Below are 1,153,433 nucleotides of genomic sequence, written 5' to 3'. Positions count from 1 at the left end.
TCCATAAATTATCTGGGAGTACTCATTAGGAGTGATTTAAAATGGAATGATCATATAAAGTTGATCGTCGGTAAAGCAGATGCCAGACTGAGATTCATTGCAAGAATCCTAAGGAAATGCAATCCGACAACAAAGGAAGTAGGTTACAGTACGCTTGGTCGCCCAATGCTTGAATACTGCTCAGCAGTGTGGGATCCGCACCAGGTAGGGTTGATAGAAGAGATAGAGAAGATCCAACGGAGAGCAGCGCGCTTCGTTACAGGATCATTTAGTAATGATACGGAGATGATAGATAAACTCCAGTGGAAGACTCTGCAGGAGAGACGCTCAGTAGCTCGGTACGAGCTTTTGTTAAAGTTTCGAGAACATACCTTCACCGAAGAGTCAAGCAGTATATTGCTCCCTCCTACGTATATCTCGCGAAGAGACCATGAGGATAAAATCAGAGAGATTAGAGCCCACACAGAAGCATACCGACAATCCTTCTTTCCACGTACAATACGAGACTGGAATAGAAGGGAGAACCGATAGAGGTACTCAGGGTACCCTCCGCCACACACCGTCAGGTGGCTTGCGGAGTATGGATGTAGATGTAGATGTAGATGTAGATGGCATGGTTCGATTAAAGTCTGAAGAAGTGCTGGAGGGTATTGACACCGTGAATCCTTCAGGGCTGCCCATAAAGCCGTAAGAGTACGAAGGGTTCTGAACAGCACGTTGTAAGGCATCCCAGACATGCTCAATTACATTCATGTCTGGAGAGTTTGGTGGCACACTCGTGAAATGGTCCTACGGGAAGATCCCCACTTCATCGCTACCTCGGATATGCTGTGTCCCATCGCTCGTGCGCCGTCTGCCCCACGTTCAAATTTACTTAAATCTTGATAGCCTGCCATTATAGCAGCAGTAATCGAACTAACAACTGCGCCAGACACTTGTAGCCTTTCGTAGGCACCGTATTCTGACCGTTTACATATCTTTGTATTTTAAAACGCATGCCTAAACCAGTTTATTTGGCGCTTCAGTGTACAGTATTCTCGCTACGGCGAATTTGCGGAGCGAGTGCAACGTGCCTTTCGTAACCATTTCAAGAGTCAGGCGCGATACGCAATTCCTGCTCGTATGACAATACTGAATTGGGTAAGAAACTTCCTTGCAGCTTCCAGCGCATGGAATCGAAAATCAAGCGCACCTTGGAAAACCATCCGAACTCCAGAAAACTTCGAACGGGTGTGTAGCTGTTTAAAGGCAAGCAATCGTCGTTCTTTAAGAAAACTTCGTTCCAATAAGACTACGCGAAATGCAGAACATACATCAAGCCCTTTCAAGTTCTCCGTGATGCGTTTGGTAACCGCATAATTTCCAGACGTGGTAGTGTCGAATGGCCGACTCACTCGCCTGATTTAACCGTGCCAGACTTCTACCTGTGGAGTTATTGGAAGTCGAAGCTGTACTCCGACTGGCCGATAAGCTTGCAACAGTTAAAAGATCGAATTCAAGATTAAACAACCAGCATTCCTCCAATAGTTACGAAAGATGTGTTTAAAACTGGGTGAAACGCCTCGAGTATTGTAAAGCCAGGAATAGTCGCCATTCGTCCGATGTAGTATTTTCTAAGTAAATGTTGTACCTTGTGCAAAATGTTCAACTTTGTTTCGCGGTTAATTCGCGTGTTGTCCACAGACTATAATGCAACCTGCAGTAAGAAATCACCTCACTTGCTACAAATCATCTTTGTATAAGAACCAAGCACCGACACCTTTCGTTTGTACAACATCAAAGCACCCATTTCATCTCGAGCTTTATCAGCCTTTTCCTCCAGGTGTCCCCCACTCTTCACGTTTTCACATTTTGTACCACGTAGCCACTGTTTTTGTATTTTGCTATGTTTAGTGTGTGCCTCAGAACGTGTAAAAGAAATGTATACGCACCGTCGGACAATGACACAATGACTTTCATGAAGACATCAACCGTGTTCAGTCCGCTGAAATTAAATTAAAAAAAATTAAATACTTTGCCGATCCCGGTTGAAACACAGTTTTGTGTCCACATCGTGATATTGGATACGCGAAGTGTATCCTGGGATCAAGATTCACCGCTACGCATTTTATATGTCATGAACAACGAAATCAAGATTCATACTTAACAGGCCCGTCACAATCTGACAGCTGTCTGAGCGCACTTAACGTAGCTAATATCGATGTAGGAAAGCCCTATTTTTTTTTTTTAGTCCGGGTACAACGTGTTCAGTGTCATCCTCTTTGTCATTTTGTGCCCAAGGCATCTGTGTCGGATTGTTATGATTCTAGCTGTATGTTTTCCTCGCATATCACGACATTATTCTCAAGTAAGATATTTTTGAAACTTTTTGAAATTTACTGCCTCACCTTTTTCTCGGTTTTCGAGATGGTGTTCAGACTTAGATGTACGCAAGCACTCCACTTCAAAACAACATTTAATTGAATCACACATGTTAATTACTTCTGCATATAGTATCCCGTTCGGGACACTTCTCTCATTTCGGAAGCTGAGAATTGCTAGTTCATTTTGCTCTTGCTTATTTACCGATAACTAGTCTTCACGTACGTGAAAACTTTACAGGCACAAACTATTATCGTCTCTCTTTCCACTTAAGCAGCTTTGTTACGATAACGACGCTATGTTTATTTTTAGTCGGTTTGTCAAAGTTTGAAAGATTTTCTACAGAAACTGCTGCTAATTTTGACGCAGCTGTCTGATCAAGCTCGATATCGACTTTAAACGCTCTTCAGGTAGAATTTTTTACTTCTCTTTTCTTGATATGTAGAAGGACACTGAAGCGCCAAAGAAAGTGCTATAAGCATGCGTAATCAAATAAGGAGATATGTAAACGGTCAGAATACGACGCTGCCGTCGGCAACGCCTATATATGGCAAGTCTCTGGCACAGTAGTCGGTTACCTCTGCTACAATAGTAGGTTATCAAGATTTAAGTGAGTTTGAACGTGGCGTTACAGACGGCGCACGAGCGATAGGACATACCATATCTGAGGTAGCGATGAAGTGGGGATCTTCCCGTAGGACGATTTCATGAGTGTACCGTGAAAGTGAGAAATCAGGTAAAACATCTGCGAGTGCATGTAATTCTGGGTACAATGAAATTAATGTAAGAGAAATTTGACAGACATACGCGTGGTAGCGAAGACGGAAGCTAATGTTATTGGACTTATAACTTAAAGTAACGTTAAATCATGACTAGAACACTGAACTACGAAACTATATTTACTGAAGGTTCCGGGAAACAGCTGCTAAACTAGTCGAAACATGTTCATTTAAGCCTTCTCTGAAAACTTCATTGTGGTTCTAGGCCCTACAGTCTGGAACCGAGAGACCCCATTTGAACCATTTGAACCAAAACATCAATTTCGTCGGGAGGTAAAGCCCTATTCTTCTTTCCTTTGTTTAGGTAATACCATACTAAAACAGAACGATTGTGTACAACATTGTAATCATAGGAAATAAGGGGGGGGAATAGCGGTAAGCTGACATTGGCTATCCAGAGCATTCCATTTATTGGTATCTCAGATTCTGAAATACATGAGGGCAAAGTAATTCATTAGATAAAATGTGTGAAAATTTCACCAGTCTCGCAGATACCAAAGAAAAATGTCTGACATCTACTACATACATTTTCAACCTTTAATTTTCTTCGCATAAAATATTTCGAGGACTGAAATTTACAATCAGATTTGACCTTACATTTTCTTAAACTTTGGCAAGTTGGTGATCATCGAAATAATGACAGATTGTACATGCACGCATTAAGGTGATGTCTCTTGTGACCCAGTAATGATTCTGTAGATGTAAATTGGTTGCACAATGAAGAAGTTCAGTTAGCAGTGCTCGGTGCGTTTTCCAACACAGATATTCCTTCCCCTGTTCGTTCAAGGATCATCCTCAAGGAGCGCTTTTTTTTAGTTGCGACAATAAATGTTACAATACTTGTCATTTCTAAAGTAACAAAATGCGTTTAAATACATTTTCCGGCTGCACATGCAAACAATACGACGATTTTCTTCACTCCTAACTCGATAGTCAGTAGGAGACGTCCTGTCGATACCGCTTCATAAGTAAAGACTCTGACGTCAATTCGTAGGAGCTCTCTCGCCCACATAGAAAACTGTCGCGTGCGTGCTAGAAAGTGCCCGGAAACAACAGCAAACGATTCTCTCTGACATTTCAGGCGAAGCCGATCTGTGTAATTCATTGTGCGCTCCTGGCAATGGCTTAGCTCTGAGCACTATCGGACTTAACATCTGAGGCCATCAGTCCCCTAGACTTAGAACTATTTAAACCTAACTATCCTAAGGACATCACACACATCCATGCCCGAGGCAGGATTAGGACCTGCGACCGTAGCAGCCGCACGGTTCCAGACTGAAGCACCTAGAACCGCTCGGCCACAGCGGCCGGCGCTCTTGGCAATGGTGAGCACACAATTCTGTGCAATACTTGAGTATCAACTACGACGTCTTCTGAGCTGTGAACGTGTATCACTATCACACAGTGATGACTGTCACGGTAATTTTCTTTTTTGCTGAATTTATTTTTGAAAATGTCTGGGTGTCGAATCTGAACACTGCCCGGAAGCACAGCTAACTGGCCGTTTCATCAGCAACGATCAAGTTGGCAAGTATCGCTTTTGCAAGAAATAAAGTACTGTGACATCACATCCCTCTTAAGACAGAGCACGTATACACTGTTTACCACAATAATTACAAAGCAGTAAGAAATAATCAGGAGGGCGTGAAACTTATAACATCACCCACGACTAATTGTGATATCAGTAGGCAATTAAACTAAATTTCGCCAAACAGTATTTTGCCAAGGTCCTGAGAGGTCAAACGTGACATTGGTAGCATGAAATCCTAAAAAAAAGAAGTATTTTTTGTAAGAGACCATAAAAAATGAGGTAACACAGACCAGCCGTAGTGTGTTATTTATCATTATCTTCCCGTTTTTATCAGGAGGTCAAGTGGGAAGCATTTTGCTGCTATGACGCCAGGTAAGTATCTATACTCTAGCTCTCATGTTCAAGAGGCACTGGATGAAAACGAGACAGATGGAAAACAAGTAAGTAAACGGTTTATTATTTCAAAATTAATAGCCGTAACTATTAACACATCTATCCTACCATGAGACAAGATGGTCAATGCTTTCACGGGAAAATGTTTGCGGTTGCCTATGGAACCATGATCGTACCTACGCCTGCACCTCTTCGTCCGAAGCAAATCGACTTCCACGAATGTCATTCTTCAGGGCTTCAAAACTGTGGAAATCACATGGAGAGGGATCGGGGCTGTATGGAGGATGTGTAAGATCTTTACCAGCGAAACCATTTCCACAAGTTTCACTATTAATCCCTTACACACCCTCATTTCCGTATTTTTGGAGCCCTGAAGAAAGACATTCGTGGCCAACGATTTGTCCGGACGAAGAGATGCACGCCTAGGTACGATCATGGTTCCATAGGCAACCGCAAACATTTTACCATGAATGCCTCGACCGTGTAGTGTCACAGTGGGGTAAATGTATTAACAGTTTTGGTGACTACTTTTGAAATAATAAACAGTTTACATACTTTTTCCCATCTGTCACATTACCATTGGATTGCCTCTTACACTTGTCTTTTAGGAATCAAAAGCCTGAAACTATGGGAAGGCTAGGACCTTATTGTCAACAGCGTGTTTGGGGTCGTCTGCTCCGTGAATTCTAGCTACTACAGCGGTATATGTTAACGAAAACCTTGTATATGACGTCTTTCGAAACTGCAATAGACTGATGAATTTTGTTTCGTTTATTTCCAAGAGTACACAAGGGTCACTGTCGTAGGTATTACTGCTATGGTCAGGAAGTGTCCAAAAACAGTTTTTATTATTAGACTGACTTGACAATATTCACAGCTCTCGTCGCCTTTCGCCTACCAGGTTCTGTTTCCAGCGATTCGTCACCCACGTCCCTGCAGTACATGCTAATTAATCGCATTATTACGTTAGTTAGCCATGAAGACAAAGACACCATAGGGCAATTCGATTTTTGTAAATTTTTATATTTATGGTACGTTAAGTTCAGTACTCAAATATACCTTTCCCAAAGCTGTACGATGCGACTCTCAAAAATTCTTGAGAAAATCGACTTTGAAGTTCTCCTATCACTTTAGTAAGCTAAAGTAAGGTGGCGGTTTTCGACAAACTGTGTGGCTATGTGATAGAGTGGTCGCTTGAGGTGTACATGTGATTTTTAAAATAAAGGTGCATGTTCTATGTGCATTTAAGTGAAACAGAAGAGAGACAAATTTTAATTTCTGTTTTTTTTTATTATACTTAATTGATTAACAATCTTTCTAACATCTGTGAGGCTGGTTCTGATCAGTCTTGTTACCACAGTTGCGCAAGTACACTCTGTGAGTGTTTTAGGAATTTTTGTTGAATCTACGGCTTGCAAGGTAGGAAGACATCAACCAGCTCATCATGCAGAGTTCAGAGGAGTGCAGCAGTACAGACAGTGATGTACTCAGACAATGATCTCAATGTCGGTTCCACTACACTCCCTGCAAAGGAAACGTTATTGCTAACAGGAATTAGTGTACAGGTTCAGGCATAACTATATGTTAGCAAAAAATGAAAATCTTACGTTTCTGTTATTAAGGTTTATTTTTACTTCAGGCATGACTTCATGACGTATTAAAATGCATACAGGATGCTAAAATATTGATATGACGTATTCACAACTGTGAAGCTCTATTCCTAACTATTCTAAGTTTCTTTAATAGTAATATGGCAAGGGCCTTGCCGCAGTGGCTACACCGGTTCCCGTAAGATCACGGAAGTTAAGCGCTGTCGGGCGTGGTCGGCACTTGGAAGGTGACCACACAGGCCGCCATGCGCTGTTGCCATTTTTCAGGGTGCACTCAGCCTCGTGATGCCAATTGAGGAGCTACTCGACCGAATAATAGCGGCTTCGGTTAAGAGTAAAAAAAATGGCTCTGAGCATTATGGGACTTAACATCTATGGTCATCAGTCCCCTAGAACTTAGAACTACCTAACCCTAACTAACCTAAGGACAACACACAACACCCAGCCATCACGAGGCAGAGAAAATCCCTAACCCCGCCGGGAATCGAACCCGGCAACACGGGCGGTCAAGAGTACCATCATAACGACCGGGAGAGCGATGTGCTGACCCCACGCCCCTTCTATCCGCATCCTCCTCTGAGGATGACACGGCGGTCGGACGGTCCCGGTAGGCTACTCGTGGCCTGAAGACGGAATGCTTTTAATAGTAAGATAGTTGAAGACCATGTATAGGGGTCGATAAAATACAAACAAATTAAATACAATTGGAGCCAGAGATATCAATTAAGCTAAAAACAAACAATTAAAATAACCAGTTAATGGATGGGGTTAGTAAAGAGCAATCAGAAAGAACACAATAGAAACAATTCAATAACTTCAGGGCATAAAGCACTCTACGTTCATTAAATCAGATACCTCGCGTTTCTGCTTCAATTAAGCCCGAAAATCATGAATATGTTTAACTACAGGTCATGGTTGAATGCACAAAAAAAATAAAAAAATAAAATTAGAAGCGATGGAGATGAGCGCAGTTCTGAGTGTCAATTGAATATCACTTGCTGGCATGACTAGGTGTTGTGTGATGTCCTTAGGTTAGTTAGGTTTAAGTAGTTCTAAGTTCTAGGGGACTGATGACCTCGGAAGTTAAGTCCCACAGTGCTCAGAGCCATTTGAACCATTTGAACTTGCTGGCGTAGCGCAAGCACACGTGTTTACCTTTCGTCGGCTGCGGCAGTGGTGGCTGCTGGCGCGAGCTGTGAACATGAGAATCTATTCTAAATCCCTATCGACTGTTAAACCCCAGTCTGATACAATTCCTATGTATTAGGTGAAGTTGAGACTCCTAGCTGTTTCCTAGCTTAGTTAATTGGCGTGGTACACTCTATTTGGCTGGAATAGTGGGTATGTCATTGTCCTTAACTCGCTCGTAAGAGTTAACTGTCAGTTCTCGGTGGGATTCTCCATGCTAGGAGACTTTGCAATTTAACTCCTTATGAGTTAAGACGAGACTGTGAACAAGTGTTCACATAATGACTCTCGCAATCGTCTCAGCGTGGCGGGAGTCGCCTTGCTCAAACACTCGACGATTTGCTGCAAAACAAAGAGGGAATTTCTCTGTCTACAATTTACCTATATCAAAGCTGGTGACCGCACGGTTTCTTTCTGGCCAATCCAAGAGTTTGTACTTGTTATAACTCCACCCACTAGAGTTTTTGCAGCCTATCACAGGTGTCGTTTCTTTCGTAGGACAGAGTTTAACTTCTGCTACGTAATACTGAGATAAACAGCTTTATCTTTCACGCGAGTTTTAACACAGATGGCTACAGTGAGCACCAATGTTCTGAGTTTGGTTCCTCCAGACCTTAGTCTGCCATCTCCCGCCGTGTTTCTGTAGAAAGGATCTTCAAAGGGTCGTCGTTGAAAGCAGGGCAAGGGTGGCTTTCGCCGACAGTCTGTACAGTGGCTCCAGTGTCTCATTGTGTCTGTTAGATGTCCTAGTGCGTGGGTTTCGGCCTAACAATGGTATGGGCGTTGCCATCGTACAATTCTCCTTCTCTCAGAACTGCATCTTATAGCTCGGGTCTAGGAAACTACTTGCGTGCAATCACTAGTGTGAGTGTTCGTGGTTTACAGGGTGTCCAGAAAAGGGCTCCCTGATTTCAAAATTAAAAATCTCGAAAGCAAAGATCGATAGAGGAATGCAATAAACGGTATGTTTATTGTGAAAGCTGTAAGAAGTTTATTCAGCAGTTTGAAATAACAGTTACAAAAGTAGCTAACAGATGGCGCTGTACGCTGTACAGCTCATATCAGCATACATAAGTGAAATAATCGTATGAAAACAATCTTTGCAAACAATCACATCACAATGTTTTCAAAATGTTCACCATTGGCACCTCAGAGGTGGCGCAAACGAAGAATGAAATTCGCCATCACATTTCGTAGTGTCTCAACCGAAATGGATTCACATGCCACAGAAATCGCCGATTCAAGCTCGTCCAGCGTGGCGGGATGCTTCGGTTAGACCATGTCTTTCACTCTGCCCCACAAAAAAAAAAAAAAAAAAAAAATTACAGGGGTCAAATCCGGCGAATATGGAGGCCAATCCATGCCTGCACCAATAAATTTGGGATATTCCAGAGCAATGACTCGATTCCCGAAGTATTCCTCAAGAAAGCGAAACACTTGTTCGGTCCGATGTGGTCGGGCTCCATCTTGCATAAACCATTCAGTACCTGGTCGATCATCTAACGCTTGCTGTGTGGCGACAAATTGTTTCAAAATTGCAACGTAACGTGCACCAGTGACCGTTTCTCGAATGAAAAAAGGGCTAATAATGCCTCTGCTGCATACTGCAGCCCACACAGTAACTTTAGGAGAATACAGGGCTTTCACTTCACACCAATGAGGCTTTTCGGAACCCCAAAATCGCCAGTTCTGCTTATTCACGTATCCATTCAGGTGGAAGTGTGCTTCATCTGTAAACCAGATGCAGCCAACATCAAATCCTTCTATCAATCATTGTGAGCATCTGATTAGCAAAGGCAACCCTTTGTTGCACAGCTCGTACGGGTATGGCCTGGAGCGTTTGAATTTTGAATGGCAACATGTGTAGGCTCTTTCTCAGTATTTTCTGCGTGCTGGAACGCTTCAAACCAGTCTCAGATGCAATTTTACGGACGGATGACATTGGATTTCGCTGAATAATTCCAGAAACTGTGGCGATATTTTCAGGCGTAACTGCCGTTTGCTTGCGGCCAACATGCCCCACTAGATCATCAGTTACGCTGCCTGCTCGTTGAAATTTTGCGAAGAGCGTACGAATGGCTTTCGCATCGGGTCCTTTTGGAACATTAAATCGTGCTTGAAAACTTCGTCTTGTTGCCGTAGGACTCTCTTCTAACCTGTGGTACACTAGCACCAGAAAAACGCGTTGTTCAATGGAGTACATGGTTTTAATTTCTTCCTTCGGTACGCTAACCTCCTTTCACGTTTCAATAGTGGAACTGATCGCTCTGGGCTTCGGATCGGTATTTATACTAGGCATTACGTATGGCGATTACAGCGCCATCTGTTAGCAGCTTTTGTAACTATTATTTCAAAATGATGTATAAACTTCTTACAGCTTTCACAAAAAACATACCGTTTACTGCGTTCCTCTATCGATCTTTATTTTCGATATATTTTATTTTGAAATCAGGGATTCCTTTTCTGGACACCCAGTATATTCAAGGAATACTGGCTTGTTTATTCGTTTTGTCTATCAATAAATCCTACATTTTGACATAACTATGTCGTGTGACATTTTGATTTAATTGGAATTGTTTCACGAATTCAGTGTAAGGTGTGTTATTTCTTTGACACCTTACATCTTCTATAAAAGATTGATAGTTAATAATTTTTGGTTGCAATGAAAACTGTTTTTTTATGTGCAACATATAATTAGAAATAGGAAGATGTGCAGTCTTATTGACAATTAGTTGTGTTATTAGCATATGTTTTGTATTTAAATGTTGTAGCTTTTCGAACTGAAAAAAAGGAAAACGAGACTCAATCTGCCGATTACCAGTTTTGAACATTTTATGTATTCTAACCTTCAAGGAAATACCCATAGAATATGCACTTTTTGTCTGAAAAGTTGATCCCCCCCCCCACACACACACACACAAATCGAACGAGCACTCTACTGCAGACCCACACTCCTCATCGAAAAATATGACCTTTATTTAGTATATTATGGTTGTAAAACTTCGAAGTTGATTTTCTAAAGAATTTTTGAAACTTGCATCGAACTGCTCTGGGAGAGGTATTTTAGATTTCTGAACTTCAAGTATCATTAACATAGAAAATTTAAAAAAAATCCGGTTGCTGTGCTCTTGTGAGCCATATGAGGAAGAAACTGCACTCATTTTCTAATCTCAAGATTCAGACTACGTCAAGAGTTGTTACAGTCTCCCTAATTATGTTGTATGGTAAAACACGATCGTCAGTGAGCACAGATGATGCTTTCCAGTAAAGCGATATGCATCTGTAAATGACTCAAACAATAATATGTACATGCTAAACTACAATTACGGAGGTAAGACTAAAAATGCAACCTCTCAGCCTTCAAGTTGCACAGTGTTGTTGGAAACCTCGCAGTACGGAGTACCGTATCTGTTCACTAGAAGTAATAAGCTGTGATGACGTAACGAGCGATGTGGCGCCATTGTTAAGACAATGGACTCATAGATTGGAGGACAGCAGTGCAAATACTCGTCCCGCCGTCCAGAATTAGGTGTCCCATAGTTTCAGTAAAAAGCTTGAGGCAAATGCTGGGATCGTTCCTATGAGAGGGCAAAACCTAAATGTGAGCTTGTGTTCCGTCCCTAATGATCAGTTAGAAAGAACGTTAAATGCTAGACTTCTCTCTATGGGAAAGTCTTGTGGTAATGTGTAGAATACTCCATCTGCTTCAACAGTATATGATCTGTCACCAGTGGCTCTGTGTATCTTCCTATTACAAATTATTTTGCTATGTATGCAACTCTGAAGTAATCTGTAACACCGTTGGTATTAGCTAATATTGTAGATTATGGTGAAATACATTGTTGGAAACAGGCTGTAATTTCGAACACTATCTTGTTAAAATATTCCACTTCTCTTGCTTCCTTAGGCTAGGGTGACCAAATTATTTCCGGAGAAAACCGTGACACATTCACTCGGGTGCCAATGGACACCACATTCCACACGTACCCAGGTTTCTTAATTTTAAATATTAATGTTTTGTTGATACATTTTGTTAACCCGATTATTATGACTAATAATAGGATACAAAAGATTGATATAATCTAGATTATCTGTATAATTAATGACATTTAATAAACGTATACAGTAATAAGGAAATGTATTTCGATTTTATAAAATTTTACAGCCATTCAACTTTTAATCAATTAATATTAACATGAGCTTTAATATTACTGAGCACTTGTAGATGGAATTGACTGTCCTGGGAGAAAAGGGTATTTTTCACTGCCTCCAGCCTTCTTGATCATGGCCTTTGTTATTTGAGACACATTGATAAAACTCAGCACAATCCATTTTGTTGTTGTACAGGATCTGCAGGATTGCTTCAAGAGAGTCCACCTCCATTCTGTTTCTTTCATCTGTCCACTGGATATTCATGAACGAAAACATTCTTTCCACATTGGCATTATGGGCTGGGATTGCAAATAAATACCTTGCAATTATTACCAACTCAGAGTAATGCTGAAGACAGTCACGGCTTTTAAAAAAACCTACCCACTTCTCACGACATTCCAATGGTTTTTTTTTTTCATCATTCCCCTTGTGAAGACTTTCTTCAACAAATTTTGTCAGTATGCCGAACTGATCAAAGAGAATGGAATCATCGATTTCAATCTCTTTACTCTTCAAATAAAAAACTGTCTCTTCAACACTTTCCCATTTTGGCACTCTCTTCAGTAACAACCAATCAAACACCGGCGATGAGGGTAAAAATGAGGCGCTCCACTTGCTTAGATATTCTACACAAGTGTCATAAAACTTGTTAACTTCTTCTCTAAAACTCCTTTTCGCTGCTTCTAATACTTCTGGTCTTTTAAGGACAGATTTAACATTAAAAGAAATAAACTGCTGTTCTCTCCTCTTAGTAACAGTTTCCAGAATATTTTCCAAAATATCATTTACCTCTATTACACTTTTCGTGCTTCCCTCAGTTTCCTTTATCCTATGATGCAAAGTGCTAAACTGACTGTGAATGATCCATAAGTAGGCTTCACTTAAAGGGTTACTGAAAAACTGAACCAATATTTTGAGAGCTTTGTCTTCATTTAGGAAAAAATCTTTTAACCGTTCAAACAGGCGGATTACTCTTTCAATTGCTTGAAACAGTGATAACCAGCGAGTTTTCGAATGACAAATTACATTCATATATTCAGTTCCCACATAATCACATAACTCCTTAAGCTTCTCTGTTCTAACAGTATATATGTAAAAGTGTGAGTATACCTTCATGACGATAGTTTCAACATCACAGCTTAAACTGTCATCAGATGTCTGCACGCTATTGTGTAAAACATGTGCAGAGCACCCTATGCCTTCAATGTTTTCATGCAATGTTGCCTTTAATTTGGTAAATACGTTGCATTTGCCTTGTCTTTTTAAACCATCAAAGTTTGTGTTGGTGTTGTCTCCACAAAATACCGCACATTTATTTTTCTCAAGATCAAACATTTCGATAGTATTCATAGAAAATCTTAAAATTTCGTCAGATGTTACGTAGGGAACTCACCTTCAAAAGTTTGGTCTGAATTCCCTGATTAATATCGAAAAACTGAACAACAAACTGAAATATTTTAGTGGCCTTATGATTGCTGGCATCAGTGGATATCCCGTAAAAAGAAGACTTTTTGATGTATTCAGGGCTTTCCTTTACACTCTGGGGAGCAATAACTTCTTTCGCTAAGGCTGACCCTTTAGTTCTTGCTGAACTAAACTTTTTTGCAATGGAAGAATCGTCAAACATAATGCTGTTAAGCTTATTACTACAATCACTAGATCTATGTTTGGTGATGTTTTATCGTGTGGTAGGCTAGTGTAAGCTCGGCTGCTCGAACTTTCGTCTCTTCACTTGACTGATGTTTCACAAAATAATTTTGTAGAGTTTTACTGCACCTCGGTGCACTGTATCTGTCAATGTGTTTCTTTGACCTGATGTGATAAACTATGTCGGAACGTCCACCATGACTTATACTAATAAAACAGTTGCATACGGAACACTATGCTTCGTAATCAAAACGACCTTTCTTAATGAAATTCAATTCCTTGGAATAATAGTCACTGAACTTGCAGGCACGTTTCAGCATTGCGTTTCACATTACTGTAGCAATAATACCACTAATATGAGAAAAAAACTATTGCAGTTTGTCTGACAAAACATCAACTGCTACACTGTTCTGACAATGGTGTGTGTGAGTAAGTGCCGCGACAATCGGACGGTTTCAGAGCTCTGTTACAATAATACAACTTACTACTTGTTGGCCAAAGTACCGCTCAAAGTAAATTATTGCCTGAGTGTATCCATACTGATACTGTGATTACTATTATGGGACAATGGAGGTTTTAGACAAATAAGCTAAAATATATTAATTTCTTGTGTTGTATTTCCTTTAATATAGTGAAATTGGAAAAATTTGAGAAAGTGTCACGAAATGTGTTTAAAAACTGAATTCCGGGACTTTTGAGCGTCCCGAAACAAATTTTCGGGACACCGGAACACAGGGATGAAAACCGGGACAATCCCGGTTTTTCGGGACGTTTGGTCACCCTACCTTAGGCTAAAGTAGGAACGCAAGATCAGTGCTGTAATACACACATAAAAAAAGTTTTGCATCACCCCGGTTCCCAGAACTCCTGAAGATAGACATTGACTGTGGGTAATGTATCACTGTCCCTTTGACTGTTCAGAGATGTCACTAAACCCGCCCAAAGATGTAAACAACCATGCATGAGCAGCGCCTATTAGACGGACAGGGTCCGACAGCTGATCAGTTCCAATCATTCCACCAGAAAGGATGTAAACAGTTCGTGTTATCTGTAGTTTAACCAAGCCTAGACGGTCAGTAACGCGGTTCGATCGTGTGCGCATTGTTACTTTACGCCACAAAGGGCTCTCAACAAGGGAAGTGTCCAGGCATCTCGCAGTGAACCGAAGCGATGTTGTTCAGACATGGAGGAGATACAGAGAGACAGGAACTGTCGATGACATGCCTCGCTCAGGCCGCCCAAGGGCTACTTCTGCAATGGATGACCGCTACCCACGGATTGTGGCTCGAAGGAACCCTGACAGCAACGCCACCATGTTGAATAATGCTCTTCGTGCAGCCACAGGACGTCGTGTTACGACTCAAACTGTGCCCAATAGGCTTCATGAAGCACAACTTCAATCCTGAAGACCATGTCGAGGTCCATCTTTGCAACCACGACACCATGCAACGCGGAACAGACGGGCCCAACAACATGCCGAACGGACCGCTCGGGATTGGCCTCACTTTCTCTTCATCGATGAGTTTCGCATATGCTTTCAACCAGAAAATCGTCGGAGACGTGGGTGGAGGTAACTCGGGCTGAACGCCTTAGACACACTGTCCAGCGAGTACAGCAAGGGCAGAAAGCTGGAGGTTCCTGCTGTTTTGCGGTGGCATTAAGTGAGGCCGACGTACGCCACTGGTGGTCATGGAAGGCGCCGTAACAGCTGTACGATACGTGAATTCCATCCTCTGACCGACAGTGCAACCATATCGGCAGCATATTGGCGAGGCATTCGTCTTCATGGGCATCAGTTTGCGCCCCCATCATGCACATCTTGTGATTGACTTCCTTCAGGATAACGACATCACTTGGCTAGAGTATCAGCATGTTCTCCAGACATGAATCCTATCCAACATGCCTGCGATAGATTGAAAAGGGCTATTTATGGACGACGTGACCCACCAACCACTCAGAGGGATCTACGCCGAATCGCCGTTGAGGAGTGGGACAATCTGGACCAACAGTGCCTTGATAAAATTGTGGATAGTATGCCACGACGAATACGGGCGGGCATCAATGCACGAGGACTTGCTACTGGGTATCAGAGGTACCGGTGTGTTCAGCAATCTGGACCAGGTCTCGCTGTATGGTGGTACAACATGCAATGTGTGGATTTCATGATCAATAAAAAGGGCGGAAATGATGTTCTGCTGGTCTCTATTCCAGTTTTCTGTACAGGTTCCGGAACTCTCGGAACCGAGGTGATGCAAAACTTTTTTTGATGTGTGTAAATCCCAAAGGATCTACAATCAGAGCACAACGCAAGATCCACTAGAAAAATAACGCTATCTATCCAAATATAAACTGTATCGGCAGTCGACCTTACTTGATGAGGATTAATTCGTTTAATCGAGAATTTTTGGATGTCTGATACTAGTCACATAATAAAAAAAATTCCTAGATGTAGTCAGTGTAGTTAAGGGTGTGCAGATAACGAAGGCCAAATGAGACGAATGTACCGGTAGTTGAGACAGTTAGTGTTATCAAAGATAAGTTCTTGAAGTATGGTTAAGTCAGTAACGTCTATACATAGTTTTCTGGTGGATAGTTTCCTGGAGGCACTCTGATGTATGTACAATTGTGGGGAATATGACTGAGAAACAGTTTTTGAAGAATTGTGACCAAATAGTAGTAAAAGTGTTTAGGAAGGAGATAAGTATTATGCTGATGGAGCATTCGTTCTGCTTAAAGGATTCCTTTAAGAAATACTGATCAAACTCAGTAATATGCATCCCAACATTTTCAGCATGGAACTGAAGAGACAAGTGTATCAGTTTTTAAAGAAATAAATAAGACAGTAACACTGGACGGAAGCAGTTAACAGTGAACACAAAAAATGTAAAGTCGGATTGATGAACAATTCCTCTTTATATGAGCCATGGCATGTACCCTGTGGTATAAACACCATCGGGCCAAAATTTCTCGTAACTGATTTCATTCCTGGAATATAAGCGACGTCACTGCAGTAACTATGATGACAGCTTGATCCAACAATAGTAAACAATCGATGAGTTTTCAATTATAGCTTATGCAAGATTCTATAAATGTGCTATGATGTGGTGGCATAGTCTTTTGACTTACACGGATAATAATCGTGACTAAACTAAACATATTAATTTTATGTACATACATGGAATTGATTAAATATAATTAAATTTTATAATTAATATTTTAAAATTGCGAGGAGTAAAACAAATGAAAAGGTATGGTTGAGCGGAAATTGAACCCGAGGCAACAAACTGCCTGTCAGTAGCTTGACCACTGGGCTATGGCTCCATTAAACCTCTCTTCAAATCCCTTCATATTCTACACTTCTACACTTGCACACTGCTTTACACTCACTCTCAGCGAAAAATGCTCACCTGGTGCTGTGAGCAGTGTAACATCATATGGTAGGAAGGGATGACATCACATCGGAGCATACATAGTTGAAAACAGACATCTGTGTCCCTTCTCTGAGTTGATTGTAGATTGGCTGACAATCCTTTCAGTACTCAACATTGGTTCCAAGTTTTCACGGAGAGAGAGCTCAGAACACGTTTTCGTCCATATTATTTGCATACCAGTACACATTCGAAGAGAAATGGCTTAATTGTAGTGCAATTTCCGGCTTCTAAGAGAAACTAAGCTCAATTTCTCCTGAACAGGCAATGAAGGCCCAACGGTACCGACATGCCGCCTTGTCGTTCTCTGCCCACAGGCTTCGCTGGATACGGATATGGAGAGGAATGTGGTCAGCACACCGCTCTCCTGGCAGTTTGCGAGACCGGAGGCGCTAATTCTCAATCAAGTAGATATTCAGTTTGTCTCACAAGGGCTGAGTGTACCTCGCTTGCCAACAGCGCTCAGCAAACCAGATGGTCACCCAACCAAGTCCTAGCAAAGACCGAAAGCGCTTAACTTCAGTGAGCTCCATTGGAAGAGAAAGGCATAATTTGAGCGAGATTTCCAGCTCGCTTTGGAAAATAAATGGCGTAATTCTAGTGTGATGCTAATCTAGCATATTAGCACACGACACCCCGCCGGCACTGTGGCTATTCGACCAGTTGTCAGCTGATAATGTTAAGTGGTCGTTATGTGGCCACTGTGTGTCAACGCAACAGTGTCAAAAATCGAGCCGAGCAACATCTTTAAATCAAGTATTTAAGACATCTCCAGGATGTTTCGAAGAAGAGAAAAGTATCTTGAGTCATGAACAAAAACAACAATGCATGGACGCCTGCCACGACTAGATTGACATGCAAAATGCAGACAATTAATTTCTGAAAAAAAATTATCACAGCTGACAGGACATTGCGATATCAATATGTACGTTCCACAAAACGACACACTGCATAAATTAACATGACGGGACAACAGTTTGGCGACATAAGACATTAACGCCAATGTTCAACATGCCAGTGAAGAACTTTTGTGACTGTTTTACACGGTTGCCTGAACACGTGTACGTTGTACTCAAGTTGGAGGAGACAGCTGAACCATTAAAACCATCGTCTTAACTTCACTCTATTTTTTATTAGAACAGTCTCGAAACATTTGACTGACGCCTGATGAGCGAAAACAATATGACTATTGCCCACCGTGGTACTGGACGCCGCCTATTGGCGTTGGTGACACCTGACGCGGTAAGAGAGATTTATAAGTGAAGGAGCCGCGCGGAGTGGCCGCGCGGTTTGAGGCGCTATGTCACGGATTGCGCAGCACCTCCCGCCGGAGGTTCGAGTCCTCCCTCAGGTGTGGGTGTGTGTGTTGCTCTTAGCGCATATTAGTTTAAGTTAAAGTAGCGTGTAAGTCTAGGGACCGACGTCCTCCGCAGTTTGGTCCCTTAGGAATTCACACATACTTGAACACACCTTTAAGTGAAGCAGAGACGAATGGGAAATCATTCTAGCAACGGCATGGGCCTCAAATGGGGAAATCCACTGACATAAGCGACTTTCACAAAGGGTAGTTTGTTGTGAAACGGGAACGAGCTTCTCGGGAACGGCGTGGCTGGCCTGCTGTTCGCGTACTACCGTCGTAAGCATCTATGAAAGGTAGCTGGGGATGGGTGAAGCGACGACTAGGCGACAAGGTGTTGGACGTCCACACTTCGTCACCGAACGAAGTAGTCAGAGGTTTGCCGGGTCTGTAAACAAGGACAGGCCTGTCACAGGCATGCTACAGAACGCAATTTTTGAGTATAGCGCATATTGTCCAATATGAGGCTCTGCAGCAGACGATCCAGACGGGATTCCTGAATGGACTGTGGATCATTGGAAACGTCGAATGAATCACATTTCACGTCTCACAAGAACGATGGTCGTATATCCGTCATCATGGACGTGAACGGGTGTTCGAAAATAGAGTTGTTGTATATGTAATTATTCGAATGAATTCGTTACTAGCGAATATTCCACAACACTCAAAGTAGCTTACCTTTTTTTTTAATTACCTAGAACTTTTCGTTATTCCCATATTCACCTCCCGCACGCAGTTCGTGCCTGACACGAGCGGAGTTAGTAGTTTTCGTATTCATTGTCCCCAGGGGGCTCCGAGTAAGGCAAAGTTTCGTCACTCGCCTCTCTTCTTCACAGCACGTTTCTTGCTGATTCAGTAGCTTCATATTCCTCTAATTTCTTATACTCAGTTGAGAAAGTCATTAGTGACACGGAGTACAGAATATACTTTGTAGGTCCACATTTTTTTTTTTTTTTTTTTTTTTTTTTTTTTTTTTTTTTTCCGCGAACAATTCGTGGCTGACTCGAGTAGAGCCAGCGCTTTTTGTAATCCTCCAACTCCTTGCCTCCTCATTCGTTTCGGCACTTGTAATAGATCGTGTTAGTCACTTGTTATGGAATTGTATGCCACATCAGTACATTAGACCTACCTACGGTATTAACAAAGTGATCAGTGTGTTTACAAGATTAAATAATTATCTGATGTGAAGAGATAGACTGGGTTTAATTTACAATGATTCGTAATACTATTAGAATAACTTCATGTTAATGGTAATTTAGTACATTTTCTCGTAGTCCGCCACAATCATTATGTTGAGAGAAAGAAGGAAACTGTGAACATATTTCAGAGAGAAGCCAGGAAACAACGCAAAGTGTGATTTATTTCGACAAATACATTCAGTGAGAGGAGGGTCTACAGCAAAAGTGGAAAAATTTAAAAAGGGTTTTCCGACGTTATGGCGTTCTACTTGTGTATAGTTTATTTTCATTAGAGCTGCAACGTATACACACGTTTCTACACTACCATCCCCCCCCCCCCAAAATGCCTGTGAATTCCTAAGGGTAAGGGAGCAAACTTCTGAGGTCATCGGTCCCTAAACTTACACACTACCTAACTAATTTATGATAAGAACGATACACACAACCACGCCCTAGGGAAGACTCTAACCACCGGCGGGAGGGGTCGCCATGTCTCTCGTCTTCAAGTCAACAGTGTGAAAGTTCTCACAAAAGTGACACTGTGTGTTGAGCAATCTGAAAGTCCTAGGACGGGACATCAAGAAGTAAGTTACACATTGTTGTGGCACACCAGATAACTTTTATTAAATGCTGCAAAACACTACAGAGTGACACAGTTAGACAACACAGTTTCTCAGCGCAGTGACCAAGTCTCTGCGAACAATGATCGGAAAGTTCTACTAGCCGTTCAGCTCCTTAACGATAGAAATGCTCTCCTCGGTCATGGAGCAATCCGAGAACTACTGTGCGAAGGTCCTCACTGTCAGAAAATCTCTTTTCTCCAGGTACGCTTTCAGCTTACCAATATGGAAATTACCTGGTGCCACATGTCGATTTCCCAATCAGCGTGCTCATTCTACGGCGATAACGGTATGTTCTAGACGTTTTATTGCATCGACGTCCAGTAACGAAACTAGTGAGTAACGAATACTTTGTAGCATGTGTGAGTCTTGACAACCTCTAATATGTACTATGCAAAATTTAGTAGTTACTTTTACAGCTCTATTCGAAATATGCACTGCACCACGGACAGACTTCTGAGGGAGTCAGCATTGTACTATGGGGGACATCCGCCTGGGCTTCCAGGGGACCTGCGGCAGTAATCGAAGTCATCATCACTGCTGTGGACTACGTGAACGTTACTGCGGACTACACTCATCCCTTCATGCTTGATTTCTCTCACGACGACGATCGCACCTTCAATGAGGATAAGTGTCCGTACCACAAGGCCAGAATCGTGATACAGAAATTTGAGGAACACTTACGGTGTTATCTTGGTCACCAAATTCGCGTTATTTGAACAGATGTGGGACGCTATCGAGTGACAGAACTACGCCTAGATATCACCCGACCACAGTGCACATACACTTCTGGAAATTGAAATAAGAACACCGTGAATTCATTGTCCCAGGAAGGGGAAACTTCATTGACACATTCCTGGGGTCAGATACATCACATGATCACACTGACAGAACCACAGGCACATAGACACAGGCAACAGAGCATGCACAATGTCGGCACTAGTACAGTGTATGTCCACCTTTTTCAGTAATGCAAGCTGCTATTCTCCCATGGAGACGATCGTAGAGATGCTGGATGTAGTCCTGTGGAACGGCTTGCCATGTCATTTCCACCTGGCGCCTCAGTTGGACCAGCGTTCGTGCTGGACTTGGACGTGCAGACCGCGTGAGACGACGCTTCATCCAGTGCCAAACATGCTCAATGGGGGACAGATCCGGAGATCTTGCTGGCCAGGGTAGTTGACTTACACCTTCTAGAGCACGTTGGGTGGCACGGGATACATGCGGACGTGCATTGTCCTGTTGGAACAGCAAGTACCCTTGCCGGTCTAGGAATGGTAGAACGATGGGTTCGATGACGGTTTGGATGTACCGTGCACTATTCAGTGTCCCCTCGACGATCACCAGAGGTGTACGGCCAGTGTAGGAGATCGCTCCCCACACCATGATGCCGGGTGTTGGCCCTGTGTGCCTCGGTCGTATGCAGTCCTGATTGTGGCGCTCACGTGCACGGCGCCAAACACGCATACGACCATCATTGGCACCAAGGCAGAAGCGACTCTCATCGCTGAAGACGACACGTCTCCATTCGTCCCTCCAACCACGCCTGTCGCGACACCACTGGAGGCGGGCTGCACGATGTTGGGGCGTGAGCGGAAGACGGCCTAACGGTGTGCGGGACCGTAGCCCAGCTTCATGGAGACGGTTGCGAATGGTCCTCGCCGATACCCCAGGAGCAACAGTGTCCCTAATTTGCTGGGAAGTGGCGGTGCGGTCCCCTACGGCACTGCGTAGGATCCGTGCGTCGCTGCAGTCCGGTCCCAGGTCGACGGGCACGTGCACCTTCCGCTGACCACTGGCGACAACATCGATGTACTGTGGAGACCTCACGCCCCACGTGTTGAGCAATTCGGCGGTACGTCCACCCGGCCTCCAGCATGCCCACTATACGCCCTCGCTCAAAGTCCGTCAACTGCACATTCGGTTCACGTCCACGCTGTCGCGGCATGCTACCAGTGTTAAAGACTGCGATGGAGCTCCGTATGCCACGGCAAACTGGCTGACACTGACGGCGGCGGTGCACAAATGCTGCGCAGCTAGCGCCATTCGACGGCCAACACCGCGGTTCCTGGTGTGTCCGCTGTGTCGTGCGTGTGATCATTGCTTGTACAACACTCTCGCAGTGTCCGGAGCAAGTATGGTGGGTCTGACACACCGGTGTCAATGTGTTCTTTTTTCCATTTCCAGGAGTGTACTTGCCGATCTGTGCGTCTATGTCTGGTGCCTCTTACCTCCGGAATCCTACCCAGGATCTGCAGAATCCATACCACACAAAAATTGCTACTGTGTTGCGTCCCAAAGGTGGAACAACACACTAGTAATCATGTGGTCATGTTTAGTTCATCAGTGTACACCGAGGTGTCAGAAGTCATGGGATACCTCTTAAGGTCGTGTCGGATCTCCTTTAGCCCTGCGTGCTGGACTAACTCGGCGTGACGTGGACTCAAGAAGTCGTTGGAAGATCCAGGCAGAAATACTGATCCATGTTGCCTCTATAGCCGTCCTGAACTACGGAAGTGTTGCGGTTGCGGGCTGTTCTGCGAGAACTGGTCTTTCGATCATGTCCCACAAATGTTCGATGCGATTCTTGTCGGACGATTTTGTTGACCGAAACATTCGTTCGAATTGTCTAGAATGTTCGACAAACCAATGGCGAACAATTGTGACCCGGTGATACGACGCATTGTCATCCACAAAAATCCCATCTTTGTTTGGGAACATGAATTCCATGAATGGCAGCAAACTGTCTCCATGTAGCCGAACATATCCATTTCCAGTTAATGATCGGTCCAGTTGGACCAGAGGACACAGTCCACTACATGTAAACACAGTGCATCATCATGGATTTACCACAAGCTTCTACAGGGCGTACGGTTTCATGGAGTGTGCTCCACATCCGAACCCTACCATCAGTTCTTACCAATCGAAATAGAGACCATCTGACCAGGCTACGGTTTTACAGTCGTCTAGCGTCCAACCGAAATTATCAGGAGCCCAGTAGGGACGCTGCAGGCGATGTCGTGCTGTCAGCAGGAGCACTTTCATCGGTCGTCTACTGCCAAGGCCATCAACCTTCAACATTGCAGCGCGTCAGCAATCATTTGTTAATATATTAATGGACTGAGATCCGCCTCGATTGCGAAAAAACACCTAGAGTTTACCTAGGTTTCGGTGTAGATAACTACACCTTCTTCAGAACAATAAACTCAAAAGTGTACACCATTAAGTTAAGTTATTCTTTTGACTTTGTTCACATGTACTTTTATGTGTCATCTTTTTCTTTTATAAATATATAGCTATGCTGAGCTTTTAATTATTGACAAAGGTCTTTATAGACACTTTTGAGTTTATTGTTCTGAAGAAGGTGTAGTTATCTACACCGAAACCTAGGTAAACACTAGGTGTTTTTTCGCAATCGAGGCGGATCTCAGTCCATTAGGCCATTAACGCCTAATTTCGACTACCGTCGTAATGGATACCTTAGTCGTACGTCCCAGGTTGATTTCTGCGGTTATTTCAGTGTGTTGATTGTCTATTAGCACTGAAACCTCTAAGTAAACGCGATCGGGCGTCGGAATATTGAATTCCCTAACGATTTCTGAAATGAAATGTCCCATGCGTCTAGCTGCAATTACCATTCCGCGTTAAAGTCTGTTCATTCACGTCGATGAGCCATAATCACGCTAGAAATTTTTCGATATCAATCACCTGAGTGCAAATGACAGCTCCGCCAACGAAAAGCCTTTTTATGCCTTTTATAAATAATACTATCACCGTCTGTAGATGTGCATTTCGCTATAACGTGACTTTTGTGACTAAGAGTATGCGTCAAGATCCATTTGTGCACTCTGAAATGAGATAAAGCTCAAAAGTGAACATAGTGCCACATAAAGTGCTTCTTTAAAACAAGTAGCCTAAAAGAAACGAGATATTTCTTTGAGTTTTTTCTGCCACCATCGTAAGGAACTGACTAACGTGTTAGCAGTTTACATGCAGCAGTCTGCCGAACTGCATTTTGACGGCCCCATATAAACGACAAAATATTTATACGTTTTACCAGAGACTGTATCAGTCCATGTGATGGAAGGATTCAAGTACCGCCATCGATCTCGTTGGAATATAAACAGTTCGGTGATGTTTTATGTGGCGTCCCAGTATCAGACACATACTTCCATGCATCACTAACGCTATAACCACTGTCCTGATCAAAACTGGTGTTGGAGACACTTCGATATCAAGAAACGAAGATGGGTAAAACTTTAATAATTACCAATAGATCCTTTCTTCGACCGAGAATAATTGTAGTTACACTACTGGCCATTAAAATTGCTACACCAAGAAGAAATGCAGATGATAAACGGGTATTCATTGGACAAATGTATTATATTAGAACTGACATGTGATTACATTTTCACGCAATTTGGGTGCATAGATCCTGAGAAATCAGTACCCAGAACTACCACCTCTGGCCATAATAACGGCCTTGATACGCCTGGGCGTTGAGTCAAACAGAGCTTGGATGGCGTGTACAGGTACAGCTGCCCATGCAGCTTCAACACGATACCACAGTTCATCAAGAGTAGTGACTGGCGTATTGTGATGAGCCAGTTGCTCGGCCACCATTGACTAGACGTTTTCAATTGGTGAGGGATCTGGAGAATGTCCTGGCCAGGGCAGCAGTCGAACATTTTCTGTATCCAGAAAGGCCCGTACAGGACCTGCAACATGCGGTCGTGCATTATCGTGCTGAAATGTAGGGTTTCTCAGGGATTGAATGAAGGGTAGAGCTACGGGTCGTAACACATCTGAAATGTAACGTCCACTGTTCAAAGTACCATCAATGCGAACAAGAACTGACCGAGACGTGTAACCAATGGCACCCCATACCATCATGCCGGGGGATACGCCAGTATGGCGATGACGAATACACGCTTCCAATGTGCGCTCACCGCGCACGGATGCGACCATCATGGTGCTGTAAACAGAATCTGGATTCATCCGAAAAGATGACGTTTTGTCATTCGTGCACCCATGTTCGTCGTTGAGTATACCACCGCATGCGCTCCTGTCTGTGATGCAGCGTCAAGGGTAACCGCAACCATGGTCTCCGAGCTGATAGTCCATGCTGCTGCAAACGTCGTCGAACTGTTCGTGCAGATGGTTGTTGTCTTGCAAACGTTTCACCAGGCAACGCCGGTCAACTGCTGTTTGTGTATGAGAAATCGGATGGAAACTTTCCTCATGTCAGCACGTTGTAGGTATCGCCACCGGCGCCAACCTTGTGTGAATGCCCTGAAAAGCTAATCATTTGCATATCACAGCATCTTCATCCTGTCGATTGAATTTCTCGTCTTTAGCACGTCATCTTCGTGGTGTAGCAATTTTAATGGCCAGTAGTGTACTAAATTCATACACATTCTCCATTAACGTACCTTGCAGCAAAAGATCACACTTTAAATGACCTTAAGTTTCTTCTTAGGTTCAACAAACCAGAAATTAGACACACTTGTGCAGAGAATACCATCATTGAACGCTTCCATTTGTGGCCGTTTCATCCTGTTGATAAAACCGTACCTACCTTGCTTAATGGATTGTTGTTTCAATGTGGGTTCCCTGTGTCTGCTCATTTCACAAGAATTTCATTCAGCCAGCAATGTAATATGCAGAACAGCGGTACACAGTATCTGGAATTTTAATCATGAGAGCCGTTGATGTTAAATGCGACCATAATTATTTAAGCATTTGCGGCTACAGCAGTATTAATGCAAATTGCTATCAGTATCCCTAATTGCGTTAATGGGCACACATGAAATTGAGGTTTCCGCCGGCGGATTTCCACACCATGTGGTTTTCGTAGCTAGGCACCCACATACAGCAGCAGCTGTCCTTTTCACTGTCCGAGCATATATTTGCACGGCTGACAGCTATCGTGTATTATTATTTTTATGGGTAAACATTCAGCTGAGGTAAAGTTTGAGTTTTCTCCGCTCCCTTAATTATAACACTGAGACTGCAGCAACCATTTCAAACAGCGTCAGAGTTCTCTTACGAGTGCAGGCATATATCTAAGCCAGAAAACTTTTTTGTGCTCAACAAGGAAATGTTACAAGTCTTTAAGTACTGAGTCCCGAAGCCACTTTTGTGAAATGCATCTGGACACTTGATTCTCCGAACAAGACATCGTTTCTCCACTGTTAGTGCTTGTATAATTTACGGATTATCGAGAAATTGAACAGGTTTCTTGTCATATCGTACTGTGTACACCGATAAGCCACAAAATTACGACCGTCTGTTTAAAGAGCGCTGGTCCACGTTTCGAACATACTGCGGTAATGATTCTGCGTGGCATGAATTCACCCAGTCCTCGGTATATTTCCGGAGGTATCTGGCACAAGACGTCTACGCGCAGACCAAGCAATTTCTGTAAATTATGTGCCAGTGGCGGTGATTCATCCGATTAGGCGATATATCTTTTGACAAAGACGCAAGGATGAACTCTTAAATCGTGAAGGAAGATGATAGTAAAAATGTCTAATGACATTCCTTCTTCTGAACTGCAACATAACAGCTGTTATTATTATTTCAGTTCAGACGTCTACGAGCTCACGTCAGCTATATTGAATTAACAGCAAAATTTAGTTTGATCGTACATGTTTAAAAGCGAAGTCTTGCACCTTTAACACATTGGTGTGAGACAATTCTTTGTGCTCCGGTAACGGTTCTGTGAAATATGCCACACTGGGTTTTCTTCTTCTTCTTCTGGCATCAACGCGATTTGGATGTAAGTTGTACTAAATGTATTTTTTTTTTTTTCGAATTGTGCAGTCCTAACGCATCGACTACACAACGACCAGTGCAGCGCCAGGAAGACAGAGTTCAGCACCCCCTGTCAACGCTGACTTAACCAACCGCCCATCGCTGGTTAGCACAGTTCGGTCGCAGACTTCGAGAGCACCAGTACTGACAAGGGAGTCTCCCCATCACACCCCCTCAAATTTACTGCTAAGATGGCCAAGTGGATAGCCCATCAAAAACTGAACACAGATCACACATGAAAACACTAAGAAGGTATACTGAACTATGAAGAAAAAAATGGAAACTGTGAACCGTCTAAGCTCAACAAGTGCAACACTGAGGAGTGTTTAACAGCCATGGCTCATGGTTAAGTGGTCACGGTGCTGGACTATGAAATGGGTGAGCCAGGTTCCAAACCCTCCGCCCCATTTTTTCCCCACAACTTTATGAACTGTCTGTCCGATCATTGAAATGTTTCTTCTGTTTCTACAGTCTTGGTAGTTGTCATACTATACATTGGTCATAGAATCTGAGTCACGTGGTAAGAATACATTACTGTCGCGAGTAAACGTGATGAACAGCGAGAGCAGGCGAGATACCGTATAGACGTCTCACAGAAATGAAAACAACAAATAAACGGATGTGAGCTATGTTACAAAAAGGAATTCAAAAGTCAAAACTTGCAAAACGGAACGCAATTACAAAAACGGTAAGAGCGTGTGTTTTGACAGATTCAAATAGCTCTGAGCATTATGGGACTTACCTTCTGAGATCATCAGTCCCCTAGAACTTAGAACTACTCAAACCTAAATAACCTAAGGATATCCCACACATCCTTGCCCGAGGCAGGATTCGAACCTGCGACCGTAGCGGTCGCGCGGTTCCAGACTGTAGCGCCTAGAGCTGCTCGGCCACTGCGGCCGGCTTTTTGACAGAGCACAGAGAAACCGCGTGATTGTGAAACTGTTGTGTTCATTTGTTGCAGCTTATATGACAAACTGCTATGTTTTCATCATTTTCTTAGGAGTGATCACATTCACATTCATACTAATACCTACCTCAGTTGAGAAGACATCTCTCACTCACTCACCTGGCGTGCAAATTAGATCCTATCATATGACGCACGTACTGTCACTAATACCCTGTTTGATATACCAGGCGTTTTTTTTTTTCTGGTGGAGGATTCGGTTGACTTGTCGCCGTGTCGTCAAAGGCTTGCGGTTCCCATTCGAAAGCCGCTTCCTTTCGGGTGCCAATAGAGTAGTTGTGCAGAATCAACTTTTATTATAGGTCCCTTCGTTACACCTCGCTGTTGCAAATTGACATTACATCACGACATAAACACGAATCTGAATACAGCGAATAGCGTAAAAAATTAAATTAAAAAAGGTCACGAGGGAGTTTTGAACACGGGTAGCCCGCTTTCCAGCCCAACACCGGGACCTTTTAATCATGACGTCATCGATTATCTAATTCCCTCAATGTTTTATTTTTTAATCTTGGACCATTCACTGTTTCAAGTTTGATTTTTTTTTCACGGTTCAGGACATCTCCTTCCTGTTTTCATGCTTAATCTGTGTTCAGTCTTTGCCGGGCTGTCCACTGGGTCCTCTTACCACAAAATCTGAGGGGAGTGGTATGAAGAGTTCTCCTTGTGAGTAATAGGGAGATGATACATAGTTCTGAGTGTAGTAACAGTATATTAGTGTAACTGCATGCAGGAGGCACAAGAAGCACCTCAAGCCTCCTCATAACAAGAAATTAAGTTACGTTTCTTTTCTGTTTAGTAATAAAGTAATGTAGTAATTAAAAAGTTTAAAGTACAGATTATTTTGGATTCCTGACACCGGCCATCGCAGCTTTTCTCTCCTTCCTTTTTTGTGTCCATGCTGACTCCCACAGTAGCCGACACAACATATAGCGCCGCGGATTCCAGAACCAATGCTGTCTTCGCTCTTCGCCGCTCCGTCGCAGTGCGTCATTAATATTTCTATCTTTTCCCGCAGAGGAGCTTCGCTACTAATTGTGCTCTTTCTTGCAGACTAGCAGCAACGTTTCCGCCAGTTGTGTATCTGAATTGCTTATATAATTTGTTGCATCGCTCCTCTCATTATATTGGCCTCTACCCCGCCTCCCACACCACCTGCGCCTACGACTCCGGCTTCTGCTGGCTTTGATCTTATGCAGTTTATCCAATCTCAGAGCCACAAAATGTGGCAACTGCTGACAACAGTCTAGCAGCTCATTACTACAGAAGCCGCTGCTGCATCAGCTCCGCCACGACAGCCAGCCACACCCACGGCGCCGACTCCATGTTTTCCACCGTCACGAGCTTCCAATGGAGAACGAGAGGAATGGAACGAGCACTAAGCTGAGTTCCACGCTCATTGTGCTACACCTCAAGCGCAAGGTACTGTGAACCGTTCGTATTTCTTGTCAACGGCTGGCTCAGAAATTATTTCTGTCTCGCAGGCCAGAGTTGCTACTATTTGAAGATTTAGTTTCCGCCCTCACTAAGTATTACGAAGAGCAGCACAGGTCACTGTAGTTCGTTACAAGTTCTTTCGAGTGTGGAAAAAGCCAGAACAGGCATACCGTCAGTGTGTCAGTGAACTTCAGGGTTTGACAGGACAGTGTTGTTTTCTGTGTAGCTGTGGAGAGTACTATAGCGACGCAGTGATTCATGATGCAGTTACGTACAATGTGCCAGGCAATAGGACTCGTGATCATATTTTCAAACATTTTGATCCTATGAAACTTCCTGGCAAATTAAAACTGTGTGCCGGACCGAGACTCGAACTCGGGACCTTTGCCTTCGCGTGCCAGTGCTCCACCAACTAAGCTACCCAAGCACGACTCACGGCCTGTTCTCACAGCTTTACTTCTGCCGGTATCTCGTCTTCGCTGCATAGTGAAAATCTCATTCTGGGAACATTCCCCAGGCTGTGGCTAAGCAATGTCTCCGCAATATCCTTTCTTTCAGGAGTGCTAGTTCTGCATGGTTCACAGGAGAGCTTCTGTAAAGTCTGGAAGGTAGGAGAAGTAAAGCTGTGAGGACGGGGCGTCAGTCGTGCTTGGGTAGCTCAGTTGGTGGAGCACTTGCCCGCTAAAGGCCAAGGTCCCGAGTTCGAGTCTCGGTCCGGCACACAGTTTTAATCTGCCAGGAAGTTTCATATCAGCGCACATTCCGCTGCAGAGTGAAAATCTCATTCTGGATTTCGGTCCTACTTTGCTAAAAGTTTTACAGATTTTTGAACATCAGGACTCGTATGATAGTGTCGTGGCAATCTTTGCTTTGATACAAGTTTTACAAATTAAACCAAAGTTGTGTCTGACCACCTTGCTCAAGCAGGCCACCGCTCTGTCTACAGAGTAAACAAGTGTCAAAGCTTGTGTCTGCTGTCATATATTGTCCTTGCTGATTTTCCACACATAAAAGACAAAGTTGGTCACTTCGTTTGTGGAAAGACAGGTCATGCACAGTCTGTGTGCTTCCAAGAGAACAAGAATTCTATCCACGTTCGCTCTGATAAGCGCGGAGCATCTTCTCACTCAGAGAATGCATTTTTTTCAAAATTGGGCACCGGTACTAACTGTGACCAAATTCAGGATGTGCCTTTACTCTGCCCAAGTGTTGTGTAACGACAGTCAAACAAACTGTTTGAGAACTTAATCATTACCGGATGTCTTATGCGACCTCCATAAGACACTGGCGCTTCCGTTACATTACTTAATCGCGCCCCTTAACTAACAGTTGGGTTCACCGTAGCTGACAGAATCTAGCACATAAATTACGGTGTATAACAGTCAGTAGATTCCAGTTCTTGGTACATGTAGTCTGCCTGCCACGCCAGAACAGTGACATTTGCGTTAGCGGGAACATATTTCTCGGTTAGATTCACTTGAGTTATTTGGTCTTCGTATTCAAAACAATGTGCTTTGTTTCTGCTTTCAACCCAAAAGACAGTGTTACTCATTTGATTGAGGGGTCTCCTGTTATAATATTTTGAAGGACTTGGCAGACCAATTGGAAGACATGGAGCACGTTACAATGAAGGACAATGCACAACCTAAGTTTTTGCGGGCGCGTCCCGTCCCTCATGCACTTACAAACGAAGTTGCAAGTGAACTTGAAGAATGGCAAGACAACGGTGTTATTGGTCCTATCCAGGCTAGTCAATGCGCTTCTCACTTAGTAACCTTACCAAAAGCCTTCTGGAAGACTTCGTCTTTCTGCTGACTTTAAAATCACTGTGGATCCACAAGCGAAAACTGATACTTATCCGTTGCCTCATTCCGAGCAGTTAAGGGACAAACTTGGTACAGGCCGCTGTTTTCCAAAAACTGACTTACGCCATCCGTATTTGCAAACTCCGCTAGGTGAGGTGTCTCAGAAAGTGCTTGTGGTGGACGCACATTTAGGGTTGTTCAAATTTTTGCTCTTACGCTTTGGGATCGCTTCCGCACCTGCCATATTCCAATGCTACTTAGAACAGCTTACTGCAAAAGTTCCATTCTGTACAAATTACTTGGACGATACTGTGGTGTCAGCACGTACACGGGAGGAACATATCAGTAACCTTCGTACGCTTTTTCAACTACTTTCAGCTGAAGGTTTAAACTGTCTCCTGGATGAATGTTCCGTTTTTCAGACTGAAATTCAGTGCTTAGGCCATGTTCTTAATAGCCTAGGTGTTCATCCCCTTCACTCATATTTGGTACCCATTCGGGATCTCCCTGCCCATCGGGAAAGTGACGGAATTGCAGCCAGTTCTCGGGAAGTTAAGACACTGTAAGCGGTTTATACTCAACGGAGCCCAGATCACGGTTCCAATACATTTTTGCGCCGGAAGAATGAGGCTTTTGTTTGGACTAAAGAGTGTCATGGCGAACTCCAGAAACTTAAAAATGCGTTGTTGAGTGACAGATGCCTTGTTCATTTCGATCCCGCTAAGAATGTGGTTTTGGCAGTGGACGCTTCTTCGTACGGAATCGGAGCTGTGCTCTCGCACAGATTTGTTTCGCAGGACGGACCGATTGTTTTCGCTTCCAAGTTACAGACCAAGACGCAGTGTAACTATTCCTAAATCGAGAAGGAAGCGCTCGCTATTATCTTTGAGGTGACAAAGTTTCACCGTTAGGTGTTTGGTCGAAAGTTTTACCTAGTGACTGACTGTAAGTCTTTGTTTCATCCGTACAAACTACCTAGTGACTGACCGTAAGTCACTTCAGTGTTTGTTTCATCCGTCCAAACCTGTTTCGCAGCGTAGGGCTCAGAAGCTGCAACGTTGAGCTTTGTTATCGTCACAGTATCAGTGTGAAATCTTGTTCCGGCCCGTAACGAAGCATGAAAATGTTGACGCCCTTTTCCGCCTTCCTGTTGGTCCTGACTGAATTCGTACGTTGTTGTCAGATCGATGCATGTGACACTGAACTTTTACAGACTTTTCCATTGCGCTAGAAGAAAATTGCTCAGATCACATAAGTAGACCCTGACCTGAACCTTTTATTGCGCTACGTCCGTTCTGTTTGGCCGCCTTCACTGAAAAACATTCAGAATTATTTTCTGGGCCGATATTTTGCTCGTCGGCATAGCCTCTCCGCCGAGCACGGTGTGATTTTGTTGCACAATGACTCTGGACATTAGAGTGTGCTTATTTTCAAAGTGTTTCAAAAAGATGTGTTGCGATTGTTCCACCAAGGACATGTGGGAATCGCACGCACAAAACTGTTAGCGCGTCGGCACTATATCTGGCCAGGCTCTGGAGCCTTCATTGAACAGATGACGTCACAGTGTCGCGGTTGTGTTGCAAAACTATCGCCCCATCGCAAACGTTTTCAGCTTGGCCAAAGTCTTAATCGCCGTGACAACGAGTGCTTATTGACTTTAAAAACTAAAGTAAACTCCTCCCGAACAGGCAACGAAGCCCCAATGGTACTGACCGCCTGCCCTGTCATCTTCAGCTCATAAGCGTCACTGGATGCGGATACGGAGGGGAATGTGGTCAGCACACCGCTCTCCCGGCCGCAGGTCAGTTTCCGTGACCGGAGCCGCTACTTCTCAATCAAGTAGCTCCTCAGTTTGCCTCACAAGGTCCAAAAGCGCTCGGCAGACCGGATGGTCACCTATCCAAGTGCTAGCCCAGCCCGACAGTGCTTAACTTTGGTGACCTGACAGGAACCGTTGTTACCATTGCGGCAAGGCCGTTGGTCGCATATTGACTCAGTTGGTCCCTTTTGGAACACTCGTTGGCTTACTGCTGTGGACTCTTTTTAGTAAATATCCGTTTGTAGTACCCATGAAGTCAACTACGTCGCGTAGTACCAATCAGGCTTTGTCATTTAATTTTTGCTTAGTAGGTTTACCTGAAGTGTTGGTTACAGACAACGGCTCACAGTTTACGGCTCAGGACTTTGAACAGTTTTGTACAGCCAGTGGTATCACTCACCTTGCGAGTGCTCCGTTTCACCCTCGGTCGAACGGCGAAGCTGAACGATTTATGTTTACCTTCGAGCAACAGATGAAAAAACTACGTGCACACTGGACTCGCATTCGTGAGGACAATAGTTCAAACCCGCGACCGGCCATCCTGCTCTAGGTTTCCGTGAGTTTCCTAAATCGTTTCAGGCAAATGCTGGGATGCTTCCCTCGAAAGAGCACGCCAGACTTCCTTCCTGCCAGCCGCTGTGGCCGTGCGGTTCAAGGCGCTTCAGTCCGGAACCGCGATGCTGCTACGGTCGTAGGTTCGAATTCTGCCTCGGGCACGGATGTGTGTAATGTCCTGAGGTTAGTTAGGTTTAAGTAGTTCTACGTCTAGTGGACTGATGACCTCAGATTTTAAGTCCGATAGTGCTTAGAGCAATTTGATTTTTGGCTTCGTTCCCCATCGTTCCGTAATCCGCTGGGACCGAAGACCTCGCTGTTTGGTCCCCAACACCAGGTCAACCAACGAACCAACGTGCTTCCCACGCACGGAAGCAAGCGCTTCTGCTCTTCCTCGTCGCCAGCGGAGCTTCTAGTTGGCCGGCGCCACCGCATGCTGCTCCAGTTGCTGCAACCACCCCAACGCACGGCGCCTCCCACGCCCTGCAAGTATGAATCTGTTCTTTTCAGAGTTTTTGGTCGCGCCAGGAACTGGGAGAGGGAAACGATTCGTAGAAATTTGGGCGCATGTATGTATTTAATTAAAGGTTTTGCTGGGTTGCTGCGCCGTCAGAACAAGTTTCATACTTGTCGAGTGCGAGATTCTTCCGCAGATTTTCTGTCCACAGACTCGCTTCCTACCCGGATTTTGCGGCTGGCGCTTCCGTCCCCGGGGGCCTCTTCGGCACCGCCTGCGGAACCGATGGAGCTGGACCCGTCGCCTTCGCCGCCGCTGCAACTCAATTTCCGGGCGCTCGTCCTGGCGGCCGCTGTGGACACGGCGCCGTCGTCGTCCTCGTCATCGCCGCCGCTGACGTCATCGCCGCCCTCTCCATTTTCCTACGGTCCGCCTCAGGAACAGGGTGGGCGCCCTTTCGGGGGTTATATGAACGATGTTCCTGTCGGTGAGGAGGAGGGATGTGGGGCTGCGACCGGGGGTTCGACGTCGGTCCCAGTTGCAGCTCCCGGCTCCTCTCGCCACCCAGTTTCCTGTCACCCCCCCCCCCACCCTCACTCCCCACCCTATTGTCGTAGGATGGTTCCCAACACAACAGAGTGGCATTTGGAGGGGTGGGGGGGAGAGAGGGAGGCATCGTGCAGTCTGAACGTACCGACCAGTGCAGCGCCGCGAAACGACACAAAGAAGACGCTGACCACGCGCCAATGGAAAGAGTGGCCAGCGCTACACCTCCAGGAAGACACGAGTTCAGCGCCTCCTGTCAACGCTAGCTTACCCAGCCGCCCATCGCTGGTTGGTCCAGTTTGGTCGCATACCTAGGGAGCATCGATACTGAGTAGCAGGAAGATGATACTTAGCCTGCCTTCTGCGAGCACAGATAATGTGTGAAAGTAATTGCATTTAGGAAAGACAGGAAGCACATCAGTAACCTCAAGCCAGCTCGCCCAGTTGGCCGTGCGGTCCAACGCACGTCTTTCCGGGCGGGAAGGAGCTCCTGGTCCCTGGCACGAATCCGGTCAGTCTGTGGATGGTTTTTAGGCGGCTTTCCATCTACCTCGGCGAGTGCGGGCTGGTTCCCCTTATCCCACCTCAGTGACACTATGTCGGCGATTGCTGCGCAAACAAGTTCTCCACGTACGCGTACACCACCATTACTCTACCACGCAAACATAGGTGTTACACTCGTCTGGTGTGAGACGTTCCTTGAGGGGTCCACCGGGGGCCGAACCGCACAATAACGCTGGGTTCGGTGTGGGGCGGCGGAGGGGTGAAGTGAACTGCGGTAGTCGTCGTGAGGTTGTGGACCACTGCGGCTGCGGCGGGGACGGAGCCTCTCCGTCGTTTCTAGGTCCCCGGTTAACATACAATACAATACAGCCTCAAGCCACCTCATAACAAGAAGTTAGTCTCTTTCCTTCTTAGAAATAAATTGTTCTAGTAATCTAAAAGCGTTACGTACATATCATTTTGGATTCCTGCCGTCAGCCATCGCCACTTCTCTCCTTCCTTCTTTGTGTCCGTGCTGACTCCCACAGTAGCCGCCACAATACCAATGATAATTGGAAATTTCATTTTTAACTTGTTTTATTCTCCTGTTTTAATTACATCAAGTAATTAATTTCAAATTACGCTCGAAGCAGTCAGTTTAGTGATTAGTTATTTTATTATTAAAAACTCTATCCTGCATCCTATTTCGAATTACGATTAACGTTTTACAAAAAAATTCTTTTGAATAAACATTAACTACTTACGCGATTATTAGTCACCAACTGCACCATTAATCAACAATTACGTTTTGCCCCGAAGCTAATTTTCATTGAATCTGTAGAAGTCAATGAGCATAATTTTATATAAAATAAAAATAAATAGCATTTTCAATAATTTCAGTTAAAAATTAGTATAGCTACAGTCCTCCATTATCGCCTTTGGAGTAGCTTCTTTACTTTCAGACTCTGATACCTTGTAATCTGGGAAATTAATCAAGTTATACGAAAGTAACCACTTGAAGTGGCAACTGGTGATGGGGATTTAAATTTAGTTTTGTTGAGTTTTCTGTGCATCGACACATTACTCTCCCATCTCTCTGTATAAGTATAGCTTTTCTTGAGCATCACGTCCTGAAGTGACAACCAGTTTAATTTCATGGAAACTGATAGTACTGAAATTCTTCACCAAAAAGCCAGCCATCACCAGAGAGAACAACACATCATTTAGGTAGTGGGAATATGGCCTTAATTGTGCGTGGTATGACCACGTAGTACGCTCAGTAAAAACTATAGACATGTCACAAACACATACCTGAGCTAGTTTTCATTCCACCATCAGTCCGTATCATTTGTGGGGCTTGTGACTCTCGGGACCGAGGACCGACCGCACCGCCGGCCGTTGTGGCCGAGCGGTTTTAGGCACCGCGCGACCGCTACGGTCACAGGTCCTAAATCCTGCCTCGGGCATGGATGTGTGTGATGTCATTAGGTTAGTTAGGTTTAAGTAGTTCTAAGTTCTAGGGGACTGATGTCCTCAGCAGTTAAGTCCCAATGTGCTCAGAGCCATTTGATCCAGTTATGAACCCGACGGCATCGCTGATAATAGCCAAGTGACCGTATCATTCACAATAATTTCTTGGACATAATAAGAGCAAGGCACATTAAAATGATCGGCACCTAATCTCAGGGTCGCTATTTTCTACGAGCAATGTCAAATTAATGACAGCACTGCGCGTTCCACTATTACGCCTCTTTACAATGATCTACCGACTTCTCTTTTTCAGCCAAAGCGATCTGAAAAAGTGTTCATTGGTGCACAAACATGTAGATATCCACTCTAGAACAACTTAAAAATAAGATTTTTTACATTTGTTTTATAATTAATTTTAAGAACAAAACCAACAAACGTCTATGGGAACGTTCATTAATTACATGACTTTTTTATACCTTGTCGCCCCCTCCTCACTTGGCGACATCTGGTGAGATACGGTAGAACCCCATCCCCTCCCCACACGTGAGATTTACAATACAATTTTTAAATAATTCGTTGTGTCTGCTATGTTCATGTTTTTGCTTCGTACCACTAAAAATACTTGCCGGCCGCTGTGGCCGAGCGTTTCTAAGCGCTTCAGTCCGGAACCGCGCTGCTGCTACGGTCGCAGGTTCGAATCCTGCGTCGGTCGTCGATGTGTGTGATGTCCTTAGGTTAGTTAGGTTTAAGTAGTTCTAAGTCAAGGGGACTGATGACCTCAGATGTTGAGTCCCATAGTGCTTAGAGCCATTTGAACCACATGAACTAAAAGTACTTATTACTTGGCTCTGAATTAATGTTATAAAAAATTGCAAATTTATATGCACTCCGTCTTCAGGCCACGAGTAGCCTACCGGGACCATCCGACCGCCGTGTTATCCTCAAAGGAGGATGCGGATAGGAGGGGCGCGGGATCAGCACACCGCTCTCCCGGTCGTTATGATGGTATTCTTGATCGAAGCCGCTACTAATCGGTCGAGTAACTCCTCAAATGGCATCACGAGGCTGAGTGCACCCCGAAAAATGGCAACAGCGCATGGCGGCCTGGATGGTCACCCATCCAAGTACCGACCACGCCCGACAGCGCTTAACTTCGTTGATCTCACGGGAAGCGGTGCATCCATTGCGGCAAGACCGCTGCCTGCAGATTTATACGCATTGCACAATATTCCGACTAACTTACACGCAGTGATTCCAACCTACGCGGCAGGGAACTACTCGAATGAAATGTGATACTTGAGCGGCACTTGTTTCAAATTAGGGAATCCGGGGGCATGCAGACGTGTAAAGCGTTCAGTTGCGAGACGCCATAAAGATTTGTGAGGACGTGAATGTTGTCTATGCTCGAGATCAAATTTGTAAAGCAAACGCTATCCGTTATGATAAGGTATATTCGCTGAATTAAAAATTTGACTTGAGATTTTAGTTACCCCCCTCCTCTAACATGAGACTTGGTCCGATTTTGCCGGACCCCTCCCTCCACAATTTGTTAAGACACGTAATTAATGGACATATTCTATAACTTAAAATATGCGTTTCCTGATTAGAGTGGGCCGAGGAAGAAGAGATGTGGAAAACATGCTTAGCTACACTCTTACCGAAAGAGAAGAGAAAAATTGAAGTAGAAAAACAGCTTCATACAGCTTTTGTTTCAGTCACAGGCTGTTTTTATATCGCTGATTATCTGGAATAAACTATTGCGATTACTTTACATTAGATGTCTCCTGAATCACAAAGATTTAAGTAAAACTTGCTTGTATTCAAAGAAAACAAACCGCGCTTATGGGTGAGAAACAGGTTCCTACTGAATATTACAAGAAAAATAAAGCTTTTATATGAAGTAATACTTCGTTATACGAATTTTGTCATCACGTTAATACAACCTGTATTTTCTTTTCCATGTGTCCAATGTGGCAACCAGATGTGGAGAAAGGAAATAAATATTCATATTCTTCTGGCGAAGATGATGCGTCGAAATATCGCGGTATTTTACCACTGTCACTCCGCTGGAACCGAGATAGCTTTTCACCAAACCGATCACTTCTTTTCGGCAAGTTGTGACATAAATTCGTTTTTACCAAGTTAGAATCAGTACCTACTCATTTTTTATTCGATCTATACATTTACTCTTCACCATTCTTTTATAGCACCACATTTCAAAAGCTACTATTCTTTTCCTGTCTGAATTGCTTACGGTCCACGTTTCACTTCCATACAACGCCACACTCCATTCAGAAAACACTTCCCAACAGTTAAATCATATTAAATATTAAGCTGTTCCTCTTTTCCATAAATTCCTATCTTGCTATCGCTCTACCGTGGGGCATCATTACTTATTTAGCAGCCCAAATAACCAAACTCATGCACTGGCATTCTATATATTATGCTTAGGTAATGTATAGAATGCCTAGAATCGAACGTCAAAGTATTAAAAGATTGCTATTTTATACACTGTCTAGGTATTGTATATTTTGACGGTTTGTCTGCTGGCAGAATATATAATATGTCTAATTCCGCCATTTTTCCGTCACCACTGTTTACTGTGGCTTTTGAGTCTTTGTTTAATGGTTGTGCAGACAGCGCGTTGTTGTAGGACGATCAACTATCGCGCCACGGATATCGCCATAATAGTTCTCCAGTGTACAGCAACCGGGTGTTCCTCAGACGCTCTCGCGTTACCCTTTCCCGTTCTTCTATCACAATATGAGAAGGGAGTGTAGTGCCAAGACGCGAATCACACAATACCGACATGCAACGAGAAGTCTGCGATGAATTATGTCATGTAAGAGCCACTGCTACCAATTACGGTTTTCCTAACCGAAAGCAGTAACCAAAAGTTAGTTAACTATGTGAAAAAGGATAAGGTGACCGTTAAGGAACCACTGGACTATTGGCTGCTGAAACACTATAACCTAATGATGGTCGAGAATAAGACTAAGTTGGCCTGTCCAGTTAAAAAAGGAAAGAGTGCTACTCAATTTTACGTCGCGGACTCGAGTTATTTGACGTATTCCAAAGGCTCATTTGCCTATTGGTAACGGAGGACGGGGCAGGATGTTGAAAGAACTTTCACCCAGGTGTAAGAGCATTGTTGTTGTTGTGGTCTTCAGTCCTGAGACTGGTTTGATGCAGCTCTCCATGCTACTCTATCCTGTGCAAGCTTCTTCATCTCCCAGTACCTACGGCAGCCTACATCCTTCTGAATCTGCTTAGTGTATTCATCTCTTGGTCTCCCTCTACGACTTTTACCCTCCACCCTGCCCTCCAATATTAAATTGGTGATCCCTCGATGTCTCAGAACATGTCCTACCACCCGATCCCTTCTTCTAGTCAAGTTGTGCCACAAAATTCTCTTCTCTCCAATCCTATTCAGTACTTCCTCATTAGTTATGTGATCTACCAATCTAATCTTCAGCATTAGTCTGTAGCACCAGATTTCGAAAGCTTCTATTCACCTCTTGTCTAAACTATTTATCGTCCACGCTTCACTCCCATACATGGCTACACACCAAACAAATACTTTCAGAAACGACTTCCTAACATTTATATCTATACTCGATGTTAACAAATTTTTCTTCGTCAGAAACGCTTTTCTTGTCGTTGCCAGTCTACATTTTATATCCTCTCTACTTCGACCATCGTCAGTTATTTTGCTCCCCAAATAGCAAATCTCCTTTACTATTTCAAGTGTCTCATTTTCTAATCTAATTCCCTCAGCATCACCCGAATTAACTCAACTAAATTCCATTACTCTCGTTTTACTTTTGTTGATGTTCATCTTATATCCTCCTTTCAAGACACTGTCCGTTCCGTTCAAGAGCTCTTCCAAGTCCTTTGTTGTCTCTGACAGAATTACAATGTCATCAGCGAACCTCAACCGGCTTTCTTTGGGATTGGAAGTATTATATTCTTCTTGAAGTCTGTGGGTATTTCGCTTGTGTCATACATCTTGCTCACCAGATGGTAGAGTTTTGTCGGGACTGGCTCTCCCAAGGCTGTCAGTAGTTCGAGTGGAATGTTGTCTACTCCTGGGGCCTTGTTTCGACTCAGTTCTTTCAGTGCTCTGTCAAACTCTTCACGCAGTATCATATGTCCCATTTCATCTTCATCTACATCCTCTTCCATTTCCATAATATTGTCCTCAAGTACATCCCCCTTGTATAGACCCTCTATATACTCCTTCCACCTTTCTGCTTTCCCTTCTTTGCGTAGAACTGGGTTTCCATCAAAGCTCTTGATATTCATGCATGTGGTTCCCCTTTCTCCAAAGGTCCCTTTAATTTTCCTGTAAGCAGTATCTTACCCCTGGTGAGATAAGTCTCTACATGCTTACATTTGTCTTCTAGCCATCCCTGCTTAGCCATTTTGCACTTCCTGTCGATGTCATTTTTGAGACGTTTGTTTTCCTTTTTGCCTGCTTCATTTACTGCATTTTTATATTTTCTCCTTTCATCAATTAAATTCAATATTTCTTCTGTTACCCAAGGATTTCTAGTAGCCCTCGTCTTTTTGCCTATGTGATCCTCTGCTGCCTTCACTACTTCATCCCTCAAAGCTACCCACTCTTCTTCTACTGTATTCCTTTCCCCCTTTACTGTCAATTGTTCCCTTATGCTCTCCCTGAAACTCTGTACAACCTCTGGTTCTTTCAGTTTATCCAGGTCCCATCTCCTCAAATTTCCACCTTTTTGCAGTTTCCTATAAAGCTGCATACCCTCGGGAAAAATTACTGCTGTAGTTTCCCCTTGCTTTCAGACGTTCGCAGTACGGCAGTAAGAACATTATCCGTCATGATATTGAGCTGTACATTCACCTTCGTGAAGCTGGCCAGAAGAAGCAAAAAAGTGTCAGGAAAAGGTGTTAAAAAAAAGGTTTTAAGAAAAGGCGCCGTAGTCACGCTGATAGCTTTTTCGGAATTCAGTTCCCGTTGTCAGGTCGATGTCATACATTTCCAGTCTCGTCCTGATAGAGAGTACAAGTTTATAATGATCTACCACGATCACCTCACTAAGTTTGTAGTTCTCTCGGCTCTGACGTCAAAGAGAGCGAAAGAAATAGCCCACAACTTCATCGACATGTTTACGTTGCTTGGCGCCCCAACTATGCTACAGTCTGATAACGGCAGGGAATTTCGAAACAGTGTAGTAAGCAGCCGAAAGGATATTGCCCCACCTTGAAGATTGTCCATGGTAAGCCGCGCCACTGGCGAAGTGAGGAGAGCTTCAAAAGAGCATATCAGGACACTGAAAATACGCTGTGTGCTTGGATGCACTCGAGCATGAAAGAAAATTTCTCTGAAAACGTGCCGAGTGTTCCTTGTCTGTTGCAGGCCATATGATCGATGCAGCGTACAGTCAGCGGAAGAATGGCCTGCTATTCATGACGCTGATATTGTGTTTCTGTACGGCCAAGCAGACGGAAACTGTGGAGAGGCTGCACGGCTATACCAAAATAAGTACCCTCACAGACATCAACCACACCATACAACATTTCAAGCCCTTTTTGGGCGTTTCTGTGATCATGGGTCTTTTCACACAGACGCACGTGCAGGGAGGCGGCGGACTGCGCGTACAAGTCTGAAGAAGCAGGTTCTACAGGATACTGAGATGAACCCCAGTACAAGCTCCAGGCAAGTGCCCGCCAACATGGTTTAAACCAAAGTACGACTGTGTGTATCTTGTATTACATCACTATAACCTGCAACGAGTGCGACGGTTATCAGCAGTGGGTTTCCCTCTACGTGAACGTATTGTCGATGGTTTTTTGCACGAGACCATCACAATTATAGGATTTCCGTCATCAGTCTTCATCTACATCTACATGACTACTCTGCAATTCACATTTAAGTGCTTGGCAGAGGGTTCATCGAACCACAATCATACTATCTCTCTACTATTCCACTCCCGAACAGCGAGCGGGAAAAACGAACACCTAAACCTTTCTGTTCGAGCTCTGATTTCTCTTATTTTATTTTGATGATCATTCCTACCTATGTAGGTTGGGCTCAACAAAATATTTTCGCATTCGGAAGAGAAAGTTGGTGACTGAAATTTCGTAAAAAGGTCTCGCCGCGACGAAAAACGTCTATGCTGTAATGACTTCCATCCCAACTCGTGTATCATATCTGCCACACTCTCTCCCCTATAACGCGATAATACAAAACGAGCTGCCCTTCTTTGCACCCTCTCGATGTCCTCCGTCAATCCCACCTGGTAAGGATCCCACACCGCGCAGCAATATTCTAACAGAGGACGAACGAGTGTAGTGGAAGCTGTCTCTTTAGTGGACTTGTTGCATCTTCTAAGAGTCCTGCCAATGAAACGCAACCTTTGGCTCGCCTTCCCGACAATATTATCTATGTGGTCCTTCCAACTGAAGTTGTTAGTAATTTTAACACCCAGGTACTTAGTTGAATTGACAGCCTTGAGAATTGTACTATTTATCGAGTAATCGAATTCCAACGGATTTCTTTTGGAACTCATGTGGATCATCTCACACTTTTCGTAATTTAGCGTCAACTGCCACCTGACACACCATACAGCAATCTTTTCTAAATCGCTTTGCAGCTGATACTGGTCTTCGGATGACCTTACTAGACGGTAAATTACAGCATCATCTGCGAACAGTCTAAGAGAACTGCTCAGATTGTCACCCAGGTCATTTATATAGATCAGGAACAGTAGAGGTCCCGGGACGCTTCCCTGGGGAACACCTGATATCACTTCTTTCATGATTAATAAAATTCTTTTCCGGGCTATTATGCCGTGGTCTGATGGATTTCGCATTGTAAACCAACGTTTCGTCCCCATCTGCGGAGGACATCTTCAAGGGGGTTCGTGGCTTCTGTTAACCTCCGAAACACACACTGTCTCACTACTGAGGAGGTTAACAGAAGCCACGAACCCCCTTGAAGATGTCCTTCGCAGATGGGGACGAAACGTTGGTTTACAATGCGAAATCCATCAGACCACGGCATAATAGCCCGGAAAAGAATTTTATTAATCATGACAGTTCCGGCCGTGAAAGTTTACATTTTACAATCAGTCTTCTTTACCGACGACGCAACTTTTGCCAGAACTGACACTATCATTCTGCATAGTAGTCATATGTTGGCTACTAAAAATTCTCGGGGAATGGTTGAGGTGGCTCATCAGTATCGAGTAAGCAGCAATGTGTGGCAGGGGTTCTTGGGGACCACGTACTCGGGCCGGATATTATTCCACAACGCGTCGACGGAGGAACGTACCTCGATTTCCTGTGGGATATTCTGCCTGGGTTGCTTGATAATGTGCCTTTGGCAACACGACAGTTTCCGTGGTTTCTGCATGACGGAGCACAAAACCACTTCCGCATTATAGCTAGCTGACACCTCAACATTTTCGCCGGTCGTTGGATAGGAGGCTCTGTAGCGTGGCCTGCTAAATCAACGTGTAACACTTATATCGGTTAGAAGTAGGTTTATATTATGTAACTGTGTATCTGCAGTTGTAGAGTGGGTATTCTGATTTAGTTAAACCCCTTGATATGTACAAGAAAATTAGAGTTCTGTACTGTAAATATGAAAAACGTAAAAGGAGATGTTAAAATAATAAATTATGTGTATGCACATAAAAAGAAAATGTTTACTGAAAGCTGGTTCATGCTTAAGTCATTTGTATTTGTGAGATGTAAAAGCTGTACGGAAGTCCTCCTGCAACGGAAGTGGAATGGCGCTATGTAAAAGGTGGTTTTGGCGGTCGAACTGACGGGTCCTTTGTGTGAACGACCCGCAGAATGTGGTTAACCGTAGCACAGTACACTTCAACGGTGCTAAGAGAGGCAATTGGAAGCTGCTTTACAAAGGATTTGCCTCGGATGTGGATCTGACTATTATTTGGTATTTTCGGCATAAAGGAATGGCTCAAATACTTGAAAATCCGACTCCAAGAAGAGATTTTATAGATCTTTCGAACATCAGGAGTCGAGAGTACAGTTAGACGCCATGTTGCTTGCCACCAATCTTCGCCGCTGCTTCACTAACTTCATACATTCAGAAATGTATATGGGCATGGACCAGATAATTTGTGTGTCGTTTTAATAATAATCACAACATTATAAATCCGTGTCTGGAACCATATTTTCTATCCTGATCACGAACCTATGTAGGATCCTCACCTAATTGAGTATCCTGATTAAAATGCACAGTTCTTGCATTCAAGTGTTGAAAAGTGATGTTTTATCTAATATCAAAGAAGTATTAAAAGTTAAAGTTAAAACCTCAAAAGTGAAGGTGGATAGGCTTCTGCTAAGTTATCCTTAGTTTATTACAAAATGTAGTTTTGTAGAATTACAGTACAAGATTGTGTAAATATTGTTGTCTGGAATACCTGCTTTACAGGTGATAAATGGCCAAATAAGTTAAGCTCATTTTAAAAATGGAGTGGTTTTGATTTCTGTCATGAATGGTTCATTTTTTGAAGTTAATTAAGCTCAGTGCTGTATTTTATTGTCTTGCAAAGTAAATTATGAACTACTCCAAGTGAAGTCAATGATTAGCTTTCTGAATTAGTAATCAGAGTGTTTGACTAGTGACACTATACTAATTTATGGGTACCCATCATATTTTCCACCTGTTACAAAAGAAAATTGAACTATTACTGTTGTTAAGGAAAACTGATATATGTAGATGAGTTTAAACAGTGTAGTTATGATATTATTCATCTTTTTTTCATGTCATTTAAAATTTCCTCTGTCCAAATTTAGTTCTGCACTTCACGCAGTAACATTTCAGTATTTGATTAAGTAATGCTCTTGAGAGTAGCTGTCATTAGTATGAGCTAGGTGCATATCTGCTTCCTATAATTTAATGGAGTGGGCGTTGTTGGTAACTGCTGCTACACACACAGTTCAGAATGCACTGTGTCAGTTTGTATCCTGTGTGCTATTCAAAGGCAAATATCAACGACAGTAACTTCAATAACCAATATTCAATTTTCTTAAACATATATTTCCAAATTAATGTGCCTAACTGGGCTGGCGACCGTTTATTTTTTTTTCATTCACGTATGATTTTACCATTTTCGTTAACTCTCAAGGTTAAAGTCTGTTTAGTTTTTCTGTTAATTTCACCATATTGAAAATTATAGTCGGATAAGTTGGTCCATTAGAGACACGCACGGTCAAAATTCGAAATCCTCTCAGAGGGTAACATTAGCGTGTTTCACGGCACGTTAGTGTTATGTGTGGCTTTTCCCGTGACAGGACTAAAGATTCGGCTGATAGGGAAGAGTGAGATACACGCTAGTGTTATAACCGGACTTAAACCCCCTGCATTTTTACCTCTGCAAGCGTCTAAAAGTGTTGCGTATGCTGAATCAGTCACTGATGTGCAGACCCTTGAACAGCGTGATCACGACGCCTGTGACACTATTCGGAGAGTGTCTCGAACGAGCGAAAGAGTGCGGCAATCCATGCTGCTACGTGTGAACGGGTGTACGGCATCCCATGGAGGCCACTTTGAAGAACTGTTGTGACGTGGATGCGCTGCAGGTTTGTACTGCATTCCGGGTCGATTTGTTTTCGATGCACGTACACCATCCATTTCCGGACAAATGTTCTTAGGACCTTTTTTCCTCCATTTCCAGTCAGCAATCTGTCCCTGCGGTCTGCTGGTTTCATTAATGTTCACCTTATCATACAGGGTGGTCCATCGATACTGACCGAGCCAAATATCTCACGAAATAAGCATCAAACGAAAAAACTACAAAGAACGAAACTCGTCTAGCTTGAAGGGGGAAGCCAGATGGCGCTATGTTTGGCTCGCTAGATGGCGCTGCCATAGCTCAAACGGATATCAACAGCGTTTTTTTTTTGTTTTTTTTTGTTAATAGGTACCCCCCATTAAAGAAATATGAATGTTTTAGTTGGACCAGTTTTTTCGCTTTGTGATAGATGGGGCTGTAACAGTCACAAAAGTACAAGTACGTGGTATCACGTAACATTCCGCCAGTGCGGACCGTATTTGCTTCGTGATACATTACCCATGTTAAAAAGGACCGTTTACCAATTGCGGAAAAGGTCGATATCGTGTTGATGTATGGCTACTGTGATCAAAATGCCCAACGGGCGTGCGCTATGTATGCTGCTCGGTATCCTGGACGACATCATCCAAGTTTCCGGACCGTTCGCCGGATAGCTACGTTAATTAAGGAAACAGAAAGTGTTCAGCCACATGTGAAACGTCAACCAAGACCTGCAACAAATGATGATGCCCAAGTAGGTGTTTAAGCTGCTGTCACGGCTAATCCGGACATCAGTAGCAGACAAATTGCGCGAGAATCGGGAATGTCAAAAACGTCGGTGTTGAGAATTCTACATCAACATCGATTGCACCCGTACCCTATTTCTATGCAGCCAGGAATTGCATGGCGACAACTTTGAACGTCGTGTACAGTTCCGCGACTGCGTACAAGAGAAATTACGGGACGGAGACAGATTTTTTGCACGCGTTCTATTTAGCGACGAAGCGTCAATCATCAATAGCGCTAACGTAAACCGGCATAATATGCAGTATTGGGCAACGGAAAATCCACGATGGCTGCGACAAGTGGAACATCAGCAACCTTGGCGGGTTAATGTATAGTGCGCCATTATGGGAGGAAGGGTAAGTGGCCCCCATTTTATCGATAGCAATCTAAATGGTGCAATGTATGCTGATTTCCTACGTAATGTTCTACCGATGTTACTACAAGACGATTCACTGCATGACAGAATGGCGATGTACTTCCAACATGATGGATGTCCAGCACATAGCTCGCGTGCGGTTGAAGCGGTACTGAATAGCATATTTCATGACAGGTGGATTGGTCGTCGCACGTTCACCAGATCTGACGACCCCGGATTTCTTTCTGTGGGGAACGTTGAAGGATATTTGCTATCGTGATCCACCGACAACGCCTAACAACATGCGTCCGCGCATTGTCAATACATGTGCGAACATTACGGAAGGCAAACTACTCGCTGTTGAGAGGAATGTCGTTACACTTATTGCCAAATGCATTGAGGTTGACGGACATCGCTTTGAGCATTTATTGAATTAATGTGGTATTTACAGGTAATCACGCAATAACAGCATGCGTTCTCAGAAATGATAAGTTCACAAAGGTACATGTATCACATTGGAACAACCGAAATAAAATGTTCAAACGTACCTACGTTCTGTATTTTAATATAAAAAACCTATCTGTTACCAACTGTTCGTCTAAAATTGTGAGCCATATGTTTGTGACTGTTACAGCGCCATCTATCACAAAGCGAAAAAAGTGGTCCAACTGAAACATTCATATTTCTTTACGTACTACACGAATATGTAATAAAAAAATGGGGGTTCATATTTAAAAAACGCAGCTGATATCCGTTTGACCTATGGCAGCGCCATCTAGCGGGCCAACCATAGCACCATCTGGTTTCCTCCTTCAAGCTAGACAAGTTTCGTTCTTTGTAGTTTTTTCGTTTGACGCTTATTTCGTGATATATTTGGCCCGGTCACGATCAATGGACCACCCTGTATAGTTTGCGTTGTACACCTGAAAATTCTACATCTCTTTTCTGTTCTTCACGTGAAACTAATAACAACACATTGCAAAGCCCTGTGAGCTGAAATCGTTCGCTTTGGGCTATGCGAAAGAGAGCAGCTAGAAAAACCATTCTCGCTAAATACGGAACACGATGATGACTATTTATGTGGTGTACATTGTCCATAATGAGGAGCGCCTCATTTTAGAGAGTTGTGTCTTAGGCTACAATTGTTACTCCGCTTCTATGGCCGTAGTAGAAGACAGAAATGAATTTTCTTGTTACTGTCTGAAAATGCCCCGCAACCTTTGTAGCTTCGGCTTGAGACGTGCCTGCTTTGCATTCTGCAGATTAGCCTTTTAAGGGAAGGGACGGACCTCAAAGGGAAAGCTGCAGGATGAGTAATGAAATTCCCTCTCCGACGATATTCTGGTTCAAAGCATTCTCACAACAGCTACCACTGGTATTTTGCATAAACGTGTGCTTTTCGACGTCGTGGACTGTAAACAGAAAATGAGACACAGTTAGTGTGTCAGATGAAACTACTCATTGAAAAGCAGTATGTAACATGGTGAAGAAGCCTCTTAACTTTGCATCAGATATTCATGACATTATTCATTACTTTCTCCTTTTCTTTGAAAGACGAGCTCCTTCATCTTTACCGAGGTCGTTTGCATGTTTCAGACGCTGGCGTTTGCTATGGCATTTTGTACACACACTTCATCAGAGGCCATTTGAAATTATTCAGCGTCATAAAACATGGAAAAGTTTCTAAGCCCTTATGTTGATCATCTGCATATTTTCCTTACAGCCTATTTTTTCTACGACAGGGTAAATGAAATTAGTTCTAGATTTAATATCGCATAAAAATTTAAAATCACATACAGTTTATACTTCTATGGAACTGATGGATTTATATCAAATATGATTCCAAAGTCTTTAAAATTATTTCGTACCATAAAGATAACTGTATACACAAACGAAAAATTTTAATGATGCAAAATTTGCTCCTTTCTGTGACACGCTAAAGCTGAGCAATGTTTACTGTAACTCCTTATGCTATTTTATTTGTAAAAGTTGCAGTTGCTATTGGCCTGTGATTTGCTGTCGACAGCGATCTTTATGCAGGAATATACGTACTACGTTAGTGATATCAGCATGCAGAGCTGTGTAAAGAGCTGTTTATAACCACTATTCAAGAGAAAAGTACTGTCTATGGTGTCACCTGTTTCACCCATCTTCAAACACCGATGTATAAATACCGTACTGGGCATTTTCTCGTGCTTTCACTTTTCAGACGTCTCTGTGGCGGATCGGCAGAAAGAGAAGTAAGTTATCTTTGAATTAAACCACTGTTTATTGACAGTTTTAATTAAGGGGTGGACTCTTTATAAATCTTTAACAACTTTGATGTATTTCCGTTGGCGATAATCCATCCATAGGAAAGAATTTGATTACAGTGTGGATGTTACTCTCATTTATCCAGTTTAACGGTACAAGTACTATAAGAGTATTTAATAGAACGGCATAAACAGAACTATCTCACTTACTACGGTCTAATATTTATCAAGATAACAGGAATAAAGTTTCATTAATACGAACGCCATCTCCCTGCAAGGCCACGTAATCTTTCCCTGAACACCGAAAGTTGTAGTCGTAAGCTTAGGAAACATGTTTGTAATACAACATTACGTGCAAGGAAAGCGTTGACCGCAACGAGAAGGGTGCGTAATATATTATTATCACAGAATCAGTGGAGAAATTTGTAACTTCTTAGAACACGCGATAAAAGTTTGGAGAATTGCTTACGAGGAAGTTACTCGTGTTGGAGAGACATTTGCTAAATCGTCAGATAGTAGCTGATATGGCAGTGGAATGGACAGTAAAAGGAATAACTGAAAGATATGACAGAAATGGAAATTTAATACTGGTTGTTGTAGACAGTGTCATCTAGTATTATTTCTCGGAAATGGTCAGTTGAACCTGTCTGAGGCTGTGTACCGAGCTTTAAACCTGTCGAAACCTCTATATAGGAAAATATGGCTAGAAAAGTATTGCTAGCTCGTAACGGGCCCCCAGAAGCTCATAGGCTGATGTTCACACAGTGACTGCCATTACACACATAGCAAAGCTATTGCTAATGTAGAGAACTAGCTTCAAACTGGTCACATTGATCCCTCCGAAACAAAACAAAACAAAAAAATAAGCAAAACGTGAGAAAAAATGCCTTTTCAGACAAAGACGAACGTGAGTTTTCGTGCGGCTGCCATACCTGATAACGACAGCGAACTCAGATTACTAGTGTTGTTGTTATTACCCTTAAACTGTTCATCTCGAATCCTCAGCAACAGCAGCAGAAAAATCTAATCAATAATACGTCGGAAATATCGTTTCTACAAGGATAATTCAAAGCTGCAGGACAAACAGCTGGAATAATTTTCGTTAACTACATTGGAAAGCAACTAGCTACAATAAGTTTTTACAAGTACAGAAACCATGATCCTTCCGGCAGCAAGTTGTATCTAAGATTAAAGATTTTTCTTCTGCCAAGTTTCTTGTTGGAACGCATCCGTAATCTCTTTTACAACCGAGGCAGAATCAGAGAATCTTACACGCACCATGTGTAGTTATGCCTTATTTTATTTTTAACAATAACTTTCACTGAAGCAAATTTTCTTCAGCAGAACATCAATGCCTTAACAATAATGACCATGCAAGGAACATTACCCTCTGCACATAGGTAGATTATTTCGTACAGTACTAAACCGCAGGTTTACGGCAAAGATACATCTCTATACCTGAATATCGACTGCTGTCCGCATAGTTCGTCTTTGGCACAGTCTGTTGGATGCTTAGGAAGCACTCTTCGCGTTCCAGCTCCACGGGCCAATCAGGTCCCAAGGCACCTCGTGACGAACGATGGCGTTGCGACAGTTTCACGAGGCACGCCAACACGAATTAACCTCGCTGCGATAAAACGTGTTAAGACTAGAATTATCAGCTTGACCAAGAAGCATACGCAGGTAATCGCATCAGAGCCAGGGGCGGAAGCTGTACATGGCAACAACCGCAACAGTCACGCTCAAGAGCTCGAAACAGCGCGCAGGCAACTGATAGGAAGTTTTAAAACTAATGAAGGAGTTCTTTGGGACACTCAACTTATACTCTATAGAAGTGGTTAAGCAACGTTCGATCCAAGCCTCAGATTACTAAGAATGGAATGCGAATTTATTGCTGGCGGAAAAAGTCGCAAATAATTGATTTACTGTAATTAAATTCCGGGATTTCTACTGTCTAGATGACATATTTAAGTAATTAACACTACAAGATCACACGTTAATGTAAGCACGAGATAAGCCATAACAAATGTGAAATCCTGGTACAATAATAACCGATGTATACATCAGTAATCGATGTAACCGCTAGTGTGTTGTATTCAAGCATGCAAACGACCATGCATTGTGTTGTAGAGGTACCGGACATCAGTTTGTGGGATGGACTTCCATGCCTGTTGCACTTGGTTGGTCCATGCTGGGACGGTTAATGCCGTTTGTGGATGACGCTGGCGTTACCGTCCGATGATTGATAGAGCAGGCCAAAGCAACGTGTCGACACTCCGTAGAGCATGTTAGGTTTCAACAGCTCGATGTGGGCGAGTGTTATCCTGTTGGGAAACCCGCCTGGAATGTTGTTAATGAATTTTAGTGCAACAGGTCGAATTACCACACTGACGTACAAATCTGCAGTCAGGATGAGTGGAATAACCAGAGAGAGTGACTGCTATCATACGAAATCGCATCGATTCAAAACCACTTTTTATCAGGAAACACAGTAGACCTCCCCTCTGGTCTCCAATGAATACTCGCTTGATGCCACTGAAGTAGCAAAAGACGGTGGTTTGGGGTCAGTGGTATGAATGCTACACGGCGTCTGGAGCGGAGCTTTCCACGAAGTAACCAATTTGCAACAGTTCGTTGTCACTGTGGTGCCAAATGCTGCTGAAATTGATGGTCTTCCCACTCGGTAATACCACGTGGCATTTCGGCGCCCGGTCTTCATGCGACCGTACCTTCTCGTGACCACCGCTCCCTGCAGTCATGTGCAGTGGCATTAATGCGAAGTCATTGCGTAGCATCGCAGAAAGAACGTTTATATTGTCGTAGCCCCATTACACTACCTCGTTCAGACTCAGTGAGGTGTTGATAATGACCTCTTGTCGCCTTGTAGGCATTCTTTACTAACACCAACTCACAACGTCCAATTTCAAAGATTACTAACGCTCACGATCGCTGCGGCGTGTATTTAAAGTAAATGTGATTTGCATCCTCACAGTGGCACTACTAGCTCCATTCTTATGTAACTGTCGCGAAACAGACATAATCCTTCAGATGTAGAAATACGGCTACCAAATTTCGTTTATGTCGCGCAACTCTTTCTTGGTATTGCGATTTTTTTTCCGTCATTGTAGCTACAGTTACTATGGATTAGCAAAAATGTGCTGGGACCGACGGTTTACCGGTGGAATTTTGTAGCAAATTCTTCCATTTACTACGGAGCACGAAAGAAAAAAAAATCTGTATTTAAATCCTGTGAAACATAGTACCACCACCGAATTTCACGGATCCTGTAACGGTTCTAATGCCGAAGAAAACCAAAATTGCTCCAGCTGAAAATATCTATCCGACTGTCTTAACCAATGCCGGTTACAAAATATTCGTGATGGTCATTGATATTCCACTAGAAACTGAACCGCACGGAAGTTTGGAACATTACCAAAAATCTGCAATCCCAAGACATAGAATGACGGGCATATTGACAAAGTATCGAGATCTTCTCATTTCACTTGTGAAGCTCAGAAAACTTTGTTCATTGCATTTTTATGTTTACAAAAAGCTTACTGTAGAGCAGAAATCGACTACCTTGAATGAGTCGTGAACAAAATCGGATTTGATAAGAGATTTATCGAAACTGCCAATCTATGTACGAAATGAGCTCACCAGAATCAAAATTAGTGATGATCTTTCCGAACATAAACTGTTGCAGAAGACCCTCCGCCTGAGATGTCCTCTGTCTCCTTCTCTCCAGTCAACAGCAATGGAATCTCTTTTCCGAAGATTACAGACCGCTTTGTCCGGATGCAGTATACGATATGGGGTGAAAAGTGCAGTAACCACGTAAGCAGATGGCGTGAGTATAATTTTAAATGATGAGCAACATGAATTAGCCTGGCTGACATACTCAAAGAATATAAAAAATCCAACATGGGTAAAGCAGTTCGTATTTGCCTAGGACCTACTTCTCAATAGCGGCGTTATCCATGGTTGCATTAGGCTGGAAAAAAAGAAAAACACCATTTGGGCATGACCGTCACAGCGAATCCCACATACATGTTAGAAATCAACTGAAATAAGGCGCAATCAAACAAAACGTCATTAATGGTTAAAGATCTCCGAGGTTTAGACAAAATACTAATGACTTAATACAATGATGCTTACATATCATCCAAGCTCAATCATTTAGCTGCACTCTTTCCTATACCTGAAAAACATGCCAGACAAACATTTGCTGTGGCGGCGTAGCTTGCCTGAAGGTTCAATAGGTTCAGGCTGCCTTTTCTCAACACAGCAAATCCACGTACCAAAGACGAATTGAACTGTGAAATCCATATCAGCACTGAGTGATAATATTCCTAAAACATAGAAAAAAGATGCTAAAGGAAGGAGCTGTAAGCAAAACAGAAAAAATCTTTCAAATGTTTCGACCATCTGATGTAAGGTCGCCGATTTATATCGACCCAGAACATGAAAGTTATAGATACGTCTATGTCTATTACATAAAAACAAGCTACTTAGGAGAGGATAAACTGGAACAGCCCTCAGCAAGAGTCTGTCAAGAATTCTCCCATTCTGGGAGGATAGCTTTCCGTCAAGACCACTTTTAACGTGGCAAGGAAGGCTGGGTTTTTAATAATAATAATAATAATAATAAATTTTTACATCAGTGATTAGTGTAATACAACACATTCCAAAACCTTGAGAAGCTCTTATGTCTTACGTATTTAGTTAAAGGCTATAGTAGTATTAAACTCGTACAATTTTGACAGCGAAATGAAAAATTCACGACTCGAGTCCCAGTACAGCACACAGTTCTAATCTCCTAGTAAGTTGCAAATCAAAGCACATTCCACTACAAAGTGAATATTCATTCTGGAAATTTTGACAGCATAGTGATTTAGATGATATAAAATCGATGTTTGAGCGCATCATTATCGGTACTTCGCACTACGGCTATGAACACGTGTCTGTGGACTCTAGCCAAGTGAGCACGTAACTGCGACAGTATTGTTTTTCCTATCGTTTCCACCAACTTTCCGCTACGTTTCTAACTGGGGAAACTTCCCATCGCATCCCCCCCCCCCCCTCAGATTTAGTGGTAAAATGGCCCAGTGGGTAACCCGTCAAAAACCAAACACAGATCAAGCTTGAAAACAGGGAGAAGGTATCCTGAATTGTGAAAAAAAGAGAAAAACAGAAACAGCCCAAGCTCAAGATATGCAACAATAATGGCGTTGTGGTTACACTGTTATGTTGCGGGAGTGGAAGGCGGTAGAGCAGTGTTCAAACCTCTTTCATGCTGTAACTTTTTTTTTCACCAAATTGTGAATTCCCCGTCCGGTCACTGACACATCTGTTCTCCTTCTGTAGTCTTGCCACACGTCGTACTGTACATTAGTTATAGAATGTGAGGATATATTACCATCGCAAGTAATGTAATGAATAGTGAGAGTAGGCGATATGCCGCACAGACCTCTCACAGATATGAAAACAACAAATAAACGACTATGAACTGCGTTACAGCAAAGGAATTCAAGAGTCAAAACTTCCAAAACGGAACACAAGAGTCATAACATGCGGTACTTGTGTAGAACAAGTAGGATGTAGGTACGTCTGGAAGTTCTTTCCTTACACCTCGTTGTTGCAAACGAACTTTACATCGCGATAGAGACGCAAATTTGAATACAACCAACAGAAATGTCAATGACCGGACGGACAGTTCGTATTCCTCGCGGAGCGAAAATGGGGACATGGGAGATTCGAACAAGGATCGCGCCCTTCGTAGTACAGCACCGTTACCACATAACCATGGCACGGTGCTGCTGAAATTCGTTCCATGTTGCCCATCCTGATCTTGGATCGTTCACTGTATTTTGCCTCCTTTTTCATAGTTCAGTACACCTTCCTGTTTTCATACCTGATCAGTGTTCAGTTTTTGACTGCCTATTCACTAGACCTTCTTACCACTAAATCTGAGGGGGATGCTAGGGGGAGTTAACCTTGTAAATGGTGCCCTTGGCCTTTTTGTCTCCCTTTCATCCGTATCTGGTGTAAGCTACGTCCACTTGCAGGCCTTTGGCTCCTGCTTATGTACACTTAGTTTTTTAGTGAGTTGTGCGAGGGGTTTCGCTGAACTCTCTTTATTTCCAGCCAAAGTTGAAACATGCTACAATGTATTTGATATAAAGTCAGGTTAATGAATTAGCACAAATGCATTATAGCACAGCTACCCCATGAGTCGCAACGCAATGCATCCATTTACCATGTTAGCTGTCAGAGTGGTTCCCCTGAAAATAGGGACATGTGATTTCAGCAAATCGCGTCACGTGACCCTATCAGCCATACTAGGTCTTGATGTTACATACGTGATATTGAATGCTGTACCTTCGGCAACACTCGTCGAGGACAGAAGGAAGTGAAATTTTTATCGGACTCCCGCTGGAGGGAGTACGTCTGAAATTGACGATTCTTGAGCAAATTCTCTTGCAACAAGATGTTCGGGAAAGCATATGCCACCCGCGTATCACACGATGTATAACTCTCATTCGTGTAAATGTTGTACGTTGTGTTTTTTTGCCACCCTACTGGGCTTCCGCCTGCATTATTGCACGCACCTGACGGGTCATGATGCAATTTAACTACGTGTTCTTCCCCTCATGCATGCACTTAGGAAGATGACGTTTCAGATTCGTTTTAATGTGTTCTAATTCTGTTTTTACATCAATACCAAAGATAAAATGGAACCTTACAATATCTAAAAATGAGGTATTGACTCCACCTGAGGAGAAAAGAAATTTGTGAAAACTTCACCAAAATAAATCGTCGGTTGACCGGACGCATCCTTACACATCAAGGAATCATTGGCCTGGTAATGGAGGGACGTGTGTGGGGCGAAAATTGTACAGGGCGGCAGGTTGAAAAGAATGAATACTGCAGTAGTTGTGCTGATCTGAAGAGGCTTGCACAGGGTAGAAGAGCGTTGGGAGCTGCATCTAATCAGCCGTCTGGGGCGAAGAGCACCACACAACCAAAGACAGACGCCCTTTTTTCTTTGACTCACAGAAAATACATGTGGCATATTGCAGACTTTTGCTAAAACAATTGTGAAGGGTATGCTCGTACAAACAAAATTTCTACTACTGAGAAGGTGCCGGTCTCAATAACGATCTTTGACGTGGACGAGAAATTGCCTGCTCTGTATGTACACTGTTGGCCACCCAAAATGAAACGCCCTGAAGGAAACATCTAAACCAGGTGAAATCTATAGCATTGATCTGTGGCGACGAGAGATGCACATGCTTAGCATTTCAGCGCAAGAGCACGTCACCTGCTAGCGCTATACAGTGGGTGACATACCGCCGCGTTGGGTGGACGTACTGGAATTGTTATTTCGTGCGGTTGTTTTGCGTAAGTAGCTTCAGCATGTCAGCGAGCGTCTTTCGAGCACGTTTCGGAGTTCGCCGGCGGAAGAATGGTTGCCTACAGTTATTGCGGATTATCCTTCAGAGAAATCGGTGATCGTGTTGGACGAAAGAGATCTGTAATTGCTGGATGCAGGAGGGAACGTCGACACCGTTTGCACTCACCTCGTTACACCTCTAGACGTGATGACAACCATATTATGCCCATGGTAGTGATGGTTCGATCAGCCACGTCACGAACCACATCATAACAAATCGGTCCGTTGAGCAACATGCAGTGTCTGTGTTTATCATTCGACGTCGTTTGCAACAGAGTGGATTGTCCGCAAGGCGTCCTTTGCTGAGTCTACCACTGACTCCACATCACAGTCTTTTGCGCCAGCAACGATTCTATGAAGGATGATCTTAGACAACCGAATGGAACTACGCTGTTTAACCGACCTATCCCGATTCTGCCTGCACCATCACGGCGGTCGGATCGGAGTCAGGAGACACCATAGTGAGAGACTGTTGAACTGTTGCATTACAGATCACCCAACTGGTACTGTACCTACCATTACGGTCACGCATGGTATTGGGTTCCACTTCCGCACCCCCCCCCCCCCTCTCCACCCCCAGTATGCCTTGCCGGAACACTAACCAGCCAGCGTTACATGTCAGAACTTCTTCTGCAGCCTGCTGTCCTCTCATAGCTTCATAGCTTGAAGACGGCCACATTGCAACAGGATAATCCGAGACCACATGCGTCTTGCTGTGCTCATGACTTTTTTGTCGCCCGTCGGATGGCATTACTGCTGCCTTGATATCCCTAGTCTCCGATCTCTCAGCTCTAGCCGACGTTTGAGCAACCACTGACCTGGATACACCACGTGTTGCTACATCAGATCAGCTTTGGCAACGTGTGGAAGCAATATGTACTGCTAAACCCCAATAACACATCCAGAGTCTCTGTAACTCAATGCCGAGGCGTGTAGCAGCGGCTATAGCCAGCAATGGCGGCAACACTCAATACTGATTTCATCATCTTCCTCACTTCACATGGGACTGTATTTTCAATGCTGTAATCTTCGTGCAACGTTTTATCTCCCAATCCAGTTTGCCTGTGATATCTCCGCTTCTACTTGGTGCTGTATTTTGGATGGCCAGCAGTGTGTTATACATACACCGATACTTCAGTTTGATGAGAGCATTTCCATTCCAGTGGCTGCGAGCCGCCGTCTTTTGATGTACGCAGTCTGGGTCAGGTCGTGGGCGGAGCAACACAGCTAATCAGAAGTTTCCGAAGCGCCTGAGGCTCGGCGAAGTTGGCCGACTTATAGCCGAAAGCTGTCAGTTCGTCAGAAGCAGCCAGTAAATATAGCAGCAGGGGGAGTGCTCTCTCTCATCTTGCAGACATCGTATCTTTATGGTCAGGCTGAAACATACAACCATTTGCTTTGCGCAAGATTCATAACACCAATACGGAAATGGCTCTGAGCACTATGGGACTTAACATCTGAGGTCATCAGTCACCTAGAACTTAAAACTACTTAAACCTAACTAACCTAAGGACATCACACACATCCATGTCCGAGGCAGGATTCGAACCTGCGACTGTAGCGGTCGCGCGGTTCCAGACTGAAGCGCCTAGAACCGCTCGGCCACTCGTGCCGGCACCAATACGGAAACCTATACACCCTTGGCTCTTTAAAGGTAATCCAAACTAAATAAAAGCTACCTGTATTGAAATAATCTTGATCATGTTGAGCACCACATTTGACACAACTGTTAATGATTAATGAATACCAGCTCAGCTGTATTATTACACATTTATCGTGTTACGACCGGTTTATTTAGTAAAACATTTTCAAGTTGCCTGCAGTTAAACGAAACAGGAAATGAGGCTAAAGCATCTTAATGAATAAAATAGGTAACTCACGGTGCAAACAAAATTCTCACAGAGTTGTGCTAAGGTCATGCCACAAATTATATTGGTTGTCGTATGTAATGTTGAAGACCCAATTCAAAAACAGTGATCATAAAAATTCTGCCGACCGCCTAAATCCGTGCTCGGCTGTTGTCAGTGTGCTTTATTTATTAAGATGCTATAGCTTTAGTCTAATTTTCTGTTTTGTTTAACCGTAGGCAACCTAAAGACCTACGAAACAAACCGATCATAACACAACAAATTTGTAATAATGCAGCTGAGGTGGTATTCATTAATAATTGTGTGTATTGATTGCAAATTTATACAATGATATAAGGTTGATAAAAGAATGGACCTGCAAAATTACAGACCAACACACTTAACGGCGGTTTGCTGTATAATTCTTGTGCTTTCGAATATAATAAATTTCCCTGATGCCTAATAGCTTCTGAGAAAAGTCTATACGGACTTAGGAAGCATCGTTAGTGCAGAGGGGTGTTGCTGGATTTGTTACCGGTAGGTTCGATCAACACGCTATTACTGAATTGCTCTGTGGACTCAAATGCGAATATCTGGAGGGAAAAAGACTTTCTTTTCGCGAAACATTATAAAAAAGTTTAGAAAATCGGCATTAACAACAGACTGCAGAACGATTCTACTGCCACCTATGCAGGGTTACATCACGTGTAAGAATCCCGAAGATGAAAGAAGAGAAATGAGGGCTCATCCGGAAGTATATACACTGTCGTTTCTCGCTCGCTCCATTTCCAGTTGGAGCGGCAACTAGCAGCGGCACAAGGAAACCCCCGCCGAGTACCTTATAGTGGCCTGCAGAATATGTATGTAGATGCAGACCAGGCTGCTATCTTCCGATCTACAATATATAGATGTAGAATTAGAATACAGAACGATGAACGATTAGGAAACATACTGCCTCGTACAAGAGAAAGCAATACCGCTTCCTCGAGGTCCGTCGGCGATCGTCGAGGACACATCAATGATCGAGAAGGCCGACTGGTAGTTAAGAGTGCCCGTCTGGCTGCAAGGAACTCGTCGGCGCTGTGTTCACTCCATATTAACATGTATCTTTTGTGTTTTATGGTTATTTCGCACTTCACTCATGTGCACCTTTAACTATGCTATCACTAGCTATATGCTCGTGCTTCCCGACGGAAGTTAAACAAGGGTAGGATTTCGTACCACAGTCGGTGAAAACGGAACCCTTATAGGATCATTTTGTCAGTGTATGTCAGTATATGCCTGGATTGGGCATATAGGGACTAGCTCTCTCTAACCGTGACAGAGTTCGTCCACTGACAATGACACACAGTTCTTCCCTTCTTTGTAAATTTTAATAGCAACTCCTTTGTTCTAATCTGCACATATTTCCCCTACGAGGTAGAACTGGAGTGTATAGCATTCGCACTGGGCGCTGATATTTGGTCCCACCAGTCAGACCAGCACATATAAACGAGTACAGCTGGTATCGATTTCTACCATCGCTACACAACGAAGTAGCTCTAGCGCTTTTTGTCTCAAGTATTTACGAATTCTGAAGCAGCCAGTACTTCTTTCTGTGTCTTTCATAGTTACGTAGTAACCATGTAGGACTCAATCCTCTTGCACGTCACGGCTTGTGCCGTCCTGCTACTGCTACACATGCCTTCCCTATAATTTCAGCTGGTATTCACACGAGTCTTGCTATACCTACCATGTTGTTCAGTGAGTCTAATCAGGTCTGTATAACATCCTGATTCACTGCACTGGTGGTCACTTTTCTGCTGCTGGCTCCCATATCTAGCATTGAGTTCCCATATGTTGGCAATATCCAAGGTCCAAAATACCGTTTTCAACAGCCTACCTCCCATGTCTAACCACCCTCTCTTATGTCAATAGCAATGTATGTGGTAGAAATCCATCGCTTGGCATAGCTGCATCTGCAGACGTTTGTAGGATCGACGTAGCTCTCGGCCCTATCCCTATACTTCCTCTAACACCACTCTCTTCACAGCTTCAAGATACAGTTTCGTGAACGCTTCCTTCCAGCCTTCATACTTCGCTTCTCACTTAGCACGCACTGTACGTTCGTTTCAGCGTCCAACGGTGGCTGATTAAATGACGCCTTCCTGACTGGAGTGATCCCTCCCTCCAGCGGTCGGTCTCGCAATGTTCTTGGGCTGTTGCTGTTGTGGGTGTACAGCAATTCCAGGACTATTAGCCTTGCCAATGATCTTATCTGGGGAAATGAAGTTGCAGTCCCTTTCCCTCCCCACTTTGGAATCCGTCAGCCATGCTGTGCGCGCTTAACTTCACCCTCAAACATACACAAAACTCTAGTTATGTCACCAGACACTATTTCCTATCATAATAGCGAAATAAAATATCTTGATATGCTATTCCTACTTCGCGATCTTAATGCACATAGCACTGCACGTTATGTTTGTGTGAGTACATTTCGTTTCTTACTATTCTTCTTATACTCTCCCTATTTTTAGGAATTGCTGGTATCTAACTCAGCTTCTTACAACCTCCCCCTTTTTAGGGAGTACTGGTATCACCAGCGACAATCAGTCTGGTGCACCTTTAAAACGACGAAGGCACTTCACATGCACGATAGTCATATGCGCAGGCAAAAGGAAATTGACACTTACCAGTGATGTCATTTCAATAACCTAGTGTGGACCTTGGTACTGGGTGACGAATTAATTTGTTTTACCCTGTGCAGTATATGGGCTTGCCAGCATTACTTACATAACTACACAGTATTCTGGTAATTTAACATTACATTGTACTATTCTTTCTTGTTGCTCAGGGGTACTGGTGTTAGCTCTCTGCATCTCCTTCAACATTCTCGCAAAATTTCGTACAGGTTGCCCATTCCTTTAGTTCGACCACTTCAAAGCATCTCATGTGGTGACACGCCCACGTAATCATGGGTTTTCAATTAACAAGCTGTTACCATACTCAATAAGAAAGTATCCCAGTCATTACGATGCCCACCTTACAAACCACGTTGTATCCTTCCATTGGCTTGTGCATGTAAGGGTCTAGTTCTCAGCTTACAAAAATATAACAAATGACATAACTACTTCATCAGTTCTGACTAGAAGTTAGTGTGCTCATCTGTGAGTACCATCTCTCGAACATTGAACATCAGCAGTCCATTATTTACCATTGTGTGTGCTACAGCATCTGCCTGCTCGTTTGGAATAGCAATCATTGCCACATAGCAGGAGAAACCATTTAGCATATAATAGTCAAAGCACAGCGATCTCCCACTGGAGTCTGGCTAAAAGGTCCTAAAATATCCATTCCAGTCATTACAGAAGGATTAGTCGCCTCTGCTAAATTCTGTAACAGCACATTTTGATGAGTTCTACATCTATACTACTGGCCATTAAAATTGCTACACCACGAACATAACGCGCTACAGACGCGAAATTTAACCGACAGGAAGAAGATACTCTGATATGCAAATGATTAGCTTTTCAGAGCATTCACACAAATTGGCGCCGGTGGTGACACCTACAACGTGCTGACATGAGGAAAGTTTCCAACCGATTTCTCATACACAAACAACAGTTGACCGGCCTTGCCTGGTGAAACGTTGTTGTTATGCCTCGTGTAAGGAGGAGAAATGCGTGCCATCACGTTTTCGACTTTGATCCAGTTCGGATTGTAGCCTGTCGCCATTGCGGATTATCGTATAGCGACATTGCTGTTTGCGTTGGTCGAGATCCAATGACTGTTAGTAGAACATGGAATCGGTGGGTTCAGGAGGGTAATACGAAATGCCGCGCTGGATCCCAACGGCCTCGTATCACTAGCAGTCGAGATGACAAGCATCTTATCTGCATGGTTGTAACGGATCGTGCAGCCACGTCTCGACCCCTGAGTAAACATATGGGTTCGTTTGCAGTAGCATGTACTATCAGCTCGGAGACCATGGCTGCGGTTACCCTTGACGCTGCATCACAGACAGGAGCGTCTGCGATGGTGTACTCAACGACGAACCTGGATGCACGAATGGCAAAACGTCATGTTTTCGGATGAATCCAGGTTCTGTTACAGCATCATGATGGTCGCATCCGTGTTTGGCGACATCGCAGTGAACGCACATTGGAAGCGTATATTCGTCATCGCCACACTGGCGTATCACCTGGCGTGATGGTATGAGGTGCCATTGATTACACGTCTCGGTCACGTCTTGTTCGCGTTGACGGCACTTTGAACACTGGACGTTACATTTCAGATGTGTTAAGACCCGTGGCTCTACCCTTCATTCGATCCCTGCGAAACCCTACATTTCAGCAGGATAATGGACGACCGCATGTTGCAGTTCCTGTACGGGGATTTCTGGATACAGAAAATATTCGACTGCTGCCCTGGCCAGCATATTCTCCAGATCTCTCACTAAGTGAAAACGCCTGGTCAATGGTGGCCGAGCAACTGGCACGTCGCAATACGCCAGTCACTACTCTTGATGAACTGTGGTGTCGTGTTGAAGCCGCATGGGCAGCTGTACCTCTACACTCCATCCAAGCTCTGTTTGACTCAATGCCCAGACGTATCAAGGCCGTTATTACGGCCAGAGGTGGTTGTTCTGGGTACTGATTTCTCAGGATCTATGCACCCAAATTGCGTGAAAATGTAATCACATATCAGTTCTAGTATAATATATCTGTCCAATGAATACCTGTTTATCATCTGCATTTCTTCTTGGTGTAGCAATTTTAATGGCCAGTAGTGTACTTCTCCACAACGCGTCTTACGGAGACTGGTGAAGGGTACCCGTTACCACTACCAGTCATTTCCTTTCTGTTCCATCACAAACAGAACAAAACGAAAATGGCTGTCTATATGGCTCCAAATGAGCCCTGATTTCTTGCCTCTTATCTTCGTGATCCTGAAGTGCAATGTGTCTTGGAGGCAACGGAACTGATCTGCAGTTGGCTTCAAATGCCGGTTCTCTAAATTTTCTTAATAGCCTTTCTCAAAAAGAACGTCGCCTTCTCTCCAGGGATTCCCATTTCAGTTCCCAAAGCATCTCCGTAACACTTGCGTGTTGTTCAAAACTACCAGTAACACATCTGGCAACTCGTCTCTGAATTGCTTCGAAATTTTCCTTTTATCCGATCTGGCACAGATCCTGGAAAATCAAGCAGTACTCAAGAATACGTTGCTCTAGCGCCCTATATGCAGTCTCCTTTACACATAAACCACACTTACCTAGAGTTCTCCCAACAAACTAAAGTCAACTACACTCCTGGAAATGGAAAAAAGAACACATTGACACCAGTGTGTCAGACCCACCATACTTGCTCCGGACACTGCGAGAGGGCTGTACAAGCAATGATCACACGCACGGCACAGCGGACACACCAGAAACCGCGGTGTTGGCCGTCGAATGGCGCTAGCTGCGCAGCATTTGTGCACCGCCGCCTTCAGTGTCAGCCAGTTTGCCGTGGCATACGGAGCTCCATCGCAGTCTTTAACACTGGTAGCTTGCTGCGACAGCGTGGACGTGAACCGTATGTGCAGCTGACGGACTTTGAGCGAGGGCATATAGTGGGCATGCGGGAGGCCGGGTGGACGTACCGACGAATTGCTCAACACGTGGGGCGTAAGGTCTCCACAGTACATCGATGTTGTTGCCAGTGGTCGGCGGAAGGTGCACGTGCCTGTCGACCTGGGACCGGACCGCAGCAACGCACGGATGCACGCCAAGACCGTAGGATCCTACGCAGTGCCGTAGGGGACCGCACCGCCACTTCCCAGAAAATTAGGGACACTGTTGCTCCTGGGGTATCGGCGAGGACCATTCGCAACCGTCTCCATGAAGCTGGGCTACGGTCCCGCACACCGTTAGGCCGTCTTCCGCTCACGCCCCAACATCATGCAGCCCGCCTCCAGTGGTGTCGCGACAGGCGTGAATGGAGGGACGAATGGAGACGTATCGTCTTCAGCGATGAGAGTCGCTTCTGCCTTGGTGCCAATGATGGTCGTATGCGTGTTTGGCGCCGTGCAGGTGAGCGCCACAATCAGGACTGCATACGACCGAGGCACACAGGGCCAACACCCGGCATCATGGTGTGGGGAGCGATCTCCTAAACTGGCCGTACACCTCTGGTGATCGTCGAGGGGACACTGAATAGTGCACGGTACATCCAAACCGTCATCGAACCCATCGTTCTACCATTCCTAGACCGGCAAGGGAACTTGCTGTTCCAACAGGACAATGCACGTCCGCATATATCCCGTGCCACCCAACGTGCTCTAGAAGGTGTAAGTCAACTACCCTGGCCAGCAAGATCTCCGGATCTGTCCCCCATTGAGCATGTTTGGGACTGGATGAAGCGTCGTCTCACGCGGTCTGCACGTCCAGCACGAACGCTGGTCCAACTGAGGCGCCAGGTGGAAATGTCATTGCAAGCCGTTCCACAGGACTACATCCAGCATCTCTACGATCGTCTCCATGGGAGAATAGCAGCCTGCATTGCTGCGAAAGGTGGACATACACTTTACTAGTGCCGACATTGTGCATGCTCTGTTGCCTGTGTCTATGTGCCTGTGGTTCTGTCAGTGTGATCATGTGATGTATCTGACCCCAGGAATGTGTCAATAAAGTTTCCCCTTCCTGGGACAATGAATTCACGGTGTTCTTATTTCAATTTCCAGGAGTGTATTTGCCTTTTGTAGCACAGTCCTCATATACTCGTTCCATTTCCTATCGATTTGCAACGTTATGCCCAGATATTTAAACGACGTGACTGTGTCAAGCAGGACACTACTAGTGCTGTACCCAAACATTAAATGTTTGTTTCTCCTACTCAGCTGCATTAACTTACGTTTCTCTACGTTTTGAGCTGGCTACCATTCATCACATCACCTAGAAATTTTGTCTCTTTCCTCTTGTATCCTGCTACCATCAGCCAACTTCGACGCCTTATCATGCACCACAGCATCTCAGCAAATAACCGTGGATTGCTGCATGCCCTGTCCGCCAAGTCTGCATATTGTGCACATGGTATACAGTTTTTCTACATATTGATTTACATCTTTTTTCCGTGTTCTTCACCAACAATGCACAGCTATCATTGTGTCTGTGGTTCTGTAAACCCAGTAACCAGCCAATATATGATCACTTGCTTTCTTCAATATGTCCACTTATACCGCAGCAGGGACCACAGTGTGAACCCTGAGTGTTGTTGACTCAGAGTTTACACTGTTCTCTCAGCATTTAAAATGAAGGATGAAATTTGGTTGCTTACAGAAGGTTTGCAAGATCTGTGAATCACTTAGATGTCAAACTAATTTGGCTCTAAGGGGAGTCGTACCACATAAAGTGACAAATTTCGACATTTTTAGTTTTATGTAACTTATGAAAATATAGATATTTATGCTCAATTTGGTGTTAGTTTTATTTAAATATTCGTATATTTGCTATTTTGATTGAATATTTGAAAATAATCATGCATTGGCATTTCTGAGAATTTTGTTTTGCATCGTTGGTGGAGAGCCAAACCTATGGTGACTTTTCAGTTACATAATTAGAGTGCATTAATCATGTGCCCGAGACTGCGAATACTAAAACAGCAATTGGAAAGTAGTAAGTTATCAAATGGTCAAAGTATATGGTGTCAACTGAGTTATGAACAAATTAATGACATTACACAATGTTATGGTATGGCTATTAGATGTAACAGGCACAACTTAGATGTTGTGAAGAGAGCTGTTTCGGCAAATTATTTCCACAAGATGTCTACATATGCTGAACCAATTCTCAAAATTTATTACACTAAGTGGGGTAAATACCTAAAGCGAAAAGAGGATGATACGTCAGTCACTTCTCACTCAGAATTAGTATATGAGATGCTCTTGTGCTCCATGAAACTTGTGTTTCAGGATCTTGCCCATAGAGAGTTTTTGAAGATATGACTGAAATACAAAACACAAAATGCAAACGAATATTTTAACAATGTTGTATGGTCAAAGATGCCAAAAAATATTCTTGTTGGAAGATCATTCTTTGAATTCGCTGTTTTTGACGCTGCTCTTACTTTTAAAGATGTCTTTTACGGGAGACTGCAGTTTTTTGGAGAATCCTGGAATTCATAATGGTTAAAACATCTCTAGAAGTGTGCTGGACTTGCACCAGCTACGAACTACAAAGGCAGAGATTGCAGCAAACATGTCAAAAGAAGCCATATCCAAGGAAAGGAGGGCAGCATTGGGTGAGGAATATGAAGGAAATGAGTACTACCAACCTGAAGAATTGTAACATATTTTTATGTATCAGGTGACAGCGCATAATTTTTTTTTAAAAAACGCTATTGTTTCGAAATGACACTTTTCAGTATAAATGTCCCTTTCTCTCAGAAAATTCTAAATTATTTACCACGTAAAGTAGATAGTACCATGACGCTGTGGTCTACTTTAGCAGCGTTTACTCCAATAGTTAAAATTCAAAATATTAAAATAGTGAAACTTAACATCAAAAATTTACATGTTAAGGAAAAAATCATAATTATTTTCCTAATTGTTATTTTAAAGTGATTATAGAGCAATAAATTCACAAAACATGAGAGAACATGTTGTAAAATCTCATATTTATATATTCAACAGTTTCTGAGAAAACGGTGCCTTTATATACACATTGTCAAGATAGGGTGGTACGACTACTCTTAATACGACTTTATCGCGAATTGTGCTCTCCGCCACACACCGCTTGGTGGCTAGCGGAGTATACATGTAGATGTAGGAAGGAAGCACGTGCCAACAGGTGTGAATATTACCGAACGATTAGCTAAAAACACAGGTGCAAAATACTAAAATGAATTCTTTACAGACGAATGTCCGCCCCTGGTAGCTGAGTGGTCAGCGCGACGGAATGTCATACCTAACGGCCCTGGTTCGATTCTCGGCTGACTCGGAGAGTTTCTCCGCTCAGGGACTGGGTGTTGTGTTGTCCTTATCTTCATCATTTCACCTCCATCGACACGTCACTCTCCGAAGTGGCGTCTACTCGAAAGACATGCACCATGCTAACGGTCTACCCCACGGGCGGCCCTAGCCATACGGCATTTCCATTTACAGACCAATAGAAAAAAAATGTTAGAAACCAACAGCGGGTAAGAACACTTTGGATTCCGGAAAAATTTAGGAAAACGCTAGGCAGTACTGAAGATACGACTTATCTTAGAAGATAGGTTAAGGGAAGGCAGACCTATGTTTTTAGCATTTGTAGACGTAGGGAAAGCTTTTGATAATGTTGACTGGAGTACTCCCTTTCAAGTTCTGAAGGTACCAGGAGTAAAATTTAGGGAGTGAAAGGTTATTTACAACTTGTTCAGAAATCAGTGGGAGTTATGACAGTGGTTGAGAGGGGAGTAAGATAGGATTGTAGCCTATCCCCGATGTTATTCATTCTGTATGCTGAGCAACTAGTAAAGAAAAATTGGTTGTATGAATTAAAGTTGAGGTAGTGGAAATAAAAACTTAGAGGTTTGCCGATGACTTTGTGATTCCGTCTGCAAAAGACTTGGAATATCAGTTGGACGGAATGGACATTGCCTTGAAAGGACAATATAAGACGAACATCAACAAAGACAAAACTAGGATAATGGCATGAATTCAATTAGGGATGCTGAAGAAATTAGATTAGGAAACGAGACACTTAAAGTTGTAGAAGCAGAGAGGACATAAAATGTAGACTGGCAATGACAAGAAAAGCGCTTCTGCAGAAGACAAGTTTGGTAACGAGGAATATAGATTCAAGTGTTACGAAGTCTTTTCTGAAAGTATTTGTATGGATTGTCGCCAAGTGTGGAAGTCAAACAGGGACGGTAAACAGTATAGAAAAGAAGAAAATAGTTTTTGAAATGTGGTTCCACAAAAGAATGCTGAAGATTAGGTGGGTAGAGTACGTAACTAATAAAGAGATACTGAGTGGAATTTGGGAGAAAAGAAATTTGTGGGGCAACCTGACTAGATGAAAAGATCGGTTGGTACGTCTCATTCTGAGACATCAAGAGATCACCAATTTATTACTTATAATGTTCCCCAAATTGTTAGCGGATTTCGTGACTTTGTGTTTTCGTGCAGTAGCGCTGAGACGATTTTATTGCTGAAAAAAAAAAGACACTGTGAGTAGAACGAAATCAATATTTCTGGAATTATTTCATCTATGTAATTTACGCGAATAAGGAGTTTTTTGTGGTTACTTTGTGTGGGGATGTCTGATAGTGAATGATCGCGCATTAACGGCACCAATCAGTGCAATACGTTTGGTTTGCTTTCAGAATAGAACCTGCATCTAAGGTTCCACTTTTCACAAAACGAAGTCAGATAACTTTTAGGCGTAAACCACGTCCCAAAATTATATTCGCGAACAGACAATCCCGGTAGAGGAGCCTAGCTAAAAAATATGAATCATGGTGGTAATTGAACTCCAATTTCAATATTCAAAAAATATTTTTACATGGTTTTTCAAGTACGTAGATCGAGGTGGCGCAGTGGTTAGCACACTGGACTCGCATTCGGGACAACGGTTCAATCCCGTCTCCGGCCATCCTGATTTAGGTTTTCCGTGATTTCCGTAAATCGTTTCAGGCAAATGCCGGGATGGTTCTTTTGAAAGAGCACGGCCGATTTCCTTCCCAATCCTTCCCTAACCCGAGCTTGCGCTCCGTCTCTAATGACCTCGTTGTCGACGGGACGTTAAACACTAACCACCACCACCACCACCACCAAGTACGTAATTTTTTTGATTTAATTGAAGAGTCAATTAGCCAAAGATAATTTTAATTTTATTCAGACTTGCATTTGAGTTCAAACATTTTAAAAGGCAGAATAATATAAAATTAAATAATAATAAAAGTTTTAAAAAGCCAGCATTAGATACTGGAGGGGAGTTTGGAGGAGGAGTGGGAGGTAAATACCGTAGAGGGAGACCAAGAGAAAAATGCAGTAAGCAGACTGAGAAGGATGTAGGTTGCGGTAGTTATTCGAAGATGAAGAGTCTTGCTCAGGATAGGGTAGTATGCAGAGCTCCATCAGACCACCTCAAGACCACAACACCGACAATTATAGCTCTAAATATTTCTTTTCCTGATGTTGTAATTTCTCTTAATCAAAACTAACTGTTTTATGCACATTTCACAACACGACAAAGGATATGATGTTATAGCCGCTAAGTCGCTTACAGCGCCTGATCCATGTTCGCAAAAGCACTGGTCAAAAGTGACAAGTAGTACCGCAATTTCCCCTTCATGGTAATATGGGGTAGAGAAGAAGACATATTTCACAGCATTACACTTTTAATGAAGATATCTGCACCAGCACCCTATTGTGATTTTCTAAATATCTGCAGACATTAATTTTGTAATAGTGAAACCTGTTGACCAACGCTAGTGCCCATCTTTCGCCGATTTCAGTGAAAAATAATTATCTGCGAAGACGCACATAAATCTTAGCTACACAATATATTTCAGTTAATATGAACTCTTGGAAATGTTATAATTGTGGTATGCCTCTTCCTTTTTTCCTACATCCCCTTGACTATCCTTGATTCAGCAGTGTTCCACTGGACAGCGTGATTCACACATGCATGAAGAATCAGGTAAGATGTTTCTTGTGCTGTATGTAACTGGGTCTCTTTCTTATGATTCCATATGTTGATCTAGTTAAGGAAGGAAAAATAGGGGAAATAATTCATGCAGTCGAAAATTTTTGTGCAAGCATTGCCGTGAACAGTATGTTAAAAATCGTCACCGGTTGGGGATTAGTTTAGCGGTGGGTATTCGTTTGTAGATAACTTTTACACATTTTTCTTCAGTAACATGAAACCTATGACTTCTAGCAAATACATGTCCCAATAGAAAATTGAGCTTCATTAAATTTCCTACAAAACAGGACCCGTTCAATTTTTCTTTAAGACCAATAGTTTGCAGTAAAAAATTCTCAAATTATAAAAAGTAATGTTTTAATCGTAAATGAAAGAGGATTAAGAACAAATATTAAATATTTGTACCACACATAAGTGCAGCAGAGCGGTGTTAAGAGATGACTTGAGTTCTAGGGGTATGGTGGGTGGTGGATGGGCATACGAGTATCTACTACGTCTACTCCACTACATCACAAAAACAACTACTGCGGTCTCAGAACTACACCAGCTCTTACGCAGCATGTTTTATTAATCAGTGACGACAGAGCGCGCAAAGGCAGGATCGAACATTGTAAACCTTTTCCCACAATTGTTCAGTTATTGTCTTCTGTTTATCAAGAAATTCATCATCAACGCCTTCCACACAGACTCAGAGTGATGCTGAAGACTGCTCCTCTGAAAGATCCTTTAATTGAATCAGCTCTGGTGTACTGTTTTTTTCAAGCTGCATAGGCGACACCATGTGTTTCGTTCCTGAAAACCTTATAATACCCCTCTCTTTGAAAAACCAGTCCAGTTCCTGTCCCAAAACCTTACTTAGGTCACAGAAAACGTAAGCCTCACAAATGTGACGAACCTGTAGACTATGCTTAGTGTCCCGCAGCTTGTTATTATTTGTTAAATGACACATTGTTAAATCCTTCAGCTGCATTTAAATTATTTAATAGCCAGATCGACATCTGGGCTTAGGGCTCATTGTCAGTGGTATCTGATGCAGACGACAAACAAACAAATCTATACATGTCGATATTGACAACATAATAACATTTCTATATATAACAATAGAAACATAAGAATACTTATAAAAGTCCATATCAAATGATGTTCGTGTCAGTTATAAAATATCCACAGTGCCAGAAATGGCGTGGATCTAAAAAACATAGAACCCTGTGAATATGTAAAATCTAATTAAAATATTGTCTTTGTGATCACTATAGGATCTCCACTTCACAGTACGTGAGTTGTTATACACACATACCACTGTCATCAATTCGCTAGATGGACACATTTCCTGGTCATACTGGGCGCTGCTGTGAAGGTATGTAAATATGGAATTGGCAGACAGGCCAAAGTATCCTAAATTACAGGTCTCTTGCTATGTCTGAAATCATATCTATATACTCATATGTACGTGACATGCAGTTAGACAAGTTATGTATTGGATACTGCACTTGGACAATTAGCATACAGGGATTAGAACATTACAGTGTAGAAGGGTAGAATTTATATAAAGAGATATAACTGGAGTTAACACTCATGAGCAACACGCTGAGCAGAAGTCATGAGGCAATAAAATCTGTGTCTACCTTATAAGTAGGTTGTTAACTTTGACTTGGGTCTATGGGTTGAAACGAATCTGTAGCTTAGTATCGCCTTTTCAGTAGTAGATGACGGAAGATCTCTGATTAATGAACAATTCGATACAATCCATATTTTGAATGTATGTTTAATAAAATTGCACATTTAATGTTCATTATGGGAGCCATCAGTATAATTTCACTTTATTTCAAATTTCATTTATCGTCTTATATTTATCCCATTAAAGTTTGAAATTCCATTTCTTTCAGTTTCATGTTACTTATGAAACCACTAATTATCCAATGAAATTGGATTTGTTTCTTTCATTAGCAACTTGCAGATAATTACATATTTAAATTGACCCAAACCACGATGCTTCATTACCAAATATTATGCCTAGGATTATATTATTGCTTTTTTCTGTAAAATAGATTTGCGCTCTGATTATTACTTTCTTTATAAATGTAACTTTGACTTGCTGTAATGTTACCTTGCAGACTCTTTGCACTGGCAAGGTGAGCTTTCTTTGCTTACTGGTACATAACTTGGCTCTGAGGGTCTCTGGGAACTTTTGGAAGAAATGCGTCGTAGGAAGCAAAGTCTGCAACTTGCTTCCATGTTATGAAATTTATTTTGTTTTGTGAGCTGACTGTGGTAAAAACGTTTCTATCTGGAATGTTAAAATTTGTGATGCATCACTATGAGGAGAGATATAAAGCCACGTAACCTTAAAAAAAGTTTTCATTTGGAAACTTATCATTTTGAGCCACTGTCATTTGTCACATACATGAAGAAAATTATATTATTGACAGATATGAGTTCAGGAATATATGATGCAAATCCATAGTTAACAAGTTAATATGTTTTCGTAAACCTATTAAGACCAGGGCCTCTGAATGAATCACACACCGAATTTCACTAGATGATGAGAGGCAGATGAAGTATTAGAAGCACTATCAAAAGATGTAGTGAAAAATAAGAAAACACTGGAAACTCAGAAGTCTAGAATGACATGTTTCGAAACTGATGTTGTACAATTAGCAGTCGTATATAAGAAAATTGGGATAACAGTGAACTAATTAATAAGTAAATTCAGAAAGAGCGGAAAGACAATGTATAAAAGACTCGCATTCATTTACATTCTAAAATAAATCGGTCTAATAATTCATTTGATAATAATGCAGACTCATGTAGCACAGAAATGGAAGAAATTCGAAATAGAGTCGAAAAAGGCAAGAGGCAGATTAGAGGCAGTATCTCAATGCGCTAATAAGATGGAATCTGAAATAAAGCAGAAACATGAAGCTTGTTATGAGCAGGAAAGATCGAAGAATAAAACCAAAACTTACATAATGCGTAAGTTTTACAGTTTCTCTACAAACAATGCTATCAACCCACTAGCATTCCAACAACAATTTGAAGGATTACTCCCACAACAGTGTGATGACAAGAGAAAGATGCGGCGCGTAATTATTAGACTACAAAGTGAGCTCAATTTGGGTGAATGTGAACTGGATCACAACATCAAACTTACGATAAATTAATAAAATCATTTATGAACCACTATTGATCGAGTAGTCCTCAGAACTGCATGAGAAGAGACCTTTTTGGAGGCTACAATTTAATAGCAGTGCTTGCAAAATTTACAAAGAGTTTTTCCAAATATATTTAGAGAAGAATCTGTGTTTGGACGATCCTCTTCAGGAGGTCGATATATTCTCGATTATAATGATTGAATTACGCGTGCCAATTCAGGAGAAGAGAACTGAAATGTCAAAATATGATGTCAATGCAAGTGTGCAGGCGTTGGATCAATTAGATTGGAGGGTAATAATTAAAATTTAGAAGGTTGGCGTAGGAATATAAGGAGAGGCATCAGACAGAACAAGGTGAAGAGGCAACATATCCAACATTCAGTATGATGCTGGCACAACGAAAGCAAGAAGAGGAAGCGCAATATGAAGTACAGGATCTGTCCGAATTTCTCTTATGTAATACAGGAATGAGTAATTATTATCCACCCAGAAGAGGAAGGGGTGGATTTAATAAGGATAGAGAAAGAGGAAATTATCATGGAGAATCGAGAGAATATACCAATTCTCACAATTGAAATTATGAACACGGTACCTCACATCAGGGGAACGCTCAGGATGTTCCGAAGAGATCCAATCACGATCAGTAAATGACAAAAGACTAAAAATTAACTTTATAGGTTATGACACTCGGGACAGCATTAAAGAGGCATTGAAGGAGGAAGATAAGATAGGAGTGGATGAATAATTTCTACCTGTAGTCAGTATTCAGATGTATATGTATCACTAGGATATAATAGCCAAAGTGGATTCAGGCTCAGAGAAGGCGACTGACAGAGAACATAACTTATATTGTGAAGTTAAGGTCAATATTCAACAAAAGAATTACTGTTGCAGGGAGTAAGAATAATCACGCGAGCAGCAATGTCGCGATACGATAAACCGCAATCGCGATAGGCTACAATCCGACATTTATCAAAGTCGGAAACGTGATGGTACGCATTTCTCCTCCTTACACGAGGCATCACAACAACGTTTCACCAGGCAACGCCGGTCGACTGCTGTTAGTGTATGAGAAATCGGTTGGAAACTTTCCTCATGTCAGCACGTTTTAGGTGTCGCCACCGGCGCCAACCTCGTGTGAATGCTGTGAAAAGCTAATCATTTGCATATCACAGCATCGTCTTCCTGTCGGTTAAATTTCGCGTCTGTAGCACGTCATCTTCGTGGTGTAGCAATTTTAATGGCCAGTAGTGTACTTTCCATAAATCGACCAAGTACACTCTTTAACTATCGAAGTGAAGGCGAATGGTGAAAAACTTATTGCTACAAACAAAAATACAGTAAAGACACTCATGACCATAATGAGACTTTCTTCAAGTATTTGAAACAAAACGCTAAAACATTCAGAAGTGAGGAACATAGAGACATAAACATGAACAGACAGGAAAAAAGACAATACGAAACATGTACAGAGTGTAATGAAAAAAATCACTTAGTTGGATGACACAGAACATAAAAATGTTACAAAGAACAACGATCAAAAATCGTTACGACGCTAGGCACAGACAAGTTGCATAAGCGTACAGACAACACGATAGCCATGATAATGTAAAAGCAGGGGTGCACTGGTAAGTAAGTGATCTTATGAAAGAGAGAAGTCGTTACTTGCATAATAAGTATTAAAGATAGGTTCTGATGGGGAACCAGCTGAAGCAGACAGCTCAAATTATTACTGTAGGGAAAAGTGAGAGAAGAGGGTACATAATGGAGAAGACAGTGAGAGACTGTACGGAACCAACAATGGGCCACAGATTGCTAGGGTAAGGAAGATTAATAAGGTGGGTCAACAGTGTTGTGACACGTTAGTTTAAGTAAGAGAAAAATAAGCAAACTATTATATGTTTAAAAATCATCAGTCTGAAGTAGTTATACCAAAACTTGGTTTTCTTACGTTCACAAAAATTTTTCAGTACAGACACTAAACTTGCTTAAAATGCAGGGTATGTTGCAAAATTCAAATTAAAGTGAACAATTAATGTTATCACAAACACTTATGTCCTGTAAGGACATACAATAGCAGACATCACAAATGCATGTTGTTACGTTGGAGGGGCAAGGGTGGCGGGCACGTAAATGAATGTATACCAGTGTGTCGCCTGTTCGCTAGTCGATGACGATACAGCTCTGTTAAATGAAATCTTCGATTCCATTCATACTTCAACAATGTCTCTTTGAAAATTGCACATCTCACGTTCATTATGGGAGCTTTTAGGATTATTACGTTGTTTGGTGACTATTATTTCAAACGCCATTTATTTTTTATACCTTTCGTATTATATTTTGATGCTCCATATTTTTCAGTTTCATGTCATTTAAGAAAACGTACGTTGTCCTATTAAATTGGATTGATTTCTTTCATCACTAACTTGCAGATAATTGTATATGCATTATTACCCAAATTATGATACCTCTTTTCGAAAATTACACTGAGATGACAAAAATCATGGGATAGCGATAAGCACATATACAGACAGCGGTAGTACCGCATATGCAAGGTGTAAACCGCAGTGCGTTGGTTGAACTGTCAGTTGTACTCAGGTGATTCGTGTCGAAATGTTTCCGACGTGATTATGGCCGCACTACCGGTATTAACAGACTTTGAAAATTAAAAGTTAGTTGGTAGGCGCTTGGAACATTCCATTTTGGAAATCGTTGGGGAATTCAATACTCCGAGATCCACACAGTCAAGGGTGTGCCGAGGATACCAAATTTCCGGCATTACCTCTGACGACGGACAACGCAGTAGAGCTGTCAGTATTAGCAGACAAGCAACACCGCGTGGAATAATCGCAGAAATCGGAGTGGGACGTACGACGAACGTATCCGCTAGGACAGTGCTCCAAAAAGAGGTTCAAATGGCTCTGAGCACTATGGGACTTAACATCTGAGGCCATCAGTACCCCAGACTTCGAACTACTTAAACCTAACTAACCTAAGGACATAACACACGTCCATGCCCGAGGCAGGATTCGAACCTGTGACCGTAGCAGCTGCCTGGTTCCGGACTGAAGCGCCCAGAACCGCTCGACCACAGCGGCCGACGTGCTACAAAATTTGGCGTTTATGGGCTGTGGCAGGAGACGAGCGACACGAGTGACTTTGCTAACAGCACGACAACGCCACTAGCGCCTCTCCTATGCTCGTGACCATATCGGTTGGACCCTAAAAAACTGAAAAACAGTGGAAGGGTCAAATGATTCCCGATTTCCGTTGGTAACAGCTGATGGTAGGGTTCGAGTGTAGCGCAGATTCCACGAAGCCATGGATCCAACTTGTCATCAAGGCATGGCGCAAGCTGGTGGTGGCTCCGTTATGATGTTGGCTGTGTTTACATGGAATGGACCGAGCACTGACTGGCACTTGTTATGTTCGGCTACTTGGAAACCATTTGTAGCCACTCATGGACTTCTTTTACCGAAAGAACGATGGAATTTTTAAGGATGACATTGCCCTGTGTCACGAGGCCACAACTGTTCGCGATTGATTTGAAGAACCCTCTCAACATTTATGGGACATAATCGAAAGGTCAGTTCGTCCACAAAATCCCACGCCGGCAATGCTTTCGCAATCATTGACGGCTATAGAGACAGCATGGCCCAATATTTCTTCAGGTGACTTCCAACGACTTGCTGAGCCCATGCCAAGTCGAGTTGCTGCACTACGCCGGCAACGGGAGGTCCGGCACTGTATTAGGAGGTATCTCGTGAATTTTTTCACCTCAGTGTGTGCTTAAGAATATATAATTGTTATTTTTTCTCTTTCACATATATTTGTGTTCTGATTATTAATTTTATAAGTATTAACTCAGACTTGCTGTGATTTTGCCTTACGTACTCTTTGCAGTGATGAGGTATGCTATCTATGTTTACTTAAGTACGACTTGGTCTAGAGAGTTTTTGGGACGTGTTGGAGGAGAAGGGTCGGGAATTCAAGCCTGTGACTCGCTTCCATATTAGGTGATGTGAAATTTATTTTGTGAGCTGACTACGGCAGATATGTTTATATCAAGAATGTTAACACTTCTAACGCATCATTATGAGAAGAAATATAAAACCTGTCAATCTTAAAAGCAGTGTTTATATTGAAAACGTTCATTTTTAGCCAGAGTCATTGATTATGTTCGTGAAGAGTATCATATTATTGACAAAATTGAGTTCAAGATTACACAACGGTAATACATAGTTAACAAGTTCGTACTTGAAACTTCCTGGCAGATTAAAACTGTGTGCCCGACCGAGACTCGAACTCGGGACCTTTGCCTTTCGCGGGCAAGTGCTCCACCATCTCAGCCACCGAAGCACGACTAACGCCCGGTACTCACAGCTTTACTTCTGCCAGTATCTCGTCTCCTACCTTCCAAACTTTACAGTAGCTCTCCTGCGAACCTTGCAGAACTAGGTTATATCCTTTCTTTCAGTAGTGCTAGTTCTAAGGAGAGCTACTGTAAAGTTTGGAAGGTAGGATACGAGATACTGACAGAAGTAAAGCTGTGAGTACCGCGCGTTAGTCGTGCTTCGGTAGCTCAGATGGTATAGCACTTACCCGCGAAAGGCAAAGGTCCCGAATTCGAGTCTCGGTCGGGCACACAGTTTTAATCTGCCAGGAAGTTTTATATCAGCGCACACTCCGCTGCAGAGTGAAAATCTCACTCTGGAAGCATTCCCCAGGCTGTGGCTAAGCCATGTCTCCGCAGTATCCTTTCTTTCAGGAGTGCTAGTTCTGCAAGTTTCTCAGAGGAGCTTCTGTAAAGTTTGGAAGGTAGGAGACGAGATACTGGCAGAAGTAAAGCTGTGTGGACCGGGCGTGAGTCGTGCTTCGGTAGCTCAGATGGTAGAGCACTTGCCCAGAAAACACAAAGGTCCCGAGTTCGAGTCTCGGTCGGGCACACAGTTATAATCTGACAGGAATTTCAAATGGTTCAAATGGCTCTGAGCACGATGGGACTTAACATCTGTGGTCATCAGTCCCCTAGAACTTAGAACTACTTAAACCTAACTAACCTAAGGACATCACACACATCCATGCCCGAGGCAGGATTCGAAACTGCGATCGTAGCAGTCGCGCGGTTCCGGACTGAGCGCCTTAACCGCGAGACCACCGCGGCCGGCAACAAGTTCGTACTTGAAACTTCCTGGCAGATTAAAACTGTGAGCCCGACATAGACTCGAACTCGGGACCTTTGCCTTTCGCGGGCAAGTGCTCTACCATCTGAGCCACTGAAGCACAGGAAGTTCCATATCAGCGCACACTCCCCTGCAGAGTGAAAATCTCATTCCAGTGGTGAGGTAGTTGGTAGTAACACAGATGAGATTTTATTTTACACAAAATGCTTTAACACTACACAGATTCAGAAATTGGTTAGTAACGTAATACGTATGGATGGAATCTACTTACAGCAGTTGTAGCATTCTTCCGGGAGACGCCATTTCCCCCACCACAAGTGCTGATTGCTCTTCTGATAACAGACTATAGTCCCCCCCCCCCCCTATTTTCCTGTACAGTTGTTTTATGCGAGTAGACAAAATATTCACTGTACTGGTGTTTGTGAGCTGGAAATATTTTCTGTATATTAAATGAGTACTTACTAGCAGTCATTTAGAGAGTTTTGATGTAAACATACATAGGTAGGATCCTATAACTATGGATGAGGAGTGTTCAATTTATAAACTTTATATTGGATAAACAGGGAGAAACTACGAAACGAGATTTAGAGAACACGTTAATGCAGGTGAATCTAATCACTCAGCTTTCCGTGCTCATATAATAGAACGGAAGTTTTCAGTTAATGGCGTCACTAACAACATCACTATCCTTCGCAAACAGGAAAAGAACATCCTGAAAAAACAACATCCTAGAAGAAACAAGTATATACATTCACCTGACGAAATAATCTGATAACGTACTTAACGAGTTATGAAATAAGACGTATATTTAGAACTTTGGCAGTGTTCTAACGGAATAGGTTTGGATTAGAGTTTCCACCGTTTTCCTGCATGAAAACTGACTAAAGTTCTGTTGGTTCGCTCTCTAACAATCCCGTTCCCTGAAGTCAATAATCACAAAGATAATAAAATATTGGTAACTGAGGTTTTGACATATCTGTCAACGTCAACTGATACATAAGTGTATAATGTTATAAGTAGGAAAACGATATTGAACATAGGCTGTTCCCAAGTTAATTTAGCAGTAATCAACAGTCAATAAATATACCCATCTTGGTTTTTCGTAGGTATTGCTGGCTCAGGTCGTCCTACAGTAAACTCCGGAGTGTGGTTCCTCCAAGGCCCTGGTCTTAACAGGCATACGAAAAAGTACGAACTTCCAGTGTGCGCTGATATGAAACTTCCTGGGCACACAGTTTTAATCTGCCAGGAAGTTTCACCTCACCATCGATTTATAAGGCGCACTGTGTAGGTGTCGGTATAACTGTGATACTGTATGTAGTTGCTTCTTGTTATGTAGTGGTGCAGACATAGTGGATAATCATACTCTAACTCTTCAGTTTACAGACGCAGTAAGGAGGCCTGCTTTCTCTAACTCATCCTCCCACCCTCTCGACCCCCTCCACCTCCACAGATCACACTCCCAGAACACAATTTATACCTTAACAGACTATACTGCACTTACGTGTGATACGCATATTTAATATTTGTTCTTAACCCACCTCATTTAACAATAAATATTAATTTTTTACTATGAAATCACATTTTAAAGGGATGTGCGTTTTTTTTAATCTCCTGCATCGTGCAAAGTATTGGTCTCAGAGAAAAATTGAGCAGTGTCCTTTCTGTAGGATATTTAATGTAACTTAATTTTGTGCTGTGACATGTTTCCTCCAGTGGTTGTGGTTTTGAGGTATTCAAGAAAAACGTAAAAAGTGTCCTTCAAGGGCATCCCCCTTTCCACACTCACCCCCAGCAGTCAGGAATTTCAATATGTTTTTTTATGGCACACCGCCTACTACTGTACAAAACTTAGCGACTGTGCGAGTTATTTCCAGATTTTGAAGTTTTTTAGTCTTTGATGACTGAACTATATTAGAGGAAGCTGGCTGGCAGGCAAAGTGTACTGCCACAATCGCTCGAAGTGTTAAGGAATCACTTTTCTACTCTTCCCATAACGTTTTCGAGTTTCTCTGTATGCGAAAAGTACCGCATATTTGGCCATGCCTGTAATATGCGGATCTTTCCTCAGACTATTAGATCTGAGTCTAGCTGGAAGCCATAATTGCAGCGTCTCCTAGTCCTCTTTGACGTAGCCTCTAGATTCCTATTTTTCATGAAGGCTATCGGACTTCTGTGGAAATGGAATTAGTTTTACCTCTTGTCTCATTGTCATTGCTTTCTTCTTGGCTGGAAATATCCAGACGGACCGTGCTCTCTGCTAGTGCTAAGACCTCAAGGCTATAAAGAATCATTAATGTCGTGATGCGGCGTATCTGACGTTGATTAATAAAAAAAACTTACACAAGCACCTTGTTTAGCAAGACTTGTTTAGCATGCACAGATGAGTCTGTCTATAACAACAGCAAACAAAATGGCAGCGAGAGATAATATAGTAGAAGGTGCGACAAAAAAGTAATGAGACCGATTTTCTTTGCAAGATGTGGCAACACTGCAGGATTGCATAGCCACAATATCTTTGACATTGGTCTATAAGCTGCTTCTAGTCCAAGCGGCACATCAATGCGACTGCTCAAGCGTCAGTTGTGCTGTAATAAGTTAACACGTGTTTGTGCCTCTCGCCACAGAAATGGAACCGCATAACATTGCGCAACGGTATGCCATTTATTTTTGCCTTAAATTGGGTGAAAACGCGATGACAACTTACAGTAAGCTTCAGAAGGCTTTTGGAGAGGAGATTATGTTAAGAGCTCAAGTTTTTCATTGGCATAAAATGATTAGTGAAGGCAGAACGAATGTTGAAGATGAAGATCGCAGAGGACGACCATCATCCTCACAGACGGTTGTCAACTTGGCCAGGGTGCGTGAACCATGAACTAGTACGATCTGATCGAAGGTTATCCTTGAAAATGATTGCAGAAGAACTGAACATCAATGGAGAAACGGTTCGTATAATAATAACTGAAGATCTTGATATGAGAAAGATTTGTTCAAAAATGATCCCCAAAAATCTCACACCACAACAGCGAGAGACACGGAAAAATGTGGCAGCCGTTCTGTTAGAGCAAACGGAAATCAATCCAGAATTGTTGAGCCGTGTTATCACTGGTGGTGAAAGTTGGTTTTTTCAGTACGATCCAGAGACCTGACGTCAAAGTTCGCAATGGTGCTCACAGGTTTCACCCAGACCATAAAAAGCTCGCATGTCAAAGTCAAAAGTGAAATGCATGCTATTGTGCTTCTTTTATTCCAAGGGAATTGTTCATAAAGAGTTGGTGCCTCCTGTACAAACAGTTAACCAATACCACAAAGAGTTCTTCGTATCAGTGACAGCATTGCTGATAATTGGATTCTGCATCACGATAATGCACCATCCCGTACTGCTTTGTCAGTACAGCAATTTTTAACATAAAAAAAAATTCAGTACTACCACAGCCACTTTATTCACCAGATATTGCTCTATGCGACTTATTCCTATTTTCAAGAGCCAAAAACCGTGGTCAAGGGACACCATTTTCAAACAACACAAGATGTCCAAAAAGCTGTGACGAGAGTCTTGGAGGATATTACAGAAAATGAGTTCCAGAAATGTTACCATCAATGGCAGAAGTGCTGGTAAAAGTGTGTGCAATCAGAAAGGGACTACTTTGAGGGAGACAACACCAAACTTGAATAAAACGGTAAGTAACTTTTTTTTTCACACCAATCCATTAGTTTATTGTAGTTTATTGTAATAGTATGAGTTTCAGGACCTTCAATTTATAATAACAAATCGAAATTCGCGCCATTATCCTGTAAGTTGGTAAGCGTGATACAAACAGCCTGCACAATGGCCTGTAGGCGGCACTATAGTGCAGATGCACACATACCGTCGCAGTATCAGTATAAAGATGGGCACCCCACTTGCGACTTGCACTAGGGAAGAACAGCGTTCTGTTATTCGGTTTTTGCGTTGTGAAGGTGTGAAACCTATTGAAATTCATCGACGTAGTTTCAGTACGGTGATGCATATTTGTCACAGCAGCAAGTCTACGAATGGAGTAGGAAGTTCGCAAATGATGTGACTTCAGTGGAAGGTGCTCCCCGTCCAGGTCAGGCACAACGAGTTGTGACTCCACAGCACACTGTAGCAGTTGAAGCCATAGTGAAGGAAAACCGCCGAGAGACACTGAATGTCATTGCACCATGTTTACAGATTAGTCATGGGTCAGCACATCACATTGTACATGATGTGCTCCAGTTTCACAAAGTTTTTGCAAGATGGGTGCCACGGCAGCCGACTCCTGAAATGAGAGAACGACGTGTTGATGCTTGTGAAGAGCTTCTTCGGCGCTTTGAACGAGAAGGTGATGGCTTCCTTGCAAGAATCGTTACTGGGGACGAAACCTGGGTTCACTTCCACCAACCGGAAACGAAGAGAGCGAGCGGGGAATTACCTCCATTCCTCATCACCAAAACCAAAGAAGTTTCGAACAGAACCATCAGCTGGGAAGGTTATGCTGACTCGCTTTTGGGAAGAAAAAGGCGTCATTTTGGAACATTACATGCCTAGAGGGACCACTGTCACCAGTGCATCATACACAGATCTCCTAAAATATAATCTTCGGCCTGCAATCAAATCAAAACGAGGTGGATTGCTGTCAGCAGGTGCCCTTTTGCAACATGTCAATGCAAGGCCCCACACTGCCTGTACAACAGTTGAAACAATCCTAGACCTGCATTTTGAGTGTCTTCCTCATCCACCATACTCACCAGAGCTTGCCCCAAGTGATTTCCATATGTTAGGACCACTCAACGACGCAATGGGAGAAAAGAAGTTCCGTTCCGATGAAGAGGTACGCCACGCGGTACATGAGTGGTTGTGCGGACTACCAAAAGAATTTTTTTCTAAAGGAATTTATGCACTTTGTAAGCTGTGGAGGACTTACATTGAGCTTGGGGGAGATTATGTTGTACCATTTGTGCACAATAAATAATATTTTTAACAAATATTTAAGGTTTTCATCTGACTCACCCTTGTACATCGAAGGAACTCTATGATCTTCGGTAATGTTTGGATGGCCGCACGTCGTCCCTGCCGTTGCGCGGTTACGAATAACAGTTCAGCAGAAAGTAAAATGTGTGGATTACTTTCGTGTTTTTTAAGCATTTAATGGAGGAAAGCTGACAGGCTACAGCTATAGACTTTGAGGATGTCCACAGCAACAAGAGAAGAAATGTCAAGAAGAAAAATATGCGTTGGACTACAGTTTAGGGGAAAAAATTGGCCGTGAAAGGCAGAATTGCACCAAAAACAGAAATCACTTTTGTTTCCGCTTACATGCAGATGGCACATCTTTCCTCAAACAGTTTGCAATAAGTCAGCAGGAAAAGGTGCACGCATTTGAACAATGCTATTCTTGTTCACGTGAATGGCTGTACGTTGGCTAATAGGATATTTCGTGCTGTGACTGTTCGTTATGTGTCCTTGTCCATGCTGTGTTTGTGTAGGTGTGTGTGTGTGTGTGTGTGTGTGAGAGAGAGAGAGAGAGAGAGACAGAGAGAGAGAGAGAGAGAGAGTATGTAGCCCATAAACTCCACCACAGATGAGCGCTCAGCGTTGCAGCAACGTAACTCATTAACTTTTTGCTTCAGCTCGCCGAAAAAAAATTGGCCTGACACCTCTCTGTACCAAGTTGCAGACAGAAAGAGTGAACTATAAAGTATGTCAAAAAGCAACCTTCCGAAGAGCGCTGCTAAGCCAAAATGAGTATGGAAATTGAGTGGGGCCTGAATAAACATGAGCAGTTGTGATGAAGTCACAGGAGGAGCAAGTCCCATAACGACGGCAGAAAGCGACGTGCGAAAATGTTTAGACGAGCATATTGACTGCAGACAAAAGACTGGCGAATTAATTAATTTGTCGTAAGGTCTTACGGGACCAAACTGGTGAGGTCATAGGTCTCTGAGCTTACGTACTACTTAATCTAACTTAAACTAACTTACACTAAGGACAACACGAACAGCCATGCCCGAGGGAGGACTCGATCCTCCGAGACTGGCGAAACTGCGTTGTACTAATATAGATTGAAGAAAGCTAGACAATATTCATCGTCCTGTGTTTTTCTAGGGCTCTCATTCCGACACAAAAATGTGAAACGTCTCCTTTGAAAAATTATTCAAGACTGTGCTTAAACTGAAACACAATATTTTTAGCGCAACGCAATCTGACTTTCAAAAATCCCTACAAAAGAATGGCCCTGACTAACATTAACCTATACGTTTCACATATCACTTACCACACAAAAATCTTGGTTACTCGAACTACTGCAATACAGCGAGCACCACTACTGCCAGCTAAATAAAAGATTCAAACTACGGAAGGCACTAACTGCTGATAGGCACAGTTAGCAAATGAAAGATTTTAATAGAGAACAAACAATGTTTTTACCTTAATAGTCATAATACATAAAGCAGTTCATGACATCCATTCTTACAAATTTCAAAACTCCGCCATCTCTCTCCCCACATCCACCACTGCTGGCGGCTCACCTCCAACTGCGCAATGCTACGCGCCGCTAACAGCCAACTGCCGCTGCCCAACACTACTATGGCAGACAGCAATGCAAACCAGCCACAGACTGCACACAGCACAGCCAGTGATTTTCAGAGCGATACGTGGCGTTACCAGTAAAAAAACCTAAACATCCTACTTACATAGCTCCCATGCTCCCCATAAAAAAATTTACAAATTGTTTTGGGCAGTGGCCAATACAGATTTGAAATTTTTTTTCATAATTACTATAACAAAGAAATGAAATGCACACACTTATCGATACAATGTTGGTCAAAAACTAAAATTTTCTCACTGTCCATAAATACAGACCTGATCATTCATCACAGTAAAATTGCAGTGTTTTTTTTTTTTTTTTTTAAAAGTCTGAGCAGTAAAAGAAAATCACACGGAAGTAGTGGATTTCCACGCAGTCTTGAAGAAGTAGTATTGTCCTTCCAACGGAAAGACAAATTCAAATGGTTCAAATGGCTCTGAGCACTATGGGACTCAACTGCTGTGGTCATTAGTCCCCTAGAACTTAGAACTACTTAAACCTAACTAACCTAAGGACATCACACACATCCATGCCCGAGGCAGGATTCGAACCTGCGACCGTAGCAGTCGCACGGTTCCGGACTGCGCGCCTAGAACCGCGAGACCACCGCGGCCGGCACGGAAAGACAGTGTTGACTCTTGACATGCTGACAGGTAATGGGCCACAACAGAGCAAACCCACAGCAGAGTCAGTCGAAGATTTGAAGAATATTGGTAGGTAGGTCAACACAGAGTAGACCCACTGTAGTCCTGAGAGAGAGTATGGTATTGGTGGGCCACCAAAGGTGCAGACCCACTGTAGACCTTCTAGAGATGGGCAACAGCCATCTGTTGCGACTGTGCAGGTGCACAATCACCCTCGAAGAGTCTTGCAGAGAATATAGCAAGTCCATAAACCACCACTTGTCCAATCACAAAGAATTTGTTTGAAATGTACTTAGAACCAGCAATGCTGTTATCCAGTCCCTTGCTGAATTATTAACACACGTGCAAACACTATCAGTCCCTACTTCTCACATATTGTCCATATACTATGACCAACAGAAACATGTGCAGTGAAATGTAATTTACAAGTTATTTAATTTGATGAACTGGTGTCAATTAAAATTTTACAACATGAGAATACAATAACAAAGATACAAAATATATCATTAAAGAACATAATAGTACAGATAACATTTGCAGTAATACAGGCTTTACAAAAGAATTGAAATAACAAATACATCAGTGTTACAAAAATTATGACATAAGTACATACATAAAAGATCAGAATAACTTTTGAAACATCAACTTCACACATGAGCATTAGAACAAAACAGAATAAATAATGTGTAAACATCTTTACCAAGTAAATAACATGTTATTAATGCGAGTTATATTTGAGGATAACAGTATTCCTCATCATAGTGAATGTAGCTCAGTATTAGAAGAGAAAAAATTCTATGAAACAGTACACAGAGACAGGAAGAAAATAAATACACAAGGGTACACAAACACATAGTGGGATTACACAAAAGGAAAGGACAGGGTGTTTGTTTTCAGGGTAACATTTGGTTCTGCAGTCCAACCCAAAACTTCATTCCATAGATCGTCCCTCTTATTACACCATTTGCTCCAGCCAAAAAAAAATCCTATCCAAGCATGCTTTCTGTATTCTGTTCACATCCCCTTTGAAAAATAGTTTTTCTCCACTGTACACTACTTTTTTGGCCAAACCATTTTCTTGTAGCTTCTCAATGCTTTTCTTCCCATTCATCATGGTTAGTTTCTTATATAGTCTACCCCCTCTTAAGCTAACTTAAACCTACTGAGCTCAGATGCTAAACTAAGGGAAGACACAATGCAGAAGCACGAAACAATTAATACAAACAGCAATGACAAAAAAATGCAAGTAAGCAAAGCAAGCAGCAATAAATGTAATAACTTACACTCCTCGAAATGGAAAAAAGAACACATTGACACCGGTGTGTCAGACCCACCATACTTGCTCCGGACACTGCGAGAGGGCTGTACAAGCAATGATCACACGCACGGCACAGCGGACACACCAGGAACCGCGGTGTTGGCCGTCGAATGGCGCTAGCTGCGCAGCATTTGTGCACCGCCGCCGTCAGTGTCAGACAGTTTGCCGTAGCATACGGAGCTCCATTGCAGTCTTTAACACTGGTAGCATGCCGCGACAGCGTGGACGTGAACCGTATGTGCAGTTAACGGACTTTGAGCGAGGGCGTATAGTGGGCATGCGGGAGGCCGGGTGGACGTACCGCCGAATTGCTCAACACGTGGGGCGTGAGGTCTCCACAGTACATCGATGTTGTCGCCAGTGTTCGGCGGAAGGTGCACGTGCCCGTCGACCTGGGACCGGACCGCAGCGACGCACGGATGCACGCCAAGACCGTAGGATCCTACACAGTGCCGTAGGGGACCGCACCGCCACTTCCCAGCAAATTAGGGACACTGTTGCTCCTGGGGTATCGGCGAGGACCATTCGCAACCGTCTCCATGAAGCTGGGCTACGGTCCCGCACACCGTTAGGCCGTTTACCGCTCACGCCCCAACATCGTGCAGCCCGCCTCCAGTGGTGTCGCGACAGGCGTGAATGGAGGGACGAATGGAGACGTGTCGTCTTCAGCGATGAGAGTCGCTTCTGCCTTGGTGCCAATGATGGTCGTATGCGTGTTTGGCGCCGTGCAGGTGAGCACCACAATCAGGACTGCATACGACCGAGGCACACAGGGCCAACACCCGGCATCATGGTGTGGGGAGCGATCTCCTACACTGGCCGTACACCTCTGGTGATCGTCGAGGGGACACTGAATAGTGCACAGTACATCCAAACCGTCCAACGTGCTCTAGAAGGTGTAAGTCAACTACCCTGGCCAGCAAGATCTCCGGATCTGTCCCCCATTGAGCATGTTTGGGACTGGATGAAGCGTCGTCTCACGCGGTCTGCACGTCCAGCACGAACGCTGGTCCAACTGAGGCGCCAGGTGGAAATGGCATGGCAAGCCGTTCCACAGGACTACAACCAGCATCTCTACGATCGTCTCCATGGGAGAATAGCAGCCTGCATTGCTGCGAAAGGTGGATATACACTGTACTAATGCCGACATTGTGCATGCTCTGTTGCCTGTGTCTATGTGCCTGTGGTTCTGTCAGTGTGATCATGTGATGTATCTGACCCCAGGAATGTGTCAATAAAGTTTCCCCTTCCTGGGACAATGAATTCACGGTGTTCTTATTTCAATTTCCAGGAGTGTATATCTAAACATGACAAAGCTGAAGCAGAAAAAATATTACAGTAAAAATGTTTAATACCTATGTCACATCTTAACACTAGAGTGATGCATCACGAGAACATACGCTAGCAGATAAGTTACCAAACCGTAAAATAATTATTTTTTCAATTCCTGTGAAGGGAAATGTCTATTTGTGCTATCTTTTCCAAGAAAGTACATCATAAAATGATTCGTTACTGGATCTGCGGACAGAAAATAGTGATATTAGTACATCTATTAAATTTTATTTTAACCAATGCTGCAGTGCAGATAGAAACTGGATATTAAACAAAATGAGCAATCTCTCAGCTAGAAAGACAATAGATATAAAATGTTTCTCATCATTTCATTTCAGTAAATATCATAAATTAAGAACTCTACAGTGTAATCATGTTTTCAAGTTTGAGGGTGTCGTATTTACGATGCTTTCTACAAAGGAATGTCAATAGCGAGGATGTTGGCCTCTTTTTTTTTCTCTGCACCTGTGCCTCTGACAGGCACACACTAATGGCTTTGCTTTGTCAGGTGGTTGTCACGCAGCTGGGTGCCCACGACGGATTACGTGCAGGTGGTCACTTAACTGTCTTATCGAAATATTTACGACACCAGTTTCCGCTACAGTGGCAGTCTCATATAAAAAAAATTCACAGGTCAAGAATTTGCGTTACAAATCTGTAGAAATAAAATCATTTAAATATAATAATGTCCAAAAAATTTCCTCAGCATAGTGATACATTCACGCATATACACACATTTCATAATTCTTAAAGTACGATTCTTGGTTTCCAACATCCTTTTCCACAAATCAGAGTCCCTAACCACTACTCATTATTTCTTGCCTTATTATACATACACATATTCGTAGACGCTTCTTCAATATTTCATCATAACAGATACGTAGCGTAATCAAATAACTCATATACCATCAGCTTATTGATCATAAACATACCGCAACAGCATAATACACATAGTCATTGCAATAATAACATCATAACACCTTAGTGAACTCTCAAAATCGTCGTAGCTTCCTCAAAAAATTTCAAAACCTAAAAAAATTCTTTGCTCATGTCAAAAGTGTCATCTGCCTCAAACGTACTTTAAAAATCATGATCCCATACCAAATACATCATTCAAACCTCTCATAAAAAATATGAACAGTTCACAAAGTGCAGACAAAATACAATTTCGTAAGTGTGAAATTATCCAACTGTGTAATTACGTAAACATCTGTCACTGATGTAGTAAAATAAATGTTTGTCTCTCCCAGTTAAATGATCAGATAGCTGTGTAATTAATGTGTTAGAGAAATATGGTACCGATGTGTAAAGTTGTATAAGCAAATACCATATTAGCTAGGGCTCCTTGTGCTTGCCATACACATGGTACACAAAGTAAGCGTGTACCCCCCTGAGGATTAATGTAATTATATCCTCAGGTGTTACAGATTACAGCAATGAAATGAAATGTATCACGGAAAACTTTCTTTGTAATTCAAATATGTTGAAAAATAAATGGTTTAATGCGTGTCCTGTAGCGCTAAATGTGCGTCTTGCTGTAAGACAATCTCTGTGGAAGTGTCGTAGTTACTGTCCTCCGAAAGCTAAGTTCTGCAGAAGTCAATGTACTTACCTCATGATAAACGGAAGTGAAATGCTTTGCGTATAGATATCTTAGTTATTACGCTTATTGCCGTAATGAAGTAAGTACTGTACTGTACGTATTGTTGTGCTACAGAAAAGGCTGTCTCATTGTAGCTATACCACAAAGTTACTACTAAAACATGTTTTACTTTCCAGAATAATTCGGAAAAACTGTGCAGATATAAAACAGATACACCGCAAAAGCACAATGTAAATTGTGTCACACATTAGTAACGTCGTGATGTAATCGTGAAACTGTCACATAAAGTAACAACTGTGTCATCTGGTATCTCTCAGAAAGTACTTTAAATCCAGGATGTATTTTCAAGTAAATCAAAATGTTGCATTGAAATCTCATTAGCAGTACCAGTATATGTTCTAAGCATCTAAGCCTGATAGTCGTTACGTAATCGTGCAACTAACAAGCAAGAATGTACAAATAACAACACTGTGTCGTCTGTTCACTATAACAACGCATTCGTAATTCCTGTTTAAAAATGTTCCCTAGGTACTAGACTGTATAGTGAACTTCAAAACATTGTTGCATGTTAACAGTTTCTAAGTCTGACAAAGCATACTAGAAATGTGAAGCGAAATGTTTTATGGCAAAGACAAAGTTAAAAAGCAGATTATATTTCAATAAACGGTTTTACATGTAAAATGTGGTGTAAACCTTTACTCTACCTAGTACGCAGACTGTCAACTAAAAAGCAATTACCATGTGGTTACGTCGGCAAGGAACAGTGGAATTTTGCTCAAGGTTAGCTTATGTTATTTTTCTCTGAGCCAGACAGCGCACGCGGCTGCCTGCGGTGCGAGTCATTGTCTGTTTCTTTGTTGGCGCGCGTCGTTATTGGGATTAGGAAACCCAACTTCTACAAATTCACCTTGCCGAGAGGGCCCTTCTCTGTTTGAATCCCGCCAGTTCTGTTGCAATTCAGGTCTTTCGTTACGATCATATCATCTGTCGTCATGTCGGTAATTCCTGTAATTAATTTTCTTGTCGGTCACGTGATGGAGAATTTCTCCCTGAATCGTAACTGCACGCTGGACCGTTGCGTCTGAAGTTATTCTGTCTCCCTTGATAATAATTATTTTGGTTCACGTATTTTCTGTTTCTCTGATTGTCTATGTGATATTCATTACTACGGAAATGCGATCTTTCTCTGTAACTATTACTCTGCCAGTGGTTGTCATATGGGTGGTGTCTGTTTTGGTCACGATTTGTGTTGTGAGAATGGCCTTGTCGTGTCCAGTTATTGTTTCTTTCATCGCGGAATTGCGATGGATGTGACCTGTAGTGATTGTTTTCCTGTTTTCGCATTCCCGCGACTGTCTGTGTCAATTTCTAATTCTTGTAAGAGCCCCTGAAAAGCTTCAATGCCGTCTTTGCAACGACCTGCCAGAATAATATTCCTTAAATGTTCAGGCAATTTCATTAACCAAATGCGGATGAGTTCTGAAGGACTGTATGGGCTTGAAAGATACTGATTCTTATGTAACATGTCTTCGAAATATTTGACAAGACTGGAAAATTCATTGTTTGAAATGTTTCATCATAATGATGCTAAGTTTTACTCGGTCTTGTTTGGCTTGAGACCAATATGCTGAGAGGAAGGCATGGTAAAATTCTCCTTCACTGTGGCAATCGTGAATGACGGATCGCATTCTTACAGCTGGTTCATTCTCTAAGTAGCCACACATAAATTCTAATCTGTGCTTTAATGACCAGTTGGGGGGGAAACAGTGAGAGAATTGATGAAGCCACGCTTGTGGATGAATGTCGTTGCCAGAATTCTTAAATGTTTTGAATTTACATGTAGTAATGAACAGCTTATAGTCAAAATCATCATGTCGGCGAGTCGCATATCGGTCATTGTTACGTCGTTTCGGCGGTTCCACCTCAAAATTCGGTGTACCTTGCCAATTTCTTTCATGATTTCCGAAATGTCCTGTGTTATTATTTTGTGGTTGTTATGTATTTCTATGTCCCTCTTCCCGTACTGGGGCGCGAGTGTCCTCTGAAATACGTAATTCTTGTATTACCTGTGTCAGGTGATCTTGTACTTCCCGGATTTCTCTTTGGTGTTGCGTATTAATTTGATTCAGATTTTGCTTTAATTTCCTAATTTGTTCGCACTCTTCTGTGTCATTAAAGACTACCGGTTTTGTGTCATTCAGATTATCATCTACCTTTGTAGATAAATTATTTAGCTGATCCGAAAGTTTAACTACTTTCTCTGATAATGAACTAATTTCCTCCATGTGTCTTTCTGAACCAATTTTCAGAGTATCTACTGTGTCCTTTAAGTTTTCTTGAGTTTTTGCAAGTTGTGTAACCGAATAGGTAGATGCAACTGAGTCAATTTTAGCTTGCAGGGTCTCATGACTTTCTTGAACAATAGTTTGCAGTTCTTTTATGGCTGCTTGGTGATTCTGTAATGCATTTTCATGCCGCGAAAAAATAGGTTGGAAATGCTCACAAATTTGTGTTTTTACGTATTACAGACTTTTTGACATTTAGATTCGATTTTATGTAATGCAGTAGTTAAATCTTCACGTGTTTGTTCAAACATATGTTTCACTGAGTCTAACTTTTGAAGCTTTTGTTCCATTGTGTCTAACTTTTGAAGATTTTGTTCCATTGTGTCTAACTTTTGAAGCTTTTGCTTTGTTTGTCTCTGATTTTGTTCCATTGTGTCTAACTTTTGAAGCTTTTGTCCCATTTGTTGAATTAATTGTAATAACAATGCACTGGTGTCTGAAACATGTTCCTTAATGCTATTCGGCAATGCATTTGAAACGGCAATATTTGCAGTTTGAAAAACAGAAAATGTGTCTTGACTTATTTGAGAAAACGGTGAGGACGCAAAACCTGAATCTACAGTATTTGCAAGATTGTGTCCTGTCATTTCGGAATCCTGAGGCGAGCTGTTGCCGACCGATCGATCGATAATGCTTCCCTGTTCACTAATTGTTTCACTGTCTACACCATTATTTGCAACCCGCTCCATTTCCCTATGCACAATTACCAAATTACTACTCTGAACATTAGTTAATTCATTACATGGTGGCGCTTACACACTGATTTCGTCTTCATTTCTCAGTTTACTTTGGAGCCTAGTATTACGTTTTTCACACGCCATTATTGTCACAATATTTCACATGATAACACAAAAAGCACAATTTGAAGAGCAAAAATAAGAGAACACATTAACATGGCACTGAAAATAATATCTAGTTAATTGCAAGCGCACCTGCGAAATACTTTGTGCAAAACTACATGCATTCCACTACTATTTTACTGTACAACAATGAAAGACTGCAACTACAAAGGAAATTCTCTCTATGATTACGCGCTAGCAATAAACAAAAGCTACACTAATTAAACAAACTACAAGAAAAAAATCAGAAGATTCCAGTGAGGTATCCTCGGCTAAGGGTCGACATATGAAACGTCCCCTTAGAAAAATTATACATAACTGTGCTTAAATTGACACACAATATTTTTTTAGCGCAACGCAATCTGACTTTCAAAAATCCCTACAAAAGAATGGCCCTGACTAACATTAACCTATACGTTTCACATATCACTTACCTCACAAAAATCTTGGTTACTCGAACTACTGCAATACAGCGAGCACCACTACTGCCAGCTAAATAAAAGATTCAAACTACGGAAGGCACTAACTACTGATAGGCATAGTTAGCAAATGAAAGATTTTATTAGAGAACAAACAATGTATTTACCTTAATAGTCATAATATATAAAGCAGTTCATGACATCCATTCTTACAAATTTCAAAACTCCGCCATCTCTCTCCCCACATCCACCACAACTGGCGGCTCACCTCCAACTGCGCAATGCTACGCGCCGCTAACAGCCAACTGCCGCTGCCCAACACTACAATGGCAGACAGCAATGCAAACCAGCCACAGACTGCACACAGCACAGCCAGTGATTTTCAGAGCGCTACGTGGCGTTACCAGTAAAAAAACCTAAACATCCTACTTACAAATGGCGTATTTGGTGGTATGCATTTGGTATTATCTTTTTTGGAATTCTTTCCTTATGGTATCAGACACAAGCTGCACATTTCTATACTGATAGGCTATATAAAGAGGAAGGATTAGCAAAAATATCGTATAGTTCTTGAACGATTTACTTCAGCTTTTTACACGATAATCTAATAAACATTGGGACGGACATTGACTATACAGCGTGAGTCACCTAAATTTCCTGCTGGAAACACCTCTCAGATCGCAACAAACACTGAATAATCAAATCCGCAGACCGAAATTGATGAGAGGGGCTATTGTAATCGGTTGATATAAACCACTGAGAAATGCACGAAAGTTTGATTTTCAACACATACTTTTTTTTAAAAAATGGAAACCTGTTATTATTTTTAGCGCCACTGAAAATAGAAACAAATCCTTAATCAATGCCTTTGTTACATTTTAAAATGTTAATACATCCAGAGTAATTTGTAACGTAAAGTTTACGCTTGAAACGTCAGACGTTCAGTCGCGTGTTGTAACAAACAAGATCTGTAGGGGTATGCTTACGAATACTTCGATGTTTACGAGTTTGGCTATCGCAGTGTCTGCATGCAGCGCTTGCTGAATTAGACCTTGTACTCAGAATAACTGTACTACACTGTATTGCCGGACGTCTGCGATAGGGTACTGTACACAAGTAAGAACAGAAGTAGGCAGAGTAAGAACGTGAAAAGGTAGCAAGTACAACAGTGTGTCCAGTGTTGTAAGAACTGTGAAAACGGTTTATTCTAACTCTGAAAAGGCAGAAATGATACTCATCTATGGCCAGTATAGACAAAATGCAACTGAAACGTGCAGGTTGTATGCAGAAAGGTACACGGACAGAGATCATCCAACGCGTCGCACATCTGAAAACTTCTACAAACAATTGTATGCAATAGGTATGGTCGTAACACGCAAACGGGTCCGTAACAAACCCATCACAGGAGAAGGAGGTGTAGTTGGTGTGTTAGCTGCTGTTGCTGTGAACCCACACATGAGTTCACGTGACGTCGCTAGAGGCAGTGCAATGAGTCAAAGTAGTGTAATGCGTATATTCATCGTCACAAATTTCACCCGTATCATGTGTCGCTGCATCAGCAATTACATGGGGATGACTTTAATAATCGAGTGAATTTCTGTGAATGGGCATTGACAGAGAATGCGTCGCAGTTCTACCTGTTTACCGATGAAGCAGGATTCACAGCAACGGCGCAGTTAATTTTCGAAACAATCCGTGGACAATACTCGCTGGCTTAGACATGTAGAGCGATAGCGATTGTGGAATGTAAATTTAGGTGCGGAGTAATTGGCGACCATCCCATTGGTCCTCTCTTCATTGAAGGCACCCAAACAGCTCCAAAATACATCGTATTTCTACAAAATGATGAGCCAACATTGGTAGAAAAGGTCCCGCTAGAAACGCGTAGACTTATGTGGTATCAACATGATGGTTCTCCTGCACATTCTGCAGTTAAAACTAGGTTGACCCTTGACAGAACGTTGGACGGGCGTTTCATAGGACGTTGGCGGACGCATAAATTGGCCAACCGTTCTCCTGATCTTACACCTTTGCCAGAATGTGGCTTCAACCCCAAAGATATGAAACATCGTAATGAGGCAGCCTGTGGCAACATTACACCAGATGTACTGCGTCGCGTAAGACATTCATTAAGCGGTAGATTGCAAATGTGTGCAGCAAATGATGGACACCGCTTTAAATATTTATTGGCCTGGAATGTCAGGACATATTCTTTTAGATTCTATAATTGAAAACAAAAAACAAATTTGTAAGTTTAACTAAATTCTCAGGTTAATGTACATTTTATTCTAACAACTCAGTTAGCCTGAGTGGCCGAGCGGTTCTAGGCGCTTCAGTCTGGAACCGCGCGACCGCTACGGTCGCAGGTTCGGAGCCTGCCTCGGGCATGGATGTGTGTGATGTCCTTAGGTTAGTTAGGTTTAAGTAGTTCTAAGTTCTAGGGGACTGATGACCTCAGCAGTTGAGTTCCTTAGTGCTCAGAGCCATTTGAACCATTTGAACCTCAGCAGTTAAGTCCCATAGTGCTCAGAGCCATTTGAACCAACTCAGTGCCGTACAGTATTCTTCAGAGAAAATAACTAATAAAAATGTTAGCATGCGGACTTAACCTGATGTTCATATCTCTTCTGTACCTACGTTACATCACTGTTCTTTATGCATCCCTAATTAATTCGGTTCTTTCCTATACATACGATTGAACTGCTGAGGAGTTGCTCAAGCGTCAGCTTTACGTTACAAATTACTCTGAATGCAATTAACATTTTACAATGTAAGAAACGGCATTAAGTATATTTTTCCATCTTCAGTTGTGCTAAAAATAATAACATCTTTCCATTTTAAAAAAACGCAAGTACGTATTGAAAATCATACTTCCGAGCATTTCTCAATGGTTTGTATTAAGCAATCACACCGGCCCCTCTCCTCACTTTCGGTCTGCAGAATTGGTTATTCCGTGTTTGTTGTGGTTTGGGAGGTTTGGTACTGTTAGGTGACTCACCCTGCATATTTTTTGAAATAATAATGTGCAGGTTTATATAAATATCGTCCGCGTGAAAGAAAATGTTGTGCTGCGCTGTAAAAATGAGCGACTTGGTTTTCTTTTTCGCAGTCGGTTTTAGCGACGATAGAAAAACATTTAAGCCATACCACAAATTGTTTCCGCCAGAGGAACCGATGACCTCAGCAGTTTGGTCCGATAGGTTCTTATCAAAAATTTCGAAATTTTCTTATTATCATCCGATCTTATAGACGTCATCTCAGACTTTAGAAATTTGTGGTAAGTTCCTATGGGACCAAACTGCTGAGGTCATCGGTCCCTAGGCTCACACAGTACTTAATCTAACTTTAACTTACACCAAGAACAACGCACACACCCATGCCAAAGGGAGGACTCGAACCTCCGACGGGGGCAGCCGCGCGAACCGTGGCAAGGCGCCCCAGACTGCACGGCTACCCCGCGCGGCGAGACATTAGAGCCGTGTTGCCTCAGCATTCAGGCCCACTCGTAGCTCGTTACCGCCGTGAGTCGTACTCGCAGCCACGAGGGGAATTGGGCTGGGCGGTTCGGCGGCGGCGCGCCTGCTACGGGTTTCCATTACATTCGTGAGACTCAGACACGCCAGCGCAGTTTGTTGCAGAGCTATGCGACTACAGAGGACGTTCTGTGAATGTTAGCAGACGGAACGCATTTTCTGCTGGACAGACAGCGAACAAACCAGGGTAGTTCGTCCTGGAGCAAGTAATAGTTTAATTTTATAGGAATTTGTGTACTTGACGTTAGATGAGCGGGGGTCCCATCGATAATGCTATCCGATTGCCCAGAAAATTACTCTTACAGCCATGTCAAACAATACTATTCAATATTTATATTCATGTCTCTCTTACTTTTTGAACAGTGAAGGCTTAAAGCTTGCAGAGTATTATTAGAGCGTTTTGTGTTCCATGCTGCTAATAGCTTCCTCTTGCTGACCGAAAAAGTTAGTGAAACTAAATTTCGTATGATCTCGTGCTTACTTCTAGTGTTTGGTACGTCCGTTTAATACTTCCTAGGAAAGATACTATCTGTAGTTAATGTAGGTCGTAAATCAGTTTCTAACAGATACTTTGTATGCATGATTTAAATTGTAACGTTATCGCGTCAGTTCAATAAATTAGTGACGCCCTTCGCTGAAGGCGGAGTTTTTTGAAGAGCCATTTGCTGCACTGAAAGAAAGTTTATCAAAGAACCTCTATCTATTAAAGTCTAACTTTTCTAAAGTGCATTCTGGTCTAATGGACTTATGATGTTATGGTGTGCAGTACAATTTTTCGTTATATAATGTGTTTTTATTAAGATACACGATATAATTTAGAAACTGCGCTATGGTTTTACGCGTCTGTTGCCAAGTTTATTTGCGTTTAATTCAAAGCTTTAGAAAACACGATTAACGCCATACAGACAGAACGCCGAACGTGCACATTCCAAACTATCAAAACTGATGCATTTCTTTCGCTCATAGTCTAATTTAAGTTAACTCAGCTCCACATAAAGCTGAAAAGCTTAGTCAGAGAAGAAGGTCGCGTTTAAAAAAAAATTTAAAAAAAATGGACAATACTTTTTGTGATCGAAAGCATAAAATGTGTTGCTTCGACTTCATCGACATTTGAATGATGTTTATAGTGTTCTGATGGAACTGTTCACCAGATTTGCAGTTGGGAGATTGTGGGAATAATAATCATATTTTTCGCTTTACTTTTCGTTGATTTGTAGATGCCGAAAAAATGATTCATTGTGTTAAAGAGACATTAAAAAAAAGAGGAGCTGTTTTCGGCAGGGTAGATGTCTATTACTGTTATTTTCAATTCCGGATAGTGCGTGACAGGGGAATTTCAAATTCTGTGGGTTACATTCCATGCCGAAGAGAGAGATGCAAAGCGTTACTCGGATACAATAGAAGCACCATGAGCGTAAAAAGACATACGATACATAAAGTATCACAAATTCGACGTCGCAACAGTTTTTTCGTTCTCCGTGGACTGTCTTTCGACATACAAAATATACTGCCCGCCAAGTGAGAAATGAGTTCTTGCGTCAAGTAGAGAAAGCTATTGACCAGGTCGAGGGTTGTATGACGTGCCATCTTTGGACTGACAGTTATAGCAAAATACATTATCTGTCACATCTGGCATTATCATAAGACAGGTATGAACCGAGAAATAATGTGATCGTCACAGCAAAGTAACCAGACGTTTCAGAAAGGATTGAAAATATTCTTACAGAATTAAATAGAAAATTGTCTGAGACAGGTACTGTATATCTCCTCTGGAAATAAACAAAGGCCGGCCGAAGTGGCCGTGCGGTTCTGTGCGCTATAGTCTCGAACTGCGCGACCGATGCGGTCGCAGGTTCGAATCCTGCCTCGGGCATGGATGTGTGTGATGTCCTTAGGTTAGTTAGGTTTAACTAGTTCTAAGTTCTAGTGGACTAATGACCTCAGATGTTAAGTCCCATAGTGCTCAGAGCCATTTGAACAATTTTGAACTAAACAAAGTGGCGTTTGTGGCGGATCAAGAGCCGAACATAAAGAAAGCTCTTCAACACGACAAACGTCTGCCATGCGCAATGCACTGTACAAAGACAGTATTAAGGTACACATTGGCTGACAAGTTCCTCAGTAAAGAATTGCTTGATATTTACGAACCCATTCTGACAGTGCGAAGAAGTGTAGGAAATGTGAAACGCTCCGATTTGGTGGCAAGATTAGAAGAAAATGTTGCATCAAGATGTTGAAACGAGATGAAGTAGCATCTACATGATGTTAGGGTCGTTTAAAATCACAAAAGCTGAAACAGAGAATTTCCTGTTGAAAAAAAAAAAAAATACAGGTAATGGTATCTTCGTATCAGCCTCATGTAATGGAGGGCGTAATTTAATTCCTTGAACCTTCTAAAGAGACCACAAATGAGCAGGAGTATGAAACAGAACCGATCTTTCATTTTGTGGTGCCGTCGGCAATGCGGTACTTAAATTGCTGAAAGCACGTGCAGAGCCCTACCTAAAAAGAAAGCTGTTAACTAACTACAGGATTCTAATTATATGCCTACAACTTTTCATCCATATTTTAAGGAACTCTTAGTGCTTAGTGAACAGAAAAAAAATATTTATCAAACTGTTCGTCAGAAGCTAAACAGTGCAGTAGTGGAAGAAGAGAAAGAACGTCCCATTCTCTCTGTTGTAAAGAATTCCGAAGCTGGTGTTCATCAACTTCTAAACCCACATATGAACTTGAAAAATTTTGAACATGGACGCTGCAGATGATAACATCAAGAATGTTTTTTAGTAGTGCCGGTTCCCATGTCCTCCCCGACCTCTTTAAAGTTGCGAAAGAAATCCTCTGCGCTCCCGCTGGTAGCACTGCAAGTGAAAGATATTTCAGCAGGGCAGTCTTAACCGCATCTGCTAAGCGCTGCTACTACGATCCAGAACGTGTCAATGAAATTTTGTTAGTTCGTAACAAGAATAGGGACTAGGAAATTATTTTGTGAAAACTGGAGACAGTCATATCATGACATGGAACACAAATAAGTTGTGTAAATATCGTCCACTTACATACGATAAACGTAATATACAGTTTTGTATTCAGAAGTTTCTGTTACGAATAGATTTTTGCATTCTAAACACGCGGATGTTTATAGTGTTCTGATGGAACTGTCCGCGAGATTTGCAGTTGGGACATTGTGGGAATAATAATCATAATATTTTTCGCTTTACTTTTCGTTGATTTGTAGATTCCAAAAAAATGATTCATTGTGTTAAAGAAACATTAGAAAAAAAGAGGAGCTGATTCCATTACTCTTGTAGTTTTAATCTTATTTTTCATTTTAGTATTACGAAAGGTTTTCGTCCACAGCCATGAAATGACATCATAACTTGAGTCTCATGACAATAGATAAATGTTTTACTTCTTGGCACATGCTCAACGAACAAATCCTGTGCGTATTTCCTGCTTCTACTATATTTTCAAACAAAAAAGAGCGAGAATGCAAAGATCAAAATATTATGAAGATGAAATAATGATTTCATCCAACTTGTACACATCACACGTGAAGTTTTCATTGTAGGCCAATGGTTACCACTCTTCGCCGTTTCCCTTCCGCTAGGACTATGACCGAGTCTCCTCGCTAGTGAGCGCCTATGCTCGAACCAGGAGCTAGTTGCTACCCCGCTCTCGAGTAGCTGGCATGCTCACGAGTAACGAGCGAATTTGATGCGCTTATTGACCGACTCTACTAGACATCCATTTTTGTAGTAATCGACATGTGTGTGTACGTCACCCTCTATTAACGTTTGGCTAAGATGCTTTACACAATTATGCATTTTATTGTTGCGTTGTTCAACATTTATGATGTATATGTGCGGGCGTTTGACTCTTGCTCTACATTTTTTTTCAAATTCATGATTATGATTGGACATTAAGTAAACTTTACTTGAGTACACACTAAACATTTGTTGTTCTGGGACACATGTTTATGTAATTTACAAGATAATCTCCGTTCTGTGCGACGGCTTTACACAACCTTGCTGGGAGGGACTGTATGCCCACGTAATACCACTCTACTGGCCGACGTACGAGTCAATGTCTTGCTGCATCAATTACCTCCACATCACGCACGTACTTCTTCCAGTGGAGAGCATCCTGCGTTGGACCCTAGCGATGGAAGTCGGCAGTGCGAGATCCCCGCTGTAGGATGGATAAGGAAAAACAGTCCAATGAAGCTTTGTGAGCTCCTATCGTGTGTGAAGACTTGTGCGAGGCAGCGCAGAATGGCCGCGCGATTTGAGGCGCCATGTCACGCATTGACTTTACCTGCTGAGAGTGCGGCTTTGGAATTTTTCTTCGGAGGACAAACGATGTGGCGCCACTCAATGGGTTGCAGTTTTGCTTCTAGTTCGAAGTGATGATCCCATGTCTCATCGCCTGTGACAATGTTCGACAAAAAATTACCACGATCAACCTCATAACGCGCAAGGAATTCCACACAGATGGTCCTTCTGTACTCTATGGTCTCCTCTTAGGCGGGGCGGAACCCAGCGGGCAAACTCCTTTGAGTATCAAAGCTGGTGGACGAGTGTGTCAGCATTACCGACAGAGACGTCCAGTTGCGCAACGAGGTGTCTGACTGTGGTTCGTCGATCACCTCGAATCAGAATATCCGCATGTACCGACACAGCAAGAGTCACAGCTGTGTGGCCGATCGGTACGCGGGAGATAGGACAGGTTTGCGCGACCTTGTTGCGACCATGACAGACGCTTAGCCTAACGACTCACCGTGCTTTTGTTCACTGCTAGGTCTCCGTAGACATTCTCCAAGCGCCTATGAATATATGCGATGCTATGGTTTTCCGCCGAAACAAACGCAACTATACCTCTCTGCTTGGAACGCACCTTCTTTACAGTCGCAATTTTGAAGGCTAAATACAGTACCGCCAGCTATCCGAAAGGGCCGAAGAGGGAATATTCCACGATATCCCACAATACATTTTGCATTCTTTTTTTCAATCGAAATTGGGCGAGAAAAGAAGTGATTTGAACTACTTATTGTAGGCCCCTTGTCATTTTCTACGTTATTTGGCACAAACTAAGAAAACAAGCCTACCCCCATGAACCATGGACCTTGCCGTTGGTGGGGAGGCTTGCGTGCCTCAGCGATACAGATAACCGTACCGTAGGTGCAACCACAACGGAGGGGTATCTGTTGAGAGGCCAGACAAACGTGTGGTTCCTGAAGAGGGGCAGCAGCCTTTTCAGTAGTTGCAAGGGCAACAGTCTGGATGATTGACTGATCTACCCTTGTAACACTAACCAAAACGGCCTTGCTGTGCTGGTACTGCGAACGGTTGAAAGCAAGGGGAAACTACAGCAATAATTTTTCCCGAGGGCATGCAGCTTTACTGTATGGTTAAATGATGATGGCGTCCTCTTGGGTAAAATATTCCGGAGGTGAAATAGTCCCCCATTCGGATCTCCGGGCGGGGACTACACAGGAGGACGTCGTTATCAGGAGAAAGAAAACTGGCGTTCTACGGATTGGAGTGTGGAATGACAGATCCCTTAATCGGGCAGGTAGGTTAGAAAATTTGAAAAGGGAAATGGATAGGTTGAAGTTAGATATAGTGGGAATTAGTGGAGTTCGGTGGCAGGAGGAACAAGACTTTTGGTCAGGTAAATACAGGGTTATAAATATAAAATCAAATAGGGGTAATGCAGGAGTAGGTTTAATAATGAATAAAAATTAGGAGTGCGGGTAAGCGACTACCAACAGCATAGTGAAAACATTATTGTGGCCAAGATAGACACGAAGCCCATGCCTACTACAGAAGTCAAGTTTATATTGCCAACTAGCTCTGCAGATGATAAAGAAATTGATGAAATGAATGATGCGATAAAAGAAATTATTCAGGTAGTAAAGGGAGACGAAAATTTAATAGTCATGGGTGACTGGAATTCGAGAGTAGGAAAAGGGGGAGAAGGTAACGTAGTGGGTGAATATGGATTGGGGGAGAGAAATGAAAGATGAAAGCTGTCTGGTAGAATTTTGGGCAGAGCATAACTTAATCATAGCTAACACTTCGTTCAAGAATCATAAAATAAGGTTGTATACATGGAAGATAGATTATATAATGGAACCAGGTTTTAAATTGTAACACATTTCCAGGGGCAGATGTGGACTCTGACCACAATCTATTGGTTATGAACTTTAGATTAAAACAAAAGCAACTGCAAAAAGGTGGGAATTTAAGGAGATGGGTCCTGGATAAACTGACTAAACCACAGGTTGTACAGAATTTCAGGGAGAGCATAAGGGAACAATTGACAGGAATGGGGGAAAGAAATACAGTAGAAGATGAATGGGTAGCTTTGAGGGATGAAGTAATGAAGGCAGCAGAGGATTAAGTAGATAAAAAAACGAGGGCTAGTAGAAATCCTTGGCTAACACAAGAAATATTGAATTGAATTGATGAAAGGAGAAAATATAAAAATGCAGTAAACGAAGCAGGCAAAAAGGAATACAAACGTCTCAAAAATGAGATTGACAGGAAGTGCAAAATGGCTAAGCAGGGATGGCTAGAGGACAAATGTAAGGATATAGAGGCTTATCTCACTAGAGGTAAGATAGATACTGCCTACAGTAAAATTAAAGAGACCTTTGGAGAAAAGAGAGCCACTTGTATGAATATCAAGCGCTCAGATGGAAACCCAGTTCTAAGCAAAGAAGGGAAAGCAGAAAGGTGGAAGGAGTATATAGAGGATTTATACAAGGGCGATGTACTTGAGGAAAGTATCATGGAAATGGAAGAGGATGTAGATGAAGACGAAATGGGAGATAAGATACTGAAGAGTTTGACAGAGCACTGAAAGACCTGAGTCGAAACAAGGCCCCAGGAGTAGACAACATTCCATTAGAACTACTGACGGCCTTGGGAGAGCCAGTCCTGACAAAACTATACCATCTGGAGAGCAAGATGTATGAAACAGGCGAAATACCCTCAGACTTCAAGAAGAATATAGTAATTCCAATCCCAAAGAAAGCAGGTGTTGACAGATGTGAAAATTACTTAACTATCAGTTTAATAAGTCACAGCTGCAAAATACTAGCGCGAATTCTTGACAGACGAATAGAAAAACTGGTAGAAGCCGACCTCGACGAAGATCAGTGTGGATTCCGTAGAAATATTGGAACACGTGAGGCAACACTGACCCTACGACTTATCTTAGAAAATAGGTTAAGGAAAGGCAAACCTACATTTCTAGCATTTGTAGACTTAGAGAAAGCTTTTGACAATGTTGACTGGAATACTCTCTTTCAAATTCTGAAGGTGTCAGGGGTAAAATACAGGGAGCGAAAGGCTATTTACAATTTGTACAGAAACCAGATGGCAGTTACAAGAGTCGAGGGGCGTGAAAGGGAAGCAGTGGTTGGGAACGGAGTGAAACAGGGTTATAGCCTGTCCCCGATGTTATTCAATCTGTATATTGAGCAAGCAGTAAAGGAAACAAAAGAAAAATTCGGAGTAGGTATTAAAGTCCATGGAGAAGAAAAGAAAAACTTTGATGTTCGCCGATGACATTGTAATTCTGTCAGAGACAGCAAAGGACTTGATAGAGCTGTTGAACGGAATGGACAGTGTCTTGAAAGGAGGATATAAGATGAACATCAGCAAAAGCAAAACGAGGATAATGGAATGTGGTCGAATTAAGTCGGGTGATGATGAGGAAATTATATTAGGAAATGAGGCACTTAAAGTAGTAAAGGGGTTTTGCTATTTAGGGAGTAAAATAACTGATGATGGTCTAAGTAGAGAGGATATAAAATGTAGACTGGCAATGGCAAGGAAAGCGTTTCTGAAGAAGAGAAATTTGTTAACATCGAGTATAGATTTCATTGTCAGACGTCGGTTCTGAAAGTATTTCATGGAGTGTAGCCATGTATGGAAGTGAAACATGGACAATAAGTAGTTTGGACAAGAAGAGAATAGAAGCTTTCGAAATGTGGTGTTACAGAAGAATGGTGAAGATTAGATGGGTTGATCATATAACTAATGAGGAGGTATTGAACAGAATTGGGGAGAAGAGGAGTTTGTGGCAGAACTTGGCAAGAAGAAGGGACCGGTTGGTAGGACATGTTCTGAGGCATTAAGGGATCACAAATTTAGCATTGGAGGGCAGCGTGGAGGGCAAAAATCGTAGAGGGAGACCAAGAGATGAATACACTAAGCGGATTCAGAAGGATGTAGGTTGCAGTATGTACTGGGAGATGAAGAAGCTTGCACAGGATGGAGTAGCATGGAGAGCTGCATCAAACCAGGCTCAGGACTGAAGATAACAACAACAACAAGAAGAAAACAAGATACAAAGGATAAAGCAAAAATGCGTCATTTTGCGCGTTCCAGGTGTTGATTGGCGTGTTTCCAAGTGTATGTTGTTATAAGCAAATAAGTGTACATTTTGTCAAATGTTGACCTCTATTCCAATTTTCTGTACGGGTTCCACAACTCCTGGAATTGAGGTGATGCAAAACTTTTTTTGATCTGTAGATGTTTTACAAGGCAGGGGTATAAACCCTGAGCTCAGTCCCACAAACTGGAGGACCGACCTTTTATTTCGAGCTTAGCACCCCTAGAGGGGTCGACGACCTAACTTATGGAGTCATCTCCCCCCTTTGTCTGGCTCCTCATTGGAGACCAGTCCGGCTTGGGTGACCCTGCTACTAGCTACACAAACCGCCGGCACACCATGCAAACCCTTCCGCCCGGCACTGAAGGTGCCTACGATAAGGCGGTGTCCCCTGGGAGGTTCGAGTGTACATGCAATGTGCAAAGCTCGTCCCATGTGCTCTGTATGGTAGTTTTCCGCTGTCGCGTCTGATTGTGATTCGTCGATCAATGGTTCAAATGGCTCTGAGCACTATGGGACTTAACTTCTGAGGTCATCCGTATCCTAGGGTTTAGAACTACTTAAACCTAACTAACCTAAGGACATCAAACACGTCCATGCCCGAGGCAGGATTCGGACCTGCTCCAGACTGCAGCGGCTAGAACCGCTCGGCCAACCCGGCCGGCTGGTTCGTCGAGCACCTCAAATGAGAACATCCGCATGTTCCAACACAACAAGAGTGAAAGCTGTGTGGCCGGTCGGCACGTGGGAGGTAGGACAGGTTTGCGCGACCTTGTTGCGATCATGACAGACGCTTAGCTTACCGACTCATCGTGCTTTTGTTCACTGCCAGGTTTCCGTAAACATACTCCAAGCGCCTATGAATACATGCGATTCTATGGTTTTTTCGCCGAAAGAAACGCACGCAGTGTGCAAAGCTTGCCCCATGTGGTCTATACGGTAGTTTTCCGCTGTCGTCGTCGGATATTAGATGCAATACAGAGTGACGAGATCCCTAGATTGGAAAGTATTTTACGAAGTGCGGTTTCAGTGACGGACAATGCTCCATTTGCTTTAAAAGATTAAAAACAGGAATAACCACAACAAACTTGTGACATCCTACGAGGAGAAAACTTAAAATTTACCGATTCAATCATAGTTTATGACAAGGATAGAAAGGAGTTGATCCCTTTCTGTCCTATATCCTTTGAATCCAGACAAATTAACACGAAAACTTGAATTCTTTAACCTCGGTTTTTACCCTTTAGCACTGACCATTCGTAATGCCCAAGAAGCGATACGATCTGGAATTACTGTGGGGTCCTGCCCACTCGTCTCTTACACGGTACCTAAAGGATGCTGCATTCTCGGAATGCTATACAACAATTCAAGCGAATCACATTAATAGTTTTTATTACAATAAAGAAGACTGACAATACTTGACTTTGAATTTACAACATTGTCGCAAGCAATGGACGACATGCAAACATTCAATGTCTTCCGCTATAGACAATGTCCATGCAAGCGATGGATATGGATCACTAAAAACTGCTATCGTAGCGCTCTGTGCTAGGCCGGGTCTAGTACTGTCCTATGTAGTACTGTGCGGTCGAGGCTGGCAGGAGCGGCGCTTATATTCTCTTCTTGTATAGGCCGCTCCTGTCGTGGTGTGGTCCTATAGTTCAGTTCTTTTATCTTGGCGGGTCGCGCATGCCCGCCCAGACACGGGAGATTGCTGCGTTGCCAGTTGCACGCGCCAAGAGAAGCAGCGCCATGGTATAGTATAGCTCGCAAACTTACGTTTAGGGGGGAGCGCGCAGTTTATGAAGTAAAGCCACCACGGCCGCATTAACCCTTTCGCTGCTACAGAGACGTTCTCCCCGCATTCCGCGCTGTGAGCGTCTTTGTCATTACTGCACTGCTCGATTGTGTAGTCACATGGTGTTCCGACTGCTTTGAGACACTTATCATTCGATTTCACAAAAACTATTTGGCCCAAAAATTTGATTTTTACGCATCTTCTTGACTGATATCTTCCCCCCATAAATGACTAAATTTTGTTCGATGTTCAACGCAGTTATTGTGCAGCATTAAATGTAGTAAACCATTGCACGAAATTTTGAAGAGTTTGCAGAGGTAAAAGTCCACAGCGTATACGTTCTGTGTGGTCGATTTTAGTTGCTGCTCGAAATTAAAAAAAAAAAGACATTCAAACGAATAAAATTCATGAAGTAAAACACTTCGATATTGTTTTTAAATAAAGAAAATTTTATGCAGCGAACAAGGCTTAAACTCAGAACCTTCCACTTGACAGCCAACCACCTTAACCATTACGCTAACACAGGTTGTTATTCAACAGAAACCCTGGAGTACTTTAAAGGATCACTCAAAATACCAAGAAACACTGTTGGTATGACCATGAATTACTCACGTTTCGTCGAAGTACAATAGAAAATAAACAATTACCACTGTTCCTTATTGCAAAAAAGCAGTTAGCGAGAATGAATTTCCTTGCTATCGTCTGAATTAGGAGGCTTATTACTTGTTTGGTTTAATTAATTAATAGAATATGAAGCAATTGGTATATAGAATGATTTTTCCAAACTTTCTTTTATGGAAAGTCTGCTGTCAAGACATTACTTTTGTTCAATTACTTTATTTATGACTGAACGTTTTTAAAACTGAAGACACTCGTCCTTCTGTGCACTGCAGTCGAGCTCTGGCAACGTCGTTCTCTGTTCATAGGCTGACTGTGTTTTGTGACGTCAGATGCGCAGAACGAACCTAAACTCGGCCGCCATCGTAAATGACTTGCACTTTAGTCAGAGGGCTATCGGCTGACATCGGCTCACAGCCTTCTCTACTCGTGCGTTCTTCGTCCTCGTGTCGGCGCTTGTGGTTACGACCGAACATTTACAACATGACTTTTGAGCAGAGTTTCTAAAACTTAGAATCAGTAAGAGAATACTTCTGGTTTTTTGCGTTATTCAACCACTTAAACTTTTCTAAAAAAGTAGCAAATGGTGGACGCACTAAGTTAACTTTTATTTGCTTGTCCCATTTAATATTTTGTTTCTATGTATCTTGAAACAGAAGCCGCCAAAAGTTTTCAAACTTTGTTCGATTTCTACGTTTATACAGGAAATAATACGAATAAAAAACCTAAAATCGTTTATTTTGGAAAGCGGTTTTTTGAGCGGTTTTAACGGATAGGTTAAACTGAGATTTTAAAAAAGGGTGATATACCGAAAACTAGTTGTTTCGGCGATATCGCCGTCCATAATCGAGATGAGAAGGTTGAAACGTCCCCTTAGAAAAATTATTGAATTACTGTGCTGATAAACCTCTTACATTATTTGATTTTCAAACAGCTGAGCAAAACTGAACGTACTCAGACATGTCGCTCTTTACCTATTCTGATCAACACTAAACTAACACACAATATTTTTTTAGCGCAACGCCATGTGACTTTCAATAATCCCTACAAAAGAATGGCCCTGACTAACATTAACCTATACCTTTCATGAATCACTTACCTCACAAAAATCTTCGTTACTCGAACTACTGCAATACAGCGAGCGCCACTACTGTCAACTAAATAAAAGATTCAAACTACTGAAGGCACTAACTACTGATTGGCATAGTTAGCAAATGAAAGATTTTGACAGAGAACAAACAATGTATTTACCTTAATAGTGTTCGAAAGTCATAATATATATAGCAGTTCATGACATCCATTCTTACAAATATACTGTTTCTGATGGACACACGTCCAGATCATCTGCTCTCAAAATTCCGCCGTTTCTCTTCCCCACATCCACCACTGCTGGCGGCTCACCTCCAACTGCGCAACGCTACGCGCTGTTAACAGCCACCAGCCCAACACTACAATTGCGAGTATTACAGCAATGCCAACCTATCACAGACTGCACACAACACAGCCAGTGATTTTCATATACAGCGCTACGTGGCGTTACCAATAAAAAAACCTAAACAGCCTACTTACAAGGTTATCTTTCATTCTCTTGCAGCTGTTTAGGAAGGACACATTATATAGGGTGGGATCATATCCTCAACCAAGGACAATGTTCCAGGAATACATTATGGATCCCTCAGCTCTGAACAAGGCTCGCTGTAGGTTTCACTTGGCTGTAAAGCGAATTCTGGAATTGGAAGCCCATTATCCTCACCACCATACATTATCAATTCGCATCCCACAAATCAACTTCTCTGATAATTGACTGAATACGCGATTCTTTAATGGGTTGGATCTCGAACAGCCCATTCCACTCCTTAATGAACTCATCGCAGACAGTACTAATACTGTAACTTTATGCCTTAAGACGTAGACGAAAATCTAGCTTTCGCTTGATACGTCGACATTTTCCAGAAGCAAATGCAAATAAAATCTGATGATACCGTTACACAGTAAAAACAAATGTTACAACCTGAAATTTATTGTGGGGAGGTACTAGTATAGACAGCTGAAGGCATGTAAATAAAGGTAAATATTATACAACTTACTTGGGAATTGAAAATACCTGCAGAATAAAAATTGAAGAGACTGTCTTGCCAGCTTAAAGCAAAGTTGAATCGACGGCAGTTTTAATCCATAAATAATTGTGGTTTGGTACAATCGTCGCATACAGTAGGTCGCTGAAATATGATAGCAAACACAACACTATCAGAAACAGTACAACAGTATCCATTAACTCAAATAGAAAACAATACTACGACAAGTTTCGCCATCTATCTACTTCCTTGCGTGAAAGTGAGAGACACGTTCTGTATCGAATGTAAGGAGATAGCCCGAACCGACCACAGATGGCCAGGCTAAATATGCTGCTGCATGATTAACAACGCTTCTGCCACCTAATTCGACTTAGCTGCGTTCACTAAAACAAAGAAGATCAGTTCGTAATGTATCATGAATATTGATGATGAGCTCTCGGTCGTTGGTTCGGTCAATCTCGCTAAAATGTTCGGATATTTCAGGAAAGCACCTGCTCATCGTTTTCGGGCGATAATTTATTATTTTCAGCAAACTTTAAACAGCACATCATTAATCTTGTTTAAATAAGCTAGAAATAATAAACTGTGGTGGTATTTTTGAGCATTTGATTTTACCACAACGAGTTCTTCGCGTTTTCATCCATATACGGACTACTACATTTTGTTTTTGGTGTTGTCAAAATGATGTGTCTTGATGTACGATGACTTGCTGTTGTAATGTCTCAGAAGAATTTTACGTCGTATGTAGGTCAGAGTTAGCTATTGTGTGAGTTGTTGCAGTAAAGATCACTGTGTGCTTATAGTTATCGCTACTGCACTTCAACTGTTCCACGATTTCATAGAAGATGCAGAAGTGTTAAAAGATCACTCATTTTTTCATTAGACAGAGGTAGACGTATTACGTGAAGAGAGTCTGCTTCAGCCAGTTTTGTTCACTGTTACAAGATGTACCTGCACGATTAATATTGGCATCATAGTATCTGATGCTGGCTCAAGATTACAATAAATAGTGAGACTGTTTTACGTAATTATTGGTTTTCTGAATGTAATTAATCAGTAAATTATTCCATTTTCTGGTAACTGAGATGACTTGTGCGTTATGATGTTAGCTGCTGGCTCATGGGCAGACGCTTTAGAGCCTGGAAAATTGGAAATTTGTGGTAGGGTCTTAGGGGACCAAACTGTTGAGGTCATCGGTCCCTAAGCCTACACACTACTTAATCTAACTTAAACTAACTTACGCTATGGACAACACACACACCCATGCCCGAGAGAGGACTCGAACCTCCGACGGGGGGAACCGCACGGACCGTGAAAGGCGCCTTAGTCCGCGCGGCTATCCCGCGCGGCTTTTAGAGCCTGCAGATTGGGAATTCGTTTTAGTTGTTTTCTGCTGTTAATAAATAAATAAATAAATTAGTCGCCAACTACTAGCTGGGCAGCTGTATAGGCATTGCACAGCGTGTGAAATTTATCTAGTCAACAAACAGTAAGATCTGCTCTAATAATAATAATTGAATCAGTATCTTGGATTTGGAATTTTGTAAGTCCATTGTGAAAGAGATGATTTAATTGTCAACCATGACAGATCCTGAAAGTTAGTAGTAGTATTATTGGTTGTGTGTTTCTTTTATTTACATGAAGTTGAATACGAGTGGAAGAGGATTAATCGATTAACAGGAAGAAGAGGTCCCACAGTCGAGAAATTTGTCGGTGTATCTACAAGGAAGATGTAAATATATGTTACTTACTCCTGAGATGTCTCTTGCTCGTACCAAGTTCAATTAGCCAAAATTTCAAACTTCAGTCGTAGTAATAGGAAATTTCGTTTCTAAAGTAGATACATATACATGGAATACATACATAGATACATATACATGGAAAAACACTGGAAATACTAAAAGGTATCAGATAGAATATATAATGGCAAGACAGAGATTTAGGAACCAGGTTTTAAATTGTAATACATTTCCAGGGGCAGATGTGGACTCTGACCACAATCTATTGGTTATGACCCGTAGATTAAAACTGAAAAAACTGCAAAAAGGTGGAAATTTAAGGAGATAGGACCTGGATAAACTGAAAGAACCAGAGGTTGTACAGAGTTTCAAGGAGAGCATAAGGGAAAAATTGACAGGAATAGGTGAAAGAAATATATTGGAAGGAGAATGGGTAGCTTTGAGGGATGAAGTAATGAAGGCAGCAGAGGATCAAGTAGATAAAAAGACGAGGGCTAGCAGAAATCCTTGGCTAACACAAGAAATATTGAATTTAACTGATGAAAGGAGAAAATATAAAAACACAGTAAATGAAGCAGGCAAAAAGGAATACAAACGTCTCAAAAATGAGATGACAGGAAATGCAAAATAGCTAAGCATGGATGACTAGAGGACAAATGTAAGGATGTAGAGGCTTATATCACTAGGGGTAAGATAGATACTGCCTACAGGAAAATTAAAGAGACCTTTGGAGAAAAGAGAACCACTTGTATGAATACCAAGAGCTCAGATGGAAACCCAGTTCTAACCAAAGAAGGGAAAGCAGAAAGGTGGAAGGAGTATATAGAGGGTCTATACAAGGGCGATGTACTTGAGGACAATATTATGGAAATGGAAGAGGATGTCGATGAAGATGAAATGGGAGATACGATACTGCGTGAAGAATTTGACAGAGCACTGAAAGACTTGAGTCGAAACAAGGCCCCCGGAGTAGACAACATTCCATTGGAAATACTGACGGCCTTGGGAGAGCCAGTCCTGACAAAACTCTACCGTCTGCTGAGCAAGATGTATGAGACAGGCGAAACACCCTCAGACTTCAAGAAGAATATAATAATTCCAATCCCAAAGAAAGCAGGTGTTGACATATGCGAAAATTACCGAAGTATCAGTTTAATAAGTCACAGCTGCAAAATACTAGCGCGAATTCTTGACAGACGAATAGAAAAACTGGTAGAAGCCGACCTCGACGAAGATCAGTTCGGATTCCGTAGAAATGTTGGAACACGTGAGGCAACACTGACCCCTACGACTTATCTTAGAAAATAGGTTAAGGAAAGGCAAACCTACATTTCTATCATTTGTAGACTTAGAGAAAGCTTTTGACAATGTTGACTGGAATACTCTCTTTCAAATTCTGAAGGTGGCATGAGTAAAATACAGGGGGCGAAAGGCTATTTACAATTTGTACAGAAACCAGATGGCAGTTACAAGAGTCGAGGGGCGTGAAAGGGAAGCAGTGGTTGGGAACGGAGTGAAACTGGGTTGTAGCCTGTCCCAGATGTTATTCAATCTGTATATTGAGCAAGCAGTAAAGGAGACAAAAGAAAAATTCGGAGTAGGTATTCAAGTCCATGGAGAAGAAAAAAAAAATTAATTTCGCCGATGACATTGTAATTCTGTCAGAGACAGCAAACGACTTGGAAGAGCTGTTGAACGGAATGGACAGTGTCTTGAAAGGAGGATATAAGATGAACATCAACAAAAGCAAACCGAGAGTAATGGAATGTAGTAGAATTAAGTCGGGTGATGCTGAGGGAATTAGATTAGGAAATGACACACTTAAAGTAGTGAAGATGTTTTGCTATTTGGGGAGCAAAATAACTGATGATGGTCGAAGTAGAGAGGATATAAAATGTAGACTGGCAATGGCAAGGAAAGCGTTTCTGAAGAAGAGAAATTTTTTAACATCGAGTATTGATTTAAGTCTGAGGAAGTCATTTCTGAAAGTATTTGTGTGGAGTGTAGCCATGTATGGAAGTGAAACATGGACGATAAACAGTTTGGACAAGAAGAGAATAGAAGCTTTCGAAATGTGGTGCTACAGAAGAATGCTGAAGATTAGATGGGTAGATCACATAACCAATGAGGAAGTATTGAATAGGAGAAGTTTGTGGCACAACTTGACCAGAAGAAGGGATCGGTTGGTAGGACATGTTCTGAGGCATCAAGGGATCACCAATTTGGGATTGGAGGGCAGCGTGGAGGGTAAAAATCGTAGAGGGAGACCAAGAGATGAATTCACTAAGCAGATTCAGAAGGATGTAGGTTGCAGTAGGTACTGGGAGATGAAGAGGCTTGCACAGAATAGAATACTGTTGTATTTATCCAATGATTCCATGGTGTACTATCTCAATTAACGATTGTATCCAAGAGATAGACTTCATTAGAGGATTTATTCACAGAAAACAGAAGCAGTAGTCTTGTCGCACTTATGAGGAATTTGAAAGGAGATTCGGGTCAAATATTGATCGTGTGGCATACAAGAACGCCTCAGAATAATGGTCTTTTATCTGGAACCATTCAACTTTCGGAAAGGAAGTCTACGGAAGTATTGCATAAAGTACATTAATAAAACTGGCTACTGGGGCGAAGGTATGTCACATATTTTGAGAATTTTACAAGCAAAATTACTGATCGAGTAATGAGAAGCTGATTCATGTATTGGAGGCTAAGTTGGAAGAATTAACGTCAGTCTTCAACTCTATTAAGATGCTAAGTCGACAATGGGAAAGGCTACAAATCTAGTAGTTGTTAATGGCATAACGAACAGTCACGGATATGGAGATAATGAATCCAGGGTGACTATTGTGCTGTCCTCAGCGAAATACAATCGATTCCATAGAATCAGTATAAGGTCAGTGGCTATGGCAATAACCATAACAGCAACAGGTACAAACAAAACCTTGGTTATATCCCATTAAATAATAATCACTGGCACAATAACTACCAACATTTCGAAATGACAATGAATGGCACAATCAGCCGACGGCTGTTACTGGAGTTGTCGACGATGGTAAACGATCTACTGGCCCAATACTGGAAAACTAAGAATGACTGCATCTGGTCCCGAAATGTCTGTCTCCGACTCGGGTAGCGGATATCCGCCACGAGCTATGCTCCAATAATAATCGAAGCCGTAGAGACTATTTGACTGTTCTACAATCTGCAAATAAGTGAAAAAAATTGTGAACTTCCCTGTCACTACCATGTTAGACACGTACTTCGGTGTAAAAGTGAAAGTGTAGAACTGTAGCGGCAGCCGTCGAGTCGAGAGGACGCGTATCACAGCGGCAGCAGCACACGTGAGATAAACTGTAAATTAATTTAGTCTTTGTCTTTTGTTCACGTGCTTCTGCAAAGAAGTGAATATGCGTCTGTATCTTACTGTGTAGACTAGTGGTTAGAAAATTAATCGTAGTTTTTATATTTTCGTAAGTCTTGCGAATATCCTTGAGTAGGGCGGATTCCTAGTATACATTTTCCGTATATAGAAATTTATTTCTGTTTAATAGCACGAGGTCTCGGAATTCAGTGAGAAATCTGCACACCAGCTTTTAGTGTTACTTTGCTATTCTTTGGTATATTTTCAATCTCAGTAATGCCATTTGAGATAATATATCTATTTTACACCACTAGCCATTAAAATTGCTTGACCAAGAAGAAATGCAGATGATAAACGGGTATTCACTGGACAAATATATTATACTAGAACTGACATGTGATTACATTTTCACACAATTTGGGTGCATAGGTCCTGAGAAATCAGTACCCAGAACAACTACCTCTGGCCGTAATAACGGCCTTGATACGTCTGGGCATTGAGTCAAACAGAGCTTGGATGACGTGTACAGGTACAGCTGCCCACGCAGCTTCAACACGATACTACAGTTCATCAAGAGTAGTAACTGGCGTATTGTGACGAGCCAGTTGCTCGGAAACCATTGACCAGACGTTTTCAATTGGCGAGAGATCTCGAGAATGTGCTGGCCAGGGCAGCAGTCGAAAATGTTCTGTATCCAGAAAGGCCCGTACTGGTCCTGCAACATGCGGTCTTGCTCAAATGTAGGATTCCGCAGGAATCGAATGAAGGGTAGAGCCACGGGGTAGTAACACATCTAAAATGTAACGTCCATTATTCAAAGTGCCGTCAATGCGAAAAAGAGGTGACCGATACGTGTAACCAATGGCACCCCATACCATCACGCCGGGTGATACGCCAGTATGTCGATGACGAATACACACTTCCAATGTACGTTCACCGTGATCTCGCCAAACACTGATGCGACCACGATGATGCTGTAAACAGAACCTGGATTCATCCGAAAAAATGACGTTTTGCCATTCGTGCACCCAGGTTCATCGTTGAGTACACCATCGCAGGCGCTCCTGTCTGTGATGCAGCGTCAAGGGTAACCGCAGCCATGGCCTCCGAGCTGATGGTCCATGCTGCTACAAACGTCGTCGAACTGTTCGTACAGATGATTGTTGTCTTGCAAATGTCCCTATGTGTTGACTCTGGGATCGAAACGTGGCTGCACGATCCGTTACAGCCATGCGGATAAGATGCCTATCATCTCGACTGCTAGTGATACGAGGCCGTTGGGATCCAGCACGGCGTTCCGTATTACCCTCCTGAACCCACCGATTCCATATTCTGCTAACAGTCATTGGATTTCGACCAACGCGAGCAGTAATGTCGCGATAGGATAAACTGCAATCGCGACAGGCTAGAATGCAATCTTTATCAAAGTCGGAAACGTGACGGTACGCATATCTCCTCCTTACAAGAAGCATCACAACAACGTTTCACCAGGCAACTCCGGTCAACTGCTGTTTGTGTATGACAAATCGGTTGGAAACTTTCCTCATGCCAGAACGTTGTAGGTGTCGCTACCGGCGCCAACCTTGTGCGAATGCTCTGAAAAGCTAATCATTTGCATATCACAGCGTCTACATCCTGTGGGTTTAATTTCGCGTCTGTAGGACGTCATCTTCTTGGTGTAACAATTTTAATGGCCAGTAGTGTATACACAATACGATATGGCTAGGGACTGGAAGCTGGAAGCTGCGTTGGCTACCGTCGACAAGCTTCTAGCTAATGCTCGAAGTTGCGGTGACGTCGGGGCGCCAGTGACGATTCCTGCAACACCTTTGGTGCCTCTGGAATCCCCTGGTGGCCCGGACGTCAATGAGGCTTCCGATACGCAACATCTGACCGGTCCGTCCTCTCTCCAGAGTGGGTGGCAGACAGTGGTGGGTTCGCGTGTCACTGGGCGGAAGGCGAAAAATTGAGCAGGCCGTGCGGCTACGTCTTAACAACAGGTACGAGGTGATTCCCAGTGTTGATGATAACTCTGAGCCAGCACGGGATGCCTCTCCTGTTGGGCCAGTGGTCGATTTTCCTGCCCAGTCCGGACAAGTACAGAGGGTCGGTAGGCTAGTCATTGGGGGCTCCGCTAGGCGGATGATGGAGCCCCTCAGGGAGATAGCAGGCAAGGTGGGAAAAACTTCCACGGTGCATTCGGTATGTTTGCCGGGGGGTCTCATCCGTGATGTGGAGGAGGCCCTGCCGGCGGCTATAGAGCACACTGGTGCAACCGGCTGCATGTAGTGACGTAGTCGGCACGAAAGACGGCAACCGGTTGGGTTCTGGGGCAATCCTCGGCTCCTTTCGGCGGCTGGCTGATGTAGTGAAGGTAACTAGCAATAAACGCGGAGTGCATTGTCTATTTGTAACATCGTACCCGGGGTTGATCTCGGCCCTCTGGTTTAGAGCAGAGTCGAAGCTCTAAACCAGAGGCTCAGACGACTCTGCGACAATACTGGATACGAATTTCTCGACCCCCCTCTACCGGGTGCAGAATTGTAGGGTTCCACTTTATAGGTCAGCCGTGGATTACACGCAGGAAGCGTGGGAGCAAACCCGATTTGCCTGTTAAATCAGCCACAGCGACCTCAGAGAATTTGTGTCCTGGCAGATCAGAGATAGAAAAAATTAATATAATTTTAGTAAACTGCAGGAGCATCCAAGGAAAGATCCCAGAATTGGAATCGCTTATTGAAGGTTATAATGGACAGATAGTATTGGGAACAGAAAGCTGGATGAAGCCAGACGTCAATGACAACGAAGTCATAAGTTCAACTGTAATGTTTATCGTAAGGATAGGTTAGTCGCCAATGGTGGAGGCCTGTTTATTGCGGTTAAAAAGTCGATAAAATCAAGGATTCCGAATGTGAATTAATCTGGGTGAAATTGAGTATTAAACAACAGTCAAAAATGGTAATCGGATGCTTTTATAGACCACCTGGATTAGGATCTGTAGTTGTAGAGCGCTTCAGACAGAGCTTGCAGAATATCATTTGTAATTTTCTGATCAAACCGTTATAATAAGGGGTGACCAACATACCAGGTACAGACTGGGAACGTTATGGCATCAAAACTGGTGCCAGAGCCAGGGAATCCTGTGGCACTGTTCTGCATGTCTTTTCCGAAAATTACCTTGAGCAGATACTTAGAGAACCAACTTCGGAGGATAACGAATGGTTCAAATGGCTCCAAACACTATGGGACTTAACATCTGAGTCCATCAGTCCCCTAGGCTTAGAACTACTTACACTTCACTAACCTAAGGACATCACACAAATCCATGCCCGAGGCAGGATTCGAACCTGTGACCGTAGCAGCAGCGCGGTTCCGCACTGAAGCGCATAGAATCGCTCGGCCACAGCGGCCGGCGTGATGATAACGTCTTAGACCTTCTGACAACAAACAGACCTGAACTTATCGAATCAGTTAACGTTGAGGAAGGTATCAGTGATCATAAGGCTGTGATAGCATCTATGACTACGGGTCCTACAAGGAATGTTAAGAAAGGTAGGACGATATATTTGCTCAGCGAGAGTCACAGGATACAAATTTTAGAATATCTCAGCAGTCAGCATCAAACATTCCGTGATGAGGACGAAGGTGTGGAGAACAAATGGAAAAATTCAAAGGCATCGTTAAATATACCCTGGACAGGTTTGTTCCGAGTGAGGTTTTAAGGGATGGGAAAGATCCACCATGGTTTAATAGCCGTGTTAGAAAAGAGCAGCGTAAAAAAAGAGCATTTGATCTCAGATTCAAGAGAAGTAAAAACCTAGTTGACAAACAAAATCTGAACGAAGTCGAAATGAGAGTAAGGAGAGCAATAAAAAAAATGTCATGTGACGAGGGTCTCCCGTCGGGTAGACCGCTCGCCTGGTGCAAGTCTTTCGATGCGACGCCACTTCGGCGACTTGCATGTCGATGGGGATGAAATGATGATGATTAGGACAATGCAACACCCAGTCCCTGAGCGGAGAAAATCTCCGACCCAGAAGGGAATCGAACCCGGGCCCGTAGGATTGACAATCTGTCACGCTGACCACTCAGCTACCGGGGGTGGACAGGAGAGCAATGAGAGGAACTTACAATGATTTTGAAAGTAAGACGTTGTCAACCGATGTGTATAAAGACCCTAAGAGATTTTGGTCGTATGCAAGAATCAGTAAGTGGGTCAAAATTAGCCAGAGGACTACAAGAAGGAAACTTCCATGATCGTAGGAAGTGGAGTACTCGTGGCGAAAAGCAGCGCCAGCAGTAGAATAGTCGCAATATGACGATGGTGAAATCTGATTAAGAGATTTATTACATAAGGATAGTTACGTCGTGCGCAAGTATATTACGTAAGGAAAGGAAATTCATGGTTACCTGTAAGCAGTTACAGGCTTCGTTTTGGGACGCAAAATGGGTAACGAATCATTTCGGAGTTTCAGTCCCTACACGAAATCTGGGGCCAATTCTTCGATCGGCAGATTATTAGCCGCAAAGGAAGATTTCTGTTCGTTTCCTGGTTTTGCATTCAACTTTATTCAATGGGCAGTTTCTGTGCTGAAAATGTGCAGGAAATTGTTAGCACGAAATCAGTTTGGGTTTACTCTGTTTTGTTCAAAGAAATGTGCTTTTACTGCTGGTATATAATAATTACAAAGTAAACTAGTGACTACGGACGAGGTATATCCTATAAGTAATAATACTGTGCTCTGGTACTAAAGCTACACATGTCTATGACAAACAACGTGTGCAAGCAATGGGGCAAATAAAATGCAAGTGCTGTGACTGGCTAAGAACGTTTCGTATTAGCTTAAGTTGTTGCTGTAAGTCATAAGTTGTTTTGTCAATGAATAAAATTAATATTTATTTCCAATATAAAGTGCTGTATCTCGAAGGGTTCGTTTTACGAGCCTCTACTGTACTGTATAACTTTCCTATCAAATGGCTCTGAGCACTATGGGACTTAACATCTATGGTCATCAGTCCCCTAGAACTTAGAACTACTTACACCTAACCTACCTAAGGACAACACACAACATCCAGTCATCACGAGGCAGGGAAAATCCCTGACCCCGCCGGGAATCGAACCCGGGAACCCGGGCGTGGGAAGCGAGAACGCTACCGCACGACCACGAGCTACGGACTAACTTTCCTATCATAGGTTTGAGAAACACTTTATGAAGTTTGACAGCATGGTTCTTGACGTACGAGGGTTAGACATTACACTTTACTTTTTCTTTGGTTTCCAATATTAATACGAGATAATTTTGTATGGTTGAAAAACAAACTGCGTTTTTGTTCATTTCGAACAGGTTTTCAAATTATCAGGTCATTATCAGGAAGGAACTGAGTAGCGCCAATAAGAGGTGCTGGTGTGTAGGAAACAAAAAATTAAAAAACGAAGATACTGTCAACAAATATAGAACATTAGACCATGGCATTACGTGAGTAATTCAAAGTTGAGCACTCATCACTCGGCATATGCATTGAACGTGTTAAAATACCCTGTTAAATTACACTTTATATGATAGATGAATGATGAATCACTAAATATAAACATGATTCTGTAGTAATGATTGTCATTTTTTTTCTTTTTGCCATTAGCTTGAGAGTGACCAATAATGGGTTAGACCAGTCAGTGGCGCAAACATTAAATTGATAATGTCTGGAAGGTAAAATTTCCTAAAACATTGTGTCAATACGATCTTATAATTTGGCAATGTCATTTTTTTTCCAAAACGATTAGTTTTTTGCCTTTACTAACACATGCAGGCAAAATTTCACGCTACTGGGACATGCTATGGTATGATAAATTTTTGATTAGATGCCTGTGTCACCTTTGTTCTAGGAACTTTTCCTCAGTTCGTTCATGGGCACTGTTGAAATAAGAAAATACAATGAAAGAACAATGTAATTCTCAAAACAGGCCAACTGTAGCAGACGCTAATGAACCAGTAAGTTGTCTTCGACACTGGATAAGTTATGAAGTTGTTGGAACAAATAGGTGACGAAGTGTCGTTCGCACATCCCGCAGCAAACACTGGCTGTCAGTTGTAGGGGCCTGGGCCCACGGCCTGTGGATTGGCCAGTCCCGGCTGTTTCCGCGCCCATTGTGTGTGCGCGGGCATCATTGCACAGTTCGGTCACGAGGCGAGGGCAAATCGCACTCTGTTCTCACGTGTGCGAGGTATGCCTCGTCGCCATCTGCTCCAATTGCATTGCTGACCGCTAGATTATTTAAAAAAGGCGACCTCGAGTAGTGCATTCCATGTACGCTAGCATTTCCAACTTACAGACAGGTTTTGCATAAATGTACAGTGACGTCACCGACTTAGTTGCGTATTGGTCCACCACTGGAGGACAGTACAGCAGCGATTCCCCGTGACATGGATTCCTTAAGTCCTTGGTAGATTTCCGGGGCTATGTGGCATCAGATGCCTACGTCAAGGTCACGTCATGCAGGGCTGTGGGCGCCCAATACCGTTCCACGTGTATTCCATCGGGTTCAGATCAAAGAAATTTAGTGGTCAAGATACCAACGTGGGTTCCATTATCCTGCTCCACAAACCACTCAACACGATTCTTGCATGCTTAGCTATCCTTGTGGGAGACTTCATCTTAGAAGGATTCATGCATGATGCGGTGTAAGTTCTTCGCAATAAAGTTCACGTAGTCCAGCCTTCGATTCCTACCACAAGTCCAATGGAAGCCCAGGTGAATGTCCTACGTAGCATAATACTGCCCTCGCCGCACTGCGATCGTGACGTGGCGCATGTTCCGTGCAGCCATTCGCCTCGACGATAGAGTATCTGGATAAGATCAGCGACCCAGTGTAACAAGAAACATGACTAATGACACGTTTACTTTGATTTCGAAGATCGGGTGCTACCCACTGCAACTGTAATTGACAATGTCATTTGGTCAACATGGGAACATCTAGGGGTCGTCTGCTGCGGAACCACGTTCAGCAGTGTTTTTAAAAATACTTTTGCCTACACTAGCATCATACTCTGTTTTCAGATATGCCACGGGTCGCCATCTATCGTCCTTTACAGACACACCGAGCGAGGTGGCGCAGTGGTTAGCAGACTGGACTCGAATTCGGGAGGACGGAGGTTCAATCCCGCGTCCGGCCATCCTGATTTAGGTTTTCCGTGATTTCCCTAAATCGCTTCAGGCAAATGCCGGGATGGTTCCTTAGAAAGGGCACGGCCGAATTCCTTCCCCATCCTTCCCTCACCCGAGCTTGCGCTCCGTCTCTAATGACCTCGCTGTCGACGGGACGTTAAACACTAATCTCCTCCTCCTCCTTTACAGACAGGGTAACTCTTCGACCTCCACGTTCTATGATGGAGTGTGGACGTCCAATATCTTTCCGCCTACGCGTGGTTTCACCGTCCTTAAACCATTTTCCAAAGATTCTCGTTACAGCAGTACGCGAACAGTCGACCAGTTTCGCCGTTTCTGAGATAATCATTCCCAGGCGCCGGGCCACAACAATATGTCCAATGTCAAAGTCGCTTACGACATTAGATTTCCCAATTTACGGTCCGTATCGACCTTAGAATGATTCCCTATTCCTACCTGCTCATCATATGCAACTGTTTTAGCCCGCCACGTATAGCCAGGACTACAGGGTGGTATCCAACCTCTGAGTGGACAAAGGTCACAAGATTTTAGCTCATCTGGGCGTCGGAAAAAAAAACCAAACGAGTAGCCAGAAGGAACAGGAATTATCGTTGCCTGAAGATTACAAAAACACAGATACACAGAAAAGGAAACGGCAGTTGGGGACAGTATTACCTAATGAAGAATCCATCGGTATGGCTTCGGATGTGGTAGCCGCAGCCTGGCATGCACTTTCTGGAACACGTGCATGATAAATCGGAAACCATTGTGATTTAAAACGGTCGATCGGATTTAGCTGTTCCTAATGTTTTTGGACACCAAGGTATGGTGTCCAGATAGTGTACTAACACACTGATGTGCCGCACTTGAGGAAGAAAGTAACTCGAACATAGAAAGAGCTGCTATAGCATAGTACAGAACATAACTGAAAGGAGAGCAGAATGAGATGAACAGAAATGACACTTTATCCAATGCCAATAATTGCATTGCGATTTATGACTATCCCCTTGACATCACAAGTGGAAGGACATAGTTTTTAATAGGGTGTGTGGTCACTACAGACGGCAGTGCATGTTCTGCAATGTGTTCACATGCTGGCCACAAAGTCAGTTCGGAGTTCTTGTGGTAGGGCGTTCCATTCTACCATGCGCGTAGTTGACGACTGTTGGATGCTTGGTGGTACACCGGGACGTGCTGCAGGACGTTTCCACAACGCATCCCAAACCTGCTCGATTTAGTTTATGTCGGGGGGAACGGCCAGGCCAGTCCATTCTCCGAATATCCGCTCCTTCCACGAGCTCCACCATCTGTGCTGTTGTCATCTATAAAAATTAAGTCGGGGCTGAATGCGATCCCGTAAAGACGCACATGGGCAAGGAGAACAGTGATAGATGACGTTGACCGATGAGTGTATGGTGTTCGGAGATTTGGAGGTCAGTACTCCCTTCCAGCATTATACCTCTCCACACCATAACACCTGGATCACCAAAACTATCATGTTCAGCTGTGTTCCTGGGTACATCAAGTGTCCCTACCTCTCGTCATACGAGGGTACATCCAGAATCAATACTCAGACTAAATATGACCTCATCCGAGTAGAGAACGCGACTCCACTCGCCATTGGTGCAGTCTCTACACTCTTGACACCATCGTAAAACAGTGTCGCCGATGTGCGGGTCTGAACCGATGTGCGGGTTTCCACTGAACACAACATATTGGTCTTGGCTCAACACCTAATGCCGCTCACGCTCCTTATATACCACACCAGACCTGCTAATAACACTAGACAGGAATAACACTAGTGCACTCTGATGGCCGTTCTACGTCTCACAGAGAACTGCAACTCTATAATCTTTTACATACAAGCCTTTGGTGTGTACGTGTACGGAGTTACAATAATCTCAGCACCATCTCTGTATTCATCAGTATCGACATCAGTAATCAGAGCTTGTCAGCGAATAAGAGCTGATTCTAACGCGCAGAAAAAGAAATAGGTTTATCCTAGATATGTCTATTTAATTTGCCACCCGAAATACAATAAATCAGATCTACAATCCAACAAGAACATGCTCTCCGCTGTGTATCTACAGGGCGACAAGTTAAATGTTTGTTTTCCATATAGTATATTTATTAAATTACGTGTGTGTTTCTGTGTTTAAGAGGGTTAATCTCACGTTTTAGTAAGTGCAAATTCACTCTGTAACGCAGGAGTTGCTGATTTGTCAGATTGTTTAGAAACCCAGTCAGTCAACCTGCTCTCCGCTGTGATACGAGTGCGACTACAGAGCGACAAATTAACTGTTTATCCTTTATCTGTGTTTTCCACGTAGTATATTTATTAAATTTCATGCCTGTTTCTTTGTTTAAGAGAATTAATATCGCGTTTTTGTAAGTGCAAATTCATTCGATCTTCAGCGGAATTGTTACTCACTGTACAGCAGCTATAGTCTGCCGGTGTTGCCGAGCGGTTCTAGGCGCTTCAGTCTGGAACCACGCGACCGCTACGGTCGCCGGTTCGAATTCTGCCTCGGGCATGGATGTGTGTGATGTCCTTAGTTAGGTTTAAGTAGTCCGAAGTTCTAGGGGACTGATGACCTCAGATGTGCCATAGTGCTCAGAGCCATTTGAACCATTTTGAACAGCAGCTACGTACCTCTTTCACGCATCAGCGTCCATTGATGACACATCGGGAGGGTAGCAAGTCGCATATCTAGGATTGTCTGCTTTTATAGTTCACTTCTTCATTTAGTCTTGCTATGATGGATAGGATCTGTGCGTGCTGTGTGCGGACGCAGGAGGAGCTGGCCGCAGTTCGCGAACAGTTTTCCGTGCTTCTGGCTACAGTCAGTTGCCTCGGGGTGTAGCAGTGGCGGAGAATCCGTTGCGTAGCATAGGACACCTCAGGTGTCACTTGTTGCGCCCACTGGCTCTGTTTCCAAGGCACGTCCTAATGCACCCGACGCGGTGCACCCGCCGTAAGAGCAGGGTGAATAGCGGAGGGTAACGCATTCGCGTCGCTCGAGGTGGAGGGCCAATGTAGAGACTGGCCGCTTGGCCTCGCCCGTTCACCCTGTGGGTGGTCAGATGGCCGCTTCTTGAGTAGGATCCAAGTAGGTAGACGGGGGGAAGGGTTTACTGGTTATGTTAGGCGTGTTATGGAGCGTCTCAGGCAGACAGCTTTCAGTGCCGGAAAGAAACCCAATGTGCACTCGTTATGTCTGTCGGGGGGCCTCATCCGAGATGTGGCAGCGGCCTTGCCTTCCCTTGCCCCGTGCAGGGTGCAGTTGTCTGCAAGCCGTAGCTCAGGTCGGCACCAACAACGCCTGTCGCGTGTGTTCTGAGGCTATCCTCAGTTCCTACAGGCGGCTGGCGGAGGTGGTGAAGACTGCCGGCCTCGCGCGTGGGGTGCAAGCAGAGCTTGCAGTTTGCAGCATCGTCCCCGATCGGGAACCGCGCGGGTAGCCGCGCGGTCTTGGGGTCACGGTCCGTGCGACTCCATCCGTCGGAGGTTCGAGTCCTCCGTCGGGCATGGGTGTGAGTGTTGTCCATAGCGTAAGTTAGTTTAAGTTAGATTAAATAGTGTGTAAGCTTAGGGACCGATGACCTCAGCAGTTTGGTCCCATAACACCTTACAACAAAATATCCATATCCCGATCGGGGTCCTTTGGTTTGGAGCAGAGTGGAGGGTCTCAACCAAACGCTTCATCGACTCTGTGACGGTCTTTGCTGCAGATTTCTAGGTCTGCGTTGTCATGTGGGGATTTGTAGGACTCCCCTTGATAGGGGTGCACTACACAAAGGAAGCAGCTATTCGGGTAGCAGAACACTTGTGGAGTGCACATGAGAGTTTGCGAGGCGTTAGTTTGAGGTGCTCTAATGAACGCTCACCAGTCGATTCACAGCAAGAGAAGTCAAACGGCGTTCAGAATAAAGACATTTCGACTGTCATAATTTTATCAGTAAACTGTTGGAGCATTAGTAATATAGTCCCAGAATTTACTGCCCACCAGGAATTCTAGCGATTAAATCGTTCTTGGGACCGAGAGCTGACTGAAACCCGAAGTGGAAAGCTCTAAGATATTTAGGAGTTGTGGAACATGTATCAGGAAGACAGATTGGAGGCCTTAGAAGAGGGAGTGTTCATTGCAGCTGACAAAAAAAATTGTCTCTATTGAGGTCGAAATTGAGTGTGACAGTGAAATCATCTGAGCGCGTATAACAGGTCTAGGTGAAACTAATTGTTAGATTTTTTACCTGCCAGCCAATTCCCCTGTGAGAGTTCTACAGTGATTCAAAGAAAGTCTATGGTCGACAGCGCCTAAATACTCATGCAATAATAGTTGGAGGCGACTTTCATCTGCCGAGTACAGACTGGGACGTCTATGCATTCATTGCGGGTGGTACAGACGTACAGCCATGCGAAATACTTTTGAACACGTGTTCAAAAATTATCTTGAGCAGTTAACTCGGCAACCCACACACAATGGAAATATCTTAGACCTCGTAGCTACAAACAGGCTGGACCTTATCTACAGTGTCAGTATACAAACGGGGATTAGCGATCATAATGTCATTATAGCAACTATGATTACGAAAATTAAATAATCAGTCAAGAAGGTTAGGAGAGTATTTCTATTAGACAAAGCAGATAAGCAGTTATTAACATCTCACTTAGACAATGAATTGGCATAACTTAGTTTCAGTAAGATGGATGTAGAGGAGTTATGAGCAAAGTAGACTGTAAATCATGGTCTGGAGAGTTCTGGCCATAGCAAGGGGTAAAGGATGGAAATTGAACCACCATGCTTTAATAACGAAATTCGACGGATGCTGAGGAAGCAGAAACTGTTGCACTCTAGGCTCAAAAGGGGACGCACAAATGACGGCATGCGATGGTTAGTAGAGAGTAAAGATCTGTGCGCGAAGCATTCAACAACTACCACCGTCACACCTTAGTAGAAGATGTGACAGAGGATTCGAGAATATTCTGGTCGTATGTAAAATCGCTGAGCGGGCGGGTCTAGGGGCTACCCATTCAGTCTCTTGTTGACCAGTCTGCTGTGGGAGTTGAAGATAGCAAAACGAAAGCCGAAGTTTTTAGTTTCACGTTAAAGAAATCGTTAATACAGGAGAACCGTACAAACACGCCATGATTTGACAATCGGACAGACTCCGGTAAGGACGACACGGAAATAAGAATACCTGGCGTAGAGAAATAACTGATAGATTTGAAAACAAATAAATCGCCAGATCCCGATGAAGCCCAGTTCGGTATTGCGAAGAGTACTCTACATCATTGGCCCCTTACGTAACTTGCACTTATCGTGAATCTCTCGTCCAGCACAGAGTCCCAAGCGACTGGAAAAAGGCATAGGTGACTCCAGTATATGAGTCCGCAATATTACAGACCAATGCCCCCAACTTCTGTTTCCTGCATAATCTTTGCAAATATTCTCAGATCGAATATAACAAACTTTCTTGAAAGTGAGAAGCTTATGTCCACGAATCAGCGTGGTTTTAGAAAGCATCGTCCGTGTGAAACTCAGCTTGTCCTTTTCTCACGTGATACACTGAGAACTATGTATGAAGGACAACAGGGAGATTGCATATTTATAGTTGTCCAGAAAGCATTTACATGGTGCCCCACTGTAGGCTGTTAATGAAGGTACGAGCATATGGAATACGTTGACAGATATCTGAGAAGCTCGAAGACTTCTTAAACAATAGGATCCAGTATGTTGTCCTCGACGACGAGTGATCATCAGAGACAAGGGTATCGTCATGAGTGCCCCAGGGAAGTGTGATAGCACCGCTGTTGTTATCTATGTACATAACTGTTTGTTTGCTGATGATGCCATGGTGTACGATAAGGTGTCGAAATTGAGTGATAGTAGTAAGATACAAGACGACGTAGGCAAAATTTCCACTTGGTGTGATGGGCGGCAGCTAGCCGTAATTGTCGAAAATTTAAGTTAATGTGGATGAATAGGAAGAAGAAACCTGTAATGTTCGGATACAGTATTACTAGAGTCCTGATTGACACAGTTAAGTCGTTTAAATATCTGGACGTATGTTCAAAGCGATATGAGGTGGAACGAGCATGTTAAAACTGTGGTAGGGAAGACAAATGGTCGACTTCGGTTTATTGGGAGAATTTTAGGAAAGAGTGGTTCATCTGTATAGGATACCGCATATACAACGCTTTTGCGACCGATTCCTGTGTACTGCTCGAGTGTTTGGGATCCTTACTACGTCGGATTGAAGGAAGACATCGAAGCAATTCAGAGGCGGGCTGCTAGATTTGTTACTGGCAGGTTCGAACAACAGGTAAGTGTTAAGGAGATGCTTCGGGACCTCAAATGGGAATCGCTGGAGGGAAGGCGACGTTCTTTTCGAGAAACACTACTGCGAAAATTGAGAGAACTTGCATTTGAAGCTGACTGTCGACGATTCTACTGCCAGCAACATACATCGCGCATAAGGACAACGAAGATAAAATACAGGAAATTGGGGCTCATAGAGAGGCGTACAGACTCGCCCTATTTGCGAGAGGGACACGAGAGGAAATGACAAGCAGCGGTACAGGGTACCCTCCGCCACGCAACGTACAGTGGCTTGCGGAGTAACTATGTAGATGTAGACGTAGAAATTTTGACAATCGATTTCGCTGAGCTTCGGTATGCTATGCTCGGGACATTAGATGTAACTCCTCTGAGAAAGTTTAGGTCACTAGGAATCCGTTTCCGCAAAATTAGAAGTCAAAAATTATTGCTCAAGATTCGTAGAGTCGTTAGAACTGCTAAAAATAAGGAAATTTTATACATGCGTATCAGATCTGCAGCGGCACAGTTTCCGACAAACAGAAAAAATAACTGAAGGACAATTCTATATGGAAAAAACTGAAGAAAAATTACTGTTTTCGGTTCGTTGTAGATTTAATTTATGAGGGAGAGCCCTTGCTTACGGCAGACACAGACCCATGTTGTAAAGAGAGTGCACAACTCGTACCGTTAGTCAGTTTCTATGCGTATGGGCTCTAATGGCACATGTTGCAGTGACTTTTTTTAACTGTTTACCGAGAAAATAAAAACTATCGTGAAATTTATCTGTCGTTACCTTGAATAAAACAGCGGGGGAACAAGTGGTGGGCACAGATTCCTCTGCTTTACTTCTTTCTATAATTAGACACACTGTAAAGACTTGGGACGACGGAAACAAGGTCTTGGGGAAGCACAGAGAGAAAGAGAGAGAGAGAGAGAGAGAGAGAGAGAGACCAGCAAATCAGCAATAATCACAGAATGCTCTTTGTCGTTTTTGAACTATATACACTGACGGAGAAAAAAATCGCCTCGCGAAGAAAGAATTGTGCGACATTAACAAAAGTTGGCAAGCGTATTTCTTCATCTTAAAGATGACACCTACTTAAATTGAGCGCGCCGGTCACAGAAGAGTGGCGATAGTGGCACCAATATGAGGACATAAATCAAGTTCGCTTTAAATACAATACTGGGCATTGAAATTGCTACACCACGAAGATGACGTGCTACAGACCCGAAATTTAACCGACACGAAGAAGATGCTGTCATATGCAAATGATTACCTCTTCAGAGCATTCACACAAGGTTGGTGCCGGTGGAGACACCTACAACGTGCTGACATGAGAAAAGTTTCCAACCGATTTCTCATACACAAACAGCAGTTGACCGGCGTTGACTGGTGAAACGTTGTTGTGATGCCTAGTGTAAGGAGGAGAAATGCGTACCACCACGTTTCCGTCTATGATAAAGGTCGGATTGTAGCCTATCGCGATTGTGGTTTATCGTATCGCGACATTGCTGCTCGCATTGGTCGAGATCCAGTGACTGTTAGCAGAATATGGAATCGTTGGGTTCAGAAGGGTGATACGGAACGCCGTGCTGGATCCTAACGGCCTGGTATCACCAGCAGTCGAGATGACGGGCATCATATCCGCACGGCTGTAACAGATCGTGCAGCCACGTCTCGATCCTTGAGTCAACAGATGGGGCCGTTTGTAAGACAACAACCATCTGCACAAACAGTTCGACGACGTTTGCAGAAGCATGGACTATCATGTCGTGATGGTATGGGATGCCATTGGTTACACGTCTCGGTCACCTCTTGTTCGCATTGACGGCACTTTGAACAGTGGACGTTACATTTCAGATGTGTTACTAGCCGTGGCTTTACCCTTCATTCGATCCCTGCGAAACCCTACATTTCAGCAGGATAATGCACGACCGCATGTTGCAGGTCCTGTACGGGCCTTTCTGGATACAGAAAATGTTCGACTGCTGTCCTGGCCAGCACATTCTCCAGATCTCTCACCAACTGAAAACTGGTAAACGGTGGCCGAGCAACTGGCTCGTCACAATACGCCAGTCAGTGCTCTTGATGAACTGTGGTATCGTGTTGAATTGCGTGGGCAGCTGTACCTGTACACGCCATCCAAGCTCTTTTTGACTCAATACCCAGGCGTATCAAGGCCGTTATTACGGCTAGATATGGTTGTTCTGGGTACTGATTTCTCAGGATCTATGCACCCAAATTGCGTGAAAATGTAATCACATGTCAGTTCTAGTATAATATATTTGTCCAATGAATACCCGTTTATCATCTGCATTTCTGCTTCGTGTAGCATTTTTAATGGCCAGTTGTGTAGAACCCGTGACGGTCGTGAGCGTTAGTTACCTTTGAAATTTGACATTGTAAGTTAATGTTAGTGAAAAATGCCTATAAGGTGACAAATACGACATTATCAATACCTCACTGAATTTGAATGTGGTCTTGTATTATCGCTATGAGAAGCTGCATGTTCCTTCTACGATACTGCAGGAAGACTGGTAGGAATGTAGCCACTGAGCATGATGGCTGGCAGCGCTCCTTACGAGAATGCGCGGTCGCAAGACGATCGGGTTCCGGACTGCCATGTGGTACTGCCAGATCTTAATGCATCTGCAGCAGCAATTTGAACAGCAACTGGCACCACAGTGACGCAACGGACAGTTACAGATCGATTACTTCAAGGACAGCTCCGAGCCAGACGCCATGTAGCGTGCATTCCACTGACTCCAAACACAGTCATTTGCGACTTCAGTGGTGTCAAGCGAGAGCTCATTGGAGGGCGGAACGTAGGTGCGTTGTGTTTTCTGATCAAAGCTGGTTTTCCCTCACTGCCAAGTGATGGCCGTGTGTTGGTCTGAAGGAGGTCAATTGATGGCCTGCAAACAACCTGTCTGCATACTAGACTCACTGGACCTATACTTGGAGTTATGGTCTGGAGTGCGACTTCGTATGACAGCAGGGATACTCTCGTAGTGATCCCATGCATCCTGACTGCAAATTTGTACGTTACTCTTGTGATTCAGCCTGTTGTGCTGTCATCCGTAAACAGCATTCCAAGGGGTGTGTACCAACATCATAACGCTCGCCCACACACAGCTGTTGTAATCCAACATGCTCTACAGAGTGTCGACATGGTCTGCTCGATCACGTGATCTGTCTTCAATCGAGCGCATTTGGGACAGCATCGGGTGACAACTCCAGCGTCATCTGCAAACAGCATTAACTGTCCCGGCATGAAGCAACCAAGTGCAACAGGCATGGAAGGCCAACCCATAAACTGATATCCGGCACCCCTGAAACACAACGCAGGGTCGTTTTGCGAGCTTCCAATCAACATTATGGCTTTGCAGCTGTTACTAATGTACCAACATTTCACATTTGTACTGGCTTATCTCTTGCTTACCTGTGATCGTCCAATGTTAAAAAATGGTTCAAATGGCTCTGAGCACTATGGGACTTAACAGCTATGGTCATTAGTCCCCTAGAACTTAGAACTACTTAAACCTAACCAACCTAAGGACATCACACAACACCCAGCCATCACGAGGCAGAGAAAATCCCTGACCCCGCCGGGAATCGAAACCGGGAACCCGGGCGTGGGAAGCGAGAAGGCTACCGCACGACAACGAGATGCGGGCTCGTCCAATGTTAATCACTGAAATATATTACCTAGATAAACACATTCCCGAATTTTCATTACTCTAAATTAATTATTTTTTGGTTTTGCTATTTTTCCGTTAGTGCATTTTTTAAAGAAAGGATAATATTTTTGTGAGGAAATGTACACTGAAACAAACACAGAGTCTACGCGGAATATGAAGCACATATGCTGGCGAATTTTATCCTTCTTCGTTGATCCATTATGGATCGTGAGACGACGGCTGGCATGAACTTCCTGATGCAATAATTTACCAACAGCCGTATGTACTGTACGAATTTATTTTATTTTATGAACTTCTATGTGCTATCAGTTGCATTATTTGAGTAAAACAGGGAAAATTATTAACAACAGTGTGACATAGGCAGAAGCCTATGTGCCCTAATGTTACATATAGTTTTAATGATATACAATATATGTCTTTGAGCCACTTACATAGTTAACACGATACCTGTCAATTGTTAACGTATGTTCCATATTTTTTATAAATTTTTTTTAATAGTACATTTCTTCTACTCATTGTACAAGAGCCTGAAGATGGCATCAATGTAATGCCGAAACTGGTAGCACATAGAAGTTCATAAAATAAAATAAATTTCTACAATACATACTTGAGTTGGTCAATTATTGCGTCAAGAAATTTTTTCCTTGTTCACAATTAAATTTATTTTATTTAACACAACAATATGAAAATTTCAGACATTTTTCATTCACGTGCTAAACACTAAGACCTGTTAAAGAAGTGTGGTCTGTGCTGAAGTTGGCATCGATGTGAATGAGTGTCCTACATCAATTGTGTGTGATCCAGTGAGCAAGGGCTTCCCTCCTTAACTGTATCTGTAATGGATAGAAATCACTAGTTTTTTTATTTCTCGGCAACCATTAGATTACAGGTCTGTGAATAAAATTTCCTTATTTTCGGGTACTTACAACAATTCCTCATGAGCTGAAATGGATTCCGTGCGGCGACCTTTGTTACTGATCATTTCTGAAACAGAAGCATTTGAGACTAAACCCCTTTACAGGAGTCACTTTAGACTATCCTGTGACTATAACCAAAGAGAAAAACAGAGGAATTGACAGATACTTGTTTACTGGACAGCTACAAGAACAACGGGCTGTCAGAGAATGGACGTGGTCACGACTTCTGTTCTCTTCGCCGATGTCATGCCGCTCTGCTATCTAGGTATCATCTGCCACCGTTGCAGACGATATTTGCGGCCGATAGCGCAACGATCGTTATACGTTTCCGCTGTATGCATTCCTTCTCTGCGCAGCGTTTTCATTTTACGCGACAGCGTGTCCTAAACTAGGTGCTAAAGTCCTCCGAAAAGTGGTAGGATTATTACTATCCTGCTAAGGAAACCCGGTGTTGCACATTAACGGAGAGCATCTGAATGTATCTGGACAGGAATTGCGCAGCGGTTGCTGCCACAGCAGTTCATTGTGCGCCGACAAACGTGAGCCGACAGCATCATCCCCGTCCCACGCTCGCTTGTCAGACGCTTTGTTTTTCTGGTGGAGGTATAGTCTGTCGAAACTTGCCGAAATCGGTGGGTCGCCTTTGCTTGTAAGCACAGCCTCCAAATCGACATCATGACTTACAGTACTGTAGAGAGGGTTGCATTCTGCCGGACGGAAGGAACAACATGCACTGAAAGGGATTTCGGGGCACTTCATAAATGGAGATGAACCGTGAATTTACTTTCAAAACTTTTTCTTAAGAATTTACTTTATTTACTAGCGAAATTAACACATTTAATCACACTATGTGAGCATGGAAGTAGTTGCCAGGGAGTAACTGATGAAATCAAAATGAAATTTATTCCTAAAACCTTTTTTTTTTTAAGAAACAGATTTAAAATTATAAGCAGAAAGCACCCTCTATATATCAAGTTGCAATTTATTCAGAGGCAGAAAGAAACAAATTTTTGAGTGTTTGAGCTTTCGGGCTGAGAACCTCGCCGCTCCCTTTTGACACGGCCTTAGTCACGACCGCTCACAACAACCTCTGGAAGACTACACTGGTGCAAATCTGCAACACACCATATTACTTTAAACTAAAAATTTTAATAACTCGCACAAACACCTAAACTATGCACCCCGTAGGAGGGATGGGAAGGGTACAAAACACTAAATTTAAAAGATTAACTTGTCACCGAAGGTGCAACTTGATTTTAACTTCTAAGAAAAGTCTTACGGTGGAAGGGTGGCAACTTTATATACTAAAATGACCATTTAAATAAAAGTCCATGGAATGCAATCTTACATAAAATTATACAAGGTTGGCCAAACATGCTCTATAGTTCACTTATGCCGCCTCTCAAGATGAAAGGCAAGATAAAAAAGCTTCAAGCAATAAATTCGTTAACACACGTAATCCAACAAACATGACAGAGGCACCTATTAACGTACGGCAGATTGATAGGGAGATTACCGAACAACCCGAACAGCAGGTTGCTCTAACACGCCCCTACTCCATAAAGGAAAAACGGACCACCCAATTCATAAATAACCACCTTCCCGCGGGTGGGCAAACAGAGAAGAATGGTGGGACGACCCCAAAACAAAGCGGCTGGTGACCTCACCAAGAAAACAAGTAGAATTTAACAAGTAAATGAAACAACATATCACCAATCACTTAACTTCTAATATACTGCGGTTTCTGGCGAAGACCTGGCGCAGCACTCCCAAAACGCTCTCCCGAACCGTCCGCTGCCAGCCGCTTCAACGGACGCATGAAGGCGCACCGATTTCCCGTCTCACGGCGTCGCAGCTCGCACCTGCCAGACTGGGTTGACTCCTGTTGCTCTCGTGTCGGCCGCGAAGCCACTACCCCTCGCTATACGGCGCGGCCCACTGGACTCACGTGGCGACCTCACATGCGCCGACGCTCAAGGCGGACAAGTCATCTTGTGTCCCAGTGCGCGTCCGACCAACCGATCGATCCAACCGCCAATGGCCGTTGCCTGAGCATCTCGAACAGACTGGCGCCTTACCGCGCAGACTCAGATGCAGGAACTAAGCCCCCGACCGGGCGACCACTCGTTCAGTTCTCTCACTGCGCCACAAATTCGGACGAGAGACAGACCTCAGACTGACCAACTGGCGAGCTCATAGCGCCCCTTAAATGCACGTGAACAGGGAACCTTTTCCCTTTCCCACCAGAGGGAGACACCAAAGCTGCGAGTGCCACAGCTGCGCCACCGCCAGAAACGGAGGGCAACTGTTTCACACTACGTGCTACGGCCCGCTCTTCAAAACAGCAATCTTTTTCCACGGCTCAGGAGCTATGTGCTTTAAGCAGACTTTGTCCCTGCGTCGTCGGAGTCTTTCGCGATGGCATGCTTCAGTAAAATCTTCTCGGTTGACAAGCTACGTCATTTCGAATAAAACGCTCGAGCTTTCGACAGCTGTCTCCGCCATCGCCATCAGGAAATCACTGTCTGCCGGAGCTGCAGGGTGTCTTGATTATATGGCAGCGTACGGAACATTCCAGAGAGGCCCGGAGTGGCGCATGCGCGAAAGGCAAATTGGGCAGCTGCTAGACTCCACCCCGCCGCGGGACCGTGGCCCGAGAGAAAGACAGGCCGTGTAGCGTACGTCGCAACACGTGACTCTGCAGGTCGTACGATTGCCAGCTGCCGTCCCCGGTAGGAGGCGAGTAACGAGGTTAAAAATTCTTCACTGCGTGTTTAAATCTTTGAAAATTCTCGATAGCACACGACAAAATTAAGTCCTTTAGTGGGCACATGTTCAATTAAATATTGATTTCCCGTGGGCCCAGCACGGAGCTGAGCGTTCGCGAAGTGTGGCGGACAAGCCGACTAGTGTGGCGTCACAGGTGCGTTGCAGGGCCCCGTACATCTCGTCGGCCATGCCCAACACCGACTCAAAGGAAGGCCTCGGCGCTTGTTGGTGACGTCACGTCAGCTAGGCACGGCGAACGCCAGGTCTGTTGCAGGCAGAAACGCCTGGGCGTGCTTATCACTATAAATCTCTTATTTTTGGACAAACTGTTTGGTATTTTTTTTGGATTCTGCAGTTTTATTTAGATGAAAGATTTTCTTACTATCGTAAAGCTACAAATGAAGATCATATTTCTGTATTACTGAATCCTGTCGAAACAAACGTAGATCAATATGGGAAGATCCTTTACCCCATTGCAAGCTTCGGAAATCTTACATTCAAGAAACTATATTTACTTTATCCATTTTTTATCGAAACTTACCCCAACCCCCTTACAATGAACTCGTTTCTTTTATTTATTTATTTTCGTTTGACATCGTCACTGGAAATGTGAACTAATTTACACGTGTAGATGTCCAACTGTTTCCAGTCACTAGATTGCAGTCGTTTTCAAAGAAAGGAATTCTAAACAGGAAACAAGATAGCTTCATACGCCGAAAATGCTGCTGAGCTTAAACTATTTTAAACATGCACATTATAAAAGATAAATAGTCCCCTCTTCAACTGAAAGGAGAAACTTTATAAGATCAAAAAAATTTATTTGATAAAACAAGTATCTCTCTTTTGCCTCTTCTTCTGTCTCCCACTCCCTCCCCCAACGTGTACAATCGCAAGATATTTCATTAACATTCAGTGCTCCTCAAACCATAGTCAACCAAGATACCTAAAGAAGAGCACTAATATGTTCACAGTTTCTTGTAAAAGCAACCCAGTACAAACGTAACTTCCTCGGATTTACAAATAAGGTAAAGAAGCACGCATTCTGTTGCTGCTGGACCATGAAGTTGTTTTTGTATGCCAATCCTTAAAACAGGTGGAAATTTAAGTTCAGGAGTACACTATTTGTTAAGAAGTGTAATCTATTGCACAATTAATTGATTGCAGAAATCTCTTAGAACAATGTGTGTTGGTCAACTACCGCCAATAGTTTCACATTTTCCTGTGTCAGCGAGGGAGACACCACCATTATGATAATGCCTGCAACAGACCTGGCGTTCGCCGTGCCTAGCTGACGTGACGTCACGAACAAGCCGAGGCCTTCCTTTGAGTCGGTGTTGCGCTGCCGCGGGACCGAATGACGTCACATGGCACGAATGGCCGGTGCCGCGTTGAAACTGCCGCTCCCGCGTCCCTACAAGCGCAAGCCTGCGTCCAAAGCCGTACCCATGCCCTACTAAATGCCTACACCTTTTCTCTGTTAAAATTGTTGCTGTTTATTCAGATTTCGGCTGCTTCTGTGATAACAGAATCCTAGTATAATGTGGTTAGGGGCGAAACTGTCGTCATTTTTTTTTTCCAAGTTGTATTTCATAGTTGTTTTCTATGCAACGTTCAGCCATGGCTGACTGTTCAAGTTCCGTTTCTCTTATGTGTCGTGAATACCCTCCATAACGTTGGGCAACATAGCGAATGATTTGACCTACGTAAATATTACCACATTCACATGGGACACCATACATGACAGGCACTCGAAGCCCTATGTTGTCTTTAACAGGGACTCAGTCCATGTCTCCTCAGCGCGCGCCCTGTCTTGCTGGTAGTTGCTCCACAGTACGGCAGCAGTGCTGCTGGCTTGGCCTCTTCCGACGCATCACGAGGCGTCTTTCGTCGGTGGCTCTTGAAAGCTTTAGCAGTTTCTTCCGTACTGTAGCCATTTTCTCTGACACGCGCTTCAAATTCTGAAATTCAGTCTCTAGATGACAGTCGGCTCAAACCACATCATACCTGGATTCTGTTATCAAACAAGCAGCCGAAATTAGAATGAACAGCAACAATTTTAACAGTGACCAGGGGCACACATTTGTGCATCAGCGTGGTCTCTGATGTTTGTAAAGATGCGCGAGCGGCAGTTTCAAACGTGGCATCGAGTGCTCGGGACACGCGACGTCAGTCTGCCCCGCTGCCGGACGGAACCGCTACGAGCTGCCCAACTTGCCTTCCGCGCATGCACCTTCTCTGGAAGGTTCCAGATGCTGCCATTACTTCTGTATAAACAGAACACCGTGCCAGTACCGATGGCGGAGACAGCTGTCCGAATCTCGAGCGTTTTATTTCAAACGAAGTGGATGGATATTTCATTGAAACACTTATACGCTGACTGTAGCTTGGCAGGGTTGGAGGTAGAAATTGTACAACGTCATCTTCAATAAGGTCAAATCGTCTGTAAAATGTCACAAAATGCAGACGTAAATCTATTTCGAGATCCATACCTACCCATCCCTTGTCCTTTTTCGCTCTGAAGCAGTCATATTTCCAAGAGCATTGTTGGTAGCGCAAAAGACGTATGCTTAAAACTCTCTGCATATAACACCGCCACTTCGGATTTCCGCCGGTCCAGAACCAAAGTATTCAATATCATGAAGTTAAACAAAGTTGAGCTGTAATCCATTTGACAAACTGCATAAAGAAAAGATAACCATTTTGAGTCCGAATCGTCGACGCAGCAAGGGCGTAGATGTTTACTGACGTGTATGTGTGTAATTAAGGTTCCGGCTTGCAGATGATACAAGCATTGCAGTAAGTAGCAAGTTAAGTACATATTTATAAATAGCTGATAATAAAATTTTCACTCACATTAATAAGTGGTTTAAAGCTAATTAACTGTCATTAACTTTGAGAAAACCCACTACATGGAATTCAGAACCTGTAAGAGATTTCCTTCCAGCAGGAGTATAACATTTGAAGACATGCAGATCGAAGAGAGTGCTAAATTTCCGGGGTTACAACTCGATAATAAATTCAGTTGGGAAGGGCATACCACAGAATTGCCTAAGCGCCTAAACAAGTCTGTATTTGCCGTGACAATGATGTCAGATGTAAGTATAAAAAAACTTGCATGCTTTGCTTACTTTCATTCTGTTATGTCATATGGGATCGTATTTTGGGGCAACTCATCAAGCCGAGCAAAAGATTTAGGGTGCAAAAGTGTGTGATAGGAATCATTTATGGCGTAAATTCAAAAACATCTTGTAGAAACCCGTTCAAGGAAAATTTATATTCTCAATATATTTATTCCTTAATGAAATTTGTTACAAGTAATACATCTCTATTTCCAGCCAATAGCTCAATACACAGTATCAACACTAGGAATAAGAACAATCTACATATCAATACTAGGAATAAGAACAATCTACATAAAGACCTAGAATCACTTATCTTGGTCCATAAAGGGGTCCAATATTCGGGAACACACATTTTCAATAAATTGCCAGCAAAGATTAAAAACTTGGTTTCAGATAAAACACGGTTTAAACAGAGTTTGCCGGCCGCGATGGTCTCGCGGTTAAGGCGCTCAGTCCGGAAACGCGTGACTGCTACGGTCGCAGGTTCGAATCCTGCCTCGGGCATGGATGTGTGTGATGCCCTTAGGTTAGTTAGGTTTAAGTAGTTGTAAGTTCTAGGGGACTGATGACCACAGCTGTTAAGTCGCATAGTGCTCAGAGCCAAACAGAGTTTGAAAGACTTTTTGTTAGGCAACTCCTTCTACCCCTTAAGTGAATATCTTAACAGAGACTGTTAAGCCAGCTTAAACAAAAATATCGGTTAGATTTCAGTTTTGACAACACTTGGTCACAGTAGTCAGGATTAGGTATTTTGTGTGTGATAAATTTATTAGTAGTGCATACCAGTGTTTACTCTGACAGCATGTTAATTCTGGAAATATTAGCTGTTCCAGTTTACTACATTGTATTAACCCATTTCGACTATCTCCTGACAGATGATCAAGGTAGTAAGTATTATATTCAAATGTTTTATGTTATACTTTCCGACATGTTCCACACATACGGGAATCATCTCATTTTTTGGGTCTATGGAACGAAAACTGAATCTAATCTAACATCATCTCAATGTAGAACATTTGACACTTAAAGTCATTTAATACATGAAATTCAGGTTAGCGTAAAACTGAGATGTCCACCACGGAGGAGGGCATTGTTAACGAGTGTTTAAGCTACATGAGACATGATTCGTGAAACAGTTACCTGAGGCTGTTTCGCGATACAGCTGTCTCGTCCTTTCATTTCCAAAAAGCAGTCACTAAAACGTTGAGTCGTCAGTTTGGTCAACACAGTCACGTCTGCGTGCTGTCTCGCACGCCCGGCAAGGGACGGTAACTCCCCACACATGTTCGCCCCCAAGACGATGCAAAGATACCTTCAGGAGCTTCGCTTCCAGCTATTTCCAAGGTTTATTCGCAGTGCCTTTTTTCTTTATAAAGTTAAAGTGTTTTATGCGAATCATTTCGAGTGACATACATTGGCACAATATATGCTGCTTTAGTGGTGGTGGTGGTGGTTAGTGTTTAACGTCCCGTCGACAACGAGGTCATTAGAGACGGAGCGCAAGCTCGGGTTAGGGAAGGATTGGGAAGGAAATCGGCCGCGCCCTTGCAAAGGAACCATCCCGGCATTTGCCTGAAGCAATTTAGGGAAATCACGGAAAACCTAAATCAGGATGGCTGGAGACGGGATTGAACCGTCATCCTCCCGAATGCGAGTCCAGTGTGCTAACCACTGCGTCACCTCGCTCGGTATATGCTGCTTTACACAAACATTGAAGCACCCAGAAGGGGAGGAGAAAAAGAAATGAATCTTCACGTGTTGAGAGGTTGTATGAGTTTATTTCAATGATTGCAAAACCGAGTCAAATTCACAGAGAATTTGACAGTATGAGTCCACTCATTTGTATGAGGTTGCACTCCCTCTGGCCTGGATGCATTCGCTGCTTCTATTGACAGACGTGTTATAAAGCGGTTGTACCTTCTCCCACCGAGCGAGGTGGCGCATTGGTTAGCACACTGGACTCGCATTCGGGAGGACGACGGTTCAATCCCGCGTCCCGCCATGCTGATTTAGGTTTTCCGTGATTTCCCTAAATCGCGTCAGGCAAATGCCGGGATGGTTCCTTAGAAAGGGCACGGCCGATTTCCTTCCCCATCCTTCCCTAATTCGAGCTTGTGCTCCGTCTCTAATGACCTCGTTGTCGACGGGACGTTAAACACTAATCTCCTCCTCCTTCTCCTCCTTCTCCTGAGGCTTGCTGATCCACAATTGTTCTAACTGGTCCTTGATATCCCGGATACTGGCACAGGGACAGAGTTAACAGCCGAGCTGGTGCGACACGCGTTTCATCGGAGGGCAGACCTGGGAATCTTGCTGACCACGGGGGTACAACATCAAGCGATCAGTTTATAGAGACACGTGCTATGCCTGAACGAGCATTGTCCTACTGGAAATTGTCATCATGAAACTGTCACATGTGAGGTAGCCCATGAGGATGAAGGGTGTCCGTGTCGTCCTATCCTGCCATCACAATTCCCTCAATCACTACCAGCAAGGATCTGATGTAATACCCCATGGCTTACTGCACCATGACACCAAAGTTAACGTCGCTTCGCTATGTAAAGCATTGAAAGAATGAGACTTCTCACCATATTTCCGCTATACTCGCCGACGAAAGTCATCCGTGGTAGTGCAGAACCATGATTCATCGCTGAACACAACGCGACGCCATTCACTAGCAATCGATGCTTCCCTATTACGGCACCTCTCCAAACGCAACCGCCTGTACTGTGGTGACGGCAACCTATGCGAGGGACGTCAATTCCTAAGTCCGGCTGCTGCTATTCTCTGACCAGTGGTATGGGATGACACAGTGTTGCAGGGTTCCATTATTTGTCCTCAGACGTCAGGCACAGATGTGAAGGGGTTACCAAGTGCCTGGTGCACGATACGGTCCTCTAATGTGGTGGTCACACGTGGTAGGCCAGAACCTACCCTCACTTTCCCATGCAACCCAGCATCGACCCGATATGAAATACGAATACCTCTCCAATCTGGGTATTGCACGATTCGACAAGCTTCCCAAATGCAGACCTTCAGGGAGGTCCCTGTCAAACTCTTTAAGTGCTGATAACGCTATCTCATGCGAATGCGTAGCATCTCTGTCTCTTTCAGTCATCACTCATTATCTTCTTGGATACACTACCAGGCCTGCTAACAAAACTAAAAACGTTACAACAGTGATGTACTCCGGTGACCTGTCACAGAGAATATCTTATCTTTTCATACCCTCCGATCGTGTGTACATGTACCAAGTTACATTGACATCCGACCATGTCTTCTGGGTCCTTCAATTTTTTTTCAGGCACTTCATAAACAAGGTTTCTTTTTATTAATACAGCTGTAGTAAATATTCACAAATAAGTATTCTGTAAAATATTATAAAGTAATAAAAGTACATGATGTACACTAATGGCCATTAAAATTACTACAAAAAGAAGAAATGCAGATAATTAACGGAAATTCATTAGACAAATATATTATACTAGAACTGACATGTGATTACATTTTCATGCAATTTGGGTGCATATATCCTGAGAAATCAGTACCCAGAACAACCACCTCTGGCCATAATAATCGCCTTGATACGCCTGGGCATTGAGTCAAACAAAGCTTGGATGGCGTGTACAGATACAGCTGCCCATGCAGCTTCAACACGATACCACAGTTCATCAAGAGTAGTGACTGGCGTATTGTGACGAGCCAGTTGCTCTGCCACCATTGACCAGACGTTTGCAGTTGGTGAGAGATCTGGAGAATGTGCTGGCCAGGGCAGCAGTCGAACATTTCCTGTATCCAGAAAGGTCCGTACGGGAGCTGCAACATGCGGTCGTCCATTATCCTGCTGAAATGTAGGGTTTCGCAGGGATCGAATGAAGGGTGGAGCCACGGGTCGTAACACATCTGAAACGTTACGTCCACTGTTCAAAGCGCTCTCAATTCGAACAAGACGTGACCGAGATGTGTAACCAATGGCACCCCATACCATGTTGCCGGGTGATACGCCACTATGGCGATGACGAATACACGCTTCCAATGTACGTTTGCCGTTTTGCCGTTCGTGCACCCGGGTTCGTCGTTGAGAACACCATCGCAGGCTCTCCTGTCTGCGATGCAGAGTCAAGGGTAACCGCAGCCATGCTCTCCCAGCTGATTGTCCATGCTGCTGCAAACATCGTCGAACAGTTCGTACAGATGGTTGTTGTCTTGCAAACGTCCCCATCTGTTGACTCAGGGATCGACACGTGGCTGCACGATTCGTTACAGCCATGCGGATAAGATGCCTGTCATCTCGACTGCTAGTCATACGAGGCCGTTGGGATCCAGCACCGCGTTCCGTATTACCCTCCTGAACCCGCCGATTCCATATTCTGCTAACAGTCATTGGATCTCGACCAACGCGAGCAGCCATGTCGCGATACGATAAACCGCAATCGCGATAGGCTACAATCCGACCTTTACCAAAGTCGGAAACGTGATGGTACGCATTTCTCCTCCTTACACGAGGCATCAGAACAACGTTTTACCAGGCAACGCCGGTCAATTGCTGTTTGTGTATGAGAAATCGGTTGGAAGCTTTCCTTATGTCAGCACGTTGTAGGTGTTGCCACGGGCGCCAGCCTTGTGTGAATGCTCAGAAAAGCTAATCATTTGCATATCACAGCATCTTCTTCCTGTCGGTTAAATTTCGCTTCTGTAGCACGTCATCTTCGTGGTGTAACAATTGTAATGGCCAGTAGTCTATATACAAATTTTGCATACCCGTTCCAGTGTTCCTGGCTTTACTCTTCATCGACCTTCCATTTGTTTATGATCCCAACATAGTTTTCATTTTTATTTCAAAGTTTAGACTGGGTACTGAAGGTTCACGCTCATTTGCTTCGACACATCTTCTCTTTTTGCACAGGTTTTAATTTGCTTAAATGATTCTTTCTTCCTGGTTCATTGTCTCGAGCACTAAAAGGAATGGCGTGTACATTACGCGAAACAGGTGTGGAACTCACGTAAAGCAAATTAAATGAGTCTGTTAAATTTGCACGTTCTGTCTTACGGGATGTATAAACGTAACGAAAATGTACGCTGTGCAATTTACTGTGATATTATTGTCTACATTTGTATTTTTACTTTTATTTTGTAACACGACATACACACTCAAATGAATTAGATGCACCAGTATTCAGACACATACATATAGGAGGTACTTAGCGACATACATTTAGGGGCTCAGCTTTCCATATTCTGCAGAATATTACGTGGAGGTATGGTCAGTTAATTGAGATTTTGGCCTTCTAAACACCAACAGCAGTTGATTATCAGCGCAAGGAACTATATCTCGATATTGGCACTGTTGACGAACTCGTACAGTAGCATGTACTTATGTTACTATATCGCTGAATTTTAACAAGGTTTGGAGGCTGCTTGCGAACGGACGACCAAGAGCCCGAAGATAACTTTGAATGACGTTTATTTGGCACTTGTTCCGAGGAAATTGTAGAAATATGTGGTTTGGATCTTTTTCCTCTCCACAACACATGGAGAGTTGGTACTTAGATTGAGCCGACAGAAGTGTTTGTTGAACTTACAATGATTGAATTTCAGCCATGCTATAACTGTCCTGAAGCTCCTTGATGTTTGTGGCCTACTATACCAGGATACTCATGGAATTGTAGGATGAACTGCGTTTGATTTTAGATTTCCATGAGCATTTCTCTTGTCAGTCCGAAGACAACCGCTTTCTGAGCATGGGTATCATATCTGTGTCAGGAGTTTATCATACTCAATAGCTCCATGCAGAGATGCCCGCTTTGCTAGAGCATCTACTTGTTCAGTTGCAGATATCCCAGAGTGCCGTTTCATCCATACCATCACACGATGTTGCGGCAGTTCCTCTGCTCCCGAAACACAACGTCGACAATTGTTGCAACTATGGTGTTGGTGCAAATAACATTATGGTTCCTAATCAGTTGTAGGGCTGACATGCTATCAGATATGATGATTATTGTGTCTTCTGTCCTTATATGTGCGAATTGTAGGGTTTCCAAAATGGAATCATCTCGGCTTTCTTAGTAGCGAGTGTGGAACCAACTTGTATAGGCCTTCTCTTCGGGGATCTCAATAAACACTACCAGCGCCATCACGTGTGTATCGTGATGGCAGGAATTCCATTGTCGTTGCGTTAGGTAATTTTGAAACGTTGAACTGGTTTTGGTATCAATCTGCAGAGACGACGTCTCGTACGGCCGTCGTAGTGAGGTAGAAGACGAATTTTCCACACTCGCTGCTTAATGCTTTCATTTTCGTATATTCAGCTGCGACAGGTGGGGGTTTCTTACTTATCCAATATCTTCCACACACCCAATACGATGTTAATTCTCACGTTTTTCGTCAAGGGGCTCATATTCGTCTAAACAGAGTCGCGGGGGGAATTTCTTGCAGAGGGAATATTCGTCACAACTGTATCGATGGTTCAGCCAGTAATGTGTCGCTCGGAATTGATATAAGCACCCCAATAATTATGTGTATGTCTCTGGAGCGTACTGTCTGTCCATAATCAAAGTGCATCCTTATTAGGGGCCGGTATAAAGATATCGCTGTCAGTCGATAAGCATACTCCAAGCTTTTCCACATTTGGTATGTCGAATTTGTGGAATCCATCTTAGTTTATCATCGATAATCATCCCCAGATGTTATTTTCGCAGCTGGAAAAGCATGTTGCCCCTGTTGCGTTGTTTGGGTGAGTGGAGTCCCGTAGCGAGTAAAGAGCACACTTGCTGATAGAGATTTCTGTACACCACTCACACAGAAGTATGACAGCCGTGTGTATTTTCAGATGACAGGACTGAAGAGTACTGTCTTCGGAATATATGCATACGTCATCTGCGTAGTTTAATATTTGGATGTTACTGGCAAAGAGGTCATGAAAGCCTCCAGTATACAGAATGAATAGTGAGAGGGCCAAGACATACCTGCCGGAGTCCTCCGCTAGTTTGTCTGGCTCGCAGTGTAGTTCCGTGTTTCACAACGACTGTCTTTTTATTGCTCGGAAAACATGAGTGATTTCGGGATCTGGATTTTCTCGATTTTTTTCCCCTGAGATTGATAAGACGACTTTGTCGTAGGCTTTAGTCAAGTCTATGAAAGAAAATATCATGTAATTATTCCGAGAGAAATTTAGCTGTATGTCAGTAAGTGATCGTAAAAGGATTTCAGTTGTCTCTTTTCCTTTTCGAAACCCAAGTTCTTTTTCCAATAATATTTTCTTTTTTTCATATCAACATTCTAAGCGCCGCTTAATAATAATTTCCATTACGTGAGCTAACACAGTTCAAAGGTAATAGATCGATACGACTCGGGTTTATCATATCTTTCTCCCAATTTATGGATGGGGACCTCACGACTTGTTTTAGCGAGTCGATTTTGAGCAGCAGCAGTATCCCTTTGTTTGGGATGTGCCGTACGTAGCGTTCGCTAATTAGTTTAATCGGGGCCAGGTGGAGAACCCTTCACTAGGGAGAGCACAGTCTGGAGTTCTCCCAGTTTTGTGTAATAATACTGTTAATACTGTTGTGCTCTCCATATTCCGCCTCCTCTTTCTTATTCATTACGTCAGGTGGATCAATCATACGCAAGAAAAATTTTAAAACTTAATCGGATGGTGGAAGTATGTGCACGACCATTGTCAGACCGATTTTAATGTTCCTTATTTCATTTCAGACTCTCGTTAATGGAGTTTTTTTTTCAGGCCGTAGCGCAGAAATTGTATCACAATTTTCTTTTTTGTGCTTGAATATTTTCTTGACTGCAGCTTGCGCTTTCTTAAGGGCAAAAACGTTTTTGTGATTAGAGAGAGTTTTGCATTTTGTTAATGCCCCCTTTCGTTCCTTTAGGATTGCGTCACACTCTTGAGTCGCTCCGGCAGGGTGATGGCGGATGAGTAGTTCACTTATATCTTTTTTGAGGTATTCCGCTGCTTCATTGATATGAGATACCTGACACAGAGTCTTTCTTCGGATCCTCAGCTTCGATTTTTCTTCCAGTATTGTTGCCAATACGTTTCAGTTGGCTTTGTTTGGGTTCCATTTCCGACTAATTGCTTGTCTGAGAGTCTCCCTAGGTTGTGCTTTTATTATGATTTGAATTGCACGTGATCCGAACCCCGTATTGTTCTGGTAGACAATGTGGGGGATGCTACGCTGAAGTACAGTGCCCCCAGGGCTTCATGTAGTCGGACCATTCGTGCTCACTTAGTACTATAACGTTTCCCGGATCTGATACGTACCCTGACCTGTTTCCCATTGCATTGGCATTTCTGCATCCCCACAGCGCGTTAAAGTCACCTAGTAGAGGAAGGCTTTTTCCGAGGGAGGCAATACTTGTCATTAACTGTTGTTTGGGTAGTCTGTCGTCTGATGCTTTGCATCCTGAGATAAAATTCAAATGAAGGTTCTCATGCAGATACCAACCATTTGCAATGGATCATACTGAGTGCCAGTGTGGACAACGGAAAACTGGGTATCTTATGTTACCAACAACGCTGCACCGCCCTGGCCATCATATTTATCTTATCTAATGACAGAGGAGGCTGGAGATGTGAACGGTTCGTTCTGTTTTAGCCATGTTTCAGTGATAGCGCAAATGTCTATTGAGTTTCGAGCAGAAAATGACGAAGGATATATTTGTTGGTCTTGAGTGATCTTGCGTTCCATTGGACGATTTTATAGGGAATTCTGTGATGTAAGGATAGTGGCAACATATTTTGGATTAGTACAATAAAAAACCAGTCCTAAGTTGCAAAATTTTAGTTTTTATTCACTCGATGACTAGTTTGGGGCCGAGACCCATATTCAAATTCATCGTAACATAGTCAAAAATGGTATTTCCGAAGATGTGAAAAGCATGTAGAAAATGTGCGACGAACGGTTACAGCGCTGTAACTTCCGTTGCACATTTTTGACATGCTTTTCACATCTTCGGAAATACCATTTTTGACTATGTTACGATGAATTTGAAAATGGGTCTCGGTCCCAAACTACACTCCTGGAAATGGAAAAAAGAACACATTGACACCGGTGTGTCAGACCCACCATACTTGCTCCGGACACTGCCAGAGGGCTGTACAAGAATTGATCACACGCATGGCACAGCGGACACACCAGGAACCGCGGTGTTGGCCGTCGAATGGCGCTAGCTGCGCAGCATTTGTGCACCGCCGCCGTCAGTGTCAGCCAGTTTGCCGTGGCATACGGAGCTCCATCGCAGTCTTTAACACTGGTAGCATGCCGCGACAGCGTGGACGTGAACCGTATGTGCAGCTGACGGACTTTGAGCGAGGGCGTATAGTGGGCATGCGGGAGGCCGGGTGGACGTACCGCCGAATTGCTCAACACGTGGGGCGTGAGGTCTCCACAGTACATCGATGTTGTCGCCAGTGGACGGCGGAGGGTGCACGTGCCCGTCGACCTGGGACCGGACCGCAGCGACGCACGGATGCACGCCAACACCGTAGGATCCTACGCAGTGCCGTAGCGGACCGCACCGCCACTTCCAAGCAAATTAGGGACACTGTTGCTCCGGGGGTATCGGCGAGTACCATTCGCAACCGTCTCCATGAAGCTGGGCTACGGTCCCGCACACCGTTAGGCCGTCTTCCGCTCACGCCCCAACATCGTGCAGCCCGCCTCCAGTGATGTCGCGAGAGGCGTGAATGGAGGGACGAATGGAGACGTGTCGTCTTCAGCGATGAGAGTCGCTTCTGCCTTGGTGCCAATGATGGTCGTATGCGTGTTTGGCGCCGTGCAGGTGAGCGCCACAATCAGGACTGCATACGAAAGAGGCACACAGGACCAACACCTGGCATCATGGTGTGGGGAGCGATCTCCTACACTGTCCGTACACCTCTGGTGATCGTCGAGGGGACACTGAATAGTGCACGGTACATCCAATCCGTCATCGAACCCATCGTTCTACCATTCCTAGACCGGAAAGGGAACTTGCTGTTCCAACAGGACAATGCATGACCGCATGTATCCCGTGCCACCCAATGTGCTCTAGAAGGTGTAAGTCAACTACCCTGGCCAGCAAGATCTCCGGATCTGTCCCCCACTGAGCATGTTTGGGACTGGATGAAGCGTCGTCTCAAGCGGTCTGCACGTCCAGCACGAACGCTTGTCCAACCGAGGCGCCAGGTGGAAATGGCATGGCAAGCCGTTCCACAGGACTACATCCAGCATCTCTACGATCGTCTCCATGGGAGAATATCAGCCTGCATTGCTGCGAAAGGTGGATATACACTGTACTAGTGCCGACATTGTGCATGCTCTGTTGCCTGTGTCTATGTGCCTGTGGTTCTGTCAGTGTGATCATGTGATGTATCTGACCCCAGGAATGTGTCAATAAAGTTTCCCCTTCCTGGGACAATGAATTCACGGTGTTCTTATTTCAATTTCCAGGAGTGTAGTCATGTAGCGCATAAAAAAGCAACTTTGGACTGGCCTTTGTTGTACTGATTAACAGAAGTCCCTGTCCCACTGCTATTCCAGCATGCTCTAAGTTCGCACATATTTTGGATTGACACCCGGATCGAATCTGTTTTTATTACTCGAGTTGGTCCATTAAAGTGGTTCAAATGGCTATGAGCACTGTGCGACTTATCTTCTGAAGTCATCAGTCCCCTAGAACTTAGAACTACTTAAACCTAACTAACCTAAGGACATCACATACATCCATACCCGAGGCAGGATTCAAACCTGCGATCATAGCGGTATCGCGGTTCCAGACTGAAGCGCCTAGAACCGCTCGACCACACCTGTCGGCGGCAGTCTTCAAAAACAGTTTCTGACACTGATGAACGAAAGTCTAAATGACAAAATTGGTCTTTGTATTGAGCGGAGACGCGTGAGGGAGAAACGCTGGCGTAATCGGCGCTCGGCGCTACCAACAGACACGGCAACGTTTAACTTCAGCACACAGTTTTGACACTACAGCTGCTAGGTCGCTGGCGTTTGCAGAAATGAAAAAACAGCGAAATCTGCATGAAGTATTCCAGACAAATCCGATACATGACGAAACTGAACGACGGACCCATCGGTCACCTTCTGTTGTGCGAGTTACCTGCAGTTACCATTGTTAGGAAAGTGGTTGCCGCCAAGAGAGAATGTGCATCGTTTTCCGTTCAATTTTTGCTCTAAGGGGGACAATAAATCAATACTTCAATATACAGCTCTAACACTGTCAGCACCGAGGCTGGATTCGAACCTGTGACCGTAGCGATCGCGCGGTTCCAGACTGTAGCACCACACCGGCCGCAAGGGTCCATTAGTACCCTGCTGGTACAATATATCATTCACCACAGCCATAATTATGCTTAACATGTTGTTAATGAAGTATTTACGAACATCACTCTGTTGGTAATTGTGTTGGGTAGGGGCTGGAAACCACTGGAGCACGAGGGAGGCAAAGTTACAGGTGATACAGTTGGTCCCGCGGGACTACGCTTTGGTGGAGTCCTCTGTGTTCTACAGAATTTACGCGTTGCTGGTGGGGTAGCTGGACGTGCTGTATCAGAGGATAGGACGGTGGTATCGGCGGCGAATCCACTGGAACCACCGTCTCTGATGCCCGCTGCATCGTCGTCATGGTTTGGGCTGGTTGCTGCTGATAGGAGGTGGCGGTGCAGATACTTGCATTGAGCCTCTGTTGAGTATGGAGACGCGGCAGTTCCGTACCCTTTCTCGTAATGTTTAGGAGAGAAGCAACTGTATTCACATAACGTCTATTCTCAAACAGAGCTGCTACTTCTCTGAAGGTAATATTACTGAGAGACATAATTTTGTTAATTTCGTTGTTTTTGAGAAACACTGGGCAGGTGCGAGATAGCGCACTGTGGCCGTGGTACAATGAATACAGGTTCGTTGTTTGGCCCTCCCACAAGCATCAGCTCTGTGTGAGCCTGCATATCGTATGTTGCTTCTGCACTATTTGCTGCCGTGTCTACATTGCAAACAGTTTTACCATGTTAAGACCAAGGTTACATATACGTCCAGTGGAGAGCGAATTCAACGAATATAAACGAACTATGGGAGCCGCTGTGATCTAAATGTCACAAAACAAACTGTAGACGGCTTTTTCCCATTTAAATTTATAATTTTATTAGATGTCCTGATGGCACTAACTTCGTAACAACACGTCAACACTTAGTAATTTGTCCTCTGTAAGCGAGGTTTCAATATTGTTGACGATGTCTTGTTTAGTAGTGAAGAACTTAGGTATGTAGGCCTCGAAATTTGCTTTATGTAAGAGAGACTGTTGAACTAAGCAATGAAAGTTAACCCTGACACAGTCTCAATTTTCAGACGGTTTTTCCCTGCCGCCGTAATACTGATTACTTACTTGACCCGCAGTTCCGCCTAATGACTTTGCATATTGCCATAGGATGGAGCCTGCCTATGTTTCTGTTTCTGCTTTCAAAAAATGTGATGACAGGCCCTTTGTCGGTAGTTGCGTATAAGTTATCAGTGCAACTTACATGTTGGTGGGTGATGGATGGAGTCGACACTTAGCACTTGATTGCCCTGGTTAGTTGGTTTGGGGGAGAGGACCAAACACCGACGTCATCAGTACCATAGAATTAGGGAAGGATGGGGAAGGGAATCGGTTGGGTCATGGATGTGTGTGATGTCCTTAAGTTAGTTAGGTTTAAGTAGTTCTAAGTCTAGAGGACTCAGATGTTAAGTCCCATAGTGAACAGAGCCATTTGAACCATTTTTTGAACCATCCCGGCATGTGCCTGAAGCGATTTAGGGAAATAACGGGAAACGTAAATCAGGATGGCCGGACGTGGATTTGAACCGGCGTCCTCCGGAATGCGAGTCCACTGTGCTAACCACGGCGCCACCTCGCTCGCTTTCCATTTTGTCCCATTGCTCAATTTGTCCTTCTTCCTCTGTGTGGTCCCGTTGACAATTCTGGAAGACTGCAGGTCTACTGCTGTAGTTGCATCGACAAGTAGAACATTTTGGTTTGTGTCTGCGTTGTGGCACGCTATCATTGCGTCGCTAATCTCTTCACTGGTGGTTGCATTAAGTGTTTCAGTATCCAATGCGACACTGTGCGGCTGGTTTTGTGAAGCAGGGCGGCTGGAATCCATGGCGGTGATCACAGCGCAGCAAAAGTTCGAACGTTTCGGCAGAGCCTGTTGATGTAGAACACATACCGGAACGAATTATGACTGTATACACTGTGCGAGCACCAGCCGCATAGGGAGTGTTTACACCACAGCTCGCCAACGTTATTCTTTCTTCCGCTTCCCGGTGTGAATTGATGTCACATGGTTCAGGGTAAGTTTCAGTAACATTACATCAGTTCGCACTGGAGAAGAAACTCACTGACAGTAATTCAGTGGTGGCGGTATTATTTACATTTGGTGCTGTTTGAAATCGTTGTCAAATAACGAGACGGTAACAACAGTGTGCGAAGCACATAGCCGCTCACACGGGATATTTGCGCAAGCCAACCACTGCACCCAGTTACGTATATTTTCTAGTCTCTCTCTCTCTTTGCTAGTGTTTGTGCCTTTGTATGGGCAACTGTACTGATGATTTGCAAACTAAAGTTATTTTAAGTTTTTAGCCTGATGCCCGTCCCGCTACCACACTCTTCAGTGAAGGTAAAGGATGGAAGCCGTGTCCCCCACTTGTCTGTGGTTGGCATATCTTTATTCTGTGTCTTGTCGTATTTGCAGTGATTTTGTATCGTATTTTCTGAGGTGGAAACTGAGGACCGGCCAAGAATTTGCCTAAACTAGCGTGGAGTAGCGCCTAAAAGACATACTAATACTGTCCGGTGCAGCAGACCAGCAACGGTTGCTAACGCAGCGTGCGAAATCGATCTGAGTATGGCTCAGCTCCCAATCTCGCATGGAAGGGGACCATTAAGCTATAGGAGGAAGTTCGTTATTATCTAATCAATTGACCTTTGTTTTTCGAGACGCGTTTCTTATTTATCTGTTTGGTGTCATGACGCGAGAAATGTCATCATGGTATTTTGGAAATTGTAGACGAAAATTCTCGAGATCTGTGATGTTCATTTCGAAGATTTCTATTCAAATGGCTCTGAGCACTATGGTAGTTAACATCTGAGGTCATCAGTCCCCTAGAACTTAGAGTTACTTAAACCAAACTAAACTAAGGACATCACACACATCCATGCCCGAGGCAGGATTCGAACCTGCGACCGTAGCAGTCGCTCGGTTCCGGATTGAAGCGCCTAGAACCGCTTGCCTACCGCGGCCGACGAAGATCTGTGTCAGTAGCAGATCTACGTTCATAGTCCAGGTCAGCTCTCAAATTTGGAAAAATTCTTCCTTCGACTCTTGTTCTTTTCGTAGTTTTGCTATTCAGTGACCTCCCCGCAGACTCCTGCTCTTTGAATAACGCAGTAAACTAATACCAACAAGCGAAAGCCTGTATTGTGTAGTCACTGAGTACTAAAACACTACGTACAATGGAATTTGAGTCCAGCGATGGTACAGAAGCCCATTTCGTGGCTACAGCAACACTTGTGTTGGAAGATCCGCGGCTCGTGGTCTTGCGGTAGCGTTCTTACTTTCCGCGCACGGGATTCCGGGTTCGATTTCCGGCGGGGCCAGGGATTTTCTCTGCCTCGAGATAACTGGGTGTTGTGTGTCATCATCATTTCATCCTCATTTACGCGCAAGTCGCCGTAGTGGCGTTAAAGAACTTGTGGAGCGGTGGCCGAACCGCCCCGCGAGGGGTCTCCCGGCCACCAATGCCGTACGCTCATAAAATCCCTCATCTCCCCTGTGCCCTCCAAATGCTTCAAATGGCTCTAGGCACAGTGGGACTTAACATCTGAGGTCATCAGTCTTCTAGACTTAAACCTAACAAACCTAATGGCCTTCACACACAACCATGCCCGAGGCAGGATTCCAACCTGCGACCGCAGCAGCAGCGCGGTTCCGGACTGAAGCGCCTAGAAGCGCTCGGCCACTACGGCCGGCCCTGCACCCTCCCCCCGAACTCAGTGGTGGTGCGTGAATGTCGGCAAATATATGAAGTATGGAGAGGGGGTAGGGAGAGAGAGCCTGTGGGCTGTTCTCGCCTGAGGCCAGCCACCTGTTGTCCAGACTGGAGGCGCTTCTGGAATTCCAGCGCGCCACCCAGTGGGCTTTTCCGTCGACGTCAGCCGCTCGATGGCCTAGTTGCATCGGATTCCTACCGCCCCCCTGCCCCCGAGGCGCACAAGCCCTACTGCAGTTCTAGTCACAGGAAAGTTCTCAGCCGCATTGCACCCGCTGGCGGCTGGTAATTATCCAGCGGAACAGCAACAATGTGTCCGTTCCATGCCATCCAGGCAACGTTGCAGATGGCTCTGCGAACAGCAGTGGGACGTAACTTCACTGTCTGCTAAGCGGGGAGCGACAAGTAGTTAACGCAGCTAGTTCGGTAAGTCATACGAAACAAGAGCTTCACATCTTATTAGTAGTGGAGCTCACGTAAAGAAACATGGCACTGGCGCAGAGCTGCTCTGTAGTCTTACGAGCTCCGTAGAGATGACTGTCTCAGTCTACTGCTACCTGCCAACCTGCGCACTTCCAATGTTCAACCTCTTTACTACACAGCATGGCAAAGCAGTCTTTGCACACCGAAATGTATTGAATGTTCTTCATAACCAGTCATCTTCGATTATTTGCGAAACCTTTACATTTTTGTTGCAAGAGATAAACCAAGGAAAGAACAATCGCAATGAAACCGCTGCTTCACAGAGTTTCTTTTAGCACTACCTATTCCCAGCGCTGAAAAGAGAGAATGAAACATAGCTACATGTACTTCCCAAGGCGTCACTAGTAGTGAAAGATGCAGAAGAAGGAGAAGAAATGTTTTTTCGTCTCAAATTCGCCAAATTAGTACCACATGCCAATTTCACTTCCGTATACGGTCGTTCTTCTCCATTCTACCAGTACTCTCTCATCTCTCCACTACATTTTCCGCCCTGTCTTCTATTTCAGACCAGCATTTTTCTCTCTCCTACCTTCGTATACACACAGTAGAACAGCTATGTCCTGTCCAGGCCATTTTGACCAACCTTGAACTCTGGCAACATATGCGATCCTTGACCTCAAATGCATAACGTCACACACAGGTGTCGGCCCAATTGCGAAGTAACAGTGCATGCATAAAATCCTGCACCGGCAACACTTTCGCAATTATGGACAGCTATAGAGGCATCATGGCTAAATATTTCTGCAGGTAATATCCAGCGACTTCTTGTACCCATGCCACGCCACACACAGGTGTCGGCCCAGTTGTGAAGCAACAGGCGAGTTGTGGCGCCCTGGAAATATTGGCGGCCACTGCTCGGACCACTCGGCAAGCCGCGGCTCGTTAGCTACCACGTGATGCCGCAAATGGCCGAACCACGTGGTCCAGGCCGACCGCGTGGCTGGGAATTCCATGGTGACACTGTGTCGATGAAGGAGACATTCAGGGGGTGCCAAAGATGGCGGACTTTGTGAAATCTTAATGGCAGAGATTTCACAATTCGTTTAGAAATTAATAGTAGCCAGAGGAATTATGATATCTCAAAAAGAAACATGTACATTACCATTATTTGCACGGCGAATCTGATGGTGTAATGAGATTTTCAGTACCTTTATGAGTTTAAAGTTTAGTACCTGATTGTAAATTATACAAGAAACACCCAGCAACAAATTTCCAAAATCTAAACCCTTCATCCGATTTTGTCGATCGACGTGTCTTTAGAAAGCTATTAGCGTATACCTAAATTGGTATGTAACTTGAATAGTACATGAGTTATTGGAGGTCAAAGTGACCGATAACTATTAATCACGTCAGGCCTTAAGTACTTCACAGTTACACGGAAAAACGGCAGCAGTGCTTATAAATATATTTATTAGTTTATGTCTTTGTTTATATCCGATATACACTCCTGGAAATTGAAATAATAACACCGTGAATTCATTGTCCCAGGAAGGGGAAACTTTATTGACGCATTCCTGGGGTCAGATACATCACATGATCACACTGACAGAACCACAGGCAACAGAGCATGCACAATGTCGGCACTAGTACAGTGTATATCCACCTTTCGCAGCAATGCAGGCTGCTATTCTCCCATGGAGACGATCGTAGAGATGTTGGATGTAGTACTGTGGAACGGCTTGCCATGCCATTTCCACCTGGCGCCTCAGTTGGACCAGCGTTCGTGCTGGACGTGCAGATCGCGTGAGACGACGCTTCATCCAGTCCCAAACATGATCAATGGGGGACAGATCCGGAGATCTTGCTAGCCAGGGTAGTTGACTTACACCTTCTAGAGCACGCTGGGTGGCACGGGATACATGCGGACGTGCATTGTCCTGTTGGAACAGCAAGTTCCCTTGCCGGTCTAGGAATGGTAGAACGATGGGGTCGATGACGGTTTGGATGTACCGTGCACTATTCAGTGTCCCCTCGACGATCACCAGAGGTGTACGGCCAGTGTAGGAGATCGCTCCCCACACCATGATGCCGGGTGTTGGCCCTGTGTGCCTCGGTCGTATGCAGTCCTGATGGTGGCGCTCACCTGCACGGCGCCAAACACGCATACGACCATCATTGGCACCAAGGCAGAAGCGACTCTCATCGCTGAAGACGACACGTCTCCATTCGTCCCTCCATTCACGCCTGTCGCGACACCACTGGAGGCGGGCTGCACGATGTTGGGGCGTGAGCGGAAGACGGCCTAACGGTGTGCGGGACCGTAGCCCAGCTTCATGGAGACGGTTGCGAATGGTCCTCGCCGATACCCCAGGAGCAACAGTGTCCCTAATTTGCTGGGAAGTGGCGGTGCGGTCCCCTGCGGCACTGCGTAGGATCCTACGGTCTTGGCGTGCATCCGTGCGTCGCTGCGGTCCGGTCCCAGGTCGACGGGCACGTGCACCTTCCGCCGACCACTGGCGACAACATCGATGTACTGTGGAGACCTCACGCCCCACGTGTTGAGCAATTCGGCGGTACGTCCACCCGGCCTCCCGCATGCCCACTATACGCCCTCGCTCAAAGTCCGTCAACTGCACATACGGTTCACGTCCACGCTGTCGCGGCATGCTACCAGTGTTAAAGACTGCAATGGAGCTCCGTATGCCACGGCAAACTGGCTGACACTGACGGCGGCGGTGCACAAATGGTGCGCAGCTAGCGCCCTTCGACGGCCAACACCGCGGTTCCTGGTGTGTCCGCTGTGCCGTGCGTGTGATCATTGCTTGTACAGCTCTCTCGCAGTGTCCGAAGCAAGTATGGTGGGTCTGACACACCGGTGTCAATGTGTTCTTTTTTCCATTTCCAGGAGTGTATATACTATTCATGAAGAAATTGGTTAAATAATTACTGTGTTTTAGAAAGCACAGAGACATTAGGCTACTGGCCTACCTTTTGTTTCTGTTCCTTTGATATATGTTTATTTGATTTGTTTATGTATTTATTAATGTGTGTTAGAGCATGTTTATGGTCCAGCCGTAGGAATATTTATTGAATTTCGAGTTATTTAAATGTAAGTCCAGTATTTCGTATGTGTTTTAATATGTTTGTCAGTGTGCGTTGGCTTGAAGACATGGCGGGAGCGCTCGTTAATGGAGAGACTGCATGGAAGTAGGGGAGACTGAACAGAACGGCGCGGCGTACAGTTCTGGACGGGACAGGTGTATTGGACGGGGAGCGACGGTTTGTCGCAGGTTCTACGTTGGAGAGTGGGGCAGGAGCGACTTGGAGAGTGTTGAGTTTGCGCGTGGTCGCGGGAGACAGAAATATTTCGTAGTGCCGACTTGTGCACTTGTGAGATTTCCGTGGCTTCTGCGGTGAAGACGAAGTATGCGTTTAGAAGTGAATATCTCGCGAGCTGTGTTGTTGTTCATAACTAATTACGTGAAGTAGGAATCTATTGCTTCCGTGTTATTCAACTTATATTTTATGTAACTGCTGGACCATCGACACCAATACGTGTTTTGCAGTAATAAACGGCATTCTTAAAGGTACTTCTGGTATCGTACTCATCATTTAAAGTCGTTAAAATAGTACCTGCATATTTTATTTAATTGCAATCTTTCATTTATAAATTTCTGTGTCACAGTCAAAATTCGCAATTGCCGAGTGATAGAGACATTCGACCATTCGATTCATTTTGTCAAGGTTGGTATTGTATACTATGCAGAATTTGGCCTGTAATGCGGCAACTACGTATCGTAGCCCCTAGACAACGAAACCAGCCAAAACTTGTAATATTTCCGCTCTGAGTCTGAACGTGTGTAGCTGAGGGCCAACACCATTTCATTTATTTTTTTGAAAGCCCGGTCGAGCGGTTCTAGGCGCTTCAGTCCGGACCTGCGCTGCTGCTACGGTCGCAGGTTCGAATCCTGCCTCTGGCATGGATGTCTGTGATGTCCTGAGGTCAGTTAGGTTTAGGTACTTCTAAGTCTGTGGGACTGATGACCTCAGATGTTAGATCCCATACTGCTTAGAGCCATTTGAACCACTTTTTTTTAAAGATCGCAACAAATAAGTACCACATGCCAATTTCACTTCCTCATTCGGTCGTTCTTTTCCATTCAACCAGTACTCTCTCATCTCTCCACTACGTTTTGCGTCCTGTCTTTTGGCTATTTCGTACCAGCATTTTTCCCTCTCCTACCTTCGTATACACACAGTAGTTTGCTGTGCAGGCCATTTTAACCAACTTTAAACTCTGGCAAAGTCAGATGCAATCACTGAATTCAAATGCATAACGTTACACACAGGTGTCGGCTCGATGCAGGGGATGGGCAACTGGGTCACAATCCAGTGTGTCAGAATCCACGATTTTACGGTGGCAGGACATTTGAGAACATGCAAGAGAGCGTAAATTTGACGACATGTTCCAAAGAATAAATGAAAACCAAAGACCCGACAGAAAAGACCAATGGAATGGCTCCGTTCAAAAATAATCACCAAATAATAGACGACAGAGGGATAGAGAAACAATTAAAATCGCTCAAAAGAGGAAAGACCGCTGGTCCTGATGGGATACCAGTTCGATTTTACACAGAGTACGCGAAGGAACTTGCCCCCTTCTTGCAGCGGTGTACCGTAGGTCTCTAGAAGAGCGAAGCGTTCCAAAGGATTGGAAAAGGGCACAGGTCATCCCCGTTTTCAAGAAGCGACGTCGAACAGATGTGCAGAACTATAGACCTATATCTCTAACGTCGATCAGTTGTAGAATTTTGGAACACGTATTATGTTCGAGTATAATGTCTTTTCTGGAGACTAGAAATCTACTCTGTAGGAATCGGCATGGGTTTCGAAAAAGACGGTCGTGTGAAACCCAGCTCGTGCTATTCGTCCACGAGACTCAGAGGTACTTAGACACGGGTTCACAGTAGATGCCGTGTTTCTTGACTTCCGCAAGGCGTTTGACACAGTTCCCCACAGTCGGTTAATGAACAAAGTAAGAGCATACGGAATATCAGATCAATTGTGTGATTGGATTGAGGAGTTCCTAGATAACAGAACGCAGCATGTCATTCTCAATGGAGAGAAGTCTTCCGAAGTAAGAGTGATTTCAGGTGTGCCTCAGGGGAGTGTCATAGGACCGTTGCTATTCACAATATACATAAATGACCTGGTGGATGACATCGGAAGTTCACTGAGGCTTTTTGCAGATGATGCTGTGGTGTACCGAGAGGTTGCAGCAATGGAAAATTGTACTGAAATGCAGGAGGATCTGCAGCGAATTGACGCTTGGTGCAGGGAATGGCAATTGAATCTCAATGTAGACAAGTGTAATGTGCTGCGAATACATAGAAAGATAGATCCCTTATCATTTAGCTACAAAATAGCAGGTCAGCAACTGAAAGCAGTTAATTCCATAAATTATCTGGGAGTACGCATTAGGAGTGATTTAAAATCGAATGATCATATAAAGTTGATCGTCGGTAAAGCAGATGCCAGACTGAGATTCATTGGAAGAATCCTAAGGAAATGCAATCCGACAACAAAGGAAGTAGGTTACAATACGCTTGTTCGCCCACTGCTTGAATACTGCTCAGCATTGTGGGATCCGTACCAGATAGGGTTGATAGAAGAGATAGAGAAGATCCAACGGAGAGCAGCGCGCTTCGTTACAGGATCATTTAGTATTCGCGAAAGCGTTACGGAGATGATAGATAAACTCCAATGGAAGACTCTGCAGGAGAGACGCTCAGTAGCTCGGTATGGGCTTTTGTTAAAGTTTCGAGAACATACCTTCACCGAAGCGTCAAGCAGTATATTGCTCCCTCCTACGTATATCTCGCGAAGAGCCCATGAGGATAAAATCAGAGAGATTAGAGCCCACACAGAAGCATACCGACAATCCTTCTTTCCACGTACAATATGAGACTCGAATAGAAGGGAGAACCGATAAAGGTACTCAGGGTACCCTCCGCCACACACCGACAGGTGGCTTGCGGAGTATGGCTGTAGATGTAGATGTAGATGTAGATGTAGAAAGGTGTTAAGCCATTTATCCTACTGGGAGACTAGATGGTCAATTCCTGTTTCATAGAACGGAGTTGGCTGCTGATGGATCCGCAACCGCACCCACTCTCGCACTTCCTTGTTTGACTGAAACCGACGTCTACACACGTCTTACTGCAGATCATCAAAGATATGAAAATTACACGGCGAAAAATGAGGGATGTACGGAAGATGCTACAGTGCTTCCCAGTTAAATCGTTGAAGAGTAGTCTTCCTCTGATTCGCAGTCTGGGAGATGGAGGAGCATTATCGTGCAACATATGAGCTCGCCCAACAGCATTCCTGGGCGTTTTGACTTTATGGCGAGTTGCAGTTCGTGCGAAGTGTCTTCATAGAGCTGTGCACTGATTGGTGTTCCACAGCCAAGGAACTCGACGGGCAGAGTGACTCTTCAGTCAGAGAAGGTCATCATGGCCTTACCGAACCTCCTGTGAACAGCTTTGGATTTCAGAATGAGATTTTCACTCTGCAGCGGAGTGTGCGCTGATATGAAACTTCCTGGCAGATTAAAACTGTGTGCCCGACCGAGGCTCGAATTTGGGACCTTTGCCTTTCGCGGGCAAGTGCTCTACCAACTGAGCTACCCAAGCACGACTCACGCGGCGTCCTCACCTGCGAAAGGCAAACGTCCCGAGTTCGAGTCTCGGTCGGGCACACAGTTTTAATCTGCCAGGAAGTTTCGTATCAGCGCACACTCCGCTGCAGAGTGAAAATCTCATTCTGGAAACATCCCCCAGGCTGTGGCTAAGCCATGTCTCCGCAGTATCCTTTCTTTCAGGAGTGCTAGTTCTGCCCGCCCTCGCACTGCCAAGGAAGGCTAGGCTTCAGCGATTTTGTTGTGAAACACTGCGACATCCCCCACACAGACCGCATCTTTCACAATGTGATTTTCACATCTGAAGAAAGACATTAGTGGACGTCAGTTTCAGTCATATGAGGATGTGCAAGAGTGGATGAAGTTGTGTATCCGTTAGGGGTTAATGTGTTAACACGTGTGGTCTTTACTTTTAAATGGAACCATTACATAGTCGCTCTCTGGCGGGTCTTCAGTTATCATTTGACTGTCCCTTATATCTGAATGACCTGAATTTTGCGCCATGAACAAAAGTATTCGATTACTTATCAAAAATACGCAAACATATTGACAATGCTGATACTAGTCGTCTGACTTATACAATACTCGTCGATAGACTTAATTCTATCTCTGCGCCAAAGCTGATATTAAGCAGGCCCATGATTATGCCACTAAGAGAAGCAGAAAATCAAACTAGCAGAAGCATTAAAGAAAATCAGTTTTGAGAAAAGAATGGCACGAACTTACTTCAAAGTAACCTATGATCAAAGGAGATCTACAGTCAAACCTAGCCGAAAAGAAAATATCAAAGTTCTTCCTCTGTACCACAGCCCATACCGAGTCGAGAATTTCCTTGGCGACCACTCATGCATAGCTGTAAATCCTGACACAGGCGACGAGAAGGGAATACAAAACATTTATTAAAACCTCCCTTTAATATTTATATTGCCGCAAGTGTATAATTACGAGTTGCTGGTAAGACTAGCTAACTTTGCGTCATGATATGGTATAAAGTGTGAGCTGTCAACCTATTTTTCTTGTGGCTTGTGAGTTGTTTAGGTATAGTGCTATGTTTGGTCTAAGATATAAGTTAATATTATACTGCACAAACACTGGTAGTTCCTCTGTGAGAACCAAGAGGGAAGACAGAGAGAATACCTCTGTCAATGACAAGTTGCCGAAATAGTTGGGAGGGACACAAGTTTGAGAGAGAGTACTAGATGGACACGTGTCCCCGAGTGGGCCGGATAACTGGCGAGACTGGAAACAGCATGAGAGCTGCTCATCTCCCGGCAGAAGGGTCCCTTAAGGTGACTGTCAAGTGCGACTGAGTGTAACCGGCGCTCTTAGTAACGACCCCCCCCCCCCCCTCCGATCATCTTCGTCCCCCACTCATACACTTGCCAAAGATTTATCCGATCAGGGGATCGATTCGTTACTCTTAAATCCTCTGTCGATTACGCTAGTCTAGTTCATTCTTTTAAACAGCAGACATCAAACACCCACTCTCCCATACCCATTTCTATCATGCACTACAGACAACAACTTTGTATGGATGAGTTTATTTACTGCGTGATAACAGTTACAAATACGAAAAATTGCGGAGAAAGTCGGTGCTACTACAAGCTTAAGAAATTTGAAATACACTCCTGGAAATGGAAAAAAGAACACATTGACACCGGTGTGTCAGAGCCACCATACTTGCTCCGGACATTGCGAGAGGGCTGTACAAGCAATGATCACACGCACGGCACAGCGGACACACCAGGAACCGCGGTGTTGGCCGTCGAATGGCGCTAGCTGCGCAGCATTTGTGCACCGCCGCCGTCAGTGTCAGCCAGTTTGCCGTGGCATACGGAGCTCCATCGCAGTCTTTAACACTGGTAGCATGCCGCGACAGCGTGGACGTGAACCGTATGCGCAGTTGACGGACTTTGAGCGAGGGCGTATAGTGGACATGCGGGAGGCCGGGTGGACGTACCGCCGAATTGCTCAACACGTGGGGCGTGAGGTCTCCACAGTGCATCGATGTTGTCGCCAGTGGTCGGCGGAAGGTGCACGTGCCCGTCGACCTGGGACCGGACCGCAGCGACGCACGGATGCACGCCAAGACCGTAGGATCCTACGCAGTGCCGTAGGGGACTGCACCGCCACTTCCCAGCAAATTAGGGACACTGTTGCTCCTGGGGTATCGGCGAGAACCATTCGCAACCGTCTCCATGAAGCTGGGCTACGGTCCCGCACACCGTTAGGCCGTCTTCCGCTCACGCCCCAACATCGTGCAGCCCGCCTCCAGTGGTGTCGCGACAGGCGTGAATGGAGGGACGAATGGAGACGTGTCGTCTTCAGCGATGAGAGTCGCTTCTGCCTTGGTGCCAATGATGGTCGTATGCGTGTTTGGCGCCGTGCAGGTGAGCGCCACAATCAGGACGGCATACGACCGAGGCACACAGGGCCAACACCCGGCATCATGGTGTGGGGAGCGATCTCCTACACTGGCCGTACACCTCTGGTGATCGTCGAGGGGACACTGAATAGTGCACGGTACATCCAAACCGTCATCGAACCCATCGTTCTACCATTCCTAGACCGGCAAGGGAACTTGCTGTTCCAACAGGACAATGCACGTCTGCATGTATCCCGTGCCACCCAACGTGCTCTAGAAGGTGTAAGTCAACTACCCTAGCCAGCAAGATCTCCGGATCTGTCCCCCATTGAGCATATTTGGGACTGGATGAAGCGTCGTCTCACGCGGTCTGCACGTCCAGCACGAACGCTGGTCCAACTGAGGCGCCAGGTGGAAACGGCATGGTAAGCCGTTCCACAGGACTACATCCAGCATTTCTACGATCGTCTCCATGGGAGAATAGCAGCCTGCATTGCTGCGAAAGGTGGATATACACTGCACTAGTGCCGACATTGTGCATGCTCTGTTGCCTGTGTCTATGTGCCTGTGGTTCTGTCAGTGTGATCATGTGATGTATCTGACCCCAGGAATGTGTCAATAAAGTTTGCCCTTCCTGGGACAATGAATTCACGGTGTTCTTATTTCAATTTCCAGGAGTGTAATAACGCGAGTTAAACGGATAGGAAGCAAATAAATTAAGGAAGATTATAGAATATTCGGGGGCCGGCGTAGTAGGTTGCATGGCCTGACCAGTCTTTGAGAAAAGAAATGATGTAAACATTTGCAATTAAACTACGGGAAATAGTCGCTGGAAACTCCGCAACAACTCAGCAGCCAAGTGACTGGTGTCTGCTTTCACTTACAGTTAAGCCAGCGATTCTCATCATTACAGGGTGCAAGAAAAGCATAGTTTGTAGAGAAAGGAAAGGAACCCCTTGCACTCTAAAAGGCATTCTGTCTGATAGCTCCCACATAAGCACAACAATCTAAAAAGTGAGATCCAGTTATCAGGGTAACAAATATAAACAGGAAAGAAGCTAAGATGGACTAAATAGTATTTGTCAAAAAGAGAGAGCGAGCAAAGGAAACCACTATAATTAAGCATTTCAAGTCGTATTTTAAGGAAACTTAATTGTGTGTATTACCCTACGTATGTATGATTTGAAACTGGAAGGGAGTGATAGATTTGACAATTCTGAGTGGTGCAATTGAAAAAGAAAGGTGGCTGCGGAAATTATAACGTCAAGGAGAACTTATTTATGGTTTCTTATCATTATTATATCTACTTTATGAAAAGTGTATAACTTAAAATCTGGAAATTACGGAAAGTATGCTCGCAATTGAGCCATAAGTCTGCCCCCGGTAGCTGAGTGGTCAGCGCGACAGAATGTCAATCCTAAGGGCCCGGGTTCGGTTCCCGGCTGGGTGGTAGATTTTCTCAGCTCAGGGACTGGTGTTGTGTTGTCCATCATTTCATCCCAATCGACATGTAAGTCGCCGAAGTGGCACCAAATCGAAAGACTTGCACCCGGCGAACGGTCTACCCGACGGGAGGCCCTAGTCATACGACATTTACATTTGCAATTCAGCCATAGGTTGATTGTCGCCAGCATCTCAGGATGAGTGTGCTCAAACAGTAGTCAAACTACAGAAACAGAAGCAGTAAGTTGCTACGAACAGTTGAGGGTGGCATCAGCTGATTGTGGCACGAACACCTTTCGGAGCCCAGGCACAGCAGTTGTGTTGCAGGGGAGTCGGCTGTGGATGAGATTCAAGGGAAGCCGGCAGAGGACAACTCATTGCTTAACCAGTCACCGACGCAGACCCTGTACGACACAGACAGTCTGCCAAGGAATGATCATCCCGAATGCCCCATTCCCTAGTAGGCCGCGGCTAACTGCCGTGCCTACTTGCACTCCCAACTGGGACAACACAACAGGTTGGCCTCTAAAGCGCCCCTCTCCACCACCAATGAGGCAGTTAAAGGGAGAGTGACTGCTAAGTCCGTTCCCGTTATGAAGTGACTACACGAGCATGTCTGTAATGGATATCAAAATCCATCAGTATAATCCTACGGGTCGAGAAGTCTCCCCGCAAAATTTAATGGTCAGGTTTTATTTATCGTGGGGTAACATTCGTTGTTATTACGAAGGGTCCCTTGTGGGCAAACAGACCTTGCTTAGTGAAACTTATCAACATATGAAATGACACGTGTAAATGGCTTGTCATGATTCTTGTCTATGTGAAGTTAAATTTCTGGTTAAGTCATTCAAATGGAATACCATCCCAAATCAAAAATGAGAATAGTTTTTTATTTTTTCTATATAAGTTCTTTCTGTACTGAAGCAGTCTTGGAGGCAAAATTTATCTCGATTCTTGCAAAGTATTTTTGTGTGCTTGGTGTTTCTTGTTTGCAGGAGAACGATTCAAATGAAAACCTTAGAAGTTCCATAAAATTTCGGAAAACCGAACGATGTGGCGCAGTGGTTCGCACACTGGAGTCGTATTCGAGAGGACGACCGTTGAAATCCGCATCCGGCTATCCTGATTTAGCTTTTCCGTGATTTCTCTAAATCACTTCAGGCAAATGCCGGGATGCCCCTTTGATATGGCATGGCCGACTTCCTTCCCCATCCTTCCCGAATCCGATGGAACCGATAACCTCACCGTTTGGTGCCCTGTCCCAAATCAACTGCCGGCCTTTGTGGCGGAGCGGTTCTAGGCCCTTCAGTCAGGAACCGCGCGACCGCTACGGCCGCAGGTTCGAATCCTGACTCGGGCATGGATGTGTGTAATGTCCTTAGGTTAGTTAGGTTTAAGTAGTTCTGAGTTCTAGGGGACTGATGACCTCAGATGTTAACCCTCATAGTGCTCAGAGCCATTTGAATCATTGTTGAGCCAAATCAATCAACCAACCTTCGAAAAGTTGTGTGACGGTGTTGTTAGATGGCACTAGTGTTCCTTGAGGTTCAGGAAGTGACCGACAAATGGCAGTGATGCAACAACGTAGGAGAAAGCCGCAGCGTCCACAGCAAAATGGCTGATCCGCTATCGAAATACAGGATGACAACTATTGAACTATGTGAAACAAACGTAAATTAATTATAAACAATGGCCTGTAAACACTTTATTCAACATGTAAACGTTATCACAGATATTCGTATTTAGGTAATGACATGTTCGATATGCCCGCCACTGCCTTCATTAGCAAAGATGTGGCGAAGACGAACAGCGAAATTCTGCATGACCCGCTGAAATGTCGGAATATCGATGCCGTCAATGACCTCCTCAATGACTGTTTTCAGCTCAGCAATGGTTATGGGGTAATTGCTGTACGCCTTGTCTTTAATACAGCCCCACAAAAAGGAGTTTAATCTGTTTAGATCCGGAGAATATGGCGGCCAATAGAGGCCCACGCCAATGGCCTCTCGGAACCCCAGAGCCAGAATGCGGTCCCCAAAGTGCTCCTCCACGACGTCAAACACTCTCTTCCTTCGATGGAGTCGAACTCTGTCTTGCATGAACCACATCTTGTCGAAATCAGGGTCACCTTGGATAATGGGGATGAAATCATCTTCCGAAACCTTCACGTACCGTGTGGTAGTTGCCGTGCCATCAAGGAATACCCACCGATTATTTCGTGACTGGACATTGCACACAACACAGTCACCCGTCGAGGGTGAAGAGACTTCTCGACCGCGAAATGCGGATTCTCAGTCCCCCAAATGCAACATTTTTGCTTTCTGACGAACCCATCCTAATGAAAGTGGGCTTCGTTTCTATACCAAACCACGCATGCGCATACTAATTCCCATAATGCCCCGCGGCCAACCGTGCAGTTTGAACGTCCTAACCTAAACCATTCATAAGTTATGACGATTTTATTTGATATACTTCAATAATTTCCACACTGTATTTAGCAATTGAATGAAGTGAAGATGCCAAAGGAATCGAAATTCATCGCAGAATGACAGCGTAGTACGGTGATTCGTTTTAGCCGTTACAGCAATTGGTGTAGTAGGTTTAAAAGAGACATAACTTCTGTGGAGGTTTGCCCCAAGACCAGGACAGGCTCACCGCGTAGTATCGGATGAGAACATTGTATTAGTGGAGAAGCTTGTAAAGGAGAACAGACGCGTAACTCTGAAAGGAATAGCCACAAGTCTGAAAAGTAGTACTGGTTCAGCGCAGCATATTTTCGATAATGTACTGCACTTCATTAGGGTGTCTGTAAGATGGCTTCCATGTTGTCTGACTGCCGAGTTGAAAGACAGTCGCATCGATGCCTGTGGAGGACTCTTGCATCGTTTCCACCTCGAAGGTGATGCATTTCTGGGAAAAACAGTTACAGACGACGAGACTTGGGGCCACTGTCATAAACCAGAGAGGAAAATATCAAGCAAGGAATGGCGCTACAGTTCATCGACGAAAACGTCTGCTGGAACTCGTGTTCATTCTCTTCTGAGATGCGAATGGAGTAATTCTGGAGGGTTATATGAGCAAGGGAGTGACAGTAACAAGTACTTCTTATTCAAACAGGCTGAAAAATCAGCTTCATCCAACACGCAGGAGTAAACAACTAGGACTTGTGACTTCAGGACTATTGCTACAGCATGAAAACGCCCGAACGCATACAGCCAGTAAGACAGGTAAAGACTATTCGCGAAATTAAATCTTAATGTCTGGTACATCCTCTTTATTAACCAGACCTCGCTGATAGTGACTTTCATCTGTACAGTGCAGTCAAATAAATAATGGGAGGCAAGCATTTCAGAAACGACGGAGAGGTGAAAACAGCGTTGCACGACTAACTACACACACGACCAAAAGAATTCCTTCGTTGTGTTGTCTATGCACTTACGAAGCGATGGCATACGTGCTTTCAACGTCAGGGAGACTGCGTCGAAAAATGACATGTAAGTTTTTCGTTCATTGTTACAATTAAAAATATTATAGCACCTTACGGTTTTCTTTTGACTCATGCACATACATATTCAGCGTATACATACTTCATTTTTTGTTTCATAGGTAGGAGGAAATTTTATTTGCTACAGGAGTAGCGCTCCGTCCTCTTGGAAGCTTGGAGGGTGCAGCTAGCTCAGAGACTTTTCGGAGATGTTTAGAGCAACTGTCAAAGTTTTGGCAACTGTCCTGTCCAGCACTATTAACAAGAAAGATAGTTAAATAAAATTACGAAAATTATGACATAGCAGACATGGGAGTGTACATTAATTAATTACGAAGTCAATGAATTTAATATGCTTATTTACGTATTAAAATCAGTTTTCCCGGCCAGCTGAAACCACCGATAGCTTACGTTAGTAGAGGACTGACTATTGAGTGGCAGGGGCAGAGCAATCAGTCATTTAACTCATGCAAAGATGGCGAATCACCAGAAGTTAGAAAGGGTGCAAATTTCTAATTCAAGCCATGGCAACAGCGGTGCGTAGGTCGTTGACCCTACAGGCGGTCAGTGAATTGGCGCTGCCTGAGATTCACTAACTACCACGTGCTGGGTGGCGAACTGCCCGCTCTGCACATACCTGTGTTGCGTCTGAGGAATAAAACAACTCAGCCCCCTTTCGCTGCAGTTCTTTATATGTTTCACTTCGTAACTAGCAGCAATACGGCAGTCGTCAAAATTTTTTGCGATACGTAGCTTCGCTTGCACCACCTTGGAAGCAACCATGTACAGTCACGTTAGCTTTACTCAAGATACTTGCAATACCATGCTCATTTCAAATTATTCCGCGATGAAGATGCAAATACGCTATTTGCACCGCAACCAATCATCGTTTCTCTTCTACGAATGTTAGAGCGGTAAGTTTTGTTGCGCTGTCCCTCTCTGGAAGCTGGCATAACGTGATCACTCGTGCCTAACTACTTTCAATCGTGATACTAAATTCCCAACATTCAGCTCTGTTTTTCTGATCAATACTAACTCCAGGCATTGGTAAGTTATCGTTGTTTTTCTTGCGATTCTATTTCTTTTTATGTACATTTGCCATGAATCACAGCAAGCTATCGAATCAACGAATACTTCAACCATGATCCTCTCCTCTACCTCCACGTGCTGGGACCCCATCGTTAAAGAAGCACTTGAAATACGTGTAATTAACGTCTTAACAAATAAGTAAATGAAATTTCAACTCAGTAATGCATCGGAACCAGAATTTACGACGCTAATGCACGGTAGCCACGGACAAACGAGAGTAAAGAGTTAATACAGGTGGGGAATCGTAGCCAACACCTTGCCCGCAAAGGTACGCCACGGTCTGCATCCTGTGCCTGTGCTTTCTCGCGCCGTGCTGTGGCTTGGCTCCCTCAATGTCGCAGTGTTCTGCCATCACATTATAGCTCTTGGCACCTGCGCCTTTCTAGCGAGCTAGTGCCTCAGTTGGTGAGCTACAACAGTAATATATCAGTTGCACCTGAGCAGCTGACTGGTGAACATCTTGAGCAGTTTGTACAACGGTATCCGACACGACTCCCATAAGCCACTCAAGTAACCCCAGAATTACCGGGACGTAAAATGAGGGTACAAAAGAAAGCCAATAAGCTTGAACTTATTAGGTTGCTATGAATTCCGATACTTTTTGTACAGAGGTGTTCCACAACTAAGTGTTTAAAAAGGAAGACATGGCCATATGGAAGCTACAATGTCACCTTACTTTGCTCTGTAACAAGTACTGTTTCATAATTTTCTCATAATGTGGTGCCACAGTCAGTACCGCCATTAGACTGTTTTTTATTTGCAGTGTTAAATTTACACGATCATGATTTCGGCTTTAAAGTGCCATTCTCAAGTGTTTTAATGTTATACGGTGCCTAATATGCCATACTGTCGCATTTAAAATAAACTATTAGACATATTGTCTAATGGTCAATATTTCCAGTTATAGCCTACTGCTTTGTTTTATCACTGAGTATACTGAGTCATAAAACAAAGCAGTAGGTTTTTACCAGAAATATTACCGCCTAGACAATGTGTCTAATAGTGTATTTTAAATACGATAGTATGCCATCTTAGGCACTGTACAACATTAAAACACTTGATAATGACACCATCGTGTAAATGTAACACTGCAAATAAAAAACAGTCTAATGGCGGTACTGACTTTAAAGAAATACTGTTTCTTCTGACTAAATTCCTTCGCGTTTCCAGATATGTCAAGTGGCTTAAGACAATGAGTGGATACCTATATTTACTTCTCAACACACTGACAGACGTTGCGGGATAGCGATACGCACTAATACAGATGGCGGTAGTATCGCGTACGCAAGGTACAAAAAGGCAGTGCATTGGCGCAGCTGTCGTTTTGCGATCAGGTGATTCATCTAAAAAGGTTTCAGACGTGATTATCTCCGCAGGACTGGAATTAACTTTGAACGCGAGATGGTAGTTGGAGCAAGACGCAGGAGATATTCCATTACGGAAATCGTCAGGGAATTCAGTATTCCGAAATACGCAGTATCAAGAGTGTGTCGATAATAACAAATTTCAGGTGTTGCCTCTCACCACGGACAAGGCAGTGGCCGACGGCCTTCATTTAACGACCGAGAGCAGAGGCGTTTGGGTAGTTTTCAGTGCTAACAGGCCAGCAACACTATTTGAAATCAATGTGGGAAGTACGATGAATGTGTCCGTTATTACAGTACGGCGAAATTTGGCGTTAAGGGGCTGTGGCAGCAGAGGACTGATGAAAGTGCCTTCGCTAGTGGCACGATGTCGCCTGTACCGCCTCACCTGGGATCGTATCCGCATCAGTTGGACCTTAGACGATTGGAATACTGTAGCCTGGTCAGCTTAGTCCCGATTTCGGTTGGTAAGACCTGATGGCACGGTTCGAGTGTGGCGCAGATTCCATGAAGCCATGGACCCAAGTTGTCAACAAGACACTGTGTAAGCTGGTTGTAGCTCCATAATGAAGTAGGCTGTGTTTCCATGGAACTGACTGGGTCCTCTGGTCCAACTGAACCGATAATTGACTGGAAATGGTTATGTTCCGCTACTTCAAGGTCCCAGACAACGAAGGAATTTTGGTGGATGACAATGCGCCATGTCACAGGGCCACTATTGTTAGAGATTGGTTTGAAGAACATTCTGGACAATTCGAGCGAATGATTTGGTCACGCAGATCGCCGACATGAATCCCATCGAACATTTATGGGGTAATCGAGAGGTCAGTTCATGCACAAAACTCTGCACCCGCAACACTTTCACAATTATGGACAGCTATAGAGGCAGCAGGCAATATCCAGCAACTTGTTGTGTCCATACCACGTCTATTTTTTTTAACTACGCCGGGCGGTAGGAGATCCGGCACGATATTAGGAAGTATCCCACTATTTTTGTCACAGTGTAGATTATACACTCCTGGAAATTGAAATAAGAACACCGTGACACATTCCTGGGGTCAGATACATCACATGATCACACTGACAGAACCACAGGCACATAGACACAGGCAACAGAGCATGCACAATGTCGGCACTAGTACAGTGTATATCCACCTTTCGCAGCAATGCAGGCTGCTATTCTCCCATGGAGACGATCGTAGAGATGCTGGATGTAGTCCTGTGGAACGGCTTGCCATGCCGTTTCCACCTGGCGCCTCAGTTGGACCAGCGTTCGAGCTGGACGTGCAGACCGCGTGAGACGACGCTTCATCCAGTCCCAAACATGCTCAATGGGGGACAGATCCGGAGATCATGCTGGCCAGGGTCGTTGACTTACACCTTCTAGAGCACGTTGGGTGTCACGGGATAAATGCGGACGTGCATTGTCCTGTTGGAACAGCAAGTTCCCTTGCCGGTCTAGCAATGGTAGAACGATGGGGTCGATGACGGTTTGGATGTACCGTGCACTATTCAGTGTCCCCTCGACGATCACCAGAGGTGTACGGCCAGTGTAAGAGATCGCTCCCCACACCATGATGCCGGGTGTTGGCCCTGTGTGCCTCGGTCGTATGCAGTCCTGATTGTGGCGCTCACCTGCACGGCGCCAAACACGCATACGACCATCATTGGCACCAAGGCAGAAGCGACTCTCATCGCTGAAGACGACACGTCTCCATTCGTCCCTCCATTCACGCCTGTCGCGACACCACTGGAGGCGGGCTGCACGATGTTGGGGCGTCAGCGGAAGACGGCCTAACGGTGTGCGGGACCGTAGCCCAGCTTCATGGAGACGGTTGCGAATGGTCCTCGCCGGTACCACAGGAGCAACAGTGTCCCTAATTTGCTGGGAAGTGGCGGTGCAGTCCCCTACGGCACTGCGTAGGATCCTACGGTCTTGGCGTGCATCCGTGCGTCGCTGCGGTCCGGTCCCAGGTCGACGGGCACGTGCACCTTCCGCCGACCACTGGCGACAACATCGATGTACTGTGGAGACCTCACGCCCCACGTGTTGAGCAATTCGGCGGTACGTCCACCCGGCCTCCCGCATGCCCACTATACGCCCTCGCTCAAAGTCCGTCAACTGCACATACGGTTCACGTCCACGCTGTCGCGGCATGCTACCAGTGTTAAAGACTGCGATGGAGCTCCGTATGCCACGGCAAACTGGCTGACACTGACGGCGGCGGTGCACAAATGCTGCGCAGCTAGCGCCATTCGACGGCCAACACCGCGGTTCCTGGTGTGTCCGCTGTGCCGTGCGTGTGATCATTGCTTGTACAGCCCTCTCGCAGTGTCCTGAGCAAGTATGGTGGGTCTTCTGACACACCGGTGTCAATGTGTTCGTTTTTCCATTTCCAGGAGTGTAATAGTAGAGTTGTGCCCAGGTGAGGAGGGCGCTGGGTGGTGGGCGTCGGTTCCACGGACCAAAATGCATGATGTGTAGAGAAGGTTTAACCAAAAGTCATTACTCCTGGCTCAGCACGGCTGCGAGGCTACCTCGTGACATGTGCATACCCGTGATACCTGTGCTAATGGCGCAGCTGCAGACCAAGATGATCTGGTCGGGTTTCCCCTTAGGTGAGACTACGAAGGCATCTGGATATGAACTCTGGACCTGTGCCTGGCTTGCAGCAATTGGAGCAAATGGCCTCTCAGTGTCTGAGAGATTGAAGGAACCACCGTTGGATCTAAGCCCATCAGTGCAGCAGTAGAGTTTCTGTCAAGATGTCGGCTGAACGATCCAGACCTCAAGGCAGAAGCCCACACTGCAGCCGAGGCCGAGTTGATGACTCACCAGCACTATGACCGGTCTGGTCAGACAGCGAGTATTTATAAGCGCCAGAGCGGGTTTGTTGTTGATGGTTCAAATGGCTCTGAGCAGTATGGGACTTAACATCTGGGGTCATCAGTCCCCTAGACTTAGAATTACTTAAACCTAACTAACCTAACGACATGACACACATCCATGCCCGAGGCAGGATCCGAACCTACTACCGTAGCAGCAGCACGGTTCAGGACTGAAGCTCCTAGAAACGCTCGGCCACAGCGGCCGGCCTGTTGTTGAGTGGCCACCGTAAACATCATGCTGGAGAGTGCTGGTCATCGACCAGAAGTGGTGCTGCAGCTCCTAAATGGGTAGCACGTTGCTGTAATTAGTGCACTTTCGGCAACGAGCCCTTGACCTTGGCTCTTCCCATTATAGCAACATCGATGTAAAGAAATGAAGGAATCAAGCAGACCATTGGGCGTATCGAATAGAAAAAATATGGACACTCCCAAAGCGATGGTTTCCTAAAGCAATAAGCTTTACGAAAATAGCGAAGTAAATAGAAGCCAATTTGCTCTCCAGAATACACTTCGATCTTAAGATGATCTGTACAGTAGTGGCGGCAAAGACTGATGATTTCTGCTGGAAACATGGGCCTCCTATATGAACACAAATACGTTTCAAATAAACGTCTCTTACGATTCAGTTTCTTGGAATTTGTATGATAAGTTCCTACAGTAAAATCTGTTTTAAGAATAACGGAAATCCGTTAAGATAAAACAAAATCCCTACACATAAACATGTTTGAGCATGCTGCTCCCTTGACTTTGTTTTAACTATAAAGAAGAGCCCACTTCTTTACTATCGCTGTTAAATAACCAGTTACGAAGTGCTTGAATCATAACTCGGTCTGGGGCTCCTATGAAACACGTAAATAATTGCTTCCGATTTAACTTACAGTTTTTCCATTTGTTTTCCATCCGACCAGAGTTCTGATTTGGAACTTCTGATCACTTTGCTCCAGTTTTCATTTTTGGTTTTCTCTGATGATAGGAATCCGAACGTCCTATCGAAACGTTCATGTGTTCAATCTTTGTCTCTTTCAGATCACTTGTGATTTCTTGGAGCCACTTGCACATAATATTTTTCTTAGGTTTTTCCTCTCTTTCTTTTCAATGTTTACTTGTTATCCTTCTTCAGTCAAATACGGGCATTAGGCTACATATAGCAGTCTGGTTTTATTACAGTGCTTAAACTTTGCCTGAGAGGATATAGGTAGCTTATAGTACATGTAAGTATTTTTAGTCAACTGAAAGGTCATTTCCATTTTCCTTACTCAGCGTTTATTAGCCTACCCAACATGACCATTCTTCCGTATTCCCCACGAAAATATTTGAATTTAAAGACATTTAGTTTTTCCATAACCTGTGTTCATGGAATTTGGAGCATCTTCTGTATTTATCATATATTCTGCTTTTTTGTTTAAGATATTTGAACGGTTGTCTTTATGCAGTTCTTTTCAAAATGTTGATTTTTCTTGTGATCATTTCTAGGTGTCCGAACGATATTGCAAGATCATCGGCAAAACTAAACACTGAATCGTAAGATTCTTGCTTTTTAGCCCAATTGCACCACGTCATTTACTACACTCTTTGTCAGTTCTTCGTCTCATTCTCGGGTCGCTTTCTTAAGAATACAGTTCTACAAAGTAGGGGATACGCTATCTCCTTGGCTAACTCCTGTTCGAACCTGAAAAGCTTCACACAACCCACCTAACTATTTAACATTAGCTTTTGTGTTTGTTTATTCATAGGTTAAAGAAAAATGCCAAATATTGTTGCCATTAAACAATTAAATAATGAAAATTACACTACTGGCCGTTAAAATTGCTACACCAAGAACAAATGCAGATGACAAACGGGTATTCATTGGACAAATATACACTCCTGGAAATGGAAAAAAGAACACATTGACACCGCTGTGTCAGACCCACCATACTTGCTCCGGACACTGCGAGAGGGCTGTACAAGCAATGATCACACGCACGGCATTGCGGACACACCAGGAACCGCGGTGTTGGCCGTCGAATGGCGCTAGCTGCGCAGCATTTGTGCACCGCCGCCGTCAGTGTCAGCCAGTTTGCCGTGGCATACAGAGCTCCATCGCAGTCTTTAACACTGGTAGCATGCCGCGACAGCGTGGACGTGAACCGTATGTGCAGTTGACGGACTTTGAGCGAGGGCGTATAGTGGGCATGCGGGAGGCCGGGTGGACGTACCGCCGAATTGTTCAACACGTGGGGCGTGAGGTCTCCACAGTACATCGATGTTGTCGCCAGTGGTCGGCGGAAGGTGCACGTGCCCGTCGACCTGGGACCGGACCGCAGCGACGCACGGATGCACGCCAAGACCGTAGCATCCTACGCAGTGCCGTAGGGGACCGCACCGCCACTTCCCAGCAAATTAGGGACACTGTTGCTCCTGGGGTATCGGCGAGGACCATTCGCAACCGTCTCCATGAAGCTGGGCTACGGTCCCGCACACCGTTAGGCCGTCTTCCGCTGACGCCCCAACATCGTGCAGCCCGCCTCCAGTGGTGTCGCGACAGGCGTGAATGGAGGGACGAATGGAGACGTGTCGTCTTCAGCGATGAGAGTCGCTTCTGCCTTGGTGCCAATGATGGTCGTATGCGTGTTTGGCGCCGTGCAGGTGAGCGCCACAATCAGGACTGCATACGACCGAGGCACACAGGACCAACACCCGGCATCATGGTGTGGGGAGCGATCTCCTACACTGGCCGTACACCTCTGGTGATCGTCGAGGGGACACTGAATAGTGCACGGTACATCCAAACCGTCATCGAACCCATCGTTCTACCATTCCTAGACCGGCAAGGGAACTTGCTGTTCTAACAGGACAATGCACGTCCGCATGTATCCCGTGACACCCAACGTGCTCTAGAAGGTGTAAGCCAACTACCCTGGCCAGCAAGATCTCCGGATCTGTCCCCCATTGAGCATGTTTGGGACTGGATGAAGCGTCGTCTCACGCGGTCTGCACGTCCAGCACGAACGCTGGTCCAACTGAGGGGCCAGGTGGAAACGGCATGGCAAGTCGTTCCACAGGACTACATCCAGCATCTCTACGATCGTCTCCATGGGAGAATAGCAGCCTGCATTGCTGCGAGAGGTGGATATACACTGTACTAGTGGCGACATTGTGCATGCTCTGTTGCCTGTGTCTATGTGCCTGTGGTTCTGTCAGTGTGATCATGTGATGTATCTGACCCCAGGAATGTGTCAATAAAGTTTCCCCTTCCTGGGACAATGAATTCACAGTGTTCTTATTTCAATTTCTAGGAGTGTATTATACTAGAACTGACATGTGATTACATTTTTACGCAATTCGGCTGCATAGATCCTGAGAAATTAGTACTCATAACAACCACCTCTGGCCGTAATAACGGCCTGGATACGCCTGGCCATTGAGTCAAACAGAGCTCGGATGGCGAGTACAGGTACAGCTGCCCATGCAGCTTCAACATGATACCACAGTTCAAGAGTAGTGACTGGCGTATTGTGACGAGGCAGTGCTCGGCCACCATTGACCAGACGTTTTCAATTGGTGAGAGATCTGGAGAATGTGTTGGCCAGGGCACCAGTCGAATATTTTCTGTATCCAGAAAGGCCCGTACAGGACTTGCAACATGCGGTCGTCCATTATTCTGCTGAAATGTAGGGTTTCGCAGGGATCGAATGAATGATAGAGCCACTGGTCGTAACACATCTGAAATGTAACGTCCACTGTTCAAAGTGCCGTCAATGCGAACAAGAGGTGACCGAAACATGTAAGCAGTGGCACCCGATACCATCACGCCGGGTGATACACCAGTATGGCGATGACGAATACACACTTCCAATGTGTGTTCACCGCGATGTCGCCAAACACGGATGCGACCATCAGGATGCTGTACACAAGACCTGTCTGTATTCATCCGAAAAAATGATGTTTTGCCATTCGTGCACCCAGGTTCGTCATTGAGCACACCATCGCAGGCGCTCCTGTCTGTGATGCAACGTCAAGGGTAACCGCAGCCACGGTCTCCGAGCTGATAGCCCATGCTGCTGCAAACGAAGTCGAACTGTTCGTGCAGATGGTTGTTGTCTTGCAAAGGTCCCCATCTGTTGGCTCCGGAATCGAGACGTGGGTGCATGATCCCTTACAGCCATGCGGATAAGATGCCTGTCATCTCGACTGCCAGTGATACGAGGCCGTTGGGATCCAGCACGGCGTTCCGTATTACGCTCCTGGACCCAGTGATTCCACATTCTGCTAACAGTGATTGGATCTCGACCGACGCGAGGAGAAATGTCGCGATACGATAAACCGCAATCGCGGTAGGCTACAATCCGACCTTTATCAAAGCCTCCTTAAACGAGGCATCACAACAACGTTTCACCAGGCAACGCCGGTCAACTAATGTTTGTGTATGAGAAATCGGTTGGAAACTTTTCTCATGTGAGCACGTTGTAGGTGTCGCCACCGGCGCCAACCTGGCGGGAATGCTCTGAAAAGCTAATCATTTGCTTATCACAGCATCTTCTTCCTGTCGGTTAAACATTCGCGTCTGTAGCACGTCTTCTTCGTCGTGTAGCAATTTTAATGGCCAGTAGTGTAAGAGGATTACACACAGTAACTAGTGCTAAAAAATTTTAAAACAATTTACTGATCACGAATTAAGACAGGAAATAAATCACGGTTGCGTTAACCATTCGGAACGACTCACTGTTGCTCGGGCAGAATCTGGAGGCTGTCCAGAGGGCTGCTGCGGCTGATTAATCGCCGCTACGCGCACTCGCCGTTGCCAGGGAGCGCCGTCAAGAGGCAAGTCCTTTCTGAGAACTGAGTCACAGGAATTTCCTGCAGTAAAACTGTTCTCGGACGCAATCCCCCACGTTCTGCAGCCGTCACGGACCTCCCTATTGTTCGCTCCGAAAGCTTTTACGTTCTGCTCTTTATGATTCTCCATCCACGTCTTTCACGTAACCTACGAGCGGTAATTTTCCGATGATAATAAAACAAATCCGAGAAAGGTAACCTGTTTTTTGACCTGACGCATCACATTCATTTCTACGGTAATATGGTGCATTGTTCAGGACGCCAATGATAATGTAAAGCTTGTCTTCTTGAAACTGAATATTAAGTTTTTTTTCAATCTCAGTTTTGTATTATTTTTAAGTTACAAATCCAATACAAAGTAATACGACATAATGAAAAAATTGTCACGTATATCAGTCAAGTTTCACTCTGATGATAAGACTGGCAACATCAAATAAGCGCCGGCCGCTGTGGCCAAGCGGTTCTACGTGCTTCAGTCCGGAACCGCGCTGCTGCTGCGGTCGCAGGTTCGAATCCTGCATCAGGCATGGATGTGTGTGATGTCCTTAGGTTAGTTAGGTTTAAGTAGTTCTAAGTCTTGGGGGCTGATGACCTCAGATGTTTAGTCTCATAGTGCTTAGAGCCATATGAACCATCAAATGCACTACACTTTCGAACGTACTCACTTCTTTCGCCATGGAGCTCATACTGACTACAAGTTAAGTTCATTATAAACAAGTTTGTCGATCCGTGTTCTCACGCATTACCTTCTACATTTATGTCAATGTGATGCCATTGGAACCCTACTGTCATGTTGCACCTTTCGTAGATGACACGACGGCCTCTACTTTCGGTCGAAATAACGAACACAATATCAGACCTCTCCAGCGCCAAATTAATAAAACGGTCAAGTGGTGCAGAGCGAATATAATCGCACTTAAAGTATACAAAACAAGTGTCATCTACTTCACAAAGAAAAGATCAGCCTTGCGTCATAATATCATCATAAACAGCGTAAAACCCCGTGGAAATCAGACACTAAGTATCTCGGAGTAGGATGACAAATCCTTTTTCCATCGCCGTGCTGAGAACATCGCACGAGTGGAGCCCAGTGTAACAAAGACATTGTATCCCTTCTTCATCAGCAAGGAGCTGAGGCCAGTAACAAAGTGTCTTTACCGGTCTGTTGCAATGCCCTCACTAACTTATAGGGCTTCTGCATGGGCTACATTTAGCAACACGAGGAAGCAGACCCTCTAGAAAATGAAAGGCAAGGTTCTCTGTTGAAGTTTACATGCACCCCACTGAGCAGAATAATGGCACTACAAGCCGAAATGAACATGTCACTCCTCAAAATTGCCATCAGGGACATTGATCATCGACCGTACCGGTAAGTAGATTCTCTCCGCGACACTATCAACGACTAAGGTTGAGGCATACTATTGGCAGTTTGGCACATTCATCAAGTTGTGTATTACCGCGAATTAGGGGCGATAGTGTCACAGACATGATATGTGAATTGGAGTGGCAATCATTAAAACAAAGGCGTCTTTCGTCGTGATGGGCTCATGAAATTTCAATCACCAGTTTCCTCCTCCGATCCCGAAAACACTATGTTGGCACCCACCTACATAGGGAGAAACGATCATCATGAAAAAATAAGAGAAATCAGGGCTCAAACAAAAAGATTTAAGCGCTCGTTTTTCCCGTGCGCCGTTCGAGAATGGAACGGTAGGGAGACAGCTTGAAGGTGGTTCATTGAACCCTCTGCCAGGCGCTTAATTGTGAATAGCAGAGTAATCACGTAGACGTAGATGAAGAAAATAAACCAGCGCCTCTCCCCAGGGATACTGCTGTCATCGTCGGAGAGCGTCTTGCCTTCAAAGTGCTAAGAAAGTGAATGAAATAAAACATCAACACTCACGAATCCAGTCGGATAGGAAACAAATAAAACGTTTACGATTTTACATGGCGTCGAGTGGACTCACGTTTGCCTTAGTCGCTGTGCAGAGTCGACTGTAGATAGAGCGGTAGAGCGGACAAGCTGGCGTTTGCTGCCTAAGGGGTGCCCCACGAGTAGCGGCACGAGTTTCCCCTATCGTTTCGACACTCTGTTTCGCCGCTGGATCATATTCCCGGACATGACTTCCTATACTCACTTTGTTCCTCACGACGCGCTCTACACCGCATTTGACGTTTGGCGGTAACGTTTCCCGAGGAATACCAAATATTTTAGAGAGTAGTTGTATAGACTAATTCGAATAAAGACGTTCCACTTAAGATGTGTCAGTTTTTTGTTGGTTGCAAAGACACAACTGATTAAAAAGATAACTTTTCATTTCGCGCGTTGGTACTCCAGCTATTATGAGTTATCAACGGTATTTTTTTGAGTTCAAGACGTGAACTTGTGCTTGAGTTTACATAAATTTTTCAGCTGTGATCCTCATTTATGGTTTGTTAGCCGATTCTGCTGTCTCGGTTTAGCATTTCGCATACACGCTCTAAGACAAAAACAAAAAAGCGACGCACCACTAAGGAATTATCCGAACAGGACGGAAATCGGTAGAAGTGATGTACAGGCGTGGACAAAAAAAGCGAGACCCCTCGCCTTTTCGTTATGCTAATCCGCACAGCTTTAAAGTCTGCTACACAGCATAACAGGCAAGGCGACGAAGTGCTACCAACATACGCACAGGGGTGAAATTGAAAAACTATCCGAACTTGTCAGTCTGTTTTCAATCATTGTTATGACTATATTAAGCTGATTAGTGTGTTAAACACAACACGTAAATATAAGATATAAATGGAAGAAGAGACACTAAGTAGTATGAGTCGTACTAATAAAAATGAATTTCAGCTTATCCAGATAACATAACTGTTTTAATAAGACAAAGTACCCCAGATCGTCACGAAGTAACAAAATAATATGCGCATTCGGCCACGAAACAGTCTGTGTCTACGTCCAGTCCAGTCATACCGGAGTACCGTTGCTGACCTACCATGTAAGTGTGCAAATTTAGCAATGCGTGAAGATTCATAACAAAATTCAGTTAAAAATCATTCAGTGCCACACGTAAGCCAATTCAGTTACTGACAGAAGCGGAAAAGATAGGCAGTAACAAGTATGAAATTCTATAATATTTTCATATTTGTATCCACAGGGCGCAAGTACAGAATAAAGGTAGCAATAAAACGTATTGGGGGCGCGAGAATTTCTTAAAACTGTTTTACTGATAGTCTAGCTGTCTCCATCGATATTAGAACCGAAAACAAACCAGACCTTCCTTGCAGTAGCAAACATCTTTCACTACGCTAGCAGACAGCCCAGGCAAACAGCCCTCTATTATTACCCGAGACATGCATAAGCCGGAAATTTCGCAATGGAAATGGCAAAATGATCTCCAGTTTCTGTTGGATAGAGCTTTCTAGACTCAAAAACAAGAATTTCCTATCTTTGTGTCACAGCTTGATGATGATGATGAGTCCCATACTCCGTTTACCGAGCGTAGGGGAGCGACGCGGGAGACCCGCGCCGCCATACTAGGCAAGGTCCTAGTGGAGGTGGTTTGCCATTGCCTTCCTCCGACCGTAATGGGGATGATTGATGATGATGATGAAGACGACACAAACACCCAGTCATCACGAGGCAGGTGAAAAATCCCTGACCCCGCCGGGAATCGAACCCGGGACCCCGTGCTCGGGAAGCGAGAACGCTACCGCGAGACCACGAGCTGCGGACTGTCACAGCTTATGTGACAATAATTCGGGATGTTTATCGAAATAACAAAATACTATTATTAGCGAGTAAATTTAGTAGGATAATTCTACACCACCCCAGGAAATAAATGGCTACATAGCTGCCAAACGTATTCAACAATGTTTCGAATTCTCCATTAGACTCGTCACAGCCAGAAAACGTTCATTAGCCGAAGTGTTTCTTAAGCTAACTAGCAATTGGAATGCTCGCACTTCTAAAACGTGGTAGCATTAATACTGTGATCTGAATTACCACCTGTATAGGCAAATAGATTTTATTTGCATTCCTGTAAACGTGATTTGGACCGAAAGCGTAGCTACGAGTAATATGCTGATATATCGGCTGCAGCTAGAACATTTCGAATAAAGAGTAGGGGAAATTATTTATGCGGCCCTCATCTTCAGTAAGTGTCGTAGCTATTTTCGTTGTTAGGATTTCGTCACCTAAATCGGTAAAAGTGTAACTCTAATAGTCTCACTTTCTTGACCGTCTATCTGTCTGTGCACAGTATGTTGGTAGCACTTCGTCGCCTTGCCTGTTATGCTGCGTAGCAGACTTTAAAGCTGTGCAGATTAGCATAACGAAAAGGCGAGGGTTCTCGCTCGTTTTGTCCACGACTGTACATGTACAGAAAGGCAAATGATTACAATTTCAGAAAAAGTGGATGATTTATTCAAGAGAACAAATTTAGCAAGTCAGTAGCTTCGAATTAGGCCCGATGACCAACCACCTCTGGATTTTGACGAACTAAAGAAAGCACCAATTGGGCAGAATTTGTCACGATATCCCCCGGAGATATAAAACTCCATCAATCAGTTTGAAGTCTAAAACCTGTCTGTATAAGACCCAGAGGGGGACCAACGCGTTATTTACTTGGTCAATTTGTGAAGCTCGTTCTCTTAAATAAATCGTCTTTTCTGATATTGTAATCATTTGTTGGTCTGTACATGTACATCACATTTACTGATTTCCATCTGATAATTCCTTCGTGGTGAGTCGTTGCCTTTTTTTATCTTAGAGTGTATTTACTATTCCACCTCCTTTTGGAAAACCCTGTGATCAGCAAGTCACCTTACGCTGCGAAGCAGTTGGTACTTCGGGTACCACGGCTTTACTGTAATGCTTATTTCGCGAGATACGAGTACACAGAAAGTTTCAGAGGTTGTTCACGGATCTTTTATGAGTGTTTTGGAATAATGGACCCGTACGTTCCACGATCTCGCTAGACAGTAATAGCATTGCGTTTGGATAACTGTACACTAATTGCGGTGATCCTCATCCGTTGTCAACTGGGTCACCGCGCATGACGTCAACGGTCTCGGTCTTCTCCTTCAGGGGGTATGTGAAGAGTCTAACATGCTTTACTAGATTTAGTCGATACTCCGATTGTCCTGATTGCTAGCATCGTCGCGGCCATGGAGACAGTGTCCCAAGTTCCTGGAATTCTATAGCGTGTAACACAGTCGATGAAGCGTCGAGTTTACTCTTCTTTCATCATGCTGGTCATCATTCTGAACAGTACCTGTAGAGGAGTACTTCTGTATTTGTCTCGTTCTGTACTGTGCAATGACAGAACAAATTGAGCACGCTGTGATAAAACTATACGTTGATGATGTTGAGACAGCAACAAGCCACAAACTTATTATCAGTTCCTACATTCAAAAGGCACCGTTACCGGTTTCGAATCATTCCGATTCATCTTCAGACGATTTTCATGCTTTCATCAGAACATGTGTTGCGTTTTTTTACAGAGTAATTGTCGTGAAATGTCGGTTTGGAGTGTTTGTTTTCATAGTTTTCGTCCAACAGATGTGAATACATTCCTACTGCATTCTTATCGTTGCACACGTAAATTTGTCTCACTGAACACTTTAGATTTGTCACAGAATAAATTTCTAACATGCACCACATGTTTTGATAGACACACTTTGTGCAGTGGGAAAAATATACGTGTGCAACGATAAGAATCCAGTGGTAATGTATTCACATCTGTTGGACGAAAGCTTTAAAAACAAACACTCCAAACTGACATTTCACGACAATTAACCGGTAAAAAAACGCACCACATGTTCTAACGAAGGCATGAAAACCGTCAGAAGATGAATCGTAATGATTCGATACCGGTAACGGTACCTTTTGAATAAAGGACCTGAAAATAAATTTGTGGCCGGTTGCTGTCTCAACACCAACAACATTTGTCTTCAAATAACAGCCACGGTCTCCAACCATATCATCATATGACAAAACTGGATAAAACTATACGTGTTTCGTCTGTGGATTGTTGCAGTATTCTGTGTTTTGGGTGGTATAGTATAGCCCATTTCCGTGTTGTGAAGGTATTTTCAGGCAAACAAAGATAACTAGGGAAACATATCGGATAAATCAGTTACATTATTCCTATGTGACGAACCACCGAAAATTTAGTACGGTTTACCAAAATACTCAGGAAGTATCACTGAACCAGCTCCAAAATTTTGTAGGTCGACTTCGGGTTCACCCTGTAAGGCGGAGGTATGTGTTGATAGAGTCTGCTTTGAATCTAAGTTCTAACTGATGCACAATGCCTCTCTTGTAGGTTACACAACTGGAACTGGATGCACATCCCCGGGACTATCTCGCTCTTAGTAATCGAAACTGTCACGAGAAGTGCTGCTCTTCTTTGAATCTACTCCAGCAATTGTACATCGTAAGTGTCCAAGACTCACGAGCATTACTGAAAAATCGATCGAACGAAGGTTTAATTTGATATCGCTTTGTGGTTGGATTAAACTTCCTTAGGATTCTTCTTTCTCAAAAAGAGGCTCTACGTTGAATCTCAACTAAAGTAATGCAAAGTTTGTGAAATGCAATCGAATAAGATCAAAGGGAATGACACAGCAAAAGCAGGAAACAAAATAATTGATAATAGCCGAAGAACTCAGAACATGAAATGCAGGTTGGCAATAGCAAGAAAGACGCTTGTGAAGAAAAGGAATTTGTTAACGTAGGATATAAAATGAAGTGTTGTAGAGTATTTTCTTAAGGTATCTGGTGGAGCGTAGCCTTGTTTCGGAGTGCAAGTGGATGATGAACAGTTGAAACAGCAAAAGAATAGAAGCTTTTCAAGTTTTGTTGTGCAGAAAGGAAAGCTGAGGTTTAGATGGACCGATTGGATAACCAAAGTACAGGAACTGAAATGAAATGGAGGGAAAAGAAATTTATGACACCATTTGACAAAAACAACAGATCGGTTGATAGGAGATAAGGAACCGTCAGTTTGGTATTGGAGGGAAATATTTACGGCTTGAGTAGAGCAAGCAGGTTCAAATGAATGTAGGTTGCAGTGGTTATACAAAGAAGAAGAGGCTTGCGGAGAGCCTGAAACTAAATATGGCATACCTATGCCTCTGGGAGGCATGACCGGACGACGTAACAAAAACGATTGCTTTTTACTATTGAGAGGTGAGTAGGGAGACTAGACTTCCGAGACAGGAGGAAAGAGCGGGACGTTGTTGGTTGGAGAGAATACATGTGAGGATTCGGAATTGTGATCTGATGTGTTTTGAATAACGATTTGGTATCACATATCGTTACGTTTTATGATGGACGTTAATTGGAACTAAATCTAAATTTCGAACATTAAACTTTTTCGTCGTATTTTCAGACATTAAATACTAACGAAAATACGTACACTTAAATTATTTCTGATAATGACAATCGGGTAGCTTGTAATTTTGTTTTATAAATACTATTCGAGCTGCGCAAACGTAAAGTATTGCTTAACAATTTCTTATCCTATTTTAATTATTCATGCATCTATTTACAACAAAATCTATTTCCCCATCATTATCGATACAATTGGGTTGAATAATTTGCGATATTGAAATTCACGAGCAGCAGTTTATTGTAAGTAAAGAACCTACGTAAAATTGTCATCGTTCTCGTAAATGAAGTGTTAATTTAATTATATAGAAACTTACAGAAAGTTTTTTTCGAGGTGATATACGCTGGATTTTGATTGTACTTTCATTCGTTACACCGAGTATATTTTGGTCAGTTCTAAACGTAATTTCGTTCAATGAATTGTAGTCGTTTGTTGTGTTTCATTGTCAGTTGACTATAAGAATATTTGTTGTTTTTGGAGTGACAGAAGCTTTTTTTTTACATCTACATCTACATTTATACTTCGCAAGCCACCCAACGGTGTGTGGCGGAGGGCACTTTACGTGTCACTGTCATTACCTCCCTTTCCTGTTCCAGTCGCGTATGGTTCGCGGGAAGAACGACTGCCGGAAAGCCTCAGTGCGCGCTCGAATCTCTCTAATTTTACATTCGTGATCTCCTCGGGAGGTATAAGTAGGGGCAAGCAATATATTCGATACCTCATCCAGAAACACACCCTCTCGAAACCTGGACAGCAAGCTACACCGCGAAGCAGAGAGCCTCTCTTGCAGAGTCTGCCACTTGAGTTTGCTAAACATCTCCGTAACGCTATCACGCTTATCAAATAATCCTGTGACGAAACGCGCCGCTCTTCTTTGGATCTTCTCTATCTCCTCCGTCAACCCGATCTGGTACGGATCCCACACTGATGAGCAATACTCAAGTATAGGTCGAACGAGTGTTTTGTAAGCCACCTCCTTTGTTGATGGACTACATTTTCTAAGGACTCACCCAATGAATATCAACCTGGTACCCGCCTTACCAACAATTAATTTTATATGATCATTCCACTTAAAATTGTTCCGCACGCATACGTGTTTGTTCCGCTATCATATAATCATACAATAAAGGATCCTTCTTTCTATGTATTCGCAATACATGACATTTGTCTATGTTAAGGGTCAGTTGCCACTCGCTGCACCAAGTGCCTATTCGCCGCAGATCTTCCTGCATTTCGCTACAATTTTCTAATGCTGCAACTTCTCTGTACACTACAGCATCATCCGCGAATAGCCGCATGGAACTTCCGACACTATCTACTAGGTCATTTATATATATTGTGAAGAGCAATAGTCCCATAACACTCCCCTGTGACACGCCAGAGGTTACTTTAACGTCTGTAGACGTCTCTCCATTGATAACAACATGCTCTGTTCTGTTTGCTAAAAACTCTTCAATCCAGCCACACAGCTGGTCTGATATTCCGTAGGCTCTTACTTTGTTTATCAGGCGACAGTGCGGAACAATCGAACGCCTTCCGGAAGTCAAGGAAAATGGCATCTACCTGGGAGCCTGTATCTAATATTTTCTGGGTGTCATGAACAAATAAAGCGAGCTGGGTCTCACACGATAGCTGTTTCCGGAATCCATGATGATTCCTACAGAGTAGATTCTGGGTTTCCAGAAACGACATGATACGCGAGCAAAAAACATGTTCTAAAATTCTACAACAGATCGACATGGAGATATTTTCGATTTGAGATATCGTATAAATCAACTGAATTCTATAATTGACAACGTCGGAACGCTAACTATTCCCCCCTTTAGAAGCAGTACTAAAGACCACAACAAGAACAGGAATATTCCAATGTTTCTAAACGTGTGTGATGAAATTGGCGAGTTCCACCAAGTCCTTGCGAGGAGTATGCACCCGACAGGTGGCGAGCGCCGAAGGACGCTCGGCGGGGAAGCCGAGCCGTGCGTGTCGGCGACGCCGACGCCGACGCCGCGTCGGTGGCCAGCGCCGACCTGTCTGCCGCCGCGCCACGGCAGGGCACGGCACGCCACACCGTCCTTCAATCGATGGCTCAGTCCGACATCGGGGCGCCTGCCGCTTACACTTGACGCGCCGCGCGACTCCGCCGCGAGAAGGGCAGCATGCTTCTGGGCGTACTCAACTGCAAGGTAGGTGCCGGCGCGCAGCCGCGGCTGCTGCAGCAGTCTTGCCTCTGCGACGCGGGATGCGCCTGGTATTAAGGCAACCAGCACAGCAGTTGTGTATTTTGGGAGGCCTTTCCAATGGCGCTCTCGACTACGTACTTTGCACTCGATATACAGAACTGTCTTTTTTCATGTATTTGTGTTCGATTGCAAAGCTCTAAGACTGCACCTTGAGAAGCATTAGCTCCTAAAGTATATCGGCGTATTGTAAGCCAGCATCTTCTCGCGTGGTTAGTACGCGAGACGCGCCTTGTGCTTAGTTGCAGGTCTTCGTTTAGAATTATGGTAACACAGTTGGCTTTTCTTTAATTACTAGCTTCATCAAGCCGGTTACTTATTTGGTAATGCATTTATTACACCATAGAAGGGTAGGGACTTCTGACTCTCTGTGTGTGCTAATATTTTTCCGGCTTTTAGTGTATTTATGCTGAAAAATTGCTAGAGAAGACAGTTTCTTCATCAGACCTTCTGCGATTACTTTCTTGGTGGTTTTTGTTTCATAGTCATTAAGCCGGGGTCAGTGTATTTCTGTGCTCACAGTTCCCTCTCCTAATTCATGAGACATCGTCAGAGGCTCTGATAGTATTTTCGAACTAAAATAAGCTTAACTAGCCGAACAGTTTACAAGTATCCATGCAAGAGTCTGGCCGTCACGTCCTCAGACTGCTTTCTTCGCTTGCAATTTCTATGTTCACTTGATCGAATGTCCAAGGGATTTTATATGCCCTTGTTTTGACAACTGGTGGACGTATGTCCATTGCAGCGTCAAATATTCACTCATCTTTCTTGCTAGTTTAAAAAATGTGTCAGCACCGTATGTTCTTAGTTCTCTGTTGACGCAATCTATGAGAGTCTTTAGGACGCAATGCGCCGTTTATCTGTTTCGCAGACTTGCCATTTTCTCCAGAATTAATCCTTAAATGATCAAGCACTTTTTCCAAGTGCTGTAGTTCACAGATTCTTTTCCCCCGGTCCACCATTGTTTTGATCACTCCTCTTTTCTGCTTGCGATGTTGAGTGGAATTTTTCTGAAGTTATCTATCTGTGTGTCTGAATTTGCTTTCTGTAGACTTTCTGCCTAAAAGTTCCTTCTGGTTTTGTAAGTACCTGTACATTCAGAAATGAACTCTGACCTCACACTTTCTTTATATTGATATTTACATTATGATATATTGATGTTTACGCTATGATTAATGTCAAAATGGTTCAAATGGCTCTGAACACTATGGGACTTAACTTCTGAGGTGATCAGTCCCCTAGAACTTAGAACTACTTAAACCTAACTAACCTAAGGACATCACACACATCCATGCCCGAGGCAGAATTCGAACCTGCGACCGTAGCGGTCGCGCGGTTCCAGTGTGCAGCGCCTAGAACCGCTTGGCCACTCCGGTCGGCGATTAATGTCACTCAGAAAATTTAGAAATTCTGAGTGGTCTTGCAAATACTGGACGTGAAGACCTGCTTTGTACGATTTTTAGCGATTATGTTGTCTACACTGCTACGCGCGATCACCACGGCTAATTTATGTACAATATTCTAATCTATGCCGGCCGGTGTGCAGTGCGGTTCTAGGAGCTACAGTCTGGAACCGAGCGATATCTACGGTCGCAGGTTCGAACCCTGCCTCGGGCACGGATGTGTGTGATGTCCTTAGGTTAGTTAGGTTTAATTAGTTCTAGGCGACTGATGACCTCTGAAGTTAAGTCGCATAGTGCTCAGAGTCATTTGAACCATTTTCTGATCTATCTCCTTATTTAATCGGGTTCTAAGGACCATGCTGTAGTGAAATCTGAATGCCTCCTCCACTATCATCATGGTGATCGTTATCATCATCCCCATATTCTCCACCATCACGTGGTGCAACAGTAGTTACAATAACTACTGTTTCCTACAGCGTAGTTTTTATATCTTACTAGGAATTATCTTGAAAATTCCCTTTAGGAACAGGCTCAGATACCCGTAGAAAATGTGGTTTTAGTGATTAGAAGCACAAATAATCAAGTAATATAAGTAATAGTAACATCTTCAATCATGAATAAAATTATTAAAACGACGATATTCCTACCGATATCCCCAAAAGCATGTTTCCCACAATTAAGTGGGTAAACTGCATATTTTATATGTCCCTGTCGTCACCAAAAGTCACTTCATCGATAGGGTCGTGGAAATAATATTCATAAATGACTAGATGGCGTACATTTGCTACACTGCACTTTACACCAGTGCTAATTTCTAAGCTAGAATATCATTTTTCAGTTTTTCCTGTTTTGTACTATTTTTCCTTATAAACGTATTTAAACAGGCCTCCCATGCGTCTATCCAGCTAACTTTCACTCTGCTCTGCTCCTCGTTTAATGATTCAGGTGTACTGTTTCCACAAATACCTGTGGCAAAGACACAACTGAAAGTATGTTGTGCATTTTACTCAACGATATTTGCTCTTTCAACTAAAAGTCTAATTTCTGCGCTGTTTCCTTTCTTCATAACACACCCGACGTAGCTATTTCTTTACATTATCTCACGTGTGTGTGTTTATATTCTTTCATTGATTCCTCCATTCGATATGATTAAATTCCTAGACAAATGTGTTTCATTCTCCATCCACCCTATTTCCTTTTTGTAATTCCTCGAGCACTCTGGACACATGTGGAAGAAATCCCACTTTTCTTGTACAATCCTTCCACTATAATATTATCTATACTGCTAGTCACAGCCTTTACAGCTAATCTGTGTACGATATTCCGATCTACCTCATCTTTTAATCGGGTGTAGAGAACCGAAATGTAATGTAATCTACAGCCCTAGAGCATGCCAACTGAGCTGAATTCACTGACATGAGTTGGATGGAATCCATCAGAATGAATTGAATGAAATCAGAAAAAGTGGCGACTGCTGGATAAATACTGGATTACATTGCAGTGGACGTTTTGAGGCCAGTAGTGCTAATGGGACCGTTCTCAAAAAAAAACTTAAATCTAGACCCGGCCTGGCACTAATTTTCATCATTCACAACAGAGTAGTTCCTTTCTCCGTCGTCATCGAATACATTTTTACTTTCTTCATCGATTGGTAGTCCATGTAGTGCAACGGTTTACAAAAATCACAGTTACCTGCGTAAAACGTTTTACGCGCGAAATCGTCATTATTTTGTTCTGAAATATAGCACTGTTTGTCTTTTGAAGAGACAAGTATATTTTTTTTAGAATGCTGGGTCAGGAAACGTGAAGCAACAGCATAATGGAGAGCACCGCTTTTCCTTTAAAAATGCAGACGCGTGCATCACAGAGACACGACTCGAAAAGTTATGAGTGACTGGAAGAGCGTCGGACAGCAGATAGCCGCCTGTCAGGCCAGAAGACGTAGTGAGCATATCGAACGGACGCCATCGACCGGCGTCCGGCGTCCGGCGTCCGGCGTGCTTACGTAATGACAGCGGCGGCCGGCTGGACGTCCACGCCGTCGGCTAAGGGCTGCGGCGGGTGGACTCTGCTTGCGACCCGAGGCCACCGCGACTTGTGCTCGGGAAGCCCTACACTACGCCGCGATGTTCTCTCACAACAAATATTTACATTCGCAGCTTCAGACCAATGACAACAGCGACGGAGCGACGAGGTATCTCAGTTTGCGGAGTTGACAGTAATACGAAATACCTTGGGTCACGAAAAATATCAAAAATGTGTCCAGCATGGTAATAGGATGCTTGTATAGAACCTTCGCCTCAAATGGTGGTACACTTTTGATAAAACTAGAAGATCATTACGCTTAAATTTCGTTGCCATATTCCAAGATGCTACTCCAGGCGAGTGTAAAATGAATGTGCGCAACGGAAAATAATGAACGCTAAAATGATGATTTGGCCCTGTCTATCCCCCTGAAGCAGATCCTAAGACTTCTTAATGCTCTTTTTTAACATGTAAATTACATTCTAAACATAAATGAATGATGAAGGCAACTAATACTACTAAATGATAAACGCTGTTGTTCAATATATATTTATTATAGATTAAAATCAACCCTTTAAGTACAATTGTCTATATTTCCTAACTAAAATTATTAATCAAGTGCCCAACTCTGCCTCTTATTATGACTGCGCGACCTAATATCAACAATAACGCTAAATGACTGGCATCATCCACGTACCAAACACTAGAAGACACTACTTTCAAAGATGATTTACAGTGGTGTGGAACCTCAGTAGAAATAAAGTAACGTGATCACAGCTGTTTAGCTTGATGGCCCTAATAAGCCGAAGCAGTGTGCGATATCACCGTTTGTACTGCGTCTGGTGCGTCGAAATGACGGTTCTCGTACTCTTCCGTGACCATGGAAGAACTCCAGCTACAAATAAACTCTTTCAAACGCTATAACGGCAGAAGGCGGTCCTCTGACTAATATACTCTAATAGTGTCTTCTCCTCCCTGTGTTCTAAAGACGAGAAACGCGAACTCCCAGCCACAATGAAGGAGTTCAGATAACGTCTCAACATAAGTATAGGCAGAAGAGGTGCTCTCAATTACTGAACGCTCCGTACTCAACGACGACTTCCAACCTGGAGTTGAAGTCCAGAATCGTATAGGTTCGCAACAGTACAGTGGCAAACTGTTCTAACTATAAACTCTGCTGAGAGCAAAGACAGCAAGTCCGTCTGTACCAAGAAGAGCTGATATCAAGTAACTGTAACACACGGGCGCTCACAACGGAAGACCTCGTCTCTCCACCGCTGGCCTCCCAGCAAGGCTTGGCTCCCCACGCTCTTAATTCCGAAAACAAATCATATTCCCGAAACCACTGAATATTCTCCCTCTCTACAGATTCTTCCGAACGCCGACCAACCATATTTCAGTCTTTTGTAGTGCAGAGCGGAAAATTTGCGAGGAAAACGCTATACTCGCACAATGGTACGTGGTTTACGAGGTGCCGCTTCTTCGTTCCTCTCACCTGCGTCCAAGATTTGCAGAGTTCGGAAATATTATCCAGTAATCCTTCCGGCCCTACTACAACAGCGGTCGATAGCGGCCGACCGCCCCTGCATTGTGTCTTCGAGCTAAGGTGTCCAGACTGTCTGTCTTGGCACTTTCTGTGTGGAGCTGGACCACAACACCTGTGTGGGCCTTCCACCCAGAGCTTGAGTTCTGCTTGCCGTTTCATCTCCACTGGCGTTCCAGCCTCTACTAGTATAGGCCGTTTTGATAATAAAGACAATAAGCGTTAACAATTATTTTCAAGGCGTATGTGTCCTTTATATATATACATATATATCATGTACAACCTATCACATGAATCCTAATTGCGTTTGTAGATCACGGCAAAGTATGTGGATGAGTGCTTGTAAGGTGCGAAATTATAGCCACCTTACAATGTTATTGGTATTAGGGGCAGATTTCAAGTTACCACTGTTGACTGGGAGACTCTAGCGATTACGGAGCAGTAGGGACATCGAATCGTGTGAAATTGTTCTAAATGCTGCATCCGAAAACTACCTTGAGCATTTAATACTTATGGTTCAAATGGCTCTGAGCACTATGGGACTTGACTTCTGAGGTCATCAGTCCCCTAGAACTCAGAGCTAGTTAAACCTAACTAACCTAAGGACATCACACACATCCATACCCGAGGTAGGATTCGACCCTGCGACAGTAGCGGTCGCGCGGTTCCAGACTGTAGCGCCTAGAACCGCTCGGCCACCCCGGGCGGCAGCATTTAATGAGAGAACTGACTAGCAGAAGTAACATCTTAATCTACTGGTTACAAAAGGGCGCTAACTTTTCGACTCAGTTAACGTAGAACAGGGAATCACTGATCACAATGCGTTACAGAATCAGGGATACGGCTGTAAATAGAAATGTAAAGAAAGGTACGAAGATATTTCTAGTTAGCAATTGTGACAAGAAACAGTTTTCGGGTTACCCGAGCAGTTAACATGAAACATTCATATGTTGTTGTTGTTGTTGTTGTCTTCAGTCCTGAGACTGGTTTGATGCAGCTCTCCATGCTACTCTATCCTGTGCAAGCTTCTTCATCTCCCAGTACCTACTGCAACCTACATTCTTCTGAATCTGCTTAGTGTATTCATCTCTTGGTCTCCCTCTACGATTTTTACCCTCCACGCTGCCCTCCAATGCTAAATTTGTGATCCCTTGATGCCTCAGAACATGTCCTACTAACCGATCCCTTCTTCTAGTCAAGTTGTGTCACAAACTTCTCTTCTCCCCAATCCTATTCAATACCTCCTCATTAGTTACGTGATCTATCCACCTTATCCTCAGCATTCTTCTGTAGCACCACATTTCGAAAGCTTCAATTCTCTTCTTGTCCAAACTAGTTATCGTCCATGTTTCACTTCCGTACATGGCTACACTCCAAACAAATACTTTCAGAAACAACTTCCTGATACATAAATCTATATTCGATGTTAACAAATTTCTCTTCTTCAGAAACGCTTTCCTGGCCATTGCCGGTCTACATTTTATATCCTAACATTCATATCTGACAATGAAAATGTTGCGTATAAGTGGACAAAGGTCGTGACTATTGCATAATGAAGCTTAGACATGTGCCTAGCGAAGTTGTGAGGTGTGGGAAAGCCAGTGTTAGAAAGCTGCTCCGAAGCCATAGAGCGCGTCTCTGAAAATTTAAAAGAAGGCAAAGCGTCGTAGGTAAACAACTGAACGAAGTCATTATTAGCGCAAGGAGAGGAATGGATGAACAGTCATCCAGTTTGAAAGTAAAATTGTATCTGCCGATCTGACAACAAATTATAAGTTTTGGTCTCATGTTAAATCAGTAGACGGATCAAATCTATCTGTCCAAACACCATGTGACGATAATTCTATCGAAACGGAGAATTACAGAAAGAAGTCCGAAACATAACCACCTATTTCCGAAATTGTTTCGCTGAGGAAAATCGAACTGCGGTTTCACCTGTAAGGAAATGCACGAACGTCAAAACGTAAAGACATCGAAATAAGTGTCCGCGGGAAAGAAAAATCTACTGAAATCGCTCAACAGAGGATAAGCGACTGGACCTAATGAGATATATATACAGTTCTGCACAGACTATGCAAAAGAACTTGCTTCTCTCTAGCAGCAGTGTACCTTTAGTCTCCGGAGGAGCGAAGCGTTCTCAGCGTTTGGTCAAATGAAAAAGCTAAATTATAGACCTGTATCGCTGACGTCACTATTTTGCAACTGTAACAGTCGCAGGTTCGAATCCTGCCTCGGGCATGGATGTATGTGATGTCCTTAGGTTAGTTAGGCTTAAGTAGTTCTAAGTTCTGGAGGACTGATGACCTCAGATATTAAGTCCCATAGTGCTCAGAGCCATTTGAACCATTTGAACTATGCTGCAGAAATTTGAAGTACGTTCTATTCTCGCGTTTATGATTTTTGTAGAGACACGAGGAACCAGCATTTATTCCGCAAACTCGGCTCGTTCTGTTCGTACACAAGGCTACTGACACAATAGATGCCAGCAGCCAGCTTGGTGCCGTGATTCTTGACTTCTGGAATGCGTTTTATACAATTTCGCGCTGCAGCTTAATGAACGGCTTACAGAACATCTGACTAGCTTAACAGTCATATCATTCTGAGTGGCGAGGAATATTCGGATGCAAAAGCAACTTCATGCCTACCCTAAGCGAATGTTACAGGACCATTATTTTTCAATGCATACGTACAGGATGAACATTAATAAAACAGACAAATTGCAGGGACGAATTCCTGACTGGGAATGGAGCAAAAAAGGTCCTATGTGATGTATCTCGAAGTGTCTCGTTGCTGTGGAAGATGGTGCTGAAGATTGAAAGTTCCTCTTACCAAGTGCCGTGTGTTCCTTGTCTTTTGCAAGCTCTGTGATTGGCGCGGTGTCCTGTAAGCAGCAGAATGGTCCGGTATTCATGTTGGGAATAAGTCGAGATGGTGTTTTGCGTACCGTCTAGCAGATGGAAACGCCGGGAGGCAGCGCGGCTGTATAAACATGTACCTTCAGAGACACCAGCCACATCACACAATATTTCAACCCCCTTTTTGCCGTTTTTGTGTTCATGGGTCCTTTCAGACAGACGAACGTACAGGGAGGCGGTGGACTGTGCGTACACCAAATTTGGAGGACCTGGCTCTACAGGATACTGGGACCAACCCTAGTACAAGCTCCAGGCAACTGGCCTGCCAACATGATATAAGCCAGAGTACGATTATGTGTATCCTGCATGACAATCGGTACTATCCCGACCACGTGCAACGAAGGCAAGGATTATTGACAGCGAATTTCCCTCCACGGCAAGTATTGTGTGGATGTTTTTGCACCAGACCATCACGATCATGGGGTTTCTGTCATCAGTCCTCTTTACCGACGAAGCAAGGACTCACACCATTTCCGGGCACATGTTCATAGGACCTTTTTTTCAGTTTCCAGTCACGAACCCGTTACTGCAATTTGTCAGTTTTATTATTGTTCATCGTGTATGTAATGCAGTAGATAACGTCAGAAGTACCACAAGGCTTTTAGCGCTTAATTCTGTTATACACACAGATATCGCAACACTAAATGGAATAAGATCTCGTATGTAGTCAGAAAGATCGATTATTGTAAGATTACACAACTGTAGAACAATCATTGGAAGAGTCACATACATAAAATATCTAGGAGTATGCGTACGGAGCGATTTAAAGCGGATCGACTACATGAAAGTAATCGCAAGAAAGGCAGACGCCAGACAGATTCACTGGAAGGGTCATCAGGAACTATAATGCATCTGCAGAGAGGGTAGCTTATAAAACTCTCGTTTGATCAGTACTGGAATATCAGTTGTCAGTCTGGGATTCGTACTAGATGGGACTGATACACAAAATAAAGAATATCTAATGAAATGGTAACACCACTTGTAATTATTATTAACTGGCATATTCGATGAAGTTTATACTTTTATTGATATTAATGCGATCTGCTATCTGGTATTGTAACCTTTGTAATGTTTTTCATATACTGCATTGATAGCTTTTTTGAATATATTCTTATCTGTTAATTAATTTTGCGTGATATTATAATGGCTGGAAGGAGTGTAATAGATTTAAATAGAGCTCAGCAGTGTGTTTTATACAATACTGCTCATTAAAATTGCTTCACCAAGAAGAAAGGTAGATGATAAACAGGTATTCATTAAACAAATATATTTTACTAGAACTGACATGTGATTACATTTTCACGCACTTTGGGTGCATAGATCCTGAGAAATCAGTACCCAGAACAACCAACTCTGGCCCTAATAACGGCCTTGATACGCCTGGGCATTGAGTCAAAGAGAACTTAGTGGCGTGTATAGGTACAGCTGCCCATGCAGCTTCAACACGATACCACAGTTCATCAAGAGTAGTGACTGGCGTATTGTGACGAGCCAGTTGCTCGGCCACCATTGACCACACGTTTTCAATTGGTGAGAGATCTGGAGAATGTGTTAGCCAGGGCAGCAGTAAAAACATTTTTTGTATCCAGAAAGGCCCGTATAGGACCTGCAACATGCGGTCGTGGATTATCCTGCTGAAATGTAGGATTTCGCAGGGATCGAATGAAGGGTAGAGCCACGGGAAGTAACACATCTGAAATGAAACGTCCACTGCTCAAAGTACCGTCAATGCGAACAAGAGATTACCGAGACGTGTAACCAATGACACCCCATACCATCACGCCGGGTGGCACGCCAGTATGGCGATGACGAATACACGCTTCCAGTGTGCGTTCACCGCGATGTTAGCAAACACGTATGCGACTATCATGATGCTATAAACAGAACCTGTATTCATACGAAAAAATGACGTTTTGCCACTCGTTCACCCAGATTCGTCGTTGAGTACACCATCGCAGGAACTCCTGTCTGTGATGAAGCGTCAAGGGTAACCGCAGCCACGGTCTCCGAGATGATAGTCCATGCTGCTGCAAAATGTCGTCGAACTGTTCGTGCAGATGGTTGTTGTCTTGCAAAAGTCCCCATCTGTTGTCTCAGGGATCGAGACGTGGCTACACGATCTGTTACAGCCATGCGAATAAGATGCCTGTCATCTCGACTGCTAGTGATACGAGGCCCTTGGGATCCAGCACGGCGTTTCGTATTACCCTCCAGATTCCATATTCTGCTAACACTCATTGGATCTCGACCAACGCGAGCAGTAATGTCGTGAAGAGATAAGCCGCAATCGTGATAGGCTACAATCCGAGCTATATCAAAGTCGGAAACGTGATGGTAGGTATTTCTCCTCCTTACACGAGACATCGCAACAACGCAATTCTCCTCCTTACACGAGGCGCCAGAACAACGTTTCACCAGGCAACGCCGGTCAGCTGCTGTTTGTGTATGAGAAATCGGTTGGAAAGTTTCCTCATGTTAGCACGTTGTAGGTGTCGCCACCGGCGCCAACCTTGTGTGAATACTCTGAAAAGCTAATCATTTGCATATCACAGCATCTTCTTCCTGTCGGTTAAATTTCTCGTCTGTAGCACGTCATCTTCGTGGTGTAGCAATTTTAATGGCCAGTAGTGCATATGAAATGTAAGCTTTTCGATTAAGTCTTCTTTCAGTTGGTCTCGAGATTCACTCACGGCCTACCGTAAAAACAAATACAACTCTCCTTTAGCAGATAACATTTTACAGTTTACCGTAGCCATGGGTAAGTTCAAGGATAAATTCCACGTGAAGCTGGAGTCGGGTATTTTTCAAAAACTCATTGTGCACAACGTCACATGAAGCTGCATATCTTCATTGGGCCAAGCTACTTGTAAATTCGACATTAGCAGATTGGAGGCGTGTAGGGTGGTCAGACATTTCGTAATTTTGCTTCATTTCAACTGATATAAGGTGCCGAGGGCGCGACTGTCCAATGAGGAGTTTTAACTTCAGCGTGTGGAGGGTGTATTCCAAGCAAGACGTTTCTCTGTGATGTTTATTCCGACATTATCGATGATCAAGTGTTGCCTTGTTTTCTACATCATGGTGCTAACTATCGTGTGGACACACGTAGTGCTGTAGAAAACGAAAACGTACCCCAGGGCAACATGCATACGTTCTTGGTTTGATGAACACTCAGCACCCTATCGCAGCTGGACTGTCCTCTTCATCGCCCGATGTTGTTCCCATAGACAATGTCCGAAACTACACTGAAGTGACGGTGAGACTAGCAATATATACCTATACAGGTGGCGGTAGTATCGCGTACACAAGATATAAAAGGGCCTTGCATCGGTGGAGCTGTCTTTTGTATTCAGGTGATTCACATGAAAAGGTGTCCGACGAGATTATGGCTTCACGATGGGAATTAACAGACTTTGAACCAGGAGTGGTAGATGGAGACAGCCGTATGGGACATTCCATTAAGGAAATTGTTAGCGAATTCAATAAACCGATATAGACCGTGTCACGAGCGCGCCGAGAATATCAAATTTCAAGAATTTCCTCTCACCACGGACAACACAATGGCCGATGGCCTTAACGACCGAGCGCAGCGCCATTTGCGAAGAGTTGTCAGCGCTAACGGGCAACCAACACTGTGTAAAATAACCGCAGAAATCAATGTGAGACGTACGAAGAAAGTATTCGTTGGGACGGTGAGGTGCAATTTGGAGTTAAAGGGCTGTGGCAGCAGACGACCGACGCGAGAGCCTTTGCTAATAGCATCACATCGCCTGCAGCGCGTCTCATGTGTTCGTGACCATATCGGTTGGACTCTAGACAATTGGAAAACCGTAGGCTGGTCAGATCACTCTCGATTTCAGTTGGTAAGAGCTGACGGTAGGGTTGGAGAGTGGTGCAGCCAACACGAAGCCATGGACCAAGTTGTCACCAAGCCACTGTGCAAGCTGGTGGTGGCTCCATAATGGCGTGGACTGTGTTTACATGGAATGGACTGGTTCCTCTGGTTCATCTGCACCAATCATTGACTGGTAACGGCTACTTTGAGACTACATGCAGCCAATCATGGACTTCATGTTTCCAACCAACAACGTCGTGTCATCGACCACAATTGATCGTGGTTGGTTTGAAGAACATTCTGGACAATCCGAGCGAAAGATCTGGGCAGCCAGATCGCCTGACATGATGGTTCAAAACGTCTTAAGCACTATGGGACTTAACATCTGAGGTCATCAGTCCCCTAGACTTAGAAGGCAGGATTCTAACATGCGACCATAGCAGCAGCGCGGTTCCGGACTGAAGCGCCTAGAACCGCACGGCCGCAAGGCCTGCGCCCTACATGAATCACATCAAACATTTATGGGACAAGAGAGGTCATATCATCCACGAAATCCTGCACCAGTAACACTGTCGCAATTATGGACAGATATATAGGCGGCATGGCTCAGTGTCTCTACAGGGACTTCCAACGATCTGTTGAGTCCATGTCACGTCGAGTTGATGGATGTCCTACAAGATATTTGTAAGTATCCCATGACTTTTGTAACCTCACTCCATTTGGGTAGCTCTACTCACCAGAGCGTCGCTTCAGTTGGATATGGTACAGAGAGGGGCTATCCGCTCCTGAAGTGATTCAAAGATCCAGATCCTTGTAAGGAATGAGGAATCGGTGACTCGGGAAAAGGGAACAGCACCTCGTCCCATCGAAACGTCTCTCTGGTGATGTTAGTGAGCGGAACCAGATTCTGCGACAGGCTGCTGCAACAGCGTCCCACATCACATGCTGCAAAAAACAGAACTGTAGACGCTGTTCGTGTATGCATTTACATATATTACTAATTACTTTTCAGCCTTGAAAAGAATGCTGCATTAATCTAGCAAACACTTTGCTGCCTTACAATGGATGTAAACGATATCTGTTTACAATGTACCACAATAATGTAGAGGAAGTCGAGACGAACAGTTTGATGCTGGATACTTGTGTCAGTCATGTCGGTAACTACTCAAATTGGACTACAAAAACTGCCTAAGCTGCAGCTAATGTGCGTGGAATGATATTTTCAACTTTCTGTCGCTCTCGTTGTGGAGACTATTAATCCTAGAGAAAAAATTAATAGGAGTTCTTGTGTAAGAAACTTAATGTAGTTTAATACTGGGATATGTTTTCGCTAGAGGCCGCGACTTCCTCAAGAGAAACGTCCAAATGCGACCTTCAAAACCACCCCCACCCTCATACTCACCACCCACCGCTTAGGAGTTCTAGTTCATGGCAGTCCTTGCTACCACTGTACAACCCTGAGTCACTACACGCATTATTTCCCACATTCGACCTTTTCTGGTCTTCACTGACTGGGTTACTATTCTTTTGTATGGATTTTTGAAAGTCAGATTGCGTTGCGCTAAAAATAATGTGAGTCAGTTTAGTGTTGATCAGAATAAGTAAAGAGAGAAATGTCTGAACACGTTCAGTTCTGCTCAGGTGTTTGAAAATCAAATAACGTAAGAGGTTTATCAGCACAGTAATTCACTAATGTTTCTAAGGGGATGTTTCAGTTGGAGCATCACTGACTTAAAAAAATAATAAAACGGTTCACCTCGTGTCAATTTAGAGAGTGAATATCTTTTTTACTAGTCACGTGAGGTGACGACACGTGCCGTGAGTATTCGTGATGGTTGGCGGAAAAACTTTATTTATTGTATTGTATCTTAACCGGGGGCCTAGAAACAACGGAGAGGCTCCGTCCCCGGGCGCAGCCACAGATGTCCACAACCGGATGACGACTACCGCAGTCCACTTCACCCCACCGCCACCCCACACCGAGCCCCTCTTTCAGAGTTATTGTGCGGTTAGGCCCCCAGGGGAGTCCCCCACCCCAGGGAACGTCTCACACCAGACAATTGTAGCCCCTATGTTTGCGTGGTAGAGTAACGCTAGTGTACGTGTACGTGGAGAACTTGTTTGCGCAGCAATCGCCGACATAGTGTAGCTGAGGCGGAATAAGGGGAACCAGCCCGCATTCGCCGAGGCAGACGGAAAACCGCCTAAAAACCATCGACAGAGTGGTCGGCTCAGCGGACCTCGACACAAGTCCGCCAGGCGGAGTCGTGCCAGGGACCAGGCACTCTTTCCCAATCCGGAAAGCCGTCCGTCAGACCGAACGGCTAACTGGGCGGGCTACGACTATACGTAGTAATCGGTTATATCAGGCTTGCGCTACCAGCATCGAGTGGCATGCATCTGACGATTTGGTAAAATGTTTCCATCAAATTTTAGACTTTTATTCCTTTATAGTATAGCATTACTTTCTATTTTTATTTATGAATGCTGCAGGTGTATTTCGTCTCTTAGGTAGGTAACAGCAAACCCGTTTCCGGCTATATTGAAAGTCTTCTGCAATACAAACAGTCATTTGCTCGAAGCGCTCTTTCAGCGGTCCAGTAAAGTACAGCAGAACTGTTCGCCCCTTCCACTGCGATATCTGATACATGCTGCTCAACTGCCACACCAAAACTGATATGGAGAACTAGATCATTGACCTAGCGGTCAGCTGTGGACGGGTTTCCAAATGCTCAAAAGCAACGGGGTTATGTAGACACGCGTCGATTTAGTTGCCATTATCCTTGGTATAAGCCGCTTGTTATCAGTTTTTTCTGAAATTTTTGCAAACTGATGTGATTCTAACAAACGTAAACAGGAAGTTTTTAGAGGCCGTCAGTCATCAATCTGTAGTATTTTTTTTTTTTGGTTCAAGGTCAATTTATTTTAAATAAAACAGTTTGTGAAATTCAAGGTCAAATTTATTGTCTATAAATACAGCGTACAGTCACCCACAATCTTTATTTTACAATCGTTATTGCCTACTTTAGCCCCAATAAACAAGTGCTCGTCAGAGTTGAGCTGCTTCTTTCTTCTGGTTGACGAAACAAACGGCTTATCTGGAACCAATGTACCATATGGGACCTTTGCTAGTAGTCCTGAAGTCTCTGATGTACTCCACGTCTTCCAAGCAAGGATATTTGCATCAAGGAAAGTTTCAAGGCCACCATAATCAGCATAATCATTTTGTGTTAACGTAGCTCTGCAATGCCTCGTCGACGTTATAATCGTCGTCGTTGACGACACAGTGTTCCTGTGTATAAGTCTTTGAAAGCAATAGACATTCACCTTGCCGGCCAATTCAACAAGCAGCAGCCTATTGGTGGTCTAAATGTCTTTCGTGGACTGCGAATGCAGTTCATCTGTGATGTTTCAGCTGTGCAGCTGTGTTTGGAAGCAGTACACGGTTGACGTTGGCTGTGTTTTTTTTTTTACGAAGGAATCATGGTGGCCTTGAAGTTTTGCCTGATGCAAAAATTCTTGCTTGGAAGACATGGAGTATATCAGAGACTTCAGGACTACTAACTAAGGTCCCATATGTTACACTGGTTCCAGATAAGCCGTCTGTTGTGTCAACCAGAAGAAAGAAGAGGCTCAAGTCTGACGACTGTTTGTTTATTTGGACTAAAGTAGGTGACTGTATGCTGCATTATACACAACAAATTTGACCTTGAATTTCACAAACTGATAGACCTTGAACCCCAAAAAAATACTACACACTGATCCTGCCAAAAGCGGAGAAGCGATACTTCTTGGTATTGTAGCTCTCAGGGGCACTCTGGGATGCTCTCTGTGTCTCTGATGACCCCTGTGAGTCTCTATATTTTAACTTAGTGTTGGAAACGTGTTTTTCTGTCTTCTTTTAAGCATGGTCGTTCTAGGTACTTTGCATTGCTCACTAGGCGTTCCAGCATATCCGTTTATTGTATTACACAATTCCTTTCGATGGCATTTGGTCAATCATCAAAATTTGCTTCTTACGTTATTTCCCCTGCTCTTCAGCGAGGTGAAGTCGTAGTAAAATGCGTTTTTCTTACGAGTAATGTAATAATTTTCAAAATCGTGAACGAATTAAAATTAAAAACAAGGATACAAAAATGAACAACAGTAAGAAACATACCAGTGAAATGTCAGCAATATTCCTTAATATAGTACCATTTAATACTGAATACTTACGTTCAAAGTGGCATATGTTTTCGCCCAAGGCATATATGTTTGTCGATTGATACAAGAGGTCATATATGATTTAATACCTGTTAGTCTTTTCCTACCACTTTATCTCAAACAATTTTTCCTGTTGATGGAGTAAAACAATAAAGCGCAGGTATTTGTCACTTAACCCGTTGAATTTTTTATTTTCCATGTATTGGCTACAGTCACATCAACAACTACGAACTGGGGGTAACCTTAAATCAAAGATAATACGTTTAAATGTAATTTTGAGACCACTTAAGTGTGAGTTGTAACGTACACAGTTCGAGGGGAAATTATTGAAAAGAAGCTTAATGCAATCTACATCTACATCTACATGGATACTCTGCAAAATCACATTTAAGTGCCTGGCAGGGGGTTAATCGAACCACCTTCACAATACTTCTCTGTTACTGAAGTCTCGAAGAGCGCGCAGAAAAAAACTAACTTCTGTATATTTCTGTCCAGTCAAAGGAAACCATCATAAGGACCGGGAGAGCGCTGTGCTGACCACACGCCCCTTCTATACGCATCCTCAGCTGAGCATGACACGGCGGTCGGATGGTCCCAATGGGCTACTTGTGGCCTGAAGTCTAAGTGCTTGTATATTTCCGTGCGAGCTCTGATTTCCCTTACTTTATTATAATGATCGCTTCTTCCTATGTAAGTCGGCGTCAACAAAGTATTTTAGTATTCTGACGAAAAAGGTAATGACTGAAATTTTGTGAGAAAATCCTGGCATAACGAGAAATCCTTTTTTTAATGATCTCCACCCCAAATCCCCTGTTTCTCGACAGTACAATTTTATCAGTTTACTCCGTTAATCCCATCTGCCAAGGATCCCACACCACGTAGCAGTACTCCAAGCGAAGTGTAGGCAGTCTCTATAGTAGATCTGTTGCATCTACTAAGTGTTCTGCCAATAAAACGCAGTCTTTGGTTCGCCTTCCCTATAACATTTTCTGTGTGTTCTTTCCAATTTAAGTTGTTCGTAATTGTAATTCCTAGATACTTGATTGAATTAAACAACTAACTAATTCCTCCCGCCGCGCGGGATTAGCCGAACGGTCTTGGACGCTGCAGTCGTGGACTGTGCGGCTGGTCCCGGCGGAGGTTCGAGTCCTCCCTCGGGCATGGGTGTGTGTGGTTGTCCTTAAGATAATTTAGGTTCAGTAGTGTGTAAGCTTAGGGATTGATGACCCTAGCAGTTAAGTCCCCTAAGATTTCACACACATTTTTTGAATTCCTCCCGAATAGGCCATAAAGACCAAACCGTACCGATCGGCCGCCGTGTCATCCTCAGATCATAGGCGTCACTGGAGGGGCATGTGGTCAGCACACCGCTCTCCGGGCCGTATGTCAGTTTCCGAGACCGGAGTCGCTACTTCTCAATCAAGTAGCTCCTCAGTGTGCCTCACAAGGACTGAGTGCTTCCCGCTTGCCAACAGCGCTCGGCACAACGAATGGTCACCCATCCGAGTGCTAGCCCAGCCAGACAGCTCTTAACTTCGGTGATCTGACGGGAACCGGTGTTACCACAGCGGCAAGGTCGTTGGCTTAGCTGAATTAACGACCTTTAAATTTCTTTTAGCACTTCCGAGGATGACGTCACGGTTTTCATTACTTAGGGTCAATTGCCAATTTTTGCACCATACAGATATTTTTTATCATTTTGCAATTTTTTTGTTTTTTTGATGGCTTTACTAGTTGATAAACAACAGCATCATCTCCAAATAACCTAATATGGTTGTTCAGATTGTCTCTAAAATCGTTTATATCGATTAGGAACAGCATGGGCCTGTAACACTACCTTGGGGAACGCCAGAAACCACTTCTGTTTTACTCGACGCCTTTCCGTCAGTTATTACGAACTGTGACCTCTCTGACAGGATATCAGAATCCAGTCGCATAAGTGACACCATATTCCATTTGCACGCAATTTGATTACAAGCCGATTGTGAGATTTGATGTCAAATGCCTTCTAGAAATCTAGAAACACGAAATAAATTTGAAATCCTTTGTCAATAGCACTCTACATTTTGTGTGAGTAAAGAACTAGTTGTATATCAGAAGAACGATGATTTCTAAATTCGTGTTCACTGTACGTCGATAGAACTTTCTCTTCGAGGTAATTCATAACGTTCGAACACAATATATGTTCCAAAATCCTGCTACATATCGACGTTAATGATATGGACTTGTAATTTAGTATCGCCTTTCTTGAATACTGATGTCACCTGTGCAACTTTCCAGTCTTTGGGTACGGATCTTTCGTCGATAGTTAAATACGAAGCTATTGCATCAGCATACTTTGAAAGGAATCTAATTGGTATACAGTCCGGAACATAAAACTTGCTTTTACTCTATGATATTCTGGGAGTATCTACTTCTAAGTTGCGTATGTTCGCTGCTGTTCTTGATTCGAATTCTGGAATTTATTTACTTCGTTTGCTTTGGTAAAGGAATTCCGGAACCTGTGTTTAGTAGCTCTGCCTTAGCAGCACTGTCATCGACAGTATTGCCATTGCTATCGTGCAAGCATACTTCAAATACGACCAGAATATCTTTGGATTTTCTGCCAGTTTTCGAGAGAAAATTTCATTATGGGAACTATTATAAGTAACAGCTGGTATCATGTGACAAGAGTCTGATTTAAGGAAGATACTGTGAATAGAATGTTTTTGTACTGACATAAATTATAGAAAGGCTTAGATGAGTTTACAATGGAATCTCAGTCATATTGCTTTATTTTAAGAAGTTTTCGATCGTGTAGATATGCAGAAATTGAAGACTGTAGTGAATGAAAAATGATTTCCAGATCACTTGAGAGGAGCACTAAAAACTAAGGCTAACCTAAAACAAGGCTATCTCTGACATTTAGACTCATGATATTTTGAAAGAATTTGAAGGCAAAACGAGATATTAAATTCAGTTATAACAAGCATATCAACGCCAAGTTACCTGTGGAAGATTAAATTATAATTAATGAAAATGCAGACCTGAAAAGGACGCCCCTCAGACTCAATTTAGTGTGGTAAAAATACAGTATGACATCTTGTTATCAAAATATGAAAATGATAAAATTAAAAGAAATCAGTCAGTTAGAACAAAGAGGCACCCTCAATAACGGAAAAATGCATTAGTGTCTGAATTATATACAGTCAATACGACGTATATTGTGACAAAAATCTCAGAACTAAAATACATTCCAATACAGAATTAACACATTAAAACCAGACCAGATTAGACGGTTTTTTAAACTTCTGTACGACGACAACAATGCGTATAATACTGTACGGATGTGAAATCTGTGTCTCCCTCTTAATACGCGTGGGAATAACTATATTGACAGTTGTGCTGCAGGTTCAAAGGGACTTGAAACATTGCGCTTCTTTAGACAATTTGAGGTACGACGATACACTGCTGAACATTAAAACGCTACACCACGAAAAATGTGAAATAACGAAATTTTATTAATTTAGCTGATAAAGTACAGTAGGAAGAAATTATTATTACATTTGTACATTAATTGGGGTTTACAGTTTAGAACACAGAGCTGCCACCTCTAGCAGAAACAACTGCTCCAGCTCTGTGCCAGAATTCATAAAACATAACGCCTCGTAACCTAAAACAAAATGTTGTCAATCGGTGTGCAATCTGCAGGACTTACTGGCCATAGCAACAGTCGAACAATATTAAAATGTAGGCTTAACCACATGAACTGCACATGCCGATTCATTTTATGACTAAATGAATGATGTTGAAGCAGATTTTAGGAAGACGAGGTTACTAGGGAAGTGACTATGAATTTTTAATATCTTTATTTCTATTTTTATCTTTATAGCTTTCATAATACTCTTGTAGAATAATTCTGAAGATGAAAGCTATCTCCTTTGAAACGCGACAATTCCAGTACTTTTACATTCTGAAAGATGATTGAGTTTACATTTAAATACTGATTTTAAAAACACATTCAGATATCCATCATGAATAAAATCACTGTCCAACATTTTCTGTATTGTAATATGTCAAAATAGCACATGCGGCTTTGCATTATCTTGTTGAAAAATAACTTTAGGGAGTCCTCAGAGATAGGGTATAACAATCGACTTTCAATTGTGTGAAATGTAATGGCTGCTCTTCGAATTACCAGCAACGAGAACTGGAGGTGATCATGTGGTGTACCCAGTGGCTTCCCATACCATATCAGCAAGTCAGACGACGAGACCAATGTAATGTGCAAAGTTCGTTCTCCTGGTGGCCTCCACACGCGGATATGTCCGTCGCGGTGCACCACACAGGACTGAAAGTCGTTTAAAAAGACAGCGTGGTGCCATTCCTGTGTCCAGTGCTGTCGATTAACGTGCCGAGCGTCAAGGGATAATAACGGCAGCTGGGTGCTGACAGACAGTGGTGCCTTGCTTCATACAAGCCATTTTCCTGACTTAAGATACGTGGTCCGCAGCTCGTGGTCGTTCGGTAGCGTTCTCACTTCCCGCGCCCGGGTTCCCGGGTTCGATTCCCAGCGGGGCCAGGGATTTTCTCTGCCTCGTGATGACTGGGTGTTGTGTGATGTCCTTAGTTTAGTTAGGTTTAAGTAGTTCTAAGTTCTAGGGGACTGATGACCATAGATGTTAAGTCCCATAGTGCTCAGAGCCATTTGAATTAATATACGTGACGTAGGTTTACGATCATGCACGGCCGAGACAACAATATGTTTGTCCTCTCGGGCGCTAGACGCGCGTGGCCGTTGATATAATTTGTGGCACTGAATACAGACTTTCTCAACCCGTCGGTTCCATTTCCGCATGGCACTTGTCGGGTATCGACCAACGTGAACAGCAATGTCGCGGCCCACTAAGCCCAGTATCGATAGACCACGATCCTACCACTAGCGAATTCCGACATGTGCCGGCAGACGTTCCTTCTTCTTACAAAAAGCATAACAAGGTCTAATTACAAACAAACACTCTATCAGATTAAGACCAGTCCAAACGCATTTCTTAAGTCCTTCAAGATGATGGCAATGCGTAACATATCAGATATGTTAATAATGTGCTCTGCCCAAAATGAAAAAAAAAAAACAAAATAGACGAGCTATTTTATCGAGATTATAGGGGGACACAAAGAAAATGTGCTTTATTAGACAGTCTGAAGGATGAAAATAAGTCGATACGTCCCATAAACGAAAAAATGGGTTAGTGGAGATCATTCGGAGTGAATGGGTGACGACTAATTACGTAAACAAGTGATGGTTTTCGATCCAGGAGGCAAGAAGAAAGTAGGAAGAACAAGTTGTTGGATAGAAGTCTGGAACCATAAATAGCCCCATTTTAATACATGAAGTATAGAAAAAGATTAGGAGGAGAAAGCTGAAGCATAAGAACAAAATTTATCGTGGAGTTCGGTTGATTTGTTCCGAATAAAAACTGAGTAGAATTATTAACTTTATAAAAAGTGAATATACCCACAATATTTGCTTATTATTTTATTATTTTTAATTGAAGTCTATTGTCGAATTTGTATTTCTTTCAAATTTTGAACACTTTCAGAACTATTAAAAGTGATAAAAGACCTGCTAAGTTTGATTTTATAAAACTAATCTGAAACAGAGATGTGATAAATATACAAGTTTATACTGTACCCATCGTAGTTTAAGATCAACCCGTAAGTTTTTTTACGTATACAGCCTCCAAAAGTCACACATTTATATAAACTTTACAAGTACAGGATGTGTAAAGGAGTGTGAACGGCATGTTATGAGTTGTCGTTCTCTGTATGTGTACACCAAGATGATGAAGACACTGAATTAAAACGAAAGTTACAAAGTACACACTTCGAACACATTTTGCCCAGCCCTGCATATCAGTGAGCTTCTTTTCCTAGTTTTCCACCAGAGGGTGGTTTGGTATCATGTATAGCACGTAGCTCAACGCACACGTGTGTATCGGATTAGTTATGTAAGATCACGTCTTACAAACGTTTTATCAAATCTGAAAAATTTACAAATTGGGACGAAACCGATTTTCACTATAACCATAAATGGCACGATAGAGTGCAACAAAAAAATCAGAATTTTCCGATTTCATCATTTTTGTATGCCTTGAAATTACTTATTACTACTTTATTAAGTAACCGTTGTACAACACGCACGCACACACACACACACACACACACACACACACACACACACACACACACACCAAATACGCGCAAAAGATTCCTTACGGTAGCTAGCTCGACGAAATGCAAAATAATCTGTCGAAAGGTATCGATCTAAGGAATTATGAGAAATATAGTATTTTGTGATATGGCTTTTCAAGAGCAGGAGCTGCATGCTATACGTATTTGTGCTCTGATAACTCCTTTTATGGTTGCTCAGCTGCATAAGCTGTTTCTCTACGACAGCCCCTGTACGTGCTTATAAGATCCTCTGGCATTCATGGTGGCCGTTAACCCAGATGTTTCGCAATACGCCTCTGCAGTAAATGGAAAGCTAGTTGATATTCGCCCTGCTTCCAAGTTTCACAACAGTCATAAAATGAAAACGTGTTCGCTGCAAGACATCTCGCCGTATAGTGGCCTCGCAGCTTGTCACTACATTGGTTCATGTGCTAACAGCTGAGAAACTGAACCGTCAAGCGGTGCTCTCATTAATAGCGGTATCAGAGTACTGTAAAAGTTTCTCCATTTCCTTGCCGTGTCAGTTAACAGTGTGTCCGATTGATTTCGAGAGCAGTCTGTCTTCCAAGCTTCTTCGCCAAAAACGTCTCGACCTTTAGGTGAGAAACCTGAGAAGCTTTTTATAGCACCGATGGACGCAAAGTAAGAGTCTTCAGCGAAATATTTGTAATTTTCAGACTTTGTAGATTAGAGTCGTGACGGTAGCGCCTGCAGAAAAAAAGTCCGCATTCTGATCGAGACTACCGCATCGGGGCCGACCGACCGCCGTGTCATTCTCAGCCAGTTGCGAGATTTGGATGCGTATGGATGGGCACAGTGTAGGCACGCCGATCTCTCGTCCGCTGTTAGCTTTCGAGACCAAAAATGGTTCAAATGGCTCTGAGCACTATGGGACTTAACATCTGAGGTCATCAGTCCCCTAGAACTTACAACTACTTAAACGTAACTAACCTAACGACATCACACACATCCATGACAGAGGCAGGATTCGAACCTGCGACCGTAGCAGTCGCTCAGTTCCGGACTGAAGTGCCTAGAACCACTCGGCCACAGAGGCCGGGCTTGCTTTCCAGAGCGACGGCCGCGGTGGTCTAGCGGTTCAGGCGCTCAGTCCGGAACCGCGGGACTGCTACGGTCGCAGGTTCGAATACTGCCTCGGGCATGGATGTGTGTGATGTCCTTAGGTTAGTTAGCTTTAAGTAGTTCTAAGTTCTAGGGGACTGATGACCACAGATGTTAAGTCCCATAGTGTTCAGAGCCATTGCTTTCCAGACCTTGGAGTCGCTACTTGTCATTCAAGCAGATCTTCAACCAGCACTACGAGGCTGACTGCACCCCGTTCCAGTTCTCCTATCAAGCAAAACTCACCGGTAGTACCGAGGATCGAGCCCGGGTCTGCCGCATGCAGCCAAACAAATGTCCATTCCTGTCCTTTCTCTTTCCATTTGTTTCTTCGATGTTGCTCTTTGTGATTCCTTCGGTGAAAACTTTAGTTTCTTTTTATTACAGAGGGTGCCCAGTCCCCTGACAGAACACGCTAAGCTACCACGTAGGCACAACTGAGCTACGGAGATGGACTACAACACAATAAACGTTACTCATTTATTCAAGTGTTATATCGTCATCAGGAGTATAAAAAATAGAGGAACGTGAAGACAATGGTTTTAAGGCAGCAGGTCCTCTACATATTCTCTCACCACTTGATTACAACGCACGGAACGTTCATATAACAATGTGAAACTTTCAGAAAAGTCCTATTGGGCGTTCGTCTAGTCGCGCGTCACACTCGCTTGAATGTCGGTTACGCCGTGAAAGCGTTGACCCTTCATGTGAATTTCTGCACTTTGTCGTTTTGTGGTAACTTCGTGTCGATAACACCGAGTCTTGTCAGCAGTAATGACTTTTTTCCAGCGAGATATTGTCTCCGTTTTTAGTTTCAGTCATGTCGACACAGGCGACCCCGCATCTTTGGTTTTTGTTCGGGAGGCAAGGTGTGCTGGAACTAACCTAAGGACATCACACACATCCATGCCCGAGGCAGGATTCAAACCTGCGACCGTAGCAGTCGCGCGGTTCCGGCCTTTCCAGTCGAGTATATTTTACTGTTAACAGAAAAAGAGCCGAGTATTTTCGCTGTGCTCTCTCTGACTTAACGTGTTTAGATTTGTTTTCACTAGCTATTTCTGTTGCTATGATACAAATGCAAACTATGAGAACGTACATTGCTTCTACTTCTTCCACACTACGATTTACTAGTCCTATAAGGTCCTATTCCTAGTATTGCTAGTACCATTTCGTTGATTTTTTTAAATCAATAGCTGCTCCTCATATTCAAGCTGCAGATGAGATTACTGCCTTCATGTTTACGACTCGCACCTAATGGCACATCTGAAATTCTATGAGATGTGTTGCTTGAGTTTAACGATCCGCAGAACGCCTCCATCTCAGAACGTGATCTGGACAACATCGCGGTACCCGTTAACTAGAGTGACCGGTTGCGAACCTCCTGGTGTAATCGGACGGCTTGCCGCATCCAGCTTTTACGACCGGTGTAAAGTACGCCCGCGCCTGAAACATTATTGATGTTCCCGCTGAGCTCGCCATAACGACTGGTGTAGTTTCAAATACATTACAGCCGCGGAGACGTGGTGTAAGTCATCCAGTCATCCAAGATACTAGAACTGTTTGGGAAAACTCATACTTCCGAAAACAGCAGCAATGAAGTGAAGAGATCAGCAGTCATTGACAACAGGAATGCAACTACATGTCATACCTAAATACCTAATTGCTAACTATATAACAGCAAAACTGTTGGGGTGTTATAATGGAATGTAACATTATTCCAGCGCAACAATTCGCGCTAGAAGTAAACTTGTTTCCTGCTAAAGTTCATTACAATGAGCTACGGTTGCATGGTAGTACTATCGATTGCTGTAGAATTCTAGAACAAATCCTGAATTCGATTATATATGATTTCCTTAGAGACCGAAAAGGTTATTTTCTCGAATTAGCACGGTTTTAGAAAGCATTGCTCGTTCTCATGATATGCTAAGAATTAAGCATGAAAGCCAACAAGCATATTCCACATTTCCAGATTTACGAAAAGCATTTGACCCAGTGCCCGGCTTCAGACTGTTAACGAAGGTACAAACATGAGGAACAAGTTCCCATATATGAGAGTGACTTCGTAAGCAATAGAACAAAGTATGTTGTCCTCGATATGTTGTCCTCGACGGCAAATGTTCATCAGAGACAAGGAGTGCCTCGGTGTAGTGTAATAGGACAGTTGTTACTTTACATGGGTTGCATAAAACGTAGTGGCAGCATTGTTGTAATTTATGCCAGACGTTCCTGACATACGTTCACACTGTTACTTGCCATGAGTATAATAATCCTTTATCTCGATCACCTTCCCCCACAAAGACAGAAGGCCTCGTACACCATCAGCTCACCGCAACCATCCCTGGCGATGTCTTGGAAGGACCGCCCTATGGCACGGATGATATCTTCTCTTCTGTTTTACCCCGTGCCGTGGAAAGTTCGGCTACATAGAAATTGAACAGCAGAGGAGCAAGCACCGATCCTTGGAGGAGACCATTACTCAGGAGTTTTGATTTGCTGAAAGAGCCACCCATGGAGACTTTTTTTTACAACATGTTCTCTAAAAGAGACGTCATCGTTTTACATCTAGTACACTACAGGCCATTAAAATTGCTACACCAAGAAGAAATGCAGATGATAAACGGGTATTCATTGCACAAATATATTATACACGAACTGACATGTAATTACATTTTCACGCAATTTGGGTGCATAGATCCTGAGAAATCAGTACCCAGAACAACCACCTCTGGCCGTAATAACGGCCTTGATACGCCTGGCCATTGAGTCAAACAGAGTTTGGATGGCGTGTACAGATACAGCTGCCCATGCAGCTTCAACACGATACCACAGTTCATCAAGAGTAGTGACTGGCGTATGGTGACGAACCACCATTGATCAGACGTTTTCAACTGGTGAGAAATCCGGAAAATGTACTGGCCAGGCCAGCAGTCGAATATTATCTGTATCCAGAAAGGCCCGTACAGGATCTGCAACATGCGCTCGTGCATTATCCTGCTGAAACGTATGGTTTCGCAGGGATCGAATGGGTCGTAACACATCTGAAATGTAGCGTCCACTGTTCAAAATACCGTGAACGCGAACAAGAGGTGACCGAGACGTGTAACGAATGGCACCCCATACCATGAAGCCGGGTGATACGCCAGTATGGCGATGATGAATACACGCTTCCAATGTGCTTTCTCCGCGATGTCGCCAAACACGGATGAGACCATCATGATGCTGTAAACAGAACCTGGATTCATCCGAAAAAATGACGTTTTGCCATTCGTGCACCCAGGTTCGTCGTTGAGTACACCATCGCAGGCGCTCTGTGAAGCAGCGTCAAGGGTAGCCGCAGCCATGGTCTCCGAGCTGATAGTCCATGCTGCTGCAAACGTCGTCGAACTGTTCGTGCAGATGGTTGTTGTCTTGCAAACGTCCGCATCTGTTGACTCAGGGATCGAGACGTGGCTGCACGATCCGTTACAGCCATGCGGGTATGATGCCTGTCATCTCGACTGCCAGTGATACGAGACCGTTGGGATTCCGTATTACGCTCTTGAAACCACCGATTCCATATTCCGCTAACAGTCATTGGATCTCAACCAACGCGAGCAGCAATGTCGCGATACGATAAACCGCAATCGCGATAGGCTACAATCCGACCTTTATCAAAGTCGGAAACGTGATGGTATGCATTTCTCCTCCTTACACGAGGCATCATAACAACGTTTCACCAGGCAACGCCGGTCAACTGATGTTTATGTATGAGAAATCGGTTGGAAACTTTCGTCATGTCAGCACATTGTAGGTGTCGCCACCGGCGCCAACCTTGTGTGAATGCTCTGAAAAGCTAATCATTTGCATATCACAGCATCTTCCTCCTGTCGGTTAACTTTCACGTCTGTAGCACGTCATTTTCGTAGTGTAGAAATTTTAATGGCAAGTAGTGTAGCTTTTAGAAATTTATATGTTAGACCCTCTCTCCAGACAGTATCATATGCTGCTGTCAAATTGACGAATATTGCACCAGTTTTCAGACGCTGTTCCTAGCCCCGCTCAATGAACGTTGTTAATGCGAGGACCTGATCCTCGCAGTTTCGATTGGGTCTGAAGCCGGCTTGGTCAATAGCCAGAAATTTCAGTATGGTTGGATTTAATCTGTTGTAAAGGAGACGTTGAAGCAGTTTATATGCTACACTTAAGAGAGCTCTGGGTCTATAGCTTTCTGGTTTATCGTCTGGCTTTCCCGGTTTCAGGGTGGCAATTATCTTCGCCCTCTTTAGTTCTTTTGGCAAAACTCTTGACTGGTGTATTTGGGAGCAAAATGTCGTCAGCCATTCTTTTGGTTTTGGTCCACAGTGTGTTAGGAAGTGTGGGTGTATGTTGTCGAGACCAGGGGCCTCGCCGTTGCTTATGCCTTTTAGGGCCTGTAGAGTTTCTGTGACTGTGAACGGATTTGTCAAGTCTTGTTGTTGGTTGGCTCTGAGCACTATGCGACCTAACTTCTGTCACCAGTCGCCTAGAACGTAGAACTAATTAAACTTAACTAACCTAAGGACATCACACACAGCGATGCCCGAGGCAGGATTCGAACCTGCGACCGTAGCGGTCGCTCGCCTCCAGACTGTAGCGCCTAGAACCGCACGGCCACTCTGGCCGGCTAGTCTTGTTGTTCACGACAATTTTTCTTTAATGTGTTTAGTTCTTTCTTTATTTTACGTGAGTGTTCTTTATCGACAGGTGCTCTAGACGTTTTGACTATATTGTTGGCAACTTCGTCTGGTGTAATACTTGGTTTAGTTTGTGGTAAATGTGAATTAGCTACTAGTTTCTTGAGAAGGCCCCATGCTTTTCTGCTAGAGCGTCTAAAATACAGTTTTTCAGTGATGTTCCTCCACTTGGCCGCCCTAGCTTTGTCCAGGCTGAGCAGTAGGTAATCTGAAACTTCAGATCTTCCTCTCTTCGCGTAGTCCTCATACAGTCGTTCACTAGCTTCACTCCATCCGGGTATATACTGCTTTCTAATACCACTAGGAATGTGTTTTTTAGCGGTCTCTATAACAGTGTCAGTAAAGTTTTGGTAATGCTGACGATGAGGGGGTATGAATTATATATCAGAGTCCAGGTCTCTAGAACAGCCAGACCAGTCAGGCTTGGAGAAATTCTGCCGGGGCAGTTGAGACGTAAGGATCACGGGGATCTGTACACCCACATCAAGAAAGATTGGTCTGTGCTGGCTGTGCGGGAAGTGTTTAACGATGTGGCAGCTAACTGGAACTGGCTAAGGCCTCTGGCCGGTGGAAACAAAACATGGGTCGGGGTTTGCCTCCGACTCCCACCTGGCTGATTTGAAGGCTAGCATGTCTTTATGGCTATAAATTAGGTGCATGTTCTGCATCTCAGCCCATTCCATAATCCTGAGCCCGTTTGCGTCGTTTTCCCTGTATTTCCATTCAGTATGGTGGCTATTAAAATCACCTGCAATTAGGGCAGGGTGGCGGACGATTGGAGGCTGATTTTCTGGCCAGGAAACGGCGGGGCGTTTGTAGATATTAATGATAGTTAAATCTCCTGCTTTTATAGTATTGTTATGGATAATGTATCTGTCAAATGTAGAGACAAGCTTCACATTATCAATATTTGTCTTTGCGTAGGTAGCAGTGCTATAGTTTGGATGATATGTTGCGCCAACCAATCTGTACCCTGGGATTTTTCCTCTCGACTGGAGCTGTGCTTCTTCTCCAGGGTGTGTTTCTTGTATTAAAAGGATGTCTTTGTCATGGTATAAAAGAAGCTTTGATAAGCATTCATTCTTTGGTCTGCTTATGTTTGCTATATTAAACTGGCAGACCCGATAGATTGTTCCCAAGGTCTTTGTCCCAGGGCCTTGGGAAAGGCCATTCGCTTGCACTGTGTCCGGTTATCCTGGAGGTCGTAAGACAGTCCGGATTGCCTAGGTTTCTCTTTAGCCACTTGACAGCGTTGTCAGGGGTGTACCAGGTGGAGGAGAGTTAGAAATTACACCCTTCCGTTGAGAGAAGTGAGGTTGAATTCCACGAGGAAAGATCAAAGGAGAATATAAATATCAGGATTCATTTAGGTGTCCTGATATTATTTATATTCTTCATTTGATCTTTGCTCAGGGAATTCAACTTCGTTTCCCTCAATTTAAAAACAGTCTACATCTACATCGCTACTTTGCATCCCACCTGATAGCGCACGGCGGAGGGCACCCTGCACCACTACTAATCATTTCCTTTCCTGTTCCACTAGCAAATAGAACGAAGGAAAAACGGCTGTCTATGTGCCTCTGTATAAGTCCTTATTTCTCGTATCATCTTCGTTGTCCTTATGTGCAATGAATGTTGGAGGCAACAGAATAATTCTGCAGTCAATTTCAAATGCCGGTTCTCTAAATTTTCTCAAAAATGTTTCTCGAAAAGAATATCACCTTCCCTCCAAGGATTCCCATTTGAGTTCCCTAAGCATCTCAGTAACACTTGCGTGTATTTCAAACCTACCAGTAACAAATATAACAGCCCACCTCTTAATTCCTTCGATGTCTTCCTTAATCCGGCTTTGTAAGGATCCCAAACACTGTGGCAACACTCAAGAATAGGTGGTACTAGCATCCTATATGTGGCCTCCTTTTCGAATGAACCACACTTTCCTAGAATTCTCTCAATAAACGGAGGTCGACCATTCCCCTTTTCTACAACAATCCATGCTCGCTTCATTTCACATCGCTTTGCAACGTTACGCCCACATATTTAAGCGACATGAATGTGTCAAACAGGAAACCTTTGCATCTACATTTACATTTACATAGATACTCCGCAAGCCACCGTACGGTGCGTGGCGGAGAGTACCCTGTACCGCTAGTAGTCATTTACTTTCCGTTCCACTCGCAAATAGACCGAGGGAAAAACGACAGTCTATATGCCTCCGTACCAGCCCTACCTTTGTAGCGCTTCCGAGCAATGGATTTGGCGGCAGTAGAATCGTTCGGTAGTCAGCTTCAAATTACGGTTGTCTACATTTTCACAATAGTGTTTCTCTAAAAGAACGTCACCTTCCCTCCTGGAATTCCCATTAGAGTTCTCGAGCCATCTGCGTAAAACTTACGTGTTATTTGAGCCTACGGGTAACAAATCTATCAGACCGACTCTGAATTGCTTCGATGTTTTCATTCAATACAATCTAGTACAGACCCCAAACACTCGAGCAGTGCTCAAGAATTGGTCACACCAGCGTCTTATATTCGATCTCCTTTACAGGTGAATCGCTTTCCTAAAATTCTCCCAGTAAACCGAAGTCGACCATTCGCCTTCCATAGTTCTCAGACGCTCTTTCATATCGCTTTGCAGCGTTATGCCCAGATATTTAAACGACTTGATTGTGTGAAGCAGGACACACTGTATCTGAACATAAAAGGATTTTTCTTCCTACTCATCCGCATTAACTCAAATTTTTCCACATTTAGAGCTAGCTGTCATTCATCACTCAACTTTGACAACTTCCCGTACACCACAGCATCATCAGCAAACAACCGCAGATTGCTGCCCACCCTGTCCACCAAATCATTTATGTATGTAGGGAACAACAGCGGTACTATCACACTTGCCTCGGGCACTCTGGACGATGCCCTTGTTTCCAGAATGAGGCCCCCACCCCGCAGCGGAGCGCGCGCCGACGTGAAACCCCCCTGCACACCAAAACCGGGTGCCGGATCGAGACTCGAACTCGGGACCCCCGCCCTCCGCAGGCCAATGCTCCACCACCCGAGCTGTATCCGAACATTATGGTGTTTTCCCATACTCATTCGCATTAACTTACATTATTCCATATTTAGACCTATTTGACATTTGTCACGCCTTATATAGTCCTACAGTCAGTCAACTTCGATACCTAACCGTATACCACCACATTATCAGCAAACAACGGCGCACTGCTGCCCAACCTGTCCGGCGAATCATTTACGTATATAGAGAATAACAGCGGTCCTATCACACTTCCCTGGGCCACTCCTGGAACACTCACTGCTGAGGGCAACAAACTGGGTTCTGTAACTTAGGAAGTCTTCGAGCCACACACATATTTGTGAATCCATTCCATATGCTGGTTCCTTCTTAAACATCCTGCAATGGGGCTCCGGGTCAAACGCTTTCCGGAAATCTATAAATATGAAATCAGCTTGTTGCCCTTCATCCATAGATCGTGAAAGGGTACAGTACCGCCCGACATTGAAAATAGGTACAACATTCTTCGTTATTCTTGTCAGTACAACATATTTTTTTCTAAAAATAACTCAATTTCAATTAATACAGCGAAGCCGGATACCAGTGTTGGAAAGAATGACAATTATTTATTTAATTGATCACATGTGCACTCCCACAAAATAAATCCCTTCATCCAGTTTGGTGAGATCTGTGAAATGAATGAATGTATGGTCGTCTGCTAACCGCAGATAGTGAATGTGAATATATGATCATCTTTGAGACGATCTTTTGGTCACCTTTGTTGGAACGAAAGAGATGAAATTTACCTCAGCTTTGAGCGCGTGAAATGTGGCTGACCAATGGGTAGCATGGTCTTCCCCCACCTCGACGGAGGTGCGAGATGACCTGAAGAACGGCCATGTTTCAGCACTCTGTCGCTGGATCTAGTGCTGGTAAGACCTGTCTTAGGTGTGCTCCTAAAGACAAAAGAGTGGAGACATGGTATGCAAGTGAAATACTTAAGAGTAGTTTGGAATAATAATTTCTCTATTTCAGGAACTTTTGTGGGGAGAATTAAATGTCAGGCAGGTAATATTAAGGGGATCGTAGTAATCTTCGGAACTGACCAACGGTCACAATGAAACCACGTGTAGCAATAAGTTGAGATACTTCCGAGTGCTTAAGCTGAATTACTAGCGTGTGTACTATAAGTTGGAAATATTTAAGAAATGGCGTGTGCAGGACTTGAAATTAGAGACGAGTACTTCCACGTGGTGAGTACTGTGTGAGTCTCAATCCGTGTATGAGACAAAGATAAAGAGAAGTACTCGTCTATGGTATCAGTTGAGGACTCGCGTGTGTGCTGAATATGTTCTTAATACTACTTTGCGTGCTATGTTTCCGTGTGGCGCTTGATTCAAACTATAATACTCTGAGAGTAGAGCAAGATGAGTCAGCCGTCTATCCAGCAACGCCACTTGGCTTGCGTTGCACAGAAAGACGTGCATATATCCTCCAGAGTTCGTAGTAGGAAAGAAAAGTTACGAAGTGGGGCAATGTCGTGTGAAACTGGCATGAATTTTAATTGAAGTGGGGAAGCTGAAAGTGATGAGATTATAACGTTGTGACTATTCCTTGTTTGGTATTGTATGTTGACAGTGTGATTTACTTCATGAAATTTAAGTATGTGTGGTTGGCATGGGAGAGTAACAAGATAGTTTCAGAGGCAGTGGGTTATGCATGTTCCTTTTTGTACCACTCGGACTGGAGGAAAGTTTCGTGATGATGGGTGTGAGAGTCGAAGTGTGAGATATAGCAAAAGATCCACCATACTATCCAGAAAGTGCACTGTAGCGTTAAATAATTATGAGACCATAAGATAGAGAATCACCATGTAAAGCCATGCCGACTGGGCGGAATTTCTCATGTGTTGTAGGTTATGGAATTTGTGTGTTTAGGTTATAGAATTTATCGGAATAAATAAGATAGTGAAAAGAAAAAGATTGGTGGCCTTTTCTTTCGAATAGTATGTTGTCATGATATCCAGAATTTATAATGTGTGTTCCATTCATATTCAGTGGGATGGCCACGTGTTGATCAAAGCCGTTGGGTAAGAAAGAAAATGTGGTATTGCCAGAGCGTAGTCACCAGTCAGAGTTATGTAAATTACTAATAGTCAGATGTGCGTTATCCGTTACGTAATATTCAAACAGGAGAATAATTTGTAACTTAATTATGAGTGCTAGAGCTCATGTTACTCGATAAATAAGAATGAATCCAATCGCTTGGCAGACCACTCATCTTGCAGGCCTGACTTCTTGATGCCACAATATGAGCAAGGCATGTGGGTGCCTCTCAATCGCATATACCACGTGAGAAAAGGGTAAGCTAAGCTTCGCATGAGCGACGTTTTTAAAAACCATGCTGATTTGTGGACCTAAGATCCTCGATCGCAAGAAAATTTTCGGACTGAAAATTTGTTCAAGGATTCTGCAGAAAATCGATGTTAGGGATATTGTTCCGTAATTTTGGGGTTCCTTTTTTTTTTTTTTGTCCCTACTTATTTTTCACGTGGTATTCTGCTGATGGTAGCATTCGTTCTAACACGTGTTTGTAAATTCTCCCATAAATCCGCAGGACATTATGGAATACAGTGATTACACTTTCAGTAACAACAGGAAGTCTTACTTGAAAATCAAATGAAATCTCAAGACCTATCGAAGTTTCGGCTCACATGGCGTATTCGTAGAGTAGGAGATTTTCAGACAGGCAGCGAAAATTTTGTTTTTCCAGTTCCATTATTTAAAATGTTGAATTTTACCACGCAGACATTGAGTAGCCGATGCAGAGGGACGTAGACGCCTGCAACATAGGCAACCTAAACTACGTCCTTGAATTGCAGACCGACAGCTGCCAGGATATCGTGACTGCGGCACATGGCCATCCACATGTATTTTGCGGTGCCACTAGTGGTCTTTCTACCAACTTGTTTATTTTTCCCCCAGCCCCTCCCTCATTTGCACGAGGGATCAGTAACATTGCGGTATTGAACTTTTCCCATAGCGAATGTGGAACAATTATGATGACTACAGCGAGTTGGCCCTCTTAATTCTAAGATTAATGTCCAGAAACAGATTCATTCGCGTCGATTTTTATGCTGCATGCTAATTCTGAATTCAATTTTGTAATGATATTTATCCAAAAATAGAATCATAAAGAAACATGAGGAGAAGCTTGTAGAATACATTTGTTACAAGGTCCAAGCATTAGATGGTTATACAGAAAACGTCTAGATGAAGTACTAAAACACATGCAAGAAAAGGGAACATTAAAAAAAAGTAGAAAGAAATAGTAAGAATAATACTCATAGCTGCTGCTGAAGCTTCAGGGAAGAATGAAATATTAAAAGAAAAGGAGGCTACCAATCTAGAGGCAAGATCCAGAAGACATCATAAAATGTAAGAAACAGGCCTACCAATAATGGAAGAAACAAGAAGATTATATCGAGTATAAACGACACACAGCAATGGTCAAAAGAGAGACAAGTAAAATAAAACAACCATGACAGGAACATTTTGGAGCGAAATGGAGGGTCATATACATGTGTAACAATCTAAATCCTGTGGAATGCTGAAACAACTTAATAAAGATGAAGGAGATATGGTTCAAATGAATCCTCTTTCAGAAAATGAGTGGTCGGATTATTTCTAAAATCTATGGACTGTTGATTAGGAAAATGTGAAAACTTCAATTAGTGAAAAGTATCTTGGAATTATATTAGTCGAAAAACTAAAGGTTCTGTAAAAACATCTAAAACTCGAAAATCCGCAGTGTAAGACAGCCTCAGTGCGAAATTATTTAAATATATTTCGGAACCATTACTCATAAAACTAATAAGTTTTTTTAACACTTGTTGGAAATACAGAAAAATACAAGAGGATTGGCAAACACCAGTTACTATCCCACTATTTAAAAAAGGGGATAGCAAGAAATGTGACAGTTATCGACGCGTTAGTCTTCTGAACTCTGGATATAAGATATATGCGAGACTAAAAACAAATATACTAAAGGTACATTCGGAAACATTTCTTGCTGAAGAACAAAATGGATTTCGGATGCAAAGATTTTGCTTAGACATCGCTTCTTTCAGTCTGCCACATTACTGAAAAAACACAGAAAATACAATCACTCGACATACATAACCTTTATTGGCTATGAGAAATCTATGTTTAAAGTTAACAGAGTTAAAGTATGCGAAATATTATAAAAGAGTGATACACCCCACTATCTAGTAATACTCTTATTAGATGGTTCAAGGACACGTATGTACATACACAACAAACTCAAAGTACAAAAAGCAAATCCGTTTGCGAGAACATCTCTCAAGGAATGAGACAAGGGTGTCCTTTATCACCTACATTATTTAATATATACATAGACGACGTGACAAAGATATGGCTGAATAAAGTAACGCACCATTATAAGCTTAATAATAAAGTTATAAATACATCCCTGTTCGAAGATAATCGAATAGTCTTAGCGGCCGAAGAAGATAAATTATTTGTAGCAGTTTTGTCCTTGCGGAAGCTAGCAAATCAAATTATTGTAATAAAACAAATTTTAAAGGTAAAACTAAGATAACGTCATTCCACGATGAGCAGCATTTAGGAGCAAAACTTATAATTGATAATAAAACGCTAGAATAAATAAATACTTTTAAATATCTGGGATTTAAAGTGTTATATATCACAAAAATTTATCAGGAATACAAACTGCAAAAATTCCAACAGCTGGTAGGTACTTTAAAAGAGACAGTACTAAAATTTTATAATGTAACGACGGTTCCAGTTCTGACGTATGGCTCGGAGACTTGGGCTCTAACCGCCACTCAAAGTTGGAGGATTGAGGCAGCAGAGATGCGACTCCTAAGACCCCTAGCTGGTTACAAACACATAGATTGGGTGAAAAATAGTGAAATAAGGAGTGAACTGGGTGTCACAAATGTTCTTCAGAGAATAGAGAAGTACAGGAAGAAATGGCACGAGCACATTCAGAGGATGTCAGAAGAACGAATATCTAAATTAAGATACAAATATACACCTCAAGGGCAAAGCAATGTTGGGCATCCTAAGAAGAAAGGGAAAGATCAGCCTCATTCCACATGACATTGGAACAGGCAACGATGCCTAAACAAAAACTGGATATGATGATGATGATATTTATCCAGCTACCTAAAATTACTTTTTTATAGGTAGCATGATATTCATAAATGATTCATAGACAATTCCTCGTCATTACACTTTGAAAACACGCACTATATGCAGTTTAGAACCTGTACAAAGTGCCCCCTACCCCACTCTAGTATCTGTCTTTACTATGAAGAGAAGCGTAAAACATTCTCGAACTTCTTTACGCATCAATTCTGGGTAAAACTTCGAGCTGTCGACAGTTACCTCCATCGTCTTCTTCAAGAGCAACTGACGGTCAGTTGCTCCTGACGAAGACGATGGAGGTAATCGCCGAAAGCTAGAGGTTTCACTCTCAGCTGACGGGGCAAGAAATCCGAGAATGTTTCATACAACAGTGCCGTCGCGAAAGGTTTCTTTCTCGTGATGAAAAGCAATTAGAACTTGATAGTGTTAAATTTTTGGGATCACAACTTGATAACAAATTCAGTTTGGTGGCAGCATATCACAGACTTATTCATTTGCAATGCGAATGTTGTCAAACACAGGCGACATAAAGATAAAAACGTCAGCATCTTTCGCTTACTTTTTCAATACACGTTTTTCAGTGTGTAATATGAATTATGTGTGGTGTGAAATCAAGAACTTGCTACAGAGGCCTGTCCAGGGATTATTTCCCAATATGTGTATTCTTCAATGAAATCTGTCATAAATAATGTATCTTTTTTAAAGCTAACGGCTCAGTTTATAGAATCAGTAGCAGACGTAAAACCAATCTTCACAAAAGATTAAATTCACTTACTTCGGTCCACAGAAGAGCCCATTACTCAGGAACACACATTTTCAATAACTTTCCACCACCTATAAAAAGTTGAACTTCCAATAAAGGTCACTTTAAGTGAAAGCTAAATGATTTTTTGGTAGCCAACTCCCTCTGCTCCATTGACAAATGTGTAAGTCGAACTGACTGATGTGAAAATGTTATTAATCATATAAAATAGCGTGTTAAATAAAATGTGATTTTTTCTCATTTTCAGTGCAATAATGTGATCAATACAAATAAGTATCATAAATAGGGACATGTAGAAATTGTTTTATTTTATGGCTTTTTCGGTGTCACGTTTTCCAATTTCGGTGTTGTTTTTAGGCCAGAGTCGATATTTTCTCGCTGAAGCCAAAGTCGGTATAATTTTTTGCCAAGATCGGTGTCCTTTCTTGCCAAATTCGGTGTTTTTTTTTTTTCACCCAGTGCAATTTTTTTTCAGTTTGGTGTTTTATTTACAATTCCTGTGTTTATTGCCGATTTCGGTTTTATTTTTGTCTCTAATGTAGACGCTACGTTTGACGCTACGTCACATTTACGCGGGGAATGAACTGTCATTTTAAGGTTATACACGAACTTCATCCTTGAGGAAATAAGTAATCAAAATGCGATTTCAACGTTCATGAACTATTAGTTACGAGTACTGAAATACTGTCTTCTCAGATTTATAACTTTTCTTATGCAGGAAAATTACGAATTTCGCTACATGTTGTAAAAATCGTCTAATTCCTTTTATTTCCCTAGAAACCGATAATTTCGCGCTACTTTTCGCATTATCGTTTTCAGAAAAATTTTCTGTCCCTAGTTATAAATTTATTTTATTTCTGATTTAGCGTGGCTGCGATAGCCTTACAGTTATCGAAAGAACCTCAATCTATTGTACATTTACGTGTTTTGTGATAAGTTTATTGGTACCTCTAAAATGAAAATGGGTTTAAGATTTTTTTGACTTATTGAATATCTGTGAGGACCATTTCACTTGGGGGCTGTGGAAGAATCAAGACGACACATGTTTTTCAAAAATATATATATGTTACGTATACTTTTTTATTGACATATTCTACTTTCTTGGAATTTCCTCAATTTAGATCTATCGAAGAAACTATATATCCAAATTAATAAATCGAAAATTAACGCCCTAATATAAGCAGTATTTGGATTTTAGCCTTAAATAAATTTTAGCCTTAAATAAATAAATAAAGGCCACTATTTTGTACTTCGTATACTTTCTTATCTCTGGTACTATTAAATTTCAATGAAACAGAAATATTCATCTTAATCGTTTCATCGTAAGGAGCGATGAACGCAATACATAGAGAAAAGACTCTAAATTCACGTTTTAGTATATTGTGAAAATAAAGAGAAAGTAATTGTCTCCAATTACGACAAATGTTTAATGCATAATATAAGCTCGTCTCCCAACATCCCTTGACTTTTCCGTGAGACGTCATACTGCCTGCAGATCGCTTTGATACCAACCGAACAAGGTTCCGGATGCAGAAGCTGCAATGTCCAACCATTCCTGTCCCGTCACTCCGAGCACGTTGACCAGATTGCGTGGATATTGGAATTCAAATTACAAGTTATCATTTGTGTTGCATGTTGCACATGATTCGTTTATCGTATTGTGATGTGGCAGCACGAGTATGTGGCAGCTGGAATATGCAAACAACGACCGGTGCCGTAGCTGCGCAAATGGCACGATGGTGCTGCGGGCTCTGTTGCGAACGACCACGAGCTGTAGAGGGTGGGAGCGCGGCGGTGAGGGGGGGGGGGGGGGGGAGGGTGCTATTCCACAGCTGAAGGCTGTGCACTAAAGCGTATTTTGCGTAATTTGTAAGCTTGAGCTAGAGAGTCTTCAAATGAACTGGTTATGTCAGTATAACCAATACTTCGACAAATAAAGACGAGATTGTTGCCTCTCCCCTTTGCTATTCAACGTATAGCTGGAACAGATTATTGTAAAATGCTTGGACGGAAAAAAGAGGATATGTATCAGTGGGAAGAGGATACAATGAATAAGATTTGCTAATGGCATGGTATTATTGGCAGAACGTGAACGAACTGCAAACAAAATTGTAAAAGAGCTAAATGAAATGAGTGTAAAATTGGCGTGAGAATCAATACAGCAAAAACAAAAAGTATTGTGATCAGCACAGAAAGAAACTGGTAAATATTAAGATAGGAGAAGTTATTATTAGCGAAGCAAGAGTATTTAAATATCTGGAAAATACACTATGTGATCAAAAGTACCCGGACACCTGGTTGAAATGACTTACAAGTTCGTGGCCCCCTCCATCGGTAATGCTGGAATTCAGTTGAATTGATAGCTTCCATTCTTGCAGGCATACGTTCAGTCAGATGCTGGAAGGTTTCTTAGAGAATGGCAGCCCATTCTTCATGGAGTGCTGCACTGTGGAGAGGTATCGATGTCGGTCGGTGAAGCATGGCACGAAGTCGGCGTTCCGAAACATCCCAAAATTGGTCTGTAGGATTCAGGTCAGGACTCTGTGCAGGCCAGCCCATTACATGGATGTTCCTGTCGTGTAACCACTCCACCACAGGCCTTGCATTATGACCAGGTGCTCGATCGTGTTGGAAGATGCAATCGCCGTCCCCGAATTGCTCTTCAGCAGTGGGAAGCAAGAAAGTGCTTAAAACATCCATGTAGGCCTGTGCCACGCAAAACAACAAGGGGTGCAAGCCCCCTCCATGAAAAACAGGACCACACCATAACACCACCGCCTCCGAATTTTACTGTTGGCACTACACACCCCGGCAATAACGTTTATCGGGCATTCTTCATACCCACACCCTGCCATCGTATCGCCCAAGTGTGTACCGTGATTCGTCATTCCACACAACGTTTTTCCACTGTTCAATCGTCCAATGTTAACGCTCGTTACACCAAATGAGCCGTCGTTTGGCATTTACCGGCGTGATGTGAGGCCTTTGAGCAGCCGCTCGACCATGAAATCCAAGTTTTCTCATCTCCCGCCTAACTGTCACAGTACTTGCAGTGGATCCTGATGCAGTTCTGAATCTCTGTGTGATGGTCTGGATAGATGTCTGCCTATTACAGATTACGACTGTCTTCAACTGTCAGCGGTCTCAGTCAGTCAACAGACGAGATTGGCCTGTTCGCTTCTGTGCTGTACGTATCCCTTCATGTTTCCACTTCACTGTCACATCGGAAACAGTGGACCTAGCAATGTTTAGGAGTACGGAAATCTCGCGTACAGACGTATGACTTAAGTGACATCCCAACCACCTGACGACGTTCGAAGTACCTGAGTTTCACGGAGTGCCCCATTCTGCTTTCTGCTCTCTCACTATGTCTAATGACTACTGAGGTCTCTGACGTGGAGTATCTGGCAGTAGGTGGCAGCACCTAATATTTAAAAAAAAAAAACGTATGTTTCGGGAGGTGTCCGGATACTTTTGATCAGATAGTGTACGATCACCGAAGACTTGAGGTGTATTCAACAGGTACGAAATAATGTCCTTTTCATTTAGCACTAATTCGTTTAAGACTAACATCTCAATAGCGGTAATCTTAGGGCTTTAATTTTAGATTTCTTGGTTTAGAAAGCTCGCATTGCTACAGCATGTGGATGTGGAGGAGAATGGAGAGGAAAAGCTGGAAAGAATGCGTAACGAAAGACCGTTGGAATGAGTTGGTGAGAGGCGAAGACAGCTCAAGGTTATAAGGGGAAGGAAGAAGAAATGAAAGGGACTTAGGACTTGTCTGTGGGAGGAGACTGAGAGGAAGGAGGAGACAGAAGAGGGTGGACAATATCAAGGGAGGTGGAAACTATGCGGACCTTCAAATTCAATAATGTCTCACTAGAGCATTGAAAACGAAATATCCGCCTAAACAAAGGCTCAGACAAAGCAAAACAAGTCCGACCACTTGCCACTTGCCAGAAGAAAATCTCATGTAACCAAAAAGTGGTAAAAAATGAAGCATAATGGACAATGCCGCTGACTACAACAGTGGCAATGTAAGACAAACAACATGTATCACGTGGAAATTGTTTTGTCCTCTGACAATCAGTTCAGAGATATTACCTAAAAGAAAAATATTTTTCACTTTCGTCTGATCCTTTCCGAAGTTACGATGCCTTGAAGTGATGCTATGCTGTCTTTATTGAGTGAATGGAGTAGCTAATAGTTCCTGCAAAAGTCTCAAACACAGATTGCAAAGAGATCATTACTTCCTCATTTGTCTATTCGAAAAACTGAATTTTTATCGCACATGCCTGATTATGAAGAACATTCCCTGCACCTATGGCGCGCGGGAACTGCGGTGCCATGCTGTACAGTTAGGAGACAGGAGCGAGGCGGTCGGTGGGCGCCAGTGGGTCGGCTGCCCTTTGGAACGACGGGTAGAATCGCCTCATGGAGCTAACGGCGAGAGTGCCTTTCTGTGCCAGCACCACGTTATTTCGCGCGAGCTTCGACGAACAGCACGACGGAGAAATCTCCAGAAGCTAGTCGCAGGCGGTGGTTGAGCGAGGATATGTCGGCCGCCACTGACAGAGCAACAGTTGTCGTTCGGCAAACTCCTTTCATAAGAGCTGGAACCTACCAGACTTGCAGCTCAAGTGAACATAAATATACAGGGTGGTCCATTGATACTGACCGGGCCAAATATCTCACGAAATGAGCATCAAACGAAAAAACTACAAAGAACGAAACTCGTCTAGATTGAAGGGGGAAACCAGATGGCGAAATGGTTGGCCCGCTAGACGGCGCTGCCATAGGTCAAACGGACATCAAATGCGTTTTTTAAAATAGGAACCCCCATTTTTTATTACATATTCGTGTAGTACGTAAAGAAATATGAATGTTTTAGTTGGACCACTTTTTTCGTCATTTAAGGAAACAGGAAGTGTTCAGCCAAATGTGAAACGTCAACCACGACCTGCAACAAATGATGATGCCCAAGTAGGTGTTTTAGCTGCTGTCGAGGCTAATCCGCACATCAGCAGCAGACAAATTGCCCGAGAATCGGGAATCTCAAAAACGTCGCTTTTGAGAATGCTACATCAACATCGATTGCACCTGTAGCACATTTCTGTGCACCAGGAATTGCATGGCGACGACATATTGAACGTCGTGTACAGTTCTGCCACTGGGCACAAGAGAAAATACGGGACGATGACAGATTTTTTTGCACGCGTTCTATTTAGCTACGAAGCGAAATTCACCAACAGCGGTGACGTAGACCGGCACAATATGCTCTATTGGACAACGGAAAATTCACGTTGGCTGCGACAAGTGGAACATCAGTGACCTTGGCGGGTTAATTTATGGTGCGGCATTATGGGAGGAAGGATAATTGACCCCCATTTTATCGATGGCAATCTAAATGGTGCAATGTATGCTGATTTCCTACGTGATGTTCTACCGATGTTACTACAAGATGTTTTACTGCATGACAGAATGGCGATGTACTACCAAAATCATGGATGTCCGGCGCATAGCTCGCGTGCGGTTGAAGCGGTATTGAATAGCATATTTCATGACAGGTGGATTGGACGTCGTAACGCCATACCACGGCCCGCACGTTCACTGGATCTGATGTCCCCGGATTTCTTTCTGTAGGGAAAGTTGAAGGGTATTTGCTATCGTGATCCACCGACAACTCCTGAGAACATGCGTCAGCGCATTTTAAATGCATGTGCAAACATTACGGGAGGCGAAGTACTCGCTGTTGAGACGAATGTCGTTACACGTATTGCCGAATGCATTGAGGTTGACGGACATCATTTTCTACATCTACATCTACATCCATACTCCGCAAGCCACCTGACGGTGTGTGGCGGAGGGTACCCTGAGTACCTCTATCGGTTCTCCCTTCTATTCCAGTCTCGTATTGTTCGTGGAAAGAAGGATTGTCGGTATGCTTCTGTGTGGGATCTAATCTCTCTGATTTTATCCTCATGGTCTCTTCGCGAGATATACGTAGGAGGGAGCAATATACTGCTTGACTCTTCGCTGAAGGTATGTTCTCGAAACTTTAACAAAAGCCCGTACCGAGCTACTGAGCGTCTCTCATGCAGAGTCTTCCACTGGAGTTTATCTATCATCTTCCTAACGCTTTCGCGATTACTAAATGATCCTGTAACGAAGCGCGCTGCTCTCCGTTGGATCTTCTCTATCTCTTCTATCAACCCTATCTGGTACGGATCCCACACTGTTGAGCAGTATTCAAGCAGTGGGCGAACAAGCGTACTGAAACCTATTGCCTTTGTTTTCGGATTGCATTTCCTTAGGATTCTTCAAATGAATCTCACTCTGGCATCTGCTTTACCGACGATCAACTTTATATGATCATTCCATTTTAAATCACTCCTAATGCGTACTCCCAGATAATTTATGGAATTAACTGCTTTCAGTTGCTGACCTGCTATTTTGTAGCTAAATGATAAGGGATCTATCTTTCTATGTATTCGCAGCGCATTACACTTGTCTACATTGAGATTCAATTGCCATTCCCTGCACCATGCGTCAATTCGCTGCAGATCCTCCTGCATTTCAGTACAATTTTCCATTGTTGCAACCTCTCGATACACCACAGCATCATCTGCAAAAAGCCTCAGTGAACTTCCGATGTCATCCACCAGGCCATTTATGTATATTGTGAATAGCAACGGTCCTATGACACTCCCCTGAGGCACACCTGAAATCACTCTGACTTCGGAGAGCATTTATTGCATTAATGTGGTATTTACAGGTAGACACGCTGTAACAGCGTATGCTCTCAGAAATGATAAGTTTACAAAGGTACATTTATCACAGTGGAACAACCGAAATAAAATGTTCAAACGTACCTGCGTTCTGTATTTTAATTTAAAAAACCTACCTGTTACCAACTGTTCGTCTAAAACTGTGAGCCATATGTTTGTGACTACTACAGCGCCATCTATCACAAAGCGAAAAAAGTGGTCCAACTAAAACATTCATATTTCTTTACGTACTACACGAATATGTAATAGAAATGGGGGTTCCTATTTTAAAAAAACGCAACTGATATTCGTTTGACCTATGGCAGCGCCATCTAACGGGCCAACCATAGCGCCATCTGGTTTCCCGCTTCAAGATAGACAATTTTCGTTCTCTGTAGTTTTTTCGTTTGACGCTTATTTCGTGAGATATTTGGCCCGGTCACGATCAATGGACTACCCTATATAGAAAGATGAATCTCGAATACAGTACATTTCTTTTTCCCAGGGGACCTGGGGTCGGAGAAGCGATCTTAAGAAGATTATAGGAATAAAATCACATTACTGTGTGCTTTTTAGTTGACATTAGATGCAATTAACTCCAAATACCATAACTGACACAATGAACGTATCATTTGTACCGTATCGTACAAATTGTCGCTTAAACTGAAGGCCATCAACCTCACTGCAAGCACGACATCGGTGAACAATATTCTGACGGATCCTGACAAATATCCGTAATGTGTTCGGAATCACATCACACGCAGCTAGAATTCTGTCAACTAATTCCGTCTTCGTGACGTTAGATATCCTCATAGGAAATAATCAAGGTGATTGAGGCCAGGTGACCTCGCAAGCCATGGAATATGATCTCCCCTTCCAACGCAGCGACCGGGAAATACAGCATTGAGATGGTTGCAGAGATTCACACTAAACTGAGTCGGTGCAGCGTCATGTTGTATCTACATCCTCTCACGAACAGGCAAGGGTACATTCTTCAACAACTCAGCCAGAACTGTTTGCACGAACCCTATTACAGGTGGCCATTGTGACCGAGTGGTTCTAGGCGCTTCAGTCTGGAACCGCGCGGCCGCAGCGGTCGCAGGTTCGAATCCTTTCTCGGGCATGGATGTGTGTGGTGTCCTTAGCTTAGTTAAGTTTAGGTAGTTCTAAGTATAGGGGACTGATGACCCCAGACGTTAAGTCCCATACTGCTCAGAGCCATTTGAACCATTCAGACGGCCAGGTCGAAGATATGGCCAAATGATTGTCGCCTTCAGTTCCGGTCCAGAAACTCACAGCAAAACGTACTTGGTGGCATGACTCTATTACAGCATGAGTGTTTTCCTCATCCCACACATGGCTATTCCTGCAGTCCGTAATACCATCACGATCAAATGAGGTCGCGAAAGTAAACAGCAGGATTTGGTGGAAATCTTGTCGAACAATCCATTGTCTGTGCAACCACTGACACAATGCGACTCTTGGCGCAAAATTAGAAGCATTGCATGGATTCGTACTCGTTGTGGGTGGCATTGGTGTCATTGTTGTTCGTGGAGTACTCGCCATACGCTAGGATGTGCAGATCCTACTTAACGTGCAGTACAACGAGTACTTGTAGTGGAGTCCGCTGCAATACGTTCCAACATCTCCCCTTCAAAATCAGGTGTGCGAGTGGTCCTCGTGTCGCCAGGTCGCTCGTTTCTTCTTTCCAATGAACCATTTTCCCGAATTCGTCGATCGAAAGAAATAAACACTCGCCATGCCTGTTAGGAAATCGTTCCCTGTACAGCCATTCAGCAGCGAGAGCATTGCAACGTACTTCCCCATACACAAGCTGAATGTCAGTGATTTCTGCGAAACTGTAGCGGTACTGCTCCATTGTACTGTACTGTACGTCTTTGAATAGCACTGAGTAATGAATGGGTCTGACTGCTAGCACATTCTGTCAAGGGACAATATAAATACGATACAACAGAACAATCTTATGAACAAGTAAACAAAACTTTCATCATGACTTCCTAGTAATTAGGCTCGTTCTCCTTGTTTCGTTGCAGGAAATAAAAATGTACGTGTAAGTTTGTATGCATGTTAATTGTAAATAAGCTAGAAGACAGACAAGTTTACTTCCATATCTCCTTAAGCTGGCTTCTCCCACCCCACTTTCCCTACCTCAAATTATTCAGTAGAGCTTTATCTATGTCCTCATAGATTTTTGCACGCTCTTACGAAACCCATACACGGAGACATAAATGTTAAGAAAAAAATTCCATACTTTGCGCCGTTTCCGACTTTCATTTTTCACAGAAGTTAGCCAATTAGATCGTCAAGTTTCAGCTAACCGAACGAAGCGCTCGTTGGGTAACACGGCCCCTGGCAGGCCGCTTGAATGTGAGAGCGCGATGCCCCGATTTCAATGCTAAACAACTTGGAAACGGCGTATTGTATCGAATTTTTTTCTTATCACTTTAACATTTCAGACATTTTCTGACCACACACACACACATTCGTGTATGTGCGGCCCGCGAGGAATTTCTTCATTTCAGAGAAGCACTTATTTATTGGTTGTACTCCAATGTCTCCGTTCACTTGCAGTTCCCTCTACTGCCATGGAGGCTATTCACTGATGCCTTACCATAAGTGGTATCACCCTGTCCCTTCTTTCTGCCAGTGTTTGCCATATATTCCTCTCTATGTCAATTCTTTGGAGAAACTGGAACGCTTGGACTTCTTATGTACCAGTATTCCCTCTGCGCGTCGTTCACTACTATATAGTGCTCTGCTCCAAACGTACATCCTCAGAATTTTTCTCCTTAAATTAAGGCCTATGTTTGACATTAGCAGGCTTCTTTTGGCCAGGAATGCCTTCCTTGTCCGAGCTAGTCTGCTTTTTATGTCTTCCTTACTTCGTCCGTCATGGGTTATTTTGCTTCCAAGGTAGCAGAATCTCTTAACGTCGTCTATTTCGTGATCACCAATTTTGGTTTCAAGTGTCTCACTTTTCTCCTTTCTGATACTCCTCATTGCTTTCGCCTTTTTCCGTTTTAATCTCAATCGATACTCGGGGGGTGCGGCCGGCCTGGGTGGCCGAGCGGTTCTAGGCGCTGCAGTCTGGAACCACTCGACCGCTGCGATCGCAGGTTCGAATCCTACCTCGGGCATGGATGTGTGTGATGTCCTTAGGTTAGTTAGGTTTAAGTAGTTCTAAGTTCTGGGGGACTGATGACTTTAGAAGTTAAGTCCCATAGTGCACAGAGCCATTTGAACCATTTTTTGATACTCTGTGCTCATTAGACTCTTCGTGCTGTCCAACAGATCCTGTAATTGTTCTTTGCTTTCATTGAGGATTAGGATTTTAACACTGTCATAGGTTTCCATAGATTACCATAAGTGAGCGTGGACTACGGTAGCTTTGAGCAGTTACTGTCTTACCCGCATTACCTGTTTGTTCGGTGTGTTGCATACGTATTGGGCGCTACCTCATAGCGCTCGTTTTCATTACTTATGCGATCAGTAACTTACTAGATCCCCCTAAATAGCGGAAACGGTAAACCGTCTAGAATGTGAGTGAGAACACGGAAATTTTTTTATACCTAGTTATCTCCTGTCTGTTACTTAAAAATAAACAGTATCTACAGCAAAATTGATCCGATCAATCTTTAATTCAGATTTTATTCGAAAATTGTTAAATTGTAACGCGAAACACAGGTATGCTGTAGCAAAAATAAAGAACAAAATGTAGATTTACTATATTGTGCTAGAAAACACAAATTCGCCAAAAAATAAAAAAATAAAAAATGAAAAAGATAAAAATAAAAATAAAAAACAGCAAAACAAAAATATATCAGACATCAATTCATTGCTTCATCGAACATACATAAAACATGTTTCCGTTATTCAAAAACAACTTTCGCATTTATCAGAAACAACAGGAAGCTCTTGACTTTGGTCCTGATGAAGAATTTTGTATGAATACAAAATAACACTAATATTATGTTTGTGTGTGTAAACTGTACTTGCATCAAAAGTAATTGCTTTGGTTCCATAAAGGCGCAGATGTCACACGATTAACAAATTTTTATTACTTATAAAATGCAATTTGTATTCTGTAAGGATATAAAACACACAATGATCTAACATTAATGATGTGCAATTCTAATACATTCATTTACACATGACACATTCATTACACATTATATATTCATTTATGTCCATTTCCCTTCCAATGGTACCAATACTACCAGTCATCTTACCATTTACTACGTCATTTATGTAGTGCACTAAACTACCGAAACGTAGTTTTGCTACAGCTCAACTCTACTGAGGATAGCAAACTCATTGGCAAGCCTTATCATTGATGTCCTTTTACCTTGAAATTTAATCCCACTCTTGAACTTCTTTTCTTATTTCAGTCATTGCTTCTTGACTTAGAGGTTGAACAATAGGGACGAACGACTGCATCCACGTCTTACACTCCTTTTAATCCGAGTAGTTCGTTCCTGGTCTTCCAGTCTTATTGCTTCCTCTTAGTTCTTGTACATATTACACATCACCCGTCTTTCTCTGTACCTTACTTGTATTTTTTCACAATTTCAAACATCTTGTACCGTTTCAATTTTCTGGATCGACAACACGCATCTTGATTCTTCAAAACTTGCTTCCATTATCAAATGCAGAGTCATACCTGCCTTTCTCCTTTCTAAAGCCGAACTGATCGTCATTTAACAGATCCTCAACTTTCTTTTCCGTTCTTTTGTGTATTATTCTTGACAGCGTTCTTGGGCGCATGAAATATTAAGCTAACTGTGTGACAGTTTTGTACCTATCTGCCCATTATATTGTGTGGATGATATTTCTCCGAAAATTTGATGCTACCTCGCCAGTCTCATTTATGTCGCAGAATATATTGAATAGTACCGTGGCTGCAGTCTGTCCCAATGACATTAGGAATTCCCATGTAATGTTGTCTGTCCCTAGTGCTTTATTTAATTTCCAGTCTTCCAGTACACTACGTCACAGTTCCTGTTGTGCTTGGTGAATGTGTGTGAGTGTGTGTGCGTACGTATGCACGGGCGCGCTTGTGGCTGTGTGCGTGTGAGAGTGTGTGTATCGATACGATACTACTGAGTCTGTGCCAGTGACGCACCTACATTTATACGGTTTGTTTATTAACAGGAATCCTGAAATTGGGTGTTTCACTGACTTGCATAAACAGCACTAGGTTTCCAGTCTCCAAACAACGCGAGTCACCCCTGTTACCACGGGAACCTCATAATACTTATATTAGTTCATCAAAATGTTTAATCATATCAACGTTCCGCATTTGTCACTGAAATAAGAGGTGAATTGCTTGTTCTTGTATAAACGCTTAAGAGAAACGTTTGTAGATGCACCGATATTTGCTGAACGTTACTTATGGCACTTGACACACATTATTGTAATATATGAATAATTCCCAGTTCGTGTACGAAGATGTCTCTTTCGACACTGCTAAGAAATTTCAAGCCTTCGTATTCAGGTTGTAAAATGAGTTACTAATTTTTATATAGCTGTTATTTCTTATTTATCAATCAAATGTGGTTTCACTATGTCTTTTAGAGCAATTGTAAACGACGCGTAGCCCTCTTTTTGTTTCAGAGAAAAGAGAATTTTGGATTCCTGCAGAACACACGGTTAACGTGTAGCGATTCAGATTTTTGAGATCGAAAGAAGAATTTTTAATAGTTACCTGCAACCTTATTATTTCCCCCGTGAAATTTTCCTGTCAGTACAATCTTTTAAGTCATTCTGACCTTTCTCGGACAATATTTCTAGAGCTCCCAACCGTTGTCAGTTAATGGAGTCAAAGTTAAATCTTCTGCTCCTGCGTATCTCTCGCATCATTCTATTCAGTGTTGTGTCTGGTAGCCCTAGATCCTAGATATGAAACGAAGTTGTGAAAGCCCGACAAGAATTCATCAGTTGTCGCACATCATTGCTTTTATTGCCACCATGTCATCGAGTTGTGTGCTGTGCTCCAGTACAGTGCTGTTGACATACGCTGACCACGAGACACTCTTTCACGTATGCGCTTCAATAATTGGACTTCTGCTTAACAAACACAACATTTTCTGTAACGTTTCATACATCTAACTACTGCAATATCTTCACCAACTCTCTTTTGATATTTTCTCAACTGCTAACCTCAAGAATTCCTCAAGTGATCCGTTTTCACTATCAATGTGTAGTTACTCTCATGTAATATGAAACACACCATAGATAAACTGTTAGTGCTCCTCGTATACCTCTGAACACGTCCCTCTCTATTCTCGAAAAAATTTTTTCTGCAACAGCTTTCACATTAGAAGAGAGTTTAAAAGTTCTGGCACATTAATAAGAAAGAAATTGGAAGAAAATTTTATATACTATTTTTCCACCATCGCGAGTGTGTTTTTACCTATTTCTGTCCGGTGTGGCAATAGGCTTTTTTACACGTAAGACAACAAGTTATTTTTTATTTTAATTAATGTGCATTCGCACTGTTTCATCTTCTGCGATTTGTTTTTCGAAAGTGTTAAATTTATTGCCGCACTATTAATAATGTTAAGTCCGATTGTCGTTTTAGCTGGTCAACAACAGAGCGATAACTGAGGGTAAAGTTTGCTAGGGGAACATGACTCTCATTGTAAGACGTGTATATTTCTATTGTCTGTTGTCAAACCACAATATATGAAAGATGTTTATATTTTATTAATAGGATTAAGTAGGAATAATTAATATTTGTCATGTTGGCAATAACTGTGGTAGCAGGGAATGTCTGCACCAAAGTATTGTTGGCAGGAGAGACAGCACATTGATATAATTTTCAAAAGGGCGGGATAGACCGCGTATGGATTAATTTTAAGAAAAGAGCGGGAAAGACCGCGCATTGATACATTTTGTAATGGTAGCAGGGACTGTCTGCACCAGAAAGCATTGTTGGCGGGAGAGACCGCACTTTAGCGTTCGTAGGAAGTCAGTAGTAACGAGATGTGAAGCGAGTCGGAAGCAGGTCTGAAGCGAGAGGTTGAGAGGAGCGGTGTGCCTGCCAGCCACCAGCTATGATTCACAAGAGATTATAAACGGATGTACAGAGACATGAGCTAACTATTATCATAAGTGGAACTCATATTATTGTTTTTTTTTTGTTTTTTTTTTACTGATGGTATGTTTGCGAATGCTAGTTGTAAGATTATTGTAAAAAGTAAATCCCATTTGAACGTTCGTAAAATCATTTCATTCAGAATATTATTAATTTTTGCCAGCAATATTGGATTACTGATTATAATCCATCCCAGAAACCATCAACGTAAAACTTTGCAAAATTTTATTGTTGTCAAGTAAAAGTTTAACTATGAATTACGTAACTTCAGTCAAATTAATTAAAGAATAATGTCAGCTTTGGTAATAAATACAGCCACTTATTATGACAGCGCACCAGCAGCTAATAGAGTATAGTAAAGCAGAGTAAGTATATTCATGTCACAGTTCGATGTAGCAGTCAGATGGCGATCCAGTAACAATAAAAAAGGTAAGGAACAGTTTTGGGTTATTGCAGATAACGACTGAGGGCCACGACGACGACACATTCTATGTTTCGTCGAAATAATCAGCAAGTAACTTTTAATAAGCAGCATTTAAATTTGTATGTGAAGATTTGCACTTATTATTATTGAGAAAGAGAATTAATTTCAAAGGGAAGAGTTCGTTTGTTATTGTTAAGCAAGAGATAGAAATCCTAAGGAAAGGTCTCATAGGTTACTGTAGAAGGGAAGGTTGGGTAACAAAGAAGATATAGAGGAGACGCGGAGGTTTCATCATATTTGCACGAAAGCTCAGAGTTCATCAACAAGAAATTAATAGGTGCAGGCGAAAAAGTTGCCGGATGTCGGTGCGAATTTAAAGAGACGCAAAAATTAGAAACTTACTTTAAATATACAGAAATGGAAAATTTGTTAAACGATGAAACTTATCTTATGTCTAGAATGTCAAAGAGTCACAAGTGGAATATGCTTACTATTGCAAATACCTGAATGTAACAATATGAAGTGATATGAAATGGAACGATCACATAGGCCCACTAGCAGGTAAAGCAAGAGGCAGATCTTGGTTTATTGGTACAATACTGGGGAAAAGCAATCAGTCTGATGAAGGAGATCGGTTATTAAACAGTCGTGCGATCCATCCTAGAACATTTCTGAAGCGTGTGGTACCTGTACCAAATAGGATGAAGAGTGGACATTGGATGTGTGCAAAGAAGCGCAGCACGAATCATGACGGGTTTGTATGATTCAGAGAAAGTGTCGCGGAGGTGCTCAAGAAACTGAACTGGTAGCCGCCTGAAGATAGTTGCAAACTATCCCGAGAAAATCTGCTTACAAAGGTTCAAGCATTAGGTTTATGTGGTGAATCTACGAATATGTTGCAACCTCTACGCGTCGCTCCCATAGTGATCGCGAAGACAAGATTAGAGTGATTACGATGCGCACATAGACATTTAATTAAGTGTTCTTCCTGCACTCCATATGTGAATGCCAAAGAAAGAAACTGTAATAATTGGAGAATGGAAGTACTCTCTGTCGTCGACTTCAAAGTGGTTTGCAGGGTTTGAATGTAGATGGTGTAAGTATACAGTGGTGAAAATTAATATAAAGGCACGTGGTTATTTATAGAAAAAACATGTTTATTTGCGTATTTGGTATTGCAGACATTTTTCATGTACAGTTTACAACAAAGCAAAACAAAATACATTCCCGTTTCACCATTAGTATTGGAAGTTAGTAAATTTAAAGAAACAAGACAACTTTAGGGGTGGAAACTGATATAAAGGCTCTTATGAACTATTGTCATAACGTCACAACGTATACAGTAAATAGATCGAAACAATGACCAATTATTTAGTCGAGCCTCAGCTGTTCTTAATAACTGCGTAAATCTTCTTAGGCATTGATTGTATAAGGGCGGCTATCTCTTCTTACGAGATTGAGGTCCACTCAATTCGCATTGCAGTTTTCAGCTCTGCCACAGTCTCAACGGTCTCCACTTCGACAAACGCTTCCTGCTAGGATCCTCCATAGATTTTCCAGGGGATTTAACTCCGGTCTCTTGATGGTTGGCTCAGAAGTGGAATTCATTTATCTTGAAACCACGACTTTGTCTTGGCAGACCTGTGAAACCGAGTGTTATCGTGTTGGAATAGTAAACTATCATCGACAAATTCCTCATATATACAAACCAACTCGATTTCCAGCATTCGTGTATGATCATCAGACTTCATTTTGGGGTACAGCCATGCTATGTTGGACCTGCCTCTAGCACAAGATGCCACCCTGATTACAACGATGCTGCCGCCAAAGTTTCTACTACATGGAGATCATGTCAGCAATACTGAAAACCATCTGGACAATCCAAATTAAACCTCCTCTCATCACTGAAAATTATTTTTGTCCATTCTACATTCCACGACATACGTTCTGAAAAATTCAGTCGACCCTCCTTATGCGCATAATTTAAAGGTGGCTTATAGAGCCGTTTCTTGACTGCTATATTTGCGTCTTGAACCTGTATTTGTCTAATGCGTCTGAAAGCGGCTGATAACTGCAAATCAACCACGATTTAACAGGAACGCAAGCCGCTGACTTTTGCTTTACGCCACGCGTATTGGATGCTGACAGTTTTGGTGTCAGGCCATATTTGCCATTGTTGCCATACTGTGGATCCAGTCTGACGAAGTTATCAATAACACAACTGGAATGCGCTAATTTTTAGCAGTCTGTCATTTGGACAAACCTATTTCTTTGTACGGCTTAATACTCGCATGCTCGTCACCCGATAGAGGATTTCCACGCGGCTGTATCACAAAAAGTGTCGTACGACTTTAGCAAAACTGCAGCTGTAGCGAACTCTTGAGATTCACCAACGTGCGCGTGATGTCGTGGACTTGTCTTTGTACCAACTTTCGGTCCTTCCTAAGCGAAAGACCGACTTTTATCAGCTTTTAAGCACTCGGCCTAATTATAATGGTGAAATGAGAATATGTTTTGTTTTGTTTTGTTGTAAACCGTACAGAAAAAATGTGTGTCATATGGTATTGCAAACACGAAAATAAGCATCTTTTTTCCACAAATAAACACGTGCCTTTATGCAAAATTTCCATCACCATATAACAAAAACTCCCCATTTTTTCTTACGTATTCACTTAGCTTCGTATGAAAATGTACTGCTGATTAAAAAATTACGGAAGTAATCACACCCTCTCCTCACTGTATGGAGTAAATCGTAGAAGCTGATTTACAGGCACCAATCGTGTAATCGAATTACATTCGGGAAAGCGATATTTGATAGGGGTTAGCAAAACCAATTCCAGTTTGTAATATGTAAACACCACCGTGAAAATCTGTTTCCGAAATTAGATTTCCATCGTCCGGAACTTGTGTAGCCTTTAACACAGATTAGAAAACCGCTGCTGCATCCCGGGCAGTGGGTGGATAAGGCCATTACGTTACTAGGGGAAACCCCTCTGGGAGCAATCTGCGGCCTAGTCTTCGGGGCCTTGGGGACACACCTCTGGAGGGAGAGCTGGAACCACATGGGGGGGGGGGGGGGGAGGGGGGCGACGACGCTACAGCTGCTACGGATGGGCCCCCACTTATACACGGGGAAATGGGAAGTGGTACACCGTGGACACTACCAAACTGGTACTCTAGTGTTCCTGTGCCCTGTGCAGTGTATTTGAAAGACGTCCATCTGTATGAGTACATCTTTCATTAGCATATAGCCTACCAACTAGATACGGTACGTTATCATTTTCATGTGCCATTTTTAGCGTTTTCTACTCGGGCCAACGCCTATATGAAGTGATCTGCAGGGTGTGTGTTTGATTAATTCTGATTTTCCCTTTATGATCAGCAGCATCTATTTCATTAACGCTCTCTGTCTTACATGAAATCTACTCTCTTGGTTTGGCTGTGAGGAGAGTTTTCTGCTCTCACCACGCTTAGAAATGGAGAGCTATACCGCTGGAATGCATAGGACAATATCAGCGGGAGCAGTCGAACAACAAGGAGAGAGATAGCAGCAGAGGACGCCAGCCCTCTGTCTTGGCGTACGTAATTTGGGGCGCATAAGTGGATCGATGGCTATGAACATCAACAAAAGCAAAACGCGGTTGATGGAATGTAGTCAAATTAAATCGGATGATGCTCCGGGAATTAGATTAGGAAATGAGACGCTTAAAGTAGTAAATGAGTTTTGCTATTTGGGGAGCAAAATAACTGATGATGGTCGAAGTAGAGAGGATATAAAATGTAGACTGGCAATGCCAAAGAAAGCGCTTCTGAAGAAGAGAAATTTGATGACATCGAGTATAGATTTAAGTGTCAGGAAGTCTTTTCTGGAAGTATTTTTATGGAGTGTAGCCATGTATGGAAGTGAAACGTGGACGATAAATAGTTTAGACAAGAAGAGAATAGAATCTTTCGAAATGTGGTGCTACAGAAGAATGCTGAAGATTATATGGGTAGATCACGTAACTAATGAGGAGGTACTGAATAGAATTGGAGAGAAGAGAAATTTGTGTCACAACTTGACTAGAAAAAGGGATCGGTTGGTAGAGCATATTCTAAGGCATCAAGGGATCACCAATTTAGCATTGGACGGCAGCGTGGAGAGTAAAAATCGTAGAGGGAGACCAAGAGATGAATAAACTAAACAGATTCAGAAGGATGTAGGTTGCAGTAGGTACTGGGAGATGAAGAAGCTTGCACAGGATAGAGTAGCATCGAGAGCTGCATCAAACCAGTCTCAGGACTGAAGACCACAACAACAACAAGTGGATCGATATTTCCTGCCGAATTCGTAGGTGTGGTTTCCTATTGGTTGCTAGAACTTCGCGTTAGAAGTTTCGATATCTTTAGAGAAAGTCTTCCGTTAACATGGGCTAACAAAGAATCCGTACGGTGCTCAATGGAGGTGAGCGAATTGGTCCGACGCGTTGCATCCTCTCGCAGGTGTAGAGGAGCGAAATGGGGCAATTGAAGGCAGGACGTGCCACAAGCTGGACGCATTGGAGGTGCCGTTGGCCGGGAGGGAAACTGCTTGCTGGTGCACTGTTAGATCGTGGCCAGAAGTGGTCAGTCGTCCCAGTTCTTTGTACCAAACTCTTTCCGAATTCCTGAAGTCTCTGCCACGTGCGTCGTACTTTAAATTCCTTACACTGCCCTGTTTTAAACTGATCAGAGCGTTCGTTGTCTTGTTTCAATGACTGTTATTTACATCAGTTTTTTCTCTCGCTCTTCTCTTGCCTCGTCTAAATTTGTTAACGATATTTTAAGTTAATCAACATCGCATATTTCTATGAATAAATCTTAACAACTTTCTCTCTTGTTCTTTTCCTCAGTAATGCTTTTCTCTCTTGCGGCATGTTGTATCACGCACAAGCTTATAACATCCTTCCCGTTCCCTTCTTCCCATAGAGACATCCCCCCACCCACCCTCACCCCCTCATACTGATTACTTTGCCAACTTTGCATTTCGCAGAGGATTGTGACATTTAAAAACATGTTTGTTACACAATTAAACTCCTTCATGTACAAGTAACTTTAATAAATTCGAAAATTTAAATTCTCTTTTTTACTTTAAGCCTTGCAGGTCAGTAAGAAATGTATTATGAGATGCTGCTAAACATTGGGTTCGTCTCCATTAGGCCATACTGTGCGGCTTATTTCCGTTGTCTCAAGGGTAGAGAAATTATTTTACATGTTTTCAGGTCAGAAATTCCTACTACTTATATACAATAATCGCCAACGGCCTTGCCGATGTGGTAACACCGGTTCCCGTCAGATCACCGAAGGTAAGCGCTTTCGGGCTGGGCTAGCACTTGGATGGGTGACCATCCGGTCTGCCGGGCACTGTTGTCAAGCAGGGTCTACTCAACCTTTGTGAGGCAAACTGAGGACCTACTTGATTGAGAAGTAGCGGCTCCGGTCTCGGAAACTGACATACGGCTGGGAGAGCGGTGTGCTGACCACATGCCCCTCCATATCCGCATCCAGTGACGCCTATGGGTGAGGATGACATGGCGGCCGGTAGGTACCGTTTGGGCCTGTTCGGGAGGAGTTTATATACAATAATCACAGTATGGCCATTTCACTTATGGGGTACGACACCATCATCAGTGGATCTGATAAAAAAGACCAGTAGGGTATAGTAGTTAAACATATTCATGTCTCATTTTTGCCAGATTTAGATCACTAGTTCGGAGTCAGAATCTTCCATACTACTTCACATTAAAACACAGCCGGCACCACACATATTGATTGAAATTGCATCCTTATTCGAGTTTATTTTTGATATTTTCAGATTATAAAAAGTGCTGTTCCTATAGATGAATGGTTTGAGTTCTTGATGGCTGCTGTCTATAACGTTACTGGAACTTTTTACGTGGAGGTCTCAACACAGCACGCCCAGAGGACACTGCACGTCTGGCTTATCACTATGCTTCTTACTTGAGGAAAGGTCTAATTAGAAACATGAGAGACGTGAAAACGCCATACCGACAGATCACGCAGACAGTTGACACCAGTGCAAACACTATAGAACGAATTTAGACGAGATGGATCAGACAAAAGTGTAGTGAGAGGGAAGGAAGGAAGGAAGGAAGGGCTGCATTACGATCTTGTGATAGACTCGCTTTGACGAACAGACAAATGACAAATACTGAAATCTGGCCAGAGTTTGCAGGCGGAGTGTCACCGCGAACCATCGTGAAAAGATTACTGGAAGCTGGTTTGAGATCTCGAGTTGCCATGTGTAGTTTACCTCTGACGTCATACCAAAGACAACAAATTTGCATGCTGTAGAGGCAGAGTTAACTGGAACGTTGAGTGGCACCTCAGTGGTTTTTAGTAATGAGTCTCGCTTCTGTCTCAGGTGGTAGATGTCACTTGGTCCGCGGGCGACCCAGTAAAAGAGCAGATGAAGCAGTGATTCTCGAGCGCCATACCTTCCCAACTCCTGGATATGAGTCAAATAAACCCGTACCATTCGCGCTTCCCTATCTTGTGCGCTCTAAGCATTCTTCTTCTGTCCACCTGGATCAAAATTCTTAACCAGTGTGTGATACGAGGGTCATTCCATAAGTCATGACAACTATGGTATACCGTGTGGATTGTGACATCACCGTAGTCACCAAACCTCAGTCCATGCGATTTCGACCTCATTACGCAACTCAAGAAATCATTGCTTGGGGGCGCTTTACAAATAGGGCGGATATCCTCACAGCATTTCGTCAGCAAATGGCACACACTGATGGTAATGCCAATGGCATTCAACGCATTCCCCCTCGTTGGCAACACGTGTGGTTGCACCGGTGGACTGTTTTGAAGCACAGTAGTTGATTTAGATTCCTTTTTGTTACATTTGTACTAGAGCAAAATAAATTTGGACAGACTTCCAATGCGTATGTTTAATTTCAACCTCTGACGCAACCTCCTATTTTGGCATTCAGATACACACTGCCTTACCGGTTCAACGCACATCGTGGAATTCCTATGTTGTCATGTCATCGCAAGATATAACATAGTTACAATGACTTACGGAATAACCCTCGTCCATTTACTACACACTTTATGTAATCTTGGTCCAACGTACACGAACTATTTCCCGGTATTCTGTAAGTAAACTGAAGTTAGTCACTTATCCCATAACTGAAGCTCTATGATTATTCATCAACACATAGTACTTGTACGGCTGGGTATTAATGTGCCACGGATACATTTATAAACACTTAATGAAAGCCAACTCATTTTCACATTTTCCTATATTCCAAGCCAGCTTTAAATTTTGATCCCATCTGAGTAAACAACCACAAAGTATACTAGAGTTTTGTTTGCGTACAGAGTATCAAGTCAAGGGCGAAAGATCTTAGATCTAGCGAGATACTGCAGTGGTTAACTCTCTGGGTCCCTATTTCCGGAGGAGCTAGGTTCAAATCCACAATCCATCCGTCCTGATTTGAAACCTTATGACCACTTGATTAATAGAATGTTGGTACGTACATCTTTGGAGAGCAATACGGCAGGGTTTCCGTGTGGTGTGGATTCGATCAGTCCTTAATAGGTTTCTGGAGTACGTGATAGCAAATGACTACGCACTGGTTACCTGGTTCACGTTTATTACGGTCCAGTGGATTGTGGGCCCACAAATGGAGCCCGATAGCGTTCCAAATGTGTTCCTTGGGGTTCAGATAAGGTGAATTTGGTGGTCATTACCTGAGTCGAATATCATGTTCCTCAAAGCATTGTAGTAGGACCTGGCTTCGTGAGGTGGACAGATATCCTGATACCAACGAAGTCGGGGAGTACATCAAAGAACTGCTGGTGTATCAGAACATGATCATCGACCTGGTGTAACAAGTGCAAAATCCCGCGGTGTGTGGATGTGAAATCGTACCGGAATGATGGAAATTGTATAGGACTGCGTGGTGTCTGTTCTTTCGCATATGTGTCGATGCACAAATAGTCCGATTCCTGTTGGAACATCAGAGTGGCAAACATAGAGTCAATGGACAGGGACTGCGTATAGATGGCGCTCGGTGAGATCGTGGACGGGTCGTGAGGCGTGGTGGGATAGTCCGCGCAGTTGCGACAACGGTGTGTCACGGATGGCGCAGTGGTTAACGAACTTGCCTAGTAAGCATGAGATCCCGGGTTGGAATCCTAGTCTGGTACACATTTTCACCCGTCGCCGCTGACTCCGTAGCAGCTGACACATGTGGCCAGAACTGGCCAAACCCTATGTTAAATTTTAATTTCCCACACTAAGATGGAATCCTAAGGTAGGTTGAAATGGCTCGGAGAACTATGGAACTTAACATCTGAGGTCATCAGTCCCCTAGAACTTAGAACTACTTAAACCTAACTAACCTAAGGACATAACACACATCCATGCCCGAGGCAGGATTCGAACCTGCGACCGTAGCGGTCGCGCGGTTGCAGACTGTAGCGCCTAGAACCGCTCGGCCACTCCGGCCGGCTCCTCAGGTAGAGAATTGCCATAAAATCCTAGTGAATGACCATTTTTACTCAGTCGACAAATAATAATAACAATAATAATAACGAATTGAAGGAAACTACAAGTTCTTTCAAATTAAGGGGAGGTTTACTATCTTTTGGTTCAAAAAATCGTTTTTCTTTGTAACTGCATTTTTGGACGCATAAAAGTGTTCAGAATCTACCCCCGAAATGGCTTTTACGAATGCGGAACGGAAATGTTTGTTATTCGCGGTTTTACAAAAAAAATACACCTGCTTGATATCGGCCTTTTTCAAGCACCAGTTTTTTTTTCTTTCGAGTTATTGTGCCGGTGCTGAGGAGGAAACACACAAAATTCAAATGAAAGTTTGAACGCGTGTGTTTGGAAGTTAGCCCCCATGCATTTGCATTCTGGTGCGAAGGCAGTGGAGATTTTGACTTTCCTGGCAGTGAGCAGCTTCAACGAAGGCTATTCACCAGTTCTGAAGACCATGACAACGACGGACTTCACCCTGGGACTCTATTCGATGCAGTTCGCCAAGTATTCGGACGACCACCGGATTCAAGCGGCAGAAAACCGTTTGTCACCGGCCGTACGAGCGGCTCTGGAGCAGCGCAAGGATGGCTCATATTAAGCAGAACGCCCTCTGTGAGGAAGAGGAAGGACTAGTTTATGGACCCGGAATAGCAGATTCAACGTAAGTTGTATAATATTGTATTTATATGTAGTCAAAACTTCAAACGCGGTTTTCTCAAAATGACTATTTTTATCGCACGGTGCGGTAACTTCAAATCTACTGAACCGATTGGCATGATTATTTGTTTCCGACGAAGCTAACTAAATTTTCTAGGAGCTATACCACTTTTATTCCGATCCATCAACTATAAATACTTTTACTTGGTCGACGAAGTCGAAAAATCGATGAAAAATCCCTATTTTCTTCAAATGGCCGCCATTTTGTTTTGTATGGTCCAAATAACTTAAGCGAGGTACAACTCCTAAAGAATCTTATATACTTCACTAACGTCAACTCAATTTCGATTTCAGACGAGTCAGCTGACCTGTGACACACCGCGAGTGAAGGTCTACATCGAAATTTTCTTTTGTTCCCATGCCGCTTCCGCCTTTGCTCTTAGACATTACCGCGGATAAATTCCGGTTTGTAGAGGAAATATCAATAAACATTTTGACCAAATTCGACATTGATATCTATGACACATCCCGAGAAAAAAATCTCAAAGAACATGCTTTTTTCGGGCCACAATTATTTAACCTTCCCTTAAATATAAAAAAGTTAAACTGATGTTTTGTTATATTAAAAGCAATGACATGGTATGGGACTCAGTGACATGACTATTAGAAAAGGTGTTTGCAATAAGGGTATGAAACAATTGGAGGAAGCACTATCGTATCCTAGTTGCACATTCAATCACTAATACGTATGTAACTCACCAAATATTGTAGTTAGTATGAAAAACTAACGTGTATCCACAGGACATGTGGCCTGTAATTGAAGAAGTGTCATGATGATCTCTCCATTGGCAAAAGATTCCGGAAAAGTCCCCCATTCGGATCTCCGGGAGGGGACTGCCAAGGGGGAGGTTACCATGAGAAAAAGATTGAATAATCAACGAAAGGATAATGTTCTACGAGTCGGGGCGTGGAATGTTAGAAGCTTGAACGTGGTAGGGAAACTAGAAAATCTGAAAAGGGAAATGCAAAGGCTCAAGCTAGATATAGTAGGGGTCATTGAAGTGAAGTGGAAGGAAGACAAGGATTTCTGGTCAGATGAGTATCGGGTAATATCAACAGCAGCAGAAAATGGTATAACCGGTGTAGGATTCGTTATGAATAGGAAGGTAGGGCAGAGGGTCTGTTACTGTGGACAGTTCAGTGACCGGGTTGTTCTAATCAGAATCGACGGCAGACCGACACCGACAACGGTAGTTCAGGTATACATGCCGACGTCGCAAGCTGAAGATGAACAGATAGAGAAAGTGTATGAGGATATTGAAAGGGTAATGCAGTATGTAAAGGGGGACGAAAATCTAATAGTCATGGGCGACTGGAATGCAGTTGTAGGGGAAAGAGTAGCAGAAAAGGTTACAGGAGAATATAGGCTTGGGACAAGAAATGAAAGAGGGGAAAGACTAATTGAGTTCTGTAACAAGTTTCAGCTACCCTGTTCAAGAATCACAAGAGGAGTAGGTATACTTGGAAAAGGCCGGGAGATACGGGAATATTTCAATTAGATTACATCATGGTCAGACAGAGATTCCGATATCAGATACTGGATTGTAAGGCGTACCCAGGAGCAGATATAGACTCAGATCACAATATAGTAGTGATGAAGAGTAGGCTGAAGTTCAAGACATTAGTCAGGAAGAATCAATACGCTAAGAAGTGGGATACGGAAGTTCTAAGGAATGACGAGATACGTTTTAAGTTCTCTAACGCTATAGATACAGCAATAAGGAATAGCGCAGTAGGCACACAGTTGAAGAGAAATGGACATCTCTAAAAAGGGCCATCACAGAAGTTGGGAAGAATAACATAGCTACAAAGAAGGTAGCTGCGAAGAAACCATGGGTAACAGAAGAAATACTTCAGTTGATTGATAAAAGGAGGAAGTACAAACATGTTCCGGGAAAATCAGGAATACAGAAATACAAGTCGCTGAGGAATGGAATAAATAGGAAGTGCAGGGAAGCTAAGACGAAATGGCTGCGGGAAAAATGTGAAGACATCGAAAAAGATATGATTGTCGGAAGGACAGACTCAGCATACAGGAAAGTCAAAACAACCTTTGGTGACATTAAAAGCAACGGTGGTAACATTAAGAGTGCAACGGGAATTCCACTGTTAAATGCAGAGGTGAGAGCAGATAGGTGGAAAGAATACATTGAAAGCCTCTATGAGGGTGAAGATTTGTCTGATGTGATAGAAGAAGAAACAGGAGTCGATTTAGAATAGATAGGGGATCCAGTATTAGAATCGGAATTTAAAAGAGCTTTGGAGGACTTACGGTCAAATAAGGCAGAAGGGATTGATAACATTCCATCAGAATTTCTAAAATCATTACGGGAAGTGGCAACAAAACGACTATTCACGTTGGTGTGTAGAATATATGAGTCTGGCGACATACCATCTGACTTTCGGAAAAGCATCATCCACACAATTCCGAAGACGGCAAGAGCTGACAAGTGCGAGAATTATCGCACAATCAGCTTAACAGCTCATGCATTGAAGCTGCTTACAAGAATAATATACAGAAGAATGGAACAGAAATTTCAGAATGCGTTAGGTGACGATCAGTTCGGCTTTAGGAAAAGTAAAGGCACAAGAGAGGCAATTCTGACGTTACGGCTAATAATGGAAGCAAGGCTAAAGAAAAATCAAGACACGTTCATAGGATTTGTCGACCTGGAAAAAGCGTTAGACAATATAAAATGGTGCAAGCTGTTCAAGATTCCGAAAGAAGTAGCGGTAAGCTATAGGGAGAGACGGGTCATATACAATATGTATAACAATCAAGAGGGAATAATAAGAGTGGACGATCAAGAACGAAGTGCTCGTATTAAGAAGGGAGTAAGACAAGGCTGTAGCCTTTCGCCCCTACTCTTCAATCTGTACATCGAGGAAGCAATGATGGAAATAAAAGAAAGGTTCAGGAGTGGAATTAAAATACAAGGTGAAAGGATATCAATGATACAATTCGCTGATTGCATTGCTATCCTGAGTGAAAGTGAAGAAGAATTAAATGATCTGCTGAACGGAATGAACAGTCTAACACAATATGGTTTGAGAGTAAATCAGAGAAAGACGAAGGTAATAAAAAGTAGTAGAAATGAGAACAGCGATAAACTTAACATGAGGATTGATGGTCACGAAGTCAATGAAGTTAAGGAATTCTGCTACCTAGGCAGTAAAATAACCAATGACGGACGGAGCAAGGAGGACATGAAAAGCAGACTCGCTATGGCAAAAAAGGCATTCTGGCCAAGAGAAGTCTACAAATATCAATACGTCTGGAGTACAGCTTTGTATGGTAGTGAAACATGGACTGTGGGAAAACCGAAACAGAAGAGAATCGAAGCATTTGAGATGTGGTACTATAGACGAATGTTGAAAATTAGGTGGACTGATAAGGTAAGGAATGAGGAGATTCTACGCAGAATCGGAGAGGAAATGAATATGTGGAAAACACTGATAAGGAGAAAGGACAGGATGATAGGACATCTGCTAAGACGTGAGGGAATGACTTCCATGGTACTAGAGGGAGCTGTGGAGGGCAAAAACTGTAGAGGAAGACAGAGATTGGAATACGTCAAGCAAATAATTGAGGACGTAGGTTGCAAGTGCTACTCTGAGATGAAGAGGCTAGCACAGGAAAGGAATTCGTGGCGGGCCGCATCAAACCAGTCAGTAGACTGATGACAAAAAAAAATTGAGAAACATGCTAATACTGCAACCGGGAGTAACTTACTGTGTAAACGGTACGTCCCCTTTGCAAAACTCAGCGCATATCTATCACTATCTATCACTATATCTCACCAATCTGCTATGGCGGTAAGTCGGCCGTGCTTGCATGTGAAGAACCACAATCTCTCTCGCCAGGACTCGGACACGAAGAACTCCCATCAGACTCCTCGACGTCTGCAATCAGCGACCTTCCTCGTCGAAACCAAGAGTGTACACCACGTGTCCAGGCTCCCGACTCTGCTGTTTCCGCCGTTCCGGCCGCAACCGCTGAATCGAAATAAGTGTCCAAGCAATAGAAAATCAACTGGAATCACTCAACAGAGGAAAGTCGACTGGACCTGACGGGGTACCAATTCGACTCTACACAGAGTACTCGAAAGAACTTTCCCCCCTTCTAACAGCCGTGTACCGCAAGTTTCTAGAGGAACGGAAGGTTCCAAATGATTGGAAAAGAGCACAGGTAGTCCCAGTCTTCAAGAAGGGTCGTCGAGCAGATGCGCAAAACTATCTCTGACGTCGATCTGTTGTAGAATTTTAGAACATGTTTTCTGCTCGAGTGTCGTGTCGTTTTTGGAAACCCAGAATCTACTCTGTAGGAATCAACATGAATTCCGGAAACAGCGATCGTGTGAGACCCAACTCGCTTTATTTGTTCATGAGACACAGAAAATATTAGATACAGGCTCCCAGGTAGATGCTATTTCCCTTGACTTCCGGAAGGCGTTCGATACACTTTCGCACTGTCGCCTGATAAACAAAGTAAGAGCCTACGGAATATCAGACCAGCTGTGTGGCTGGATTGAAGAGTTTTTAGCAAAGAGAACACAGCATGTTGTTATCGACGGAGAGACGTCTACAGACGTTAAAGTAACCTCTGGCGTGCCACAGGGGAATGTTATGGGACCACTGCTTTTCACAATATATATAAATGACCTAGTAGATAGTGTCGGAAGCTCCATGCGGCTTTTCGCGGATGATGCTGTAGTATATAGAGAAGTTGCAGCATTAGAAAATTGTAGCGAAATGCAGGAAGATCTGCGGCGGATAGGCACATGGTGCAGGGAGTGACAACTGACCCTTAACATAGACAAATGTAATGTATTGCGAATAAATAGAAAGAAGGATCCTTTATTGTATGATTATATGATTATATGATAGCGGAACAAACACTGGTAGCAGTTACTTCTGTAAAATATCTGGCAGCATGCGTACGGAACGATTTGAAGTGGAATGATCATATAAAATTAATTGTTGGTAAGGCGGGTACCAGGTTGAGATTCACTGGGAGAGTCCTTAGAAAATGTAGTCCATCAACAAAGGAGGTGGCTTACAAAATACTCGTTCGACCTATACTTGAGCATTGCTCATCAGTGTGAGATCCGTACCAGATCGGGTTGACGGAGGAGACAGAGAAGATCCAAAGAAGAGCGGCGCGTTTCGTCACAGGGTTATTTGGTAACTGTGATAGCATTACGGAGACGTTTAGCAAACTCAAGTGGCAGATTCTGCAAAACAGGCGCTCTGCATCGCGGTGTAGCTTGCTCGCCAGGTTTCGAGAGGGTGCGTTTCTGGATGAGGTATCGAATATATTGCTTCCCCCTACTTATACCTCCCGAGGAGATCGCGAATGTAAAATTAGAGAGATTCGAGCGCGCACGGAGGCTTTCCGGCATTCGTTCTCCCCACGAACCATACGCGACTGGAACAGAAAAGGTAGGTAATGACAGTGGCACTTGAAGTGCCCTCTGCCACAAACCGTTGGGTGGCTTGCGGAGTATAAATGTAGATGTAGATGTAGATGAACCGCCAGTCACGAAAAACGTTACTGTTATCCGCCAATAGCGTCAAAACTGCCACGTTTAATAAATTCCCACCACAAAACGCCTCTAGACGCGGGCGAAATAGAACACATCTCCCTTGCCAGTTTTCTCTAGAAACTCCCTTCTGTTGTCAGTAGTCGACGGGCGAATCACAGCGTTGTTTACACACTTCTGAAGTTCCAGAAACCCGACCAATTCGCTGGAACTCCGCGAGGCTTCTCCTCTCACCACGTAGGCCCAGAGATTCCAAGAGTTGTGATTTCTCACCATAAATTATTAGGCTGCAGCCAGCTCTTGAGACTACTACCCTGAGCCTCCTACAGAGCCGATCCGTGCCGAATACCGCGAACGCCGTGTTACTGGCAGCAGGGGAGTTCGGTGAGCCCTCTCAGGTGGCTGCTTTACTCGCGTAAGCCGGAACAAAGCCGCTTTCAGAGATCTCTGCAAAGTGAACGGTACTTACGAATTCTTAGAATAGAACTAGAAACCTTGATCGAGAACCACTGCATTTTATATAAAACACATTTCTCAGCATTAAATTGAGTCATGAGGGTTTCAGCGTGATGAAACTAAAGTGTCTTGCCTATTGCCAATCGTGAGAAGAGTCAGAATTATTTAGCATATGAATGGAAGGAGAAAAATTAATAATATAAGTGTAGGCCAGATATTGCTTAAATTCAAAGAAATAGTATCGGCAACAATTGAGAGATTTATACCAAATAAACTAACAAACGACGGAGCTGATACTCCTTGGTATACAAAATGGGTTAGAACACTGTTGCAGAAACAACGAAACAAACATGCCAAATTTAAACAGACGCAAAATCGCCAAGATTGGCGATCCTTTACAGAAGCTCGAAATTTAGCGCGGAGTTCAATGCGAGACGCCTATAACAGTTTCCACAACGAAACTTTGTCTCTATACCTAGCAGAAAATCCGAAGAGAGTCTGGTCGTATGTGAAGTACGTTAGCGGCAAGAAACAATCAATGCCTTCTCTGCATGATAACAATGGAGATACTATCGAAGACAGTGCTGCCAAAGCAGAGTTACTAAACACAGCCTTCCGAAATGCCTTCACAAAAGAAGACGAAAATTCGAATCGAGAACAGCTGCCAAGATGAGTAACATAGAAGTAAATATCCTCGGAGTAGTGAAGCAACTCAAATCACTTAATAAAAGCAATCTTCTGATCCAGAATGTATACCAATTAGGTTCCTTTCGGAGTATGCTGATGCATTAGCTCCATACTTATTAATCATATGCAACCGTTCGCTCGACGAAAGATCCATACCCAAAGACTGGAAAGTTGCACGGGTCACACCAATATTGAAGAAAGGTAGTAGAAGTAATCCACTAAATTACAGGCCCATAACGTTAACGTCGATATGCAGCAGGATTTTAGAACATAGGTTGTGTTCGAACATTATGAATTACATCGAAGGAAACGGTCTATTGACACACAATCAACATGGGTTTAGAAAACATCGTTCCTGTCAGACCCAACTAGCTCTTTATTCACATGAGGTGCTGAGTGCTCTTGGCAAGGGATTTCAGATCGATTCCGTATTCCTGGATTTCCGGAAGGCTTTTGACACTATACCACACAAGCGGCTCGCAGTGAAATTGGATGCTTCTGGAATATCGTCTCAGTTATGTGACTGGATTGGCGATTTCCTGTCAGAGAGGTCACATGTCGCAGTCACTGACGGAAAGTCATCGAGTAAAACAGACGTGAGTTCTGGCGTTCCCCAGGGTAGTGTTATAGGCCCTTTGCTGCTTATCTATATAAACGATTTGGGACAATCCGAGCAGCCGTCTTCGGTTGTTTGCAGATGACGCTGTCGTTTCTCGACTAATAAAGTCATCAGAAGATCAAAACAAACTGCAAAACGAGTTAGAAAAATTATCTGAATTGTGCGAAAACTGGCAGTTGACCCTAAATAACGAAAAGTGTCAGATCATCCACATGAGTGTTAAAAGGAACTCGTTAAACTTCGGTTACACGTTAAATTAGTCTAATCTAAAAGTCGTAAATTCAACTAAATACCTAGGTATTGGAAAGTGCACATAGAAAATGTTGTGGGGAAGGCTAACCAAAGGTTACGTTTTATTGGCAGGACACTTAGAAAATGTAACAGACCTACTAAGGAGACTGCTTATACTACGCTTGTCCGTCCTCTTTTAGAATACTGCTGCGCGGTGTGGGATCCTTACCAGATAGGACTGACGAAGGGCATGGAAAAAGTTCAAAGAAAGGCAGCACGTTTTGTATTATCGAGAAATATGGGAGACAGTGTCACAGAAATGATACAGGATTTGGGTTGGACATCATTGAAAGAAAGGCGTTTTTCGTCGCGATGGAATCTTTTCACGAAATTCCAATCACCAACTTTCTCCTCCGAATGCGAAAATATTTTGTTGACACCGACCTACATAGGGAGGAACGATCACCACGATAAAATAAGGGAAATCAGAGCTCGTACGGAAAGATATAGGTGTTCATTCTTTCCGCGTGCTATACGAGATTGTAATAATAGAGAATTGCGAAGGTGGTTCGATGACCCCTCTGCCAGGCTCTTAAATGTGATTTGCAGAGTATACATGTAGATGAAGATGTATGCTATTTTGTCTAAAACTGACATGGTGAGACTGTGGCTGTGTACAATAAATGTAGGTTAATTCTTACAAAGAAGAAAACAACACACCAACCAGTATTAATTCTGCTATTTATTTCTGTCACATTATTCATGTATCTCATGTATATGTTGTCATCTGTTTATTGCACTGTATTTACACAATACCATAAAGTAACATTCATACAACTAGCCATCACATTTTCCCAATTTATTTGTAGTTAATACTCACTGAATATGGTATTCTTTCTAATATAAATACTTGCAATGCTTCCTTGATCCTTTGAAAAAAAAATTACTGCTACTATACTTGATTCAAAATTTCAGTGCACCATAGATAGATGTTAATTAATACAATGGTTAATGTCATATTATACATTTTATCTCACCTCTATGTTGCTCCTTGTATATAGCACAGTATTTACATAATAGCATATAAGTAGCATTCACACAAGCTGGTTACTACATCTGTTAACTTCATTTGTAATATTATACGCTCATAATGTAACGTTTATCTTTGTGTTTTAATTTTCATTAATTTATGTTATTCTTTAAAAACAGTCATTCTGTGAAATCAAAGCAACCTGTATATCGTGATGTCTCTGAGAGAGAACGTCTCTGAAACTGTTGTGTTGGTAAATCTACAAATCTCTGTGATAACTTCACATGTGGCAAATTCTTTTTGGTGTGTGTGTGTGTGTGTGTGTGTGTGTGTGTGTGTGTGTGTGTGGTGCTTTGCACAAGATGGTGATGTTCAAATTACGTAAGTGCTGCATGTATTTAGGAAGATTCGAAAAATACAATCCTGCAACTTTGCATCAAAACCGCGCGGAATTTTCCACGTAAGTACCATAACCACTTAACCCCACATATTTATTTACGCTGTATTTCATCGTTTGGAGGTCAGTTATTTTCACTTAGGGCGCTTCTGACACTGTTTTCTACCATAGGGCAACAACACACCAAACATACTTCGCCACAGTGGAATAATAAAAACAAAAACGGACAATAATGTAAAGTGTATCTCGAAAATAATGTGAACAGCCGTCTGATGATGAACTTGCCAGTTCGAAACCGGCAACGGTACTATTTACCTAAATAAATAGCAGTATTAATAGTAGCTGGTTGCTGTTTTCTTCTTTGTAAGAATTAACCTACATTAGATGTAGATGTAGAAAGCGAGATGGCTTGTAATTTTTCATAAGGAACGTGATTCGTCGGGAGAGGCGAAACATTTTCGCTGATCCACTGTCCACTCTCGATGATCCCTTGCCGTTCCTGTTCCTGATATTCGGTCTAATCTTGTTCTACCGAGTTCTTTCTCTTTGTTATAGAGATTAACTTGCGGAGTATTCATTTTCAGTTTGTTTTTCGGTACGTTCCCTCACTGGGTTCGGAATCGCCCGGTGCAGAGCTTTCATTAGATCTACGAGAATGGAGACGGCGGCCACGTACAGGCGTGAGCTGTGATTCTGTGCGGGCGCCGCGCAGCCCAGCTGGATGTGGGTCAAGGGCGCGCGAGATACCGGGGCGTGGTCGCCTCTGGCGGTGACTGTGACGGCAGCGCCGCCGCTCCACCACCGTCACCAGTCGCAGGTCTCACGCCGACAATCACACTGGTCACCACTGAAAATGTTACGTAAACAATTTCAACTCTTTCTTATGTACACTGCTGGCCATTAAAATTGCTACACCAAGAACAAATGCAGTTGATAAACGGGTACTCATTGGACAAATACATTATACTAGAACTGACATGTGATTACATCTTCACGCAGTTTGGGTGCATAGATCCTGAGAAATCAGTACCCAGAACAACCACCTCTGGCCGTAATAACGGCTTTGATACGCCTAGGCATTGAGTCAAACAGAGTTTGGATGGCGTGTACAGGTACAGCTGCCCGTGCAGCTTCAACACGATATCACAGTTCATAAAGAGTTGTGAGTGGCGCATTGTGACAAGCCAGTTGCTCGGCCACCACTGACCAGACGTTTTCAATTGGTGAGAGATCGGGAGAATGTACTGTCCAAGGCAGCAGTCGAACATTTTCTGTATCCAGAAAGGCCCGTACAGGACCTACAACATGCGGTCGTGTATTATCCTGCTGAAATGTAGGGTTTCGCAAGGATCGGATGAAGGGTAGAGCCACGGGTCGTAACATATCTGAAATGTAACAACCGTGCGACTGCTACGGTCGCAGGTTCGAATCCTGCCTTGGGCATGGATGTGTGTGATGTCCTTAGGTTAGTTAGGTTTAAGTAGTTCTAAGTTCTAGGGGACTAATGACCACAGCAGTTGAGTCCCATAGTGCTCAGAGCCATTTGAACCATTTGAAATGTAACGTCCACTATTCAAAGTCGCATCAATCCGAACAAGAGGTGACCGAGACGTGTAACCAATGGCAATCCATACCATCACGTCGGGTGATACGCCAGTATGGCGATGACGAATACACGCTTCCAATGTGCGTTCACCGCAATATCGCCAAACACGGATGCGACCATTATCATGCTGTAAACAGAACCTGGATTCATCCTAAAAAATGATGTTTTGCTATTCGTACACACACGTTCGTCATTGAGTACACCATCGCAGGCGCTCCTGTCTGTCATGCAGCGTCAAGGGTAACCGCAGCCTTGGTCTCCGAGCTGATAGTCCATACTGCTGCAAACGTTGTCAAACTGTCCGTGCACAAGGTTGTTGTCTTGCAAACGTCCCCGTCTGTTGACCCAGGGATCGAGACGTGGCTGCACGATCCGTTACAGCCATGCAGATAAGATGCCTTTCATCTCGACTGCTAGTGATACGAGGCCGGGATCCAGCACGGCGTTCCGTATTACTCTCCTGAACCCACCGATTCCGTATTCCGCTAACAGTCATTGGATATCGACCAACGCGAGTAGCAATGTAGCGATACTATAAACTTCAATCAGCGGTAGGCTAGAATCCGACCTTTATCAAAGTCGGAAACGTGATGGTACGCATTTCTCCTCCTTACACGATGCATCACAACGTTTCACCACGCAACGCCTGTCAACTGCTGTTTGTGTATGAGAAATCGGTTGGAAATGTTCCTCATGTGAGCACGTCGTAGATGTCGCCACCGGTGCCAACCTTGTGTGAATGCTCTGAAAACCTAATTATTTGGATATCACGGCATCTTCTTCCTGTCGGTTAAATTTCGCGTCTGTAGCACGTCATCTTCGTTGTGTAGCAATTTTAATGGCCAGTACTGTATTTGCGGTTGCCAAACTCAAAAATGAAGTCAGAAATGTTCCAGCACGAGCCACTTCCTTATAGTATTAAAATAAATGTTTTCCTTTTTATTAGCATAGGGTGCTAAACGCAGTGATAAGGAAAAAAAATTTCATTTGAGTGGTTCAACAACTGAAATTTTTGCTTTACGCGTTTGTTGTCCGTGACTTCAGGAGTCACAAGAATGTTCAATAATGAACTTTTACTCACAATAATGGCTTTCTCGCCCAGACCAAGGTTTGTTGCATCAAGAGATAAGGAAGAGGATTTTTTACAGATAGAACGTGTCCTTCTCAGTTGCCAGAGGAGTTGAACCATTATTTAATGAAAGATGCTAATCCTGTGTGTTCTTTAGCTGGGGACTGACGGGTGTAGTGTCAGCTAATGGTGTGTTTTCTTAAGCATTGTGTTTGACAAAGAGGAAATATCTCGCAATTCTGTAAACGATAAAACCCATGAGGATGAATCAAATGACAATCTTAAATATTTTTTCAAAAATTATTTATTGTGCAGAAGTGGTACAAAGCTGTATCACTTTTCAACATAATCTCCTCGACGCTCAATGCAAATCCTCCAGCGCTTACAAAATGCATAAATTCCTCTAGAAAAAATTCTTTTGTCCGTGCAGTCACTCATGCACCGCGTGGTGTACCTCTTCATTGCGTCTTTGAGTGGTCCAAACATATGAAAATGACTTGGGGCAAGGTCTGGTGAGTATGGTGGATGAGGAAGACACTCAAAAAGCAGGTCTGTGATTGTCGCAACTGTTGTACGGGCAGTGTGAGGTCTTGCATTGTTATGTTGCAAAAGGACACCTGCTGACAGCTATCCACCTCGCTATGATTTGATTTCAGGCCACAGATGATTTTTCAGGAGATCTGTGTATGATGCACTGGTGGGAGTGGTACCTCTAGGCACGTAATGGTCCAAAATGACGCCTTTTTAGTCCCAAAACAAAGTCAGCATAACCTTCCCTGCTGATGGTTCTGTTCGAAACTTCTTTGGTTTTGGTGATGAGAAATGGCGCAATTCCTTCCTCGCTCTCTTCGTTTCTGGTTAGTGGAAGAGAACCCAGGTTTCGTCCCCAGTAACGATTCTTGCAAGGAAGCCATTACTTTCTCGTTCTTCACAAGCATCAACACGTCGTTGTCTCATTTCAGGTGTCAGCTGCCGTGGCACCCATCTTGGTGACTCTTTGTGAAACTGGAGCACATCATGCACAATGTGGTGTGCTGATCCATGACTAATCTGTAAAGATGCTGCATTGTCATTCAGTGTCAATCGGTGGTTTTCCTTCACTATGGCTTCAACTGCTGCGATGTTCTGTGGAGTCACAACTAGTTGTGCCTGATCTGGACGAGGAGCATCTTCCACTAAAGTCACACAATTTGCGAACTTCCTACTCCATTCGTAGACTTGCTGCTGTGACAAACATGCATCACCGTACTGAACCTTCATTCGTCGATGAATTTCAATAGGTTTCACACCTTCACTACACTAAAACCGAATAACAGAGCGCTGTTCTTCCCTGGTGCAAGTCGCAAGTGGGGCGGCCATCTTTATACTGATACTGCGACCGTATGTGTGCATCTGCGCTATATTGCCACCTACAAGCCATTCTGCACGCTCTTTGTAGCACGCTTACCAATTTACAGAATATCAGTGCGAAATTTCGATTTGTTATTACAAATTTAAAGTTTTAATTTGACTTACCCTCTTAATTTTAAGATTGTGGCAAATTCACTTTAAAAATACAGAACTAAATTTAATTGGTCGAATTAAAAAATGTTTCGCGTGTTCTTTTGACGACAAATTATACAGCTGACCTGCAGTGCCTTACCCCCATGGCAACCACTACAGGATTTGCCTTTATAAATGGGCTCCCCTATTATCCAGTGATCGTTCGCGGTTCTTACAGTTTTTGTGCCTCATCCCCTGCACTATTCCCCCCATTGCACTGCATGTTATAATTTGTTGATGACTTGTCCTCTCCCTAGGGTTCGATTCTGTGACTACGAACGACAGGAACGTCCCCGTGTGCTTTTCCTGACTCTACTAACTACCGGAAGATGTTTCAACGCAGCGAAACCTCACGTTAATACAGCATCACTTAACAGCTGTTTGCGGTTTTATAAAAGTACAGTTTACCAACAATTTCAACGGTTATGGTCGCCCGTGTTATAAAATTATAGGAGATCAGAATAAGTTTTCGGCTTCAGAAATCTGCTGTGTCAAATGCGTAACATTATTAAGTGGTTGGTTGAAAGGGTTCTGCGATAAGCCTGTTCCAGTTGCAATGTATCTTTCGTAATTTGATGAAGAATAGGTTGGTAGATCACGTAATTAATGCAGAGAATTGAGGAGAAAAGAAATTTATGGCACAATCTGACTGGAAGAAGTGATAGTTTGGTAGGACATATTCTGAGGCACCAAGCGATCACCAATTTAGTACTTGAGTGAAGCATGGGGATAAAAACCGTAGAGGGAGACCAATAGATGAACACAGTAAACAGATTCAGAAGGATGTAAGCTGGAGCAGTTATTCGGAGATGAAGAGGTGTATCACCAGATCTCTAAAGCTCTATTAATTTACTTTGCCTTTTGTGTTTTATTTAACATTCTGTAGCTAAAATGTTGTAAATATTATTTGATTATATCGAATACACAAGAATGTTCGCTTTTCCATTTGTAAAAGCTTTGATGTCCTGGTAAAAATATATGTAGTGTTTTGTCTTTATTAGTTAAACACTTTGCCTCACTTGGAGGGAGACAAAACTTATCGTATATATCTGAAATTTGTGTATATTATTTTTTTGTAGAAATGTCAATATGTGCAAACGTTCCGTTTTATTTAATATGTTTGGTTGCTTTTATGTAATTGCTGATCCTCACTTAGGGTTTTTAGTTCTTTATATGTATAAAAGGTGTTGTGGTTGCTCTCGGGAACGGAATCGTGCAGCGCGCGCAAAATGTGGTTGGCATGAAGGAAGAGGTGGGACAACGAGTTAGTCGGAGACGAACTAGCAAACTGTCGACAGCTTATGTAAAGGTCGTGTATTGTGCTGGTGCCGAGAGAGGCTTTTTTTGCCGTTTTCCAATGAGCCAAAGCCTCGGATGGATTAATTTGTAAGCTAGCTCTGTTTTGGAATTGGTTTCTATCATCGCCACCAATAAATGAAGAGATTTATCATTACCAACTGTAAATCCATCTGCCAAGATGTACTCGCCACCACATTGTTCAGGAATAGGGGAATTGTAGATATGTACAGTGAAGGATCAACCCATTGGATGTTTTTGTGTGCTCAAATGTAAGGTAACTTATACCTGAATCTATGTACTTACTTTGATTTTTTTCTTATCACAGCACCTCTCAGATTCCTCTCCGTTTGAACTATGATTACCGAGTATCCCTACTGAGGAAAAATGAAAGTCTCAAAGCCAAACAGTTAATTAAGTAATGTTGTTTGATATTTGGTAAGAAGGGAGTATTCATATTTACAGTGGATTTGGTAAAATTGTGGGAGGTAGTAAATGTAGCTTTGTGAAAGTCTCCCAGTGATTGAAACAATCCAGCTTAAAGTTTTGTGGACTTTCAAAGTCACCTATTTCATCATTGCTTTAAAGTAAAAGACTGTGGTAATAAAGACAGGCAATAAACTATCTTGAGGTTAGTTCCAAAAGTAAATATTACTAAAGTTTGGCTTGAAATATTCCTCTTAGTAAACAATTATTGTGCAGTCTATTGAAATAGTGCAAAAAGGTGAGTCATAGTTTTATAACTATGTCAATTTGTGTCTCATTGGAGTAAAAGTTAAAAACTGTCACTGTTGAAAGTTATATGCCTATACTTACTAAATTCTTGATCCTCATATGTGTTGAAAGAGCTTATTACCAGTGCAACAGGATCCATAGTTTGTCTATTGTGCTCGCTGATAGAAAATTATTGGCAGAAAGATCATTTTCTATGAAAATAGTAATTTTTTTATTCAGAGGAAACTGAGGAATTGTTGGTTTGTGAATCCTTATTAATTTCATGTCAGGGAGAAAAGTATTTGGTTAAGAGGTACTAAATTCATGCCCAATTTTATAATTCTACAGTATTCTTTAATAGTAATGTTACTCAAATTATTCGGTTTGTCTAAGCCCTAAATGCAAGAGTGTGTGTCATTATATGTTGTGTTTGTGCAAATAGCCTTGATCTTCTTTAACTGTTAGCATTTTCTTTAACGCCAACATCTGCTAGTGACAGAGTTCATTGCACTCTCTTGTGATGAAGTATAGGTTGTGTCTGTCCATTAAAGTTACTCATATCTATTTTATTAAACAAGAATGTTAATCATTCTCATGCCTAATTAGGCTGGCGACCGTTTTCTTTATTCTTTGTATAGTGTGGATAGGTAAAATATTGTTTCTTACTGTTTAAATATTTACGTAATTCTGACTTTCGCTTCTGATAAGCCACCTCCGTTAGGTACGTCACGGTCAACACAACAAAATTCCTTGCCGAGGGTAACATTGCACTGCTTCTTTATAATGTAATTGCTTTAATAAAAATAATTTCATTATACGAACTGCCTCCAGCTTTAAGCATATAGTATAACAATAGTGGGCGGTAGTGTTATAGAGGCTCACACAGGATGGAGTAGCATGGAGAGCTGTGTCAAACCAGTCTCTGTACTGAAGGCCACAACAACAACTGATATGGGGAGCGCCTAAGGATCATCAAACAGATTGCTACTTCTGCTTGACAAATACATCTAAAATTAGTTCAGACTACAAACATTCTGTTAAATATTCGTTTTTTAGAATCAGCAGTTCGATCAGAGTCTCACATCCCCATACCATCTCTTCCACACAACAAAAATGTGACTGGAGATTTTTGAAGTATTGATGACATTAGTCAATTACAACAAAAGACTGACCCAGATTTTTTGGGAGCAGTTACTAAAAATTAACCCCACTTTCTAACGCAGGAGGAGCTATATGACTTGGTCGTGATCTCGTGTTACCTATAAGTAAAGAAAAGCTTCAAGATTGAGACTGTGGTACCTCCTGCGGGATGGAACCATAGTATATTCTTTCTGATAAAGCCAAAAAAGTTGAGAATTTATTTTCTGGTCAGGAGGAACTAGTTTTCTGTAGCAATGTTGATTTTTTGATGGAATCACTGAATATACTCCTGAAGATTGGTGTTTGTGCACTGACTTCTGGAAAACCAATTTGATAGGAATCTTGCTACATAATGGAAATAAGTTTACATCCATTCCTATTGCTCACGTAGTTTGTAATATAAAGGAAAGTTACGTGAATAGACATCTCTTGCTATAGATTGTCCTATATCATGACTATTCATAACAGATATGTGCATATTGTAAAGTGAAAACTATTCTGCTTGGATTACTACTTGGCTATACAAAATCATGTTGTTTCTCGTACATGTAGGATAGCCGGGAGGACGACGGTTCAATCCCGTCTCCTGCCATCCTGATTTAGGTTTTCCGTGATTTCCCTAAATCGCTTCAGGCAAATGCCGGGATGGTTCCTTGAAAGGGCGCGGACGATTTCCTTCCCCATCCTTCCCTCACCCGAGCTTGCGCTCCGTCTCTAATGACCTCGTTGTCCACGGGACGTTAAACACTAATCTCCTCCTCCTGTTGGATAGCAGAGACAGAAACAACCATTATATGAAAGAAATCTGACAAAAGAGAAAATCATTCAACCCAGGACAGGTAAATGTTTTTCATTAACCACTTGCAAGCCCTGACAAAATTTTATTGCGTCCATTTCATGTTGTACTAGGTTTCATTAAGAATTTTTTGTAATCAGTGGATCGTCAAGGAAGTGCAATTGTCTTCCTATAAATCAGGTTTCCTAAGATCAGTGAAGCGAAACTAAAAGAGGAAATATTTATTGGTCCTCAAATTATGGAACTTGTGAAAGATCCACAGTTTGAAAGCCTGTAAAATACTCAAGAATCTGCTGCGGAGTTCCCTTTAAGAATGTCATCACAAACTTTCCAGGAAACAACAAGACTAAATATTACAGAGAACTAGTTAATGAGGGACGAACATGGCGAGCATTTCCGCCAGGACATCACTGACACGGAAAAATGCCAACAGGGAAAATGAACTCCAAATACGTTGGCGGTCTGCAGCTGGACACTCAGGAGATGTTCCTCAACCAAAGGATAGTCGAAAATCACGATACGAAAGAAGTCACAGAGAGCTATGTGCGGTTATGGTTGAGACAACATAATGATTTTCTTTCTTGCCAAAAAATAACGAACAAACGTTATTATGTGAGCGGAAGATACAATTTCCAAGAGTGGTTTTGCCAAAATTCTGGTCTTTTATTCGTATTCCTTCATGCAAACGGTGCATAAATTGCATGTAGTGCTCCTTATTGACTGTCTGATCAAAGATAGGACCCCATTGTAATTTAAGCAAACAGTGAGAAGAACCTTCACATGTTATCTAACTTAGCGAATTTTTTTCGGACTTGGCTCTTAATGTAGTTTCCATTGGGACGATTTTGGTGCTGGTTTCGACGTCATACCCGCATGCTCATGTTTCGCCGACCCTTATAACCCGCTTTAGAAATTCTTGCCGACAGCCTCCAGCAGTTTCTGAGCGGTGCCTACGCGACGTCGTTCTCGGTCGAAATTCAACAATTTCGGAACAAACTTTGCTCATACACGTTCCGTGCGCAAAACTTGCGAAAAAATTGCTTTGCATGAGCCGAGGCATGTGCTGAAATTATCAACAACTTCTCTGATGGTGAATGTAACCGTAGGCTTCCGCGGCCGTTGTCAATGTCAATAAAATTCTTCTGGGTTAGAGACCGCATTGTCATTTATAAAATTCCAACGTTTCGGCTTCTGTTGCAAGACGCCTTCCTCAGGGTGTGTTGCTAACTGCAACACACCCTGAGGAAGGCGTCTTGCAACAGAAGCCGAAACGTTGGAATTTTATAAATGACAATGCGGTCTCTAACCCAGAAATATTTTATTGACATTCTCTGATGGTGATTCGGCGAATTTCCACAACCATTTTCTTTACTCCTTCCACATTGTCTTACGTTGTTCGCAGATGATGCTGTAATTTACCGTCTAGTAAGGTCATAGGATTGGGGAGAAGAGAAGTTCGTGGCATAACTTGACCAGAAGAAGGGATCGGTTGGTAGGACATGTTCTAAGGCATCAAGGGATCACCAATTTGGTATTGGAGGGCAGCGTGGAGGGTAAAAATCGTAGAGGGAGACCAAGAGATGAATATACTAAGCAGATTCAGAAGGATGTAGGTTGCAGTAGGTACTGGGAGATGAAGAAGATTGCACAGGATAGAGTAACATGGAGAGCTGCATCAAACCAGTCTCAGGACTGAAGACCGCAACAACAACAACAGTAAGGTCATCCGAAGACCAGTACCAGTTGCAAAGCGACTTAGAAAAGATTGCTGTATGGTGTGGCAGGTGGCAGTTGACGCTAAATAACGAAAAGTGTGAGGTGATCCACATGAGTTCCAAAAGAAATCCGTTGGAATTCGATTACTCGATAAGTAGTACAATTCTCAAGGCTGTCAATTCAACTAAGTACCTGGGTGTTAAAATTACGAACAACATCAGTTGGAAAGACCACATAGATAATATTGTGGGGAAGGCGAGCCAAAGGTTGCGTTTCATTGGCAGGACACTTAGAAGATGAAACAAGTCCACTAAAGAGACAGCTTACTCTACACTCGTTCGTCCTCTGTTAGAATATTGCTGCGCTGTGTGGGATCCTTACCAGGTGGGATTGACGGAGGACATCGAAAGGGTGCAAAAAATGGCAGCTCGTTTTGTATTATCACGTAATAGGGGAGAGAGTGTGGCAGATACGATACGCGAATTGGGATAGAAGTCATTACAGCAAAGACGTTTTTCGTCGTGGCGAGATCTTTTTATGAAATTTCAGTCACCAAGTTTCTCTTCCGAATGCGAAAATATTTTGTTGAGCCCAACCTACATAGGTAGGAATGATCTTCAAAGTAAAATACGAGAAATCAGAGCTCGAACAGAAAGGTTTAGGTGTTCGTTTTTCCCGCGCGCTGTTAGGGAGTGGAATGGTAGAGAGATAGTATGATTGTGGTTCGATGAACCCTCTGCCAAGCACTTAAATGTGAATTGCAGAGTAGTCATGTAGATGTAGACTTAGATGTAATTAATGTGATAGAACGTCCAGGGCGGTCGTCGTATCACCGTCTTCTCGATCCTCTTTGAAACTTTTATACCACTCATAAACTCTTGTCTTGCTCGTAGTAGATCTGTGAAAAGCCACAGCCAACATTTCGAATGCGGCGCTCCGCTTTATTCTACTTTTCAAGCAAAATTTAATGCAAATTTCGTAAGTAAAAATTCTCCGAGGTCTCGAAAGCACATATAACCTCCTCGACTGTCGACAATAAAATAAATATTCAAAACAGCTGAAAATCCAAATAATAATTCAGGAAGATATGTACCAGCAAGATAAAAAAAATTGAAAATCGAATGTACGAAGTGCGCGAAACTAAAAAAATTGCTTTACATTTGATCACACTTTGTATATAACACATGCAGCTTTACTCTATGGTTAAATAATGATGGCGTCCTTTTGGGTAAAATATTCCGGGGGTAAAATAGTCCCCCATTCGGATCTCCGGGCGGGGACAACTCAAGAGGACGTCGTTATCAGGAGAAAGAAAACAGGCGTTCTACGGATCGGAGCGTGGAATGTCAGGTCTCTTAATCGGGCAGATAGGTTAGAAAATTTAAAAAGGGAAACGGATAGGTTCAAGTTAGATAGAGTGGGAATTAGTGAAGTTAGGTGGCAGGAGGAACAAGACATTTGGTCAGGTGAATACAGGGTTATAAATACAAAATCAAATAGGGGAAATGCAGAAGTAGGTTTAATAATGAATAAAAAAACAAGAGTGCGGGTAAACTACTACAAACAGCATAGGGAACGCATTATTGTGGCCAAGATAGACACGAAGCCCATGCCTGCTACAGTAGTACAAGTTTATATGACAAATAGCTCTGCAGATGATGAAGAAATTGATGAAATGTATGATGAGATAAAAGAAATTATTCAGGTAGTGAAGGGAGATGAAAATTTAATAGTCATGGGTGACTGGAATTCGAGACTTGGAAAGGGAATAGAAAGGTAACATAGTAGGTGAATATGGATTGAGGCTAAGAAATGAAAGAGGAAACCGTCTGGTAGAATTTTGCACAGAGCATAACTTAATCATAGCTAACACTTGGTTCAAGACTCATAAAAGAAGGTTGTATACATGGAAGAAGCCTGGAGATACTGCCAGGTTTCAGATAGATTATATAATGGTAAGACAGAGATTTAGGAACCAGGTTTTTAATTGTAAGACATTTCCAGGGGCAGATATCGACCCTGACCACAACCTATTGGCTATAAACTGTAGATTAAAACTGAAGAAACTGCCAAAAGGTGGGAATTTAAGGAGATGAGACCTGGGTAAACTGATTAAACCAGAGGTTGTAGAGAGTTTCAGGGAGAGCATAAGGGAACAATTGACAGGAATGGCGGAAAGAAACACAGTAGAAGAAGAATGGGTAGCTCTGAGGGGTGAAGTAAGGAAGGCAGCAGAGGATCAACTAGGTACAAAGCCGAGGGTTAGTAGAAATCCTTCGGTAACGGAAGAAATACTGAATTTAATTGATGAAAAGAGAAAATATAAAACGCAGCAAATGAAGCAGGCAAAAAGTAATACAAACGTCTCAAAAATGAGATTGACAGGAAGTGCAAAATGCTTAACTAGGGATGGCTAGAGGACAAATGTAAGGATGTAGAGGCTTACCTCAGTAGGAGTAAGATAGATACTGCCTACAGGAAAATTAAGCAGACCTTTGGAGAAAAGAGAACCACTTGTATGAACATCAAGAGCTCAGATGGAAACCCAGTTCTAAGCAAAGAAGGGAAAGCAGAAAGGTGGAAGGAGTATATAGAGGGTCTATACAAGGGCGATGTACTTGAGGACTATATTACGGAAATGGAAGAGGATGTAGATGAAGATGAAATGGGAGAAACGATACTGCGTGAAAAGTTTGACAGAGCACTGAAAGACCTGAGTCGAAACAAGGCCCCGGAGTAGACAACATTCCATTGGAACTACTGACGGCCTTGGGAGAGCCAGTCCTGAGAAAACTCTACCATCTGGTGAGCAAGATGTATGAGACAGGCGAAATACCCTCAGACTTCAAGAAGAATCTAATAATTCCAATGCCGAAAATTACCGAACTACCAGTTTAATAAGTCACAGCTGCAAAATACGAACGCGAATTCTTTACAGACGAATGGAAAAACTAGTAGAAGCCGACCTCGGGGAAGATCAGTTTGGATTCCGTAGAAATGTTGGAACACGTGAGGCAATACTGACCCTACGACTTATCTTAGAAAATAGACTAAGGAAAGGCAAACTTACATTTCTAGCATTTGTATACTTTAGAGGAAGCTTTTGACAATGTTGGCTGGAATACTCTTTCACATTCTAAAGGTGGCAGGGGTAAAATACAGGGAGCGAAAGGCTATTTACAATTTGTACAGAAACCAGATGGCAGTTACAATAATCGAGGGACATGAAAGGGAAGCAGTGGTTGGGAAGAGAGTGAGACAGGGTTGTAGCCTGTCCCCGATGTTACGCAATCTGTATATTGAGCAAGCAGTAAAGGAAACAAAAGAAAAATTCAGAGTAGGTATTAAAGTCCATGGAGAAGAAATAAAATGTTTCAAATGGCTCTGAGCATTAGGTCATCAGTCCCCTAGAACTTAGAACTACTTAAACCTAACTAACGTAAGGACATCACACACATCCATGCCCGAGGCATGATTCGAACCTGCGACCGTAGCAGTCCTGTGGTCCCGGACTGCAGCGCCCAGAACCGCACGACCACCGCGGCAGGCCAGATGAAATAAAAACGTTGAGGTTCGCCGATGACATTGTAATTTTGTCAGAGACAGCAAAGGACTTGGAAGAGCAGTTGAACGGAATGGACAGTGTCTTGAAAGGAGGATATAAGATGAACATCAACAAAAGCAAAACGAGGAAAATGGAATGTAGTCGAATTAAGTCGGGTGATGCTGAGGGAATTAGATTACGAAATGAGACACTTAAAATAGTAAAGTAGTTTTGCTATTTGGGGAGCAATAAAATGCAGACTGGCAATGGGATGGAAAGCATTTCTGAAGAAGAGAAATTTGTTAACATCGAGTATAGATTTAAGTGTCAGGAAGTCGTTTCTGAAAGTATTTGTATGGAGTGTAGCCATGTATGGAAGTAAAACATGGACGATAAATAGTTTAGACAAGAAGAGAATAGAAGCTTTCGAAATGTGGTGCTACAGAAGAATGCTGAAGATTAGATGGGTATATCACATAACTAATGAGGAGGTATTGAATAGAATTGGGGAGAAGAGGAGTTTGTGGCACAACATGACAAGAAGAAGGGACCGGTTGGTAGGACATGTTCTGAGGCATCAAGGGATCACAAATTTAGCATTGGAGGGCAGCGTGGAGGGTAAAAATCGTAGAGGGAGACCATACACTAAGGAGATTCAGAAGGATGTAGGTTGTAGTAAGTACTGGGAGATGAAGAAGCTTGCACAGGGTAGAGTAGCATGGAGAGCTGCATCAAACCAGTTTCAGGACAGCAACAACAACAACATATACGACGTGCAAGTAACCTCAGGCGAAGAATGCAGTATGTTGTTTGAGTGGTGTAATGATGATGATTCCGTGTATGTTATCATTTCTCGTCGATACTGAAATGCTATAAACACAGGTCGCTATGGAGAAAAAAAAATCATTGTCTATTAACAGTGTCTAATATTACACATAGCAGCATGCATGCTTATCAGCCGAAGTCATTCACGTACGTCAATTGAAAATAGCAATAGGCATGATCCGAAGCCCAGATATCCAGTTGCCAAAAATGGCTTATATACAATAACCATCGAACATAAAAACGTAATAACCGACGCACCCAAATCGACTGCAAATCTCATCACCCATTAAAACAATGTCAATGTAATCGTGCAGTTTATCGTACGTGACCTAGCTCTACAACCGCAAAACAAAACTCACCCAGACGAAACGTGAAATAACTGACAGCATTCGCTCCATTGATATCATTCCATCCAAAAATCGTCTTACGTTCCGCCCCCATTACTGAAAGTATACTGTAATACGATTTTTTCACGACTGTTTCAAATACAGTCTTTCCCATGAGCGACCCTTCCATTCCGCGTCCCACAGCCTCTTCCGTTTCACCTTCTCCCGCCTAATATTGTTTAATCTCATTCTCACCCAGCCTTTTGAAACACTTCAAACCCTGCTACATATAATTCCCTTTACAAGCAGAGACGGATCTTATTCTATTACCCAGCCTCACCAGACAAATTTCTTTCCACAATCCATACACACTGAAGTCAGCTTACTAGCTATGTTCAGCTTTCACTTTGCTCCTCATGAACTCATATTCCCATTCCTACCATCTGTTTATCTGGATATAGTAATTTAAATTCAATATTTCGGCGTCCAGTTTGCTTACGTAAGTACATATTTCATCATCCAGCATAACATCGACACAAAAATGTTCACCATGTTAATCATCACCACAACATCATCTATATGTTTTCCACTTTATAACCAAACAACATCTTTTAATATGTCCAGCTGAGGCTGAGTTACTTTATTAGGTATCACCACACTCCCCCCCCCCCCCCCTTCCCCACCACCTAACCCCCCACCCCATCACCAGCCTCGTTGGGAAAATAAACACGGCAATAAACCAAAAGAAACTTCTTAAATGTGTTTTCGTCACCTGAAAATGCCTTGTAAGGCGGAAATTGGCCACGTGGTTCCAATACCCTGATACTATGAAGGTTTCAACGAGTACAGCGATGTAGATGATGCAAAGTCATCAAACAATAGTTCGAGTATCAAAACTCAAAGTAGAGAACCCGTAAATCTTATCTCAGTTTTTTCTCCTGGTACAGCGCAGAACTGCTTTGTTCGGTGTTAACAGCTTAAATTCACAGAGCTAATTTGTAATCATAGTAGCGTAACAGATCCAGAAATTAAGAGAAGCAGAAAGCTTAGTTTAAAGTTATTTGTTTACTGTTTACTGTTCGAGCTGCCGTTCTCTGTATAGGTTCAATACCCCCCCCCCCCCCCATTAGTCCTATTTGGTACAGGTTCCACACACTTAAGCAACATTCTAGAATGGATCGCACGAGTGATTTTTAAGCAATCTTCTTTGAACATTTACAACACTTCCCCCGTATTCTACCAATAAACCGAAGTCTACCACCTGCTTTATCCACAACTGAGCCTATGTGATCATTCCATTTCATATCCCTACAAAGTGTTACACCCAGGTATTTGTAAGAGTTGGCCGATTCCAACGATGGCTCATTGATGTCCTAGTCAAAGGATACTACATCTTTTGCGCTCCAGCATAACAAAAGCGCCTGCACGAAGGTGATGAAAGCAAGAGCCGAGAAGGCTGTGAGACGACGTCAGCCAATAGCACGCTGACTAGCACCACACCACGACAGGAGCGGCCTCTAGACGAAGAGAATACAAGCGCCGCTCCTGCCAGCCTCGGCAACGGCCTTGCCGCAGTGGAAACTTCCGTTCCCGTAAGATCACCGAAGTTAAGCGCTGTCGGGCGTGGCCGGCACTTGGATGGGTAACAGTCCATGCGCTGTTGCCATTTTTCGGGGTGCACTCAGCCTCGTGATGCCAATTGAGGACCTACTCGACCGAATAGTAGCGGCTTCGGTCAAAGAAAACCATCATAACGACCGGGAGAGCGGTGTGCTGACCACACGCCCCTCCTATCCGCATCCTCAGCTGAGGATGTCACGGCGGTCGGATGGTCCCGATGGGTCACTTATGGACTAAAGACGGAGTGCAATCTATTTATCCCATCAGCCTCGCAGGGGACAGTAGAAGACGAACACTAACAGAGAGGCCTAGATGAGCAGTAATGTTGACGACAGCAGTGACTTATGAGCGAGTGTGAACACTTACATGGCCATTGTATATAGTGAAGGACTCTTGACTGTTTGCGTGTCGCCCTTGGCTTGCGACAACTGGTTGTAAACCAAAGTAAACTATTGTCAATCTACTTTATTGTAATAAAAATCATTAACGTGATTTGCTTGAATTGTTATACAGCTATCGCAGAAAAGTAGCATCTTTCAGGCACGCTGTAAAAGACGAGTGGGCAGGACATCACATTTTCGTTTTGTGAAGTGCAAAATTTTACATTTCTGAACATTTCAAGGAAGTTGCTAATCTTTACACCACTTTGAAATCTTATCAAGACTGACTGAGAATTTCTGAAGCTTCACTCAGATAATACTTCATTACAGACAAGTGCATTATCTGGAAAACACTGAGATTACTATTAACATTGTTCACAAGGTCATTAATCTACAACATGAACAGCACGGATCCCAACATATTCCCCTGTGCTACACCCGAAGTTACTTCAACATCTGTCGATGAGTCTCCATCCAAGAGAACATGCTGGGTCTTCACCAACAAAAAAAATCGTAGGTTAACTCACAAATTTCGCTTGATAACCCATAAGATCGTACTTTTAATAATAAGCGTAGGTGTGGTATGGTGTTATGTTAACCGCGGACCCAAAAACGACGGAAAGGCTCCGTCCCCGCCGCAGCCGCAGTGGTCCACAACCCCACGACGACTACCGTCGTCCACTTCACCCCTCCGCCGCCCCACACCGAACCCAGGGTTACTGAGCGGTTCGACCCCCTGTGGACCCCCCAGGGAACGTCTCACACCAGACCAATGTAACCCCTATGTCTGCGTGGTAGAGTAATAGTGGCGGAGGCGGAATAAGGGGAACCAGCCCGCATTTGCCGACGCGGGTGTAAAACCGCCTAAAAACCATCTACAGACTGGCTGGATCATCGGACATCGACGCAAATCCGCCGGGTGGATTCGTGCCGGGGATCGGCGCTCCTTCCCGCCCGAAAAGCCGTGCATTAGACCGCACGGTCAACCGGGCGGGCTGTGGCATGGTGAGTCAAATGCTTTTCGAAAATCGAGAAATGCCACATCTACCTTACTGCCCTGACCCAAGGCTTTCAGTATGTCATGTGAGAAAAGTGTGAGATGAGTTTCACATGATCAGTGTTTGCCGAATGCATGCTGGCTAACACTGTGGAGGTCACTGTGCTCAAGTTACCTCGTTATGTTTGAGGTCAGAATATGTTCTAAGATACAACTAGTGGATGTCAAGGATATTGGGCGGTAGTTTCGTGGTTCCACTAACCTTCTTGTGCATAGGTGTGATCTATGCTTTCTTCCAACTACTGGGCACCGTTTTTCGTTCGAAGAACCTACGACAATCAGAAGGGGCTCTAATACATCCGAAAAATGCAGTATAGAATTCGACAGGGATTCCATCGGGCCCTGGAATTTGTTCAGTTTCAACGATTTCAGATGTTTCCCTACGTTACTGACGCATCTGCTTGAAAGTCTGCTACCTTGTCAATAGCAAGATAAGGCAACAGAGGAGGAGTCTGTTGATCATCGGCAGTTTGAACTTACGGCTGATAATCTTACCTCTAGGGCAATGGTATCAAGATATAAGAAGGATCACCTTATCGATGTGTGTATCCATCAGTTTGTTGAAGAGAATGTTCCGGCATCAACTGAGGGAACAGGGTGCAACCGGCTATAGTTTCTGGCGCAAGACGAAACAAATACTGCCTGTCGTATGGGTTTCGAGGAAATATTTGGATCATTCCAGCGACTGGAAGACAAAGCTGAGAAGCTCAGCCCCACTCACAGAATTTCAACGAACCCCACGGTGTTGTCCCCATCACTGAACATGGTGCCCACTCACCTGGTTCTGAGTAGTCTTGAACCAGAGAACATGGAAAGTTCTGCAACAAGCTGTGCTACAGCTTACCGTGCGTGATCCGTGGGAATGAAAACTGAGGGGTCTGCTTAAATAACTCATGCATGAACATAACTGTTTTTTGATTAGGCTGCTTTCAGTCCAGTCTTATGATAAAAATACTGTTTTCGTGAAGACGCAATGCGTTGTAGTATGACGCAAAGAAAAGTAATGCCCTTACCGATGAGACTTTTAAAATCTTAGTGGCCAACTGCCGAAGCCTTCTCAGCAAACGCCTAGAGTTTGAAGCCCACATAACGATAGGTACAGAGACCTGAAATTAACAGCACTCAGATTTTTGGATTAAAAACTCTCTCGAAAGCATAGCGAAACAGGAATTAAAAGAAATGTGTTAGTCGCAAAAACAGGAAACTGAAATTCACCAATACAAAAACTGAAGCTGAATGCGAATTCGTTTGGGCAATATTAATCACCAAGTGTGGGCATAAATTTAAAACTAGATCCTTCTACCAACTATAGGGGTCACACCCAAATCTAACAGAAAACTTTAGAGAGAAACTTATCTATGTAATACAAGCGTCAGTGGAGGAGAATTTAATCATCCAACAATTAGTTGATACACTCACAGCTATATAATTAGTTAGTGCAGCAACCGACTCTGCGAAAAAATAGTAATTTCGTCATCTGAAAATTATTTCAGACAAAAGGTTCAGTATCCCAATCGTAAGGGAGCTATATTAAATATAAGTGACATCACTGAGGATGTCTGCCTCGGAACATATATCAGTGACCATGAGGCAGATATAGCAACAATGATTACGAAAGTAAAAGGAGCATCTAAAGCAAGAAGCGAGATTTACATGTACAGTAATCTAGATGAAGAGCGACTAGAATTATATCTCAAGGAGGTACTTGATACATTTAGTTCCAAGCGGGAGCATGTAGTCAAAATACAGCTCAGATACAGAAGGACTGTTGACCAAGCATTAGACAGATATTTACCATGAGCTGTAGGATCATGCGTAACAGAACCTTATCGAAAACTTTCTAAAAAACCGAAAGACAATCCGATGACATGTGAAGGCTGTTAATGGCACGAAATTAGTATCGAGACACTTGTGGATGATACAGTAAATGAAATTGTGGGTAGAAAATTAAAAGAAGAAATGCTGAACTCTGTTTTCATAGTTAACTTTGCAAAGGCACATCGATGTGTAATCCCCTAGCCCAGTTCTCGTACCCACTACAAGAATGACTGATTTACACTCCTGGAAATTGAAATAAGAACTCCGTGAATTCATTGCCCCAGGAAGGGGAAACTTTGTTGACACATTCCTGGGGTCAGATACATCACATGATCACACTGACAGAACCACAGGCACATAGACACAGGCAACAGAGCATGCACAACGTCGGCACTAGTACAGTGTATATCCACCTTTCTCAGCAACGCAGGCTGCTATTCTCCCATGGAGACGATCGTAGAGATGCTGGATGTAGTCCTGTGGAACGGCTTGCCATGCCATTTCCACCTGGCGCCTCAGTTGGACCAGCGTTCGTGCTGGACGTGCAGACCGCGTGAGACGACGCTTCATCCAGTCCCAAACATGCTCAATGGGGGACAGATCCGGAGATCTTGCTGGCCAGGGTAGTTGACTTACACCTTCTAGAGCACGTTGGGTGGCACGGGATACATGCGGACGTGCATTGTCCTGTTGGAACAGCAAGTTCCCTTGCCGGTCTAGGAATGGTAGAACGATGGGTTCGATGACGGTTTGGATGTACCGTGCACTATTCAGTGTCCCCTCGACGATCACCAGAGGTGTACGGCCAGTGTAGGAGATCGCTCCCCACACCATGATGCCGGGTGTTGGCCCTGTGTGCCTCGGTCGTATGCAGTCCTGATTGTGGCGCTCACCTGCACGGCGCCAAACACGCATACGACCATCATTGGCACCAAGGCAGAAGCGACTCTCATCGCTGAAGACGACACGTCTCCATTCGTCCCTCCATTCACGCCTGTCGCGACACCACTGGAGGCGGGCTGCACGATGTTGGGGCGTGAGCGGAAGACGGCCTAACGGTGTGCGGGACCGTAGCCCAGCTTCATGGAGACGGTTGCGAATGGTCCTCGCCGATACCCCAGGAGCAACAGTGTCCCTAATTTGCTGGGAAGTGGCGGTGCGGTCCCCTACGGCACTGCGTAGGATCCTACGGTCTTGGCGTGCATCCGTGCGTCGCTGCGGTCCGGTCCCAGGTCGACGGGCACGTGCACCTTCCGCCGACCACTGGCGACAACATCGATGTACTGTGGAGACCTCACGCCCCACGTGTTGAGCAATTCGGCGGTACGTCCACCCGGCCTCCCGCATGCCCACTTTACGCCCTCGCTCAAAGTCCGTCAACTGCACATACGGTTCACGTCCACGCTGTCGCGGCATGCTACCAGTGTTAAAGACTGCGATGGAGCTCCGTATGCCACGGCAAACTGGCTGACACTGACGGCGGCGGTGCACAAATGCTGCGCAGCTAGCGCCATTCGACGGCCAACACCGCGGTTCCTGGTGTGTCCGCTGTGCCGTGCGTGTGATCATTGCTTGTACAGCCCTCTCGCAGTGTCCGGAGCAAGTATGGTGGGTCTGACACACCGGTGTCAATGTGTTTTTTTTTCTATTTCCAGGAGTGTATGTATTAGTAGGGTCTGTGGCGTTCAGAAGCAGCTGTTATCATTAAAGTCCTAACTACTCGACGATATCCCTATTAGATTCTGTGCAGAAGTTGCATCGGAGTTTGGCCGTGTCTTATCCATAATACTATGCAAATCGGTAGGACAGAAAACTGTGACCAGCAGTTGTGAGAAAATTGACCGTACAAAATGGTTTTTTAATTTATTCGTATGGCTAGGGCCCCCTGTCGGGCATACCGTTCGCCGGGTGCCGGTCTTTCAATTTGACGCCACTTCGGCGACCTGCAGTCGATGACAATGATAGGATGATGATGACAGCACAACACCCAGTCCCTGGGCGGAGTAAATACCCCGACCTAGCCGGGAATCGGGCCCGGGCGCAGAGGATTGACAATCCGTCACGCGGACCATTCAGCTACCAGGGGCGGACGTACAAAATGGTGCAGTGGGTAGCACACTGGACTATTCGGGAAGACGGCGGTTCAAATTCGCGTCCAGCCATCCAGTTTTAAGGTTTCCGTGATTTCCCTAAATCTCTCCAGGCAAATGCCTGGATGGTTCCTTTAAAAGGATACAGCCGATTTCCTTCCTCACCCTTCAAACATTCTGAGCTTGTGCTCTCTCTCTCTCTCTCTCTCTCTCTCTCTCTCTCTCTATCTCTCTAATGCCGTCGATGTCGACGGGACGCTAAACCCCAATCTTCCTTCCTGGAAGAAAGCCCCTCTGCTTATTCTTCTACAAGAAGGGCTGCAGGAGTGGTCCACAACAGTACTATCAAATGTCGTTTTAATCCATCTGTTTAAAATTCTGCGCTCAAACTTAATTAGCTGTCTCGAACCGAGGGTCTCCCTTATTGGGTATCAGCATGGATTCCGTAATCACCATTCTCACGAAAGCCAGTTCCATTGCAAAAAGCCTCAAAAATTTTCTCGGTGTTATTCTCTAAATCATTTATGTATGCTGTTAACACTAATGGCCCTGTAATATTCCCTTTCCCCCTTAAAGAATAGCGCGTTGATGTCTTCTCCTGTTAGAAAGTCCTAAATCCATTCAAAACATGCATCGATGCTTGGGAAATTCGTATTTCTTTCTTCTAAACGACAGTCCGAAACTGAATCCAGTGCCTTCCGAAAGTCAAGGAACGCTGTCTCAACGTGGACAAATCTTTGTCTACGACGATCTAGATTTCATGCTGTGTGTCGCAAAATCTCTGCTTCCGGCTCAATCTTGGTTTTTATGAGGGAGATTTCCGTTCTCCAGAAATCCTACAATACGTGAACTCAGTACACGTTCCATAGTTCTACAACAGATTGGCGTCAGTGATATAAGTCTATAATTATATACATCAGTTCAACGTCTCCTTTTGAAAAAGGGAATGACCTATACTTTTTTCCGAATCGCTTTATATCCTCCGCTGTACCCACACTTCCTCCGCCTTTAGTTGCTGCCATATCCCTTCGGTTCCTCCTACTGAAGTTCTCACAGCAATCTCACAGGCGTACCAGGCTGGTCGAAATTTAAAGGACATGGAAAGGCCGAGCAGCTGTTTGGAACTTTCGTCCGCTTCAGGGCTCTTCGTCAATTGGGAAACATTTACTGCAGTCAGGGGAGCCAACCACTGAACGCCACATAATTGACGTTTCTCTTGGCTAGTCTCCCACTGCAACTGAAAAATGTAGAGAACAGAATTTTTCAACGACGAATTTTTAGGGCTGTTAATTTCCCCATCTTCTCTATCGCCAATCTAAAAAACAGAACAACAGATGTTTGGCTTCTCGCTTTTCGGTGAGTGTGCAGCAGAAATCAGGGGGCCTCTGTTGTGCTAAATCCGAGCATTCAGCTCGAATCTCAGCAGGGTTGTAAGTAGACTGTTAAGGTTTTTATGTTGGTAATGCTCTGTATGAAAATCGCTGAATGCGCTGTGTGCAGTCTGTGGCTCGTTGGACTCATTGTTGGGATATTCGCTATGTAGTGTTGGGCAGTTTGATGTTTTTTATGGTTTTAGGGGGCAAAACTGCTACGGTCATTAGCGCCCGGTCTGTGGCTTAGAAGAAGATAAAAAAAAATTGGAAATCACCAGCAATGGGAGCGAAACTTAAAAAGTGAGAAAACTAAAAAACAAAGGGAAAGCTTAGAAAACCACTATAGAAGGAGTTTGAAGTAAGCAGCGCGTAGCGATGTACAGTTGGAGGTGACCTGCCAGCAGTGGTGGATGTGGGTACAGAGATGCCAGAGTTTTGAGCGGACGATCTGGACGTGTGTCTGCCAGAAAAAGGAAATTTGTTTAATTGGACGTCACAAAATTATACTCCTGGAAATTGAAGTAAGAACACCGTGAATTCATTGTCCCAGGAAGGGGAAACTTTGTTGACACATTCCTGGGGTCAGATACATCACATGATCACACTGACAGAACCACAGGCACATAGACACAGGCAACAGAGCATGCACAACGTCGGCACTAGTACAGTGTATATCCACCTTTCTCAGCAACGCAGGCTGCTATTCTCCCATGGAGACGATCGTAGAGATGCTGGATGTAGTCCTGTGGAACGGCTTGCCATGCCATTTCCACCTGGCGCCTCAGTTGGACCAGCGTTCGTGCTGGGCGTGCAGACCGCGTGAGACGACGCTTCATCCAGTCCCAAACATACTCAATGGGGGACAGATCCGGAGATCTTGCTGGCCAGGGTAGTTGACTTACACCTTCTAGAGCACGTTGGGTGGCACGGGATACATGCGGACGTGCATTGTCCTGTTGGAACAGCAAGTTCCCTTGCCGGTCTAGGAATGGTAGAACGATGGGTTCGATGACGGTTTGGATGTACCGTGCACTATTCAGTGTCCCCTTGACGATCACCAGAGGTGTACGGCCAGTGTAGGAGATCGCTCCCCACACCATGATGCCGGGTGTTGGCCCTGTGTGCCTCGGTCGTATGCAGTCCTGATTGTGGCGCTCACCTGCACGGCGCCAAACACGCATACGACCATCATTGGCACCAAGGCAGAAGCGACTCTCATCGCTGAAGACGACACGTCTCCATGCGTCCCTTCATTCACGCCTGTCGCGACACCACTGGAGGCGGGCTGCACGATGTTGGGGCGTGAGCGGAAGACGGCCTAACGGTGTGCGGGACCGTAGCCCAGCTTCATGGAGACGGTTGCGAATGTTCCTCGCCGATACCCCAGGAGCAACAGTGTCCCTAATTTGCTGGGAAGTGGCGGTGCGGTCCCCTACGGCACTGCGTAGGATCCTACGGTCTTGGCGTGCATCCGTGCGTCGCTGCGGTCCGGTCCCAGGTCGACGGGCACGTGCACCTTCCGCCGACCACTGGCGACAACATCGATGTACTGTGGAGACCTCACGCCCCACGTGTTGAGCAATTCGGCGGTACGTCCACCCGGCCTCCCGCATGCCCACTATACACCCTCGCTCAATGTCCGTCAACTGCACATACGGTTCACGTCCACGCTGTCGCGGCAAGCTACCAGTGTTAAAGACTGCGATGGAGCTCCGTATGCCACGGCAAACTGGCTGACACTGACGGCGGCGGTGCACAAATGACTTTTGAACGCTATTAAGGTAAATACCGTGCATTGTTTGTTCTCTATCAAAATCTTTCATTTGCTAACTATGCCTATCAGTAGTTAGTGCCTTCAGTAGTTAGAATCAATTATTTAGCTGGCAGTATTGGCGCTCGCTGTATTGCAGTTGTTCGAGTAACGAAGATTTTTGTGAGGTAAGTGATTCATAAAGATATAGGTTGTTGTTAGTCAGGACCATTCTTTTGTAGGGATTATTGAAAGTCAGATTGCGTTCCGCTAAAAATATTGAGTGTCAGTTAGTGATGATTAGAGTAAGTAAAGAGAGAAATGTCTGAGTACGTTCAATTTTGCTCAGCTGTTTGAAAATCAAATAACGTAAGAGGTTTACCAGCACAGTCATTCATAATTTTTCAATGGGGACGTTTCAGGGTTTGCCATTTCAGTCAATATAAATTTCCTGACAACAGAAGAAAAAGAAGCGATATGCAATTTCTGATCATTAGATTATAAGTACCTTTCCTATCTCAAAACCCAACCTCCCCCCCTCCCCTAAATCGCCGGTCGGTGTGGCCGAGTGGTTCTAGGCGCTTCAGTGTGGAACTGCGCGACTGCTACGGTCGCAGGTTCGAATCCTGCCTCTAGCATGGATGTGTGTGATGTCCTTAAGTTAGTTAGGTTTAAGTAGTTCTAAGTTCTAGGGGAGTGATGACCTCAGATGTTAAGCCCCATAGTGCTCAGAGCCATTTGAACCCATAAATCTGTGAGTGAAGGACGTAAATGAAAAATACGATTTATCGTCCCATGCAACGTTTAGAAGCTCATAATGGATAAGAGTAAACTATCAATTCGGATGTGGAGTTTTTGAAGCAATCGTACTGAAACTCACCCGTCTTAAGACAGAAAAACCATAGAATCTAAATCTTGGCTCAATCACGTTGATTTATGCAAACCTCGTCCTCAGCAACAAAAGCAAGCACGACAGTGGCCAGTAATTAGTTCAGACGTCCACTAGATACTCGGCATAATTTCTTGGAGGAAAGAAACAGCTCTATTAAGCCTTAAGGCAGCAAACATTGGATTCTAGGATTAACCATAACACCACTCTCTTGGAGCATGGTACTCAATTTCATTCTAGTCTTGCAAAACGATCAACAGCATTCTCCAGACTTTTTGTAAGAAATGGACCAGGTAACAATTGGTAACAAAGAACCATAATCTCTGATAATGGCATGTTTTACTGCAACAGACGATTTATGGGTTTGAAACTCAAATACGTAATAGTGAATAAATGACCAAGTAAGGAAATAAATTACGTATTTCAACTTTGCTTGCTATTGGAAATATTTCAGATATCTGGCGATACTTGATAGCCGTTATACTACCGTTGATTATGTTGAGTTGAACGTGGACTAATCATCAGATAGCACCTCAGAAACAAATCAGCCATGGACATTTCAACTCTTCTAAAATTGTCCAATTTGACTGATGGTGATGTCGCTGTAAAGAGAAAACGTGACAGACAATCACAGGTAGATCAGGGAGACACCATGTACTGACGGGTATGAACAGTCGAGCATTGTGGAGAGTGGTTGTAAAAAAATGGCATGAGACGAGCGGAAGGAACACTCGTGAGTTTCAAAGTGCTCCTAGCAGGCCAGGTAGCACAATGACATTGCTTAGGGAGTTAAGAATAATGTGGTACAATGGTGGAGCAGGGCTCATAAGCCACGCATTTCTATCGTCAGTGCTAAGCGACGTTTGAGGGAGTGAAAAAAGTGAGCCACTGGACAGTGGATGACTGGAAACGAGTGATCTGGAGTTCTGACTCACGCTGAGTCTTGTAGCAATCAGGTGGAAGGGTTTGTGTTTGGGAAAAGCCTGGAGAATGTTACTTGCCATCATGTGTGGTGCCAACAGCGAAGTACGGAGGAGGTGACGCTACAGTATGCGGTGGTTGTGGTCATCTTAATGCGCTAAAGAAAATGCTCAGTTCGGAAGGATAATGGACAAATTTTACAGCATTGTGCACTGCGTACAGTAGACGAACGTTTCGGAGACAATAATTATGTTGGCATGACAGTTCAGTCTGTCATAAAGCATCATACGTGATGCGGTGGTTTGTGGACAATAACATTCCTGAAACGAACCGGCCCGCCCAGAGGCACGACCTGAAACCAATGAACATCTTTTGTGTGAGTTACAACATCGAATTTTCTCTAGACGCCGGCGTCCAAGGTCACTACGTTCTGTGGGCCCGGGTCTCGAGGGAGAATGTACTGCCATTCAGATATCCCATTCTAAGTGCCCCCCCCCCCCCCCCCCCCCAGCAAAATTCAAGCCGTCATTAAGGCGAAGGACAGACGCACGCCATGTTAATGTCCGCTGATAGGTGTACGGATACTTTTGATCAAATAGCGCATACCGCAGCACTAACCATCTGAAACATCTTACACATTTCAAAAATGGCTCTGAGCACTATGGGACTTAATTTCTGAGCTCATCAGTCCCCTAGAACTTAGAACTACTTAAACTTAACTAACCTAAGGACATCACACACATCCATGCCCGAGGCAGGATTCGAACGTGGCACCGTAGCGGTCGCGCGGTTCCAGACTGTAGCGCCTAGAACCGCTCGGCCAAATAAGACTCGAAATAAAATATAAATTACAACATCTATTGTCTGTAATTAACTCATTTTAACTTTCAAGTATTTGGTTGCACACCCCAGATTTCTGGTGACCAAACTGTGTGGCTCAAATGGCTCTAACCACTATAGGACTTAACATCTGAGGCCATCAGTCCCCTAGACTTAGAACTACCTAAACTAACCTAAGGACATCACAGGCATCGATGCCCTATGCAGGATTCGAACCTGCGTCCGTAGCAGTCGGGCGGTTCCGGACTGAAGCGCCTAGAACCGCTCGGTCACAAGGCCTGCACCAAACTGTGTGCCACGATAGAAACGCTATGTTTTTAAAGTCATGTAACGCAAAAATTACTCCGTTCTCTTGCGTTACATTTATATCCCCGCTTCCATTTTCGTATTCTATTACAGGTTCCTACCCTCTAAGAACACATAAGTTAAAAAAATCTGGTTTATAACGCAGACTAAAACGAAATTCTTACTTCACTTTTATTTCACTTATAACGTGAAAAATTCAGATTTTATTACGTGTTCCCTGTGTAGCTGTCGAGCCTGTATTGTTAGATGACAGACACTCTTCGGGTGTTTTCAAACTGAATGATTTCCACAGTTAATTACTCGATCAATTTCGGTTATCCGCTTGGGTTGCCGCAGTCTGGTCTCGAAACAATTACGTAAATCGACTGAAGACAACCACTGCTTTGGGTGACCAGGGATCGATGTGTTCGTGAATGAAGGAACGCGAATAGAACAGATCAATAGTCGGGACTGAAGTGGAGTTTCGTAACGCTGGGTGGGTTGCCCGCTGGTCGATGTCAGCCGTGGTCACCGTCGTTTGTCAGCTGCGGGCCTTGCACAACCCTGCCCTGCCGCACCTACCCCTGCGTAGGGGTGCGTGCACACAGCTACCCCCCAGCCCCTCCTCTCCGCTGACTGATGCGTCATCCACTAAGCGCGGAGCGTGCGTCTGAGTGCAGTCGCAGTTAACTCGTGCCATTTATTCTCAAACTGGAGTTGTTGAGGAACAATAGTGGTAATGCTTGGCACAAGAGGAGCAGGTATTTCAAGCACCGTATTAACTCTTTTTAACGTAGCTCACCGTTTCCTTTCTTTTTGTCTGCTGTCTCCGCATTACTGGTTACTTACTTGATTGGTTTATCATGCTAAAGACAAGTGATAGGTACAAATTGAAAAGACCGTTATAAGGGTTATAACTCGAGTACAACAAAGATACTTTCAGTCTCTTGGGCACATTTCGAGAAGGGGATAATTTAGAAGAAACGATCTTGCATCGCAAAACCGAAGGCAGAAGACCATAAGACTAGCAACGAGATGACTGGATGAAGCGAAGAAGATTACCAGCTCTCTTCTTCATATTACATTAAGAAGAGCAGAAAGTCACTGCTGATCGAGACGTCCAGCCGAAGATTCAATTACTTCAGAAATAAATGAAGAAATGAGGTCGCCGCATCCAGCAGTGAGTTAACCAACTAATGATGATTACAACTAGCTACAAAAATGGCATAAAAAGGTTATTCGCGATTAACTGTTAGCGGTTTCTATTTTTTTTTAAATCCATCGTCTCTTGCAATCTTTCATGCTGGGGCCTTGTTTTGTACTAGTTAACTTTTTACTGCTCTAAGATAAATATTTTTTGCTTAAAATTCAGTAAAAATATGAAAAAATTCAGGATTTTAAGAATAATACAGGAAATGCTCTTAAAGATTATGTGTAATTTGGCGAAAAATTACGTGCTCTTTGCTACTGTAGCATTTTTGGAAGTAATTGTGTCGTTTTTGTTATCCATGCGAAGCTGGGCCACTTTTTGTGAATGTGGAAAATTGTGTATGGTGCCCTGAAACTAAAAAAAGATACTGTAAACCAATTATTAGTGAGCATGATTTTTGATGATGTTGATCACAATATAATGTGATGACAGCAAGACAATAATCGATTACAGGTGACTAGCAACCATCCTCAACATCATCTCATGTACGAAAACAAGCAGAAAAATTGCCATTCAGTCAGTGTGAAAAACTACTACTAATTTTCAAAGACATATAATTTTATAGAAGTATTAACAATTGAAAATATTAGAAAACTACCGTATCGTGCTTACACTACAATTGGTACCTAAAAGTAGTGGAACAAAGTTCGTGTCCCCACGTTCTGCATTGTTGCCAAATTTATTTAAGAGGCGGATACAAGATGGCGGCGGTAGATCTGTCGCAATGATAATGGCGGGAAGTTCAAATTTTGAAGGGAAAATAGGTCATTTGGGCTACCTCCACTAATCTAACCTGTCCCCTCCTCCCTCCCTTCCCATCCCCCCCAAAAATGGCAGGAAATTCCAGCACGTCAATGCAACAACCATGCTACTTCCACCAACCTAAGAAAATGGAGGGAAAAAAGGTCACTTGGGCTACCTTCACTAACCTAAGTCATCCCATCGTCAACTCTTTCTAGGAACTGGCGGAAAAAGGACTCAACATGTGCTGCTCTGCCGGATAGGCTGGATGTAAGTCTTTATTTTGTACGCGGTGTTCATTTAAACAATTTGAGGCAGTAGCTCCATCCAGTGTGTCCACCATGAGGTCTGGAGTCCAACTGACCTATACCGCCACTAGAGGGCACTGTCGTCTCTCCCGTGACGTAATCCAAGATGGCGTTCTGGGAGAAAATGGCGGGAACCAATAGGAACCCTTAATCCAGTCATGTGTTACACATCAGCCAGTAGGATGGTGGTATCTGGTAACGTCATTGGAGGGGATATAGTGCAGGCTCAACAGGTCTGGGATCACAGTCTCGCTCAGTCAGCCAGGAGCAGCAGCAGCAGATGATGATGAAGAAGAAGAACCAAGAAGCACCAACAGCAGTCGCAGTCCAACACAGCCCTGCAGAACAGGAAGAAAGGAAAAAGTACCCTCTATCAAATGTTTGCCTGTGGTTAGCATTATTATTATTATTATTGGTTGTTTTTACGTCTTGGTTTTCTGTTCAGCAGTAGCACTTGTCGCATCCAAGCCAGCAGGGACGAGCTCCAACATGCTGATCTCTATCGCGTCCGGACCTGTAGCAACCTCGGCTGCCATCTTGTAGAGACCTGCACCGACCTCTGGACCTGTGGCAGCAACAACCTCCAGCATGTCTGAACCTGTAGCGATCATGTGATATCCTGTAGTGCACATAGCCCACTTGCTGGAGCAGGATAGGAAGCTGTTGTCTGTCCCACTCGTGGATTTGTGTGATCACAACACGTGATCTGCTCCCAACGCATCGAATGCTGATGGTTGCCCTAAACAACAGCAAGATGGTGGACAGTACTGGTCACCAACATACGACCAATCCCAGCAGAACTTCCCTGTGCTAGCGCAGGCACAGAGTGAAGATGTGAATAAGAAGGCATCGAGTGTACCCATGATTTGCAGGTCCACATACAATTTAACTACCAGTGGAAAGAAACGTGTAAACGTTGGTATAGGAGCACATCATGTCTGGGACTTGCATGCGAGAATAGAAATTGAAAATGCGTGGAAGGGTGTTAACGTGCCAATATCTGAGTTCGACTGGGCAGAAATATGTCGTGCAGAGCGCTACAGCAATCAGCAGATGACTGCAGAGTATTATCCAGATCGTTCTTACTGGTGTGACACTATCTATTACAACAGTATATGATGACTGTGCACTATGTGTGAAATCTGGTGACAACTGTGTTTATCTAAGGCACGCCTCAGTTACGAACTTAAACGATCTAGATACTGCACTACATATAGTATGGACCGTAAGACTTGCTTTTGTTAAGTGATTTAAGTTGCTTCACTACTCCAAGGATATCTACTAATACGTTATTCATGTTGGCAGCTGTCCGTGATTCGAATTCTAGGACATTTATGACTACTTTGGTGACGGGATTTCGGAAGGCTGTGTTCAGTAACTCTGCTTTAGCTGTTTTATTGTCGGTAGTATTTCCATTGCTATCGCACAGAGAAATGTACACTTCAAAAAAAAGTTTTGCATCACTCCGGTTCCCAGAACTCCTGAAGATAGACGTTGACTGTGCACATTGTACCACAGTGCAGTCCCTTCGACCGTTCAGAGATGTCACTAAACCCGCCCAAAGATGTAAACAACCATGCATGAGCAGCGCCTATTAGACCAAGGGGGTCCGATAGCCGATCAGTTCCAGTCATTCCACCAGGAAGAAGGTACACGGCTCGTGTTGTCTGTAGTTCAACCATGCCTAGACGGTCAATACCGCGGCTCGATTGCGTCCGCATTGTTACTTTGTGCTACGAAGGTCTCTCAACAAGGGAAGTGTCCAGGCGTCTCGGAGTGAACTAAAGCGATGTTTTTCAGACATGGAGGAGATACAGAGAGGCAGTAACTGTCGATTACCTGCCTCGCTCAGGACGCCCGAGGGCTACTACTGCAGTGGATAACTACTACCTATGGATTATGGCTGGGAGGGACCCTGATAGCAACGCCACCATGTTGAATAATGCTTTTCGTGCAGACACAGCATATAGTGTTACAACTCAAACTGTGCACAATATGCTGCATGATGCGTAACTTCACTCCCGACGTCCATGGCGAGATCCAACTTTGCAACCACGATACCATGCACTGCAGTACAGATGGGCCCAACAACATGTTAATGGACCGCTCAGGATTGCCAAAACGTTCTCTTCACCGATGAGTATCGCATACGCCGTCAACCAGAAAATCGTCGGAGACGTATCTGGAGGCAACTCAGTCAGGCTGAACGCCTTAGACTCACTGCCCAGCGAGTGCAGCAAGGTGTCCTATGTTTTCGGGTGAAATTATGTGGGGCCGACGTACACCGCTGGTGGTCATGGAATGCGTCGTAACGGCTATACGATACGTGAATGCCACCCTCCAACGGATAGTGCAACCATACCGGCAGCATATTGGCGAGACATTCGTCTTCAGGGACGACAATTCGCGCCCCCATCGTGCACATCTTGCGAATGACTTCCTTCAAGGTAACGACATCGCTCGACTAGAGTGGCCAGAATGTTCTCCAGACATGGTCCCTATCGAAAATCCCAGGGATGGATTAAAAAGGGCTGTTTATGGAAGACGTGACCCAACAATCTCTCTTAGAGATCTACGCCGAATCGCCGTTGAGGAGTGAGACAATCTGGATCAACAGTGCCTTGATGATCTTGTGGATAGCATGCCACGAGGAATACAGGCATGCATCAACGCAAGACGATGTGCTACTGGGTATTAGAGGTACCGGTGTGTACAGCAATCTGCACCACCATCTCTGAAGATCTCTCTGTATGGTGGTACAATATGCAATGTGTGGTGTTAATGAGCAATAAAAAGGGCGAAAATGATGTTTATGTTTATCTCTATTCGAATTTTCTGTACAGGTTCCGGAACTCTCGGAACAGAGGTGATGCAAAATCTTTTTGATGTCTGTAGAAGGGAGGTCATCCAACTACTGAACTGAAAGTTACCCCTCGTAAGCTCATATGTAAACAAGAAATCAACAATCACACATTAACTCGAGCAGTAAATTACTAAGTGAAAGGAGCTACCAATATGAGACGAACTTAAATCAGGGCTAGGAGTGAAGTTGTCCATCATGGGCACAGTTTGACACGTCCTGTGTCTGCACGAAAAGCATTATTCAACATGTTGGCGTTGCTGTTATAGTTCCTCCGAGCCATAATCCGTATGTAGCGGTCATTCACTGATGTTGTAGCCCTCGGATGGCCTGAGCGAGGCAGGTAATCGACAGTTACTGCCTCTCTGTATCTCCTCCATGTCTGGAAAACATCGCTTTAGTTCACTCCGAGACGCCTGGACACTTCCCTTGTTGAGAGACCTTCGTAGCACAAAGTAACAATGCGGACGCAATCGAGCCGCGGTATTGACCGTCGAGGCATGGTTGAACTACAGACAACACGAGCCGTGTACCTTCTTCCTGGTGGAATGACTGGAACTGATCGGCTGTCGGACCCCCTCCGTCTAATAGGCGCTGCTCATGCATGGTTGTTTACATCTTTGGGCGGTTACAATATACACAGTCAACGTCTATCTTCAGGAGTTCCGGGCTCCGGGATGATGCAAAACTTTTATTTGATGTGTGTTCAGATGGTTCAAATGGCTCTGAGAACTATGGGACTTAACTTCTGAGGTCATCAGTCCCCTAGAACTTAGAACTACTTAAACCTAACTAACCTAAGGACATCACACACATCCATGCCCGAGGCGGGGTTCGAACCTGCGACCGTAGCGGTCACGTGGTTCCAGACTGTAGCGCCTAGAACCGCTCGGCACCCCGGCCGGCTTGATGTGTGTATTTAATGAAACTTGCAATGCTGCTTGTAAGAGCCAACACCGAGAACTCACTTACGAAGGGCATTCTATTCGTACTGTTCAGTGCACTGCATGATAGATTTATTTCTATAAATGAATTTATTGGGAGCAATCTGTCTCTTGTTGGTTCAACAGGTGCAAGTCATTTCAGCAGCCACTTGGCTTGTTATGTCGTTTAGCGCCTAACAAAGGTAACGGTTTAACGTCCTATTAACGATTAGGTCATTAGAGACGGAATATTTATTTATTTAACCTGATCATATTAGGGCCATCAGGCCCTCTCTTACATCGGACCAGTGTTCCACACATGCAGCATTTCACACACCAGAGTTACATCATGACAATAGTTTAAATAAGAAAATTAGCTTACTCTAGTGACTACGACCTAATAAAGTAAATGAGGCAGTATTTTTACAACAGGTGCTATACATACAGATTATGATAAAAGCAGTAATAATAACAGTAAAAAAATCAAATAATAATGACAAACATGAGAAGGATTGGTAATAATAATGAAGGTCTGTGCAGATGTACATAATATCTTGGTGTTTAAAGTAGATGTTTACTAGTATAGCGTGTTTTGGGGAATGGAGATTTAAGGAGGGGGAAAGAGGGAAGTAATGAGGTGAAGTGCATCATGTACAGAGGAAGGCATTACTGTTGCTTAAGTAGATACTTCATTAACTGTTTTTTGAAGCTGGACATGTTTTTAAGTTCTCTAACATAACGAGGGAGGTTATTCCAGAGTCGGGTTCCCGCTACTGTAAAGGACTTGGAGAAGGTGACTGAGCGATGCAGTGGAACGGAGAGGATTTTATTATAATGAGAACGTGTGTTTCTGTCATGTTGTTCCGACATGAGCGTTAGGGACGAGGAGAGATATGAGGGACAGTGTACATTTATAAGGCAGTAGATGAGACAAAGTGTGTGGAAATCTCTGCGTTTGTCTGCACGCAGCCAGGACAATTTTGCATATGCTGGTGAAATGTGATCAAAAAGTCGAACGTCACAGATATATCGGACGCAGGCATTCATGACCAGTTCTAGACGTCGGGAATTTTCCTGAGATAGGCCTTGTAGGATAATATCGCTGTAGTCAATGATTGGGAGTATAAGCGTTTGTACTAATTTCTTTTTCAGATCGAAAGGAAAGAGTTTTTCATATTTTTGTAGGACATGAAGGGATGCTGATGCTTTTTTGCACACTGCAGTTACGTGCTCTGTCCAATTTAGATTTTCATCTTTATTACTCCCAAACTCTTTGCTGAGGGAGAGAAGTTAATATTTGTTCCATTTAGGATTAGAGGTGGTAGGGATTCCCGATGTTTTGGGCTAATGAGCTTAGAGTGACCAACAAGTACCGCTTGGGTTTTAGATGGGTTTAGTTTTAGACCTATGTCCTGTGCCCATTTTGACAGTGCATCGAGGTCAGTATTGAAATTTTCAATAGCTTTCTTGAGATTGCTTGGTTTCGCACTTAGATACAACTGAAGGTCATCAGCATACATATGGTATTTGCAATAGGTCAGAACCGATGACACATCGTTGACATACAGAGAGAAGAGTATGGGACGTAGTACTGAGCCTTGGGGAACGCCTGACACTACCTGCCACCATTGTGATTTTATATTCCCAGATAGGACGCGTTGCTGACGAGACGTCATGTATGAGCGAAACCATTGCACTGCACTTGGTGAGAAATTTAGACCGCTAAGTTCGGCAAGTAAGATGTCGAAGTCGACAGTATCAAATGCTTTGCTGAAATCTAAGAAGCAAATGATAGTCGCTTCTTGTCTGTCCATGGCAAGTTTCAGGTCATCTGTCACCTTTCTCAGAGCAGATGCTGTGCTTCGATGTTTACGGAAACCTGATTGGTATTCGTCTAGTAGGTTGTTAGTAGTTAGGCAGGTGGTGAGCTGGTCATGAACTATATATTCTAAGGCCTTTGATAGTGCAGGAAGAACACAGATGGGGCGGTAGTCAGAGGGTGCTGTGGCGATGTCCTTTTTAGGCAGTGGCTTAATTTTTCCCAGTTTCCAGGCCTCAGGGAAAACATTTGTGATTAATGAATCGTTGAAAATGTCTGTTATAGAGGGCAGTAGTTGGTCAATAATAAGTTTTACCATCTGGATAGTGATACCATCATGTCCAGTAGATGCTGATCTAATTCGCATTATGGCTTTCTTGACAGTACTGCAAGTGACGTGCTGTAGATAAAATTTTTCTTTGTTACAGTCGCTCGACCCCATGAAGTAATCAATGATTCTCAGTTTTTTTTGTTTTTTTTTTTTTTTTTTGCGGTTCAGTTTTGGTTGTAGGTAATGTGAAGAATCGGTTTAGTTCTTCAGCTGGGACCATGTGATTTTCTGCAACTTTTATTTTGTCTAAACCGAGACTACGAAGATTTTTCCACAGGATAGCTGGTCTGCATCTATTGTCAGCTAATGTACGGGCATGTCTGAGCTTAGCGTTTCTCACCGCTTGACTGACTTTGTTTCGTTTCTGCTTGTATACGGAATAAAGATTCCGTTTGGGGAAGGAATGGGAAGGAAACCAACCATGTCCTCTTCAAAGAACCACCCGGGCGTTTAACTTAAGGACGAGAGAAATCACAGGACACCCAATTCTGGACTGCCGGATGGGGATTTGAACCGCCATCCTCCAAAATGCGAGTCCAGTTCCAACTCCACAACCCATGGTACTATATGTAGGAAGGTATTTCGTACGAACATATAATGCTTCCCATCCTATTCCGTCCTGGTATGAGGCTGTGTCTATGGCACCGTAAGAGCTCGAACCTTAAGCTTCCTCCGTGGCGTGCACGATCAGACATATTTGCATTTCAAACATGAAACGCTTACTTTCCCGACAGAGTTTTGTGACCAAAGCATTATCTTTCTTCTAATCAGTGATATTTTATCCCTCGAAGTAGCTTGTTTGCACTTTCATATGCTTTCTGATGACCTGTTTTGATCTTAGCTCCACTTCTCTGAATTTCTTCGACGACTCCCATCCGGCTGAGATGCCGAGCACCCAGAAAGTTCAACAGTATTCTACACTAGGCCACGCTGAACTATCGTGAGCAGTACTGTTAACAGACGCTCTTTACTTCGTCAGAATTCTTCCAAGAATTCAAAAGCATTCATTCTCCTTCCATAGTACTGATCTTGTTTTATTCATTTACTGAGGTATCTATCTGCATTTACTTCGTCTGTGTTATAACCCGTCAGGCGAGAAAGAAGCGACGACGAAAGCAAAAGAGAAATAACCCAAATTAAAAATTACTGAAGTACGACATGCAAATATAATGAAGGGAAGATTGTTGGACGCCAATTGAATGGCTTAAAATTGTTAGGAGCAAACGGCGAATCCGATTTCGTGTATTTTCCTTGTTATTATTATTCAATTTGTGAGTGACTGCTTAAGAGAGAAAATATTTTCTCTACCCCGCAAGCTTTGGAATAACCTGTCGAAAAAAAACCTTTCGGTTGTTACTGTAGACAGCTCAATGAAGAAGCTTGGAGCCGCTATGCTTTATATTTTTCTGCTTCTTTTCCTTCTTTCATATTTCTTTTCTCTATTTTTGTCAGATACGACTTCGTTATTGGTCATTTCATCTCGACCAACTCCGAATAAAATAGGTGCTCATAATTCCTTCCTACAGAGGATTCTACAGCGGCACGGACCGTCGCACGCAGAAATTTCAGTCGACTTTTTTTCATTTTAATTGTAAAAATCCTGCCGTGCGTCAGGGACTGTTTGGTGATGGGGTCAGAGGTGGAGGGGTGGAGCTGGTGGTATATGGGACGGTAGCCCTACAGCTGCCGCTGTTGAAACACCTGTACATTCAAATGCGAAATTACGATTGTCAACACCTACATATAAAACGTCAAACATATGCCGATAACATATGCTCTTAACGCTTGATGTGTTTTATACGTATGACAGGCATTTAAATGAAATTATAGTACTGATTGCGGACATACGTCACAGAAGAGAGAGCAATTTTGTTTTCTCGTAAGACTTAAAAAATGGTTCAAATGGCTCTGTCCACTATGGGACTCAACTTCTAAGGCCATTAGTCCCCTAGAACTTAGAACTAGTTAAACTTAACTAACCTAAGGACATCACACACATCCATACCCGAGGCAGGATTCGAACCTGCGACCGTAGCGGTCGCGCGGTTCCAGACTGAAGTGCCTAGAACCGCTCGGCCACAAGGGCCGTCTTCCTTACCTTACCTAATTAATTTATTTATTAATTAATGCTTTCTCTTTGTGGACTGAATAACATTGGGAACAGTCTGCAACTCTGTCTCATTCCCAGTGTTTGTGTTGTCCTCATCATTTCATCATCATCGTAATTATTCGTGACAGTGGTTAGATTGGAATGTGAAAAAATTGGACTGTGTGAAAAAGAGACTTTGTATGGGCGCTGATGACCGCACCGTTGAGCGGCCCACAAACCAAACATCACCATCCATCACGTCTCATTTCGTTCTGAGCTACTGCTTCTCTTTCATGTCCTTCGAACCTCATGACAGTAGGCTGGCTCTTGTACAAACTGTAGATAACCTTTCGTAGTATTTTATACACTACGTAGTCAAAAGCTCTCTCTAAAGCTACAAATGCCTCTCTTAAGGTAAATCATAAGGTCACTATTTCTTTCGGTATTATCACAAATTATTACGATGGAGGAGAGTTTAAGAAATGCGAGAGCCGTGACGAAGGCTCTCCTGCCGACACCTCGGTACAATAGGGCTAAAGGGTGCTTGCTGGTTCCAGCTATAACGTTATGCGTGTGCAGGCCACTCATTTCACCGGCAGGAGTTGGTAAGAGGTGAGGTGGATTTTGTTGTGGGGTGCAGCGCCGGCAGACAGCTCCAGGGCCAGAAGCGTGACGCGGTCGTACCAGCAGCGCTGACCGTCGCTAATGGGCTTAGTAGAATGCGGCTAAATCCTGGTGCAGGGAGTATGGGAACAGGTCTGTCGTTTGGAGGAAGAGACAGTGGGGAAATGTCAGACAAGCTGAAAGATGGCTTCTCACAGCTCTTAGGAAACCTGTAATAGTTCTAAGTCAAATATTTAGGCAAATTTGAATACAGCTTTAAGCTAAGAAAAATAATGCGCATCCAATGAAACAATAATAGTGTTGTTGTTGTTGTTGTTGTGGTCTTTAGTCCTGAGACTGGTTTGATGCAGCTCTCCATAAAAACTTGTAAGGTTGTTGCATTAATTTGAGGTGTATAGCGGTGCTGATAGACAATAGAGCGGTTTAAAAGCTGTGAGCTATCTGAGGAAGTTAACGTTGCATTACTGAGCAACTGTTTCACCAGGTATCCAATCTAGCTTACCAAATTTCCAACCAGACTAACATTAATTATAATCTTTTAATAGTCATAAGAAAACCGGTGATACATATATATAAAAAAGAGAATTTAAATAAAAATAAATAAATCAGTTTATATTTGGAAATTTATTTTAACATTGATCATTGAAATTTCAGCAAATTAAACTTGAGTCATAACTAAGCTGGTGCCTTATTTTGGATTGTGAAAATGTGAGTTTGTAATCTTACGGAACACATCAAATAGGGAGCCAAGATTGGGAGGCTGCATACAACACTACATTCATAAAATAACACACGAAGAACATTGAAACATATGTAAGAGGAAATTAACCACAACCAACCGATTCAATTTTCACCCAAAGAAGTAACGTTCGTAGCGCAATCCTGTCCGTCATGTAATTACCACACCCTGGTATACTAAATTCATACTAACTCTCTGTGAAATCTTCCCGAAAAGAATAGCTGAGAGCTACTTTGATGATTACACCACATCCTTCACGTGGTTAACTTGCTTTACACAAAGAGTGTAATGCCACAATAATTTTGATAATTAAAATAAATTAGATAGAAAAGCAATTTACAAAAGAAAAACCTCGAACTGGTTACTATCGTCTTACTATTAACCTAATGGGTCAAACAATTGTATAAGCACGTGGTACTGGTCTCACGAAGTACACCCCACGCGGATTGAACATAAAGAAAAGTTGCTATATTGAAAAATGTTGTTAAGGCGAGACGTTATAATCTCACGCACATTCGCATTTAAGATTGATGATCTTAGTTAGAGTTACTGATCAACACGTGGTTCCATTTTACTCACAAACTAGTGACAAAGCAACTACTGTAAAATAATCTGAAGTTCGCACTCGAAATACACTGCGTTGCAACTTAAGATAACATTAGATATTTTAGAGCTAAACCTGAAATAAAGTTGATTAAATTTTCAGTTAGGCTGAACTTAAGAAATCCATTGTCCTGCGGACTTAGCAGACACGCGCTTAGCCGGAGATCTTACCACTTCAGACGCTCGCCGCGGACAGACTGACCTGAGATCCTACCGATCGTGCTTCCTGATACAAAACGGAAGTGACCAGAGGGGCAGCTTCCTATACCAACATGACAAGGGACGGACAGAACCATACTAAGGATAGAAACCTCTTTGCTTCTAGAAAGCGTAGCTACCTGTTCCGACGTTGGTCCTACTGCTCTCTAGCAGACAGGCTTGTCTGCTACCATCAAGCATGCAACTAGAAATACATTTGCTCATTCATCCTCACACACAGAAGGAAAGGGGGATGACTGTATCTTATCATATACAGTATATAAAAGAAAGCGGAAATAGGTTCCGTATGAGACTGTGTGACATGAATTACATATATGCTGTGTTTTAAAGTGTAGTAGTGTGACAGATCGTTCTTCTTTATGTGTAAAAGTAACACGTTCCACTACTCAGTCTCCTCGCAGATAGTCAGAAACGCCACAGTAAATTTAGAAGAGGAATTTATGCCGTAAATGACAACAGATTTAAGAAATTAACATGAAAGGAATCTAACAGAGACCTTTCAAACTACACAAATTAATATGTTACAGTAACTAAACATTCTCACAATGAACCTCCGAATTAACAACTTCTAAACGCTTCATCCGATTTCAACAAACGATATCTCATATGTTAGCATTGCAGTATTGCTATCCCCCGTGAAAGCTATGTATCTGTGTCTATTTTGTTTCTTGACTTATTATGCTTTTATTAAGTGAATTTCTCTCAGAACATTATATTCTCCACAATAAACCAGCAAGTGAATGCAGCATGAATACCTCATATCTTGACATACTTGTGTATTTACTAATTAATATGTTATTTTTGCCAGATATTTATTTAACAATTGATTACAGTTCCAGATACAAAGTCATGAAGTGGGAAATCACATGTGTTAGCTGACACCACTGTTGAAAGCAGAACCAAAAGATGCTTCTATCAAACAGATGAAAATAATTGTTTAAACACCATTGAATGATAATTTGTTGTCATTTAATGTTGGTGCACTAAAGCAAGAAAATTAGCTTATTTATTTATGAACAAACCTTTATTTTTAATTACTGTAAATGATCTGAGGGTAAATGAAGTTTTATACCATTTCTTTATTTAAATGTTGTAAATATATTAGTTTAGTGTGGAAAGCGATCAAGTTCAGTCACATCATGTCTGTAGAGTATAAGAACAGAGTATTTTTCTTGGGAATGGCCTTCATCCAATGGAAAAGCAGGCACTGGCAGAATACCACCGCAAGCAAGTGGAGATGGACATTTTCCAGTGGTTTACTCAAGGGAGCGACGATGGACACATTGAGTTCTTATAGAAGACAGACCTTCTGGTAATCTTGTTTGTCTTTCAGTCGAGTGGGTGATAGATACTGGGCAATGAACAGACGGTACAATACTGTAACTTCTTCCAGTTGCATTACTGAATTGAAAATATACAGCTTATGAGTTTCTACTCTTTATGTCAAGTGCGTCAGTTTGAAAATCATCATGTTGAACTCTGGACTATTTTGCGCTGGTGAATATTTAGTGAATTGTGATCACAAAATTGACTTTCCATCTATTTGAGTTTTACTTTATTGAATAAACGTTATTCAGCATAATTGTCTGTCGTCTACATGACTTATACACGTTAGAGTAAAACCTTTTTTTATTAATTATTCATTAATTTTCTATTTGATGTTCCTGCATATTTTATTAATTCGCATTTCTAGCCACTGTATAGATTATATGACTGCAGTATGACATGTGCAAAGTACTCTGAACCGGCAAAGAAACTGATATAGGCATGCGTATTCAAATACAGAGATATGTAAACAGACAGACTACGGCGCTGCGGTTGGAAACACATGTATGAGACAGTTGTTAGATCGGTAACTGCTGCTACTGTGGCAGGTTATCAAGATATAAGTGAGTTTCAACGTGTTGCTATAGTCAGTGCACGAGCCATGGGACACAGCATCTCCGAGGTAGTGATGAAGTTGGGATTTCCCCTTACGACCATATCACGAGTGTACCGTGAATATGAGGAATCCTGTAAAATATCAGATCTCAGGTAGGTCGCTGCCGCCGGAAGAAGATCCTGCAAGAACGGGGCCAACGACGACTGAAGAGAATCGTTCAACGTGACAGAAGTGCAACCCTTCCCCAAATTGCTGCAGATATAAGTGCTGGACCATCAGCAAATGTCAAGGTGCGAACCATTCAATGAAACATCATCGGGGTGGGCTTTCGGAGCCGAAGGCGCACTCGTGTACCCTCGATGACTGCACGACACAAAGCTTTACGTCTCTCCTGGGTCCGTCAACACCGACATTGGACTATCATGTCTGGAAACGTGTTGCCTTGTCGAACGGGCCTCGTTTCAAATTGTATCGAGCAGATGGACGTGTACAGGTACGGAGACAATCTCTTGAATCCATCAATCTTGCATGTCAGCGGGAGAGTGTTCAAGCTGGTGGAGCGGGCGTGTGCAGATGGAGTAATATGGTACCCCTGATACGTCTAGATGCCACTCTGACTGGTAACACATACGTAAGCATCCTGTCTGAGCACCTGCATCCATCAATGGCCAGTGTGCATTCCGACGGACTTAAGCAATTCCAGCAGGACAATGCGACATCCCACAAGTCGAGAATTGCTACAGAGTGGCCACATTACTGAGCGTATCTGGGATGCCTTGCAACGTGCTGTTCAGAAGAGATCTCCACCCCTTCGTACTGTTACGGGTTTATGGACAGTTCTGCAGGATCTTAGTGTCACTTCCCTCCAGCACTACTTCAGACATTAGTTGACTCCATGGCACGTCGTGTTGCGGCACTTCTGCGTGTTCGTGACATTAGGCAAGTGTACCAGTTTCTTTAGCCTTTTAGTATACTGTATGCATTGATTTAGCTGCTGGGCGTAAAACCAAGTATGCGCGGCTTTACACTACGAAACTATCGTGTTATTCCTTTTAAACAGAGCCGTGCATCGCCCAATTACCTAAGGTCACAACTGGCTTGCTCGTGCGGGATGCTGTTTAGAGAATAACTACTCAGAAGCAGAAAATCCGTAGGTAATGGCGCAAAGTGGAGATGCGCTGCAATTATTCAGTACTGAGGGCCGTGACGTCTGCCACTGCATCCGTTAACGTCCAAGGCAGACATCGAGGGGTGGGCCCGGTATTCAGCGGAGCACGGGAGGGTGATGACAGCCCGGGCCAACCGGGATATTTGCTCGGGGACGCCGGGGCTGGACAGTTATTACGGCGAGATAGGGTGTCGGCCCATCCAGGACGCCGTGAGGCGGCGGCTGCTGCTACTGATCCGACCGTGAGTCACTGCAGCGTTGCCGGGTCCTCCCTCCACCAAGCGTTAGTCGGGGATTTCAAAATGTCAACAGCTGACGGTATGTTCAGGGGTCCCAGCTTTGGGCAAAATATTTCGATGACGCAACCGGTGTCAGGTGCACCAAGAGACGCTCGTAAGTATGGTCAACGCATGGTGTCCACCCACACCTCAAGTGCAGATGCAGGTGGGAGGAGGGGGGAGGGGCACGGACGCGGGAGGAAGGAAGGAGGATCATGATTTCTCCAACCAAAAACTTGTAAAGGCGTTTATTCTTGTACATGCCCCAATCTCAAAATTTCTCAGCTATAGGGTGTAGAATAATAACCACTACCAGTCACAGTAGAACGTGAGTTTATTTAATGCACGGCCATTTTCGTGCTTGTGTTCACGTGGTTTAAGATCCAGATAGATGTTGGAGATCAATACAGCTTGAGTATCTGTCTCGTTTCCACATTACATTTCTAGCAATTTTTTTATAAAAAAAATTTGGATTTTTTTCACATTTGCTAAATGTCCTACGTCATGGTAAATACTGGCAGTTCCATGACGGCACAGTAGATGTTAAATGCTTCAGAAGCACAAACAGTGATACGTTGTAACGTATTTTCCTATGTAAACACGTTAGAAGTGTGACCTTTCGGGCATAGCCTCACGTCGTCGTAAGCAGCCGGTGGCCGGCGCTTGGCTTCCGATCGTGTAAAGAGGGAACTCAAAACTTACATATTAGGGACGGTATAGCCACCATTGTTGTGCCCCTCCCATCTCTTTCTTTCTCCTCTCCATCACAGCTTCGAATTTTACCATTCTATTTCTCTTCCTCTAACCTATCTACCTCTTATATATCTCTTTCACCCCATTCTATCGTCTTATGTCTCTGCTCGATGAGAATAACTCACAAGCTGCAAGAACGTAACGAGAAAATTCCCAACTAACAATGGGACTGACATTCACAAAAGAAAAGTATGTTTACCTTCATATACATAGTCATTATTATTATTATTATTCATGATTGTTATAATTATTTTTTATTGTTATAATTATCATTGTACTACTGTTATAATCTCTATTTTTTTCTTTAACATCAATACTGCATAATACGTTATATGTCCTTAATGTTATGTAGAACTGTAACTCGTTCAATCTGAGTATGCCTGGTTAGGTGTAAGAGAGGGCCTGAAGGCCCTAATCTTGCCAGGTAAAATAAATGCATAAATAAATAAATCACATAGATGATCCACGTCTCGCATACAACAGGCGACATAGTCGATTTTCAAATGCTCTCTCTGTTCCTATTAAGTGACTGAGGTACCAGAGCGGGACTTAGCCAACATGTCGCCTGCCAGGAGGTCTTCTGTGAGAGACACTGGCCGCAAGGGGCGCTACATGTCGTCTGCTCCAGGACACGGACTAAAGTCAGGCTGAATTATATTAATACCTTCAGCTGTTGACGGGTGTTGGTATATATCATCGGGGACAGGTGAAAATGTGTGCCCCGACCCGGAGATCTCCTGCTTATATGGCAATCCATTTGAGCCACCGAGGGCACAGAGGACAGAGCGACTGCAGGGACTATCTCGCGCACGCCTCCAGTGAGACCCACATTCCCACCTTGTACGTCCACACTCTGCAGTCGAAGTGTCCCACCCCAACACACTCATTACTCGTGGAAGACGTTCTTTCCAAGTCCCGTAAGACTTCGGGGAATATATACTTATATGGATATGGTGTCTGTTCTTTCAAAATGGTTCAAATGGCTCTGAGCACTATGGGACTCAACTGCTGTGGTCATTAGTCCCGTAGAACTTAGAACTACTTAAACCTAACTAACCTAAGGACATCACACACATCCATGCCCGAGGCAGGATTCGAACCTGCGACCGTAGCAGTCGCACGGTTCCGGACTGCGCGCCTAGAACCGCGAGACCACCGCGGCCGGCTCTGTTCTTTCGGACATGTCCGAAAGAACAGACATAATATCCATTTAAGTATATATTTCGGACATGTCTGCAGGAACAGACACCAGATCCATATAATTATATATTCGCCGAAGTCTTACGGGACTTGGAAAGAACGTCTTCCACGAGTAATGAGTGTGTTGGGGTGGGACACTTCGAATGCAGAGTGTGGACGTACAAGGTGGGAATGTGGGTCTCACTGGAGGCGTGCGCGAGATAGTCCCTGCAGTCGCACTGTCCACTGATCCCCAGTTGGCTCAGATGGATAGAGTGTCTGCCATGTAAGTAGGAGATCCCGGGCTCGAGTTCAGATCGGGGCACACATTTTCACCTGTCCCCAGTGATATATATCAACGCCCTTCAACAGCTGAAGGTATTAATATAATTCTAATTTCGTTCTAGACAGCTGCACGTCATCAATGGTGTCTGTCTTTTCGGACATGCCCGAAAGAACAGACACCATATCCATAAAAGTGAGCCTGAGTCACCCTGCTGGGTCCTGTTTAAAAACTCGGTCCCACCGAGATTACAGCGGACTGTCGGGTTAGGTGTAATTGAGGACCGTGTTTTCAAAAGTCACATTTACAAATCTTGCATACATGTGTCATATATGTATTCGTGTGTGTCTAAATGAGGAGAATCCACTGCAGTACATGGCTTTTATGAAAATTTATTAATTTTTCTGTTTAACCTTGTACACGAAACAGCGATTTTTTTTCTAAACTCGATGTCTTCACAAAAACTAGTTTTGCCAAATGTGAACATGCTTATGCTACACGTTTGTTGTTAGCTTTCGACAAATCAGCTTACTGTTTCTCAATCGGGGGTTACAGTTACAGCCCCATGAAAGGGCATTTGATTAAATTGAAAACAGACTGTCGAAACATGAAAGCCGGCCGTTGTGACCCAGCGGTTCTAGGCGCTTCAGTCCGGAACCGCGCTGCTGCTACGGTCGCAGGTTCGAATCCTGCCTCGGGCATGGATGTGTGTGATGTCCTTAGGTTAGTTAGGTTTAAGTACTTCTAAGTCTAGGGGACTGATGACCTCCGATGTTAAGTACCATAGTGCTTAGAGCCATTTGAAACATGAAACCATAGTAATACCATGACACTAATTATGAATTTCTGACCCACCGTGGTACCTGTATGGTTCTAGGCGAGCACTGGCATGTGTACGATTTTAACACTACTGCTAACAGGTTAATAAAAGAGTGTCTACCATTCAAAATGTTTGAAACCAGAGTTCTTATTACAAAAAAAGAAAAAAAATTTAAAAAAATCAACGGTAGTGCCATCTGCGATGTCGAAACAAATACTTTTCCTCTCCGATCATTATCGAAGTAAAAAGTTAAATTAAAACAGATGGTTTCAAGGAAATTGATCAGTCATGTGTAATGAAACCTAGAACCCATCTAAACGTCAAAAATCTTGACGATACAAAGGAACTAAAGAGATTTTCTGATAAATCATCAGAAGAAGCCGGAGAGCTGTATTGGAAAGCCCTAGAGTGTTGCAATGGAGATGACAACGAAAATAATGTACAGTACCTTAATGAAGCAATTTATTGGTTCAAATGGCTCTGAGCACTATGGGACTTAACATCTATGGTCATCAGTCCCCTAGAACTTAGAACTACTTAAACCTAACTAACCTAAGGACATCACACAACACACAGTCATCATGAGGCAGAGAAAACCCCTGACCTCGCCGGGAATCGAACCCGGGAACCCGGGCGCGGGAAGCGAGAACGAGCAATTTATTAAATTATTATGTTTTTCAGCAGGTTGAAACAAACTGGAACATTACGGCTACAAAATAATTAATCTGTAGCTGTTAAGTTTTGGAAAATAATCATAATTTTTACATATTTTTTAATTTGCAAATGAGATCTGATAGAAATGTTTTTCCACCGATTCGTTATGTATCTAGAGTTAATTTGTGAAATTTAATTTTGTAAGACATCAGAAACGTACGCTGTTCAAGTAATTCAATGAAATGTGTATCCTGAAAATTTTGTTTTTTGTAGATGTTGGCTTTTCTGAAAACGGTCCTCAATTTTCTACAGCCACCCTGAACATCCGTTCCTAGAAAAAGCAATGGCCGTCTTACCTTCGTATTCCGAGGGAACTCTCCAGTTCCATTAGGTTACCATTACTTCCTGTCTGTTCCTAACGGCCAACTTCCTCCCAGATAGCCGGCCGTTGTGGCCGAGAGGTTCTAGGCGCTTCAGTCTGGAACCGCGCGACCGCTACGGTGTCAGGTTCGAATCCTGCCTCGGCCATGGATGTGTGTGGTTAGTTACGTTTGAGTAGTTCTAAGTTCTAGGGAACTGATGACCTCAGATGTTAAGTCCCATAGTGTTCAGAGCCATTTGAACCATTTTGAACCTCCCAGATAGGTATCTCTGCGCTCCTGGCATCTTCTTTCAAACCGAGGAATCTTTCCTGTCGTCACCAATATCTTGGTGACCACCAATAATTACAGTTTGAAAGATGTTGCATTAAGGTGGGACGTTCATAAAACGCACACACTGTTTAAAAGATGCACCAAATCCACAATTTTGAAGGTACGCCAATGAAATTTTGTACCGTGCTTTACATGAAATTAACACACTTACTGTTAAGTTCGTTGGATTACATATATTTAACTTATTTATGGAAATTGAAACTTTTGTTTTCAAAAAGTAAAATATTGAACATTTTCTTAGAAACTATTCAAGATATTTCTATGTTTAATCTCTTTGCATATAGTAAGCTTCCCCCTTCAAGTTTCTTTAAATAATCGAATAGGAGAATTTTAATATTTTTAGCTATAGTTCTTAAAGCATAATTGAAAGTTTTGCAGAATTCCAAGCACTCTCAGCTTACACTCAGAATTTCAAAATTTACTCTTGAGACACCGTTTAGGAAATAATTCTTGCTAACATAGACTCTTAGAGAAAGTTACAGCAACTTCAAAAAACATAACTACCATAGACTGTGAGGAAAAGGTACACAAGATTTAGAAAAAAGTTTTTTCCTACATCATCTCATAAGATGGACCTAGATTTGCACGTGACGTGTCTCCCTTCAAGGCTTCTCTCCTGCTTTCTTGTTTTCTGCCTTTCTTCCTTTTTCCAGCTCTTCAACTGACTTTTCAGTTGCAGAGAGGCGGTTTAATCTATTTTTCTCCAGATGTCTTGAGCGAAATTCCCTATTTTAAAGCCCATTCTCTCTAATACCTTCATACTCCTGAGTTCGTATCATTAAATACAAGAACTGGGTCATAAACTGCAATTCTGACACCTGTAGCAGATGAAAATTTGGTTGTAAGGCATCGCTTCGACATGAGTGACTTTACAGAGACTCATTTGAAATCTTGTATTTGCCTTGAACACACTTTTTTTATAAGTTCAGGATCGGTCAGAAACCTGTAAGCTGGCTTGATAACATCCAGGGTACAATTTGGGGCTGGTATCCCTCTAAGCCTACAGATATTGAAGTGGTGCTTCAAAAAATGGGCCTGGCAGGAAAGTCGTGTGACACTTCGGATGCGATTTCGTCACTGAAACTTTGGGAACTGATTGTCCTTGAGTTCTCCTAGTTAAGAAAAATTGAAAATTGACATTTTCGACACTTTCACGAACATCCACTTAAAATTAACCAGCCTAAAATTACTCCTGTACCGAGGGAATTACGTCATTTCCATCGTCTCGTGGTCACATCGGACGGTGTAAAAAGCGATCCTCCACTTGAAATTTTCTTATAGAAAGGCTCATCCACGTATAGATCTTTACGTTACTAGCTCGTTCAGTTGTCAACTTTGCAGGTAGTGAGAAACTGCCAGTGTGCTAACTTATATTGGATGGAGTATGAGACTCGGTAGATTCAGGGCAAATTCCTGTCGCCCAGGTTGTGTCGGTGTCCCGCAGTGGTGGCTCCCCGGTTGTCCCTGTGAGTGATTGGCAGGGCAGGTAGGCAGCGAGTGACGGCCGGAAGGAAGCGCGCACGTGTGCGGCGCATGCCGATGGCGTAGGAGCGAGACGTCCAGCGCGTATGTACATCGCACGGCACTCTGCAGTGGTGAATCATTCTGGAACATCTTACGGCTCTAAACCATACTACCGAGGACAACAGAAGCGCTCAAGTACCAGCACTATAACAGTAAAGGACTGCTGCAGTGCCAAAATATGCGAAGCAGCTCAGAGTCGTTGAAAAAATATCTTCGCTACTAAGTCAAACTTCCAGTAATAAGCTCATATTTTTACGTAACGCGCAAGATGTGCAGGGAAGGAACTGTCCTTCAAAAAGGGGAGTGTCATGTACCAAGTACCTAAGAACACACGACTTTTTTGGAACGGTACTTCAGTCTAGTGATTTATTTTAGAATCAGATTGAGGAATGCGCACTAGAGACCGCCACAAGCATTTTTCGCCATTTTCGATAGCTTGTGTTGTTGTTGTTGTTGGACACGAGGTTGTGATTTGCGCAGTATTTGTAAATATTTCACATTCTACCCATTTAACTGCTGCATATCATATTAGAGCCATTTCGAATTCATTATTAATGCTTCAGTAACATAATTTTATGGTGAGTAAAATGCTGTCTGTTTTTAGAACTATTTACAGTTAAGCAGTACTTCATCGGTCCTGCACCAGCTTGTACCTGAAACAGAAGAAGGGCTTTTACTGTGGAACATGTCATACTTGCAAATGAAATGAGTTTTTTTTAAAGTCCTAAGAATTTTTACCTGTCTTCAAAATGGAAATTTGTGTCAGCTTTCAAAGACTTTTATTTCAAAATATACTTACCTTGTAACCAGTTTTTCACAATGGTTCTGCTTAATTGATCTCACTGATTATTGGAGTATGTGCGGCGGAGTAGGTTGATCTCTCACTATCCTTTAAAAAATCTGTCCGCCTACCTTTAAAGGCTTAGTGTTGTCTGCACCTTCACTGTGCGATGGTAGATTTGGTTTAACCGACAAAAGGACCGTTGACAAAAATTCGACTAAATACCTACCACGCAAAGGCCACATAACTCCAGTTCATGGGTAGAGCTGAAAGTTAGTTAAACCCTATCGACCGTTCGGGATTCTTGCATGAATCAAGTTCGTATTTAATATCGCGACATCAAATACGCAATGTTACTGACTGTCTCTGCAACAAGTTCACACCGAAAAGCAGTCAGAAGATATTCAGTCCGACCCGATGTTTCGAACGTCTTAAACAGTCACTGACCCACGACTACTTGCGAGTTAACACATTCGGCCGTTCAGTAGGTTTCCTGTAAAGAAGAGCTCGCCACAATGTCTCGTAATCTGCCAAGCGGAGGTTATGGACGACATGAGATGTTCACATGCAAATATCTCCTTAAATAAACCACAGACAAGGCACAAAATTTCAAAAAATATTCAAAACTGTAGCTTCTCTTCGTCAACGACGCGAGAACCGATCAAAGGCGCGAATTTCTTCATTTTGGTACAAATTCGGTAAGCGCGATTTGACATCGGTGTTTCCGAGAAGACGGCTCCCGAGCGACTCTCTCGACTCATAGGTCTGAGGCACAAAGCCTTACTGAAATGCCCGAGAAACGCTGAATTCCTATTGGCTAGTATGTTAAGTAGCCAATCATATCATTTCGAGCGCCTCTATACTCACGGTATTCCTACCGTAAGCAAATCACATTACGACAAGTAATTTAGACTAGAACTAGCGCATCATATTACCACGAGTAATTTAGACTATGAATATCGTAATTTCTAAACTAAATAAAATTTCATGAAAATACGGTTCCTTCCCACAAAATAAATTACTAATAAATTTAATACACAACGCTGTAACAAAATAAAGCTCACAAACGTCACAAATACCCCTATTGCACAACTTTTACACGCATACATTCACATAGTTTTAATACAGTATCACATTCTCACTTTACGTATGTCCTCCATTCATGCTCTGTCACTCAAAACACTAACACGACCAAAACACAATGAAATAGTATTTTTCCAATGTCCGTTGGATTATGTTGGAAATGTGTAATAATGAAACTAAAAAAAATTCCGGGAAATTAGATTATATGAACCTATCCTCTTAGTTGTAGTTTTGAATTCCTCTCCTGTGCCATCCTCTTCATCTCAGAGTAGCACTTGCAATCCAGTCCTCAACTATTTGCTGGATTTAATCCAATCTCTGTCTTCCTCTACAGTTTTTGCCCTCTGTAGCTCCCTCTAGTACCATGTAAGTCATTCCCTGATGTGTTAACAGATGTCCTATCATCCTGACTTGATACTGTATATAAACACATTACAGTTCCTAACTCAGTTTCACAAGAAAAGCGCTGTTATTATGTGTTTTAGGTAAAAAAAATTATCTCCTAAAGTACTGAAGTTATTTATTTTAAGTTTTAACAGTTCGGTTGAGCTATCAAAAAATGGTTCAAATGGCTCTGAGCACTATGGAACTTAACATCTGTGGTCATCAGTCCCCTAGAACTTAGAACTACTTAAACCTATCTAACGGAAGGACATCACACGCATCCATGCCCGAGGCAGGATTCGAACCTGCGTCCGTAGCAGTCGCGCTGTTCCGGACTGAGCGCATAGACCCGCTAGACCACCGCGGCCGGCCGGTTGAGTTATCCACAGAATTTGGAATATAAAATATGGAAAAGGACGATTAACATTTCGGAGTCCTTCAGATTCATATAGAGTGAGAGCCGCGGCGCACCACATAAATGAATACTAATCACGATTCAGGATTTTGGGCGCGTGAAAAGACATCAAACCACTCAATTTCGATGGATCTTGTGACGGTATCAAGGGAGCAAGACATGTTGCGACATTGTTTTTAGACATGTTTCCGAAACAAACGTGAGCAACTGATCATATCAAGTACTTGAACTCTTTTAAGATACATTACGGTCACCAGTACTAGGAACACTTTGACTAACCATATGTGTGTACATCAAAGACAATTGGAAGACACTTCATGTTCAGAACAGTCTTGTTTCATCCAGTTCACCTTTTTGTTAAATCAGTGTTAATGTGCCACGACAGGCTGTACTCCTAATAGCGAGTCTTGAATCAGAAACTGTCATAACCCTGGTACGAAATAGTGACTATACCGATATTGTGTGTGGAAATAATTCTGTGCCACAAACCAACAATAATGTTTCGGGTATATATTCTATCGGGGATAATTTAATTTTTAATCAATAAAATTTTGTATGTCCCGAAACAGAGAATGACCTGTAGGTCTTGATTATGATAAAAGAACGCTATTCAGATGTAATGTTTGCACAAGTTGGAAGTCAATGACTGAAAGTAGCGTTACACCGTTTGATTTGTCGAATGGGTAATTCAAATATTTGATTTTGTTTAAACTTGTTGTTTAAACTACACTCCTATACGGAGAACATAAGTATTATTCAAAATTTGGACACATCATTTTGTATCGCTATTTGCAGACGTGTACACAACCTCGATGCACAGTGGCAAAGTGAATTCTGTATGTAAAGTGGAATTCTGTGTTATGTATGCCTTGAGCTTTATGTATGTTTTGTGGTAGGTACGTTCTTTGTGGTGATACACTTTCATGTGTGTTTTGCCATGGTTTCCATCTCTTCATGCATGTATTTGTAAAAAGGAATGAGCGAATTAAATTTTACAAGTAAGAGAGAATGAATAATTTCTGTTTTAAAATGTAAATGAAGATGTAGGATAGCGCCGTAACCATCGCTGAGTGAATGAGTGAGAAAAATGACAATGTGTTGTTTTTGGAAAGTCATTAAGAGTGAATAAAAGTTAAAATGAGAACAACAATAGTAATTTAAAACAAAAATGAAAGGTTTAATAAGATGGAAACATAGATTAATACCAGATGTTTAATAAAATGAAGTTAATCCTTTATGCCAGCAAGGTAAAACTGTGTGTGTGATGGCTTGACAGAACAGTAAGGATTATGAAAAATGATAATGTGTATGCACACTTGCCAAAATCCTTTCCTTCACCAAACATCCAATGCCAAAGATGGGCACATAATCCCAATGCCATATCAGGACAAATTTCAATGACGCACTTGTGCTATAATAAGATTTGAGTGCAAGTGCACCTTCATAAAAAAAAAGGAGGAAGGAGTAGCCTTATGCGACCTTTTTTACAAAATTGTCCCATAATTTATGTAAAAACCATAAGAGAGAATCAAATTAAATCAGAATACATTAATCCCCACCAAATAATGTAATCCGAATTAGTACTAATGAATGCCAACACGTAACTATTTAGATTACGATTTCCTATGTTAAATTGCATGCGTAGCTAAATGAGAAGCCACTGTGATGATGATGGGTGCGCTGGAGGACCATAAAACGGCAGGGAGTCAGCCCCCAGCCGTATTAGCAGGACCACCTCTGGGGAAAAGGTGTAATGTCGGGTCAAGCTGTGTTTTTGTGGAACGAAAAGAAGGAAGAAAGCCGCTCTGGCGAAGAGCGTCGAAAGTCAGACAGCGCAGACTAACTCAAGCATGCGCCGCGCAACAGAGTCGATTTTTCACGCGCTGTGCGCCCACATGATGCGTGCCCCTAACGGCCAGAGTACCGGAAGAATTGTTATCGTAGAGGGGCATAGCAAATAGTCAGACTTCACCAAAAAACATGAGCTGCTAAGATAACATCGAAGAAAGTGGAATGTGAACAGAAAGTCTGAGGCTTCCTTGTAGAGCACTAGGCAACGACATTCGCCCAGGTGCCACCAAGCTGTATGTTTAAAGAAATGTAAATACGGCTACTGCTGGCTTACGTAAATACACTGCCGGAAAAAAATTGTTTACCTAGAAGACGAGGTCGATTTTAATACGACGATGACATATGCCACCTGCGGGATAGTAGATATACTGATAATGGTTTCAACATCGACTGCCAACAGAAAGTGTAGTTGTATAGCTACTGGTAGGGTTCCTGCACTTAACTTGGGATCCACTTAGCAACTGATAAACACACGAAACCCTCCGTTGCCAAATTGATCTTTATTGTAATTTTAATTAACGTGGAAGCCATAAAAACACCAGACATAGAGGCAAAATGTACGCATCTAAAGGCTGCTTAAAAAAGGAATAAATTACTTAAATTTGTTTCCACAAGAGAAGAGTACAACGTCCCAATTCGGACCTCGCTAACACATTTTACTGATATTACATATAAGAAGATAATCATACATGTGACGAGAACAAATGAATAACATCATCAATCTTTACACATGAGAATACGACTATATCAACGAAGGTTCGCGCCCTGGCATGGGAGATACTTAACTTCAACATATAAGGTGATTACAGTAACCCTAATTCCACTCGACAAACGTAGTAACGATAGAAGAGAGACAAATGTACTGAAGGAGGATAGCCGAATGTGCCGTAGTAAAAAGGCCACTATCAACCCCGTCAGGACGCGACCCCCGTGAACACTTCAGTTTCAGCTACCTGCAACATAGACAGAGTCATTTGTTGCTTCTTAAAAACAATTAACATGAAAAGGCACAACGCGTAACGCACTATAAAATACAAACGACTACTTCACAGAACTAGCTCCTCTTTAGACAAAGCAAACAGCAGAATATTAATAACACGTAAAACACTTGTAACCTATAACAAACTAAGGTACCACGTAATAGAATATCGTCTCGAGCTCTTAGAATACTCAGTTTGACTTTCCTGTTTATAGGTCTTACAACTCAACTTAACAGTATCAACTTAAGCAAACCTGCGAATAAAAAACTCGAAATATGACAGCAATAATGACTGAAGCCACTGACAACGCTAGGCTGCCTCAGAGAGGAGACAATAGTAATTTGCAGCGGACACAACCGACCTTACATCTCCAATTTAGTATAATCAGAATAAACAATTTTGTGTATAATAACTACAGTACCACGACACCCTCCGAATAACACTTAATACCCAAGGTAATTGCAGGTATGGAAAGGCACCTTAAATAATACAGAGTTCGAGAGTATTCACTTATTGGAAGGGTTTCAACTTTACATCCCTTTCCACATAGCTCTCTGTTTACACACTTCTATAACTTCTGCAACTAAAGAAGGGCATATAAATGCACATATAACTGACACAGATTTAAGCAGAATAAAACAGCGCCTTAGTATGGCGCAAGTGGGTTCATTTGCTTTACACGTGGCATATCTTCAGCATTCAGTAATTCCGAGATATATTCAACAAAGCGTGAGCAAGACTTCGCCGTGGTATCAGCTATTTACTTCACATAATTTCCTGTACAGAGACAAGGCAGACGAAGCTTTTTCACATGCAAACAGCGGCGAGCATCACACATTTCCTCCGTCACGCCATAGACACATCTCAATTTCAATGGCCAGTAACAAGAACCTATACACACCCTCGCAGCAGAAAAGCCCCGAAACACAAGAGTGCACCACCTCGATAGCAAACCCTAGGTCCCATCAAGTCACTGCCGGGATCTCTCGCTGACCCTGCCCGTAGCGGACAGGCGTCGTACCACGGGCCTCACGGTAAACGACAAGAAGCCACCTCCGACCCTGCGAATATCCACTCCGCTGTCTCTTTTCTCTCCGTTAACCACCCGACCACCGGCCTGAATCGCTGAAGGCAAAGATGGTGACCCTATAATCGATGGCAGCGATGCCATTCTAAGTGCGAGAACACTGGCGCCAGGCGCGCCACGACTCAGCTACCAGAGCGCCATCTGTGTGTACACTTTAGCAGGGAATGCTCACAGACAGAATATGGTGTAAACGGGTGAAGCACGCAGTCAACCATACCACAGAGACGCACTCTGGCTTACTACAGCCAATTGAGCGAGTTTGAAAGGGGCCAAATTGTGGCCTTTTGACTGGTGGGGATGGCCCTTTCGGAGAATTGCCACACGAGTTGGACGTGCTGCGTCAATAGTGCAATAATGATGGTATCAGTATTCGTGTGATCATGCTCACAACCGTAGGCGAGATTCTGGACGTCCACGCAGCATAGACGTTCACCAGGATCATTGTATTGTAAGGACAGCAGTACAGCTACCATAGCACAGAGAGGAGGGCTTATTAGCCCAGATGTCAGCACCAACTGTTGCGAACCTGTTATTAACTGTGGGACTACCGGCACACGCACCTCCAGCCCGTCTTCCACTCGCGCCAGAACATCGACTTGCTTGGCTCGACTCTTGCCGTCAGAGGATCCCCGGATCACCTGGAAGATGGAATGGAGCTCTGTGGTCTTCAGCGTATTCTGGCCACACGCAAGTGTGGACGACGTAGGCCTGGTGAGCGCTGTGGTCTTGGCTCTCTCTAAAAGTCCCACCAGTATATCAAGTTGAGTTTCCAGAAAACAGATGGTTTTTACTGCTTGTGGGTGTCAGTTTCTCTTCTCTGGATTGGGTAGTTAAACGGTCTGTTGCTGCCCTTCTGTCTACCAATTCTCAAACGTGAATTGCTGGGTGCTTTCATGAAGCAAAGAAAGGCGCGGTTAAATTTATGATTTCACTGAACCAAAAGCAACATTATTCTAAACGTTTACCCTAAAAGTTACATCAAACGGTTACAGAATCTAATTACGAGGGCAACGGCTTATTTCCGAGGGGACCTCTGTCTCCTCCTTGTATATTTTCAAAAATGTTTATGCACTATATAATTTCACACAGTTACTAGTTTGATCCACCGTTTAATGATATAATTAATTCCACTAGTATTGATCTTTTGCGTGCAACGATAACGTCAACATGCATCCTTAAGGGAAAAAAAGAAAAAGAAGGAAGGAAGAAAACGGGGCTGCTAACTTGGAAAATATAAATTGTAAGTTTTTTTCAACACTGTAACATAAAAAATACAATCCCCGTAATTTTAGCTAAGATTAAGATAATTTCTTCTTTCATTAATAAAATCCGCTCAACCAAGATAACTAACACGTTGGTTTTTCTTTCTTCGAACATTTCTCAACGAGACGAAAATACATTAATAAAAGTTATATTTAAGAACCAAAGAGCATCGGCTGTGCTACGGGCTGAAGTTCTTCTAACCAACTTTGGGCGGAGTTGTTTCTGAGGCGTAGCGGACGAACTTCAGTCGGCCACAGCTCTCTCATACCACTTGTGAAAATAAAAAAAACAGCATCCCAGAATCAGTCATTCTAAAATTTAAATTACGAATTTAAAACTCACAGTGCATTAGTATAAGAAATATTTTAGCTTACTGCACTGCATTACAAACGTAGCAGAATTTGAAGTTACCTGTATTTGCCAAAGAAGTAGAAGTATGAGTGTCAGTAGTTTTGTGACGTTGTTAGGTGATCACCGCTGATGTAATACTCAGCGTGAATTACGTAAAGTGGTTGACAATGGAGATAAGTCACCACTCCGTGCACTTGCGGCTTCTGTGGGGTACATATTCTTTAATTCAGCATGGTTAGCTTAGTCTGGCAATAGTCTAAACAGCTATCGATGCAAACCTAGACAGTCACCCGTCCAAATGCTGGCCAAGCCCAACAACACTTAACTTCGGTAATCTGAGGGGAACCGGTGTTACCACTGCGGCAAGACCGTTGACCGTCAGTTCTTTGAATATTCAAATTTGCGATGAAATATGACGAATTTAAGTACACGCGGAATGGAAGGAACAGGAAGTACGGAGGGTGTGAAGTTGTCGTTCGAAGACCTGTTACCAGCCGCCACTGATCTACTTCTTCTCTCCAAAATCGCTGCTTTTCCATGTGATACGACTTTGACACCATCTGCCCAAACACTTCCGAGACTCATTTTATTCCTCGCGTATAAGCGACACAGCACAATAACTACGGTGGCAGGTTGAAATAACAACTGTAAACAACAGACGTGTATTCGACCAATCAACTTTGAGCAGCACGGGTCAAGTAGTAGACGAGCAACTGTAGCGTCAACGTATGCTGTGCCTCAAATCTTAGTGGTGCATCATATCTAAATCAAGTATTTAAGACATTCTACAGGGTGTTTTGAAGAAGAGAAAAGTGTGCACAAAGTCTGTCCCGCATTTCTTGAGTCCCGTACAAAAGCTACTAAGCCTGGACACCTTCCAAGATTTGACTGAAATGCAAAATTCGGAAAAACTGCTGGCCGCTGTGGTGGAGCGAACCTATCACAAAACAAAGTGCAAAAATTCACATTCGACGGTTTGACGATTTAACTGATATTGAAGCCAATCAGATGTGTGAGTTGATCAACATACCAAAGAAGGACTCAACGAACGTTATGTGCATTGTACTCAAGCGAAGTACGAAAGTTTGTATGGCGCTGATAACCTTGTTGTTGAATACGCTTAAACTGAGAACACACACACACACACACACACACACACACACACACACACACACACAATCGCGCGAGCCGTGCTAACGTTTCCCTGTTTTTTATTAATCCAGTCTTGCAATTTCGTGAACTGACAGGGTGTGTGTATTGTACTCATTATGACAAAGAAATCCAACATCGGCGGCCAAATAATGAACTGCAGTTTCGGATTCGTTCGCTTTATATGTGTTAAAATTCCTACATACAGACCAAATTTCCAGTTTATGGTAAGTGTAAGTGTAAGACATGGTGAGGAAATAATAAATGGGATGGAAAATTCAGATCTCTTAGGTGTCTTGTTGAGAATTTAAACTGGAAAAAGTATATTTTGGGCCTCCTAACAATTTAGTTCACCCGCATTTGCACTGACAAGGGAACCTCCCCATAGCACCCCCCTCAGATTTAGTTTTAAGTTGCCACAGTGAATAGGCCTTGAAAAACTGAACACAGATCAATCGAGGAAACAGGAAGAAGATGTGTGGAACGATGAAAAAAATAAGCAAAATATACAAACTGAGTAATCCATGCGCAAGATAAGCAACATCAAGGAAAGTGTGAGCTCAAGAGCGCCGTGGTCCCGTGGTTAGCTGAGTAGCTGCGGAACGAGAGGTCCTTGGTTCAAGTCTTCCCTCGAGTGAAAAGAATACTTTCTTTTATTTTCGCGAAGTTGTGATCTGTCCTTTCGTTAATTGACATTTCTGTTCACTGTAATACGTTTAGTGTCGGTATTTTGCGACCGCACCGCAAAACCGTGCGATTAGTAGACGAAAGGACGTGTCTCTCCAATTGGAGCCGAAAACATTTGATCGCAAGGTCATAGGTCAACCGATTCCTCCACAGGAAAACACGTCTGATATATCCTACACGACACTGGTGACGGCATGTGCGTCACATGACAGGAATATGTTGTCGACCTACCTAACTTGTACTCTTGGCGAATGGGTCAAAAGATTCTTCTACCTTGCCCGATTTAGGTTTTCTTGTGAATGTGATAATCACTCCCAAAAAAGTGATAAAAATATAAGAGTTTGTCACATAAACTGCAACAAATGAATGTAACAGTTTCACAGCCGCACAGTTGTCCCTGTGCTCTGTCAAAACATATGTTTTCAACGTTTTCAAATTTTTCTGTGTCTAGACCGCAATTCTGCGTATGTCCAAGCAAATCTGAACTTGTCCTGGAATCTTGGAGAGCGAAGTTAACTATGTGTGAGTGCCTGAACTTTGATAATTGTCTGAAAATAAAAAAATTAAACTTTTCACTCGAGGGAAGATTTGAACGAAGGACCTCTCGTTCCGCAGCTGGTCAGCTAACCACGAGACCAAGGCGCTACGGAGCTCACATTTTCCTTGATGTTGCCTATCTTTCACATGGACTTCTCAGTTTGTATATTTTGCTTATTTTTTTCATAGTTCCACACAACTCCTTCCTGTTTTCTTGATTGATCTGTGTTCAGTTTTTCAAGGCCTATCCACTGTACCAACTTATGACTAAATCTGAGTTGGGTGCGATGGGGAGGTTCCCTTGTGAGAATCACTGAAAATCTTGGGGAGAGGCAAATCAATAAGTCGGTATGTTTCACATATTTTCATTCAGTAACGTCATATGGAATAATGCTGTGGGGTAACTCATTTTTAAGAAAGAAATTCTCCATTGCTTAAAAACGTGCTGCAAGAATATGTGGTGCACATCCACGATCACCTTGTAGACATCTTTTTAAGGACATTGTGACTATTGCTTCACAATAAATTTATTCCCTCATGAAGTTTGCTGTAAATAATAAATAATCTACTGCAGTTCAAAAGGAACAATGATGTACAGAATTGCAATACCAGAAGGGAAAATAACATTCATTACGTCTCAGTAAGGTCGCCTTTAGCACAAAATGGATTGCACAGCACTGCAAGAAAAAGTTTTGATAATTTACTCAGGTATATAAAATGTCTGACAGACAGCAAAGTAATATACGAAATTTGAAAACAAACTGAAAAAGTTTCTACTTGACTACTCCTCCTATTCTGAAGAAGAGTTTTTATTACTGTAATGTGTAAAAAGTGGTGGGCAGGAATTACTGACTCACATCTGTAGAAACTAAAAAAATGCTGCCTTATAAAAGTTGAGCACGTATCCATATTTTAAAATTAAGTTGCGATGTGTATGTAAAATGACTCGTTCCACATCACTTTGATTTCTCGCTTAAATGACCCATGGGACCTGAAACTAGCTAACTATGCTGTCAGTGCTCCAGATATTTCATTACCAATGTGTGCGTCCTAATGGTTATGTGAATACTAACGAAGTTACAAACATATGAATCCATTTAGGTCTTCTGGACTGAGAATCATTTGACAATATTTTAGTCAGTACACGTACCACCACTCTTTATCTAAGCACTCATTTAGTTATTCTTAGAAACCGATCCGTGGCAGAGTTCCACTGAAAAGACTTGTCTGGATGTGACATTCAGAGTGCAATTAGAGCTGGATGGACGAGCCTAAGGGTAATTACGTGCGTTAGCACCGCGGTAGCTCTATTTCCTGCCCGCGGCCGGAGCGTCGGCGTTGCATAGAGAAGCATAGAGACGCAGATACAACTACAGGTCAACTGCCACGGTTTTAATTAATCGCGTCCGCACCGTGTCATACGTCTAGCAGGGACACGCCTCGCTTCGAGAATCGATTCGCAGCGGTGAAAACTTAATTAAGGAATAGGGTCGGTGTGCCAGTTTCGCTACCGCCATCGCCTGGTGTTTAAAATACCTCCGGAATTGGTTTCATTCGTAATGAGCGATAACTGAACATTCCGCTTGATCTCAGAAGCGAGTGATAGCAGCAGTACATTAATATGGACATTGTCTTATGCTGTCCACAGTTAGCACTTTCTAGCATTTACATTCCGTCAACACATCCACTACACACTTTTCCATTTACCGTGTTTGTTATTGAGGTCGTCAGTCCGAAAACTGGTTACTGCATCTCCCCACGCTGCTCTGTCCTGTGCAAGCCTCTTCAAATTCGCATAATTACTGCAAAATACATTCATTTGAACCCGCTCACTGTATCATCCATTGGTCTCGTTCTACAGTTTTCACAGCCCGCACTTCCCTTCGCTACGAAATTGACTATTCTTTGATGCCTCAGGACGTGTCCTATCTCGATCAACCCCTCCATTTAGTCGATTCGGTACCTCCTCATTATTTACGCGATCTACTCATCCAACCTTCATCATTCTTCCTCAGCACCGTATTTCAAAAGCAGGTGTTCTCTTCTTGTCTGAACTTTTTATAGTCCACGTTCCACTGCCGTAGAGCCGGCCAGAGTGGCCGAGCGGTTCTAGGCGCTACAGTCTGGAACCGCGCGACCGCAACGGTCGCAGGTTCCAATACTGCCTCGGGCATGGATGTGTTGATGTTCTTAAGTTAGTTAGGTTTAAGTAGTTCTAAATTCTAGGGGACTGATGACCTCAGAAGTTAAGTCCCATAGTGCTCAGAGCCATTTGAACCATTAACACTGCCGTAGAAGGCTACACTCCACACAAATATCATGCTGACAGTTAGGCTATATTTAAATGAGATGTCAACAAATTCCTCTTTTTCACAAATGCTTTTCTTGCTGTTGCCAGAGTGTATTTCGACCTAAGCCATTGTCGCCTGCTGCTGTGGCCGAGCGGTTCTAGGTGCTTCAGTCCGGAACTGCGCTGCTGCTACAGTCGCAGGATCGAATCCTGCCTCGGGCATGGATGTGTGTGATGTCCTTAGGTTAGTTAGGTTTAAGTAGTTCTAAGTATAGGAACTGATGACCTCAGATGTTAGGTCCCATAGTGCTTAGAGCCATTTGAACCATTTCGAACCGTTTTTCAATTATCTTGCTGTACAAATATCTAACCTCATCTACTTTTAGTATCTAACGTCCTAACCTTATTTCTTTAACACCACATCACTTTATTAGATTACATTCCATTACCGCTGTTTCGAATTTGTTGACGTTGTAACTTCTTTTCAATACACTAACCATTTTGTTTAACTGCTCCTCCGAGTCTTGTGCTGTCTCTGACAAAATTAGAACGCCACAGTCAAATGTTTCCGTATATGCAAGAGAAAAATATGTATTCTGAAACGGACTGTTTGATGCCTGGAGTACTTACTACCCATTCTTCCAACTTTAATACAATACTCGAACTCATATCAGTGCTTTTTTTTCACCTCCTCCCTCCTCTTGCAAACGCTTGCTCGAGGTCCATCTCTCCAACCCATTTTCAAAACACTCTTTCTCCAACAACCCATTTCTCTTGCTATTCCTGCACCTAAGGGAAAGTGCGATTGTGCAGTGAGTGAATGATCGTATTTTAAAGAACACAATAATATTTTACGTGGAATGTTAAGCTGAATAATCACTTGTTTTGAAAGTTTTAAAATCATTTACATGCTCTGCATTTCTGGATTTTTTAGAAACTGTTTTGGTACTGTTTTCTATTCGAGAGCAGTTCTGGCCGCTTACCGTCACCCTAACAGGCGAGGGACTGACATAAGAATAAAGAAAAAAAATTATTTGATAACGAAAGGATAATATTTTTGATACGCTGTCATACTGCTTTTTCTCTTAATGGCGGTCCGTGTAAAACACTTCTGAAAACTTTAACCACAAATGAAAATAGAGAGAAAGAATACCCTGTGGCATTGAATGCTCGTAGATTAAATGACAGGTTATGATATATACTATTAAAAAAATGGGTTTTCCCTACCTGTATTACTTGCACAGTTTTCTCTATTATTGAACGGAAAGTTCTTTCTTGATACACTTTTGACTTCACCTTTCTAAACGAGGTGAAAGTAAACCGTCTTTCAGTGCAGATTGGTAGACACCTGTTCGTACAGTGAGAAGCACAGCGCTCTAGCTTGTGAAACTGGCAGGTAAGCCAGAGCGGCGGTTTAACGACAGTTGGCTGGACCAGGAGTCAGCCTGTGTGAGGCTTTTAGGATGTTTCTTGCCCTCATCTGGGCAAATCCTAGACTGTTTCCGAAATTTTACCTCAGCTAATAGAACACACAAAAAAATTAAAATAGATAAGACACTGGCCAAAGCTTACAGGATTCACAGATCGATGGCAACGCGATTTTCCTCCCTTAGGTAACCTTCACGACTTTGCCGTCAGGAAGGGCTTCATCTTCAAAGCTACACAGGGTGTCTTAAAAAAAGTGCCACATATTGCAACAGAAGGAAGTGTTGGTGAAACTTAGAGGGAAGCAGAAAATTTTAAATTTAGCATTTGAGAAATCTTTCTCGCAGGAGGATCGCACAAACATACCGCTGCTTGAGTCTCGTACAGATTCCCGTATGGAGTACATAGTGATGGACATCCCTGGATTTGTGAAGCAGCTGAATGGGTTGAAAATAAATAAATCGCCAGGTCCTGACGGGATTCCAATTCGGTTTTACAGAGAGTACTCTACTGCATTGGCTCCTTACTTAGCTTACATTTGTCGCGAATCTCTAAAGTCCCGAGCTACTGGAAAAAAGCACAGGTGACGCCTGTATATAAGAAGGGTAGAAGGACAGATCCTCAAAATTACAGACCAATATCCTTAACATCGGTTTGTTGCAGGATTCTCGAACATATTCTCAGTTCGAATATAATGAATTTCCCTGAGACAGAGAAGTTGCTGTCCATACATCAGCACGGCTTTAGAAAGTATCGCTCCTGTGAAACGCAACTCGCCCTTTTTTCACATGATATCTTGCGAACCATGGATGAAGGGTATCAGACGGATTCCATATTCCTTGACTTCCGGAAAGCGTTTGACGCGGTGCCCCACCGCAGACTCTTAACTAAGTTACGAGCATATGGGATTGGTTCCCAAGTATGTGAGTGGCTCGAAGACTTCTTAAGTAATAGAACCCAGTACGTTGTCCTCGATGGTGAGTGTTCATCGGAGGTGAGGGTATCATCTGGAGTGCCCCAGGGAAGTGTGGTAGGTCCGCTGTTGTTTTCTATCTACATAAATGATCTTTTGGATAGGGTGGATAGCAATGTGCGGCTGTTTGCTGATGATGCTGTGGTGTACGGGAAGGTGTCGTCGTTGAGTGACTGTAGGAGGATACAAGATGACTTGGACAGGATTTGTGATTGGTGTAAAGAATGGCAGCTAACTCTAAATATAGATAAATGTAAATTAATGCAGATGAATAGGAAAAAGAATCCTGTAATGTTTGAATACTCCATTAGTAGTGTAGCGCTTGACACAGTCACGTCGATTAAATATTTGGGCGTATCATTGCAGAGCGATATGAAGTGGGACAAGCATGTAATGGCAGTTTTGAGGAAGGCGGATAGTCGTCTTCGGTTCATTGGTAGAATTTTGGGAAGATGTGGTTCATCTGTAAAGCAGACAGCTTATAAAACACTAATACGACCTATTCTTGAGTACTGCTCGAGGGTTTGGGATCCCTGTCAGGTTGGATTGAGGGAGGATATAGAACCAATTCAGAGGTGGGCTGCTAGATTTGTTACTGGTAGGTTTGATCATCACGCGAGTGTTACGGAAATGCTTCAGGAACTCGGGTGGGTGTCTCTAGAAGAAAGGAGGCGTTCTTTTCGTGAATCACTACTGAGGAAATTTAGAAAACCAGCATTTGAGGCTGACTGCAGTACAATTTTACTGCCACCAACTTATATTTCGCGGAAAGACCACAAAGATAAGATAAGAGAGATTAGGGCTAATACAGAGGCATATAGGCAGTCATTTTTCCCTCGTTCTGTTTGGGAGTTGAACAGAGAGAGAAGATGCTAGTTGCAGTACGAGGTACCCTCCGCCACGCACCGTTTGGTGGATTGCGGAGTATGTATGTAGGTGTACATGTAGAAGTTCTTCTAAGGATGTGTCCGCATACCAATGGCTGTTGAGAAATAGGACTCTTTATCCTCTCTTCCCAGGTGTCTGTTACATACACATGGAGTTCAACTTACAGATCTCACAACTTACTTTGTTTTATAAGTAATATTTTGTTGGAAAATTTACATCATAAGTTATCATAAATTACAGCAGGTATTGGAAATGTTTCCATCTATTTCTATGCACTTTTCGACACGGTTGGCCATGTTGCTGGCTATTCTTGTCAGATTTACACTATTTCTTTGATGGCTTTCGTAATGTGTGTCTTCTGTGATGACAATGATGATGTTTGGTTTTGCGGGGCGCTCAACTGCGCAGTTATCAGCGCCCGTACAAATTCCCCGTCCTTACACAAACGGGAGTTAAGGAAGACGGGAAGGACCGGGCACACAAATCAACTGGTTATTATTTCATGCAAATAACAATTTATTGATAAGTTAAAATTTGTCTTAAAATGAAAGAAATAAATCCCTCAATTTAAATCTTAAGGCCACATTTTAAAGAAATATGACATGTCTTAAATAAAAATAAGAATAAAAGTGCCAACTACGCAAAAGTTCTGATGAAATTTGAAATTTAAATCTTCAGGCCACAGTTTGGGGAAATACAACATGCATTTAATAATGATAATAATAGTAATAATAATAATAGTAATAATAATAATAATAATGTTTGCAATACAGGATCAAACAATAAAAACCAGATATTATAGCATGCATATTATTAAAGATCCCAATACCACAACAGATAATTGCAGACCTTGCAAACAACAAATAGAAACAGTAGATCACATCACAAGCGGATATACAATAGTAGCAAATACAGAATACCACAGAAGACATGACAATGTAGCAAAAATAATACAACAACTTCCCATACAACATAAACTAATAAAATAACACGTTCCCACATACAAGTAAGCACCACAAAATGTACTGGAGAATGATGAATACAAATTATACTGGAACAGAACCATTATAACAGATAAAACAACACCACATAACAAACCTGACATCATACTCACCAATAAAAAGTAGAAATTAACACAACTAATCGAAATATCCATACCCAATTCAACAAATATACAGAAGAAAACAGGAGAAAAAATTGAAAAATACATCCAACTGGCTGAGGAAGTCAAGGACATGTGGAATCAGGATAAAGTTGACATTATACCAATTATACTATCAACTACAGGAGTCATACCACACAATATCCACCAGTACATCGACGCAATACAGCTACATCCAAACGTATATATACAACCACAAAAATCTGTAATTCTTGATACATGTTCAATTACCCGAAAGTTCCTAAATGCAATGTAACCTATACTGTACAGTTAAAAGGAAGTCACGCTTGATCAAGGTCCGCGTCACTTTCCATTTTTAACCAGACATATCGTCTGAGAAACGAAAGAAATAATAATAAAAGGGCCAACTACGGAATGGTTCTTGTGAAATTTGTAATTTAAATGTTTAGGTCATAGTTTTGGGAAATACAACATGCGTATAATAATAATAATAATAATAATAATAATAATAGGAAGAAGACAAAGAAAACGGCCAGCTACGTAAAAGTTCAGGTGAAATTTGCTGTTTAAATCTTCGGGCTACAGTTTTGAGAAATATAACCACGAGGTTACTCTTTTCTGACTACTACAGTCGAACGAAGCCACACTTAAAACTCATTTTGTGTAAGGTGCCTTGAGCTGGTAATTTTTAAAGAAGCAGTCGGATGGCATATCCGGCAGATCGGACCAGGGTGAAGCAGACGAACTACGCAGCGAGCAACGTTAATCGACAGTCCGTACAACCCTATGAATTGCGAGGTCACTAACCAACGATCGGACGGCCACCAAGTTGCCCCATTCCTCAGCCGGAGGACCGCGCTAGCTAGCGGATGCGACGGAGGCAGACTCCACCAACTGACCGACACGCCCCCCACACACCACTTGTCCTACAGCCAATTTCCTGTGTCGGATGGATGCGGCTTTCTCGACCAACTTGGCCTAAATAGCCCAACTCAGTTCTCACATAGGAACCCGATGTCATTAACAACTCGGCTCTAACCGTGCAACTCCTCTGTCTCACACCAACTGTCTTCCCACCCAGAGTCACACCACACACCCAGCATTTCAGCGTAGGCCGACTTCGACCAAATACATTTACTGAACAAACAATAAATCGATAGTAAAATTGAGCCAGTGGCGCCAGACAAGACCCCGAGCAAGGTAAAATATGGCACCACATCTCAACCACTTTCACTAATGATGATGAAATGATTAGGACAACACAAACACACAGTCCCCGGGCGGAGAAAATCCCCGACACGTCCGGGAAGCGAACCCGGGACCCCGGGACCCAACGCTAGGCACTAGACCACCGTACTGTCATGGTAGACGGCAGCAGCCACGATTCTTTCAAAGAACAAACGTCTTCTTCTTCGTGGCCTTGAAGCTGCACACTATACGCCTGTTTCTTGTGAGTGCAGGGCAGACTCAGTGAAAGTGTGGGGGTTTCGTTTGGTAGCTCTGGCTATTAACATACCTACCAAGATGAAATTAAGCTTCATCTATAAAAAACACTTCATCTAAAATGCCAAGTATTAATAGAATAAGGGCCTTGAACAATTAACAGTAGCGAAATGTTCTGACAAAATAAAATTCAAATGTGTGTGAAATCTTATGGGACTTAACTGCTAAGGTTATCAGTCCCTAAGCTTACACACTACTCAACCTAAATTATCCTAAGGACAAACACACACACCCACGCCCGAGGGAGGACTCGAACCTGCCGGACGGCTGTACATATTACCAAATAAGATGTTTTGGAAACATAATAAATGTAAAATATTACTTACAAAAGTGTTTCTCGTCTCTCTTGTCTCGACTACATGTTTTAAGAACCGGTCTGCAGCTTCAAACCAAGCAAGGCTGGGTTTATAAATACCGTCTGTAGACACACCACTCTTAAGTGACTTCAGTACTTTTTTATTTTCATTCATGTAAGCATTTCGAATGCTTCGAATTTTTAATTTTGTTGTAGCTACATCAATTCCAGGTACATATTCACGCATACTGTTTACTATTTCAATTAATGCAGCATCTCTCAAATTCCTGTCTTTGTATGATTCGCTTATGTGGTTCCAAAGGCATTCTCGTTCTTGATACACCTCCAAGAATCTCATAATTGTCGTTGTTGACCACTTTTTCCACATATTAATAGCAAAAGCACAAACAAAAGCACTATCTGAGAACGAATGCGCACTAGAAAGGTTTGAATCCAGCCGCGAGGTAGCAATCGAATGACGTTATTCGACTGTGGAGAAGGAAAAATGGCGCAACAAAGTAGAACCAAGTTCAACTTTCTGTGGCGTGACAAAAGTTGCGCTTCTTAAATGGCGCCAGCGACAACTAGGAGTTCACACATGCAACTACAAAGCAACTGCAGTTCGCCAATAGCAGCGGCGATACTTTTGTTGCCTGTGTGAACCCGGCTTAAGACCGCTCGGCTATTCCCGCGCGGCAGTTCTGAAATAATTAGCATTATTGAGCTCACGGAGAAACTGCGTGCCGCTCGGATAACATTTTCATTTGCTTCTCACTGCAGTGTTCGCTGAACTAAGTGAAATTTTCTTTTCTCGTCTACGCAAAGATTATGAGGAGATTTTGCAACTGCTGCTTCCATATCTTTATTGACCCGCGTCGTTAAAACTGACCTTTATCTGGCACATTTCTTGTCTAAGACTGAATTCTTTCACGAAATTTTTTGACTAACTTCTCAGTAAAATTTTCACTGATGCTTCCTTTTCAAATTTTGACTTGAACTGTCACCGACGCAAATCGTGGGATTTCATCACAAAATAAGTTTCAATCACGATTACCTTTTAACAGGCAGCAAGACACTATTACACAACCTTGTCCAAAAGCCAAAGCTCCACAGTGACTGTCACAATTTACGTATGCAGGCAACAGACACCCATCCCGCTAGGGCTACAGTCATACCAACAACATACCAGGTGTAGAAGTATGAAACCGGAATGAGGTTGCAATAATTACACGTCTGTTGTTTGAAACTGATAAACAATACTTTATTCAAAATAACCTCCAGTGCTATTTATACATTTCCCCGACCTCTCCGGCAGACTACTAATGCCACGCCAAAAACGCATTTCTTCTTTTGAAGCGAACCACTCAGCGAGCCATTTTCGTACATTTTCATACGAACTGTTGTTCAGCGAGCGCGTGTCCCTATGATGTAAATAGATGATCATCGGACGGAGCCAAGTCTGGAGAATAAGCCGCATGTCCTAGTATTTCTCAACTGAACACCTCGATCCGTTTTCCTGTGTGTGGTTGCCCTTTGCCATACTCCGGTCGTTTTTCACATAATGCTCGATTTAAATCGATCATTTGTTTTTGGTAGCGGTCAGCGTTAACTGTTTCGCCGGGTTTTAGCAGCTCATAATAGGTGACACCCTTCTGATCCCACCAAACGCAGAGCATTGTCTTCTTTCCAAAGCAATTTGGACGTGAAGTGTATGTCGATGGTTTGCCCGGATTCGTTCATGATTTACGACGCTTAGGATTCTCAAAATGTATCCATTTTTCATCAGCTGTCACTATTCCATGGTGAAACGACTTTTCTTTGTATCTGGCGAGCAGCATTTCACAAGCGACCTTTCGATTTGATTGCTGTCTTTCATTCAGTTCGTGCAGAACCCATTTTCCCACTTTTTACACCTTTCCCATAGCTTTCAACCGAAGAGAAACGGCTTTCTGAGTCACATTCAAGTGTTCCGTGAGTTCCTGTTGGGTTTGAGTATCATCTTCGTCCATTAAGGACGGCAATTCGTTGTCTTCGACCTTTTTCGGTGGTTCTCCGCGCTCGTCGTTTCTTACGTCATAATCACAGCTTTTGAATTTTTTGAACCACTCTAAACACTGTTTTCCCAAGAGCATGTCCGCCGCAAGCTTCGACAAGCAATCGATGCGATTCTGTAGCAGTTTTCTTGTAACAGAAAACCAATGTTGTCCGCGAACCGTAGTTCGCAGGGACGTAAGTTGGGATGTTTAGGGGTTTGTAACAATTACCGATGTATGAAACTTGCGTTGTGTGTTGACATTTGTCTTCAGCCGCTACAGGAAGCAAATAGCGCTGCAGACGCGGTCTCACGGCCCTACACTGACGGCTAGCACCACATACTGGGTGAGTCACCTAACATTACCGCTGGATATATTTCATAAACCACATCAAATACTGACGAATCGATTCCACAGACGTGAGGAGAGGGGCTAGTGTAATTGGTTAATAAAAAGCATAAAAAATGCACAGAAGTATGTTTTTTAACACAAATCTACGTTTTTTTAAAATGGAACCCCGTTAGTTTTGTTAGCACATCTAAACATATAAACAAATACGTAATCAGTGCCGTTTCTTGCATTGTAAAATGTCAATTACATCCGGAGATATTGTAACCTAAAGTTGACGCTTGAGTACCACTCCTCCGCTGTTCGATCGTGTGTATCGGAGAGCACCGAATTACGTAGGGATCCAAAGGGAACGGTGATGGACTTTAGGTACAGAAGAGACTGGAACAGCACATTACGTCCACATGCTAAAACCTTTTTATTGGTATTTTTCACTGACGCACATGTACATTACCATGAGGGGTGGAATAGAGTGTGTCCCGACATGTCAGGCCAATAGATGTTCAATGTGGTGGCCATCATTTGCTGCACACAATTGCAATCTCTGGCGTAATGAATGTCGTACACGCCGCAGTACATCTGGTGTAATGTCGCCGCAGGCTGCCACAATACGTTGTTTCATATCTTCTGGGGTTGTAGGCACATCACGGTACACATTCTCCTTTAACGTACCCCACAGAAAGAAGTCCAGAGGTGTAAGATCAGGAGAAAGGGCTGGCCAATTTATGCGTCCTCCACGTCCTATGAAATGCCCGTCGAACATCCTGTCAAGGATCAGCCTAGTGTTAATTGCGTAGTGTACAGGTGCACCATCAAGCTGATACCACATACGTCGACGCGTTTCCAGTGGGACATTTTCGAGCAACGTTGGCAGATCATTATGTAGAAACGCGATGCATGTTGCAGCTGTTTGGGCCCCTGAAATGAAGTGAGGACCAATGAGGTGGTCGCCAATGATTCCGCACCATACATTTACAGTCATCGGTCGCTGTCACTCTACCTGTCTGAGCCAGCGAGGATTGTCCACGGACCAGTAATGCATGTTCCGCAGATTCACTGCCCCGTGGTTTGTGAAACCCGCTTCACCGGTAAACAGGTAGAACTGCAACGCATTCTCTGTTAATGCCCATTGACAGAATTGCACTCGATGATTAAAGCCATCACCATGTAATTGCAGATGCAACGACACATGAAACGGGTGAAAGCGGTGACGATGCAGTATGCGCATGACACTACTTTGTCTCAGTCCACCGGCTCTCGCAATGTCCCGTGTACTCATGTGTGGGTTCATGGCAACAGCAGCTAACACACCAACTGCACCCGCTTCTCCTGTGACGGGCCTGTTACGAACCCGTTTGTGTGCTACGACCATACCTGTTGCATACAGTTGGCGGTAGATGTTTTGCAATGTGCGGCACGTTGGATGCTCTCTGTCCGGTTACCGTTCTGCATACACCTTGCAGGCTTCAGCTGCATTTCGTCGACACCCGCCATAGATGAGTATCATGTCCGCATTTTCAGAGTTCTCATACACCATGGTTACAGTTCCTACAACACTACACTATCACAGACGTCTGGTAACACGGTGTACTACAGTTGGTCTGCATGCGGAGACGAATGCAGAGTAACAATAGTAGCAAGCGCTACATGCGGACACTGCGACAGCTAGACCAAACCACAACAGTGCACTACAGCCACACTCGTAAACACGGTCGTCATCGTAAACATGTTCCTGGAGATGCTGCTCGCCGACCGTGGACCGTGTTTGTTACAACACGCAACTGAACGTCGGAGGTTTCAGGCGTCAAATTCAGGTTACAATATCTCCCGATGTAATCAACATTTTACAACGCAACAAACGGCACTGATGACGTATTTGTTAATATGTTCAGATGTGCTAACAAAACTAACGTGGTTCCATTTAAAAAACGTAGGTTTGTGTTAAAAAACATACTTCCGTGCATTTTTGTATGGTTTGTATTAAACAATTACACTAGCCCCCCTCCTCACGTTCAGTCTGTGGAATCGGTTCGTCATTATTTGATGTGGTTTACGAAATGTTTCCAGAGGTAACGTTAGGCGACTCACCCTGTATAGGTAAACTCCGGCTTCGTACTGCTTCACCTGGTAAACATTATTTGACCCATCTCACAACAATGTTCGCATTTCAACAACAACAACCATTTAGTATAAACTGCTATAAGATGGGCCCTCTTTTAAATTGAAAAAAAAAATGGTTCAAATGGCTCTGAGCACTATGGGACTCAACTGCTGTGGTCATTAGTCCCCTAGAACTTAGAACTACTTAAACCTAACTAACCTAAGGACATCACACACATCCATGCCCGAGGCAGGATTCGAACCTGCGACCGTAGCAGTCGCACGGTTCCGGACTGCGCGCCTAGAACAGCGAGACCACCGCGACCGGCTTAAATTGAAAACTCTGTACAGGTATATACTATAGGAAGCGGTGCCTGCAGTTACCACACGTCGTAACACATCCTTCAGTCCTTGTTCGCTGTGACTCATACACTCTTTCAAATACACCTGTCTCCATTCGAGTTGTGCCACATGCAATGGCCACACGCACTTATAACATCTGCACACAATCGATAGGTTGGGCATACACCAACGCTTTTAAATGTCCCCACTGCTAGAAATCCGACGGATTCAGATCCGGTGAAAGGGGAAATCATACTACCGGATCTCCGCGATAAACCCATCGCCCACGGTACATAGCGGCGAGTTAGCGTCGCAAGATCCGTAGAAAATGGGGTGGTGCCCAGTTGTGAATAACCACAGTCGCATTTCTGCACGGTTAGCGTTCTCCAATGCTGCTAGTAATTCATGGCGTGGAAATCGTTGATACACATCGCCTGTCAATCAGTTTGGTGAACTGTATGGTCCCATGAGTCTGTCACCGACAAATCCTGTCCGCCTACTGATACTGAAGCGATTCCCGTGCCTCAGCTCCATGACTCCTCGAGGATTTGCATCCACCCACACGTGCGTACAGTGGTATTTTACTATGACATCTGTAGTGAATCCTGTCTCCTTCGCAAATAAAACGCAGGCAGTGAATACTACATACACCTTAATGGGCAAAGGAATTTTTCTCCTAGTTTTGACCAGCACTACCTCCCGTAGGAATGTTTCGCACATTTTATACACCGTATAATGAAACAAAATTTGCCAGATCCTGGAAAGGCGGGCGCAGTATTAGACGGGATGAACGCTATGGAAAAGAAAAAAAAAATGTGCAGTTTAGCAGAGCACTCTGTGTCTTCAGTAATTAAAAGATGAGAACGGTTTGTTTAATCTTTCAGCGTGACAAAGAAGGTCATTTCAAGCTCTGACCGCGCGAGGGTCGTCACTAAGGAAGTAAGGGTTGTCAGCATGGGGAGTTTCCCGCCAGATTCTCGTGCATGAAAGCGACATCGTTCAAACATTCAGCTAATATCTTGAGACACAAAACATTAAACATCTGCGTCGCAGTGGTCATCTACATGAATAACAAGAGGTGATGATCATTATCTCGGCCACCACGTGGACTGCACGCTAAACAGAATCCAAGCACGTTTCAAGATACGGGAGGTAAACCACGAAAAACCTTAATAAAATGTACTCGGGATTCCAGCGGCGCTAATTTGTTAAATTTCACGAGCTAGCGACGTAACAACCCTTGGCAATGTCAAGAGAAATTACTGTTGATGAGGTGCTGCTATGCCCTTACATACTGTACCTACCGGATGCGACGCCACTGGTGCCCGCAATATTATCTTATATAGGAATAGGTTGACTCCGAGTTCGGTGCCTCGCTTCGACCTCGCGATCGCAAGACTCTACGACGCAGTGAGCTATAGGCTGCCGTCTCTGTCAAGAGGTTTTTATTTCAGAGGCTTCTTTGACGACAACTCTGGCGTGGATCGCACGGACGGCCTCTAGGAGAGTGTGATTAAAGAAGGTATTCGAATAAAACCCACTCTTGAACACAGACGGCGGCCTACACTTCAAGGCGGCTTGAGATCCAGCAGTCGCGAGGTTCAAGAAGGCGCATCGAACGCGGAGTCGACTTATGCCCATATATGGCGATATCGTTGGCACCAGTGACGTCACATCCGGCAGTTACAGTATGCAAGAACGCACCAGCAGCCCATGAACAGTGAATTCACTTAACAATGGCCAAGGAGTACTTGGTTGAAAGCTCGTGGCATTTCACAACTCGATACCGCTGGAAGCTGAGAACATTTATTCAATTTTACCGGCGCGAAATTCTGCATCTCTATGACCGGATCTGTAGTGAACCTCTATGCTTTCGAATGGCAGCCCAGTGTCATATCACTGCAGCAACGTATTTGGCAGGCAAGATGAGAGGTAAGTCCGATAATTCGCGCTGGCAAGGAAAGTACAAACAAATCTATCGATAAAAGCCAGAGGCTATTAACTTAAACAGGGATAGGCGATTTGATGTGGATGGGAAGTTTACGGCCAGTATTTTGTGGAATACAAAGGTCATTCTTCTATTAATTACATTACAACCAGTAAAACAGTGAAGTTGAATTGCATGCTAGTCTGCAGAAAAAGCTGGATGAAAAACCGCGTGAAAAGATAAAACGGCAGCAGGACAAACAAAAAAACTTAATCAAGGACATAATTCGTACACTTTAAAGTACTTTGTAGAAGGCAAATTAGAAGATTTGAAGTACGATCTATTGGACGATGCACTCCGTTCATCAGATATGGGCCGGCCGCGGTGGCCGAGGGGTTCTAGACGCTTCAGTCCGGAACCGCGCTGCTGCTACGGTCGCAATTTCGAATCCTGCCTCGGGCATGGATGTGTGTGATGTCCTTCGGTTAGGTATGTTTAACTAGTTCTAAGTCTAGGGGACTGATGACCTCATAAGTTAAGTCCCATAGTGCTCAGAGCTATTTGAACACCCACGGTACGAGCAGCAACAATTTTCCCACGTTAGAATTCGCTTAGTTCTGACGTAATAGGTTCACAACTAAATAGAACACTGATCTGATCACGACTGACACTTGCAAAGTATTAAGGAGCACATTGTAGGGTGCCTTTCATGGTCAGACACGTCAGCGCAACCTGCAGGCTTCGATAGCATCTGTATTTATGTCCAAACGCAGTGTTTCCACATTTGTGCCCAACCCCTGCATCTGGTAATTAATGTCTTACTGTCTTTCGCTAACATAGAAGCGGTATATGTACAGTGCAATCACAATGCCATGATATTACATTTCACAGACAAACAGTTCCTAAGACAGTTTACGTTGTCTAAGGAATGTTCTTATTTTTAAGAACAAATGTTATTTAGTTAAGTCTCCCGCTAGCGCACCTCCTCAAAGGTGAATTGGAAAAGACAAATCTGGAAACATGCGTCCGGCTTATACTGTCATCAATACTTTTTCCGCAGAGTGGTATCATCAAAATCAAGGTGTTTATTTTTTGTTGTTTGTATCTACACGTAATTTCTCAATTTCGGGCAGTTACGCATAATGAGCTCTTAAGATTTTGCGCTGACGGGAAAGGTGATGGAAGGTACAAGAAAGATATTAGAGCTGAATAAGTGGATGACGTTCAAATTATGACAGGAGGAACACGACTCTGAGAGCAGAGAGATTCTAGTGTTCATCCGAAGAAGAAGAAAAAAAAGGAATAGAAGAACAAAAAGTGGACACAAATACTGATGAGCTAAAACATTAAGACCGCTAGGCTGAATGCCGCGACGTTTCGCTGCGGGCACGTGACGCGATAAGGAGAGTTGTATAGAGGAACAGAGACGAATAGGGTAACATTCTAGCGGTGGTGTGGGCCCCAGAAAGGGAAATCCACCGACTTAAGCGACTCTGACAACAGGCAGACCGAGTCAGGTGGCACAGTGGTTACCGCACTGGACTCCATTCGGGAGGACGACGGTTCAAACCCGCGTCCGGCCGTCCTGATTTAGGTTTCCCGTGATTTCCCTAAATCGCTTCAGGCAAATGCTGGGATGGTTCCTTTGAAAGGGCACGGCCGACTTCCTTCCCCAACCTTTCCTAATTCAATGGGATCGATGACCTCGCTGTTTGGCCTCGCTCCAACGAAACAACCAACCAACCAAAGGAAAGAATATTATGAACCAGAGCTTGGCAACGAGCATCACGGAAACGGCGAAGCTTGTCGATGGTTCACTTGCTACTGCCGTGAGCATATGCAGGTAACAGTTAAAGGACGCTGGCCGGAGTGACCGTGCGGTTCTAGCGCTATTTCATCACATCGGGAATCTTGATATTCCATTCACACCGCCATCTCCCCGTTCGTTCTGGTTTCTTATTTGTGCCACCTATAATAGCTTCACAAAGTCAAAGAGAAAGACTGGACGCGATGAAAGCTCAAAAAGTATTAAGACTCCTTGACGGGATGGAAGTAAAATAATGTTCTACTACAATTTCAAATATTTACCGAAAACTGCAAAAAAATATAACATAAAATGAAAATAACAGCCCTCAGTATTGCCGTTTCGATTTCGATATAGCCCGCATCTCGTGGTCGTGCGGTAGCGTTCTCGCTTTCCACGCCCGGCTTCCCGGGTTCGATTCCCGGCGGGGTCAGGGATTTTCTCTGCCTCGCGATGACTGGGTGTTGTGTGCTGTCCTTAGGTTAGTTAGGTTTAAGTACTTCTAAGTTCTAGGGGACTGATGACCATAGATGTTAAGTCCCATAGTGCTCAGAGCCATTTGAACCATTTTTTTGATTTCGATATATCGTAGGAAAAATATTTCCGATGCATAGCGATAATTTTTGTAAAAGTATCGATATTTTATCAACGGCTCAAGACTGGAAGCTCGAAGGTTCTGCCACGCTGGACAGGTTTTCGCTTTTCTGGGCCTCACATACAGTACAAACAATACTAGCCCAAAAAATTTACTTTTTGGCATAACTGTTGCACCGATACAGAATCCGATATGTAGGTGGATCATACTTCCTCTGTTTCTACGCCTGATGCACTAGTTACGACAGTCAGAGATGTCTTCAGTTATTAAGCACCTTTGCAGCACTTCTCAATCCACGTAGTTCGCACAACCACTAAAATGTAATCATCAGACTTGTACTATGACTTCGGCTAGTCTAGCGGACTGAATAGTGAAAGGACAGAAGGCACTGCCTGCGTCATTGCACAGCTGTGCAGCTTCCGTTAGCTAGGGCACTCACTCTTCGGCGCTTCTGCCACGGTCCCTCCCCCTCCCCCGGCAGCTGTGTTGTGGCTGGCCGCTTCTGCATCTGCCCCACACACCACCGGTGCGCTGGCGCCCCTACACAAAAACACAGCCAGCCGACAACCACCGCTCTCAAACATATGGTGCCAGCTTCGCAGTGGCGCTGCGGACATATTGGCTTAAAGATGCGTCCACACGATGGCTTTATTTTCTTTTTCTTTTTCTTTTTTTCGTTGAACTGTGCGCTTGCGCATAAATTGCCAACAGTGCAAGTACGCATGCGCGTTTACGCGTCGGTAATTTCCTGGAAGCGGACACCACGCGTTAAGCACACTGCTTCCAGCCGTCAGTGGGGATCTTTGCACTTTTTGGCCGACAATATGCAGCTAGGGCCCATGTGTGTGTCATTGTGTAATGTTTTGAAGTTATGCTGTGAAACGATTTTTGTGCAATAATATCTGTTGACTCCAAAGGAAAAAATTGTGCAAATGGCTCTAAGCACTATGGGACTTAACATCTGATGTCATCAGTCCCCTAGACTTGCAACTACTTAAATCTAACTAACCTAAGGACAGCACACACATTCATGCCCGAGGCAGGATTCGAACCTGCGACGGTAGCAGCAGCGCGGTTCCGGACTAAAGAGCCTAGAACAGCTCGTTCACAGCGCCCGCTCCAAAGGAAACATGCTTAAATTAAAAGATGATTACGAACAAATAAAAGCCGTATGGAATGCCTCTTCTAAAGATTTTTTGAATAAAAATTTGAGATGCGATGTCCAGAGCCCCAAGTATTAGATAAAATGTCTCCGTTCACATTACTGTAACTTCGAAGAAGGAAAACAGAAAAACAAGCCTGAAATTTATGAAAAGTTTTTGTGAAAGCCGTGAACGAATATTCATGCTATTGCGACCTGTAGCTCAACAACTGTGGAGCCAGTCATCTGAAGAAAAGAAATGCTTCCCAACAAACTACTACAAACTGAAATGAAGGATACTTATGATGCCAAAATTACACATTGGAAAACACAACCTCCGACTGGTGGATTTTGGCGTCTGTGAAATTTCCAAATTCGTCGAGTCCAAGGATGTTAATCTACATATAATCTTTCACGATTAATGTTGTGTAAATACTTTTTTTATAAAATAAAATACAAGTGACACGTTAAAAGATAATTAAACTTCACTTAACGGCTAAGAACGTACCTTAAGTATTTCACAGTTTCAGGAATAATCACTGGAAAGCTTTGTTTTGAAATGCGAAATAAATAACTCAAACTGGTGTATAAGTCACCGGTTACGAGCTAACGAAATGTTATTTCCAGCCTTATCACAACAGTTTCCCAAGCAGAAAATTTAAAATCTCGCTATGGCCTCCCGAAACAAAATGTTGTCAGTACCTCAGTTATTTAGATACTTAATTGAATTTTATGCATAGTGGATGCTGTTGAACTCCATGACTGTTCCTTTATTCGGTGTAGAAAAATTTTCCTACACTTTATTTAGGTACTTCGTTATCTACTGTCGCTTTTGCGTTTTGTTTTTCTCTCGCCTTTTCAATACAATAAACCCAGCACAAGCTCCCAAACAAAGAAGTGGATCAACAGCAGACTGCTTGCTCATTGAGGCAACGTGTGAACCTGAGAACGCCCATGTGAACTTTCAGTCTTTTCACAAATTTTTGTACATGCTCTTTAATTCACGTGCGTCTGCGACTGCGCACAAAGAAAGAGGCATCTTGCGGACATACCTTAAAACGTATTGTGTCACGGAAGCACCTCCGTGTCTTCGTTCATGGCCTCTGGACTCAGCAATACACGCGATCCCGCTACGCGGATTCTTACGCACCAAAGTGAGCCGAAAACCTGTCCAGGATGACAACGACGTGCTGGTTAGACTAGGGGAACACAGAAGACAGGAAATAACAGCGTACACGCTACAATATTCCTCTTTATTTTTAGTGGAGAGCTGTAGCACGCTCGCGTTCATATGCACAGCCCAAGTAAATATTGACCGAAACCTTTGCTCTACAATACTCTTCACAGATTTTGATAGCATTTATTCACAGTTTCATGTGCATGAATTATAGTATAGTCTGAGTTCAGGCCTCGACGTCATAATTCTGATTCTTTGATGCTCAATTTATTTCACAAAAATGTAATTTAGAATGCCATTTTTGATACTACCTCGTTTCTTACCACAAGCATGATGCCTCTGTCGTTTTGATAACTTTTAAAACTAAGCCCCTAACACAGAAAAATTTTTCTTAGTCGTTCTTTGCTAGTCTTCAAGTCCAGTTTTTGCATCACAAACTGTGAACTTTTCACAAAGTTCGTATTTATTTGCACTGTTCATAATATTGCAGAACATACTGCCTAACAACACATTCATCCACATCGTCAATGAAACTTTTATTGTGTGCACCTTACTTCTACACACTTGAATCCCACTCCGACAGAAACGTCTCCGTCCTGCCGTAATTTACACAATGTTGCCGTGGCTCAACTTTAACTATTTGCTTGCACGTTCTGTCGCTTCCCTCAGCACTGTCATTCCTTTGCCCTTCTCTTCTTCAATAAATTTAATATTGTCAATAGCAAGTCATCGCAGCTTCCCACAAAAGGCGTTTTCGGCGGACCTTTCACATGCTTGCACTGCGAAGTAACAACGCGCACTATTTTGAACAGGAACGAGGCTTTACACAGTCACGTGACCAAAATAGTTCCCGGTACGGCTTGCATTGTCGAGTGATTGCTGCATTCCTGTTCAGATGGCTCTGAGCACTATGGGACGTAACATCTGGGCTTTAAAATGTGCATCTTAAAGAGCTACGAGCACTTGTTCATCTTCGACGCTATGAAATAGATGTATAGCAAGCACTCCGTTTACCGTATTCTGGGAGGAGGTAAAATGGACCAAAACAACAAAAAAGTCCCGTAAAAATGGATCTAAAATGCATCCATTAAGAGCTATGTGTACTATGAAACACATATCTTCGACTGACGAAATGCTCACAGCTCTTAAGGTTTGCGTTTTAGAGCCCACGTTTACTGGACATTTTGTTTTTGTTTATGTGTAAGAAACCTGTCCTTAAAGCTTGCCGGTGCTCTTTTTTTTTTTTGTCATCCTGTATAAGCATCGACATGCAGGCATGGAATTAGAGTGCTATTCTTGCATTACCGACGTGCATGCTGTGAATGCGGAAACGTGAACTATGGCGACCTTATTACCAAATGCGTCCAAACAGGACCAAAGTGCTGCTATTGTTTTCTTGTCTGTTGAAACACAAACACCGGCTGACATCCGTCGGAGATGAAGGATGTGTCTGGGGTAGAATGCCTGTCGAAAGCCACCGTTGTGGAACTGTGTGCCAAGTTCCGTGCTGGGTACCTCTTGGTAACGCAGGTCCCCTTGCGGCAAATGTCGTAGCGCATTAACTACGCCACATCATGTGGAGATAATCGATCATCCGCCCTGTTGTCCTGATCTCTCCTCATGTGGTTATCACACCTTCCGTCCCTTAAAAGAGGCCTTCAAGGATCGACGACTGCTGTCTGACGAGGATGTGCAGCAGGCAGTTACGAACTTTTTCCAGCAGCGGGACACGCTGTTTTACCAACGTGGTACCTTCGATCTTGGGCCTTGGTGGTATGATTGCCCCAATGCTAACGGCGATTTTGCCTGATTGGCATACCGATTATGAACTGTACGCTTGAAACGCCCCCTTAGAAAAATTGTACATGACTGTGCTTAAACTGACACACAATATTTTTTAGCGCAACGCAATCTGACTTTCAATAATCCCTACAAAAGAATGGCCCTGACTAACATTAATCTATACGTTTCACAAATCACTTACCTCATAAAAATCTTGTTACTCGAACTACTACAATACAGCGAGCGCCACTACTGCCAGCTAAATGAAAGATTCAAACTACGGAAGGCACTAACTACTAATAGGTATAGTTAGCAAATGAAAGATTTCAATAGAGAACAAACAATGTATTTACCTTAATAGGCATAATATATATACAGCAGTTCATGACATCTAGTCTTACAAATTTCAAATCTCCGCCATCTCTCTCCCCACGTCCACCACTGCTGGCGGCTCACCTCCAACTGCGCAACGCTACGCGCGGTTAGCATCCAGCTGCCGCTGCCCAACACTACAATGGCAGACAACAATGCAAACCAGTCACAGACTGCACACGGCACAGCCAGTGATTTTTCATACAGAGCGCTACGTGGCGTTACCAATAAGAAAACCTAAACAGCCTACTTACAAGCTCTTCGAAAAGAAACTTTTTGATCGCCCCTTATACATCAGTGACTTTGTTCTAGCAAAGCTGTGTACATTCATACGCAACAAATATTTCGAAAGACAGCATTTGCTGCTAATATCATTCAGAGCATCTTATAATATTAATATCTGACTTTAGTTTAGACATTCGTAATATAAGTAATAAGAATATGCATATTCAAATACAGAGATATACAGAGTGAAATGAAATTGGCACACTCGGGCTTCGCAGTGCGACTCCTCACATACCAGCGATAAAAAATGTCTGTCATAAAATTTCGTCCGACGAGAAAATCCGGCAGAAAAATGATATTAATGAGTGGCTATCTGGCAACGCTGTAACCAAATGTATTATAACTACCTTTGCCAGCATATAAAATCTATGCTGTACAGTTGGTGCAGTGGACAGAGCTTTGGGTTAGGATGTTGGGGGGAGGAGGTTTCAATACTGGGTTCAGACGCATATTTTTTTTTATTTACCAATTTCATTCTGACATTTCATATTGTAATATACAACGTTTCTTAGGTCACATGTATCCTAAATTTACATCATTTTGTAACGCTGAACATAACAAATACGTGGTTAGACAAATAAGAAATAGACAGTTCAAACAAATGACCTGTCATAGGACAGAATAACTACAAAAACAATATCAATTTCGAGATTTCAAATTATGGTAGCACAGTACAATAACACAACATCTACTTGTCATTTATACTACATATAACATGAGCGCTCAGATGTCACAAATTAGCAACCAGTGACAATAATAATGTCCGTATTAATGACAACATCACCTCCACAACAGGGTGCTTTGTATTCAGAACAACAGATGCTCAAAGCGACCTCCCTGCACGTCCAAACATTGCGCAACCCACCGGATCATACAGCTATGGACCCTTCGCAGCATAGCTGCGTCCACAGTAACAGGAGCAGCATGAACACGCGCTACCAGTTTTTCGACATCCATCGGTAGATTAGAGTACACATGTTCCTTCATGTGTCCTCACAGAAATAAATCCAGTGGGTTTCGGTCAGGTGAACACGGTGGCCATACAGCTAGACCTCCACGTCCAATCCATTTCCCTGGAAATGTTCTGTCCAAATACTGTCGCACATTAATTCCAGAGAGTGGAGGTGCACCATCATGTTGGAACCATATCCTCTGTTGAACATGTAGTGGAACATCTTCCAGCGCATCAGGCAGATAGTGTGAGACGAATGCATGATACCTTCGTTCAGTCAACTGGTCAGGCATCATGTATGTGCCCAAACACCTGTCGCCCAATATTCTGGCCCAGATGTTGATACCAAAGCAAATTTGATACCCATGGTCGTCGGTGATGTGCAGGTTAATCTCACACCAATGGTGGGCATTGTGCATATTGAAGACACCCTCACGAGATAATTCTGTTTCATCCGACCATATTACGGTGTTCACGAAATCGTTGGTTTCTTGTTGTTGTTGGAACCATTCTCAGAATTGCGATCTGCAGGATGAAGGTGTTGCATGAAAGCATAATGATAGCGGTGCAGCATGTTCACGACCATGCGTTGTTAGACACGCAGTTGCCTTGCTAAGCTACATTTACTTTGTTGAGGTTCTTGGTGTATGACGTGCAGAATAGCTTCCTCAGTAGCTGGAGTACGGAAAGTCCGTGGACGATCTCTATCGCACGGTGGTGGAAGGAGAGAACCCGACTCCCAAAGACGCAGCTCCAGATGACGAAACACATTTTTATCTGCCGGTCGTGTGGCCGAGCGGTTCTAGGCGCTTCAGCCTGGAACCGCCCGATCGGTACGGTCGCAGGTTCGAATCATGCGTCGGCCATGGATGTCTGTGATGTCCTTAGGTTAGTTAGGTTTAAGTCAGCTGTTAAGTCCTAAAGTTCTCAGAGTGATTTGAACCATTTCTTTCGGAATGGCGTCGAGGAAGATTTCTAGCAACATATTCACGAGCGGCAACACCAGCCCCGTTATCAGATGCACCAAGGACAAGAAGCATACACAATTCATAGTTTCCGTACGCCATACGTCTGCCACAGGGTTTAGGGGTTTACAACGAGAAAATTCGATACGTGCACGCATGTACGTTGGGGTCTGTCACGGGCGCGTATTCGACTCGCAACTACTCCCCGTCTGGTGGACAGCGCATACAGTATAAACACGCCATCAGTCCTGTCAGCTGTTCCACCAAACGCGCATTACTGCACTGACAGATATTGTTCTGCATGATTCATCCCTACATCGCTAATTGTGAAATGTTCGGTTTCGAATCACACTGTTTCCCTAACGGTAATAGACGTGATGTTTCCACAATCCCATCGATAGAATAATAATAATAATTATTATTATTATTATTGTTATTGTTGTTATTATTATTATTATTATTGTGCATTGAGATACACACTAGTAGCCGAGCTGCTCTAGGCGCTACAGTCGCAGCTACGAATCCTGCCTCGGGCATCGTTTAAGTAGTTCTAAGTTCTAGGGGACTGATGATCTCAGACGTTAAGTCCCATACTGCTCAGATCCATTTGAACCATTTGATACACACTAAACAGCAGGCAGTTACCAGAGTCAATGTTGAAAGGCATAATTAGTGGGACCATGATGATAACATATACATATAGTAACCGAGTTTGGACATTATTCGCAAAGCACATGGCCAGTCCTAAAGGTAACATAAGGCCCTAACGAAGCGTAATGGACCTGAACGAGGCAACAATAATTGTTGGTACTGATCTATGGGACCACTGGAGGAGGGGAGAAAGAAAACAGGTTTCGCAGCTAGTAGATCAAGTGGTGCAAATAAATTCATGCCCACGACGTGGAAAGGGCTTTTTCAAAGCTAACCAATCTTCCATTTCTAAGATTGTAGTATGTAAGCGGAAATGTTTTCTAGAGGACCCGCTGCAATCACTGTTCACGATTAAGATGGCAGATGCCGTACCAGCTGGACTACATTTACCAAATAAAAAACATATGCCTCAACGCAGGATCGAACTATCGACCTCCTGCATGCTAACCCAAAACTCTATTCAGTGCACTAACAGTACAATGCAACTAACACATGCTGACATAGGTAGTTACTGTATATGTGGTTACAGTGTTGCCATATTGCCACTCTTTAATTTCCTTTTTCTGCCAGATGTACTCGCTGGACGAAATTTTGTGACAGACATTTTTTTTTTTTTCACTGGCATGTGAGGAGTCGCGCTGCAAAGCTCGAGTGCGCGAATTTCGCTTCACCCTGTATAAAGAGGCAGAATACGCCGCTGCCATCGGCAAAGCCTATATAAGACAAGTGTCTTGCACAGTTATTAGATCGGTTACTGCTGCTACAATGGCAGGTTATTCAGATTTAAGTGAATTTGAAGGTGTGTGACAGTCGCACACGAGCGATAGGACACAGCATCTCCGAGGTAGCGAAGAGACTTTCGTGTACGACCATTTCACGACTGTAGTGTGACTATCAGGAATCCGGTAAAACATCAAATCTCCGAAATGGCTGCGACCGGAAAAAGATCCTACAAGAACGGGACCAACGACGACTGAATAGAATCGTTCAACGTGACAAACTGCAACCCTTCCGCAAACTGCAGCTGATTTCAATGCTGGCCCATCAACAGGTGTCAGCATGCGAACCTTTCAACGAAATATAATCGATATTGCCTTTCTGAGCCGAAGGGCCACTCGTGTGCCCTTGATGACTGCACGACGCAAAGCTTTACGCCTCGCCTGGGCCTTCAACACCGATATTGGACTGTTGATGGATGGAAACACGTTGCCTGGTCGGAAGAGTTTCGTTTCAAATTGAATCTAGCGGATGGACGTGTACGGGCATGGGGACAACCTCATGAATCCATCGACCCTGCATGTCAGCAGGAGACTGTTCAAGCTGAGATTAGGTTAGGTTATGTTAGGTTAGGTTAGGTGATGATTCTGCATGGGTAAAGCAAATTTAGGTGTAAAAGTTTCTGAAAGATGTTTACACGATTTATATGAAGTAATATTTGACACCTGAAACACTGCATTCGAAGCAGGGGACCATCTTTGATATGGGAAGTATGGAAAGTTGAAACAGAGAGACTGGGAGAGAGTTCTAGGGTGACATACACATGCGAATGATAAACCCCTTCCTTCAAAATATTTCTCTCCTTCATACCTCCCATTTGTTACCACAGATGATGTGCCACTGATCTCTTTTGTACTAAGATTGCAGTACATACGAGGTGACTGTTTCCATCGCTCTGAGCGGAATGCGTAAGTTCTAATGAATGTTCACCAACCTGCAGTCTTCTACGGTTACTGCCCTGTGCAGATAAGAGCACGTAAGTCCTGAATCGGTTATCTTGAAGCTGTACGAAACACTTTGGAACTGTTGTTTTAGAAATAATTAAATTTCCAATCAGTTTGTTTATACGAGATGTCACTCGCTTTTTATTGACAGAACACGAGAAACTGCACAATTACATTTCACTTTAGACTCACAAATAATTTTTGTTTTTCAACACATTAATGAACTGCGTATTTTCGAAATTACAGCTCTTACATTAGCAAACTAGACATTGCAAATTAGGGCTTAACTGATACTGCGACAGACAATATGTGTGTCCTCCGCCGCTGCCAAACCAGCTATGATCTTACAGGCGAACAACTTCGCCCGCCATCCAAGTTTGATGAGATCCGAAGATCTCTGAAGTGCTTCGTCTACCTTTTCGTTTAGCATTTGTTTATTATTCGCCTGGTTATTAATACTTGTGAAATACTGAAATGATAGCACGATATTGAGAGATGTTTTAATTCGAAATGCAAGTAAATAGGCTGTTTTTGTACGCGACTTCCGAAAGTAGCAGCCAATCGCGGAGAATGACCACAATTTAGCTGGTAAACTCCTACGTTACTTGATTTTCGAACAGCTGAGCAAAACTCAACGTACTCAAACAGTTTTCTCTTTACCTACTCTGATCATCACTAAACTGACACACAATATTTTTAGCGCAAAGAAATCTGACTTTCAAGAATGGCCCTGACTAACAATAACCTATACCTTTCATGAATCACATACCTCACAAAAATCTTCGTTACTCGAACTACTGCAATACAGCGAGCGCCAATACTGCCAGCTAAATAAAGGATTCTAACTACTGAAGGCACTAACTACTGGTAGGCATAGTTAGCAAATGAAAGATTTTGAGGACCACGCGCGCGACTGCTACGGTCGCAGGTTCGAATCCTGCCTCGGGCATGGATGTGTGTGATGTCCTTAAGTTAGTTAGGTTTAAGTAGTTCTACGTTCTAGGGGATTAGCCTCGACAGCAGCTAAAACACCTACTTGGGCATCATCATTTGTTGCAGGTCGTGGCTGACGTTTCATATGTGGCTGAACACTTCCTGTTTCCTTAAATAACATAACTATCCGGCGAATGGTCCGGACACTCGGATGATGTCGTCCAGGATACCGAGCAGCATACATAGCACATGCCCGTTGGGCATTTTGATCACAATAGCCATACATCAACACGATATCGATCTTTTCCGCAACTGGTAAACGGTACATTTCAACACGGGTACTACACGAATATGTAATAAAAAATGGGGGTTCCTATTTTCAAAAGCGCAGTTGATATCCTTTTGACCTATGTCAGCGCCATCTAGCGGGCCAGTCATAGCGTCATCTGGTTCCCCCCTTCAAGCTAGACGAGTTTCGTTCTTTGTAGTTTTTCGTTTGATTCTTATTTCGTGAGATATTTGGACCAGTCACTATCAATGGACGACCCCGTATATATTGGATGTAGACACATGGTTGTTGACCGATGGAAGTTTGGGCCTGGTCTGTAGTCGTGCTCGGATAGCTTAATGGTAAGGCGACTGTTTACGATAAACGGGAACCCCGGGTTCGAGTACCGGTCCGGCACAAATTCTCATTGTCGTCGTTCCATTATACAGCTGACTGTAGTCCATTTTCGCAACTGCGAATACATTTCATGTATATCTAAACGGCTGTAGTCGCCGCAATGCCTGTTCCTTCAGACATTCATGCACGTCTGAAAGTACATCGCATCTTAATTTGGAATAACACAGACCCTGCAATATCGTATTTATCCGCCGACACCGGGCAAGCGACTTTCAAGTAAAACGTTTCCCCTGAACGGGGATATACATAATGAATGTATGAGTACAGGTTGTAGACACAAGCCTAACGACATATGGGCGTTTGGGTCCAGCTGTGAGTTGTGCTCGGATAGCCTAATAGTAAGGTGTTCGCTCGCGATAAGCAGAAAATCCAAGTTCTTGTCCCGGTCTGGCACAAATCGTCATTGTCGACAACCCGCTACACAACTGATGATTGTCCGTATTCGCATCTGCGAATATATTTCATGTATGCCTTTCGTAATGAGCTGTTATTTTCAATATTTGCTCTAACCATTCCTAGCCTCTCATGGCCTCCCCAACTACATTTGTTTTGAGATTTCCGAAGTGGCCTAGCGATTCTTGGCGCTTAAGTCTGGAATCGCGCGACCACTACGGTCACAGGTTCGAATCCTGCCTCGAGCATGGATGTGTGTGATGTCCTTAGGTTAGTTAGGTTTAAGCAGTTCTAAGTTCTAGGGGACTGATGACCTCAGATGTTAAGTTCCATAGTGCTCAGAGCAATTTGAAACTTCTTCTTTTTTTTTTTGAGATTTCATTTTAAATGAAAGATGCTAACTCTAGTTGTTTGTCGCCCATAACAGGGATTTTACCTCGTTACATGTGTTATACTGAATTTCATTTACTTGTGTTGAAAGTCAGTTATCAACCTTACCAAACGTTAACTGTAAGTACCCCTGTAATTACTAAACTTTTTGATCTGCATGTCTCCATATATGACGACACCACCGACAAATATCCTCAGAGAACAATCGTTATTGTCTGTTAAACTATTTACACACATTGTGAATATGAAGGCCTTGTTCGTGCAGCTTGGCTTGTTACTATCCAGAGTCGTCAATTACTTTTCAACATAACTGTAGTTCGCAACCCGCTGTCTACTAGCTCTGCCGAAAATGAAACAGGCTTCGAGTCAACAACGACAGTAGCTTGTCAAATGCAGTGGGGTTTTATACGAGATAGTAGAGATAATTGCTATTTTCCACTGTAGGGAGTTCAACGTCTTTTTGTCAGGATGTTTAATTAAAATTTCCACTAAGGAATAAATGTTACCTCATTATCAGCGACGTAGTGTGTGGAAGAGAGTGCAAACATCTTGGACTATCCGTAGACATACAAATGTACCAAGCTTTCCTTGGAAAGTAAAAATAATGAAAGATTGCAAATTGATTTCATTTTGTACAAAGAAATTGCGCTCGTTCCCTATATGCTTGCACAGGATAGTGTTTTATCAGTATTGCGCCAGCTTGTAATTAATCAGCTCTCTCTACAAACCGCTGCTTCTATAAACTTTATATTCACAGTCTGCTCATTCAGTACACAAATTCTACTTCTAGCTAGGTAAATCGGGTCTATCCACATAACTGCTGTGAGCCCGACTTCTGCGATTTTACTATCGGCTGAATTACGGCCGAAACACAAGTATGACTGGATAGTTTATACAGGAAATTTAGTGGCGATCAACTGCCTACTTGAGTAACTCACTACTCGAGCTGTATACAGACGTCGTAGTGGCACTAGGATGCTATGGTGAGAACATTATATGTTCTCGCACGTCTGACATTCCATAAGCAGGTATTTATTTTCTTTCTCTCTGTCTCTCTCTCTAGCGTTCAACCATGAGGAAGATTTGCAGCAGGACGCCTCTACACCCTTCTGTCTTACTTCTTCTACATTTCTGCGTATTTAACACACCCCACATCACAGTTTTCTGCATGTATAATGGTCGTTCCCAGCCATTAAGTCCCTTAACGGCCCCTTCTGTTATTGTTACGTTTTAAAATATGTCTCACGAGTAAATCACTCCTTGTTTGGAAGCGGGTCCCGACAAAACTGGTTTCCTGCAGTCTTCTCGGCGCCTTTTTATCTTTACAGTTGATTTTCAATATTCTTCTGCGACATGAAATATCTGTCTTTCTCTTGCTTCTTGTAGGACCAATGTCAGGCAAGTGCTCTCATTACTCGTTTCGTTATTTCCAGACTGGTGTTCTTGCTACTGATTGAGTTCATCAATTGCATCAAATGCAATTTCATTCTGCTGTATTCTGCCTAGTCTCTGTGCTGTTGTTATCGCATTTTGCGATCTTACTTCCAAACACGCGTTACGGTGGCAGTCATTAAAGCAAAGGCTTTCTTCTTTGCGGTGGAATTTTTTACGAAATTTGTGATATGTATCGCATAATTACTGGATGCTCGAGACCAGCTAAAGTGTAGGAGCTACTTGTGCTAGCAGGCATAGCTTCGCCTAACATCAGGCGTGAAGCAACTGCTGAGGCAGGAGGACGTAGAGCTATGACCACATTCACCCGCTGTTTGGCCTCTCGCCAGAACCATACGTCTGAAGTCCAGAAAAAGTTTTGAAAACTCTGTGTCAGCAACAACAACACAACTCAAAGACTAGACATTTGGGGAAAACATAGCAGAGAGTGCTTCTCTAAGCTGGAGAAAACCTAAAGATGCCCTACCGCCTGGTCACAGTGAGAACTGGTTTACCTGGAAGTCCCTCAACAGGTTGCGAACTGGTGTTGGTCGGAGTAAAGTAAATCTGGAAAAGTGGGAATACGCTAGTGGACCCTCAACCTTTGAATGTGGGGAGGAACAGCGCAACTGCAATTGCCCGTCATCATGCACCGAAGAAGGTCTAATGCTGGCCAGCTCTAATGCCTTGGTTGTAGACAGTTTTCTGGGCGAAAGCAATTTCATTTAATGTTTTTTAGTGTGCCCTTAAATGTATTTACGACTGAAACTTCAGCGCACACTCCGCCGCAGAGTGAAAATTTCATTCTGGAAAGACCCCCAGGCTGTGGCTAAGCCGTGTCTCAGCAGTATCTTTTCTTTCAGGAGTGCTAGTTCTGCAAGATTCGCAGGAGAGCTTCTATGAAGTCTGGAAGGTAGGAGACGAGGTACTCGCAGAAGTAAAACTGTGAGGACGGGGCGTGAGTCGTGCTTAGGTCGTCAGTTGACGCTGGCACGGTAGCTCAGCGTGTTCGGGTCAGAGGGTTAGCTGCCCTCTCTAATAAAAAAAACTGAGTGAACGGATCACTGAAGAGCATGAACGGGTGTCATCGGTCGCCCGCCCCGAACGATTTCAACGAACAATATAGAACAAAATGTGATTAAAAAAGAACGGGTTTGAGTCCCGGCCGCAGCACAAAATATAATTCATTTCGTCTGCTTCGCTCATTATCTTAGCTTTGATCATCTTCCTTTCCAATTTCATCACAATGATTCACATCCCTACAGGGGAGTATACCAGCCTTAGAACCTAAAAAAAATATAACAGTTGGCTGGAACACTTGCCAGCGAAAGGCAAAGGTCCCGCTTTCGAGCTCGGTCCGGCACACAGTTTTAATCTGCCAGGAAGTTCCATATCGGCGCACACTTCGCCGCAGAGTGAAAATCTCATTCTGGGTATTTATGACGGTTTATTCATGTGCAGATACTTCCAACTGTATGCTAACTCTAATGCATGAAAGTGATTTGTTATTAACTTTCTCCTCCGAATGCGAAAATATTTTTCTGGCGCTTATCTACAAAGAGAGAAATGATCATTGTTATAAAATAAGAGAATCACAGCCAGTACAGAGAGATTGAAGTGGTTATTCTCACGCGCTGTTCGAGAATGGAAAGATATAGAAATAGCTTAAGGTGGTTCGATGAACCCTCTGCCAAGTACTTAATTGTCAGATGGAGGGTATTCATTGTAGCTGTAGATGATTTAAATTCTCTCATTTCTTCTATCATTCAGTGCCTTGCTCTTCTCCAGCGGCTAAAATCTGTCACTCTAGTCGCCTTCTTCTTGCTGTTCATGCCACTATGAACTTGGAATTAGCATGGACCTATATCAAAGAGTCTCCGGTAGACAAAACATGTATAGCAAGCCGCCCTGCAAGTTACAACGCAAGCATGCCCGAGTGGTGCGCGTAGTTGTGCAGGTGCCAGAATGTGTGACAGTCAGCTGAGCCTCAGAACGGGCGCAGCCGGCGGCGGCGGCGAAGCTGCTGCTGGTGCTGCTGCGAAAATCGATGGAGGGCGTCGACGCTGCGTCCGCCGACCTACTTCCCGCGCGTCTGTCGCTACTACGCCGTTTGAAGCTGGCGCCCCGGACGCCGTATTGATCACGAGCTTCACCAAGCCACCGACAGAGCGCTCTGCCATACTGTCGCTGCCAGCAGGGGACAAAGCGAACCTGCAGGAGAGACGTTCATTACCTTTTTTACTGATGCATTTTCAGATCTCTTCCTTAGCGATACCTCCGAGTCTTCGAATTAATGCTGAAAAATATTTCCTCGGTGCAACTGCAGCTCCAAGTTGTCAGAAAGAGAAGTCTGCAACATCTAGCTGTGGCCGTATCTGTAGATTCGGTTACGCGCGCGCCCTACCTCAGCGGCGACTCGGGTGGGAGACTGCGACAAAGAGTGGGGGAGAAGTAGGGGAGGCACAGGGCGCGAGTGGTGGGGCGACGCGGCGCGCAGTTCGCGCCAGTGACGGCTTGGGACGCGTAGTAAAGAGTGAAGTGTGTCCGCGGTCGTAGATTCCCATAAGGCGGGAACAGTCTGCTTACTTGCAGGACACTTTGCGTGTTTTCGTTTTCTTCTTCTGGATCCGCTCCGCTCCGGAGCTTTATTATGTTGATACTGAAGTGACAGCGCTGTACTTGCCACATTCTTGCTTGCGAATTCAAGTCTCCCGGTCGGTAGATTGACCGTTGGTTTTGTCTGTCTTCACGGCCGCGATGCCAGGAGAGACGACGGCTACGACGGAGGAGCAGCGTCCCGGCGCTCCTGCTCCGGTCGTTAACGGGAATAACGTGGAGACGCTGACGAAGGCCACTGGAAAACAGGTAGGAAACGTACGGCGGCTACATCTGCGTGGCTTTGGGGCTATAGAAGAGTCTTGGGGCGTGCTGCAAGCGCCTCTGCAGCTTCTTCGTTGTCACCGCGTCTCCGACATCCCGTCCTTATTTCAAGATTGCGGAAAATCAAAGCAGTTGTCTGCCAATATCACGTAATTTTTAATGGCATCCACGACCCATCTGAAGGCCTTCAACCTCATCTTCAAACGTAATACAATTTTTAAATGGTTGACTATGATCATCTGCGAACATATACACCCCTCACCATCCAAGTTAAAATTACAGTGGGGATGAATCGCTAGCCCGTCACGGTCATTGTTAAGACTTATGACTGTAAAGTAAACAGTTTTCGTTTTGATTTGTAATATAAACACTAGCAGTCTACTAAATTGCAGACCAACATATGCGAAATAAGAACTGTTTTTCTACTATGCTGATAGTCATCTAGTTATAAGTGAATCTAGCTGAGTACCTTCCCATTCCCAAAATCTTTGTAGGCTCTGGATAGAGGCTATCATTTAATGGACATGTGTGATATTCTGGGTACTCATTCTTATGGTCGATATACTTTTCAGTAAGGAAAATGACTGAGGAGGATTTAATTATGTTGAAATTGGTAGAGTTTAGTTGAAAAATTGTGCATTGGGTTACACTTTTAATCAAATACATGTGATCCTATTTACTGCAATGCACTTCTAAATCTTTCCGATTCTCAGTGTGATGGGAACTTTACTGCGAGAAAGAACACTGTCGACGAACTGCAACTTTTAGGTGTAACGACTCGTGTTACAAACAAGGGGACAGTCTTAACATCTCTTTGCAGTGTATTTATTTCAATTCATTGCACTCTACATGAAGGTGAATGAAGCATTTTTTTTTCTTTGTGGTTGTTGTACCTGGTAAAGAATTGACCAGACAGCTCACAGAAATCGTCAGACAATAAAAAGATAAATGTTATGTTTTCTAGGACAAGCATAACAGGCATGTTACTGTCTGGGATATTTGGAGTTGTCGTTAAAGAAATGTTGCTGTAAAAAGATTTAGCAGACAGAGCATTTTCGCTGTATTAATCGAGTAGTAGCTTGGCTTCGATGCTACGAGACTCCTACTTGCTATCTTGTCGGCTACAAGAAGATGAGACACATTAAACTTCACATCAGTACAAAAGTGTCTCACAATGCATATCAGAACAAAAGCGTCTAATATTGCCGTTTGCCAGCGAAGATTTCTTTAGTGAAATTGAGGGAGAATGGCTTGTACTCTCATTTGCGGAGACCTCCTTGTCAGATAGTGTGGCGATACAATACTAATATTCGATGGGAGTTGGTTTCATATTACCCTGCGGTCATCCTGGTCCTAGCTTTTCATTAGTTTCCTGAACTTACTAGATGCTAATGCTATCTTCAACTAGACCACACATCCTTATCCCGTTGAACTACGGCTCCGTCTCGAATAACATCAGTGAGTTGTTAAAATCTAATCTCATGTATCTCCCTTTCCAGTTTGCGAATGCAACCCATACGTTTTGATTCTGTATCGTAAATACTTGGGCCCTAACGGTATTGTGAATCTATTTACGTCATAAACTAAAGCACTTGTATGGGGCGCTGGTTTGTCGACGAGCTACAGTGATGGAACTTGTAATGTTTGACTGCTACAGCAGGCCACAGGATCTCGATCGGTAACCTCCCTTTTTTTATATGGTGAGAAAGGTGCCGCACGACGCCAGTAGCGCGTTGTTTACACTGCGAGGGCATCGCGCCCGCCGGTTGCTAGGCCGGTCCCCAAACAAAGGACGCGTCTGCGGGGGAGGCTCTCCGGCTTAACCCGCCCCGTGTGTAAGGCTTCCGCTGCAGGTACACACCCGCTGTTCACTCTACCAGCTGCAACAACTGCATTCGACTGAGAAGCTTCCTTTTATGCACAGATGGCTGTCAGGAGAGTCAGACTCTTCTGAAATTTCACTTTCGCTCCCGCGCGAGATCGCTGAAAGCCGATCCCATAATAGCTTTGGAACTGCCAGAGAAAGCGGAAACTTTCATCTGTAGCTAATAGCCTCGTGCAGTTCAATCGACTCGGGGCAAACACCTCTAATAGTAGCAGCTTCTCTTAAGTACTCCACGTCGGATACCTTGAGATCTTTTTTGTGCTAATAGCCGGTAGTTTCTGCCCTTATCTAGCGAGGTTACGCACTGGGGAAATCGCTAGGATTGCGATTCAGATACGCACCTAGCCATCCAGATTTAGGTTTTCCGTGATTTCTCTGAACGATTAAGGGATTTTAGGGGATGGTTTCTCTGAAAGAACTCGGCTCTGATGACCTCATCGCCATCGGGACGTTCAACCCAAATGTGCCTACCTTTTACTTGCTCTCTTGAGTGCTAATGCGAATACCATATCCGCGGCTCACAACTTGCCGACGTGACGTCATCCTTACATCTAACCAGCAACCAAGGTCATTGTCACATTATGTGGAATGAAACTGTTCGCGGCATAGCAGAAAGCCTATCCCTTTATGTAGTAGCAAAGAACCTTACGATGTAAGCAAATGGCGTTTTGTAATGCAATTATACGGAATTAAAGCACTGAGTCGTATTAATATTTGTATGAAAACGATAAAAATCACATTTCTATTTGCATCCATCACTACTATGACGTGAAGTTTCCAAATGAAGAGAGTTTGACATGTTTGCTTGCTTGATCGTGGACCTACGAGTAAAGAACTTGATAAAAATGCAGCAGAATACTCACATATCCATAATTTTGATTTGCAGCCCCTTGTATTGGCCGTGTTTGCAGTTGAAATTGTTGGATGTGAGGTCGGCCAGTTATGCAAAACATTACCCAAGCAAAAAACTTTCTCATCAACATCGTTTGATTGCAGATGACAAGCTACTTGTAGTAATTAACACACTAGTGATCCAGAAAATTCATGCACACTAAATGTAAAGGTATTTACAAAAAGAAACGATCTGTTGTTTGAACCAAAAATGCGTATACTTTTGTAATAATTTAATAAAAATTTCACATTGCAGCATAAATAAAAAACGAAACCCCACTGATGATGGCAGAGTGGTGCCGAAACGTATTTGGGTACTGAGGAAAACGGTGTTTTGCATAACTGGCGGACCTCACATCCAACAAGAGTACTCACAATCAAGAAAATGTGACTCATTATGGAGCGCTGTTAAGCCCATTAATACGTGACACTGGATTCGGCCACCGAACTTCGACCTGAAAAACTTGCACCAGGCGATAAATTACTTGCGAATCAGTTTAAGGCAAGAAAGAGACTGTTTTCTACGTTTACTAGTTAGCGCCACTGCATCTGTCGTCGGAAATTCGAGATTCAATTCTCAGTAAACATGTCGTATTCTCATGCTGTGGCAATGTCTACAACGGGTTCCACTCAACATGGTGGCGGTAACTGATAGAAGCTGTTTGCTTGAAAAAGCAGAGAAACTGACGAACAAGGCGACGAACTGGTGTCAGCCTGCAAAATGGGAGCCATAACAGTTCTTTAAAACGTTTTAAGAGTCTCGTATATCAGTAGGTAGAAACGGAAACCTAAGATCACTTTTTTGTCTGTCTGTCGCAGAAGCGGTTAACCGTTGTTGTTGTTGTCTTCAGTCCTGAGACTGGTTTGATCCAGCTCTCCATGCTACTCTATCCTGTGCAAGCTTCATCATCTCCCAGTACCTACTGCAACCTACATCCTTCTGAATCTATTTAGTGTATTCATCTCGTGGTCTCCCTCTACGATTTTTACCCTACACGCTGCCCTCCAATATTAAATTGGTGATCTCTCGATGCCTCAGAACATGTCCTACCAACCGATCCCTTCTTCTAGTCAAGTAGTGCCACAAACTCCTTTATTCCCCAAATTATATTCAATACCTTCTCTTTAGTCATGTGATCTACCCACCTAATCTTCAGCATTCTTCTGTAGCATCACATTTCGAAGGCTTCTATTCTCTTCGTGCCCAAACTATTTATCGTCCACGTTTGACTTCCATACATGGCTACACTCCATACAAATACTTTCAGAAAATACTTCCTGACACTTAAATCTATACTCGATGTTAACAAATTTCTGTTCTTCAGAAACACTTTCCTTGCCATTGCCAGTCTACATTTTATATCCTCTCTACTTCGACCATCATCAGTTATTTTGCTCCCCAAATAGCAAAACTCCTTTACTACTTTAAGTGTCTCATTTCCTAATCTAATTCCCTCAGTATCACCCGACTTAATTCGACTAAATTCCATTATCCTCGTTTCGCTTTTGTTGATGTTCATCTTATATCGATCCTTTCAATACACTGCCCATTCCGTTCAACTGCTCTTCCAGGTCCTTTGCGTCTTCAACAGAATTACAATGTCATCAGCGAACCTCAAAGTTTTTATTTCTTCTCCATGGATTTTAATTCCTACTCCGAATTTTTCTTTTGTTTCCTTTACTGCTTGCTCAATATGCAGATTGAATAACATCGGGGAGAGGCTACAACCCTTTCTCACTCCCTTCCCAACCACTGCTTCCCAAATTTATGTCAAATACTAAGGTCCGCGGTCCGGTGGTGGTATAAAAAATTTAAGCTTAAAGGTCAATGCAATCACAAGATACGGCTGTTTATGTGACCTGTAGATGAACAATCTACAGGATGTTCTGAAGTTCCCGTTACAAACTTCTAGCACTTAAAGAGGGGAGTGGGTACATGTATTTAGAATGGGAACTTATGTCCGGAAAAGTACCGTTTCCTTTCTACAACGGTTTTAGTTCAGATGTGTAACGCGTCCACTTCTAGAGAGGGAAAATAAAGTCCCGGGGTTGCTTGTCCTGGTGTGCAGCAGGGCACACCCCTTAACGTGATGTGGTCGATGTAATGTTTAATTTGCGAGACCCCTTTAGGGACAGAGAAAGAATACTTGGTACGACTTCTGGCCGCTGCACTAGAAATTGAAGAGACGTCGATTGGGACGGAGTACGTACCAGAACAACCTTCGTAGGTACAGTGTTTGTAACAACGTTGGAGGTCGCCACATCGCGCCGCTGTTGTAATGCATGAGATCTGTTCTGCGTGTACAGTCTGCTGGATTCCTTTTTTGTTTTTGGATAATGTAAACACGTAATGTTTTAGTGTTAATACAAACAAATGTGCTTAAGTACTAAATGGATGTTCCATGGCGTTTTCTTTCGAATTGTTACCGTATAACTGTGTTGCGTCACGCCGAACTCAGTTACTCAAGCAGAAGTGGATTGGTTGAACATCTGAAGCTCTGCCTTCTACAAGTCCCAGAAGCCGGTAACAGGAGTTTCCGAACACCCTGCACATGCATAATGAGGTTTGTACGGCACCCCCGGAACACGGGTTCTAGTCGCAATTCACCGGCATTTCTGTTTTCTTGTCCTGCCAGAACTACACGAAAGATCGTTCACGACTGCTCACACTTGACGCTTTCTACTGAAGCGCAATAAGGTTATGCAAAATTACCTTTGGAATGGTTTCTATTTGAAAGTATTTCTTCATTGATAAAGTATACCACGTTTTCCGTTATTTGCCGTAATCGTTGTTATGTGTTACGGAAGATTAAATGCCCAGTACTTCAATTGTTCATTGCTTCAGTTTTTGCCAAAGTAGATGTAAGTAAGAAGGAAGGAACTTAGGAAAGACAAAAGTAGTGTCTATTTCGTGAGATTACATTGAACCTCTCTGACTTGGAGGAAATCTGTCGTATCATTGTTTAAGGCGGAATATCATCAGTCATCTCAAGTGAGGTGGATAAGCTATAAAAAACTGTCATATATGCAAATTAGACAGAGGTTGCAACCGAAGTAGCCACACATGTATCATCCAAGTTTACATTATGGCTGCCGCTAACCCATAGGTGTTTTACATTCTGAGTAGCACCCACTACTAGTAGGCGAGTGCGATCCGATGTATGATCCAGAACATTGTCTTCATAAGAGAGTAGTTTCGAACGACTACCTCATTGGTCTTTTTCAGCCTAGGATGGATTACTTTTCAGGGACCTGATCAGCACAATAATCATATGTATGGCGTAATATAAGAGTTACAAAGAGACTTGTTAGAAATAAAGCACCACTCATACAGCTGAAGTCACACAGCATCATTGAAGGTTATGAGAAGGCACTAGGCCGGTCGCTGTGGCCGAGCGGTTCTAGGCGCTTCAGCCCGGAACCGCACGACCGCTACGGTCGGAGGTTCGAATCTTGCTTCGGGCATAGATGTGCGTGTCGTCCTTAGGTTAGTTAGGTTTAAGTAGTTCTAAGTCCTAGGGGACTGATGACCTCAGATGTTAAGTCCCATAGTGCTCAGAGCAAATTGAACCATTTGAAGAAGGCACTAGAAAAACGGGCGACGCATGAAGAGTGAGAGTATCACAAATGAAATCCTGGCATTCATCCTTATGTCGCATTTAGAACAAAAACAGAAGGGAAAACACACAACCTAGATGACGGTCAGCACTATAGGATAAGTTAAATCACAGACCCCAAGTCAGCAATGTTTCTCGACAGCTAAATTTTCTACAACGATTTAGAGAACGAAGTTTAATCGCTGTTGTATAGGAAACATTTGTTCCAAATCGGCATGGTGGCGATATCAAATTGGATGTGTGGCGATAAAGTGATCAGTCATATTTAGGTGTAAAATATTGTCCAGGGAAATTAGTAAATTCCTAAAAACACACGTGATTCCAAGCGACTTACGTTTACATATCAGTACATAATACTCGGATTAAAGTATCTATACACATAGGTAAGTCAGCGCAGCGTGTTTCAGTTTGTATGTGGCGGCTATCTCAAGAACTACTGTAGGGCCTCTGATGCGGTTTTCCCTGATAGACTGATTCACAAGGAAGGTTTGTGTACACAGACGCCGCACGGGATTAGCCGAGCGGTCTTAGGCGCTGCAATCATGGACTGTGCGGCTGGTCCCGACGGAAGTTCGAGTCCTCCCTCGGGAATGGGTGTGTGTGTGTGTGTGTGTGTGTGTATGTGTGTGTGTGTGTGTGTGTGTTTGTCCTTAGGATAATTTAGGTTAAGCAGTGTGTAAGCTTAGGGACTGATGACCTTAGCACACGCATTTGAACATTTTTTGTACACAGACTATTACTGCTACGCCAGATCAGATAAGTCGTACGGCCACAGATACTTACTGCTACCCGTCAAAAGCTGGGGGTGCTCGCTAATGTATCGTAAGGTAACGAAACAAAATAGTATAAGGGTTATAACAAAATTCCCTTTACTAGCTTTGGGGACAGTTTCCTTATAACAAACCAAGAGAAAAGTGTCTAGCAGACATGGGATCTAAAATGGTTACCTTAAGAATTCCGTGCACTACCTCGTCGTCGATACTGTGAAACACACCTTGTGTGCTGTAAACTCTTTTTTTCCAATATTTTGGGAGGAGGTAGCATGGGCCAAAACAAAAGAAAAAAATGTTCAGTAAGCATAGGCTATAAAATGCATAGCTTAGAACCATGAGCACTTGTGCAATAGAAGAGGTCGGCCGCGGTGGTCTCGCGGTTCTAGGCGCGCAGTCCGGAACCGTGCGACTGCTACGGTCGCAGGTTCGAATCCTGCCTCGGGCATGGATGTGTGTGATGTCCTTAGGTTAGTTAGGTTTAAGTAGTTCTAAGTTCTAGGGGACTGATGACCACAGCAGTTGAGTCCCATATTGCTCAGAGCTATTTGAACCATTTTTTGCAATAGAAGAGATGTGTTTCACAGTAGCGAAGATGAGGAAATGCTCATAGCTCTTAAAGAATGCATTTTAGACCCCATGTTTACGGGGCTTTTTTTCTTGTTTTGGTCAATGCCACCTCCTCGCAAAACATGGAAAGCAAAGAGATTGCAGTAGAAGAGCTGTGTTGCACAGTGTCGAAGATGAACAAGTGATCATAGCTCGTACGACACGCATTTTAGTGCCCATTTTTACTTAACATTTTTTTAAATGTATTGATGTAAGGAATCTGTCCGCATAGTCTGTAGAGGGAATTTAGTTACTCCCTATGCAGCTTGATATATGCTGAGCAGAGCCTTACCAAGTTGTGTGTGTGTGTGTGTGTGTGTGTGTGTGTGTGTGTGTGTGTGTGTGTGTGTGTGTGTGTGTATATATATAGCTTCTAGATGTACCAGTCACAACAACTGTATAGATTTTTTTTCGAAGTTTTCCAAATTGCTTTAAAAATGGCTGCTGCGGAAACTAATAGATGCCAGCTGTCTCATTACTAATATTCACGTCACTGTACGGCGTACCTGATTCCGTTTCTGGATGGACATCGGACCTTGCTGTCGGAGAGACACTGTAGGCACGATATAACTTGGTCTGTTTACGGAGGATGCTGGCAGCGTAAATATACGATCGCCGCCTAACTAGCTCATTTGTAGCTTTTGTATAGAGGGGGGGGGGGCAGAGAGGAGCGAGCAACAACCTCATTTTCGCAAGACAAACAGCACACTGAAATTAACATTGCATTCACAGCTCCTATTTCAGTGTTACGGCGCTTTGTATATCCAGTATATATTATGCGTATAGTTAATTCTGTGGTGTTTTGAGCATGTGTCCCTTCAATCACCAGCACGGTGAAACTTGTGACGGAAGATAAAACGTCTGTTACGTTTATCATTCTCTCTTCAAGCGTACAATAACAGCCGTTTTCCAGCCCGGAATCAAAGGGAGAAGTGTAACAAAAGAACAGTTACCGACAAATCTGTTTTTGCCTTCCCCCCGTTCTTTTCCTGTTTTTCGTTGTTTGTGGGCGAGAAGGCTGTCAGCTTGGAAACACCGATACTGGTCGCGTCGCGTAAGGGCACGCAATTCCCTTCTGGCTGTTTGGTCGGCGATAGCTCTCCGAGATATAGGTGAAATAGTTCCGGCAGCTCTGTCGTCGCGACACGAAGAGCACTTCATGCATATTTATCAGCATCGTCAGCAAAGCATTCCAAACTTAGCCACTTCTGCTCTGTTGACGCACACTGGACCGACAGGAACAGAAAAGGAGAACATTCTAGCAGCGTGCGTAGCAACGTTCCACGTACATCTACACAGGCTGCTCAACAAGTTCTAACTTCCCAAAGCTCGCTTTTTATGTAGTGGGAAGATATAGCGGTCCGAGTATTTTGTCTACGCTAACAGACTTCAGTGTCGCTTACGTAATGTTATAGTAATTAAAACGACAACAGTCATTGCAAATTGGTGTTCCCAGTTTAAGTAATGCTGCTGTTTCGTGTGAACATTCAGTTCGTATCTGCGGTTTTTATACACGCTCGCTGTCAGTTACGCCACCGCGTTTTCTACAGCCGCTGCTGCCGACGAGACGAAAGTACCTCCTCTCTGTAGCTCCAGCGGCGAATCTAAAGTTACGAACACTGTTTAGTGTGTTTGCCATTTGAATAACATTTACAGGCTTTCACAGTGGCCAGGGTTCGATATTTTAGTAAAGAGTGACATATTTATAAATGTTTTGAATCTGTACCTATTTTTACATTCAAATCTACTGGTAGCAAATCAAGCTGCAGTTTCAGAAACAATGTTCTATATTATTTTTGCTACTTGATATCAGGTCTAGAATAAATTACTATCTTAATTCTCTGTTCATGAAGGCATCTTTTCCTCGCTGCGTGCAAAGGATGACATAACACTATCGACAAAGCTGTGACGAGACTTTTGTCGCTCCGATAGCAAAGGAAATTTATTTTCTTTTTTTTGTAGATGTCTCCAGTCCGAAGACAATTTTTATCGATTTCTGTGCATTAGTCTATCCTTCTCATATGCCTAGTATATTCATCCTTTGGTCTTCCTCAACTTTTCTTACATGCCTCAGCATATGTCCTATCAACCAATCCCTTCTTTTGTCAAGCTGTGGCACAAATCCGTACATTTCTTTCCCCTCCATTCCATTCAGTACCTCCTCATTAGTTGCTCGATTTAGCCATCTAATGTTGAGCATTTTTCTGTAGCACCACATTTCAAAAGTTTATACTCCCTACTTGTCTGAATAGCTTGTCGTCCACGTCTCACTTCTGTAAAAGGCTGCATTCCAGATAGATACGTCCATAAAAAGTTTCCTACACATTAAATTTGTTGTAGGGCTTAATAAATTTTTATTTTTCAGAAATTATTTTTTCTGTTGTCAGTGTGCATTTGACGTCCTCTCTACTTTGACCATCATCAGTTCTCATGCTGCCCAAATAACAAAAAATACTCTAGGACTCGTTTCCTACTAAAATTCCCATCGCACCATCTGACTACATTCCATACTCTACTTTTTACGTTTATCAAATTCATTCAATATTAGTTAAACACAGAACTTGTTTGTATCTGATCGATATTTTTACGCCGGCCGAGCGGTTCTAGGCGCTTCAGTCCGGAACCACGCGGCTGCTAAGATCGCTGGTTAGAATCCTGTCTCGGGCATGGGTGTATGTGATGTCCTTAAGTTAGTTAGATTTAAGTAGTTCTAAGTCTAGGAGACAGATGACCTCAGATGTTAAGTCCCATAGAGCTCAGAGCCATATGAACTCAAGTAATGCGTCATACGTGTGCCAAGTTTGGTTAAAATTTCTTTGGGCGTCAGAGAGTTATGCTTAAATGTAACGAATTTGTCACGTCCAACCCTACAGATACTCAACGCCAACTGTCACATGTAAAGATCCTTCAGATGTTCCAAAGCAAAATTGCAAAACGCAATGTACGCACTGATCAGTCAGAGCATTTTTTTTTAAATTCTTTATTCAATTATTGTATTATACATAATAACCCACTACCTAACTACATTAGTGGGTCCTAATAATGATGCAAGGGATTGCAGCTTTTTTGTTTTATACTAACTACACTACGCTACACTACAGGTGATTTTACTATTGTTAATACTATAACTTGACCGCTATGGGGTTCTAAACTACTTAATCTAAGACTTAAATCTACCTGCAGCGTTACAGGTGTGCCAGTGCTACTATAAACCTAGTATGTTGGCCGGGCCCACCGAGCTAACCCCAGGGGGCATGCCCCTGGCACTGGGCTGGCCCTCAAGTTGGTTTCGCTGCAGTCTATTCTAGAGTACTATCCTATCTTCTACATCTATTCTAAAAATTACATAAGTCGTTGTTGGTGTGTGGTTCAATCCGGTGTTTTTGTACCCCCCTCCCTCCTAGTCCAGGGCAAGGCGGATTCCAGCCGTGAGGCGACTGGCCATGTCCTTACCCGGCGGTACAGGAGGGGTGCACTAGGTCTTAATCGGTGTCAATTTATTACTTTTAGTGGTTGTCCCTTAGGAAGTTCTTAAGGACTTTCTTTGATATTTCATTTGTTAGTTCGTTTAGTATGTTGAACGTGTTGTCATGCCTTATTAGATGGTACGTGTCGTTATTTGGTAATTGTTGTCTGAGATCATGGGCTACATCATCGAAGAGGTGGCACTCGTACATCACATGTTCTGGGGTGCCTTGCACAGCACCACAGTCACACGCGGGTGTAACCTGCTTCCCAAACGGACATAGATATGTTGGGTATGGTCCATGTCCAGTAAGAAAGTGCAGCATACCTCTCGTTGGCGTGAAAAATGTGAGTTTTGTCCGTTCTTCTATATCCGGAAGCAGCTCATAAGTTCTGCGTTCCGTATCCTCATTGCTCCACTGTTCTTGCCACAGTTCCATCCCTCTCTTTTTGATGGCATTCTTATCCCCAGCACAGACCCCAAGTATTTCCCTAATTTTGTCCCGGTTTTCCTTCTTCATCCAGTACCAGGCGGCCTGCTCACGAATTTTTATGTCCAGTGGCCATATCCCCAGAGCATTACGACTAACGACCTGCATCGATATAAACCCGTCCAGGTGTTAGCAGCGTCACCTGGCGTGGAATGACTGCTAGTCATATACACGCGCGGTGCATGTAGTGTAGAGTGAGCGTGCTATCCGTGTGTAGAATGGGAAAGGCGCGCAGTCGCGTTTCGGAAACTGCACGACTTGTCGGGTGTTCGAGGAATGCTGTGATGAGTCTTTTCAACACGTGGCGAACCCAAGGTGAAACCAATCCAGACGTCCTGTGGTAGGGCGGCCACACTTCGTTACACATATCGGACGTCGAGGTCTGAGCAGACTGGTAAAACAGGATAGGCGGCGAACTGCGGCGGAACTAACATCAGATTTTAACGCCGGGCAGAGTGCAAGTGTGTCTGAACACACAGAACACTCCTAACAATGGGGCTCCAGAGCCGACGACCCACGCATGTATCAATATTAGTACTGCGACATCAGCAACTACGATTGAAATGGGCATGTGACCATCGGCAGTGAACGCTGGCGCAGTGGCAGAGCGATGAATGGTCTGATGAACCGTGATACCTTTTACATCATGCCGATGGAAGAGCGCGAATCCGTCGTCTTCCACGGGCACAGTTCCGTGATACCTGTACTGCGGGATGAAGACAAGTTGGCAGCGGCTCTGTTATGCTTTGGGGAACATTCACGTAGGCATGCATGGGACCAATGGTGTTCGTGCAAGACACCATGACAGCCAAGAAGTATAGTACTTTGGTTTTTGATCATGTTGACGATCATGTTTTCCAACAGGAGTGGCATTTTTCAGCAAGATAATGCTTCAAATGGCTCTGAGCACTATGGGACTCAACTTCTGAGGTCATTAGTCCAGTAGAACTTAGAACTAGTTAAACCTACCTAACCTAAGGACATCACACACACACCCATGCCCGAGGCAGGATTCGAACCTGCGACCGTAGCGGTCTCGCGGTTCCAGACTTCAGCGCCTAGAACCGCACGGCCACTTCGGCCGGCAGCAGCAAGATAATGCGCCATGTCACAAGGCCAAGAGTGTGATGGAGTCGTTAGAGGAACACAGTGCCGACTTCCAGTTGATGAACTGGCCCTCCAATTCGTCATATATAAACACGATCGAACACATTTCGGATGTGAATGCTCATCGCCCCCTCCACGGAATTTACGGGAATTTGGTGACTTGTGTGTGCAGATATGGTCCCAACTCCCTCCAGCGACCTATCAAGGCCTCATTGGTTCCAAGCGACGATGCATCGCCACTGTTAGCGGTGCCAAAGGTGCACACACCAGCTATTAGGTAGGTGGTCATAAGGATCTGGCTGATCAGTGTATATGAGTTAGAGGAATGAGTGCAGAGATTGTGATCATTGGTACCTTAATATGTACCCACTTCAGTGTGTTAACGGTTTTTTCTCTGTCTCCCCACAATCAAGTCACATAATTTTGCTCCTGATGTTTTCTGCACGGCAGTAACTGAGCCACTAAGTGGACTACGCCTGTCAGTATAGACAAACCGTTTACATACGTATATCCACGCTTGGAGGTATTAACCAACCTAAAAACTACTACTCTTAACAGCTATAACAGTTAGTCTGCAAGTGAAGTTATATACGAGATGCGACAATAAAGTAATGAGACTGATTTTATTTGCAAGATGCGTCAATCCTGCAGGCTTACATAGGCACAATATCTTTGACCTTGGTCTGTAAGCTGCTTCTAGTCCAAGAAGCACATCGATGCAACTGCTCACTCGTGATTTGTGCTGTAATAAGTTACATGTGTTTGTGTCTCTCACCACTGAAATGGAACCGGATAATATTGCGCAACGGTATGCCGTTTCTTTTTGCGTTAAATTGGGTGAAAACGCAACAACTTACGGTAAGCTTCAGAAGGCTTTCGGAGAGGAGGTTATCTCAAGAGCTGAGTTTCTCATTGGCATAAAATGTTTAATGAAGGCAGAACGAATGTTGATGATGAAGACTGCAGTGGGCGACATTGTGTGCTTCTTTGTCTCCAAGGGAATTGTTCAGAAAGTGTGGGTGCCTCCTGGACAAACAGCTGATCAATATCACTACAAAGAAATTTTAGAAAGACTTCGTAAAAGAGTTCTTTGTGTCCGTGCCAACATTACTGATAATTGCATTCTGCATCACGATAACGCGCCATCCCATACTGCTCTGTCAGTACAGCAATTTTCAACCCCAAAACAAATTTCAGTGATACCACAGCCACCTTATTCACCAGATATCGCTCTGTGCGACATTTTTTTTATTTCCAAGAGTCAAAACGGCGGTCAAGGGACACCATCTTCAAACAACACAAGATGTCCAAACAGCTGTGGCGATGGTCTTGGAGGATATTAGAGAAGATGAGTTCCAGAAATGTTACCATCAATGGCAGAAGCTCTGGAAAAAGCGTGTGCAATCAGAAGGGAATTACTTTGAAGGAGACAACACTAAACTTGACTAAAACGGCAAGCAACATTTTTTTCACATCAGTCTCATTATGTTATTTCGCACCTCGTATAAGTTGTTTCAAATTATTCGTATCGAACGTCTAGGCATGATAGATCACGTCATGGAGAAAAAAATGTTCGCCGACACTTCCTACAGGTCCTGAAACTATGGGCTATCACCGAAATAGCAGGATGAAAGTGAAGCACCCTTACATCGTAAATGTACACTCCTGGAAATTGAAATAAGAACACCGTGAATTCATTGTCCCAGGAAGGGGAAACTTTATTGACACATTCCTGGGGTCAGATACATCACATGATCACACTGACAGAACCACAGGCACATAGACACAGGCAACAGAGCATGCACAATGTCGGAACTAGTACAGTGTATATCCACCTTTCGCAGCAATGCAGGCTGCTATTCTCCCATGGAGACGATCGTAGAGATGCTGGATGTAGTCCTGTGGAACGGCTTGCCATGCCATTTCCACCTGGCGCCTCAGTTGGACCAGCGTTCGTGCTGGACGTGCAGACCGCGTGAGACGACGCTTCATCCAGTCCCAAACATGCTCAATGGGGGACACATCCGGAGATCTTGTTGGCCAGGGTAGTTGACTTATACCTTCTAGAGCACGGTGGGTGGCACGGGATACATGCGGACGTGCATTGTCCTGTTGGAACAGCAAGTTCCCTTGCCGGTCTAGGAATGGTAGAACGATGGGTTCGATGACGGTTTGGATGTACCGTGCACTATTCAGTGTCCCCTCGACCATCACCAGAGGTGTACTGCCAGTGTAGGAGATCGCTCCCCACACCATGATGCCGGGTGTTGGCCCTGTGTGCCTCGGTCGTATGCAGTCCTGATTGTGGCGCTCACCTGCACGGCGCCAAACACGAATACGACCATCATTGGCACCAAGGCAGAAGCGACTCTCATCGCTGAAGACGACACGTCTCCATTCGTCCCTCCATTCACGCCTGTCGCGACACCACTGGAGGCGGGGTGCACGATGTTGGGGCGTGAGCGGAAGACGGCCTAACGGTGTGCGGGACCGTAGCCCAGTTTCATGGAGACGGTTGCGAATGGTCCTCGCCGATACCCCAGGAGCAACAGTGTCCCTAATTTGCTGGGAAGTGGCGGTGCGGTCCCCTACGGCACTGCATAGGATCCTACGGTCTTGGCGTGCATCCGTGCGTCGCTGCGGTCCGGTCCCAGGTCGACGGGCACGTGCACCTTCCGCCGACCACTGGCGACAACATCGATGTACTGTGGAGACCTCACGCCCCACGTGTTGAGCAATTCGGCGGTACGTCCACCCGGCCTCCCGCATGCCCACTATAAGCCCTCGCTCAAAGTCCGTCAACTGCACATACGGTTCACGTCCACGCTGTCGCGGCATGCTACCAGTGTTAAAGACTGCGATGGAGCTCCGTATGCCACGGCAAACTGGCTGACACTGACGGCGGCGGTGCACAAATGCTGCGCAGCTAGCGCCATTCGACGGCCAACACCGCGGTTCCTGGTGTGTCCGCTGTGCCGTGCGTGTGATCATTGCTTGTACAGCCCTCTCGCAGTGTCCGGAGCAAGTATGGTGGATCTGACACACCGTTGTCAATGTGTTCTTTTTTCCATTTCCAGGAGTGTATTATTTTCAATATATTTACGTCATTTACCATGTAATCAAAACCCGACCGTTATAAGACAGTTCACTAACGACGCAATATGGACGTAACATTATTCTAGTCGTACTTGACATTTACAATAAATGCCAAACAGTCTGTCGTTAATTAAGTTTAATTATTATAATCAGCTGTCCAGGCGAGTCTTCCTAATAATCTTGTCATTATCTGGCATATTATTGTGTATTATGCTTCTGACCCAAAAGAAGAAAAAAAAGTGAAGTGGATTTGTATATATTTATTTAGATAAAGGTTGTACACCTTTTGTTGTAACTGACTTTAATGCAAATTTTGTAGATAGATAAGCTTAGTGTATACGTGCCAGTTGCATAAATATTATACTTCTTTTGCTATGAATAGATTTGTACATTAAATTGGAACCTAGTTAATAGTCAGAACTGATGATTTTTACAAATATGTATAAACAAAGGCTGGTTGAAAGATCATGAAAACGAAATCCAATAAGTAAATAAAATAAAGAAGGTACAGTCGACTGCCACCTACACACCACTTCACTACCAGTCAAAGTGGTGCCCAAAACTCAGCTCTGAACTTCTGCAGACGTTTCGTATCACTCCAGCCATCTGTCGTGTCCTCTCTTCCTGCCAAAGAGCTTCTGCTCATCTCTTTCCATTTCCCCGCCGCCCAGAACACACGCGGTAACCGTCCTACACCCCTGCTCACGCTGTGTGTCGTTTTGTTTGCATATTCAAGAAGAGATTAATTGGAAGCTAGAAGTATATGGCAGTTAGTTGTTATGTGTGAGGATCTGATGGACGAGCATTATTGCCCTGGTCGTCTGATGCTTTTTGTGGTGGGGGAATAGGGGGATACACGCTTCGATTTTCGATTCAGCATACAGTTTTAATTTGCACTCTGAGCTAAATTCCATTGCCGAATGAATACCGCTTTTTAGCATCTGCTACGCCGAAGGCAACGCCGACGCTGCGCCACAATTTCATCTCTTGTAACAAAAGATTCTGTAACTTGCGAGCCAGTTCGTACTCTGACAAGCACCTGTTCTGCGAAATTGGCTTCGACGACTTTACAACAGCTTCTGTATGAGCTAGTAATGCGAGTGAAGTATAAGAAGGAATACTGATACTGTTGCGTACCTGGACGTTCGGTAGCAAACTCTGCACACAAGTGAAGTCTTTTTTTATACCGCCTAGTCGACTGTGGGCCGTGGTATTTTTACACAAGGGGCTAATAGGGTATGCCAGTCGTTCGCATTTCGGATTTTCGGCAGAATGATGAGGAAGGAACTGCAGTTTGAGCGCAAAAATTGAGCAGTGACCTTAAAGGTGCTGCATACATCAAGAAACATTCTCTTTAATCATTTACTTCCAGACATCACAACTCGACCTCCGACACTCTCCTCTCACTTTGCACCATTTTACTAACCATTAATCAATTTTAGTGTCCTTTAGTATAACTTTTTGTGTTTCTCACGTATCCTACTACCAAGTAATACAAAAAAAACGCCATTGTATGTCTCTCTCTCCACCCGTCTGTTCGTTTTCCCTGCTTCACACAGACATTACTCTCTTTGGGCATATTGTATATACAACAGAAAATATACGTGTACATTATTTTATTTATTTACTCGATATCAACTTCGGCTAGGCTTCTTCGTTTTTCAACAATGGAAAATCCAGGATGGAAGGTAACAATATCATGAAAAGGATAGTTGCTACTCACCATGTAGCGGAGATGCTGAGTCGCAGATAGGCACAACAAAAACACTGTCAGAAAATGAGCTTTCGGTCAAGAAACCCTCGTGGGAGATAGAACTTACACACACACACACACACACACACACACACACACACACACACAACTCTCACACATATGACCGGAGTCACTGGCTGCTGAGGTCAGCAGAGAGTGTGAGTAGTGTTTTCATGTGTGTGTGTGTGTGTGTGTGTGTGTGTGTTATATCTGCGACGAAGACCTTGTTGGCAGAAAGCTAATTTTCTGACAGTCTTCTTCGTGTTTGACTTTCTGTGTTTCCAGATTTCCTTCATCCTTCTAGAGTGTCGCACCTTTGCCTGCTGGGTCCATTACCTTCCATCTGCTGACTTCTTTTCTTTCGTGAAATCTTGCCTTTTGTGTTGTACTGGCCCTACTTGCGCCATTCTCATGCGAGTTGCGTGAAATTTGAATAGACGTCATCTTTCACATGTCTAAGATGCTACTCCAGGCGGGTGTAAAATGAATGTGCGCAACGGAAAATAATAAACGCTAAAATGAAGATTTCGCCTCTTTCTGTCTACCCCCTGAAGCAGATGTCAGCATCTATTAATTCTATAAATTACAATCCAACGTAAATGAATGATGAAGGCACTAAAGCTACTAAATGATAAACGTTGTTCCTGTTTATATATTTATTGTAGATTAAAAAAGTTTAATACAAAGTTTACATTTCCTAACTAAATTACTGATCAGTTTCCCACCTCTGCCCCTTATCATGACTGTGCGGTCTAATTAACATCAATAACGCGAAATGACTGACATCATTTACATCCCAAACACTGGAAGACACTACTTTCAAAGATGATCTACGGTGGTGTGGGACCTCAGTGGAAATAAACTAACGTGGTCACACCTGTTTAGCTTTTATAGCCGTAATAAGCCGAGGCAACTTGCGGTATCACCGTACGTACTGCGTCCTGTGCATCGAAGTGATGGTTCTCGTACTCGTCTTCGACGGTGAAAGAACTCCAGCCACAAACAAACTCTTTCAGACACTAGGACGGCCGACTAATATACTCCAATACTGTCTTCTGCTCCCTGTGTTCTATAGAAGAGAAACGCGAGCTCCCAAACACAAGGACGGAGTTCCGATAACGTCTCCACGTAAGTATAGGCAGAGGCAGTGCTCTCAATTACTGAACGCTGCGCACTCAACGACGACTTCCAACCCACGAGTGAAGTCCGGAATCGTATAGGTTCGCAACAGTACAGTTCCTAACTGTTCTAACTATAAACTCTCCCGGGAGCAAAGACAGCAAGTCCAGCTGTCCCAACAAAGCTGATATCGAGCAACTGTAACACACGGGCGCTCACAACGGAAGACCTCGTCTCTCCACCGCTGGCCTCCCAGCAATGCTCAGCTCCCCACCATCGTAATTCCGAAAACGAATCATCTTCCGGGACCACGAAATATTTTACCTCTCTACAATCACCAACAAACTTTACATATTCACATACACCTTTTCCTTTAACCCATATAAATACAGACTCATTGACGGTTATTTTCCTCCTGTTACGTGTATATAAAGAGAAAGAAGAAGGCGAGACATAGGCTGATTTACCAAAATCCTTATTAGATAATTCAGAAATATGGTAAGTACGAAAAGCAATAATGTCTCTGTCCACAAAACTTTCAAGTCCAGGAACATTTGGTACTCTTGTACCACCACAAACAATGGCTACGGTAAACCATCCGTTACCATGACCAAATGAATCATTTATATCTAAACTAAAATTAAGTCTGCAACTGACGAAAACAGCAGGCCCATCCAGCAGGGCTTGAGCGGCGACAGACTTAACTGGAATACGATTCTTCTTGTCTCCAGCTGTTGTAGCGAATTCGATGTTCTCGATGGTCTTGTAGACTGTCTGTTTGGAACGGCGGCGATATCTTCTGTACGGCACCTTGGCAGCCTTCAATGCAGTTGCCTGTGCAGCAGCCGCCGTTCCAAACAGACAGTCTACAAGACCATCGAGAACATCGAATTCGCTACAACAGCTGGAGACAAGAAGAATCGTATTCCAGTTAAGTCTGTCGCCGCTCAAGCCCTGCTGGATGGTCCCGCTGTTTTCGTCAGTTGCAGACTTAATTTTAGTTTAGATATAAATGATTCATTTGGTCATGGTAACGGATGGTTTACCGTAGCCATTCTTCGTAGTGGTACAGGAGTACCAAATGTTCCTGGACTTGAAAGTTTTGTGGACAGAGACATTATTGCTTTTCGTACTTACCATATTTCTGAACTAGCTAATAAGGATTTTGGTAAATCAGCCTATGTCTCGCCTTTTTCTACGTCTTCATATACACGTAACAGTTTGCGAGAAAAAACTTGTACAATGGTACGCTTCTCAGTAAAAATCCATGGAAATAACCCAGCCTGTGTGGTTTCCGACCTGCCGCTTCTTCGTTCCTCTCACCTGTGTCCAAGATTTCCGTAGTTTCCGAAGTATAATCCTTCCGGTTCGGCTATAAAACGGCAGGTCGCGACTCTATCGTGCTCCAGCGCTACGGTGCTACGATCTCTGTCTTCCTACTTCCTTTGTCTAAGCAGGACCAACACACCTGTGTGGGCCTTCCACACAGGTCTCAAGTTCCCTCTGCCATTTCATTTCCACTGGCGTTCCAACCTCTACTAGTATGATGATAAAGACACACTGTCACCTTTCATACAATAAGCGTTAACAATTATTTACAAGGCGTATGTAACAATGTCAGTCTCCTTTAATATACATATATACGATGTACTACCTATTAAGTAATACCTAATTTGGTTGTAGATCACGGCAAAGTATGTGGATGAGCGCTTGTAAGGTGCGAAATTATAGCCATCCTACATATGCAGAAACGCGCCTATGAACTTTCGTTTATGTCGCACAACTCCTTGGTGTTGCAATTTTTTTTCCGTCACAATGAAAGAAGGAAGAAACAATAACTAATCAACCGAATCTTAACGGCCTCGCCCCATCTTCCTATCCACGACAGGAGCCGTGGTGGTGGATGGGTTTGTGACAAGGACCATAGAGCAGGGCAGTGGTTGCCCGGTGATTGCCGTTGTCGCGCGCCGGGCAGAGTTACGGCGTGTCTCGCACGGCTGCCTCATTTGACTACCAAATGGCTCCGGGCTGGCCACGGCTGTCCTGTTCCGCACACGAGCGGCGCTCTGGACGCTCTCACGCCGCCGCAGAAAAGGGCCGCAGCGGAGCCGAGCGCTGGTCCAATATTTATGAGCCTTCCGGGCCCTCCACAATCCGGAAGAATGGAGCCACTCCAGCAACGTCGAGGAGAATTTCTCCTGCCTTGCCACGTGTAACTGAATACTTTGTTTATCTGTAAAAGCTGCAGTGAAGCCATTGGCGAATAATGTTTGCTGGCTTGAAGTAAGAGCATAATTTGATCGTAAGGTACATTATTTGGTCAAAGCCATCCAGACACCTATTAGTGGACATTAGCTTGTATGGCAGCCTGAACTCTTCTGAGGACGCTTTTAATGTGGTGTCTGAATGAAACTTACTGGCAGATTAAAACTGTGTGCCGGACTGAGACTCGAACTCGGGACTTTTGCCAGTACCTCGTCTCCTACATTCCAAATTTCACAGAAGCTCTCCTGCGGAGTACTCGCTTCGGCGGTGGATATACTAAAATTGGAACAATACAGAGAAGATCAACATGGCCCCTGCGCAAGTATGGCAATCAAAATCGTGAAGCGTTCCACATTATTTAGGGCAACGGCCTTGCCGCAGTGGATACACCGGTTCCCGTGAGATCACCGAAGTTATGCGCTGTAGGCCGTGGCCGGCACTTGCATGGGTGACCACCCAGGCCGCCATGTGCTGTTGCCGTTTTTTGGGAAGCTCTCAGCCTCGCGATGCCAATTGAGGAGCTACTCGACCGAATAGTAGCGGCTCCGGTCAAAGAAAACTATCATAATGACCGGGAGAGCGGTGTGCTGACCACACGCCCCTCCTATCCGCGTCCTCAATTGAGGATGACACGGCGGTCGGAAGGTCCCAATGGGCCACTTGTCGCCTGAAGACGGAGTGCTCTCCTGCTAAACTTGCAGAACTAGAACTTCTGGAAGAAAGACAATATCGTTTCTGCAAGTTTCGCAGGAGAGCTTCTGTGAAGTTTGGGAGGTAGAAGACGAGGTACCGGGGATGGGTAGCTGAGTTGGCAAGAGTACTTTCCCACGAAAGGCAAAGGTCTCGAGTTCGAGTCCCATTCCGGCACACAAGTTTAACCTACCAGGATGTTTCATGTCGGCTCACACTCCGCTGCAGAGCAAAAATTTCATTCTGGTGTCTGAATGTTTGCGGGGGAGTGACTGACCATTCTCCCTCGGGAGCCGTTGCCAGGGAGGGTAGGGATCTACGACGCTGAGCCTGGAGCGGTCAACTCTGCAACTCACCCCAAAGCTGTTCCATTATGCTCACGTCGGGACTCAGGACAGGCTGGTCCACATCAGTAGTGTTATTGTCTACAAATCATTCCTGCATTGGTGCAGATTCATGACAGGCTGCATTCTCACGCTGATACAGTTATCGACTCCGCACTGTTCCTCTACGATAAGCAGCACGCAGTGCTGTAAAATGCATACATATCGTTCAGTATTTAGCGTTTCCTTAAGTACATTAAGAGAACCACACACTAATCACGAAAAACGCCCTCAGCTCACGCAACAGACAGCAGCGCCGGATACAGACAGCTGGTATACAAATGGTTCAAATGGCTCTGAGCACTATGTGACTTAACATCTGAGGTCATCAGTCCCCTAGAACTTAGAACTACTTAAACCTAAGGACGCCACACACATCCATGGCCGAGGCAGGATTGGAACCTGCGACCATAGCAGTCGCACGGTTCCAGACTGAAGCGCCTAGAACCGCTCAGCCACACCGGCCGGCAGCCGGTCTACATCAGAGTCGTTGGACATCATATGTATCTGTTAACGATTAATGAGAGTGTCGTGAGACTGGGAAGTGACTATTCGTTACTGCTTGAAATGTTTCGTTATTCGAATGAATTCTTCGCTGCACGCAGTTCGTGCCGATCCGGTTAGAGTCTGTATTCTTCGCACGCCTCCGAATCGCGTGCTCAGCAGACTCGGTGTGGCGGAACTGTTTCGACGGCCGCACACCTTTTCCTCGAATGCAGTTCGTGCCGATTGCAGTTTACGGATTCCACCAATTCATCATTCTCAGCGGGCCGAGGTCTGTAGTGACACAGAGAGCTGAATACACTTTGTCACTCGCCAAGTTTTCCTTACGACATGCAATTCGTGACCGGCTCGTGGTGAATCGGCAGTATTCCTAAGTTTCCATTTTCTGTTTCCCGTGCTTCCTCTCAGATACGTTTCACGATTGCTGCCAATTCAAACGCCGTGCTCGAGCAGTAAATGACGCTATTGACTTGTGCTGAATTAACAGGTTAATTCTGTTTGGTTAAATTAACGATAGTGTTGTATAATTATCATTTTGCGTAGAGCAGTCATAATGTGGCGGAAAGACGGTAAGAGTACGTGTTTTTTATCCAGACATGAGCCAAGAAATAAAGCAAAGTGAGAATCGTGGTTCAAATGGCTCTGAGGACTATGGGACTTAACAGCTGTGGTCATCAGTCCCCTAAAACTTAGAACTACTTAAACCTAACTAACCTAAGGACGTCATACATATCCATGCCCGAGGCAGGAGTCGAACCTGCGACCGTAGCAGTCACACGGTTCCGGACTGCGCGCCTAGAACCGCGAGACCACCGCGGCCGGCGGTGAGAATTGTGTTGACAGTGATAGAGAAGGGTCCATATTTACGTGTGATTCAGTAACGAAAGTAGCTATTAACGAAGTGTGTCTCAACAATCCGAATACACGTGACGCAAAATGGAGTCCTTCCTTTTACTGCCCTAATCTGCCCCCGTGTGCAGTTACACGCTTCACGGATCAGTTACTTTATGTTACGGACGTTCTTGTTGTTTCAGGTTTTAACATTGCATTTAATAAAAACGTCTGACACGCCTGCAATAAAATCACCAAAAAAATTACATGCGCCGAACTCAGTTCTTTACTGTCCTTCACACGTTGCGTATGTACGTTGTGATGTGACTAGAAGTGCTGTGGGCATTTTTGAAACATTTGGAGAAGAGCAACTGGAGTGAGTTCAAATGGCTCTGAGCAGTATGGGACTTAACATCTGAGGTCATCAGTCCCCTACTACTTAAACCTAACTAACCTAAGGACATCATACACATCCATGTCCGAGGCAGGATTCGAACCGGCGACCGTAGCAGTCGCGCGGTTCCAGACTTAAGCGCCTAGAACCGCTCGGTCACAACGGCCGGCTCTGGAATGAGTGTACCCTCATTTATTGTTACTCAGTATGTGCAGTGCTGCGATGTTTTGGAGGTAACCAGTGCAACTCGGCAATGGGCAGCGTTTTCGTTGCGCGTGCTGCGTAGGTCGGCTGGCCAGGCAGCGCCAGTAATGTCGCGGCCTTCGCGTGCGCAGGCGCCGTTAGAGCGGGGACTGCGCCAGCACAATTTCGCACTCGGTGTACACTGCACCTGGGGGGGCAGCGGGCAAAGTCGATCGTGATCGGTCAGCACCGGGGCCCCTTTACTCTGACCTCACCTGATGAATGTGTCACCTTTTATCGAACGCCTTTTCATAGCACCAGTACCAGAGGAGGACGCTGCAATACTGACAGTGCAGCGAAGAGGAGATTCGTAAGATTCGTCAGGGCTGCCTTGACGTATCCGCACTCTTTACTACAGTCTTGAAAAAGCATTTTGCGCAAGTCTGATCAAATCATCCTACATCTCACACAGCTCGGGAGTGCTTATACATTTTGCATAGTCAGTACATTGACCTATGGCAACGACGTGATCTTTTCGGCGACATTTAAATATTTTTACAAGGAGCGACTTACTCGTGGCTGATGATAGTGACAAGGGAAGTACAGAATCGCTAGCTTTAATTCTAGTCAGTGATTACAAATAAATTCTCGTCATACTACAATGCCATAATGTGCCGATTCATACGTGTCAGGAAAGGGGAACCAAATTGCTGAACAATGAACACCTTGCAAACAGTAAAGTTTATAAAGTAATGGAAAAGGAACTAATTTCATGCATATAGAATACACTAGCTCATAAATGTTATGAAACGTACCCGAAATAAAATCGAAGAAGCCATACATTATTCTAACATCTTTTCCGTATGTATAAAATAGTAACTTTTCGTTGTTTTTTTAACATATTGTTTACAAGGCTCAAATAGTCCAGCAGCTCCATTTGTTTCTCTTTTTGACGACAGGGCTACTGATTATTGATCGAAATCGATAGTCTGATGAGAATTTGTTTGCGATGATTGATTCGAAGTAGACAAGAAATGCCACATTTACATTTCAAATAAAAAATCGGTAGAAAAAACATGATATGCAGTCTAAAGAGTAATTGTTGGGAAGAAAAATGTATTTCTGTATTAAGTTATTCAGTGAACTTAAAATACAAACAGTACATTGGCTTATTCTCAAAGGGTAAGGAGATATATCTGAACGTTTCATCACAAGTCTCTCGATTAAAAGTGAAGCTATAACAGGACATGAATTGACAGTGGAATTGCAGTTTCTTGTGACGAGGAGTAGTCTTCATGACTGTAGATGTGCAACTTTCATACCTACTACATTATATGAAATTCGAAATAGTCCCATACTCTCGGAATGAGTGTAGGAAAGCAGATGTAGGAACACAAGGTCCGAGTGGAGTTGATTTGCAATTGCCATTGCCTTTTCCCGATCTTTTATGAAGTGTGAAGTGTATATCTGTGTCGTCCGGATTACTACTCGACCACGATATTACTGCACTTGGCCTACCGTGGTCGTTATCGGAAACGCACGGTGGCGTTACAGTAAACAAGTGCAGTGGTGACTAAGGAAAGCGCATCGCAATGTGAGTGATAAACCGTTCGGTAAAACGAATGTCGCACTAAAAAAGTCTAGGGCCGCTCTGTTGAATGGACAGGTAAAATTCCACTTCAGAAATCATTTTCCTTGCAACTGGAAACAAACAGACGTTTTTCATCGACGCTGGACGTCGCACGAAAGACTTAATGAGCAGTATTTCTTTGTGCTGGCACGTTACAGAAACGAAACTGCGATTATCTGTCGTAAAACCAGGCAAAATGCGCCCAACTACTCATAGGATAAAAAAAAATGGTTCAAATGGCTCTGAGCGCTATGGCACCTAACATCTTAGGTCATCAGTCCCCTAGAACTTAGAACTACTTAAACCTAACTAACCTAAGGACACCACACACATCCATGCCCGAGGCAGGATTCGAACCGGCGACCGTAGCGGTCGCGCGGTTCCAGAGTGTAGCGCCTAGAACCGCTCGGCCACGCCGGCCGGTCACGCACAAGGGTATGAGGAGTGGATGAAATACTTGCGCAGACTTTCCCCAAAATCTTAACTATACTTGGGCAAAGTATTTTGGAATTTGTGGTAAGGTCTTATGGGACCAAACTGCTGAGGTCATCGGTCCCTAAGCTTACACATTATTTAATCTAACTTAAACTAACTCACGCTAATGACGACACACACACACACACACACCCATGCCCAAGGAAGGACTCGAACCTCCGACGTGGGGAGCGTCGCGGACCGTGACAAGACGCCCGAAACCGCGCGGCTACTCCGCGCGGCGGCAAAATATCTACACGTGCTTGTAGTAATGTGTATGGGAGCGGGAGCTCCATTCATCGGTGATATGCAACAAGCGTCGCATTGTCGGGAGAAGGAGAACACGACTGCAAGCTATGCTTTGCCATTACTACAGTGGCGAGGGGTCTCGTCTCTGCTTGGCTAAAGCCCAAGACTAATGGCATTCCTGCTAGACATTTGTGTGCGTAAGTGACCGAGTCAGTGTCCGGAGTACGATGGTGCTAAGTAGAGGAAATTGAAACGAGGCTGCGGGAAGAGTGATGACGGAAGGGGTCAACCTCTGGCCTAGACGGCGGCCCCAGAGACGTCTCCGCGCGAGTCGTAACCGCTGTGCGCCGTAACCCAAGTAATCTCATTTACGTGGCCAATGGAGCGGCGTGCCTGCAACACGATACCTCCCAACTGGGGACAGGACAGGGCCCAGCCTCCCCTCCAGGCGAACACGTGCCCCACTAGGCGCCGGATTACTTCGTAGCGTGCAGCTTTGTCACCATATCCACTTCCACAGAGGCTTCACATGTTCAACGGAACCATAAGAGCCAGGGATATTACTGCTGCGTAAAGCAATACCTTTATAACCTCCAGTTACTGTCAGTTACAGTACAGTGAGGTGCCAAAATTCATGGGATAACGAAATATAAGATGGCGGTAGTATCGCGTATACAAGGTATAAAAGGGCAGTGCATTGGCGGTGCTGTCAGTTGTACTCATGTAATCCGGCGATTCATCTCAGAAGGTTTCCGAGGTTGTTAGGGCCTAGAGAATCCAATATTCCGAAATCCACAGTGTCTAGAGTGTGCTGAGAATACAAAGTTTCAGGCATTGCCTCTCACCATGGATAACGCAGTGGCCGACAGCCTTCACTTAACGACCGAGAGCAGCGGCGTTTGCGTAGGGTTTCCAGTGCTAACAGACAAGCAACACTACATGAAATAGCCGCAGGAATCAATGTGGGACGTACGACGAATGTATCTGTTAGGTCAGTGTGGGTAATTTGGCGTTAATGGGCTATGGCAGCAGACGACCGACGCGAGTGCCTTTGCTAACCGCACGACGACATCGCTTGTAACGCCTTTCTAGGCTCGTGACCATATCCGATGCACCCTAGACGGCAGGGAAACATTAGCCTGAATAGATGAGTCACGATTTCAGTTGGTAAGAGTTCATGGAATGGTTTGGGTGTGGTGCAGAACCCACGAAGCCGTGGAGCAAACTTGTCAAAAACGCACTGTGCAAGCTGGTGGTGGCTCCATAATGATATTGGCTGTCTTTACACGGAATGTTATGCATCCTTTAGTCCAAATGAACCGATCATAGACTGGAAATGGTTATATTCAGCTATTTGGGAGACCAATTGCAGCCACTCATTTGGACTTCTTCCTCCCAAACAACGTTGGGATTTTCAAGATGTTAATGCGCCATGTCTCCGAGCCACAATTGTTCACGAGCGGTTTGAAGAACATTGTGGACGATTCGAGCGAGTGATTTGGTCACTCATCTAACATTTACGGGTCATAATCGAGAGGCCAGTTTGTGCACAAAATCATGCGCCTGCATCACTTTCGCAAATATGGACGGATGCAACAGTAGCATGGCTCAATATTTCTTCAGCGTCTTCCAACGTCTTGCTGAGTCAATGAGTACTACTGTCACGCTCTTACTTTGACAAAAAAATACCGTCAAGAAGAACTGATCGATTTCGAATAGTCCCAAACAGATAAAAAATGCCTGTCAGGTCGTTTACAAGTGTAATATGGCGAACTGCAGAACGCCGGGCAAAACGAGGTCCGATATGAGATCAGGAGGTATCCCATGACTTTTGGCACCTCAATTTACATCGTTCCACTCGTACTCAACGATAAAGACACCTCCGATATTCAGATAAGAGTAGGGATCCGTCTTCTGCAAACCGTCTACCCTATATCAGGTCTACCCTATATCAGGCAAAGCCCTTCTCCACTCCTAACAGTGACTATATAGCATTCAGCATGTTTTGACGGAGTGCATGGCACCGGTCCCGTTGCACATTGCAGGACGTAAATTGATTGAAGGAATGGGTTTTCCATAGTTCTGTCCCACTATGGAAGCAGGAGCTACGTACAAGTTTCCGTTGCAACGAGCAGCGTGACAGCAAGGCTATCCCCCACTTCTTCCACCGGGACTATACGAGTAAACTTGCAGCATGTTTTGACGGAGTGGCCGACACCGGTCCCTATAAACACTGACGGATGTAAAGTGATTGAAGGAACAGGTTCGGCATACTTCTGTCCCACTACGGAAGTAGGAGCTAAGTACAAGCTACCGTTGCAACGAGCAACGTTACAACTGAGCTTCTAGGAGTGAGGCTCTCACATACTGATATTTACTAGTTCCCTAAGCGCCCTGGAAAAACTAGAGCATCATTCAACGAACTTTGAAACTCACTATGGAGTAATTGTAACACACATAGTAAGAAATACTCTAATACTGACCCTAAGAGAGTACTGTTTGTAACTCGCACGTACAATAACAAAATGTGTAAGTTGAAAGTGCTGAATGCAAATGTCGGCCCTACATGTATTTCAAGCCATTGATGATGCCTTAATAAACTGAGGCGAACCGTGTCTGGCAAAAAGAATATCGCCTTCATTCAGTTGCAAGCAGACACATCTAAACTAAAACTCATTAACACACTGCCTGACAAAAAATGTGGAGCCCTCAGAGGGGAAGGAGGAAACTATATGAAACTTAAGGGGTTGAGGCACTATGTAACATTTCAGTTAATGTAAAATCGAGTTTTTTTTTATAAGGAACTTGGCAGTATAAGCCCATTTGTCAACATTGTGTTGCACTCCCTCTCGTCTGGTTTCATGCACTATTCGCTTGGGAAGGTAGTATTCCCGAGTGAGGCAAGCTGTCCCACAACTACTGAAAATGGTTCATGATATCCTGGACGGAGTTGACACCCGATCTCGTCCCATATAGGTTCCACTGGACACCAATATGGGGATCTAGACTGTCCCAGAATAATCTCATCGTCAAGCAGGTAATTCATAGAGACACGTGCCATGTATGGTCGAGCATTGTCCTGCTGAAAATATGGGACCACGATACTGTCGCGTAAGAAGTAACGCTTGAGATCGCAGGATGACCGTTACATATTGTTGCAGCATCAGAGTTCCCTCAGTCACTACCATCTGTGACCTTAAATCCGGTCCGGCAACTGGAAATCTCTCACGGATGGTACTGGATGACAAAGAATGTTGAAGTGAGTGTATTACATGTATCTGGAGCTGATGTGCTCGGTGCACAGTACGGTTATCATCTCTCGTGGTGTTTGCTGAGGTAGCGGACCAGAATCTTGACAAGTATACCTGCCGTCACGTTCCCATGCAGTCCAACATCGACCCACTGTCACATTTGAATGCCCCACAATTCAGCCAGACAGTCACATGAAGACTTGCAATGGAGACCCATTCAAACTCTTGCCAGGTGCTGATAACTCTCTCACACACAATTACACTGCATCTCCGCTCCCTTCACAGTGATCACACAACATCTGACGTTGTTCACGCCCCCTTGTACACTGAGGTGTTAAAAGTCAAGGGGCATCTGCTAATATCGTGTAGGACCTCCTTTTGCCCTGTGTAGTATAGCAACACAACGTGACATGGATTCAACAAATCGTTGGACGTCCCCTGCAAAAATATTGAGCCATGCTGTCTTTATAGCCGACCATAATTGCGAAAGTGTTGTCGGTGCAGGATTTTGTACACGAAATGATCTCTATATTACGTCCCATAAACGTTCGATGGGATTCATGTCGGGCGAACTGGGTGGCCAAATCTTTCGCTCTAATTATCCAGAATGCTCTTCAAACCAATCGCGAACAATTGTGGCCCGGTGAGAGCCATAAAAATTTATCGTTGCTTGTCTATTAGTACTGAGTACTCGACGCAAACACCGGTAGTTAAGTGAAAGCCGGTGGACACTGCATAGTACGTGGTGAGAGTTAATGCCTGAAATGTGGTATTCTCGGCGCACCCTTGACGCTGCGGATCTGAACTGCTTAACGATTTCCGAAATGGAATATCCCATGCGTCTAGCTTCAACTACCATTCAGTGTTCACAGTCTGTTAATTCCCGCTATACGATAATAATGACGTCGTAAACCTTTCCCTGTGAATTACCTGAATACAAATGCTAGCTGCACAAATGCACTGCCCTTTTATACGTGGTGTACGCGATAATACAACCATCTGTATTTGTGCGTGTCGCTATCCTATGTCTTTTGTCGCCTGTGTGTGTACCCTACTAGGCCTGGTAACATCACTAAACACGAAGAACAGCAATGCACTATGGTGACTGTTCTACGTGTCACGATGAATTGTACCGAAATCAGTACATATCGCCAATATTTTGTACGTGTACGAAATTAGAGTATCGCTCATCCAAGTCTTCTAAGTGTTTGACTTTTTTGTCAGGTGCTGTATAATAAGAGGTTACATAGTTTATGATTGGGTTATTGACTGTCGTGTCCAACATCTGTACAGTTACCATAACTCTGATGAGAGTGTGTAGATTACAGGGTGATGATGATGATGATGATTTTAGAGAGGCGAAAGCTAGGAGCAAGTCGCCAACACAATTTTCAACGTTGGCCTGACGTAGAATTCTGTCATACTGCTGTTTGTTTTACAAACTGCTGACGAAGTAATACCTCTCCATTAATAAACATTATGTTAATCCAGTTATAATTACTTCCCTGTCAGGGAGTCGTTAGTACCCTCAAATTATGGAGAACACTTGTTCTACAAGGCACAATGTAGTTGAGGTCTTATCATTCATGCTAGAGCGCGCTAGCAACGTTGCACTCTAGCGTGATCTCATTTTTCACAGCCTACTTCATAGAATATTTTTTCCAACAGTGTAGTTGCAACCTATTTTTGGCGTCGGAGCAAAAGCAGCTGTTGCTATACATGCATAAAACACGTGTGCCGCCTTGATTGCAGTCTGCATGTATAACTCGCCTCCCCGCCTGGTGGAACAGTCTCATTACTACGTAATGTGGACCACCACGGCCGCTGCGTCCTACCGCGCCGGATGACGGAGAGGTATTAACATTTACGTCACACAGGCTCGCTGACGGGCGACGCCATTTCACCAGTAATCTATTATCTGGTGAATGCGGTACGTAACCGTCTGACCTAGACACGCAATACGTGTCTTTTTCTCTTTCCTTTCTATTTGAAGAGCAACTTTTTACTTCAAAGAGATATTCTCTGAGTTACAGATCCTCAAGAAACCAGATGAATTCCATACGAAAATGTAAATATGATCTGGTTCGCCTTTTTCCGCGACTAGTTTGGCACTCTTGACACTGTTGTTGCCCGGTTCGTCTCACTCTTATTTTAACATTTTACGCAGTTTAATACTAGGAAGAGAGAGCCATTCCCTGTATTAAATGGATATGCTGTCAAGGCAGTTTAAGTACACTCCTGGAAATGGAAAAAAGAACACATTGACACCGGTGTGTCAGACCCACCATACTTGCTCCGGACACTGCGAGAGGGCTGTACAAGCAATGATCACACGTACGGCACAGCGGACACACCAGGAACCGCGGGGTTGGCCGTCGAATGGCGCTAGCTGCGCAGCATTTGTGCACCGCCGCCGTCAGTGTCAGCCAGTTTGCCGTGGCATACGGAGCTCCATCGCAGTCTTTAACACTGGCAGCATGCCGCGACAGCGTGGACGTGAACCGTATGTGCAGTTGACGGACTTTGAGCGAGGGCGTATAGTGGGCATACGGGAGGCCGGGTGGACGTAACGCCGAATTGCTCAACACGTGGGGCGTGAGGTCTCCACAGTACATCGATGTTGTCGCCAGTGGTCGGCGGAAGGTGCACGTGCCCGTCGACCTGGGACCGGACCGCAGCGACGCACGGATGCACGCCAAGACCGTAGGATCCTATGCAGTGCCGTAGGGGACCGCACCGCCACTTCCCAGCAAATTAGGGACACTGTTGCTCCTGGGGTATCGGCGAGGACCATTCGCAACCGTCTCCATGAAGCTGGGCTACGGTCCCGCACACCGTTAGGCCGTCTTCCGCTCACGCCCGAACATCGTGCAGTCCGCCTCCAGTGGTGTCGCGACAGGCGTGAATGGAGGGACGAATGGAGACGTGTCGTCTTCAGCGATGAGAGTCGCTTCTGCCTTGGTGCCAATGATGGTCGTATGCGTGTTTGGCGCCGTGCAGGTGAGCGCCACAATCAGGACTGCATACGACCGAGGCACACAGGGCCAACACCCCGGCATCATGGTGTGGGGAGCGATCTCCTACACTGGCCGTACACCTCTGGTGATCGTCGAGGGGACACTGAATAGGGCACGGTACATCCAAACCGTCATCGAACCCATCGTTCTACCATTCCTAGACCGGCAAGGGAACTTGCTGTTCCAACAGGACAATGCACGTCCGCATGTATCCCGTGCCACCCAACGTGCTCTAGAAGGTATAAGTCAACTACCCTGGCCAGCAAGATCTCCGGATGTGTCCCCCATTGAGCATGTTTGGGACTGGATGAAGCGTCGTCTCACGCGGTCTGCACGTCCAGCACGAACGCTGGTCCAACTGAGGCGCCAGGTGGAAATGGCATGGCAAGCCGTTCCACAGGACTACATCCAGCATCTCTACGATCGTCTCCATGGGAGAATAGCAGCCTGCATTGCTGCGAAAGGTGGATATACACTGTACTAGTTCCGACATTGTACATGCTCTGTTGCCTGTGTCTATGTGCCTGTGGTTCTGTCAGTGTGATCATGTGATGTATCTGACCCCAGGAATGTGTCAATAAAGTTTCCCCTTCCTGGGACAATGAATTCACGGTGTTCTTATTTCAATTTCCAGGAGTGTATTTCTGTCACGCTCTCTCGTCGACCAGAAAAGCACCTTGGTGATGAACTACTCGTCTGGAAATAATCCCAGAGAAATGAGAAATGTCTGTCAGGATTTTTATATGAGCGACATCGTTAACTTATGGAGAAAGGCAGATTCAGTCAGAGTAACTTTCTATCTTTATTCTCATTAATGGTTATAGGCCATTTCAGACCCATAACTAATTGCAGCGAACATCAATTCATCATCTGAAGATGGCTTGTGACTAAAGATCGAAACCAGTAATGCGAATAAACGTAAAAAGTGACCCGGACGAAGAATATCTTTGTTCATCACGTTAAAAGTGGTTACGGTGCCCTCAGCCACCATGTGTACAGTTAGGAAATTTTGTCAACTTGTACATTACCTAATATTTATGGAATACTCAGTCGGTTCTTGGAGGAAGATAGGCATATTAACAACTTGAATACGCAGTAATAATGATCCACAATTATGAATTTAATAGTTCGTTGTAAAGGACATTCGGCTTCTTAGGAAATTGTCATATAACTGAATATTAAACAGATAGTCCACACAACTTCAGTGAACGTTCATAGCTGTACAAAGTTGTTGTACAAAGATATGTGGCATTTTATGAATATATCGATACAAAACGCAAGCAAAGAGTAACACCTAAGGAGCTCTAAACAAAAATATATCTTACACGACAGTATATTAGAATATTAAAACTATATGAATGTACAACCGAAAATTGTTGTGCTAATGAGTGCTGGCTCAGGCTACTATGTCATATGGACGAACTGGTGAATATGATGAGAGGGGTAGGAGGAGCGACGATAAAAAGAAGATCATGGAATGTGGGTGTGGAATAGTTATAACTACTTATTATCTAGTGGTGAGAGAAATAATAATTGGCTGCTGCTACTTTAATAAGGGTAATAAATGGAACTGTGTTTGGTCAATAAGGACCACGTCAGGATTCTTTGACTGGTGTTTATTAATGGACGGAATTTCAAGTAATGTTACTTTCCTGCCATTAGTTCGTTTATTGAGAACATCACATTTCACATCATATGAATGACATTCATTCTGATCGCGCTCAGCGAAAGAGAAATCTTTCTCAGTCTCTCTCTCCCTTCGTGCCCAGTCAGTCAAGTAGCTGTAGCTCTAGATGACTGACCTACGTACAATTTGCCACACAGATTGCAGAAAATTCTATTAATTCCAAAAAATCAAATGGTTCTGAGTACTATGGGACTTAACTTCTGAGGTCATCAGCCCCCTAGATCTTAGAACTACTTAAACCTAACTAAACTAAGGACATCACACACATCCGTGCCCGAGGCAGGATTCGAACGTGTGACCGTAGCGGCCGCATGGTTCCAGACTGTAGCGCCTAGAACCGCTCAGCCACCCCGGCCGGCTATTAATTCCACTCAGCTCCAAACGTGGAATCATATATTTACTGTTGAACAGAAAATAAAAAGCTGAAGTACGTTTCCGGGATTTTAGTTTCCTGGGCAGTAATCTGTTGAAGTCCTTCCCACATGGGGGCCTATTTGTTATCAGTGTGGTTGTGTGGTGTCTGTGTTGGATAAAGGACTGTTGTTGTCCTCTGTCTCTTCTTTTTGTTGAGTGTGTTGTCAACTAGGGTAGAACTATAACCATTTCGGTTTGCTATTTCTTTAAATTTTTAAACTCTTTTTCAAAACTGGGTTTCATTTGTGATATAGGTACTAGGAGGTGTACGATGGATTGGAAGGCTGCATGTTTGTGTTTATGGGGTGCTGGGAACTGGCTGGTATTACTATGTCTGTTAAGTTACTTTCCTGTATATCTTAAATAAATGCTGGTGCTTGCAATGGTGAGGTCTAAAAAGCTGATAATCTGCTCGCACCTCCACTGTAAACTTGATGTTGCTGTAGTGTGAATTCAAATGTCGAAGAAATTTGTTTAATTGTCTGGTGTGACCTGTCCATAAGCACAGTACGTCATCCATGTAGCTAGTCCAATATGGTACTGTAGAATTTAGAGGCTCTTTATCTAAAAGTGACTGCTCAAAATTATCGTAAAACATTTCAACTAATAAAGGCCTTAGAGGGGACCTCATTGCTAACCAATCCGACTGAGCGTGTTGGAATTGGAAATAATTTTGATTTAAGCATGTTTCAGCTGCTATCCTTATATCTTCTGTCTACACTAGATTTTTTCCAGTATTATGTAACAAATCTGTTAAAACGTAACCTAAATGAAACAAGTTTTGCACTAGGTGGAAGGGGTACATCTTTTGGCTTTTTCACTAACGCAAGATAATTAGGTATTCCAAATTTTGGTTTAAATTTAGTTTTTGTTTTAATTAGTGAATTTAACTCTTTTGCTAATTTATGGCAGAGTGCTGAAACTGACGGCACTAGAGATCTTATTACAACACTTTCTTTCTGAAGCTTCGGTAAACTAGATAACCGGGATGCCACTTGAACCATGTTTGTGATTTACTTGGAATCACTCTCAGTAAATATGGATTTGCAGGTTGTAATAAATTTCTTCACTTCCATAGCGTATTTCATTGCGGGATTGTTAGGCAACTCAGGGAACTTTGCAGGGTTGAGCAATGTCAACACTTTTTCAGTATATTCTCACTTAAGTCACCTTTGACGGGAATTTCATCTTGAGAAGGCATCGTTTTTTAATGCGGACAACACCCGTTTGCTCCCTACAACTAGCGCTGATTATATCTGTATTTACAGTTTTTAGCCGGCCGAAGTGGCCGAGCGGTTCTAGGCGCTAAAGTCTGGAACCGCGCGACCGCTACGGTCGCAGGTTCGAATCCTCCCTCGGGCATGGATTTGTGTGATGTCCTTAGGTTAATTAGGTTTAAGTAGTTCTAAGTTCTAGGGGACTGATGACCTCAGAAGTTAAGTCCCATAGTGCTCAGAGCCATATGAGCCATCTGAACAGTTTTTAGTTAATGAGCTACCAGATGTTTTGTAGACACATCGTGTGAGGAAGAATATTCAAGATCTAATTTCAGTATGTCAAGCTGTCTTTCGTAAATGGATGTAACTGGAATACGCAGCATATTTAATTTCCTTATTTATAATTTTGACAAATTTATATTTGATAGGTTAATGACACGTTCTGCAAACTGTTGACGTTTAGTGGTTGTTAGAGCTCGTTTCAGTTGAGATAATTGTTCGATTGCAGCTTTCTTGCGGTGGTACATCAGGTTTGTTATGGCAAGCGAATCTTGTCTGACAGCTTTATCAAATACGTCGAATTCACAAGAGTGTAGTAGTGACGTAATTACCATATGAACAACTTTCAAATATAAACATACCTTATCATGCACCACATACCACTTTTTCATTGCTTCATTCTCTCACGTCCTTTCGGCAACACGGACAGCTTCCTTGGTTGCTTGTGTGGTACTGCTTGACTTCAGCATCGCGTATTTCGATTTTATGTGTACTTTTAATCACTGGTGATTGAACCAGTTATGCTGTGCGGCTTTAGACTTCTGTTTCACTAACCTGTTGTATATGACGCATAACTGAGTTACGTTAGCACATTTGGTTGTATTTGTGGAATATTCCATCGGTTCTTGGAGGAACATAGACATATTAATGTGAACACTCAGTATAAATGATCCACAATTATTTATTTAATAGTTCGTTATGAACCGGCTTCCGGCGTTTTAGGCCATCTTTAGATAACTTACCATCAGTCTGCAAAATCAGTTCGTAACTCCCACCCCTGATTCTTTAAAGAATCGAATACCTACGCATAAAACAGCTTGAAGCTTCTGATTATTTAGGGAAAGGTAACATTTCAAGCATCTCAATGTTTAAGACGTCTTATCGCCTCAACTGTGGGTCGTACGATATAAATTTTCAGGTATGTTCAGTGGTGTATGCGGAACTGTCCGCAACATAGTTGTAAAGAAGCTATTCATTAAAACGTCATCCCTGATGTTGAACGTTTACTGCATGAACAGCGAAAATGTAGCAAGAGAGTAGTAGTTTAGTTAAGGTTTGAAGTTACGTGTGAAGTTGGTTGGTAGTCGCGAAGTGCTCTCACTCTCAGATACTGGATCAATGTAGCTAGAGTAATTTTCGCGACAAGACGTATACGCCGTTTCCAACTTCAGTACCTGAGTTATTGTGCTAAACCGTTAACGTAAGCATCTACTTCGCAGTAAGTAGATTGCGACACACATTAAGTTTTTAAATTCAGTCAATAATCGTATGAGATAACCTATTGGAAATAAAAATTTTATTGCGCCTGGCAGCCGTTAATAGGCAGCTGCCAACTAGAACTAGGTAACCGATTTAGAAATCGAGATAAAATACACAGTATTTAAAATTAAGGTGAAGAAGTCGTTAAGTTCTGATTGTCGTTCATACGGCACGACCTATAAAATGCTCGAGCAGGGGACTAGAGGACAGTTGCAACTCTCGATTCCCAGTAGTAAGAAAGCGCCATGAAGAACAAACGAGAGCAAAAATATCCATCTGTTAAGAATATCTAGCGACCCTCGACTTCATTTATTACTAGCGACTGGCTTACGTTGCTCGGTCACTCGTATGATATGCGCAATCGCATTCGTTGATTCTCAACGCTCGAAGAAACTATGAGCAAAATATAATGTTATTATTATTTAGTTATTTATTCTCTATGATTTTTATGGTCTCGTCGTCATCTACAGAATATAAAAAATGCTCCTGCTTACTCGCCGTGACGTACGTAAATAGTACTACCTAGGTTCATGTTATCTCATACAAACGTGATGAAACAGAATAATTATAAAATTTATATTATGTACGATTAGCCTAATAAACTACCTTTCCTTTAAAGTCTTTTTCTCTGCTGTGCAAGAGACAGGCACTGTCCAAGTTCCACTTCCATCGCCGCGAGGTAATTCGATAATAATTTGAAAATCCTAGTGTTCGCTTCAAGCACGAATTTTCAGTCTGGAGCGGAAGTAATGTTCTGAGCGTGATTCGTCGAGGAGGCTGACAACTTCATCATTTCTTTACCCTTCGAGTCAGAATTCTGCATTCGCTGCTGCTGGAATCTCGCAGCGGCGAAATAGGTCGTCCGCTGTGGGATCAGAACCCCGCCTTCCTGATGCCGTGTGACAGCAATATTGCCACTTGAGCTGCCTGCTGAACACTACAGGGTTACACAACGAGCGCCACTCGCTCACAGATGGAATACGACTTGGCATTCAGCTCGTATCGAAATATTGCTGAAGCATAGACATAGGTTGCGTTGAGCACACAAGGTGACCGATGTAATGTTTTCCTTGTGCCGTGATATTTTGTGCAGGATTTATGTGCTGACTTCAGCGTCCTGAAATACGAGCGAACTCATGAAATGCTTAATGAGAAAGGAACTGCACGACACGCTTTTGTGATACGTGCAGTGCATGAACTCCTAGTTTGACCCCAGAAAATTTATTACTCGCATAAGGTATTTCAAATACGTCTTTGCAACTATTTTTGGTAGTAAATAATTACACAACATTAACAGAAACAATGGCCACATAAGTTTAGAATTTTTTTATTGTTCGAGGAGCTGAACAAGATTTTTCTCTAAAAAACATTGCACATACGAAAAATAACGCCAGCTACCTCGAACAGTTGAAAATTCTAATGTATGTGAAGTTCATGTCTTTAATTTTGTGGTCACAAACCAGACCAATTAGCTCTATCAAAAACTATGCAGATGTAAACGATTCAGGCAGTTAGGTCTTCGAAATGGAATAAACAACCATCTAGTGTGACAGTGTTATGCTGGTACTAGCTGGCTAAATATTCATAGAGAAGAGAAATTGGGGAAGCAGGCTTCAGATACGGTGCTATTTGTGGGCGAGTTGAAGTCGTCAACGTAAATTCAAACGTGCTTCCTCATGTTCCTACACGCGTTCGCCATGTTCACATCGTATATTCCACATCGCTTACTGAATAGTGTTACTTGAAAACAAAAATAAGAATCCGCTAAAGGTTTGTGTTGTCTGAGTCTCCTGCCCTCTGGAGGACCCGCTGCCAAAGTCGACGATTCAGCAGTGTTGTTGCCGTACGGTTCTAGACGCTTCAGTCTGGAACCGCGCGACCGCTACGGCCGCAGGTTCGAATCCTGCCTCGGGCATGGATGTGTGTGATGTCCTTAGGTTAGTTAGATTTACGTAGTTCTAAGTTGTAGGGGACTGATGACTGATGACCTCACTGGAAATAGCAGAGCGGCTGAGCCGGTCGGTGTCTCCTGATCTGTTGTCTATTTCAGTTCATAGGCACTGAAATTGCACAAGTACCCAGTAATTCGTTTACGAAAAGTGTCATGTACAGGTCATTGTTAATTCTTCGTTATTCGTTCATGTCGTGCGCCCGTTTCTGTATTTAGCCGCTAGAAAGAAGATAAATACAATTTTTAGTTCAGTTAAGTTCTTTTACTTTTCCGTTTTATGTCTAGGTAATAAGTCAAGTTTCCTTAGGTCTACACTGAAGTGTCTAACGTCGATGACACCTCCTAATATCGTGTGGGACCTCCTTTTGCCTGGCGTTGTGCACATGAAAATGTCACGGTCTAGCGCTTGTGAAAGCCTACTATGCGAGCAATAGCAGCCCAACTGCGGCTGAAAGGAAGTTTGTGACCGAGTTCAGGCTGAAGGCAACCAGTCCAAGAGTGCTAACAATCAAGAATTTGATTCGCAAGTTTGGGAGGACGAGTAGCGTTCGTGATGACACTGCTGGCGATGTCGGTGGGCCAAAAAGGGTGGGCCTCCATTGGTCGCCATATTGTCCGGATCCTTTTTGTGGGGCTGTATCAAAGACGAGGTGTACAGCAATAACCTCAAAACCATTGCTGAGATGAAAACAGCCGTTCAGGAGGTCACTGACAGCATCGATGTTACGACACTTCAGCAGGTCACGCAGAATTTCTCTATTCGTGTGCGCCAGGCATATAGAACATGTCATAACCTAAATCTGTTACGACACTTCAGCAGGTCACGCAGAATTTCTCTATTCGTGTGCGCCAGGCATATAGAACATGTCATAACCTAAATCTGAATATCTGTAGTGACGTTTACATGTTGAATAAAGTGTGTGCGCGCGCCCTAGTTTGTAACTAATTTACTGTTTTTCATGTAATTCAATAATTGTCACCCCGTAACGTTAAATGTAACCTTGTACTAAACTTTTAGTTGTGAAATTAGAATGTCATCAGGGTGATAATGTCATGAGAGTAGTTGAAACTGTGCACAAGCATTTAAACAGTAAATAGAAACAGCCAGAGTAATGCGTTTGGCACCAATGTCATCATTCGGGAGGACGACGGTTCAATCCCGCGTCCGCCCATCCTGATTTAGGTTCTCCGTGATTTCCGTAAATCCCTCCAGGCAAATGCCGGGATGGTTCCTTTGAAAGGGCACGGCCGACTTCCTTCCCCATCCTTCCCTAATCCGATGACACCGATGACCACGCTGTCTGGTCTCCTTCCACAAAACAACCAACCAACCAATGTCATCAGGTGAATCACAGATTTCTGTGATCGTTTCAGCACGACTCGGCTTCGTTCTCAGGCTCGCCGACCATCTATCTTTTGTGGTGTAGGGAGTTCTTCTTACCTTGCCAACTCGTTAACTTGCTGCTGCCTGAAACTTCATAGATTATACGATAAAATAAGGTCTGAAACAGGATGTAAAAGTCACATGGCGTACCAACAGATGATAGTACCCACCCATATCTTCGATTCTCTGCCGCGACAGTGGATGGTGTTACAGCCAGGAGTTCTTCATACCAGCCGGCCGCTGTGGCCGAGCGGTTCTATTCACTTCAGTCCAGAACCGCGCTACTGCTACGGTCGCAGGTTCCACTCCTGCCTCGGGCGTGTCCTTGGGTTAGTTAGGTTTAACTAGTTCTAAGTTTTAGGGGACTGATGACCTCAGATATTAAGTCCCATAGTGCTCAGAGCCATTTGAACCATTTCTTCATACCAATTTATTTGTCTAACTAACAACATCTCAAAGCTTTTCAGTGTCGCCACTTTCTTTAACGCACCATAGCTTACGAACAAGAAAAGTAAAAGGACTCGACTCTTAAGATATGTAGTCAGCTAGTATTTTCGATTATCGTCAGAGCGTTACGCTAACGAAGTCCGTATTTTGCTATTCTACATTTTATCGTCTTTACCGGCTTCTTTGTGGGACACAGTGACTCATGTCCCGGTATCGAATGGTGCCAGTAGGGCGTGTGCTTCGTCGAAAATACCTCACACCTGTGTGACTCCCTGGCGCGACCTCTGCGGGTAGTTAACAAGAAATATGCGTGTTCCGCATATCGGCAAAGTGTTTATCTATTATTCTGAAAGCAGGCAAGTAGGCCACAGTAGCCCGCTGGGAACGTATCGCAGATGATTGGAGTGTATTGTTAGTGTAGTGCTTAGTCCTTTTAACTAATTGGCGCTTCACTTACAGAGCTAGATAGTGAAACGAGTCTGCGACCCCAGTGGTTAAGATATCAGAAGATCGCCCTAACGGACACGAAATTATATTCTGCTTTCTGTTTCGTTACACCAAACAGTATTCTTGTACCGGTGAGAAATTCAGAGAAGATTTCGATCCCATCTCCGTATTTATGAGCGAGGAGAACTACATAGGTCCACACATCTGTTTCCATGACTGCCCTGTACAGATTTCGAGCTGAACCACGACGCGTAACTCTGCATTAGGGAAGCTAGCGCAACGTGGACATCACTTGGCAGGGTTACAGAAGATCAAATATAAATCTAATAAAAATAGTAATCAATTTTTGCTGCAATATGGCGGTTTGTTCAAGTGCAGCCGTTAGTTTAGATGTTAACGGAAAGAACGTACTGTAGAGAAATCTGGAGGTCCTGGTAAATGTTGCGCCAATGTGAATGAGTAATCATCGATGAGATGTAGTGATTGAGCAATTTGCAAACGTGAATAAAGGCATGTAGCCTCCGTGAGATTTTTTTGTCTTCATTAAAATCTATATTGTCATATTCGAGATAACTGTCAGCCGCTGAAGTGTGCAGGTTTCATCAATTCGGCTTGCGAGGAAGAATTTAGACAGTTTGCATTAGTTTCATATTTCGTTTATTCGACATAGCAGCACGTACTTTTCTTCCAACAGTCTGTTGTTAGCGTAACACTATGCCTGTTAAATGTGATTTCTTAAAATGTACTGTGTTCAGTATTGATATGGTCGAAGTCTCATTATATCAGTGATGAAATAAAATAAGAAAAAAATGTATTTGTTCAAAATGGTTCAAATGGCTCTGAGCACTATGCGACTTAACGTCTGAGGTCATCAGTCGCCTAGAACTTAGAACTATTTAAACCTAACTAACCTAAGGACATCACACACATTCTCCAGATCCCTCACCAACTGAAAACGTCAATGTTGGCCGAGGAACTGGCTCGTCACAATACGCCAGTCACTACTCTTGATGAACTGTGGTAGGATTCGAACCTGCGACCGTAGCGGTCGCTCGGTTCCAGACTCTAGCGCCTAGAACCGCACGGTCACTCCGGCCGGCGAATGTATTTGTCCATAGCTGTAAAGAATAAATTTTGTTCAAGAGCAATAGTGTTAAAACGCGGACTTCTAACTCTGTTCAAGAGGAACCTTATTAACAAGATATTTTTTGAGAGACGAACCAGCTATTCTATATGGGTGCAATGTATGAAGCCAGCAATTTGTTTCGAATAAGCTAATTGTGAATGAATACATACAGTCTCTTGACTCTAAAGGTCCTTTACGTAAATTGGAAGTTGCATTTATGGTAACGAGGTTGGCACAAATTAACAAGTCTAGTTAGAAAAGAATTTTCAGATGTATGCGTAGACTCTGGCGAATGGTTGCCGCCCTAATTGGCTTACAGGATTTGCGTGGTAATTGGGCAGATGCACACGAAGCCAGCCGTACTGGCTAAATAGTGGCGTCCTGGTTGTGCGCTATTTGAAGTCCCAGGGCCTTAGCTCCGCAGCAGGGAGGTGACTGGATGTGTTTTCAGTGAGTCATAAATGGGGAAGTCTGATGTTGGTTCATACGTAGAGTCAAACCTTCGCTATATTTAACCAGAGTAATTATTTCTGGATGTTGGCAACGTCTGTTGCTTATATGATATACAGTATGGGTTAGAAAAATATACGTCTTATGTAATATTAAACGCAACAAAAATGACTGGATGGAAATGATCAGAACTCCTTCGCCAGCTGGTAACACACCGTTTTGCCGGCACTGCAAGTATTAATAAACGAACGGAAGGACGCTGTCAAGAGCGAATCTAAATGAAAAGTCTTCGTCCATATAATGACTCTCAGACAGACGCATAAAAGTTCCATAGCAAATGAAAAAAATGATAGGTTAATGTGTGGTTGAAAGACTGAGAAACATCAGTGTACGGTTTCACTGGATATAGAGATGGAGGGACGGAGAGAGAGAGAGAGAGAGAGAGAGAGAGAGAGAGAGAGAGAGAGAGAGAGAGAGAGAGAGAGAGAGGGAGGGAGGGAGGGATGCCAAGAAAATATGAGCATATCCCACTGTACGAAAACAGCTTCCATAAATTTTGAATGCCAAACCCTGCAGTTTATCCGAGTTATTAGCTACCGACAGCCGTCAGTTACGTAAATTTTCTGAATATTCCTGGAAGTACATGCAAATAGTTAGACACGCTGAAAGTCCTAAAGATGCGGAAATCAAATCCTCTTTCCCTCTTCTGAATTAGATTTACCTAAACGAAAGCACGGACAGCATTCTCAACAAGTTCACGGCCTACTTTGTTATGTAATTGTGCCAATGTTCTGTGAGGTGTCGTTGCCCTGGGACGTTAAACGTTAACATTCCTTTCTTTCATGAAGGCACTTCGCCTTTATAACACTAGTTTTTAAAGTAGTTACTACACTGCTGGCCATTAAAATTGCTACACAAAGAACAAATGCAGATGATAAACGGATATTCATTGTACAAATATATTATACTAGAACTGGCATGTGATTACATTTTCACGCAATTTGGGTTCGTAGATCCTGAGAAATCAGTACCCAGAACAACCACCTCTGGCCGTAATAACGGCCTTGATACGCCTGGGCATTGACTCAAACAGAGCTTGGATGGCGTGTACAGGTACAGCTGCCCATGCAGCTTGAACACGATACCACAGTTCATCAAGAGTAGTGACTGGCGTATTGTGACGAGCCAGTTGCTCGGCCAACATTGACGTTTTCAGTTGGTGAGAGATGTGGAGAATGTGTGCTGGCCAGGGCACCAGTCGAACATTTTCTGTATCCAGAAAGGCCCATACAGGACATGCACTATGCGGTCGTGCATTATCCTGCTGAAATGTAGGGTTTCTCAGAGATCGAATGAAGGGTAGAGCCACGGGTCGTAACACATCTGAAATGTAACGTCCACTGTTCAAAGTGCCATCAATGCGAACAAGAACTGACCGAGACGTGTAACCAATGGCACCCCATACCATCACGCCGGGTGATACTCCAGTAAGGCGATGACGAATACACACTTCCTATGTGCGTTCACCGCGATGTCGCCAAACACCGATGAGACCATCATGATGCTGTAAACAGAATCTGGATTCATCCGAAAAAATGACGGTTTGCCATTCGTGCACCCACGTTCGTCGTTGAATACACCATCGCAGGCGTTCCTGTCTGTGATGCAGCGTCAAGGGTAACCGCAGCCATGGTCTCCGAGCTGATAGTCCATGCTGCTGCAAACGTTGTCGAACTGTTCGTGCAGATGGTTGTTGTTTTGCAAACGGCCCCATTTGTTGACTCAGGGATCGAGACGTGGCTTCAAGATCCGTTACAGCCATGCGTATAAGATGCCTGTCATCACTGCTAGTGACACGAGGCCGTTAGGATCCAGCACGGCTTTCCGTATTACCCTCCTGAACCCACCGATTCCATATTCTGCTAACAGTCATTGGAACTCGACCAACACGAGCAACAATGTCGCGATACAATAATTCGCAGTCGCCATAGGCTACAATCCGACCTTTATCAAAGTCGGAAACGTGATGGTACGCATATCTGCTCTTTACACGAGGCATCACAACGTTTCACCAGGCAACGCCGGTCAATTGTTGTTTGTGTATGAGAAATCGGTTGGAAACTATCCTCGAGTGAGCACGTGGTAGGTGTCGCCACCGGCGCCAATATTGTGTGAATGCTCTGAAAAGCTAATCATTTGCATATCACAGCATCCTCTTCCTATTATTTACATTTCGCGTCTTCAGCACGTCATCTTCGTGGTGTAGCAATTTTAATGGCCAGTAGTGTATTTAACATCACATTAATGCGTAAGAACAACTGTAACTGTTATTTACTTTTATTGTAATGAAATCGGAAAATGATGTTTTCATTCAGATAAAATATGTAAGTATGGAAGTAAAGAATGCGGAGATATCTGAACCTAATTTCACTGTTGAACCAAGCGATATAAATAACGAGCTTGTGGCCTTGTAGGTAACATGACATTGGCACAACAAATGATCTGGTGGCCGGCCTGTGTGGCCGAGCGGGTCTAGTCGCTTCAGTCTGGAACCTCGCGACCGCTACAGTCGCAGGTTCGAATCCTGCCTCAGGCATGGATGTGTGTGATGTCCTTAGGTTAGTTAGGTTTACGTAGTTCTAAGTTCTAGGGGACTGCTGACGTCAGATGTTAAGTCCCATAGTGCTCAGAGCCATTTGAACCATGTTCTGGTGTTGTAATTAAGATAAGATAAAGTTGTCATCAACCCAAATGTTGCCTTGAACACCACCGTGCCTTACTAGTCATGTTGGAAGTGTCTCGCCGTTGAACTGCTGTTGGCGACTAGTTATGGGGGAACATACAATTTAATGACAAGCCGCTATTTTTCGCGTTTGCAAAAACTCCCAGAGGTCAAAGAAGTGGCCTCTGACAGATAAGTGACAGTAGTGTATTTAACATCACATTAATGCGTAAGAACAACTGTAACTGTTATTTACTTTTACTTTTATTGTAATGAAATCGGAAAATGATGTTTTCATTCAGATAAAATATGTAAGTATAGAAGTAAAGAATGCGGAGATATCTGAACCTAATTTCACTGTTGAACCAAGCGATATAAATAACGAGCTTATGGCCTTGTAGGTAACATGACATTGGCACAACAAATGATCTGGTGGCCGGCCTGTGTGGCCGAGCGGGTCTAGTCGCTTCAGTCTGGAACCTCGCGACCGCTACAGTCGCAGGTTCGAATCCTGCCTCAGGCATGGATGTGTGTGATGTCCTTAGGTTAGTTAGGTTTACGTAGTTCTAAGTTCTAGGGGACTGCTGACGTCAGATGTTAAGTCCCATAGTGCTCAGAGCCATTTGAACCATGTTCTGGTGTTGTAATTAAGATAAGATAAAGTTGTCATCAACCCAAATGTTGCCTTGAACACCACCGTGCCTTACTAGTCATGTTGGAAGTGTCTCGCCGTTGAACTGCTGTTGGCGACTAGTTATGGGGGAACATACAATTTAATGACAAGCCGCTATTTTTCGCGTTTGCAAAAACTCCCAGAGGTCAAAGAAGTGGCCTCTGACAGATAAGAATCCAAAGACTGATAGACCTTCAGAGCCGTAGTCTCTCACTTAAACACTAAGACACAAAACTACAGTCGTTAAGATGCATTTTTGCACGGGAGTAAAAAAAAAAAAATGGCCTCGCTATATACAACGTGAAACGAGGGCATTTTTAAGCGTTGCTTCGGTAATGACGTGAAAAACCTCCCTGTCAACTGAGTATCTACGATTGTATGCGAAAATCTGCCATTTGCAAAGACCTTCGAGGTGAATTAAAGTACAGCTGTACAGCATGCCGTGTCGTGCCATGGTGCTGCATAGTACGACTCGCGTGCAGCCGTGTAAGAGCATTGCGTAATCAGCCTGTTCATTAAGAGAGTATATTATACCGGTATCTGGGACAAAGAGTCAAGACCTCTTCAGAAGGTTGCAATAGTGTGTGTGTGTGTGTGTGTGTCTGCGCGCATGTGTAAAAAAAGATAGAAGAAAGATGATGCAGCAGTAACTTCACTGGAAAAAGGGGAGGGCAGATAGGGGGACCCCTGTGTCAAGGCTGCAGGTGTAAGTCGCATTGCAGCCGCCTTACGCGTTCAAATGCTGGTCACCATATCTTCAAGCAGCCTACTGAGTGAGTTTGCTAAGTGATAACACACTGGACTTGCAGTGCGGGGGGCGGTTGGTTCAAATGGCTCTGAGCGCTATGGGAGTTAGCATCTGAGGTCATCAGTCCTCTAGACTTTTGGAACTACTTAAACCTAACTAACCTAAGGACATCACACACATCCATGCCCGAGGCAGGATTCGAACCTGCGACCGTAGCAGCAGCGCTTCCAAACTGAAGCGCCTAGAACCGCTCGGTCACATCGGTCAGCGAGGACGGTTGTTCAACTTCCCACAGGTCCATCCCGATTTAGGATTTCCGTGATAAATCGCGTTCACAAATGTCGGGATAATTCCTCCCCTATGCTTCCTCTATCTTAAATTGCTCTGTCACTAATGACTACGTTGTTGACCGGAGCTTAAACCCCAATCTTGCATATTACCTGTTGTGTTAACAGTCAGATGTTTATTACGGAAGAGAATGGCCCGTAACTCAAACAGTTTCTTTTTCCTTTCTTTCTTCGCACATGCGTCCTATAAGAATATGGAATAGTTTACTTTATCAGTCCTCGTAAATACACTCCTAGAAATTGAAATAAGAACACCGTGAATTCATTGTCCCAGGAAGGGGAAACTTTATTGACACATTCCTGGGGTCAGATACATCACATGATCACACTGACAGAACCACAGGCACATAGACACAGGCAACAGAGCATGCACAATGTCGGCACTAGTACAGTGTATATCCACCTTTCGCAGCAATGCAGGCTGCTATTCTCCCATGGAGACGATCGTAGAGATGCTGGATGTACTCCTGTGGAACGGCCTGCTATGCCATTTCCACCTGGCGCCTCAGTTGGACCAGCGTTCATGCTGGACGTGCAGACCGCGTGAGACGACACTTCATCCAGTCCCAAACATGCCCAATGGGGGACAGATCCGGAGATCTTGCTGGCCAGGGTAGTTGACTTATACCTTCTAGAGCACGTTGGGTGGCACGGGATACATGCGGACGTGCCTTGTCCTGTTGGAACAGCAAGCTCCCTTGCCGGTCTAGGAATGGTAGAACGATGGGGTCGATGACGGTTTGGATGTACCGTGCACTATTCAGTGTCCCCTCGACGATCACCAGAGGTGTACGGCCAGTGTAGGAGATCGCTCCCCACACCATGATGCCGGGTGTTGGCCCTGTGTGCCTCGGTAGTATGCAGTCCTGATTGTGGCGCTCACCTGCACGGCGCCAAACACGCATACGACCATCACTGGCACCAAGGCAGAAGCGACTCTCATCGCTGAAGACGACACGTCTCCATTCGTCCCTCCATTCACGCCTGTCGCGACACCACTGGAGGCGGGTTGCACGATGTTGGGGCGTGAGCGGAAGACGGCCTAACGGTGTGCGGGACCGTAGCCCAGCTTCATGGAGACGGTTGCGAATGGTCCTCGCCGATACCCCAGGAGCAACAGTGTCCCTAATTAGCTGGGAAGTGGCGGTGCGGTCCCCTACGGCACTGCGTAGGATCCTACGGTCTTGGCGTGCATCCGTGCGTCGCTGCGGTCCGGTCCCAGGTCGACGGGCACGTGCACCTTCCGCCGACCACTGGCGACAACATCGATGTACTGTGGAGACCTCACGCCCCACGTGTTGAGCAATTCAGCGGTACGTCCACCCGGCCTCCCGCATGCCCACTATACGCCCTCGCTCAAAGTCCGTCAACTGCACATACGGTTCACGTCCACGCTGTCGCGGCATGCCACCAGTGTTAAAGACTGCGATGGAGCTCCGTATGCCACGGCAAACTGGCTGACACTGACGGCGGCGGTGCACAAATGCTGCGGAGCTAGCGCCATTCGTCGGCCAACACTGCGGTTCCTGGTGTGTCCGCTGTGCCGTGCGTGTGATCATTGCTTGTACAGCCCTCTCGCAGTGTCCGGAGCAAGTATGGTGGGTCTGACACACCGGTGTCAATGTGTTCTTTTTTGCATTTCCAGGAGTGTACAAAGCATGGTAATGAAGGTGAAGATAATATTCTTAATTTTTTTTTTTTTTTTTTTTTTTTTTACTTCGGCGCTCAACATCATTCATGGTCATCAGTGCTCGCCAGGGACTTCAGTAACGCAATGACGTCATATAAATGAGTAAGGAAATACACTAGACTCTTGCTAAACCGGCCATTTCTCGCACATACAGGTGCCAGATTAGCGGAAGTGCCGGAATGTTGAGAGTGTCTAAAATTTAGGGATTGTACTTCATCAAAAGATACATTCATTTTTACAGAAAACTGAGTCCTTGAGTGTGTAATTGCATATTAGTTTCACTCTACATTCGCTGTTAACCACGTCCCATAGTTTTAGTTGTCTGCATGACGATACGCGACGGTAGTATGCGTTATCACACTACGGCTTTACAAGCACTTCATAGTTCCTGTCGTGTTTCAGATTGTTGCATCAAGAGCAGTATGAGATATCCTCATGTATTCACCTCCTGTGTTCTCTTCTTCATGAGTTTCAGCGTAAATTTCCTGTGAGCTTATAATTACCTCTTTTCTGCTGAAGTTTGGTCGCAACAATGTTGCCGGCAACAATGGTTTTCTTCGTAGAACCTCAGTTCAGTTTGTATCTAATTTCGAGTTTCTGCTTGAGGTCTAGCATAATGGGTTTCCATTTCGAAGCCGTGATAATGATCCGTAAGGAAAGCCACAATTTCAAAGTGCACAGGAATGTTGAACTTGTAATTAAATAACAACGTTGTTGCAGGCGAAATTTCATTATGGTGGGTGACATTTCAAGTTGAGCTGGAAGTGTGCCGGATTACTGAGAGGCCGGACTACTGAGGGCCGTATTAGCGAGAGTTTAGTGTAATACGAAATTATACAAAAATGGCAAGCCATTACATTTAAGTAAAATAATGTGCAATGGCAAGGAAAGCGTTTTTGAAAAAGAGAAATTTGTTAACATCGAGTATTGATTTAAGTGTCTAGATGTCGTCTCTGAAAGTATTTGTATGGAGTGTAGCCATGTATGGAAGTGAAACATGGACGATAAATAGTTTGGACAAGAAGAGAATAGAAGCTTTCGAAATGTGGTGCTACAGAAAAATGCTGAAGATTAGATGGGTAGATCACATAACTAATCAGGAAGTATTGAATAGAATTGGGGAGAAGAGGAGTTTGTATCACAACTTGACTAGAAGAAGGGATTGGTTGGTAGGACATGTTCTGAGGCAGCAAGGGATCACCAATTTAATACTGGAGGGCAGCGTGGAGGGTAAAAATCGTAGAGGGAGACCAAGAGATGAATAAACTAAGCAGATTCAGAAGGATGTAGGCTGCAGTAGGTACTGGGAGATGAAGAAGCTTGCACAGGATAGGGTAGCATGGAGAGCTGCATCAAACCAGTCTCAGGACTGAAGACCACAACAGCAAACAACAACAACACTAACAACACAATGTGAAGCACAATAATTTGTGCCACAATAAAAAGAGTGTGAAGAACGATATAAAACAGATTTGTACAGTTACAAAATCAGGACATCAGAGTAAACATTCTAAAGCAGACCGCTAAGAGAGTCTCTGAAGTGTAGCTGCTCGTTGATAACACACGAGGGTTTGTTTTTGTAATGTGAATAAATTTCGATATCTAGCGTACTAATAAAATTGTTAGGAGTTTAGTCATCTATATGGCCCGTCCGTATAGTTTTTCATAGTATCCGCTTGTGGCTGACAGTAGCAGAGTCTTATTAAGCCGAACCCGGTGATCTCTTGACTGTTCCGCAACAACTGATCTGTCTGTTTCTCACTTTCTACAGTTGCCCCCTTTGCTCTGCTGGTAGTTTATCGTTAGTGCTTCAAGTAGTTCCCACTCAAACGTCGCTACAACTACGTGCTGTCCTGTAAATTCCTGCTTTTTCCAGCAGCATATAAATAGTCATTTTTCCGTTACTCCATTTGCGAGTCGAACGGGAAAGGGAATGTCTAGCAGTGTAGGGTATCCTCCGCCATGTACCGTGTATGTAGACTTAGATGTTTACTCATTTACAACTTTGATCCTAATACATTGAAGGCATTGTTTGCAAGTAACACATGTTCACCTAACGCCACTCAGCTCTCCAACAACGTAGTAGGCCGAAAGGCTTGGCACACTGCACATTTTACGCTATTATAATTATGATATATCATGTTTACAAATTAAACTCAATGACGTGCTCAGCATATGAAGTGTACCTGTGTCGTGATCGGCAATGGTGACTGCGCTGATACTGAATAGACAAAAGCGATCTCTTTTTGGCAGAACTCCCCCGCCAGAATAGACTCAGCTTATCCGTATTTGAGATACGCGGGAATGAAGCTGTCTCCCTTGTAGGTGCGAGCGTAATATTGGTTCTGTTTCGAGGCGCTGTTTGGGATTCTGGCCAGTTAACTTCCTGCTCAGCTAACTATCGGAAATGCAGGTATGAAACGCAGCTACGTCGTGGGGGTGCGACTGTCTGGCAGGTGGGCATCTGCCGATAATTGTATGAGCTCTGTATAGCTGTTGTGCGGGCGGGCCTTATCGGACCTTCCTGAGACCGTCGGGAGCAGGGCTTATCTCAGTTAGTGTGAGGAGAGCCGGCTGGGTAAGCTAGTCCGTGCGCACGTGCTGCAGAGTCTACTTTCCGGGTAGGAAAAAACAGCAGGTTACCGGGAATAAGGTTTGCGCTTGATGGCGTTTGCAGTGGTGAAAGTGCAGACGCTGCGGGTACCCACCCGGCGATAGCGTATCGTGTGTGTGTGTGTGTGTGTGTGTGTGTGTGTGTGTGTGTGTGTGTCTGTCTGTCTGTCTGTGTCTGCAGGTGCGGGCTGGCTGGCTCGTATCTGCATAACGTAGGTAGGTGCGACGCAGTGGGTAGCACGGCTCTTGTCTGGCGCCACTAATGACAAAGGAGCTCCAAGCCACGTCAGTGCACTCGCCAACCTCACGGAACCACTGCTGTTAGAGCAGGAAAAGGGGAAAAAATTCGTCTGGAGTTCACAGGCTCGACTTAGGTTTTGCGTGTGGCTGCAGGTGTGTGTGTGTGGGGGGGGGGGGGGGGGGGGGGGGTGGATTAGGTACTAACGAAAAAGAAGGGACGGTAGTGCACTGTTTAATTGATTTTGACCACATCTCCGACTTCTAGCCAAGATTCGAACAAATGCAGCGTCTTTACAAGTGTGTGATTGACTCGAGAAATGTTTGACTAACACAAACGAGTGTACCATGCTGTACGGCGAACGTTCCACAGACATGAAACGGACATCGTGTGCGTCCGATGAAAGCGTAATAGGACCTCTGATGTTGTCAATACACACAAACGATTTATATCAAATAGCTGTTGTCTAACCGGAGTATCGTCGTCGACGATCTGGCGGAATGCGGGAAGACTTCAGGAAAGTTATTGTCTTTCGTAAGCTGTTTTTATTGTGAAATAATCACTTGATATAATGATTTAGCTATTGGCTGATATCGCCTCATTGGGCATTTTCAAGATGCCTCTGTTAGTTACAACGCAGTAAAATATTGTAATCATACAGCTTCTTATATATGAAAAGAGCCTACGCAGGAAAATTATTTCTCTCGAGAAATTCACAGTGGCTGTGGACCCATGTGTACAAAAGACTATGAACATTAACTGAATTTTCCGTCGGTGCTTGGTAGAGCTTTATAATTATATTAAATAATGAAACAGTTCCAAATGTTCTGCAAAATGATATTTATTTTGTCACAAACATGGATAAAAATTATGTTCAACCTACACAGATATTATCTGTACAGAAGATACAAAAATGACGTAGAGCGTTGACATAAGGAAACATTGTAGTCTGTGTCACACTGAAATGATTACATCGATTAAAAAGTGGGGAGATACACTTAACAACTGATGAGAAATAAAATGAATTTACAATCTGAATCTAGTATTTGTAACAAGAACGAAATGTCACAAGGAGGAAAAGGACGCTGATTCTGATCATTTAATACTAAGCTGTCATTCTGTATCATGTGTTTGTCGATTTCCAGTAGGTTTATCTTTTGCTTTTCTTAATGGAGTGTGAAACTGGACATTTTATATCTGTTAAAACATGATCAGCAAAGGTTAATTTCCAGCTTCTCTCATTCTCAGATAACCTAATTGCCACTGCTCTGCGCGACTGACCAATATATGCTTTTTCACGCTGCTTATATGTGGTTGTGTACACACCCCTCTGTGCCAAGGATTGCTATTTATCTTTACTATTGAATGAAAATTTTGATATGATGTTGGCATCTCACTGTCCAGTCACATTAATGAGGCTACCTTTCAAAAGCGTGAATAATTACCTTTCGCAGCTCGTGCCGCTGCGAGAAGTCCAGGAAGAGAGTGAGCGAGGCTCTGGTCGAGAATCGATGGACCCACAAATTCTAGATTGGGTTTTAATGCGAGGAGTTGTGTGGCCAGGGGTAGCACGGCAAACTCATCCTGGTGCTCTTTCAACTGTGCACGTATACTGCGAGCTGTGTGACACGTTGCATTGTCCTAATGGTAGGTGTCATCGTGCCGACGATAAACAAACTGCATGTACGGATGGAGATAGAGAATAGTTGTGTTGATCCATTGTGCCGTCCTGAATGACGAGATCTCCCAGGGAAAGCCTTTCCTACGATTGTTGCAGGGTGTTGTGCTTTCAGACGTTTCACGCCAGCGGCTATCTGGAACAGGAAATATGATTCGTCTGAACTGTACTGACGTGCTAATTACAGCCTTCCTCGGCGCTCACAGTAGTGTTGAGGAGACCCAAACGCAGAAAAGCTCACTGAACAATTGTTGCGGAGGGACTGTTGGTAGGCCCTTGATTCATCTGAGCTGTCAATTGCTCAACGGTTGCTCGTCTATTCGGCCGAACACATCTCCGCAGCCGTCGTTCACCCCTGTGTTCTACGGCCCGTGATGCACCAAATGTGCCTCGGCGCCGTTTTTGGATCGCGCCATTTTGCCATTCACGGTATACTGTACCCACTGCCGCATGCGAACGGTTTGCATACTTAGCCTTTTCGGAAATGCGTACACACTTGGCTCAGAAGCCGATGATCATACCATTTTGGACCTCAGATAAATTGCTCCGTTTCCGCGATACGAAAGGACTGCATTGTTTCCGCGTCTCCCCAACATGCTTCCACTCACCCTCCGCTAGTGCTGCCACCTGACGCCTGTGAATGGTCACTGCACGTTCACGCCAACATATGCGGTGGTCATATTAATGTGACTGGGCCGTGTATAAAATGCTTGTCTATTGGTGAGAGACTATTCATGCAAAAGGAGTTTCAGAAAATTTCCGTCGGTGTGCTGAATGACAACTCAATTTAAATGTGGATAAATATCAGATAATGCCTGTAGCAAAGAGAAAGAACCCAGTAGTATCCTGTCACATGATTAGTTGCGGGGATAGAGTTCAGGGGCGCGCTGACAGAGGACGGTAACATGTTGGTATAGCCAATACGAAAGCGTAATAGAAATGCTCGAAGAACGTTAATCGGAATCATTTGAAGAAAGTCTAGTTAGTTCGCCGGCCGCGGTGGTCTCGCGGTTCTAGGCGCGCAGTCCGGAGCCTCGCCACTGCTACGGTCGCAGGTTCGAATCCTGCCTCGGGCATGGATGTGTGTGATGTCCTTAGGTTAGTTAGGTTTAAGTAGTTCTAAGTTCTAGGGGACTGATGACCACAGCTGTTAAGTCCCATAGTGCTCAGAGCCATTTGAACCATCTAGTTAGTTCTCGCGAAAACATATTTGCTGGATTGAAACAACCTGTACTGGAAGAAGAGTAATCGAATACTATTTTGCCACCATCATATATGTCGCGCAGGTATGATGAGAGTAAGGTAAGAGATATTAGGATACGTGGAGAGACGTAGGGACAGTCATTTTTCTCTACACGAATAGAATAGAAAAGAAAGTCGGTAATATTCGTACGATGTACCCTCCGCCAGTCACTGTCTCGTGCTTTGAGGAGATACATTAGTTTCAGGTGTAGATAATTGTAACTGAGAATTGGAGAAAAAGGTCTGTGGGCTGGATGTGTAACTGAAAAAAAGTCAGTGGGCTGGCTGTGTAACTTAAGTCGCCAGTGCCGACTGCAAAAAAAATCTGTTGCTGATGAGGAGCGAACTGTGACTGAAACAGCCTAACCAGTGGACGTAGCGATGACGTCATTCAGTTGATTGCCGCATTACAAATGCAGATCAGCTTGTTTGTCTGCCTGGCTTCCTCTACCGCCGAAGCTTTCCTTCAGTGACGCGAGTATGAAGTGTTCATAGGCAGCGTGTTTGTAGCACTTCGAGCCTGTAGGACGTGCATGAACGGAAGTAAATAACTGTCACGGACGACTTGGAAGAGCAGATTGTACCCACCTGCAACACGACTGGTTGGAAGGTTCAAGGCAGTATCGCATGTCGTCTTCGTTCCTTATGAATTACTTTCAGTTTTCATTAGCCCTGAGGATGTCAATATCAATAACACTGCTTCTATCCGCCATCGACGCCTATCGCTCACTCTGTTTGGTCGCATTGTAAGCTGAGTTCCTGGCGTAATAATACATAAAATAAGTCTCCTAGCAACTAGTGTGTACACGCTCATTTGTATGTGCCCATGAAGGCTATGTATGGTGTGAAGGTATAACATTTTCGAACGGTGTGTCTGTCTGTTCTGTTAGTCAAATGCAGTATGTCCACGAAGCTGTCGTTTACTTATTCACAAACAGATACATAACTAGCGAAAATATATCATGTTCAAGGAGATTACTGAATATCATTTTAACAACTGATTATATCTCGTGCCCTCAGCAGCAGAAGCGCAATATACCCAAAGAACAGTTAATAAATATGAGAATTTATTTAAAAACATTGACGGTAAGTGAAGGGATAGGACATAATGGTAAGAATTTGTATTCTACTTCCTTATGTGCGTAGATGATTACGGTGTGTGAAAACAAGGTTGAGACAAAGTTCTGCCTCGCGTTTTCCACGGCATGATATACCGGAAGGCCCTGTCAACAGCGTTACTAGGAATCATTCGCCGTCGAATCATCCTCGTAAACGTAGTCTCCGTACTGTTTTCATCAGAAGACATTTTAACATACAGGATGCTACGTTGCGTTCGTAGCTGAAGCCAAACTGAGATACACTCATGAAACATAAAATTATTATTTTAAATTTAGAATCTGATTACAGTCACATTTAATATATTTACTATTAATTTTCAAGGGGGTCACCCGTGGCTAATAAAGCAACAAATACGCTCCACAGCGGTGAGACCACGTTCAATGGGGTCCAACCCTGCTATGTCTTTAGAAAAGGGTTTAATCGTCCGGGGTGTTTCAGCAGTGGCAAAATTTGTGCGTAACGTCGTCCTGTTGCTGCGATCTGTCGTCTTCGACAGCGAAACGTGTGGATATCAACGCCCCAAGGGAAGGGGTGGTTTCATTGAAACCCTTTATGCCAACCCCTGAGGCCTTTTCGTGCCGATTTTGAGCGGCGGTGTGAAAACCTCCTGATTTAAACACTGAGCGTCGCGGTTGTGACGTGCAGCGTAGAGGCGTCAAACTTATGGGGTGAAAAGTGGGTAAGACGGAGTGTGACGACTTTCCTATAGTTCGAAACGCCCACGGTGGCACTGGGCAATATTTTGATGAATTTTGGTGCTAATGTGACGTCAGTAACCTACGTTACACATCACATAAAAGTCTTAGCTCAGACGTTTTGTTCGCATGTGTCGACACCTCGCTGTCTGAAAGCCGGAGCGTGACGTCGCAGTGTGTCACTCTTTTGTACACGTACAGAGTTTTACAGGGTTTTAAAAAATCAACTCTTTAATTATATTGCTCTGCATTTCCCAATTAAAGCTGTTAATGTATTCAAAATATACGTTTTGGAAGCATTAGTGCATCTGCATCGGAACGAGATTAGCAAGGGGAAACTAAAATAGAGATATTGACTGTAACGAAACAAAAGAATTATTTAACAGCAGTTGTAAATATGGTTGCTTGTGCCTGAATGCGATCTACTTTTTCACGCTTGAACGGAGGTAAGATCATTCACTACTGGCCATTAAAATTGCTACACCACGAAGATGACGTGCTACAGACGCGAAATTTAACCGACAGGAAGAAGATGCTGTGATATGCAAATGATTAGCTTTTCAGAGCATTCACACAAGGTTGGCGCAGGTGGCGACACCTACAGCGTGCTGACATGAGGAAAGTTCCCAACCGATTTCTGGCCGGCCGTAGTGCTACTTTCTGGAACCGCGCGACTGCTACGGTCGCAGGTTCGAATCCTGCCTCGGGCATGGATGTGTGTGACGTCCTTAGGTTAGTTAGGTTTAAGTAGTTCTAAGTTCTAGGGGACTGATGACCTCAGCAGTTGAGTCCAATAGTGCTCAGAGCCAGAGCCAACCGATTTCTCATACACAAACGGCAGTTGACCGGCGTAAGCCTCGTGTAAGGAGGAGAAATGCGTACTATCACGTTTCCGACTTTGATCAAGGTCGGATTGCAGTCTATCACGATTGCGGTTTATCGTATCGCGACATTGCTGCTCTCGTTGCTCGAGATCCAATGACTGTTTGGAGAATTTGGAATCGGTGGGTTCAGGAGGCTAATACGGAACGCCGTGCTGCATCCCAACAGCCTCGTATCACTAGCAGTCGAGATGACAGGCATCTTACCCGCATGGGCTGTAGCGGATCGTGCAGCCACGTCTCGATCCTTGAGTCAACAGACGGGGACGTTTGCAAGACAACAACCATCTCCACGAACAGTTCGACGACGTTTCCAGCAGCATGGACTATCAAGTCGGAGACCATGGCTGCGGTTACCCTTGACGCTGCATCACAGACAGTAGCGCCTGCGATGGTGTACTCAACGACGAACCTGGGTGCAGGAATGGCAAACCGTCATTTTTTCACATGAATCGAGGTTCTGTTTGCAGCATCATGGTGGTCGCATCCGTGTTTGGCGACATCACGGTGAAGGTACATTGGAAGCGTGTATTCGTCATCGCCATACTGGCGTATCACCCGGCGTGATGGGATGGGGTGCCATTGGTTACACATCTCGGTCGGCTCTTGTTCGCATTGACGGCACTTTGAACAGTGGACGTTACATTTCAGATGTGTTACGACTCGTTGCTCTACCCTTCATTCGATCCCTGCGAAACCGTGCATTTCAGCAGGATATTGCACGACCGTAGGTTACAGGTCCTGTACGGGCCTTTCTGGATACAGAAAATGTTCGACTGCTGCCCTGACCAGCATATTCTCCAGATCTCTCACCAATCGAAAACGTCTGATCAATGTTGGCCGAGCAACTGGCTCGTCACAATACGCTGCATGGGCAGCTGTACCTGTACACGCCATCCAAGCTCTGTTTGATTCAATGCCCAGGCGTATCAAGGCCGTTACTACGGCCAGAGGTGGTTGTTCTGGGTACTGATTTCTCAGGATCTATGCACCCAAATTGTGTGAAAATGTAATCAAATGTCAGTTCTAGTATAATACATTTGTGCAATGAATACCCGTTACCATCTGCATTTGTTCTTGGTGTAGCAATTTTAATGGCCACTAGTGTGTTATTTGACCAACTAGCATTGTTTATATTCTGGAATGCCAACCACAGGAATTGGCGATCTGTATGCACTAAACGGTACTGCCATGGTATCGTTTTAATTTTGTCGGTTTTTTCTTCTTATTTAATTCTTTTGCTGAATAGGAGCATAATAAGTGCTGTTTAATGCGATTATTACTGTTCCGTTTCTAATTTGTGGTAAGTGCGCAGACAGCTTATATTCTTTTGGAATATAGTATTAGAAATTTGTTACTCTTATCGCTACGAACACACACACACACACACACACACACACACACACACACACACACACACACACACTCCTCTAAGCCCGGTGCTGCAGGTATTTTCATTGCAGTGAGTACTGCTTCCAGCCGCTAATATACGGTTCCGTGCCGCCTGATGAATGTTAATGACGGCCAACTATCACCGACATGAAGAGCAGTACGGGTAGGCGAGGTGGAACCCTCCCAGCTGCGGGTCGTGTGTGCGCACATCGCAGGCGGCTCGTGTGTCGGCGATTGTCGCTCAGGCGGCAGAGGTCTTGCCTAAGGCTTCCGCCGTGTTTTGCGCAAGTGTGTCACTTCCTTGAAGCCAATTACGCGTTCACTGAAGGTGGGAAAAAGTTCCGCCCAAGAAGTGTTATAGTTCAGAGAACAAAATGGTAGAGTTGTATACGAAGCAAGGAAATAAATATACAGTCCAGAACAGCATGACTAAAGCAGGAAAGTGCAAATTGCAAACTGAAATTAATCGTAAATTTGCGTGAGGGTACACTGGTAACTGATTAGACGCCATGGCTATTTTCGAATCTTTTGCTCTCTGTGCAGTCAAACACAGGGTCCTCGGTGCGTATGGAGCCCAACCTTCTAAAACAAAAACAGGTAGATAAACAGAAATTTAAAGTCATGTAGTGTGTGGTGGGCCATCTTGAATGCAACTCATAGTTTTCAGGTGGAAAGGGGTCATGGCGACATATCAAACAGGTAGAGACTTACACCGTCCGTCCAAAAAGTTCTGAGACAATTTATTCGTTGGGTATACACGACGCAGTAACTAAGGTGGCAGGTCGAACTGACAACTGTAAACAACAGTTGTGCACTCTACTAGTCAGTTTTGAGCAGCCAGTGTGAAGTGCTGGACGTGCGACCTCAGTGTGTCAACGTTCTTGTGTCACAAATCGCAACGGAACCCAGCTCTAATTCACTTGTTCAAGACCCTATAGATAAGTAACACGTAAATAATCGCTAATTTTAATTTCATACCTGCTTACATTAGAGAAATGCACTGAGCTAATACTTACTGCGGAGGCGAGGGACGACGAACTTCAGAGGCTCACCTCCCACAGGAGAAGCAGTGCCATTGGTAGTAATTATTCAAGAATGTCATTCTACTATCCAGCGCCATTTAACCTGTAAATTTCCCAGAATAGGTCATTTTCCATACTGCATTACTCGAAACTACGTTATGACTGTAAAATTATTATGAGAAGCGTATGTTAATTTATTATACGAGGGTCACTCCAAAAGAAATGCACACAATTTTTGTAAAAATACAGTTTTCATTCTGCGTGTGTGAAAGTTTTGTAGTGTGTAGATACATCCTTCCCCCTTGTTTTCAAACTTAATTCAACCTGTTCCCGTGAGTGGCGCCGTCACAGCATGTCTTCAAGATGGCTGCTACACTTGACGTTCGTCAGAAGCAAAGTGCTGTCATAGAATTCCTGTGCTGTTAAAACGAGACAGTGGGAAACATCCACCAGAGGTTGAAAAAGGTGTATGGAGATGCTGCTGTCGATCGCAGTACAGTTAGTCGGTGGGCAAGCAGGTTACGTGACGAGAGCGGCCACGGCAATATTGAAGATTGTCCTCGCAGCGGCAGGCCTCGTACTGCACACACTCCAGACAATGTGCAGAGAGTTAACGAATTGGTGACTGCTGACAGACGCATCACAGTGAACGAATTGCCACGCTACGATGGGATAGGGGAAGGACGTGTTTGCAGAATACTGAAAGTGTTGGCGTTAGAAAAGGTTTGTGCCAGGTGGGTTCCCAAGATGTTGGCAATGGCTCACAAAGAAACAAAAAAAAAAAAACTGTATGCGGCGAACTTTTATAACAGTACGAGAATGGTGGAGATGAATTACTTGGAAGAATTGTGACAGGTGATGGAACATGGCTCCATCATTTTTTACCAGAGACGAAGAGGCAATCGATGGAGTGGCATCATGCAAATGTACCCAAGAAAAAAAAAAATCAAAACCACACCTTCTGCTGGAAAAGTTATGGCTACGGTGTTTTTGATTCCGAAGGACTCTTGCTTGTGGACATCGTTCCATGTGGAACCACCATACATTCTAATGCATATGTCACGACACTGAAGAAACTTCAAGCTCGACTGAGTCGTGTTCGACCACATCGGCAAAAGCAGGATGTTTTGCTGTTGCACGACAATGCACGGCTACATGTCAGTCAAAAAACCATGGAAGCGATCACAAAACTCGGATGGACAACACTGAAACACCCGCCTTACAGTCCTGACCTGGCCCCATGTGACTATCATATCTTTGGGAATGTGAAAGACTCTCTTCCTGGAACAAGGTTTGAAGATGATGACTCCCTTGTGCATGCTGCCCATTAGTGGCTCCAACAGGTTGGTCCAGAATTTTACCGTGCGGGTGTATACAAGTGCTGGTTTCAAAATGGCGTAAGGCGTTTGAGAGGGATGGAAATTATGTGGAGAAATGAAAATGTTGTTCCTAAAGGATGTATCTACACACTGTAAAAGTTTCAAACATGTAGAATAAAAGATGGATTTAAAAAAATAGTGTGCATTTCTTTTGGAGTGACCCTCGTAAATGTAAATAGCATAATTCAATACAATTTGTACTTAGATCTAAGCAAACTGCCGCTCCGTCTGGGACTGGCTTGAAGTTGTTGCGAGGCCCTCTCTCCTGGAACAACCAGCTAGTGGGACACCTTCTTCTATCATGTATTAGCTTCTTAAATAAAAAAAGTTGTTTGTGTTTTTCTTTCCTCAAATTATGTTCATTTCATACCAGTACTAACTCATTATTGTTACTTTTGTTTTATTGCTAAAAACAAATTTTCTTAGAAATATGAAACAATGTTCTTCAGTCCGGAACCGCACGCCTGCTACTGTCGCTCTCCTTAGGTTAGTTAGGTTTAAGTAGTTCTAAGTCTAGGGGACTGATGACCTCAGATGTTAAGTCCGACAGTTCTTGGAGCCATCTGAACCATTTTGAAACAATGTACAGGAAGATGTAATATTGTAAAACGTACGACCTGCTTTTTTAAAATAGCCAGCAAGTTTTCAATATGCAATAAATGAAATGAAATGGTGAATACTTCCTCCAGGTGTTATCGATATAAATCTACCACAAAAAGACTAAGTGCAGAAATTCACATGAAGGGTAAACGCTTTAACGACACCAATCAAGCCAGTGTGACGCTCGAGTTGAAAAACGTTCCAAAGTCTTTCCTGAAGTACGTTGTGTGCGTTATGCTTAAAAGGGGATGACCGTGTAGAACACCTGAAGCGTTAAAACCAGCATCTTAACGTTTCTCTGATTTTTTTTTATTCATCCAATCTCGAATCTTTTGGAACTGAACGAGAAAAACAGTGATGGCTCGCAGAAGAGCACGGCTTTATTAATTGGTGAGTTACGACTGTTCCTTCCTTATGTTTGTTGTTGTCTTCAGTCCTGAGACTGGTTTGATGCAGCTCTCCGTGCTACTCTATCCTGTGCAAGCTGCTTCATCTCCCAGTACCTACTGCAACCTACATCCTTCTGAATCTGCTTAGTGTACTCATCTCTCGGTCTCCCTCTACGATTTTTACCCTCCACGCTGCCCTCCAATGCTAAATTTGTGATCCCTTGATGCCTCAAAACATGTCCTACCAACCGATCCCTTCTTCTAGTCAAGTTGTGCCACAAACTTATCTTCTCCCCAATCCTATTCAATACCTCCTCATTAGTTACGTGATCTATCCACCTTATCTTCAGTATTCTTCTGTAGCACCACATTTCGAAAGCTTCTATTCTCTTCTTGTCCAAACTAGTTATCGTCCATGTTTCACTTCCATACATGGCTACACTCCAAACAAATACTTTCAGAAACGACTTCCTGATACATAAATCTATATTCGATGTTAACAAATTTCTCTTCTTCAGAAACGCTTTCCTTGCCATTGCCAGTCTACATTTTATATCGTCTCTACTTCCACCATCATCAGTTATTTTACTTCCTAAATAGCAAACCTCCTTTACTACTTTAAGTGTCTCATTTCCTAATCTAATTCCCTCAGCATCACCCGATTTAATTTGACTACATTCCATTATCCTCGTTTTGCTTTTGTTAATGTTCATCTTATATCCTCCTCTCAAGACACTGTCCATTCCGTTCAACTGCTCTTCCAAGTCCTTTGCCGTCTCTGACAGAATTACAATGTCATCGGCGAACCTCAAAGTTTTTACTTCGTCTCCATGAATTTTAATACCTACTCCAAATTTTTTCTTTTTTTTCCTTTACTGCTTGCTCAATATACAGATTGAATAACATCGGGGAGAGGCTACAACCCTGTCTCACTCCTTTCCCAACCACTGCTTCCCTTTCATGCCCCTCGACGCTTATTACTGCCATCTGGTTTCTGTACAAATTATAAATAGCCTTTCGCTCCCTGTATTTTACCCCTGCCACCTTTAGAATTTGAAAAAGAGTATTCCAGTCAACATTGTCAAAAGCTTTCTCTGAGTCTACAAATGCTAGAAACGTAGGTTTGCCTTTTCTTAATCTTTCTTCTAAGATAAGTCTTAAGGTCAGTATTGCCTCACGTGTTCCAACATTTCGACGGAATCCAAACTGATCCTCCCCGAGGTCTGCATCTACCAGTTTTTCCATTCGTCTGTAAAGAATTCGCGTTAGTATTTTGCAGCCGTGGCTTATTAAACTGATAGTTCGGTAATTTTCACATCTGTCAGCACCTGCTTTCTTTGGGATTGGAATTATTATATTCTTCTTGAAGTCTGAGGGTATTTCGCCTGTCTCATACATCTTGCTCACTAGCTGGTAGAGTTTTGTCATGACTCTCCCAAGGCCGTCAGTAGTTCTAATGGAATGTTGTCTACTCCGGGGGCCTTGTTTCGACTCAGGTCTTTCAGTGTTCTGTCAAACTCTTCACGCAGTATCGTATCTCCCATTTCGTCTTCATCTACATCCTCTTCTATTTCCATAATATTGTCCTCAAGTACATCGCCCTTGTATAAGCCTTGTATATACTCCTTCCACCTTTCTGCCTTCCCTTCTTTGCTTAGAACTGGGCTGCCATCTGAGCTCTTGATATTCATACACGTGGTTCTCTTCTCTCCAAAGGTCTCTTTAATTTTCCTGTAGGCAGTATCTATCTTACCCCTAGTGAGATAAGCTTCTACATCCTTACATTTGTCCTCTAGCCATCCCTGTTTAGCCATTTTGCACTTCCTGTCGATCTCATTTTTGAGACGTTTGTATTCCTTTTTGCCTGCTTCATTTACTGCATTTTTATATTTTCTCCTTTCATCAATTAAATTCAATATTTCTTCTGTTACCCAAGGATTTCTAGCAGCCCTCGTCTTTGTACCTACTTTATCCTCTGCTGCCTTCACTACTACATCCCTCAGAGCTACCCATTCTTCTTCTACTGTATTTCTTTCCCCTATTCCTGTCAATTGTTCCCTTATGCTCTCTCTGAAACTCTGTACAACCTCTGGTTCTTTCAGTTTATCCAGGTCCCATCTCCTTAATTTCTCACATTTTTGCAGTTTCTTCAGTTTTAATCTACAGGTCATAACCAATAGATTGTGGTCAGAGTCCACATCTGCCCCTGGAAACGTCTTACAACTTAAAACCTGGTTCCTAAATCTCTGTCTTACCATTATATAATCTATCTGATACCTTTTAGTATCTCCAGGGTTCTTCCACGTATACAACCTTCTTTCATGATTCTTAAACCAAGTGTTAGCTATGATTAAGTTGTGCTCTGTGCAAAATTCTACTAGGCGGCTTCCTCTTTCATTTCTTAGCCCCAATCCATATTCACCTACTATGTTTCCTTCTCTCCCTTTTCCTACACTCGAATTCCAGTCACCCATTACTATTAAATTTTCGTCTCCCTTCACTATCTGAATAATTTCTTTTATTTCATCGTACATTTCTTCAATTTCTTCATCATCTGCAGAGCTAGTTGGCATATAAACTTGTACTACTGTAGTAGGTGTGGGCTTCGTATCTATCTTGGCCACAATAATGCGTTCACTATGCTGTTTGTAGTAGCTTACCCGCATTCCTATTTTCCTATTCATTATTAAACCTACTCCTGCATTACCCCTATTTGATTTTGTGTTTATAACCCTGTAGTCACCTGACAAGAAGTCTTGTTCCTCCTGCCACCGAACTTCACTAATTCCCACTATATCTAACTTTAACCTATCCATTTCCCTTTTTAAATTTTCTAACCTACCTGCCCGATTAAGGGATCTGACATTCCACGCTCCGATCCGTAGAATGCCAGTTTTCTTTCTCCTGATAACGACCTCCTCCTGAGTAGTCCCCGCCCGGAGATCCGAATGGGGGACTATTTTACCTCCGGAATATTTTACCCAAGAGGATGCCATCATCATTTAATCATACAGTAAAGCTGCATGTCCTCGGGAAAAATTACGGCTGTAGTTTCCCCTTGCTTTCAGCCGTTCGCACTACCAGCACAGCAAGGCCATTTTGGTTAATGTTGCAAGGCCAGATCAGTCAATCATCCAGACTGTTGCCCCTGCAACTACTGAAAAGGCTGCTGCCCCTCTTCAGGAACCACACGTTTGTCTGGCCTCTCAACAGATACCCCCCCCCCCCCCCCCCCCCTTGTGGTTGCACCTACGGTACGGCCATCTGTATCGCTGAGGCACGCAAGCCTCCCCACCAACGGCAAGGTCCATGGTTCATGGGGGGAGGTCCTTCCTTATAGGTGAAGTAAAAGCTAATGCCGCATTGAGATCGCCCTGGTATCAGGAGAAAGGAGCATACGTGTTATCGCAGAGGATGACACACAGACAGACAACCCATTACCCTCAACGCGGCGATGAAGCTTCTCGCGAAATTCCGTGAAACTGGCTCTGTCCCAGGCAGAACAAAGGCTGGATGATCGGAAACGGCTACGGATAAAGCATGCTCCGGCATAGTTCAGCAAGAGTCCGGAGCGCAGTACTCGCTGCATCCCTCACGTTACTGTGCGTACCCGTACATCAAAAATGTGTATGAAATCTTATGGGACTTAACTGCTAAGGTCATCAGTCCCTAAGCTCACACATTACTTAACCTAAATTATCCTAAGGACTAACACACACACCCACGCCCGAGGGAGGACTCTTACCTCCGCCGGGACCAGCCGCATAGTCCATGACTGCAGCGCCTCAGACCGCTCGGCTAGTCCTGCGCGGATGTACATAAAAAAATTACACAGTTACAAACTAAATATGTGAATGTTACAACATCTCTTCCTGGTCGGGTTCAGTTTGCGAAATGAATAACAAGCAGGCTGGATGAGAATCGTCTCTTCCCGTATAACGTATTGTTTACTGACGAAAAAAAAAAAAAAAATGGTTCAAATGGCTCTGAGCACTATGGGACTTAACATCTATGGTCATCAGTCCCCTAGAACTTAGAACTACTTAAACCTAACTAACCTGAGGATATCACACAACACCCAGCCATCAAGAGGCAGAGAAAATCCCTGACCCCGCCGGGAATCGAACCCGGGAAACCGGGCGTGGGAAGCAAGAACGCTACCGCACGACCACGAGATGCGGGCTACTGACGAAACTGTGTGAACATAAGGATAAATAAACACAATCACAGACACTGGGCAGATGTCAACCCTAACTCAATAGATCCATAGAAGGCAGCTGACGCATCGCACGTTATATGTTAAGTGTGGAATATGAGGTTCTTGCACTGTCGCTGCCTTCTTCATTCAGAGAACACTAACAGCAGTTCGTTATCTGCGATTAGATGGAGACGTGCCGCCATCGCTGCTGTTTCGAGACTGGACATTCCAGCTTCCTTTCAACACTATGGTGTCCCGCCTCATTACGGGCTAGGTGTGAGGGCACCTAGTATCCGGTTTTCTCGAAGATGGATAGGTCGCAGAGTGTCTGTTGGAGAGGCCCCCTCTCTTTGTTTTGTGATGGTGTCACCCCACTTCATAAACCGAATGAAGAAACAGTTATGACACTACATAAACTTGCCAGAGCAGTTTCAAATGGCTCTGAGCACTATAGGACTTAGATTCTGAGGCCATCGGTCCCCTAAAACTTAGAACTACTTTAACCTAACTAACCTAAAGACATCACACACATCCTTGGCCGAGGCAGGATTATAATCTGCGACCGTATCAGTCTCGCGGTTCCGGACTGAAGTGCCTAGAACCGCTCGGCCACCGCAAAGCAGTTTCGATCAAGAGTTAATTGTGTGACGACATACGCTTTCTCAGTGTAACAGTATTCTTCACTGGTTTGTAACCGGACACTAAAATCAATTCGACACTGCGTTTCAGCGATCCATCTGAGCGCTATCTTTACTGATTCAGTTCGCCGAAACTCAGATATGTCGTCTCCCCTGATGAGGCTGTCAGGTAGACCTCTGAAAAATGATGACAGATTAACCCTAGCACCCGGCAGCAAACCGATGAGAATACCAAGACTTTAACTCCTAAATTAACTGGACACTGCTTAAACGAATTAACAGACGAAAAATTTATTCGTTGCTCTTGTTCCAGCCAGTAAAAAGTGAATTACAGACATCTTCCCGAACCATAGCCGACGGATAAATCATTGTGTAGTAGATTCTTTTACGCAAACAGGTAATAATCTCGAAGAATATTTGTATTTGAATAGTCGAAAACTGGAAGAGACTCGATGTACGGGTGGACGTAAGGCTTCCAGGAGCTGAAATCGCTCTGTTGCATTGCGCTATAGACTAGGTCCTAAAGAACTTACACAGAGTTTGGCAACACTTGATATCTTACATCATGACCTACCATTACATAAGATGTTTAGCCAAAACATGCGCATTCCTGTGCCGTAACGTTAAACCCCGAAGATAGTGGAAACAGCCGTGCACTAGCGAACGTTACGTATATGTACGTTTGTTGTAAACACTTTCTGAAATCACCGTCAAAATGCATTTCTACCCCTTGGGCAGAGACAAATAAGATACTGTAAGTTTGTTTTTTTAATTCCCGCCAATAATGACATAACATTTGGTTCTTAGACGACGAGTTTCAGTCAACAGTGATCATCTTCAAATATATAATATAAACAATATGCTTTCGTCCTATCACATGATTACGTTGCGACCTTTCACAGCAGTTGAAACTTATTCAGCTCGTGGGACGTACAAGTAACTCATCGCTCGGCTGATGTTCAGCTGTTGTTGTTGTTGTTTCGGAAAACATCTGCATGGGATTGGTAAGACAGAAACACCCGATTGTGGATGTGGAGGACGCTAACCACATTAATGTACGTTTAATAGTATTTACGGATCACGCAGTAGGCCTTGAGAAACATAACCAGCCAATAGCAAGCCGTAGGGAGTCGCGTTTAAGGAGGGATGGTTTCATTATCCCTATTTTTTCTTTCAGTTAATCATATTGTGTTTGGGTGTCCACTGAGGAACGCTAATGCCTCGTTTGCATGAAGCTTGAAAATGAATTTCTGTTCGCAAGCCGGCCGGTGTGGCCGTGCGGTTCTAGGCGCTTCAGTCTGGAACCGCGTAACCGCTACAGTCGCAGGTTCGAATCCTGCCTCGGCCGTGGACGTGTGTGATGTCCTTAGGTAAGTTAGGTTTAAGTAGTTCTAATTTCTAGGGGATTGATGACCACAGGTGTTAAGTCCCATAGTGCTCAGAACCATTTGAACCATTTTTCTGTTCGCAACATTGTTCTGACCGAAGTCCACATCATGTTTGCAACTGTGCTGTTCTACAGTTGATGCTCCAATAGGCACTAACGATTATGACGAAGGAATCCACTGTTGATATCGATCCCCCTTGCCTTATCCACGCTCATTGGCTATCCTTCCGTTCTCTCATAAAAACTCAGTTCCGCCTCAGAGAATATCTGATGCAATCCGTACTCTGTTAGCAGGGACGTCACTTTCTTTTTTACTTCACAATTGTTGATTGTTAAGCACAGCAACGAATTTCTGAATGGAGTCTTGTGGCCTGGAATTTTTGTAGTTTGTACTTTACACATTCCACAGACATGCTTCTGCCCCAAAGAGAGTGATAATATCAGATGTCCATACCACTGAAACAACAATAGATATCTGTAACATTCTGTTACATAAAGTAAGTAATAATGTACACAGACACTAGCACGATACAGTGGTATGTAGAGGTAGCAGGCCAGAAACACGGATAACTGTTTTCATGTTTGTGACATGTCGCAAACATTAATAATCCAACAGTAGATGCAAACAGCGTTGCTAGAAAATTGTCGCAAAACATGTTTCAAATTAAGTGTAAACACGACTTGAGACAGACAAACGTTTGAAGCAGCAATTCAGGTCGCCTCACGATTCTTCTAGCAACAGAGGATTAGAAGATTTTCAACGTACTCTCACGGTGTTTCAGCGAAGTGGACGTCTCGACATGACATTGATGGGGCCATCTTCATAACAGGCCATTATGCGAAGTACAGCCATGTAGAAGAAGCCAACGGCGAAAGGCACGCGACCTGTTGAATGTGGGAATTACTTCTTGAGTGCACGGCCTAGACTGCTCTGTATGCATGGCATAGTATAGCAAATTACTTGTATATTAACGACAGCATTATAAATCCTTATTTCATGATGCAGGTATATAGCAAGTATGATAACCATCTCGAATTTGATATTATATGAAAGAATTGGCATCCATCACTCTACGGTTAAAAGGGCAGAAAGCTAAAGGAAATAAAAAAAGGCACATCACGACGCATAAAAGAGCTCGCCATTTCAAACGCAGTAGTAGGTTCGTTTTTACACAATTTCATAATACTAAACAGTACGGCGAGCGGTTCTAGGCGCTTCAGTCTGGAATCGCGCGACCGCTAAGGTCGCAGGTTCTAATCCTGCCTCGGGCATGGATGTGTGTGATGTTCTTAGGTTAGTTAGGTTTAAGTAGTTCTAAGTTCTAGGGGGCTGATGACCTCACATGTTAAGTCCCATAGTGCTCAGAGCCATTTGAAGCATTTTTTTGACAGTACGGTATGTCAGGATATTCGGTTGGCGATTGTCAACTTTGGATTCTATTGATGGTGTTTGTTTCACTCGGTGTTTTGAAAATATATTTTTGTTGTTATTCTTTTTATCTATGATACATTGCTAAAAATCAAATAAAAACAGTCTCGATCGCGGTGTCAGATTTTTTATTTGTTTCCTGTCACAACCGTACTTCCACAGATCTCGCTCCGTCTGCTGCCACCGGTAATCATAACGGCGGTGAAAAGTCAGAGAATGGTCTGAGGAAAGGGCCGAAAGCGGGTGCTAACAAATAAAAAATCTGAAAACGCGATCGAGACTGTTTTTATTTGATTTTTAGTTTTTTATACCGATCGCTGTGCTCCTATCACAAAACACTTTCTAAAATTGTATGATGCATTGATTCGTACGTGTATTTATTATGTAGCTGCCTCTAATCATGCGCTCGTTGAAAGTGTGTAGAGGAGATGACAGAGATGGAGACTGCGAGCCAAATGGTTGCTCTGAGGCGAGGTACCGAATAGACAAGAAGTCGAATTACGTTAACATGAAGAAATGGTTTACAATCCACTGCTGCCGGCTAACCATGTTTCAGGCCCCTCCCTGCAACGCCCACCGTGCAGTAGGGTTATCGGCAACAGAAATAAAAGACGAAAAGTACTAACGTCGTCACGAAAACCTCTAAACTGAACGGCAATCACACAACCTGGAAGAACGGTAACTTGTTTGATTTTTAAACATTACTGGATACATATTTTGTTAATACTGATGAAGAATAGCTACACAATACCCACGTATGTGAGAGCGGAACTTTGCGTAGCTGGGCGTCACATAGACACCAACGAACGTAAATGAAATGATGTAAAACTTTGTGCTTGGCAAAGAAAGGAAGCACGCAGGAAAACCAAGATCCTTGCATTTTTTTCTGGAATTAGAGAAAACTTTACACACCGTAATATTCTGCATCAAAAATCAAATGTGTGTGAAATCTTATGGGACTTAAAGATCATCAGTCCCTAAGCTCACACACTACTTAACCTAAATTATCCTAAGGACAAACACACACACCCATACCCGAAGGAGGACTCGAAGCTCCGCCGGCACTAGGCATATTCTGCATCGTGAGAAGAATGTGGATAAGCATTAGTCACACGACTGATTTACAATGTGTACAGAAATGAAGTGGGAGTAACAGAAATGTAAAAAAGGAAGACAATTTCGAACTGAGAATAGTGCAAGGGAGGGTTATCTTCTGTTTCTAATCAGCAGTCGAAGAATTAAATCTAGAGGGTTGCGTAGAAACTTCATGGCCAAACGCTCCTTTGCAATATGAACAGGGCCGTAAAATAACCACTAAATTTTGTGCTGCGTATATTCTTTGTTGTCGAGACAAGCATCCGTTACGAAGTATTCGGTACTCTGTACTTTCGTTATTGAATCTCGTTACTGATTTAACCATTAAACATAAATTCTTTCTTGCTGTGCTAGCAATTTAACCGTGTTCGTAAATGGGCCATTTAATAGCGTCTCTCTCCCAAACAGATTTTCGTCTTCTGTACAAGATGTGATCAAAATGTAAAGAGATATTTTTTTGTTTTCTTAAAGGATCTTCATGCATTCCTCAACATCAACTTCGACCCCTTCAAAGGAACCGCCCTAAAAGTAACGCACTTGTGTGCCAGCGCTTTTCCCAGTTTAGGAAGCATTCTGGAAATCACTTCCCGTTATGATGTTAATAAGCTCCTTCAGCAACTCTGTTTTTGTCAGCAGTGGTGGCAAAATGAACTAGTTTCATAGTTTTCTTCGGCCTCGGGATTAGAAAGATATTTCCGGCGTCTGTGGTGGCTGAGGCAAGATAACGATTTCGTTTTGCGTCAAAAGATCACGAACAAGCATTGAGGTGTGAGCGGGATCACTATCGTGATGTAATTTCCACGAGAGATTTCCCCACAACTGACGTCGTTTTCTTCGGATTGCTTCACGCAAACTGCGCATAACTCCAGGTAGTATTCCTTATTGGCCGTACAACCATAAGGCTCTTTCCTGTTGTAATCAAAGAGAACAGTGAGAAGAACATTCACATGTGGTCGAACTTGTCAATTTTTTTTCGATTTAGCCTCGTCAGGCAAGTGCCATAGGGACGATGGCTTTTGTCCCGACATGAGGGCCCATATACCCATGTTTTATCACATGTTGTGACCTCCTTAAGAAGTTTTTGATCGTTGTCGACTTCATTCAATGACTCCAGATCGAAGTCAACGCAACGTCGTTTTTGGTCGAAATTCGGCAGTTTCGGAACACACTTCGCTGCTACAGGTTTTACGCCCAAAATATCCGAAAAAATAGCTTCGTATGAGCCAAAGAATATGCCAACATCATGAGCAACATCTCTGGTGGTGATTCGGCCATTTTCCAGAACCATATTCTTTATTTCACCCACATTGTCGTCAGTAATTATGCACTATGGCGGTCGTCGTCTTCAACGTCTTCGCGACCCTGTTTGAAACGTTTATATCACTCGTAAACTCTTGTCTTACTGATTGTAGATTCGCCAAAAGCCGCATTCAACATTTGATTACGGTCCTACACTTAACTCCATTTTCCAAGCAAAATTTATTGCAAATTCTTTGATCCATCCAATTTCAAAGTAAAAATTCGCCGAGTACTTGAAAACATGTATGACTTTTCGACTGTCAACAATAAACTAAATATTCAGACATGATGACTGGCTAATGTGTGACGTCCTTGGAGGTTAGTTAGGTTTAAGTAGTTCTAAGTTCTAGGGGACTGATGACCATAGATGTTAAGTCCCATAGTGCGCAGAGCCATTTGAGCCAAATATTCAGAACAGCTGAAAATCCAAACATTCTTCACGAACATGTGTTTCAACAGTATAAAAAAAATTGAAAATCGGTTACTAAAGAAAGTCACGGCAGATATCCAGTAGAAGATAGTAGTTTTTCGGCTACTAGAAACTCCACATATGTGCATTCAAAAAAAAAGGAAGGAATGCTCCAACTTAACGCTGTATCGATGCCGTGGTAATTATCTTGTTAATTTGCGTGGACTGATCACAGCTGGACCAAAATGTCGTCGTAACCTCGTTGTCGCCGTGGTGACGTATGGCAAATATACATTAGGATGGCCGATTGTTAGATTAGAAAGCCAGAGAATGGCCGGAATACATACAGGTAATGTCCCGTATTAATCAGAAAGGTTTTTCGTACTCTGCGTATATACGCTCTATCCTCGCGAAATACGTTATATCTTTTAGTGTTAATAAATAAGTTTTAGATGAACTGTCATGCATGTGCTGTTGATAATAATGAGAAAGAAGGAGACGGTAAAAGTTACATATTGAATACTCTGGAACGATTCGCCGTGGCTCCGTTGAGGCTGTCTTCGATTTTACGTGATATAATTTAGATGAACTGTAGAAAAAGCGAAGGGAGAGTGCCTTGATTAACATTACCATCCTATGAAGATTTCATCAGGAACTGTGATGCACGAAGAGTGTTTTGATATTTACGCCGGGATACTGATGCATTGATTTGCGATTAGAAACGGCATGTCCACCTTCTCTGTTGTTGGGCAAATACTGGCGCCAACAATTCTTGCACCACTGGGATCTGAACCGGCTACGTCTTGGTCGAAGGCCAAAACACAATTACTGACCTCCTTCCAGCATCCACAGGCGAGGTCGCTAATTGAAGCTATGCGTTGATGTTAAGATAGCCTTTTAGAATCCTGATGGTGGATCAGATTGTCATCGTATTTCGTCGGCAAGGGAAGGAGACAGTGTTCACTTTAGACATTGTATCAGTGTCGTGGGTACATTCCAAAATTCTCCGCAGTCTCTTTAAGCGAGGGCATATGATTATTGCTGGTGATTCGTCCTTCAGATTGCGACGTTAATCAAACTCGGCGACCTTCTTGGTGTTATTCGAGAGGAGCAGACATCAAACTGAACCGTGACGAGCGTGTGTAGAGCTATGTTTCACTGGACGGATAGTACAAGACACAACACTCACAGTTTGCTAACAGAACCTTCCCCTGCGCCCGACTAAGGGAACTCTTACTAATTAATCTGGTGAGCAACCCCTTTAGGGTCCCCCTTAGGGCGGGTCCTTCGTGAAGGAACGGGTCCAAAGGAATGGTTCACTAAAGTGAACGGAAGCAGAAAGAGTTCGAAGGAACATTTATTCATCGTTCCTTCCAGGCCGACTTCGTTGCCGCCTATGCGTCATTCGGTCGATCTCTGACCTCTCTCTCTCTCTCTCTCTCTCTCTCTATTTCTCTCTCTCTCTCTCTCTCTCTCTCTCTCTCTCTCTCTCTCCTGGTGGTCACACGTTTCTCGTTTCAGCTCCACCGTCCTTGGTTCAGTACCTAGTTCCTTTAGCCAATTGCCTTCGCCCTTCTAGTTATTTGCGTGCGCTGTTCAACGTCCACAATCGGTGATTTTATAACTTCGTTGTAATTATTTGGTTGGGGCATAAGTTCGTAGCGTTCTTCCATGAGATAACACAACACAACACATCACGACACAACACACACAGATAACAGAGACTTCAGTCATCAACAATATATTCACGTTCACTTTTTACAAGTCTGCCAACGGTGGGATAACTTTTCGATACCGCCGCTGTAGAAATCAAGGGGTTTTGAGGAGAAAAACTCGACCAGCCATGTTCGGAGTGCATTCTCACCAGAAAAGGAAGTTCGTTGAAGGTTATTCGATAGAGCACGGAAAAGACGAAAATTGGAGGGCGCAGAATCAGGGAATAAGGTGGGTACGGAATGACTTCAGAACCCACCTTCTGTATAGCGTTTCTGTCAGTGTAGCAGAATGAGGGCGTGCGCTGTCGTGGAACAGCATCACTTCACGCACTCTTCCCAGTCGTTGTTCTTGGATGGCGTCTGTAAGACGTCTCAGTTATTGACAATAAATGTCACCGGTGGTGGTTACTCATCGGGGAAGCAATTCTTAGCACACTATAACGTCACTGCTCCAACAGATGCACAACATTAATTTTCTTTCATGTACGGGAGTTGCTGTTTTTCCTTGCGTTCACCCATTCCTTTCTTTTCCTTATGCTGGCATAAAGACACTATTTCTCGTCACCAGTAACAATACAGGATAGGAATGATCGGCGTTGTTTACGAGTCAATTGATGACGAGCAATCAGAAATGCACATATGGCCACCCATTTGATTTATGTGATTCTGGCTGAGAGCGTGCGATATCCAAACATCCTATTTTTCATTCAAAATGGTTCAAATGGCTCTAAGCACTATGGGACTTAACATCTGAGGTCATCAGTCCCCTACACTTAGAACTACCTAAACCTAACTAACCTAAGGGCATCACACACATCCATGCCCGAGGCAGGATTCGAACCTGCGACCGTAGCAGCCGGCCCCTATTTTTTAACCTTATCCATTACATTCAAATGTTGCACGAGGTAGAATGATCACAGTTCATCACATTACCCACTTCTCGAGTACACTAACGTTTTTCACTGTGGATTAATTCGTTTAAATGATGTTCACCCTCCAAAGGGCTCCCTGAATGCGGAGAGTCATTAATGTCAAAACTATCCTCCTTGAAACGATACATCCATTTTCTTGCCTTGCTCTATCCAATAGCATTATCCCCATACACGACACAAGTGTTTCTACCCGCCTCCGCTGTTGCACCCCTCTACTGAACGCAGACAGAAGAATATGTCGCAAATGTTCCGATTTATCCTCTTGTCACTAGCGCCCATAGCTCCACTCACTATCTCCTGATGACAACATGTAAACTTAATAACAACAGTGAACTACGTATAAAAAGTGACAATCGATAAATAACCCAATAGCAATGGGACCATTCGAACAGGCAAAAAAAGTACGAAATTATGCACCAACCTAATACGCATATATAAAAATAAAAATGAAAAGTCCCCGTTCATTGAGTCTCGCTCTCCGGCAGTTATTGCCTGTTTTTGAAAACAAAAGTGCACATAATTTCGTCTTAAGCTTTCACAAATGTTTAAGTTTGTATATCACCATTATAGGTGGTTCATGGTGTGGGTTCCTGTAGTCATGTCCTAGTTCATGGACCACGGGCAACGTATGAGTGGCCAAGTAAGTGGTCCCGACAGCCGGGATACCAGTTACTCTGGAGTAAGGCTGAGAATCTCGGACATATTCTTAGTCGTGGCCACCTTTGTGCTCATACGGCAAAGACTACCAAATCCACTGGTTAGTCCCTCAACCGTTAGGGGCAATACCCAATGGGATCTGGGGCAAATAAGGCTAGCAACCTGCTTCCCTGGTACTATAAATATGATGCTGGCAATAATCAGAGCAAAATGCCTCGGACCTTTGGAGGTGACGGAGTCCTACCCCTAACTGACAAACCAGGGACTCATAAGATACGACTTGGCAAACAAATGGTAATGAGACGGGGAGCTATTAATATCAATGGGGGCTACTCTGGGAAGAAGGTAGAGCTGGCAGAGGCTGCAAGTAAGATGGGGCTGGACGTTTTAGCTGTTAGTGACATTCGGGTAAGGGGTGAGAAAGAAGAGGAAGTGGGAGAATACAAGGTCTACCTGTCAGGAGTCAAAGCAGGAATAGCACAATGGGGTGTAGGGCTTTACATCAGAAAAGAAATGGAATCCAGCGTAGTTGCAATAAGGTATGTAAACGAACGACTGATGTGGATTTGACAGTGTCTAGCAAGAAAATTAGGACTGTGTCAGTATATTCGCATTGTGAAGGGACAGATCAAGATAAGATGGATAGTTTTTATGACGCACTCAGTGATGTAGTTGTTAGAGTAAAGTACAAGGAGAGTGTTCTGCTCATGGGTGATTTTAATGCCAGGATTGGAAATCGAACAGAAGGGTATGAAAAGGTTATGGGTAAATTTGGGGAGGATATGTAGGCCAACAGGAATGGGAAACAACTCTTGGATTTCTGTTCCAATATGAGCTTAGTAATCACAAACTCCTTTTTTAAACATAAGAACATTCACCGGTATACTTGGGAAGGCAGGGGAACCAGATCTGTCATTGACTATATAATAACAGATCAGGAATTCAGGAAGGCTGTGAGGGACACACGTGTATTCAGGGGATTCTTTGATGCCACTGATCATTATTTAATCTGCAGTGAAATTGGGATTGTGAGGCTGAAAGTGCAGAAGGTCAGGTCCATATGTAGGAGGATAAGAGTGGAGAAACTTCAGGATAAGGAAATCAGGCACAAGTACATAACAGCGATCTCAAAAAGGTACCAGTTAGTTGAATGTAGTCAATTACAGTCAATGGAAAAGGAATGGACAAGGTACAGGGACACAGTACTAGAAGTGGCTAAAGAATGCCTTGGAACAGTAGTGTGTAAAAGTAGGATGAAGCAAACAGCTTGGTGGAATGACACAGTCAAGGCAGCCTGTAAAAGGAAAAAGAAGGTGTATCAAAAATGGCTACATACTAGAACTCAGGTAGACAGAGAAAGTTATGTTGAAGAAAGAAACAAAACCAAACAGATAATTGCAGCATATAAGAAGAAATCTTGGGAAGACTTTGGAAGCAGGTTGGAGACTATGGGTCAAGCTGCTGGAAAACCATTCTGGAGTGTAATTACCAGTCTTCGAAAGGGAGGTAAGAAGGAAATGACAAGTATTTTGGACAGGTCAGGGAAACTGCTGGTGAATCCTGTAGACGCCTTGGGCAGATGGAGGGAATATTTTGAAGAGTTGCTCAATGTAGGTGAAAATACGATCAGTAATGTTTCAGATTTCGAGGTAGAATGGGATAGGAATGATGATGGAAATAGGATCATATTTGAGGATTTGGAGAAAATGGTCAATAGATTGCAGTGCAATAAAGCGGCTGGGGTAGATGAAATTAAGTCGGAACTCATCAAACACAGTGAATGTCAGGTCTTAAATGGCTACACAGGATAACTGAAATGCCGCGGGAGTCGGGACAGGTTCCATCAGACTGGACAAAAGCAGTAATCACACCAATCTTTAAACATGGAAACAGAAAAGATTGTAACACTACAGAGGTATCTCTTTAATCAGCGTTGTGGGTAAAATCTTCTCAGGTATTGTTGAAAGGAAAGTGCGAGTATGAGTTGAGGACAAATTGGATGAAAATCAGTGTGGGTTTAGGCCTCTTAGAGGTTGTCAGGACCAGATCTTTAGCTTACGGCAAATAATGGAGAAGTGTTATGAGTGGAACAGGGAATTGTATCTATGCTTTATAGATCTAGAAAAGGCATATGACCGGGTTTCTGGGAGAAAGTTATTGTCTGTTCTACGAGATTATGGAATAGGAGACAAACTTTTGCAAGCAATTAAAGGTCTTTACATGGATAGTCAGGCAGCAGTTAGAGTTGACAGTAAATTGAGTTCATGGTTCAGAGTAGTTTCAGGGGTAAGACAAGGCTGCAACCTGTCTCCGCTGTTGTTCATATTATTTATGGATCATATGTTGAAAACAATAGACTAGTTGGGTGAGATCAAGATATGTGAACACAAAATAAGCAGTCTTGCATATGCGGATGACTTAGTTGTGATGGCAGATTCGATTGAAAGTTTGCAAAGTAATATTTCAGAGCTACATCAGAAATGTAAGGACTATGGTATGAAGATTAGCATCTCCAAAACGAAAGTAATGTCAGTGGGAAAGAAATATAAACGGACTGAGTGCCACATAGGAGGAACAAAGTTAGAACAGGTGGACAGTTTCAAGTACGTAGGATGCATATTCTCAAAGGATGACAACATAGCGAAAGAACTGGGAGCGAGGTGTAGCAAAGCTAATTAAGTGAGCCCTCAGCTGCGATCTACTCTCTTCTGCAAGAAGGAAGTCAGTACCAAGACTAAGCTATCTGTGCACCGTTTAATCTTTCGACCAACTTTGTTGTATGGGAGCGAAAGCTGGGTGGGTTCAGGTTACCTTATCAACAAGGTTGATGTTACGGATATGAAAGTAGCTAGGATGATTGCAGGTACTAGTAGATGGGAACAATGGCAGAAGGGTGTCCACGATGAGGAAATCAAAGAAAAAACTGAGAATGAACTCTATAGATGTAGCAGTCAGGGCGAACAGGCTTAGATGGTGGGGTCATGTTACACGCATGGGAGAAGCAAGGTTACCCAAGAGACTCATGGGTTCAGCAGTAGAGGGTAGGAGGAGTCGGGGCAGACCAAGGAGAGGGTACCTGGATTCGGTTAAGAATGATTTCGAAGTAATAGGTTTAACATCAGAAGAGGCACCAATGTTAGCACTGAGTAGGGCAACATGGAGGAATTTTATAAGGGGGCTATGCTCCAGACTGAACGCTGAAAGGCATAATCAGTCTTAAATGATGATGATGATGATTACCATTATATATTTGTTTATTATTGAAAAGCAGTACGTGTCATGAGAGAAAGAGGTATCGTTAGTGACATTTTATGAATTATCTTTTCAAAAAGTTTTTGCTATAATTTTCGTCGAATACAGAGCGAGTCAAAAGTCCTTGGACACCTTCCTAAGTTGGAAGATCAAAGGGAAAATTGAAATGTGATGATGGGAAGATAGGTTTGATGTGGTGCCGCAACTTTTGGAGTGATTGTATTTCATGACCGCCATCTTGAAATCCGCCATTTTGGATTTAAGTCATTTTTTTAAATGGGAAGAGGGTGTATGACAATCAAATAACACTCGTTTTAGCTCTGGAATTGAGTGGTGTAATTTGTTTTAGTCTATCTTGTACAATTTAGAAGTTATTAATGTGGTTGCGACGAATACAGTTCCGCAGTGCACGGGCTGGACAACACGTAGAACATGTGTTGTAGCAGTCAGTATGAACGGTAATTTCCCAACTTTCAACATTAATAACCTCTAAACCGTACAACATAGACAACAACAAATTACAACACTCAATTCCAGTTCTCAAACGAGTGTTATTTGATGTGTCATATACCCCCTTCCCATTTAAAAAAAGATGACTTATATTCAAATTGGCGGATTTCAAGATGGCGTCCATGAATGACATTCACTCCAAAAGTTGCGGCACCACATCAAACCTATGTTCCCATCATCACATTTCAATTTTCCCATTGATCTTCCAACTTATGAAGATGTCCAAGGACTTTTGACTCGCCCTGTATTTTAAAAATCGTATTTTCATAAGGCATGGGAGTACTCAGAAAAAAAGAGGTGTGGACGCACCTTCATCCTCAAAATTTCAGTTTAAGTTTGAAGGCAGCCGGAACATGAATTGGATGCTTACTAGCAACAAGTGCACACAGAACCATCGCTTGTTAGAAATCAAAACTATTCCGACTTTCAACACGAAGCTAATATGAATTGTCATCGCCCCTCCCTAGGTTTGATCGAGAGTGCTGTCGATAGTGGGTACAGTATGTATAGTTTTCCATTTTGAGTTGTCTGAAGCTCACAAGACTCTGCAAAATCTTACCAAACAAATGACAGGTGATTGAGTGAAAATCAATTGGTCCCAGAGAGAGCCGGTCACCGGTGAAGTAGTTCCCAAAGATGAACAAGTTCGCCGGCTGCTAGTGGCCGAGTGGTTCTAGGCGCTTCAGTGTAGAACCGCGCGACCGCTACGGTCGCAGGTTCGAATCCTGCCTCGGGCGTGGATGTGTGTGATGTCCTTATGTTAGTTAGGTTTAAGTAGTTCTAAGTTCTAGGGGACTGATGACCTCAGATGTTAAGTCCCATAGCGCTCAGACTCATTTGATGAGCTACTTTGTCCATCTGTAGTCTCCTGAGCAACAGTGCCACACGACTTCTCGATTTCCCTATCCCGGCAACAGAGGAGGGACAAGTTCAGTCTCCGAACCACTGCGCAGTTTCTCCCCATCAGTCTCTCTGAGAATTTTCTCTGGTTCTGCAGTATCGCACCTGTGTAACATGCGATTGTTAGTCTCAGGAGTGACGTCGCACTTTAGTGTGTTGTGAAGCTCCGGAAACAATGAACCTGCGGCAACTCGGGAGAGACAAACTGGGTCACGGTGCAGACAATCAGATGTGCCGAATAGGCAGGCTGCGTGGGAAGTCTGACGACAGCATCCGGCGGGGCGCGCGTGAAGATGTCCAGATTACACGGCCTTTGTCCCTGCTCCTCGGCCGTGAAACCAGCCCGCCTGCCTACAGGAAGCCCATTCACAACCACCGCCGCTGCTGCTGCCGGCGCCGCTACCCGTCATAAAGGACGTGTACTGGCAGACCACCTCATCGCCCCCCTGTTTACATCTCTCTCTGACGAAGACCACCACGTGGCAGCAAGATCGATTGCAATATGGACGACGGTCATTCCGAAACTAATGCCTCATATTTATATTTATGGAAACTACAACATGGATACTGTGCAAATCACGTTTAAGTGCCTGGCAGAGGGTTCATCGAACCACCTTCACAATTCTCTATTATTCCAATCTCGTTTAGCACGCGGAAAGAATAGACACCTATTTCTTTCCCTGCGAGCTCTGGTTTCCCGTATAGTTACTGTTCCTCCCTATGTAGGTCGGTGTCAACAAAATATTTTCGCATTCGGAGGAGAAAGTTTGAGATTGGAATTTCCTGAGAAGATTCCGTCGCAACGACAAATGCCTTTCTTTTAATGATTTCCACCGCAAATCCTGTATCATTTCTGTGACACTCTCTCCCATATTTCGCGATAATACAAAGCGTACTGCCTTTCTTTGAACTTCTTCGATGTACTCCGTCAGTCCTATCCGGTAAGGATCCCACACCTCGCAGCAGTGTTCTAGAAGAAAAGAAATCCGTTGGAATTCGATTACTCGATAAATAGTACAGTTCTCAAGGCTGTCAATTCAACTAAGTACCTGGGTGTTAAAATTACGAACAACTTCAGTTGGAAGGACCACATAGATAATATTGTCGGGAAGACGAGCCAAAGGTTGCGTTTCATTGGCAGGACACTTAGAAGATGCAACAAGTCCACTAAAGAGACAGCTTACACTACCCTCGTTCGTCCTCTGTTAGAATATTGCTGCGCGGTGTGGGATCCTTACCAGGTGGGATTGACGGAGGACATCGAAAGGGTGCAAAAAAGGGCAGCTCGTTTTGTATTATCGCGTTATAGGGGAGAGAGTGTGGCAGATATGATACACGAGTTGGGATGGAAGTCATTACAGCATAGACGTTTTTCGTCGCGGCGAGACCTTTTTACGAAATTTCAGTCACCAACTTTCTCTTTCGAATGCGAAAATATTTTGTTGAGCCCAACCTACATAGGTAGGAATGATCATCAAAATAAAATAAGAGAAATCAGAGCTCGAACAGAAAGGTTTAGGTGCTCGCTGTTCGGGAGTGGAATAGTAGAGAGATAGTATGATTGTGGTTCGATGAACCCTCTGCCAAGCACTTAAATGTGAATTGCAGAGTAGTCATGTAGAAGAGGACGGACAAGCATAGTGTATGTAGTCTCCTTAGTAGGTCTCTCACATTTTCTTAATCTCCTGGCAATAAAACGCAGTCTTTAGTTAGAATTCCCCACAACATTTTCTGTGTGTTCCTTCCAATTTAAGTTGTTCGTAATTGTAATACCTAGGTATTTAGTTCAATTTACGGTTTTAGATTACACTGATTTATCGTGTAACCGAAGTTTAACGAGTTTCTTGTAGCACTCATGTGGATGACCTCACACTTTCCTTTATTTAGAGTCAACTACCACTTTTCGCACCATTCAGATACTTTTTTAAAATCGTTTTGCAGTTTGTCTTGATCTTCTGATGACTTTACTAGTCGATAAACGTCAGCGTCATCTGCAAACAACCGAAGACGGCTGCTCAGATTATCTCCCAAATCGTTTATATAGATAATGAACAGCAAAGGGCCTGTAACACTACCTTGGGGAACGCCAGACATCACTTCTGTTTTACTCGATGACTTTCCGTCAATTACTACGAACTGTGACCTCTCTGACAGGAAATCACAAATACAGTCACACAACTGAGACGATATTCCATAAGCACTCAATTTCACAACGAGCCGCATGTGTGGTACAGTGTCAAAAGCCTTCCGAAAATCCAGAAATACGGAAATGATCTGAAATCCCTTGTCAATAGCACTCAACACTTCACGCGAATAAAGAGCTAGTTGTGTTTCCACAGGAACGATGTTTTCTAAACCCATGTTGACAGTGTGTCAATAGACCGTTTTCTTCGAGGTGTATTCACAATGTTGGAACACAATATATGTTCCAAATCCTGCTGCATATCGACGTTAACGATATGCGCCTGTAATTTAGTGGGACTCCGCCTACTTTTCTTGAATATTCGTGTGACCTGTGCAACTTTCCAGTCTTTGGGTACGGATCTTTCGTCGAGCGAACGGTTGTATATGATTGTTAAGTATGGAGCTAATGCATCAGCTTACTCCGAAAGGAACCTAATTGGTATACAGTCTGGACCAGAGAACTTGCAAAGCACAGCTCCCTCTTTGGTCAAGTTTATTTCATTCACGTTAGATCGTAGTCCAAAGCGTATTTCTCTCCCTGAACTTTCGTATCTCAATACAGGAGACATCATCAGACGCTATAAGACTTAATAAATTTCAAACTTGAGCAAGTTGAACAGCTCATATGTATCCACGCAACGGTCGGGTTGTGACATCATCAGAGCGTTGGCTAAGATCGCAGAGACGCGCTTGAAGTGTGTTTATCGACCTTGCAGAGGGAAAGAGTTGGTTCAAATGGCTCTGAGCACAATGGGACTTAACATCTGTGGTCATGAGTCCCCTAGACTTACAACTACTTGAATCTAACTAACCTAAGGACATCACACACATCCATGCCCGAGGCAGGATTCGAACCTGCGACCGTAGCGGACGCGCGTTTCCAGACTGAAGCGCCTAGAACCGTTCGGCCACACCTGCCGGCTGGTTTGCACGGAACGTTGCTCTAATGCTTAGTCATCTAAGAAAACAACGGGCTCGTCCGGGACCCAACACAACACTAAAAAAAAAAAAGTGAGAATTCCTGGTACATATGACTGCACGTTATAATGACCTCCTTGTGCAACACGTATATTCCAGCTCTGCAAGAACGCAACTGTATACAAATCACTATTTTCGTGCAAGATGGGACGACACCAGATGTCGCTTGCCAGATGAAAAATTTGCTTCGAGAAACCTCGAGTAACGACCGCATCATCTCTGGGCAACTTCAAGATGTGTAGCCTTCCGGATCCTCCGACTTAAATCTATTTGATTGGTATTGTTTGTCAGGGATGTGTCCAGACTCTTCCTGGTTTGGAGAATAGCATACGAACATATCACTCTGATGACATCGTATTATGTTACGGATGCAAGATGTTGATGAGCCGGGAGAGGATATTGAACACCTGTTGTAACATGTGAACGTATTTGGTAAGCGCTCCAGAATCGCCGTTATCGTGTGGTCGACCGTTCCTCTCGTTTTCCTGCATCCGCACCACATTCTAACTGCTTACAGAGCCACATTTTCACCTTGTGGCAGAAATATTAACTATTATTTTTTCAGCATACTCTGCGAACGTGCCGATTAATGAACGTTCCTTCTGTGTTACAGCATCCTCCGATGTGTACTGCCCACAGCACTCGGATCACCGTCAGTTTAATTACGAAGGGCCAATAAGTAATCCATCACACATTTTTTTTCTGAAAGCAGGTTTCATGGTACCACTTTACCGGTCGACATCGCAGCTGATATCCTGCTGCATCAGTAACCTCCCCTTCGTCCACGTACTACTTCCCTTGGAATTCGTTCTTCATTGGGCCAAGGAGGTGGCCCTACGTAGTTATTTTGATGTTGAGTTGGTCGGCATAGAATCAAGCAGGCACACACCTCTGGGTACCCCAACAGTTAGACGAGTGTGTCAGCGCTACCGGCAGAGACGTCCAGTTGAGCAGCGAGGTATTTGATTGCGATTCGTCGACCACCTCGAATGAGCGTGCGCACTTCCAACATTGCAGGAGTCACAGCTGCGTGCTGCCGACCGGCAAGCGGACGATGGGATAGGTTTGCACCACCTTTTTGCAGTGGTGGTAGACGCCTCGCCCAAAGACTCACAGATCTTTTGTTCACTGCCAGGTCTCTGTAGAAATTCTGCAAGCGCATTTGAATATATGCGATGCTGTGGTTTTCCGCCAAAAGAAACATGGGTTGGAACGCACGTCCGTTACAGACACCTGGGGGAACTTTGTGGAATTATAGGGGCTGAAGCGGGACCATTTCACTATGTCCCACAACAAATTCCACATTTTTTCGGCCGAAATTGTCCGAGAAAAAAAATGTGTTGCACTTCTTATTCAAGGCCCGTGTTTAACCATCCAGTATGTACATAACATGTGTCTTTAAACTGTGAGCTCTAGCAGGAATAGGTGTGAGATGAAACGGTAAAAAATGAAGTCTTATTAAGTCTTGGTGCTACATTGGGCGACTTGCGCGCCGGTGATGAGGATGATATTATGAGGACAACACAACACTCAGTCCCAGAGCGGAGAAATTCTTCAACCCAGCCGGGAATCGAATGCGGGCCCGCTTGCATTGGAGGCGAGCACGGTACCGCCTAGCTAAGCAGGCAGACCAGTTGAAATGGTGAAAGAGAGACAAAGAGGTACGTGTCGAGCACCAATTAACGGAGCTAGAGAAAAAGAGACGTGCCTCGTAGATCAAGAAAAAGAGGTAGAAGCGTAACTGCGAGAAGAGGGGAAGCATTGGCTTTACTGTTTGACAGAGGGAAGTTCGCTACATATGTTAATCTTTGAGGAATCGTTACCAGAGTGACAGAAGAAAGAGCTTGTTTCCTCGTAAAAACAACAGACCACTGCACTGCGAGTAGAATTCAGGGCAGGCTGCTCCAGGGGCGATTGGCAACAACGGAGGAGTAGTTAGTGAATGTTTTTGTGTTATGAATGAGCACAGACATTAGATAAGTGAGACCTTGGTATTCGATTATGATAACGGATACTGTGGCGCATGTGCACTGATGAGCTGATGAAGTAGATAAAAAGTATGGAGGTCGCCTAACTTGTCCGGTCGCAGACAATCTAACTAGGCGTATGAAGTGCTGGCATTGTCTTAAAAGACACATGTTACGGATCTAACGCACACAAGCATTCATGTTAACTCTTCCCGTCTACTGTTTTAGTAATCTTACCGTTTTGGACCACATCGCAGTTGTGCAGATTTGCCGGAACGAGTGATTGCGCAACTTGATATTTCGCATCCTGTTTAAATATATTCCGAAACTTTTTGTGGGCGTAAAGGCCAGCAGCAGCCTCCCTACACATGGCGACATTCTTTTCTCCCTGGATGAACTGGTCATACAAAGTTGCACCCAAGTTCTGAACTGTTTTCTCATAAGGTATTGCAATAGCGTCTACAAGAATAGGAAGCAAATGTTCGCTGTATTCGGGACTTACCAGTTGCTGACGGGTTGTTACAATTACTTAGGATTTTCTCGTATTTATGTAATAAATCTGAATACCTACAGCCGTCCGCCGGCCGGGGTGGCCGAGCGGTTCTAGGCGCACAGTCTGGAACTGCGCGACCGCTGCGGTCGCAGGTTCGAATCCTGCCTCGGGCGTGGGTGTGTGTGATGTGCTTAGGTTAGTGAAGTTTAAGTAGTTCTAAGTTCTAGGAGACTGATGACCTCAGATGTTAAGTCCCATAGTGCTCAGAGCCAGATGCACCATTTTTGAACCTACTGCCGTCTTTTTGATGTTATTTACTACTAATGGGTAGCAATTTCGGTGCTTCAGTGCACTATCTTCAGGTCTTAACTGACACCGTAAACACTTGGTTGTTAATCGTTGGAGACAATATTGTTGTTAGAGGTAGTGCGCGAAAACCAGTTCATACATGTTGGTCATTGATGGAATCATATGTACGATTGGAGTTAACCCCCTCAGGGTCGGTTGTGACCTGAAGATGGTGTACTGAAGCAGATGAAGCGATATCCATGTAATAAACAACATCAAAAGCATGGCTGTAGGTGTACCATTTGAATACATAAGTGAACGGCCGAAGTCCCTCAAACCTCCAATCAGAAGAATGGACAAACAAAATCTTTCTCATATTTTGTTTAACTTTGAGGTTTTGTGCCCATTTTACAACTGAAGACAGATCATCAATTATCTGGACAATATGAATGGTGATATCTTCAGGCCTGCAATTATGTAAAAAATGGTTCAAGTGGCTCTGAGCACTATGGGACTCAACTGCTGTGGTCATTAGTCCCCTAGAACTTAGAACTACTTAAACCTAACTAACCTAGGGACATCACACACATCCATGCCCGAGGCAGGATTCGAAGTTGCGACCGTAGCAGTCGCACGGTTCCGGTCTGTGCGCCTAGAACCGCTGACCACCGCGGCCGGCACTTATGTAAAGATGGAGGACCTCTGCATAGATATGTTATTCATTCCGCTAGACAACACGTTGCAATGTGTTTTGTATATAGCTTAGAAACCACTCCATTGCAAGTGCTGAAAATTTTAGGCATTTTTCGAGCAGTATATCAAAGTTGACGATATCCAATACTTTGCTTACAGTCAGTATTGTAAACAAGAGGTACAGGAGCATCTGTTTAAACTGTACCTACATTGAAATCTCAGTCTAAATCCTAGCGTGCCTTCACAATAATACTACCTTCGTTACTAGAGTGTCAAATTCTAAATCAGTGCAGTGCAGAGAGAAACTTTTCCAAGTTCATCCCCTTAATGACAGACATACGGTCTTTTACAACTATTTATTGTTTTGTGTAAAATAAAGCGATTATACGTAGAACGTGCAATTTAAGTAGCATAGAGGAAGCCTTTAATTTATTTGGCGAGCAGAACAAAAATTCTTTCGGATCTACAAATGATTCTGCATATAAGACACACGTGAGATTTTGGTTTTGAGAATTTTTCGAGCGTTGCTGTTCCCATATCGACCTGAAGCCATTCACCTGCTTCCTGCTAACATTGTTCTCCCGTTAGGTTCGGGTTACCTAAGGGTAATGGAAGAAATCGCAACGCCATGTAATTGCGAGAAGGCACACGTACTTAGGTTTCATGTTACGAATGTCACGTTGTGTTAAGTAAACAGATCATTCGCCTGCTGCCATCGATGAAAGAGGAATATAAATTCGGCAACGACGCAGAAGACAGGGAAGGGTTCAAATGGCTCTGAGCACTATGGGACTTAACTGCTGTGATCATCAGTCCCCTAGAACTTAGAACTACTTAAACCTAACTAACCTAAGGACATCACACACATCCATGCCCGAGGCAGGATTCGAACCTGCGATGGTAGCAGTCGCGCGGTTCCGGACTGAGCGCCTAGAACCGCTAGACCACCGCGGCCGGCACTGGGCAGAAAAACACCGCAAAAGGTCCAAAATTTTCAGTCAAATTTGGTCACGGTTCCTTGAAGAAAAAATGACAACGATTTCCCCAAGTTACTTGCATACAGAGAATATTCACTTTAAATGAAGAAAAACATCGAATGAATGTAATTAAATGCGACTAGAAGTTTGTGCTGGTAGCATTGTCAGTGACAAATGTCTATCTTTGTGTAGTTGTTGCGCTAATGGAAGTACCAGGAATTCTCACTTTTTATTAGTGTTGTGTTTGGTACCGGACGAGCCCACTGTTTTCTTAGGTGACTAAGCATTAGCGCTTCGTCGGACAAACCCAACTGTTTTCTCAAATGAATTGTTGTGTACGGCTGGGCTAGAGTATTACTTTCTTAGGTTCCCGGTGTGTACATATTTACACCTTGGCTGAAAAGTTGGCCTAATCATCCTCCACAAAAAAAGAAGACGCCGTTTAAAGCTTTGTGGGCGGATGCAACATGCTGTAACAGGTTGTTTGCGGATGGGCGTTCTGGTGGCGAAAAGACCTGCGGACAAGACACCAAGTTCCTGGTATCACGCAGCGACGAGTTACCTCGATTCACTGTTTCAGTCATGTTCGATGACATTATCGAGTGTATTCCTACACTGACGTATACAAGGCAGCTCGAAATGCACAAACTAGATTCGTTCTGCCACGGATATTGACATTGAATAAATATGTACACGGCCACTGAACACGCTGTTAAAATTCGGCGAATGCCGACAAGTTAGCAATGAAGCAGCCTTGGCTTATACCTTGAGATATCCGTCACCACATGTTCTTTGCAAGGCGCACTGAGTCGTCCATTCAGAAAACTGAGCACTTGTTCAACACTGCACTTAAATAAACGTACAACCTCCAGAACACCCATGTGAACACAGCCAGTTATGTACATCATGTTTCTTGTAGTCTGAAATTTAAGTGTTTTCTTTTCGTCAGTAATGGGTGACAAATTTATGAGCGTATTGATCGATTGACGGGGATTAAGGGACTAAACGGCGTGGTTGTCAGCCCCTGTACGTCTATTGCATCCACCCATAAAACTTTGAACGTTCATAACTTACTGAAATGGCAGCTATTTTAAATATACCAGCTTCATGATAGGAAGAATAGAGTTCCACTTAACAATTACAACTTCTTGCTGTAACTCTAAAAAAAAAATCTAAATAAACTGGTTTCATAACTCCGCAGAAATTGTAACATTTCTTACGTTTACATATCTAAACGAATATTCATTTCGCATATTATTTTGTAAGTGACAGAGAAAAATACCTTGTTTGAAACATCCTGTATCTATACTGGGTGTATCATAATTAATGGCGTAAACGCATACAGTTAAAGTACGCGACACTAGAAGCAAAAAAATCTCAGTAGACATAGGGTCGAAAATGAATACCTTAAGAGGTACGAGCAATTTTTCATGTTCGATACTGTGAAGCGAATCTCTTCTACTGAAAGGTCTTTGGTTTCCACATTTTGGGAAGTAGTAATATGGACCAAAACAAGAAAAAAATGTCTAGTAAACATATGCTCTAAAATGCATACCTTAAGTGTTACGGGCACACACACACACACACACACACACACACACACACACACACACACACACACACACAGAGAGAGAGAGAGAGAGAGAGAGAGAGAGAGAGAGAGAGAGAGAGAGAGAGAGAGTGCCATGAAGCACAACAAGACGACATCTAGAAACGCAACCAACTCATAAACTCCGCTCCATATGACGCCACACACTATAACACCCTTACGTCAAGGGTCACAGCAGACGTGTGGAATCAGAGGCTTTCGTTTACCTAAATTATGCAGATATGGATGTTTATGCTTAATTTGGTGTTGGTTTTATTGAAAGGTTTGAGTATTTACTATTTTAAATAAATATTTGAAAATAATCATGCAATGACATTTCCGAGAATTTTGTTTTCCATCATTTCGCATATTGGCATTTTTCTCTGGAACTATATAGTCTAGGGGGCTGTAGTTTCTTTTGTTTTGTAGAGAACTAACCGTTTCATAAGTTGCCTACACTGGCTGTACTTCGCAGTAAACTTTTTGAACTGTACATTTGTTTGTGTTTGACAACTACAGTTATCCACTAGCCGCATTTTAGTTTATGTGTTTCCTGTGATAGTTTTCGCCATGACTAAACCAAAAGGAATGTTTGAAAAAATACGAAACAAAGGAAACAGATACTACATAGCAAATATAGCAGCAGTAAAAAGAGTGGTTAGCGCCGAAGGGCGTGATAACTTGGTTGTAAATAGTGACTGTACTACTCATCAGAGGGCTTCCAAGAACAAACTGCTGTGTAATGATGTAAAATACAACGCAGCTTCAGACAGTTAAACAAACTTCAATATCATTATTAATCTCCATATACTTATTTCAGCTTTGTGTGAAACAGTATATTGTCGTATATGTGGAGGGTAAACTGAAATTTCTGAAAAGCTATCTCAACGCAATGGTCTGCTGTGCACTTTACAAATAATGTGTTTGAACTGTAAAAGCGAAAAGACTTTCAAGAAAGCGAAAAAGACTTTCAAGACTTCAGAAGTAAGTGCGAAGAATGGACTTTTTGACACTAATCTAAGATACTTCTATGGACATAGATGCATAGGAAAAGACCATTACGCTGGTAAGGTTCTTTGTGGCTTGCTGAACCTCCCTAGTCCCCCGACAAAATCTTTCAAATAAACTGCATAGTAAGAAGTAGAGACAAGGCGTGTGCTACGGAGTCAATGACTACAACAGCAGAGCAGGCTGTAGCAGAAAATGGTAGTTCCGACACAGCAATATCATTCGACGGATCCTGGCAAAAAAGAGGTTTCCAGTCAAAGAATTCATGTGCATCTATTATCAGCGTCGACAATGGGGAAGTGTTGGGTGTTGATGTGTTGACCCTGTACGGTCAGGCTTGTAGGCAAGCAGGCAAGAGTACTGAAAAGCAAATTAAGTATGAAATGAATTGTCAGAGAAACTATGAAGGAACTAGTGGAGGGATGGAGATCAAGGGAAGTGTCCGATTCCAGTAGATTTTGTAATTTTTTTTTGTTCATCATTTTGTGTGTTTTGGGATAGTGGTGTGTTTTTTTTTTTTACTCTTATATTTAGCTTGACCCCTCCCTAAAACCCCCAGTTTCCCGCGGTTGTCCCGTTAGTTTGATCGTATTTTAGGAGGGAGATGTCATCGTCTTATTTATATGTATTTTCGTGTTTGTTGCCGTGTGTATGTAGTGACATCATTGGCGCCATATTGGAGACGCTCAGAATACCCATTTCCACCATATTGATGACCGTCATGGGTCAAAGCAGACGGGTGGAATCGGACACTTCCGTAATCCCTGCCTTGACCCATGGTGTAAGGGTGTCATGGTGTGTGAATGTACCAGACTGCGTAGAGGCAAAGACTGTGTCACAGCAAGACCAAAGATTATTTAACAGTAGCATAACTTGCTCTCTGATGTGCACATCGATAACGTACAAAAATCAAAACATGTTCAGCTTAGGGTGTACGTGCTTCCTTTTCCTACTTAAAAAAAAAAAAAAGTTACACAATACATCATCTAAACTTAATATTTCCACGGAGATGGATCGGCAGGAATAGTCACATTACTTGGCCAGCAATGTGCCCGGACCGAACCCCTTCAGATTTCCGCCTGTAGGAATGATTGAAAGGCGAGTAAACAAAAGGGATGAACTGATCCATTATGCATGGTGCAGCCAAAAGGACCTCATGAGAGCTTCACGTGTTTTCGACTGGATTGCAAAGCACAGTCCCGGCGGAGGTTCGAGTCCTCCCTCGGCCGTGAGTGTGAGTGTTTGTCCTTAGGATAATGTAGGTTAAGTAGTGTGTACGCTTAGGGACTGATGACCTTCGCAGTCAAGTTCTATAAGATTTCACACACATTTGAACATTTTGCAAAGCACATTAAAGTCGAAGATGGAATGTATGGTAAACAACTTTGAACTTAATTATTTGCCTTTTGCTTGACACTTTCTGTGAGTATTTGTTTGGGTGATATTCAAACATGTGTATCTCTTTAAACAATAAAAACTCGACACATTTATGGACTGTTTTATTCGAATGACTGTACATCCAATATCTACTTACGCCTTGCCACGTCAGTTTTATTATTTCACAAAACAAACGACATATAACCGAACGTCGCCACTGCGTGTTTGATATGGCGCATATCACGCCAGAACTGCCAATGGTGCCGTCCGGGCCGAACCAGAGGCTGTCGCCCCCTTCTGGAAGCGGTAAGCAGCTTACCGCACTCGCAACCGTAATGCTCTTTGATTACGGCTTGGGAGACCGGTACGGCACGTCTTCAGGGTACACTCGCGTCTTCCAATTGCCGTCAACTTAGACGTATTCCACCTTTCCACTACTCTGGTAAGGAAAATTTGAACCTGATTTTTTTTCTTTACGTGGCACCAGTTTCTAGTACGAATATTTCCCGTGCATGTGATTGTTCCGCTGTGAAGAGACAATAATACTTCAAAGATTCCAAAGATGAAAAATTAACATTTTTTACTCCCCTCGTTTATATTATCCACTGTGACGGACACAAAGGAACTCAGTTCAGCTGAGCTAATGTTACGTTTTACTGTGACTGTAATGATTCGAGTAATGACATCTTCTTCTAGTTGAGACGTTTTTGTGCCTATGTTGATACAAAACAGTTGTGTATAGCACTTTATCAGGGGGTGCAGTGGACTCCTGATTCAGTTTGATTATTTCATCCTTGTAAGTTGCATGTACATGGAGCCATCGGGCAATCCAGTCGCGTAAATTTGCTAGCAATACATGTAGCTGAGTGGAAAAAGGAGAAAATAAGGGGAATAAAAAGAACGGGGTGGCTTCTTTATCAACTTGGTTCTGCACCGTCTTCCATTGCCATGGAAGCTACAAGATTACATTTATGGTTCGTTCACCGTCGATCCACTTCCAGTGTTTTGTGCAGATGGTTGCAGTAAAGGTACTTAACGTAACCGATAATCTAATTGAGTGTTGCTGAATTTGGTTGTGTATTAGTAAAGGGTTTTGTACTGTGTCTGCGAAGTTCTAAATGGCTGTGGCAAATGAACAAAGGATCCGCAATAACTTATGCTATAAGCTCCGCAAAACTGCACCTCAAACGCATAAGTTATGCTATAAGCTCCGCAAAACTGCACCTCAAACGCGCCGAATGCTAAGAGAGACATTTCGTGGTCAAGTTTTCTGCCAAGCAAGAACATCTCAGTAGTTTAAGAGATTTAAAGATGGCCGCAAGTCTGTGGAGGATGACAAACGCCCGGACTGACCGTCATATGTACAGCTACGAAGACGAGGTGTGTGAAGTGATCCACAAGGAAGGCAGTCCCTGATGTTTCTCAAATCGTTAGAATTTTATACGCGACATATGAATGCATTGTATGTGATGAACTGAACTTGAGACGAATTGCGGCGGAGTTCGTTCCTAGTCTTTGTAACGCCCAACGAGATCGTCGGGCTCAGGAGTGCACTGAATGCAAACAACAGTTCGAAACTATCCAAATTTCCTGTCCAGGGTCATAGCTTCTGATGAATCATAGGTGTATGGTTTCGACCATGAAACGTAACAGTATATTTGCAGTGGAAAACACCACCCTCTCTGTGGCCCATAAAAGCACGCAAAGTTCGCAGCAACCACAAGTTAATGTTAATGAATTTTTTCGGAGATTCGTGGACTTGCCATGATGAATTTCCTCTGCGTGTTTTAACAGTCACAGATACGTTCTACTGCAATGTTTTGGGGAGATTGAAGAAAGATGTAAGATGTAAAAGGAGTGAGACGAGAGAACAATGACTAGTGTTGAATCGCAACAATGCATATGCACCCCTTCACTCAAAGTGAGAGAATTCCTGGAAAAAAAGGAGAAAAAAAAACAACTTTCGTGTCCATCTGCACTAGTCGTCTGATGTAACCCCTGACGTTTTCTCATTTTACTCGAAGACGAAAGTCAAGTTGAAAGGGCGTCGTTTTGCCTCTGTAGGAGAGTTTCAGGCGGAATCGCAACTAATTTTGAGCGCGATTCAGCTAGCGGACTTCCAGCACTGCATCCATTATTGGAAAAATCGCTGGAAGCATTGAATAAAAGTGCGGGGGCACAACTGCAAAGGTGCCGGTGGAAATTTAGAAGTGAGTTAAGTTTTCTGATTTTTATGACAGTATACCCGAAAATTTTGGGTAGCATCGCGTCTGTAATAACGATATCAAGGAAGTAAGTTCCGCTTACAAGATAAACCGCACCTGCGTTGCAGTCAAACATGTACTTTGGTGACATCTGACGGACAGAGACTTCACTGTCAGAGTCGATATCAAGGCGGACCTTTGAGTGTGGATTGAGATAAATTTCGAGAAGATCTGTAAACCCGCCACATTTGAAGTGCCCTCAAGCATGTCGGTTTTGAACGCGCAGAACCTGTCAACCGATGACATTCACCCTCGTATTTGAAAATTACTTGGGGAAGCAAGGCTAGACGTGGATATGATTGCTACAGTTCTATGAAGGACAAGTCAACATGAAATATGAGGAACACAACGGACTCAAGAAATTGTCCGTTTTGAGGAACAGTGAGTGGAGGAAAACCGCCGATTCACCCCAACAGTTTTATCGGTCTATTTCCCATGAATATGTCGCAACATCCACAGACTTGGTGCATTCTAAGTTAGGTAACAGCAGTCTATGCACAGTGGCAAATGAAGAGTCTGCTGTTGGTTGTTACATGGGACGTCGATTTAAATTATGGATTTTTGAGTTGCTTCATAAATTGAAATGAAACAGCGGTGTTCCATGAGACCGGGAAAACAGTTCGACCGTTTTTTTTTTTTTTTTTTGAGTGTGGTACTACTTTCATTTCATTAACGAATCAAGATATAAGTTAAGATTTTGAAAATTCATGTCTCCAGGTTTTGTCTCTCCCCGAGACGAGAATGAATCGGAAATCACCTACTAATATTCCCTGTAGCCAGGAGTAATTTTGGGCCAAGTTAACTTTAAGGCAGCGTCTTTCAAAGTGTAATTATTGGTGGTCATCAAAGTGGCAGTGACCGTTAGACAAGCTGCATGGTTACCATAATGGCATTGACTGTTAGACAAGCTCCCGTTTGAAGAAAGACGCCAGGAGCGCAGGGATATATTACTGGAATGTAGTTGGAGGTTAGGATCGACCAGGTAATGGAAATCTAGCAGATCTGGTCAGCTCCCACAGAACTCGCTGGTAATACAGACATAGCTTTTTGTAGGAACAGTCGTCTAGGATGACAGTAACCTATAGTGCCTACCCAGGCGGTCTTCTGTTTTGCTCCGGCGACCAAGTTCTTAAACAGCACCCAGCAGGGTCTGTCAGGCTCACTTTTGACGGTGTGGTGGGGCAGTCAACACACAGTGTCCATCGTAGGACCTCGGGGACGACCGCCAGCTGCCTGCTGCACAACACGCACAGATGCTACGGCCTACAGTCCAGAGCAGGGATGGTCAACTTCTTTGCTCAAGAGCCAGTATGATATTGTGGGATGGCACCTAGGACCGTATATATTAGTATCTCATTATTAATTCGTGACTTACATAAATTAGTACCTTATGAGCCACCAATAGACGGACGAGCTATAGGAGCTTGCGATAAATTTGGCAACGACCTCCAAATAATGATCGTTCAAAAGTTCGCACCACTCGGTACACCCCGTGTTGAGTGTTCTTTGTTTCGGATTGCTGCCACCCTCAACCACGCCTAAGTTGAGACACTGTAATTATCGGAGTTACTAAAAATGGTTCAAATGGCTCTGAGCACTATGGGATTTAACATCTGAGGTCATCAGTCCCCTAGAAGTTAGTACTACCTAAGGACATCACACACATCCATGCCCGAGGCAGGATTCGAACCTGCGACCGTACATTTCGCGGTATCTGAATGTCATAACATTTTCACACACTCATCATTGGGCCTACACTGTTGCTGGGAATAGTAAGAATGGCGCTCACAAATTTGATCCACCAGAATTATATAAATTTAAATAACAACGATTATATGTACGGTAAAAAAATACAGTAGTAAAAGTAAAATGGATTAAAGCGCAAAACATTGTTTCAAACTGAGTATTGTTTTATAACGCGGTGTTTCCTGTCCTGCTGCTAATAAGTTTTTCTTCTTGTTTTACAGGTAAGCACTGTGCTCAGCATGCTCTGTCACTCCGTGATTAGGCAGTAGAGGTAAGACACAAGCAATGATTAATTCTGCACCTGCGCGTAGACGCTTCTATTCAGTTCCTGTTTGGATGTAGGTGCGAAAGGGGAAAGCTTCTGAAAATATCTCCTAATCTTCTATATAATTCTGTTGTGTACTAGAAAACAGTATTTATTCTGTGCAAAAATGAGATTTAAATCTCAATGCATCGAAAACTTTGCGCTTCAATTTAAAAGTAGTTGTCCCGCAGGTGTAGAGCTTAGAAAAGATAATGACTGGCTCCGTATGAAGATCGCGGTATCATAAGTTAATGGAAACCGAAGTAGTGAAGTGGGAGGCAATATTAATACAGTGTATTTTAGTTTTTAATAATCAAGATCAGATTATATTTAATAGTATACGTATTATTTGTGAATACGTTTCCTTTTACAAATTGAAATATAAAGTTATGCAGAAGACATGTGACCATTATATGAATGAGCACCTCCTTACTACCGCCTTAGGTCGCTAGTGACAGGAGTCTACTTGTAAAAACTTGTTTATCAATACGTTTTGGACAACGACTGTCATCAGGGTACTGGAGAAAAATTTTCTGTATCTATGTAAACCGATTATATGAACGTGCTCAATTTTATTTATTTCGTATCTTAACTGTAAGTGAAACTGTATATGATCCTTGTGAAAACTAACAAACTATATTCTGCAAATAGAAATACTAAGCAACTTATACTTTGACAACAACTGACGCTAGTAGACTAAGCAAGGGTTCCCCTCTACTTCTCCCTCTCCTCCCATCCACCACCACAGACTTACACGCTACCCAGAAAATGCCACCTTATCAATAGACACTCAACAATTTTGTGCGCAGTTTCATAATCAGCTTTAGATTATTTAAGTAATTGGTATTTTTGTGTAACTTGTAATGTACACTCCTGGAAATTGAAATAAGAACACCGTGAATTCATTGTCCCAGGAAGGGGAAACTTTATTGACACATTCTTGGGGTCAGATACATCACATGATCACACTGACAGAACCACAGGCACATAGACACAGGCAACAGAGCATGCACAATGTCGGCACTAGTACAGTGTATATCCACCTTTCGCAGCAATGCAGGCTGCTATTCTCCCATGGAGACGATCGTAGAGATGCTGGACGTAGTCCTGTGGAACGGCTTGCCATGCCATTTCCACCTGGCGCCTCAGTTGGACCAGCGTTCGTGCTGGACGTGCAGACCGCGTGAGACGACGCTTCATCCAGTCCCAAACATGCTCAATGGGGGACAGATCCGGAGATCTTGCTGGCCAGGGTAGTTGACTTACACCTTCTAGAGCACGTTGTGTGGCACGGGATACATGCGGACGTGCATTGTCCTGTTGGAACAGCAAGTTCCCTTGCCGGTCTAGGAATGGTAGAACGATGGGTTCGATGACGGTTTGGATGTACCGTGCACTATTCAGTGTCCCCTCGACGATCACCAGAGGTGTACGGCCAGTGTAGGAGATCGCTCCCCACACCATGATGCCGGGTGTTGGCCCTGTGTGCCTCGGTCGTATGCAGTCCTGATTGTGGCGCTCACTTGCACGGCGCCAAACACGCATACCACCATCATTGGCACCAATGCAGAAGCGACTCTCATCGCTGAAGACGACACGTCTCCATTCGTCCCTCCATTCACGCCTGTCGCGACACCACTGGAGGCGGGCTGCACGATGTTGGGGCGTGAGCGGAAGACGGCCTAACGGTGTGCGGGGCCGTAGCCCAGCTTCATGGAGACGGTTGCGAATGGTCCTCGCCGATACCCCAGGAGCAACAGTGTCCCTAATTTGCTGGGAAGTGGCGGTGCGGTCCCCTACGGCACTGCATAGGATCCTACGGTCTTGGCGTGCATCCGTGCGTCGCTGCGGTCCGGTCCCAGGTCAACGGGCACGTGCACCTTCCGCCGACCACTGGCGACAACATCGATGTACTGTGGAGACCTCACGCCCCACGTGTTGAGCAATTCGGCGGTACGTCCACCCGGCCTCCCGCATGCCCACTATACGCCCTCGCTCAAAGTCCGTCAACTGCACATACGGTTCACGTCCACGCTGTCGCGGCATGCTACCAGTGTTAAAGACTGCGATGGAGCTCCGTATGCCACGGCAAACTGGCTGACACTGACGGCGGCGGTGCACAAATGAGGCGCAGCTAGCGCCATTCGACGGCCAATACCGCGGTTCCTGGTGTGTCCGCTGTGCCGTGCGTGTGATCATTGCTTGTACAGCCCTCTCGCAGTGTCCGGAGCAAGTAAGGTGGGTCTGTCACACCGGTGTCAATGTATTCTTTTTTGCATTTCCAGGAGTGTATATGCAGACACGGCTACAGATGATCAAAACATGATCGAAAAAAATATCGCCGCTAATGTATTTAAAATATAACGCGATTATGTTGTTATAGCTATCACTATGCCACACATTAAGGGAGAATATCCTAAGTCTCAGTTGAAGACACACGGACGAAGAAGCAATGGATCCGTCCTCCCTCCCCTCCCCTCCCCTCCCACCCATAGAACACGCACTGTATAGACTTGTATACTTTGTACAAGTTGGTGAGTGGGCAATACAAGAATGATAGTATAATTATTTTATTTATTTAGCGTACGGTTACATCACTAAAAATTATTATTTACAATTATCTCAAATTACAAATTAACATACAAGTGACGCATGTAACCTACTGATCCTTCTATCGTCACAAGAAACTCCGTTGGATGGCGATGGAAAGTTCTAAGGGGCCGTTCTTGAAGTAGATGGTGAACAGTGCTTTTCAGCGCCACACTCACAACTCGTAGAAGTTATTTTCTTCCACGTACATAAAGAATCAGCCGGCACACCTGAAGGATATTTTTTTTTCACCTAAGGGAACAAACTGCTGAGGACATGGGGGCCTACACTTACAGAATACTTAAACTAACTTATGCTAGGATGAACAAAGACACCCATGCCCGAGGGAGGACTCGAACCTCCGGCGGGAGGTGCCGCTCAAACCGCGCGGCACACCTATCAGTGTTGATTCTTATTCGGTTAATAACGGACCAGATCTTTCGTGACAATTGAAAGCTACATGGCGTGGTCGATATGCACGACATCTTAAGTTGTTCCGTCGCAGGGTTAATCTGCCGTGTGTGTGTGGAGGGGGGGGGGGGGGGAGGGGGAGGGGCAGGAGGAGAATGTGGCATGCTGCTAAGCGTGGGATGCCAGAAAGTGGCGTAGGTCTGTTGTACCAGCTGCAGGACGCACGATCTGGCTGAGTTGTGTGACAGCAAAGATTTACGTGCGTACAGTTCATTCAAGGTGGAGAACAAATTTCCGCAACTGGATACAGCAATCCCAGAGATGAAGGAGTACGAAATGTCGATGCAGAGGATGTAGATGATCTGCCATAGAGTTTCTGGAGAATGTTTTTTCTAGTTTTAATTATGACAGCTGGTCTTAATAATTGTTGTATGTAACTGAGCCTATAGATATCTCGGATTTTTTTTATGTGTGAGTAGCCTTCCCTCAGAGTACGCCGTGAGCTCTTTGTTGGAGAACTTATTGTTTTGGTGAAACGTTGAGGCTTCTGTCTCAGCGACACTTGTATAACCGACATTTGCGGAAGCAGTCACCAATAAATTGACACATCATTCCTCAGTAAAGGTTCGATAACTCCAAGATCTCTGTGCCGCACGTCCTCAGGTTTAGCTTTCTAGTTAATCTATTCGCTTCCCCTGGGTGGTGCTAAATGAGTAGTAAAATACTGACAACCATACCATTGTGACATCTCCTGGTAAATATTACATCACAAGTCATAACCTATAAGACTATTTTTGTACTACTGAACCCTCCCCCCCCCCCCCTTTCCTTCCGCGTTGGTACTTAATGCACCTGTCGATGAGATAAGAGAGTTAAAATCCGGTTGTCTGATAAAATAAAAAGTGACATAGACGGTGTGTGTGTTTCTACACAATGGAAGTGCTGAGTGTCCTGTGGAGCCGGCCGGGGTGGCCAAGCGGTTCTAGGCGCTACAGTCTGGAACCGCGCGACCCCTACGGTCGCAGGTTCGAATCTTGCCTCGGGCATGGATATGTGTGATGTCCTTAGGTTAGTTAGGTTTAAGTTAGTTCTAAGTTCTAGGGGACTAATGACCTCAGAAGTTAAGTCCCGTAGTGCTCAGAGCCATTACGTCCCCAGTAACGTTTTTCTATTCGTTTTTCGATTTCAGTCAAAATCAGTCACGACAGTCATTCCCGTCGAGAAGCTACCACTGAGCTAGTAATGTTGTTCTCGATGTATGAGAGTTGCTCGTTTGACGAGAAGCGTGGAACACAAGTCATAACAAGGTCTTCAAAGAGCCGCAGTTGTGATGTGGGACATACTTGTGTTCTGCGCCCAGCACAGGCTGGCTTCAAACACGTTCTTGCCCGTTTGAGAGCGGGTGAGTGCTGTGTGAGAGGGAGGGATGAGGGCGGGAGGGAGAGCGGCGGCACTAATGAGATTGGCGCTCGCTGATTGACCCGACAGCGCAGCGCGGTTGCTTGTGCTCACACTCTCTGCAGCGCCGAGTTACAACACTGCAAAACCAGGCACTACGATTTTCACACCCACCCACAACGGCCTTCGAGAGGTACCTCTGAGGCCCCGTAATCATTAAGTCATTTGGTAAGACAGATCGGCTAAAATAGGGTATCGAAGCGTCATTTATTCGAAGTCTAAACAGAGCAAGCGTGTTTTAGTTCGTTTCTCATGCTGCCCCAGTTTAATTCTAATGCCACAGAAAAGACGAATGACATACACTGACACAAAAAAGTGGCAGAACCAAATAATAATCTAGTACATACACTACTGGCCATTAAAATTGTTACACCACGAAGTTGATGCGCTACAGAAGCGAAGTTTAACCGACAGGAAGAAGATGCTGTGATATGCAAATGATTAGCTTTTCAGAGCATTCACACAAGGTTGGCGCCGGTGGTGACACCTACCTACAACGTGCTGACATGACGAAAGTTTCCAACAGATTTCTCATACACAAACAGCAGTTGACCGGCGTTGCCTGGTGAAGCGTTGTTGTGATGTCTCGTGAAGAAGGAGAAATGCGTACCATCACGTTTCCGACTTTGATGATGGTCGGATTATAGCTTATCGCGATTGCGGTTTATCGTATCGCGACACTGCTGCTCGTGTTTGTCGAGATCCAATGACTGTTAGGAGAATATGGAATCGGTGGTTTCAGGAGGGTAATACGGAACGCCGTGCTGGATCCCAACGGCCTCGTATCACTAGCAGTCGAGATGACAGGCATCTTATTGGCTGTAACGGATCGTGCAGCCACAACTCGAACGTTTGCAAGACAACAACCATCTGCACGAACAGTTCGACGACGTTTGCAGCAGCATGGACTATCAGTTCGGAAACCATGGCTGCGGTTACCCTTGACGCTGCATTACAGGCAGGAGCGCCTGCGATGGTGTACTCAACGACGAACCTGGGTGCACGAATGGCAAACCGTCATTTTTTCGGATGAATCCAGGTTCTGTTTACAGCATCATGATGGTCGCATCGGTGTTTGGCGACATCGCGGTGAGCGCACATTGGAAGCGTGTATTCGTCATCGCCATACAGGCGTATCCCCCGGCGTGATGGTATGGGGTGCCATTGGTTACACGTCTCGGTCAGTTCTTGTTCGCATTGATGGCACTTTGAACAGTGGACGTTACATTTCAGATGTGTTACGACCCGTGGCTCTACCCTTCATTCGATCCCTGAGAAACCGTACATTTCAGCAGATAATGCACGACCGTATGTTACAGGTCCTGTACGGGCCTTTCTGGACACAGAAAATGTTCGACTGCTGCCCTGACCAGCACATTCTCCAGATCTCTCACCAATCGAAAACGTCTGATCAATGTTGGCCGAGCAACTGGCTCGTCACAATACGCCAGTCACTACTGTTGATGAACTGTGGTATCGTGTTGAAGCTGCATGGGCAGCTGTAACTGTACACGTCACCCCAGCTCTGTTTGACTCAATGCCCATTATCAAGGCCGTTGTTACGGCCAGAGGTGGTTGTTCTGGCTACTCATTTCTCAGGATCTATGCACCCTAATTCCTTGAAAATGTAATCACATGTCAGTTCTAGTATAATATATTTGTCCAATGAATACCCGTTTACCATCTGCATTTCCTCTTCGTGTAGCAATTTTAATGGCCAGTAGTGTATAAATTTCGGGAATTCATTTGTCCACAAGATATTTCAATGAGTTATTTAGCAAAATCATATGTTAATATCAGTGCGAAATAAGGCATTACATTGTGAAATGTTGGTACATTAATAACCCGTGTAACTGCCAGAATGTTGAAAGCAAGCATGCAAATGTGCATGCATTGTTTTGTACTGGTGCTCAAATGTTTCAAATGGCTATGAGCACTGAGGTCATTAGTCCCCTAGAACTGAGAACTACTTAAACCTAACTAACCTAAGGGACATCACACACATCCATGCCCGAGGTAGAATTCGAACCTGCGAGCGTAGCGATCGCGCGGCTCCAGACTGTAGCGCCTAGAACCGCTCGGCCACTTCGGCCGGCCAAATGCGTTATTGACTACCATTAACTCACCATGTCCAATCTTAAAGTTAACTAACGCGTATGACAGTTTAGCGTATATTTTCAGCAGTCTTGATTTGCATTCTCAAGGCGGCGCTACTAGCTCCTTTTTTAAGCGACTGGTGTGAAATTTGAATAGACATCATTTTTCAGATGTAGAAACACGCCTGCCAACTTTCGTTTATGTCACAGAACTCCTTCTTGGTGCCGGCCGCTGTGACCAAGTATTCTAGGCGCTTGAGTCCGGAACCGCGCTGCTGCTACGGTCGCAGGTTCCACTCCTGCCTCGGGCATGGATGTGTGTGATGTCCTTAGGTTAGTCAGGGTTAGGTAGTTCTAAGTCTAAGGTACTGATGGCCTCAGATGTTAAGTTCCATAGTTCTAGAGCCACTTGAACCTTCTTGGTATTGTGATATCTTTTTTTTTCTTACGTCAGTGTAGATACTAGTGTCAGTGGCGTTGAGAAAGAAACGAAATCTTTAAAACTGAAGAACGCCCCGGGGGCAGATGTGATCGCTATCAGATTCTACACCCAGTCTGCGGCTGAGTTTACCCCTCTATGAACTATAATCAATCGTAGATCAATCGAACGAAATCCTTACCCAATAGCTGGATGAAAGCAGAAGCCATCCACAAAACTACTGTCCAATATCTTTGACATTTATTTGTTGTAGAGTCTTACAACATATTCTGAGCTCAAAAATAACGCGATGTCTCGAACAGAACACCCTCCTCCATGTAAAACAGCATCGACTTCGAAAACATAACTCATGTGAAGACCAACTCGCACTTCTCCCATAAGACATCGTGAAACCCATGGATCAAGGCAGTCAGATGGATGCAGTTTTTTTCAAATGGTTCAAATGGCTCTGAGCACTATGGGACTTAACATCTGAGATCATCAGTCCCCTAGAACTTAGAACTACTTAAACCTAACTAACCTAAGAACATCACATACATCCATGCCCGAGGCATGACTCTAACCTGCTACCGTAGCAATCGCGCTGTTCCGGACTGAAGTTCCTAGAACCGCTCTGTCACAGCGGCCGGCGCATAGGTTCTGGAAATGATTCGCCTCAGTACCACACGGTCGCTTAGGTTATAAGGTGAAATTCGTGACAGGATTGAGGATTTCTTGGTAAGGAGGACGCAGCAAGTTATCTTGATTGAGAGTCATTACTAGATGTAAAAGTTACTTCAGCTGTACCCCAGGGAAATGTTTTGGGTCCCTCACTGGTCATGTTGTATATTAATAACCTATTTCGCAGATGATACAGTTATCTGCAGTGAAGTATAATCTGAACGAAGCTGCACAAATATTCAGTCAGACCTTGATAAGATTTCAAATTGATGCAAAGATTGGGGATCTGCCTTAAATGTTAAAAAATGTAAAATTGTGCGCTTCACAAAACGGAAAAACATCAGTGAGTCGCGGTTGGAATCGGTAAATTCATACAAATGCCTGGGTGTAACACTTAGCAGGGTCGTGAAATGGAATGATCACATAAGTTCAGCCGCGGGTAATGCTGGTAGCAGACTTCAGTTTATCGGTAGAATTATAGGAGAATGCAACCAGTCTACAAAGGAGATTGTTTACAAATCACTCATGCAGCCCATCCTAGAATATGTGTGTGGAACCCATACTGAAGAAGACTAGCGGGAATATTGATTGTATTCAGAGAAGTGCACCACGAGTGGTCACAGGTTTGTTTGACTCACAGGAGGGTGTCACATAGAAGTGAACTGGCAAATTTGAAAATAGACAAACTGTCCCGCGGAGGTCTATTAACAAATGCTTTAAATGGTGACTATAGAAATATACTACGACCTCCAACATATCGTTCCTCTAGCGATCGTTAGGATAAGAGTAGATTAATTATACCATGTACAGAGACATTTAAATAATCAATCTTCCCGTGCTCTATAAGTGAATGGAACGGGAGAAAACCCTAATAACTGGTACAGTGGGGCATGCCCTCTGCCATGCCCTTCGCAGTGGCTCGCATACTGAACAGGTCGATGTAGAAGGTGTACTCTTCCTCATCCAGTGACAAATCAGTAATTTCTCTGTGATACTCTTCTCGAGCTTCCAGCCGGATTTTCAGTCAGATTGGCACAATTCTTCGACCTTCCACCTGGCTGACATTTCAGGACAGACGCTGCTGTTGCTGAGTCCCGTCGAACTCTCGCCGAGAGCGCAACACCAGCGTGTCACTTGATAACGATCGTTAGGTGGACCGTCGAAATATTGTGTCTTGAGTTAGATCCGGCTGCAGACCCGAGGCGAGTATTAATATGAGCGGCCAAAAAGTTTCCGTTCGAAGGCCACACTACCACTCGCCCACATGTCTGTGTAGATATACTCCCATCGGAGTCGCTCTGGGCTGCATATACTCTGCAGCAACGCACTCAGACGGAAACTTTTTGATCGCCCCTTATATAATTATAATGCTTGGAAAGCTTACGGAGTGTGTAGTCCAGATTCATTGAATACCGAAACCTGTTTACCTCTGTGGGTAAATGGATAATTTTTACTCAACAAAGATTCGGGATTCAGTCCCTAGTGGATTTGGCACATTTTCTGTCACAACGTACTTATTAATACTTTCGAAAAAAAATGTGAAGTAGCACTGTCAATGTTCATCTTTGATCCTCCTCTGTCTGAGGAAGCCGTTTCGAACGTCGTAGGAGTCATGGACCATTAGGCCCACTCTAGTAAAACATACCTGTATGAAAACTAACATTTGTCTTCCTAACAGCTTAAAAAAATGAAGGAAAATTGGGTGTGACGTGCTGTCGACATCGAGGTCATCAGAGACGGAGCACAAGCTCGGATTATGTCAAGGATGGAAAAGGAAATCGGCCGTGCCCTGTCGAAGGAACTGTGCCGGTATTTTCTTGGAGCGATTTAGGGAAATTATGGAAAACCTAAACCTGGATGGCTGGACGCAGGTTTGAACCATCGCTCTCTCGAATGCGGGTCCAGTGTGCAAACCACTGCGCCACCTCACTCGATGAGACAGCTTTAGTTAGCAGCTTGCTGCCATATCAGAAACCTGCGTAAACGAAGTTCTGCACACAGGGGCAGGACATGAGACTAGAAACTAGTTAACTCTGTAAGGAATGGGAGTAAAACGGAAGCTAAAGAAATTATTATATCTGCGGGTTCATAGAACTGCACGTTCACCTCTGTTACTAACTCCTCGTTAACATAAAAGAAACGTACTTTGCCGAAATAAGTAAACTGCGTTAACCAATGTGGTGCACAGCGGGGTTGTAGATGGTTATAGCTAATAGCACGCGTAGAGGGGCGTGGAGACCTTATCGCTTAAGTTCTTCCTCGCAAGACTGCTCCGTCTCTAATGACCCCCTAGTTACAGGTCGTTAAACCCTAATTTTCCTTCCTTGCTTCCTTCCTCCCAAGATTTCTTCCAATATTCTCGTAGTATCTTACGCAGTGACGTTATATGACGAAGATGGTGCTTATATATGAAACTCACTGTAAATATCTTATAAATAATTAAATTTACTTTTGTAAGCGCATCTTCAATAAATTGCTTTTATCTTTCTATAGTTGAGAGAGTGAGTATTGTATCAAAGGTGATTCCCACGCATTTTACGATATCATTCTGATTAACAATTGCGATCCACGTAAACTGAACGCCTCTGTAAAAGAAATGTACTTGTTCGAACAAATGACCGCGAATGCTGACAACAGACCCGTTTAGTTAGCACCTCAGAGCGTGAGCAACAATTTTTCAGAGACTAGGTACTTACAGATTAACCCACGACGCGCGCTTTTTGTCGTAATGCTAGAGGAAGTATCGGCGGAAGCGGCTGAGGTCCGCAGTTCAGGCCAGCTGCACGGCGGATGCACAAGTGGCACAGGCTTTTACAATCACCTGTGCAGCGTGGGACAGCGGGTTACTTTATGGGTCCGCGGTAGGACCCTCGCCAAGCTGTGCCGCCGTGACATGACTGTAGTTTGGCTTCCAGCCACAGGAAGCACCCTGGTGGTGGCCAGACGCACCTCGCGGGAAGTATCCTTTGCACAACAACATTCTGTAGCTCCAGAAATTGGAAGGCAGTGATTTAGCACAAATGAATGTTGTCACTGAAATGTTACACAAAAGCAGCCGAGAGATGTTTTGAATTTGAGAGCAAAGTTGCTGTTCCACCTCCATTGTCATGTTACCACAACCGCGCTGAAACTGCTGAGCCACCAGTATTCCGCCTCTTTTTTAATATTAATATTCATTTCACATTTTGACTCCTCTCCGACCTGAATTTCCGCCCCTTCCCCAAATTCTGTAAGTCCCTCCAGATCCTCGAGCGCCATGCACTCCGCCTCGCCTTTCATATACACCTCCCATCCCCCATGCGTATACTCTATGACCTGGTTCCTATTCCCCACCTGCTCCTTTTCCTCGAATATGACTGCATCCTCTACACCTCCCACTGACCTCATCCTCCTCATTCCCTGGTTGCTCCTCTCCTCTCCAACCCCCGCACTCTGCTGCATCTTCACCATTGTGTCCCCCCTACCCTCCACCTCTACACCCTTCATCCCCTTTTCCAATGTGGCTTCCATCAACTCCCTGTCTCTCCCTCCATTTATCCCTCCCATCAGCTCTGATCCTCACCTCCCCTTCCCTTCCTCTGTCGTTTTCCCAGGCTCCCTCTCCCCCCCTCCCACCCCTCTTCCCCACCTATACTCTCTTTGACTCCCTTCTTTCCCCAGAGTCCTTTTGCGTTCCCCTCCTCTGCGTTTCCCCACTCCCTCTCGTGCATGCCCTGCCCCCCCCCCCCCCACCCTTATGAGTCCTCTCCCTCTGTCAGCTTCTCTCCCCCCTCTTCGTTTTTCCTCTCCTCCCCTTTTTTCCCCCTCATCTGTCTATGTCCCCCATCTGCCCTTGGCTGTGGTGTGTCATCTTCGTGCCAACTTTTTAGTGCAGTTTTTTAAATGAGTGTTAAGTGTTGTGCCTCTTTTCCGAAGTGTTGCGAACAGAAATCATATTGTCGGTGGGTGTGATTTTTTTTTTTATATCTCTTGCGAACATAAACCAGACTGTCGCCGTGTTTTTTTAATTGTGTGTCTACTATTTTACCTGTCTGCTTCCTGTGTATTTTTTTAGCATCGCCAACCCTCTGTTTTATGTTTTAACTTCCACAATTTTCCGCCATTTTACGATTTATGTTACCGTTTTTATCGCCTGCTTTTATTATTTATTATCTTCATCTTATGTTTTAAAAATTCTCTAGGCTGAAAAGCGGCATACTACGCTGCTGCCAGATCGCCCCCTTGAGGGAAGGGGGAGGAGGGGGGGGGAATCGAAACTCAATAAAGGAAAATAAAATTGACGTCCCTTAGAAGATACATTGTGGAAAAAAGAAACGTACATTTATGTTTGTGGACTTAGAGAAATCCGAGAGAGGTGGCACGGTGGCACTAGACTCGCATTCAGGAGGACGACAGTTCAAACCCATGTCCGGGTTTTTTCATGATATTCTTAAATCATTTCAGGCGAACGCCGGGATGGTTCCGCTGAAAGGGCACGGCTGATTTTCCTCCCCATCATTCCTTAATCCCATGGGACCGATGACCTCGCTGTTTGGTTTTGACACTGTTGAGTGGAATACTCTCTTAGAGATTCTGAAGGTAGCAGTGGTAAAATGCAAGGAGCGCAATGCTGTTTACAACCTGTGCAGAAACCAGAGGTAGGGGCGTCCACTGGAAGCTGAGGTGGTTGAGAAGAAAGTGACACCGAGTCGTAGCCTGCCTCTGATGTTACCCCATATGTGCTTTGCGCAAGCAGTAAAGGGAACAAAAGAAAAATTTGAAGTACAAGTTAAAGTTCAGGGAGCAGAAACACAAACTCAGAGTTTTACCGATAACATCATTGTAGTTCTGTCAGAGATAGCAAAGGATATGGAAGAACAGTTGAACGGAATAGACAGCGTCTTGAAAGGAGCACACAAGATGAACGTCAACAAAAGCAAAGCAAGGATAATGGATAGAGGTCGAATTAAGTCAAATGATGCTAAGGGAATTAAATTAGGAGGAGGCCGAGCGGGATTAGCTGAGCGGTCTAGGGCGCTGCAGTCATAGACTGTGCGGCTGGTCCCGGCGGAGGTTCGAGTCCTCCCTCGGGCATGGGTGTGTGTGTTTGTCCTTAGGATAATTTAGGTTAGGTAGTGTGTAATCTTAAGGACTGATGACCTTAGCAGTTAAGTCCCATAAGATTTCACGCACATTTGAACAATTAAATTAGGAAGCGAGAAACTAATAGCAGTAGATGTGTTTTGATATTTGGGCAGTAAAATAACGATGCTCAAAGTAGAAAGGATATAAAACGTTGACTGGCTATGGCAAGAAAAAGAGTTTCTGAAGAAGAGAAATTTGTTGAGAACGAATTTAGATTCAAGTGTTAGGAAGTCTCTTCAGAAGGTGTTTGTCTGGAGTATAGCCATGTCTGGTAGTGAAACATGAAATATGGGCGATAAGCAGTTTAGAGAGGAAGAGAAAGAGGCTTTTGAAATGTGGTGCTACGGAAGAGGGCTGAAGATTAGATGGGTAGATCACATAATTAATGAAGAAGAACTGGGGACAAAAGAAATTTGTGGCACAACTTGACTAAAAGAAGGGATTGGTTGGCAGGGCACATTCTGAGACATCAAGGGATCGATGGTTTAGTGTTGAAGGGAAGTGTGGGGTGTAAAAATCGCAGACTGAGACTGCAGTATCTTTTCGGAGATGAGGAGGCTCGCATAGGTTACAGTAGCATGGAGAACTGCATCAAACCACTCTTCAACCGAAGGCCACAACATCAACAACAATGTGACTTCTGTCGTATAATGCATTATACTCTTTTACTAACTACTGAGGTTAGTTAGGAATTCAGTTGTGCTCTATAAAATCCCATGGTTACTTGAACATTCCATTAGTGGAAAAATAGGGTGAGCTGTACATTACGTGAGCGTAACTTTAATTCGTAACAGAATAGGCGATGTGGAAAACACCTTAAAGGAAGAATGAAGGATTACAGGGAAAATTCTTAGCCCAGAAAAAAACTAAGGACCGATAAAGACTGAAGTTCCGTAAACTTACACAGAAATTATCAATCTTGGCAGCAAATATTAGAAAACGAAGGTTTAAATTTTTTGGACAAGTTCAAAGGTTCCCAACAATGAGCCTCACATACAAGACTATGTCATATACGGGAAAATCAAAGAATATGCCACGGATACAACAAAAAGAGCACTTTTATAAAGTCCTGATAGAAGCAGTGAAAGTAAAAGAAAAATACTGTTTAGTAGTAAAGTCAGTAAAGACGGTGAGGTAGAAAAAGAACTGTAACCAAGTGAACTGCAGAAAGAAAAATAGCCGACCGAACTGTAGGAAATAATAAAAACCTTGGCAGTTGAACTTACTTGAAGAATACCTGACGGAATTATAGGGAATAATAATTCGCTTATCCAGTATAACGTACCAGAAGGCTTACATCTTGATTTATCTCGATAACGTATTAGTAGCATCCACGCTTGTGCGAAAATTTAAGATTCATCAATGGTTTGTATAGATATCCGATATTCAGGTCATGTTATGAAAAAAATTGTGTAGGATCTTACATTCGAGAGCGAATTTCCGCTCAAGTCCACACCGCTGAATGACAGGAACAGTTCTTGATTATTTTTATCAAGCTATTTTGTAAGTATTGATTGTGTTAATTTAAAAGCTAAAGCCATTCTCGACACGTTGGTTGGTTTGAGCACTGCTTGGTTGGTTTGAACACCGCATGGCTCTGCTAGGCATGGTTCTACTGGAGATGGCAACCTTTTACCTTCCCCCGATCTTTGAACTGACTCAAGCAGTCAGTTGTAGAGGAAGTTATTCAGCGTGGACACAGAACCAGAGTATAGCTAGACATTTTTGACTTTTACAAATGACCACGAGAAGTGATACCTGACAGAAAAAATCCTAGGTTGCATTGAGGGCGTGTAGTCTGACACCCATACCCAGTTCTTTACTAATATAGAGCAAAATCGGATATATAAATGAGATGAGCATTTAGAAATGTAATATGCAGTAAAATAACGAACTTCATAGTTTCCTCATCTCTTATGTGGGTAGTTATTTTACAGATAATACATTTGTAGACGCTTAAAGTATAAGTCCAATACGCAGTAAACTAGAAATTTCAAGAAAATACGTGTGTCATTTGTAAAAACGGGGATACAGGAACCAAGACACTGAGTGTTGTTTGCAATGAGCTATTCCAATTATCACTTCCTACATTCATTGCAGGCTAGATGAGGAACGTTACATTGATTAATTTTGTGTCCTGCCCAGTGTAGTTAGTGGTGGTTACGAGAGTTTACCACGGCGATATGACATTAACGAATACAGTTAACACGTATAAAAAAGTACTAATATTATAATGCGAAAGTAATTCTGTCTGTTATGTTCTTACGACTAAATCGCTGTAACGATTTCGATGAAATTTGATATAGAGTTAAGTGGAACCCTGAAGAAGAACATAGGCAATTTTAGAAAGGAAAAAGAAGGAAAATAACCCTTACGACGGTGAAGCACGCCATGGAACATTTTTCTTTACGTCAGTGAAAGTAAAACAGTTTGAAAGATTATTACTTCTTTTGCATGATAACTAGTACAACTGGAGTACACTCCGCCATGCACTTCACAGTGGTTTGCACAGCGCGGATGTAGATTTACATGTGGAATTATTGTTATAAAGAAAAATTTGTTCATGATTTCAAGTCTCAAATAGACGGCGCGCACACGTAGCGCTAAGAGTTGGATAAGAAGAACCTATGTGCAACTCATGTCACATATACAGTGTTCACCAAATCTCCACCGACAAAGTTTCGGAGGTTGTTCAAAAATATTTTCTGAATAAAAATGGTTCAAATGGCTCTGAGCACTATGGGACTCAACTGCGGTGGTCATCATTCCCCTAGAACTTAGAACTACTTAAACCTAACTAACCTAAGGACATCACACACATCCATGCCCGAGGCAGGATTCGAACCTGCGACCGTAGCAGTCGCGCGGTTCCTGACTGAGCGCCTAGAACCGCGAGACCACCGCGGCCGGCCTTTTCTGAATAGTTTGGCGTAGCTGACCTGTAGACTGCGCTGGCTTGTTACCGACTAGTAATGTAATTATGATTTCTTTGGTTTGTTACTAGAATTATCTTTGTTTTTTGAATATACTTTAACAACAGTGAAAATGCTTGTACTACGCAATCATTAAAACTTAGTAACACGAAAGGACCTGTTGTTCGTGGACGTTGTCTATACCAAAGTAGAACGCCAAAAGATAGTAAGAATTTGCAGAACGACCTGCCAAGAATTGATGAATGGTGCAGGCTCTGGCAGTTGAGCCTGAACGTAAGTAAATGCAACATATAGCGCATACATAGTAAGAGAAATCCACTACTGTACAGCTACACTATTGATGAAAGACAGCTGGAGACAGCATCTGCCGTAAAATTTCTAGGCGTAACTAACCAGAGCGATCTTCAATGGAATGACCACATAAGAGTAAAACAGATAGTGGGAAAAGAAGACACCAGACTCAGATTCATTGGAAGAATCTTAAGGAAATACAACTCATCCACGAAGGAAGTGGTTTATAAGGCGCTTGTTCGCCCGATTCTCGAGTATTGTTCATGTATCTGGGATCCCTATCAGGCAGGACCGGCCGACCGTTGTGACCGAGCGGTACTAGGCACTTCAGTCCGGAACCGCGCTGCTGCTACGGTCGCAGGTTCGAATCCTGCCTCGGGCATGGATGTGTACGATGTCCTTAGGTTAGTTAGGTTTAAGTAGTTCTAAGTCTAGGAGACTGATGACCTCTGATGGTAAGTCCCATAGTGATTATAGCGATCTGAGCCATTTTTGAAGGTGGGACTGATAGAGGAAATAGAGACGATATAACGAAGAGAGGCACGTTTCGTCACGGGATCGTTTAGCTGGCGTGAGAGCGTTACGGAGGCGCTAAACAAACTCCACTGACAGACGTTACAAGACAGGCGTTGTGCGTCACGGAGATATTTGCTATTGAAGTTTTGGGCCAACACTTTTCGAGAGGAGTCGCACAAAATATTACTTTCCCCCACATACATCTCGCGTATTGACCACGAGGAAAAAAAATTGATAAATTAGAGCAAATAATGAGTCTTACCAACAATCATTCTTCCCACGTTTATTCGCGAGTGGAACAGGGTTGGAGGGATCAGATAGTGGTATCGAAAGTACCCTCCGCCACACACCATTAGGTGTATTGCGGTGTATGCTGTAGATGTAGATATATTCATATTCGTTTACATGCTATACCGACTGTAGCCACATACGCATTGCGCGGATGAACAGTCGAGTTGCATTAATATTCTCAGACGCAACATTTTGCGTTTCAGGGAAGTAATCTTTCAGTTGTTTACACTGCAAGAATATTTCAACTAGGAAATCAGTACACATGAAAACAGGAATTTTACAGCCTCATCCGTGTTGGGACCGGCGGACGCAGTAAAGCTGCAAACCCGGTCGTGTCGCGTCCTGATCATTCCGCCGTTTTACTGCGGCTTTGGACGTTTGGCAGTGGATGTGTTGACGGAGCAGAGCCGAATGCACCGCTTTGCCCATTCTTGGTTCACAGCCCTCCGCTGCGAGAGCGCAGAGTTAACGTTTCCCGGCAAACGCAGCCGCTCGGAATGGGCGACACTGAATAAGCAACGCGACGCACGGGAGTTTGGGTCTCGCATCGGGCCGACAACCCCCCCCCCCCCTGCCCCTCCCCTTCCACCAGTCAAACGTGCTTTATAGGGACAGGGCAGTACCGCCACTCGTAATGCGTTGTTCACGCTCCATGCGTTTTCAGGCGGAGCCAGTTAATTTCTCGAGCGAGAGGAATTTTTAAACAGACAAATTTATGTGCGATGTCCGAGAACAGTGAAAAATGCGAGATATCGCTTCTGAGAAATACGAAACTCCACAGTTTCACCGGAAAGAGTTGTGTCAGTGCCACTCGCTGTGCTATCCGGCTATGTAGTTGAAATTGCTTACTCACATTTTTGCAGTCGCTTGTAAAGCAAGGAAGATGCCGGTTTAATGTTCGCTCCAGGATGATGTCATTTCTGATGCTGCACAAACTCGCATTTCGTAAGAAGGCAAAGGACACTGGATTTCCCGTTTCAAAGGCACCATCGCTACTTTTTTTTTTTTTTTAGGACAACATCTAAATCTTTTGTAGTAGATTAGGTACAGTGTTCGCTCCACAAATCCGTGTTGAGAAGGAAGAAGGGAGGAAGATTTAAGGCGTAACGTCGCCTCCATGATGTAGTAATCAGAGACACCTTAATCTAGTGTCAATGTAGGATGGAAACGAAGTCAGCTGCGTGTTCTGAAAAGTACAGTCACAGCTTTGACTTAAGCAAATCATAGGAACCAGAGACTTCCTAAATCTCGATCACCTGACTTGCTCCCCCATTTTCCATTGATCCACGATCGAGCGAGGTGGCGCAGTGGCTACCACACTGGACTCGCATTCGAGAGGACGACGGTTCAATCCCACGTCCGGCCATCCTGATTTAGGTTTTCCGTGATTTCCTTAAATCGCTCCAGGCAAATGTCGCGATGGCTCCTTTCAAAGGGCACGGCCGACTTCCTTCCCTTCCTTCCCCATCCGTCCCCAAACAGATGAGACCGATGACCTCGCTGTCTGGTCTCCTCCCCCAAAAAACCAACCAACCATTGCTCCACGGTTCAATCTATACAGGGTGTTAACAAAAAGGCACGGCCAAACTTTCAGGAAACATTCCTCACACACAAAGAAAAGATGTTATGTGGACATGTGTCCGGAAACGCTTAATTTCCATGTTAGAGCTCATTTTAGTTTTTCCACCTACGCCCAATGGAGCACGTTATCATGATTTCATACGGGATACTCTACCTGTGCTGCTAGAACATGTGCCTTTACAAGTACGACACGACATGTGGTTCATGCACGATGGAGCTCGTGCACATTTCAGTCGAAGTGTTCGTACGTGTCTCAACAACAGATTCGGTGACCGATGGATTGGTAGAGACGGACCCAATTCCATGGCCTCCACGCTCTCCTGACCTCAACCCTCTTGACTTTCATTTATGGGGGCATTTGAAAGCTCTTGTCCACGCAATCACGGTACCAAATGTAGAGACTCTTCGTGCTCGTATTGTGGACGGCTGTGATACAATACGCCATTCTCCAGGGCTGCATCAGAGCATCAGGGATTCCATGCGACGGAGGGTGGATGCAAGTATCCTCGCTAACGGAGGACATTTTGAACGTTTCCTGTAACAAAGTGTTTGAAGTCACGCAGGTACGTTCTGTTGCTGTGTGTTTCCATTCCATGATTAATGTGATTTGAAGAGAAGTAATAAAATGAGCTCTAACATGGAAAGTAAGCGTTTCCGGACACATGTCCACATAACATATTTTCTTTCATTCTGTGTGATGAATGTTTCCTGAAAGTTTGGCCGTATCTTTTTGTAACGCCCTGTATAATCGCGTATCCACTACAGTCGAACTGACGATGACGTTGGTCAGTATGGGAAGACGTAGCGGTCATCATGTGGCGAGCCCCACGGTCAACAGTGTTCGCTGAACGGTGTGCTCGGAAACGACTGTGCCTGCACCAGCATTGTCCCCTGTCATCATATCTGCCAGAGATCGTTGCCTGTCCTGGATTACGGAGCAGGCAGGCCTAGAGGTAGGTTCTGTGATGGGGCGTAGACGTCTAAAATCTCGCGGACTGCTCGTGGTGTCACGGTCCTTCAACCACTTCTGACGACAGTAACTGATATACTGGGGCGAGATGATTGCGCCGAACAAGAGACATAAATTGGAGTAGAGGGACCACGATTTGAATCGTACTCCTATTGGATATGAAGTCGTAGTTCGGATTCCATGAAATGACAACTCGGAGCTACGTTATACTACAAAAATAATTGGAATCACAGATGGACTTCCCTCTGTTAACAAATAAGTGCTATGAATACTGAAAGAACTGCTAACATGACATGGAACTGTGCAAAAGTTAGCTCATTTCCTTTTCTTGGGTTAACCACCATTTGTTCACTTCATCTTTCACCCTGGGATCGCAAGGTAACAACAGACGAAAAACTGAAGTCTTCGAACCAGCAGTGAAAGTTCGAGTTTCGCTTAATTTTGTATACAAACAGTATCGGTTGTGTAGCAGTAAACTTAAGTGTCATTGTTATTCAATGTTATCGCCATTTCATTCTGTTCCGTTTGAGTACGACGTTAAAAGGATTCGGTTCATATGAAATGTTAGAATATTATCACTACAGGCCAATTTGAAATCGATATAGACTCAGAAAAAATAGGCAGTTTCCACTTCTTTCTTGCAGTATTACACGGTGGAGTTGGTCTTACCCAGTTTTTTCTTTGCCTCTACAGCAGTACTAATGAGATGCGGATGTAAATTCCCTCTGCGAATAATCGTGTATGGAGCGGACCTATCGCTCTCAGCCATGGCACGCGGAGTGGCTGCGCGTGGCACCTTCTGCCGGAGGTTTGAGTCCTCCCTCGTGCATGGATGTGCGTGTTGTTGTTAGCATAAAGCATTTTAAGTAGTGTATAAGTCTAGGGACCGATGACGTCAGCAGTTTGGTCCCATAGGAATTCAAAGACATCTGAACATTTGAAATTCGGCCCCTCGCACCCCTCTCTGAAATGGTAATCACGCTTCCTTTCTTTGTCTTTATCTTGGAAGACCAGTACTAATCGGCTGATTGAGATGTGAGTGCGACATTTCTGCCATAGAGATCATATTTTTGTTGGAGCTAGTAGGATCGTGTGTCTCTTCTTGCCTTTCTGCACGCTACGATATACGTGCCGACGGGTCAGTTAATATTCTTGCGACTTCTGAAAGGAGGATTTTTATTTCACTGCAAATGAAATGTGTGTGTCTCAATTCCTAAGGGACGAAACTGCTAAGGTCATCGGACCCTAGTCTTACACACTATTTAAACGAACTTAGACTAACTTTTGGGGAAGAGTATTAGACCTAAGAGCGAACCTTGTGGAACATCATTAAGACCAGTACTGTTGTTGACAGAAAAGTCCTTGAGGTCTGGAATAGTGTCCAGTAACCTTATACCAGCTTTTGACAGAAGAGTCCTTGAGGTCTGGAATAGTGTCCAGTAACCTTATACTAGCTTTCAATAACGAGCATGACGTTAACTCCAGTAGTTCCGGAAGTTTCGCCTCTAAAGGGAAGTAAGAAAAGGCGTCACTAGTTATGCAACCCGGGGATTATCAATAGGCGCCGCGGGGAGTGTGAGGTGGCGCGCTCGGCCGACGTGAGCGGCATGGCGGGGCGAGCACGCGCCGGCCCGGTGCGACGTGCGGCGCCTGCACACGGCGAGCTAGCTTCGCCGAGGCGAGACTTTTAAGGGCGGGGCCCTCACAGCCACCACCAGCCAGCGCCTCGGACACTGCAGCTGGCTGTGTCACGCGGCGCAAATCTCCGCCTTCGAAGTTGGTAGCTATCAGTTTCATCACACGCAATGAACAGGAAAGAAATATGGGAATAGGGACAGCACTAGGAGTAAGAAACTGTAGGATAATGGGACATTGCCGGCCGCTGTGACCGAGCGATTCAAGACGCTTCAGTCTGGAACCGCGAGACCGCTACGGTCGCAGGTTCGAATCCTGCCTCGGGCATGGATGTGTGTGATGTCCTTAGGTTAGTTAGGTTTAAGCAGTTCTAAGTTCTAGGAGACTGATGACCTCAGAAGTTAAGTCCCATAGTGCTCAGAGCCATTTCATCCATTTGAAAGGGACATAACTAATTAATGAGCGACTCACTGCTAGTAGGTAAGAAGTCTATACTTTCCACAGTCGAGACAGGGAGTGATGTTAATTTAAATTCCAGTTGTGTATTAATGTAGCCTGCCCTACAGGGCAGCGTTAGAACGATGCTTATCTGATCTCCTGTCTGGTTTATCTAATAAACAAAAAAATGGTTCAAATGGCTCTGAGCACCATGGGACTTAACTTCTGAGGTCATCAGTCCCCTAGAACTTAGAACTACTTAAACCTAACTAACCTAAGGGCCTCACATACATGCATGCGCGAGGCAGGATTCGAACCTGCGACTGTAGCGGTAGCGCGATTTCAGACTTTAGCTCCTAGAATCGCTCGACCACTCTGGCCGGCCTCTAATAAACAGAGAAAATGCTGTCGAACTCTGTACTATTTTTTTTACTCAATCTTTAATATTCATCTGAACGTCCATAAAACATTGCTAGTACTTTTCACAATAACAACCTACACTGATAAATAAATTTTCTCTGATACCACGCTGTCTTACTCTCTTTATACTAACAACCTATGTTTGAACAAATCTTCATCCATTCAAGCTTACACATACCGACAAGGTACAGAGAACATACTCCGGCCTCTCTGTAAATCGTCTCACATCCAGCCTCTAATGTCTTGAGCAGTAATGAATTCTCGTGTGCCAGCAATGCTAATTATTTACAATATTAAATAAGTATTTATGTCCAAATTTCAACAAACAAAGAGATGACATGAAACTGTGGTGAAAGTGATGAAGAAAAATACGTGGGACGAGAGAAGCTGGCGTTCAAGCCGCAGAAAGTTTCCTGGAATACGTTATGTAATAATGAGAAACATGCAGTACCAATGTAATGCATGTAAAGCCGTTTTGTGATGAAGCATCATCATTGCGACAACTAAAAATTTGGGACATGTTTGATATCGAGTGATACTGCTTTGGGTTTCATAAAATATAAGCCCCATGTGTTTATACTAAATTTAAGACACTTCCAATAATTCAATACTTCCGCTAGTCTGACACGCACATCTAGAAGCAATAGCCACAGTAGTAAGACTCAGTGGAACAAGAATTAACTGAGTAGGTGATGGATTACACATTTAATTGCTGGTCAGTATCTGTAGTACGTCAAAGCGTAATCATAAAGCGAGTACTACATCATTTCCAATCAATTACACTTAAGTCTCCAACAAAGTTGTTTGAATTCTGTTGTTGCATGGCACTTTACTGGAAGAAAATTAAAGTATCTAAGTATTCCAGCAACGTTGGACTGGCTACCGTTAATTGAGGCTTTCTAAAGTTTTACACTGAGAGTTTAATTTTTGTTATATCATTAAGTTTCCTACCACATACGAATGTAGTGGTATTGGATTAATCAACTCATCTAAACTGATTTAGTGATAATCGCGCGGTTCGGTGTCGTCGAAATTAAGTTTTGTTATTATTCTGGCTCCTGTCTGGCGTGCATATCTGAGATTCGCATGGAGATTGGCCTATCTCTGTCTATGTAGACACGCGATTGTCTCTTGAAGCTAAGCCAGACTTGCTAGACGGTGCCGCTATCGCTGACGTGGGCTATCTTGCCTCCTCTTCATATTTAATAAATGCTCTGAAAATTAATACAACGAAGACTCTACTTCCAACGATAGTTCGCTGTACTTTAAACGTTTTGAATAAGCCAGATAATACCTCAGTATTGATCTAAATGTGTTATGTAAAAAAATACCAATGTTTATTTCACACAATTAAAATATCTGTTCATGCTTAGTGCCCACTTCCTTAATACTTCTACTAAAATACCTGAACAGTTCTAAATACTCGTTTGTACACTAAACTCTCACGCAATAATTACTGATTCAGATAAACAGCTCACTTGCGACAGCCCGTCTGCACCATTCAACATATGTTCACTTTACGCTTTCGCTGACCAACAAAATTTTTCTTTTGACTGCAGTCGCATTCATACTCTTTCTTCACTTCTCTCGCTATTTAGTCCCAAATCAGAGTCCAAACAGATATTATATAAAATTCTTTAAAATCTAAGCACCTGCCGTCCATCATCAAACAAACCTTGGTCTCTCCCTCTCTTGCGAATCTTCGGCAGATAATTAATAACGCTCCTTCCGCTGTCTTCCAATCTGCTTCTCTTATTTCTCGATACGCTTTCACAGTTCTCGGATAATACATTTCGACAAACGTACGCGATATTTCAGCTCAAACCTCCGTACTAACTCGTCGTCATTGTCGCCATCGACAACACTCTTCATTAGGCCTACAAGTTCTTCAGAAAAGCTTTTCTCCTTATCGCTACAGTATTTCTTCCAACGCTCTTCTCTGCACGTCACAGTCTAAACACAGCAGCATATACTTCTTCTTGCACCATTACGTGAACCATTCCTCCACTAACGTGTCTCCATCAAATCCTGTTCATCATTCAAACGTATCAAGTATCTGCCTCTTCATTCACGTAAAGTAGCTAATAGTTACGATCTAACGGGCAATAGCCTTGACCTACATACATGTAATATATTAATACTACACAAAAGTAAATCAAAACGAATGATTTACTAATGAAGTTTCATACACACATCAAAAAAACTTTCGCATCACCCCGGTTCCCAGAACTCCTGAAGATAGACGTTGACTGTGGATATTGTATAACAGAGACAGGCCCATTGAGAGGGCGAGAAGAAGATTAGCACCTATATGCAATTCCCTTACATATTTAGCAATTGCGCAGTATTTCTGGGTTCGCTGGTACAATATAAATTTGTGTATTCGAATGTACATACATCAAAAAGAGTTTTGTATCACCTCGGTTCCGAGAATTCCGGAAACTACAGAAAATTGGAATAGAGATAAACGTAAACTTTATTTCTGCCATTTTTACTGCTCATGAAAACCACATATTGCATGTTGCATCACCATATAGCGAGACCTTCAGAGGTGGTTGTCCAGATTACTGTACTCACCGGTACCTCTAATACCCAGTAGCACGTCCTCTTGCAATGATGCATGCCTGTATTCCTCGTGGCGTACTATCCACAAGTTCATCAAGGAACTTCTGGTCCAGATTGTCCCGTTCCTTAACGGCGATTCGGCGCAGGTCCCTCAGAGTGGTTGATAGGTCACATCGTTCGTAAACAGCCCTTTTCAATCTATTCCAGGGTTATTGTCTGGAGAACATGTTTGCAACTCTAGTCGAGCGATGTCGTTATCCTGAAGGAAGTCATTCACAAGATGTGCACGATGGCGGCGCGAATTGTCGTCCTTAAAGACGATTCCCCAATATGCTGCCGATATGGTTGCACTATCGGTCGGAGTTTGGCTTTCACGTATCGTACAGCCGTTACGGCTCCTTCCATGACCACCAGCGGCGTACGTCGGCGCCATCCCAAAACAGCAGGGACCTCCACCTTGCTGCACTCGCTGGACAGTGTGTCTAGGACGTTCAGCCTCACCGGGTTGCCTCCAAACACGTCTCCGACGATTGTCTGGTTGACGGCATGCGCGACCCTCAGCGGTGAAGAAAAAGTGATGCCAATCGTGAGCGGTCCATTCGGCATGTTCTTGGCCGATCTGTACCGCGCTGCATGGTGTCGTGGTTGCAAAGATGGACCTCGCCATGGACGTCGGGAGTGAAGTTGCGCATCTTGCATCCTATGCACATAGTTCGAGTCGTTACATGACGTCCTGTGGCTGCACAAAAAGCACTATTCAGCATGGTGGCGTTCCTGTCCTGGCTCCTCCGAGCCATACTTCGTAGGTAGCGGTCATCCACTGCAGTAGTAGCCTTTGGGCGGCCTGAGCGAGGTATGTCATCAACAGTTCCCGTTTCTCTGTGTCTCCTCAATCTCCGTACAACATCGCGTTGGTTCACTCTGAGATGCGTGGACACTTCCCTTATTGAGAGCCCTTCGTGGCACAAAGTGACAATGCGGACGCGATATAACCGCGGTATTGACCGTCTGGGCATGGTTGAACTACAGAGAACACGAACCGTGTACCTCCTTCCTGGCGGAATGACGAACTGATCGGCTGTCGGACCCCCTCAGTTTAATAGGCGCTGCTAATGCATAGTTGTCTACATCTTTGGGCGAATTTAGTAGCATCTCTGAACAGTCAAAGGGGCTGTGTCTGTGAGACAATATACACGGTCAACGTCTATCTTCACGATTTCTGGAAATCGGGGTGATGCACAAGTTTTTTTGATGTGTATATAACACAATGTATTCGTGTGCCCGTTATCCGTTTGTCAGTCAGTTAGTGAAAAATCCTATCGAATATTTCCTTGAATTTTTGTGAACTGAAACAAAATAATTTTAAAAAATATTGAGCTGAAATAAACAGGTATTCATTGTTTCGGAGTCATAATGGATCGCGCTTGAGAAACTGGTATTTGCTTTGCCTCCAAATGCTGTCTTCGTGCTTCGTCAGTCTCATTGACTCGACGCCTCACTGATGGTATTTTTTCCCAAAGAAATAAACTACAAACGGAAATCAACTGAATATTTGTAACACAGCAAATTCCCACAAACTGACATCAATTCAATCTTTCAACACACCAAAGACATGATCCCCACCGATAATACACTAAAATATTGCTTTCAATTGTATTCTTTTTCGTAAAATGTCAATATTCGGCCGGCCGTTGTGGCTGTGCGGTTCTAGGCGCTTCAGTCTGGAACCTCGTGACCGCTACGGTCGCAGGTTCGAATCCTGCCTCGGGCATGGATGTGTGTGATGTCCTTAGGTTAGTTAGGTTTAAGTAGTTCTAAGTTCTAGGGGTTTGGTGACCGCAGATGTTAAGTCCCATAGTGCTCAGAGCCATTTGAACCATTTTTGTTTTATCAGTATTCGAATTTACTGTTGGTATGAAAATATTTGACAGTAGAACTGTCAAACTGAATGAAATTACAATGAAATCCAGTACATTAGCTGCGTAGAGGCGTTGATAAATGTCAACTGGGAAACTGTAAAGGGTGTGTCCTGACCGGGACTTGAACCTGGGATCTCCTGCTTACATGGTAGACGCTCTATCCGACTGACTTGGCCGAAAGAACAGACACTAATTTCATATAGACATGGTTTGCCGGCCAATGATCTTCAGTGCAGATGCACTCACATTGCTCGAAGCTTTACGTGAATGGGTAGACTGGGTGTCGAATGTAGCGAGTATAGTGGGCAGGGGCACTACAAATGTAGTGTGTGGACAACAAGTGGGAAATGTCGGTCTCACGGGGAGCGTTCCAGAGATAAGTCCCTGCAGTCACTGTATCCTCTGTGTCCTCGGTGGCTCAGCCGAATAAAGCATTTGCCATATCAGCAAGAGATCCCGGGTTCTAGTCCCGGACGAGGCACACATTTTCAACTCTCCCTGTTGATATTTATCAACGCCTGTAAGCAGCTAATGGTCTGAATTTCATTCTTCGAGAGCTGCACGATCACCAATGGTATCTGTTCTTAACAGATACCACCTCCATATGTACGCCAAACTGAACGTCACACTGCTTTCATTACATAAATACCATCCAAATTTCTGACTTTTCCGGTGGTTTTTCCAAAAATTTCTTTCATAAAAATGTTTTCCTGATAATTATGAACACAAAAAAAGTCGGTAGAGCCGTTCTCAGTTGACAATCTTTCATAAATTCAGCAACTGATTTTTATTTATATCGGCATCTGCATCAACAACCTCAATAAAATAAAACGTTGTGTGAGGTTGCGGAGGTTTGTTTTTTGCTTATCTTTGAACTGAGAACAACAGTGTGAGGTGAACTGACAAGTTTAATGTCGCAATATTTCTCACCAAATTACAGCTTTTCACACAGTTTTCAGCTCCCCAACAGTAAAACATCGGAATGGATAACGCATCTTGCCAACATCAAAAGTGAAATAATTTTATACTCAATAATGTTAAATATTAGCTCTCTGAGAGAACATTAATCTTAAGCACAATATTATGAAAGTTTAACTGGAAGTTTCTTTGCATTAATCCTAAGCACAATAATATTAATGTTTAATTGGACGTTTGTTTACAAAATTGCTCCTACTCATACATTTTGATGTTGTCAGTGCTACGAAAATCGTTCGATTCCGGTTCAAAGTTCGTTACTATTTACGATGGCAATCAAGTCTACGGTGGATACTTAGTCATGTGACAAATTTGAGCGCAAGATTACCCAAGGCCGCTCGACTTTACAGTGGACGCAAGCTGGTGACCCAACAAAGTTTACGCCTCTGCACGCGGTATTTACCTTAAGCTGCGACGTGCTGCTGTCTGCAAGGCCGCTGTCTCCCACTGAAATTCTACAAAAGTAATCTGTCCTTTGCTGAACTTTCCAGTAGAAACTTTCCCTATGTTTCTCGTTATCCGAGGAAGCATATACTCAGCCCTAGTCTTATTATGTGGTGATGTACACAAGCATGGTTGGAGCAGTGTTAATATTATAGTGTCCTCTCAGTTCTCGCAGGAGCAGTTAACTAATTTGGCTTGTTCGTTCCTCAACAGTTGGAGCTAAACGTTGCTGCAGCTAATTTTAGCTGGAGTGCAGCCGCTGTGAGTGCAGTGTCCACACCAATTTCTTCTCTGCGTCGTACGGAGCATTAAGTGCTCCATTCTGCACTTTACGCCAGTTCAGAGAAGAGACCCCCCACAAAATTTTTCCCTTGTCCTCTCGTGGCAGTACTGCCTCCCTCCACTTGTGTTCCTTTCTCATGTCACGGATTTTTTCGTCCATTAGGAGCGTTCCTCTCATTTTGTAGAAACACCCTCTAGCAATCGCAACGTCCCTTCTATCAAACTGCGTCAGAACTTCCTAGTGAGTTTCCGCCAGTCGGACGTTTTGTGCCCGTTCCGGACGCCTAAAATACATTGACCTTTCCGTGTGTCGCACTCGCTGGACGAAAATGCGTCACTTGCTTTTGTTCGTCTCCCATTGGAATTGCGAAACACAGTTTTCTAAAGCTTCTTCTCTGCCCTTCTACCGATGCCCTCGCTACAGGCGGCCCCTCCAGCTTCAATCACCTGGCCCGGGGTCGCTGTCCTCTTTCCTGTACCCCTTTAAGTGGTTGCCGGCTTTAACTCCCGCAATGCGGTTTCGCTACCGCGTTGTGGAGCTGGCTTTACAAAACTAAAAGTGACTTGACTCGCGTTCCCTGTTCTACCTTCCGCTCAAAGACATGCATTGTATAGGAATGGTGTGTTAATTACTGTCGATTAACTGCCATCCGTTTTTCCATTACTTATTGATAGGCAAAAATGTTCTCATAGCTGTACGTTAGGTGTCATCTTCACCTTCTCACTGTGATTTGTAAAGGTCTCATGACAGGTGAGAATCTGCCACCTTGCAAGTGCTAACTTTTCAAAACCATTAACAAAGCAGAGAATACTGCCGAACTGACACGCAGTAATTACATAGGACGAAAAGCCCCGTCGCAAGCTGTACAGAAACAACCGTCTTTACGGGCATCGAGGGACAGAGTGAGGGCTGTAAACAGCGGGAGGCTGATACATGTTTTCGGCCATTGACTTAGCGTCGATTTTCGTTTCCACGTGCAGTGACCCCCCTAGTTTGTGTGAGACTTCAACACAAAACTTGCTCTCTGTCACAGCGACGTACGTGACAATTCCGAAACAGGAAGGAGCGTCGCCCGCGGAATGACAGCACAGAGAATAATTGTAGTTGTCACTGAGACACGCAAACGATCTCGCTAGTCTCCCGCATCCTGGAAGAACAAGAGCAATGACACTGGCGAGTCCGCCAAGCACACCTCAAACCCTCCCCCCCCCCCCCCCCCCCACTCACCACCCGAATCGCTGGCAGTTAGGCGGTTAGCAGATCGGGTGAGAGGGTAAAGGGGGGGGGGGGGGGTGCAGCTGTCACGCGCGGTGGCGACGCATTGCCTTCGGTTCCGCGCCAGCGTGCGCGGCCACAGCCTCCCACACCTCCCCGGCGACGCACAATGGCAGCAGTCCGATTGTGGCGCGGAACAATGGCCGCCGCGGGCAGCTCCCGCGATACGGACGGCCAGGGCACGTGCCGCTCCGTGACACGTGCGTCTGACAGCCCAGGGTAACGCCCTACACCCTACTTCACTCATTTCCTTAGTCTTCCGAGATCAGTTTGGATTCCGGAGAAATGTACGGACACGAGATGCAAAACTGACCCTACGACTTCTCTTTGGAAGATAGGTCGAGAAAAGCAAACCTACGTTTATAGCATTTGTAGACTTAGCGAAAGCTTTCAACAATGTTCAATGCAAAACCCGGAATATACAGTATGTTATCAATAGTATCCAGATTGGTATTGGTGGATATTCATATAGTACTAATATGGTACGTGTACATCCTTCGTCTTTATGCGACGTTTTCAATTACGCATTACTTCAGTAATGACGCAGTCTGAGGCATCAAGGGATCACCAATTTAGTATTGGAGGGCAGCGTGGAGGGTAAAAATCGTAGAGGGAGATCAAGAGATGAATACACTAAGCAGATTCAGGATGATGTAGGTTGCAGTAGGTATTGGGAGATGAAGAAGCTTGTACAGGATAGAGTAGCATGGACAGTTGCATCAAACCAGTCTCAGGACATAAGACCACAACAACAACAACAACAGCAGTCACCTTCCAAAAATATTTAGACTTTTATGGCCTGCAGATTGACGCCGAGCATCTCAGAAACGGCGACGCTGGTCGATTACTGTCGTGTAGCGCCTAGAACCGCTACATTATTTGTTGTTATAACATGTGTCTCATCGTAGAAATGCAAAGAGTCTGCGTGGAGAAATGGCCGTCAAATCAAATTTATTATAACGTCAGTCTTGCATTGCCGGTCAGGAGCGATGTTGGCGGGTTCAGAAACGGTCTCACTGTTCTGTTCCCATTCGGATGTAAGTACTTATTAATCACATTTGGCTCTCTTAAAATGAATTATAGGAGCAGCCACGAGGTTTAAGTAGTGAGTGTTTCTGTCCAAATAATCACTTTCGTATTTTTTCCCAGAGCAACCCTCAATAGCAGCTTTTGGTACGCTGCGCCTAGACGAAAGAATTCACGTTGACACACAAGATTCATTCTCAGTTTGAAATAAGAGAGAAAGAGTTTCGTATCTCGTGCCAATCAAAGGAAGACTAATCAGTTTCACTTCAAATACATCTGTATAACGCATTGACGTCCAAATTGAGTGAAGTATTTTCGAAGATTAGTTGCCTGATGACGTTAAGGGTTCTAATTCACCGTTCTGATGTTTTCTCTATCGTACTGCTGATCGTCTGATTTGATGGAGTTTAGGTTTCGCATGTTTTTGTTTTCGTATTTCTGATTCAGTGACACTGTAGCTACTCACCTCTCGCCCTTTGCTCCTACCCATTTGCCCACAGCACCAGTAACTGTTTGAGCGAACTGGTTCTCGGAATGACGGGAAGCAACCGAACGACGAGTGTTCTACCACGATATTTAGTAACGACATGTGGGTCTGACTGTGTTCCTTAATTTAAAGGCAAATAGGTTTCTGCGCCACTTACCACCTTATATCAACGAAACTCCAGACATATTCCAATCATCGTCCTGCTTTTCGAAGATCTAGAAGTATTTTCCGATATTTAAAAAAACTAGCATGAAATCCGCTACAAAAAAGTGAAACTTTAAAACATCTTCAAAGTATTGACCTCTGCCCAGGAGAACCTATTCCTTTTTCTTTTTTTCTCTTCCCCCGTTGAGTGCTAATTCTATAGCTGTGTGCTATAAAATCTCGTCCATAAGGAGAAATATACTCTGTGTAACATTTTTTTTACAGCTCGTAGGGTTATTTTATAGAGCCGGCAGTGGCGGCCACGTTTTGAGTGTAATCTCAACTGACGATGAGGCTGTGAACACAAATGAGTGTTTCCATTGAACTTCCGTCACGTGAAAGAAGGAAGATTAGAAATTAACGTCCTGGTGACTACGGTGAGCACTCCCGCGACGCAGAAGCTGAGAATTTGTAAGAACCGCTGATACTATTATTTCTTGGGCCTTTTGCGCACCTTTGCATACATTATTCGCATTGTCGTATCCCCAGAGACGTTATGCTTGTATTTTCCCGACGTGCCTTGGTCCACCGTCTAGTGGACGGACGCTGATATGCCTCAATTTCAACGCCAGGGTCTTGGAAGGCAGGACGGTTCGTACCTCGAAGGCGGTATCAGATGAGAATTAGAAGGAAACTTCCAGGTACGCATAAAACCACTTGCACAGAATATTGGGTCAAGTGGGTAGAGATTAGCGAGTATGTATGACTGGGTGTACGTACAGTACATGATATGTTGTATAGATGGTTGGTCGTTTGGGGAAGGAGACCAGACAGCGTGGTCATCGGTCTCATCGGTGTACGGAAGGATGGGGAAGGAAGTCGGCCGTGCCCTTTCAGAGGAACCATCCCGGCATTTGCCTGCAGTGATTTAGGGAAATCACGGAAAACCTAGATCAGGATGGCCGGACGCGGGATTGAACCGTCGTCCTCCCGAATGCGAGTCCAGTGCCTTACCACTGCGCCACCTCGCTCGGTATGTTGTATAGAGGATCACACACAGCTGGGGAGATGTTTAGTTTTTACCACATGCCCTTCTCATGGGAAGCAAATGTGAGGAATGGCAGTTTGTCGCGTCTTCCACACGAAATAATGCAGGGTTCAAATTTACAACAAAAAAGCCGTACGACATATACCGTAGAAACTCAGCCAGCATGTCTCATCCTCTCGCTTGTTCTGTTGATACCCACCGGTGGTATACAGTTTTCTGTGACTGTCGTGGCTGCATACAGAATCGTGTGAAGTCTGTACTTGCTCCATAAGTTGCCTTAATCCATAGGTTAAATCTTCTTCCTGCTGTAACTCAGCTCGAATGTCCGAGATCACAGTGCTGACAACTAATAATCCCAATGGCCACGATCGACACTGATAACATTCTCTGTTTTTCAATTCGGAGTAGGCCCCTTTGTGGCCCTCGAGCGACATAGGACCTCCCGTCTTTAAGTGTGACGTGAACATTCTAATGACTTGTTAAAGACTGAAAAATTCCTTCTTATAATATCCCTCTTGTGAACAATTCCCTGCAGCCTATGGCTAGTGACTACGTGACTATTGCTCTCGTCGCTCTGCCTGTCACTAATTAACTCTCGTTCAATAACCTGCTTCTTATCTGGCGCTAGTGAGCTACTGGTAGTTGCCGCATACTGGCTGAGATGGTGAGTGAAAGAAATTCATGTGTGTTAATATTCTGTATTATATATGACTATTTACCGAGACATGACGCGTTTGCCTTTATACGACAGCTTTGTTTTAATGAACGCGTGGTCTCCTTTGTGTTGCAGGTCAGTAGCTGGAGGAAGCACATCACTTTAAGGCGCTCTACGTGCAGTGGGTAAGCTTTCCATGCAAGCTGCGACTGGCAGTTTACGAATGTAGAAATACAACTTGCCAGTGTTTTATGAAGAAGACTTAATGGAAATACCGAACGTGGGTGCCAAAACAATCGGCTCAAAATCTGCGTCATTCATCGAGTTTTGGATCTGAGGACCAAAATTGTTATGAGGTATATACAGAGTGACTCTTACCTTGCTATCCTAGTACTGTATTTGGACGCAAATAAATAGTCTCAAATAGATGACATCTGCCAGGTCAGTGGTTGCCCACCTTGATTTGACCATGGACCACTTTGATTGCTTTGTTGTTACCAGGGACCACAAGTCAAAACTTTTAACATGTCGGTTAAACTCGAAAATATCATGCATTAACACTACCACTATAATACAAAAGCAACATTTTAGAAGAAAATTAAATCCGGGTTGCATCCTAGTGATTTTTTAACTTGCATCATCTGTTCAACGCCCGGATCCCGTGGTCGTGCGGTAGCGTTCTCGCTTCCCACGCCCGGGTTGCTGGGTTCGATTCCCGCCGGGGTCAGGGATTTTCTCTGCCTCGTGATGGCTGGGTGTTGTGTGATGTCCTTAGGTTAGTTAGGTTTAAGTAATTCTAAGTTCTAGGGGACTGATGACCATAGATGTTAAGTCCCTTAGTGCTCAGAGCCATTTGAACCATTTTCATCCGTTCAAGTTTGCTAATCCTACACGCATATCATCACTTTCAATTGAGTACTGGACTTGTTTTTTACTAACAGCAGAGCAGAAAACCCTTGATAGCATAGGCAAGTCTTGGAGAGAAGCGTAAGACAGCGCAACGTGTTTTATGGAATTATGGATTTCAATAATCTGCTTCTGATTTCTTCTGCATCTTCTTCTCCATTAGTAATAAAAGGCTTGCGAATTAATTTTTGGTCAGCTTTAGCGTCTGTTTTGTTGTATTCGGGGAACTAAGGATTGAACTCATCATCCAACATGTGCAGATGGCTCTTGTTGTTTTAACGTAAGTTTTCCCTAATCGTCTCATACTTATTAATCATCGAGCGCTTTTATTGCTGCGAATGCACAATAATTATTTTCATCAGTTTTACCTACCCACAATCGAAGTTTGCAAATAAAGGCATGAAGTTAATCTTCAAAGATAAATATATTTGCAGCGCCTTCTTAAAATCTTGTTTTGGGAACCTTGTAATTAAAAGCTCAGCTTATTCAAGTAAGTAAAAATATCCAGAAGGTAATCTAAAAGCATGTGAGACGTCAGACCACAGAACTGTCCTGGTACGTATTTTATAAATTTCTCACCTAGAAACAACTCATCCTCTCCTCTTGAGTTTGCATAGCGAATAAAATTTTAAATATTACGCGGACCATACTTCGTGACGCTCGGATCACTGGTGATCCGTGGACCTCTTATTGGGAACCATTGTGCTAAGTAACTATACGATTCCTTAGCTTCAGCCGGTAAAGTCACTAACCTAATCTCGAAAAGTGTGTTCGCAGATTTGGTATTTTTCTAAACAACTTAGCTGTGGAAAGAAATATTGCTTCCTTTCACATATCTTTCGGTGTAACCAAACACTCCAGAATGTTTCACCGTCGTAATAATTAAACCTTTACTGAAAATTCTACGGGTGCTATTCGGAAAGCTAAGGAACGATCGGTCGTGAAATGGCAACCACAGCGAAAATCCGAGGAAGCGTATCACAGGTGTATTTGCCAGTGTCTCTAGTACGTCCATAGATAGTCATGTTACTCTTTTCGGTTCAAAAATGATTCAAATGGCTCCAAGCACTATGGGACTTAACTTTTGAGGTCATCAGTCCCCTAGACTTAAAACTAATTACGCCTAACTAACATAAGGACATCACATACATCCATGCCCGAGGTCGGATTCGAACCTGCGACGGTAGCAGCCGCGTGGTTCCAGACTGAAGCGCCTAGAACCTCTGTTTTCGGTTCGGAGCACACAGTGTGCGCATAAAGATTCCTAGAAAATAGCGTCTCCCGCCAAGTATGCGCGTATTTCGAGAGATTTCGCTTTATTTCGTGCAACCCCACATAACGTGACTGTCATGCAACTTTTTCCTGACGGTTCTCGCCGCACACTATAGGGGCTATGAGGACGCTCCTGTATCGTTTTCGATAGGAAGTGTTTGATCGCCTCATACAGCCCGTACTTGGCTCCCTCAGATTTTCATCTCAGCTCAGATAAACCGCTACGAAGACGACATTTTGGCACAGACAACGAAAGGCAGACCAGCGTAGAAAATTGTCGGAAAGCACAGGAGGCTGCGTTGTGTAACGACGGTTTTTTAAAGTTGGCACAAATCTGCAACAGATATCGGATTCGGAGCAGCGATTACATAGAGAAGCAGCTGGGTAGTGTAGCTAACTGGTGCAAATAAAAGTTTTTATTTTCACTGTGGTTTCCATTTCGCGAACGATCGTTTGTTAGTTTTCGAATAGCCCTAACACAATTAACATCAACTGAACAGTATTCCAGAAGTCACCTGCAGATGGACGCGGTACAAGTCAACTAATCGAGATGACGGTATCGAAATAATGACGTCATGCGCCGCCTACATCATCTGTGGTCTAGGCCCGCTGCAGTCACCGGAGCGCGGCGCTACGTACAAGTAGCCAGTGTCGACCCGCTGGTCGATACCAGCACCTCGCCGAGAGGACGCTGCCCTCACGCCTCCAGCTTTCTTTGCTGGCAGCCACACGGGCACGCACTCTCACTCTCCAAACAGTTCGCTGTGCCCTTTGTTAGATTTAGGTCCCCTCATGGCGTACGTTCTCGTCCATTTCGCCTGCCTCCTGATTGGCTGATTCTACACTCATGCTCATCAATTAAGGATAAAGCTGATACATGGCGAAACAACGCTCTGGTGGGCGGTTTCCAGGTTTAAATCGCCTCGGGGTAAGACCATGCGGTGTATTTGACCTGCGGTCGTCGCACACAGAGCTCTGTTGTTGCATGTCAGAGTACGGTGCAGCGAGTAAGTGTGCAGACGTTTTCAGATGTGCTAATGGCGACTGTGTGTTGAAAATCGCTCAAAGAACACATATTGATGACTTCATGAGGGGTAGAATACTAGGGCGACTGGAGGCTGGTCAAACACAGCAGATCGTATCACGGGCCCTCCGTGTGCCACACAGCGTGATCTCAAGATTATGACGATTCCAGCAGACAGGAAACGTGTCCAGGCGCTACAGCACGGGACGTCCACAGTGTACAACACCACAAGAAGACCGATATCTCACCATCAGTGCCCGCAGACGGCCACCGAGTACTGCAGGTAGTCTTGCTCGGGACCTTAGCGCAGCCACTGGAACCGTTGTCTCCAGACACACAGTGTACAGACGACTGAACAGACATTAGTATTTCGCCCGGAGACCTGCAGGGTGCATTCTACTGACCCCTGGTCACAAGATAGCCCGTAGATCCTGGTGTCAGGAACGCAGTACATGGTCATTGGAACAGTGGTCCCAGGTTGTGTTCACGATCGAGTCCAGGTATAGTCTGAACAGTGATTCTCGCCGGGTTTTCATCTGGCGTGAACCAGGAACCAGATACCAACCACTTAATGTCCTTGAAAGGTACCTGTATGGAGGTCGTGGTTTGATGGTGTGGGGTGGGATTATGATTGGTGCACGTACACCACTGCATGTCTTTGGCAGATGAACTGTAACGGGTCAGGTGTATCGGGACGTCATTTTGCACCATTATGTCCGCCTTTTCAGGGGTGCAGTGGGTCCCACCTTCCCCCTGATGGATGATAACGCACGGCCCCACCGGGCTGCCTTCGTGGAGGACTACCTTGAAACAGAAGATATCAGGCGAATGGAGTGGCCTGCCTGTTCTCCAGACCTAAACCCCAACGAGCACGTCTGGGATGCTCTCGTTCGACGTATCGCTGCTCTTCTTCAAACGCCTACGACACTTCAGGAGCTCCTATAGGCACTGATGCAAGAATGGGGGTCTGTACCCCATCAGCTGGTCGACCACCTGATCCAGAGTATGCCGACCCGTTGTGCGGCCTGTGTACGTGTGCGTGGTGATCATATCCCATATCTATGTGAGGGTACATGCGCAGGAAACAGTGACGTTTTGTAGCACATCTGTTTCGTGACGGTTTTCTCAAGTTATCACCAATACCGTGGACGTACAGATCTGTGTCGTGTGTATTCTCTATGAGCCTATGCTATTAGCGCCAGCTTTGTGTAGTGCAACGTTGTGTAGTGCCACACTTTGCAAGTATCCTTAATTTATGAGCATGATTGTAGACATGCGGGGTGATCAGTGACGATGTTACAAACTTTCAAGGAATATTGCCAAGGGTGAAAGCATCAATTTAAGGTATAGAACCCTATTCCGGATACGGTCGAATGGTGTAAGCGAAAATGTTCTCATGTTCAGCGCTAGCCTCGCACAGCGATCAAACTAAGAGCCCCAACTTCGGAATACTTATCCTGACTTTCAGAATTCACGCTGTTTACCCGCATATAATTTCCACTGCTGATGGACCAGTAACGGCGCACGCAACTTGGCAGAGAGACCGAAAATCCCAAGTCTATGGTACAGTAACAATAAAACCCATTGCCTGCACAGCTGCTACATTTACGACATTTATTCGAAATGTCCCCCAGTGTCAATACAGGTATGGCATTGTCGCACATTTATGTCTACCTGTTCTAATATCCGCAGTGTCGCAGGCTGCAAGAATTCTTACCGGGAGGTCCTCTCGAGTCTTGCAATGCGTGTTGTACGCAAGATTTACGACATTCGCTCGAAATGTCCCCCAGTGTCAATACAGTTATGGCCTTGTCGCACATTTATGTCTACCTGTTCTAATATCCGCAGTGTCGCAGGCTGCAAGACTTCTTACCGGGAGATCCTCTCGAGTCTTGCCATGCGTGTTGTACGCAAGATTTTTCACTCGACTCTTCAAGTATATATCAAGTGGGGTGAGATCGTGACTGACTGGAAACAGTACCACTTCTGTCTGTCCACTTTTCAGGGAATGTCTGATCCAGGAGTTCAAGAACCTTTAGTCTATACTGAGCTGGGACTCCATAATGTTGGATTCACATTCGTTGACTAATAAAAATTAGGATATGTTGCCTGCTCTACAATTTTAGGAGCAACAGAACTGGTAAATGTATTTCACTGCCAGGCTTATAACTTTCCACTCGGTTGTTTTCCGATCGTGTTCCCTTAGTTCAATCTGATACATTTACTCTTCTCCGTCATCCCTAAAAGTTTGTAACATCAAACAATACACAGTGTAAAGGTGTCCCAGCTATCTTGTCCACCAAAAATATCTCTGGAACAATAACAGCTATTGGAAAACGACTTCCAAAGGTATCAATGTGGAGCTGGGGCCCATGAATATACATATTTGGAAACATTCTAAAACGAAAGCATATGTGTTTTTTTAGCACAAACTTATGTTTTCTTAAATGAACCTCCTATATTTTTTTCTTCAGCAATCCATAGCATGACAAAGCACATACACAATGGCGTTGATTGCATCGCAATATTCCCATTACATCCCGAGATATTGAGACGAGAAATTGACGCTTGAAACACACGACATGCGCTGCTAGCGCACGTCCTGGGGCTCAGGCGTGAACCCCATGCTGCCCGTAATCGCGATGTGATTGACATGCGTAATCACACCTCCATACTTATCAAGAGGTCCGAAACGAATAATACGATCTGCTGTCATCCTGCTGCGATTACGGGCAGCATGGGGTTCACGCCTGAGCCTCAGGACGTGCGCTAGCAGCGCATGTCGGGTGTTTCAAGCGTCAATTTCTCGTCGTAATATCTCGGGATGTAATGGGAATATTGCGATGAAATCAACGCCATTGTGTATGTGCTTTGTCATGCTATGGATTGCTGAAGAAAAAATATGGGAGGTCCATTTAAGAAAACATTAGTTTGTGTTAGAAGACACATATGCTTTCGTTTTAGAATGTTTCCAAATATGTACATTCATGGGCCCCAGCCCTACATTGGTACCGGTGAAAGTCGTTTTCCAATAGCTGTTATTGTTCCAGAGATATTTTGGGTGGACAAGATAGCTGGGACACCCTGTATAACAATGACCTGTACTCTCCGAAAGCAGCCTTTGGTGCATGGTGGGCAGTACTAGGGGTATTTACTGTCATCTGTCGTTTGCTGCCTTTTCTATTCCAGTGTGGAATGGTCCGCGGGAAGAGTAACTGTTGGTAAACCTTCGAGCGATGTAGAATCTCACTGTTTTTACCTTCGTGGTCTTTTCGTGAGATATGCGTAGGTGTAATCAAAATGTTACTTGACTCCTCTCGGAACATACTCTCTCTCGGAATTTGACAGGAAACCACACCACGATGCAGATCGCTTCTCATGAGACGAAACGTGTTGCTACTCTTGGGCTCTTCTGTATTGATTCCATCAGCCTGAACTGCTAAGTTTATCAGGCTGAGAAACAATACTTAAGTTTTGTTTGGACGGGATCTTTGTAAGCAACCTCCTTTGCGGGTGGACTACACTTCCTGAGGACTCTTCAAGTGAATCTGTCTGACGTCCACATTTTCTGCTTATAGGGTGTTTGACTTTAGAACACTCAGTAATTACACTACTACGTATTTAATAAACGTGACTGTTTGCACTGATTGTTCACAATCGTGTAATAAAACATTTTCCCTTTATTTATTCCATATACTTTACATTTGTTTATGTGGAGGGTCACCATGCAGCGGCATGTGCGAAGAGCCTCATGTTGCGTCTAATAATGTCCGCTACATCATTTATATACTGTATGTTCTAAACAATGGTCCTAAGACACTCAAAAATTAGCTCTAAGCACTATGGGACTTAACTTCCGAGGTCATCAGTCCCCTAGAACTTAGAACTACTTAATCCTAACGACATCACACACCTCCATGTCCGAGGCAGGATTCGAACCTGCGCCCGTAGCGGTCGCGCGGTTCCAGACTGAAGAGCCTAGAACCGCTCGGCCACTTCGGCCGGCCCCTAAGACACTCCTTTGGGCTCGTTCGTAGCTACTGTTACCTCTGAAGATCACTCTCCGTCATTCTTAACGGAGAGAGATCTTCACGCGAAATAATAATTACGGACGGGCCCAAAGGAGTGTCATAGGACCATTGTTTACAATACACAGTATATAAGAATGACCTGCTGTGTTGTGTGTACTAGGGGTCTAATTTCGATGACAGTGTCGGTCTGACGTTCTGTAAGCGCGCATTTCGTTACTTAGGTAACAGTGCAGAATTATATCGGAGGAACCGTCTCTTTATATCTGATGTTGATAGCAGAAACGTTTTACCTCTACTGTGCCACGATGACGATAACGCGTAGATTACAGATTACATGTCCAAGATAAGGCCCAGGGCACCACGTGTTGCTGTCTTACTGCTACGTCATCTTCTTCCGGCTGTCATTTCGTTCTCTGCCAGCTCTGTCATTGCACGTCACTTCAGAGTGACGTGAGTTGTGCATGCCAGTGACATTCAGAAACGAAGCCGCTGCTTCTCTTTCCATTAGCTCCTCAGTTGTGCTCATGAGACTAAGTTCACATCGCTCCAGACCCCTCACCACGGAAAACATATTACATTATTGGGAATATAAACCTGTATGTCCGCTGTCAGGGTCACGTTAAGAGGAAAACGCCGTGCGCGCATGCGCAGCTCTAGCACCTAAGTAGTTGTGGCAGCCGCTTCAGTGTTAGCGTGGTAAGTTTATGTATTTTTAGGGTCAGGTGCCAAGCTCTGCACCAAAAATGCGGACGGTATTTCAGGCTGTGGCGTTTGTGTGAGCTGGCGTACCTACAAGCAAGGGAGACTTCTGGTGCGGGAACAGTGAATGGTACATCTGATGATCAAAACAAATGTTTGTAGGAATATACAGAGCAGGCAGTAATTGGACTTAACAACTTTTCATGGCAGCAGGTATTAATTCTCTGAGATTTTTTGTATTTCTGCGTCTACATCAATACTCTGCGAATAGAGGGTGGGAAGAATGATTGTAAACTTCTGTATTAGCTCTAAATTCTCAAATAATCCCCTTGTGGGCATTTTGCGAGACGTATGTGGGAGAAAGTAATATGTTGTCCGCGTCTACCACTGCAGTTTGTCACAGCGCAAACTCCGGTGCAGAGTGGAAATTTCATTCTGGAGTATGACGGCAGTCAAGCACACGCGTAAGCCGTAACAAACGACACGTAGTAACATGACGCTACGTCCTGTCAACTGCGGCGTCGGTTCGTCTTCTTCACTTTCAACACAGTAGATCTTATAACCCTTCTTAAAACAAAAGGAAAAAATTAGGGGATACGTATGAAGAAACACGAAATTAGAAAAAATAACGACTACACAAGTGTACATATCTCGTAGTCAAGGTTTTAGCGTCGCTGCCTGTAATCCCGAGTTTCTCGATTCGATTCCCGGCCTGTTGGAAGATTTCCTTCGCTCGGGTATTGGGTGTCTGTGTTGTTCTCATCATATCATCTCGTCTTCATCGACGGCCAAGTCGCCAATGGGGCGTCAAATGTTAAGATTTGCACGAAGTGGCCAAACAACCCCACACGGGGATGGGGTGGGGGTATCGCAGCCAATAATCCCATTTCGTAAGCCCATACATGAAGTAGCGCATGTCACACCATTAATGATCATTCGGCTTCAGATATACTCAAAGTAATAGTGTCCGTTAAGTAAACACCACAAGGAAAAAACATCTGAAGTGGTCCAAATCTTTTCTCAGCTTCTGTTTTCCTTTCTTAAAAACTGTCGTTCGTTTGCAACTCTTTTCCTTAGCTAAGTTTTGAAGGAGGTAATTCATCCAGCCACAGTGTTAGCGTTTCCCACGATGGGAGTCTTGTTTGAACACTGTTTGGGGTAGCAGATTTTCGCTAGTAAGCGAGCAGTATGGACACTGAGGAAAATCGAATAAATGTCCATTCAAATGGGAATTCTTCGCTCCGAAGCGGAACGTACACTGTGACGTTACTTCGTAACAGATTGCCGGCGCTGGATCCGCAGTCGGACTTGATTTTTCGTTCACCAGCTGAGTCATCCGACAACTGCACAATACTCCGTTCAAAGCTGCCGTCTGCCGCTCCTGTCTCGTGGTCTGCCCAACTGCAAACAAGCTCTCCCGCGCACATTTTTAATCCGTAAACTCCTTACAAATCCTATGTCTGTATCTGATTTCATTTAAGCAGTTTCGCTTAATTAACTATATTAAAAGAGGTTTCACAAAGAAAGTTATTTTATAGTAAAATGTCATATCATCTAAATCACGAGTGAACGTTACTCCGTTAATGAGGAAACTACTTCTGGCAACTTCCTCGGTCGTATTTTGTGTCTCTGTGGCCTGCGAAAGCCGACTCTTCAATTTTCAACAAGTCAGAAGGCAGTCCCATGGGAAATCAAGCAAGATGAAAGTTAACGGATTTATAAGGCACTTGTTTTATGTGGCTCTCTTTTTCGCTGGCAATAAGGATAGCAAATCTGACTCTCCTTAATGGCTGTCGGCGAATCTCTGTGCCGAGTTGAAAATCTGCCCATGGAAGGAGCTTTCCTCTGACAAGGGAAGTACTCCATCTCGGGCCCCTACAATCGAATAAAAACCGTACAAGTGCGAGTAGGGTTCGCACTCTTAGGGTTCGGTACGAAATAGACAGTTAGTCTATAGGATCTGCTGAGTAGGTTTACGAGTATGAAAGTACTGTTGACTGCACTGATTTGGAAGCTTAAATTTTTTTACACCGCCAAGGGAGCGTAGAACTTAGTATTTGGCGTTTTTAACTTGATACCTTTACCGTTTCTGAAAAAAGGGATGTTAACAGACATACGGACAACGCAGTGCTTCTATGGGAGTTCGGTTTTTCCTGACTGATGTACAAAATCCTAAAACTAACTTTAAAATACTGAAAAATGTAACTAAACTGTTACATATGTGCACAATCGATGTTTTAAGTCTTAACGAATCTAAAGGTTACACAAAAGCAAGTCGCTAAATAAACAGTACGATGTGACAGTCAATAAGTCCAGCAGGTTCACAAGAGTCATGAACGTGGCGTCGCTGGGCAGAAAGCTAGACTTTTCTTGAAGCGACTTATGCTAACGCGTGCAGTACTTAGTCATACATCCTAAACTAGAAGTTATTCTGTTGTGCACTGTTCCATTATGCGTTGTACAAGTGCAAAACACAAGGAAATGGAACAGCATCCACTACTGACAGGGACAACATTTCGACATACTTCATTACTTACAATGTATCCGCACACCAGAAGTAAAACGGCGGAAGCCTAGCGATCACGTTATCCAGATCCTCGCCAGGAACTGTTCCTTTCCGCTGCGTTTTAATCAGTCCACTTCTGCACTTTGAATATGAATAAGGGAAGAACGTACGACAACACAGCAATTTCTTTTTCGGAAGCATGACTGAAAGTACTGCATTTGTTAACATATACATCGTCCTCCAAAAAGTCCGAGAATGATTTTATTCCTTATGTATAAGCGACGACAACGCACTATCTACGATGCAGACTGCACTAACGACTGTAAACAACGGATGTGCTTTCGACCAGTCCGCTTTGAGCAGGCACTGATGAGTAGCGGCCGTAGAGCGTGAATGTTGTGTCAGAATTGGAATGCAGCAACCAACTGACCGTCTCAAAGTCAATTGTTCAAGCCGTTCTCCAGAGTGTTTTGAAGAAAAGATGAGTGTGTGCACCTTGATCCCGAACAAAAAAACAAAGACGTGAACATCTGCCGCGATTTGATTGAAATGAAAAAAGTCGACACTACCTTCCCGAAAAAAAAGGCGTCATGGATGACAGGAGACGTCTTGTCATCAATACTAACGTACCACAAAACCACGAAGTGGAGAATGGATCTTTCAGGGTTCACTAAGACCGAGGAAAGTGCGAATGTGTTGAAAACCATTCCAAATATGTACTTTTGTGATAGTTTCACATTGTTGTATGAACGTTCTGTACGTTGTACCCATGTGGGGGTTGAGGGGAGGGGAGACTATGTAGAAAACTTCAAGCATTAAGACCATCTCTTATTTTTTACTAAATCATTCTCGTAACGTTTTGGAATGGCGGGGGTATTGTTTCAAGCAAATGTTTAGCTTTTTGCCAAATACGAGGTGGAATCCAAAATTTTCGGGACTGGTGCTGCCATCTGGAAAGTAGGAGTAGTAGAGCTTTACACCACTAGCTGGGAGGGCGTGCTGCGTGTCCACAGTGATTTCCGTAATACTCTGTGTTTGCTGTGTGGCGATTTTACGAAGGATCCGCGAACAGAACAGCGCGTCAGACCGCATCTGATGATCCAGCCTTCGTGTCACGGGTTATCACCGGCGATGAGAACTGGATTTACGGTTGTGACCCAGAGACAAAGCAACAATCGTCCCAGTGGAAGAGTGTGGGCTACCCTAGAGCCAAAAAAAGCGAGACAGGTGAAGAGTAAAGTGAAGATACCAAGGGAATTGTGCACAAAGAATTCGTCCCACCCAACCCAACAGTGAATTCCGCGTACTAGTGTGACGTTTTGCGACAGCTCCGTGAAAACGTGCGGCGACCACGGCCCGGACTTTGGCGTCAAGGGAACTGGCTGCTGCATGACGACAACGCGTCCTCTCACACGTACTTGTCCACCAGGACCTTTTTGGTAAAAACCAACGCGGCGATTGCGACTTCGCGCTAGTCCCAAAACTGAAAGCCAAGTTGAAAGGCCGTCGGTTTGACACTCTAGAGATTTTTCAAGAAGAATCGCTGGCGGTGATAAACACCCTCAAAGAACAGGACTTCCAGAAAATGGTTGACCAGTGACAGATGCGATGGGACCGGTGTGTACGTGCGGATGGGAGCTACTTCGAGGGCGATGGTGACCATTAGTCCAAAGGTAAGGTTTTCAACAGATGGCAGCACCAGTCCCGAAAATTTTAGATAGCACCCCGTACATCTCATTATGACTCTTGTGAATCAGTTGGTCATAATGAGGTGTTGTTTCTTCAGTGACTTGTGCATCTTTAGATTCGATAAACTTCAAACATCCATTGTAAAGATGCAGAATTTTACACACAATTTTTTATGTCTGGCAGAACAGTCGTAGTTACTTATTTGAAAATAATTGTTGTTCGATTTACAGTGTTCGAGCTGGGGTACTTCACTTGATTTTAATTTACCTGGTAAGGCAGAATATGCAGAATTGTACAGTCCTTGGCCATAAGATATTACATCAGTATTCAAAACTCTTCGCAGTCTGCTTCAGATGATGAAGTGGTCCAGCTCTTTATTTCCTGTAGCTGCTTATTTGTAAGGCTCACAAAGGGACTATCGTTTGTCGACTGGCGTGAGTGTTACGGAAACAGCTGTCGCCACATGTTACACAACGATTGTGTGCCGATAGGTAGTCACAGATATCCACTTGAAGCTTCGCTTTGCCACGGACTACGGCCGCCCTCCATTCCCACTTTCCGCCAAATCCTTCCAACTTCTGAGCAAACTATCTCACAATACTCACGGCTAACACCTTCGGAAGAATAAAGATGGTAAATACTTCCGCTCTTCCAAACCTCAGGGCCGTTACTCCTTACTGAAAGGACATTTGAGAAAGTTGATGCTTTATCTCGTCACATATTACCAACACAGCATACCCTGTATATAAAAGAGTGAAATAACTACATTAAGTTGCTATTGTTTGAATGCTACTTGATATGAAGCAGGAGACTGCACGGTGAGTGATCGATTGTACGCCGGAGAACTGCATTTCCTTTCGAAACTGATGATTCGAAAGGTACGAAATGTAGGGTGGGTAAACACCAACGTATTTAATTTGGCGCAATCGAATCGTTTCTTTAAGAAAGGAGTATTTGACTGATTCCTTAGGTCCTGCTCGCTAGTACAACCTCATCTTCGCCTTTATTGCAGCCTATGTGGGATCTCAGAGAACCTTTGCCTTCCCTTTCCTTCTTATCGCGAACTCTTACGAATTTTCGTTATCCTTTTCTCACTTCTTCTTCATTGATGGTCCTCTGTCCTGCTCATGTACAACTCCTCTCGTTTGACATACTAGGCAACGTGTTCTTATTCCTCACCTCAGACCAGACCCTCATGTTTATAATAAGGCACTTGATATCTGTCTGTACAAACACCTTACACGTTGGCTGCCATATTCTTTTGGACATTCTATCCAGTTAAATTCTGAATACGTGTCCTTACGTCGCTATAATTAGATATTTAACACTTAACTCAATATATTAAAGCAGGAAAGACAATGGACAGTGATATCTTTGAAGGAACTATGCCAGCATTAATCTGAAATAATTTAGGACAAATTTGGGAAAGCTGCACTTCTTCAGATGAAGGTAATTTGAAAACAGCGTTGCGGAACATGCAGTTTAGGTTTTGTATAACTTTATGGTAGGTTTTGTGTTGATCTGTTTTAATTACAGTGCTTACAGCCCCGATACAGCACCTAGAAAAAGTGTTAAGCACGTACTTTTATTCCATATCCGAGAGTCTTTTGTAGAGACGGATCAGAACTAGATTAGGACAGAATATAGCTTATACCGACAGCCATGCTTTGTAAGTTTTCACTTTGTAAGAGAACCGCTTTAAAAACCGAATACACGCCAAAATATAGCTCTTTTCATGGTACTCAGAGACGAAAAGGGCGAAGCTTTGACGTTACTTCTGGCAAGCACAGCGTAAAAGCTATTCGGGATGTCATAACAGATAGCGTTTTCTATTTCCAGCAGTGACGGTTCCGAACACGTATGCCGGGAGAATATAAATGCGCCGAGGAAAGTTTCCTGACAGGTCACAGATAACACCCGAACCCGGTGACGCTAACACGCGACCGTATATGTCAGAAGTACATCACGTCTGCACCGTGTCTGAGACCACACGGGCTGTATGTGAGAAATTTTTGTCCAAAATTATCAGGACTCTAACTTCAGCTAGAATGCCGATATATATCTTATTGCACTCTGCTCTAATCTTCATAGTATCCGCCAAGTTTCACTTTCTTGCACGGATTGTTGTTGGACATATTTACAGTTATAACGCAACTTTGAGGAAATACACATCCAGAAAGACGGTGAAAGTAAACAGTTTTATACCACGCGTATCTACAGTGCGTATGTTTCTTTCCTGTTGTTATTACCATTATTATTGTTATTATTATTATTATTGGACAGAAGATCGCGTACTACAATAATAGAAAATATTATGATCTATCTACATCTGCATAGGGGGTGTAAACAGCATAAACTGACAGGAGTGAAATAATACGTTAGTAGAGGGACAGCGCGGGTATTACGTTGCTAGAAGCGAAAACGTTTCAACAAACAAAGGGCAGCAAACGCCTTGTCGCAAATGTTTAGTTACGAGCCGGCTCTGACTTTAATGTGAAATATTCTCCTAGTTAGCACGAATTAATTCATACATATTATGAAAACGTACGTATGTGTAGTCCACACCTCATCCGAAAGCACTGGACCGATTTCAACCAAACTTCGTTTACAGGGCATATCACTGTCTGGAAGGAATCGCTGTGGAGGTAAGAATCACCTATCTGTCAAAGGGGTGGGGGTGGAAAAAGAAGTGTAGCCCTTGACGTGTCAAACATACTTCAGCTACACAGTATTTGAAAATGAAACCACTCAATGATTTGCAACAAACTTCATGCATAATTTCTAGCCTGCACGAAACTTCCTCCCCGACAACCTACACAAAATGATGAAAGTAAAAAGTTTGCCGATTACTACATTTTCGCTGTTCATGCAGGAAAACTGCTGCACAAAACATTATGTTCTGATGTATTACTTCTGTACTACTAACTGTATTCGCGACACATTTTGCAGACAGTATTCACATATCGTATACCACTGAAAAATTACTTCACTGTATGACACATACCTCAGGAGGTATGGAGTCATAAGAACTGCGGCATCATGCAGGACATTTAAAATTATTACTTCTTTGCTTCTACGAAAACGAAACTACAAGACGTAATTCACTAGTGATACAGGCGAACTATATGTACAAGTATGTGTGACACATGTTAAATGTAAGTGAAATATGTGCGAATTGCACTTACGCGGTCAAAGACACGTGTAAAAAGTTTCTCCTAAACCTAGGAATCGGATAGACGAACTTGGCACTAATACTACTTAATATCTGGAAAAAAATGGTGTTGGGGTAAAAACCGGTAATCTCCTATTGAGTGAGAGTGATAACATGGAGAGAGCAGATGGGAGGAAGAGATGAGCAGAGAGACGAGGGGAAGGAGAAGATAGATGGGGGGGGGATGTACATGGGAGAGGGTGGGACAATGAGATGGACAGAGAGAGGAGCGGAATGTGGGTGAAGTTGGGGGAGAAGGAGATATGCAAAAATAGGGGGACAGAGGACAAATAGACGAAGGGGAGAAGGTAGGTCTTGGATGAAATCAAGGCCCAATTAGTAGGGACTTCATCGAAAAGTTTCCATTTCAAATTTATTCGTGCTAATTAGGGCATTGTTTCATACTGAAGTCAGTGGTGGGTCATAACCACACGTTCGCAGTTTTTGTCGCAAACGGCTCGGTTAAAACCCCAAGTTTAATGAAACTTTCCTGTGCCTACTATTGTATACTTTCTAGCTGTGTCACTCTCCACTGTTAATTGTGATACACTTGCATGCATGCACTCGAAAAGTCGCCGCACAGAGTTACACGGTGCCTTCTTCTCTTTCTGAGGTGAGCAGACGTACTTTATATTTTTCTGAACAGAGTTCACAATTATGTAGAATCTTTTAAAGGACGACTTTTTAGCTATGGACTCTCAGTTTAACTTCAGTCGCCACGATTGCAAATCCGACCATACGGTCATTTGCAAGTGGACGATAGCGTACTGAAGCACACATCCAGAAACAGAATCATTGTCTTGCAGCGACAGTGCTCAGACGTTCCATGCAGCCAATAAACAAATAATGGGACTGCGGGAGACAATAGCTGCTGATAAGACTCACCGATAGTTCGCTCAACAAGGCGTAACTTCAAATTTATAACTTGGTGTGCGACTTGGTGGGAAGGGTTCTGGGAAAGAATGGTCAGCTCAACTCAAGAATGGCTCAGGAAAGTAAGACGAAGAAGGGCTACAAACCGTGCTCGTAAACATTGAAGTTGCTCTGAACGGAAGATCCATTTCTCTAATTGAGGACGAAGTACTCCAGTACACTTCCTCTTGGGAGAGAGAGACTTCGGCGTTGTCAACCGTACCAGAGACACTGACCGCAACAGACTTGAGATATTTCAAACTCCATCAGAAAACAGCGGAAGATTTCTGGGAGCGCTGGAATAAGGAGTACCTCATGCTCTTTCGTAACTTTCACCAGACTAAACGCCCAAATTGAGTGGCGATCAGAATCCGCGTCAGCGACGACGTACTTTTACAAGAAGTTCTTCCATATCACCTGTGGAAGAGGGCAAGAGTACAGGAGCTGAAAGAAGGAATTCCGCGCACGGCCGTCGTTGCGGCCGCTGATGGGAGACGCATCACTAGCCTTGTCCAGCTGGCCGTACCTCTGGAGGTAGAGTATGGTGGGGAGCATATGGAGGATCGCTGAAACGACGCTTCCGCGACACATTTTATCTGTGAACTGTTTGTGACATGTTACGTAATCTCTCCGTCTTGTAGACCCTCCGTGCAAGTAAAGTTACTTGTAGTTTTCGTTGAAAATTAGCATTCTAATTGTTCCCCAACAAATGCCCTCCTCCGACCAGTTATGACTGAATCCACGACTTTGCGCAGAGAGTGGTGGTCAGAAATTTACGGCACCCTTGCCGAGCAAATACTGGCAGTGAAAATTTTCCGCTACCAACATTCGAACCAGCTTACCTGCGTGTCGAGCCTCACCGCACACGTACTTTAGCGGCCACGGCTGCGGTGGCGGATCATAACGAAATCTTGTACAAAATCTGTCGCACCGTTAAAGAGACACCGTAATACATTGCACGGTATCACCTTTAGCTAAAATTTACTAATTTCATAGTATTGTGGACACACTCGTCGCTTACGCGGAATGGCATGGAAGCGTTTGGCGGCCATGTAGGGTGAGACGACAAGTTTTTGTAACGGCGTGTCGCCGCAGGCGCGGGGGGGGTGGGGGGGTGGGGAGGGGGTAACGCCGCCGGCACACGGCCGCGCCACTCGCGCCTAATTAAAACCCCTCCCTACCCCGCACGCGATGCCAGCCTGGGGGGGGGGGGGGGGGGGCTACACACACGACCAAGCCACGGTTCGCGTTCTGCCGGAGTTCCTTACTCGGTAACTTCTCGTGAATCCCTTGCATCCCTCTACAAACATACCTCGCTCAGGCAAATCACTCCAAAGCCCGTGGTGGAGGGTCAAAACTATATTGCTTTCCGTGATGTGAACCTGCTGTAGATGATACATCGTTTCTTTCAACCGATCGTAGAACTTCGACAACCGTTTACGAACAAGTGACCTTCATTTCAACAGAAAATTATCCTTGGTGCCAATTATCGTTGTCCAATTACTGAAGCAATGTCGGAGTCCCATACGTCATGGGTCGAAACGTCGATTGTAGGTGAAGTAATTTGGAGAGGAACATGACGCGGCGTAACTACCTAGAAGATTTCACCTGTCTGCTTTTACTTTGGACATCATCTTGTTTTTATTTAACACCAAAGTCGTTTTTTACTTTCATAAAACATATTCTTTCATTTCAGTGTTCCCGTTCAAATTTAATCCTACGCACGTCTGCAATTATGTAGGGGCGTTTAGAACTGAAATTAGCACGAAGACTGACAAAACAAAACCAGAATGAATGAAAGAAATTCTGTATTTGGGTACCAGGGATATTTCGCGTCAGATGTTGAGTGACCGCGGTGAAGGACACAGAAATGCCGCGTATTCACGTTATCAGCACCTGACAGAGTTTGAAAGCGGTCTCATTCATTGCCTCCATTTCGCCAGCAGGACGAATCGTCCAGTTGACAGATTCGAGGGGCATTCGAACGAGACAGTGGCCCGATGTTGATACCTATGTATGGGAACGTGGAGCTATACTCTACATCAAGCTCTGCTCGACTATGTCGGACCACTACAAGGGAGTATCACTGTATTGTGCTTCAGGCACATCGTAACCTCTTCACATTTGCACATGCCATAGGAGAACAAGTAATGGACCCTTTCTACCATTTGGTCTCGCGGTCGCGTTCTCGCTTCCCGAGTACGGAGTCCCGGGTTCGATTCTGGGCGGATTCAGAGATTTTTACCTGCCTCGAGATCACTGGTTGTTTGTGATGTCCTCATCATTTCATCGTCATTAACGAAAGTTGCGAGATTGGACTGAGCAAAGGTTGGGAATTTGTACGGGCGCTGATAACCGCACAGTTGAGCGCCCCCACAAACCAAACATCATCAACATCATCGTCTTTCTACCATTCTGTGTCATCCTGTACCATTGGTCAGAGACTAGCAGCAGCCGGGCTAGCGAATTACCGTGCCATGCATTGACTGCCGTTACCACCAGAACACAAACGGTTGCGTATTGCGTGGTGCCTTTACCAGGAAGAGGTCCCATTCTTCCAGTGTTTTGGAGAGACGCACCGGTGTTACTCCTCGCGTCATTGTGTGCGGAGCCATCAGGTTCGAGCTGAGGTCCCAGCTAGTTGTGATCGAGGGAGCTCTGACAGCACGATACGCTTCTGACATCCTGTGCCCCCATCTGCCATCCCTCGTGCGACAGTATCGGTGGTGCTATTTTCCAAAAGGACTACGGTCGTCAACACATTGCACTTGTCTCTGTGAACCGTCCGCTTGATGTTGAGTTACCGCTCTGGCCAGCGAGATCTCCCGGTATGTCGCCAATAGAACATATGTGGGAGCAGCCCAGGCGTCAACTCTGTCCCAGTTATCGAGAACCAGTTACGACAGTTTTGGGCCAGGCTGCCTCTGGAGAGAATACTACTGATTGATGATACCTTTCCCCACCGAATCACCGGGCGAGGTGGCGCAGTGGTTAGCACTCTGGACTCGCATTCGGGAGGACGACGGTTCAGACCCGCTTCCGGCCATCATGATTCAGGTGTTCCATGATTTCCCTAAATCGCTTCAGGCAAATTCTGGAATGGTTCCCTCAAAAGGGCACGGCCGATTTCCTTCCCAATTCGTCCCTAATCGGGGTTTGTGCTCCTTCTGTAATGACCTCGTCGTCGACGGGACGTTAAATACTAATCTCCTCCTCCACGGAATGAGGGCGTGCATCCAGATCAAAGAGGGTGGAATGTCATACTGATACGTGGGCTGATACTGGGAAGTTCCTTGTAAATTTCACACTATTTCGTAATCACTGTAATAATATCGTATACTCTCCCAACTGCAAAGACTGATTTCGTTTCCTTCATCCCTTCTGGATGCTTAACTTTTTTTATCAGCCACGTTGTTTATATACGTGTGTACCTAAATAAAAAATATTACGAATAAAACCAAATAAAATGACAGTGTACCAAAACGCGAAATTCCAAGATATTAAAAAAATCATTTGGCATACAGACAGTACAAAGTGTCCTACAAATGGAATTGCTGCTTTGGTTTGGATTATTCTCTTGTTACCTGCGTACCTTCTATTTTGTATTTCACTTACTTCCTGCTTGATTTTTAACATGACCAAAAATTTCGATTTCTTATAGAATATTCATTTTCTTCCCATTCTTTACACCATGAATTATCTGGAGTTTCTCGTAAATCTTTCGGGATCAGTCGTTTTTGTCGTTGTTCTGGTGATCAGTCCGAAAACTGGTTTGATGCAGCTCTCCGTGCTACTGTATCTTCATCTCGGAATAACTACTTGCAATCTACGCCCTTCTGAATCTGCTTACTGTATTCATCTCTTCGTCTTCCTTTACGACTGTAACCCCCCACACTTCGCTCCAGTACTATACTGGTGATCCCTTCATGTCTCAGAATGTGTCTTACCAACCGATCCCTTCCCCTAGTCAAGTTGTGCCACAGATTTCTTGTCTCCCCAGTTCTGTTCAGTACCTCCTCAGTAGTAACGTGACCGACTCAGCTAATCTTGAACATTCTTCTGTAGCACTAAATTTCGAAGCTTCAATTCTCTTTTTGTCCAAACTGTTTATCATCTCCTTCCATACATAGCTACACTCTAAAGAAATAGCCGGCCGCGGTGGTCTCGCGGTTCTAGGCGCGCAGTCCGGAACCGTGCGATTGCTACGGTCGCAGGTTCGAATCCTGCCTCGGGCATAGATGTGTGTGATGTCCTTAGATTAGTTAGGTTTAAGTAGTTCTAAGTTATAGGGGACTGATGATCACAGCAGTTGAGTCCCGTAGTGCTCAGAGCCATTTGAACCATCTAAAGAAATACCTTCAGAAAACATTTCCTTACACTTTAAATTATGACAATGTTGACTGCAGTACTCTCTTTCAAATTCTGAAGGTGGCAGGGGTAAAATACAGGGAACGAAAGGCTATTTACAATTTGTGCAGAAACCAGATGGCAGTTATAAGAGTCGAGGGACATGAAAGGGAAGCAGTGGTTGGGAAGGGAGTGAGAAAGGGTTGAAGGCTTTCCCCGATCTTATGCAATCTGTACATTGAGCAAGCAGTAAAGGAAACAAAAGAAAACTTCGGAGTAGGTATTAAAATGCATGGAGAAGAAATAAAAACGTTGAGGTTTGCTGATGACATTGTAATTATGTCAGAGACAGCAAAGGACTTGGAAGAGCAATTGAACGGAATGGACAGTGTCTAGAAAGGAGGATATAAGATGAACATCAACAAAAACAAAACTAGGATAATGGAATGTAGTCGAATTCAATCGGGTGATGCTGCGGGAATTAGATTAGGAAATGAGACGGTTAAAGAAATAAAAGAGTTTTGCTATTTGCCGGACGGTGTGGCCGTGCGGTTCTAGGCCCTTCAGTCTGGAACCGCTTGACCGCTGCGGTCGCAGGTTCGAATCCTGCCTCGGGCATGGATGTGTTTGATGTCCTTAGGTTAGTTAGGTTTAAATAGTTCTAAGTTCTAGGGGACTGATGACCACAGATGTTAAGTCCGATAGTGCTCAGAGACATTTGAACCTTTTTTTTTTTTTTTTTTTTTTTTTTTTTTTTTTTTTTTTTTTTTTTTTTTAAATAACTGATGATGGTCGAAGTAGAGAGGATATAAAATGAAGACTGGCGATGGCTAGGAAAGCGTTTCTGAAGAAGAGAAATTTGTGAACATCGAGTATAGATTTGAGTGTCAGGAAGACGTTTCTGAAAGTATTTGTATGGAGTGTAGCCATGTATGGAACTGAAACGTGAACGATAAATAGTTTAGAGAAGAAGAGATAGAAAGTTTCGAAATGTGGTGCTACAGAAGAACGCTGAAGATTAGATGGGTAGATCACATAACTGAGGAGGTAATGAACAGAATTGGGGAGAAGAGGAGTTTGTGGCACAACTTGACTAGAAGAAGGGATCGGTTGGTAGGACATATTCTGAGACATCAAGGGATCACCAATTTAGTATTGGAGTGCAGCGTGGAGGATAAAAATCGTAGAGGGAGGCGAAGAGATGAATACACTAAGCAGCTTCAGAAGGGTGTAGGTTGCAGTAGGTACTGGGAGTTGAAGAAGTTTGCAGAGGATAGTGTAGCATGGACAGGTGCATCAAACCTGTCTACGGACTGAAGACCAGAACAACACTTAAATCTATGTTCGATGTCAGTCTATTGTGTATGCAATGCATTGCGAATGGACTTTGACTATTTTCGTTAGATTTAGCGTGTTCTTTCAGTAGAAGGCGAAAACTCTTTCCGGTTTGCGAGTTAATTCCCCGCAACCAGTAGCAGCGAAGTGGGCGGCTCCGCTGCGGGTGCCCCTAATGACGGCAGGCGCGCCCTTGGCCGTGGCGGGCAGCGGGCCTTTATTTAGAGCGCGCTGATGGGTGAGCAGCCCGGCGCTGGAGAGGCGGCCATTGTATGCTAATACGGGGCGCCGGCGCGCCGGCCGTGAGAGCCGCGGTGGGAGGCAATCAGCGCCGTTGCCGGCAGCGAGGAGCAGAAAAAGGAAGAGCCGCGGGCGCGCCGCCCGCTCTAAATCACTGTACTGTACCGTGCGGCTGAATCCCGCTGCTGGAAGTGTTGCCCGTAAGAGGCAGCCAGTTAGTTGCGTGATTAACTTTTTACTGTGTCCCAGTACACGTCTGCAGTTCTCCTAGGCGATGAAATTCCCACGTCACATTAGCGCGGTACGCCACGCTCGTCTGTGACAAATGAAAATGACTGTTCTGTTTATTGCAGTATCAAAAAATGGCTCTGAGCACTATGGGACTTAACATCTGAGGTCATCAGTCCCCTAGAACTTAGAACTACTAAAACCTAACTAGCCTAAGGACGTCACACACATCCATGCCCGAGGCAGGATTCGAACCTACGACCGTAGCAGTCGCGCGGATCCAGACGAAGCGCCTAGAAGCGCTCGGCCACCGCGGCAGGCATTACAGTATCCACTTTTGAAATTTGGACTTTCTACATCTACATCACACTCCTCAACCCAATTCACCGTATGTGGTGGATGGTACCTGTGGTACCACTAACTGAACTTGTTCCACTCGCGAAATACGTGTAAGAAGAATGATTGTCGGTAAACCCCTATTGGCTATAATCTATCGATTTGTCGTGGTTCAAATGGCTCTGAGCACTATGGGAGTTAACTTCTGAGGCCATCAGTCAGAACTTAGAACTAAGAACTAATTAAACCTAACTAAACTAAGGACATCACAGACATCCATGCCCGAGGCAGGATTCGAACCTGCGACCGTAGCGGTCGTGCAGTTCCAGACATTACCGCCTAGAACCGCTCTGCCACCACAGCCGGCTTTTGTCGTGGTCATTACGCGAGTTGACTGTGGGAGGAAGAAATATATTGTACGACTCTTCCTGGGAAGTAGTCTCTCAAAATTTCGCTAGCAAATCTCTCCGTCATGCACAACGCCTCTCGTGTTACGTCATCTAGTTGAGTTTGCTGATCATCTCTGTAACGCTCTCGCACTAATCAAACCATCCCGTGACAAAATGCACCGCTTTTCGTCCGCCTTACCTGGTAAGGTCCCCATATTGGTGAATAATATTCCAGAATCGGTCCAATAAGCGCTTTATAAGTCACTTCCTTCCTGGATGAATTACATTTTCTCAAGATGCCTCACATGAATCTGACTCTGGCATCTCCTCAAAAATGGCTCAAATGGCTCTGAGCACTATGGGACTTAACATCTATGGTCACCAGTCCCCTAGAACTTAGAACTACTTAAACCTAACTAACCTAAGGACAGCACACAACACCCAGTCATCACGAGGCAGAGAAAATCCCTGACCCCGCCGGGAATCTAACCCGGGAACCCGGGCGCGGGAAGCGAGAACTCTACCGCACGACCACGAGCTGCGGTCTGGCATCTGATTTTCCCACATTTTTTTTATGTGGTCATTCCGTTTAAGGTCACTCTGGATAGTTACTTTTAGATATTTGTCCAATCGTTTGTCACCAATAGAGTAGTCTGCCTCCGTAGCGTAGCGGTAGCGTTTCCGCCGACCACACACAGGGCCCGTGTTCGATTCCCGGCAGGGGACTGGGTGTTGTGTGTACATCATAATTTTCATCATCATTAAACTCGCAAGTCGCCGAAGTGGCGTCAACTAAAAAGGACTTGCAGTAGGGCGGCCGAATTCCCCTGCATTGGGCCTCCCGGCCAACAACGCCATACGATAATTTCCATTTTTTTTTGTACAGTACTGGATTTCTTTTCATATGTATATTACATTTATTTACGTTCAGGGTCAACTACCAGTGCCTGCGCTATTCACAATCCCCTGAAGATCATTCTGCAGATCGTCACTGTCCTCCGGCGTTGTTACTTTCTTATAGACTGCTGCATCATCCGCGAACAGCCTTAAAACCATCCACGCTATCTGATAGATCGTTTATATACATTGTAAGCAATAACAGTCCTACCTTAATTACCTTTACATCTGTCGATTTCGTTCCCTTAAGAACTAAGTGTTGAGCTCTGTCTGCAAGCAAGTCTTGAATCTAGTCGCAAATCTGGTCCGATACTCGGTATCTTTTTCACTAAAGGTCAGTGCGGGACGGTGCCAATTCGCTTCCTGAAGTCGAGGAACATGGCATCAGCCCGAGCGCCATCGTCTACATCGCTATGGATCTCGCGAAGGAACAGGGCGAGCTGACTTTCGCAGTATGTCCGTTTGCGGAATCCATGTTGATTTTTATAGAACGGATTCTTGTTTTCCAATAACGTCATAATTCTTGAGCAAAAAAATAAAAAATGTTTCATAAAACTACAACAGATTGACATCAACGATATAGATCTATAATTTGTTGAAAACTAAAATGACCAATTTAGCTCATTTTCAAGTAGTTTATCCTTGATTCACTCGTATTACAGCATTTATCCCCATGCCTGGCTACGCACTACTTTCCAATGTTGAATTTGTTGCCGGTTCATAGTCATGACATTCTACAATACTGCAGAATCAAGATTAAACTTCGTAAGCTTTAATCACTTGAAAAGGACCTAAGGTCGAAATTGCAATACGGGATATTGAAGTAAATAGAACAGTAAGTGGCGAAAATGAAGTCATTTAAAAAATTCCACGACACTGTGAGCTCACAACAAATACAGCTGTGCAAATAAAATGAGTTGGCGGCAGAGATATATTTACAAAACAGAGCGCCTTATCAACACGATTAGCAGCAGAAACAGTAAGCAGAAGAAACAGTAAAGCAAGCTCTTCACAACAACCACGAAACTAAACGGATGTTATGTCGCACCTAGTGGACGCATGAAATCTGCTGGTATCAATTTTCATGCTGATCACTGTTTTCCCTTAACTTTTATTAAATTTTTATTTCTGGTATGAAACGGCAAAACAGTGCAATATAAATATTTTATGGTGTTGGTTTCCATGCGCTAATTTGCGAGTGGAACTTGTCACAATCCACATCCGTCTCATGTGATCCCACACACTAAGAAATTTATGTAAATGGAACGCCCTGTGCAGGGACATATTATGGAACGAACAGGACGTGCACTCAACATCATCTTCCGTCAGTACTTCCCGAAGCCACAACTTTTACCAGCTAAATAAATTCCTCTTTCTCATGAGTTTGTCGAACACCTTCCCGAATCTTATGAGTAGTTGTGGTCTTCAGCCCGAAGATTATTTCGACGCAGTCTGTCCTGAGCAGGCCTCTCCATCACTACATAACCACTGCAGCTGATTTTGTCCGTTATAAATGGCTTTTTGAAAACCTGCGATTGTGAAAACAATGATTTTGTTTACAAATAACTTTCTGCTACCAGTCACGATTTTCTTTTATTTATGTTTTACACGGCACGTTTCGGGAAATGATTCCCATTTGAAAGTGTGTATTTCTTTGTACTGTGCCATTTTTTCGTAATGTTTTCGATGTTTTGTTGACTTTACTGCAATATATACACACGAAAAAAAAGTTTTACATCACCTCGATTACGGGAGTTTCGAAACCTCTACAGAAAACTGGAATAGAGCTCAACATAAACATCATTTCTCCCCTTTTTACTGCTCATGAAAACCAAACATTGCACTTATTACCACCATACAGCGAGACCTTCGTAGGTGGTGGTCGAGATTACTGTTCGCACCGGTACCTCTAATAGCCAGTAGCACGTCCTCTTGCATTGATGTATGCCTGTATTCGTCGTGGCATACGATCCACAAGTTCATCAAGGCACTGTTGGTACAGATTGTCCCACTCCTCAACGGAGATTCGGCATAGATCCCTGAGAGTGGTTGTGGGTCACGTCGTACATAAACAGCCCTTTTCGATCTGTCCCAGGCATGTTCGATAGGGTTCATGTCTGGAGAACATGCTGGCCATTCTAGTCAAGTGATATCGTTATCCTGATGGAAGTCATTCAAAAGAAGTGCCCGATGGGGTCGCGAAGATTCGCCCATGAAGACGAATGCCTAACCAATATGCTGCCGATATGGTTGCACTATCGGTCGGAGGATAGCATTCAAGTATCGTACAGCCGTTACGGCGCCTTCCAAGATCACCAGCGGCGTACGTCGGCCTCACATAATGTCACTCCAAAACAGCAGGGAGTGGAGTTGCGCATCATGCAGCCTATTGTGAATAGTTTGAGTCATAATAGGACGTCCTGTGACTGCACGAAGAGCATTATTGAACATGGTGGCGTTGAAGTCTGGGTTCCTCCCAGCCATAATCCGTAGGTAGCGGTCATCCACTGCAGTAGTAGCCCTTGGGCGGCCTGAGCGAGGCATGTCAACGACAGTTCCTGTGTCTCTGTATCTCCTCCATGTCCGAACAACATCGCTAGGGTTCACTGCGTGACCCCTGGACACTTTCCTTGTGGAGAGCTCTTCCTGGCACAAAGTAACAATGCGGAAGCGATCAAACCGCGGTATTGACCGTCTAGGCGTGGTTGAACCACAGACAACACGAGCCGTGTACCCAAATCCATCTCCTTCACGCCTATATCAGCTTGCCCCCTCTGCTGCTTCAGAATATTTACTCCTTTCACTAGTGAAACACAACGATGTTAGACTAATAAAGCTCCTTAAACATACCCAAGTAAAACTTCAGGGACATATTCTCCTAGCGAAGGACGACCTTGCGACTCGTAAATTTTGATGTATAATGACGGATGAGTATTGAAAATGTCGTTGTAGGATATTCTCAACAATGTCTTTCCACTTTCACCAAACACGTCTACAATGTATTCACATTTAACTTAAGTGGCATGAGCATTTGGCGCGAGGCATGTATATTTCGTTTCCACTGTGAGCTATGTTTCAGGCTTATGTTAAAGAGAATCGCCGCATAAAAACAACGTTCTTTTACATTTCGTGGATTATATTCTTCCATAACTCGACGTAGGATACCTGTTTTTGCTGCATGCGTTATTTGCGGGGGTACTCCCACGCTATTGTGAGAAAGTCTCTGTGGAATTTCTGAGAAATGTGGGTAAGTGATGTGGTCAGTTGTAGCTCTGTGTCTATCCGGAATACTCTTCTGGAAAATTTATGTATGCGAAAGGCCTGTTCTGTTCCAGAGTAAAGTTTTAACTTTTCAGATGTGATCAGTAATGACATTCGTTAAGAAACAAAGACTGATACTTACACATGACGTTTAGTTGCGTATGTTGATCTAAAGGTAGCATAATTTTAATTTCAGTTTTGTCATCGGTCTCTTCATAACCTTGCGGTGCCGATGAACTCGGGTAGAATGACAGCACTTGGGGTCTTTTTGTTACCAGCGTCATCATAGCTGCAATAAAGAAAAAAATATCCCCTCTTCACGGCCATTGATTCTTTTTCTTTGCGGTGGTATGATAGTTGTTTCTCAAATGTATCTGCATAACGCAGGTGATCACTTCGATTGCGTGCAGGATAAAATGAAGCGGCAATGAAATCAAACGGAGGGGATGAAACCTTGTTGCTCGCACATAGTCTTCTACTCTCGAATAGCACCAAGGAACCGCCGCTCTTAAATTCTCCATCCGAAGGGGCAGCTCGCCAGTCAATTGGCCTCGTTCACTGAGACACTAGCTGAAGACATGCCAGACTGTTGCTCAGTGCGGTATCAGTCCCCCTCCTCCAGGCGACTAAAACATAGCGATGGAAGATTTTTCCACGGCTGGTAATCGAACCAATGCGCGTTAGCAGCCCTGGCTGTAGAGCTAGGGACACCATTGCAGCAAAATTTACACTCCCACTACGGTACCTAAATCACATGGAAAAGGGTCCGCACGTCTATCAACTCTGCATCACCCTTTTACGAGGCGTGTTTTTTAAGTAAGGTCCGGGGAAGATCAGTTTGGCTTCCGTAGAAATGTTGGAACACGTGAGGCAATACTGACCCTACGACTTATCTTGAAGAAAGATTAAGGAAGGGCAAACCTATGTTTCTAGCATTTGTAGACTTAGAGAAAGCTTTTGACAATGTTGACTGGAATGCTCTCTTTCAAATTCTGAAGGTGGCAGGGGTAAAATACAGGGAGCGAAAGGCTATTTACAATTTGTACAGAAACCAGATGTCAGTTATAAGAGTCGAGGGGCATGAGGAGGAAGCAGTGGTTGGGAAGGGAATGAGACAGGGTTGTTGCCTCTCCCCGATGTTATTCAATCTGTATATTGAGCCAGCAGTAAAGAAAACAAAAGAAAAATTCGGAGTAGGTATTAAAATTCATGGAGAAGAAATAAAAACTTTGAGGTTCGCCGATGACATCGTAATTCTGTCAGAGACAGCAAACTACTTGGAAGAGCAGTTGAACGGAATGGATAGTGTCTTGAAAGGAGGATATAATATGAACATCAACAAAAGCAAAACGAGGATAATGGAATGTAGTCAAATTAAATCGGGTGATGCTGAGGGAATTAGATTAGGAAATGAGACACTTAAAGTAGTAAAGGAGTTTTGCTATTTGGGGAGCAAAATAACTGATGATGGTCGAAGTAGAGAGGATATAAAATGTAGACTGGCAATGGCAAGAAAAGCGTTTCTGAAGAAGAGAAATTTGTTAACATCGAGTATAGATTTAAGTGTCAAGAAGTCATTTCTGAAAGTATTTGTGTGGAGTGTAGTCATGTATGGAAGTGAAACATGGACGATAAATAGTTTGGACAAGAAGAGAATAGAAGCTTTCGAAATGTGGTGCTACAGAAGAATGCTGAAGATTAAATGGGTAGATCACATAACAAATGAGGAAGTATTGAATAGGATTGGGGAGAAGAGAAGTTTGTGGCACAACTTGACCCGAAGAAGGGATCGGTTGGTAGGATATGTTCTGAGGCATCAAGGGATCACCAATTTAGCATTGGAGGGCAGCGTGGAGGGTAAAAATCGTAGAGGGAGACCAAGAGATGAATACACCAAGCAGATTCAGAAGGATGTAGGTTGCAGTAGGTACTGGGAGATGAAGAAGCTTGCACAGGATAGAGTAGCATGGAGAGCTGCATCAAACCAGTCTCAGCACTGAAGACCACAACAACAACAACCGTTTCGTTGTAGATACTAGTAGTTCGCGCACATACTGCGACGAGCACGTGCGTCGTGTACCGGCATGCCCGGGAACAACTGTGCTCAGTTTCATCTCTGTAGCTAACCTGTACGGTTCTGTGCTTTCAAAATGTTTAAGACTATCAACTCGCCCGCCGCGTGTGAGGTTCGCTCAGTGATACGGTTTTTGTCAGCAAGAAATCTGTGTGCTGCAGAAATTCATCTACAAATTTGCGAAATGTACGATGATACTGTTATGAGTGAAAGCAGAGTGCCTAAGTAGGTACGAGAATTCAAAGATGGCCGCGACAACGTCCATGATGAGGACCGCCCCGGTCGCCCTCCTTTGATTACAGACGATTTGGTGGCTTCAGTTGAAGCGAGGAATCGTGAGAACACGCGCCTCACAAAAACAGGTCTCTCAAACGAATTTCCTGACATTGTTTCTGAACACCTAAAGTTTAGAAAACTGTGCTCCCGTTGGGTCCCAAAACTCTTGACAGAGGAACACAAAAACCAAAGATTGGAGTGTGCGATGAAATTCTTGACTCGTTATCAGGAAGAAGGTGACGGCTTCTTGAGTCAGATCGTAACTGCAGACGAAACATGGGTTTCGCATATCACGCCCGAATCGAAGCAACAGAGCATGGAATGGAGACACACACGCTCGCCTGTAAAGGAGAAGGCCAAACAGACTCTGTCCCAGCGCAAAATCATGGCGTCGCCGTTTTGGGATAGGCTTGGTGTTTTGTTGTCGACTTCATGCAACAAGGAACCACTGTCAATGCAGAAACATACTGTCAAACCCTGAGAAAGCTACGCAGAGCGATTCAGAACAAAAGACGTGGCATGCTGACAAAGGGAATTGTCCTTCCCCATGACAATGCAAGACCTCAGACTGCTGGTGAGACCCGCTATTTATTGTACAGTTTTGGCTGGGAAGTTTTAGACGATCCACCCTACAGTCCTCATCTTGCACCGAGTGATTACCATCTGTTCCTCCTCCTCAAACCACCTCAGTGGCAATCGTTAGAATGATAATGACGTCGACGTGAAAACGGCTGTGAACTCTTGGTTATCGGAGCAGGTGGCAAGTCTTTATGAAGAGGGTATTTTAAAATTCGTTGAGAGGTACGGTATGTGTTTCAACGAACTTGTCAACTATGTCGAAAAATAACCTTTTGTTGTGTACTTATGTTCAAACGGACCTTACTTAAAAACCGCGCCTCGTACGTGGAGATGCAGTGAAACTTCATAAATTGTGTTGGAGATGACTGATTTCGCGATTCAGATACTTTGTATCTGTGGAAGTTGCTGTAAGGTAACTACACCAGATTAACTATTTTGTCTCAAAACACCGGATGAAGACACAAATGTCACGTAGCTTTCTCATTTCTACTTAACGCGAGAAGCTTTTCGTGTCTGCTGCACGTGGTTAACGTCACAGATTAAATGATTACCCGGTCTCTCAAAGCGAGTGTCTCGTTTACGTCCAGAGAGAAGCCCGTAGAAGTGGTCTCCCAGGAAACCGTAACCTTACCCCTTGCTCTGGTGCGCTCTCCTTACAGATTCATCATAAGCCGGAAAGACGTTCTTAATTTTATTTTTTGCACTACTTAGTAGACACCTGTTCGTTATGTAACGTGGAAGCAACAAGTTTCGAAGTATTCTAGTTTATAAACTTGTGAAGTCCACAATGTTTTCCTTCCCTGTTCTCTAAGAAGCACATAACGATTTAAGGGGATGTAAATCAAAATAAACTTCATTACTTGCACTCTGGTATATCCCATTTCTCCCGACATACGTTTTTATTTTTTGCAAGTGAATAAGACAGCCAACCATGTGCAATAAATGGTGGTTTTCAGTTAATCCCAACAATAGCTTCAACGGATTAAAATCCGTCTTATTCACAACGACAAGAAACAAACTTCACATTAGCAAACAGTCAGTTAACAAGACGATCTAACATCTCCACATGGGTGACTGATTTTACTGATGTGACCAGCCTTTGATTTTAGGGGCCTTAACTTTTATAAATGGATGCACAGATCTTTGCCGATACATTTCATATGGAGTGATAGATTGCTTTAGTAACTCATTGTTTGCTAATCTGAAGTTTGTTTCTTGTAGTACTGAAGAAGAAAGGCTTAAATACGTTGAAACCGTGGTTCAGGTTAACTGAAAATCATCATTTATTGCAACTGGTTGGCTGTTGTAATCAGCTATTCTTGGAAATTTGTGATAAGGTCTTATGGGACTGTGACAGGTGACTCGTACGTAAGCATCCCGTCTGGTCACCTTCATCCATTAATGCCCGTTGTGCATTGCCACGGACTTGGCCAATTCCAGCAGGACAATACGACACTCCACACCTCCAGAATTGCTACAGAGTGGCCACATTATTGAGCATATCTGGGATGCCTTGGGACGTGGTGTTCAGATGAGAGTTCCACCCCCTCGTACTCCTACGTATCTATGGACAGCTCTGCAGGGTTCATGGTGTCAGTTACCTCCAGCACTACTTCAGACAGTAGTCAAGTCCATGCCACGTCGTGTTGCGGCACTTATGCGTGCTCACGGTGGCCCCCCATGACGTTAGTAAGGTGTACCAGTTTCTTTGACTTTTCAGTGTATAAGATCAATTAAAAGTTTCAAATCAAGCTCCGTAACTACTTGTGAAAGGGCCCCCTCTTATCACAAGTTTGGTACATAGCAATCCTTCTGGGAAGTTTAAAATTTATTCTTTTACTGTACAGGAGTACCGAGCCATTGTAAACGGAATTTAGGTGCGTAACTCCTTCCTATGAACGGCAAATTTGGAGACATGGAGTGTTCAATCACAAACGGTAATTATTTAACTCAAGAACAAATCTGCAGTATTAGAATTCATCCGCTGCTACCTCAGTGGATTTGCAGAGCGGTAATCTTGCAATCTTATTTAATATCACACTTCAGTCTTGCGCACACTTCCTGGCAATACATGGCAGACATCATTAACGTGACACGATAAGACCTGAAACATAAATGCCTTACCAGTGGTCCCACAAACATACAAAATAGTAGTCCTCAGCAAGACATACTCAGTCACAAACTTGCAGCATGAACAGTTAAAACAAACAAATGACTAGTCACGAAATAGTGCCACCAATGGCGCCCCACAAGGGCAGGCTCCATTATAATTTTGCAAGACGAATAACTAAAACACGGAGATGGGCAGGTATTCAAGAATAAAGTTAGCTTCACGTTGACTTATCCAGTACTCGTGTGTAAATGCATCCAGGGCGCAGCGTGATAGTATAGTTGCTGCTGTACAAACCTCCAACCGTTGGTTTAACCGCCGGTCTTTGGACAACACCAGTATTGCGCCACCAAAGCGCTCTTGCATACAAAAGGGAGCTCCTTTCCTAATTAAAACTTTCAAAAGAACGTCTCTCAACTACAACTAGGCTGTGCTACCACTCCAGATGTGGCCAACTCTTTTTCCGGCACATACACGGGCTGCTCTCAGCACAGGGCCCCGCTCGCCACTTTCCTCGCGAAGCTGCTAACCCAAGACTCCTTCGCTGCACGAGCCACGCCCCCTCGCGGACCACATTCGCACCACAAGCCTTGCTGGCAAAGATTCTACACAACCATCGATTCCACCAGAGAGGCACAAAGTAGAACAATACAAAACCTTGCGGAAGGTTTGAACACACGGCACTAAAGTGGCGGCATGCCATGTCACTTAGATTTGGGAGAGCATATTGTAAACCTTGTAACAGCGCTGACTTACATTCGTGTCTTTTGGTGCTATATATATGCATATTTTAATCATATCTATACATGGGGTTTGGACCCCTCCACTACCCTCGCACCTATAAATCCCTCATCGGCCCTATCCTCTGCTATGCCCATCCTGCCTGGATTTCCACCCTTCCCATCCAAATCCTTGAACACCATGTGCTTTGCCTCGTCTATCACATTCGCCTCCCTTCCCCCATGCAGATCCTTTGAGTTGATTCCGTTTCAGCATTTTCTCCTTTTTCCTCAAACAGATACGGATTTACACCTCCTGCAAGCTCGATCTCCCACACCCGCTTCTGTCTCCCCTCCTCACCCATCCCAACCCACTGCCGCGCCTGTATTCTTGCGTCCCGCCTGCTCCCCATCTTCACGCTCTCCATACCCTTGCCCAAGGTGGCGTCCGCCAACTCCCCCTCCCTGATGATGTCTTTGTTCCCTGCACCTACCCATTCCACCAGATCTGAATCTCCCCTCTCATTCCCCCATTTTCCCCCAGGGCTCCTTCTCTCCCTTTTCGCCTTCCTTTCTTCCCGCCCCCCTCCTCTCTCCCACGTCTCCCACTCCCCCCTCCATAGGCTTCCAACCCCTCCCCTCTCCCCCATTCTCCCTTCTTTCTCCCACTAGCTCTGTCCCCCCCTCCTTCCTGCCCTCCTACCTTTCCCTTCCACCCACATCAGCCCCCCTTCATCAGTGTGTTTGTGAGTGCTTCGCCGATGATCGTCACCAGTGTTTCCCTGCGTCAGTGTTTCTTCGTTTTGTAGTACAGTGTTTTCATCAGTGTCCTCCTACGTCCGTGTCTCCAACTGGATGTCTTCATCTGTTCTACTGATGACCACCTTTGTGTACACAGTGCCATCCGTCGAACGGCTTCTAATCGTGTAATGTTCATCGTCATGTATTACCATGCTTTTTCTGTTCTATGTATTCTATGTTTATCTGTTGTATCTATTGGCCAAAGAGCGCGTATGTAGGCCGTTGCCGGCCCACCTCGTACAAGGCATGAAATTACAATAAAGAGGGAAAAAATCATATTTACTGATATTTACTGCCTATCACCTTCTGTGACTTCCCACTGCCGCTTAGTCATTAACTGAAATTGTCCATTAGGCACGAAACGACGGCAGAGACAATTAAATCCGACGCCTTTACCGTCCAGGGACCACAGATTAGCAGGTGAGTGGCTGAGCCGGCCGGTGTGGCCGTACGGTTCTAGGCGCTTCAGTCTGGTACCGCACGACCGCTACGGTCGCAAGTTCGAATCCTGCCTCGGGCATGGATGTGTGTGATGTCCTTAGGTTCGTTAGGTTTAAGTAGTTCTAAGTTCTAGGGGACTGATTACCACAGATGTTAAGTCCCATAGTGCTCAGAGCCATTTGAACCATTTTAGTAGCTGAGAGGGAAAGGCGACAGGAAGAACACCAACATACCTCATCAACTAACAGATCAGTATTATTACACACAGACACCATGAACTTGATTTTCATATGGGCGGTAGTAACCCATCTTTCTTTCTTCTTTTGAATTGTTTGATCATGGTAGCGTACCCGTCTTTATTCATTGCTACGAAGGTTGCGACACACTAGTTGCGGAAGACAGCTATCAACGATCAGTTGCGCGTTGTGTGTGTCAAAACGTTTGGAGCAATAGCGTGACAAGCATTGTGCGAACCACCAGGCAGAAACAAGAATGGACGGTTTCATCGCAAACTGTAGTTTGTTCATGCGGAAAGCAATTAGTGACCTCTCCAAAATGTAAACTTACTGGTGCTTTGAAAGCAACAGGTAGAAGTAAGCTCTTGTCATTCACACTGATGCAGGGCCAGTTTACTTCTGAGTAGATGTCGGCGCCGGCATTCGTCTGGTTTATGAGGCTGAGCCCCGCAATAGGCGGCTATCGGCCGGCCTCGGTAATGCCCTTGGAAGGCTGGAGAAGCCTGAGTTAGGTGGGCGTGGCCCGTCCTGATGGCTACAGTCTGTGATTGATCGTACGGGCGTCTCTAACCTCAGAGTCGCCTTCGCTGTTGCCGACTCTTGTTGCCTCTGCACAAGTATATAATCATAAGAGGGGGCTGTTAATTTTACTGCCGAAATGTTATCCGTTTTGGTTAGCAGCTCCATAAGTAGGCAAGCGAAGTGAGTAATTTTATACAATGTCGACCATTTTAATTCATAATGGGGTGTAACTTGGGATAGAGAGGAGACACAGAAAATTGTATTAGATAAAAGTCGTAGGTGGCAAAGACGGTCACGCACTGCTACTTATGGGCGTTACCTTGAACGTGACTTTCAAGGTGATTTTTCATGTTGTTGTTGTGGTCTTCAGTCCTGAGACTGGTTTGATTCAGCTCTCCATGCTGCTCTATCCTGTGCAAGCTTTGTCATCTCCAAGTACTTACTGCAACCTACATCCTTCTGAATCTGATTAGTGTATTCATCTCTTGGTCTCCCTCTACGATTTTTACCCTCCACGCTGCCCTCCATTGCTAAATTGGTGATCCCTTGATGCCTCAGAACATGTCCTACCAACCGATCCCTTCTTCTTGTCAAGTTGTGCCACAAACTCCTCCCCAATTCAATTCAATACCTTTTCATTAGTTATGTGATCTATCCATCTAATCTTCAGCATTCTTCTGTAGCACCACATTTCGAAAGCTTCTATTCTCTTCCTGTCCGAACTATTTATCGTCCATATTTCACTTCCATACATGACTACACTCCATACAAATACTTTCAGAAACGACTTCCTGACACCTAAATCAATACTTGATGTTAACAAATTTCTCTCTTCAGAAACGCTTTCCTCGCGATTGCCAGTCTACATTTGATATCCTCTCTACTTCGACCATCATCAGTTATTTTGGTCCCCAAATAGCAAAGCTCCTTTACTACTTTAAGTGTCTCATTTCCTAATCTAACTCCTTCAGCATCACCAGACTTAATTCGACCACATTCCATTATCCTCGTTTTGCTTTTGTTGATGTTCATCTTTTTTTTCATAGAAACCCTAATATTTGATTTAAGATTTGAAGAGAGCAGCAAATTTGACGTATATATTGATACATTATCCTTGGTCATGGCGTAGTTCAATGAAGAGCAAATAAGTATATGTTTTTAGTTATAGTAGAGAGTAACTCGGTATTGAGAAGGAATGCAGTAAAAGACAATGTTACAAACTGGAAGGTGAATACCGAAGAATGAGAGGCGAGGGGATTCACTCAGCGACTTGTAAATTAATTATGTGCGCTTTATTTATGTTTGTTCTGTCCTGCAACTCTCAGAATAATATTAATACGTTGTATAATTATTTTAGGCAATAAACATGTTAATTAAAACTTAAAGTTCGAAACTCTTTTCTCTCTTTCCAACTCCGACGTCACAAACAGGGATTCCCATGAAATAAAACTCAACTTTCGATAATTACCTTTAAGATCATAGTTATTGGCAATGATACGTGACCTCTTATGCACCTTCCAATTTGTATCTTATTTGACTTTATCCCGCTTCTATTCCGAGTTAATTCCAACTAGAACTAATAACATGTTTGCTTATTTGACCTTCATTGAACCGCTTTATACGCAAAATTTGCCACTGTTTTCAAATCTTAAATATTAGGATTCCCATTTTAAAAAAGTTAACCACCAAATCATGGCCATTAGTAACAATTCGTGACTATCTTTGTCACCTACAATTTTTATCTAAAACATTTTGTTGAATCTCATCTCCATCTCGAGCTGTTGTCCACCCTGTATTCGTCACTATATGTTGCGTCTGCTGCAATAATTTTCGTACAAAGTACATATCATTAGTTGATAGTTAACGATATTGTTTACACTGATCGGTTTGTTTGCTGTGCGAATGTCGTCACAGCTGCTGTGAGTTATTTGCTTAATTTCATTTCATAATGTGATACGACATCATCTTTTGGGGAAAGTCACCAAATCAGATTCAATTTTTCCGGATCGAAACGCGTATAATACGAAAGTTTTCTAGTGCATATTTTATTTATTTTTCAAGTTCCGTCAGAGCATGCGACCCAAAACCACTTTCTAATGAGACGAATCAGTACATCGTTTTCAGAATGCTGATTACAAGATTTATAAGCAAAAGAATTAATTAAAGAAGATAAAAACTGTGTGAGAGCATACGGTTAAATAGGACAGTGCAGAGAAAGTTCTCAACCACTGCGACGAACTCGTGTACAAAATGGAAGGAATGTATCACAAATAAACTTTTCGGGCTTGGATTTGAATACTTGGGGTATATCCCTCAGTTTTTGAATTCCGCTGAAAGCCTTTTGAAAATGAAACTTGCTGAATAGTGCACAACTTTCTGTTCAATACATAAGGAAATGTTATCCAAGTACATGTTATTTCTTCCTTTCGGTGTTCGCTGAACGAGTGTTACAGTTTCTTACTGAGTCAGTATTATGAGCAACGAATCCCCTACTGGAATTTGTACAGAGTAAGAATTCAGAGACACCGGAAGAACGGTCTAGAGATCCGCCCTGTACTGGGCTCGGAACATTCTTGGTCAATGCACGAAGTTGTCTGAAAATGTGACACACTACGAAATCGCAGTTAAGACGACGGGCATGTTTTGTACCGTACATAACTGAGTATAAATTTTTCAGAATAAAACTAACTCAACATCAGAGCGTGTGCTCTTTTTAAACTTTCTAGTAGATTAAAACTGACTGGGACTCGAAGCTGAAACCTTGGAGTCAATTTTATTTTTGACTGAGCTATCCATGCACAACGCATGACCTACTCGTAACACCTTCACAGGGGCTCTCTTACCTATTTTTCTGAACCAGCACTCGTAGGAGAAAGATAAAAGCATTGACAGCGAGAGGCAAAATGCGAGGTAAACAGTTTCAATTTGCCAGGAAGGTATGAAATGCGCTTAGTTTTATTTAAGTTTAGTAACCATCTACTTGGAGAGAACTAATTTTTATTAACATTGACCATAAAGTCACAATGGAGGCCGATAGTGTCAGGAGTCCCCAGGATTCGGTATTAGGTCATACACCCTTTTCATTGTGTGTCAGCGATGTGTCATCAGTCTTGCCGTCCTGCAACTACCACATCTACGCTGATCTCCAGTTGTATCTAATTGCAAAACCAACAAACGTCAAGACAACTATTGAGAACCTCACTACCGTCCTGTGTGCACAATCAAAATGTACGGTTAAAGCTCAACTCATCCAATACCCAATAGGTACTGGTTGGTCATTCTACGTTCATTAGCCCGAAATATCAGGAATACCTATCAACTTTAACCCTAAATGGGACAAATATCAGCTTATTCAGCAAAGAGAATGAAAATCTTTATTGAACTGAGCACATAACTACAATATGCCAGAAGACATCTGCATCTCTCCATGCCCTAAAAAAGCATAAAAAGTCTTCTCTCTCTTAAACTGAAAAATAAATTTGTACAAATACTTGCATTTCCCGTTAGTGATTAGAGTGATGTTAGCCTGCAGGATCTTTCTCAGGAAAGCTCACGGCGCAAGGAACTGGTTATGAATGCCAGTGTTCGTTAAATCTGTAATGTTCGACTTTAAATCGTGTTTCACCTGCATGCAGAGAATCGCAGAGATTTCCATGTTCTCCGTTTTTCCTACTGTCTTATAAACGTGCACTGTCCCTCATATCTCCTCGACGTTAACTCTCTAGCCTGAACAACACGGCAGAAACACCCTTTCCCATCAGAGCAAAGTCTTTCTACCCTTCTCCATCGTTCAACCACTTTCTCGAAGTCCTTCTCAGTAGCAGGAACCCGACTCTGGAATAATTCCCGCATTATAATAGAGAACTGAATAACATTTCCTGCTTAGTAGCAGGAACACAACTCTGGTATAATCTCCTGCATTATACTAAAGAGCCAACGGCCTTACCGCAGTGGTAATACCGGTTCCTGTCGGACCACCGAAGTTAAGAGCTGTCGGGCTGGGCTAGCACTTGGATGGGTGACCATTCAGTCTGCCGAGCGCTGTTGGCAAGCGGGGTGCACTCAGCCCTTGTGAGGCAAACTGAGGAGCTACTTGATTGAGAAGTAGCGGCTCGGTCTGGTAAACTGAGGCAGGGCCGGGAGAGCGGTGTGCTAACCACATGCCCCTCCATATCCACATCCAATGACGCCTGTGGCCTGAGGATGACACGGCGGCCGGTAGGTACCGTTGGGCCTTCCAAGACCTGTTCGGACGGAGTTAACTTTCTATTATACTGAAGAACTGAATAACACCTCCAGATTTAGAAGACAGTCATTGACTTGTCTACTAAAGCAGAATAATTAATACCATTGTTCCTGTACGCTCTCGTTACCCATTTATATCCATATCTCTAACCAAATGTTCATTTACCAATATTCTTAGCTGTTTCAATGTCTTTAAACTTTCTTTCCCTAAAACTCCCCATGTCACAAAACATCCATTTTGTACATCTATAATCCATTTTATGTCATTATTGTTATCATCGTCCATACTATTATTATTATTATTATTATTATTAAAACTGCTACTCTTATCACTATTAGTGGCAGCAGCAGCAGTAGTAGTAGAAATACTGGCAGTATTAACTTCATTAGTTCATAGTCAGTATTATTCACTTTGTCAAGACAGACACTTAAATCATTTGAACTGACTGTTTTCCATATCAAAATGGTTATTTCTTAGGTAAGTATGATGTGAGATAGTTTCTGTATATGTGAAACCCGGCCTCGATGTATGAGAGGGCTTGGTCCTAATCAGATCAGGTTCAAGAAATAAATAAAATGTAATTAACATTAGGCTCTCGAAGCTCGCAACATAGGATTAATGGCGGTTTGAATGTGACTTCTGCCAGGGTACTTCTGAAACACTTTACTATTCGGAGTATGTTTCTTGTAAATGAATCATTTATTTAGTAACAGTGCACCTGGATCAATCAATAGAACGCACATTCAGAAATTACAGAGATGTAAAGCTAAAAATTAATGCGGTGATGCATGGCCTCTCGTGGGTGTAGTTTTGTTCGCAAACTCAACAGGTGATCACATTCATTATGCCATATGTGGTAATTGCGATGGTCAGAGAAACTGGCGTCTATCTTGGAGGGTGCATTGCGCAACACAGGAAGTATGAACAATGGCACTATACTGCAGTACTTCTCTCTGATTTAGTAATGGCAGTGGCTCGGGCTTTTTGTTCCTACAGTGTAGCTCTACAGATTGACGTGATGCAAAGAATTGATTTTCTGTTTCACTGAAAGATATATACCGGCTTGTGTTACGCTCCTGGCTTCACTGACAAACGACCGTAACTGGAACCAAGGCAGAATCTGCCCTTATCCCTAAACTCAGCCTTACATCACTTATACCCCTAGATGCGCTGTCCGCAGCGCGTCTTCTCGCGGTCGCATTCTCGCTTCCCGATTACGGGGCCCCGAGTTCGATTCCCGGCGGGGTCAGGGATTTTCAATTGCCTCAGGATGACTAGATGTTTGTGTTGTCCTCATCATTTCATCATCATTCATGAAAGTGTCGAGATTAGAGTGAGCAAAGATCGGAAATTTGTATGGGCGCAGTTGAGCGCCCCTCAAACCAAACATCATCATCTAGATGGGACTGTCGCCACACTATCGGGTGCGGGAGGTACGCAGTTATGAGTCATAGCAGTGTGATGGTTATAGGCTCCTTTATTTGACATTCACCTCCAAGAAAGCGGTTCCAGCCCGTTTTAGACGATACTTATGGCATAAAGTTGATCTTAATTTCTAGGGTGGTGTCCATGCGGGCAACGAATAACCATAGCCTTTCTGAAACGGATATCCAGGAATGAATTTGTATTGTGCGACAGCATGAAAGCAGTATAACGTCCATTGGATTACCATCATCGTTACTGTTACGTAGTTGACTACTGACGCCTGAAATGTTTCACTTTTGTACGATAGGTTCAAATGGCTCTGAGCACTATGGGACTTACCATCTGTGGTCATCAGTCCCCGAGAACTTAGAACTACTTAAACCTAACTAACCTAAGGTCATCACACACATCCATGCCCGAGGCAGGATTCGAACCTGCGACCGTAGCGGTCAGGCGGCCCCAGACTAAAGCGCCTAGAATCGCACGGCCACACCGGCCGGCTGTACAATAGGTCCCTCCATCCCGGAAGTCAGTGATACCACCTCGCTGAAATTCAGTAAATAGCACGAATTATGCTGGGAGACGCTGACTTACTATGTTCACTAACCCAATAGAGCGTCCAAAGTCCGGTCAAAATGAGTCCATAAGCTCTGACTGGGCAGGGGTGGATGAGAAATTCGACCGTGGTGTTTTGAAAAGGCTCATCCAGACGTTAGATTTAAATTAACGAGTTTTCTTTTCATTGGGGGCCACACTCATGTATAAATGACCTGCCGTCGTCTATGTATTACAACATGAATGTAGTCGTATAAAGTAGTCATCACGTTACACGATAGGACTACAGATTACAGTAGATAATGCTGCTGACATTGTGCACAGCGGACAGTTCTTGTATTGTTTATATGGCGGCTAATACAGCGCTGTCGCATGCATGCACCATCTAACTAGTAAGTTTATAACGCAATTTTTATGCACTCAAACGTTTTCATATTCAGTACGTGCTTTTTACTCTGTACGCAGCGCGGAGCCTGCAGCAGAGAGCTTCGTGAAGAGGGGGAAGGTTCAAATGGCTCTAAGCACTATGCGACTTAACATCTGAGGTCATCAGTCCCCTAGAACTTAGAACTACTTAAACCTAACTAAGCTAAGAACAGGCGGGAAGGAGCGCCTGCTGCCCAGCCGAATCCGCCCGGCGGTCTAGTGTCGAGTTCCGATGAGCCGGCCAGTCTGCGGATGGTTTTTATGTGGTTTTCCATCTGCCTCGGCGAATGCTGGCTGGTTCCCCTTATTCCGCCTTTGTAACACTATGTCGGCGACTGCTGCACAAACAAGTTCTCCACTTACGCGTACACCACCATTACTCTACCACGCAAACACAGGGGTTACACTCGTGTGGTGGGAGACGTTCTCTGGGGGATCCATCGGGGGCCGAACTTCACAATAACTCTGGGTTCGGTGTGGGGCGGCTGAGGGGTGAAGTCGACTGCGGTAGTCGTCGTGGGGTTGTGGACCACTGCGGCTGCGGCGGGGACGGAGCCTCTCCGTCGTTTCTAGGTCCGCGGTTCACATACAATATAATACAACACAACCTAACGACATGACACACATCCATGCCCGAGGCAGGATTCGAACCTGTGGCCGTAGAAGCGGCGCTGTTCCGGATTGAAGCGGTAGAACCGCTCGGCCACAGCGGGGGAGGGGGAAGTTGACGAGATTGAGCTGCAGACAAGTATGTAGAAAATGTAGCTATTGTGATAGAGGGTGGACCATTAACTGTCCGTGGAAAGGATTTTAGTTTCCGTCGTATTTTGAGGCAGCCGAGTTCCGGATACAGAAAATGATTTTAAGGCTGTGTAAGTGGGATGTAGCTGTATAGAGAACATTTTAATTGATTCAGAAGGAGTATTTCTAGTGTGCTGTTCACGTGGTAGTGTCAGAGTTGCTAGGTAAAAGGGAGTGTGACGACCGAGGAGACAGTAGAGGAGATACAGTGTATGGTAGCCCCTGCGCTTATCGGCACTCAGCCGTGATCGTTACTCATCGGCTGGAGCGACGTGGTCGAAATAGACAAGGTCGCTGATGTATCGTTCACAAGAATTCATCCCTAGTTTCAGCTGCGCGAGCTCTCATACAAAAGTCCTTAAAGAATAGAATCACCGTAATCAAGTATGAGGAGTATGTGTCTTTTTATGCTTGAGAGGAAATCATTTTTTATATTACTGTAGTCAACGAGTTGACGCTGCCATCTTTTTACTGTCTGCAGTTGTGCGTCCAGCTCAGTCTAAGTGATGGCCCAGGATCATCCCCGAAAATCTTTGCAGAAGAGAAAGCTAGTACTGTGTCGTTTAGGGTTTAGAGATTCTCTGAACCGGGAAATAGGGGAGGGGAGATCTACATCTACATTTATACTCCGCAAGCCACCCAACGGTGTGTGGCGGAGGGCACTTTACGTGCCACTGTCATTACCTCCGTTTCCTGTACCAGTCGCGTATGGTTCGCGGGAAGAACGAGTGCCGGAAATCCTCCGTGCGCGCTCGAATCTCTCTAATTTTGCATTCGTGATCTCCTCGGGAGGTATAAGTAAGGGGAAGCAATATATTCGATACCTAATCCAGAAACACACCCTCTCGAAACCTGGACAGCAAGCTACGCCGCGATGCACAGCGCCTCTCTTGCAGAGTCTGCCACTTGAGTTTGATAAAAATCTCCGTAACGCTGTCACGTTTACCAAATAATTCTGTGACGAAACGCGCCGCTCTTCTTTGGATCTTTTCTATCTCCTCCGTCAACCCGACCTGGTACGGATCCTACACTGATGAGCAATACTCAAGTATAGGTCGAAAGAGTGTTTTGTAAGCCACCGCCTTTGTTGATGGACTACATTTTCTAAAGACTCTCCCAATGAATCTCAACCTGGTACCCGCCTTACCAACAATTAATTTTATATGATCATCCCACTTCAAATCGTTCCGTACGCATACTCCGAGATATTTTGCAGACGTAACTGCCACCAGTGTTTGTTCCGCTATCATATAATCATACAATAAAGGATCCTTCTTTCTATGTATTCACAATGCATTACATTTGTCTATGTTAAAGGTCAGTTGCCACTTCCTACACCAAGTGCCTATCCGCTGCAAATCTTCCTGCATTTCGTTACAATTTTCTAATGCTGCAACTTCTCTGTATACTACAGCATCATCCGCGAAAAGCCGCATGGAACTTCCGACACTACCTACTAGTTCATTTATATATATTGTGAAAATCAATGGTCCCATAACACTCCCCTGTGGCACGCCAGAGGTTCCTTTAACGTCTGTAGACGTCTCTCCATTGAGAACAACATGCTGTGCTCCGTTTGCAAAATCTCTTCAATCCAGCCAGACAGCTGGTCTGATATTCCGTAGGCTCTTACTTTGTTTATCAGTTGACAGTGCAGAACTGTATCGAACGCCTTCCGGAAGTCAAGGAAAATGGCATCTACCTGGGAGCCTGTATCTAATATTTTCTGGGTCTCATGAACAAATAAAGCTGGTTGGGTCTCACACGATCGCTGTTTCCGGAATGCATGTTGATTCCTACAGAGTAGATTCTGGGTTTCCAGAAACGACGTGATACGCGAGCAAAAAACATGTTCTAAAATTCTACAACAGATCGACGTCAGAGATATAGGGGTATAGTTTTGCGCATGTGCTCGGCGACCCTTCTTGATGACTGGGGCTACCTCTGCTCTTTTCCAATCATTTGGAACCTTCCGTTCCTCTAGAGACTTGCGGTACACGGCTGTTAGAAGGGGGGGGGGGGGGCAAGCTCTTTCGAGTACTCTGTGTAGAATCGAATTGGTATCTCGCCAGGTCCAGTGGACTTTCCTCTGTTGAGTGATTCCAGTTGCTTTTCTATTCCTTGGACACTTATTTATATGATCGTCCGTACTCCACGTAATTAGATATGTTCATCTCCAACTGATGTGATATTGTGCAGGATTGAGCTGCTGCCGTTTGACGAAGGAATTCGGCAGGCTTCCTTGCTTGCACGTGCAGCCGGCGGTGGAATGAGCGGCTTTCGCCGAGCACCTCTGAGGCAGTTTCACTCTCGGCTGCTGCAGGGCTGATGGTTAGGTAGGGGGGAGGGGGGAAGTGGTGCGGCCTTGGCGAGCAGAAGAAAGCCTTGTAAGGCAGCCACTGGGCCGGGCCGCTGGTACACTCGGCGTGCATCTCCAGCGACCCGCCGGCAGTGCGCGACAAGGCCGCAGCCGCCGCATACCGATGCGCGGTGCTGTCTGCTTGAGAGGGCGCTGGTAGCGTTGTTCGGACCAGCTTCTACATGACACGACGTGTACACTGTCAGAGTGGGTAAGGTGGCGTGCGGGTTGTTGTAGAGGAGAACCTCGGTCTTCTTAGCCAAATATTTTGGTTGGTCGGGAGTGGGGCAGAGGAGAGTAAATTCCTGTGACACTTCAGCAGTCAGCTAATGATCCACCTTATCCCACGATAGCCTACGTAACTCGACCGCCAATTCTTTGTCGCTGTCCGAAACAGGAATTAACAGCGCGAACTGTAAACAGTGGGAGACGGAAGGCGGAGAGGGCGAGAGGACTGCATATGCTTTGAGCGAGGCTGCTCGCGTCCAATTAAAGCAGTTGAGATTTGGCAGCTGACGGGCTCGACTTCCGTCGACCAGTGAACCAAAGACAACCAGGCACTGTACACTCCCGCTCGGTTCACTGAATCAGAGGTGAGCGTTTTCCTCTTTTTCCCCCATTTGTGTACTGTCAGCAACAGCAAGTGGACCAGTTACGCCGGGTACCTGCACTGTCAGCCAGTACAGGAGAGCCAAAATCAACTTTGTGTGACGTCTTTAATAATGTCTCGTTTAAAGTTCAAATGGCTCTGAGCACTATGAGACTCAACTCAACTTCTGAGGTCATCAGTCCCCTAGAACTTAGAACTGCTTAAACGTAACTAACCTAAGACCATCACACACATCCATGCCCGAGGCACGATTCGAACCTACGACCCTAGCGGTCGCGCGGTTCCAGACTGTACCACCTAGAACCGCTCACCCACTCCAATGTATCGTTTACATGAGGGGTACATTGTGATACGTTTTGACATGTTTCTAGCTAAGGAAGTGGTTTACCGAATGCTATTTAAAAATGTAATGTTAGTATCCAACATTTTACCTTCTACAGGTACGTGTGTATTCGAACAGGAAGGATGCTTCATATGAGATCTATTTAACCGAAACCCACATCACTTCGTTTTCCCCTGCAAGCGTGTTTATAAAAGATTTAACTGAAGAGCACCAAAACTGGCCTTCGAGATGTGGAACCTTTTGCTCCAGTTGTGTTGATGAGTCTAGAGTCTCATCATTCCGAGAGAAATATCAATTTAAGGGCTCGTTAGCATTCAGAATTTAGGGTATGCGACATTAACTCTGTAATGATCGGAACGACCAGCTTTTGTGGCAGATATTACAGCTTAAAAAAAAAAAGTCTGATTACCTTTCACCGTGGGATTCGTGCATGTCCACAAATCCGTTCATTCTGTGACAGGAAATTATCGTAATCCATTTACGACAGAGATGGAAAGCCTTTTCGCTTCACGCTTTTCTCGCAAGGTGAAAAAAAAAGCCCTTTTCAAGGTTCCGTGGGAACGGAACGGCGTCAGTAGCAGCGAAGACCTACCGCTTTGTGGAGGCCACATTCCTCGCACCCACCTTAAACGCCGCAGGGGGGCCTCCGGCGTTGCATTCTTCCTGTCCTCGCAGAGGTGGCAGCGAAACATCTAGTAGCGTTCTTCTCAGCTTAATAGATTTTCTTTATTTTTTGTTGCACCGTCTGACAAGTAATCTTATTTTTCCGACTTTGTATTTGTGTACTCTTCCGCAGCTGCATATGTCTCAGCTGATACGAAAAGGTGTCACAGGCTGTGTAGTGCCATTTCCAGCGTACTGTGCAAATTGGAAATCCACTGGCAATTAAACCGTTTGTTGTTCAATGTATGTTATTCCAGTTGTTTCTAACGCCAGCAGATTGAACGATAGAAACGGATGCATTTGATTTTAATTCATTTGATATGGGTTGTTGTCTTCTGCTTGACTGGTACTTTATACCACATCAGAAGATACCGTAACGAAAGACGAGGATTTAACGTCCTCTCTACGAAGGTATATATAGAGATTGAACAGAAGCTCACGTGGACGAAGGAACGGCCGTTCGTATTTCAAAAAAACCACTCCGGCATTTTCCTTGACCGTTGTAGGAAGTCACAGATAACCTAATGTGGATGGCCAGACGATGATTTGAGCCGCAATCCTCCCGGACGCGAAGTTAGTGTCCTAAACACTGTACCACCTCGCTTATTGGGATCCGACGTGGAGCTTCACAGTGTGTACAGGTGTCCATAAATGTTTACCACGATAACAAAACAATGTAATTCTTTATTGAATACAGTAAATGAAACTTGGGTTGAGCCAAATATGCCTCTACTCATTAAATTTTGAACCTTGAATAAACATGTGCATCCCTGGAACCACGCAAAATATAAAGCCGGTATTCAGTCTCTTTCCACACATTCTGCAATATGACTGGTGTGCCGGCCTCTGTGGCCGAGCGGTTCTAGGCGCTTCAGTTCGAAACCGCACTGCTGTTACGGTCGCAGGTTCGAATCCTGCCTCGAGCATGGATGTGTGTGATGTCCTTGGGTTTGTTAGGTTTAAGTAGTTCTAAGTCTATGGGACTGATGACCTCAGATGTTAAGTCCCATAGTGCTTAGAGCCATTTGAATTTTGAATTTGAATTGTGCCAATGGTATCTCTGAATTTGAATTGTGCCAATGGTATCTCTGATGCGTTGTTGCAGTGCCATAGCATCGGGAATATCTGCTTTGTACGCAGTATCTTTCATGTACCTCCAAAGAAAGAAATATATGGAGAAAATACCAGGTGATCTCTTGGGCCATGAAACCGGGCCGTCCTCTTGTTGGGCAAGATTTCATTAAGAAAATCACGGACTTCTAGAGCCCAATGAGGGGTAACGTCTCTTTGCTGCAAGATGTTAATGTCTTACATATCCAGTTACCGGGGAACGGCATAATTCACCAACATATGTAAACATATCCGCCTACACTGCTTTCAAGGAAGAAAATTGGGTCAATTACTGGATCACCCATTAACCCACTCCATACATTAATGTATGTGTTCTCGCACGACATGAGGATTTTCTTATCACCATATCCGGAAATTAAGGGGGTTAACTCATCCACAAACATGAAATATAGCCTCATCAGAAAAACACACACGATTCAAGAAATCGTTGTCCTCATAAAAGGTTCAGTATATCCGCTGCAAATTGTTCACGTTTTGGACGACTATGTGGTTGTAATGCCTGAACATTTGGACCTTGTACGCATACAGTTTAAGACATTTGCGAATCACTATATGCACTGTACTCTTTGTCACTTCAAGCCTTCGCGAAGCTTGTCTAATCGATTTCTGTGGCCACCTCGTCAATGCAGTCTGAATTGCCTGCACAGTCTGCTCCGAAGCAGATGACCGATCCTGTTGCTAAAAAGAAAAGTTTGCATCCATATTCTGATTAACTTGACATCAGGTGTTTTCTTTCCACATGGGATACAAACTTTCGCTGTACAGTAATCGGTGATTTAGTTTCTCGTAGCCACACAACACATTCAGCTTTCTCCTGAGGGGGGGGGGGGGAGGAGGGGGTTGAGCCATTTTTTCCTATATAGTTCACACAGCGCTCCATGTGGCGAAAGTGTTGAATGAGACAGAGCTGTACAGAAACTTCATGGGTTCCCTAGTATACCTGTAACAAAAACCAAACGTTACCATCATAAATATAATTAATATTTAATCTTGAAATCAGAGTAAACATTTATGGACAGCCTATATAATTTTCCATCAGTAGCATACACTGGAGGCGTAGACAGCATTAGACACTACCTTCGAGCATTACGCTCAAGTGGCGAGGCCAGTGTACTCTCACTCAGGAGGTGCGACATTTCCCATGGTTTTTTCTGAATTTCACCAAGGCCTCAACTAGTGTCTCCCCTCCCCATATTTCCTAGCTCTCCATTATATTACCATGATTCCACTTAACCTTAGTTAATAAAGTCGTAATGTGTACAAATACGCTTCACTTTGTGCCCGGATCGCCTTCCAATGTACTGGGTAACTGTGGTCCGTAGTGCAGTTCTTCACCAATCCTGTGCCCGCCCTCTCCCTATTGTCTCGTGTTGCCACTCTCCTCCTCCTCCTCCTCATTCCCCTCCCTGCCCCACTCACAGGATCTATATTTCGATATGGCTGATTATACGGGGACTCCTAATTCCTTGACAGCTGTGTATATTGCTTTATACACCCAAACGGCTGTGGTTTCCCAATGAGTGGTAGTACAGTTGGGGCCTTTGGACTCCATAGCGTGCAGATTTTTTAGTGTTCCATCTGTCCGTTCCGTCTTTTTGGCACGTCCTCATATTATACGGTTCATGTGTTCTTTTTCTTCGTCTTCTTCTCTACAAGTGCATAGAGGGTTGGCGATCAGTCCCAGACGATGTAATTTTTTTTTAAATCGACAGTGATTGAGTTTCATTTGTGGAATATCCTCTTGACACCATGTACCAGTAAACATTGTTGTAATGGTTTGACGACTTGTGACTATAGAAGATGATATAACTTGAAATGCTGGAGAAAATTTGGTGTGATATCCCTCAGGAGGACATCCGACAACTGTATCAGTTAATGCCAAGCCGAATGCTTCTTGCATGAGGGAAAAAGGTGGACGAACCTGTTGTTGAAAGGAAGTAAGTTTGGGTTTAACGTCCCGTCGACATCGAGGTGATTAGAGACGGAGCACAAGCTCGGATTGTGGCAAGTGTGGGGGAGTAAATCGGCCGTGCCCTTTCAAAGGAAACATCCCGCCATTTGCCTACAGTGATTTAGGGACGTCATGGAGAACCTAAATGTGGATGGACAACGCATTGCTGACTTGCTGAATTTGTGAACTCTCGAACAAATCACCCAAACTTTTCTGAAATTTTAATCATTTGTTTGTCTGTACGTGTACATCATATCTACCGATTTCCGTTCCATTCCGATAATTCCTTCCTGGGTCCGTCATTTTTTTCTTAGAGTGTATTTTAATAGTCACTGTACAAATTCTCATTTAAAGAAATGCGGACATGAAGTAGAACGTGTAAATAAACCTCTTGATACATGTCGCAATGTTCCTAAAGAAAGCCATTTGGGTAAAGCGACTTGACAGCCTTCGTAGTTTTACTAATTAAAAAAGGGAAATTCCCATATCACTCGTTTTGTGAACAAAGCTATTTCTGTAACAAAGCCCTTTTCAAAGGACTTTCTGATCTGTTATGATTTCTTTTCCCCTTTTTTAGGTTCCTTTTTGTACCAGCTCGCACGTGTCTAGTAGTGGCTTACTTATCCCCCCTCCCCCCTCCTTTCTTTCTTTTTAAGCATATTGTCTGATAACTTGATAATAAACTTATAAGAATTTTAGTTGGAGGAACTGAGGCTGTAATACGGAACAATAAAAAAAATTTTAAATTAAAAAAACAATGTGTCTAGTATGTGTAATTTTGATCTCGTTCGATTGATACGGGTACGTCGTTTCGTGAATCAATGCGACATTCACAATGCGCTTGACCGCAAGAGATGTTTTCAGTCACATTAATGGAATACGTGAATGATATTGTGCAGATAATGGCTGTAGCTATTTCGGTCTTGCAGTCTATTATGAAATGCCTGCGGGGAATACCAAGCAAACCGGTTGCTGCGGAAGCCAGCGTATCATTACTGTGGTATTTCCCTTACCTGCACGGAGGAGACGTACTCTGTCCCCATGACAGTCCACCAAGTGGTCGTGAAGGTCGCGTCTGTGTTGTCGACTGAAGAGCGGATTAATCGGCTGTAGCTCTTAACGGGTTCATAGTATCAGATCTCACTCGGTAATGGATTTCTAATGGCTTTTAACGCGACGCTGCCCTTAAAGTGGGTGGGGATCGGTAGAGGTGAATAACTGAGAAAGCACGTTCGTTCAATCTGTTGTATCGATAAACAGAGAGACAGAAAAACGCCCTAATATTTAGCCAGATTGGTAGTATTCTGATGTTAAAGTTTCACAAGTAAAATTATTACTAATTATTCATCGTTTTTCTGTTCACTCTCATCAGTTCTAATCAGTCTAAATTTATGTAATACTTTCAACTGTTTTCAATTACGTATCACCCTTTCTTCCATTCTTTGCATATGTTTGCTGTCTAATATATACACCTGTTCGATGTAGCACAGAACTCATTGAGATACGCATTTCACCGCGTATTTTTATTCATTCAGTGATTTTATCATCAGAAGAAATATGTATATCTGGCGTTCTCACCTACGGGTTACGGGCGGATTTCGAGACCTTCAAAGGCTTTTAGCAATAACGTGCAGCTGTTATAAGCATGATTGAATTTAGACCGTAACTGCAATCGGCTTATGTACAAACCCATCTTTCTAGATTTTTGTGGAAAATTGGTGTCAACCGAAGTATTTCCTTGCAAACGATTGGGTGCTGTGTATCAGTCCTTCCTCCTTGCTTACCTTAAATTGAAGAAAAACGGGTATGCCATAGAGTTGTGTTTCATTTTATCTAATTTTATTTGCAAAAAAGGCGTACATTCGCAAATGAGAGACGTTATAGAAACCTGTAAGTATTTGTGAGCTAGGTGCGACTGATACACAAACTGTCCACCTATGGCAGAAATAAATACGTGTGTAGGTACTTTATTTAGTGGTTTCGCTGTCGTTATTTACACTTTCTTGCCATTTCAGAAAGCATGCTCGTCAGTCGTATGTTGCCAATGAGAGCACTCCCAGATATTTTTGTGCTCCGTCTTTCTGCGCATAAACTTACGCAGGAGCATAAACGAAGTGTATCCATAAGATAATTTACACCAGTGTGGTGTTCAGAGAGCACCTTCAGTGGGCAAAGTGGCATCGAAAGATGCTATTGCGTAAATGGTAGTGCAAAAAAGCCTTCGATCGTAACTAAGTAGAAAGAAACGATTTTACTTGTTATGAAGGCAGCACATCTTTTTTGCGGTATTATTTTCGTGTCTCTTTACTTCGAAAGTATTTCTCATCTTCATTAATACATCGATTGAGGCTGTCTGGAACACAGGCGCGCGCTAGAGGACAGACTCGCTTATAAACTACCAAAGCAGCCCTCCATGAGGGTTTTCCACTTGTTAAATGTGCCGAAACTTTTCTCCATACACTTCACCCTTACCTTATTCCATACGAATAATTTAAAATGTGATTATTTCAAACGAACGTGGTGAAATTTCTGTAAGGGTGTGCTTCCTGTTGTTCGCTTCAATTTTCCTCTACAGCAGCCTCCCTTCAAATTGTCCGATGACGTCCCAGATATATGACGTCTGTAGTCACAGATAATCGAAACACAGTATACAGAGTGGTCACAGACATGTCCGAAAGAACAGTATACAGAGTGGTCACAGACATGTCCGAAAGAACAGTATAAAGAGTGGTCACAGACATGTCCGAAAGAACAGATACCATCTTCATACAGTTGAGGCTAACCGGCCATTGGCCTCATTCTTCTGTGCGGATGCACACGCATTGCCCGAACTCTTATGGGACTCGGTAAGAATGTCTACCGCGAGTAATGAGTGTAATGGGCAGGAGCTCTACGAATGTAGTGTGTGGACATTGAGTTGGGAATGTGGGTCTCACGGGGAGCGTGCAAGGGATAAAGCCCTGCAGTCGCACTCTCCTCTGTGCGCTCAGAAGCTCAGATGGATAGAGTACCTGCCATGTAAACAGGAGATCCCGGTTTCGATTCCCGGTCGGGGCACACATTTTCAACTCTCCCCGTTGATGTATATCAACGCCTGTCGACGGCTTAGGGTCTTGATTTAATTATCATTTCATCCTGTGGGAACCGCGGAAGAGCTAATTAGAAGGAAATGGATAGGGGCTGCGGATAGATGGCGCTCGATGGATCGCCCGTGAGGCGAACAGAGGTAGTCCGTGCAGTGGCGATAACAAAGTGTCCCTGATGGCGCAGTGGTTACCGCACGTGCGTAGTAAGCAGGATAGCCTGCGTTCGAGTTCCGTTCCGGTACACATTTTCACTTGTCGCCGCCGATTCGCGTATTGTAGCCGCCGATTCGAGTATTGTCACAGAGCAGCTGACAGCAGCGATCTCCCCCTCCCCCTTTTCCTTTCCTTTCTTCCCCTCCATCTTCCATTTGCAGTCTGAAAAGCTTGTAAGGCGCTTGAATTTTCGCGCCCAACAGCCTGATTAAGTAACTTCAGTGATAATTAACACTGAAAATTTGCAAAGTACGTGATTTTTTATCTTAATTATTTCTCAGCACAACCTACCATGCAACATTCTTACAAGCTTTTCAGATTGTTTCTGACAACCCTGTGTGGAGGAAGATATTCACCAGTCCCAGCAGTTAATCCCCCGGAAGGAGACAGCGGCAAGTCGCTCGAAACCTAGGCAATTTAGTTGCATTAGTGTTTTACAACGACGCGGGCTGATACTCGAAACTACTGTACTCAAAACCTGTGCGAAGTTTGAAACGCACTGGCCGGAATAAAGCTGTGAGGACGGATTGTGAGTCGTGATCGGGTAGCGTAATTGACAGAGCACTTGCCCGCTAAAAGCAAAGGTCCCGGGTTGAGTCCCTGTCCGGCAAACAGTTTTAACCTGCCATGAAGTTTCATATCAGCGCAAGTTCCGCTGGAGAGAGAAAATTCGTTCTGGATCCCATCTGTTGTCTGTGGTACAGAGTAAGCGATATACGACGTATTGCAGCTCAGGACCTCAAGCGAGTTTCTAGTACTGTGGTATCGTCGGCTTGTGAAGACACTGCGTGTAACCTCTGCCCGTATTCCAGCTGCTGTCATCAGTGTCTTCGCCAGGGCCAGCCGAAAGACAAGTGTCTTCGTGGTTCAGTCCTTCTGGAAGGACCCGTGCCTACTCTTCTTGCCACTCTGCTGCCCAAAGACCATCTCGTCAGCGCTCGGCCTCGTGCGGTAGCCGCACGGTCTAGGGCGCCTTGTCACGGTCCGCGCGACTCCCCCCGTCGGAGGCTTGAGACCTCCCTCAATCGTGGGCGTGTGTGTTGTCCATAGCGTAAGTCAGTCTAAGTTAGATTAAGTATTGTGTAAGCTTACGGACCGATGACCTCTGCAGTTTGGTCCCATAAGATCCTACCACAAATTTCCAATGGTCAGCTCTCGGTCAGCAGACGCTGTGCCTCATGTCAATGATTCGACCTTTTTCAGAGTGGCAGAGTGCCACTGGCATGGCAGTACCGGAAGATCAGTTCGATAGCTTTCGGTGATGGTGTTTAAGGTGAACGTCATTATTCACCTGTAGTAGTGACTTTATTTTGTTTCGATTATACGGGAAACCAGACCTTATACGGATTAAATTTTTAACAACATATCCCACGGGCATGGCAGTACTTGATGACCAGATTGGTAGCGTTCGGTGATGGTGTTTATGGTGTAACGATTTGCATTTCCGTTTGCGTATAATATAAGATATACCGGTTGGTTATGATTAAAGCGCAACTGCTCACAGAGGTCCAAAGTCGGCTGCAATTATCGTATGATAGTGGAACTTGGCAGGCATGCTAATGTGTTAATGCGGAGCCGATGTAATGGATTAGGAATGGAACGTGGGCATAAGAGGCCAAGCAAGTGACTAAGGCAAAATTTTGATTTTATTACTAACCGCTGCGTACACAATTTGTTTAGAAGGAGCACCGGAGACGTCGACGAGATGTACAGTGCCAGATTACCACCTGGTGGCCAAAACTGGAACTATGTTTTTCCAATGTAAACTTGTTCCGATCTGACGCAGTATTATATCTGTGAAGTTTCGCTGCCAAACTACACTCCTGGAAATTGAAATAAGAACACCGTGAATTCATTGTCCCAGGAAGGGGAAAATTTATTGACACATTCCTGGGGTCAGATACATCACATGATCACACTGACAGAACCACAGGAACATAGGCACAGGCAACAGAGCATGCACAATGTCGGCACTAGTACAGCGTATATCCACCTTTCGCAGCAATGCAGGCTGCTATTCTCCCATGGAGACGATCGTAGAGATGCTGGATGTAGTCCTGTGGAACGGCTTGCCATGCCATTTCCACCTGGCGCCTCAGTTGGACCAGCGTTCGTGCTGGACGTGCAGACCGCGTGAGACGACGCTTCACCCAGTCCCAAACATGCTCAATGGGGGACAGATCCGGAGATCTTGCTGGCCAGGGTAGTTGACTTACACCTTCTAGAGCACGTTGGGTGGCACGGGATACATGCGGACGTGCATTGTCCTGTTGGAACAGCAAGTTCCCTTGCCGGTCTAGGAATGGTGGAACGATGGGTTCGATGACGGTATGGATGTACCGTGCACTATTCAGTGTCCCCTCGACGATCACCAGAGGTGTACGGCCAGTGTAGGAGATCGCTCCCCACACCATGATGCCGGGTGTTGGCCCTGTGTGCCTCGGTCGTATGCAGTCCTGATTGTGGCGCTCACCTGCACGGCGCCAAACACGCATACGACCATCATTGGCACCAAGGCAGAAGCGACTCTCATCGCTGAAGACGACACGTCTCCATTCGTCCCTCCATTCACGCCTGTCGCGACACCACTGGAGGCGGGCTGCACGATGTTGGGGCGTGAGCGGAAGACGGCCTAACGGTGTGCGGGACCGTAGCCCAGGTTCATGGAGACGGTTGCGAATGGTCCTCGCCGATACCCCAGGAGCAACAGTGTCCCCAGTTTGCTGGGAAGTGGCGGTGCGGTCCCCTATGGCACTGCGTAAGATCCTACGGTCTTAGCGTGCATCCGTGCGTCGCTGCGGTCCGGTCCCAGGTCGACGGGCACGTGCACCTTCCGGCGACCACTGGCGACAACATCGATGTACTGTGGAGACCTTACGCCCCACGTGTTGAGCAATTCGGCGGTACGTCCACCCGGCCTCCCGCATGCCCACTAAACGCCCTCGCTCAAAGTCCGTCAACTGCACATACGGTTCACGTCCACGCTGTCGCGGCGTGCTATGGAGCTCCGTATGCCACGGCAAACTGGCTGACACTGACGGCGGCGGTGCACAAATGCTGCGCAGCTAGCGCCATTCGACGGCCAACACCGCGGTTCCTGGTGTGTCCGCTGTGCCGTGCGTGTGATCATTGCTTGTACAGCCCTCTCGCAGTGTCCGGAGCAAGTATGGTGGGTCTGACACAGCGGTGTCAATGTGTTCTTTTTTCCATTTCCAGGAGTGTATTATTACATCCCGTATTGGATCTCCATGAGTAACCACACTTTGTAATTTAAATACAGGGTGATCCAGGGGGAAAGGTCAATATTCAGGGGTAGGGCAGGAACTATCATTCGAAGCAAAAAAGTCTAATAAACATGGGCTCTATAATGCATACCGTAAGACCAGTGAGCACTACTTCTTCAGTACTGTGAAACAAATCTTTTCTACTGTAAGCTCATTGCCTTCTATATTTTGAGACGTGGTATCAGGGGTCAAAACAAGAAAAAAAATTCCAGTAAACATGAGCTCTAAAATGCATATTTTAAGACCTATGAGCATTTGTTCAGTAGATTCAAAATGGTTCAAATGGCTCTAAGCACTATGGGACTTAACACTGAGGTCATCAGTCCCCTAGACTTAGAACTACGTAAACCTAACTAACCTAAGGGCATCACACACATACATGCCAGGATTCGAACCTGCTACCGTAGCAGCAGCGCGGTTCCGGACTGAAGCGCCTAGAACCGCTCGACCACAGCTGCCGGCTTGTTCAGTAGAATTGAAGTCTTTCGCAATAACGAAGATGAAGTGCTCATAGCTTTGAAGGTGTGTATTTTGGAGCCCACGTTTACTAGACTTTTTTGCTTCGGATGATCGTTCCTTTGATAGTCCTGAATCTTGTCTATTCGTGCTGGAACAGTCCGAATATTGAAACATTTTCTCGATGGCCCAGTACGGCCTTACGGGTCCCTGGTGTTTCAAATATCTTTAATACCGACATGTAGCTCTACGCTAGTGTGTACAGCACTGAACGTCTTTCTCATTCACTGTTAGTGAACACGATGCTCTTTTTCCAATTTTGTAATTGTGAAGTGTAAGCAGACAACACATGGAAAGCTATCCGGACAGCGTGGGCAGCCAGACTGGCAGTCGTACTGGAGATGCAAGCCGTGTGCAGCGCGCGGGCATGACAGGCGAGCACAGCTCGAAAATGATGTCATCCGGCTCGCCGTCGCGTCCCTTTTGACCTTGCCACTACAGCCTTACGCACTGCGAGAACGTGGAGGCGCGCCTGCGTGCCGGCAACATGCACTACCGCATGGCAAGTGCCTGCGTCACTGAGCGTCCGAGTATGTGCAAGAGCGCCACGCCATTGTCTCGTAGCCGGTGTCGTTGGTTGTTTACAATCGACAACTTCCTCAACAAGACGAACAGTCTTTAAAAATTGCTGTGTAGTAAAGTTATCATCACCAGTAAAACTAACTAAAACAGGTGAATTACAAACTGTACTCTTGTACTGTCGTCAGAGACTGGATAACATATTGAAAGTGTATACATATTTGCGCTGCTTTATGACCGTCTCAGAGCTCTCCAAATGTTCTTGTAACAGAGTATTTCATTACACGTGCGCAATAGCAGGGACTTCCGCCATGTTGGTACCACTCTGACAGCCTTATGTCCAATGAGACGTCTTTCAATAACTGCGGCAGTAGGATATCTCAGGAAGCCGAGACATCCGAGTGTACAGTATTTAGAACCCCATCAATAAAACGGGGACTGAAACACACGCACCAAACGTCGATAGACCAAGAGAACTGTTTCCATCCACTTAATTTGAGTCACCATGGATTTCCAACTGACAATACTTGTTCGTTAAAGAAATTCTACGTAGCTACGCCACATCACCGTGCACTTTTGTAAGGTAGCTATGATGTCGCACCTTACAAGCACTCATCCACATACTTTGCGTGAACTACGACCACAGTTGGATATCATTTGCTAGGCTGTACATCGTATATACGAATATTTAGAGAGGACTCACATTGTCACGTACGCCTTGTAAGTAGGCTGTTTAGGTTTTCTTATTGGTAACGCCACGTAGCGCTCTGTATGAAAAATCACTGGCTATGCTGCGTGCAGTCTGTGGCTAGTTTGCATTGTTGTCTGCCATTGTAGTGTTGGGCAGCTGGATGTTAACAGCGCATAGCGTTGCGGCAGTTGGAGGTGAGCCGCGAGCAATGGTGGATGTGGGGAGAGAAATGGCGGAGTTTTGAAATTTGTAAGACTGGATTTCATGAACTGCTATGTATATTATGACTTTTGATGATATTAAGGTAAATACATTGTTTGTTCTCTATCAAAATCTTTCATTTGCTAACTATGTCTATCAGTAGTTAGTGCCTTTAGTAGTTTGAATCTTTTATTTAGCTGGCAGTAGTGGCGCTCGCTGTATTGCAGTAGTTCGAGTAACGAAGATTTTTGTGAGGTAAGTGATTTGTGAAACGTATAGGTTAATGTTAGTCAGGGCCATCCTTTTGTAGGGATTTTTGAAAGTCAGATTGCGTTGCGCCAAAAATATTGCTTGTCAGTTTAAGCACAGTAATTCATTAATTGCTCTAAGGGGACGTTTCAGCCTTGCAATAATTGTTAACGCTTATTGCATGGAAGATGACATAGTGTCTTTATTATAAAAACAGCGTAATGAATGATTGCCTATATTAGTAGAGGTTGGAACGCCAGTGGAGATGAAACGGCGGGCAGAATTCAAGCTCTGGGTGGAAGGCCCGCACAGGTGTTGGTCCTGCTTAAACACAAGAAGTACCCAGACGGACGTCGTGGCACTTGAGCTCTGGAGCACAATAGGGTGACGGGTGGACGCTATTGTAGTAGGGTCGGAAGGATAACCAGATAATACTTCCGAACTCTGCAAATTTCTGACGCAGATGAGAGGAACGAAGAAGCAGCACCTCGGAAACCATGCAGGCTGGATTATTTCCAAGGATTTTTACTCAAAAGCGTACCATTGTACGAATGTAGGTTTTTCCTCGCTAACTTTCCGCGCTGGACGACAAATACCAAAATATGATTGGTCGGCGTTCGGAAGAATATGCAGAGAGGGAGAATATTCCGTGGTTTCGGGAATATGATTCGTTTTCGGAATTACGATCGTGGGGAGCTGAGCCTTGCTGGGAAGCCAGCGGTGGAGAGACATGGTCTTTCGTTGTGCACGTCCGTGTGTGACGGTCGCTCGGTATCGGCTTTGTTGGTAGAGACGGACTTTCTGTCTTAGCTCTCAAGAGAGTTTATAGTTAGAGCAGTCAGCCACTGTAGTGTTGCGAACCTATACGATTCTGGACGTCACCTCCGTCATTGAGTACGCAGAGTTCAGTAATTGAGAGCACTTCCTCTGCCTATACTTACGTCGAGACGTTACGCGAACTCCGTCGTTGTGGCCGGGAGATCGCGTTTCTCGTCTGTAGAACACTGAGAGGAGAAGACTGTATTAGAGTATATTAGTCAGAGGACAGCCTACTGCAATCCTAGTGTTTGAAAGAGTTTATTTGTGGCTGGAGTTCTTCCATCGTCACAAACGAGTACGAGAACAATCAGTTCGACGCACCGGACGCAGTACATACGGTGATATTGCAGATTGCTTCGGTTTACTAGGGTTACAAAAGCTAAACAGCTTATTTCTACACCACAGTAGATCTTTGAAAGTAGTGTCTTCTAGTGTTTGGTACATAATTGATGTCAGTCATTTCGCATTATTGAAATTAAATCGCGCAGTCATAATAAGGGGCACAGTTGGGCAATTGATTAGTAATTTTGCTTCGGAAATGTAAACTTTGTAATATAAACGTTTTTTTAATCTACAATAAATATATAAGCAGGAACAACGTTTATCATTTAGTAGTTTTAGTTACGTTAATCATTCATTTATGTATAGGTTGTAATTTATATGTTAAAGTCCATTAAGATATCCTAAAATCTGCTTCAGGGGGGTAGTCAGACAGGGTCAAAGCTTCATTTTAGCTTTTATTATTTTCCGTTGCGCACATTTATTTTTACACCCGCCTGGAGTAGTTTCATGGACTTTTTGTAGATTACATTCAGAGAATTGTAACCAATTTTGGGAGTCCTTTCCACGAAGCGGTAGATGGAGCGAAATCTGAAGAGGATTCCGATGAACGAAGTGTTCGGAGAATATTTGTTTGTTCTTCTAATAATTTCCGGGTATGCAGCCGGATCCCGTCGACATTCTGCCACGATATTTCGGCCCAGAGACGTCCGGCCATCATCAGGTGAGTACACAACTACTGAAGAGCCCAGGTGCAGTCGCGGTATTTATACCGATTCTCGCGCACGTGTTGACATGCGCGGCATAGCCGAGTTGTACGTGCTGCCCTCGGTGGTGAAAGTAAAAGATCATCTAGTCATTGAGTATCGAATGACGCTGTCTATTCCGCTGTGAATGTATAATTTTAATAACAGGATTCCAAGTTTTATCCAGTTGAAAGCCGTTGTCACGATTTATAAGATTATCGGCAAGACGTATTTCCACTGATTCCTTGATTACGGAATCCCAAAATCCGGAAACCGGAGCTAAAATTTTTGTTCCATTGTATTCCATTGAATGTCCCAATGAAATACAGTGCTCTGCTACTGCCGATTTTGACGGTTGCCGCAGACGGGTGTATCTTTCATGTTCTGTACATCGTTCATGGACAGTTCTTGTCGTCTGGCCAATATATGCAGAGCCACATTCACAGGGAATTTTGTAGACGCCTGCTTTCTTCAGTTGTAAATCGTCTTTAACGGATCCAACCAGGGCCCGGTTCTTTGCTGGTGGACGGAAGATAACCTTGATTTTATTCTTCTTCAGTAATCGGCCTATTTTCGACGACACATTCCCGGCGTACGGAAGAAACGCAGTTGATTTAAAGTCGTCATCAGCGTCCTCAGTGCGCTGCTTCTTGTTATGACAGTTGCGCATGGCCTTTCTTATTTGGCGTGAAGTGTAGCCATTCTCTTTAAAAACCTTCTCCAAGTGTTCTAATTCTGCGTGGAGGTTTTCATCGTCCGATATTACATGCGCTCGATGTATTAAGGTACTGAGAACGCCGGCTGTTTGTGCTGGGTGGTGGCAGCTTGACGCTTGGAGATACAGATCTGTGTGAGTCGGTTTCCTGTACACAGATTGTCCTAATGACCCATCATTTTTACGGCATACTAGCACGTCTAGAAATGGTAAACATCAAATTCACGATGGAGATTGAGAAAAAGATGGCACTTTACCATTTCTAGACGTGCTAGTATGCCGTAAAAATGATGGGTCATTAGGACAATCTGTGTACAGGAAACCGACTCACACAGATCTGTATCTCCAAGCGTCAAGCTGCCACCACCCAGCACAAACAGCCGGCGTTCTCAGTACCTTAATACATCGAGCGCATGTAATATCGGACGATGAAAACCTCCACGCAGAATTAGAACACTTGGAGAAGGTTTTTAAAGAGAATGGCTACACTTCACGCCAAATAAGAAAGGCCATGCGCAACTGTCATAACAAGAAGCAGCGCACTGAGGACGCTGATGACGACTTTAAATCAACTGCGTTTCTTCCGTACGCCGGGAATGTGTCGTCGAAAATAGGCCGATTACTGAAGAAGAATAAAATCAAGGTTATCTTCCGTCCACCAGCAAAGAACCGGGCCCTGGTTGGATCCGTTAAAGACGATTTACAACTGAAGAAAGCAGGCGTCTACAAAATTCCCTGTGAATGTGGCTCTGCATATATTGGCCAGACGACAAGAACTGTCCATGAACGATGTACAGAACATGAAAGATACACCCGTCTGCGGCAACCGTCAAAATCGGCAGTAGCAGAGCACTGTATTTCATTGGGACATTCAATGGAATACAATGGAACAAAAATTTTAGCTCCGGTTTCCGGATTTTGGGATTCCGTAATCAAGGAATCAGTGGAAATACGTCTTGCCGATAATCTTATAAATCGTGACAACGGCTTTCAACTGGATAAAACTTGGAATCCTGTTATTAAAATTATACATTCACAGCGGAATAGACAGCGTCATTCGATACTCAATGACTAGATGATCTTTTACTTTCACCACCGAGGGCAGCACGTACAACTCGGCTATGCCGCGCATGTCAACACGTGCGCGAGAATCGGTATAAATACCGCGACTGCACCTGGGCTCTTCAGTAGTTGTGTACTCACCTGATGATGGCCGGACGTCTCTGGGCCGAAATATCGTGGCAGAATGTCGACGGGATCCGGCTGCATACCCGGAAATTATTAGAAGAACAAATACGCCGGGAAAATTTCAGAAGTCACAATATTTGTTTGGTTTACCATTCTCGTACTTCCGAGATGTCTCTTCAAAAAAGCGACACTTGTACTGTGTTTACTACAGCTAAAAATGTTATTTTTTTTTATTTCATCAGTTGATCTTCTTTCTCCTAGGCATATTTTATTCTCCACACTTCAGTTTCTAGAACTTCTTTTGATAATGTTTGCAAAAATAGATCGTAAGTGCTTGGCACGATCTAGATACTGTTCGGCGTTTAACCCCACCGCTGCTCTAATAGTGTGCCGACGTTCGCCATAAACGATGTTTACTTTTTCGACTCTCGTATGCATTCCGAATGTCTCAATAGCTTTACGAGCAAGTTACGTGATATCCACAACAGCAGAACACAGACTAATGTGCTTCAAGCGCAAAGTTGAACACAAGTACCATACCTGAGTTACATGTTTGCTTATTTTTAGCATAATAGGGCAGCCGTTTGTGGAAGCTCCACTCCTGACTGCTATACCGTGGTTTGCGGCGCTGTTATTTTGAAACTATTTGATCAGCTTCGTACACGTTACGGCGATGAAGTTCTCTTAGAAGCTTGTTTCAAATGAAACAGAAACAAGTATCTAGTTCCATTAAAATAATAAAGTCGGTGTTTTTGGCGATTGCAAACGAAAAAAATGATTAGAGTACGTGAGGAAATTCGCTATATCGTCCTCTATAGCTTGGCGAAAATCGCACCTCGAAGTATTTACTCATTTTAGATGTATCTGGGCTGAGCTGTCTTGGCTGCCTCATGCTAAACCATCAGTCCTTGTATTGGTACAATAATCGTCATGCGCCACGGTCGTGTGTATAGGGGTAGTGCAGTGGGTTCTCGGGTGCACTGATGTTCTCGCTCCCCTGTCTACGCTGCATCCACAACAGACTCGAGTGACTCGTTTTCGGTAAAATGGGCAGCGGGGAGTCGAATCTCCGTGCGTACGGAGACGGCGAGTTCGGAGATGACGTCATAGGACCTGCTGGCGAGTATAAGGCGAGTGCACGGAGCTGACTTGTGATCAGTATTTACAGCCCGCCACGAGCGAGCGCGCAGCGGCGCTTTGATGCCGGCCCTGCCGCTGATCGCGGGTGAAGCGATCAGTAGAGCTCATTACGCGCCATCAGGCAGAGGGCAGGCAAGCCGCCACTGGCTGCTCCATTACCGCCGCTGCGCCGCCTCGCCTGTTAAATGGCTCCGATTCCACTTAACAGGGGCAGGCGCTGTCAGGCCCAGTGATAAGATGCCTGCAGGTAGAATGGCTGTTCAATTAGTAACCCAAACTCGGCGGGAAGCGCGACATCTGTTAGACGTCCCTTCACGAGCAGCAATGGCCCGTAATGAAGATTAACGGTTTCCTTTCTCATTTCGTCTCTTTATATCGGTTTTTTAGATACGACATCCGTGAAATAGCACTGGTCTCTGGGAATCAATCATTGATGTTAACTCAGCTCCATGGGAAATAGTCATGGCTTCCAGGTAACATGTAATCGTGATGGTAGGCACCTCTCTAAATGTGACACGCATTCCGTGAAAGCAACTGTCGTCGGTACGAAATCTCAGAGGATAGATCATTCATCAGAGCAGTTGCTATTTTTTTTCCACTCGATGCTTTATTACATTTGAAATTAATAGTGTGTGAAAGGGGGAGGTGTGGAGAGGGGAAGGGGTAATATTTTAATGCGCTTCTCATTCGTAATAATCTGGACATCCTACCAGTTATGTGTGGAATTACAATTTCGGATGAAACCTCTTTCACGCATAATGTTAAACTCAGTATTAAAAATAAATAAATAAAACAACTGTAGATCTACTCAGTGTTGGAAATCTTACAGGTGGAATACCAGTATAACGTGCTGTGTGTGGCGACTTAAAGTAAGGTGGTGTTTGAGAGGAATGGTAAATATCATTTCCCGACCTTCTAAAAAGGGGATTCGATCGTACTTTTCAGATCACTAATCTTAAATACATTGGGGAGATGGTGCTATTCAGAATGATTGACGGTAAACTCTGACACTACAATAAGGATTTTAAAACGGAATGTAAACAGTGAGACCGAAAGAAGAAAAAGCACGAACTAAGAGAATCAAAATATTTCCAGTTAAAAAAAATGGATCCATAGATTGAAGATAGCCCCAGGAAGGGAAGAATTATAACAGAATATGGATGACTGATGGATTGTCAGAAAACTGTCCGTGCCCACGTTCCTACACTGTGTGGTTAGCAACTGACAAAATAAATTTTCACTATTGAGGATCTTAAACTGACAATAACATACTGATGCGTCTAAACCTAATACACTACTGGCCATTGAAATTGTTACACCACGAATCCGGAACCGCGCGACTGCTGGGGCGCAGGTTCGAATCCTGCCTCGGGCATGGATGTGTGTGATGTCCTTAGGTTAGTTAGATTTAAGTAGTTCTACGTTCTAGGGGACTGATGACCTCACATGTTAAGTCCCATAGTGCCCAGAGCAATTTTAACTATACACCACGAAGATGACGTGCTACAGACGCGAAATTTAACCGACAGGAAGAAGGTGCTGTGATATGCAAATGATTAGCTTTTCAGAGCATTCACTCAAGGATGGCGCCGGTGGCGACACCTACAACTTGCTGACATGAGGAAAGTTTCCAACCTATTTCTCATACACAAACAGCAGTTGACCGGCGTTGCCTGGTGAAACGTTGTTGTAATGCCTCGTGTAAGGAGGCGAAATGCGTACCATCACGTTTCCGACTGTGATAAAGGTCGGATTGTAGCCTATCGCGATTGCGGTTTATCGTGTCACGACATTGCTGCTCGCGTTGGTCTGTCAGCAGAATATGGAATCGGTGGGTTGAGGAGGGTAATACGGAACGCAGTGCTGGCTGGATCCCAACGATCTCGTATCACTAGTAGGCGAGATGAAAGACATCTTATCCGCATGGCTGTAACGGATCGTGCATCCACGTCTCGATCCCTGAGTCAACAGATGGGGTACTTTGCAAGACAACAACCATCTGCACGAAAAGTTCGACGACATTTGCAGCAGCATGGACTATCAGCTCGGAGACCGTGGCTGCGGTTACCCTTGACGCTGCATCAAAGACAGGAGCGTCTGCGATGGTGTACTCGACGACGAACCTGGGTGCACGAATGGCAAAACGTCATTTTTTCGGATGAATCCAGGTTCTGTTTACAGCATCATGTTGGTCGCATCCGTGTTTGGTGACATCGCGGTGAACGCTCACCGGAAGCGTGTATTCGTCATCGCCATACTGGCGTACCACCCGACGTGATAGTATGGGGTGCCATTGGTTACACGTCTCGGTCACTTCTTGTTCGCATTGATGGCACTTTGAACAGTGGACGTTACATTTCAGATGTGGTACGAGCCACGGCTCTACCCTTAATTCGATCCCTGAGAAACCCTACATTTCAGCAGGATAATGCACGACCGCATGTTGCAGGTCCTGTACGGGTCTTTCTGGATACAGAAAATGTTCGACTGCTGCCCTGGCCAGCAGATTCTCCAGATCTCTCACCAACTGAAAACGTCTGGGGAATGGTGTCCGACCAACTGGCTCGTCACAATATGCCAGTCACTACTCTTGATGAACTGTGGTATCGTGTTGAATCTGCATGGGCAGCTGTACCTGTACACGCCATCCAAGCTCTGTTTTACTCAACGCCCAGGCGTATCAAGGCCGTTATTACGGCCAGAAATGGTTGTTCTGTGTGCTGAAGTCTTAGGATCTATGCACCGAAACTGCGTGAAAATGTAAAGACATGTCAGTTCTAGTATAATATATTTGTCCAATGAATACCCGTTTGTCATCTGCATATCTTCTTGGTGCAGCAATTTTAATGGCGAGTAGTGTATTTTATTCTGATTATCGTTTCTTCAAAAATGGTTCAAATGGCTCTGAGCAGTATGAACTGAGGTCATCAGTCCCCTAGAACTTAGAACTACTTAAACCTAACTAACCTAAGGACATCACACACATGCATGCCCGAGGCAGGATTCGAACCTGCGACCGTAGCGGTCGCGCGGTCCCAGACTGAAGCGCCTAGAACCGCTCGGCCACACCGGCTGGCATCGTTTCTTCCTATGGTGGTTGACGTACTAGCCTGGCTGAGGAGCGTAAGAATGGTACTTGAATCTTTAGTGGATCCAGCTTTGCTTGAGATATCGATAGGTAGTCCTCCACGTGAAAAGTAGGCTTATGTGCCTCTCGGAAGAGAAGAAAAGTTAATAACGATGTTCAAACACAAAAGCTGGTATTCGCCCAACGCAAAAGCTGATGAACAGTTTCGAAAATCGCTATCCACCTCAGAGCCGAGATGGAGTCAGTACTGGCAAGGCAGGATGTAAACAGTGCAGAAAGTAATGCGGGACGTAAATTCGCTGTGACTTTCGCCGGGGTGTCGACTGCGGCGTGCGTGGGCCGACTCAGGACACGGCCTTGACATCCATTAGTGTTGCACGAGCGCCGTGTGACGTCACGGTCGCTTTCAGCCGTATCTGCGGCGGAGCTATCAGCGGCCAGCCAAGGACGGCCCGGCTTCCACGGCCCGTTTACCGCGAAGGCGCCGGACCGTGCGAGCTATCGGCCGGGGCAACGACGCGTCTTCCATCATCAGACCAAAATACTCCCCGACGCGTATCTCAGCTGCAGTGGTAGCTCTCAGTAGCAGCGTTCCACCGTAATGGTACAAAACAACTCCTTGAGAGGTCCGAACGGACTGTACTCTTAAAATGATTCCACGGTAGCTCTTAAACCTACTTCGGACTTAAACCTACAAGACTTCATCAGCGACTGTAATTATATCCTGCAGCGAGGAGGGCTTTCTACCGACTGCCTACCTAAAGTTTAAGTGTGTCCAGAAAACAGGAGTTTTCACAGCAACATGGACTTCTCAAAGTATGAAAACTGGCTCCGTTGGAGATTAACATCTAATGTGTTATCGTATACTGTCCTCATTAGAGATAACGCCCCTTACCGAAATAAGCAACTGACTCGGGCTCCAACATCAATCTCCAGGAGGAGAGATATGATGCTCTTGTTGACAGAAAAAGGAATTCCTTTGCATAAGGGCATGCTGTGATCCCACTTGCATTCATTGATCAATATGAACAACGCAGGCCACATTACTTACAAAATAGACAGTATTTTAACCGAGCATGGCCCACGCAGAATTTAATCCTATAGAGCGTTTTTGAAAGTAATATGACATTCATAACTACATGCTATTAACTCTTCCATAATAAAAGAAGACTGGAAGAAACACGCTGAGCATGTAATAACATTGCAGAGAAGTGCACTTCCAGTGAAGGCTTACTGGACCAAACTCTGGAGTGACAGTAAATGTGGGAAGTGGTGCAGACTCGAATAGTGATAAGCATCGTGAGGAGAGCAATACTGATTTCGCAAGCGAAGATGAAAGGAAATCAAGTCAAACTGCCAATGTAAGTGAAACACATGGCTAAAGAAAACGAAGACGCGCAAGGTGGAGCGTTTTCTAAATGTGTTTTGTGGAAATAGTTACAGTGAAAGACCCATAGTTACTGTGTCAAACGATGACTGCATTATTTTTAATCTGCAGTTAAGATTGCAATTACTCTAAATATCTGTGAATGACTCATTAACAGTGAAATTGTACATTTCATATGGCTATGGGGCTTGTATAATACAGGGTGATCCATTGATAGAGACCGGGCCAAATATCTCACGAACTAAGCATCAAATGAAAAAACTACAAAGAACAAAACTCGTCTAGCTTGAAGGAGGAAACCAGATGGCGCTATAGTTGGTCCGCTAGATGGCATTGCCATAGCTCAAACGAATATCAACGGCGTTTTTTAAAATAGGAATCCTCATTTTATATTACTTATTCGTATAGTACGTAAAGAAATATGAATGTTTTAGTTGGACCACTTTTTTCACTTTGTGATAGAGGGCGCTGTAATAGTCACAAACGTATAAGTACGTGGTATCACGTAACATTCCGCCAGTGCGGATGGTATTTGCTTCGTGATACATTACCCATGTTAAAATGGACCGTTTACCAATTGCGGAAAAGGTCGATATCGTGTTGATGTATGGCTACTGTGATCAAAATGCCCAACGGGCGTGAGCTATGTATGCTGCTCGGTATCCTGGACATCATCCAAGTGTCTGGACCGCTCACCGGATAATTACGTTATTTAAAGAAAGATGAAGTGTTCGGCTACATGTGAAACTTCAACCACGACCTGCATTAAATGATGATGCATAAGTAGGTGTTTTAGCTGCTGTCACAGCTAATCCGCACATCAGTAGCAGACAAACTGCGCGTGAATCGAGACTCTCAAAAACGTCTGTGGTGAAGAATGCTACATCAACATCGATTGCACCCGTACCATATTTCTATACACCAGGAATTGCATGGCGACGACATTGAACGTCGTGTATAGTTCTCCCACTGGGCACAAGAGAAATTACGGGACGATGACAGATTTTTTGCACGCGTTGTATTTAGCGACGAAGCGTCATTCACCAACAGCGGTAACGTAAATCGGCGTAATATGAACTATTCGGCAACGGAAAATCCACGATGGCTGCGACAGGTGGAACATCAGCGACCTTGGCGGGTTAATGTATGGTGCGGCACTATGGGAGGAAGGATAATTGGCCCCCATTTTATCGATGGCAATCTAAATGGTGCAATGTATGCTGATTTCCTACGTAATGTTCTACCGATTTTGGTGTAAGATGTTTCACTGCATGACAGAATGGCGATGTACTTCCAATATGATGGATGTCCGGCACATAGCTCGCTTGCGGTTGAAGCGGTATTGAATAGCATATTTCATGACAGGTGGATTGATCGTCGATGCGCCATACCATGGCCCTCAAGTTCACCGGATCTGACGTCCCCGAATTTCTTTCTGTGGGGAAAGTTGAAGGAAATTAGCTATCGTGATCTACCGACAATGCCTGACAACATGCGTCAGTGCATTGTCAATGCGTGTGCGAACATTAGGGAAGGCGAACTACTCGCTGTTGAGAGGAATGTCGTTACACGTATTGCCAAATCATTTTGAGCATTTATTGCATTAATGTGGTATTTACAGGTAATCACGCTGAAACATCATGCGTTCTCAGAAACGATAAGTTCACAAAGGTACATGTATCACATTGGAACAACCGAGACAAAATGTTCAAACGTACCTACGTTCTATATTTCAATTTAAAAAGCTGTGTGTTACCAACTATTCGTCTAAAATAGTTAGTGACTATTACAGCGCTATCTATCAAAAAGGGAAAAAAGTGATCCAACTAAAACATTTATATTTTTTACGTACTACACGAATATGTAATAAAAAGGGGGGGTTCTTTTTTAAAAAAACGCAGTTGATATCCATTTGACCTATGGCAGCGCTTTCTAGCGGACCAACCATAGCGCCATCTGGTGTCCCCCTTCAAGCTAGTCAAGTTTCGTTCTTTTATTTTTTTCGTTTGACGCTTCTTTCGTGAGATATTTGGCCCGGTCACGATCAATGGACCACCCTGTATACGCGCTTACACTTTCTAATGTGTGCTCACGCCGACTCTAATCCGTTCTACCGCAACAGGTCTTCCCGTCCCTGCGCATACGAGGGTCCTCTGTTTGCTTTAAGTGCACCATAGCGCGAGTGAATAGAACAAAAGCACTGTTGTGCAGATATTTTCATTGACACAGAAATGCAAGTAGAATTGGGAATATGAAATCAAACGGAACGCCATCAACATGTAACGAGCCACCGGAGATCTTTGTCCGCTTATACACTGGCTGACGGAAAGCTGAAGCACCCAGAAGTCTAAGAGCAAACGAAACTGCCCTTGTGATGGTCAGATGTGTCCGACTGCGACCTTGACGACGAGTATACCTGTCCTAACGTTTCCATGCAGTCCAACAATGGGCCACTGTCATATCGCAATGCCACATATATCTGGACATTGCACTGTTCGGCTAGCTGGTCAAACTCTGTAAGGTGCTGATAACGCTATCTCACAGGTGTACGTGGCATCTAAATGCCCTTTGCTGTGATTACTCAACATCTGATGGTGTTCCTGCCCCTTATATAGGTTGTAAATTTTAAATTGACATACCACAATAACTCGAAAAATAAGCTTCACACGAAAAATATGTGTAGAATCCAAAGTTGATTATTTTCGAGTGGAACATCTGCTGGTACTAAAATGAGCCCGCCACCCAAGCCCCTGGGGATAGGGCAGGAGGCAACTTTAAAATTTCAAATGGTAACCGCCATTTTTTTAATTACAGAATCAGATTCCACATAAAAAACTACTTATATATTGTATTAAACGTTTGTTTTGATCCTTGGTAGATGACGTTGTAATTCAAGAAAATCATGGTTCTCATTTTTGCGTGGAAAACGGTTATGGTTAAATAAAAAATATTTACTTCGCCAATTTTGATTTGGTAAAACTATAACTCTCCCTCCCTCCCCATAGGGTGGGGTTTGAGAGAGAGGAATTAGAATTTTACAAATGTTAGTTTTTCCGCAGATTCGTATAAGTTTTGTTTGTTTCGTGGTCATGAAGCCACACAACTTTTAATTATCAAACAAATTCAACTGGCTAGCTAACTATCTAACTAACTAACCAAACATCCTACAAACTGAATAAGTATTTTTTATTTATCCGTAACCATTTTCCACGCGAAAATGAGAACATGGATTTTCTTGAATTACAGAGCCAACTACCAAGAATCAAAACAAACGTTTAAGACAAAATGTACGTAGTTTTTTATGTAGAATCTGATTCTGCAATAAAAAATGGGGATTCCCATTGAAATTTTAAAGTTGCCTCCCGCCGCACTCCCACGGGTTGAGGTGGCGGGCTAATTTTAGGACCAGCAGATTTCCTCCTCAAAAGTAATCTACACATTTTATCGCGTGAAGCTTATTTTTCTAGTTATTCTGGTTTGTCAACTTAAAACTTACACCATGTATACGAGAATCCGTAACAACACTAAACACGACCACAGCAATGCACTCTGGTGACAATTCTATGTGCACCAACCCCAGTACCACCGTGAGGACGTCAGGAGAACTGATCAGAGCTGTCTGTTCACTATAGTGATTTGAAATCAAGAGGGCGGGTGGTGGGGGGATGTGCAGTGCCATGGGTGAGTGTGCCGCATGACGCTCCAGCAGCATCATTCCGTGACGTTTGTTTATAGCATGCGCTTCACGGTGTGCGTTGAACATTTGGCGTCAATCTTACCGATAGTTTAGGTAAGTTGAAGGCCACCGCAGTCTTAATTATGGGTGGCATGAAGCAAACACGACAAGCATTAGGTGAAGAAGCGAAAGCGACAGTTTCCCGAGCATATAGTCTTTCCCCTGCTGTTGTATCGATACGTCGAAGGCCGGCCGGAGTGGCCGAGCGGTTCTAGTCGCTACAGTCTGGAACCGCGCGACCGCTACGGTCGCAGGTTCGAATCCTGCCTTGGGCACGAATGTGTGTGATGTCCTTAGGTTAGTTAGGTTTAAGTAGTTCTAAGTTCTAGGGGACTGATGACCTCAGCTGTTAAGTCCCATAGTGCTCAGAGCCATTTGAACCATTTTTATACGTCGAAGATGCAACAAGGGAAATAAAAGAAAGGTTCAAGAGTGGGATTAACATTCTTCGTGATAGGATATCATTGTTCAAATTTGGTGATGATATTGCAATCCTCAGTGAAAGTGAAGAAGAATTACAGGATCTGCTGAGTGGAATGAAGCACGGAATGTGGACTGAGAGTAAATCGAAGAAAGATGAAAGTATCGAGAAGTAGCAGAAATGGGAACAACGAGAAACTGAACATCAGAATAGGTGATCACAAAGTAGAGATCGTTAAGGAATTCTGCTACCTTTGTAATAAAATAACTCATGACGGACGGAACAAGGAGGACAGAAAAAGCAGACTGAAAATGTTCAAATGTGTGTGAATTCGTAAGGGACCAAACTACCTAGGTCATTAGTCCCTAGACTTACACACTACTGAAACTAACTTACGCTAAGAACAAGAGAAACACCCATGCCCGAGGGAGGACTCGAACCTCCGGCGGTAGGGGCCGCGAAGTCCGTGACATGGCGTCTCAAACCGCGCAGCCACGTCGCGTGGAAGAGAGAGAGAGAGAGAGAGAGAGAGAGAGAGAGAGAGAGAGAAAGAGAAAGAGAGAGAGAGAAGAGAAGAGAAGAGAAGAGAAGAGAAGAGAAGAAGAAGGAGGAGGAGGAGGAGGAGGAGAGAGAGAAGAGGAAGAAGAAGAAGAAGAAGAAGAAGAGAGCAGACTAGCACTGGCAAAAAGGGCGTTCCTGGTTAAGAGAAGTCTGGCAGTATCAAACACAGGCCTTAATTTGAGGAATAAGTTTCTGAGAATGTACGTCTGGACCACAGCATTGTATAGCAGAGACACATGGACTGTGGGAAAACCGGAACAGAACAGAAGAGAAGCATGTTGCGCTACCGGTGAATGTTGAAAATTAGGTAGACTGATAAGGTAAGGAATGAGGAGATTCTCCGAATTGACGGATGGTGCAGGGAATGGCAATTGAATCTCAATGTAGACAAGTGTAATATGCTGCGAATATACAGAAGGAAAGATCCTTTATCATTTAACTACAATATAGCAGGTCAGCAACTGGAAGCAGTTATATCCATAAATTATCTGGGAGTAGACATCAGGAGTGATTTAAAATGGAATGACCATATAAAATTAATTTCGGTAAAGCAGATGCCAGACTGAGATTCATTGGAAGAATCCTAAGGAAATGCAGTCGGAAAACAAAAGAAGTAGGCTACATTACAGTTGTTCGCCCACAGCTTGAATACTGCTCACCGTTGTGGGATCCGTACCAGATATGGTTGATGGAAGTAATAGAGAAGATCCAATGGAGAGCAGCGCGCTTCGTTACAGCATCATTTAGTAATCGCGAAAGCGTTACGGAGATGATAGATAGACGCCAGTGGAAGACTCTGCAAGAGAGACGCTCAGTAGCTAGGTACGGGCTTCTGTTGAAGTTTCGAGAACATACCTTCACCGAGGAGTCAAGCAGTATATTGCTCCCTCCTACGTAAATCTCGCGAAGAGACCATGATGATAAAATCAGAGAGATTAGAGCCCACACAGAGGCATACCGACAATCTTTCTTTCCACAAACAGTACGAAACTGGAACATAAGGGAGAAACGATAGAGGTACTCAAGGTACCCTCCGCCACACACCATCAGGTGGCTTGCGGAGTATGGGTGTAGATGTAGATGAATATATGGAAAACACTGACAAAAAGAAGGACAAGACTAATAGGAATAATGTTAAGATATCAGAGAATAACTTCCATCGTTCTCGAGGAAGCTGTAGAGGGTGAAAACTGTAGAGGAAGATAGAGACTAGGATACATCCAGCAGATAATCGAGAACGTAAGTTGAAAATGAGAGGAAGAAAAAAGGATTTTCATAAGGAAAGAAGAGTAGCCTAAAGTGTCACTTACTGCAGCGTTGCCAGTTAGAATGGTAGGGAACAGGCTGGAGAAAACAGTATGGGACATAAAGAGTGAACACGGTCGACGCCGCAAAGTATGCTCTGTTTCTTTTTGCGCGGAACGCACAACGCACTCACCGTCGCAAAGCCACTACAAACCTACAGAGGCTACAGATAAAGAAAGAAAAGTAAGGAGGACAGAAATGACTTCCCTGGTTGCGTTACTTTAGCAGACTACAGGCGCCGCGGAGCAGTGATGGTTTCTTCGCTTCCGTGGAGTGGCTGGTGAGGCTCGGAGGCGCAGTGCGCTCCCGAGGCCCGCTATCGCGTCTGTTCCAGCAGCAGCAAGGCGCAGCGCCTGGAGTCGATCCACTCCAGCGCATCCGCCCGGCTGCATGCACGGCCGCCTCCGGTTATTTCTGGAGCAGCTCTTCTCTCCAGTTCCAGGCGCCCAGTTTTATTTATAACGCCGATGACTTTGCCGAAAGCTTTCACGTGTGAGCCCCGTGGCAAAAAGAAGACAGCGCGCTCTGCTGCGGTTTCGCCCTTTCTTCTGCCGTCCTAAGAAGTGGTATAGAGTTCCGTAAGCGAGCGAGAGGATTCCGTGCAGCGTGGGCTAATTCTGGAGTCCGCGGTGCTTCTGTCGAGAAGCGGCAGCCAGTTGAGCTGCAGCGTGGGCTCGTTTTGTTTCAGCAATAGCCTGCGTCATTTCTGTAGTGCTGTGACAACACCGACTCAAAGGAAGGCCTCGGCGCTTGTTGGTGACGTCACGTCAGCTAGGCACGGCGAACGCCAGGTCTGTTGCAGACAGAAACGCCTGGGCGTGCTTATCACTATAAATCTCTAATTTTTGGACAAACCGTTTGGTATTGTTTTGCATTCTGCAGTTTTATGTAGATGAAAGATTTTCTTACTATCGCAAAGTTACAAATGAAGATCATACTTCTGTATTACTGAATCCTGTCGAAACAAACGTAGATCAATATGAGAAGACGCTTTGCCCCATTGCAAGCTTCGGAAATTTTACATTCAAGAAACTATATTTACTTGATCCATTTTGTTATCGAAACTTACCCTACCCCCTTACAATGAACTCGTTTCTTTTATTTATTTATTTATTTATTTATTTTCGTTTGACATCGTCACTGAAAATGTGAACCAATTTCCATGTGTAAATGTCCAACTGTTGCCAGTCATTAGATTACAGTCGTCTGCAACGAAAGGAATTCTAAACAAGAAACAAAATAGCTTCATACATCGAAAATACTGCTGCGCTTAAACTTTATAAGATAAAAAAAATTTATTTGATAAAACAAGTATCTCTCTTTTGCCTCTTTTTCTGTCCCCCACCCCCTCCCCCAACGCGTACAATCACAAGATATTTCATTAACATTCAGTGCTCCTCACCCCATGCCTAAAGAAGAGCACCAATATGTTCACAGTTTCTTGTAAAAGCAACCCAGTACAAGCGTAGCTTCCTCAGATTTACAAATAAAGTAAAGAAACACGAATTCTGTTGCTGCTGGACAATGACGTTGTTTTTGTACGTCGATCCTTAAAACAGGTGGAAATCTAAGTTCAGGAGCACACTATTTGTTAAGAAGTGTAATGAATTGCACAATTAATCGCTTGCAGAAATCTCTCAGAACAATGTGTGTTGGTCAACTACCGCCAATAGTTTCACATTTTCCTGTGTCAGCGAGGGAGACACCACCATTATGAGTATGCCTGCAACAGACCTGGCGTTCGCCGTGCCTAGCTGAACAAGCGCCGAGGCCTTCCTTTGAGTCGGTGTTGGCTGTGACCATCGTTTTCGCCCATTTTGTGTTACGAAGAGATGGTCCGTTTCTGAGTGACAGCTTTATTTTATTAGATGTATGGAAGGCGTCACTTTGTACACTGAGGTGACGAGTCAGGGGATAGCGATGTGCACGTATACAGATGACGGTAGTATTGTGTACACAGGGTATAAAAGGCCAGTGCATTGGTGGAGCTGTCTTTTGTGCTCAGGTGATTCACGTGAAAACATTTCTGACGTGATTGTGGCCGCACGATGCGAATTAACAGTCTTTCAATGCGGAGTGGTAGTTGGACACATGGAGCATCCCATTTCGGAAATCATGAGGGAATTCATTAATCCAAGATCCACAGGGTCAACAGTGAACCGAATATACCAAATTACATCCGTTGCCTCTCACCACGGACAACGCAGTTACCGACGGCCTTCACCTAACGACAGACACCAGGGACCTTCGCGTGGAGTTGTCAGTGCTGACAGTGAAGCACCACTGCGTGAAATATCCCGGAAATCAATGTGGGATATAGGACTAAAGAATCCGTTAGGACAATGCAGCGAAATTTGGCATTAATGGGCTATGGCATCAGACGACCGACGCGGCTGCTTTTGCTAACAGCACGCCAACGCCTGCAGAGCCTGTCCTTGGCTCGTCACCGTATCGGTTGGACCCTAGAAGTCTGGAAGACCGTGCCCTGATCAGACGAGTTCCGATTTCAGTTGGTAGCGTTCGAGCAGGCGTAGGCTCCACAAGGCTGTGGACCCAAGTTGTCAAGAAGGCACTGTGCAAGCTGGTGGTGGTTCCATAATGGTTTGGGCTGTGTTGACAGGGAATGAATTAGATCCTCTGGTCCATCTGAACCGATCATTGACCGGAGGTGGTTGCGGCGGCTACTTGGAGACCATTTATGACAATGCGTCATGTCACCGCGCCACAAACTTTCACGATTGGTTTGAATAACGTTGAGAGAGTGATTTGGTCACCCAGATCGTCCGACATGAATCCCATTGAACATTCATGGGACATAGAGGATTCAGTTCGTGCACACAATCCTACGCGGGTAACGCTTTCGCGATTATGGGCGACTGTGGAGGCAAGATGGCTCAATATTTGTGCAGGCGACTTCCAACGACTTCTTGAGTCCACGCTAGACTTTGTTGAGTCCATGCTACGATGAGTCGCTACTCTACGCCGGGCAAAAGGAGATCCGACGCGATGTCAGGAGATATCTCATGACTTTTGTTTTCATGGACAACAATTCGCACCTCCATCGTGCACATCTTGTGAATGACTTCCTTCAGGATAAGGACGTCGCTCCACTAGAGTGGTCAGCATGTTCTCCAGACATGAACCCTATCCAACATGCCTGGGATGGATTGAAAAGGCCTGTTTATGGACGACTTGAGCCACCAACCACTCTGAGGGACCCGTAGCCATACACGTTCCGCACGACACTCCAGCAAGACAATGCAGAGAATGTCAACCTTTTCCCCTGGCCCGCCAGATCACCAGACTTGCCGGCAATCGAAAATGAGTGGGATATGCTCAAACGACGGGTGCAGTACTGTGACCCAGGGCCAACCACCATAGATGAAGCAGGTGAATGCAGCATGGATGGCTATACCACTGGACACTAGGATATGGAACAAGTTCTCAGGGCCTATGGCCGACCCTGTGCCTATTAGGCAAAAGGGCATATCCTGAACGGAGGTGACTGAATGCTGATGCTAATCATTTCTGCAGAAGATACTAATGTACAATGTCGTGTCAATATGGGTGTCCTATCTCTAATCGATCAAGGTGTTCTGTTTTTTCTAAACATGAGTATATTAAAAGCCAAATGCAAAACGTAGAGAAAACCTGTAAACCTTAAATGGAAACTTATTGACGGAGATATAGAATGTAGTCGAATTAAATCGGGTGATGCTGCGGGAATTAGGTTAGGAAATGAGACGCTTAAAGTAGTAAATGAGTTTTGCTATTTGGGGACCAAAATAACTTATGATGGTCGAAGTAGAGAGGATATAAAATGTAGACTGGCAATGGCAAGGAAAGTGTTTCTGAAGAACAGAAATTTTGTTAACATCGAGTATTGATTTAAGTGCCAGGAAGTCGTTTCTGAAAGTATTTGTATGGAGTGTAGCCATGTATGGAAGTGAAACGTCGACGATAAATAGTTTAGACAAGAAGAGAATAGAAGCGTTCGAAATGTGGTGTTACAGAAAAATGCTGAAATTAGATGGGTAGATCACATAACTAATGGAGAGGTATTGAATAGAATTGTAGAGAAGAGGAGTTTGTGGCACAACTTGACTTGACTACGGTAAAAATCGTAGAGGGAGACCAAGAGACTAATACCCCGGCACAGCTTGACTTGACTACGGTAAAAATAGTAGAGGGAGACCAAGAGACGAATAGCCTAAGCAGATTCAGAAGGATGTTGGCTGCAGTAGGTACTGGGAGATGAAGAAGCTTGCACAGGATAGAGTAGCGTGGAGAGCTGCATGAAACCAGTCTGAGGACTGAAGACCATAACAACATGACTGCTGCACAAATGTTTGCGTTGGACTGGCATCTAAACATAATCGTAAACAAACCAACTTTTGGCGGGGTGTGATGGCAGACAGTAACACTGTTTTTTTTAGCCATACTGGGTGCAGTTTTGAAGTAACAAATCGAAAAACTGTTCCTTCGCCTTGCTGAAATACTTACAAAAATGGAGCTCCTTACATAGTTTTGAATTTCTCCTTCTGCACCACGTAATGGCGTTTTTCAGGCTCTCTCTTTTTGCGCTGTTTTTTTTTTCACTTGTTTCTTCCTTCTCCAATATACAAGATATCCCTGTAAGCTGCAAAACATTTGAGTTCAATAAATGCCATTTTCGTACGAATGTTGACTGCAGCATCAATGTAGTTAAGCCAGCGCGTTATGTACATGTAAGTTGGAAATAATCTTGCGAATATGGCAATTCCCGCGAAGAAACAGTTAAGGACAGCCATGCGAGTTGAGATCACGTGACCTGAACTGGCTTGACATACAGCTTGGCGTGACGGTGCCGTGACGGCCAGTGTGAACTGACGTGAACGCAGCCACAGTGAGGACGAGCGGTTCCGGCTGTTCACTCTACACAATATCTGTCCCTTGGTGTCCCCGCTCTTGACCCTCGCCTTGCTGCAGATGTCCTCCGTGGCCGGAGCGGGAGGAGGTGGCAACGCGGCGCGATGGAAGTCCAATCACCGCAGTGCAGTCGGACCCTCGCCTGACCCTTCGCCAATTCCTCTCCACCCCGCTGACCTTCTGGCACTGACGGCCGCCTACGACGCGTCATCACATACGTCCCGCCGCTAGCCGACTGTTGGCTGGGAATCTGTCGATAAAGCTGTGCGGTTTCCACTTCCTTGTCTTTTTGGTTCAAGCACCCGCGTGCTGTGTAGTCCCTTGCATAAGTATCCTGTTTGCTTTAACAACACACGATTTGCTTGGAGATGGGGGGGGGGGGGGGTATCCAGGTTCATGTTCCATTTTATGTAAAAAATTCCGACGACCGGCCGTGGTGTCTTCTTGAGGTGATGCGATTACTGCTACCTGGACTCTAACCGAAGTGTGAACTGTTCTTCAGCTCGCGCCAATGTCCACACCTGACGCCAACTGCACCTTTTGAGGCTTTTCAGTTTTTCACACCGGCACTGATGTTCCGTAAAATGAACATTTTTACAGCTCCGGTGGATGTGATGCCCAGCGAGACTTTGATAAACAGAGAGGCCTTGTTTAAATTGAAACCTGCGCCCCGATTACGAGGTTTGTCGACGTCTGCACACTGAAGGTACAGAAATCAGGGGATAGCGATGTGGACATACACACATGGCGGTAGTATCGCGTGTACGAGGTATAAAAGGACAGTGCATTGGCGAGGTTGGTATTTTAATTCAGGTGACTCATGTGGAAAGGCTTCCAACTTGATTATGGCCGCACCGACCGTTGTGGCCGAGCGGGTTTTGGCGCTTCAGTCCGGAACCGCGCTGCTGCTACGGTCACAGATTCTCGAATCCTGCCTCGGGCTGGGATGTGTGTGATGTCCTTAGGTTAGTTAGGTTTAACTAGTTCTAAGGGACTGATGACCTCCGATGTTAAGTCCCATAGTGCCCAAAGCCATTTGAACCATTTTGATTATGGCCGCACGACGGAAATTAGTAGTATTCGAACGCGAAATGGTAGTTGGAGCTGATGCATGGGACATTCCACGTCGGAAATCGTTAGGGAATTCAATATTCAAAGATCCACAGTGTCGAGATTGTGCCAACAATACCTTATGTCTACATCTACATCCATACTCCGCAAGCCACCTGACGGTGTGTGGCGGAGGGTACCCTAAGTACCTCTATCGGTTCTCCCTTCTGTTCCAGTCTCGTATTGTTCGTGCAAAGAAGGATTGTCGGTATGCTTCTGTGTGGGCTCTAATCTCTGATTTTATCCTCGTGGTCTCTTCGCGAGATATGCGTAGGAGGGAGCAATATACTGCTTGACTCTTCGGTGAAAGTATGTTCTCGAAACTTTAACAAAATCCCGTACCTAGCTACTGAGCGTCTCTCTTGCAGAGTCTTCCACTGGAGTTTATCTATCATCTCGCGATAACTAAATGATGCTGTAACGAAGCGCGCTGCTCTCCGTTGGATCTTCTCTTTCTCTTCTATCAACCCTATCTGGTACGGATCCCACACTGCTGAGCAGTATTCAAGCAGTGGGCTTGACATGCATTATGTCTCGCCACAAACAGTGCAGTTGACGACGACCTTCACTTAACGACCGAGAGCAGCGCAGTACGAGTAGAGTTGTTAATAGGCAAGAAACGCTGCGTGAAATAACCACAGAAATGAATGTGGGACGTATGACTAAAGTATCCGTTACTGCACTGCAGCGAGCTTTGGCGTTAATGGGCCGTGACGGCAGACGGTGGACGCGAGTGCCCTTGCTAACAGCCCGCAGCGCCTCTCCTTGGCTCGTGACCATATCGGTAGGACTCTAGGCGAATGGAAGACCGTCACCTGGTCAGATGAATCACGATTTCAGTTGGTAACAGTTGATACCGGTAGTTAGTGTTAGAGTGTAGCGCAGACCCGACGAAACCATGGACCCAACTCCTCGTCAAGGCACTCTGCAAGTTGGTGGTGGCTCCATGATGGTGCGGGCTGTATTTACATGGAATGGACTGGGTCCTCTGGTCCGACTGTGCCGATCATTGAAATGTTAATATTCGGCGACTTGGAGTCCATTTGCAACCGTTCGTGGACCTCGTTTTTATGGATGCCAATGCGCCATGTTACCGGGCCACAATATTTCGCGACTGCTCTGGAGAACATTCTGGACAATGCGAGCGAATTGTTTGCCACCCAGATTACCCGACATCAACCCAATCGAAAATTTGTGGGAGCAATTGAGAGGTCAGTCCGTGCACAAATCCTGCGCCTGCAACACTTTCGCAATTATGGACAGCTGTAGAGGCAGCGTAGTTCATTATTTCCAACGACGTGTTGAGTCCATATCATGTCGAGTTGCTGCTCTAAGCCGGGAAAAAGTAAGTGCAAAAATGTACAAATGTGTGGGGAAATCTTATGGGACTTAACTGCTAAGGTCATCAGTCCCTAAGCTTACACACTACTTAACCTAAATTATCCTAAGGACAAACACACACACCCATGCCCGAGAGAGGACTCGAACCTCCGCCGGGATCAATCGCACGGTCCATGACTGCAGCGCCCTAGATCGCTCAGCTAATCCAGCGCGGCCAAAAGTAAGTCCGATACGATAGCAGGAAGTATCCTATGACATGTGTCCCACAGTGTATGTCGTTAGGGTCCCTAATTACGCTTTTCCAGAAACCTTGGCGTCTGCATTGCGATACTGGTCTCATCGTACTACATTTTATATTTCTAGTCGAGGCAGTGGTGGGCGACAGTGTTTTGTTTGGTTGTTGTAGTCTGATGTGTCGACGCTATTCCTTGCAACCCTCCTCGACCTTTCAAACATTTTTCCCCACGTACGAGATACCGCATTCGCATGGAATGCGGTACACACCCTGCTTTCGGAAACCTGTATAGTTTTTAACATCACTATCAAGACTTTTTATCTTTGTTAGCGGTGGCGAAATATACTGGATGCTGTGTTTCTGTAGGAGTCTACCGAACTTATCGGATACTGGACCAGGATAATGTACATAAGCGATTCTCAGTCTAATTGTTTTTTTTTTCAGGCCGCTTAATATTATTATTATTTGGGTTCCATTTCTTCGGAACACTATTCGTAGCTGTAAATTTTCGGAGAAGGTCCCCTTGTCTGAAAGCTCTATGCATCTTTATGGAGTGTTTAACATCGAATTTTTGTATGACGGATGGTGATGGCTCAAGGAGTGGGGTACGCGTGTGTCTTCCACTGGGTGTTCGGAAATTCCCGTTACAGACTTCTAGGACTCTTTGAGGGGAATGGGTACATAATATTTTGAATAGTAACCCATGTGTGTAAACTTCACATCCAACGATGCTACAGATCGTGAAAGTTATAGGCACCTGCGTTCGAGCACCTATAAATCCATTTATATACATGGTGATTCCGTGATAATGTTACAAATTTTGGAGAAGTATAACAATTTGAAATAAGGACCCCTGTGCCGGAAAGTAACGGATCGAAAGTTGTAAAAGAAAACCGTTCTGATGCCTCTGACAGTGGAGTACATGAACTGGTACTGTTTCTGATAAGATTGTGAGGTAGCCAACATTCAGTGACGGTAGTATTGACCAAAACAAGGAAAAAATGTGCAATAAATGTGGACTCTGAAATGCATACCTGAGCAGCTGAGAGTAATAGTTGATCTTCACTACTGTGAAACATATGAAGGGAAGGGCTTATTTCAATAGTGGTACAAGTCCATTTTTGTTCGTTTTGAGATACAGAGTCCTAAAGTTAAATGATCGCTGAAAAATCTGCAGTCGAGATACCAGAAATATTCAAGCATTTGGTTTCTTGCTAGAGATGAACCTTTCTTTCTGTTTGTTTGGATCATTAATTTCAGAAGCATTATAGGCAGAAAAGTGGAGGTAATGGACTTGTACCACTATTGAAATAAGCCCTTCATATCTCTATTGAACAAGTGGTCATAGCTCTTAAGGCTTTCGTAACAGCCTGTATGTACATAATGACCTAGCGAACCGCCAGTCTTGTAGCTAAACAAGATCAGGAAAGGTAGGCTGCGTCTTTTTTTTCAGGTACCATCGTGAATTCTGTTCTAGGATAGAAAGCATTTAAATAGCCCAGGAACTCTCGCGCGTTTTTTCGTTACATGTCGACACGAAAGAAACGTGTCGTCTAGGTATTGATAAAAAGACGTTGGTTTTAACTCGGCGGAATTTGGCGCCTTGCCCCCACAGTAGTCAGTTCCGATGTAGCTCTCTCTTCACGAGAACCTCACTTTCTGAAGCCTTGGAACTAATCGTTGAAAAATTCCACGATTGCTTCACTGATGTTTTAGGCACGCTATCACGCCAACTTGTTTCCTGTTTGACGCAAAATATTTTGAAAAGATTTCTGTTGTGGAGGAAAAATTGGAAATTTTTGGCAAGTCCTATGGGAAAAAACTGCTGAGGTCATCGACCCCTAAGCTTACACTACTTAATCTAACTTACGCTAAAGACAACACGCACAACCATGCCCAAGGAACGACTCGGACATCCGACGGGAGCAGCTGCGCGAACTGACAAGGCGTTTAAGACCGCACGGTTACCCAGCGCGGCTGACGTGGAGGTGGGTAGCCCCTTGTCGCCAGTTACGGCGAACCTATTCGTGGAACACTTTGAGAGCTCACTCACCTTTGTATCTGTATTGCAGTGAAAATACTGTGCAACACGTAAATGTCGACGGATGCGCTGTGAGTCTTGTCTCGAAACAAACTTGTTTCTTTCACTTCTCGTGCTAGCTGTTGACAACAGTGATGCCCGTTTTACTCTTCTCCCTGAAACCTTTCAGTACCTCTCGATTCTGTCTACGGTTGTGTTTTCATAGTGTTAGCTGCCCGTTAACAGTGATACACAGCCGTGTGGAAAGGTACCCTGATGAAGAGTTGGCCGATATGCATGGCGTGTAGCCGGCCTGTGTGACCGAGCGGTTCTAGGTGCTACAGCCTGGAACAGCGCGACCGCTACGGCCGCAGGTTCGAATCCTGCCTCGGGCATGACTGTGTGTGCTGTCCGTAGGTTAGTTAGGTTTAAGTAGTTCCACGTTCTAGGGAACTGATGAGCTCAGAAGTTAAGACCCCATAGTCCTCAGAGCCCTTTGAACCGTGGCGTGTATTGGTTCACTAAATGTTGAATTGAATGACATGGGGGGTGAAGGGAGGGGGGGGGGGCACAACGTCACTATGCCAGCACCGACGGCAGCGGCATAACAGGACTTTTGTGTCTGTGCTGTATGGTTTTTTTTTTTTTTTTGCCATTGAGTATTACAGATTTTTTTCACCCTTTTGAGGTATTTTAACCGAAACATAGTTACTAAGGCTAACAAACCGAGTAAGAAACAAAGTTACTAAGGCTAACAAACCGAGTAAATAGTAATTACCCTGTTACTCGTAACGAATCAGCCAAATACATCTACATTATACCCCGTAAAGCACCTAATGTTGTGTGGCGGAGGATACTTTTTTGCCACTAACTTAGGCCTCCAACTCTGTGCCACTCGCGAATAGCGCGTGGGAAAAAGATTGTCGGTAAGCCGCTGTATTGGCACTAATTTCTCGATTTCCTTCACGTGGTCAGTACGTGAGACGGCTGTTCAGATGGCTCTGAGCACTATGGGACTTAACATCTGAGGTCATCAGTCCCCTAGAACTTAGAACTACTTAAACCTAACTAACATAAGGATATCACACACATCCATGCCCGAGGCAGGTTTCCAACTTGCAACCGTAGCAGCAGCGCGGTTCCAGACTAGAGCGCCTAGAACCGCTTAGCCACAACGGCCGGCTGAATAGAGACAAGTCACCCTTCTGTGAAGCCCTCGAACCACCTAAACATTGTAACACGAGGTAGTGCGTATTCACTGTACGCTTGCTGCAGCTTTTACTAAGTTTCATTTTAAACGAACACAGAATTTTATTGGTCCGTATTGCTCCTCTCGCGTCACCTACAAAGAACTGCCACAAAACAAAAATTATTACCAACCAACCGATACGAGAGTGCTGCCGGCTATGTACATTATACCTAAAAATCTGCAGTTTATAAATATTCATGGTACAGATAAGGAACTATCACGGAAGCTACAGGAAGAAATCAACTAGGACACAGGCCTAGTGAAAAAGGTCACAGTATTAGTTCCTGAAAAGGGGCAGCAGCCTTTTCAGTAGTTGCAGGGACAACAGTCTGGATGATTGACTGATCTGGTCTTGTAACATTAACCAAAACGGCCTTGCTGTGCTGGTACTGCGAACGGCTGAAACCAAGGAGAAACTACGGCCGTAATTTTTCCCGAGGGCATGCAGCTTTACTGTATGATTAAATGATGATGGCGTCCTCTTGGGTAAAATATTCCGGAGGTAAAAAAGTCCCCCATTCGGATCTCCGGGCGGGGACTACTCAAGAGGACGTCGTTATCAGGAGAAAGAAAACTGGCGTTCTACGGATCGGAGCGTGGAATGTCGATCCCTTATTCGGGCAGGTAGGTTAGAAGTTTTTAAAAAGGGAAATGGATAGGTTAATGTTAGATATAGTGGGAATTAGTGAGTTCGGTGGCAGGAGGAACAAGACTTTTGGTCAGGTGAATACAGGATTGTAAATACAAAATCAAATAGGGGTATTGCAGGAGTAGGTTTAATAATGAATAAAAAAATAGGAGTGCGGGTAAGCTACTACAAACAGCATAGTGAACGCATTATTATGGCCAAGATAGGTACAAAGCCCACGCCTACTACAGTAGTACAAGTTTATATGCCAACTAGCTCTGCAGATGATGAAGAAATTGATGAAATGTATGATGAGATAAAAGAAATTGTTCAGTTAGTGAAGGGAGATGAAAATTTAATAGTCATGGGTGACTGGAATTCGAGACTAGGAAAGGGAATAGAAAGGAACATAGTAGGTGAATATGGATTGGGGCTAAGAAATGAAAGAGGAAACCGTCTGGTAGAATTTTGCACAGAGCATAACTTAATCATAGCTAACACTTGGTTCAAGAATCATAAAAGAAGGTTGTATACATGGAAGAATCCTGGAGATACTAAAAGGTATCAGATAGATTATATAATGGTAAGACAAAGATTTAGGAATCAGGTTTTAAATTGTAAGACATTTCCAGGGACAGATGTGGACTCTGACCACAATCTGTTGGTTATGACCTGTAGATTAAAACTGAAGAAACTACAAAAAGATGCTAATTTAAGGAGACTGAAAGAACCAGAGGTTGTAGAGAGTTTAAGGGAGAGCATAAAGGAACAATTGACAGGAATGGAGGAAATAAATACAGTAGAAGAAGAATGGGTAGCTCTGAGGGACGAAGTAGTGAGGTAGTGGAGGCAGCAGAAGATCAAGTAGGTAAAAAGACGAGGGCTAATAGAAATCCTTGGGTAACAGAAGAGATATTGAATTTAATTGATGAAAGGAGAAAATATTAAAATGCAGTAAATGAAGCAGGCAAAAAGGAATACAAACGTCTCAAAAATGAGATCGACAGGAAGTGCAAAATGGCTAAGCAGGGATGGCTAGAGGACAAATGTAAGGAGGTAGAGGCTTATCTCACTAGGGGTAAGATAGATACTGCCTACAGGAAAATTAAAGAGACCTTTGGAGAAAAGAGAGCCACTTGTATGAATATCAAGAGCTCAGATGGAAACCCAGTTCTAAGCAAAGAAGGGAAGGCGGAAAGGTGGAAGGAGTATATAGAGGGTCTATACGAGGGCGATGTACTTGAGGACAATATTATGGAAATGGAAGAGGATGTAGATGAAGACGAACTGGGAGATAAGATACTGCGTTGACAGAGCAATGAAAGACCTGAGTCGAAACAAGGCCCCGGGAGTAGACAACATTCCATTAGAACTACTGACGGTCTTGGGAGAGCCAGTCCTGACAGAACTCTACCATCTGGTGAGCAAGATGTATGAGACAGGCTAAATACTCTCAGACTTCAAGAAGAATATAATAATTCCAATCCCAAAGAAAGCAGGTGTTGACAGGTGTGCAAATTAGCGAACTATCAGTTTAATAAGTCACAGCTGCAAAATACTAACGCGAATTATTTATAGACGAATGGAAAAACTGGTAGAAGCGGACCTTGGGGAAGATCAGTTTGGATTCCGCAGAAATGTTGGAACATGTGAGGCAATACTAACCTTACGACTTATCTTAGAAGAAAGATTAAGAAAAGGCAAACCTACATTTCTAGCATTTGTAGACTTAGAGAAAGCTTTTGACAATGTTAACTGGAATACTCTCTTTCAAGTTCTGAAGGTGGCAGGGGTGAAATACAGGGAGCGTAAGGCTATTTACAATTTGTACAGAAACCAGGTGGTAGTTATAGGAGTCGCGGGGCATGAAAGGGAAGCAGTGGTTGGGAAGGGAGTGAGACAGGCTTGTAGCCTCTCCCCGATGTTTTTCAATCTGTATATTGAGCAAGGAGTAAAGGAAACAAAAGAAAAATTCGGATTAGGTATTAAAATTCATGGAGAAGAAATAAAAACTTTGAGGTTCGCCGATGACATTGTAATTATGTCAGAGACAGCAAAGGACTTGGAAGAGCAGTTGAACGGAATGGACAGTGTCTTGAAAGGAGGATATAATATGAACATCAACAAAAGCAAAACGAGGATAATGGAATGTAGTCAAATTAAATCGGGTGATGCTGAGGGAATTAGATTAGGAAATGAGACACTTAAAGTAGTAAAGGAGTTTTGCTATTTAGGGAGCAAAATAACTGATGATGGTCGAAGTAGAGAGGATATAAAATGTAGACTGGCAATGGCAATGAAATCTTTTCTGAAGAAGAGAAATTTGTTAACATCGAGTATAGATTTAAGTGCTAGGAAGTCGTTTCTGAAAGTATTTGTAGGGAGTGTAGCCATGTATGGAACTGAAACATGGATGATAAATAGTTTGGACAAGAAGAGAATAGAAGCTTTCAAAATGTGGTGCTACAGAAGAGTGCTGAAGATTAGATGGGTAGATCACATAATTAATGAGGAGGTATTGAATAGAATTGGGGAGAAGAGGAGTTTGTTGCACAACTTGACTAGAAGAAGGGATCGGTTGGTAGGACATGTTCTGAGGCATCAAGGGATCACAAATTTAGCATTGGAGGACGGCTTGGAGGGTAAAAATCGTAGAGGGAGACCAAGAGATGAATACACTAAGCAGATTCGGAAGGATGTATGTTGCAGTAAGTACTGGGAGATGAAGAAGCTTGCACAGGATAGAGTAGCATGGAGAGCTGCATCAAACCATTCTCAGGACTGAAGACCACAACAACACAACAACAACATCAAATTGGATGCTGAACAGATGCAAAGCGGTCATGAAACTCAGATGGCGCCACACATATTGTAATTAAGAAAGGGAACCAAGCACAGAAAGATTTTAGCAAGTCTCATCGTCGAGACGATATCGTGGTTGCAGATGTGGGGCCTATTATGGACTTGCTGTTTAGATGGTTGCCATCCAGTGCTATGATTGCATTGAGCAGTTCTCTACCCGCATGTTACTGTGTATTACCTCAGTCTTTTCCTTGCGTCGCAGTCCGGAACCGTGCGACTGCTACGGTCGCAGGTTCGAATCCTGCCTCGGGCTTGGATGTGTGTGATGTCCTTAGGTTAGTTAGGTTTAAGTAGTTCTAAGTTCTAGGGGACTGATGACCACAGCAGTTGAGTCCCATAGTGCTCAGAGCCATTTGAACCATTTTTTTTCCTTGCGTACGTCACTGTCGTAACAGTAAGTTCTAGAAGAACTTGAAAGTCACGGAACCAGAATCCATTCTGACCAGTTCCAACTCATTCACGCTAACACTTCGCATGACGACTCGTCTAGTGAGTGATCACTTTAAACAGAACACTTCAGTGGAGTGCAAAGAGTGTGGGCTCAGCGTAAACCTGACAGACTACAGTTGCTCAAGTGCAGGGCTGGAATAACTAGAGAAAGTCAACGCAGTAGTATAGGAATAGAGTATTACCTTTTATTCTACTTTTGAAATAACGTATTTAATACTTTGAGGATTGTAGGTATGGTCTAGGTTGCCCTGTTAGTCTTGTCGTGGGACACTGACTTCATTGGTCACACACATACAAACTAGATACATCAAAACTAACAGAAGTTAAATGTATAAAATTCTCAATAGAACGCATAGTGTCAGTTGTTCTTATAGCATAGACGATAGCGCACGAGGCTGCTCAGATTTTTACGCGGGCTTTATCCTTATTATTGTCTCATGTCTAATTTTTTTATCGCTTTCCTGTTCGGTTTTAAGAAACCAAAAGAAGAGCACGTATGGCGGCACCGTCTCTGGCGGGCCGCTTGAATTAGCGCACAATGGCCTGATTGGCTAACTTCAATGGTAATTAACTGGAAAACGGAGCAACCTACCCTAAAACACCCTTACAAGCTTTTCTGATGTAAACAGTCTACAGTTATTTTACGTTACTTATTGCGTTTAACTGTCAACTCTTAGAGTTGACGGTTCTAGGCCCTACAGTCTGGAACCGCGCGACCGCTACGGTCGCATGTTCGAATCCTGCCTCGGGCATGGATGTGTGTGATGTCCTTAGGATAGTTAGGTTTAACTAGTTCTAAGCTCTAGGGGACTAATGACCTCAGAAGTTGAGTCCCATAGTGCTCAGAGCCATTTGAACCAGTTTTTTTTCTTAGAGTTGAAATCGGAAAATTTGCATGATACTGACGATTTTTCTCAAATTGGAAGATGTGATCTGACAACTTTGTCCTTGTCTAACTGATAATTTGTGTATCTCGTGTCACACACACACACACACACACACACACACACACACACACACACACACACATGCGGCTCGTATTGAAATTGCGTGCTTATGGAATATCGTGTCACACACACACAAAGACACACACACAAGCGGCTCGTATTGAAATTGCGCGCTTATGGAATATCGTCTCAGTTATGTGACTGGATTTGTGATTTCCTGTCAGAGAGGCCACAGTTCCTACTAACTGCCGGAAAGTCATCGAGTAAAACAGAAGTGATTTCTGGCGTTCCCCAAGGTAGTGTTATAGGTTTGCTGTTCCTTATCTATATAAATGATTTGGGAGACAATCTGAACAGCCGTATTCGGTTTTTTTGCAGATGACGCTGTCGTTTATCGACTAATAAAGTCATCAGAAGATCAAAACAAACTGCAGAACGATTTGGAAAGAAATATCTGAATGGTGCGAAAAGTGGCAGTTGACCCCGAATAACGAAAAGTGTGGCGTCATCCACATGAGTGTTAAAAGGAACTCGCTAAACTTTGGTTACACGATAAATCAGTCTAATCTAAAAGCCGTAAATTCATCTTAAAACCTAGGTATTAGAATTACGAACTTAAATTGGAAGGAACTCATAGAAAATGTCATGGGGAAGGCAAACCAAAGGCTCCGTTTTATTGGCAGGACACTTACAAAATGTAACGGCCCTACTAAGGAGACTGCCTACACTACGCTTGTAAGTAGGCTGTTTAGGTTTTTTATATTGGTAACGCCACGTAGCGCTATGAAAAATCACTGGCTGCGCTGTGTGCAGTCTGTGGCTAGTTTGCATTGTTGTCTGCCATTGTAGTGTTGGGCAGCTGGATGTTAACAGCGCGTAGCGTTGCGCAGTTGGAGGTGAGCCGCCAGCAGTGGTGGATGTGGGGAGAGAGATGGCGGAGTTTTGAAATTTGTAGGACTGGATGTCATGAACTGCTATATATATTATGACTTTTGAACACTATTAAGGTAAATACATTGTTTGTTCTCTATCAAAATCTTTCATTTGCTACTATGCCTATCAGTAGTTAGTGCCTTCCGTAGTTTGAATCTTTTATTTAGCTGGCAGTAGTGGCGCTCGTTAAGTTGCAGTAGTTGAGGTAACGAAGATTTTTGTGAGGTAAGTGATTTGTCAAAGGTATAGGTTAATGTTAGTCAGGGCCATTCTTTTGTAGGGATTTTTGAAAGTCAGATTGCGTTGCGCTAAAAATAATATGTGTCTGTTTAGGCACAGTTATGTATAATTATTTTTAAGAGGACGTTCGACGCTTATCCGTCCTCTTTTAGAATACTGCTGCGCTGTGTGGAATCCTTACCAGATAGGACTGACGGAGTACATCGAAAAAGTTCAAAGAAAGGCAGCATGTTTTGTACCATCGCGAAATATGGGAGAGTGTGTCACAGAAATGATGCAGGGTTTGGGCTAGAAATCGTTAAAAGAAAGCCGTTTTTCGTTGCGACGGAATCTTCTCACGAAATTCCAATCGCCAACTTTCTTCTCCGAATGCGAAAATATTTTGTTGACACCGACCTACATAGGGAGGAACGATCACCACGATAAAATAAGGGAAATCAGAGCTCGTACGGAAAGATATAGGTGTTCATTCTTTTCGCGCGCTATACGAGATTGGAATAATAGAGAATTATGAAGGTGTCTCGATGAACCCTCTGCCAGGCACTTAAATATGATTTGCAGAGTATCCATGTAGATGTAGATGTAGAAACAACATGTGGTGTAGAAACGTAAATTCAGAGTATTTAGGAATTACTTTTTCGAAGTTTTCCGTCTTGCCTGTGCTCTGTGTTGGTCCTGCAGTTGTCCGTTACAGGTAGAGACTGCTAGATGGCTGCTGCCTTTTCCTTCTCGCCTGTTAACACGACAGACCACGTCTCTCAGAAGGAAAGCAAAAGCGAGGCTTTGGCGGACAGCGGGGAAAGCCGCGTGTGTTTTCCGTCCTGTCAGCCCGTTAAAGCCTTTCCTCCTATACGTCCTTTTTTGTCGGCACGAGCAGTGTGACGACACTGCGTTGGAAACCCGATCTCCCGTATTATACATGCACGCAGCGAGAATATTCCTTCCGGAGAAAACTCCTCTCGTTGACCACTTCCATTAACAGCTAGTGTATAAGCCAGCCCTAACACGCCGTTTAACGGGAAGTTATTACCGGTGATTTATCGAGAATGTTGAGGAACACTACGTTGTTGCTTTTCCCATTTACGTGCCGGCAATCACGTGTTCCACTTTGTCGATCACTGGTGCTGCCATCTCGTCCTTGCCGGCGCCTCACAAGATCCTGTAATGCGATGACCCACAGCTGAGATGTCGAGATACCGACAAGTTGGTGCTGTAGACTATGGATCTGATAGCAGTTCCAGTATGAGGGTCGGGGGGGGGGGGGGGGAGGGGGGAGTGATGGACCTGAATCACTTGAAGCTTAACAGTGATTTGCGGACCAACTTTTTCGGTTTCCCTCATCTTGTCATCTTGACAGCAATTATCGTCGGTATAAAGCGTAGCGAATCAAAGTAGATACGTATCTGGTTGCGCCGTACAAATTCGTCGTTAGGTTACTGCTTTTGTACATAGAGTATACGTCTCGGTAGAGGTGAATTAACCTCAATTTAATTTAGCGTTCAGTGATTACTTTTTCTTCGGTAGAGTGCACAACCACATTTTTTGTTTTGTTTTGAAAAGGGTATTATCCGTAGCCTATTTCTGTTAAAGCAGTTCTCATCAAGAACTGAAAATTTGCAGTAGTTTGATGTTCTTTGTCCTAAAAGCGTTAACTATTCAGCGTATGGAGGTAGCGATGGCATATACGATGACTCGTCCTGAAGCAAGAAATTTCCACTTGAAATTGGCCAGGCTGCAGTAGTGAATTGTATAGATAAATAAATTTAATAGTCCGAGGTAACGACTCTGTCTTTCAAAACATAGTGTTAATTTTTGGAAGATTGAACACTGTCTTGCTGGCATGTGTAATCAAAGAAACAAAAGAGTGAATAATATAACACTGGTGTTGGAGAGGAATAATAGACTCACGGCCTATATTAACGTAAGTGACTCAGAAGACTCATTCTCATTTCAGTGTTTTATGAACAGACGCACGGCCATTTGCGTTATACCAAGCAGGGCCAAAGAATATTTGGGGCAAAGGAGGTCAGTGTGTTTTGTAAGGCGGGGCTGCTGTACAAGAAGCATTAATTTTTGCTGCATTCAGCGTATCAGCTACACATTTAGGACATCCGGAAAATGGCACAGTTGACCGGTCTGAATCAGTATTTCTATTGCCATCTCTTGTATGGCCGTTTTTCCTTTTTAACACCCGTGTGTGTGTGTGTGTGTGTGTGTGTGTGTGTGAGTGTGTGTGTGTGTATTCGTGAGGGACCAAACTGCTGAGGTCATCGGTCCCTAGACTTACGGGAGCAACCCCGAATCCTCCCGCGGTCAGAAAAATGGTACCGAATCCTCGCAAGCCCGCTAGTGTCTGAAAAACGCTGGGACTGAATCCTCCCGTTTGAAGCAGGTAGCAGTTCTAAACGTTATGAATACTCCAAGCAGGCAAAGGGGAGTATATGAAGCTACAGTAGAAAAAGTAAAAATTTTTCGCGTGTATTGTATGTTTAAAAGTTTTATCTTTTACCTTATTTAGATATTTATTTTTAGAAACTGGAATCATTTATAGCCTTGATTTCTTCATAATTAATTTATTAAAATAGCAAATCATGATTTCGCAACACATTCTATCTCAGTGTTCATTTTATGAATTATGGTTACAGTTCCAGCAAATCTATACATACAACAAATTGATAAGTGTGCGATGTCTGAATATAGGAGATGGTTAAGAAAACTTATTTGAGTGGTCTATAGAAGCGCAATAGAAGACAAAAACTATTTACATAATTTCCTCTGCGTGCCGGTTTGTACTCGCATTATGCAAAAAGTAATGCACGGAGTTGGATGCTGTTTTGACACTTATATTGTTGCGGGTACATAATTCTTCTTTACAAGCAGCCTAGGAGAAGAGATATAACAGTTTTACCGTAAGACCGTGCGCGGACGCCAGTGTCGTAGCTAGGGGCTGGCCAGAGGGTCGGCACTTGGCGTGAAACTGATTTTACATACTGAAATCTGGAAATTTTATACCAGCTTCGAAATTTGCCGCTTAATGTTCCATAAATTTCAAGTGGGGGCAATTTCTTTCCTTTTTCTTCGTTTTTGACGAATTTATTGCAGTTTTAGAATAGAGCTGAATTTGTTTCAGCACTTCAAGAAATCGGTAAATGTCAGGACTGGAGGACTAAAACTGACTATTATATTTGCTATGGAAACTTTCGCAAGCATTAGTTGTTCGCTGTCTGTTACAACTTAGTTCTGCCCACATGGATAGAGGAAAGAGTGCATTCTGTTCTATGTAAGGTTCTGCTAAATAGTCACAAAAGGGTTGCAATTTTTCCAATGCAGGTATCTGTGCCATGAAATCGTCAACAACACCATATCAGGAGCCAGCATGGGCAAACCAAATATGTAAGACATGAACCTTCCAAATTAATTTTTGGCGTAGTAGTCATGTATTTGCAAGTCCGAGTGTTTGTATTTTTCGCCGCCAGGCCGGTGTTAAATGAAATTTGCATCCTTGAATGCGAATATCAGGCCAGACCTCACTTACAGCTTTCATTATGCTCTCTTCAAAGTTAGAAAACATTGGTGATGGCGAAAAGTTCAAACCTACATCACACTGTCGCCGTGAACTGCGAAGTGGCCGCAGACAGCTGTGGTCATTAGCGCACACGGTGCTCTGTCGCATTGCGTCCGTTTGGGAGGATTCGGTCCTGTTACCTGCTTTCCTACCTGTTTTCTGGAGGATTCGGGGCTGCACGCAGACTTACCAGGTGTACCGGCATGAAATGAGCGTTTTTTTTGTGAAAATGAAATACTAATTTTGAATTGAAAAATAAAAACATTTTATTTAAAGTACTGACCATTGCTTTCTATACATTTTGACCACCTTTCTGGCAATTTGTGGGCACCACGCCAATAGAAATGTTCGTCTTTTGAAGCAAAGCAATTAGACACCCAATTTTCGACTTCGTCGTAGGAATCGAAGTATTTCTCAGTCAATGCGTTTCCCATTGATGAAAACAAATGGTAGTCGGAAGGGGCCAAGTCTGGTGAGTACGTCGGGTGAGGTAGCAGCTCCCAGCCAAGTGTTTTCATTGTATCCTGAACTAGTTTTGCTTTGTGTGCAGGTCCATTGTCGTGTAAAAAAATTACTTTGCCAAGTCTTCTCGCCCATTATGGTCTTTCTTCGAGCAATCCATAGTTCAAATTGATCATTTGTTGTCTGTAGCGATTAGTATTCACAGTTTCACCGGGTTTTAGAAGCTCACGATACACCACATCTTTCTGATCCCACCAAGCACAGAGCATTGTCTTTTTGTCGAATCGATCTGGTTTTGCAGTCGATGTTGATGGTTGTCCCGGATTAACCCATGATTTTTCCCGTTTAGGATTCTTAAAATAAATTATTTTTCATCGCCAGTAACAATTCGATACAAAATTGATTTTCTTTCATGTCTTGGAAGAAAAATTCGACAAATGGTTTTTCGATTTTCCATCTGTCTTTCATTCGATTCATGTGGCACCCATTTTCCACACGTTTGGATCTTTCCCATAGCTTTCAAACGGTGAGAAATTGTTTGTTGTCCAACATTTAGCATTGCTGCCATTTGCTTCTGACTCAAAGTTTCATCTTCATCCAATATTGCTTGCAATTCGGCGTCTTCGAACTTTTTTGTAGGTCTTCCACGTTCTTCATTTCTTACATCAAAATCATTATTTCTGAACCGTTGAAACCATCTTTTGCATGTTGCTTCTGATAGAGCATGATCACCATATGCCTCGACAAGCCTTCGATGCGACTGTGCAGCACTGTTTTTCAAATGAAAACAAAAAAATTAATGCTTTCCGTGAATCATCACTTTCTGGTACAAAATTCGACATTGTAAACACGATGAAAACATATGATGATGTTTGTTCCATGACTTGATGTATACTAAATATCTTTGACAGATGTCATACCAACCAAACAAAAAAAAAAATAAGGCTCATTCACAACAAATGTTCCCTATCGACACATTTGTATTTTAACGCTCATTTCATACCGATACACCTGGTACACGCGTGCATGAGGGTAGCTGGGTGGGTGTTCACCAAGGCAATAACGCTACACCAGCTGATGGAGATCGGCGGAAGCGGAACAGTTACGGCGGACCAGCAAAGCGCTAAGACTCTGGTTCGCGCGTTTACCACTCGGCCGGTAATGCTCGCGCTAACAGGTGGCGGCTAATTGCTGGCTCGCTGTTACCCCAGAGCTCTGACATGCCGGACCTTGTGAGCCACGAAATCGAACGTCCGCACTTTTCAACCGCGCTGATGAAGAGTGTGGCGGCAAACAGAGCAACATTCGCCAACGCCTAATGGTGACGACTTGACAGGGAGTTCCGGTAATCGAGCTACCCGATCTGCTCTCCCAGCTGATGAAGTGCAGGCCTCTGTCTTCTTACGAAATCTGGGGCACACTTTCCTCCTTTTTTATAATCATCGCCGGCCGCGGTGGTCTCGCGGTTCTAGGCGCGCAGTCCGGAACCGTGAGACTGCTGCGGTCGCAGGTTCGAATCCTGCCTCGGGCATGGATGTGTGTGATGTCCTTAGGTTAGTTAGGTTTAATTAGTTCTAAGTTCTAGGGGACTGATGACCACAGCAGTTTAGTCCCATAGTGCTCAGAGCCATTTGAACCATTTTTTTTATAATCATCATCGCGTTTACCATCAATCGTTGTTAGCTAAGTTTCATATACTGCTGCTTACAGGCATTCTCCCTATTTCTATGCATATTTAAGTCTTCAGATGTTATGACAGCAATTGTTGCGGCTGTTTCCTGAAATTAGCTACTCTCATTCCTTTATTTCGTCGTGTTGTTGTTGTTGTTGTCTTCAGTCCTGAGACTGGTTTGATGCAGCTCTCCATGCTACTCTATCCTGTGCAAGCTGCTTCATCTCCCAGTACCTACTGCAACCTACATCCTTCTGAATCTGCTTAGTGTACTCATCTCTCGGTCTCCCTCTACGATTTTTACCCTCCACGCTGCCCTCCAATGCTAAATTTGTGATCCCTTGTTGCCTCAAAACATGTCCTACCAACCGATCCCTTCTTCTAGTCAAGTTGTGCCACAAACTTCTCTTCTCCCCAATCCTATTCAATACCTCCTCATTAGTTACGTGATCTATCCACCTTATCTTCAGTATTCTTCTGTAGCACCACATTTCGAAAGCTTCTATTCTCTTCTTGTCCAAACTAGTTATCGTCCATGTTTCACTTCCATACATGGCTACACTCCAAACAAATACTTTCAGAAACGACTTCCTGATACATAAATCTATATTCGATGTTAACAAATTTCTCTTCTTCAGAAACGCTTTCCTTGCCATTGCCAGTCTACATTTTATATCCTCTCTACTTCGACCATCATCAGTTATTTTACTTCCTAAATAGCAAAACTCCTTTACTACTTTAAGTGTCTCATTTCCTAATCTAATTCCCTCAGCATCACCCGATTTAATTTGACTACATTCCATTATCCTCGTTTTGCTTTTGTTAATGTTCATCTTATATCCTCCTTTCAAGACACTGTCCATTCCGTTCAACTGCTCTTCCAAGTCCTTTGCCGTCTCTGACAGAATTACAATGTCATCGGCGAACCTCAAGGTTTTTACTTCGTCTCCATGAATTTTAATACCTACTCCAAATTTTTCTTTTGTTTCCTTTACTGCTTGCTCAATATACAGATTGAATAACATCGGGGAGAGGCTACAACCCTGTCTCACTCCTTTCCCAACCACTGCTTCCCTTTCATGCCCCTCGACTCTTATTACTGCCATCTGGTTTCTGTACAAATTATAAATAGCCTTTCGCTCCCTGTATTTTACCCCTGCCACCTTTAGAATTTGAAAAAGAGTATTCCAGTCAATATTTCGTCGTATACTCACCATTTTTCTACGCACTATACATGCAATACTTCTGGAAGTCTACCAAGGATTGTCGAATCCACGGCACGCAGAATCACTGCAACACTGCATTCCAAAGGAGGACCATCACGCTATTAATGAGGCAGTCATAATGTAACCGCATGTAAGAAAATCCACCACTACAGTCGAGGTCTGCATCGCACACTTGTGTGGGGTCTACATCGAATCCTGGTGGTAGAAGGAATGTTTAGTATCGGAATTCGGACTCACACTGCAAAGTTTGTCATCACCAGACCTTCCGCCATCATCCTAAGATAAATCCTAAACATTTCCCCAATGAAACTTCCTGGCAGATTAAAACTGTGTGCCGGACCGAGACTCGAACTCGGGACCTTTGCCTTTTGTGGGCAAGTGCTCTACTATCTGAGCTATCCGAGCACGACTGACGCCCCGTCCTCACAGCTTTACTTCTGCCAGTACCTCGTCTCCTACCTTCCAAAATTTACAGCTCTCCTGCGAACCTTGCAGAACTAGCACTCCTGAAAGAAAGGATGTTGCGGGGATACGGCTTAGCCACAGCCTGGGGGATGTTTCCAGAATGAGGTTTTCACTCTACAGCGGAGTGAAAACCTCATCCTGGAAGCATTTCCCCAATATCCGTTTGAGCGAAGCCATGTAACACTGTTGATAGCGAACTGGTCATGAGACGGGAACGAAAAGCTCAGGTGTCCACATGGTGCTATCCCCCAAAACATTTTTGTTGCTGACGTTTCGTCCTGATCTGTGCTGCACATCATCAGACGCGATCCTGGTTCCGCGTAGCCTTGTTGACTGATAGATCGAATACCACAAAGAGAAAAGGGGTTTTGCTAGAAGTTTACTTTGCCGAAGATAAGACTTATCCATCGATTCTGTAGAGCTACTTACCATATATAACAAAATATTTTCAATCGCGAGACTGAGCGGAACCAGGAGTTTGGAAATTTATTCGCTGACTGTGAATTCCTCAACATCGGTTGTATCAGGTATACTTAGATCTACTACCCAATAGTGACATAAGAAAATTTGTGCCGATCTTGAAGTTCCCACTAATCATGTTGTGTCACATCAATAATTCCGGCTATCCGTGTACGCTCGCCGGACTGAACCAGGATGCAGACAATGTGACACATGGAAGCTTGGATCGGTTCGAGGAGCTTTCGGGTGTACCCGAAGTGATTAAGGTACCAGTCGCAATTACGTAGGAAATCCGGGTTCGAGTACCTCTCCAGCACAAATTTTCATATGTCATTAATAGGTTGTAGGTATATACTAACACAGCTGATGTCAAGGAATTCGCAGTCGGCGAATAAATTTCCAAGTATTTCGTACAGCTCTTTCAAACGTGCATGTAAGGACCGAGGAGTATCTGTGAAGACGTCCAACACAGCTCTGAATGAAACATCAGTAACTTCCAGTCTGGAAGATTCACCAGCGGCCAAGTCTACAATCTCTAAAGCGTCATTGCATTGACTCTAGACACGCTCGCTAAAATTACGAGACGAAATTGAGTACTGTCTGAATATTTGTCGTGCGTCCGGTGGAGGGCACGTTTAACTTTCGTGAAAGGCACTGACTGCTTTAAATGATAATTAATTGAAACTCTTAACTGCCGTCAGGTGTTGTTGATGTATCTCGATGGGGACAGCTGAAAATGTGTGCCTCGACTGGGCCTCGAACCCGGGATCTCCTGCTTACATGGCTGACGCTCTATCCATCGGAGCCACCGAGGACACAGACGAATAGCGCAATTGCAGGAACTTATATCTTGCACGCTCCCCGCGAGACCCACATTCCCAGCTGTCCACAATCTACATACGTAGTGTACCTAATAGATATTTGCCCATCGAGGTATATCAACAAGACCTGACGGCAGCTGAGGGTTTCAATTAATTATCACTTATTATAGAGAAGCTGCACGGTCATCAGTGGTATCTGTTCTTTCGAGAACAGTTACTATCTTCATATATTGACTGCTTTGTTTCTGAATATAATTGTAAAATTTACCCCAAGGCTGTATGCCAGTGCGTGTAGAGATATACCCTTGTAAAATCGGAACGTTCGTTTGAAAATAAAAAGCTATTCAGTCCTGTACGTAAAAAAGCACCCCAAGTTTCTATCTTCATTCTTGTAGAAGATGTAGTCTTGTGAAGTGAGATGAATATTTTTGAAATGTCGCGTAAATAACAAAGCTGGCGAGACGCGTCAGACGTATACGATGTGAATTTGTCGTTAACTGACCTGCAATGTAATTTCCTCTGACACTTCTTGTGTGAACTGCGTAACCTAAAAATGCTGAAGGATGTGGGGCCGACGATTAACGAAATAGAGTTAGCAGACTTTTCAGTTGATAGTTCGCCTTGTAGTAGCGGCAAAGACACGGAGGTTGCTGGCTGCTGTTAATGGGAACCCCATCAGCAGTTGCAGTAGTCGCAGCGTCTGCGACGGCTTGGCATTGCCGACGCTGGTTCTGCTTTCCAAGCGCCGTCAGCCGCATTCGTCACCGCCTGTGGGAAGTGGCTCCGCCTGCAGGACCAGTTCTTGTGCACCGTCGCTTTATTTAGCTGCCCGCCTCTCCCGGTGCATTCTCGCTGCTGGTTCTGTCCAGCTGAACAGTCCGGTCAGCTCAGTGCACTCTCTGGGAGCGCAGATCACATCATGCGGACGTTTGTTACGGGCCTGCGCGCGCGCGCGCGCCTGTGTCTGTTTGTTAATAATACTTTTCATTTCGTGCCCCTATATCGATTTAACGGGCTGTTCGGGTAATAACCCGTCGTACAGCCAGGGAACCAATTCATTCAAATTTCAGGCGAGCGTATGTAGTGGAGCAGAGGGAGCTGTATTAGGAACATCTGGGAGGGGTTTCCAGTTCCAGCGTGTCCCTTATAATCAAGGGAAGCGTCCCGAAAACCTTGGTCGGAACCGGAGATTAGGAAATAAAGTTCTACTATTCCCTATCGACAGATAAAAGATAACTACGGGTCTTCTGTTCCCTGACCGTGGCAGCATCAGAGGTCGAACCTGTAGCAGGTGTTGCCGCCAGATGAAGAAGAAGTTATATGATAACGGACAAGGAGAAGGTCACAAACACGGAACACGTGAGCGTTAAATTGAAACGTCCCCTTAGAAAAATTATGAATGTCAGTGCTGGTAAACTTCTACGTTATTTGATTTTCAAATCGTGTTTGATTTGCAAATCGTGTTTAATTTTCAAATCGTGTTTAGGTTTTTATGTTTGTAACGCCACGTAGTGCTCTGTATGAAAATCGCTGACTGCGCTGAGTGCAGTCTGTGGATGGCTGGACACATTGTTGGAATATTCGCTTGTGTAGTGCTGAGCAGTTGGATGTGAACAGCGCCTAGCGTTGCGCAGTTTCATATGTCTAGCTACCTTGGCACAGTTGCAGGTGAGCCGCCAGCAGTGGTGGATGTGGGGAGAGAGATGCCGGTGTTTTGAGCGGACGATCTGGACGTATGTCCGTCAGAAAAAGAAAATTTGTTTAATTGGGTATCACAAAATTATATATATATATATATATATATATATATATATATATATATATATATATATATATATATATATATATTACGACTTTTGAACGCTATTAAGGTAAATACATTGTTTGTTCTCTATAAAAATCTTTCATTTGCTAACTATGCCTATCAGTAGTTATAATCTTTTATTTAGGTGGTAGTATTCGCGCTCGCTTGTTGCAGTAGTTAGAGCAACGAAGATTTTTGTGGGGTAAGTGATTCATAAAAGATATAGGTTATTGTTAGCCAGGGCCATTCTTTTGTAGGGATTATTGAATGTCAGATAGCGTTGCCCAAAAAAAAAAAAAAAAAAAAAATAAAGTGTATCAATTTAGTGATGATCAGAATAAAGCGAAAGAGAGAAATGTCTGAGTACGTTCACTTTTGCTCAGTTGTTTGAAAATCAAATAACGTAGAAGTTTACCAGCACAGTCATTCTTAATTTTTAAAAGGGAAATTTCGAAATCCATGGAATAATTTTATATTGGCCACTTAAAAACACACGTAAATGCAAGCTAGCCTTGTTACATCATGGGTGAACACCAGTCTACAATTCTAAATTGCTCGTCTGATAGACAGTCCTCCACAGGGATCAAAAGTGAAAAGAAAAAAATAGTCGTACAAGAAATGTACACCCAGCCCCTAGAGAGTCCTACCTAGTGAAACGCGTGAACCTATGTTAAGAAACAGGCAGGAGGCAGGAGACACTGTTGTTGACCATGAGAAATGAGAGATTCGTATACAAAGGGCAGTAAGTGCGGCAACTACTACCACATCGGCATCGCTGCGGGGTGACCAGACAGCTTGCAAAGAAAGATGTGTGCGCGCGTAATTACGGCGCTCGAGGTAGACACGAGCATAGTCTTCCAGCACGGACGGATTACTATTGGTGTGCTTTCACACACGATTGATTCCAAAGTAATGGACGAGAGTTGATGCTAACTAAAGATGGCAGAACTTCGGCCTAGCGATTTAAAAACATTCTCCAATACACTTTAATCGGGTTGCCAGGGCGTATCTCACAGACAACTTCAGCCAGAGTAATTGGAAGGGGATGCCCAGTCAGTTAGTCCGCGCCCTCCCGTGACATCTGCCCTATAGACTTCTCCCTCTGGGGTTTATGTAAGGTCTCTCGTGAACTTTACAACAGCAGTAGTAGTACCTGAGCTTACTGAGTGCATCTTTGCAGCGTTTGATACCATTGTGCAGGAGCATGGAACCTAATGGGGAATCGGACAATATATGGTTCGTCGTTGCATATTTTATGACGAAGCTGGCTGTCGTCACTTTGAACATTCACTCTAAAGCATTCGCTTTACATTATTTGGTTGTATTCTGGTGTTTCATTTAGCCCACCGACTGTTAGAAAGTGCATGGTGCTATAGAAACTTTATTTCGCAATTACAGCTGTCTGATCCTTTTATTAAAACGTTACGAATTTCATCCTCTACAGTCTCCCTATTTTTTTTAAACGTCATTCTGCTTCACCCTATATATGTCCTTTATAATTACTACCATATTCGGCTAATAGCCATAACCACACCATAAACGTTCGTACATATTTACATACACACATCAAAAAAAGTTTTTCATCACCTCGGTTCCGAGAGTTCCTGAACCTGTACATAAAATTAGAATAGAGATCAACATAAACATCATTTCCGCCCTTTTTATTGCTCATGAAAACCTCACATTGCATGTTGTGTCACTATATAGCGAGACCTTTAGAAGTGGTGGTCCAAATACCTGTACACACCGGTACCTCTAATACCCAGCAGCATGTCGTCTTGCATTGATGCCTTCCTGTATTCGTCGTGGCATACTATCCACAAGTGCATCAAGGCACTGTTGGTTCAGATTGTCCGTCTCGAGAACATGCTGGCCACTCTAGTCGAGCGATGTCGTTATCCTGAAACAAATCATTCACGAGATGTGCACGATGGAGGCGCGAATTGTCGTCCGTGAAGACGAATGCCTCGCCAATATGCTGCAGATATGATTGCACTATCGGCCGGAGGATCCCATTAACGTATCGTACAGCCGTTACGGAGCCTTCCGTGACCACGAGCAGCGGACGTCGGCCCCACATAACGCCACCCCAAAACAGCAGGGAACCTTCACCTTGCTGCACTGTCTGAATAGAGTGTCTAGGCGTTCAGCTTGACCGGTTTGCTTCCAAACACGTATCCGGCTATTGTCTGGTTGAAGGCATATGCGACACTCATCGGCGAATAGAACGTGATGTCACTCCTGAACGGTCCATTCGGTGTGTTGTTCGGCCCATCTGTACCGCGCTGCATGTTGTCGTGGTTGCAAAGATGGACCTCGCCATGGATTTCGGGAATGAAGTTGTGCATCATGCAGCCTATTACGCACAATTCGAGTCGTAACACGACGTCCTGTGGCTGCACGTAAAGTACTATTCAACATGGTGGCGCTCCTGTCGGGGTTCCACCGAGCCATAATCCGTAGGTAGCGGTCGTCCACTGCAGTAACAGCCCTTGGGCGGCCTGGGCGAAGCATATCATTGACAGTTCCTGTCTCTCTGTATCTCCTCCATGACCGAACGACATCGCTTTGGTTCACTCCGAGACGCCTGGACACTTCCCTTGGTGAGAGTCCTTCCTGGAACAAAGTAACACTGCGGGCAAGATTGAACCGCGGTATAGACCGTCTAGGCATGGTTGAAGTACAGAGAATGCGAGCCGCATATCTCCTTCCTAGTGGAATGACTGGAACTGATCGGCTGACGGACCCTCTCGATCTAATAGGCGCTGCTCATGCATGGTTGGCCGGCCGGGGTGGCCGAGCGGTTCTAGGCGCTACAGTATGGAACCGCGCGACCGACCGCTACGGTCGGATGTTCGAATCCTGCCTCGGGCATGGATGTGTGTGATGTCCTTAGGTTAGTTAGGTTCAAGTAGTTCTAAGTTCTAGGGGACTGATGACCTCAGAAGTTAAGTCCCATAGTGCTCAGAGCCATTTGAACCATTTTTTCATGCATGGTTGTTTACATCTTTGGGCGGGTTTAGTAACATCTCTGAACAGACAAAATGACTGTCTGTGATACAATATTCATAGTCAACGTCTGTCTTCGGGATTTCTGGGGACCGAGGCGATGCAATACGTTTTTTAATGTGTGTATTATTATAAACTTTTATACGGCGATTGTGTGGTAACCGACAACGCTAGTGATAATAAAAAATGTATAGACAAAAGCGCAGCATCAAGAAAGAGTTGTGTGATATAAAAAAGTTGGTAAGCGTATTTGTAAATCTGAAACATGATGGCTACTCCATTGTCCACCAGTTTCACAGTTTGAGGTTGTAGTAGTGCCACTAGGAGAACGCAAATCAGGCTTTCTTTACATACACGCTCTAACAGTCGAGATTAGACGTCGTAAGTTGACGCTAGTCAAGAATGCCTGTAAGGCATAAGGAAATGTAACAGCGCTACGGGAAGCCGTATGTTCATTTTGCGATTTTGCAGAAAGGCTTAGGAGGAATGTAGCCACTGTACATAACAGCTGTGAGCGGTGGTCACGGGAATGTTCGGTCGCAAAAAGACCAGGCTCCGGACGGCCACGTGGCACTGCCGAGAGGGGAGGGCATCGTGTTCCGCGGGTGGCACTAGCGTATCGTACTGCATCTGCAGCAGCAATGTGAGCAGCAGCAGGCATCAAAGTGATACAATAAACTGTTACAAATCGGTTACTTCAAGGTCAGCTACGAGCCAGGCACCATGTAGCTTGCAGTCTAGTGACCCATTTGCGACTTCAATGAAGTCAAGCGAGAGCTCATTTGAGGACAGGGTAGAGGTTTGTCGTGTTTTCTGATAGAAGCTGGTTCTGCCTCGGTCCCAATGATGGCCGTGTGCTGGATAGCAGGTGGCCACTTGAGGGCCTGCAACCAAGCTGGTAACAGGACCTACATCCGGAATTACGGTGTGGGGTGGAATCGCTTATGACAGCGTGTGGTTACCACCTGCTGCCTGAGTGCAAAAATCGTAAGTCAGTCTGGTGATTCATGAATAGCATTCCAGAGGGTGTTTTCCGACAGGATAACGCTCGCCCACATACCGCTGTTGTAACCCAACATGCTCTACAGTGTCGACATGTTGCCGTGGCCTGATCGATCACCAGATCCGTCTGAAGTCGAGCACATACGGGACTCCATCGGTTGTCTAACCCAGCGGCAACCACAGCCAGCATTAACCGTCGCTGTACTGACGGACAAAGTGAAATAAAAAAAATAGTTGAAATGGCACTGAGCTCTATGGGACTTAACATCTGAGGTAATTAGTCCGCTAGACGTAGAACTACGTAAACCTAACCAACCTAAGGACATCACACACATCCATGCCTGAGGCAGAGTTCGAACCTACGACCGCAGCGGTCACTCTGTTCCGGACTGAAGCGCCTAGAACTGCTCGGCGACAGCGGCCGGCAAGTGCAACAGGCATGGAACTCCATCCCATAAACTGATGTGTGGCACCTGTAAAGGATGATGCCTGCATGTTTGCATGCATACCTTCATCGTTCCGGCGGTGACACTGGTTATTAATGCACCAGCATTTCACATTTGCAATGGATTATGTCGCACTTATCGTCAACCTGTGAACTTGGCATGTCAATCACTTAAATACTCGTATGTTACTTAGACAAATGTATTCTCTAAATGCTATTACTATACATTGATTATTTAGTGATGTGTCGATTTTTTTCCGCAATTGTGTATCAATATGGCAGACGGATGTATGAACCCCGATTGTCCAAAATGTGAGTGTGGCCTCTGAACTACTACGTGATCAAGAAAATACCAAAACACATCCACTCGGCCCTTCTGTCTTCTACCGTGATTACTTTAGGTTGAACTGATATTCTGGGAGCAGGATGGGCATGTTGTTGTTGTTGTGGTCTTCAGCCCTGAGACTGGTTTGATGCAGTTCTCCATGCTACTCTATCCTGTGCAAGATTCTTCATATCCCAGTACCTACTGCAACCTAAAGCCTTCTGAATGTGCTTACTGTATTCATCTCTTGCTCTCCCTCTACGATTTTACCCTCCACGCTGCCCTCCAATGCTAAATTTGTGATCCCTTGATGCCTCAAAACATGTCCTACCAACCGCTCTTGTTCCACAAACTCCTCCCCAATTCTTTTCAGTATCTCCTCATTATTTATGTGATCTACCCATCTAATCTTCAGCATTCTTCTGTAGCACCTCATTTCGAAAGCTTCTATTCTCTTCTTGTCCAAACTATTTATCGTCCGTGTTTCACTTCCATACATGGCTACACTCCATACAAATACTTTCAGAAACGACTTCCTGACACACAAATCTATACTCGATGTTAACAAATTTCTCTCCTTCAGAAACGCTTTCCTTGCCATCGCCAGTCTACATTTTATATCCTCTCTACTTTGACCATCATCAGTTATTTTGCTCCCCAAATAGCAAAACTCCTTTACTACTTTAAGTGTCATTTCCTAATTTAATTCTCTCAGCATCACCCGACTTAATTCGACTTCATTCCATTATCCTCGCTTTGCTTTTTGGGCTCTAGGATACAGAATTCAGATTGAATACGGGATTACCAAATGCCCGTCAGATGCAGGCCAGGAGAAGCGGAGCGCCAGATAAAAATTATTAGTTATTTTTATTGCGATAAAAATATACGAAATGCGTCCCAGTTTAATTAAAGGCACTTCAATTAACGTCACTCTTATTCCCTGTTTTGTTTTCATTAACAAAATGGCGCCGCTGCAGAGACGATTATTTGTTTTGGCTATCACTCAGGCCGGCCACAGCATCGACTACTTTAGAAGCCTAAACACGGAGCTCCGTAATTGGCCTTCATTAGCTTCGATTGGCTGTGGGCGGCCATTGCCATTCCGGCAGCGATCGCGCTTAATGAAGTCCGTGCTTTGATTCCCGCCAGCATCGGTCGCTAGCCGCGCGTCTGCATCGCCGGACGGCCTTAACAAGTCCCGAGCATTCATTTTCCTTTTCATCGACGCCTCGGCTTCACAGTTAGCTTTGTTTTCAAGCTTTTCTGTAAATATTTGTAACAAGAAGTCTATCTCCCACGGGGGCGAATGTTAAGATGCGTTTACTTTCGTCATATTTTACTCCAGTGTGTGGACGTAATAGTATTTCCGTCAACATTGCTTCATTGTGGGTGCAACATATGGCTATACCGCAACATGGCCCGACAATATTGCCGATGAAGCATTCATATGTTGCTGAAGTATGGCTTAGGTGGTGTCGGGGTTGTCCGCCAAGGATGGAGGATATTTCGTGGGGGCGGGCCAAATATATCTCCCTGATTCTCTGTACATGCTCCCCTCTCACTCTACCCTTGCTTCCTCTCTCTCATGACGGCAGCGTAGCAGTGGCATCTCGCGTCGTGTGAGTAACGTGAACAGTATTACGTATTTCAGTTCGGAAGATGGAGCACGGACTCAAAAGCGCTAGGTGTGTTTTTGTTGTATACAGGAATGCAGTATTGGGTAAACAAAGAGAACCATAAATTTCATAAATGTGATACGCATACTTCTACGACTAGAAGGTTGGTACGGAACACAGAAAGCAGTATGTACACAGAGCGCAATCTGGGGGATGACATTGGCGCTGCTACTGTCGCATTAGAAGATATGCAGTAGTGACCAATAATTTAATTACTCATAGTATTTAACAGCTCTAAACTGTTTCGAAGGAACATCATGTTTGCCGGCCGGTGTGGCCGAGCGGTTCAGTTCAGTTTGTAACCACGCGATAGCTGCGGTCGCATGGATCTGTGTGATGTCGTTAGGTTAGTTAGATTTAAGTAGTTCTAAGTTCTAGGGGACTGACCACCTCAGATGTTGAGTCCCATAGTGCTCAGAACCATTTGAACCATTTGAACATCATGTTTGTTTACGTAATCATGGGCAGCAACTTGTAACTATCCTTTCTTTTTTTATTACTCTTCTTGTATACATAACTTTTCACGTTTCATAACTTTGGTCGTACAGGCATCGCACCTATGAAATTCGTGGCCTTCGTCCATCATAACAGTATCCGCAGAAGCAATTGACTGTTATTACAGACTACCTTAATGAATTCCTTGAGTCCTTCCACAAAAGCGTTACTAACGTCTGATACCAAGAGGCACGTCCATGAGAAGTGTATTTTAAAGAAGCCCATTAAACTTCGGTATAAATGACCAGTAGCCGAAAACAAAAGGGTGATTGCCAATCTGTTTGTAATTCGTGTGCAGTCTTTCAGATTGGTACTGGTCTCACCAACGGAATTCCTTTTAGTTTATATTTAAAATCTTATTTCAGAAGTCTGGAAAAGGTACGTATCCAGCAACAGTTCAGAAGTTAAAGTTATAGAAACTGTCCACTAACTTAGAAAATATTGCTTTCACAAAACCCTAATTTTCTAGCTGACTTTTTTCCTTGTGGAATGGAAATGCAGGAGATACACCCTTCATTCCGTGGTAGCTCACTTTCGTCCATTTCACGGCCGTCTCTCGGACCGTGTAAACAGATGTGGTCCGGAAATGTATGTCCTCAAGCATTGCGGGACAGCAATGGGAAGCTTTTATCCGAAGATGGAAAGCGAGTTGCCTTTCGGAGAACTCGCTCAAAATGTGATCACACGCTGTAAGAAACTCGTGAGGATTTTATTGGTTTGGTGACCGTGTAATACAAGGATTTTTTCCTGACACCAAGGGGTAACAAACCGAATAAATCACATAAGAGACGATCAAAAAGTTTCTGTTCGATGGTGATACATTCCAGATTAGATATATCAAACAGGCAAAATCGCAGAGCATTGAGGCAGTCATCGGACAGACGCACCAGGTAGAAGAAATCTGTTTCGTAAAACACCGTTTCCTGCTGCGTGCAAAAGTCGATAACTGCCTACTGCACCTCCTCATCCGAAAGGAATCGTCGACGCTTCAAGGCATTTTTTAAGAGACCGAAGGCGTCATAATAGCACAGAGGGAGATCAGGACTACAGCGCGGATGCTTCCCATTTGCGTTTGGGTAACTTCTGCGATACGACGTTTGCGGTATGGGGACGTGCGTTATCATGAAGCTGCAGCACTCCTTGTCGCAGCTTTCCCGTGCGTTTCGCCTCATTTGCTCGCTGTAATTTCTCCAGAGTTGCACAGTCCCGTTCCCCAGTGATGGGTGGTGGTGGTGGTTAGTGTTTAACGTCCCGTCGACAACGAGGTCATTAGAGACGGAGCGCAAGCTCGGGTTAGGGAAGGATTGGGAAGGAAATCGGCCGTGCCCTTTCAAAGGAACCATCCCGGCATTTGCCTGAAACGATTTAGGGAAATCACGGAAAACCTAAATCAGGATGGCCGGAGACGGGATTGAACCGTCGTCCTCCCGAATGCGAGTCCAGTGTGCTAACCAGTGCGCCACCTCGCTCGGTCCCAGTGATGGGGACGCCATGTTGTCCATAATGACTGAGGCTGGCTTCCCAGACCGAGCTGCATTTTGTGTCGGATCGCGATTAACGTGCAAGTTGGCGCACCATTCTACAACAGTTGTTTTCGAAAATCAAGCTGTCCCATACACAATGTTCATTATCCGATGAATGTCTACGAGTGTTCGTCCTTCGGCACGTCCTCTTTGGACGCATCTGTTAATAACATCGCCGTAGTTTGTTACCATATTTACCGCACACACGTCGGAAATACATAATTGCCACACTGATCCTTAGCTTACACTTCAGTGCTTATATTCCCGCACTGGAGTCGCGCTACGTTGCGTATACGCTGCATTAACGCCCTCAAAAGAAAACTCTTTAATCCCCCCTTACAATAGCAATGTTATTCTTTAACGACCACCAGAAACTGCGGGTCTCTTATACCAAACTAATCAGAAAATTGCACCGAAGTAGAACCGAAAATGGTCGGTGGTGTTTTGGTTCACCCTATGTACGTTCTTTCATGTTTATAACACGAGTGTTGTCCAGAAAGTAAGTTCCCATCGGTCGCGAAATGGACACCACAGTGAAAATCAGAAATGTCGTGTTTTCAATAATTAGCTACTCCAGCTATTTCTCAACATAGTCTCCGCTCTGAGGCACACAATATCGTAGCGTCGCAACAAGTTTCCAATACCCATCTTGTAGGAGGCAGCAGTCTGTGCTCTCCACCAATTCTGTACGCCGGTCTGCAGCTCGTTGTCTGTCCCAAAATGTTGTCTTCGTAGCCGGCGATTCATGTGAACAGAGATAAAAGCCTCGTTCAGGCTATATGGTGGATGGTCAAACACTTCCCATCGACAACGCTGCAGAAGCGACCTCACTGCCGCTGTAGTCTGCAGCCGTTGTGAGGTGGAAGAAAAATGAAGGTCAGATTCGCACCTTACATGAGTGATTCATACATCGCAATGGGAGAATATGGCACCTAAATTTGGCAGTAACTATCAAATTTGCCTAGCAGTATGTAAAGCAATTAGTGATGACATTCAATCGACGGTAATTAACACACCGTTCCTATAATGCATGTTTGAGCAGAAGGTGAAACAAGCACTGAGAGGCATTTTAGTTTGGAATTCAGAGGGACGCAGAGGCAAGGCCGCACTACAGGCGGTACCACGGAAACCACTTTAAAGGGGTGTCCCAGGCGGAAAGTCAACAACTGACCATGTGACTCAGATGGGTAGAGCGAGGGAGAGCGAGTATAACGGCCCATCTGAGGGAGGGCAGGAAAGAAAGCTTTTAGAAAACTGTGTTACGGAATTCCATTTGGATACAAAACAAGACCAGTGACGCATTTTCCACCACATGTCCAGTGAGTAAGAGAGTCAGTGTACGTGTTTAGGCATCTGGAACAGGCACAAAACGTCCGACTGGCGGAAATGCGCTAGGAAGGAGAAAAGAGCCAAAGTTTCGACGCAATTTAATGGTAGGGACGCTGCGATTGGTAGAGAGAGTTTCGACAAAATAAGAAAAATGCTCCTATTGGTCGAAAAAAGCCTTGACGTGTAGAACGAAAGAACCAAGGTGGAGAGACAGTTTGGCTGTGAGTAACACAAGACGGAAATTTTCGTGGACTCTTCTCTGAACGGGCGTCAAGTGCAGAATGGAGCATATAATGCTCTGTACGATGCAGGGGAATAATTTGTGTGAACACTGCGTTCACAGCGGCTGATATACAGCTAGAAATTGGCTGTAGCATCGTTTAGCTCCAACTGTGGAGAAACGAACCAGCCAATTATTTAATTGTTTTTGTGAGAACAGAGAGGACATTACAATCTGCACTTTGCTCTAACCATGGACGTGTATATCACCACATTCTAAGACTAGGGACGGGTAAATGATCTCTCACTTAACGAAAAACATAGAGAAAGTTTCTGCTGGAAAATTCAGCAAAGGTGTAATTAGTTTTATAGGAATTTCAGCGGAAGAGAGCGGCTTAGCAGACGACAGCTCATCGCAGCTTAAGATAAATACTGCGTGCAGAGGCGTAAAACTTGTTGGTTCACCAGCTTGGGTCCAGTGTAAACTCGAGCGACCTTGGAAAATCTTTTGCTCAATTTGTCACATAACTAACCATCCACCATAGACTTGATTGTCATTCTAAAAGTAGTGTCCAACTTTGAACCGCAATCGGACGATTTTCGTAGTACTGACCAACATCATAACGTAAGTGTAGGACCAATTTTGTAAAGAAACTTCTAGTTAAACTTTAATATTGTCGTGTTTAGGATAATTTACCCGTCTGAGAGTTAATATTTAATATTGAATATTGTTGTGTTTAGGATTATTTCACTTTTTGATGTGAACGAGATGCGTTATCCTGACAACTGTTTTTTGTTGTCACATTGAAAACTGTGTAAAAGCGTGTATTTATGTGCTAATATTGCGACATTAAACATGTCGTTTCAACTTACACAGTTGTCTTCAAGCCTAGAATAAGTAAATTATAAAAAAATTGTACCTTAATCCGCCAGGTTAGCCGAAAGCGCTAACGCGCTGCTTCCTGGACTCGGGTAGGCGCACCGCCCCCGGATCGAATCCGCCTGGCGGATTAACGACGTGGGCCGGTGTGTCGGCCAGCCTGAATGTGGTTTTTAGGCGGTTTTCCACATCCCGCTTGGTGAATGCCGGACTGGTCCCCTCATCCCGCCTCAGTTACACGACACGCAGACATTTGTAACACTTCCGCGCTATTTCATGGTTTACACTAGACGCAGACAGTTGAGGTACACTGATTCCGACCTGGGAGATATGGGGCGGCGGCCAAATCCGTTGTAACCACGCCGACCCTGCGAACATTGCTTGATGAGGGCGCAAGTGAAAGAAAGAAAGAAAAAATTGCACCTTACGCCGTGAATTGTCATGAAAAAGGAAGTGAATGAAAGTTACAATACGTGCCGTCGTATGAAATCACGCTAAATGTGTCTTCTGGCACCTGTATTTGGCGGCAGACTCTATTTTCTAGGCATCTTTTAGTGTTTACTGTGCGTTCAGAACAGCAAAGTGCATCATGACGCGGTCGATGGGCGACTAGAGATACTGTCCAACAAATCTGTGCAAAGCTTGATCCTATTTTGACTGTGGTTTCCATTTCATGACCGATCGGAACTTACTTCCTGAACACCCCTCGTATTAACCAACCAAGTGCATTCGTTCTACAGGTCATTCACCCCGACTGACGAGAAACCGTTCTGTTTGTTTGCAGGTGAGTCACGTTGCTGGCAGCGTCACACCACGCGTCGAGAAAGCGGCCGTCATTCCTCGATGCAAGTCGTAGCGAGCCGTTAGCCAAAAGGCGGCACGCGATAGCATCTCCAGCAGGTAGGAAGGAACGCCTTGGAAGGCGCCCGGGGGAAAGCGCGCCTCCTGCTTGTTGGGCCCAGTGCCACAGCCGCTCCTCGCCCCATCGCTTGTGCTTCCCGCCAGAGTCAGCTTTTTAATCACGCTAGTCATAGCAACCAGTTGCAAATCTCTTACTCTGCCGTTACAAAACATTCTCCGCCGCAGCTGAATTGCCTTTATCTGGCGCCACCCTGCGCCGGTTTCTCATGTCTTTGCCTGTTGGCCAGTTCACACTCCAAGCAGAGGATTCCGTGACCAAGTCTAGTCGCTCTCTCGCTGCGAAAGACGTTAAGTGAAAAAGTAGAGCGGTCACCAGTCCGAAGATTGATTTGAACACTGCTTTACTAGGCGTGGTCCTGAGGCTTAAGATATAGGGGCCCCTACAGTTTAAGGTGGACTTCGTAGCGCGGTGCAACACATTTTTCACATCAACGAACGTTGCTGGAAGTGAAAGAAGTAGTTATAAGTGTCAGATAAAAATTCTAGAGCTGATCTTCGATCCAACTTGAAACTGTGGATCCATAGTCTCACCACGTAGCCATAGGTCAAAAGACATACTGAAATAATTATCCATGTTAGCCACGCGTCCGACGCCTTACATCCCCATCTTCAAGTGCTTAAATGACCTCGATGTAGTGAATGATTAAGTCATAAAATCCCCCTTCGACTTTGTAATAAATTATTTATCCATTCTTACCGATAACCACATTTTTTGGAATATTTTATTATTCATGTGTGGGCCGAATAGGACCACGCGAGATACAATCCATCAATGGCACTTTTGATGGTGTCCAAATTTGTTTCAGCCTTTCAAAATGTAGTCTCTTTCTGTCATCGGACGACGGTATTAGAGTCCGTTTTCTAATTTCCCTCTGACCGACTTTCCGAGCAAATCTCTTTTGCCTAAATGTTTTTCTATCTGTAACGTCCGTCTGAGTTATACCGGTTACTTTAAGATCCTCCTTAATCGCAGCGATCTATTCATTTGGCTCAGTTTTGGTCTTGCTTCTGCTCAGTTTTGGCCTTGCTTCTGTTTTCGTAGAATTCTGCTTTTTTTTTGTCAACCTAGTGGGTGCCATTCTTTTAATGTGCCCATAAAACGTAAGTCTTCGTTTCCTCACGTCACCATGTATGTCTGTGTATTCTTTTATTTCCTTATCACTTATCACCTCATAAGTTTCTCCATCAGTAATTTTGGAGCCTAATATTTTCCCAATAAACTCTCTTTGTTGCTTTTGAATTTCTTCACTATCTCTCTTTCTATTTAAAATTAAATTTTCTGCTTCAGAAAGACATTCAGGTTTGATTATAGTGCTGCAAATTACTGAATTAAGAAAGTGATTTTTTAATTTTTGACAGCGATTTTCGTTTGCAGCTTTTTCCAGACTGTTTTCCTGTATGATTTCCCCCAAGTATATTTTTGCAATATATGTTTTATTATTCTAAAGAAGGAATTTATATTACTACTTGTCTTGTATACAGTGTCAGCGTCTAGGATTTGCGTCCATTGCAAATTTTGATAAAAATACAAGTCGTCTGGAATATTTAGTATGATAAGACTGAAGCATAAGGCAGTGTTTATACTGTTAACAGTTTTTTATTTTTATGTTCAGTCGTCATAAACTTCACATACGACCATGCATCATAAACGCTTTGACAGAAGTCAGAAAAGTTTTCATACGCACTTTCTCATGATTTTGAAATAGAGACTAAAAGCGCAGTATATCAGCGGCCTTAGAGCTTGCAAGAAGTGACTGCACTTTGACGCCAGTTTCGTGGTATATGTAAAACAGTATTTCTAGAAACGTCTAGAAGGTCTATTAGTCACCCTAGCAAGTGGCGTAGTTTCCGCTTTTAATAACAGAGACAAATTTAAATGAAATCATGTTTTTCATGAGGTGAGAATTCTTAGGACGGTAATAGAAATAAAACAAACAAAAGATAGTTGCTTAGTTATGAAAAAAACTAAGATCTCTTATCAATGACACAGGGTAGTGTGATAAAGAAATAAAACGAAGAATTGTACCTCGCCGAGCCGCAGTTGTTAAACGCATTTAGATCTGTGCAGAACCGGCCAGTATGCAAACCAACGAAGATGTGCTTGGTGTAATCGTAGGTGTTCCTCGCGTTCTTGATTGGATGCCACCACTGCTGGCGGCTCACCTCCACCTGCGCAACGCTACGCGCTGTTCACATCCAACTGCCCAACACTATTCTAACAATGCCACCCAGCCACAGACTGCACACAGCACAGTCAGTGATTTTCATACTGAGCGCTACGTGGCGTTACCAACATAAAAACCTAAACAGCCTATTTAGAGAGTGCCTCGCATCTTTTCTTTGCCACCCGGCAGGATAGAAGTGCTTGCAATTTTAATTATCGAATTTTTGTTTTGGGATAGGGTGGGAGGAGGGTAGCGGTCTTGTGGCCTTCCCCGTTTACACCTGTGTTCCTCATCACCTCTTACCTGTGGCAGTAATCAAATACCGACGCTACTGGCCACCGTCACCCTGATGTATCAAACGGGAATTCGATGCCAGACTGCAATCGCAGAACTACCACTGTCTATTAATTCTCTAGGTACGTTTCTACACAGTCTGTGCGTGACGCAGAGGAGCCCTACAATAAGTGTGCTCTCATCGGTGACCTCGGCCGGTGGGCGGCCGTGCGGTCAGCCTCGGAGGCGACGCCAGTGAAATCAGCGCCGCCCCGCACTGTTTACAGCGCCTTGCGTCACCAGGCCACACGGCGCCTACACGTGCATGCTCAACAGCACGGGACAGGACAGCCTTTGTTGAGCCGCACCTCGCGCAAAGCGACACTCACACATGAACTGGCGCCCTTGTTCTGCTCAGTGGTACACGGTAGGTTTCAACTGTGTCGCGAACAATGCCATTACTTTCTGCAGGGCAGAGCAATGTGAGGGTTCTAATTACTCGACTGGTACACGCACGAGTACCTCGTCGCCTACATCGCCACTTCAACAGTCCACCAAGTTAACCATCAACTCATTGCCAACTCACCAGAGTTTAGTCCTGCTGCCGCGCGGGTTTGAGGCGCCATGTCACGGACTTGGCGGCCCCTCCCGCCGGAGGTTCGAGTCCTCCCTTGGCCATGGGTTTGTGTGTTGTTCTTAGCGTAAGGTAGTTTAAGTGGTTTGTAAGACTAGGGACCGATGACCTCAGCACTTTGGTTCCTTAGGAATTCAAACACATTTTTTTTTTAATTCCTGCGTCCTCAACACAGGTTGCAGATACACCAACGCTAATATTTATGGGAAAAATCGATCGATTAAAACCGATATCGGTATTTTAGTACTGAATAACCGGTGCTGTTGTTGTGGTCTTCAGCCCTGAGACTGGTTTGATGCTTCTATCCTGTGCAATCTTCTTCATCTCCCCGTACCTACTGCAACCTACATCTTTCTGAATCTGCTTAGTGTATTCATCTCTTGGTCTCCCTCTACGATTTTTACCCTCCACGCTGCCCTCCAATCCTAAATTTGTGATCCCTTGATGCCTCAGAACTAGTCCGACCAACAGATCCCTTCTTCTAGTCACGTTGTGCCACAAACTCCTCTTCTCCCCAATCCTATTCAATACCTCCTCATTAGTTATGTGATCTACCCATCTAATCTTCAGCATTCTTCTGTAGCACCACATTTCAAAAGCTTCTATTCTCTTCTTGTCTAAACTATTTATCGTCCATGTTTCACTTCCATACACGGCTACACTCCATGCAAATACTTTCAGAAATGACTTCCTGACACTTAAATCTATACTCGATGTTGACAAATTTCTTTTCTTCAGAAACGCTTTCCTTCCCGTTGCAAGTCTACATTTTATATCCTCTCTACTTCGACCATCATCAGTTATTTTTCTCCACAAATAGCAAAACTCCTTAACTACTTTAAGGGTCTCATTTCCTAATCTAATGCCCTCAGCATCACCCGACTTAATTCGACTACATTCCATTATCCTCGCATTTTTAGGTATTTGTTTGCTCTCGGTTACAACAGTGTTTTTTACTAACAACCGGGTAAAAATCCGGAAGATAATTTAGCCGTAGCTGGAGTGTTAAAAATTTTTGTTTTTAAATAAACTTTTATTTTTTAGAAAAACTAATTTTTGCTTGTAAAAATTGTATTCCTTTGAAATATTTCGTTACTATAGAAAATGGGAAAAACGATCAGTGCTGTTGTAATAACAATGCCGACAGAGGCGAGCAACAAATACGTGGCATAAATATTGGTACATCACTGCTGGCTCTGAGCACTATGGGACTTAACATCTGTGGTCATCAGTCCCCTAGAACTTAGAACTACTTAAACCTAACTAACCTAAGGACATCACACACATCCATGCCCGAGGCAGGATTCGAACCTGCGACCGTAGCAGTCACGCCTCAATTTTCATCCTTTAACACAGTTTATTCGTAATGTCCAGGTAGTGGTATGATTCTCGATTACAGTATGGTTTTTGAGAAGAGTGTCGAAAAATTAGAATCGATAGGAGAATGCGGGCGATTTTTTGTAGTCAATCACTTACCAATCTTCGAGAAAACCAGGGAACGACGGGTGGAATAAATTTCCTTTAATTTACCTATTTAATTTGAAACTTTGATTCTGTTAATTTTGGGACTGAGGCAGTTAACATTATTCACGTTTTCTTCAATTTCTCCGTTTATTACAGTAAGTAATAGGCATAAAAAACTGAAAATCGGTAATTTCAGAAACTGGTTATTCTGAGCGTTTTGGACAGTCCGATTAAACTGACGTTAAAAATAATATAACCGCCATCCCTATTCTGAGGTCAGTATTCGATTCTTGTCGGTATGTGCTCTGAATTTATCACCGAACGAAGAGCTGTTAGGGTATTATGTCTATCGGGGTGCCAAATACTTTGAGCAGACGAATTTTTGTTGGACTATGTCGTCTCGACGTTTCGAGTTTTTCAAACTGAGCGCGAATGCGTTTTCAAATGCTACAACGAGTCAGAGGGTGGGAACCGAGCGAAAAATGTGCAGCTGCGGCGCGATGGAAGACAGAAGGAAACTTAAATGTAACGAGTTATATTAGATCACTAGTCCCACACTGCCCCGTCGTCCGATTGTATAGAGAATCGTACTCCCATGTATAAAAGAGCTTCAGAGGTCTGGTTACCTCACAAATGAATTAATGTGTTAAAGATCTGACGTTAAGCGTGTAAAACCTGTATGGTTGAAGACGCAAAATCCAAGTTATCTTGGTTTCCTAAGTTTCGGAATATTAACCCACAGACTGATGAGAAATCCGAGACTAAGACTGGGCCACCAAAGAACTAATAACTCCTTTATAGAAAGTGTTTGAAATTATATTTTAAAGCTCGTTGGAAGTCGTTAAGAGCTCCCAATACCGAACACTGGATACGTATAGTCTCCGTAATTTGCCCTCCGTTCGAGGAAAAGGCTACTTTTTCACGAGTCTCAGTGTTTATGACGTCATATCTGCTGAACTTGTGGTAAGGTCTAATGGAACCAAATTGCTGACGTCATCGCTCCCTAAGCTTACACACTACTTAATCTAACTTAAACTAACTTACGCTAAGGACGAAACACACACCCATGCCCGAGGGAAGACTCGAGCCTGCGACGGGGAAAGACACCGTAGACCGCGACAAGACACCATAGACCGCGACGAGACACCATAGACCGCGACGAGACACCATAGACCGCGACGAGACACCATAGACCGCGACGAGACACCATAGACCGCGACGAGACACCATAGACCGTGTGGACTGGACCTTGTAGTTTTGGATTATTCAAAAATGGTTCAAATGGCTCTGAGCCCTACAGGACTTAACTTCTTTGGTCATCAGTCCCCTAGAACTTAGAACTACTTAAACCTAACTAACCTAAGGACATCACACACATCCATGCCCGAGGCAGGATTCGAACCTGCGACCGTAGCGGTCGCGCGGTTCCAGACTGTAGCGCCTAGAACCGCATGGCCACTGCGCCCGGCTTGGATTATTCCCCCAGAGGTTTATGAAAGTGTAAAAATCTAAAATCTTGTAGAGTAATGCCTACCTCCCAACAAAGTTTCTTAATTCTGTGAACATGTGTACAGCCGTTATTGAGAAGTATTTGCGTTTTTCTGAAACTTTGAGAATTCCTGACTTTGCCAGTAAATTTAAATTCGCTGAGCATTCCATATTATCTGGACAAATCGCCACCACATTAACATGACGTACGAATTTCACACGCCTAGTACACTGAGGTGACAAAAGCAATATATCGTGCCGGAAATCCTTTTGCTCGGCGTAGGGCATCAATTCGACGTGGCATGGACTCAGGAAGTCGTCGGAAGTCCCTTGCTGAAATATTGAGCCACGTTGCCTCTATAGTCATCCGTAACTGCGAAAGTTTTGCCGGTGTAGGATTTTGTGCATGTACTGATCTTGCCATTTTCGATGGGATTCATGTGTTGCGATCTAGGTGGCCAAACCATCCGCTCCAATTCTTCACAGTGTTCATCAAACCAGTGACGAAGCGATGTGGCCTGGTGACAGGGAGCATTGTGATCCACAAAATTTTCATCGTAGTTTGGGAACACGAACTGCGTGAATGGCTACAGATGTCCTCCAAGTAGCCGAACATAATCATTTCCAGTAAATGATCCGTTCACGCAACACCAATATAGAGCCTCCACACACTTGCACCGCGGTGGTCTTGCGGTTCTAGGCGCTGCAGTCCGGAACCGCGGGACTGCTACGGTCGCAGGTTCGAATCCTGTCTCGGGCATGGATGTGTGTGATGTCCTTAGGTTAGTTAGGTTTCTACACCTACATCCATACTCCGCAAGTCACCTGACGGTGTGTGGCGGAGTAGTTCTAAGTTCTCGGGGACTGATGACCACAGATGTTAAGTCCCATAGTGCTCAGAGCCATTTGAACCATTTTTTGACAACTTGTTTCCATGGCTTCGTGGAGGTCTGCGCAACACTAACTCTCGCATCAGTTGAAATCGGTACTCATCTGATGAGGCCACGGTTTTCCAGTCGTCTAGAATCCATACATATGATCACGAGCCCAGAAGAGGCGCTACAGGCGATTGGCAAAGGCACTCGCCTCGGTAGTCTGGTGCCATAGCCCATTAACCCTAAATTTCGCCGCACTGTCTTAACAGATATCATCGTAGTACTACCCAAATTGATTTCTGCGGTTGTTTCACGCAGTGTTGCATGTCTGTTAGCACTGACAACTGTACGCCAACACCGCTCCTCTCGGTCGTTAAGTGAACGCCGTCGGCCACTGCGTCGGTCGTGTTGAGTGGTAATACCTGAAACTTGGTATTCTTGGCATACCTCACCCCGTGGATCCCGGAATACTGAACTCCCCAACGATTTTCATAATGGAATGGCCCATGCGTGTAGCTTCAACTACCATTCCGCGTTCGGAGTCTGTTAATTCCCGTCGTGTGGTCATAATCACGTCGGAAATATCTTCCCCTGAATCACTTGACTTCAAATGACAGCTCCGCAATGCACTGACTTTGAATAAGTTATGTGCGCGATACTACCGCCATCTGTACATGTGAATATGGCTACCCCACGACTTTCCTCACCTCAGTGTAAGTAATGCAAAGATCGACCAACGTATATGCACTGAGTTACGTGTTTATTTGGCGGTGTCCCGTTACCTCCTGGAACGGCGAGTCCACGTATAGGCACGTGCTGAGAATTCCCACGTCGTGGTGCCGACCTGCGATACACAGCGAGCCAGAAACAGCTCTGCGGCCTGGCGCTTCCTGCTTCGCCTCGCTCTTCCGCTGGCCATGAAACATTCATACGGCCGGATATGAATACATGCAGCAGCAGCAGCTTGCAGGAACCACCAGCTAAATCACCGGCGTGAAGCAAATTTCTGTAGGTGAGGCCAAGGATAACATCATCTCGTTCCTCCCAAATCCCCTCACTGCCTCGGTACCCTCCGATCTTATGACGTGGTTTTCCACGCAGAAAGACGGCTCTTGGACACTTCGGGGAGCAAAGTACCACCAGTCGATTTCCTACATACTATATTGGGCAGAATCAGGGCTCGATGGGACGAAAACCTGGACCCGTAGTACGACATCAAGAGGAGAAACTGTGCTACAGTAGTACCTCACCTCCCATTTCGTCCTTGTTACCAAAATTCCAAATGCAGCAGAGAACTTTACGGTGACAATGGCACGACTTCGCTTCAGTCACGGGAGATTACGGCAACATCTCTGCCGCCTGAAAATCATATCTTCTTTACATGAATTTGGTAGTGATGAGGATGTTAGCCAAATTGTCTTCGGCTGTGACAGATGATATCAAGAACCTAGAAAACAAATGGAGTGCCTGTGGTCTTTTGCTAACATTAAGACTCTTTTACCGGTAGGAAACTCAAATATGATTTTATAAGAGGACAAATAGGATTATAAGAAAGACGACACCTAGCGTTTAAAAAAATTTATAGTATAACACAGCAAATGAAGAGTTATGATTTGAGTTGTCAACCCTCCTTTCATATTAACAAAAGAACTTCTTGGATCTTTGACATAATTAATATAACTGGTAATATTTTTTAGTTCTTCATGGTGTTATGCATTTAAATCTTAAAATATCATTCTGAGGCCGGCTGTATGGGCAATGTCAAAACCATTGATTAAAAAATATCTTTTTTCATGTAACCATTGTTGGCCTTTATACGTCATTTATTCAGCTTACCGGCGAACGCAGTGACTCAAAGGGGCCTGTTGCGTCACCCACGAAAGGTACCATGATGCCTTCGCAAGTTCTCCGTTGTTAGCCGAGTCTATGAAGGTTCAGCTAACAAATGGAACATGTGTCACATAATGAGATTTTCACTCTGCAGCGGCGGAGTGTGGGCTGATATGAAACTTCTTGGCAGATTAAAACTGTGTGCCGGACCGAGACTCGAACTCGGGACCTTTGCCTTTAGGGGGCAATTGCTCTACCAACTGAGCCACCCGAACACGATTCACGCCCCGTCCGCACAGCTTTACTTCTGCCAGTATCTCGTCTCCTACCTTCCAAACCTTACAGAAGCTCTCCTGCGAACCATACAGAACTAGCACTCCTGAAAGAAAGGATATTGCCGAGACATGGCTTAGCCACAGCATGGGGGACGTTTCCAGAATGGAAAATAGATACAGCAGGACTCGAACCCAGTGACGACCTGATTTTTGCACTCTACTATGTTGCCTCTACAGACTACTCTAGGCGCGCAGTCCGGAACCGTGCGACTGCTACGGTCGCAGGTTCGAATCCTGACTCGGGCATGGATGTGTGTGATGTCCTTAGGTTAGTTAGGTTTAAGTAGTTCTAAGTTCTAGGGGACTGATGACCACAGCAGTTGAGTCCCATAGTGCTCAGAGCCATTTGAACCATCTACAGACTACGTTAGGCTGTAGTTTCGGTATATGAGACTCTGGAGTTTATCTTAGTCTTCTGTAGGCTTTAATCGCGGATATGCTATTAATTTGCGTACTAGTAACGATTTGTACTCGAGACATTCAATGTGCTGGTGCTTGGAAACAACATATTCATGCGGTGTAAGGTATAACATAAAAACCACCTAATATGGGCTTCTACTGAGCAAGACGAGTACAATATGGCGTCTTGCTTTCTGCGGGACCAACTTGGGACGTCACATTACTTGGCTTGTCGGCCACACTTTGTGAACGCTGAACTTTGGGTCCAAGAGAAATCAATATTTATTGGAAAAGTTGCTCAGTAAAGATCTTAATTTTATCGTGTGCTATCGAGAACTTCCAAGCATTTAAACACACAGCCAAGAATTACTAAATGCATGTGAAATAGTTACTCGCTCCCCGCCGGAGGCGGCTACTGGCACTCGCAAGACAGTAGTGTCACATGCTGTGACGTACGCACCACGGCCTGTCTTTCTCGCGGGCCTCGAGCTTTCTGCTTGCTTCACGTGATGTGGCTTCTCTACGTGACGCAGCAAGGAGTGACGTCACAAAACTCGTAGAGCGTACGTCACCATTAGCTAACTTCACCCTTGTGCCGACGGCTTCAGCGGTGTGCGGCGCGCGGGACGAATTTTACGCGACGTGGATCTCTTCGGAACAGCTCCTCTGCACTGCTACACTACTGAAGCACTCTAAACAAGAGTTGACAGCAACTGCTCTTTATCTTCCGAATGGTCACGTTTGCTCTTGGTTGAAGTTGTGCTAATGTGATGTGAAGAACATCCGCTGACTTTCAGGTAAGCGCTCCAGCTCCTTTGCAAGGCTGTCTCCATCAGACACAACTTACTCCCAGGGTAGGGTATCGAACAGGTACACAAAACTACAGCCCTATATGTCTGACGTCGGTCGGTTGTAAACGTTATGAACATGTCTTACGCTCATGTATTTCTAGAGATCGAAAAGCTCCTCTGTAGAAATCAACATGTTTCCGAAAGCAAGGATCGTGTGAAACCCAGCTCGCTCTTTTCGTCCACGGGACTCAGAAGATGGTAGAACTGGCACCCAGGTGGACGGCGTGTTCCTCGACTTTCGGAAGGCACTACCGCCTAATGAACAAGGTACAAGCGTACGGAACATCGCGAAGCTAGACAGTGGCAGCGAATTGCAGGAAGCCTTGCAGAGAATCGACTCCTATTGTAAGGAGTGGCCGTTGACCCTCAACATAAACGAATGTAACGCGTTGCGAATGCATAGACAGGAAACCTGCCAGTGTATGATTACACGATCGCAGAACAATCACTGGAAGTAGTTACTGTTGTGGTTGGCAGGAGAGCCAACACCGTGTTACTAGAGGAGGCCGAAGTGCACGCGTTTTAGCTCACGCTGGCTGGCGTGAGGTCTGGAACAGGACAAGGAAATTAGAATTTAGAAACAACGGACGTAGCTGGTGGAATACTTAACTTTAATCCATTAATGATGAACGCCGGTCTTGACGGTACATGATTCACAAAATCAATAGTAACTGATAATGGCGCCTTGCTAGGTCGTAGCAAATGACGTAGCTGAAGGCTATGTTAAACTATCGTCTCGGCAAATGAGAACGTAAGTAGGCAGTGAACCATCGCTAGCAAAGTCGGCTGTACAACTGGGGCGAGTGCTAGGAAGTCTCTCTAGACCTGCCGTGTCGCGGCGCTCGGTCTGCAATCACTGATAGTGGCGACACGCGGGTCCGACGTATACTACCGGACCGTGGCCGGTTTAAAGGCTACCACCTAGCAAAGTTTGGTGTCTGGCGGTGACATCACAGTTATCTAGTAGCGTGTGTACAAAGCGATTTAATGTAGAACGATTACTTAAAACTAATTGCGGGTAAACTAGACGCCATATTGAGAGTCATTGGAAGAATCCTCGGAAATAGTAGTCCATTAAGGGGAGACAAAAGGCAAGTAGGCGTAAAAAATTCCATTTTTAGATTTTAGCATAGTTGGAATGCCTGATCTTTCCTGCGTGAAACAGTTTTTGTTTTATATAAATACGACCATTTTTTCGTGAGATACGATGGTTGAAAGTCTCTTCGGGTTTGCTGCCGGATCCTAAAATGAACTTGACTAGATATTTCGGCGTACCACCTGGTCGCCATCTTCAGGAAAATGCTGCTTCTGCTGATAAGTCTCGCTGAGCCCTTCAATACTTATTACGCCGGGAAAGCCTTAGTAATCACAGATATGATGGTTTTCCTGACGCTCTGTGCAATCTGGCGTTTAAATACCGGCCGACCGGAGTGGCCGTGCGGTTCTAGGGGCTACAGTCTGGAGCCGAGCGACCGCTACGGTCGCAGGTATGGATCCTGCCTCGGGCATGGATGTGTATGTTGTCCTTAGGTTAGTTAGGTTTAATTAGTTCTACGTTCTAGGCGACTGATGGCCTCAGAAGTTAAGTCGCATAGTGCTCAGAGCCATTTGAATTTGATTTAAATGCCACGCCTTCCTTTTTGCGCCATGCAGAGATAATGCACAGCATTTAATTTAGTTAAATGAAGTTAAACCCATATTTAGAGACCTTTGTAAAGATACCTTGCTGAAGAAATGTATTCGTGGGAAAACCCAAAATTTAAATGAATATGTGAATTCTCTCATTTGGAATCGGTTACCGAAAACTATATTTGTTCAGCTTACAACCCTCAAATTTGGTGTTTCTGATGCTATTTTATGCTTCACTGGTGGTGTAATTAGACAAATTGATGTTTTGGAATTATTGGGCATGAAATCTAGTGGAAATACTGCCAAGTCCTTGATGCAAATAGATAAAGAGAGTATCCGCAAAGCAGATATCGCTAATTTAAAATCCAGAAAAGAAGAGGGACCATGAGAAGAAAAAATCAGTATGATTCAGATGATGCTCAGTATGGTGCAGAAAAATATTAGTGGTAAGTAATTCTCATCAATAACTACACTAGAATTGCAATATTAAACTTTAAATATATTTTTCTCAAAACTACTTTTTTTTTAAATTCCAGGTAACATTATTTGATAAACTAATAGGGTTAGAAACATGAAATTTGGTCAATCTGTACTGCAGATAGTAATAAGTTTTACAAGTAAATTGAGAACGAACAAACAATCAGAAACTGTTTTATAATAATTAATGTACAAAAAAAAGTTAAATTTTACTAGTCAATGAATAAATTTTTTTTCTTCAAAACCATAAGACGCATTATGTTCATTTTACTTGTAAATTGAGGCATATATATATATATGCAGTAAAAATTTCATTGTTTTATCACTTACAGTTCTTTTGAAAATTGTACCTATTCAAAAGATAAAATAGCATTGGCAGAATAGGGATAGTCCGCTGCTCGTGGTCGTGCGGTAGCGTTCTCGCTTCCCGCGCCCGGGTTCCCGGGTTCGATTCCCGGCGGGGTCAGGGATTTTCTCTGCCTCGTGATGACTGGGTGTTGTGTGATGTCCTTAGGTTAGTTAGGTTTAAGTAGTTCTAAGTTCTAGGGGGCTGATGACCTTAGATGTTAAGTCCCATAGTGCTCAGAGCCATTTGAACCATTTTTAGAATAGGTATAAAAATTGCCTTCCGTCTCCCCTTAACAAAGAAGGCAACTCACAAAACCTTAGTTCGATCCATAATTGAATATTTCTCTTCACTGTGGGATCCGCGGCCAGATAGGATTGATAAACGAAATAGGAAAGATCCAAAGGAGAGCGACGTGTTTTGTTACAGGTTCATTTAGTAAGCGCGAAAGCATGACACAGGTGATTAACCAACTCCAATGGCAAACCCTGCAAGAGAGGCGTTCTGCATCACGGTTTGGTTTACTGTGGAAGTTCGGAGACCGTACGTTCCTAGAAGAGTCAACCAGTATGTTGCTTCCTTCTGCGTATATGTTGCGAAAAGATCTTGAATTTAAATTACAGAGATTCGAGCTCACATTGAGAGTTCCCGGCAGTCGCTCTTCCCGCAAAACATATGCGACTGGAGCAGGAAAAAGAGGGAAGTGAAAGTGGTACACAGAGTATCCTCTGCCACACACCGCCAGGTGGCGTAGTATAGATGTAGACGTACCAGCAATCGAAAGACGCTCATAGTTGGCCAAGAGTGATGTCAGTTCATTCTCGATATCAGCGAACAACTGACTCCCTGAACGCAGTTAAGATCTGGTACAACGTGAAACTAGTTACATTTTCTTCTTCGGTAGATAATGTTGCGTCGTACATTCTGTAATACCTCTTGAACCACACACCTAGTTTCCTATAAACAAGGCGTCCGCCGGTGCTGGCGCCATGCTGTTTGTCTGCTGATTATGCAATGGGCCCTTTGTAAACAGCTGTGTCTTGTTTGCATATCTGAGGGAGCAACCGAAGGTCAAAGCCCGCTCATTCATACAAGGATTTGGATGTTACGTTAGTTGCACTGTGGCATCATCTGTTTGGCGCGCACGTGTATGAACGTATGATCAAACACAGGACAATTCAAAATGAATACAGAGACTACAAATGCCTGTAACTATGTAATACGCAAGGATGCATCGATAAAAAGTACAGAGATTAGGCCGGCCGGAGTGGCCGAGCGGTTCTAGGCGCTTCAGTCTGGAACCGCGTGACCGTTACCGTCGCAGGTTCGAATCCTGCCTCGGGCATGGGTGTGTGTGATGACCTTAGGTTAGTTAGGCTTAAGTAGTTTTAAGTTCTAGAGTACTGATGACCTCGATGGTTAAATCCCACAGCGTTCCGAGCCATTTGAACAGAGAATGGAAAGAATGTTTAATTTGTTTATGTAACTTACAGTTGTTCTCTGTGGCTCCATTTGATCACAGCGACAATTGTAAGCGATAATCACTTTTGTGCTTTACAATGTGGAAGCACATGTGGAGTCACCGACACAAGCGCATTTGAAATGCTCCTTTCGAATTCTGGAAACAGTTTTGGCAAAGGAGGCTCATACTCAAGATCTCTTACACAACCTCATAAAAAGAAATCCGTGCGTGTCACCTCTGGAGAACTACGTGGCCAAGAGGAGAACACTGTGTTATAATGACCATTATGGCCGATCCAACAGTTTGGAAGACGTTAATTTAAAAAATGTGCGAAGCTCCACACTCCAATTTCTGGGTGTCCCGTCTTACTTAATGTCGATATGTTTCCTGCACTGCACTGTGATGGCAGGACACAGTTGTTAAATTCTAACACATACAATGTCTTTAGTACGGGTTCGGCCATCTTCACTTGCGACACGGAACTACTCATCTATACATCACATCGCTTATGCAGTGACTTCAGGTTGACTGCGCTTGCGCAACGATCGACATAACGAGTGTAATGGTAGCTGATTGAAACATCCTTGTCCGCATCTCGTGGTCGTGCGGTAGCGTTCTCGCTTCCCACGCCCGGGTTCGATTCCCGGCGGGGTCAGGGATTTTCTCTGCCTCGTGATGGCTGGATGTTGTGTGATGTTCTTAGGTTAATTAGGTTTAAGTAGTTCTAGGGGACTGATGACCATAGGTATTAAGTCCCATAGTGCTCAGAGCCATTTGAACCATTTTTGAAAGGTCCTTACCACCATATTACTGTGTTAATTTAAGCTATCCTTTAAGTTATTCTTCATCTCCTACTTTTACCTTATATTCTGAAGAAAGAAAACAATGATAAACTTTACTTAATCAATAAATCAAAAAGAAAAAAAGGAATGTAAATGAGGCAAACTCGGCACCACGCATTTTGAAGAACCGTTTGCGGCAGTGAATCGTAATAATCCTAACCGAAAGTAATCTTCGAGCGCTTTCAAACTGAAGTGAAGTGGACGATTTTGAAAATGTTGAGCCTGAATGATTCAGCTGCCCTTTCCTATGGGTTTTATGCAACCCACAATGCCTTCAAAAACCGCGTGCGAGATTTTTATGTTCTCTCGCTCGCTACGTGCAAACTATTAGTCCTACAGAAACCATGTACTGGACCTTTTTGTTACAAATTTAACGTGGTTAAATTTTGTTCTTTGTTACGTTTTGGTTGGAGGCCATGGTTTTCGAGTCACTCAAGTAAAACGCGTATGAAGGTTACTTTTGTACGGCTTTCTTGAATAATTCCAAACCAGAGGCCTCCAGCGAAAAAGTATCCCAGTACAAAATTTAACTACTTTACATTTCTTAAAAGAGGTTCTGTTCGTTTCTTCCTTAGGACTAATAGTTTGCGCCTTGATAGCAAGAGAGAATGAAAATCTCGGGCGTGTTTTTTTAAGCCGCTGCGAGTTGCATAAAACCGATAGGTAGGGCAGCTGAATCACGCTGTATAGTATATTCTAACGTCCACTTTCCTAATCGGCCTACTGGATTGCGATGTAAATCACTGTGATCGGAAACGCCTAATGAAATTTTACAGGTAGTAAGGCTATCGTTGCCGAAGGAAAATAATACGGCTAGTAGGAGAAAAGTGTACAAGAGACCTTGTAACGTATGTGCAACAAATTCCGCAGCAACAGCGGCTTAAGGTTATTGTTACAACGAATGAATTTAATAAAAAGGAGACTGTTTGGGTCCTGTTACCTGCTAAAGTAACTTGTGAGAAGGGATTTCATAAAAAGTCTACATAAAGACTTTTTAAATCACCATAACCAAGTATTAATAATTACAATGACATAGGTATCAGTAATGGCTAAGTGCCAGATTAACAAATTATTTCAACTTCAAATTTACCTTAACATTTAATAGTCACAGCATATTATTGAGATGCGGACAATAATTATTATTATTTGGAGGAGAAGGAGGCGTCTTTAACTTACAAGCAAAACATGCGGTTATTGCAAACTCGGACTGACAATCACGAGCCTAACCCTGCAATTGCTTTTGCGCTACGGTTGCGAATTTTACCTTGAATTCCATCTTCAAGCGTAGTTAAGCCATTTAAATCTCTGCTGGCTATATAAATGAAATCAGGCCTTCAGTTTGGTAAGATCTGCCATCACCGACCTGAGGCCAGCGTGGCAACCCTTCTGAAGGAGGAATCTACTCTAAATACTGATAATAATTTTGAAGTGGGTGGAATTTAGTGCAGTCGGTCATGAACGACACAGAGGGGAAAAGGGTACCACGTAATATTTTAATACAAAAAATACTAACAACACAGAAAATACTGATTAGCAAAAAGGTATAATTGAATAGTTGCCAGTCCACTAGTGTATGAATGTCCAGAATCTTAAGGAAGGTAATGGCAAAGAAAATTAAGCAAATAATCACTGGTGTCACCGTTTCCCACAACACGACAGTTCACGATAAAATAAATGAACCAGAAAGCAATGAGTTTGCAATTACTCGATCCAAAATACTAAATTTGAAAGTAAATGGTTAAATGGTTAAATAAATGACTGTAATGGAAACTTTGTTTTGTAAAAAATAATTTTCAATAAACACACCATAATGTAATGCAAGATTTGGAAAAAAGGCAGGCAATTTACTTTTAACTATTGAAAGATTGAACTGAATTCAGTTTAAGCAAATGAGCAACGAAACTTTGTTTCGTAAAAAATAAATCTCAATAAACACATCGTAATGTAAAGCAAGATTTGAAAAAAAGGCAAGCAATTTACTTTTAATTATTGAAAGATTGAACTGAATTCAGTTTAATCAAATGAGCAACGGATTTACTTTTAACGTAACATTAAGGTACATGCCAACCCACTAGAAGTCACTCGCTAAGGTAAATACAGAACAAATTAAATTGCCCACTCTTAATTTGTGCTGTTTCCTTCAATTATTAGTTTTGCCAGTGAAATTTTACGTTACTTAAAGTGTATGAAGTTAATGGTCAAAATTGCAAATTAGTTAAGCCTCTGTTATGCAGTAGAAGAATGAACGCTTACAGAGGCAGAGAATTTAGTCTGAAACTGGTCATTAGCAAACAAACAAAACTGGCAGTAAATAGTTAATCAATTTTCATGTTTTTATGACACTCTACGATTGCATGAAAAGGAAAGGGACCCTGCGTGGTAATAATGTCTGAGGACAATGACAACACAGGTGCCCTATAAGTTTTAACTGTAGTAGTGTATTATTCAGGTGAGTCTATAATTGTGAAAGAAATGCCTCTGGGTCATGCCTCTACAGTCCTACGATGTTGTAGCTTTGCGGTCGACGAAGAATGTGGCTGACGACAATGCTGGGCTGCCGCAGGTGGTTGAAATCAAGAGTCGTCTGCAGAGGCACGGATAATTATGGGACAGGCAACAGTGGAACTGCAGCGTCCTCCGACTCTCCCCTCGTGTCGTGTTCTCAATACTCGAGGGTTAACGAATTAGGAGCGCATACACTACACCATCATAGGCGCACACCGCGTCTGTGAGAGCACCCAATAAAACACTTCCGCACTTTTTCATGACGCAAGCTGCTCTACTTCATTAGTGCTCACATTGCGACAGAGTCTCCATATGTAAAGGTAAACAACGGCGCAGATACTGCCATTTCGTCGTTGCTATCGATCCCATGGCTTTCCCAGCAATTTGCAATATTTACATATTAATTACAATCAGATATATACAATTAGAAATAAATACACTATTACATCCATTACATATTAACTATAGTTTCTGTAAAATCTTACATATTCAGAATTAGAAGTACAGTCCAAGTTGTCACAGTATATTAAACGGCGAAAAATTTGGAATGGTGCAGAAGGTAATTTATCTGCATTTTCGGTGTTACATGATGTAATGCCCAGCAGGAAGAAACTAATAACTCAGGAACGGTATTAGTGGAAAGTCTGATAACCAGAAAGAAAGACGAAGTAAAGAGGAAGGAGGAGGAGGCTTGGTGTAGGCTTATATTTGCCGAGCCTACATTGAGCGAGGTTGCGCTGTCTTAAGGCTGAAACTTCTTTATTTCATTCTGAAACTGCTGAGAGAAATTGAAGGCAAGTGAACCTTCTTAAAGTGCTGAGTGAAACTGAACGTACTGTCTCTTTGCTTGTCTTTATCATTTCAACACTGACCTGCAGAATTTTCCCTGACAAATACTACTCAGCCGGCCGGAGTGGCCAAGCGGTTCTAGGCGCTACAGTCTGGAGCCTCGCGACCGCTACGGTCGCAGGTTCGAATCCTGCCTCGGGGATGGATATGTGTGATGTCCTTAGGTTAGTTAGGTTTAAGTAGTTCTAGGGGACTGATGATCTCAGAAGTTAAGTCCCTTAGTGCTCAGAGACATTTGAACCAAATACTACTCAAACTTATCCTATTCATTTATGACCCATAATAAACAAACGCAACGCAATCTGACTATTAATTAACACAAAAGAATGGTCCTGAATTAGAAGAAATCCTAACAATAACCCATACATTTCGTAAGTCACTTACCTCACAGAAAATCTTCGTGACACGAACTACAGCAAATATAGCAAATTTACAGCAAGCTAAATAAAAAGATCCTAACTAGTGTAGGCTCTAACTACCAATAGGCTTGTGGTTAGCAAAGGAACGATTTTTTTGCAGAGCAAACAATGTACTTAGCAGATTTTGCCTCAAGCATGTGATACCACTTCCAAAACTTATATAATCATCCGTGACATCCAGTTCCAAAAATTATATCATCGTCAATAATTCCATTACCCACATTTTACAATCCATGTCCAAGCAATATTAAATCTCCGTGACGGACACACATCCAGACCGCCCGCTCGCGCTAACACGGCAAACCTCCACTAGTGCTAACTATTAACTTCTAACTGCGAGTCCGACCAGCCACAGAGTCTCTTACATAGACCGCACAGCGCTGTCAGTGATACTAATGCAGTCTATAGCGCTGCCAACATACAAACATATAAACGGGCTACTTACAAGGCAATCTACTCGCATTCGTGACAGAGACGGCTCAAAGCCTCGTCCGTCTATCCAGATTTATGTTTTATGAAAATTCGAGAATACTTCTTTCGAATAGGACGCGGACCAGTTCCTTCTACACATTTCACCTATTCCATCTTAACTCCGTCCCTGTTGATCTCATCGTTGACAGCATACTTAACCTGACCTTGCTTCCTTCTTTCGCTCAGCTCACGAGTATAGCCGACCGGACGCTGTGTGCGTCTTCGTGTGACCACGTGATACATTGAGTACATTGATAATTTCATAAACACTTGCATAATGATAGCCTTTTGGTTTATCAAGCGTCTAAATATGGATGTTGACCGTATAACACAGGGAACGATTCATACGACACTGTTGCCAGAGAGACCTTTCGTGCTTTTCTGCCGTCCGTTCGCCTTTGCGAGATGCTAGTGACATGTTTCATTGATGAAGTGCTTGATTTCTCCATGCATGATAAAGCAGGCTCGCCGAGCTTCTGAAGTTTGATGCCACAATCTCGCAAACATGTTGCGCTCCTGGGGTGTTGGAGAACACTGTTACCTGGCAGCAGCAGTCGAAGTTGGACACAAGAATAGGAAATGAACTGTGGAAAAATTGTTGTTACGACGAAAAATGGTTCGGTAGTAGGTGTGAACGCCAGTTTGTTTGTGCCAATTGCCAACTATCCACGCCTAGATTAGGCTAGCTGCAGCAAACCAACGACACAGTGAGATTTTTTTTTATGTGGTTTCAGGCAAAGTCACAAATGGAGTTACGTAATAGAATAAAATAAAGAGCACACTTTTCTGACTTCATTACAAAATATAAAACAATACACATTGCATAAGTCAGTTGTATAAAGACAAGCGAACGATTGTGCGAGATGGACTACGAAGTACATCAGTCTGACTGAACCATTACGACAAAAGCCAAAAACGTTCAATGTAAAATTTAATTTAGACACGTACATACTAATAAGTATGCACAAAAAACGTAAAATAAGATCATCTTACACAGGTTTGGCGCTCCTTTTGACGTTTTTCCGTGTTTTTTATTTAAAATTTGGGTTGTTTTGAAATATCCGCCTTATGAAAGCGCTATTTATTTCCTTTTATTCACCCGGACATGTTTAGACACCTATGTGTAATCTCCTGTGGGTAAAATTTATTTCTGTAAAGTATAATATAAAGTTTTTAATCATTTATCTGTTGTACTCGTAAGACTCAACGTCTGCATATTGTTCGTGCTTTTCCTGTAGCTCGCCTCAAAGCTAGATTGGTAGTGAAAAGGCAAAACATAAGGCAAACAATGAACAAGTTAGCAGATACAACAACAGAGCACTTCTCAATGAGTATGAACACTGCAGAAGTGTCTGCTCAAATCACGTTTTGTGGAGAATATGTGTGGAGTAAAGTTGTAAGCAAATAAACAGTGTATAAACAGTTTACTCAATAGTAGTAGGAAGAGATATTCACCAGAGATACACAGCAGGACCAGAAATATAAGTACAGTAACATACATAACCAGTACCCACGAAACAGTACAGCAGAAATGCATATAAAATTTTTCTTCATAAGTACTTTGCAGATAACATGCTGTCGAAAACGACAAAGTAGGGACGCAAAATCCCTTCTAACATGATGCAGTTTGCTACCAGTGTAATTTTGAGGTGAGCAGCCGGAACAAACAAGGCAATATGCACTTGTAATTTTTAGCCCTACAATAGATAGGCCTAAATGATTAAAATCTTTATATTACACTTTACAGAAAAAAATTTGACCCAAAGAAGATGAAACGTAGGTGTCGAAACATGTCTGGGTAAATAAAGAGAAACATATAGTGTTTGCATAAGGTGGATTTGAAAACAACCCAAATTTTAAAAATAAGAGAAGTATCCTTTTTTTTAAGAGAAGTATCTTAATTCCCCCCACCCCCACCCCCCATGAACGATGGACCTTGTCGTTGGTGGGGAGGCTTGCGTGCCTCAGCGATAGAGATAGCCGTACCGTAGGTACAACCACAACGGAGGGGTATCTGTTGAGAGGCCAGACAAACGTGTGGTTCCTGAAGAGGGGCAGCAGCCTTTTCAGTAGTTGCAAGGGCAACAGTCTGGATGATTAACTGATCTGCCTTGTAACAATAACCAAAACGACCTTGCTGTGCTGGTACTGCGAACGGCTGAAAGCAAGGGGAAACTACAGCCGTAATTTTTCCCGAGGGCATGCAGCTTTACTGTATGGGTAGCATGGAGAGCTGCATCAAACCAGTCTCAGGACTGAAGACAACAACAACATCTTAATTTTAAAATTTCCTTTTACAAAGACGGGCGAAATGGAAAATTTACATCGGACATAGCCACGGACTAAGAACTATTATAAGAAAAAATAATCTTTGAATTTTAAAATATTGTTTAGAGTAATTATTCTTAGCTGATTATATTTATTGCATTCTATTAGTATACGAACCAAGTCCTCTTCAACGAGGCAGACATCACAGCTTGGAGAGGGTATTTATTTTAACAAATGCCTCGTTTTATTAATAGTGATGTGACCAGCTCTCAGTCTGTTAACAGAAACAGTTTCTTTTCTCGTGATCACCGAGTTGAGAAACCAGGGAAGGCAAGGAATCTGTTGATGGATCGCCCAGTACCTCAGATGACACGGTGCATGCCCCACTAACAGTGTCAGTTCCGTTTTTGCCCGCTTGACAAGTGTGCTATGAAAATTACTGTATGCTAGGGATATGTCGCTGGGACGTAGATGCTTAACGATTTTCTCTAACTGGTCTGCACGTTTGTAGCCCCTAATACCAGGTAACCCGGTATTCATAGTAGATTAATGAGCTGACGCATCTCCTTGCTCTGTTTAAATTTCTCAGCTATCGTGTGACAAGAGATTCAAAGATTGTCTTAGGTTGACGCCATAGGAAGCTGTGCCGCACTGTGAGCTCGATATTGCTAGCACAAACTGTAATTATAAGTCTGTTTCAGCAGTTTTGTGTAGACATTGCGTAAAGTAATTCTTCCAAGGTCAGCGGACAAGCTGCGATTAAAAGTTACTGACGTGGGTGTTAATGATGAGGTCGCAGAATACCTTTCTGTTGTTAGACTGGTAGCCAAACAGCTTTTGTTTGTTCGAGATATTGCCGTGTCCCCGGAGGCATGGCTGCTGTCCTTAGAAGGCATAAATTTATCGGAGAAGTGTACGTTGTCCGGTTTTCGCTAGAACGGCGAACCGTCCGTGTCGTTAGACGGTATGTGACCAGAATCTTGTCCTGCCTAACCATGCGGCGTCTCTACCAGACGTGACTATGGTTACACGCGCGCTGCATCGAGAACTTGTTTTTGCCAGATATACACCGGGCTGTAACGGTTTGCGGGATCGTGCCTCTCATTTTGGAGGTACCGCTTTCGAATCCCGTTACCGCAATCGTTGCTGTACCGTGCTTTATCGCAACAGCCGGCAAATTTATTTTATAGCTTTTTCGTATCCGGTCACTAAGCTGTAAATAGTCATGAGTAAGTGGTTCATCTGGGTTAAGCGAAGCGCAGACAGTGGAACAAAACACTTGGCGCTTTCAGGATCTGTCCCACATTGGCGAACTCATAATTTGAAACACAGCCGGAAGATCAGTTGATTGGAATGTATAGTGCCTCAAAAAGAGGTTGTAAGATGAAATGAAATGAAATGTCGTGTGACGAGGGCCTCCCGTCGGGTAGACCGTTCGCCTGGTGCAAGTCTTTCGATTTGACGCCACTTCGGCGACTTGCGCGTCGATGGGGATGAAATGATGATGATTAGGACAACACAACACCCAGTCCCTGAGTGGAGAAAATCTCCGACCCAGCCGGGAATCGAACCCGGGCCCTTTGGATTGACAGTCTGTCGCGCTGACCATTTTTTTTTTTTTAATACGTATTTTGTTCGTTTTCGTTAGTTTCATCTGCTCGGCGCGGACGTCGCAAGACACCCGTTTCAGTTCGTTGTTGATCCATTCACTCAGTTTTTTCATTACAGAGGGCAGCTAACTCTCTGACCGAACACGCTGAGTTACCATGCCGGCTATAATCTCATTTTGTTCGCTTTTGTTCGTTGCATCTGCTCGGGGCGGACGTCGTAAGACATCCATTTATGTTCGTTTTTTGATCAATTGACTCCGTTTTTTTATTACAGAGAGCGCGTAACCCTCTGACCGAACACGCTGAGCTACCGTGCCGGCCCACTCAGCTACCGGGGTGGACGTTGTAAGATGATGACTGCCGAAAGTGAAACAAAAGCAATGGAGTGTATTTGAGTTAAATCTGGATGGAATTAGATTAGAAAATGAAACACTAAAAGCAATAGAAGACTTTTCTTATTTCGGCAGTTAAATAAGTGATGATGGCGAAAGTAACGTGAATAAAAAATGGAGACATGTAATGGTAAGGAAAATTTATTAAACAGAAAAGTATTTTCGAAAGCTTTTGTATGGAGTGTAGTCTTACATGGAAGAGAAACATGGACGATAAACAACATAGACAAGAGAAACAAGAAAAGGATAATTGCGTTCGAATTCGATGAGGGGGTCGAGTAAGTAATGAAGTAGCACTGCATCATATTGCGGATGACTTGACTGAATAAAGGGGCAGGTTGTTAGGACACGTTCTGAGGCAACAAAAGTCAGCTAATTTGCTAGTCAAAGACCGAGCTTTGAATATAGTAAAGTCGTTCAGGTGCGTGTATGTTGCAGTATGCATGCAGAGGTGAAGAAACTTGCACAGGATGACATGGCAAGCTGCATCAGACAAGTTTTCGAACTGAAGACCGCAGCAACAAGCGCAGTAAGGTTCAAGTGAAAGTGACGAAATCTAAAAACTGTCTCTCCCATTGAAAGTGATGTTCGAAAATCTGCCTACAAAACAAGTTGCGAGTCATAATGTACGCTTCAAGAGGTTAAACACAATAATACAAGAATTAGAAAGTACGCAGACTGTATTCACCCAGTATTTGAGAATGCGAACACTTGGCAACTTCTGACAAACTTTACTCATAATGTTAAACCTTTTCTAAATTTTTTGTCGTCCACACAGTCACAGAATAAAGAAAGGAAAATACGTTTATCGCTTACTACATTTTTGCTGTCCACACAGTAACACTTAAGCAGGGACATACCGATTTAATTTATTTCTTCTTTACTACTATCTCTATTCACTATCTACTTTGCTGACAGTATCCACATGTAACACTGAATGCACTTACCGAATTATGTCATTGTACGAAACGTGATTCAGGAAATTTGACATAATAAACATCGTGATGCGGGGAAAGCTAGCTTCTCTCTTAAAACGGGGAGTAACTTACGAGGCTTGCACCTAGCCAGTGTTTGATAATGGAAGCACTTAACGAGTTCCAACAAATTTTAAACGTAAAATCAAACCTTTCCAAACTTTTTCTCGCTTACAGCGCCACTAAATAATAAAGGGAAAACAGTTTACCGCTTGCTAAATGAGAGTTGTCCGTGCAGTAAAATTTCAGCATCAAGCACGACATTTTAATCAATTATTTCTTTACTACTTTGTCTAGAAAATTATATCATTTACGACACGTAGGTTAGGAGAAAACTAGCTTCCGAAAAACTGTTCATTAATTTTGAGTATGGAGTGTACAAACGTTAACAGAACTGAGAAAACTGTGTTGGAAGGTAGTTTTCATACGAACGGACTAGCTTTGGTTTTGGCATTTTTATAAGCGTATGGGCAGGTACCCTCTAGCGTCCTCAGGTATCAAATCAAATATGATACAGCGGGCTTTATTTTTTCTCAGGATCGGAAACAATGTGTGTATCACGTACTATACACCTGCGATTCACACTCGTCACTTCTTTTAAGCTTCTCGCAGTCACAAGAAAGTGTAGCACTTAACGAAAAGCACAGTTGTTGAGCGCAAGCGAAGATGCCACCTGAAAGAGAAGGTAAAAACAGAAAAATATTATTTGCGAGAATAATCAAGAAAACTACTAGCCTTAAGTCTGAATACTTACGTCACGTTCTATGTTTGTGCACTTGTTTACTAGCCTCAGGATACGTGCAAATATACTATATCAAATTTGATAGCATTGGGCTGTATGACTACATTTTGCACATTATCAGGCCAGTTATGTTTACATATGTGTGAAAGATGTAAAGGAAGTGTAGTTTGTCTGCCATATCTTATTTGCCGTAAATGAGAAAATGAATAGTTCAGAAATTCTGGAAATGCTACTAGAACCCATCGACTCGAATATTTCGGACGAAAGGAAAAGATATGAAGCAAAGAAGCCAATACAAGCCATCCCAGCAGCATGCAAAAGACCTAGGAACGCGTTGCATTTACCCTGGGAGACAAAAATGGGTAGATCTAGCTGTAGAATGCAAGGTTGCTCCAGTCATAAGTTCGTAATGTGCCAGACTTGTGAAGTGTTCCTGAGTTTCACTTCAAAGAGGAATTGCTTCAAAACCTTCCACACAGTATGGAACAGCTTAGAGAGAGGTAGCAAAAATCCTGAGTTGAATAATCGTTATATATAGGTAAACACACAAATTATTATATAAGAATGTGTAGTGAACACTGTTTTGCGTCTGAAATTATTGAATGTTTGGCATTTTCACATACTATACTTCGTAATTTCATAAAAAGCCTTAAAGAATAACTGAATAAAGTATACACGCTCTGATTTGAGTTCTTTAATGTTTCCTAATCTAAAATTCCTTAAAATTGCAATAAACAGCAATAAATAAACTTTTATATTGTTGACTATTTTAGCTTCATAGAGGCCTGATGTGTCGTATTTGAAAAACTCGTTAGGTTACTTTTGCTTGATACAAACACATATTATATATGAGCTGTAGGTCATGTGTGGAATTATAATTTTTTTTACAAATTATTGCCTTTTAGTCATACTATAAAGGAAATATTACCAATTATCCAATTATTTCTTTAAAAGTTTGGTTTCAGGCCTTTAGAGGATAATCACAAACTAATAAAGCCAAGACAAATTAGGGTTTTGTGTCTTCAGCCATAACAGTTTTACAAGATTAACGTTAAATATTTTACACATTAACTCATTTGTAATGAGACGTTAAAGGTGTTTCATAAGTGTACATGGGAGTTCGATTTTTTAAAGAATCGGCGTTGTGCGTGGGGGTCGGTTACTGCAGGGTGTGGAACAGGAAGAGACATTGACACCTCATACCCATTCACAGTATGTCCACTTTCCTGCTCGGTGGGACACTTATACGCCACTTACCACTTCTTTTACCTCTTGCAATATTTGCTAATGTGAAAAATGCTGAGTTGCGCCGTGGTTCGGAGGCTGCGTTATAGTGTAGGAGAAGTAACTTCAGCGGTCGGAAGAAGACAGTGGCGTACCATGCCTGTAACAGGCCCATGCTTAGAGGAGCGCTGTGGTCGCGAAATCAAACTTCGGCTTAATGGCAACTTTATCGTTTTTACACATGTCTGATGTGAGAATAGTTCCCAAAAGTGCGATATGCTGCTAGTAACTTGTCCAGTGCTGCATCTGTTTTGTGTTTCCGTAAAGGAGAGCCATGTACTGACCGCCGGGTCCAGGTGTGTATTGGGCGCGTTGCGTAAACGGTGACGGGTGCGAGCGCCAGGCCTGTCGGCAGCCTTGGCCCACTGCGAATTGGGAAAGCACGCACTGCGCACATCTGGCCGCCGCTGCCGCCCGCTGCGTGCCCGATGACTGTGCGTGCGGCGAAGACCGGAAGGTGAGCCGTTCCACCAGGCCGCGGCGTTCCAGAGGCCCGCTGGAGGCGCGTGCCGGCGCGTGCGGAATCTCGCGCTGAGACAACGCTCCCGCCTTTGGCGAGACACAGACTTCCTTCCGCGCGGACTTCCGCCAGCAAACCGACGCCTGTAGTGATCTGCCCACAGGCAAACGCCTTCGTCTCTATTTTCGACGCTTGTTGCCGCAAGAGTCTCGTAACAAGAATTTTTGTGCTCCTAAGTCCCCGATGTTATTCAATCTGTATATTGGGCAAGCAGTAAAGGAAACAAAAGAAAAATTTGGTGTAGGTGTTAAAACCCATGGAGAAGAAATAAAAACTTCGAGGTTTGCCGATGACATTGTAATTCTGTCAGAGGCAGCACAGGACTTGGAAGAGCAGTTGAACGGAATTGACAGTGTCTTGAAAGGAGGGTATAAGATGAACATCAACAAAAGCAAACCGAGGATAATGGATTGTAGTCGAATTAAGTCGGGTGATGCTGAGGGAATTAGATTAGGAAATGAGGCACTTAAAGTAGTAAAGGAGTTTTGCTATATGGGGAGCAAAGTAACTGATGATGGTAGAAGTAGAGAGGTTACAAAATGTAGACTGGCAATGGGCTGCCCGGAGTGGCCGAGCGGTTCTAGGCGCTACTGTCTGGAACCGCGCGACCGCTACGGTCGCAGGTTCGAATCCTGCCTCGGGCATGAATGTGTGTGATGTCCTTAGGTTAGTTAGGTTTAATTAGTTCTAAGTTCTAGGCGACTGATGGCCTCAGAAGTTAAGTCGCATAGTGCTCAGAGCCATTTGAACCATTCGGACCTGCCACGGGCATGGATGTGTGTGATGTCCTTGGGATAGTTAGGTATAAGTAGTTCTAAGTTCTAGGGGACAGATGACCTCAGATGTTAAGTCCCATAGTGCTCAGAGCCATTTGAACCATTTTGAACCCTTTGGGACTGAGTGAGTGTTTTTGTTATGTATTTCGGAATTCGACAGTAGGAGATCCTGTGTGATCAACCAGGTTATTTCGACACGCAAGTCGCCGAAGTAGCGTCAACTCAAACGACTTGTACCAGGCGACCGGTCTATCCGACGTGAGGCCCTAGCCACACGCCACTTCATTTCAACCATGTTACAGAGTTCAGTGCAGACGACCGTGGGAATTCGAAGTGCGTTCCCCGGCTGGGGCACGGTATTCTGCTCAGGCACGTCCTTGCTTTTCTCGGCGGTTGCCGCAGATTAAGCAGTCCTCACACGGAACGTGTTTCTCATCGCGAAGTACGCCAGACGTGGTTTCCATCGTGTACGCTGCACGCTCTGAAACGACCTGATAGTCTCACGTGACGTAACGTGCTCCTCGTTGTGATTTGTGATCGCAGCAATCTCCAGCGGCAGTTGGCTGCACCCGACGTACTAATCACACAGCTTGTTTGCGAAAATGGATGCGCGTAAAATATTTACGATTTTTTCTCTATTAGCTGTTAGCGATTGCCGAAAACAAGCAGAGAAAATCACGAAAAAAATACTGGAATCGTCGATGGCTTGAAGAAGGAACTGTTGTTAGAGTGCCACTACATAATGCTGTGCAACAATATGAGATACAAACTGACAGAAGTTATTCATTACTCAACTGAATTTCCACCTAATTTTCGGATTTCAAGAGAATATAGTTAAAGTAAAGGAAACAAAAGAAAAATTTGGAGTAGGTATTAAAATTCATGGAGACGAAGTAAAAACTTTGAGGTTCGCCGATGACATTGTAATTCTGTCAGAGACGGCAAAGGACTTGGAAGAGCAGTTGAACGGAATGGACAGTGTCTTGAAAGGAGGATATAAGATGAACATCAACAAAAGCAAAACGAGGATAATGGAATGTAGTCAAATTAAATCGGGTGATGCTGAGGGAATTAGATTAGGAAATGAGACACTTAAAGTAGTAAAGGAGTTTTGCTATTTAGGAAGTAAAATAACTGATGATGGTCGAAGTAGAGAGGATATAAAATGTAGACTGGCAATGGCAAGGAAAGCGTTTCTGAAGAAGAGAAATTTGTTAACATCGAATATAGATTTAAGTGTCAGGAAGTCATTTCTGAAAATATTTGTTTGGAGTATAGCCATGTATGGAAGTGAAACATGGACGATAACTAGTTTGGACAAGAAGAGAATAGAAGCTTTCGAAATGTGGTGCTACAGAAGAATACTGAAGATAAGGTGGATAGATCACGTAACTAATGAGGAGGTATTGAGTAGGATTGGGGAGAAGAGAAGTTTGTGGCACAACTTGACTAGAAGAAGGGATCGGTTGGTAGGACATGTTTTGAGGCATCAAGGGATCACAAATTTAGCATTGGAGGGCAGTGTGGAGGGTAAAAATCGTAGAGGGAGACCGAGAGATGAGTACACTAAGCAGATTCAGAAGGATGTAGGTTGCAGTAGGTACTGGGAGATGAAGAAGCTTGCACAGGATAGAGTAGCATGGAGAGCTGCATCAAACCAGTCTCAGGACTGAAGACCACAACAACAACACATAGTTAAAGTCAGTTTGCGCATGTTTAGTATCCATATTCTCGATGTATTGACTAGCATCACTCAGAAACATCGTACTGTTTCATCAAGTACGTTTCAAGATAGGGATTCTTTTCGTATTTTCGTGTGAATGGGAAAGGAGTTTTTTTTTAAGCTGCCAACCGTCACTGAAAAAAGGCTTACCGAAGAGGTACAAATATGACTGAGTCCATAAGACCAAGATAAAAATATACACATTTTACAGAAAGTTTCATAACAGCAAGAAATTCCATAATGCAACTTGTGTTTACTATATGACATAGGCTGTCTTGCACGTTGAATCTTCTGGCCACTGGGGAAACAAATCAGTAGTTGGCGTATGGGACAAGAATTGCAGAAAATACATTGTTTGCAGTAAATAACGTCAACTGCTTTAGATAATACTTGTATTACGTTAATGAGAAAGACCCAGTATCTTCGAGATAACAATAGGTGAAGAAAACGCAATTAGCTAGATGCGAATCTGCTACCATTCTCTTCGTATTTCAAGACACTATCGACTACGCTATTGCTTCAACTTGGCAGCCGCACCTCTGTGTGTGGCACACAATTCGTAAAGGCTGTATCCACAAGTATCATTATTTATTTAATTACATGAAATTGTAGCAAAAGATGCGCCCTTGATGGACCATCATTGTACCTTAGCACTGAAATGGTATACTTTCATAGCACAGAAATGTTAACACATATCCATCAAATAGGAAAGCGTTCAACTACCGACAAGTAGTTTCGAGTCTTTTTATAATATTATAAATAGAATCTAAAACGACCCGTTTCCGAGACATCCTCAGTTTGCTGATATTGAAAACCGCTTATACACCCATACCACGTACTCTAGGAAAAAAGACACCAAATACGGAGTTTAACTCACACAGTGTAACGGCTCTGACCTTCTGCTTGTGACTAAAACTGAAAACAGCTACCATGCAGTCTCAAATCAGATCGCTAGCGAAGCCGTGTACCCCATCAAGCACGAAATAAATTTCATTTGGTTACGTGCGAATTGGCAAATGATGTTTTTGTGTGACTCTCTGCCTTTTGATTACATTCCAGTTCTGCTGCTGTACTGATTATCAACGAGAGTTGCTAGTGGCGAACTGGCGGAGTATGGAGTGTTAGCGCTGGTCCCGGCGGAGGTTCGAGTCCTCCCTCGGGCATGGGTGTGTGTGTTTGTCCTTAGGATCATTTAGGTTAAGTAGTGTGTAAGCTTAGGGACTGATGACCTTAACAGTTAAGTCCCATAAGATTTCACACACATTTGAACTTTTTTTTTTTTAATGTTAGGGGCGTGCCTATTCCAGCCCAGTGGTCGGACTCTGAATGTTTGGGACAGTTGTTTGATTGCTGCAAGGCTCTGATTGTTGACACTGGAGTAATGGGAAGTTTACCCTGCCTGGCGGCTCAAAGCGAGGCTGATGACCCTCGTTTGGATTGTTTCGATTGTAAACAACAGAGAATCAGTCCGGGTCCGTCAGTAAACATTTCCGATTAAACCAGCGGAACAGTACGCCGCGTAATTTGTTTCGCGCTACGTACAGCGCCAAGAGTGGGTGTATACTGACCGCGGTCGCGATTCCGACTTCACGCGAAGCAACCGAAGCTCCCAGGTACGTATGAATGGAACGCGAGAAACTGTCCCTCTTTCTTACCTTAATTTTATCCACAGTGGTTACTACTGGTGATGTGTTGTTTACAATCGTAAAATACAAAAGAATCAGCACCAGCCATCACTCACAAACGTGGTTTTTATTTGAAGTTCGATACATTTCGAGTTCTGAGAAGACCCTCTTGAGGTATCCTATATATTTTTTTTTACGTAGCAATTGTCTCTGTATTATAGAGTTTACCCCGTCGTACGGGCTGCGCTGCCTTAATGATTTGGTAAATTTAGTTTAATTTAACTTAGTGGCCGGATACCCTTCCTACCGCCACAGCCGTCTGCCAACCTACGGGAGGGGAGTAGTGTACGTCATGTGTCTATGAATCTTACACACTTATCTTCCCTGTATTATCGCATTCTAATTGTGTGTGTCGTATTTTCTGAGGTGTACATTGAGGGCCAGACCAGAAATTTCCTAAACCATTTGCGTAAACGGGAGTGGAAAGCCTCCTAAAAACCGCTCTCAGGCTGACTGGCGTAGCAGAGCAGAGGTCGTCATCGTACTCAGCCTCGTGAATTCGATCCGTGTCTAGCTCACCTACCTGTCTCGCCAGCAAGCGCACTGCGAGTTAAACTTAACGAGTAGCTTCTACACCTACACTATGTGATCAAAAGTATCCGGACACCCCGGCTGAAAAAGACTTACAAATTCATGGCGCCCTCCATCGGTAATGCAGGAATTCAATACGGTGTTGGCCCACCCTTAGCCTTGATAACAGCTGTGGAAGGCATACGTTCAATCAGGTGCTGGAAGGTTTCTTGCGAATGGCAGCCCATTCTTCAAGCAGTGCTGCACTGACGAGAGGCATCGATGTCGGTCGGTGAGGCCTGACACGAAGTCGGTGTTCCAAAACATCCCAAAGGTGTTCTGTAGCATTCAGGTCAGGACTCTGTGCAGTCCAGTCCATTACAGGGATTGTATTATAGCGTAACCAAAAAAATGTTCAAATGTGTGTGAAATCTTATGGGACTTAACTGCTAAGGTCGTCAGTTCCTAAGCCTACACAATACTTAACGTAAATTATACTAAGAACAAACACACACTCCCATGCCCGAGGGAGGACTCGAACCTCTGCCGGGACCAGCAGCACAGTCTATGACTGCAGCGCCCAAGACCGCTTGGCTAATCCCGCGCGGCAAGCATCTCCAAGGTAGCGCAGAAGTGAGAATTTTTCAATACTACCATTTCCCGGGTGTACAGTGAATATCAGGAATCTGGTTAAATATCAAATCTCCGACATCGCTGCGTCCGGAAAAAGATCCTGCAAGAATAAGACTAACGACGACTGAACAGAATCGTTCGCAACCCTTCCGTACATTCGTTCATATTTCAATGCTGGGCCATTAACAAATGTCAGCGTGCGAATCATTCAACGAAACATCGTGTATATGGGCTTTGGGAGCCGAAGGCCCACACGTGTACCCTTGATGGCTACACGACACAAAGCTTTACGCCTTGCCTGGGCCCGTCAACACCGACATTGGACTTTTGATGACTGGAAACATGTTGCCTGGTCGGACGAGTTTCGTTTCAAATTGTATCGAGCGGATGTACGTGTACAGGTATGTAGACAACCCACGAATCCACGGACCCTGCAAGTCATCAGGGGGCTGTTCAAGCTGACGGAAGCCCTGTCACTTTACTGAGTCAAAACAGTTCCGTTGGCCACCAAACTCTCCAGACATTAACATTATGGAGCATATCTGGGATGCCGTGCAACGTGCTGTTCAGAAGACATCTCCCCCCCTCGTACTCTTACGGTTTTATGGACAGCCCTGCAGAATTCACTGTGTCAGTTCCCTCCAGCACTACATCAGACATTAGTCGAGTCCACGCCACATGCTGTTGCGGCACTTCTGCCTGCTCGCAGGGGCCCTCCACGACATTAGGCAGGTTTGCCAATTTCTTTTGCTCTTCAGTGTATATAGTGGTTGGTATAGCAGATGGTGTATTTCAGTTGACCGGTAGGATAAAGCATAATAAATATTCAGCCCAGTTGTTACGTAGCGCCTGATCCAACAACTATTTATCAGTGGCTCTTAACTGAATAGGGGATGAGAGAGGAGGATGGAAGCAAACGTTGTAAGTAGGAGCTAAGGGGATTGTCGGTAACAAATCGCCGACGTGTGAAGCGCAGTCGGAACTTGACACTGCTGGGATCCTGGGCAATGTCCGGTGCGACGCAGTGAGTAGCCTCAGCGGGACACTTGAAGGCAGAGCGAGGGAGCCACGTTCCGGAGCGCAGCGCCGCGGCCGTGACGGATCGCGTTGCGCGCCCGTGTTTAAACTTCACGCGTGCTTTGCCCGCTGGAACGTGCAGCCGGCGCCAGCGGTTCACGATTTCTTGCAACAAGCCCTGCTTCTCCTGAGCTGATGATTCGTCTTCAGGTTCGCACTAGTGGTGCGCCGTTGCTAGTCATTTTCTCTGACCTCGTCCCACGTGGGCGATCCGATGCGCGAACAGGGTGCACTGCAATTATTCGAGATGTACAACTCGACCCTTTATGGACGGACGAAAGAGATTTCATATACAGGCAGATTTTTTCCACCACGGATAAACTCTAGGGATTGACTGATGAGACGATACGGAACAAAAAAAGATCTAATGAACTTATGTCAGAATATGCATGGTCACGTGTAATCTCTTAACGGTGCTGCGGGAGAATGGAGCAGTGCTTTGTTTGGGCTCAGCCATTCACTTCTTTTCCTTATGTCAGCATGAAGACACCATTTCTCGTCACTTGTGACGATACGGGATTGGACTGGTCGGTATTGTTCACGAGCACGAAGCAGAAATCCACATACGGCCATCTACTGATTTTTATGATTTTGACTTAGATAATGCTGTACCCACACAGCCGATTTTTGTACCTTCCCCACTGCATGCAAATGTCGCACAATGGTCGAATGATTACAATTTATCACATTTTTCCAAGTTACGAGTACACTGACGCGGATCATTGCGAATAAGTGCCTTTAACCCCTTGGTGATTGCATAAATTTATAGTTAAAAGATAAATATCAAAAATCGTGGCGCTTTAGAAGTATCCGAGACACTCAGAAGAATGCAGCACTTGTCAGGAGCTTTGGTAGCTTCATGCAGAATCACCACCTACAGACACCGGCACTCAAAAACAGTTGACATCCCAATTATTAGCAAGGTTCAAAAATGGCTCTGAGCACTATGGGACTTAACATCTGTGGTCATCAGTCCCCTAGAACTTAGAACTACTTAAACGTAACTAACCTAAGGACATCACACACATCCATGCCCGAGGCAGGATTCGAACCTGCGACCGTAGCAGTCGCGCTGTTCCGGACTGAGCGCCTAGAACCGCGAGACCACCGCGGCCGGCTATTAGCAGGGCTTCGGTGTGACGCGATTTCAGGGGTTAAACGATCTTCATCAAATCCCGAAAGTCTTCTTGAACATCGAGAGTCAATAATGCCAAAACGAACCTCCTTAAACCGAGAAAAGCATTTTCTTGCCGTGCTCTGTCCGATGGCAATATCCTCATACACAGCGCAAATATTTCTGGCTGCCTCTGCTGCTGCCAGCCCTCCTATTGAACTCAAACGGAAGATTATGTCGGGAATGTTCCTATTTCCCCACTAGGTACTCCATTTTCTAGCATGCACAGTCCCACTCACTTTTTTCCAAATGACAAAGAGTCGGTACGTAAACAAAAATAGCAACATTGAATTACAAGTAAGAAATGAGAACTCATTAATAAACCAGTGACAACTGGAATACCAACACGCAAAACAAAAATGCTACAGACTTATGCACCAACCTAATACGTGTGTAATAACGGTAGATCGGTGTGTGTCAGGCTACGGATCAAGTGCTGCAGAATTCGACCCCTGAGCGGTATAAGGATTGTTTCTGCCGTTTATCACTTGTTTGAGTGCAAGTGTGATTTCAAGTTGGGGGAGAATGGTGGCAAGGGGGAGGGAGAGAAGCACTGGCCATGCATAATAATTGGGTCTGGTGCTCAAAGGAAAATTTTGGTCTGAGGCCAATTTAGCCGGCCGGGCTGTGGCCGATCGGTTCTAGGCGTTTCAGTCCGGAACCGCGCTGCTGCTACGGTCGCAGTTTCGAATCCTGCCTCGGGCATGGATGTGTGTGATGTCCTTAGGTTAGTTAGGTTTAGGTAGTTCTAAGTTCTAGCGGGCTGATGACCTCAGGTGTGAAGTCCCATAGTGCTCAAAGTCATTTGAACCTTTTTTTTAGGCTAATTTACGTAAATGGCGGGTAACATGTCGTAGTCTTCGCTTGTCTGTTTATTTCGCGATACAAGTTGAAATTTTGTTTCCAAGATGACTGAGGTGACTTTGTGTGTGTGTGTGTGTGTGTGTGTGTGTGTGTGTGTGTGTGTGAGTGAGAAAGAGAGAGAGAGAGAGAAAGAGAGTGACAGAGACAGACAGAGAAAGAGAGAGAGAGAGAGAGAGAGAGAGAGAGAGAGAGAGAGAGAGAGAGTGCGCACGCGGTTTCACCAGCGATTGTTACGAGCAACATCGCTGAAGTGACCTAACCATTGTGAAAGGCATCAACCATTGTTATCAGTCAGTTTTTCAGATCTGGTTTGAGTTGGAATTTATAAGCTCCTGAAGTTTCCAGTGTATTATGTCGTGTCTGAACTCTGTGTAAAGTCTCGTTATGGATCAAGTGAAACGCTGCGCACAAACGACATCCACCCTTCATCCTACACAGATTGTGACCGACGCAGTTAAGCACTCACTTCAATAGAGTGTACGAGACAATAATTTTCACTGCCTTATGAATTGTGGGGAACCCCTTTCACGGGTGCGTTCTGCCACCGGCAGCACACTGACTCGTTCTGGTGTTCGGTAGTGTGGGCAAATTGACGGTCTGCGGCAGAGTGAAGGCGCCGTGTGAAACAGAATTGGTTCAGGGCTGGAGGAAGCGTCCGCTGCGGTCCGTGGTGGTACGGAACGCGGCAATGTGGCACAGCGCAGCGGGCGCCACACTGTGGAAATCCGGTAGTTGGCGGGCAGCAGAACGGCGAATAATGGCCTTGTCCGCCGGCCAACCACGACATCCAGTGCCTTCCCACGGCCCCGGGCAGAACTGCTGACACGGGCCCGTCGACGTCGGTCATTTTGCCTGTCACCTTCACTAGGCGCTTGGTTATCCGATGCTCGATTAGAGCGCCTCTTCAAGCTGACAGAGTGTAAACGGTACTGGCTTCGCGAAGTTCCTGTGTAGTCTGGATAGTTCTCTTTGCAACGGAGTCTAATATCCACTTTCTGCAACAACCCTTCAAGTCTTTAGGCTGTGGATAAACCATTTCCCGTCAATATCCATTTGTTGGACCATAACAGAAGATCTTGTGTCTGCCATTTCCCGTGTGGGGCTTTCGTTGTACTGGTAATCTCAAAGATAAAACTAAAATATAAAAGAATGTCACAAATTTATCACAACAGACAGTAGTTGCGTTAGAAGTAAAGGATATGCTGCACTTAGCCAGAACTGTGAATACGATTTACAACAGCGACAACAATATCAGGTGTTCACTGAATGCTCGGCTGGTCCCGGCGGACGTTCGAGTCCTCCCTCGGGCAAATGTGTGTGTGTGTGTGTGTGTGTGTGTGTGTGTGTGTGTGTGTGTGTTTGTCCATAGGATAAAATGGGACTCAACTGCTGTGGTCATTAGTCCCCTAGAACTTAGAACTACTTAAACCTAACTAACCTAAGGAAATCACACACATCCATGCCCGAGGCAGGATTCGAACCTGCGACCGTAGCAGTCGCACGGTTCCGGACTGCGCGCCTAGAACCGCGAGACCACCGCGGCCGGCATAGGATAATTTAGGTTAAGTAGTGTGTAAGCTTAGGGACTAAAGACCTTTTCTCTGCCTCGTGATGACTGGGTGTTGTGTGATGTCCTTAGGTTAGCTAGGTTTAAGTAGTTCTAAGTTCTAGGGGACTGATGACCATAGATGTTAAGTCCCTTAGTGCTCAGAGCCATTTGAACCATTTTTTTGATGACCTTAACAGTTAAGTCCCAAGAGATTTCACACACATTTGAACATTTTTTTCACTGATTGCTATACCCATGGATAAAGCAGAGGAATGTGTTCTCATTTGTTTCCTGCTTTCTGGAAGGTCGTTCGTTATAGCAAACAGCGTGCAGTAGAAGAGACGTGTTTCACGAACGAATGCTCATAGCCCTTACGGTGTGCGTTTTAGAGCCCACATATAATTGAAATTTTTTCTTGTTTTGGCCTGTACTGCTGATACTCAAAATATGGAATTTTTTTAACATCCTGTATGTTACATGGAGCCACATGCAATCTTGATGTACATTTTACAGTTACGTTTAGGATCAACATTTTCATTTACCTTTAACAAACTATCAATGTGCCCACCGCTAGACGCACGATAAACAAATAGATGATAGTCAAACTCGACTCGTAGTGTTGCAAGCATGTTTGGAGTTACTTCATTCGCAGACGATGCTATGCAGTCTGCAGTGTCGCAATACGTCCACATTTGTTGGAAGCGAAGGTACACAGACGCAGTCCTTAACGAACCCCCATATGAGGGTTGAGTTTCCACTGGTAAGTGCCGTAGAGTACATACTATCTTTCAAATCATTAAGTAGCGGTACAGAGCATGTATTTGTCTGTGGCACCGGTTAACAATGACAAGCGTCGGCTTCAGTAGGAACATGGTTCACTTTCTAGCTGGATACGTCTCCCAACTAGCCCACACGGCAGCTATGAAAGACAATTGTAAACAATCTATTCTGTGGGTGGCTCATTAGTGAAGATCGAGCGAAGCGGTTCGAGTCTGTGTTGTTGAGTTGTCCAACGAAAACTTCTCGTGAAATTTGCGTTTCCCCACAGCACTGTTTCGTTGAACGATAACTTTCAACAAGTTACACTGCCAGTTCGTCAGCTTCAGTTTTTCCGGACTTATAACATGACAAATTCTAAAACAATGTTGATACCACATCTCGATACCGTCATCTATTCGTCGTTTCTAAAAATTTGATGCGGAACCCACGTACTAATTCAGCGAGACTGTGTAGATGGTCGTATTGAGCAGCTTCAGTCAGTAATATTTCAACAAAAGTGATCATCATTTGACTTTCGTGGGTGTCTTAAGTAATGTGTGTGTACACAGTCTGCTCAACAATATCCCGAGACTCATTAGTGGACATTACTATGCAGGTCCCACCCTTTGCCTTTTTGCCTGCTTGAACTCCACTGGGGACACTTTCACTGTGAGACGTTTAATATATATGGACAACTGGCAGCCCATTCTTCCTCAAGATCCAAAAGCAGAGAAGCTAGTGATGTAGGACGCCGCGGTCTGGGACGAAGCCGGCTCTAGCGCGTGCTAAAGGTGTCCTATTGGGTTCAGGTCGGGACCCTGAGCAGGCTAGTCCATTTCAGGAATGATATCGACCATAAACGATTGACTCAGGGTGCAGGATGCAGTGTCCCGCTGAAACAATCATTCTCTTAGAACTGTTCCACTACTGGGCGGAATAAGTCGCGCGGGATTAGCCGAGCGGTCAAAGACGCTGCAGTCATGGACTGTGCGGCTGGTCCCGGCGGAGGTTCGAGTCCTCCCTCGGGCATGGGTGTGCGTAGGATGATTTAGGTTACGTAGTGTGGAAGCTTAGGGACTAGATGACCTTAGCAGTTAAGACCCATAAGATTTCACACACATTTGGACATTTGGACGGAATAAACATTGCTGTAAAACCTGTTTTATATCATATATATGTGCAAACTATGTAGGAGAGTTAATCCAACGGTAATAGAGAGCTTTTTTAAATCTCGTCAAGAAACAGTTTATAGTGTCAATAACATAGATGACAAATACAATGCTTCCCTTAACACATTTCTCATGCTCTTTGAGAGTTACTTTCCATTAGGACGTTGTGCGATAGATACGTGGCTAGGGTACTAACACCTGACTGATCATAGAGTTTTCAAGTTCGGACTCTTCAGTGCTCAATAACGCCTGAAAAAAAAAGTATTTATAGAGGATTGAATTTTTCCGTTGTATTATTTTCAGCAGATATACACCAGAGTACTCTTTTTGTGTTTAGGTAAAAGAGAGAATCGTCTTGATTTGATACCAGAACAGATCATATCAACAAGATGACCTTGAATATATGTACCTATTTTCTTATGGAATCGTACTGAGGTAAATGGTGAAACAATTTTTTTTATTTTTGAGTGGAAAGTATTATGCAATTGAACGCCCGCCCGTTCTGACTTTTATTTTTCTCTGGCTTCCGCAAATCATTTCACGCAGATTCTGCAATGGATACTTTACAGTAACACACTCAATAGACTCCTCCGAATACTTACCCACGAGAGCTGATGGGTGCTTCGTCTGTAACGACACATACGTTTACGGAGGATATATTATAAGCTCCCTTGTATAAGGCAGGCACCGGAGAGAATGTGAATGCGACAGCGCAGCCGTGCTTTTACATGCAGGTGCTGAGCCGTGGACATCACGGGGCATCGCGTCACCTCTGCGAGACAATGACAGCTGGGAAGGACAGCTGACAGTGAGTGTCACAGCGCCGGGGGCGTTACTCACCGGCCTCCCCGGCCGACGGCTTTGTCACTGGCTGCGCACGTTTCACTCCAGGCAAATATTTTATCGGGCTTCACTCCTGCAGTTCATATCTGCGAGCCAATATTATTAGATATCGCCGCTCTGATCGTTGCTGGGTTTTTTCTACACGTTAAAAACACACCCAGTTGACAAATAGCATCCGACATGTTTTGATGATACAGAAACACGTCTTCAGTTCACACATCACGTAATGCTCGCTACAGAGGAGGCATGTGTCTCGATGGGTCAGTGATTAAGTTCCACAACGCGGATTCGAAGGTCTAGGATTCGAACTTCGGCTAGTTCAAGGATTTTTATTTGCCTCTTATCACTTTCTTCATCGCTTGCAAAATTTTTTAATTTGAAAGATGCCTAGCTGCACTACGGTTCACAGTCCCCGTTCATCTGTAGGTCTCCCTGTAACTAGCCAGATAAAAGAGGGCAAAGGTCTGTGGAAGGGAACGGCGCACCTGGACTAGAACCGTGTCTAGTAAATCACTCCTGTGTTCGTTTGGCCATCTTTCCTCAACCCTCAAGCTGAGCAAGGCTTTAGTTACACTCCTGGAAGTGGAAAAAAGAACACATTGACACCGTGTGTCAGACCCACCATACTTGCTCCGGACACTGCGAGAGGGCTGTACAAGCAATGATCACACGCACGGCACAGCGGACACACCAGGAACCGCGGTGTTGGCCGTCGAATGGCGCTAGCTGCGCAGCATTTGTGCACCGCCGCCGTCAGTGTCAGCCAGTTTGCCGTGGCATACGGAGCTCCATCGCAGTCTTTAACACTGGTAGCATGCCGCGACAGCATGGACGTGAACCGTATGTGAAGTTGTCGGACTTGAGCGAGGGCGTATAGTGGGCATGCGGGAGGCCGGGTGGACGTACCGCCGAATTGCTCAACACGTGGGACGTGAGGTCTCCACAGTACATCGATGTTGTCGTCAGTGGTCGGCGGAAGGTGCACGTGCCAGTCGACCTGGGACCGGGCCGCAGCGACGCACGGATGCACGCCAAGACCGTAGGATCCTACGCAGTGCCGTAGGGGACCGCACCGCCACTTCCCAGCAAATTAGGGATACTGTTGCTCCTGGGGTATCGGCGAGGACCATTCGCAACAGTCTCCATGAAGCTGGGCTACGGTCCCGCACACCGTTAGGCCGTCTTCCGCTCACGCCCCAACATCGTGCAGCCCGCCTCCAGTGGTGTCGCGACAGGCGTGAATGGAGGGACGAATGTAGACGTGTCGTCTTCAGCGATGAGAGTCGCTTCTGCCTTGGTGCCAATGATGGTCGTATGCGTGTTTGGCGCCGTGCAGGTGAGCGCCACAATCAGGACTGCATACGACCGAGGCACACAGGGCCAACACCCGGCATCATGGTGTGGGGAGCTATCTCCTACACTGGCCGTACACCTCTGGTGATCGTCGAGAGGACACTGAATAGTGCACGGTACATCCAAACCGTCATCGAACCCATCGTTCTACCATTCCTAGATCGGCAAGGGAACTTGCTGTTCCAACAGGACAATGCACGTCCGCATGTATCCCGTGCCACCCAACGTGCTCTAGAAGGTGTAAGTCAACTACCCTGGCCAGCAAGATCTCCGGATCTGTCCCCCATTGAGCATGTTTGGGACTGGGTGAAGCGTCGTCTCACGCGGTCTGCACGTCCAGCACGAACGCTGGTCCAACTGAGGCGCCAGGTGGAAATGGCATGGCAAGCCGTTCCACAGGACTACATCCAGCATCTCTACGATCGTCTCATAAGGAGAATAGCAGCCTGCATTGCTGCGAAAGGTGGATATACACTGTACTAGTGCCGACATTGTGCATGCTCTGTTGCCTGTGTCTATGTGCCTGTGGTTCTGTCAGTGTGATCATGTGATGTATCTGACCCCAGGAATGTGTCAATAAAGTTTCCCCTTCCTGGGACCATGAATTCACGGTTTTCTTATTTCAATTTCCAGGAGTGTATTTAAAACTGTGTGCAAATCTTGAACTCGGAGTTTCATTTTCTGTACAAAGAGCTCGCCGTAAGGGTCTGAGTTCGACGCTTCTACGGCATACAGTTTTATCTCCGAAGTAACAATAAACAAGCGTTGTCGGGACGCCATCCTTTTGCAAATCTTTCAGTTTGACGTTATATCGCTGGCTTGAAATTCAGCTTCTTTTCTAGTTTACTCATCTGAATGTTCCCATTTTCGAACAACCCGCCTAAAAAATGAGGTGGTAACCAGGAATGGAGTCCGAGACCTCATGTCAACGAGGGCCGCTAACTAAAAAACCACCGATGACGTAGCGCTAAGCACTTACATGACGGTCATATCTCGACTTTCTTGTACTTTGTTTGAGCAAATGTTCCCATATTTCCTCTCCTATGGCAGGCATAAGCTTGTAACCGCCCTAGTGTTGTTTCTCTTATAGCAATTAATATCTGTAACAAATTTAGTAGACATCCACCCCATTGTCCTGGATGAAATGCTGGTCATACGCACTTACATACATAAAACTATGCATAAAGATTTAAAGAATTATTAGAGGTCATAAAAAAGAAACACTTTTGCTATGTGGCACAAATATCACTGGTGCACCATTCCCCACTAGAGGCCCTTGAAGGGCTTAATGCTGGACTTCCCTTAGGCCAAAGTTCACGGCACAATAGTCATGTGTAGAAGTTGGAAAATCATTAGGCAACTCCTGTTCTCCACCATCAACAGAGATTTACCAGATGTGGGGTTGTATTGTTCGTCACCATCTGAATGGGCCGTGTGATGTACCTAAAATGCTCGGTAGGGAAATTTGCTTATCTTTCTCTGTGGAGTATGACTGGAAATTTTGAAGAATGTTCCAGTAGCAGTTAGGCAACGATTTGGTTCTGACATTTTGGATGCGCACCACACTTTGTCATTGATCAGTTAGATTAGAAGGAGAAACTGTGGTCTTGTGCCTTTTGTCACATAAAAAAATCTGTTTTTATCTCATACAAATCCTCTGACAATGTGTATGTATAGTTTTATTAGACCCTGTACATATGAGTTGGGCGGGCTCCTGTACAACTTTCTGTCCTACCATTTTTTTAGCCAAATACCCCAGTAAATTTGGAGTGGGATGAAGAGAATCCTAGTTGGGAATACTTGGTAGGGGGTTGCCAATTCCGGCGTTCAGTGATCAAGGGAAGCCTCCTGAAAAATTTGGTCGAAACCGTTGAATTGGAAACGAAATGATTGCATAGACTCAGTCGTCGGTGAAGCAGGTACCAGACTTCAGTCCATTGTGGGAAAACGCAATCTGTATGCGAAGGAAAAACTGAAATGAGCATATGGCATCGTTGACCGGGAGGCCCCTCTTCGGGGAAGTTCGGCCGACCAGTGCAAGTCTTATTTCATTCGACGCCACATTGGGTTACTTGCACGCCGGGGATGAGGATGAAATGATGAGGAGGACAAGACAACACCCAGTCCCCGGGCGGAGAAAATCAACAGCTCGAGTGGGAATCGAATCCTGGCCCGCTTGCATGATAGGCGAGCACCTTACCACCGAGCTAAGCACGCGGACATATATACGAAGGAAATTGCGTAAAAACACGTGTGCGGCGAATCCTAGAACACTGGTGCACTTTGTCGGAGCCATACCAAACAGAACTAACAACGGATATTGAACGTACATCTACATCTACATCCATACTCCGCAAGCCACCTGACGGTGTGTGGCGGAGGGTACCTTGATGAGTACCTCTATCGGTTCTCCCTTCTATTCCAGTCTCGTATTGTACGTGGAAAGAAGGATTGTCGGTATGCTTCTGTGTGGGATCTAATCTCTCTGATTTTATCCTCATGGTCTCTTTGCGAGATATACGTAGGAGGGAGCAATATTCTGCTTGGCTCTTCGGTGAAGGTATGTTCTCGAAACTTTAACAAAAGCCCGTACCGAGCTACTGAGCGTCTCTCCTGCAGAGTCTTCCACCGGAGTTTATCTATCATCTCCGTAACGCTTTCGCGATTACTAAATGATCCTGTAACGAAGCGCGCTGCTCTCCGTTGGATCTTCTCTATCTCTTCTGTCAATCCTATCTGGTGCGGATCCCACACTGCTGAGCAGTATTCAAGCAGTGGGCGAACAAGCGTACTGTAACCTACTTCCTTTGTTGTCGGATTGCATTTCCTTAGGATTCTTCCAATGAATCTCAGTCTGGCATCTGCTTTACCGACGATCAACTTTATATGATCATTCCATTTTAAATCACTCCTAATGCGTACACAGAGAAGGGCATCATGAATGGTCACAGGTATGTTTGACTCAAGGGAAGCGACACGGAACTGCTGAACAATCTAAACTGTCACACGATCGAAGCCAGATTCAGCTGTACTGCGAAAGACTGCTTGCAAACTTTCAAGAATCAGTATCGAGTAAGGAATCTTGGAAAACACTACAGCCTCCTACATGCCGCTCCTATAGCGGCCGATACTAGTTACAGCGAGCATAGGGAATCATTCTGCATGCCTCGGATAGGCGATTGGAATGGGAAGTACCCACTGCAATGCCGACCACAGTGATTTATAGATTATAGATGTAGATGCACTGGAGACATTTTTTTTCCTAATGCCTTACATGGAAATCAACTCTTTTTCACAACGAGTGACCAATTATAGTGGCAGCAGGGATCATTTCAGACTGACTGTTAAAACTTTTGCACGGTGCTTATGAGCCAAAGGAATAAGTTCTGTAAACCACGAGTTGTAATGGGCGTTACGTAAGGGACGCAGTGAAGCGCAGTAGCGGCGGCCGGCGCATGCGCAGTGCAGCTTACGGGCTCGGTCTCGCGCCGTTACGTGAGTGTTGAGTGTGGGCCGACGCACGTCTCGCTAATTGCCGCGCGGCGCCGCACGCACGGTGCGTGCTTCCGGCTGCGCCTGTCTGTCTGACCCACATAGCCGACGCGCGCGCCCACGCAAGCACGGTATGCGATAATACTTCGGAACCTGCACGCGAAGCCTACAACAGCTACTATCAACTCCTCATATCCAGTGTATAGCGTGATGTTGTTTAACGACGGTACAAAACAGTCAAAATACACTCCTGGAAATGGAAAAAAGAACACATTGACACCGGTGTGTCAGACCCACCATACTTGCTCCGGACACTGCGAGAGGGCTGTACAAGCAATGATCACACGCACGGCACAGCGGACACACCAGGAACCGCGGTGTTGGCCATCGAATGGCGCTAGCTGCGCAGCATTTGTGCACCGCCGCCGTCAGTGTCAGCCAGTTTGCCGTGGCATACGGAGCTCCATCGCAGTCTTTAACACTGGTAGCATGCCGCGACAGCGTGGACGTGAACCGTATGTGCAGTTGACGGACTTTGAGCGAGGGCGTATAGTGGGCATGCGGGAGGCCGGGTGGACGTACCGCCGAATTGCTCAACACGTGGGGCGTGAGGTCTCCACAGTACATCGATGTTGTCGCCAGTGGTCGGCGGAAGGTGCACGTGCCCGTCGACCTGGGACCGGACCGCAGCGACGCACGGATGCACGCCAAGACCGTAGGATCCTACGCAGTGCCGTAAGGGACCGCACCGCCATTTCCCAGCAAATTAGGGACACTGTTGCTCCTGGGGTATCGGCGAGGACCATTCGCAACCGTCTCCATGAAGCTGGGCCACGGTCTCGCACACCGTTACGCCGTCTTCCGCTCACGCCCCAACATCGTGCAGCCCGCCTCCAGTGGTGTCGCGACAGGCGTGAATGGAGGGACGAATGTAGACGTGTCGTCTTCAGCGATGAGAGTCGCTTCTGCCTTGGTGCCAATGATGGTCGTATGCGTGTTTGGCGCCGTGCAGGTGAGCGCCACAATCAGGACTGCATACGACTGAGGCACACAGGGCCAACACCCGGCATCATGGTGTGGGGAGCGATCTCCTACACTGGCCGTACACCTCTGGTGATCGTCGAGGGGACACTGAATAGTGCACTGTACATCCAAACCGTCATCGAACTCATCGTTCTACCATTCCTAGACCGGCAAGGGAACTTGCTGTTCCAACAGTACAATGCACGTCCGCATGTATCCCGTGCCACCCAACGTGCTCTAGAAGGTGTAAGTCAACTACCCTGGCCAGCAAGATTTCCGGATCTGTCCGCCATTGAGCATGTTTGGGACTGGATGAAGCGTCGTCTCACGCGGTCTGCACGTCCAGCACGAACGCTGGTCCAACTGAGGCGCTAGGTGGAAATGGCATGGCAAGCCGTTCCACAGGACTACATCCAGCATCTCTACGATCGTCTCCATGGGAGAATAGCAGCCTGCATTGCTGCGAAAGGTGGATATACACTGTACTAGTGCCGACATTGTGCATGCTCTGTTGCCTGGGTCTATGTGCCTGTGGTTCTGTCAGTGTGATCATGTGATGAATCTGACCCCAGGAATGTGTCAATAAAGTTTCCCCTTCCTGGGACAATGAATTCACGGTGTTCTTATTTCAATTTCCAGGAGTGTACCTCGAAATAAACCATTTCATGCATCTTTTTCTCTGTTATTTCTGTAGCGCACGAAAAATATTCTTCGTTTGCTGCTGTACCATATATGGAACTTAGACATTACGACTCCCAGCTTTGAGAAATTGACGTTTCATGCTTAATTGGTGCTTCTGCCATGACAACCGTAGTAATGGTAGGCTATTATTTATGACTGTGTTTATTGGACTTGGAGGTCGTGGTAGTAAGCACCTGGCCAGTCGGAGTGGCCGAGCGGTTTTAGGCGCTACAGTCTGGAACCGCGCGACCGCTACGGTCGCAGGTTCGAATCCTGCCTGCGGCATGGATGTGTGTGATGTCCTTAGGTTAGTTAGGCTTAAGTAGTTCTAAGTTCTAGGGGACTGAGGACCTCCGCAATTAAGTCCCGTAGTGCTCAGAACCATTTGGTAAGCACCTATGGGACCAAACTGCTGAAGTCATCGGTCCGTAGGCTTACACACAACTGAATCTAACTTAAACTAACTTCCGCTAAGGACAACACACACACCCATGCCCCAGGGAGGATTCGAACCTCCGACGTGAAAAAAATAGTTCAAATGGCTCTGAGCACTATGGGACTTAACATCTGAGGTCATCAGTCCCCTAGAACTTAGAACTACTTAAACCTAACTAACCTAAGGACATCACACACATCCATGCCCGAGGCAGGAATCGAACCCGCGACCGTAGCGGTCGCGCGGTTCCAGACTGAAGCGCCTAGAACCGCTCGGCCACAAGCGGCCGGCCCTCCGACGTGAACCGTGGGTAGGCGCCCCAGACAGGGCGGCTACCCCGCGCGCCTTGTTTATTGGACGTCAAATTTACAGTTCCTTCTACACAGCAAAATTACATGCTGCTTCTATCATTCCTGTATAAATTGTTTCTGGATAACACTGTTTTTTATTAATTTCCACCGGTCGAGGTATAGAATAATAATGTAGTCTACACTGTCTAATGCTGAATTCACCAACAGATGCCACAAGAGGCGGACCCACCACAGTAAAGGATGCGAGGGTCGATAGAGAAGCAGTAACAGCATAATGAGTCCGTCAAGAGAGATCAGTGATTTCGAATGTGGACGGGTCATTCAATGTCACTTAATAACAAATTCTGCGGGGTCATGTCAACCCTACTAATGCCCCCCGTGTCAGCTTTTCGTGATGTGACTAAGAAATGGGAACGCAAAGGAAAAACCGCAGATAAAACAAGACCGGACAGACCTGATGTGCTGTCGGGCATTGCCGAGGACGGCTGTAAAACATTAAATGAAATAAGCGGAAGAAATCGCTCGTAAGTCCGAAAGTGATACCAGGGGTTCACCTAGCAAAGTACTGTGTAGAGAGTTAAAAGAACGAGGTAGAATGTCGAGCAGCTCTTCGTAATTCACACATTTCTGTAATCACTGCTAAGCGACGGAAGAGGCGGTATAAAGAGGGACGCCAGTCGACAACAGATGATTGGGAACGAGTAATTTGGAGGGATGGATCACGCTATACCCTGCCCTAATCCGACGGAAGGATTTGAGTTTGGCGAATGCCTTAGAAAAAGGTTGTGTTACTGTGCGGTGGTGTTTTTCATGGTCACGATACACTGTGTCATCCAAAGTATCGGGACACCTGGTTGGAAATGACTTACAAGTTCGTGGCGCCCTCCACGGTAATGCTGGAATACAATATGGTGTTGGCCCACCCTTAGCGTCCGCAGCTCGTGGTCGTGCGGTAGCGTTCTCGCTTCCCGCGCCCGGTTACCCGTGTTCGATTCCCGGCGGGGTCAAGGATTTTCTGTGCCTCGTGATGCCTGGGTGTTATGTGATGTCCTTAGGTTAGTTAGGTTTAAGTAGTTGTAAGTTCTAGGGGACTGATGACCATAGTTGTTAAGTCCCATAGTGCTCAGAGCCATTTGAACCATTTGAACCACCCTTAGCCTCGATGTCAGCTTTCACTCTCGCAGGAATACGTTCAGTCAGGTGGTGGAAGGCTTCTTGGGAAATGGCAGCCCACTCTTCACGGAGTGCTGCAATGTGGAGAGGTATCGATGTCGGTCTGTGAGGCCTGGCACGAAGTCGGCGTTCCAAAAGATCCCAAAGGTACTCTACAGGATTCAGGTCAGGACTCTGTGCAGGCCAGTCAATTACAGAGATGTTATGGTCGTGTAACAACTCCGCCACAGGCTGTGTATTAAGAACAGGCGCTCGATCGTATTGAAAGATGCAATCGCCATCCCCGTTGCTCTTCAACAGTGGAAAGCAAGTACGTTCTTAAAACAACAACAAAAAATGACTGAGCACTATGGGACTTAACTGCTGCGGTCATCAGTCCCCCAGGAACTTAGAATTACTTAAACCTCACTATCTCAAAGCCATCACACACATCCATTCGATTCGATTCGAACCTGCGTCCGAAGCGGTCGCGCGGCTCCAGACTGTAGCGCCTAGAACCGCTCGGCCTCTCCGGCCGCCTTAAAACAACAATGTAGACTGGGCTGTGATAGTGCAATCGAAAACAACAAGGGGTGCAAGCCCCCTCCAGGAAAAACACGACCACACCATAAGACCACCACCTCCAAATTTTACTGTTAGCACTACACACGCTGGCAGATGACGTTCACAGGGCATTCGCTAAACCCACAGCCTGCCATCGGATCGTCACATTGTGTAGCGTGATTCGTCACTTCACACAACATTTTTTCCTTTGTTCAATGTCCATTGTTTACGCTCCTTACACCAAGCGAGGCATGGTTTGGCGTTGACCGGCGTGATGCGTGGCTAATGAGCAGCCGCCCGTCCATGAAATCCAAGTTTTCTCGCCCCCCGCCTAACTGTCATAGTACTTGCAGTGGATCGAGATGCAGTTTGGAATTCCTGTGCGGTGACCTGTATAGATGTCTGCCTATTACACATTAGGACCCTATTCAACTGTCGGTGGTTTCTTGTCAGTCAACAGACGAGTCGGCCTGTACGCTTTTGTGCTGTACGTGTCCCTTCAGGTTTCCACTTCACTATCACATCGGAAACAGTGGATCTTGTGATGTTTAGGAGTGTGGCAATCTCGCGTAGAGAAGTATGACACAAGTGACACCAAATCGCCTGACCACGTTCGAATTTCGTGAGTTCGGCGGAGCGTCCCATTCTGCTCTCTCATGATGTCTAATAACTACTGAGGTGACTGATATGGAGTACTTGGCAGTAGGTGACAGCTCAATGCACCTAATATGACAAACGTATGTTTTTTGGGGTGTCCGGATACTTTTTGATCATGTAGTGTATATCCCCCATTATGTGGTTGAGAAAACCCAAAATTCAGAAGGGTATGAAAACATTTTAAATAATTGGATTACGTCTACAGTAGAGAAACAGTTGGGAGACGATGACTGTATCAGCGTGACAATCCATCCTGTTATAAAGCAGCACCTGCGCGGCAGAGGTTTGTTGAGGATAGGATAGCGGCTATTGACAGGCCTATCCAGAGTGCTGACCTCATTGCAATGGATCACCTTTCGGATGACTTGTAACGTCGACTCACCGATAGTTGTTTCGCCCCCCCCCCCCCCCCCACACACAGAGTTAAAGCCGTCATGAAGGCGAAGGATGGATACGCCCCATATTAATGTACAATAATAGGTGTCCGGATACTTTTGATCAGATAGCGTTTATAGTCATTTTTCCTCCAGTCAATAAGCGAATAGAACAGGACAGAAAATAGTTACTATTGGTATGAAGTATCCTCCGATAAGCACTGTACAGTTGCTTGAGCGTCACTCCAAAATAAATGCACACTTTTTTTTTAAATCCATCTTTTATTCTACATGTTTGAAAGTTTTACAGTGTGTACATACATCCTTTAGGAACAATATTTTCATTTCTCCACATAATTTCCATCCCTCGCAACTGCCTTACGCCATCTTGGAACCAGCGCCTGTATACCCGCACTGTAAAATTCTGGACCAACCTGTTGCAGCCCCTGTTTGGCAGCGTGCACAAGGGACTCATCATCTTCAAACCTTGTTCCACGAAGAGAGTCCTTCAGTTTTCGCAAAGAGATGATAGTCACATGGAGCCAGGTCAGGACTGTAAGGCGGGTGTTTCAGTATTGCCCATCCAAGTTTTGTGATCGCTTCCATTGTTTTTTGACTGACATGTGGCCGTGCATTGTCGTGCAACAACAAAACATCCTACGTTTGCCGATGTGGTCGAACACGACTCAGTCGAGCTTAAAGTTTCTTCATTGTCGTCACATATGCATCAGGATTTATGGTGGTTCCACTTGGCATGGCCGGCCGGGGTGGCGGAGTGGTTCTAGGCGCTACAGTCCGGAACCGCGCTGCTGCTACAGTCGCAGGTTCGAATCCTGCCTGAGGCATGGATGTTTGTGATGTCCTTATGTTAGTTATGTTTAAGTAGTTGTAAGTCTAGGGGACTGATGACCTCAGATATTAAGCCAATAGTGCTCAGAGCCATTTGAACCATTTGGGATGATGTCCACAAGCAAGAGTCTTTCGGAATCAAAAAACACCGTAACCATAACTTTTCCAGAAGAACGTATGGTTTTAATTTTTTTTTTCTTTGGGTGAATTTGCATGATGCCACTCCATTGATTGCCCCTTCGTCTCTGGTAAAAAATGATGGTGCCATGTTTCATCACCTGTCACGTTTCTTCCAATAAATTCATCTCCACCATTCTTATACTGTTCCAAATCTTCGCTGCATACCGTGTTTCTTGTTTCTTTGTGAGACACTGTCAGCATCTTCGGAACTCACCTGGCACGAACCTCTTTCAACGCCAACACTTTCAGTATTCTGCAAACACTTCCTTCCCCTATCCCAACGTAGCGTGACAATTCGTTCACTGTGTTGCGTCTGTCAGCAGTTAGCAATTTGTTAACTCTCTGCACATTGTCTGGAGTGTGTGCAGTACGATGCCTGCCGCTGCGAGGACAATCCTCAATATTGCCGTGCCCGCTTTCGTCGCGTAACCTGCTTGCCCACGGACTAACTGTACTGCGATCGACAGCAGCATCTCCGTACACCTTTTTCAACCTCTGGTGGATGTTTCCCACTGTCTCGTTTTCACAGCGCAGGAACTATATGACAGCACGTTGCTTCTAACGAACGTCAGGTGTAGCAGCCATCTTGAAGACATGCTGTGACGGCACCACTCACGGGAACAGATTGAACTAAGTTTGAAAATAAGCGGGAAGGATGTATCTACACACTGTAAAACTTTCACACATGCAGAATGAAAACTGTGTTTTTAGAAAAATAGTGTGCATTTCTTTTGGAGTGACCCTCGTATTTAGCGCTGAAGTTAGCCAAGCGGGCCGTCGCGCCCGCAAATTCAATCAGCCTATCAGAGACAAGTGTCGCCAAACGTGTCCCTCGTTTGGTTTCGTCAAGCCGAACGTAGTTTTTGGTCATGTAGCGTAAATTTATCACTTCCGGAAAAGGCGCATTTTAGATGCTGATGGGGATACAAGTGGTAACTCACGGACCCACGTCACGGATGTTTGTGCGCGTTGCCGCATGTTGGCGCGTTCAAGTGCTTGATTTCTAACGCGCAACGACCTGGTTGGCCAACTTCAGTGTCGCTGTTATCCTTATCACCTACAGCCATTAGCGCTACTACAGCAGCTTATACGATGCCTATTACAGTAGGAAACATCGCAGCTAGTACAAATATAGCTCCCGACACCACCTCGAATTATCTGCGCCTCAGGTAGGACGGCCCCCTCGTCCTGTGGCCATCTCGCCTACACACGCTGTGGAGTGTGGAGCGGCCGGAGGCCGTTTCACGGTCTGCCGGTCAAACCGCTTCCACCCTGCGCGGGAAGGCCCTTTGCTCGCCGGGACGCTGTGTGGTTTAATTAACGCTCAATCTGTCGCCGAGCAACAGGCCAGCAAGTTAGGCCGCCCTTCAGCTGACGTGCTCGAGAGGTCCCTCACCGAAGTTGAGCCAGTCTTGTTATAACTAATCGATGTCGCCACGGTCTGATTTTGAAGAGCTGATGGCGGAATGGGGCGGATTAATCAGAAGCTGTTCGTAACTTCATCCCATTTACCACACCGAGCGAAGTTAATCGTGATTTTCTTTTGCAAGCGGTAGGAGAACTCGGGGCGGAACGGGACACTTAAATGTTTAACAATTTGTATAAAATAAGAGACCACAAGGAAACGCTTCTTAAAGATATAAAAAAACACGTTGCAGAGTAATCTAATGTACCTTATTTTAAAATCACTTAAAACGATACATTTTACATTTTTTACAATTCTTCAAAGAAAGTTTTGCATATTTCCCGTTCCGCCCCACCCACGGGGCAGAATGGGATAAAGTTATTTTTCGTTAAATTATTGCGTAAACGTTGAATTTGAATTACGAATATCGTATTAAACTGTGACAAAATGTTGTACAAAAGGCAATTCACACTAAGGAATGTGTAATTTAAACAATTAAAAAGTCATTCTTGAAAATAAGAAAATATTTTAATGTCATTCTGAAAAATGTACAATCCTTAATAACCAGAAAACCACTAACTACTAGTCCTTTCGACAATAGTCACAAATCACTATTTCCTCTTCTTCTGTCTATGCCACGTTCTGAAGATGTTACCGTTCCTGCTTGCCGTTTCCCCTTAAGTGCTATTATTTTCGACTGACTTTTAGGATTAACTATCAAGCCACTTTCATCACAGTTGAATATTTTCTCAGCAGTCAGCTTGGACTTATCAATAATATTATTGAGAAGAGAGTTAAACTGTGAAACTGCTACTTTGTCGAATCCCATTGCTCGAGCACCAGAAGTATTTTCTGGCTTGCGAATAGACAGTGTAGGATGCCTCGTAATAAATCCTTTAACCCAGTCTTGTCCAGCTAGACAAGTTTGTTTATCAAATCTGTGTGGTAATACAGCCCGCATCTCGTGGTCGTGCGGTAGAGTTCTCGCTTCCCACGCCCAGGTTCCCGGGTTCGATTTCCGGCGGGGTCAGGGATTTTCTGTGCTTCGTGATGGCTGGGTGTTGTGTGCTGTCCTTAGGTTAGTTAGGTTTAAGTAGTTCTAAGTTCTAAGGGACTGATGACCATAGATGTTAAGTCCCATAGTGCTCAGCGCCATTTGAACCTTTTTTTTTGTGGTAATACATTTCTTTCGGCTAGTTGATAGACTAGTGATCTGAGATCTTTCATTGCCAAACCAAAAAGTCTGCTTTCCATTGACTTGAGATATGTTACCAGCTCATGTTCTTGTTCTGCAGTGAACACCTTTTTAAATTTCCCATCTGATTTGTCAATTATGTAGTCAGGATTATTCGTAGCTTTTCGCACATAACTTTGCAATGTTGATTTCGGTACGTTGAACAGCTTAGATGCTTTTAAAAATCCCATTTGGGAAGATGAAACGGCTGAAACTGCCATTTGCATCGCTTTTACGCACCATTGCTGTCTATCAGTCATTTTCATGTACGTTCGCACCATCTGGAACAGCAAAGGGGCAAGAAAAAAGAATATAGTTTGCTTTCTACTTGCATCAAAATATGACGGGGCAGAACGGGACACTATCCCATTCTGCCCCATCCCATTCCGCACCAAGAGCACTTTTGAGGTTAACAACTTTTATGGAGCGTAACAACTGACGTATTTAAACGCATTAAATAACTAAAGTATAACAAATGGCATGCACTTTACGGGAATGTGTCATTTTAGGGTATTCAATTAACAGCTTACATGGCGTTGAAATTCACCAAACGTTAGAACAACGGAAGCGGTAACGTGACGGACAACAATTCACTTAGATCTCGCACTTCGAACTAAATCAAAATGGCTACCCTGACATCCCTTCCGTTCGGAGAAAGAGTTACATGCCCATGCAACAGGTTGCAGCACTGTCCAGTCTAGAAAAGGGCAATTCCTCATTGTACCCCGTTATGCCGCTCTGCCCCGGGTTCCCCCATCCTTTTTTATGTTACAAATTCTCACCCGTAAAATGACAATGCAAACATGAACCCTATAAACAGCTGAAAGTTTAAACAGTTTTGTTCGAATGGAACAGATAACCCCCTAATGCTACGCTTATACAAAGCACAGCCTTTACAGGAGAACGTTAGGAAGATATAAGACAGTTGATGAATGTGAAGAATGGACTACTACGGCACGCAATTTAGGTTACGGACAAACTGAACGATGGCGCTTGGTGAAATATCATATTAACATCAAAAGTAAGGGCGATATATTTTAGAAAAACAGGCTCACCGACTGAGACGTGTGGGCATAGTACGCTAATCGTCTTTAACACTGTAATTTTTGACCCGCTGTGCAGAGGATTCCTTCCGAACGCATTTCTCGTAATATTGGATGTAAATGACATTCACATTAGAGTGACGTACTTAGCTGCAAGGAAACACGGATGTGGTACATAACGGTTAACCGACCAAAGGATAGTTAGGAACAGTAGTGTTGAGGGACTGAGAAATGGATACGGTAGCTTCTTTCTCCAATTCTGTCGCGTCTCCAGGCTGACCCATCTTACTGCGCTTTTTCCATACAGGCGGTTAGCACGCACCCACCACTTCACTGTGGTTCAAATGGCTCTGAGGACTATGGGACTTAACTTCTGAGGTCATGAGTCCCCTAGAACTTAGAACTACTTAAACCTAACGACATCACATACATCCATGCCCGAGGCAGGATTCGAACCTGCGACTGTAGCGGTCGCGCGGTTCCAGACTGTAGCGCCTAGAACCTCTCGGCGACTCTGGCCGGCATAGGTTTGTTCATAAATAAATAAGACTTTATTCCTGCGCTAGTGTCTTAAAGTGTGAGTGTCTTAAAGTGTGACTTTACAGCCTGTTACCAGTTCTACACTTTCTTTCTATCAACGGTGCCATGTCCCGCACTGACGCAGGGTCGGCACTGTTATGAACGGATTTGGCAAAGTTAGGATGAGGGGGTGGCTGGATGCCCTTCCTGCCGCTACCCTGTAGTCCCTGGGACGGAATTAGTGTACCCCAGCTGTCTGCGTCCAGTGTAATTCATGGAATAGTGCGAACGTGTTCAGATGGGGGCGAGTCGTGTAACTGAGACGGAACGTCGGGACCAGCCCGGTATTCAGCTAGCGGGATGTGGAAAACCGACTAAAAAACCATATCCAGACTGGCCAGCAGACCGGCCCTCGTCGTTAATCCGCCGAGCGGATTCGATCCGGGGCCGGTGCGCCTACCCGAGTGCAGGAAGCAGCGCGTTAGCGCTCTCTGCTATCCTGGCGGGTTGTTACCAGTTTTACACTATCGGCAGATTTTCAAGGCAACTACTGTGTTCTTTTACGGTGGTGACTTAACATTTCTTTTCTGTGAGCTCTCTACGAAGAGTCGCATAATAACTACGATGGGTGTGGACATCTCCCCTCCCCTCCCCCCCCCCCCCCTCTCTTGTTTACCACCTGAGTGCGACCTCAGGAGATACCTCGAGAGGGCACGACGGTGCGGTGGCATGAGTTCGCGTCCCCAAAGACCTTTCTCCACGAACCATACGCTGACTTGCGGAGTAGAGAGGTAGACGTAGATTCCGGAGGCTATACTTCTTTCATTTCTTCGTTTAAATTTCGCCGTCGGCGTGCAGCATCAAGAGGCTAGTGTTAAACAGTCGAGCAGACTTGAGCGACAGCTATGCGGAACTCAAACGCAGGAAGACTATGGGATTGGCATCCCGTCGACAACGAGATCATTAGAACGGAGCACAAGCTCGGAGTAGGGGAAGGACGTGGAAGAACATATCGGCCGCGTCCTTATCAAATGAACCATTCCGGCGTTTGCCTAAAGCGAATTAGGGCAGTCGAGGAGGATCTGAATCTGGATGTTTGGAAGAGGTTTCCCGTCACTTGCCTTCGGTTGCGAGTGCCTTCAGCACTGCGCCCTCTCGCTCGGTGCGGAGTGCGATCTACAGGTGTGAAATCTGCGCGACAGAAGGCGGCGTGGCCGGGCTGAATGACGCTAGGCGGTGAGCTGCCGCCTTCAAATATGCATGCAGGTGGCGCCGCGGACCGTGTTAAAAATGCAGCCGCAGCGGCCCGCGGTCCGCGGTGGGGACTCATCGCTCTTCTAACGGAGCAGCTGTTCCCCACCCTACACACTAATAATGCAGGCCGGCAGCTGCGCCGCGGAAACCTAGGTCTGAGGGTGCCGGCCACACACTGATCGACGGACGATACGGTGTACAACAACAGAAACTCTCGACTCACTGCTAATGCGAGCGTCCCCCAAGTGCGAATATCACCGTCAAATATTAACGCAACATAACTGGATTCGGTTAGTTCATACAAATAATTGAGTTTAGCTACTGGTAGGGATATGAAATCGAACGATCAATAGGCTCAACCGTAGGTGAAGTTCGGGGCAATCTTCGGTTCATTGGTAGTATACTAGTGAAATGATCAGGCTACAGATGAGACAACTTACAAATCTCTCTTGCGCCTCATTCTGGAATACTTCTCTAGTGTGTGGGACCCATACGAAATAGGACTAACCAGTAATGCTATCCGCGATTCTTTATTTATGGCGTCATATCTCCTTAATTACGTGTTGTACAATGATATAATTTTACAGATACATTCAGTGGCATATGTGGATACTATCTGCAAATATATCGTGAACAGAGTTAGAAGTACGCCAACGGCCTTGCCGCTGTGGTAACACCGGTTCCCGTCAGAACACCGAAGTTATGCGCTGTCGGGCTGGGCTAGCACTTGGATGGGATGGGTGACAATCCGGTCTGCCGAGCGCTGTTGGCAAGCGGGGTGCACTCAGCCCTTGTGAGGCAAACTGAGGAGCTACTTGACCGAGAAGTAGCGGCTCCGGTCTCGGAAACTCACATAAGGCCAGGAGAGCGATGTAATGAGCACATGCCCCTCCATATCCACATCCAGTGAAGCCTGTGGGCAAAGGATGACACGGCGGCCGGTCGGTACCGTTGGGCTTTCATGGCCTGTTCAGGAGGAGTTTAGTACAGTTTAGAGTTAGTAGTAAAGAAGTAGCAAACTAAAACCTCGGATGCCGAAGCTTTACTGAATCAACAGCGAAAATGTAGTAAGCGATAATTTTTTCCACTTCATTACATTGCGGGCGTATCAGCGAGAGAAAGTTTTGGAAAGGTTTTAAATTACGGGCGGACGTCTGACTGAGTAGATAATTTTACATTCGATCAATAAATATAAAAAAAATAGTGAAAATAAAATTTTAGTTCTCGATGGAAGCCGTTAAATAGGGAACGTGGAAATGAAATCGTGCGAACTTTTTACCGTTGAGTAATACAGATAGTGGATATTGTACATGTAGGCTACTAAAAATGGCAGCGCGAAAAGTCACAAGTCACTAAGTGACCGAAAATCGATTTTGCGATTAATAAAAAAAATTTTAAAAAAATACGACCAATGCTGTCTCTCCTTCCAAGTATATCCATTATCTGGTCTTGGTGCAGAGGACACTCCATGGAGTCGGCAATCAATAAGTCACAAGTTGTTTGACCCATAAGAGTACGTCACACAAGACATACTGTCCCGAGAGAATCCACTTGGAACGTTTCAAGAACCAGCTTTAAGTGAAGAATCTGCGAATGTACTTCAACCACCTACGTATAGCTTCCCTAGTGATAGCGAGTACAAGATTAGATTAATTATAGCGCACATGGAGGCATTTAAACAGTCATTATTCCCTGGATCCGCACAGGAACGGAACAGGAGGAAGCAGTGCTAACTGGCTCCATGGGAAGTACCCACTACCATGCATTTCGCAGTTGTTTGCAGACTATGGATCTAGATACAAATAATGTTGGGCAGTACTATTGAGATTCTCTCTATATTATTAAAGAAATGTGTAATATTTCGTGTGTTTTGGGATCTTGGAATACTTCATCACTCCATAATGAAATTTTCACTCTGCACCTCAGTGTGCGCTGATATGAAACTTCCTGGCAGATTAAAACTGTGTGACCGACCGAGACTCGAACTCGGGACCTTTGCCTTTCGCGGGCAAGTACTCTACCAAACGCGAAAGGCAAAGGTCCCGAGTTCGAGTCTCGGTCCGGCGCACAGTTTTAATCTGCCAGGAAGTTTCATATCAGCGCACACGGAGGTGCAGCGTGAAAATCTCATTCTGGAAACATCCCCCAGGCTGTGGCTAAGTCATGTCTGCGCAATATCCTTTCTTTCAGGAGTGCTAGTTCTGCAAGTTCGCAGGAGAGCTTCCGTAAAGTTTGGAAGGTAGGAGATGAGGTAGAAGTAAAGCTGTGAGGACGGAGCGTGAGTCGTACTTGGGTAGTTCAGTTGGTAGAGCACTTGTCCGCGAAAGGCAAAGGTCCCGATTTCGAGTCTCGGGCTCGCACACAGTTTTAATCTGCCAGGAAGTTTCTTAATTACATCACTGCTGCTTTGCTGATTGCTACACTTTGTTGCTAGCAGAGTGAAAAACCGTGAAGACAGCAGAAGTGCTGTAAAGGGCGTCAAAAATACGCACACGCAAAATTGTTCAGAAAATGGAGATGAACCAGATAAACGATCATCAACCCTTTTTTGTGGATTCAACATTTGATACATTACTGGAAATGGTTTATTGAGCGAGATAGCGCAGTGGGTAGCACACTGGACTCGTATTCGGGAGGACGACGGTTCAAACCCGCCTCCGGCCATTCTGATTTAGGTTTTCCGTGATTTCCGTAAATCGCTTCAGGCAAATGCCGGGATGGTTCCCCATCCTTCCTTAATCCGAGCTTGTGCTCCGTCTCTATTGACCTCGGTTTCGACGCGACGTTAAACACTGATCTCCTCTCTCTCTCTCTCTCTCTCTCTCTCTCTCTCTGCAAATGGTTGCTCTGATGAGCAAACGGTAGGACACTGCAGTGACATATGCAATTACATGTCCTTCCTGAATTATCTTCTTAGAAAATGAATTTTTTTTAAACGATATTTCTTCGTAGCTATGGGGTACTGCTCTTCAGCTCATAAGTCATTCTTTATTTACTGATTTCTGGTTTTATATTCCTTAACACCTCACAATGGCACCAATGAGTTGATCTCCTCCATATTATAGCACAAGCTCACAACGTAATTCACAAACATTCAGTATTATTGCACACCCGCAAGTACTGAGCAATAATACTGATCGTCTAAATAGCCATGTTGCCCTTGCAATTGTTGGTAGCCCTGGTCTGCATTCCACTTACCTGGATTGCCGTGCATGCCGAAATTATGGACTTGACTGGGTGAAGCATGAGGATTGAAACCACCCTACATCTTGTTTTGTGGATAGCCATGGTGTCCCATATGAGGATATCCCATGGAATAATGTAGTCCCTAATTCTCCATGTGAGTACCAGGATTGTGAACACAAGCGCCAGATGTACCCTGATCGCCATAATGAGGATTTCCCCCATGCACGTTGGGATTGTGTTGATAGGCACTTGGTGCAGGTAGTGGCAACTGGCCCTTAACATAGACGAATGTAATGTATTGCGAATACATAGAACGAAGGATCCTTTATTGTATGATTATATGATAGCGGAAAAAACAATGGTAGCAATTACTTCAGTAAAATATCTGGGAGTACGCGTGCGGAACGATTTGAAGTGGAATGATCATATAAAATTAATTGTTGGTAAGGCGGGTAAAAGGTTGAGATTGATTGGGAGAGTCCTTAGAAAATGTAGTCCATTAACAAAGGAGGTGGCTTACAAAACACTCGTTCGACCTATACTTGAGTATTGTTCAACAGTGTGGGATCCGTACCAGGTCGGGGTGACAGAGGAGACAGAGAAGATCCAAAGAAGAGCGGCGCGTTTCGTCACAGGGTTATTTGATAAGCGTGATAGCGTAACGGAGATGTTTGGCAAACTCAAGTGGCAGACTCTGCAAGAGAGGCGCTCTGCATCGCGGTGTAGCCTGCTGTCCAGGTTTCGAGAGGGTACCCGAGGAGATCACGAATGTAAAATTAGAGAGATTCAAGCGCGCACGGAGGCTTTCCGGCAGTCGTTCTTCCCGCGAACAATACGCGACTGGAACAGGAAAGGGAGGTAATGCCAGTGGCACGTAAAGTGCCCTCCGCCACACACCGTTGGGTGGCTTGCGGAGTATGAATGTAGAATGTAGAATGATTATATTGATGTAGATTATGGACAACGTCACCTTGAGAATGTGAGTGGGTCATATAACTTTCAGAATTTGAATATTTTCGACGTCATACTAAAGCATTCTACTATTCACCCTCGTCCGCAACGAGCAGAATGCAAGTAGTAGTTTTATCCATCAGTCTTGTGAGCTGCTTTGACCCGCCTGGATTAGGCGCGCGTGCCAACGCGTAGTGTCCGTGGTTCGGAGAGGCGCCGGTTGGATTCAACTTAGCGGAGTGCCGGTGTTCCGGCGAGCCTGGATCTGGTTTTTAGGCGGTACCCCACGTCCGAATTCATCGATACTGGTCTAGTACTCACTTCTCGCCTCAGTTACACGATTCACAAACGTTTCGCAAAACCTTCGCACTGTTTCACCTGAGATAAAACTAGACGCACACAAATAACATCTATAAGATGGGGGGGGGGGGGGGGGTGGCGACAGGAAGTGCACGCAGCCGTCCTGTACTCTCCCTAAACGTGCGACGACCGCCTAAGACGGCAGCTGGCCAGCAGAGCGGACGGCGAGCCGGGTGTTCCGGTTCGGTTCCCGCCGCCGCCGCCGTCGGCCGACGAACCCTGCCCTGCAGCTATGCCAGGCTGCGCTGCTGCCGCGGCGCCCCTCCTGCTGTCCAAAGCACTCAGCGCTGGTTCACTGCGCGACCGCCACTACGTATCAACGAAGCGAACAGTTTAACCGGGCCTAGCTAGAAACGACATTTTTTTCTCATTTTGTTCGATATAGTTCGTTGCCTTTGGTAGGGCGGACGTCAGAAGACATCTGTTCAAATTGATCGTTGGTTCCTTGACTCAGTTTTTTTTTATTACAGATAGCACGCAGCCCTCTGACCGAACACGCTGAGCTACCGTGCCGGCAGGACTTGGTCGAGTGATTATACGTGAAGCCACATTCCAGTTCAAAGCAGCGCACACTGCAACCAGACACACACAAAACTTATCGCAAAAATGCCATAGAGCCTCATGAAATCATCTCTAAAGAAAATTGAATAAATGGAATAATCCCATAGGAATGGAATACGCCCTTCATCCACACACTCCACAAGAAAGAGTCCGAAGTAGATTCCAACAACTACGTAAGTATCTGACTCCTTAGATGTACTTGGTTCAAATGGCTCTGAGCACTATGGAACTTATCATCTGAGGTCATCAATCCCCTAGAACTTAGAACTACTTAAACCTAACTAACCTAAGGACATCACACACATCCATGCCCGAGGCAGGATTCAAACCTGCGACCGTAGCAGTCGCGCGGTTCCGGACCTAAGCGCCTAGAAACGCTCGGCCACCGCGGCTGGCCCTTAGATGTACTACACTACCTCCTATCATCAGTGTGTAACATGCAGTGCCTTTTAGTTACATATTATTCATATATGCATTGAATTCTTAGCTATGGCATTCTTTTTTTGGGGAACAAACAAACAAAATATGAACACAATTTTCAAACTCCAGAAAAGAGCCCTAAGAATAATAACCAAAAATACTAGTCGAGCTCATTGTAAAGATCTGTTCAAAACACTGGGGATTTTAACGGCTCCGTGAGAATACATTTACCAGTCAGTTGTACACATCAAAAATAACATTGGTAATTACTGCACAAACAAGATCGTCTCAGTTGTGCGACTGGATTCGTGATTTCCTGTCAGGAAGGTCGCAGTTCGTAGTAATAGACGGCAAATCATCGAGTAAAACTGAAATGATATCAGGTGTTCCCCAGGGAAGCGTCCTGGGACCTCTGCTGTTCCTGATCTATATAAATGACCTGGTTGACACAGTGAGAAGTTCTCTTAGGGTGTTCGCAGATTATGCTCTAATTTACCGTCTAGTAAGGTTATCCGAAGACCAGTATCAGTTGCAAAGCGATTTAGAAAAGATTGCTGTATGGTGTGTCAGGTGGCAGTTGACGCTAAATAACGAAAAGTGTGAGATGATCCACATGAGTTCCAAAAGAAATCCGTTGGAATTCGATTACTCGATAAATAGTACAATTCTCAAGGCTAACAATTCAACTAAGTACCTGGGTGTAAAAATTACGAACAACTTCAGTTGGAAAGTCCACATAGATATTATTGTGAGGAAGGCGACCCAAAGGTTGCCTTTCATTGGCAGGACACTTAGATGATGCAACAAGTCCACTAAAGAGACAGCTTACACTACACTCGTTCGTCCTCTGTTAGAATATTGCTGTGCGGTGTGGGATCCTTACCAGGTGGGATTGACGGAGGACATCGAAAGGGTGCAAAAAAGGGCAGCTCGTTTTGTATTATCACGTACTAGGGAAGAGAGTGTGGCAGATATGATACGCGAGTTGGGAAGGAAGTCATTAAAGCAAAGACGTTTTTCGTCGCGGCGAGATCTATTTACGAAATTTTAGTCACCAACTTTCTCTTTTGAATGCGTAAATATTTTGTTGAGCCCAACCTACATAGGTAGGAATGATCATCAAAATAAAATAAGAGAAATCAGAGCTCGAACAGAAAAGTTTAGGTGTTCGTTTTTCCCGCGCGCTGTTCGGGAGTGGAATGCTAGGGAGATAGTATGATTGTGGTTCGATGAACCCACTGCCAAGCACTTAAATGTGAACTGCAGAGTAATCATGTAGATGTAGATGTAGAACAGCTCTGTCTGCAACAAGAGATAGACTCAACTTACGTTTACCAACAAAAAATAAACATGAAACTCAAAACAGCCTTTTCTACCAAGGAATAAAACTGTACAATAAATTACCAAAGGAGATTATAGAAATTGCAAAAATACACTTATTTAAAAAGGCAGCTAAAATAGACCTGTTATGTAATACATTTTATACATTGAAGGATTACTTGGATGAAACAGAGTAGGGTTTTGATAGAAAAGTTATACCAATAAATAATAATAATAATGATTACAAAACATTCAACATTACTCATAACGCCTTCACTTTATGTTTTTTTCCTTCTTTTTTCCTTTCTACAAATACTTACCCCCAAGCTATGCACAGCAGAATACTAACACCTCTTCCTCATTCTGAGCTCATCATCTCTTCATTGTGGAGGGACGCTGATTCAGTTTCTCAGGACAGCAATGGGAAGTTTGGGTACAGAAAATGGCACAAAGATCACCTGTGTGTGTGTATGTGTTTAGTGAGTAAAGTGTTATGAAGCGATGTGTGTATAGTGTGTGCAGTGACTGATAGTGAGATATGAGTGGACGGTGTGGCATTACATTATTTAATAAGTTATTTGTAAAAAAAAAAGGTATTGTATACCAGGAGTAAATCTAATGATTGTGTCTAACTAGAAGACCATAAATATGTGTGTACACGAATTAGCTTATTTTAAATTGATCTAAACTTGTAAATACTTTAACATGTCCTATATCCTTGTAAAAAGATGTCTACGGATGAATAAAGCTACTACTACTACTACTGCATGATATTCTCACGAAACGTAGGAGAATCCCAATCCGCCCATCAACTTGGAGAATACCAAGAGGGTTTCAGGGAAGATAGATCCTACCCAGCATTCACAGGTTGGCTGCACATGCTGTCAATCACAAATCCGACACCATTGGTATTCTACGGGTTTCTACCACATAGCGCAGGAAGTTGGGCAATGGACGACATAAAGATATAGACCTTCCACTAACAAACAAACAAAAAATAAAGAAAGAAAGAAAGAAAGAAAGAAAGAAAGAAAGAACAAAAATCTGACTTCCTAACGTTAGCGGACACAACTGAAAGAAACAGCGTTCTCCACATTTACACGCTCATATTACCATAATGTCCGCCCCTTGTAGCTGAGTGGTCAGCGCGCCAGACTGTCATTCCTGAGGGCCCGGGTTCGATTCCTGGCTGGGTCGGAGATTTTCCCGCTCATGGACTGAGTGTCGTGTTGTCCTAATCATCATCATTTCATCTAATCGAAAGACTTCCACCAGGCGCGCAGTCTACCCGACGGGAGGCCCTCGTCACACGACATGTATTGTTGCCATAATTGCGAGACCATTATTCACAGTCATGATGCTAAGCGAGTCCATGTTTCAGTTTTGTATTCTGTGAAATATGACGCTATCGAAGTTACGGTAGTTGGTTGCTGATGCAGTTCTTAAGTTTATTCTGTGACACAAGTAATTTGATGAATTGGAATATTTTCGACATCATACTAAAACAGTCTACTATTCACTGATGTAAACAAATTATTATTGTTATTATTACTACATTAAAATAGTTTATATATTCATGGTAATTAAACAAATTATTATTATTATTATTATTATTATTATTATTATTATTATTATTATTATTATTATTATTATTATTATTATTCTAATTTACGAGACCACACCCAAAATGGTTCAAATGGCTGTGAGCACTATGGGGCTTAAATGCTGAGGTCATCAGTCCCCTAGAACTTAGAACTACTTAAACCTAACTAACCTAAGGCCATCACCCATATCCATGCCCGAGGCAGGATTCGAACCTGCGACCGTAGCGGCCGAGCGGTTCCAGACTGTAGCGCCTAGAACCGCTCGGCCACTCCGGCCGGCCAGACCACACCCATTTTCCTCCCTTTTTTCCCTTCCCAGTAATGCTTCATTCTTGCTGTTTTGTTCTCTTTAGGCTTCTGTTCATGTCCCTCCATAACAACCACCTCTGGCCGTAATACCGCAGTCGAAGCTTTTCTGTATCCAGAAATGCCCGTACAGGACCTGCAACATGCGGTCGTGCATTATCCTGCTTAAATGTAGGGTTTCGCAGGGATCGAATGAAGGGTAGAGCCACGGGTCGTAACACATCTGAAATGTAACGTCCACTGTTCAAAGTGCCGTCAGTGCGAACAAGAGGTGACCGAGACGTGTAACCAATGGCACCTCATACCATTACTCCGGATGATACGCCAGTATGGCGTTGACGAATACACGCTTCCAATGTGCGCTCACCTGATTTCGCCAAACCGGGATGCGACGATCATGATGCTGTTAACAGAACCTGGATTCATCCGAAAAGATGACGTTTTGCTATTCGTGCACCCAGGTTCGGCTTGAGTACACCATCGGAGGCGCCCCTGTCTGTGATGCAGCGTCAAGGGTAACCGCAGCCATGGTTTCCGAGCTGATAGTCCAGGCTGTTGCCAACGTCGTCGAGCTGTTCGTGCAGATGGTTGTTGTCTTGCAGACGTCCCCATCTGTTGACTCAGGGATCGAGACGTGGCTGCACGATCCGTTACAGCGATGCGGATAAGATGCCTGTCATCTCGACTGCTAGTGATAAGAGTCCATTGGGATGCAGCACGGCGTTCCATATTACCCTTCTGAACCCACCGATTCCATATTCTGCTAACAGTCATTGGATCTCGACCAACGCGAGCAGCAACGTCGCGATACGATAAACTGCAATGGCGATGGGCTACAATCCGACCTTTATCAAAGTCGGAAACGTGATGGTACGCGTTTCTCCTCCTTACACGAGGCATCACAATAACGTTTCACTAGGCAACGCCGGTCAACTGCAGTTTGTGTTTGAGAAATCGGTTGGAAACTTTCCTCATGTCAGCACGTTGTAGGTTTCGCTACCGGCGCTAACGTTGTGCGAATGCTCTGAAAAGCTTATCATTTGCATATCACAGCATCTTCTTCCTGTCGATTAAATTTCGCGTCTGTAGCACGTCACCTTCGTGGTGTAGCAATTCTAATGGCCAGTAGTGTAAATTACCCTTCTGAATAGGCACTTAGTGCCAATGGCGCATTAAGAAAATAGGCCTCATCACGCTTCAAAGGAAATGATAAGTAAAAAACGTACATGTAACTGTACATCAGCTGATGATGGCAGCATGCTGTCGAAACGTATCGTGCCAGTGAATATAGCTACATAAAGGTGACTGAAGCGGAAGAAAACTTATTTTATAAACAGCAATTAGTCTCGCAAAATAGCTCGAAAACAAGAGTATCTAGGTTTCGTAACCTTTACGTTTGTAACTTTTTACGTTCTCTGTCTTTTTTCCTTCAAATAGCTAACAAATTTAAAAAAAAAAGCACTCAGTCCTGAGGCCGCGAGTGGCTTACCGGGAGTACCCGACCGCCGTGTCATCCTCAGTGGAGGATGCGGATAGGAGGGGCGTGGGTTCAGCACACCGCTCTCTCGGTCGTTATGATGGTATTCTTGATCGAAGCCGCTACTATTCGGTCGAGTAGCTCCTCAGTTGGCATCACGAGGCTGAGTGCACCCCGAAAAATGACAACAGCGCATGGCGGCCTGGATGGTCTCTCATCCAATTGCCGACCACGCCTGACAGCGCTTAACTTCGGTGATCACACGGGAACCGGTGTATCCACTGCGGCAAGGCCTTTGCCATGGCTAACAAATTAGCATTATGTAATTAACGTAAGGAAGTTGTAGCGGGACTTTGAATTTCGCCGCGCTACACTCGTTCCCTCAGATATAAATTATACAGTCGCAGCTGTATGGGCGCTCGACGGCAGAGAAAATATATAAGATAAGGAAAGTACTAAAAATGTAACTCTTTGTTTTCTATCCGTATTTTGTCTTTCGATATCGGAAGCTTAATGCAGACGTAAAAACTTATTACCTAGTCTTGGTCTGATTAAGACGAAAAAACTTCTTGATGTGCCGACGAATTGTGGAAGTTTATATGAGATTTGGATGGAAGCAGCAACGTAAAATACATTGCATTTAATATCACGACGGTTTTCGTATACGTTAGTAATTCCTGGACAATAAAATTTATTGCAAATTTTCGGAACAGCTACGACTTTTCACGCAGAAAAGAAGCAGGAGATTTTTGGAGAACAAGACCTTGACGCCGCACGAAAGAAGACGTGTGAACATGGTAAAGGATGAACTCTTATCTACGCCATTTCCCCCTGTTAATCATATTTTGTTATTCTCTGTTGTCTTTCAAATAATGTTTGTAGTGGAAATTGGTTTGACTTTTGCTCAGAAACGCCACAAGGACCACCCCAACAACAGCTTTTCCGAATCACAAAGTCCGATAACTTTTCTGTTATACGAAGTCTGATTTCCATTTCCTTCTTTTCCTTTTTCACGGTCATTAACGATTTTAAAAACCCCTTTTTATTCACCATTTCTTCCCACATTTTCAACCTTTTCTTTTCTTCTCTTTATCTTTTTTATTAGACATTAAAAAGTACAATAAGTTTCCGTGGTAATTTTTATCTGGAAATTCTCAACTGTGAGCCGGCTTCAGGCTAGCAGCGTGACATCAGGTTAGCTGACAGCGCTGTCCACGGCCAAGTTTTCGCGCCGCCCTCCTCTCCTTTAAAGCTGTCGCCCCGCGCGACACCCGGCCTCTGTGAGGCTGCAGGGGAGGCAGCTCCCTCGTTACGCGCCATTCTGCCCGCAGAACTGCCGGCCACGCCCCCTCTTGTTACTCCCCGTCTCTGCCGCCTCTGATCTCACGGAGAACTCGGCGCGCCTGTCCTACGGCCCTTCTGTCATGGTCTCCCCATCTCATGCAAAAGGGACAGCTCAAGAGTTTTGGTGTTTTGTTCAAGATCCTCTCCTTGCCCTTGCGAGGTTACAAAATACCGTATCGTTAGGAAATATGAGCTTGAAAACTGCGCTTTTTAATGCAAAGTAAGTACAGCACACTTGTGAAACAAAGTGGCCTCAGTAGAGCTTTATCGTCTATAGGATCGATAGTTACTGGTATGTTTCTGTCCATTGTAATAGTTCGGCATTCAACGTAAGACGGGAATTATATCTGTTGATTCGCTTCATTCTGTTACCCATTTCTTTCTACCTACACTGAAGCGCCAAAGAAACTGTTATAGGCATGCGTATTCAAATACAGAGATATGTAAACAGGCAGAATACGGCGCTGAGCTCGGCAGCGCCTATATAAGATAACAAGTGTCTGGCGCAGTTGTTAGATCGGTTACTGTTGCTACAATGGCAGGTTATCAAGATCTAAGTGAGTCTGAACGTGGTTTTACAGTCGCCGCACAAACGATGGGACACAGCATCTCCGAAGTAGCGATGAAGTGGGGATTTTCCCGTACGACCATTTCACAAGTGTACCCTGAATATCAGGAATCCATTAAAATATAAAATCTCCGACATCGCTGCGGCCGCGAAAAGATCCTGCAAGAATGGGATCAAAGACGAATGAAGAGAATCAATCAACGTGACAGAAGTGCAACCCTTCCTCCAATTGCTGCAGATTTTAATGTTGGGCCATGAACGAAACATGATCGATATGGGCTTTCGGAGCCGAAGGCCCACTCGTGTACCCTTGACGACTGAGATAGTCAAAGCTTTACGTCTCTCCTCGGCCCATTAATACCGACATTGGACTATTGTTGCCTGGCCAGACGAGTCTCGTTTCAAATTGTATCGAGCGGATGGACGTGTACGGGTATGGAGACGTCATGATTCCACTGAACCTGTATGTCAGCAAAAGACTGTTCAAGCTGGTGGTGGCTCTGTAACGGTATGAGACGTGTACAGTTGGAGTGATATGGGACCCCTGATACGTCTAGATACGACTCTTGACAGGTGAAACGTACGTAAACATCCTGCCTGATCACATGTACCCAATTTCGATGGACTTGGACAATTCCAGCAGGACAATGCGACACACCGCTCGTCCAGAATTGCTACAGAGTGGCTCCAGGAACACTCTTGTGAGTTTAAACACTTCCACTGCCCACCAAACTCCCTAGATATGAATATTATTGAGCATATCTGGGATGCCTTGCAACGTGCTGTTCTGAAGAGACGTCTACCCACTTGTACTCTTACGGATTTATGAACAGCCCTGCAGGATTCATGGTGTCAGTTCCCTCCAGCACTACTTCAGACAACAGTCGAGTCCATGCCACGTCATGTTGCGGGATTTCTGCGTGCTCTCGGTGGCCCTACACGGTATTAGGCGTTTGTGCCATTTATTTAGCTCTTCAGTGAATCTAGCAGTAAACTCTCTAACCTTATTTTGACAATCCCTTCGCCAGACTTATCCGTCTCCGTAGTTCAGTAGTCAGCGTGTCTGGTTGACATGTGGAAGACCTGGTTTTGATTCCCTGTACTGTTAAGGATTTTTTCCTTGGTGGCAGGACTGGAATGGTGTTCACTCAACACGGTGATGCCAACTGATGAGCTCCTTGTTTGAGATGTAGTGGCTCCACAAAGAAGAAAACAGGCAGCGATCGGTAGAACGGTGTGTTGACTCTACACCGCTCCGTATCACATCCAAATCACGCCACTGGCAGAGGATGAAAGGGCGGTCGGTCGATCCCCATCGGACGATCTCGGCGAGGAGACGGAGCTTTGCTTCCGTTGCTACGCGAGTGGTACGATGGTCGCAGCAGAACCTTGCACATCCTTCCTCCAATACCACTTTCCTAAATTAATGGAACACGTTTCACCTCTTTAATACAAGTTGATTCTTGCAGAGAAGATGATAGCAACCAGCCACTTTTTATAACGCCATTTATTTATATACATAGTGCTATTACCGGTTTCGAACCGACAGATTCATCATCAGACAGCCCGTTCACGTTAAGATACATTGTTTTGTCGTGATCTACGTTAGTTTTCACTCCTTCCGAAAATGGTGGAAATTCCTTGGGGTGGTCGTGTAGTGCAAAATTCCGTATCATTACGCTACAATGCACACTGCTTACGTTCATGCGGTACCGAAGTCTACATGAATCACTTTTTTTTATATTTATGTACGCTCATAATGTAAAACACCACTCGCCACACACATCAAAAAGATTTGCCACGTGGAAGGATTTATGCAAAGATGGCAATCTCGCAACCATAATGCGGAATTGTCGATGCCACCACCACCCCAAGGAATTTTCATCTTCTGGAGAAATAAAAAGTGAAAACTAATGTAAACTACAACAAAAAAATCTCTTAACGCAAACAAGAAGTCTGATGATGAACTTGTCGGTTCAAACCCGATAAGGGCGCTATTTATGTAAATAAATAGCATTATAGAAAGTGGTTGCTTGCTGTTATCTTCTCTGTAACAATCAACCTGTATTTTGCAGACAGCCACGGTCTCAGAATGTTAGTTTTCGACAAATAGTATTCTTTATTTAAAGGAATCCCGTTTGAGTTCTCCGATAATTTCTGGGATACTTTTACGTGTCTGAAAACGAAAGATTGCCGGCCGGTGTGGCTGAGCGGTTCTAGGCGCTTCAGTCTGAAACCGCACGACCGTTCGACTCCTCTCTCGGGCATGGATGTGTGTGATGTCCTTAGGTTAGTTAGGTTTAAGTAGTTGTAAGTTCTAGGTGAATGATGACCTCAGATGTTAAGTCCCATAGTGCTCAGAGCCATTTGAACCATTTTAAAACGAAGGATTGTCTACAATATTTGCAGAAATAAGACTGCAGTTATAAGAATCGAAGTCCATGAAAGGGAAGCAGTCATTCAGAAGGGAGTGAGGCAGGTTTGTGAGCTATGTCCGAGATTATTCTGTTTGTACCTTGAGAGTAAAGGAAGCCAGGGAGGAATTTCTGTAGAGAAATAAATCTGAAGGCGAAGAAATAAAACTTTATGGTTTGCCGATGGCGTTGTGGAAGGCAAAGAACTTGATGGAGCAAAGTTAAACAGAACGGAATGGATGTAGGCTACAGTAGTTGTGCAGATATAAAGGGGCTTGCACAGGACAGACCTATTTTAGAGCTGAAGACCACACCAAAACCATGGGCTATACAGTCCTGTTTCGATCCTAACATCGCGTGCGTACTGAATACGACAAATGGCTCTAAGCACTATGAGACTTAACATCTGAGGTCATCAGTCCCCTAGAACTTAGAACTACTTAAACCTAACTAACCTAAGGACATCACACACATCCATGCCCGAGGCAGGATTCGAGCTTGCGACCGTAGCAGTCGCGCGGTTCCGGACTGAAGCGCCTAGAACCGCTTGGCCACAGCGGCCGGCTGAATACGACAATGCAGATGTACTAGCAAAAAGCGAACTGCACCAACACACTCTGAAGCACGCTTTGTTGAAACGATGGCGGCTGTGAGTGGACTCGGTGTTGTGAGCGCCGTGCGAGCTCCTTGTTCACTCTGACGGACAGCAGAAGGCAGCCGCGCCAGCTTGGCAGAGACACTGCGTCGGTGCGGCTGCACGCATTGCGCCACTGCGTGCCGCAGGAAGTTGCGTCGCAGCGCCCGGCTGCAGATTCCCTGCTGCCACCTCAGCACTCCAGAGCTGCGATGCAGCCCAAGTTATTCCGTGGCGCGATAAGTGAGCGAAAAAAAAAAACAGAAATGCTTTCCTTGAAACTTACACACTGAAGCGCCGAAGAAACTCGTATGGCCGATCAGGGTGGCCAGCGGTTCTAGGCGCTAAAGTCTGGAACCGCGCGACCGCTGCGGTCGCGCGTTCGAATCTTGCCTCGGGCACGGATGTGTATGATGTCCTTAGGTTAGTTAGGTTTAAGTAGTTCTAAGTTCTAGGGGACTGATGACCTTAGAAGTTACGTTCCATAGTGCTTGCGTATTCAAATGCACAGATACGTAAACAGATAGAGTACGGCGCTGCGGTCATCAACGCCTATATGAGACAGCGAGTTTCCGGCGCTGTTGTTTGATCGGTTACTGCTGCTACAATGACTGGTTATCAAGGTTTGAAGTGAGTTTGAACGTGGTGTTATAGCCGGTGCACGAGCGATGGGGCACAGCGTCTCCGAGGTAGCGTTCAGGTGGGGATTTTCCAGGACGAAAATTCACGAGTGTGCTGTGAATGTCAGAAATCCGGTAAAACATCTAATCTCCGACATCGCTGCGGCCGGGAAAAGATCCTGCAAGAACGGGAGCATTGACAACTGAAAAGAATCATTCAATGTGTCAGAAGTGCAACAATTCCGCAAAATGGCTGCAGTTTTCAGTGCTGGGCCATCAACAACTGCCAACATGCGAAACATTCAGTGAAACATCATCGATATGGGCTTTCGGAGCCGAAGGGACACTCGTCTACCCTTGATAACTGCACGACACAAAGCTTCACACCTAGCCTGGGCCCATCAACACCGACGTTGGATGGTTGATGACTGGAAACATGTTGCCTGATCGGAAGAAGCTCCTATCGAATTGTATCGAGCGGATGAACGTGTATGGATGTGGAGACAACTTCATGAACCCAAGAACCCTGCATGTAAGCAGGGGACTCTTCAAGCTGTTGGAGGATCTTTAATGGTGTGGGGGGGGGGGGGGGTGCAGTTGGAGTGATATGGGACCCATGATAAGCCTAGATACCACTCTGATAGGTGACAAATACGTAAGCTTCCTGTCTGATCACCTTCATCGATTCATGTCCATTGTGGATCTAATAGACTAGGGCAATTCCAGAAGGACAATGTGACACCCCACACGTCCAGTGGCCACAGAGTGGCTCCAGGAATACTCGTCTTAGTTTAAACATCTCCGCTGGCCGCCAAACTCCCGAGACACGAACATTATTGAGCATATGTGGAACGCCTTGCAACGTGCTGTTCAGAAGAGACGTCCACCTCCTCCTACTCTTAAGGATTTGTGGACAGCCGTGCAGGATTCATGGTGTCAGTTCCCTCCAGCACTACTTCACCCATTAGTCGAGTCCAAGCCACATCATGTTGCGGCAATTCTGTGTGGTCGCGAGGGCCCTACACGATAGTAGGCGCATGTCGCAGTTTCTTTGGCTCCTTAGTATAAATGTCACGGAAAAGACTGTACCATTAAATGATATTTATACAAGAGAATGTTGAGACTACCACAGTATACGGCGCGATTGTAGACATTAAATCTGAGAAGTCAGTTGCAGATTGGTGTTTATGGACATAGCACCATGGCGCGAATTAGCCGACTGTGAATAGATGATAATATGTGCGACGCGCTCTTCCGAAGTACAGGGGTTGAAGAAAACATCGCAAACGCTGCAGTAAATGCATGCTCCAATGTAAAGGCAGATGCTAGCCTAGCCTGCATGTTGTACTGTTGTGTCTGACTAATAACGGTATCTGTGCAATGTCTTCAATACGTTGCAAGTGACAAGACATGGTCTGAACAGTGTCCTGTATAGTTGTGAGTAAACTATATCGGAGCTAAGTCAATTGTTGGTGCTCGAATGGTGCGTGCTTTCCTACCCCAGATAGCCGAAGCGTACAGTGTTTCAAGAGGCGCCCAATCGAAGATATGCTACGTAAGCAGTGAAAGCGGAAAAACATCTGCTAAGTCACAACGCAGGCGAAAGTGTATGTTTAGTGATCGTGGCAGACGGTCACTGAAGAGGACTGTGACGAAAAATAAGGGCACGACAACTACAACATTCACCGCAGAACTGAATGTCGCACTCGCCATCTGTGTCAGCACCAAACAGTACGAAGGGACCTACAGAAGCTAAGAATTGAACGGCGAGCTGGACTTTCAAAACCAAACATCAGTAATGCAAATGTCCGTAACAGGAAAACGTGGTGCTCAACCATAAAACCCGGACTGTGGGGCAACGGATGAAAGCGCTTATGGGCGCTAAACATCGAGGTCATCAGCGAATACTGCTTCCAACTTCTGGACGAGTGTAGGTGCCAAGAGTGAAACAGGGCAATGATCCGGTGATGATGCGAGCAGCCATATCGCTGTATTGCATGAATCCCATGGTCACTATACGGGGTCCTATTACTGCCATGGATTATGTGACCAGTGGCGATGCTGTGTCTGAAGACTGATTTTGTGAGCACGAGGGTGAACAGTCGCATCTCAAAAATGTTCAGATGTGTGTGAAATCTTATTGGACATAACTGCTAAGGTGATCAGTCCCTACGCTTACACGCTACTTAACCTAAACACACACACACACACACACCGATGCCCGAGGGAGGACTCGAACCTCCGCCGGGACCAGCCGCACAGAGTCGCATCTCCCCTGGCCACCAGTGTGTCCAGGTCTCACTGAGCGTTTACGGTCTGATTTGGAGACAAGAACGCGTGATCGCTATCTACCTCCCTCAGCGTTGCCTGAGCTTGCCACAATTTGGCAGGAACAGTGGTATAAAATGCCCTTGAAAGCCATACCATAACTGTATTTATCCATTCCGAGCCGACTTAAAGATGTTTGCAACAACAACGGGTTTTCTGCGCCGTATTAAGCGTGTTAATGTGTTGCGTTTTGTTCAACCTCTGTAATCACAAGAATTCGAGTTTCCAATATCTATGCGGTGGATCATCGTTTCCGTGGAAACAATGCTCCCCGTTCAAAATGGTTCAAATGGCTCTGAGCACTATGGGACGTAACTTCTTTGGTCACCAGTCCCCTAGAACTTAGAGCTACTTAAACCTAACGAACCTGAGGACATCACACACTACCATGCCCGAGGCAGGATTCGAACCTGCGACCGTAGCGGTCGCGCGGTTCCGGACTGTAGCGCATAGAACCGCTCGGCCACCCCGGCCGGCCGTAGAAAACCACAGTTCGAGTCTCGGTCCGGCACACAGTTTTAATCTGTCAGGAAGTTTCATATCAGCGGAGACTCCGCTGCAGAGTGAAAATCTCATTCTGGAAACATCCCCTAGGCCATGGCTAAGCCATATCTCCGCAATATCCTTTCTTTCAGGAGTGCTAGTTCTGCAAGGTTCGCAAAAGAACTTCTGTGGAGTTTAGAAGGTAGGAGACGAGGTACTGGCAGAATTGAAACTGTGAGGACGGATCGTGAGTCGTGCTTGGGTAGCTCAGTTGATAGAGCACTTGCCCGCAAAACGCTAAGGCCCCGAGTTCGAGTCTCGGTCCGGCACGCAGTTTTAATCTGCCAGGAAGTTTCAATAACCATAGTTGCTTGACGAGCAGAAGTTACGTCGACTCCGCATATCCCTACAGGGCGATCTGCTGTACACAGTGACATCGCCGACGGTTTGAGAGTGGAGCGTCAAGAACCCATTGCTTTAATAGCTCCACGGAGACAAAATTGCGTCGCATGGGTTTCAGCTGCCAACGAGTCATATCATGACCCGTGTCCTCTCGTGACTTGGGATCCCTTAATGTGAAATCGCTCTGCGTTATGCTACACAACTTGATAAGGTCTTTGTGGTGGCGTACTGCGTCCTCACATTATAGTCGCTCGGCAGCAAAAAAATTTGATGCCCCGCCTGTACGAAAAACCACCAATAGCATCGAACATGAGCCATCGCCAAGACTTCCAAAACCCCTATTACTTTCATTAGTAGGACCTGAATCGTGGTAGGCGGTATTATTGAGGCAATTAAAACTGTACTCTTATTTCTAACCATTCAGTGTGGCATTCTCCTCTTCAAAAAAGTGACAACAGGGACATAGAGAATTACAGGTTTATTATTATTTATCTTTTAAAAGCTGCGAACAACAATCATTACGGACCACCAGTCATAATTTAGCCTTTTACCAGCCAGACGAAGCCTTTTACCAGCCAGACGAAGCCTTTTACCAGCCAGACGAACAGGCTGGATTCAGAAGGGTTCATATACAGAAGCAGTGATACAGATATGTACGGAGTATAATATCTCATTTCGCACGGCCTTCACAGGCTACCAGAAGGCGTTCTGCATAATCGAAACTGGGGCAGTAGTGAGGACGAAGAACAAAGCCCGGATTGGCTACCGATTTACGGACTTAATCGGCCACATTTACGAGAATTTCGTTTTGTTGTGCAAATAAAGCAAGACTGGATCACTGGAGAGATTCCAGTGAGAAATGCGTCGGACAAGGAGACAGAGTCTCGCAAAGTTACTCACCTTGGCTCTGGAGGGTGTATTAAAGTGTATGTTCGCGGTGGTCTCGCGGTTCTAGGCGCGCAGTCCGGAACCGTGCGACTGCTACGGTCGCAGGTTCGAATCCTGCCTCGGGCATGGATGTGTGTGATGTCCTTAAGTTAGTTAGGTTTAAGTAGTTCTAAGTTCTAGGGGACTAATGACCACAGCAGTTGAGTCCCATAGTGCTCAGAGCCAAAGTGTATGTCCCGGAGGCGGAAACGCATCAACGTAGACGGAAAACGTCTCAACAATCTTTGCTCAGCAGATGTTGTATCCGCTTTTGCAGCGACACAAACGAACTGTTAACAATGAAGCGTGGACTCAAATATGCCTCCCAAGTCTCAAAATTAACTTTCAAAAGACCAGTATCATAAGCTCTGTCAGTATTACGTTCTCCATCCAAAGTTATTTTGTGGAAGTAGTGAATGGATGTATATACAGTATCTGGGACGTTAAACCTAACTTGGAAAAGATAATAAGATAGCAGAGACTACCCGGCGATCGGCCTCACCTGGATTTTATTCGGGAAAATTGAAACGATCGTATGGCATTGTTGGCCGGGAGGCCCCTTTCGGGGGCAGTTCGACCGCCGTATTTCGAGTCCTTTTTAGTCGACGCCACTTCGGCGACTTGCGAGTCAATGATGATAAACGCACAACACCCAGTCATCACGAGGCATAGAAAATCCCTGACCTCACCGGGAATCGAACCCGGGACCCCGTGTGCGGGAAGCGAAAACGCTACCGCAAGACCACGAGCTACGGACTTGATTCGGGAAACTTTATGACATTGAAAATTATCTGAATGAATAAAAATATGGACTGAAGTACACTGTTTCTGATTGTAAGCCTGAGCTTTGATAATAAATGAACTGTCGTAAAGTGAAAGCAAAGCTGCACTGTAATAATAATTAACTGTCGTAATGAAAATGGAACACTTTCATACTGTAAAAGTTAGGAGTCTGACAGCTAGAATTTTGAACAGTATAAACTGCCTGAATAATCAAATTGGACATGAAACCTAGAGTCATTGGCTTTGAAAAATTTGATCACAAAAACTGTCTGTGAATAATATAAGTTGACCCTGATTGAATAAATAAAAAAATCATAATCTTTTCTCCTTACTTCTGTTTTGCTCAAATCTGGATAACGCCTGTGTTAAAATTGAAAATTAATGTATGTACACAGAGACACTCGAGAGGTGCAGTGAATTCTCTGTTAACTGCAAATCGAACAGTTTATCGAACATGCTTGGCAGGATCATCTATTGAAAAGAATTGTAAGAGAAAGGTTGGAAAGGAAATGAAATATGCGCAAAAATGACAACACTATGTTTTTCTTGTATTGAGAAAAAGTGCACAAGGCAGATTTTAAATTTAATGAACTTCTCAACATCCAAACAACACATTTTCCTATCTCTCAAATCTAACAAATTTCAGTAGCAGCATATCGACTGAACAAAATGATAAATTGAGACATTTAATTTGACTCATATTGTTGCTGCAGCTTCCTCAGTAACACTGTTTTACATTATCAGCCTAACTCTAACACAGTTGAACTTCGACTGCACTCTCTACCTAAGCTAAACATTGTCTGTCCCCACTGCGCCCTTGTGGAGCTCAAAAATGTTAACTTATGCAATACAGCTTACAACATCGCTGCTCGCTCACAATCGATTCAGATCCCAAAAAATACATAAAGCAAAATTATACATGACACCTATCAACATGTCACGGATGGCACGGTTCCCTCCCGTCGGAGGTTCGAGCCCTCCCTCGGGCATGGGTGTGTGTGTTGTTCTTAGCATAGGTAAGTTTAAGTAGTGTGTAAGTCTAGGGACCGATGACCTTAGCACTTTGGTCCGTTAGGAATTCACACATTTGAACCTATCAATGTTTTGCGCAAACCGACTGTCAAATGGTTCTGAGCACTATGGGACTTAACATCTGAGGTCATCAGTCTCCTGGAACTTAGAACTACTTAAACCTAACTAACCTAAGGACATCACACACATACATGCCCGAGGCAGGATTCGAACCTGCGACCGTAGCGGTCGCGCGTGTCCAGAAAACCGACTGTCACTATAAATTTAAAACGGGAGGTTTACGACAGATGCATCGTGGCACTAGCAACATACGGGCTCCAAACAATGACACTTACAACAGGGAAAGCAAAGCGGCTCCATGTCTATCAGAGGAAAATAGAACGAGCAGTGCTTGGAGTGCATCTGAGAGACATTAAAAAGAACAAAAAATTGGGGACAAGGTTGGCTACCCATCGCGGCGTCGAGCGGCAAGCGAGTCTAAAGTGCCGTTAGACAGGACACGTCGAGGGGAGGGGGGGGGGGGACAACTTCAAATAGACCAAAGTAATGATTCAGTGGCGTCCGTGGGAGTCAAAGAGAACTATCGTATGTCCTCTGTCGAGATGAAGAGACGACATGCAATGACATGCTGCAAGAAACTGGATCCATACTGCCCTGCAGAGGGCGACGTGGAAATGTTTGAAAGAGCCCTACGACCAGGGGACGACGAAGAATAAGACTGACATTCTTGGTCTGCATCCAGGCTCAATGCATGTGACGTGTCTTACTTGAAAACCTCTATTATTTCCCCACTTCCCTTTTGTATTGGTGAATTATGAATGGGGAGGAAGATTGTAAACCTCCAATTTTTACCAGAAATGCCATTTCGTGATTAGTTCCCTGTGTGGTATAGGACGGTGGGGGTGGGGTGGGGGGAGAGGGTAAGGGGGCAGGCAACAAACATATGATAGATTCTTTTGGTTTTGCACTCTCAGCCTTTTTCCCGGGGTACACAGTGCCTCCCCTGTAGCTCTTGCCGCTGGAGACTGATGAGCACTTTCGTAAGCCACTCGCGATTTTAGAACGAGTACTAAGTTGAGTAACTGACTTAAATTTCAGTGGAACGAGTTTTTTTTAAGTTATCCCTTATCTTGGGTAAATTACGTTTATTACGATTCTTCTAATGAATCTACAGGGTGATCAGAAAGTCAGTATAAATTTGAAAACTTAATAAACCACGGAATAATGTAGATAGAGAGGTAAAAATTGACACACATGTTTGGAATGACATGGGGTTTTATTAGAACAAAAAAGAAACAAAGTTCATAAAATGTCCGACAGATGGCGCTGGACAGCAAAACGTCAGTGACCGCTACCGTGATGGGTGAGAGGTACGCCGATATGTTACAGAATCGCATCATTCCCAGCCTGCCTGATAAACACCTGCTGGAACGTACGATGTTTATGCAGTAAGGCGCTCCACCCCATATTACTAGATGCGTGAAAGATCTCTTGCGCGCATCGTTGGATGATCGTGAGCTCAGTCGCCACTTTCGTCATGCTTTGCGTCCCAGGTCCCCAGACCTCAGTCCGTGTGATTATTGGCTTTGGGGTTACCTGAAGTCGCAAGTGTATCATGATCGACCGACATCTCAAGAGATGCTGAAAGACAACATCCGACGCCAGCGCCTCACCATAACTCCGGACATGCTTTACAGTGCTGTTCACAACATTATTCCTCGCCTACAGCTACTGTTGAGGAATGATGGTGGGCATTTCCTGTAAAGAACATCATCTTTGCTTTGTCTTACTTTGTTATGCTAATTATTGCTATTCTGATCAGATGAAGCGCCATCTGTCGGACATTTTTTGAACTTTTGTATTTTTTTTGTTCTAATAAAGCCGATGTCATTCCAAACATGTGTGTCAATTTGTACCTCTCTATCTACATTATTCCGTGATTTATTCAGTTTTCAAATTTATACTGACTTTTTGATCACCCGGTACATTCGTAGAAGTAGTGCTACGGATTTTCTATATTTGTTGCTCCGGACTCTTACTTCTAGGTATTTTTCTGTTGTAACTATGGTGTGATCCAATTGTAACAGGTCTTTCCGCATATTTTGGGCAGATCGTTACATTTTCTTATGTCAACAGTGAACTGTCAGTTCCCGCAACAAGTGTCTGTCTTCAGCAGGCCTTCCTTTATTTCCCTATGGTTTCTGTAGTCGCGACTTCCCCGTACACAGTCCCACGGATCTTCCGACTGAATTTAACATATCAGGGTACGCTACCAGTTCTGTTACGGTACCCAGTCGTGACGAAGGCAGAGACTGCCTGCATAGCTGAGATGTTCCCTTAATGGCTTTACGTGCGTGAAATATCGAACGTGTCTGTCGCGTCTGAGACGTGCCCTGCACATGACGTATCATACAACAAGGAGGGCTTCCCCTGCAGCCTCATCACGTACACGGACATCTACATGGCTTCCATACCATCTGGCGCAGCAAACGTGAGGTAGCAAGTGAAACATTCGACGACTGACCGTCGGAAAACAGTCTGCCGTAGATCAGATCAAAACATTGTCTAAAGTAAGTTACGTAATCAGGAACTCTGGGCGGTTCTGAAATACGATTTTTTCTCAAGAACCTACGAGCAGTGTGTCACCATCTGCACAACATCTGTAACACTTATACGCCCAGAAATTGTGCCTAATTTGAATTAAATGGGCACAAAAATATCAGAGCCACTCTCGACACGGCTTGTCGTAATCGCTATTACAGTGAAATATTTGGCTTGAATCGCAGGAAAGTGTAGTAATACACCCAATGAAGGAGTTGCTTTCTCGTTGCTTATTATTTAAAGCAAAAAAAAAAGTGTACACAGTTCGTAATATTTTAGAAGCGTCTTACGGATTCTTTCCTTCGTTAGAGAAAATGAAGATTAGGGTTTAAGCCCGGTCTACGCCGAGTTCGTTAGAGATGGAGCATGAACTCAGATAGGCCGAGAATATGGTAGTAGATATCCGGAAATTAACCGATTTTGAGAGAACCGCAGAAAATCTAAATTTGAGTGACCGCATGGTGATTCTAATCCCGATCCTACTGAATCCAACTCTATTGCCTTTACTATTCCACTCCGTAGGTCGTTTCCTGGGAGAAAAATATGTTGTTACCTCACATGTTTTGAGCCTTATTATTTTCCTCAAAATTTTCGCTCTTTTATCGAGGTTAGGCTGATATTTCTTCGAGGCAAATTTCTACATGAGCTAGATTTTTGAAAACAAAAGTAGTACTAATAAATGAAGTCTCTTAAACGAAGTCTACAAACAAGTATGATTGAAATCTGTGATTTTAAATTATAGCCTACTCACATTACCCAACACAGTTAATGAATCACATGAACAGAAGGTAAAAGAAATGACTTTTACACCACTAACCTGTTGATAACTGATACTAATAGCTGCGTTTTAAGTTTAATAAACTTCAAACAAAAGATTTAACAGCATGACAGACGTCTAGAGGAAGTTCACTACATCTATACACATAGCCCACAAGTCTCCACAAGGAAGATATCTTGTAGTACCGGTAACATTCCCCATTCCTCCCGCAAGTACAGCAACCTAAAAATTACTTTCTGTATGCTTCTGAAAAGGCCTGATTTTCGCATTTTTGTCGTCTCGATTCTCGTGCCAGATATACAGGGTAATTATAATTAAAGTTAAACTTTCAAAACACTGTACAAATACAGGGTGTTTCAAAAATAACCGGTATATTTGAAACGGCAATACAAACTAAACGAGCAGCGATAGAAATACACCGTTTGTTGCAATATGCATGGGACAACAGTACATTTTCAGGCAGACAAACTTTCGAAATTACAGTAGTTACAATTGTCAACAACAGATGGCGCAGCGGTCTGGGAAACTCTATAGTACGATATTTTCCACATATCCACCATGCGTAGCAATAATATGGCGTAGTCTCTGAATGAAATTACCCGAAACCTTTGACAACGTGTCTGGCGGAATGGCTTCACATGCAGATGAGATGTACTGCTTCAGCTGTTCAATTGTTTCTGGATTCTGGCTGTACACCTGGTCTTTCAAGTGTCCCCACAGAAAGAAGTCACAGGGGTTCATGTCTGGCGAATAGGGAGGTCAATCCACGCCGCCTCCTGTATGTTTCGGATAGCACAAAGCAATCACACGATCATCGAAATATTCATTCAGGAAATTAAAGACGTCGGCCGTATAAACCACGAGGTGTTCGCAGTGTCGTCTAAGGCAGTTTGTACCGCCACAAATTCACGAAGAATGTCCAGATAGCGTGATGCAGTAATCGTTTCGGACCTGAAAAATGGACCAATGATTCCTTTGGAAGAAATGGCGGCCCAGACCAGTACTTTTTGAGGATGCAGGGACGATGGGACTGCAACATGGGGCTTTTCGGTTCCCCATATGCGCCAGTTCTGTTTATTGACGAAGCCGTCCAGTTAAAAATAAGCTTCGTCAGTAAACCAAATGCTGCCCACACGCATATCGCCGTCATCAATCCTGTGCACTATATCGTTAGCGAATGTCTATCGTGCAGCAATGGTAGCGGCGCTGAGGGGTTGCCGCATTTGAATTTTGTATGGATAGAGGTGTAAACTCTGGCGCATGAGACGATACGTGGACGTTGGCATCATTTGGACCGCAGCTGCAACACGGCGAACGGAAACCCGAGGCCGCTGTTGGATCACCTGCTGCACTAGCTGCGCGCTGCCCTCTGTGGTTGCCGTACGCGGTCGCCCTGCCTTTCCAGCACGTTCATCCGTCACGTTCCCAGTCCGTTGTAATTTTGCAAACAGATCTTTTATTGTATCGCTTTTCGGTCCTTTGGTTACATTAAACCTCCGTTGAAAACTTCGTCTTGTTGCAACAACACTGTGTTCTAGGCGGTGGAATTCCAACACCAGAAAAATCCTCTGTTCTAAGGAATAAACCATGTTGTCCACAGCACACTTGCACGTTGTGAACAGCACACGCTTACAGCAGAAAGACGACGTACAGAATGGCGCACCCACAGACTGCGTTGTCTTCTATATCTTTCACATCACTTGCAGCGCCATCTGTTGTTGAAAATTGTAACTACTGTAATTTCGAAAGTTTGTCTGCCTGAAAATGTACAGTTGTCCCAAGCATATTGCAACAAACGGTGTACTTCTACCGCTGCTCGTTTAGTTTTTATTGCAGTTTCAAATATACCGGTCATTTTTTAAACACCCTGTAACACCACTAGTCAGAATGACGTCAAATTGCAACGAAATATTATCAGAGGCGAGGGAAAACGTATGGCAGAAGAAAAAATAGTGTGAAAATTGATCAATAGATGGCGCTGTATGTGTCAGACTACGTAAATGAAAACAACTGCCATGCGCACAAGCCATTGAAATTGGAATAAAGCTGCCGGGTACACGGCTTTTCCTACTTTCGCGTCTGCGACGTTCGCCATGACTGTCTCAATGCAGGATCGCGCTCTGCTTGTAAAGCTGTATTGCGAGAATGATGAGTGTGCACAAGTCGCTCTGCAGAAGTTCCGGACACTGGAGGGTCTGAAAAAAGGCGTTGATCGGTGATTGCCGTGGGTCTGGAGAAAATGATTCGGAAATTCCAAAAGACGAGTTCTTTTGGTGTGCAACTTGGTAGAGGAAGGAAACGAACTGATTCGACGTCAGTGGAATCAGTGGCCGCAGCAATGCAGAAGGAGACGAGTGGTTGTGTGCACAGGTGTAGTGCATGGGGAATGGCCCGAACATTGGACATACCCCTGAGCACGGCGCGTGAAATCCTACGAAACATCCTTCTTTCCTATCCATCCAAAATTGCCCACTGCACCAGTTGCTTCCTGTTGACCTGCCAGCAAGATAGACATTTGCTTCAGAATTTCTTGCCGCTTTGGAAGTAGAAAATGATTGTCCATGGAAGATTTTGTGGACGGACGAAGGCCACTTCCATCTGACAGGATATGTCAATACACAGAATTGTCTAATGTGGGCACCGGAAAATCCACACGCAAATCAACCAGTACCACTAAAACTCACTGTGTGGTGTGGGTTTACGGCGTCATTTATCATAGGGTCATTTCTTCGAAGAGACAGGTGCTTCCGGTCCTGTTATCTGTACCGTCACTGGTAAGCGCTATGAGTGTCTTTTGCGCAACCACGGTTCCAATAGCGTGGATGTCTGGATGGGATCATTTTTATGCAAGATGGCGCCCCTCCGCAAACTGCAAATCCAGTTAAGCACCTGGTGAAGCGCCATTTCTGAAATGCTAGAATTAATGCTAGAATTATCAGCCGCGATTTCCCTACAAAATGGTTCAAATGGCTCTAAGCACTGTGGGACTTAACATCTTTGGTCATCAGTCCCCTAGACTTAGAACTACTTAAACCTTTCTAACCTAAGGACATCACACAACACCCAGTCATCACGAGGTAGAGAAAATCCCTGACCCAATTTCCCTACAGCCTGGCCGTCCCGATCACCTGATCTTAATCCGTGTGACTTCTGGCTGTGGGGCTATCTGAAAGATGTTGTGTTCAGTGTTCCGACTGCAAAATTAGCTGCATTAAAGGTATCCATAGCGGAGCACATTCTGAACGTGACACCGGAAACAGCTGGATCAGTTGTGGAACTTGCTGTTTCTCGATTTCAACTTGTTGCACAAAAGGGTGGACGGCATATTGAACATGGTTTGCGCCAGTCACATGGAAACTAACAATCCGATTTGATTTTTTATTCATGCTTTTTATGCAAATTTTTGGCCCCAGGATAAATGAAAACCGATTTTTCCCTTCCGTTGTGATATGACTTTGCCGTAGTGGGTGGGCTTACGCAACTAACAGTATCACACCTGTCGGAACTAACAGTATCACACCTGTACACCCATGCACACTGAGCAGTACAGTTTGTTTAACGTCAAACGTACACCTTAGGCGTTGTTGCATGATTCATTTGTCATTTGTAGCCGACCACTATTAAATTATGATGCTTACAGCGCCACTTTTGCTTCATTTTGTAACTATTTATTTGTCTTTCGCCATACGTTTTCCCCTTTCTCCAATAATATTCCGTTGCAATTTGACGTCATTCTGACCAGTGGTGTTGTTTCTACAGCGGTTTGAAAGTTTAACTTTAATCATAATCATCCTGTAGGTTGGTGGCAGTAGAATCACCCTGCACGCTAGTACAAATACCATTTCTCTAAATGTTCTCAATAGCGTTTCGTGAAAAGGACGTCTTCTGTCAACGTATTCCCAATAGAGTCCACTGAGCGCTTCCGTAACGCACGCGCATTGACCGCAACTACTCAGACAAATTTGGCAGTACCCCTGTGAATTGTTACGCCTGCTCTACAACTGACTAATGCGATCGTTCCATTCGAGGCCACTTTTCAACGTTACTCCTGCGTTTTTGATCGACGTGGCTGCGTCAAGCAACACACTACTGACTTTTTTCGAACATTACAGTAATGTTTTTCCTACCCATCCGCATTAAGATAGGTTTCTCCACATTTAGGGCAAGTTTCCATTCACCACACCAAAGAGAAGTTATGTAGAAATCACGCTGCATCTTCCTACAATCACTCAAAGACGACATTTTACCGCGTTGGTCCAGCGGTTCAGGCGCTCAGTCCGGAACCGCGGGACTGCTACGGTCGCAGGTTCGAATCCTGCCTCGGGCATGGATGTGTGTGATGTCCTTAGGTTAGTTAGGTTTAAGTAGTTCTAAGTTCTAGGGGACTGATGACCACAGATGTTAAGTCCCATAGTGCTCAGAGCCATTTGAACCATTTGAACGACATTTTACTGTATAAATGCCTCTTCAACAAACAGTCTCAGGTTTCCGCTTATCCTATCAATCGTTTCTTTTATGTGTGTAGAGAATAAGAGTGATCCTGTCACACTTCTATTGGGCACTCTTCGAGCGGTGTAGCGCAGTGGCTTACACACTGACTCGCATTCGGGAGGACAACGGTTCACACTCGCGTCTGCCCATTCTGATTTAGGTTTTCCGTGATTTCCTTAAACAGCTTACGACAAATGCCGCGATGATACCTTCAAAAGGGCGCGACTGCTTTCCTTTTCCATCCTTCCCCAATCAGAACTTGTGCTTCGTCTCCAATAACCTCGTTGTCGACGGGACCTTAAACACTAATCTCTTCGCCCCCCCCCCCCTCCCCCCGACGCACTGATAGCCGTCTTTGTTTCTCTGAACACGAGCTCTCCAGGACGACGTACTGGGCTTTATTACTTAAGAATTTTTCGTGCCTCTCACATATCTGAGAACTTATTCGGGATACTCGTACCTCCGTTAACAGTCTGCAGTATGGCGTTGTGTGAAACGCAAATATAGGAATATGAAATCTGTTGCCCTTCACCCACAGCTCACGGGATAGCGTGCGAAGAAAAGGCGAGCTGAGTTTCACTCGACCGATGCTTTCTAAATCGATGCTTATTTCTGGAGAGTAGCTTTTCTCTCTCAAGCAATTTGATTGTATTCGAATTTAGAATGTGCACAAGAATTCTCCAGCTAACCGGCTTTAATGAGGTTCACCTGTAATTTTACGAGTTCGTTCTTTTATCCTTCGTAAGTACGGGAATACTGTTTCTCACAACGAAACCAAATACTGGAGTCGCATTTAGTACGAGTGGTATTCGAATCCTTGTCCAGCTGAATGCTTTGAATGCTTTCCATAAATCGATTAAACTAAATTCGTCGGGGTTCTTTCTAAAAGGAGACGGCCGATTAGTTTTACCATAGATGTACATTTTCAGAGTGTGCTGTCCGTAGTAACATCGTCATCGATGGGTCGCAGAAGTTGTAAGATTCTTCCCATGCGGTGCAGCGTCGAGGTGATTCATTCAGTAGTCCCTGAACTTTACTTCTGCCGCGGCGAAATCCTTTGCTTCACTCTGTTGTTTTCCATACTTCGTTTCCGAGACAAAGGAACCGCGTTACGCATCCCTAAAAATACAATTGGCCATCTTTTCTGTGCAAATGTTTTGTCGGAATGTTGCTGTTAGTCACACCTGACGCACGAGCTCGTACGTCTCTGTCCCGTACGGTACTAACCAAAGCAATAAACATTTGGCATTGGAGAACAGTACCTCAACTCCGGGCCCTGTCCTTTTGGTTCATCTCTTCCGTGCCTTTCTCCGCATCACTTTAGCACAATCACAGTATTTCTCTGTAGCGAAGATAGCTTTTTTTGATAATATTCGCCAGTGCTAGAGGCCCAAATTTTGATCATCCTCTGATATTATGTTACGTTACGTTAGACGCAGATAAATAATTGATCACAGGGGAAAGTATTTCATAATTTATTCAGAATTATCTAAAGCACATGTTTCTAATATGTATCGGTATTCGATATACCTCCTAATCTCCTCCTCCCCCCACAGCCGGCCGCTGTGGCTGAGCGGTTCTAGGCGCTTCAGTCCGGAACCCCGCTGCTGCTACGGTCGCAGGTTCGAATCCTGCCTCGGGCATGGATGTGTGTGGTGTCCTTAGGTTAGTTAGGTTTAAGTAGTTCTAAGTCTAGGGGACTGATGACCTCAGATGTTAAGTCCCATAGTGCTCAGAGCCATTTGAACCATTTGAACTTGCCCCTCCCCTATTTGTCCATCTACTCCTCTCCTCTTCCTCTCTTTCCCGATCTCCTCTTTTCCGCTTTCTGTATCCATTTCCTCCCACCCTTCCATGCACGTCCTTCCCCCCCCCCCTTCTCTGTGATCTTTTCGTGCTTATTTTTATTGCAAATTCAGATTCTGTTGTAATATTCTAACCCTAATCCAGTACGCCATAAATACAACTTTCCTGTTTGATAACAACTTCGACTATTATATATATATATATATATATATATATATATATATATATATATATATATATACATACATACACAGCGTATATGCATCCAAATGTTTATTACAGTAGCGTATAAAAATTTGAAGTAAATCGTCCTGTTTTTTTTTATGAAATGTTTCCCCTTTATATATTACACATGTATATTAAAAAATCATGGTCTATGTCTGTCCGAATGTCCATTAGAATATTGAGTAAAATTCTGAATTAAATCGGCCACAGACTTTCGAAATGTTTGGTAATAACGTTTCCCTTTATGTATTACGTATTTATTTATGTATTACTTATATTAAAAATAGATGTATAAAAAACGCGCGTATTCGAATGCATTATTGTGTCGAAATTTCAAAGCAATCAGTGAAAAACTTTCGGAGTGTACGAATTTGAACAAATATACATTTACATTATCATGTATATAGATGTAAATGTTCGTTTCTTCCAAACCCTAATCTCCGACAATTCTTCATTGACTACTTCGAAATTTTAACCCAACGTCATATTCGAATACGCGGGTGTTTTTATACATTTACGATGAGCGCCATATATGTAGTAAATGCGTTTATTTACCACATAGTGCTCCCGTAGGTACATGAAAAGTATGTGCGTATACGAATGCAACGTTGTGTCGAAATTTCGAAGCATTCGGTGATGAACTTTCGGAAATTTTGAACAAACAAACATTAACATTTTTATTGATATAGGTTATGGAAATTAATGTTAGGATTGGCATACAAAAACGAAGACGATACCCACCCACTCCTCTCTAAAGTCATCAACATAGCCGCCCAACTTGACTCCCCATTCGACGGAATGGGATTTGAAACTGTACACCACGCCTGCTGCCTCTACCGCCGATGAAAAACTCGGCTACACAGAAAAACTCAGATGTTGTACACATTTGTTGTACCGATCGAGAAGCGCAGTTAAGCATTTGCAGAATTAGGTGCTTGGGCGAGGGTCATTTCTGTGTCAGTTTACTTCAGAAACCGCAGGTCATACTCTTCTGATAAACAGCTCACTTAAATATGTATTAGGAGCGTCTTTGCGAAGTAGTGTCCCTTATCAGTTTATAGTAGCGACGTAAAAGATTAACTGTTCTGCGTCATACCGTATTAGATAAGAATATGCGGCGGTTCCGCTCCTCAGGTTCGCCACCTTCGTGTTTCAACAACAAAGGCTCTTGCGAAGCGATATGATATACCAGTCTTTGTTTCGCAAATTATATTAATTTTCTTTTATGGCTAAGGGTACTTAGTATTTCAACAAATTGGTCCACAATACGGAAAGAGGAGTGCGTCCTCTTTTTGGCACCGCTACCTTTGCCGTAGAGCCAGTGAAAGTGGTCTGTGCTGGCAGTGTGCGTTCCAACACAACATACCGGATTGATCTCGTGCTCCGGAATGCGGCCCGACCTGGCGAGTTGCCTACATTTCGCGATCAGCTAACGCGTTCTTCTGTTGCAAAATTCCAAGCGGTTCCAACATAACATAGCATACGAGCTTCATGTAATCAACCGGAAATTTTACGTTCGTATTTAACATTGACTTTCGTTGGTAGATTGCAGTATCCACTAGCTTCTTTTAATCAACATACCTGGACGGTCTCTTTCACTGTTTGTTTCCCACGAGATAATTGGGTACGCTGAAACTGACAAATGTACAGGGTCGAAAATTTCTTCTGCCCGTTTGCAAGAAATGCTCATGAGAAAGGAACTAACCCATAGTTTCTCGCGGATGAATTTGTTGGCGAATTTCTGTCGTTTATTAAACTATACCATTTATGATAAAAATCGTGAGGCTTCTCTCTATCATGAGAAACTAAAAATGGATTAAGATTTAAAGGTAACTCGCGTTTGTTGACCATAACCGACATAGGCTAAAGTGTTGATGACGGTGGCGGTGGTCACTGAATGCATAATAGATCATTATCTAAATTGACGCGCTTAGTAATCGAGAGAAACAGATCACGTGCCTTTTTTACATACTCTGAAGAAATACATTTCATTACGAAAAGTCTTCATAGCTCCACATGTCACTGCTTTCGTACTGACAGTTAAAAAAAGAATGGTTCTAGGCGCTAAGGCCGCAGGTTCGAATCCTGCCTCGGGCATGGATGTGTGTGATGTCCTTAGGTTAGGTTTAATTAGGTCTACGTTCTAGGGGACTGATGACCTCAGAAGTTAAGTCCAATAGTGCTCAGAGCCATTTGAACCATTGAACCCAAAAAAGCATGTAATGCACGCAATCCAAATGTCTGTAATTATAAAATACGAGGGTAATGGCACAAATTGTAGCTAATTTTGAAATTTGTGACAAATACAAAAAATTGTTTAAAAACAAAGCATTCTACATCTACGTACATTTTCCGCGAGCCACCGTATAGTGTAGAGCGTAGTGATGTGCCACAACCAGCCATTTACTGTCATGTTCTACTAGCAAACAGAGTGAGGAAAAATGCTTCTCTATATGCCTCCATACGATTCCTAATCTCTCTAATCTTACGGTAAATGCACGTTTGCGGCAGTAGAATCGTTCTGCGATCAGTCTCAAATACCGGGTCTCTAAATTACTCGTAGTGCTTCTTGAAAACAACGTCGCCTTCTCTCCAGTAATTTCCATCTGGGTTCAGGAAGCATGTCCGTAAAACTTGCGTACTGTTCGAACCCACCTGTAACAAAGCTAGCAGTTCGCCTCTGGATTGCTTCGATGTCTTCCTTTAATCGCCCTGGTCCAGACCCCAAACACTCGAACAGTTCTCAGCGATGGGTCGCACAAGTGTCCTATATGCGGTTACCTTTACAGATGAACCACACGTTCCTAAAATTCTCCCACTAAACCGAAGTCGACCATTCACGTTTGTCTCTACCATCTTTACATGCCCATGCAATTTCATATTGCTTTGGAACGTTACGCTTAGATATTTGACCAGTGTGGCTGTGTCAAAGAGCGTAGTACTAACACTGCAATCGAACATTACGTTTTGGTTTTTCCTGAACACCTGGATTAATTTATATTTTTCTACATTTAGAGCTATCTGTCATTGGCCAGACCAACTATAATTTTTGTCTAAGTCATCTTGTATCCTGCTACAATCATTCAACTTCGACATCTTCCCATACGTCACACCATCATCAGCAAACAGCCTCAGACTGCTGCTTACTCTGTCGCCACATCATTTACGTACGTACACTCATGCTCATAAGTTAAGGATAATGCTGATACATGGTGAAACAACGCTCTGGTGGGCGGTTTGCGGGTTTAAATCACTTCGATGTATGACCATGCGGTGCATTGGACCTGCGGTCGTCGCACGGTGGCGCTGACAGCAGTCCACATACGCAGAGGTGTGTTGGTGCATGTCAGAGTACGGTGCAGCGAGTAAGTGTGCAGGCGTTTTCAGACGTGCTAATAGTGACTGTGTGTTGAAAATAGCTCAAAGAACACATATTGATGACGTTATGAGGAGTAGAATACCAGGGTGACTGGAGGCTGGCCAAACATAGCAGGTCGTAGCACAGGCCCTCCGTGTGCCACAAAGTATGATTTCAAGATTATGGCAAAGATTCCAGCAGGCAGGATACGTGTCCAGACTCTATAGTACGGGGCCTCCACAGTGTACAACGCCACAAGAAGACCGATATCTCACAATCAGTGCCCGCAGACGACCACCGAGTACTGCAGGTAGCCTGGAGACCTGAAAGATGCATTCCACTGACCCCTGATCACAGGAGAGTCCGTAAAGCCTGGTGTCAAGAACACAGTACATGGTCATTGGAACAGTGGTCCCAGGTTATGTTCACGGGCGAGTCCAAGTATAGTCTCAAAAATGGTTCTCGCTGGGTTTTATCTGGTGTGAACCAGGAACCAGATATCAACCCCTTAATGTCCTGTATGGAGGTCGTGATTCGATAGTGTGAGGTGGGATCATGATTGGTGCACGTACACCCCTGCATGTCTTTGACAGAGGAACTGTAACAGGTCCGGTGTAGCAGGACGTTATTTTGCACCGGTATGTCCGACTTTTCAGGGTTGCAGTTGGTCCCACCTTCCTCCTGATGGATGATAACTCTCGGCCCCACCGAGCTGCCATCGTTTAGGAGTACCTTGAAACAGAGATATCAGGCGAATGCAGTGGCCTGCCTGTTCTCCAGACCTAAACCCCATCGAGCACGACTGAGATGCTCTCGGTCGACGTATCGCTGCACGTCTTCAAACTCCTGGGACACTTCAGCAGCTCCGACAGGCACTGGTGCAAGAATGGGAGGCTATACCCCAGGAGCTGCTAAACCACCTGATCCAGAGTATGCCAACCCGTTATGCGCCCTGTGTACGTGCGCATGGTGATCATATCCCATATTGATGTCGGGGTACATGAGTAGGAAACAGTGGCGTTTTGTAGCACATGTGTTTTGGGACGGTTTTCTCAACGTATCACCAATACCGTGGACTTACAGATCTGTGTAGCGTGTGTTCCCTATGTGCCTATGTTATTAGCGCCAGTTTTGTGTAGTGCCACGTTGTGTGGCACCACATTCTGCAATTATCCTTAATTTATGAGCATGAGTGAAGAAAATAATAGTGGTCTATCACACTTCCCTGGGGCACCCTAGTAGTGTTCGCTTGATATCAGTGATCTCCCGCTGTACTGTAACAGGCGTTTGTTATACGGCATGAGGGTGGGGATACTATATTTCAGTGTTGCGGCTGTTCTTCTTAGTGACGTTGCTAGTTTGAATCTTCATGGTGGAAAACAAAATCTGTTATTCAGAACGCGGAGTTTATTAAATCAGGTGGCATTGTTTGGTGCATATTAGAAGAACTTTACATAGAGATAGTGCGGCTATCCTCAGGGCCGCCTCAAGAATATTTTTGCAGACGAGCGACATATCATTCCCACCCCCTCTCCGAACCCTGTTGAGATGAATTGCTTTTCCTTGTATTCCCGGTAGGACCTTCAAAAATAAATCTAAATCCACTTATAGTGATACTGGGCTGCAAATTAAGTTCTACGTAGAATATGGCATCTCCTAGTTGCTCTTCATCCATGGTTCACAGGATATCGGGCGCGAAAAGAAGCCGAGTTGCGCACGAACAGTGCTTTTTAAATCGGTGCTGATTTGTAGACAGAAACTTCCCTGTATCAAGGAAATCAGTTCTAGTCGAACTTAGAATATGCTCAAGAAATTTTCAAGAAACTGACGTTGAGGAGATTGGTCTGTAACATTTCAGATCCGTTATGTTACTCTTCTTGTGGCTGTAGCTTGTGCGCCATCTGTAACGAACTCTTCGGCGGACCATTAACACTTATTTTGAAGGGAGTAAAACAGAACATTCTTGCGTGGAATTGGTTTGCGTGGCAAGAAACAGGAACAAGCGACGTTTACCTGGTCGCTTGACACAAGAGCCACTAGCGCCTGCCCGAGGTCGCTCCCTAACCCCAGCGACCATCAAACACCCGTCTCTGACGTCCGCTTCCTCCGGCTCATTCTTTGGGATGCGACTGGCAACGGGGCTATCGCTCCAGAACGCCGTTTGCTGCCTGTATTCTCGCTTTTTCATACATTAGTGTGGGTCAGTATCAGCTTTACACTTATCACACTGTCTCTCCTTCTTTGTACTTTATTTCTTTTATATGTTGTCATTCTTGGAGAAACTGAGGTAGACTGCTTATTTATTTAGCTGCGACGTTACTCCTGCCGTGAACGTATACACTCGCACACTTACGCACACATACAGCTACCACCTACATAGGTATAAGGGTACACCATAATTAATAGGGAAAACTGACAAGCGTGAAAGTATATGGTGCCGTCGTGGTCTTCAGTCTGAACACTTGTCTGTTGCACATCTCCACCCTACTCTAGCCTGTGTAAGCCTTTTGATCTCTGCATAACCACTGTAACATACACCCACCTGTATCTGCTTAGTGTAGAGCAACCCTAGCCTCCCTCTACCATTTTTAGCCCCCACATTTCCTTTCATTACCAAATCGGCAATTCCTTGATGTCTCAGATTGTGCCCTAGCAACCGTTCCCTGCTTTTAGACAAGTTGTATCACAAATTCCATTTTTCCCCAGTTTGAGTCAGTATCTCCTCAATAGTTATTCAAGCTACCCATCTAACCTTCAGCATTCTTCTGTAGCGCCTTATTTCAGTGGCTTCTATTCTCTTCGTGTCTGAACTGCTTATGGTTCACGTTTCACTTCCGCACGAGACTACACCCAGTACAAATATTTTGAAAAAAGACTTCCTAACACTTAAACTTATATTTGGTGTTAACAATATCCTCTATTTCAGAAGTGCTTACCTTGCAATAATAGCCAGTCTGCGTTTCATGTCGTTTCTACTTCGACCATCTTTCAGTGTCTCAAGTGTCTCATTTCCTAACCTAACTCTCTCAGCATGGCCTGATTTAATTCGTCATCCCATCACCCTTGTTTTAGTTTTCTTAGCCATCGTATAACCTCTTTTCAAGACAGTGCTCCTTTCTTTCAACTGCTCTCATAAGTCTTTTGCCTTCCAAGGCGAAATTACAATGTCATCGGAAACGTCATCATTTTTGTATCTTCTCCCTGAACTTTAATTCCCTTTCTGAATTCCTCCATCCCTTTCTTTGCTGCTTGCTCTGTGGACACTCAATAAATTGGGGATAGGCTACAACCCTGTCTCATTCTCTCCTCAACTCTTTTCGTTTCATGTCCTTCTACTCGTGCAACTGCCTCTGGTTCCTGTAGAAGATGTAAATAGCCTTCCGCTCCCTGTAATTTACCCCTGCTATCTTCAGAATTTCAAACAGAGTATTCCAGTCAAAATTGTTAAAAGCTTACTCTCAAGTCGACAAAACGTAGATTAGGTCTTCCTTAATCTCTCTTGTAGTAGGTTTGCAATTCCTTAATCTACCTTGTAAGATAGTCTTAGGGTCAGTGCTGCCTCGCGTATTCCTATATTTCTCCGAAGCGTAAACTGAGGCCGGCCGCTGTGGCCGAGCGGTTCTAGGCGCTTCAGTCTGGAACCGTGCGACCGGTACGGTCGCAGTTTCGAATACTGCCTCGGGCATGGATGTGTGTGATGTCCTTAGGTTAGTTAGATTTAAGTAGTTCTAAGTTCTAGGGGACTGATGACCTCAGATGTTAAGCCCCATACTGCTCAGAGCCATTTGAACGTAAACTGATCTTCCCCGAGATCGAAGCCTACCAGTTTTTCCATTGTTGTGTAAATAATAATGAAAAGTATACGATAGCAGAAGGGGAAACCTTCCAGTAAACACGGATCTGCAAATGAATCGTTTGCGAGATTATTGATAACGTGTGGTTACAGGCCGCTAGTGGCTTTAATATAAACATTTTGAATTTAATACAAATGTATTTGAAACATAAAATTTTCGGTTAAGTCCCCTTCTAACTACGTAGTGGTCTTTAACCACGTAACCTAATCCACATTTTTTTCTTGTCGTTGCAGGTAAGCCGCAATGGATGATGACTCTACAACCCAACCTATAGTGATGGAAGTCCACTTCAGTGACTCACATTAAGCTGTTGGAGATCTAGAGGGACAACAAAAGTAACTGCAGTACGTAATTCTATTCTTCATACATTTCGGCATGGTGATTACAGCTTCTACCATACATATTCAGGTGGTCTTTCAACTGCGCAACTGAGGAAAACAGTCCGGCCTTTTATAATAGCTCAGTGTATCTGACTGGCGTCTGGTGGACCCGAATCCTTTCCTTGACGAGAGGACTTTAACAGGGTAGACGCAGCCTCCTGGACACAACAGAGGAGCTACGTGAATGAGAAGCTGACAACGGCTGGGAGAGGATTATGCGGACGACGCACTTCACCATGCCGCATCCAGATGACGCCAGTAACAGAGGGTAACACGGTGAACGGTCAGCAAGGTTGGTCATTGGGGCCACACGGATAGAGTCGAATATAGGATTTTTTTCGGGGTGGGGCTGAAAAAACTAAACTCCGCCCGAACAGGTCATGAAGGTTCATAGGAATTATGTGTCCCTGTGCCGTCAAGGGCAAGTGAAGCTGTTTTCGTAACCTATTATAATACCAACTACAACAGTGACAAAATTTTGGAGATGTTAAGGCTGAAAATTATGTTGCAAACCCCTGTCCTTCTCGCTTCTCCTTTCCCAGCCTGTGCCCTCCTTCCTGGTTTGCTCCCTTCCCCACCTCCTGGCCCTTGGTGCGCCAGCGGCTATCCCCCCCCCCCCCCCCTTCGCGACCCTCCGCCTCCGACCCTCCCCTCTCCTCTCCCTTCTCATTCCCTCCTTTGTGGCCTCCCCTCCCTTGGCAGGTCCTTCCACTTTTACTCTAGTTCCTCTCCGTCGTGTTTTGCTGCTCGCTAGTTGTGTTCCACAAGTGTAGTGTGTTTTAAGTGTCGTCGCCCCATGTGGCTTTCATACTGTGAACGCAGTTTCTTCATCGTTCTCTAGTGCCGCCAGTGTTTCTGTACTAGGTCTTCGTCGAGACTTATTTCCTTCATATGTGGATTTTATACAAATGTGCCTCGTTAAACTACTCCTTTTTTTGTATTTTAACCCCAATGTTTCCCTTTATCATGCATCAACTTCATCTTTTATCCCGGTATTATTTGTTTTTAGCCTTTCTCCTATGTTAGTTTACACAGTCTATTGACTGAAGAGCGGCGAATTGTGCCGCTGCCAGCCCACCCCTTCCCACATGGAGCACTAGTATGAAATAACAACAAAAGGAAAAAAAATGTCGCAAAGAAGGAATAGGCCTAGATCTGGGAAGGGGACACAGCTGAATGGTCGTCCACCCTCTCGCCCCTATATGCACACCTGCTTCCGCCGGCCGTTGTGACCGAGCAGTTCTAGGCGCTTCCTTCCGGAACCGCGCTGCTGCTACGGTCGCAGGTTCGAATCCTGCCTGGGGCATGGATGTGTGTGATGTCCTTAGGTTAGTTGGGTTTAAATAGTTCTAGGAGACTGATGACCTAAGATGTTAAGTTCCATAGTGCTCAGAGCCATTTCAACCATTTTCTGAGCTTGGCTCCGGCAGCGCTAATTCGGACTGCTTGGCTTGTCGCCAGTCGTTCTTGACATTATCGGGAGATTATAAATAGTTACGTTTTACTAATCTCATTCTTAGTTCTCATAAGTTCTCAACCCTGTTCCCCTACTTTCATGAAATTTTGAAGATATACATACGTAAATAAATACAAAATTTGTTTGTTTCGTATATTTGTTTATTTGCATTGTCTTTGGTACTTAGTATTTGTCTTTCATATGATATGCAGCAGAACAGTCTCCAAGATGTAACGCAACTTCACAGGATTTTCACATTAAGTTTGTTGTCCTTTTTTTTATTTTTGGAACATACATGGCAGTTTCTGCGTTTTCGTGTATTCGTTTCGGAAATTCGTAGGTCTATTAGTTGGTGTTGCTTTATGTGACCAGAAAGACTGTCGCCGGACGTTGATGAGACGTGCACGACGTAGTGGCAACCTCCAAGTTTTGCTCCGCGCATTCATCGTAAATTATCGTATCGTCTCCTTCGTCTGCCATGATGAAAGGGCACAAGTACTCATAAAAACAAAAAACTTGTTCACGTGTAACTTATTGTTACATAAACTGAAGCGTGAATTTGCTTTCATAATCTCTTCTTAAATAATTTACTTTATTTACTAGCGATTCATCGACAACATTAAGACATTTAATCACACTATGTGAGCGTGGAAGTAGTTGCTAGTGGGTAACTGATGAAACCAAATGAATATTTTATTCATAAAAATCCTTTCTTTTTTAAAAAAAATCAGATTTAAAAAATTATAATCAGAAAGCACCTAAATATCAAGTTACAATTTATTCAGAGGCAGAAATAACTTCACGACCGCTCACAACAACCTCTGAAAGACAACACTGGTGCAAATCTGCAACACAGCAGATTATTTTAAACTAAAAATTTTAAGAACTCACACAAACATATAAAGTATGCACCTCGTAGGAGGGATGGAAATGGTACAAAACACTCACATTAAAAATTATTTGCCACCGAAAGTGCAACTTGTTTTTAAAAAAACTCTTACGGTGCAAGGATGGCAACTTTATACACTAAAATGATCATTTAAATAAAAACTAATGAAATGCAGTCTTACATAAAACGTATTAACATGCTGTATACGTTACACATGTACCGCCTCCCAAGATGAAAGGCAAGATAAAGACATATTTCAGGAATCCGGCCTTTACACCTTAAGCAATAAATTCGTTAACACCGAATCCAACAAACATGACAGAGGCAGCCATTAACGTACGGCAGACCGACAGACAGACACTAACTGCCTAACAAACGCGGACGGGAGACAGACGAGCAAGCCGGGGACGAGAGAAAACAAGTAGAGTTTAACAAGTAAATGAAACAACATATCACGAATCACTTAACTTCTAATAAACTGCGATGTCTGGCGAAGAACTGGCGCAGCACCCCCAACGCCCTCCCGAACCGTCCGCTGCCAGCCGCTTCAACGGACGCAGGAAGGCGCCCATCTCCTGTCTCACTGCGTCGCAGCTCACACCGTCCAGCCCGATGTCGTGGGATGACTCCTGTTGCTCTCGTGTCGACCGCGAAGCGACTACTCCTCGCTATACAGCGCGGCCCACTGGACTGACGTGGCGACCTCACATGCGCCGACACTCAAGACGGACAAGTCATCTTGCGTCTCAGTGCGCGACCGACCAACCGATCGATCCAACCGCCAATGACCGTTGCCTGAACGAACTCGAGCAGACTGGCGGCCTAACACATACTAGCACTCCGGACAGACACTGACTGCTGCACACTGATCCGGCTGACCAACTGACCAGACTCGCCGCCTCGCGAGCTCATCGTGCCCCTTAAATGCACGTGAACAGGCAACTTTTCCCCCTTTACACCAAAGGGAGACACCAAAGCTGCGATTGCTACAGCGGCGCCACCGCCGGAAACGGAGGGCGACTGCTTCACACAACGCGCTGCGGCGTGCTCTTCAAAACAGCAATTTTTACCACGGTTCATAAACAAAACACCAAGAGAATACAAAAGGTACTGAAGTGCTGTCGCTGGCCACTGCGCGATACTACGCACACGACACCACTGTGGTATCACCGGCTGTTGACCGCTAGTTCGAGCACGACACCGCTGTGGTGTCGCCGGACTTCACAGTGCTAATAGCGGCTGGTTGCTGTCTTCTTCTTTCACTTGCACGTAGTACTCTTAGTTGTCGACACTGGTATGCGTCTAGTGTGGTTCAACAGCTGAATGCGAAGTGAGCGTTCAGCTTGCTTTCCTGGTGAGTCGAATCGAGAGTTCCGTAAAAGCGGCGTCGCCAGCAGAGCGCGGAGGAGCGCCGGGGAGGCTAATGTTTGCTCGGCTCTTGTTCCGCGCCAGGACAAAGGCGCCCTGATGAGCCCCATTGAGCGCGACTTTGACGTCAGCGTCAGCGCTCCCGACGGCGACGGCGACGTCGAGGCGCGGCCGCATCAGACCGCCCCTGCCTGCCCCGGCCAGTGCGCCGAGCACGGCAAGGCGCCCGGCGTCTTGAGCTCTCCTCACTGCCTCAGCTGACTGGCCCTCTGGGCACAGCAGGGGGCGAGGTCAGTGCCTTAGCCTCGGCAGGATGAGACACTGTCCGCTGCACTGGCACGTGAAGCTGTGTCTCCCCACCTCTAGTCTGCTAATTACCGTAAAGCATATGGAGGAGGGTATTTTCATGGAACGAATGTGGGAAGACTCACTAAATACCCTGCTTGAAAAACAAACAAAACTTTAAGTACCTAGAACAGAGGTTCCCCACAAAATTTTCTCGAGGACCCCCCCACCCCCCACCCCTTATCGAGCATGATTGGTACCTTGTCATATCACAGTATAAAGTACCTAAAAAAAACAAATTAAATCTTTTTATACGTTTTCTATTTTTGTTACTTAGAAAAAAACATTGACATATTCATTATCGAAAAAAAAATATTGAGCTTAAAACTTTTCCAATTTAGCCATCATTGTTTTTGTTAAATTTCTGGTTATTGTTCAAAATCTTTGTCTTTAAATCCTTTAAGAAAATAAAAATTGAGTATGAACTGAAAACGACAGGAAAAAATTAAAACTGAGTGTATTAGTCTTTTCAAGTGTACTACCCTTGAGATTGCATTCAACAGACATGTGTGAAAAATAACAAAACACTAATTTTATACGAAGTATTATTTATTTGAAAAAATACAGTTACAACAGAGTACTCCATCAGTATACAGTTAGTTTTTATTTTCAGTTCTTAATGAGATGAGTCCAATCTGACCTTTGAGTCCATTATTTCTGCAATAGCCGGCCGCGCTGACCGAGCGGTTCTAGGCGCTTCAGTCCGGAACCGCGCGACTGCCACGGTCGCAGGTTCGAATCCTGCCTCGGGCATGGGTGTGTGTGATGTCCTTAGGTTAGTTAGGTTTAAGTAGTTCTAAGTTCTAGGGGACTGACGACCTAAGATGTTAAGTCTCATAGTTCTCGGAGCCATTTGAACCATTTCTGAAATATTAGGTTCCAAACTTGAAACTTTCACTCTGAAATCCGACCGCATGTCGAGCCCATTCCTATATTTGTTTTTCATTAAACACATGGAAGAAAACGCTTGCTCACACCGGTATGTGGTTGCAAATGGATGGATATCTTTCATTGCCTTATCTGCAAGTTTCTTGCAGTCCTTGCGTGCCGATGCCCAGAAGCCTGTAATTTCATCACCGATGAAAATGTTTATCATCGTACCACGTCTGGATAGATCCACAAGCTGATCTTGCTCATCTTCAGTGAGGACTTGGATTTTATCTATTTCTTCACAGCTGAAGGGATTTCGAATCCACCTGCCGTCAGGTTCAGGGAAATACTCTCTAAAAGTGGTGGCTAGGCTGCGTAGATGCTCGGCTTCATTGATCTTTATCTAGTCAGGCAAACTCTTCTCTGATGACTCCAAGAATTGTTTTAAAGTAGAGAAGTTAGTTAGTGACTCATTTTCTATCCTTGATGCCCACATCTGACACTTTTTGACCACAGCACTAATCTTATCCTTAACTTTGAACATGTATCCATTTTTTCCTTGTAAACTCAAGTTTAACACATTCAAGTGTTCAAACACATCAGCAAAGTACGCAACTGAGCAAAGCCAAGAGAAGTTATTGAGAAAATCCGCGTACCTTGTGTCAAGAAGGAAGACACGAACCTCCTCTCTAAGTTCAAAAAATCTTGGCAAGATCCTACCTCGAGAAAGCCATCTTACTTCCGTATGAATAACAAGTTGCTCATGCTCACTGCCGATCTCTTTACACTCTAGCAAGACGCTAGACGCCGAAGTTAGCGATCGCTAAAGGTCTGCTCATTCAGGAAGCGGCGAAAACGAAAAATCTGTTATACAAAATATATTTACATTCTAGTAGCATCTTCCGGACCCCTCTGGCATAGCTCGCTTATCCCTGGGGGTCCTCGGTCCACCTGTTGGAAACCACTGCCTCTGAGCACTATGGGACTTAACATCTATGGTCATCAGTCCCCTTGAACTTAGAACTACTTAAACCTAACTAACCTAAGGACAACACACAACACCCAGCCATCACGAGGCAGAGAAAATCCCTGACTCCCCTGGGAATCGAAACCGGGCGCGGGAAGCGAGAACGCTACCGCACGATCACGAGATGCGGGCTGGAAACCACTGACCTAGAAGACATGGCACTGACCTAGAAGACATGGCCAATGCTAATGTAACACACCATGTAAATGATAAGCGTTTCAATTCTCTGTGACACGATGAACGGCCACAAGACTGCATTAGCGCTGGTCGTGTTTAGTGTTCTTATCAGGCGTGATAGGCTATATCAGGGGCGTGAATAGCGTCAAATGTTGATTAACCTCTGTGAAGGACATGGAGATACCAGACACTCGTGTGATCTACATCTACATGACCACTCTGCTATTCACAATAAAGTGCCTGGCAGAGGGTTCAGTGAACCACTTTCGAGCTCTCTCTCTACCGTTCCACTCTCGAACGGGACGCGGGAAAACGAGCACTTAAATTTTTCTGTGCGAGCCATGATTTCTCTTGTTTTATCGTGATCATTTCTCCCTATGTAGGTGGGTGCCAACAGAATGTTTTCGCAATCGGAGGAGAGAACTGGTGATAGAAATTTCATGAGAAGACCCCGTCGCAACGAAAAGTGCCTTTGTTTTAATGATTGGCACTCCAATTCACGTATCATGTATCATTTCGCGATAATACAAAACGAGCTGCCCTTCTATGTACTTTTTCGAGGTCATCCGTCAGTCCCACCTGATGCGGATCCCACACCGCACAGCAATACTCCAGAATAAGGCGGAGAAAATGATTCTGAACAGTATGGGACTTAAAAAATGGTTCAAATGGCTCTGAGTACTATGGAACTTAACTGCTGTGGTCATCAGTCACCTAGAACTTAGAACCACTTAAACCTAACTAACCTAAGGACATCACATACATCCATGCCCGAGCCAGGATTCGAACCTGCGACCGTAGCTGTCGCGCGGTTCCGGACTGAAGCGCCTAGAAACGCTCGGCCACAGCGGCCGGCTAGAGCGGACAAGCGTAGTGTAATCAGTCTCTTTAGTAGACCTGTTGCACCTTCGAAGTGTTCTACCAACGAATCGCAGTCTCTGGTTTGCTCCACCCATAACATTACCTGTGTGATCGTTCCAATGTAGGTTGTTTGTAATTGTAATTCCTAAGTATTTAGTTGAATTTATAGCCTTCAGATTTCTGTGACTTATCGCGTAATCGAAATTTAGCTGATTTCTTTTAGTACTCATGTGAATAACTTTACACTTTTCCTTATTTAGGGTCAATTGCCATTTTTCGCACCATACAGATATCTTACCTAAATCATTTTGCAAGTCGTTTTGATCATCTGATGACTTAACAAGACGGTAAATGACAGCATCATCTGCAAACAATCTAAGACGGCCACTCAGATTGTCTCATATGTCGTAAATACAGATCAGGAACAATAGAGGGCCAATAACACTTCCTTGGGGAGCGCCGGATATTATTTCTGTTTTACTCGATGGCTTTCCGTCTATTACTACGAACTGTGACGTTTCTGACAGGAAATCACTAATCCAGTCGCACAACTAAGGCGATACTCCGTAGGCATCCAGTTTGGTTAGAAGACGCTTGTGAGGAACGGTGTCGAAAGCCTTCTGGAAATCTAAAAATATGGAATAAATTTGACATCCCCTGTCGATAGCACTCATTACTTCGTGATTACAAAGAGCTAGTTGTGTTTCACAAGAACGATATTTTCAGAATCCGTGCTGGTTATATGTCAATAAATCGTTTTCTTCGACGTACTTCATTATGTTCGAATGCAGCATATGTTCTAAAACCCTACTGTAAATCGACGTTAGTGATATAGGTCTGGAATTCAGCGGATTACTCCTGCTTCCCATTTTGGGCATTGGTGTGACTTGGAACAATTTTCCAGTCTTTAGGTACGGAATTTTCTGTGATACAGCGTTATCAGCACCTGACAGAGTTTGAATGGAGTCTCATTGCGGGCCTCCACTTCACCAGCAGGTCGAATCGCACAGTATCCAAATTTTAGTAATGTTCGGATGTGATAGTAACTTCGTGCTGCCGGCCGCCCTGATCTAGCGGTTCTAGGCGCTCAGTCCGGAACCGCGCGACTGCTAGGGTCGCAGGCTCGAATCCTGCCTCGGGCGTGGATGTGTGTGATGTCCCTAGGTTAGTTAGGTTTAAGTAGTTCTAAGTTCTAGGGGACTGATGACCACAGATGTTAAGTCCCATAGTGGTCAAAGCCATTTGGACCATTTGAACTTTGTGCTGGATTGGCTGGGGAACGTCAGGGTAGAGGTACTCGTCCTGAGTTTACAGTCTACCAAATCTGACCACCACAGAAGAGGATCTTTCTATTGGACACCAAGCACGTCATAACTCATGTGGTCCACGCTCGTGTATGGAAATGCTTGGTCTCAACATTCGCCTCAGAAAATACTTTACACGGACATATGGTTAACACGATTTCCTTCCACTGGTTTAGCTGTTTGCTGATAGGAAATTAATCCGCCCTCAACGTCAAACAAAAACCAGTTCTCTTAATCATTAAAAATAGACTCTTACGTACGACGGGATTAACAGCAGGAAGGAAATGAGGCGTAATCTGTGCTCTTTTCCAGCCTCTCACAACAAGCAGTTATTTGCTCGAGGGTTATGCTGGAAATGAAGATGAAATGATCGTGTTAGGCTGGAAATGAAGATGAAATGATCGTATGGCATTGTTGGCCGGGAGGCCGCCGTTTTGCAAGTTCTTTTTAGTTGACGCAACTTCGGCGACTTGCGAGTCAATGATGATGAAGGCAACACAGCACCCAGTCATAACCCGGAACCCCGTAGGCGGAAAGCGAGAACGGTACCGCAAGACCACGAGCTGCGGACAGGAAGACGAGGAATGGAGCCATTTGGCTTTGAAATGGTCTGTAGAAGCCAACGAATCTGCCGATCTTTGAGTCACTGCAGAGTTTTAGAGATGACAGCTACATTTCAACTGCATTAGCATTGGTTACTGCATTACTCGCCGTTGCAGCAGTGTGGTAACTGAATGGTCGGAACATTTGATACTCGTTTTGCTTTTGCCTGTTTAGTCGCCGCGCCACCAACAAGCATCTAGTTCAAATGCAAATTGAACTGACTCTAAGCACTATGGGACTTAAAATCTGAGGTCATCAGTCCCCTAGAGTTAGAACTACTTAAACCTAACTAACCTAAGGACATCGCATACATCCATGCCCGAGGCAGGATTTGAACCTGCTACCGTAGCAGCAGCGCGGTTCCAGACTGAAGCGCCTAGAACCTCTCGGTCACGGCGGCCGGCTCAAGCATCTGGTCATGAATGTTACTTAGATACTTCGTGAACTCAAATGCGAATCCCTGGAGTGTAGAGAAACACAGTTCAGAAAATTTAAGAGGACTGGCATAGCATCTGATTGAAGAACGATTCTATTGCCGCCAATGTACGTTTTGCGTAAGGACCCGCGATGGAAAGACATGAGAAATTTGGCCACACAGACTGTCGTTTTTCCATCGACCCATTTGCGAATGGAACAAAAAAGAAAATGGCTAGTAATAGTTCGAGATATCCCGCGCAATGCACAATACGGCGGCTCGCAGCAGTATATATTGAAACCTTCCCGTCTAATATTGGATGAACGTTTGCTTGCTGACTGAACGCTGCGTCTCTTAAAATCTTTTAACTGCTGCTCTGTCAAGACTACCTGCTGATTATTACGACGAAACATAAAATGTGTTGTCGCCGTGGCCCTCAGTCGTTACCTGAAATTATTAAGACTGATTCTTACCTTTAATTATTTATACTGGATCGCCATCTGACTGCTACAGCAAACTGTGGAATGAATATACTTACTTCTCTTTAACATAATTATAAGCTGCTGGTGGAGTTTCATAATACTTTGTGACTGGAATTCTTTAAGTTGAAGTTAATTTAGATTTGATAAAAGCTGAAGCTCAGTTTAGACTTTTCTTTTAAGATAACAATAAATTCCGTAAAGCATTTACGTGAATGATTTTGGGATAGAAAATTCTTAATGCATTTAATCTGGTAGAAGTTAACTATATTCTGAGAACGATCTTGACAAACAATTACAAGGGGTATAGTTCTTTACAAAAATTCTTAAAAAGTAGCGTTGCGCTACATACCTAATTTTCCATCAAAATTACATAACTATATTCTGAGAACGATCTTGACAAACAATTACAAGGGGCATAGTTCTTTACAAAAATTCTTAAAAAGTAGCGTTGCGCTACATACCTAATTTTCCATCAAAATTACATAACTATATTCTGAGAACGATCTTGACAAACAATTACAAGGGGCATAGTTCTTTACAAAAATTCTTAAAAACTAGCATTGCGCTACATATAGCGAGTGGCTGGCGAGCACACCGCTTCTTTCAAAGTGTTAATTCATACCTCGCTTACAGCGACCTCCTCTCATGTCTCGCTAGCTACGACTGCCTCGTCTCACATCTTACTCGCAACTGCTCGCTTCCAACGCTCAATGCTACAAAAGTGCGGTCTCGCCGCCAACAATGGTTTTTGGTGCAGACAATCCCTGCTACCATTACAGATGTATTACTGCGCGCTGTTTCCCGCTCTTTCTCAAAATGTATCTATGCGCGGTTTCCCGCTCTTTCTCAATAATACACAATGCAATTTAATTAACAAAACAATTTAAATAAGAAACAGTTCAGATAATTACATGCTAAAACAGTTTAAATACGCCTATTACATAATTACATATGCCGCTACTCGGCTTTCTTAAAATTTTACTACGTTGTTGAGTCATATGGACTCAACATAAGTATAAAATTTGATTATAGAAAATAGTTTGAACAAAGTGTATACACAAATGCTGTCATACGAAATGATTTGTCTATCTCTAATAAAGAGAATATGTAAACAGAAAGGGTTTTAGTAGGAATTGTACATCAAGTAAAATTTGGTTCCCTTAAATTTAACAACAAGAATAAGAGTAAATGTGAAAATCAATATACAGATCATATGAAGCAATTGAAAGTTTACATTATGAAACATTTAATTCAAATTGGCATCTCTTAGTACCACAATTAAGGAAGGTACAAAAGGAATTGGATAGCATGGTCAAAGCACTGGCAACTGTCTGTGAATGCACTCAAAAGTCTGTTCCTTTCCCTCACATAGCACAACACCAGGTTTCGCCATGTGGTTCCATCATCGCCTTGCTCCATAGTTTTAGTGTACCCAAACACTTAAGTACGTCGTCGAATAGCCTGAGTTGCCGCAGCCACATCAGGATTAAGTTCCATCTCCAATGGTCCATTAAGGTTGGTGGTGTGCATCTTGGTATGCAAACACCTATTGTCGTACATCATACTGTGGTGTGTATCTAGGTATGCAGGCACCAATTGACATACATCGGGCTGTGGTGTGCATCTAGGTATGCAAACACCTCGTCGAGAACATCATTGGTTGAAGTCACGTGTTTCAATATATAGAATTTTTATGCGACTGGCTGTCTGTCTTTACATACGATCATATTTTGTTATGTTCTGGAAGACGTCTTGCAGTAGTTTTGTGCTCCAGTAGCCAAGTCATACAGGCCCTTCTCCAACTTTCCTCAAGCTTTGTATGGTAATCGCCATCTTCATCTGCTGACGAAGAGGATCGTGAATATCTTCGAAAACTCAGATTCCAGCTCTGATTTGGCGTGGTCTGTATAATAAGAAGATTTTATTCAAGGTTGCCGCCGCGCAAAACTTCGTTGTATCATCCTCTTTGTACTTCGCAAGACACTGCAGGTTTTTTGGCGGAGGGTAGTGCGTCGTGCACGAGTCTCATTTGCCCTCTTGCTGTTCAGGGTGGAGTTCAGGAACAGGGACACTCTGAGTCCCTCCTACGCGTCCGAATCTCTCTAATTTTAATGTTGTGGTCGTTGTTTCAAACGCACGCTGGAGAATGTAACAAGTTTTTTGAATCGTTTTAGAACGAAGAATGCAGGATTTTCTTGTCTCTCTATCGCTTACGGAGATTGAATTTATTTCTTCAAGGCGGGCTGACAAGAAGGTAGCAGCGGCCCCGGCGCGCACCCACGCCTCTGCAACAGCTGTGGGCACAGAGCTCAGGGAGGCGGAACATCGCTTCCGCGTCGCGCCGTATTCAGTCCCGTTACCGCGCAACAGCAGCCGGCGACGTCTCGTCGCAAAGCCGAACGAGCCACAGGTACACGGGTTCCCAGGTAGATGCCGTGTTTCATGACTTCCGCAAGGCGTTCGATACAGTTCCCCACAGTCGTTTAATGAACAAAGTAAGAGCATATGGACTATCAGACAAACTGTGTGATTGGATTGAAGGGTTCCTAGATAACAGGACGCAGTATGTCATTCTCAGCGGAGAGAAGTCTTCCGAAGTAAGGACAAGCAAAAGTTAGTAGAGACTCGCGCTGCTGTAAAAAGAGCAATGCGCGAAGCATACAACCACTACCACCGTCATACCTTATCAAAACATCTTGCTGAAAACCCAAGGAAATTCTGGTCTTACGTAAAATCGGTAAGCAGGTCGAAGGCTTCCATCCAGTCACTCATTGATCAGTCTGGCCTGGCAACGGAAGACAGCAAAGCGAAAGCTGAAATTTTTAATTTACCATTTAAGATATCTTTCACGCAGGAAGATCGTACAAACATGCCGCCGTTTGAGTCTCGTACACATTCCCGTATGGAGGACATAGTGGTAGACATCCCTGGGATTGTGAAGCAGCTGAATGGGTTGACAATAAATAAATCACCAGGTCCTGATGGGATTCCAATCCGGTTTTACAGAGAGTACTGTACTGCATTGGCTCTGTACTTAGCTTGCATTTATCGCGAATCACTTGTCCAACGTAAAGTCCCGAGCGACTGGAAAAAAAAGCGCAGGTGACGCCTGTTTATAAGAAGGGTAGAAGGACGGATCCTCAAAATTACAGACCAATATCCTTAACCTCCGTTGGTTGCAGGATTCTCGAACATATTCTCAATTCGAGTATAATGAATTTCCTTGAGACAGAGAAGTTGCTATCAATCAGCACGGCTGTAGGAAGCATCGCTCCTGCGAAACGCAACTCGCCCTTTTTTCACATGATATCTTGCGAACCATGGATGAAGGGTATCAGACGGATGCCATATTCCTTGACTTCCGGAAAGCGTTTGACTTGGTGTCCCACTGCAGACTCCTAACGAAGGTACAAGCATATGGGATTGGTTCCCAAATGTGTGAGTGGCTCGATGACTTCTTAAGAAATAGAACATTGCAAAGTGATATGAAGTTGGACAAGCATGTAATGGCAGTTGTGGGGAAGGCGGATAGTCGTCTTCGGTTAATTGATAGAATTTTGGGGAGATGTGGTTCATCTGTAAAGGAGACCGCTTATAAAACACTAATACGACCTATTCTTGAGTACTGCTCCACCGTTTGGGATCCCTATCAAGTCGGATTGAGGGAGGACATAGAAGCAATTCAGAGGCGGGCTGCTAGATTTGTTACTGGTAGGTTTGATCATCACGCGAGTGTTACGGAAATGCTTCAGGGACTCGGGTGGGAGTCTCTGGAGGAAAGGAGGCGATCTTTTAGTGAATGGTTACTGAGGAAATTTAGATAACCAGGATTTGAGGCTAACTGCAGTACAATTTTACTGTCGCCAACCTAAGATAAGAGAGATAAGGTTCGTACAGAGGCATATAGGCAGCCAATTTTCCCTCGTTCTGTTTGGGAGTAGAACAGGGAGAGAAGATGCTAGTTGTGGTAGGACGTACCCTCCGCCACGCACCGTATGGTGGATTGCGGAGTACGTATGTAGATGTAGATTTCAGGTGTGCCGCTGAGGAGTGTCGTAGGACCGTTGCTATTCACAATGTATATAAATGAGCTTGTGCATAACATCGGAAGTTCATTGAGGATTTTTGTGGATGATGCTGTAGTATATCGAGATGTTGTAACAGTGGAAAATTGTACTGACATGCTGGAGGATCTGCAACGAATTGACGCATGGTGCAGGGAATGGCAATTGAATCTCAATGTAGAAAAGTGTAATCTGCTGAGAATACATAAAAAGAAAGATCCTTTATGATTCAGCTACAATATAGCAGGTCACCAACTGGAAGCAGTTAATTCTATTAATTATCTGGGAGTACGCATTAGGAGTGATTAAAGATGGAATGACCATATAAAATGAATCGTCGTTAAAGCAGATGCCAGACTGAGATTCACTGGAAGAAGGAAATGCAGTCCGAAAACAAAGGAAGTAGGTTACGGTATACTTGTTCGCCCGCTGCTTGAATACTGCTCACCGGTGTGGGATCCGTCCCAGATAGGGTTCATAGAAGACATAGAGAAGATCGAACGGAGAGCAGCATGCTGCGTTACAGGATCATTTAGAAATCGCGAAAGCGTTACGGAGATGATAGACGCCAGTGGAAGACTCCGCAAGAGAGACGCTTCAGTAGCTCGGTACGGGCTTTTGTTGAAGTTTTGAGAACACCTTCACTGAGGAATCAAGCAGTATATTGCTCCCTTCTACGTATATCTCGCGAAGGGACCATGAGGATAAAATCGGAGAGATTAGAGCCCACACAGAGGCATACCGACAATCTTTCTTTCCACGAACAATACGAGACTGGAATAGAAGGGAGAACCGATAGAGGTACTCATGGTACCCTCCGCCACACACCGTCAGGTGGCTTGCGGAGTATGGTTGTAGATGTAGATGTAGAGCTGCAGTGTCGTGGCAAGAGTCAGCACCCAAGCTAGCCAACAACGCTGAGAAGACACATTCCAGGAAATTTACATGGCACGACTCAAAAGTTTGGTGCATTGTGCAGTATAATTAGTCTGAGTTGTGAAGTATATTAAAACTGAGTCCATGTGCTGGTGTGCATACGCCTTGCGGATTTGTAGAGCAGAGAGTAAGCTGAAAAGGTCTGTAGAGCATAATACATCTCAAAATTCGTCTCGTACTACACCGTTCGTCATCCGCCTCCAGTGAGTTGTCAGTGTGGCTGATTCCCATGTGCATGCCTGGGGTTTGATTTCCCCGATACTGTAGATGTAGAGCCAGAAAATATTACATACAGGCTCCCAGGTAGATGCTATTTTCCTTGACTTCCGGAAGGCGTTCGATACAGTTCCGCACTGTCGTCTGATAAACAAAGTAAGAGCCTACGGAATATCAGACTAGCTGTGTGGCTGGTTTGAAGAATTTTAGCAAACAGAACACAGCATGTTGTTCTCAATGGAGACACGTCTACAGACGTTAAAATAGACTCTGGCGTGCCACAGGGGAATGTTACGGGACCATTGCTTTTCACAATATATATAAATGACCTAGTAGATAGTGTCGGAAGTTCCATGCGGCTTTCCGCGGATGGTACTGTAGTATACAGAGAAGTTGCAGCATTAGAAAATTGTAGCGAAATGCAGGAAGATCTGCAACTGACCTTTAACATAGACAAATGTAATGTATTGCGAAAACATAGAAAGAAGGATGCTTTATTCTATGATTATATGATAGCGGAACAAACACAGGTAGCAGTTACTTCTTTAAAATATCTGAGAGTATGCTTGCGGAACGATCTGAAGTGGAATGATCATATAAAATTAATTGTTGGTAATGCGGGTACCAGGTTGAGATTCATTGAGAGAGTCGTTAGAAAATGTAGTCCATCAACAAAGGAGGTGGCTTACAAAACACTCGTTCGACCTATACTTGAGTATTGCTCATCAGTGCGGGATCGGGTTGACGGAGGAGATAGAGAAGATCCAAAGAAGAGCGGCGCGTTTAGTCACAGGGTTATTTGGTAAGGGTGATAGCGTTACGGAGATGTTTAGCAAACTCAAGTGGCAGACTCTGCAAGAGAGGCGCTCTGCATCGCGGTGTAGCTTGCTGTCCAGGTTTCAAGAGGGCGCATTTCTGGATGAGGTATCGAATATATTGCTTCCCCCTACTTATACCTCCCGAGGAGATCGCGAATGTAAAATTAGAGAGATTCGAGCGCGCACGGAGGCTTTCCGGCAGTCGTTCTTCCCATGAACCATACGCGAATGGATCAGGAAAGGGAGGTAATGACAGTGGCACGTAAAGTGCCCTCCGCCACACACCGTTGGGTGGCTTGCGGAGTATAAATGTAGATGCCAGGGATTTTTCATTGGTGGGAGGCTCAGCACACAGTACGTCCATCCATATCGCTCCTACAAACACGCAAAAGAAATCGCAACATTACAAAATAGTTTATATATAGCAATGAAATATCAGGAACACATTTGTCTAGGTAACATATTTAAGTGATTAACATCGCAAGAACACATCTTAATGTAAGCGCGAGATAAGCCACTGCCAATGTGAAATGCTGGTACGTTATTAACCAGTGTAGGATCCAGAATATTGAATGCAAGCATGCAATCGTGAATGCATTGTGTTGTACACGTGCCGGGTGTCAGTTTGTGGGACGGAGTTCCATGCCTGTTGCACTTGGTCGGTCAATACAGGGATGGTTAATGTTGATTGTTGACGATTATGGAGTTGTCGTTGGGTGATGTCTCATATGTGCTCGATTGGAGACTGATCTAGTAATTGATCAGGCCAAAGGAACATGTCGAGAGTACACAGAGCACTTTGGGTTACAACAGTTGTGTGTGAGGAGATCGTTATCCTGTTGGAAAACACCCAGCAATTCTCTTCATGAATGGCGGCACAACTGGTCGAATCACCAGACTGACGGACAAATATGCAGTCAGGATGCGTCGAATAAACACAAGAGCGCTCCTGCTCTCGTACGATGTGGCAGCCCAGACCATAGCTCCAGGTGTAGGTCCAGTACGACTATCACGCAGACAGATTCGTTGGAGGCCCTCAACTAACCTTCTTCTGACCAACACGCGGCCATCACTGGCACAGAGGTGGAGCCTGTTTTGATCAGAAAACGCAACGCCTCCACCCTTTCACTCCAGCGAGGTGGTTTGAGGCCAGTGGAATCCACACTGTAGGGCGTCTGGCTCGGAGCCGTCCGTGAAGTAATCGATCTGTAACAATCCGTTGTGTCACTACGGTGCCAACTGCTGCTGCAGCTGCAGTATGATGCGCCAGAGCCATAAGCCGAACACGATGACCTTGCCTGACAGTCCGGAGCCCTGACTTCTTGCGACCAAACATTCTTGTGGCCACTGCTGTCAGCAGTCATACCCAGTGACTATATTCCTGCCCAGTCTGTCTGCGGTATCACAGAAGCAATATCCAGCTTCTCGTAGCCCTATTACACGACCTCATTCAAACTCAGTGAGGTGCCCATGAAGGCGTCTTTTTCCTCTTAAGAAGGGTTCCTTACTAACATCGTCCGCTCCTGGTATACCTAACTGCCCGGGTTCGATTCCCGGCTGGGTCGGAGATTTATTCCGCTCAAGGACTGGGTGTTCTGTTGTCCTTATTTCATCTCCATCGACATACAAGTCGCTTAAGTGGCGTCAACTCGAAAGACTTGCACCAGGCGAACGGTCTACCTCACGGGAGGCCCTAGCCACGCGTCATTTCCATTTACTAACATCAATTCACCGTGTCCAACTTCAAAAGTATCTGATGCTTAGGTCCATTACAGTGTGTATTTCAAGCAACCCTGATCAGCATCTCCATAGTGGCGCCGGCTTTGGTGGCCTTGCGGTTCTAGGCGCTTCAGTTTAGAACAGCGCGACTGCTACGGTCGCAGGTTCGAATCGTGCCTAAGGCATGGATGTGTGTGATGTCCTTAGGTTAGTTAGGTTTAATTAGTTCTAAGTTCTAGGAGACTGATGACCACAGCAGTTAAGTCCCATAGTGCTCAGAGCCATTTGAAGCAAAGTGCCGCTACTAGATGTACTCTTATGCAACTGGAACAGATATCTTCCAGATGTAGAAACACGCCTATCAACTTTCGTTCATGTTGCACAGCTCCTTCTTGGTGTTGAGATTTTTTTCTGTCACTGTATGTTTTATACTTTAGACACGTTTTTGTAGTTATTGCATAGTTGATATTTTGTGCCTTGCATCACTCATTTTAGTAATGATCTCTTACAAGCTATCTCGTTTGATGAAGATTTGTAATGACAACAAACTAGTTGAAATGATTTCTTGAAGAAGGGGCGATTGAAATACATAACAAAAATGTAATCAATATATTTTGAGACAGAAATGTGAATCTCTTAATATGACGCTAACGAACGTTAGACATCACCCAGTAATAGCAAACCAAAATGATTATACCTATAACATTACTGCCTGCATTATTTTGAAAGTTATAAACTGAGTGAGAGTCCTTGAGCTCTGATATACTGAACCATGTGCGTTGTGATCCACTGGTTAGTTCATCGCCCACCAGAGGTCGTTAATTGACGCGGTTACAAGAGTCAAGTGACTGTTGTGACAGCAGGAAGCGTTCGCATCGCAACGAGACTATTGATCTCGGTCTCTAGTAACACACACACACACACACACACACACACACACATACACACACACACACACACACACACACACGGCTCTGAGCACTATGGGACTTAACATCTGAGGTCATCAGTCTCCCCCCCTCACACACACATACAGGAACTTCTACAGCTTTTGCTAGCTTCAGGGAACGAAATTAAGCGTTTTCAGTTAACAGAGGAGGCAAACAAGGCAGCCTCTTCTCTCCCAAGATGTTCTCTGCCGTTCTGGAAATGGCAGTGCCAAAACTGAACTGGTGGACACGAGGAACTACTGTCAACGGGAAGAGACTTGACAGTTTGAATTTCGCAATGTGACATTATGCTGTTGGCAAATGATTTTGAAGAACGACAGACATCGGTATCGGGTCTCGAATAGGTATGTCAGGCAGTGAGACTGATCATAGATCTTTCCGAAACAGAAGTTACGACAGATAAATGGTGCTTCGTAGCAAACGTACAACTCAAAAATATACGACCGGGTACTCACAGAGAATACATCTGTTTGTACCAGGTTGTAAATATAACTAGAAACATGGGGTGGCAAGCATTTGTAAGACATTCAACTACCTTATGGTCAAATATAGCAGTAAAACTGAAAAACATGTTTTTTTTAAGTGTGTCATCCCCGTATTGACTTAACGCTATGAGAGATGGACGCCTCAAGAACATACAAGATGGAAGCGAGGCACGGTGAGGTCTATATTGGGCTTTTTTTTAAAGGCATCCCAGAGATAACAGCCACTGTGAAACGGCAATTGGCTAACCATATGGCCAGAAGAAACGATGAGAGGTTTTCGCACTCGGACGGCACAGAGCGATTCCCTGTTCGCTTATTACACAGAAATGTCTCTGACCAATTTCGTCTTCTGCATATTTTCGCTAGGGAATGGACGTAAAAAAAGTCGATTTGGTAACCTTGTAATGACGTGTACAATAAGCATCTTCCTTCAGTTCTCTGTAGGTGTGCTGCCCCGTTACGGCAGTGGCTAGAGGGTTGCAGGTCTAGGCGCAGTTTGTTTTAATTTCTTAATTTGCGATTGCATGATGTAGTATACCTGCCTTCTTACTCGCTATAAAGCAAGTGAGTCACGTCTTATACAAAAGACATGCAATTATTTATTACTAACACAGAAGTGGCGGTGCGGTCGTTTTCATTATTCCACTATTAAGCGAAGACTTCAGAGAAACGTGATCCAGCGAGTCGCTAAATGTTTCGAAATGCAGAGAGGTCTGTTTGGGCTTCTGTTCTTACTGAGTGTAGTACGTATGTTCAGCATTTTTACACTGACAAATTTTGTAATTGTTTGTGAACCGTGACAGGAAATTTATTTTTATGCATTACACTTCTTGTTTATTTCTGATGATGTGTCCAACCGGTAACAGTTATGTTCAACATAAAAAAAATCTTTATAGGATACATACCGTTCGATAAACTGTCTGGAAATACTTCAAAGTATTACGACTCGTAAACTAAAATCCTGCTACAAACACCACTGCAGTCAATTTGCCCTATTTTTAGTTCATTAATGTCTATAGGCATTGTTCCATTTAAAAGAGAGCATGTTTCCACAAAAAGTACTCTTTGTAAGTATTATTACAATCTATTGATTGGCTAACAAACGATCCCATGAATACCAATACGTTCAATGAAAACCGCACGTCAATAGAACTTTCTATCTCTGCAATATTTGCTGTGCTAGTTTCAGTTGATTCACATTGTATATACTAGCTAACAAATCCAGCGTTTCCCGGATATTCATTTTACCAATTTTATGTTACAAATGAAAACATAAAATGAACTGTAGTAAAGTATCGAAATTTAGCTTCCAGGTATTCGTGAAAACAGTTATGCCTAAATCCAGGTTTATAATACGTGTAGATATACCAGGTGTCTCTGCTGTGTGTTGTGGGGCGCTCTTTCTGTGGTGTTCCAGCAAATAATTGCAATTTTGTTCTCGCATCGTGTAGCCGGAATCAGTCCAAACAAATGCTGATCAATAAGTATGTTATGAGACGCCCATTTCGATGGGACCGAAATGATTTATAGGAAATTTACGTGCCCGTTCGACATAGTTGTTCCACATTACGGTAGTGCAATATTCGTTTTATCAATACGTATTAACAGGGACAGTAAAACAAGACAGATAACCTAGAAACCCAGCAGCGATGGTGCAGTGCTATTGCATGACGGTAACACAGCTCGGGCCAGGTCGGCGCTCTCGCTGCTGGACCGCTGGTTATTCATCGTGTTTTACTGTTCCTGTTGATACATGAATACATGTCGTTAAAACGAATATCGCGCTAAACTAATCTGCGAGCGCTCTGTCGAATAGGCGCGTAAAACTCGGGTTTAAAAATCGTTTTGTTTGTAACAAAAAACAAACCGACGATTTCTGTCGACGCTGAGCGTTGTATGAAAGACGTGACAAGCAGAATTTGTTAGGGCCGAATGCAGGTACACTTCGCAAAAACGAAATGGCAACTACCTGCCGAAACACGAGAGAAAGTGTGCCCAACGACTCTCAGGTGGGAGAGAGAGAGAGAGAGAGAGAGAGAGAGAGAGAGAGAGAGAGAGAGAAAGTACAACAATTAAAACGACACACAGTGGAAGGTTAATAACCCTCCGCCTTCTCTCTCTCTCCCTACCGCTCTTTCTTCTCTTCCTCTCTCTCTCTCTCTCTCTCTCTCTCTCTCTCTCTTTCTCTCTCTCTGCCATGTAGTCCCGGCTGTTTTAACTGTTGTACTTACAGAAAGAGAAATATTTAAAGGCTCACTCAGTGCTGAAACTGACGGCCATCTTCATCCGCAGTGCTTATAAGCTGGACTGTACTTCGCAGGATGAGATGGCACTGTGCTAAGGAGGCTGAACTCGTGTTCTGGAGAACTGCGGTTCACATCCGCCTCATTCCCGTTTTCTGTGATTTCCCCAAATGGATTAATGGAGAGAGGATTCCTTCGCAAAGGACACGGCTGATTTCCTTCCCCAATTGCAGCTTCTTTTCCGTCCCTAATGACCTTATCGTGGACTGTTATCTTCCACCTTTTCTGGAACTGAACTTGAACAGTGTGACTAGTTGCTCCTAGTGTTATCTAAGTGAGCGGTGGTATAGCTGGCAGTATTGTGAACTCACAACCCTACTTAACACTTTCGATTTAGAATACAAGTCCGTCGAAACACATTTTTTACGTACATAGTATGTACTGTGTCAAATGAGCATATTTTTATCACACATCAAGTAAATGATACGATGGGCGTGCAATAAATAAAGCAACTTTTTTTTTTCTCGGTCAGTTTCTGTTGGAACAATACGGAATTTGTTGTGCGACATCGTGGAATATTCCCGCTTCACAACCCCTGTAGTTTCACAAAATTCCGATAGATGGCGGCGCTATAAGTGATCTTCAAAATGGCGTCTGTAACGGAAATGTGTTCCGAGCAGGGAGCTATCATTGAATTTCTTTTGTTGGGAAACCTCTGCATCCCAGATATTGATAGGCGCTTACAGAATGTCTACGGAGGCGTGGCAGTGAACAAAAGCACGATGAGTTGTCATGCGAGACGTCTGTCATCATCGGAGCATGGTCGCGAAAACTGACCGGACGCACACAGGTGTAACTCCTGCGGTGTGGGAACGCGCGGAAACTCCAGTTCGAGGTCACCGAGGATCACAATTAAACACCTCGCTGCACAACTGGACGCTTCTGTTCGTATACTGACACACTCGTACACTTGTTGGGGTACTCGAAGGTGTGTTCCCGCTGGATTCCTCGCTGCGTAAAAGAAGACCATAAGCACCGACAAGTTTCTAGGATTTTGGAGCATATACTATACTCGAACATTATGACTCACCTTGAAGGAAATGACTTATTGATACATAACCAACACGAACTCAGAAAATATCGTACTTGTGCAACACAGCTTTATACGCATGAAACGCTTTCCTTGCCATTGCCAGTCTACATTTTATATCCCTTCTACGTCGACCATCCTCATTTATTTTGCTCCCCAAATAGTAAAACTAATCTACTATTTTAAGTGTCTCATTTCCTAATCTAATTCCCTCAGCGTCACCCGATGTAATTCGACTACATTCCATTATCCTCCTTTTGCTTTTGTTAATGGTCACCTTGTATCCTCCTTTCAAGTCACTATCCATTCCGTTCAACTGCTCTTCCAGATCCTCTGCTGTCTCTGACAGAATTACAATGTCATCGGCAAACCTCAAAGTTTTTACTTCTTCTCCGTGGATTTTAATACCGACTCCGAATTTTTCTTTTGTTTCCTTCACTGCTTGCTCAGTATACAGATTGAATAACAATGGGGAGAAACTACAACCCTGTCTCACTCCCTTCGCAACCGCTACTTTCCTTTCATGTCCCCCGACTCATATAACTGCCATCTGGTTTCTGTACAAATTGTAAATAGCCTTTCGCTCCCTGTATTTGAGCCCTGACTCCTGGGGAATTTGAAAGAGAGTATTTCAGTCAACATTGTCAAAAGCTTTCTCTAAGTCTACAAATGATAGATACGTTGGTTTGCCTTTCCTTATTCTATCTTCTAAGAGAATTCGTAGTGTCAGTATTGCGTCACGTGTTCCAACATCTGTACTGAATCCAAACTGATCTTCCCCGAGGTCGGCGTCTAATAGTTTTTCCATTCGTCCGTAAAGAATTCGTGTTAGTATTTTGCAGCCGTGACTTATTAAACTGATAGTTCGGTAATTTTCACACCTGTCAACACCTGCTTTCTTTGGGATTGGAATTAATATATTCTTGTTGAAGTCTGAGGGTATTTCGCCTGTCTCATGCATCTTGCTCACCAGATGGTCGAGTTTGGACCGGGCTGGCTCTCCCAACGCTATCAGTAGTTCTACTGGAATGTTGTCTACTCCCGGGGTCCTGTTTCGACTTGTGTCTTTCAGTGATTTATCAAACTCTTGACGCAGTATCATATCTCCCATTTCAAAAATGGTCCAAATGGCTTTGAGCAATGTGGGACGCAAATGCTGAGGCCATCAGTCCCCTAGAGCTTAGAACTACTTAAACCTACTTAACCTAAGGACATCACACACATCCATGCCCGGGGCAGATTCGAACCTGCGACCGTAGCGTTCGCGCGTTTCCAGACTGTAGCGCATACAACCGCTCGGCCACTCCGCCCGGCTCTCCCATTTCATCTTCATCCTCTTGCATTTCTCTAAGACAAGTACACTGCCCTTGTATAGACCCTGTATATACTCCTTCCAACTTTCTGCTTCCCCTTCTTTGCTTAGAACTGGTTTTCCGTCTGAGCTCTTGATATTTAGAGGTTCTCTTTTTTCCAAAGGTCTCTCTAATTTTCCTGTAGACAGTATCTCTCTTATACCTAGTGATACATGCCTCTACATCCTTACATTTGTCCTCTAGCCAGCTTAGCCATTTTGCACTTCCTGTTGATCTCATTTTTGTGACGTTTGTATTCCTTTTTGCCTGCTTCATTTACTGCATTTTTATATTTTCTCCTTTCATCAATTAAATTCAATATTTCTTCTGTTACCCAAGAATTTCTACTAGCCCTCGTCTTTTTACCTACTTGATCCTCTGCTGCCTTCACTACTTCATCCCTCAAAGCTACCCATTCTTCTTCTACTGTATTTCTTTCCCCCATTCCTGTCAATTGTTCCCTTATGCTCTCCCTGAAACTCTGTACAACCTCTCGTTCTTTCAGTTTATCCAGGTCCCATCTTCTTAAATTCTCACCTGCGCCGTATGCCGTCACTGATGAAGACGGCTTTGACAGAACACTGAAGTTGTGGCCTTTCCACCGACTTGGATGAGACCTGCGGCCTTTGGCTGCGCCACTGCGGGCGCGTGCCTTCCACTCCCTGGACGGCGTCCAAGCCGGCAGTCATTGACCTTCCGCTGCGCCACTGCCCTTCACACACAGCTGAGCGCCACTAACGAACTCTGGACGGGCCGCTGCCATTCCCACTTTCGCCCCACAGTTGCGAGTGCCACCTGCGAGCACCTTTGAAGTGAGTGTGGAGCTAACACGCCGTCATATCTTACGTATTTATTGCACTTTGGCTTTAATCATTTAGCCAGTGAAATGAGTGAGGACAAGATTGGAGTACAATATCTTATACACAATATAGGCATATTACGAGGCCGTTCAGCAAGTAATGAAACACATTTTTCTTCTGAAAACAGGTTCATTTTATTCAGCATTCCAATACACCATATTATTTCGAACTACACTACAGGCCATTAAAATTGCTACTGCAAGAAGAAATGCAGATGATAAACAGGTACTCATTGGACAAATATATTATACTACAACTGACATGTGATTACATTTTCACGCAATTTGGCTGCATAGATCCTGAGAAATCAGTACGCAGATCAACCACATCTGGCCGTAATAACGGCCTTGATACGCCCGGGCATTGAGTCAAAGAGAGCTTGGGCGGCGTGTACAGGTACAGCTGCCCATGCAGCTTCAACACGATACCACAGTTCATCAAGAGTAGTGACCGGCGTATTGTGACGAGCCAGTTGCTCGGCTAACAATGACCAGACGTTGGTGAGAGATCTGGAGAATGTGCTGGCTAGGGCAGCAGTCGAACATTTTTTGTATCCAGAAAGTCCCGTACAGGACCTGCAACATGAGGTCGTGCATTGTCGTGCTGAAGTTTAGGGTTTCGCAGGGATCAAATGTAGGGTAGAGCCACGGGTCGTAACACATCAGAAATGTAACGTCCACTGTTCAAAGTGCCGTCAATGCTAGCAAGAGGTGACCGAGACGTGTAAGCAATGGCACCCCGTACCATCACACCGGGTGATACGCCAGCATGGCGATGGCGAATACACGCTTCCAGTGTGCATTCACCGCGTTGTCGCCAAACACAGATGCGACCATCATGATGCTGTAAACAGAACCTGGATTCATCCGAAAAAATGACGGTTTGCCATTCGTGCACTCAGGTTCGTCGTTGAGTACACCATCGCAGGCGCTCCTGTCTGTGATGCAGCGTCAAGGGTGACCACAGCCGTGGTCTCCGAGCTGGTAGTCCATGCTGCTGCAAACGTTGTCGAACTGTTCGTGCAGATGGTTGTTGTCTTGCAAACGTCCCCATCTGTTGACTCAGGGATTGAGACGTTGCTGCACGATCCATTACAGCCATGCGGATAAGATGCCTGTCATATTGACTGCTAGTGACACGAGGCCGTTGAGATCCAGCAGCGCGTTCCGTATTACCTTCCTGAGCCCACCGATTCCATATTCTGCTAACAGTCATTGGATCTCGACGAACGCGAGCAGCAATCGCGCGATACGATAAACCGCAATCGCGATAGGCTACAATCCGACCTTTATCAAAGTCGGAAACGTGATGGTACGCATTTCTCCTCCTTACACGGGGCATCACAACAACGTTTCACCAGGCAACGCCGGTCAACTGCTGTTTGTGTTTGTGTTTGAGAAATCAGTTGGAAACTTTCCTCATGTCAGCACGTTGTAGGTGTCGCCATCGGCGCCAACCTCTTGTGAATGCTCTGCAAAGCTAATCAGTTGGAAATCACAACATCTTCTTCCTGTCGGTTAAATTTCGCGCCTGTAGCACGTCATCCTCGTGGTGTAGCAATTTTAATGGCCAGTAGTGTATTTTGTTTATAAAACCTTGTTTGTCAGCATAACCTTCCTTCACAGTGGCGGTGTTGCTTCACATTACCGCCAAGGCCTATGTGCCCGCATGGTAACACTACTGGTCTATGTCGCAACCAACGTCTTGCTGCGCCAATAATCTGCCCATCAACCACGTACTGCTTCTCGCAGAGTGCACCTTTCATTAATCTAAACGGATGGAAGTCGAAGGTTCGAGGTCAGCACTATAGGGCTGACGAGGAAGAACATTCCAATGAAGTTTTGTGAGCTCCTCTCGGGTGCGCAGACGTGTGTGAGGCCTGCGTTGTCATGGAGAAGAAGAAGTTCTTTAGCATTTTTGTGGCGACGAAGGCTCTGAAGTCGTTTCATCAATTTCCTGAGGGTAGTAGAATACACTTTAAAGTTGATAGTCGACTGGTGTGGCTGAGTGGTTCTAGGCGCTTGAGTCTGGGGCCGCGCGACCACCATGATCGCAGGTTCGAATCCTGCCTCGGGCATGGATGTGTGTGATGTCCTTAGATTAGTTAAGTTTAAGTAGCTCTTAAGTTCTAGGGGATCTTTACCAGGGTGAATTAGTAGAAGGACTAGGATCCAACGAAGAGCGTTGGGTTTCGTCACGGGATCGTATAGTCGGCGCGAACGGGTTTTAGAGATGTTAAACAAACTCCAGTGGCAGACACTAGAAGAGAGGCGTTGTGTCATCCCGGAGAGGTTTTCTGTTGAAGTTCCGTGAGAGTACATTACGGGAAGAATCTGGGAACACTGGTCTTCCTTTCTCCTACATCTGGCGAAATTTAAGAACTCAGAGATTATATAGAGGTATACCGACAATTATTCTTCCCACGGGCCTTTCGCGAGTCGAATAGGAGTGATCAATTAGTGTAAACAGAAGTCTCTTCCGCCACACACCACCAGATGGCTTGTGAAATTGTGAAATGCTGATGTAGATACACACTGTGTTCCAGTTTCGCTATGAAAAATTAGTCGTGGATTTTGCTCACAAAATCACTATATTTATTCGAAACGGTCTTCCTCTGAATCGAAAGACAGCTGGAATCATTTTAAAAGTGTTTTGAAACAGTCTCTGTAGCCCTTTTTGTGGAACTGCATTTAGTACTGCAGTACAGTTTTCTTGGATTTCACTAATTGTATCGTAGCACTGTCCTTTCACTGCTCACTTCAATTTGGGGAACAACCAGAAGTCAGCTGGGGACAAATCAGGTGGATATGTTAGATGATCCAGGACTGTGATCTGTTTGGTGGCCAAACACTCCCGCACTATCTCTGCTTTGCGGGTTGGGCGTTGCGGAGGAGCGATCAAGAACCTGCCTGTCGGCATTCGGGTGGACAAATTCCCGCCCGTAGACACAAAACTTAACAGAAACTTGATGTTTTCCCTCGCTCCACCGCTATTTTCCAGCAAGTGTCAGGCATGTGCTGTTACATTCGGGGCCTGGATGTCTCCTGCAGCGGTGCTAGCATTTTCACATTCTACATGGCTGCTGTTGAAACTCCAAGGATCGTAACGCCTGAAGTCGCCACGAGATAGCACTAGTTCGGAATTTTACATAAATAGTCGTAACGAAACTAGGACACACTGCTCGTCAATGAACTGCAAGCAGACACGGCTCTTTGCATTGTTCTGCTGCTTCCATGATAAACATACCACATTATTATACCACTCTTCTGTTGTTTGTCGCTGCATGAGTTTACGGTGAAGTTCTGCTGGGAGCATCTGGTTAATGTGATTCTGCTTTTACCTGCTAAATTACCAATGTGCAGCGACAGTGTACAAGATATAATGACAAGGCTAGGTATCGTTACTGGACAGACGTAACTCAGCAGCGAGTCGTGATGAAAGTAGCACTGGTCGACCTCGTAATACATGATACGTTCGCTTAGTCACGTCTCCCCTTCTCATTTCGTTCGTTCACTCAACACGCCTACGTCCGTCAGCCACAAGTTACTCAGAATATGCGTGACGATGTCAACAGTGCAGTCGTACGCATAAAGCCACCTGAAGCCATGAACTGCCGGTGAAGACTGGTATACGAGTCACAAATGTATTTATTAGAGTTGTAAAGCTAAGACAAGTAGCGTCGGTTGACAGGAGAAGTGAACTGCCCCAGAGGATTGCAACTCGCATGCGATTCTGTTCTCTCTCTCTCTCTCTCTCTCTCTCTCTCTCTCTCTCTCTCTCTCTCTCTCTCTCCGTGCTCGCATATGTGTGTGTGTGTGTGTGTGTGTGTGTGTGTGTGTGTGTGTGTGCAGTGGAGAGCTATAGTGGAAAATCAATGAACATAAATTATAGCTGTCAGAAGTTCGGAGATCTAAATCGTGCTCATACCCCCAGCATGTGTTCTTGCGATGCGTAAGATGTTTATCATCCTCTCGTCGCGAGCAAACATGTAGTTTTTTCTTTAATGATGAAGTCAAAATAGTTCAAATGGCACTGAGCACTACGGGACTCGACATCTGAGGTCATCAGTCCCCTAGAACTTAGAACTACTTAAACCTAAGGCCATCACACACATCCATGCCCGAGGCAGGATTCGAACCTGCGACCGTAGCGACCTCGCGGTTCCAGACTAGCGCCTAGAACCGCAAGGCCACTACGGCCGGCATGAAGAAGTCATTCCTCATTTGGGTGTTAACAACATTATTTATTGCGACTGGAATTTCGATATGTAGTAATGTCAAGCGTTGTGGGCTGTTGAAACCCCGCTATACAACATTAAGTTGTGACACGCTACCACTTTGTTTCCACTACCAAATACATGTGGTGGTCTACCCGCTCTCCCACACAGAATGTGAGCGCACGGTATGTAACTAACAGCAAACAGACATCATGAAAGCAAAAACAACGTCCAACGGTTATACCAAACTACAGGTCCGATGATGTCTCCGCATTTAGGAGCGTCCGAGTTTGGTGTACATGGTTGATGTTATTTCTAAGACTTTCCCGGCGATTTGTTGTCATCTCGTAGAATCGGGTGTACTGCCGGTGGTCCTGATCTCCCCAACACGATATTTCAATGTCCACTACCTCAGAAGAGAGCCCCAACGGGCGTGGACCGAAGATGGAGCGCCTAGAAACTGAGACCACGCCAGAAAAGGCCACAGTGGGCGCGGACGGCATAGGGAGCGCCACACACCGACCAGGCATAAATATGGGACTAGGTCAGCTCTACCAACTGAGCTACCCAAGCACGAATCACGCCCGGCACTCGCAGCTTTACTTCCGCCAGTACTTCGTCTCTTACCTTCCAAAAGACAAAGGTACCGAGTTAGAGTGTCGGTCCGGCACACAGTTTTCATCTGCCAGGAAGTTTCATATCAGCGCACAATTCGCTTCAGAGTGAAAAATCTCATTCTAGGTCAGTTCGTCAACCAGTCTCAGGGAACACCTGATGAAGGCGCCGAGTTACGACGTCGAAATATCGTGTTGGAAGACGCAGACTACCGGCAGTACACCCGATTCTACGAGATGGTTGATGTTGTTCTTACTTTCGTGCTAGCTGTTTGCTACTATTGCATTAGATACATGGCGCGTGCTCACGTGACGTTAGGAACAAAGGGTAGGTTTGTTTCAGTACGATTATTTGGTTTCAGACTGCTGAGAACTATATTCCACCATGCCAAAACTTAATGTTGTAGATTGGGTTTCAACATCCCACCGTGCTGGACCTTTCTAAGTGTCAAAAATTGCAATCGCAATAAATAATATTTGTATCCGCCAAATCCGGAATGACCTCGTCCAGTACTCATCAAATTTCTATATGATCCTTCTTCTGGCCTCGCAGTCGATTGCACATATGAAAAAACCAAAATCGGCGAACAGTGTGTCTTGAACCAGCAAATGGAGAACAAGTATTGGGCAGTCAGCAACTTGAAATGAGATTTGAAGCATATACATAATTCACTCATCAAATCAGATCGCTATTGTATTGTCAGAGTAACAAATTCGGTCGGTACTGTACTGCTGATATGTAAAGATAATTTGTTAAAATCCGAAAAGATATATACCATACTTTAAGAACAATATCCCTCGCAATGCGTCGTCTACGAGTTACGCACATGAGTGAGGAGCACTGATCACTGGACCAACGCAGCTTAGCCACCTCTGATAACAGCTTATAATCTTTAGGCGTGCTTCGTCGCAGTAGTCTCATCTGAGATTGTTATTTGATCTTTAGCGTTCATTTAGTGATCAGGTTGAAATGGTTCGAAGCATTATGAGACTTAACTTCTCAGGTCATCAGTCTCCTAGAACTTAGAACTAGTTAAACCTAACTAACCTAAGGATATCACACGCATCCATGGCCGAGGCAGGATTCGAACCTGCGACCGTAGCGATCTCGCGGTTCCGGAAGGAAGCGCCTAGAACCGCTCGGCCACACCGGCCAGCACTTAATTAGACAGTATGAAGAGGTCTGGCATTTATTTCAGGACATTAGCATAAGGTCTGGTTATCTGGAACTTTCTGCTTTCACCGCTCCTTCCGTTTACGGTCAAACACTAGTAATGAAAATGTCTTCCGCCATTCGAATTCCGTTTGAACTGGTTATCTGTGACTGTGATATCGGTCTCCGCTACTCCTACTAGTATTGCTACGTGAATGATTATATTAATAATGATTAGTGTAATAGTAACAGTAAATCGCATTTGTTGAGATACATGGCGAATGGCAGGGCAAGCACTTCTAGATATCAACTTTTTTTTTACAGATGTGATGATGAAGTCCCATACTCCTTGACAGAGCGTAGGGGACGATGCGGTAGACTCTCACCGGTGTACTAGGCAAGGTACTAGTGGAGGTGGTTTGCCATTGCCTTCCTCCGACCGTAATGTTGATGAATGATGATGATGATGATGAAGACGACACAACAACACCCAGTCATCTCGAGGCAGGTGAAAATCTCTGACCCCGCCGGGAATCGAACCCGGGACCCTGTGTTACGGAAGCAAAAACGCTACCGCGAGAGCACGAGCTGCGGACTGTTAGAGATTTAATGCTAGATTCAACATTCCTCTGCGAGCGTCTCGTCAGCCCTTACGCTAACAGGTAGACGCTTTAAGGCCTGACCTGCATAGACCAGAAACCATCCCGAACACAATTGCCTCAATGGTGCCCTGTTGTGGTTTAGGTTTCTTATTCGTCAGCAACTGAGTACTGCATTTCGGAACGTAGGGGGGCAACTGATTACGCAGTTCTCTAGTGGCACCTGAAACATTCTCGCCTCTGTAGCCGACGTTGCGAACTGATGCGATGACTCCCGAGTTAGCCGATTCGAATGTCGACGGTAACTGAATTTTCATCGTCAGTATGTGGGTGGTAACCTCCAAAATTAAACAAAAACAGTGTTGGAACTTGAATGATTAAAGCATATTGCGGACAACGATTATTACCTACCTCATTGATGTTCTCCCTTTTTGTATGACGAGGTTGTCATGGCTAAAAAGAAGTCTGTTTCAAGTTCCTTACCTTAGTAAGGATATTTGAAGCAGACTTCTTGGTAACCATGAGAACCTAGTCATACACTTTTCGGAGATTAGCCCACAAACTTCTTCCGCGCAGGAATATGAAAAATACTTCGAAAATCAGTTATTTCGTTAGAACGTTTAAGAACAACGAAGCTCTGTTTACGTCCTAAAATTTTGCCTGCAGCAGCAAAATAAAATACGTGGCGTTGTTGCCGTCTTGGTCATGCGACCCGAAAGTCACCGTATTTGTGTGTGACGCACATCTCATTGGATCTGACTTCGACATAGGTGTAATGCTACGCGCCAGCAGTGGCTCAGTACAGCGGAGAGCGAAAAAAACTCTCATTTACAGCACAGCATTTCAGTACTTTCACTGTAATTCATACGACAAGACAATAAATAGTGAGAACGATTTTTTTTAATGTCGTGCAACGCTCATATGCCAGCGAAACAGAATTGATTACGCCATTGTGTCACGCAACGGCGTCAGTGGTGCGTGCGAGCACGCAGCTGACAACACCAGGAAAAAAAGTAAACACAACAGGTAACAGTAGCGTGCAGAAATGTATTTGGTACGTTAAAAGCATTATGAACCTTTGTACCTAGGCTTCTGTCTGCATAAATGCACCAAGGTAGTTTGGCGGTAGGCACATGCTACAGATAAATGATTTGCGCGCTGCAATGAAGCTCATGAGCTCGGACCTTTGTCTCCCCCATAACTTTTATAAACTGAGTAGGTGAACACACTTCAGGCTGTACTTAATGCGTCAGTATGTTACATTACTACATTACATTAATACTTGTTCCATAGATCATGAATATGAAATTTCATAATAATTTGGAATGTGTCGGTTTAACATACCGTACGGTTCTTTTATACGGTGTATTTTTTTTCTTTTTTACAATTACTACTTCATGTCTAAAAATCCATCTATTGAGAAGAAGGAGTCGTCATTCAGAAATTCTGTTAATTTATTTTTAAACGCTGGTTGGTAAATGACCAAAGACTTTTGTTGGAGCATAATTCACGCTTTTTCGTTCCAAAACCAGATTTAACACAGAACAGCGAAGATCGTCCTTTCTTCAGTGTTGGGCTATGCACTTCGCTATTATTTTGTAACTGGGATGGGTTATTTAATAACAAATTTCATAAGTGAATATGTGTATTGTGAAGGTACTGAGAATAGCCCTATCCTAGAACAGATATCATCTTCATATAGATAAGGCTTACCGGCCAATGATTTTCATCAGTGCGGATACACTCACATTGCCCGAATTTTTACGGGAATCGGTAGATTGACTGCCGCGAGTAATGAGTATAGTGGGCGGGGGCACTGCAAATGTAGTGTGTGGACGGTAAGTTGGAGATGTGGGTCTCACGGGGAGCGTGTCAGAGATAACTCCCTACAGTCGCGTTATCCTCTGTGTCCTCGGTGGCTCAGACAGACACAGCGACTGCCATGTTAGCAGGAGATCCCAGGTTCGAATCCTGATCGGGGCACACATTTTCAACTGTCGCCGTTGATATTTGTCAATCTCTGTAAGCAGCTAAAGATCTGGATTTCTTTGTAATTTCATTGTGAGAGAGCTGCAAGGTCACCAATGGTATGTCCGATTGAACAGATACCATCTTCATAATTTTATGAAGACCTAATGAAAATATTTCTAACTCTCAAACGCCCACTGTCCACGATGAAAGCTGGAACGCCCGCTTGTGAACGTTAAGGCAAAGTAACCGGGTTAAATAACCGAAGATATAAATAGCAAAAAGTAACTAAGGACACTGGGTGTAAATAACATGTACAGATTACCGGACTAGCACAAAATAGTTTCGTCCGGCATTTACTGAAACACGAGCCCTTACAAAAAGATGCATTCGATTTCACCAGACTGTATCTTCATCATGAATGAATACAGAAACTTCGGGTGTATCTTAACTTACACATCGAAACTAAAGCTCACCTTGGCGCCAGTCGCACGTGGATAGTTCATGAGGTCAGCTTTGGAGACGTTCCTGATACTCGTACAGCTACGCCGCTGCTCCTTCGTAGTCCAACGACGACGAGCAAATGAGGTTTTGCTTTCTCTGTTTCAACAGGAACGAATCTCTTACAATTGTGCGGCACTTCGCCTTCTACAGTGTAAACGGTGTACGGATCGAGTCGGCGAAAGAAGATCCATATGACTGTTGCAGTGGGCATGGCGCGGCTGCTTGTCGCGTCTGCCTCAACTAATAACGCAGCGCGATTTTGTATACGTTGCCGTGGCAACGCCTCAGTGTTGTCGCAGCAGCCCTGCACACGGCTGTAATGTTGGCCCGCAACCGTTTGCGTTCACAGTTGGAAGCTGGCGACAGTGCTGCCAGCTCTCAGCCGTCTCCCGCCGACTATACTGTAGCACTGAAACACTGAGCGTCAAAGTTGCCTGATGCCACGGTACGTAGTTATGTTTAAATATTACTATGTGCTCGCTTCCAACGACTTTTGAGTGTGCTACAGCGCCTCATAGTAAGAGCAGTGACTGCAGTAGCTCTAGACATATTCGCGAAAGCGTAGAATGAGTTTAATTGTCGTCTGAATATTGGTCGCGCGTCCAGTGGCTGACAAGTAGAGCATTTGTGAAGTAGGTAAAAACTTTGCTTCTGTCATTATAAAAAGAACAAGTCCTTTGTGCACTGTAAAAAGTACAAGTTATTCGTGCTCGCACGTAAAAGTTATACACTACTGTAAACTCGTATATTTCTATTGAAAATAAAAAATTTCTTAGTTATAAGCTTATTATTATTATTATTATCCCTTAAATTTTTAATCAATTAGCCTGCTGAGATTTCTTGATCCGTCCATCTTCTCTCAGGTCTACCAACTTCTCTTTTTTTCTTGAGTGATATACTGTAACAGCTGTTTTGGAGTGCATTCATCGCCCATTCTTTCTGTATGTTCCATTATTTCTTGTATTCCTTAATCTTTTGATGTAAGTAATAAAGTTCTACATTCTTCCAAATGATCTCGTTTTTTAATCTGTCTCTTGTTGCTCCTTGGACTCTTCTAAAAAATCAGGCCTCAGCTGTCTGGAGTCTACTGTGTTTTCCAGAGTTCAGTCCAGTTTTCATTTCCGCGTAATCCACAGGAAACTGCCATGACCTTGTAAAATTTTAGCATTGTGTCTCTTATAACTTTTCTCCTTAGCGTTCTTTTGATGGTACCACTTATCATATTCATCTCTTAACCTTTTTTTAAATGTCAACTCTGCCGAGATACGAAGCATCACAGCCCAAGAATACGAAGGTGTTAACTTGTTCAATAGTTTTGTTTTCTGATCTGAATTTACACCTTAAAGGTTGTGAGCCTTGGTGTGCCATGGACTTGAAGTTATATACATAAGTTAAATGATTCAAATGTCTCTAAGCACTGTGGGATTCAACATCTGAGGTCATCAGTCCCCTAGACTTAGAACTACTTAAACCTAACTAACCTAAGGACATCACATACATCCATGTCCGAGGCAGAATTCGAACCTGCGACCGTAGTAACTTCGTGGTTCCGGACTGAAACGCCTAGAACCGCTCGATCACAGCGGCCGGCCCTAAGTTAAAATTCATCCCTAGTTTCTATCTTCATTCGTGTATACGATATAATCCTGTGATATTAGATGAATTTTTTGAAACATTCTGTGTTTAATTCTTTTCCATAGGAAGTTATTGCCGTGGCTCAAATTCAGCTAATTGGATGCCTCCAGATAAGAAATTTTACTAACTTATCTAGTGTTCTCGTGATCAAAATTTTCCTTTGTAGAGTACCTAATGTGACACCAAAAAGTATTGACACAGACACCTTTTTGCATCTAATACAAAATGTATAAATACTAGGCACATTATATGTATATTATTAACCCCGAGTCAATAAAGGAAAGATTAAGGGTATTAAAATATTTTTCAAACACAACATAAACACATATAATCAAATAAATGAGGATTTTCTCTTGCTCAAAAAAGTATTGGCACACGGTACGATGCTTGTTAATGTGTTTGACAGACAGCTCCGCGCATATTACGCGGACACTATATCGTGGCAGTTTTAGGTGGGGAATGTTTTTGAATTATGGTTGCGCAAGATACTGGCTGAGGTTGGGCCTAAACTATCACTGCCAACAGCAGCAAACAATTGCGCTGCAGCCACTGGAAAAAAAGAGAGAGAGAAAATAACCCTGGTGCATAAGGGCATTCGAACGCGACTCTCACCACACCAAAAGGAGTCAGCGATCCCTATGGCCTAAATGCCCTTTCTGCTTTCACGGAAGCAAAGAACGTGGATGTAGGATGGCAGCCCTTCGAGAGTGAGGCGGGACTGACTGCCACGATGCTCTGCACGCATAGTGCCAGATTTGTGTAATCGAAGTTGACTAACAGTTAAGTCGCTTGCCTGACGGTGGATGTAAGGCGCATTCACTTGTCACGATTAGCCCGAAGGAGAAGGAGCAATTCGGGTCGTTCCGCAACAAGGCAGTTTGATTGCATTTGAAGGGTAAAAATTACCTTGAGATTGGCAAAGAACTTTCTATTATTAATTCAACAGTGTGGACAATCATCAAGAAGTTTCAAGGAAACAACAGACAATAAACGCAGATCCGGAAGTGCAACAGTTCTTAAATGTAAAAGGGACCTCTAAGGATAGTTTGTCTTGCACAAAAAAGCTCTTTAAAAGTGGAGGGTCGTTTGCATCGGACATCCAGTCAGCGTCCAACAAACAGGAGAGTGCTCAAATTACTAGGAATATTTTCAAAGCAGTTGATATTCACGGCAGATCTCCCGGAAAGAAGTCATTGATTTCAGAAATTGATCGAAGAAAAAGCTTGCAGTTCGCCGAAGATAATGTCAATAAGTTGATTGCATTTTGCAGTACCGTGCCATTTTCTGACGAATCCAAGTTTAACTTGTTTGGATCTGACGGAAAGAAGAAAGTGTTGTGCAATATAGAGCTCCAGTCACAACATATGTTACCTACAGTAGAACGCGACGGAGGAAGCCTTTGGTTTGGTGATACGTTGTAAGTTCTGGCATTGGTGACTTGGCACTTACTGAAAGTCTCATGGATCATCACAAATACATTGATTCCAGACCATTTACACAGCAGTGCACAGAAACTGGGCCCTGATGGCATCTACATCTGCGTCTTTTGCTTTCATCAAGACAACAACCGTAAACATATGGCTCTGAGAACTCGGGAGTGGTTAATACATGATTCTCCATGAAGAGTTTTGACTCCGCCACAGAGTCCTGATCTTAACCCGACAGAGCATCTTTGGGCACACTTGGATACAAAAGTTCGGGAACGTCGATCTACAGGGAAGCGGAAGTTTCAGACTGTGTTGTTAGATGAATAGTCGAAGACCTCACCAGATACTACGCGCAACGTGATTCAGTCCATGCTAAGACGTCTGAAAGCAGTCATAAGTGATAACGATATACCTACAGGCTACTAGAATTGAGTTACATAAATTACAGAGACTTTTAACTTCATTTTTATGTAGGTGTGCCAAAACTCTTTTACTGTGTTGAGCAAAAGTTTTTTTTCCAAGCTAATGTTACTGCTGTGAGAAACCAATTATTCTAGAAGAACATTATTTTTACTACTGTATGTTTAAATAAATATAACAGTGTCTTGTCATCACCTTTATTTATTTATAATGTTTATACGGGGTGTTCAAAAAGTCTCTCCGCAATGCCGTATGATTGTTAGCCGCACGTGCTGTATGCCGCAGAGAATATACCGAAACGAAACACAGTGAAATATAAGTTATTAATTTATTGAATATTCATCTTTACTTACAATTTTTCACATTAAATGTTGAAAGTGTCCCCCCTGTTTTGTTGAATACACAATTCAGTTCGTCTAATCATATTTCCAAACACAAGCTGTAACATTTCTTCTGTAACAGAAGCAGTGAAAGTGGATATCGCAATTTTCAGTTCATCGATGAATTTTGGACGGTTTTTATAGACAGTTGCTTTCGCTGCATCCCAGAAGAAAAAGTCAGGTGGTGTTAGGTCAGGCGATCGTGGAGGCCAAAGTCCCTGTGAAATTATGCCATCACCAAAAACATCAGCAAGCAGTGACATTGAAACGCGAGCTGTATGCGCGGTTGCACCATCTTGTTGAAAATAACCGTTCAGTGTTTTCACGTAACACAAGTTCTCCTATTAATGAGTACAGAATATCACTGCAGTATCGTTGTGCGTTTATTGTTTAGTTGAAAAACCTAGGCAGGCGAACAATCATACGGCATTGCGGAGAGACTTTTCGAACACCCCGTATAATGGTAGTTGTGCAAATACTTTGTGGCGCCAAAGTAGATGTTATCTAACCTTTAGTTTTAGCGCAGTTCCAGTTGTTAAGTCGTAGTCTGAAAAGGTTCGTTATGTTAAGTCTTCTGAGCGATAATGCACAGTAGATGGAATTTCACTGACGACAGATCTGTGACGATCGGGGAAAAAAAATCGCGTATTGGGGTTGAGCTATGCGTACGTTAGTCTCAACCGCAAACAAAACCAGTTCTTCCCAGGAAGAGGGGCCGCCGCCGGAAGAGTGACGGGGGATGCTAGTAGGTAGGTAGGGTGTGAAGAGCACCTGGATCGCCCCTCCCAGTCTTTCATTGGTGAGCGGAAGGGTCGAGCGTGGCCGGACGGTTTGGCCCGAGCAGTCAGTCGCGCGCCGCTCTGGCTGTGTGCCGGCTAAACGTTCGCCTGTGCTGCGCATCGCCGATCGTGCCGCACGAATTGCGGAGGTCGTGTGTTGCGAGAGTCTGACATATGCGAATCATATTCGACGTTAAGCATTGCGACACCGAGTAGATCTCTGGCACGGCTGAAGACACTCTCCGCGCGTCCGAAAGAAAATGTCGAAGCGAGTGGCTTGAAGGCGAAATACGCTGCAACGTCGGACGACAATGAATATCGTGAGCTCTCGAAATGTTTTGTACTAAAAGCGGTAAGTGGTTTTGAAGTATTGGCGGCGATATAGCCATTTTTGCGAATCTGCATTGCAAGTAGTCTTTTCCCGCCTGATACAACTATGTGTGAATTTGCGTGCTGTGATGTAGAATATCGTTGTTTTGTGTCAGTTGTCCTACTTAACTGTATGAATTTGAATGTTGGAGTGTTTTTTTTGTGTGTGTTTTCTCGTCATCCTAGCGATTTTTGTAACGCTTCCCGAACTCTTCTTACAGTTGCACACAGGTGGGATTTTATTTATGTAGAGTGAGTTCGATTCCTAGTGATAAGGAACAGGCCCAAAGTCGTGTGCTTTAGCACCCAAAATACCATCGCTTGTAGTGAATTCTGGTCAGCCGCTGCACACATTGTGTTAAAAAACAATGCGCTCCATATTTTGAGAAGTGGTAGTATGGCCCAGAACAAAAATGCCCAGTAAACATGGCCCCTAAAATTCATACCTTAAGAGCTATGCGCACTTACTCATGTGAAACACTTCTCTTCTACTGAAAAAATTGCTCATAGTTCTTAAGGTATGCATTTTAGAACTCATGTTTACTGGACGTTGTTTTCTGTTTTAGCCCATACTACCACCTCTTAATATATAGCATACTTATTTTCAGCACCTGTGTTCAGCCACGATTCGTCACTTGCCCTTTAGATTCTTTGTCTTTGTTTGTTTGTTTGTTTTGTTTTTAAGGAGCTGTCCATTAAACAGTTCTTTGCTGCCCTCAATGATTTCCTGTTCTGTATCAACCTGTACATCTCTGAGTAGAACTAAGCACAGTGTCCTCAAAATATTGTTGGCCATAGTCTAATCCCTGTCTTCATCTACAATGTCGTATATGACTATACGGTTCGCTCTAGCACCATGAAAGTTATTCCCTGCTGACATTAACACATTTCATATCATCCTGTCTCCTCTTCTACTTGGTGTTTTCCAAATAATACTCACCTCGATGATTCCTTGAAGAGAACCACGTATCAAACGCTCCGATTCTCTTCGTTACCGGTTTTCCTCCAATCGATAATTCCCGCGTCAAGGACGTCCTACTCAGGAAGTACATTCCCAGACATTTTGACCTGGCATTAACGCCTGTATTTGATAATAGTAGATTTATTTGGTCGAAAAATATCCTCTTTGCATATACTTACCTGCTTCTTGTATACGCCTGACTTTGACCGACATGTATTAGTTCGCTTCCGAGGTAGCATAATACCGCCATTTCGTCTACTATATGGTCTCTAATTCTTATGTTAAGTGAATCCCAAATCTCATTTCAGCTGCTTTCATTACTTTTTTTTTTTTTTTTTTTGGTCTGACATAAGAAACATCATCAACTTGACCTCATATTTGAAGGAAAATAAAGAACACTTGCAAGGTATCAAACACTGCAATCGACGCGGCGCGACAATTTCGGTCATAATTCTGATACTGCGCAGTTATTAACCTTCTGAAAGTATAATTTTTAAATACTCCCGCACACCAGTTGTTTACTACTCATCCCGCCCTCCTCCTACAGCCTCCAAATGACCGAGCTCCAAGTGCTATACTGTAGAGTCACTACTAGAACCCTCCCATTTGCGGGATTTTGAAGGTGAGGGAGCGGCCGCTGTGGCCGAGCGGTTCTAGGCGCTTCAGTCTGGAACCGCGTGCCCGCTACGGTCGCAGGTTCGAATCCTCTCTCGGACATGGATGTGTGTGATGTCCTTAGGTTAGTTAGGTTTAAGTAGTTCTAAGTTCTAGGTGATTGATGACCTCAGATGTTAAGTCCCGTAGTGCTCAGAGCCATTTAAACCATTTTTGAGGGAGGAGGAAGTGAACAATGTTATTCTGTACGAAAAATAATAAGTAATATGAGCATGTAATAAGTCAACTTCGAGCACATATACGTTCATGTACATCTATATGGATACTCTATAAATCAGAGTTAAGTGCCTGGCAGAGCGTTCATCGAACCACCACCACAGTAGTTCTCTATTACTCCATTCTCAAACAGCGCGTGGAAAAAACGAACACCTATATCCTTCCGTGTGAGTTCGGATTTCCCTTATTTTGTTATGACCATCGTTTTTCCCTACGTCGATCAGCGTCAACAGAATGTTTTCGCATTCGGAGGAGAAACTTTGTGATGGAAATTTCGTGAGATCGTGCCGCAACAAGAAACTCCTTTGCCTTAATGATGTCCACCCCAAATGCTGTATCATGTCCGTGACACTGTATTTCCTATTTCTCGATAATACAAAGCGTGATGCCCTTCTTTGAACTTGCTCGATGTACTCCGCTAAATTTTATCAATTAAGGATCCCACCCCGCGCATCAGTACTCCAAAAGAGAACGGATAGGCGTAGTGTAGTGTAGGCGGTCTCTTTAGTAGATCTACTGCATCTTTTAACTGTTCCCTACGTAATCGTAATTCCTAGGTATTTGGTTGAATTTGCTCTTTTTCGATTTGACTGATTTATCGTGTAAGCGAACTGGTAACTGATTCCTTTTAGCACTCAAGTGGGTGACCTCACACTTTTCACTATTTAAGGTCAACTGCCAATTTGCATCATGCAGATATCTTACCTAAATCGTTTTGGTGTTGGTTTCGATCTTCTGATGACTTTACTTGACGTAAACGACAGCATCATCTGCAAACAACCTAACACGGCTTCTCAGATTGTCTCCCAAATCGTTTATATAGGTAAGAAGCAATAGAGGAAGGGGCAGAAATCATTTCTGGTTTACACGAAGACTTTCCGTCAGTTTCTATGAACCGTGACCCCTGTGACATCTCACGAATCCAGTTGCATAACTGGGACGATATTCCATAAGCACGCAGTTTGATTACAAGCACCTTGTGAGGCACAGTGTCAAAAGACTTCTGGAAATTTAGTAATACGAAATCAATTAGAAATCCCTTGTCAGTAGCACTGGCCGGCCGGTGTGGCCGTGCGGTTAAAGGCGCTTCAGTCTGGAACCGCGTGACCGCTACGGTCGCAGGTTCGAATCCTGCCTCGGGCATGGATGTGTGTGATGTCCTTGGGTTAGTTAGGTTTAATTAGTTCTAAGTTCTAGGCGACTGATGACCTCAGAAGTTAAGTCGCATAGTGCTCAGAGCCATTTGAACCATTTTTTTTTGTCAGTAGCACTCAAGAGCTACGTATATTTACAAGAATGATGTCTTCTAAATCCGTGTTGACTGTATGTCAATAGACCGTTCCCTTCGAAGTAATTCACAATGTTCGAACACAATATATGTTCCAAAATCCTGCTGCATATCAACGTAAACGATTTGGGCCTGTAATTTAGTGGATTACTCCTGTTGTCTTTTTCGAACATTGGTGTGAGCTGTGCAGCTTCCCAGTCTTTCGATATGGATCTGTCGTCGAGCGAGCGGTTGTATATGATTGTTGAGTATGGAGCTATTGCATCAGCATACCCTGAAATGAACGTGCCTGGTATGCAGTCTGGACCGGAAGACTTGCTTTAAGTGATTTAAGTTGCTTCACTTCTCTGAGATATCCATCCACTTCTATTTTACTCATGTTGGCATCTGTTCCCTATTCGAATTCTGGAATATTTACTTCGTCTTCTTTGGTGAAGGAATTACGGAAGGCAGTGTTCAGTAACTCTGCTTTAGCAGCACTGTTATCGATAGTATTTCCATTCTTAACGCGCAGAGAAGCCATCGATTGAGTCTTTCCGGTAGCATACTTTACGTACGACCAGAATTCCTTTGGATTTTCTGCCAGATTTCGAGACAAAGTTTCATTGTGGAAACTATTGTAAACATCTCGCATTGAAGTCCGCGCTTAATCTCGAGCTTCTGTAAAAGATTGCCTATCTTGATTATTTCGCGTTCGTTTAAATTCGGCATGCTTTCTTCGTTGTTTCTGAAACATTGTTCTGACCCGTTTTTTGTACCATGGGGGTTGAACTCCATTTTTTGTTAATTTTTTTGGTATAAATAGTCCCACATGCTTTCGATACTATTTCTTTGAATTCAAGTCACATCTGGTCTACACCTACATTGTGAATGTGGAAGAAATGGTTCTGAACACTATGGGACTTTACCTTCTGAGGTTATCAGTCCCCTAGAACTTAGAACTATTTAAACCTAACGAACCTAAGGACATCACACACATCCATGCCAATTGACGAAAGTGTATGGTGAGTCGTACGTGGATGTCAAAAATGTGGTGTAGAGAGTTTGCAGCTTGTCGGACCGAAATTAACGACCAACAAAGGAGCGGGAGACCGTCAATTTCTGAGAAGACAGTGTTGAAGGTTGAGTGAAGCATGCGAGAAGGTTGGCTGATCACCCTGGATAATCTCTGCACATTGGTTCCTGAGATTTCCCGTAGCACCACTCACAGAATTTTATCGGAAACATTGAACTACCGGAAGGTGTGCGCAAGATGGGTGCCACGCATGCTGACTGAGGACCACATGCGGCAAAGAGTTGATGTTTCCCGCGCATTTCTTCACCGCCTTGCAACCGAAGAGGACAACTTTCTGGACTCAATTGTCACGGGTGACCTCTTTACACCTGATACCAAGCAACAATCACTCCAGTGGCTGCATCCTTCTTCGCAAAGCCGCGGAAATTCAAACAAACGCAGTCTGCCGGTAAAGTCACGACAACCGTTTTTTGGAATCGGAAAGGGGTATTGTTGGTCGACTTCATGCCCACTGGGACCACAATTAACGCTGACAGGTACTGAGACTCAAACGAGCAATTCAGAACCGGAGAAGAGGAATGTTGAGCAAGGGCGTACACATTCTCCATGACAACGCTCGCCCACACTTCGCTCGGCAGACCGTTGCTCTCCTGCAACAGTTTCAGTGGAACATAATCACCCACCCACCCTATAGTTCTGACTTGGTGCCCCGTAATTCTCACGTGTTCCCTAGGTTAAAAGAACATTTGGCCGGAAAGCGATTCAGCTCCGACGACGAGGTGAAAGAAGGGGTTCGTAACTTTTTGAACAGCATGGCGGCGAGCTGGTGTGATGTGGGCGTACAAAAACTGCCACAGCGTCTACAAAAATGCATCGACAGAAATGGTGATTATGTCGAAAAATAGGTAAATGTTCAAGCTGTAAACTGATGTAAACCATTGTAGAAATAAACAAATCTATGTACTTATAAAAAAATAGGAGACCTTACTTTTAGGATTACCCTCTTAAATTACGTAGGGGCGTCCGGATACTTTTGATCATATAGTATATAGCCTCCAGTTCACTGTTGCCTTTGTTCTCAAGTGAAGTATTAAAAAGTAACTCATTTATGAAATTCGGCCAGTTATTAGGTATGTCAACGTAGGACCACATGCTGCTACAATGGTTGCGAATATAAATCGATTTTTAAGCGTGATCGGCGCGTTATTTTTTCCTCCTCGTCTCGTGTTTGGAGTGGAAATTTTCGCAAAAATATTCAGATACTGTATAGGCGAAGATAACATAACGGCTCAACTAAGAGCTTCATTTTCGTGTAAACAGGACGTAATAGGACTCGGGACAAATGCCTTAGCTACTTCCAGGCCATTAAAATAGTTACGGTGAAAACACTAACGTAGAGTATACGAGTGTGTAGTATAAGAGCGTGTATCACCGTAATCTTTCGCGCAATATCTCTAGAAAGGCGTTAAAAATAATGTGTCGCTGTTTTTAGAAACTGTAGTTGCCTGTCCCGGTTCATAAAAAAGTACGTATACTATACTCACAGAAAAGTATTCATTCCTTTTCATTGCTAATTTATTTAGGCACTTTTCCCCAGGAAACAAAGATCTCTTCAGCCAGAGGTCCCAACACAGTTAACATTCCATTGTGTGCGATAAGCTACGTACAAGGTGTCCATAAAGTCTTGCTATCTTTTCAAAAAATCATAACCTGGAGACTATTAGAGATGGAGCGTCGTGGATTGCTGTAAAACGTTTACTAGTTCTCAGTCTTGCTTTCTGTTGTTGCTGCATTTGAGTGCGTGCCTCACTAGTCGCTGTTCTTCCCATGTCAGGATCAGCTTTGCTGTATCAACAGTTAAGATTCCTCCACTGATTCGTGCAAGAGGGGTAGCAATGTTATTGACTGGTGTTGCGTAATGCGATCCTTGACGTGACCCCGCACAAATAAGTCTAATGGCGTGAAGGGGACGGGGGGTGCGTGCATTTAGACAGTCACGATACATCCACGTCTCAGGGAATGTCATATACAGCACGTTCAAACTCCAATGTGAGAGTGCACCATCCTTCTTGAAGGTGGTATTCGGCTGGAGCTCTTAGATCTGTGGCAGCAGGAATTGTTCGAGCATGTCTCAGCAAACATTTCCCGTTATGGGTGGCTCTTTGAGGAAAAATGGACCAGTCACCGTATGGTGCATTAGGCCACACCAAACATTAAGCCTCTGTCTATGTCGGCTGTATTTATGTGTATTGCACGTGTTTTCGGAGCCCAAAATCCAAATATTGCGGCGATTCACATATCCTCAAATGTGAAACTTTACTTCATCTGAAAAACAGGCACTTTCCAGGAAGTCGTTAACAGAATCTGTGAAAGACGGCACGGAACACGTGGTGCATACCGCAAAAGACGATCGTGTGACTGCAGTTCTCGGGCAGTTCGTATTTTGTACGCAAAAAGCTATAACCATTTTTGTAACACTTTATGGACAGGTCATCTTGACTCGCGCTATTCGGTTGATGAACGACAAATTGACTTCTGGAGGCTGCGTTGAAACGCAGTTTGCACTCTGTCCACGTGTGCTTGAGACAAAGGGAAGATCCCTCCTTACAGTATTTGAACCACGCTGTGTGGGTATTGTCAGTGATGGCCTCCCTTAGTGTCGTCGGTAATTCCGCAGTGCCTCTGCCTGACAGATTTGGACTCTACACCCAAGATGACACATTGCGCCGTCTACTGTTCTGTTGCCATTTTAATGCGCTACAAGTCAAATCAACAACATAAGAAATAGGAAAAATAACTTTAAGAGGTGCTAAGCGTTTTGCAACAAACGACGATTCTCTATACCTCTAACAGTTTCCAAGGTACGATATTCTTTTATTGACAGGTAGACTTTTGGAACATCCCGTATAATAATAATCATCATCATCATTATAATTACAGTAATAGTGAACATATGATGTTACAGTTTTGTTAACGTTGTGCTAAATAATGCTGCCATAATAAAACTTTTCTGTCAAATGGCCTGAACGACATCCGAAAAGAAATGTAAGACAGCTGTACAGAAGGAATTAAATCTAGAGAAAAAGTTGAATGCGAAAAAATAGGGTAAAGTTAGCAGATAAAATGGAAGAAAAAGAAAGGAATCTGTATGTGTAGGGAGAGCTGGGAAAGTGCTGACAATGGGACAGAAATATTTCTTAGCTGTTGAACGTTCTGCTTAGATGCCCAGAGAGGAAATTCTTTCCCATGTAATAGGTAAAGCTGTAATCCACCCTTGAATTCAGCGTGATTTTGGAAAAGATGCAAGTTACTGGCAAGTGTATCCAGGAAGGTATGACTGAAATGGAAAAACAGGAAGGTTTAGTGTACACAGGTACAGACAAGATATTGGACAAACAGATCTCGTACACTGACGTGACAAAAGTAGTCATGAGATACTGGTGGTAGTTAGTGTTTAACGTCCCGTCGACAACGAGGTCATTAGAGACGAAGCGCAAACTCGGTTTAGGGAAGGATTGGGAAGGAAATCGGTCGTGCCCTTTAAAGGAACCATCCCGGCATTTGCCTGAAACGATTTAGGGAAATCACGGAAAACCTAAATCAGAATGGCCGGAGACGGGATTGAACCGTCGTCCTCCCGAATGCGAGTCCAGTGTGCTAACCACTGCGCCACCTCCCTCCGTATATGAGATTCTGCCTTATATCGCATCGGACCTCAGTTTGCCCGGCGGAGTGCAGCAACTCGAGTGGCATGGAATCAGTAAATCTACGGAAGACCTCTGCAGAAATAGTGAGCCATGCTGCCTATATAGTCGTCCATAATTGCGGAAGTGTTGCCGATGCAGGATTTTGTGCACGAACTGACCCCTCGTCTATGTCTTGTAAATGTTCGCTAGGATTCGTGTCGGGCGGTCTGGGTGCCCAAATCATATGCTCGGATTGTCCAGAAAGTTCTTCAGACTAGTCGCGAACAATGTGGCCCTGTGACATGGCGCATTGTCATCCATAACAACTTCATCGTTGTCTGGAAATGTGAAGTTAGTGAATGGCTGAAAATTGTCTCCAAGTAGCGGAACGTCACGATTTCCAGCCAGTGATTGGGTCAATTGGACCAGAGGAACCAGTCCATTCCGCGTAAACACAGCCCACAGCATGATGTAGATGCCACCAGCGTCCACCTGGCCTTGCTGACACTTTGGGTCCATGACTTCCTGGGGTCTGCGCCACACACTCGAGCCCTATCATCAGCTCTTACCGACCGAAATCGGGACTCATCTGACCGGGCCACGGTTTTTGAGTTGCGTAATACCCAACCGGTATCGTGAGGCCACCAGAGGTGCTGGCGGGCGATGTCGTGCTGTTAGCGAAAGCACGCTCATCGTTCGACTGCTGCTATAGCCCATTACCGCCAAATTTCGCCGCACTTGCCTAACGGAGACTTTCGCTGTACGTCCTACATTGACTTCTGCGGTTATTTAGCGCAGTGTTGCTTGTCTGTTAGCAGTGACAGCTCTATAGAAGCGCCGCTGCTCTCGGCAGTTGAATGAAGACCGTCGACCATTATGTAGCGAGACAAATGTGGTATTCTCAACACACTCTTGACACTGTGGGGCTCGGAATAATGGATTCCCTAACGATTTCCGAAATGGAATAGCCCCCGCGTGTAGCTCCAATTAACATTCCGCGTTCAAAATGTGTTAATTCCCGTCGTGCGGCCGTAATCACGCCGGACTCCTCTTCACATGAATTTCCTGCGCACAAATGACAATTACGCCAATGCAGTGTACTTTTGTATGTTGAGTACGCGATATTAACACCCTCTGTACATGTGCATATAGCTATCCCACGACTTTTTGTCATGTCAGTCTATTGCAGTTCAGGGATGGTGATGACAAGGAAACCGCCGAAGAATATCGCCTCCCGTGCCCCACCGCTCTCTCGCATAGGAAGGGCTCATTGTTTAGGCAACCCCTATTTTACATACAGTTTTGACATGAACATTCTTGCTTCGACTGACTGAACGGCTTACGCATTTTTCGTGTTTTTTTAATTGTATTACGTATTTCATAAACTGCTATAGCCATTTTTTATCTATTTGGGCGTATCCAATAATCATTGCGCTACCTTTTACAGTCGCTATGGAGGGACACAAAAGGAAATCTTAAGAAAATTGCTGAGACATGTTGACATCAAGCGGTGTACAAGTCTACAGCTGTTCGTAACACCAAAGCATACAGTTTTGTAACTATAGCACGCAAATACACATCTTGCAATTAAAATGCAGCAACATGGAAACGATTTAAAACAGACGTCAAGTTGACAAGAAGCGTACTACGTGCTTCGATATGGCAACTTCAGCGATACTGCTCAAAGTGGGTGGAAGTTAACACCACCTACATTCTATATATAAAGAGAGGTTGCACAGCGAGAGAGACGATTGTGTCAGGCCTGGGATTAGATGAACCGTCGTCCAGCACGTGTTTAAATTCGTCGGCGATAGAACCGTGTCATATACGGGCTGCGCCTTATTGTTCTGCGACATTACTGGCGACGTGGCATGGATGGGTTCAGGAGAGACAGACTCGTCACCATGGAGGATCTCAGCGACCCCGTGCGAGTAGCGCGAGAGGAGTACAAACAGTTCACTCGACCGAGCAGGACCGTACAGCCACGTCACGTACCTTGAGACAGGAAATGATCTTGTTTGCATCAAGAAATGTATCCGCGAGGTCAGAGCAATGGCATGTGGAACGTCATGGACCTTCAGCAGGACGATAGTTGTTGGGGGTACTTGGTGATTAAGTTCTATGGAACCAAACTGCTGAGGTCATCGGCCCCTAGGCTTACACACTACTTAATCTAACTTAAACTAAATTACGCCAAGGACAACATACACCCGAACCTCCGACGGGGGAAGTCGCGCGAACCGTTGCTAGGCGCCCTAGACCGCGCGGCGTTGCGGGTACTCATCAGTACCCAGTGACAACATTGGAGAAAAGATGGGCTCCATGGCATCTTCGCAGACGTGTCCCCCTTCTGCATACTGCATCACGAGTGCTTTTTCCACGCTTGGAAGATTCTGAGGGAGGTGAACGGTGCACGATTGCATTCCTGAACGTCATACGGGTTCAGCACCCATGAGGTGCCAGTGGATACGCAACACGATGGTCTCTGGTTCGAATAAACCGTAATTCAATCAGCAGCATTTCTGCGAAGTTGAGGTCGGTGGTGGCTCGGCCTATTTTAGGGGTCTTTGTGGCGTTATCTTGCAACATCATGACTCAAGGTCGCCTGTTGCCGTTGCTCTCTGACATATCTCGATACAGATGGCGTTCGACTGCAGCCCTACATCTACATCTACATATTTACTCCGCAATCCGCCATACGGTGCGTGGCGGAGGGTACCTCGTACCTCAACTAGCATCTTCTCTCCCTGTTCCGCTCCCAAACAGAACGAGGGAAAAATGACTGCCTATGTGCCTCTGTACGAGCCCTAATCTCTCTTACCTTATCTTTGTGGTCTTTCCGCGAAATGTAAGTTGGCGGCAGTAAAATTGTAGTGCAGTCAGCCTCAAATGCTGGTTCTCTAAATTTCCTCAGTAGCGTTTCACGAAAAGAACGCCTCCTTTCCTCTAGAGACTCCCACCCGAGTTCCTGAAGCATTTCCGTAACACTCGCTTGATGATCAAACCTACCAGTAACAAATCTAGCAGCCTTGGCCCTTACATTCTCCAATCTCTCACCCTTTGAAAACTCCTGGTCGTGGGTTACCAAGAGACTGCCTATTGTCACTCGCCAGTTGCTAAAAGTGATGAACTCCTGGCACAGAGTCGAAATAAAATGAAATACCCGTACCTGTCATCCAAGCTCAGATCGGCCCGATTCCCAATCTAGTTTGCGCCGGTTTTGCTGCCAGAGGTGTCAGCTCTGTGCACTAAATTTCACATCCTCTGTACCCCAAAACGCGTACAAATTTAATAATGTATTCTTCCACTATACCATCTATTGCAACTGAAATTTCGTAATTTTCCAATCCCTCCTGGTACGGTAGTTTTAGTGACCGTCAATGTAAAAGCCACAAAGAACTAGAGGTCCGTAGACAGTGCGGCCGCGCAGGTTTCCAGGGCGTGGCGTTTCACCAGGAAACAGAGCTGCCTCGAGCCGACGCAGTTTTCCCACGAGACCGCGCTCCGATGAGATGAGAAGCCCCGGTGTCGCAGCGGAGGGCTATCGAAGCGCGTCGCCGCCAGAGATACGGGTGGCTGGCCCGCACGGCCAATAGCCTCGTGGCGGTTCGGTTACAGCGAGGCGGCCGGCGAAACCAGACCACGCCGCTCAAACCGGCCTACAGCGGGGACCGGACGCGGCTCCAGGGGTATTTAATCTCATCCATTTTGTCCAACTTGCGTGACTGTTTTAACAATTACGCAATTCAAACAGTAAGTGTCGATGGAAAAGAAAACAAATCTTGAGTTTCTAACTGCATCAGTTTGCACTGTGTCCTATACGTTTGGGGAAGAATTACCTTTTCTGTCTTGTACCCCAGAAGACAGTGGGAACTGTCGGTTGAAAAAAAGTTGAAAACAAATAGGAATTGAAGAAAAGATTTTAAATGCACATAAAATGGATGCTTGAGTAAAAATTGTGGTAGGTCCATATTTTTGTTTTTTATTTATTTACATGTAGTTTCTGAGGGACAACGCAAGCCGAAGCTACTTGTCCATGTAACGAGTCAGTACATAGTTTACAGAAAAATTAAAGAATTAATAAAAACGAAAGAAATTGTGGGAGCATATACGAATAAACATCACATTACAAAGAAATTTTGTAAACTAGTACGCGGAACTTACGGACGGAATAGGAGTGTGCCCCAAGGAAACCTCTCAGTTTCGATCTGAATGCTTTATCAATCAGAGTTTTCAGTTCTATTGAATTCGTATAGAAATTAAATCTGCTAAGTAGCGTATACGTTTCTGTACAATTTATAAGGGAGTATACGTCTTGTTTCTGTCTAGTGTTCACTGAATAAATGTTGCAGTTAATTTTGAGTAGGTCAATACGGTCAACAACAAAGCCCCGATGGAATATATTTACAGAGATGGCAGACTTAGAATTCCGAGACATGAAGATTTACTTGAGATTTTTGGTTTAAGGTACTTGGCCGTATTCCCCGGCATTTTTTATCAACCATTAAGTAGCTCCTTTACACGACCTCGTTCAAACTCACTGAGTTGCTGATAATGGAGTCTTTGTCGCCTTAAAGGCTTTCTTGACGAACATCAGCTCACCATGTCCAACATCCAATCGCAAAGGTAACTAACGTTCACAACGGTTAGAGTGTTTGTAAAGCAAACCTGTTTTGCATCCCCATAGTGGCGCTACTAGTGGCATACCTGCGCGACTGACGTGAAATTTGAATAGACATCACGTTTTAGACGTCTGTACACGTCTGCCAACTTTCATTTATGTCGCAGAACTCCTTCGTGTTGCGTTGAAGATGTTGAATCCAACTGAGAAAGACGAAATGTCTGGCACAACTTGACTAAAGGAAGAGGTTATTTGGAAGGATACATCCTGACGCACCAAGGAATTGTCAATTTGGTAATGAAGAGAAGTGTGGGAGGAAAATTGCAGTGGAAGACTAACGCTTAAATAGGGTCACGTGTATGTAGGTTACAGTAGTTAATTCGATAAGAGGAGGCTTTAACAGTTTAGTTTACCGTGGACAGCTGCATCAAACCAGTCTCCAGACTGCAGAACGCAACAGGGACATGTTTTTTATGGTCTCTGCTCAAAAAGTTATAAGATTATCTGCTTAACCCGACATTTTCTACGAACAATAAATTTAATTTCTGTCCAGCAACTTCCTAGTTTGTTTTGTAGTGGGTAGTCCCAAGAGGCGGAGTTGCGCCTTCATTCCCGATCCGGTTCGCAGTCATCCAGCACTAGTCTTTTACCATCAGCAGACGTTTACCCGAAGCACTGTAGCTCGTGCTCGTGGAGTGATGCAAGAGGGAAAGGCAGACAGCTGTACAAGGCCACAGGCGCGTGTGGAAGGAGAACAGCCGAAGCGTGATGAGGCAGTCTCGAGGCTGACCCTTGGGAACCCGTCCGATGAGCTGCGGGGAAACTTTCCCCGGCCGGCGCGATCTCCCAATAACGGCCTTTTCCTGATAACCGGCCGCCGTTAATCCCCTGAATTAATGAATGGCCCGGCAGTGTGCTATCCATCGTGGTGTCGGCCGGCCCATGGAGGAACTAGCCCTCTGGGAGCGCTTATTCTAGTCCGCGGTGAAGGTTTTTGTTCTCCTCCTTTTTCCCTTCGTGCTCACCGTTTCTCATCTTTAAACTTTGCAGTTGTTGGATGTCTTTCGTTAATATATTTATTCTGTGCTCCTTGTCGCCTAAACGAAGGGAAAACAACATCATATAGACTTGTTAATTTGCGTAAATGCACAATTTCTTCATTTAATTTCAGTGTGCTGGTTATTGTTTACTATTTTCTCCAAAACTTTATAACGATTCGTAATAATTTCTGTACAGCTCACTCTTTCAGAAAGTCTGCCGCCGATTTCAAAACACCTCTGTACTCCCGGAAGAACGTGTTGCGCTTTTAGTCATAGTGCCCTTTGATAAGGACACTAAGAAAGGCGCCGCAGTAGTAAGGCACTGGCTTTGTACTCAGGAAGACGGCGGTTCAAGTCCCACTCCAGACATGCAGATCAAAATTTCACTTTTTTTTCTCCAAATGGTATAAAGTGAATGCCGGGATGGTGCCTTTGAAAAGGAAACAGATGATCCACTTCTCCATTTACATCTGTCTCCGGAAGCCACCTTACTGTGTATGCCAGAGGGTCCTTCGCATATCACCTCACTTCCCCACTATCCGTCTTCCAGTCGCGTATGATGGCGCAGGAGGAACGGTTGCCGCTAAGCCTTCGTGTGAGCTCAGATCTTACCTTCGCAGTGTTTTCGCGACTTGTACGTAGTCGGAAGCTACGCTTATGTTCAGAAAAAACGGAACACGTTGAACGACAAGAGATAAGACGTCCATGTTCACAGGACATGTATATCAGTATGTTCTGCAGAAATGATTATCATTTCAGTTACCTCGGTTCAGCGTGAGAGACACCCCTCCACCACCACCCCCACCTCCACCACCCCACCCCCACCCCGCCAGCGCGCATCTGAGAGAAAACTATCTCTTCCGCTGCTTCCCTGTCTGCGACAGGTGCCCCACACATGTACGCCACCAGGGGACGCTGAATTCAAACGACGTCAAGCCTGCGACTGTGGTTGGTCGCAACGTCTTTTTAAGCAGCCACAATCATAGCTTGAGCGAATTTGCACGTCCATATCAATCTTAGTACGGAGAACAGAAGTGAGAAATTACACTGACGTAGCATTACGCCATTAAGCATTATTAGTTAGCAGTTACTTACGGGATTGTATCAGAATTCAAGACTATTTGTTCCTATCAAGAACACTACTCTCATCGTATGTAACTCAGCACCACATAACATCTCACAGCTACGTATATCGCATTTATTAAGTGTTGCGGAAACTGAGACTTGTTTACGTAGACCACTTTCCCCCCGAACCATTATTTCTAGAGCGCTACCGATAGTAGAGGATTAATATTGCCATTTACTAGAGGCTCTCACGGACTTCACTGCACCATTTGAGGGGGCACCTTATCGCGAAGGACCGAGCGAGGTGGCGCAGTGGTTAGCACTCTGGACTCGCATTCGGGAGGACGACGGTTCAATCCCGTCTCCAGCCATCCTGATTTAGGTTTTCCGTGATTTCCCTAAATCGTTTCAGGCAAATGCTCGGTCTCTAATGACCTCGTTGTCGACGGGACGTTAAACACTAACCACCACCATTATCGCGAAGGGCACACTTGTGTTCTTGTGCAAGGTGACTAAATTTTGTTACCCATATATCGAAGCTCCTATAGAGTATACCTTTTAGAATGGATAGTAAATACAGAGTAACAATTGACGAAATAAATCTCGGGTGAACAGCCTCGTATGAGTGTGCATAGGACACAATATTTCGGCAATCGACAGAGTGACAGTTATTGAACTATATGAACAAAAAACGTAAATTAATTACAAACTACAGCGTGCACACATTTTATTCAACTGGGAAACGACACTACAGATATTCTTATTTAGGTTATGACATGTTCGATAGGCCTGCCGTCATTGGCGATGATGTGGCGCAGACGAATAGCGAAATTCTGCATGACCCGCTGAAGCGTCGGAACATCGATGCTGTCGATGACCTCCTGATGGCTGTTTGCGGCTCGGCAATAGTTTTGGGGTTATTGCTGTACACCTCGTATTTAATATAGCCCCACAAAAAGGAGTCGCTTCTGTTCATGTCCGGACAATATGGCGGCAAATCGAAGCTCATACCAGTGGCCTCTGGGTAGCCCAGAGCCAGAATGCGGTCCCCGAAGTGCTCCTCCAGGACATCAAACACTCTCCTGCATCGATGAGGTCAAGCTACGTCTGGCATGAACCAATTTCTGTCGAAATCAGTGTCACTTTGGGTAATAGGGGTGAAATCATCTTCCAAATCTCTCACGTACCATTCGGTAGTCACCGTGCCATCAAGGAACATCGCACCGATTATTCCGTGGCTGGACATGCTCACCACGCAGTTAACCTTTGAGTGTGAAGAGACTTCTCGATCGCGAAATGCGGATTCTCAGTCCCCCACATGCGCCAATTTTGCCTATTGACGAACCCATCAAAATGAAACGCCCGACAACATGAAGGCGCTTGCGTATACTAATTCCCATCAAAACCCGCGGCCAACCGTGCACTTTGAACGTTCTAAAGTCAACCCTTCAGAAGTTTTGAATATTTTATTTCATATAGTTGCGTTTGTTTAAAGGATATTCTGCGTTACAAGGTATATTCGTATAATTTGAAAACTTGAAAGTTCCTACTGTAGTTTCTAAACAGATTCGAATATGACGATGGAGCACGTTTACAGAGTTCTGTTTGGGTGTGTTTACGCACTATTTTGCGTTGCGTCCTAACTGACACCCCAGTCAAGGAAATTTTAAGATTACTTAGGTGAAAAGGAAATTCTTAGCCCGAGATCGCTATGAAAAACTTGATTGTAGATAACCGGTTTCTTTACTGCTAAATAACCATCTTCAGATGGACTGGCTGTTGACAGGCAGTCTTGTGGCGCTCTGGTAGGCATGATGTGTTATGGGAACGATGTGTTGACGAACAATAGTGGACACAGTAATTTTAATTTTCATGTGCCAACGCTATGCTCATCTCGTGCTTTATGTACCGGGAGTTTTTCAATGGAAAGATTTTGTGTTTAGCTGGCACAAGATGTTTGTAATAACTTTTATAAAGGTATTTTGTCATTTGGTCCTTCTATAAGTCAATGTTGCATTACTTGTATAACAGTTCATGTGAAGATAGTAACCTAGTTTTTATATCGATCTCGGCAAAGAAGTTCTTCTTCTCCTAAGTAATCACTACAGATCGCTCCTTCCAGGTCAAGATGAGTACACTAATAAAACTTTAAGACAAAATCTGTTGAAAATGTTATCTGAAAGAAAAGGAAGGCAGAGAAGAATAAAAGTTAGAAACTGCTAAAAAAACTATTTGAACCTAATGAATTCCCAACAGAAAGAATTAATTCTATGAGAGCAAGGACGGATAAGGGCAAGAAGCAAAAAGCAAAAAGAAGGAAAAATAATGAATGACTTACTTCTAAAGTTATCATTCGTGTTCCGTGCAATGGCAAGATTTTACACGGTAACTGTCTATCTTGTCCTGGATTTTTCCATTCTCTTCACGACAGCGAAATCTCTGCTTCCCTTTGTGTCGTCTGTAATTTTTTATCTCCTCCTTTCTCTCAGTTTACTGTCAGAAACTGGCCCTTCCAGAGCGTCTGCCATCAAGCACTCCCTCTCCTTCCCCTCTCTTATAACCTGATACAGTCTGATAAAGAGGATCAAAACTGGCTTTGTATTTATTGCTTGAAACGATACAACCAATCAAACAGAAATCAAGGATGGGTCCAATGGCTTAGATGCAAAAGGTGGCGTCTCAACGATTGTGCCGCAGGAAAAACACTTTTTGTGTGTACAAATTTCAATTCGGACAAAGATGATAAACATATGTTTAATAAACACTCAAACTTCTATGTAGGCTTTACTACGCTAACAGGGGGAAGGTCTCCAGAAGATTTTTACTGCAAGGAACATTTCTGTATTTTACAGTAGTAAGCTTGCAGTGTTGATTACTGACAGAAAAAATACTAGCGTTGTATTCTGTTTACTCATTATTCTGTTCCATAAACATGCCCCCGTAGGTGCGTAAACTTGTCCCGTACGTGGAGGACGTTCACGTACTCGTCTCGAGCCTATAATAATTATTTTGTGCTCTCAAATGTACTGTTGAGTTAGAAGTATATATAGCGAATTATACTCTCATAATAATAAGGTTAAACACGATAAATCTAACCTTTTTTTTTAATCCGGAAAGAAATTCATGTAAATGTGCCCAGGTTTCCCCTACATGTTGTAAATAAACTTGTTATTCTGTCATCGTTCTGTAGACGCCTGATTGTCTTGATTACCTTCAATGGCCACCTCAGCTACCGACACATCACAAAGTGAAGGAGGAGGTTGTAGTTCTAGGCTCTAGGTGATTCTAGTATGATTTTTGGGGGCTGTTTTTCATGCCACGACTTAGGTCCATCATTCACTGTACCGTGAACTTGTACCAGGCTGTTTATTTCGACATTCTCTGAGGCCAAATGCCGGCCGGAGTGGCCGTGCGGTTCTAGGCGCTACAGTCTGGAACCGAGCGACCGCTACGGTCGCAGGTTCGAATCCTGCCTCGGGTATGGATGTGTGTGATGTCCTGAGGTTAGTTAGGTTTAATTAGTTCTAAGTTCTAGGTGACTGATGACCTCAGAATTTAAGTCGCTTAGTGCTCAGTGCCATTTGAACCATTTGAGGCCATATATTTCCTTGCATTCTCAGTCTTCATGATGACTGTAGTGTAGACACTCCTGCCTTCCAAGACGACTACTGCCGTAGCCACAGCATACGCCCCGACCGATTTGAAGAACACTCAGGCGATCCTATCGCATCTCGACAGGCCTGCTAAGTAACCCGACTGTAATTCCATAAGAAGTGTCTGAGAAAAGCGGGACAGACGTAGCAATCAACATGGCAATCTGGTCGCTGTACGATATGTGATCATCAGAGAGTGTGTTCAGCTCGACATGGCATACCTGGAGTGACTTGTGAACTCTTTCCTCGGCGAATTCAGGCACTTTCAAGGCTACAGACGGTGCTACCGTAATTAGCGCGACTAACTTTATGTCGAGTGTAATAAGAGACATAACACGAAGGCGTACTGCTAATGGAGTGGGTAACAACACCGACGTCGGGAGAAATTGTTTGCGCTACCGGGTGCCGTAAATCAGTGGCAGAGCTGAGAGCGTCGTCGTAAAGACTTCAGGTATGGTAGTGGCTGTGCAGCCACGCCCACTGCAGCTGAGCTACCTGTAAAGCACGGGGCGAAAGCCACTCCTGCATTCCGCACAGCTAACGTTGACCGGGGAACATTTTCTTCTCTGTACATTATAGCAGGCAGGCGCTACTGCGAGCCAGTGATACAACTAAGAGTTCTTTCAAACGCTGTAAATATTGTGGTCGCCCTCTTAAAAGCAAAAAGCGTTCCGTCAACGGCGAAGATTAGCCCCCTGTAGAGTGTTGTAAACAAATGATGATCGTGTGTTTCATGTCCGCGGCATGCTGGCTCCTTACTTTTTTTAAAAAGTTTCTTTTTCTTATTTTCTTTGTCTCAAAGCCACATAAACGCCGTTCTATTCGACGTCTGTAGAGCGAATTTGTAACTTTCCTGCGTTCATTTTCTCGACTGCAGAAGTTGTACAGATTTCAACTATAATTGCAATTTACTCTAAAATAAAGAAACTACTTGCATTGCGGTCTACAATTATTCAAGAGCGGGAAAAAACATGAATTTTACTTGTCTTTTTAAGCCAATGCTCTCGGCGATTGTAGATTATACACTACTGGCCATTAAAATTGCTACACCAAGAACAAATGCAGATGATAAACGGGTATTCATTGGTCAAATATATTATACTGGAACTGACAAGTGATTGCATTTTCACACAATTTGGGTGCATAGATCCTGAGAAATCAGTACCCAGAACAACCACCTCTGGCCTTAATAACGACCTTGATACGACTGGGCATTGAGTCAAAGAGAGCTTGGATGGCGCATACAGGTACAGCTGCCCATGCAGCTTCAGCACGATACCACAGTTCATCAAGAGTAGTGACTGGCGTATTGTGACGAGTCAGTTGCTCGGCCACCATTGACCAGACGTTTTGAATTGGTGAGAGATCTGGAGAATGTGCTGGCCAGGGCAGCAGTCGAACATTTTCTGTATCCAGAAAGGCTCGTACAGGACCTGTAACATGCAGTCGTGCATTATCGTGCTGAATGTAGGGTTTCGCAGGGATCGAATGAAGGGCAGAGGCACGGGTAGTAAGACATTTGAAATGTAACGTCCACTGTTCAAAGTGCTGTCAGTGCGAACAAGAGGTGGCCGAAACGTGTAACCAATGGCACCCCATACCATCACGCCGGGCGACACGACAGTATGGCGATGACGAATACACGCTTCCAATGTGCGTTCACCGCGATGTCGCTAAACACGGATGCGAACATCTTGATGCTGTAAACAGAACCTACATTCATCCGAAAAAATGACGTTTTGCCATTCGTGCGCCCAGGTTCGTCGTTGAGTACACAATCGCAGGCGCTCCTGTCTGTGATGCAGCGTCAAGGGTAACCGCAGCCATGGTCTCCGAGCTTATAGTCCATGATGCTGCAAACGTCGTCGAACTGTTCGTGCAGATGGTTGTTGTCTTGCAAACGTCCCCATCTGTTGACTCAGGGATCGAGACGTGGCTGCACGATCCGTTACAGCCATGCGGATAAGATGCCTGTCATCTCGTCTGCTAGTGACACGAGGCCGTTGGGATCCTTCACGGCGTTCCTTATTACCCTCCTGAACCCACCGATTCCATATTGTGCTAACAGTCATTGGATCTCGAGCAACACGAGCAGCAATTCCGCGATACGGTAAACCGCAATCGCGATAGGGTACAATCCGACCATTATCAAAGTCGGAAATGTGATGGTACGCATTTCTCCTCCTTACACGGGGTATCACAACAACGCTTCACCAGGCAACGCCGGTCAACTGCTGTTTGTGTATGAGAAATCGGTTGGAAACTTTCCTCATGTCAGCACGTTGTAGGTGTCGCCACCGGCACCAACCTAGTGTGAATGCTGTGAAAAGCTAATCATTTGCATATCGCAGCATCTTCTTCCTGTCGGTTAAATTTCGCGTCTGTAACACGCCATCTTCGTGGTGTAGCAATTTTAATGGCCAGTAGTGTAGTTATTTCATTAGGTGCTCTGATTCTATGGATTTTGCGTACAACGTGTGCGATTGTTCATTTTTAAAATTAATATTAGTATCTGATTTTGAATAATTCTGCAGTTTATTCTTCACTTCTTGGTCTAATGACACCACAAATTGTACAACTGCATCGTTCCGTTATTGGTAACCAGTTAAAGCAGGCAGAACGTGTGTCGGTGTTGCCGTACGGCAAAGAGCAAAGCTATCGACAATGTCTTCCTCGGTGGAGGTGTCCGGGCCGCGTGTTGGCGGCTGCAGATCCTCAGAAGTGCACTGCGGGCCACAAATGCCAGCTGTCGCGGCAAATACCACACAAATGTCAGCCGCGGCGAGGCGGCGCCGCTTAGGGCGGGACCGCGCAGCTGTGGGGACACCGAATGCTGCAGTAGACGTGCGCCAAACCGTGCAACGCTCTTTTCCGGTATTCATTTCTCAGATTAAAATGACATCGACGCAAGGTAATCAGTGAGTTGTCGTACCAAGTTGGTTCAAATGGCTCTGAGCACTATGGCGCTCTACTTCTGAGGTCATTAGTCCCCTAGAATTAGTTAAACTTAACTAACGTAAGGACATCAAACACATCCATGCCCGAGGCAGGATACGAACCTGCGACCGTAGCGGTCTCGCGGTTCCAGACTGCAGCGCCTAGAACCGCACGGCCACTTCGGCGGGCGTACCAAGTTGATTCAAATAATAACTGATGCAATGTTCCGTTTCCTAATCCTTTTTTAACGACTGAACACTGTTAATTCATGATTTATGTGGCCAACCCCATCTGACGGAGCACGTTTTAATTAAATTTTCAAATGTCGAATCCCTGAAAAATTGAACCTTCAGAAATTTTCAGTACAACTTCTAGCCTGTAGAACTATTTATGGTAGAATTGTAGCCTGCGCGTGCTACATTCCACGTCTGTAAAGTCGTGGAGGGATTTATGGCCTTGCTTCGTCATCGCTCGTGACGAAATACGTAAATGAAAGAGATAGGGTACAATTGTTTATGCGACAACTACGGAAATAGGATGGTTGATTCCCTCCGATTATCACAAACGTAATTACGTCTGTGTCACTGTGCCGATCGAGGCTTTCCTAACGTAATAACCACCTGAACGGCTCAATGGCGATGTGTCAGATAGTGCAGTCTACACAACACCGTCCGACGCAACGCGCGTGAACCATTCAAGCAACTCTGTTACTCCTGAATGAGATTTTCACTCTGCGGTGGAGTGTGCGCTCATATGAAACTTCCCGGAAGATTAAAACTGTGTGCCGGACCGAGACTCGAATTCGGGACCTTTGCCTTTCGCGGGCAAGTGCTCTACCAACTGAGCTACCCAAGCATGACTCCCGCCCCGTACTCACAGCTTTACTTCTGCCAGTACCTCGTCTCCTACCTTCCAAACTTTACAGAAGCTCTCCTGCGAAACTTGCAGAACTAGCACTCCTGAAAGAAAGGATACTTCAGAGACATGGCTTAGCCTCAGCCAGGGGGATGTTTCCAGAATGAGAATGGTAGAGCACTTGCCCGCGAAAGGCAAAAGTCCCGAATTGGAGTCTCGGTCCGGCACACAGTTTTAATCTGCCAGGAAGTTTCTGTTACTCCTTCTCTGCAGTTTTCGAGAGCACTTAGAGCTTGAATGATAGATCTGCCTGTCTCCGTGACCATTCAGCATGGTAGCTTTTAACCTAGAGCAGGTGTATCAACAGCGGCGTGTTTGAGTGTAAGTGACGGGGTAAGACTACAAACGAGTAACGGAGATGCTGCAGTTGAATACAAATTTTTTATATTGATCTCAGATACATGGCAAAAGGCCGCGCAGCCTTCGTAGTGTGGGAAAAACCATGAGCCCACAATTCTGAACTACTACTGACAAGCGCAAGTATTCACGGGAAAAAATACATAAAAGGACACAAAGAAAATAACGGCGGGATTTCATTCCAGCCCATAGAGAAAACTACAATGTATATCGAGAGAGAACTAATCTCAAGAGTATAAGTCAGGAGTTCGTCAACCATGGCAGTAATAGAGACGAGAAAGAGGGCGCTTGCTTATTGTGGCGTAACATGTTACGGAAGCATTGGCGTGCTGGTGACAGGCTTACAGAACCGAGCGTATTGTTTCCGCGATCATGCAAATTGCTTGCATGTTGTTGACATATGACACGGTTAATACCGTGAGTTTTCAGTACACACCTCACTTCCAGATAATGAAGCTAAGAATGTTTTCCAGCTAAGACGGTGGCTGACATACATGTAAACCTTCACCGAAACCAGCCAACCGCGACCAAATACTGCTTCAGAGTGGGCTGGAGTGCGTGTCTCCGTCTGTTTAATTTCTTTATTCGGTGTGCCTCCCCCTGCAAAATGTAGCATATGCTGCCAGCCTTGCAGGAGAATCCGCAATAACCTCTCCTGCTGTTTTATTGTGACCGGCATGGGGACTTGCGTTGGCGAGGCCAGAGTGGCACCAACCCAGATACTTGGGAAAATGTTCCTCGGCAACAGCGTGACAGGGATGTAAGTTTGAATGCATTGACTCCTTTCTTCCTTATCAGCTAACACGCCGTCTGGGACAATTTTAATGAACTGATTTCCTGCAATTTCAAAATCACGCCGGCCGCGGTGGTCTCGCGGTTAAGGCGCTCAGTCCGGAACCGCCCGACTGCTACGGTCGCAGGTTCGAATCTTGCCTCGGGCATGGATGTGTGTGATGTCTTTGGGTTACTTAGGTTTAAGTAGTTCTAAGTTCTAGGGGACTGATGACCGCAGATGTTAAGTCCCATAGTGCTCAGAGCCAGTTGAACCATTTGATTAACACAGCAAGATCAAACGCTAATGTAAGCGCGAGATGTTGTTGTTGTTGTCTTCAGTCCTGAGACTGGTTTGATGCAGCTCTCCATGCTACTCTATCCTGTGCAGTCTTCTTCATCTCCCAGTACCTACTGCAACCTACATCCTTCCAAATCTGCTTAGTGTATTCATCTCTTGGTCTCCTTCTACGATTTTTACCCTCCACGCTGCCCTCCAATACTAAATTGGTGATCCCTTTATGCCTCAGAACATGTCCTACCAACCGATCCCTTCTTCTGGTCAAGTTTTGCCACAAACTTCTCTTCTCCCCAATCCTATTCAATACTTCCTCATTTGTTACGAGATCTACCCACCTAATCTTCAACATTCTTCTGTAGCACACATTCGAAAGCTTCTATTCTCTTCTTGTCCAAACTATTTATCGTCCATGTTTAACTTCCATTCATGGCTACACTCCATACAAATACTTTCAGAAATGACTTCCTGACACTTAAATCTATACTCAATGTTAACAAATTTCTCTTCTTCAGAAACGCTTTCCTTGCCATTGCCAGTCTACATTTTATATCCTCTCTATTTCGACCATCATCAGTTATTTTGCTCCCGTAATATCAAAACTCCTTTACTACTTTAAGTGTCTCATTTCCTAATTTAATTCCCTCAGCATCACCCGACTTAATTCGACTACATTCCATTATTCTCGTTTTGCTTTTGTTGATGTTCATCTTATATCCTCCTTTCAAGACACTGTCCATTCCGTTCAACTGCTCTTCCAAGTCCTTTGCTGTCTCTGACAGAATTACAATGTCATCGGCGAACCTCTACATTTTTATTTCTTCTCCATGAATTTTAATACCTACTCCGATTTTTTCTTTTGTTTCCTTTACTGCTTGCTCAATATACAAATTGAATAACATCGGGGAGAGGCTACAACCCTGTCTTACTCCCTTCCCAAACACACTGCTTCCCTTTCATGTCCCTCGACTCTTATAACTGCCATCTGGTTTCTGTACAAATTGTAAATAGCCTTTCGCTCCCAGAAGCGCGAGATAAGCCACTGCAAATGTGAAACCGGTATAGCTGTCAGAATTTTGATTACAGGCATGCAAAAGCGAGTGCTTTGTATTGTACAGGTGCCAAATGACGGTCCGTGGAGTCAAGTTCCGTACCTGCTGCAGTTGGTCGGTTATTAAAGGGACGGCTAAGGCTGTTCGTGGATGATGCTCGATTTGAGACTGATCTGGTGACCGAGCATCCCAAGGCAACATGTGAACACTCTATGGAGCATGTTGGGTTACAACAGCGGTATGAGGGGGAGCGCTATACTGTTGGCAGACACCCCCTGTAAAGCTGTTCAAGAATTGCAGCACAACCGATCGAATAACCAGATTGAAGTACAAATGTGCAGTCAGGGTGCGTGGGATAACCACGAAAGCGCTCCTGCTGTCATACGAAATCGCACCCCAGACCACAACACCAGGTGTAGGTCCAGTGTGTCTTCGCCACAAAAGGTTGGTTGCAAGCGCTCGCCTGGCCTCCTCCTAACCAGCACAAGGCCATCACTGACGGCTTGGCAGAACCAGCTTCATCACGAGCACAACAGACCTCCACCCTGCCCCCCTAGTGAGCTCTCGCTTGACAGTACTGAAGTCTCAAATGGTCTTGGTTTGGGGTCTGTGGAATGCACGCTACAGGTCGTGTAGTTGGGAGCTGTCCTTGAAGTAACCGATCTCTAACAGTTCGTTGTGTCACTATTGTGTCAGCTGCTGCTCAAACTGCAGCTACAGATGCAGTACGATGCGCCACCGTCATGCTAACAACACGATGGTCTTCTCTCTCGGTAGTGTGCCACGTAGCCGTGCGCGGCCCGGTTATCTTGAGATCGTACTTTTTAGTGACCACCGTTGTATCGCAGAAGCAACATTCAGCTTCTCATAGCCCTATTGTACGACCTCGTTCAAACTCAGTGAGGTGTTGATAATCGCGACATTGTCGCCTTAAATGCATTCTTGACTAATAGCAACTCACCATGTCCAATCTCAAAGGTAATTAACGCTCACGACCGTTAAAACGTGTACTTAAAAAAAATACTGGATTTGCATCCTCATAGTTGCGCTACTAGTCCACGTTACGCAAATGGCACGAAATTTGAATAAACATCATCCTTCAGATTTGGAAACGCGCCCACCAGTTTTCGTTTATGTCGCACAACTCCTTCTTGGTGTTGCGATTCTTTCCGTCAGTGTATTTCGTAATGGAGCAGTCCCAGCGGTACGTGCGAGAGCGTTATCTTATTGGAAAACACCGCTTCTAATGCTGCTCATGAATGGCCGCACACCCCTATTGTAACTCCTTCTTAGTAAAGACTGGATTAAACGGTTGTTGGGACCTCTCCACTTGTCGAAGCTAGAAAAGTCTCCACTTCTCATAGCATCCTTTTGGATAAAAATCATGGAGATGGTAGAGGATGTCAAACTACACTCATGCTCATAAATAAAGAATAATGCTGATACATGGTGAAACAACGCTCTGGTGCATGGTTTACGGGTTTAAATCACATCACGGAATGGCCATGTGGTGCATTTGACCTGCGGTCGTCGCACGGTGGCGCTGGTAGCCGTCCACAAACGCAGAGGTGTGTTGGTGCAGTCAGAGTACGGTTCAGCGAGTAAGTGTGCAGACGTTTTCAGACATGCTAATGGTGAGTTTGTGTTGAAAATGGCTCAAAGAACACATGTTGATGACGTTATGTGGGGTAGAATACAAGGCCGACTGGAGGCTGGTCAAACACAGTAGGTCGTAGCACGGGCCCTCCGTGTGCCACAAAGTGTCATCTCAAGATTATGGCAACGATTCCAGCAGACAAAAAACGTCTCCATGCGCTACAATATGGGACGTCCGCAGTGTACAACACCACAAGAAGACCGATATCTCACCATCAGTGCCCGCAGACGACCACGCAGTACTGCAGTTAGCCTTGCTTGGGACCTTACCGCAGCCAGTGGAACAGTTGTCGCCAGACACACAGTCCACAGAAGACTGAACAGACATGGTTTATTCGGCCGGAGATCTGCAACGTGCGTTCCACTGACCCCTGGTCACAGGAGAGGTCCTAAAGCCTGGTGTCAAGAACACAGTACATGGTCATTGGAACAGTGGTCCCAGGTTATGTTCACGGACGAGTCCAGGTATAGTTTGAACAGTGATTCTCGCTGAGTTTTCATCTGGCGTGAACCAGGAACCAGATACCAACCCCTTGATGTCCTTGAAAGGGACCTGTGTGGACGTCGTGGTTTGATGGTGTGGAGTGGGATTATGATTGATGCACGTACAACCCGGCATGTCTCTGACAGAGGAACTGTAACAGGTCAGGTGTATCGGGACGTCATTTTGCACCAGTATGTCCGCCTTTTCAGGGGTGCAGTGGATCCCACCTTCCTCCTGATAGATGATAATGCACGGCCACACCGAGCTGCCATCGTGGAGGAGCACCTTGAAACAGAACATATCAGGCGAATGGAGTGGCCTACCTGTTCTCCAAACCTAAACCCCATGGAGCACGTCTGGGATGCACTCGGTCGACGTATCGCTGCACGTCTTCAAAACCCGACGACACTTCAGAGGCTCCGATAGGCACTGGTGCAAGAATTTGAGGCTATACCCCAGCAGCTGCTCGACCAGCTGATCCAGAGTATGCCAACCCGTTGTGCCGCCTGTGTACGTGTGCGTGGTGGTCATATCCCATATTGATGTCGGCGTACATGCGCAGGAAACAGTGGCGTTTTGTAGCACATGTGTTTCGGGACGGGTTTCTCAATTTATCCCCAGTACCGTGGACTTACACATCTGTGTTGTGTGTTTTCCCTATCTGTCTATGCTATTAGCGCCTGTTTTGTGTAGTGCCACGTTGTGTGGCACCACATTCCGCAATTATCCTTAATTTATGAGCATGAGAGTATTTTCAAATAAGGAAGTAACTGTAGAAACGCTATTTGCACTTTTATTGACATAATCAACTTGTACCTTCGTCGGCAAAACATGTCTGGGGAGGTGACAGTATCGTCATGTTACTGTACAGAGCTACTTTACGACCATACCACGCTGCTGAAGGCGACTTGCACGTGATGCTAGGGGCACGCACAGCTGGCTGCTGGCGGATGCCGGTTCGCTAATGAAGGCGGCGCCTGCTGTGACGCTCGTCATCTGGAATCGATATAAATCCCTGGACTGGCGTGAAAGTGTTGCAGGAGTCCACACCGCTTACGATAATGGCACGGCGCTCCCAGCTGTGCTGCCCATAATCCTTTTTTCGACGCAGGCGTTAATTATGATTCGCTGGAATTACGTCGACAGTAGATATCGGCGAGCGGCCGGTATCGAGCTTTCTATCAGGAGAAGATACCCGCCGAGTGGTCATTAACGGGATTCCATTGATAACGGATGCGGCTGTTGAGCGCCTAACATTTGCAGCAGAATCCAATGCTCTATAGTTAACTGGACACGGGCTGCGTTTGTCGGAAAGAAGAACCACCAGCTCGTTGTGCTCATGGTACACTAAACAGTGGTGGCAACACTAGATGTTACAAGACCATTAAGCTACTCTCACCATACGGCTAGTTTATTTAGGAGAGTGTACAAAGAAGATGTTGGAATTATGAAAATGAGAGGGAAGTATGTAGAGACAGAGGCAGGTACATGTGTGACTCGTAAATACGAAACATTCTTCATTGCAGGTGGACAACACCGGCAACACATCGGCAATACTACCGCAGCCTCCTGCAATGTCGCCGGGACAAGCCGAGATGCCTGCTTGCAACACACACAATGCTTTTGGCGAGTCAGAATGCATAGCGATAAATCAGCGACAGGTTAAACATGTCCGCCGGTGCGAGATCCGTCACGAGGTGTCCCAGTCTGCGCAGTGTTTTAACTTGTCATGCATAATGAAATCCCTTCAGCAATTTAAAAATAATAGGGCGAGACGTGAAAAATCGACCTATCAGTAGCAACAGGGTGAAAAACACGAAGAGCAAATAACAAATCTTCAAATCATACGGCTGCAATGACATGCACGAACATGATCTTTTTTTTTTCATCATGCACAAATGACTAGTATTTACTGTGTTTGTCAACAACCTATAGCCGGCCGAAGTGGCTTAGCGGTTCTAGGCGCTACAGTCTGGAATCGCGCGACCACTACGGTCGTAGGTTCGAATCCTGCTTCGGGCATGGATGTCTGTGATGTCCTTAGGTTAGTTAGGTATAAGTAGTTCTAAGTTTTAGGGGACTGATGACTTCAGAAGTTAAGCCCCATAGTGTTCAGAGCCATTTGAACCATTTTGAACAACCTATCTGGAGCCTTCATGAAACTCGTCATGAACTATGCTTCCAAGTGTGATACGCAACGCTTAGTTGCCCTGAGGATTTTAAACATACAAAGAGCGAATCTCTGCTTTTACTGTATTTATCTCGACCTTCGCTTTATAAAAAATGTGTCCATAAATAAAACAAGTCGAAATATCGGCTTTCTAAACGCCGTGCATAGTTGAGTGGTGATGATTACAGCAACCATCAAAAGGCTACACAGCACCTCCTCCTGCCCCATTCGCACACACACACACACACACACACACACACACACACACACACACACACGGACGCACTCGGGAGGACGACGGTTCAATCCCGCATCCGGGCATCCTGATTTAGGTTTTCCGTGATTACCGTACATCGCATCAGGCAAATGACGGGATGGTTCCTTTGAAAGGTCACGGCCGACTTCCTTCAACATCCTTCCCGAATCCGACGAGACCGATGACCAAGCAGTTTGGTTCAAAATGGTTCCAATGGCTCTGAGCACTAGGGGACATCTGAGTCCCCTAGAACTTAAAACTACTTAAAGCTAACTAACCTAAGGACATCACACACATCCATGCCCGAGACAGGATTCGAATCTGCGACCGTAGCGGTGCGCGGTTCCAGACTGAAGCATCTAAAACCGCTCTGCCACAGCGGCCGGCTTGCAGTTTGGTCTCCTCCCCCAAATCAATACACACACACGCTCACACACACACGCTGGCCCAACATATAATGGAACGGCTTAATGTTATATGAGCGGCTAAATATAATGCAACAAAGGTTTCGACAAGTGATGGCAAACAAAGGTGGGGGGGGGGGGGGGTAGCTGTATCGTTAATGGTCTCGGAGGAAATTAGCTCCTTTATCTTCTGTATATTACATTGATGTGGTATCAAGAAGTGAATCTGTAGTCGCAAAAAGAATTGTAAAATTTACACCGACTTAGGAATTCAAAAAGCTCATGTAAAAATTATAGTTTCTGTGAAACAAATACAGGCTAAACTGTATGTAATATCTCTTTTTGAGTAAGACATTTCCGGATTGAAACAAATTTTATTCATTGTTTGTTACTGTAATTAAAATTATTTTTCTTCTGTTGCAGGTAACATCAGTTTTTGGATTATCAGGAAATCGTGCTGCTTGATACCAGAACTGTGAGTAACTCGCGTGCTGTCTCATTGTACGGCACATAGGTCCTATATGAGACAGTGCGGCTGCGCCATAGCAATGCATGCATTGAGACTAGCGAACGTGGCCTTAATCTGTTGCTATGAGCTTAGTTTGTTGCTGTAAGGTTTAATGCGTTTTTACTGTGCTACTCGGTGTGGGCATCAAGCATTTCAGTATCACTTGGCACACAGCGGCGCGGTGACCGCTGGAACAAAGGGCAGTCGCCAGTTGTCAGAGACGACAAAGTTTACGTAATGAACTGCTGGCTAGAACTCAGACCAGTACACGGCAAGGTAATCGTAAGATGTCGATAATGAATAGACAAAGAGAAAAACTTTGCCACATCACATTCATCATTGTCACACGGGCCCAGCTCTTGGCGTGATGGTAACGGATGCTACGAAGTAGTCTGATTCCCATAGCTGGTGATCTGGACAGCTGCCTTCACATCTGAGAAGTGTTGATACCGTTGGCAGGGCCGTATCTTCGAGATGTTCGTGTCGTTGTCTTTCAACACGATATCGCAACACCACATGCTGGTCTCATTCCCCTGGCCTACCTCGGTGCATAGGTTGCCTTGGCCATTACGATCACCCACTGAAGCCATCTGGTCTTGGGTTACTCAGAGGCTGTCACATCACCACTTGCTAGCCATCACGATTGCTGATCTCTAGTGTAGAGCTGAATTAGCACTAAGAGATGTTCCCGTTCCGACATCCCAACGCAGTTCGACTCCATGCCCAGTTGGGCTGGAGCCATTGTTGCTGCTAGAGGTGGCAGCTCTGTGAGCTACGTTTCGCGTCCTCTACGCCTCCAAATTACCCCAAGTTTATCATGTATTACTCCTGCTGTACCGTATACACAAAAGAAGTAACATTTCTGATTTTGCTATCCTTACTGGTGCTGCAGTTTTAGTGTCTCGCACGTTTAGCTTTTTGCGCTCCTATAATCAAGTCGTTTGCGTTCCTGAGAGAATCAGCAGAGGTTAGCCGGTTGCGCGGTCGTAGTGCAGAGCGTGGTGTCGGCAACTTGTAGTGGCCGCGGCAGGTGGCTACCCACACGCGGCCAAGAGAAAGTGCCTATGACGCCAGCTTCTACGTGCAGAGTGCATTCCCATTCACTTGCCGCCTAAAAGGCTCCCCGCCGCGATAATGGCGCCTTACACGGTACCGCTCACGAGCCTAATTCACATTGCGCCCGGTTTCAGCAGAGTACGTGGATACTAGGATTCTAGAGAAGCACAGCTCGTAAGGAAATACGACGCTATGCTCGAACGCTCTTAAAGGCTTTATACAGACTGGACATGTTAATTTCATATCTCTCCCCCCCCTAATCATAGCACCACAATGATATTGATAGGCGTTGTTACAATCGTTTTATAAATAGCAAGTTCGTCCGTCTGTAATTTATCATTGTATTTTTATAACCGAGAAGAGAAGGGGTTTACATCCCTGCCTGGCTTTATACTCACTATGACCCCCCCTAAATTACTTCAGTTGAATGTTGGTGTTTCTTGGTCAACAGACCCACGTTTGATATCTTGTATAACCCTTGTGCAACTTTGGCAGTACTCCGTCTCCAGTGATGTATTATTAAATTCTAAACCATTAACCATATGGTACATTACACTGCGAGATCTTTCGTCGCATTCTCATCTCATAGCTGGCCGCTATGGCCGAGCGGTTCTAGGCGCTTAAGTCCGACGCCGCGCGGCTGCTACGGTCGCAAGTTCGAATCCTGCGTCGGGCATGGATGTGTGTGATGTCCTTAGGTTAGTTAGGTTTACGTAGTTCTAAGCCCAGGGGACTTCTGACGTGAGATGTTAAGTGCCATAGTGCTTAGACCCATTTGAACCATTTTTTCACCCCGTGTTTTACCTGTATGTAGGTTCCCAATCATTGCCCGGGCCAATTTTTTGGGCTCAGCAATCGATTGCCTTTGGGTTATGCTATCTTCTTTTTGGGTGGTTTCTCGGATACGACTATTTCGCGAATTGTTATCTGTCGCCTTCCTTTTTTTCTGAAGCCCGGTCCAGACACGCACAAGCCGTTATGATATACCAAACGCCAGACAACTGGTCCGAAATCTACTGAAATTCTTTAGTTTTAGGCAATGCTGCAAGTAAATAAAAATACTAGAATTAGATTCACTTGGTGTAGATAGGATTGTTGCATTCTTCTTAGTGTACAACATTGTTTACGACCAAAGTCCACGCTTACCTGTACTCAGCAATCAGTTCTTGTAATCGCAGAGAGGTCAAGCAACCCCCCATCTGAACAACCTGTTTGTTTTTCATTCCGCGTACTAATAAACATGTCTAGCAACCTACTCGTTCAACTACAAATTGCTTTTGAACCCTACTGTACGTGCGCTAGCGCAGACGCGTGCTGTGAACGTCTTGACCCACTTAGGCGGTGCTGAAATTGCGAGCCAAAGTAATGCATTCCTCAGAGGAACGACGGCCTGACAGCAGAAGACAAATTCCGCAGTTTGACGGCGCTCGGCGTGCACAGACTTGGCTGGCTCGCGTATGAGCCCGGAGCTGCGCTGCGGGCACGTGCGGCTGGAGTTACAAAGTGTCCTTGGCCGGGCCGGCATGCCTGCTTTATGAGGGAAAGTTCGGCGAGCAGCGGGGCTCGCCAAATTGGAGTTCTCGGCCCTGGCAGAGAGGGCCCGAGGGCTAACGAGAGCCGAAGGCGGCATCCACGCCCTGTCCCTGCTGGCTGCGCTAACGCCCTGGAGTACAGCCTGCGTCAGACAGCGTCCTTACCGCCTGTAATCGAACGCACTCTAGCCGGCCTGTTAACCACCAGGCGCTGCACTCAACCAATATTCACGGCTCCTGGGGCCGACAGGAAAAACATTACTGCGGGAGTCATACGGCTGAATAGAACTATTAACATTAAGCAGCAAGGGATGGTTTCTAACAGACAAGGAACTTTTACGGAGAAATTACGTAGGCAGTACTTCTTGTTTTATCACTGTGGCCTAATTTAAATTTGTTAGCATCTGATGTTTAAGATACGAACTTGCAAGCCTCGAGAAGCATTGCTCGCCGGCTGCCAGCAAAGCGCTTCGATCTCCCAGTGATTGAAAATCGCTTCGAAGTCTCTGCCTCCTACAAAAATTGCTTAAATAAATTGACACATGGTATCCATCTGATGATGCATTCTTCTCGGGTTATCAACCGAGTGATGGCGTCGTCTTGTCGCAACGTTTCAATGAGTTTCGTACCCACCATCTTGCTGATAGCCCGATAAGAATTCATCATTGGAATACGCTCTACAAATTTCAAAAATCCGTAATACAAGGGGTTCTTTTTTTAAATGTCCGAGTGGTGTGAGATGGAAAGCACAGTGAAAATCAAAAATGTTTTAAACACTCCTTCTGTAGGAACATCCGCAATTGAGCACTATACCAGAGGTTGAAAACACCGTGTCAGTTGTAAAGTTGTTTTATTATCACACTCTATGCGCTCGCAGGTAGCACACCGCGCCTTGTACACGTCTACCGCGGTTCAAATGGCTCTGAGCACTATGGGACTTAACTGCTGAGGTCATCAGTCCCCTAGAACTCAAACTACTTAAACCTAACTAACCTAAGGACAACACACACATCAATGCCCGAGGCAGGATTCGAACCTGCGACCGCAGCGGTCGCGCTGTTCCAGACCGTAGCGCCTACAGCCGCTCGGCCATTCCGGCCGGCTCTGCCGCGGTGCTCGGGGGTCACAGCACCAAGTTACGACACCTGGAGATGGGCGTATGAGAGCCTGAAAGCGGTCGCGTGATACTTTACAACTGAAGCGGTATTTTCAACCTGTGGCAAAAATGTTTCATTTTCAATATTTAACTTTATCCTCCAGATACTTTTCTACATAGTCGCTGCTCTGACTCGTAGCGAGTTACCAATTTTCCAACACCTTCGCCATAGAAGACAGTCGCCTACGCTTTCTGCCAATTCTCTACGCTGAACTGCAGCTCGAATCTGTGTTAAAATGGTTCAAATGGCTCTGAGCACTATGGGACTTAACTTCTGAGTTCATCAGTCCCCTAGAACTTAGAACTAATTAAACCTAACTAACCTAAGGACATCACACACATCCATGCCCGAGGCAGGATTCGAACCTGCGACCGTAGCGGTCGCTCGGTTCCAGACTGTAGCGCCTAGAACCGCACGGCCACTCCGGCCGGCTCTGTGTTAAAAGTTGTCCTCATAGCTAGCGGTTCATGTGAGGAAAGAGATGAAAATCAGCAGGAGGCAACTGCTGGCTGTATGGTGAGACATCAAACACTGCTCATCGAAAACCCTCCAGGAGAGTCTTCGTTGTAGCTGCAGTTTGGGCCGAGAGTTGCCATGAAGAAGAAAGCGCATGACAATTACGTTATGTGGACTGCATGAAATCAAGCGGTATCTTTTAGCATGAAGACATCAAGTAACAACACACGTTTCACATTTGATAGGAGACTGTTGTTCTAGGCATCTTTCGGTGGTCACTGTAAATTCACTGTGGTTTTAAATTCGCGGCCGATCAGACCTTGGAAACAATAGCCCTCGTATTAATTAAAGCTGGGGTTAATTTTTTTGAAACTCATGAAATTCTTGCCTGAGAAAAAGTTTCACATCTGTCACTTCTTATCTTAAAAAGTATTCGGCGTTTTTTTTTTAACTTTTTTTTTTAAAAATCGCCAAAGTACCTCATTTGGCAACGACCGTTTCCAAAGATACGTATCGCTCTGCATTTTCCGTGTGCTAGCCTTCGGGAAAAGTTCTAAAATTTCATTTTTTTGCAATTTTCTCAAGAGTCAAGTCCAAACAAGTATGATGTTCAAAATCTCGAAAATTATTAGTTTATTCATGCTTGGACAGAGCTGATACTCCCAAGATGTGTCTAAAATATGAATAACCGCTTCAGTTCCTAAAAAAATCATTCTTTTACTCCACGATCGATGTCGATATTTATATTGAAGTCATTTCCAAGGATAATATTGTGCTGTGATAAAGTAGAGGCTAATTGATTTTGCTCCATTCCTGCCCAGTACTCCACTGGAAAGTAGCTTCAGTATTAAATAATGAACTTTTTAGTAATTTGATTCGTTATTCATCAATCCTAGTAAAGTGACATAAAAACTTTGAAATTCACGTGTGGTATAGGTCACTATACTGTACTATTACCCCGAACTATGTCAAAATCTGGTCGGAATTTTAATAAGGAGCGGAGTTACGTGCACCACGAAATAGGCAAGACCTATTTTATATGAGAGAAATACAAAATCGCATAGTCAGAAACTAATGTATATCTTTTATCTAACATCATTCCGTCGTGACGTTACCAAAAAATAGATGTTAAATGCTACCAAAATCATTCTCTGATAGCATATAGCATAGAAATGTACCGAATGGTTACAATTAAAGTTTTCCTATTTAACACGTTATAACTTGGAAACTAATTACCATATGAGTATCAAGCGCAATTCCCGGTCGTTAGGCAGTGCACATGCTGTGTCATGACAGTTGAACATCCCATGGTCCACTGTACGAAAGGTGCGTCGAACCATTCTCAAATGGTATCCGTACAAGATCCATACTGTACAGCAACTTGCACCACAGGATGCACAACGTCGTGTTGACTTTGCTCCCAAATTTCTCGCAGGGACTGAAGTCGATGGGGGCTGGCCCTGGACTATCCTATGGACAGTCGAAGTTCAGTTTTCTCTGACGGATGAGGTGAACACACAGAATTGCCAAGTGTGGGGATCTTCACCTCCAGGCACTGTGCATGAAGTTCCTCTGTGTGGTGAACGTGTCACCGTATGGTGTGGCTGCACGGCTACGTTAATCATTGCCCCATTCTTTTTTGAACCGGTTGGCGCTCAAGGACCAAAGACGTGCAGTGTGATAGGCCAGCGTTAGTGCGATATGTTTCACCAGAAAGTCATATCCGCCCTGGAGGATAGAGACGCACTGAACTCAACAGTTTACATGCATGGTGGGGCCCCACCGCACATGATTCATGAAGTTCACCTGCTTCTCCGAAACACATTTGGCCGTCACGTTCACCTGATCTCAGTCCCTCTGATTTCCGGTTCTGGGGCTACCTGAAGGGCACAGCTTACCAAGGGAACATTCACACATGTGCTGATCTGAAGCGCAGCGTATCAAGAGAGGTAGCCAGCATACCTACGGACATGCTTCGTTGTGCTGTGCAGAATGCAATCCTATGCTTTCAGACTCTTCCAGGTATTGATCTCGTTTTGTAGCAGTAATGGTACCGGTATGTAATGGTGTGGTGTACCGTAGCAGCACGTTGAAAGTGTTTCAATTGAATTGATCCTTCATTATTTCTCTTCCCCATGTTCGTGACATTAATTCTACCAAATTTTCTACTCGTGCGGTAATTAGTTTCCGTGTTATAACGTGTTAAATAGGGAAAGTTTAGTTATAACCGACTGGTATATGTATGTGGGGGGAGGGGAGAGAGAGAGAGATTAGAGCTCAAACGACGAGTTCGTTTGAGACCGGACAGAATTTGGATTAGGAAAGGTTTGCGAATGAAATCGGCCATCTCCTTTTAAAAGAAGCCTTCCCGGTATTTGTTTTGGTAAATTCACGAACATTTTTTTGCTGCTCACCAATACTATTTCGTGGAGCAAAAATAAGATCCAGTGCAAATAAATGTAGCTACTAACGAGTTTCCGATTCCACTTCTTTGCGTAACCAATCCGAAACTTTCAAATGTTACCCACCTGCGAATCGTGTAAACAGTAATAGAAGTGTGACGATAATTTTCATTTAAAACAAAATGGAAATTACAACGTTATGGAAGACGAAGTTTTACACTGCAAAAGTGCTTTCTGCAATGTTTTCTGATGAATGCAGCTTGGCGTTTTTAATATTTTATCGCCGATTTTTTCAGGTTGGTAAACGGTTCATAAATATTTTGAATCCAACACAGGGGATCTGTGAAGGTTGTCCTAATCGAGTCATTAATGAAAAAAGTTGGTTTCCTCACATATCGTACGCAAAGAAAATTAACTTTAGATTTTGAAAACACTTAGATCCCAAATCATATCTAGGATAAGAATTCGAAAAAAAATTGATGAACTGAGAAAATCTAAATTACACCCAGAACAAGAACACGCCCTATGTCAGAGATGCATCCAGTTTGTCTGCAAAAACTTCCGAACAACACTGAAGTCTTGAGGAGAATTTCTCTTTTCCGGTGTCCAGGGCCCTTCGGGTCGTTAAAGAGCCATTGATTCCTCTCCTCGAACCCTAGCACAAAACAAAAAATCATATTCAGTGCAAAATTTAACTCTTGTCAAATGGTCAGAAACCACATACACTGTTAATTTCTGATGTGAAGAGAAGCAAGTGATATCAACCAGTTTCACGTATTGGAAACGTTTGTGTTGTCGCGAATAGTGTAACCGTAGTCGAATGCGGAAGGGGAAAGACTTTGTAGCCAGATGAACACTATTAAAAATACAGGGAGAAATAGGATGGAGTCCGTAATGATGAATTCGCTTTTGTCGATGCGTAATGATGAATTCGCTTTTGTCGATGCGAGCAGGAACAAAAAGGAAGAAACAATGTTGCCATTGTTATGAATGCGCAACGGAAGTGTCGAACCACACAGGAACTGCTACGATACAAAGCGTCTGGAAGTACTTCACCCGCTACTACCTCTGCCTATCCTGTTGAACCTTCTGTCGAAGAACACGTTGATAATAACGAGCTGTTCATTTTCTATTAGCTAAATTCGATGTGACGCATTTCATAATGCTGTTCTATCTTCATTTACACAAGGCATAAATTGAACTGCCTTTCGTTTTTCGTTACTAAACATACTCATTGCTTAAAAAATAACAATCTAATGGCTTTGTTAAACGCACGAAATAAAATCTATTGGTTTTGGTAGTTCTGAATAAGCTTTGTGGAGGGAAATTACATTTCACTGCTTTCAACACTGTTGCATGTCTCTCTTTATTCGGAACCATTCTGAATTACCGTTTCCCACTTGCACAGTGCTTTCACAGTTTTCTTACAGATAGAGTACTTGGAACTCTTAGGTTACGCAGATTACTCCTATATTCTACCCCTTGGAACAGTGTCGTAGACTTTTTCTGTTAACTGTCTTTGCCTTCATTTAATGTAATCTCCGCATTGCTAACCTCATCGATACCACCTTCTGTTCTCCAGACCTGTCTCGCACCACTTGTTAGTAGATGAGAGTGAACTGCTTGTCTTGCCATGTGTATTAGGGGAAGGCCTACCGTTTATTTTGTTGAATCCGAACGCCGAGCGGTTGAGTGTACCTATCCTTCATTAGACTACTACTACAAAAAAAAAAAAAAAAAAAATCCTAAACCAAATCACATGCTTAGCTCCGAACCTTCTAATTTATAGTCTTGACACACCCGCAAATCCACCAGTCCACACTTATTCATGCGCCGAATCGTTTTCCGCCGGTCCCGCGCTGTATCATTTACGATGATGCAAGCGACGTTTAGATTACAGCCGTCACCCTATTCCGGAAATAAGAGAAGGGGCAAAGCGGATCTGAACCGTGCCTTTTGATCTCGAGGAGCAGTCAGCCGCGATGATCACTGAATATGACGTCAGGGCCCCCCTCCACTCCAGCGGTGATGTCATGAGTGTGGTGACGTCACTGCGTGCGAGCCGGGCGGACCGGTGTCGCCTTTCGGAGTCACGTCTATTCCCGGCTTGCGTTCTCAGAACTGTTGAACCGCACCTGCGCATTCCGCACTACATTTCCTTGCCGTGTTTTGCCGTTTCTCACGGATAATAGCAATCTTGTACCGGCCGGGCTCGTTAACGGTACGTCGCAGTAATTCTTACGTGCGAAGTCATGGCCTGCAGAATTGACGTGCTAAGTGAGGGCACAGATGGACTGCTGCAACAGTCTTACAAAATTAACAAACTGATGTATGTACATAGTCTCCGTTTGCCTGCCGTTATTTGCGTGTTTCTGTTGCACATTTATTACCTCCTCGTCTATACAATAAGTCATTACTTTAAGATCGCTTCATAATTAAAGTTTTCGCAGTACCGGTTTTGGCAGTTGATTACCATCTTCAGTTGTTATTAATCCACTAACGCTTTTGTCATGATTCCAGCCGAGACCGGTAATGTGAACACTGCAACTGTTAAGTGATCGTGGCATAATAAATTGTACTACAAACGTTTAAAATATCGCACACTTCCAATAGGGAATATGTAGGTTTTTAAGAATCCACCAAGAGTGTTCGCGATATACGCTAGGCTTCCTTGCCATTAATGATATGAGTCAGTCCTGCATGCAGCATAAATGTAGAGTGCGCTGCGGGATTCTTTCGCGGGTTATTGAATTTGGCCATTTTTTTTCAGTTCTTGCACCATGTCTAACTAAGCTTTTCAAGAAGTAATACATTGTGTATCATCCACGCAACAATTTTAACAGCCGTTTTGCTGTGTCAGCAGGACTATATAATCTAGGACAATCGTCACCTACTCCTGTCCTAAAAAAGGCAAACCTTTCATCAAGCTGAAGGATGTTTGAACACAGCAGTGCTTTACCAGACACGATCCTGTTTGAGGTGGTAAACTGTTGCCTTTCTCCGACCTTGGAACTGACTTACTTAGCCAGTTATATGCGGACCTACAGTTTAGCTGGGACTTCGAAACTAGGCGCAGGTCATTACTAAAGGTAAAATAAGTGATAAATGACACACTAAAATCTTTGGAGTGATTGGGAAACGAACCCAGGACCTTTGGTCTTGTAGTCTCGCACTTAAAAAAACGAAATCACCGTGTTACTGACTGTTCTTGTAGCGTTTGTATATTTCTCTACTTGCATTCCCCGTCCACGAATGCCCCTATGTGTTACCACCCTTCGTATGGTGGTTTTCTCTCTTTATTGGTTCAAATGGTTCTGAGCACAATGGGACTTAACATCTGAGGTCATCAGTCCCCTAGAACTTAAAACTACATAAACCTAACCAACCTAAGAACATCACACGCATCCATGCCCGAGGCAGGATTCGAACCTTCTCTCTTTATCTCTTAAAAATAAGGATATGTTCCAGAATCGCCTTTGATCGTCGCATTTTTGTAAATATCTTCCCGTGACCAAACTGTGCAAGTCATCGCCTTCCCTTTCCTCTACAACTGTCTTCTATATCCTCATTGCTCCTCTTAACTCCTTAACTCAATTTCTCTGTTTAGTAGAAAGCAAAATTTAAGTTGAGTGAATTGCTGAAGGTGAGGCCATTAATGACAGAGTACCAGCTCAGGTAGAGAGAAAGAGGGAGTATTCTGTTCGGGTCTGTTGAAAGAATCATCCCAGTATTAATCATTAAGGAAACCACGGAAACCTTGTATGAGGATTACCGATCCGTGTTGTGTTGTGTTTGTTTGGGGGAGGAGACCAGACACCGAGGTCATCGGTCTCATCAGATTAGGGAATAACGGGGAAGGAAGTCGGCCGCTCCCTTTCAAAGGAACCATCCCGGCATTTGCCTGGAGCGACTTAGGGAAATTACGGAAAACCTAAATCATGATGGCCGGACGCGAGATTGAACCGTCGTCCTCCCGAATGCGAGTCCACTGTGCTAGCCACTGCACCATCTCACTCTTACCGACCCGTGATTATCTCCTGAATGTGATTCTAGTTCCTTAACCACTGCTCCGATTCGTTCAGTGATAACTCTGTGTTATTTTGACACCCAGCAACTGCTCCTCAAAAGGTTCTTGGCCACAATTTCCAAACACGATTGGTTGTCTTCCATGTCTTCAAACCTATGGATGTTGTGTGGCATCCTGTTGACTGCACCCAGAAAAGGGTGATCTAAGGTCCACAAATCCGCCCGCCCCAAATACGTGATGTTTTCTGTAAAATAACTGCTGATAAAGACCACTTGGGGTGCTCGAGCAAAAATTTTTACATTCGGAATCTATTATAATTTATTTATTTTTTCAGAATGAGATTTTCACTCTGTAGCGGAGTGTGCGCTGATATGAAACTTCCTGGCAGATTAAAACTGTGTGCCCGACCGAGACTCGAACTCGGGACCTTTGCATTTCGCGGGCAAGTGCTCTACCATCTGAGCTACCGAAGCACGACTCACGCCCGCTACTCACAGCTTCACTTCTGCCAGTTTCTCGTCTCCTACCTTTCAAACCTTACAGAAGCCCACCTTATTTATTTTTAAAAATCTGTTACTAGTCACTGGGTCTGCAGAAACTGAAACGGAAAACATACGAGGGTAATCCCAAAAGCAAGGTCTCCTTTTTTTATAATTACATACACCAGTTTATTTCTACAATGTTTACATCAGTTTACAGCTTGAACATTTAGCTATTTTTCGACATAATCATCATTTCTGTCTATGCATTTTTGTAGACGCTGTGGCAGTTTTTGTATGCCCATATCATACCAGCTCGCCGCCATTCTGTTCAGAAAGTTATGAACCTCTTCTTTCACCTCGTCGTCGGAGCTGAATCGCTTTCTGGCCAAATCTTCTTTTAACCTAGGGAACAGGTGATAGTGGGCACCAAGTCAGGACTATAGGATGGGTGGGTGATTATGTTCCACTGAAACTGTTGCAAGAGAGCAACGGTTTGCCGAGCGATGTGTGGGCGAGCGTTGTCATGGAGAATGTGTACGCCCTTGCTCAACATTCCTCTTCTCCGGTCCTACATTGCCCGTTTGAGTTTTTTCAGAGTCTCACTGTACGTGTCAGCGTTAATTATGGTCCCAGCGATTCAGCTCCGACGATAAGGTGAAAGAAGAAAAAAAATGGCTCCAATGGCTCTGAGCACTATGGGACTCAACTGCTGTGGTCATCAGTCCCCTAGAACTACTTTAACCTAACTAACCTAAGGACATCACACACATCCATGCCCGAGACAGGATTCGAACCTGCGACCGTAGCAGTCGCACGGTTCCGGACTGCGCGCCTAAACCGCGAGACCACCGCGGCCGGCGGTGAAAGAAGAGGTTCTTAATTTCCTGAACAGCATGGCGGCGAACTGGTATGACATGGGCGTGCAAAAAGTGCCACAGCGTCTACAAAAACGCATCGACATAAATGGTGATTACGTCGAAAGATAACTAAATGTGCAAGCTGTAAACTGATGTAAACATTGTAGAAATAAACTGGTCTATGTAATTATTAAAAAATATGAGACCTGACTTTTGGAATTACCCTCGTATAAATCAAATTTCAAACACGGGATTTGAAAATCGGAAATTTTTTTATCTTGACACGGCGTACGTTAAAATAAACAAAGAATAAAATATGGCCGGTACCCGTTGATTAGTGTATTGTACATGTAATGCTCATATGATACGTTGACGTATCATGTATATGGGTGACGCAAGCTGAAACACATCTCTTCCCACGTCTAGCGCTACTTACGCAGGTTCTCTATATGTGATATCAAACACATGAAAAGAATTTTCGTTAAAATTATAACTTCGCATATCGCTGTCAGTGTTGCCAAGGGAAGATAAACGAGCATTATAAAATAGTATTTTACGTAAGATAATCTTAAAAAGGACAGAATATTCATCAAATGGTTCTGAGCACTATAGGACTTAACTTCTGAGGTCATCAGTCCCCTAGAACTTAGAACTACTTAAAAACAACTAACCTAAGGACATGACACACATCCAAGCTCGAAGCAGGATTCGAACCTGCGACCGTAGCGGTCATGTGGTTCCAGACTGTACCGCCTAGAACCGCTCGGCCAACCCGGCCGGTGAATATTCATCACAAAATAAGTTACGTAATAACACAATCGGATAGAGCCCCCGTCCTCAAAGAAAGAAAAGTAGGATTTAAACATTAGAATAACTGTAACCAGTGCTATATGCGTAAAGAACAGCAGCATATGGCTCAGCTGAACGTATCATCATATCCACTTTGGTAGACGAGGGCTTTCGGAGAGCAGATACATGGTGACTCATACAGAGCGTTTCTGATGGATGAGATATCTCGGGTTGCAGATAGGGAGTGAAGTGAACTGGTAGTTCACAGATATTTGTATGGTGCAATTTTCATGTCCATCTGTCTGAACACACGCGTGGTAAGAGCGTCGTTTCCATGATCACTCGGAATCACGAGGACACACATTACCCGACACCGTGGATGACCACTACGGAAACTGAAGTCTCCGCCGAAAGCCGTCGTGACCACAGAAACCACAAGCAGTAGACTCCCCCCCCCTCTTTCCCTCCTCAAAACCGGCTGGCCCAAGTACCGGTTTAGGGACGCAGGCAGGCGCTCTCGCATCGTGCCGGCAGGCGCTCTCGCATCGTGCCTGCGAGTGTTCGCCGAATGCCAACCCGATGCGTCACAGGCGCCTGTTTAGAATCATTTAAGCACGTACAGGTAACTCCTCCGACTTCCGTTTCTTTCAGGAATCACACTCTCATGCACAAAACAGCTCCAAACGCCTGATTACGTTGCAAATGGATTAATGAGTTAAGTATTTGACTTTAAGCTAATTTTTACGCATCTCTTTCTTTATGAACAACTTCATTTTCTGAATGTGTCTGGGCCCAATTTGGGCCATTAGATCTACAGGAAAGCTACACACACCGCCATAAGAAATGCAATCATTACCCAATAGAAAAAAGAGATGTCATAAAAACCTTGGTGGACAGAGCTGCGGGCCGAAGTGGCCGAGCGGTTCTAGGGGCTACAGTCTGGAACCGCGCGACCTCTACGGTAGCAGGTTCGAATCCTGCCTCAGGCATGGGTGTGTGTGATGTCCTTAGGTTAGTACGGTTTAAGCAGTTCTAAGTTCTAGGGGACTGATGACCTCAGAAGTTAAATCTCATAGTGCTCAGAGCCATTTGAACCATTTTTTGGACAGAGCTAATGAAATTTGCGAGTTAATTTATTTACGAGTTGAATGGCCTGCTGTGCGCTTTTTAAAAAAATGGTTTCTCCATAGAAAGGTGGACAGAGCACTCACCCAAGAATTGGGAAAACTAGGAGTACTGAGGAACAATGACCACCAACTGGAAACGTTTTCCTCCAAAGCATTAACAAAATTACGGGTTCAGGAGCTGGGGCATATGCGAAATACGTTTGCACAACGATCCAGTAAACATTTATTTTATCAGAAACCTAGTCAGTGATGACCAAAATTTATTATCTGGTAATTAATTTCAGTCAACGAGGACCATCTAAAGATCTGCGTAAATTCAGTATACTACGCAATTCGTGTCACTGGTTATATACGCGATTCAGTGACAGTAATCAGCCATTCAAGCTTCGTCAGAGAATCATAAAATTTTGAGTGTCGTGGATATCATTACGCTCTACATGTTGCCACTTTTAAGAGAGCTAAGAATACTGCAATGGTACTCAAAATTTTATGATTTTGTGACGAAGCTTGTCCCGTTGTTACTTCGAAGAATCTCCCGCAGTCGTGGACAAACGTCGAAGAATAGCTTTACAACTATTTTATCTTGAAACTCTTCCATTGGTTGTTAGTACCTTCACATATCAATCACAGCCGCTCAGCGCGGAAGCTCTAACTGAAAAAAATCTATCTTTCTCCTTTCAATTTTTTTTCCGTGGAATTTGTTAGGTAGACAACTTGCAACTCTGATTGTGTACCATTTTAGCCATTTACCAATACACAGAGTGAACCAGAACTCCACCGACAAACTTACAGATGAGGTATTGTGGTCCAAAAGTTGAAAAGAAATCTAGTAAACATAAGGCTTTAAATCGCATACCTTAAAAGCTATGAACTCTTGTTCAGTCGAAGAGATATGTTTCTCAATATCGAAGATCAACAAGTGCTCATAGACCTTTTAGGTATGCATTTTACAGCTCATGTTTACCGGACATTTTTTTCTTGTTTTGGTCCATACTACCGCCGCTGAAAGTTTCTCGGTGGGGTTCTGGTTCACCCTGCAGATAGTGTTCGAACACATAAGAGTATAACAAAACACACTCTAAGACAAAAACAAGATACAGACCTTGAAGGAGTTATCCGAAATGGAGGGAAATCGGTAAATGTGATGTACATGTAGTTCCAAACAAATTATAACGATTTCAGAAAAATGGATGATTTATTCAAGAGAAAGAGCTTCAAAAGCTGAGCAAGTCCATAAAGCGTTTGTCCGTCTCTGTCCCTTATGCAAACAGTTATTCAACGCAAGCAGTTATTCGTCTTGGCATTGAAGGATAGACTTCTCGAATGTCCTGAGCGATACCGTGCCAAATTCTGTCCAGTTGGGATGTTAAACCATCAGACTCCGGAGATGGTTGGAGCGCCCTGCCTATAATGTTCGAAACGTTTCCTATTGGGGAAAGATCCGGAGACCCTGCTGGCCAAGGTAAGAGTTTGGCAAGCACGGAGACAAGTGGTGTAAACAGCTGCCGTGTGCGGGCGGAATTTATCTTGCTGAAATGTAAGCCCAGGATGGCTTGACATGAAGAGCAACATTAGGGGCCGAATATATCGTCGGCGTACAGCTTTGCTGTAAGGGTGTCGCGGACGACAACCAAAAGGGTCCTGCTAAGAAAAGAAATGGCACCCCAGACAGTCACTTCTTCTCGTTGGGCAATATGGGGGGGGGGGGGCCGTCAGATTGGTATCCCACCACTGTCCAGGGCGTGTCCAGGCGCTTCTTCGGCCTGGAATCTCATTGACCGGAGTAAAATTGTCTTAAGTGACAGTACCGCCTCGATGACCTGCGAAGAGCCGGCTGCAGTGGCCGAGCGGTTCTAGCTACTTCAGTCTGGAACCGCGCGACCGCTACGGTCGTAGGTTCGACTCCTGCCCCGGGCATGGATGTGCGTGCTGTCCTTAGGTTAGTTAGGTACAGGTATTTCTAAGTTCTAGGGGACTGATGACCTTAGATGTTAAGTCCCATAGTGCTCAGAGCCATTTGAACCATTAGACCTGCGAAGACATGTCTGGAGCAGTCCCGGGACAGCGGCGGGGTACCAACGTGGCTGTCGCCCGTCACACGGCCCGAAGGCAGGAGCGATAGTTTGGTGTGCCGTTTCATGGAAGAGCAGGACCCCTTTGGTTGTCATATGCGACGCCCTCACAGCACAGTGGTAAGCTGACGACAATCTACGCCCGGTTCTCTTGCACTTCATGGCAGGCAATCCTGAGCTTACATTTCAATAAGATAATTCCCGCCCGCACACCGCGAGAGATTCTATTGCTTGTCTTTATTTTTGCCAAACTCTACCTCAGTGATAAGGGACGCAAACTGCACGACTTCCTCCCTGACATAAGGGAGCGGTTGAGAATGAGACATATCGATCCCAGCCGCGGTATGGTACATTTCTTAACCGGACACGGACCTCATCCCACGCACTTAAACCGTGTGAGTCTGAGGCAGACACCTACATGCACATGCGTGGAAGAAGGTTCCCCAGAACACACTGTCTTTTTCTGTGGGCAATACGCGAACAATAGACATACACTACAGTTAGACTACACAGATACAGACATAGATTTACACACAGCAATAAGAGACGAAGAACAATGGGCACAATTAAATGTGAAACGTACCCTTTGAAAAATTGTGAATGACTGTGTTAGCAAATTTGTACGTTATTTGATAGAAAGACAGCTGCGTAAAACTCAACACACTCAAACAGTTTTCTCTTTACTTATTCTGATCATCACTAAACTGACACACACTATTTTTAGCGCAACGCAGTCTGACTTTCAAAAATCCCTACAAAAGAATGGCCCTGCCTAACAATAACTTATATCTTTCATGAATCACTTACCTCACAAAAATCTTCGTTACTCGAACTACTGCAATACAGCGAGCGCCAATACTACCAGCTAAATAAAAGATTCTAACTACTGAAGGCACTAACTTCTGATCATAGTTAGCAAATGAAACATTTTGATAGAGAACAAACAATGTATTTACCTTAATAGTGTTCGAAAGTCATCATATAGCATCTCTTCACATCCACCAATGCTGTCGGCTCACCTCCAACTGCCCAACGCTATGCGCTGTTCACATCGAACTGCCCAACACTACACAGGCGAATATTCCAACAATGAGTCCAACCAGCCACAGACTGCAGATAGCACAGTCAGTGATTTTCATACAGAACGCTAGTGGCTTTCCCAACATAAAAACCTAAACAGCCTGCTTACAAACGTACTGACGAACAGTATTTCAAAAAGAACACATGAAGAGGACATGCAGACACGACATAACACACATGCCTATGTGCAACGTAACAACAATCTCCAGAGGGTGGACAGCGATACCCACAGTGACAGCGAAAGTAGTGGCAATGAGCATGAACAGGAGGAGGAAGCCGAGATGTAACAGTAAATAAGCATAATGTGCTGGCTATCTAGCCAGGAAATCATCAAATGCTGTACATGGATGGGCACCTAAAGCAGTTAATACATAGATTTAGTAATAAATAGGATAAGCAATATTATTTCTCTACTAATAACCATGTGTGTGTGTGTGTGTGTGTGTGTGTGTGTGTGTGTGTGTGTGTGTGTGTGTGTGTGTGTGCGCGCGCGCGCGCGTGTGTTTTTGTGTGTGTGCGAATGGCGGTCAACGGCTCGAAGAAACCATTCCGAGGTATTCACCGTCAGTCACATTCGGTAATGGGACTAACAAATCCCTCCTCTATCCTATCATCATTTTATATTCTTCTTAAAAAAATTATTTATATTTCAACCTTAAATTATTGTTATTTTGAAAACTATCATTCTTTGTAAATGCTGTAGATAAAACAAGAATAGAAAACTGTAAAAAGATGAGAAACGGAAATTGTAATGCGTACGACTTGTTTTAAACATCAGGAAACAGGTCTATAATTTGGCAATAAATAAATAATTAATAAACTGTACCTTGGCCAGCGAGGTCGGTTGGTCTCTCCCCAGCTGAGAACGTTCGGAGCGTTGAGTTCAGGGCCCTCCGACCAGTTTGGCATTGTGACGACTGCTTGCTTAAAGGCCAGAGGTGGATCAGCGCGTTATTGGCTTGCTCGGTTTGTGATGCTCTTTCTCTTGAATAAACCATACATCTTTTTTTTCCGAAATGGTAATCATTTGTTTGTATGTACACGTACGTCACATCTACCGATTTCTGTCCCATTCGAATAATTTCGTCGTCGTGCGTCTTTTCTTCTTGTTGGGCCGGCCGAGGTGGCCTAGCGGTTCTAGGCGCTACAGTCTGGAACCCGCGCGACCGCTACGGTCGCAGGTTCGAATACTGCCTCGGGCATGGGTATGTTTGATGTCCTTGGGTTAGTTAGGATTAAGTAGTTCTACGTTCTAGGGGACTGATGACCTCAGAAGTTAAGTCCCATAGTGCTCAGAGCAATTTGAATCATTTTTTTCTTCTTGTTGGAGTGTATTAATGTAAAAGACGCTGTGTAATGCAGCCCTAGAGCTTTATTGATGTTTCGGACTGCGTGTTGTTATTATAAAAATATGCATTTGGAGGCCATACTTTGAGGTTTGAGCAAAACAATGTTTGTTCTCGTTCACTGTTCCTCTTTTCTTTGAAGTTTCTGTTGGTTGATTACAGTTTCCAAACAGTTGTGTCTCAGTACTGACCAAAGAAGTAGCCTAATTTTATGGTGATCGTGCACATCGATGGGCTTGCGCTTGTCTACTTCACGTGAGATATCTAATTACACCTCTGGTCACTTCTATGAAGCTGTTTGCTATTAGTGGAGTTCACTCGTAGAATAACGGCTACCGCCGTGGCGAAATGTGTGAGCTCAGTAGCAGGTAGACAACCGAGACAAAAATACAATGTGTAATGTGTTTGAGTCGTGGAACGAATATCGACCCCTGGAGATCAGGCGGCAGCTACGTCAAAGATTAGTTCACTTTATGTGTTACTAAGAGACTTTAGGGCGAAACTTCTTTGCAGATTAAAACTGTGTGCCGGACCGAGACTCGAACTCGGGACCTTTGCCTTTTGCGGGCAAGTGCTCTACCAACTGAGCTACCCAAGCACGACTCACGCCCCCTCCTTACAGCTCTACTTCCGACAATACCTCGTCTCCTACCTTCCAAACTTTACAGAAGCTCTCCTACGAACCATGCAGGACTAGCACTTCTGAAAGAAGATTGGCAGGAGAGCTTCTGTAAAGTTTGGAAGGTAGGAGGCGAGGTACTGTCGGAATAAGACCTGTAAGGACGGGGCGTGAGTCGTGCTTGGGTAACTCAGTTGGTAGAGCACTTGCCCGCAAAAGGCAAAGGTCCAGAGTTCGAGTCTCGGTCCGGCACACAGTTTTAATGTCGGGAAGTTTCATATCAGCGCACACTCCGCTGCAGAGTGAAAATCTCATTCTGGAGACTTAAGGGTGTTTGGCTTCCATATACAGAAGACTCTTGTGGGTGGGCGCTTAGTTAGGCCCGAGTTCTGCAGGACGGACACGTGCAGCTTCATTTCGCGAACAGCTGCCTGCCGGCACAAACAAACACGCCGGCAGAAGGCGTCTTCACAGGGCTGCCCGCTTACCGGAACAAACCGGCTGGGCCACGTCCGTCGGCAGCGTTGCGTAACTCACCTCTCAGCTCAAGTACTCGCGTGATGTGCTAGCACGCGCTCCGGTGACGCAGCGTTTCACCGCTTCATTGGTGACACTAGGCGACGAGTGTTTAACGAGATTGAAAGTAATGATCACAGTTACAGGACTTTAACTGATGACGGAGCCGCTTTTAGAAGAAAGGAAGAAGGAATCGAGAGATGAAGGTTTGCTTTCAACGTTTCGTGAGCAACGAGGTCGTCAGGACGGAACAGTGCGTCGGGTTGGGAAGTGGTAAGGAGGGAAATTAATAGGCCGTGGCTTTGTCAAAACAAATAGCAAACATTTCTGTGCAGTGATTTTTGAAAACCGCAGAAGAACCCAGAGACCTATTGGTGGATATTAACATGGGCCGTGTCCACCATTCGCCTTTCTGACGGCTTGAACCCTACTGGGGACACTTTCAGTGATATACCTGAACGTGTATGGAGAAGTGGCAGCCCATTGTTTAAGAGCCGAATCCAGAGAATGAGGGTGATGTCGGACGCTGGGATCTAGAGAGATCTCATCCCAAAGGTGTTCCATTGGGTTCAGGTCGGGAATCTGGACAAGCCAGTCCATTTCAGGTGTATTGTTGGCCGCAAACATTGCCTGACAGATATCTTTTCATGACAGAGCGCATTAATGTGTGGCTACACACAGTCATCGTCTCCGAACTGGTCCTCTGCTGTTCGCAGAATACATTGCTGTAAAATCTATTCATGCCGTTCCACATTGAGCATTTTATTAAGTGCAGTAACGGGATCACAAGAAGAACTCCGCTCTACCGTAGCACTATCTCCACTGTACATCACTGCTGACACTGCAGACTTCAGCAGGTTACGCTCTCCTGTCACACGCCAAACCGAAACACGAGGCATAGCGTGATACATCACTCCAAAACAGTCGTTTACAGTCATCTGCTGCCCAGTGGCGTCGCTCCCTACATCATCTCAAGCGTCGATTAGCAGTGACTACAGAAATGTGCGTCCTATGAGGAGCTCCTCTAACACTGTACCCCATTCTTTTTAACTCCTACACACAGCAGTTGTGCCAGCTGGCAGTAGCAATTACGAAGTCACAAGTGATTCCTTCAGCTTATTTCCTTCTGTTGTTTACAGCCATCCTCCGCATTGCTCGACAGTTCCTGTCCGTTAATAAATGAAGCCTGCCTAATCGTGCTTTAGCTATGGTTGTTCCTTCGCATTTCCACTTCACGGTCAGATCATGGGCAGTGGAAATGGGAAGATTTAGAGATATTGTAATGTGCCTTTGTATCTGTTTTCGTGAGACATCCAGTGACTAGTCCACGTTCGAAGTCACTGAGCTCTCATCAGCTGTTACTGCTTCTCTGCTGGTAACACCATAGTCCCTGCCTTCTTTTACACTGCTGAATTCGCCTCTCGTGACATCTAGAGGTCAGCTCCGCAGTACATAGTGGTCTGCGGATACTTTTGATAAGATAGCGTAATTCTTAAATAAATTGCAGAAGGCATGTACTTATCAAATTTTCAGATGCATGCCGTTAGAACACTATATTACTCTGAACTGTAATCTGTTGAAAGGGTTGGGAGACACGCTTGCGGGAACGTAACAGATAGAAATAGACGATACGGAAGCGTGCGACAGGTGAGTTACCTGTGCGAGAAAACTGTGGTATTGTAATAAATGAAGTATTACCATGGAAATAAATCCCCCACCCCCTCTCTTATGAGTCCTCGTCCTCCGTCGGCTCCTTCGCCCCCCCCCTCTCCCCCACTTCTCATTTTCCTCTCCTTCCCCATTTTCTTTCCCATTATCTGTCCAGTCTCCCCCCCCCCCCCCCATCTGACCTCGGCTGTGGAGTGTCAGATTTGTGCCAACTTTTTAGTGCAGTGGTTTAAGTGATTGTTCAGTGCTGTGCATCTTTTCCAAAGTGTTGCGAACAGAAATCATCCTGTCGCTGGGTGTAATTTTTATATCTCTTGCGGACAGAAACCAGACAGTCGCCGTGTTTTTTAATTGTCTGTCTATTATTTTACCTGTCTGCTTCCTGTGTATTTTAGTAGCCCCTTTGTTATATGTTTTAAGTCACCGATTTTATCGCCTGCTTTTATTATTTATTATCTTCGTTTAAAAATATCTGTAGGCTGAAGAGCAGCGTACTAAGCTGCTGCCAGCCCGCCCCCTTCAGGGGGAATCGAAACTCAATAAAGGGGAAATAAATGTTCTGCTCAAACTTCATGCCCAATTTCTGCAGTTGCTTCTAGACAGTGTGTCGCCCAAATAGCTCAGCATAGAGAGGTTTTGCGGCCGTTTTGCTTTCGCGTGACAGCTACAGCCGCTGCTACGTGCGTCGTTTTTCCAGCCGCTAGCGTTTCCTGCAGCATGTAGTGTCCCGTTGCACAGACGCGCGAATTTGATGCTCTCGCGATTAATAGCGGCCGACAGTCAGAGCTGACAAATGGCTAAGCGAGAGTAAAGGACCGCGTTAACGCGAAACATCCTCTCGATTATCGGCGGTGCAGTTACTGGCTGTAGCGTACTATTTTGGCACGCACCTGCCGCCAGCCAAATGGCCAGCGTTAACGAGGGACGTCCTCTCCCTTATTGGCGGTGCAGTTATTGGCTGCAGCGTACAGTTTTTAACAGGCACCTGTCGCCAACCGAATGGCGTAGCTCCATAGTTTTTTGTCTGTGTCTGTCTTAAATTAATGCCGATTCCCCTTGTTAATTTGTGATATTATGTCGGATGTTACTTCCAACTACAGAGAAAACTGTTTAAAAGCTAAAAAATAAAAAGTCAGTAGGCTTAGATGAAGTACCAATGTGCATACTGAAACAATGCATAGGGATTATACAAGGATCCTTAACAAATATAATAAATGAATCCTTCACAACAAGGGCATTTCCAGAGCTGTTAAAACAGGCAAGAGTTGTACCTTTGCTTAAGAAAGGTAATGCAGAATACATAGAAAATTACCGGCCCATTTCCCTGCTGTCACCATTCTCAAAAATAATACGAGCAATTATGAAAGACAGATTAATGAATTACTTGAATAAATACAATCTTTTAAACGAATCACAGTTTGGTTTCCGAAGTGGCAAAAATATGTAGTCAGCCATAGTAGAAGTCACGAAAGTTGTACTTGATGCTCTTGATAAAGATGAGTGTGTCACTGGCATATTTTTGGATCTTTTTAAGGCCTTTGATACACGGCCGGCCGAAGTGGCCGAGCGGGTCTAGGCGCTTCAGTCTGGAAGCGCGCGACCGCTACGGTCGCGCTTCAGTCTGGAACCGCGCGACCACCACGGTCGCAGGTTCGAATCTTGCCTCGGGCATGGATGTGTGTGATGTTCTTAGGTTAGTTAGGCTTAAGTAGTTCTAAGTTCTAGGGGACAGATGGCCTCAGAAGTTAAGTCCCATAGTGCTCATAGTCATTTGAACCTTTGATACAGTCGGCCACAAGATTGTATTAAATAAATTAGAAGCATTAGGAATAAGAGGGGTAGCTAATGACTGGTATCGATCATACCTACCAGACAGGGTACAAAAAGTAGAGATAACACACACTCCAAATAGATCTAAACATTTAGTAAAACACTTATCAGAACCAAAATACATTAATATGTGTTCCGCAAGGTAGCATATTAGGACCAATACTATTCCTGATATACATTAATGACTTTCTCAGTAGTGTTACTAGTGGTGCAAAAATTCTTTTCGCTGATGACAGCAATATTATAGTCACTGAGAAAACAAGAGAACTCCTTGTAGAGAAAGCAAATGAAACTCTCAAGGAAGTTTATAATTGGTCAATAAGCAATAAAGTGACATGGAACATAAAGAAAAATAATGCCATGAATTTCAGTTTGAAGAGGAATAATGACAATGTTAAATTAAACGTAGATGGCGCATTTTAGACTGTGTAACAAATGCAAAATTTCTAGGAATGAATATTGATTCTCAGTTGAAGTAGTGTGAACACATAAAGGCGCTTGCAAACACAATGTCAACAGCTTGTTATGCACTTTATATTCTATCATCAGTGTGTAACATGCAGTGTCTTTTAGTTACATATTATTCATATGTACACTGCATTCTTAGCTATGGCATTCTTTTTTGGGGAACAAACGCAGAAAATATGAACACAGTTTTCAAACTCCAGAAAAGAGCACCGAAAATACCAGTCGATCTCATTGTAAAGATCTGTTCAAAACACTGGGGATTTTAGTTGCCCCATGTGAATACATTTACCAGACAGTTGTACACATCAAAAATAACATTCGTAATTACTGCACAAACAGCTCTGTACATGACCATGTAACACGACCTAGACTCAACTTTTATTTACCAAGAAAAAATAAACACAAAACTGAAAATAGCATTTTCTACCAAGGAATAAAACTATACAAGAAATTACCAAAAGGGATTAAAGAAATTGCAAAAATATACTTATTTAGAAAGGCAGCTAAAAAGTACCTGTTATGCAATACATTTTATACATTGAAGGATGTTTTTATTTCTCTTGGAACATATTTCTGCAGTGTTGGTCTCCGTTACTGACAAGGAAACCTCCTCATCGCACCCCCCCCCCCCCCCCCCTCAGATTTAGTTATAAGTTGGCACAGTGTATAGGCCTTGAAAAACTGAACACAGATCAATCGAGAAAACAGGAAGACGTTGTGTGAAAATATGAAAAAAAAGCAAAATATACAAACTGAGTAGTCCATGCGCAAGATAGGCAACATCCTGGATCGTCTGCGCTCAGCAGCGCCGTGGTCCCGTGGTTAGCGTTAGGAGTTGCGGAATGAGAGGTCTTTGGTTCAAGTCTTCCCTCGAGTGAAAAGTTTACTTTCTTTATTTTCGCAAAGGTATGATCTGCCGTTCGTTCATTGACGTCTCTGTTCGCTGTAATAAGTTTAGTGTCTGAGGGAAAAGATTACTTTCTTTATTTTCGCAAAGTTATAATCTGTCCGTTCGTTCGTTGACGTCTCTGTTCACTGTAATAAGTTTAGTGTCTGTGTTTGCGACCGCACCGCAAAACCGTGCGATTAGTAGACGAAAGGACGTGCCTCACCAATGGGAACCGAAAACATTTGACGGACGGACGGACGGACAGGTAATAATTGTCTGAAAACAAAAAATTAAACTTTTCAGTCGAGGGAAGAGTTGAACCAAGGACCTCTCGTTCCGTAGCTGCTCAGGCAAATCACTGAACCACGGCGCGCCTGAGCTCACGTTATCCATGATGTTGCCTATCTTGCACATGGACTACTCAGTTTGTATAGTTTGCTTATTTTTTTCATAGTTTCACACAACTTCTTCCTGTTTTCTCGATTGATCTGTGTTCAGTTTTTCGAGGCCTATCCACTGTGCCAACTTATAACTAAATCTGAGGGGGGTCCGATGGGGAGGTTCCCTTGTGAGTGGTCGACTCGTCTGACCACCGTGCGAAGCGAAGGAACCGGGTTCACCCGCAAGGGATTCTTCCTTGGTGGGAGGACTGAAACGGAATCCACTCAGTCTCGCCATTCCAGTTGAGGAGCTACATAAAAGAGAGATGTGGAAAGCCGAAAACGGCCAGGAGAGCGGTGTGCCGACCCCGTGCTCCTCCGTAATGCATCGGTATGTGATGGTAAGGCGGAAGATGACGCGGCAGCTGTGTGGCGTCACGCAGTTACTGGGCCTGAGTGCAGACCTCAGTTTCTTGTTGTTATCCTTCTGCAGTATTTATTCCGTACACTGCCATATGTGACTCGCGCCTCTGCGTCTTACCACACTGCTGTTTCTTTCATTTGTAATTACGTAATGGTTTTTCTGCTGCGCAACGGCCTTGCAGCAGTGGATACACCGGTTCCGTGAGATCACCGAAGTTAAGCGCTGTTGGGCGTGGTCGGCACTTGGATGGATGACCATCCAGGCGGCCATGCGCTATTGCCATTTTTCTGGGTGCACTCAGCCTCGTGATGCCAATTGAGGAGCTACTCGACCGAATAGTAGCGGGTTCGGTCACGAATACCATCGTAACGACTGGGAGAGCGGTGTGCTGACCCCACGCCCCTCCTATACGCATCCTCCTCTGAGGATGACACGGCGGTCGGTCCCAGTAGGCCACTTGTGGCCTGAAGACGGAGTGCTTTTCTGCTGCAGTTCTGCGGCAGGCATTTTTCGCGAAAAACATTGTTCCCTGGCCACTTTTCTACTGAAATCCAGTCATGTCACAAATTAATAACCTGAGCACAAAACATCCTCGCAGCTAAATTCTCTGTATCCGAGTATGCGTCTGCTTTCATGTTTCCAGGAAGCAAAATAGTTTGAGGATACTGCCAGCAAGTTGTGAATTCGTGCGATACTTCAACTCCTACAGTTTAGTTTTATTTCCTTTTTTTCAGCAGACATTTGAAATTTCGATTTCTTTAAAATAGTAATTTCATTGTACATTATATGTTCTGTTTTACCAACATTTTCTTATTATTTTTATTTTCTGGTATCTGTTTGTTGCATTTAGCACTCACGTACAGCCGGCCGCAGTGGCCATGCGGTTCTAGGCGCTTCAGTCTGGAACCGAGTGACCGCTACGGTCGCAGGTTCGAATCCTGCCTCGGGCATGGATGTGTGTGATGTCCTTAGGTTAGTTAGGTTTAAGTAGTTCTAAGTTCTAGGGGACTGATGACCACAGAAGTTGACTCCCATAGTGCTCAGAGCCATTTGATCTCACGTAACATACTGGAAATGCGTGTGCTGAGGTTACCGTCATCCATAGTCATTAAATGGTCGCATAATTTAACTAGCATTATTATTATGTTGGGGGACACAATTTTTTTTCTTATATTGCGGGACACAATTGTTCTACATGCTATGTATGGTACACTATTTGACTCGTGTTTCTCAAATGCTATGGGATACCTTTCTCCTCCATGCTTCTAGTAGTCTGTACTTCTTGTGAACCTAACCTGTGTATCCTACTGATCAAAAGATTTTTGTGTTTTGTTATATCTCTTGATGTAATTCAAGTACCACTCTGGAGCATAGAGACTTATTGTTTATTATTGTACTGTCTTGAGAGCCTCACTGTCTTGCTACTTCTGGTTGCACTACACTTCCTTTATCAAATCAAAACGGCTCTGAGCACTATTGGACTTAACATCTGACGTCATCAGTCTCATAGACTTAAAACTACTTAAATCTAACCAACCTAAGGACATCACACACATCCATGCCCGAGGCAGGATTCGAACCTGCGACCGTAGCAGCAGCGCGGTTCCGGACTGAAGGGCCTACAACAGCTCGGCCACTCTGGGCGGCCTTTCTTTATCATCTAATCCATTGATTTGCATAATCTCTTATACATATTTACACTAAATAAAATATATCAGTTATACACGATATGCAACTGAACACTGAATTGTCTCGCGCGGAAACCTTTTTCATGAACAATTTGTACGAATTTTTAAGGCCTATCTGTTTCACGCTATTTCACTTGCTCAATAAAGCGTTTGAGAATGATCCAATTTCTTGCGAGCACTCGCTATTTTACTACCACGTACAGAAGAATCTATTTCCTTAGCCTCGACACACAACTCACACACAAACTAGTCCCTCGTATTCACTATTACTAAACGTAACGATAGATCAATGGATCTTGACGATGACTTCACTTAACAAAGTCTAATTATTCCAAGCATTGTTGTACTTGATAATAACTTAAGGTGGAAATCATGATAGAATATAAATCATGATAATAATATAAAATAAAGAACTTAGTCAAATAGCGGAAATATCATTCAAACAAAATAATAGCTATTTGTCTTGACGCTAAAACTCGTTGACATGCCAGCCGACTGGTGTCCTATCCTCTGTATTTGGCGATTGGATTGCTTACCAGTCCCTAGCCTCCTCCCCCCACCCCTGACTTAGTTCCTCGCTACGTCTTACTGAATGGGCAACAGAGAAACTTGGAAATCGGCATGTGCTCCTTTCCTTAGCTCAAGAGAATAATACTTGAGTAACATTTAACAGACGGAATTATCTTCCTATTAAAACCTTAACATTTGGCTATACAGTGCATCACCACAATTCGTATTATTATCGTCGGGCGAGACACCGGGCAAAGTGGCGCAGAGGTTAGCACAGTTAGCAAACTCGAGTCGCATTCGGGAGAACTAAGCTACTATACATGAAGCAGTTAACAAGATCCGCACTCAGGAGAAACGGACTTCAAATCCGCTTGCCACCGCTTTGATTAACTCCTCCTCTCAAAGTTCTATAAGACCCCCCCAGACATTGGAACGCCATGTTCGCCTCGTTTTCCGAATCCGTTTACCCCCTCTCCCCCCCCCCCCCCTCCCACCTCCCACAAGGATCCTTTACCATTTTTTTTCAGTTTCTCGCCTCTCCTCACTCACACTGAACACTCCGAACAACATACACCATCTGCAAACTCTACGCCAATAATCTTACAGATTCCCCTCGCCTTCCAATTCTCGTACGCCTCTACCGACACATTCCACCAACCCTCCCACTACACACCCTCCGTGACATTCGGCCTGGTATTTATCCCTCCTAGCATTTTTAACTCTGACACACGTGTCCCACTCCATATCAGGGCTCCTTGTCACTCTTCATCCACCCCTATCCCTTTCATCTTAATACCAAACAGACTCTTGTCGTTTCTACACACACTCCTCTTTCTCAGCCTTCATGGAACCTATTCTCCCGCCCGCATCTCGTGGTCGTGCGGTAGCGTTCTCGCTTCCCGCGCCCGGGTTTCCGGGTTCGATTCCCTTCGGGGTCAGGGATTTTCCCTGCCTCGTGATGGCTGGGTGTTGTGTGATGTCCTTAGGTTAGTTAGGTTTAAGTATTTCTAAGTCCTAGGGGATTGATGACCATAGATGTTAAGTCCCATAGTGCTCAGAGCCATTTTTGAACCCACCGTGCGAGGTGGCGCAGTGGTTAGACACTGGACTCGTGTTCGGGAGGACGACGGTTTAATCCCGCGTCCGTCCATCCTGATTTAGGTTTTCCGTGATTTCCCTAAATCTCTCCAGGCAAATGCCGGGATGGTTCCTATGAAAGGGCACGGCCGACTTCCTTCCCCATCCTTCCCTAATCCGATGAGACCGATGACCACGCTATCTGGTCTCCTTCCCCAAACCAACCAACCAACCATTTTTGAACCTATTCTCCCCTTCTGAAATTCCGTCTCTCCCAGTGCAAGTCCTTGATATTTTAAGTGAAGAATTTTTGAATTTCACATTTAGCGATATGGTTTCAAAATGTGTGTAGTTTTCGTAGTTTTTTAACTATTCGACCTTTGACTTCCTAATTTTAAAAATAAAATAGTTTTAATGTTTTATTTTACGTATCTCCAAATAATATCATCGTATAATCTTCATTGCGATAGGGTTTGCAGCTGCTATGAATTCTTTTAATGCGTTAGTGATGCCTTCATCTACCATTCTCTTTATTTCATATACAGTGATGCCTTCATCTGCCATTCTCTTTATTTCCTGTACGATTATACAATTTAGAACTTAGGCCATTTTCAAGCATCTAAGGCGGAAGCATGACACATTGGATGCATTGCTATCAATTATGAATTTAACATAGGAATAACTCATATCCCATGATATTCTAGGAGGATTATAATTATTTAACGAACGATTCTTTAATGCAGTCATAGGAGCAAGGACGTACGTGGCCTAATATATCGTTAAAGAATCGCCACACATTAAATAATCCTCCTAGTATATTTTGGAATACGACTTACTCCTATATTACATTAATAAGTGTTTCAAATGCATCCAGTGTGTATTCCTTCCATTTTAGATACTTGAAAATGCCCTAAGGTCGAAATTATACAATCGTATATCAAATAATGTGAACGGCAGCTGAAGGCATCACGAAATATTCAAATAATTTCATCCTCTTTATTGTCTTTAAAAGCATTTGCAACGTTTTTCCTTTTATAACATTACCTATCATCTTTGTTGTAGTTTTAAAATACTCATGGGTGAAGAGCGGTATACTGTATCGTCGACAGCCCACCTCTTGCCCATCTAGAAGGAGGAGAGATGAACTACAATAGAGGAAGAATAGCAAATTTTCTCGTCGTTTTCTTGTCTCTCTGCTAGCGAACGCAGGTATTGTTTCTTTAACAGTCCACCACTGCTTGCTTACCCATCCTTTTCTCAATAGCTCTAATGACTTGGATGTCAAAGAGACACCACAAAACTCTTACTGAAGTCTCGTGTATGATACACTCCACTTAGCAGGACTTGTATGAAGTAGTGTTCAGTACACCCGATTTCAAGATGGGTTGGGGGGGGGGGGGCAGCTTGTTGGAGTGTAGAGCACTGTTAAGTAGCTAAAAGGGAAATTATTTTATTTTATTCGTAAATCTTGATCACACATTATTATGTAATTTACAATATGACCTTTTTCGGCTTTCTGTCATCATCAGACCTGTTAAAGTAACATCGAAAAAATATTAACATAACAATATTAGGTTCAGTTGCCGAATGGCTATATACACAGAAAAAGCTCAAATAGTACACAATAAGGATAACTTGGCTCACGGCCATAACATTATGTGCATCAACATCAAATACTTTGTACACGCAGGTGCATGAACAAATCTCCATTTTATTGAGTATTAATCAGTGTCCTTATATGTTTTATGAAACCTAACCATTTTTGCTCCTTTATAGGCAAGAGCCATTTGTAATATGGTATTTGGATGTATTGTGTCCCCTGTCTGCTTCAGATGAAGAAAACGAGGTCCGACGGAAGTGTTGGTTCGCTTAAAGGTGAGAATGTGTGAAAATGGCGTGCGGTCAAAGTAGGATGTCGATGATTTGCAGGCTAGCAAGTCAACCGCTGCCCTGCATGACATAATAGAGTAGCAGTGAGAAGAAGATGCCGTTTTTTCTGGTCAGACAAGTGAATGAGTTTCAAGGAGCGGTTTTCACTTTCATTATCACCGTAGTGACTACGCACCAAATGTGATGTCAGTCTTCGTACTGTGTCCAGAACACACTATCCAACGCGTTTCTACTATTGTCCACCAAATTGTTATATAAATTGAAAGAGGCAGACGTCGAGAGTTTCGAAGGAAACCTTACGCAACGATTGACTGAAAATACCAAAAAAATAACAAAATTGGAATGAGTGACCTTTATAGGCAAAATAGTGAAGACAGAAAAAGAGCAAATACGCAAAAAGAGTAGGCCCAGTAGAAATTTTTTGAACCCATGCGAAATACTGAACTTAACTGACAAAAGAAGACATACAAAAATGCAGCAAATGATACAGGCAAAATAGAAATACAGACGAATAAAAATAAGATTGCCAGCTAAGCAGGAATGCCTAGAGGACTAATGAAAGGTTGTAGAAGCACGCGTGGCAAGGGAAAAGATAATGTACCACATACAAAAAAATTAAGGAGACCTTAGAGAAGAAGAGAGTGGCCTGCATGAATATTGTGGGCTCCGACTGCAAGCCTGTACTATGCAAAGAAGGGAACACTGGAAGGAGGAAAGAATATATAGGTCTCTACAAAGAAAATGAGTCAAGACACTATTATAGAAAGTAAAGAAGAAGAAAATATTAGTGAGATGGCAGAGGTGATAATGCTAGAGGAAGTTGTTAGACCACAGACTGGCCTAAGACGAAACAAAGCCCCTGCAATACACATTAGCTAAGAATGTTTCAGATCCTTTGGAGAGCCAGCCATAACAAAACTATTCCACATGGTGTGCAAGGCATGCACACAGGCGAAATCACTCAGACCTCAAGAAGACTGTAATAATTACAATTGCAAAGAATGCAGGTTTCACTATTACCGAACTGTCAGTTTAATAACTCATAGATGCTAAATAATGTGACGAATTAGTAGCAGGATAATTGAAAAACTGACAGAAGTCTACCTCGAAGAAGATAAGTGTTAGTTCAGTTACGATCACGCGAGGCCACGTTGACCCGACAACTTATCTTACAACGTAAAATGAAGAAAGACGAATTTAAATTATACCATTTGTAGATACATAAAAAAGTATTCGACTTTTGGCTGTAATACACTCTTGGAAATTCTGGAGGTAGCAGCGATAAATTACAGGCAGTGCAAGGCTATTTACAACTTGTACGGAAGTCAGACGGCAGTTTTGAGCCGAGGGGCATGAAAGGGAAGCTGTGATTGAGAAGGGACTGAGAACGGAGGATCTTACGGAAGATACTAGGTTTGTGTTTCATGCATGCGAGTGTGTATGAGAAAACAGTGTTCTGATACCGTAGTCTACCTGCAATAACGGATAAATAATATGGGATATTTGTGATAGGCAACAAATTTCCGTAAATTATCTCCTGCATCGAAACCCACTTTTGTATCCTTTTTGTGTACTGTTGATATCACTCTAGGATCATTTTCGTACTTCTCGCAAACGACACAGATGGAGTAGGCTTAACTTCCTCCCAGACAAATACCCATGGCGCAGTCAGCTCATTTTCTGTCGTGTAACCGCTGCCACACGAATCGAATTCGCGTGACGTCTCTTAGTTGCTTTCGCACGAAGAAGATTCGTTTCATACTTCTCAACGAGCACTCCCATACCTGCACCGTAGCGGATATTTAAGCTTATGCATAAAACAAAACCAAAAATTGCTTCCAAAAATGTAAAATGAGAACCCCCGTACTGTAATTTTAACTATGATCGTAACCATTGTATTTAGGCTTTTGACATAATTATATAAAGTGAAAGTCAGGTTAATATATTTTTATACTTTGTATAACCTCCAGAGGTAGTTACAACCTCGCTGCTTTTTGGAAACTACCACTTGCAACCAATAAACATCGAAGTATTCTTAAAGAACTGTCCCTTTTTTCCCGGTATAAACATAAATTTCACTGATTATTCATTCTTTTGATCTGCGCAGAGTATATGCTAAAAGGATGTTATGTGTCAAGTTTTGCCACGCCAGCGTCCGATCCGAATCCCGACCGGGCACGCAGTAAATGATTTTTGTTGACCCTTCCCTTTAGTTTTGGGTTTATCGCTTTTCTGAAGCTCTTGATCTTGTCGAAGGTCCGTCATACAAGTGATTCTGGCGATGCTACACGATTTTACAATTTAGAATGTACATGCAGAATGATTGGCGTTGTACCAATGACATGGAAGAAATCTCTTTTCTGAACCTTCACACTGCTTTTTTCCCGTACCAAATAGTTTCCTTGGTTCAGCACCTTGCAGCTCTGCTCGCAACATCATAGTCTTGTAAAATATCATCATCATTTCCTAATTTTTTTAAAAAGTTTCCGTGTATTTTTGCATATTTTGTTTAACATCTCCATTTTTTGTTTAATATCGATTTCTTCAAAAGGTCAGATGTAGAACCAAAGAAGGTAAACTTCTGGGGAAACAATAATTCGCCAAATGCTAAAAAACTTAAAGATTCCTCCAGCTTGTGCCAAAACAAGACCGTATTTAGTTGCAAACTTACTTCGGTTTGTAAACGGGCCGCGAAATAAATTGTCTGCAGATTTAATTTGTGTGGCTGAGTTCTGGCGTTCTACTCCGGCTAACGACTGAGAATACGTAACTCGTTCCCCTCTCCACATAAATCTTGAACTTCATTTCATTGCTGCTGGGTGAGAGGCCCCCACGTTTCTCACAAATCGTTGACGCCTGCACGTGTTCTCGACAGCCAATCCCCCCCTCCACCACGTTCCCTACGATTCCGTTCCAAATAGGTTTCGTTATGCGTTGCGAACACTCTCGATATACTTTGGTGCCTTGAGTCTGAATGTATTCAGTGCAGTCACGTTATTACACAATTGCACGCACACACACACACACACACACACACACACACAAACACACACACACACAACGAAGCGTCAACGGTGTAACAATCTCCCAAAATCAGAGAAGCTCTTTTCGGTACGGTCAACAATATTTTAGTCAGTTTTAACAGAAGTTCAAGACAACATATTTGTTCTTAGGAGGACATTTAAACGAAGTCGATGTGTACAGTCGATATAAACATATTTCATCTCGGTGTTTAATCATAAAAGTAATACAGGGTATACATAAGTCCGGGAAAACTTTCGGTTATTTATTGCACAAGAACTAAACATCATACAGATGTCATACATATTCCATTTTGAAGAGAAACTCGTAAATTTATATATAGCGTGTTACCAAAAGGTACGGCCAGACTTTCAGGAAACATTCCTCAAACACAAATAAAGAAAAGATGTTATGTCGACATGTCTGGAAACGCTTAATTTCTATGTTAGAGCTCATTTTAGTTTCGCCAGTATGTACTGTACTTCCTCAATTCACCGCCATGATTTCATACGGGATACTCTACCTGTGCTGCTAGAACATGTGCCTTTACAAGTACTACACAACATGTGGTTCATGCGCGATGGAGCTCCTGCACATTTCAGTCGAAGTGTTCGTACACTTCTCAACAACGGATTCAGTGACCGATGGATTGGTAGAGGCGTACCAATTCGGTGACCGATGGATTGGTAGAGGCGGACCAATTCCATGGCCACCACGCTCTCCTGACCTCAACCCTCTTGACTTTCATTTATGGGGGCATTTGAAAGCTCTTTTCTACGCAGCCTCGGTACCAAATGTAGAGACTCTTCGTGCTCGTATTCTGGACGGCTGTGATACAATGCGCCATTCTCCAGGGCTGCATCAGCGCATCAGGGATTCCATGCGACGGAGGGTGGATGCATGTATCCCCGCTAACGGAGGACATTTTGAACATTTCCTGAAACAAAGCGTTTGACGTCACGCTGGTACGTTCTGTTGCTGTGTGTTTCCAGTCCACGATTAATGTGATTTGAAGAGAAGTAATAAAATGAGCTCTAACATGGAAAGTAAGCGTTTCCGGACACATGTCCACATAACATATTTTCTTTCTTTGTGTGTGAGGAATGATTCCTGAAAGTTTGGCCGTACCTTTTTGTAATACCCTGTATATGTATTCGGTATGCGAACAATGAGTGACCCGGCTGACGTTAATACGGTAATCGAATTTTTGCCATACCCGTCCCAGCATGGCATCGTCGACTGTGGCAGTCGCTTCCCGTTTTCTCTGCCGGATCACGTGGTAGAGGCGGTACATACACCATATCTTTAATGTGTCTCCACAGAAAATAGTCACACGGAGTGACATATGTTAATCGGGGAGGCCATTTCATGAAACAGCTGTCCACTTGCATAGCACGACCGATCCAACGATGCGGCAGCTCCGTTAGGCAAATTACCAAACTACGCTGTGGCAGTATACATCTAAAAAACTTTGAGGGTTTCTCTTCAGATTGACATACGTATGATATCTGCACAGCGCTTGGTTCTTGTGAAATAAATAATTGAAAGTGTTCTCGGACTTTATGTACACCTTATACTGAGAAATAGAAAACGATAAAGAAACAGAATTGATAGACTCAAATTCGAGAAGAGTCTTGCTATTTAGGCAGTGGGTGCCAAAGAATACGGCGTAGGTGAATTAAGTTGCAGAACGACTGAATCTGCTTCGAGTAATAGCAGCAGTTGTTACGAAGAATCAACGGAAGTGTTGATGATGGCTGGCTGTGGCAACATAAGTTGGCCGTCTTATCCGCCAAAGAGGAAGTAATGCGTGTAATGTAGACCCCCTCGGTGATAACCGAAGTCTTGCAATTACACGAAAAGACAGTGATTTTGCAAACTAACAGCTTTTGTGCAGATTAAATCAATTAGTTCAATAGCCTTGACGTACTACAGCAGATGCATTTCCTTGAATACGACTGAGTGCTTAAACACTGAGGAGACAGAAGTCATGGGATACCTCCAAATACCGTGTCCGGCGTCCTTTTCCCCGACGTAGTGCAGCAGTTGGACGTGGCACGGACTCAGTGAATCTCTTGCAGAAATATGAAACCATGCTGCCTGCATAAAACTAACTAACTGCGCCCGGACAGGCCATGAAGGCCCAACCGTATCGACCGGCCGCAATGTCATCTTCAGCCCACAGGCGTCACTGGATGCGGAAATGTAGGGGCATGTGGTCAGCGCACCGCTCTCCAAGCCGTATGTCAGTTTACGAGACCTGAGCCGCTACTTCCCAGTCAAGTAGCTCCTCAGCTTGCCTTACAAGGGCTGAGTGCACCCCGCTTGTCAACAGCGCTCGGGAGACCGGATCGTCACCCATCCAAGAGCTAGCCCAGCCCGACAGCGCTTAACTTCGGTGATCTGACGGGAACCAGTGTTACCACTGCGACAAAGCCGTTGGCCCTATAGCTGCCCATAATTTCTAAAGTGTTGTCGCTATAGAATTTTGTGCACGAACTGGCCTCTTGATTATGTCCCATTAATGTTCGATGGGATTCATTTTGGGCAACCTAAGTGGCCAAACACTTCATTCGAATTGTCCAGAACGTTCTTAAAACCAATCGCGAACAATGGTGGCCCGGTGACACGGAACACCGTCATCGTTGTTTAGGAATATGAAGTCCATGAACAGCTGAAAATGGTCTCCAAGTACCGGAACATAATTGATTCCAGTCAATGATCGATTCAGTTAGACGAGAGGACCCAGTCTATTCCACGAAAACACAGCCCACACCAGTATGGCGCCACCACCAACTTGCACAGTGCGTTGTTGATAACTTGGGTCCATGGCTTTCTGGTTGGTTCAAATGGCTCTGAGCACTATGGGACTTAACATCTGAGGTCATCATTCCGCTAGAACCTAGAACTACTTAAACCTAACTAACCTAAGGACATCACACACAACCATGCACGAGGCAGGATTCGAACCTGCGACCGTCGCGGTCGCGCCGTCCCAGACTGAAGCGCCTAGAACCGCTCGGCCACTCCGGCCGGCCTGGCTTCCTGGGATCTGCGCCACTCTCGAACCGTGTCAGCAGGTGTTACCAACTGAAATGCAGACTCATCTGACCAGGCCACGATTTTCCAGTCGTCTAGGATTCCACCGACATGGTCTCGAGCCCAAGAGAGGCGCTGCAGCCGATATCCTGCTGTTAGCAAAGGCACTCGCGTCAATCGTACTCCATATTCAATATCCAACGGCTTCGTTAATCAGCATAACCTTGAGGGTTCCACCATGTCGTAGCGTGCATCTTCTGTAATGCTCACAAAATTAATGGCGCAAATGTGAAATTCATATTTTATGGAGATTATGTTTTATGATAAAGATAAGAAGAATTCCGTCTTTTGCAACTGAAATTTATTCTTGTGTATCAAGCGTGTTTGGTCCATTAATGTTAGGCATATTCAGTGGCCTATAATAAATGCACACACAGTGCCCCACCACCCAACCCTAACACCCTACTCCACTCTCCCTTTGTACAGCTCCCACGAACCCTCAGTCAGTCACGTGACTAAGCAGTGCAAGTTTATGGAGTATACTAGAGAACATGTTATGTGCAAAGAAATATTTACTGGAAGAAACCTGTATAATCTGCATGTAGCACATGTATAACAACAATTGGTTGCATCATCAGGACACAAAATGAATGGAAAAAAAAGAAAACCATTTTAGTTATAAATGGAAATAGCTCGATTTAAACAAACTATAACGAATCGCTATAAATCTTATATTAAATATATGTAATTAATAATTTTATATGTATTATAGGCCACTGAAGATGTCTAACGTGAAAAGGGGAAACATGTTCGCTACACAGAAATAGATTTCAACAGCGAGAAGCGGAAGTTGTCTTATCGTTATGATAAAATATTAATGAAGTCAAGAATTCGGCGAAATGGCTGCAACTATTAGCAATATTTTTTGGTAAGAGGACGAATGCTGCGAGAAATTAGCAGCTTTTACCGAAGTGTCTTGTGTTCAGTTCGTGTTATCCGAAGAAGTATAACTAAGCTTCCCAAAAAAGCAAAGTCCGGTCATAAAAGACGTACAGGGTACCCTCCGCCGTGCAACGTATGGCGACTTGCGGAGTATGTGTGTAGAAGTAGATGTAGTGCTTTCAGGAAAGAAATAAGCTAATTATCTTTCTCGTGTTTGGCAGTGCGGGAATGTTCTTCGTCTGTAACGAACTCATTGGGAAAGCGATGTGAAACCCTAGTTATTTCACTTACTGGCTTTATGTACATTAAACTGAAACCGTCTGAATCCCCTTCAGTGATGCAATGTAGACGTCTACGGAAAAATAAAATACTGTGACCGAAGATGGTATTTAATTGCGGAAATTTTTAACGTAGAAAGACAATGTCTCTTCAAATTCAACTGCTCTCTTTGTTGGTAACTGAAGTGGATTTTTCCGCACCACATAAATATATAATCTGGCAGTGTGACAATGGATCAGGAGGACATGGGGACGATTAAAGGCGGTGGCAGTGCATGTGAAGGACAACACGCATTGAGTAAGCAGAAGCGTGGGTCGCAAGTGTTGGCTGCAGCACCCTACTGCCTTGCATCTGGGGGCACTCGCTGAGGCCACGCCCACCTCCCACAACGTCTGCTCACCGGCTACTGGCCTAGTCGTGTATTATCGCCCTCGTGCTGGCTCTAAAGCTTGCAGCAATTCAGCTGTGGAGGCTATTTGCTTCTGGCTGGTTGTCTGAGGGCAGTAAAAGTCGGTGGTCTGAAGCATTGCTACTGATAACCAACGTACGTAGATGGTGATAAAGTGGTGGGTCTGGTGTTCGGGAGGATAGAGTAAAGTACTGTGGTGTTGAAGCAGCCCTTCGGCTTGATAATAGCTTTACAATTATAACATGACAGTCGCACCGGAGTTTGTGACAGTTGTACAGAAGGTCACTTGTGTAGAAATGGAACGTATTGGCATTTCTGCGGAGCCCATGACACTTTGAGTAGTTTTTTTTTGCTTTCACATTTATATCCGTTCACTGTTCGCTCGTTCCAGGTCAAGGCGGTATTCGAGTTCTGCCCACGTGCGGGTCAGCATTGCAGGCTCAACAGTTCTGATTGCTTCATTGGTTCGTACACGAAGGGCAACAGCGTCATTGACTGGTGTTGTGTACACGCAATCCTTGGTGTAACCCCCCAAGAAGCCTAAGGGTGTGACGTTGGGAGAGTGTGAGGACCGTTCGATGGGGCCATCACGACTTACCCACCTCTGAGGAAATGTGCCTTTCAGCACAGCCCTCATGTTCAAACCCCAATGTGAGGGTGTGCCATGGTGCTGGAGGACTATGGACGGCTGCACTCTTCGATCTATGTCAGCAGGAAATATTTGATCATGTCCCTGTAAACATTTCCTGTTGTAATACTCTTTAAGAAGAAAAACGTGCCTATCACCCAAACGTGGATTAGGCCACACCAAACATTAAGCTTCGGGCAATCACGGATGTGTTCACGCGTTTTGCGTGAATTTTTAGAGCCCCAAATTCTAATATTGAGGCGATTCATATGTCTAGAAATATGGAACGTTGCTTCATCTGAAAGGAGGCGCTTTACAATGAAATTAATATCCTTAGCTGCATACAGGCGTTGATATAAGTCAACGTGGACAGTTGAAAATGTGTGCCCCGACCGGGACTCGAACTCGGGATCCCCTCCTGGTTATATGTCAGACGCTCTGTCCATCTGAGACACCGAGGACACAGAGACATATATATATATATATATATATATATATATATATATATATATATATATATATATATATATATATACACGGGCCATTTCGCTCAGATGGATAGACCGTCAACAGTGTAAGCAGGAGATCCCGGGTTCGAGTTCCGGTCAGGGTAGACATTTTCAACTGTCCCCGTTGACTTATATCAACGTCTCGCAGCTAAGGGTATTCATTTCATTGTAATTTCATGACATGTCCGAAAGAACAGATACCATCTTCATATATACATGACGCACTTTGTCAGGCAGTCGTTGTCAGCATTTACAGATGTCAGTAAGGAACACGCAAATGTATACCGCCGAGGACAATCGTTTGGCTACAATGCTTGGACTATCTGTACTTTGCACCCAAAAAGGCGTGACCGATTATGCAGCACTTTATGGACACGACCTTGATTCCTGCGATTGGCGTAGTCCACGACGTATCGACTTCTGCGATATGATTTGACGTGCAGCTTGCAGCCGGTCAATAGGTGCTTGAGACGTAGGGGGGTGCGCACTTTGTGGAAGATCTTTGACATTGCGTGTCTCTTTAAAAGTTTTTTAACCTCCTCATTTTGCTTGTTTTTGCCGGTGGTGCCCTCCCATACTGGTGTCGACAATTCCGCAATACTGTTGTCACAGATTTGTATCCTGGATACCTCCTCCTCTGTCTTCATTTTGATGCACTCCATGCTATATCTGCAACAAAGGCAAAAGGGGGAAAATTGAGAGCTTCTTAAAGTTTCACAACAAACAACGATTCTCTATCACAAATAGTTTCCAAGTTACGATTTTTTGGAATGGTAGCGGGACTTTATGGACACTGTATGGTTGTTTTGGTGTGGAGATATTGTAGTTGAACTCTGCCTTTGATTACCACACGTAACAGTCTCGCAGCCATCTCAGGAAGCGGGAACCTGACGTGTGGATTTAAGGTGTAGCGCGAGCTGCAGCCGACAGCTGCCAGGCACGTCACTTCGGAGTTCCTGGAAGCCGTCCGGCGTGCGGACGTGCTCTCTGGCCGCCGTCACGTCCCACGAAAGCATGTCCGGCGCTTCACTGCCAGGTGCCGGACTGCTCCCTGCAACTTTCCGTGCCATTTGCATCTCTTGTACGGTTCTTCTTCATTTTCATTTTTCAACCCATCTCATTGGACGCAGCCGAAAGTTTTGTGTTATCAGAAGAGCCAACACCGTTTTACGAGTGGAGTCCGAAATGCACGCGTTTTAGCTCATGCAGGCTGGCGTGAGGAGGGAAGAACTATACTGACGTGAGGTCTGGTACATGACAAGGAATGAGAATTCAGAAAGTGGACGTAATTAGTTTGACACTTAACTTTAATCCATTAATGATGAACGTCGCTCTTGACGGTACATGATTCACAATATTATCTGTTCAGAATACATTCTTCAAGTAATTATAGTAACTGAATATGGCGCCTTGCTAGGTCGTAGCAAATGACGTAGCTGAAGGCTATGCTAAACTGTCGTCTCTGCAAATGAGAGCGTATCTAGACAGTGAGTCATTGCTAGCAATGTCGGCTGTACAACTGGGGCGGGTGCTAGGGAGCCTCTCTAGACTACACCTGTCGGGTGGTGGCGCTCGGTCTGCAATCACTGATAGTGGCGACACGCGGGTCCGACGTATACTAACGGACCGCGGCCGATTTAAAGGCTACCACTTAGCAAGTGTGGTGTCTGGCGGTGACACCGCAGAAAGTGACAACCATCTCTGATTAAGAACCCGCTAAAGTGTACGATCGTCGGGAAACTACTCCGCAATATCGGTAGCAAAAATTCCGTTTAGTCGTACATGATCGACAAAAAAATCTCCTTAAGCGAACTGAATACTGAAAAAGATCTGTTTACCTAAGCCATTGCCTAGGTTGTACGGGTTACTTAAAACATCCAAGAACAACTATAATAAAAAAAGTGTGTGAAATCATATGGGACTTAACTTCTAAGGTCGTCAGTCCCTAAGCTTACACCCTACTTAACCTAAATTATCCTAAGGACAAACACACACACCCATGCCCGAGGGAGGACTCGAACCTCCGCCGGGACCAGCCGCACAGTCCATGATTGCAGCGCCCTAGACCTCTCGGCTAATCCAGCGCGGCCAACTATAATCATCTTGTGGTGTTGCAATTCTTCTTCGTATGTCCGTGCTTACTATGAAAATAGGACGAGGAATTCCGCCTTATGCAAGACACCTTTTCCTCTTCTGTTTTACGCAGACATGTTTCAGCACTTTTTGTGCTATCTCCAGTGGGTTATATTTATTTTCATACTGTAAAATTGTTGTTACATTTTAACATTTGGCGAAACTTTTGGTACATAATATTTACAACTGTGAATGAATAATTGTTGTAAAATATCATTTGTTCATAGTTCACAGTTGGGATATGTATTAACGACCTGATGCACTGTGTGTTGATTATAATATTATGTCAAAGTCCTGTTTATAGCTTCATTGGCAAAAAGAGTGGACGTATGCATTAGTTTACATACCTTACATGATGCTATTGGACATTTAGTTTGGTAGCTATTGTCCAACACAATCTACAATTTCTTATGTGCAAACAGCAAAACGTATTTTTTATTTTTCTGTTTATTATGCATTTACAAACGGAAATGAGTATATATATATCTTTTTCTGTGTGTAACTTACGGCTTTAATATTGCATTGCGTTCTCGTGTGTTGTTGGCGAAGTGAAAAGGCTGATTTCATGACCTATGGTCTTTCTCCGATTTCTCAAAACATAGGCAGAGTTTTCGCCGCTATTACGTGTTGTTGTCGCTGTGTAGTATTCATTTGTTTCGTAGTGTGTTTGGCTGGGTGAGGCGAGCGAATTTGAAGTGTATTTGGCGTTTGTGGTGTTTGGTTTGCGTGTGTGTGTGTGTGTGTGTGTGTGTGTGTGTGTGTGTGTGTGTGTGTTTTCAAGACAGGGACAGAGAGAGAGAGAGAGAGAGAGAGAGAGAGAGAGATGAAACATGCAGGAATTTCAGAACCAGGTGGACAGAACACCTCTACAGCATTGAAAAGTAATAACTCACACTCAACATTTGCAGATCACCTAATAGCACACAATCACCACCCAGCAAACAGTGAAACTAACTTAAGGAAAGAAAGTACTCAATGAATACACATCACTGCGCAATAAAATCCTCTTCGCCACCATAGAAGAACTATACAAATAACACCGACACTAAAACTACTCACAAAAAAACTCTCTCTCTCTCTCTCTCTCTCTCTCTCTCTCTCTCTTTTTCTCCTCTCTCCCTCCCTCCCTTCTCTCTCCCTCCGCCCTCGTCCTGAAAACACACACACACACACACACACACAAGCGCGCGCGCGCGTAAACCAAACACCACAAACGCCAAATACACTTCAAATTCGCGCGCCTCATCCAGCCAAACACACTACGAAACAAATGTATACTACATAGCCACAATAACACGTAATAGCGGCGAAAACTCTGCCTATGTTTTGAAAAATCGGAGAAAGTGCAGTGTAAAGCGACCATAGGCTACGAAATCAGCCTATTCATCTCTCCATCAACATACGAGAAAGCACTACAACATGGAAGCCGTAAGTTACACACAAAAAAGCGATATACACTCACTTCCGTTTGTAAAAGCATAATAAAAAAAATACGTTTTGCAGTCTGCAGATGAGAAGTTGTAGATTGTGTAGCAGAATAGCTACCAACATTAATGTCAAATAGCGTTATATAAGGTATGTAAACTAATACATACATCCACTCTTTTGGCCAATTTAGCTATAAATAGAGTTTCGCTAAATGTTAATACGTAATAGCAATTTTACAGTAAGAAAATAAAAAATAACCTGTTGAAGATAGCACAAAAAGTGCTGAAACATGTCTGGGTAAAACACAAGACGAAAAGGTGTCTTGCATAAGGCGGAATTCCTTGTTCTCAGAACAACAATACCTGCTGTCTGTGAACTCGACTGCTCGTTTAGTAAGTTCTTGGCAACATTACTACGGCGGCATCTCGGCTGATCGCAGACTTATTCCAAGGATTCGGCAAATTTTATTTGCAATCTAAATGGTACCATCGTAATGGAAGTTTAAGCTCTGTTCCCCTGCTTGCAGAAAATATAGTGAATTAAAAGGCATCATACTTCTTGCAAGAACACAATTTTTGTTTTGTTTAATCTCTAAAACATTTTTCACCACAGGTACGGCATCATCCGGGTTTTTTTGTTTTGTTTTGTTGTTTCTGAAAAATATAGGTGCAAGTTTAAGGTAGGTTAAGAAATTGTTGACATCAGATCTTTTATTGCCATAATTTAGATTACGTATGTACTATATTTTACCTTTTTTACATTTTGTGTGCCCTATGACTGCCAAAAGAACCTTCCGCAAGTCTATAGTAATACACTATTTCATCCGCAACACACACGTTAAGCCAACGCCTGTATTGAATATTTGCTTATAATATAAACTCTAAACTATGTGCTTATGTATATATACCAGAAACAAAAACAGAAAGAAATCCATTGAATATGCCACAATTGTGACGAAAATGTTTGTGGATTAAAAGTTGTGTTCCTGCAAGAAGGCGGATCCTTTCTAATTCATTATCAAAAGATTTACTGGTGTAATCCTAGGACATAATATGCTTCTTTCTGTTGTCGCTATTTACAATAACAACATTTACTTCTCTTAAGGGAGAAACTAATTGTAAACTGCCACAGTACTGCGGAATTTGAAAGCAAGCCAGCGCGTCATATGCGGCCAGATACTAATGCAGTTACACAACAGCATACGCCTCTGGTGCGGGAACCGAACCGCTCTCTCACTAGCCGTAAGCAACACAATGAATATATACGTAGCGTGTTGCCGCACAAAGGGAAGTCATGTTAGCGAGAGGAGAAAGCGACGGGTCCAAACTTCCGCAGCCACAGAGCGGGACTTGCGGCCTGAGCTCGTCGCCGTGTAATCCAGTAATCCGGAAGCGGCGCTGCTTTCACAGCCCGGGTGTTTGCAGCGGCGGCCGACTGCGGCGCTGTCGTCGGCGGGAGAGACCCGCGGGGAACCCCCTACCCTACTACCCCAGGCGGCAACCCGGCCCAGTTCTTGCGTGCTTGCGGGCAGCGGACAGCTGACAGCTGTAGCCACACACGCAGCCCGTGCAGGCTGCGCGACACATGGCACGGGATGTAAATATCGCGCTGGGTTTTTTGCTGCTGCTGCTGCTGCTCGCCGAAGCATCTGGTTTTGTCTTTCATATTCATTCCTTCATGACAGCTATTCTAATTTCGAAACGAAATGACGTTATCAGATACAAAATTTGGTTTCTTAGCGAAATCACTCAGATATACTTGATACGAAGCTATTTTTACGAAACTGCAGGCAGGATGTCGCAAAGTACTTACAAACTATCTAATACTATTCGCCATAGGCAAATTTGCTGGAACACTGAATTGCAGTGACACATGTGTCCGGCGAGAAAATACATCTGATGTTCAAACATTTGTATTCATAAGTCGATACCGTTTGATGCAAAAAAAAGTAAATAAAATAAAATAACATCCTGTCGACGACGAGATCGTTGAGACGGGCTGCAAGGTCGGATTGGGAAAGAAATCGGCGATGTCGTTTTCAAAAGATATACGTCATTAGAGGAAACCAGGGTAAATCTAAATCTGTATGGCCAAACGGGGATTTGAGCCGAGGCCATTGTCGCTAATGCTGCGCCTCCTCGGTCCGTTTCAAAGAAAGAGAAAAGAAAAGAAAGACGCCCGTCATGTTCTACATAAGGTTAGATTACATCACTCGAAAAACCGAAGCGTGGTCGATTATTAGATGCAGAATGTTCGTTTGTGTTCTTGCGTTGAGGATGTTTATGTACGTGTCACCTGTCAGAGTCATCTAGATGTATCAGGAGTCCCATATGACTCCAATTGCAGAAGTCCCACACCATTACAGAGCCTCCACCAGCTTGAACAGTCCCCTGCTGACCTGCAGGGTCCATGGATGCGTGAGGTTGTCTCCATACCCGTACACGTCCATCGGATCGATACAATCTGAGACGAGACAATATGTTTCCAATCAGCAACAGTCCAGTTTCTGTATTGATGGGCCCAGGCGAGGCGTAAAGCTTTGTGTCGTGCTGTCGTCAAGGGTACGCGAGTGGGCCTTCGGCTCCGAAAGGCCATAGCGATGATGTTTCGTTGAATGGTTCGCATGCTGACTCTTGTTGATGGCCCAGCAATGAAATCTGTAGCAATCTGCGGAACGGTTGCACTTCTGTCACGTTGAACGATTCTCTTGTGTCGTCGTTGGTCCCGTTCTTGCAGGATCTTTCTCCGGCCGTAGCGATGTCGGAGATACCTGATATTTACGGTATACTTGTGGAATGGTCGTACGGAAAAACCCCCTCTTCATCGCTACCTCGGAGATGGTGTGTCTCATCGCTCGTGCGCCGTCTTAACATCACTTTCAAACTCACTTAAATCGTTATAACCTGTCATTGTAGCAGCAGTAACTGACCTAACAAGTGCGCCAGACACTTGTCTTATATAGGCGTTGCCGACCGCAGCGCCGAATGCTGCCTGTTAACGTACCTCTATATTTGAGGATGTATGGCTGTACCAGTCTCTTGGGCACTTCAGTGTACATGACTGCAGGTAACGTTCTCCAGTCATTCTTCAAACTCAAATTCTTCCATCGGATTGCTACGGGGTACTGCGTGATTTATCACTCCAAGTCACTCGTTTCCAGTAATTCGCAGTCGCGGGCGTCGCTCTTCAGACCGCCTCAAGCGTCGCATTGTGTTCGCTAAACTAAGGCCGGTATTACACTATCAAATTTCTTTGTCAAAGTTGATACATCAAACATTTATCTCAAATAAGTTTGATGGTGTAATAGGGCACTTTGTCAAATCTCGCCTGTCGTCAAATAAATTTGATCAAATCTAGAGCCTCGCTGTAGATCTGATCATAAAAGTCGCTTGTCTTCTGTTCACTGCAATGTGATATGTTACCACGTGGAGCGTTCTGTCATCTGTAGTATGTTTATAAACATGGCAGGTAAATACAATTGGTGTGTACCGTCAACTACAAAATTAATAGAGATGTATGAAGCTGATACAGCGTGAGGCACACGGAATAGAAAAATAAATTAAGAAGATTGGAGAGCTATAAAAATATTGCGGAGGTCATGAGATACAGATTTCGGACACAAAATTTGATTTGTTTATATAATACAAATAGTTCTTAATGCACATAAAGTGTATTGAACATTTATTTACCTTCAGACATTGGTCCTTTGGTGATTTATAAATTGCTGTACACGTTTCAGGTATTATTTTCGTTAATGTGCACTGTGTTATTCTAATACTGTACTGTAAACTACAGTAACCCTCTACTGTAGCAAGGAATCTGAGTGTTAGTGTAAGCCAGTCTTCTGCAGATATAGCAGTTCTTAAGTGAGTATTGTGCTTTGTGATATGAGGACACACTCCAATGAGCACATACTGAAATGTATGCTCATCGATTCTTAATTACTTTATGTACAACTTGACGTCCTCCACTACAAGCTCACGTAACAAGTTTTGTTTCATGCTTTTGTCGTCTCGTCGTAAAACCCACGGCTTCACCCAGATACGTTTCCTTTCTTTCCCCTGCTTCTCTTCCACATGTTCACACAGTGCAGTTGTGGTAGATGCAACTGCTGCGGTTACTAACAGCCGGCTGGAGTGGCTGAGCCGTTCTAGGCGCTACAGTCTGGAGCCACGCGACCGCTACGGGCGCAGGTTCGAATCCTGCCTCGGCATGGATGTGTGTGATGTCCTTAGGTTAGTTAGGTTTAAGTAGTTGTAAGTTCTAGGGGACTGATGACCACAGCAGTTAAGTCCCATAGTGCTCGGAGCCATTTTTTTGGTTACTAACAAGTTGTTGTTGTTGTCAGCCATCTTGAACTTTGACGAAAAATATGATGACAGTGTAATACCCCTTTTTAGCGCCACGTCAAAGATCTTTGTCACATTGAAACGTCCCCTTAGAACAATTATACAAGACTGTGCTTAAACTGACACACAAGCGCCTACAACCGCTCGGCCACAGCGGTCGGCTTCCAGCCTCACTGACTTTCTGGTCAACTAAAAGATATGCCATTTTGCGTTTTTTTTCTGTAATTCTCCATTCTGTTCACTCGCTATGATAGATATAATGTATTCTTATAAATTTGGGATGCGATTATATTTTCAGACAGGCGATTTAGCAGTTTACACAGTAAGCGCGTAGCCTTTTACTGTCTTTTTTCATCTCCGGATCAGAAAAATGTTATCACAGACGTTTTGAATGCGTTGCATGGTAACTCTTCACAGTTCAGCTCAACAGCACAGGACACACGCTGTTCAGGTTTACATTCAGCTATTCGCAGTTTTCTTTATTTTTGTGTGTTTTATCTGTTAGGTTACAGGTGTTGTACATATGGTGGACGAAGGCAAACGTAAGTATTGTCTCATAGGTTAAAACGTTACAGGTATTAACTTTGCACTAAGAGTATTTCGCATTTGCGTATTACCACTTACGGAAAACTTCGATTCGATACCTAGAATTGTCAAGGATTTTGCTCTTCCGTAAGATCTTTGGTGTAAGTCTCGTGCGTAAACAGCAGTTCGCTGAATTGTTGCGTCAGGTGACAACATCTAGGCGCGCAGTCCGGAACCGTGCGACTGCTACGGTCGCAGGTTCGAATCCTGCCTCGGGCATGGATGTGTGTGATGTCCTTAGGTTAGTTAGGTTTAAGTAGTTCTAAGTTCTAGGGGACTAATGACCACAGCAGTTGAGTCCCATAGTGCTCAGAGCCATTTTTTGACAACAAACCGTGGGCGAGATTATATGCCTGTTAAGGGGGATAGGACGTCAAACGGGCCGACTTGGAGCAGTAGAAGCATCACAGATCATTTTATTTTCTACTCTCTATACTTTTACAAATAAATTCATAAAACTTCGTCAGCATGACCAGGAAGGATTCAGGATTCACATTCATAGCAGTGGAAGAGCAAAACCAAAACAAAATAATTTTTTTACATATGAAATTACATCATTTTTTCACTTACTGTTGGCTGCATTTGTTGCTATAGGTACATTTTTCTTGACAAGTAAGAGAGGTTCTTTGATGAATTTTGCACAGCATACAAACCATACTTACAGGTGTATGAAACTCTAGAATTTTCCAAAGCTATTAAAAACTGTGGTAAAAATTGAGATAATTAACTACAAAATTTGATTTTTTTTTCTAAACATAAAATTTAAAACGTAACAGCTCATTCATTTTTTCATAAATTAAATAGATTTTTGAGTTTCAGACACCTGTAAGTATGGTTTCTATGCTGTGCAAAATTCATCGAACAGTCTCTCTTACTTATGAACAAAAGTGTACCTTTAGTAACAAATGCAGCCAATAGCAAGTGAAAAAATGATGAAATTTCACATGTAAAAAAAAATATTTTCTTATGTTTTTGAACTTTCGCTGCTACGAGTGTGAATGCTGAATCCTTCCTGGTCATGCTGACAAAGTTTTATGAATTCACTTGTTAAAGTATAGACAGTGGAAATTAAAATGTCTTGTGGTGCCTCTCCTGCTCCAAGGCGGCCCGTTTCACGTCCTACCCCCCTTAAACGAACGTCCTCTTAGAGCAGAACTGATATTGATGTACATACCCCAACGGAAACTGTTTATCTGTGTGCCAACACAGACGGTAATTTCTACAGGGATTCGGTGGTACTAATCCGCTACAAGGACCCCTTGCCGTTAGCTCCAGTAATTACCCTCGTCTTTGCTGCACGAGCGAAAAGAGTAGGATTTACAAAGCAGGGCAGGAAACACTTTGCACGTTCCTCGCGAGAGGAGAGGCGTCTCTTTAATTAATTATATTAGAGGCGAACATCCTGTCGTTAAACTAATCTCCCGGCGGCATAACAGTCGACGTCCTGAAAGCGGCGGACGGCTAATTGCTTTAACGAGAGCGCAGGGAGGGGGGGGGGGGGGCGTCTGCAGGCTCCCCTCCGCAAGCAAGTCGTGCCCTCCGACAATTCGATCCGACGCGAAACGCTGGCCGTGGCCGCTTCTTTAATCACGCCTCTGATGGAACAATTCGCCACCCAGAACAAAAGGCTACAATCGGGTCTCTGGCGTAGACGCCTTTCGACGAGTCAGGCGCAGTGATCAGTAACGGCTGCGTGTAACGACGTGGGACCAAACGTCAGTCAGGAGATGTTCACAGTCGTAGCGCAAACAGAGCTCCTGTCCGCCTGCAACGTGGTATGGAGCATCTGACGTGTCAACATTCGATGCGGGCAGAGTAAGCCGCCTGTCCTGTCACGCCTGACAATGGTTCAAATGGCTCTGAGCACTATGGGACTTAACTTCTAAGGTCATCAGTCCTCTAGAACTTAGAACTACTTAAACCTAACTAACCTAAGGACACCACACACATCCATGCCCGAGGCAGGATTCGAACCTGCGACCGTAGCGGTCGCGCAGTTCCAGACTGTAGCGCCTAGAACCGCTCGGCCACCTCGGCCGCCCCCTGACAATGTAAGGCAAGTCTTCACAGCTTGCTGACAGGCAGCTGTCCCTAAAAATGGTGGAGTAACGTGTGTGAAGATAGAAAGGATCAGAAGGAGCCAGAATGAGATTTTCACTCTGCAGCGGAGTGTGCGCTGATAACAAACTTTCCAGCAGATTAAAACTGTGTGCCGGACTGAGACTCGAACTCGGGAACTTTGCCTTCTGCAGGCAAGTGCTCTACCATCTGAGCTACCCAAGCAAGACTCAAGACCCGTTCTCACTGCTTCATTTCTGCCAGTACCTCGTCTCCTACCTCCCAAACTTCACAAAAGCTCTTCTGCGAACTCGTGGGAGACGTGGCTTAACCACAGCCTGGTGGATGTTTCCAGAATGAGATTTTCACTTTGCAGCACAGTGTGCGCTGATATGAAACTTCCTGAGGCAAAGGTCCCGAGTTCGAGTCTCGGTCCGGCACATAGTTTTAATCTGCCAGGAAGTTTCGACTAGAAAGACGCTGGTATCATGTCATTCCTGGGCGTATCTGCACCTCGTCCTGGCTATTGTGGACGCTAATGCCTGTTACCAGTATCCGAGGGACAGTGGCTTTTGTCCAGCCTGGTGATGCAGTTTAGAAAACTTGTGCGGACCCTTTAACGGAGAGGCCTTTCTGCGGAGCCTCGGCCTCTGTCTAGGATAACCGGCGTTTTACTGGTAGTCTCTTCGCGCGTGACAAAACAAACGATTGTCAAAGCAAGGAACCTGGTTGTGGTGACAGACTGGTGTGGACCAGGTGTACCGGTATGAAATGAGCGTTAAGATACAAATGTGTCGGTAGGGAACATTTGTTGTGAACGAGTCTTAATTTTTTTTTTCGGTTGGTATGACATCTGTCAAAGATATTTAGTATACATCAAGTCATGGAACAAACAACATCATATGTTTTCATCGTGTTAACAATGTCGAATTTTGTATCAGAAAGTGATGATTTGCGGAAAGCATTAATTTTTTGTTTTCATTTGAAAAAAAGTGCTGCAGAGTCGCATCGAATGCCTGTCGAGGCATATGGTGATCATGCTCTATCAGAAGCAACATGCAAAAGATGGTTTCAACGGCTCAGAAATAATGATTTTGTTGTAAGAAATGAAGAACGTGGAAGACCACCAAAAAAGTTCCAAGATGCAGAATTGCAAGCAATATTGGATGAAGATGAAACTTTGTCAGAAGCAAATGGCAGAAATGCTAAATGTTGGACAACAAACAATTTCTCACCGTTTGAAAGCTATGGGAAAGATCCAAACGTGTGGAAAATGGGTGCCACATGAATCGAATGAAAGACAGATGGAAAACCGAAAAACCATTTGTCAAATTTTACTTCAAAGACAGGAAAGAAAATCAATTTTGCATCGAAATAGATCCGGGACAACCATCAACATCGACCGCAAAACCAGATCTATTCGGCAAGAAGACAAAGCTCTGTGTTTGGTGTAATCAGAAAGGTGTGGTGTATCATGAGCTTCTAAAACCCGGTGAAACTGTGAATTCTAATCGCTACAGACAACAAATGATCAATTTGATCTATATATTGATCGCAAAGAGACCAGAATGGGCCAGAAATCTTGGCAAAGCAAAACTGGTTCAGGATACAATCAAAACACTTGGCTGGGAGCTGCTACCCCACCCGCCGTATTCACCAGACTTGGCCCCTTCCGACTACCATTTGTTTTCATCAATGGGACACGCATTGGCTGAGGAACACTTTGATTCCTACGAAGAAGTCGAAAATTGGGTGTCTGATTGGTTTGCTTCAAAAGACGAACATTTCTATTGGCGTGGTGTCGACAAATTGCCAGAAAGGTGGTCAAAATGTATAGAAAGCAATGGTCATTACTTTGAATAAAATGTTTTTACTTTTCAATTCAAAATTGATGTTTCATTTCATACCGGTACACCTGGTATCTTGGCCGACGTCTAGGTTAGGTCGACTTGTGACAGTCTGACTGTGTTGTCGAAGTCAACGCGTGTTTAAGTAAAAGACCACCTGATGTGACTTGGGCTCCGTAGGAATGTCAGCAGATTCCATCTCTGCACAACTGTTACAAACGTCTGGGGATGCTGAGTCAGTCGTTCAGTAATCGTACTAAGTGGGTGTGGTTGGGACTTTCTATGTTGCCTTAAGGACGAGTACTTTTCCCTTGGTGCCAGGTGTTGTTCAGCATGTGTCGAAATAAACATTTGAAAAAACTGGGCGGAATCGGCACTTCGCAGAGTATTGTTACTAACGTGAATGGAATATAATTGTCTGCATTCTGCTCCTGTACCTATTGGTCCGATTGACCTGGATGTAAAACAATTGGGCGGGCTGTTTCAGGGGTTACAAATTCTAGGTGTCTACTAGCTGTTTTCGCCGGTGTAGGACACATATCGTGCGCCCTCAGGAGCGCAGGTAGCGTTTTAAAGTGGTAAACTTATCTTAAGAGGCCATGAGATAAACGAATCAACTCGTGGACCCTGTGGGTGATATTTTAGAAAAGGTTATAAAGTCGTGAGTGAGTAAGTGATTCTCAGTCATCCATAAAGACATTCTGGTGGTATGGAATTTGAAACTGCTATCCTATGCGCGGGTGTAGAATTGGCCTCCCGTGCGGAAGAAGTCGTTTCAGCCCTTCTCTCACGCCTGCCTAGGTGACGTAACAGTTGAGACGGCGAAACGTCGCGAACCGAGCACGTGAAGAATGAACGCAAGATTTTCGACTTTACGAATTCAACTCCTGTCCATAAATTGGATCGTATCTCAAAGACTAAGTATACGATTCGAGTGACCAATGTTTTGTCCTGAATAGGAGTGTCATTGTCAGTTATTCTGGGCCAGAGTTACGTATCACTGGCAAAAACGTGCACGATAAGCAGAGGCGTCTTCTCGGAGTTTGCGGCCATTAGATGTAATCGGTGGAAACAAGTTCCATTTGTTGACGTGTAAATTTGAAATGTGAAGTATTTGTGTGTCTTGTTTGCTTTTTGACTTTGAACTGTAATCCTTGTTTTATCGACGAGAGTTGCTAGATATCAGCTAGAAGCTTGATACGGGCAAGTCTTGAGTCCAAATTGTATACCGATTAGGTTCCTTTCAGATTACGCTGATACAATAGCTCCCTACTTGGCAATCATATACAACCGCTCGCTCACCGATAGATCTGTACCTACAGATTGGAAAATTGCGCAGGTCGCACCAGTGTTTAAGAAGGGTAGTAGGAGTAATCCATCTAACTACAGACCTATATCATTGACGTCGGTTTGCAGTAGGCTTTTGGAGCATGTACTGTATTCAAACATTATGAATCACCTCGAAGGGAACGATCTATTGATACGTAATCAGCATGGCTTCATAAAGCTTCGCTCTTGTGCAACGCAGCTAGCTCTTTATTCGCACGAAGTAATGGCCGCTATTGACAGGGGATCTCAAGTTGATTCCGTATTTCTAGATTTCCAGAAAGCTTTTGACACCGTTTCTCACAAGCGACTTCTAATCAAGCTGCGAGCCTATGGGGTATCGTCTCAGTTGTGCGACTGGATTCGTGATTTCCTGTCAGGAAGGTCGCAGTTCGTAGTAATAGAGTAAAACTGAAGTGATATCAGGTGTTCCCCAGGGAAGCGTCCTGGGACCTCTGCTGTTCCTGATCTATATAAATGACCTGGGTGACAATCTGAGCAGTTCTCTTAGGTTGTTCGCAGATGATGCTGTAATTTACCGTCTAGTAAGGTCATCCGAAGACCAGTATCAGTTGCAAAGCGATTTAGAAAAGATTGCTGTATGGTGTGGCAGGTGGCAGTTAACGCTAAATAACGAAAAGTGTGAGGTGATCCACATGAGTTCCAAAAGAAATCCGTTGGAATTAGAATACTCGATAAATAGTACAATTCTCAAGGCTGTCAATTCAACTAAGTACCTTGTTAAAATTGCGAACAACTTCAGTTGGAAAGACCACATGGATAATACTGTGGGGAAGGCGAGCCAAAGGTTGCGTTTCATTGGCAGTACACTTAGAAGATGCAATAAGTCCACTAAAGAGACAGCTTACACTACAGTATTTCGTCCTCTGTTAGAATATTGCTGCGCGGTGTGGGATCCTTACCAGGTGGGATTGACGGAGGACATCGAAAGGGTGCAAAAAAAGGGCAGCTTGTTTTGTATTATCATGTAATAGGGGAGAGAGTGTGGCAGATATGATACGCTAATTGGGATGGAAGTCATTACAGCAAAGACGTTTTTCGTCGCGGCGAGATCTTTTTGCGAAATTTCAGTCACCAACTTTCTCTTCCGAATTCGAAAATATTTTGTTGAACCCAACCTACATAGGTAGGAATGATCATCAAAATAAAATAAGAGAAATCGGAGCTCGAACAGAAAGGTTTAGGTGTTAGGGAGTGGAATAGTAGAGAGATAGTATGATTGTGGTTCAATGAACCCTCTGCCAAGCACTGAAATGTGAATTGCAGAGTAGTCATGTAGATGTAGATGAAGCGGTGTCGTGGCTCTTTGGAGCGTATATTTTCCAGTCTGTTAATTACTCGTAGTTCTGACAGTCTTTTTGTAAGTAGATTGTTACAAGGCTTTTGTTAGTGGAATACGGGTAGTGGGAAATTTAACCCTGACTCGTGGTTCAACGAGGCTGGAGATCCGTATTTGTCGCGGCATAATAGTGCAGCACTGCTGAGGATTAATCTGCGTTCGCCAATTAACGTTTCTGAGTAAATGTGTGGAGCAATAGGTCGCGTAGTGTCTCTCGCGCGCCGAACATCTCTGAAGACGTCCTCACATGGGACGCATTCTTCATCACGAAGCTCACCAGACGTGGTGTCCCTCGTGGTTGCTGCATGCTCTGAAACGACGTGGGACATCTTACGGAGCACTAAGTGCTCTTCATCGTGATTTGCGACCTCAGCGCTCTCCAGTAGTAGTTCCACGAAAATGGGCGCGCGTAAAATAGCTGCATTGACTGTTAAAGATCGTCAAAGAAGATTCTGGACTCGCCGATGTCTTGAATAGTGAATTGCTGGGAGAGTGGTTAAGGGCCACCACCTAATACTGTGCAACTGAGATACTTACTACTACAAGTTTTTTGTTATTTTGGTTGAATCTGCATCTCATTTTCGATTTCGAATTGAATACTCGTATAGGTAAAGTATAGTGTTTAATGTTACTCTCCGCATGCATAATATCATTTCTCGATGTTGGATTGACTAACAACACACTGAAGTAACGTAGTTCATCACATAGATTTCAAGATAGAAATTCGTTTCGAAATTTCATTTGAATGGAGGAGGAGATTTTTCTGAAACCGCTCACCTTCACTGAAACACATATTTCCCGTAAAGATAAAAATGTAAAGCAGTCCATAAAACTAAGAGATGGGTATATATATTTTACACAAAATTTCGTAATAGCAGAAACTTACAGAGAGTAACTTGTGTTTACAGCCTGACGTGTATTGGTAGTCACGTTAAGATTTATGACCACTGGGGAAACATTCCAGTCGTTGGCTAATAAAACACGAATTGTAACAGTACTTTATTTATAATAAATAACACGGACTACTGCCGATAACACTTCTATTAAGCTAATAAGAAAGACCCAGAATATTTTAGGAAACAACAGGTGAGAAACATGATTGGAAGGAAGTGGATAGGGAACTGCTGTTATAATCTTCGCAGCTGACAGTGCTATCAACTACGCTAGGGCTTCAATGTGGCGTGTGGGCCTCCACATGTGGTATTCACCGTGTAAAGACTATAGCTACAAATGTCAGTGCAGTTTTCCGTAATTCCTTCACGAAGGAAGACGAAGTAAATATTCCAGAATTCGAAACCAGGAGAACTGCTGTTAGCATGAGTGACATATAAGTAGATATCTTAGGTGTTGCGAAACAACTCAAATCACATAAGAAAGGCAAGTCTTCCGGTTCAGATGGTATACCAGTCAGGTCCCTTTCAGAGTAAGCAGACACAACAGCGACTTTCTTAGCAATCATATACAACCGCTCACTTGACGAAAGGTCTGTTCCTAAAGACTGGAAAGTAGCACAGGGCACACCAATATTCAAGAAGGGAAATAGGTGTAACCCGTTGAATTACAATTTGCAGTAGGATTTTGGAGCACATACTGTACTCGAACATTATCAGTCATCTTGAAGAAAATGGCTTAGTGATACATAACCAGCACGGATTCAGAAAATATCGTTCTTGTGCAATGCAGCTAGCTCTTTATTCCCATGAAGTAATGAGTGTCGTCGACAAGTGATCTCAGATCGATTGCATATTCCTAGATTTCCAGAAAGCTTTTGATACCGTTCCTCGCAAGCGACTATTAATCAAATTGCGTGCATATGGAGTATCGTCTCAGTTGTGTGACTGGATTCGTGGTTTCCTCTCAGAGAGGTCACAGTTCGTAGTGATAGACGGTAAATCATCGAGTAGAACACAAGTGATATCTGGCGTTCCGCAAGGTAGTGTCATAGGCCCTCTGCGGTTCCTGATTTACATAAATGATCTAGGTGATAATCTGAGCAGCCCCCATAGATTGTTTGCAGATGACGCTCTAATTTACCGTGTAGTAAAATCATCAGACGATCAATTCCAATTACAAAATTATCTAGAGAGAATTTCTGTATTGTGCGAAAATTGGCAATTGACACTAAACACAGAAAAGTGCGAGGTCATCCACAGGGGTGCTAAAAGAAACCCGATAAATTTGGGGTATACGATAAATCGCACAAATCTAAGGGCTGTCAATTCGACTAAATACCTAGGAATTACAATCACGAGCAACTTTAAGTGGAAAGACCACATAGATAATATTGTGGGGAAGGCGAAACAAAGACTGCGCTTTGTTGGCAGAACACTTAGAAGATGCGACAAACCCACTAAAGAGACAGCGTACATTACACTTGTTCGTCCTCTGCTGGAATATTACTGCGCAGTAAGGGATCCTTAACAGGTAGGGTTGACGGAGGACATCGAAAAAGTGCAAAGAAGGGCAGCTCGTTTCGTGTTATCGCGTAATAGGGGTGAGAGTGACACTGATATGATACGCGAGCTGGGGTGGCAGTCACTGAAACAAAGGCGGTTTTCTTTGCGGTGAGATCTATTTTCGAAATTTCAATCACCAACTTTCTCTTCCGAATTCGTAAATATTTTGTTGACACCCACCTACGTAGGGAGAAACGATCATCATAATAAAATAAGAGAAATCAGAGCTCGAACGGAAAGATTTAGGTGTTCCTTTCTACCACGCTCTATTCGAGAGTGGAATGGTAGAGAAGAAGTATAAAAATTGTTCGATAAACCCTCTGCCAGGCACGTAAGTGTGAATTGCAGAGTAACCATGTAGATGTAGATGTCATTATTTGATATTTACATATGACAAATTATACCAAAACTACGTGTTTCTGGTAGATCATCACTGTGCTGTAGCACTGAAACAGTTTTCGTAGCATACAAGTCATAACACAAAAAATATCAAACACGAGACTATCGATATTTAGTTTCCTGATATTTTATTATAATAAATCGTAAGTGAAACGACGCTGTTGCAAGACATCACTAATTCGTTGTTACTCTGAACAGTATAAATTCATAGAACGTACTCTATAATGAAAAAAACACCAAATACGAACTCCAACTCCGTACAATATGGCGAATCGTAAGGTCTGCTTGTGACGTAAAACCGATGCCGCATCTCATTGCCCACGTCCCTTTCCTCGAGGACGTGCCACATTTTTCATTTCGTGGTATAATGGAATGTGGAATTATACGCTATGACGTCATCAGCTCGTCGTCCTCCCTTGAGAAGACGGTTTAGCAGTGCGTGGATTCTGGCCATAACTGCAAGTAGAATTTCGTGCCATGCCAAGGAAGTTTAGAGGACGAGGCGAAAGGGAGATTTTCAAATGTGTCAGAATGGCAGCCTGAATGATCACTGTTGACGGAAGGCAGGCATCTTCATTCTTGTCTTAGTTCGGCTCTCAGTTTCTACCTAGCTCGCATATATGTTCGGTAAATATTCTGATAAAGGGAATAACGTTCCATTTCACCACGGCTATGTTGTAGACATAAAGCGACACATTCCAGAGCCGATATGTGCCGTAGCTACAATCACCGAGCATTGTGTGACGATGGAGACAGCACTGACCTAAATAAAAAAAATTCGGTGCTTGTATCCTAGGGAAACAGCACATTAACTTCAGCGGGGAACACTAATTATGACACAGCAGAAGGTCACTCAGCCAGTCGCGTGTGTCAAGCGCATTAGTCAGAGCGCCATATGGCACGAGAGCGCCAGAGGTCGACGGACGCGCTCCATATTTTGTTTCTTCTTTGTTTCACAGCTGCTATGCTTCAGTGCCCCATGACAGGGAAGGCAAAGGAAATAACGTAGTGATGACTCACACTGGTTAATAGTTTGACTTTAAATTTAATGTGTGTCCACGTGATCAGTCCCTGCATGCTGTGCAAAACTAAGGATTCTTCAAGCTGTTTCCACGACAAGTGACAACTGTACTTTTCTGATATAGTCTTGCGGACGAGCGTCCAGCGCATCAGTTGTGTTAATAAATGAGGACGTGCTTAAAAGTGGTGCCTCCGAGAATTCTTTTTTTGTGAAAGATCTTAAGGCGTGTTAAAGAAAACAGACTAACACCATTCTACATCTTTGTTCTTCACATGTACATATTTATCAACATAGTACCCTGGGGAGGATACATTTCTCTCAACGAGATACTAATTGAAACTTCCTGACAGATTAAAACTTTACTTCTGCCGGTACGTCGTCATATCAGCGCACACTCCGCTGCAGAGTGAAAATCTCATTCTGGAAACATCCCCCAGGCTGTTGCTAAGCCATGTCTCAGCAATATCCTTTCTTTTAGGGGTGCTAGTCCTGCAAGGTTCGCAGGAGAGCTTCTGTAAAGGTTGGAAGGTAGGAGACGAGGTACTGGCAGAAGTAAAGCTGTGAGGACGGGGCGTGAGTCGTGCATGGGTAGCTCAGATGGTAGAGCACTTGCCTGCGAAAGGCAAATGTCCCGAGTTCGAGTCTCGGTCGAGCACACAGTTTTAATCGTCCAGGAAGTTTCATATTAGCGCATACTCCGCTGCAGAGTGAAAATCTCATTCTGGAGGTACTACTTGATTGATACAATCACTGTAGAGTGTTTTGACTTTCTTGACGGAGCCCCATGTCACCTCTGCTTGCACCGTTTCATCACTACCAAAGTGGAGTCCTCAAAGGGGTTCTTTAAGTTTTCGATACAGATGGAATAAGTGGTGGGGAAATTCGGGACTGTATGGAGGATGATGGACAACAATGACCTCAAGGTATCGGATTATTGAAGATGTCGTAACGTTCGTATGTGGTCTGGTACTGTCACGCTGAAGGAGTGGGCGCTCTATGTGTGGACGAACTCTTCTGCTGTTAGAAAGTCGATTACAGCACACTGTTTCTCACTCACCGGTGTAGTTGCGTTAGATATATACACTACTGGCCATTAAAACGGCTACACCACCAAGATGACATGCTATAGACGCGTAATTTAACAGACAGGAAGAAGATGCTGTACTCAACGATGGTGTACTCAACGAAGAACCTGGGTGCACGAATGGCAAAAAGTCATTTTTTCGGATGACTCCAGGTTCTGTTTACAGCATCATGATGGTCGCATCCGAGTTTGGCGACATCGCTGTAAACGCACATTGGAAGCGTGTATTCGTCATCGCCATACTGGCGTATCACCCGGCGTGATGGTGTGGGGTGCCATTGGTTACACGATTCGGTCACCTCTTGTTCGCATTGACGGCACTTTGAACAGTGGACGTTACATTTCAGATGTGTTACGACCCGTGGCTCTACCCTTCGTTCGATCCCTGCGATACCCTACATTTCAGCAGGATAATGCACGACCACATGTTGCAGGTCCTGTACGGGCCTTTCTGGATACAGAAAATGTTCGACTGTTGCCCTAGTCAGCACATTCTCCCGATCTCTCACCAATTGAAAACGTCTGGTCAATGGTGGCCGAGCAACTGGCTCGTCACAATACGCCAGTGACTACTCTTGATGAACTGTGGTATCGTGTTGAAGCTGCATGGGCAGCTGTACCTGTACACACCATCCAAGCTGTGTTTGACTCAATGCCCACACGTATGAAGGCCGTTATTACGGCCAGAGGTGGTTTTCTGGGTACTGATTTGTCAGGATCTATGCATCCAAATTGCGTGAAAATGTAATCACATTTCAGTTCTAGTATAATATATTTGGTCAATGAAAACCCGTTCATCATCTGCATTTCTTCTTGGTGTAGCAATTTTAATGGCCAGTAGTGTACTTATATGGTTATGGTGTCTGTTCTTAGGACATGTCCGAAAGAACAGACACCATATCCATATAAGTACATAGTTCTGGCAATACCGGTCATGACCTTCCTCTTCTGTTCGGATGCACACATATTACCCGAAGTCTTACCAAACTTAGTAAGAATGTCTTCCAAAAGTACTGAGTCGGTTGGGTAGTGACACTATGAATGTAGTGGTGTGGACATATAAGGTGAGAATGTGGGTCTCGAGGGAGGCGTGCGTGAGATAGTCCCTGCAATCGCACTAACCTCTGCGCCCTCTGTGACTCAGATGGATTGAGCGTCTGCCATCTAAGCAGGAGATCCCAGGTTCGAGTCCCGGTCGGGGCACACATTTTGACCTGTCCCTGCTGATATATATCAATGCCCGTCAGCAACTGAAGGTATTAATATATAATCCGAATCCAGATGCGTTACATTGCGCCATTTCGGAGCTCTCTAGCGGCAGAGGGCTACAACTTGCGTTGCAGGGAAGCGGGAAAGTCGACCGAGTAATACGCATCACAAATAAATCGGATGCATTGCTTTTCAGCACGCCGTCGTTCACTGGATATATGTAATATTATTCAATATTGTGTTTGTGTTCGGTGATCGTGCTACAGTACAGAATTAAAGGCACAGGCTCAAATCTCGTTACCGATGCATGCAATAATGCTCTTGAATATTACCAAGAGGACCGCTGACATTAACGTCCACATTCCTAGGACACATCACGATTTATTGATCACTGCATTGAGATTTGCACTTCGTTTGAATACACTGCTAATAGCTAACTGTGAAGTAGCAAATTATCAGCCGAAGGTTAACACATGGATTACTAATAGTGAGCACCAAACCACAGACGCAAGCTGGTGGAGACGGTATTACCCTGTGGATGATATTCACCAGGGCTTTCATGGGACAAGTGGTAGCAACGGAAGGAACCACGACACCTCTGGACGACGTGAACATTATTCCAGACCACATGCTCCACATGCTCCACTCTGTGCCTGATCTTTGATGTACTGCCCACCAAATTCGCCTGATCTGAAACAGACGGAACACATACGTGACGCTCGTGGCGAGCAAGCAGCGCGCCAACGAACCATCGGTCAGTACCCATATTTACGGGAACTGCGTGAACTGTGTGTAAGTATCTGGTGCCACATACCTCCGGAAACCTGTCAAAGTCTTTCGAACCAGTGTCACGGAAAATCGCCATTGTGTTGCGTTCCAGAGATGGACCAAGATGCTACGAGGGGCGTTCGAAAAGTCGGTGCAATGTCCGAGAGATGGCACCACCGGCGCGTATCAAGGTCATGTTTAGTTATTAGTATCTTCGGAAAGAACGCACACCAAGTTTCAGCCATATTGGTCAGTTTGTTTGTGTTTGGCATTCGTGTGAATCAAGGAAGTCGAGTGATTGTCAATAAATGGACGAAGAAGAATTTCGTGTGAAAGGCAAAACGCCTCAGGAGACTAAAGAGAACCTTGATAAAAATTACGGTCACTCTGCACATTCGATTAGAAAAGTTTATTAATGGTTTGAAAATTTTCGGAGTGTCCATACGGGCACAAGTGATGCTGAACGTTCTGGACGCCCTGTGGAGGCTACGATTCCAGTAATCATTGATAAAATCCATGATATGGTGATGGATGACATAAGAGTTAAGGTACGTGAGATTGCTAGTGCTGTGGGCATCTCGAATGAACGGTTGCATAATATTTTGCATAAACATTTGGACATGAGAAGACTATCCGCAAGATGGGTTCCGCGATTGCTCACGCTTGACCAAAAACGGAATAGTGTGAAGTAGCGCAAGGATGGTTTGCAGCTGTTCAGGAAGAATCCGCAGGACTTTAAACGTCGTTTCGTCACTGTGGATTAAACATGGGTACATTACTATACTCCTGAGACCAAACGACAATCTAAACAATGGGTTACCAAGGGAGAATCTGCACCGAAAAAGGCGAAGACCAGTCGTTTAGCCGGAAAGGTTATGGCGACTGTCTTTTGGGATTCCCAAGGGATAATCCTCATCGACTATCTGGAAGAGGGTAAAACTATTGCAGGTGCATATTATTCATCGTTATTGAACCGTTTGAAAACCGAGCTGCATGAAAAATTCCATGGATTGGACGGCAAAAAAGTCCTTTTCCATCACGACAATGCACCAGCACACACCTCAGCAGTTGTGATCGCAAAATTAATGGAAATAGGATTCCAACTCGTTTCACATCCCCCCTATTCTCTATACTTGATTCCCTCGGACTACTATTTGTTTCCTAATTTGAAGAAATGGCTGGCAGAACAAAGATTTTATTCTAATAATGAGGTGATTGGAGCAAGTAATAGCTATTTTGCAGACTTGGAAAATTCCTATTATTCGGAATGGGTCAACAAATTAGAACAGCGTTGGACGAAGTGTATAAGTCTAAAAGGAGACTATGGGGAAAAATAAAAAAAGGTATACCAAAGCACGTAAATAGTTTTTATTTTTGCACGGGCTTTTCAAACGCCCCTCGTACTAAGAAGATGGTCATACTTGTTGGCTCATCAGTGTGTTTTTGTGGACGTGGAAGCCGTAGCAGAGTTATTACAAAGTGGTGCAGCAAATGAATGTTGGGTGCCTGGCGGCAGTCAGCGCGTGCGCGGTGCCGCCTGCCGCCTCTCGGGCTGCGCCCTGTGGGAAGCCGGGTACTGGTCGCGGGCAGGCTTAGCGCCCCTACCCCTGGAGCGGCGCCGGTAATTGCGTCTCGAGGCACTCTGCGGGATGCCGGGCCCCGCAGGAGATTGCCTGCGTCGCTACCCGGGAAGCCACGGCTCGCCAGCCCGTTAGTCCGTATGTTGCGTAACTAAATCAAAATCTGTTCTAAAGCTGGAGGCCGTTCCATTCACCGAATATTCTCTCGTTTCAAGAGCGCCTCCACCTGCGCTGCTCGACGTGGTCACGCACTGCTTAAGGGGGGATTGCGTTTACAAAACAGGAATACGTTTTAAAGTTGTATTTTATATGCTTTTAATGTCATTTATAGGAAAACTAATTTTCATGGTATAGCCTGGTAGTGCATGAAACTGTCGATATCTAATCGGTGAAATATATGTAGGCCAGAGTTTCACCCGAGTTCTAGACCCGAGATATGATCAGGTAGGCCGGCCTCGGAGTCCGAGCGGTTCTAGGTGCTTCAGTCTGGAACCACGCGGCTGGTACGGTCCCAGGTTCGAATCCTGCCTCGGGCATGGATGTGTGTGATGTCCTTAGGTTAGATTTAAGTAGTTCTAAGTTCTAGGGGACTGATGACATCAGAAGTAAGTCCCATAGTGCTCAGAGCCATTTTAACCATTTGATATTCTGGTTGCAAGCTGAGATATGGGGCAAAGTGCTTGGAATTTTGCATGAATTTAAAATTGTACTTGTGGAATTATAATTAAAAAATTATGAAAATTCTCCACTTTGACCTATTCCAAAAACGTCATGATAGAAGCTTACGATACACACACACACACACACACACACACACATATATATATATATATATATATATATATATATATATATACTCCTGGAAATGGAAAAAAGAACACATTGACACCGGTGTGTCAGACCCACCATACTTGCTCCGGACACTGCGAGAGGGCTGTACAAGCAATGATCACACGCATGGCACAGCGGACACACAAGGAACCGCGGGGTTGGCCGTCGAATGGCGCTAGCTGCGCAGCATTTGTGCACCGCCGCCGTCAGTGTCAGCCAGTTTGCCGTGGCATACGGAGCTCCATCGCAGTCTTTAACACTGGTAGCATGCCGCAACAGCGTGGACGTCAACCGTATGTGCAGCTGACGGACTTTGAACGAGGGCGTATAGTGGGCATGCGGGAGGCCGGGTGGACGTACCGCCGAATTGCTCAACACGTGGGGCGTGAGGTCTCCACAGTACATCGATGTTGTCGCCAGTGGTCGGCGGAAGGTGCACGTGCCCGTCGACCTGGGACCGGACCGCAGCGACGCACGGACGCACGCCAAGACCGTAGGATCCTACGCAGTGCCGTAGGGGACCGCACCGCCACTTCCCAGCAAATTAGGGACACTGTTGCTCCTGGGATATCGGCGAGGACCATTCGCAACCGTCTCCATGAAGCTGGGCTACGGTCCCGCACACCGTTACGCCGTCTTCCGCTCACGCCCCAACATCGTGCAGCCCGCCTCCAGTGGTGTCGCGACAGGCGTGAATGGAGGGACGAATGGAGACGTGTCGTCTTCAGCGATGAGAGTCGCTTCTGCCTTGGTGCCAATGATGGTCGTATGCGTGTTTGGCGCCGTGCAGGTGACCGCCACAATCAGGACTGCATACGACCGAGGCACACAGGGCCAACACCCGGCATCATGGTGTGGAGAGCGATCTCCTAAACTGGCCGTACACCTCTGGTGATCGTCGAGGGGACACTGAATAGTGCACGGTACATCCAAACCGTCATCGAACCCATCGTTCTACCATTCCTAGACCGGCAAGGGAACTTGCTGTTCCAACAGGACAATGCACGTCCGCATGTATCCCGTGCCACCCAACGTGCTCTAGAAGGTGTAAGTCAACTACCCTGGCCAGCAAGATCTCCGGATCTGTCCCTTATTGAGCATGTTTTTGACTGGATGAAGCGTCGTCTCACGCGGTCTGCACGTCCAGCACGAACGCTGGTCCACCTGAGGCGCCAGGTGGAAATGGCATGGCAAGCCGTTCCACAGGACTACATCCAGCATCTCTACGATCGTCTCCATGGGAGAATAGCAGCCTGCATTGCTGCGAAAGGTGGATATACACTGTAGTAGTGCCGACATTGTGCATGCTCTGTTGCCTGTGTCTATGTGCCTGTGGTTCTGTCAGTGTGATCATGTGATGTATCTGACCCCAGGAATGTGTCAATAAAGTTTCCCCTTCCTGGGACAATGAATTCACGGTGTTCTTATTTCAATTTCCAGGAGAGTATATATATATATATATATATATATATATATATATATATATATATATATAATCATCGAAGGATTTTATATGCAAATGTGTTATTCATGGAAAGCGTGGTATCATTGCCATAACTCCAAAACTGTGGATTTGGTTCATTTTTGAAATAGTGTGTGTTTTTCATCAACGTCTCCCCTTAAGGCCTTTGGGAAGGCACGGCCGACTTACCCCTGAAAAGAGGCACATGGGGAAGGAGTAGTACAGTGTCACGATAACGTTGACCGGGAATTGTAAGGTGTTGCAAGATATGGAGATCAGTACGCCCATGCAACCTCCCCACACCATAACACCTGCACCACCATACCAGGCATGTTCCAGGGTGCATTACCTGTTCCCAACTCTCGCCATATCAATACACGTCCAGTGACGCTACCTAGACTCAATCTGCTCTTATCCGAGCGCGCGTCCCAACTACTCGTTGATCGAGTCTCTGTGCTCTTGGCACAATCGCGATTGATGTTCGGCTGTCAACGGAACACGACATTTTGGTCGTCGGGCAGACAGACCACCCCACTCCCACGCAGATGCCGTGCACCGCGGTGTCCGAAACTGTGGTTGAAATTGCACCTGCTATTTGACTTGGGTCCCTTCTTGCCTGTTGCCCGACGTAGCGGTCACCTGCTGCTGTAGTTGGCCGTGGCGGAGCACCTTCTCTCCTTCGGGCACCAGTGTCTGTAGTTCGGAACGCTCCCCATGCACGTGAAACAGTGCTGTGAGCAATACCAAACTCCTGGGCGATAATCGTCGCACTTCGTCCTTCTTCGAGTCTGCGTATGATTCTTCCCTATCTGAAGTCATCGAGATACTGTCTCCGGGCCGTTTCGTAATGAAGAACACCACCACAGTTCACGTTAACTGCTCGCTGACTGACACACACACAAACACAGTCTTTTCCCTTCCCCTCAAATGTCTCGTGTTGAGGTGCGCTATAGCCACGTTGACGTCACGCTATGTGACGTCCGCCTTTCTCTGCACGACTGGGAATCCTCTGAGATCATTCTCCTATATTTTAATTCATTTCCCCCAAACTGTTAGTACGTCACCTTACTATAACTACACTCATGCTCCTAAATTAAGGATAATTGCAGAATGTGGTGTCACACAACGTGGCACTACACAAAACTGGCGTTAATAGCATAGGCACATAGGGAACACACACGACACAGATCTGCAAGTCCACGGTATTGGTGGTAAGTTGAGAAAACCGTCCCGAAACACATGTGCAACAAAACGCCACTGTTTCCTGCACATATACCCCGACATCAATATGGGATATGATCACCATGCACACGTACACAGGGCGCACAACGGGTTGGCATACTCTGGATCAGGTGGTCGAGCAGCTGCTAGGGTATAGCCTCCCATTCCTGCATCAGTGCCTGTCGGAGCTCCTGAAATGTCCTACGGGTTTGAAGACGTGCAGCGATAAATCGACCGAGAGCATCGTAGATGAGGGTTTGAAGACGTGCAACGATACATCGACCGAGAGCATCGTAGATGTGCTTGATGGGGTTTAGGTCTGGAGAACAGGCAGGCTACTCCATTCGCCTGATATCTTCTGGTTCAAGGTACTTCTTCATGACGGCAGCTCGGTGGGCCGTGCGTTATCATCCATAAGGAGGAAGGTAGGACCCACTGCACCCCTGAAAAGGCGGACATACAGGTGCAAAATGACGTCCCGATACACCTTACCTGTTATAGTTCCTCTGTCAAAGACATGCAGGAGTGTACGTGCACCAATCATGATCCCACCCCACACCGTCAAACCACGACCTCCATACAAGTCCCTTTTTAGGACAGTAAGGGGTTGGTATCTGGTTACTGGTTCACGCCAGATGAAAGCCTGGCGAGAATCACTGTTGAGACTATACCTGGACTCGTCCGCGAACATAACGTGGCACCACTGTTCCAACGACCATGTGCTATGTTCTTGACACCAGGCTTTACGGGCTCTCCTGTGACCAGGGGTCAGCGGAATGCACCTTGCAGGTCTCCGGGCGAATAAACCGTGTCTCTTCAGTCGTCTGTAGACTGTGTGTTTGGAGATAACTGTTACAGTGGCTGCGATAAGGTCCCGAGCAAGGCTACCTGCAGTACTCCGTGACCCTCTGCGGACACTGATGGTGAGATATCGGTCTTATTTTGGTGTTGCACACTGTGAAAGTCCCGTACTGTAGCGCCTGGACACGCTTCCTGTCTGCTGGAATCGTTGCCATAATCCTGAGATCACACTTTGGCACACGGAGATGCTACGACCTGCTGTGTTTGACCAGCCTCCAGTCGCCCTAGATTTCTACCCCTCATAACGTCATCAGTATGTGTTCTTTGAGCCTTTTCAACACACTGTAACCTTTAGCACGTCTGAAAACATCTGGACACTTACTCGCTGCACCGTACTCTGACATTCACCAACACACCTCTGTGTATGTGGACTGTTGCCAGCGCCACCGTGCGACGACCGCAGGTCAAATGCACCGCATGGTCACACCCTGAGGTGATTTAAACCCGCAAACCGCCCACGAGAGCGTTGTTTCACCATGTATCAGCATTATCCTTAATTTATGAGCATGAGTGTAGTTCGTCCTTAAATTATGCAGAGCAGGGAATTTTACGACCTGTTATTCTACTGACATGAGTCCACATTAACAATAATTTAGCACATTTTCCATATGTCCAATGCATTCCAGAGGACGACGGTTCAACTTCCAACCTGATTTACGTTTTCCTTGATTTCCCAGAATCGCGTCGGCAAATGCGGGGATGGTTCCTTTGAAAAGGCACGGCCAACTTACGTTACCATCCTTCCTTAATCCGCGCTAATGAACACGATTTCGATTAGATATTAAAGACCAATCTTCTTGGCTTTCCAGCTTCGCTTAGTGCAATCATCACATTGTAGAAAAGAAGCAGAGTGTTTAATTTTTGTCGTAGAAGAGGCAAGAAATAAAACTTAAGTATGATATGTGCCTACAGTCATATTCTTTCAGAGAAGAGGCCACATATATAATTGTAAAAAAATGTATGTACTGGCATTCAGCAGTGAAAGTAACGAATACTTCGTACGGGAATGCCTGTTTACAGTACCTAATACATTCAGTACAAAATTTAGCCGTTACTTCTAAAGCCCTAAGGGTAACTTATCTTTTATTTCACAGTAAAAGTGAAGCCCTACACTACACTGAATAATAGCAAACACATTCTCATATTATAGTTTGACACTGTTTTGAAAGCTCTTTATAAATAAGGCAGAAATTTAGGGGGAATTGTTCTACTGGATCGTGAAAGTTTTTCATGTTTTTATTAAGAAAAACAGTAGCCGTTCAAATGTGTGTGAATTCCTAAGGGACCGAATTTCTGACGTCATCGGTCCCTATACTTACACACTACTTAAACTAACTTACGCTAAGAACAACACACACACACACACACACACACACACACACACATATGCCCGAGGCGGGAGGGACCGCGAGTTCGTGACATGGCTCCTCATACCGCACGGCCACTCCGCGCACGGTAGCGGTACGTAACTGGTTCTAAACTGCTTTGGATGCCGAAATGAGAGAAATAGTCGTCGACATGGATGGGGGATTCCTTTTCACTACACAGGACTGCCGGCCCTTGCCCCTGATTTTTGTGTGACAGGAATAAAATTAGTGGACACACATTTATAAGCGATTTGCATATGAGTACATAGATAGTACGGTGACCTGCCATCGTGAGGTATTTCCAGCGGGTCCTTTGGGTCAGCGTCCACTTCCATTACACACTCCAACGAAACCCACGACCAAACAAGACCCAGGCTCTTCTGATGGAGCTGGGCTCTGAATTTTTGTTGTTCTTCTCTTTGGAATACTCTGCTTATACATTCGTACCCTATTTTTATAACTCTCGCTTTACTTTGATTATACATCGGACAATTATCACCAAACAGGGAAATTTTCAAACATTGCAAATTCACAACTGCTTTACTTTTTGAGGATCGTACTCGGTGTCCAGAATGACGTATAAAACTTACACTTCTATTCATAACAAAAGGTTGTTCTTTCGAGTCTGTTGAATAATCTCATGAGATGCGATTCTATTTATTGACACGTGTCGAATTCAAAAAAGTCAAAAATTTTTGAACTACTGTTATCGTGCTCAGTTCGCGATGCTTGGCCACCACCATTGTTAAATTCAGTCTGTTATAAAACTTCGTTCTTCCTTTCTCCAGCGAGGCAAAGATGGCAGCACTTTGTGTTAATTTCAACCGAGCTATCAAAATTTGACCAGAAACAGGCTCTCATTAGGATGAAATTATGTTTTCTCACACATCGGCAGTTTTCACGTCAACATGACCTTAATTTTGTTGCAACATATTAATATCTCGAAGTACAATTTTTGACTGTGCTTTAAAGCAGCGTCGTACGGCCAAATGTGTGTGACGCCAGCTGCTGTAGCAAGACAGCAGGTTTCTTGGAGCGGGAAAAGGCCATAGACGGTGTACAAGCTTATATTGTGGATGGATAAGAACGTATTTTACCAAGTTTGTTCCAAGGCAATCGTCCTGGCATTCACCTTAAACGAATAAGGGCAACCGCGGAAAACTTAAATCTGGATGATTGGGTGAGGATTTCTAATATCACTTCTCCCTTGCTATTCTTTGCCGGAAAGCAGCAAAAATTTGCAAAGTTTAACAGTACACATGTGTCGCTTCAACAGGGTTTGACAAGAATACAGAACGTTCGTAAGTGGAACTGAACACTTGCACTCGTTATTACTACTGGAAACGTGATAGAATGCAGTAAGCACTAAAAGGCTTGCTTACTTTCACTGATCGCAGTGGTGACTATGAGAAAAAGTGACAGCATAATTTCAGTCCTGGCGTTAATACCCCATGAATTAAAAACAAAAAGAAGTCCGACTCCAGACGTATCTGTCTAGATCGGGCAGACGCTGCCTGTGATTCAGTGCCGGAGCCCGCGCCCCGCCACCAACCGTGTTTACGCGCTGCTGCCTGTTTACACGGTCGGTGTCCCTGGCCGACACGAACGTGTTTGTTTACGCACCCGCCTGCAGAATGTCCGTTCTGTTCCTAGCGCCTCTGAGAAGCGTGCTTGTTGCTCTTCTGATGACGAGTCTTCACCACATCTCGTCGCGACTCTTTCCCGGTTCGTTAACCGCCCCGCTAACTTTGCTCATGTCTCACTACCAGCCTGCAACGTCGTCTTATATTTATTTGTACCCGTGGCCAAACTCAGATACAGTGGCACCACAAAGCATTTGCACACCTACCATTTTTCGAAATCAGGGTCAATTTGGATAATAGGGATAAAATCATCTTCCAAAACCTTCGCGTACCGTTCGGTAGTCACCGTGCCATCAAAGAATATCACACTGGTTATTCCGCGACTGGACATTGCACACCACACAGGCACCCTTTGAGGGTAAAGAGACTTCTCGATCGCGAAATGCGGATTCCCAGTCCCCCAAACGTGCCAATTTTGCTTATCGACGAACCCATTCAAATGAAAGTCAACATGTTCGCTAAACCGAACCACTCTCGCGCATACTAATTCCCATCATGCTCCGCGGCCAACCGTGCAGTTTGAACGTCCTAACGGAACCTTTCAGAAGTTATGATGATTTCATTTTATATAGTTCAATAATTGTCGCCCTGTATATACTACTTCACAAGTACAAATGGTGCCACGACGCAGTTATATTGATTTTAAATTTGCAATAGTAAACATAAGGTTCTTCTAGTATAATTGGTTTCTCACAACAACAGAAAAATAATTTACAAAAAGAAAGTAGTTGGTCTATATATCAAGAAACGTGTTGGCACACCTACTAAAAAAATGAAGTTAAAGTCTTTCTCATTCACGTAACTCAGTTATTGTGGCCTTGCATTGATGATAGCTCTTAGACGTCTTGGCGTAGAGTGAGCCAATTTGCGAGTAACATCAGCTGAGATCTTCGACCATTCATCTAACAACACCATCTGAACCTGCCGCTTCCTGTAGAACGAGGTTTTCTAACTCTTGTATATAGGTGTGCCCAACGCTATGGTGTCGGTTACGATCAGGGCTCTGTTATGAACTGAAAATCCTTCTTGGAGCGTTATATACCAATCACTTTCGAGTTCTCAGAGCCGTATGTTTTGGGTTAGTCTTGTTGACAGTAAGAGACGTCATCAAGACTCAGTTTCTGTGCACTGCTAGACACCGACGTATTTACAGTAATTCATGACACCTTCAGTAATTGCCAACTCACCAACACCAGAAGATGCTATGCATCCCCAAACCATTATTCTTCAAAAATGGTTCAAATGGCTCTGAGCACTATGGGACTTAACATCTGTGGTCATCAGTCCCCTAGGACTTAGAACTACTTAAACCTAACTAACCTAAGGACATCACACACATCCATGCCCGAGGCAGGATTCGAACCTGCGACCTTAGCAGTCACGCGGTTCCAGACTGAAGCGCCTAGAACCGCACGGCCACACCGGCTTGCTACTATTCTTCATCCCCTACGTTTTACTGTAGGTATGATATGGTATGATTGGTGCTTTGTATTTGGTTTGTGCCACACTTTTCCCTTTTCGTCGCCGGGCGGGGTAGCCGATAAGCCTTGGGCGTCTTGTCACGGTTCGCGCGGCTTCCCCCGTCGGATGTTTGAATCCTCCCTCGGGCATGGGTGTGTGTGTCGTCCTTAGCGTACGTTAGTTTAAGTTAGATTAAGTAGTGTGTAAGCTTAGGGACCGATGACCTCAGCAGTTTGGTCCCATAAGACCTTACCACAAACTTCCAATTTCCTTTTCGCCAGAGCCAAACAACGTGGAAAGTCAAAAAATAGCACAATAATCCAAAATTCAATCGATTATTGATATAATCGTTGACGAATCGCAAGTGTTTTCTTCGGTTAACTTCCAAAATAAATGGTTTCTTTCTGGTAGATCTGTCATGAACATCTGTGTTAAAGATATTCCTTATAGGTTTGAGCACTGACCTGTTCTGTGCAAGACGAACCACACTTCGTCGCTCCCCGCATGCAAGAACTCTTGCACGTCCGGATCTGCGTCTCCTGTCTGTTGCACCAATCTCTTGAATCTTCTTCATGACTGCCCGCATTTTTGTGTAAGTAACAGAAGGTGCTTAGCCAACCTCACGGTAACTTTTACCCTGCGGATGTAATGAAACCATCTTGTTGCGGAACGGCACGGAATGCTCCTTTCCTTCGGGCACACCGTGACAAATGAATGCCCCTTACACAGGCCGTCAGGCAAGCGACTGAACAGCTTGTCAACTCCGAGCTAAGCATGGAAAAAACCGACCACTTAATTTAGTTATGAATAACCGTCATTTTTCGATATTTGTTCGGTCTCGGTTATAACAGATGTTTTCTTGTTTTTTACTAATAACAAGGCCAAAATATCAACCAGCCATAGCAGCAATGCTAAAATATTTCATTTCTAAATAAACTTTTTTTTAAAAAAACGGAGTAGTTTTTACGCGTGAAATTGACATTGGTTAAAAATACTGCGTTATTATTGAAAGTAGGAAAAGGAATCACTGTTATTTTAGTAACAACGTCGACAGAAACGAACAACAGACACATGGTGTAAGATTGGTACAGAACTGCCGGGACAGTAACGTCCCTGTCACGTGTGACGTGACTTACCGTACACGTGTACGTGCAGTGTGCAAGGTTTGGATTGTTTTGATCACATAGTTGCGACAGACACCTGGCTGAAAATGCCTTACAAGTTCGTGGCGTCCTCCAACGGGAATTGGTTCAAGTGGCTCTGAGCACTATGGGACTCAACATCTGAGGTCATCAGTCCCCTAGAACTTAGAACTACTTAAACCTAACTAACTTAAGGACATGACACACGTCCATGCCCGAGGCAGGATTCGAGCCTGCGACCGTAGCGGTCGCGCCCAACGGTAATGCTGGAATTCAGTATGGTGTTGGCCCACGCTTAGCCTTGTTGACAGGATCCACTCTCGCAGGAATACGTTCAATCATAGGCTGGAAGATTTCTTGGCGAATGGCAGCCCATTCTTCACGGAGTGCTGCACTGAGGAGAGGTATCAATGTCGGTCGGTGAGGCCTGGCACGATGTCGGCGTTCCAAAACACCCCATAAGTGTTCTATAGGATTCAGGTCAGGACTCTGTGCAGGCTAGTTCATTATCGGGATGCTATTGTCGTGTATAACGACTGCGCCGCACGCCGTGCATTATGAACAGGTGCTCGATTGTGATGAAAGATGCAATCGCCATCCCCGAATTGCTCTTCAACAGTGGGAAGCTACAAGGTGCCTAAAATACCGATGTTGGCGTGTGCTGTGGTAGTGCCCTGCAAAACGGCAAGGGGTGCAAGCTCTCTCCATGAAAAGCACGACCATACCATAATACCACCGCCTCCGAATTCTACTGTTGGCACTACAGACGGTGGCAGATAACGTTCACCGTGCATTCGCCATACCCACACCCTGCCTTCGGATCGCCACATTGTGTACCGTGATTCTTCACACCACACAAAGTTTTTCCACTGTTCAATCGTCCAATGTTTACGCTCCTTACACCAAGCGAGGTGTCGATGGGCATTTACCGGCATGATGTGTGGCTTATGAGCAGCCGCTCGACCATGAAATCCAAGTTTTCTCACCTTCCTCCTGACTGTAATAGTACTTGCAGTGGATCCTGATGCAGTTTGGAATTCCTGCGTGATGGTTTGGATAGATGTCTGCCTATTACACATTACCATCGTCTTCAACTGTCGGCGGAGTCTGTCAGTCAAAGACGAGGTCGGCCTGTACGCTTTTGTGATGTACGTCTCCTTTCACGTTTCCGCTTCACTACCACATCAGAAATAATGGACGTCGGGATGTTTAGTAGTGTGGAAATTTCTCGTACAGAGTTATGACACAAGTGACACCGAATCACCTGACCACGTTCGAAGTCCGTGTGTTCCGCGGAGCGCCCCATTTTGCTCTCTCACGATGTCTAATGATTACTTAGGTCTCTGATATTGAGTAGCTGGCGCTACGTGGCAGCACAATGCACTTAATATGAAAAACGTATGTTTTTGGGGGTGACCGGATACGTCTGATGACATACTGTAGCTGCGAGGCTCAGCAAACTGTGGCAGATAAAACATTTTTGATATTCTCTGTGGTTTCCATTTAGCTACCAATCATTACTTACTTTGCGAATAGCCCTCGTACACGTTGACCGCAATTTTTATCGAGGAAGCCCCAGTGGCGTTTACATAAGCCTTTCTGTCCTCTTACAAGGTCGTATTAACGAATTCCATTAAACCTGTTTGATGGTGAAAATACAGGACCTTATACCAAAAATTCACCAATAGGCCTATGGTAATACATGACATCATACAAAAAAATTTTGAAATAGAGCTAAACAGGAAGTAGGCCGTTTTTAATATCTTTAACTAGCTGTTCGCAATGATGGACTCATTGTATCGGAAACAAAACATTGCAAACGTGAACATAATACTAAATTAAAATAGAATAATAATATGTGTGCTAGTATAGGCCCTCAAAATAACAATTTATTGCTCTCTGTGAAGGATGCTACATTAGGAAAACTCGGAATGTCGCTTGATGAAACCTCAAAAAAATTATTTCCTGCAGTTTTCTTGTTGTAATCGAAGTGTTGTGCGACCTTGAAATGGTCCGAAAACTCAAAGAAATTTTAAAAATTGTTTGATTACAGCTGCTTATACAGTGCAGCTTCCCAGGTCGAGTAATGATACCAGTGCACTCTGCTGGCTGCGAGTGCACTGAAATAGACTCCTCGGGTTTGCCTGCTGGATAATTATTTGTAAGTCTCATAGCAGATTGTTACGGTACTTATTCCTGCAAGACGTTATTCCAAACAAATATGCGACTAACACATTGTTCTGCGACAAACAAGAGAACTTAATTTGCAGCAGTTCTGCAGGGAAAGCCCGAGAATTCACTTACGCACACATATTTCGAAAGCAGACGAAGAAATGAAGGACAGCGTGAAAAAGTGGTGAGTGTTGAAAAACAAAATTTCTCGTATGTCGGCGAACTTTTGCTATTCTACCGTCCCAGCGCTATAGTAACTGGTACAGCTGACTCGTCAGCTCCTCTACAGTGCTGATTTGGCAGTAGCTTTGGACAGCTAAGTACCGAGTCCTGAGAAGGGCGGCGGTGAGTCACGGATTTGAATAAGCACTTACCATGAGTGACTACGTTAATGAGGAAGAAGAGAACTTCTCAGAAGCGGCCATCATTTATTTCGGAGTCGGGTGACGGAATTCCGTGAACAGTCCGCCACGCACCGAGAGCTAGAACATTAGTAGATAGCAGATGCCGCAGAGAAGAGGGGAAGCGGGGGTTGACGTGGTGACGCAGTAACTCAAGTTTGGCTGCACGCCCGCGTGGCGATTGTTGCTTGGAACCGGCGTGACTCAGACAGCGCGTAAACTGAGTCCGTATCTTACTATTGTAATCAGGGCCGTACTGAGGGGTGGCGAAATAGGCCACAACCAATGGCACAGGCACAGGTGCGCGCCAGAACTGAATAAAGAAGGGGGTTGAAAACTTGAGCGGTGTAACACTTCTGCTGAGACACATGGGGCCCTGGCTGGGATAAGCGGCTTTTCACAGCTGGTATACATAAACTCTGTCCGGACAAGCCTCTTACGGTTGATGGTACCGACCGACAGCCGAGTCATCCTCAACGACTGGCGTCATTGGATGCGGATACGAAGCGGCCTGGGGGCAGCGCACTGCTCTCCCGACCGTTGTCAGTCCCCGTGACCAGAAGCCACTACTCCTTGGTCAGCTAGCTTCACAACTGGCTTCTCAAGGCTGGCTGAACGCCGCTAGGTCAACATGGCGGCTCGGATGGTCACCCATCCACTTAGCAACCTGGTCCGACATTGCTTAACTTCTGTGATCTGACAGGAATTGGTGTACCCATTGTGGCACGATTGTTGGTCAGGTAGTACACAGGAACTCTGAGAATTTGTTTCCTATCTAGCAGTGGAGCACGACGTGCTGTAGTCTACGATACGTGTTACTGTGAATTACTTTAATATAGTCTGACAGTTGAAAAAACTACGACCAGTCACATGTTTTTTATTACTTTGACTTTATTAGTTTCAGGCTGGTTTACCAATATTCAGACGAGGTCTAGGTTACTTTGGAATGTGACAGTTTGGTTGTGAGTTGACGAAATCAACGAATTTGAAAGCAAAGAATCTGGTTGCTTAGCCCGAAGTCTTGGTGAGGTTGGTATGTGGCAGTTTCGTTTTGAGTTGGCGAAGCCAACGGACGTTAAATCAAAAAAACTATTGGTATTATGTCGGGCTTTGTAGAAATGCCAGCACACTCCCTAGCTTCGCTCCCCACAGCTAAAACAAACTCGAAATAGAGACAGTTTAAGAATTAAGAGGGACAGTTACATGATTTTTTCCACCCCTTGTGTGTCTATATTCTGCCCAAAAAGAATCGTTTCCCTCTGCCTGAGATTGTAAACACACAGCGTTGTCACAGTGTCACGGTAGCAGTGTCATTTCGGATATTAGAGAACAGACATAGTGTTCTTGGTTCTCACAGCTCATATTTTTAATATTGGTGCTCTTATTGGTGTAGATACTCGAATCTCTGGAAGCGGACGGTGAATCAAGTGTGTTATTTCACCGAGCGCTTCCGCTTTTCGTCTATTTCTGCCGATTAAGTACTGGAGCGAGACGCGACGGTGGATGAAGGAAACAAAGAAGGTGGAAGAATGTTTTATGCCCACAACTTTCGGTTGGTACGACCTCCTGCAAACATGACAAAGAATTCAAGAATAATCTTTCTAGGGCTTACAATATTGTTTGTTAATATTGTTCACAATGGTTCAAATGGCTCGGAGCACTATGAGACTTAACATCTGAGGTCATCAGTCCCCTAGAACTTAGAACTACTTAAACCTAACTAACCTAAGGACGACACACACATCCATGCCCGAGGCAGGATTCGAACCTGCGATCGTAGCTGTCGCGCGGTTCCAGACTGAAGCGCCTAGAACCGCTCGGTCACTCCGGCTGGCTTGTTAATATTGTTGGTCACTGTGCCTATTGACATCTGACCCTGTTAATCTAAGTTTAATCCTCGTGCGTGTAAAAAAAAAATGCTCTGCCAGTGGCCATCGGCTGCGCTGATCACGTTTCTGGTGTCGGAAGAACATTGGAAGTATGCGCCACTTAAGTGTTAGGTATTCAGTCGTTGCTCCAGCGATAATCTTATCTTGAAAAATATGCAGCTGTTATTGGTGCCAAATGAAGCAGTGTGGAATTAGTTAACGAAATAGCTGCTTTAAAGTTCCAGAACTGTTGTACAAGAGCACTGACACTGCTTCCCATCTGGATATTGTGGTAGTTGTTTTTTTTTTTAAGGTGTAGGTAAAGAGATTCTTATCCAAACATCGAAATAACTTTGAGGATGTCTACGCCAATGCCAGTGTCTGCAGCATCTTGTGAAGGCAGTTTCAGTGAATGCAGAGGCTAAAAAATTACTTCTGGCCGAGTGCTGGTGACTCCAGATTGTCAGATTAAGCTATCTCGTTAATAGAATATGATGTAGTTTATAAGCTTGACTTCAATGAGAGAATCAATGAGTTTGATTCGCCCAAAGCAAGGAAATGCAAAGCATAAAAAAATTCCTGGAATATGGTACAATCTCACCTTTTGATTATAACTCTTTTTTGTTTATTTCTAAGTAATAATTTATCCCCTAGTCAAAAATTTTAAGGAGGAAATGAAATCCGTTGTTTAGTACACGTCACGCTAAAGTCAATGTACAGTAATTGTCAGAGACAGTAAGATGCAGATTTTGGTTTACTTTCAATTTTTGGGAAACTTATGCTATCTATATCGTTACCACAATGGTACATCGACTTCGTGAGCAGTACGTTTCATCACTATAATCCATTTTACTGTTCTTTTTTGATAATGCTTTTTCGTAATTAAAACTACGCAGAAATTTGTAAAAATTGCTAGATCTGCGCATAAAAAGTTGCTGAAAGGTAGTTCTACAGAAGCGGCAGATGTGTTAAGCTTCGTATTTTGTAAATTTGTGGTTGCCGTTGCTAACACTAAGTTACGAGATCGACCTTCCTGCTTCGGTCCTTTTATTTTATTTTATCCTCCGTCTTTTTCGCATTATGCGGAAGAATATACCAACACGAAGTTGCACCATCTGACTAGTTCAGTTTGGAACCGCGTGACCGCTACGGTCGCAGGTTCGAATCCAGCTTCCGGCATGGATGTGAGTAATGTCCTTAGGTTAGTTAGGTTTAATTAGTTCTAAGTTCTAGGCGACTGATGACCTCAGAAGTTAAGTCGCATAGTGCTCAGAGCCATTTGAACCATTTTTGAACCATATGACTTGAACAAAAACTTCTGCCGATACTGATCCCATGCTCTCCTACCTATTGTAGAGTAACGCTGTAGCAAACACACTGCAATTGCGTTTTATATACTGTTCCTCTTTTATTATGTTTTTGAAGCCGCTTCGCAGTACATTTAAACCATCCATCTTCTAATCCTGTAATTTCGTTTGTTTCAGGTGAGCGCAATATCTGCAACTGCTGCCTCGAAAAGATGTCTCCCACCCGACACGTATGTATCATACACCAGCAGAAACACAGGTCGTTCCACTGTGGAACAAGATTATTATTATAAGTTTGTCTCCATCGAAATAACTAGAAAATACGCATCATTATCAGTATCAGACACAGCAATCGTCAATTTGTGGGCGAAATAGCCAAATTTATGCACCTTTACTGTTGCGCCTAGATGCTGGCATGGACGGCCTGCCCGCCAAGCAGATCAGTACAGCGCGTTGCCAGCAATCATGGAACGCCGTATCAGGAACGCAACTACCCCTTATTGCCGCAGTTTATAATTTTGTCATGCTATTTCAAAATTTGCGAGTTGGACAACAGCTTCACCGCACCGCAGACGACTACAGAGTACGTGTATATGAAAGCTGCAGCCAGTGGAATTGCCCCCGTACAAAAATTTGTGATATTTGCGCCCGGTTTTCCTGGAAATTACCTGGTTACGACGTCACGGGCAACATGTTCCCCGGGAGCGATCCTTCATCAGGAATGTCGTATGCTTGCAGTGAGGCCCTGTGTTGCCCTGTCCCAGCCGTATCGAGTCCGCTGTGCGCATGATCAGCAACATCCTGCTACCGAAAGAAGACCATCAATGGTCCACATGGTGTTATACGATAACGCGTGTTGCAGTGGTTCTAGTTGTTTACATTCTACTTTTATTTCTTTTATGATGCGTCCCCCGCCCTAATATGAAAAATAGTTTTATGCATTGTCACTTAAAAATACTTTCTAAGTTATTACCTGAGATATTTTATGATGCATGCTGTATCCTTAGACGCAATGCGTTTGTGAAGAAGAATGCGTTTGTGAAGAAGAAAAATTTGTCAACATCGAGATTGATTTAAGTGTCAGGAATTCGTTTCTGAAAGTATTTATATGGAGTGTAGCCATGTATGGAAGTGAAACATGGACGATAAATAGTTTTGACAAGAAGAGAATAGAAGCTTTCGAAATGTGGTGCTACAGAAGAATGCTGAAGATTAGATGGGTATATCACATAACTAATGAGGAGGTATTGAATAGAATTGGGGAGAAGAGGAGTTTGTGGCACAACTTGACAAAAAGAAGGGATCGGTTGGTAGGACATGTTGTGAGGCATCGAGGTATCACCAATTTAGTATTGGAGGGCTGCGTGGAAGGTAAAAATCGTAGAGGGAGACCAAGAGATGAATACATTTAGCAGATTCAGAAGGATGTAGGTTGCAGTAAGTACTGGGAGATGAAGAAGCTTGCACAGGATAGAGTAGCATGGGGAGCTGCATCAAACCAGTCTCAGGGCTGAAGACCACAACAGCAACAACAACAACTGTATCCTTTTAAAACACAATTTTATAACGTTCACATACCCTGCTCTTGGCATTAATGACGATGATATACAGAATTATACTTAAAAAGGAAACTATTTGGAGTTGCTTAGCGCTAGGAGTGAGAAAAATATTATTACAGGTCATTTCACCTACATAAACTGTCAGAAAAAATGCAGACCCATCAAGGAAAAGGTTATTTTTTGACAAGTGAGGTGATAGTTAGTTCATAATTGTAGGAGCATATTATAACAAATTCAGACGAAGTGAAACCCACTTGTCACATTAAAGGGTGCCCAACGACTGCTATCAATACACACTGTAGTCCCCCAATGGCGGCAATGCAGGCGTGTATTCTCACATGAGAACGATCATAAAGGTGCCGAACGGCATCCTGCGATAGATTATCCGAAGCGTCTTGCGCCTTTTGATGCTGTTCCAGAATGGTTCTTGCAGGTCGTGGTGAACAAGTAAGTTCCCGCTTCATCATGATCGTACGTATTCAATTGATGAGAGATCTAGCGATCTTGCTCGCCAGGAAAGGTGTTATAAACGACGAAGAGCACATTGAGCCCGGCAGCTGTATGTGGGTGTGCATTGTCCTGCTGGAAAAGCACATCAGCTTGCTGTCGAAGAAATGGCAGTAGTATGGAGATAACAGCCTGTGCAATGTAGCGGTCTGAGGTGCCAAGTCACGGATTGTGCGGCCCCTCACTCCGGAGGTTCGAGTTCTCCCTCGGGCATGGGTGTGTGTGTGTGTGTGTGTGTGTGTGTGTGTGTGTGTGTGTGTGTGTGTTGTTCTTAGCATAAGTTAGTTTCAGTAGTGTGTAAGTCTAGGGAGGGCAACGGCCTTACCGCAGTGGCTACACCTGTTCACGAAGTTAAGCGCTATCGGGAGTGGTCGGCACTTGGATGGGTGACCATCCAGGGCGCCGTGCACTGTTGCCATTTTTCGGGGTGCACTCAGCCACGTTCTGCCATTTGAGGAGCTACTCGACCAATTATTAGCGGCTTCGGTCAAGAATACCATCATAACGGCCGGGAGAGCGTTGTGCTGACCACACGCCCCTCCTATCCGCATCCTCAACTGAGGATGACACGGCGGTCGAGTGGTCCCGATGGGCCACTTGTGGCCTGAAGACGGAGTGAGTAAGTCTAGGGACCGATGACTCCAGCAGTTTGGCCCCTTAAGTATATTCACACACATTTGAACATTTTTTGCAGTGTAGCGGGCACTGCTTACTTTGCATTGCAGGAACAATAAATGTGACCATGAGTTGTAACTGATGGCCCCCTACACCATGAAGCCTGGGATGCAACCTGTGTGTCGTGGACGAATGCACTCCGGAATAGGCAGCTCAGTAGGTCAACGCCATACACTAAGTCCATCGTATCTCGCATGCAGACAGAACCTAATCTCATCACTGAAGACAACAGAGTGCCGTAGCAGTCTCCAGTCAACCCTTTCACGAAACCAGAGCAGCCCTGCTTGGCGGTGTCGTGGTGTCAGTGGTAGTCTGGCCAAGAACACACCTGATCTTAACCCTGCAACAAGGGTCCTTGAAGACATAGCACGTACATCATGAACCCGGATTTCCTCCCTGGATGATGGTCTGTTGGCCACCGCTGCTCGCGCAATGCGATGGTCTTGACGTGCGTCTGTACTACGCGGACGTCGAAAACCACAGGCCATTATTGAAAGCAGTGACAAATCACCGATCCATTGTGTCCAACTTGTGCAGCAATCCGTCGATACGTCCATCCAGCTGTCGATAATGATGATGATGATGTTTGGTTTGTGGGCGGTCAACTGCGCGGTTATCAGCGCTCGTACAAATTCCTAACCTTTGCTCAGTCCAGTCTCGCCACTTTCATGAATGATGATGGAATGATGAGGACAACAGAAACAGCCAGTAATCTGACCCCGCTGGGAATCGAACGCGGGACCCCGTGCTCGGGAAGCGAGGAGACGACCGCGAGATCAAGAGCGGCGGACTCCAGCTTTTGATGGCCCTGTTCAAATGGCTGAAGCTATTCGGCAGGAGTATGTGCTCGTCGCTGGGGCATGGCTGTAGTCTACGGTAAGTGTTGCAAACACTGTTCGAAGTGGACACTGCCGGTTTAGCCATCGCCATCTGCTGACCGCCGTTCTGCCCATGTGGGCAATTGCTGACGGCCCGCCAGATTTTAACGTCCTGACCGGATTTTACTGCACTGCGTCATGATCTTGGCCTGCCATGTACTCTGGATGCCATTTTAGCGGATGACCCAGGAGCTGCTGCTCCTTGACACACCTGTCTAAGGACGTTTGATTATGCTGTTGTTTTTGTTTAATCCTATGCCTGTTAATACGTCTTTTATAGTGTTGTCCCTTTTAGTTGCTGTTATAACGTTGTGCCTCGCGGTGCATTCCTAACATAGTCTGGGCGCTAATGACCGTTGTTGTAGTTGTGCGCCCTAAAACCACAAAAAAAACACTGTTCACCTCTAAATTCAGTACAGTTATTGCTTGCAGAGTCAAACCACAGGGTGCACAGACAGGCTACCTGAACACCACGTGATGACCGACAACCGTGACAAATCACTTACTAACAATACAACACCTCACTAAGCTCAGACTATGTCCCAATGCCACTAAATATAGTCCTTGAAGATGTTGCATTTCTTGCGGCAGTGTGTGGGAATAATCCTGGCCTTTTAATTAATATAGCAACGCACCTCATTGACGGCTATGGACCACTTTCTATTAGGGCTACAACTTTGCTTTTGCCGTTTTGCAACAGACGGCAGTAGCGGCAAGTGGGGTTCAGATGGTTGGTCATAGGTGTAGTGCAATAAGTTTAGGCGTCTGTAGACATGATACCGTAAAAATATTTATCGATTTGTGATTGCATCATAAGGTTATTCTCGATTAAGTACGTCAACTTATGTACCCATTTCTCGCCATTTGCGGGAAGTTGTAATTTTCTGCGTTAACATGAAGAAATCTGCGGCTGTGGCTGTTAAAATGCTGGGTAAGACCAATGGTGAGGAAGAACGCGCAGAGAATGTTTTCAACGCCTTAAGAGCGGTGATTTTGATGTCGAAGACCGGCATGGCGGTGGAAGACAGAACGTTTTCGTAGCTACTGAAACAGACGAAGACAGTCACAGGACATCATCATCGGAAGCAACTGATGCGTACGAGCCGAGCACTGAAACACAAACGATTACAATACCGCGACAGACACGTAAATGTAATTTTGCAGCAGGTCAGAAGTTTTTCATAACTAAGCCCCGAACTTCGAGAAAAAACGGCGGAATCGAAGTTGTTGACCTAGTACTTTACATTTATTTTATAGCATGTTCGTTATATGTACGTTAAAGATACGATTTTTAAATTCCGTTCTTTTTGTTCCTATGTTTTCCGTTGAAATTTATGAAGCAGCATTCGTAAGTGAAAATTTTGTAAATGCGGTTGACAATAAATAAAGTAATTATGATCACTTCATATGGCTATAATTTTAGAATTATCGTTATTGTTCGAGCAACTGCGGTCCTCTTCATCAGTACACCACGTAACAGACCTCGGCTCTCCTACTTGCCGGGAGGAAGTTGCGTCGTTTGGGCAGTCCCTCGACGCTTTCTGGGCGCCAATTTGACTATGCGCGGTCGACAGCACACCGTAGGGTACGCATACGTTTGTTTATCCTTCGACTTCTTTTAGCCTTTATTTTTTTGGATTCTGATTCACTGAGTAGACTCAGCCACAAACAGTCTTGCGGAGCCTAAATGTGTACATAGGAAACTTTGTCGCCTCTGTGGGGAAACGCTTGCCGTAGGGTCCACGTGCCACCTCGGGTGCCGCCGTTAGCGCAGAGTCTACGGTGAGGCGAGATGAGAGCACAGACTCGCCGCCGGCAGCTGCGACGTGTCGTGGGCGCGCGGCCGCGTGCAGCGGACGTCCGCAGGCCTCGCTTTACGGCTCCGCAAATAGACCGCCATCTGCAGGGAGCTTCGCCACGTGCCACTGACCGCCGGTCGACACAAATCACTGGACTATGGCCGGCAGCTCATCGCACCTGTCGCGGCAGAGGTTTCGCATCTGACACGAGAAGGGAAAAAAAATCCGCTGTTTCTTCCCCTGTGTTCGAATATTAGGGCATTTACATCTACATCCATACTCCCGCAAGCCACGTGACGGTGTGTGGCGGAGGGTACTTTGAGTCTCGTATTGTACGTGGAAAGAAGGATTGTCGGTATGCTTCTGTGTGGGCTCTAATCCCTCTGATTTTATCCTCATGGTCTCTTCGCGAGATATACGTAGGAGGGAGCAATATATTGCTTGAATCTTCGGTGAAGGTATGTTCTCGAAACTTCAACACAAGCCCGTACCGAGCTACTGAGCGTCTCTCCTGCAGAGTCTTCCACTGGAGTTTATCTAGTATCTCCGTAATGCTTTCATAATTACTAGATGATCCTGTAACGAAGCGCGCTGCTCTCCGTTGGATCTTCTCTATCTCTTCTATCAACCCTATCTCGTACGGATCCCACACCGGTGAGTAGTATTCAAGCAGTGGGCAAACAAGTGTACTGTAATCTACATCCTTTGTTTTCGGATTGCATTTCCTTAGGATTCTTCCAATGAATCTCAGTCTGGCATCTGCTTTACCGACGATCAACTTTATATGATCATTCCATTTTAAATCACTCATAATGCGTACTCCCAGATAATTTATGGAATTAACTGCTTCCAGTTGCTGACCTGCTATATTGTACCTAAATGATGAAGGATCTTTCTTTCTGTGTATTCGCAGCACATTACACTTGTCTACATTGAGATTAAGTTGCCATTCCGTGCACCATGCGTCAATTCATTGCAGATCGTCCTGCATTTCAGTACAATTTTCCATTGTTACAACCTCTCGATATACTACAGCATCATCCGCAAAAAAGCTCAGTGAACTTCTGATGTTATCGACAAGGTCATTTATGTATATTGTGAATAGCAACGGTCCTACGGCATTCCCCTGCGGCACACCTAAAATCACTCTTATTTCGGAAGACTTCTCTCCATTGAGAATGACATGCTGCGTTCTGTTATCTAGGAACTATTCAATCCAATCACACAATTTGTCTGATAGTCCATATCCTCTTTGTTCATTAAACGACTGTAGCGAACTGTATCGACCGCCTTGCGGAAGTCAAGAAACGCGGCTTCTACCTGGGAACCCGTGTCTATGGCCCTCTTGAGTCTCGTGGACGAATAGCGCGAGCTGGGTTTCACACGATCGTCCTTTTCGAAACCCATGCTGTTTCCTACAGAGTAGATTTCTAGTCTCTGTTCTAAACTTCACCATAATAAAGCGAAATCTGAATGTATTTCTTGAACGTGATTTGGAAAACATTACAGATCGAGGTAAAACTGGTCGATTTGGACCACTGTAGATGGTGTACAACTGGAACCGGGAGGTGAAGTAACTCTCTACCGCTGACGTAAGTAGTAGTAGTGAAGAGGCGCGTATGCGCCTTTCAGCGCAGTAAGATTGGTCCTCTTGGGGAGGAGGCAAAATAGCAGAAAGGAACTGCTGTGTTTTGGCGTGACCACACGGTGAATGAAGATGCCCGCCTTCAAGAATGAACTTACACTCTGTAGTGGTATGTGTGCCTTTTTGGAATCGTTAAAAGCGAGTGTCGAAACGGGACTCGAACCTGGGACCTTTCTTGCAGCTGAATTGTTAGTACCGCAATGTGTTCTGGAGAATTTCTGCGAAGTTTGGAAGGTTGGAAGAGTGGAGATGAGGTACTGGTGGAAGAGAAGCTGTGAAGGTGGATCGTGAGTAGTGATTGAATGCGGCCTAATAACAATGGTCGTTAACACATCTTCTAAGGCGGCAACAGCTGTATTCAGGCGTTTGCTTGCTTACTTTCCTGGGCTAAGGAACACTAGATCACCCAATCGCATCTCGACCGCCCCGCTAAACCACCCGATCATAATTCCATAGAAAATTTCCAGGATTATTTGGAACAGCCGGTAAACTTACCAGTCAGTATCTTCGCAGTTTGGTAGTCTACGGGATATAGCCACGAATGAGCGGCTTCGACTGGAAGTATGATACCTGAAGGAACTAGTTCATTCTCTTTCTCGGCGAACTGTTATCTGCGAACTTTGGGGATGTCAGACGGCAGTAGCATGGTGTCTCCTGAGGCTGACAAAGCTTTAGTCTAGTGTGCTTATTTGTCGCGAAACAATGTTAAAAACACGGGAACAGGAACCTTGTGAAACCAAAGATACATAACATATAACAGGAGATACAGTTACCTGTTTTTACGGTTGCTGTTGTGCTCATCAATGTGAAGACTGATGTGATGCAGACCTTTGTGCCAGACCGATTTCTCCAAGCCTCTCCACACCTGCGTAGCTACCGCAGCATGCATCCAACCAGCTTTTTGTTTCTGAGGCCTTGGTCTTCGCCTACAATCTTTGACACCCCACGCCTCCCACTTTATTATTCCTTGATACCTTTGATCGTGTTCTATGCATTCTTTCAGCCAAGATATACCACCACTTATTTCCATAACTCTTCAAACAGCGCGTTAGTGGACTTCAAACAGCGCTGCTTGGGCTGCTTTCGTAAGAGGTGCGTTCTGTTTTGCTACGAACTCAAAGGCATTCCATTGCTTAGGCAGTAACCGTCGGGAAAAGTGCGGGAATCCCTCTTTGCTGCCTCGGCCAGGGCCTATAGCGATAGTCTTTCATTGTCTTCTGCGGACATATTACGAAGTGTCAAAAATGTTTCCGTACAGCGTTTATGCATGTTGTGGGTATTTGTACAATATAGTCTTCTATTGGTGCTGTCGTGTGAGATCGTTGAATGAGAGGAAAGGAAGCGGTGAAATCCAGTGCTGGCAAGTTGCATACACGACATCGTTGTGGCGGCAGCTCTTAATGTCCAAGTTTGACTATCGGATGACCCTCAACTGTGGTAATCAGGAAGCGTACGGAACGACATCTCCTTCGCTTGCTGGCCAAATTTTGGCTGTGAAAATTTCTTCCCGCACTGGGATTCGGGCCCTTTTCCTTCCTGTGGCGCGTCGTCGTACTAGCGATCTAAAAAGTCGTCTGTACAACCATTACGTATGTTAGCCTTTCAGTACGTAGCTGTATTTGTGTATCCTCTGAGGCCGCCCACAATTGGGAGATCGTAATACCGGGTAGTGATAACTAAAATGCAGAAACTATGATTGTGAGGATTGGTTCGGACGTAGCTACTCACACAGGCCCAATGTGGGTTGTAATTATCATATGGCAGTGAAACTTGGTAGATACACTAATGCGTTACTACGGAACCGATTTCCTATAAAAAAAAATTAGTTCCAGTTTTGGCCACCAGATGCAAATCTACCGCTGTGAATACAAGAAAGATATACAGAACTGTTTACATATGCAGTGGTTTAGGAATGCGACGTCGGCAAAAATGGTCAAACAAGTAAGAAAGGCATCACGTTGTTTTTTTTTTATTAACCGCCACTCTGAAGATTTGTTCAATATGAGCCCCGGAGACTTCGACGAGCTGCTGTACAGCGCCAGATTTACACTTGGTGGCCAAAATTGGAACTAATTTCTTCCAGCGTAAATCAGTTCCGCATTAGGGCAACACTATATCTACCAGTTATCACTGCCATACGATAATTACAGCTTACGCTAGACATCCGTGAGTAGCAGCACTTAAATTATAACCGCACAGAATATTCCCGGCTGTGTTTGGGTTCCATGCGTAAGTCAGCCCGACAGGCATGCGTGTTTTAAAGAGCTAGCATCTCGGAAAATGAAGGGAAACTGGGTAGGTCTGTCCTGGAAGGTGAAAACTTGTTTATACAGTTGGAAAATGTACATGCACAAATATCATTAGCCATCATACACTGTTGTACCTTGGAAGAATATCCAGTAATTGGTCAGCGCACGTGATAAAAGTCTTGTTTTAGTATTCCAAACAATTCGAGCAAATACCTTGGAAAACTCGTTGCTCTATTTATGTACATATCTCCAACCGAGGCATGTAATCTAACTGCTGCCACCTTCATTTACGAGATGAATTCTGGATTTCCAATCCAGTTATCAACACCCTGTATTCCACCGCCCGTAGCTGATAATATGGCTTCGGCTGATGGCCTCAGCCATTACAGATGGAACCACGCCTGCCAGTAACCATTACGAGTATTGCGGCGGCAGCTACGTAGCGTGTACGCGGCTTCGTTACGCAGATAGCTGAGGGTCGGTCCAGGCCAGTAATCACGTTCCCGTGGCGCAGTTACGTTAGGGAATAATCAGAGCAGCTCATCGCAGGAGCCATCACGATATAGATAACAACGGGGTGAGGAGGTGCTGCTGTTAGGACACCGGTCGCTCATTCTTCTCAACTAGGATTCAAATACCATTCGGTGGTTTTCCTAAATCACTTGAGACTAATTGGACGGCTCATTTGAAAAAGACACGGCGGAATGCCCTCCCCTTTCTCCTTCCATACAAGCTAATGCTCTGTCTCTAATAGCCACCTCATGGTGTGTGGTGGAGATTATTTTGAGTACCACCGTCACTTTGCTTCCTTCCCTAATACTGTTGCGAATCGTTCGCAGGAAGAACGATTGCTGGTAAGCCTCCGTGTGAGATCAAATCTCCCTAATTTTACCTTCCTGCTGCTTTCTTGACAGATATATAGGAGGATGCAACATACTGGTTGACTCTTAGAGGAACGTAGGCTGTGGGGGATTTTAAGAGTAAATCGCACCGTTTGTTGTTTAATACACTGAAGCGCCAGAGCAACTGATATAGGAATGCTTATTCAAATACAGATATACGTAAACAGGCAAAATACGGCGCTGCGGTCGGCAGCGCCTATACTGTATAAGACAAGTGTTGGGCGCAGTTGTTAGATAGGTTACTGTTGCTACACTGCCAGGCTATCAAGATTTAAGTGAATTTGAACGTGGTGTTATAGTCGGCGCACGAACGACGAAACATAGCATCCGAGGTAGCGATGAAGTGGGGACATTTCCGTAAGACCATTTCACGAGTGTATTGTGATGTCAAGAATCCGGTAAAACATCATATCTCCGATAACGCTGCGACCGGATAAAGATCTTGCAAGTACGGGACAACGACGACTGAAGAGAATCGTTCAACGTGACACAAGTGCAACCCTTCCGCTAAATTCTGCAGATTTCAGTGCTGGACCACCAGCAAATGTCAGCGTATGAACCACTCAGCGATACATCATCGTTATGGGCTCTCGGAGACGAAGGCCCACTCGTGTACCCTTGATGACTGCACGACACAAATCTTTACGCCTCGCCTGGGTCCGTGAACACCGACTTTTGACAGCCGATGACTAGAAAATTTTTGCCTGGTCGGACGAGTCTCGTTTCAGATTGTATCGAGCTGATGGACGCGTACGGGTATGGAGACAACCTCATGAATCCATGTACCCTGCACGTCAGCAGGGGACTCTTCAAATTAGTGGAGTCTCTGTTATCGCGTGGGGCGTGATGCGTCTAGATACGACTCTGACAGGTGACACGTACGTAAGCTTCCTGTCTGATCACCTGCATCCATTCATATCCATTGAGCGTTCCGACGGACTTGGGAAATTCCAGAAGGACAATGCGACACCCCACACGTCCAAAATTACTACAGAGTGGGTGCAGGAATACCCTTCTCAGTTTAAACCCTTCCGTTGTCTACCAAACTTCTCAGACATGAACATTATTGAGCATATTTGGGATGCCTAGCAACGGGCTGTGCAGAAGAGATCTCCACCCACCTCCTCGTACTCTACAGGATTCATGGCGTCAATTCCCTTTAGTACTATTTCAAACGTTAGTCGAGTACATGCCACGTCGTGTTGCGGCACTTCTCCGTGCTCGCGGGGACCCTACGCAATAATAGGTAGGTGTACCAGTTGCTTTGGCTCTTCAGCGTATAATAGTCTTATGCTAAGCATATTTGTAACTGACACTCGTATTTCACTCGTAGTAAGTTTTGTTGGGTTCATTATATGGCGATAAAGATTAGCACTTTTATCAAATAACCACTTACAAAAATAAATGCAGATGGTTTCTGCTTCTGGCACCAGTTGCTTGCATGAACCTGTATAGTCAAAGAAGTAATGCGTTTACTGTGGCTCGGTGTCGTCAGCTCTTGGAACGTAGAGATGAATGTCCGTCTGTTGAACATGTGTTGTGATATGAACAAAGATTTTTAGCTGACGGACAAGGTTCTTGACACTTTTAGTTAGTGGAATTCCTAGTACGAAGAATTTCGTTATAGAGTCTGGCCTGGTGAAAGGCGTAGCTTGAACAGCGGAGCAGTCGGTAATTTAAATCTGCCCGTTCTCAACGGTGGTCTTCGATAAATGGAAAAATTAAAACTTTGATTCTTTGGGGATATGGAGGGTAACACTTGTGCCCATTTTGCATTCATAGTATTGACGATATATGATGTGAATGTCTTAACTCTGGATACTGTGTTCTGCTATGACAGAATGGTTGAATTGTTGCAATATTTTGTCCACTCATCTGGTAGATATCCGAGAATAGTTTTTGTTTCTTCACCAGTCTTTTGTCTAGTCTGATATGGCCGATCTTGATTTCCTTTCCGGTGCCATCCTCTTCATCACTTGCACCTAACGCCTCAATTATTAGATGCACGTATTCTAAACTTCGTCTTCACGCTACAGTTTTTACCCTTTACAGCTCTCTCTAGTACTATGGAATTTATTCCCTGATGTTTTAAAACGTCTCCTATCACGCTGTCCCTTCTTCTTCTCCATGTTATCCACAGGTTCCTTTCCTCCCTATTCTGCGGAGAACTTGCACATTCCTTATCTTATCAGTCGACATAGTCAACATCCTTCTTTAGCTCCACAGCCCATGCGCCTTAGATTCTCTTCTTCTTGCCCACGATTCACTTCTTCAAATCAAGGCCGATTTTTAACCCTTTGACTACCAAATTTATTTCACAAACATTAATTTATTGTTATTTTAATTAATGTCTTGGTCAGAAGAAAAAATATCAAAAGAATATTTCCCGCCGGTTCGTTGTGCAAGGGGCTTGGGGGGGGGGGGGGGGGAGGGGCGGGGGAGGGGGGAGGGAGGACTTACAGGATTATTTGTTAGTACTTCCATGGTTTCAGATGACGACCGCGCAAATGCTGCAAGACGTACCGAAAACAGACACACACCAGTGGATAGAGCATCTCTTCACTTGCAGTTCAGGTGCTCGATATGGGCTTCGTTTGTGATACGGCAAGCGCCAATTCGTGGGTACAGATCTTGCCGCGATGTGTAGGGGAAGGCGCGAAGCAGCATGGTTTGCGAACTAATTCAATGCGACGATACGGTGACGAGGTTTAACAATGAAACTTAGGACAGCACAACCTACAGATGCAGTCTGTAATTACATGAATTCTGCCAACCATTAGTAGACTTCCCTTTACCAGTGGGATCCGGTACATTGTAATAAAATGCAACAAATTCCATTTGGTTCTCCCACTAGCTATCGTGGAACACATGTCTCGTTGGTAGTTAAAGGATTAAAGTGGTAGACTTCTTTCTGCCAGGACTGCCCTGTTTGCCCGTGCTAGTCTGGTCTTTATTTCTTCCTTGTTTCGTCCGTGACGAGCTATTTAGTTTCATCTACTTGGTTCCCAGTTTTAATCTTAAGTTTATCGATAACTCTATCCACATTCTGTACTCATTTGACTGTTAATCCCATTCGACAGATCGTGTAAGTCTTTCTCACTCTTACTGAGAATAGCAATATCATCAGCGAATGTTATTGCCGTTATCATTTCACCCTGAATTTCAATCCTACTCCGGATCCGTTATTTTGTTTACTATCTGTACGAACCCTCATATGCCCCTTTCGCTACAGTAGATACAAAACAGGCATATGACGGACGCACAAAGAGGGGTATCCCCTCTGTGATGTCAGTTTTTGTTGCACGGTCTGGTGTTTCGATGTCTTTGGTCCCATGCTGCCGTCTCAGCCAGGGAAGTGGAGCAGACGGCGGTATTGTCCAGCAGAAGCCGGCGCCCTTGGCATTGGCCGCCGCCGCCGCCGCTGTCCTGTCTGAGGCGGGCGAGCCCTCCACGTGCCGTTGACCCCGCGGCCGTCACGCCCACGCAGCCTGGAAAACCTGCTGCCACCCACCCTGCTGTACTCTCATTGCCGCTCGTAAACAGACCGCAGCTGAGACGAGCAAAGCCATTCACAGCAATCGGAGAGCTACGTGGAGAACTCAACATCAGTGGTGACAGTGTAAATTCGCTAGCTCATTGAAATGTCTCCCTTATAGCTACCCTCCCATAATCGTTAACACACGTTATACATTTCTTGAATGATACCAATTTGTCCCACTGCCTGATATTGTTAAGCTTAACATTGGGCATTCGTGGAAAATAAACACTATTTGAAATTTGCACCTACACTACAATTCTAAAGAGACGGCAATGAAAGTTTGTACCATGTTTTACATGAAATTAATAGATTTATCGCTAAGTTCCTTGAATTACGTATATTTAACTTCTTACGGAATTTTAAAAGTTTATTTTCAAGAGTGATATGTGTATCGCTTTCTTAGAAACGATTCAAGAGAGATTTCTACAAAATTTTCTCTGTTCATTCCTACAAGTTCTCCACCTAGCCAACAAAGGAAAAAGAATGAACCTCCTAGAAGAAATCGAAATTTATTCACATAAACATGCATCCCCTTCTGACATACCGACCAAACAGAGCTACCAAACCGAATATTTGTGAAAAACTTCCACACTCTACTTATCAAACCACTTACTAAGCGCAATCAAGAAATAACATAATTTAATATAAACCCAACAAATGCATGTAATAATATACAACATAAAAATCTTAATTCCAAAATCTTTATCTTTGTTGTATTCTAAATGTATGAATTACTGCTTTGTATAAATGTGTTATGTTAGTTTATTATCTTCAATACTGCCAAAAAAAATGTATAGATCATACTTAGAATACTTCTATCACTCAAGTCAATGTTTAGAAAACAGTAGCTTATCTTAGAACCTCAAAATTTTCGCAAAAATATAACTCTGTCCATAGATAAACCGCTTGTATGTGAACAAAAACTGTCAGTCGACAACATGGCGGATAACGCAGTGCGCCTGTGTAAAATACGTGACAAAAAGTATTTTTGTTGTTGCAAAAAAGAAGAAAAGCCAAGAAAAAACAAGAAGAGGGGAATGTAAGTAAAATGAACAACTGATAGTGCGTAACTTTAAACTCGCAAAACTGAAGTAAATGATTGGAATCGTTGCTTTTGCACAGGCCAGCTGCAGCATCCAAACTGCTGTCGAGATTGTACCACTGTAGAAACTGAAGATACATGTAATTTTCCAGCTGAAGATGGGTGCAAACCCGAAATGCATATTGGCATAAATAAAACGCATTAAAAAGTGGCTGGTTCTTTATTTTTATAGTGAAATATCATTATTCACGGCCATGGAGCTCAACAGTCCAAATAAAATGGACAAATTGTCATTCTCATTCATTTAGTAAGTTGCTCTCGGTGGCTTTTTCACTGTATCGAATAGTGAAAATTGTAATGCTGTAAGTATAATATAAAATTTATACAAAATTCCAAGCACTTCGACCATATATCAGCTTACACTCAGAATATTAAAAAAAATTTCTTGAGAAAACATTTATACGATTCACAGAAAGAAGTGTACAAAATTTCATAATTGTAGCCTTTATACATTCTGAGAAAAGCGTACATACAGCACACTGGACTCGCATTCTGGAGGACGACGGTTCAATCCCGCGTCCGGCCATCCTGATTTAGGTTTTCCGTGATTTCCCTAAATCGCTCCAGGCAAATGCCGGGATGGTTCCTTTGAAAGGACACGGCCGACTTCCTTCCCTGTCCTTCCCTAATTCGATGAGACCGATGACCTCGCTGTTTGGTCTCTTCCCCCAAACAATCCAATCCAAAGCGTACATAAAGTTAAAAATAGATAATTTTCAGGAAATCCAATTGAAAGTTCAACATAAAGTTTTTCTTAAGTCGCCTTTGGAGAGGGCCCTAGATTTGTACTTAGGGTCCTCTTACCCTTCAAGGCTAGTTTCTAGTCTTCCGTCTTTTGCCTTTACCAGGTCTTCAACTGACTTTGAGCTGCAGAAAGCCGCTGTAAATCTATTTTTCTCATGATGTCTTGAGTGAAATTTCCTATCTTAAAGCACATTCTGTCCGTTAGCTTCATCCTACCTACATCCACATCATTAACAGTCTAAATTCTCTAGCTCACTGAAATGCCTCCATTATAGCTCTCCTCCCATAATTTTTAGCACACGCTATACGTTTCTTGAATGATACCAATTTGTCGCACTGCCTGTTATCGTTAAGCTTAAGCATCATAAGTTGCAATTCTGACAACTGTAGCAGATGAAGATATGGTTTTTAGAGCATCGTTTCCACATGAACACACTTTTTTTAGAAGTTCAGGGTCGGCCAGAAACCTGTAAGGGGGCTTGACAACATCCAGGATACAATATGGCAGCCTATTGTTGTGAATGTAGGAGTTGTTATTCCTCTGAGCCTGTAGATAGAAGAGTTGCTTCAAAAAGTGGCCTTGGTAGGAACGTTGTGTCATACATTTCATTATTTATCAGGTGCATCGGATGCGATTTTATCCTTTGCGAACTTATTGTGCGTGACCTCTAGTAATAAATAAAAAACAAATTGAAAGTTGACATTTTCGCTCAGTTGCATCAACGTCGCCCTTAAAGCATCCTTTTATTTCAACTTCTTCACTACTGCGTAATTTCGGCCATTCTCAAGCGTCTGCTATATATATTTAACATATAACGTAATTAAAATACAGAGGACAGAAAACATTCCTTGTTTAGTAGACAGGGTAAAAAGAGAACGTACAGAACAGGTATACAGAAAGGTAGAACATCATATAATAGAATATTTACCTATAAAATTTTTAACTAAATTATCGGTCTTTAGAATTGTAGACTTGGCATCAGGTGTTACGAAACCAATAGTTACACAGCTATAGTCACAAGTATAAGGCAATACTGACCTATGACAGCGACACCTCGTGAGTAATTGGTCAAAGGTAAAACTGAGGGGAAACATATACGTTATGGGTAGGAGTCACATTTATCTTAACAGAGAAAGAAGTAATTGTTACAATAACTATCTTTTGTAACACTCGTTTGCACAGTGTACCGTAATGAAATCTATGACAAGACGAGCACAACCTCCCATCTTTTTTTATTAGGGACAGCTGCAGTAAGAAGCATCCTGATAGAATGATAAAAATATTAGCTAAATGTGACAATATTTTTGAAACATTTTTTGTTTTGCGTGGTGTGCAGTAACAGGGACAACACGGGCCCCTCCGCCGTTTCTTGTCCTCCTCTTCATCAACAACAATCATGAAAAAACTTCTGGGTGACAAACATGAACAATATAAAGTGGGAGGGGTCTTATGCTCCTACACGAGGCAGGAACCTTATTATTTATGTACATAGTCATGGCTGTGAACCTCAGTGCAACTAAAATATTGGACACACTATAAACTAACGTTTTGAAAAATTATCGATCGCCTGGACTGACCTAGATGAACCCAAACTCACAGTGCGCAGCTAGTTGGTGGTTTAGATGGCAAATAGATGCCGTACACGCAGGTCCAGATGCAGTCTCCCTTATATTAGATTAGATTCACTTTCATTCCAATCGATTCGTAGCGAGGAGGTCAACGTTTTCATTATTTCCAACATCGGGCCGGGTTTAAGGCTCGAGATCGCCAAAAGAAGCCTACAGTCCTGATTGCTTGATTCCAACGTTTAAGCACGGAGGTGGAAGTGCGATACTGTGGGCAGCCATATCATGGTTTCTGCTGGTCCTATCCTTATTCTCAAAAGCCGCGTTACGGCCAACGATTATGTCAACATTTCAGGTGATCAAGTGCACCTCTGATTCAGACGATGTTCTCAAACAATGATGCCATATTACAGGACGACAATGCACCCACTCACACAACCAGGACAGTACAATCGCCGTATGAGGAGCATGCAGCTGAACTGCAGCGTCTTCCCTGGCCAGCACAGTCCCCGGACTTGAACATTATCGAACCCTTGTGGGCGGTATTGGAATGCAGACTCCGTAGCAGATCTCCGCCTCCCTCGTCACAACAGGAGTTAGAAGAGGTTTTGATTGAAGAGTGGCATAACACTCCACTGGAGATAATAGAAACATTGTATGCCCGTAATGCAAGAAGAATCGCAGCCGTATTACGGCCAAATGGGGGCCCAACCCCTTATTAATAAACCATTCCCAACTAAATGACCTTGTGGATGACATCGGAAGTTCACTGAGGCTTTTTGCAGATGATGCTGTGGTGTATCGAGAGGTTGCAACAATGGAAAATTGTACTGAAATGCAGGAGGATCTGCAGCGAATTGACGCATGGTGCACGGAATGGCAATTGAATCTCAATATAGACAAGTGTAATGTGATGCGAATACATAGAAAGATAGGTCCCTTATCATTTAGCTACAATATAGCAGGTCAGCAACTGGAAGCAGTTAATTCCATAAATTATCTGGGAGTACGCATTAGGAGTGATTTAAAATGGAATGATCATATAAAGTTGATCGTCGGTAAAGCAGATACCAGACTGAGATTCATTGGAAGAATCCTAAGGAAATGCAGTCCGACAACAAAGGAAGTAGGTTACAGTACGCTTGTTCGCCCACTGCTTGAATACTGCTCAGCAGTGTGGGATCCGTACCAGATAGGGTTGATAGAAGAGATAGAGAAGATCCAACGGAGAGCAGCGCGCTTCGTTACAGGATCATTTAGTAATCGCGAAAGCGTTACGGAGATGATAGATAAACTCCAGTGGAAGACTCTGCAGGAGAGACGCTCAGTAGCTCGGTACGGACTTTTGTTGAAGTTTCGAGAACATACCTTCACCGAAGAGTCAAGCAGTATATTGCTCCCTCCTACGTATATCTCGCGAAGAGACCATGAGGATAAAATCAGAGAGATTAGAGCCCACACAGAAGCATACCGACAATCCTTCTTTCCACGTACAATACGAGACTGGAATAGAAGGGAGAACCGATAGAGGTGCTCAGGGTACCCTCCGCCACACACCGTCAGGTGGCTTGCGGAGTATGGATGTAGATGTAGATGTAAGTAAAGGAGTTCACATTATTTTGCCTATCGCCTGTATTTCCTCAATTCTATATTCGCAGTCAGCAGGACAGGAGACAGCTAATATTGTTTGTAATATTCTTCGTCACGAATGGTACAGAATTTGCGATATATACAGGGTGATTCAAAAGAATACCACAACTTTAGGAATTTAAAACTCTGCAACGGCAAAAGGCAGAGCTAAGCACTATCTGTCGGCGAATTAAGGGAGCTATAAAGTTTCATTTAGTTGTACATTTGTTCGCTTGAGGCGCTGTTGACTAGACGTCAGCGTCAGTTGATGCTAAGATGGCGACCGCTCAACAGAAAGCTTTTTGTGTTATTGAGTAGGGCAGAAGTGAATCGACGACAGTTGTTCAGCGTGCATTTCGAACGACGTATGGTGTTAAACCTCCTGATAGGTGCTGTATTAAACGTTGGTATACACAGTTTACAAGAAGCCTACAATCCTGATTGCTTGATTCCAACGTTTAAGCATGGATGAGGAGCATGCAGCTGAACTGCAGTGTCTTCCCTGGCCAGCACAGTCCCCAGACTTGAATATTTTCGAACTCTTGTGGGTGGTATTGGAATCGCAGCCGTATTACGGCCAAATGGGGGCCCAACCCCTTATTAATAAACCATTCCCAACTAAGTAAAGGAGTTCGCATTATTTTGCCTATCACCTGTATTTCCTCAATTCTATATTCGCAGTCAGCAGGACAGGAGACAGCTAATATTGTTTGTAATATTCTTCGTCACGAATGGTACAGAATTTGCGATATATATATATATATATATATATATATATATATATATATATATATATATATATATATATATATATATATATATATATCGGGTGGTCAAAAAGTCAGTATAAATTTGAAAACTTAATAAACCACGGAATAATGTAGATAGAGCGGTAAAAATTGACACACATGCTTGGAATGACATGGGGTTTTATTAGAACAAAAAAAAACACCCCATACTGCTAGACGCGTGAAAGATCTCTTGTGCGTGTCGTTTGGTGATGATCGTGTGCTCAGCCACCACTTTCGTCATGCTTGGCCTCCCAGCTCCCCAGACCTCAGTCCGTGCGATTATTGACTTTGGGGTTACCTGAAGTCGCAAGTGTATCGTGATCGACCGACATCTCTAGATATGCTTAAAGACAACATCCGACGCCAATGCCTCACCATAACTCCGGGCATGCTTTACAGTGCTGTTCACAACATTATTCCTCGACAACAGCTATTGTTGTGGGATGATAGTGGACATATTGAGCATTTCCTGCAAAGAACATCGTTTTTGCTTTGTCTTGCTTTGCTATACAAATTAGATCAGCTATATAGTGCATTCCTAGGTTTGTTTCTGCGTTCGTCTCTTCTGTTATAGAAAAGGAGGAACGCAGTTCCTCGGTTTCAGTTACCTTACGTGGCTTTTTTTGTCTAAGGGCTGTGAAAGTTGTTCTTGGATGTAGTTGGTTCCATACTCGTAGAAACTTAACTCTGGATTAGCGTTTCAAATTCGAAATTATAGACGTGAGTAGGCCATACAGTCTAATTTTTCTCTCTATAGATAATATGAACAATTTTTTTAGGGGGTTTAATCATTATCACACTTGTTTTCATGGATTTTGGGCGTCTTTTCCACTTGAGAACAACGCGGTGACCTTACGGTATTAATCACTTGATATTCAGTGCTACTGACGTAAATTAAATCACATTCGAGATATAATTAAACCTTTCTGCTTTCCACTACTGAGCGTTCCTGTCTTATCTTGTGGGCAAGGCATTCAGTCCATCCGGCGAGAGCTGTAAAGTAACAGTGGAATCATCAGCGTTTAAGTGAACCGCACGCAGTGAGGTGGTGCAGTGATTAATGCACTGGACTCTCATTCAGATGCACTGGAGTTCGAAACATCGCCCGGCAGCCGATGTTGACATGTACCGTCGTTTCCAAAACTGCTCTATCCGAATAGTGAGATCGTATCTCCGATTTGATGATGGATCTTTTTCTTCTTCATCCTTGCCAGCCATGAGCTTGCGTTCCATATCTAATAACCGTGACACCAGCGTGACATTAAGTTCCAACCTCGATTGCTTCTGTCACGTGAGTGGACCCCTCTGCTCTACTTTTACCCACCTACTAGTCAGCGTGACCGGCTGCTATTTTTCTTCCAGAAGTGTAATTAAGCAGAGCGCGTTGTGAGCCTGCAGTAATTGAATCGGCGGACAATGGCACGCAACGGTCCCTGCGTTGTGCCCAAGCGTTAAGCCCAGCGGTCGCTCGTTTTAATCTTCTCCGACGCGGTTTATTAATATAGATAACACTGCCTCCCGTCTGCTTGGACACCGTGCCAGATTCCTCGGCACTTCATTAATGCCTCACTCGATAACTGCTTTCTCCAACTGAAATCATGCACTCTCCTCTCCATTTCAGCTTCCTTGTTTTCGCATCACACCTTTTATCGGCGTTAAGTGAATGGTGAAATAAATCAAAGGAGACGGTAACTGAATCCATACATATTGTTGTTGTTGTTGTCTTCAGTCCTGAGACTGGTTTGATGCAGCTCTCCATGCTACTCTATCCTGTGCAAGCTGCTTCATCTCCCAGTACCTACTGCAACCTACATCCTTCTGAATCTGCTTAGTGTACTCATCTCTCGGTCTCCCTCTACGATTTTTACCCTCCACGCTGCCCTCCAATGCTAAATTTGTGATCCCTTGATGCCTCAAAATATGTCCTACCAACCGATCCCTTCTTCTAGTCAAGTTGTGCCACAAACTTCTCTTCTCCCCAATCCTATTCAATACCTCCTCATTAGTTACGTGATCTATCCACCTTATCTTCAGTATTCTTCTGTAGCACCACATTTCGAAAGCTTCTATTCTCTTCTTGTCCAAACAAGTTATCGTCCATGTTTCACTTCCATACATGGCTACACTCCAAACAAATACTTTCAGAAACGACTTCCTGATACATAAATCTATATTCGATGTTAACAAATTTCTCTTCTTCAGAAACGCTTTCCTTGCCATTGCCAGTCTACATTTTATATCCTCTCTACTTCGACCATCATCAGTTATTTTACTTCCTAAATAGCAAAACTCCTTTACTACTTTAAGTGTCTCATTTCCTAATCTAATTCCCTCAGCACCCCCCTATTTAATTTGACTACATTCCATTATCCTCGTTTTGCTTTTGTTAATGTTCATCTTATATCCTCCTTTCAAGACACTGTCCATTCCGTTCAACTGCTCTTCCAAGTCCTTTGCCGTCTCTGACAGAATTACAATGTCATCGGCGAACCTCAAAGTTTTTACTTCGTCTCCATGAATTTTAATACCTACTCCAAATTTTTCTTTTGTTTCCTTTACTGCTTGCTCAATATACAGATTGAATAACATCGGGGAGAGGCTACAACCCTGTCTCACTCCTTTCCCAACCACTGCTTCCCTTTCATGCCCCTCGAGTCTCACAACTGCCATCTGGTTTCTGTACAAATTATAAATAGCCTTTCGCTCCCTGTATTTTACCCCTGCCACCTTTAGAATCTGAAAGAGAGTATTCCAGTCAACATTGTCAAAAGCTTTCTCTAAGTCTACAAATGCTAGAAACGTAGGTTTGCCTTTTCTTAATCTTTCTTCTAAGATAAGTCGTAAGGTCAGTATTGCCTCACGTGTTCCAACATTTCGACGGAATCGAAACTGATCCTGCCCGAGGTCTGCATCTACCAGTTTTTCCATTCGTCTGTAAAGAATTCGCGTTAGTATTTTGCAGCCGTGGCTTATTAAACTGATAGTTCGATAATTTTCACATCTGTCAGCACCTGCTTTCTTTGGGATTGGAATTATTATATTCTTCTTGAAGTCTGAGGGTATTTCGCCTGTCTCATACAGCTTGCTCACCAGCTGGTAGAGTTTTGTCATGACTGGCTCTCCCAAGGCCGTCAGTAGTTCTAATGGAATGTTGTCTACTCCGGGGGCCTTGTTTCGACTCAGGTCTTTCAGTGCTCTGTCAAACTCTTCACGCAGTATCGTATCTCCCATTTCATCTTCATCTACATCCTCTTCTATTTCCATAATATTGTCCTCACGTACATCGCCCTTGTATAAACCTTCTATATACTCCTTCCACCTTTCTGCCTTCCCTTCTTTGCTTAGAACTGGGCTGCCATCTGAGCTCTTGATATTCATGCACGTGGTTCTCTTCTCTCCAAAGGTCTCTTTAATTTTCCTGTAGGCAGTATCTATCTTACCCCTAGTGAGATAAGCTTCTACATCCTTACATTTGTCCTCTAGCCATCCCTGTTTAGCCAATTTGCACTTCCTGTCGATCTCATTTTTGAGACGTTTGTATTCCTTTTTGCCTGCTTCATTTACTGCATTTTTATATTTTCTCCTTTCATCAATTAAATTCAATATTTCTTCTGTTACCCAAGGATTTCTAGCAGCCCTCATCTTTGTACCTACTTTATCCTCTGCTGCCTTCACTACTACATCCCTCAGAGCTACCCATTCTTCTTCTACTGTATTTCTTTCCCCTATTCCTGTCAATTGTTCCCTTATGCTCTCTCTGAAACTCTGTACAACCTCTGGTTCTTTCAGTTTATCCAGGTCCCATCTCCTTAATTTCCCACATTTTTGCAGTTTCTTCAGTTTTAATCTACAGGTCATAACCAATAGATTGTGGTCAGAGTTCACATCTGCCCCTGGAAATGTCTTACAACTTAAAACCTGGTTCCTAAATCTCTGTCTTACCATTATATAATCTATCTGATACCTTTTAGTATCTCCAGGGTTCTTCCACGTATACAACCTTCTTTCATGATTCTTAAACCAAGTGTTAGCTATGATTAAGTTGTGCTCTGTGCAAAATTCTACTAGGCGGCTTCCTCTTTCATTTCTTAGCCCCAATCCATATTCACCTACTATGTTTCCTTCTCTCCCTTTTCCTACACTCGAATTCCAGTCACCCATTACTATTAAATTTTCGTCTCCCTTCACTATCTGAATAATTTCTTTTATTTCATCGTACATTTCTTCAATTTCTTCATCATCTGCAGAGCTAGTTGGCATATAAACTTGTACTACTGTAGTAGGTGTGGGCTTCGTATCTATCTTGGCCACAATAATGCGTTCGCTATGCTGTTTGTAGTAGCTTACCCGCATTCCTATTTTCCTATTCATTATTAAACCTACTCCTGCATTACCCCTATTTGATTTTGTGTTTATAACCCTGTAGTCACCTGACCAGAAGTCTTGTTCCTCCTGCCACCGAACTTCACTAATTCCCACTATATTTAACTTTAACCTATCCATTTCCCTTTTTAAATTTTCTAACCTACCTGCCCGATTAAGGGATCTGACATTCCATGCTCCGATCCGTAGAACGCCAGTTTTCTTTCTCCTGATAACGACATCCTCCTGAGTAGTCCCCGCCCGGAGATCCGAATGGGGGACTATTTTACCTCCGGAATATTTTACCCAAGAGGATGCCATCATCATTTAATCATACAGTAAAGCTGCATGTCCTCGGGAAAAATTACGGCTGTAGTTTCCCCTTGCTTTCAGCCGTTCGCAGTACCAGCACAGCAAGGCCGTTTTGGTTAATGTTGCAAGGCCAGATGAGTCAATCATCCAGACTGTTGCCCCCGCAACTACTGAAAAGGCTGCTGCCCCTCTTCAGGAACCACACGTCTGTCTGGCCTCTCAACAGATACCCCTCCGTTGTGGTTGCACCTACGGTACGGCCATCTGTATCGCTGAGGCACGCAAGCCTCCCCACCAACGGCAAGGTCCATGGTTCATGGGGGGAGGCCATACATATTATGAGGATCGATGTACGTATGTACACTGATCAGCCAGAACATTATCGTTACAAACCCCGTCCAGGCGCTAGCAGTGTCACCACCTGGGGTTATCCGCGCTGTCCGAGGCGTATTGTCACGGTTCGCGCGGGTCCGCCCCCCCCCTCCCCCCCCCCACCCCCTCTCCCGCCGTCGGAGGTTCGAGTGCTTCCTCGGCCATGGGTGTGGGTGTGCTGTCCTTAGCGGAAGCTAGTTTACGTTAGATTAAGTAGTGTGTAAGCTTAGGGACCGATGACCTTAGCAGTTTGGTCCCATAAAATCTTACCACAACAATTTGCCAAATTTTTTTCAGAAACACGCATGGTGCATGTAATATCAGTGAGCAGTGAGCGTGTTGTCCATGTGTAGAATGGGGAAGGCGTGCGATCTGATTGTCGCCGAGGGGAGATTGTGGTGGCCCGGCACGGGCATTTCGGGAACTGCACGAACTGTCGGGAGTTCCAGGATTGCTGTGGTGGGGAAACACGTGGCGAAACCAAGGTGAAACCGTATCCAGACGTCGTGGGGTTTGTCGGACACCCCTCATTACAAATGTCGGACGTCGTAGGCTGGGCAGACTGGTAAAACAGGGCAGGTGGCGAATTGTGGCAGACTCAACATCGGGCTGGGCACAGTACGAGTGTGTCTGAACTAGAGGTGGGTCGTTCACGAACTAACGGGTCCAAAGGAACGGTTCATCAAGATGAACGGAACGAGCGAGGAACGAGTTCTAAGGAGCGATCTTTCATAGTTCACTTCGATTGCGGCTTTCTACTTATAGATCCCGGGAACGGGAAACGGTCTGTCTCGTCCCAGCCTCGGTCCCGTTCCCGTCTCTGTCTCGGTCTCGTTCGGCCGGACTTGCCTTCCTTCGCGTGGCCACTCGTCGCAGTTCCACTGCCGACTGCTCATAGTTCAGTATCGAGTTGTTGTTGTTCGTTTCGTTCGCTGCGCACGCCCATTCTAGATCTGTTTCAAACCTTTCTTGAACTCTGAACTTCTGGTTCTTTACGTATTATATTCAGCGTCCATGACCAGTAATTAAAATGTATTTTATAATTAGGTAAATTACATAAAATTACGTGGTATGTAATACATTTTTTCAGGTAACAAAACGGCATATCAGTTTACTTCATTATTTCGATAAACAGCACAAGAAATACTTGTAAGAAGGCAAGATTTTTTGTTACTAGGCCTACACATGCAAAGGAAGTCGGCGCGGCACACATGGGTAGCCATTTCCATCTTTTTTTGACCCAAGGTAAAAGAGCGTGTTCATTGTTATGGAAGGTAGACCGACTTACAACCGAATGAAGCCCCCGCTCCATTATCGAGTGTCTGGTGTGAGATTTTGTAAAGAGAATGTGATAACTTCTAGAATATTATTTCAGTGCTACAGGGTGGCGCACGAAAAAGCGGCCCCGAGTACTAGACTGCTCATTGTCGCCCACCAATCGTCATCCGTTGTTTCGAATTTGTTGTTTGCATCAGCTTATTTGTTATTTCTTCACTGTCTAATTATTACATGTTTATCTATTCTGCTCGTAGCGGTCAACGAATCGCGCGTAACTGAAGAGCAGTCTGTACTCGGCGCCGGTTTTTCGTGCGCCACCTTACATATTTTCATTGAGATCAGCCATATAACGCTATAGTTGGCTAAACGAGATGTTTTGCAAAATCACGAAAACTAGAAGTGTGTGAGAATCCTGTAATGAATAAAAACTGTGTACTCCAGGAGGGAGGCAAGTGCCCCCTCTTGGCGCCTTCCATCTTCGGTCACCTATGCTAGTACTTGTCAGTTTTTCATATGAACCATATACCAAGCACAAATGAACGGTGAACGAGAAGAAATGAACGGTTCCCAAAAAAGAGCAATGACCAGTGCACTAGTTCCCAAGGATGAACGAGTTTGCCCATCTCTAGTCTAAACACACAGTGCTCCGAACACTCCTAACGATAGGCCTCCGTAGCCGACGACTCATGAATGAGCCAATTAACACCATGACATCGGCACCTAAGACTGAAATGGGCACGCGACCATCCGCACAATACCTTCTTCATCATGCAGATGGAAGTGCGCGAATCCGTCGTCTTCCAGAGAAACAGCTCCTTGACACCTGTACTGCGGGACGAAGACAAGTTGGCTGCAGCTCCATTATGCTCTGGGGAACATTCACGTGGACATCCAGTGGAGCTCTTGACATGCAAGGAGTATCTTATACAGGTTCCAGACCACGTACAGCCCTTCATGACGATCATGTTTCCCTACGGCAGTGCCATTTTTCAGCAAGATAATGCGCCACGTCACATGGCAGGGAGTGTGATGGAGTGGTTCGAGGAATACAGTGGCGAGTTCCAGTTGATGTGCTGGGCCCCCATCTCGGACGATCGAACACGTCTGGAGTGTGACTCATCGTGGGGTCAAAGCTCATTGCCCCCTCCCCGGAATTTACGGGAATTAGGTGACTTGTGTGTGCAGATGTGGTGCCAACTCCCTCCAGCGACCTACCACGGCCTCACTGCTTCCATGCCATGAAGCGTCGCCGCTGTTATCTGTGCCAGAGGTGGACATACCGGTTATTAGGTGGGTGATTATAATGTTCTGGCTGAACAGTCTATGCATGTACTTATACGGATGGATGTACGTTCCACGTCTCCTTCTAAACCACTGGATCATTTCAACTAGACTTGGTGAGCCTTTTACTTACTGTCTGGAAATCATCGCTGTGGGATAATAACCACTTACCTATCACAAGTGTGAGAGTGAAATCGTAGTGTACCCGTACTTTAGTCATGCAATATTTGAGAATGAAAGCACTTAAAGACTTGCAACAAACTTTACAAAGCATTGCAAACATTACCGAAGCTTTTTCTCATACTAAATGATGAAAGGGGAAACTTTCATTGCTTTACTACATTTTCGCGGTTCGTGCATGAAGCATGACGTTTCAATTTCTTAACTAATAACTGTATTCGCGACGCTTTTGCACACAGTATTCAGATATGCCACTGAATGTACCAGAAGAATTACGTCATTTCACAACGGTTAGTTCAGGAGATATGTCGCCATAAACACTGAGATGCATGAAAAATTGGGTGCATCATGAGGACATCTAAATTCATTACTAATTCTATTTCCAACACTTCCCGCAGACACTCTCCATAGCTGCCGCTGAACGCACATACGGAAATATATCATCGTACTGCACATAGTCTAGGAGATAGCCGGCCGGTGTGGCCGTGCGATTCTAGGCGCTTCTGTCTGGTATGGCGTGACCGCTAGGGTCGTAGGTTCGAATCCTGCCTCGGACATGGATGTGTGTGATGTCCTTATTAGTTAGGTTTAATTAGTTCTAAGTTTTAGGCGACTGATGACCTCAGATGTTAAGTCGCATAGTGCTCAGAGCCATTTGAACCAGGAGGTAGGACGTCAAAAACATCGCGCTGCCTGAAAATGAAATTCGCTAGACATCTATGTGAAGTATGTATACAAATAAATGTGAAATCTGTTAAATATATGCTTTTTGCGGATGATGCTGTGGTATATCAAGAGGTTGTAACAATGGAAAATTGTACTGAAATGCAGGACGATCTGCAGCGAATTGACGCATGGTGCAGGGAGTGGCAATTTAATCTCAATATAGACAAGTGTAATGTGTTGCGAATACATAGAAAGAAAGATCCCTTATCATTTAGCTACAATATAGCAGGTCAGCGACTGGAAGCGGTTAATGCCATAAATTATCTGGGAGTACGCATTAGGAGTGATTTAAAATGGAATGATCATATAATGTTGATCGTCGGTAAATCAGATGCCAGAGTGAGATTCTTTGGAAGAATCCCAAGGAAATGCAATCCGAAAACAAAGGAAGTAGTTTACAGTACGCTCGTTCGCCCGCTGTTTGAATACTGCTCAGCAGTGTGGGATCCGTACCAGATAGGGTTGATAGAAGAGAGAGAGAAGATCCAACGGAGAGCAGCGAGCTTCTCTGTAGGATCATTTAGTAATCGCGAAAGCGTTACGGAGATGATAGTTAAACTCCAGTGGAAGACTGCAGGAGAGACGCTCAGTAGCTCGGTACGGGCTTTTGTTGAAGTTTCGAGAACAAACCTTCACCGAAGAGTCAAGCAGTATATTGCTCCCTCCTACGTATATCTCGCGAAAAGACCATGAGGATAAAATCAGGGAGATTACAGCCCACACAGAGGCATACCGACAATCCTTCTTTCCACGAACAATACAAGACAAGAAGGGAGAACCGATAGAGGTACTCAAAGTACCCTCCGCCACACACCGTCAGGTGGCTTGCGGAGTATGGATGTATATGTAGATGTAGATGAAACATATGTGATGTGCGTACGCGGGCAAACCACGGCTAAAAAACTCGTCTTAAACACCTTGAATGATTTCAGCTAAATTTGGTACATGATTTTAACCAACATGGTTGGAAGTGTCAGCGATCTTACTTGTGATTATTACTTATAAAGAAACAGTAACTGTGGAGACTATAAAAGTGCCTGGTAATTAGAGAAGTCGGTTTTCCATAAAAAGTGCGAATATTGAACTAAAAAGGCGTGATGTTTTACGCGTTTGCGGGAACTGGTAACGTATTGAGCAGCTGCGTGTTGTCAAGACGGTAACCGTAGCTAGTGTTTGCACTTGCCACGCGTTAAATAGTGCTCGATAGCGCGATAATTTGCTGCATTTCGTCAGCTGCAGCTAATGAGATGTGTTGGCCGTTGATTGTCACGCTGTTGTCTAGGTGACGTTGTATAGTGTCTGTTGGCATCCAAACGTGTGTAGGTTACGCTGTTTCCATGGAGACGTTTTATAGGTAGCCGTTACTATAGTTCAACTGACGCTTTGCTTTAAGTTATCAACACTGTGCTTATAGAATGTCGTGATTTATAAAAGGCTGGGAGAATTAGATGACATTTGCAATAACTATAATGTGTGAGTAAGTCAGAGTAGTATGTGGACAAAAATTTTGTAGATAATTAATTAACATTTGTAGTAAGAGCTATGTGGCTACGTGAGCCGTAAAATAAATACAGCTGCGTTATAAAATGTTTTTTCCTTGTAATATACAGTATCAGTATTCGTAAAAGATTTGGGGAATAAAATATAAAAAAAGTGACGGAGCCAAATGGTAAAAAATGAAATGCGTAAAATCTAATAAGTCCAGTGAAATATTTAAACAAATTGTTATATAAGCTTATTAAATGAGAATAGGAAGAAACAGCAATCTTTCCTTCCCAAATTGTTATATAAGCTTATTAAATGAGAATAGGAAGAAACAGCAATCTTTCCTTCCATTAAGCCTATTTCTTTAAAAGAGTCAAAAAAAGGTCGTTTCGTGAAAATCTAATTGTTCACTTAACAGAATTGAAGTTTTTATTTTAGTAAAGTAAGATCCCGTTAGCTGCAGCTGACGTAATGTAGCAAACTGGCGCGCTGTCAAATACTGCTTAACTCGTGGCAGTACAGCCACTAGCAGCAATTATCTTCTTGACAACAAACAGCTGCTCAGCATATCACCAGCTCCAGCAAACGGGTAAAACAATACCACTTTTTCGTTTAATCTTCGCACATTTTATGCAAGACTAATTTCCTTGACTACGATGCACGTTTATAATCTTTACAGTGCAATCAACACGAAGAAGGCGTACTGTATGTGCCGAAACCGGACATTTGAAATAAATGATATTTTGTTATCGTAACTTTTCTTTCAGAAGTAAAAAAATTGGTACACATATTAGTTAGTACCCGGAAAGAACTACTGTGGAGGTAAGAAACAACAGTGTCCTGTTGGGATGAGGGTAGTAACGGGGAGAGAGAAGGGTGTGGACGAGATGGACAGGCAGAGAGGGGGAAGGAGGAATGGGCACAGATTGGTGGGAGGGGTGGGGGTGAACAGAGAGACCAGAGACAGGAGGGGAGATGGAAAGAGGGAGAGTAAAGGAAGAGATGAACAGCACAAGACTAAACCGGGTACTCACCTGTTTTATTAATAAAACGGCAACTGGGTAATGAATGAAAGTGAAGACGTTTTCATAAGAATTTCCCTGTCAAAGCAGTACAAATCTAGTGATTCCAACGTCCGCTTATTTAGAATTCGTAGCACGTACGTGGTGTTTCCCTTTCGATACACTGAAATCTCACTAATCCCGACTAATTCGATGAGGTCCAGGCAGAATTATTAAAAGTGCGGACTATAGAAATGATTCCTAAAACAGCTGAAGCTATAATTACGAATGTAACACACAGTGTATGTAGTAGTTCAATGAAAGCTAGATGAACTGTCTTTATGGTGACCAGTATATTGATGGGGATTCATTTCCACAACAAGCCACTTTCATCTGCTTTGTCGACCTGTGCAAAAAAAAAAAAAAAATAAAAAAAATAGGAGTCCCATTCTTGGAAGTATCAAGGGTCAGGGTTTTCTAACTAGATACAAATTTTGTTTAATACTAACGCATTTAGTAGACATAAACACTGCTTAGGCGTGTTAGTGCAGCGCGTTGCAACTGATTTAAAAGGCGCACTGTGGAAGGCTTGTAATATTTCTTTATATTCGATGAATTATTCTGATACAATTCTACCCTTGAATGACGTTTACTAATTTACTATCTTCATACTCGCAGAATCCATGCTCAAAGTAGTTTCATACAATAGCTATGCCATGAGCGCATAATTATTCTTTGTAGTACTCTCTCTGGTGGTTGTTACAAAAAAGCTTCCGATATGGTCTTTGTGCCGGTTAACCTGAGCATTGTTTGAAGAATTGTAATCTGAATATTGAGATTTATAACAAAAGATAACTGATACGAAATTGTACGATTAAAAGGGAAATGTATATATACACTCCTGGAAATTGAAAAAAGAACACATTGACACCGGTGTGTCAGACCCACCATACTTGCTCCGGACACTGCGAGAGGGCTGTACAAGCAATGATCACACGCACGGCACAGCGGACACACCAGGAACCGCGGTGTTGGCCGTCGAATGGCGCTAGCTGCGCAGCATTTGTGCACCGCCGCCGTCAGTGTCAGCCAGTTTGCCGTGGCATACGGAGCTCCATCGCAGTCTTTAACACTGGTAGCATGCCGCGACAGCGTGGACGTGAACCGTATGTGCAGTTGACGGACTTTGAGCGAGGGCGTATAGTGGGCATGCGGGAGGCCGGGTGGACGTACCGCCGAATTGCTCAACACGTGGGGCGTGAGGTCTCCACAGTACATCGATGTTGTCGCCAGTGGTCGGCGGAAGGTGCACGTGCCCGTCGACCTGGGACCGGACCGCAGCGACGCACGGATGCACGCCAAGACCGTAGGATCCTACGCAGTGCCTTAGGGGACCGCGCCGCCACTTCCCAGCAAATTAGGGACACTGTTGCTCCTGGTGTATCGGCGAGGACCATTCGCAACCGTCTCCATGAAGCTGGGCTACGGTCCCGCACACCGTTAGGCCGTCTTCCGCTCACGCCCCAACATCGTGCAGCCCGCCTCCAGTGGTGTCGCGACAGGCGTGAATGGAGGGACGAATGGAGACGTGTCGTCTTCAGCGATGAGAGTCGCTTCTGCCTTGGTGCCAATGATGGTCGTATGCGTGTTTGGCGCCGTGCAGGTGAGCGCCACAATCAGGACTGCATACGACCAAGGCACACAGGGTCAACACCCGGCATCATGGTGTGGGGAGCGATCTCCTACACTGGCCGTACACCTCTGGTGATCGTCGAGGGGACACTGAATAGTGCACGGTACATCCAAACCGTCATCGAACCCATCGTTCTACCATTCCTAGACCGGCAAGGGAACTTGCTGTTCCAACAGGACAATGCACGTCCGCATGTATCCCGTGCCACCCAACGTGCTCTAGAAGGTGTAAGTCAAATACCCTGGCCAGCAAAATCTCCGGATGTGTCCCCCATTGAGCATGTTTGGGACTGGATGAAGCGTCGTCTCACGCGGTCTGCACGTCCAGCACGAACGCTGGTCCAACTGAGGCGCCAGGTGGAAATGGCATGGCAAGCCGTTCCACAGGACTACATCCAGCATCTCTACGATCGTCTCCATGGGAGAATAGCAGCCTGCATTGCTGCGAAAGGTGGATATACACTGTACTAGTGCCGACATTGTACATGCTCTGTTGCCTGTGTCTATGTGCCTGTGGTTCTGTCAGTGTGATCATGTGATGTATCTGACCCCAGGAATGTGTCAATAAAGTTTCCCCTTCCTGGGACAATGAATTCACGGTGTTCTTATTTCAATTTCCAGGTGTATATTGCTCCTTCATACAAAAGGTGTGTAACACTTTATATTATTTGACATTTGAGAATTAATGATGTTCATCGATATTTTGCGTAGTTGTTAATCAGAAGGGAACTTCCGAAAGACTGGATACGAACTTGCATTTAATAATGCAAGAGCTCCATTACTTCTTCGGAAGGTTAAACTTCATCAAAGCCAAATATCCGCTTGATCTGAGGTTTCCCGACTGATGATACAACGCTCCCAAAAATACGAGGCATTTTATTTGTACAGATCAGCAGACTGCCGCAAAGCACGAACCTGCAGAGAAGAAGATCCATCAACCTGATTTCATTCTAACAAGTAAAATTTCTGAATCATTTTGAGTGACTGAGTTATGACTGTGTTTCCTATTATGAATGATTGATTGTTCGACCGAATTGAGAACTACATAATTACATAGATAGGAGGAAAAATTACAGGCTCAGTATAATTTTGCGAAACAGCCTGTAGTTGCTCCTTGTTGTGTCAGTGGGTGGACGCAGTGGGCACTCGCTTGCTTGCTCTTCAGTTTTCCAGGAAAGGCACGACGCTACTCAAACGAATTACCAGAGCTTGTAGCTGCTGTTTACCTGCGACGCGTTTACAGCAAACACCTTGTCAGGTAGTGCTCAACCCAGAGCGGCAGAAGCGCCCCATTACAACGTCACGTGGAACGGATCGGCGCACGTGTGGGTGGGACGAGGACAAGCGGCTGTCAGTAATTAGCTGCGGGCGGACGCCGGGGTTGGCAGGAATGGCAGGAGTGCCGGCCAGGCGCTTGCAACGCGGCGCCGCTTCCGCCGCCAGCAACAGGTGGCGAACGCAGCGCGCGCCCTGTCTCGACAGTCTTCGCGGAACGGAACCGCTGCTCGCGCTGACCTCGCCAGAAACGGCCGAATATCGCGTTAATGTGTTCGCGTAAACGCAAAGCTTCCGTAGAAGCTCTCCGGAGACTCAGTGATTCATATTATTCAGGTCCTCAGGCGAAAGTTTGTCGGTATAACGTTAAAAGTTTGTGCCCTACTTACGTAGCAGCAAACTACAGGGCTAAACAGACTCACTTTTGAAACTTCCTGGCAGATTAAAACTGTGTGCCGGACCGAGATTCGAACTCGGAAGTTCGAGTCTCAGTCCGGCACACAGTTTTCAAAAAAATGGTTCAAATGGCTCTGAGCACTATGGGACTTAACATCTATGGTCATCAGTCCCCTAGAACTTAGAACTACTTAAACCTAACTAACCTAAGGACATCACACGACACCCAGCCATCACGAGGCAGAGAAAATCCCTGACCCCGCCGGGAATCGAACCCGGGAACCCAGGCGTGGGAAGCGAGAACGGCACACAGTTTTAACCTGCCAGAAAGTTTCATAACAGCGCACACTCCGATGCAGAGTGAAAATCTCATTCTAGGCTAACTTTTTTCCCTTTACCTGGTCTGCGGCAGCTAACGGCTATTTAGCCACCTAAAAGGTGAATAATTGACACGCAGTCGAAATCAAACACTGAGGTGACAGAAGTAATGGGATAGCGATATGAGCATACACAGATGACGGTAGTATCTCGCACACAAGGTATAAAATAGCAGTGTATTGGTGCAGCTCATTTGTACTCATGTGATTCACGTGGATAGGTTCCCGACATGATTGTGGCCGCGTGACGCTGCATGCCACACTGTCCTAACGAATACGTTCGTCGTTGATTTTGAAACGTCCCCTTACGTTATTTGATTTTCAAACAGACGAGCAAAACTGAACGTACTCAGATATTTCTCTCTTTGCTTATTCTCATCATCACTAAACTGTCACACAATATTTTTAGCGCAACGCCACCTCACTTTTAATCATCCCTACAAAAGATTGGTCCTGACTAACAACAACCTATACCTTTCATGAATGACTTACCTCACAAAAATCTTCATTACTCGAACTACTGCAATACAGCGAGCGCCAATACTGCCAGCTAAATAAAAGATTCAAACTACTGAAGTCACTAACTACTGATAGCCATAGTTAGCAAATGAAAGATTTTCATAAAAAGCAAACAATGTACTTACCTTAATAGTGTTCAAAAGTCATTATATATATATTATCATTTCATGACATCCAGTCTTACAAATTTACTGTCTCTGATGGACACACGTCCAGATCATCCACTCTCAAAACTCCGCCATCTCTCTCCCCACATCCACCACTGCTGGCGGCTCACCTCCAATTGCGCAACGCTACGCGCTGTTAACAGCCAACTGCCCAACACTACAATAGCGAATTCCAACAATGCAAACCAGCCACAGACTGTACACAGCACAGTCAGTGATTTTCATATAGAGCGCTACGTGGCGTTACCAATATAAAAACCTAAATAGCCTACTTACAATTTCTGTGGTTATTTCACGCAGTGTTGGTTACCTTTTAGCACTGACAACTTTACACAAACCTCGCTGTTCTCGGTCGTTAAGTGAAAGCCGAAGGGTCACTGCGTTGTCCGTGGTGACAGGTACCGCCTCAAATGTGGTGAAAGTGTGAAAGTCAGTGGTGTTTGTTGCAGGATTCTAGTAGGAGTCGTTTAAGAGATATCGTATTTTAAAAAGTTCCCACACCGACACGTGGTCAATACCTGTGGTAGTAGACGGTGAAAAACAATACAAGTGCACACACTAGTCGTGTGGTTTCTGACAAGTAAGGAACGCCAGACCCTCAGGGGCTACGTTTAAAATAACCACTGGCAGCGGCACTACACGCTTCCCGTCTTGTATGGAAATCGGGTGAAGTTGCTGTGTCCTTGTAGAGAACAGCAAGTTTGAGGCGTTACCTGTCACCTCGGACAGCACAGTCGTCGACGGTCTTCACTTAACGACCGAGAGCAGCGGCTTCTGCGTAAAGTTGTCAGTGCTAAAACGTAAGCAACACTGCGTGAAATAACCACAGAAACCAACGTGGGACGTACGACGAACGTATTCGTTAGGACAGTGTGGCAAAATGTGACCTAATGAATTATGGCAGCAGACGACCGACGCGAGTGCCGTTGCTGTCAGCACGACATCGCCTGCAGCGCCTCTCCTGGGCTCGTGACCATACTGGTTGGACACTAGACGACTGGAAAACCCTGGCGTGGTCAGATAAGTCCCGATTTCTGTTGGTAAGAAATGATGGTAGGCTTCGAGTGTGGCGCAGACCCGGCGAGACCATGGACCCAAGTTATCAACAAGGCGCTGGTGCCACCTAGTGGTGGCTCCTTAATGATTTGGGCTGTGTTTACTTGGAACTGACTGGCTCCTCTGGTCCAACTGAACAGGCCATTGACTGGAAATGGTTCTGTTCCGCTACTTGGAGACCATGGGCCTCGTGTTTCCATAAATGATGGACTTTCTACGGATGACATTAAGCCATGTCAGCGGGCCACAATAGTTCGCGATTGATTTGAAGAACATTCAGGACAATTCGAGGGAATGGTTTGCCCACCCAGATCGCCCGACGTGAATACCATCGAACATTTATGAGATATAATCGCGAGGTCAGTTCAGTTCACGAACTGTTACATCAGTAACACTTTCACCGTTATCGACGGCTGTAGATGCAGCACGGCTCAGTATTTCTGCAGGTTACTTCGAACGACTCGTTGAGTCCGTGCCACGCTGAGTTGCTGCGGTACGCCGGGCAAAAGGGTGTCTGACGTGATATTAGGAGGTACCGCATAACTTTCAGCACCTCACTGTAAACTGATGACATAATGTGAGAGCATACAGATAGAAATTTCCCGGCCGGAGTAGCCGAGCGGTTCTGGGCGCTACAGTCCGGAACCGCGCGACCGCTACGGTCGCAGGTTCGAATCCTGCCTCGGGTATGGATGTGTGTGACGTCATTAGGTTAGCTAGGTTTAAGTAGTTCTAAGTTCTAGGGGACTTATGACCTCAGCAGTTAAGTCTCATAGTTCTCAGAGCCATTTGAACCATTTTGACTTTGTACGGGCGCTGATCACCCTGCAGTTGAGCGCCGCACAAATCAAACATTTTCATCAACCCACGTTATAAAAATTTGGTGAGTTGGTGGCTCCTTAACGAACATTCACAAAACTTATCCGTCACCCGTGTCATATTTTCGTTGTTGTGCTTGCGTTCCTGGGTCGACACACTTGTCGTTAAGCAGTCCTCAACATTGAGGTCGCTAGTACCTCTCATTGTCGTTCACCACCCACGGAAAAATGAACAACAGACTGGTCAACGTACAGAGTTCGTACTCCTCCCTGGACAGTCACGTGGCAGTCACGTTGCAATTCACGTAAGGAAAACTACTGCCATACGCGTGATCTTACACTATTACAGGAATTTAGTTCAGATGTAAAGGGACTCTCTGGCCACACGGCACATGGCTTGCGAAAAAAGCAGTTCTGTTCCCCTTTTGAGCACAGTAAAAAGAAACTAAACTTCTTCCGAACAGGGCATTAAGACCCAACGGTACCGACCGGCCGCCGTGTCATCATCAGCCCACAGGCGTCACTGGATGCGGATATGGAGGGGCATGTGGTCAGCACACCCCTCTCCTGGCCTATGTCAGTTTACGAGACCGGAGCCGTTACTGGTCAATAAAGTTTGCCTGACAAGGGCTGAGTGCACCCCGCCTACCAACAGCGCTCAGCAGACCGGATGGTCGCCCATTCAAATGCTAGTTCAGCTCGACAGCGCTTAAGGGGGGTAGGACGTCAAACGGGCCGACTTGGAGCAGGAGAGGCACCACAGGACATTTTAATTTCCACTGTCTGTACTTTTACAGATAAATTCATAAAACTTTAACAGCATGACCAGGAAGGATTCAGGATTCATACTCATAGCAGTGTAAGCTCAAAAACGTAACAAAACACTTTTTTTTTTACATGTGAAATTTCACCGTTTTTTCACTTATTACTGGCTGCATTTGTTGCTATAGGTACACTTGTCTTCCTAAGTAAGAGAGATTCTTCAATGACTTTTGCACAGCATACAAACCATAGTTACAGGTGTATGAAACTCTATAAGTTATCTAATTTATGAAAAAGAAGAATGAACTGTTACATTTTAAACTTAATGTTTAGAAAACATTCAAATTATATAGTTAATTATCCCAATTTTTCCACAGTTTTTTTAATAAAAATGGAAAATTATAGAGTTTTATACACCTGTAACTAGTGTTTGTATGGTATGAAAAATTCATCGAAGAGAAGTGTACCTATAGCAACAAATGCAGCCAGTAGTAAGTGAAAAAATGATGAAATTTCACACGTAAAAAAATGTGTTTTGTTACGTTTTTGAGCTTACGCTGACATGAGTATGAGTATGAATCCTGAATCCTTCCTGGTCATGCTGTTAAAGTTTTATGAATTTATTTGAAAAGTATAGGCAGCAAATATTAAAATGTGTTTGTGGTGACTCTCCTGCTCCAAGTCGGCCCCTTTTGACGCCCTATCCCCCCTTAACTTCGGTGACGTGACGGGAACTGCGCCACGGGCGTTGGCCTTTTGTCCACAATGCTTCAACATATTCACTCTGAGGGTGAAGAATCAGTCTCTACCGTCATCAGTCTTCCGTACGCCCCGATAGCTGAGTGGTCAGCGTGACGGATTGCGGTCCCACGGGCCCGGGTTCCATTCCCAGCTGGGTTGCGAATTTTCTCCGCTGAGGGACTGGGTGTTGTGTTATCATCATCCCATCCCCATCCGGCGCGCAGGTCGCCCAATGTGGCGTCGAATGTAAAAAGACCTGCACCCAGGCGGCCGGACCAGTCCCGCAAGGGGGCCTCCCGGCCAATGGCGCAAAACGCTCATTTCCACCAGTCTTCTGAAAATGTTGGCAAATGCCCACATTTTATGATCGTGAACGCTTAGTAAACGTTGCAATATCTAAAATCATCGATCCCAGCATCGTCGCGAAGTTTCGAGCTGCAGTAGTTGGCTACAGTGGGAGCTCTCGCCTTTCCCAGACTGCGAGATTAGCCTAGTTTCGGCGTCAGAAAGCGAGCGTTAATTGCGCAGCTCCGCGGAGCAGGTAGTTAGGTTTCCGAACAATGGCGGCGGGTCCCACGGCGCTTGTGGGCGCCGGCCCGCGGACGTGCGTCAGTGGCCGGCAGACGGCAGAGGCGCCGCTGCAGGCTCATCGCGGGAGGAAGTGGCACTTGGCGAGCGGCGGCCGGCAGCCGGAGCCAGCGCCGGCGGCCCCAGTGCAGTGCAGCGCAGCGGCCGCCGCTGCAGCCAGCCGCCATGATCCGCTCGCTACGCACCACAGTCCTCCGGAGCAACTCGGACCGCGCCGCCAAGTGGCTGCGGCGCCAGGTAGGCCCGCGGCCGCAGCTGCTGCAAGGCGTCTAGCTCAGGGCTCTCCAGGCGTTTAAGTCTCCGGGCCACATTTATTCCTCCGCGAAGTCGCAAGGGCCAAGATCTACCTAGCGGGAGTTGAGAACCCTAGCACTCCGCGATCACCGTCATGTAAGGCTAAGTTGTTGTTGTTGTCTTCAGTCCTGAGACTGGTTTGATGCAGCTCTCCATGCTACTCTATCCTGTGCAAGCTGCTTCATCTCCCAGTACCTACTGCAACCTACATCCTTCTGAGTCTGCTTAGTGTACTCATCTCTCGGTCTCCCTCTACGATTTTTACCCTCCACGCTGCCCTCCAATGCTAAATTTGTGATCCCTTGATGCCTCAAAACATGTCCTACCAACCGATCCCTTCTTCTAGTCAAGTTGTGCCACAAACTTCTCTTCTCCCCAATCCTATTCAATACCTCCTCATTAGTTACGTGATCTATCCACCTTATCTTCAGTATTCTTCTGTAGCACCACATTTCGAAAGCTTCTATTCTCTTCTTGTCCAAACTAGTTATCGTCCATGTTTCACTTCCATACATGGCTACACTCCAAACAAATACTTTCAGAAACGACTTCCTGATACATAAATCTATATTCGATGTTAACAAATTTCTCTTCTTCAGAAACGCTTTCCTTGCCATTGCCAGTCTACATTTTATATCCTCTCTACTTCGACCATCATCAGTTATTTTACTTCCTAAATAGCAAAACTCCTTTACTACTTTAAGTGTCTCATTTCCTAATCTAATTCCCTCAGCATCACCCGATTTAATTTGACTACATTCCATTATCCTCGTTTTGCTTTTGTTAATGTTCATCTTATATCCTCCTTTCAAGACACTGTCCATTCCGTTCAACTGCTCTTCCAAGTCCTTTGCCGTCTCTGACAGAATTACAATGTCATCAGCAAACCTCAACGTTTTTATTTCTTCTCCATGCATTTTAATACCTTCTCCGAAGTTTTCTTTTGTTTCCTTTACTGCTTGCTCAATATACAGATTGAATAACATCGGGGAGAGGCTACAACCCTGTCTCACTCCTTTCCCAACCACTGCTTCCCTTTCATGCCCCTCGACTCTTATTACTGCCATCTGGTTTCTGTACAAATTGTAAATAGCCTTTCGCTCCCTGTATTTTACCCCTGCCACCTTTAGAATTTGAAAAAGAGTATTCCAGTCAACATTGTCAAAAGCTTTCTCTAAGTCTACAAATGCTAGAAACGTAGGTTTGCCTTTTCTTAATCTTTCTTCTAAGATAAGTCGTAAGGTCAGTATTGCCTCACGTGTTCCAACATTTCTACGGAATCCAAACTGATCTTCCCCGAGGTCTGCATCTACCAGTTTTTCCATTCGTCTGTAAAGAATTCGCGTTAGTATTTTGCAGCCGTGGCTTATTAAACTGATAGTTCGGTAATTTTCACATCTGTCAGCACCTGCTTTCTTTGGGATTGGAATTATTATATTCTTCTTGAAGTCTGAGGGTATTTCGCCTGTCTCATACATCTTGCTCACCAGCTGGTAGAGTTTTGTCATTACTGGCTCTCCCAAGGCCGTCAGTAGTTCTAATGGAATGTTGTCTACTCCGGGGGCCCTGTTTCGACTGAGGTCTTTCAGTGCTCTGTCAAACTCTTCACGCAGTATCGTATCTCCCATTTCGTCTTCATCTACATCCTCTTCTATTTCCATAATATTGTCCTCAAGTACATCGCCCTTGTATAAACCTTCTATATACTCCTTCCACCTTTCTGCCTTCCCTTCTTTGCTTAGAACTGGGCTGCCATCTGAGCTCTTGATATTCATACACGTGGTTCTCTTCTCTCCAAAGGTCTCTTTAATTTTCCTGTAGGCAGTATCTATCTTACCCCTAGTGAGATAAGCTTCTACATCCTTACATTTGTCCTCTAGCCATCCCTGTTTAGCCATTTTGCACTTCCTGTCGATCTCATTTTTGAGACGTTTGTATTCCTTTTTGCCTGCTTCATTTACTGCATTTTTATATTTTCTCCTTTCATCAATTAAATTCAATATTTCTTCTGTTACCCAAGGATTTCTAGCAGCCCTCGTCTTTGTACCTACTTTATCCTCTGCTGCCTTCACTACTACATCCCTCAGAGCTACCCATTCTTCTTCTACTGTATTTCTTTCCCCTATTCCTGTCAATTGTTCCCTTATGCTATCTCTGAAACTCTGTACAACCTCTGGTTCTTTCAGTTTATCCAGGTCCCATCTCCTTAATTTCCCACATTTTTTGCAGTTTCCAGTAAGGCTAAAGCAAAGATGAAATCGCAGAAATCTAAGGTTGTGGGGATAGATAGCACTGAAACGACTACGATTTTTATTTATTTACATCGTTTTGATTGGTGGACGTACCTGACCAAATTTCTGGCATATTTTATTCTCAAAATGGCTCTGAGGACTATGGGACTTAACATCTGAGATCATCAGTCTCCTAGAACTGAGAACTACTTAAACCTAACTAACCTAAGGACACCACACACATCCATGCCCGAGGCAGGATTCGAACCTGCGACCGTAATGGTCGCGCGGTTCCAGACTGTAGCGCCTAGAACCGCATGACCACCGCGGCCGGCATATTTTATTCTGGACAAATTCAACGACAAAAAAGTATGTCACTGCACATTCTTCACTAAAGCTTCCTGCAAAGTTAACGTAATCTCAAAATCATTGCTAGCAACACTATTACTACAAGACTTAACAGAGGTAGAGTATGTCAACGCATTGTTATTTCAAGCGGCGCAACAATAAGTTTAGTTATGTAGTCTTGTAGCGAGTAGCAGAGCCAGAGTATATATTTGATAGTTCTGCTGCGTGATTGTGTCTATGTTGTGAGTGTCTCACTAGTTTTATAGTGTCTTATGCCGTTTACTAGTAGGTGTGGGACAATTCAAAGGTTCGCTGCTCGTAGTCGTGCGGTAGCGTACTCGCTTCCCGCGCCCGGGTTTCCGGGTTCGATTCCCGGCGGGATCAGGGATTTTCTCTGCCTCGTGATGACTGGGTATTGTGTGATGTCCTTAGGTTAGTTAGGTTTAACTAGTTCTAAGTTCTAGGGGACTGATGACCGTAGATGTTAAGTCCCATACTGCTCAGAGCCATTTGAACCATTTGAACAATTCAAAGTTTGAATTCGAAGAGACAAGAAAAATCTGAAAATCGAAATACGTAAAGAAAGTGAAACCTTGCTTAAGAATCATCTTCCATAATGATTGATTACTAAGGCTAGTCGTCCAAGTGGCGTCCATTTGAAAGACTTGCACTTTACTCGTGCGTAGAATAAAATGCAAAGATTTTTTTTGCTTAATATGTTTTCGCCAAACTAGTCTGTTAACCTTTTTCTTTTCATTATCGCACGGAGAATGGTCTGTCTGTTTATTGTGGATAGCCCACAAGTTTAACAATGACCTTTCGCTTTGTAAAGATAGAGCTCCGACAATGTCGCGGTGTATTGGTCACGATAGGCCTTTAAACTCAATTGCATCCAGTATAGACACCACCTCAAATATTTGGCGGGCCGGATACCAGGGACGTTCGGCCAGCTAACGCCGGCCGGGTTCGGCCCGCGGGCCGTAGTTTGGAGACCCCTGATCTAGGTAAACAGATACAGTCCGCCTTTTGTGTATTTTCGAAAGGCGCGATACTCTGTTTCCGAAAGGCGTTCCACCCTGTCGATAAATAACGAAGATGCTTTCTGGCTGGAGGGAGCACTCCGTCAGCGGGCCACATCCGGCCCACCGGGACCATCCGACCGCCGTGTCATCCTCAGATGAGGATTCGGATAGGAGGGGCGTGTGGTCAGCACACCGCTCTCCCGGTCGTTACGATGGTTTTCTTTGACCGGAGTCGCTACTAATCGGTCGAGTAGCTCCTCAATTGGCATCACGAGGGTGAGTGCACCCTGAAAAATGGCAACAACGCATGGCGGCCCGGATGGTTACCCATCCAAGTGCCGTCCACGCCCGACAGCGCTTAACTTCGGTGATCTGACGGGAACCAGTGTATCCACTGCGGCAAGGCCGTTGACGACTGGAGGGAGGAATCCTCGAAATATCCCCTGGGTAAGAGTAAGCCGTCTCCACCACTTTCTGCTTCCAGTAGTGCTTGTCTAGCAGTATGCGGTGCACTTGCGTTGAAGTCTGCAAGAACAAGAGAGAAGTATCGAAACAGTGAAACGCTTGGTCGGGTCTTGAAGCTTGGTAGGAAAGTACAGGGTGTATAGCGACGTTTTGCTGCTGTTGTCTTCAGCCGGCAGACTGGTTTGATGCAGCCGCATGGCTAGTCGAATATTGCGACTAATATCGAATTGAACCTATTCATGCCTTAATTAGAATTATATATTAATACCTTCAGCTGATGACGGGCGTTGATATATATCAACGGAGACAGGGGAAAATGTGTGCCCCGACAGGGACTCGAACCCGAGATCTCCTGCTTACATGGCAGACGCTTTATCCATCTGACCCACCGACGGCACAGACGATAGTACAACTGCAGGGACTATCTCGTGCACACCTCCCGCGAGACCCACATTCTTACCTTATATGTCCACACACTACATTCGTAGTGTCCCGATGTGAGCACACATTTTCACTTGTCCCCGTTGATATCAACGCCTGTCAGCAGCTGAAGGTATTAATATATAATTCTAATTTCGTTCTAGACGGCTGCAGGTCATCAATGGTGTCTGTTGTTTCGGACATGTCCGAAAAAACAGACACTATATCCATATAAGTATATTCATGCCCTCGTCTCGTTATAATATCTCCGCCCCTTCTTTCCCTAAGGACACACTCCGCGCCATTGCCAATTCTGTTACTATTCCTTCTTTTAGTGGAGTTGCCTCATAAATTTCTCTCCGATTCAGCTCAGTATCTGTTCGTTACTTATTCGAACCGGCCTGTGTGGCCGAGCGGTTCTAGGCGCTTCATTCTGGAACTGCGCGACCGCTACGGTCGCAGGTTGGAATCCTGCCTCGGGCATGAATGTGTGTGAAGTCCTTAGGTTAGTTACCTTTAAGTAGTTCTAAGTTCTAGGGGATTGATGCCCTCAGATGTTAAGTCCCATGGTGCTCAGAGCCATTTGAACCATTTTCGAACGTATTCGAAATGCCCATCTTATCTATAGCAGCCTTCTGTGGTACGCCACATTTAAAAAGCTGTTGTTCTCTTCTTGTCTGCACTGTTTATCACACACGTTTCATTTCGTGTAAGGTTACACTAAAGGGAAATACTATCAGAAAACAGTTTCTAACACATAAAAGGTGCCTCCTATGAGATGTTTATCTCTGTAACTTACAAAATAATAAATTAAACGAACATGCATTTATGCTTTCGCTTCTCATCGTAGCGGATGGTGCGGACACAGCCATCTGATGATTTGCAGTTACAAATAAATACGAGTTCCGGAATCGACTCTGCAGTAAATAAAATAAGTGAGGTGTTCGAACGAATGCCCATTTACAGAGTGAGGTGGCGCAGTGATTAGCACACTGGACCCGCATTCGACGGCTCAAACCCTCGTCCGGCCATCCCGATTTACGTTTTACGTGATTTCCCTAAATCAGTTCAGGCAAATGTCGGCATGGTTCCTTTGAAAGGGCACGGCCGATTTCCTTCCACATCCTTCCCTAATCCGAGCTTTTGATCCGTCTCTAATGACCACGTTGTCGACGGTATGTTAAACACTAATCTCCTCCTCCGAGTGCCCATTTTACTGAATACATTGATGTGTTTGGCGAATATCAAGGCTATGGCATCATTACAGTATTGTTGGATAAAAATTCACGAACAAGTAACGAAGTGTTCGCCGGTATATTACTACACTGCAGAAGTTATGATTCTCTCGCGACAAATCTTGACAGAGATTTTTCAGATTATTTCTCTCAAACGGCATTGAAGTTATAAACACTGCTGTTTATTGATCGTTCAACCCTTTGGTAAGAAGTTGCGGTGCACCAGGCCATTGAAATCCAAGAACTTTCATATTTGACGGCACTTGTCGAGCTTTTCTCGTTCTTGGCGACCCAGAATGCTGCCACTGCGACGACTGACCGTTAGCTTCGGCATCATATTCGTAAAAACGCTTTTCATCACGTCCTATTGCGAAACGTTTCAGTAGTTCTGCGTCGTGTTGACTTCATTTAGCGTCTCGTTAGCTATTTGCATTCGCGGCTGTTTTTGGTTGAAATTGACTCACTTTGGAACAAATTTTGCTGTGACCCGTTTCATATGCAGTACATACGACAGATTTGTGGTGTGAACCAGTGGATACGCCTACATCATTACCGACTTCTTTAATTGCGGCTGTGAGATGGTGCGGTTGATCAAAACTGAAAGAACACGGTCCGCTTAGCCATCCTAGATTTCCGGCCGGCCGCTGTGCCCGAGCGGTTCTAGGCGCTTCAGTCCGGAACCGCGCTGCTGCTACGGTCGCAGGTTCGAATCCTGCCTCGGGCATGGATGTGTGTTATGTGTTTAGGTTAGTTAGGTTTCCATTTGAATCTAGATTGCCGTAAACCATTGGAAGCGCTACGGTCGCAGGTTCGAATCCTGCCTCGGGCATGGATGTGTGTGATGTCCTTAGGTTAGTTAGGTTTAAGTAGTTCTAAGTTATAGGGGACTGATGACCTCAGAAGTTAAGTCCCGTAGTGCTCAGAGCCATTTGAACCCTTTTGAACCATTGGAAGCGCAAGCTAGAATGATTGCTCCCAGGAGTCCGCGGTCTATTTTCTTCCCCAACTTACCTCTAGTGAACTCCACGGCAGCAATATTTTGATCTTTATCTTTCCTTTCTGAAAACACTACAACACTATTTTTGCCATGCAGTTAACTATTGTCCTTTCTTATGATTAAGCCTGTAACCACTACAACACTACTTTTGCCAAGTGGTTAACTATCTCTCAGGCAGAAGCAAAACTTGTCAGAAGCTCAGATGCTGTCAGTACTTTTGCTGTTTATATATATATTTTTTACTTTTGCTGTTTATATATATATTTTTATAATTTATTGCATATACCAGTTTCATCAGCTGACAAATTCAAGCAGTAGCTAGTTTCATCATATTAAAGGTCGTAGAACTGGTGTCTATAACATAATAGGGCAGATTTTCAATAATATTTGTGCTGTCGGCATATAAACAGTACAAATGTTACTTATTTATAGTGGTCAAAATAACCTGTAGAAATTTCCTTTTGATTTACGAACATCACGTCCCCCTCTCTTTATGTATTTCGCGTTGGTAAGAAACAAGACAGATTAATACATTCTGGCGAGAGCCGAAGGCATAAGTAACGACATACAGAGGTTGCCAAATTTACTTCCGTGGCCACACAAACAATATTTTTTACGTTTTAAATTTTCGCACATTGTAGCTATCGAACTATTTTAAATATTTCCGTATACCCATTACGGATATACGCAGGTAAATCGCCAATTTTAAATATTACTTCATTTTCTAACTTAAGAACTTACGTAACTTAAACAGCACTTAGTATCTCTTTTGTTATGCTATTCTGCAGCTACTAATTGTATTAAATGGAATGAAATAGTAGTCCACCACAGCTGCAGTTTATATCCTTTTTTACTTACTGCCACCGGTTTCGAGCGTTGCGGGTTTTCAAGTGGTACCTAAATATAATCAAGCTGTTATCAGTACATAAAAATGTATAAATGTGTAACATTTGGCTGTCTTGTAATTTCTTACTTACGCAATAATATCGTGAATGCTATGTTTCAAATAGGATGTAACTTCGTCTTGTGTATTTGTAAATGGTGTTTATACTATCGATATATGTATCAGAGATACTGTTTCTTTTCAAATACTTATCTTTGATTAAATTCGATTTATAGTGCGTAAAAATTAGGACTGTGTTTGTTCTCAGTGACCGATCGTAGATTTGAGTTTTCTTAGGAGTTCTCAATACATTTTTTATTCCTAGTTCCGTTTGTTCACTTAGGATGATGTCATTTGCATTTTTTGCCCGACGTGTATAGATTTCTGTTTCCTCTAAGATGCTCGTGTAGCTTCCTTTTTCGGCTCTCTGAAGAATATAAAGATTAGTACTTACGTCTACCGTAGAGTGTGGACTTCGCCGAAGATGCGTACTAAATATGGAGAGGTTATTTTCGCTTTTTTTTTATAAACTGTTTGTACATTATAGTAAATTTTCCTCCTGTTTGTCCGATGTAGAACAGATCACAGTCACTGCATTTAATTTTGTATTTTCCTGATCGGTCGTCTTCCTGAACTTCGTCTGTTTTGGGTATTACCCTCATACCTAGTTTATTTTCTGTACAGAAGCTAATTTTAACATTAGTATTACGAAATGTATCAGTTATTTTTGTGAAATATATTCCGTATATGGTAGTATAACGTATATTTCTTTTTTCTTTCTTTATTTTTTCGCTAATGTTACTTTCTCATTTTCGTGTGCATATCTGGCCCTGTATATTTCATCATTACCTATTTTAATATCTCAGGAACCTGTGCTCTTATTTGTGTCATACTCGGTGGTAAAGTTGACGCTGTTACGCGTTTTGTTAATTTATAGATGAAATTTGTTGATTTCTACGCTCTTTCCATTAAAAAGAATGAGGGTATCATCAACATAAGCTGATTTCTTTGTAATCAACAACAAGTAACATAACTCGTTTTGCCACCCGGTTATTTTTACGCTATCATAGATTGTGGGGTTAGAGTTCCCCTTACTGAATAAAATATGAAGACAGAATTGGATATAATTAAAACTGTAGCTACAAATAACAGCTGTTATCATATATAGTCGATAAACTATTCAGAATGGAAATTAGGGCCACGAATATGAGAAAGTAACTTCAGTCAAAACAGAAAGAAAGAGGAAAGAAAAATTCACTACACTACCATACATGGGAAATATTTCGTAAAAAACAGGTAACACATTTCGTAATACTAATGTTAAAATTAGCTTCTGCACAGAAAATAAAATAGGAATGAAGATATTATGCAAGCTAGAGAAACTTCAGAAAAACTACCAATCAGGAAAACGCAAAATTAAGTGCTGCGACTTTAACATAGTCTACATCGAACCAACTGAAACAAAATTTACTATAAGATAAAGAGGACATGTAAGCAAGATGAAAACAAGCTCTTCATATGTAGTATGCATCTTCGACAAAATCAGCACTCTATAGCAGACATAAGTACTCATTTTTATATTCTTCAAAGAACCGAAAAAGGAAGCTACATGGGCATCTTAGATGAAATAGAAATCTACACACATTTGGCAAAAAGTCCAAACAACATCCTAAATGAACAGACAGAATTCAGGAAACAAATGTATTGAGAATTTCAACAAAGTTTTTATCGACGACAATTAATTCAGAACAAAAGACAATCCTGATTTTGATTTACATATAAGTCGATGTTCATCCAAGATAAAATTCAAAAACAAACCTTATCTCTGACACACATAGCGACTATGTGTAAATATTTTAATAAAAGTACGTCCTATCTGAAAAATAGCATTTACAATATTATTGGGCAGTAAAAAATCATAATACGACAAAACATTACATACATACGGATGTGTGTAGAGATAATAGCCTGGTTATGTTTTGGCATCGCTTGAAAATGAGCAATGCTCGAAACCTGTAGGAATAAACAAGAGAGATATGAAAAAGACGCTCTGATGGACTGTAGCTCAAATACATTTAATCAACAATTAGCTTGTAACTGCAAATGAAACGAGTTCACAGTTACAGAAAGGTACCTTTCGCTAGAAGAAAGTGAGAAATATGTTAGAAAAGTAAGAAATAAATAAGAGCGAGAAAGATAGAGAGATGATGATGGCCATGATGAACAATTGGTCCTTCTATGTGCTGACACTTCCCTTGCAATGATTTGGTAATACTAAACAATCGTCCTAGTTACATATTTGATAAACAACTCAAAAATTGAAAAAGAACTACAGTAACACCCTTTTAATATAGTAGGATAAACGCAAGAAAGTCAGGATTCACCTGAGAATGGATGCATGTAAATCGTTTATGGAGGCTAGTGGTAAGTTAACCTGCTGCTCGTCAAAATCTTGTTCCAGTCTCCAGACAGGTGCAGTAAGAGTTTCCAGTATGCTTTAACGTTGCACGTATAATCGAAATATTATCTAACTGAAAAGTGTGGCAGCCTTTTTCAGTTGGTCGCTATCGGCAAAAGTTCTATATATGAAGAGAAGGGAGGGAGGGGATTCTGTGTTCTGTTGTTTAACGGTAAAGGCGTGACCGTTAAGAAACAACTGAAAAGTTTGCTGGAATAATTGCCTGAAGCAGTTAAACACTGCGACGCTGCATTGATACCCGTTCACAGCAACAAGTGGAAGGCGAAATGAAACAATGATTTGCATATTAATGATTGGGAAATTTTTCACAAGGGCATCTTTAAATATTTATTACTACCTGTGGCTCTGGAGTCGTATTATGGTTTAAAGGACTTAAATTCTAGAATACTTTCAGTTACAGAGTGGCACATACGTTTCGAGGCGGTGAAAAGTGCAGTAACTTGGCCGCATTTGACATAGTATAGTGGGCAGCAAGAAGATGTAAAGAACATAGACTGTGATGTCTGCGTCCTAAGACTACATTCTCCTCCTGCCGGAACTGAGAAATGTGGACTGTGTTTTATTTGAATTTGCATCCACGTCAACGGAGTATAAAGTGGTTCGTAGCATTTTTTTTTCTGTGAGGTTACGTCATCTAATTAAAAGGGATTACATGGTTCTCCCACATTATCATACTTCCTTCAAGTACATCTATTTTTAGATTACTGTTGTGAGAGTTTAGAGTACTTTGTTATTGTTTGTATTGTTGGCAAGGTGAATGAGACAGAGAAAGCTACAGTCTATACATCTACAGTAACTGGAATTAAAAATGAGATAGTAAGAGCTATCTATGCAGTGAGTGCCCTTTCACGCCGAAACAGCTATGATTTATGAAGTCCAATAAATCATGTTAATAATAAATGGAGTCCAATTCGCTGTTGCGTGTCAGTCACTTTTTATCCGCCTCGCTCGCAAAATATCGCTTATTAGAAGCATATCTCTGTCAGTGCGACGACCTAACAGTCGTTGATGTCAATCACATCCTCTTTCAAACAAACGTTACGAGTGAAGCAGAGTTAATATTTTTAAATGAACTCATGAATATTGGTTTCTACCGACCGTTTTGCACTAAGGGATTATTCATGAAATCTGCAGTATCCATGCATTTATTAACCGTTTCAGTTTCAGAGCAAATTTTGTGTGTTCTATTAACTGTTCTGTTTTTAGTTACATTTATGTAGACTGGTATGAAATTGTGTAGTAGTGTTTAACTGAACGTCCGATAATAATAGGATAGAATATCCAAAATAAATCTACAAGTGTGTTAATAACCGTAACACCACCCTCCAAAGTTAAGAAATGTTATTTCGCTGTATTTAGAGAAGCTCCTCACTTATTATAAATAAAAAGTAAGGAATCTTAAATAAAAATAAAACGTCATGAATACCACTAAGAAAAGCACCGAAATCTACGTACTCAAGCGACCGATACATTACCGCCATTTGTATCGTGACACTCTGGAGAACTTTGGACATACAATAAGAAAATTTTAAAAACACCTTCGAATCCACTAAACATTGAGGAACTCACCCAGAAAATATCAAATTTTTCTGAGATAGCCAAACTACTGACTTTTTTTTTTCCTGGCCCATTTGATATGGAATGACTCGTACAGGATCTGACTGGTCCGATGCAACTAGCGCCCGAGTAGACAAACGTATTGTTCTTCCGGCCGGGTAGGATCACACAGCCGTGTGACGAACCTTGAGTGAGGAAATGGGCTCGTTCGCGTCAAGAGAAGTGTCCATATGGACAGCGAGACAATCCCCAGAATACGGCGATCTATCAGCACAATGAGAGTCGGCTTGTTTCGACGCCACAACAGAGAGATGTGCGCCTACAGTGTTGCACCCAGCAACCCTCGACTCAGGCGTACCACCGTAATATTTTCTTTTCACACCATTGAGCTTCTGCGCACATAGCTGTGATGGACATGTCCTTTTGTGGAGGCTCCGACGAGAACGAACCTCGGCATATAGCACTCGTCAAAGTCAACCGGGCTCGGCAACTCGCCTGATGGTATGAGGTGCCACTGGTAAACAAGACGATATCCTCCGGTTCGCATAGCCGGTGATTTGGACAGCACTCTTCACGTATCTGAGATGTTACAAAGAGTAGCTGTGCTCTGTCTTCGAGGTCTTTCAAGCATATAACGCAAGACTGCATGTTGTCAATACTGTCTTGATGTACCTCGTTACACAGCAGTTCGAATGTTGCTTAGCCAGCGCGTTCTGCAGATCTGTCAACAACTGAAAACATCTGATCGTGCCTTGCTGAGAGACTGATTCGCCACTACTCGCAAGCCACTACGATATATGAAGTCGGTATAGAGTTGAAGTAGCATGGTATGACGTGACCGTATCTGTCATGAAATACGACTTTGACTCGATACCTAAGAGCGTTAAAGCCGGTGTTGCTGCCAGATGTGGCATCTCATGTGTTTTAATTTCGCCCCTCTGTATACACTCAGGTCAGCTACAAATTATACGCTGTCTCTTCCCACCACAGACGGCCTCTGTGGCCGAGCTGTTCTAGGCGCTTCAGTCCGGAACCGCGCTGCTGCTACGGTCGCAGGTTCGAATCCTGCCTCGGGCATGGATGTGTGTGCTGTCCTTAAGTTAGTTACGTTTAAGTAGTTCTAAGTCTAGGGGACTGATGACTTCAGATGTTAAGTCCCATAGTGCTTAGAGCCATTTGAACCATCTTCCCAGCCGGCCGGGGTGGCCAAGCGGTTCTAGGCGCTACAGTCTGGAACCGCGCTGCTGCTACGGTCGCACGTTCGAATCCTGCCTCGGACATGGATGTGTGTGATGCCCTTAGGTTAGATAGGTTGAAGTAGATCTCAGTTCTAGGGACTGATGACGTCAGAATTTAAGTCCCATAGTGTTCAGAGCTATTTGAAAAATTTGTTTTGAACCACCTTTCCGCCACACTATGCACGCACTCTAAGTAAAATTTAGTTCTTTGTTGTCCTTTCCGGTGTTGCTGTTTGGGGACCAGGAGTGTGATGTGGAAGAGACGCAGGAAAGTTGGATGTGGTAAGTGTTAAAAGCGCTTTCAGGAAATGTACAGAAAGGCGCAAAACAGGGCCGGCTTGTAAGTCTGGTCTCTTCTCAGTCCACGGACGTGTGCTTGATTCTGAAGACGTTCTGCCACCGGAAAAGCGGCCGCTAGGAATGCCCAGCCTCGGCGGAAAGTTGCGTCGTGGGAGCACTTCCCGCGCCGGCTTGCGCCATTTGTCTGCAAGTGCTCGGTCGCTTCGGGCCCGCAAGAGGATTCGCTTGCTCCAAAAAAAGTAACCTGCTGTAAGTGGCGCTTGACTGCCGCAGGGGGTATTCCAGTCTCGTATTTTGGCTCTACTGTGTTTGTTAAGGCCGTGTATGGTATTGTGTAATAATAAAGTGAGGCAAACGAAAGATACAGGACAGTAGGGAGAATACGCAACCCAGTGCAAGTTTCCTCCTAGTTAAATCTGCATTCAGCAGACCGTATCTCCTTGGCCGGATGACAGTGGCACAGGCGAAGGCTGTGTTTGAAAAAGAAAAGCCCGCATCTGCCTCATTGAGACGTTACACAAACAGTTCCTTTCCACTTAGCGGTCGCTGACAGACACGTTGTTCTCGGTGGCTTAGCTCATTACAAGAAAATAAACAAAAATTTAGCTTCTGCTATGGGAGGGGAAAGCTACCATACGACATCCATAAATATTGTAGAAATGGATGTATATATGAATGTGTCATGGATGTGTATGTATATTTCTCATCTCCTTAACAACTGGAATGATTTCTATCAGGCACAAATATTCTTTACTATCAGGCAAAAATCGCAATGAGCCCAAGAACCAGCTACCTATCATAGATCAGGTGATATGTCGTCATTAACAGTGAGATGCATTAGAAACTGTCGAATTGTGCGTCACGTTTAAATTTATTATTTCTTTGCTACTAACTCTATTCGCAACACATTTTGGTAATAGCATCCACGTCTGCTGCTGAATGTACCTACACGTGTATATCCTGGTACGACACATAGCTCAGCAGATATGATGTCATAAACAGCAGGATGCGTGAAAAGCTGCCGCATCGTGCATGAAGTTTTAATATATTTATTCTTTACCACTGAGACACTCCTGTAGCCCTGTCACCTTAAGGAAATCCGTGACATTTCGCAGCGGTTTTGACAGCTTTTGACTGCGAAGTTGAAACGGCTGAAGGCGAAAACAATAGCCGTCTGTAGACCTACACTATGTGATCAAAAGTATCGAGACACCTGGCTGTCAATCTCGCGTCCGGCCATCCTGATTTAGGTTTCCCGTGATTTCCCTAAATCGCTCCAGGCAAATGCCGGCATGGTACTTTGAAAGGGCACGGCCGACTTCCTTCCCCGTCCCTCCCTAATGCGATAAAACTGATGACCTCGTTGCTTAGTCTCTTCCCCCAAATAACCCTATCCCAACCAAACACCTGGCTTAAGTAGTTCTAAGTTCTTGGGGACTGATGACATCAGAAATTAAGTCCAATAGTGCTCAGAGCCATTTTTGAGTAGCTATAGTAGTAAGGGCACAGTAAGTTGCGCCCCCCCCCCCCCCCCTCAGTACTGTTTGTTACTTGTTAGCACCAATCGGAATTCTTTGCGTCGACTTTTCTCTGTTTCAGATTGCTGCCAACATCAGCGACCCCAAAGTTAGGACATTGTAATTGCGTGACGAAGTGTTTTTGTGTTGTCTGTGTGAGCCGGTCAATGATCAATAACTGGAATTGCACTTATATTTAAATGCATTACAGTCAATCTGGGTAACTTTGTACCTCTTTCTCCTATGTTTGTAAATACTGGTCGCAAAGTAGGAATTACACATCTTAACAGACAATGTAACATTTCACATCTACAATTACTGAGTGCTGTTGCAAGTGACAATGTACGCTAATTATGCTCTATTAGAGTAAAATTTCATTTTTACTACTGGTACATAGTTACACGGTTATTTAGGTCAACCTAAGACTAGTTTTTTTCTCTATGGAACGCGCTGATTAATTTCACATGCGTCAAAAGGACATAAGCTGTTTATAAGAAGCAAACACAAAATGTTTATTCAGTATTGCAGGTTCAGTTTGAAATAGGATATTCGTATCGACCAGACATAGTTCGATGTCAGTCATTATCGTTAGAAGCTCTCTTCACAGCCAACGCGTTTAAAGAATAATCAGAAGCTTAAAAGTTTGCAGGAACGTGGAAAGACAATTAAAATACGAATTAGTAGTCACAGAGTAGTGGTTTATTTTAGTGTATTTCAGTACAAAATAGTGCAAGTAGATGGAGCAGCAGCCATTTGAAACAAGAGTAGTTGATCCTAATTGACTGAATGGAGTAAGAGACACGATCATCAATGCTTGTTAAGTATTTTGATCGTCAATTTTCTTTTGCCCACCACGTTGTACAACAACATCCCTAGTTAATTTAATGTTCCTTGCTAGAAATAAATAGCTCATTTGAAGATGACTATCTCTATAATGCGCATTAACGAATCCGTGTTACTTCCGTGTCAATATTTACATCGTAGCAGCTGACTGCTATGAGTCGCGCACGCCCCTGAGTTGACTTACTGGAAGACGAACAACAAAACGTTCGACGCGTCACATCATCTAAGCCAACAATTGCCGCGCTGCTTACCGCTCTACCTCTGTTGGTAAGCGGCCAACTTTACTTAGGTCATTGCCGAATTCATCAACGCCGGTCAAAATTAAGTACACCATAAAATATTGCAGTCTCTGTCAGTACTCCACTGAGCAAGAAAACTGCAATGTTAAGTAGCTCTTAACGTTAGTTGACGTTTCAGTATTTGACTGTCACTTGCCAGATGAATATCATTATAAAATGAGGCTGAGAACCGCGGACCGCAGTTTGACGACCACTGGACTAAATAGGAGACAGAGACTGCATCCCTGTCATAAATCATTTTTAATCCGAAGACTCCGCTCTTGACCTCCTATTACTATTGTTTCCTCTTGGTCTTTGTTCACAGCTGGCATCCATTTTCCTGAGTGGTTGCGAATGTCTTAACACGGTATTAGCGACGCTTTCCCAATCCGAAAGCACACAGCATGCGGAGAAATGGAGCGAGAAGCCATCTTCGCTTTTTCCTCTGTCTCTGAGGTAAATCGGGACTCCCTCGTTATTCTCCAGCGCTCGCGAAACTAGGCCTTGCTTTACTTTTTTCTAGCCAACCGCCGGAGAACTGAATAAGAGCGAGGTTTCGTACTTTCCCCGCTGCACCAAACAATGATCTGCAGAAATGCAAATGTGTAGACCGCTGAGAAGGAGGCCACAAACCTCCCTCCGTTCCTTTCTTTCTCATGCGCCTTCCGCTGGAAACAATGCAGGCCGCTCTTGCTTCTCTAGAAGTAGGAAAGCGAGTACAAGATAATTATACCCTCTGCTGTTCCGAGCGAACTCGTTCCTCATGCTGTACAAAAGCGAAGTCCTGAACCGTTCGTCGTGAAATGTCTCTGCGAATACTGCTGGAGAGGAAGGACCGAGGACGTGAAACATTAACCTGCACTGCTTGTCCAGTACCGTTAAAATACCCGGTGACCACGACGGAAAGTACTCTGTCCATCTAGCTGCAGCGCTCCGCAGTCTGTTTGTTTTTTGGCTGGGCATCGCGTGCCTTTGCTACTGCTGGTGATCACGCTACGACTCTTCTTCCTCACGTAACTCGTACATCACGGTGTTTTAACTCATTTGTAAACAAGAGTTCTGCAGCGCATAGTGAGTCGTCTGTTCCTTCGTGGAAACCGCGAGGAGAAAATATTCCAGAACAACGAAATAGCGGCTGGAAGCTGTCTCTTTCAATGATTTTTTTTTCCCTTTTTTTTCCTTGTTGTCAGATCACACCAAAAGTCTGTTCGCTGCGTCGGTAAGGAAACCTCTTCAACAACAGGATTTTCGAATAAAAACGAATGTTTGAGTTTAGTCCATATGAGGTGATACCTCCTCTCTAATTGGCAAGCAATCATGAACAAACCCTTACGACTGTCAAATAGCGCAGAAACTTGTTCAAAAGAACACCTCGGTTGGGAACAGAACTGTGGGTTCAGGCTTGGAGCTTCCAAGAAAAGACTGAAACCTCCTTCAATAACTTGTCTCAGAGGGGGAAACGGCAATTGTGGGTGAAGGGTAAAAGTGAAATTTCGCACAGATTTCCCCCGAGAATGAACTGAAGGAAAACTCTATGACCGCTGCTCGCCGCGTAACTCAGTGCCGTCTGGCAATGTTGCCGATACGGAAAGGTACACTGATGAACCAAAACATTATGGTCACTGACTACCCCGACGTTGGATACCGCCTGCTGCACGTGACACGGTAACAAAAACATGTAAGCGGAGCAGACGTGGACGGGTTATCACCCTAGTGAATATATGGGCTGAAGATGGGGAAATCCATTGAGATAAGGGACTCTGACAAAGGGCAGATTATTATTAGGCAGAGCCTGTGAACGAGTATCTCGAAAACGGCGAAGCTGGTCGAATGTTCACGCGCTACTGTCGTGAGCTTCTACAGAAGGACGTAGCACAGTGAAACAACCCCTAGGCGCTAAAAGGTTGGACGTCCACGACTCTTCACAGAAGATAAGGTTTGGAGGATTGTCTGCTCTGTAAGATAGGATAGATGGTGATCTGTGGCATCTCTGCCGAAAGAGTACAAACCTGATGCACGTCCAAGTGTTTCAGAATACACTGTTCATCGTACATTGTTGAAGAAGGAGTTCCGCAGCAGACCTCACCTGCGTATTCACATGTTGACCCGAAAACATCGTCAACCATCAGGATTCCACCGTAGACCAATGAAAACGTGTCGGCTCTTCGTCATCGAGGTGTACGGCGGCTCGAAACGTGCAGCGAGCCACGGACCCAGGCTAGTGGGATCAGTATTACACTATGGAAGACATTCTCTTTCGCTTCCATGGTACCTGTGGTAGTAAACGAAGACACATTGACAGCTGCGAACCACCTGCAACCCCTTCATGCTTGACGTCTTCCCCGAAGGCGATGCCGTCTTTCAGCATTATATAATTGTCCGTGTCTCGGATCCAGGATCGTCCTAAGTGGTTTGAAGAGCATTATATTGAGCTCATGTTGATGTTTCGTAGATCAAATTCGCCTGATATAAATCCTATGGAACCCATCTGGGTCGCTATCGGGCGCCATCACCACGTACACTAATCAGTGGCCCATTATTTACACGAATTGCATGACCTGTGCGTAGACATCTAATGCTACATAGCTCCACAAACCTACTAACAAACTGTCGGATCCCTGATACGCAGGATCAGTAACGTATTTCGTTCCAAGGAAGGACAAACAGCAGGTGGTAATAACATTATGGCTTATCAGTGTATAAGCAGAGCAGACGCGAATGGGGAACCTTCCAGCGACGATACTGTCTGCTGAAGGACAAATCCGATGACATAAGCGACGTTGACAAAGCACAAATTGTTATCGACCGATATCAGGGAACCAACATCTCGGACATGACGGATTTGGTCAGCTGTTCATGTGCCACTGTCGTGAGCCACTATGGAAAATGGTTGAAGGACGATGAAACCATAAGCAAATAACAATGTATTGGACGTCACGAAAGGTGGAAGTCAGGGGTTTGCCAGGTCTATAAAGTTCCATAGAAGGCGATCTGTGGCAAATCTGTTGACAAAACTACAGAGCTAGTCGAAGCACAGGTGTTTCGGAGCGCAATGTTCCGCGCACATTGTCGAATAAAGAACTCTGCAGAGGACAAGCCTTGTGTGTTCCCGTGTCTCCCCAACGATCTCACCTATTACGACAGCAGTGGGCACGGCATAATCGATCCTGGAAGGTGGATTAATGGAATCATATTCCCTGATCGAATGAATCACGTTTCTTGGTACATCAGGTCGATGGTCTTGTCCCGATACGACTTCCGTGGTGCGGTACACGTTCCGAGCAGCTGTATGCCTAGATGAAAGCGCATCTGGATACGATCATCTGCCTAGTAAAGTAAGAAACGTGATTCATCCGACCTGGTGACAGGTTTCCATTGATTCTATGGCCCAATATCGATGATTCCGTGCCCACTGCAGTCGTAATTGGCGATGTCGTTGCATCAACATGGGAAAACGCATGGGTCGCCTGTTGCGGAGCACGTCATCAACAATGTGATGTGAACTGTGTGCTGCGAAACACTTGTGCCTGCGTCAGCAATGGACTCTGTCGTCAGGTCTGCCACGTTTCCACGAGCTCCTCGTTATTTCTTGAGGTTTGGATGCCCACCCAAAACCTCCTCACCTACTCGTGGTCTTACCATCCTGCAGTCACTTTTCACAGATGCTCACGACATTAGACCCTGAACAGCGGACCAGCTACACCGTTTCCACGATGCTCGTTCCGAGGCGCCGCGCCATAGCAATCTGCCCCTTATCAGAGTCGCGTATGTCAGTGAATATTCCCGTTTACGGGCAGTTTCGTCGCTTTTATAATTCTCCATGCGTTTCTGGTCCACTTATACACTGAGGTCACGAATGTCATAGGATGACGTAGTGTTTGACTCATTGCGCCTGGCGTAGAGGAGCAATTCGACGTGACATCGACTCAACAAGTCGTTGGAAGTGCCCTGCAGAAATATTAAGCCATACTACCTCTATAGCCGTCGATAATTGCGAAAGTGTTGTCGGCGCATGCTTTTGATCATGAACTGACCTCGCAGGTATGACCCATAAATGTTCGAAGGGCAGCCAAATCATTCCCTCGAACTGTTCAGAATGTTCTTCAAACCATTCGGGAACAACTCCAGTCGTCAGTAAAAAATCCGTCATTGTTTGGGGACAAGCAGCCGAACAGAACCATTTACAGTCAATGATGGGTTCAGTCGGACTAGGGGATCCAGGGGCCATTCTTTGTAAGCACATCCCTCACCATTATGGAGCCACTACCAGCTTGCATAGTGCCTTGTTAAGAACTTGGGTCCTTGGTTCAAAATGGTTCAAAAGGTTCTAACCACTATAGGACTTAACATCTGAGGTCATCAGCCCCCTAGAATTAGAACTACTTAAACCTAACTAACCTTAAGACATCACACACATCCGTATCCGAGGCAGGATTCGAACCTACGATCGCATTACTAGCGCGGTTCGAGGCTAAAGCACCTAGAACCGCTCGCTCACAGCGGCCGGTAGGGTCCTGGGCTTCGTGGGGTTTGCGCCACACTAACTCTACCGTCAGCTCTTACCGATTGAAATCGGGACTCATCTGATCAGCCCATGATTATTATTAGCATAGGGTCCAACAGATATGGTCACGAGCCCAGGAGAGGCGCTGCAGGCGATATCGTGCTGTTGACAAAGACACTTCCGTGGTCGCCTGCTGCCGTAGCCCATTAACGCCAAATTTCGCAGCACCGTCCCAACGGATACGTTTGTCGTAGGTCCCATATTGCTTTCTGCGGTTATTTCACGCAGTATTGCTTGTCTATTAGTACTGACAACTCTACTCAAACGCCTCTGCTTTGGGTCGTTAAGTGAATGCCGTCGGCCACTGCTTTGTCCGTGGTGAGAGGTAATGTCTCAAATGTATCCTTGGCACCACTCTTGACATTGTGGATCCTGGAATGTTGAATTCTCTAACATTCTCCGAAACGGAGCGTCCGATGCGTCTAGCTCCAACTGCCATTTCACTAGTTAACTGTTGATTATTATATATGCTGCATACGTCTTGGCGGCATATGAGAAATGGCATTGTGAGCGCACTCCGGCACCGGGCACCAGCACCAGAGCTATCTATTGGTGCTCGAAATGAATTGCGGAAGAAGCCAAACACCGGAGAAGAGCTGACACCACTGCCAGCTGGCGGGACATTTGCCCTTGCGAGGCGCCCGGGTGGAGGAGAGTGTCGCACTGTGCAGAGCGCCCCCCCAACCCCCTCTTTTCTCATTAAGCAGAGCCAGAGGCGGCTCTAATTAGCGACTTCCTCTCGGCCATCGCTGCCGGAAGCGGGCGACAAGCTGTCTGCGTGCCGCTCCCGCAACTACAGCAGCGCAGGTGCCAAATGGCTGGCCGCAGCCGCGTCGCAGCTCACGGAATATCAGCCGCGACTCTGGGACGTCGCTAATTGCGGATCACTTTTCCCTATTTCATGACTGAGTTCCTTCCCTCAGACTTCACGTTTCCAGCTCTGTTGGTCACATGCTGGTACCTGTGACACCATTTGTATGACACCTAGCACCACGAGAGCCTCCAAAAATATAACTCATTTGTTCGGAATGATAAACTGCGCCTGGCTAAAGACAAGAGAAAGCAAATTAGACGATTTATTGCCAAAAATGCACTTCATCATTTGCTTGGTGGAGTAATTATTAATGGTAGGATGCCAGTATCGATTAGAAAAGCGAAGAGAGTGCGGCAAAGTTCTCTTCTTTTGTTTCCAAGGAAGCTCAAATGCTTTATTGCCAAAGTGATCCAATAAATTTAAATCACATGGCTGGAAATTTTGTTCTTTGTCGTGTGTTTTAATTTTTGTTCAGAACAGTAATTACGCAAAACGCATTATCAAAGAGTCTTAACTGTTCCTGTATATATAGGATATCATAGTGCCTCTGTTATTCTGATTACGATGCAAAGTTCCTTTGGACATGCATACATGAACTTTGCATCGTAAGCGGAATATTGCAGGCCCGGCAATATCATATTTCACTCCGATATCGGGTAAAAGGGACTTTCACGTACAACCTCTGACCTATGCGGGAATATACATAACAGGTGTACGAGTACAGGTCGTAGACGTGAGGTTCACGGTATATTGGAGTTTGGATGTAGCCCTTAGCTGTGCGCGGGTAGCCAAATGGTAACGCGACCGCTGGCGATAAGCGTGGAGTCCGGGTTTGAATTCGGTCCGCCGTAAATTTTCATTGTCGTCATTCCATTCTACAGCTGATGGTTTTCCTTACTCGCAATTGCGAATACATTTATTGTATAACTGTTCCTGTGTCTGATTAATTATTATTAACTCATAGATCTATCATTAATACACTTAGCAGAGTTCTAGAAGGCCTGTAACAATATGGAACACTAAGACTCGAAAACAAAAACGTCTTAAATTGTCCGTAAATAAATTGCACTTATTCTTCGTTTAGATTTTAGACGGGCCGAATATATGGCACTATCATCCTGTTTCTTTTAGGGGTGTATCAAGAGACATGTTTCCAGGACATACGTAAACCCGAATTCAACCTTGTGGTTGAATTTCCGTTGTGCTCGTGAAATTTTCTAAGACAAGTCGGTGTTACCGAACACGTGTGCAAAGGAATGATTAGGTTAGGTAGCATTTGAATTACAGCAGATAAAATAATTTGTCGATGAATGTCTTAACTAGTTGGATATCTAAGCAACTGGACTAGACTTTTTTCCGTGCTTTTCATTCTCTACTCCAAGAGAACTACGATCACTTTAAGATCGTGGGTTCCTTTCAGCCAAATACAAGGCGAACTGATAACGGTTCCATCAGGGAAGTGGGAGGTATTACCTATTCCCAGCGCTTATCTTACAACCAAAGCAGACGCCTCGAAAACATTGGTCAGAACTGCGGGACTGGAAAATTTTTAATTTATTTTGTTGTTTATTAACTCTGACCAATATCTTAAAAAAGAATTCCTGTGGATAATTTTAATCCTCTACGCGACGTATGTGGATGAAAGATTAACATATGAATTTATTTTTCTCAGAGCCCTCTACAATGTTATAAATATGTTAAGTACGTTGACCTCTAACTTCACGCCACATTTGTGCCGTAGACCTAATGCTGCGCTCCCCCCCCCCCCCCTCCCCCCCGTGTAACTCTCCTCTCGCTCCTTAACTGAGGGGTCATTGTGTATACTACGCAGAGGGTCAAAATTTTTAACCCTAGTGTTGCCAAAGGAGGGAATAGAAATGACAGGTCTCGTGAAATCCTTATAAGTTACATTTTGGCAAAACAATGGCTCCGCTTTAGAAAATTTCCATTTACGGTTGTCGCCTGAAGTGGTGCGCGAAGGAACAGGCAAATATACAGTCTATACTGTGCATATAGTCATTGTGTCGTTCATGTTTTCTCATTCGGTATATGCGATAAATCTAGAGATAATTAATAAAAGCAGTCGCCTGGAGCTGTTCTTCCTCGTTAGTCGGTGAGGATTGTGTGCCAGCGATACCAGTGAGCCTCTGCAGCACTCTGCGGTCGCAGTCGATCAGCGGGCTGACGGCTGCTGCGACCGCATCGACGGCTGCGAGTAATCGAGTTGAGCGCGGCGCGGCCGCAGACAGGCGAGTGTCAGCTGAACGGCGGTGGCGGTCGACCACCGGCCAATCGATAGCTGTAGCCGGGCGACGCGCTGGGCACCAGAGTGCCTGGACAGCGAGGCTCAACAGCTGGATCGACTTCCCAACATGGGAAGCGTGTGAGCTTGTTACGTGTGCACTCTGGGAATATCCTCGACTACGTGGCTGATTGCAGTGTGCTTTAGGTAATACGATGGGCGTCCAATGAGTAATGCGACAATTTTTTTCTGAAAGCAGGTTGGTTTTGTTCCGGATTCCATTACGGCGCATTATTCCCCACTCTTTTGGCTACAAAACCCTATTTTTCAACACAATTTCCGTTCACAGCGACAGCTTCACCCTACCTTACTATGAGGGCCTGTATGCAAGCATCGTACCACTCTACTGGTCGGTTGTGCAGCTCGCGGTCGCGTTCTCTCATCCCGAGCACGGGGTCCCGGGTTCGATTCCCGCCGGAGTCAGGGATTTTCACCCGTCTCCAGATGACTGGGTATTTGTGTTGTCCTCATCCTTTCATCGTCATTCATGAAAGTGGAGAGACTGTACTGAGCAAAGGTTGGGAATTTGTATGGGCACTGATAACTGAACAGTTGAGCGCCCCACAAACCAAACATCATCATCATTTATTGGTCGGTGTCACAGCCGACGTCTTGCTGCATTGGTAACTTCCTTCATCCACGTACTGCTTCCGGCTGTGGGGTGGATGAGGAAGAACAGTCCAGTCACGTTTGGTGAGCTCTTGTTGGGTGTGCAGATTGTGTGACGTATTGTTGTGCAGCGATGTGTTTGATGTGAACCATCGATCACCTTGAATGAGAGGGTCCACACGTTCCAACATTGCATGAGTCATAGCGGTGTGCGGCCAGCATGCACTTGGGAGATCGGACAGGTTTGCAAGACCTTGTTGCGTTGGTGACATACATCTCGCCCAACTACTTACTGTGCTTTTGTTCACTGCCAGGTCTCCGTAGACAATGTGCAAGTACCTATGAGTATCTGATTTTCCGCCAAAAGAAACTAATAATAATAATAATAATAATTCCGTGCGGCTCAAGTGCGTGGTGCAAGTCTTCCAATTGGACGCCACTTCGGTGACTTTCGTGACCCTAATCCATCCAGTGAACGTATCGGGGAAAGCTGACCAACTGTTTAACGTTGAATCCGAGCCATGTGTCGTAGCTGACAAATCTTCACATCATTCAGAGGTGAAGCCTAGTTGAAGGCAGAGTAATAATTCCGCGGACCGACCGTGGTAGTGACTGGTTTCTTATCACTCCTAGATTTAACTGGCTGTGAACTCTGTGTGTATTTCATCCACGTACACGAAAACAGTAATGAGACGCGAATATAACGATCGCTGAAGGTGAGAAACTGGGTTGTGAAAGTATTAAATATACTGTTTTCTGGTGATACCATCTGACTGTACTATCGATAGTCTAAAATATGTTGTATTGAAGGTATTACCGATAGTGTAAAATATATTGTCCCTTTCAGTGATATGAACTTGAAGGCAACACTGCATTCGGGTAGTAAACAAGCTTCAGAGCAAGGCCTAATGGGGAGAGGAATGGGGGACATTTATCGCACTCTCGTCGTGTGCAGTGTGGAAAACGCCGTTTAGGTCGCTCACACTGCCCAAATTTAAATCTGAATCAGCACGCAGAAACAGATGGACCTTGTCTGTGCTTAAATTATATGACACTCTAAATATCGGCTTTGTTATATTTGTCCGCAGCTAGTGTTCTCGCTTCCCGGGCACGGTGTCCCGGGTTCGATTCCCGGCGGGGTCAAGGATTTTCACCTGCCCCGAGATGACTGGGTGTTGTTGTGTCGTCTTCGTCATCACCATTCATCCCCATTTCGGTGGGAGGAAGGCAACGGCAAACCACCTCCACTAGGACCTTGCCTAGTACGGCGGTGCGGGTCTCCCGCATCGTCCCCTACGCTCTGTCAAGAAGCAAGGGACTTCATTACCATTGTTACATTTACACATACTGTGCACGCTGAAGGAAACAGCAAATATACTGCGATATTGCAGAAAGACTTCGGAGGAATGTAACCACTGTACATGATTACTGGCAGCAGTGATCACGAGAATGTACGTTCGCAACAGCACCGGTCTCCGGGCTGCCATGTGGCACTAACAAAGGGAAAGGCATCGTGTTCGGCGTATGGCTCTGTCGCATCGTATTGCGTGTGCAGCATCAGTTCGAGCAGCAGTTGACACCACAGTGACACAACGAACTGTTACAAAATTGGTTACTTGAAGGACAGCTCCGAGTCAGACCCCTGTAATGTGCATTGCACTGATCCCAAACGACCACCGTTTGCGACTTCAGTGGAGTCAAGCGAGAACTTACTGGAGGACAGGGTGGAGGTCTGTTGTGTTTTCTGATGATAGCTAGTTCTGCCTCGCTGCCAGTAACGGCCGTCTGTCGGTGAAAAGGAGGTGAGTTGGATGAGAATGAGGCCACTTGAGGATCTGCAACCAATCTGGCCGTGTGCTAGACACACGAGACCTACACCTGGAATTATGGTCTGAGGTACGATTTCGTATGACAGTAGGAGCACTTTCGTGATTATCCCACTTGCTCTGACTGCAAATTTGCACGTCAGGCTGGTGATTCGACCTGTTGTGCTGGCATTCATGAACAGCATAACACATGTTTTTTTTCCAAAAGGATAATGCTTGCCCACGTACCGCTGTTGTAACCCAACAAGCTCTACAGAGCCTTGGCCTGCTCGATCACACGATCTGTCCCCAGTTGAGCACATCATCGGACGATGATGTGCTCGATTGGATTGATGTGCTCCAACATCATCCACAACTAGCATTAATCGTCCCAGTGTTGACCGACTAAGTGCAATAGGCACGAAGTGACCCGGTCCATGTACACGGCCGGCCCGAGTGGCCGAACGGTTCTAGACGCTACAGTCCGGGACCGCGCGACCGCTGCGGTCGCAGGTTGGAGTCCGACGTCGGACATGGATGTGAGTGATGTCCTTAGGTAAGTTAGGTTCAAAATGGTTCAAATGGCTCTGAGCACTATGGCACTTAATATCTGAGGTCGTCAGTCCGCTAGAACTCAGAACTACTTCAACCTAACTAACCTAAGGACATCACACACATCCATGCCCGAGGCAGGATTCGAACCTGTGACCGTAGCGGTCACGCGGTTCCAAACTGAAGCGCTTAGAACCGCACGGCCACACCGGCTGGCCGGTTAGTTAGGTTTAAGTAGTTGTAAGTTCTAGGAGACTGATGACCTCGGAAGTTAAGTCCCATAATGCTCAGAGCCATTTGAACCCATGTACACGTTTGCATGATTGCGTTCAGCATTCTGGTAGTTACAACTGTTATTATTGTACCAGCATTTCACTTTTGCAATGTCTTTCCTCGCGCTTACATAGAAATGTGGTCTTGCAATGTTACCTAGACCAATGTATTCCCGAAATTTCATTACTCTACATTAAATATTGCTCGGTGTTGCCATTTTTTCCGTCAGTGTAGTTTTAAGAAACAAGAGAATATTCCATTTCTGAGCTCTTGCTTCTCCGAACTGCTTTATCATTCACATATATTCGAGTGAACATAATAGACTTTTTCGAAGCTCACTAATTTGTCTCTGAAAAATAAAATTTGTGGTACAGCTGAGGGAGCTGTCGCGTCGCGTTTAACAAGCTGCTCCACTTGGCGTGGTGTGCGCCAACTAACGCCTATTATTCTGCACCATGGGGCTGGCCTTGGACCTAATAAACAGGCCGGCTGTGCACACGCGCGTGCGTCGCAGAACGCGGGTCACGCGTGTTGGCAGCACGGGGGCCGCCTGCTTGTGGCCGGCTTGTTAATTTGTCTGCCGAGTTCAGGATATGACGTAGATAACTAACAGTCGATGCAGGTAAATGTATATGTCACCTCTACAGCTTCCATTCGCTTTTATCGCGGTAATGGAAAGCTCAAGTCTTAAATACACTCCTGGAAATTGAAATAAGAACACATTGACACCGGTGTGTCAGACCCACCATACTTGCTCCGGACACTGCAAGAGGGCTGTACAAGCAATGATCACACGCACGGCACAGCGGACACACCAGGAACCGCGGTGTTGGCCGTCGAATGGCGCTAGCTGCGCAGCATTTGTGCACCGCCGCCGTCAGTGTCAGTCAGTTTGCCGTGGCATACGGAGCTCCATCGCAGTCTTTAACACTGGTAGCATGCCGCGACAGCGTGGACGTGAACCGTATGTGCAGTTGACGGACTTTGAGCGAGGGCGTATAGTGGGCATGCGGGAGGCCGGGTGGACGTACCGCCGAATTGCTCAACACGTGGGGCGGAAGGTGGACGTGCCCGTCGACCTGGGACCGGACCGCAGCGACGCACGGATGCACGCCAAGACCGTAGGATCCTACGCAGTGCCGTAGGGGACCGCACCGCCACTTCCCAGCAAATTAGGGACTCTGTTGCTCCTGGGGTATCGGCGAGGACCATTCGCAACCGTCTCCATGAAGCTGGGCTACGGTCCCGCACACCGTTACGCCGTCTTCCGCTCACGCCCCAACATCGTGCAGCCCGCCTCCAGTGGTGTCGCGACAGGCGTGAATGGAGGGACGAATGGAGACGTGTCGTCTTCAGCGATGAGAGTCGCTTCTGCCTTGGTGCCAATAATGGTCGTATGTGTGTTTGGCGCCGTGCAGGTGAGCGCCACAATCAGGACTGCATACGACCGAGGCACACAGGGCCAACACCCGGCATCATGGTGTGGGGAGCGATCTCCTACACTGGCCGTACACCTCTGGTGATCGTCGAGGGGACACTGAATAGTGCACGGTACATCCAAACCGTCATCGAACCCATCGTTCTACCATTCCTAGACCGGCAAGGGAACTTGCTGTTCCAACAGGACAATGCACGTCCGCATGTATCCCGTGCCACCCAACGTGCTCTAGAAGGTGTAAGTCAACTACCCTGGCCAGCAAGATCTCCGGATCTGTCCCCCATTGAGCATGTTTGGGACTGGATGAAGCATCGTCTCACGCGGTCTGCACGTCCAGCACGAACGCTGGTCCAACTGAGGCGCCAGGTGGAAATGGCATGGCAAGCCGTTCCACAGGACTACATCCAGCATCTCTACGATCGTCTCCATGGGAGAATAGCAGCCTGCATTGCTGCGAAAGGTGGATATACACTGTACTAGTGCCGACATTGTGCATGCTCTGTTGCCTGTGTCTATGTGCCTGTGGTTCTGTCAGTGTGATCATGTGATGTATCTGACCCCAGGAATGTGTCAATAAAGTTTCCCCTTCCTGGGACAATGAATTCACGGTGTTCTTATTTCAATTTCCAGGAGTGTAGATTTCAGACAAGGTAATTCCACATCACCAGAACAATGTCAGCAGTATTCGAAAAAAACTTGCAAATGTAAATGCATAAAACTGTAGCCACTCACGTTTTTGAAATATTTATGTCACGAACCGGGTTTCGAACCTTTTCAGGCTCATCTTCAGATGGTGTACGGGAAGTTCCATAACTATTTCTAAACCGTAATGCTAGATGCTGGCTTGCGACATTATGGGCGGCTTTTGCTCTTAATATCCATCTGTCTGCTTCCATAGTGATGGCCAATTGGTACCACATCACTCACTTTTACAGAATATGTATGCATATACTGTGGACTCACCGCCAGACACCACACTTGCCAGGTGGTAGCCTTTAAATCGGCCGCGGTCCGTTAGTATACGTCGCACCCCCGTGTCGCTACTATCAGTGATTGCAGACCGAGCGCCACCACCCGACAGGTATAGTCTAGAGAGACTCCCTAGCACCCGCCCCAGTTGTACAGCCGACATTGCTAGCAATGACTCACTGTCTAGATACGCTCTCATTTGCAGAGACGACAGTTTAGCATAGCCTTCAGCTACGTCATTTGCTACGACCTAGCAAGGCGCCATATTCAGTTACTATAAGTACTATCTTCAACAATGTATTCTGAACAGATAATAGAGTGAATCACGACCGTCAAGAGCGACATTCATCATTAATGGATTAAAGTTCAGTATCAAACTAATTACGTCCGTTTTCTGAATTCTCATTCCTTGTCATGTTCCAGACCTCACGTCAGTATAGTTCTTCCCTCCTCACGCCAGCTTGCGTGAGCTAAAACGCGTGCATTTCGGCCTCCACTCGTAACACAGTGTTGGCTCTTCTGCTAACAGAAAATATACACTGTGTTAATGAAACTTTGCCAGCACCCAACATGTGACAGATGTATAGCACACTGTGGATGCTGGCGAATTTCGTTATCATAGTGTGCAATGATGACAAATATTAAAATCATATAAAGTGTCAGCCCTTTTTATTTGTGGGAGCTCCTTGGTTCAAATGACTATGAGCACTATGGGACTTAACTTCTGAGGTCATCAGTCCCCTAGAACTTAGAACTACTTAAATCTAACTACCTAAGGACATCACACACATCCATGCCCGAGGCAGGATTCGAACCTGCGACCGTAGCGGTTGCGCGGTTCCAGACTGAAGCCCCTAGAACCGCTCGGTCACACCGGCCGGCGGGAGCTGCTTCCCCACAGCTGCGTGTTAATGACGTCGCCAGATCAAGTAGTATTGAATCTTAAATATGTGAGGCACGTGGCGCCAAAACCTACAGGTAACGGCGTATAGGCATTGTCTCGAGTGTGTTACGAACCTGATCTATAGGCTGGGACGAAACTACATGCAGTAAATGTCGCCAAACCTACATTTTTAGCTGCGAACGCAAAAAAGGAGGGACGAGCAAACCCGTGAGTCGTCCAACGTTCGCCAGTTGTGAAGGGACGTGGAATGGATCGAGCATGTAAGATCGTAGTAGGGAAGGCGAATGGCCGCCTTCGGTTTGTTAGTAGAATTCTAGGAAAGTGTACCTCATCTATAAAGTAGACGGCGTGCCGAAGGACCACCACCATGTCAGATCAGAGGAACGCATCGAAGCAATTCAGAGGCGTGCTGCTAGATTTGTTGCCGGTAAATCCGATCAACACGCGAGTGCTAATGAAATGCTCCGTGAACTGGAATGGCCATCCTTGAAGGGAAGACGACGTTCTTTCCGCGAAACACTGCTGAGAAAGTTCGCAGTACCGGTATTTGCGACAAACAGCAGAACAATTCCACTTCCACCAAAATATATTTCACGTAAGAACCACAAAGACAAGATACGAGAAATTACGGCTCGTACAGAGACCAAGAGTCAATAGTTATTCCCTCGGTTAATTTACGAGTGGAACAGGGCGGGGAATGATTAGCTGCGAAACAGCGTACCCTTCGTCATAAACCATATTATGACCTCAGTAATATATTTGCAGATGTTGATTAGGATGTTGATGGTAATATTTTATTTAGTGTGATGCCTCACGAATTTATTCGTTATGATAGAAAACTAGCACGTAACAGCCGTCGTCATTACATTGTCTTCACTAATTTTACGAGCTCACTGACCCGTCTTCTCTCGCTAGAGAGCAGGTCGGAGTGGCCGAGCGGTTCTAGGCGCTTCAGTCCGGAACCGCGCGACCGCTACGGTCGCAGGTTCGAATGCTGCCTCGAGCATGGATGTGTGTGATGTCCTTTGGTTAATTAGGTTTAAGTAGTTGCAAGTTTTAGGGGACTGATGACCTCAGATGTTAAGTCCCAGAGTGCTCAGAGCCATTTGAACCAAAGTGCCTTGTGTTCGGTTCGTAGAGTGTGCTATCTTAAAGTACACGAGGGCTATTCGGAAAGTAGGGTCTGATAGGTCGCGAAATGGAAACCAGCTACTTCTTTACACAGTCGCCAGTCCGACTTAGAAAGCTGTCGTAGCATTGCAACAACTTTCCGGTACCCTCGTCGTAGAATGCAGCTGCATGTGCTCTCAGACAATTTTGTACGGTGGACTATAGATCGTTGTCTGTGCCAAAATGATGCTGTCTTCGTAGCCAGTTCACTTGAGCAGGGATGAATATCAGAGGAAACCAAGTCCGTGCTGTACTGTGGGTGATCAAATACTTCACACTGACCACGCTCCACGAACGCCTTCATTACTGCTGTAGTGAATGACTAAGAACTGTCAGAAGAAGGACATGCATAGCAGTTAAGTATTGTAGGCTGTATCAAATCAGGCGAAATCTCTCGGTAGGCACACATATTTGGCGGGAGAGGCTATTTTCTGGGCATCTTTACGAGCACACTGTGCGATCAGAACTGAAAAGAGCGACGAGATGCGATCGACGGACATATTAGAGACACTGTCCAACACATCTGTACAAAGCTTCATCAGATTTTCACCGTGGTTTCTATTTCGCGCCCGATCGGACCTTACTTTCCGAATAGTCCTCGTAGAAAGAAGGTTCCCAAAAAGCGGGAGTTCGGCCATCAAGACGAACTTGCGTGGAGGAGCGAATGTGTTTCAGGCGTTCGGAGATCAGTCACATGTACTGTATAACGTATGGCTGGACGACAATCACGCGAAATCTCTGTTCGTTCACGAAACCCAGAAGGCAGTTCGTACCGACGCCCAGATTGAGTCCGTGCTCCTTGACTTCCGTAAGGCCTGAGATACAGTTGCGCACTGTCGCCTGATGAACAAAATATGAGCGTACGGAATATCAGACCATCTTTGTGAAGAGTGTCTAGGAAACAAAAAAAAGCGTTTCCTTGTTAACTGGTTGGTTCATTTGGGGAGTGACCAAACAGCGAGGTCATCGGTCCCATAGGATTAGGGGAGGATGGGGAAAGAAGTCGGCCACGCCATTTCAAAGAAACCAACCCGTCATTTGCCCGAAAGGACTTAGGGAAATCACGGAAAAGCCAAATCAGGATGACTGTAAGCGGTTTTGAACCATCGTCCTCCCGAATCCGAACCCAGCATGCTAACCATTGGGCCACCTCGCTCGGTGATTACTAACTGAAAAGCTTTTGGCATACTCTGAAAGAGTGGTACAGGACCAGTATGTTTCACAAAGTGTATACCAGGCTGTTCCCGGATGGAACTGCAGTACACAGTAAATTCACAACAGTAAAATTTTGTAACGAAATATACGATAGATATACGGACATACCCACTATTGTGTGCGTACACGATCGTAGAACAATGACTGCAAGCAGTTACATTTATTGTATACCTGGGAGTTTGCGTACGGATCCCTATTAAGATAGATGCCAAACAGATTCGTTTGGGACAATCCTCAAGAACTGTAGTCCACGCGCGAAGAAGGTAACTTACTCAACACTCGTCTGACAGATACCTGAAAATTGCTCGTCAGTTAGGGACCCTTAGATGGACAGAAGAAACAGAGGTACCGAGAAGAGCACTGTGTTTCGTCACAGGTTCGCTTAGTAAGAGTGAATGCGTCACGGAGATGCTTATCTCACTCCAGTGGCAGAAGACACAAGGGAAGCGTTGTGTACGACGTTGTGCTGTATTGTTAATGTGCGTTACTAGAAGACTTATCAAATGCATTTCATCTCCCACGAATACATCGCGGAAAAACCAAGGAGATAAACTAGAGAGGTTCGAGATCACTCTGAGGCTTACGTGCAGTCGTTCTTCTGCCCGCCATTCCGAGTGGCACAGGAAAGGAGGGGTGGTGGAACACGAAATACCCTCCACCACACACCATAAAGTGTCTTGCGAAGAGTAGATGTATACATAAAAACTTGAGTTGGTGACGGTACAAAAATAGGGCATCCATGCACATTGCCCAACGATCATGACGGCAAAATGAGAAAAATTGAAGTCCGCACCGCAAGTCGCCGGCAGTCTTTCCTCCTTCTTACCTTCCGCGTATGGAACAGGAAAGGAGCAAAATGGAACTGGTGTACTACGTGCCCTTGGTCACAGACCGCAAGATGACTCGATGTTGCTGAGGATGTAGCGCGTCTCCCCTAAAGTGAAACCTACGAATTTTTACTGAATAGTTTGTTTTAATTGGTACTGTCGAAAGTAAGAAAAAATATTGATTAAAAAATGCTCAAATATTTTGTTAAATGATTTGTTTTACTTTAGAAATAAAACAGATTAGAGAAACATTAGACGCGCGTTTGACTGATGCTCATAATCATCCACAGGAAGTGATATGCCAATAGAGAATTTAGAGTTTAATGTTTAGCTTAGAATTTTAAAGACATATTTCTGCCGGGCTGTGTAGAGCGTGCAGTCTGCTGTTGTGTGCCCTTTACATTTTTTTCATGTATGTCTGAAAGTGTACAGAAGTTATCTGCAACAGTAGCATCTGACCTGGTAAACATTTTACCCCTGGACTTCACGTAGAAATAGTATCTCAAGGCCACAGAACAAAAGACTGCATGGTCTACGTAGTCCAACTTGCTGTTGCTCAGCATAGTGCAACAACACGACGTGGCGTGGACTCAACAAGTCGTCGAAGCACCCTGCAGAAATGCAGATCGGTGCTGCCTCTATAGCCGTGCGTAATTTCAAAAGTAGAATTTTGTTCACAATCTGTCCTCTCGATTTGTCAGATTAATGTTGATGAGATTTACGTCAGGCGATCATGGCGACCAAATCGTTGTCCCGAATTGTCCAAAAGTTCTTCAAACCAGTTGCGAACAGCTGTGGCATGACATCATTGTCTGGGAACATATAGCCCACGAATAGCTGCGAATATTCCCCACGCAGGCGAACATAACCACTTCCAATTCAATGATATGTTCAGATGGACCGGAGGATCCAGTCCATTCCATGGAAACGGAACTCACACCATCATGTAGCCACCACTAGCTTGCACAGTGCCTTGTTGACAACTTGGGTACATGCCTTCGTGGGGTCTCGCCTCGCTCGAACCCTACCGACTGAAATCGGGACTCATCTGACCAGGCCACGATTTTCCAGTCGTCTAGGGTCCAGCTGATACGGTGACGAGACCACGTGAGGCGCCGCAGGCGATGTCCTGTTAGCAAAAGCATTTGCGTCCGTCGTCTGCTGCCACGTCCAATTAACGCTAAATTTCGCCGCATGGCCCTAACGGACACTTTCGTCATACATCCTACATTGATTTCTACGGTTATTTCACGCAGTGTTGTCTGTCTTTTAGCACTGACAAATCTCCGTAAACTCCGCTGCTCTCGGTCGTCAAAAGAACGCCGTTGGCTACTCTGTTGTCAGTCATGAAATATGGTTTTCTCGGCACACTCTTTTAACACTGTGGATCTCGTAATATTGGATTCCGTAATGATTTCCGAAATGGAATGCCCATACGTCTAGCTCCAGCTGCCCTTGCGCGTTCAGAGTCAGTTAATCCGTTCGTGTGGCAATATTCACGTCGGAAACTTTTTAACATGAATCACCTCAGTACAAATGACCCCTCCGGCAACACACTGGCGTTTTATACCTTGTTTGCACGCCATACCGCAGTCATCTATATGCATGCATGTAGCTATCCGATGACTTTTGTCACCTAAGTAAAATGTTTAAATTGTCAATCGGTACCAAATTTGTTGTATATGATTTCGAGCATGATTCAAAAGTGCGGCAAATTTTTTCCTAGTCTGTTTTATTTCTTACTTTTAGTCAAATTAGTGTACAAAACATTTGACGGTTTTTTCGTGTTTTTATTTTCGAGTTATGTTAATAAAGCTAAACGACGATAATGTAGTCGAATTATGTCGGGTGATGCTGAGGGAATTAGATTAGGAAATGAGACACTTAAAGTAGCAAAGGAGTTTTGCTGTTTGGGGAGCAAAATAACTGATGATGGTCGAAGTAGAGAGGATATAAAAGTAGACTGGCAATGGCAAGGAAAGAATTTCTGAAGAAGAGCAATTTATTAACATCGAGCATAGATTTAAGTGTCAGGAAGTCGTTTCTGAAAGTATTTGTATGGAGAGTATAGCCATGTATGGAAGTGAAACATGGACGATAAATAGTTTGGATAAGAAGAGAATAGAGGCTTTTGAAATGTGGTGCTACAGAAGAATGCTGAAGATTAGATGGGTAGATCACATAACTAATGAGGAGGTATTGAATAGGATTGGGGAGAAGAGAAATTTTTGGCACAACTTGACTAGAAGAAGGGCTCGGTTGGTAGGGCATGTTCTGAGGCATCACCAGTTTAGTATTGGAGGGCAGAGTGGAGGGTAAAAATCGTAGAGGGAGACCAAGAGATGACTACACTAAGCAGATTCAGAAGGATGTAGGTTGCAGTAGTTACTGGGAGATGAAGCTTGCACAGGATAGAGTAGCATGGAGAGCTGCATCGAACCAGTCTCAGGACTGAAGACCACAACAACAAGCACAACAATGATTTCCAAAATGGAATGTCCCATACCTCTAGCTCCAACTGCCCTTCCGCGTTCAGTGTCTGTTAATCCGTTCGTGTGGCCATATTCACGACGGAAACCTTTTCACATTGATCACCTGAGTACAAATGACAGCTCTGCCAACACACTGCCCTTTTATACCTTGTGTACGCGATACCAGCGCCATCTGTATAGATGCATTTTGCTATCCCGTGACTTTTGTCACCTTAGAGTAAAATTATAAATAAAATGTTTAAATTCTCAATCAGCACCTAATTTGCTGTACATGATTTCGAACATGATTCAAAGGTGCGTCAAATGTTTTCTTAGTCTATTTTATTTCTTACTTTTAGTCAAATTACAGAACATTTGACGGTTTTTTCAGTGTTTTTCTTTTCGAGTTATGTTAATAAAGAATGCAAAATAATATATTAAAATATAGATCATTATTCCTGTATCGTTAAGATTATACAGATGAAGGGAAAATACAAAAGTTTCGATTTATGCTGCGTTGTGGTATTTATTTGACACTTTATCGACATAGGAAGCAGCAGCTGCTCGTGAAATATTTGTTTCTCCTGAAGTCATTAGTTAAGTTTTTCTTAATTGCCCTCATTACTATCAAGCAAAGCCATTAAATCTTCATTTACAGAACCAAACCGCACGCTGGATTATTTGATTCCCCATTTGTCCATGTCCCACTATTCGTCTGGGTAAGAAAAGTCTGACAAAAATACATTGTGTAATTAGTAGGCAGTCTTGTTTCCGAACCCCTCAGATATTTGATCGTGCATGTCTCTGAGACGGAAGAATGTTGTTCAGTGGCAAGTGGTCAGAGGTTTCGAGGCGGATACGTATCCTTGCTATGGGGAAGATACGCCTCACAGCAAATTATCGGACTAAAGTTTAGACCTTACCCTCTCTCCGCAGCACCTCCCCCGTCCGTCCCTTGTCTTCCCAGTCCTTAACCCCGACCAGCCTTTCATTTCCCCCCTTGCTTCTTCAATCCCCCCCCCCCCCTTGTCCCTCACCCCTATCTGGACAGCACATTCTCATTTTTACGGCCTCCACGCCGCCGCTATAAATCGGGGCGGTCGCGCCCTTACAGCGGCACAACCAGACAGACGCCAGTGTGTCGCTGCGCGGCGTGCAGGTCAATAACCGAAGAAGCCCGTCTTCTCGCTCCGGCCAGCCTCTCCTTTCAGGGAGAGACAGAGAGGCGGTGGTCGGTAAATCACCGTCCGTGCCGTACCAGGCTGCCGTAGTTACGGTACCACAGGCTGCACAGGTGATCACAAGTCCCCTGTTCGTCCATTCTCGGCGCTAACGGAGCTTCTCGAGTGGTCCGCATCGGTTACGCTCCTCGTGCAGTGGTTTGGCGTTCTTTTCGCCTTCTTAATGACGATGTCATTGCTCTAATACTATTGACTTTTCCATACGCTATCTTTCTGTATATTGAGCAAGCAGTAAAGGAAACAAAAGAAAAATTCGGAATAGGTATTAAAATTCATGGAGAAGAAGTAAAAACTTTGAGGTTCGCCGATGACATTGTAATTCTGTCAGAGACTTGGAAGAGCAGTTGAAAGGAATGGACAGTGTCTTGAAAGGAGGATATAAGGTGAACATCAACAAAAGCAAAACGAGGATAATGGAATGTAGTCAAATTAAATCGGGTGATGCTGAGGGAATTAGATTAGGAAATGAGACACTTAAAGTAGTAAAGGAGTTTTGCTATTTAGGAAGTAAAATAACTGATGATGGTCGAAGTAGAGAGGATATAAAATGTAGACTGGCAATGGCAAGGAAAGCGTTTCTGAAGAAGAGAAATTTCTTAACATGGAATATAGATTTAAGTGTCAGGAAGTCATTTCTGAAAATATTTGTTTGGAGTGTAGCCATGTATGGAAGTGAAACATGGACGATAAATAGTTTGGACAAGAAGAGAATAGAAGCTTTCGAAATGTGGTGCTACAGAAGAATCGTGAAGATAAGGTGGATAGATCACGTAACTAATGAGGAGGTATTGAATAGGATTGGGGAGAAGAGAAGTTTGTGGCACAACTTGACCCGAAGAAGGGATCGGTTGGTAGGACATGTTTTGAGGCATCAAGGGATCACAAATTTAGCATTGGAGGGCAGTGTGGAGGGTAAAAATCGTAGAGGGAGACCGAGAGATGAGTACACTAAGCAGATTCAGAAGGATGTAGGTTGCAGTAGGTACTGGGAGATGAAGAAGCTTGCACAGGATAGAGTAGCATGGAGAGCTGCATCAAACCAGTTTCAGGACTGAAGACAACAACAACATCTTTATGATGACCATTCTGTTCAACCAGTATATTGAGGAAGCAATGAAATTATAATTTAACAAGAAAAAAGATTTCAAAAATGATTTGAAGTAAAAATAAAATTCGTGGTGAAAGGATATCAAAGATGAGACGTATTGATGGCATGGCAATTATCTGTGAAACTGATAGAGAATTAATAATGGCTCTGAGCACTATGCGACTTTACTTCTGAGGTCATCAGTCGCCTAGAACTTATAAGTAATTAAACCTAACTAACCTAAGGACATCATACACATCCATGCCCGAGGCAGGAATCGAACCTGCGACCGTATCGGTCGCTCGGTTAAAGAATGTAGCAGCCAGAACCGCACGGCCACTCCGGCCGGCGATAGACAATTACAGGACCTGTTGAATGGAACTAAATGTATACTAAGCACAGAATACGGCTATAAAGAAAATAAAAGGAAGACGAAAGAATTGAGGAGCAGTAGAAATAAGATTGCCGACAAACTTAACATCAAAGTTAAGGACTACTTACAGTGTGTGGGGGAGGGGGGAGGGGGTGGTTAGGGTTCCTCAACTTCTAGTTTATGAGCACCCATACGAAGATTAGTAGAAAGGAAGTTGGTTAAAGCGTATAAAATACGATAAAAATGTAGCCTGAGATAAAATCACACTGACTCTCTACCAGTCTCACCCATAATCACTCGCACAATCACATGTGGAGATAGCGTCAAAATGGTGAGATGGTATGAAATTTTCAATTAAAACACAAGTAAGACAGGAGAAAAGCTAAAATAGATTAATAGGAATATGTGACTGGCTGATCACTTGCAAAAACAAGAAGGAACCAGCCACGCTAAAAAACTTTCAAACTGTCACCTTAAAATATTAGGGAACACGTCAGACGTTATACAAAGTTATTCGTGTCATTTCTATTGTTACTACGCGGCTGCCATGCGAGTATATAGGTACCGATATGTACGCATTCGTGTCTTTCCGACGGTTGTGGCCTATTTGCGGAAATGTGAACTGTGGCGACCGTTTTACCAAATGCGCCCAAACAGAACCGGAGTGCTGTTATTCTTTTCAAGGCTGCCGAAGGACAAACAACAGTAGACATGAAGAATGTGTATGGGGCAGCACATCCGTCGAAAACCACCGTTGTCGAAACGTCGGGGATAATTGCTGCTTCATGATAACGCACGTCCCCGTACCGCAAATGCCGTAACGCAGAAGCTACAACAACTCAAGTGGAAGCCGCTCGAGCACGCGCCCTATAGTCATGCCTCTAAAAAATGGTTCAAATGGCTCTGAGCACTATGGGACTTAACATCTGAGGTCATCAGTCCCCTAGAACTTAGAACCACTTAAACCTAACTAACCTAAGGACACCACACACAACCATGCTCGAGGCAGGATTCGAACCTGCGACCGTAGCAGCAGCGCGTTTCCGGACTGAAGCGCCTAGAACCGCTCGGCCACAACGCCCGGCCGTGATCTCCATCCGTGCGATTGTCACGCCTTCGGTTCCTTAACAAAGATCTTGAATACTCGGCGGTTCCTGTCGGATGAGGGTGTGCGGCAGGCAGTTGCGGACTTATTCACGCAGCAGCACACGACGATGTACCACACAGTTACCTCCAAAATGGTGCGTCGTTGGGATGATTGCCTCGATGCTCACCTCATTAGCATACCAATTCTGGACTGTACGGCGTTCGAACGGAAACTTTCTTCTGCCCTTTATACATGATATTAGACGCAAATAAGGACAATTCAGCACACCTTCGACCACAAGGGCAACCGATTCGTCTCTAACTTGGCGGGTCGATAATGTAGAACCTAAAGCAAAGGACCCTAAGATATTTTGACTCAAAACCCTCCCGTTTTTTGAGAAAAGCACCCTAAAGGTTATTACGAGTAATCGACTCAAAATTGGCGCAATCGATAGATAATTGTAATTAGAGCATTTTTCATCGTCAGGTATGGGGTCCATAAATGCATACTTTTCCAGAAATCGAGGAAAGAAACTTCTATAAATGCCGCTTATGTACCCACACGGTAAAAGCTTTTCGCCGAGAGGCCGATAACGCAACGACGCCACGCTCAGTGGCCGCGCGGTTTGAACCGCCATGTCACGGATTGCGCGGCCCCTCCCGCCAGAGGTTTGAGTCCTCCCTCGGGCATGGGTGTGTGTGTTGTTCTTAGAGCATAGTTTAAGTAGTATATATGTCTAGGGACCAATGACCTTAGCAGTTAGGTCCTTAGGAATTCACACATATTTGACCATTTTAGCCTTCACAGTAGCTCAGCTTTTTCTGTCAGAGAGCTGGCTAGTCTCTGTAATAAAAAAACTGAGTCAAGGGATCAACAACTAACTTCAACGGACGTCATCTGAAGTCCGCTACGACCAAATACAACGCAAAACAAAACGCAAAAAAGGCCAATGTAACTGGTTGGGAAGCAGAGAACCCGGGTTCGAATCTCGAGGAAACCTAGTGGATGTTATTCTTCCCGTTTGTATTTTTCCATATCTCAATTGATAGGGATAGGAGGGTTAATAAGGTAAGTAAATCAATAAGAAATGATAAAATGGTAGACAAATAAATTTCTCAAAGCGCTTGCGATAGTAAATAACTAAAATGTTATCCCTGGTCACTTTACAATGGCTCTTCCAGTCACTGTTACGTATCCTCACTTTTCTTCGAACAACTAGATGGATGGCACTTGTCATAAAAACATTCGAAACAAATATACTCGCGGCACCAAGAACATCTAATGAATGCATTATTTCGACAATTACACTGTTCATTCCCAAGAGTCGGCAGAAAACAAACTTGGTTTGCATTTAAAAATATGTCTTTTTCGGGAGTTAATTTTGATGCGTACCACGCATACGACATTATTGCCTGAAAAATCGGTGCTGAAAGTTGGTTATTAATTATGCTGTGAATAATTATTGCATCGTCCAGTTGTGCAATTCACGCTGGGTTTCCAGAAGCACACTGCAGTTCTGGAGCCTCGGAATAAAGTTTTTAACCTGACGACAGAAATAAACATGACACGGTTGGTACACAGGTGTGCAGTTTGGCGGTATTACCTTTTCCGTGCACGTCGGTTGATCCTCGTCATCTATAAACATGGTCTCATACGTTAGAGTATTAGTTTCTCCACCCTAGGAATCCAATATTAGACAAAACTTGTTATCAACCACGTACGGTTTTAAAACATTCTCGAGGAATGTTCTGTAACTCGCATTTGTCAATTTCCCGGTTTTCGAGCAAGTAATGTAAACATTTTTCGATAAATGGTTCATGTGGCTCTGAGCACTATGGGACTTAACTGCTGAGGTCATCACTCCCCTAGACCTTAGAACTACTTAAACCTAACTAAGCTAAGGACATCACACACATGCATGTCCGAGGCAGGATTCGAACCTGCGACCGTAGCGGTAGCACGGTTCCAGACTGTAGCGCCTAGAACCACTCGGTCACTCCGACTGGCAAAACATTTTTCAACTAGTCGGTTAAGTGATTGACCTCTTCTATAACCGAGTACTAAATGTAACATTCGTTTCTTGTAAACACAGGATGTCCCACAGGGTGATTTCAGTCACCTCTCGGAAACGATGTTGTTCCTCTACGCACATTCACCCCCTTTCCTTGCGGATGTATGAAAGTTGCACCGGATGTGTAGCCGTACAGTGTAATAGTTGCAAGTATAGTGTAATATTATGTTTGTGCTGTATGATGATGTCGATGATGTTGAAGATAAGAAAAGGAAGAGGGCGAAGCCCTGTGTCGGCACATAGCCTACCCCTCTCGAGTAGCACCAAAAGGGCTGCCAAAATTAAGGCCCCATCCGACTGACGTATCACCGTCAGCAGTGTCACACGCCCTCATTTCATGGAACCCTGCGCAGAGGAGTGCAACTTATTCGAGGAGATTCGCGCAAAGTGTTGTGATCAGGTACTTTACGCCACCACATGTCCAGCCCTTTCCGGCCAAATACTGGCAATTAAAATTTCATCTAGCACCAAAAGCAACTTACTCGCGAGTCGAGCGGCTCTGTACGCTGATGCGTTAACGATCTCCGCTACGAAGGCAGATATCTAATAGGTTACATACACTGAAGGGCCAAAGAAACTGGTATAGACAGGCGTACTCAAATACAGAGATATGTAAACAGGTAGTATACAGCGCTGCGGTCGGCAACGCCTATGTAAGACGACAAGTGTCAGGCGCAGTTGTTAGGTCGGTTACTGCTGCTACAATGGCAGGGTATCAAGATCTGAGTAAGTTTGAACGTGGTGTTATAGAAGGCGCACGAGCGATAGGATTGAGCATACCGAGGTAGAGATGAAGCGGGGATTTTTCTGTACGACCGTTTCACGAGTGTACCGTGAATAACAGGAATCCGGTAAAACATCAAATCTCCGACATCGCTGCGGCTGGAAAAAGATCCTGCAAGAACGGGACCAACAACGACTAAAGAGAATCGTTCACCGTGACAGGAGTGCAACCCTTCCGCAGATTACTGCAAATTTCAATGCTAGAGGATATTTTTCTTTTGAAGCGGGAGCTCCATTCGTGTATCCTTGATGACTGTGCAACGTAAAGTTTTGCGCCTCACTTGCGCCCGTCAACACCGACATTGGACTGTTGACTATTGGAAACATGTTGCCTGGTCGAATTAGTCTTGTTTCAAATTGTATCGAGTGGACGGATGTGTACTGCTTGGAGACACCCTCATGAATCCATGGACCCTGCATGTCAGCTGTGGACTGTTCGAGCTGATGGAGGCTGTTTAATGGTGTGGGGAGTGTGCAGTTGGAATTATGTGGGACCCCTGATACGTCGAGATACGACTCTGACTGGTGACAATTACGTAAGTATCCTGTTTGATCACCTGCACCCATTCATGTCGATTGTGCACTTCGGCAATTCCAGTTAGACAGTACGATACCCCACACGTCCAGGATTGCTACATAATGGCTCCAGGAACACTCTTCTCAGTTTAAACACTTCCGCTGCTCACCAAACTCCCCAGATATGAACATTATTGAGCGTATCTGGGATGCCTTGCAACGTACTGTTCAGAAGAGATCTACATCTACATTTATGTCCCGCAAGCCACCCAATGGTGTGTGGCGGAGGGCACTTTACGTGCCACTGTCATTACCTCCTTTTTCTGTTCCAGTCGCGTACTGTTCGCGGGAAGAACGATTGCCAGAAACCCTCCGTTTTAGCTCGAATCTCTCTAATTTTACATTCTTGATCTCCTCGGGAGGTATAAGTAGGGGGAAGCAGTATATTCGATGCCTCATCCAGAAACGCACTCTCTCGAAACCTGGACAGCAAGCTACACCTTGATGCAGAGCGCCTCTCTTGCAGAGTCTGCCACTTGAGTTTGCTAAACATCTCCGTAACGCTATCACGCTTACCAAAATAACCCTGTGACGAAACGCGCCGCTCTTCTTTGGATCTTCTCTATCTCCTCTGTCAATCCGACCTGGTACGGATCCCACACTGATGAGCAATACTCAAGTATAGGTCGAACGAGTGTTTTGTAAGCCATCTCCTTTGTTGATAGACTACATTTTCTAAGGACTCTCCCAATGAATCTCAACTTCGCACCCGCCTTACCAACAATTAATTTTATGCGATCATTCCACTTGAAATCGTTCCGCACGCGTACTCCCAGATATTTTACAGAAGTAACTCTTATCAGTGTTTGTTCCGCTATCATATAACCATACACTAAAGGATCCTTCTTTCTATGTATTCGCAATACATTACATTTGTCTATGTTGAGTGTCAGTTGCCACTCCCTGTACCAAGTGCCTATCCGCTGCAGATCTTCCTGTATTTCGCTGCAATTTTCTAACGCTGCAATTTGTCTGTATACTACAGCATCATCCGCGAAAAGCCGCATGAAACTACCCCCTCGTAGTCTTACGGATTTATGGACAGCCGTGCAGGAGTCATGGTGTCAGTTCCCTCCAGCACTGCTTCAGACATTAGTGGAGTCCATGCCACGTCGAGTTGCGGCACTTCTGCGTGCTCGCGGGGAACCTACACGGTATTAGTCAGGCGTACTAGTTTCTTTGGCTCTCCAGTGAATATTTATTGTGAACAATAATGGTGCTATAACAGACCCTTGAGGTACGGTCTTAGTTAGCTTCACGTCTGGAGTTTTTTCCTCAATCAAGAACGACTAGCTGCAATAACAACCCATTCTTTCGGCTGCTTTGCGTGCAGCTGTCGTGGAGGTGTTGAACTCCAGCCACGCTTGAGTCTGCTGGCAGGCGATGAAAGCAGGCGAGGAGCAAGCAGCCAGCCCGCGCTCTATTAAAAAGAGCCGCCAGCGAGGGCGTCCGGCAGAGTGGGAACGATGACGCGGCCGTGGGCATTAGTATTCCGGGAATGGCGGCGTTACGTCAGAAACGAGGCTCCCGCCCCGCTTCGACCCGCCTGAGCCGCGGCTATAGCTAGCTGTATGCCAAGGCCGGCGCCTTGCGCAAACGTCGGCTGCGGCCGTACATACCGGGCAGCCGCTCCCGCCTCCCTCGCCGGCCGGCCCAGTCCCAGTTTCCGTCCGCGATCGTGAGATCATTCCCAAAGCGGGATACTACAGCTACCTGCCCGGCCAGAGATGAAAGACGCGCGCTGTGGGCTGCGTAACCTCTCTGAAACAGGCGAAGGACGCCGCGCTGCATTCATAGCTAACGCCGGCTCAGGCGAAAGCCTCTAGCTAGGCGTACCGTCTCTGGGATCCCTGATGCGTACGGTTGATCGCAGGAATGAGGGAGACTGACATTGCGCGCAATTTACACAACAACCTACCAGACTTGTGACAATTTTTGTCAACACGTGGTGTTATAGTTAGCGCACGAGCGATGCACACAGCGTCTCCGAGGTAGCGATGAAGTGGCGATTTTCTCGTACGACCATTTCATGATAGTGCCGTGAATATCAGGAATCCGGTAAAATATCAAAACTCCGACATCAATGAGACCGGGAAAAGGCCCTGCAAGAACGGGACCAACGACGACTGAAGAGAATCTTTCAACGTGACAGAAGTGCAACACTTTCGCAAATTCATGCAGATTTCAATACTGGGCTATCACCAAGTGCCGACCGGGAAGGCCGAGCGGTTCTAGGCGCTACAGTCTGGAACCGCGTGACCGCTACGGTCGCAGGTTCGAATGAACGTGTGTGATGTCCTTAGGTTAGTTAGGTTTAAGTAGTTCTAAGCTCTGGGGGACTGATGACCTCACAAGTTAAGTCCCATGGTGCTCAGAGCCATTTCAACCATTTATCAACAAGTGTCAGAGTGAGAACCATTCAACAAAACATCATCGATATCGGCTTTTCGAGACAAAGGACGACTCGCGTACCCTTGATGACTGCACGACACGAAGCCTAAGCCTCGCTGTCAACACCTACATTGGCCTGTTGATGACTGGAAACATGTGGCCGGGTCGGACGAGTCTCGTTTCAAACTGTTACGAGCTGATGGACGTGTACGGTTATAGAGACAACCTCATGAATCCATGAACCCCGCATGTCAGGAAGGGAATTTTCAAGCTCGTGGAGGCTCTGTAATGGTGTGGGACGTGTGGTTGGAGTGATATGGGACACCAGATACGAATAGATACGACTCTTACAGGTGACACGTACGTAGGCATCCTATCTGATCATATGCATCCATCCATGTCCATTGTGCGTTCTGAAGGACAGGGGTAATTACATCAGGACAATGTTGCAAGCCACACATCCAGAATTGCTATAGAGTGGATCCGGCAACACTCTTCTGACTTCAGACACTTCCGCTGGCCACCAAATACCCCAGACACGAAAATTATTAAGCATATCTACGATGCCTTGCAACGTGCTTTTCAGAGGAGATCTTACGCATTTGTGGACAGCGCTGCAGGAATAATGGTGTCAGTTCCCTCCAGCACTACTTGAGACATCAGTCGAGTCCATTCCAGGTCGTGTTGCGGCACTTCTGGGTGCCCGCGGGGGGCCTACTCCATATTAGCCAGGTGTACCAGTTTCTTTGGCTTTTCAGTGTACACCCGCCAATCTTACGTACTACTGGAGAAGACGATTCCCGATTGGTAAATAATCCGATACAATGAGAAGTTTTTCGTACTTACATTAATTTACTAACAAAAGATGCTTCATTTTATCACGTTGAAATATAATTAAATAATTTGTGTATGATTTATATTTATTTTGTGCTAATATCAGTTCTTAGAACATGTTAGGTTATGTTGAATGTTGCTCGTAAATAGAATGTACTTAGTGTTTCAATAAAACGAGCTTTTCATTCAGGCAATGAAGACCCAAAGAACGTCGACCTGCCCGGTGGCATCCTCTGCCAATAAGCGACATGCGGATGTGATGTCTTGGAGCATGTGGTCAGCAAACCGCTCTCCCAGCCATTTCACGTGTTTTCCACACGTCGGAGCCGTTAGTTCTAACTCAAGAACCTCCTCAATTGGCACAGTGATTCACATTGTTAACTACATCAGTGTTTCAGTGTTATGAAATCGAACTTCCTTGCGAAGACAGCATTGTATCAAACATTCTCGGTTTACTAGGTCGCGTCAAGTCTCGAGCTTCGACGAAATCCTCAACTACTGACTGTCATGGCTGCTGGTACGGTTATCATGTACAGCCTATAGAATGGCTTGTGGTTGGTCGGTCTACGCAATCGCTACGTCGCACTACCAGAGGTTGTGTCAGTACCTGCATTTGTGGCTCCACCGCTCTCGTTGGAAAGTAAACGATTCAGCGGCTTTCTCTGTCTCGCCGTGGAAGTCAGCTCTGGTCTAATAAGGTAAGAAATGAGGAGGCTCTCGGCAGAATCGTCGAGGAGAGAATCATATGGGGAAAATCAACAATAAGAACAAGTGACAGAATGAAAGGATGTGTTTTTAGATGTTAGGGAATAACTTACATTTTGCGTGAGGGAACTGGAGAGGGCACAAACTGTAGGGAGAGGTAGAGACAGGAACACATCCAACAAGTAACAGAGGACGTTGGCAGCAAGTGCTGTTCTGAGGTGAAGAGTTTGGTACAGGAGAAGAATTCGTGGTACGCGGCATCAAACCAGTCAGTACACTGACTAAATTTGGAGAAAGCGGAAACCTTTACGCATACGGAAAATGGGATGGAGAGACCAGGTGGCCAAGGATGATCAGATACTTGGAGCAAGGGAAGAGGATGTCAAGGACTGAACGCTGTGGAGGAGGCTGCTTGAAAAGGCGTTTGCCGGCCAGTGTGGCCGAGCGGTTCTAGGCGCTTCAGTCTGGATCCGCGCTGTTGCTAAGATCGTAGGTTCAAATCCTGCCTCGGGCATGGGTGTGTGTGATGTCCTTAGATTAATTAGGTTGAAGTAGTTCTAAGTCTAGAGGACTGATGACCTCAAATGTTAAGTTCCATAGTGCTTAGAGTCATGTGAATCGTATGAAGAGGCGTTTAACTCATATCTGTGTCTGAGAAACTTGAGTCAGAATCACTCGGTATAAAAATAAATCTTGAATTCAGGAAGCTGAAACTAGGTCAGTATTCCCATCACAGATATCGCGTCTCCAGTTTTCCAGTAATACAAATTACTGATTACTGCAAAATGACAAAGGCGCGTACATGTTAACAAACACTATTCCGTGCTAAATAATTTTTGACTGTATAGGATGCATTATGTAAGAGACATGTTTTAACCAACATTTTAAATATGGTGAATTAAGGGCGCTTTTATTTCCTTGTGCAGTTTATTATACGGTTTGATGATCTAGTAGAAAATAGTGTTGGGGGTTTTTCCTTTTCTTTTTCCCCTAAACGTAAAGTCAGCTCGTCTCTTGTTCCATGATCATGGATTTGACCGTTAGTGCGACTATTAATAACGTTTTATTTAACGTGCACACTGCGTTCGTTGACGTGCCTACATAACGCGATAGGAAACCTAATTTTTAACACATGGTTATAGCATGCCAGATTTCTATTATGGGTATAATTATTGTGTCCCTTTTGCGTAATTTCCTATTTTGCCCCTGTTCTGTGCATTTGGTCGCCGAAAAACGATTGCTAAGCACGCTAAAATAGTACCGGTATGTAATTAGCGGAATTGTAATGCATTGTTTTCGACACCTCACCCACTGGGTCTAATTTAAACATTTCAAAATTTACAGACATATTTCATGTGAGCACCAGCTCAGTTTCCCAACATCACCCACTTCCATAGTGGTTCAAATGGCTCTAAGCACTATGGGATTTAACATCTGAGGTTATCAGTCCCCTCGACTTAGAATTTCTTAAACTTAACTAACCTAAGGACATCACACACATCCATGCCTCAGACCATATTCAAACAAAGCTCCGATAACTGAGGTGCCGACGAAACAAGGACTCCTTATTACCAGTTCCTTCTCATCAACGAGCTCACTTGGAGAACGGTGTGTTGCTCTGTCCTACCCTTCTTCCTACACACCAGAGAGAATCTATATCGTCCAGAGGACTTCGTTAATGGCTGTGGAATATATCTAAGATTACTGTTGGTGCTGTTTTGTCACTCTTAAGACACGTACACACTATCCCAACGAAGGCAGCCTTTGTATTCGGCCGACGTTGGTCATCAATCAATTGGCATTCGGGCTGTGATTCTCAGCAAACCAGGGGGCTGGGACTCGAGGATTTGGCCATTTGGAATCCCAGTTGGCTCTAATAACCTGTCGAGATTGATTGAAAATGGCTCTAAGCACTATGGGACTTAACATCTGAGATCATCAGTCCCCTAAACTTAGAACTATTAAAACCTAACTAACCTAAGGGTATCACACATATACATGCCCGATGGCCACCCACTTCCAATTCAGTGTTATTTAGTCTAACCGAAAGTACACTTCCTCGTATAAGCCGTTGAAGTAGCGCTGTTAAAGGCGTCCATTGCTACCTCCCGCACACCTCTCATTGAATCTGAGTAGAGAAGCAGTAATGAAGATTTTGTCCGCAGAGAGGCAGCCAAGCACACTTCTACCGCTCTCCGGCAATTACAGTTCATTGGACGTGACAGGAGGAGCTGAACATCCCGCCACTGGTCGGAGAATACGACTGGAAGAACGTGTTCCGCCCTCTGAAGCTCACTGGATAAATTAGTCAGATAAGAGCAGCGGCTGCCGGTCCGGCAATCGGGACGCCGTGCTGGGAGGTTACGAGGGACGTCTTTTATTGGCTCGTCAGCCCGCTTTCACCTGCAGAGCAGGCGGCTGGAGTCTCGTTCACTGCTACAAGTCAGTCTGCGTTCTGCCGTCTCGCACAGCTAAAGGCGGGCACACTAGGCCAACAAACGACAACCAATCTCTTCGTTGTTAGAATTATATTAATACCGTCAGCTGCGCACGGGCGTTGATATAGATCAACGGGGACAGGTAAAAATGTGTGCCCCGACCGGGCGTCGAACCCGGGATCTCCTGCTTACATGGCAGACGCTCTCTCCGTCTGAGCCACCGGGAGCGCACATGATAGTCCGACTGCAGGGGCAATCTCGCTCACGCCTCCCGCGAGACTCACATTCTCACCTTGTATGTCCACATACATTCGTAGTGTCCCACCCCAACACACTCATGACTCGTGGAAGACGTTCTTCCAAGTACCGTAAGAGTTCGGGGAATATGTGTGCATCCGCACAGAAGAAGGAGGTCATGGTCGTCGTTGCCAGAACTATATGCTTATATGGATATGGTATCTGTTCTTTCGGACATGTCCGAAGTATATACTTATATGGATATGATGTCCGAAAGAACAGACACCATATCCATATAAGTATACAGTTCTGGCGATACCAGCCATGACCTTCTTCTTCTGTGCGGATGCACACATATTCCCCAAACTCTTATGGGACTTGGAAGAACGACTTCCACGAGTCAGTGTGTTGAGGTGGGGCACTACGAATGTAGTGTGTGGACATACAAGGTGAGAATGTGAGTCTCGGGGGAGGTGTGCGCGACATAGTCCCTGCAGTCGCACTATCATCTGTCCCCTCAGTGGCTCAGATGGATAGAGTGTCTGCCATGTAAGCAGGAGATCCCGGGTTAGAGTCCCGGTTGGGGCACCCATTTTCACCTGGGCCCGTTGATCTATATCAACGCCCGTGCGCAGCTGACGATATTAATGTAATTCTAATTTCGTTCTAGATGACAGCAGGTCATCAGTGGCGTCTGTTCTTTCGGACATGCCCGAAAGAACAGACACCATATCCATATAAGTATATAATCTCTTCGTTGGCCGAAATTTGCTTAGTGTGTACGGGCGGAAAATCGGAGCCAACGAAGCAGTTCGCCTTGTGTGCGGCTCGGAGTGCCAGCGGTAACAACAAAGAGTTGGCTGCGAGCTGGGCTTTGGACCCAGCTTCTAGAGTGGACGCCGGGTCGAATGTTCGGTGGTTCAGTAACGGTTTGCTGTGCTTATCCTGTCTAAAAATACTGGAGTATTGGACAGAATTTTGACATAGCATTGAAGCTGGCAGTTTTAAGCTGAACGTCAATGTTTATGGGATCCTACGAAGTGCGATTTTAAAAACAAATTGAAAACATTAGTAGCCTGGAGAGAAAGAAGTGAGCTGCTAGAAAATAATGTTCACGACGCGAAAAAGGTACAGCTCTCCTAAAAGACGTATCAGCTCTGGAAATTTTAGGGCTTACACAGTTGAATAACAAATCGAAATCTGTAGCTCTAATTCGCAAAAATTTCAGTTCAGCTTCAAGGTGAGTCTTTAATTTTGCCCCGCCGCACTGGTCTCTCCTTTTTAAAAGAGACGTCGTCCACCGGCGTCATTTCTTCTCCTTCTTCTTCTTTTTCTGGTAACAGCTTCTTGCATTAAAATAAATGCTGCACATGCGACGACTGCAAAATCCTCTTATTCCCTCATAACATCGGCCGGTGAAACCGTTATTAAAACCCTTCTTCATAACACTATTAACATGGGAGCAATCTCGATAGGTTATTAGAGGCAACTGCGATTCCACATGGCCGAATCTTCGAGTCCCAGCCCCTGGTTTGCTGAGAATGACACCTCGAACGCCAATGCGATAGTGTATAACTGTCTTAAGAGTGACAAAACAGCACTTTTATTTTTCGCGCTCGTTTTGTTATATATCCCTTAGATATTGTCAAGCACATTCGAACATACGTTGTTGCACATGGAAGTGAGACTGTGAAGTGTAGCGGTTTTGAGTGCAGTGTGCAATTATTGTCAGTTACCTTATGTGAATACTTCCGTTATTGTACTAGAAGGGAAAAAAGTGGTAAGTATAATTTCTTTATTTACTTATTTAAATGTTAAGGAGGAAATTCGAATGTAGTTTGTCCAGGTATCTCACTTGCACTGATGTCTAGTAAACTATTTACAGATACATATATATGTTGGGGGAATGTCAGACCATGCCACGGACTTATAAAAGGAGGCTTGGTGTTCTTCCGATGTGCAGTTATGACCCTCAGAATCTTGAAAAGGCGTCTACTGCTATAAGGGCAGGTGGAATTTCGTGCAGAAAGGCATCAGGCACATTTAAAACACCACGTTCGACATAAGGCAGTAAACACATGACTGGAAAGAAACAGCTAAATAGACAGTTTGACGGAAACGTAAAGGAAATGGGTAGAAAACAAGTGGAAATCAGGTTTCTGTGTCCATATCAAGGCAGCAAATCTATGTTTATTTTTCCTGAGATTCTTGATGATGATATCGTAGACTAACATCAAATTGTCCAAGTGTTACCGATTCCTAGAGAAGAAAAGGCTAAGTTTTTATGCATCGAGAAGATATTGTAGATTTGTCGTTTATGCTATTAGTAGATTGTCATTATGAATAAATATTTTCTAAATATGTGTGTCAAAGTTTTTCTGTACGTGTGTCTTATGTTTTCTGAACATGTGTAAATTATTTTTTTCGCACGTGTTAAATATTTTCTAAACATGTAAAAAGTATTTCTGAGCATGTGTATTTTTTTTAAAAAAAGGTTGTGTGTGTCCAAATTATATTACTCCTTATAAGGAGTAATATGGTACTTTGTATTGAAGTTCAATGAACGTCTGAAATTACGCTATCAGTCAGGGTAACACTGGACAGTTTTAGTTGTAAGGATCTGGTTCAAAATGGCTCTGAGCACTATGGGACTCAACATCTATGGTTATCAGTCCCCTAAAACTTAGAACTACTTAAACCTAACTAACCTAAGGACATTACACAACACCCAGTCATCACGAGGCAGAGAAAATCCCTGTGTTAGGATCTGGTTACTTAAATAATATTTTCCGTTCATATTCTTTGATTATATAATTTTTCAGTCTCATCCTAGATCTCTCGCACTTTTTGTTGCGTGAATTTAGTATTCTTAGCGAAGCTACCTGAAATAATATTAAAATTACGTCAGATATTACTCTAAGTTACGGCATTTGTTTTCAGTTAGCTGCTACCACGCACATTGTTGTTATCAGTTAAAGCAAGTTTTGTACGAGAATTGTTTGAAGTGCGTGAGAGAGCACTATAGGACATTGGAAGATCCACAGAAGAGCAGATAAAGCAAACTGTGTATTCCTTCTTTCCTGCGACCGGCATCTTTATCCAGATACGCAAATATCTGAAGCCGCATTCTGAGCGACGTGTCTGTTTGGAACGCTTCACTTGTTATCGTCGGTGGCGCTGCTGCTGCTGACGCAAGCAGGCGTGTCCAGGAAGGGACGCAGGGCGCGGCGCTGAAGGGCTTGAAAGGGCTGGGCAGCTGATAGGACCGGCTGGCAGCCGTCGGAAGGGCGAGCCGTCCCCTGATAGCGGTATCTGGCCGGCAGGGCCGTAGGGCGGGGCGCAGATGCGAGGGCCGAGCCCTGCGCCGCTACACTGAGCAAACACCACACAGCCTGTCCTCTGTACGGGAGCAATCAGACTGCGGAATAGCTAGAGTTGTGGCAGACGCCTTGTGTGTTGCCTATCCGCAAGAGTTGCGCTCTACCAAAACTACGGTTCGGTATTTGATACACTATACAAAAGACGTAGGAGTAACGGTAGTATTGGTAGGGAAAGTAACATAAATTAATGCGTAAGAAAGAAACTTCTCTCTTTTTTTGCATATAATTAAAACCACACATCATTCAGTAGTTGTACTTTGTATCCTGATTAGTATATATATCGCATTTTATAGGTGATAAAAATTAGTTCATCGCGTAATTGCTGCGCTTTTATGAAGCCAAAACAGTTAACTTTTGATGCATATACAGTTTACTTGCACAAACGTAGCAGATTTTATATAATTATTGTTGTTAATTTGTAAGGAGTTTTGCTATTTGGAGAGCAAAATAACTCATGATAGTCGATGTAGAGAAGATATAAAATGGCCAGGAAAGCGTTTCTGAAAGAAGAGGTATTCGTTAACATCGAGTATAGATTTAAATGTCAGGAAGTCGTTTCTGAAAGTATTTGTATGGAGTGTAGCCATGTATGGAAGTGAAACGTGGACTATAAATAGTTTGGAGAAGAAGAGAATAGAAGCTTTCGAAATGTGCTGCTACTGAAGAATGCTGAAGATTAGATGGGTAGATCACATAACTAATAAGTAGGTACTGAATACGATTGGGGAGAAGAGGAGTTTGTGGCACAACTTGACTAGAAGAAGGGATCTGTTGGTAGGACATGTTCTGAGGTATCAAGGGATCACCAATTTAGTGTTGGAGGGCAGCGTGGAGGGTAAAAATCGTAGAGCGAGAGGTATTGAAGCGATGTTTGATATACTTTCGTTTTGCGTTTTTTTTTTTTTTTTTCATTTTACCTTCTGTCTAGAAAATTAGGTTTTCTAGCGTTACGTGATAAATCTGTATTGTTTTCTTTATTTTTACAACAACATCCCTCTTTTTCGTGATACAAATCAACAATTGTTGAATAAAAGCTGACAATTTCTATTTTGCTATAAATACTGTTTACTTTTAAGTAACAGACAAGAGGATGACTATGGGGATCAAAAATGTTCCTCACGTAAAGAAAGCGGTCGTTATGAGGTAACATCCAACAGGTATACAACACACATAATGTGCGAGTAATATGGGTGCAACCTTAATTGAGGAAAGCTGCTGGAACTACCGTAGCCCACGCTTACTTTCCATATTCTACGGTAGCCAACAATAATTTTACAACTCCACTATCCGTAAATTCTGAGTGGCACACAATTTATAGAGATCAGATGTCCTCTACGTTTTATCCACGATGGCTTGGAAACTCGACAACTGCGTACAGGTTGTCCCAAGTCCTTCGGTTCAAATGGCTCTGAGCACTATGGGACTTAACATCTGAGGTCATCAGTCCCCTAGAACTTAGAACTACTGAAACCTAACTAACCTAAGGACATCACACACATCCATGCCCGAGGCAGGATTCGAACCTGCGATCGTAGCGGTCGCGCGGTTCCAAACTGAAGCGCCTAGAACCGCTCGGCCACACCGGCCGGCGGCAGTCTTCAAAAACAGTTTCTGACACTGATGAACGAAAGTCTAAATGACAAGATTGGTCTTTGTATTGAGCGGAGACGCGTGAGGGGTGAAACGCTGGCGTAATAGGCGCTCGACGCTGCCAACAGAAACGGCAACGTTTAACTTCGGCACGTAGTTTTGACACTACAGCTGCTAGGTCGCTGGCGTTTGCAGAAATGAAAAAAAAAACAGCGAAATCTACATGAAGTATTCCAGACAAATCCGATATATGACGAAACTGAACGACGGACCCATCGGTCACCTTCTGTTGTGCGAGTTACCTGCAGTTACCATTGTTAGGAAAGTGGTTGCCGCCAAGAGAGAACGTGCATCGTTTTCCGTTCAATTTTTGCTCTAAGGGAGACAAACAGGCCGCCTTCTTGTTGATGTCCAGAATATCAACTAATAAATCAATACTTCAATATACAGCTCTAGCACTGTCAGCATATTTACAAAGTGCAGCTGATATTTTTTTAGCTGGTGCGTCGATATTTTTCCGTCGATGTATCGATAATGTTTCTCGATATATCAGTGCCGATAATGATACTTTTTAAAATATCTGTGTAACAGATCACCGATATTTTTAAAAATATCAGCAGTCCTGGGGTGTGTGTCTAAGTAGGTGCGCGAGCATCTTCCTGTCGTGTGTTAAAATGTAAAGCGAAAAACACCTTATTTGAAGGAGCAAACCCAATCTATTGAGGTATTGTAATTGCTGGTTCAGAACAGAACAAAGACGACACAAAACAATGAGAGGTAAAATATGTAGACCAGCTGGGACCACCTACAGTATTATCCTTGCAGGCGTAAGAGAGCCTTCCTCGCGCGTGATTAAGGACGTATGCACGATGTTGCATTGGCGGTTTATGGAAACAAAATAAAGTCTTCTGGAGCTTTGGTAGTGTTAGAAGAACTGTACTGTTATAAACCTAATTGAGTGGAGCTATTAAGGCTTTTTAGGGAAAGCTACGAAGAACTCGTTTTTGTGCCAAATGCCCCTATGCGTCGTTGTAGCTAGTTGGACAAAAGAATCGCTTTGTATACACCATTGCGATATGAATATTCAAACCTATGTAATACATTAATAAAGTCGCACAGAGAGACAGTACTAATTCCTAGAACATGATCTCTCAGTTAGAGAAGTGTGTGTGTGTGTGTGTGTGAAATTCAAATGGCTCTAAGCACTATGGGAATTAACATCTGAGGTCATCAGTCCCCTAGACTTAGAACTGCTTAAACCTAACTAACCTAAGGACATCACACACATCCATGCCCGAGGCAGGATTCGAACGTGCGACCGTAGCAGCAGCGCGGTTCCGGACTGAAGCGCCTAGAACCGCTCGGCCACAACAACCGGCGTGTGTCTGTCGTGTAGTAATATGTCACTTCACACTTCCCATGATTCCTTTCCCAATGAAATGCGAATAGCAATTTTCATGTGCAGTAATTACGATAACAAAAATGCCAACAATAGTTTAACGTTCATTTGAAGATAAATTTCCTGTAACACGAACATGTAATTGTAAACGCATCACTGAAATCAGTCTGCAACACCGAGACTGTCATTGAAACTCGTTTTTATCGACTTGTCTAGCTCTTTTGCACAGATAAGACTTGCGCTCTCATTAAGATGTTGAGGCGGGCGCCATATTCATCCCCCGGGCTGTCATTCCTCGTTAGTGCGGCAGTGGTTTTGGCGCGTGTGCGCAATGAAGTGCGTGCGGAGCGGTGACCCAGTATCTGCGCGTGGGCCCGCGCCTCTAATTCGCCGTCGCATTCCGGGCACTTGTCGCGTGGCGTCACATCCGGCCGCCGGCCGCTGCGGCAGGACGACGCGCCGGCTGCTCCCGAAGGCCTGCCGAGGAACTTCGCCTGATGTCATGCAGCCCACACAACATAACTGTCACGCATTTCCTTCTTCATGCCGATTCTCGACCGCAGTCGGCAGGGGCAATGAAAATGCTCTTGCTGCGTTATCGATGGGAAGTGTTCGATCACCCACAATACAGCCCGTCGTAATCGGCTCCCTCTGAGTTTCATCTCTGCTCACACGAACCGCTAGATATGAAGACAACGTTTTGGCACAGACAACGAGCTGTAGTCCAGCGTGGGGAATTGGCGGAAAGCTCAGGCGACTGTCTTTTATGACGAGGGTGTTGGAAAGCTGGTACAACATTATTACAAATGTCTAAGACGGGGCGGCGACTCTGTAGGGATGTAGCTGGAAGATTTAACTAACTGTCGCAAAACATTTTTGATTTGACACATTGGTACCCATTTCGTGGCAGATTAGACCTTACTTTCTGAATAACCCCGTATAAAAAGAAAGAAGAAAGGAAGGTTAGGGTTTACTGTCCTGTCGACAACGAGGTTATTAGAGACGGTTGTATTACTACAGTAGTTATTGTTTGTGCTGCAGAGATCAATGAATTTGCGCCTGCTGACCTCTCGACTACCATTATAACCGTTAAAAGTATTAAAATCCAATTGCAGTGTTGCTAGTTATTCCAATTCACGCAATAAGTGCGTGTGTATTGGAGATTAGAAACCTTTGGCTGTTTAAAGAAGGAGTTACAGAGCGAGAGAAACATTAATAAGTATTTTCATTTGACTAATTTCTCGTCGTTTATTGTCAATTCTTCCTTTTTATGGAACAGTAAAAATAAAAATGTCGTGTGACTAGGGCCTCCCGTCGGGTAGACCGTTCGCCTGGTGCAGGTCTTTCGATTTGACGCCACCTAGGCGACCTGTGCGTCGATGGTGATGAAATGATAATGATGATGATGACATCACAACAGCCATTCCCTGAGCGGAGAAATTCTCCGACCCAGCCAGGAATCGAACCCGGGCCCTTAGGATTGACATTCTGTCCCGCTGACCACTTTTTTTTAGCTCATTTTGTTCTATATTGATTGTTGAATTTGTTGGTGGCGGACGTCCGATGACACTCGTTCAGGTTGTTCTTGGATCCTTTCACTCAGTTTTATTATTACAGAGGGTAGCTAAACCCTCTGACCGAACACGCTGAGCTACCGTGCCGGCATTACTCGGCTACTGGGGGCGGACTCTTGGGACAGTAGTGTAGTTTCTTGATTCCTTCATGCTAAAGTTGGAAAGAGACATCTGGGTATGATTTATCCATACATTAAGTCAGCAATACCATGAAGCAGGAAAGTAATTTCTCTTCAAACTTAATTTGTTTCACATTTCGTTGTCTCCAGAGTTTAACACACTCCTTTTGACTCGCCATTACTGCATACAACAGATTTGTTATAAGGTTACGATATTGCAGTGCCTGTGTAATGAAGAAGCACGATAATGTCCAAGAAGGAGAGTGACTGCTCCTTCAGACATGCATGCATGTCTGGAAAAAAAGGCACTGTTCTTTCTGGAAGGGAATATACCAGTGCAAGCCGTGACGCATGGGCGACGCCATATGGAAGTTTGGGTCTGGCAGTGATTCGTACACGGATAGTCGATGCAATTAAGGCAACCGCAAGCGTAAAGCAGAAAGTCGGGTTCGAGTCCCAGTGCGGCACAAGTTTTCAGTGTTGTCATTCCGATATGCAACCCATGGTGGATCTTATTCGCAGTTGAAATGCATTTCCTATATAACTTGTTTTATCTCACTATAAGAATTTCTTTATAATTCCTTCGCACCAAAAAGTGACATACACTTCCAGTGGAGAACAACAACGATATAACAATTTCGGTACCAACATACGATTACATAATTGATACAATCAATGCCCTTGACCAAAGAACTGCTTAATATTTCATGGAAACAGTAAGGAATACAGTCTTCTGTTGATTTTGTCTTTTTGAAAAATAGTGGACAGCGTGAAGCATTAGTATAATTCTAAATCTAAATGTCCTCGATTTTAAAAAAAATGTGATGTACATTAGAAATAAAAATAATTATGTTATTAATAAATCAGTTATATCAGCATGATGCTTCATAAGTGTATAATCACGCCGGCCTGAGTGGCCGAGCGGTTCTAGGCGCTTCAGTCTGGAACCGCACGACTGCTACGGTCGCAGGTTCGAATCCTGCCTCGGGCATGAATGTGTGTGATGTCCTTAGTTTAGTTAGGTTTAAGTAGTTCTAAGTTCTAGGGAACTGACGACCTCAGATGTTAAGTCCGATAGTTCTCAGAGCCATTTGAACCATTTGTACAATCACATCAGAATGAGAGAAAATACACAGTTTGTAATTTCGACCTCTGTGGACCGTGTTCTGAATTGCAATGTATCAGGTTGTGCGATAGTTGATGAAAAAATAGGTATATTGACGATTTCCATTACAACATACATCTAGAGCTACCCTCTACAAACAAATGTACAGTTTGTCGCGAAGGCTACATAGCGTTTCAGAACCATTTACCTCCTTCATATTCCATTCATGAATGAACCCCACCCGGATAGCCGAGCACGTTAACGCGCTGCTTCAAAGTTCGGGGAGGAGAGCTTGTCCCGGATCGAATATGCCTCGGGTATTAACGACGAGGCTGATCCAGCCAGCCTGCATGTGGGTTTTGTGGGTTGTAGGAGTTTTCCCACACCCAGCTACTGAAGGTAAATACCTGGCTGATACGCACGTCTTGTCTCAGTTACGCGCTAGACAAACATTTAGAAAACGTTCTCAGACTTCCACTTGAGATTTGCTCCAGACCCAGACAGATGGGGTACACAGATTCCGTCCCGGGGGGAGTGTTAACGTCAGGAAGGGCAGCCGGCCAACACGTGTCACTAACACTGCCAGCAGTAGCCAGCACATAGGACTTGCATTCGGGACGACCACGGATCAAATCCACGTCCGACCATCCTGATTTGGGTGTACCGTGATTTCCCTATTCGCTCGAGACGGGATGGTTCCTCTGAAAAGGGCACGGCCGATTTCCTTCACCTTCCTTTCGCAATCCGAGATTTTGCTGCGTCTCGAGTGACTTCACTGTCGATGGGAAGTTAACTACACTTCCTTCATCAACCCCGGCAATAAGTACCTGACATTGTAAGGAGGACAGCGACCTCTACATCAGTATAAAAAAGCTTCCACAATAGACATTTTATTGCACGCATCTCACTTCAGACATATCCTGACTGCTAGTTTCAGCAAGGTCATATTGTCATTTACAGATCATCAGATATGAGAATTGTAAACCCCCTATGCCTGGCACTTTACCATCTGTCCATCGAAAACATGGACGTAAACGCACATAAAAATCACTCCCATGCAACACCAAATACACTAAAATACTGTATCAGTAAGGCCGGCCGCGGTGGTCTAGCGGTTCAAGGCGCTCAGTCCGGAACCGCGCGACTGCTACGGTCGCAGGTTCGAATCCTGCCTCGGGCATGGATGTTTGTGATGTCCTTAGCTTAGTTAGGTCTACGTAGTTCTAAGTTCCAGGGGACTGATGACCACAGATGTTAAGTCCCATAGTGCTCAGAGCCCCCCCCCTCCCTTTTTTTTGGGGGGGGGGGGGGGCACAGAGGTGCCAAACAAGTCAGAAAAAGCACACGAGGGGAATGTGCTTCTATTTAATATAGCATGGGAGTGCCTTTTCTGTGACTTTACCTCCATGTTTTCAGCGGCTAGATGGTAGTGTGCCACACGTAGTGACTTGCTAATTCAAGTATATAATGATCTGAAGATGAAATATAACTGTGCGGTCGGCCGGAGTGTCCGTGCGGTTCTAGGCGCTACAGTCTGGAACCGCGATACCGCTACGGTCGCAGGTTCGAATCCTGCTTCGGGCATGGGTGTGTGTGATGTCCTTAGGTTAACTAGGTTTAAGTAGTTCTAAGTTCTAGGGGACTGATGACCTCAGAAGTTGAGTCCCATAGTGCTCAGAGCCATTTGAACCATAACTGTGCGGAAACTCGCAATCAGGATAGTATCAACTGCGATATGGTAATAAAAGTTATATTTTGGCATCTTTTTTACATCCATATAACAATGTCGACTTCATAGAGGAAGGGGGACGTCAAGGTAGAGGAAGAAGAAGAAGAAGAAGATTCCATTCATGAACGGTACGTGGGAAGAAAGGTTATCGGTACGCTTTTGTATAACCTGGAATTTCACTAATTCTTGCGTCTTGGTCTGTACGCAAAATGTACAGGATGTTTCTGGAAGAATAGTAAACATTTTAGGAGCAGCTATTTTAGCTCGATTAGCTCTTCAATTGTTACCACGAGATTGAGTGCACTCTTTTTCAGTCTTCACAAGGAAAAATCAGAAACGCACTACCTGGAATCGAACCTTGGTCTATCGCATGGCAGTACTTTAGACGTTAATAGGATACTTAAGAGTAGTCTACGGGAGGGGCCTCACCTCGGTGCAGTTTCCTAGATAGAACCAGAATCAGATATTTGAATTATTGGCAGTTTTTCAGCCATTTGATTTGCTATATTGGTTTACGTGTGTAAACACGAGTGCATTCTCGAGAGACTGTCCACGACGCTTTCACCTGGCAAGTATTTGCGTGTCTGCTAGGAGACTTATTTCGTCTGCGGACGAGTGTAGCAATCTTGCGTGGTTTATAGCCCGTAAATCACTTTTATTTCTCACCGCAAAGAGCCTTTCACTAATTTTACGCACGGTGGAAAGCACGGAGAGGTGATGTTAGCTTCGCTTTTACTTTTCATAAACGTCAGGGCAGTGGACAGTCACATTTAAGTTGGCTAACCGCGTTACTGATAGCGAAGCGAATGTTGCACCGCAGTCAGTCACACTTCCTTACGCACGAATAAGTCGTTATTCCTGTTTGTGACAATGTGAGATTTATACTGGTCAGCTTTAAAATGCCCGACTGCTATATACTACAAAATTGGAATATACTTTTCGAATGCTAAGACTAGTTGAAAATTGGTGCCTCGCGTCCAAAATGGCCCATAATGAAGTAAGAGCTATGAATATATTCAACCAATACCACTCGCAGCTTTTTATGATGGGATATTAAAAAAAGAGCTTAACATATGGCACATCATTCTGTACAAAATTTACGTAGCCAACTTTGGTCAATTATTACATAGCAGAGAATATCTGTTTTACAACGTTAACTGTTACTTTCCGTACATTTCCTCCAAGGGCTTGATATATTTGATGACTAGCAACTCACCATAAAACCACTACATGCTCTTATTTTAGGATATTATTTACTTTCTGAATTAGATTCAGTCGATTAAGAATCTACTAGTAGACACACATTCAAAATTAGTAACTGCAACGGTTACTGCTTATCGATGTATAGTAGTCGAGCAAAAATAGCCCACAAATAAAATTTCACTCAGAAACAGCAGCTTGTAGTGGTTTTACGGTGAAATGCTGTTCATCAATTTAATTTAGATTTACGGAGTTAAAAAGAGAATTGCTTTCAATGTGACTACGTTTCTGCGAACATGAACAGAAACAGCAGCTCGTGACCGTGCGGTAGCGTTCTCGCTTCCCGCGCCCGGATTCGATTCCCGGCGGGGTCAGGGATTTTCTTTGCCTCGTGATGACTGGGTGTTGTATGATGTCCTTAGGTTGGTTAGGTTTAAGTAGTTCTAAGTTCTAGGGGATTGATGACCATAGATGTTAAGTCCCATAGTTCTCAGAGCCATTTGAACCATTTGATCCATGAACAGAAACCAAAGAGCAAAAACATAGCCTAAATTGAGAACTGAATATTTGCAAAGAATAAGAGTAAATAATTGTTTGAAATGGTTGCAAGAACATGTTCCGTGCATTGGAAGCAATTTTAAGAAGAGCGTATCACGTCAAACTGTGACCTACCAGTGAGTTATTGAAGGGCAATGTGTAATAGAGCAAGACCATTGTGAATTGAAAGTGGCAGATTGGAAGGATTCTGCCTCCTGCTTGATGTACCACAGGCCCTAAGAGGGTACTCACGCCCTCCCATAGCGTTAACGGACTTGGTGGTTCGGGTTAATTCATGAATCGAATAGAAAGGCGGTAAATGATTCTGAAACACAATGTACCCTCCCCCACACTCCATGGGATTGCTCGCGAAATGTAGTTGTAGGTGTAGGTGCAAATCCGTTGACCTTCGTAGCGCAGTGAACGTCTGCTGTAGCAATCCAGTGCTGTCAGACGTCGGATCGAGTCCGCAAAAGGGGTGGGGGACGAGACACGGTGCTTGTCCTCTCCCTTCCTGGAATATGGCGCACAGGTTTCTTACTTATTACGGAACTTACACACTTCTAGTAATGATTGACTTTATTGTTACTATAATGCCGATTTAGCATTGACGGGTGCAGCGGGAAAAAGGGACATGGTGCAATTCAAAATGAATAAATATAAGAATCGCACATAAACACCATATTCAAAGTTGCACGGAAAGAAATGGAGTTCATTGGCTTTAGTGTAAACCTCGCTAAGTCTGTCTCGTTCACTGAATACCACCGTGAAGTTAGTAGCTACAGGGCTCCACATCCTACTATGAGGTCTCGGACTGGCAAGCGTCTGAACAGTAACTTTTGCCTATAAAACCGGATTGTCCCAAAGTATAATCCAAGTCATCTCCCAGCTTCGTCGTTTTAGAATCGCTCAATTTTCGATACTTTCAGAAGTAAGTCTTATGATCACCTTCTCCCGACTACGAATACAACAATTCAGCTCCAGAGGGCGTACGAGTTCATCACTTCAGGAGGGCTGCCGGCTGACTCAGCACAATGGTTCTTTATATATATTACAATTTAGGCATGCCAGCCCATCAGGAGCGCTTCCTGCCGTGCCTTTTAGAAGCTTGTGATGGGTATCATCTACGAACGGCTGTCATCGCTGAAACAACCTTTTTTCTGTTATGTCAGGTTTTATTCACGCCAGTTTAACCTGACTGTTAAAACCGCTCAAATTAACCGGTTTCTGAAATAACCGATTTTCTGTTTTTTTTTATTCCTATTATTTCATGTAGTAAACATAGAAATCGAACAAATTTTTACTCAGTTCCAAGATACATAGAATCAAAATATTAAATTACATAGGCAAATAAAACTTAGTCTATCCACCAATCGCTGCTTTTCTCCGAAAGTGATAAATGGTTTCATACTAAAAAAATCACAAGCTTCTCCTTCTGATTATAATTTTTTTTTTTTTAGTCTCTGCTCAAAAGTCATGTTGTAATCGAAGATGATAACACTGTTTGGGCATTAAGAATAGTTACTGCTTAAGAGTGAAAGCTGAGGTTCAAGAACTCACTTATTCGTGTTAATTTGTCCGTTTTGAAGGGCTACAAGCAGATAAAGGAGTATTATGTAGACACAGGCAGCAGGTCAGCTACTTCCTATTGTTGTTGAATACTATGAATGCAATGTTGGTGACTGAAAATGTTCAAATGTGTGTGAAATCTTATGGGACTTAACTGTTAAGTTCACCAGTCCCTAAGCTTACACATTACTTAACCTAAATTATCCTAAGGACAAACACACACACCCATGCCCGAGGGAGGAGTCGAACCTCCGCCGGGATCAGGCTCACAGTCCATGACTGCAGCGCCCCAGACCGCTCGGCTAATCCCGCGCGGCTGTTGGTAACTTTTTAGTTTATTACTATTATCATAATTTCCTTCATTTTTCACTATTTCGTACACATGGCAGACAAATCTTTGATTTTTTAAAGCAAATGAAGAATTGTACTCCATTGCTGCGTAACTTCGTAAAAATATTCTCAGCAATTCTGCAATTCACCGGATGTGCGACGTCGATAGCGACAAACTACCGTATAGACCAGGTGGGGGCAAGTCTCGCACGCTGCACTTACACGTGTGCTTCAAGCCACGACGCACGGCGACAGAGACATTATTCTCTCAGTAATCCTCCACCAATTCTTATGTCATGTGTTTGTTGCTCGTTCCTGTCGACACTGATCTCTTCTCCCATTTTCTGTAACCACACAATATTTCAAACAATGCAAATTTTACGGATTAAAGTCACTCCTTAAAAAATATTTCTTAAATACGAAAACTTGAGCAGTGCTGCTATTGCCGACTGATATTTCGTTTATTTACTCGGTTATTAGTAAAACGAAAATCACATGTTACTGCTGAGAACAAACAATACCGCAAAACAGCGGTTATTCAGATCTAAAATACCGGTGTCAGTTTTAACCGGTCGGTTTTTCACATCCCTAGCATCATGGAGAAACCACTCGACCGTGAGATGGCCCCGTATTCCCAGTCCAGAACCAATTTAGAAGGATTAAGGGAACACTGGCCCTTCACCTAAAGGCTAGAGAAACCTTTTTCCCTGGGGTTCAGGGTAGGCACAGAAAGGTGCGGGTAGGTGCGGTCTGGAACTGATACGTCACAGCCTGGCTGCAGTAGACCTGTCTCACATCCGACCCCCATTCTCATAAGGATACTCCTTCCCGTGCTGCATTTTTAATGATTCAAGTTTATTTCCTATTTCTCGATTTCGAGGAGTATTAATCGATGGCACTTTTTCTGATTAATTTTGTAAATACCCAACAAGATTTCCTCACTGAGTCTGATTTTGTTTCCATTCAGTAATTTTATCTTCATTTGCAATCGTATGTCGTTGGTGTCTGAATTAAACTATCATTTGTACTTATGTTATAGGTTTATTATATAAGTCGTTAGATACGCTGGATTTAAACACACGAGCATGTAAAGTCAGCATCCATACTCGCATCAATAATACCAAAGAACATACTTTGCTTACATATGTAAAAGGTAAGAAGATTTAATTTGTATACGCAATCAGCTTTCAAAAAATAATGTATAACTGTCAAACGTTTGAGGTAGAATACGGTTTGCACATTTCTGACAAATCCTTCGGGCGCGAAACGTTCTCAGACACACCGAATCAGTTATGTCAAAAATGGCAGTTTTAGAATCATGCCCTCACTTGGACGGATTTCTGGTGACTGCCCATGTGGCCTACCCACTTCGGTGTGACTTGCTTCCAACAGCACCTCCCACGCAGTCACCTCACAACACTGACAACGTAGCGTCAGTGTTTTGCTTCCCACGTACTTTCGTTGCTAAATTGTGTCCTTTCCCAGTGTTCTTTAGTGCTGAATCACGATGGGTACCTGGCTCCCATTTTTGTAAAACGCTATTAATGAAGAAAATAAAATGGAGATTGTCCTTGGTGACGAACAATTTGGTTTTAGGAAAGACAAAGGCACCGGAGAAACAGTTCTGATGCAATGTAAACAAAGAGTTACGAAACATTAAGACACTTACATTAGATTTGTTGATCGAGAAAAGGCGTTCGCTAACGTAGAATGATGCAAGACGTTCGAAGTCCTCAGAAAAATACATCTAAGCTTTAGAGAAAGACGGGAAATATAGAGTATGTCCAAGAACCAAGAGAAAAAACCAAAACAACGGCATTCCAAGAACGAAGTGCTATAATTAAAAAGGGTGTAAGACAGGGATGCAGTCTTCCTCCCCAAAATTCTTCCGGGCTGTTGACCGCATTGTCAGTAGGCCTATATAAAATTGTCTGATTTTCGGAAATTTTATCGAAGTGACAACGGTCGTGGAAGCCTACGCTTACATTCCTCCCCTGCTGTTCAGTCTCTACATCGAAGAAGTAATGACGGAAATAATAAAGGTTCAGGTGTGGCATTGAAATTCAGGGTAAAAGAATATCAGCAATAAGATTTGGTGACGACATGCTATCCTCAACGAAATCGAAGAGTTATGGAACATACTGAATTAAATGATTGACTTTATTGTTACTATAACGCCGATGCAGCATTGACGAGTGCAGCGGGAAACAGGAACATGGTACAGTTTAAAGTCGACAAATATAAGAATCGCAAAAAAAACACCACATTCAAAGTTGAACGAAAGGAATTGAAATTCATCGGCTTTAGTGGTAACGTCAAGTCCGTCTCATTCACTGAACACCACCGTGGAGTTAGCGGGCTCCACACCCTACTACCAGGTCTGGGACTGGACTGAGTATGGATCGAGAGTAGAGCTACGTTGTGCAAGACGCGACAGTTGGCTGCGACTACGACGCCGCCCCCTCCGCTTTTCCCACCTTGGCAGACGGCGACACGGCCGCAACAAGACAGGAGTCGTCGCTGTTTCCCAAGCTCTGGTCGGCGGCGGCGGCGGATTCAGATACACAAGAAAAATAAGAATTCCGATTTTCTTGCTGTAAAAAATACTGTATGTTAATGAAACAAAGTTACATCGGCTCCCAGAGTTAGTTTTTCGATACAGACTCTCCTTTTACTTCAAAAAATTCGATAAGTATCTCTTCCGGTTTGGCGTGTTTTTTTTCGCTGTATATTACTTCTCTATCGATTGTGAGGAAAGTAAAATGCACAAAAAATTGATGTTTGCGTATCTTACAGCTTCACATCACAGCTTGATAATGAGGTGTCTATTTTTCCGATATTCGTCACAGTTATTCCGATACTTAATTTACAAGTAACCTACTGCATAAAATTTGAATTGTGTACAGTGAAAAATGTGGTCGCTGGCTACTTTGCGTATGGTTCACTTTAGGTCATACATCGTTGCCGATGAAAAGAAGCTAACATATCGAAATTATTTTTAAAGTTGAGATCAGAATGATATCGATCTCCGTTTCCGAGATTTGGGCTCATATATCTCCGGGAGCGTCGCGACTACCCGCCAGGTCTGTCGACGCGCAACGTGAATCACGTGGTCATCACACGACAGAGAATGCATTTGTTTTGTTTCGCTGACACATTTGGACCTAATGAAACCATTTCATGTCATATATTTCTCCGGTATGAGTTACTAATATTTTTTCCATATGCTCTTGACAATTTGATTTAAAATGCCACGAAATGTAGGTTTCTTAAAAGTAAAGACATGCTGCCTTCAATATATTTTCTTCTCAAGGGTGTTGCGAGACCAGCTCACAGAGCATCACATCCTGCGAGTGGCTCATTTCAGTTTTCCTTGACTGGCTCGACATCTTTCCGGCAGTCGTACGTCCTTGTGTCGTCCGACTTCAGTCGCACACACTGCTCACTGGTGCAGTGTTGCGGCAACTGCCGCAACAGTCGCGCATCTCATCCCAAACACGAACTGCGCATGCGCCAGCAGGCAACTTCTGACGTCACGTAGCGACCCGTCGCAGTCGCTAGTGTGCGTCGCGTCTTGGACGACGTACCTTAAGCCGGAAACAGACGAAACTAATTACGAGGAGAAGGAACGAGTTTAGTGATTAACTTAATATCACAATTGCGGACCACAATGTAGACAAAGAGAACCAATTCTGCTACATTGCATTTTCCGTAAACCTACCAAGGAATGGTCGAATACATACCAAGTAGAATCGCTGCTGTACTGCTTTGTAAGAGTGGGCCAGTATTGTAGAACCAGTTAGTCATTATATTTTGGATCAGCATTGTAGGTGGCTAATGGGATTGCAATCACATTCGTGGAAGAGTCCGGCGTGTTCTGATGGTATTGGTCCTTAAGCTGGCGATGCTGTTGTGTTCAGGCTCCATCATTCCAGTTGTTTGTTGGTGTGACAGAGAGCATTGCTGTTAGTCTGGAGCTTACTCCACGCCCCAGGGTGCTTATCAACGTCTCTCTCTTTAACATACTTTGACATCTGGATATCATACCAACGAAGTTTCTTGCTTTTTGTCGCGCTTCACCGCTGTCGTCGGTACTCTGTTCCCTTCGCGTTGAAATGTTGCCGGTGGGGGGAAAATGTTCCAGCGCGTTGTTGCGCTGGCTGCAGCGCGTCCCGAGCTTCCGCGGGCTAGCAGAGCGCCGGCTGCGCGCGGCTGTGCTTCGCTTTACGAGCGCTCGGTCCCGTTTTACGAGTACGCGCTGCCAGCGAAGCACCTTCGACGAGGCACGATCTGCTCCTGTCACAACCAAGTCGGGCCGCTGACTGGCAGAAAGCCGCCGGATTCAGGGCACCGCTGTTTGCGACTCGTCGGTTTCTGACGTATTTGCCAGTTTTCGTAATGTATACTAAGAGCAAATCGTGAAGTGCTGTTAATTAGTCCATAAACTATCAGATGTATTCAAGTTCCAAGACCTCGTAACTACACTGGCGGAAAAATATCCTAACACCAAGAAAGAGTCGTGCGTGAAAAACGAAAATTGCTAGGCGTGTTTTTTCATCAGAAATATGATTTTTATTATTTCTCGTTCGATCTGTCAGATACGCTTTACAAAGAACAGATAAGATTAATATATATCACAATAAACGTTTGGAACTTACAATGTGGAAACAAATTATATCAGTTATTACATTACAATTATGTCAGGGAAACTACATTATTACATTAAATGGAACAAAAATCACATAAATTGAAGACAATTAATTACACAGTAACATTAAGATTATGGAGCCATTTCCAGGCATTGTCCATTAACTTGTGGAGCGACATCAGACCCGTCTCTGAAACCATGAATGTTACAAACCAGAAGATGGTCCATTGTTTGTACCTCGCCACAGACACAACACGAATCGTCTGTATAGCCCCATTGGGTTGTTTGCTGTCTGCATCGTCCAGCTCCCGTGCGAAACCTGTTTGGAGCCGACCAGTGTTTCCTGTTGAGATTGAAGCCTTCAACCCTTTTGGTTGGGCCGTGGATTAGATGATGGTTTTCCACGACGCCTCTTCTCACACCCTGCCATGCGTTCTTCCATTCAGCATCGAGACCCTCTGTGCCCAATGTTCTGCTCCAGACGATAGGTTTCCTGGACTTGAGTCTCGTGGGTTCACCCATGTCGGCATGTTTGAGTAGCCTTGGGTTTGCTTCAATTTTTTCTACTATGTCCTGGGTTGCTTTCCTTCTACGTATGGAAGCAGGAGCGATGTTTGCGAGCACCGGAAGCCACTCAACGGGGGTTGGCCTGAGAGTGCCGGTTCTCAGAGTGGCATTTAGTTGTACATCCACTTTTTTAGAAGTATGATGTCCATTCAGATTTCGTAGCAGTGACTTAAGAGAGGCGCTAGTAACGCCACTGTGAGGCGGCAAATCAGGCTTTGAGCTTTAGTTGATGGTAGTCGAGATTGTCTTTCAGACGACGAAGACACCACTATCAACATCCCACTGAGTTTCAACGAGATCCTGTAATAGGGCTACGAAAAACTCGATGTTCCTTCCGGGATATTGCAGAAAGACGTGGTAGGAATGTACGTGACTGCTGGCAAAGGTGATCCCGAGAATGTACGGTCGCTAGAAGACCGAGCTCCGGACGGCCACGTGGCACTACCGAGAGAGAAGACCACCGTGTTCGGCATATGGCTCTGGCGCATTGTTCTACATTTGCAGCAGCAGTTTGAGCAGCAGTTGGCTCTACATTGACACAACGAACTGTCACCAATCGGTTACTTCAACGGCAGCTCCGAGCCAGACGTCCTGTATCGTGCATTCCACTGACCCCAAACTCCCACCATTGGCGACTTCAGTGGTATCAAGAGAGAGATAATTGGAGGGCAGAGGGGAGATCTATTGTGTTTTCTGATGATAGCTGGTTCTGCGTCGGTGCCAGTAATGGCCGTATGTTGGACAGAAGGAGGCCAAGCCAACGCCTGCAACTAATCTCTCTGCCACGTAGACAGATTGGACCTACACCTGGAGTAATGGTGTTGGGTGTGATTTCGTACGGCATCAGGAGCCCTTTCGTGTTACCTCACGCACTCTGACAGCAAATCTGTACGTCAGTCTTTTCATCCGTTGTGTTGCCACCCATGAACATCGTAACGGAGAGTGTTTTCCAACAGGATAACACTTGCCCACATACCGCTGTTGTAACTCTACAAGCTCTACAGAGACTCTACATATTGCATTGGCATGATCGATTACTGGATCTGTTTCCAATCGAGGACGTACCGGACAACATCGGACGACAGCTACATCGCCTTCCACAACCAGCATTAACCGTCCCTGTATTGACCGACCAAGTGCAACATGCATTGAACTCCAGCCCACAAACTGACATCAAACACCTGTACGACACAGTGCATGCTTCTACATCTCTGCATTCAACATTGTGTTGACTACTCGTGTTACCTAGTAACACATTTCATACACTCCTGGAAATTGAAATAAGAACACCGTGAATTCATTGTCCCAGGAAGGGGAAACTTTATTGACACATTCCTGGGGTCAGATACATCACATGATCACACTGAAAAAACCACAGGCACATAGACACAGGCAACAGAGCATGCACAATGTCGGCACTAGTACAGTGTATATCCACCTTTCGCAGCAACGCAGGCTGCTATTCTCCCATGGAGACGATCGTAGAGATGCTGGATGTAGTCCTGTGGAACGGCTTGCCATGCCATTTCCACCTGGCGCCTCAGTTGGACCAGCGTTCGTGCTGGACGTGCAGACCGCGTGAGACGACGCTTCATCCAGTCCCAAACATGCTCAATGGGGGACAGATCCGGAGATCTTGCTGGCCAGGGTAGTTGACTTACACCTTCTAGAGCACGTTGGGTGGCACGGGATACATGCGGACGTGCATTGTTCTGTTGGAACAGCAAGTTCCCTTCCGGTCTAGGAATGGTAGAACGATGGGTTCGATGACGGTTTGGATGTACCGTGCACTATTCAGTGTCCCCTCGACGATCACCAGAGGTGTACGGCCAGTGTAGGAGATCGCTCCCCACACCATGATGCCGGGTGTTGGCCCTGTGTGCCTCGGTCGTATGCAGTCCTGATTGTGGCGCTCACCTGCACGGCGCCAAACACGCATACGACCATCATTGGCACCAAGGCAGAAGCGACTCTCATCGCTGAAGACGACACGTCTCCATTCGTCCCTCCATTCACGCCTGTCGCGACACCACTGGAGGCGGGCTGCACGATGTTGGAGCGTGAGCGGAAGACGGCCTAACGGTGTGCGGGGCCGTAGCCCAGCTTCATGGAGACGGTTGCGAATGGTCCTCGCCGATACCCCAGGAGCAACAGTGTCCCTAATTTGCTGGGAAGTGGCGGTGCGGTCCCCTACGGCACTGCGTAGGATCCTACGGTCTTGGCGTGCATCCGTGCGTCGCTGCGGTCCGGTCCCAGGTCGACGGGCACGTGCACCTTCCGCCGACCACTGGCGACAACATCGATGTACTGTGGAGACCTCACGCCCCACGTGTTGAGCCATTCGGCGGTACGTCCACCCGGCCTCCCGCATGCCCACTATACGCCCTTGCTCAATCTCCGTCAACTGCACATACGGTTCACGTCCACGCTGTCGCAGCATGCTGCCCGTGTTAAAGACTGCGATGGAGCTCCGTATGTCACGGCAAACTGGCTGACACTGACAGCGGCGGTGCACAAATGCTGCGCAGCTAGCGCCATTCGACGGCCAACACCGCGGTTCCTGGTGTGTCCGCTGTGCCGTGCGTGTGATCATTGCTTGTACAGCTCTCTCGCAGTGTCCGGAGCAAGTATGGTGGGTCTGACACACCGGTGTCAATGTGTTCTTTTTTCCATTTCCAGGAGTGTATTTACAACGGCTTTTCTCGCGCTGCAACGTTAATAGCTTGAATATGTTACCTAAACAACTATATTGCAGACATTTGATTACTCTTAATTAAGTGCTTCTTGTTGTTGGGATTTATTTCCGTCGGTGTATATCTCTTCGGACTGGCTGCAGATCGCGGCTGAGTTTAAAAACACGCCGGCGTTCCTTGAATGCGCGTACAGGGACGGCAGAATTGCACACAGATTAACCCCAAAATAAGTAGAGAGAAAAATGTAAAAAGAGAGACACTGGTTCTGTCACGGTGGTATCCTCAGATACATTTAATGACAATTTTTTTAAAAAATTCCAGAAGTTAAAAGTTTCATTTGCACACATTTTTTGTGCATATTACCTAATATTTTTCATGTAGAAAGAGGATATTCTCTCTAAATCAATACGAAATGCTGCTTCATATATAGTTTGACATAATATTGGTATTAATTTACAAATAGCAAGCATTCTCTGCACGATAAATCTTTTGGAATCTTTCCCCAATCGTAGCTTCCGCACTCTATCCGATGATTTAACCATCTACGGGGCGTTAAACCCTAGCATTTCTTCCTTTGCTGAGAAAAACTACACGACCTTTGTAATTTCAGAAATGTTTCTATAAAATATGTATTTGAAAGAGCGTCTGTTGCTCCATATACGAGTCCTTCACACCTCCGTTTATATATTTGTTAAATGTGTTCTAGATGGTCAACGAGCTGTAGCGTCAGCGTTCAAAACATGCGATCGCCTTCAGTAGGGGTATGTTAGAGAATGCAAGAATCTGAACCTTTTGTAATCTCGTAGTTTGTGAAAATAAAATAAGTAAAAGACTATGGTACTGCATAACACGTCGTTCTGTTATGAAGGGGGGGGGGGGGGGAAGGAAAAATCGTACCCTTTTCTGTAGGGAGTAGAGAACGCATGCTTTCCGTGAAATGGAGAATATATTGTGACATACGAAATTTCCTGTTGATTAGGATAAGGCAATGTAAAATCGGCAACAAATATATGCTGACATGTGAAGATGGTTTCAGGCGCAAAATCACCAACATAAAAATAATTCATTGCTTACATGCAACTGTGACTGTTCAAGTGTTTTCCATCGTTACTAAATGTATTTAAGGAAAAAATTATAATAACACAATTCTTATTTTTCATTTTCACATTTTTTTACATATTATGTTGTCTTTATGCTATCGTCAGCGGTTTTCTTTTTATTTTTATTGACAGCATATTTAGTTGCTCATTGTACTGGCTACGTTGTCTAGAGCAGGTGATATTTTTGTATCCTTTTTCATTTGCAGTATTTTAGAAAAACTGCCATTACAACGATGTTTACTCGTTTTTAAACATGCGTTTCTGATTAATTTTGCGAATGTCTGTGAAAGGGAGTGAGTGTTGCATACTATGTCGCCGTTGTTTACCATGCAGATTTGATCATTTTCATTCCCTTTAAAATCATGCTCTCCTTAAAATACAAAAAGGGGAACAAAACAAGGAAGAATAAAGTTTAACGTTTCGTCTACGTCATTGAGGCGATTCCAAGCTCGGAATAGAGAAAGATGGGCCTGGAACTCAGACATAGCCAAGTTTATCGAACTGACACAGCATTCGCCTTAAATTATTTACGCAAAACCGAGTACGTAAGAAGGAGTAACTGGGAATACGTGCAGCTGAGAAGTACCAACTGACAGGGGAGGATATGGAACTAAGACCGGTGCCGTTCAAAGGACAATGAATTCAGTTTCGCTCATCATGATCTCAATTTCTACCTTACAGTCACTTTCAAGTGAAAGATTTCGTGCACGCAAACACGTTTCTTCCGGCATACTTAAGCCTTTCGCGCCAAACACAGTTCAGTTGTTGCAGCCCAACTACGTTTCTGCGCCATCTAGTTGCTAGATCCCACTACTTGAACTCTGACTGTGGCAGAACACATTTATGTGTGCCAGAATATCCTTCACACTTTATTCTCTTATGCGTAGGCCCGAAATATTTTACATGAAAATTATTCTATGCTTGACTTAGCTGCAGTGGTAACTGAAATTAAACTGACAGGCAAAAGCAAAAGTATTGTCCTTCAGATGGTTCGATGTGCAGTGAACCGTGCTCAAGAAAAGATAATCTGAAACTGGTACTTCTGGAATAATTAAAAATGCAGGAAAACACAAAAACATACAGAATCTGATTAAGGCCCTAGCAGTATCAGCCGAAACGGTGGTTCATCATTTTAGAACAGAAGACTTTGATGAAAAAAATATGTATTTGCTTAATAGAACATTAGTTTTGAAGAAGAAAACTTGTTCGTGTATATTCGATGCTCACAGTGTCGTTAAGGTCCTTCTTACTTTCACCTCAGGACACAGGACTAATTGCAGAGGAGATGATGACGAATTTCCTTTGGTCTTATAAGCAAAGAGTGTGACCCAAATTAGACCAATTGTGACAGCAGTTTGCCGCTGTGTATTTCCCAACAGAAGTGGAACACGGAGCTGTTAGCACTGGTGACGAGGTCTCACATCTCTGGGCGAAGTGCACAGTTTATAGAGCAAATGTAAAGCACTGTATAACCCACAGAAAAACGATGAAACAACATACTGATGTAGATCGCTATAAACTTTACGCATTGCTACAAATGTAAAAGTATCGTTTTCCAAGCTCCTACAAAGACAACTTAAAATGGCATTACTCATTCTAATAGTGAAAGGTTGTGAATAACATTGGAATGAGTATGTAATGGAAGACCACGAAACGACTTATTAAATAGGAAGCAGCTCGCTCTGGAATACTTAGTTACAAGTCAAGAAAATATCGTAGCACTCACTTCAACTAATTAAGACAGGAATTAAATACTCTAAAAGAGTCTGCGATCATTGTGAATATATTATATTTTATTATTTATAACCACGTTTCTATTACGTTATCAGATCTGTAACAGCGATTAAAGGAAGATAAGACTGAGAGGCCATAAAAGATAGAAAAGTAACAACTTTAAAGTGAAAAAGGATCAGTCATCAAAACCTAGTACTCGTGAAACGAAGTTCAGTACCCTAGCCAACAGATAGCGCTAGTGGAGAGTAAATTGTTTTCATTTTTTCGTGTCAGATACATATAAAATGCAGAAATTTCCAAAAAAACTCACACCATCTCTAGGAGGGCAATCGATAAAATATATGTCGCGATGGTTTAATGGGATTTTTAGCTTCATGTTCTCGAATATGCGACTAGTGCCTTAACGATTGCGCTACGTCGATTGGTGGAGATCGCTATTTGTATTACAGTATTACTACTGACATGTATAGCACTCTGGAACACACGTTTTTAATAAGTTCCTGCAATTATTGAAAGTTTCATTGATGAACCGCACATTAACAATCACAAGGTTAAGGTTTCCCTCTTGGTAGACTGTTGCATTCCACTTCATGAGTACTTCAGATTGCGTTTTAACTGCAGCACACTTAAATGAACCAGGTAGTACAAAAATAGGCGACTTTGTTTCAAGCTTATTCACCTGTTCCAGACGTCCTGAGCTTTGTCAAATCACTCAGCCAGCTAGTGAGCTAGTTCCATCAGAGTGCGCAGGGCCAACATCTATTTCATTTGGTGCTCGTCATACAGCATTATAATCTGCTTTTATGTAACAGTGAATAGCAACATGCAGCTGACAGTGCAGGTACAAGATCACGTACAACTAATTATCTTGATATTTACAGTAAATATACGAAAACGCTAATCACGTTTAGAACTAACGATAAAGTATCAAGCTGAAAACAGTATTTTAAAGTAGTCCGGCTTGTATGTGGGTTATTTCTCTCCGTCAGTACCTCTATGACGGCTGTTATGACACATTTCAGGCCAACAAAACAGGGCTCCATCACAATCAATGGAAATCCGCTAACAGACACACTGAGTTTGGCACTAACTGCAGAAGACTTTATACAAAGATGTATCCGTAATCTTGGAAATATTTCAGGTAAATACTCTTTGGAAGTATCGACTAACGAAAGCAAACTAACAGCCTTCTGTGGCAGACTCCTCACTGAACAAAATCTGTGTAAATAAGGGAATCTTAAACAGACTGAAATATTAAATATTTTGGTTTTAACCTAATATTCATGGCAGACGTAGACAGCTCAGAAGAAAGTTGTGAAATTTAAGAATAATAAACAAGGCATTGAAAGCAAATCTTGTGTCACAATCGTATCGGCCTATATAATATGTTGGCAAGATATATGTTTTGTTATTGTAGCATGTGATGAACTTCACATTGAAGGGTCTAGAGTAAACAGCTAAAGATTCCCTCGTGCCAAATAACACGCTACAAGGAATGGGCCAGGAAAAAAAAGGTCTCCTACGGGGACTTGAAGTACAACCAGTATTGGTGCTCCTACAATAATATTAAGAAAACTTCGCAACAAAACATGAATCAGACGCTCAGAATCAGTTCTTAAATGGTGAGTTATTCCACTGTTCGGATTACACATTAATGAACAGATTTCACTATCATTAGCTTGGTCGACCAGCTCACAAGTCGGAGAAGGGTGACCGCATGTTAACAAAACAGTGTGGTGCTCAAATTATCCGTCACTTAATCCTTAAGAACACCTTTGCTTTCTAAGATACCATTTAACCATAGGAGCGTGGCCAATGGTGCTCGAACTATCAACCAGACTGAGGTTGCGCAGTGTACCAGTAAAAATGGTTCAAAAGGCTCTACGGGACTGAGGTTATTAGTCCCCTAGACTTAGAGCTTCTTAAACCTAACTAACCTAAGGACATCACACATATCCATGCCCGAGGCAGGATTCGAACCTGCGACCGTAGCAGCAGCGCGGTTCCGGACTGAAGCGCCTAGAACCGCTCGGCCACAGCGACCGCCAGTGTACCAGTAACACTGGTGTATAAGTCAGTATGTACATGATTTGGCGCTACGTTTTATCGAAATGGTAACACCGAACACACGGTATCACTTATAATCACAGGGCAAACATTCTCCTTTGTTTTAGGTAACCTGATTATATTTGCTTGTATATCGTAATTACGTTTGACAGCGGTGGTAGTAAACTACCTCCTTTGAAACTTCCTGACAGATTAAAACTGTCTGCCCTACCGAGACTCGAACTCGAGACATTTGCCTTCCGGGGCAAGAACGGCTCTCGACCGCTCTTCACAGCCTTACTTCAGCCAGTACCTTATCTCCTACCTTCCAAAATTCGGTTTGTGAATCATGCTTGGGTAGCTCAGTCGATGTAGAACTAGTTTCGCCAATTATTTAGAAGCATTATTCGAAGATCCTCCGGCTACTTGGAGTGTTTCAGGTGCGAGACGGGTAGTATGAAGGTAACGTTCAGTTAAAATGCGAAATTTATGCCACAGGTACTCAGGGGACTATGTTACTATTTATCAAGTAGACATTCTTGATTCACCTACGGGCTCGTTGTAGGGCCCAGTTTTTCGTGTGCTTTCTTACAATGAGCCGGTGAAGGACGCCTTGTTTCCCCCTTATTTTCTTTTCCGTTAAAAACTACAAGAAATGACGCTTTCCCGCGAAAGACAAAGGTCCTGAGTTCGAGTCTTGGTACACAGTTTTAATCTTCCAGGAAGTTTCGTAACAGCGCACTCTCCCTTGCAGAGGGAAAATTTCGTTCTGGAAACATCCTCCAGGCTGCAGCTAAACCATGTATCCTTTCTTCCAGGAGTGCTAGTCTGAAGTTTGGAAGATAGGGAATGAGGTACTAGCTGAAATAAAGTTGTGAGAAGGGGTCGTGAGTCTGCGTGAATAGCTCAGTCGATAGAGCACTTATGTGCGAAAGGCGAAGGTGCCGAGTTCGAGTTTCGATCCAGCACACAACTTTAATCTTCCAGGAAGTTTCATATTAGCGCACTCTTCGTTACAAAGGGAAAATTTCATTCTTGAAGCATCCTCCAGGCTGCGGCTAAGTCGTGTGTCATTTCTTCCAGGAGTTCTAGTCTTCCACGTTTCGCAGGAGAGTTTCTGTGAGGTTTGGGAGGAAGAAGGTGAGGTACTAACCGGAGTAAAGCTGTGAGGACGGGGCGTGAGTTGTGTTTGGTACCTCAGTCAGTAGAGCACTTTGCCGCGAAAGGCTAAGGTCCCCAGCTCGAGCCTCGGTCTGGCACACAGTTTTAATCTGGTAGGTAGTTCCATATCAACGCACACTCCTTCGCAGAGGGAAAATTTTGTTCTCCTCTGTTCTGGTATCCTGGTCCATTTACCTCTATACCCTAGTCACACCTGACAGCTATGGTAGCAAACATTTAAACTTGTACATCTGAATCACGTTTTCCTATAAACAACTTACGAGATGGGGAATTACTGGTGGTTTTGTTTTTCTTTAATCTGGTTATACATCTGAAATGGCATAATTCGGCCACAAACCGTTTATCACAGTTACAGAACCATACTGTTAGTTTCGTGACGTCTCAGTGTTTAGCCATCAGCAATATGACAAGCGCTGCAGTTGGGTTCCTGGCCTAGGTGCTGTGCACAAGTGTCCCGAGTTGAGCCTCTGACCTCTCCCCCAAGAGCCTCATGGTTCGCAGGCTGCGGCCAGTTACTGCACATCGTGCAGTTTGACCTTGCCCAAGGATGCGTCATATGCAGCGCCCGACACAATATCGCTCGTCATACGTAAACTAAGTTAAGTGGAAGGAATTAGGATCGTAGCGTGCAATCCTGGTGTGTTTGAGTTTGACGTCCTTCTCCGACCTCCCATCTTCTCATACGATAGAATTTTCTCATTTTGTGAATATTGAAGGAGCAATCTGATTTACTTGCTAAAAAACATTCAACGGCCTAGACGGCATAAAATATTTCTTTATTTAAGAAAACCGGTTTCGATAGTTTTTGCTGTCATCTTCAGTCTTAAAATTCGTTTTGTTGCGAAACGTGTACATTTTAAGTTGAACCACACGCCAAGTTGTCAAGTGGGTAGAAATCAGCACATTATAAAAGGTATATCAAAAGTATTTTAGATCTGACAAATCTTTTATAATGTGCTGTCGAAACCGGTTGTCTTAAAATAAAAAAAAAATATTTTATGCCATCTAGGCTGCTGAATGTTTTTAGCGGTCTTCCCATATCTTATCCGGCAGAATCTACACTTGAATGAATGACAGGCATGATGGTTCAGAACCATTCTCGTAGACGACTTCCTTTGTCTGGCATTAGCGTTGCTGTCTCGTAAAGCGGGGGACGTGAGTTCGATTCCCACCACATGCACGGATAGGTGGGTATCCCCGAAATACATTAGAATGTAATTCGTAGATCATAGCGAATTCAGGTATCAAATACTTTGTCTTCGGAACTCATCATAATGTGAATCGTAGAAACTGTATTCTAACTTCAGTACTCGAAGGCTGGCTGCATAGATGTGGGGAAAACATATTGAGAAGGTAAAATTAACCACCTTTGTGACTGGGAAAAGAATGGTGACATCTGACACAGGGCAACAGTTAATGTGTGTTGGTCGTTCTTTTAAAGGGTGTGTGTGTGTGTGTGTGTGTGTGTGTGTGTGTGTGTGTGTGTGTGTGTGTGTGTGAGAGAGAGAGAGAGAGAGAGAGAGAGAGAGAGAGAGAGAGTAAGGATGAGTGTGAGTGAAAGTGAGAGGAGGTGGGGTGGAGTAAGGTAAACAACACCGTTTACAAAATTATTTAAGACGAATGTGCTTAAAACCTGTAAACTTAAAAAGCAGTAAAATGCAAATTCACATAGGCTCAAACTCATTCTCATTTTAGTTCACGTTCATCCACATCTGCCGAAATCATAAACTTGAAATATGCCACGTGCTCCAGAACCCCATAATAATTGGCTAAAGTAGTAAAGAGAATGCTAAAATAACAGCTCAGGAAAATTGTAGTTGCCTGACAACCTACAAAGTAAATAGCTGAGCCAGCGACCCTAGACGTTTGACACGCAGCGTACACCATGAATGCGAACATAAAGCACATGTAACAAATGGTTCAAATGGCTCTGGGCACTATGGGACTTAACTTTTGAGGTCGTCAGTTCCCTAGAACTTAGAAGTACTTAAACCTAACTAACCTAAGGACATCACACACATCCATGCCCGAGGCAGGATTCGAACCTGCGACCGTAGCGGTCGCGCGGTTCCAGACTGTAGCGCCTAGTACCGCTCGGCCACCGCGGCCGGCCACATGTAACATGACAAATGAATTTAAGGTTGGTTCAACACCAGACGGTCGCACGAGTACACATTTACATTCAGGCAACGACAAAGTAACTGCCAAAGAAACATAAAGCATTGTCCTGTTCACGCAATTTTATTGCCTGTTTTTGATTACAATTTTTTCATTGTTTGTTTCCTTCATTACAGAGGAAATTACGCTGTTGAACTAAACTGCTGTTTATCATACTGTTACATGGAAACCGGAAGCAAGTACCAGTTATGAGAGCAGGGTCGTCGACGATACCTCACGCTGAAAGCAAGTTTGTTAAGCACGCTTCGATCTGAACTGCCTGCTTCAGCGGAGAGCTCCAATTTATAAATACATACAATTTTCTAAAAAAATCTAGTTTTTCGTAAATGAATAAATCCAAGTCGCGGAAGTTATCAGTAATTACAAATCTTGAGTTACTGCAGGAGATGCGAATCGAACTGGTAACCCCGCCTCGCCAGCCTATGTCTGTGTACACCTGCATACAGAGCCCACAAGTCACCGTCCCGCAAATGATAGAACACACTTTGTAGCACTACCAGTCATTTCCTTTTCTGTTTCACTCGCGAAAGAAGCGAGCGAAAAACCATTGATGATTTGCCTCTGTAAAGGGCCTAATTCCCCTTTTTTTTTTTTTTTTTTTTTCTAGGTCCTTAACACGAGATATACAGTGTGTTGTCGGCAGTAAATCATTCTACAGTCAGTGGCAAATGCCGGTTCTTTGAATTTTCTCAATAGCGTTTCGTGAATTCTCATCACAGTTCACGGAGCATTTTTAACAGTCGTGTGTTGATCGAACCCACCTCTAACAAATGCAACAGCACGCTTCTGAATTGCTTCGATGCGTTCCTTTAATCCGATGCTGAAGTCCGAAGCCCTCAAACAGTGCTCAAGAATGGGTCACATGAATATTCTATAGGCGGCCGCCTTGATGAACTACACTTTCCTAGAACTTTTAAAATAAGGTGAAGTCGACCACTCGCTTTTCCTACAACCGACCTTATGTGTTCGTTCCATTTTATATCTCTTTGTAACCTGACGCCTGTATATTTAATGTATGTGACTGTGTTATGCTACACATCACTAATACTATATTCGTACGGCCGCATCACACTTACCTGCGGCACGCCTGACGATGCCCTTGTCTCTGATGTACAGTCACATTTCAGGGCATCTTCCTGAGCTGTATTACCTGAAAGTCTGCGAGCTATTCACCTATCTAAGAACATATTCCGTAGGCGTTAACAGTTTGCAGTGTGGCACCGAGTTACGCGCATACCGGAAATTTAAAAATATGGGAATCTGGCTGTTGCCCATCCATGGTTCGCAGGATATAGTGCGAGAAAAGAGCAAGCTGGGTTTCGCACGAGCGATGCTTTCTAAATAACTAGGCGCTCATTAGTAGACAGACTCTTTCCTGTCTCGAATAAATTTATTATACTCGAACTCAGAATACGCTCAAGAATTCTGCAACAATCCGATGTTAAGGATATTGGTCTGAAATTTTTCGAATCAGTTCTTTTAATGTAGGGATGCCTATTTCTATGTCTACCATATGGAAGTCTGTGGCGTCTGTGCGACGGTCAAACGATGGTAAGCCTGTGAGATGATCATGTGTGCACGATTTTTTTAAACTTGGAATTTAAAACTCAGCTTTCTTTTACTGTGTTCTATTGCCACACCAGACTGGTTGACGAGTGACTGGATAAAACTCTTCGACCCACTTAGCGATTTCACGTAGAAGCAGAATTTTCTCGGGTGCTCGGCAAGATCTTCCGCTAACGAATGATAGCAGCAGTTGTATACATCGCGCCTCTATCTTTTTATAGATGCACGTATTTCCACTAACTTTTAGCTGTCCACACTTCTGCATTCTTGTTTGGATCGTCATTACAGAAATCTCTATTTCATCTTTTACTGAATTTTGTCACTAAACCCCGATGGGTTTTTTTCTGTACTTGGATTAACTCGGCACGTACTTCTCTAGAGCTTGATTTACAATGTTTAAACGTTGCCCATAATACATCTACCTCAGTTATATTAGATATACACTGTCTAAGTAGGATGCTAACGACTGCGTATTTGCTCTTTCCAGTGTAAGAACTCTCTGAGCCTTCTTGATGGATTTGTTAACTTTAGATGTTACGACGACATCATGATCACTAATACCTGTCTGTACGCTGAGACTGTCGATAACATCAGGCCTGTTTGTAGCTACTAAGTCAAAATATTTACTTTATTTGTGGATTGTCGAACTACACGCAGAAGACAGTTTTCAGAGACTGTGTTGAGACATGCTGCAAAATATATGCAGTGAATACATACACGTTCAATTGTGTTTCTATTCGGTCGGTTAAACTCATCTGCAGCTAATATTGCATGACCGGGCTATTTCCGCGCGACTGAGCGTAGACTTTCTTTGAATGATTTTACAATTGTTACGGCAGAATCGGATGGCCGGCAAAAACATTTAGTGATTACTTTGTGTCCACATAGGGCAATCATTCGCATCTGGATAACTTTGTAGTCAGGCTCAATTTTGCCTCGATAGAACACTCCCCGGCCTATGACGTCAAACCTGCCTTTTCCATATACGTTCCATTGCTCGTTAAATATTTCTGACCTTTCTATTTCAGGTTTAATCCAAATCTCGGTTCAGAGTACATCGCGAGAGCGTTACAAATCTCATAGAAAGTTTGAAGTGGGACACACTTGCACTTGCACTTGCACTTGCAGATTCCGCTAAACGGAAGGGGCTGCTCACTAAATTCCGAAATCCGATCTTCACCGAGGAGGTAGAGCATATATTATTACCACCAACTTTAAAATCGCGCAATGATCACCATTTACAGATAAGCGAAATTAGAGCTCGTACTGAGGCGCGAATGGAACAGGTGGGGGGGAATATGACTTTGGCGCGAATTGTGCCCTCCGCCACACACCGCTTGTTGGCTAGCGGAGTATATATGTAGATGTATGTCATTTAGCCCTACTCTTAAAATTATGACATTCGAAGTGTCTTTGCTTTGTATGCGATGTGATGTCGCTTTTTGCCTATCGATTGGCGAGTGTTCGTCAAAGGACCGCAGAGTATTGCCTAGCCTTAAAAGAATGCCATGACGAACGAACAACATAATGAATGTGGCAATACTGGTGGTTTTTCGTTTCGGCACTGCAGGAAAAGTAGAGTGTACTCAAACCGCAATATTGTTTCTACAGTAATATTCTTAGATTTATTGACTGGCGCGCCTGAGAAAGAAGAAACTTCGGCTCAAATAGCTAGAAGTACTGAATCTATTTATTTATTTTGGAAACATTTGTGCAACATTTTAAAGTGGACAGCTTGTTTCGTATGCTGCAAAAGAACGCGTTGCCCAGCCGGGTCTCGAACGGCGTCCAAGTAAGGAGTGTCCTTGGCGAGCGGTGAGCCCACATTTGCACACAACGGGACTCTGTGGCGCGGGGGCCATGGCGCCGTTCCTGGCGGAAGAACACCCCCAAATAAGGAACTCGTTTCGGCAGCGGGAAGCGTCTCCAAGCGACAGACGGTGCCGCTTCTAGACTTGATTGCTCTTGTAACTGTAATCAGAGAAGAGTCAGCGAGCATAAAAAAAATTAGCGGTCATTTGTGTGTTCTAGAAGACTCCAGAAATGTTGTCATCTTTATTTTTAGTCACTGGCAATTCAAGAGATATAGAGAGATCTTGTGAATGGCGTGTGCAGTAGAATATAGTGAAAACATAAATAGCTAATACATATTGTAAGTAGGCTGCTTAGGTTCTTATGTTGGTAACGCCACGTAGCGCAGTGTATGAAAATCGCTGACTGCGCTGTGTGCAGTCTGTGGCTGGCTGGACTCATTGTTGGAATATTCGCTTGTGTAGTGTTGGGCAGTTGGATGTGAACAGCGCGTAGCCTTGGGCAGACGGAAGTGAGCCGCCAGCAGTGGTGGATGGAGAGAGAGATGCCAGAGTTTTGAGAAGCTACTGTAAGCGGACGATCTAAATGTGTGTTCGCCAGAAAAAGGAAACTTGTAAAGATGGATGCATGAATTGATATTTGAACATATTAAGGTAAATACATTGTTTGTTCTCTATCAAAACCTTTTATTTGCTAACTAAGCCCATCAGTAGTTAGTGCCTTCAGTAGTTAGAATCTTTTATTCAGCTGGCAGTATTGGCGCTCGCTGTATCGCAATAGTTCGAGTAACGAGGATTTTTGTTAGGTAAGTGATTCATGAAAGGTATAGGTAATTGTTAGTCAGGGCCATTTCTTTGTAGTGATCATTGAAAGTCAGATTGCGTAGCGTTAAAATACTGTGTGTCAGTTTAGTGATGATCAGAATACGAAAGGGAAAACTGTTTGAGTACGTTCAGTTTTACTCAGCTGCCAGAAAATCAAATAACGTAGAAGATCATCAGCACAGTCATGCTTAATTTTTCGAAGGGGATGTTTCAGTATGTGTAAGAACTGTTCGTTAATGACATCGGGACAGATGCGGACTTGGGAGATGTAATGCGAGATCTGAAGTGTGTCCACAAGTGGTCTCTTCGTGTCCGCCTCGCGACTGATCAGTCTTTGGTGCCAAGCGGAGGACCCGCTTTCGATTTACCGGTACCGTCACGGAATTTACCTCGGTAGCTCCATCGAGACTTCGGTAAATTAACTTCGTGAGAACAACTGACAAGGTCCCGAAACGGGAAGAACCGGTTCCTAGTGTGAAAACCGACGTTTATGTCCATAAGAGCAATTATAACACCCATCTTCAACACTGCAGTACAACGGTGGTTTAGGTCGGCCGATGGAATGAAGGGGGAAAAATTGAGATTAATTGTAAAACCTCGTCGACGACTACCAACACAAGTTTCAGTTGTTCAAGATGGGGAAGTAAGTCGGCTACGACCTTTTTATGTTTTGACATCATTAAATGATTTAATGAAACTGCGGAAAACTAGCGTCAATCCAACTACTTATGCATAGGATTGGAGTGCTGTAAACCCTGTGACACCAGCTTGCGGAACATACACGAGTGAGCTGCTTAATGGTGTGTTGGTCCACTTTCGAAACGCAATACAGCGGCGATTCTGCGTGGTATGGAGGTATGCGGACCCAGTGCTCACTTACAGAAACTGCGTGTCATCCAATGGCTGTATCTTACTGGCTTCATTATTCTGTAGGCGCAGAGCTGGTGCCCAAAAGCTTTTCAGATGTGTTCAGTCGAGCTCAGTTCACGCGAATTTGTTGGTCAAGAAACGAACTTGAGTTCACTTTCACGCTCATGAAACCAATGTAGCACGAACAGGATGAACGGCCTGTACCATGCTATCGCAAGAATGGGTGACTGTGTCGTTTGCAGTGATCGCTCTAAGCCAGGAAGGCGAAAGCGGTCCCCCTTTTTTTGCGAAATTTGTCCGTCCAACCCTTCTCTTCATGTGCCTGAGTGCTTCAACAGGTATCACAAAGTATCAAAGTACCGAAAGGACTTGTAAAATATGGTTGCCTATCGAAAAATCGATATGCCAAAGTTGTAAAGTTTGTTTTATGCAAATTTTATGTAATTTTGTAGTTTATTGACATAAATCAAATTTTTCATCCTTCAAAATGAGCTTTTTATTTTTCTTCACACGGACATCCCATAAGAGATAAAACTGTATTGTATATGTCGTTTTAAAGCTAAAAGTTTAAAGACTGGTACAACTGATTTTAATATGTCTAATTCAGTTCTAAAAAAGGAGTAAAAAAATGAAACTTTTCATTTTTTTTTCTATTTTAACACTACTGCCAAGTCACGAAGTGCTCGATATAGAATAATAAAAATAGTATGCCAGTAAATAGCGTATTTCAAGCTTCACTTACAAAAAAATGACACTGATACGTCAAAAACTGTAGATTTTAAAAGCGACGAAAGAAACCTAAGAGATACGGAACCCGTAAACCACTGCCGAATTACTCCGCTTTGGGGAAACGCGCTCCGTCCCGAATCGGTTAATAACAGAAGATCAGCATTTTGGCGCACAACTTCCGAATGCAGCAGCCAATCGCGGAAAAGGACCGTGATTTATGCAGTCTTTCTCACGATACCCATACCGAACAAACCATCTGTTGTCAGTACCTCACACCACATTACGTCATCTTCCCACTGCCGCCTTCTCAACGGCTCAAGAAGAGCTTCTTATACTTGAATATGGTGGCTGTGAAGCCAGAAATATTACGTCGCTTCCGCGAGAGGCTCATTAGCTGTAGAACGAGTGATGGGGACAGATGGTGGAAGCTGCGCTGCGGAGACACATTCGAGTGGCAGGGTCGGATCGGCGTGTGGTCCTGCCAGTGCTTTGTTGACGGGCTTTGTAGCGGCGGCACGTGCCGGAAGCGTCCACAATGGGGCAGCCACCGCGGCGTTAATTGGCGACCAACAGACCCTCCGCGGTCCGCCGCAGCTTTTCTGGCAGAGTCTGCGGACCGTGAATCATCAGCTGGAGAGCCTTCGGTCTCGGGGGGGGGGGGGGGGGGGGGGACTGGCGTCCATGTTTGCTCTCCCTGCTGACACGTCTGATTCGACTGCGACCGCAGGGTTGCGCCGTGGGCGACAGTAGGTTGACAGCCTGACGCCTTCGGGGAAGTTACTTCGCAGCCCACGTGCATTACCTCCCATTGTTTTCCACATCACGCCCGGGACTCTGAGATCGACGGAACTGCACTGACAGCGTTGTTACACAGTGAGTATACCGACCACGTATGGAATGGCGTCATGTTGTAAAGGCGTTAGTTAATTAGTTACGAGTTCCATTTATCAATCTCACGGTAACTGTTATGATGTGAAGTGTCAAGTGCATAAGAAATGCACACATGAAAAAGCTTAAATTTTTTATTACGTACTCCATTCCCTTACGCGGCACAAAATGCATATATTATACCTATAGGTTTATTTATCACTATTATTCAACAATTCATCTATGTCAAGGAGATATGATATCAATTTATTTTTTAAACTGTTACTGCTGCCTGTTGGACACTTTATTTCGTCTGGTGGTTTATCGAAAAGTTTTACAGCGGTATAGTTTACCCCTTTCTGTGCCTAAGATAAGTAGAGGATACTGTAAGTCTTTATTTCTTCTGCTATTATAATCATGAATGTTCAAAATAGTTCAAATGGCTCTGAGCACTATAGGACTTAACATCTGAGGTCATCAGTCCCCTAGACTTAGAACTACTTAAACCTAACTAACCTAAGGACATCACACACATCCTTTCCCGAGGCAGGATTCGAACCTGCGACTGTTGCTGCAGCGCGGTGCCCGACTGAAGCGCCTAGAACCTCTCGGTCACAATGACGGGCTATCATGAATGTCACTGTTGTTTTTAAACTGGTCCATGTTGTTGTGAACTTTTAAAGAGATACCTACAAGATGGACGACTATGGGTCCCACACATTATTCTAACCACGTTCTTTTGAGCAGTGAATACTTTTTGCCTAAGTGTTGATTTAACCCAAAATATTATTCCATATGACTTCAGAGAGTGAAAGTATGATAGCTTGCTAATTTCTGTGTCCTCAAAATTAGCAATTATTCTGGTTGCAAAAGTTGCTGAACCTAGTCGCTTTAGCAGATCCAAAATGTAAATTTTCCAAGTAAGATTCTCAATTATATGTACACCCAAAAGCTTAGCATGCTCTACCCTGGCTACAGACTTCTGCTGATGTGTTATATTTTTTGAAGGAACTGTACTCCTGGCAGTAGAAAACTGGATGTACTCTGTTTTTCTTTCTTTCTTTCCTTTCCAAAGTTCAGAGCAAGTCCATTCGCAGAAAACCAGTGAATAAGTTTTCCAAACACATTATTTGTATCATTTTCTATTGGACTTCCTTTTACTGGGTTAATAATGATACTTATATCATCAGAAAACACTGTCAGGTTAGCTCCTTGTTTCAGATAAGAAGGGAGGTTATTCACATATATCAAGAACAGAAGGGGACCCATGATCGAACCCTGAGGAACACCTAATGTGAATTCATCCCAGTTAGATGCTATTGGAAACTTCTTTAAATCGCTTAAACCATATAAATAAATTTTTTGCTTCCTGTTCTGTATGTATGACTTAAACCACTAATACGCTGTTCCATTTATACCATAGAATTGTATTTTCTGTAACATAATGTCATGGTTCGCACAATCAAACGGTTTGGATAAGTCACAGAAAATTCCTATTTTTGACATTTTACTATTTAAGGACTCTATTATGTCGGCAGTGAAATTGTATATTGCTGTCTCAGTCGAAAAGGGCTTTTGAAATCCAAACTCTGATTTACGAAGTATCCCATTACTGCTGAGATGGCTAATCACTCTTGAGTACTTTCTCGACAATTTTTGAAAATTTCTTCACTGTTTTGTTGCTTTCAGGAAGAATACTGTTCTACAGTTACATATATACTCTGCTACGCGGAGCGTGGTGGAGGGACTCCGTAACAGTATTAACCACTTTCTGTCTTAACTTCATTCGCATTCTTAACGAGGAGGAAATGAATGTCCATATGAAGGTTACTTGCATATTGTGCAAGCCCCATATCGGTTCACGTGTTTGTCAATTACAAAACCTCTATCATGCCAAAATTGCTGTGGGTCTAGAAACTACGTAACGCCGTGGATATTTAGAATCTAAGTATAACCATACTAATACTAACTACTTCATCAAGATATGATGCATAGTATGTCCCACCTCCATAGCACATGTGTCGTCGTGCAAACAATATAAGGCCGCGCTTCATGGAGCGCGTGCGTCGTGTAGCGGCATACCCGGGAACTACTGTGATCAGTTTCAGCTCTGTAGCTAACCTGTTCTGTTCTGTGCTTTCAAAATGCTTAAGACTATCAACTCGCCCGCCGCGTGTGAGGTTCGCTCAGTGATACGGTTTTTGTCAGCAAGAAATCTGTGTGCTGCAGAAATTCATCTACAAATTTGCGAAATGTACGGTGATACTGTTATGAGTGAAAGCAGAGTGCCTAAGTAGGTACGAGAATTCAAAGATGGCCGCGACAACGTCCATGATGAGGACCGCCCCGGTCGCCCTCCTTTGATTACAGACGATTTGGTGGCTTCAGTTGAAGCGAGGAATCATGAGAACACGCGCCTCACAAAAACAGGTCTCTCAAACGAATTTCCTGACATTGTTTCTGAACACCTAAAGTTTAGGAAACTGTGCTCCCGTTGGGTCCCAAAACTCTTGACAGAGGAACACAAAAACCAAAGATTTGAGTGTGCGATGAAATTCTTTACTCGTTATCAGGAAGAAGGTGACGGCTTTTTGAGTCAGATCGTAACTGCAGACGAAACATGGGTTTCGCATATCACGCCCGAATCGAAGCAACAGAGCATGGAATGGAGACACACACGCTCGCCTGTAAAGGAGAAGGCCAAACAGACTCTGTCCCAGCGCAAAATCGTGGCGTCGCCGTTTTGGGATAGGCATGGTGTTTTGTTGGTCGACTTCATGCAACAAGGAACCACTATCAATGCAGAAGCATAGTGCCAAACCCTGAGAAAGCTACGCAGAACGATTCAGAACAAAAGACGCTGCATGCTGACAAAGGGAATTGTCCTTCCCCATGACAATGCAAGACCTCAGACTGCTGGTGAGACCCGCTATTTATTGTACAGTTTTGGCTGGGAAGTTTTAGACGATCCACCCTACAGTCCTCATCTTGCACCGAGTGATTACCATCTGTTCCTCCTCCTCAAACCACCTCAGTGGCAATCGTTAGAATGATAATGACGTCGACGTGAAAACGGCTGTGAACTCTTGGTTATCGGAGCAGGTGGGAAGTCTTTATGAAGAGGGTATTTTAAAATTGGTTGAGAAGTATGATAGGTGTTTGTACAAACATGGCAACTATGTCGAATAATAATTAAGTATGTACTTTCTGAAAATAATTTTTTTTTAAATAACCTTTCGTTGTGTACTTATGTTCAAACGGACCTTACTTAAAAAACACGCCTCGTAAAAATGAGTAAGCAGTCAAAACCGGTACAGCTACTGTGAAACAAACTTTGTAGTGATAAGCATTAATTTGTTGTACAATTTTTTTCCAAACCCTTGTCTTATTTCTAGATTGTTTTAAGTTTTGGAATCTTTCGTCTTTCGGAACGTAGCACACACGTCAGTGTTTCTGGACGACAAAGTATCTTCGTGTCCTGGACACAGACCGCAGATGGAACGCGGACGGAATGAGTACGCGCCATAAGAGTGCGTGAGCAGTGAGTGACGTGGCGGCGTTTCTGTGTGTTGCAGGCGGATCCCAGCGCGGCGTTCCTGCGCGCAGCCCGAGCTGGTCAACTCGAACGAGTCCTCGAACACCTCGACAACGGGGTCGACATCAACACGTCCAACGCGGTGAGTACGCTGCCCGCGCTACGCTGCTGCTTCCGTGTCCTTGCTTCGCCTGCGATGTAACACTTTCCTGCCCGACGGGACTGAAAATCCCGTCCTCTTTCTTGTGTCATGAAACAACATGGGGTTGAATTTGTGCCTTCGCATTCTGTGGCGGCAGGGGCGCCGAGAAGCAGCGCTGCGCACGCGGCTGGACGCACGATTGGGCCCAGTTTCCAAATACAGCAATCCAGTTTTATTGTTATTTTAAAGAAGGTTTAGCATTATTTAAACATAACATAATTGGGGGAGCATTGGAACTACACAAAAATACTCATTAGGATGAAATACAGAATAAATTTAATTTCTTATTAAACATATGTTCGCAGATTTAGTTTATTATATGGTACTGCATGTTGTACGAGATAATGCCGGCGGAATTCGAACGGACTAATAGTTTTTATGGTGTAATAGGCTGAATCGGAGCACGCAGTAGTATAAACGCGTGTATCGTCGAGCCATAATTAGCAGAAAAAGTTCGGTTTCGTGTGTTACAGATCCCGTAAAGATTAGAGAAAATGATACAGATTGTAATACGTCACTGCATTGTATCTAGAAAGCAGACGCCCCCTGAAGAAATTTCTCGAAGTGTTCCGACGCAGAGCAGAAAGCTTTTTATCCAGGTGTGTCACAAGAGCTGGTCCTAATTTTCTGATGTCTTAGACGACGAGAACATAAACATTACTTATCAGTAATACAGTGTCTGCAGATGCACCGTTCTCTATACAAAAGCCATTGCCCATCACGCAGAGCTTAGATGGTTTTGTTTCAGCTGTTATTCTAACCACTGGAACAATAACCTACCGAAGTCACATTACATCTTCTGTGAAATTTGTTTACTTAGTTTCGGGCTTTAAAATTCAAAATGGTTCAAATGGCTCTGAGCACTATGTGACTTAACTAATGAGGTCATCAGTCGCTTAGAACTTAGAACTAATTAAACCTAACTAACCTAAGGACATCACACACATCCATGCCCAGAGTCAGGATTAGAACCTGCGACCGTAGCGGTCCCTCGGCTCCAGACTGTAGCGCCTAGAACCGTACGGCCACTCAGGCCGGCGTGATTGTACACTTATGAAGCATCATGCTGATATAACTGATTTATTAATAACGTAATTATTTTTTATTTCTAATGTACTTCACAGTTTTGTTCATTTTTTTAAAATCGAAGATATTTAGATTTAGAATTATACTAATTCTTCACGCTCTCCACTATTTTTCATTAAAATTCATAACAGTGTTTTTCCACGGCAGTGTGGAATGATAGGCTTCCTGATAACAGAACTGGGACTTGAAGTTGAATTCTCTGTCTCCAGTTTGTAATTTATTTGCGAACACATTTTCTAAGTTCACATTTCCGGCGTCCTCTCACATTTTCACCCATAATTAGAGCAGACTACGGTAGCTACAAATTTAAATAACACTTATAAATATATCTGCAATTTTCGGTATACTTAATTATAAAAATTTAGTGCAAAGAAAATAGTTTATAGCACAATTGCGTGAAGTGCCATCGCTAAGATGGTGCTCTAAATTTCACACTCCTTATACAATGAAGTCGTTCGAGCAGTTTTACTTCTGTGTACAGTTTCCTTCATCCCAGTACAAGTTCAAAACGACGCACTTTTGAATATCGCTTTATTAAGAAAAATCGTCTGGTTTCACACCCTATATTATTTACGGAAGCTGGGAATGGTTATTATATGTTGAATATGTTCTATTAGAATCGACAGCATTTGGAATGTAATATAGCAAAACAATGGTGCCGGCCGGAGTGGCCGAGCGGTTCTAGGCGCTTCAGCCTGGAACCGCGCGACCGCTACGGTCGCAGGCTCTAATCCTGCCTCGGGCATGGATGTGTGTGATGTCCTTAGGTTAGTTAGGTTTAAGTAGTTCTAAGTTCTAGGGGACTGATGACCTCAGCAGTTAAGTCCCATAGTGCTCAGAGCCATTTGAACCATTTTTGAGTCAAAACAATGGTCATAAACTACGTCGGAACACGCACGTGAGTGCGCTTTTAATTGCTTAAACAAAGCCCGTCGCGTCTCCATTCTCCCACTGAATCTTTGAAAGAACCAACGCGACCAATCAAATGAATCATGAATGAATGTAAAAATTTTAACTTTCTTTTGTACATTCATTTAATTTACTTTCTCGTCAGTTTAAAAGATAAGTTTGAATATTATACTGATTTGTACATTGGCTAATGTCTGGTGTCCGTAATGCTGCTGTTATGGAGTGCTCCCTCTCTCTCGTTTTACTGTCAAAACCAACTGATTCCGGTCCTTGAAACAGTTTTTACCTAAGAGTATGAGATCTGGCACAAAATTTTGTACCTGCTATGTCTGTCCAAAACTATTTTACCAGGCTGCCAGTCAGTACGATCTTAACATTGCTGCAGTAGCCACTACGCAATGACCCGCTTATTGTTTGACCTTAAGGGGAGCCGGAGGTGGTCAAATACAAAAGATTACAATTTTTTTTTGCTACCGAAAATTAATTGGAACATTCCTCTTTAATGCAAACTTTGAATTATTGTTCTCGCCCTAGAAGTGGGGTTATTACCAATTTCCCCCACGCCTTCCTGGCGAAGTGCTTGGGATTTTCTCGGCCTGTTACGCATACAGCGCCTTATGTTACGCATACAGCGAGTGTGCAAGGGTTGGCTACATTGTTTTTCTGTGACAAATGAAGCGCTAAGAGCGCGGAACATCGTCTCTTTGCTGTTTACCGTTTCGAATTAGTTCAGTGTTGCGCCTGTTGTTGGTAGTATTATACTTCTTGTGTAAAGCGTTGTTCTGGTTACGATGCCAGTTTTAATAACCGTGTATATAAGAAGAGGAAGAACGTAGGGAAAAGAAAAGTAACACTAATACTAAGTAGCGATACTATAATTACTGAAACAGTGTGTTCTTCTGCTAAACAACATAGCCCTGTGACACCTTCTAGCAATAAGCTGACTGGTGGAAGTGACAGATTTCGTGAATATGTTAGTGACAGTGATGATATTAACGAAGTACTGAATATTGGATTATTATCTTCTGTGCTGAAAGAAAGTGTTCTGTGCCAAATGTGTTCAAATGTAGGAGTGGGACTAGTGATAACAAATCACTTTGGTTTAGCTTCTGAGATGAAGATAATCTGTGCATGTTGCAAGTATCAAGTGACTTTCTGTAATTCACATGCCAGTCTCTTTGGTGAAAATGGACGATCTAGAGTGTTTGATGTGAATGTTCGACTTGTGTATGCCCTTCGATCCATTGGAAAAGGGTCTGCTGCTGGTAAACCGTTTTGTGATATTATAAACTTGCCATCGCCTCCAAGCAAATTTGTGTACTACTGTGAACTGGTACGATCCTCTGTTGAAGATGTGGCTTTGAAAACCACGAAGGAAGCAGTGGATGAATCTGTAGAAATGAACGGTGGTTCTAGGGATTTGGTAGTGGCATTAGATGGTGCCTGGCAAAAGAGGGGTCATAAATCCCTGAATGGTGTTGTAACTGCTACTTGTGGTGATAGTGCAAAAGTGATAGATGTTGCAATATTATCAAAACATCGTAGGTGCAAAAATAAAATCAAAGGGGAGCACAGTGGAACCTGTGAAGCAAATTTTAGTGGATCAAGTGGAGCAATGGAAGTTAATGGAGTGAAACAAATTTTTGAACGTTCAGTTCCCAGATACAACGTTAGGTACAAATACTACCTTGGGGAGGGTGACTCCAAAGGTTTCAAGACTATAGGGAAACTGAAACCATATGGAAATGAATTTGTAATTGAAAAGTTGGAATGCATTGGGCATGTGCAAAAGCTTATGGGTGCATGGCTTGAAAGGCTCAAACAAACTTTGGGTTCAAGTAAGCTCAATGATGGAAAGACAATAGGAGGGAGAGGCAGGCTTACTGATGAGGTGATTGAACGTCTACAGAGATACTATGGGTATGCTATAATGGAAAATACTAGTATGTTAGTGACATACGAAAAGCAGTGTGGGCATTGTTCCTTCATACTGCCTCTTCCAATGAATACCCTCAACACAGCCTGTGCCCAAAAGATTCCTGGTGCAAATATAATGCAAAAAGGACTATGATCACAAACATGGTTTGCCAGCAGCTGTGATAAATGCAGTAAAACCAATTTTTCATGACTTAGCACAGCGAGAATTGTTATACAAATGTCTACACGGAAAGACACAGAATCCTAATGAGAGCGTAAACAATTTGATTTGGAAAGTGATTCCTAAAAGGGTGTTTGTAAGCATAAAAACACTGCACTTTGGCATTTATGATGAAGTAGCAACCTACAACCAAGGGAACAGTGTGAAGTGAGAAGTTCTGAAGGCATTAGGATTTACAGCTGGGGTGAACACTGTACGAGCACTAAGAAATATTGACAGAGAAAGGATCAGAGGAGCAGAAAGAAGAGAAAGGCATATGAAGTATGATGGAACAACAGGCCAGAAAAGAAGACAGAAGAGGAAGCTTTTGGAGTATGAAGAAGAAGACCCTGATAATACATCCTATAGTGTAGGAATGTATTGAGAAACTTTGATAGCCATTCCCGTAAATCAGAATTTTTCTAATATAAGAAACATTTTCTCAAAATCCACTCAAGCTAGAGAGATGCATTTTTATACAGCACTCCTAGTGTTCAAACTTACATTGTAACACAGCCATTTGGCAATATGTTCAGTAGTTTCATTTCAGTTTAATTATAAAGCAATTATTTGTAAAAAAAATTGGGTGATTAATAAAAAAAATTGGAAGGAAACTAGAAAAGATACTCCAAAATCCCTCTGTCATAACTGCAATACTAAATCACTCTATATGTAAAAAAATTCAAATTTTTTCCTATTTGGTAGTTTATTCATAAATGTTCCTCAAACTTAGTGATTTTAACATGGGCAGCATAGGCACCTCCGGCTCACCTTAAGCTGTGGTTTTAATTTCATGTTCATTGTTGCAGCCAAGTGTAACGTGTGAACATGAACATGACTTTTATGCGGATCCGCGAAACCTGGTTAATTTTGTGTGTCGTTTCCACCACTGTAAGTAGTCACAAAGTTGCATTAGCTGAAATGTCAGCACCGCGTGAGATTTTCCTCCGTAACATGCCACTCCCTGCGGCGGCTATACTGATAATCCATTTGTTCCATGCGCAACACGTTGCTGTAGCTAAAGTAAAAAATAAAAATAAATAAATAAATGCATTTCAGCCGCGACGGCAGCGGTGCAATGAGGAAGGGTGCGGGGAGACAGCACTATGCAGTGCTGACAATTTCGTTTCATACAGATAACTTTCCGTGGCAGGAATGATGCGTGGACGTAACACTGTTTCGTGAAACCGCATTACAGTAGCACTGTATTCGTGAAAGCCCTTCACGCATGGCCACTCACCTCCAATCACAGTACAGTGAATCAATACACTGGTAATAACACAGCGCTACCATCTACTACTTTGCATATGTTGGCATTTGCTACACCGAACGACGAATTCCGGTATCAACTGATAAATATTGGATCAGAGGCTACTGCCAGACAGTAAAAAGTGATATATCCTTGGCGTTTTGCAGATGTTCACCTTCAGCACAATTCTCATTAAATTCGAAGCGAGCATCACATCAATTTGAATGACTTCTGTTCCCGCATTGCCATTGGAAACTGTTTATCAGTCAGGCCATAAATGGAAGATATATACAACGGTGCACTTGAGGAGATACATTCACACGAACTGACAATTTAAGAAATAGTAACTATTCCACTGTCACATAAGAGATTTATCTTTACCGTTTTACACTGCTGCAGCTAGATCATCGGGTGTTTTCCACTGCTACAGCTAGAGCATCAGGTGATTGGATTTGTCGTTTTGCTTATCACTGTACACTGAGACTTTTCTCTACATTGTCCCAGACTATTTTTTAGATTCTGTAATCTTAATATCACTTAAATCAAGCTTGCACTGTGGCAAACTCTCGAGACGAAATGGAGGCTGTCTGCAGTCAGCTCTTGGTGTCCCAAGGTACAACACCATGGGCCTTACTTTTACACTGGTGTCCAAAATTAAAGCAACAAACAGAGATTTTGCAAAGTTGCGTTTATTTTGTCACAAAACAGTATAATCAAGTGACAGTAAAGTAGAAACAATGTTCAGTGTGGAGTGTGACCACCTATGGCAACAGTACAGGTCTGACAACGATGGGGCATACTGCAAACGATGTCATCAATTTCATGTCGAGGCAATAACGTCCATTCTTTCTGCAGAGCTGCTCGCAAGTCTTTGATAATGGTTGGTGGATGCTAACGTGGTGCAACCCGTATCCTTAGTGCATCCCAAACTTCCTCTATGGGATTCAAATCGGGAGTGCGAGCAGGCCACGCTATGAATGCAAATTCTTCCGTTTCCAATAAAATACTGACCACCTGTGTTCTATTAGGTCAAGCGTTACCGTCCATCAATACTTGTTGGCCCACGGCACTTCGCAACAGCCCCACATGAGGTTCCAAGATCACGTCACGATACTTGACAGTAGTTGAATCTTGCCGAATCAACCGTACAAGTTCATGAAGAGGTGTTCGAATCGCTGCTCACACCATTATCGAACTTCCTCAATATCGGTCTCTTTCCACAATATTTGGGTCCTGAATTGTTCCCTACAGATGCGAATCCGTCGAGAATCACTCTCTAGACCAAATCGGGACTCACCTGTGGAAAGAACATTGGCCCACTCTGTGATGTCGTCAGTCATACGACCGCACCGCCGCCTGAGAGATCGATCAGCCGGATGCGATTCTCTCGATAAACGGTACAGAAGAACGGCTGTGCTAGCCAAAGAGTACACAGCCAGTCGCAGTACTTACGCTCGCCGCGAAGCCACTTCACGTGTAGCAGGATGTGCAGTTGTGCCAGTCTACAGTTCGTTGTCGCGCTCAGTGGTCAGCCAGCGCCGATGTTAGTCAGTCATCGTCTACAGCTCAGTCACTGCTGCCATCAAGTCTTTGTAGCCCAGTTCATAGTTAGTCTTCAAATTCACCGGATTCGACATTCAAGATTACGAGATATTAATTCGTCACTGCAAGATTTGTGACTTGTAAATTATGTAATTCTACAGACGCTTAGTCTAGTCGCGTCTTCTATAACTGTCAATCAGCAGATCATGGACTACAACAAAGTTAAGTAATAAATACTTTCTTATTTTGTACTCTTGCTAATTAATAGTGTTTACCTGTTGTAGTTACCAAGCAGTCTTGGCGTAGTAGAACCCACGTTTCCATCTCCTTGGCTATCTCATATTGATTGTTGTGGTGAAAGATCGAGAGCCATCACACTGTTTGACCGTCCAAGTGGCATGTTGATGACTCCATTCTAGACGTTCCCTGCTGTGAACACACGACAGAGGTACGCATACAGCAGGTCTCCGGCAATAAAGGCCTCTCTGCAGAAACCTGAATACCGTTTGTCTCGAAGCAACACGCCCAGTGGATGCTGCGAGATCAGATGCCAGTTGCCGTGCAGTACTAAGGCGGTACCGTCGTCCCCTTACAGCCAAATAACGCTCCTCTCTTTCTCGTGTCTCACGTGGTCGACCCTGGCTCTGATCTTTGGGATATGGTTCCGGTCTCTATAAAATATCGCCACATCCGAAGATCACAGAACGATTCGCGTTAAGCCTTCGGGCCATTTCAGTTTGCGATGTCCTGCTTCCATTCTTCTTATATCCCTACGTCGCAGAATGTCTGGTAGGCGTCTTCACTGTGCCTTACAGCACCGTCCATGACTGTACACAGCGATTATGGGTTTGGACTACCCGGCAAACACTACCTCGTATGATAGGTGCTCTGACGTCATCGCTGGCGTGGTTGTTCGTTGACTGGAATGCTATCTTTCGTGCAGAATACGATCGTACGGACATCTGTTGACAGTTTGTATGATTACATCGTGAATAAGACACATGGGAGAGAAGTAGTGGTTTGTTGCTTTAATTTTGGAAACCAGTGTATATAATTACTCTCCGGTAGTTCCTCGTTCTGGGTGCAGCTGAAGGGGTAACAGGTGTGCGCTAAGACGGTGGTTTTTAGAAACAGCAAGAGGAATCCCAAAGACGGCATAGTTACAGTAATTCCTGCCGTATTGGTCGATGCTGTCTGCCGCTGACGCGAAGAGAACTGGAAAATAGTGATGGGAGGAACCAACCGATTTTTTTTCTTATTAAGTAGATTTTCGGTTGTTTATTGGTCCCAGTTATAATCGCTTTAAAAAATAATAAAAAAAGAGAACTGACAACCAATAAACAGGGAATGAAAATGGGCAAAAATTCTATTTGCTGCATCAGTGATGCTAAAAATTGCAGTTTATAAATAAAAAGTTTTAATTGGTGAAATTCCCATTGGTTTCAAGTACAGGATTAATGAAAACAAAGTGAAGCAAGTATCGCTCTGTTAATAACAGTCTCGAGCAATAGTCTCGTGACGCTAGAAGTGGTGTAGTATTATTGGATATAATACACGACGAGGCAAAAGTCTGGATAGTAGATTGATATGAGGCATCATAATGGCGTCCGGTATGGGCTATCTGTAGTTGAGAGCACAACTTTATGAGCTATGCCAACAGAGGGGGCCATCTTGAAATCCGTTATCTTGGACCTGGGTTACGTATTTCAAATGGCTAGTGGATCATGTGACACATATTTTGATTTGCTTCTGTCTCCGGAATACTCACGTGGTACGTGTGTTTAAGATATTTTTATTTGTGTTGGACTGAACACCTGTTAAAGTTTGCGACACTTTCCACAGTAGACATTATAGCATATGCTCAATATGACCTCCATTACACTGGACACACAATCCAACTCTCTTTTTTTCCCAGTCCTGCTGCACATGTTGCAAGATCTGTGGGTCAACAGAGGCACATATCTCCTCAATACGCTGGCAAAGGTGGGCTACGTTGTTGGTTTTTACCTCATACACAACTGATTTCGAATGCTCCCACAGATAAAAGGGAAGAAATGTAAGGTCAGGGGAGTGAGGCGACTATTCGATACGACCTTTTCTATCGATCCAGTGGCCTCCAAACTGTTCATCCAGAAACTGACTTCAGTAGCATAGGGGGTGCACTGTATTGTTGGAAGAAAGTTGGAAAATCACCCTACAGATTCAACAGCGTTGGAAGCACATAATCACAGAACATGTTAAGATACCTCTCCCCATTGAAGGTTTCACCAATAAACACCGGACCTACGATTATTGTGTCCCAAAGCCCCTCCAAACCATCACTTTTCACCACCAGCACCTTTACAGGGATTTTTTGTGGTTGGCAGGAGAGCCAACACCGTGTTACTAGAGGAGGCCGAAAGGCACGCGTTTTAGCTCACGCAGGCTGGCATGAGGTCTGGAACAGGACAAGGAAATTATAATTTAGAAACAACGGACGTAGCTGGTGGAATACTTAACTTTAATCCATTAATGATGAACGTCGCTCTTGACGGTACATAGTTCACAATATCAATAGTAACTGATAATAGCGCCTTGCTAGGTCGTAGCAAATGACGTAGCTGAAGGCTATGCTAAACTATTTTCTCGGCAAATGAGAACGTAAGTAGGCAGTGAACCATCGCTAGCAAAGTCGGCTGTACAACTGGGACGAGTGCTAGGAAGTCTCTCTAGACCTGCCGTGTGGCGGCGCTCGGTCTGCAATCACTGATAGTGGCGACACGCGGGTCCGACGTATACTACCGGACCGCAGCCGATTTAAAGGCTACCACCTAGCAAGTGTGGTGTCTGGCGGTGACACCACAAGATTCATCCAGGAGGGGTTTGCATCTGACCAGTAACGAAGATTCCGTTTGCTTGCTTCTCCTTGCACACACAAATTATGTTCCACTGATCCAGAGCCCATTCTGCATCCGCCGATCAGGGTCATCCTCCGAGAGATGATATTGCAACTGTAACTTGTGCATGTGCCATTCATGGGTATGCAGGACACGGAAAAGTGAACGCTGACTGACGCCGGATATTGCTAATTAACTGGCGCTTACTGCGATGTAGACTTTCCACAAACGATGCCACAACTGCCGTTGCAGTTTCATTGGTGACTATTCTTGGACGTCCACTACATGGCTTGTCCACTACAGAACCTATTGCACGTACTTTTCCAGTAACTTGGATACTGTCTCAGGACGTCGGGCATCGAAGTCAGCAGCAATCACTCTGGTACTTCGTCCATTACTCACAATCACAATTTCAAAGCGTTCCTACTGTGTGAGTTCCATTGTTACCTGCAAGAATAAACAGATTTGATCACCTCCTTGTAATTTCAAATTTTAACAGATCGTAATTTCTACACAAATAAAGATACCTTAAAACAGATTTCAATTTGTATTCCTGAGAAAGAGGCCGTTCAAAAAGAGGTGCCACATGACTGCCTTCCCATTTGAAGCACGTAACCCAAATTTAAGACGGCGGAATTTAAGAGGACCATTGCTGTCTCCATAGCCCCTAGAAGTTGTGCCCCTGCTACAGATATCCCCTACCAGACGCCATTGTGGATCGAGCATTTTTATACCGTTCGACTTTTATAGGGGAGTATCCAGACTATACTTAAGACTAACATATTAGATGGTACTCGGTGCACGCATTCTTTTATCCGTTCGCAGGACAGCCAATTTAAAAGTGATTTTCCATGTGGAACCTTATGTTGGTGGAAATGTAACTATAATGTTGCTGATTTGGCAACACTGATCTCTATTATCACCCTTTGAATGATGAATGTTGCTTTCTTTGGGCATGTTCAAAAATCCATTATGATACAAAATTTATGTATTTTACGCTAGCAGTTCGATATTTTCCAACTGAGCCACCCTGGCAGATCCAAACTATTGAGAGACTTGTTCCCCTCCCTCCATGAGGCTTGGTCCCTGCGGTCCCCCCCCCCCCCCCCCGCCCCGTCCCCCACCACCTTTCCCGTCCCCCATCCACTCGATGGCCCTCTGTGGCGGCTATATCACAGGAAACTGTTTGGCTGTGATAGTGCAGTATTTCTGCCCACAGATGACAGTAAAATACAGATTTTCGTAAAGAGCCTATATAATACGGAGACCATAAAAGGTAATATACGCCAACAGCCTTGCTGCAGTGGTAACACCGGTCCCGTCAGATCGCCGAAGTTAAGCGCTGTCGGGCTGGGCTAGCACTTGAAAGGGTGACCATCCGGTCTGCCGAGCGCTGTTGGCAAGTAGGGTGCACTGAGCCCTTGTGAAGCAAACTGAAGAGCTACTTGATTGAGAAGCAGCGGCTCTGGTCTCGGAAATTGACGTACGGCTAAGAGAGCGATGTGCTGACCACACGCCCCTCCATATCCGCATCCAGTGACGCCTATGAGCTGAGGATGACACGGCGGCCGGTCAGTTCCGTTGGGCCTTCATGACCTGTTCGGGAGAAGTTTTTTTTTCTGGCCATTTTTGCCAGAATTCGCGCGAGAAATACTGCCACGTGTTGACTGTCACAAGACATGGATCTGACACTTGCACCACAGCAGAAATTCTAGCTTTTTATTTAGCATGGGGCTACTATACATTTAATGTGGAGTAAATTTCGCATGATGCAGTGTATATTTATTGTAACTTCCCGGAAAGAAATGGGGAGTCGACCACTAGACAAACGAGTTTCATTTCTAATTGTTTCAGATGCTCTGAAGTGAATTCAGAGGTTTCTTCTTGGATATTCATTGTTGGAATTAGTAGTCTCTAAGCTTTATATAGTTTTTCCCTTCCCGGCGTAATATATTTTAGATTAGATTTTTACGAATTTAATGACTATGTCTTACATTGATTGGGACAAGCCAGAAAACATAGTTTCGTAATGTTGTTTAAAAACGCCAAAGAGTGAAAGTACAACTACATAGTATCTGTTTTGCTAAAACGAAACTTACGTTATTACAAATACTCGCGTTTTACATGAATAGTTATTAAACATAACAGATAATTGTCAAGATTAATTGATTGACACTTATATTGGATAAATGCAATTCAAATAAAGTAACAAATAATAGTACGGGTACAACGAGGATCGAACTACAAAAAGCACTATTTGTAGTTTAGAACACTACTTACTGATCTGCACGCGATTTTGTGACAAATGAGCGGAATGTTTAGTTGAAAATAGTGCTCAGAAATTTTTGAAGTCGATTTTTAAATTTCCAAGACAAGGAATGTGTAGACGTGGCAGGCTATAGACTGACACAGTTTGCCAAGAAGATTTGTTCAACAGCTAGACTTTTTTTTTAATGTGAATAATGCTGAAGCATCTTAACTACAAAAACGAAAAACGTGTAACAACTTGCCTCAGATCTGCTGTGACATGCGTACAAATATGTGAAGTTTCAGGTTAGTCACTCCCTCTTGACTGGGTGCTTTAGAATGCAGCAAGAAGGTACAGATTTTACACAGTAGTTCGATATTGACAAATTTCTGTCGCGTCTCGTACAAATCGAGGGCATACACTTCGCTTTGCTACAGAATGTGAAACTCCAAGTTGGAAGCACCCTTGAAGAGTTGCACGGTCCAACTGATCTATACAGTGGTCTGTAATTTTGATAAGCTGTTCTACTCGTTGCAATTCTTGTGGAACGTTAAGGTGCTGTTAAAAACGAATCATTGCGCTAAGAGACATAATTGTGAAGCATTTGCAGCGTAGAAGAATCCGCCCACATTTGATGTTTAGAAGAATAAGATATGATATTAAAAAAGTTGTACAGAGTCAGTTTACAGGCCAAACGTCACGTCTCACAATAACTACGTTGCCACTTGTATTACATGCAGATGGAAAGCAAGAACCTCTTAACTTCGCATAGATGAGGGTACTTCATCAGTTTCCCTGTGTTAATTGTATCTCACCTGCTCATTGCAACTACACGCTGCTTTCTTCTATTCTTACTCCGCGGAAATTTGAGCGTTCGAAATCCACCTTCGCTTTTGTTGGGATGTCCGTAAGCAGCAGACTGGCAACATTTCTGAACGTCTGCAGAATGAAATACAGATCGTCAAATACATATGGTACAAATGATGTCGAGCTTACTTCAGAACCGTACCGGTACAGATTTCATCACAAAATACGTTCTTAACTGACCTCGCATTTAAGGTCGTACGCGTAAACTCTATGCAAGAAGCTGTCTGACTGAAGTTCAAACACCGACAACTAGGTCAGTATACAGTAACCCAAGTTCAGTGCATCGACATCGGTCTCAAACGCGTAAACATGTCGAGTTTTGTGCCTACGAACTACAATTTGAAAAAAAAAAAAATGGTTCAAATGGCTCTGAGCACTATGGGACTCAACTGCGGTGGTCATTAGTCCCCTAGAACTTAGAACTACTTAAACCTAACTAACATAAGGACATCACACACATCCATGCCCGAGGCAGGATTCGAACCTGCGACCATAGCAGTCGCACCTACAATTTGCAGACAGCATTGATTTTCTGTAATCATTTGAAGAAAACTGCTGTAAAATCGCATCGAATGATTGTCGAAGCTCTCGGCGAACATGCTCCTGGGGAAACAGTGTTTAGAGTGGTTCAAAAATTATCGAGCGATGTGGCGCAGTGGTTACACACTAGACTCGGGAGGACGACGGTTCAATCCTGCGTCCGGCCATCCTGATTTAGGTTTTCCGTGATTTCCTTAAATCCCTCCAGGCAAATGCCGGGATGGTTCCTCTGAAAGGGCACGGCCGACTTCCTTCCCCATCCATCCCTAATCCGATGAGACCGATGACCTCGCTGTCTGGTCTCCTTCCCCAAAACAACCCAACCAAGGTTCAAAAATTCAAAACTAGTGATTTTGACGTGTGAAACGACGGGCGCGGGAAACCACGGTGAAAGTTCGGAGACAACGAATTGCAGGCCTTATTGGAAGAAGATGATACTCAAACTCAACAGGAACGCACGGAACAATTGAATGTGACGCAGAAAGCCACTTCTCTACGGTTGATTGCTATGAGAAAGGTGCAGGAAGTAGGAAAATGGGCTTCTCTTGAACTAAACGAAAGACAGCAAGCAAATCGAAAGACCACTTGTGAAATGCTGCTCGCCAGATACAAAAGAAAGTCGTTTCTCCATCGAACAGTGACAGGTGATGAAAAATGGATATGTTTTGAGAATCGTAAGCGTCGTAAATCATGGGTGAAATCAGGAAAACCATTGACATTCACTGTAACACCAAATCGCTTTGGAAAGAAGATAAATGTCCTGTGTTTGGTGGGATCAGAAAGGTGTCATCTATTATGAGCTGCTAGAACCTGGTGAAACCGTTAACATTGACCGCTTCCAACAGCAAATGATCTACTTAAATCGAGCATTACGTCAAAAACGACCAAATATGGAAAACAGCAACACAGTCATATTGCTCCATGATAACGCCCCATCACACACAGCAAAACGGGCCAGGAAAACGATCGAGGCGTTCAGTTGGGAAATACTAGGGCACGCGCCTTGATCTTCAGACTTGGCTCCGTCCGATTATCATCTGTCTGCATCGCTGGGACACGCTCGCTGAACAATACTTAATTTCATATGAAAATGTGCGATAATGTCTCGCTAACTGGTTCGCTTCAAAAGAAGAACCTTTTTTTTTTTTTTTGCGTCGCAATCATAGCCTGCCGGAGAGGTAGGAGAAATGTACAAATAGCAATGGAGATTATTTTGAATAAAATATTGTTTATCCGTTTCAAACAACAGACGCCTAATTATTGCAAACAAATTTCAGTTTCATATTTCTGCACCTGATACAGAGTGTATAGCAAATAACACAAATACATTCTAATCGTTTCCAACTTCGGAAAGCATTGCGAACATGTGACCCGAAGAGCCCCGTCGCGATTCCATACTTTTGTTTCATATAAACAAGCTAGTTTTGTCGGATATTGTTCTGTGGACATTTATACTTGCCAATAATCCGTTTGTGAACTGCTATATTGTAAATATATTGCTCGTATTCTACATTATTTAGATCACATCCGTTTTTCGTACTGTTTCGCATTTAATAGAGAACTCCATGTTAGCAGCTTTTAACAGAATCAGTATTCAACTTTATTACACCTTGTTATAGAATGAGTATGTATTTCTGCTTTGAATGATGTGGCTTCTTGCAATTGAGTATGGTTCAAATGGCTCTGAGCACTATGGGACTCAACTTCTGAGGTCATTAGTCCCCTAGAACTTGGAGCAAGTTAAACCTAACTAACCTAAGGACATCACATACATCCATGCCCGAGGCAGGATTCTAACCTGCGACCGTAGCGGTCTCGAGGTTCCAGACTGCAGCGCCTAGAACCGCACGGCCACTCGGCCGGGTGCAATTGAGTATGCTTTGTAGTATTCGTGACAGTACCAGTTACTATTACGGAGCAAAAATATTCTGCGTCGAAGTGCACATTTATACTGTCATGAGATTGCGCGGCACCGATATGATGTGAACGTACGTCCTCTGTCCTGAATGCTACTGCATTTAGTTAACTCTAGTTGTACAGAATTCATTAGTACATCCAATAATGAAAGCATGACACTGTGTATTATTTGCTTTTAAGTTTTCCTTGGACTGGGAGGCTAACTGAAGTACATTGATTTCTGTTAAAATATATTGTTTTGTAGCACCTGTTACTAACGTGTGAACACATTTGGGTAATTACTGTTATAGTTTTAGCACTCGAAAGGGAGAAGATCTTAATCAATAAGAATACAAAACATACTCAATTGCAAGAAGCAACACTGTTCAAAGCAGAAAAAAATGGTTCAAATGGCTCTGAGCACTATGCGACTTAACATCTATGGTCATCAGTCCCCTAGAACTTAGAACTACTTAAACCTAACTAACCTAAGGACAGCACACTACACCCAGTAATCACGAGGCAGAGAAAATCCCTGACCCCCCCCCCCCCCCCCCAAAGCAGAAATACGTAAGCCCTACTCATTCCGTTACAAGATGTAATATACTTAAATATAACAGAAAGCTTTACATTAAATGCGAGAACGTACGAAAAACGGATGCGAACTAGTATAAAAGAGTCCGATAGAACACTTTAATCTCCCTTTTTTTCGTTCAGTTTGGAATACCTCTATCTTTAAATGTAAAATTTATCAATATATGATAATCAACACATATCGAATCATCATATGCAACGAAAAATACACGTCTCTTGTTTCTAATCCTCTTCACGCGAAATTCCAGTATTCAGTGTAAATATAAATTATTGATTAATATTTTATTAAAGATTATTAATAAAGGTGACTTAAATTAAGAAAACATTACAAATCAATTTTAGGACAAAAATGAAATATCAGTTACTCTTTATTTGGACATTTGTTTTACAACACAGATGTGGTCCCACACGAACCAAAGTGATAGGCATCATGGAAACATGGAAAACAGTAATTTGCACAGCGTCGAGCACACCTTATAGATATTGCACATTTACAGTTGCCGCAATACCACTGCAATACAAACCCAAAAGAACTGATCTAGGGCCACATTAACGGATTTGTCGCAAGAAATAACAATGCATTTAAGCTAATATGCCTATCCAACTACGTTATATTTTCAAGGTGTTTAAACTGCCAGACGTATTGGAACTAATGCACGAAGCGTTGTCACACGTCACTGGCGAACACTGGCGGGATACAGAACGGCACGTCAAAAAAGAAAGAGACAATATGACGCAGGGATGCCTTCCTGGATCATTGTAGCAGAAAACAGTTCCAGTGCAGAAATGTATTTTTCAGATATTGGAGGAGTTCAGAGATTACCACACTACTTACTGCGAGGTAATGCCTTTAGTGGCGTCAGTGTTTAACTATACGGTGAACTACATGCAATACGCTTTTTTCACACATGTCTCCCGCAGAAAAACTGCCCATGTCAGGGCGGATTTACACATTTGCCGAGAGTGGGCTATTCAAATTTTGTCGTCCCTACCGACCTCTACAATTCGATGCTTCACGATCACATTGATTAAAATTTTTTAGTCAGTGAAACTGTAACTTTAGGGTTTGTGTACTATCGCTCTAATTACGCCACTTTTTTCCCGTAATTAGTATGATTGTGAACCAGGGGATCGATGTGTCAGTTCCTAGATTATTTTTACAACACAACGATTTAGTTCAGATTGCACGAGAAATAGTTTCTGAATGTATTTCTGAGCTAACAAAAGCTCCATCATACACTACCAACAATGCACATTCGGAGAACGCAATTAAATAAATATGTTTCGCTTACTTACAATTTAAAAGCAATATATTCAGTTACCTGGTAACAATCGAGCTGATGATGACGATGAAATTCAAATAAATTATGAAAGTTTTGTTGTACCTTCTTGCGCGATTTTCTGTTCTCAGAATCATCAATTACATCGTCGTATGAAATCTTGATCATTAGTTCTGACCCTATGAACAAACGACCTAAGGCGTTTAGCTTTTCTTGGCTTAAACTACTCTATGTGATCAAAAGTGTCCGTACACCGAAAAAAATATGCGTTTTTCATATTAGGTGCTTTGTGCTGCAACCTACTGCCACGTACTCCATCTGAGCGATCTCAGCAGCCATTAGACATCGTGAGGGAGCAGAATGCGGAGCTCCGTGGAACTCGCGGACTCCGAATGTGGTCAGGTGATTGGGTGTCACTTGTGTCATACGCCTGTACGCGAGGATTCCATACTCCTAAATACCGTAGGTCCCCTGTTTCCGATGTGATAGTGAAGTGGAAAAGCCAAGGAACACGTACAGCACAAAAGCGTACAGGCCGACCTCGTCTGTTGACTGACAGAGACCGCCGACAGTTGAAGAAGGTCGTAATGTGTAATAGGCAGACATCTATCCAGACCTTCACACAGGAATTCCCAACGGCATCCATTGCAAGTATTATGACAGTTAGGCGGGAGCTGACACAACTTGGATTTCATGGTCAAGCGGCTGATCATAAGCCACACATCACGCCGCTAAATGCCAAACGACGACTCGTTTCGTGTAAGGAGCGTAAACATTGAACAATTCAACAGTGGAAAAACGTTGTGTGGAGTAACGAATCACGGTACACAATGTGGTGATCCGATGGCAGGGTGTGGGTATGGCGAGTGCCCTGTGAGACAGCGTCTGTAGTGCCGACAGTAAAATTCGGAGGCGGTGGTATTATGGTGAGGTCGTGTTTTTCGTGGAGGGGGCTTGCACCCCTTGTTTTGCATGGCACTATCACAGCACAGGCCTACATTGATCTTTTGAGCACCTTCTTGCTTCTCACTGTTGAAGAGCAATTCGGGGATGGTGATTGCTTCTTTCAACACAATCAAGCACTTGTTCATAGTGCACGGCCTGTGGCGGAGTGGTTACACGACAATAACATCCCTGTAATGGACTGACCTGCACGGATTCCTGACCTGAATCCTATAGACCACCTGTGGGATGTTTTGGAACGCCGACATCGTGCCAGGCCTCACCGACCGACATCAATCTCTCCCCTCAATGCAGCACTCCGTGAAGACTGGGTTGCTATTCCCCAGAAACCTCCAGCACCTGATTATACGTATTCCTGCGAGAGTGGAAGCTGTAATCAAAGCTAAGGGTGGGCCAACACCATGCTGAATTCGATAATTACCGATGGAGGGCGCCATGAACTTGTAAGTAATTTTCAGCCTGGTGTCCGGATACTTTTGATAATATAATATAGTGTAGATCTTAGAACATTTTTCATTTTTTTTAAGTAAGAAAAGCTTCTCTCATGTGCACAGTTCGTCGCTGGTGTTCATGGAGCCATGCGAACTGTTGTATCCAAGTCTGGATAAACGTTTTGCAAGTTCTCTTTTCGCGGGTACGAAGATTTACTTTTTAATGATCCAGAATCTGGTTTCACCAAAATTCTTTCGGAAGAAAGGTGGCATGGAAAATGTACGCATTCTTGAACTTAGACAGTCTCTAAATCATTATGATTCTTCCAAGAAAAGGGCTTTTTACATAAGGTTTGATGATGACAATGAAGTCATTTTGGTTAGAAATGAAAACTTGTCATTGAACCTGCTGTAGGGCTCCTGCTATTTTTATTAATTCGGATACGAGTCTTATCAGTGAGGAAGACAAATGTGTTAACCCTGAAAGTATCATCCGTAATCATTCATATTGCTTCATTGTAGATTTTTGTTTTCTGTTGTCTTTTCCCCATGTCTTTTGTATACTGTTTCGACACGCCTAATTCCGTCACCTTTACTTCAAAATACTTAAAAATTTTCTCTTTCAGCTACGAAAAACTTGCAAAGAGATTCGTAAAGACCGGCGGCAGTGATTAAATCTATGGTAGACGCCTGAATTTGAATATTCGCTTTGTTTATTTTTTCCAAAAAAAATTCCACACGACAACCATTATAGTCGTTTCCAGTTTTTCTAAATTCAAAAGCGGGTTCGTTTCGCGCTACAGGCTTTTCAGTACAATCATCCTTAATTGATTCCAGAGTTTTAAGGACTCGTGCGATGTATCTCTCAAACTTCTACACAACCGACTAAGCAGTTTTAAGGAGCAATAAAAAGTAAATCTGGGTGTGTAGAGAAAGAAATGTTTTTATTTCCTAAATTAGTACAATATACCATTTTACATTCATTTAGATTTGAAAATTATGTCCTCAAGATGACAGCTGTTAGCATCAATACATTGTCGTAGGGGATCCCTGGAGTTTCGAGCAGCTCTTGCACACATATCGCAAAGTATGGGATTCATTTCGCCAATAATCCGCTCTTTTAACTCTGGTAGGGTGTGAGGGCAGCTTTTGAAAACCTTTTTCTTCAGATATCCCAAAAGAAAGTAGTCGCAAATGCTCAAATCTGGTGACCGCACAGGCCACCCGACATCACCCCTCAAAAAGACGAGGCGTCCCAGAAACATTTCTCTCTAAACATCAAGAAAAATTCGAGATGTGTGAGCAGTAGCTCCATCCTTTTTGGAACCACAAGTCCCCCAGTTAATGTTCTTCAACAATGTCGTCCATTCTGGGCTGCAGAAAATTTTGCAACATTGAAACATGGCGTGTGGAAATCACTGTCACGCTCACTCGTTCCTCCTCAAAAAAGTTGCGATCACAGGTCCATTGTTTTCATAATAAGCGCGAACGGCAAAGCCACGATGTGCACCAGTCCAGATCATGTTGTCCACTGAAATGGGATCAACGACTGAAGAACAAAGGCAGACCACGTGCAACTGCCTACCCCCATCACAGACCCAGCGGTAACCGATAGAAACTCTTTAGTCGGTTCTGCCACACCCTGTACATGCATCCTCTGTAACTGACCAACGTGTCAGATTTACTGTCCTTAGCGGTTTCCATTTCTCGATTTCAGTCATTAATTTTTGGCACAGATGTGTCGAATTATAAAACAAATCTTGACGCAACATGAAGAAACTGACAACCTTCTGTGCAAGATTCAGCAGCTGTAGTTGTCACTAAATTTAAAGAGAGGACAGAACACGGAACGCAAAAAGCAAATGGTGACTGGCTTTGAATTTTAGCCTGCAAGCCATTATACAGGCCAGACACGTTCGCAGCATTGGCATTTGATTGTCCACGACAGTCTTCAGTATTTATGCCCAGTGTTTCGAGTTCTTTCGAGTTTTTTCAGTCAGTAAATCCTTTGATCTCAAACTGAGTCTTAATCTCCAATGGGATGAATGCCAAACAGGGGCCGCAGTACACAAATCCTTTACATTCAGAATAAATCAGCCAATTTCGGTCATTGATTTCATTACTTTTCATTTTTCTTCGGAAGATACTCAGCGGCAAGAAATGAGGCTAATCGCGCATTTTTTTCACCTTCAGAGAAGCCGTACCTTGCGATACCGGTAATCTCCCTCAAGGTATCGTTGATTTCACATAAAACCGGATCTTTGTTTAGATTTACTGTTGTTTGCACTCGGTCGTTACTTAACGTCTGATTCTGAGACGCACCTTCAATTGTTGTATTTATTGATGATTCCAAAAATATTCATTTTTTTCAAAAGTAGGTTGTTCAATAGATGACTGTTGTTGTGGGCTGCAGAGTACAAATCCGTTTCATCTTTTCCAGATTATATTGTATCAGTGGACGTTACAGAAGTTCTTGGTCATTCAGCACTACTTCGCCTCCACTTTTAAAAACTGTCAATTTGTATCGTTTCGCAGATAATCTCTTCTTGTTATTCTTATTTCATTTTGGCCTTTTTTTTATCCTCAGCTCCACTAAGTCGCTTTCTTCCATCACTCATTCTAGCATTTTTTTTAAAAATCCAGGAACTGAAATAAAAAGATTACAATGGCAGTATTATTTGTCTTACCTAATTAGCAGTATCCTTTCTTTTGACATTGAATAATTGCTTAACGTAAGTACAAGAAATTTATTTAAGTATGATATAACGAAAAAATTAAAATTTCTTTGGGTAGTTTCGGAAACAGCTATTTATCAAGTTAAATTACGTCTTACTGATTCGTTACGTATGATTTCTTGTAATATATTATGATTACTTTCCTACTATAAGCTTGCACGCACCGGTGATGCTATGTTATGAAATTATTCATATAAGTCACGAAACACACTGAAAAATTGCAGCAAACGGCCAGAAAAGTGTGACCCATTTTAGTTCGTCGTTGTTCCATTAACTCAGTTTTTTTATTACAGAGGGCAGCTAACCCTCTGACCGAACGCGCTGAGTTACCGTGCCGGCACGTTAAGCTGCCCGTAGATGTGAAGTGGTAGTGTATACATTGTTAAGGGTAATGGTACTAGTATTGTTGCAAGCAGCAGACGCTGCCTTGCACTTACCACCTCTCAGCTGTACAGCTGTATTGTTGGGGCTAAGCCATTCCCAGCAGCCACCACGCGAATCGTCAAGTTACCGTGGCCAGATGGCATTGGAAATTAAAGGACGCAATCAACCGAGGCGGCTTTTCTTTCTTTTATTTTTGAAGTAAATATAGGGCGGGACTTGCCCGTTAGTATCGCCGTTCTATATGAGCCGCTGAGAACCAAAGTGGCCTAAGTGAAAAAAATTTTAGTTTTTGAGCCATACCACTCAGTTTACTCACAGTGCACGGAAATCTGTTGTGGAGAAGTGGTATAACAATAACTCCCACAGGAACCACTTGGAGCTCCAAATGGATTCTTCCTCTCATAGTCATGTTGTTCTTTGTTGTATTGCGTGTTTATTTACGCTCTAAAATCAAAAAGGTATTGTAGCAGTGCTATAACTATTAGCGTTTTTTCTTTCTTTAGATTTGTTATATACAGATCTCATTAAAGCAGAAATTGTCTTTGCAAGGGAAGTTTACTCTCCATTTTGAAGTCTAGGATAAAGCCTACACGAATCAAGTAGCGATGTCTCACATTAAATACTGAAACCATGAAGTTCATCCCTCTCAGCAATGCTGTCCGTCTTGTCAACGAGACAAAAGGGAAGGACATGATGACACTTCTCCCTTACATCCCTCGGATGCATCATGCTGTCTTCAACCAGCTGACAACTGCAAGTTCGGTTAAGGTATCTGACATGTTGACCCTTTGGCAGAAGAAGATATTGTGGACGGTGAAATCGAGTAAACAGACATGCTCAGTTATAAAGCCTCTTGATATATCAACATGATAAGAATTACATTTTAAGAAATTTCGACATTTAGAAACAACAATTTATGTGTAATCCGTAGATGAACGCACTGCTGAACTGTTAGAGAGCTCGGTAGCTAGCATTCCAGTAATTAACAACTATAAAACAATTATTTTAACTCAATTTGTGAGAGAAAAGTGTATAATGGGAGTAGTAGCAGCAGACTCAAATTTACTGTATCACATTATGTTTATATTTTATAGACAAACTGCATTTATGGGGATTAAAAGACAGCGTATTCCTTCTCAGGTATTCACCTTCACCAAAAACGGTTATAAGGGGAGTGGTAAAATTCTTGATTTATACCACTTTACTTCTGAGAGGAAAAGTGGTACTCCATCTACAAATTTATTGCACTTGTAACAGTACACATTTCGCAAAATGTGTCATAACATCTAGCGAAATACGTACCGGCAGCATAATTAGTCAAGACACTAGGTCGATAGTGGACTGTGCAAATGCATAACGCTAACAAATAGAGGAGAACAGTAGTTAGTACATGACCACTGAGTAAGGTTCTGTTCGGCAAAATGTAGTGACTAAAAACCGATTTTAGCAATTTTATTGACAAAACTTTCGTAAATGTAGTGAATATTACTGAAAGCAGTACTGTGATAAGTGAAAACCCTTGATTGGATACAAATATCGGTAACGGGTTTATATAGAAAAGTAACATTTCGTGCCACTGTGGCGCAACAAACTTTAGTAAAAATATTCGTTTTAGAGAGATCTTTGCTGCAGTCTGTTATTGATATTACTTGTTTTCTTAATACTTCGGTCAGCCAATCACAGCACAGGACTTAATGTATAGTCAACCACCAGTCATACTAGACCTCGGGCAAAGCAGAAAATCAGTCTGCCATTACAACAGGGCCACCCCTGCGCCTCCCCCCCCCCCCCCCCCCTTCCCCCATTTGTTGGTGGTGGTGTGGTGGTGAAACCAAACTGTCACCTTCCAACCTAACCTAGGCCTTGGGCTAAGCCACAGATCAGTCTGTCATCACAACCAGGTTTCTTTCAGAAACAGCTAAATATGTGTGACAAGGAAAAATATATACTATGATTGGCTGACGAGATCACGTGTCCTATGCTCTGATCATCTGACAGAAAGATGGTGATTAGAGGAATCGCCTTAGAAGCAAATCGAAAAGGTGCCATTCGAATTCAGTGCCTGCAATGATAACTTGCCATATTTTGTGCTTTTCGTATTTATACTTGGGTATTACAAAAATATGCAGTTTCAGCGATATACCACGTTAAAGAGCAGTCTAAAATGCATAATTTTTAGTATAGTTCGTTGTGTTGAAGCAGCAGGAAATGTGCCCTTACCTTAGTATCAGCCACTCAGCAATTCCTCTATTCAGTTACTGGTTATCTTAATTCATCTCATTACTTGTTATTATATCTCTGTTTTGGAAGTGTTCCTTAAGACCTTGAAGGATGTTTTCTCCCACCCAGCATTTCTCACTAGTACTTTGATTCTGATACCATTTTATGATCTGTTTTGCAGAATGGACTAAATGCTCTCCACTTAGCAGCAAAAGATGGCCATTTGGAAATTGTATCAGAGCTACTCAAACGAGGAGCAACTGTTGATGCAGCCACAAAGAAAGGCAATACAGCTCTTCATATCGCATCACTTGGTAAATGTTATGTGGCTCTTTTTTGAACTAAAATATTCACTCATTGAATAAATTTAACATTAAAACATTGAGTTACATTTAGTCTAGAATTTGTAATGTTTTCATAGTATCAAATTACCATTTTCATAATTACTACTGTAAGTAAGAGAGTAAATATTCCTATCCGATATCTGCACTCTTCACCCTCATACAGTATGTGAGATAGGGTACTTAATGAGCCATAATTATTTTGCCTCTTATCGTGGATGTTGCGTGAGTAAAACACCTGTTGGTACAGCTCCCTGTAACCACAGTTACTGTGATTGTACCATCAATATCATGAAATGTATGTTCGGAAAGTAATGTTTCATGCTTTACCGTGGAACATCCCACTTAGAGTGTTAAGAGTAAGACTGTATATGATACACTGTCTTTCCTGTAGTATCTATCTCTAATGGCCTTGATGTTGATGGGATGTTAAACCCTACTCACCCTTTAACAGTGGAAAATCCGGAATGGGATGTAACAATATTATGAAAAGGGTAGTTGCTACCCACCATATAGCGGAGATTGTGAGTTGCAGATAGGTGCAACAAAAGGACTGTCAGAAAATGAGCTTTCAGACAACAAGGCCTTTGTTGGAGATAGAACGTACAAACACACACACACACACACACACACACACACACACACACACACACACATTCTTGCACAGATGCAACTCGCAGCTCTCTCTCTCTCTCTCTCTCTCTCTCTCTCTCTCTCTCTCTCTCTCTCTCTGTGTGTGTGTGTGTGTGTGTGTGTGTGTGTGTGTGTGTGTGTGTGTTTTACTTAAATTTCCTAAATTGGCTTTCCCTGAATTTGAAGTGGAGCATTTGTAAAAAAGTAAATAAAACATAGAGATATCTTGTGAAACAATAAGAAAATGCTTGTGAAAGTTGACAGCATGTGAAATTGTAAGGCACTGCTGTATGTTTATATGCTCTCAAAGGGGGAGAAGGGAATAAGAGAAGACGGTTGTAGTAGCATGGTTTTGCAGTACCATAGGTGTGCCATCTGTGCTTCATCTGTGGACCAAAATGCATCAGTAAAATCGAGGTGGGAAAAAATGAAGAGTTTCAAGGTAGAAAGTTTCTCCTGTTTTTAGGAATCAGGACTTTCTCAAACTCTTTGTGGAGTGCAACACAGCTCTTGATGCAGTTATAGAATTACAGATTCAGCAGTCTGTGTTCATGGCTGCAAAATAATGTGTCAAACTGGGAAACAACTACCGAGTTCTGTCCTAGGTTGTTAAGAGTTCTTTCTACCATCCAATTTGAGGATGTTTTGGGATGTTTCCCCCAATGATCTCTTTGAATGCTTACCTAGGTAACACTACACGCAAATGTCCCTAAAAATCTAGCTTTGGAAAACAATTATTTAAACTTAAATTATGTAAAACAACTATGCAAACAACTCATTATGTTTATTGATGTGATGTGTTAAGTTTTGTCTTGTAATGTAATTTCATGTTGTTGAATCAGAAAGGTGGAATCTTTTATATTAATCATACAAAAATACATATTTTGGTTATATCAGTGAAGTACCTTTTATGTAGCAAAGTAATCTCCCTTCAAAAAAAATGTTGAGTTAAAACAATCAATTATTAGATGTACAATATCTTTTAGTATACTTTCTGTACAAATTTAGCTCCCAAATTCACAGAATCAGTTATATGAAAACTGGAAATTTTCAAATCCTCTAACCTCATGGCTGTAAGAATGTATTGTAACAGCAAGAGAAAGAAAAGTTTTAAGAGTTCGTATAATATATGCTATTCAAGACACTCTGAAAAAGTGTGAGACCCCAGGTTTAAAGTGGGTGTTAGCCTTTCAGCACTTTTTTCAACCAATCTTTGCTTTGTGAGCAGAAGAGTTGGTGGTTTGTCAGTGAATATTCATTATGAAGCTTCCTTAGTTTATTTTGTTGGAAATATAATATAATTAATGTAATGAAGTGGCGCAGCCACTTGTGTTTTTGGGGTGGAATGTGGTGGTGAATTGTGGTGAGGGTGCAGAGCATTCATAGCTCAGGAAAACAATATCAAAAAGTAAAATATTTGGTTGACATTCGAGCTATTATACTAGTAATACTGCAGCATAGTGGCCATGCCCCCTTTAGCACCTAGCACGATGGACTCGTGGTGCGCTGTGACAGCCAGTTGTTGACCGAGGAGCAGGCCAGCATATCTGCACCCAGGAATGCTGACAACCAGAAGATCGCTCAACAGTGCACACTCCACTTAGATGCAGCATGGCTACTTGTGGCAGCAATGCAGAAGCCTGCCTGAAATCTCATAGGGGATTACAGCCGCCGCAAGAGGAACTCTCACCTGCGAGTGAAGGTGTGAGGTGCCAAGTCAGCCCCACCAGCGTAGGAGGGTGGCTGTTGTACTTTATCCGGTCATGATCTACTTGCTGCCCCTTAGGGCAGGAATTTGGCTACTGCTGGAGTGATCCTGGAGGTGGTTCACTGGCAGAAATGTGCCAAGTTATGGGAAGAGGACTTGGTGTTGGATGATGATTCGGTGGTTGCAGAGGTCCAAACTCGTGGTGGCTGTTTCCTGGCCATAGCCACCTGACACCTGTTGTACTCCTCTCATCATAGTAGATGCTGTTTGACTGCAGATATGTCTACTAGCATATATGGTTATTTACAGTGTTTAGAAGCTCATTTTTGTGATAATGTTTTATTTGTTATACCTGTCCACCATCCAAAACTTGGTCTGCAAGGAGAGTGGAATTTTCTTTTAAACATATATTTTCTATTCAGATCCATCCATTCCCATTACTATTATTCTTATTTGTTTGTTTCAGCTGGGCAGGAAGAGGTAGTGAAACTTCTGGTTAAGAGTGGAGCTGCAGTCAATGCACAGTCACAGAATGGCTTCACTCCATTGTACATGGCTGCTCAAGAAAATCACGATGGTGTTGTAAAATTCCTTCTAAGCAAAGGAGCCAACCAGAGTCTTGCCACAGAGGTATTCAGCCACAAAAAATACATATTTTACTTTATTATTAAGAGAAATTAATTCTGTACTATTCAAAAGGAAAACAGAAAACAGCTTCATTATTAGCCAGGTGACAACCACTGCTGAATTACTGTCTTCAGGTGATTCTACAACCTGCCTTCTAATGCCACCTAACCACTTTCCACTAGCCCATCTACTCCATCTTTTCTTATCTCTTGAAATCCATCAAAGAACTTCCTTAGTGTATTGACCATTCAGTATTGACTGTGTATTCCACTCACCTGCATTTAATTTTTACAGCAGTCATAAGAACATCTTCCACTGAAGTTTATTTGCTTATCTGTTTGTTTTTTTGTTTTCCGGTTTCTTGTAGTAATAGTCAGTGTGCATCTCAGAATTACTTGCTGCTAAGCCCTTCCATTTTTGAATGGTTTTTCACTTTAAAAGGCCATTGTCACTGCTGTAAATCAAAGCTTGTGATACATACTGATTGTAAACTTTCTGTTTCAGACACAGCATAAGCTTATTTTGAAAGCTGTGTAACACTCAAAATCATGTTTACTCTTCTGTTATTTTTATTACATCCATCTAAACATGCTCCAGTTGAACAAAGTCATCAACTGACTTTATTGCTGATTTATACTGTGGTGGTTATACCTTAATTCAATCATATTATTATAATTGATTTTCAGGTCTAATTTCATATTTAATTTATGAAGGTCGTGATTTTATTGCTGAAATTTATCTGCACATGAGGCAAATGGTCCATTGCTATCAATAAACTGAGGGTGGTTCAGATATGATTTATTAATGCATGTTTCTTCTTTATTTTCCAAGTTTAAGGGGCTGAAAATTTCCTTGCATGGATGAGAATAGTTTTGGGCATAAAGAATTGCGTTACGAGCCTCTGTTTGCAATTTTGAATTTCATATTCACTTAATGAAGTCTGATGGAACATGTAGCCGGGAGGTATATAATCAATATGCTAACAAATTTCGAGTCAGTTTCCTTTTTCTCAATGTCTGTAAGTTCAGCCTTTGTTGAATCTCAGTCTAAAGCTTTCTCAAAATCTGTTAATCCAAGGAAAAGTGGTAATTGATATTTATTATTCTGCTTTGCAATTTTAGTCATAGCTTGCAAGTGTTCCTTTGTGCTAAATCCTCTTCCAAACACAGCTTGTTCCTTTGATTGGTGATAATTTTGGTGAATATTCTGTACGTTACTGAGAGGATGCATATTGTTTCAACCACTGTAGTATACCATGTTCTTCCAGCCTCCAGTGCTGCCTACTTTCGTTCTTTTCTTTTTCATTTGCCTCTTTCATGCCAGTCCTGGTCTGTATTGTTTTGTTCTTGCTACCATCGTTATACTATGTCTTGTCTTCTTGCTTTGAAATTTTGCGGTAAGAGTTACTGCTGTTGGTCTAACTTTGTTTTTGGGAAACTATCTTGTAGGTGTGTGAGCAATGATATTCTGGATGTAGGAAATGAAGTAATTTGCTGGAACAGAAATAAAACCTGTCACATGTACATTACAGGATGGTTTCACTCCGTTGGCTGTTGCAATGCAGCAGGGCCATGATAAAGTTGTTGCTGTACTTCTTGAGAACGACACAAGGGGTAAAGTGCGCCTCCCTGCCCTTCACATAGCTGCGAAGAAGGATGACTGCAAAGCAGCAGCCCTTCTGTTACAGGTATGATTAATTAGTGTGCTGTAAAAGTAAAAATTACATAGATGCCATAGGTATTTATAAAGGAAAGTGTAAAGAAATACATAAAAAACATCAAGGCTTTTTTACTTGTTTCTTGCAAGAAATAATATTTTTATGCTTCAAATTCTTGAACCGCGAACACAATTAGATTTGCTGAAAATGTACACATAAGTTCGATGAACTGTCTTTCCAGGAACTCGTGTATAAATTGAAGAGTAGTCATGTTCATGTTGAAGTTTTCTCGAAGAGTGAAACAATTTTGTCAAGATGTCAGTATGAGAAATTGTACAAACTTGTAAGATATGGTTGAAAAAGTTAACTGCTCTACCAGTTTAAGAACATACATGTTTTGACTGAATAGTTACAGTAATATGATGATAAAATGATACCGTGGGACTGCTACGGTCGCAGGTTCGAATCCTGCCTCGGGCATGGATGTGTGTGATGTCCTTAGGTTAGTTAGGTTTAAGTAGTTCTAAGTTCTAGGGGACTGATGACCACAGCAGTTGAGTCCCATAGTGCTCAGAGCCGTTTGAACCATTTTGATAAAATGATAAACACATTAGAGGATTTCCTGAAACAGTTTTCTAAGTTTGTTTAGTAGTGAATGTTAACGGAATTTTAGTATAAACTGTGTGCAGAAAACATTGGTTTGGGTACACTTCATTTTACTACCAAATATAGAAGTTTGAATCATTTAGTGGTTTTAAAGTTTTGATGTGTTCTGTGTATTAAACTAACTTCATAATTTCAGAACGACCATAATCCTGATGTCACATCCAAAAGTGGATTCACACCACTGCACATTGCAGCTCATTATGGAAATGAAAATATTGCCAACTTGCTGTATGAAAAAGGGGCTGATGTGAACTACTCTGCAAAGGTAAATAATTTGAAATCCCTCCTAAAACTCTTAAGATTGCTACTTTTCCATATGTTATGAAATTGAGGTAAAAGAAAATCAAGACAGCACCCCAGCACAGAAGCGAGTAGTTAATTCTAAAACTAAAATTTGATATAAATATTTGGTGATATTTTGTTTGAAATACTGTTTTCATATTTTATGAAGACTGACTTAAATGTGATGTATCTTCTGTTTCAGCATAACATCACTCCACTTCATGTAGCCTGTAAGTGGGGGAAGATTAATATGGTGTCGCTACTGATCGACAAGGGAGCCAATATTGAAGCAAAAACTAGAGATGGGCTGACACCACTACATTGTGCAGCTAGGTCTGGACATGATCAGGTCGTGGATCTGTTGTTAGAGAACAAAGCTCCTATACGTTCGAAGACTAAGGTGGGTGTCCTGAGGGAAGACATTTTTCATCTTTGTCTGGGAGGTCTACAAAATACTTATCTATATTGCACTCAAAACATTTTCAAGCTATAAATTTTGTTATTAGCGTTTATCAGGTAGACAAATTTTCATTGAGCATAAAACTTCCAAAGCAAACAATTTTATAGCTTCACAATACTCTGTTTATCTACTTGAACTAAAAACATGCACCACTTCAGTTTTAAAAAGCCATGTAATATAGCAGTGCAAGTAGCACAGAAGGGAAATACTAATTGGAAGTGTGAGTTGAGATAGATGTACAACTACATAAAAGTTGCCAGAAGTTACAGTAAAATTTAATGGCTAGGAGTCTGATTGCAGTATACAAGTGTTAGTGTTTTCCTTCAGGTGAGAGTTCCTGCCTAATCTCTGTTCAGGGTTTGAATCTGTGTTTGCAGAAATTAACATTCAACATCCAAGTTTAATTGTCTGTATTGTTTGTAGAGATTGATTACAGAGATTGCATTTGATCATTATTCTTTTCTAAACCTAAATTGTCTATTTCTGTTATAATTATTGCGTTTATCTTTGTGCCTGAAAGGTCTCCACAAAAATAACTCAAATTTCAATCCTGAGTGGTATCTTGAAAAGTTGTAGTGGTTCTTGTTTTGTAACACAGCAATAACAATCAGAAGATTGATGTATTCAGCAGATGCCACTCTAATACAGCCACCCAGTAATTATTCATGCAGAGAATGAAGCAGCAGTCTGTTGACAAGACCCTGAACACTGTCCTAAATGGAGTGTACCACTAAATTTAATTTATTTTGGTTTACATGTGTTGTTCAATAAGAAGTACACACATTATTGCTGGTACTTATAACAATTATTCAATGTTTATGCTTTAGAACGGTCTTGCACCACTTCATATGGCAGCACAAGGAGATCATGTAGATGCGGCTCGAATCCTCCTGTATCATCGGGCTCCTGTGGATGATGTGACTGTGGACTACCTGACAGCATTACATGTTGCTGCGCACTGCGGTCATGTTCGTGTTGCCAAATTGCTTCTAGACCGGAAGGCTGATCCAAATGCTCGTGCCCTTAATGGCTTCACACCACTGCATATTGCATGCAAGAAAAACAGGATAAAACTTGTTGAACTGCTTTTGAAGTACAATGCCTCAATTGAAGCTACAACAGAGGTAATGCTTTTTGGTTCTTTTCAGTACAGGCATAGTTCATTTCCTTGAGATGATTTAAATTTCTAGCTATAAGCAGATTGTTCAAGCTTATTATATAGTGCTCCATTGTTTGTATTAACATTAAAAATTTCTTTTGTGTTTATTTAATTGGGGGTAGATAACTAATATTTGCACTTTTTTTTTCAACAGTGGTCTGAGAAATCATTTAGCACTATATTCGATATTGTAGTCTTAGCAAGGTTGTTTGATTTTTATTATTATCCCAATTTCTCAGATACGAGAGGAGAAGTAAATAGATTTCGTTCTGTCATGTGACTGCAATTGTGGAACCTGCTAGAAATTTGTGATATTGTGTGTCACCAGCTACCTGAATAAGAATAACCATTATTGTGACCATGAAGTTGTACTCAGTTTATGGTAAATGATTAACATTGCATTGACACCAGAGAAGACATGATATTAATAACTTTTAATACACCCGCCCAATTCGTTTGCTTGAAATGTTTTTCATGAGAGAACCAGTACAATTAAAATTACCCTAGCATGCACAATTGTAACTAGTTACATGGATTTATTGAGTTTGCTATGCTTTTCAGTCATCAGTAGTAGATTATAACTGTATGCAACTGTCAGTATGATACAGTTGACAAATGAGATTTCTGATGAATTTTCTTTTTTGCAACTATATTCGTTGTGTATGAACTGTCATTGTGTGTCATCAAATAATTATCATATAATTTTCTATGCATATGCATATTGCTCTGATGTTTGAAATACATTTATTTATTCCAGTGAATATAAGAAGAAAAAATCTTGGGCTATAAGTGAGTAATATGTAACTTTTGGTCACTATGTTTCAGTCGGGTTTGACACCTCTTCATGTGGCAAGTTTCATGGGCTGTATGAATATAGTCATTTATCTTCTACAACATAATGCAAATCCCGATATCCCAACAGTTCGAGGAGAAACTCCTTTGCATCTAGCAGCCAGAGCAAATCAGACTGACATAATCAGGATATTGTTACGGAATGGAGCTCAAGTAGATGCCAAGGCTAGGGTAAGTGTTCAGACAGAGAAGTCCAATCAGTGGACTCCTTTTATGAGTGTTTTGACATGTAGTTCACAACACTGACATTAGTAACTACAATTTTTTTTGGGGTATGTACCCAACTACTTGTGTGGCCTTTACCTACATGTGTGCTTGGAATCAGTTATATGTTGATGTTCAGTGTTAATGAATTATCTTCATTTTACTGTGTTTTTATTAGCTGCTTGATGTTAGTTGTGTGAAAATATAATATATTTGTGTGCAGTCAGTTAGAGATAGGCACTGTGTTGGAGAAAGCATGCTCCGGTAGCCACAGGGAATGAAATAGTTCTGTGAATTACCTGACTGAGATGTTGTCACTCCCTGTACCAAGTGTCTATGTGACAATGAGAATACCAGGGGCAAGAAGCATCATTTGATTGTGGATAGGTCACTGGTTTCCAGCTCATGAATAATTCCCTCTCTGAGGTAATGCCCACAGTGAGACATTAATTTGCCACTATGTCAGAGATACACATTGAGTACCACAATTCATGGAAAACTGCTCTATCAGTAGAGTTAATTGCAATGGGCAACAAAGTGTTGATTAATAGTGTTGCTACTGAGTTGTATATTTTAAAAGCAGATATAGTGGCTACAATACAGCAAACCATTTGCCTGCTTAATACTGAACAACAAGCAACCAGTGAGCAGCCATACCACCTAGAACCAACTGCTTACTGTGGGGCATCGAAGAACGGTGCTTCTTCAGAGCTATAACATGCACATGCAGCTGTACAGCTACACTGTCGTAGCTGACTACATTTTGTCAGCACTGCGGCTTGACTGTGAGCTAGCAACATTCTCAGTCTTGTTTATGTGCTTATTAATGACCCAGCACCTCAGCTATTCGTTTGGTGATCCCACAGAATGGTTCCATATGTTACATGTCTATGTATGTATTAAGGCATAATAGACTACTTGTAGCAGTGGAATACAAATAAGAAGGTGTAGATTCTGCAGGGCAACGATATCTTCAGTGAATATGATTTTCATTGGATACAAATCAGCTTAAGATTTATTATTTTATATGGAAAGGATGTATCTGCTTGTGTGAAAGGTTATTTACAAATCTTATTTTCTGTATATTTATAGCAACTGGAGTAAATATTATCTGCATAAAATCATCAGAGTAAGAGAGAATGGTCTTATTGCAATTTAATATTTTTTAATTTTTTATTATTTTTATCTATTTATTTTTATGGAGGAAAGAAAACTAAGAGGCTGAAATAACATTTTTGTTTTAGTGTACCGGTATTGAAAAAATAATAGTTCTCAACTAGTGTCATTCAAAAACAGGCAGTTCCTGTGTGTGAGTCTTAATGCCCAGAATTGCAACTTCTTAAACTTTTTGCTGAAGCGTTTCACTTCTCTTACCCTCCTCCAGTTTTTTTTTAATCCAAAAAGTTCTATTACTGTAGTGATTCATGAACTGAACCTGTCAGCTTATTGATATTAGTGCCGATTGTATGTAGTATGTATATTTCATTCTTTACATGAAGATCAGTATCAGTTATTAAATAGTATCAGATCATCTTTTGACAAAATAAGATACTAATCAGTTCATTTATTTGCCACTTTTAGATGATACAATCACTACATAGGATAAGAATCATGGTGCCATTCCTGTGCACATAGCTGTACTACAGTGTATGTTCATTCAAGGTTTTTTTAATATGCTGTCCTGATGAATTTTGTAAAATAAATAGATAACTGTTTCAGAATTGTCAACACAGATCATAAAGTTGAAGTCACAAATTGATAGATGAAGAGGTTGATGTGTTTATCTTTGCTCGTCTCCCGTCTTTGGAAACAGCTGTGTACTGGTGCTTGTAACCCAAAACGTGTTGTACAGTAAAAATAAAGTTTACAAAAAGGGCTAAAAGGTGTTTTGTTTAGTTAATACAGTATTTTGTATAATTTATGGTTTCTTTGCTTATCCCAATACAGTAATTAGAAATAAATGTCACTTTAGTTATTAATTTATCACACAGAAGTACAGTAATCTAAAAATATGAAGTATTTTACAGAATATAAATTATGCACATTTATTCTGGTTTCAAGAAAAGTGAAACAATCCTTGACCTTTTACAGGAAGAGCAAACTCCACTCCACGTGGCATCACGACTAGGAAATACTGATATTGTTATGTTGTTACTTCAACATGGTGCAGCAGTTGATGCCACTACCAAGGATCTTTACACACCATTGCACATTGCAGCAAAAGAGGGTCAGGATGAGGTAGGATGTTAATGAAGGCAACATTATAAATGGATTGACAGAAAATGAATTATGCTAATTAATAAAAATGCATGAAATAGTAGTTAAAATGGGTTAAATTCAGAGCTCTTTATAAATGCATAAATTCATAAGCTTTTAGTTCATTTTGAATTTTTAATCCTTGTTTTCTCTGTTATATCATGTCATGGGTTTTTCTTCACAACAGGTCATATGTCCCTCATATCTCTTTCTGTTTTACACTCTTAGTCAGTTAATAAATTTTAATGAATTGTATTTCTTCACACCAGTCTATTCTCAAACATCAGTCTGACCTTCCCCCTAATTAAATTTTGCTTCTAATTATTCTGAAACAAATAAAAAGGACGGAAGGAAGATTAGGGTTTTACATCCCATCGACATTGTGGTCATTCTGGGTAGAGCTCAACCATGGAATGTTTCACAGAGTGAAAAGGAAATCAGCTGTCTCCTTTTTAAGGAACCATTAGGGAAATTAGGGAGCCATTTAGAATCTGGTTGGCTGGATGCAGATTGAACAGTTACACTCCCAAAGCAAGTTCAGTGTGGTAACAACTGCATCACGTCATTTGGCTCAAAACAAACAGTTAGATCCAGTGACTACTTATTTGGAAACTTTGTTGCAGCTGTTATTCAGGCTTGCAGTGAGCCCAGCTTTTTTCTTTCTTCCCCCAGCACAAGCTCCTAGCCTCTGCTAATTACTAGGCACTATGTCAAAAGTTGCTTGCTTTTTACAGAACTAGGCCTGTTCTGTCAACGTATCAGGAATTCCAATAACTGTGCGAGCTAAGTCCACAGATCTAGATAAAAAACAAGGGTTTCTTCAAGCTTTGCTATTTAGTGTGTCTTCATGAAGTGCATGTCAGATTCACATGTATTCTGTTATTACAACTTTTAACCTTCCATACAATGTGCACTTCATTTTTCCACCTCTGCCAGCATTTTGTTCCTTTTTCTACCCATGTCCCCATCCCCATTACCCCATGCTCTCTCTCTCTCTCTCTCTCTCTCTCTCTCTCTCTCTCTCTCCCTCTCCCCCTCCCTCCCTCCCTCCCTCCCTCCCTCCCTCCCCCCTCCCCTCTCTCTCCCCCTCCCCTTTCATGGTCACTGTTTGCATACTTATCTCTCATATTGGTCTGTATGGAGTGCTGAGAGAGCAGACTATCAATATGAGAAACGGAAATTTCATGACAAAGATTTTGTGTTGTAGTTAATGCTGTCATCAAAAGTAATTTTAATCAAAATTCATTTTGTATCCTTTGTAGTATGAGGGGTGTTCAAAAGAAATGGTACAAAACAACACTGTAGATACAACTGAAGTTGTTATTCAAAAGTAATCACTGGAGGCCTGAGTGCAGCTCTCTCACTGTTTGACGAGCTGAAGGATTTTGTGTTCCCAGAATTCTTGTGACCGTGATGGGAGCCAGTCCTCCATTCTGTCCTTCACTTCATCATCTGTGTTGAAGCACTTCCCTTTGATATATTTTCTTAGTCGACCAAATACGTGTAAGTTTGCAGGGTGATGTGCCCATGCTGTAGGGTGGATGCACAAGCTGCTCCCACTTGAACTTGGCCATTACGCTTTATGTGAGCATGGAGACATGAGGCTGCATGTCATTGTGGAGCAGAACCACTCTCTCCAAGCAGAGCCCAGGCTGTTTGCTCATGATGGGCTTGTGTAGCATGTGGAACTTCTCACAGTACACGTCACTGTTAATGGTTTTTCTGTGCTCGAGGAATTCGATGAGTATCGCTCCTTGGATGTCAAAAAAGATGGTGAGCATCATGTGGCCTGCTGAGACCAGAGCTTTGAATTTTTTATGGGGAGGTGACGACACTACATTCAAGTCCCTAAATGTCTCGCTATGTTATTCCAAAGCAACATATACAAATTTCAACCAATTTGGTTGTATGACGTTTCATATCTTTTCATTTGAACACTCCTTATAACTGTCAGTTTTACTAAATATGAAATTTCAGATAAGTATTGTTTTGTTGATGTATTTAGATTGTTGCAAGTAATGTGTTGAAATAATTCCTTTTTTAAATTCAAAACGTTGTACGTAATCAACATTTACAGTTCCAACACTGTCAATCTGAAAGGAGAAAATATAAAAATGAAGCAGACAAAAGAGCATACAGACATCTAAAAAACAATACAGACAGGAAGTGTAAAATCACAGACTAGGAATGGCTAAAGGATAAATGCAAATCTGTAGAAGCATGCATGACTATGGAAAAGACAGATGCCATTTACAAGAAAATTAAAGGTCAAAGGAGAATCTTTATGAATATTAAGAACTCAGAGTGCAAGTTAGTACTGTGCAAAGAAGGGATAGCTGAAAGGCATAAAAAATACAGAGGAAGCAGATGGAAATAATTTGGAAAATATGATACTGTGAAGAAGAATTTAACAGAGCACTGAAAGATCTATTTGAAATGAGGTACCTGGAATGGATAAGATACTCTCTGCATTTTTGAGATCCTTGGGAGAATATAGCATGCAAAACTATTCTGCTTGCTACACAAGACATATGAGACAGATGAAATACTCACAGATTTTAAGACGATTGTAATAATTCCAATTCCAAACAAGGGAGGAGCTGATAGTTGTGAATATTACTGAACGTTCAGTGTAATATGTCGGGGGTGGGAAATACTGACACAAATTATTTACTGAAGAATGGAAAAATTTATTGAAGCTAACCTATGGAAAATGTAGGGACATGGGAGGCAGTACTGGGTCTATGACTTACAGCTCAAAAGAAAGGCAAACCTAGATATCACATTTGTAGATTTAGAGGAAGATTTTGACAGTGTTGGCTGAAACACACTCTTTGAAATTTTGAAGGTAGTAAGAATAAAATAAATGGAGCAAAAGGTTATTTAAAACTACAGAAACCAGACTGCAATTATAATTATGAAGAAGAGAAGGGAATGACAGAGTTGTGGCCTTTCCCTGATGTTATTCAATCTGTACATGGAGTAGGCTGTGAAGGACACCAAGGAGAAATTGGGAAGAGAATTTTAAAATCCAAGTTAAAAAAAACCATAATTTTTGCTTTGCCAATGATACTGTAGTTCTGTAAGAGTCAGTAAATGATTTAAAAGAGCAGTTGAATAGAGTGGACAGTGTCGTGGAAAAAAATATCAACAAAAATAAAATGTGGACAGTGGAATGTTGGATTAAATCTGGCAGTGCTGAGAGAATTACTTTAGGAAATGAAGCACTAAAGTTAGTTGAGTGTTCTTATTTGTTCAAGAATATAGTGACATTGATGAAATAGAAAGGACGTTAAATGCAGACTGGTAATAGCAAGAAAAATATTTCTGAAAATGAGAAGTTTGCTAAAATCTACTATAACATCAAGTGTTAGGAAGTTTTTTTGGAAACTGTTTGTGTAGGTGAAACACAGAAATAAACAGTTCAGACAAGAAATGAATTAAAGCTTTAGAAACATGCTGTTACAAAATAATGCTGAAGATTAGATGGGTAGATGAGGTAACTAATGTGGAGGTAGTGAACTGAATTGAGGAAAAAAGGCATTTTTGCCACATGACTGACAAGAGGGATCATTCGACAGGCATCATGGAATCATCAATTTGGTAATAGAATAGTGGTGGGGCAGGGAATGGAGGGAGGACAAAATCGATGTAGGTTGCAGGCAAATTAGTCTTCAGACTGATGGCCACAGCAACACTGTCAGTCAATGCCACAATCAGGTCCATTTTTCCTTTGAGACTAACCAGTGTAAGTTATTTTGGGATGTGTTATTAATATTAGTACTGTTGTTTGTTTCAGGTTGCTTCAGTCTTGCTGGAAAATGGTGCTTCCTTGACAGCAACAACCAAGAAAGGATTTACACCACTGCATCTTGCAGCTAAATATGGAAACCTTAAAGTTGCAAAACTGCTATTACAGAAGGATGCTCCTGTTGATGCTCAGGGGAAGGTATAGCCATAAATTTCGAATACTATTAAAGCTATATGAAGTTATGTAGTTGTACACTCTGTGCCAGTCAAAAGGAGCATCTGTTGATACTTCCACAAGAGTGTTGCCATATTTCGTAAAATAAAAAAAAGTGTGACTCATTATTTGTTTATAACAGTTTTTCAAAGCTAAAGTACATGTTTATATTACATCACACAAAAAATCATGTATGTAATAGAGTGCACAAAATATTAATAGTGTGGAGGTACACATCCAGAGGAAACAAAAAGTAAATATTTATCATTTTCAAGGGCTTGTCAGTCAGATTCAGATTGATTCTAATTGTATTTTAATGAGGTTCTAATTGTATTATAATGAGATTCTAATTGTATTTTAATGAGCTTTTGGCACTTTTTGATAATTGAATATCACTCTTTGCAAATTTAAAAATTTCTGAGTAAGGCATGCTTTCTTAGTTCACTGCCACGTGGATTCTGCCTTGATTAAATCTGTTGAATGCCTGTTTCTTGTGTCACATCACTTGTTCTCCGAGAATGAAAAGACTCACTCAACAAAGGCTCTGAAGCCAAGGATACTGAACAAACGTCTGACCACTTTGTAAATATTTTATTCATCTTGCTCAGGTATGGAAGAAAAGATTTTAAGCCAGTTTGCAACAGTTCTATAGCCTTTGCAAAATATTTGAGCTCAGTGTGTTCCGGTAGAGAAAATGCTACAAGAGTTGTCCTCTGTCATATCATATATTTTTTGCAGACACTGAAGCATATTGTTATAAAACCTGTTAAGGTCTTCAGTTCCCTTTTCCTGCAGTTTCATAAGACAATCCATTTAGGAGTTCATTAGCATTGTACCAAAGAAGTTTTCTTTCCTTCCCTGTTGAATTTTAGAACTGAGAAGTCTAATTTGTTTGTGTGTCTCTAGTAGACTGTTAGACCTTTCTAGTGTTATACCTACAATTTCCAGCTAACTCCTAATGAACTCCAACATAACCAAAGAAATGATAACAAAAGTTATTATTCAAGAAGATAAAGTTTAAGATTGTATTTATTCCATAAAATATAATTCATAATAGAATTAAATAAAAAATGAGGACTTAATAACTCTGTGTAAAAATAAATGATGGAAGAAAATTTTGTCAAAAAATGGAAGAACCTGTTAAAAATGGAGTGTATGGTAACCCAACTTCATAGTAACAGCTTAAATCAGATTTCTAGAGACAGTGATCTGAATACAATCCTCTCAGTATAATCTACAAGAAGGGCAACAGAAGTGATCAACAAAACTACTGTCCAATACAGTTGACATGCACCTTAAAACTTATTCAGAGCTCAAACATAATTTGACCAGAATGAGCTCTTTTGTGGCATCTAGCAAAGATTTTGCAAAGACCACTCATGCAAAAGCCAACTCACCCGTACTTCATATAATACCCTGAAAGCTATGGATGGAGGCAATCAGATAGGTAAAGTATTGTACTTCTTAATCTCTGAAAATCAATTGATTGTATGTAAACTACGGTATGATTGTATTGGATAACAAATGAAATTTGTGACTAGATTGAGGACTTTTTGGTTGGGAGAACACAACATAGCATCTACATTGGGGAGTCATAGGGAAATGTAGAAATAACCAGGTGTCCCTCATATATCAGTTACCTGGGAGTCAATATTAATAATTATGTCAGACTTTTTGTAGATTGTGGAGTTAGTTATTGTGAAGTACTGTATGAAAAAAGTTGCATAAATATTCAATCATATTTTGAAAAGATTTCAGTGTGGTGAAAAAATTGGCAACTTGCTTTAAATGTTCAAAGGTGTAAAATTACACACTTCTCAAAATGAAAGCAAACCTTAGTGTCGTAGGAATACAATATCAGTGAGTCAGAACTGGAACCAGTCAACTCATATAAATATCTGAATGTAACAATTTCTAGGGATATGAGATAGAAAGATCACATAAGCTCAGTTACAGGTAAAGGTAAGTGGTCGACTATGGGTTGGTTGGTAGGATACAATCCATCCTAGAAATTTGCCCAAATGTGTGGAACCCATACAGATAGGACTAAAAAGTGGTATTGAATGTATGCAAATGAATGTTGTATGAACGGCCACAGATTTGTTTGATCCTAGGGTGATCTTCATGAGATGCTCAGAGCTTGGATTGGTAGATACATGAAGATAGATGTCATTTATTTTGCGAGAGCTTACTTACAAAGCCCCAAGAAAGAGTATTAAGTGAGGATTGTAGGAATATACTGCAATCCTGACATACAGCTCACATTGGGACTGCAATGACAAGAATAGACTAATTACAGCATGAGACACATTTAAGTAATAATTCTTCTCATACTCCATGTGAGAACGGTTTGAGAAGAAACATTAACTGAATGGGAAATACCCTTTATCATGCACTGCATAGTTTTTTGCAGAGTATGAGTGTAGATGTATACTGTATCACTGAGCTATCCGTTGGTTATAGGTTAGTATATTGACATCAGTATTTAAGAGACATATCAAATTCACATACAGGGATTATATTTACAGCAGTAAGTTAGTCACAAGAAATCTATGTTTAGTCATCACTCAGTGAGTAGTGCAATGTAGTGCCTTGTATGCCCTGAGATGGCAACATATTATTTAGTTTCTAATTGAACTTGTTTAAAAATAGGATATGTTATAACTGTAGTGATCTACACTAAGTGGTCAAAAGAATCTGAACCACCCCCCCCCCCCCCCCAAAAAAAAGAAAAAAACACGTATATTTTTCATATAGGTGCATTGTGCTACAACCTATTGCCAGGTACTCCATATCAGCGATGTCAGTAGTCATCAGACATCATGAGAGAGCAGAATGGGGCACTACACGGAACTCACAGACTTGTAATGTGGTCAGGTGATTGGGTGTTACTTGGGTGTCTCATATGTATGTGTGATCTCCACACTCCTAAAGATCCCTAGGGCCACTGTTTCTGATGTGATAGCGAAGTGGAAACGTGAAGGGACACGTACAGCACAAAAGTGTGCAGGCTGATCTCGTCTGTTGACTGATAGAGACCGCCGACAGTTGAAGAGGGTCGTAATGTGTAATAGGCAGACATCTATCAATGCCATCACACAGGAATTCCAAACTGCATCAGGATCCACTGCAAGTACTATGACAGGTAGGCAGGAGGTGAGAAAACTTGGATTTCATGATTGAGTGGCTGCTCATAAGGCACACATAACACTGGTAAATGCCAAATGATGCCTCACTTGGTGTAAGGAGTGTAAGCATTGGACGAGTGAACAGTGGAGAAACATTGTGTGGAGTGACGAATCACAGTACATAATGTGGCAGTCTGATGGCAGGATGTGGGTATGTTGAATGCCCGATGAACGTCATCTGTCAGCGTGTGTAATGTCAACAGTAAAATTCGGAGGTGGTTGTGTTGTTCATGGCTTGCACCCCTTGTTGTTTTGCATGGCACTAACACAGCACAGTCCTACATTGATGTTTTGAGCACTTTCTAGCTTCACAGTGTTGAAGAGCAATTCGGGGACGATGATTGCATCTTTCAACACAGTTGAGCACCTGTTCATAGTGCATGGCCAGTGGGGGAGTGGTTACACAGCAGTAACATCCCTGTAATGGACTGGCGTGCATAGAGTGCTGACCTGAATCCTATAGAATACTTTTGGGATGTTTTGGAATGCCAACTTCATGCCAGGCCTCACATTGATACCTCTCGGTGCAGCACTCCATGAAGAATGGGCTGCCATTCCCAAAGAAACCTTCCAGCACCCGATTGAACGTATTCCTGCAAGACTGGAAGTTGTCATCAAGGCTAAGTGTGGGCCTACACCATACTGAATTTCAGCATTACCGATGGAGGGCGCCACGAGCTTGTAAGTCATTTTCAGCCCGGTGTCTGGATACTTTTGATCACATAGTGTAGATTACTAATTGTGGCATTTAGGACAATTTAGTGTGAAAGAAATGAAAAAATGTTACAATGAGGGTAAACTTACTTTAACTGTGTAAAATCTATAGAGGCAAATGTGTTGCAGTGAGAAAAGATTTACACTTGATCAAACAGCCAAACACCAAACACCAGCTTAGAGTAATATTTTGTATACTTACTGGGTAGTTTCACATATTGTAACATGGCCACAGGCAGTTTGTTGTCAACTTTTCAAATTTGGGCACATAAGCTATTTTTTATACTGTCCTCTCTATGCTTCAAACTAATATCAATTGTTAAAAGTCTTTTTAAAGTGTTACCTAAGAACACAACTGAAACATATGTCTGCATATACTCCAGTCTTGTCGCCTTAGCCTAGAATGTCAGTTAGCTTGCATCGTAAATGATATATTCTCTATGTATAAAAGAATTAATGTGTTTTGCAGAATGGTGTTACTCCTCTTCATGTCGCAAGTCACTATGATCATCAGAATGTGGCATTACTACTTTTAGACAAGGGTGCTTCTCCTCATGCAACTGCCAAAAATGGACATACTCCACTTCACATAGCTGCAAGAAAGAACCAGGTAATATGCTACTGTAGGCAGAAATAAATTATTATTCACTATGGTAGTACTGTTAGAGTGTAGTTAGTGTTATTTTACTTGCATGTGGACAAGTTGCTTTGTAAGGGAATCACTTTACCAACTATGTTATTCTACATTTGTTAAGAGTCTGCATTGTTAGGGAAAAAGTCAGATACTTCTCATGACTTCATGTTGCAATTTGAAATACGTATCTTTCATTTAAGAATGATGTTTTTTTTATATTTCTCCATTATTTTTCTTTGAGTTTGGTGTAAATTAATTGAACACTTTCACAATTTTTTTATTGAATAATAGAGGAGTGAAACTGACATTTACGTGAAGGCCCTGTTTTGCTGTTTGATTATAATTGCTCCATTATTTATTATAGTAGTGTATTTCAAAACCAGTCTGGATTGGAAACTGATTAAATCAAAGTAAATATTCCCTGAGTGAAGAGGTCAGTATAGCAAAAAATATGGCCATTCACATTGCTTTCTTTTGGTTCCACTAAGCAATTCTTATGCAGTTTACATTTACATTTTGCTGGTATACACAAAGTATCTGTGAGTGTTTATCAGACTGTAATACTGCACATCTTTCATTCAGTTGGATCTAAATTCTTACATTCTCAAGTATTTCATTCTTTTATAAAATTTGTGTTAAAAAGTCAGGACATTGATGAGGCTGTTTAGTTTTGTGAAAAATGACAATTATAATTATTAGTCTGTTGCATGAATTCCTGTCATCATTCTCCTTGTGAATAAGGTAATGAGTGATCAGTGATACTATAATATGATACATTGCCACCTATTCATTTTGTTTAGAATGACATTATGAATTATCTGGTATTACATTCTAGATGATAATTTGAAAATGACGTGTTCAGAAGTGTGCTGAGACTAGCTACAAAATGCACTTGCATCCATAATCATGATTGTAATACGTGCTAATACTGTGGTGTTCAAATTGTTTATTTTTGGTTATGGAAGATGTGTGTAAGTCAAGTATGTGCTTGAAAAGGAGATGCAGTAGGATACAGTTATTGATCACTGAAATGTGGACCAATGTCATTAGTTAAATTCCAAATCTGTTTATGGAGTTGAGAACTCGTGGCGCCACCAATGCGTCATTCATCTGAATGGGGCATTAACCTCACCAGGCTCACTGTTGTTAAATGATATTTGAGTAGACTGTGTGCTGGCACTGGATTACTCTTTCTCTCTCTTCCTTAAATTTACATCAACTTTGAGAACAAAAGCAATGAGAAATTATACTGCACAGTCTACCATCATAGTCATGCACACAGTGGAGTTACATATATGATATTCTGTCAACAGTTGGTAATAAAGCATGAAAAATCACTTCAGTAGGACCTTATTCAGGCAGTAATATTGAGTGTATTAATTAAACAGTCAATTAATCAATAAAACAGACAATTAATCAGATTAAAACTGGTTAATCAAAGAGATAAAGTTTGCATATTTTAACTTACCAAGTGTTGGGTTCTTTATTTATACCTATATTTCAATGAGATTGCTGCTAAATTAATGCCTTGCTTATTCTCTTTTCGCGTCTCCTTGGGCTGCCTCACTGTTTAGCATGTTTATACAGCTGAAAGAATCTTCTTATCATCATCATTTTGGATAATTAAAATTGTTTTTGTTGAGACTGTTCTGTACATTGCAACATTTGAGAAAGGTCAGAGTAATACTTTATTTCTTCTGTGTTGAATTAGTGTTTACAAACAATTTTTATATCTAAGAAGAGAACTAGAGTTATGCATGTATGTAGTAGGCGTATATGACATTATCTGAAACCAGTGTAATAGTGTCACCACCTATAGGCTAGTATTGAATCAAGCTTGAAACATAATTTTTTTATGAAGGTATGTGCAAAGCTTACACTCTTGTTACTGTTTTATCTGTCTCCCAGTGCAGAGGAATCTATTTAGATGCTATAGTGGATTTGTTGCATTAAATTTAGGGTTCCAGGGAACACAAACTCGGTTAATATTATAAAAAATCTGTTGTTGCACTACACTTTATGGTATCTGAAAGAACCAATAATGAGTTTTTAAATTCTTGTATAATAAATTCTTCCTCACTATTTGTTACTACTGTGCTTTTGTTGGGAAGTGTATCTGCAACCTTTAATAATTTTCAGATGGATATTGCGACCACTCTCTTAGAGTATGGTGCCAAGGCAAATGCTGAGTCAAAGGCTGGTTTCACACCCCTTCATTTGGCATCACAGGAAGGCCACACTGATATGGCATCACTGTTGATTGAACATCAGGCTGATCCTAACCACAAAGCCAAGGTACCAGTCACAATTAGTGTTGCTATTATGTTAACATGTGATGTGCAAACACATTTTGTCACTCTTCTTTTTGTTGTCAGAATGGTCTCACTCCACTCCATTTATGTGCCCAAGAAGATAAAGTCAATGTTGCAGCTATATTGGTGAAGAATGGTGCTGAGGTGGATTCTACAACAAAGGTGAGTGGTGATAGGAATGATAATTATTAACTCCCTCAAAAGTCAAATTTGTGTCTCACATATGTAGTATTTATGCATTAAAACACACAAAAGCTTCATGCTATTTTTCATTTTACCGCACCACGAGTAGTGTGAAAACAGTTGGCTTTATGACAGATGGTAGTTTCTGGGCACCTACTGTCAGAATGAAAAAGCTCTTGTTACACGAAGCTCAAATGAAAGTTAATACTGGTATTGTATTGTATTTAACATTTTTAAGTGCCTTCAACTTTTTCTTTTCCTTAATTGCCTCTGTCCATCTTTCAGTTCAGTAAAGTCCTTTTTGTGCCAAAGTAATATAATAATATTAATGGAGAAAAATAAAATACAGAAATATTAAAGTTATGCAGTGAAAAATGCTGTGAGCAGTACTTGCCTTCAGAAACTTCAGTTCTTTGTACAACAAACAGAAAGAGACACAGCACCACATAAGGGACACTTAACTTTCAGAGCCTGATTCCATTACTTTGCATTCCTTGAAATGTTGATAAATATTGTTATATTATGTAGTTGTTTCTTTGGATTTTATACAGGTTCAACACTGCTATTGTTTTTACTTAAGTTTGTTTGTATAGCTTTCTGATATGTAATGCTAACTTCAGTTGGTGGTTAACAGTAGATTTTAAAAAAAATTAAAAAAGGGGGGTACAAGTTAGAACACTGTGAAGACGCTTTATTGGGGTTACAGTGAAGACCTCAATGGGAGGGAAGGTGGACAGAATGGCTCTTGGTAAAACAGAACTAGTGGAAGAGGCATTGGGATGTAACAAAAGCCACTTTGCATCTGACTTGGATCAAACAGCAATATGATCAACTTCTGTTCATCAGCTGCAGCCAATACTTAAAATTGTGAAATTAGTCCCTCCAGTGTTAAACACTGAGTTTTGTTTATAAACTCAACCTTATAATTCCAGCTACAATAGTAGAGTGGTTTGAGAATCACATAATTACCCCAGGAGATAACAAATCTTCTACCATCATGGCACAACCAGTCTGTCAGATCCTGGGGAGACTAGGCTGAGACGTTATGTCCCAAACCACTGAAAATCAGAGTCCTTTGGCCAATTCAAGCCCAAAATCAAAACTATGTTAGGCACACTCAACATTTCACTCCTGAAGCCAGGAAAGCTCTACAAATGAAGAAAAAAGATTAAAGAACAAACAATTAAAATTTTAGCCATGCAAAACACAAAGCTGCCACTTGAGAACATCATGTATTTTGGAAATTACAGACTTTTCAAAATTAAAACAGACAAAATAATCTTTAAAAACACACATGTAGTTGTATTCACAGTTGCAGTAGACATTCTGAGATCCATAATGGAATTAAAATTTGTGAACAATGGATTAGTGACAGTTTCCTTGAAATATGCTGATAAAATGTACACAGTAATTAATGCACATATGCTGATCAACCAAGAAAAGAACCCAGAATAAATAAGGCATGGGAGGTGGTAGAAAACACCTCTAAAATTTCACAAAATCATATCAAAATTCTAATGGGCAATTATAGTGCACTGTTAGGGAAAGGGAGAAAATCCATGAAAACAGTTAATGACTTCCCTGTACACAAATGAACTAGTCAGAATGGTTAGAGACTTGCAGCACCATGTAGAAATTTCAATGTCAATATTATGTCAAACCATTTTAAGGAAACCCATAAAAAATAAAACCATTGTAGTTATGCAAAAATGTTGATGGATTTCAAACTGATCATATACACAATCTCATATCATCATCACATCTTCAGGAGGTTTTAAATATAGAAGTATGCAAGCATTACACAAGTGAAACTGAAGCTTAAAATTAATGAACCAATAAAATTAAGAAGAAATGATGCTAGGATAGACTGCTTAGCTTTTTGTAGATGATTTGGTGATTCTGTGTCAGGATTAAATGAAACAAAAAGTTCACTGTTACCAGTCACGTGTCCCAGCTGATTTCTGACGCCATATTTGTTTACAAATGTGGCAGTATACATGTGATGTGTTATGACAGCAAAAGGAACCTGTGACCACTGAAGGCAGTGTCACAAGTTCCTCCAAAAATCGTAACACAACACACACACAAATGTAATTCTTTTAATGTAAACCCACCCAATGATGGAGGTTTAAACCTTCGAAACGTGCCGTGGAAATAAATAAAACAGCGACTGGTAACAGTGAACTTTTTGTTTCATTTAATGTCAGTAACAGTCACGGTAAAGCCTAACCTAAAAATGTTCACATTTAAACTGTGTCAGGATATTTAAACAAATATAAATTCTTAAAGAAACAGCAGAAAGAGTAAGGCTCTAAGTATGATTTAGGGGTGGGGGGGGGGGGGTGTTGGGTGGAGGAGGTCTGTACAGATCTAGCAGCTACCTGTAACTGAAAATTCTAAAAAAGTAAATACTGAAAAATCGAGAGAGTTTTTCCAAGTCCAATATTTAGGTAAAAAAATTCAAGAAACTGGCTTGAAAAAAAAATTGGTTATGAAATTCATTATCCCAAAACAGATAACTTTCACGCTTACAAAACACGTCTGTAACAAAAATTTATCTCAAAATACATCAGAGATACTAGAACACACCAGTGTGTTCTTATGGAGCTGAAACCCTCATTTTTAATAGAAAGAGGGAGACTGAAGTAATCTGAAAGATAGGTCCAATTTATACTGAAGAAGGAACATACAGCTAAGTGAAAATAAACAAATTTAAAAGTATACTAACATGTATTCAGTTATGTGAAGACACATTTTAAAATTGTTGTGTGTATTAAAAGAAAGAGACCAACCAGGTTAATTAGATGGGTTGTGGAATTCTATGAAACATGCTATGAAGTTATCTGGACATATATAACAGGTCTAGGTGAAACCAAGTTAATTGTTGAATGTTTTTATTAACTACCTGATTCTGCTGTGACAGTTTTTATTGGCATTAGTTGACAGCCGAACTGCACAGACTCCTGAAGTAAACAAAACACTGACTGACTGACCTCTTTGACTGACTTCCGTGCAGCCTCACTGCGTCACTTTAAATACAATTTTTAACAATTGCTACATTGTTAATTTATTACAGAAGTAACTTACAATTAAAAACAATTTCATCTCAACTAACTGCTGTTACATTTGTACAGATTATAAAATATAATTTAGAATAACATATTTTTTATTATCATCTTTGGTCTTTTGCATGAAAACTGATTTACAATCTGATTTCAACAATTATTTTGATTTTACTTTAATTTAGTAATTATTGATTGTACAAATTTTGTTGCTAACATTAGTTCAAAGTATACACATTGTGCTTCGCCAGATTACATAAATTAAATTCACACTTGTTGTCTTATTTGCTGGAGTTTTGTAAATTTGGGTAGTGTAACTAACCTGCGTAATTTACAGGCACCATTAATTACAATGAATTATGTAAAAATGAATAACTAATGAATTTGCATCACTAGATGATAATTGTTAGTTTCATTTGAGTTGAAATGATGTTTTTTGTGTTAACTAATGTGCCAGTTGCAATTATGCTAATTAGAGGCATTATTTATTTATGCCAACATTTCCACAGACTCTTAATATTTGTTGCTAAACATTTATTACTTCAATTTTTCAATTTGATATTTAATCTGGCATATGTACATAATTTTTTGAATGAGATCAATCTATTGACAATCATGGTAATGTGCATCATTCCAGAATATTCTATATGTATTTACAAAGAATAATAGGTTTTTTGGCAAATTGAACTGAATGATACACATAAAAGACCTTAGGGAGCATTGAATCGTACGAAAAATACACTAATGCATATAAAAAAAACGTGGTATCAGACACTTCATAATAATCTTGGGAGAGGCTGTAGCATTACAAGTTCTAGAGTCATTCAAAGAATTCTATGATCAGCAGTGCATAAATACCCAGATCACGCATTACTAGGTGGAGGCAACTCTTAACCTACTGAATATAGACTGGATGTCTAGAGATTCATTGCAGCAGGCTCAGACACAGTTATACAAAGTAGTTTTGGATACATTTTCTGAAAACTGTCTTGAGCAGCTAGTTCGGCATCCCAAATGCAGTGGGAATATCTTAAACCTTATAGCTACAAATGGGCCACACCTTATCGACAACATCTTTATTGAAATGGGGATTAGTGATCATGATGTCATTATAATAACTATAGTTATGAAAGCTAATAAATCAGTTAAGAAGGCTAAGAGAATGTTGCTACTAGAAAGAGAAAGAAGCAGTTGTCAGCATCTCACTTAAGACAATGATTTGACATCTCTTAGTTCCAGTAAGATGGATGTAGAGGAATTATGAATGAAGTTTAAATAGATTGTAAATTAGGATCTGGAGAATTATGTGTCTAGTAAGTGGATTAAGGAGTAAAAGACCCATCATTGTCCAATAATAAGGTTCAGAAAATGCTGTGGAAGCAGAGACTGTTGCACTCTTGGTTCAAAAGGGAATGCACAAATGATGACAAGCAAAGGTTGATAGAGATTCATGCGACTGTGAAAAGATCTATACCTGAAGCATACAACTGTTACTGCTGTCATAAATTAGCAGAAGATCTGACAGAGAACCTGAGGAAATTCTGGTCTTGTGTAAAATTGCTAAGTGGGTCTAAAGCCTCCACCCATTCGCTTGTTGGCCAGTCTGGTGTGGCAGTTGAAGACAGCAAAACAAACGCCAAAGTTTTAAATTTCATGTTCAGTAAGTTGTTCATGCAGGAGAATTGTACAAATATACTGTCATTTGACCATCGACTAGACTCCTGTATGAACGATGTAATAATAAGCACCCCTGGCATAGAGAAACAACTGAAGGAGTTGAAAACAAATAAGTCACCAGGTCCAGATGTAATCTCAGTTCGGTTTTTCGAAGAGCTCTCTATCGCATTGGCCTCTTACTTAGGTTGCATTTATCGCAAATCTCTCACCCAGCATGAAGTCTCAGGCAGTGGAAAAAACTGGAGATGACTCCCTGTGTATAAGAAGGATAAAAGAATAGATTGGAAATATTACAGATCAATATCCCTAACATTGGTTTGCTGCAGAATCATTGGACATATTCTCAGTTCGAATATAGTAAATTTTCTTGAGACTGAGAAGCTTATGTCCTTGATCAGCATGGTTTTAGAAAGCATTGCTTGTGCAATACTCACTTTGGCCTTTTCTCACATGATGCACTGTGAACTATGGATGAAGGGCAACAGGCAGATTCCATATTTCTAGATTTCTAGAAAGTGTTTGACGCAGTGCCCCATTAAATCTATTAAAGAATGGATGAGCGTGTATAATAGGTTCTCAGATATGTGAGTGGCTTGAAGACTTCTTAAGTTATGGAGCCCAGTATATTGTCTTCAACAGAAAGTGTTTCTCAGAGACAAGGTTTTCCTCAAGAGTGCCTCAGGGAAGTGCGATAGGACTGCTGCTATTCTCTATATATGTAAATGATTTGGCAGCCATGGTGGGCAGCAATCTGCAGTTTGCTGATGACACTGTGGTGTACGGTAAGGTGTGCAAAGTTGAGTGACTGTAGGAGGAAACAAGATAACATAGACAAAATTTCTAGTTGATGTGATGAATAACAACTGTCTCTAAGTGTAGAAAAATATAAGTTAATGCAGATAAGTAGGAAAAACAAATTCGAGTGGATACAGTGTTAGTAGTGTCCTGCTTGACACAGTCATGTTGTTTAAATATCAGGGCATAAACTTGCAAAGTAATATTAAATTGGTTGAGCATGTGAGTATTGTGATAGGAAAGGCAAACGGTCGACTTCAGTTTATTGGGAGAATTCTGGGAATGTTTGGGTCATCTGTAAAGGAGACTGCATATAGGACACTAGTGCAACCTGGTCTTGAGTACTGCTCAAGTGTTTGGGATCCATACTGAGCCGGATTAAAGGAACATATCAAAGCAATTCAGAAGCGGGCTGCTGGGTTTGTTACTGGCATTTTCAAACAACACGCAAGTGTTACAGAGATACTTTAGGAACTCAGATGGGAATGCTGGAGTGAAGGCAATGTTGTTTTTGAGGAATGCTATTGAGAAAATTTAGAGAACCAGAATTTGTAGCTGACTGCAGAACAATTCTGTTGCCTCCAACATACATTAGGTGTAAGAACCACGAAGATAAGATACGATAAATTAGCACTCATATGGAGGCATTTAGACAGTCATTTTCCCTCGTTCTATTTGTGAGTGGATCATGAAAGGAAATCACTAGTAATGGTACGGGATACCTTCTGCTATTCACGGTAAGGTGGGTTACAGAGTATCGATATAGATGTAGAAATCCAAAATTGAAACAGCAAAATAGATCTCTGCAGTTAAAGAAGATCTGTAGGAATCAGGAATAACACTACTTGATGTACCAGGCAGAAAAACTTTAGGCAGAAAATTCTTGACTAGGCTGTTGGACTGACAGAAAAAAACCCAAGAAAATCAAAACAACTATGTTGTACAAGTGAGAAAGAGCCCATTCAGAGAGAGTTGAAGTGATATGGGCACAGGTAAAATCTAAAACAAAAGCTTGAAAATTGTGCATTGTATGGTCCAGCAGGGCCAAAACATGAATATCATCTATATATAATATGAGGATGATCACTATTATTATTATTATTATTATTATTATTATTATTATTGTTGTGTGTTGTTGCCATTTTTGTTTGAGTGAGTTTGTTTCTATATTGATTTGCAGGCAGGCTATACCCCTCTCCATGTGGCATCACACTTTGGACAACTCAACATGGTCCGTTTCCTATTGCAACATGGTGCAAATGTGGACAAGAGCACAGCCGTCGGATATACTCCGTTGCACCAGGCTGCTCAGCAGGGTCACATGCTTGTTATCACATTACTTCTGGAAAATAAAGCCAAGCCAAATGCTCTCACAAATGTAATACCCTTTTTTACTGATTTTAAATGTTTTGACTAATTTAACTACTCTATTTCTGTTCATTGTCTTTGAAGTATTAATCTAAGTATTTAGCTTTTCTGAACTACGCAAAAAAGTATTGACATTGTCCAAAGATACTGACATTGTTTTGAGTAGGTAAGTAAGTCATTATACAAATGCCTTTGAATGCAACGACATCATAAGTACAGACTCTTATCTACTCAATCACAGGTCATTTCTGAAGTGTCTGACTCCAGTTATCACTGCACTAATAGCAAAGTACTTGTGAAGTTTTCTGTCAGTGATCACTATCTCCCAGAGTACTTTATCAGACGTGTAAGATGAATGGATGAAGGAATGCTTTGGGTTCTCCCAGATTACTTTACCAGTTGTCGTGTAAGGTGAATGCATGATGTGATGGTTTGGGTGGCTATTGGACATCACAGATGATGTTATTTTCTCTATGTTGTGGGTAGTCTTCCTCTTGATCATTACACCACAGAAAATGCAGAGCTTGAAATGATAACTTTTCTTCAAACAATTTCTGGAGCTGTATTTCTACAAGATAGAGCTCATCCACATTGTACAAAGATTGTTGAAGACTTTCTTCACTGCACAACATATACTGCTTCTTCACTGCCCTGCCCTGCAGTAGACATTTGTATCAACAAAGGCACTTATCTTGGAGCTGAAAATTGAACTAATTTCTGGGTACCATTCTAAGCATATTTGATTTCATGGAACATGTAAAGGGTTTTGTTATGGCACATGATATATCTTAATTAAATACTGATCTGAGGCTTGCAACATTCCTTTATTTTTCAACCACTTTTCATTACTTTGAGCCACTATGCCTTGTATAATTACTTCATGGTGTTGCAGTTTCACAAACAAAAGCACAGAATTCCTTAGTTCAGTGAGAGGAATGGTAGATAGATTGAATGCAGAAGTTTGAACATTATGGAATTGTCAATAGAAAAATGCAACATACGACAAGGTTTTATTCTTGTTATTTTATGATAACACTCTCTCTCAGTAATCTAAATTACTACTGTATGACCCACTTCAAACTTTTTTTATTGGTTATTGACAATAATCAGTTGTATTAAGAGAATGTAAAGTTGACTTAGTAATTAATTAAAACACGAAACATACACATGCCATGTTGCCAGGAACACAGATCACCAAATTATTTATCCTCTGATAATGACCAGAGAATTAATGATAAAAGCAACAAACTACTGCAAGATGTCAGCACAAAAAACACAGTTGTTCCCAACCCTCCCACAAGTTCTGAGATATTAATTGATGAACTCCGAAAGCACCACAGCTTGACTGTACCATTGATGTTTAGTCTTTGGCAGTGTCTTTGTCAAAAAAATCATTTTCCTGCTTGTCTGTCATCATGCACTTGCAGCTAAACTTTCTCATATTAATCAGCTCACAAATCTAGTAGTACTGCAAATCAAAGTGTATCATTCAAACATGATGCAGGCAATTGCATCTACAATCACAGATCATAGTTATTGATTTTGAAAGGTGTTTAATGTGCGAATCAGAGCAACCTTGAAGGGTAAATTACTTCTTGAGCTGCAGTTGATAGGCCAAGTTTTCAGCTTCTGTGGTTGTTGGTAGCATTGCCATTTATTGCTGTTCTGAATTCCACGAAATTGTTGACCCTGCTAACTTGAAAACAAAGACCATTATTGAGATAGATCTGATACATAATCTGTATTGCAGAAGCCTTGAATTTCAGTTACTCCACTTTTCAGAAAGTTAGTCCTATGTTGACTTTGCCATTTGAGTATGTCATAATTCATTTGACTGCTTCCCTATGCTTTTTTGATAATTGACGTACAACGCATACATCATGTACAATCTCTGGTCTTGTGTCCTAAGCCTAATATAGGAGTGAACCAATGACTTGCTGGTAAGAAATGTGATGTAGCACAGGTTCTTAGTCAATTTTTCCCCATTTTTATAATTTCAAACCATGTTAGAGTGGTTGTGCAACAAGGCTGTAATGGACCTTGACAAATTTTGTTTATACACTGGACAGTTACTTTGATCAGTTATTAAAAATGTGCATGTTTCTGTCTCATTTTAGCTTTACACCAAATGAGTTCACCAATGTCTCTCATCTTAAAATTTTCTTTAATTTGTTCTTTAATCCTTTCATTCACTTTTTGTTCTTATTAAGTAAGATGATCCAATCATCTACATAAGTGGCCAGAAAGAGTATATTTTGCATCTTCATTACGCAAAAAATGTATGGATGATATTATGACTTTTTCGTTCATTTTATGTAATGGTTCATTCAACTTTTAATACAGAACATGTGAAACCTGTTTCAGACCATAAACTGCCTTATTTAGTTTGCAAATCTTCTTCTTCTCTCCCTTCTTCATATGTCCTCCACCTTTATGATTGTAAATTTCTTCATGGAGATTGCTATATAGGAAAAAATTTTGAGCATTAATGTGTTCAATGTGAAGATCAAACTGAGTTGTTGAAGTTAACAAGGTATGAAGTGAAGAATGATGAACACAGGTTAGAACATCTCATCAAAATAGTTCACACCTGGTTTCTGGGAATAACTTTTTGTTACAATATGAACTGTGTAACAATCATAACAATGACAAAAATTGCTGGATGGAGCAAAAGGTAAAATAAGGGAGGGGCAACCACTCACCTATAGTGGATCAATGCGTGGAGCACAGAAATGTGTAACAGGAAACAGCATTCATACTACTTTTTGACCACTAGCTTATATCTATCAATTGCACTCACAGACACAACCACATCACCCACACACAAACACTCCCAGGGTCTATCATACTAGCCATGGGAGTGTGTGTTTGGGTATTTGTGTGGATGTGTATGGGAATGTGTGTACTGTTCCTAGAAAACAAACTAGTATGTGAAGACTATTGTAAATGCAATTTTCTGTTGTGTGTTTCTTCTGCTCTATGCATTCATCTGCTACTTGTAACATTCAATATCATCAGTGACCCCCCTCCCATTTTTAGCACCCATTTCAAATTACTTACCTTTCTGTCCAAGTCACATTTTCAAGTAATGACTTACACTAAAGCGCCAGAGAAATTGGTATAGGCATACTTATTCAAATACAGAGATATGTAAGCAGCAGAAAATGGCGTTTTGGTTGGTAGGGCCTATATAAGATGACAAGTGTCTGGCACAGTTGTTAGATTGGTTACTGCTACTACAATGGCAGGTTATCAAGATTTAAGTGAGTTTTAATGTGGTGTTATAGTTGGTGCACGAGCGATGGGACACAGCATCTCCAAGATAGCTATGAAGTGGGGATTTTCCCGTATGACCATTTCATGAGTGTACTATGAATATCAAGAATTCAGTAAAACATCAAATCTTGATGTCACTGCAGCTGGAAAAAGTTCCTGCAAGAACGGGACCAACAATGACTGAAGAGAATCATCCAGTGTGACAGAAATGTAACCGTTCTGCAAATTGCTGCAGATTTCAAAGCTGTGCCATCAACAAGTGTCAGCATATGAACCATTAAATGAAACATCATCGATATGGACTATAGGAGACCAAGGCTCACTCGTGTACCCTTGATGGCTGCACGACATAAAGCTTTATGCCTCACCTGGACCTGTCAACACCAACATTGTATGGTTGATGACTGGAAACATGTTGCGTGGTCAGATGAGTCTTATTTCAAATTCTATCAAGCGGATGGAAGTGTACACGTATCGAGACAACCTCATGAATCCATGGACCCTGCATGTCAGCAGGAGACTGTTCAAGCTGGTGGAGGCTCTATAATGGTGTAGGCCATGTGCAGTTTGAGAGATATGGAACCCCTGATAAGTCTAGATACGATTCCAACATGTGACACGTATGTCAGCAGAACATTGTTGAGCGTATCTGGGATGCCTTGAAGCATATGGTTCAGAAGAGATCTCCTCCCCCCCCCCCCCCCCCCCCTCGTACTCTTATGGATTTTTGACAGCACTGCAGGATTCAATAGTGTCAGTTCCCTCCAGCACTACTTCAGACATTAGTTGAGTCTATGCCACGTCATGTTGCGACACTTCTGTCTACTCGCAGGTGCTCTACACGATATTAGGCAGGTGTACCAGTTTCTTTGGCTCTTCCGTGTGTATTCATCATTTAAGGCTTGCTTCCATTTTTCACAGCTGCCACAACTCTTCCTTACACTAATTTGGTTCTTGAAGTCCCTATTGACATTGCTAGTCACTGCCTGCTCAGTGTCACTTTGTGCCAACTCAAGACGAACTGCATTGCAATTTAGGTAAGTTGTATTGGTCCTGTTGCTTTTTCAATAATGTTTGTTACTGCTGCTGGTTGAGCACTGCCTGTACCATTAAGTCAAGTCTTATTATCTAGAAAATACAAAGGAACAGAATTGATATATTTATTAATTGTAAGTTTATTGGTATTTGTGATGTCTTTCACACACTTTTTATTTTGAATTTTTGGTGAACTCTGCATCATAGATCTTTGTATTTGATGATGTGTCAGTTAGATGGTATGCTTTAAAACCTTCACAATATTCAGTGAGAGTAAGTTCTTTGTACCTATCTTCTAACTGTGTTCGTTTCTCTTTAGAAACGTGTACAAATGGCTGACATCCAAAGATTCGTAAGTGACCCTGGTTTATTTGATGACCAGTTTCTACTTCTTCAGGAGTAACATTATGAACAGCTTTTGTCGGAGATCAGTTTTGCAAATGAGTCAGTGTAAGAGCATCAGCCAAAAACTGTTTGCTTCATTCTGCATCTGCCAGCATTGATCTCATTTTTTTCAGTGCTCATCCTATTCAGCTATCATGCAACTTCATTTTGATCTTGTGGGTAAGGGATTGTCATCTTACGTTACAAGACACTCACTTCCTGAATGTTGAAATGACTGAAAGGTAAAGTGTCCTCCTCACTTGCCACCCACATGGCCAAAGTGTGCTGACCCGTGCTCACGATTTACGTGCTAAGTGAAATACTGATAATAGTGAATACATATGTTGCTTTATATAATGTAAATTTTGGTACAGTAAAAGTCAGTACATATTGTTACTATTACAGTTCTTCAATTAATTATATGACATCTGTACTTCTCAATGTTTTGGACCATTGCTTTTATAATGACTTTTATAAGTGAACTGCAATTTTATGTAAGTTGTGCTGAAGGTGTATACTAGCAGTGATGCAAACAAATTATTATAATTTTGATTGAATTGTCTAATGTTGAGAAGTTAGGAGTAGTGATCTGTATTACTTGGTAAAAAATTTTCTATTGCCAAGATCGCACAAATTCTTCTTTATTTGCCCATATACTTCTTCTAAGGTAGATCATCAATGTATGGAACATGTCCTGCAAACATAAAGAAATGTACAAATTTGAATTTTATTGTGTATGGTGATTTTTAAGACTTACTAGTCATCTGTGATTGACATGTATTTGTACATGGCGATGTGCAGAAGGTGCTATTTAATTGTAAATGTTTCATTTCTGGCAAACCTCTGAATAATGTGCTACATTTTATCCAATATTATAGCAACATGGCGTAAGGTTCTAACACACATAGTAACAAAAATTTTTTGAGTACCAGAAGATGACAATTATGAGGGGATACAAAAAAATTTAAGCTATATATTTTCAAATTGTTTACAAAACAACCTTATCCCCTTCAAAATACTCTCCATTACAGCTACTACATTTGGCCCAACAATGCTTCCACTGTTCGAAACATGTTTTGCAGTCATCTTTAGAAATGGCTGACAATTCCTTCCTCATTTTTGTCTTGACTTCAACATTGTCAAATCGGTGTCCTTTTGTGTCCCTTTTCATGTGTGGAAATAAGAAAAAGTTTCACGGAGCCAGGTCAGGCGAGTAAGGTGTGTGGGGCAGTGGAACCATGCCAGTTTTAGCCAAAAACGGTCTAACAGAGATGGCTGGATGTGCAGGTGCGTTGTCATGGTGGAAGAACCAGTTTCCTGTATGCCACGAATCAGACTTTTTTTATATGAGCACTGTTGTGCAATCTTCTTAAAACTTCCAAATAAAGGTTTGATTAACTATTTGACCTGGGGAACAAACTCTGAATGAGCTATGCCCTTGGTATCAAAAAAGCAAACCACCATTGTTTTGCTGTTTGATTTGACTTGACGACATTTTGTTTGGATGGGGTGCTGATGACGTCTCCCATTGGCTTGACTTTTGCTTCGTTTCTGGGTTGTAACCATAGCACCAGGACTCATGATCTTTGACAGAAAATGTATATCAGTTTAAAGCTGTTGTTTCAAAGCATGACTTTGCTTCAACTCAACATTCCTTTTGATTATCAGCCTGAGGAACAAAATTGGTAGCAACTCTTTTCATTGCCAAATTTTCCATTAAAATTCGCTGACCAAGCTCCAAGATAACCTTCTAATCTCTGACAGTTGATCAGTTGTCTGTCGATGGTCTGTGAGCACAATCTCTCAATTTTTTTAAATATTTTCTTTGATTCAGGCAGTTGATGGATGTCCAGAATGAAATTTGTCATTAATCGACATGTTGCCATTTCTTAAATCAAGTAACCACTCATACACTTGAGTTTTTCCCATCGTGTCACCTCAGTAAGCTGTTTTTTAATATTAAAACAGTTTCAGCAACATTTTTACGAAGTAGAAAACAAAATTTCATTTCTGCATGTTGTTCACTTAAACTTGCTATCATAAAAGAACAAAACAAAAAATATAACAGCACTAGCAAAACCAATCACTGTGGATGAACAGAACAAGCCAGCTCAACAACACAGGCAGCACTGACTTGGCAGTGAGTTGTGCTCTACACTCTTAGTGGCAGAAATGTGTACTACACAAGCTCTGCCAACAGCAATGTTACTCATGGTGTGTGTGGGTGTTTTTTTTTTTTTTTTTTTTTTTTTTTTTGGTACTGCTCATTGAAAATGAAGAATAATTTATGCAATCTTGGCTATAGCAAGTACGTTTTAGAATATTCTAATTTTATTAACTGTTTTGTTTATTATATTGTTACCATTCTTGTGATGATAAGCATCTGTGGCACAATAAAAGGGGGAGTGACGGCAAGTTAAACTTGGAAAGGAGGCTGCTGTAATGAGCTGTGACTGCCCTCCCATATCAAAAAATAACATGAAATTGTAAAAAAATAGCACAAAAATAGACAAAAGTAATTGTCGTACTGTACTGTATAGGCTCCTGTATGTCAATGAAAGCATGCTGGAAGAAGAAACAAGAAACAGAGCACCTCAAATTAAAGTAAATAAACAAGAGCAAAAGAATTAAATTAAGCATGGGAAAATACCGGATGGTAACTGTTAAACTGATGATGTTCCGAGTGCTGAAGTGGGGCTTTATACATCACAGATGCTGAAACTTCGAAGGTATGTTCATTATTCGGTGCGCTCGCAAAGTATCCTGAAAAAAAAATTAGGATTTCTATTTTCTGCTACCAGGTGAAAACATAGCTCCGTAAGCAGTCAGAATGTGTTCTGAAAGGTGAGGAATTGTTAAATAAATGAGAATGGTGGTTCTGGCACATTTATTAGGATATGATGATAAGTTACAGTAAGTGTTCACATGGCTTCCTGACTCAGCAATGTGCTGAATCCATAACATGGCATTGTCAGCAGTTGCTTGCAGTATATCCAGTATAATCAGAGCGATGTGTCATCATATGCCATCCTTTAGGATACTTCATGATAGACATTCTCTTTTAGATATAGCCCAGCCAGGAGTTACAAGGACTTAGACCGGGGCTTCTGGAAGGCAACACATCTTGAAGTTGACTAAAGGTGAAGCAGTTGTTACCAAAGGTTTCTCGAAACAAATCTTTCACCTGGCAAGCGACATATGTTGTTGCCCCATCTTGAATGAAAATGGTGTGAACGCAGTTGTGTTCTTGCAAAGCTGGAATCATGTGTTACTTAAGGAGGTGCTTATAACATGCAGATGTCAGTGTACAATGAACAGGTGCACAAGATGTCATCTCCTTGAAGAAAAATTGACAGAGAATGAAGAACCTTGTGAAACCACACTACACAGTCACACAATATGAGTGCAGTGAATGTTCTTTCACAATGTGTGGTGATGTAGGGCCCCATATGTGACAGTTCTGACCATTTGTGGCACTGTGGAGAGTAAAATGTGCACCTTCTGTCCAAAGAATATTCCCTGGGCACATGTTATCCATTACCATGCTCGCCAAAAAACGAATGGTGAAGTCTTGGTGTTGTAGCCTATCTTCGGGCTTCATTTGGTGCACATTATAAATATGAATGTAAAATGCATGGCCAAATCTTTTTATCTTTTGACCAGTGGAGAGAAAATTCCTGTGATGCAGCACAAGCACTTGCATAATTTGAGGCATGTGCTGCATGGGTGGCTATAGCTACAGCAACTTCATCAACAAATACCGTGGAAATGGTTTGCCTCCCTCTCTTTGCTGCACCACATAATTCATGAGTTTTTTCAAATTTCTTGATAACATTCTTTAGCCCAGTTATTGACATGGGGCCTCATTGCATCTGTTTCTGCTGGCGATATTCTCAAAATGCAGAATGATATTGCTGTCATTCTTACACAACAGCTTCACCAGCAGTGCACTGTCATTCTGATACAACAGCTTCACCAGCAGTCCACTATCTTTCTTCTCAATAGCCATTCCATTTCATACAAAAAATGTCAACCTTCATTACCCTATACACCAAAAGTCACTTCAGAAATGTAATCAACATGCCTCACCAAGCAACCAACAGCTTACTGATGTCAAAACAATCAACTGCTGCTTACAGTGCCATGGTTTCACTTGGTGGCAGAATGTAGAACTATTGTTATTTTTTCCATATTCCATGAGTGCACTGATCAATGGACGTACCTACAATGTTTCAGCATCCTGTGCTGTATACAGCCTGCTCTGCGGCACTTGGAACACAATCAGTTTAATTATAACCACCTGGCAGTTTGCTAGTGCGAGGCTTTGCCATTAAAAATACAAACAGTTGAAAAGGGTCACAAAAGATGAGTTTACATTTCAGTCTCTCTCTCTCTCTTCCCCCTTTTATCTATGCATTTCTTTTCACACACAGCATAAATTATGCACACGACAGACACATACTATTAACATTTTTGAGTGTCCTTGTAGTTGGCCTGATACATTAACATAATGGAAACAATAATTCTTTTATTGTATTCCAGCAAGGACAAACTGCTTTGTCAATTGCACAGAAACTGGGCTATATCAGTGTTGTTGAGACACTGAAAGTTGTGACTGAAACAACAGTAACCACCACCACCACTACTACGATCGAAGAAAAGTACAAGGTCGTAGCGCCAGAGTCGATGCAAGAAACATTCATGTCTGATTCTGAGGATGAAGGTGGTAAGTTGTTGAACAATATTTCTCTTTTACATAATTGACTGTTGGAGTCAGAAATAGTATGTATATTGGTTGAAAAGAAGTTTGATATACTTTTAAGTAAAATTGATCTATAATTGCTGCCTGATTCTTGTTGTAAATGACAAAAGGATAAGCTGTTACTTCAGATGTGTTAGAGGAAATAGTGGAAAAAGAAAGCAGAAGTTCACAGCCATTGACAGTGGTTTTAAAGGTGAATTGCAGCAGTGGTTAGTTGTGGAAGAAGACTGAAATTGACACCAAGAGTTAGTTTGTCGAGAGAGAGAGAGAAATTTGAGGAATAATTATGAAAACTGAAAAGGGAAAACATCTAATAAGAGTTGACAATAGTTTATTTAGAGCTTTCAGCCAAGTATTTTGTTTTCTCATAAGTTTGTTCACTTTTCTTTACAACGTAATCACAGAGAATGCCTGGGTACATATCTCCCTGCAGCACAGCTACAACAGAATGATTGCTGTCCTGCCGCTTACACATATCATACACAAAGGTGATCACAATATAACTAAATAAGGTGGATTGGTTTTGTTAACTATTTTTTCCCTGCAGTATACACCATTATTGTCGACAATATATTGCCATTTCTCAGGAAGCTTATAAATGACATTTTTCCAAAATGTGGGGGTTTTCGGGTTGATGAACTCTGCAACGTTCAATCTGCAGTCCTCGAAGGTGGTGAGGTGCATGCCTTTTAGGAAATTCTGCAGGGAATGGAATAGGTACAAGTCAGAAGGGCCATGTCTGCCAAATACAGCAGTCAGGGTAACACATCCCACTCAAAAGAGCACAGCTTTTAATGGGTCGCTATAGAAATATATAGTCTGGTGTTGTTGTGGTGAAATATATCATGTCCCAAATCTAGTGACCTTGAGACGATCCAACTGCAAACAGTATGTCTTGCAAGTGATAGTCTCATTTGGAAGAAGTTTATAATATAGCATGCATTTGCAATCCCAATAGGTGCATAGCAGCACCTTCCTTGGATTTAGACATGGTTTAGGAACCGATGTTGGTGGCTGTCGTGTGCCATGATTTCCTCTTCCGGGTGTTCTTGTGTACACAATCCACTTCTCACCTCCAGTTATCAGCCTTTCCAGAAAAGCAGCATTCCGATTGCATCTCAATAAGGAATCATAGATGGACTGACACTGAATTAAATTTATTTCACTCAGTTCATGAGTAATCAATATGTCATGAATATTTATGTAAACCAGCATGAGCTACATTGAGCTCCAATGTAAACAATTGCATTGTCACTTGTGAATTGTTGACTATCATGTCATTAAGCCATTCCTTGTTTGTAACTGTAGGTTGTCCAGATTAAGGTTTGTCTGTTAGGGCAAAATTCTCAACTCGAAACTGCCTAAACTACTTTTGACATGCTCCAGCCATTACTGTATCGTTCTGTATACAGCACAAATCTGCTTTCATTGTGGGGTGATTTTCCCCTTACAATAGAAAAACTGCATAACATGTCGGAAATGTTTCTTCGTACTTTCCATCACTTGTAGACGCATGTTCATGCTGTTCCATCCAACACACACTGACATATCTAGCAGTGTGGCAGGTTGTCAATCTCTATGTCATAGTGATGGTTAGGCAACTGTGTTACCCTAGTGGGCACTGTGGGTGCAGGGTTTGCAGGTGCTGTAGATAGAAGGTGTGAGAAAAATGAACGAACTCATGAGACAACCCAATACTAAAACCTGAATAATTATACACTGGAATGAGAACGTCCTCAATATCTGTAGGTACTTGTCATCTGGTCCAGAATACCTTCTCAAACTCTAGAATATAATTGTATTTTTTCATAAAATTTTGAATGGCAGTTATACAATTCACAGAATGCATGTTTCTTCTGTGTGTTCAGTTGAATTAAATATGAATGAAGAAGAAACCATTGTTCAATTGATAGAGCGTAGTCCCATGACAAGCATACTCCGCAGTTTCCTTACATATTCATGTAGAAAAGTACACGGACATTGACATGGTTTCTAGTCTTTTTATCATCAGCAGTTGAAACACTTTCACCCAGGTGTTGAAGCTCAATGCTTTAAATTTTGTTTGTGGATAATTGCTGTTTGCCAATAAATTGCATTCATGCTCTTCACTGGAGATGGTATTCTCTCATATAACGAATCAAGAACTCACAGCAGTAGTGTAATGAAAACCCACATAACACTGTGAGAGACAATTAGTCAGTTATACTTATTGTCCATTGTCAATTAATTATATTGAAATCATATCTAGAGTCTTTTTATTACACTTTTTTTTGGAGGGGGGAGGGGGTGGGGGGAAGATGCGGGGGAATGGAGGGCGTGTATTTGTTTCCTGACAGGCTCAATGCAGCCTGCCATGAATTCCTCTCTCGTGCCAACCTCTTCATCTCAGATTAGCACTTGCACCTTACATCCTTAATTATTTGCTAAATTTTTTCCAACGTCTTGTCTTCCCTTGCAGTTTTTACCCTCAACAGTGCCCTCTGGTACCATGAAAATTATTCCTTGGTGTCTCAATAGATGTAGCCTATTATCCTGTTCTTCTCGTCTGTATTTTACATATGTCACTTTCTTTGCCAATTCTGCAAAGAACTTCTCATTCCTCATTTCATCAGTTCACCTAATTTTCAACTTGTTTCTGTAGCATCGTACCTTAAACACTTAACTCTTCATCTTTTCCAGTTTTTGAGCAGTCCGTTCAATGATTGACTCATTAGACTGTCCTGTAATTCTTCTTCGCTGAGGTTATTCTTCTTCCTCTGATAACAATTTCATCAGTGAATTTTATCATTAACGTTCTTTCACCCTGAATTTTAATCCCACTCTTGACGTGTCTTTTATTTCCATCATTGTTTCAGCAGTAGTCAGTTTGAACAGTACTGGCAAAAGACTGCATTCCTGTCATACACCCTTTCCAATCTTTGCACTTAATTCTTGATCTTCAGTTGTTATTGTTCCCTCTTGGTTCTTATATAAATTGTCTATTTCCTGTTTCTCCACATAGTGTACTTTTATTTTTCTCAGAATTTCAAACATCTTCCACCATTTTACATTGTCAAACACTTTTTTCAAGTTGACAAGCCCTGTGAACATGTCTTGATTTTTTTCTTGCGTCCACTATTTGTCGCAACTTCAAACTGCCTCTCTGGTGCCTTTACCTTTCCAAAAGCCAAACTGATTGTCGTCTAACAGATCGTCAATTTTCTTTTCCATTATTCTGTGTATTATTATTGTCAATAAATTGAATGCATGAGCCGTTAAGCTGATTGTGTGAGAGTTCTTCCACGTATCTGCCCTTGTATATTCGGTATTGTGCGGATGATATTTTTTTGAAAGACGATGGTATGTCTCCCTGAATAGTTGGTTGGTTGTCACTTTAAATTATATATATTTTGAAGAAGTGTTATCTCACCCTTCCACCTTATTAGACAGTAAGTTTTTCAAAGTTCTATTAATTTCTGACTCAAATAGTAGATACCCTATGTCTTCCCTATCAACTCCCATTTCTACCTTAATCAAGTCATCAATCAATCCTCCCCCTTAAAGAAGCCTTCAGTGCACTCTTTCCATCTGACCTCTCTCTCCTTGACACTTACCTGTGGAATTGCATTGTTAATTTTACCCTCTTACCTTTAATTTCACCAAAGGTTAATTTCTGAACATTTTTCCTACAGCCATTTCACATTGGCTTTGCTGCAATTCCTTTTCATTTCATTTCTAAGTGACTTATATCTCTGTATTTCTGAATGTTTTTGTATTTCCCCTTCCATCGATTAGTTAATGTATTTCTTCAATTACCCAAGCTTTCTTCACAGTTACTTTCCTTGTACTTAGTTTGTGTGTCCAACTCTGGTCATTGCCCTTTTTAGAGATGCCCATTCCTCATCAACCAAACTGCCTGCTGCGGTGTAACTGTATATTGTTATAAAACATCTCATTTGTCAGTGCTTCAGTATCCCACTTCTTTACACATTGATTCTTCCAGACGAATCTCTTAAACTCCAGTCTACTCACTAAATAGCGATCCAGCCTATATTTGCTCCTGGGTATGTCTTATGATCTCTGTCTGCCCAATGTGTAATTCATCTGGAATCTTTCTGTATCTCCAGGCCTATTCCAAGTGTACCTCCTCCCCTTTGAATCCTACTCCCATTGTACCCCATTCTGCTGCTGGTGGTATTACCCTTTATCCCTCTGGCCTGAAATCCTTGTCTTCTTTCCATTCATTGACCCCCCTTATATCTAGACAGAGCCTTTACATTTCCTTTTTCAGATTTTCTAGCTTCCCTATCACATTCAGACTTGTGACATTCCATACTCTGACTTGTTATATGTTACCTTTTTGTTGGTTATTGAGTCTTTTTCTCATTGATACATCCCCAATGGCAGTACCCTCCCAGATATCTGAATGGGGGCTAACCCGGAATCTTTTGCCATTAGGAGAGATCATCTTGACACTTCTCACTTTGAGGCCACATGTCCTATCAATACACACCATTTGTCTTTAATCCAATTGTTTCCATTGCCTTCTGCATCTTCATGCTGTTAACTATTGCTGATTCTTTCATTTTGTAGCAGTAGTTTCCAGCCACGAGGTCAAGAGGACGACCTGAAACTCTGTCAGCTCGTCTGCCAATCATTGACTTTGTTGGTAGAATGAGGGTAACTCTTTACACTGGGAGTCCATGATCACCATTGCTGATGATTTTTATTTAGAATTTATGCAGCAGCTGGGATTGAACTTGGGATCCAGGACATTTTTATTACTAGGTAAAAAACACTACCCCGAGATCAGGAGTCTTATAGACTGTTACTATTATTGAAAGAGGTTCCTTTGGCGGGAAAGTATCTTTCTTTATGGTAAAGTCATATATCATTCTCTCATCACGTAGCCTGTATTATAAATTTAAATTTTTGTGACTGATGTGTTAACTTCAGTGGTCAATTCTTTGATTACCAGTCACAGGATATCACCCATTAAGTTTTTAGTCCATAAGGGTGGATGAAAACAGTGTCTAAATAGTCAGTAAACACACATGATAAATTAGTTCCTCACATTATAAGCAACTGTGCTCTCTTTTGTAAAGCACTAAAGATATTGTCAAAACAGTTGCTGTTGTACGGAGGGGAAAGCTGTAAAGTAGTTGATATTGGATATTCAAAAATTCAAATTAAACTATTGAATGGTACTAACTTTTTCATCGCAAATAGATTTAATTACTTGCATGTGTGCTCTTTATTCCAGAATGAGATATTCACTCTGCAGTGGAGAGTGCACTGATAAGAAACTTCCTGACAGATTAAAACTGTGTGCCGGACTGAGACTCGAACTCGGGATCTTTCCCTTTCGCGGTCAAGTGCTCTACAAACTGAGCTACCCAAGCACGACTCACGCCTGTCCTCACAGCTTTACTTCCGCCAGTACCTTGTCTCCTACTTTCCAAACTTCACAGAAGCTCTTCTGCAAAACTTGCTGTTAGGAGGGGGCATGAGCCGTGCTTGGGTAGCTCAGTTGGTAGAGCACTTGCCTGCAAAAGGCTAAGGTCCTGAGTTCAAGTCTCGGTCCGGCACACAGTTTTAATCTGCCAGGAAGTTTCATATCAGAGCACACTCTGCTGCAGAGCGAATACCTCATTCTGGAAACATCCCCCAGGCTGTAGCTAAGCCATGTCTCCGCAATATCCTTTCTTCCAGGAGTGCTAGTTCTGCAACGTATGCAGAAGAGCTTGTGTGAAGTTTGGAAAGTAGGAGACGAGGTACTGCCGGAAGTAAAGCTGTGAGGACAGGGCGTGAGTCGTGCTTGGGTAGCTCAGTTGGTAGAGCACTTGCTCGCGAAAGGCAAAAGTTCTGAGTTCGAGTCTTGGTCTGGCACACAGTTTTAATCTGCTCTTGATTATTTTTGAATTGAGCACAATAACTTTTTTAACTTGCAGTTATTCTTAAAATATTTATAATTTTTCAAGAGTCACATTGTATAATATAACAACAAAAATAATCAATTATTGATAATATAATGTAAATGGACAGGTAATGAGTAGATTTTTTTATCTGTCCATTTCCATTACATTATATAAAGTGAAATTCATTGCAAAGCACTTTTGGTTTCATTTCATATATCAAACATTACATAGAACACACATATGTCCATATAGGCAAAAGAATGAAATCTCTTAATTAAAAGGAAGGGATGGGTGCTGTGCTAACAGTTACAGTGATGTACTCCATTTCAGACTAGAAGCTCCTTGTGAACAAAAGCAGGATTATGAAGTGCACCTGCTCTACCGTAATACCCCTGATTTAGCTAGATATTTCTGACCTATGACATGCAGTTAGCGTTTTGTATCAATAATTTTGTCTGTGCCACTCATGTAATTATCTTTTCTCTACTCTTCCATTTCTTTTCTGTCTCTGTCTTATTTCTAAATTCCACTAATCTAAGACTCATTTATTTTCCCCTCAGTTGTATTGTGTCCGTTATTTTCTGAATATCCAACATTTTACTTTTACCATATGCATACTTCAGTTTCAGCTGTAAGTTTTCTTTTTCCTTTTAAAATTTTTTCTTCTATCCTGAGCCCTACTCTGCTCAGTAACCAGGAAAACAAAAATTAAGACTTATGTCTGAACAGCTACATTCCTTAGTCCATAAAATGTGTGAAATGTAGCAGCATCAATAATAGGTGTAATTTTAGTTTTTCAACTTTTGTCTGCTCCTCTACACTGATAATGAACTACAACTAAAGAATGTACTTCCAAGCTGGATACATGACGTGAAGTATTACATTGGGACCCCACATCACTTACCACCTTAAAATATTTTGGAAATGTGCATAAACTAATAATTTTACTGTAACTGAAAATTAAAAATTCCTAAGAATTAAAAATTATAACATACAAAACAGTGTTGTCTTTTTTGGTATTTAATAACATTCCACTTAGTTCAAATCAGGGAACTTTTTGTAATAATACTGAAGCCTTGACATAGTGAGTATGGTTTAATTGTGGTCTAGTATCAGACATTCAGTGATATAAGTTTAGCAGATCTTATCACACGAATACTAGTGTGATATTGTTTTTGCTTTGCCCGTGAGCATTTTAACTGCACTGTGGCTGATTGTGGTTGCTTCTGAAGGGTACTAACATTTCTAACATATTATTGTTGATAGAAATAAAGTTATTTATCTACATAAACCTGCTCCAGCTTCCTGTGTCTGAGGCATATACTCCTCCCTCAAAAATGTGTCTATTTATGTCTTTTTTGTGTCTGTATGTCCCAATTAGTTGGATAAGTATGTGTACGCCAGTTATTTTTCTTCCTGTTGTTGCCGTGTCTCTTTAAGGGCAATTTATAATAGTGAGTCTCTTGCAACCAACAGAATTGTTATGATAACTAAAAACTTGTGTGAGAAGTGCAGCTAACAAGGATGTTCTACATGTGCAAAGCAAACTTCATTGTGATGACCTATTAATATAACACTGATAAATGACATTTTCTATTCAACACACACACATACTTTGAAAAGAAAATAATCCACAAATAGCGAATGATTCATAATGTAGGGACATTAAATTTAAAATAAGACACCAATGGGAGCATTGCATGAAAAAAAGCAGTTTTCTGTATTCAAGTCAAAGTTTTAATTTATAAGGAAATCCAAAACATTACACACTCTGCTGCAAAAGAAAAGATCCATTCCGGAAAGAAACCTTAGGATAAGGAGAGTACCGTGAATATAGATGGTAAGAAGAAAAAGAATAGATGGACAAATTCATATGTTTTTCTTAATTGTGAAAAGTTCATATAAAAATCTTTACAACATTACTGAAAAAATAATTGATTAGAGTGTACTGAACAGATCTGAGTTACATTTTGACTTTCCTAACTCCTCAGACAGAGTAATTTAGGATATTTTTCTGGCTCTTTTGATGCAGTACATTGGTACATGGATATTCATGTTTCAATATAAAATAAAATTGCAATGTATAGAATGCAAATTTTTGAAAATATACTTATCTCTAGTCTAAATGCTTAAAAGATATTATAAAAACTGAAAGTGAGAAACAGTGTTTAGAAATGAAGGAAAAGAGTGTTGCATATCTGTCTGTACTATTCACTTACTATATGCACTCTAGATTAGCACAGAACTAGCATTGAAAAAAGCTCCTCAATAGACTACCTTTCTGTATGAAATGATAATTAAATCAAGGCCCTAAGCTGTTGACAGGCATCAATATACATCAACGGGGACAGTTGAAAATGTGTGCCCCGACCTGGACTCGAACCAGGGATCTGCTTACATGGCAGATGCTCTATCCATCTGAGCAACCGAGGGCACAGAGGATAGTGCAACTGCAGGGATTTGTCCCTTGCACACTCCCCGTGAGACCCACATTCCCAACTTAATGTCCACATACCACATTCGTAGTGCCCCTGCCCATTACACTCATTACCTGCAGCAGACAATCTTACTGCGTCCTGTGAGAGATCGAGCAGTGCGTGTGCATCCAGCATAGAAGGAGGAGATCAATGGCCAGTTAGCCTTAACTGTATGAAGATGGTATCTGTGTCCAAAAGAACAGCAATGCTGTTTTTAAATTTGAAGTGGCATGTCAGGCTTGTTATGAACATTGATTGAATAGTAATCTAAATGCTAACTTATTAGGTACTAATGGATTTTTAAGTCTTAGTTTTTACTAATATAGTTTTATATGTGATGAGCACAACAATTTCTGGCACAAACCTAGCATTATGAAAAAAAAGTTGGGGAGTGGCTCCTGCAGTTAGCAATGAAAGTCCAGGACCTATCTATGGGTCATATTGCAAAATGATCCAATAGAACTAAAAGCTGTCTGGTTCTAACAGACAGTTTTATGTAAGTCTTGATTAGTTCTTTACTTTATTCTCTTCTTTAACTGGTAATGATTGGCAGAATTATTATTTCATAATTTTCAGGGGTACAAGTTCTGAAATTTGATCGGAGTTATAGTACTGGCACGTTTCCGAAGTAGGCAGAATGGTAGCAATAAAAATAATCTTAATCAATTTTTAGAAAGTTATGTGGGTTGTAATTAATTTTTTAACTTAATCTTGATTCTAAATTGGATCCAAAAGACATTAAGAAAAGGCTGATTATTCATATAACGCAACAGAAAAATGCCAGTATTATTATGGTTGAAAGCAGACCATTACCATAAAAGGTGAATTAGTCAGCCAACTTGCTTCCAAGGAAGAGCTATTAAGTTTGGAAGCTAAGAGGCGAGGAAGTAGTCAGTTCTATTAACTGCATTGTGTTCGTCATTTTGAAGTTAACATATATGTCAGCATTATATATTCCTTCTTATAAATTTTTATGATTCCTTTATCCTTTATGAATTTCATAACACTTGTTTACCATTTGCCTTGATGAAATCTTAACTGTTTGCTGCATGCCATGGAATGTGTTGGTGTGCATTGGAATGTAGATTGATCTAACTGTAAAACTGTAAGATTTTAACATTGGCCACTATTGAATTATGATGCACAGCTCCCTGTTGATATTTATAACATTTCATAGAAAGAGTAAACTTCATGGAAGGTTGCATTCTGTATGTCATAAAATACTAAAGATTGTTACCTTTCTTCTGATGTTTCTTTTTTGAGCTTCTGCATAACTTCTCTTTAATAGTAACAGATCAAAACATGACAGTGACTTCTTTCCCTTAACTAAACTTGGTTTGAATTTAGCCGCTCCTATTGTGGTCTAACACAAGTGCTTCTGATTTTCTGTTTTATACATTCAGTACTAACTATTCTGAGTATGCTTTTTTGATCTACAGAAGTAACTGTCTAATCATGTACCTTATTCTTTTATATTGTTGCTGTGTTCAGAAGCCACGAGAATGAATTAACTCTTAGTGCATTCAGATAACATATGTGTCGAAATATGTTGACACTTGCCAACTTTAGTTCTTTTTGTACACCTAAGAGTTGATTTATTCAGATTGCGATCCCTATTTACATCCCGGGCATGGTAGTTGACTGCGGGTCTTTCTGTCTTCTTTATCCCAAACCCGCAGGTGGTGACGAAGTGTTGGATATGGCGATGAATGTTTACGGAAAACCTACCCATGCCCAACATGTCTACTTGCCTTACTACCAAGGTCAAATGCAGTATACACGTAAGTGTAATTGTCTTCCATCTTTTTACACTATGTAAAGATATATTTTTAGAGAATTTTCAGTATTTTAGTAGATGGTTATGGAGAAAAACTTACGTCTGTAGAAACCATGTAGTTTTGCTGTTGGTATGTACTGATTACTATTGTTTAATTATCCACTTTCTGCTTGTGATTATCCTTGAACATATTTGTAGACTGAGTAGTTATCTTTTACATAATGGCTTGTGGTTAGAGGTGTAATCATTTTCATAGCTTGCTTGTTGCTTGTAGTCAGATATTGCTGGGTTGTGTAGATGCTGGTACTGTAAACATCATTTTAGGCCTATGTAGTTCCCAAATTAATTATTTTTTAATCAAATAAAGCTTTAAAAGTTCTGTTCATAATAAGCAATAAATTGTTTATTTTGAGTGGGCATCCTTAGCAAAACAGATTCCATGAAATAAGAAAATATACTTAATCTATGATGTGTCATCACTTAACCATAGTATATATTACGAATTATCTGATGCAAAGGGTGAGCAGCAGAAAACTTTTAACTTGTCTTCTATTTATTGCTCATTTCACAGCATTATCAAATAGTTGTTTAGCCAGACATTGTCTCTAGTTACTTCTAATTATTAAACTTAAAGCCATAAAAATATCCTCTGCATGTGCATAAATCATGTTTAAAATGTTTATATTAAAGTCACATTCCACACTGTTGTAATTGGTGTAAAGGGAAATAGAGCACTTCGACCACAGCTGTATTTGGGAGAACCTCCACTTACGCTCCAAACATAGTGTTTCATATGAGTATTATTTCCTTCTGTGTGTATTTGTTTTCTGAGTCAAAATCTGTCTCATTTGAATAGAGAAAGTTTTAGCACAGTATTAAAGCTAAGTTATGGTTCTACGGATTATATAACAGTGTAATGATTTATAGGTTGGGCACTATTTTGTCTGGTGAGTTTGTTTCGTGTAACAGTTATTTCTGTGCACATATATGATGCTGTTGTGTTTGTTCCATTATCTAATAACTCATGATCAGAGTACAAGAACAGGTAATTATGCTGTTATTACTTGTGTTAACAATTAAGAAATTCTTTTTTGTGTGTTTCTCAATCTCTCAATCACTTGCAGATTTTCTATTTGGTAAGTTCTATTGAAGATGTGTTTCCTGTCACAAGAATATGGGTCTATTTTCTGAATACTGAACTGCGCAATGTGGCTTTCAGTTAGCTGTGTCTTGATATAGTACACTACTGTGGCGAATTTTATGTTTTGATTACAGTCATGTTATGTGACTCCACCTTTCACTTAATTCATAAGGACCTTTTAGTGCTATAGAAGGATGCAGCATTCACTCAAGCATGGCACTTGGCAGGTTTCATTATCCAGTAAGACGAAAAACCAGTCCAAGTTGGAAATGTTTTATTTTTCATTCAGTGAGTTGTTTTCGTCTGAGACCCTTTTTCAAATCAACATAACAATGTTGAAAATGAAATTTCTGAAGACGTCAAAAAAAAAAAAAAATGCTCATCTGTGTGCAATGTGAAGGTACGTTACACATTTTTTGACGTCTTCAGAAATGCCATTTTTGACTTTGTTATGTTGATTACTTTGTTATGTTGATTTGAAAATGGGTCTCAGCCAAGAACTATTCATCAAATGAAAAATAAAATATTTGCAACTTGAACTGTTTTTTGTTCTATTGATTGACAGAAGTTGCTGACCCAAGTTACTCCAGCATGCTGGAAGTTCGTAAAGTTTTCATTATATTCTTCTACCATGGGTCTGTGTTTTATATATCTAATAGTGTTGTTGAGGTTATGCCCTCTAATCCCCCATCCTTTGTTTTAAGTCAATTCTCTTGAGCAACATACCCCAAAAATATGTGACACGAGCTCACTCTCAATCCACTACCTTGCCCTTACTGTTACATTTCACTCATGAGCAAAATATAAGTGAAGTAGAACAGAATCATGGTAAATTGAAGCTTTTAGTTGGCCCACAAATGAATCATTTGATAGAATGTTTTCTGTGAATGACAAACATTTAGGTGAGGCCCACCATATTATTTTAATTTGCTGTGAAATGTCATTATGGTGTGCAGTTCATTGTAGAATGAAAGTTGCATGCTGAAAAATATATAATGAGGTGAGTTGTATTTATTTTGTGATGAAATCAGATTTTTTTCCAATATTAGTACACAGAATTATGAAAAGTTCATAACACTGCAAATCCTTGGTAGGTGAAGACATTAATATAGGAAGACAGACTCCCAACAGATTATGTGCTTGTCATCTTGAGGAGATTTGTAAACTTCAAAGAAATTTCATTCAGAGTGGCCACTCTTTTCCCATTAAATAAAGAATATTTTATCAGTGTGTCACTCACTTTACTAATCTAAATATCAAGAATGTCATTTAATTGTCAGGCCATTAATTGTTTTTCCCTTTATTCTTCTGTCTTATTGTTAGATTCTTTTGCTATTTGTTTTAAATAAAATATGTTCTCTAACTACTGTTACACCACAGCTGATGATATGTTTAACCCTGAAGTCATGGTGCATTACCTTTATTTCTTCTTCTGCTGTAATTCCTATTTACTGTCATGAAATTTGCCTGCTGGGATTATAATCATCCCTTTCTGCTGAAACAATTATAAGGATTCTGAGGTAATGTCATTAGTATCAACATCATTCCACCACTTATGCCAGTTACTCTCAATCTATAATAGAAACATTTTCCCAAAATAGCCATTACAAAATTTTCATCTGGGTGTGGTTTCGGCATCTGTCCTCGTCACCTGGTAAGAAGTCGTGTTTGCCATATTCTTTCCTTTCTTCCATAGGGCAGTAAATGATGAAACTATTCAGGCTTTCAAGACATTTCCTCAACGTGTAAACTGGAGTCCTGTGTGTGATTTAGATTATTTCAGTTCTAAGTGCTATTTGTTCAGTAATGAAGTGATTTGACATTTGGAAGTACCTTCTCAAAAAGGATATGTGAGGGTCAAAATAAAGAATCCTCTAAAAAGACATCAGTCACAACTTCTGTAAAAACTTCATGCTAAAGAAAGTGAGAGCTGTAGATTGGATCAAAAAATTCAGATAACCTCTCCCAGTTAAGTCATTATAACAGTATTGTAAAACACTAAGTGAAGTTATTCAGAAGTCAAAAAGTTTGTATTTGTCCTCCAGAATTAATAAGTTTAATAACAATATCAAAACAGTAAGGAAAGTGATAGGGAGTGAGGCTAAGGTAAATTGCTGATCCAAAACCTAGTTCTGAACATTGAAGATAAGCAAGTATGCAGAGAGACTGAGTCAGTGGCAACAATCTTTAATGGGTGATTTGTAAGTGATAATGGCTCCTTAGAAATGGTGATTAAATACTGAAAGAACATTTACTTAAATCCGTAGAGATGATAGGTATAACCCCTAAAACAGTACAGGAATTAAAGAAATCCATCATTTCTTTAAAAAGCAAATCTCAACAAATGGTGACAATATTTCAGCCAAGCTGCTAAAAGACTGCTGTAATCAGGTAAGTAAAGTTGTAGCTCATATATTCAGTGTTTCCTTAAATCAAGGTATGTTGTCCAACAGGATGAAATATTTTCTAAAGTCTTTGAAAAATGAATGTGTGCCATAAGGATTGTAAGTCACTCTAACAACTTTGACATTATTAGCAAAGACCAGTTTGGATTCTGAACATGTATCTCTGCAACTGAAGCCAGGTTTTCATTTAAAAATAATGTTTTGGTTGCCTTGATAAGAATATATTGTTGCTTGTTGACATATTTTGTAACCTGTCTAAGAATTTTGACTATATTGATAATAGGATACTTATAGAAAAAGTGCACCATTATTGAATCTGAGAGAAAGTGGGAGATTAGCTAAAATCCTATCTGCAAGACAGGAAACAGAAAATAGTGTTATATGGAAAGAACATGCAGATTTGAGGGATAGAGCCCAACTGGGGAATGGTATGTTACAAAGTCCCACAAGTTTCACGATATTTCCTGTATGTGTCAATGACCTATCTCTGTCCCCAATAAAACAAATGACTTCCCAATGTTTGCAGTTGACACAAGCATTCAAATAGACAATAAAACATCCACCAACTTAAGAGTTTAATGGCCAACTAATTACTTGTAGATGTTCTGAACTAGTATGCAGTAAATTCTCTAGCAATAAATCTCAACAAAACCAGTTACACCCCATTCCATTCTGATCACAAATGCCCACAGGAGATTAATATTACACATGAGAGCCAACACATATATAAGGTACAATGTTAGAAATTCTTTGGCATCCATAAGCCTAACAGGCCTAACTAGGAACACCACATTCTCCAAACCTTGAAAAAGCTTAGTGTAGCAACATTTGCCATCTGAAAATTAGAGGCCTCAGTGTCTCAAAACTTCCTGTTTTGACTACATCCATTCACTGATGTGTTAAGGAATCACCTTCTGGGGCAATTAATCACTATCAAAAAGGTCTGTACCTTTCAAAAAATATAATTAGAATTGTGTATGCAGTGCCTTCTTGAATGTCATGTCATTATCTTCTTGAAGCAAGGAGGGAAATTAATCACTACCTCGCAATTTCTCTTTTTCATCATGATGTCCATGCTTCACAGCACCTTCGTAACACAAAAAGTAAATGTATCATACATGGTGATCTGAAGAATGTGTTTTTAGTGCAAAAGGAGTAATGTACCATAGCACAGAAATCTTCAAGTCACTTCTAAGTAATATTAAGACCCTACAATAACTGATCATTTAAAAGTAATTAAAGTAGTTTCACATGAAAACCGTTAATATTCTCTAGATGAATTCTTCAACAGAGACAGATAAGACTATTTCCCATGTGTGTCTTTGTTTTCCCATTTTAATATTTCTTGCTGCTTTAAGTACACCTTGTAAATCTCATTCTTTGTGTTCTGTAAATATTGTCTTTGTGCTTTATACATCAATCTCTATGCTTAGATACTATATGAATTTGTATTTCTAACCTCTGTGATTGTTAGTGATATGAACACAATAATGAATTAAATGTTTTGACTCATTCCACAGCCACACACTATCACATGATAATGAAACTATGAAATGCATTTCACATTAAACAGAATGAAATAACTGTCTGTTATCCAGCCCTTCACTTGAACCATTGTAAGAATCCTGGATACTTTTCTGGGGAATGATGCTATTGCGATTTGTGTGTTGTCATGTTCAGCATAACTTTTATGAATTGAGGAAAAGCCTTTGGGTAACTGAAAGTTTGGAATGTGAAATACAAGATACTACATTTAAACTTGTGTTGGGGAACATTTCACACTTTCTTAGAAGTCAGCTTTCCATTTCCATATAAAATACCTTTGCAACAAATGCTGAAGTAATTGTTATTCAGACCATTTTCATGTGTTATAAATGATAAAAATGATTTTCCAAAACTGTGCTCTCTCATCTACCATGTATGTTAATTATTACAGTATGACCTAGATTTTTGCATTAGTATAAATAAAACTGGTTTTCTGTATTATGTCATTATTTTTAAATCTCATAGGTGAAGATCCAGGAATGAATGATCATCAGCAGTACCGTTACATGACAGTCGATGACATGAAATCGCTTGGTGATGATTCTTTGCAAATTGATGTCACTAGGGATGAGAGGATTGATGCCAATAGGATGTCAGTTGGTAAGTAATTCTATTGTAACTTTGTGGGATCCATGTACTTGAATTATTTAATATAATTCTTCTTCCGTCTCCAGACAGTTCCAATATTTCCAGTTAGTTATTCTGGTCCAGTAGCCTCCACAGTTTGCAGTATATTCTTGCTTTCTAAACCTGAAATTAATACAACATACATTAAATTCCACAGTCTCCTTGCATCCGTGCTTCAGGTAATTCTCAGTTGAAAAGAATTTTGTGATACATTTGTAGAACATATTCTTTCTGGGCACACAGCCTGTTAAACGTTTCCTTGCCATGATATTTTGTAACAGAATTTGTTGATGAAATATTGTGGATAAACGATGTCTTTATCTGTCTTAAACACTGATGAATTATATAATCTAACACGAAGATAGGTCATTGCTTGCTAAGTAGAGGAAACGCAGGTGTATTAAAAAAAAAAAAAAAAATGGAAAAGTGCGTAGCTTTCAGACACCTTCTTTAAAGCTAAAGCACTTTTCTTGGATGGGGTGTGTGGTGGGCATAAAGATGGACACAGATATTGCATAGGTTGTGTTGATGGCAGAATATTGCTTTGGGGCATATGAGGTTGATGTAGGAAGAAAGATTATTTCATAAAGAGTGTTACCAAAGATCTAATGCTGCTTGGATTTACAGAGAATCAAGCAAAACATATGCAACAGCCTTGTGGAAAAGAATGATTATTATTTTAAGAAAATCATGTAAGAAAAATATAAAAATTATGAGTAGACAGGATAGTTGGCATTACTTACATTCAAGAACCAAAATCTCAAGTACTTGAACAGAAACATTTAAAAGTACAAAAATGTGGATAATTGTAACCTAGTTTTCTCTACTTTTAAATGTGTATTTTGACAGCTCCTGAAGGTTAACTATTAGTCTAATCATCTCGTTTCTTTGTAATTTTACAGTTTTTTCTTGCCAGCTTGTGTATTTTAGTTATTTAATATAATGTAAAAAATAACTATCTTAGTACTTGCTGCTCTTTACATTAATTAAGGACTTAATTCAGCTAGATTTTTCAATTAATTTTATCTTTTTATCATGCATACCAAGAAACTTTAATTAAATTACCATGGAATAATAAACATCTTTTTTCATTTTATTCCAAACAATAATAATATTATTATGCCAACATTATCAAATCAAACACTTTTCAAACACATTAAAAATACAAATAGTAATTTGCCATGTTCCCACATCGCCCCCTTCATAGTAGCATAGTCAGTTTAAGACTATAACTAATCTTGCTGGAAACCGAATTTCACGGCCAGATCATTGTTCTGTTTGGTTTTTCATATTCTGTAGAGTCTGGTTGTTGGTTCTGTGCTGAGGGTTCAACCAGAATGTCTCCAGGGTGTTTATTATTGTCATTAATCAGGTAGGCAGGTTTTAATCAACCAGTGGAAATATTCTTTATCTGGCTTTTCATTTTTAATTCCAAAAAAATTTTGATTCCTTTCAATCACTTCATATGGGCCTTCATACGGAGGCCATAATGCTTTCTTCACTTGGTCAGCCCTTACAAACACATGTGTTATGTTGCTGAGGTCCTTATATGTGAATGGGGTTTCTTTTGCTTTGTCAGTATATTGTACAGGTTTCAGACGATTCATATGCTGCTTCAGTTGTGACACAAATTGGCATAAATCTGAAGCCCTTTTTTTTGCCATACCTTTGACAAAAATCACCTGGTATCCTGATGTGCGCACCATAAACCATTTTTGCAATTGTAGCTTCAGAGATTTCTCTAACTCAGCATCAAAGACCAAGAAGGATCACAGGTATTGCTGGAGTCCATTTAGAAGCTGTATGGCCATGGATGGCTACTTTGAGTGTCTGATGAAATCTTTCAATTTTTCCATTTGATTGAGGATGATATGGTGTAGTTTGTGTTTGATTACAAGCACATATTTTTGATAGCCTTGGAATAGCTTTGAGTTAAATTGTCTTCCAAAGGCAATCACTATCAAGTGATCCAACAACTGTAAAATTCTTGTGCTATTGCTCCTGCTTGCATGTCTTGAAGAGATACTATTTCCATCCCGTTTGTAACTTGTATCGATGCATATTGAACAATAATTATATTCATCTGAAGGAGACATTGGTCCTATCAGGTCAAGGTCAATTATTTTGAAGTGTTCATCTTTACAGGAAATTGTCCTAATGACTCTTGAACATGTCATGATACTTTATTTTTCTGGTAAGCAGTTTATGTTGTACCTCAGTTTCTGACCTCTTTTCATGTGTCAAGTGGGTATTTTATTTTAAATTATGTATGACCACTGGAGTGTAGTTGATGAAGCTCCTAGCCATCTTCTCGTGCCTGGGCTATATCTTCATAGTTACCTGGAACTCATTCTTCAAGCCTTGATAAGCTATCAGCAACAACATTTTCTTTACCAAATATATGTCACAGGTCTGTAGTAAACTGTGAAATATGCTGAAGATGATGTAATTGGAATGGAATTGCTTTCTCTTTCTTTTGCTTGAATGCATACATTAGAGGTGCGTGGTCAATATAAATATGGAAGTCTCTTCCTTCTAACAGATATTTGAAATATTTAACAGCCATATATAAACAAGCAGTTCTCTGTCATACATGGAATACTTGTTTCGTGCCATTGTGAACTTTTTTGAAAAAAATCCAATCGTACTCCACAATCTATCTTGCCACTGTTGCAGTGGAGCAGCTGCCGCAGCATCTAATGCACTTACAAACAGTGAAAGTTGACTATGCAACCCAGGAAATATCAAAAGCATAGCATTTGCAAGATCTTCTTTGCATTTTTGGAACTGAGCAGTTGCTTCTTCCATCCAGTCAATATGTCTTCAGTCATTTTTAGGCGTGCCTTTCAAGTAATCATTCAGCAAAGCCTGATTTTCAGGAGCATGTTCCAAGTGCGATTATAGAAGTTGATAATCCCTAGGAACGTTCTAAGATCACGAACTGTTTCATGTCATTTGTAGTTCATTATTGCCGCAACCTTTTCTGGATCTGCCTTTGTTTCTGTAGGTGTAATTAAATGTCCTAAGAATGTTAACTGTTGTACATCAAATATTGATTTTTCAACATTTATTACAATATCATATTAATTAAGCTGTTTAAAGAGTGAGTTTAGATGCTCAACATGTTGCTCTGGAGATTCTAATGCTATTGAAATATCATCCAAGTATGGGAAACAGAAATCTAGTTCTATTACAACTTCATGTATAACCCTCTGAAATGTGCTAGGTGCATTAAGAAGTCTGAAGACACATAATTAAACTCATAAAGACCAAAAGATTTAATAATAGCTGACCTTGGTTTATCTTCTACTAGGTCAGTATTGAGAATATCTTTTTATTTTGAAGAACAAAATTTACATCAACAACTCGTGGAATTGTATACCTGTCTCTGAGAGTACTGTCATTCAGACAGTGATAATTTCTGCACTCTCACCACTGATCATTTGGCTTCGTAACAAGGTGTAGTGGACTAGCCCATTGTGATTCCATGGAAGTGTAATATAATTATTTAACAGAAACTGAAATTCTATTTTTGAAACTTGGCAATGTATGTGGGTCCAACCTATGAGCCTTATTGTATGCTGGTGGACCAGTCAATACAGTGATGTAATGCTGTACTTTGTGCTTCAACATCTTTGGTGCTATGGTAGATTTTGTTAGTTTAGGAAACTGGCATCTTGCATAGAGTGAGGTTTGTGAGTCTTTAGCATCCATAGTTTTTCCACCCAATATGATGGTAGCTTAATGCTTACCTTATCAATTTCCAGTTTGCATTCAGGATTATTACCTTCAGGTTCATTTACTGTTGACATTTTGCATATTTTTCAAACACCGTATGCGATTAATTCAAGTTAAAAAATTTGTGAAAATTTGCCGCAGTTACTTCGAAAAGTCAGTCTTACTGATCATGTTGGGGTCACCAGTTTCTTGCTCTTTGGATTCATTCGGGACTCAGTTTAATTAGACATTTCAATTTATTTTATTTTCTAATCTTGCACATCAAGAAACTTTAATTATAATCACCATGAAATAACAAACTTCTTTTTCTTTGTTTCATTCCAAAGAGTTATAATATTATTATGTCAAAGTTATCACAGAAAACACTCTTCAGACACATTAAAAACAAAAATAGTAATTTGTCATGTTCCCACATACTCATTGTACAGACATCAGTGATAGAAACTGCATTATTTCCTGGAAGTAAACTCAGATATTTAAGATGACCATTAAACTAGATAACACAAACAGACCACTCTCTGACACTTCAGTTAATAACAATAAAATGAGAGCTCAACTTATATATAAATAAAAGTGAGGTGGACTGTGATGCTCTCTAAGGCAATAGAGGTTTTTAAAAAAATCATACGTGACATCCATGTAAATATATGATCTTCAAGCACAGAGGCAGGAATAACCAGCTGTACCATAGAGAACAAGAGTAAATATGGCTTAGATAAAAACAAACAGTGGAAAATCCAGGATGGATTGTAACAATATTATGAAAAAGATAACTGCTGCTGAGTTGCAGATAGGCCCAATAAAAAGACTGTTGAAAAGTGAGATTTCAGCCCACAAGGCCTTCATTGGAACTGGACAACATGCACGCAAAGTGGTGCTTGTGGGAGTGTTCAGATGTGAGGTGGAGAGAGGGTAGTGAAGCTAGGTGCAGTCGGGAGGTTAGACAGAGGGTGGGGGAAAAGGGGTGTGGCAAAAAGGGAGAAAAGTAAAAAGACTGAGGGTACATTGGTGGAATAGAGGACTGTGTAGTGCTGAAATGGGAACAGGTAAGGGGCTAGATAGGTAAGGAAAATGACTAATGAAGGTTGAGGCCAGTAAGGCTTCGGGAATGTGGGATACATTGCAGATAGAGTTCCCATCAGCGCAATTTAGAAAAGGAGATATTGGTGGGAAGAATCTAGATGGCTCAGGCTGAGAAGCAGTCATTGAAATGAACATCATGTTGGGTGGTGTGCTCAGCAACAGGGTGGTCCAGCTGTTCCTTGGCCACAGTTTGTTGGTGGTTATTCATGCGGACAAATAGCTTGTTGGTTGTCATGCACACAAAGAATGCCGCTCAATTGTTGCAGCTTAGCTAATAGATCACATGACTGGTTTCACAGGTAGCCCTGCCTTTGACGGGATAGATGGTTTGTGACTGAACTGAAGTAGATGCATGTGAGAGGATGTATGGGACAGGTCTTGCATCTGGGTTTATTACAGAAATATGAGCCACGAGACAAGGGGTTGGAAACAGGGGTTGTGTAGGAATGGATGAAGATATTGTGTCAATTGAGTGGGCAGCAGAATATCACTGTTGGAGGAGTGGGAAGAATAGTGGGTAGGACATTTCTTGTTTTAGGGCATGACAAGAGGTAGTCAAAACCCTGGCAGAGAACGTATTTCAGTTGCTCCAGTCCTGGGTGGTTTTGAGTCATAGGAGTGTGACATTCGCCTGCTTTATTTCTCTGTTGATGGTCCTCGGTGTCGATGTACTGTGTTGTTATACTGGCTGAAAAATAGTGGGATGGAAGTTCAGCATTGACTACTTTAAATGATGTAGCCAACGGTTGCACAGTTGCATTTCATAGTTTTTTACTTTCTCTGTTCACCCCCCCCCCCCCCCCCCCTCCTCCAATAATACACAGTTGTATGGCCAGTTAACTATTTGCAAATTTTAATAAGCCTCATTAATAGACTGCAGGCAAACAGCTTCAATAGTTTACTGTTGAATATCTATGAGCAGTAAAAACCAAACCACACAGTTCACAGTTCTTGCAGAATAAAATGGTACATGTTGAACAGGCACTGTCACTGCCTATTTGAATTACACTTATTTCACAGTTAAGTTGATGCATTGTTGTTGACCTCACCAGCAAGGGTTTCTTGTCTGAAAATCGGCTGTGGACTGACTGACACGAGACAAAAAATTGGGCCTTTTTATATCATCACAGTAATAGGTACTGAAACTATAACATTGTTTGATGTTTAATTTACAGAAATTACAATTAAATCATAACTCTTTAAATTAACTGAATACATTGAAAAATTGGCTCTCTTTAACAGTTTGATCTACCACGAGGGTTAAGCTGAATTATTTTTTTAAATGATGAAATTAACAGATATAGTTATACAAACAATACTTTTGACAAAATTGGTTATTACTTTGGAATTAATTTAGAACTGGCTTCGCTAACATGTTTTCAAATCGAACCAAATAAATACTTTAAGAATCCTAGTGATTCAGTTTCCAAATGTTTTATCATTATTACAGAATTTATATTTGTTTGCAAGTCAACAATAGAATTTAAGTTATGAAAAAAATTACTGATTTCAGCCTATAATGAAAGATATTAACTAGGAATAGTCAAAATAAATCAGGAAATTAATTACATACACTAAACTAAGCACAAAATTAGATCTGGTGCTATATTCTTGAAAACTGAGGGCCGACCTTTCTCTTTCATGAAAATGCAGATTATACTCATGTATGTTAATGATAATTAGTCAAAAATGAAAAAAAAAATGAATTTAAGGAGTCAGATGGCGAAACAAGAGAGGAGGTGAAAAGATCCCAGCTTGCTTTGTCACAAGGGGAATGCTCCTCTGTGTATGGAGAGTGGGACTTTTGAAGGTGGTTGGCGACAGCATAGATGAGGCACAGTAGATCTGTTTTTGTACAATGTTGAGAGGGTAATTACAGTCTGTGAAGGCCTCAGTGAGACCCTCAGTGTATTTTGAGAGGGGCTGCTTGTCATTACAAATGTGGAAGCCAGGGAAGGCTAGGCTATATGGAACAGACTTCTTGGTATGGAATGGGTGGCAGCTATTGAGGTGGAGGTTTTCTGGTGGTTGGTAGGTTTAATAAGCACAGAATTACTGATATAGCCATCTTTGCTGCGGGTGTCAACATTGAGGAAGGTGGTTTGTTGGGTTGAGTAGGGCCAGGTGAAGTGAATGGGGAAGAAAGTATTGAGTTTCTATAAGAATGTGGATAAGGTGTCCTGGACCTTGATCCGTATCATGAAGAAGTCGTCAGTGAATCTGAACCAGGTGAGAGGTTTGGGATTCTGGGTGTTTAGGAAGACTTCCTCTAGATGTCCCATGAAGCCTTGGCATAGGATAGTGCCATTCAGATGCCCATGGCCGTACCCGGAATTTGTTTGTAGGTAATATCTTCAAAGGAGAAACAATTGTGGGTGAGGATATAGTTGGTCATGGTGACTAGGAAGGAGGTTGTTGGTTTTGAACCCATCAGGCATTGGGAAAGGTATTGTTCAACAGCAATAAGGCCATGGGCATTAGGGATATTGGTGTAAACGGAGATGGCACCAATAGTGATGCTCAGGGCGTTATGCGCTAAAGGAACAGGAATTGTGGAGAGTTGGTGGAGGAAATGGTTGGTATCTTTCATATAGGAGGGTAGGTTGTGGGTGCTGAAAGTGTTGGTCTATGAGAGCAGAGATTCTTTCAGTGAGAGCACAGTAAATGGTCACAAGGAGGCATCCTGGGTGGTTGGGCTTATGGACTTTTGGAAGCACATAGAAGGAAGGAGAGCAGGAAGTGGTATGGGTGAGGGCAGAGATGGGCCTAAGGATTTGAGAAGAGACTGGAGATTCTGCTGGATTTCTGCAGTGGGGTCACTTGGCAGGGTGTGTAGATGGATGGATTTGACAGCTAGTGGGGTCCTTCTACGAGGTAATCCTTGCAGTTCAAAACAAGAGTGGTGGAGCCTTTGTCAGCAGGTAGAATCATAAGGTCGGAATCAGTTTTTGAATGGTTGATTGTGGTTCTTTCCACAGATGTAAGATTAGTTTGTATGTTGAGAGATTTGGGAAATGATGGTGAGGCAAAGTTCTGGAAAGTTAACAGGGGGTTATTTGGGGGCAGTGGGGGTGGATCACAGTTGGATAGAGGAGCGAACTGAGGCAGTCAGGATGTAACATTGGTCATTGATTGATTCTGATTGGTAGGGTTGGTGGCGTAAAAGAGTTTCCACTGTAGGGACTGGGAGAAGGACAGAAGTTCTTTAAGAAATCCTGATCATTGAATTTGGGAGTGGGGCAGAAGGTGAGGCCTTTCAAAATGATTGATACTTCTGTGGGGCTGAGGCTTTTGGAGGAAATGCTCATTACTGTATTTCGGGTCTGTTTATGTTCTGAATTCTGTGTTGTTGTGGGAGGGAGTTTTGGAGGGTGTGCTAAATGCAGTAGGTCTGTGAGACAGGGTTTGTCAGCTGTGAGGGGCAGTGGGGCAGGTTTGGAGATTTTGTAGAGCTGGTGGACAGTGGTAGTCTGAGGCGGGAGTAGGAAGTGAATAGGGTGGAGAGCTTTTTGAGGTGGCATTGTGCATGCACCTGTAGTTCCTGGAGGGTAAGAGTTTCATTGTATGCTATAGGATCCAGGAATTGGAAATTGCATAGCAAGAGAATTTTGCTACCTGATAAATCAGTCACATGATCTGCAAGCTAAGCTGCAACCACTGAGCTGCATTCTATGTGAGCATGACATCCAACAAGTTGTCTGTCTGCGTGAATGGCCACTGATAAACTGTGGTGAAGAAACTGCTGGACCATACCATTGCTGAACATACCACCCAACTTGCTGTTCTTCATTTCAATGAATGCTTCACAGCCTGATCCATCTGAATCCTTCCCACCAACACCAGCTTTTCTGAATTATGCAGGTAGGAATTCTTCCTGCAATATATCCTATGTTCCTGTAACCCTCCTGGCCTCAACTTTTGTTAGTCATTTTCCGTACCCCTAGCCTCTTCCTAGTTCCCATTCCAGTCAGTGCATCCTAAGTCTTCTTACTTCTCTCTTTTTCAATTAACCCTTCCCCCTCTCCCTCTGTCTAGCCTCCCGACTGCACCTAGCCACCTTACTCTCTCTCCACCACCTCGACTCAGCACCCTCCCAGAACTGCATTTCACCGTCCTTCACCTCTACCCCACTATCTCTCCCCTTCTCTGCCCCAAGCTCCTCCTACCCCCATCACCCTATTGCCTCTCCCATCATGTGCTGCTGCTTGCAGTCTGCCTTCAGCTGCCAGAGACTGTGCATAGTGTGTGTGTGTGTGTGTGTGTGTGTGTGCGTGTGTGTGTGTGTGTGTGTGTGTGTGTGTGAGTGAGTGAGTCGCGATCGTGTGAGTGTATCTGTGTACATTGTCTATTTCCGACAAAGAACTCGTTGGCTGAAAGCTCATTTTCTGACAGTCTTTTCTTTGTGCTTATCTGTGACTCAGCATCTCTGCTATATGGTGAATAGCAGCTATGCTTTTCATAATATTAAGGCTTAGTTAAATCAGTTCTGTGGTTCAGTGTCATGTGGATGTATTTAAACATATGTAGGCAAAAATAGTAGGCAGCAGAGTTTATGGTGAACTGGTACAAGTACCATTATATTGCTTGTCTGTGTGTGGGAGCAGTAATAACACTTCATTAAGTGTCAACTATTAACATAGATGTGGTAGTTCAAATTGCTAGGGAAAATATGCTGTTAAACCATAATCTTTCCCTCCATTTTTACCAGGCTGAATCATAATAAAAGTTATGACTGCAGTCTGTATACCTCCTTTAAACCATGAATAATTTATCTAAACTTTTTCAGAATTTTTTAATTTTTGTGAATTTAAGTCAGCAGTTTCCATTTCAGCTCCTGGTGGTATAACTGAAGTCATTTTAGCGCCACAACACACAAAGGAGAGTTATGTCCAGGCCGTCAACCAATATAACACTCTGCATGCACCAGACAATGTCGATATTGCACGCCATCCTGTACACATGGGGTGAGTACTTTTCTTACTCATGCATCTGATGATATTTGAAGTTTTGATTTCAGTGCACATTGTAATTGTCCTGAATGAAGCTGTATCTGTGGGTGCATAGACACACTCTAGTTATCTTCTGTATGGTAGTTCATGCTACAGAATTTTATTTCATATAGAATTTTTGGAATCTCACAACACAGAAATATATGGAGTTGCTAAGCTATTGGGGTCTATATATAACTTGAAACGGTTGTGCAAGATGACCACTGATTGTTACAGAGACACAGCACTAATTTTCTGGGCTTGTAATTAAGGAGAGTAGCTTCAATCATCTATCTATTCAACTTAATTTAAATTATTGCCTCTTATTTTGACTACTGGAAGTAAATAGGTGATAATTATACTAGTGATACCATGGTCAACTCATGTTTTGTGCTTGTCAAAACTGAGCCAGTGTTACATGTTCATGATCATGCCATTGATGGAACAAGCGGTGGAACGTGCTGGGTAGAGTTTTCAGCAAGCTTTCTGTGATGAACACAAGATATCACCAACAAGATTGCATGAAGAAGGAAGACAGTAAATAATTTAAACCAAGTTAAGTGTATGAAATGTGTAATAAAGCACACATCTACATCTGTGTCTGTATTCCATAGGCCTCGAAGGCACATAATGCACTAGCATTGCTTTTTCATCTTTTGTATTCCACTCAGTGTGAACGAGTACATTTCCATATTAGGGAATATTTATCTCATCTTATCTTTATGAATTTTACATGAGATGTTTGTGGAAGTAAGTAATACATTTGTTGGCTTGTCTTGAAACTTGAACTCACAGTATTTTGAAAATAAGCCTTTATGCGAAGCACAGTACCTCTGTGATGTAACTTTTATTAGAGTTTTTTTAGCCTTTCTGTGACACTCTCACACTGTAGGATAATACTGGGAAAAATGTACATGTCTTAAAAATTGGCCTCAGATTAAAGGAAATGGTTGTCAAATTATATAAACTCGTTCAGAGAACAGTATGAAACTGAAACACAGGTAAACAGAAAATGAGGTGGACAGAAGAAATTAAAATATATATATATATATTTTGTAAATATCTCTGAAGAAAATCAGTAGCCAGTCACACTTTCTGACTGAATGATTTATTTCACCATAACTTGTGTAAGACCTGCTCCCATTGTCAGACAGCAGCAATCATTTTTCATGCAAAAATTTCACATTTTTGTCTTGAGCAAAAGTTTTGCTTTATACATTACGGCATAGAGATCTGCTTCATTGATGGATAACATGCTGAACCATCCTCACTGCCATCTGAAGATGGGGCTAGGTTCGAAACGAGTTACAGTGAAACAAATCATTCATTCAAAACCTATGGCTAGTTGCAGTTTTTTTAATTAGCAATATGTACAAAAACACCTACAGTGTCTTAAACAATCATGGATAAAATAAATGTATTGTAAACAGAGCAGAAGGGATGATGCCTGTGCAAAATTACACTAAAAGGACAGCCACTGAGGGAAGGTACAAATGCATCAAGAGTTGAGTAATTTGGCTGCAGAAGTCGCAGTAAATTGTAAAAATTGATGGGATGATGCAAAAATGGGAACAGGAAATAAAGAAGTACAAGACTTAATCATCACTTGAAAGAGAATTAACTTTTCAGAAGGATGTAAGTGAAGGGATAAATTAAGGAAATGCACACCAGGAACAGAAACCTGAAAGAACAGAGAAAGGAGTGTTATCAACTAGAAGGTCATTGAGCAGCTGCTCACATTTGATAGAGATGAGATGGGAAAACTTTATTGACTTCAGTTACACCACTTAAACTAACCATAAAGATCTTCCACCAACAAGGCCATCTCTCTCTCTCTCTCTCTCTCTCTCTCTCTCTCTCTCTCTCTCTCTCTCTCTCTCTCTTTTCTTATGGTTTAGTTACACAGGATATAAAATGTTTGAGAAAAAAATTAAAAGAGATACTTACTTTCTGGTGCCACTCATCCAGCCAATTTGTGGCTGCGACTGATATGGTTCTTCTCCACTTTACACAGTGAACTAAACATACCCTTCTCTCGTGGGGAGGAATCTGCCTTTCCCATCTGTCTGTGTCTACTGTAATCACATGGTCAAATGTGACGTTATTTTACAAGGTGCTGTCGCATATTGTGTCTGGTATAGGAAATGGGAACCAGCTGGGTATTTATCTAGGTGGATGTGAAAAACTGCCTAAACACCACAGCAAGGCTGTCTGGCTCAGTGGCTCCTGTCATTAATCTACAAGGCAGATCCAATCCAGGGCTGACGTGCCTCATTGTGTTCTGGCAGTGGGTGATTCAATGAGCTTGGCTGTCCAAGCAAGTTAATAGAAGAAATGTCAGTAGTTATTGCTCCAGCCTTCAGTTATAACATTAGTGACAGAAAAACATATTTGCATTTGCATGTCTCTCAAATATGATGCCATTATTATGAAACAACCCCATTTCTCAATTCACATATATATTCTGCTCTTCTTTCCCACATTATTGACACTTATGCATTTCTGTCTCTGATATTTTTATTTGTGATGTATCCTTTATCATACTTGTTATAAGGCGTTTGCAGACAAATTACTGGTGTGTTTGGGAGAAAGTGTTGGAATAGTACAGACTAAAATTTATTGCAAAGAAATGTGCAATGATGGTTACAACAAGAAATAAGAGGAGAGTAGTAACAGATATCAGTGTTAGAGGACAAGTACTAAAGAAAGTGGAAAGTTTCTAGTGCCTGGCGAGTGTAATAGAAGACAGGAGAAATGAGAAGAGTATCAGTAAAAGGGGAATGCAAGCACATGGATTACTGCAGATTGTAAGAAGTCTTGTCCAGAGCAAAGACGTGCCATCAAAAAATAAGCAAATGTCATACCAGGAATATTGTGCTCCTTTGCTTATGTGTGCATAAAAAATATGACTAATGAAGGAAACGCAGGTGAGTGGCATAGAGGCCTCTGATAAGAAATGTCAGAGAAACAGAATAGGAGTTACTAGAATAGGTAGAGTAAGGAATGAGATGAGGAGAGAAATAGTGAAAGAGAAGCTCATAGAAAAGACAAGATTAATGTGCTATGAACATGTCAAAAGAATGGGGGTTGGCAGCGTACTGAATAGGCTCATGTAATGACAATAGGGGGCAAGAGACCTAGGGGATGAGTGAGAGACAAAATGTTGGTTGAACTGAAGGAATATGTGATGAAGAGAGGAGAAGCCTGGGGCAGAGTACAGATATAAATGTTGTGGGAGGAGAGGAAAAGATGGAGAGGCTTATATTGTAAATAGAGCCAGCCAGGGTCTGGAAACTGTAGACGATGATGATAATTATGATGGTGATACTAGTTTTGTGTGTATATTCCCCATCCATGTGTTAATTTCTTGCTACACATTGTTCACAATTATAGTCCGTACACACGAATATCATATGGACATATATAGATGCTGGCTACTCTTATGAGTTCATGGAGCAACTCAATCCCCCATAACTAATCTTCCTCTTTGTTTCATGAAAGCGTTTTGTTCTACAACTTAATGCTTTTTCTCTGAGTAACACAAGTAAGATCAGCTTCCTCTTAATGTGCTCACCAGCTAATTTGCAGAAATCCTAATTTTGATTTATCATTTTTGTAGACTAATTTGTGACATTAGAGGGTGTTGGAAGCTTACTACACTGGTAGGTCTTATGTCTCCACTCTAGTATATTGGTAAGGCTTGAATTATAACAGTGATTGCAATGAGTAATGCCTTGTATATTTCATCAAACACCTTGTCTAAGCTAATGTGAGAAGCTTCAAGTGTATTTATATTATAATTAGTTTTTAGGGGCAGCAAATGGTAATGAGGTGGGTGTATGACAGCGAAAAGTGCAAGAAAAAAGGGGGGAGGCTTTGAGAGTGAGGGAAAAATATTGGAAATAAATGTAGTTTCAACATCTTTGTGTTGTAGTTAATGTCATAAGAGACAGAATTTGCTCACAAGGGAGTACATAGTAAAAGTTATCCTTTATGTACTTGAAGTGATTGAGGGAAGTAACAGAAAATTAAATCGCACTGACTCTTATGGGGCATGGAATCCCACTTCTCCCGAATACAAGCCCAGTCTTTTAAACAATATGCCATTTCTCTCAGTAGGTAAGTGTTATATACTGTGACTAATGAAAAAGTGCTGTTAACACATTGTGGATGTCTCATAAGTTCATAGCACATACATAAAATAATTTCATTATTTGTTTATTTCATGCTTATTATTGAGTAATTTTTGTAATTGATTCTGTGGTGTGGCTGTAATAGTAAATTCAGATAGATACATAATGATAATTTAAAAAAAAAATTATATATTACATTAAGAACACTGAAAAAAATGCAAAATTTTAAATGAGATGTGCCTATCAAATAATGGAAATGAAGTATACAACTATGTTAATATTAAATACTGTCAGGATACTTTTGACTCTAGGGTGTTCAGAAATACAGAAAATAATCAGATTAGGGATGATGCTTAAGTTGGTATGTCTTTAATACTAGTAGTTGTCTTCTTCTACTAATTTGTTATTTTCCGTTCGTTCATGCATCCATTTACTTTCCCTTCAGAACAAATTCTTATAAAGTCTTATAAGTCGACCCAGAAATATGTTCATCTGAGCACCATTAGGTAATTTGAATATGTTTTATGCCAGTTTACAATTAAGTGAAAACCCTATTGTGCTTTGTTATTTTCCATTTCTTCTTTAATTCTTATTCAGTTTGATTGCCAGTAGTGTATTATGTCACTGTTTGTGATGTTTTTACGTTTTCCTCCATGGTTTTCCTTAAGTGTACATGGCTTTCAACATTAAGCCTTGTGGCTTAATGGATTAAGTGATTATTAGTCATTTACATGTAGTGTTAGCTCATTGTTTTCATTTGAGGCTTTTTGTACAGTTGCTGGTTGTTATGATTGGAATTCTTTAAGTATACAAAGAACATGTGTAATGCTTACTACTGTTTCAAATTTTCAGAATTATCTGTCCTTTTGGATGTTCACTTGTATCCACCATGTACTGGTTATTCAGTACCATTCAATATACATATCCCCATCTGTACTGCATAGTATTAAAATTTTTCATGTTGCAGATTTCTCATCTGACAGAACAAATACTTGTTTACATCAGTGTTACACAATATTATATAGTGTGTTCTTGAAAATCACAACTGCAAATAACATTTAATATGAAACTGGAATGTCATAGCTCTTAATTCTTATTGTTCGTAACGAAATTCAATCATTTCGGGCATAATGAAGGGGGAAATAAATATATTTCTTGATTGGATCCTCCAGTCAAGTAATATTTTTGTATTTACGCTATTAAACTCACATTGTATCAACAGGAATCATATTTCTAGTAGTACTCATTGCTGTCAGTAAGAGAATTCCATTTGTTGCACCCTCTCTCTCTCTCTCTCTCTTTCTCTCTGTTCTTTTGTGTTTGGGGTGACAGCTATACAGTGGTTATTCAGCCAATTTTGAAATAAATATAGTAGTGTGACCTAAAAAGAAATTGGATTGTGTTATTTGAGATTTGATGTTTTTTCTGATTTCTCCAATTGCTAGTTTTCAGTTTGTCTCTGTAAAGTGCTGAAGCTCAAATATTCTCTGTGGTTATATGTTTTATACAACTGCATACCAACTGCTGATATATGATATTTCTTATATTACTCAGTTCTGCAAGACATCATTTGGAGAAACAGTCTATTGGTGTACCAGTTTGTTTAATGTAGAAGCAGTGAAACAGTAACCTGTAATGACTATATTCAGAGAATGCCATTATTTTATGGGTACATCTCATGTGGCTCCTTTTTTGTGTATTACTTCATACAATTAATGTACCATGTTCTAATTCAGAAAGTGACTGCATGATAAGCTACACTAATTTTTAATGTTGTCATGAGTGTGACCATGTGTTTTCTAACAGTGGAACATATTTGTTTTTCTTTTCTTGTTTGCTGTCTGATAACAGCCATTTTTTAACATGTATAACATCTTGCTTGAAAAGTTGTTAACTCACAGAACTAAAATTTTTATTGTATGTGGATCTTGGGACATATTTTTTCTATTTATGAAAATCATTACAGAATTTTAAGGATGACAGAGAGTCTTCTTCTTGTTCTGTCCATATCACACATTTGCTTCCTTGTCTTGGAAGCAATGGCAAATTCGTCTCACGAGTCATATTTCACCTAGACATCATCAATGGGTATCTAAATAATTAGAATTGCATATCTGTGAGAGAGGTAGAATGGGCACCAGAGTGTATTAGTGTTGTTCGTGTTCAGTGTTGTTATCAAGTCTGATAGAGTATAGCCGAGGAGTGAACACAATCAGATGTTGAGAGTCATTTAAAGAACACAGAGATGCTCCATAGTCATGTGAGGCAGCTTTATCAGCACCTGACAGAATTTGAATGGGGCCTCATTGTGGGTCTCCATTTGACCAGCTGGTCGAGTCTTGCAGTAACTAGGTTTGGAAGGCATTTGGATGTGGCAGTGGCCTGATGTACAGCATGGGAATGTGAGGACAGGCATACTCAATGTTAAGGTTCCAGTTGACCATGTCTGACCTCTACGTGGAGAGATTGCCATATTGTGCACAAAGCGCATCTTTACCCCTTCACATCTGCAGCTCCCATCCAAGAACAAGTAATGGACTCCCTTTGACAGTCAGGATCATCCCACTCCATTGTTTGGAGACTATCAGTCATTACTGTCCGAGGCATAGGTTGCTATTAACAACACAACATAAATGGCTACATTTGAAATAATGTTATGGCTCGGAATCATGGACTGCTGATGAATGGTGTTGCAGTGTGTCCTGCAACGAATTGTGGTTCTGTGCTACTCCGATGACCATTGTGGGCAAGTATGACAGCAAAATGGAGAGATATCTCAGTCTTCCAATGTTTAGGAGAGGCACAGTAGTGTTGCTCCTGACATCATGTCGTGGGAAGGTATTGGGTATGACTTCAGGTGACAGCTGTTAGTCAGTAAGTGAACTCTGCTGACACATCAGTAGGTCACAGATGCCCTGAACCCTCACATGTTACCCCTCACATGGCAGTACTGTGATGCCATTTGCAACAGTACAATGATCATCCACTCATGTTACTAGTTTCTATGAACTATCAGTGTGATGTTGAGGTACTCATGTGGCCAGCAAGATTCCTAGATCTGTCCTCAATAGAGTATGGGTGGGACCCACTCAGACTTCAACTCCATCCCAGAAGTTAAGAATCAGGTACAACAGTTGTTGGCCAGCTCACCCCTGGAGAGAACACAATGGATTTATAATACACTTCTCCACTGAAACAGTGGATGCACCCAGGCCAGAGTGAGTGCAATGCAATACTGATAACTAGGCTAATACTGCCAAGTTCTTTGTAAATTTGATTCAATAGCATAATCACTGAAATAACAATACCTACCCTCACAACGTGTGAAGTTTTGTTTTCTTTTACCCTTCTCGATGCTTCACTTTTTTTTCCTCAATCACTATAGTTATCAAATATTGTGAAAGCTGTTGTATAATGTGAAGTGAAAAAACCATTGTGTTTGATGTGAATTGTCTATACTAGTTCATTTTGACTAAAAGTGAATTGACAGCTCTTATTGGCTGATATTGATTTTTATTGCTTTGCACTTTTTAGTTAACTTTACGTTAAGATGGAAGTAGTGCCAGATACTAGGCATATAAGTAGCAAAACTTACTTACACCTAAGACATTTCTCAAAATAGTATGAGCATTGCAGCTCCAAAATTTGAATTCAGTACATCAATGATTGTGTGCAGTCAGACATTTCTTATAGACATAATTGAACGGAACTAGTTATAACCAGTGTGGAAACCTTTCATTCCATGCAGTGCTCTTATGTGATATTTTTCTTTCATTAAAAACTTAGAAGCCAAACTTACAGCAATTTTTATATGCTGAAGCAGCAGCTCATTCTCTTTATTGCATAATTAGTTATTGTCTAGTTTTAGTTTTCTTAAGTGTATCAATATATTGAAGGTATGACTAATTAGCAGTTTCATCAGTTCAAAAGGAGACAGCTGCCTTTTTTCTCTGCAGTCATATGTCACTTAACTAGTATAATGAAAGCAGTACATAGCTCACACTTAGAAGAGGTGAACAACAAGCTGGATTTTGAAATGTAAACACTTTTTGGCAGAGCAGATAAGATACTGAACTAACTTGTGGAAGGTCATCTAGCCCAGATAACTTGTGTGAGTGTTAGTAAAGAAGTGCCAGTGAGGAGGAAGAGTTTGACAATAATCAGATGGGGAAAGATAAGAAGTGGGAGAAAATGAGAAACAGAGAACATCACAGGTGAGCATATAATAAGAGAACAATGTGATGTGATGTATACTGGACAAGTGGAAGATGGCAGAATTGAAATCTTCCTAAAAGAGCTTTCCATCTCAAAATTTAACCCACCATTTTTAGTCTGTAATTTATGCATATTCTGAAGAATGTTCACACAGATTTTCCTGTAGAATTGTTCCTGAATTTGTGTTCTTATGTATTCATTTCTCTGTATTTCTTGGCTTTTGTAACATTGTTTTAAACCATGTTAAATAAAATAAGAAATTATTGTAATTGTAGAAGCAACTTGTTTACTCAGTCAGAGAACAAAATATGTTAGTTGTGGTACGGTCTATTGTTGTGTATTCTTAAAATGAAACCCCTGTGATTTATTCAATAATGAGTAACTATTTTGAATTGTCCTTTCATATTTTTGAGTTAAATTTTTCTTTCTAGATAAAGAATACAGTAGCTCTGTGTACTTTACATTTGTCAATTGTTACTGATTGTGACATGATGTATGTTCACTACTTGTATCACTGCATAAATAATTTGTCAGGTAATTTGTTATTTGGTTTTGGATCATAAGACACAATTCTTTTTAATACTAATATTGAGTGGTCTTAAGTGTAAATAGTAAAGAAAGAACACTTATTTTGTTTTTGGACTCCATAGTCAGTGCATTCTTGTAGCATTTACAGAGATATAGTTGATATTTGGATCTTAGAACTCTCACATCCTTCCAAAATATTTACTTGTAAAGGGCGGTGCAAGTAGAATGTGTGGATTTCAAACTAGTATAATTGGGTTTGTTTTGATCACATACAAAATTTATTTACTCACGTCACTACAATTGGTAATGTATCCAATTTATAAATTGTGACTATTTCACATATTAAAGAGAACGTCAGGCAGATAGCAGCCTTCTTCGTGAATACACATTAAAAGTCTTCCTTCAAAATTCGCCATCACTTTTGATAACATGTCATGTGAAAAAGCAGCAATTTCTCGACATATTGCAACTTTCAGGTCACTGAGTGTATGAAGTTGGTTGCAGTACACTTTGCTTTTTAGGTAACTCCATAACAAGAAGTCACAAACCAACAAATCTGGCAAGCATGCTGGCCAGTGAGCATCACCAAAACTTGAAATCATATACTGGGGAAACACTTCTTGAACAACTACCATGGAATCATTAGCCATGTGAGCTGTGGCTCCATCTTGTTGGAATCACATCTGCCACATTCATCCCTGTAGTCTCCAGTTGCAGCCACATAAGACTGCGTAGCACTGAAATATGATGTGTAGCATTCACTGTTGCGCTAACAGTGCCTCCTTGTTTTTTTTTTTTTTTTTTAAAAAAAAGGAAGGCTCAACCATTCCTGGTTTCATCACACTGTCCCTTTTGCAGTCTGCAGTGGTTTTTGATGCTCTTCTTGTGGATTGTCTGCTGATCAGTAGTAACTGTTTTGTTTATTTACGTAACTGTCTAAGTGAAAGTGTTCTTCATTGTTCATCATCAACACATCATCAGCAGCAAGAACATCAGTCATTCTCTCACAAAACTGTCTCTGTTCATCATAATTACCATCATGAATCTTCGGCACTATTATAATTTTGTAATTATGAAAATGCAGCTCATCCTTCAGGATGCACTGCAGCGAGTGATGAGACCAGCCCAGAGTTGGATAACGCTGCTATGTGGAGTGCTGAGGACTTAGAAGAACCATATGCCCTATCTGTATCGACATCTTCCTGTGTTCACACTGTGCGAGGACAACCAGCCGACATCTGCTTCATGACTTAATCAGTTGTGTGAAAAGAGGCAACCCAACACAATATTGTGCTGTGATCATATATTGAACCATTTCGTGGAACATTGAAGTGTGTACAGAAAAGCCTCTGAACTGTGATACAGAGTCATTAGTTTTGAAGTAATGTTCAACAGCAAAAACACAATGATGCTCGATCCACTGTGCCATTACTACTGAAACTGGGTGCTCTAACCTACAAAACATTAGCTCCCCTATCCCACCATTCCACTCTCACCAATGATACTACACAAGTCAAATTCATGCTTTCTTTTTGCGCCATCTTTTATTTCTATATAGTTTGGATTACATGAATTTTATTTTAAAACCTGAATTGTGAGTGCAAAATGAAGAGCAAATTGTCATTTTTTAGAAATATTTATCAATTATGTCTCTGTTCTACATTTTTCTCCGTCATCCCACTTCATTTTATTGTTAAAAACAGAAAGCCAGTCAACGCAGCTGTGTGTATATGAAACAATGATCTACCTGATAGCATTGTAGAAGTTAAATATAATTAATCAGAGTCTCAAAGTCAGTAAACATTTATTTTTTGCTTTCTCATTTTTCAGACAAATAATTGTTTACATGTGTGGACCATTGTTATTAGTCATTAGGTTAGCACAGAAAAAAGTCACTGCCTCCCTCCATCCCACACCCAGCCTCTTCATACCCAGTAAACCAAGATTTAACTGCCTTTTGTTAGCATAAGTTGGTTTTTGAAGTAGCACTAATCAGTACAGCAGCTAAACAGATAATACCACATACTGAATAGCTTTCCATCTCTATGGACATACTTTATGTTTCTTTTAACAGAAAATTTTTCTGGCTTTAGAACCACATCATATTGTAAAATAACTCTCACTGATTGGATAAAACCAATATTTCAGCCACAGTTGTAGTGAAGTATCTCCAGACAAATGGAGTAACTATAGCCAAAACACGTTTTATCTATTCAGCGATAGTTTTTTTACAACACGACACAGCTCTACACCCAAAAAGCCTTTATTGTAACTGATTCCCATTGAGGAAGTCCACCAACTTATAAACTTATATTTTGATTGCTTTGACCATTATTCTTGTTGGTCCAAAGATAAATATCTGTATGGTGTGTGTATATGTAGATGGATCTCACAGAAGCTGACACACACACACCCTTAAAAATTGATTTTGTGCAAGTTTTGAGGAGGTACATAAACAGGGTGTATACAACCCGAGACAACTGGGAGATCCAGGAAAAACCCGTGAATTTTTTCGAGAGAAAACTGGAAAAAACCTGGGAACTTTTTAGAATTCCAGGAATGTTTCATTGTTTTAGCTTTCAGTTAAATTTTTGTGGTTCTGACTGGTAAGAACCAATACTCCAACAAAGGATATTACTGTATCCCGCATCTGCAGGGTAATATTGCAGCAACAAAACATTAACAAGAGGAAGAAAAAACGAAAATAAAACTTAAGTCGCCAAGGAAATCCGCCATATACAACAACAAAACAGAGTGCTCATACAAGCGTCTGCCAACAGCAAAGTGTGTCAAAGGCTTTAGAAAGACTGTGCAGTGATTCATAATGACAAATTGCCTCCGATGAGCGTGATGTGACAGCTGCTTACATTAGATTTATTTGAGCAGTTGCGGGCGGGTTCTTGTGCATGCACCGTTGAGTAGTGTATGTGTGGTACCTTCTCCCACTTGTGGCTACGGATGTGTGACTGGGCGCCTGTATCTAATATTCCCCCAGTTCGGAAATATCATAGATCTGGGGCTGATGCACTGAGCAGTCTGAGTTGTGGTGGGGAAGTGGGTGACAACTCCACGTGACCTGTGTTTACTTTTAATGATTTTGCTGTTTCCTCTTCATTTATTACTCTCACATCAAATGAAAACAAAGAGGATTTCTGTGGCCAGGAGCTATCAAATGAATTAAAATATGTTCGTTTGCATAATTACGGAAGGCTAAATATTTTATTATTTTCAGGTTTTATTTCCACCTTTCCGACAATCAAGCATTAATCACCTTGCAGAACAATGAAGTTATTTTTGTTGCTTTGCTAAAGAGATTTGGCTTTTATTAATCTTTTGTGCTGAGGCAGTCCATTTATTTGAAACGAAGTGTTTAATATCACACTGTTGGCTAGTTTCAACTGTTCGCTACATTTCAAGTGCATTTTGTGAACTTTGTTTATTTTTTGGTTTTAATAAAACCACATGTCATTTCAAGCATGTGTGTCAATTTTTACCTCTCTATCTACATTATTCCGTGGTTTATTAAGCTTTAAAATGTATACTCACTTTTTGATCACTTGGTATATGCGCAGTCTCCTCAGTATATGGCAATGAAAATTCATAACAAGCTAAAAGGAAAGAATGTTCTGAGTATGAACCTAGAGACACTGAAAACAACTATATGATATACTTGTCAAATGCTGCTACTACACTATTGAGGAGTTCATGAAGGATGTACTGAACATTTGAGCAGGATAAATTTACATATAGTCTTGTTTGTAAATGTAGCTGTCCTTCACAATAGGGAGGAAAGAAAAATAAAAGTTTATATTAATATTAAAATTCTTTGTACCAATTAGGCCTAAGTTATGTCTTCCATTTTTTATGTGTCTTCTGTTCACTAATCATATGATTAGAAATTGTATTTTATGAGATTCACTATAATAGCAGCTAAAATTTAAAATAAAAAAATGCCAAAATTGAAGTGTTGTGTTTTTCATGCTGGTCAGTCTAGATGTAAGTAACTATTTCATTTGAAAAATACCAATGTAATTAAGTAAATATTAAGATACCAAAAGGAGGTAAACAGTAGATATTGAACATTGCTGAGGAAGTGGCAGCTTTTTTAAAATAACAATTTTCTTTTTAATTTTCTTTTTAATTTAGCTGATATAATGACAGATAGTCCTAAGGAAGTACAAGGATAGTTAGTTGTTAGTACAGTGTATTTTGTTGAATTATATCTTGACTCACTCCTCACCCATAAAGATTATCCTTCTTAGTTGTTAGTTGTACCTGTGGAACACATTGAGTAAATTAGTGAATTAATTATGTTTTATCTTTTTTCGTATCCTTTACTGTTTTCTGACTTTTGTTTCCAGATATAGTGAACATGATCAGAATGACCACAGCATATTCTAGAAAATAGTCCCAAGATATGTGTCAGTCATTTGAAGGTTGTTTCGCTGCTCAATTTTTATACATTATTCTGGCTCCATCAGGGGATACCTGTGAACCACTCGTAACATAATACCCCACAACTGATTGAATAACTTAAAAACTTTTAAGGGATTCTTACTATCATGTATGAAGTTTTTGAGAGGTTTTCTTAAGATGCTTACTATCATGTATGAGAATTTCTTGTGGTTTTGTGGTCTTCAGTCCATAGAATGGTTTGATGCAGCTTTTTCTGCCAGTCCATCCAGTGCAAATCTCTTCATCTCAGCATAACTGCTGCAGCCTACATTCATTTCAACCTGCTTACTATATTCAAACCTTGGTTTCCCCCTACTACTTAACCTGCCATAGTTATGTACATTTCAAAACTGACATTTTCTTGATTCAACAGGATGTGTTCCATTAACCAATCCCTTCTTTTAGGCTGGTTGCATTTCTTTTCTCTCTAGTGCTATTCAGTACACCGTCATTATTTACTCTTACTCAGTTTACCCATCGAACCTTCAGCATTCTTTTATGACACCACATTGAGACAACACTTCAGATAAATACCTCCAGAAAAAGACTATTCACACTTAAATTTATGTTTAATGTTAACATACTCTTCTTTTTCAGGAATGCTTGTTTTATTATGCCAGTCTATATTTTTTATTGTCTCTTCTTCAGCTGTCATTCATTATTTTGCTACCCAAATACCAAAACACAACTATTACTTTCAATACTCTCAATTCAAAAACTAATTCCCTCAGCATCCCCTGATTTAACCTGACTACATTCCATTAATCTTGTTTTATTTTTGTTGATGTACATCTTATAGCCTCTTTTCAAGATGCTATCCATTACCATTCCTTTGCTGTTTGTGACAGAACAGAAGTTGTTATATGGCTTGTATATGCAATGAGGTGCTAAGTAGTCTGTATGGTAGTTCCATATAATACATTTTATTCTTTTAATTTTGATTCTTACTTTGGCTACTTTATTTCATATCAACATCCCATCTATTTTTCCCCTCCATTTAAAGGGGTGTTTGTGTTTCTCATTCAGTTTAAAGTTCTTTCACTGTTCATCAAAAGTAGTAATTGAAGCATTATCACTTATGTATGTAGCATGAAGAGGTTCTCCAGACATCACAATTGAAATATTATCTGCTGCTATCATATCTGTTGCTTCTCTCATTGTGTGTAGTTGTTATAGTCTGGTCCACAAATCAAGTCTTGTGGGAATCACATCATTATACTCTTAGAAGAGAGATTATTAATTGCCAAACATAAATGTTTATTGAATTTGATCAATCTATAGTCATAAGATATCAACCACTGGACATGGCTGGAAGCCCGAGAAAATTTTGTCAGTACACTCATAAGGATGACAGTGCTCAAACCAGGCCATATAAAGAAACTTCCACATGGGAAAAATATATTAAAAACAAAGATTCCAAGACTTACCAAGTGGGAAAGCGCCGGCAGACAGGCACATGAACAAAACACACAAACACACACACAGAATTGCTAGCTTTCGCAACCGATGGTTGCTTCTTCAGGGAGGAGAGGGAAAGACGAAAGGATGTAGGTTTTAAGGGAGAGGGTAAGGAGTCATTCCAATCCCGGGAGTGGAAAGACTTCCCTTAGGGGAAAAAAAGGACAGATGTACACTCGCGCACACACACACACACATATCCATCCGCACATACACAGACACAAGCAGACATATTTAAAGGCAAAGAGTAAGGGCAGAGATGTCAGTCGAGGCGGAAGTACAAAGGCAAAGAAGTTGTTGCAACTGGATATGTGTGTGTGTGTGTGTGCGCGAGTGTACATCTGTCCTTTTTTTCCCCTAAGGGATGTCTTTCCACTCCCGGGATTGGAATGACTCCTTACCCTCTCCCTTAAAACCTACATCCTTTCGTCTTTCCCTCTCCTTCCTGAAGAAGCAACCATCGGTTGCGAAAGCTAGCAATTCTGTGTGTGTGTTTGTGTGTTTTGTTCATGTGCCTGTCTGCCGGCGCTTTCCCGCTTGGTAAGTCTTGGAATCTTTGTTTTTAATATATATATATATATATATATATATATATATATATATATATATATATATCTGTGTGTGTGTGTGTGTGTGTGTGTGTGTATGTGATATGTGTGTGACAGATCTTATTTTGTATGAGGTATATTTGATGATTTTTTTTCTGTGAGATTACACAGAGAAGTTAGTATTATGAACTTTTGTAACTTATTTTAGTATATTCTTGACTTGGAAGTCATCTGGAAAAATAATCAATTTTTTATGAGCACACTTCCTCAAACTCTTTAATACTGAAATTCACTGTTTATCAGCTTAAACTTACAGAAATCATTGTTCCATTGTATGATATCCTTAAAGAAAATAAGATCATTGTATTAATATAAATCTACAATAATATGTAAATTATAATTGTCAAATATTTATTGTGCTCTATTTAATTTTCTGTTTATACCAACTAACATTGGTGTGTGTGACTCACACCCTGTCATGCATGTCAAGTAAATATGTCTTGCTGTAAAACTACTTCTTGTGTACTGTAATTGCAAGGATAATAAGTGTTACTGTTTACTGAATGCCATGACTCAGTTGTACATATTTCTAAACATTGCTAAGTAACTGTTATTGGACACTGTATGTTGCAGTGTGAGCCTGAAATGCAAACAAAGACTTCTTTAACAAAAGCATGACGTGTATTGTAATTTACTTATCACACCAAGTTATTTTTGTGCAGTTCTGTTATAAATTTATCCTTTAAATTTATACACAAACTATGATTTTGGAATTACTGTATTTACAATATGGAAGTGTCAAGCATGCTCAACCAATAGTGTTACTTGGAAAGATTTTAAGCAACTGCATCATGTTTGCAAATCGTACAATTTTTGTTCTGCACCTGCCTGTTGCCTGGAAGCATGCCACTCACAGACTTACTCAAATATCAGGCAGTTTTAATACCACATGATTTTTTTTCCCTTCATCTTGTGCAGCATCATTTTAAACAGACTTGATGATTCTTTGGCTTGCCTTGGACCAATTCCATTATCAGCAGCGATGTGGCGTGAAAGGTATTTCATTGACTAGAGATTCATATAATTGTGTTTTCCTTGCCATAAAAATATTCAGTGTTTAGATTTATAAACTGTACAGCTGAGCTGTGGCCATATTTTGCTTTAAATAAAATTATATACTTATGTTGATCATATTTTTATTTTGAAATTTAGTTGCAACAGTAATGAAAAGGTATTTGTGTCAGAATATTAAATCCTTGCAAATGCAATAGCCATCACAGATTGTTCTATGTATGTGAGATATTTCTTGTAATGATTGAATTGTTATTCATAATTTTGCCATAAGTCAGGACCTAGTATACTGTATCTGCAGGACAAGTCTAGGAACAATAAGAAATAGGTTAAAATGTTTTTCTGCCATACCTGTACAGTTTTAACTTCTTTCCCTCCAACTTTATAGAAGGCTACAGAGTTATTTTGTTGATGAAAGTTATGCACTTTCTTCTTCTCTGTCTTCTCAGGAATGAGTAAGTGCTTTGACACAAAGGCCCCATAGATTAATGTATTTCATTATACAATACTTTATGTTATTAACGTATTTTATATAAGTGTTCTTAAATTTACTTTATAGCAGAAATTTGTAAAATTCTTTTGTGACTTTCAGAAGCGTGTATTTGGTACTACTGATTTTGCAGTGAATGTTTGAATATGTGCGAATATGTGCACTGTTTCATGTTCACGGTGTGTCTAATATTCCAAAGCATCTCATTAACTCTCTTTGAAAGAAACTTACAAAGAAACTGTTGTTTCTACAGAATTGTGCATACAGAAGGTATATTGCAGGGATATGTGAATGGATGAAATTACAAGATTAAGAGATTTTAGGTAAACTGAGACTCGGTAATGTGTAATCCTCACAACTTGGAAAATATTTTGTTTGTCAACATATTATACTGCAGAGCAACCAGTGTGTGATATTATGATTTGGATGGCATGGTGATGAGCTCACAGTGACATATGGTACACTGCTGTTTTTGAACGTTTTTCTCCATTATAGAACTGCCAGCCAGCCAAATCCCACTTCTGCAGAATACTGAATGATAGTGTTGAAGATTTAAATATACATTACTTCTGCAATTCAGTGATGAAAAACTGAGTTCTGAGTACTTCAGTGCACAGACTCGATTATACTTACAAATACCAATATGTATATGCTTCGGGCTATAATGATGTGTAGCATGCACTACATAGTGCACCAAAATAAATTTTCCTTTTTCAGTCCCATGGGACACTGGTAAAAGAATCTTGATACCTCTCTGTAAAGCACAAATTTCAGTAATTGTACCATTGTGGTCATTATATGAAATGTATGTTTGAGGAAGTAGCATGGCACTTAACCCTCTTGGAACATGGACTGTTGAAATTCTGAGAGTTAGGTTCTCTGTGATGGATAATTACTTATTCTGTCTCCCCCTAGTATTTGTTGGCATATCTGTTGTGTTCTTGCACTGTCTAATGAAGTAGACCTCAGACGTGAAACACAGTGCTCATATATTTCAGCAACTAAATTGTTTTATTGTCAAAATTTGGCATCTGTTGTTACTAGGCTCATATGTTGCCTATCTAATATCTGCAGTAAATAATTTAAAATGACTGTTTTTTACAAAATGAAAATATTTTGGAGAGAACATGTATTATGACAGAAAATGTTGAAATTAGAATTCTGTTTGAAATTTGAGCAAAAAATTTACTGCGTTTTTGAATTTTTTATTATTTGATTGACAACATTCTGAAAAGGATAAGTTGTAACTCACTGTTAAAGATGAGCTGCAAACAGCTGCAATGAAAGACTGTTACACACTTGGCTTTAAGCCAAAGTTTCTTCAGGAAAGAAAACACACACACATCCACCCAAGCAAGTGCACCTCACACACCCATCCACCCAAGCAAATGCACCTCACACACACATATATGCACTATCTCCCACCACTATGGTCAGAATGCAACAGTTGCATTGAACAAAAGCACAGTCATGGGTGTGGCGAAAGGAGAAGGAATAGTAGGAAATGGTGGGAGGGGGGGGGGGGGGGGGGGAGAGCACTATCTGGCAGACTGTGCAGGGCTAGATTGCAGAAGGACAGAGTTGCCAGGCACAGCATCGGGAGGCTTTGGGGGTGGGAGGCTTGAGAGCAGAAAAGGAGAGGGGCAGAGAAGGGGGAAAGAGTGAAAAGAGTGGTGCGCAGTACCAGTGAGAGGACTTAAATTGGGAGGTGGTTTAGGATAGAGGGGGAAAAAGTGTTGGATAGAGGTTGTATGAACAATAAGTTACCATTGCTTAAAGCCGGGATGGTTTTGGGAGTGGAGAATGTGTCCTATAACTCCCCTCTGCACAGTTCAGAAAAGCTTGTGTGGAAGGGAGAACACAGCTGGCTCAGATTGTAAAGCAGCCATTGAAACCAAGCATGTTATTTTAAGCTGCATTTTGTGTCATAGTGTTATCCACATTTTTCCTGGCCACAGTTTGGCAATAGCCATTCATCCATGTGGACGGCTGTGCAATGATTGCAGCAGAGCTGGTATATGACATGGCTGATTTCACCAGTCGCCCAGCATCTGGTGGGGTAGGATAAGCCTGTGACAGGACTAGAATAGGAAGTGCTAGCTGGATGGAGTGGACAGGCCTTGCACCTGGGTTTTCCACAGATATATGATCCCTTTGTCAAGGGGCCAAGGTTAGAAGTGGCATAGGGATGGACCAGGATGTTATGGAGGTAGGTATGGTGATGGAACACAACACCTCCACAACACCTGAGTGTGCTTGAGGTGCCTTTGCTTGAATGATTGTTAATGTTTTCTTTTATAAGTAGGCTTTGGCCGAAAGGTAAATGCATAACAGTCTTTTCATTGTACATGTCTGTTACTCAACAGTTCATCTTTCAATGTATCAATTTCATAATACTGTTAATGTTCTCAACTGGACTTCCCATTGTTTGTTATTTGATTCATTATTTATGAGTTGTGGGGTTAGTTTCACACACATATTTTATTGATATTTATGTTACATAGATTTACATTAAAGGTCCTATCACTTCCTTATAACACTGTGAACTTTAATTATTAAGATTTTACATCAGATGTACACCTGCTTTAAATTTAAGTCCGAAACTGGGGAGAAGCCGACAATGGCAAAGTGGTCAAATTAATACAAGCATGTATGAGGGAGGAAAAATGGTGTGTTTCCTATTAATGGGCATGGGTCTCAAATAAACACATATCACTTATCACAGTTAGCTGTAGTTTACAGTATAGATCGTACCTAACTGTTTGTGTGGAATTCCTATCAGTGTAGTGTTTAATTAACAAAGAGGGCATGACAGATTGTGAGTTTTTATATATTTATAAATTATAGAATAATAAAAGTACCCTTAGAAACTGACTAACATTTTTCTTTGATTTTTTGTTTTTTTTGTTTGGTGAAACAGCATTCCCCATTGGAGAAAGTAAGTGCAAAACTATGTGTTTTACATCAAGGAATGTTGGTGTTTGCATGCTGTTTGTGGTGGCAATAAATCACATTGCACGTCATTCTGTTATCTTGTATTCTAGAAAATGTTTTGAGTGGTTCATGAGCTTTGAGACTTTAATAAAGCCCAAGCAACAGAATATTTGAAAATTTCTTCATAACAGTCCTGCAGGAAATTTGTTTATGAAATTCTGTGTGTTTTTATTGGGGTAAGACAAATGGATGTAGTGAAAGTAGTGATAGACTGGATAACTTCATTCAATAGGTACTAGTGGGTGTGTTCAGAATAAAACACAACAACTTTATGATTGTTTGTTGCAAGAGAATGGGATTTAAGGGAAAAATGTCTGTGCACTCATGAAGCAAGAAAGAGAATGTTTGTGCAAATGAAACATGAAATAGTGGAGAACACATCAGGTAATTTCCTGAAAATAACAATGAGCATTATTTAGAAATGTCATATGTTATATGCCATATTATGGTAACATTGACAATAATCACTGTGAAAATTACCGAGTACACTTTTTGTCTGAAGAATGAGAGATGATCAAATACCAAAATTAATAAAGCAGCATCATCATATCAGTAAACAATCACTAGGTACACCATAAAACTATGTAGAGAACAGTGATGAAATCAAGGCATTGAACACAGATGCATGAAAGAGAGCACAGCAAGCAGAAGTTTAAGACAGTAACAATAAGAGGAAGAAAAATAAGTTAAGAAGGATAGAAACATTTCACAATTGACTAAACCTCAGATAGTGCCTCTGATGTTAAAATTAAAAAAATAAATAAATAAATAACTCATTTCATTGAACACCAAGGGCTCATGTAGTAGTTGACTGATTAATGAAAAAGAGCTGAAAAGTGAAAACTGCATAGAGTTTCAAGTACATGATGCTTGTACAGAATTGGCCGTAAGTCTGCAGTTGAATTTTCACCAAGTATTTTAACTTTGAGATGGAAACAAAATTTAGGTGGATAAACAAGTCAAAAATACTGTAATCAAATTGTCATTGATGACATTTGCATGGGTGGGAAAACTAGTAGATTGTTCCACACTGGAAATGCAGTTCTGCATATATCACTATATTGGTCAATGAATTTGTGATACATGAGCTACAAACGTTATTCTACTGCCCTTTACGTAATAGGGCTGAAAACAGGGATATCTTTTCTGTTTATTCACTCTAAAATCAGTGTGTTGTACCATATATCTTAAAGAAGAAAATCTTTTCAAAATTACGAAGCACCCATTTCAAAGTATTCTAGCAGTGTAAATGGTAATTATGTTTTTTTATGGCTTTGTTAGGTGAATCAGCTTTTAAAGATATGAAAAACATCAGAACAAACAGCAGGCAAATAATCCTCATCCCCACAACCCCTCATGTATTCTGGGCAGGAACAGACAAATGAGATTACAATATAAAATTAGGAATCATTTGGTAAAGCTCTGAGGGTTCTGTTGTAGCAGTACTCACTTATTTTGTTTCGGTGAAAGTAAATGTTGTTGGAATGTAAGTAATTAGAAACTTGTGTGCTGTTTCAATTTTTTTATGTATAGTAGATATCAATCATTGGAGCTTGAGGAATACGCCTCATCTTTCAATTTCAATTTAGTTTTGCTTGATTTTCAAGGACTTCACTTAACTGATTATTTATATTGTTTATGTTATCCATTTTATCAGTGTAGCATGTACTTTATGAATTTAAGAAAATGTTGTACCTTTGAGTGATATTGATGCACACTGACAGGCCCTATAGTAAAATTTATGAATTTGTGACAAAGGAATTGTTTATTGTAGAGTAAGAGTTCAGAGCTTTATTATGTTTTGTTATTACATTCATCAGTTTATATTCAAAAAATTATAGTAATCTCTTCCTTGCATGTGTTGGAATGCAGTAGTAGCTACTTGTGTACAGCAACTGATTTATATCTGAGAAAAAATCAGTTCATTTATAAGTTTCTGAAAAAAGGAATCAGTTTCCAAAGATCAATAACAATTTTTCTTCTACATATGGTTATAAATTTAAAATGAAAATGCATGAAATCTTTTAAACACAAGCTGTAATCCTCAAACTTCTGTTAAAAAGCAGAATGTGAAAGTATTGAACAATCACATAGGCTTTCCTTTTATCAGTCATATCTGTCAGGCATTACTAGTCATAAATTTCTGCATTGTAATGTGCTGCTTGTTTAACTCTCACTTAGATATGAATTACATTGCACCTTCTAACTCACATTTCAGTTAGTAAGATCATTAATTTCTGACTATGGTGCCATTACTCAATGCAGATTACAGTCAAATTCTGTGGGAAAAGAAAGATATTATATACAGCACTTCAAAATATTTAGTTTTAGTGACCAGGACTTCCCACCTCTAAACCAATGATATAATTTGGCTTGGGATATCTGGAGCATTTCATTACATACTGTAGTAATCAGCTAACACAGGAATAAATCATGTATACTGTTTATTGTGCAGTCTCTAGAGAAACAGCCGTAAGTTTAAGAATTATATGAATCTTGGAGGAACTTGGTGGTTTTGAATATGTCTCAACATTTTTATAGATTGGGTTGGTGAAGCCAGTAGGAAATCTGAATGAGGGCAGCTGTCATGCAGGTCAAACAACATCCAGTCCAAGCATTATTTGTGGATATCCACTTTTATCTTCTATATTGCTTAACACATTTTCTGTAATAATCAAAAAAGAAAAAGAAGAATTACAACAAACTTAACTGCTATGTTAGTTTCCATGAGTTTATCTCCCCTTCCCTCTTTTTGTATTTTTAAAACATAAGTCATCTTTTCAATATAGTAAAAATTGTAGTTCTGATTTATTGCTAAGTTTTTCAACTCTTTATCTTGTCCAGAATAAGGAGTTTAAAGGTATGTATTAATGTTACCGATGGTATAGGCCAAAGAGTGGTGCCACAGGCGGAAGAAGTTGGAAATATGGGAAGACTGTGATTATGAAAGATACCAAAAAGTTGTGTAGAATAAAAGGGGCAGTGTGACAGGGACGGAAATAAACGGAATGCTTCCAGCATGCACATGTTGCTCAAGTGGTGCCTATTGACTCTGAAACCTTATACATGGACCTTTCGGTAACCTTCACAAGTAAAAGTGAAGGTGTGAAATTCAGTGAGCAGGTGGGCCACAAAATTAGACCTTCTTCTGACCATCTTCTGAGAAGATTTTTGTTGAGTTGTTTGTGAGCAGTAATATGGTATTGACTGGTGTTCCAACATGAAACAACCACATTATCTGTCTTACTGCCAGTGTACATCTTCTAGCATAAGAGGCAATCTGTTTTGTGGGAATTCTAATGTCAATCCATTAAAGCATCCCTGAAGAATACATTTTCCATCTAATGCTTGCTAATAATATCTGCCTAAAAACTGTATTGAATTGAAACATCCTGGCACACTAAGACTGTGTGCAGGGCTGTGACTCGAACCTGGAACCTTTGCCTTTCCAAGCACTACTCACTACTCACTCTCACAGCTTTACGTCCACAAAAAATGAGGTACCATCAGAAGTAAAGCTGTGGTATCGAATTGTCATCCAATATACCCAAAAAATTGTTTTGTGTAGATAGAAAAAAAGTTACGCTTGTCTGTGTAGATAGTTTCTCAGTGAACTTTTTGCTTATAAATAAAAAATTAAAAACCACTGTTTAGAATTTGCACTTTATCTCTGCTGTGCAGTCTTTCTCATTTGATTTTGAGGAAAGTACCCCATAAAAGACGCCAGTTTTTTCACATCTTATAGTCTGACAACTTGATAGTGAACTGCTTTTATTTCCATTATTGTCCATAGTTATTCTGATACTTCGCAAATATGTGAACCACCAGACTTATTTTGAAAAGTTTGCAGTGAAAAATCTACTCACTGACCAGCTTACATTTGCTGGGGTTTAGGCCATAAATTGCTGCATACAAAATATACCTAACATATCAAAATTGTTTTTAATAATGGAAGGAGAGTAATACTTCTTTCCATACTGTGTAAACGAGTGATATATTTTGATGTTTCAGTCCGATGAGCTACAACACATCACTTTCAACACTATCGCCGCATGCTGTGGAGATTTGTGGTTTTGTTTCTCTTTCATGTGGTTTATGAAGTCAGCTACAATCAAATTTTAAGTTAACATTGAATTAAGAGTTACTTTCATTTGGAAACTAGAGGTAGACAATTGCAGACTAAGCAGCAGAGTTAGCTATATACTGTATACACACACTAACAGTTTCATTTACAAAACATATAATAACTGTTTTTGTTTACATTTTGTTGAACAAATGATGTGTGTTCCAGTGAGCAATGATTGCGAAATGGTATTTAGCTACTGATAAAACTAAAGTATACTGAGTTCTGGGTGTCTAATGCTTAACTTTTTGCTTACCAATTTTGAACTTACTGGTTTGGGCGTGCATGATGCAGGCAGTGCAAATGAAGTGAAGTGCCATTTTGCATATTTTTGTAACTGTTCCCCCCCCCCCCCCCCCCCCCCCCCTCCCCCCTGCAGGTCTTCTGACTAGTTTGATGCGGCCCGCCACGAATTCCTTTCCTGTGCTAACCTCTTCATCTCAGAGTAGCACTTGCAACATACGTCCCCAATTATTTGCTTGACGTATTCCAATCTCTGGCTTCCTCTACAGTTTTTGCCCTCTACAGCTCCCTCTAGTACCATGGAAGTCATTCCCTCATGTCTTAGCAGATGTCCTATCATCCTGTCCTTTCTCCTTATCAGTGTTTTCCACATATTCCTTTCCTCTCCGATTCTGCGTAGAACCTCCTCATTCCTTACCTTATCAGTCCACCTAATTTTCAACATTTGTCTATAGCACCACATCTCAAATGCTTTGACTCTCTTCTGTTCCGGTTTTCCCACAGTCCCTGTTTCACTACCATACAATGCTGTACTCCAGACGTACATCCTCAGAAATTTCTTCCTCAAATTAAGGCCGGTATTTGATATTAGTAGACTTCTCTTGGCCAGAAATGTCTTTTTTGCCATAGCGAGTTTGCTTTTGATGTCTTCCTTGCTCCATCCGTCATTGGTTATTTTACTGCCTAGGTAGCAGAATTCCTTAACTTCATTGACTTCGTGACCATCAATCATGATGTTAAGTTTCTCGCTGTTCTCTTTTCTACTACTTTTCATTACCTTTGTCTTTCTCTGATTTACTCTCAAACCATATTGTGTTAGACTGTTCATTCCGTTCAGCAGGTCATTTAATTCTTCTCCACTTTCACTCAGGATAGCAATGTCATCAGCGAATCGTATCATTGATATCCTTTCACCTTGTATTTTAATTCCACTCCTGAACCTTTCTTTTATTTCCATCGTTGCTTCCTCGATGTACAGATTGAAGAGTAGGGGTGAAAGGCTACAGCCTTGTCTTACACCCTTCTTAATACGAGCACTTCGTTCTTGATCGTCCACTCTTATTATTCCCTCTTGGTTGTTGTACATATTGTATATGACCCGTATCTCCCTATAGCTTACCCCTACTTTTTTCAGAATCTTGAACAGCTTGCACCATGTTATATTGTCGAACGCTTTTTCCAGGTTGACAAATCCTATGAACGTGTCTTTATTTTTCTTTAGCCTCGATTCCATTATTAGCCGTAACGTCAGAATTGCCTCTCTCGTGCCTTTACTTTTCCTAAAGCCAAACTGATCGTCACCTAGCACATTCTCAATTTTCTTTTCCATTCTTCTGTATATTATTCTTGTAAGCAGCTTCGATGCATGAGCTGTTAAGCTGATTATGCGATAATTCTCGCACTTGTCAGCTCTTGCTGTCTTCGGAATTGTGTGGATGATGCTTTTCCGAAAGTCAGATGGTATGTCGCCAGACTCATATATTCTACACACCAATGTAAATAGTCGTTTTGTTGCCAGTTCCCCTAATGATTTTAGAAATTCTGATGGAATGTTCTCTATCCCTTCTGCCTTATTTGACCGTAAGTCCTCCAAAGCTCTTTTAAATTCCGATTCTAATACTGGATCCCCTATCTCTTCTAAATCAACTCCTGTTTCTTCTTCTATCACATCAGACAAATCTTCACCCTCATAGAGGCTTTCAATGTATTCTTTCCACCTATTTGCTCTCTTCTCTGCATTTAACAGTGGAATTCCCGTTGCACTCTTAATGTTACCACCATTGCTTTTAATGTCACCAAAGGTTGTTTTGACTTTCCTGTATGCTGAGTCTGTCCTTCCGACAATCATATCTTTTCCGATGTCTTCATATTTTTCCTGCAGCCATTTCGTCTTAGCTTCCCTGCACTTCCTATTTATTTCATTCCTCAGCGACTTGTATTTCTGTATTCCTGATTTTCCCGGAACATGTTTGTACTTCCTCCTTTCATCAATCAACTGAAGTATTTCTTCTGTTACCCATGGTTTCTTCGCAGCTACCTTCTTTGTACCTATGTTTTCCTTCCCAACTTCTGTGATGGCCCTTTTTAGAGATGTCCATTCCTCTTCGACTGTACTGCCTACTGTGCTATTCCTTATTGCTGTATCTATAGAGTTAGAGAACTTCAAACGTATCTCGTCATTCCTTAGAACTTCCGTATCCCACTTCTTTGTGTATTGATTCTTCCTGACTAATGTCTTGAACTTCAGCCTACTCTTCATCACTACTATATTGTGATCTGAGTCTATATCTGCTCCTGGGTACGCCTTACAATCCAATATCTGATTTCGGAATCTCTGTCTGACCATGATGTAATCTAATTGAAATCTTCCCGTATCTCCTGGCCCTTTCCAAGTATACCTGCTCCTCTCATGATTCTTGAACAGGTTATTCGCTATTACTAGCTGAAACTTGTTACAGAACTCAGTTAGTCTTTCTCCTCTTTCATTCCTTGTCCCAAGCCCATATTCTCCTGTAACCTTTTCTTGTACTCCTTCCCCCACAACTGCATTCCAGTCACCCCTGACTATTAGATTTTCGTCCCCCTTTACATACTGCGTACCCTTTCAATATCCTCATACACTTTCTCTATCTGTTCATCTTCAGCTTGCGACGTCGACGTGTATACCTGAACTATTGTTGTCGGTGTTGGTCTGCTGTCGATTCTGATTAGAACAACCCGGTCATTGAACTGTTCACAGTAACACACCCTCTGCCCTACCTTCCTATTCATAACGAATCCTACACCTGTTATACCATTTTCTGCTGCTGTTGATATTACCTGATACTCATCTGACCAGAAATCCTTGTCTTCCTTCCACTTCACTTCACTGACCCCTACTATATCTAGATTGAGCCTTTGCATTTCCCTTTTCAGATTTTCTAGTTTCCCTACCACGTTCAAGCTTCTGACATTCCACGCCCCGACTCATAGAATGTTATCCTTTCGTTGATTATTCAATCTTTTTCTCATGGTAACCTCCCCCTTGGCAGTCCCCTCCCGGAGATCCGAATGGGGGAATATTCCGGAATCTTTTGCCAATGGAGAGATCATCATGACACTTCTTCAACTACAGGCCACATGTCCTGTGGATACACATTACGTGTTGTAATGGATCTGGGAGATGTATTATTTTCAACTGAAGTTTTTGATACAGAATTTAGTGGGCGAAGTGGTGAACGTTTTTCTCTTATATTTTTGTCGGAATTTTTATAAATTATAATCTACCTATTTTTTATGTTAATTTACTATTATGTTTAAAAATTGCAATATATTGATTGATATTGGTGGATATGACGAACAATATCAAAGAGACTTATTACAAGCGGAAGTTTGGGTGTCGAGTGGAATATATTTGAAGCTAGAGTCATTCTTTGTCACTTGTAGAGTCGGCTGTGGTCGGTTGAGACTCAGTCGTGGAACAAAGTTGTACTTCCCTGTGAAATAAATCGAAAGTGAATGATGAACTTATGAGTTTTTTCGTATTACTTTTTATATCAAGTAGCAGCAAGCAAGCACATCCAGCAAGAAAAATGGTATTAGAAACACCCAAATTGAGACAGACACGGTGAACAGCAGAACTTCTGCATCCAACAAACGGCACTATTGGAATCATACTCATATTAGACAACTGAAGCCACCTGTAGGAAGCCACCTGTACATATACAAAAAAGTGACTACTTTATTTGAACTATGCTAGGTTTTATTACAAAATAACAATAGTGGAACGACAGTTTCAGTGTCTTTAATGCAGTGGTTTCCATTGCCTTCTGCATCCTCATGTCGTTGATCATTGCTGATTCTTCCGCCTTTAGAGGCAACTTCCCACCCCTAGGACAAGAGAGTGCCCTGAACCTCTATCCACTCCTCCTCCCTCTTTGACAAGGCCGTTGGCAGAATGAGGCTGACTTCTTATGCCGGAAGTCTTCGGCCGCCAATGCTGATTATTTATAAAAATTTAGACAGTGGCGGGGATCGAACCCGGGACCGAAGACGTTTTGATTATGAATCAAAGACGCTACCCCTAGACCAAGGGCTTCTAATCTTGTAACAGTTATTACACAATTATTTATGTTATCTCTTGAATGTGTACAGTTACAGTGTTGTGTGCTGAAATACTGGTTTGTTCGTCTTTCTTATTTTGAAAAAGTCCAACAACATGGGGTGAAACACACAATGCTAATTGCAATACAAATCTGCACAAGCAGTGGCAGAAGATACAGAAAAATTTTATACTATTCCTGTTGCGATTAGACTAAACATGTACAATCAGCATCACATTCTCTGTTATCAGTCAATGGATTTTGCCAGAGAGACATGCAAATCTACTATTCCTGTGGTACTTGATTATAGGAATTCCATTTATCAGCTGGGATATACCGTCATACGCCAAGAAAGTCTTTCTTCTTGGCTTTCCTTACTGACAGAAATTTATTGTACGAGATAGGAAAAGGCTGAAGTGTAATCTCACAGCAGATTTCTTTTTCCAGTACCTCTCAGCTTCTTTGCAATTCTTTAACAAATCCACAGTTTCTGAGTGTTCCGACTTTTTCTACTGTTTTATATGGTAGGGCTGTCAGATGAACTGAGTAGGCAGACATACTCAGTTATTTTAAATGAGCCTCTGTGCAATCCTTGGCCTAGTGCACTAAGGTCCTTAAATCCTTTGGTTCCATCTTTCATAAAAGGAATTCATTGTCCTCAGTGTTGGCAACGAATGGAATCTAATTTTCTGGGTGAAAGGATATCCTGTTTCTCTCTATAAGGACAAAATATCTGTGACATGTTAGGAAACTATGCCCTGTAATGAGGAATTTCTGTTCTACGGCAGTGAAATATATACAGATGGTCAAATTTTGGAAAAAATTTCCTAATATTTTGAACATCTCTCACAAAATCTGCAATATTTAAGCTTACGTTCAAATGAAAGCCACATGAAAAATGCGAATTATTATCTAAACATCCTAGTTTCGCTGATTTCTGTGGTTGCTGCCTTTCACTTTGTCTAATGCAGTATACATTCTGTAAAAGTTCTGGAAATAGTCGGAACACACGTTCAGCTCATTCATTACGTTGAATGTACCTATTTCTTACCTCCCTTCAACCATTATGGATGTGTGCAGTGTCTTCTTCGCTGATGAACATTTACAAGTTGCAGAAAATCCAGTGAATCAATATCTTCATCTGATGAAGATGACATTTCTGATCCATTCCACATGTATCTGAGAGCATCACTTCAGTGCACATTGCTAGTGCCATGCCAGCACCATGCTCCAGACTAACTGCCGTGCCATTTCTGTGTGAATTGGGCCCTAGGCAGTAGGAAGGGTAGTATACTGAACTGTAATAATCCGGAAGTAAGGATCCATGCTAGATGAATAAGTGGCAATAAAAAAGAACAGCAGCAAAATAGATGCCAGAACATAAACAGTGATAATGAGAAATGTGTACAGTGTCTTTCTACATGAAGTGTGGCTACATTGTTTATATAATAGACCTTACAAACCCTCATACTACTTTTTTTATGAACATTAAACTGCAGAAAAGTGAGTTATGAAGATGAACTAGCGAGGTACGAAAAAAAAAACCAGACTAAACAAAGCTGAAACAGGAGATATGCTGTACTACACATGTTGAAGGAATCTCAGACATGGTAGCAAGACACACGAAAAAAATTAAAAAAATAAAACCTTATAAATGAGCAAATCATGCTACACAAGAATCAAATGGCAATTTTAATGCTACAAAAGTAATATGGAAACTAAAGAATGATTTCCCAGTGGGAAAGCTTAGAAATTATATCCGAAATGATAGAGGTAACACATTAGTGAAACTTGTCAAGAACAACAGTGTGTTTGCCCTTAAAATATTGTAGAAAAAAACAAAAACTGGACACCTCTCGAATAGCACATGGCAATAATTAACACCTAATTCCTTCTGAATGAGCTCTGATTTCTCTTATTTTATTATGATGGTCATTTATGCCTGTGTGAGACTTTTACATTTGGGGTGATTGAAATTTCGTGAAATATTTTGCCAGAACAGAAAAACGTCTTGACACTCTCTCACCTGTTTCATGATAATACAAAATAAGCTTCCTTTCTTTCAATTTAGTAATTAGTTTTGATCTTCTGATGATGTTACTAAATAGTGAACAACAGCATCATCTGCAAACAATATAAGAGGGCTGCTCAGATTGTCTCCTAAAACATTTATATAGGTTAGGTATAACAGAGGGCCTATAACTGTTCCTTGGGGAATTTCAAATATCACTTCTGTTTCACTGGATGACTTCCTTTCAATTACTACAAACTGTGACATTTTCTGGTAGGTAATCACCAAACCAGTTGCAGAACTGAGACAATACTCCACAGGCAGTTTGATTAGAAGCTGCTTGCGAAGAACAGTGTCAAAAGCATTTGAAAATTTACAGATATGAAATCAGTCTGGGATCTCTGTTGATGGCACTCATTATTCAAGTGAATAAAGAGCCAGTTGTGTTTGACAAGAATGATGTTTTCTGAATCTGTGGCGGCTGTGTGTCAATAGATTGTTTTCTTCGAGATATTCTGTATAGTGTTCAAATACAGTACTTGTCTCAGAACTCAATTGCAAGTCATTGTCAGTGATATGGATTTATAATTCAGGGGATTTCTTCCGTTTCCTTTTTTGTACATTGGTGTAACCTGTGCAGCTATCCAGTATCTAGATATGGATCTTTCATCGAGAGAGCAGTTGTATATGATTGCTAAAAATGGAGCTATTTCGTAGCTTACTCAGAACGAAACATAATTGGTATGCAGTCTGGTCCAGAGGACCTGCCCTTATTGAGTAACTTAAGCTGCTTTGCTATACTTGGGCAACTACTCCTAAATTATTCATGTTGGCAGCTGTACTTTATGTGATGTGAGAATATACAATGAAAATGTGGTAAATTAAAACAAATTAAAATAATAAAGAGTATGAAGAATACAAGACACAGACATAGATTGGGTAGATATTTTGTTTTAAGATAGCAGATGGCATACTAACCAACAATAGAGAGAAAACTGGACAAACATTCAAAGGAGAAGTAATGTCAGGTGAGGTTTGTAAAGTTGTTTGAAATATGAAGTTGATGGCATTCCAATAGAAAAGTTTAAAGCTAGAGGCAAAATATTACAAAAGGAACTTGCAAAATAGTTCACAGTATGTCTGTGGAGAATGTGGTTCCCCAAACTGGAATGGCTGTGTGTGTGCATAGGTTCTGGAGGAGTGTGGGACCGCACAAGCATTTGTTAGCTCTGAAGGAAGACTTCGCAAGAAAGCTAAGTAATTCTTCAGCTTTTACATATGCGTAGCTGTTGCTCAAGGCCACCTCTTATTTGGTGCATGATTTTCTATCCATGTACACTATGTGATAAAAAGTATCTGAACACACCGAAAACCATATGTTTTTCATATTAGGTGCATTCTGCTGCCACCTACTGCCAGGTACTTCATATCAGTGACCTCAGTAGTCATTATACATTGTAAGAGAGCAGAATGGGGTGCTCTGTGGAACTCACAGACTTGGAACGTGGTCAGGTAATTGGGTGTTACTTGTGTCATATGTCTGTACGAAAGATTTCCACACTCCAAAACATCCCTAAGCCCACTGTTTCTGTTGTGATAGTGAAGTGGAAACATGAAGGGACATGTACAGCACAAAAGCATACAGGCTGACCTCGTCTGTTGACTGACAGAGCGCTGACAGTTGAAGAGGGTCATAATATGTAATAGGCAGACATCTATCCGGACCATCACACAGGAATTCTGAACTTCATCAGGATCCATTGCAAGAACTATGACAGTTTAGCAGAAGGTGAGAAAACTTGGATTTCATGATTGAGTGACTGCTCACAAGCCACACATCATTCCGGTAAATACCAAATGACGCCTCACGGAAAAATGTTGTGTGGAGTGACGAATCATGCACACAATGTGGTGATCCAATGGCAGGGTGTGGGTATGGTGAATGCCTTGTTAACGTCATGTGCCAGCATGTGTAGTGCCAAAAGTAAAATTCGGAGGTGGTGGTGTTATGGTGTGATCTTGTTTTTTATGGAGGAGGCTTGCACCCTTGTTGTTTTCCATGGCGCTATCACAGCACAGGCCTACATTAATGTATTAAGCACCTTCTTGCTTACCACTGTTGAAGAGCAACTTGGAGGAGGCGATTGCATCATTCAACATGATCAAACACCTGTTCATAATGCATGGCCTGTGTTGGAGTGTTTACACAACAACAACATCCCTATAATGGACTGGTCTGCACAGAGTCCTGACATGAATCCTATAGATAATCTTTGGGATGTTTTGGAATGCCAGCTTCATGCCAGGCTTCACAGACTGACATCGATACCTCTCCTCAGTGCAGCATTCCATGAAGAATGGGCTGCCATTCCCCAAGAAACCTTCGAGAACCTGATTGAACAAATGCTTGTGAGAGTGGAAGCTGTCATCAAGGCTAAGGGTGGGCCAACACCATATTGAATTCCAGCATTACCGATGGACGGCCATGAACTTGTAAGCCATTTTCAGTCAGGTGTCCGGATACTTTTGATCACATAGTATATATTAACATGTCCCTGATGTAAATAGTGCACTATTATGCTGGACTTGAATGTGTTCACGTCAAAGACAAACTGCAGCAGAAATCAGTGGAAGAGCAAAAATAACATTACTCCCATCTAGTCTGAAAACAATGTTTTTCCTAAATAAAGTTGGTTTCCTATTTTGTTTCAACAAAAGCCTCATAAAATTCATACTGAAGGATAATAGTCATGCTGTATTGTGCTATCTGATATTCCAAGATTAACAGTAAGAACTGACAGTGTATGTGACATATAAAGTAAATACAGGGTGGAGAAAAACTGTGACACGAAATTTTAACCCTGGATAGCTGATGCCAATAGGAACCTCTTCTAATTACACTGTGCACAATTTTTAAACTACATAAACTTAGTGCCACACACTCTCTCTCTCCATCCCTGTGTGTGTGTGTGTGTGTGTGTGTGTGTGTGTGTGAGAGAGAGAGAGAGAGAGAGAGAGAGAGAGAGAGAGAGACACCCCACAAATATGCTCATAAAATAATGTATTTTGATATTAGTATGTCCCAGAGCATTAAAAGCACTGACTTCTTTTGATCAGTTGATAATGAATTTATATTACTAAAAGTTTTACTTGTTTTGATAGTTTTCTCGTGACAACACATGAGTGCGAATGCTTTGCCTGCTGGAGACTGCAATGTATCCAAGGCAGCCTGCATGTTCGGTGGTAGTGCACCAGCCTTTCTCTCTGGGGGCGAATCCGCTGGGGTCCCGACACATCCATTGTAATTTCATGATAAGACATACCAGGAACAAACCTGTCAACAGACGTTAGTTTGCATACAGAAAGTCTTTTACAAATTGTGTCAGTCATGAAAAGGGCCTTTTCTATAGCTAGGACATCGTTTAGTTTAAGCAGGTGCCCGAACTGGTGATCCTCTGACGCGACGTGAGCTTGGTAACATCAAATGGTGTTTTTCTGAACTCTTTCAAAGATCCCTGGCATTGTCCTGATGTGATTGGCAGCATGTTGAATGCAATCCATTAATTCCTCTTTGTTTTGAGGTGGTTTGCGTCCAGGTGGGTGAACTAGAAGCTTGAAGAACCCCATAGGAAAAAATCCGATCGCGTGAGGTCTGGTGATCATGGGGGCCATATCCTATGAGCACCTCTGCCAATTACCAGGCTGTCCTAAAGTTCATTTAAATATCCACACAGAGCACAACTGTTATGTGCAGGCACCCCATCATACTGCAACCACATGCATAGCTGTATGTCCACGGGAACATCTTCCAGCAAGCCGACTAGAGTTTGTTGCAAAAAGTGAAGGTAATTTGCCCCGGTAAGTCAAGGAGGTAGACAGACCAGCGCTCAAACAGGTGGTCACCCACAATGTATGCTCAAATTTTGAACAAAATTTGTTTCTGGTGTCCGTAGACATAAGTGGCATGAACATTTCTCTTTGCCCGATAATGAACATTTCGAGTGTTGTAAAGGCCATCCATGTGGAAGGTGCACTCGTCGGTAAACAACACAATAGTGGGGAAGTCAGGATTTTGTGCAACATGTCACAGAAACCACCAGCAAAACCCTAGCCTGTGTTCATAGTTTGCCACAGGATTTAGGTCTTGTACAGGGTGGAAAATAAGTGGATGATAGCTGTCATCCCTCAAAACCCTTCCAGACTAACCAATGAGTGATCCCATGTCGTGTCCAGCTGCTTGAGTACTTGTCATAGGTGCTCCCTCGAAGCACCTGAGAACATTATTTTCAAATGCAGCATCCTGTCATGTTTTCAAGCATCACCGTGATATCCCCCTAATGAGCCTGTTTCACCAAGTTGCCAGTGAATTGTGTAAATGATCGCGGATGTGGGTGGGTCTTACTGGATACCATTCATCATACATTCATCGAGCTTCATGCATGTTACTGTCGGCTAGTCCATAAACAAAAACCATATCTTGTTGTTCTTCAAGCGAATACTGTACTGCCATCCTTACTGTATGACTAAAGTGCAGGTGACGTGTATGTGCTCTGAAGTTAAGCTTATGTGTGAGGTGGAGGCAAACAGCGAGACCTATTTGACACACGCGCATATCACTTTGGGGCAGTGACGGGGCTAGGGATGTTTGTATCTGTGAACCAACAACCATAGCACTGCCCATCAACAGACTAATGGAAACAGGGCAATCCCATGGTCAATCAGAGTCCATGGTGCCAAATTTCCGTAGTTTAAAAATGGTGTGTTGTTGACCTGCACAACATAAGTAGTTTTGGTTCCTACTGGCGTCAGCTATCCAGGGTTAAAATTGTGTGACACAGTTTTTCTCCACCCTGTATACTATACCATGTCATGAGAAATCTTAGCAACCTGATAGCATGTTATCAACACAAAGTTTACAGGTTGAAATACCACCATGAGTCTGCTTGACACAATAATAGGATATGGCTAACGTTCGTCATAAGGACTTCACTGCCCAGACTACACAAGAGCAAAGGGCAGTTACCTCTTGCCATATCCCTCACCCTTCTGGCAGTGGACATCTTGTAGTATGCCCATAGTACCTTGAGAATTTTATTCAGTGTGAAGAGAGAAAAACTAACCCCATTTTTCCCCATTAGAAGTGGCAGGTTACTGGCATTACTTCAAAGGGGAAGAGAACCTGAAGGCTAACCTATGTGCTATCATTGTTATTTATATGTTTTGCACTTCAACTTTGCTACAGAAAAAGATTGATCTTCTGTACTTGGATTTTGTCTATGCATTGTGGTTGATTGAAAGTTCTTGCTACATACATATTTTGTGATATTTAGTTGCCACTATGTGTTACTGTGAAGAAAATGTAGGGTTACTAGTCTGTCTCAATAAAATGAAAATACAATATTATGTTGTTTTACTTGTGTATAAGAAGTATAAACATGTTAATCTAGCTATGAAGCAAATGAACATACTTTTTAACTGACTAATAGTATGTGCAAATCTCTCTCTCTCTCTCTCTCTCTCTCTCTCTCTCTCTCTCCATCCCTCTGTGTGTGTGTGTGTGTGTGTGTGTGTGTGTGTGTGTGTGTGTGTGTGTGTGTGTGGTGAGAGAGACCGCACAAATATGCTCATAAAATAATGTATTTTGATATTAGTATGTCCCAGAGTATTTTGATCAGTTGATACTGAATTTATATTTCTAAAAGTTTAACTTGTTTTGATAGTTTTCTCGTGAGCTTCTTGGTGGATGCTCGTGGGGGTGCAATGCGTGGATGCAGACATTCCGGAGTGCGTGTAATTGTTCCTCCACGTAAAGCAGCAATGCCAATGCGCATCACATGCCGCTATCTCCGCAGGGACAGGTTATCAAATCCACCTCCATTAATGGAAGGGGAGGCACTTGCTAGCAGAATCCTTGAATTAGGACCTGTTGGAGCGAAATTCCTTGGGTAAGTTCCCATTATTCTGTAACTGCAGTGTTGGATTAGATTTGTCATCTACTTTATGACAATTTTTTTTATCTTTGATTGCTGAATTCAATTGCAATTCTTCAAGAAAGAAACTTATTTGTGATAGATAGATTTGAATTCCACTTTTAAATCCTATAAACAGTATGAAATTGAAGCTGACAAATTTGATTGATTTATTATAGTTATATGTGTATATACAAGCCTCAGATTGCTATAGTTTAACTTTACATCTTTTTATGTTTTTCAAAGTTCACAACAGTAGCAGCAAACATTTAGTAGTTCTGAAAATTTTCAAATTTCCTTTGCAGAAAATGGATGATGATTAAAAAATATCTGGCTTTAATTCTTAATCGCCACTCATAATTCCTCTGTGCCCTAAATAGGTCATATTTGTCTTTTCAAGGTACTGCTGTTGAACAATCATATAATTTAGTTTAATTATAAACTGCCAAACATCTGACTATACGGAAGCTGTTATGAACATGTGATCAGTGTGGCGTGTAGTCTGATAAAGCAAACTGTGGTTGGAAACAATTATTTTATTCTTTGTAATCCATACTTTTGAGCACGAATAATGTGTACTGTAATGGGACTAAATGTAATGTTTCATTTTCACTTTATTTGGAATACATAAATTATTTTGCCTTTTTCCATCCAAAGTGCTGCTTGGTCAGTCATACTAAGAGCTGTATTTTATTATTGTCATCATAAGTTATTGTCTAATACATCTTTTTTTGTATGTATTCAGACCAGTGATTATAGAAGTTCCTCACTTTGCCTCACTTCGAGGCAAAGAACGTGAGATTATAATTCTCCGTTCTGACAATGGAGATACATGGAGGGAGCACACACTTGAAGCGAGTGAAGAAGCTGTTCAGGATGTTTTGAATGAAAGTTTTGAAGGAGAAGGCAAGTATACTCTGCTGCAAAGTGAAAGTATAAGAAAGATAAAACAATGCCATGCTATAATGCTAAGTAGTAAGTTCATTTGTGAGAGGACTCCGTAAAGTGAAAGACATAAAGTAACTTATTTACTCAGCAAACAGGAAAACATTCCTCAGGGTGGAATCTGCAAGGCAGAGGTAAAATGGGTGGCATGCAAGAAATGCACAAATGTTGGTGATCAGTACCAGACTCATTTCAGCCATACCTAAACAAGCATCAAGAAAAAATGTAAAATGCAGCCCTTGAGGAACATATATTGGGAAAAGGGAAGAAAAATCAATAGTGTGTTCTCCATAGAAAATATGATGTGAATGTAAATATTGATGGAGGTGGGTGTGTAACAATGAAAAACAGCAGGACTTTATGGAGTTAAACATCTAGCTAGGGGATTAGGCATGTAGAAGGTGGTATACTTAGGGAGAGTAATGTAGTGTCAATTTTTCCTCCAGCTGTATATTCTCTGTTTTGATTACTGATTTGCTTTTTTTCATTGCTGGATGGAAAATACATTGTATTATCAACAAAACAACCAAGAATTGTTTCACTAACTGCTTTTACCCTTATTAGTAGTGCAGAGACTGTAAAATATACAATTCCCTAAAAATAAACCAATTAATTAAAATAGGAATACGGTAATGAGATGAAATTCATTTTTAAACTTTTTCTTCTTTTGCTAATAAGTCATTAATGTTCTTATTGAATATATAATTCTCAGACCTGCTGCGGGTCACATTTTCTAAAGTTCCTCAAGGCAACTACTTGACATTGCCAGGTTGTTGGTACGGTTTACCACTCGCAAGTACATGTAGTAACATAGTTCAGCAGTTCAGCAGCAGAGCTGGGAACCATATATTCACAGATATGCCAAGAAAGCCTGAAGAATCACATATACTCTTCTTGTCTTTCTTTTAGCACAGGCAAGATCTCAGAGGGAAAAAATATTTTTTTAATCATAAGGACTCTTAAATTTCAATATGATCTGTTTTTATGACTGTTATAATCATGAAGTCACTTTTTTCCACCACATATATGATGAACATCTTGTTTCAGAAATGAGCCAACTTGAAGATCTCCATACAAATCGTATAACACGTATTCTTACGGTTGACTTCCCACATTACTTTGCTGTTGTATCTCGAGTGAAGCAGGAAGTGCATGCTATTGGTCCTGAAGGAGGCATGGTGTCCTCAAGTGTTGTTCCCCAAGTACAAGCAGTATTTCCACAAGATGCCCTTACCAAAAAGATCAGAGTTGGAATTCAGGTATGGTAACAAATACAATGATGAAATTTTCAGAATTCGTTAAATTGACAGTGAAAAACTAATTAAAATCCCATGCTATTTTTTTCACTTTGGTGTTTAAAATATGTATGAGTCATCTAGGAATAAGTGTTTCAACAAAGTGTTGTCTAAGTTAAGAACATAAGGGAGCTAATGCCATTGTACTATAATATTTTATTTTTAGATTCTAAAACATTTTTGTCTCCAAAAACAGTCAAATAAAGGCTTTCTGATGAACATATTATTCTCTAACAGTTCCTTTCTTACTCCTTTTGTGTCTGTTAACAGTGACCTCTTTGTTTGTTAGTACTTTTTTCCCATATTACTTCCTATTTATTATTTAAAATTACTGACAGGTTCTTTCAGTTTTGGATCAATTAATTGGCAGAATTTTGTGTAGTAATATTTCTTAACTGTGATAAACGCATGCCACTAAAAACACACAGTAATATCAGTTCAAATGAAAAGATTTACATGGCAATTTATGTGTAATTAATGTTTACAAATCTAACATTGATGAAATCTTTTTGGGCTTCCATTCTGGAGGCTTCATTGAAATTCTGCGATGTTTTAACAAAACCTGAAAAGATTTAATCACAGTGTACTCTGGACATTTTAATTCACATGTAAATCTAACTTTGATCTTTATTTGTACCACTTTTCCATTATTGTATATCGAGGCTGCTTTTTGAAGTGCAACTCTCAGTGGTCTTACTTTTATCTAGTATTTTCCATCTTATTTTTTCCATTCATGTGTGTTGCGAGTTCTGTCAGAAAAAAACCATGTGTTTAGGAGTTTGAAATAGAGTGTATATTGATAAGTATATCTGTCAGCCATTCTGTAACTTTCACTTGATTTTGTTAACTGTTAACTTTCGATTTTTGTCATTTTTAATATTGACAAAATAGTTCATGGGTAAATAGCAAGATGTATGTGTCCAGTGAGCACAATATTTTGCCAAGTGACCATGTTGCCATCATCAAGTGCACTGACAAGCTGTTCTTCAGTGCACCAAATGATGACAACGTGATTGCTTGCCGAATTATTGTGCCTTTTGGATTTTAAAATCCAGCTGTTCACCAGTGAACTATTCTGTCATGAATTATGCCAGGAGAAGCTGAATAAACACAATTTTATTGTTTGCTGTTGCCTTCTTCAGGCTCAACCTATCTCTGCTGATTTGGCAGCAAAACTCCTTGGGAACAGAGTTGCTGTTTCACCTATTGTCACTGTTGAGCCAAGAAGACGAAAATTCCACAAACCAATCACACTGACAATACCTGTTCCACAAGCAGCAAATAAAGGGATGATAAATCAGTATTCTGGAGATGCACCAACACTCAGGTTGCTGTGCAGCATTACAGGTAAAGCATACAGAGGATTTCTGTTTAACGTAAGTATACTAATCGGCTGTGAAAACCTTCATTGTATTTTCATACTGATTATTATTATTATTGTTATTATCATTATTATTATTATTATCATTATTTGTATTTAATGTTCGTTCTGTTGTTAAAATCATAAAACAACATTTTCTGATATTTACAGGTGGAACAACAAGAGCGCAGTGGGAGGATGTTACTGGTTCTACTCCTCTGACATTTGTGAAGGACTGTGTTACATTTACTACAACAGTTTCAGCGCGATTTTGGCTAATGGACTGCAGGAACATAGCAGATGCAACCAAAATGGCAACTGAGCTATATCGTGAATCTATACATCCCCCATTTATGGCAAAGTAATACTATCTTATTTATGAGATTTCCTCATTTTTTCCATTACTGTCCAGGAGTAATCTATTGAAATTCTCTTATTTTACAGATTTGTTGTATTTGCAAAACGAGTTGATCTGTTAGAAGCAAGACTGCGTGTGTTTTGTATGACTGATGACAAAGAAGATAAGACACTGGAACACCAGGAACATTTTACAGAAGTGGCTAAAAGCAAAGATGTTGAGGTAGTCTGTTGGACCTACTGCATGTTACAGAAAACAACCAAAATAATGTTGATGTTAGAAACTCTGTTGGATTTTTTTATTCTTCCTTTATACAGGTGCAAGAAGGGAAGACAGTGTACATTGAATTTGCTGGTAATCTGGTTCCTGTGATGAAGTCTGGTGACCAACTACAAATGGGTTTCAGAGCATTCAAAGAAAATCGTTTACCTTTCACTGTACGAGTAAAAGATCCAGATGAAGATACTGTTGGTAGAATACTTTTTATGAGAGAACCAAAGGTCAGCTATTTCACTAACTTAATATGTTTGCAGAAAAATATCAAGAATTAGGAATGGCCATGTTTTTGTAAGATATTTCATGGTAAAAACAGATTATGTTTAAGCTTTTGTCTGTAATATGTAATATGTTACATATCCCTTTGTGACTTTGCTTTACCATAGGAATATTTTCTTTTCTCTTTAGGTTGCTAAAGGGGAACCAGCTCAAACACCTATTTGTACTCTCAACATAGTGCTACCTGATAATGTTATTCCTGATGCTGGACCATCAGAACCAGACTTGCTGGAACTAGAAAAAAATTACAGTTTCCTTCGAGATGGCATCAGTAAGTAAAAGAAAATTGAAAAAATGTTCTAATTGTTGCACATATTTTGGGTTAATTCCATTCTGCCTCTTACTTTTTTCCTGCAGGAGAATCGTGTATAACATTCTCATTTATATGTACTTTGTATGACGATGATCACTAGTTATGTTGATTTGTGATTCAGTGTGTGCCCAGTTTTTCATTGACACCTAAGAAGACTCCAGTTTTTCTGATTTGTTGCTCTGTGAAATCTCTTTTCTTCTTTTCTGTCTCATTTTCCCTTTAATTGCTCTGAACAACCTCTCCAGTAACTCATGTCTTGACAAGAGCAAAATATTGTGTGTGGTATTCTCAGTACTTATCTCCAGTGCCATTATTCAAAAACATCAATTATTTCTTACTCAGTCCCTCCCATAGCACCAATCTCAAAGTTGTATATCAATAACATAAAAACTGTCACTTTGACTATCAGGATTTTCAGCTGCAGGGAAATATTTCTACACTGATTGTCCTATAACTTATCATTGAGCAAAATGTCTTCAGGTGATTAACATGATAACAAATTTTCATAAAAAAATCCTTCTATCATTTTGGACATTGACATGTTCCTGCTATGTCCTGAGATATTGTATTGAATCTTAAACTCAAATTAATGAGAAAGTTGCATAAAATGTGGAAACAGGTATGCTACACATGCATACTACCATACTGGCCGTGCAGCTTCTAATATCTGCACCATGGTATTTTCATGATAATAAGAATCTCAGCAGCTTGTTTTAGTTTCTTTGATGATTTATATCAGTGATATGCTAGCTCCAGTTGAGAACCATCATTACACATGACACACCTTCTCCAGAACTGAACTACAATGAGGCTTATCAAAGAATTAAACAGCTCCGCTTGTGTACTTCATGATATTCCTTCACCTATCAATGATCTCCTGGAAGTGCTGTTCGTTGTTGAAAAGTGAGTTGACAGTTGCAGATTTACTCTTGGTACAGTCCAGTCTCATTTGATGCCACACCCATTTATTAACAGTATTTACAAAACCAGCTGCTTCCATGCCATTTCAAAATACATGGTTAGTTAGTTTCATGTTGCATGGATCATTTGCACAATAAATCATTATGAAGTGGAATGAGTCACTTTACAAACACGTGACAACTTAATTTTTAAAAATGGCTACATATTGAACATTTATAAAGTGGGTTCTGTAAAAAATAATCTACAGATGTGAGTTAGTAATTCCTACCCACCATATTTTACACATAACAGTAATAGAAATTCTTCTACAGAATAGAAAGAGTTGTCTAAGATAAACTTGAGTTTGTTTTCAAATTTTACTTTGCTATCTGTCGGACATTTTATATCCTTCGGTTATTTATTAAAATTTTTTTGTTGCAGCATTGTGCAGCATTTTTTGTGCTAAAGGTAACCTTAGTATGGAGTAATGAAAGTCATTTTTTCTCCTCCTATTGTAATTAAGCATATCATTGTTCCATTTGAACTGCAGTGAATTACTTATGACAGACTTTGTGAGGGAGTAGGTATATTGTGCAGCAGTAGTCATAATGCCCAACTCTTTAAATAGATATCTACAAGATGGTCATGGGTGTACAACACTTACTACTCTTATGCACATTTTTGAGCATTGAAGACTTTCTTTCTTAAAGATGGGTTACTCTAGAACATTATTCCACATACCATCATTGAATGAAGATACGCAAAATATGTCAAGTTACTAATTTTGCAATGATGCTAAATGCAAATGTGGCTGAAGTATCCAGCGAATAGTCCAATAAGACATGTCAAATCCTAACCTGAATTTTTGTACACACGAAGAAGACAATGAAAGAAATGCGCTGTCAAAATTTTAGCTGCTCAGAGGCCTGCAAGTATTTTGTAAAAAATGTTAAGTTACACATTTTGCCACATGAAGAACAGGTTATAACAGTGGATTGTACCGCCCTGACGACATAGCACATGACTTGGCGAATCCCTCATGCAGCGCCGTGCAGCGGGATTATCCGGAGTTCACAGATACTGATTTTAAGCATCTAAAGCCTGGTTTGCATTGCAGCAAATGGAAGTGAGCACATGCAAATGAGCATTTTCAGAAAATTCACTACCCTTCGTTTGTATATGGGTAGAATTATTTATACTAGAGCAGGGCTTCCCAACCTTTTTAGCTGGCGGACCCCTTCTTCAGTCAAAAATCCACGGCAAACCCCTAGTCAGTCAAGAGCACAGTAACTTTAAATTTCAGAGTGAAACCCATGGAAACTGAAAGCTTCTTAATACAAGTGCCATGTTATCAATGAGCCCCCCCCTCGCCCTCTCCCCCCCCACCCCCCCCCACCCCCCCACCCCCACCCCGAAGTATCAATAGTCTTTGGTTTAGAGCTGAATGAAAACTACTTGAAATTAACGATCCAATTTGAATTCCTACTGTAGCCAGACACTTACTAGTGGATTTACTCCCTTTGTTCAATGCACTATAGCCTGATTAAAATTACTTGGTAATTGAAATTTCACGTGATAGAGCTGTCTTCCTCCAAGAGCAATCAACGTCACGTCCAAACTGTTCGCTGTTGACAAGCTGCCGCTTATGGTCTGTTCACTTGCACTATTCGGCTACTGCTGTGTAAGAAGCACGCATATTTCGTAACAGTCGTATGTGTGTGTGTGTGTGTGTGTGTGTGTGTGTGTGTGTGTGTGTGTGTGTGTGTGTGTGTGTGTGGCTTTTCGTGAAATCCAAAGAAAAATGTTCAAATGTATGTAAAGTCTTCCTTTGGTCATCCTCCCTCCTCATTCATTTCAACTGGAAACTTCCCTTGTTGTGAAGGCGATGGAGAAACTGCACCCTTCTTCAATGATCCTGACTTCAGCCACCGATCCATGTGAGAAGTAATAAACTGGTCAAAAATCGACTTATGAAATAGGTAGTGCACTGACAAAGCAAGTTTAACATTTAATGATGCCTGGAGCCGCATATGTGCCAGCAAGCGCTGTGACTGGTCGACAAAGCTCGCTCCGCGCATGTGTAAAAGGCTTCAGCATCGGCATGAGCCGGCGCACAAACGACCCCCGTATCGTTGCAAAGCAGTCGATCAGAGAATTGGCATTCTCAGGCACTAAACTGTGTATACGTTTTCACGTAGGAACTGCAAAGGCTACTACACGATTTGGTGAAAGATGTCCGCGGATTCCCTAGAAAGAACCGGCGGGCCCTAAGGGGTCTGCGGACCACACGTTGGGAAGCTCTGTACTAGAGGGAATGGAAGAGAACACAAGGTAGCAAACATTGCCTATGAATGCTGTGTTATTAATTTTTTGTTTTTGGAGCTAATATTTGTGGCATGCAGAATGCAATTCTATCTTGTTAGAGCCACAATACGAAACTTTGCTATTCAGTGAGGATTATTTTCCATGGCAAGTGCACTGTTATTGAAGGAGTGTGCAAAATGGTGCAGGGAAGGAAGAATTTAAGTGTCTCAATTTGTGTGGAAGTGTGGCATGCATGGAGATTGTGCACTTTACAGGGAATTGCAGGTCCATCTCTCCTTAGCACTGGCCCAAACTTTTCCTTGTCTGTCAGCTGCTATTTTTCCCTGGCTTTGCATTACCATTGAAGGGAAATTTATAAACAGAACACTAATTACCGACATCAAGCACCGTCTCGAGGCAACACAGCTAGTGTTTCCACTAAGCATGTAAGGTCTAATGGTCATTTTTTTTCCTAAAATAAAAATTGTCTAGTGGCAAAGTGCGCACTTTGTGATCCAAAGATCATGGAGTCAAATCCTGTTCAGACCACAACTTTTTCACTATGATTTTTAATTGAGTACTCACTTCTCACAGATGTTGGAGTGGCCACGAAAGACATGTGGTTTGGATTCCATGTTTCCAATTAGGTAACTGGTGAAGGTTAGGGACATGTAAATAGATGCAATTACACCCAGCTGAAAGACCTGTAAGAGGTCTACCAGGTACACTAGAGAGAATTCTCTTTTGCTTGTGCTTGTTAGGTAGTTTTCTCCGACGAAAACCTGGCTTAAACTAATAACTCCATATCAACTGCTCAGTTCTCGCACATGTAATGCTGATAAAAGTGGTTAGCAAAGAAAATAAAATCAAGACAGTGTTTTGTGTCACAGACTACTTCCATCAATGAGGACTTGTAATTTGTTGAAATGAAATGCGTCTTGCAGTACTACATTCCTGCAAGTCATTCCTTATAATAATGTTTGAAGTTGTACATTTGACTATCAGTGAAACAGTTCTTTGTTTACTCCCTGTAGTTGTCACAAAACTGTGAAGTGTGTTTTGAATGGGTCAAAAAAAAGCATTTTTCTTGCACCAGGCACATTGAACAAGGAAAAATTGATGCAGTCAGGCTCTTTGCAGTAACCACTAGTTTTATTTAGTCTGAACTGGGATGGAGTCAGAAATGGTCTTGGCCGTTGTTCTGCATATTTCGATGCATACCAGACATGTTGTTGTTGTGGTCTTCAGTCCTGAGACTGGTTTGATGCAGCTCTCCATGCTACTCTATCCTGTGCAAGCTTCTTCATCTCCCAGTACCTACTGCAACCTATATCCTTCTGAATCTGCTTAGTGTATTCATCTCTTGGTCTCCCTCTATAATTTTTACCCTCCACGCTGCCCTCCAATACTAAATTGGTGATCCCTTGATGCCTCAGAAATGTCCTACCAACCGATCGCTTCATCTGGCCAAGTTGTGCCACAAACTTCTCTTCTCCCCAATCCGATTCAATACTTGCTCATTAGTTATGTCATCTACCCATCTAATCTTCAGCATTCTTCTGTAGCACCACATTTTGAAAGCTTCTATTCTCTTCTTGTCCAAACTCCATACAAATACTTTCAGAAATGACTTCCTGACACTTAAATCTATATTCGATGTTAATAAATTTCTCTTCTTCAGAAACGCTTTCCTTGCCATTGCCAGTCTACATTTTATATCCTCTCTACTTCAACCATCATCAGTTATTTTGCTCCCCAAATAGCAATACCCCTTTACTACTTTAAGTGTCTCATTTCCTAATCTAATTCTCTTAGCATCTCTGACAGAATTACGATGTCATCGGTGAACCTCAAAGTATTTATTTCTTCTCCTTGGATTTTAATACCTACTCCGAATCTTTCTTTTGTTTTTTCACGGCTTGCTCAATATACAGATTGAATAACATCTGGGAGAGGCTACAACCCTGTTTCACTCCCTTCCCAACCACTGCCTCCCTTTCATGTCCCTCGACTCTAATAACTGCCATCTGGTTTCTATACAAATTGTAAATAGCCTTTCGCTCCCTGTATTTTACCCCTGCCACCTTCAGAATTTGAAAGAGAGTATTCCAGTCAACATTGTCAAAAGCTTTCTCTAAGTCTACAAATGCTAGAAATATAGGTTTGCCCTTCCTTAATCTAGCTTCTAAGATAAGTCGTAGGGTGAGTATTGCCTCACGTGTTCCAACATTTTTACGGAATCCAAACTGATCTTCCCCGAGGTCGGCTTCTACTAGTTTTTCCATTCATCTGTAAAGAATTTGCGTTAGTATTTTGCAGGTGTTACTTATTAAACTGATAGTTCAGTAATTTACACATCTGTCAACACCTGCTTTCTTTGGGATTGGAATTATTATATTCTTCTTGAAGTCTGAGGGTATTTCGCCTGTCTCATATATCTTGCTCACCAGATGGTAGAGTTTTGTCAGGACTGGCTCTCCCAAGGCCGTCAGTAGTTCCAATGGAATGTCGTCTACTCCGGGGGCCTTGTTTTGACTCAGGTCTTTCAGTGCTCTGTCAAACTCTTCACGCAGGATCGTATCTCCCATTTCATCTTCATCTACATCCTCTTCCATTTCCATAATATTGTCCTCAAATACATCGCCCTTGTATAGACCCTCTACATACTCCTTCCGCCTTTCTGCTTATGCTTCTATGCGTAGAACTGGGTTTCCACCTGAGCTCTTGATATTCATACAAGTGGCTCTCTTTTTCCAAAGGTCTCTTTAATTTTCCTGTAGGCGGTATCTATCTTACCCCTCCTGAGATAAGCCTCTGCACCCTTACATTTTTCCTCTAGCCATCCCTGCTTAGCCATTTTGCACTTCCTGTCGATCTCATTTTTGAGGTGTTTGTATTCGTTTTTGCCTGCTTCATTTACTGCATTTTTATATTTTCTCCTTTCATCAATTAAATTCAATATTTCTTCTATTACCCAAGAATTTCTACTAGCCCTCATCTTTTTACCTACTTGATCCTCTGCTGCCTTCACTACTTCATCCCTCAAAGCTATCCATTCTTCTTCTACTGTATTTCTTTCCCCCATTCCTGTCAATTGTTCCCTTATGCTCTCCCTGAAACTCTGTACAACCTCTGGTTCTTTCAGTTTATCCAGGTCCCATCTCCTTAATTTCCCACCTTTTTGCAGTTTCTTCGTTTTAATCTACAGTTCATAACCAATAGATTGTGGTCAGAGTCCACATCTGCCCCTGGAAATGTCTTACAATTTAAAACCTGGTTCCTAAATCTCTGCCTTACCATTATATAATCTATCTGAAACCTTCTAGTATCTCCAGGGTTTTTGTGTGTATACAACCTTCTTTCATGATTCTTGAACCAAGTGTTAGCTATGATTAAGTTATTCTCTGTGCAAAATTCTACCAGGCGGCTTCCTCTTTCATTTCTTAGCCCCAATCCATATTCACCTACTACGTTTCCTTCTCTTCCTTTTCCTACTGCCGAATTCCAGTCACCCATGACTTAAATTTTCTTCTCCCTTCACTACCTGAATAATTTCTTTTGTCTCATCATACATTTCATCAATTTCTTCATCATCTGCAGAGCTAGTTGACAAATAAACATTTACTACTGTAGTAGGCGTGGGCTTCGTGTCTATCTTGGCCTCAATAATGCGTTCACTATGCTGTTTGTAGTAGCTTACCCGCACTCCTTTTTTTAAATTCATTATTAAACCTACTCCTGCATTACACCTATTTGATTTTGTATTAATAACCCTGTATTCACCTGACCAGAAGTCTTGTTCCTCCTGCCACCAAACTTCATCAATTCCCATTATATCTAACTTTAACCTATCCATTTCCCTTTTTAAATTTTCTAACCTACCTGCCTGATTAAGGGATCTGACATTCCACACTCCGATCCGTAGAACGCCAGTTTTCTTTCTCCTGATAATGACATCCTCTTGAGTAGTCCCCTCCCGGAGATCCGCGTGGGGGACTATTTTACCTCCGGAATATTTTACCCAAGAGGACGCCATCATCATTTAATCATACAGTAAAGCTGCATGCCCTCGGGAAAAATTACGGCCGTAGTTTCCCCTTGCTCTCAGCCGTTCGCAGTACCAGCACAGCAAGGCCGTTTTGGTTAGTGTTACAAGGCCAGATCAGTCAATCATCCAGACTGTTGCCCCTGCAACTACTGAAAAGCTGCTGCTCCTCTTCAGGAACCACACGTTTGTCTGGCCTCTCAACAGATACCCCTCTGTTGTGGTTGCACCTACGGTACGGCTATCTGTATCGCTGAGACACGCAAGCCTCCCCACCAATGGCAAGGCTCATGGTTCATGGCGGGGGGGGGGGGGGGGGGGGGTGTACCAGACATACTTGATCAAATTCTTAAATTTGGCAAAGAGAACTGGTAATGCAGAAATGGCTGTAGCTTAAGAATATCATTCTGCTGATAAACCTGAAATGAGAGAGAGGATCAGAAATTATTTTGTCTGATAATTTTCTGAAAAATGCTTTCCACTGTAAAAAAAATTTTTTATCGGGAGATTGAATCCCACTACTAGTTCCAGGCAGAGTCCACATTACATTTACAGATTTTTTTTGTTATCCACAAAATTAGAGGCATAATTATGTCCAGACCATTAATCCAACAAAAACAATGCATTAGTTTCTGCAGCTGGTAGGAATATGTTTGGAAGGAAATGTTGAAAATGATTTTTTTCCATTTTTCTTGGTTTTGATATGTCGATTACAAGATGTAATTAAACAATCCATTTCTTATTTTTGGTTCTGATTTGCCTTGCGGTTCTTGAAGACAGATATACTGCTCCAAAAACAATAAACCACTCATACTTATCGGTCAGCACTCAGTTGGCTGATGTCTTCTTCACAGCCCTCTCTACTCTCTCATTCCTGACTGGCATGACAGTGCTTGACTTTACACCATAACAGTTATGATCAGGTCATGCCACGTTTCCTTTATACAAATGTACTGTTGACCTCGGCTATGAGTGTGCCGAAGTTGTGCATGTGCAATTGCTACAGCACCAGTAGTGGTGTACATTTGTACTGCCACCTGGAACACTATGAGTTTGGCACTTTTCAGCTATTTTTTAAAATAGTTTCAGTGCCTCTTATCAGCTAAAATTTTAACAGTGCGTTTCTTTCGTTGACTTTTTCCTGTGTAAAAAATTTCAGGGTACCTTTCAACATGTCTTACAGGACCATTCCATTGTAAGTTTTTTTAGGAGTTGTAAATGTGCTTTTATCAGTTTAAATGCTCATCAATATGAACCTCTTAAGAATTTTGAAGTTTCATCCCTATTTGTATTTCCTCACTGCTTATCATTGGCGTAGTACCCCTATATGTGCAGAACTGAATATATTGTGTCTTTTTAAAACTGAGGGTGAAACCATTCACAAAAGCCAGTTAGTGGTACCTTTAAGAACATTGTTTACCATTTCTTCTGTTTCTGTATGAATGCTTGAATTTATTTAATACTAGAGTCATCTGCAAAAAGACTTAATTCTGCTTGTTGTATATTGAACAGAAGGTTATTTACATACACGAGGAACAATATTAAACTTAAGATTGAGCGTTGGGGAACCCCATTTGGAATTTCTCCACAGACAGTCCCTGGACTACATTGATTAAATAGCTAAGTACAATTTTCTGCTTTCTTTTAATCAGATGTAATGTTATCCACTTGTTGGTTACAGCATGCAACCCATAAAACTTCAGTTTATCTAGGAGATTACTGTGATTCACACAGTTAAATGCCTTAGATAGGTCACAAAAATAGCAACTGTTGCTATTTTATTATTTAATGCTTGTGAAATTTGGTGAGTGAATATGTCAGTGGCATTCTCCGTAGAGCAACTCTTCTGAAATCTAACTTTGACACTTCATTTATAGCCCTTCTACTCAGTTTAGTAGTGGTGTTATCCTGTTCTCCGACTGCTAGTCCTGTCTCTCGTTTCACTTCATTCTGTATAGCCTCAATTCTGTTGTCTGACTTATTGACTTCTGACATAATGAGCATGTTCCTTCATTTTTTAATAATCTTTCACAGTAATTGTGAGAGTTTTTTTAGGGTGCCATTACTTCAGGATCTCTATTTGTTCTTACCAAGAGGTACATTTCACTTTTCCTTCCACAGGATACTTTGATTCCTATAGTGATCCCTAGTTTTGTTCAGGGCTTACCAGTACTAAGTTTAAATGACACCAGGAGCTTGAATACATGAGCAATTACATACTTACCAGTCACATACCTACTCAGAATGTATAGGTAATGGAACTATGTTTGTATTTTGAACTTACTGAGCCTCATGTAGATCTGTATCAGTACAGAAAGTCATTTCATGTTTTGTGTGTATTTTCATGGTAGCTACAATGATATTCACATAACAGAATACCCCTGCTCCATCTCTCTATTACAGAAACAATAAATGTACAGAGAAGCAATATTCACAAGGAAATAGTACAGAAACATACTGACTCATCTACTGTAGTTACATTCTTTTAAAGATGGTGTTAACATGGATGTAGGAACATAGCACAGGCTACTAATAACAGTAAAGTGGAGGTTGTACTACTGGCAAGGGATGGGGAGAGGAGAGAATAAGAGAAGGGGAAAAGAATATCCTACATTTCCATAACCTGCCTGATCTCAGCCCTTGTTGGTCCAAGATCTGGTACAAGATCATTTATCCATATGAGCAACTTTGTCATTTGTTCCACAAAATTTCGGGAGAACTGCCAGATGTTTGTAACTTCTTCTATAAAATTTCGGTGCGGACTCTTCTGGCCATCTTCAGGTGGTACTGGCGAAATTGCACTGAGCTCTGACATTTAAGGCTTCAGTGGCACATTCGTGGTTAATTCACTTGGCGTTGTGCGTGCGCAACTTGAGTGCATTCGATTCTGCTTCACCATGTGCCCTCCGTGGTGAAAACTCACCACATCGATATAAATTTGATTGTCTTCCCGCTGTTCCATCACAGAACTACACCGGCTACGGAGGACACGGAAGTTTTTCAATGATTGATTCCATGCCAAATACAATTGAAAACCGCCATCTCGATTAATAAGAGACTCACCGTAAGACAGTCATATTTCCACGGATTCATTAATAATACAACTCCAAAAGTTAGACATATGGGCAACAATTTTTGTCTCACTGTAATTTATGACATGACCAGTGGAAATATCTGTTTGACGATGGCAGACTTACAAGGCTGAAGAAGATGAGTATGCCGCTGATGTTCTACAATGCGATCCTGCACAGTATGTGTTGTTTGCCCTAAATAAGATTTGCCACATTCACACAGAATCCTGTAAACACCTGCCTTGCACAGCTCTAGGTTGTCTTTGACAGATCCGAACAGCAACGAAATTTTTGCAGGAGGGTGAAAGATTGCTTTCACTTTATATTTTCTTAGTATTCTGCCTATTTGTGCTGAAATATTACCAGTATATGGTAAATAGTCAGTCATTTTAAAGGCTTCTTCCTCCTCTTTGCTCTGTCGTTTACAGGTCTGCATCACTTTTTCCACTTGCTGGGATGAAAACCCATTCTTCAGAAACACAGTCTGCAGGTGCTCCAGTTCTGTTTGCAAACTATTGGTGTCAGAGATGATGTGGGCTTAGTGAATCAGTGTCTTCAAAACACCTATCGTTTGTGCCGTATAGTGGCAATTAGCGGTTTGCAAGTAAAGATCTGTGTGAATGGGCTTTATATATACGGAATGACCAAGCATGCACTTACATCGCACCAAAACAGCTAAACATGGCAGGCAACCCTCCTTCTCAAACTCCATAGTAAATTTTATGTTTTCATGTATAGAGTTGATGTTGTAGGAACTCTCGCAGACAGTCCAAACCATGAGGCCAGACTATAAAAGTATTATCAACATATCGCCAAAATAATGTTGGTTTAAAATTGGCTGAGGTGAGTGCTTGCTCCTCAAAATCTTCCATAAAAAGATTGACCACCAAGGGAGACAAAGGACTTCCCATGGCAACACTGTCTGATTGCTCAGACTCATTGTTAAGTAAAAAATATGTAGAGGAGAGGGTGCACTCAAACAGCACTGTAATGTCAGCTCCATACCTATTGTCAGTGAGATGTAGTGTGTCCACAAGATGTAAAAAGTGAAACTACATCAAAACTAACAAGTCATAACTTTTCAGCTGCAGTAACTTAAGTCTGCTGATGAAATCACTAGAATTCTTTATATGATGTGGACACTTTCCTACCACTGGTTTGAGCAAAGACGCCAAGTACTTTACTAAGTCGTAGGTGGCTGCTCCAATATTTCTAGTGATTTACTATTTTTCTTCAGGTCTTCCATGCTCTTTCCTATCACCACAGTATCATCTATGAAAACCTGAACATTTATCTTTTTCCCTATGGTGACTCCTGTACAGTCTTGTGTTACTCTCCTCAGGGTCTTGTTGAGTGCCATATTGAACATGGTTTATGATGTATCTCCCTGTCTCAATCTTGTTTTTACCCCAAATGTTTCATAGAGCTCCCTCCTGTACTTTCTCTCCTTGCTTTGATTCCATCACACATTTTAGTTAGTTGTCTGGTATCCCACACTCTACCATTATCCTCCACGTCTCCTCTCTCATTATGCTGTCATAAATGCTTTGCTGAAGTCTATAAACATACAGAAGGTATCCTGGTTGTGCTCCCAGTTCTTATCTAGTATTTGTCTTTAGTGTGAATATTTGGTTGGTTGTTGACTTACAGTCTCCGAATCCTGCTTGTGCTGTGCCTAATGTTTCTTCAGTGTAAAAGTCGAGTCTTTTCAGTTTAATTCTTGATGTTATTTCATAGTATGTGCGTAGTAGAGATATACTTCTGTAGCCCTGTGTCAACATTTTGTCTCCCTTTTTGTTCATGGGACATACAGCAGCAATTTTCCATTTCTCTGGCATTGCTTCTTTCCTCCACACCTCTTTTTATCAATTCAGCTAACCATTCATATGTCTTGTCTCCTCATTCTTTGAAGAGCTCTGCTGATATCACGTCTATGCCTGGGCCCTTCCCATTTTTAAATTTTTTTATTGCCTCTTTCACCTCCATCAGAGTTGGTTCTTCAACTAATGGTTGTACGTCCTGATTGTTATGTGCCCTGTACTCATTGTTGTAGGTGTCTACTGGGCTGTTCAGCAGTTCTTTAAGATATCTCCTCGAGTTCTCTACATGCCCTTCATTTGTAGTGATCAGTTTTCCATTCTCATCCTTCATTATCACAGGTTTAGTTGTGTACTCTTTTCTGCAGCTTCTCATTGTCCAGTAGAACTGTTTAGTATTGTTCTGGCTGTAGCCTTCTTTGCCTTCTCTGTTTATTTATTTATGAATGATCTTTTCCCTGCAGTTCTATTGTGACTATTTTCATATTTTTTATTGCTCATCACTGCCTGTCTGGCTGTCTTCCTGGCCTCAACTGCTTTTCTACATGATTCATTGAACGATTATTTGCATTTGACATTGTTATTATTGTTATCTACTAATAGTTCCTGTGCTGTTTGCTTTATAACTGTTATTGTCTTGTTCTGTTTTGTATCAATATCTTCACCTTTTTTCCTATTGCTTTTGTTTTCTGGTTCTGTTAATGTATTTTTAATCTTTATCTTAAACTATTTCTCGACCTCCTCTTCTTTTAACCTACTCACATCTTCCCTTTGTGTTCTTTTGCCACTGATGCTCTTACTTGGTTGTTTTGGTAATGATTCTTCCATTAAAATGAGATATTCTCTGTGTAATCTTCACACCTAATAACACATGTGTGTAACATAATTTTCATTTGTTAATTTATGTAGGTCATCCAGATGCTATTCATCGGGCTGACATACGCCTCTCAGATATATCAAACCTTCTTGGATCAGACTGGGTGGCCTTAGCTGGTGAGCTAGGAGTCTCAACTTCAGATGTAAATCTAATAAAGACTGAATATCCAGACAATGTGAATCAACAAGCCATGGTGATGCTGCGATTGTGGCTTCAGACATCGGGTAATAAAGCAAATGGTAAGTTACTAATCTCCAAAAACCAATGTATTTCTGGTATAGATGATATTTTCTGTGCATTCAGGTATTCATTACAATAGTTTGATGAGTGTAGAGGTGAAATTTTCATGTCTAAAGTGATATTTATTTGTTCCTTATGTTTCACATTCATTTATCTGTGCAAGGTAGCCCCAGAAGTTGTAAACTTTGTTGCTAGTGAGCATCATAGAGGGAGATTGCTATTTATATTACATGCTATCAGTATCATTTTATAGGTGTAGTGCCTGTAAGTGGGTCGTATCAGTATGAAAGGTGCTGTTCTCTAAAAAATATCACTTTTAGATAGTCAGAAACTTTGGGACAGTGTTACACTTATTATTAATTCTTTATCCTCAACTGCAGATATAAAAAATTTGTCAACTCTCATTTTCAGAACTGTCTTTGGGTCTTACTGTGACTTCCACCATTAGGTATTTGCAGGATTACAAAGGCAAATGTTTGGTACAAAGTATATTCAGTAGAATCGTTTCTACACTCCTGGAAATTGAAATAAGAACACCGTGAATTCATTGTCCCAGGAAGGGGAAACTTTATTGACACATTCCTGGGGTCAGATACATCACGTGATCACACTGACAGAACCACAGACACAGGCAACAGAGCATGCATAATATCGGCACTAGTACAGTGTATATCCACCTTTCGCAGCAATGCAGGCTACTATTCTCCCATGGAGATGATCGTAGAGATGCTGGATGTAGTCCTGTGGAACGGCTTGCCATGCCATTTCCACCTGGCGCCTCAGTTGGACCAGTGTTCTTGCTGGACGTGCAGAACGCGTGAGACGACGCTTCATCTAGTCCCAAACATTCTCAATGGGGGGACAGATCCGGAGATCTTGCTGGCCAGGGTAGTTGACTTACACCTTCTAGAGCACGTTGGGTGGCACGGGATACATGCGGACGTGCATTGTCCTGTTGGAACAGCAAGTTCCCTTGCCGGTCTAGGAATGGTAGAACGATGGGTTCGATGACGGTTTGGATGTACCGTGCACTATTCAGTGTCCCCTCGACGATCACCAGAGGTGTACGGCCAGTGTAGGAGATCGCTCCCCACACCATGATGCTGGGTATTGGCCCTGTGTGCCCCGGTCGTATGCAGTCCTGATTGTGGCGCTCACCTGCACGACGCCAAACACGCATACGACCATCATTGGCACCAAGGCAGAAGTGACTCTCATCGCTGAAGACGACACGTCTCCATTCGTCCCTCCATTCACGCCTGTCGTGACACCACTGGAGGCGGGCTGCACAATGTTGGGGCGTGAGCGGAAGACGGCCTAACGGTGTGCGGGACCGTAGCCCAGCTTCATGGAGACGGTTGCGAATGGTCCTCGCTGATACCCCAGTAGCAACAGTGTCCCTAATTTGCTGGGAAGTGGCGGTGCGATCCCCTACGGCACCGCGTAGGATCCTACAGTCTTGGCGTGCATCCGTGCGTCGCTGCGGTCCGGTCCCAGGTCGACGGGCACGTGCACCTTCCGCCGACCACTGGCGACAACATCGATGTACTGTGGAGACCTCACGCCCCACGTGTTGAGCAATTCGGTGGCCAACACCGCGGTTCCTGGTGTGTCCACTGTGCCGTGCGTGTGATCATTGCTTGTACAGCCCTCTCGCAGTGTCCGGAGCAAGTATGGTGGGTCTGACACACCGGTGTCAATGTGTTCTTTTTTCCATTTCCAGGAGTGTATATTGATTATCAGTTTCTGATCTCACAGGTGTTACTTTTTGTCTCTATTTGAATATTGTCTGAATTAATCTTTTTCCTTAATGGTTTCCTTTTCGTCTGTATGACAGTATAGCTTATATTTCTGCCATATTATATTTTGATTTGCAATGTGGACTTGCCTAGTCAAAGTTCAGTGTGTATATGAATGTAGTTAGTGGTTTATTGGTTGTGTTTCATGAAATTATAATTCATTCCATTTCAAATTAAATTGCCTAAATATGTTCATTTCCTTTTTTAACCATGTTTCTGTACATCATACTGAAGCTACACAAAGATACATTTCCATTTATAATATCTAGTTTAATGAGATCATTTTTCTGTAAGGAAGCAAAACAGGTGCATGTAACAGGACTTCAGTCATCACTACTATATTCTTCTTTACTATTATGACAGTCTGCTAATGCTGGGGTAATTTTTCAGTTCCAAAACTGTAGAAGTCATGTGGTATTGAGGTGAAGAACTCATTGCACCATGTTTGGAGTGCGTTTTCATATGGAAAGGAAGTTCTTGGTATGTTGTTGATAGGGAACAGAAACAGTGAAAATCTGAGAGTACAAGATTAAGTGAATAAGATGGGTACATAATAGCAGTTGCTGCCAATAAATATCAGAAGTGTTGGTTACATCTCGTGGAACCAATTTGTGGTACACCAAACGTCGCTATTCCACCAGATTCATAAGATTATCTTTTGTGAATGTGCACAGGTCTTCGTACAGGGAATTGTTGCTTTGTTCAGGCTCAACCATTCCTCTCTTTACCTTGTGTTAATATAAAGATGCCATTTCTCATGACCGGTAATGATGCAGGACAGGAATGTTTAGTGTTGTTCATGAGCCAATTAACGATGAGCAAGCAGAGGCGCACACATAGCCACCTACTAATTTTTGTGATTTTGGCTTAGAGCATATAGCACCCATACACCTAGTTTTTGAATCTTCCCCACTGCATGCAAGTGACACATGATGGTGGAATGATTACAGTTCATCACATGTACCAGTTCTTGAGTACACTGATGTGGATCATTGTGTATTAATGCGCTCAAATGATCTTCACCAAACCTGAAGGTCTTCCTAAACACGGAGAGTCACTAATGTCAAAACGATCCTCCTTAAAATGAGAAAAACATTTTGTTGCCATGCTTTGTCCAATGGCATTATCCCCATACACAGCACAAATGTTTCTGGTTGCCTCCACTGCTGTCAGCTGTCTATTGAACTCAGACAGAATAGTATCTTGGAAATGTGATGATTTCTCCACTAGGCACTCCATTTTCTATGTCCACACTCCACTCACTATCTCCAAATGACAAAATGATGATATGTAAACTCAAATAGCAACAGTGTACCACAAAATAAAAAATGACACTTTATAAATGAGCCTGTAGCAGCTGAAATACCAATATGCAAAACAAAAATGCTACAAAGTTATTCATTTCACAGAAATATTCTCTTCGAAGAAATTTGAGTTTGTCATGACCACATAGTTAACTTACATAAATTATAATACTATATATGGCCTCAAACGGACAGTCTTGAATATTGCACACTAACAGGCTTAATGAAGAAACTTAGCAAAGTCTTAGGAAGTTGACATTACAGACTGAACTCAGTGCCTATGTGTCTGCTATTTGGGTCATAATTGCATTATTGATGTGAATTATAAAGCAGAAAGATTTAGGACTTCCATGCATACTTTATACAAGAGTTTATATGAAAATCAATTATTAATTTCCAGGAAATGTGTTGGAAAAAGCACTACGAAAAATAAATAGGGATGATATTGTGAACCAGTGTGTCTTTAATGTGGAGCTTGTGACAGATGACATGGAACGTGCTGTAGCTAAAGTTCATCTTGACCAATCTGGTTTTGACAACCTCCGAGAGGAGCTTGGACCATCTCGAGATGCAACTCTTCGACGAAATACAAGTCTTGATCCTTCTTACACAGAGCAAGATTTAATGAAGGTACTTACCATTTCAGTTTTGTTATATAATTTTATTTATTCTATTTTTTATATTATTAAACAATTTCTGCTTCTACAGGAGTCTGAATCTGTTGAAGAACTGGTAAACTCCGAGAAACAGGCCAAAGATAAAGGTAAAATTTGATAGTGTTTCCATATATTTAGTAGAAAGGCCTCAATTTTGTAAATTGTCAGCCTTTTGCCCATTTACAGGTGATGAAAAAATGGAAGGACTTGAGCGGAAGGATTATGTAGAAGGTGAGGAAAAGTATGCAGCTGAAGAAAAGGATGTTAAAGGAATTATGGAAGATTTTCTGTCTCATGAGAAAGGACAGACATATAGAAATGAGATACAGAAAGTTTCAGATCAGTTAGAGAAGCTAGATGTTTCATCACCCCACATTGTTGAGACAACTGTAATAACAAAGAAGGGTGAGATGATGTATTTGAATCCACAGTTATAGTATAATTAAGTGGCGTCGATGTCAATCATTTGAAGCCTATGTATAAATACACATACTGTCTCTAAAACATCTGATATAATACTATCTTTATTATTTTCAGAGATTCACTCACCAAAATCATCCAAGACACCACCTCCAAGTCCAGCAGAATTCCAAGATAATTTAGGTATATAACCCATGTAAATATTGTAGAATATATTTTTAAAATATTTGCCACTGTTTTACATTTTTCAAAACCTGTTGCAATACTAGTAATGGAGTGCACATATTACTGTTGAAGGTCTTTCAGGGTTGCTACAAGTTCTGGAAATTAGGGAATATCAGGGAATTTCAAATGTGTCAGAGAAATTTCAGGGAAATTTGAAAAAAAAAATCTGGTAAAATCTCGTTTTTGTCTCAGTAGATGAAATGATTTTTTCATGAGATGTCATGCATTGTCGCTGGCTGGGTGCTGCTACCCTACTTCCTCATTCTTACTGCTTCTCCCCTCCCTACCACTCCCCTCAGCTTGCAGGCAGTGCTGCCACCACTTCTTGCCGCTAGCCTAGCAGCTGCCGATGAGAGGTAGGGAGGCTTCAGGAGTGGTTTGTTTGGATCTGATTCTCAGAGATTGTTGACGGAGCAGCCAGAGACCGCGGTCAAGTATGCATGAGTTGTGATTGTGTATGTGCTCTCATTTTCTGACAAAAGCTATGGCCAAAAATTTAGTTGTGAGACTGTGGCTGCCTTTTCTACATGCCTGTCTGCGGCTCAGCGATCATCTTTATGGTGAACTGCTACCTATCTTCATTAGTACTGATTCTCAGAATATTTGCGCAAGTTATCTGCTGCATAGATTGATCACTGCAGTCTCGTTTCATTAACATTGTGTCTTTGACATGCCACATGAGTAGACTTTCATGATGGCCAAAACTGCACGTCATTTCTGTATATCTGAAGCCCATCGTTTCCCACTAATGTGCAAGCCCTGCCCATTGGATCTGGTCTCACTAATCTACCTGCAGGCCAGATCCGTTTGCGTGTGGCATAATGTGGCAGATTTTCATGGTTTATCCATGGACCTACGACTGCAGTGCTCCTTGGCAGGCCAGAGGCCACGGGCGATGGAGTTTAGGAATTGTGACTGTCTCACCACAAGCACATTGTACAGTGCGGTGTTTTATAGACTTTTATTTATTCTAGTACATTTTGGCACCTTGAAAGTAGTTTATATATTAGAAAGTATGAGTGATAACAAGAAGAAAATTGGGGCAGTCACTGGCAGTTTGTTCACTACATGCTCATATATTTCTTGAAAGGAAAATAGAACCAACATTTTATTGGTGGTCACCTATGGTGTTGGTTTACACACTTCTTTCAAGACACCTACATTTTTCTGAGTTTATTTCTGAAATCAGTGAAGATATGTTAAATCTGTCTTGTGACACCAAGGAAATGCATAGTTTTGTCACCAAATGTGTTTCGTTTTATTGAAATAAAATAGCAACAGTGGCCTTAATGAAACACATATACCATTTGGCTTGCTTCCTCCATCTAAAAACAGTTCATTACAAAAGATTTTCATGTTGGTACTTAAGACTTTTGCTCACATTGGGGAGAAATATGAAAGTCCTTAGATTTTTGTTGTCAATTTATGTCTTTACTTACCCTTGAGATCACAAAATTTATCAGGGAAAAAATTCTAAAACTTGTCTGGAAATCAGAGAATTTCACTTGGGGAAACTTATGGCAACTCTGAATCATCCTTTTGAATCACATCAATGTTTTTTTTTAGATTAGTTATGTTTGTATGTGCCAAAAATCATCAAACATTATCATGGGTGAAAACATGGTTCATTAACTATAAACAGTCAAGAAGATTACTCAGGCACTGGAAGAGAATAATTATATTTTATGTTTATATACAGTATCTTAAAAACATTATCAGTCTTTGAAAAGGAAACCACATCAATATAGCATGTTATCTAAGAAACAAAACAAGAAATAAATATTCAAGTCAATATGTGAAGGAACCAGAAAGTCATGCTGTCAAAGTGAGTTATTGTGTTTCAGAGATATCACTGATCAGTGATCAGATCTTTTGCTACACAAGAAAATTTTAATACTAGCCAAAAATGTGATTAACAGCTCAGAATATATGTGACTCTTGGTTATTTATATCACAACAGGTAGACAGTCAGAAAGAAATGTCTCACATTTGTCGTCTCATGAAGAGTTTTCCTGTGGCCCCAATGACTGAGTATTGTTTCATATTCTTTGGGAATGTCACACGTTGTGTTAAGAGATAATAGTGCTGTCATGTTTGAGAAAATGGCTGACATGTGAGTGTTAGACTGTGTGTGGTAAAAAAAATCTGAAAAACTGAAGTTGAAACATGATTCATATTGATGGGGTGCTATAGTGGGTATAATACAGCTGCACTCTGTGTTTGTCATCAATTAAAATTGCTGGATGAATGCTGTTGACTAATCAGACCACCAGATAACATAGGGATGCAATGTAATCTAAGCTTTCCATTATTAAAAAAACTTAATTATCATTCTTTTTAAACAAAGTTATTCAAAGGTTTTGTACATGCTGGATGTCACAAGCATTAGAAATCATAATAAAGAGGCAAGGAAATAAATAACCACTAACGTATGTACATTTTCTGAGTGGGAAGAGAGGAGGTCTTAGAAAATACTGTGACAGCATGTAGACATGGGTTCATTTTTTTAAGTTTGAATTTGAAAAGGGAATTGAAGGAGTTATACCACATAGTGTCACTGAAGAAGAACATTTCAGAACTGCACAATCCTCAGAGAAAGTAAGGGTGAGTGCCTTTTGTGGTCAGCATTGCATGGAGCTGATGAATGTTTGGGAAAAGCAGCAAACAATCATTTGTGGGAATATGTCATCACCAAGTTTGCTAATAAAAACTTAGTTTTGCATTATTGTGCAATATCACTCACAAGAATAAAGACCAATGCTAAGATTGCAGGGGAAATCATGCCTCACTGCCACACATCACAAACCCAATATATGCAAAGTTTCATCTGTTCAGGCGTCTAACAGAAGATTACCATGCTTGCTATTTTGAATATTTTTCATGATGGAATATGAGATTAATAAAAACTGTTGAGATGGATGAAAATGATATTTAAAAGTGCACCATTCTTCGTGAATGTTGTAGCTACATGACATGTAAATTGACACTGATTCCTTGAAAGTAAAATAGAAAAAAATGATAAGGTACTAAGTTCTGACTGATTCTTATATCTAAGACATATTGAGAAAGCAAGGGCTGTTTGCTTTTATATATATGTTACCATCTCAGAACAATGTTGGACAAAAGCAGCATCATCTATTGATTGTTTACAAAGTCACAGAAGCCTTTGTTTCATTTCAGGCATATTTGTTATGTGTGAAAGGAAACAATAATGACTTCAAAAATTGTTGCGTCTGTCAGTTATGAAGAGCATACTCTTGTTAGATTTTTATGTGCAAAACTATCTACAGCTGCTTAATTTCATCAAATATTGTACCTGATTTTTGGGACAACGGTATTGAATGAAGGAAGAGTTAGGCAAAGTGGCTAAGCAAGTAGATAAGATGAAGAGTGGATTGGCAGGCCCAGACTCTAGACCATGAAATCATGCAACAAGTGGACCAATGAGTGCAATCTGATGAGTAAATGATGATTGATACTGTAGCTACAAATTTCCTCATGTCATACACACTGCTGTTTTGACAATTGCACAGAAAATTGTGTGCATGTTGATGGCAAAAATACTAATCAACCAACACAAAGAGCAAATAATACCAAGCAATTGAGCATTTTTGAACTACTATTGACAAGATGGATATGATTTGTTTTCCCACATTGATGTGGGTGGCAACACACAGGTAACCTGCACCAGGCCAGGCACACCTGGAGCAGAGCCGAGTGGGTCTAGCACTTCAGCTTTCCTCAATACTGCACTGCTCTGTGCTGGTGTGTCAGTCAGATGGTTATATGCCAAAGGCAGCAGAAATGACAAACAGGAAAACTTGTTTGCAACACAGTGGGACTATTTCCAAGAGGCAAATATTGTAGGGTACTTTTATAAGCAGGATTTTATCACTAGAATTTAGTTTCATCTTTTTATCCTTCTGCCAAAGCAATAACTATATTACATAAACATTAAGTTGTGATATTAATAAATTTGTACATTTCAGTTTTATGATATGTAAATGTATGGAATTATGGTTCATGATATAGCCAAAAGTGTGAAGACACTCAGATCAAACTGTAACAATGGAGACTCCAACTTGGAGTATCAACAACACCCCTTCCTAAAGTGGTGTTCTGTTGCCCATCCAACCTCCACAGCATCCAAGTCCATCCTTATGCCAAATCACAACACCTTGCCACAGGAATCATATCCCTGCGGAAGACATAGGTGCAAGATCTGCCCAATCCACCCATCCAGCACTTCCGATTTGAATTCTGTCACGTGCTTATCCTACCCCATCAGGGGCTGGGCCACATGTGAAAGCAGCAATGTCATATACCAGCTCTGCTGCAATTGTAGCACAGCTTTTTATATTATACTACCAACCAGATGTCAACCAGGATGACCAGCCACTGCCAAAGTGTGGCCAAGAGCAAAGTAGGCCATCCTGTGATGCAGCATGCTGCCGAACATAACATGCTTGATTTCAGTGACTGCTTCACGCACTGGATCCTCTCCTCCACTACCAGCTTTTCTGAACTGTGCAGTTGGGAGTTATAATTAAAATATGTTTTCTGCTCCTGAAATCATCCTGGCCTCAGCCTCCTACGTTTTCTCTTTTCCACCTTCTTTGTGTGCTTCCCTTTGCCAACACACCCACCTTTCCCCTTTTCTGCTTCTCTCCTTTTTCGCTCCTCATTCCTCCCTCCTCCCCCCTCCCCTCCCCACTTCCCTGCTTCACAGGTCCCTGACGCTGCACCTGTTGGCAGTGTAGTTCCTGCATGCTCCGTCAGACAGTACTCCCTTCTCTCCCCTCCCCCCCCCCCCCCCCCCCCTGTCCCATGCACCCATAACCTACTATCCCTTCCCCCTACAGGTTGCTGCTTGTTCTACATGACAATTGCAGTCCAGTCAGAGTTGCCACTGATGGCGGTTGTATCTGTGTGAAATGTGCTTGTTTGTGTGAATGAATGGGTGTGTACGTTTCCTTTTGTGATGAAGGCTTTGTCTGAAAGCTAATGTGTAAGTGTCTTTTTCTATTGCGCCTGTCTGCAATTTAACATGTCATCTTTACGGTAAGTAGCAATCTTTCCTCGTACTGTTCAGATTAAAATGTATTAGTCCTGAATGTTGGCAGGACTTTGTCAATATCACAACAGAAAAAAATGTCAGTACACATTGTTGAAGCAGACATTGAAATAACTTTTCTGAGCAGTCAAAAATATTGCTCTGGGAGTAACATTTTATAAAAGTCTTGTAAATTTGTGGACTGGACAAAGAGGTTATTGAGACAAGTGCTATACTACAGTTCTAATAGCGCAAGTTGAAAGTAATGATGTACATCAGCAGTCAAAAATGACAACAATCTGACAAATAAATCAAAATGTCTTTAAGCATGCAAAGTCTTGGAATCTGTTTGAGAACTGATCATGATATGTTCCGATTAATGAAACTTGTCAGTCATGTCTTGCACACAACTGAGTGTCTCGTATTCAGGAAATGCTACATGTCATGAACCTGAATTTGATTTTTCCATAGTTTCAGCTTTTATTTGAAACCACCAATCTTGTCCACAATACCTGTTACCAAATTATTCTCCTCTTGCACTGATAGATTTAATGAATTGAAATAATTGATGACATTGAATGTACAAATAAGGTCAACAGTCCAATCAGGATCGCTCATATGCTTATCCTCTGGAATGTTGTGATTTCTTCTTGCAAATTAAGGAACATCTTCAGGATTTGGCCATGCCACCTAACTTTGTAGTGGAATGAAATTTCGGGTGACATCAGACAGGAATTCTTTAAATGTAAGAAGTACTGATCCGAGTGACTGAATATAATTCACTTCATGAATAATGGCCCTCATTGTATAGTTTTCCTTATTGACTTAGTTCATAGTGCCTTTTGACATTTCAGGCAGTGAGCTGCAGCTGTCAATGAGGTCTCGACAGATTGCAGTTTCTCCACTACCTAGCTAGGAAGACCATTTTGCACTTGCTGCGTTGATGATGCACCATTTGTTGTGCTGCGGACCGTGTGTTTCCATTCCACTCCAAAGAAATCAATTATCATCTCCAAAATGTCAAAATACCTGTGCCAATAATAGTGTCCTCCTGTGAGATGAAACTCAGAAGCTCCTTAGTCACCTCTAGCTAAATGTTAACTCTCTCATGAAACTCTCCAACTGGGCTGTGCCTGACATGTTGATAGGATCATCAAGTGCGATGAAAATTGCTGTGAAGTTGGGTGCCTTTTTAGATAGCTGATGATGTACATCTGCAGCCATATTCACTGTATGACGAGAAAGTATTCAAACTTCTGCTGGATACAAAACCTGCCTCGTACTCTCCTTCAAAAAATGTCTTCCATTCTGTGAGATTTTGAAAACTGTTGTGCAGCTCACTTGTACTGATGGCCCCTTGATGTCAATTTCTCAGAAAATGGTTATTATATGTCATTCATATTGCACATTGGTAACTGTTACTACTTAGCTATCTAGGCAGGCACTTCTTTCTGAAACCTTTTTAACATGTTATTTATAAGATTATGTTGCATCTTTACTTTCTCTTTTACATTTTTTTCTGTGAAGGCTGCCTTCGATTCAGCCACCATTCTCTCTCTTTTGTCAGAAGACAAGTGCATCATTTCATCTTTGTTTCAGTTGTAGTGGCATACCAGTGATTTTTTTCCAGCTTGTAATAGTGCAGTTGCATGTTAAGCACTTTGCATGGCATTCAGATGAAAAAAAAAAGTAAAGCAGTTACAATTTTGCATTTAACAATGTGATACCTCCACTTTTTATTTTCTTAGACAATTTTGTGGAATCCATAGAACTCTTAATGTAGAATATAAAGATATGCCTTACTCCAGCCAGCTTTCCTTTCTCCTGTCAACCCTCAGCCACAATTACCAGTGCACTTGGAGCACTAAGTGGTAGTGCTGTTTGACCAGGCCAGTCTTAAACCATCACAGAATCAAAACAACAGTCATTGTAGTAGCACTATTTACCTTCGCCAAAACTAGAAAAAACTCAAGCAATGTCTTTACTTGAATCTAAATGTGGTAGTTAATGCTTTCTGCATCGTTAAGGGTACTCTTTCAATTGATTTCATGGAAAGTGTGTCAACAGTTACAGCTGACATGAATTGTGAAACAAGACATGCCATCCAGAAAGGAAGGGGCAAAAAGCTATCATCCAGGATACTCCTTCATAACAATCTTTATTAATATACCACTGCCCATACCAAGGATAAGATTCTGTATTTATGTTGGGAAGTTCTTGACCAACAACTATCACCTCTTCTGGCACCCTAAACAATTGCTTGAAGATGAAAAGGAACTAAAGACTACTCTTATCAACGTGTTCAGTTCCCTGGTAGAGCATGTCTATGCTGAGGAATTGAAGAATCGAGTGCACTGTTATGAAAAACCCTTAAAAGTGAATGGTAATTATGTGTGTTTCTGACAGCTCTTACTTTTTTAATGTCTCCTTCTATCTATACAACTTCTCTCTCTCTCTCTCTCTCTCTCTCTCTCTCTCTCTCTCTCTCTCTCTCTCTCTCTCTCGCTCAAAATCGTCTCCTTGTGTCCATCTGTATGTGCAGGCTAATCTCAGGGATTGTTTTAGGGATTTGACTAATAGATACTAATGGATAATTCTCAAGGAAGGATTTTGTATGTATTTTATAAAAATTTTACTCAAATGGTTTGAATTAAAATGAACTAAAGTTAAGTCGGAGAAACAATGTCTTTGCCATAAGATTGAAAGTATTTTGGAATACTTCTAGAGATGTTCGAGGGACATGTATCAAAATATGACAACACTTTCAGACTGCCAATTTTTGCTTCTCTTAGATTACTAGCTGAAATTCACACTATTAATTCACTGCAAAGTCTTTGAACAATGGGCAGTGAGTTACTCAACTTTTAAGTATTCTAATGAACATGGCCAATAACAAAAAGATAACCACTTCATCGTTGGGCAGTGGTGAGAGCCTTACAATTTAAAACACTCAAATACTTTTACCCATAGTTTTGCTGCAGTCATTTGAGAAAATTGCATAGTGAAGAAATATGCAAATCCTAAATATGTGGTGTTTTATTTTTTATGCCTCAAGTAATATATTTTCTGAAAAACTTCTTCAGCATTACATTATTTCAGCAGTGCAGCAGATGACTCAACTTTGTTTTCTTTGAATCAAACTTAGATGCAGACATGATTCTTTGCATGGTACAGTGAAAGTAGCTTGCCATAAAGAGTCCATCACAAAAAATTGTGGCAGTGAGTCTCAACAATATATCACAATCTGTACTAATCTTCACAGGAGAAATGCTGTAACTTGGTCTAAACATGTGGATCATGTGTTCCCCCCCCCCCCCCCCCCCAATCCACACACCCCACCCACGCCCCCTCACCCCCACCTCCCACCCCACACACATCAGCCAGCCTCTGGTACATAATGAATCACTCATTAACTCACAGTCATAATTCAGATATAATATTTACATTGTTTGTAACTTATTACTCATGAATACATCCCGATATGCTCCCTTCATTGCCATGAGATATCACTCCAAATGCCAATTCTTTCTGGAACACAGAACAGTAATGCCTCCACACAATTTTCCTGCCATGGCCTGCATAATTTGTATTAAAGTATGAAAGTGATGATAGGCACTTTCTTAACATTGTTGTTTGAATTTGATTTATGACCCACAAACAAAATGTTCTAAGCCATTCAAATTGTCTGGCTGCAGATACTTATTGCTACATATGAGAAGCCAGGCCAGGTCATTAGTACATACATAAATTGAAGTCTTGTGTCACAGTTTCTGTACCTTCAGGCTAATGTCAGGAACTACTGTAGGGATTTTATCTGTTTATGACTAAAAGATTGATTCATGAGGATGACTTCTGTATATAATTTATAAATATTTATTGGCAATTGGCTAGATTATGTTGAACCAAAGTCCCCCACCACTCTGAAAATAATGCCATTACCACCTAGTGGTACAACTGTCACAATTCTAGAGAGCAGCGAAGCTTGACTGAGATCTGTGTTGAGCCTGGTGGTGTGGAGGTAAAGCGTGTGTCTGGATACCAATAGGTTATGTGATTGTATTCCGGATGGCCCACAAATTCATAACTCTACCTTCTAACGTTGTAGTCACCTCTCAGTGATGTAGATATTCGCCATAACAAATCGTGCTTCAGATTTGGTGTTAAGCTGTAGGTCCCCATTCTGCAGTTGGATAACTGGTTAGGTACATGCAAGTCGCCGGAGTGAAGTCCAATTGAAAGTCTTGCCCCAGGCCTTTGAGCCACACAAAATTACTATAATCTATACATATTTTCTCCTTGCATACATATTATAAATTAAAGTCTCCCGCTGCCATTTTCTGCCTGTATGCGGAGGCCACTTTTTGATACTCATGCCAAACTAGCACTGCAGTGAGTAGGTTCTCAGATGGCCCAAATGTTACCTAGGGGTGGGCCACTAGAACTTTGTATATATATATATATTAAAAACAAAGATTCCAAGACTTACCAAGTGGGAAAGTGCCGGTAGACAGGCACAATAAATAAAACACACAAACACACACACAGAATTTCTAGCTTTCACAACCGACGGTTGCTTCTTCAGGAAAGAGGGAAGGAGAGGGAAAGACGAAAGGATGTGGGTTTTAAGGGAGAGGGTAAGGAGTCATTCCAATCCCGGGAGCGGAAAGACTTACCTTACGGGGAAAAAAGGACAGGTGTACACTCGCACACACACACGCGCGCGCGCGCACACACACACACACACACACACACACACACACACACACACACACACATCCATCTGCACATACACAGACACAAGCCTTTACAAATGTCTGCTTGTGTCTGTGTATGTGCGGATGGATATGTGTGTGTGTGCTAGTCTTTCTGCTGTAAGTGTGTGCTGTTCACAACGTGCAAGTGTGCTGTGGACAACATGGTTTATTCCTTAGAACAGAGGATTTTTCTGGTGTTGGAATTCCACCGCCTAGAACACAGTGTTGTTGCAACAAGACGGTCTGGGCCGCCATTTCTTCCAAAGGAATCATTGGCCCATTTTTCAGATCCGAAACGATTACTGCATCACGCTATCTGGACATTCTTCGTGAATTTGTGGCGGTACAAACTGCCTTAGATGACACTGCGAACACCTCTTGGTTTATGCAAGATGGTGCCCGGCCACATCGCACGGCCAATGTCTTTAATTTCCTGAATGAATATTTCGATGATCGTGTGATTGCTTTGGGCTATCCGAAACATACAGTAGGCGGCGTGGATTGGCCTCCCTATTCGCCAGACATGAACCCCTGTGACTTCTTTCTGTGCGGACACTTGAAAGACCAGGTGTACTGCCAGAATCCAGAAACAATTGAACAGCTGAAGCAGTACATCTCATCTGCATGTGAAGCCATTTCGCCAGACACGTTGTCAAAGGTTTCGGGTAATTTCATTCAGAGACTACGCCATATTATTGCTACGCATGGTGGGTATGTGGAAAATATCATACTATAGAGTTTCCCAGACCGCAGTGCCATCTGTTGTTGACAATTGTAATTACTGTAATTTCGAAAGTTTGTCTGCCTGAAAATGTACTGTTGTCCCAAGCATATTGCAACAAACGATGTATTTCTATCGCTGCTCGTTTAGTTTGTATTGCCGTTTCAAATATACCGGTCATTTTTGAAACACCCTGTATATATATATTTTGGGGGGGGGGGGGGGTGGAGGTGAGAGAGAGAGAGAGAGAGAGAGAGAGAGAGAGAGCAGTTGTTTTGTTTTGTGCTGGTTCCTTATGATGTGAAGGTGTAGCAGAAAATCATTTTTTGGAGATGAACATATCTCTGCATGTAATACATTGAAAGAAGAATATGTGTATATTAATAATGAGGATACATGTCTGTTTTAAATTTAATATGTACAATCTGAATGAACAGCTCTCTGCCACCATTGCAGTGTGTACGGATGTATTACTAATGACCAACCTAAACAGATGCAGATGCATACTGTTCAATATTAAAATAGGACAAGCTACCATTGGCCAAGTAAGTGCATTTAAATATCTTGGAAGCACAATAAGTGAAGACTTGAAATGTCACCAGGAGGTGAAAACTCGAATTGCCATAACGAGGGAGTCATTCAACAGAAAGAGGAGACTGTTATGTGGCAAATTAGATAAAGGTCTAAGGAAAAAGCTTGGCAAATATTTTGTCTGGAGTGTGGCACTATATGGGGCAGAAACATGGGCACTGAGGTGAGAGGATGGGAAAAAGGTTAGAAGCATTTGGGATGTGGAGGAGAATGGAGAGGATAAGCTGGATGAAAAAAAAGTGAGTAATGAAAGAGTATTGGAAAGTGTTGGTGAGAGAAGATATTTGTTGAAGGTTATAAGAGAAAGAACTTGTTGAGACATTCATTGAGAAGAGAGTGCTTGCTAGCAGATGATTTGGAAAAACTGGTTTATGGGAGAAGACTGAGAGGAAGGAGATTCAAGATGATAGACAACATAAAGGAAAGAGGAAATTATGCGGACCTGAAGAGGATGGCAGAAGACTGGACAGCCAGAAGAACTACCATGTGAAAACCTGCCTTTTGGCAGAACATTAATGATGATGATAAATTGAAACAGAATTACAACCAGAAATAAACTCACTTTGCTGTTGTGACCTTACATCAACATATGTCAAGGTTTTGGTAAACATTTGTGGTGTGGAATATGGCTTCAGAGTTACTGCTTTTGTTCATCTACATCTACATCTACATGACTACTCTGCAATTCACATTTAAGCGCTTGGCAGAGGGTTCATCGAACCACAATCATACTATCTCTACTATTCCACTCCCGAACAGCGAGCGGGAAAAACGAACACCTAAACCTTTCTGTTCGAGCTCTGATTTCTCTTATTTTATTTTGATGATCATTCCTACCTATGTAGGTTGGGCTCAACAAAATATTTTCGCATTCGGAAGAGACAGTTGGTGACTGAAATTTCGTAAAAAGGTCTCGCCCCGACGAAAAACGTCTATGCTGTAATGACTTCCATCCCAACTCGTGTATCATATCTGCCACACTCTCTCCCCTATAACGCGATAATACAAAATGAGCTGCCCTTTTTTGCACCCTTTCGATGTCCTCCGTCAATCCCACCTGGTAAGGATCCCACACCGCGCAGCAATATTCTAACAGAGGACGAACGAGTGTAGTGTAAGCTGTCTCTTTAGTGGACTTGTTGCATCTTCTAAGTGTCCTGCCAATGAAACGCAACCTTTGGCTCGCCTTCCCGACAGTATTATCTATGTGGTCCTTCCAACTGAAGTTGTTCGTAATTTTAACACCCAGGTACTTAGTTGAATTGACAGCCTTGAGAATTATACTATTTATCAAGTAATCGAATTCCAACGGATTTCTTTTGGAACTCATGTGGATCATCTCACACTTTTCGTTATTTAGCGTCAACTGCCACCTGACACACCATACAGCAATCTTTTCTAAATCGCTTTGCAGCTGATACTGGTCTTCGGATGACCTTACTAGACGGTAAATTACAGCATCATCTGCGAACAATCTAAGAGAACTGCTCAGATTGTCACCCAGGTCATTTATATAGATCAGGAACAGTAGAGGTCCCAGGACACTTCCCTGGGGAACACCTGATATCACTTCAGTTTTACTCGATGATTTACCGTCTATTACTACGAACTGCAACCTTCCTGACAGGAAATCACGATTACGTGTCAATAGATCGTTCCCTTCGAGGTGATTCATAATGTTTGAATACAGTATATGCTCCAAAACTCTGCAGCAAACCGACGTCAATGATATAGGTCTGTAGTTAAATGGATTACTCCTACTACCCTTCTTTAACACTGGTGCGACCTGCGCAATTTTCCAATCTGTAGGTACAGATCTATCAGTGAGCGAGCGGTTGTATATGAGTGCTAAGTAGGGAGCTATAGTATCAGCGTAATCTGAAAGGAACCTAATCGGTATACAATCTGGACCTGAAGACTTGCCCGTATCAAGCGATTTGAGTTGCTTCGCAACCCCTAAGGTATCTACTTCTAAGAAACTCATGCTAGCAGATGTTCGTGTTTCAAATTCTGGAATATTCCATTCGTCTTCCGTGGTGAAGGAATTTCGGAAAACTGCGTTCAATAACTCCGCTTTAGCGGCACAGTCGTCGATAACAGTACCATCGGCACTGCGCAGCGAAGGTATTGACTGCGTCTTGCCGCTTGTGTACTTTACATACTACCAGAATTTCTTCAGATTTTCTACCAAATTTCGAGACAATGTTTCGTTGTGGAACCTATTAAAGGCATCTCGCATCGAAGTACGTGCCAAATTTCGCGCGTCTGTAAATTTTAGCCCATTTTCGGGATTTTTCGTTCTTCTGAACTTCGCATGCTTTTTCCGTTGCCTCTGCAACAGCGTTCGGACCTTTTTTGTGTACCACGGGGGATCCGTTCCATCTCTTACCAATTTATGAGGTATGAATCTCTCAATTGCTGTTGCTACTATATCTTTAAATTTGAGCCACATCTCGTCTACATTCGCCTAGTCAGCACTTGAATAACACAAACAATGAGCCAGATGAGATCTGCAAAAGACTTAAAAACTTATATGCCACTGCTGTGTAGAGTTGACTAAGTCATTATATACATTATTTTTATTTGTTTTGTATAAAGTGGTACTGTTGCAGCAGTGTGAAAAAATATCAGATGTAAGATAGAAGTGACACTCTGGCTACATAAGCTTTGTGAACAGAATAAAAACTAGTGTTCTATGGGAAGAGACTTTTTGTACCAGTAGTGGTCAGACTTTTTAAAGATTTGCTTTAATAGAGAATACACCTTCATTGGCCCATAATAATTTTTTTAACATACTACCTGGAAGTGTGCTTTAAAATAAACAAACTGTAACATAAATGTTATGTATCAGAACCAAAGGTCAGATAGGATTGGATTCAGCAAGATGTTTCAGAGGAAAGTGGCCCATCAGAAGAGACACAGTTGGGCAGTGTGGCAGGGATATCAACAATAAAATGCCAACAAAAGATGATATTTGAAGCTGTGGGATGGTGGAAGAGAGCAGATAGGACAATTGAGAAGACAGTAATAAGTGCATGAAAGGGAAATTTGAAGCAAGTTGTAGAGAAAGAGGCATAAAGAAGGAGATTCAAAGTGAATAGTCACATGGGGGGGGGGGGGGGGGGGGAAGTGTCATCTCCTTCCTCTTGTTTTTTGTCATTGTCTTTCCTTCCCTTTACATATTTTCCCTCCTTCATTATCCACTTTTAAAATGAATAGAAATTACTGCTTCTCATTTTGTGGTCCCCTTCAACTACATGATTATTCTTGGCTTTTCTCTCCTCTTTATTGTTGCCTCACATGCACCTGTAGTTCCAACGTGTTGTTGCTTTTTATCTCTAACACTTCTCTGTTGCTTTCTCTTTCATACTGTCTATCTGTGATTTCTTTGATCTAAAGTTCTGGATAATTTTAATGTGTTATCACTGCAGAGTCCTGATTCTCTAACATGTTACTTTTTTGGACAGAAGTTACGTTCTCACTAATTTTTGAACTGTTTATTACATTGTGATTATCACTGATCATTGTCATAATTTTTATTTTTCTATGATTATCCAGTTATTTGCTAACTCTTTTATAATCAATAATAAATATAATTATTTATCAAAAAATCTTATGTAATTATTTATCTTCATATGTGTGTAACTAGTTTGCCAATATTTTAGCACATTTCTGTCAACCTTTGAATGGTACAGAGTATATATGCGACTCATTCTGGGAGAAGAATGACAGGAAAGCTCTATTTAGTATGGCTGAAATCCAAGATTAATGCAAGAGAAACTCTACAAGGAAACACTGATATACGAATTAGGAAGTTCATCTTGTGTATTTGGTTAATATGAGTGTATCTGACAAGTGAAAAATGCTGGGGACCCGAACAGAAAGATAAATAACATTGAAATCTGTATTAAAAGAAACATTTAACACAGAAATGAGGGAGAAGGAAAATGACTAACAGGCTGCTTTACAAGTATAGTTCCCTGTGTAACATTTTTCACTTTCTATAGGACTCAGTAATTCTGATACTTGATAAGATGTTTGTTATCTGTTTTTGAACAGTATCCACAGTATCACTGTGATGCTTGCTGCATGAAGTCCTGTATTCGATGCATGTGATCAGACATTCTGTCATGACCCATCATATTGAAAGCCACTGCCATCACTGAGTGTTGTAGCTGTGAAATTTTCTTGTCTTCATTGATTTTTTCATTGATACATTGTTTCTGAAAATTAGAAATTCACCATTAATTTAGAACCTTACAAAACTTTAGTTTGTAGTGATGAAAGTTTTTTCTTCCTGTGATTGATGCAGTCATCGATCCAAAGTCTGGTTCAACCCTTTTGGTCATGAATTATTTTTTTTCCTGAAAAAAACAATTTTTTTCTCTCCAGGCATAAGTGAATGTTACATTTTACACAGTAAAATTTGCCTTTGCCTTTGCAACCCAGTTTCGTGCACCTGTGGAATGGTTTTTTCTTTTGTCACTGACCACTGGAAGATGCTCAACGTTGTCCAAATGAACTTCAGTTTCTGGATGAACTACCAATTAGGACATTCAAAGCTACCTTCCAGTCTGTTACAATTAGAATGGGTTTTTCTCTTATTCAGCTTTAGGTTGGCTGCACTGTAACAAATTCATATGCAACAACAATGTTCTTGTTGCCAATGCATTGTTGTTTGGATGGGATGAGTGTTACGTGATTATCTCAGTGTCACTTATCACGCAGTTTATGGGCTCTGCGTCTAGGCCACTCAGCTTACAATATACCGTATGATGTAAAGTGTCTAACATTACCTCGTCATTGTCCTCTTGTTCAAAATTATTGCCAGGATCATCAGATAGATCAACAATTCCAGATGAATTAAGGAGCTATATAACTTCTTCTGTAAGTGGCCTTCATCTGTCTTGGACATGGGGCATTGTGAAATCACTGTAAGATGACTAAAAAGACAGCAAAACAATGTCCTAAATTTCTGTGCTATTACAACCTTTCAATCACACTGTCCTCATTTGGAAACATGTATAAAGTTATAAATATGTCACTTATCTTTCATTCTGAAAGGCACATTTATTTTTACTTTCAAGAATGCACTCCTTTATGCACATTTTTTTTCTCCCTAAACTCAGAAGATATTAGCCAGTTGATGGAAGGTACAAAGATTACTGGGAAGCACCCATGTGACTGTGCATATTCAGCTTTGTATTGTGGTACCACGGATTGACAGGAGATGTCGACACTGTTCTCAAATAAACACTCTGCTTGTGACAATATGAGGACAACAATTACAAATTGTTCTAAGCAAGACTCTTGATATCCACGTAACTACTGCACCCTAAATGCAGTTAAACTGGCTTAATTGAAATCAAGCCTTGTTCTAGCTTTGCAATTGCTGTCACTCTCCACCCCCCACCCCCCCCTCCTAATCCCCCGCCCTCCCCTCCACTCATGCACAAACTCTTCCCTCCATTACCAAATTAACTATTCTTTGTTGCCTCAGGATGTGTAAAATTAATCTATCTCTTCTTTTAGTCAAGTTGTGCCATAAATTTCTACTCTCCTCGATTTAGTTCAGTAGTTCTTTATTATTTATCTATCTGACCTCCAGCATTGTTCTGTAGCAGCACATTTTGAAATCTTGTCCTCACTTTTCATCTGTACTGTTTATCATCCATGTGTTGCTTCCTTATAGAGCTGCACTTATTTTTTAACATGTAAGTCTTAAGGATAGATCACTATTCACTGTGAAGATGACATGTTGAGTTGCAGGCAGGCACATTGAAAAGACAGTTGCACATTGAACTTTCACCCAAAGCTGTCTTCAGAAAGAGAAAGACACACAATTCACACAAGCAAGCACACCTCACCCACACATGACTGCTATCTCCAGGTGCTCCCTCTTTAATTCTCTCTGTCCCTCTCCCCCAAACAATTATTTTGTTTCTCATACATCTACACTCCATTACAAATATTTTACTTTTGTTGACATTTGTCTTATAACCTCATTTGGAGACACTCTTTTCAGCTAAATTGATCTTACAAGTCCTTAGTCATCTGTGACAGAATTACAGTGTCATCGACAAACCTTTAAATTTTTCTATCTCTTCTCCATGGACATTAATTCCTTTTCTAAATCTGTTCTTGACTTCATATACTGCTTGCTCTGAATAAGAATTTGACAACATGGAAAGAAGGCTGCATCCCTGTTGCTCTCTCTTCTCTATTACTGCTTTCATTTCATGCCCTTTGACTCCTATAAATGCAGTGTCATTTCTGTAGAAGTTCAGCATTTCCATAAAAGTTCAGCATTAAAGATTTCTTCATGTATTATATTTATTATTTATGCTCGTACTTTCAAAATATGCTTTGTTTTGTGTTAATTTACTAAGTTCCTGAGATGAGTTTCTATTATTCTCTATGAAATAAAAAAAATGCATTATATCACTTTCTTTCAAGAGTATTGTGTCTTGCATTTGGAAAGAGTGCTTCATGAAGATGCAAAATTTGTTTCTTACGGCTGACAACATTCTTGACAGATGTGTATCACAGCACATTTGTATAAAAATGAGATGCCAAGTATTACAAACTTGTCTTTAGAAAACAGTGTTACATCTGATTCTTTGCTAAATTTTTTAGCTTCAGTTTTGCCTTTATAATGTAAATTAAATTACAGAAACTGCATCACCTTTTTTTAAACTGCCAGAACATTTGTTTTGATGCATATAATTCATCACACTGCATGAATCCTGACTTACATTTTTCTCAATTAAACTGTCAGATTTAATAAATAAGGTATAATTTGCACAGTATTTTATGGTAGAGAGTGACATTGCTTAACATTCCTACTTATTAAGTATTAAGTAGCAGTATATTTTATCCTGTAATCTTTTTTTTCTAATCTGTATCTATCATTGTACCCTTGATTAAAAATGTACAGAGTCTAGTAAGTATACTGACTACATTTGTTATGTAATATGCAAATTTGTTTGAATTAATTTCACATATTTGTTGTTCTATCACTCATTTCCCATAAAGGTTTCTCGGACGGCAAACCACAGCTATTTGGGTCGCATGCTGAAAGTCGCACTGCACTTGACACTAGCATAGATCTTAGTTCGCATGATGGCCACATTCCCACTGTCAGGCTGCATGAGGAAGGTCCAATTGTCACCTCCACGCCACAGCCACGCTTGAAACCTGTGCGCAAAGCATCCAGATCTTCCCATGATGACCCTTCTACAGCTGTAATGGAGGATGTTCAATGGGACTTTGGTTCTGACAATGAGACACAAGGAAATGTTATTGTGAAAACCATCAGAACTATATATGGGGATCCAAATGCCATTGAAAATGAGAAATTCATCCAAAATGAGGCTACAGTGAGTGGGAAAGTTGCTTTGAGTCCATCTGGCAAGCTTGAAGATAAAGAATGTTTTAGCCCCACTAAACAAAATTCAGAAAGTAAAGAAGATGTGGAAGAGCCACAATTTAGTGCTGTGTACACACCAAAACCAGCACTTCGCTTAAGCAAGGTTTCTGGGAGTGTTACAGACAATGTACTTGTAAATGTTGGCAGCAGTGTTCCAAGTAAAAATGCCATCTATGAAGAAACAAAGTCTGTAACACATTCGCTGCAGTCTTCTCCTGGTGACAAAAGTGCTGATGGTGATGCAGTTAATAGCCTTGCTGTGAACATGAACGATGAGAGGTGCAGCACCAATTCTGTGACTGTGAACAGTGATTCGGATGTGGAAACTGACAGTATGGCATCTCCACTGTCAGGGATGAGGGTATCCATCAGGAGAAGGACCATTGGCAGCTCCAGTGGCTCCGATGTCGCACTGCATGAAGGCAACGACCTCTCAGATGATGACCATCCAGGTACTGGAAGCTCAACCTACTGAGACAAATTAAATGAATGGAGGAAAACTAAAAGATTCAAATTACTATGCAGTGTTAGATGTGTCAGTGATTGAAACTAGTTAATTGATTTTTTTAATTGATACCCACTCTGGAGTTACATACTGGATTACACCAACACTGCATAATTAGTTTGCAGCCAGATGTTCTCTTGTCACAGAGTTTATTTATTAAAAAGAACAACTTGAATGGGGGATATCATAAAATGCTCACAGGCAAGAAGTTCCAAAGCTCTTGTGAAGCTTAACATGTGATTATAAATATCTTGCTAAATTATTTTTTTGCTCATGGGAAATTTATTAGTCAGGTTTCAAATGCTGTAAAATATCAAGCATTAGGAAGTCAATCTAAATATTTAATCTGTTGAAAACCTGAAAGCTTATATAGTGTGTAGTGCTCTTAATGTAATAACAAACACGTTTTCTGTTTAGCAGTGTGTTAGTTTTCTGGCTGACATAGAAATCTAAATTAGTGACATCTTTTAGTTTCCTACCATTTATTTATTTCTATTTCATGCATTATTACCACAGATGTGTAGTACAGAGATTTTATTTCTTTTGTTGAAAAATTTAAACAATTCCTTCTGTCACTTTTGTATATATTATCCTGTATGCTTCATTTAGCATGAAAACTAACTGTTGAAGTAGTAGTTTGCTTTTTTCACTGATTTATAATTTTGTAATTGACTAACGCAGACTGAAGAGCTGTGACTCCTCTTTCATTGAAAGCAATGAGCTTGTAGCATGATAAATGGCTTTATGTCAACTGTATTATATTTGTTTTATTTTGTAGTGTAAAATTCACATAGCTTTGGCAGTAATAGGAGTATCAATTGTTTTTTATCTTCTGTTTACAAAAGTTTATATATAATATTTGTATTGAATTTGCTTTTAACATATGCATGTTCTTTTAGTGTGATGGTGAGATGTAAATAATTTCTTAATACATTTTTTGCTGATTTGTAGCAGAAACATAATGTATGAACATTTTTATGTGGCAGGACACCATCATATTTCGTATAAGATTTCATTGTGTTACTAAGCAGCAACATGAATTTTTCTGAGGCTGCCAGTGCTGGATTGTGAATGCTCCAAGTAGCAGCTCTGACTCTTTGTATTATTACTACAGTGTTTGCCAGTAGATGGTATGGCTTGAGTCGACGCTGGCTCGTCCCAGCTTGCTTCCTGTTGGCTCTGTTAGCCTGTGTCGCGCTGCATGGCTGTGCCTCCCCATACACTCTAGTGATGCACCGCTTCTTATCCCATGTCGTTGCTGCTCATGGTAATATACATCCTCCTATAGCACATAGCAGCACAGTTGTTACAAAAGGTCATTTTTAATTTCCAAGTATTCTGTGTACTAACCCAAACAAAGGAACTAGATTACAGCAAGAATGAATGCTGCATGTTAATATAATGTCTTCATTCTTTAAACTGTCTGTAAAATGCATGGAGACTTATTGTAGCAACTGTGATGCATTTTACTTTTAGTTTCCTAAGATTTGATCTTCTTCTAGTACCTTTGTAGTTTGAATACATTAGTTTTATTTTTAGCTGTAGTTGATTGTTTTGAAAACTGTAAATAAGTATTAACACATGAGAACTTCCTTATTATAACAGGGGCATGTGGTCAACTAATCTTACTTGGGGACTTACTGCTAAATTCTCAAAATTTTCATCTCATTACAGGGTCTGATTACTTTCAAGGAACAGATCAACAGATCTTCTCTGAGACAGTCACCACTGATTTTGATCCAGCAACACAAAGAAAGTAAGCTGATCCTCTAATCATGGATAGTATTATAACCTTCAGTGTATCTGAATAATAACTTTTGATTACTGGTTTTATTAGCTACCCGCTTTTTGACAGGAACCTCTCCCTGAAATCTCAGAGATTAAATTTTTTGTCCTTCATGGACCATTTTTATCACCGGAAATGGAAAATCCCCATAATTAGAGAATGATTCAAATTTTGGGTTCAATTTGCAGAATGATCCAGGAAATTAAAAACACAGCTTGTCAGAACAAGAACTTGTTTTTCCAGTTCAGTGGGAAACCTTGAAATGACCAATTCTCTCTCTGTTGCCATTGGATGTTTCTGTCAGTTCTGAAAATTGTAACCCAGCCATTCGAGCTGTTTTTCATAGCTTGTAGTGTTCATTCTTGGTGCTCATGATCATATTTGGTTCTCCTGACCGTATTTATGTTGAAGGAAGACGATCTATATCAGTTATGTAGGAAAATCAGTTTCACTGAAAAAGTAAGTTGACTGACCTTACTGCCAAAATAAACTGTTGGCACACAAGTGGGGAGGGGAAACACATCTTATAGTGAGCAGTGGTGGAAGAAGGTGCCAGGAACTCTCATAAGTGGAAGAAATAAGAAAGCATATAAGTAATAGCGGCATTGCCATAGCATGCTTACCTGGCACAGATCATTTTTGCATTCTGTATCGCCACTGTAGCTTATAATCATTTTCTAATTACACCTGTTAGGCCAGTATTACACTATCATATTTCTTTGTCAAAGTTGATATGTCAAATATCTATATCAAAGAAATTTGATGGTGTAAGAGGGAACTTCATCAAATCCCACCTCTCATCAAATAAATATGATAAAATCTAGGGCCTCGCAATAGATTTGATCATAAAAGTCACTTGTCTTCTGTTCACTGCAATGTGAAATGTTACCACTTGGAGCACTAGCATCGCTGCAGCATTCTGTCACCAGTAGTGTGTGTGTGTAAACATGACTGTGAAGTTTAATTTATGTTCAAATGGCTCTGAGCACCATGTGACTTAACATCTTGTTCATCAGTCCCCTAGAACTTAGAACTACTTAAACCCTACTAACCTAAGGACATCACACAACACCCAGCCATCACGAGGCAGAGAAAATCCCTGACCCCGCCGGGAATCGAACCCGGGCGTGGGAAACAAGAACGCTACCGCACGACCACGAGATGCGGGCTTTAATTTATGTGTGCTGTCAACTACAAAATTAATAGAAATGTATGAAGCTGCTGATGTGCTTTACAATGTAAGCCACAGTGAGTACAAAAATAGATTAAGAAGAGTGAAGAGCTACAAACAAATTGCAGAGGTCATTACCCGTGATATACAGCCCAGGTGCAGGGCTGACAATATAAAAAAGAAAATTATTGGCCTCTGCTCAAGCTATTCTCACAAGAAAGCAAAAGTACGTATCAACATACTTATATATTAAAAACAAAGATTCCAAGACTTACCAAGTGGGAAAGTGCCGGTAGACAGGCACAATAAATAAAACACACAAACACACACAGAATTTCTAGCTTTTGCAACCAACGGTTACTTCTTCAGGAAAGAGGGAAGGAGAGGGAAAGACGAACGGATGTGGGTTTTAAGGGAGAGGGTAAGGAGTCATTCCAATCCCGGGAGCGGAAAGGTTTACCTTAGGGGGAAAAAAGGACAGGTGTACACTCGCACACACACACACATATCCATCCGCACATACACAGACACAAGCCTTTACAAATGTCTGCTTGTGTCTGTGTATGTGCGGATGGATATGTGTGTGTGTGCGAGTGTACAGCTGTCCTTTTTCCCCCCTAAGGTAAGGGGGTTTGGTTATTACCTTAAGAGCTCCAAAAGTGATAGTAATACATCTATAATGTATAACAGATAGTTTCAACATAAGTCACAAGACTAATCAGCCATTCCCTCCATTTTTAATTTTTTTATTTAGTAATATAAAATGTACATATTTATTTCTACTTACTTTAAACAAAATATATTGCACTGTTCTGTTTTAATGAAAAAGAAAGTACAAAAGCTTGTGCCTGTCCACTCTGTTCCCACCTGAAGGGGAGCAAGTATTGAAATTATCATCTTTTCCGTGTCCCCAATTAGAGTTTTGAGTGCTTTGCAGTTTCAGCTAAGCATATTTTCTTTTTATTTGTTGTTTTGCAGTTACCTTTGCTTTTTGTTTGATCCTGTGTAACTGGTTATAGTTTGGTGCTACTGTCACCACACTCAGATCATTTTGTAGGGGACTGTTGTATTTTAAATAAGTGGATCCCAAGCTTTCCTTAATTTGTAATATCTATTTGAATTGAGAAGACTGCCATCTTGATATTCTTCTTCAGTCTGTAATAGGAAAAAGTCCTGTACTAATCTTCTTTGAAAACTTGAACTTTGTAACAGTAAAGATAATGTACAGTGATGGACTGAACAATGTGGGCTTCTTATGAATCAAGCTCAAGCAGCTTTGATATTGTGTGGTGTATGAACAGTCAGCACAAGACCTGGAAGATGCTTTTTCATTGTTGAGCCTGTTTCCTCAAAATTTCATGTCCATGTGTTAACTGAAAATTTAATGGCATGTGATCATGGTGTCGCAAATTGAAGTGATGACAAAATTCTCCAAGTGCAATCTTCACACTGCCATTGTCAGCACAGAACTAAATCAGGCAGTGTGAATTGTATTTGGAACTATTAGAACAACTCCACTCTAGTGCCTCCCATTACTGAGTAATATGGCATCTCCCGGACTAGACAGCAATGGCCTTGCCGCAGTGGATACACCGGTTCCTGTCAGATCACCAAGGTTAAGGGCTGTTGGGTATGGCCGGCACTTGGATGGGTGACCATCCGGGCTGCCATGCGCTGTTGCCATTTTATAGGGTGCACTCAGCCTTGTGGTGCCAATTGAGGAACTACTTGAACTAATACTAGCAGCTAGGGTCAAAGAAAACCATCATTATGACCATGAGAGAGGTAGAGGTGTGCTGACCACATGTCCCTCCTATCTGCATCCTCAGCTTAGGATGACACAGTGGTCAGATGGCCCCGATGGTGGTACATAAATATGATTTGAAGATGGAGTGCAGAGTGCCAGACTAGATGACTGGCAGCCCTCAAATCACAGTTGCCAAAATGTAATGCCCACTCATCCCCTTCCATTCATATCGACACGTTTCATTAAATGACAGCAGCTAAGACTGTAGCTGTCGCCAACCAACTCAATGACTTCATCGTTAATAATTACTGGACATCACTTTTGGAAGATCAGAACATTAAAAACTCCCACCTCATGGCAAGTTCAACTTTGAAGGCTCCATTTTCCCAGAAGACAGTGGTGTTACATAAATGTGATTTGCAGAATCCATGGTATCTGCAAAATGAGCCTTATTCAGTGAAGAGCTATTCAGTGGAGAGCTTCAGCTGATGTGGAACCGAAAAGCAAAAAATCGCCCACCTGGCCCTGGCTTGCCCCAATACATCCTTCAGGGGTGCATTACAAGACATCCATGGTCTCACCACCAAAGCAATGGAATGGCTGGTCCCAGTGACCTGTGTGTGTGATAAAAATAGATATCTGTTTTCAATAGTGTGTATGTGTGTGTGTCCGTGCGCGCGCATGTGTGCGCACACACACTCACACACACACACACACACACACACACACACACACACACACACATGAATAAACTTACACATTGTGATAAATAAATTAAAAAAATAGATATTTATTCACTTTTTTAAATCACAGACACAGGTCACTGAGGCCATACATTCCAGTGATTTGGTGGTGAGGAGGTAGTGGACATTTCATAATGCATCCCTGAAAGATGTATCAGGGCAAACCAGATGTGTCTTCGGTGGCAAAAGTATGTTGTGCACCACACCAAGTGTCCATGTTAACTAAATGGCAAGATGGTATGAGCTGGTTTCTAAAATATGTTACTCAGCATTAACTGCTGGCCAAAGCTACACAAAAATTTAAAAAAAGAAAAAAAAATTTGCTTCTCTGAATCATCCTGTAGTTTTGATGAGATTGAGTATGGACTCTATTTCTCTTTTCTGCCTGTCTTGCAGAGCTACAAGTTATAGCACTGAAATTTTCTCTACATATGTAGTGTGTACTGTACCCTACAGCCTGTGATAGAGCACACCCTTACAATTCTTATAACATTCTTATGGATGTTCAACTACACTTAAACGATAACATTTCTGTTTGAGGAAAGAGCAACACCAACACCATGAAAGATGGATGTTCGTGTGTGTATGAGTTGTGTCAACAGTACAGATCGATTGATTGCTTGTAAATGTCGCATATGAGATCAGTATGCTTCACAGATGCCAGAATACATCAGATAATGAAGGTGAAAAGTTCAAATGGGTGAGTGGTTGACTTTTATGGATGTGGTTTGCCCACTTATGGAATTTTTACCTTCTTAGTACACAGTATTACTGACATCTGAATACATCTTCTTGAGTCCTCAGTTTACTGCACCTTTTTTGGTAGAAACAGAAAACTTAAAAGTGCCTAGTATTTCTTTGCAGTCACTAGCAGTTATAGTTTAATATTGCTGTAATTCATTAAATGTGACATCAGTAGTCACAAGTTTGTTTGACTCATGCGAGGGAATCAAGGAGATTCTGAAAAATCTGAACTGGATGATGCTTGAAGATAGACACCAACTATCCAGCAAAAGCCCACTCACAAAGTTTTGAGAAACAGTATTAACTAAAATATCTTCAAAGAATTTTTGATATTCCCCAAAAAATAAGTGTAAGCTGTAGGTAAAGGCGAGTTATATGCATTATGTACAAGGGGCAAGAAGGAATGATAGAACAGAAGATCTGGAGTAGAAAGGGCGAGAGGTAAAGATGAAATCGTTGTCCCTGTTGTTCAGCTTGTACGTTGAAGAAGCAGTCCTTGAAAATAAAGAAGGGTTCATGAGTGAGCTTAAAATTCAGGGAATTGAGCGAACTGACACAATGATTAGCACACTGGACTCAAATTCGGGAGGACAATGGTTCAATCCCACGTCCAGCCATCCTGATTTAGGTTTTCCATGATTCCCCTAAATTGCTCCAGGCAAATTCAGGGATGGTTCCATTGAAAGGGCCTGTCCGTCCCTAATCCAATGAGACCGATGACCTTGCTGTCTGGTTTCCTCCCCTACAATAACCCAACCCCAAAATTGAGGGCAAAAAATGACATTGATATAATATGCAGATGTAATTGATATTATAAGTGAATTTGAGGTAGAATTACAGGACTTGTCAGATGGAATGAATACTCTAAAGAGCACAGAATATGGATTCAACCAGAGAAAGATGAAAGTCTGAGGAGTAGCTGAAATTAGATCAGTCATAAACGTAACATGAAGATGCAGGACAACATAGTAGATGAAATTAAGGAATCCTGCTACCTTTTAAGCAACATAATATGTGGTGGATGAAGCAAGGAGGATATAAGATGCAGTCTAACACATGCAAAGAGGGTACTGCTCACTAAAAGAAAGTCTGCTATTATCAAACATGGTCCTTAATTTGAAGAAGAAATTTCTGAAAATGTACATCTGAAGTGCATCGTTGCACTAAGGCGAATAATGAACTCCGGGACAACCAGCAAATAAAATTATTAAAGCATTTGGGATCTGGTGGTACAGAAGAACTGAAAATTGAGTGGACTGACAAGACAAGACAAGAAGAATTGAGGAACAAAGAAATATGTGGGAAACACTCACTAGAATAAGAGACACGAAACCATAGAGGGCGAAAACGGTGAGGGGTGACAGAGATGGGTGTACATCCACAAATCACTGAGACGTTGTGTGTAAGAGCTATTCTGAGATGATGAGTTATGGTGGGCCACATCAAATCAGTCTGAAGAATATATTACAACCCTTAAAAACCACTTCTGTAGGGACTGTGAAAGCAAGATTATACCAATCGCAGTGTGCACATACACATTTAAGCAATCATCCTTCCAACACTCCATGAGAAGCACCCTCTGTCATGCATTTCACAGTGGTTTGCAGTTGATGTAGATGATGTAGTTTTGGTAAATGTTACACTTTATTTTGCTATGCTGTGTTTAAATTCTAATTGGAACTGTTCATAGCCTGGCACAAGTGCCACCTACAACATTCCATCTTAGTGTCACTTTTATTAAATTCTTAAACACATGCTCACTATGAAGTGTCTAAGTATAAATGCAAAATACGGTATCTTGTGTCCTCCATCTAACTTTCTGTTTCTGTTTTATTCCACTGCCCATATTACTTTATCTGCATAACAGAGCTTGTATACTATCCTCTGTGTGTCCTCTACTATACGTGAGATTTATGAACCAAGGGGACTTGTATAAAATGTAAACCAGGCAGTAGTGCATAGAGTGCCACATTGCAAAGAGGGTGGTTGTTGCATCCGTATAACACTCTAGCTTCTTATTAGAGTGCTGTTATGGATGTACAATTGTCTCTCTCCACATTTCACTTGTATCTACCATGTTGACCATGTTCACTCCTTCATTTGCTCAGAACACCAGTAATGTCAAATGAAGAGTGCTTTAGCTGGAATGGTCTAATAAGTATGTTCTTACTTCAGTTAATGGTTGCCGGTGTGTGAGAAGACATTTATATATCTCTATAATAGGAGGGTCCAATTTCATATTAGATAAACACATGATGCAATCATCTGATGCACCATAAGATAATATAACATTCAATGTTCCAACAACTACATTATGAAAACTGGAGAGTGTCAGATGTTTCCCTCCTTTTGATGCATTCATGGAAGTGTATTCTAGAAAACCAATGCAGGTCCACATGTTCTGCCCAGTAGAATTTGCCTGTCAGTAACTCACTCATCATACTCATCTTGTAGCCAATATAGGAAATCAATTCTGATGGAAGAATGTATGATTTACTGCCGTAAGACATTGATGATTGTTCACCAAATAGTAATTTTAGACAAATAGCATTATTATGTTACTTGTGTGTTTAGTCATTTGATAAAAGTCACATGTAAATCAATTATTATTTATTTATTATGATTCATTTATAGTGTTGCAATTATCATGGGCAGCAATGTAAAATTGTAAAATATTTACAATACAAAGAACAAACAACCACAATTTGATTTTAAGTAACTTTTATTTTAACTAATGTTATAGATTTCAAATTTTGTTAATGGATTGTTAGAATTCTTACATGCTCTTATATTAAAATTCCATGATGCATTATTTTATAGGTGGCATGTCCTATGACAAATAGAAATTAACAATAATTATGGGAAACTGAGCTTGCATATCAGGACACTTACTAAAGAGTAACCAGGGCCAGTTGTAGAGCATATTTCCATAAGAGTGACTTATCACTTGCCCCCCCCCCCCCCCCCCTTACCTCTCGTACACTTCACCTATGTCAGTTGCTAATTGTGATATGTACTGTAGGCAAATCTTGCACTAGGGCACTCCTCTCAGCTTGGCACCCCCAAGTGGTTGCTACTAATTGTGATACATCCTACATAGAAATCAACAAAGACTAATTAGGCCAATACTACCTTATTCTTTTGTTGTTCAAATTACTAATTCTGCAGTCCTGTGTATCTTCTATGTATCTGCTTGTAGTTATTCCATTAAATAGTTATATATTAATGAAGTATATGTCCCACCCGAATAGCTGTGCATGCAAAATTGTCACTTCTGGGACAAGAAGATGTGCTGGCCCTGTATCAATCAGCAGATCAGTGAGCCTGGATGTTTTTAGGCAGTTCTCCATGTTCCACTTGGCGAATACTGGTCTGGTACCCAAGTCCTGCCTCAGTTACACAATTTGCAAACATTTAGAAAACTTTTGCTCTCTTTTACATGGCTAACACTACACACAGACAGTTGTGGTACAAGTATTCTGTCCTGGGATGGTAATAGGGTGGCAACAGCAAAGGGCATTCAGCCTCCCCTTAAATTAAACATGCCAAATCTGTTAATAACCGTGGTGACCCTGTGCTGTTGCAGGAAAAGGCTCAAGGAAAAGAAAAAAGAAAGATAATAATGAAATATAGTAAAGTATTGTTAAATGAATCTTTTAAATACCCCATTTGTTTTTAGTAAATTTTCAGTCAGAATTTTTGGCCATGACTTACCTTCAGCAGACTGACAGGTGTAAAAGTAAAAATACATGATACTACTCTAGCTTTTGGAGCTGTCAGTTTTTTTCTTATGGAGGAGAGAGGGGAGGTTAGGGAAAGTTAAAAAGGAAGGCCAGGTCACTCAGGCACCAGGATGGAAGAGACCCACCTGTGTTGTTTAAGGTTTCATAGATACCTAAAGTTATTCATCCTCTGATTATGATTCAAATGCACTGTCAGTGCTGTTGTTCAGTCTTACAAAAATAAATTTTGTTGCTGCAATCCTAACGTGCTGTTGGAGATTATATATCCATCACACAGCTGCTTTTTTAACTAATCAGCCTAATCATCCTCCCTTAAATGAACAGCTGCATGTGTAAGTCATTCAACATTAGCATGCAAAGAGGTTGTATTCCTCTGTGCAGTATCCTGATATTTCTTGACTAACATCAGTTCCATTGGATTATATCTACAGTGATACAGTGGAGGGCACTGTACTTCATGTCCCCATTCTTTTAAAATCTATTCATTTCCTGTACAGGATGTCCCACATAAAAGCAGTTTGCCTCATGGCTGAGATTCAAATAACAATGAACTTACTAAAAAAAGAAAAAAAACATGTTATTACCTGTTTATAAGGGATGCTGGTAGTGGTGGCCACGAGCATCCAGGCATTGCTAACTTCGCATGATGCCATTGCCAGCAACATGCTGTAATTCTGTAGGCAAAACGATATTTATTTCTCTTAGAATTTTCTGTTTAAGATCATAATTTGTGCCTGGATTGTCAGCATACACTTTGCTTTTTAGTGTGCTCCATAAATAAAAATCACAATGTGTCATGCCTCTACTGAGAAGTCTGTCTTCAGGGAACACTTAAGAGATGTGGGCCATGCTTTCTTTGGATGTGTGGGCAGTTGCTCCATTTTGTTGGAATATTATATACAATTTCTCTGTATCTGTCAGTTGTCCATAGAAAGAGTCAAAGGTCTCTAGATATCTGGCAGTGTTTATGGGGTAATTGAAAAATATGGGGCCAGTAATGCACATGCCAGACAACACACACCGAACACCTATCTTCTTTGAGTGGAGATGTTCCTTATGCAGAATATATGGGTTGCCATGTGACCAGTATCTGCAATTGTCGGAGTTTACATAACCTGAAAAATTAAATCAGGCCTCATCTGATATGAAGTAAAGCAAGGGATTCAAGTTACTGTTAGTAGTTGATGTTAACAGCCAGTTACAATAATGAACTTGTTTCTTTTCCTGATCCTCAAATTTCAACTCCTGCACCACACTCACACAATAGTCTTTTAATTTCATATCTATTAGTATGAAATGACATGATTTACACCAACTTGCTGTGATAACCTCCTTACCGACTTGCGATGACTTCTCATAATGACCATGGGAATTCCATCTATAGTTACATTAGCCCTCACTGTTGGTTGCCCGTTCCTGTGCACATTTTGAATGGATCCTACAGCCTTCCATTCTGGTCAAGCAGAGTTTCCTACGAGGATATTTCACCTGCAGCATTTCTTTACTTTCCTTGATGGAACCTTTACTTTCCTTGTTGGAGCCTGTGGGATGGAGCATGTCTTTATGTGACACTCCACAAGATCAATTTTCTGTTTTAATGCAGACTGCCCCATTTCTGAAACAACTCAACAATATGAGTTTCTCACAACTACTGATGCACCAACACACAGCTGCACTCAACTTTATGGTAAAATGCAGTGTAGCCAACTTTCGAGACAATTTTATCACTTCACAAGAAATTCCACTAGAGATGATTAATTCGTACATGAAGAGTATTGGTTTTATGTGGGACAACCTGTACTTTATTTCCAGCTAGTATCTGTGCTTAAATAAAATTCATCCCTAGTTCCAACAGAGGAAAATAGAACCTTTGTCTTACGCAAAAAATGTACAATAACTGATTTATATCAGAATGAGATTTTCACTCTGCAGCGGAGTGTGCGCTGATATGAAACTTCCTGGCAGAATAAAACTGTGTGCCCGACCGAGACTCGAACTCGGGACCTTTGCCTTTTGCGGGCAAGTGGAAGGTAGGAGATGGATACTGGCAGAAGTAAAGCTGTGAGTACCGGGCGTGAGTCATGCTTCGGTAGCTCAGTTGGTAGAGCACTTGCCCGTGAAAGGCAAAGGTCCCGAGTTCGAGTCTCGGTCGGGCACACAGTTTTAATCTGATTTATATCAGTTTGAAGATAGTGAATTGTCAATTTGTATTGGATGGATGCTGGTTTTATCCATTAGAATAATGCGGTCTTCTTGTAGTGGTTTAAAACATTAAGAAAACACTTCTTAAAAATAATGCTGTTCATTTCCAAATGATGATCGGTTTCAGCAGAACAAAGTCCTGTTATCCATTCATGATATGCAATAAATGCATTGTCTGCAAAAAGAAGTTTAGCTCTGCTTTTAGTGTAAACACTGTTGTTTCAGGACCAGCATGAGCCACTGTGGTCAGCCACCTTGACCTCTGAGTATCATCAGGTGACCATTTGTCTTGAAATGATGCCAGACATACTTTTTTGTGTCATTCTGCAAACTGTAATTCTCGTCCAGATAAGCCAAACTTTGAAAAACATTGAGATTCACCGATGATATTGTAATTCTGTAATATACAGCTAAGGACCTGGAAGAGCAGTTGAAGAGAATGGACAGTGTCTTGAAAGGAGGATATTAGATGAACATCAACAAAAGCAAAATGAGGATAATGGAATGTAGTCAAATTAAATTGGGTGATGCTGAGGGAATTAGATTATGAAATGAGACACTTAAAGTAGTAAATGAGTTTTGCTATTTAGGGAGCAAAATAACTGATGATGGACGAAGTAGAGAGGATATAAAATGTAGAATGGCAATGGCAAGGAAAGTGTTTCTGAAGAAGAGAAATTCGTTAACATCGATTTATGTGTCAGGAAGTCATTTCTGAAAGTATTTGTATGGAGGTAGCCATGTATGGAAGTGAAACGTGGACAATAAACAGTTTAGACAAAAAGAGAATAGAGGCTTTCGATATGTGGTGTTACAGAAGAATGCTGAAGATTAGATGGGTAGGTCACATAACTAATGGTATTGAATAGAATTGGGGAGAAGAGAAATTTGTGGCACAACTTGACTAAAAGAAGGGATCTGTTGGTAGGACATGTTCTGAGGCATCAAGGGATCACCAATTTAGTTTTGGAGGGCAGTGTGGAGGGTAAAAATCACAGTGGGAGACCAAGAGATGAATATACTAAGCAGATTCGGAAGGATGTAGGTTGCAGTAGGTACTGGGAGATGAAGAAGCTGGCACAGGATAGAGTAGCGTAGAGAGCTGTATCAAACCAGTCTCTGACCTGAAGACCACAACAACAACAAGCCAAAGTCCTGTTATCCATCCACAATATGCAATAAATGCATTGTCGGTGAAAAGCAGTTGACAAATGCAACAATTTGTAAAATTTTAATCTTCCGTAAATGTAGGATATTTGTCAAAAATTGCAGCTCTTTGATGTTGGTCATCATTAAGCTAAACAATAATATTAGTTAGCATATTTGTAAGCACTTTGAATGCAATTGTATATATTTTCCATTTACATTTTTGTATTACAGTTTTATGTGAATTTTCAGAAAAAACTGGAGAAAATTTCATGGCATTTAATTTAAATATGTGTAATACATAATTTTTCGTTTTAGTTTATTTGTGTACTACACCATAAAATTTTGTCAGTTATGCCTCAGCAGAATAGAATCACCATTACATTGTCGAATCATGTGGTCCTAAACATTTGAAATGGTCAGGGAATGCAAGTGCTTCTCTCCTCCTTATGAATAGGACACAGTCCCTTTATTCATAATTTCCAACTCAAGCAGGATGACACACCAGTGTGAAGTCCCCATGCCATACAGACTGCATGTGGTACTGTATGTTTTTATTGATTGTCTTCTGTAACAGGGCAAGAATGTAGAGCTTTGTCAGCCAATTTGTCCTCTATTTTAGCCGCTGATAAGACAAATATGATATGAACATTAAGACTGAAGACTATATCTGAATAATGAAATGCGTAAAGGTAAAAGCTCACCTCATAGTTGAGGCCTGGATCGTCATTATATACACGAACAAGGCTGGAAACATTACCAAGTTTTTAGATCAGATCTTCTTCAGAGCTAATGGAATACACATACACCAGCATAACTATATTATCTTGGCTGACTACATTGTACCGACTATGCTGTTGACTGGTTTTAGGGTTGTATTGGGTGGAGGAAAAGGAGGTGGGGAATAGGAGGCAGGGTTGGTGGAATGACTGCCTTACGGCTGGGAGGGAGAGATAGCGACAGGAGAGAAATGGTAATTGTACAGGAGAGGAATGGCACACCAGTGGGGTCCCTGTTCATTATTTATATTCCCCGAAGGAATTTCAATTACCAAGGTTGTGTCTGATCTGCTTATGTGTCCCTAATTACTTCGGAAATTAATTCTTTCAAACGAAAAATCAACCAAGAAAACTAATAAATTATGAGACAGAGTTACTGGTCAGTGCTTACTTTCAGGAGATGAAATGTGTGATCCTGCACATGAAAATGAAAGCAATAAATTCCTCAGCACCAGTAGTTCTCTTCCTCATGGAGGACAGAGGTGTAGTTTGGGGAATGTTAAAAAGGAATGGCAGGTCACTCAGAGCTCAGCAGTTGTGAGGATAAGAGTAGTTCCGAAAGCTAGGAAGGGTATCACTTTTACTTGTCTATCAGCAGTAGCACGTATTTCCCCTCCAGATTGTAAGTACTCGCCAATAATTCAATATTGTAATGTATTATATTATTGATGTAATGTTTTATCAAGGGGACAGGCACATGTAGTAGATTTTGTAAGTCATCGGCCACTCACGTTTCTCGTTTTAGACTTTATTCTCGTAACCTGTATGGTTTTCAATAGTACCTTTTGAAACAAATCAGACCTACAATTTTAGATTCTGTTAGTCGGTGCAACAACTGCATCATTTCACATTATTTGAACAAAACCATTAATAAATATTGCATTGATCAACCTATTTTCGTAGAACCACACTATTTTATATTGGTAAGCCAGTTTGATATCAAGTAGATTTCTTCTGCAAAGTTTTGCTCTGTTTGTCAATAAGGTTATGGAATTGCGATTCATGGTCAAGATAATTATAAAGTTGTGTTCCAGTTGCAGAAATTCTGTAATGTTAAAAATACCAGATTTTTAATATCTGAAGTCATTGAATCAATTTTGTATTTCTATATTTAATTTTACTATAACAGCTTTTTTACATTACAGGACAGTGACCACCCGTACAGTAACTACGTCATCCACAGGGGAACCAAGTGATGGCCTAAGACAGTCAATGCAAGAAATAGTTGATAAATTCATGCAAGATGAACGTAAACAGCCATAAATTTTAAATGTAAAAAAAAAACTGGTATTTTCTTCTACAGAAGATATACTGTAGAAGACAATTTATGTTTGATTTGGACTGTAATTATTTATTGTGAAGTAAAGCATATTGCTTGAGAATGGTGCTGCTTAAAATTTTTCTTAAATATGTCATTACTCTATTTCACTGTGGGATTTATAAAACTTATAAACAGAACATTCAGAGAAATCTTTCATGTTAGACTTTGAGGAAAATAAATACAGCAACTTATTTTCAGATATTTTGAGCTTTGAAGTCTATTTTGTATGAGTTGTGTTCATCAAACTGGACTGTAATATATATATTTGTGAAATAAAGTGTTATTTGTGACTTAAAATAAGTTCATTGATGTGCAAAGATATAGAAAGAGAAGAGTGTCAAAATCTCAAAAATTAATTTTGTTTTCTTCTGTTCACTTTTAAAAATATTACTTTATATCTGTAGTTGCAAATGTAGAGTCTACATTGTTTTATCTGACACTATTAAACTGGAAAAGTAAATTCTATCAGATTAGAAACTGAAGGTAATATTGGTTCAATGATTTTCTTGTTGCTGAACATGTCTAGCCCCAAAGAGCAAGCTAACAGGGAAGCATTGTTGACAAGCGAACAGCTGATATTAAAATTGAGATGATTTGTGCTTCTGATTGCAAACAAAATTGAAAGGTATTAATTTTGATGTAATTTGTAAATATTTTGAATAATGGAAGTGGCTGTTAAAGAATTCTGACCTGCCCTTTTTTTCTATTGTACTTATCGGAATAAATATTTTGAGAAATATGCACCAGCTCATTTATACTATGCTTTTCACAGCACAAATTACTTCACTGCCTATTGTGTGGTACTATGCTAGTGCCACTATAGTAAAGGATGTCATAGATTAACATGCATTTCTCAGCTTGTTTGTTCCTCAAAAAGTTATAGTGCAGAAATGAAGAGACTAGTTGATGAATTTGTAACAGAAGCTAATTGGAAAACAAGTATATGTTGTAATAATGGAATAAGGATAAACTGACTATTGAAGCAGCAATATAAATTAATTCATAGAGTTGCATAGTGTATCAAAATAGAAGTGTGCCTAATTTTTCTCAATGAAATTTGTCTTTCTGAGTCACTGACCCAGCTCTTACATTGCTCCTTGACAGAAGACAAGTGTCACTGTTAATAGGCCTGTTGTTTTGTATGCCCTACCTGTTCAGTTTTGAATGTAATTCTTAGGAATAATGGACTTGTGAACTTACAATTACAACCAAGAAAGCAGAAGGAGCCAAGTGCAATTACAACTGTATTTTTCTTGTTTACGCAGTACCAGTATAATTGGAATGTGGCCAATGCAAGGTACAGTTTTGTGAAAATGTTTTCTGCTGTGGAGATTGATTTGGAATTCCTTATAGAAGCTCTAAATGATGCATTGGTGCATGTATCATATTTTCTAATGTCCTGGAATAATGTATTATTCTCTTAAGCAGTCTGTAACACACACACACACACACACACACACACACACACACACACACACACATGCATGTGTGGCTGCAGGTGCACACACACACACACACACACACACACACACACACACACACACACACACACACAGATGTGTGCTTTAATAGATGCCTCTCACAGACATAATGGACAGTGATCTCAGAAATGCAAATTATTCAAACAATAAATGTAGATACCTGTAGAATTATTAGGAGAGTCATATTTTGTATGTGGCAATGGAAGTTTGTTTGACTGTTAGCTAATTTGAAACTGAATTTTGAAGCCATATGACTTGCAGAAGCTAGTTACTGTTGAATATTGAAATTTTTAATAAATAGTTACAAAAAGAATTCATAATATTTTGTATATATAGAATATAAATTACATTAAGCTTTATTGAAGGTACTTCAAGATAAACGCCAAAGGCAAGATTGATTCTCATGGTCTTCGATGCTGAAGGTATATATTGATGTAATGGTACAAAATCATTTTGACTTTCTAAAATAATAACTTAACCTAATGTTGCTTGATTGGTGGAGACCTAGGTTAACAGCACACAGCATTATTCACTAGTGTTGTTAAACAGCTGTTCATCAACAAAATATTTGCACCCAAACTTGAGTGAATTGGTGAGTGATAGGCAGTTGCTGTTGGAAATACATGTGAATTTTTAGATCCATGTTATGAAATGTGTGAGATGTGAAATTTCTTGAAAGTCCTCATACCCCTTACACTGCAGCTTTTACTAGTAATTCAAGACCAATGATATATTAGCACTTGTATCGTATTTTCTAAATTGTATTCATTTTGCTCCATTTGGGGTACCATCGTTTACCATAAATGGTGCCAGATAGTGCATGGGAACTATTGTTTGCACAGGTACAGTCTCTGTTCTTCTTCTGTGTTTATCAGTAGGGTATGTTGTGGTGACTTTTTTCTTTTCCTTTTTTTTTTGGGGGGGGGGGGGGAGGGGGGATCTTTCATAAGCAGAATTTTTGTGGTTTGTGACTGACCTTAAATGGAACTGTCAGTAATGATGTTTTCACCTATCTCCTGGCATTTGTTTGCATTCCATACCAAAATGCAATACTACTCTACTATTCACAAGAGAAAAATAGTATGCCTAACAAGAAATAAATACCTCATTCCAATTAAATTTGCATAAGGAATAATACTTTGACTAAACAGTAATAGTAACAATATTAGTAACTCCAAGTTTTCTAAATTTAAAAAAAATGTGGAAAGTAGTTTGTCTACTGTTAATTGCTTGAGAAGTGCAACAAGTTTTGAGATCTTTTATGACACTTTGTTTTATTTTGTAATAAGAAGTGTAAAGAAAATATTTTAGTCCATCTGAGAACTGTTGTATAATATTTCTGTGATGTTTGAAATAAATGTTATGAATGGAAGATGTGAGTTACTAAACAACACTTTCTTATTTAGGTTATGCAATGTCACCAGAGGTTTTGTATATATTGTAAAACATTAGTAGAATTATTATGCTTAGAATAACTTCCGTAAGCACAGATTATGAAACACTGCATAGATATTTTCAGAGATTTTTATTTTCATATAGCAAAACATTGTCTGTATAAAATATGTTCATTATGTATGACTGTCATGGATTCCTCTTTCTTGCTATATTCTTGTCACCTAAAACATAAAGTTTAGGATAATGGTGACATGAAGAAATATTGTGAGACAGAGTGTATAAATATGTCAAGTTCCAGGAAGGTGGAATGGTGGGATTTAAAATATTATTTTATAATACTATCAGAAATGGTCATTTCAATATAAGTTTTTAAAAGTTATGGGGCCACTGCACAGAAGTTGCACTGTAGCAGGTTAGCACCAATCTGTTGCCTTATGTTATGTTAAGGACAAACTATGAACTATCTAATGAAAATATATGTCTATCAGAAACCAGCTAAGTGATTAATGTTTGTGTCTTCACAGTAAAAAGCTTGATTAGCTTGTAAGAAGTAAGAAACTGTGTGTTTGTAATTTCTGTCATTGTGTGTGAGACTTTTTTTTAATTTATGCAGCTAAAGTTTAAAATGCTATTAAGATGCATCTATAGCTTCTAAGAAGTGTCAGTAATGTAATATAAATAAAATAAAGCCACCTCTTATTTGTTTAAATTTTGTTTGATGTTTTGTGTTGCTTCTCTATTTGGCGTTTTCTCCTCCTCCTCCTCCTCCTCCTCTTCTTCTTCTTCTTCTTCTTCTTCTTCTTCTGTATCCATCCTTACTTCTAACTTTATTTGGTACTGCTATCAGGTCTGTTCTGAATCAGGATCAGTGCTTACTTATACACTGTATTTTACATCCATCTCCTTTTGATGGTGTTTCCTATGTCTATGGCTCCCTTCCTCTTAGCCTTGGTTCTGAGTGATCTATGCCCTTCCTCCCACCAGTTTTCTTCCAGCATCTAGGAACAGTCATAAAGTTTTAACTATCACCTTGAAAAAACAAAACAATGGAAAATGCAGGATGGAATGTAACAATACTATAGAAAGCAATGTTGCCACTCACCATATAGCAGAGACGCTGAGTCGCAGATAGGCACAACAAAAAGATCGTAACAAATAAAGCTCTCGGCCGGTAAGGCCTTCATAAAAAATAGACGACTGACACTCACGTACGTGCACTCACTCACTCATTCACTCACTCACTCACACACACACACACACACACACACACACACACACACACACACACACACACACACACACACACATTCAACAACTAGCCAGAACTCAGTCCCACATACTGTTCCTGCAATGTTTCTTGGCTCATAGAATCCCCTCAAATTGCCTTACCATAAAATTACCCATCTCTGGCTGTCAAACCTCCTTTCACAATGATCTCCACGTGGTCAGATTCCACCAGTCCTTAGCCCTCACCAACATAGTCCTGCAAAACACTTATCAGCCAAACCCAAACCTCATTGCAGTACCTTCTCTCCATCTGCAATATTCTCTTGCTATGCAATCCCAAATTCCTGGTACCTATAACACACATTGAAACTCTTTCCCTCCTGGAACTCGAGCAACATGCACAATGCCACCTCAGAAAGCTCTCTACCCTGCTCACTTCCTACTCCTGCCTTGAAGTACCACAGTCCACCATCTCTATAACAATCTCCAAACATCCCCTCATAGCTGATAAACCCTGTCTTGCAGACCTATCACATTTACCCCACCCTGCAAAACTCTCTCCCACCACCACACCAAATCCAGAACCTAAAAAGATGCTAAACACTGTTACGAACCTTTCCTCTAGAAGCCTTAGCACCACAGCAACATCAGTGCTTTCCAAAGGCCTCACCTTTTGCCCCACTCCCAAATTCAGTCATGCAGGATTTGTTAAAGACCTTCTCTCCTCCTCCCAGTACCTACAGTGGAAACACTTTTTTGCCACCAACCCTACCAAGTAGACCCAACCAAAGACCAATGTTGAATCCTGCCTAACCCAGTTCACTTCTATATCCAACTGTGATCCACCCCCACTACCCTCAAATTAACCCCTGTTAACTTCCCAGAATTTCTTAATCTCGAACTTTGCCTCACCATCATTCCCCAAGCCCCTCAACATGCAAACTAACTTTACATCTGTTTTGAACTGCAAGAATTACCTGGCAGAAGGACTCCGGCAGCTGTCATACATCAACCTACAAACCTTGCTATAGTGATCCCATTGCAGAAATGCAGCAGGATCTCCAGTCACTCTTCAAATCCTTTGGCCCAGCCTAGAACCCCTCCCTGGAGCCCATCTCTTTGCTCACCTCTACCACTCCCTGCACTCCTACCTGTACATGTTTACTAAAGTCCATAAACACAGCCACCCAGAACGCCCTCTACTCTCATTGACCAACACCTTCAACCAGAACCTAGCCTCCTTTATAAAAGATGCCAACCATTTCCTCCATTGACTCTTCACAGTTCCTGTCCCTTTACTACACAGTGCTATGCTCATCTCTATTGATGCGACCTCCTTTTATACTAACATCCCTAATGCCTATGGCCTTATCGCTTTTAAACACTACCTTTCCCAATGCCTAACAGTTTACAAACCAACAAACTCCTTCCTAAACACCATGACCAACTATATCATCACCCACAACTACTTCCCCTTTGAAGGTGCTACATACAAACGAATCTGAGATTCGGCAATGGGCATCCTCATGACACCATCCTATGCCAACCTATG

General features: G+C 43.1%; 1 protein-coding gene, 3 non-coding genes and 2 pseudogenes across 17 annotated transcripts; 4 read left to right on the top strand and 2 right to left on the bottom strand.

The window, feature by feature from the left end:
- The first annotated feature begins 188,525 nt into the window (after positions 1 to 188,525).
- LOC126346684 (ankyrin-2-like) lies at positions 188,526 to 1,151,363 on the top strand. Of its 14 annotated transcripts, XM_050002208.1 has the most exons (38): positions 875,807 to 876,014; positions 966,544 to 966,645; positions 990,844 to 990,976; positions 993,811 to 993,974; positions 995,503 to 995,658; positions 996,431 to 996,559; positions 996,779 to 996,976; positions 997,864 to 998,160; positions 999,021 to 999,218; positions 1,001,343 to 1,001,489; positions 1,005,307 to 1,005,456; positions 1,009,843 to 1,009,983; positions 1,012,147 to 1,012,302; positions 1,012,383 to 1,012,481; positions 1,019,217 to 1,019,414; positions 1,028,642 to 1,028,825; positions 1,038,915 to 1,039,016; positions 1,044,569 to 1,044,703; positions 1,054,383 to 1,054,515; positions 1,070,855 to 1,070,932; positions 1,074,358 to 1,074,375; positions 1,090,611 to 1,090,835; positions 1,091,605 to 1,091,765; positions 1,092,852 to 1,093,063; positions 1,094,242 to 1,094,446; positions 1,094,631 to 1,094,820; positions 1,094,904 to 1,095,039; positions 1,095,135 to 1,095,317; positions 1,095,502 to 1,095,643; positions 1,108,732 to 1,108,938; positions 1,112,443 to 1,112,672; positions 1,112,751 to 1,112,805; positions 1,112,885 to 1,113,103; positions 1,113,236 to 1,113,301; positions 1,131,498 to 1,132,343; positions 1,133,511 to 1,133,663; positions 1,134,071 to 1,134,152; positions 1,147,603 to 1,151,363. In XM_050002208.1, exons 1-38 carry the CDS (start codon positions 875,943 to 875,945, stop codon positions 1,147,718 to 1,147,720), a joined length of 6,420 nt encoding a protein of 2,139 aa, XP_049858165.1. In that variant the 5' UTR covers positions 875,807 to 875,942; the 3' UTR covers positions 1,147,721 to 1,151,363. The 14 variants fall into 14 exon arrangements, with proteins under 14 accessions (XP_049858173.1, XP_049858178.1, XP_049858169.1 ...); XM_050002210.1 differs by lacking the exon at positions 1,038,915 to 1,039,016 and having other exon boundaries at positions 875,859 to 876,014; XM_050002211.1 differs by lacking the exons at positions 875,807 to 876,014; positions 1,074,358 to 1,074,375; positions 1,133,511 to 1,133,663 and adding an exon at positions 351,056 to 351,413.
- Positions 245,191 to 245,308, top strand: LOC126291291 (5S ribosomal RNA; annotated as a pseudogene).
- Positions 372,751 to 372,855, top strand: LOC126286453 (U6 spliceosomal RNA). The gene has a single exon (XR_007551697.1). It is a non-coding gene; the product is annotated as a U6 spliceosomal RNA (small nuclear RNA).
- On the bottom strand, positions 777,205 to 777,279 carry Trnal-caa (transfer RNA leucine (anticodon CAA)). Its single transcript has one exon. It is a non-coding gene; the product is annotated as a tRNA-Leu (tRNA).
- On the bottom strand, positions 879,968 to 880,085 carry LOC126289409 (5S ribosomal RNA; annotated as a pseudogene).
- Positions 1,144,413 to 1,144,487, top strand: Trnas-uga (transfer RNA serine (anticodon UGA)). The gene has a single exon. It is a non-coding gene; the product is annotated as a tRNA-Ser (tRNA).
- Positions 1,151,364 to 1,153,433: the final 2,070 nt, after the last annotated feature.

Source organism: Schistocerca gregaria, chromosome 1 (assembly GCF_023897955.1).
Source record: "Schistocerca gregaria isolate iqSchGreg1 chromosome 1, iqSchGreg1.2, whole genome shotgun sequence".
Taxonomy (NCBI): domain Eukaryota; kingdom Metazoa; phylum Arthropoda; class Insecta; order Orthoptera; family Acrididae; genus Schistocerca; species Schistocerca gregaria.
The sequence above is the reverse complement of the archived record's forward strand: the minus strand, read 5'-3'. Positions and strand labels throughout refer to the sequence as shown.

What these genes read in the sequence shown, in the direction of transcription:
- LOC126346684 (XM_050002208.1), top strand. Translation starts at nt 875,943, where the DNA reads ATGATCCGCTCGCTACGCACCACAGTCCTCCGGAGCAACTCGGACCGC. An exon ending in ATGTGAACTACTCTGCAAAG is followed by an intron (nt 996,560 to 996,778) that starts GTAAATAATTTG and finishes CTTCTGTTTCAG; the next exon opens with CATAACATCACTCCACTTCA. An exon ending in CCATGTCGTTGCTGCTCATG is followed by an intron (nt 1,133,664 to 1,134,070) that starts GTAATATACATC and finishes ATCTCATTACAG; the next exon opens with GGTCTGATTACTTTCAAGGA.